Here is a 1,153,433-nt window from a genome sequence, read left to right on the forward strand (position 1 = left end):
TAGAAAAGGGCACATTACAGGTTTTTCCTGTTGACCAGTCAGCCTCTCAGTAATGACTGAGATTCCTGGGTCTTCAAAGTGGTGTGACTCATTGGATCTTTCAGTCCTTCTGGTGGGAACCATCCGGATGCCAGCCTCAGTCATGGGAATTATCCATGTGGCTTTCTGAGATATGGGAAGACATTTTGAGCTTGGCAACTTCTAGGAGATGGCAGGAATCCACTAGAATAATGGTATTTTTCCTTCTGAAAAGAATGGGGCTTTTGAAAATCATTGGCCTCTGAGCTAAACTTCTTTAGACCATGGGAAAGGGCATTTCCCTTTATAAACACAGACCACGAGTCCTCCCTTTTACTGAGAACTTCCCATGTGCTGCTCACTTACCACACACTTGCCATGAATTTTCTCACTTAATCCTCCCAACCTGCCTGGGAAACTAGTGTCATTATCTAGATGAGCAGATGGGAAAACTGAGGCCTTGAGAAATGAAGTGGTCAAACCAGTGATGTGTTGGTAAACTGGCACATGAAATAAGACAACCTGAAGAGCAGTGTATGAGAATTTTCTTGGTGTACTACTTCCTTCCTGGCTGGTCTGGGGGTACCAAGAGCTCACCACTGGCTCACAAAATTCACACATATTTAACCATTTGCACTCTCAGGCTGAGAGTCAGCTCTAGGATGACCCTCACTAGGATATGAAGGCACTTCTGAGTGATCACTGGTCCACACCTATTTCCTTTTATGTAAAAGTTAAGTTCAGTGAGGGCAAAGTCAGTATTTAGAGCAGTTCTCTGCTGGTGAGGGCTTAGATTCGTCATTTCATATAACAAATGCATATTCTGCTCACCTGAGAACCAAGGCCAATAGGATTTTATTTCCTAAGAAAGGATTTTGTGTAATGGAAGAGTGATGAATTCCCCTGCCTCATGGACAGCATCCCACAGCCAGGTGTAAAGATGAAGATATCTGCCAAGTACAGGAGCAGAGCATACCCCTAAGAAGACCTTTGTCCTCACATGTGCCTATTCCACCTACCAACCTACTCTTTTCTGCCCCACCCTCTTAGTGTCTCTAGATGATCACGAGTTTCTCAAGAGGATTCAAAATCAACCCTCTGGGCCCCAGTTCAGCACGTTGCACAAACTGCAGGCTCACAAAACAAAGTTCATACATTCATCAAAGGCCCCTGAAAGTACATATACTCATTTCAACAAACACATTTCCAATTTTGACAGGACCCCAGATGGTCTAACTTTTCCAGCTAAAAAGTACCATACACAGAAAAATATTGTAATTAGAGGCAGATCAAAGCCTGTGATGACAATCCTGGCCATAAGAGAGTTTGGGTAGAGGTGATTTTTACCAGTGTCTCCAATTTCCTTACCCAGACTGGCGTTGGAGCCCAGATATTCTTTCCTGAGAATTACCTCAGTCATTGTCAGTCCTCAGATTAGAACTCAAAAAACTCTACATGAAGAATACAAATAACCCAATCAACAAATGGGCTAAGGATATGAACAGACACTTCACAGAAGAAGATCTACAAGCAATCAACAAACATACGAAAAAATGTTCAACATCTTTAGTAATAAGAGAAATGCAAATCAAAACTACCCTAAGATTCCATCTCACCCCAATTAGAATGGCGATTATCAAGAATACAAGCAACAACAGGTGTTGGAGAGGATGTGGGGAGGAAGGTACACTCATACATTGCTGGTGGGACTGCAAATTAGTGCAGTCACTCTGAAAAGCAGTGTGGAGACTCCTTAGAAAACTTGGAATGGAAACACCATTTGACCCAGCTATCCCACTCCTTGGCCTATACCCAAAGGACTTAAAATCAGCATATTACAGAGATACAGCCACATCAATGTTCATAGCTGCTCAATTCATCATAGCCAGATTGTGGAACCAACCCAGATGCCCCTCAATTGATGAATGGATAAAGAAACTGTGGTATATATATACCATGGAATATTACTCAGCCATAAAGGACAATAAAATTATGGCATTTGCAGGCAAATAGATGCAGTTGGAGAAAATCATGCTACGTGAGATAAGCCAATCTCAAAAAAGCAAAGGACGAATGATCTCACTGATAAGCGGATGATGACACATATAGGGGCATGGGAAGGGGGCAAGAATGGAGGAAGGAGGGACTCTAATAGAGGGATAAGAGGGGTGGGAGGGGTGGAGGGGAGAAAAAAAATAACAGAATGAATCAAAAACTATTACCCTAGATAAATGTATGATTACACAAATGGTATGCCTCTACTTCAAGTACAAACAGAGAAACAAGATGTATCCCATTTGTTTACAATAAAAATGAATTAAAAAAAAAAGAAAAAGTAAAAATTAAAAAAAAAAATTAAAAACCAAAGTATCTCTCATTGCAAGAGAAGGAAGTGATTCTGGGACTTGGAGGAAGGCTGGTACAATAAGGACAGAAAAGTTGGGAGAAGAGCAGATCCTGTGCCATCACTAGCTCTTATGAGCTTGCTATAGAGGGGAGACTGCTGTGCACTGTAAGAGCCTGCACTGTTTGTTGTCTGTAGAGCTCATGCGGGAGCTGTGCTGATGTTCAGAAGAGAGCCTGGGCAAAGGCCTGGGTGGATGGAAACACAGTGCCCCATATTGACTCAAGCCTTAGTGTGCCTATTTCTACAGCAGAGCCCTGGTGGTTGGATATTGGGGGCCAATCTATTTCACATCTTGTCTACAGAGAGATCACATTCCTTCTCTTATTCAATTGACACTGCTGAGCCCACTGTGTTCTGGTGACAGTATCCACAGTAGAGTCCAAGGGTGCAGAGCTGAGCTTACAGAAACCAAAGGCTATGATTTGGGAAAACCAATGAAGCCCACACACCACGTGGACTCTACTGTCAGGTAAGAGTGACAGTACTTCCAAATGGAACCTGGCCATAGCTCCAGTCATGCTAACTGCCCCAGCCCCCCAGCCTTTCACTTGCCCATAATTTAGCAGACAGAAATGTGAGAAAGAAGGTATTACAAGTGTCCATGTTGAGTCTTCCAGGAATTTAGCAAATAGAATCAAGCAAGAGGTGTGGCTGACCCTTCCTCAGGAAAGAGCCAGGCTGGATGGAGAGACATGCCAAATCACACAGGAAGGGAAGCACAGCTGGGATTGAGTCATTTGACATGAGCAGGACCCTCTATCAAGGCCTGCTTCTGTCAGGGAAGCCACCAGGGTGCATGGGATGCCAAGTAGGTGTTTGCTTCTGGAAGCTTCTAGTTCTTTCTGGAGGTTCCCATGATGTTCTGTCTAAGCTCTTGTTCTGTCTAAGCTCAAGAGCATTTGGATCTCAAAGAGAAAGAGATCACCAGTCTCTTATATTCAGTCTATTTTATTCCCTCCCCTTTTAACTCAAAAGTCCAACTTCAGTGAGGAACATGTCAGCAGCTCTTCCCACCAGTCCAGATCCCCCGTAATAACATTAATGAAAAAGCTGCCAGCTGCTGAAAGACTTATCATGACTAAAAATAAAGCATAACTCTCTGCTCCCTGACACAGATTTCCAGTCCTGAAGCTGCTGCATGTCAGACCAGTGCTGTGTCTGTCCCCTCCTGCTTCCATGACTGTGTTCCTAATGTGCGCTCCGGGCAAGTAACTGTCCTGTTATTGGAGGAGCGGCTATTCTGGTGCTAATGCTGATATCTAGTGTTCTGGGAGGAACCGTTTAGTTGCTTCCCTGCAGGGTCTCCCTTCACCTGCTGTTCTATTTTCCAGTCCACTTACAGCCTATTGCACTGACAGACACATCAGCACGTTCCGCTGCAACCAGGCACGTCGGCAATCCAGGAGGTGGGCTCCCAGAGGTCCCCGGCATGGTGCATTAGGCAGTGGGCCAGCAGGTTCCCATCCGAGAAAGTTCCATCTCATTAGTTTCTCCCCATACAGCAAAATGCATGGTCATCTAGGTTACAGCAATCAGGGCAGAATTGCTTGCAGTTGCGATGGGAGATGCACTAGATTTCCAAGACTTTAGACAAAACTGTTCTGTGACCTGTGGCATTTTAAAGTAGTGCTATCTCAGGGACAGCACGTGGGCTTATCTGGCTCGGAGGCTTTGGTTCTCCCTCCTTTGTTTTAACGGGAAGCTGAGAAATGCTTCCAGGTGTCAGCCTTAGATCACCAACAGTCTCAAAGAAGCTCTTCTCTTGGCTTAACAGCAAAACATAACACACTCCGGGAATAAGCAGAAAATGTATTTTGCTCTGCTAAGAATCCTAGTAGGGACTTTAAAAGTCAAATAGGATTTGAGAACCGAGAAATCTTTTTATCTGTAAAGTTAACAAACAGGGCCTGAGACTAAGATGTTGAAATGCCCATAGTGTCCTGGCACATGTGGTTGGGAAGAGATAAATTTCTTCACCAGGTTACTATTGATTCTACATTCATTCAATTTTCAGTGGATCACTCATTTTCTTAATTGGAAGAAAGCTAAGGAGCCAAGTGGGTAGATGACAGTCAGGCTTCACGTTCATGAACCCAGTAATTGATTTCTGTGAATGCCTGGGTTGAGCTCCACACATAGACAACCTGTTAAATGTCAGTCACTAGCTAGGTCTGAGATTGGTCCTTGAAACCTTCTTGCTTAAGGGTGGATGGGGTCAAGAGTAGTCAGTCATTCAAACACGTCATTTCAGTAAAGCGAGAAAGATGATGGGGACATACACAGAGGGCTCTCTCAGCCCTAATTCTGGCCTGGGGTAGGGGACAGCCTGCTGGGTGAAGTGAGCCTTTATCCACCAATGTTCCTGGCTATGGGTTGGTAAGGTCATTCTCTGGAGGACTATACCTCTCCTACTGGTAGCAGAGCACATACCACAAGCTTAGCCCAGCACACTGGAGCTGGGCACCAAGGCCTCTGGAACAGAACTTCAAGTAACTTTGAGATTTCCTGGTACTGGAAAGCAAAGTTCTGGGGGCAGGAATTGCAGGAAGGGATGATAACTATTAAAAGACATGGAAAGTCAATAGTTGGGATAAGACACCAACTGTGTTCCAATGAGCCCATCTTCTTCCCAGTTAGAACTTCCAACCCTGAGGGTACAAGTAAACATTTTAAACCTCAAGGGCTCCACACAACATGCTAGAAAGCCTCTCTCTGAGCTTTTGTAAATTATGCAGGGCCTCAGTAGGGCCTGGTGTCTGACTGCATGGTAGGGTCTGAGCACCTGGATGCCAAGGATGCACTTCCTCACCTGCCTCAGGATCAAGTTCTGGAAGAATCACTCCTGGGGTGAATCTCATCCAGGGAGGCCCTAAGGGAAGGGCTTGATCTTACCTCACTTGTTACACATGGCCGAAAAGGACATCTCAATGGTCAGAGCACAGCCACAAATCCTGGAGGCCTGTGTTTTGTGTGTCCCTTTTCCCCAGTCTCCGAATGCAGCTGACCACTGAGTATGCTCCATTCTTCCTCTTGGACTACTTCTGGTAGTAGTCACACGTCTGCCAGTTTGCTCTATCCCAGAGAGCAGGCTAAGTTTGGTTCAGGTTTTACTCCTCTGTTTAGCAGGCCATGTGCTTCAAGGACAGCTGGCCTCATCCACCAGCACTTGCCTGCTAACCATGACCAGCACTTGCCTGCTAACCATGACCATCCAGGTAACCAGGCCTAAGCTCTTTGGTAAATAGCATCCTCTGGCTGTGGGGATTGGTTCAGGAGGGACCACTAAGACTCAAGGACATATTTTCCAGGGCACTTGAAAGAGAGCAATGTCTTTGCTCTTAAGTAAGCAATGGGTTTATCCATCATGTTACATATGGCAGGATTTTTTACAGATTGAATAATAATCCTTCATATGTATATTCCACATGTTCTTTATCCACATCATTCAGACACTTAGGCTGTTTCCACATCTTGGCTATCATTAATAATGCTGCTAGGAACAGGGGATGCAGATATCTCTTTGAGATCCTGATTTCATTTCTTTTTGGTAAATTCTTAAAAGTGGGATTACTGGATACTGTGGCTGTTCTGTCCTAAGTGAACAAGCCAGGCACACAAGGACTAAAACTACATGATTCCACTTGCACAAGGCCTCAAAATCACAGAAGCAGAGAGCAGAATGGTGGTCACCAGGGACTGGAAAGGGGAGGGAACTTACTCATTTGATCAGTAAAGTTTCTGTTATACATGATGAATAAATTGTAGAGATCTGCTATGCCACATAGTGTCCCTAGTTACCACTATGGTACTGCTCACTTAAAAAACTAAGAGAGTAGAGCACATGTTAACTGTTTTTACTATAAGAACAAACCAGAAAAAGAGAGAAAGAAAACTAAGGGACGAGGGGACAAAGGGGCATGAGAAACTTTCCGAGGTGACAGATCTGTTTATTGTATACATTATGGTGATTGTTTCACAGGTGTATGAATATGTCCAAACTCATCAAATTGTATTCAGAAAGTAAGCACCATTTTTGGTTTGTTTGTTTTATGTATATCCTGAAAAGAAAACAGCCACAGGAATAGATGCTCATTCTCCTAGGGGAACATCATGAAATATACTGAGACCAGAAAGTGCCCAGCTGCTCCCAGGAGAAGGGAGGCAGAGCCAAGGGCACCACAGAGGGTGGGGCGAAGCCAGAGCTAAACCAGTTACAGGTTCCTGGGGCAGGCCAACAGCGCCCAGACCCTGAGGTTGTTTCAACTGATTTCATGGGCATTTTGTTTGCTGCCCACCAAGTATTCTAAGGAATCTCACCCCCCAGATCCCAACCTACACCAAGCCTGCTGGAGCTTCATTAAAGGTGGCTCCATGGAGACAACCTACCTGCCCCACAGGACCTGTGAAGCCTCCACACCAGCCCAAGGGAGGGGCGGAAACATCCCTGCCCTTCAACTCCCATTCCACCATCCTCTCGCCCGCCCACCCCGTGGAAGTGTAGGCTGGCCTGTCCTTCTGAACTCTCCACAAACTGTCCCCTGCTCTCTAGCATCACTTGCCTTCATCCTTCCTCCAGGGTCTCCCCACCCTTAAAGGCTGGGGATGACCCAACTTGCAGGTTCATCCACTGCTCCTCCTGGAATCCCATCCTTGCTCAGCACTTGCAGGCAAACCAACCATCACTGCCTCCTCTGGCCTGAGGGTGGTGCCTGTTCAAGGGACTTCAGTGCTCAGTCCAGGAACGCTGCCCCACTTACCCACACTGGGACGGGTTGGTCACTCTACCTCCAGAATCCTTATTACAAGGTAGGCTCAAACGCCACTTTGTCCTTGTAAGCTGAGACAATGGCAGACCTAACGTTCGAAATCATATCTTTCTGATGCCCAGCCCCCTACCTTTGCACTTTTAATATACTTACTTTTTTTTTTTTTTTTAACTATCCCATGCAGCTTCCTAATAACTGCCTGACCAAGCCCTCTGAGTAATAAGAATGAAAGGAGAGAAATACAGTTGGGTCACCATGTTGGCAGGTTCCACAGCACAGATTCCACATCAGCAGATTCAAACCACCTAGGGCAAAAACATTTGGGAAAAAAATTGGATCTGTTGTGAACATGAACAGACTTTATTTTGCTTCTCTTTAGTCCCTAAACTATTTACATTGTATTTGGTATTGCGAGTAAACTGTTTTGGTTTTTTTTGTTGTTTTTTTTGGTGCTAGGGCATTGAACCCAGGAGCGCTCAATCACTGAGCCACATCCCCAACCCTTTTTATATTTTATTTAGAGACAGGGTCTCACTAAGTTGCTTAGAGCCTTGCTAAATTGCTGAGGCTGGCTTTGAAATCATGATCCTCCTGCTTCAGTCTCTTAAACCACTGGGATTATAGGTGTGTACCACTGAGCCCAGCAGTACTGTAAGTAATCTAGATATGATGTATTGAAGATACACAGGAGAATGTGCATAGATTATATGCAAATGCTACACCATGTTATAGAGGAGACTGAAGCTTCTGGAGCTATATGTATGGGGGTGGTTCTGGCATTGAGGGATGATTCTATTTAGAAAGCCTTATATATTGGAAGGTATTCAAAACTCCCTATGGTAGACTTTGTGTTGTTCAAAATGTAGGTATGATTTTAACCATCTTGTTGAACTTATCCTTTTTCTGTTGTACTAAGGAAAAAAATTCTACACTTTGAAACTAACAAGAGGACAGTGTGGATGCTTTTCCAACTTATTGCTGTGGATTGAGCACAGTGTTCTGTCCCATAGTTCTAATACCCCCTCAAAGCAGAATGTTCACATCATTTGAGTAAATGTCCTTTAACCCACCCCAAAACGTGTGCTAATGTGAGTGACCCATGTGTGAGACACAGGTCTATTAAAAAATGCCAGTTATGAGCCAAGAAAATAGAATAACATAAATCATATATTTCTTTACACAGAAGTTGTCTGTTAAATTTTAATATCAACCACACAATCAGCCCTCCTTCCTTCTCCCATGTTGCTGTGAGGAGACTATTCCTGCCTCCCAGCACAGCTCCCTACCCTGGTAGGGGTTGGAGATTTGTTCTCCCTTTCCCAAAAGCTATATAAATATAGTAGAAGGTAGTCAATGGTGATTGATTAATTTCAGTAACATAAATAATGGTTGTAATTGCAACTGAAGGAGGAATGTTTTCCACTTTGATTAATCTGACCCTCTGGGCCACCAATAACAGGGAGGTACATTAGAATGTGAATTAGGAAATAAATGCAGAGACACAATGTGCCAGGTGTCCAGCTCTGTCTGGTCTTCCCTAGTGGTGTCCTCTGCTCTCCTGACATTGTCTTTTGCAGTATAACCTGAAGCATGCCTCTGTCAGGCAGGAAACATCACTTTGTTTTCAAAATCTGCTTCTCTCTTGGAGCTATTACCACTAGAGAAACATCCTGGCTGGTACTTGGAACATTGCCCTGGGCAATTTAGAAGCGAGGTGTAGCCATCAGTGGTTCAGTGAGTTGGCTAAGAGGTTGGATCATTATCCCCATTTTACATATTACCAGGCAGAGACATTGAGGGTTTAGTGAGGTCCTTAACCAGCTAGCAGGCTAGAGGCAATAACAGAGATACATGTGTTCCTCCAAATCCAACACTGCTGCTGCTTCTCTCACATGGACTACTGAGAGCACTCCAGGGCAGCCTCCCCTGCTGATTTGCTCTGTTCTTTCTCCTTCCTCTTATCCTGGGGTTCCCTGGTCCCTCACTATTGCTCTCTCCCTAGTCCCACCTATCAGACCAGGGCTTATGAAGAAAGCCACTGCTGCTTCTGATCAGTCATTGGCTCTCATTTAGGTTCCAAGTTTGTTTTATGTTATAGCTGCAGGTCTTACAGTCTGGTGGCACAGTCCTGGGGATGGAGCCAGGAGGCAAACCCTTCTGACTGCTGGTGTTCCTCCTTGGAAACACAGTCACTCTGTCCCTGTTCCTTGCAAAGCCTGGGCCAAAGTACACAGTTGCAATGGAGAGGGGAAACAGGCAAAATGTGTCCTCAGGGACCTGCTGCCCAGGTGCTTTCCCACCAGCTCTCTGCATTCCCTCAGAAAACCTGGTCTCAGAGCTTTGTTTCACCGGAAACTCATAGTATACTTAGCTTTCCCATCCGAGACTTTTGCTAAAGGAATATCTCTCAATTAGAATGTTCTTGACATCAGCTGGAACAGTCAGGCACGGTGGCCCACACTTATAATTCTAGCGACTTGGGAGGCTGAGGCAGGATGATAGCGAGTTCAAAGTCAGCCTCAGCAATAGTAAGATACTAAGCAACTCAGTGAGATCCTGTCTCCAAATAAAATACAAAAAATATGGCTGGGGATGTGACTCAGTGACTAAGTGTCCCTGAGTCTAATTCCTGGTACCAAAAAAAAAAAAAAAAAAAAAAAAAAGAAAGAAAATGGAAGAACAGACAGACTGCTTGGGGGTGATAAACAGGCAGGACCAAAGGGCCATCAGCCCTAAGGAACGTTGCAGGAGCCTCCAGTTTTCCAGTCTGACTCTGATCCTAGAAATGTTTTCCCAGAGCCTCAAAACACTCTGGAAACACGTTAGTGTGCTTTTCACGACCAAGATAGCTGACAAGAACAACTTAGAGGAGGAAAAGTTTATTTTGGCTCACTGTTTAAGAGGTGTAGTCCATAGTTAGCTGACTCCATTGTTCTGGGCTCAAGGTGGGGCAGAATATCGTGGCAGAAGGGAGATGTCATAACATGACTTCATTCATGGTGACCAGGAAGCAGAGAGAGGAAGAGGCTGCAGGAAATAGGAACCATCACAGGGCACACCCCCAGGGACCCACCTCCTCCAGCCACATCCCACCTGCCTGCAGTTACCTCCCAGTTTGTCCATTTGAAGTAGGATGGGCTGATTAGATTACAGCTCTCCAAACCCAATCATTCACCTCTGAACACCTCTTAACAGGAGATATTGGGGGGATACCTTCTGTTCAAATCAAAGTGGGGTAAATGAACCATCAAAATGAGGTGTTCAGTCTTTGTCTTTCTTTTTCAGGGAACGCTTGCCTAAAAGTCTTTACTTGAGTTCTGGGTGAGGTGCAAAATATGCAGCTTCTTCATCTGCATCCAGAACTTGGAACCTCTGGGTCCATTTTTAGAAGACTATAGAAACCACTTGATAGAAGGAAGGATCTTACTCTCACACGATTTTCTTTACATCCATCTAGTAGTACTATTTAGTGGTGCAGTATCAATAGCTAAGCATGCTAATGTTTTATGATTGAAATGGCATTAAAAATTTCCTTTTGATCATTTGCTCAAAATTTAGCACCTTATATACTGTGGCACTAACCATCCCCCACCCAGTGCATATCCTCACTTGATTCCAGGGGGACTGAGGTTCTTTCTAGAACCAGCCACAGTTATCCTGGGTGTTGCAAACAAGCCAGGCCTTGGAAAAGGCTTTAACGGTGATGCTGGGGCTCTGCAAAGACTCTGTCAGAATCATTTCTATCTTCCTGTGATGGAGATAAGACTTTCATACCATCTGTGCTCTGAGCTTTAGAGCCTACATTGAAACCATTTTTGTTTGTTTTTTTAAAACAATAAATCCTGACAATCCCTCTTATGTACGAGTCTATCTTCTTTTTTTCTTGGACTGCTATTGCGGGTCCCTCTACATCCCTGCTTGCTCCTTTTCTCTTTGTTTTTCACTCTTTATTTCTCCCTCCTATTGTCATTTTCTTCTCTTTTAACTGATCCTAATATAGATATGAAATTCCTTTAAACTTTGTTTTATTTCATATGCTTTTCTTCAGTTACAAAAGATGAATGAGTGTTTTTGTTCCTGAATCTCAAAAAAACAAACAAAAAAAACAATAAACAACCCCAACAACCCAACATTTGAGTTAGAGACATCAGTTACGTTGCTCATCATCTGTGCCCCTGGATGGAGCTTCCCACAAGGAGCCGGTAGCTTTCTAAAATCAGGTTCTCGGCATATATAGGAACATTTTATTGATTGCATCAAAAATAGGAGGGAGAGGCTTCAGATTTTCTCAGACAATATTATCTGCAAAAGGCACAGTTTTGGTGATGTAACAAGAGAAAGGCAAGCATTTGTGAGAGGTTTGCACACTGATGCTTAAAAACCTTTAGGAGTTCAGAGTACTTCTTCAAGGAGTTGGTACAGGATTGAGCAGTCTACTTTCCAGGCCTGCGTCACTGGAAAATGCCTATTTGTTAATTGCTTTTCCTCTCAACCAGGTTCCAGCTGGCACTTTGAATTCCTTTCATGACTCCTACAGGCAAAACTAGATAAAAATTACTCACTACACCACCTATACACATACTTATATTCTGTAAACGTTTTTAAAAACTAAACGAGACACAGTGTACTGTACCTTCATGTCCAAGTGGTATCTTGACCAACCCAGGTCCTTCTCACCATTTTTTACTTCTGCTCTGATGTGGGAGGGTACAAGGTCAACAATTGTTATGACATCTCCTTTGGAGAATGAAGGATTTTTTTAGTATCCTCAAAAGAAGGTAATTAGCATGGAAAAGTTATCAACACCTGAAGTTACATTCAGAGATTTGTATCCAGTATTTGTACTGGTAAAAAAAAACTTTAAGCAAAATATGATTATTCAAATTTGTTAAATATGACATAGAAAACAAATGGAGTCTTTTCAAGTACAAAAACAAAAAGATCACTAATTGGGTAAATTTTTATCTTTTAAAAAGAGGCAGAATTTTAAGTATGTCGGAATGCATAATTCATCTTAAATTTAAAAAGATTTCCTTCCAGAACTGACAATCATTGACTTGCCTTGTCCTGTGGGCAGAATGACTGTGGCCAATGACCAATGATGGGAGTGTCATTCTAGCAGTTAGCCCCATTTCCCCTGTTAGAACAATGCAGAGAAAGTGCTAGTTGGCTTTCTGCTGCATGGGCCGAATTCCTGCCAACCAGGGGAACATGTCTACAGCATTGACAGCTACTTTTTTTTTTCTGTTATTATCCAACCAACAAAAGACAATTTTTCAAGATCACACTTATCTATGCTTCAGATTTTATGTGTTAAATTGCAGTAATTCCTTAGCAGAGTAAAAAATATTCACTGCTGAAAAATAGCATTTTTTTCCTTTCTAGGCAATCGCTAAACTTTAAATAGCCATTGATGAATAGCCTCCTTCCCCACTCTCCTGTCAAATTAAAAAAAAAGTACAACAACTTCAACGAACAGGAAATATGACATCATACACTGCATTTAATGTCAAGCCAAAACAATCTCGAGGTTGTATATTTCATTCTGCTCAGGGTTAAGGAATTTACCTTAGCAAATAGAAATATCATCAATAAACACAACATTTTCTCTCTCCTTTCCAATAATCTAACATCTGGGGGAAGGGATTTTTTTTTCTACCAAAGTTATGGTATATTAAAAAGATAAAATGAGAGAATTTTTAAAAGGGAAAGCATTCCAGTGAAGTGACACTCAATTCTTCACAGCACAGTATTGCTTTGGGATAATCTAGAAACACAAGATTCCCCTCCCCACTTCCTGTCCTGAGGTTGCTACAATCAGGAATCCTAAACAATCCACATTTTTTACAGGAGTTGACAACTTTCCTAACTTCCAGAATTCCCTGTTGCAATCAGGTACAACCTTTCCTACCTGAAAAATAGTTTTCAGAACAAGTTTCCATTTGTCTGAGCAAGGGATTCCAATCTAAGGATTTGATCGAAGAATTCCATGTTTGCTACATGGTGATTGAAATGTTTTTCAACATGAACAACATGGTTAGCATCACTCAGAGAAGTGAACTGAGAACAGAAGTCATTCCTTGTTGGCAGATAATCCACTATGGGACCATGACTCTGGTCATAACAAGAAAACAAGGAAGCAGGTCACTGTGCTTAGGAGGAGAGCTCATTTGTAGTGATTGAGATTTAGGAGGAGCAGGACACTTCTTGATCATCTGGAAAATGTTTTCACTCAGTTCTTTGGGAGTATCTTCCAGATCAAAGTCTACCAAATGCTAATGTGCATAAAATCACCCAGGGATCTTGTTAAAATGCAGACTCTAATTCCCTAAGTCTGGGCTGGGCTTGATCACTTGCAGACTTCTGGGTGACAGTGATGCTACTTGTTCTTAGGTGCTACCCAAGGTGTGCTCCACAATCATGGGCACCCAGTTGCTGGTTAGAATGAAAATGAGCAAACCCCACCCAAATCTAGCCAATCAGAATCTCCAGGTGTGGGGCCCAGCAAGTTGTGTCCCCAGAAGCATCTTTCTCATCTACTAGCTTGATGAGCATACAGAATCTTCAGGATCCACCCCAGATATTCTGAACCTGAATCTGCATTTTCACAAGATCCTCAGATGATTGGTCTGCATTAAATTCTGAGAAGTACTGCTGTAGAAGACTGTTCCAGAAGAGTGATGATAACTTTGTGCATTTAAGGGATAGGTGGCATACCTGAGGGGCTTCTGCCTGCATCTGGACTGCTTAGAAGCACCCACCACCATCAGGTAAAGTTGACTTTCAGAGGACCATCTGCTGGGCCACAAACTCCACCCACCATAGCCTTCATCAGTATTCAGCTGGCACTGTGGCACAGGCTTGTAATCCCAGCAGCTCCAGAGGCTGAGAGGAGGATCATGAGTTCAAAGCCAACCTCAGCAAAAGCGAGGTGCTAAGCAACTCAGTGAGACCCTTTCTCTAAATACAATACAAAATAGGGCTGGGGATGTGGCTCAGTGGTCGAGTGCCCTTGAGTTCAATGCCCAGTATGCCTCCCCACCACCACAAAAAAAAAAAAAAAAAAAAAAAAGTCAGCATTCAACTCAGCTCATCAGCCAGTGGGCCTTTTGCTCTAACATTTTCTCCTTTTTATTTGATTAGAAGAGCAATATACATTTTAGAAGAAATTAAGTTGTAAAGGAGAAAAAAACAGTTCCCCCATAATTCTACCTCTAAGAGAGAGCCACTATTTATATTTTGGTATAGTTTATTCTAGTCTTTTCTTCTATGTATTGTTAGAATTACATTTTTTCCCCATTTAATCTTGTTTTAGGATTTAAAAACACTTCATAAACATAATTTTAATTCCTTAAATAGTAGATATTGATAAACATTTTTTGTACTAATGTCAGACATTTGGGTCATTTAAATTTTTCTTTCTATACATGCGAGGCAGGTCTTTATATTCATTTTTTATTTCCTTTGGATAGACTCCTACAAGTATAATTACAGTAATTACTGGGCTAAATGATTTTAATATTTTTAAGGCTTTGTTATCTATTGCCAAATTGCTTTTCAAAAAGTTTTAAATAGTGGGAACTTTCACTTATATATCAAGTCCCCCTGGCCCTCACTAGCTTTGAGAACTACTGTTTTCAGAGTATTTGCTAATGTGATGAAAAATGGTATGTTGTGTTTTTGCTTTCATTGCTTTAGATGTACATCTGCTCATTTGTGAAGCCAATCACAGTAGGAATGAAACTTGGGAGAACCACATGTTCCAAAGCAACTCGACTTTTTTCCCATGCCTGCTCCTGACAATCTCCCTCTGCCTCTGTGCATCCAGTGGCCATTGTCCAGCAAGTTGCCTCAACCCTCCAGAGCATGCCCTTGGACAGTCTAAGCTGACCCCAGACCAGCACTCTCCTGAACCAGGCCCACATCTAGATCTGACCCCAGGTCAAAGACAACGAATTCCCCAGCCCAACTCACTGCTCACTGCAGCTCAACTCTTACCTTTAGTGTCAGAAGGACTTCTAATAATCCCATAAATTGTGTGCATGCGTGTACCAGTGTGTACTAGATGTCTTTCTTTCTGGTGCAGCCTCCTAACAAGGTGAGCAAACCTCGGTGAGGGGAAAGGGCTTGATGTCATCTCCCCTTACCTGTTGGTTAGGTGTCCTCATACAGCACTCACCTGCACAACTCGACAAGCATTCCCAAGGAGCAGGTTCTCTCTGTTGGTTCTTCATGACACCTCTCACTGAGTTTGAGAGAGGGAAGAATTTCCTTATCTCTCCCCTGATGCCAGTAACGTTTCTCTATAGGAATCCTTTCCTCCAATCTTTACATTTCAATGGCTTCTACCCTGGCAGTGGGCATTGAGCTAAGAACTGCACAACATAAGATTTTCTCCCAATTTCTATTGAAATAAGGTTAGTCTGATGGAAACTCACTTTCTGTTACACAAGACTATTATCTAGTTGCTTGATAAATTATTCTAAAACTGTATTTTTAGATTTTCTGGTTGACCTTGTCTCTAAATGTCGAAGTCTCTTGCTCCCTCTGACTCTTGCTTGTGGCCTCAGAGCTGGCTCCAGTCCTCCTCTCTTAGCCAATAAGCAGCTATCACAAGATGACTGTACAGGTCTCTGCTTTGAGCCTGAGGAGAACAAGGAGCATGGCATAGGGAAGCTGGCTTAGGAAGATGAACACCTGAGGAAGAGAGTCTACTTGTCTCAGAGTAACAACTGGAAAGATGGAGAAGTCACGGGTCATCCCATCTAAATAAGTCATCTAGGAGAGGAACTCAATAGCAGAGCTTCTTCCTAGTGTGAAATAAGCAGAAATGACAGCCAGTGTTGCAAGTCCTGCTATTCTTGTACCTCAATCTGCAAGGCATGCTTCTGAGAGAACCAGGATCTAATGGTGGTGAGGTCTATTTGACTGCCACTTTACCAGAAGTAGTATCCTTTCAGCAGCAACCTCGTTAGTCTTCGGTTTTCTGTATACATGCCCAGGGAATGTCTCAGTTCCTTTTCTGTTGCCATAGCAACACACCCAAAGACAGGTGATTTATAAAATAGAAGTTTATTTGGCTAGTGGTTCTAAGGCTGGGAAGTCCAAGAGCTTGGTATTGGCATTATAACTTGGCAGTGGACGTCACATGGTGAAACAGAGTAAGCATGCTAGCTTAGGTCTCTTCTTCTTCTTATGAAGCCACTAATGCCATCACCAGGGTCCTGCTCTCATGACTTAATCTAATCTGAATTGACTTGCAATGGCTTCACCTCCATTTACCATTAGCATATAAAGTTTAGGATAAAGTTTCAATATGAATGTAAGAGGATAGATTCAAACCATAACAGGGTTGAGCTTCTGAACTTTTATGAAGGATACAGGGAGGCAAAACTTTCTGGGGGCAGAAGAGCACTTGATTTCCTTGATCTAGTTGAGTGTGCTTTGTTCCAGATTTGTCCCCAAAAGGATATCAGACTTCTGTGTTTATGTTCATAGCAGAAGGATATGAGGAAAAATATCTCTCCACAAACTTCTTAAACAGCAAACATAAACAGTTCACTTTAGCAGCCAAGGACATGAAAGACAAATAAGTCCAAATAAGAGGTTCAGAACCATCCAACTCATTCATAGAATCTAAAAATAGAACAAGACAAAAAAAAACTCTTTTAAAAAAATTATTTGTAGATGGACGTAATACCTTTATTTTATTTATTTATATGGTGCTGAGGGGCTGGGGATATGGCTCAGTTGGTAGAGTGCTTGCCTTGCATGCACAAGGCCCTGGGTTCAATTCCCAGCACCACAAAAAAAAAAAAAATAGTGTTTGCATTATATGGTGCTGAGGATCAAACCCAGTGCCTCACGCATCCAAAGCAAGCACTCTACTACTGAGCTACAACCCCAGTCCCCAAAGAAACCCTTAATGGAAAGCAGGTTGGGTAACTGGGCAGATGGTTTTGGTCACTCATGCAAATTTCTTTCTTCACAGAAAGTAACTTTTCATCAAATAAAAAAGATTGGAATGAACTAATAAAAGTGAACTTTGAGTCCTCTTAATGGCTGAGTAAGTTGGTTTTTTGTCATTATGATCAAAATACCCAACAAGAACAACTTAGAGGAAGAGTTTATTTGGGCTCACAGTTTCAGAGGTTCCATCCATGGTGGATATGATGGAGGAGAGCTGGGGACAGAGAGAAAGACAGAAGGGGTCACAGGCTAAATGAATCCTTCCAGGGCACACCCCCAGTGTCCTACCTCTTCCAGCCTTGTGCTACCTACCTACAGTTACCACCCAGTCCATTTGAATTAGGGAGGACTGATTGGGTTACAGCTCTTACAATCCAATCATTTTATCTCTGATCATTTCTGCATGAACACAGGAGTTTTTTGGTGGGCACCTCATATCAAAACCATCTCATTTCTCCCCAGCCCCCAAAATGCATTTAACTTATCTCCAAGAGTTCCATGGTCTTAATAGTTCCAGCATTGCCCAAAAGTACAAGTCCAAATTCTCCTCTGAGACATAAGGCAAACTTTGGGTTGTAAGTTCCTGTAAAGACCAAGATCAAAAGAAATAATATCCAATATACAGTGGCACTGAGTAAACATTCCCATTCCAAAAGGGAGGAATAGGGGCATAGAAAGAGGAGTTGGGACCAAAACAAGACCAATACCCAGTAAGACAAACAGGTTCCTTAACTCCAAGTATAGCATCTGGGACCCATGGCGGTGTGATGTTCTTTCCAAAGAGCTTGGGTAGTTTTGTCCCTTTGACCACTTCAGTTGAGGACACATGATCTTTCTTTAGCCTGGCTATCTCTGTAGTCAGCAGCTATTCTTGGCAGATAGTCCATGTCATTAGTATCTCTTGATTCCTGAGGCTTCCATTCCAGCTTTGGTTTCATTTCCCCAGCTTCACATATTGCCCTCTTGAGGGATAGTCCTCAGGGATTCTTACCCTGCTGCACTTCGTTTGGCCTCCCAGGACTGCCTTTGAAATCATGACCCCTTAACTTTAGCATCTTGCATTCCTGAAGAACCAGCACCATGTGGATTATGCCAGGCCCGCTGCCAGTTTGTGCAGTAGCTGGGTCTACTGGAATCACAGCTGCAATGGCCTCTGAGTGCATGGTTGGCAGAGAATGGTGAAATAAGTTCTTACACATACACCCACCCCCCAACACCGTACAAGCACAACGTTCCCAGGACCTCTTCTCAAATAAATTTCCCCTTCTATACTCTGGAGCCTGCAATAGGTGTGGTCTCTCAAATTCCTGAGATGCCCTCAAGTCATCTTTCCTATTGTCTCTGTTCAAGTATTTAGTATCTATTTAGTAGCTATAATCGTCTAACAATTTTACTTTGATCACAGTTTTACATGCACATTATCGACCAACCTGAAAGTTTTAAAATTCTTTAACTCTGCTTTCTGCTCCTGACTCTCACAAGGCAACTGGCTAAAAGACAATAATATTCATATCACCTCCTTAATGCTATGCTATCTTGAAAGTTCCTCCTCCAGATTAATTAGTCCATCACTTTTAAATTTAGACACAGAGTCTCAGGACATAAGTAAAATGTAGATAACTTTTTTGCCAGAATGTAACATGAATGATTTCTAGTCCAGTTCCCAACAGAACACTCATTCCCTTCTAGAACCTCTTGAACACAGTCTTTGCATTCTTATCAATATTCTGTTCTTCTGAGCTTCCATCAGAATTGCCCATTAAACACTATTTACAAAATTTCAAGACTCCTGTGTCTCCAAACTTCTAAATTCCTCTGGAAAGCCAGCTCCCAAAGCTTCTGAACCATCTGGTCAGATTATTCATAACAATGATCTACTCTTGGTACCAATTTCTGTGTTAGTCAGTTTTTCATCACTGTAACCAAGTATGTAACAAGAACAACTTAGAGGAGGAAAAGTTCATTTTGGGATCATAGTTTTAGAGATTCAGTCCATGGTTGGCTTGGTGGGGGAGTGCTGCTCACTTCATTGTGACAAGGAAGCAAAGAGAGAGAAAAATAAAGGGGCCACAATAAAAATAAACCCTCCCAGGGCATGCCCCCTGTGACCTACTTCCTTCAGCCATGCACCACCTGCATACAGTTACCACCCAGTCTATTCAAACAAGGGTGGACTGACTATGTTACAGCTCTCACAATCTAATCGTTTACCTCTGATCATTCTTGCATGAACACAGAAGCTCTGGGTGTACACCTCATATCCAAACCGTAACATTGGCCAAAACGTACCTGGACAGGATTTTTGTAGGTGTGGATTTCCTGCAGAAACCATCATTCAGTGTAAAGAAAACAATATTCTGAGAAATAATTATTTATTACAAAAGGAGTTTCCTTATACTTATGGTGGTTTTTAATCCAATTTTTCATCACAGTTCAGAGAAGGTTGTCCTATTTTTGTGTCACATATTGTCAGGTTCATGCTTGAATGTTGTAATTATTTGTAAACAGTGACACTCAGTATAACACAGAATTGTTTTAGAATACAGTAATACAAACAGAGGTAAAAGATTTGTAGATTATCAAGTCATTGAAGCCACCATCTTTGAAGAGTGTTCTGCATACAGGAGTTTTATGGCCTTTTATGAAAAGCAGAGTCCTAGCTGGGACATCAAACTGACTACAGTCCCATCCATTGAGGGCGAGTCCAAATTCACCCATGACAGGATGAGTACAGAGAACTCTGACTAGGGATAACCATGGTGAACAGTGTATAGAGAAAGGAAAGCAGGAGAAAACCCTAGCAGTGCATGTTGCCATCTTTCATGATGGCAGCAACCCTAAGTTCACCCATAACAACTGGCTTCCTCCTGATTAAAAAGACCAAAAGTTCAGCCCAACTTTTTATGTGACTAGTGGACAAATTTCACCTGTGCAATAGAGAAATACCAATTGCCGAAAGAACAAAGGAACTTGGTGACAAGACATCCAGAGGCAATTTCTCATGTCAGATGTGATGTGCATTTGCATTCAGGCCAAATTTCATTCCAAGGCCCAGAGGCTTTACACATATAGACTGGATTATTCAAACACCTGAGGAAAGTCTGAAGACTCCAGTCACTCTCACAGTCTCTCTGGAACCTTGGAATAGGAAAAGTGTTGTTTTTTTTTTTGGTCCCTAAGCCAGCATCATCCCAGAGAGGGGATTGCTGTTTATGATTTTGTTTTTTTTAAACCCCATTTTGTGTACTCTAGTTTTTTGTTCTCACAGAAACCATGGTAACCTAACATCATGGCCATTTCCTATTCGTTTTCCCTATGCTACTTTGCTCAGCGAAGGCAGAAAATGCCTACGTGTGCACTTTTGCACTGCAAATGACTGAAGTTCTGGTCAAGGAGATGACGGGGAAGTCCCTGATGGGAAAGTTGGTGTTCTACTAGAAGGGCCGCTTCTTCTTCCCACCTGTATGTGCCTGGGGTGCAGTGGTCACCCGTGAACATGAGGCAACACTCATGAGGACAAAAAGAAACCCAAGATTGCAGGCAAGAGACAGAAAGAGCCCCAGGTCCCCATGACACCTTTGGGCAGTGGAGCCCACCCCAAAGTTTCATTTCCAATCTTCTTTTTATGATAAAAATAAGTTCCTCTTTAGCTGTTTATTTGGATTTGTTTTTGTCTAAGCATACCCTGTTTAATTCTATTATTGTTGTTCTTAATGTATGGTCTTCACTTTATACATGCATATGTGTTTCCCTGCACATAATAGTATGTAGAGAGAGAAATAAAGTCAATAATTTTGGTTATGTTGGAGGTACAGGGGTAATGTGGAAGGAGAAAAGAAAATGAAAAAAAAATAGTTAAAAGTAAAATTTAATAAAAGTCTTTGAAAGAATGTAACTGTAGCCAGTCATGGTGGCTAATGCCTATAGTTCCAGCTATTTGGGAAGCTAACTCAGGAGGATTGCAAGTTCAAGGCCAGACTGAGCAATTTAATGAGAACCTACATCCAAGTAAAAAAATTAATAAAAAAGGAAGGGCTCGGACTGGGGATATAGCTCAGTTGGTAAAGAGCTTGCCCAAGGAAGGGCTGGGGGTAAAAAAATAAAAATGAAAAGAATTTTAAAAGGTCATAAATCATATCTATATTTTTATACACACATATGTATGTATGTATATATTTGTATTTCATTGTTAACACTATATAATGACAAACATTTGAAGATAATTTTCAACCGAAAAGTTTTGATACTTGTAAAAATGAAAATCTCTGAAGCTCTTGATAAGTGTTGATGTATGTATGTTGGTAAAGGTACATGTGTCTATATGTGTGTGTGTTATACAGTTGGCCCTCTGACCTATGGGTTTTGATTCTGTGGATTCAACCAACTATAGATCAAAAATATTTGGAAAAAAAATGTATCTGTAGTGAACATCTATATACTTCTTTCTTGTCATTATTCCTAAATGGTACAGTATGGCATCTATTTAAATAGCACTTACACTGTGTTAGGTACTGTAAGTAGTCTAGAGATGATGCAAAGTATACAAAAGGATGTGTGTAGGTTATATGCAAATACTCTGCCATTTTATACATGACTTGGGCATCCACAGATTTTGGTATTGGAGGTGTATCCAAGAACCAATTCCCTGTGACTACTGAGGAAACAGCTCTGTGTGTGTGTGTGTGTGTGTGTGTGTGTGTGTGTGTGTGTGTTAAATGTAAATATGGTAGGATCCCATCTATTTTTATGTCTTTACACAGGAAAAGCATTCTGATTGGATGGATGGGCACTAAAATGATAACAGCATTTATCATTTAGTCTTGGTTATGGTATTATGAGTCATTTTCTATCATAGTTTAATATTTACTTAAATATCCTAGTTTTTCTACATTGGCTTGATTTACCTATATAACATAAGAAAGTTAGGGAGGAAAAAAGCAAAGCTGTCCTCAAGGAGAAAGCCTGACACTCTGGGAGGAACAGAGTACCATAGCTCAGTGCAGAATTCAGTTAGAGGAAAGGGGGTCTGGTGGAAAGCTGCCTGCGCTGGAGACATGATCTCTGATTAGCAGAAAGGGTTTGTGCCAAGACCCCAGCTCTTCAGTGCCTGCCTATCAGGGATGATGATGGGATTAATCAGATTTCAAAATTGCCTGGTAAAACTCTATTAGTTCCTCAGAGACATATGGGATGTAAATTTAAGGTGTTATTGTATTATTATGGTTTTGCCATCTTGGTTGGGGCTGCAAAATCAAGACTATCAAATATTACAGGTCTTACATTCTATTTTTACCAAGTACTGGTGAATAAATTTAAGTGGGAGAGACTGAATTGTAACATGACCTCTTTCCTACCAATTGTAACAAAAATTCAGTTCTATATTCTGAGAATTGTGTATCTTTTTCCAAGGGGAAAAATGACTTAGAAATTTAGATTCATGTATAAGGGCTTTTGCAAAGAATGTAAAAATAGCCTCTTTACAGAGCTGATCCCTCCTTGCTAAATTTTATTGAGTGAAATTTAATGGCAACTAGTTTTAGCTGAAGTAGATTTTTTTTTTTCCCTGTCACTTTCCGTTGGGTCTAAGTACATATCTATCTTTTTCTCATCTATTTCAAAACATGATTTTAAAATATTGAAGTAATATCACTTTCCCTTTAAAGATGCTTGTTTCAAGTGAGAACTTAAGGTGTTTTTTTTCCCCCAGTATTTAATCTGTAATTTTGCAGGTTACTCTCATTTGCAGATTTTAGAAAGTGCCTTTTATTCTTCTCGAAGTGTTAAAGCAATTTAGATTAATGGGCTTCGGACTCTTTGATACCCGATTTAAGGCATTTTGAAATCTGGAGAAGACTATACCCTTTCATATGTGATAAGTAAAAATCTTGGCAGATGAAAGCCTATTTTTTTCTTTTTGTTTTTGCACAAAAGAATCTTCAGAGCCACAGAAAAACTGCAGAGGAGAGAGAAAAGAGCTTCCATATTGCAGATTTCCTTTTCTCCCTCTCCTGGCAAGCCTACCCTTCACAGTTTCTTGGAGGAAATGGGAGAAGAGACCAAGAAGCCCCCTCCACACAGAGGACAAGGGAGGCCTAGACTGCCCCTCACGGCGATCTATGCCCACTAAAGGTTAACACTGGGTTCCCCAAATGACATGTTTACAGAGCCTCATATTCCATCTTCCACTTCACCCACCCATCAGTTCAGGTAGACTCTATAAGGACTAATGTTCTCTAACAAGGACCATGATCCAGGTGCCTCTCTGGGGGAGGTCACATGCCCCATGCAGAGGTAGACACACAACCATTAGTTGCCAGTCCTTTCTTTTTGATTATAGACTGAGAATTCACTAGTGACCCCTGCCCTAGAAGGGGAGTTAAGGGAGATCTCCTGAGAATAAAACTATAGTTTAATCTTGTGTGTGTGCGTGTGTGTGTGTGTGCGCGCGCATGCCTGCACATGTGTATGTGCTCATTTGGGTCCATTTATAGGTACAAAGGATGGTTATTAGGGATGAGAAGAAAAAAATGGCAAAGAAGTAACACAGCGTTCCTCTGCACTTGATCAGTTTCAACTTTTTTCTTTTCCTTGAGTCGAATGCCAGGATGTGGGTGAATTACAATTTGAGTCCTAATAAGGGATAAAAGATACAATTGAAAACTAATAACCCACAAAGTAAAAGATTAAAATTAACCAAGATAATCACTAGAACAAAATTTTAAACTTTCCTAAGAGCCAAAAGAAAATTAAAAACTAAAAGAGTAAAGAAAACATGCAGAAAAAAAAAAAATCAGTATCAATATAACGTGGTAATTCTGACAAAATAATATGACACAGTTGATACTAAATTTCTGGTTTCTAGAATTGTGAGATAATGAGTTCCTGTTGTTTTAATTACTCACCTTGTGGTACTCTGTCAGAGGAGCCCTAGGAAGCTAATAAGATAATTAATAATCAACAAATCAATATCTATTTTAAGAGTAACAAAATAGACAAATCACTAACTAACCTAGAAAGGGAAAAAGAGAGAGGCAGAGAAAGCACAAAGAAATGGCAAAGGGGAAATAACCTAACACAGAAGAAACTAAAATACCATGGAATTCCGGGCTTCTCTGTGAATATATTTGAAAAGTTAGTTGAATGGATAATTTTCTAAAGAAATACAATTTACCACAATTGATACTATTAGAAAATACAGAAACAGATTGATTTCTGTAGCAGAAAGAGAGAAAGTTGTCCAGGAACTGCTGCACAAAAATTAAATAAATAGATAAGCAACCAGAAAAAAAAAAAAAGAAGAAAAGAAAAGAAAAAGTGCCAGATGTGGTGGCACATTCCTGTAATCCCAGTAATTTGGGTGGCTGAGGCAGGAGGACCACAGTTCAGAGTCAGCCTCAGCAATAGCGAGGCAGTAAACAACTCAATGAGACCCTGTCTCTAAATAAAATACAAAATTGGGCTGGGGATGTGACTCAGTGGTTGAGTGTCCCTGAGTTACCTGTCCCTCCACCCCCTCCAAAAAAAAGAAAAGACAAGAAAAGGAAAAGAATCAGACACATATGATTTCACAGGGCAATTCTGCCAATCTTCAAAGGCTGGATATCCCCAAATTTTCTTAAATTGTCCTAGAGCAATAAAAAATGACAACATCCTAATTCACTTTATGAAACAAGTATAACATTGAATCTAAATCTGACTTTAAGCATTCAAAATGATAAAATAAAAGACATCTTTTAAAATATTGATGCAAATTTTCTAGGCAAACTACCATTCCAAATCATGTACCACATTAAAATAAGGGAAATCAAATGAGGTTTATTTCAGGAATGCAAGTTTGATTCAATATTAGAAAATTCATTAATGGAATATACATGTTAATAAATTTAAGGAGAAAACCTATATAACAATTATATAGATGCTGAAACTCAGTATCTATTCCTGATTTAAAAAACACACACCAAATTGTGTCCTTGATCCTGAAGTTAGTATCTTACATAATGGAAAACTCTAGAGAAATTTCCACCAACAGCAAGAACATTGCAAGGAAGCTCACTATATATACTACTCTTCAGCACTGAAGTGGACCTATTAGCCCATAATATTACACGAGGGAAATAAATTAAAAGCAGATGAATTGAAAAAGAAGTAAAGTTATCTCTATTTTCAGATGATATAATGAAATTCCTCAAAAACCTTAGAGAATCAATAATAACAATAATTCAAATGATCAACAAAAGTTCCATAAAGTAGTAGGATATAAAACTAACATACAGAGGTAAACAGTCTTTATTAACTATTTAGAAGGAATAATGGCAGAGAAGACCCTATTTGCAACAAAACAAAGATAAAATACCTCAAAATAAACATAAGAAGAAAATCTAAAAACTCTTGAAAGGTACAGACTTGAGAGGGAGAGAGAGAGAGATTGAGAGTAAAGTGACAGGAAAATGTAGTAAAATGTTAACTTTGGGGGAATCTAGATTCAGAGTTGTATTTGTCCGTTTTCCATTATGGTAACAAATGCCTGAGATAAACAAATTTAAAAATAGGAAAGGTTTATTTTGGCTGAGTATGGAGGGTTTCAGTCCATGGTTAGTGGGCCCCACTGCTTTTGGGCCTATGGTGAGGCAGCACATCATACATAGTGGGAGCATGTAGCAGAGGGGAGGATGGTGGACGAGCTGCCTAAGGGCACTGCCACTAGGGCTGATGCCCCTGAGACCTTGTGGTGGACTAATACCTTGAACAGTGACTCCTGTCTTCTGTGAGGACAAGGGACCCTCACCCCCAGTTAGCCCTTGCCAGGTAAGGTCAACCTCATTCGAAAGATGCACCTCATGATTCCCATCTCTGGTTATCCAACCCACAACAAATGTAGGTTCTGCTCTGATGAGCTTTTTCAGGTAGAGTTAAATGACTCATCAGTTGACTTGAAAATAGGAAGGTTTTCCTGGATTTTCCACATGGGCCCAATCTGATTACTTGGGTCCTTAAAAGCAGAGTGATTTCTCTGGTTGGAGTCAGAGAGGGTAGAGGAAGAGACAAGGCTGAGGACTGAGGATCAGAAAGGTTCACAGCTTTTGATTTGCAGTTGTTGGCTTTGAAGGAGATAGGGAGTCAGGCAATGCAAGTGACCTCCAGACTCTAAGAATCATCCATTCCTGGCCAAGAGCCAGGGAGAAACAGTCCTACTACCACAGCACCAAACTTGTTAACAGTTCAAACCATCCTGGAAACCATTTCTTCCTTAGAGCCTCCCAGGTAGGGTGGAGGCTTTACTGACTCCTTGGCTTTGGCCTTGTGAGACCCTAAGCTAGGAACCAGCTGAGCCACAGTGTAACTGAGCTTTGCAACCACAGGACCTGTAAATGAAAAATGGGGGTTGTTTGAAGTTACTAAGTTTGTGGTAATTTATTATATCAGCAATAGGGGAGAGAGAGAGATAGAGAGAGAGATAGAGAGAGAGAGAGAGAGAGAGAGAGAGAGAGAGAGAGAGAGAGAGAGAGGGAAAAGAGAGAGAGAACACGATGTGCTAGCATAGGACCCAGCTAGCAATCCTGTTGCTCTTCCCTCATATCTAGCAATCCTGTTGCTCTTCTGTCATATCTGAAGAGTAGTCAGAATAGTGTTTGACTGGGGTCGAGTGCTCAGTAGACGTTAACTATTAACATGGTTATGACAGTGAAAACACAGGGACCCCTGTGCCCCACGTGAGATCTCATAGCTGCCACCTTTCAGTCTGTAGATTCACACCCACCTTATCAGCTCTTCCTACCAAGGCTATGAATTCAACAATACTTTTCCAGTTGGTCAGAAACATGTTCTGAGTGTCCCTGTGCACACGGCCTGGATGGCAGATGTGCAGAGGAGCAGGGGAGGCACCCTAGGGAGTGGGGCTATCCAAACCCGAGGCTGTTCTAAGTCTCTGGGACTCATCCGTTATAAAGGGGTGACTTTTAAATTTTTAAAATAATATCTTAATTTTTATGTATTTTTAAGCTGGGTTAGGGTAACATATTCTCTAGAGCATGGGGGAGGTACATACATTTTATGATTGTCCAGAGGTCAGAGGTTAACCTCTGTCAAGGACATTGTTAAGGGTCTCTTCAGCTGCTCTGAGCGACACCAGGCCCCTACCTGGTGTGAACTCTGCAGAATTGGAGGTGAGTTCACTCACAGGCTGTCAGATTCTCAGGCCTCAGTTTGATCACCTATTAAATAGGAAGAGGAGTGAAATGAAAAGGTTGACTTTTTCACCTTTAAATATTGGCGATTTCTGTGTTTGGCCGAAGTGTCAGATCCCGTCCTCTATGTCTTAATTGGTTACCAGGTCTGTTTCTAGTGTGACCTCAGGGTAAGTTCTGCCCTCAACCTCTTGCCCTTGTACCCATTAATAAAATCTTTCCGTGTTCCTTCTTTGTGAGCAAATAGGTAAATATCTTTTAGGCCTAGGGTAGAACGTTGATCCCAAACCCAAAGGGCTGATGGTGGATTTCTGAGGTCTCCTCCAGCTCTCAGACTTATGATTTTTTCATTTTGACTTCGAGCAGCCAACTGCTGATGCCAAAATGTGTTTCAGAAAGATTGAGGACTCTTGACAGGTTTAATGCTTAGTTTAATCTCTAAACTAACCATATAAAGCCCATTCATGTGTTTTCAATATGTCCAGTTTTCTAATTGAAATATAAAAAAATGCATGTCATATATGGGTGATGTGGTCACTAGATACGATGCTTTTTGGGCAGTTGGCATGCAGGCATCAGTTCTTGATTGCTCTAAAGTGTCACCGTCACACCAGTCTGGTAAGCCCAGCACCCAGGCAGGGTTACTTTCAAGCCAGTTCAGCTGACAGCTAACTTTAGAAGGCCAGGATCAAAGGGTTCTTAGCCTCAGAACAAAGGGCTCCCATAAAAAATGGGTATCACTCCGAGTGATTTGAAAATTTAACATAAAGACTTATTAACTACTGTAGGGAACTGACATAATGAGCAACCAGCTAGTAAGAAGTAAAGGGAACCCTGAGAACTCAGGAATCATAGACAGGAAGCAGCCACCACCTAAGAGCTGAAGTAGAACAACCAAGGGAGTGACTGGTCACTACTCAGGGGTAAGATCTGGCCCTCCCTGGAGAGGGCAGGTGGTGACTCACAGGTGGACAGAGAAAGGAGCTTGTGCTGCCCCAGTAGAACCTGGTGGACGTCTGCCCTCTGAGTATGGGAAAGTCATCCACAAGAGGAGATGGATCTTAGAACTTGCTGCACAGCTGCCCTCCAGCATACTGGTGGGAACTACTCTGTTGGCCACTGGACATGGAAAGATGACAAGCTATGGAGCCTCAGGAGACATCCAGCCCAGCAAGAGAAAGTCCCTTCCTTATGCAGTGACCCTCCAGTGTCCTTGCCTGGCGAGGAGTAACATTGTTCCAGTTGGCAAAGGAAGAATTTACAGGGCCCAGCTTCATTTTTTCAGAGCAGGTAGAGAAATGTGTTTGGAACTGAGAGGAAATAGACCACTATCCAGCATAACTAAATTACTAGCATTCCCTTGAGTCAAGAAAAATCAGGTTATGAGACAGGCAGAAGCACATTTCTTTTCTCTTTCTCCAGAACCAACACAAAAAGAGGAGGTCAAGACCCGTAATGGGATCAAGGCTGCCATGGTAGGACCACCCTGCCCAAGAACCCCATAACTCAGGGAATTTATTTACTAGGCTCTTACTGTGAATGGCACTTGATGTACAAATTGGTAGTCCTAATTTGGAGAGGTAAATTACATATTTCTGATCATTGTTCCTAAGACAGGGTAGAGTTACTGGAAAGACAATAGACCTGTGTTTAACAATTTCAGCTCATAGTTATGATGACACAGGGGTAGCCTCAGCCACCTGTCATTTGCAACCTAAAGCATTCTAACTGATCCAGGAAGAAAAACACTTAATAAGGACTTAACACATGGTAGTTGCTGTTGTCAACTCTAGTGTTTAAATATATAATGGAATTGAGTGTAGATCTCCCTCTTTCCCTCTCTCTTGGACTAAACTCCTAACTTTTCTGGCACAACATGTCAGGTACTCAAAGAGAACTGTTCTATAGCCACACATGTTGCCCTGTGCCCTGTTCTAGGATTTTGCCAATGAATTGTCACCACGTAGACAGTAGTCTCCACTGTACCAACCAAAGCATTTGACATTTCCGTATCTGGGGTAAGTAACTCAAGGCAAATCCTGTTAATAATATAAAAAATTTGAATCCAAACAACATCTCTTCCTTTTTTCCTCAATTAAGTTTCAGTATCAGGAAGTTAGCTGCTCTCCCTAGAGCTAAAAATACCAGGTTCCTTGCAGACTCCAAACTGGCCACCAAGCTTCCCTGCTGTGTGCACAGAAGCCTGGGCCTTATGTTCTGCATGGAGAAGATGTCAAGCCACATCAATCTTCCTGGCAATGTGTGGACTCCAGAAAGCAGAGCCTCAGAACCTGCTTCCTGATCCTTCCTTGCCTGATATCCACTCAGTTCTGTGTGTGGGAAGGAGAGAGTAGCCCTGGGCTTCCTCTTTACACTCCACTGGCTGCCCAGCACACTCTGCCGGGATGTTGAGGCAAGCTGCCGACCACAAAGCACGAGAAAGATGCAGCCACGTGCCTGGTCCATGACACATGGCTGTGTCCTTCAGAGCTCAGGGCTTGCACTCCCAGTGGAAGCCATCTCCTCAGGCCTGGCCCTGCCATTTGGGGGTGATTTGAGGGTGGCCTCCACTTGTCACCAACTTGCCTGTTTTGATGGACTGATTATAGCAGCACACTCTGCATGAACCCAGTTGTCACACTGTCACTGGTGTGATTTGAAATTTGGTTCCTTATGAGAGAGGAGCAAGTTGGAGCAGGTGGGGGTGCGGCTGGCAGAGCAGGAGCCAATTACAAAGGACAACAGGTTGCCAATATAAATTCTTCCGTCAAGAAACAGAAACCTGGCTGACATTATCGTTGTACCCAGGGCTCTGCTACGATCCGCAGCTTCCTCGTGGTTAATGGTGTCTTAGCCCACTGATACCACATCATACGTCTCATCAATTCGGGGGGTGGGGCGAGCAGCTCCTGCACAGAATGTCAGACCAATTTGTAAATATGGAATGATGGATTTTGTCAGTAAATTTATGTCAGAACGAGCAATAACATTTCCCACACAAATTAATGTATCTTAGCAGATGTTTGACTTTTGACTATCCTGTTGGAATATGTATTACCTGATAATGTATAGGCACTAAAAGCATTTTTAAATTTTCTGCTCATTAAATCTCAATCAAGTAAACATCCTAAATGAAAGAGGCATGGAAATCCTGTTTCCCTATCCTTCAAGGAGTAGCAGTTTATGATGGTATAAAATAAATTAGCTGCTAATACAATTCTTAAAAAAACAAACAAAAAACAGTAACGAAGCAAAAAGTCTGTGTCCCCAGGGAAGGATTGCTGAAGTGGGCCGGGCTCGGGGAGGCAGCCTGGCCCCGGCTAAGTGACCTTACCAGTTACTTCATCCCTCGCTCCGCTTCCTTCTTGGAATAAAGATGTTGGTCATCTTTTCACAGGACTGTGGGGAGAATTCAGTGCATCAATATGTTAAAGTGCCTTTGGAGGCATGCCTGGCATTTTGGATTTGCTTGTATTATTTATTCTCAATGACACAAAAGAAAGAAAGAAGCAGGGAAAGACTTTTTCAGGTGCAGGCTTGGTGTCAAGAACAACAGCAATCCCTGTTTCCAGGCTTCTCTGCCCTCATGTGACGCTTGGGAAAGCAGAGCCTCAGTTTCCCCATGTGCAGGTGTAGATTAGCTTCTTCATCTCTGTGCAGTCGAGCCTGGTCCCTCGTACAGGTTCCCTCAAGTGCCAAGGACCTTCATGCCCTGTCTCTGGAGCCTCTGTGGGAGCTCCTGGGCAGGACAGAAAATGCAGACCAGGGTCTGGAGTGCGGGGCTTCTGGATGTGACCGCCCCTCCTCAGCCGCAGGCCACGATGTGCTCACTTCTTATCCTTCCTATCTCAGCCCCTCTGTTGGGTCATCTTGTGGGTTATCCTACTCTTTATTCTTTGACTCCTAATCTCCTCTTGTTGCGTTAACTTATCTAGCACATTAAAGATACTTTTCTCTCCTTGTTGTCATTTCTGACACTTACTTCTGCTCTTTGATTGCTTTCCTCTCACTTATTTTGTCTGTTCTGATTATCAAGCTCATGTTACTTTTTGATGGGTTGTGTGTACAGGTCTGGCATCTGGCTTTTGTTTCGTGATAGAAGGAGGGATGAGAATGGAGCGTAGATTGTCAGGGTGCTATGGTTCAAATGTGACTTGAGTCTGTCACCCAGAGGTTTGTGTGCTGGAAGTTGAGTCCCCATTGTGGCTGGGTTGAGGAGGGGCCTAGGGCTGGGGTTGTGGCTCAGTGGTAGCGTTTGCCTAGCAAGGGTGAGGCCCTGGGATTGATCCTCAGCACCACATAAAAATGAAATAAAGGTATGTGTCCACCCACAACTAAAATATTAAAACAACAAAAAGGAGGCAGGGCCTAGTGAAAGGTAATTAGGTCATTGGAGTCTTCAATCTTTTAAAGGATTAATGTAGTTCTTGTGGGGCCCCATTTAGTTCCTGCAAGGTTGAGTTGTTTTAAAAAGAGCTCCCAGTTAGTTCCTCCAACAGTTCTTTTGAAGAGAGCAAACCTGGCTGGTGAGTCCCTTTTGTCCCCTGTCTCTCCACGTGATCTCTTCTCCTTGTGCCTTCTACCATGGAGTCCTCTCCAGGGGCCAAATAGGAGGAACTGCCCAATCTTGGACTGTCAGCCTCCCAAACTGTAAGTTAAATAAACCTCTTTTCTTTATATAATATGCAGACACAGGTATTTTGATATTGCAACAAAAATGGACTAAAACACAGTAGGAAGGGGCCTCAGGGTCTTCATTCAGCTGCATGGGAAGCCAGACGCCATGTGGCTGATCCATAGTCTCCGACTTGGTCCCTGCTGACCCGATAGGACAATCTGGTCTGATCTTCCTTTCTAGCCTATTGTGTAATAAACTGGGTTGGAGCAGAGAGATAGGCTGAGAGGCTCTTTCAGGCTAACCTTCACATGTCTAGCATGTGCCAGGTACTGTGTAGAGTTCCTGTGTGAAGAAAGTCTTCAACCCCACAATCCTGTCCAACATAACAATAACTATCACTAACACTTTTTAAGTGAGTGCTTACTATGTGCTATCTTGGATTCTTTACCTGTACTATCAAATCCTCAAAACCATGTTACGTTGATTCTATTGTTATCCTCACTTTATAGATAAGGAAACCAAGACCCAGAAAGCCTAGGTAAAGTATCAAGATTTCATAGACAGCCAGTGAGGACAGAGTCCAGACTCAGGCAGTTCAGGCAACACAGTTTACTCTTAGCCCCAGAATTAAGTGGTATGACTATTTCTTGGTTCAGTATGTTAGGAAACTGAAGTTCCGAGAGAATACTAGACTCAAGAGAGAGCTAAAGGGAACATCCTGTGTACACCTGGAGTTCCCTATATGTCAGTCTGCTTCCAAGTTTCTCTTTTTTATAAGGACACCAGTGATACTGGATTAAAGCCCACACTAACTTTTACCTTGGAGAGGCTGTATTTCCAATTAAGGCTATAATCTTTGGTACTAGGAGGAGATTCTGAAGACAGGATACCTTGATTCTAACTGTGGAGAATTTCCTGGTTACCTCTATTGATTGGAGTAAGCTGCTAGAAGTTGTTCTGAAGAGAAAACAGCTGTTGGCTGCTTTCATTGACAGATGTGGGAACCCATCTTAACCAGGGAACACTCAGTAGCAAGATGCATCCATCTAACAGATATTGAGCCATTTATGTGCCCTTTCTACAAGGGCAAAGGATATAATGGCAAACAAGGTGGATGCAGTTCCTTCCCTCACAGTGTGATTTAATAAACAGGTGCACGCACACACAGTACAAGAAACACAAAAAGTTAGTCATGTCAAGCATGATGAAGAAAAAAGAATTGTCCACTCGCCAGAACTTGAAAATAGATGAACGGTTGAATTAAACTCTGTGAGAATGCCTCATTAAAAAAAAAAAAAAAAAAAAATTATTTCAATTCATTGTACACAAATGGGGTACAACTGTTGTTTCTCTGGTTGTACATGGAGTCGCACCATTTGTGTGATCATACATGTACATAGGGCAAAGATGTCTGTATCATTCTGCTATTTTTCCTTCCCCCTACCTCTCCCCACCCCTCTTTTTCCTCTATACAATCCATCCTTCCTCCATTCTTGGAGAATGCCTCATTTTGTTGACTTCAGTACCAAAAATAATGCTTGTCTTAAAGTTTAATGTTTGGTAACAAATTCTGCTAGAGAAACATCTTGTTTTCACATGTAGGGAAGGTCTGTATGTTTGGATCTGTTCATACTTGAAAAATTTGTATCATTAAAAAAAAGTCTGTTTCTAAAGAAAAAACATGGGGCTAATCTACAAAAATGTGATACAAAACAGTTCAAAATTGCTTTCTACAGTTTCATTAGAAATTAAGATGACTAAGCATTATTTTAAGTCTAAATGGTCATTAACACCAGGAACAACAGCTCCTTTTACAAATAAATGAAATGTGTTTTTGGTGGGTGAAGCTATAAAGTATGAAAATTGTGTTTAAGAAAAATATGCTTTGACTTAAAGTAGAATCGTTATTAAAAACATGAAGGGAACAATAATAACTGGAGGAATATAAGAAGGTTGTAGAAAGTTTGTGAAAGATAAGTACTTTTAAAGGAATTTTGTCAAGTTGGTTACAAATAGAAAGGAATTTGTTTATTTATTTAATCAAACTTAGGGTCTTATACATGCTAGGCAAGTACTCTGCCACTGATCTAAACCCCAAACCCCATGTTCTTATTTTGATCAAGAATTTTGAACCCTTATTTCTGACAAGTTTTCTAAAATCAAATTCTAAACTTGGAATGGAACCACCATTTGACCCAGTTATCCCACTTCTTGGTATATACCCAAAGGACTTAAAATCAGCATACTGGAGTGACACAGCCACATCAATGTTTATAGCAACTTAATTCACAGTAGCTAAGTTATGGAACTAACCTAGGTGCCCTTCCACAAATGAATGGATAAAGAAAATGTGGCACATATATACAGTAGAATACTACTCAGCCATAAAGAATAATGGAATTATGGCATTTGTCTGTAAATGGATGGAGCTGGAGACTGTCATGCTATGTGAAATGAGCCAATACCCCAAAACCAAAAGCTGAATGTTCTCTTTGTTATGTGGATGCTGACTCACAATGGGCAAGAGGGTTGGAAGAGGGAGAAGGGGAGGTTTACCAGATTGGACAGGGTGGAGTTAGGGGAAGGGAGGAGGTTGGGAATGGGAAAGACAGTGAACTTACCTATGTTCATATATGAATACAGGACTAGTGTAACTCCACATCATGTAGAACCCCACAAATGGGAAATTATACTCCATGTATATATGATATGTCAAAATACATTCTACTGTCATGTATAACTAAAAGGAGCAAATACAAATATTAAAAAAAGAATAAAGATAATAATAAAATAAATAAAAAAATTTTAAAAATTGTAAGTTTTTTTGGCCTTGAACTATACTTTGGGACATTCCAGAAGAGTCCCTAGAGCATCTTAAGGAGAGATATTAAGTGAAGCCTACTTGAAATGTTAAATTGTATGGGAAGCATTGTCAAATAAGTGATGCTGGATCTTCATTGTGTTTCTATGGATGTAAAAATGGATCCAAAATTGTGAAAAATTCATAGATGTCTAATAGTCCTGGGATAATGGCTTTGGTTATACTTCTAGTTACTGTTTCAGTGTTGTGTGGTAAGGAAATGACCAAGTTTCCTTGTCAACTGCATCTTTACTGTAATGAAATCTTAACAAATCTTTAGTCATGACTATTCAGATCTTGTCATTTTCACAGATGGTTAATTGTTTCCTCTGGTCTGAAGTGTCAGTCTTAGAGGAGACTCCTGGGAAGTACAGGTTTTTGATAACTTTGAGATCACATCATTGGACTCCAGTGGAGTTCAGTCTAATGGAATCCACATCATCTAGAACTCTAATGGAGAGACTGATCACAAGATTGCCAATCCACCACCACTAGACAGAAGAGGAAGTGGTTGAATCCACTGGAAATGCTCTGGGATAGCCAATGCCAAGATTGTTCGGATGTGTGATTTGAATAAACTCTTTAAGTTTGATTCAAACTAAATTGCATATGGTGGCCTGTTTAATGGACAGAACTATACACCTGAGTTGGAGAAACAAAACTGGTATTAAAAAGGAGGTAAATTCAGTGTTCAGTGTGGAGTTATAGAGGGCTTGGAAAGCTGCCTGATCTTTCCTGAATCTTTAAAGCGCCCGTTACCAAGTTCTGATTCTTTGTGTGTTTTTGTGAGACATAATATTAGTACATAGTTATGAGAACAATATGATAATTCAACACATACAACATGTAATGATCAAATCAAGGTAATAAGTCTTTCTATCTTGAACAATAATCCCTTCTATGTGTTGGGAACTTTCATACTCTTTTCTAGTTATGCTGAAGTATATCATTGTGATAGAAAATAGCTACTAGATGATACCACAGAAAACCAGAATGAATTATTTCCATTTTGGTGTTCTTTATCTCCTTTATCTAACTTTTTCTCTTCTCCTTTATCTAACTTTTTCTCTTCTCCTCCCCCTGCCCTTCCTAGTCTCTAGTGACCACGATTTTGTTAATCTATGAGGCTGACATTTTAGTTTCTACAAATGTATGAGAATATGCATTTGTCTTTTGGCTTATGGCTTATTTCACTTAATGTAATGTTTCTTTACTTCCATCCATGTAGCTTCAAATGACAGGATTTCATCCTTTTTATGGTTGAATAATATTCCATTGTATGTGTGTGGGTGAGTATAGATCAGATTTTCTTGTCCATTAAACTACTGATGGACTCCTAAGCTATTAATCTATTCATGGATAACTTGCTAGTGTGACTAGTGCAGCAGTAAAAATGGGAGTAGATATCTCTTGGATATAAATTCTTTTGGATATACACCCAGTAAAGGGATTTGCTGTATCATATGGTAGCTCTATTTCTCTTAAAGGAATCTCCATACTATTTTCCATAGTGGCTGCACTGCACTAATTTACATTTCCACTGATAGAGTTCAGAGTTCCACTTTCTCCACATCCTCCTCAGCATTTATTTTGTCTTGTTTCTTTTTCTTTTTCTTTTTCTTTTTCTTTTTGGGGGGTGGTGGTTACCAGGGATTGAACTTGGGGCACTTGACCACTGAGTCACATCCCCAGTCCTATTTTGTATTTTATTTAGAGACAGGGTCTCACTGAGTTGCTTAGTGCTTCTCTAAGTGATTGAGGCTGGCTTTGAACTCACCATCCTCCTGTCTCAGCCTCCTGAGTTGCTGGGATTACAGGCATGTGCCACTGTGCCTGGGTTGTCTTGTTTCTTAATAGCCATTCTAACTGGGGTGAGATGATATCTCCTGGTTTTGATTTTCATTTCTCTGATTAGTGACATTCAGCATTTTTTCATACACTTGTTGGTCATTTGTACATCCAAGAAATATTCATTCAGATTCTTAACTCATTTTAATTGGATAATTTTGAGTTGCTTATATATTTTGGTAAATCTCTTGTTGGCTAATTCATTTGCAATTATTTTCCTTTCATTTTGTAGGTTGTTTGTATATTTCCTTTGCTGTAAAGAGATCTTTTTGTTTGCTATAATTTACTTTTTCTCTCTCTACTTTTGTTGCCTATGTTTTTGGAGTCCTATCAAAAGATTATTTACCTACACTATACTTATGTCTTGAACTATTTATTTATTTATTTATTTTTAATGCAACTTCACAATTCCAGAGTTCTTACATTTAGGACTTTGATCCATCTTTGATGTGTGTGTGTGTGTGTGTGTGTGTGTGTGTGGTGAGAGGATGTGGCTCTAGTTTCATTCTTTTGCATGTCCAGAGTTGCAGCATACACTGTTTGTTGAAGGGACTGTCCTTTTTCCAATATATGTTCTTGGTGCCTTTGTCAAATCAGTTGACTGTAGGTATTAAGATTTATTTCTCAGTTCTTTGTTCTGTTCCATTGATCTGTTTTTATGCCAGTGCCAAGCTGTTCTGGTTACTATAATTTTAGTACATTTAGGTCAGGTATTGTGATACTTACAGCTTTGCGGTTTGGTTTTTTGTTTTCCTTTTCTCACTCCCACACCTCAGGATTGCTTTGGTTATTCTAGGGCTTCTGTGGTTCTACATGAATTATAGGATTGTCTTTCCTATTTCTGTGAAGAATGTCTGATATGTTGATGGGGATGACATTGAATCTATAGTGCAGTCATCTTAATATTAATCCAATCCATGAACATAGGCTATCTTTCCTTCTTCTGCGTGTCCTCTATAATTTCTGTACCCTGTAACTTATCATAGGGTAGACAAAAGAATACAAATCAGGAAAAATATTGGTGTGGTGACTGTTTAGAGAGTAACTGCTCTTTAATTCCACCCAACTGCAGTAAAGCGTCAGGGCCTCACACTTTGGGTCCATACACCTGTGCAGACTGTAAGGTAAAACTGACTGGGGAAAAGCTTCCCTGGAAGCAGAGGACATATTAAGATGGGGACAGCTTTGTCCAAGATGTCAGAACAAAACTTTGAGCAGGAAAATGCAACTCTTAACCCTCTTAATTTTTCCTTGTGCTCATCTTTTGCACTTGACAGGATTAGTGTAGACACTTGTTCTCACTGCTGGTTTCATTAATCTTGTTTTGGATGAATAGGAAGGAATCTGAAGATGCTAATAATTTTGTTGAGTATGGGTTGTTATGGTTGGGATGTGAAGTGCCCCCAAAGCTCATGTGTGAGATAGTGCAAGAAGGTTCAGAGGAGAAATAATTGGGTTGTAAGAGTTTTAACCCAATCAGTGATTGATCCTCTAATAGGGATTAACTGAGTGTTAACTGAAGTGGTAGGGTATGACTGGAGGAGGTGGGAATTAGGGTGTGGCTTTAGGGTATATATTTGTATCTGGCAAGTGGAGACCTCTCTCTCTGCTTCCTGATCAATATGTGAGCCACTTCCCTCTGCCACACTCTTTCACCATGATGTCCTGCCTCATCTCAAACTCCAAGGAATGGAACTGGCCTTCTATAGACTAAGACCTCTGAAACCATGAGCCCTTAAAAAAACCCTTTCCTCCTCTACAGTTGTGCTGGTTGGGTAATTTAGTCACAGCAGCAAGAAAGCTGACTAAAACATGGGTCAAAATATTTGTTATTTAGAGACTCAGTTCCAAGGAAAATAGCAGGTTATTTGGTTAGACTGGGTGGACTCCTCACCTAGCTTCTTTACTGATCTGACTTTTAGTTGGTTTGGTATGAGGCTAAGGAACACATTCCCAATTCTTGGTATTATCTTACTGATAAATATAAGTCTCCCCAGTGAACTTAATTCTTGAGTTCTTAAGTGTTTATGTTGTTTATGTGCAATTATCTGATGAATGTTACATGATCTCTCTTTGGCTGGAATGGTAAGAACTCAAAGAAATGCATGATCATGAGAAGAGCATATCCTATCAGTGATAGAGCAGGACTAGAAACTCAGGATGATTTATAACTAAGAGTGTCACTGAGGCCCTAAGTGTTGACCAAATTCTTACTCAGAGAAGAGTGACCAAAAGCAGTGACAGGGGGAATTGTTAAAAGTTGTGGAAGGCCATGGGTTTGGACTGGACACACTTCATTGAGCCCAACAGACCTAAAGGACCTAACTGAATGAAATCTGACCACAGTTGAGTTTTGACTGGTCCTATAAGACCCGATAGCCTGTTCACTGATTAAGCTGTGAAAAACTACCTAGTTGGGCTGTAACTGATTGGTTGATCACTGAGCCGTGGCCAATTAAGTGTTCTAAGCCTCACTTTTGTTTTCCTGTACATGCTGTTTGATCACATTCTCTCGAGTTCTTAGGACCTGCTCTGGTTCTGGGAGTTGCCCAGTTTGTGGATCATTTTCATTTTGCTTTGCTAAAATAAACCTTACTAAACTTAATTGGTCTAAGGAATTTTCCTCCTAACAAGTATATCCAGGATTTGGTGATTTCTTGGACTTTGGTTTGCCTTTCTAGGCATGGGATGGGCAGTTCTTATTATTGCTTTGTGGTGTCTTCTTTTGAGTCCTATATAGCACTTGGCTGTTGCTTTGCAAAAAATAAAATAAAACAAAAAACACATGCTAACATCAAACGTACACCCCACTGCTGTGTCCATGCTCATTACATACACACTTTTTTTCATTTCAAGGCTGAATCGTAGTGTAACACTTTTAAGGATATTTAAAAGCAGCAATTAAACTCATTGTGTATGGTACCAGTAGTGCCCATTAAAGTGACAGCCATATAAAGTATTTTGTTCAAGTAAGCACATGCATAGTGAACATCTATGGCAGGTTGTTATACCTGTCACCTGCCTGTCAATGATTGTAAGAAACATCCCTATCAGAATCCTAAAATGTTCATCTTAGAGTTGGCTCAGTATGGCAGTTACCTGCCTGACATATAAGCTTGTATTAACAAAAAATGGGAGAGGAGCCACACAGGGGAACAGGAGGAGGAGGTTGGTGGGTCTAGTCTGCCCTTTAGAATCAGCTGGAGACTTTAAAAAAAGCCAATGCCCAGGACACATTCCTATAGATTATTATAATAGGTCTGGAATGAGCTCACTGCATCATATTTTACTATTTTAAATACTCCTCAACTGATTTGTAGAATGTCTCCAGGGTCTGGGGCAGTTGACTTTGAGTTTCTTAGAAGAAGAGTGCCTGCTACCAGGGCTTCCCTGCAGCAGAACCACCAAGGAATCCTCACAGCTCTAGCCTCTCTGGATTTCCTGACCAAGGGAGAGAGGAGACTCTCCCTATTCCCCACTGTGTGGGGGACCAAGGGAGAGTGTCACAGGTGTCTCTGTGTTGTAGAGTTTCCAGGAAAAGAGGGTCTTATTCTGGAACCCCAACCTCCAAAAGGACTATTCTTCAGATGCTGTGCATTTCTTGTCTATTCTCCTCTCCCTGCGTGGCTATGTTTGCACCCAACCATTGGTACCCACCTGCACATGTGCTTCTCCCTGGAAAATATCCCCCAGATAAAAATGCCTGGATATGAGATCCAGATTGAGCACACTGCTACACACTCATGGGCAGCTCAGCTGAGGTTCAGCACCAGCTTGAGGTTATATCCAGTCTGACCTAGATTTCCTGCTAAAATAAATTTGTAGCAACACTTCTCATCTTCAGTGGACAACATTGGTTGATCCTGGCACTCTGTGGCAGATCCTGGCACTCTGTGGCAGATCCTGGCTGATAACAGCTGCCACTGCAACTGGAATTGCCCTGAGGATGAGGTCTGCACCCACTGTGCCCAGAAGTCCATCCTGCCTCATTGAAATACAGGCAAGTTCAACTGGAAATAAGGATCTGCTGGTTCCCTGAGTCCCCCTTCTGGGAAAGTTGGAGAGGGTTTTTGCTGAAGCGTGTCTGGCTGGGGCTTGTGGTTAAAGCTGACAGGGATCAGATGCAAGAAGCAAGCACTGGGGAGAGTCTCTCCAGTGGAAGGAAGATTTTCTGCTTCTTGTCTGGTCATGTTTTCCTCTGCATGTCAGCTGTCCCTAATCCACTCTGTGTCCAAAAGGAGCACCATCGTGCTCCAACTTCCCAAATCCCTTGGAGATACTGTGGGAACACATAGAATTATCTTCCTGCTGTCATGCTCTGTTTTAGGAAAGTTTCCAAACCAGACATATAGTTTTATGGCATTGTCGCATCAGAAGAATCACGTACACATATGTTTCAACCATTCTCTGATGTGGAAAGTTTTGATTTTCAACTTTTGGGGAAGAAATGAATGATCTGGAACTGATGAATATATGGTCTAAGGATGAGCTTCAGGGGTTTCCATAGAAATGATAAATATCATGTTTGTGAGTGCATGTACATGTTTTTAAATGGAAAAACTGGATTCTCAAATGGGTTGGTGGCCCCTCCTCCAAAAGGTCCAGCACTCTTCTGTATGTAGGAAACTTTGTTTGATCTTGGAATTTTGTCTTTCACATTGACTTTAGATTTGTCTTGCTTAGGTAGTGTCACAGAATTTATTCAGGGGTCACAGTGGAATCTAATGTCAGTCACTGAGGAGCATAAATTAGATATAGATGAGAATGAAAAATAAAAATGTAAGGATTACAATATAAAAACAAATTCTTGAGGCCAATAGCAGCATTATTTACAATAACTAAAAGGTGGGAACAACATAAGTGTTCAGGGGTGGATGAATGGATAAAGAAAATGTCATGTGTTCATATGATGGAAAATTATTCAGCCTTAAAAGGGGAGGAAATTCTGACACATGCTACAATATGGATGAAACTTGAGGACATCATGCTAAGTGAAGTTAGCCACAAAAGGACAAATATTTCACCTATGTGAGGGACCTAGAGTAGTCAAATTCATAGAGACAGAGTGAAAGGCTGGTTATCAGGGCCTGGGAGTGGGGGATGGGGCCTCAGTGTTCAATGGGTGCACAGTTTCAGTTGGGGAAGATGATAATTTCTGGAGATGAATGGATGTGACAGTTCTGCAACAATGCGAAGATACCCAATGCCACTGAATTATACACTTACAAATGTTAAAATGGAAAATTTTATCTTATGTATATCTTACCCTAATATAAAAAGATGCCATGAGGCCAATGTCAAAATACCAGAGTCTTATGTGTAATTAATGAATTATAAACTTGTCTATAAGTTTTATAGCAGCCAAGTCTGAAGGCTCTTTCCTTCAAGAGTGAGGGACTTACTTGACTTTTGAAGTGAAACACATTCTTATAATGGCCACTTAAGTACCGACAATTAAAACCAATACCTATTACACGGTCATTTAGATGTGTGACAATTTTCTAATGCTTTTATCAGCTAATAAGATCAGAAAGAGAGGTGAATTATGTTTAACTGACATACGTACTTTAAAAGGAGGGTAATAACCGATAAATTGGTGTTTTATGAAATAAAGACATTGAGTTAGCATGCAGAAGGGGAGGAGATGGGCAGATGGATATGGACCCCTCATTAAGTCATCAGATGAGCAGAAAGTCAAACCTCTTGACTCAGGTTCATCATGCATAACAAAAACCCAATAGTTTTCCAGCATCAAGAGAATTTCTTTGGCCTGGGGAAGGCTTTACTAACTAGCCAGGAGCCTTTAGGTCTGATACATACCCTGGAAGGGTGCAGCCACCCACATGTGTTCCCCTGAATGGCACATTCTCTTGCCAGGCAGATTAGAGAAGCTCCACAGGAAAGCCACAGGCTGCAATTCCAGAGTTGCTTGACTCCACCATGAAGTACGTGGAGGGTGCCAATTTTCCCATGCCTGAGTGATTATTTCTCTAGTCCTGGAACCTGCTGGGGTTGGGTTGATGAGGGGAGCTCTGGGCTGATTTCTAATGTTACCAACTCATCCTTCCTGTGGATGGCAGGTAGGCCTAGTGTCCTCCTGGAGCATCAGACATCTGCTCTCCCAAGGAGGTCCCACTGTGGTTTGGACATAGTTTGAGTATGTCCTCCAGAGTTTCGTGTGCTGGAAGCTTGGTCCCAGTGTGGCAGTGTTGAGGTGGTAGAGTCTTCAAGACGCAGGCTACTGGGAGATAATTAGGTCATTGGGTTACTACCCTTGGAAGGGATCAATGCTGGTCTCTTGGAATGAGTTAGTTCTCAAGAGACAGAGCTATTCTACAGTGAGATCACCCCATGTTGATCTCTTCTGCATTTTCTGGCTTCCTTTCCATTTCCCTGCCCCGTTGTGATGCAGCCAGGGGCTCCTCACCAGGATGCTGACGCCATGCTGTTTGGAGCCTCCAACCACTAGAATTGTGAGCCAGCTTCAGGTATTTTGCTCTACCCACACTACATGAACTAATATGGGCTCTAATCAGCATGTCTGAAGGCCAGGGTGTTCTCTCATGCCAGCTGCACTCTGGAATGGGCCTCTTGGATCTCCACCTAGAAGATGGTTCCCTATGCCCATCTCCAGGCTGAGCCTCTGGTTCTGACTCAGAGGGTGCCTGGGGTCAGCAATGTCATACAACTTATCCCCAGAGGCTATGGCCATGGCCAGGGCAGGATTTCCCCCACCTCAAAGAAGCTGCCTTCTGCTAACCTATGGGTAGTAGGGTCAACCCGTCATTTCTAGGGCGCATGAGCCTGAGCTCGGCGGCTGATGGAGGCAGGCTGCCATCAGTCTTTCCCAGCACTCCTGGCAGGACTACTACTTGTCTCTCAGTCCCCAAGTTCAGGGAGGAGCTAGGGCAAGGTGGCCTTTCAAGTCCAAGGAGGCCTCTGCACTGATGCAGCGTGCTCCGAAGCAAAGCTGAGTGGCTGAGTAAAGCATCACCACTTCAATGCCTCTTCAGGTGTGGGGAGACAGGAACATGTGGGGCAACTCTTACACCCGGTCAGGAGTATCACCGACGGGCTCTGAGTCTTTGAATGATAACAGGCACCAGTATTCCAGACAAGGAATGCCTTTCATGCAGTTTTTAGGCTGGTCTGATTTCAAGGCCACTCTCTGAGGCTACAGCGCTGGGTGCCTGTGGTAGTCAAGGTAACTCCTTCCTGACCAGGGCGTCCATCACTCCTTCCCAGTCTCACTGATCTGCGCTTCATTTTCCCTCATCCTATGATTGAGCTGCAAATTTGCTCTTGTCCATTTTGGAAAGGAGGCTACTTTGTGGACGAGCCCTGGGGTAAGACTGCCAAGGCCAGACTAGTCCCAAGACAGTGCTTCATTCTCAGTAAGGGAGAGAATGAAAGGGAAGAACGGAACGTGTATATGCCTTTGAAACATCATTCTCCCAGGAAGCACCTGACAGAGTTGATCAGATACAGAAATTAAAACAGAGATGAGATAAACTGTCCAAGATCAAACAGCTAAATAGCCAAGTGGCAGCTGCTGGGACCTGGAAAGTTGACCCTGGAGACTGAACCCATCATCAGGAGCACAAGAGTTCAAGTCTTAAGTTCAAGTCCTGCTATGGTCCCTGGCAGGGGTGTGGCCTTTGGAAGCCCCTCACTCACCAGAAGGTCTGGTTCTTCCCTGTATGATGGAGCAGAGAAAAATCAGCCTTCTGGATTTGCCTGGTGGAAGCAAAAGGTCCAGTCTACCACTGACTGGACTGGCGAAACAAGGGGCTCCGATTCCAGTCTTTTCTACAGTAGGAACAAGGGCAGCTTTTAGAAATGTTCTTAATTGAGGCAGCTGTGGTAATTACACTTTCCCTCTATTACTTATATTAACATAGAGAGATAAAGGGCATCTTAATGTTGCTTTAATGAACCAAGAGGAAACCTCCGTGGATTGCCAAGCACAGCGCTGGAGCCCTGGTTGTGGCTTTATCTCTGTTTACAGGGCCCAGCTGACTATTCTTGGCATCTGAGGGTCTGGGGCCTTCTCCACAAATAGCTGGAGGGGCCAGGAGTTTGTGCTGGCCTCTCTGCCCAGACGCAGCAACCAAGAGCAAGCAGTTGCTTCTGATGCCTCTCCGTCATACGTAGTTACATTAACATTTCCTGTATTGCAGTTTGTACTTTATCCACGTGGGAATCTTCGGGGAGTAGAATTTCTTACCTCTGATATCCTTAGCTGCTGTATTTGGCATTCAGGTTGCTCTTAACTTTCACCATTCATTTTTATCTTATTTTTTCCCGTGTCATATCCTTGTGGGAGAAATAAAGAGCTATCCCCTCAGACAGGTGAGGAAACTGAGGCACGGAAAGGGTTTAGTTTCATTTCTGTTTGACCAGAGGCATCAGGGGACTGTGGAATACCGTTCCTTCTCTCTTCCAGAAAGAGACAGACAGTGGCATGCGTCACTGTCTTGTTCTTTTTCGTCACACTTGAGAAATGCCCAATGCAATTGAGTTCCCGAGGAATACTCCATGATGTAAATGGTGTGTTTATTGCCATACAACTGGAGAGGGCCAAAGGGCTTGCACCATTTCACCATTTCTTTCTTCCTTCCTTTCTTTCTTTCTTTTTTTTTTTTTTTTTTTCTGTATTAGGAATAGAACCCAGGTATGCTTAACCAGGGAGCTACCTCCTTATCCCTTTTTATATTTTATTTGAGACAGGGTCTTGCTAAGTTGCTTAAGGCCTTGCTAAATTGCTGAGGCTGACTTTGAACTAGCAATCCTCCTGCCTCAGACTCCCAAGCCCCTGGGATTACAGGCATGTGCCATTGAGCCCAGCTGGCACCATTTCCCTTGTAGGAAAAGTTGAGGTTCAGTGGTTGTCCCCCACCCTTCCACTAGCACGTGGGACAATCAGATTAAAATGTCTCACTCAAGCCAGATCTTCTGTTTAGTGGGTTCCAGCTCAGCACTAGAACAGTAAAAATGAGCTGCAAGTTCAAGACAGAATCAGAGACAGGGACCTAGTGCCAGCCCAAGTGCCTTTTCCTTACAGCAGTCTCCCCAGCCCTTCCTAACAAGAGGGGGAGTGGAAGCTTTGGTCCCCTGACTGGGAAGGATTTGTCATAAGAGCAGTTATCCAGGTTATTTGAGGCTGAGGTTCACCTACACTGCTGACCCAGATGTTTTCTGAAGGATGAGACCCTGCTGGGAGACAGCAGGGGCCCTGGGGCACTGGGGGCTGAAGTGAACTGGAAGGATCCAGAACTGGTCAGAAGGAAATGCAGAGGAGCATTTGCCTGTGTAAACCTTTGTCCTATGACTCATCTGCCTTTCTCTTCATGCTGCTAAGAAAAAGATTAACCCTCTGATTCCCACTGCAAAAACTGTGCAGGCAGGGCTGAAACTCCAAGGCCAGGGGTTTCCACACCTATTCCCAGGGCTGAGGGCCCCTGCAAAGGCAAAGGCTGAGCCCAACAGGAGCGGGGTCAGGAGGAGCGCCATGCTGTGAGTCACCAACCCGCTGTGGCAGGGAGAGCCCTCCTCACTCTGAGGCGTTTACTTCACCAGAAACAGAGAAGACAGTGTTTTGTCTTATTGTGGCAAAATATACATGACATGAAATTTACTGTTGTGATCATTTTTAGGTGTACAGTTCGGTGGCATTAAGTACGTTCATATTTTTATGCTACCATCACCACTACCCAGTCCCAGAACATTTTCCTCACCCCAAACTGAAACTCTGACCTTAAACACTAACCACCTAATCCCACCTGTCCCCAGCCCGGCAACCACTATTCTATTTACAACCTTTCTTCTTGAATTGGATCACTCCAAGAACCTCAGTGAAGGGGAAGCACAGTATTTGTCCCTCTGCAACTGACCCATTTGGTAAAATATTAAGATTCGTCCCGGTTGTGTGGCATGGGTCAGAATTTCCTTCCTTTATAAGGATGAATAAAATTCCATTCTATGGATACACAGCATTCTGTTTGTCCATTTATCTGATGAAGGTCATTTGGATTGTTTCCACTTCTGAGCTATTGTGAATAACACTGCAACGAAGGCAGGTATATAAGCACACACATCCCTATTTTCAGTGTCTCAAGGTGTACAGTGATGAGCCACGCAATATTGTTTTTCAGTGTGCAATGCACTGTGTATGCAGTGATGGTGTCACATGATCTGTCACATGACATTATAGCTATCTTAGTTTGAGTAAGTACATTCTGTGACTTTTGCACAACAAAAATCACATAATGATGCATGTGTTATTAAGGAACACATGACTGCTGTATAGAGAAATATATAAACATCATATATTAACATACATTAATTGTCCATATTCATGAGCTTCCATGTGATATTTTCATACATGCTTAGAGCCTGCAAGGATCAAATCCAACCTCTTTTTTTCTCCCCTCTCCCCACACACCCTTCCCAGTCTCTAATAATCACTTATACTTTCAGGTTGACATTTTTTAGCTTCCACATGTGAGAAAGGACATGTGCTCTACTTGTCTTTCAATATCTGGCTTATTTCACTTAACATAATGTCCTGAAGTTCCATCTATCTCTCTGCAAATGACAGGATTTCATTCTCCGTGGCTGAACAACACTGCATCGTGTGTGTGCACCACGTTTTCTTCACCCCTGTGTTGATGTGCTTAGACTATTCTGTGTCTTTGCTGCTGTGAACAGTGCTGTAACCAACAGGAGAGTGAGGCATCTCTTTGGTATGCTGGTTTCATTTCCACTGGATATATATGCCCAGAAGGGGGACTGCTGGATCATATGGTAGACCTATTTTTAGTTTCTCGAGGAATCTCCAAAATGTTCTCCATCATGCTGAGCTAATCTACATTCCCACCAACTGCGTGGAGGCGTTTCTTTTTCTCCATGTTAGTTGGGACTAGCATTTGTTTTTTGTTTTTGCTTCTATCGTTCTAAATGGGGTGTGTTGGGATTTCTTTACAGTTTTGATTCACATTTGCCTAATGGCTGACGATATTGAATATTTTTTTCATGTGTTTTTGGCCGTTTGTATTTCTTCTCTTGAAAAGTGTCTGTTCAGATCATTTCTGCATTTTGTACTGGATTTCTTGTGTCTTTGAAAGATTTTTGAGTGCCTCACATATTCTGGAACCCTCTGTCAGATTAATATTTGGCAGGCGTTTTCACCCATTTTTTAGGTTGTCTTTTGCTTTATTGATTGTTTCCTTTGCTATGCAAAAACTTTTTAGTTTGATGTAATCCCATTTGTCAAATTTTGCTTTTGTTTCCTGTGCTTTTGGGGTCCTATCCAGAAAAATAATTGCCAATGCCAATTTCTTTGTTTCCACTATGTTTTCTTCTACTAGTTTCAGAGTTTCAGGTCTTGCGTTTAGATCTTTGATCCATCTTCAGTTGATATTTGTGCACAGCAAGAGATAGAGATCAAGTTTCAGTTTTCTGCATGTGTATATCCAATTTTCCCAGCACCTTTTATTGAAGAGGCTGTCCTTCTCCAGTGCATTTTATTGGCACCTTTGTCAGAAATCACTAGATGGCGGGTTTATATCTGGCATGTCTACTCTATTCCGCTGGTCTTTGTGTCTGTTTTCATGCCAATACCATGCTGTCCTGTTTACTATGTCTCTGCAGAATGACTTAAAGTCAGGTATTGTAATGCCTCTAGCTTTGTTCTTTTTGACCAAGATTGCTTTTCCATTTGGTGTTATGGTTTAGATTTGAAATGTCCCCCCATTGACAATCTACTAAAAGCTTAGTTGCAAGCCTGTGGTGATACTGGAGGTGGTGCAACCTTTAGCAGATGGGCCCTGGTGGGCAGAAGTGAGGTCACCGGAGGCATATCTTTGAAGGGGATAGTGGGATCCTGGCTGCTTGCTTTCTTTTTACTTCCCAGCGACCATGAAGGGAACAGTCTTCCTCAACCAGGTGCTCCCAACATGATGTACTGTGTCACAAACCCCAAGGAATGGAACAAAGAGCCCATAGATTGAAACCTCTGAAACCAGGAGCCAAAATAAACCTTTCCTCCTTTTAAGTTGTTTATCTCAGGTATTTTATCACAGAAATGGGAAACTGGCTAACACCTGGGTTTTCTTCTGCTTTCATATGAATTTCAGAAATTTTTTCCCTAGTTCTGCAAAGAATATCATTGGTATTTTAATAGGAGAGTATTCAATTTGTAGATAGCTTTGGATAACATGAACATGTTAACAATAGTCTTTCAAACCATGAACATGGGTTTCTTTGCATCTCCATTCTTCTTTCTTTGCATCATCTTTCTATCTGTGCATCTTAAATTTCTTTTATCAGAATTTTGTAATTTTCCATTGTACAGGTAACTTACTTGGTTAATTTTATTCCTAGATATTTCATTTATTAATTTTTTGTAGCTATTGTGAATGGTATTGTTTTCATAATTCCTTTCTCAGAAAATTGGTTATTGGTGTATGGAAAGGCTACTAATTTTTGTATGTTGACTTTATATCCTTTTACTTTACTGAATTTGTTATCAGTTCTAGAGTTCTTTTGATATAGTCTTTAGGTTTTTGTATGTATTGAATCATATCATCTGACTTTCTCCTTTCCCATGTGTGTTCCTTTTATTTCTTTCTCTTGTCTAATTACTCTGGATAAAACATCCAATATTATATCAAACAAGAGCAGCGAGAATGAACAACTTTGTCTTGGTCCCGATCTCAGAGAAAATGACTTCAGATTTTCCCCATCCAAGATGGTGTTGATTGTGGGTTTCTCATACATAGCTTTTATTATATTGAGATGCCATCTGTCTGTGAGTAATTTGTTCAGGGTTTTTCTTAAGAAGAAATATTGACTTTTACTAAATGCTTTTTCTGCATCAATTGAGATGATCATATCATTTTTATCCCTTCATTATGTTGGTATATTATGTATTACATTTATTGATTTGCATATGTTGAACAATCCATGTGTCCCTGGATGAAATCAACTTGTTCATGGTATATGATCTTTTGGATGAGCTGTTGAATTTAATTTGTCACTATTTCAAAGAGAATTTTTCATTTATGTTCATCAGGGATATTTGTCTGTAGTTTTCTTTTTGTTGTTGTATTCTTGACTGGTTTTAGAAAAGGTATGCTACACTCATAGAATGATTTTGGAAGAATTATTTCCCTTTCAGTTCTTTGGAATAGTTTGAGGTGAATTAGCATTAGTTCTTTAATAGTTGGGTAAAATTTAGTGGTGAAGCCATGTAGTCCTGGGCTTTTCTTTGTTGTGAGACGTACAAATTTAAGCTCATTGCTAGTTATTGGTCACATAAGCTTTTTTATGACCTCATTTTTCAATTTTTGAAGATAATATGTGTCCAGAAATTTGTCCAAATCTTCTAGGTTTTTGTAATTTGTGTAGCATTTAGTTTTTCATAGTTCTAGTGATCCTTTGTATTTCTGTAGTACTGCCTCCTTTTTAAATATATTTTTATATTACTTATTTGGGCCTTCTATCTCTTTTTCTTGATTAGTTTAGCTGTAGATTTTTTTGTTGTTGTTGTTGTTTTAAAATAACCATATGATTCATTGATCTTTTGTATTTTAAAAAATCTCTTATTTATTTCTGCTCTGTCCTTTGTAATACCTTTCCTTCTACTAATTTTCAGATTGGTTTGTTCTTGTTTTTCTTTGTCTTTGAGATGCATTGTTGGGTTGTTTCTTCGAACTATTTATATTTTTATGTAGACACTCATTGCTACAATCTTGACTTTTAGTACTGCTCTGCTACATTCTACAGACTTCGGTATTGTATTGATCAGCTTTGTGTCACTGTGACCAAAATACTGCACAAGAACAACTTCAAAGGAGGGAAAGTGTATTGGCCCATGGTGGGCTGACTCTATTGCTCTGGGTGGGCCTGAGGTGAGTCAGAACATCATAGCAGAAGGGCTCGGCAGAGAGAAGTTGCTCAGGACATGACCACTGGCAAGCAGAGAGAGGGATGGGGGAAGAGGTCACAGGGAAGATGAACCCTTCCGGGGCATGCCCTCAGTGACCCACCTCCCCGAGTCACAGCCTATCTGTCTGCCGTTACCACCCAAGTCCATTCAAAGGAGGATGGACTGATTAGGTTACAGCTCTCATGATCCAATCATCCTTCCTATGACTATCCGTGCATTAACACAGTGGGCACACTCCATATTGAAACCATAACAGGCAAGTTGTGTTTCCATTTCATTTGTTTTGAAAAATTTTGAAACATCTTGCTCTTTCTCAATGACACACAGTTGGCTCAAAATTGTGTCCTTCTGTCTCCATGCATTTGTATATTTTCTAAACTTTTCTTCTGTAGTTGCCTTCTAGTTTTATTCCATTGTGATTGAAAAAATATGGGATATGATTTCAATTTGTTAAGATTTGCTTTATGGCCTAATATATGTTCTATTCTAAAGAAAACTGTACACTGATGAAAAGAATGTGCATTGGATGGAGTGATCTGTAAATGTCTCTACGTCCATTTGATCTATAGTGTAGTTTAACTCTGTCTCCTTGCTTTATTGTTTTGTTTTGTTTTTGTTTTTGTTTTTGGTAGGCAATCTGCCCATTTATGAAAGTGGGGTGTTGAAAACCCCACCATTACTGTATTTAAGCCTATTACTCCCTATAAGTCTAATAGTGTGCGTTCAATAAAATTGGTTGCTCTGACATTGGGTTTATGTATATTTACTATAATTCTTTTTGACTTGATCCCTTGACCTTATTTATCTTTTATTACAGTTTTTATCCTAAAATCTCTTTTGTGACATGTAAGTATAGACACGCCTGTTTGCTTTAGGTTTCCATTTTTTTGAAATATTTTCCTTTCTTGTTGGGAAATTTTTTTTTAATCCATTAAGCCAGCCATATATTTTAATTGCAGAGTTTATTCTGAATACATTCAAGGTACAATTGATAGGTTAAAACTTATTCCTGTCATTTTTATTTTCTTCTAGTTGTTTTGAATATTCTTAGTTCTTTTCTTCCTATCTTGTTCATCTTTGTGGTTTGATGGTTTACTGCTTGATAATGTTTGATTCTTCCTTAGTTACTCTTGTAATGGAATGTTATGCATTCACAGGCTTTCATGAGGGTAGTTATCAATCTTTCACTTGTGGGTGTAAGATTTCCTTAAGCATCTTTTGTAAGGTTCTGGAGTTCATGTATTCCTCCAGTTTTTGCTTGTTTTGGAAGGATGTTATTCCTCCATTTCTGAAGGATAGCCTTGCTGAATATAACATTATTTGTTGGCAGTTATTTTGTTTTAGGACTTGCAATATATCATTCCATTCCCTCCTGACCTGTAGGTATTTTTCTAAGATATCTGACGGTCAAATGGGGATGTCCTTAAATGTGACTTGGCACTTTTCTCCTGCAGATTTATGAAATTTTTCTTTGTCTTAAACTTTTGACTATTATGTGTCATGGTAAAGATTTTCTTTGGTTATGTGTAGTTGGGTTCCTATAAATCTCCTATACATAGATGTCCATAACTTTCCCAGAAGTAGGAAGTTTTCTGATATTATTCCTTGAAATAGACTTTCTATGTCCTTAATTTATTCTACTTGCCTTTAGATATTCTTAAAATATGAATTTTTTAAAAAAATGGTGCCTGTTTGGTTTTTAATGCTCTCTTCATTCTTACCTACTTTTCATTTCTCTTTTGTCTGACTGGGCTATTTCCAAGTACCTGTGTTCAGGTTCAGATATTCTTTTTCTTCGCTTCATCTAGTCTGTTGTTAAAGCTATCAACTATATTTTTTTATTTGACTTATTGAGCTCTCTCTTCATTTCCAAGGTTTTTGCTTGTTTTTTCTTCAAAATCTGTCTGCATGCTGAATTTCTCATTCATAATCTGCACTGTCTTCTGAATTTCATTTAACTGTTTATCTGTATTCTCTTGGTTCTCACTGAGTGTTTTACTAATTATTCTTTTAATTCTTCCTTTTTTGTTTTTGGTGGTACTAGAGATTGAACCCATGGGCACTCTACCACTGAGTTACAGTTCCATTTACTTATTTATTCATTCATTTATTTGTTTGTTTGTTTATCTTTTTTGGAAACAGGGTCTCACTAAGTTTCTGAGGCTTTTCTCAAACTTGCCATCCTCCTGCCTCAGCTTCCTAAATTGCTAGGATTAGGGGCATGTACCATCATGCCTCTCATTATTTAAAATTCTTTATCAGGCATTTCGTCCATTTCAATTTCTTGGGGATCCGTTTCTTGAGAATTATTATGTTTTCTTGGGTTTGTCATATTACCTTTTCTCTATATGTTTTCCATATATCTCCTATATTGACATCTGATGGATTAGTTACCTCACAATACTTTTATGAGGTGACCTTCTTCAGAAGCAGCTTTTTCCTGAAGGCGTGCCTTGGGGTGATGTTCTGTTTTTCAGTGTTTGGCTTCGTTTATATTGGGGTTCCATAGTGTTGTCCCCTTTAGTTTATTTGGCTGTGATTACCATGGAGAACTCAAACCCAGTATTTCTGTGGACTTCGCAAGGGTGGGGAGACTTTAGGCAGGTGTGGTGCAGACAGAAGTGGCTATGAAGGGCTAACTTTATGGATACTTTTACAGTGGGAGTGTTGGCCACCATCAGGCAATGGGGGTGTCCTCTGGACAGATGATGCTAATTTTGTTCCTAACAAGGGAACTTTGGAAGCCCCCACAGTGGTGAGGGTCCTGATCTCACATTTTTAAAAGGCTTGTTCTCTGATCAGTCAGTGGTATAGGCCAGATGATTCACCAGGAGAGTCAACTGTGGGAAATGCAGTGCCCCCTCTTGGGTTTACACCCAGGTGTGATGGAACAGGGTTAAGGACATGAAGAATAAGCTATTTGGCAGCCATAGATGACCTTGGTGCATCTTCTGTGAGAAGGACAGGAAAAGTGAGCCACTGGGCAATGTTATATAATAGTTAGGGCTTTGTCTCACATTCCTGGCATGGAACTTCTAAAACGGTTAGAATTTCCAGATAGAAGCATCTTTATTATTCATGAGCCTTATGGATCACTCCTGAGTTTATGCTAATGAGGTAACTCCTGGGGGGCCCTTAGATAGCTTTAGGATGGGGGCTGGATATCAGAAAGATGAGTCACATACAGAGAAGGCTGGGACTTTGTATCAACCTGACCTCCTGACCTCTGGCGAAGGGCAGGAACTGTGTATAAGAGTTCACTCCTGAGGCCAACAGTCTAGTCAGTCATGCCCACATCATGTAACCCCAATAAAAACTCTGGACACTAAAGCTCAATGAGGCCTCCTTTTTTAGTTCATTTTCTAAATTTTTATTTTATTTTATTTTAAATATGTTCTTATTTTTAATTGTCATAGTTATTGTACATGGTTGGTAATACAGTGTGACATATCAATATACTTATACCATATACAGTGCATAAGGATCCAATCAGGGTAGTTGGTATCTATCACCTCAGACATTTATTATTTCTTTGTTGGGAACAAAATCCTCTCTACTAGCAATCTTGAAAAATCTTGATTTATTATTATTGATCATAGTTACCCACCATGCAATAGAACATTAGCAGTTTTCCTATTCAACGATACCACAGTACCTGTTGGCCATCCTCCCGCCATCTTTTCCTTCCCTACATCCTCCTCAGCTCTGGTAACTACTCTTCTATTCTTTATCTTTTGAGATCAACTTGTTAGCTTCTATATATAAATGAGAACATGTGGCATTAGTCTTTCAGTGCCTGACTTATTTCACTTAACAAAACTCCCTCCAGTTCCACCCATGTTGCTGCAAATGATAGAATTTCATTCTTTTTTATGACTGATTAGTATTCTACTGGGTATATGTAGTATGTTTTATTTATCCATCCATGTATTGATGGGCACCTTGGTTGGTTCCATATCTTGGCTATTGTGAATGGTGCTACAACAACCTTGTTAGTGCAGATGTATCCTCAACATGCTGATTTAAATTCCTTTGGATATACACCCAGTATTGGGACTGAAGGATCATATGGTAGTTCTATTTCTAGTTTTTGAGGAAACTCTGTACTGCTTTGCATAATAACTATACTGATTTACATTCCCACCAACAGTGTATGTGATTTCCCTTTTCTCTGAATCCTTGTCAACATTTGCTATTTTCTTCTTTTAGATCACAGCCATTCTAACTGGGGTGAGGTGATATCACATTGTGGTTTAGATTTGATGATTAATGATAAGCATATTTTCCTACTTATTGGTCATTCACTTATTCTGAGAAATGTCTGTTAAGGTTATTCACCCAATTTTTACTCACATTCCTTTCTTCTTTTTTTCACTTTTTTCTTTTGTTATCATTTCATTTATGTCCTTTGGCTGTTGATTCCCTTGTCTGCTCTGGAAATTAATTCCTTGTCAAATGAATAGTTTACAAGTCCTTTCTCAATTCTATGGGCCTTTTCACTCTCTTGTTTCTTTTGCTGCTTTTAGCTTGATGTAATCACATTTGTCAATTTTTGCTTTTGTTACCTATGGTTTTGGGATCATATCCAAAAAATCTTGGCTTAGACTAGTGTCCTAATGTGTTCCCCTTATGTTTTCTACTGAGAGTTTCACAGTGTTGTAGCTTACATTTAAATCTTTGATCTGCTTGAGTTGATTTTTGTTATGTTGAAATTGGGGTTTTCTTGGTTTCTTCATATGGATATCCAGTTTTCCCAGTAACATTCATTGAGGAGAATTTCCTTTCTCTGATGTACTTCTTTATGCCTATGCTGAAAATCATTTGGTTGTCAATCTGTGGATTTATTTCAGGGCTCACTACACTGTTCCAATGGTCTCTATGTGTCTGATTTTATGCCAGTTCCATGCCTGTTTGGATATGGTAGCTTTGTGGTATGTTTTGAAGTCAGGTACTGTAATGCCTCCCACTTTGTTCATTTTGCTCAGAACTCTTTTGGGTATTCAGGGTCTGTTGTGCTTCCATACAGATTTTAGGAGGGTTTTTTTTTTTTTAATCTGTTTCTGTGAAGAACGTCATTGATATTTTTATGGGAATTATATTTAATCTGTAGAAAGCTTCAGGTAGTATGGACATTTTCACAATATTCTTCCAATCCATGAACATGGTTGTGTTAGCCAACTTTCTATAACTATGACAAAAGACCTGAGGAGAAAGGAAGAAAGGCTTATTTTGGCTTATGGTGTTAAAGGTTTGTTTTGGTTATCTTCTTTCTAGTTTGTGTATCTTCTATAACTATTGATGTTGGTACATTCGTGTGTTTTTATAATGACTGTTAGTTATCTTTCTTTTACTATGGTAAACACTTAAGATAATTAACTTGTAAAGTGAAATGGTTTATTTTGGCTCACAGTTCTGGAGGTTCAAATCTGTGATTGGTTGGTCCTGTTGCTTTTAGGCGAATGCAAGCAAGCACATCATGTTGTGATAGAGCAAAACCAATCATCTCGTGGTCAGGAAGTGGAAGGGAAAGGGACAGGAGTCCCACAAGGGCATGCCCCAAATGACCTAGAGACCTTCTTCTAGGTCCCACCCCCTAAAGGCTCCACCAGAGCCCAATAGTGCCACATGGGGCAGGGAGAGGGGGTGAGCCTTTAACACACAGGCTGCCAGGAAACACTTATCCAAAACAAAAATAGTACCAATCATCCTTCACTTCTAGTGTAATACTCTCTTAAGCATTTCTTGTAGGGCTGATCTTGTGCTGATGAATTCCCTCAGTTTTTGCTTATCTTGGAAAGACTTTATTGTTCTTCATTCAGGATTCATTTGCTGGATACAGTTTTTTGATTGGCAATTTTTTCTTTTAGAACTTTGAATATATCATCCCGTTCTTTCCAAGTCTATATGACTTTTGTGAGAAGTCTTGTTGTTAGCTTAATGGGCATTTCTTTATGAATGACTTAACACTTTTACCACTTTTGGAATTCTTTCATTGTCTTGTATTTTTGACAGCATATCTATAATGTGCCTCGGAGAGGATCTGTTTGGCGGAATCTATTAGGGGTCCTTTGAGCTTCTTGGACTTAGATATCTTTATTTTCCCAAGATTTGGAAAGTTTTTGGCAATTATTTATTTGAAGAAGTTTTCTGTGCCTTTTCTCTTCTCTTCTCCTTTTATAAGAATCACGATCTGAAAGATTTCTTGTTTAATTGTGTCCCTTAAGGCTTTCTTTTTTCTTTATTCTTTCCTCATCTTGTCACTCTTAACTGAATGGGTTGTTTCAAACTCAGAAATCCTTTCTTCTGCTGATTTATTCACCAGTAATACTCTTAACTATATTTTTTACTTTATTTATTGAGTTCTTTATCTCCAAGACTGATTTGCTTCTTTTCAGTGAACTTTAATCTTTGCTGAATTCCTCATTTGTGTCATGGTTTTCCCAAGTTTATTAAATTATTTGTTTGTATTCTCTTATATATCATCAAGTTTCCTTAAAATGATTATTTTGAACTTTTTTCAAATAATTTATTGACTTTTTTTCATTTGTGTTCTGTTACTACAGAGGCATTACATTCCTTTGGAAGTGTTATGTTATCTTGGTTTTTATTTTTTTTCATGTTTGTGTCCCTACATTGGTATTTGTATATCTGATACATCATTTACCTCTACCAATTTTTAGGGTGACTTTGATTGCAAAAGATTTTATCTTGATGATGAATCTTGGGAAGTTTGTTGGCTGGGTCACATTGGCTCTGGTTCTAGGTGGGCGACTGGTGTGGTTCCACGTAGCTTTTTCAGGTGTGATCCATGTGCTGACATCTGCAGGTATCTCAGTGTCCTAGGCTACAAGGCTTGTGGCATTTACCACCACTGTGGTGCAGCTGTCTTAGGTGGGGCAGGTTCACTGGCAGTTCTGGGTGTGTGCACACCTGGTTGTGGGTATTGCTTGTAAGTTTTCTCAGGTTATGTGGGAGTCAGGACACCTGTACAGATCCCAGTAGGTGTGGTCAGCGTTCCTGGTAGTAAGGCAGGATGCCTCTCAATGTCCGAGGGCTGTACCAGCAGGCCCATATGAGGCACCTGGCAGTGACAAAGTTACTGCACAGGTCACTTTGCAGGACCTCCAGGGGCCACCCTGCTCAACACAGGTCGCTTCCTGGGACTATGTTGGGGGTAGAGAGTCACATGTCTGCTTCTCAGGGCCTCAGCTGGCCAAGCATCTATGAACAGGCTGATCAACTGCTTGCTGGGGCTGTAGGAGGATGGGCAGAGCTGTCTGCTTCCAGGGGACCTTGGAAGACTGAGTCACCCAGGGAAGGCTGCTGTGCTGCTTTTTGGGATTGTAGGTGGGGGCTGGGGGGCAGGGCTGTCCATCTACTTCCCAGGGTTTCTGTGGCCAGAACTGCTCAGGGCTGCCTAGCTGCTTCCCAAGGCCAAGGTGGGTGGGTGGGATTGCCAAGCTGTTTCCTGAGCCACTCAGGGTGAGCTTGCCAGGAACTTCTTGGGAGTATAGAAGGGTGGGTTGAGCCATATGACTGGTTCACAGGGCTGGGAAAGCTGTACTCTTGGGGCCGCTGCCTGGTTGATTCATCAACCCCAGTGGGGGAGGGGGGTCTCAGGATGGTGCTGGGTTCAGAAGCTTGGGTGGGGATAGGGGCAGTGTGGGCAATGCAGCTCTCCAAGCGGCTCAGGTCCTATGAGGGCCACAGACCTCTCCAGCAGCAAATGCCTCAGGTGTTTAACATGAGCGTGGAGCTGCTGAGGACATTTTACTTATCTTTTTTCCCCACCAAATGAAGTCCCTTTGATTCAGAGTTGATCGCAAGAGGCATGATGGTAAATGCTGTGTGCTTGGCCCCTTGATTGTAAGACCATCATGTGTTGTTAGGGTTTAGATCCCCAGAAGACAATGCAACAAAGTTTAGAGGTGGATCCACTGGGTTATGAGTGACTTAACCTAATCAGTGAATGACTCCCCTGGAGGGGATTAACCTGGTGGTAACTGGAGGCTGGTAAGGTGTGGCTGCAGGAAGTGGGTCACTGGGGGCCTGCCTTTGGGGTACAGATTTCATATCTGGCGAGTGGAGTCTCTTTCTCTGCTTCTTGGTGGCCAGGTCCCCAGCTGCTTTCCTTTCCACAGGTCTTTCACTGTGAAGGGAAGCATGCTAACCACCTTTCGTCAGCCATCTTGATGTTATCGGGGTGAAGGTGTCAAGTGCCATATTCCAGGAGGGTGCTGCTGTGTGTCTGAGACGCTACCAGACCCTGCCCTATATGCATCCTGCAAAATAAAACTGATATTATAAGTGTAGAGCTTTCCTGAGTTCCCTTAGTTGTTCTAGTGAATTAGAGAAACTGAGAGGGGGTTGTGGGGACTCCTGTGTTTGTAGCCAGTTGTTCAGAAGTGTGGGTTGCCTGGAAACCCCTGAACTGCCTCTTGGTGTCTAAGGCAAGGGTGGTCTTGTGAAGTACTGAGCCCTTAACTATGCTACCTCTGGGCAGGAAATACCAGATTTGGTTTGCAAGGCACCAGTTAGTGTTAGAGCTGCTGGTGGTGAAAGAGAATAGATGGTTACACTGACCCTTGATGGGAAAAGCTCCCTACGTCTCCCAGCACTGCTGCTTAGGTGAAATGGGCAAGTCCAGTTCCCAGCAAGGGGCCACAGTCACAGGTCAAGTGATAGGTGGGGTGGCTGGTTCTCCCAAAGTTGTTATGCACCCATTATTCTGTTTATTTTAAATCTTCTCGCTTTCTGAGACAGGGTCAGCATGGGGGAGTTTTCTAAACATTAACAGAAGCAGGGGCTGGGGTTGTGCAGTGGTAGAGCCCTTGCCTGGGATGTGTGACGCACTGGGTTCGAGTCTCAGCACCACATAAAAATTAATAAATAATAAATAAAATAAAGGTATTGTGTCCATCTACAACTAAACATATTTTAAAAAGCACCATTGGAATGGGGTAAGAACAGGTTAAATTGACATTTCCAAGAACCAGGTACTTCCAATTCCCTTTCAAATTCTGGAGAACCACAGTTTGCAAACCCATAAAGGAATTTGATCTTAAAATGATCAAAATGATCATTAAAATGATCTTAAAATGATCAAAGCATTATTCAAAATGCTTAGGGGGGTACAGTTGTGGCTCAGTGGTGAAGCGCTTGCCTGGCATGTGTGGGGCCCTGGGTTGGATCCTCAACACCACATAAAAAAAATTACATAAAGGTATTGTGTCCTTCTACAACTAAAAAAAATTTTTTAAAAATTTTAAAAAATGCTTAACTCTTGATCATTGTTCTGAGGAAAAGTCTCCCAAAATGTGACCATTTCTACAAGGTTCTGCATGACCTACTACTGCCTACCCCACCAGTGCAGCCAGGCATGCATGCCCATTTCTGAGCTTGGCTCAGTGCACCAGTCTTTTGGCCTTTGTGTGCCGTATCCTCCCAGTGGGTCTTTGTGCACGTGACCTGGATTGCTACTCCCCTGACAACTGTAAAGAGGACTAAATGAATTTGATTAATGATCTCCTATATGCCCCTGTATTTAACATTCTCCATGACTTGTAATTTATTCATTCTGAGATTTTAAAATTTCTCCCTAGGAACTGAGATAATTTTGCTCATTCCTGTCCCCCCAGAGTGTACACAGAGCCAAGCTTCAGTGTATATTGGTCAAAACACACACACACACACACACACACACACACACACACACATACACACAGAACACTCAGAAACATTCACTGATGATTAAATGAATCTGTTAGGTGACTTTCAAGGGACCTCAACAAAATTATTCTATCTGGGTCTGAAAAATGGGGAGAATATAAACCTTTGGGCTTATAAAGATCAGTGCTAACAAATATGCACAAAGAAGCCAACATTGATTTTTTTCATACAGAGAAGACGGCTTCACAAGTGGGAAAAGATGGAAAAGCAGAGCTCTTGTGGTTCCTACTCTTCCCATGTGTGAGTGAAGTTGGAAAACCTCAGAATTAGCCCATTGCCCTTATTTTATAGTTGAGGAAACTCTAAGTTAGAAGTAGATGATTCTTTCTCCTTCCAAACTAACTCTCTACTCTCAATTTTAATGCTGACCACCTTGGAACCCTTCTGGTGAAGAGTCTGCCTAGAAGACCAAAAGGAGAAAGCCATACTTCCTATGGCTGAGCCCAGTGAAAACAGGTTTCAGGACTATTGGATGAACCTGTGATCTACATGGAGACAAATTCCTTCCCTTAACTTTCTGTTGCTATAACAAATACCTTCAAAAAAACAACTTATAAGGAGGAAAGGTTTATTTTGGCTCATGGTTTCAAAGCTTTCAATCTGTGGTGCTTTGTTAAGGCAGCTACAGGAACCAAATCTCCCTGTGTTTGCATGGAACAGCCTCTCGAGTGATAACAAGCATGTTCAGGGCTTGCTCTGGAGTTGATTCACAGTTCATGGTCAAGGTGTTTGTCATATTCCAGTGCTACCTATGTTTCACAGTTTTTTTTTTTAATTGTCTCACCTTTTAATGTTTCTTGATATTTTAAAAGGGAGCTGTATATTCCTACAATATATCAATCCCAGGGAGAATATCGTGGTGGTTGATGAAGTCATATGTTATTAGAGAGATTGGGTATCATGGTAATATACACAATTTGAGAAGTCAGTGTTCAGACATGATCTTAGAAGGTCATTGACATCTCTGTTTAAAAAATTACCCAACAGCAACAACATAAACAATTGCTCAATATTGAAGCTCATGCACAATGCTAGAGGCCCAGATTTTGGTGTCTAATACCACCCTCCAATGAAAAGAAGGAAAGACTTTGCTGGGGGTTGACGCATTATTTGGGACAAGAAGAAAATAGTCAGAATAGGTAATAATAATGACGAAAATATCTAATCAGAGAGAGTGAATTTAATAGAATGTGCCTCATCTTGTCATTTTTAATAATGGGAAAGTATTGCTATATGTCATTTCATTGGTCTATAAATATGTGTCTATTTTATCAGGTATAGATCTGAACTCTTAGTGTAAGCAGAAAGGAGTGACTTGGGATGTCAGCTTAAAGAAAATCTGTGTAAAAAGAGACCATGAACAAGAAAGCAAGGGTGACGAGTGGAAAGTACCGTGGCCACGAGTGAGGCTGGCTGACTTCACGGAGTACCAGTTACGCCAGCTTCACATGTTCTTCGGTAGCAAATTAGACAAATGTCCACAGAAGAAGAAGGAGCTAACCTTCAACTGACTTCTTTTCTCAAAAAATGAAACCTCTGATACCTCCCTTACTCACAAGAGCATACTAATAAACCCATGAGCTTCCAATTGTAGATCAGAATAACAAATCATCATTTGTGGACAGTAAAGAGAGGCCACACACAAAATTTCAAGAATATGAAATTCATGGGAAAGACACCAAGTCTCAAAGGTGAGCATCATTAATGAAGATAAGAACATAAAATTCCTAGTGGGTAACAAGGGCAGTTTCTTTGTAATAAATAGACTCACCCTCAGGACCAGTGGTTCTGATTTGAATCAACTTGGTCTGTACAACTGTGTTTCCACGAAAAATCAATAGATTACCAACCTAAGATCTGCCATCTCCCAGTGAGGTCAAGATGATATTCTTTTACTTTGTGTTCTGGTAAAATTTCTAAGATTTCAGAAAGGTGTGAAACTCCAGCTGTGGAAGTCAGTTTTGAAATCCTAGGACAATATAAAGAATGTAACATTCCAAATGTGTAAGAATAAGAGCAAAGATCAAAAAAAGAAAAAAATTAAAATCATGGTATCAGTATCATTGTAACCTCTTTTCATTTAAGGACAATTTTATAATTTTTTTCTTTAACTCATTTGCATTTGAAGGATCTTGGAACACTGAAGGAAATTAATGTTAGAATTGAGGTTTTAATTAAATGTCCGAAAGTGCTGGGTTAAGTTTGTAATTGAAGTTTATACTGATTGGAAAGTTTATTATGTTAAATCTGTAAATTTTTATTTACTACTTGTAAGTAATTATAAATATTTAGGACAACATTGATTATTTAATATCTAGAAGAATGCTAATTATCTAATAAATTCTTAAGATTAATAATTAGGATATTTCCTAAATTACAGTTAGTGGGGCATTTTCTGTATTCACGAATTCCCCCTCAGGCACTAAGAAATCCATCAGCACTGAAAATGAAAGAGACAGTACTTTTTAATATATAGTGAAATAAATTTAGAGATGTTATAAAAATAAATGATTTTCTTTGTCCCAGTTACAATCCCCATTTGCAACACACCTTGGGAATGTCCCCTTCTAGGCAGAAGTTTCCAGAACCTAGAATGTAAGGCACTTTGACCTATATTTCTAAATCTCTAGGCTGGAAGTAGCTCTCTCTGGAAGCTTATAATGAATATCAGAATTAGAGCCTAAGTCAGGGGTACAGAATTATTCCATCAAGCCTAGTCAGTTAAACTGACAAGCATGTATTATTGCAGAGTTTTCTGAGGGATGGGAATCTGGGAGTGGTTCAGGTGGGTGACTGGTTCAGCATCTGCCATGACATCCTAGTCAAGGTGTGGGCTGGGGCTGTGGCCATTTAAGTTTGCCTGGAGATGGAACCTGTGCTTCTCAGTCTGAGTAGTACGTGTTGACACAGAGCCCTTGTGTGTTGGTCAACCTTGTGTTACTGTAACAAGTACCCTAGGTAATCAATTGCTGTTTTTGGATCTGGAAAGTTTCCCAAAGGCCCAGGTATTGAAAGGCTTTGTCTCCAGACTGACCTTATTGGGGGATGGTGGAACCTTAGTAGGTGGGAGGAACCTAGTGGGAGCAGGTTAGGTCATTGGGGGTGTGCCCTTGAAGGGGATATTGGGATTCCAGCCCCTTCCTGTCTCTCTCTCTCTGCTTTGTGGCCTCCATCTGGCCCTGCTCTGAAACAATGCCCTTGCTACATGCCTGAAGGCAGTATGAGACCAGGTGACCATGGCCTGAAGCCTTGAGCCAAAATAAACCTTTCCTCTTTTTAAGTTGATTATCTCAGGTATTTTGGTCATAGAGACAGAAAGCTGATGATCATCAACTTAAAAAGGGGAAAAGTTTGCTTTAGCTCACAGTTTTGGAGCTTTCAGTCCATGGTCAGTTGACTTGGTTGCTTTGAGGCCTGTAGCAAGGCAGCAAGCACATCATGGTGGAGCCAAGTCACTTACCCCATGGCAGGAAAGAAAGAGGGGAAGGGGAAGGAGTTGGGGTCCCAATATCCCCTCTAAGGACACATTCCCAGTGATTTCCCTCTAGGTCCCACATCCTAAAGTTGTACCATGTTCCAATAGTACTGTAATTTAGAGATCAACCCCTAAGTCAAGGGCCTTTGGGGGACCCTTATGCAAATGATAGCACCTCAGTTCCACACCAGCTGAGGTTACAGGCCTTGCTTCCTCATCACTTGGGCTTCTCCGAGGGGTGCTCATCAGGCTGCTGGCTTTTCCAGAGTGAGTGGTTCATGAAAGCATAGGGTAGGCAGGCTGCCGTCAGGCCTTTCCACAGCCTTGTCTTGAGGTGGGCACCCTCATGCCTCACCATTCTCCTTGTTGGGAGAATTTCTCAGTCCTGCCCAACCTGGAGAAGAGGGTAATTAGGCTCCACCTCTTGCAGGCAGGCATCTCAGAGGATTTGTGGACCTATGTTACAAGCACCACGGCTCCCTGGCACGCCTGCTGGCGACGAGGCCAGGGTTGTCCCGAAGGTGGAAGACAATCAGCTGTGCGGCTGTCGCTCCCTCCGGTTAAGTTTCTTTTTAAAGTGCGTGTCACCCCGGGCTGAGACGCTACATCACCACAGCCACTCAAGCACCATTAGCTGGCATGAAAGCAGACTGAAAACGACACTTGGTTAATTGCCTGCATTTTAACTTCTCCTTTCAAACAGGTATACTTCTTTTTTTTTTCTATCTGTCAGGACTAAAACCAATATCTGATTCTATCCCCCCGCCCTCCCCCGCTAGCCTGAGCTTTATAGCAGTTCCTCAAGTAAGAGCAAACTTTTGTTTTTCTGGATGTTTCAGAGTTTGGCAACACCCGGAACAGATTCTCCATGTGTACATGACTTGTCCACATGCACAAAAGAGCCTGGCCACTGGGTTGGTAACTCCTGCCCTGATTCCCTTGTTCTATCAGTGCTAAGCATGATGTGGTGGCCACTGTGGCAGGTGCCTGGCCCCCTGGGCCCTCCTGTCTGGTGGTGACACAGACATAGCACATGGAGATATAGGGGCGCTCAGTGTTAGAGGGCGGGGTTCGAAGACAGGTCAATGTAGTCTAGGGAAGGCATTATGGGATGAGGAGGATATACTCTTTTGAGTTGGGGTTTCCTGAGCCTCCGGGATCTTTGTTGGTTGAGGAGTCAGAAGTTCCCTGTGAGATTCTCCCATTGAGGTGGCTGTTAAAGGTGCCCTTAAGGGGAGGAGGGAGAGATTGGGAGAAGCAGCCCAAGAGAAGCAATGTCTTGGGGTTTAGGGGAGAGAGGGAACTGTGGATCCTGGGAACAACTGGGGGACCTATGCACAAATTTGTGGTTGCAACCCTAGGAGACGGACAAGGTCCAAGCCCGTCTGCTGTGGGGCCTGTCCAGAGCACAGGGACCCACTCTCCTGGGTGCCTTCCAGTTCAGTCTAGTTTCTGCTGCTGTAACTGAATACCACAGACTGGGTAATTTATAGAGTTTATTTAGCTCATGATTCTAAGAAAGTCCAAGAGCATGGTGCTGGCATGTGGTGAGGGCCTCCTGCTGTGCTATTACCTGGCAGAGGATGTCATGTGTCCAAGCAGAGCAAGCATGGTGCCTTCCTCTTCCTGTAAAGACACTAAAGCCCGCATGGGTCCCCACCTGCATGACCTTGGCTAGTCCTAATTACCTACCCAAAACCCCACCTCCAAGTATATTAATATTTGTATTTGGGGATTAAGTTTCCAACATATGAGTTTTGAGGGGACACTTTCAAATGATAGCACTTCCCAAGTGTCTGTGGTCCAGGCAGCTCATAAAAGCAGTGGAGTCTACAGGTCTGAGGACCACGAACACAGGGCAGGGGTTCCTGGCTGTCACGCACAGAAGTGCATGATAAATAGTGATTGGACTGTGGTGACTCCTAAGTACAAGACACACGGATTCTGTGCAATTTGCAGGTTAGGGAAGTGTAAAAAAGTCTAAGGAAAGATGGAGATCTGGTTTCTATCCGTGCTGTCACCAGAGGGGCTGGCGTCTGACCTAAGTTGAAAACAGTTTAATGAAGCTTCTTGCATCACCTGAGTTCGTACTAGGAGCCATCCTACTGCATGAGAGGGAGAGGTCAAAGGTTGAGAGCTGAAGGGTGGGCATCGGGAGGAAGGGGACAGGTGGCATTGCTCTTAAGATGAGGGAGGAGCGTGTGTGGGTGTATGAGGAAGAGGGAGACAGGGAGGGCACCAAGGAGCCCTGGAGGCTGGAGGATTTGAGAGGTAACCGGGTCACAGAAGGGCTTTGTCGAAATGGCGGTGGTAAGGCAGGGAGGGTGGAGCAGGGGTAGGAGGGACCGTGTCACATTCGGCTTTTTGCAGAGTCACTGTGGGATGATGAGAAGGTGTGTTGGGAGGGGCATCAGCCAAGGCTGGCGAGGACACTTTCACGCCACCTATAATAGAGAAATGGCTCTCGGCAGGATGTCTCCATGGAAATACAGAAACGAGGGTGGAGCTGAGAGATCGGCAGCAAGGGTCTATAGATGCCCAGGTTTCCCAATTGAACAACTGGGAACGCAGGGTGTCCAAAGCCGAGGTAATGAGAAGGCGCTCACGGGGGAGAGAGGGAAAGCAAACCCACCCTCCATTCCCAACAGGGGCCTGAGCACTGGGCTTTTGGAGGTAGTCCCTGTCTTTAGGACCTGTGTCATAAAGGGGGAAAGCCATTACTGTTTCTCTGAGTGTGGTAAAAAGGGGCGAGGATTGGCATAGAGACAGGTACAGTCACAGGTAGGAGTGTGGACCACTGATCTTCCTGGGAAACAGGAGACAGCCATTGTTGTGGTGTAAGTAGCCTGAGTGTAAAGAAGTCTTAGGTTATTTGCCATGGAGAGAAGCAATGGAAAAATGATGCCATGAATTTATAGCAGCAATAATATGCCCGTTTGTGCAATTTTCCCCCAGTAGCTCTTAACAGCTTGGGTGTATTAAAGAAAGCAGATGGGTGAGGTATTTTATTTGTCTCTTTATGTTTAGAGTGGGTTTCTTGTAGGCAGCATATAGTTGGGTTTTGCTTTTATTCCCTCCAATCTGACAATCTTTGACTGTTAATTGGGGTGTTTTGGCCGTTTACAGCTTAATGGGATTACTGATATAGTTGAGTTTAAATCTACCAGCTTGCTCTTTGTTTGCTATTGTCCCATCTGTTCTTTGTTCCTTTTCCCCCTCCTTTTTGATTTTGTATCTCTTTTATGATTCCATTTTATCTCCTTTGTGGGCTTAGTAACCATAATTCCTGTTGTGTTGTTTCAGTGATTGCTCTGAGGTTTATGTTGTAGCCTTTGAATTATCACTGTCCCCTTAGAGTGATATTTTTACCACTTCATGCGTAGAAGAATCTTATGGCAGAATACTTCCATTTCTTTCCTCTCTGGTATTTTCATACTTTTCCCTGCATACACTATAAACCACACATGTAATTAATTTTTATTTTGATAGTGAATTATCTTGTGAAGGTATTTAAGAGCAAAGTTCTTTATTTGTATTCATGCAATAACTCTTTCCGGTGCCTTTCATTCTTTCATGTATATGTGGATTTCCATCTGAGATCATCTTGTTCATTCTTTCAATTTCTGTGTGTTGGAAAATATCTTTATTTTTACCATTGTTTTAGAAAAAAGCATTTTTGCAGGGTATAGAATTCCGGGTTGATAGTTCTCATTTCATTCAGTACTTTAAGTTATTGTTCTATCTTCTGGCTTACAATATGTCCCAAAAGAAGTTCACTGTAATGCTGATCTTTCTCTGAACACCATGTGGCTTTTCTCTGGGGGTTTCTACAATTTTTTCTTTGCCATTTGTTATAAGCCGTTTGATTATGATGTACCTTGCGTGTCTTGTGTTTGAGGTTTACTGAGTTGCTTGGCTTGGTTTATAACTTCCATCCAGTTTGGAAGATTTTAGCTACTGTTTCTTCATGTGGGTTTTTGTCTCCTTTGTTCCCCACTTCACAGTGATTCCAATGGTTTACTCATACTCTTCATTTTCCCTATTCTTCTATTTTATTTTGAATAGTTTCTAGTGATGCCTTTAAGTTCACCAATTTTTTCTTCCATGAAGTTTAATCTCAGGTTAGCCCCTTGTAGTATATTTTGTTATCTCATGCTCTGCAGTTTTCATCTCTTCAAGTGTTTTGGGGTCCTTATTGTATCTTTCCTCTAACTTTTTCTTCATCTATAATACAGTTATAACAAAGCTCCTTTAGTGTGTTGTCTACTAATTCTATTATGTGTGTTATTTCTCATTTAATTGATTTTTTCCCCTCCTCATTATGTCATAATTTCCTGCTTCTATATGTGCTTGGTAATTTTGGGTTGGGTGCTAGATGTTGTGAATTTTACTTTCTTGGGTAATGGGTATTTTTTATTTATATAAATATTCTCAAATTTTGTTCTACAAATATTCTCAAGTTTTGTTCTGTGATGAAGTTACTTGGAAACGGTTTGATCCCGAGTTATGGCTGTTAGGCAGGACCACAGCTGAGCTCAGCCTAGGGATAATTTTCCTCACTCATGGAGACAAAAACCTCCCTGAGTTATCTAATCAATGGAAACAAATTTTTCTGGCTTGTGTACATTCTATCGTTCCCTCTGATTTATTGGGGTGGTTCTTTCTTTGGTCTAAAGTAATATTAGATGCTTATCTTAATTAGTACCTAGCGGAAGTGTTGAGGGAGACCCTCTCAAGATCTTTGGAACAACTATATGCAGCTTTCTCATCTTTGATTCTCTGTCCTGCAAACATTAGCCATGTTGGCCCTTTTGGACTTTAAATCTCATTTCCTCAAATAAGGGAAACCTCTGACCACCTGGATTCCTCCTCCCTGAATTCATGTCTGGAAATTCTCTCCAAGTTTTTTGCTGAGGGCAATTCAAAGCATCACCTAATTTGTTTCCTATTGTCTTAGATATCAATGTCCTCCTTTGCCTGATGTCTAATATTTTGAAAACCATTTTTTTAAAAAAACATTTTAGCTGTATATGGACACAATATCTTTATTTATTTATTTTTATGTGGTGCTGAGGATCTAACCTAGCACCTCACATGTGTGAAGCAAGCGCTCTACCACTGAGCTACAGTCCCAGCCCCTGCAAACCATTTAAAAAATGTTTTTCCTCAGTTTTTCATTTGCTTCATTTAGTAAAGTAAATCTGGTCTTTGTTATCTTTGGGAAGTTCCAGATGAATCTCTCTAGAACTGACCATTTGTGTGGTGGATATGAGGAACTATAATATGTCAAGGGCGTTGAAGGTGTTGGCAAAAGTGTGGTTCAAGTGACACATCGTGGGCCTTGGGTAGTTCTGGGAAAAAGGTAAGGAGGCCAGTGTTCAGAGAATATACTGGAGGTTTTCATATGTTCAGAGAACAAGGAGACAGGAATAAAGCAAGAGGAAGCTAGCAATGGAAGGAAATGGGTCAGAATTTGGTGTGTTAAAGGATACAGAAGTGAAGTGGCTCAAAGTGACAAGCTATGGGATGTGGGCATCAGTTAGCTTAAGTATAGTAGGAAGAGAAGTGAAGTTTCTGAGATGTGAAAGAATGAGTTACCCCTGCTTAAGAGTTTTGGAGAAGGCCATTTCTTTAGGGATAAGGACAAGAGGGCCTCATGTTAAGTGAAGCTTTGAGGTAGTGTATAACTGGAAAAAGTTTCCTTGGGTCATATTAAAAATGGGAGTATTGTCAGAAATCAAAGATGGTAGAACAAAAATGCATAGCAGTATGGAGAGGGCACCACAGGAGGAAGCCTTACAGGCCAGGCCCTCCAGGGATAGGATTTTCTCAGCCCCTGCTAGTGAGTCTGCAAAGGTTGCGGTGCCAGCTGATGTTGGAGGTCTGAGGCTGCCAATGGGGAGTAGCCAACCTGCTAGATGTCTCCAATCCTACTTCCATCTTGGCATTTGTACCTTTGTGTAGTACCTTCCCACACTGAATAGGGCTGATTTTTGTAGCTATTGGGATAATGTGGCAGTGGCGAAATATAATTTCAATACTAGGACATAAAAGAAAAGGTGGCTTCTGGTTGCTCTTTTGTGGATCACTGGAAGAGGACATTCGAGCAGCTTATGGAAAGGCCCACATGGAGAGAAACTAGGACCTCCTGCCAACGGCAAGTGCCAGCTTGCCAGATGTGTGAATGGGCTACCATAGAAATGTATCTCTCAGCCCCAGTCAGGCTCTCAGATGATTGCGTCCCTCTTGCCTTGTGATGCCTGCACCATGCATTTTCAAGGAAGCTCTCACCAGAGGAGGCCTCTTGCCCTTGGACCTCCCACCTCCTGAACCAGGAGCTGAATAAACTTTGTTCCATCTTCTGGCTTAGAGTATGTCCCAAAAGAAGTCTTCCGTAATTCTGATATTTCTCTGCAAACAATGTGTCTTCTCTTCCAGGTCATACATTTTCCTCTGTGTCATGGTTTTAAGCAATCTGATTCTGATATATCTTGGGGCCTTTATGTTTCTTGTTCTCTTTTTCTCTTCTTATTGGTGCAGGGAATTGAACTCAGGGCTTCATGCATGCCAGGCAAGTGCTCTACACCTGGTCTATCCCCCCAACCCAATCTCCATTCTTCATGCATCCTCAGTTTGTAGCATTCAGCTTAGCAACAGAAATTAGCCTGAGACAGAAAATTTAATACCCTGACCTGGCGTTTTGATGACCACCTGAGGGTAACCTTTGTGCCAGAATCAATCAGCTAAAGCCAGTCATAAGTTTTAGACCTGTAGAAACTACATGAGATAACAGTTTATTGTTTTAAGCATCTAAATTTTGGGGTGATTTGTTATTTAGTAATAGATAACTAGCACACATTTTGAGACCTAGAATTGGGATACCTTAACAAAACCTGGGATGGATCTAGTGAGAAGACACTGGAAGGCCTCTGAGGAGGTTGCTGATAGGACCTAAAGCACATTGGTCCTGACTCACTGGCTCACCTTGGGGTGCGGGTCAATAGCTACACCACCTTCTGCATAGAAAAACAGCACAACTGCTGCTTCACTTCCGTCCTCCATATCTTGCAAATGATTCCTGGGGCTAACCCTAACTGGAAATGTATGCACCATGGGATTCTGGGAAATAGAGTTCAGCCTAGTCATGCTGCCATTCAAAGACACTATGGAATAATGCTGTTACCAAGTTGCTCCTGAGGAGGATTATGTCAGAGTCAGGGCAGGGTTATTTGGCTTCCACAGTAGCAATAGGTACTGAAGTGTCTAGGAGGGTCAGGATGCCACACAGATGGGAACCCAGAGGATTGAGAGGCAGAGAAGGACAAACAGGCAAGAGGTTGGCTTCCATTGTTTGCAAGGGGCAAAGACTGTGTACTATAAATAACAGAACTCAACCATACTGCAAGGCCTTATGGGAAATCAGACAAAGCCACAGAATGTCCCTTCCCTTCTATTTCTGCTAAAATATGAAACAAGTGAAAGGAGAATAATAATTGAGAGATTTAAACAGCGAGGAAATTATTGTCTTTAATGTGAGACTAGTGTTTGCTAATGCAGGGATTGTGTCTTTAGACTCGTAAATATCAGGTCACTTTAACAAAAGCTACAAAGATTTTTTTTTTCCTTTTCTTCCAGGCCTATCTCTCACACAGGTGCGATTATTCATATGTATTCAACCCTGTTCCTGGATTCTGGAGAAATCATTTTGAAAAGGTACAGGAAAATAACTCCAGTATTTTTTAAGGAGCATATCAAAGAATAGGGTGGGATCATGAGAGGCCATTCCCTGGGAGAGGTCTGTGTGTGAGGCACTGAATCCAGACATGAAGCTCAGCTGCTTGCTGTCAGTGCTTTCTGAGGGTAGATAGAGTCCTGACCCTTTTAGGGGGGTCTGGGTAAATTATCATCAATCGGGACACATGGATTTCTCAAAGTCTAGCAAAGTAGAGAAAGCCTAAGAAGCAGATGTCACTCCTCTGGGTGAAGACCTTCCATTCTACCATCCATGGTCACTGTTAAGGTCTGGATGTGCTTATGTGTGAGACAAAGCAATAATGTTCAGAGGTGAAATGATTGAAGTGTGAGAGTGGTAACTTAATCAGTGTATTACTTGAATGTTATGGATTAAATGGGTGGTTAACTATCGGAAGGTGGGGTATGGCTGGAGGAGGTGGGTCACTGGGTGGTATGACTTTAGGGCTTATATTTTGTCCCTGGGATCCAAACTGTTTCTCTCTCTATGCTCCTATTGCCATGTCCTAAACTAATTTTCTCTGCCATGTCCTTCTCCCATGATGTGCTGCTTCATCTTGGGCCCAGAGTTATGGAGTCAGCCTACTATGGACTGAACCTCTGAAACTTTGAGCTAAAATAAACTTTTTTTCTTTTTTTGGTCACAGTGACAAAAAGCTGACTAAAACATTCATAAAGCTTCCAGAAGAGGGGGGAATAATGCCTTCATGTCTCTGCATTTGCTCATGGAGATGTCTTCAATCTCTTTAAGACACATGGACTTTGGATATCAGAGATGATGCCACGGCTGTTACTGTACCTCCTTTGGGCTCTGAAGACATTTGGTGCCTACTAGTTGTTGTGACTTTGGACAAATTACTTCATCTTTTCTAATCTGAGTTTCTTCATCTGTTGGATGAGATTCACAGTTATACCTGAACTACATTATGGAAAGGACCTGCTACCACAGGGGAAAGTGCCTGGCATGAAATTGGTGTTCAATAAATAGCTGATTGGTTTCCATCAGCTAGCTATTGGAAATCATTGAACAGCCTGAAACTCAGTTTAAATTTAAATCTTCTCCTCACAGCATACTTGCCTTCTGCTTCAGGGTCAAAGCCCTCAGGAAGCATTGAGTAGGTTCCCTGGCCATGATGCTTCCTTCTGAAACATGTGATCCTATAACCCTTTAAAAATTGTTCTGCACATTTTAGGTTTGAATGAGGTGTGAAAAGGATATATCATCCTCTATTGAGTGAAGTGAAACAAAAAGGAAGAGTTTGCCCTGGCCAGAAGGTCCCTGCCCTGACACTTTGTTCAGCCTGCCCAGCCAGATCAGAATTCGTGTCCCATAGTGAACTCCACGGCATGTTTCCGAAGCACTGGGTAGGCTACCATGATGGCTCTAGATCTTTTATTGACAAAAGTTCCCTCTCTAAAACCCCAGTCCTACCTACACTAGTCAAAGAGGACTGCTATGATTTGGATGTCCCCTCAAAAAATTCGTATTGACAGTTACCATCACACTATGATGGTGTCAGGACCTTTAAGAAATACCTCTATTGGACTAAGGCCATCATTGAGGGAGTAAATGAGTTATTGTATGGCCTTGTATGAAAGTATCCTCAGCTTTCTCTTGCTCCTGCCCTGCCTCTCATACACTTACCTGCTCTTCTGCCATTTTATAATACAGCATGATAAACCTCATCAGATACTGCCCCTCAGTCTTGGACCTCCCAGCCTCCATTAGTTTGAGAAATAAGTTTCTTTATAAATCACTCAGTCAGTGGTATTCTGTTAGAGAAGCACAAAGTAGACTAAGAGAAGGTCCCAGGTGCAATTACACCCCCAGTGGTCTGGTGTGACGGGTATGGCTTCCACACCCGTGCACTGGGACACCAGGAATACACCACGCCTGGTCATGGGTCATCATTTATTAAGTCGAGAATTCACATCATACATCATACAGTAAGTCACTTCCAGGGCTTAATAAAATGATTGTCACCCACTGTGCTTCACAAAAATTTCTTTTAATGAATAAATAATTTGATGAAATCAAAAATATTTACAATATAAACAAATGGAAAAGCTTTGGATTTGTGAATCTGATCATGTTGCATTTTTGAACTGGGTCCTCCCAAGCTTTTCCCTTGGAAACGATACAAATTTGATAGAAACAACAACTCATAGAACATCTCTTTGTTCATTACACATTGATCTGTTAGTCCTGGAAAGCTACAGAAGCTTGTATTATGTGACATGTTAAAATACAAATATTAACTAAAATAATATATTATCATAATGCCAGGGAGCATTCTCCACAGAACAAAAACATACACTCAGCTGTAACAATGACAGAGGATCACGGGCCACAAAAAATATACCCCAAAGGTACAAATTCCTTCATAAGAATATAATTGTGCTCTTCAATTGACTGGATGTCTACGCCGCTCTAACAAGTCGGTGACGAGGTGTACAGTATCTGGCGACTGTATGCTGTGTTTCTGTCAGGCAGCAGCATGACTGGGAATTGGGCAGTGCAAGCAGTTTCATAAACACTTTCTTGGGCTCTTAAAAAGAGCCAATTATGCAAAGCAAAATAAGCATATTGAGAAGTCTTCATCTCATCTACACAAACACCATGGAACTTCTTGGCTTTGTGGTAGGAAAGGGTTTGCCGGCAGAGCTGTTTACGCTGTCAGCCAGAATTCAAGTATTCCAGGGCCACCTCATAGCAGAACTTGTACTGATCCTAGAAAACAGAAGGGAACAATGTTAGCTCTGTGATGCCTAAGCATTGCTTCCATGAGGGAGATTGGAAGGAATCAAACTGACAAGGATTTGAATCAGAATCAGAAGGTCATGGTTCTAAACCGCAAATCTATTAACTGTTTGGAGCTGCTGTCCTGCAAAGCCTGATTAGCAATACTCTGATATCTACCTCATTAGAATTCCTGGAAAGTCCAGGACAACTGAAAGATGCATACAGTCAGCTCTTCCTGTCCATGGGTTCCATGTGCTTAGATTCTACCAACCTCAGATCAAAAATATTTGAAAAAGAATTGTATCCTGAGCATGTAAGCTTTTTTCTTGTCATTTTTCCCCTAAATAATACAGTAGAACAACTAGCATTTACAGAGTATGGGGCAGTAAAATGAATCTGGAGATGGTTCAAAGTGTATGGGAGGATGTACCTTGTCAGATGCAGATGCTATGGGATTCTATATGTGACTTAGCATCTGCGTGTTTTGGTATCCAGAGGAAGTTTTGGAACCAATGACATCTGAATATAAAGGGGTGATCGCATGTTTGTCCTCACATGTCGACCTTCATATCAAAACCCTGAGCTTTGTAAAGGAAAATCAAGAGATAGAAGGAGAGATCATGAGGGCTTGAAGGAAGGCCTCAACTACTGGCTCTTTTTAAAAATTTTATTTTATTGGTTGTTTTTAGTTATACATGACAGTTGAATCCATTTTGATATAACTATACAAGTGTGGAATATGTCTTATTCTATTTTAGGAATATATCCTATTCTAATTAGGACTCTCGTGCCTCTCCTTCCCCTTCCCTTTCCCCACACCTTATTCCCTTCTTTCTATTGATCTTTCTTCAATTTACCCATAGTTATTTTTATTTATTTTTTAAAAAATTAATTTTAATGGAAGTACATAAATGCATACAACACAGTGAATCTCACCACTGTGCACAACCACTGACTCTTACAGACCTCAAAGATGAAGCTTCTCTCATGGTCCAGTGTAGAGATCAGCCAGCAGGATTTCCTCAATTTCATGAGAACTATCTGCCTCTTCAATACCATGCCCCTTGACCTGGCCCCTGATCTGGGGAAGCCCACAATGCAGTAAGCATGAGGCAGGTGACCCAGGGACCACATGTGTGCTGAGAAGACAGTGGAGGCAAGGGTGGAGGTGGGCAGCGTATTCCCTGGAGAAGGAGGGAATGCCTTGGGTTGCTCCAAATAGTCCTGTTGTCTCCCTCTTGTCCTGGTGTGATTATTATTAGCCTCTTCTTTCAGTCTCAAGTGTCCCAGTTTGGATAATAAAGTATATGCCATTCTAATTGGAATACCGCAGGAAACCCAGGCATAGGAAAGAGGAGGAATTTATATATACAGGGGGAATGTTTGAAATTCTCTGCCAAGCACAGACCAGTTCTTAATCAGTGAGATCATTTTTATTTTAAAAATTAACACATATTGAAATTTAACCTCTATCTCTCATCCTACACAAAACTCAACTCAAAGTGAATCAAGGGCCTAAGCATTAGACCAGAGGCCCTGTGACTACTGGAAGAAAAAGTAGGTCCAACTCTCCCATCATGCTGGCTTAGGAACCAACTTCCTCAGCAAGACTCCTAAAGCACAAGAAGATTATGAATCAATAAATGGGATGGTATCTAACTAAAAAGCTTTTTCAAAGCAAAGAAAACAATAATGTGAAGAGAGAGCCTACAGAGTGGGAGAAAATCTCTACCTCTTGCACCTCACATAGAGCATTAATCTCCAGGATATATAAAGAACTCAAAAAATGTAACACCCAAAAAACAAATATACCAATCAATAAATGGGCAAAGGAACTAAACAGGCATTTCACAGAAGAAGAAATATATGAAAAAATGTTCAACATCTCTAGCAATTAGAGAAATGCAAATTAAAACTACACTGATATTTGATCTCACTCTAGTGAGAATGGCAATTATCAAGAATACAAGTAACAACACATGTTGGCAAGGATGTGGGGGAAAAGGTATACTCATACATCGCTGGTGGGGATGCAAATTGGTGCAACCACTCTGGAAGGTAGTGTGGAGATGCACAGAATACTTGGAATGGAATCAGTATTTGAACCAGTTATCCCATTCCTTAGTATATACCCAAAAGACTTAAAATCAGCATACTGATGCAATGCAGCCAGAATAATGTTTAAAGCAGCTCAATTCACAATAGCTGAACTATGGAACCAACCTAGGTGCCCTTCAACAGGTGAATGGATAAAGAAAATAAGGTATATATACACCATGGAATACTATTCAGCCATAAAGAAGAATGAAATTATGGCATTTGTAGGTAAATGGATGAAACTGAAGACTATCACGCTAAGTGAAATAAGCCAATCCCCCAAAAATCAAAGGCTGAATGTTCTCTCTTATCCACAGATGCTAACACACAATAAGGGGTGGGGGAGGGAAGAATAGAAGTTCATAGGATTAGACAAAAGGGAATGAAGGGAAGGGAGGGAGGACAGGAGTAGGAAAGAGAGTAGAGTATAGCAGACATAACTTTCATATGTTCATATATGAATACATGACCAATGTAACTCCATGTCATGTATAACCACAAGAAAGGGATCCTAATTAGAATAAGTCATACTCCATGTATATATAATATGTAAAGTACACTCTACTGTCATGTCATGTGTATCTAAAAAGAACAAATAAAAAAATTAACAGATGTTGTACATATTAATGGGGTTCAGTATGCTATTTCCATTACCAGTGTCTAGTGTTCTGTGGACAAATCCAATCTCAATTTTTGCTACCCTTCTCCCACCCTTCCCAATCTCTAGTAATCACTAGCCTACTTTCATGTTGATATTTTTTAGTCCAATATATGAAAACAGGTGGTACACGTTTGTCAGTGTCTGGCTTGGTACTTAAGACAATGTCCTATAGTTCATCCAGTATCCAGTAGATGGTTGGTTTATTGTTTTATCTAATGACAGGACTTCATTCTTTATGCTTAATAGTATGCTAATGTTCACATACCACCTTTCCTTTGTCCATTCATCTGTTGATGAGGACCTAGGCTAAATCCATATCATGGCTGTTGTGGTGAGTACCACGATAAACAGGAGTGCATGTATATCTTTCATATGCCAATTTAATTTCCTTTGGATATACATTTAGAAGTGGGATAGCTGGATCATATGGCAGATTTTCTTTTAGTTTTCTGAGGAATGCCCATATTATTCTCCATAATGGCTATACTAATTTATATTTCCATCAATAGTGTACGAGAGTTCTTTTTCTTTACAGTCTTTTTATTTTATTTTATTATTTTTGATAATGGTCATTCTAACTTGGGTGAGACGGCCTCTCACTGTAGTTTTGATTTGCATTTCCCTGATGGCTAATGATACATATTTTAATAATATGCTTATTGATCATTTGTGTTTATCCTTTAGAGAGGTATCTCTTGAGATCTTCTGTTCATTTTAATTGGGTAACTTTTTTTTGGTTGTTTTTCCTCAATATTGTAGGTATTAGCTCTGTTTTAGTCAGCTTTTTTTTGCTGATGTTACCAAAAGACTGACAAAAACAATTAGCAAAAGAAAATTTTACTCGGGGCTCATGATTTCAGAGATCTCACTCCATAGAGAGCTGAATTCATTGCTCTGAGCCCAAGGCAAGGCAGAACATCATGGTGGAAGGGTGTGGTGGAGGGAATGAGCTCAGGACGTGGCCAACAGGAAGCAGAGAATGAGAGCTCTGCTCAACAAGGACAAAATTCCTACGTCTTTGGGATATGCATGTCCTCCTCCAGCCCACAGCAGATTAATGCACTTATTAGGTTAAGGCTCTTGTAACCCAATCACTTCACTTCTAAAGCCTCTTTCATTGTCTCACACATGAGATATTGGGTGACAGCTTGCATTTAAACCATAACAAGTCCTCTGGTTGTGCACGATGTAGAGTCACACCATTCGTGTAATCATACATGTACACAGAGTAATGATGTCTGTCTCATTCCACCATCTTTCCTCCCCCTGCCCTCTCCCCACTCTACACCATCCAAAGTTCCTCTTCCCCCGCACCCCCGTTATGTATCATCATCCACTTATCGGAGAAAACATTCAAACATTCAGCCTTTGTTTATTTGGGGATTGGCTTATTGCACTTAGCATGATATTCTCCAACTCCATCTATCTAACATTGTGCATAACCATAGAAATGAAAAGTTGTTCCCCATTTGTGTACAATGAATCAAAAAAAATAAGAAAAAGGCAAAAAAAAAAAAAAGACAAGTCCTCTGTCAGATCAACAGTCAGCAAATATTATTTCTCATTCTGTAAGTTGTTTCTTTTGCTGTGCTTTTTAGTTTGATGAGATCACATTTGTCAGTCTTTGCTTTTTTCCCTGTGCTTTGGAGGTCCTATCCAAAATCATGGCCAGTTCCCACATTTTGAAGGTCTCTCCTATGCTGTCTCCTAGTAGTTGCAGAGTCCCAGGCCTTACACTGAGGTCTTTAATCCATCTTGAGCTGCTTTTTGTTCAGGGTGAGAGATAGGCGTCAAGTTTGTTTTCTGCACTTTGATATTATTTTCTCAACATCATTTATTAAAGAGGCTGTCCTTTCTCCAATGTATGCTATTGGTGCCTTTGTTGAGAATCAGCTGGCTGGAGATAGTAGGCTTATTTCTGGTATATTTATTCTGTTCCACTGGTCTCTCTTTCTCTTTTTATGCCAATACCATACTGTTTTATTTACTGTAGCTCTGTACTATGTCTTGAAATCAGGTGTTTTGATGTTGCTCATCTTATTCTCTTTGCTCAAAACTGCTGTGGGTATTCAGGGTCTTTTGTGCTTCCATATGAATTTTACAATTGCTTTGTTTGGTTCTATAAACAATGTAAAGGATATTTTGAGGGAATTGCACTGAATCTGTAGATTGCTTTGTAGAGCATGGGCATCTTAATAATATTAATTCTTTTATCCATTAACATGGGCAATCTTTCTACCCATTTCATGTCTTTAACTTATTTCATTAGTGTATTATAATTTTCATTGTAGAAGTCTTTTACTTCCTCGGTTATGTTTATTCATAGATACTTTGTTTTGGTTTTTTTTTTTTTTTGGTAGCTGTTTTGAATGGGATTATTGCCATGATTCCATTCTCAGCAAATTGGTTATTCGTGAGTAGAAAAGCTACTGCTTTATGTTGATTTCGTATTCTGCTTCTTCACAAACTTTTAAAAAATCACTTTAACAGTCTTTTGGTGGAGGTTTTGTTCTTTCTGTATAGAGAATCTTATCTGTAAACATCCATTTGCATGCCTTTCATTAATTCCTCTTGCCTAATTTTTTGGACACAACTTCTAATACTTTATTAAATAAATGCAGTGAAAGTTGACAGCCTAGTCTTGTTCCGACCTTAGAGGAAATGTTTTCAGCTTTTCCCCTTCCAATATGATGTTGGGTATGGGTTTGCCATATAAAGCCTTCATTATTGAGGTACATTCCTTCTATACCTAATTTGTTCAAGTTTTTCTTATCATGATGGTATGCTGAATTTTATCAAAAGCTTTTTCTGCTTCTTTTGAGATAATTACACATTTTTAATCCTTCCTTCTCTTGGTGGGATATATTACATTTATTGATTTGCATGCATTGAACCATCCTGTATTTCTAGGATGAAACCAACTTGATCATGGTGAATGATCTTTCTATGTGCTATTGAATTTGATTTGCTAGTATTTTGTTGAGAATGTTTACATCTAATATGGGATGCTGATCTATAGTTTTCTTGTTGTGTCCTTATCTGTTATTGGTAACAGGAAGGTGGTGGCCTCATAAAGTGAGTTAGGAAGGGTTTCTTCTTTCAGTACTTTGGAATAATTCTTCAAAAGTGGTATTATTGGCAGTAGTTTTTCAAAAGTGGTAAAATTTAAAAGTGAAGTGATCTGGTCCTGGGTTTTTGATGTTGGTAATTTCAATCTTACTAATCATTATTTGTCTATTCAGGTTTTTCTTCATATCCTCATGGTTCAGTTTTTGAAGATAATCTGTGTTTAGAAATCTGTCCATTTTCATCATAATTCCTAATGATCCTTTTTATTTTTGTAGTTTCAGTTGAAATGCCTCCCTTTTCATTTCTTATTTTATTTGGTTCTGCTCATTTTTCTCACTGAGTCTAGGTTTGTCAATTTCATCTTCTCAAAGAACCAACTCTGACCTTTTGTATTATTTCTTCAGTCTTTTTGTTTATTTATGCTTTCATCTTTGTTATTTATTTCCTTCTACTGAATTTTTGGATTGGTTGATTCTTTTCTAAATTCTTGAAATTCATTATTATGTTTTTTTATTTGAAACTTTTTCTTTTTTTGGATGGGTAGGCACTTAATGTTATAAATTTCCTTCTTAGTACTACTTTGACTGTAGCCCCTACCTTGGCATTTTATGTTTCCATTTTCATTTGTTTTTGAGATATTTTTAAATTTCCCATTGAATTTCTTCAGTGACCCATTTAAAAATGTGTTGTCAGTATCAATTCATTTGAATAATTTATAAAATTTCTTATGTTGTTTATTTCTAGGATTATTCCATTGTTGTCAAAAAAGATATGATTTCTAAATTTTTGAATTCATTAAGACTTGTTCTGTAGGTTAACATATAGTCTATTCTAGAGAAAATTTCAGGCACTGGTGAAAAGAATATGTATTTTGGCCAGGTGAGGTGGCACATGCCTATAATTTTAGCAGGGGAGGTTGAGATAGCAGGATGACAAGTTCAAGGCCAGACTCAGCAATTCAGTCAAGGCCTTCAGCAACTTGATGAGAACATGTCTCAAAATAAATAAATAAATAAATAAATGAATAAATATATAGGGCTGGGAATGTAGCTCAGTGGCAAATTGCCCCTGGGAAAAGAAAAAATGATGTGTATTTTGTAACTGTTGGATGCGATGTCCTGTAAACATCTATTAAGTCCATTTGATCTGTAAGTACAGTTTAACTCTGATGATCCTTTATTGTCCCTCCCAACTATGTGTCTATCGGTATGAGTGTAGTTGAAGTCCCCCACTATTATTGTACTAGAGACTATATCTCCCTTTAAGTCTAATAGCATTTGTTTTATAAAACTGATTGCTCTGGCCTTAGGTTTACGTAAATTTATGATAATTCTTCTTGAATTGATCCCTTGACCATTTATACAGTGACCTTCTTTGTCTCTTCTAACAGTTTTTGTCCTATGGTTTATTTTGTGAGCTATAAGAATAGGCACTCCTGTTTGCTTTAGGTTTCCATTTGTTTAAAATATCACCCTCCTTTTAATTTCAGTCTATGTGTGTCTTTATTGGTGAAGTGAATTTCTAGAAGGAAGTCTGTTTTTTTAATACATTCAGCCAATCTGTCCTTTAATTGGAGAGCTTATTCTGATTATATTCAAGGTTATAATTGATAGGTAAGAACTTATTCCTGTCATTTTTATTTTATTTTTATTTTATTCTATTGTTTTGAAAATCTTTCTTCTTCTCTTTTTCATCTTTATTGTTTGCTGGCGTGCTGTATCAGTAATTTTTTTTTTTTCTTTTCTAGAGCTCTCTTGGGTGCTACTCTTGTAACTAATGTAAGCTTTCACCTGCTTTCAAGATAGTACAGACCTGTCTTTCACTTTGGGGTGTAGCATTCTCTTAAGCATCTTTGGTAAGGCTGTTCTGGTGGTTATGAATTTCTCAGTTTTGCTTCTCTTGGAAAGCCTAATTTCTTCTTCATTTCTGAACCATAGCCTTGCTGTTCTGGTATTCTTGGTTAGCAGCTTTGCTTCAGGACTTGGAATACATCATTTTATTTCCTACTAGCCTGTAGCATTGCTGAGAAATGTGTTAGTCTCTGGGGATACCTTTAAACGTGACTTGTAATTTTCTCTTGCAGGGTTTTAGAATTTTTTCTTTGCTTTGTACTTTTGACAGTTTGACTATTACATGCTCTGGTGAAGATCTTTTTGAATCATTTCTCTTTGGGGGTTTTGTAGGGTTTCTGTGCATAGATGTCTGGATTTTTGCCACGATTAAGGAAGTTTTCTACTAGTATTTCTTTGAATAGTTTTTCTGTGCCATTAACTTCATTCTCCTTGCCTTTAGGTATTCTGAGACTGTGGCTGTTTGTTTAATGGTGTCCTATTGGTCTTAAAAACTCTCTTTACTCTTCCACTTGGTCTAGTACATTGTTGAGACTTTCAACTGCTTTTTGAGTTATTGAGCTTTTCATTTGCAAGATTCATTTGACTGTTTTTGAAAATCTCTCACTGAATTTCTCATTCATGTTCTCCATTGTTTTCCTAATTTCATTTGACTATTTATGTGTATTCTCTTGGATCTTACTCAGGTTTTTGTAATCATTCTTTTAAATTCTTTATCAGGTACTTTATCCATTTTGATTTCTTTGGGATCTTCTGCTAGAAAGTTATTATGTTCTATTAGAAACAGCAGTACCATCCCCACCCCACATTTCTAATGCTGCTACACTGAGATTTGCCAGTGGATCAGCATCTTTATGAGATGGCCTTCTTAATAAGTGTTTTTAAAGATGGATTTTCATTTGTTATGCAATGTTGGCCTTATTTCCTGTTGGCTATGATTAATGACTTTGGGCATAGTACATACTGTGGTAGAGTCAGAGGAATTCACTGTCTCTGCAGGCCACACAAAAGTAGGGACTGATAATTCAGATGTGGTGCAAACAGCAATGGGTGGGGGGTGCTCACTGTGTGGCTATTCCTTCAATAGCAAGGTGGTACCTAAAAAGCCATGGGGATTTCCACAGGCACTGTGAGTATCATTTCTGCTATTAGCAAGGGCCTCTGGCACTGGCAGTACCCATAGTGATGAGGGGCCTGCAGTACTTGTCCTCCAACCAGTCAGTAGTGAGGGTTCGGAGACTGCACAGGGAGAGGCAATAGTGAGACTGTAGCACCCCTGTGGTGCTCACACCCAGGCCTCACAGGAGTATGTGGTCTGTGGGTTGGTGGGAACACTGGAAAAGTATGCCCGGAGCAAGATGTGGCAGCAGGCAAGTTCTCCTTAGCCCTCTCTGGTCTTATACATGCAGATATGTAAAGATGGCTGTGGCTAAGGCTTTTCTTCCATCCAGCCCCTCCAGCTATAGTGAATGTCCTGGGACAGAGCAACAGCTGGAGCCACAGAGTTACTCGACACCCCTCAGCATGCCTGAGCGGAGAGCACAGCAGAATCTCTGTGTTCCCTCCCTGCCTGTGAGTGATGGGGGTCTGAGTGCAGCACAGGAGAGGGGGTGGTGGGAACCACACCGGCACCTGCTTTCAGGATGGGCACTGGTGGGAGTCCACATGCGACTGGTCTTAGAGGGCAGCACCCTGGTCTCCTGGTTCTTCAGGGCTCTGTGTTGTAACCTCTGTGTTGTAACCCTGTCCCTTACAGAGTAGGACACCCAGATGTCTTAGGTCATGTCACTCTGCTTTGCAAGGCAGTTCCCCTCTAAGCCAATATGGCATAACTTCTGTGGAATCCTAGAGATGGAAATATGAAGGGGTTTCCGACCCCCACAGTGGCCCAAACTCAGATAATAGCTCAGTTCTCATGATGTCTTCCAGCAACAGCACATGGGTGTTTACTGGGAGATGATGTGAAATCCCTTGCAGGAGCAGGGCTACTGTGAGTTTTAGGTTACTTAATAGCCTGTAAGAACTGTGAATTTTTCCAGTAGTTAGGATTTCCAGCATTCATGCTAATAGTTTCCTGGGATCCTTTCTCTCTGTCACCCTTACCATCACAAAGGGGCAGCCCCCACACCAGGTATTGAGATGGGCTGGGAGATGCTGGGGATACATTTTCTCTTTCAATGCTATTGTCCCAGGTCTTTGAATCTTCCATGGTTCTACTCTCTGTCTTGCTCTTTTCTGGACTTCTTCCATAGTCCCTGAACACAATTTGCAGCTATGTACTTATTGCTTTGGTTCTTCTCAGAGGAGGTGGAAGTGAGTGCTGACCATCTCTAGTCTGCCATCTTGGATTGCTGAATTCATTTTTCATGAGCACAGCTTTCTGGGATTACCCAGCTTGGCCTGAGCAAGCCCTATGAGAGGTCCTGACCTAGGTGTGGTCAATGTGGCAGAGGAGGGCCTTCTGCACTGTGTGTGTGCACTACACTGAGGGAATCAAGCCTGGGTGTGGCTTGTGAACCAAGGGAAGGGACATGAGGCTTACAGATGCCTCTATCTGCCAGTCCTGGGACAAGTTCTTAGCAACTGCAAGGTTCTTTTCTTGCTTCTGTAAGGGACAAACTTTTACAACTTGTGAGATTCAGCACTATTCTTTCTTACCCATCATAATGGGCAAAACCAAGAAAATATACCTTTTATTTTGGGTTCTACCTAATTAACTAAAATTTTTACAATTTACATGCCTCTTAAATTTGTCACTAGAAGTTCTTTTTCTTCACCTATATTTTGTTCTCTATTTATTTCAAGACAAGGGCCACAGCTTATCCCTCTCTGTGTATTATACCAGCCTCTGGCATAGAACTTGACACATAATTGAGAACGAAATTCTGGCTGCATATAGACATGATAGCAAACCACGGATGTAGCAACAATGAGTTCAACTCAAACATTCAAGGGTTGACAGTGGGGATTCTAAGATACCATCTCAGTTTTCCAGGAGCTTACAAACTAGAGGTGAAGATAAAGCAGATCATTTCAATATACCCAACGTGTCACAACATCAAAAGTCATTAATAGTAAAACCACCAGAAAGGTTAAAATAAAACAACAGTGACACAAGCGTTAGCGAGGATGTGTAGAAATTAGAACCCACATATGCTGCTGGTGGGAAAGTGAAATAATGCAGCTACCTTAGAAAACAGGCTGGCAGTTCCTGGAAGGTTTAACAGAGTTACCATTTGACCTAGGAATTCCACTACAAAGAACACACCAAGAGAACTGAAGGCATATGTGTGCACAGAAACTTGAAAACAAATAATAGTACATTACTCATAATAACCCAAAGGGTAGACAACACAAGTGTCCATCAACAGACAATAGATAAAGATAGTTTAGCCACACCATGGAAGTTTATTTGGAATACTAATACCTGCTCCAACATGGATGAATTTGAAATCATGGTGAGTGAAAAAAATCAGACACAAAGGATGATGTATGATTCCATTTATGTGAAATGTCTAAAATAGGAAATTTTATAAGGATTGAAAGTAGATTGATGGTTGCCAGGGACTGGAAGTGGGGGGATGGGGAGTGACTGCTAACATGTGGGGTTTCTTTTGGCGGTGATGAAAATGTTATAAATTTAGACTGTACATAGTTCTGTGAATATACTGAAAACCACTGAACTGTATGCTTTAAAAGTGCAAATTTTATGGTATCTCAATAAAGCTGTTATATAAGGAAATCACCAGCAGAACAAAACTGTTTGTTCCATGCTGTGAATCCTACCTCTTCTGTCAATCAAGGATCCAGTGGTTCTTGACTGCATTTGCTTTTTGAGGAGTCAGGGGTCTGAGTGCTCCACACTGACTGGGATTTGAGGGTCCTGTTGACTAGCAATCTAAGGTCACCTTCTAGCTCTGTCAATCTAGAATTCTATGAATTTAGAACTTGATTTGCCTTTAGAGCAAGTCTGATGACATGAGATAGATCAAAGTACTTTCTCTAACCTTGTAAATAACAAGTATCTAACAACTATCCTATCATCTCTCTCTTTCCGGGGGTGGGTACCAGGAATCGAACTCAGGGGCATTCGACCATTGAACCACATCCCCAGTCCTATTTTGCATTTTACTTAGAAACAGGGTGTCACTGAGTTGCTTAGCACCTTACTGTTGTTGAGACTGATTTTGAACTCATGATCCTCCTGCCTCAGCCTCCTGAGCCTCTGGGATTATAGGCGTATGTCAATGTGCCCAGCCTGTCATCTCTTTTAACCAGTCCTCTCTTTATATATAAAAGGGCAGGTATGCAGATACAGAAATTTTCTTTGGAAAAACCTCAAACTGGGCTGGGGATATAGTTCAGTTGGTAGAGTGCTTGCCTTGCACAAGGCCCTGGGTTCAATCCCCAGCACCGCAAAAAAAAAAAAAAAAAAAAAAAAAATTCAAACTGGAAAACCTATTACTTGTCCTAGGTGAAGTGATATTTTTGATTCACATTCCAGTATTTATTATTTCAGGACTGGATACTTTAATTTTCAGAGTATTTAAAAGAAATACTTTGAATTTCAAAATACTAAAAGGCATGTTTTCAGGTAATCAGCCTGAAAAACTGGCCACAAATTGGTTCAATCATTTCTCCTGTTTTTGTGACTTACAAGGACAATTTATTTTTCATGGAAATCTAAGAAATTCCATCCCTCACTGTATAAAAGTGACTTAGCTCATCCAATTAATTGAACCATCTTTTTAGCATAGTCAAATGCAGTTCAGGGGCACTGGGTGCTGTTCTCAGGCAGCACAAGGTAGAAGCTCAGAAGGGATTTTCAGCTTCACTGCTGCCTGGAAGTCTCGGAAGTTGCCCTGTCTTAGTCTTGACTGTAATTTTCAAAATGAATTCCTGCTCTCCCATTCTATCCCTCCTAAGCAAGCTGCCCATCCCTGTAGATTTTGTGATGACTGGTTTCTGAATCAGAAAAATAAGGGGAAGTAGAAGAAAGACCATAAATTGCTATGTCCCCTCCTCCAAGCACCTGGGTAAATGCCTGAAATCTTCCTACATCGGAAACTGATTACACTTGATCACCAGGTACAGGCTTGTCTTCTACAGTTTCCTCTGTCAGCTCGCTTGCTTTTGAATGGTATAATTAAGCCACATGAGCTATCCCTGTGCTTCAGGGAAAAAAGAACATTTCTGCCTTGGTCCCGAGTTCTCCTAATTTGGGCGATGTTAGTTGGCTACAGGCACAGAGAAGCGCTCAGCCCAGTTTTCCTCAGGGTGCTGTACAGGACTGTCACCAGGGTGCCTCACTACTGGGCTCCATAACCTCTGACAATGACCTTGCTCTGGACCCTGCTTCTGGTCCCTGTGAAGAGGGAGAATGTGAAATCTGAAATGGAGCCACAAGCTGAGGTTGTTCTTTAGAAGTCCCAGCTGGCCCAGTGGGGAGTCCCGAGGCCAAAGCTCCAGCAGGCAGCTCTGGGGCCTCCCGCCAAGGGCTGGAGTTCTGCCTTTGTCAGCGCACGCTGTGTCTGGGGAGCTCTGGAGCAGCAGTCAGTCTGGGCACTTCAAACACCCCACATCTGCCTAAGAAGATTCAAAGAGAATAGCCCACGCAGCTCACCTGGGGGCAAAGCTTTCCTTCCCAATGTATCTACTTTTTGAAACTAAGACAAGTTTCACAGTGTCTGCAGGATCATGTACCCACAGATCCTTGAGGATCTTCCTGACTGATGCCCTGTCAGAAACGTGAAGCAGGCACCAATATGCTAATAACCGTGGGTGGGATCATTGGGTTCAATGTTCCCAGCAGGTCACATAGGTGACCAGCCACTCAGTGCCTGGGAGGACAGTAAATTCTCTGCCCCTCAACAGATGGCTGCACAATTGTGACAACAATGATGAAACAGGTCCTGACTTTCATATGCATCTTTTTATTTAATTTTAATTTTATTTTATTTGAACTCAGGGGCACTCAACCACTGAGCCACATCCCCAGCCCTATTTTGTATTTTATTCAGAGGCAGGGTTGCTTTTGATGAGGTTGGCTTTCAACTTTCGATCTTCCTGCCTCAGCCTCCCGAGCTGCTGGGATTACAGTGTGTGTCGTGGTTCCTGGCTCATCTGCATCTTTTAAAAAATTTCTTTGACAAAGCCTCAATTGAAATCTATGCCCCAGTTCCCTGTTCAGCTCAATTACAGCCCCAGCAGAGGCGAGGCAGCTCAGGCCAGACTGGGATCTGGCTGCAGAGAAGGACCAACCAGGCATTCAGTAAATACTTACTAGACATCTCCTGGGAGTCAGGTGCTCTGTTGGTATTGAGGGTGGGATGCAGGCTGAGTCCCTCAGCTCCTCCCCACAGGACTTTCACCTCGATTGGTCTAGGACATGGCCTAAGCAGTGGTTTTGAAAGCTCCCTTAGAGGGTCCTCCATGTACAACCTAGGCTGAGGCAGTTCTAGATTACTAAATTCCTAACCTAGGCTGCCCATTAGAATGCAATTACTCTGATCATTCTACAATGTACACATGTATTAAAATATCACTGCTAATCTCATGAGTGTGTACATTAATCGTCAATTAAAAACAAAGCTAAAAAACCAAAATGAAACAAATGTTCCACTGCTGAAGTCAGGCCCCAGAATTTTTTTACAGCTCCCAGATCACATCAATAAGTAGCCAGGTTTGAGACAGACACTGTTCTCTTCATCTTACAAAGGACATGGGGTAGCACAGGGCTTTCTCAGTAGACCTTGTCTGATACACATCTTCTACACATCTGGATTGGGTTCTTCTCTGTTCCTTGGTCCTGTACCTTAATCTGCTCCCTCCTTTCTTGGCATGAGAGGAAATGCTGGTTTATGACCTGTTATGGTTTAGATGTGGTGTCCCCAGAAGTTCACATGTGAGACAATGCAAGGTTTGGAGGAGAAATAATTGATTTACAGTCTTAATCTAATCAGTGAATTAATCACTGATGGGATTAACTGAGAGGTAACTGGAGGCAGGGAGGATGTGGTTGGAGGAAGTGACTCACTGGGGGCATGGCAGTGGGGTAAATATTTGTATCTGGCAAGCAGAATATCTCTCTCTCTTTCTCTGCTTTCTGATCATGATGTCAGCTGCTTCCCTCTGCCACACTCTCCCACCATGATGTTCTGCCTCACCTCGAACCCCAAGGAATGGAGCCAGCCTTCTATGGACTAAAACCTCTGAAACCATGAGCCCTCTAAGTTTTTCTCCTTTTTAAAAGTTGTTCTGGGTCAGATCTTTTAGTCACAGCAGTGAAAAAGCTGACTAAAACATGACCTTTACTGATTTCTCCTGGCAACTTGGTGCTCTTGCCAGGCAACCAGCAATAAACCAACCTACCAAGGATTTATGACCATTGATTTCAGTTGGGTCCCTTTCCTTTAAGATCCCCATACATTTTGTGATTTTGGCTACAGTCTACTTGGGATTTTCATCTAATGGTCTTGTATAAGTTACCGATATTTTCTACTCTTCTTTTCTACCCATGATGAATACTATGAGCCATGTCCAAGTTTACCTTCTAAGCAGAAAGACAGTTCTATGAGGATAATCCTTGTGGAAGAGTCAAAGTCAGTGGGCCTGGAGCTGGGAACCAGGGTTCAGATCTGAATTTGACTTGCATTAGTTGTAGAATTCTGTACCAGTTTACTTATGGGTAGAGGGTGAGGGCTCAAGAGCAAGTACTTCCCTGTTCCCTCTGTGAAGATGACTGAGGACAAGAAGAGAACAAAGGACCATGTTTTGTAAGCAGAAAGCCTTGTAAATATCTAGAATCAGTGTTGTTTTCTAAGTGTTGCTTTTTAAAAACCCAGCTTTATTGAGATGTAATTCACACAGCTTAAGATGACCCTTTAAAAGGCTACTTATTATAAATCAAATTCAGGGAGGCCATTGTTTTGGACTATGTTCCTGCACCAGATCCAGCAGACCAGACCAAACCAGAATGGAGTCACTCGTGTTAAGTACCATATAATTAAACTGAACTTTGAAATGGTTCAGTTTAAAAATACAGGAACAAAATGTAAACATCCAGAAGATTCACAGCAACCAATCAGACAGGATCTCATTTACTAGCACTGACATTTAAGGAAGTTTCTTTGGCTTTAGCCATGTAAGGAAAGTAACTTTGAACTGATATATTATCAGATTCCAGGATCAATAGAAGTGCCAATTAGATCTATAAATTAATCGTATTTTGACACAATTCAATTGTTTTCAGTATACTTATTGAGATGTAATGCTCTAAACAATCTAAGTTTAGGGCATTTTCAGAACCCCAAAAGAAACACCATGGCTATTAGCAATCACTTCATTCCTCTCTCCTCCAGGTCCTGGTCAGTAGTACTCTACTTGGTCTCTATGGATTTTCCTATTCTGAATGTTTAATATCCAAGGAATCACACAGTGCTATTATCCCTATTTTACAGATGAGAAAAACTGAGGTTCAAGAGGTCTTGTGTTTTTGTATCCCCACTGAGATAGAAGCTCCATGAGGGACAGACCAGGTCTTCTACTTCTTTTGCATCCACTCAGCAAAATACTGAGCACAGAATAGAAGCTGAGAAACACATGTGGAATGGAATGGAGCTGAGATAAGACACTGGCTGATTATGCCTGTGACAGCAGGTATGATTCTACTATGTTAGCAGAGAGACGAGAGTTGTCTTTAATGGGAAATGGTCTTTGTTGAGAAAACAATGCAATAAGTGGGCTTTGAGTGAAGCAAAGATGCCCAAGTGCATGTTTGCTCAGCAGAAATGTGGTTTGCTCTGGAGAAGGAAGACTGGGGAAGACAAGGAGTAGGAGTGGTAATGGGGGATGTTGGAACCAGAAATGGAGGAGCAAAAGGGAGCAACATGGAAAAGGCAGAGGGAAGGTGTGGTTGAAGGCTGAAAGAATCACTCTGCAAGAGGGCAGCAGATGTTAGGGATGATGATGATGATGATGATGACCTATTTCAAGTGTGCCCTCGTTTTAGGCTGTACCCTACATTAACAAGTGTTCTGAGCCAGTGGCGGCCATGTTATCTGGTGGATGCAGAGGAAGGCAAGACTCTCAGGTGTGGGTTTCCACACAATAGTCTCAGGAGTCAATGATGACCACGAGACTGAGTCCCTAGGCCACTAGTGAAAACACGAAAGAGGATCCTAGACTTCTATCCTGGGGGTTTGGTCCAACCTTATGTGGATTTTAAGAATCAGGAGGCCCCAGCTGATACGTAGCTCAAAATCAGGTGAATATATACGCTGTGTATTTGATGAGGCAGCTTTGCTGAATCTGCAAAGGGCATCTGGGAGAACAATGAAGCCACTTGTTCACTTCTGGCTCAGGCACTAAGGTAGCAGAAGGGAGACTTCCAAAGTCCCCCACCTACCCTAGGGGACACTATTCTTCTTTAGGCAAGATTTTTTCCCCAGATGCTGTGTGTCTCTTGAGAAAGAGCCCTGGGAACCACAAAAGTCAAGTGAGGATGACAAAGTGAGAAGGGAACTGTTAGAGGCAAGCAGCCATTTTCCTGCAGCTGTGAGAGCCTCAAAGCAGCGCAGGCAGGGGACACCATCTAAACTGAACTAGGCCATGCTGTCCTTGCCTACCCTCTAGGGACTCGGGACTTTGATGGGGACTCAAGGCTGGTTGAAGAGATGGATAAGTTAGAAGCTGGGTTGAAAAGGGGTCAGAAACAAATGCAGCTGCCCTGGCTGAATAAAAAAAAAAAAAAAAAAAAATAGTAGAGTTCAAAATTATTTTGCCTCCTGGAAATCTACTGGATTTTCTCTAGAGCTCCCCAAAACTAAAAATTAAAAGAAATCAACCTTTAGGGCCTTCTGGATCTCCCTCAGGAGTGCCAGGCCTCAAAACTAATGAATGAATTTTCAAAGTCAAGAGCAATTTAGAAAATTCAGAGCTGCAAAGGGTGGTAGAGAGACCTGCAGATCTCTCGCCCTTCCTCCCAACCAGCAGGAAGGCTGCAGTCCCGCATGGCCATGTTTTGAATGGAAAGGGCCCTGGTGGGGCTCAGCCTCTGAATGAGGAGGCCCAGCAGGGCACAGGCCAGGTTCCCCACTCCACCCTGCCCTGCCTCCCTGGTTAGACACTTCAGAAGTGTGCCCAGGCCTGTCTGGAACACACCAGGCATTCTCCAAAGATGCTGCTCACAAGATTCAGTGCTCTGCTCTTTCCAGTTTTTCCAACAGTTGGCACTCAAGTCTCAGATGGCCTCTTATACCCAGTGAAATCATACCTGATTTTATCACCCTGACCTAAATTAGTTAATTCCTTCAGTCAACATACTCATGTATGAATATCAAGCTAAACAGAAATTGTACTCTGAGATAGACACAAGCAAACAAATGACAAGGGCTCCTACTCAATTCTGGAAGCTTCAAACACACTAAAAAGAGCACTGTGACATTTTCCTCTGATTACCAGATATTATCTGTTACCCTGCTAACAATCACTGTGACAGGTTTAGCAGACAGTTTTCTCAGGAAATTGTACAACGCTCCTACATTTCTCAGTCATTGACATTGTCCTAAAACTGGTACTGACCCTGGAAGGTCTGTGATTCCAGGGATCCCATTTTCTCCATTAAAAATACCCATAACTGTACAGGGTGTCGTTGGATAGGAGGATGAACATTCTAGTGTTCTACAGCTCAGTTAGGGTAATTATTGTTGACAGAGATTAATTGTATATTTCAAAATAGCCAGTAGAGAGAATATAGAGCATCCCCAATACAAGGAAATGATGCACATCTGAGGTGACAGATAAGCCAATTACCCTGATCTGATTATTGTACCTTTTATACATGTATTAAAATGTCACATCCTATCCCATGTACATACAATTACTATGTGTCAAAGAAAAATAAAAACACAGTGTTCAAAAAAGAAATTACTCTTTTATCTTGAAAAAAAAAAAAAAAAAGAAATCACCCATACTATAGAAACTCCCAAGTTATAGAATAATGGCCTGTGACCACAAGCTCCCTTCTGGTTCAATCACATGTGTTTCCATTCATTCCATGAAGAATTGCCCCAGTCCTACAGTCTGTGCCACTGGTTTGGAAAAAGCCCAATCATTTCTGACCATAAAAATTCCTGAGTGATGAAAGCTGCAGTCAGAGCTATTAGAGGAAAGGTCTAGAGGGGTCTACTTCTAACCATCTGCTTAATTGAGGTTGCAGTGAGACACACATTTTTTTAATCAAGGACAGTTTGCCCAAGCACCAACCAAAGTCTGGAAGCTGCACATCTGTCCTTGAGACGGTGAGGTTAAGGATAAGGTGAGGTCACTTAGAGCATTTTAATCCTACTTTCTGCTAGTCTTCTTATTTGCTCTAAACTTAGGTCACCACTGACCACAGGGCTCTCTTCTCTCAACTGCCATCAGTCCAGAAGATTGGGAAATTCATGGTGGTAGACATCTACACCATCTATGTGAAGTGCCAGGGAGGAAGGTAGTTATTGGCGGGTTCTAGTAAAGTCTACTCATAGAATGCAACAGTTGGCCTTTCGGCCACCCACACAAAATCTGTTCCTATGTGAAGGGTGCTGAGATCTATGCCCAGCATATATGAAGCATCAGGAAAATGCTCACAGCAGGCATCCTCATCTTCCTCCACTTATGTATAACTGGCTTCCACAGGCTGATAAGGTATCATACCCAGTAGACACAAACAGTATCAATAACCACCTCTGTCCTCTTTGCAATTTCTGCAACACTTTTACATATATCTTCAAATTGGATCACCTTAATATGCTACTACTATCCCTAGTTTAAAATTTTAAATCCAAGGAAGTTAAGTGAATTGTTCAAGGACAACTAAACTTGTAAAGAAAATATATCTAAGGTCACTGAACTTGAATCTGAGTTTCCACAGGTTTCCAATAGGGCAGAGAAGAGTGGGCAGCAGTTTTGAGAACAATTCTTTTTGCCACAGAACCTTCATTTGGTTACTGCTGATGGTTTTGAGAGCATGCAAATGGTCAAATACATTCTGCTGAATTCCCCAGTCAGCACTATGCTTCTTGGAAATGGAATAACTTACCAAGCACAAGGCACATATCTGGGGACAGCAGATGCCCCTAGAGAGTGTCTTTATCTGAGTAGGAACCTCGAGAAAACTTATGTTCTAGGAGTTGTTTTGGTCACTATCAGAACGTATGCTGGGCACAGTGACTTTTCAAGTTGCAGATTGGGACCTTGGCTACTTAATCATCTTCAGCTTGAAGCTCAACTTTCTCTTTAGTCCTTTTATTTGTTCATTTATTTATTTGTTCATTTATATTTTGGTAGCAGGGATTGAATCCAGTATTGCTTAGCCACTGAACCACATCCCCAGTCATTTTTATTTTTTAATTTTGAGAAGGTCTTACTAAGTTGTATAGGGTCTCACTAAATGACTGAGGCTGGCTTTGAATCTGTGGTCCTCCTGCCTCAGGCTTCCAAGCCACTGGGATTATGGGTATGCACCACTGTTTCTGGGGTCCTTTTTATTTATTTTTTTAACCTCGAGCCTACCATGACAATGTTGTGGACAATGTGGAACCTGGAACACAGGCCTTCTGAACTTGTCAGCATCGACCAACTCTTCTTCCCCCTGCCCTGCCCCAGGCCATTCTCCCAACCCTGATTCATCCATGAGGTCCTTTCTCTACTCACAGAAAAGCACAAAAACCTAATGGAAAAGCTTCCTCTTTTAAGCTGTTCTCTTATTCTTGACTCACCGTGGTTGGCATTTCAACAGCTCCATATAAAAAGAGATTTCATGAAATACTCTAAGAAAATAATTGCACCTCATCCTTTGTTTCTCAACTCCTTTAATCCTTTTCTCAGACATGGCCACCATAATTAAATGCAATATTCTGGATGTCAAACTAAAATTCACAGCTTTGATAAATATTAGGTGATTAAGCTATTTATAAAATATATAATTTGAAAATCTGGCATTTCATGTGCTATGATTATTTCTTCTCCATGAAGATTAAGTGCTTAGCCACGTGGAAGGCATTGCCAGGAAGGGAAATTAATAAGGATGTTCACTTGTGAGCTTCAACTATTTCCACATTTCAAATGAGTTGAGACAGTTTATTGGAAAAAAAAAAAAAAAAAAAGAGGAGGAAAGGGAGAAAAACAGAAAAGTCCTACAAGTAAAGTGATATGTTATGCTTTTGAAAATGAGTCTTTTCCTCTCTGAATCAGTAACACTGCAAATTTGGGCACTGGGGTAGAGTCCTATTCTCAGGCAGGGATGCCCCACTGGGCAGGGCAGAGGGCATGTCCTACCAGAAGGTCCACCATGTTGGGCTTGTTGTTCCTCAGCGTCTTGACAGCATGGAAGACATCCACAGTCCTCTGGTGCCGGAGCATCTCACAGACAATGCTGATGGCACAGAATGTGCCACTGCGGCCTCCCCCATTCCTGACATAGAAGAAATGAGATGGTTGGACATTTACCTATACATGGCATCTCACACACAATCTGTGGGGATGTGTTTTCTACGTCCCACTGAGCCAGTCATGATGAAGGTTCCAGAGGTCACCAAGTACTCTACCTTAGCCAAGACAATTTCTCCATCTTAGGTCAAACAAAGGGGACAAGCTAGCCAAGTGTTTGACCCATAGCTCAATTATAAGCTCGACCTCCATTATGTTACCTGATATGGCACCTTATTGATTTTTATAGAAAGGGCCCATGTGGACAATTTTTCAATGAACAGACATCTCATCTGACATCTGCCAAGAAAATTGATAATAACTGTGGATGAGGTTCAGGGAAATATGTGGTCTTTAAAAATACCCATCATTTATCTCTAAAACATGAAGACTCTTTTTAAATAAAACTTTTTATTTTGAACTAATTTTAGATGTGCAGAAACACTGCAAAAATAGCATAGAGAATTCCCTTGTATATCCAACTTCCCTGGTGTGAACATCTTATATAACCACAGTATGTCACCAAAACCAGGACAGTAACACTGCTACAATACTACTCTTCTTTTCTGCTACAATACTATTAAAAGTATGGGCCTAAAATTTCACTGGTTTCTCCATTTATGTCCTTTTTCTAGTCCAGGATCCCATCTTGCATTTAGTTGCCATGTCCCCTTAGACTCCTCCATTGTGTTCCTGTCTTTCCCTGCATTTCTTGATCCTGACTTTTGAAGAGTCCTGATCAGTTATTTTGCTGAACATAATATGTGAAATGTAGATGTAGATGAGAAGGTACTCATGGGCCTCAGCCACACTTTGAGAAGTCATTACAAAGTACAAACATAGACTGTGATTAGAAATAAGGCCATGCATTTTGAAAAAGAAAACTGCAGAAGGGGTTACATTCTTGAAAGGGTCATAAATTGAGGAATAAGGAATAATATCATGTCAATCTATCTTATTCCTGGTGATGGTGACCTTGCTCATGAGTTAAGATAGTGTCTACCAGGTTTTTCACCATCAAAATTATTATCTTTCTGTTTTTAGTTAAGACATATCTTGGGGGGCATACTATGCAAATGCCCTGTTTCTCTGCAAAGGTTTGCCCACTGATTTTTGCATCCATTGGTGGTTCATGTCTACACTAATTAACTATGATTGTGGTAGTTGCCCAATGTAGATTTTGTATTTTTTCCTTTCTTCAATTCTAACATAGAAAAGAGGTTTCCCTTCTCTCGCATTTAAAAATGTATTTGCTTATTTTTATTTTGTTATATATATCCGTGGGGGCATAGACTGAATACCAATTTTATTCCATGAGCTAAAATCTAGTTACATCACTATTTATCTTGTTGCTCAAATTGTTCCAGTTGTGGCCATTAGGAGTTCCACCTGGTTCTTGTGACAAATCCTATACATTTTGAAGATTTCCTTATCTTCTAGAACCAAAGATGTTCCAACTCATCCTGTATTTCCTCTGTACCAGCTCTGGAACAAACGTCTTTCCACAGAGCTAAGGTACCTGCGTGTTTTAAACTCAATACTGCTAGCATACCTACAATAAACAAACATTACTGTTGATGTTTTACAGTGCTGCAGAGTGAACCCTGGGCTTGTGTGTGCTAGGCAAATGTTCTACCCCTGAATCACACCCCACCCCCAGGCCCTCTATTTTAATATAATCAAAATTTTAGTAAGTGTTTGGATTTCCCAGATGGTTTCTTATAAGAAAGAGTTGCTTTAAAAAAATGCACATCTAAGAAAAGGCCACTCATTGCATTTGGTTGGTATGCTTTGCAAATCTATTTTAATCTCTTTGCTCTATCTTATACCTATAATAAAATTTGCAAATAGTAAATAGATATGTTGATTTTTACTAATGCATACATTATGTAACCACCATCAGATCTACACATAGACCAATGATCAGCTCCCAGGGGCCTCCCTCAAACTGCCTCCTCCTCAATACCCATAGGACCACCAAAAACAATCTGTTCTCACTTCTAGTGTTATACATTTTTTGTCCTAAAGGGCATAAATGGAATCATACAGTATATACTCCTTTGAGTCTATCTTATTTCACTAAATTTATCAGCAACTTTCCCTGTTGTTGTCTGTCAGGAGTTTCTTCTTTCATATTGACAAGAAGAATTCCACTGAGTATTTACCTGTCCCATAGCTGTTTTCAGCTTTTAGCTATTATGAGTCTACCTGCTATAAACATGTCCTGTGTTGTATGACTTATTTCTGTGGTCATGTATCTAGGAATGGAAGGGCTTAGAGTATATGAGTGTCTAACTTTGGTAGATGCTGCCAAACAGTTCCCAAATGGTTATATGACTGTTACTTCCTAGCAGCAGTGCCTAAGGGTTCCAGTGACTCAACAGCTTCACCAACACTTGGGATCATAATTTGTCTACCTTTAAAATTTTAATCATTCAGGTGGACATACAGTGGCATCTGATCCTGGTTTTAATGTGTATTTTCCTAAAAGCTAATGATGTTCCAACTTCTCTATGCTCACTGGCTGTTTGAATAGCTTAATTTTTTTTTTCAAATAAAGTGCTTGTCAATTTTTTTCCCATTTAAAGAATTGGGGTCATCTGTCTTGTTCTAATGACTTGCAGTAGTTCTTAGACCTTCTGGTGCTGAGTCATTGGAGATATATATATATATATATATATATATATATATATATATATACATATATACATATATATATATATATATGTGTGTGTGTGTGTGTGTGTGTGTATATATAGGTTCATATATATATGTATGTTATATATGTATATATAAGAAACAAAATTCTCCTCCTACTGCTTTTCTGCTCTCTTTTTTTTTTTTTTTTGGTACTGGAGATTGAACCCATGGCCTTATGCTTGCGAGGCAAGCACTCTACCAACTGAGCTATCTCCCCAGCCCTCTGCTCTCTTATTGATATCTTTTGATGAACAGAAGGGCTTCATTTTAATGGGACCCGATATATCTCTGTTTTGCTTTATGGCTAGTGTTCTGTGTCCTTTCTTGACCAGTCTATGATTACCCTGTGATCATGAGGAGTTTCTGCCATGTTTTCCTCTAGAAGCTTTGTCGTTTTACTTTGACATTTTGATGTTCAATCCTACTGGACAGGACTCCTGGCTACAGTGTGAGTCTTCCCTGCTGGCCTACAAGTGTGTGCTGTAGGGGATCTTGCTGTGAGTCAGGTGACACAGATGTGCAGCACTGCTCCTGGACCTCCTCTCCTGCCATTAGTCTGTCTGCACTAATATTACATTGCTTTCCTCACTGGCTTTTCCCCTAATGCTGTTGACAGTTGTTGATGACCACTGTCTATATCCAGAATTTCTAAATGTAATACCTTAATTCTTCTTTTCTGATTTCAGTAGCTAGAAGACACATATCAAGTAAAAAATTCCCTAATTAAGTACTTCCTGTCCATGGCCCAAGGAACCATTTCATTCACAGCGCCTGGAGAGCTGTCTCATGCAGGGGCTCTCTGCTCACAGCCAATAGGTGGTGCTACAATATGCTGAAGATGGTGTCCTTATTACAGGGAGGAAGTGTGGTGCTTCCAAAGCCTTCTTTCCTGGTCAATATTAGAAGATGCCAATTTAAACTAACTTTGTTTCTTGTATAGTTTAAAAAAAAAATCTTAGATTTATAAATCTTAAAAAAAATAAATCTTCTCTCCAGACTGGAGTGTCATGCCCATTCTGATGCCAAGAGATCAAGAGGCAGCCCTGTGGTAACCTCGGGGCTTTGGAGTGGGTATGGTGGGGAGAGGGGGAGAAGGGTGGTTCTCAATGAAAAATTAAGGTGCCCTCACCAGAAGCGGAAGGGATGTCAGGCAGGTAGGGGGACAGAAACAACATGGCATGGTGATATAATTATTTAGTCTAGAGGGCCAAGGCTATCTCTTGGAAGAGCTTGTCTGTGAGGCACAATAATTTAAGGGGTCTTTATATTTTCCCCTTCATACCTTTCCTGTGGGATGAGGCATTAGCATGTTTTTGTTTGGTGAGAATCAGGGAAGAGTTCAGAGCTCCCAGAAGGCCCTTGGGGGTGGCACAGTATGACACTTGGCACTGAGTGTTCAGAAATCTGTGCCCGTAGCCAAGTCTGCCACTTTAATTCAGGTTGGTCTGCACTGAGTAAAACCTGAGTTTGCTTTCAATTTGGGAGAGATTGCATTGTGCTTCTAATGACATTCCCCTGAAAAGCAACACACGCTTATACTTTGAATTTCCACAAATTTCTCTAAACATCTTCCCTAACTGCCATGACTTTTTAATTGCCTGTTCCATTAAGCCAATTCCAGCTGCATGATTAGCCACCTATCATTGTCAATGAGAAAATGCAGGTAAAAGTACTTTGAAAAGCATGGCATTCTCTATTCACAGTTCTCAACCTTGGCTGCACATGGAAATCACTAGGAGTTTTTTAAAAAACACTGATCCAAACTATAGCAGGCTGTAACCAAATTCTAATATACATAATCTCTGGCAAAAATCTCTCCTAAAAACCAGGAAGAGAAAGACTTCCTTTGAAATCTCTGACATGATTTTCAATAGGATTATCAAGAACTGTAATATGATGGTAAACTGATTTTGGCTGGGTGGGTTCTGCTTTATAGTATTTGCCAATTTTGTGGTGTAAATACTTCCAATGTGGATGATTTCAAGTTACCAGCATTTTAACAACCAGCTCATAAAATTTCTAAACAATGGGCTCTCAAGAGATAGGAGCTCACTAACTCCATCCACATGGTTGGCTGTTTGGATGATTGGGACAGCCCCAATCATAGGATCAATGCTTATTTTTATAATAGTGACACACTATCTGTATATCTGTATAGTTCCCCAAGGTTCTTGTATTGGAAACTTAATTCCCAAAGACATATATTAATGATAGTTGGAGATGAGGGTCTTTGGAGGGTGAATTAGGATTAGATGAGTCATAAGAGTAGGACCCTGCATGGTAGCATTAGTGGTTTTATAAGAAGAGAGGCCCAAGCTAGCACACTTGCTCTGTCTTGCCATGTGATGTCCTTGGTCAGGTTATGACATAGTGAGGAAGCCCTCACCAGATGCCAGTATCTTCCCAGTTTCCAAAACAGTGAGCTAAATAAATCTGTTATTTATAAATTACCTGGTAATTAGTTAATGTAACAGAAAACAGACTAAGACCTTATCCAAAATTCTTGTTTCCTGACAAGCCAGTTGAGCATTCAGTGAGTATACTGATCATCCCCTTTTACCCAGAGCTTCTTATTTCTTTTCCATTTAGAATGCAACAAAAGACAAAAAGTAGGAGGAGATAGCTGAGTGGGGGCCCTGGACGCTGAGATGAAGAGCTCTGTCTGGCACTTACAAGCAGTGCACAACTGTGCGACCTTCCCCACCGTTGTACTCCTCCTGCCACTTGTCCACCTGGCGGATGAGCTTCAAGAAGGAGCGCTTGGACACCGGTGTGTCCCTGTACATTGGCCAGCCCAGGAACTGGAATTGCTGTACCATCCGATATCCATCTTGGGGCTATAGAGCATCAGGCAACAATCAGGGAGTTGAAAGAGAACAGGCATTATTTACTTCCTTAGATACCAGTGGCTGATTCCACCTACTTGATCTTCACATCAAAGAAGAGCATTATGAAATGAGAGTCCAGCCAACAAATAACAAAGGCAGCTTCTATAGGCCTGAAGAGTTATGATTTTTAATCTCGAGCAGTTATTAAAAAAAAAAAAAACAGGTGTTTTTTATGACAGGTCACACACAAATAAGAGTAAAGCAGAATACTTAACCATTTTGCCAAAGCCAAGTGAAAAATAACAGTATGAGGACTGAGGGCATTGTGCATTATATGGGAAAATGGCTTTGCTTTGATTACAGCAGAATTCAAGGTGAATAGCAAATTATAACCTGGAGATGTTTGTGAGCACAATATGATGTATATTACACCATGTTTCCCATGACTATGATAGAGTTTTGCTTATTGGTATGAATCTTTAGTTTAATTAATCTTTAGTCTTAATTAAATGGAATTATAGGGTTCACAAAAGTGTTGGAGTTTATGTTAGAAAAGTGACAACAGCTTTAATCTGCTATGGCTAAATCACTTCGACTGGACCCTCCATAGCCTTCTGAGTACTCACTTCTCAGTATGTTTTCTTCCCTGGCCTTTCCCACTCCTGAGCCCTCTCTTCTCCTCTGCTTCCCTGCCTCAGCCTTCCTTTCTCCTAGACTTCTTGCTGATGGAAGGTTCCAGGCTTGGTCCTGGGGTCTCTCTCTTCTCTCTCACTTCTGAATTCCAACTCCGTTATTCTAATTCCCAGGACAAAAATATTGAAAGTTGCCCTGGAGTAACTGGAATCCTACTGGTCTACCTTCAGAATATATTTAAGTCTCTCTACTGCTCCAACTGCTACCACTCTTGTCTTACCACTGTCATTGGCACCTGGATACTTCTCATAGCCTCCTGTGTGTCTCTTAACACACAAAGTCAGAGTGCTCCTCTAAAAATGCAAATTATGCTATGAAGTTCTTCTACTGAAAACCCTCTACTGGCTCCTTATTTTCTTCCAAGCAAAAGTTCAAAGCTAGTAAAGACCTGTGAGGCCCTGAAGGACACCTTTCCCCCATCTCTGCCAGTCTCCTTCCTGGTATGACACCACCAGGTCTTCTTCTCTTTGTGAGTGCCACGGCCACACCAGCCTCCCACCGTAACTGAGGTTCACCGAGAAGTCCTTTCTCAGGTCCTCTGCACTCACTGTCACTTTTGCCTAAAATAATTGTGTCACCAGGGAGCCCCATGGCTACTCCTCAGGGCTTTGCTCACATGGCACAGTAATTTAAAACAGAGACTTGCTCTTCACATGGGTGTGGCCCTAGCATTTTCTAAATAGTCTTCCTTCTCCAAAGGGTCACTGAATAACTTTTTCTTTTTAACATTGTTCCGGGTAGAATATAAGCTCCATAAGGTCAGGGCTTTCGAACACACTACAAACTCCTAGAACAGTGACTGATGTAGAGTAGGTGTGTTAGAAATCAGTGAATGAGAACATGATGGACCACAGTACAAAGCAATACTGGCCCTGGCTCTTACTCTGGCTGCGTTATAAATACGGAATATCCTGCTGATGATGTCTTCTTCTAGGTCAGCAGACACAAATTCCACCTGGATGGGGCCATGCCTGTGTACTCCATTTTCTGGCCAGTACTGAGGACATAACTGAATTTAAAACACAGAAACATAAGGTTAATTATAAGAACACATTTACTCCTAACAGTTTAGATAAAGTCAGTATCAGACATTCAGTAATTCTCAAGACTTCCTTGATTCTCTTTCTTTTCTTTTCTTTCTATCTTTTCCTTCCAGCAAGTTGACTTGAGAACTTCCTTGTTTGCTGATTCCTCAACTCCACCTGTCCTTCTCCTGTGACACTTTTCTTCATTTTCTCAGGAAGCACCTGGGAACCAAGACCAGTTTTGCTTTCCAGGGCAGGCATAAAGATCTCTTCCACATATCCCTTCCTAGGGTCTCTCTTGATGCTGAAAAGTACCCTTAAGCCCTAGGGGAGATGCCACTAGTTGCCATTGTGAAACTGAAGGTATTTAAACTGGCACATGTACCTGTTGACATCTAGGTTTTCATCCTCCCCTGCTGGGCTTTTGGAAATCAGGCTATTTTGTGACAAAAAGCAAGGGTTGGGGTGCATTTTCGTATCTGGTCCAAGTTCTCCGAACACAAGAGCTAGGAAATCTGGTGTTGTGAGAGTAACTACTTTGCTATTTTACCTGGAGGCCACTTTGATTAAAAACACGGTTTCCAAGAATCTCAAACTTCAGGTATTGATGCTACAAGGTAATGAGAATGTTTGCACAAAGGGAATCACGACTTAGTGGGCAGGAGTGTTTGGGGCACAGGGGTTAGGAAAGGGGTCCTTACATTTGCCACTACCCCTCCATTTTCCTAAACTTGAGGATGGTCACATTTCTTTAATCCATGAAGCCTTAATAGGTATTCAAACTTCAAAATCAAACTTCCTTCAGGACTTGGTATTCCAGTGACTTTTTGTAGAACTGTGTTTAACTTTTATCTTTCTGATTTACCTGAAGGACAGAAGGCTCATGGTGAAACAAGAGGGGAACTACTTCATTATTTTTAAACCCATTGCTATGGGACCAAGAACAGATGAAAATCCTATTACCTCATTTTAAGCAAAATGATGTACCACAAAAGGAGAATCCACTGGTTGAATTTCCTTTTTATTCTTTTGATAACTTTTATCTTCCAAAGTATCTAAATCTCACTATCAAATGTTACAAAGGTTGATTTATATCCAAGGTTTTAAGACAAGTTCTCAGTTAACAATGGGTCAAGAGAAACAGCATCTGTCTCCATTAGAAAGAAGTTCAAGGTTGGACCTTTTAATTTGATTAAAAATGAAAGTAGAATAACTAAGCACAGTTTTATGGTAGCTAAGTCTATTATATTTTAGAAATCGCATTTATTTTTAAACAATGCTTCTATGAAAATTTTCCTTCCTCACTCACCAGCACTTCCTGCTGACAAATTATTAAACCGCCTTGTCAAACAATAGCATGCTAATGTTTATTTTCTTTTTAGTACCCAAGGGTACCCACTGTTAAATTTAAGCATGATGATGGGAAGCCAAGATGGCAATAAAAGCCATAACATACACATTAAACTGATGTACCCATTTTTTACTGATGGAGTTAGCTTTACTTTCTGTTTGTCCTCTCTGTTCAAGCATCTGATCAAAAGCTCCTCACTTACAATGAAGAAATATGAATGGCCTGGGCTGCACTGGGCTCTTGGCACACTGCATCCTACACTCTGCCCAAGGAATCCATGTAGAAAATGGCTTAAATGGTGCATAACACGTCTATGAACTGGACCTATAAATACTTAAAATAGTTGAGTGCTAGTCTTGTATGGTTGCAAAGGCTTTGAGTTCAATGCTCAGTTTAGTGTTCACTAAAAGACCAAATCCCGGGAGCCTCTTTTCTCTCACTCTGAAAATCAGCTCTGTCTGCTGAATAGAATTGGAGTCTTTTTGTTTCTCCTACCACCAGTCAGTCAAGGCTTGGTTGGAGTCCAGACATTTTGGTTTCAGAATGCAGCTTTAGAATTCAAATGCTGTTGTTCATTAAGAACATGCTAGACTCACTGATGTCTTGTTCAGAAATAGGAACAAAAACAGTATATACTGCCACTTTTCAGGATTCTCATTAGCAGCATGATTCTGAACAGGAAATAAGTCCTTTATCTTGTGACTGTGACTAAAGGTTCTTGAGTTAGTGGAATTGAACTTGTGGCTCTGTAAGTTGGAAAGGCAGGATCTGTGTTTCTGTTTTGAACTGTGTGTATCTTTATAAATGGCTGCAGTCTGCCCCTCTGAGAGCATCTACAGGGAAGAGATCTAAAATATTTAAGCTTCTTAAGCCAAAAGAACTAGATGAGAACAAGGATTATCATTATTATTTCATTAACTAGCTTTCAGGCAAGGGCCTTAACAATATAATGTAGTGCTTCCAACATAATTAAAAATCTTATAGAATAAATGTCCCTGCCAGATATAGCAGATTGATGGCAACAAAACAGATTTTAGGAAGGAGACATCTTATCCAGGTTGGAAACTGAAATACTTCAAACCTTTTCTTTAAAAAAAAAAAAAAAAAAAAGGAAAAAAAATTCTTTGTTAGGTACGAAATTAATTCATTTCCAGAACAAGTTTATTCTTAAAACATGGTAAGTTCAAACTTCCCATAATGACCTCTGTCATGGTGGTGAAGTCTGTGATTGGAATAAATTCAGCTTAGACTGTTAGGGCCTTGGCACTAACAGTCTACTGACAGCTCCCTCTAAGGAAATGCATCAGCCTATGTTACTAATCTTGAGTCATCCCTGTCCAATTCTTTTTTTTTTTTTCCTGTTTAAGAGGAGCTACGCAAAAGGTTCATTTATCATTTGGAGCTTCTCTTATCTCCATGTCCCAGTATTATTTCTTTTTAATGTCTTTATCAAAGAGTTGACAAAACTAATTGCCATCCCTTAAACTCACTTGCTTCTTCCCACTGTCCCCACACCATGACGATCTCTACCTGCAGGCTCAAGGTGAGCTGTGCCAGGGAGCATGGGTGCCCCAGAGATGGAAGCAAGGGCTGGTGTCCCTTCTCCACCATCCTCTGGTTTGCTTGCTCCATTTTCAGGTCTGTGATGCTTGAGTTCCTGTTTAGCTTTGACTCTATGATCTTGTATCTCTCTAGTGGGTATTTCTATCCTTTGGGGCAGCTCAATTTTTGACCCTGTCTTGCTATGTCACTTCTACTGTCTATGACTTTGGCATATTTTTTGGTTTCTACCAACCTTCTGCTCTAGTATCAGCATCCCTAGTTCTCAATCATGAACTGGCATTTGAGCCCTGGCCCAGGGACGTGTGATGTGCAAACAAAGGACACACAGACTTGACCCAGGGGCATGAGCTCTGCCTGCAAGAATCCCGAGTCTCACCTGGGCAGGATCCACATCATTTAGCATAACCACTGATGTGCAGTGATAATCCAGGACCAGTCTCCAAAAGTCTTTGACTGTGTTTGGCAAAGGATGCTGGGTGACTATAAAAGCTGAAGGCTGTTTATAGCTCTGCAAACACAAACAAGAAAATACCCAGGAAAATGTGAAAGAAGAATCTATTTAGTGTACATGGAAATGTGTGGCACAAAACACTGAGTGTATTTAGTGGCTGTTAAATCCTATCACTGTTGTCAACACCAAAATAAAATAAATATAAATTTATCTGTGGAATGACTATAATAAAATAGTCTCACATTGATATAAAGAAAACTTAAGTATCTCTTACCAGTTTTTCTATATTTCTGACAGGCAACATTGACTCCATATGTTAATTATTTTAATGGAGAAAATTTAGTTTAAAATTATACATAATTAAAATCATCCTGTTTTTCTTAAAGCTTGCTTGCTTGTCACTTATAAGTTGTTGGTGTTACTTATTGCTGCCATAAAGGACACACATACTTTTTTTCAGCTCTGGAGAGCTTTGAATAAGTGTAAGCGCCCTTTTACAACATCACACCAATACAATTAAAATTTCCACATTAGCACTGAAAATATCCACTTACTCTTCCCATCAGTTGAACTGCGAGAAGTAAATAGACCAACAGCAAGTAATGAATTGTGTTTTCTTCCCATGTTAATTACTGCCTATAGTAGGAGGACAGGGAACTGAAATAATGCTGTGGCCACATCATCCCATTTCCCTGCCAGGGGGACTCAACAGCTGTCTCTTGCTCTCTGGCCAGCAGGTTAAAAACCTGAGTGCTCAGAGCAACATGCTTCATTTATCAGTACTTCTGGACCAGTGGCCACTGTGAGAGCAAGAACATTCAGCTGCACAAAAACACATGGAATCTGAAATCTGTTTTGTTGAAAAGAGTTTGCATCTTGAAAACTGATGCAGTGCTCACTCCAACCTTCCCAGCGGCTCTGCCTGTTGGGAACACTTCCTGTGTCCTTCCCAGGAAGGGAAGTGCTTACATCCATCAGGGCAGCATTGATGTAGTTGCTGCTCTCCCCATCGATGGTGATAAGGAAGGGCAGGCAGCGGTCTGGGGGCAGGATGTCCATACACCGGTTCTTCTCATGGTTCCGAGGTAAGAGTGCGATGCTGCAATCTTCCACACGCAGTGTTGGTGTCACCATATTTAGGGTCTGTGGGATGAAAGAAGGTGTATGACCTCCAGGTTCAGCCATGTTGCCACCAGTGGCAGGATTTATGCATTTTTATGGCTTGACGGTATGAATGCATGTATAGAAAACACACTGTTCCCACAAATATGTATGATTAGCACTGTGTCAAAAATATAAAAAAACTTAACCAACTTATGAATTGTATTTTTATAATTTCCTATTTAATATTTTCAGAATATAATTGAAACCACAGAAAGCAAAACCTCAGATAAGGGGGACTACTGGAATAGGTTAAATAAAATACATTAATTTTTTTAAAGGGGCGCACGAGGAAGAGAACAGTTCCACAGTACATGTGTCTCATATTAAGTTTCCTTAGGCTGACTGCAAGATGACTCCTTCAACTCCCCTAAAAGTCCCATTAAATTTTGTTCTTTTCTGTGCTTTGATTTTGTCCTCAGATTGCCTATCAGACATAGAGGCCAGAGGCAGAGGCATAAGGGCCACTGTTGATCCCTGGGATTAAGTGCCTTAGAGTCTAACTAGAGCTGTCCATCTGGAGATCTGGGCCTAGAGTTAGGTATACTTAGATAAAACATGCATGTTGGGAGCTCAAGTGAAAAGTAAGGCCCAGAAAGAATTCTTAACAAGCATTTCTATATTTTGCATTCATTCATGGTTGGTTATACTATGAACAGGGGCCTAGGTGCTGGGAACTGCTTGGTGTCTACTTGGAAAGGTAATGATACCTCTGTTAATTTTGTCTCCCTCCACTGGGAACATCTGGTGATGCCTGCACATGTTTGGCATGGTGCTCATATCATAGACATCTAGAGGGTAGACCTTGGAGGGTGGCAGGGCACTGCTAAACACCCTACAGGACAATACTGCAACAAAAAATTGCCCAGTCCCAAATGTCAATAATTCCAAGGCTGAGGAAGACTGGGTTGGTTCAAGGGATCAGGAGCTGACTTTGAGATGCCTCTGAAAAAACAACATCAGAATCAATCACCTCTTCTTCTAGCACAACTTACCCGAAATTCCTCTTTAATTTGACTTGAATTTGTCTGTGGGTCCAGTTTGTTCATGTCATAATATAGAGACCTAACTTGGGAAGCAGGGACAGAGGTGTCTCCACAAAGACAGGCTTCGAGGATGGCATCATGAATAAATACGTACTGCTCCTGGAGAAACAGATGAAAATAGTTAGCAATGGAGAAATCAAGGTAGCCCTGAGAGCTACAGGAGGGAAGACACTATCAGTTTTAGCTCCACATCATCAAGATAATGGGTACAACATATTCTTAACAGAAGCGAACTCTAAGGCTTTATTTGACAGGACACTGGGTTTCCTGAACATTATGTGTGACAGAGGAGTTCTATGTCATTGACCATGGGTAGGAAGACAAATTGGGGCTTCATGCAGAATAAACCAATTAGACACTGATGCAAACTAGAGTAGGCATAATGCTATATTGATGGTGGCTAAAATACCTCTGTAATTCTGATTTCCTGGATTTGGAATAAGCAGAATTTTATATCTGTGTTGAAAAGAGAACTTGCTAACCAAATAAATGGAGAAAGGTCCAGGGAAAATTGACACTGCTCTGAAGACAGTTCTGAACACTGGAAACTACTTCTTTCAAAACATTAAATAATGTGATAATTATGAAAGCTCTTAAAAGTTCAGAGTACAGCTTTTGATATGGGTACAATAAGCCTACAGTTTAAAAATGAGTCCTCTAGAGTGTAGCTCAGTGCTTGTGTAGCAAGTGTGAGGCCCTATGGCCTGCAAAACAAAAAAAAAAATCAAAAACAAAAAACTGCAAAAAACTAGCATTAAAATGGGTCCCCTAATTTTGACAGGGCATTGACTTTCTCTATAATTAACCAGTGCATCTTTACCATATTTATTGTTGATCTTTAATTATATGAAATGTTAAAGTCTATCATTACCATTAATTTCTATAAATAGGATTTGTATTCTCAAAATTAGCTTACTCCTATTAATTCAAAAAGGAATTAAGAGTGAGGACATGGGCATGGCAACATTTGATAGACTGTAAAGAACATTAAAAATATTTCTAAATCATTATTATCTTTAAAACAAAGTATCCATACTCTAAAGAAAAGAGACCAGATTGCAGCAGAGATTGATTCCATCACTTATGTTAAATAAAAAAAATGGGATTAGGTTTCCCAGTAGTTATTGTAAACTGCAATGTACTATCTAAACAAAGGGATTCTTACTTATTCTTCATTCTGCTCCATAAATCACTATCTAGGTGATGGGTTGTTATGCCTACTTACAATGATCAAATATTAATAAAAATAGGAATGTCCTAGGAATAGGTTGTAAACCTTCTCAAAAAATTAAATTCCCTATATACTTTGAATTTCAATTTAGAGAGTTCCTAGTTGGTATAGAGTACTTCTATAAAATAGGCAACTTCCCATGTTGCCATGCTACTGGAAAGAATTTTCAGGGACAAGAGGCTACTCTTCTTCCTAGTATCCCTGGAGAAGAATAAAATGTACAGAGATTACCCTAAAGCCACTTGGTAGATACCTAGTTATTCTCAAGAGTGGTCTTGCTCTGGTTCACAGCTAGTTTAAAAGATAGAATAAAAAGAAATGGTATTGGAACCTTGAGTGCTTGATGTAGAAACTCTACTGGGTCCCTTGACACAGAAAAATGTGCAAATTTAGGCTCATGGCTATAGATTCTGCTACCAGGAGTGACTTGAAAGCTCCTTTTTTGTTTGTTTAAAAAAGAAACAACAAAACAGAGAGGAAGGAAGGAAGGGAGAGGTATGGGGAGTGGGGGAAGGAGGAAACAGGGATTTCCCTAGATTATCCCTAGGGCATTCTGAAGAAAGAGTTGGCAGGCTTTCTTTGGCCCTTGGCTGTGGAGGTGGGGATGCAAGGGCGACACCCAGGACCAGACCACAGGAAGGAGGGCAGGTTGCAGTACCTCTGTTTGCACCATGTTCACCCTCCGCGACCGCAGTTCCCTGACGCAGTTATAGATGTCTACCACCCCTTCCCTTTCAGCCATGTCCAACATTATGTCTATGACGATGAAGCAGCCAGTCCTTCCTGCACCAGCACTGCATGAAAAAAAGGGGTCCATCAATGGAGGTAAAAGGACCATTAAGCTGCTACTACTTAAAAAAAAATTTATTAAGGTGTAATTCACATAAAAAAAAACCCCACTAAAAAACATACAATTCAGGCATTTAGCACACTCACAATGTTGTCCAAGTGTCACCTCTATCTAGCTTCAAAATACACTCCCCATCTCCCACCCATAACCCATGGTATACTTCTTTAAGAAGCGCTGGGAGCTCTGCTTACCTGCAATGCACCACCAATGGGCCTGCATTGGGTGGGCTCTTGGATTTGACCTGTCTGACAAATCCCAGCAGGCCGGTGGCATGGTAGGGAACCCCATGGTCCGGCCAGCCAGTGAAGTGAAACTGTCTGATCTCTCGGATTTCATGAACGCCTCTCTGCATTTCCCGGTCAGCCACAACACAGAAGAGAACAAAGGAAAATAAAAGATAAACTCCAAGAGCAACCAGGGGAGCACAAACCACCCCTAGGTAGCAAGCCTAGGGGCAGATAACAATGAGTTGCTGGGGAAGAAGGTCATTCATAGATTTAACACAAATTAATCACACTTAGAAAGAGTTTGTGGGTGGAAAAAGGAGGTTGTGCTTGGAGGATGCTAATTTAAATGTGCAATTCCAGTAAATGCATGGATCTCTGGTTCTTTAAAATTCCTTACTAAAAAGTAGGCTATGTTAAAAGCTGCTTAATACTAGCTACTGAAATGCAAGACCTTTGTTCTGAATCTTCTGTATCCTGGTACCTCTTTGTACCAGGTGCTCAAGCAGGGCACATACACTGTGCATGCTCAGAAAATGTTTGCTGGCACAATGCATGTACCTACTTTCCAACCAGACAGGCTGGGGAACTCATTTTCATTTGCAACTCTATTTTTCTCTTTAATTTGGGTCAACATTTAACCCAGACCTCAAATCACTGACAATTTTGTGACTATAGTGCTCCAAGTATTATTGAAGGTGTTAGGCTGCAGAGATATAAAAACACTGTCTCCTGTCTTCCAGTGATGGTCCCAGTCTACAGGAAACAGCCATGTAAACAAATGTATCCCATGGGAATAAAGAGGTGCTTTTGCAACTGGAAATTGGAGGAGGCGTTGCCTGTCACTGACCTAAAGGGACCTGAAGGAAAAATATTTTACTCTTGTTTTGTTTTTTAATTTGCTTGAGAGTAATTAAGCTGATCATCAGTTTTGTTTTCTAACTATGAGTCCACATTTTAAGACTATGATTTATGGCAAAAGTGTATTTTGAAAATATAAATTACTCCACACACCAAAGCTGCATATAAATCTGGGATCAAGTTTAACTTTTTTCTGTCTTCTCACTGGATAGCCATTGACTAAGTACCATCTCTGCATTTTGGTTTGATTACATCTTAAAGGTAAACATGTGCTGACCTTATCAAATTCTCCATTGAGCACTTTTTAGTGAACAAAGAATAAGTTCAAAATTTTATATGCTTGGGAAAATGTGGAGAGGCAAACAAATATGAATTTTGAGATAAGACTTGTTTACTACCAATGCGTTAATATGTCTAACAATTCACAGATCCTGAAGCTTTATTTCTGTGAAGATATTCTTAAAAAAATATTTTTAAGACATTGATAGAGTTTTATTTTATTCATTTATTTATATGTGGTGCTGAGAATCAAACTGAGTGCCTCACACATGTTAGGTAAGTGCTCTACCACTGAGCCACAACCCCAGCCCAAGATATTCTTTCACAGAGTTTAAGCAATAAGGAGTTAAACAGTCAGGGATTCACAATGCAAATCAACATTGTCATCTACCTAATAAGTGCAGTAACCCCAGAGTAATGTTACTAGGTGGTTAGGAGCCCAAATTTCTTATCCCTGAAAAAGTGATAACATTTAACCAGCACCAAAGTCTCCATCAAAAGACATGCAGTTGAGCCTCTGTCACCTTCCAAAGCCCTAGAGAACTTCACTGGCTTTATGAATCATGACTTGGGCCGAGGTGCTCCTAAATGTGGAGTGAGCATCCCATAACCTGGGAAAGCTTACCAGCAACAAATACACATTCATTCCAAAGGGGGAAAGGGGGCGTTTCTAGATTTCAGCCTAGGCATCACCAAACTCTGAGCCCCATCCATCATGAGAAGGGCTCCCAACTGATCTAAGACTCATTCTCTGAACAAGGTAAATGTCAGTTTCTAGACCGCAGAAAAACTGTTCCCAGAATAAATCTCCACCCTCTAATATGTTTATTATTGCCAAGATTAGCAAAGGAAATTTCTTCTGATCCAACTTTCATTCTTGTTCATGGACACAAGTTTCTCCTTTTGCTATTTTGTAACACAATTAAGGAAGAAAATCATAGATGCAACTAGTGATCACAGCCTAAATACTTCCCAGCTGGATGCTAATTACATTTTCCCTTTAGTTTTCATTATAAAAGCATTAATGCTATATAAAAAGTCATTTAATTTTTTCCATGTAATATAATGGGAAGGGAGAACCCCTGTCATAAAATAGTGCCTACACAAAGTGGGTGCTTAATAAACATTTGAAGAATGACTCAATCACTAAGTGCATGTTCTCTCTTTGAGATGGGGGATCATATTTCCACTGCCTTTTGATCCCCCTTATATGAGAAAGAAAAAGCAGTCATCAGATGCAAAACAGGAATTCTTCCGTTTGAAATTGCAACTATCTGCTTGTTTTTCAGAGTGTAGTCTAAATCCATTTTTCACCTTTAGGTCCTTTGCAACACACTCTCAAAATAGAATCAGAATTGCAGGAAGCTCAAAGTATATCCCTAACCATTTGTTTTCTTTCCCTTTTAATGACAAAGTTTCAAACCTACAAGAAATATTCTACAAGAAATGTTCTACAGAAGTCCAACGATTTGTTTTCCTCAAAGATTCCAATTGCCCAGTTAGAAACATGTCATTTTGATTTCCCCCAATGCATTCACAAGCTCTTCCTTGCACCACCTCTTCTCTAGCTATCTGATGAATAAAATAACTGGGTGTTTCGGAAACATTTCTATGCAGCTGGGAATGCAGCAGAGTACAATAAGAGGTTAAAAAAAAAAAAGAGCAAAGAAACAAACAAACCCTTCCTTTAGCAACAGAGATGCATTTTTAGCTTATTAGAGGGCTGTCTATTGTTCAAAGAATTCCATGTTTAAGCAATGGCTTAAGAAAAAAATATTGAGGGTCTTTTATCGCTGTTTTAATGCAGTTATTCATGAGTGCTCTTGCCAAGAGCCATACAAAAATCCTCCACTTTTTTTTTTCCAATCCTGCCTAAGAAGGAAAAATTCGACATCAAAGTGTGAGGTTCAGAACTTGAAGAATTGAGTCAACCAGAACCTCACATTCTTTGAAGTCTCCAAGCTCCTGCCTGCTTATTAAAAAAGACAGGCTAAGAAAAAAAATGCTAAATAGTAAAAGAAACAGATTAAAATAAACTAGTCTTCTCAGCCTTGTGACTGTCTGACAAATTTGGATTTGCAAACCAGGAATGATAGTTCAAATTATCAGTGTAAATTAGCCAATAAGCAGGTGCTGCTATTTCCCTGAATTTTCTAAACCTGGTCTTGTTAATCCAAAAAAGTGCATTTAGATGCAATGAAAATACTGAGTAGAAAGGAAGGCCAAGAGTGAATTGCCCAGCAGTCTGCTTATAACCCAGTCCTCCAAGGGGACCTGCTACCATTAAATGAGAGTAAGCAGAACAAATTCATGACAAAATTGCTGCATCCAGTGCAGCTGTGCATGGCTCAGTGATGGAGAACAAGCTCTTGATCGAAGTCTGTGGGCCTCTGGAAGGCAGAGTGCTTCTCAGCCACGACACCTCCACCTTCCCCACAGCCTACCTGTGACACTTCTCTGGATGGACTGCAGTTTGCTTCACCTCCGGCCCCTCCCTATGTCAGCAAAAAGAGGGGAATAAGGAAATTCCCTGTTATGCCCTACAGTGCTTCCCAGAGAAGAAGCCCCATCCATGCACATGGGATGAGGCAGGGCAGAACCAAAGCACAGCATTCACCAACACCAGCAACTACGAAAGGCTAAACTCAGTATGACAGTGAATATGAATGAATGCGCTGGTTCATGCAAGAGTGTCCTGGGTCTAATGGACACTGGTCACTTAGTTTTCCAGGTAGGTTGATTCTGCCTGGAAAATCCATCATTCCATGTGGAACCACAGGCCTGAAAGAGCCCTATGGAATTCCGAGGGATTCCAGGAGGAGTTAGGACCCGTGTCTTACCACTGATACCAGCTCACTACTGGAAACCCTAGTGGACACTCAACGTGGATGAAATTTATCAAACCTGAAGGACATTTATCAAAATTTCACAAACTGTTCTGTTAACAAAGAGAGATGGGCAGAATAATATCAACCGGGTTAAAAAAGAAAATAGACAAATAGATGTTATCTTTTGGTTTAGTTGCAAAACATAGATTATTATGAAATGGGAATGATTTAATTTAAAGATGGAAGTGAGTATTATAAAATCAGAGGGCAAGATGCAACCTTGAAAAAAAAAACCAGACAGAGCCTACCTGCATTTAGGTATGAACTCATATAACTGATGCTAGATAAGTTAATGAGGCTAGTATAGCACCACCAGAGCTTTTAAACTTACCTTTTCAACTGCAAATGTTCTGATCACATATTCTGCCAGTAGTTCTGTTTCTATTAGTGTAACTTTAATGTCTTTATATATCTCTGTGTCATCTGGCCAGTATTTGCAGCATTTGACCTTCAGAAAACACAAAGGAAACTATGAGTTTATTTATTTATTTAATTATTTTTAGTTCCTCCAATGATGGGTCATGCTATGATTTATACAATCAAATTTGCACAGAAAATTAAAAAAAAAAAACCATATACTCAAGAGCAAGGTCTATTTTTTTCTTTTTTTCTCTTTCCAGAAAAAAAATTTGAATCATAGGAGGAGTAAGGTTTGGGAAAATGATCTAAATTTAACAAACTGTATATATACTACAAATATCCCTGGTTATAGAAACCATTCCTTTTCCATGTGTCTCTGGAACTCAGGGGATAGCTGGGCTTGGAAAAAATAAACCATGATGGGAGTTGGCAATATTTTAGCTCCTCCGAATTTTAAACTTCTTTAGGTTTCAGAAAGTGATTAACATTTTTTGAGGAAGAGTGAGGAGAAAATCAGAACTTAACATTCAAGATCAGTTTTCTTTTTCTGAAGAAGAAAGCAGCACTGTGGTTTTCCCTAGTTAGAACTACAGATTGATTTTAATATGAGCAAATATACAAACACAGTCTTTTCATGTTATCTGAAACCTCTAACCAGAGGATTTTTCAGATGTAAGAAATTTGTTAGACTTGGCCTCCTAAAATTTGTTGTTGTTTTTCATCAGCAAAAGCTTAGGATGAGGCTGAGCAGGGACCAGTCACCTCTGATAAGCTCTGTCCTTGACCTCTTTAGCCTCTCTGAATTCCTGGCAGTTCCATCTACTTCCATCCATGGATGAATTTTTATTCTGTAACTCCAGCTCTATTCCTCCAAGTGCTCAGTTTGGTTTTTCACTTACTTTATGGGCCTCTTCCCTTGGAGGTCCCGCCAGCACCTCAAAGGCAAGATGTCTAAAACAGCATTCTTTGCCCCACATCCATGGCTCTCTTGCTGACTTCTACGTTAATGCCATTACAATTTCTTCCATTACCCAGACACAAAACTTGGCCAATTCCTTCTCTAAAACCCAAGTCTAGGTGAGTTGCCAAGTCTAGGAGTATCTTTGAAATACCTCCCAGAAATGGTTTTCAACTTTTTAATTCCCTCTGCCACATTGTGGAGTCTTCTTGCATGGATGTGCTATACAAACTAGCACCAGAAAACCCTTGGCAAGAAGAATCCACTAGCTTAACTTGGGCTGCTCAAGTATCACCTATTTCCAACCACTGTCTGTGAAATTAAATAGAAATTCTTCAGTCTGGGATATATGGACCTTTTAGAGTTTGGCCACAACTTGTATTCTCAGCCTTATTTTCTATTTATGTTTTATGTTCAAGGATAAGTGGCTTACCCTAAATTCCAAATATGCCCCATGATCCACACTCTGCTCAAGCCCATTCCTTCCTTTTAAAATGTCCTCCTCCCACCCAGTTCTTCCCAGTTGAAGTTTTTTTTTTTTCATTCTTGAAAGTAATCTCAAATGCCATGCTCCTCAAAAAATCTTTTCTCCATAGATGTGGACTCATGAAATGAGCTTGTTTTGAGTTAGGATAACACCGTCTCATAGGATTTTACACTTATTACCAGTCAGTAGGCAAAAAGTGTTTAGTTTTTTTCTGCAAACCCTGTAACACCTGGTCATTGTGCCCTGTATGCACTAAATAAGCAGTGGACACACAGAGTTGAATTTCTTGGAGAAAGAGAATCACTGTGGGAAGAGGATTTCTAGACTGGGAAAGTTTACACAAAGGACTATGGGCTGAGAAGAGCCTTCCCAGAAATCCAGACACCTGTGGTGCCAGTCATTGTTCCAGCTGCTTCCTTATGAGCCATTTTGGCAGTTGTAGGTTAGCCTTATTACCTCTGTTGGCAAGGTACAAATCAGATATGCTAGGAACTGGAGAAAAGTAGAGCACAAGCCAAAGATGGGAGTTTCCAGTCTTCTTTGGCAGTTTTTTCCCCCTTCTTGTTACTGGGAACATTTTCTATGACATTATAAATGAATTATCTATAGTCTCTCATAAATTTAGCTATTGTACAATATCTAAAATATTCCAGAGTAAGAGGGACCCATAATTTCTTTTCCTATAAAGAAGATACCAGCAGGTTGTATATGTGTGGAGATGTCTAACTTGACAGGAGTCATAATTTCATTTATAGAATGTCTGGCATTAAAGCTTTACAATGAGAATGAACAAATATGGTTATATGGCACACAATGTATTCTCTGCTGTGTTGGAATTGCTTTTACACTTTTGTGACTTCAATTATGCAAGTGGAAGGTAGTGGACAGAACTACAAATACAGTTCACGTGTTCGTTTTTTTAAAATGAAATAGCTCAATGGCACACACATACAACTACAAAATTCACACCCACACCTGCCACCTACGATTATACTGGGGCTATCTTATCTAATAAAAAATATCTCATCTAGGTGTATCTCTTTTTTTTTTTTTTTTTTCTGAGGTGCTGGGGAACCCAGGGCCTTGTGCTTGCAAGGCAAGCACTTTACCGACTGAGCTATCTCCCCAGCCCTAGGTGTATCTTCTCATAAGTGAATTTACTAACAATAGGATCAACAGATATATGGCATTTTGTGTGATTATCTATTTTTCTACATTAGACTCTATCCTTCCTGATCTCAGATTTTCAATAAATATGAGCGTGTAGAGAGAGGGTGGCTTCATTGAGGTCCTCACCATTAGGGAAACTTAAAGCGACCTGCAAGAACTGAGGGTCAGAGTTTCTCTTTGGGATGTTCTTCCCCAGCGATGAGCTCATAATTCCCTTGGGCAAATTAGGGATCCATCTGAAATCTGACCCTGCCCGCCTGCACTCGCATTCCAGGAGCCCCGGCTCTGGCAGGATGTAGCCCCGCGCCCCACCACCTCGCTCGTAGGCAAGGAATATTGAACTGCAAGTTGCTGCGGATAACAGGGTTTCCCACTGGAGCGGCGCTGGGATGGGCAGGTGCAGCCTCCAAAGCGAAGCGGCAGAACCATGAACACGTGCTCTGCCCTGAACCGCTTGGCACCACCTGGATGCCTTGTTTGAGGAGGTAATTAGGAAAACGGAAGCGTGGGGGGACTTCCTTACAGAACAAGTACAGGGCGGGCTCCTCCCGCGCAGAGGCACCTGGTGGGGCGGGCCCAGAAGAGGCGGAGGAGCCATTTCGGATCTGGTCCTCCCCATCTCATCTCCCAGAATATCCTGAAATGGTTTGCCACATCTGTTTTCAGCCTACTAAAAACCCTTCTAAATTGGGTTCCTTTTAGTATCTTTTTAACTGCTTGGACTTGTGTCAAGTTATTATTCCGCAAAAAAAGGAAAAACAATAAAAAGGAAGAGAAAATATGCTTCTTTCTTTCAGGGTGAGGACTTTCCATGTCTGGAGCATCTAGGGCTTGCAGTTGCCGCCCCTCCTGTCCTGAGTCTGCATACAGAGACCCTGAAACCACTGCTTTCCAGGGCTAACTGGATCCCAGGAACCACAGAACCTGATGCTCTTCTGTCTGATCCTGTGCCAGGCCTGACTGCCTCCTACAGACTGTCTCTACCTGCACAGCTTCTAAGCAGAGGCTCTGACTCCCACGCATCCTAATCATGTAAGGCAACAGCCTCCAGCCCGGAAAACGAGGCCCTGATCAGGATCCTCTAATTACCTTGGTGCCCTAGTGCTGGTTCCATCAGGCCATCAATCAAGCAAACAGTACTGAGGCCTGCTGCCTGCTCATTACCACGCTGAGGGCTGCAGGAGATGATGTGGTCCCTGCTCCAGTGGGGCGATTGTTTTGGCTTTAAAATCCAAAAACATGAAACAGTACAGAAAGCAGTGTAACCCCAGGATTTCAAACTTACATAAAAAACAACAATGACAACAACAACAAAAAAACTTCCTGGAAAGTAATTTTTAACCAGCAACCCAAAGATAATCCCCTTGTATATTAAAATGACAGCATTGCTAGGGGCCAGACCTGAGGCTCCCCAGGCTGGCAGCTCTTCCTCTTGACCTTCACCACATTTGACATCACTACAGCATTGGTTCTAAACTTCAGCAGGCATCAGAATCTCTTGTTGAGAATCAAATTCTCAACAAATGCAGTAGGTCTGAATTTGTGGGGCCTAAGAATTTACATTTTGAATAAGCTTCCAAACTATGCTCTGTCTGTGGCCCACACTGAACATCAGGGATTTAGACAGCATGACTGAACTGCAGAGTCTGACTGGGCCTTGAATGTAATAATGATGGAGCCTGGGGAAGTCTGCTCAATCTCAGGTGCTCCATCTAGCAGGCGGGCAAGATTATAGTTCCTATTCCAGAGTGGCCTGCAAAATTAGTCAGCAATTCACTAATTTGCCTATACATTAGAATAATTTGGGGAGGGGCGTATGGGAGTGTCTAAAATTCCAAAGCCCAGGCCATATACCAGGCCAATTAAATCTCAATATCTGGAGTGGGACAGAGGCATCTTCAGATCCTAAAGCCCCCCAGATGAGTTTGGGAACTACCAGATTAAGTGATCCAGTGTAATGAAAATATCTGACCAAATGCCTGGTTCACCATAAGTACTCAGAAAATATTAATTCTAAAATGATAGTTTAAGATGATCTAGACCCTAGCCCAGTACAGGGGTTCAGGGAGCAGAGTCCACTGAGGGCCTGGATATGTGACGAGAAGGAGGGAGGAGCTGAGCATTGGCAATTGTGCAAGGTTTATAAGGACGGGAGCAAAGGAAAACCCCATACTGCTGTTATTCTTCTTTTATGCAAACTGCAAACCTTACTCCACAGGAATCAGACTCAGGAGAGACGCTGGCATGTGTATTCTCCCATTAGTATGGTTTGATGAATTCCCAACAGAAATTAGGAAATAGCGTCTGTGTTTGAGGAGTGGAGTTTCAAACCAAACAGCTGGAATCATAGAGACAGTTTCCAGACCCTCATTTTCAAGGTCATTGCAACTCCCATGCACAGAGCTTCTCTTGCTTTGAGTTTGATGCACTGGATGGCTGCATTCTCACAGCTGTGGCCTTACTCTGGAAGGCAAGTGATTTGCTCGCTCAAGGTAATAAACTGTATGGTGGCTGAGGAGAGGTGGAAGCCAGGTCTGACCCCAGCTGAAGGGCTGTGTGGGAGGCTGGAACTCAAGACCCCAAATGCTCTCTTTGGTCTTGCTAGGAGGTTTTGGCTTCAGGAACAGACACTAAATAAAAAGGGTGGAATGGCTTTAAGCTTTTGAGAGAAGAAGATATGTGGGTGGAGGTGGAGGTAGGTGAGAGAGGAACAGGGTACATACTTTGAAATCATCATTAACTTTTGTCCTTGATTGCAAGCTGCTAATTTCTGGTGATGGTCCTAAGGTGCCTGGGGCAGAACTGAAGGTCTGTTCATATGTGCTGTGCATGGGCATAAGAACTTATTTTGCTAAGAAACCCATGATTAAAAAGGCTTAAAATGGTTAGCTCTTAAGCTGGGGGCACCACAGTGTGATCTGATTAAACACAACTTTAAAGGCGTGGAAGGGGGAGAAAAGAAAGGCAGTTATAAGTTTTGATTTGTCAAGAGTTTTCAACAGACTTTTTTTTGAAAGAGACATCCAATAAGAGAGAGAGACTGCACTTCTATTAATAGTGTGTTCGGCCCACAGAGTGTAGCTTTGAAAGAGATATTGGATGGAGCAAAATCACTGCTATGAAGCACATTACTACTCAGCCCCAGCCAAGAGCAACTGCCAGCTTTGTTTCCAAAGAACAGATTCATTGTATCTCCCCAAAATCTTTTTTTTAAATAGAGGTCTTACAGGAATAAAATAATTTGATCATTTAAATATCCCCAAAATACAGATTGCTTTAGTCTTGTATGATGGAAGTAAGATGGACAGTGGATTTGCTTTTGTTTGTGTCATTTGCTATTTTAGTCAGATTTCTGTCACTGTAATAATAAACTTATAAAGAGGAAAGGTTTATTATTTCAGTTCAGTTTCAGTCCATGGTTGTTTGGCTCTGTGGAGGCACAGTATATCATGGCAGGAGTGCATGCATGGCTGAAGACGGGTCCTGAGGTCAGGAAGCAAAGTGGGAGGAAGAGGTTGGGGTCCTGATATCTCCTTCCAGGGCATACCTGCACTAACCCAACTTCCTTCCACTGGGCCCTCCCTCCTACAGGTTCTAACACCTCCCCAAAGCACCATGTATTGGTAAACACGCCTTTAACACTGGGACTTTGGAAGACATTTAATATCCAAACAATAGCACTTATGATGTTATAGCGAGTGACATACACCAAGAGCCACAATTTACTCAAGTATCATGTGGGATAAGATCATTACTTTTCTAGGGAAGGGGTGATGATTAAATGAGACTATGTCAACATAAAGTTGATATGTAAGGACCTGGATTATTATAGTGTTCCTAGTTTCTTCCTTCCAGACCTGCTTCATTTGACTGAGCAAGGGGGTCCTTTGGGCACTTTGAAGACTTTCACAACTAGTACTAGACCCAGTGCTTCTAGAGGCTTGAAATTAGGGGAAAGTCTTCATAGTGTAAGTAAATTCTTTCAGGTTCCTGGCTAAAGCCCGCCCCCTCAAAACACTCAAGATTTTTAACAGGTTTTCCAACTGTACCTAATAATTAATATTATTATTTAATGGACATACAATACTTTTCATGAACACGAGGTCACATCCATAACACTTATTTTCACCATCTGTAAAGAAACACACAGTCTGGCACCTCTTGTGGAATTTTGAGCATGATTTTACAGACCACATGAGAATTCTGTCTTGTTCCTTTTCTCTTGTAACTCATATGGATATAAACTTAACCAGAAAGAGCACAATGCAATGACAGCTAGACTTTTAGAGACATGCTCATTCAGACTGTTTGTTCCCCACCTTATTCAAGAGATTTGGTTTTGGCATTTATCCATTCCCCCAATTTAAGACCTCCTGGCAAAAGAAGGAGATTTGCAATCATTGGGTACAAAAAAGAATGTCATGTACTCTAAAGATAATTCTTGAAATAAGGGTTTTAGAAATCTTTTGAGCAATAACATCATTATTAGAATTCAAACGTGTTCCAAGACACATCTGAAAGGACACTTGTTAGAGTGTATGTGATATATCTTTTGAGGAAAAAAAAATGCCTCCTTTCTCTCATTGTCAGTCTTCACATGTCTCAGGGCACAGTTTAGACCTATGACCTTGTGCAAGTCTCAGGACCATTCTGGACCTATTTCCTTACATGCCAAAGAGGATAGTGGATCATATGGTGGGTGAAATGATTCTGACTCCTAAAATTACTGAATTCCATGCCCTCTCACACAAACTCTGTGTGGCACGTGTTATCTTCCTTATTTCACAAACATCTAACTCAAAACTGGGAGAGAATGAAGAGAGAAGGTGAACATTTCAACACTGTGGCTGAAGTTTGGTAAAGTTTGGGTCTGAGCTTGGGGCTGAGGTCTCGATATTATCCTGCCAGGCATTTAGATAGCCCAAAAGCCCTTGACAAGCAGAACCCCGCCTAGGGATGCTGGGGAGGTGGAGAAATGAGATACAGTTCTCATACTCATGAAGAGAGATGTGTAAACAGAAAACCTAATTCAAGTCAGACTAAGAGGAAGAGGAAAAAAGGATCCAGAATTCAACAAGGACATTTACTGCTAAGAATAGGCTATACCCTGCAGTGTGCAAAGGGTGAGGGAAGGGGGAGACTGACTTTCATGTGCTCATGTGAGCAGAACAGAGAAGGGCTATTGCAGCTCTGAGACCATTCCATATTGTGACCAATGGTGGTGCCAAGAAACTACAGCTGTGCACCGCCTGAGCAGGTAGGAGTGTGGCTGGAGTTGTGCTATAAACACTCTCAGGCTGCGATGCATTTATCCCAGGTGATGTGTCCATCTGCCACACACACAGTCCCCCCTCCTTAGGTGCTTTACAGACAGATAGGCAGGTGCCTGCCTACATGCATTCCCAAAACTATGGCAGACAAAAGTTAAGCTCAGGCTGGTCAAACTGCAAATAGACAAGAAATCAGACCCAGCTGGAAATCAGGATTTTTCCAGGATTGGTCAGCTGTGGCAGCACAGTGAGACAATCTGCAGAAGACAGGTGACAGGGCTTGACAATGGTGACCCTGAGGCAGATGCCAGACATAGGTGTCTCCAAGGGCTCAGGGAAAGAATATTAAAGAGCTGATCTGCACACAGCTCACAGTTACCTGGGGAGCCCACAGAGTGTGTTCTGAGAAACACTTGTTATTCCGACCTGCAAATTTGCTTTGATCCTGTAATATCCCATCACTGTGGCAATATGAGAGATGGCTGACATGAACGTGTCACATGAATTATAGCACATCAAGAATCATCTCCAAAGTCTGACTTGGAATTCGTCGATATTTGAAAAATATGAATTTTGCTTTTCTTTTAAAAGGGACGTAATGGATTAGGCTGAATTACCAATAACATAATACAACAGGGTAGGCTAAATGTAGGTATATTTCTATCATGTCAAATAGAACTGCAGTGACTTTCGTTCACATTATAATGAATCTACTATATGTACAGTTATATACATTAGATTAAAGTCAGTTTATCCCACAAAGAAACCAAGGGAAAGGGAGTAGCAAACGGAAATTTCCCTTCAATGAAATAAGTTGTGTTAAGCTAGTTTATAAGTTCCCTTATAATTATTTTTCCACTCCTCTCCAAATATTCACTGAGAGTTTTTAATGTGCCTTTTGGGATTCATGGAGAAAATCACCTGGCCCCTGCTCACAGAAGTCTATGGTCTGGCAGGGGGGCCAAAGGTGTCTTGCTCCTGCTCAGATTAAACTGGTCTATAATCAGATTGTAAGTGTTCTGAAAGTTCCTCTCTTCTGTTTTCTGACCTAAAGCAGTTGAGAGGTCATGTAATAAGAGTCGTATGTTGCTTAACAATGGGGATACATTCTAAGAAATGCATTAGATGATTTGATCATTGTGTGAACATTCTGGAATGTTTCAGCACACACCAGGATGGTAGAGGCTGCTGCACGCCTAGGCTCTATCATGGAGCCTGTTGCTCCTAGGCTACAAGCCTGTGACTACTTTAGACAATTGTATCAAAATGGTAAGTACTTGTGTCTTTAAACACATCTGAATATAGAAAAGGAACAGTCAAACACTAAGTGATAGGAATTTCCCAGATCCATTATAATCTTATGGGACAAATGTGGTTTGGGAAGTCTGTTGTTGTTGAGATATACAACTGCACCTGCATGTTAACTAGCTCCATGCATGCCAGGGAGAAGACCCAGCAGGAGAGATGAACAAAGACCCCCATGGGGTTCAGGTTTCTGACACTGACAACAGCAGCGACATGGGAGGTGTGAGAAAAAGATATGAGACCGATCCTGTCTCCCCACTGGAAATTTAATTCACTGTGACAACTCATACAGAATTCAGAAAAAGACAGAAGTTTGCACTTGGAGCGGATAGCAGTTTACTGTTCCCAATAAGGTAAAGAGCATTTCTGAAGCTAAGGTAAGGTTGTGTGAGGACAGGAGTGTGTGTGTGTGTGTGTGTGTGTGTGTGTATGTGCGTGTACAAGTATCATATGCACACGTTTGGAAAGAATCTTTTATTGGGAATGCAAAAGCTGCAAAAGAGATCTGTTGTGTTTTCCCCATTAGCAAATATGAGGGAGGGGAAGAGCTAGCTTCAAACAAAAATGTATATATGTAACTATATTTACATATACATTTATTTTTAAGAATACCATCAGAGAAAAGTTGACAGAAATTGGCATAAACATTATGTGAAGTTTTATATAGGAACCTCATTACTTTAGGTTGTAAGATGTAGTACTTAATTTTAAAATACTTAATAAATTTTCAATAACATTGAAGAAAAAAGCCATGTGGTTTCCTTTAGTCTCACCTTTTTCAAAATCACCACTCTGTTTAGTAGTCAAAGAAGAATCTCCCGGTTAGACAATTTGTTTTGCAATTGTATCTGTTTCTGCATTTCCTTTATAAAATGGTTTGCTTATCAAAAGTAAGCAGATCTGGGCTGGTGCTATATCTCTGTGGCAGAACACTTGTCTAGCACATGTGAGGCTCTGGGTTTGATCCTCAGCACTACATTAAAAAAAATAAAATAAAGCCATGCTGTCCATCTACAACTAAAAAAAAGTAATCAGATCTGATATCCAAATTGGATCAATGAACACGAAGTGACCATTCTCTAAGGATCAAACCTTTTAAGAAAAGTAACTATTTTTGTGAAGTAAATATTTTTGCATCTTCTCCTAGATGCAAAGCTCTCACTTGCAGGTCTAAAGAACACAACTGAATGTAAGTAGACATCTTTATTAAATGATTGCCAGAATTCACCAAAGGAGCCACTTCTCTCCCAGGACTCCTTTCACCCACATGGAACTGCTGATTCTTGAGTAAAGGAAAATAGAAATGTGCGTGGGGGATAAGGTTCATCAACTATGTCAGTTGATAAATTAGTGGCTTGATATGAGCAAATTGGAGAACTTCTGAAAAGAATGTTTTCTCTCAAAATCAGAGTTTACTTCTGTCAGATTAGATTGTTTTCAAAGAAGGTCTATAAATTCTTAAAGAAGGATAGTACATCTTTTATGGTCTGCATAAATTAAAATGTAGATCAATCAGTGACAGAACTTGTCTCAATGGTAGCTAATCTTGCTGCAACATTCTGTTCTAGGATTTCTACAAAATTCACTTTTAGCAGAAACAGAAATGGATGGCCCTGTCCTGAGGTAGTGGCATTCCTACATCTTTGTACTGAATCATTCCCTTTTACAAATCCAGATTCCCTATTTGTCTTCTACTGCTGGTGCTCACAGTGGGTGTGGTGAGGGTCTGGAAACGATGTGGATTAATGCACATATATCTGGAGGCAGATGTATCTGTTATTCAAAAGGATCTCTTACCCAGAATGTAAACAAAATATACCTCATATAAACGTGAAACTTTAGTAGAGTTCCTTTTTACCTTCAGGGATGTGAAACTAAGCTCAGAGGTAAGAACTGGTTGGTTCATATTCCCCTGGAAACTCTCACAACACCTGATTCAAAGAGTCACAGCCTCTCCCTCTCCAGTTCCATAAGGCTGTCACCTGTCACAGGATTCCAGTCCACTCAGATCCTACTGTCAGCAACTTCAGTCTTGTTTAGATCTTTCCCTTCTTCATCTTCTCCCCAAGAGAAGAAAAGGCTAGCTCCTACTCCAGGCTAGCCCCTTGCCCTAAGTCTCTCACCCTTCCTAAAACAGGTCTTTCCCTGGTTCCTCCAGGGTCTCAGTCATAGCCTTGCTCCTTTTGTCACCTGGAAAACTGATGTTCTCAGGAGTGTGTGCCATCCCACGTTTGTTGTTTATGTTTTCATTCCATTTACAGAAGTGCATCCACACCTGCCTCTCTCTGTGCACTCAGAGGAGGAGATGCCATCCTGTGGGGCTGAACTGATCTGTGCTCTGGCACTCTCCCTCCTGCCTCCTTGCAGACATAGTCATGCACTACCCAAGATTTCCAGTCTCTCCCTCTCTCCTAATTCTTCCCCTTAACATACATTTTTCAGAGATCTTCCACTTCATGAATATCCTGATATTTGGCTACCTGCTCTCCCCACTAATCCCAGGCACTACTTGTGCTGGGAGCATTAACTAATAAACCCTTCCAGCCTCAACTCCAACACCTCTTTTATGAACTGCCATAGCACTCAGTGAAACCTTTATCATAGCATTTAATCACTTTGACTCCCCATTCCTGTGCCCTGGCACATGCTTCATTCTTACTTGCAGCCACAGCCTTTATTGACTATTCACATTGACTGGGGAATATATGAGCTTGTTCACCAAAGGAATCTCCTCCTATCTTGTCTGTGGTTTTCTTAGGTCACTTTTCCCCTTTCTTTTTTATTCCTTTAATTTCTGATTCCAGTTAAAAAGTCTTTTCAGACCCCCAGTTATGTTTATATCTATCTGCTATGGAAGGAATATGGTTCATATGGATAAACTTCCCACTGAAATGACACAAGTATTCAATCTCCAATGCTTTATGTTAATTGTATTAAGAAGTGGAAAGCTAATCCTACTATGGAGTTTAATGTTTGGAAAGTGTTTAGAGTAGATTAGATTGTTAGGATAGCACCCCCAAGATTGAATCCAAGTGGCTTTATAAGGAGAGGGAGAAAGGGGGGACACAGAGATACTCAGGTGCTCCCATCAGGTGATGCAGCCAATAGGAACCCTTATAAAGCCTGCATTATGCTGTTGAACTTCCAGCTCCAAAACTGTGAGCTGAATGAACTCATTTTCTTTGCAAAGTAGTGTTTCTTGGATATTTCCTTATAAGTAATGAAAAATGACCAACATATTACCCTATCACTAAACACACACCTGCACACACACACACTGAGCACTGTAATCAGTATTTTGACCCAGTTTCCCTTTCTGGGTGTTGCTCTTTCCTCTTTGATTTACTTCTCTGGCCAGGAACTACAGTTGTGTCTTTACTACATATTTAGCCACTATTACACTGCCACTGGGTTCATATTCTATCACACAACACAAACCCAGTAAGTGCCAGAAATCTTAACAGAGAGGCACTGTGGACTTGTGAAGAAAGTCTGAACTCTGAAGTCGGACAAGAGCTAAGTTCTGGCTCCGTGCCCTTGGTCAAATGACTTAAGCCCTGGTCTATTTTGTGAACAGGAATCTTTAGGGTACTTCGGGTAGCTGAACTAAGAGAAATGAAGCTTGTGAAAGTATTTAGTGGAAGGCCTTCATGAACATTTCTTATCATGTACCTTCTTCTCCCTCCCTGGTATGCCTGGTATCTGTAACCCACTCACTCCTCTGCTTAGAATTCTACCCCATTTCTCCTGCTTTTGTTTTTGAGACCCATTCTTCGCTTCTGCCCTGACTGCCCCCCGGTGACGTTCTTACTGCTCTCTTTGTCTTAAGTGTCTCCCAAGAATGCTGTGCTTCTGTCACGGTGGCTCTGGCTCTCACTGTGTTCTATAATCTTTCTTGGTCTGTTTCTTAGAGCATGCCTGAGTTTTGTCAACTTGATACCCAGCCCCATCTCATGCAAAGCCTACCACAGAGTAGAAACTTGAAAATAAAATGGGACTCTCAAGGACTGGGGTTGTGGCTCAGTAACAGTGCCTGCCTAGCACATGTGAGGCACTGGGTTTGATCCTCAGTACCACATAAAAATAAATAAATAAAGGTCTAAAATAAAGTCTATAAAAGAAAAGGGAATCTCCAGGTTCACAGTTCCTTTCTATGTCTTCAGCTCACATCTCTCTTCTGAGCTTTCTGGAAAGCACCACATGTGTTCTTCCCTCAGCACATGGCCAAAATGAATCATGATGCCTTTTCCTTAAACCAGCAGTTATTTTCTGGGGGATGGGAAAAAGAAAGAAAGGTTTCTTCCTTAGGAAGAACAGTATTTAAAGATAATATTATAAGAAGGGTTACATTTAAATCCACAGAGAAAAGAAGGCCAGGTCTCTGCATAGACTAAGACAAAAGCCACTAGTCACACATGGCTATGGAAATGTAAATTAATGCACACTAAATGAATCTAAGAATTCAACTTCTCAGTCACAGCCACATTTCAAGTGCTCACTAGCCCCCTATGGCTGGGGGCTTTAGACAGGACAGTGCCAACCCAGAGGATTCTCATTATTGTGGTAGGTTCTCTTGGTCAGCTCTGTTGTACAAAAGCAGACTGCACCAAAGGCAGGAGAAACATTGTGTGGGGCACGTTTTTTAGCAAATGGTAAATACTTGGTATGTCAGTTAGTTTTAGGTTTCTGTAACAAAATACTCAACATAATCATCTTAAAAGATACATATTTTATTCTGGCTCATATTTTTGGAGGTTTCAGTCCATCATCAGTTGGCCCTGTTGCTTTGGGGCCCATGATGAGGTAACACATCATGGTGGGAATGTGTGACAGAGGAAGCCCATTCACTTCATGTTAGGGAAGCAAAAGAGAGGATGCAGCTGGGGTCCAGCTTGTCCCCTGAAAGGGCACACCCCCAATGGCTGGAAGACCACACAGTAGGCCCCACCTCTTAATGTTTCCATTACCTCCCAACAGTGCCACTCTGGGGTTAAGCCTTTAACACATGGGCCTTTGGTGGACATTCTAAATCTAAAGAACTGCACTTGGTTTGCATGACATTTTTAATATTTGTAAGAGATTGGTAGGAAATAAGCTTTGGGTGAGTAACACTGGTGTCATATTGAGAAGGGCATAGACTGACTGGATAGAGACTTGGACTGTATTCTGAATTGAATAAGAATAAATGAAGGATTCTGAGCAGATGTATGGCAGGTCAATAGCCAATTCTTATGAAAAGTAACACAGTAATGATGTGTAGAACAGATAGTAAATAGTATTAGGCTTGGATAACCAATAAGTATATTGCTGCTGATGTAAAAGGCTGGAGAGGTCATGAAAGCAGGAGGTAGGTACACATTCAGATGGTATTTATAAGGCTTGGCAGCGTATTATGATGAGTACAAACAAATTCATTTTCAATCAGATGATAATGAGAGGCAGTGGGGAAGCAGGAGTCTGGAAAGGAATGACAAGTTTGATTTCTGAGGCGTTTTCTTTATACCAGTCATGAAACACATAGGCAGGGATGGCCACTGAGCAGTGAAAAAATTAAAGTATAAAGCACAGGAAGGAGGAAAGGTTGGATCCAGCTTCATTCTTATGATAGTTGAAATGGGTATAGTAGACAGACATGAAGAAGAGTATTTGCTGAATGAATCAAAGTCTTACTATAATTACTAAAGTTACAAAGTATCAATCATAAATATCCAGCTCATTTAAAAATATCTATGAAACAAACTAGTGAGAGTTCAAGAAATGAAAATTTCAGCAATGTCTACAAAAACAATTAGACTCTTCCCTTTTGTAGATAAGTTTGATGTCCTGGAATAAGTTGATACATTTTGTAGTAAAAGAAGTATTAATATTTTTTTGTACTGGTAGACATTACCTAAGTGATTATCACTGTTAAGTAATAGTTCCACATTTTATAAGAGGGCAACCTTCCTCTCTCTTGCATCTTCCATTGATTCTGGATTTGGAGGCTACTGCAGAAAAGCAGATGTTCTTTGTTGTATATAATAGGGGCACTTGGAATCTTAGTACACCTTCCTTGTATGTGAATTACAAAGATGACTTTCATGTCCAGTGTTTATCTTAAGGTTTTTTCTTTTGCTATATCTTTTAGTGAAATGTTAAAGCAATTTTAAGTTAGCTTCTTTGGGTAAGGAGTATTTTTTAAAGCATCCATGTAGTGATTCACTCCCTCCTCAATTGTGACAGAGGTAAACATTTCTGGTTCCTAACTCTCTTGGCTATAAAACATTTGATCATCTTTTATCAGAACTATTCATGGTGACTCAACAATAATTTTCCTAAATGACTGTGAGACCTCATTTGGATTTTTAATAAACAGTCACATTCTAATGAGGTCTTCATAAAACTGACTAAATATGTTTAGAAATCATTAGCTTAAATTACCGGTACAAAAATCTCCTTTGGGAGTCCTGCAGATTTGGTTATGAGACATCTGGCAGATGGATTAGTTCAACACGATGGCAGAGTTTTTGAATCTCCACACAAACAGTGTAAATGGGAATACCTGGGAAACGGGCTACTGGATAAAAAGCTAAATGCCCCTTAGGTGGGTTCATTAACGAGGGAAAACAATCACAACACATTCCAGTGCCATTTACATGCCAGGTGTGCAGCTGTTGGCAGGTGCCAGGAAAACTGACAAGGGTCCTTTCCCAGAACACACAGGCTGAAAGGGGATGCACAGTAGTGACAAGGAAGTCTTAGATAATGACAGGTCCTGGCAGATGTACTGGGGACCCCGCTGAAGAGGAGTGTAGCATCTTTGTCTCTTGCACCAGGTGCTGTGACAGGGAAGGCCTCCCAGTGGCTCCAACACCAGCAATTAAAGCCACCTAATGCAGAGTGCTTCAGGGCAAGAATGGGGGGAAGCAGGTCCCCAGCTCTGACTTAATGAATCGGCAGCAAGTCTGTGTAAACAAACACACATCTGCCTGGCTCATGCTTAATTCATAAAGGACGCACCACGTGTGGTACACATGTTAAGTAGGTAGTGGTTGCCCTTAAAAACCATGTCATTTTGATTTCTTGGATGGTTTGTTGTTGTTTTTATGCATGGAAAATGGGACATTGTTCCAAAGCAAACATGAAGGATTAACAATGGGGAACAGCAATGGAATAAGGTGAGTGTCTTTTCCTGAAGGGAGTATGACCTCTTGTCAAAACCCCCAAATCATGCCAGACATTTCAAGGACAGACACCATTAAGTCATTACTAATTGAAGACAAACCAATTCAAGGAGCTGAAGGCAATGAGGTGAGGGTGAGACCTCTTCAGAGCTTATCTACATCCTCACCAACCTAGTAAGGATCTGGAAGATTTTTTTTTCTTTCTTCATAAGCTTACCGGAGTTAAAATTATTGAGTTGTTTAAGGATATGGACATAGATTCATAAGTAAACAAGAAATCTACTTACCACCTGCCTTCTTTCAGCTATACCCTGTTGGCTAGAGTTTCCATGGTGATTTGCCAGAAGGAGTAACTACCACCATAAAAATCAACAGAGACCACCCTAGATGGGACAGGTCCATATACCTGACTGAAGGAATGGTGCCACCTTTGCATGGCCTTTTTAGTTTTGATTTTTCCAAAGTCAGTTTACTTGAAATGAAACCTGACTGCTTGCAAAATGTGTCCTGTCCAAATACAGTGTGCTTTAGTATTGTTATTATTACATTTTACTGTAGTACTTTTATAGCACAATCTTCTTTTGACTGTTCAACCAAACACTATACTGCCTGTCTTTTCCTAAAATAAGATGATTTATTCTATGCCAATAACTTAAACTCTTAAGCTACTGAGTCTGGATATATCATACTTGGGAATTTCAATTAAGCAAAAATAAACATTTGCCTTTATTTTTAAAAATTCAGTAGCAGTTGTAATTTTAATCATTATCTAATTTTCAAAATAATTTACAATTCTCTTGAAAGTGAGCTCTGATGCAAATATTTAGAATTTGATGTGGTAAATTACTTTTGGGGAATTCAGTTACTGTGAAGTCTAAGAAACACTGGGAGAGTCATTTCCAGCTACCTCCGTCTCCACATCAGATGTAGGCAGTCAACAAATATTTATGAAATGAATGAAGGATTCAGAATTGAGTGCACATTTTGGCAGAAGGAACATAAGTATGTAAAGATAGAGAAGATATTTTGCTTGGTTAGGTTAACCTAACCAATGTGGTAATTGCTCTGTGACACTATGTAGAAAGTATTCTCATGGATTCACTTTGTGGACATTTGCTGAGTGCCATGATCACTCTGGGAAGGAGAGGTCTCTGAGTAAGGCTGTCTCTTTCCTCCAAGGAGCTTACATTTTGGTGGCATTGACATGTTTTGCCTCCAGTAGTCATTTGTTGTTGTCATAGCAAAATAAGTTAGATTTTATGTTGGGGTGAGGGGTAATAATATACATCATTGCAGGTCTTAGGTTTGTTGGCAGAAATGTAAAGGTTAAGCTAAGGCCTACATTTACTAAGTCCTGATAATGTGCAGGAACTTCAACTTCTTCACATGTAGAAGCTCATTAATCTTTATAAGAACTTCATGAAGCAGGTTGTTATCGACTGAAGATTTGTGTACTCCCCAAATTCAAATGTTGAAGCCTTAACCCCCAATGGGGCTGAATCTGGAGATGGGGCCTATGTGGAAGTAATTCAAATTAAATGAAGTCATAAAGGTGGTACTCTGATCCAATAGGACTAGTGTCATTTTAAGAAAAGACCCCAGAGAACCTCGCTCTCCCTCAGGCCACATGTGAAGTCACAAAGAAAAGGCAGCTACATAACAGTCAGGAAAGGAGCCCTCCCAGACACCTACTCCTGCCAGACCTTATCTGGACTTCCAGCCTCTAGAACTGCAAGAAAATAAATGCCTGTGGTTTATGCCTTCCAGCCTGTGGTACTTAGTTATGGCAACCTGAGCTGGCAGATGCTCAGGTCCCATCACACCCCCACTTCCTAGAAGTGGTAGGTCACACAGTGAGCACCTGCTGCACCAGGCTGTGAGCCAGCTCACCTGCACTCCCAACCAGGCTCCCAGCAGAGACAAAATTGAAAGAAAAGAAACAGTTTTACAGTTTTGGTACTTTAAAAATATTGCTTTGGTATTTTTATGGTTTATATAATGTATCTCTCCTCTTGTCTCTTTACTTACCATAGCCTTTATTATATAGAAAATATTATTTGTTAATAGAGTCAGATTTTCAGTTCTTTTCTTAATGTTTTAGTTTTTATGAAAAACTAAAAAAAAGGCTTTTAGTTTTTATGAAATGTTTGTGGAAAAAAAGAGAAAAAATCCAAAAACCTTAAACAATTTCTTCTGAAATTTTCCCTACAAGTTTTAAAGCTTTATTTATAATATTTTGGTCTTCCTTTACTATTCATTTGGGGGCATTTTTTGAAGGAGAGACTTATTTTTGGTCCACATGGGTAACCAAATGTCTCAGCTCATTTGATTGAAAAGCTTAGCTTTCCCTACTAATTATGTATCTTTCTACTTAGGCCTGCAGTTGACATCTAGGCTCTCTGTTTTGACGTATTGGTCCATTTAGCTCTTCCTACCAAATTGTGACACCTATAATTTTCCCTTATCCTATAGTCCTTGTCTTATATTGATTTCAAGGTTGTCCTAGCCTCATGAAATAAAGCAGAGGAGCAATCTTTCTTCTTTTATTTCCTTTGAATAATTTTTATAACATTTATAAAATGTATTTATATTTTATATTTTTATAAAATTTATGAAATTTCATATATTTATAACATTTATAAAATTTGAATGATCTATTTCTTGAATATTTACAGCCTATAAATATATCTGGGTTTGATGTATTTCTCTGGGTTCGTTTTAAATTGTACTTCAGTTTTTAAATAATTATTGTTTAGTCACAACTTGGAAAATCATATTTTTCTAGAAAAGTACTTAACTTATTAAATTTGTTATTCATATTGTTCTATTATGATAAGAAGCACTAGCCTACTTCTAGTATTGGTTATATATGGGTTTCTTCCTTTTATTTCTGCTCTATTACCAGAGGCTTGTCTAGTTCATTAGCTTTTTCACAAAACCAGGTTTGTATTTTGTTGATCTTTATTATTGCTTCTTTCCTTTTTATTTCATACGTTTATGCTTTTACGTTTATTATCTTCTTTCTTCTCTTTTTTGTTTTACTCTGTTCTTCTATTTTCTTGAATTAAATGTTTGATATTTCTTCTTTTCTAATGACAACATTTAAGGACTTTTAGGTACTGTTTAAATTGCATCCCTACAGATTTAATACAGTCCTCTTTCAGTATCTTTGGGATATTTTTCCAAGACTCTTCTGTGGATATGAGAATCCATAGATGGTCAAGTCCCTTATATAAAATGCCACAGTATTTGCACATAACTTAGGCCCATCCTCCCTCCCATATACTTCATCTCTAGATAACTTTTAGTAACTTATATAATGTAAATGTTGTATGAATAGCAGTTATACTATATATTTCAGGAATAAAGACAATAAAAAATTTTTTACATGTTCAGTATAGGTGCATTTGTTTTCAAATATTTTCAATCCACACTGGATTGAATCCATGGGTTTAGAACTGTACAAGAGGACTGACTGTACATGATACTTTATGATCTGCAACTCTAAGTATTTTCTGATTTATATTAGTTGTTTTACTTTGACCCAAGAGTTAGAGGAAGCACATTTTTAAAATCAGGATCCTAAATGAAAATTCAGGATTCAATTCCTTATAATTTCCTGAGATGGCTGGTGTTCTCTTCCCTCCCCATCCTACTTTCCCCTTCCAATAGTCTGTTCTTTATCTAATTGTCTATCTTTTGTGGGTTTTAGTTTTATGTTAGCATCACACAGGTCCAAGATGCTATTTCTTATCCTTGGTGGAATTTAAAATTCAAGATCCAAGATCAGGTACACTGTTGCTACCATCTCTCACCAGGATAGACAGAGGGATTCCCTGCCTGCCTCCCAAGCTGCAATGTCCATTCTCTCTCTGATCACTAGTTCTCACTGTACTCCTGGTGTCTGGTAGTTTTCTTTAATCTCTTGATGTTAAGTCACACCTTTTCAGTATATCTACTTATATATACATAAGATTAGACAAATGTTTGAAAATACATTTTTATATTTATATCTAGAATTTCTAGATGTTTCTAGTAGAGTTCAGGCTATTTAGTCTGCCATCTTTGCTAGAATTTTAAGTATTTCCCACTTACTGATTATCTTGTTATAAGAGAATTGCAATGCCTCTCTTCTTCTCGGTTTGTACCTCCTAAACCTTCTGAGAATCTTAAAAGACAGCCCCTCTCTGGTTTCGGCACCAATATTTCAACTCTAGGGTTGGGTATGTAGCTTAGTGGTAGAGTGCTTTGCTTAGTATGTGAGAGGCCTTGGGTTCAATCCCTAGCAATGAAAAAAAAAAATTCTACTCTAGGCTAACTTCTTGGCTGCAATTGTAAAGGGTAAATCTTGCTATACTACCCTCAAGTGCCTGGTTTTCTCTTGAGCATAACCATGGGATTATATCTACTATAAAGAAGGCAATTGCATCCTACGTATTTTCTTATTTTAAAATTTCACTTTGCAAATAATCCTGTAGCATACCACTGCTGAGATTACAGCCACTTAAGAGTTTCCTGGCTAAACCAAAATAGCACTCAGAAAGAGTTTCTACAGAAAAACTAACATAAGACCTTTGGGGTAGATTACAATTCCCATTTTACAAGTTAGGAAACTGAGGCACAGGAAAATCAAATCTGTGCAAGAGAAGATGCTGGAGTTCTAATCTATAGAGCAAATCTGGAATGTACACGGTTTTTAGAGATGATTTTCCTGAGTTAGGGAATGCAGTCATGTCTAATGCAATACTCATGGAGTTTTGACACCCAACAACCAGCATTAATGCTTAGAGGTATTTTTGTGTGCTCAATATAGCCAGATAACAACGGCTTTTAAATCTTGAGTACTTTTCCTGTCTGTTGCTATCGCAACAAATGAAAGCAATTCGGGCTATGTTTACTGAGAATTTATAAGCAAGTGCAGCAAGCAATAGGAGGAGGTGAGGCAGTTAATGTTTTTTGGAGTATACATAATACTTCAGGAGCTTGGCTCATGTCTTACTTTCTATTAACCAAGCAAGGAACAAAAGGGCCATGTGCAGTGGACACCAGCTTACCCTTCCCACTTCAACAAGGTTGGTCACCATGATTATGCTTGCTGTGTTTTCATGCCACACCATCCTCCAGAAGTCATAGATGGTCTCCTGCATTGGCCCTGAAGCAAAATGGAAGAGAGATTTTTTTTTGTTAGAATTTGCAGAATTTCTGTATTTGCAAATAAATATATCAATATCCACATAGAGATCACTCATTTTTATAGATAGACACAGCTCTCTAGTGTTGTTGCAAAAGGGTACTCTTTCTCAACATGCACTTATAGAAATATCAAGTCCTTCCTTCATGGTTGAAGTTTTTCATATCATCAAATGTTATCTGCATTTGAGTTCTTTTTAACCCTCTTAAACTAGTACCATGAAAGTAAGTTATTTCTCCATCATTTAGCTATTTATCTCCATAACACTCAAGAGTGAAATTTTAAAAAATGGATAACATTACTCTTTCTGCTAACAATTGGCAGATATCCCAGGGAAGTGGTATGGAGAAAGAAATGAGCCTCTATAGGAAAAATGGTCTTTTCTTGTTTCTAATATTTTTCTTATTCAGTATCATCTGTCAAATTAATCCATTGTTTTCTGCCTGACTTTCTAAAGTCAAAGAGAAGTTAAGAGTTTTAAGCAGTTGTACTTTTCACTGAACACAAAGATTCCTAGCAGAACATGGTCAGGCTTCAAATTCCTTAGCTCTTGGTGGAGCATTTGAAAACTGTTCCCTATGGCTTGAGGGAAAAAAAGAGGTTTTATTGAGGGGGGAGTTTATGTATTACAAAATTCCTGTACTACTGATACCATCTGGTGCAGAAAGTTGGAGTTTAAAATTTCTTTTAATCCATATTTTTAAAAAATGCCCAAATTCTATTTTATGCCCTTGGATACCTGAGGGTATAAATATAACAGTATAAATCTTGAGATGACAAGCAGAAATGTGAGGAAATGCAACTTCAAAGGCTTGGAGAGTCACGTGATGTATGGAGAATTTTACAAATGATCAGGCACATTCACAGTCAGCACCCCCTTGTACTGTAGGATCTTGACATTGCAGATTACTGGATCTGGAGCTCAAATATTTGATTTGAGATTTGCTTCTGCCTTTGACCTGGCTATGTGACTTGGGGCAAGTTACTGAGACTCTGTGAGCTTCAGGGTCTTCTTCTGTGTATGTATGTATATATATATATATATATATATATATATATATACTGATTACAATGCTACATCTCAAGGCTATATGAAGTAATTGTAGAATTAATACACATGGGGCATTTTATGAATGGCAAAGCAACAGAAGGAAAACAAGGTGCATTTAAGACATTTATTAAAGGGCATCCCTGTGCTAAGGTCTGGACACTGAGCAATAATGGCACACCCCAAGGCCCCTTCAATCACCCTTGAATTCCTCTGGAGCAATTAGCAATTGGTTCTTGTGCAATTCATCTTCCCCTTCCCTCCTGTCCAGGCCTCCTTCCCCATCCTCCAGAACATGCACTCTATTCCTTGCTGCTGCTTCTGAGTACACACCTATCCTCCTGAAATGGCTTGCTCAGTTTTCTGATGTCTCTGTATCTAATCCCGTTGGGGATGGGACCATGCATGCCACCTCCTGTGAAGTCACATCATCCATCTCAGCCCATTCCCTTGGTATGTGCGTGCCTTTCTCCTGATGTCTAGGCTGAAGATTTCAGTGACTTTAATCTAAGGTTACAGAGGGGACAAGTAAACATCGGATTCCATCAATCACCACATTTTCAGCTTGCACAGAGCTACGTTCACTGTATACTTAATACCTTGTTACTTATTCAGGAGGGATTCACTGAGTCCATCTTTGTGCAGACACAGTCTTCCCAATGTGACCCCTGAAACAAAGGGGTGGCCTTCACTAGGTACACAGCCTGTGCCACCTACCTCAGAAATAGCTCTGATGGCAGTGGTTACAGTGGATGAGTCAGAAGGTCTTGTATCATTGACAGCATATACCTGAAGGAAAAAAAAGCCACCTCTCTTCTGTTTTCTCAACAGGAAACATCCTTTTGTACCAGAGATATTCTATACTAGGGGCCCTGTTGTGTGCTTCCAAAGTGTTCCTTACTTATCCTTTCTTGGTAGGCAACACACTGAGATTTCTGAGTTCAAGTTCCCCTTGGAAGGAAACAGGGCTCTCTTGGCTTCCTGCTACTTCCTTGGTACCCTTCTGAAACACCTGGCATAAAGCAGAAGCTCCATGAATAGATGAATGACTTAATGAGTTTGTATGCATGTGTACAAATCATCTTTATTAAAATGTTATACTGAGCATAAGCTAAGCATTGAATAATATTAATGCATAGTTAATATAATTTCCTTTCTTTTAAGACTATCTGCATGTATTTGAAAATGTAGTCCCTTTATTCCTTTTCAATTCATGGAAAGGAGGGCATCTTTTGCAAGGGTTTTTTCAGAATGAGTGTCACTATCACCATCTCCTCAGAGCATTTCTGGGGGGCACTGACCTTGAACAACTGCTGCCAACCACTAAGCAGATCACTCTTCTAAGTCTCCCTGCCCAGGGCTTTGCTTGGAAACTTAGCTCAGTTGATTACTTGGGTAGCCAGGGTTCAATCCTACCTGCTCAGTCACTATTCTCTATTGGAAGCAGTGGTTCTTTTACCCCTGACTACAGATAAAAGTTAGTGGAGCTTTAAAATGACACTGCTGTTCTATGACACTCTGATTTAATTGTCATGGGTATGTTTTCAAATCTCTCCTGATCTACAGCATCAAGGGCATCTGCTTTACCTTCCAACCACACTGTCACCTGGTCTGCTAGGGAGTTGTCACTGTGAAACACCAAGGATTTGTTTGTTTTGAATCTATTGACTAGTCCAAACCTGTCTACCTACTCTGTGAATCAAAAGAAATTCCATTTCTCTCTGATGTAAAAGTAACTCTACTCATAAAATGTCATCCAGGACATGGCTGGATCACCTCACCATTGGGGCTGAGTATCAGCTGAGGCTGTGTGGGGTTTATGTGAGTAACTTTGCATTATCTTTGGAATAAAGGATACTTATAAGCATTAATGGTACAGTTGGTTGATAACATGTACTTTAGTCTTCATGATTTTCCTACCCATTGACCTGGACTAGAAAAGAAGTTTAGTATAGAAAAATCAATTAGGTCAGATTTTTCTCCAAGGCTAAATTTAGGTTTAGGTATCCAGAAGAACTAAAAGAATTTGGTGTGAAATTTCAAAACAAAACTGAACACGGAGACTATTCTAAGTTGATCCCAGAAAGAAAGAAAGAAAAAAAGTATAAGTTGAGGCAACCACCTCTCCTCATGGTTCAGTTCTGCCTTCCTCTTCTTTGTCTCTGCCCTTCTTTACTTCTGTGACACCAGATCTGTCAGCATTTAATGTGTGACCTCTCTTGTCACATGGCAGTTCAACAATAAAATTGCTCAGAGGTGGGCATTAGAGAGTCTTGCCTGATGATTCAAGATATTTTCTTGAATTTTCATTCAAATCTTATTTGTTTTTAAAAATTTTGAGGAGGTATGGAAGAAGGAAGGCACCCAAATTTAAGGTTTGTAATGCAAAATTCACCAATCCCATTTTTTTTTCTTTTTGGCATATTTAAAATGATTTCCTGAGATCTGAATAAATCATTGCTCAGAGATACATGTCTCTTGAAAAAATCAAAAAGTATACTGGAGGCCAGGGAGAGGCAGAACCTCCAAAGCTCTTTCATGTGACTTTAGCAGCTCCTGGTGGCATCTGAGGGATGGCAAACATCCTGAGCCAACATTCAGAGCCTATGCTATGTACTGGGTACCCATGTGCCTGGGCCCTTATGTGACTGAAATCAGGGAGGTACACCAGTGGAGGGCATCATTCCTCTGCCTGTAACCTCCGCCTCTCAAGGTCACTGGGGCTTGCCCCCAGTGTAAACAAACAAGTAGATTCCCTAGACAAGGAATCCAAAGCAGCATGTGAATAACTTTGAAAACTTTTCTCTCTCAAGGTGAAAATGTGCAAGTGAAATCCTTACATTTGATTTCCATGGTTTGTGGCTGGGTGGGAACTGCTCTAACTGCTGTGGAGGTACATGTGCAGATGTTTGCACAATAGGCAAGGAGGTTATTCTCGGCAGTTGTCCCCCCATGGGACTTGAGCATTTGAAAGGTCAGGTCTAGGAATTTTAACAATACTAGGCAATAATACATTTCATTTCCTCCATAGTATTGGCACAATCAGTCCTCTGCTGAGGAGGAAATGTGTAGAAGGGACATTTACTTCCATCAAGCCCCAGAAGAACAAAAGAAAAGGGCAGAAAGAACTAGAATATAAGAACAAAGATGAAACATAATAAAAGCAGAAGTGAAAAACATTCAAGGATGGGCTTCATTGTGCAAGAGGAGTTCTCTAGTTCATGGGAAGAGAGAGAGATTAGAAATTAGAATTTCAAACCTTGGTAGATGACTTGTATCCCTTCTTTTCATATTCGAATTTGTATACAGTATTTTTTTTTGTGTTAATGAAAGCTGCAGAGAAGTCAAGGTCCTTTAAAAGCTCTCAGTGACTTATTAAAAGAAAACCACATTTTTTAAAAGCAAAGCACAAATACCAATTGCTTTTCAATCATAAACACAGTAAAATCTAACATCTTTTGTGTTAAGTTCTACTTCCCAGGTCCTGTTTGAAGTACTAAGTATTATCTCATTAGCTTTAAAAATCACCATCCTATGTAATGGGTCCATTTGTTCTCCCTTTTACTGAAAGGAGCTAAGGCAGAAAAGTCAAGTAAGTTGCCCAAGGTCATACAGTTAGTGAGTTGTGAGGCAGTTTTAATACAGTGGTCTGTCTCCATTTTATCCCAGGGCCTCCTTCTGAATGTCAAAAACAATTTAGAAGGGCTCGACAAGACAGGAGTGTACCCTGCAGTCGCCACAATCCCCACAAGAGTAAGACAGAAGATAAACCATGTCAACCACACAGAAACAACCTCTTTAAAAGTGGTTTTACATCAGGTCACTTCCCTCCTTTAACATCCCCAATGGCCTCCTGCTGCTACAGAATAAAATCCAACTTCATGAGCACAGCAGCTCCCAAGCTTCTAGGCCTGCCCCAACCTCTCTGCTGAGGCAGGGGAAGTATTTCCAGAACATGGCCCTTCTGGCCTTACTCCTCTTCAATCCTGCCCCTCACTCTAGCTCCAGTGGCCTTCACAGCCCACCTGAAATACCAAAGTAGCTACACACTCCTGGAATCCACACCTCCCTCCCATCCATCCCTGCCCCTCCGTCACAGCTTGTCTCTGAAAAATGCAACCCTGACATGTCACTTTCCTGCTTAATACATTCCAAGAGGGATAGCATACAACCTGAATTCTTTAATTTGGAAACCCGAGAGGGGCGACTTTTCTAAGACCCCCGAGTTAAGGCTCCTTGTGTCTTCATGACATTGAATATCATTTATAGAGCTAGTGGATTTTACTGCATGTTTCCTCAGTGTTCTGGGGCCTCGGCCTCCTTTGCTTGCCTCACTTATACTGCCTTCCTGGCCCAGATGGAGTGAATGGCAACCTCTACATGTGCCACTAGCTCACACTCGGTCTGGTGTTAGATGCTAAGTGTCCCATGCCAGGGATACAGAAAAGTAGGTAAGGGATGCAAAGGTGAGTAGGATAAATACAGTTTCCACTTTTTCCAGAAGCTTGTCATTTTCTTTTTTTCTGGTATCAGGAATTGAACCTAGGGGTGCTTAACCACTGAGCCACATCCCTAGTCCTTTTTTATTTTGAGGTAGGGTCTCACGAAGTTCCTTAGGTAGTGCTAAGGTACTGAGGCTGGCCTTGAACTTGTGATCCTCCTGCATCAGTCTTCCAAGTCACTGGGATTACAGGTGTGTACCGTGGCACCCACCTAAGTTTGTCACTTTCTAAACTAGAGCTAAGGTTACCTTCTCATATCAGGAATTGTAAGGCTAATATCCAAGGACACTGGAACTACCGACCTAGATATGCATAGCCCTGAAAAGGTATATGACTAGTTTCAAAGTATTAATTCCCAGTGCTTAATATCTATGTGGATTCTGCCAAAACTCATCTTCCAAAGTGGGAACCTGCACACACAACTCTCTCTTGCATTTGACAAAATCTTTGCTCATCTCAAATGTGACTGCCCACTGCTCAGGTATAAAAATCTTTAGATTATAAAACAAGGGGAAGGGCTAGAATATATATGCACATTTTTTGGTAACAGAGATTGAATCCAGGGGTGCTTTATCCACTGAGCCACATTCCCAGCCCTTTTTTATATTTTATTTAGAGACAGGGTCTCACTGAGTTGCTCAGTGCCTTGCTAAGTTGCTAAGGCTGGCTTTGAATTTGTGATCCTCCAGCCTCAGCCTCCTGAGTTGCTGGGATTACAAGCATGTGCCACTACATGCTAGAATACTGACCCCAGGAAAACTTGGTATTTTGGCTCAAGTTGGGATGCATCAATAATGAACAAGAAAAGTGAAAAGCAAAGAACAGTAAACAAAGAGATTTTGCTTGATATTGATTACAGAGGGAAACTTTAAAAACATTTAATGATATATTAAGTCAAGGATGACTGTCCATGCATGTAAAGGCTGATGGAAAAGACCAGAAGTCCAGGCAGGGATAAGTTTGTATTCAAAGACAGCAGCAGTGTGGCTCAAGTTGCTGTTTCAAAATGAACAGCACATGAGCCCAGGGACAGGAAGGTCAGCATAGGACAGGAAGAAATAGTCCTGAGGTTCAGTGAGGCACCAAGCTGGCCTCGCTCAGTTGGCATGGTCAGGGTGGGATCTAATCTCCTTACAGCAGAAACAGAGTTCACATGGGCTGATTTTAGGCCCAGGCCATGCTGGCCTGGAAACTAGCAGGGCTTCCATCTGAATCTGAGTGGGGAAAATTGGAGCTGCTCTTGGGGGACAGTTCTGAAAATCCAGGAGGACTCCTGTTGTCCCTAGTCCTTTGTATGCAAATAAATAAGCAAATAGTCTTAGGACAGAATGAGGAGGACTCAGGACCAGGATGGTGAAGGAGCTGAACAACCCCAGAACAGGGGGTGCCCTTTGTGCATGTCAGTCCTGAAATGCTCTGATTGGACTATTGATGGACAGGTTGAGAGCTGAGGGAGGGAGGGAGTGGCGGGGGCACAGTGAGTGGCAGAAGGACAAAGGGAAGGAGAGTGGTGACAGGATAGCCAGCTGCAGAAAAGCTAGGTACTGGGCTATACTGTCATGTTGTTCAGTCTGCAGTTCACTCCACGAGAACTGGACACACTGGAGGTGGAAAGTGAATGTGGAAAAAGACAAGCCTGAGATTTATGCATTATTTTAAAGCTCTTGCTACATACATAAAAGTGGCCCTAAATTTTTGATCCATTATTGCTACTGTTGCTGCTGGCGATAATCTATAATAAGCATTATAAAGTCAGTTATTCAACAGTCAGAGAATTGGACATCCCTTCAGTGGTTACTGAGTAAGTTTTATTACAAAACTTTATGTGATTTTTCAATGTGATACTGCCATAACACTTACGTCCATAATTTCACATTTAGTATCTTTTCATTTTTGCAGAAGTGAAATGTAAAAGGTAAGATCTGCCACTGCGTTTCACGGACTGAAGCTATAATGGTGACACTGAAAACAGTGGCTTCTGCATTAATAATCCTTAACATCACTTATTTGATAGATGCATTTGCTCTCCCCTGAGGCTACTTATGTTAGAATTGTAGAATTTTTATGAATAATTTTTGGTTTCTGCTGCAGAGAAAGAAAAACGAAATTGAGATGGCCAGGTACTTGGGATGTGATCTACTCATTTTTCTCAAGTGGTAAGAATATTCCAAGAAAATTACCATTTTAAAGAACAATTAAAATCAACTAATGAATGAGAAGTAAACACACTAAGAATTGTTCCATAATGGTGAAAACTTGGGAATATTTTATTTAGCCTAAACTCAAAAATAGAACTGGCAGTCTGTTAAAAGAGTATTTTCTAAGGATAGCTCTCAGGAAAAGCACTATGGCAGAATTACAGGGTTAGGAAAGTTCCCCAGTCCACTGGAATTTTAATTGGTGACAGTAAAGGAAGAGAAAACTGGCATTTGGCTACAATGAAAGACATCTTTTTAGAAGGAGTGTCAAAAGTGATGACTTAAATGATGTCATTAAGTAGTGTTTTCTGTTAAAAAATTTCAGTGATTCCCATATGAGGACAAATCCCTTCTTAGGCTGGCGTAGGTTTTCCTGCTGCACAAATCAGTGTCCTTTACCTGGCTCACTCTGGTTGGCAGGTACTTGCCATTTGCTGTATATCTTCTAGATTGATTTCATTCCTTCATAGTTTTTATACCTCTTTTTATACTAAAATTAGGCATAGGTTTCCTGCTGTCCCTATGAGCCCGCTTTCCTCTAGACCACATGGTTGTGTTCACATTTCATTTACACTCTTCCACAAAATCCTCCTTTCAGACTGAAAGTTTGCCAACATTTACTGTGCAAATGTTCCTGGTTTTCTCTACATAATTAGTTTTGTAGATTGTTTGTTTCTAGATGTATCACTAAAACATATGAAACCCTTTTGGACACCAAAAGGAGAAAATTGGTATAAAACAAACATTAGTGGATAAGCTGCATGTAAACAACTAGTCTGGGAAATCCCTGTCTGTAATTTCAGTTATAATCCTTCAACCATTCTCTCTTTTGTGGTTAATGATCTGACTTTCACTTTATTTACTTATTCAACTAAAAATAATTATGTTTAAAAATAATAAAGGATAAGCAATTACATGGTATATATTATTTTGTCTTAAAGATAAATTTAATCAATAGCCTTTCTTTTAATTCTAATCTTTAACTTCCCAATTTTCAAATTATTATTGTCTAGTATCTTAGTTCCAATATTGGCTTAATCCACCTGGATTCATCAACACTTTTTTTCTTTATACTTTAAAAATAAACCTTCATAGTTTTTATTTTGGTTTTCCTGAATGTGTGTTTACTACAATAAAGTTCATGCATTTCCACATTATCATTAATATGTCTCAAGTTGCAGGCAAAAGCAGATAAAGAACATTTTAAGAAAGTAAACTGAAAACAAAATGACTCAAGCATTCTGAGTTCTTTGATCCTTTCCTCTACCAAGAACTCCAAGATCTTTAAACAAGAAAATAAATGAAAATAAAAATTTACAAGGTCACCCTTAAAGCCCGAAAAGAAATTATTTCTGGTACATATACATTTATACTTCTAATCATTTGGACAGGTACATGTGCTAATAAAGTCCCAGATAAAGATTTTTTAAAAATAAAAGTCATATGAAAAAACAACTTTGATTGCTCTCATATACACACATGACACATGATTTAACTCACAATCATGGTCTTATTAAAAAAATCTTTATCTATAAAAATGATAGAGTGCAAACTCACAAGATTTCTTTAAAGTGATACAAGTACCAAGGAAACTTAGAGAAAACATTTTCTATTTGTAAAATAGAAGCAGAATATGAGTAGTCTGATTGTGTTGCTAGGACACTTGCTTTGGAAACTTATTAATGAAGATTGCTGAAAAATTTTAATGTTCATTTTGTTTTTTCCTGTGTAAGTAGGGAGATACTCAGTATAGGTCAGGGTGGGGAGGCACCTGCAAGTACTCGATTACTGCAAGTAATCACTGGGGTATATCAACATTTCACTCCTGCACGAATCAACCAATCAACCTATATATGAATGTTTTTAAGAATACAACCATGATATCATTTTATCACTTTAGAAAAAGAATTATAATTCCTTAGAAATCATCAAATATCAATTACTACTGATAGTGCAGCCCTTCCATAAACTGCAGATGCATCTCCCATAGAAGAGGACCTCAGAAGTGGCTTGGAAGGACACCTGCAGCTCAAACCCCCATCCATCTCCTGCCACCTTGGCACAAATCAAGACTGGCCACTTCCAGACATATGGTCAACTTCTAATCAAGCAGAAGATGGTGCCTGGTTAGTTACCCACTCAACACACACACGCTGCAGAAGCAGGCCCAGGGGACACATCTTTCCCTCTGCTCCTCTTCCATTGTTTTATTCTCTTTCCTAGAAAACCACACCTCAGCCTTATGGTGTCCTCCAGTGCTTTCTCAGCCTCCTCAATAAAACAATATTGTGCACTACCCCCACCTCTTTTATTCTTTCCTGCATGCACGTTTGTCACTGGAGGCCTAATCTTTACCCCCATCTCTCACATCTGATTTGTGAACCTTCACAATCTACTTTCTATGTCAAGAATAATAGAAACCTTTGCATTGCCATAAATTGCTTTCAATAAAGCCTAGATAAAACAAGAATAAACTGTGCTGGTGTTTGAAAGTATGCTCTCTTCACTTACATGTAGTTCACCTAGCCTGTAGGATACCCAAGCATGGAGCCCATGTCCTTTGCTGCTATTAGAACTGGTCAATTTCTGCCAGACTTCAGAAACAGGAAAATGTGCTTCTCCCTGCTTATGATAGAGCTTATTGTCTTTCCAACCCATATGTACCTTTTGTTTAGAAGTTTACAATGATGATAATCTGTACTTTGAAGGGGAATATAGGATGCTAGTAAAAAGCAAAGTTTTCCCTTTGATACATTAGCAGGCACAGGATGTATTGGCTTTTATGAAACCATGAGTATATGCTATATTTGGGTTTAAAGTCTGAATTCTCTCTCTGCTACCAAGTGCTGTGTCTTTTGGAATTTTTAGGATTGTAGGGTGAACAATAAGAATTATAGGTAATATTGATTGATAAGCTGCTTGCAGAGTTGGCTTCTAGTCTGGGCAGCCCAAATCTAGAGATGATGCCCTAAATAATCATTCTTCTCTATTATCCCTTGGGGCAGTCTTGGCCCAGTTATTGATATAGTACATGTTTGCAGCTAGAAGGAATTTAAGGTCAAAATTCAAAAATCTGACTGTGACCATGCTACATAAGTAGTGAATATATGTGAGTAAAACCAATAATGGGGTAACTCCTAATATGAGTTGCATTGAAATTGAAATATTCCAAAGCATTTCTGCAAACTCCACCTACCTCAATGAATCACTGTGTAGATCTTTTCTTTTTAGACTACATTCAGCCCTATTCTAGAACCTCTGCCTCCAACATTACACAAATATTTTCAGCTTGCACTAGTACCACTGTGACTGGCAATGCAAAGGTTTCTATTATTCTTGACATAGAAAGCAGGTTGTGAAGGTTCACAAATCAGATGTGAGCCATGGGGGTAAAGATTAGGCCTCCAGTGACAAACATGCATACAGGAAAGAATAAAAGAGGTGGGGGTAGTGCATGTTGACAGTCCTTTTTACAATGCAGAGTCACCACATCTGCAGTGACCTTTGGTCCCTGATCCTTGGGACAGGCTTTATGGCAATGTGCAGGGTGGTGGGACAGGAACCTAGGACGGGAGAAACGTGACAGATGTCCACAGCACATGAACCTCCTGCTGGCTGAGGCACAGAACATTCATCAATGTTGGTCTCCAAAGAGAACTCTCAGAAGTGGGTACTTGTGCATGTTGTAAAGAGGGGAACAGAGAGAAGGCAATCGAGTATTAAAAAAAAAAAAAAAAAAAAAAAAGGAATGGAAGTTCTTAAAATGGAGGGGTTTGGTGAAGCAAAGGACCTGGCTGTCTTCTGTCAAGGAGAAATAAAGCGGAGGGGAAAAACCTATATTCATATGCTTTCAGGGGGCTATTTCAGGGGCCAGAGAAATAAAGGCTTTCATTAGTCTCTATCTTCTTTAATTAAGCACCTTTTCAGCATACAAGTAGTATCCTCTTTTATTTAAGGAAAGGAAGAATAAATCTAATAAATGAAAAAAATAGGAATAAATTGGCTCCCTAGACATAGATCAGTGCAGGCAATCTCAAATGTTCAATGGTAGTGCAGGGCAGAGCATCAGGAAACTTTAGCAGCAAACTTCGGAGGGAGAAGGGAGAAAACATAAGTATTCATGCAAGAGCCAGAAACTTCCTAAACTCTTTCCTGCCTTGACAAGCTAGTACAAAACTGTGTCCATGGTAAGAAGGAAATAGAGTCAGAAAAAGTGGCTCAAAGTCTGCATTGGGACTCACTTTTTATTTGCTAAATGGGGAAGAAAACAGTCTAAAGAAGTCTCTGAATCTGCTGCTACAACAAAATCACAGACTAGTGATGGTGTGCTGTCAGTTTAGATATCTCCACACTGTATAATTCTAAAGTCCCCGGTGCATACCTGACCTTGTGCTAAGCCTGCATGTGGTAGGAGCACAGAAATGGTTGTTCAGTTTTGGATGAAAGAGGGTATAATGGAATGGATTTACTTTGTAAGGGTACAACGCACCAGAGGCTAGGGGAAGTTGGCACTGTGAATACTCCATAATTTTGAAGGGCTGAACTTAGATAATAGATGTGAAAGAAAAAAAATATATACATATATTTTGAAGGACACTTAAATCAATTTCTGCTTTCAGTTCCAACTATTTCAATTACAAAACAAGGAAGTTGGACTTTGATATTGTTAACGTTTCTACCAGTTCTAAAAGAGTCTATAATTTTCTACTTCAAATGAAGCACTCCCCTAGATTTCTCTTAAAGATTTCAAAAGCACTTGTTTCACTTTTTTAGTATATAACATCCTCTAAGTTCATCCATGTTGTTGCAAATGACAAGATTTCCTGTTAATTTTTTTTAAGGGTGAATAGTTTTCATTGGGTATATATGCCACATTTTAAATATCCTCTCATCCATGAATGGACATTTGGCTATTGTGATTCATGCTGTAATGTGCCTGTATTGTATATTCAAAGTAACTAAAAGATAGAATTTTAAATGTTCTCACCACAAAGGCTTGATAAGCATCTGAGGTGACAGATATGCTAATTACCCTGATGTAATCATTTCACAATGAATACATACATTGAAACACTGTACCCCATAAACATACCAAAATAAAGCGAAATTTAATAAAATAAAAAAAAGTTTAAAAAAATTGTTTTGAGACAACCTAGAACTGGGCATCTTCTTAACAATAAGGCATCATTTGTCTCCAAATTACTCTTTATCAATTTAGGTTTTGTTATTCAAAGGATCCAGTTCTGCTCATAGCATCCATAACAAGCTAGGTGGGTGTGATTTAATGATGTCGATTTTTGGCTTCATATTTTCATTTGCAACCTGTCTTTAAATGTTCTCATTGCCAAAGAGCATAGGGCTCAGACATCTATGAAACTGATCATTTGGTTAATTATCCAGTATCTTTGGAAATTAATCTGATGAAGACAAACTGAAGAAGTTTCTAGATAAGTTGTTGATTTCAACTGTTCATCTGTCTCAAAAAACCACAGATGGGTGTAAGATGCAGGCAGAGTCTATACAAATGTGTTCCTGAGTGACTGGAATCCTTACCCTCATGGCGGGTGGGGGTGTGTATGTGCGTGTGTCACAGTTTGCCTGTGTATAAATTACACTTATATAAATCTTCCCTATTTAATAGAAACTAGAAACTAGAAACATTTCACTAGGCACTACTTTTAAATCAGTCTCCAAAAGGACATAATAAGTGAATCTAAAAAATAATCTATAACCCACTGACAATCAGCTCTCATAGAATTTGTGCTTCAAGTACAAACAACCATGGTACTTGAAAGAATAAAAACAAAAGTTGTTTACTGAAGACTAAGTTCTTGATTTTAAAAAAATGTTCTTTTGATTGTACTTAGAAATAATTTCAAGTGTTCATCTCCATCTAGAGGCCAGATCATCATAGACAAAAGTTTCTTTACAGAGCCTGTAGAAGTTGCATGAAAGCCCTGAGAACATTCTATTTCAAGAATGGCTTGCCCAGCAAAGCAATACGAATGGCTCCAAAGGTCTGGAGGGGGATTTTGAGTTGGGAAAATATGAACCATATTTGTGTTTCTGAAAAACCTTATTAAAATTACACCTCATGGAAGAAACACAAGAAATAGATTAACAGTTAGCAGAAGGAAGCACTAGAGCAGCTTCCACTGTCGTGCAGGGGTTGAAGATCTGTGAATATGTGTACTGTAAACTTTTCCTCTGCATTTTTATTATTTTCATAGTAAAGCCTGATTCCAGCCCCAAGAGTCTGGAGGAAACTTTTTTAGTTTCTTTTTTTCAAATTATGGACAAAGTAGAATCATGGAGAAAACTGACTCTTCAAGGTGTATTGGGGGGGGGGTGTACAAACAAGGTTAGTGCAAAGCTAAGCAAAGTTAGTTTAACAAGATGGACTATCTCCAAAGAAAGTGCCTGGATTTACTCGCACATCTAAAGAAAAAGTATTTCTAAAAACAGAAGGTGAACAGTTCTTAACTGAAGAAACAAAGAGACAAGGATGTCAGAGATAATGACACCAAGGTCTTAGGGTTAGCATATGCTCAGTCAGACCAACATGAGATATCCTTCCCACCTGGCTGGAACATTCCACTGTCTGAGTGGTGTCGGCTAACTCATTTATGCACTCACTCAGTCTCATGTTCTCACTGAGTATCTGTGTCATGCTGGCTATCTACCACGTGGTTGGTACCACCCAATGAATAAAAAAAACCCTATCTTCTGATGTCCTGGTTCTCAAGCACCCTTGCCTTCTTCCTCTCTAGCTGCAGACAAAGAATGCCCTCACCAGGTTGTGCACAGTTCTGTCTGATGGACGGTTACATTTTCTCACTGTAAATGATACCGGGTGTCTGGTTTCTCTATCCATTCCATGCCAGTGTGACTTGGCATCCTGAAATATGACACCGGGCATCAGAGTCTCTGAGCATAAAAGGCAGGTGGTGAGAAGGAAATGACACATGACCCAGGGACTGTCTGGATGGTCAATTCTTCACAGGCCACAGTCTCTAGAAACTATTGTAAGTCTTCTAAAAATGTACAGCCCAGGGTTATTTGCTTGGGAGAAATCATTATTATGTCACTAGATATTTAGGGATTTTACACAAGACTACTTACACTTTGAAATGTGAACATACATAATTAGTAAGACCTACTCTTTGTGGTTTTAGAACATTTTTAAGGTCAGTGAAGGAGAATGTTATTTTATCAATATTTATATAGCACTTAGGTATTCAACACTGCTTTCTAAGTGCTTTAAAAATATTAACCCACTTTATCTGTATGACAACCCAGAAAGATCAACTATTATCATCTTCATTTATGATGAGCACACTAATTGTCCAAGGTCATACAGGTTATAAAGGAGGAGTCAGGGTCTGAACCTGAGCACCACGGTTCCAGAGGGCTTGTTCCTAATCATGAAGTTAAACTGTCTCCCAGTAACAAGAGCTTATATCTTCATGGCATTTATTTCAAGTCAGGCACCTCTATCTATTTATATATGTGAATACATTTAACCCCCACAGTGGCCTCCAGGAGGCAGTATAGTGAGGTGGAGATGAACTTTGATGCTGAAGTTCAATAGCCTGCATATGAATATGGTTCTTCTCCTTTCTAGGTCTGTGACTGAGCAAATTCAAATCTCTTTGCTTTAGTTTGCTTTTCTATTAGTTGGGAACAACAATATTTCCTATCCTGAATATTCATGATCAAGATGAAATGAGTTACTTTATATATAAAAGTGTAGAACATTGTCTGGTACACAGGAAGCACTATCCTGGTTATTGTTAGTTTACCGAACACTAGAACTCTACATTAAATAAATTTAGGAGGTTCAGTAACTTCTCTGTAGCAGCACAAGAATTTGGACCCAGGCCTTCTGACTGCGGTACTTCTAGTACATCTTACTTTTAAGAAATAAAAGTCAGCCATGGGACCTGTCAGTTTCCTGTTACTGAGAAGAGAGCATTTTCTAACACAAATGCTAAAATTACATTTTTAATATAAATGCTAACATTTTTGGGGAACAAATGTAAAAGAATAACATATAAGCAAAAATCCCTAGCCTGAGACAAATATGTACACACAGGCCTTGACTGACCATGATTGAAAATACTAACGATTAGAACTATATTCCATGGGCTTTCAACAAGAAATTAGGTTGTTAAAATTTCAGTAACAACTTCTTAAATTTAGTAAAAAGTTTGAAGCTCTTAGAAATGTAAGATTTGTAAGAAATCTATGATTCCTGAGAAGTATGCTTTTATTTTTTTTAAGTTAAATTAAAATTTAAGTTTGAGCTTCCTGTCCTACTCCAAATGACTTTAAGCTTTTGATTGAAGTGAAATTCTTAACCCAAATTCCATGGAACCTGAGATAATTCATGAATAGGACTGTGGGATGATGTCCATGAACCATATCAAATTAAAGTGTTGTGAACATGTGTATGCATGAAATTTTCTTTCTGAGGAGAGGATCTTAGATCATACCAGCTACTGAAAGAAGTCTGTGTCTCCTAAAGGTGAGAATTTGGGCTAGAATGTTCAAGGCTGGCCAGTCCTATAGAAGGTATGAGGCTTGGGCATAGGGATTTCCTGTTCTCACATGGGCATCTGAGCACCTGTTTCCAGGGCTGCCTATGGTTACTACTGCACAGAGCAAATCTCTGATGGAGACAAGAGACTCCACATAGCAAGAGCCAGGCTAAGATCAGAATCCCAGCTGACTGACTAATCCTGTCAAATTAGCACAATGCAGAAAAAAAAAGAAACGATGAAGTGCACATCAGGTACCTGTACTCAGGAAGAGTCAAAGGCGGGGATATTAACAGTCTGTAGTTTCAGTTAGGACTTCTAAGACAATTTTAATTAAAAGAGGTATTTTATACCAGGCATGGGGGTGCACACCTGTAATCCCAGCTCAAAAGGTTGAGGAAAGAGGATCGCAAGTTCAATGCCAGCCTCAGCAAATTAGCAAGGTCCTAAGCAAATTAGCAAGACCCTGTCTCAATATGAAAAAATTAAAAAAGGGTTGGGCCCACAAACTTAAAATTGTCTGATATTTGATAGGGGTGCTAAAATATATCTCAGAGAAAAGATAACATCTTAAACAAATGGTGCTAGGAAACTGTAGAGCTATGTGTAGAAAAGTGAAATTAGACCTCTATCTTTCACCATGAAGAAAATTTAAATTAATATGAATCAAAGACTTAGGTATTAGAACAGAAATCTTACACCTACTAGCAGAAAACACAGGGCCAGTACTCTATCACATAGGTGCTGGCATAGATTTCCTTAAGAAGACCCCCAAAGCACAAGAAATAAAACCAACAATCAATAAGTGGAATGCACAGCTAAGGAAATGATTAAGAGAGTCAAGAGAGAGCCTACAGAATGGGAGAAAATCTTGGCCAGCTCCTCCTCTAATAAGGGACTAATATCCAGAATGAACAAAGAACTCAAAAACTTAACACTAAAAAACCAAATAACCCAATCAATAAATGGGCAAAAGAACTAAACAGAAACTTCTCAATAGAAGAAACACAAAAGGCCAACAGATATAAGAAAAAAACTGTTCAACAACTCTAGCAATCAGGGAAATGCAAATGAAAACTACACTAAGATTTCATCTCACTACATTCAGAATGGTAATGATCAGGAATACAAACAACAATAAATGCTGGTGAGATTGTGGGGAGAAAGAAACACCTGTACATTGTTAGTGGGACTACAGACTAGTACAACCACTCCGGAAAGCAGTTTGGAGATTCCTCAAAAAACTAGGGAGGGAACCAGCATATGACCCAGCTACCCATTCCTGAGTATTTCCCCAAAAAGATCTAAAATTGGCATACTACAGCAACACAGCCACATCAATATTTATAGCAGTATAATTCATTATCCAAATTATGGAATCAATCTAGGTATCTGTCAACAGATGAAAGGATTAAGAAATTGTGATATATACATACACGTGTGTGTGTTACATACATACAGTGGAGTTTTACTCAGTCATTAAAAATAATGAAATTATGGCATTTGCCAGTAAACAGACGGAAACAGAGAATATCTGGCTAAGTGAAATTAGCCAAGTTCAGAAACTTAAAGATCGAATGTTTTCTCTCATCTGTAGAAGCTAGAGCAAAATAAAGGAAAGGGGTAGGGAAGGATAAAATTACATAAGGATTCAATCAAATAAAATTAATAGATGAGTGAAAAGAAGTCTAGAAGAATAGAAGAAGAAGAAGGGGGAGGGTAGAGACAGGAGGGCAAAGGGGGAATCAAGACTTGAAATTGATTTCTATGCCTGTGTGAGTTTGTTGGGAAATTACAAAGCTCTAAAAGGTGGGGGTGGGGCCCAGCTAGGGAGGTGGCTTAGTGGCTAAGAGACATGTTATGATAGGACTATATCAAAGAAAAATTTCTATTTTAATGTTGTAGTGAGAAGTGTTATAATTTAGAAGGAAGGGGATGATCCTAGATCCATTTTATTAGAAACTAACCATGTGGTTTTGAAGGGTGAGCTTGTAGTAGACAGGACTGAGAGTATTAGACTTGAGTTTTATAAGGGGATTTTTAGTGCATAGGAGACTCTTGCTGACAAGTAAGAGGTATGGGGTTGGATTAGAGGAATAATTTGTTTGTTTTCTGTTTTTTTTTTTTTTTTTTTTTTTAGGTGGTGGTGCTGGGTGGAACCCAGGATCTTGTGCATGCTAAAAAGCACTCTAATACTGAGCTGCAACCCCCTAGCCCAAGAGGAAAAACTTCGAATGTTCCATATCACAGTGGGATAACTATGATTGACAACCATTGAATATTTCAAAATAGCTAGTGGAAAAGATTTTAAATGTTCCTAATCCAAAGAAATGATACATGTCTGAGGTGACACATGGGTCATTTACCCTGAACTGATCATTACACACTGTACATATGTTAAAGTATCATACTGTACCTCCCACAAATGTTTACAGTTATTTTGTGTCAATTAAAAATGATAATATTTAAAAATTAAGTAGTAAAATAAATTAAAAAATAGTGATGCCAGGGGGAGAAAAAATGTAATTAGAAGTGAAGAAGGGGGCTGGGGAGATAGCTCAGCTGGTAGAGTGCTTGCCTCACAAGCACAAGGCCCTGAGTTCGATCCCCAGTACCGCAAAAAAAAAAAAAAAAAAAAAAAAAAGAAGTGAAGAAGGACTCCATACTCGCAACCTATACAGTCACATGTGCCACAGACCTGCAACATCTTCTTTGACAACTGCCTTTTCTAAGTTATCTAAAGCAAGACTCTATTGAAGTTAGTTTTTAAAATGGAATGAAACACTAAAAAGAACACTTCTCCAGGCCCAGTTGGCTGCCCACCATGAGGCCAGCAGGTGCTCTCTCCAATCAGTGTGAAGAAGTGGTTCTTAATGTTCTTCATCCAGCTCGCATCCCACACTGTCTCTGTGGGCTATATTTTGATTGTTAACTATGATCTGTTCTGGGTTAGCATACCCACCTGCATGCTCTTCTGGCCCTTGCTGTGAGCCCTGCTTTTGAAATTCCAGTTCTGCCCTGGCTCTAAGCATATGGTAATGGATGCCACTTCCTCTCCTTTGATAACTTGTTTTGCTAATCCTAAATGTTGAGGGTTACAATTGCATTAATGTCCAGTCGATCATACATGATGAAGCTAATATTGGACCATCAATATATTAGCTGCCAGACAGAAAATAATTAAATAGAAAAGAGATAGGTAGAACATACTGAAAAACCAACATATCTGGCTTGAATAGGGTTCCTTTAATTTGCAGAAATATTACCATTATCATCAAAGGTCCAAATCAGGTACTGGTAGAAAAGTCAATAAATTGAGGGAGTTAGGGGAATAAAATTCAATACAAAATTTATAATATGGCCTCTGTATTAAAGGAAAATCTGTGCATTACTATCTTTTGGGAATAAAACCGGTTGTTACTAAATTGAACCATTCATATAGTTTTATAGGTTCTGGCTGTGAATAGATTTTAAAGAATCATCTAAGAACAAAACAGAGAGGGAAAAAAAGAAAGGAGAGAGTTAAAAATGTCATCGTCCTTATGTGGATGCTAATACACAAGGGTGGGGGGGAGAATAGTTCAGTAGATTAGACAAAGAGGAAGGGAAGGGAAGGGAAGGGGGACAGGTATGTGGAATGATTCTAACATAACTTTCCTATGTACATACATGAATATACCACAGCAAAACTCAACATCATGTACAACCACTAGATTGCGACCCTAATTAGAATAAGATGTATTCCATGTATGTATAATGTCAAAATACACTCTACTATCAAGCATACTAAAAAAAAAACCACATAAAATAAAATTGCATTTCCTATTAATCCTTATCATCTATTTTGTTGACTTCTTAGAATGAGATGTTTGCAGTTTTTTAAAGTGAAGGTGATCCATGAACAAATTTTACCTGTCCAGACTAATGAATGTACGTTATCAGTTATCCTCTCGCCATCTGAGGCCATTAGTTGCATTACGCTTGTGGCACATATTAGAAAAGTCTAGCTTTCCAATCAAAACATGGTGGTCTGAATGTACGCATACAGTCTTGACTGAATATTAGAATAAAAATATTCATTTTTCACCTTCCTCTACACCAACATTGATGTTTGAGAAGTCTGATCTGTAGCCCAGCCTGCACTGGAGAGAGGCCACCAAGTCTGGTAAACAGGGCATTAGGCATGCCCTTCTCCATTAATGGCAGATAAGTAGCCCTACAAATGGATTGCATTTTCTGTTCCATAGTTGCCTAAAATATATTTGCTCATTAATACCTGACAGGTTGATTGCTACTGAAGAGGGCTACTGAGCAATTAAGTATCATTCTAACTAATTCTGCAGAAAGTGACTTCTCTAATGGTACTTTTCTTCAAAGAATAATCTCCCTTAGGGAGAGACTCAACTAAGGGAAGCCAAGTGAGGGGCCACATATAGATTTGGGGTTTTCAATCTGTAGCTGACCGTTTAGTCACATAAATCTACAAATCCTTGGTCTTGAAAATTGAAATGAGGTATCATTTTTATTTTCATACTATCTATGAAAGCATTAATTGCTAACTAAGATATGAAGCTCAGGAGTCTTTTGTGTATTTTACAATTGAATCTTAATATGTATTTATAAAAACACTAATTCCAAATTACCATCAAATTTATTAAGTCAAATGTTATTATGATGCCTACTTTAGAACACTCTGAAACCCATGAGAATGAATTTCAAAGAACTAACAATGGGTTCCTCTAAAGGCACTGATGAATTTAGTCCAGGTCCAGAAAGTGCCTAGGATTGAACTCAGAGGTCCTTGTTTAGTCCCAGATGTGAGATCACTTTCTAAAGATCCTGGCAATTCCTCCATGGGGCCTGCCATGTGCTGGGCACACCAGGCACCCTACAGGAGATTTGCACCTGGCCAGCAAAGCACTTTTGGCAGGAGCCCTTACTGAGTGAATGGCATAGAGGAAGAAAGACATTTGAAGGCTAAGCAGGTCATCTCGAGCAGGGTGCACAGTCCCCAGTGATGATATGAACCTGTGGACCTTCTGGTTCCACCCAGTTATTCCATGCAGCTATGGGCATTAGGCAGGACAAAGGTCCACAATGGTTTCATTTCTGTCACACCTCAAGCTTTTCTACCCTCAAAGATTTGTGGCCCAACACTACCAGGGGAAAATAAAAATGCAGCTATTCATATGGATAGTGAAACTTAAAATTTAGTTCCTCATTCACAGTAGCTTCTTTTAGAATATAGTTATTCCCTCATTATCCCTGGGGTACTGGTGCTGGGGACCCTCCGTGGAAACCAAAGTCTTAGGAAGCTCATTTCTTTTATATAAAATGATGTACTACTTGCATATAGCCTACACACATCCTCCTGTATACTCTATATCACCTCTAGATTACTCACAGTATCCAATACAATGTAAATGCTATGTAAATAGTTGTGGTTCATGTGGTTTAGGGAATAATAAGAAAAAAAGTATGTACAGTACAGACAACATTTTTTTCCTGTATATTTCTGATCCACTTTGATTGGTTCTATGCACACAGAACCCACAGGTATAGAGGGCTGACTGTGCTTGGTAGCCACATGTGACTAGTAGTTGCCATACTGGACAGTGCATCTATAAAATGTTCCCACTGCTGCAGAAAATCATAAGCTCTACATTGCTACCCTCAGTGTTGAAATTCTGCTCTTTGATTCTACTCTTACTCTGGGATTCATCTACCGAACTTGGCCTCCATCCATTAGCCTTTTCCCTCCTTAGGAGGAAGAAGGTTCCTTCTAACCTCTCTGCCTCCATGCCTTGACTATCCAACCAGGATTTTTTTCACATCCTTGATTCCTTTTACTCCTGGCTTTATGTGCATACCAACCCCTGCCAATTCCTAACCTTTGGCAGGTCACATCCTTTTGCTTTCCCTGCTCCAGTTTCTGAGATCTATTACTGGGAACAAGGAAGAAATAATAAAATGGAGTGACCACATGCTCTTCTCTGCTTCTCAGAACTTCTTTAGTTCATTGTAACTCAGTAACTCATCCCATATGATGCTTCCTTCCCTAAACCGCAACTCTCTCAGGACCCGACTCTTCACATATGACCTGCCCCACAGTCAGTAGAGAAGATAATACAAAATTCTGTTGCTATGAGCTTCTTTGACCTTTCCTCTAACTTTATTTTGGTTTCCTTTAGCCAAAGGGACCCACCAATTGCTTTCCACCTGGGAATACTAATTGGTTGCTTCCAGATCTTTGCACATGATATCTCCTCATTTGGAAGTCTTTCCCCTCCCAATTGTACCTCTGCTGCTTTCGGATCATCTCTCCTGAAAGCAATTCTTTCTGCTCCAAATTTCCCTGGCATCTTACCGTGCCTCTCACAGATGTTACCTGGAATTGCACATACTCCAGTACACACAGGGCACTCACATCTTTCCCCACAAACACTTTGAGAAGAAGGGGATGCTAGGCAGCTTGGTCTTGGCTCTCCAGCAGCAATGAATACAGAGAGAGTCAGTGCATATTTGTTAAATGGATATCTATATATCTATTTTTGTAATAAATGTCACACTAATTCTTAAGGTAGACAGATTAAATTTAATAATGAACGAATTCATGAACACATTTCTTTTAATGATCTCAACATGAAGTTCCAACTAAATGGTTACATTGCCAGAACTTCTGATAAGAAAATAAGAGTGTACCAAAGAGTGTACCTGTCAATGTCTAGAACTTTAATAAACTGCATGTGCCATATCTTCTTGAGAGAGGGTGGGGTAGGCAATGAGATGATAGAAAAATGGTAAGTGAGCAATCAAAGAAAGATGCCACACTGAAAAAAACTTACCTTGGGTAGCAATATAATGATTGGGTCGATGATAGCCCTAAAAATAAATGAGAAAGAATATTTGATAAACTTAAAATCAATAAGTAGCACAGAAGTCACAAGCTAAATCTGCAGAAATGATTTGTGCATACCAACACCAATAGCTGCTTCCTTGAAAGTTAAATTGGCCAGGTCCACTGAGTTTCTCTTAATAAGTGAAGCTGCATCAAATATAACTGTTCTGATGCTTGCACAGGAGGTATGAGTAACTTAATTATACACTGGCTATGAGAAGATGGATGAGCAATAAACACTAACAACTTATGGATCCCCTGAAAAAAATGACCACCACTCTTATTAAGATGCAAACAGGCTGGGAGTGTGGAATAGAATTTCATTTGTGTTTGGCATGTTATTGGCAATGTGCCAAGGGCTTAACACATATTCTGTTATGATGGGATGGACAGTTCCATCAATAGTAATACTTAAACACTGTTAATACCATGGCATGATGCCATACCAAGGGCTAGGAATTTCAAGAAACAAATTCTGCAAGACCTCTTACTTTTATCAGGACCACATAAGAAGTAAGTAAGGTGAAAATTGGGACCAAAGAAAGCAGGCAGCAAACAAACTGTAGGATAACTACATGGGAAAGACAAAGTCAAGCCAGAGAACATTATACCCAGTACCATAGTATATCATCATTGACCTAATGCTTTCTATTTTAGTCCCCTGAGATAACCCAAAATACTATGCTCAAAGTTAGCTGGAACACAGAAAAAATAAACTTAGAGAGAATATACAGATTTCTCAGACAACTTAAAGGTGTATCTGTAAAATCTGTTTTGTTCTTAAAAACAAGTAAATAACAATGAAAAACAAAAGAAAACATCTTTTATACATCTGACTGGCTGTAAATTTCAAATTATAGAATCTTGACCTATATAAGGTAGACAATCAATCATTTCCCAGTAGCTGACAAAGTCTCACAAGGCAAGTACTCTGACTTATTCACTCTCTATGTTCAATTCCTAACAAGGTGTCTAGCAGATAGGAAAGACACATCTAATAAACTGAGGTCATCCACAGTCCAGGAATGCATTATGTTGCTAAACATCATGGTCATTTCTCAGTCCACATCTACTTGACCCATCAGTTTTATGAATACTAAGGATCTCCTTAAAATACTTCCTTCAGTTGCTTCCAGGACAGGACTCTGCTGGTTTTCCTCCTATCTACCTCCCTGGTCACTTGTCTTCTGTTTTTCCGGCAGGTTCTTCCCTTTCCCCTTAATGTTACAATGCCTAGTTCTTGGGTTTTTCCTTTGTTTACTCTCACTCTCCTGGCCATCTGATTCAGTTCCATGGCTTTGATACCATCTGCATCCTTATGAATTCTATATTATTATTTCTAACCCAGACCTTTTCCTTGAAATCTGGATGTGGGTCAATTTCCTGAATAACACTGCACTTGGATGTGTAATATATAATACATCTTAACATGTATAAAAGTGAACTCATTTTTTCCCTAAGCCCCACCCAAACCTGCTCCACCCTCAGACTTCTTCTGAGAAAACAGCAATTCCATCTCTTACAGGCATTCCTGACCCCTTTCTTCCTCCCATATCCATGACCAATCTGCCAGCAAATCCCATGGGTTTAGCCCTCAATGTACATCCAGGATCCCATTTCTCCTCATCTACTCCCTTTGGATTACTTCCAGTCATCTATCAGGTCTCCTTGCTTCAGTTCCTACCCATCTACAGTTTATTCTCCTCTCTACAGTCAGACCTCTGCTTAGATCTATCAAGTAACTCCTATCTTGCTCACTGAAAGTCAAAGGTCTTGCCATCATTTCTACAACTTGGCCCATTGCCTCTCAGCCCACCACCTCCTTGTTCCCCAGTCCCTCCACAACACTCCATCAACACTTGCTGCTCATTTTTCTTCAATTTTGTTAGGTAAGCTCTATAACAAGTCCTTTGCTCAGGCTGATTTTCCTAGATATCTACATGACTCCATCCCTTATCTTCTTTGCTCCAATGTCACCTTCAAACTGACTGCAGTCACTCTATTAAAAACTGCAGTTCGCCTCCAAACCTGGCACTCTTATGTCTCTTAATGGCTTTAGTTTTCCCCACAGTACATGCTAACTTCTAATATACCACACAGAATTCACTCATTTCACATACTGTCCTTTCTTCCAATTAGAACTTCAGCCTCATTAAATTATTATTATTATTATTTTTATTTTGGTACAAGAGATTGAACCTGGGGTACTTTACCACTAAGCCATATTCCCAGTTCTTTTTCTTTTTCTTTTTTTAATTTAGTGATAGGGTCTCACTAAGTTGCTTAGGTTTTCGCTAAATTGCTGAGGCTGGCTTTGAACATGTGATCAGCCTCCTGAGCCACAGGGATTACATGTGTGCATCACCATGTCCAGTTGGTTATTTTTATTGTTGTTGTTCTTGTTTTTGCTTTTTGGGTACTGGGGATTGAACCTGGGCGCACTCTACACTGAGCTACATACTCAGTCCTTTTTATTTTTATTTTGAAACAGGATCTGGCTAAGTTGATAAGGCTAGTCTCGAACTTGTGATCCTCCAGACTCAACCTCCTCAATAGCTGGGATTATAAACACGTACCACCTCATTCAGCTGGTTTTTTTTTTAAATTTGAATTGTTCACAGCTATAACTCCAGTGCCCCATTCAGTAACTGAGTGCAACATAGGTGCTCAATAAGATCTTCCCAATCAAGTGAATAAAGGGATCCTTGAGTAATTACTCTCCTCTCTGTCAAAATAAGATCAACACTCCTTCATCAGGTACTTTAAATATTTTATAGTCTGGCTCATATTATTTTCCTGAGCTAGAAGATCTGCTCTCTATCTACCTGCTGTTTAAAGCTCAGTTCTGGTGACCTCTTGTAGATGCCTACTCTGATCCTATAGACTTCTTTGGTCAGTGATTCATCAAACACTTAAGTGCTCACTATATTTCAGGCATATTCCAGATGATTAGGACACTGTGCTCTATGCTCAAGGACCCAGCAGGGATCACAGGAGCTGGGACTAGAAGGTGAATAGTTTTCACTGGAACCTCCCAGGTGAAGGTGTGCTATAGTTGACCTGGTGGTAAAGGGAATTGGAAAAGACATTTCATATTTCAGTTTCTACACTATGATGCTGTGGGAAGAAGATTGACAGGTTTTGGACATCTCTCTTTACTCCCATGAATAGAGGAATAAATGCAATGTACCTTATGAAGAAATCCTGATTAAAAAAAGAAATCAAGCAGACCCGGTGGAATATGCCTGTAATCCCAGTGTCTTGGGAGGCTGAGGTAGGATGATCCTGAGTTCAAAGCCAGCCTCAGCAACAGCGAGGTGCTAAGCAACTCAGTGAGATTCTGTCTCTAAATAAAATACAAAATAGAACTGAGGATGTGGCTCAGTGGTCAAGTGTCCCTGAGTTCAATCCCTGATACTTAAAAAAAAAAAAAAAATCAGACCTGGAGTGGGTGTTATTATGGTCACTACCAAAATGGTGCAAGGTTGTTTGATGAATGAGATATGAATTATCCTTTTAATAATGACCCTCAAACTCCACCCACAAATCTATAAATAAAAACGTCAAGCTATAACTCAAATGGTAAGGTTTTCCAATTAGCCCTAAAACTAACATTCATGTATTATTTTTAGATAACTATTAGAGATTATGATGCTAGTTACTTTTAGTAGCACCCAAGTCATATTCAACCCCAGAAAATAAAAGAATCCATATAATGGTTAAGCAACCCTTACTTGGAATTTTGGAACCTGAAGTGTTTCAGACTTCAGATTTTGGCATATTTGCATATACATAATGAGATATCTGGGGAGAGGATCCAAGTCTAAACATGAAATTCATTTGTTTCCTGTATACATTATACATATAGCCTGAAGGTATTTTACTCATTATTTTACACAGGTTTTTTTTTTTTTTTTTTTCATGAAGCATAGTTTGTGTGTCAAATTGAAAGGGCCCTTGGGGATACTGAACAAACTGTGCTTTTTGTGCCTGAGTTTTGGCTATTACCTGCTACATGAGGTCAGATGTGGAATTTTCCACTTGAGGAGTTGTATCAGTGCTCAAAAGATAGCAAATTTTGGAGAGTTTTGGATTTGGGGATTAGGGATGCTCAGTCTGCATATGGTGGGTAAAACCTGCCCCTGGAAATATTGATGGATTAAAAAATAGGATGATGGCCATGCACAGAGTATATCTTGGGAACCATAAAGAGGCTGAAATCTGTTTAATGTAGACTTGAGTCTTGGAGGGAATCCCAACCTTCCCTTGATTTTTCAGGCTACTTTTGATTTCACTCTTTTCAACTGAAAACAGGCTGTCTCCTAAAGAATTTATCCTAATGTAAAACATTAAGTTAACACGATGCAGAATGAACAAAGAAGCCATCTTCAATAATTAAACAGCCTACATATTTAATGACACGTCTTGCTTGCGTTGGAAGTCCTGGCGAACAGCTGCAGACTACTTTGAAGGCAACTTAAAAGTGTAGTAATGACAAGAGATTGCAAATCACTGCATTAGGAATTAGAGAGATTTGTTCCATTAATATGCAAACAGATTTTTTAAAAAAGTGTTGAATAATTACAAGTTGTTGTCAAAAAATAAAAATAAAAGGAAAAAAGTATTCTTAGTCCACATAAGCATGGGACAGCAAAGAAATACAGAATGTCAGAGAAATTCACTAACAGACTGACTTGAGAAAAGGAGTGACTGTATAACCACTGTGAACTTCTATGGGGTATGGGGCAATATTAATACATATGTTTTTAGTTTGAGCCAGATGTGTGTCTACCAATCCCACAGCAGACACGATGTGGTATGTATTAGGATGACTGAGTTCACTGAGAGTTTCAAAATACATACATCGATATAATTTCCATTGATATAGTCTGAGTTGGTGTCTCCCTCTATTGTCTGTAGCCTCACCCGGGAATGATCATCTGCAAAGGAAAAAGAAAAGAAAACAATCATTAACCAAAGCAAATGTTTAGGCTGCTCCAAGACTCGGAATATACTCCTGTGACATAGAGATCATCCATGTGTACGCTGCCTTAAGGACTGCCATAGTTTGTGTTTGATTTCTTCTTTGCAGTACTGGGGATCAAAAGCAGTGCCTCATATACATAAAGTAAGTGCTCTACCACTAAGCCACTTTCTGGTCACCACAAATTGGGCAATTTGCTCTACTGCATACCTTCCTCCATTACATGCTCAATTATGGACTAAAACCTCTTAAACTGGGCCAGTATAAACCTTTCCTCTTTTTAAGTAGATTTATTTCATGCATTTTGTTACAGGCATGAAAAACTGACTAACAGAAAGATAAAGAAATACCACACATCTTCTAAATTTCCTACTTTGCTATTGGCTACCTTAGTTAGAGAAAGGGATAGCAGAATCTGCCTGAAATTGAACTGTTTCAAGTATTAAATGAAAACATAAATTGCCAACCATGATATCCGACACACAGAAAGTACTGTGTAAGTGCTGTAATTGTAGTACTAATGGCTACATTTAAATTATATCCTGAATGAAAAATGTTCTCTACAAATTCTGTCCAGGTCAGTTATTTTACTGAAAATATTTTTAAAAGGAAAGCATTAAAAGGCATGTGTTTTCCTTTTTTGATCACTAGATTAGGGCCTGGAACATAGTAGGTTCCCCCTTAAATATTTTTTGAATAAGTAGTGAACTTTTCATTTTTGAAAAAAAAAATTCTTTTAAAATGTCTTTTCCTGACTGCCCTGTGGATCTGCTGCCCTGTGCTCCCCATCTACCAGTGCCTAGCAGCCTCCATCTTGGGTCACTGCAGCCACCTCCATACCCCCCTCCACATGGTAGCCTCCACCGTGGGACACTCGACAGAGCCTAGAGACAGCCACCTACTGCAGCACTGTCCACAACAGTGCTATATTCCTGCAGAGAACTAATAAATGAATTTAGCAAAGTAGCAGGATATAAAATCAACACTTATAAATCTAATGCAGTTCTAGTCATAAGTGATGAATCCTCTGAAAGAGAAATTAGGGAAACTACCCCATTCACAATGGCCTCGGGAAAAAAAACAAAACAAAAAAACTTGGGAATCAATCTAACAAAAGAGGTGAAAGACCTGTATAATGAAAACTACAGAACACTAAAGAAAGAAATTAAAGAAAACCTTAGAAGATGGAAAGATCTCCCATGTTCTTGGATAGGCACAATTAATATTGTCAAAATGGCCACACTACTAAAGGTGCTATACAGATTTCATGCAATTCTTATTAAAATCCAAATGACATTCTTCATAGAACTAGAAAAAACAATTATGAAATTCATTTGGAAAAATATGAGACCCAGAATAGTCAAAGCAATCCTTAGCAAGAAGAGTGAAGGAGGAGGCATCATAATACCAGACCTTAAACTATACTACAGAGCTATAGTAACAAAAATGTCATGGTATTGGCACCAAAATAGACAGGTAGACCAATGGTACAGAATAGAGGAAACAGACAAACCCACATAAATACAGTTATCTCCTACTAGACAAGGTACCAAAGAAATACAATGGAGAAAAGATAGTCTCTTCAACAAACTGTGCTGGGAAAACTGGAAATCCATATGCAGCAAAATGAAATTAAACCCCCATCTCTCACCCTGCACAAAACTCAACTCAAAATAGATCAAGGACCTAGGAATTAGACCATAGACCCTGAACCAAACAGAAGAAAAAGTAGGCTTAAATCTTAATCATGTTGGTATAGGACCAGACTTCCTTAAAAACTCTCCCAAAACACAAGAAATAAAAGCAGGAATCAATAAATGGGATGGATTCAAACTAAAAAATCTTTTTTCAGCAAAGGAAACAATCAACAATGTGAAGAGAGCCTACAGAGTGGGAGATAATCTTTGCCACATGTACTTCAGATAAAGCACTCATCTCCAGAGTTTATAAAGAACTCAAAAAACTTTACACCAAGAATACAAAGAACCCAATCAATAAATGGGCTAAGGAACTGAGCAGACACTTCACAGAAAATATATATATATAATAGATCAACAAATATATGAAAAAATGTTCAATATCTCTAGGGATTAGAGAAATGCAAATCAAAACTACTGTAAGATTTCATCTCACTCCAATTAGAATGACAATTATCAAGAATACAAGCAACAATAATTGTTGCCAAGGATGCAGAGGAAAATATACTCTCATACTTTGCTGGTGGGATTGCAAATTGGTGCAACCATTCTAGAAAACAGTATGGAGATTCCTTAGAAACCTTGGAATGGAACACTATTTGACCCAGCTATCCCACTCCTTGGTTTATACTCAAAGGACTTAAAATGAGCATACTACAGTGACTCAGCCAAATCAATGTTTATAGCAGCTCAATTCACAATAGCTAAATTGTGGAACCAGCCTAGATGCCCTTCAATAGATGAATGGATAAAGAAACTGTGGTATATAAACACAATGGAATATTACTCAGCCTTAAAGAAGAATAAAATTGTGGCATTTACAGGCAAATGGATGGATTAGGAGAATATCATACTAAGTGAAATAAGCCAATCCCCCAAAACCAAAGGCTAAACAATTTCTGTAATAAGTGGATACTGATACATAATGAGGGAGGGGGGATAAGGAAAGAATGGAGGAACTTTAGATTGGGCAGAGGGTAATGAGTGGAGGGGAGCGGGCAGAAGAGTGGGAAAGATGGTGGAATGAGATGGTCATCATTACCCTATGTATATGTATCATTGCATGAATGGTGTGACTCGACATCATATATAACCAGAGAAATGAAAAGTTGTACTCCATTTGTGTCTAATGAATTGAATTGTATTCTGCTGTCATGTATAACTAAACAGAAAAACAAAAAAAGTATTTTCCTGGGAACCTGGCATATGCAGGCCCTGGGTGCAATCCCCAGCACTGAAAAACAAACAAACAAACTCAAAAAACAAAAAAACAAGCACAACAAATAAAATTCTTCTTGTTAAATTAATGTTCCTTTAAGTAGAGAAATCCTTCCTTGTATTCAAGTGTACACAAAATACCAGTATTTAGAATAGATCAGAGCCAGTTCCCTTAAAAGGGAAATGTTTATGGTTTCTGAGAAGAGAGGTGGTCTGATAAGGGCATTTCCAGTGCTGTTAGAGCAGTGAGGGGTCCGGCTACTAAACTGATTCAGCTTTCTTCTGATGCTATGTTAACCCAACACTTCATTTGAGTTAACGGGTGAGAAGGGAAGTCCAGGGTCTGAGGCAAGAGCTAAGAGAGCTGCAGATGCTGGACCATTTTGCCCCCATCCCTGGGCCAGGGGCTGACCTGGATCTATTCTTGGCATAAAACGCTAAGGGAACAAAGTTGCAATTTCTTGTTGGTTTCTTAAGTTTGATTTTGTGTAGGATATTTTGTTTGTTGTTAACAATGTAGGAAGAAGGAAATCTGTTGATTTTCTAACTTTCCTTCCTTGGTTGGGCTTTTCATTTCATGTCACAACAAAGCCTCACATTGAGTTGGGTTTTATCAATTTGTCTGGAGTATGGTTATAAACTGGGCCAGACAATCTATAGGAAGGACCTAGAGAAGTCTTTCTATTCTTTTTAAAGGAGAATGTATGATGGTGTTTTTACATGTGAGTTCTGAGATCAGGTGGGTGGGTTGGAATCCCTGCTGGTGGGTGAGAATCCCCCACATGTGATTGAGAGAAAGTTACTTCATCTCTATGTGTTTCAGCTTCCATTTCCGAAAGTGGGGATGTGTACTTTCTACTTCGTGGGATTGTTGTTAAAAATATATGCATGAAGAGATTAGAAAAAAAAGCAAGTGATGGATAAATGTCAGTTGTTATTATTGTGTGCTATGCAATAGACTCCCACACCTTCCTTCTCACTGTGCTGACAGCTGATATCCAAAGATTACACACAGCCCCAGGAATGGACCTTGCAGTTGGCATGTTTCCTCATGGCAACCTACTTTAGAAACTAGTTTCCTAGGACACACTTCACTTAAAACCTGTGGGTCCCTTTAACTTTTTGGCCATGTCAGTGGTGGGGGAGTTGTGGATTATTTTGGCTTTTGTACATGTTAGGAGAGCTATACCTACAACTATTTTAGAGTGGAGCTGTAAGCAATCCAATTGATGAAGCCACTGGAGTTTTCTGAATGAAAGATGCTCCAACAGAACTGAATCATGGCTATTTCACACACATTGGGCAATTAGTCAGCTCCTTCAGATTTGGTTTACCTTCCTGCACACTTGGACTTTCCCCACACAGCTTTTTTTTTTTTTTTTTAAAGGCAGGTAACATATTAGACCCTTCCTATCTTTAGAAGGCCTGTGTTAAGGATATAATGCATTCTCCCATCAGAATTCCTCCTCTGACATGCTGCCCATTCTCTGTGATGTACCTTTGGGCTTCTCAAGTTGTTCTAGAACCTTCTATTTAGAAACTTCAGACTTTGAAAAGATTGAATTCTCATCTTGTATACAGGAAGCCTTTGAAAGGAGTTCTCCTATTGTCTCCTACTATTCAATTTACCTCTCCGTCCCAGGTTTTACATGGCTGCCAGTTCTCCAAATTAGAATGCTCTTAATGCCTCTCATGATGGAGAGACCCAAATTACAGACGTACAGCATATTAGTTTTAATACTGAATTGTATTATGTTGTTAGAGCAGTGAACGATCTGACCTCTTACCTGCCCTTTCCTGCCCATCTCTAACTGCAAGTTTTACCCAGTTTTCAACTCAGATGATCTCTCTTCAGTGAGGCCTTCTCATTTATCCAGAATATTTGGGAGTATCTACTGTATGTTAAACACTGTGCTAAGTTTGGAAATGTAGTGATAAACAAATCAGATACAAGGTCCTTGAGGCTGAATGGAAAATACATTAAACAGTAATTTTGTAAATAATGATTTAAATATAATTTTGGTACATGCTGTTAGAAAGGACAGAGAGCCACAGATGTGCATGGCATGACACATACTCCAATCTGAGAAGCCAGCAAGCATTCCCTAATAAATGGACTCAGGCTGAGACTATGAAGGTTGGAAGTGAAGAGACAGAGTCCCTAAATTCCAAGTCCAGGAAATAGCATAGGTCAGGTCCAAAGGAACAAAGGGAAATTAAAAGAAGGCTGGTGTAGGGATGAGGAGGAATGGTGAGAAGTGAGAACAAATGGGAAAGAAGGGCCAGGTGGGAAATAAGGTGTAGGACCTTCATCCTGAGTCCAGTGGGAAATGAAGAAAGTAACTCAACAAAGTGGGGGACAGACTTCATCTTATCAGGTGTCTCCAGCTATTGTTGAGGATGGGCTGGAAGGGATCCTGAGTGGGTGTGGGGAGTCAGCTATAGCCCTCCTGGAGAAAGCTGATAATAGCTTTGGGTAGAAGGTTCTAGTGAACTGGAAGAGGGCAGACCTGAGGGACATTTAGGTGGTAAGAGTGATCACAATAATCAGTCATTCAATGTGGATGAGAAGGAGGTGTCATGAATGACTTTGGAGATGCTGGCATGAGAAACAGGGAGGAAGATGGTGCATCCACTGAGGTGTGAACCATGGAGAAGAGACATCAGAGTGGAAGGCACATAAGAAGCACAGTGCTGGTCATGGTTAGCTTAAGTTGTTCTCATACCAAGTTTTCCTTCCTCAAACTTCAGTAGTTCTTTGACTTACCTCTAGCTGCCCTTACATATAGTTACCTATCTACATGTTTTATTTTCCCTATGAAGCAAAACTACTTAAGGATAGGAGCCATATCTTACATATCTCCACCCCCATGTACATACCCCTCTTCAGGATAACCAATACACATTTTTATGTCTATGAATTACCAAAAGAAAGCCTACCTTACAATGAGATAGCACCATATACCCACAAGAAAGTCTGACAATACCAAGTGAGGATCTGGAGTAACATGAACCTACAGATGCTGATGGTGAAACTGAAAAGACCTAAACCACTTTGAAAAACCATTTGCTATTAAATAGTGATGTTGAAGATACCCACACTCTATGACCCAGAGGTGGAAAAACAGATGGGTACAACTTGATAGATATGTAAGAATGTGCATGGGAATACTGTTTACAACTGACTAGAATGTAAACAATTCAATAAAGTGGAATGCTATGTGCTAATGTGAAGTAACAAGCTATAGTTACATATAACAACTGGGGTGACATAAAGTTTAACCCCCAAAAAATGCCATACACCGAAGAGTATGTGCCAGTGCCCTCTGGTAGAACTTCCTGTGTTGATGGAAATGTTCTATGGGCTCTCTAGGTCAATAGTCAATAGCCACATGCAGCTACTGAGTACATGAAATGCGAAATGATGAAGGAACTGAATTTTAAATTTCATTTTAACGAATTTAAGTTTAACTAACTACATGTAGCTAGTGGCTACTATATTGGAGACAAACAGAACATAAAATATCTCCTTTTTTACATTGATTATAATTGTAAAAATGTTAATATTTAGGATATACTGGGGTAAATATGTTATTTAAATTAAATTATTTACATTAATTTCACTTTTTAATTTTTTTTTAGTATGGCTATTAGAAATTTTAAAATCATATATGTGGCTTGCATTAGTGGTACACATTCTATTTCTCTTGGACCATGCTGCTAGAGCATACGAGAAACAGGAAAGATAAGAGTGAAAATTGTGAGCATGTCTGGTTTTTTTTTTTTTTGGTTCCAAGGATTGAACCCAGGGGCACTTTAACCACTGAGCCACATTCGCAGCCCTTTTTATTTTTTATGTTGAGATGGTCTTGCTAACTTGCCTAAGGCCTTACTAAGTTGCTGAGGCTGGCTGTGAATTTATGATCCTCCTGCCTCAGCCTCCCAAACTGCTGGGATTACACGTGAGTGCCACCTATTATGCATCTTGATAGTCACTATTTCAATGGAGGAGGGACAAAATACAATGGGGCTTTCTGGGGTGCTGACAGTGGTCTAGTTGTGGACTTGGAATCTGTTAAAGAGTCCACCCTGAAGACATGCTACATCAAAAGGATAAATACTACAGAGATCATCTTGTGTGGTCCCTAGACTGGTGAGATTCATCAAGGTAGAAACAGAATGGTAGTTTCTAGGGACTGGGTTGGGGGAGGAATAGGGAGTTGTTTAATGGGTACAGTTTCAGTTTTGCAAGATGAAAAGAATTCTGGAGATGGATGGTAATAATGGCTACTCAAAGATTTGAATATTTAATGCCACTAAACTGTACACTTAAAAAAGTAGTTAAAACAATACATTTTATGTTATGTTTACCAGGAATGAAGGAAAATAAGAGAGTACATTTTCCCTCCCTCTCTTGTATACTAGCTCCCCATGTTCCCCTCCAGTCCCAGACACCCTAGAAGTAGCAATTTACAGGATGGGAAGGGCATTCATGGACTTGGGGTCTTGGAGACCTTGGCATTCCTTGCCAGGCAGATCCTTGAGATGGCTCATTCCCTTTCCCTGATGAAGGAAGGGCAGTGGTGACAGTGACTCTATGGCTTTCACTGAAGGACAGCAGTCTACTTTATTAATGTGAACTCAGTATAGATATGTTTAAGAATCAGGAAATTGAAGTTTATAAAGTATTCTTTTTTTTAGTGGTAAGATAAGTGAATATACTGAGAAGTGAATCTATTTTAGCCAAGACAGGTGGCCTTGGTATCTGAGAGAGAGTGGTTCCAGGATCCCGTGTGGAAATGAAAATCCATCAATGCTCCAACATAAAGTTGTCTAGTATTTGCATAGAATCTATGCACATCCCCCCTATACTTTAAAATCATCCCCAGATTACTTATAATACCTAGTGCAATGTAAATTCTGTGTAAATAGTTGTTACACCGTGTTGTTTAGGAATAATGACAAGGAAAAATGCAATGGAGATGCAATGTTTTTTCAAATATTTTCAACCTGGGGCTCTTTGAATCCATGGATGTGGAAGCTACGGCTATGTAGGGCTAACTGTGTATGCTAGTGGTGAGAGTGCACTAACATCTAGGAGGTGTCCATCTGCAGAGGAGAACACTGGACATGTATTTTACACATGGAGAACAGATTGGTCACTACATATTATACTTCTTGGCTATCACATGTCAGCACCTATTAAATTAATCCATCTGCCTTCCTGTAGGCTTCTTAAATAGGAATACAATGGGAAGGTATCACCATCAACCTAATGAGTCCATGAAAGAAGTAAAAAGTAACAGAAGTCAAAGGACTGGCCCTTCCTAGCCACAGAGCCTAGGCTAAACTGCCACTTGGACAACTAAAAATGACACAGAGATGCTGGATTCTCAGGTGTCCTCTTTGAAGTCAACTGCTAAGCTGGCTATGAAAACAATAGATACAGGGATTGGGGGTGTGGCTCCGTGGTAGAGCACTTGCCTAGCGTTTCTGCCCCAGCACTGGAAAACTAAACAACACAATACAACACAACAACAGAAGCCAGACATGGTGGCACACACCTGTAATCTTAGCTACTCAGCAGGCTAAGGAGAATCACAAGTTTGAGGCCAGCCTCAGCAACTTGGTGAGACTTTGTTTCAAAATGAAATTTTAAAAAGGTTTAGGGATATGGCTCAGTGGTTAAATATTTGCTTAGCATGTGCAAGGTCCTGGGTTCAAATCCCAGTATCACAGAACAAAACATAACAAAACAAAACAACACAACAAAAACAATAGATATAGATTGGTGGGGTCCAATAAATTGGTGTGTGGATCCTCATCACCATATTTTCTTGGAATCTTATTAACCTTAAATTAGATGCTAATTAAGAAGATAAATATATTTCAATCAATCTTTTAGGAAAACTCAATTATTCTTGTGGAGCATGCTTGAGGCTAAGTCATATCAAATTTCTATGAGGAAATGCTGAAGGGACATTTCCAGCACATGGCAAATATGAGAGTTACTCAGGCAAAGGGCCCAAAGAAATGCCCAGTGACCACTGACAGTGTCCCTGCTCTGTGGTCTGCTGTGGAGGTCACCAGATGGGAGGACCTCTCTCAGGATCAGTGATTAGAGATTCAGGTTGAAAGAGGGAAGCAGTTTGGAGAACTAAACAACTCAGGCACAAAATTTGGGACTCCAATGGCATTGTGGTGGACAACAGGCCAAATATGAACCATGAAAACAATGGGATCAAAACTCTGAGGATGTGGTATTTCTGGAGGACACAGCCCAGGAAGTTTGAGAAGATCTGAGCTTTAGTGTTATTAGCTCCCATCTGAGTTTCTTTCTCAGAATGTTTTCCCTGGTTATTCCAAAGCTATTTCACACTCATATTTGGTAATAAGTGATAGTAACAGGGGTTTAGGAGTCTAGAGACCCTGAAGCAGGCTCTACAATTCCCACAATTGGTGAATCTATACAACTTTGAAGCTTGTTGAGCTTCTTTTGTAAAAAGAGGGGTAAGGGTAGACTACTTTCATAGGACTCTTGGCAAGATCAGGAGAGATCACACCTATCAAGTGTATAGAACATAGTTTACCCTCTTATATGAGCAAAAGCAACAACAAGTACAAGTTTCACTACATGATCATCAGAGTCAAATAGTCAAGATCTTGCTTGGGAACAGCAGAGAAGAACAGAACTGAAAATTCCAAGCAGCCACTTAAAAAAATGCGAGTTGCTTTTACAGGGAGACAGGAAAAAGGCTAAATTCTGTTTAACAACTCTTACATTTCAATTCCCTGGCATCCATGCAATAATTTTCCTTTTTGATCCCTATTTTGGTGCAATGTAGTATAGAGCTTACAATCACTGGTCTGGAGCCAGAATTCCTGTTTGGATCACAGTCCTGTCACTTTCTGGTTGTGTGATCTTGAACATGTTACTTAATTAGCACCTCAGTTTTCTCCACTGTAAATGGGAATAATACTAGAGCCAATATTTTATTGTTTGTGCGTAATGCATTAGTAAGGGTCTGGTATATGATAAGAAGTAAATAAAAATGTCAGCAACCACTTGTCTCATTACTGCCAATGACTTAATTCAAGACATGACAAAGTCACCTGGACTATTTCATTTATGTGTCTAGACTCTTCCCTTCCTTGTGATCTATGCTGAGAGATGCTTTTCTAAAATACATTGTTTTTCTTTTAGCATCTTTTTTAAACTTTTCAATGATATCAACTGGGAACTGATCCATGGTGGTCATATAAACCAAAGATCGTAATACAATGATTAAAAGGGATTACTATGACTTTAGTTTAATAATGGGGAAAGGTCATGGTGACATATTATAGAGTAAAGAAGAGCAGGCCACAAAGCAGCATAAGAGTATAGTTACATGAAATAATCAGATGCATGAGTATATAGTTGGCCCTCCTAGTCTGTGGGTTCCACATCTGCAGAACCAAGCAACTGTGAATTGAAAATGTCTGAAACATAATGTATTGAACATGTACAGAGTTTTTCCAGTCATTATTCCCTAAAGAATACAGTATGACAACTATTTATATAGCATTTACATTGTATTAGGTGTTATAAGTATACAGAGGGATATGTATAGTTTAATATGCCAACACTATACCATGTTATATAAGGGTTTTGAGCATCTGTGGATTTTGGTACCTGGGAAGTCCTAGCACTAGTACCCCAGATACTAAAGGATGACTGTATATGCATAACTGCACATAGTGGAGTAACTGGAAGGATGGGGTTTCTGCTAGGGGTAAAATTTGGAGTGGTTTCTATTTTCACCTTTATGATTTTATGTACTACTTCAACTGTCTATGTGGTTTAGTCTGTCTTTATAATCATAAATAAACCAAATGTATTTTCATTAAACAACAAAGTCAACCAAAACTGAAAAAAACAAAACAAAACATAAATCCAGTAACTTCATGGCATAGGGGAAAAAATCAAGTTGAACCAGAAAGACATGTTATCAGGATTTAAAATTAGATGTGGTGAGGTTCTGGGTAATTTCCCCCCAACTTGTTTTTACTATATAAGTTTTCTTTAATGTGTATGAACTGCTTTTATAATTGGAGAAAAAGAAGCCTATTTGCCACGCATGATTAGGGTATGATAAAAATCCAAGTAATGTTTTTAACATAATCACAACTCAATGTTACCCCATCATGAAATGTAACAAACTCTGCCTCTTTGAGAAACTCAATCTGCATGAAGGACTGCTTGCCCTTCCTCTCATATCTCTTAAAAAGACTTTACTGGATGAAAAAGGGGGGGAACCTATTATTCTGGGTAGGAAACTGGCACATAAAAAATGATCATAACAAACTATCACTTATTGTTGAAAAATTCTCATGTTCTGAGGTTTTTGCACACATAGCCATGCATGTAAGTATGAATGCATGCATATAGGCATGCATGCATTGGCAGGTCATGGGGGAGTAAAGCAGGTGTCTAGGAGCTCAGAAGGAGACACGGGGGACAGAAGGAAGACGCATGACAGGTACCAGTCAGGAGGAATAAGTTTTAACATTCTATAGCAAAGAAGGGTGACTATACTTCACAACAATTTATTACAACTTGTACAAAGAACTGGGAGAGAGGAGCGTGAAGTCTTCCAACACAAAGAAATGATAAATGTTTAAGGAGAAGGAAATGCTAATTTCCCTGATCTGATCATTACACATTATATGTAAATATTCAATTATCACACTGTACCCCACGAATATATGTAATTATTATGTATCAATGACGAAGAAAAATACTTCAGAAAACTGTTGGACAATTAGGAAAAAAAATTCTCTGTCCTAAGTCTCTAAACTATGGTACTTACATACTTTTTATCAAGTAACATTATATTTAAAATACCCCTAAGAAGCTTCATATAGTATCATACTTCCATATTAAACATAATGATATTGGTAATGGTCTTGCAATTTTAACTTGCGTGTAATTAGATATACCCATAGGGGCAGAAATGAACCATGTCACTGATAATCTTTCACCTCCAGCTAATTTTCTCTCTCTGCTAAATATTGATGACATACTTAAGGTAAACTGAAATCACAATGATCTAAGTAACATTTGGCCTCTGAGAGAAGACTAAAATTAATTTAATTACCACTGATTCTGCCAAGAATGACTCTGCTCCTTCTGTAGTTACATAATGCCAAGGATGCTGCTGCACCTGTTTCAAGGTACAAGAGACAGAAGAGCCAAGTGACCATAACCAGTAGGAAGTGCTTGGCACCCTACCCCTTGGTGTTGAACCCTGCTGGTTTCCCCGTGGGGCCTCAAGTCCAGTCACACAGGCTCGGAGCAAGGAGCAAAGATGGGAACCCTGCATTTAATGGTAGGTGGTGCTGTAGAAGAATCATTTTCTGTTGATTTTCTGTGTGACTTGATTGTTTCTGGCTCCTTGTTTACCTAGTCCTCCGTTAAAAGACTTGTATTCTTCACTCTTCAGAATCCTGCAGGGATCCCTGACTCTTATTTTTCCTGATTTTTCCAGATTTTACTCTATGCATTCCTGAATCAATTGTGTCGATCTGTTTCTCCCTTGCTCTTGACTACCCGAATTTAATGCCAAAGTTCTCCCTGCCAATTCAGTCTCGTCTACTAAATTATTGTTCCCTCCCTTCCCACTACTGTGGCTTTTATAGCTAAGCCAGATCATGACAATTGTAGATTCCAGAGGAGGGAGAAGAGAAGAGGGAGGGGAAGGAGGGGGAGGAAAAGGGAAAGGAGTCACTGTTGAAGTTAATTAGCAGGGAGAACTTTGCTACAAAACAAAATCCAGTACAAATAAGTGAAATCCTGAACACAATCAACAGGATTGGGCTACTGATTAAAAGAAGCTGGAGAGGCAGATTAGGTCGAAAGTTTTCAGTGCCTCTTAGTTTTCTCATTATTAGAAACCTGAATGGGAATGGCTGGAGTGCCCCAGCGAAGATGAAATCCAAACTCAGAAGGGCCCCTCTCTCCCCCTTTGTGCTGTCTGTACTTGGTGCTATCCTTGCTACTACCTCAGTCTCTACTAAGTCTAGCAACAGGGCACCATTAACACCTCTATTTCTGCACAACACTATGTTCTTTTGTACAGATTGAGTAGTTTCATCTCCATATTGTCTATTATCACAGCCCCTCTGGATTGGTCCTGGGCTCTCCATGTCTTCTATACTTCTTAATAGACAATCTCATCATGCCAAAGGCTTCACCTGCCACCTATCTGCCCCATGATTCACTATCATATCCAGGACAATATCCCTCTCTTATAAGTCCCAAAGCAATTTATATAACCATCACTTGGCAGGTATTCAAATGTTTCAAAATGTTCACAACTTAAACCCTTAAGTTTTCTACACTACTGCTAACTGAAAGCTCACCCCTGAGCTCCTATTCAAGTCTGGTTCTTTCAAGGGTTGCCCATCCCTCCATCCACTATCTGTCCAAATGTCCATCCATCATCTTTCTGAAAACTGGAAATCTGGGTCATCTCTGCCTCCTCTGTCTTACTCCATATCCTATCCATCTTTCACTTTGGTCAATTACTTCTCTTGAATCCATAACACAACTTTTCTCTAGCTCATAGCACTACTGTTTCTCACCTGGGCTACTGAGAATCTCCTAATCAGTGTCATTTTCTGAACCATTTTCTATTCCTCAGACCCCAAATTTTCAATGCAAATTTAATTAACAACCCACTCCCCACTCCAAAAAAAAAAGTCCTTTAATGATGTCTCCTTGTTATTATAATAAAGACTAAAATCCTAAAAGGCTCTGTGGTCTGGATTCTCCTTTTGTCCTTTCTTCCCTTGCCTAATTTCCACTTTCCATCCCTCCCAGCTCTAGCCACCCTGGTCTCTGTCCAGTTCCTCAGATTTAAGGGGTTTCATCACGTCACAGTTTCTTATCCTTGTTTTTGTATCAGGGATTGAACCCTGAGGTGCTCAACCACTGAGCCACATCCCCAGCCCTTCTTATTTTTTATTTTGAGATAGGGTCTGGCAAAATGGCTTAGGGCTTCAATAAGTTGTTGAGGCTGGCTCTGAACTCACAATCCTCCTGCCTCAGCTTCCCAAACTGCTGGGATTACAAGCATATACCACCACTCCCAGCTTATTTATCCTCTTGATTCAGTTGTCTTCCATGTCACATGGTCAGGGTCACTTACCCTTAGGTCCAGAATAAATCAACCCCCCACATTTTGAGTTCTCATGATACTATCTGCCTCTTTTTGTGCCCTTAACTTCAATTTGATTTATTTGTGCAATCACATGGGATCACTAATTCATCCTACTCATTCTCCTAACCCCAGGGCAGGGCCTCCATCAGCCGTTGTTAGTGTGGTCACCCCAGTGTCCCCACACCCTACAACTTTCCTGTTCATTCCCTCTGCTTTGCTAACACTGGCCTACTTGCCATCCTGACCACACTCCACTGCCTCAAAGCCTGTGTCTGGAACGGCCACTTGCTCCCCTGCTTCTTCTAGTCCTGGCTGGCTTTGTATCCCCTCCCTCAGGAAGGTCCTCCTGGAGAGCTGCAGCTCATACCCCAGACCATTTCCCTTTGCTTTATTTTCGCAGTTTCATGCGTCACTTTGCCATATACAGTCTATCATGCACTTAGTGATTACTTTTCTGTCCCTTCTGCAAGAATGTAAGCACTATACCCACCGAATATTCTATTTTGTTCCCTGCTCTGTCTCTGACACCTAGGATTGTGTCTGGTATGAAACAGGCACTCAGTGAATATTAGTGGAAAGAATGACTTCATTTTGGCACAGTGCCTGACACATGGCAGATCAATATGTATCTGTTGAATGAATGACAGAAGAGACTGAAATCTGCCTGGGAAGCTCCTGCAGATTCTGGCTCATTCTCCTCAGCAGTCAGCACCCCCCAGAACACAGAGTCAGCTGCAAGGCGGCTGCCTTGTTAGCTGGAGATTTGGTGTGCGCCTTCAACTTGGAGTTAATTATAGCTGGGAACTATTGAGAGTACTAGGGGCTCTGTCTGTGTTTGTGGTGGTAACGGTAGACAGGGTGTTAGTTTCTATTGGGAAGGGCTAGCTCAGCAAATTTACAGTGTAAATAAGGAAAAAGTTTAACTTAGGAGTAAAAGCCAATAAACAGATTTTAAGCACCATTAACGCCATTTTATATGCGAACACTGCTGGAATACAACAAATGAGATCATTACAAGCACTTTTTAATGTTCTTTGAAAAGCACTAACAAGCATCTCGCAGATAGGTTGATGGAATCCCCAATTCCTCAGCTGAGGTAGTGATCTGTCCTCAGGATCTTGACTCTGTGAGGCAGACTTCCCAGTAAGTGACACTGACCTTTCTGCAATTACATACTTATTTAGGGATAGGGAGATGGTAATACTAATCTCTCTCTAAGCCTATAAAGAAATAGCCATTATGCATGTATGTGCATATACATAAGCATGGTTAGGGAAGTACCCTTGTTCTCCTTCATTCCTTAAATCCTTGCACAAATTTAACAATAGCTAAGATTTATTGTCACTACTGTAAAGACAGACAGCCTAAGTGAAGCAGTTGCCAAATGATGATGATAAAAGACCAGCACAAAGCACTGCAGGAAATGCTGGCTGGCTGGGTGTCCTCCCCAATGACACACCCACAGACCACAGGATCTGACGCAGAGGGAGGGCAGGGGTTGGTGCCCGAGCAGTTGTGCTACTGAAGCCTAAGGTAGTGATTTTCCTTCATCCCATACATGGTATCCAATTCACCCTGATTTGCTAGAGTGAATTAACAGTTCTGTCTGGGATTTGGATCCTCTATTTCAGAAGCATTAATAACTTCAGCAGGTGGTTCAAGTGACTGGTATCTTAGGATATGTCGGAATGGAGCCTTACAGAGAATGATATAAATAACCAGTACACATATGTACATATACATATATATGTATATCTATATACATATACATATGCACACATAATACATATTCACAAAAAGCATATATTTATGTAAATAACCAATTGTCAATACCATATAGTTCTAGAGGGATTTTAGAAAATGATAGCAAATTAGATGAAAATAGAACACAGGTGCACAGGAAAAGGCTTCGAGGTACTGCAGAAGGGGAGAAGGAAGAGGACTGAACAGAAAGGTTGGAGCAGAGGAGTCTCTTCATGTCATTCTTCTAGACAGGTACAAAAACGATGCAACCCAGTATAGAAACACTAAGAGACGTGGGGGTAGTGTAGGGTGGGTTGTGGCAGGGGGAAGCTAGAAAATGCAGGCCCAGAAATCAAAGTGAAAGGCCACATTCAGTGAAAAACACTCAGAAAACAGAAGCCAGAGTCATGCCTGGGAAGAGCTGAGATACCATCCAAAGTGGGGCTAACAACTACAGAGCAAGATGGCACTGATAATCATGTACTAACTCCTCATTTGGAACCTGAGTCTTCAAAATGCTGATTTTCATTTCATTTTATTTTATTTTGGGGGGTACTGAGGATTGAACTCAGGAGCACTCAACCACTGAGCCACATCCTAGCCCTATTTTGCATTTATTATTATTATTATTGTATACAAATGGGATACATGTTGTTTCTCTATTTGTACATAGAGTCCAGGCATACCATTTGTGTAATCATACGTTTACATAGGGCAATGATGTTTGATTCATTATTTTTTTCCCTTCCCCCAACCCCTCCCACCCCACTATTCCCTCTATACAGTCCTTCTTTCCTTCATTCTTACCACACTCCTTATCCCTAACCCTAAACCTAACCCTAAACCTAATGCTAACCCCTCTCACCCCCCATTATATGTCCTCATCCACTTATCAGCGAGATCATTCGTCCTTTAGTTTTTTGAGATTGGCTTATCTCACTTAGCATGATATTCTCCAATTTCATCCATTTGCCTGCAAATGCCATAATTTTATCATTCTTCATTGCGGAGTAATATTCCATTGTATATATATGCCACAGTTTCTTTATCCATTCATCAACTGAAGGGCATCTAGGTTGGTTCCACACTCTGGCTATGGTGAATTGAGCAGCAGTGAACATTGATGTGACTGTATCTCTGTAGTATGCTGATTTTAAGTCCTTTGGGTATAGGCCAAGGAGTGGGATAGCTGGGTCAAATGGTGTTTCCATTCCAAGCTTTCTGAGGAATCTCCATACTGCATTCCAGAGTGGCTGCACTAATTTGCAACCCCACCAGCAATGTATGAGTGTTCCTTTTTCACCACATCCTCGCCAACACCTATTGTTGCTTGTGTTCTTGATAATCGCCATTCTAATTGGGATGAGATGAAATCTTAGGGTAGTTTTGATTTGCATTTCCCTTATTACTAGGGATGTTGAACATTTTTTCATATATCTGTTGATTACTTGTACATCTTCTTCTGTGAAGTGTCTGTTCATTTCCTTAGCCCATTTGTTGATTGGATTATTTGTATTCTTCGTGTAGAGTTTTTTGAGTTCTTTATAGATTCTGGAAATTAGTGCTCTATCTGAAGTATGGTTGGCAAAGATATTCTCCCACTCTGTAGGCTCTCTCTTCACATTACTGATAGTTTCCTTTGCTGAGAGAAAGCTTTTTAGTTTGAATCTATCCCAGTTGTTGATTCTTGCTTTTATTTCTTGTGCTATGGGAGTCCTGTTAAGGAAGTCTGATCCTAAGCCAACAAGTTGAAGATTTAGACCTACTTTTTCTTCTATAAGATGCAGGGTCTCTGGTCTGATTCCGAGGTCCTTGATCCATTTTGAATTGAGTTTTGTGTAGGTGAGAGATAGGGGTTTAATTTCATTCTGTTGCATATGGTTTTCCAGTTTTCCCAGCATCATTTGTTGAAGAGGCTATCTTTTCTCCATTGCATATTTTTGGCACCTTTGTCTAGTATGAGAAAATTGTATTTATTTGGGTTTGTGTCCATGTCCTCTATTCTGTACCATTGATCTACCTGTCTATTTTGGTACCAATACCATGCTGTTTTTGTTACTATTGCTTTGTAGTAGAGTTGAAGATCTGGTATTGCAATACCCCCTGCTTCGTTCTTGCTACTGAGGATTGCTTTAGCTATTCTAGGTTTTTTATTCTTCCAGATGAATTTCATAATTGCTTGCTCTATTTCTGCAAGGTACATCATTGGGATTTTAATTGGAATTGCATTGAATCTGTATAGCACTTTAGGTAGTATGGCCATTTTGACAATATTAATTCTGCCTATCCAGGAACATGGGAGATCTTTCCATCTTCTAAGGTTTTCTTTAATTTCTTTCTTTAGTGTTCTGTAGTTCTCATTGTAGAGGTCTTTCACCTCTTTTGTTAGATTGATTCCCAAGTATTTTATTTTTTTCAATGCTATTATGAATGGGGTAGTTTTCCTAATTTCTCTTTCTGAAGATTCATCACTTATGTATAAAAATGCATTGGATTTATGAGCATTGATCTTGTAACCTGCTACTTTACTGAATTCACTTATGAGTTCTAAAAGTTTTCTGGTGGAATTTCCAGGTTCCTCTAAATATATAATCATGTCATCAGTGAACAGGGATAGTTTGAGTTCTTCTTTTCCAATTCATATCCCTTTAATTTCTTTGGTCTGTCTAATTGCTCTGGCTAGAGTCTCAAGGATGATGTTGAATAGAAGTGGTGAAAGAGGGCATCCCTGCCTTGTTCCAGTTTTTAGGGGGAATGCTTTCAGTTTTTCACCAATTAGAATGATATTGGCCATGGGCTTAGCGTAGATGGCCTTTATAATGTTAAGGAATGTTCCCACTACCCCAATTTTTTCTAGTGTTTTGAGCATGAAGGGATGCTGTATTTTATCGAATGCTTTTTCTGCATCTATTGAAATAATCATGTGGTTCTTAACTTTAAGTCTATTGATATGGTGAATTACATTTATTGATTTCCGAATGTTGAACCAACCTTGCATCCCTGGGATAAAACCCACTTGATCGTGGTGCACTATCTTTTTAATATATATTTGTATGCGATTTGCTAAAATTTTGTTGAGAATTTTTGCGTCGATGTTCATTAAGGATATTGGTCTGAAATTTTCTTTCCTCGATGTGTCTCTGTCTGGTTTAGGTATCAGGGTGATATTGGCTTCATAGAATGAGTTTGGGAGGGTTCCCTCATCTTCTACTTCATGGAATAGTTTGAGGAGTATTGGAATGAGCTCTTCTTTAAAGGTTTTGTAGAACTCGGCTGAGAACCCATCTGGTCCCGGACTTTTCTTTGTTGGTAGGCTTTTGATGACCTCTTCTATTTCATTGCTTAAAATTGGTTTATTTAAGTTGTATATGTCCTCCTCGTTCAGTTTAGGTAATTAATGTCTCTAGAAATTTGTTGATGTCTTCGAGGTTTTCTGTTTTGTTGGAGTATAGATTTTCAAAATAGCTTCTAATTATGTTTTGTATTTCACTTGTGTCTGTTGTGATGTTTCCTTGTTCATTCCGAATTTTAGTAATTTGAGTTTTCTCCCTCTTTCTCTTTGTTAGTGTGGCTAAGGGTTTATCAATTTTGTTTATTTTTTCAAAGAACCAACTGTTTATTTTGTTAATTTTTCCAATTGTTTCTTTTGTTTCAATTTTGTTGATTTCGGCTCTGATTTTAACTATTTCCTGTCTTCTACTACTTTTGGTATTGGTCTGCTCTTCTTTTTCTAGAGCTTTGAGCTGTAGTGTTAAGTCGTTTATTTGTTGATTTCTACTTCTTTTTTAATGCGCCCCATGAAATAAATCTTCCTCTAAGTACTGCTTTCATAGTGACCCAGAGATTTTGATATGATGTGTCTTTGTTCTCGTTTACTTCTAAGAATTTTTTTATTTCCTTCCTGATGTCTTTCTTCTGTTATCCATTCATCATATAATAGTGTATTATTTAATCTCAGGTATTGGAGAAATTTCTGTTTTTTACTCTGTCATTTATTTCTAATTTCAATCCATTATGATCTGATAGAGTACAAGGTAGTATCTCTATCTTCTTGTATTTGCTAACAGTAGCTTTGTGGCATAAAATTTGGTCTAATTTAGAGAAGGATCCATGTGCTGCTGAGAAGAAAGTGTATTCATTCTTTGTTGGATGGTATATTCTATATGTGTTGGTTAAGTCTAAATTGTTGATTGTGTTATTGAGATCTATGGTTTCTTTATTTAATTTTTGTTTGGAGGATCTATCCAGTGGTGAGAGAGGTGTGTTAAAATAGCTTAGTATTATTGTGTTGTGGTCTATTTGATTTCTGGAATTGAGAAGGATTTGTTTGACGTACGTGGATGAGCCAATGTTCGGGGCATAGATATTTATGATTATTATGTCTTGCTGATTTATGCTTCCCTTAAGCAGCATGTAATGTCCTTCTTTATCCCTTCTGGCTAGTTTTGGCTTGAAGTCCACATTATCTGAAATGAGGATGGATACTCCAGCTTTTTTGCTGTGTCCGTGTGCATGGTATATTTTTCCCCATCCTTTCACCTTTAGTCTATGGGTATCTCTTTCTATGAGATGAGTCTCTTGCAGGCAGCATATTGTTGGATTTCTCTTTTTAATCCAATCTGCCAGTCTATGTCTTTTGATTGATGAGTTCAGGCCATTAACATTCAGGGTTATTATTGTGATTCGATTTGTATTCCCAGTCATTTGACTCATATTTGTTTTTTGACATGATTTGGTTTCTCCTTTATTTGGCTATTCCTTTAAGCTAGCGCCTCCTGTTGCTGATTTGCATCGTTGTTTTTCATCTCTTCCTCATGGAATATTTTGCTGAGAATGTTCTGTAATGCTGGCTTTCTTTTTGTAAATTCCTTTAGCTTTTGTTTATCATGGAAGGATCTTATTTCGTTGTCAAATTTGAAGGTAAGTTTTGCTGGGTATAAGATTCTTGGTTGGCATCCGTTTTCTTTCAGGGCTTGGTATATGTTGTTCCAGGCCCTTCTATCTTTTAGGGTCTGGATTGAAAAATCTGCTGATATTCTTATTGGTTTCCCTCTGAATGTAATTTGATTAGTTTCTCTCGTGGCCTTTAAAATTCTGTCTTTGTTTTGTACGTTAGGTATTTTCATAATAATGTGCCTTGGTGTGGGTCTGTTGTAATTTTGTATATTTGGAGTTCTATAAGCCTCTTGTACTTGGTTTTCCATTTCATTCTTCAGATTTGGGAAATTTTCTGATATTATTTCATTGAATAGATTGTTCATTCCTTTGGTTTGTTTCTCTAAGCCTTCCTCAATCCCAATAATTCTTAAATTTGGCCTTTTCATGATATCCCATAATTCTTGTAGATTCTGTTCATGATTTCTTACCATCTTCTCTGTTTGTTCAACTTTGTTTTCAAGATTAAATAATTTGTCTTCAATGTCTGAGGTTCTGTCTTCCAGGTGTCCTATCCTATTGGTTATGCTTTCTATGGAGTTTTTAACTTGGTTTATTGTTTCCTTCATTTCAAGCATTTCAGTTTGTTTTTTTTTTTTTCAGTATCTCTAACTCTTTATTGAAATGATCTCTTGCTTCCCGTATTTGGTCTTTTAACTGTTGATTGGTGCAATCATTTAATGCCTGCATTTGCTCTTTCATCTCCTCCTTCAATGCCTGCATTTGCTCTTTCATCTTCTCATTTGCTTCCCTGATTGTTTTAATTATGTACATTCTGAACTCCCTTTCTGACATCTCTTCTGCTGTGCTGTCATTGGGTTTTATTGATGTAGTATCTAGGTTTGTTTGGGACATTTTCTTCCCTTGTTTTCTCATATTGGTCCGATGTCAGTGGGAATCTGAGATATTGCAGATTTCCTCTATTGGCTTATAGTGTCCCAGTAGATTTCCAGTGTATCACCTCCCAGCCTTCAGTAGCCTGAAGTCTTGGAGGAACTTGATAATGCAGTGCTTCCGAAGAAAGCTGCCCCTAGCCCCCTACTGGTTCCAGGGCTTGGAGCTGGCTCTGTGCGGAAAGGCTCTCACTTGGGGCCTGCACCGTGCAGCTGGTCGTGTGGGGGGAGCCCACCGCCAGAGTGTGGAAGGCTACTTGGGGAAGACTCTAGCTGCCCTGCCCTGCTCTGATAAGCCACCCCTATCTGTGCCTGCCGCCCAGGCCAAGTATCGCCCAGTGGGGGAGACTCACCCCGTGACTCTATTTTTGTCCAAGTCTCTCAATGCCTCCCCTTCTTGAGTCCTGGGTTCTGGAGCGACTGGAGATGCAGTCACCCTCTAGGCCGCCATCTTGGATTGCCCCGTGGAAAGAGCCTGCAGCCGGAGTGGGCAGAGCCACCTGGAGAAGTCTCTCGCTGCCCTGCCCTGATCCCAGAGGCTGCTTGCAGATCGAAGCTCTCCGTTGGCTGGGGGACTTGTGGCTGGCTCTATGGAGAAAGGCTCTCACTGGGCGGTCTGTTCCGAGAAGCTAGCCTTGAAAGGCGCCTCCCACCGCAGGGGGCCGGGCTGCTTGGGTAAATCTCTGGCTGCCCTGTCCTGGTCCCTGAAGCCGCTTGCAGGCCGGAGTATGCCGTGCTGGCTCCGGGACTTGGAGCTTGTTCTGATCAGAAAGGCTCTCAGTAGGGGGCCTGCTCCAAGAACCTGGAGAAGCTGGCTGTGTGGGAGGGGCCCAGCGCTGGAGTGCGCAGGGCTGCCTGTGGAAGACTCTAGCTGCCCTGCCCGGCTCCAATAAGCCACCTCTATCCGGGCCTGCCACCCGGGCTGAACTTTACCCAGTGGGCAGACTCACCCGTGGCTCTGTTTTGGTCCGAGTCTCTCAATGCCTCCCCTTCTTAACTCCTGGGTTCTGGAGCGACTGGGGATGCAGTCCCCCTCTAGTCCGCCATCTTGGATCCCCTATTTTGCATTTTATCTAGAGACAGGATTTCACTGAGTTGCTTAGTGCTTCACTTTTGCTGAGGCTGGCTTTGAACTCACTACTCTCCTGTCTCAGCCTCCAGAGAAACTGGGATTACAGGTGTGCACCACTGCACCTGGCTGATTTTCATTTTAAATGACCAGTTATTGAATCTGCTTAGCAGAAGAAATAGTGAAGAAAATGTGGTTTTTCTTTCAGGTGACAACAATCATTGTTGTTTTTATGTGACATTTCAGTTCATTTCTATAATGGGTGATAATTCTCAGGAAATTATGATACTGATAAGGCTAATGACTTACCCAAAGCCACAAGCTAGCAGGCGGTGGAACAAGGACTCCAAACTGTACTTTTTAACTCCACAAACTATGCTCTTTTCTTTTGCCCAATAGAAAAAAATTCGCCCTTGTCCTACCAGTCCCCAACAGTGCTTACACAACACAGCTCCAGTTATTTGGGGACCTCAGATCAGATGCATGTCTTGGTCTGGCTTAGGCCATAGACTATAAAGTCATAGGGGTAGCAGGTAGTTTAAAATATGTTCTTCCTATGCCTATGTTGGCCTGTGGGTCAAAGCCCAATGCCTGGCTTGGCAATGAAGGTTTATTGGAACACAGGTCCACTGGGTTCTGTCCTGTCTGGCTCCTTTTGCACCAGCTGAGAATCTGCACTGAGACTAGCTGCTCTGTTGCTATGGTCCAAAATTCATGTTGAAACTTAATCCCCAACAAAACAGTATTAGTGGGTGGGACCTTCAGGAAATGATTAGGCCATGAAGGTTCTACCCTTATGGCTAGGGTTAGTGTCTTATACAAGGGCCGGAGGAAGTAGTTCAGCCCTTCTATGCTTCTACCCTTCCATCATGGGCTGACACAGGGTTTGCCCCCTCTGCTGGAGGACACAGCAACAAAGTGACAACTATGAAGCAGAACATAGCCCTTATCTGATACCTATCCCGTCAGCCCCTTGATCTAGAGCTTGGAATTTCCAGCCTTTAAAACCATGAGAAGTAAATTTCTAATATTTACAATTACCCAGTTTGTGGTATTTTGTTACAGAAGAGGAATGGACTAAGTTACCTGTAAAGGCTAAAATATTCACTATTAGACCATTTATAAGAAACATTTGCCAAACCCTGCACTAGATAATAATTGCTTGAAGAGCAGTACCCATTTATTTTTAATCATCTTTTTATAGCAGTGTCTAGCAAATAATAATGATCAATAAGCGCTTGTTGAAAGAAGGAATGAATTCACACACTCTTTGTCCATTGTAAGGAGATTATCCCAAATATCATATCATATGATATTTCTGTGACAAAAACTGCAAATCAGATATACAGATATACAGGGTCAAATCAAGAGAAGGTAGGCAGAAACTCCAGGAAGCAGGGAGAGATGATGCTGAATAAGAACTTTAGAGGAGAAATGTACTTGGAATGCAGTGGGAAGCTTGAAAACTTTTTACAGAAGGAGAGAGATACAGGGCCATCACCATGCTGGCCTGGAAGGGTTATGCCTCCTCCCAAGTCTACAAAAACAAACTTTTCTAATAAATTTAACTAGAGCTTCATTGTTTCATATCACAAAAGAACAACTACCTACATACTAGATCACAAACAAGTGACTTCATTTCTCCATATTGTCACTTGAAAATAAGCACTTCACTAAGTCCTATGAAACTATTTTACATTTGTGCAGCATTTGTGGTTTTTACATATCTCCATGAAAAAGTCAGTATACATTTGGGTCATAATACATTTGGGTTATAAGAGGCTGAACCATGTGTATCTTTTCTTTTGCTTTCCTGACACTCCGTGTTCAGGGGTGCTGCCCAGTGCTATCCAGCCGGGCATCCTGCTTTCTCAGACAGGACAGCCCTGCTGGCTACTGTTATTCTTTACATCATTCCTAAAAAGTCCTCTGACAGCCTGTTCTCACTGTGCCCATTCTGAGCTAGGTCGCAATGAATGAAAATAGATTAACAATTAATATCTGTCCCCACTGTCCTCCTTAGATAATAGACATGAAGCCATTATACAGAACTTCTGCAGAAGGCAGAGGCGGCTCCAGTTTCTTGACAGAGGGCCTCAGGCATCAACCTTAGGGACAGAGGTCTTAACTTGAAGGTACTTTTAAGTGTAGTTTTTACTTACTTTGTATATTTATTAGGATTGGAGTGGCCTAGAGAATTCAGGGATGGGGAAGGAGGGGCCAAAGTCTCCTTTAGCTGCTTTGCCACTGAGGCTGACCTGTGAAGTGTGTAATGCTAAGGGTCAAACTAGGCCAGTGGGACCAACACCCAAAACACACATCAGACAGTGGAGACAGAAGTGGCTCCCCGGTTGGAGTCCTGCCTCCACATCTTATTAACTGCATAGTCCTTTTATCCTCCTTAACCCTCAATTTTCTCACCTATAAAATAGAATAATATTACCTATTTCATAGTGCTGCATCTGGGAGTAAACGAGGTAATGCATGCATAGAGCTGTGTCTAGCAGAAGTAAATGCTCAGTAAATACTAAATTTTCATAGTTGAAAATTCCTTATCTGAAATGCATGGGACCAGAATTTTCAGATTTTTCAAACTTTAGAATATTTGCATATATATGAAATGAGATATCTCGAGGATGGGACCCATGTCTAAACATGAAATGTTTTCATTTCATACACACCTTATATGTCTAGACATCCTTCTCAGAATTACTATAGCACTGTATACACAGCTGTCACCGCAGGACTGCAGCCTCGGAATCTGTCCTCTGCCTGGTCTTTTCTGTCCCAGGGGCAGGGATAACATCTCATCTTGATGACCTTTATATCCCCAATCTCTGACAAAATGTCCTACAGGTGCCAAATGAATTCCCTGAGGGGCAATCAAACCCCGGACCTTGGGGTAGCATCTTCCATCTACAAGGACCTTAACAAGGTCTCTGAAGCACCAAATAAATAGGGCATGCTTTAATAAAACCCACGAAACACATGAAGCTAGCATTTGTACTCTGCAAAGTTGGTGGTTCGGCTCTATTTATGGCCAAAGGAAAAACAAAAAATGCTTGCTTGGGACGTTTCATATTCTATGTGAGCCCCAACCCTGTGGATCTGCACTGACCAAGAGTCTTGTGTACCATTTAAATTCAAATAATAAAAACAAAATAAAAAGGTAAAAGTCAGTTTCTCAGTCATCCCAGTCACATTTCAAGTGCTTAGCAACTTCCTGTGGCTTGAATAGAAATTTCTTTGGGGCAGCATTGCCATAGATGCTGTGGTGTCAACCTAAGAAATGTTAATTCAGGCAAACAGAATTCAAATGCATTTTCTCAATCAAGTTTGTTCTTTTATACATGGTAAGGCAGGGTGAGTTACATGTTCTCTCAGCCTTGTTGTTTAGTTTATGTGTCTTTATAAACAGTGCTAATTCTGTTAGGTTACTATGGTGGGCCTGTCACTACCGTCATGCAGTTATGTGTGACTCAGAGCAGTCTAATGCAGGGGATGGATAGCTTGAGCCTGGGGAGAAGGAGGCTCATCAATCTACCACGTGTCTCAGTGTTGTTACGGAACATTAATGAGGTTGGGCGCAATTTAAACCCCGTCTGAGGCATTATGGATTGGTAACGTTCAGTTTCACCAGCACAGGGAATTTCTGAGATATAATCCTAGATCTTTTGCTAATGAGTATTGTGATATGGGGACTATCATTTAACTTCTATATTTCACTTTCCTGCCGTTAGAATGGAGCTATTACTGACCTTACCTAACTCAGAGTCCAGAGGATTAATGAGTTAATGTTCACAGGGAACTACAAGCTCCTTGCATGAAGGCAGGCTGTGCATCATGATTTCTATTTGTTCTATGAAGCAGCCGGGAAACATTAGGACTGGGGTGCTTACTCCTTCTAAAATGCATTTTCCTTTTCCACATTTTAACATTACCTCTATTCCTGGAAACTTAAATCGAAAAGTAAAACTGGGCCCATGGAGAGAGCTCCCTGATGTAGTGGCAACACTCAGATAATTTTTCTTTCCCTTAGTAGGAGCATAACACTAGCCCACTGCAGCAGGATGAAAGCAGCAACTGCACTGTAAATTCTCACTGCATGAGCCTGGTGGTCAGTCTTATTAGATGCAGAAAGAAAGTTCTACAACAGCACAATTACGCTGTCAGCACTCACATGCAATGATATTCCCATATCTGTTCTTCATTCTGTTCTCATCTTTCTTAGCGGAATCCCATGGTGCAGACTGTCCTTCAAAGAAACTCTGGAAGAAAGAGAAAGTGACACTAAGCATTACAATTTGGTGCAATAAACAGAGGGCTCTTAACCAGGGAGGGGTTCTTAGAAATGTGGATCAAGGGTCAAGCAGGAAAGAAAGTCCATAGGAATGAGGTAAGGGATTATTACACTGTAATATATTTGAAACGTTTCATTTGGCTTTTCCTAAACTTTTTTTTCCCCTACAGTTAATATCTTACAAACACAGGGATAAAAATTGAAGAGTGAACCCACAATTTATTTGTACAAGCCAGTAAAAATGGTCACATGGGGGCTGGGGAGATAGCTCAGCTGGTAGAGTGCTTGCCTTGCAATCACAAGGCCCTGAGTTCGATCCCCAGTACCGCAAAAAAAAAAAAAAAAAGTCACATGGTCATACCCATCCTACCTGAATAATACAGAAAACATTAATTTTTCTCAATTTATTAATCATATTACCACTTTTCAATAGTCTTGTAGGAGACAGGAAAACATCTTTTTTTTTTTCCATCAAAAATTGCTAACTGAAAGGTTTTTTTTTGGTTAAAATGGTGAAAGTAGGTAAGCTAAGACTTTATGACTTTAAGGCTAAAATCTGGTAATATACTCTGCTGGAGTTTTCTCTTCATTTTTAATGGAGCTCAGATGTCCATTTATTTAAGGATTTGGCATTATTATGCCCTGGGTCTTTAATCTTCATGTTATTAGATTTTCTTTCAGTTCTAGTTATAATGAAAATGTCTTCTGCCATCAGTGGACAAAGGAAAAAAAAATGGGACTTTTATTTCCACTTTAGTCCATGTGACATCTTCTTTCTGTGAAATCAGTTATTCAGGAGGTTATGGGAAGAATGTAGCAAAAAAGATTTAGTAGAACTGATTTCCTGTCTTTGCCACAGCTACCCTTAGACTTCTTGGTCCCATCTGGGAAACTAGAAAATTGGGGAAGGAAGGAAAAATAAAGGTAGAGTAGGTACACTATTCTGAAATATTTGAAGGCCATAGAGCACGGCACCAGGATCGTGTGCCTTCAAGCATGCCCCAAGATGGCTTTCAACAAGTTCTTCAAAATAGAAACTCTTCCTTACTCCCTAATCTCCATCCCACCATTGTGGCCAAGCACTTCCATCCCTTGCCAATAGTTAAGTCTGTGGTTCAAGTGAACATGACTTATTCCTTTTTCTGGGTTCTGTTCTCTTACTAGATAATTTGCTCTCCACAATAGGACACGGCTGCCACAATAGGACACAACTACTCACAGACTCCAGGAATTCTCTGCTCCTGCCACCTGCATATCACATGGCATCCTGACCATGTATATAGCAGACAGTGCTTGGCATGTTCTGCAGTTTCTATGTCTATTTCTGCCACCAAGGTGTGAACTCCCTGAGAGCAGGGACTACATGCTTATCATTTTTTATTTGCCGAGAGCCCCTGCCTCATAGTAGGAATTCAATAATTAGTATGGAATGAATGAACAACTACATTATTTGGTTACAGTATGTCTTGGCTTTAATTTTAAAGCTTTTTTCTATAGCTCGAATGTGTGAGGGGGTTCTAAGACTTGGAAAACTTGTCTGTCTTGGCCCACTCTTCATTATTATAATAAAATACCTGAGGCAGGCTACTTATGAAGAAAAGAGGTTTATTTAGCTCACAGTTTCAGAGGCTGAAAGTCCAAGATCAGGTGGCCCCACATGTTGGTTTCTAATGAGGCTCTAATGGTGGATGCTATCACGGCAGGTACATGTGTGAGGGGGAGTGATCACATCTCCAGATAGGAAGTCAGAGAGGCTCGGGTCCCACAGTCCTTCCTGGGGGCATACTCTAGTTGACCTAGGACCTCTCACCAGGCCCAACACATGAACCCTGGGGGAAAAACCACATTCAACCCACAGCACTGCCTGTGTTTGTTCCACGGTTTGTAGATTCTTTTGGCCACAGAGGGTAAAATTCATGCTTTTTTTGACTTGCTCAATCTTGATGATGCTCTTATCGCATAACTCAGATCTCCTAAAAGACTGGCTGGGGAGCCTAATCCCAGGTGTGTCCCTCTCAGGCTTCAAGATCTGGTCACTGGTACATCTATGCCATGGAACAGCAGGAGCAGACACCAACTTATAACATGCAAGAGCAAAAAGACAATAAGGGTCGAATTTTAAATGCATGGTCTTATAGTCCCTCAACTGTGAACATAATTGATAAATAATTAACACAACAGTTTTTACATTAATGTAGTATATGCCAATAGCTCTATTAATAGAGCCACATCATAAATTACTAGTTGCAGGATAAAATTCTGGAGAATGTAGGAGGAATACACATAAAAACATTTTGGGGTTACTAATAAACTAAACCAATAAAAATACTAGCATTAAAAAAAAATCACTAGTTTATCCCATCTAGAACAAGACCATGATACAATCAGAACATAAACATGTAACATGTAGCAAGACACAAAACTTTAACTTCTATTTTGTTCTATTATATGTATTTAAAAATAGCTCAAGGGATTTTGAAGTCAGATACTCTGGCTTTGAATAGCGTCTTTGTTACTCTATGAATGACAATTATTTTTATAGTTGAATAATGACTATTATTTGACTTGCAACAATGTAATTTTACTTTGAGTTTGTCATGATTTAATTACATTTTACTTCCCGTGCCTTTTCTCCCCATCTTAAAAATTCTCCATTTTTTTTCTTTGTAGGAAGACAGAAGAAGATAACTGACTTTGAGGGAGACTCTGAAGTTTCCCAATAAATCCACAGCTTCAACCCAAGGGGAAATGTTCCCAGGTCCCCAAGGCATGGCCCACACCTGTGCCCCAAGAGTCCCCTCCTGATCCTAACAGAGGTTTTCCTGAGGGGTGTGGCATCCACGTTGCACCTGTGCTATTTAGCATTTGTGGTAATCACAGGATTATCAAAAATCCTTATATTTAAAAACAATTCTTGTAATTTCATTGTTTTCATTTAACTGATAACCAGGAAATGGACACAAATCAACAAATGGAAAAATACCCAGTCTCATTCCAATTGAGCACTACAGTTTTCAGAAGGATGGGGTCCAAGTAGTGTCTACATCTAAGCATTAATGCATCCAGGCTCAGGGGGATGACTTCCCAGCTCTCCAGCTGAGGGACGTGAGATGAACAGACCTCAGTGTGTTCTCCCTCTTAATCCACCACTCCTGTCCTGACAATGACATTGAAGGGGAAAAGAGTACTAAGTCTACTTATATACATGCAGCCAACAATTGCTTTCCACACCAAGATCATACCTCTTTGTCTCTAAATGAAGATTTACAACAAGAGAATATAAAAGACACCAAGTAAACTTTGTCTAAATGTTGATTATTTTTTCTAAAATAGCAATTTTTTTCTTAAATGATTTGTGTTCATTGCAGGGAAGCAATAGCAAGAGAAGCTGGGAGTCCTTGCTGTGACCCTCCCAATTTTCCATCTAGATATTCTGTGAATCAATTGAATGGCAAAAAAAAAAAAAAAAAGAAATTTAACAAAACAAACAAAAACAAGAAGTGCTTTGAGAAAAAGACTAGATGACTATTGCTTCCATAGAAGAAAGCCACTGCCTACTGGCTTCCTGTGGACATGGTGACTGTGGTTTGCATTTTCTGCAATAGTTCTGCTTCCAATTACATTAGCATCATTTGCCCAGGTGTTCTTACCCTTGGCCTGGAAAAGTAGTAATATACCTAGGGGACCCCAAAGAGAAGAAACCAGGGGCTTTCTAGATTGACTTCTCTTGCTTCTGCTTCCTTGTTCTATGTGGATTTAAAGTTTTCCTTAGACTCAGTTTTAAATGTTGCAGCTTTTCATTAGTATATACTTTCAAAATATCAGAGGAAAAAATTTACCTTTAGACACCCTCTTATGCCTAAATAAGGATAAAAGTCAACAGTTTAAATTTCTAGTTAGAAAATAAAACTTTATCTATAACAGGGTATTCAGAGAAGCCATGATATGCTGCAGGGATCTTTCACATGCTAAGTCCCTCACTGCCTTTCTGGTTTAGAAATTCTCAGAGCAAAAATAGTCATTGGGGCAAGAACACTGGTCATCGGCACTGTGGAGTACACAACTAATCCACAACCAGGCCTGACACAGATGTGAGGGCCTTAATGTAGTATGTATACTTCATTCTTTCACTTTTACTTCCCCTGAAAGACTGAGATTTCTATGAAGCCCCTGGCAATTCACCTCTTTTTTTGTGTGTGTTTGTTTTTTACTTTATTTTTTCAGACCATGAGATGGACAGAGTCACTAATAAATCCATCAGCAAAATATATCTATGGATCATGTCCCTGGGGCCATCTGCAATTCTGCTGTTCAATAATTCCGTTATGTTCTTTTCCACATAGTTCTTGTTTTTGTAACTATCTTTTAATGAATTAAGCAAAATCAAAATACAAGTTTTTTTTCCTGTGCATTTTTCTGTGTTCTAAAGAAAAAAAGCTTCTTTAGCTATCTTTTTAAGAGGTCAAAAGTCATACAAGTTCCTTAAAATTACATAAATTGAATGACTAAATTCTTTGATTAGTATTCTATTTTGAACCAATATTCTCAGGAAAAAAGTAATCAACACATAATCTATGTCGTATCTAGAGAAGAATGGCTTCTATCAATTTGTTGAAAGTACAGCACACCAGATTTTGAATCCTCCTGGTGCTGAGATTGAAAAAAACATTGTTTCTTGAAGGAGTCAGAGTTTTCCAAACATAAGCTAAGGGCTCATGGGAAATTTTGCTTATCTGCTCCTTAAATTTCTCTATTATGTTCCACTTGAAGTACAGTCTCCAATTCCTCCTCTTTCTTTCATCTCATGGTTTTTGCTTGACAAAATTATGAGCAGGTTCATAAAATCAAATATGAGCAAAGCACAGATGATTTGGGGAAGAGGCCCAATAAGAGAGAACAGAAGCAATGGATGGGGAACTAAACCGAAAATCATCATTTGGGGACAAGGACTTGCTATCTTAGGAGCAGCAACTTAAGGACAAGCCTGGGAGACAGATGATGATGGCCCATGTTCCCAATGCTCTTTTTATAGGAGGAATTTTGAATATGATGTGCACATTTAGGCAATATTTAGTGTTTAGGGCAGATTTTTTAATATGCAGGTACAATTTAATGCACCAACTATGAATTTTTTTATTATGCAAAAAAAAACACTTTATATATTTTGGGGATTTAAGTTAATGGTCTCACTGCACCTTCTGTTAGAATTTTCATAAATATAGTTATGCTTTTATTCTACTTAAAATGTAATTAAAGTGTTTCCTCTGACTACCTTAGCTCATATATACTGAGAAAAGGCAGCAAACCTGGGAACCACTCTAAAAGAGTAATAAGTCTCTGAAACAATAAAAATGAAACCAGGCAAGCTCCAGTGAATACCAATGACTCTCTGCTTTAAGATGCAGCACTCTCCATGGGCACAGTGCAGAAGGAAATTGAACATCCTGCACACTGTCATTTTTTTCTGAATAAGAAACATGTTTTTGTGATTCAATAACCTCCTCCCCCACCCCTCAAACCACCATCATTTTCCACAGGATATAATTCTATATCTCAGTTGCCCACCTCTGGAGAATGTTACTCCAAAATGATTCAGTCTGTTAAATATGCCACAGTTCCCAGATATTAAAAGAGAGCGAGGGGGCGGGGGAGGGAGGAAGAGAGAAAGGGAGGGAGAGGGGGAGGTGGGGAGAGGGGGGAGGGAGAGAGAGGGAGAGAGAGGGAGGGGGAGAGAGAGAGAGAGAGAGAGAGAGGAGAGAGAGAGAGAGAGAGAGAGAGAGAGAGAGGGAATATTCTGTTCACCAGAAAAGCTTCCAGAAAGGGATGCAGGTCAAGGCTGGACATAATGTACAGTACGTTTTCAGACAGCATAGGGTCAAGTGTTTCAGAAGCTTCTGAAATCGAAATTTTCCTCCCTTCCTCTTATGAATAAAATTGAGCACGTAAAATGACTAAAGTCATCACCCTGAAAGAAGGGAGATGAACTCACTGGAGCATGCCGAGTCTCCGAACTTTCTTTGTTTTCTGCCCATACTTCTCTTCTCATTCTTCCAAGCATTCATTTTAAGAGGTCCATATAAACTATTTATTGCTACAGCAGTAAAGCAACTGAAGAGTCCTCACTTTGCCTGATGGACCACAAAGTGCTAATGCTGATGGGAAGAGGTCTCCTGATGTTCAGGCCCAGTGGTTGCAGTGATCACTGGTCACTGTCATTCTCTGATGTCCAAGACAAAGGCATTCAAAGGGAACAAGTGATGCTTCAAGGCAAAGAATGTGGGGATTGGGTGGAAACTAGTATCTAGACTGTTATTTCTAAGCATCTAACTGAAATCTAAATGTGAATGTACACTGATTCTTTTTCTTTTCTTTCTTTTTTTTTTTTTAGTTGTAGATGGACACAATACCTTTATTTTATTTATTTTCTTTTTAGTGGTGCTGAGGATCAAACCCAGTGCTTCACACATGCTAGGCAAGTGTTCTACCACTAAACCACAACGTCAGACCTCATTGATTATTTTAAAGAAGTTGATAGTTTCTCAGCATTTCAAGTGGCCAATGTTGCAACTTAATCCAATTTAAAATTTTGCAGAATTTTTTTTTAATTTTATTTTGCTAGATTCAAGAGGGTAGAGATCTCAGCAACACTTGCCCTGTGACTACTTTCCTTTACCTAATGTTTCTCTTCTAACAATGGAGTACGGGGTTGCAGTTTTAAAAGTCTGTGGTGTTTTAGTGCCCAGAACATCCTCTTGATGTTTAGCTGAGTTTTAGAACTTGATTCTTATTCTTTGGAATATTATACCAAATGAAAGGTTTTATAAATGAATTTTCACATCAAAATCATATACTTCCTGTTGATTAATATATGCTTATATGGTTTTTGAAACTATTCAATGAGCACTGTTTTTTCCAGTACTGGGGATGGAACCCAGGGCCTTGTGCATGCTGGACAAGTGCTCTACCATTTAAAGTACACCCCAGTCTCAGATAAGCATTTTTAATTCTGTTGCATAAATAAGGAAATTGAGGCTCCTCTGGAATAGAGAGCTAATAAGTAGAAGAGCTGGGGCCCAGAGCCTGATCTCCCCACTTGAACTCAGTGTTACTGCCATTTGGCCACACAGTTGGCTGAGAGCTTGGGGCTTAGTGTGTGCTGCATTGTAATGTACATGTAGCATTCTGAAGTCACCCTGGTCACAGTTCACACACTACCCAGCATGTCCGGTTTCCACTTTTTATGGAATAAGTTCAGTGACACACAGCCCTGCCACCATCTGCATAGTGATTCTTCTGGGGGAACAGGAAAATGTGTACCCTGGAGGAACCCTCAATCTACTTACTTTTCTTTCTCTTTACATTTGCCCAATTTCAGGAGCACCCCTTTTTCCTACATTCAGAATCCTTGAAGTAGTCAATTTCTAGCAATAATGTGGCATTATCCTTCAAGGGTACTGAAGTAGAAAAAATTTTGAGAATCACTAATAAAATACTGAGAGAGAGAGAGAGAGAGAGAGAGAGTGAGAGAGAGAGAGAGAGAGAGAGAGAGAGAGAGAGAGAGATAACACGTGTGCATCAGCCCTTCAGTTGAGTGTTGGAGGAAAAAGTGGTGAAAATGGTAATTGTGAAGCAATCCTGGCTGCAGAACATTCTATGGACAAGGCCAATGTTCAGTGGAATTACAGAGATTGATGCACACATGGTAGAGAATCTTTAAAAAGGGATGCTTTCTATATAATTGGGGTGAGGGTGAATGTCAATGCAGCATTAATTTTAAGAAGCAGAGAATGACTGGTAGGGACTTCTTAACCCTTTCCTGACCTGCATTTCTCTTCCCTTTGCATGCCCAAAGACAGATCAATAAAAGAGATGCACATCCTCAGCAGTGCCCCGGGCTCCCTGTTGATTGGGATGCCTTCTTAGGGCTGGAGGCCTCTGGCTTCCTGTACATGTGATGATGTTCTCAGATTAGAGTTTTGGGAAGTCCTTGGTTTCCTAGCATTTGACCCAGAAGGGGGCTTTCAAGTACTCATTTTGAACAGACTTTTCATCAAATTGAAATTCAAATTTGCAGACATATTCTTCCCTCAAAGGGTCTTTGCTGCTTATTATTGAATGAGAACAGGTAGTGAGGGTTGGACAGCAAGGGCTTTATAGCAGTATTTACATTTTTCAGTTAAAATTTAGTCAAAGTTTACTTTTTTGATTTCTGTTTGAGTTGGGTCTTACCTATCTCTTGGTTATCCTGTTTATCAATGAGATCAATCAATCATTGAAAGATTCCAGAACATGGATCTGTCCCTGTTCTCACTGCATTATCTTGGAAATCCCAAGGTCAAAGTAATCACATGGGGTGCCAAATCAGTAATATTAATGAGTGACCTAAACAAGTACTTAAAAAAAAAAGACTACACTGTTTAAACTACTTGAAAGTATCTGATTCAATTGCTTTATAATTTCCACAAGTCATGCTGGGTTGAGGCCCTCCCTCAGGGAAAGCCACCCACATTTCAGAGATAGCAATTTTCATCTACCCTCTGATGCAGATACCGTGAGAGTTTGGGATGCTAGCGCTGCTGGAGAACTGTAATTTCCTCCACCTCTGCATCTGACTTGAAACTGGTTTGTCACTTAGCCGGTTTTACAGGCACCCAGGTCTTCAGAGACAAGGAAGAGCACCTCCCTGGGGAAAATTAACCTGAAAACACCTAGAGGTAAATGGAGGTTTCTGCAAAAAATTCAGCATCTCCTTTCCTCCTGAGAGCTGCCAGAAAAGTTGAGTTCTTACTTACCTCTTGCCTGCGCCATTGCAGTGGCTTTCTAACTGTTCCCTCTACCACTCTCCAGTTATATGCTTGTCTCAGAGTGAGCTCCTTAATGCATGCCAGGTCCCGTCACTTTCCTACTTGAAAACCTAGCAAGTCTCCCTACAGATCACATAGCCATTGGAAGGACTATGAGACTCAACCTGTGCAATGCAGTTAGCATGCAGTGAGTGATTAATAAAGGCTGCTACTGATGGCTCTGGTTCTAATGCTAAAGCCTGAGGCTATGATGACAAGACACATTTGCTTACTGTGTTCTTTCAGTACCGGGGGTAGCTGTTCTTTTCGTGCAGATGTTAAACCCAAACCCTCGCACATGCTCAGCATGCACTCTACCACTGAGCTAAATCCACCTCCACCATTGGGGTATGTTTTATTCTTGCCCCTCTGCGGAAAAAAAAAAAAAGCAAATATCTTCCTTTTGGTGGTGTTCCTTGGAGAGCTGTGGATTTTTAAAGTCCTCACCTCAGAAATCAGCACATAAGCTCTATCAAATGTGATTGAAAGGCTAAGGATACTTATTTAGAGATGACAGTCTTGGATATGAATAGTGTAGCAGAAAAAGGAATTTTAATGTGTGATTTGTGACTCTATTTTTGACATGTATTAATTTGTAAAATCTCTCAGTACAATTCCCAGAATCTCCCTGCAATACCCAAGTGGTGATGATTAAAGGTTAATTTTACAATAGAGAATTATTTTAAAATCTAGAAAACAAGATTAGAAATACCTTTTCAAACAGTTTAGTGAAAAATAATTACATCTCAATTTACTGTCAGAAAGCCCAATGTCTCCTCTTATTTTCATTTTCATTTCATATTTTTTTTGTGGGTGCTGGAGATCAAAATGAGGGCTTCACAGGTGTGCTAGACAATTGTTCTACCGCTGAGCTAAACCCCAGCCCAAAGTGTACTCATAAAAGCAAATAGTTTTATTTAAAAATTATAACTAAATGGTATTTGGGGGGGTCACAGAGGCTCTTCTTTCTTGACTGATTTTTATCCAAATGTCCTTTCATATTAAGGATTGTGGCTTCCACCACTTCGGAGTTACTCAGACTGCTTGTAAATATATATATGTGTGTATGTATACATATATATATAAATCAGAAGATTCATACATCATAAATACATTTAAATTTAATATTTTTGAATCTGATTCTGAAGAAAATGTTTTAACAATTATATACTCATATCTAATACAAAATAAATTACTATCATGTTTGAGAATAATCTGAAAAGGCACTTTTTACAGGGGTGGTATTGTACTCATAATTTTAAAAAATTCCTCCAGTGTTCCACAGTACAGTTTTTACTTTCCCCTTCATAATCACAATTTGCTGAAAGGATAACAATTAGTTTAAGTGAACCAAGGTCAGATGCTAAAAGGAAGTAGCCAAAGTTGTATTTAGAATCTGCTGATGTTTTTTAAAAAATGAAAAGCTGGCCCTAATTCAAGTTTCTAGACATTAGATTAATATTGGGAGCATAGGGTTCAATTTTTTATTTAGAACTACAAGTTTTGGGATTAAACTAAAAGTAAGATGCTTCATGCTATTAAAAGTACCATCATAGAACATTTTAGAGAAGGCAACAGAGTCAAAAGTAAAAGAAGGTAAGTTCAAGGGTCAATTCTGAAATGCAAACAACAAAGATCTAATGCCCTTGGAGGACCTCTATTACTAGCTCCATCCTAAAACAGAATGAATTTTCACATGATATCTAAATCTTTGTTTCAGCAAATAAAATTCCTGAAAGGGAATTTGGAATTTTACCAAGAAGGGTAATAAGGAAAATAATCTTGGGCTCAAAAGATTTTGATTACTTAAGAATAGTTTCACTGCAATCGTAATAAGCTATTAATTCAGTGGTGTTAAAAAAACAACAGGTAATAATAATACCACATGTACAGCCAACTTGCTGTGTTCCAAGTACAGTGATAAGTTCTTTACCTAAAATTTCTCAGAGGTTAGCTTCGCTGACATGAATCCTTCACTCTCTCATTATAGCTGTAAATTATGCTCATGAAAAGAGACCTCAGCATATTTTAAAATTAATTTTAATGAATAACTATTACTACCAGTGAGTTAAGACATCACATTGGTAACTAACAACTTTAAAAAAATTAAAATTACAACAAACAATAACTTTTAATTTTTAAGTACATACAGATTGCTGGGAAGTTGCAAAGACAATATGGAGAGGTCTCATGTACTCCTCACCAAAGTACAATATCAAAACCAGGAAATTGAAACTGGCACAGCTTCTGTGTATAACTCTATGCTGTTTTATGTCACCTGTAAATTTGTGTAACTGCCACCCCAAGAAAATACAAAATTAGTCCATTATCACAATGAAATCTGTTCATAGTAACCTAACCTCTCTTAATTCTCAACATCCACAAGTCTACTCTTCAACTTTATAATTTCTATAACATTTCTAGAATTTCTCTAAATGGAATCATGAAGTATGTGCCCCTTTTCCCACAGCACAGTGACCTTTAGATCTACCAAAGTTACTGCATGTATCAATAGTTCATTCCTTTTCATGGCTGAGTTATGGTATGGATATACCAGTTTGTTTATTCATTCCCACAGTAAAGAAAAATTGTACTGTTTCCAGGTTTGGCTATTATGAATAAAGTTGTTATGGATATTAACTTACAAGGCTTTGTGGAGATGTAAGTTTTCATTTCTCTGGGATAAATGCCCAGGGGTGCTCCTGCAGGGTTACAACGTAGATTTGTGTTTGATTTTTAAGACCTGCCAAACTGTTTTCCAGACTGATTACCATTTTACATTTTCACCATCAGTTTATGACAGAAGCAATTTCTCCACATCCTCATCAACATTTGGTATTGACCCTATTTTTTATTTTAGCTGTTCTGATATGTGTACGATTATACTTCATTAATTTGTGTTTTCACAATGGTGTATCATGTTGATGATCTTCTCATGTGTTTATTTATTTTCCACCAACACAGTCTCTTTGGTGAAGCATCTTTCATGTCTTTGCCTATTTCTAATTGGATTGGTATTTTTCATAAAGTTTTATGAGTTCTTTTTATTTCCAGGATACAAGTCCTTTGTCAGACATGTGGGTTACCATTTCTTCCCCAACATGCAGCTTGTGTTTGCACCTTTTTAATGATATATTTCACAGAGCAAAAGTTTTAAATTTTGATAAAGTCCAATTTCTTGATTTTCTTCTTTTATGGTGTACTTTGGTGTGATGTCTAAGATCCCCCAAGTCTTAGATTCCAAAAGAATAATTTTTGATTAAAAACACTAAAAAATTTGTAATGTCTGATAATTAGATTACTAAATTTAATAGTAATGAACATTGAACACTCAACATTGAACCAGTAATGGCAGTGTCTGTATCAATATTTAGTATGTTAGGTGACTTCCTTAAACACATCTGTGAACATCACTCAGACTCTCCTAGATGACCCTTATGTGCCTTTCTTTCCCTATTCCTCCTCTAACTGAATGATTGCGAATGACCCATTACCCAGGTTTCTGAATGCTTCCTGCATCTCTTGAGAAAGGATGGAACTGCTGAAAAGGCTGAGGCCAAAGTCGTCACTGGCTCTCAAATTTATCACTCAGTCAAGTTCCCTAGACAGCCCAAATGAGTGTCAGCCTTGCTGCTCAGCTCCTCCCTCATCACAGACACTTAGTGCTTAAGAGCCACTGGCTGGTGCTGCCAGCAAGGTAATCCCTACAACAAGCCTCCTACGGTAGGTGGAGGAGAAGAGAGCAGGAAATAAATAGTTCCAGAGGAAGACTGGAGAGTGAAGGAAAGCTGTGCATCTTCCAAGATCTGCCAGGGTCCAAGGCTGTACTGACAAATGAAAAAGAAAAGCTGCAAAAGAGCAAGAGAAGCTGAGAAGAAGAGAGAAGGAAAGCACTGGTGTTATTCTATGTCTAAGTAAAGGGTAGGAAAATGACTGCCTTCTCTGCTGCTGGTGTCCCAACTTCAGTGGGATACACCATTGCTCCAGCAGGGGACCCCTTCCTTCATTTTCCCTGCCTGCCTCTTGCATGCATTTTCTTCTCTGGTTTGCACTGAGCTTTCTTTTTTCTCCTCCCAAATTCTGTGGTAGCCATTAGCATGTGCCCCTTGAGTTTCTCAATATATCTGACAAGCAGGATTTTTATTTTAATCACCATAGATTATGTGATGCCTGACAAGAAGACCCATGTCCTCACTTTAAAATTCCATGGCACAGAGCTGGGCACAAAGCAGGTAGCTGCAGGATATTTGCTGCAGAGTGACTTTCATACCTCACAAAGTCAATGGATATGGCCCCTCCAGAATGTGAGAGATAAAGGTGTTTTTACTCTGATAGAAATGTCCCACTTCTGCACTCTCCAATATGATGGCCACTAGACCACTTGTGGCTATTGAACACTTGCAATGAGGCTAGGGTAACTGAGGAAAGTAATTTTGAATATAATTTATTAGAATCAATTGTATTTAAATAGCCACGTGCTAGTAGCTACCATTTTAGACAGTTCAAGTTATGATTTATAGGGTACTCTACAGTGGGGCTGCTGGTGTGTCTAACCTAAACTTCTCATAGAAGATACCTTGGTTGGATTGCAAACTGCAAGATATCCCAGTCTTTCTGAATGAGAAATATGATTTTCTTAGTGTTAGTGAAATGTGTCTCCCCAAAATTCATATGTTGAGGTACTAATCCACAGATACTTCAGAATGATACTAGGGCTATGCAAGTCAAGGTGGCAAGGGAGGAAACCGATCCTGCCACACCTTGATCTGGGACTTCCAGGCTCCAAATGGTAAGAAGTTTCTGTTGTTTAAAATACCCAGGGGCTGCTACTTTGTTTTGGCAGCCCAAGCAAATGAAAACAATGAACTTTCTTACAGATAACTCTTTCCTAATGATGAATCCACATATATTAAAATTGAGGTGACTCTGATGTGAAACCTGGAATGCCAATGGACTAATTTAAAAGGGGGAACTGTCCACTGTGGCCTAGGAAACGACACTACCTAGCAAGTCAGATTTCTTTCTTTCTTTTTTTTTTAAGCTGAGGTTGTTTAGTGAACACTTACCTAGAGTAAGTGAAGCAGAACACTTTTAGGGGATGTCAGCAAAGTGCAGAAAATAGAACCTGGCTGGGGTAGGCATGGTCCTCCCTTTGCAGGTTAGTCAGTGTGGGATACACAGGATTCTCAGAACATTCTTTCCACAGTGGACATTCCTATCCTTTATTTTTCAGGATGTGTCATTATTACTGATTTCTTAGTGAAGCCCTGGTTCATGCAGACAGGGAGACGCTGTGTTTCATACTACAATCCTATGACATGTTGATTAAAACAGACACTCCCAGAGGCAGGCTCAGCCCTCCTCCATGGCCTTGGATGTACAGGATCCAGTGAAAAGGAGGGTGGTGCATGGGACAGCAAGGCTACTTCCCACTCCTCCGGCAAGGCTTCTCGGGGGTACTAGAATTGATTAAAAAAAAAAAAACCACATAAGAGCCAGCAGCAATCTGCAGGGTCCTGGCAGTTAAGGGTCAGAAAAGTGTACTTCCTTCTCCAGCCCTGCCTGCTACGGCAGGCCTTGGAGCTGTGAAGTCTTGCACAGATGCTGACTTCCCTTTCCGTTTGCCATTCCCAGCAGTGGAAGAGGACCCTAAGAGAGGTCATGGCTGCATCCCATCCTTTCCCAGTGTTCTCACAATCAGATGTGACAGATGAGAACATTTTCCAGGATATATGATCTTGGAAAAGGGGGAATTTGCAACCTTGCTAAAGAGTTTGTCAAGTCAAACACTTTCAAAGAGGTAGTTAAAAAACCACTTCGAAAAAAAAAGTAAACACCATGAGCTATGTCCACGGATACATCTCTGGGTGGAAAAGCAGGTCAAGAAGAAAAATAAATATTTCAACAGGAGAGTTTGGGGATGATGGGATTATGCAGATTAACACATTGGCACCAGTGGTGAGCCCCTTTTAGGTCCTGCACCTGCACATGCAAGGGTTAGATTCCGAATTCACAAGGATGCTGTGTGTCATGGCCGTTTCTTATTTTCAGCAGCTGCATGCCATTTTGCACGTCCCCAAGAACTTCAAACGAACTGCTAAGCAATTACATTTCAACCAAAATGTATAATGCAATCAGGTCTTTCATTTATTTATTTTTTCATTTTGCCTCCGCTCTCACTGACGACAGCAGCAATCCCTCAATCAGAAGTGAAGGGTGAGCTTTAATGACTTTATGTATAATTTAGTTTTCTGCAATATGCCTTTTCACTTCCTGTTTTGCATGAGCTTAGGAAAGTATGGCAGTTTACCAGGTCTACAAGGACACCAAAGAGTTACACCCATTTCAGCTCTCCCTTTTTACCCTACAACTTCTTTCATTAGAACTGTGCTCTCAAGTTAAATTAGCTGTTGTAAAATATTATAGAAGTTCATCCTGGGAGACAGCAGAGGTTACTGTAGTTTGCACTGCTCCCCAAATAAAAACGTTTAGGAAACGTAGGTTGTTGTACACATGTTATCTTTATAAAGAAGCCAGGCAGCTCTTTTTTCATTAGATACACTTGAGATTCATTTAGGCAGCTTCTTAGATTAGTGGGGTGTGTACTAAGAAACAGCTTTTGGGGTTGGCCAAAACAGAGCTAAAGAAACTGTGTGCCACCCATTCAGAATGCTGAAATGAAACAAAATTATATACCAAACAACCAAAATTCTATTTTGTAGATGTGCTTATACCCATACCCATTTCCACATCCATACCCCTTCATCCTACTTCTCCCTCAACTCTCCTGGATTTATAAGCATGACAATGTATTGGCTTTTCCATTAAATCACTTGTTATTGAAGTCTTTCAAAGTACCTAACTGTGCTAGAAACTAGTTTGCTGCCCAAGTGAGCACCAAAAAATGTTTTTTAAAGGGTGGCTCTTTTAGTAGTATGCCTATGACAATTAATGGAATACTTTCACTTTGCCAAAAGGAGTCTAAACACACACAAAAAGTACACATGCACAGCAAATAACAAGCTTTAAAAATCTTGACCACTTTAAACTTTGCTTTTACCCCTAGAAGATTCTAATTTGATTCTTTAAGTTTGGGAGATTGACTTTTTGACTTTATGAAATATCTTCATTTCTACATATTAACCACTGGCAAGAAATTGCAGCATCTCATCTCCGCTGTTCCTTAACCTGAGCACATGTGCGCTGCTTAATGTAAACAAAGTACTACAATGGTTTAAGTGCAATATGGCTTTGCTTTGATTCACAATGCCAAAAGAAAAATGTGCATTGATCTTCTGTGACCTCCCTCCACATTGCCTCTTCAGTGCCAAATGGAGCAAATTTATGCTGAAGTCTGACATTCAATGCTTTCAAATAAAGTGAAAGTCATACAAACAAAACAAAATCAACTAGGTCACTGAATATGATAAAAGTTCTTATATTAACATTCTACAGTCAATCTTCTTAATTCCCAACATTTTTACAATTTCTTTATATTGGGGTAAAAGTAAGAATAAAAAGAATTATATCTTGACAAATCTTCTAACATTGTTTCCTATTTCTGTTACTTGCAATTAGGAGAAAAATGTCATGCTTCCTCCTGATATTTGACATACACAGAATTCTGGCTTCTACCATTTTCCCATTTCCTCCATCCCTACAGGTTTTATAAGCTCAAAGCACAAGAGAGATGGGGAGGAAGATTCTACTTCCAGGCTATACCCAAAGTATGGCATTAGCCTTGGATATAGCTATTCTGAGTTTGAGTCTCAGCATCCCTCACAGGTTAGAGACATGGAAACCAAACTCTCTAAGCCTCAGTTTCCTCAGGTACATAGTGCGGAGGGCTGTAGTGAGTCTTGGAAGAGAAAATACATGGATCAGCTTAGCCCAGTGCCTGGACTATGCCTGATGCTCAACAATGCTAGTTGCTATGATGATAAAAATGTTGGTTACTGTCACTACCACAATGAAAAAAATCTACTATATTGTATTAAAAATTTTCAAAATCAAGGGATTATAACTGGTTGTTAAACTTCTGCATCACTGGTTTATATTAGCATATCACAAGAAGGTTCTACCAGGAGCTCCCCATCCCAAATGGTCAATTCCCAATGCCTACTGATAAGCACAGGGATAGACACTGTGGATTCCACATCAAAGAATCAGAGGTTTTCTACTTGGAGAAGATGCTGACCATACATAATACGCAAGAGACAGATGGCAAATGTTACAGAGAAGTACATAAATAGAGGCTAGATTCCACTACAGGCACTCTGATTTGCTTCAAAGGTTTGGAGAAAGAAGACATCATGGAGGGCCTGAAGGGTTGGGTGGACAAGGCTTTAAGGAGTAGAAAGGTCTTGAGCTGGTCTTGGTAGAATTGAGGAGAAGAACTAGGAAAGATAAAAGGGAAAATAAATGGGCTCCATGCAGAGGTAGGTGACTTCAGCAACAAAGACAGGGGCATGGAATTGAGGGAAAGTAAGGAGATGTCTGACCTGAGTGTGAGAGCATTAATCACAGAACATGGGCATTCAAGGAGAAGTGGGACAGACTTCATTGATCAGGGGTCATAAACACCGAGTTCTGTAGGCATTATGGGCTCCTAAGTACAGGGGAGTGAATAATATTTCAATGAGACTCGAAAATGATGGTGGTATAATAATGGAATCAGATATTGGTGCAATTGCTCTGGAGGTGATTCTAGAATGAAGGGACCAGTTCTGGACCACAATGAAAAGATCTATGTTTATCTTTATGCATACACACAGATGTACACTCATAACTGTTATTCTCACAATGGCCCCATGAAGTGCACATGAATCCCCTTTTGTAAACAAGGAATTAAAGGTTTGGAGATGTATAACAGAAGGGGAAGGGAAACCAAAGACAATCAACAGAAGGAGCTCTCCTGGAAATGCCTTGAGACATTCAGACTTTCTGATCTCATTCATGCTTCACTTGCACAACAGAACAACTCCTTTACTTATCTGCCAAGCTCTGCACACAGGAGAGGCTCATGGATTTACATTTCCATTATTAGCCTCCTCATAAATCAAGCAGACATAACTGAAAGAGGGATGATTTGGTTTTTATTATCTATTTAATCAACATTTTAAAATCTAGTACTAATTTTTTGTGCACTTTATTATTGCACCTCCCCTTCACCAAATGTAGAAGAAACACATTTTGTACCATGACTGTGGGATGAAGGAGAATGACATATGTCCCATAAATTAAGTGGCACCCCACCCCGTGATCCTGCATCCTGTGATGCTGGAATGGCATCTGATGTCAATCAAAATCCCATTGAGTTCCTCCTTGATTAATTATGTATGCAAGTTCTTGACAGTGACATTGGAGGAACATTCCCCGAGGACAGAAAACTCTGACTCTCATCCACCCTCATTCAAAGTTCTTGAGCTTTGTTTAACAGGGTTCTGGTACTTATAGTAGTGCCTGGGCTATGTCTCTAAAGCTCTGAATATCTGACAGTACTTTTGAGAGTCCTTGTGGGAAAAGAGTTTAGAGGTCTAATTATTTAACAAATGCTTAGGGGGCTGTCAGACTGAAAAATGGTCTTCCAAGAGCAATGCCAGCACAGCTCAGGCACTGATTAAATCGTTCTGACATAATTGCCAATTCACAAGAATCATGACAGCTACTACTCAAACAATTTGGGAGGGAAAACTATTGGAAAGAGTCACATGGGAAAAGCATTGGAAAAGCAATTGTGAAGAATCATTTATTTATTTTATGGGAACACTGATGTCAAATATTGGCATTTTTTAAAAAAAAGCATTAAAGTTATCAGACCAATGCAGTAGTCATAGCTAGAACTCAAACACATAAATATAAAAAAAATTATTTAGTGCAAAATAGATCTAATTCCATGTTCAGCAGCTTACCCAGAACCTTTAAAAATGGTTAGGAGGTCAATAATATTAAAGAGATCTGTGCCAACCTATAAACAAGAAACCCACCATGGAAATTGAACATCAAGATGCTAAACAAAGCAAAAACCACTGAAAACTCCATGAAATATTTACTTTCCACCAATAAAGCATGGAACAGCATGGGAAGGAATAATTCCAGTCAGTTCTATCTACAGGCATAAGCACCAAACCCACTCATTGCTCCTGAGCACAGTGACAATGGTTTTGAGCATATGGGGAGCAGGTCAGCTGGCATCCTCTGCAGAAGAGCTGCAGGATGGACATGAAAACATTATAAGCCTGCCTCTGCCAGCCAGCACTGCCATTCACAGGAAAAATGAGCACATGCCAGGTACTTTTTGGCAAACGACTGTTCCATTAGCTTCAGATTATCTGTCCAACTTCATTGTCTCTTCCTTTCTGTTCATCAGACTTACCAGGCAATTTGTATTGCTACTAAATACTGGCTATCTGGAATTGCAAATGTAACTCTTAAAAGATACATATATACCAAGGATTCCTACTATACCTGATGAATTCCCCCAACCTCTGATGACTAGGAGGATGTTTCCACAGGGAAGATCTTGTTTATAAGTTAGAGGTTTGAGACAAAGTTCTGAAGGTTCAAAGGTTCTGTAGTGGAAGGAGGAGAAGGAAGAGTAGCTGCAGAAGAAGATGCACAGGCCTGGCTGAAGTCCAGGCTGTAGGGCAGTGGCCAAAAGAGAGAGGAAAAAAGGAGGCAACTAGGTGGAGGGAGTGGAATACAGAACGCTGTCTTTCAGAACCACTCTAATTCATAGAGGACAACCTAGCTGGAGAGAGGCTCACCAAAATGGTCAAATTCTAGAGAGATTCATGTAATACAGGGAAATCAAACAGATGTCCACTCCATTTTATATGTACATCAGCCAGGCAGCCAAACTGGAAGACAAACACAGATGAAGGGGTCTGCCATCAGATGAGGGAAATACAACCACCACTACTGCTAGAAAGCATCTCTGATAATGGGAGCAACAGGTGACAGTGCCTGCGTGTGACTACGGTTATTAGTAACCAACAGCACAAGGCAGAAAGGACCATGTTTGAGAGAAACAAGGCCACCAATGGTATTGGCCTGCACTCTTTGAGCTGTGTGGCAACCAGGAAGAAGAAAGGTTTTAGGATGTAAGAGAGACACACAACTTCTGATGGGTTCCTAATTCCTCCTGTGAGAGAGAATGAGAGGGGTGGTCTGGAGATAGAGACCAAGATTTTTTGATCTTTCAAAATCTAGTATTAAATTGAATTAATTCTACAGTTTTAAACTTAATGATGTGTGTTAACATTTCTATAGTGACTAGTAAAAGAAAAGAGTACATAATCTCCAAATCAGTAGAGTGAAAAACAGAATGAGAAAAACAAAACTCACCAGTAACTAGGCTAGGTGGAGGAAGAAGTAATAAAAAATGAAGCAAAAACAACATATAATAGGGTGATGGAAATGCATTTAAATATGTCAAGAATCACCACAAGCTGAAGTGTGAGACTCCACTGAAATACCAGTCCAGCTACAGTAGCCCTCACCTCTTTACTGTGGTTTTCCTTTCTGCAGTTTCAGCTACCACAGTCATCTATAGTCTGGAAACATTAAATGGAAAATTCCAGAAAGAGATCACACTCACCTAAATTTTGTGAAAGGAAATTGTTACAATTGTTTTACTTTATTATGTTATTGTTATTAATCCTTTACTATATCTAATTTATAAAATAAATTCTATACTAAGTTTTTATAGAAAAAGCAGGTATGTGTAGGGTTAGGTACTCTGTGGTTTCAGGCATCCCCTGGGGTTCTTGAAATAGCTACATATATGAGGAGGGACTACTCTATATGCTATTTTTTAGAGAAACAAGTTATACTTAGGTTGAAAATACAATATAGGGAAATAATAATTACAAGGAAACTGGAAAAGCTGTATTGAAAGTAGACAAATTATAAAAGAAAACATTACTAAAGACAGTGATATCACTATTCAATGACAAAATGTTCAATTCATTCAGAAGAGATAATAATTCTAAACTTGTATTTAGATAATAAGTTAGATTCAAAGTATATAACTTCTTTAATACAGCTCTTTCAATAACTGATAGATTAAACAGAAAAAAGTGAGTTAAGTACAAAAAAAATTTACATAAAATCTTTAAGAAAACTGACCACGCCGATGGCTCCAAAGAGTGTCCACATATTTCAATGAATTTTATATGATTATAATTCAATCTAGTTGGAAATGACAGACAAAAACAAAAATATTTCCCATATTTCTAAATCATCCACAAATCAAAGAAGGGATCACAATAAGGAGAGAGAAAGCTCAAATTATTAAAATTTATGATTTATTTCCTTTTCAGAAATATCACAACAGACATTATTGAAATGCAAAATATAATTAGAAGCTATTTTAAAAATCTATACTCCAACAAAACAGAAAATCTCAAAGGCATTAACAAATTTCTAGAGACATATTGTCTATCCAAACTGAATCAAGAAGACATACATAATTTAAACAGATCAAATTCAAGCAATGAAATAGGAGACACTATCAAAAGCCTACCAACCCAGAAAAGCCCAGATAGATTCTCAACCAAGTTCTACAAGATCTTCAAAGAAGAACTAATGCCAATAATCCTCAAAGTATTCCATGAAATAGAAAAGGAGGGAACCTTTCCAAACTCATTCTATGAAGCTAGTATCACCCTGATACCAAACCAGACAAAGATACATCGAGGAAAGAAAACTTCAGACCAATATCCCTGATGAATAGACATACAAAAATTCTTGACCAAATCCTGGTAAACTGCATACAAAAACATATTAAAAAGCTAGTGCAGCACGATCAAGTAGGGTTCATTCCAGGGATGCAAGGTTGGTTCAACATCCAGAAATCAATAAATGCAATTCATCATATGAATAGACTTAAGCTAAGAATCATATGATAACTTCAATAAATGCAGAAAAAGCATTTGATAAAATACGGCACCTCTTCATGTTCAAAACATTAGAAAAAATAGGGATAGTAGGAACATACCTCAACATTGTAAAGACTACCTATGCAAAGCCCAAGGCCAATATCACTCTAAATGAAGAAAAACTGAAAGCATTCTCTAAAAATCTGGAACAAGGCAGGGATGCCCTCTTTCACCACTTCTTTTCAACATCATCCTTGAAACTAGCCAGAGCAATTAGACAGACAAAAGAAATGAAAGGGATACAAATAGGAAAGAAGAACTCAAACTATCACTATTTGTTAAGGACATGATTCTATATTTAGAGGATCCAAAATTTCCACCAGAAAATTTCTAGAACTAATAAATGAATTCAGCAAAGTAGCAGGATATAAAATCAACACTCATAAATCTAATGCAGTTCTGTTCACAAGTGATGAATCCTCTGAAAAAGAAATTAGAGAAACTACCCCATTCACAATGGCCTCAAAAAAAAACAAAAAAACAAAAAAAACAAAAAACTTGGGAATCAATCTAACAAAAGAGGTGAAAGACCTGTACAATGAAAACTACAGAACACTAAAGAAAGAAATTAAAGAAAACCTTAGAAGATGGAAAGATCTCCCATGTTCTTGGACAGGCACAATTAATATTGTCAAAATGGTCATACTACCAAAGGCACTATACATATTTGATGCAGTTCCCATTAAAATTCCAATGACATTCTTCATAGAACTAGAAAAAGCAATCATGAAATTCATTTGGAAAAATAAGAGACCCAGAATAGCTAAAGCAATCCTTAGCAAGAAGAGTGAAAGAGGAGGCATCATAATACCAGACCTTAAATGATACAACAGAGCAATAATAACAAAAATATCATGGTATTGGCATGAAAATAGACAGTTAGACCAATGGTGCAGAATAGAGGACACAGAGACAAACCCACATAAATACAGTTATCTCATGCTAGACAAAGATACCAAAGAAATACAATGGAGAAAAGATAGCCTCTTCAACAAATGGTGCTGGGAAAACTGGAAATCCACATGCAGTAAAATGAAATTAACCCCTATCTCTCAGCCTATACAAAACTCAACTCACAATGGATCAAGGACCTAGGAATTAGACCAGAGACCCTGCACCAAACAGAAGACAAGGTAGGCCCAAATCTTAATCATGTCAGCTTATGACCAGACTTCCTTAACAAGACTCCCAAAACACAAGAAATAAAAGTAGGAATCAATAAATGGGATGGATTCAAACTAAAAAGCCTTTTCTTAGCAAAGTAAACAATCAACAATGTGAAAAGAGCCTACAGAATTGGAGAAAAATCTTTACCATATGTACTTGAGATATAGCACTAATCTCCAGGATTTATACAGAACTCAAAACACTTAACACCAAAAATAAAAAGAGCCCAATCAATAAATGGGCTATGGAACTGAGTAGACACTTCAAAGAAGTTGTACAAGTGGTCAGAGAAATGAAAAAATGTTCAACATCTCTAGTGAAATGCAAATCAAAACTACCCTGATTGGATCTCACCCCAATTAAAAAGGTTATATCAAGAAAACAAGCAACAATAGGTGTTAGCAAGGATGTAGGAAAAAAGGCACACTTATACATTGCTGGTGGGATTGCAAAATTGGTGCAGCCACTCTGGAAAGCAGTATGGCGATTCCTTAGAAAACTTGGAATGGAACCACCATTTGACCCAGCTATCCCACTCCATGGTTTATACCCAAAGGACTTAAAATCAGCATACTACAGTGACTGCCACATGAATGTTTATAGCAGCTCAACTCACAGTAGCTGAATTGTGGAACCAACCTAGATGCCCTTTAATAGATGAATGGATAAAGAAACTGTGGTATATATACACAATGGAATATTACTCAGCCATAAAGAAGAATAAAATTATGGCATTTGTAGGTAAATTTGTAGGATGGAATGGGAGAATATCATGCTAAGTAAAATAAGCCAATCCCCAAAAACCAAAGGATGAAAGTTTTCTCTGATAAGTTGATGCTGATACATAACAGGGGTGAGAGGGGGTAAGGGAAGAATGAAGGAACATTGGATTGTGTAGAAGAAAATGAGGGGTGGGGAGAGGGTGGAGGTAAGGAAAGATAACAGAATGAGACAAACACCATTGCCCTATGTACATGTATGATTATACAAATGGTGTGACTCTACTCCATGTACAACCAGAGAAATGAAAGTTGTACCCCATTTGTGTACAATTAATTGAAAAAATTAAAGAATTAGTGTTTAGCAATACATTTAAACATAGGAAAAGAACAAACTCAAAGTAAAAGAAAATTGATAAACTACAGAAATAAAAAAAATTTAAGAAATATAATATTAAAGTCCAAAGAAGGCGATGACTAATAAAATGGACAAACTGCTAACAGGAACATTCAAGGAAAAAGAAGACACAAATATATAGTATTAATGATAAAAAAAGGGGAAATGGAACACAAGCACAGGCAAGTTAAGAATACCAGAAGACTATTGATAAACCCATGTTTTTAAATAAAAAAGAAAAAATATATAGATGCCTATGAAAATATTAACTATAAATACTAACATTCAAGGAAAACTAGAAATCAAGAATAGGTCTATACTCAACCACCAAAAACAAATAACCCAGTCAATAAATGGACAAATGAACTAAACAGACCCTTCTCAAAATACAAATGGTCAATGAACATGAACAAAATGTTCAGTATTTTTAGTAATCACAGAAACACAAATAAAAACTACACTGAGATTTCATCTCACTCCAGTTAGAATGGCGGTCATCAAGAATAGAAATAAATTCTGGTGAGGATGTGAGGGTAAAGGAACTCCTATACACTGTTGGATTGTAAAGTAGTACCACTACAATAGGAATCAGTATGAAGGTTCCTCAAAAAACTAGAATTGACCATGACCCAGTTATTCCATTCCTTGATATTTAACAAAAAGAATTAAAGTCAGTATACTATAGGGATAGCCAAATTATGGAACCAGCCTAGGTGTCTGTCAACAGATGAATGGATAAAGATAATGTGGTATATATACAAAATGGAGTTTTACTCAACCATAAAGAAGAATGGAATTATGTCATTTGCATATGAATGGATCATGAGAGCATTATGTTTAGTGAAATAAGCCAGGTTCAGAGTCAAGGGTCACATATTTTCTCTTTCATATGTGGGAGCTAGAGAGAAAAAAAGAACAAAAGGGAGGGAGTTAGGGAAAATGGAAGGGAGACCACTAGAGTAGAGGAAGTGGACCAGGAAAAGGGAGAGGGAAGGTACTAGGGAAATAAATTGATAAAGTTATGTAATTTGCAAGTACAAATATGTAACAATGAAACCCACTATTATGCACAGTTATAATGTACCAAATAAAAAATCTTAAAAAAATTAAAATTTAAAATTAAAAAGAATAGTTCTACAAGTATTAAAAAAATTAGTAATTAAATATTTTAGCAAGAGGAAAATGCCACATGTAGGGAGTTTTATAAGTGACTTCTAAATATTTAAAAGATAATTTGACTCTTGAATAAATATTTTAGTAGAAAAATATAGAATGCTATTCCATTCATCTTAAGAAGGAAATATTTTTATTCTAAAACCAGAAGATGAACGTATAATAATAATTGTTATGGTTTAGATATTCAGTGTCCCCCAAAAGCTCATGTGTGAGACAATGCAAGAAAATTTAGAGGTAAAATGATTGGCTTATGCAAGTCTTAACTCAACCAGAGAATTAGTTCCCTAAAGGGGATTAACTGGGTGGTGATTGTAGGCAGGTGGGGTGTGACTGGTGGAGGGGCATCATTAGGGGCCCATTTTTGGGGGAATATATTTGTTGAGCTGAGCTTAGTTTCTCTGTGCTTCTGATCATCATGTGAGCTACTTCTCTTAACTACACTCTTCCACTATGATGTTCTGCTTCATCTCAAGCCCCAAGGAATGGATCTGGCTGTATATGGACTGAGTCCTCTGAAACTGAGTCCCCAAATAAGCTTTTCCTCCTTTAAAATTTTCCTTGTCAGGTCTTTTAGTTGCAGCAGTGAAAAAGTTGGAACCAGTTAGATGTATCCTGGGAAGGAAGGGTTGGTTTTGGTGATATCTATCTATCTATCTACCTATCTATCTATCTATCTATCTATCTATCTATCTATCATCTATCTATCTATCTAATTAACTCACCATGCTAATGTATTAAAGAAGAAAAATCAAATAAAACTTTTGTATCACAATAAATGCTGAAAAGAATTCTGTGAAACACAATATCCATCCATGTCAAAAATATGAATAAATCAGGAATGGAAGGGAATTCCCTTACCCTAATCATAACTGATAGTTAATCAATCAGACTTTCCTTCCTTAAAATCAGGACCTAGACAAGGGTGCTTGTCAACTTCAGTATTTGGGGAGGGGTTTGGTGCCAGGGATGTAACCCAAGGTCTCACATATGCTAAGTATGCATTCTACCAGAGACATAAACCATCAGTATTTTATTTCACATATATGCGTGAAATCAACACCACAGTCAAGTTGGTTAACACATATGTCACAGAAGTTATCATTTTGGGAGGTAGGTAATTTAAGATCTACTCATGTCTTAGCAAATTTCAAGAATAAAATACAATATTATTAACTACAGTCATCATGCTGAACTATGCTGTACTGTAGGTCCCCAGAACATATTCATCTTTTAACTGTAAGTTTATAGTCTTCAGCCAACAACTCCTCATTTCCACTTACATGCAGTCCTGGGCAATGGCCATTCTACTTTTTGTTTCAATAAGCAGGACTTTTATTAGATTCTATGTATAAATGAGATCATACAGTATTTGTTTTTCTTTGCAGGAAGTACTTCACTTAAATTATGCTCTCAAGGTTTATCCATGTTGTTTCAAATGACAGGATAACCTTTTCATGGTTGAATATTATTCTGTTGTATATATAAATCACAAATCTTTTAGCCTTTCATCTGTTGACGGACAGGTTGTTCCGTCAACCTGTTATCTTGGCTAGGAATAATGCTTCTGAACAATGCTGCAATGAACATGGGAGGGTCCGTATCTCTTCAAGCTACTGATCTCATTTCCTTTAGATAAATATTCAGAAGTGGGATTACTAGATCATATCATAGTTACAATTTTGTTGTTTTGAGGACCCTCGTACAGTTTTTATAGTGGCTGTACCAATTTATATTATCATCAACAGTACACAAGAATTCCTTTTTCTCCACTTTCTTTCCAACACTTGTTATCTTTCGTCTTTTTTATAATGGCCATCAAAAAGGAGTGAGGCTAAAAAAAATCCAAAACAGGTGTGAGGAGATAGTTCATTATGGTTTAGATTAACATTTTCTGGGTGATTAGTGATCTTGAGCACCTTTTCATTTACTTGTTGGCCAATTGTATGACTTCTTTAAAAAAAATTTCTATTCAGATCCCTTGCTCATTTTCAATTGAATTATTATTATTATTATTATTATTATTTGTGATTGAATTGTAGAAATTCCTTCGATATTTTGGATATTAACCCGCTTTAATATAGAGCTTGCAAATATTTTCTAAATCCATAGTTACCTTTTTAAAATATTTTTATTTTTTTAAGTTGTTGATGGACCTTTATTTCATTTATTTATTTATAGGCGGTGCTGAGAATCAAACCCAGTGCCTCACACATGCTAGGCAAGTGCTCTACCACTGAGCCACAACCCCAGCCCAGCCTTTTCTTTTTGATGGCTTTTTCTTTTATTGTACAGAAACCTTATAGTTTTTCTTTATGTTTTCTTCTAGGAGTTTTACCATTTGGGGTCTTATATTTAAACCAATTCAAGTTAATTTTTGTGTGTGGTATAAAACAGAGGCCCAATTTCATTTCTTTACATATGAATATCCAGTTTTCCCAAAAGGTCATTAAAATTTTGATAGGGATTACACAAAATCTATGGACATTTTAACAATATTAAATCTTCTATCCATGAACATGGGATATCTTTCTATAGATATCTGAGCTTACAATGGTGCTCCTGAACTTACAATGGTGTTCATGACCTAATGAAATCATTACAAGTTGAAAATATCTAAACCCAAAATGCAGTTAATATACCTTCTCTTCCAAACATTTTAATAACATAGTATACTGCACAGTTTTGTTTGTTTCCCCTTGTGATCACTTGGCTGAGTAGGGGCTACTGTTTGCAGTCAATACCCAGCATCAAAGAAAGACTACAGAAAGACTGTAGAAAGACAATAAAAGACTGTTATATCTCATATTGCTAGCCAAGGAAATACCCAAATTAAAATTCAAACTATAGCTTCTATAGTTTCTTCAAATATATATTTGTTGTGCACTAATATAGTAAAAACAAACAGATAAAAAAGGAAAAACAACCAAGCAAAAGTCAGGTTATTTCAAATTGGGGACCATATGTATTTATTTTCATCTTCTTCAATTTATTTTCTTAATGTCTTCTAGTTTATAATGTATTCCACCTCCTTGGTTAAATTTATTTCTAGCATTATATTCTTTTTGATGCTATTAGAAACGGGACCTTTCATTATTTTTTCAGATAGTTTAGTGTTAGTACACAGAAACACAACTGACTTTTATATATTGATTTTGCACCCTGCAACTGTACTGAATCCTGTATTAGTTTTGACAGTATTGAGGTAGAAGTCTTTAGGGTCTGCTACATATAAGGTCATGCCACCTGCAAACATGAGACAGTTTTACTTCTTTTAAATTTCAAATGTTTTTTATTGCCTAATTGCTCTGACTGCAACTTCTAGTACTATGGTATATAGAAGTGGTGAATGGGCACCTTTGTCTTGTTACTAATTTTAGAAGAGAAGCATTTAGTTTTTCCCTGAGTATGGTGTTAGCTGTGAGCTTTTCACATATGGTCTTCACTGTGTTAAGTAACCCAATTTGTTGAGAATTTTTACAACAAAAGCAGGTTGGACTTTGTTAAATGTTTTTATTTTCTGCATCTATTGAGATATACATGATTTTTATTTTTCATTCTGTTAATGTGGTATATCACATGTATTGATTCACAATGTTGAAAAACTGTTGTAATCTAGAGTAAATCCTACTTGATTCTTTAAATATGCTATTGAACTTGGTTAGGCAGTAATCTGGTTAAGAATTTTTGTATTATTTTTATCAGGGATATTGGTCTGCAAATTTGTTTTCTTATATCCTTATCTCACTCTGGATCAGGGTAAAGATGGTCTTTTTCTTTTTTCTTGGTTTTTAAAAATTTTTTAGCTGTTTTATTTATTTATTTATTTATTTTTACACACTGCATTTTGATTCATCGTTCACAAATCAGGTACAATTTTCATTTCTATGGTTGTACACAATGTACAATTTGTGTAATCATATATGTACATAGGGTAATGATGTCTGTCTCAGTCCACTATCGTTCCTTCTCCCACACCTCCTTCCCCATTTCCCTCTACACAATCCAAAGTTCCTCCATTCTTCCCTTAAACCGCACTCCCCATTATGTATCAGCATCCACTTATTAGAGAAAACATTTGGCCTTTGGTTTTTTGGGATTGGCTTCTCTCACTTAGCATGGTATTCTCCAACTCCATCCACTTACCTGCAAATGCCATAATTTTATTCTTTATGGCTGAGTAATATTTCATAGTGTATATATACCACCATTTCTTTTTTTTTTCTTTTTATTTTTTTTTCTTTATTTTATTTATTTATATGTGGTGCTGAGGTTTGAACCCAGGGTCTCACATATGCCAGGCAATTGCTCTACCACTGAGCCACAACCCCAGTCCACCACCACCATTTCTTTATCTATTCATCTATTGAAAGGCATCTAAGTTGGTTCCACAATCTAGCTATGGTGAATTGAGCTGCCATAAACATCAATGTAGCTGCATTACTGTATGGTGTATGCTGATTTAAGTCATTTGGGTATAAACCAAGGAGTGGGATAACTGGGTGAAATGGTGGTTCCATTCCAAGTTTTCTGAGGAATCTCCATACTGCCATTCAGAGTGGAATGCTGGTCTTATAAAATGAGTTTGTAAGCTTTCTACCTCTTCATTATTTTGGAAGAATTTAAGAATGCTTGCAATTAAGTCTTCTAAATTTTGGGTAGATGGGATGGGAATGTGGCTCAGGGGTAGAGCACTTGCCTGGCATGCATGATGCCCTGAGTTAAATCCACAGTGCCACTAAAATAGAAAACAACAACAACCACAAGAAAAAGGGAGACTTCAGTGAAGCCCTCTGCCATCTCTCCTTGGTTTTATTTGGAATTGTGTTTGTGTGTATGTGTGTGTGTGCATGTGCACCTGTGTGTATATGTGAGAGAAAGAGGGAGAGAGAAGACACTAGGGACTAAACCCAGGGATGATCTACACTGAGCTATATCCCTAGATCTTTTCATTATTTCAAAATTTTGAGCTAAGGTCTCACTAAATTGCTGAGGCTGGCACTGAACTTGGGATTCTCATGCTTCAGCATCCCCAGTAGCTGGGATTACAGGTGTGCACCACCACCTCAGGCTGGGAAGTATTTTGATCAGTGTTTAAACATTCTTACTTATTATTCATTTGTTCATATTTTCTGCTTATTCTTATTCAGTCTAGGTAGGTTATGTTTCCAGGAATTTACTTATTTTCTCTAGGTTATCCGGTATGTTGGCATACAAAGACTAAGCATTGCTAACACATTTGTAAAGAAGAGCACAGTAGGCTCACAGAGATCACTAAGAGACAACTAACACCCAGGAGAAAAAGAGGTAAAGGATAAACAAAACAAAACAAAACTTCACAGAAGAAAAATTTTCATATAGCCAAAAAATATATATATGAAGATGTGTTGTTTCAAATGGAACACTAAGGATATATATCTAAATCTCTCTCTCTCTCTCTCTCTCTCTCTATATATATATATATATATATATATTTATATATATAAATATATAAATATATATATATTTCCCATCAAACTGGAAAAGATTAAAGAAAAAAGATTAGAGCTTATTTTAGTGATAATGAATTGAGGTAAGCATTCTTACAGAGTGCTAATGGAAATATGAATTACTTTCATGAAAGGAAGTTGTCAATATATGTAAAAAACCTAAAGCATTTTATAAACTTTGAACCAGTGATTCCCTCTCTTGAATATACCTTTGGAAATAATGGTGGTAAATCCAAAGAATTATTTATAGTAGAGTTCATGGTAAAGATAGAGGAAACAGTTGGGTGGGATGACACATGCCCGTAATTCTAGAGACTCAGGAGTCTGAGGAAGGAGGCTATCAAATTTGGGGTCAGCATCAGCAATTTAGCAAGACTCTCAGCAACATAATAAGACCCTGTCTCAAAATAAAAAAAATAAAAATTGCAGGGCATACAACTTAGTGGTAGAGCATTCCTGGGTTCAATCCCCACTACAAAAAAAAAAAAAAAAAGATACAGCAAACATTTAAGATATAATATTAAGTGGGAAAATGTTTATATTAAGATTCTAATGCATTACATATTAGACAGAGACTTACTGAAAATTGATAGTGAGTTTATGGGTGATTTGCACTGTCCCTTTTTTGTCTATATACGTTCCTTAAAATTTCCAATTATCTTTCAAAAATTATGTTTTGCTTGTAAAGGAGAATAACAATAAAATTGAGCTCAGAAAGCTTTAAAAACAAATTAAGTTACTATGTATCCTTACAACTGTTTTTCATCATTAAAACAGAGGAAAAAAATAAAAGCAAGCATTCTCTTTAGGCAGATAAATCATGTTAATTGGATTTATAGTATATTCTCTTCATGTTTCAAGAAGTATGCTTAAAATACACTTAGTAATCAGCCAAGTAAAATATTTTGGCCATAAAATTGGCAAGGAACTCAAATGCATAATTACCTAAAACACATAAATACAATACATATAAAAACATATGCTGTACATTTATAATTAACACCGAATACATTATAATTATTCAGTATCTTGTATAATTGCCCTGCAGCAAACAGATAAAAGGTTTTCCATGTCTCCCTACAGGGCAATGGTAGATGGTAAGGGGAGTGAAGAAGTCTTTAAAATCTATAGGATAATAAAGAAGATGGTGAATCCTAAACTTTATTGCATTTCAAGCACTTTATTTCAGAACATGCAGTAAAAGAAACTGGACAAGTCAGCATGTTCCCCTTCCTTTTCTGTGAAATGACAGGTTAAAAATAGTACAGATTCTGGGGCTGGGGCTGGGGTTGTGACTCAGTGGTAGAGTGCTTGCCAAGCATGTGTCAGGCACTGGGTTCCATCCTCAGTGCTGCATATAAATAATAAAGTTCATTGTCAACCAAAAAAAATTCTTTAAAATTACAGATTCTAATTCAGTATTATTTTGGTCTGAATAACAAGTGGTGATAATATGGATTTACACAATATAATGTGTGAAACAAATTAAGTAATTTGAAACATTTAAATCTGCTTTCTTCATTTCCTTAGCATTCACCATGATCCTTAAAAACGTGGACAATAGGGATTAGAGAAATAACAGAACTATGATCATAACAAGTTAGATATCATAAGGGCTTAACCCCCAAATGTCGTAACACCATTACCATTTTATCTTAAGTTAGAGTTCACAGTTTTTTGGGGTAGGGATTAGAAGTGAAAGTGGGAAGAGTTTGAAATGGAGGGAAGAAAGAGGAGGAAAAGACAGGAAGGGCACATCAAGATAGGAACCATTCCTTTAACTATGAAAAAAAAAAATGACCCTCAACAACCAAAAAAGCAACCATGGATCCCAAGAGATGTTGGTACACGTAGCATTGACATCCCAACCAGGTCCTCACACAGGTCTCCAGAAACCAGTCAGTGTTGCCTAATGCAAAACCTTCCATTCATGAGGACATGTCAACCACCATGCAAGGCTGACATCACCAAGGCGACAGTACTACTGAGAATATCCCAGATGTTCAGTGAGCACTTGGTCTTCACTGATGGAAGCTCCTTCATGGAAGCTGAATGATATTCTCAAAGCTCTAGAGTTGTAGAGAGTTAGCAGTGAGGACCTGGAATCCACACCTTTTGATTCCTGATCCACTGTTCTTTCTATTATACAGCATTGTTTTTTGAAAAAGAGAACTGACTTTTGAACTGGTTATTTTCTGTATCATTTTATCAAAGCTTAAGGGTTATCTTGGTTGTGCTCTGGGGTCAGAGATCCACTCAACAGGATTGTCACTGTTACATTAATCCACTGAAAAAGGCTCAACAATGTTCAGAGAGGGTCTTTTAGATAACATTGTACTTTTACACACAACTCAAGTTTACAAGTTTATCTTCTCCTTTCCTTCTCCTTTGTGACCTTTACAGAGTTGGTTGGCAGTAATGCAATAATCCATGGAGGCAGTACATAGAATATGGTTCTCTAGAGTTGTAGCTTGATTTTAGCTCAAAACTAGTGATTTTAGATGAGCCAGAGTGGTTAATATCATCAGGATGATTTTCCTGCATTACTTGGACAATGAAAAACTAGAATGGGGAGGAGCAATGCTGGAGTGACCTTGCATCACAGAGCTGAGACACTGAGAGAGATTAATGGGTGGCATCTGCTGCCATTGAGATGTTGAAATGCACCAGGCCTGGCACTGTCAGTGAAGCCCCTGAGCTGGATGGGTCCTCTGCCAAAGGACAGATTGCTGGTCAAAGCAAACAAAACATCAGAGAAAAAAAAAAATAACACTCCTGCCATGAAGCCACAAGTCAAATCACTAAAACACAAGGTTAATTTCCGTGGGTCTGTATCTCCATGGTACTATATGAGGAAGTTGTTGTGGTGTGGATATGAGATGTCCCCCCAAAGCTCTTGTGTTAATGCAGGAAGTAAATGATCACATTATGACAGCTGCAATTTAATCGGTTCATCCTAGTCCGACTGAATTGATTGGGTGGTAACTGTAAGTAGGTGGGGTGTGGTTGGAGGAGGTAGGTCACTGGGGATGTAACCTGAAAGGGTTCAGCTTCCTCTGACCCCTTCCCTTTCTCTCTCTGCTTCCTGGTCACCAGGAATGCAACAGTGCTCCTCCACCACACCCTCTTTCCATGACGTGGTGCTTCAGTTGTAGGCCCAGAGCAATGGAATCATCAGACCATGAACTAAATCTCTGAAACAGTGAGCCAAAGCAAACTTTTGCTTGTCTAAGTTGTTTTCCTGTCAGTTATTCCAGTCCTGGGGATGAAAAGCTGACAGAGAAGTAATGTGGTGTAGTGGAAAGAACAGGGGCCTTAGAGCTGCAGATGATGGGATGACTCTGACAACTCCACAGATGGATGGCCTGGGGCAAATTAGTGAAATTCTGAGTCATTTCCTCACCTGGAAAATGGGCATGATAACAATGTACTAGCATTGTGGATAGATATATTCATCTCTGTGGCTGTCTTTTTACAATACTGACACAGAGGTGTTGTGCAAAGGCAGATCCCATCAACATCTTCATTATGGTGAGAAGAGTCAAGCAAAGCCCATGAAAGGTTCACTCTCAAAACCTCACACAGCCCTGCACTAATTCTATGGTAACACAAACTGCATTTATAAATTATAAACTAGGTATGATGATAGGTTGCCTCTTGGAATAATAAGATAATGAAATGCACTGAACTTGCACATAAAAATTCTACATTGTTTCTACTGGGGGTTTGAAAGAGATAGGCAAATCAAGCCTTGTTTTTCCTCCCTCTCCCATACTCAAAGTAGCACTGAATACTTCCACGTGTGACCAGGTTTAGGTAGGATAGAAGAACTAAAGATAGGTAGAAAGGAGGCAAAAGGGCAGGATAACAAGACTGTAATCTAAAACTAACTGTAAATCTAAAATCCCCATGATCACATTTACTCCCCAGACCTGTATCTCTTCCAGGGCTGTCACTCCCAAATTCCTGAGAAATCTACAAATCTTAGAGATACTGTGAATTCATTTATCTCTGAAAATTGTCATATTTTGATTAAAGCCTAAGTGTACTGCTATCCTATACAATGTATTCTCAGATTAGATAAAATGGAGATATATTTTAAGAAAACTGTAATAGGGATACGTTTCAAACATTATCCATTAGAGCAGATAACGACATCCTGAAGATCCTGGAGAAGACCGGATCACCATAAATGTCTTGTGATCCTGATCAAAAACCAGTTCATCAGGCTGAGGTCGTTTCCACATACTGTCCCATGTGCACCCCTCACCAAGTTTCCTTCAAAAGAAGAGTCTGAAAGCCCCAAAGCATGTCTCACTCTCAAAGGACTACACTATTTCCTGAGAGTGTACATACTGCTCTATTGCTTTTTTACTGAATAAATCTCTGCTGGTACTTTATGCTGTTATGCGTTCTGAAATTCTTTTCTGGAATGAACATCAAGAGCATGCCCAGGTTGAGTTGAGGTCCCCTTTGTTCCTTTGGAGGGACCCCTCAGACCCTATCTGGTGACAAGATGTATGGGATTTTTTAAAGAACAAGCAATTCTCTACAGGATACCAACTAAGTGTCCTATAATTCAGTTCAAGTCTTCCACTACCTATCTGAAGGCAAGGGTCAGATCCCACAGGTTGAGTCATTCCCATAAGACTGCCTCCACCTTCTGGCACCAATTGCAAATAGCAGGTTGTTATCTATACTTTGAACTGGCTACCAAGCAGGGTTCTCATGACTCCCTCTTTACATTTGATCAATTTGCTAGGGTGGCTCAAAAAGGATATTACAAAGAATAAATGTATGGGGAGATGCACAGGGCAAAGCAGGGAGCGGGTGAGGGATTCAGAGGCATCTCTAGGCTCACCAACCCTGAAGCACCTTCAGGTATTCAATAACCCAGCAGGTTATCAAATCTTATTGCTCAAGAATTTTTATACAGCTTAATCTGCACATGTCTCCCATTCCCCTTTCCTGGAGGTTAGTGGGTAAGGGGGAAAGTCCCAATCAGTGCTTCATTTTTCTGCAGACTGGCCTTACCCTGAGGCTAAGGACTCAACCCTAAATCACCTCTTTAACATAAATTTAGGTTTTATGGAAAAAGGCTCATTATAAATAACAGACACCATGTCACTCAGGAAATCACTGGTTTCTGGAGCTCTACCACAGGAACCACAGACAAAGACCAAATCAAATATATTTCATATTACATACTATAAAGGTAAGTAAGAAATTTAAAGCACATGTGGATTAAAATTATTTATCCTAATATTTTAAAACATATGGCTGGCATCAATAAGCAGAATGATCAGACTCAAATAATCCTGTTAATACTTAACTTTTAAAAATGATATTGGTTAGGTTTCAAGTTGGTCAGCACAGTTTTAAAGTTTTTCTGACTGGATGCTCCTAACTCCCTCCATCCTATGTATAATCTGTATAATCTAGAGCTTGTTTAAACCTTTTTTAAAAAACTTTTTTTGGCTCTGAAGATCAAGCTCAGGGATATGTGCATGCTAGGCACACATTCTACCACTGAGCTACACCACCAGCCTCTGATATTTAAAAAAATTTTTTGGTACCAGGGATTGAATCCAGGGGTGCTCAACCACTGAATCACATCCCTAGCCCTCCTGCCTCCCATTCCTTTTGACACAGGGTCTCGCTAAGTTGCTTAGGGCCTCACTAAGTTGCTGAGACTGGCTTTGAATTTGCAATTATCCTGCCTCAGCCTCCTGAGTTGCTGGGAACAGAGGTGTACACCATCACACCAGTCTGTATTTTTTTAATAGTTGCCAAAATAAAAGGAAAATTGTGTGTGGCCGAAGCAACACTGAAGGAGCTTTTCAATTGGAGTTGGGAGGCCATGAAGCCAGAAGGATGTCTGTAGGACTCTAGCTGCTGCCTGTGATGGGAACTCAGGTCACCTCCATCCTTTGACTGAAGGCATCTGGAACAACCAGAACAAGACTATTATTCTGCTCCCAGAGGTTCAAGATATATATCAAGAGATTATGAGACTCTTGTTTTATTGACATTTCCATTCTGTTTATATTTCCTTTTCTTTGTCTTATCTTGGTATATAGCCCCTACCCCTTTCTCAACATTCAATAACCCATAGAAGCTCCCATACTCCCTGCCTTGGTTGGATCACTGACTCAGAGCTATCTGAACCTGTGTCTCTTGAAATGCAGTTCCTAAGAGCTCCAAAATGTCCCTTTTACATGTGAATTGAGTTTGGATTGATCAGCAACTCTATCCATCTAGAGGTGTTTGATCAGCAAATACAAAATTACCTTATATTTAGCAGTGTTTGTCACATATCTACCAAATAAATTTCTTTACGTGTTACCTGCTGTATTACCATACTGTCTACTAAAGGAGGGAATAGTTGTTTCTGACTGGGACAGCTTTGGGGGAAGGTCATACCTGGGTTGGGTCTGAAGGGATCTGGCAAGTGAAAAAGGAGGTGGAAGTGACTCTATGGAGAGGCCACCCCTCTAGGCAGTACAGCCTTGAGTCAGGAGGTGCTTGGAGTATGGGAGATGGTGAATCTCTGAGAACAACTTGAGCCCAGGGTACATAATGGAAAGTAGTTTCCTTTAAAAGAAAGCCTGAAATACAAGCTGAAGTTGTTATCATGAAAAGCCAAGTACACTGTGCAGAGTTTCTCATTTTGGGAAAGGTCTTACAAAGAAAACTGGTTGTAAGATGGAGGACAGGTCTGAGAGGGAGGAATAAGTGGAGGGACTCCTATAATAGTGCAGGTAAGTGATAAGGGCCAAGCAGTGGCATAGGAGATGAAGGGAAGGGACTGAAACATGGTGGGAAAGGAAGTAGTTAATACTTGTGACCTACTGGTATGAAGGTGAGGAAGAGGGAGAGACAATTGACAACTGTGAAAAACCTAACTCGACCTTGTTCATGGGTGGCAACATCACTAAATTAATCAAAGGCATGATAGGTGCCAGAGATACATAAGGTCCTCAAATGCTGGGACACAGGCAGTCCCTTCAGGGCCAGGATTTCTGCAAAAACCACTGTGGCTAATGGTATCTGACATTAAAAGCATGTTAACAAGTGGGAGAATTGCTTCACTTCTCTCAGGTTAGAAAAGAAAATTCTAATAACCAGTTTCAAAACAGAAACCAGACAGTTGCCTACAAGTGTTTCAAACAAATCGAAAGAAGTCAACTGCCATGGACTGTCATCAGAGGGAGGACAGAGAGCTGCAGGAAATATCAATCTGTAACCTAATTCTCTGAAGTCTGAGCTTGTACATGATGTCATCGGATGCAAGGGCAAAAGGAGACGGGATGAAAAATCAGGGAGTGTGGAAGGAGCCCCGAAAGGCAGCAAGACAAAGTGGAGCAGGTGACTAAAACAGACACTTTTAGATTGGTTCTTTAAAAAAAATAAACCAAGAATTCATGGTCAAACCATTCTCTCCATTGCATTATTTAAAAACATGCAGTAATGGCTGTCTATTAAGAAGGTATACATAAGCACATACACCTGACTTGCCCAACGAGCCTGAAGCAATCTCAAAATTTCAGAGAGAAGGTTTTATCATTTTCTCATGGACCTGGCTCACCATCACCATAATAATTACAGGAAAAAAGATGTGAAAACATCACTTGGCTGCTGTAGCCATCGGAGGAGCAGCTGCTGTGATTCTTAATGCATTTCCAGTGCCTGCCAAAGCCTCCCCTTGCCCCTCACTCCCATCCTTAGCTTTCAATGGTTTTGTTTTGTGTGTTTTGTATCCTATGGGATAGAAAATAACCTGCATTGATGGTGGCAATTGATGGACTCAGCTGGTGCCTCAGAATATGAAATGGGAACTGAAAGACACATCTGAGAAAAGTGTGGGCTGGAGGTGAGGGGCCCCCTGGGTGCCTCCCACTGGTGATGATGTGCAGAACCACCTGGTGGTGAGCCATGTGGGCCGTGATTCTAGCTGAGTCTCACCAAGTGCTTTTTTATTCCACCTGCCCTTGTATCTGTTTTTAAAAACCCAAAAAAGAGTCTGCAATGCACTCATCCTAACTTATCTAGAAGTATGGGCAACTCTCTTTCTCTACTGGTCAATCCTTTGCCAGAATAAGACAGGCTATTGGTACTGGCTATCCAAGGATCTGCAGCCTGTCTTCCCTTGCTAAGGGCCTTTCCCATCCAAGGGTATCTGAAAGTAAGAGCCAGAACTCTGCAGAGAGCAGACCAGTGGGTTTATTTGTTTATTTATTTTTTGGTAGGATATGCTGTCTTTTCTTGATGTAGGAGGCAAACAAATAAAAACAGTGAGATGTTGGATGGCAGGTGTGACATTTTAATGATAAACCTTTCTGGGGTTGCCAGAACGTTGTCCAATGTAGACAAAGGCATCACATAAAACAGTGTGCTTGCATTTAACAAATTCAGTTGTTTTACTTAGAAAATGGCAAAGTCTAGGGTGGGGGAGAAATATATAACCCTCACATTTATAAAAGACCTGTAAAGACCTATAAGGAGATAACATGTTTAAAGAGAATTCAGGTTCCTCAGAAAAATTCATATTCTGTGCTGGAGCCTGAAGATTCTGACATAATGTCTTCAATACCCCATTTGAAACTGAGTGAAAAAAAACAGAGTTCAATTATAAAATTAATTACTAGTGTCTGTGCCCTGGAGAGACACAAAAGAAAAGTAGGAGGACTATGAATACTGCTATTATGAACACATTTAGATAGATGGATACAAACATATGTTTTGGAAGAGCTAGACATAGAGTTACTTTGGTTTCCAATAAGTTTTAACTCTAATAATTGGCAAATAAGTTTTCATGCTCCATAAGGATATTGATTATTAGCTAATGAAATAGACATGCCTGTGTCTTTTCAGGAAGTTCTGTCTTAAAGGAGTTTACAGTTGCTATCTTGCTTTATCTTAATTTGACAGAGTAGCTCAAGTTCTTTGTGAACAGCAAGGCTGTTTGCCTAATTAAAATTGATGTCTTTCTGCTTTGATCCCCAAAAGAATTTAGGATCAGTTAAAAGATGGAGGAGTAAACAAGGCCCTCTGGGGACCACAGAGGGGGAGCAATTCACTCACCAACCACACAGCCACCACTGTCTTGTCCCTGACTCAGTATGGAACAACTTGTAGCTCTAATGCTTCTAAGGTAAGAAGGACAGAAAGGGGCCTAGTACCCACATGTCCAGCACAGGGACTATAGGTTCAGGGCAGAGCTACAGGGTTGTGACAAATCTCCCTTTTCAACTCCAGGCCATAACAGGCCAAGAAGTCTGGAGGGCAGGTTGGCTGAGATCTGCACTGTCCCCCTGGAGTGCAGCTATGTCCTTTCTTCATTACTGGAGACTTGCCCACAGGGGGTTAGCGCGGACTGCCCTTTGCTTGTCAGGAGAAAGAACTGGCTTCTCTCTTGCAACAACATAAACAAACCTGCCCTTTCCACTGGGTCTTTCTCCTGAGATTCCTGAACCTCTCTCTGCTGACAACATGCCATTTTCTGTTCAATTCAGCATGTTTACTTCTTTATTGTGATTCATGTCTGAGTTTCTTTTGAATCAAATTATTGTGTCTCCCTGGTGAGATGTGCCATATGACTATCTTGTTAGAATAAAATCAAATAAAAAATTTGCACTGAGGGCAGCTCCATCTCATCCCCACCACATGTTTCCCTCTTGTTTGGATAAACTTCTGTAGGCTACTTGATCAGTAATGAAGCTTTCCAGTGTTTAGGCCAATTTTCAGACACTGCTGTCATGGAAAAGATAAAGAAGAATTGGTTGGAATAGGGTCAACAGAGAGAAAGTCACTATTTCAAAAGTATTGCTCCAAATGGATGGCTGGTTTTCCCAATATACATGGATTGAAGAAATGTGGAAAAACCAAATGGGTGATTACACTAGTCACAACAGGGACTCAAGCCATTCTTTATCTTTTATCCCCAGAGACACTTCAGTGCTAAAGTTAATCACTGCTTCAAGTCTGGAGGCCAAGCAATCCAGAACATTTTCGAACAGAGACAAAGCAATGTAATTCCCATTATTCCTTTTCAATACATATATTTTCCTTCTCTCTTTTACCTTTTTGAAATATTGGTTATGACCTTTCAAGCAATTCCTGTGTGCCCTGTATAAATATTTGTGAATTAAGCTGTTCATACTAAAAGATCTCCATTTATGTGCACAAGTTAGATTCATGCTGAGTCTTTCTTTTCCTCTCATTGCTTCCAGCATGACTTCAAACTTTATGTGTGTGATGCATATGACCTTCAGGATAGAAGCCCAGACTTTCCAGGTCTCTCACCTCTTTCTGTGACTCAGGTGTAGAGAACTGCTGTCTTTCCCCCAGGGCACCCCATTTTCCTATTTTTCATCTATGTGGAAGGCTGCCCCTCTTACACTTTCTCAAGGCCAACTTTCACTTATCCCTCAAAGAAAAGTCCTCTTTGCTCTATGTTGGCAGAGGTATCACCCACTGGCCTTTAAGGTCCCCCTGAACATGTGTGTATGTGGGGGTGGATTTTGACCAGATGCACTATAGTCGATACCTTGCTGCTTCCCTTGCACTGTGAGCTCTCTGAGGACAGAGAGGTACAGCTCTACAGCTCTCCCCTATATCTCTGGCACTGAGTGCAGTGCACAATTTATTACATTAAATCCCACTTTGCCAAAGACATCAATGCAATCATTTTTTAAAGGAGATTCTGCTGTCTATAGTTACACTATTTCTTAGCACTTCTCTAACTTAGAAAACACTATTGTAGCAATAAAAGGGAAAGTGTTTATTTTTAAAATACTTCTTTTCTCAAGTTTTAAATTCTTAACCCACAGAATCAAACCTACTTATTTATTTTCAAGTTACTTCTTAATGGGAACTTTTGGTGATATATGATACACGGTAAGCAAATGAATCCTACAGATAGAGCAAATGAGAGTGAACAGCTCAAGTTATCAGGCTGTTATATGCAAGAGGTGACAGAAATGGACTGAAACTTAATAAAATACAATTTCCCCATGAAGAACAGGCTGCGAACTTCCTCTCTTAGATCTCATTGTAAGTTTAGCATTTTTTTTGCACTAGGTAAAATTTCAAATGAATGCTTACTATATGCTGGGTACAGTTCTAGCACTTTTGACATATTATATGATTTAATCCTCATAGCCAACTTATGAGGTTGATGCTGTAATTATTCTATTTTACAGACTGAAGAAACTGAGGCCTACAGAGGTTGGATAACTTGACCAAGGTCACACAGCTAATGAGAGTTAAGTTTGAACACATTACTCTGGCACCCAACCTTGTGTCCTGAGCTCTTCATGTGTGATCTTTGAGATGACCCACTGAGTGGCAGAGTCTCACTCTGCCAGGTTGGCACCCACTGATCCTGACTCTGGGCTGCATTCATGGAAAGAATGCATACTTTACAGCATGACTGAAAGAGGCCTGTTTTGTTAGAGGTTTAAAATCTAACTGAACTTAAAAATAACAACAGCAACAACAACAACAACAACAAACCAAAAACCAACTGTTGGAAGATTTTCCAGATTCATACTAGTATAAAAAGTACCTGGGGGTAGAGAAAATACAGTAAGAGTAATTACAGAATGGGATCTTTTATGCACTGTCAATTCCCTGAAGCTTAGCTTTGCCTTCATAAAGATCTGGGCACAAATCTTATGTAATTCAATAACACACGCAGACAAAGGTAGTGAGAGCTAGGATTCCAGGTTTGGTTGTGACAGATACTACTTAAGAGTTTTCTGCTTCTTCCTCTGGCCACTGCCCAGGTTTCCTTACCTACCATCTTAGTTCCTTGGTCCTGTATATTCTGCCCTACCACAGTCCTCCCACCAAGAACATCCCATAGGAGGGCAGTTTTGGGGGCAAGGGACAGAACTATACAATTATTCCTAACACAGTTTTCCATTTCGTATTCTCCCCAAAGCACCTTCTCATTTGTTCCTGCTTCCTTCTCTAGTGTATGTTAATTCTTTCCCTTCCCTTTTCTTTCCTTCTTTTTATTTTTAAGCTGATAATGCATTTGGAGTTAAGACTAATTACCATTAACTGTCCTCTCTGGTCACTGAATTGGGAGGATGAGAAAATTTTTTTTAAAAAATGCAATTACTAATATGACACTTAATTGGGGGGTATAACATCTTTTAATGTATTTACAGTCATAATATCCTTATGAGTGTATGATACTTCTGTTTGCACCTATAAACCAAATGTCTTCAGGGGATCTGAATGGGAAATAATTTTTTTGCATACACTGAAATATGCATTGTCTGAAGTTTGTTATAGAAGCTGCAAGATAGCTATTTTTAAATAGTCCATGCAAAATTGGACTCAGGCTCTTTTATGAATGTTATTTGATTCTGTAACTAATCCCTTTCACATTAACATCTTTAATAAACATTTGAGCAACATCTGCATTCAGAATATTGGATAGAACTAAGACATCATCTCTATTCATTAGGCTTATATTTTCTCAATAACCTAATTTTGTCTTTCATAAGATATTAATGCTTTGGAAGTCTTACTCTTAATCCTATTAATTCCTAAGCTAGCCTTTGAAAGTGTATGAGGCGATATGCAAAAAGCAGTCAATTTCACTGAATTATACATTGAACTGCTAAAGGTAAATCTAAGAAGTCAGGATTGCTAAAATGCAGAACTTTATCTGAAAATACATTCTGGACTGAAACCAAATCCTGGAGCATGATTTGGTTTGGGTGTTTTAGGCTTTTTGGTCTACTGGACTGAGGTCACTGGCAACTTACCAGGATGCACACAGTAGTCGGGGAAAATGTGTCTATTTGTCTGCTTTGGATCACAGACCTACTCTTAGAAGAGTGGCAGTGGCTCACCAGCACCAGGGCCATGTGCAATGGATCTTTGATAAGCAAACTTGGAAAGAGTTCAATCCAAGGCAAGGCAGGATCTGGGGCATGCCATGAGGAATCATGAGTGTGCCCACAAGAGGAGACGGAGAAGTTTGAAACTTACAGGCTCTAAAGGTAGCAGGAGCTGATTTAAAAATAAACACAGGTAAGCTGTTTCCTAAATATGAGCTAGTTAGTGCGACTGGGGAGCAGAAACACATTCTAAGATATAAAAATGCACAAATTTATATAATTGTATCTTAAGTAAGAATCAATGACTATAAATGAATTTAAATATAAACAAATAAACCAACTTTCCTGTCCTACTTTCACCACACCCACACATACACACCCACTCAATCTATAGCATACTTGATTCAGAATTGAAGTTTAGTAATTCTCCTCAGTTCTTGAATGTCTTTCCAAAAGAATTCACAAATGGTAGAGGCTATGAAAGGTGTGAGCCCTACATTTTATATACAGTAGAAGAATATCACTGTTCCCAGAAATGCCCTGACAGCTGTCCACACCAGAGCTCTGGACAATAGCATGTTCTTTGGGCTAGCAGGACAATAGCAATTGTCATGGCACGACAATAGCCAGGTCCGTTACTACAGGCTGATCTCCACAACTGACATCATTGGTTGGTTGATAATTGCTTTAAGTGCACAGTTTCTTCCTGAGATAACTTCTACAGAATTAGGATTTAACATCATTCTTAATTATAGGAAAAGCCAAGGAAGGTGATCAAGAAAAGGGAGGGGAAGAGAGCCTGGTAGACCTGTTTTCATTTCATGTTTATGAGGAAGAAGGTAAAGGGTGAAGTGTTTTTCCTTTTCTATTGAATGCTTGCAAACTTGTTAACCAGTCTCATACTCAGCTGGAAAAGGATCCCTAGATAAACTACCTGCTCCCTCTGTGGATTGCTGGAGGCTCTGTAAGCACAGTACCTAGCTCATGCTCACCTCGTATTCCTCCTTGAAGCCATAGCCCTCAGCACACTTCATCTGGGTGATGTGTTGAAGAAGGTCTGCCACCCGGATGGCAGGGTGAAGCTGCCCCGTCTGGTAGGGCACATCAGCCGCTTCTCGCTTCTTGTAAGTGTGTGACTGCACCAGGCTGCTGGTATCGCTGGCCATCGTGTGGGTCTCATCTAGGAAAAGCAGGTCAGGGAGAAATGAGGGCAAACCAGCAGGTTAAGTCAGGGTCACTGAGAATGCTACAAAGCTGGCTGCTGACATCCCCTGAACCTATGGCTGCAGTAATCCCTAGGATGGCTCAGCCATAAAAGAAAAGTTAAATGTTTAGAAATTTAAATGGAGTTGGCAATACTAATAGGAATGAGGCAGAAATCTTTGCTTTTACAAAGCAGTCCAAACGATATATTGCATTTACACAGTTCATTAGTAAGAGTCTTTTTGACCTTTTGGTGCTAAGGTGTGTAGAAGTTTCAATCTGAAACTTTAGCAAGACCTGGTGCAAAACCAGTCTTGTAGTTTTTCAAACATTAGTCACCTAGTTTGTATGATGAAATAAATAAACTCTGTACAAATGTTCTGTGAGCAAAATAAAAGTGCACAAAATGGTGTGGCTTAGAAAGCTAGCAATGGGAATGGGGAAATGCATAAAATCAAAGAATTGTGGAAAAAAGAAAAAGGGAACCTGATTTGGGGACATTTAGATGAGTCTCTTTGCATGCTCCAGTATCAGAAAGCTTGACAAAATACTGTGGTCCAACACATCACACATGGAATGTTCTACAATAGCACACATGCAGGCCAGCGCAGGGCAGCACAGCTGGCTTGGTCAGATCTACAGTAAGACACACACTCCCACTCCCTCCGCAACTTTTCCATGGGGCGAATGGGGGAACTTACCATTGATTGGCACTTTTAAGAAGATACATATCAGGAGAAAAAAAGGAGGAGAAAAAGGAAACAGGGCATAAGCGATAGTACTATGTGAATAATTACAGGTAGTTTTTATTTTGTGCTTTAATTTTCCAGTTAGGTTTTCTATTTAGAGGTGGTCAGAGGGCAAAGCCTCAATTTTCCCACCATGTTAGGATGGAGGTGTTTAATTTAAGCACTCAATAACAAAAAGGAGGTTAAAATTAGTATCATAATTGCTTTTTATCCCCCATGAACCAAGTAAAGACTAAATAAGGCTTATTTGTATTCAACACATTTTCTCACTTAAATTTCTTGAGCAAGTCAACCAAATTGTACTACAGAATTAATGTCAAAATTTGGTCCAATAAGCCTAAAGAGGCTCTGTTTTAATGGACAACTACTAGTAAATTAGATTAATGAACTGCAGAAATAGTAGCTATTAAAAAATGTCTGAGGCAGGAAAGTGCTCCTCGATTAAAAATTTCATATTCCACAGGTTAACTCATTATGATGCTGAATCCCTTTAGCTGTTATGTGATTGAAGATGGTTTTTCTCAAAGTATATTGCTATGGTCATATACAAGAATAATAGTACACCAAAACTGATTTCAGGTATAAAGCAATAAAACATGAGAGGAGTTATGTTCAATGTTTGAAAATTACCAGATTATTTATCAATAGGGAATTCAGCTAAGTCATTTTTCATTTATTTTCATTTTTTGAACTGAGGTTGGGCTCCAATGGAAATGTAGCCCTCGGGCACTTGGGGAGCTGGTCCTGTGCTGAAACCTCACTTCTCTCTGCATTGCAAAGCACCTGGGGATGCATGGCATGGAAGTGGCACACAAGAGTGTAGCTATGTTGCTGTTGCTGAAATGGCACCTGGATCACTACAAGGTGGCTAAAGACACAAAGACAAAATAAAAAAAGGGTGGTAAGTTGATTTCATGATTTTTTTTTTTTGTCATTTGGATTTGCTTTGAAATTTAGCAATGCATGTTCCCACTTTAACAGTCACAAATACACCTTGAAATTTCCACATGGGATTTGCTTGTTGGCAACTGCCATGCTGTATCAATTGGGATACAGCATCCCTGCTGAAGTACTGAATTCATTGGGCTTTTAGTTCCTCCAGCAGGAAGTTCTGTATGTTATACTAAAATAAATGAAGCATTAATTAGTTTCCCCTCTGTGCTGCTCTTGTTCTCTTAGGTTTGTACCTTGTGGGATGGACATAATTAATTTGCCCTTCACTGTGGGTTAAACTTCTAAACTTCATCTACATGACTTAGGCCTTTCAAGTGGATGTACCAGCAACCTAGCAATGCTCTGACCCCAGGTAATCTTGAAGTTCTGAATTCAGAGAGTTACAAGCACTGTCACTGTTGTATATAATCATCCTGTGCTAGATGATGACACCTTGGTCTCATTACTAGTGTGGAACAAGTTTTAAAGTATTTAAACACTACCCCAACCTCTTCTTGGAAAAGACTGCTATTACGGTGTATGCATAGGTTGAAGTGGGAAGAGAAGTTTTCCTGTGATGAATCTGATGGGAAACCAGGTCATCTCTCCCATTGGAAATTCTTGATTCCACCACAATGAATGACTAGTCAGTTTCCTCTGACTTAAACAATCTATTATTACTGATAAAAGATATCAATTGTCATTAATTTTCTTTATTGTTAAAAAATTGCCACAATAATATTTTAAATTAAAAATAATGCCTTACAGGGGGAAACTGAAATAAAGCTTCTTATTAACAGTTCCAAAGGCTAAGAACTGAAAATTAATTCTACCTGTATTCTCTAATAAATTATTTTGAAGATTTAGTAAATCAGTAGAAAAATATTGATCTGAAATGAATACTATATTTTTGAGATGGGGAAGGTTCTATCTATCATCCATTACTCTATTTACATTTATAAACAAATGAGGTACAGACATAATTAAACTCTATATTAGAGTTTTAAGTGATAACCTCACCAATTCTTATCAAGCAATATAGAGATTCACAACTGCATCAGATACACAGGGTAAGGAACATGGTTCCCAAAACCATCATTTATGACTCTGGCACCTTCATGAGCTGTACTTGTGGACATTTATCTGTTGATAATAACTGACTTATTTTTCACGGTGTGCATCTTTTTGTGTGACCTGAATTGTCTGTTAACGTGATTTTTGGGATAGAAGCCTAACCAACTTTAAAAGATGTCATTAGTGTTCATAATAATAGTGACTTTAGAAAAATGATATTTGTTTAATAAGCTTATCTTAATCCTGCTGTGAAATCTGAACACTTTCATCCTTCTGACAATACATGTGTCAGCCCTCCCTACTCAAAGATCCCCCAGGGTCAGAACATCTACTGGAGGAACCCGGGAATGAATGCCACTGCACACAAAGAAATCGCAAATCTTCGCCTATCCAATGATTTTGCAAATGTCATTTGCATGTAGATTACATTGTTCTGGGTGCCAAAGATTAGTCAGTGCCCCTCACTTGTGAAAAGAATAAAAATGAAGCCTTTCCCCCTTTATACTTGGAATTAAAATGTATATGTGAGGGAGGAGGGAGTTGGGAGCATTATTAGCTCTTGAATGATACAAAACTATAAAATTCGGTTTTATTCTTAAGTATGCCTCAGTTCAGTTTTTTCCCCCAGGCAACAAACTTTCTTAAGCCCAGAGAACAATAAGGAAAATAAAATTACCCTCTATCTAGAAATCATAAAACTTAGAGGAAAGAGAAGCACAGGGGGGAAAATTATGTTGCAGAGATATAAAGAACATTAGGAAGAGGAAGTTGGACAACTGAGGATGGAAGTCTTGCTACAGTGAATTGTTATATACCTGGAAGCCGTTTTTGTTGTGCTCCTTTCCGGTAAGGTTAGTAGTAGAAAGAGAACACAGCCGGGACACACTTGGGTTATTTATGCGTCTCAAAGGCAACAGCAGCCCATGCGTGTTGGGTTATCACAGTCAGGGAATGCCATTTCTCCTCACCCTTCTTACATTGCACAAATGGGACTTTTTTCCTGTAACCCCCTGCTGAGAATATTTCATACTTTAAATGCATTCTGCCCTACTGGGCTAACATTTGAGTTCATTTCTAGTGACATCTGACACATAATAAACCACTTGATTACAAAGTGCCATCCTGTCATTTTCAAGTTCAAAACATTAGCTCCTTTGAAATTCCACTGTGTGACAGACACTTTGGGATACTGGGGGTGCCCTGGGCGAATAGGTAGGGGGCCCAGACTCAACTGTGATCATTGTTCTGCATACCACTGGGCATAATTAGAAAAATGCTATTTTTTGCAATTGACATATTTAGTGCTGAGTGATAACTGAAAATAACGAGGAGCTATTTTCACTTTTATGATGACTATCACATTGGACAAGATTCAGCTCTTGGAAGTAAACAGCTGAGTGATGACACATTGTTTTTTTCCCCTGGGATAAGAACTAAAGTTAAATTCTGAACACAGAAAGGGAGGATATTGGAGCTGGGAGTGTTCATTTAAACCTTTTCATATCATCCCCAACATACATGCAGCAAACCCTTCTTGACAATGCAGACGGATTAGACAAAATCTTTATCATTTACCCCCACCCCCACCCCATCCTGTGTCCTGCTTCTAATCACTGCACCAAAAAGAGTTAAAACTTCAATCTGCTCCAGAGTGGCCACTGACTTTCTCAATTACTCCTGCAATGTACTGTGGTAAAGGGAAATATTCTCACCTAAAATTGCAGTTGGCACAAATGGGTCTGTCATACATCGTAAGCAGGTCAATGCAGAGAAAGTAAAAAGAGAAAGAACAGTAAATGATTGATGAAAGGTCCCCCCAAATTCCCCCATGAAAGCCACAGAAAGCCTTGGGTTACAACACATCCAACAGAGTGAGCTCTAAAGCACCGCATGGCACCATGGGAGGCTAACGGATTCTGGTTGCCAAGGGGCCATGAAGAGATGAGAGGATGAAAGGATCTGTTACCTGGGTAATAGGAAGTAGGCACCGATGTGCTCAGTGTGTTTGTTTTCATTGTAAAGGATGATGGTGATGACACAGCTGTCAATAAAGGAAAAAAAAATGAAAGGCTGGTCAGAGGCTGCAGAATCGTGAGACTTCAGACACCATGCTCCCAGATTCACTCAGGTCCACATGGCAAATGCCATCATCCCCAGGTGTCTTTGAGTAGTTATTTGTCCTCTCAGAGAACAAACAGGGTTTCATTACATAAAGACTTTTCTTACCCCACAGCCCAATAGATAAATACAACAGACTTCAATTTAAATTCCAGCTTTTCTTCTAAGTCTGCCATTGTATGATGTATACATTCATAACTAAAAGCATGGAAATGAGTCTACGCATGGTTTCTGGGAATGCCAGTATTTTTGCAGTTCGCTATTTCCTGTTCTTCCTTACATTTTAGAAATGGGGTGAACTTTCCATATTGCCATGATTTGATTTATGAAAGATAAAGCTGATGTGCGCCATATTTAAGGTGAAAGATGTGTGCCTCCATATTGTTTTTTTAAATCCTTATAAAAATACTTGTATTCCTTTAAACTATTCTTTTAAAACATTCAATCCTATCACACCTTCTCCTCTCTAGTATTAAATGAGAAAGTCAATCCAATCCAATTTATCCAATTACAGTAAAAATGGCCAGTTCCTAATTTTAAGATAGGATGTCAACTCTCTTCAATATCTTCCCTGATTCATGATAATAAAACATAAATTTCATAAACATATAACAATTAGTATGATTAAGTTGGTTAAGCATAACTACCATGTACATACTCCTCTGATGTACTTACTTACATGATTTATTTGGTGCCAAGTGCTGAACCAGGACACTAATACCCAATTACATCATTATATTTATGAGAAGTGCTACAAATTCCTGTGGACACTGTGTGTTATAATTATTCTGATGACATATTAACATATTTCAGCTCTCAGGGCAGTTTCAATATGACAGTGCCTTTACCTGTGTTTATATTTTAAAGGGCTGAATTAGTAAGTGATGGAACAAAGAACAGAACTCAGGCTGCCTGTCATTTATATGGTATTTCTCTAAAGTAGAGAAGGATAACATATGTAAATTATGTTTGTGGTAAACATTCTTTACCTAGAAAAGAGAACAATTGATGAAAACAAGAACCAAAATAACTGTGTACTTACAAACTATACCAGGGTTAGTGAGAGTAATATCTCTTTAATACCAGCAGACAGTTTTACATGGTTGGCAAAAATGTGCAAAACAGATATGAAATAATGTTTATTTTTGTCTTCTTAAAACAAGGGAATATAAAATACGTTTGTCTTTTAATATACAAGTTAAACCATTCCCAAGTATGTTCTCCTTTTGTAGCATATGATATGCTATATATAAGCACAACTCATACTTGCTTTGGGGGACAGATTATTCCACGCGTTTTATAAATGTGTTCATGGTTACTTTTAAATTCTCCAATCACATTTTTCTCATTGTCTGATTTCTAAAAGCAACTCACCTTAGCTTCTAGGCTTTCTCCCAGCCTTAAAAGATCTTGTACTTCTCAGATTTGTAACAGGAATGAGGCTGGCAGCCTGTGGTCTAATGAATGGCCCTTCCTGAAAGTTTCTGCCCTGGTACCTTAGCTCTTATTTTTAGGGCATTAATAGCATATTACTAAAAATTTACCATCAGGGATGGGACCTACTGACTGCTAAAAGAGTGAGAGGAAAACAGGAAGTCTCCTGGAGCATTTCTGTGGCTGCCTTTATTAAGGGGAGGCATCAAACAATGCCAAATGGATCAGCAGAGGCAGAGGAATGCTGGCTTCTAGCAGCCGCCTTTCCCTGGGCATTTTTGGATTTCCACAGACCCACTACCTTTTTAAAAGGGAACTTTCAAATTATACTTCCTGTTCATAGGTAATATCTCTGTGGTTTCAACCTCAAATGCCTTGAAGCTACTAACATAGGTTCCTACTCTTGGGCCAGGTCATTTCAGGCCAATTTATTTGTGTGAAATCTCACTATTAAATTAAGTTTGGAAACAATTGGTAGAAAGTAAGACCATATATCACATCTGCATGGTCCCTTTCTCTCTTCCCCCTCATTAGTGTGTGTGTGTGTGTGTGTGTGTGTGTGTGTGTGGTGCTGGACTTGGAACCCTGGGTATCACATGTGCTATGCAAGTGTTCTACCACTGACACTCCTAGCTCCTGCGTTCCTTACCTCCTCCTGATGCTCAAGAAATAGCTGCTGCTACGAAAATACCAACCTTGTATGCAGCTCAAAGATCTTCTCCAACCCCAGCTCCCAACAAATGCAATTTATATACATAAGTATATATTTGGCCATTAAATGCATATATACTTTTAGAAGAAAAATGTAACATCTACTACAACAAAGCAGAGAGAATCCAATGACAAAATGGGATACAGTTTGTGGTATACAGAAAGACCACAGCTTCTATATCTAACAGTAAAATGGCATTGAAGGGCAAAGGCCACCAAAGATGAAAATTGAGCAGTGCCTGCTCCACGTAAGGCCAGGTGTGTGTGGAGAGCACATAAATGGGGGAGGAGAAAGTGCAATGACTACAGTCACTGTAAACAGAAAAAGTAAGAAACCGAGCTCTGCGAAGCCTCTCAGTGTGGGAGGAATGTGAGGCTGGGAGCAGGCACGGGCGTTGACCACGCTGTGACTGACAGGAGTGGATGGAGAGCTGCAGTCTCTGAACAGGCCGCGGTGTGTGCTCAGGACACCAGCTCGCACTGTCCAAACTCCCCCAGACCCTCTGCTCCTCCAGGACAGGAGGCCGGTCAGCCTGTACTGCATTCCTCTGGTAATAGCAATGCTGCCCTCTCCATCTACATGCTGATAAATGACCTGGTTATGCAGCCGGGGTCACTGGCAGTCTGCATGGATGGATTTCACAAAAAAGCATAAAGAAACCCCTGGCTTTTGAACTTAATGAACTTGTGCTGGGGACAACAAAACTAGTCCTCTGGTCTCTGAGATCTCAAGGGACAAAACAACTGTTCCTTTTTTTACATCATATGATCATCTAATTGTTAGTTTCCTGAAATAATACCTTGTACCTTGATCACAGGTGGAAGCAAGGGAGGGATTAGCCAAGCTCAGTTTACCCACCTGGTGTGAGGTTTAAGACTTGTGAAGTGGAAATATGGTTTAATTTATTAATTACCACTTGTAGCCCTATAATGAAGGCAGAACCTGTCAGCTAAACAAATAAACAATTAACTTGTTACTGCCACTTAGTGAACTGTTTTACAACAGACTCCTCTTATGCAATTCCACACCTGGCTTGCTTACAAATGGTAGCTGAACAAAGAAGAGGATGAAGAGAAACAGGTGCCTCCTCCTCAACCAGAGGAAGCCTTCCTGTCACTGCTCTGGAAGAACGTACAAAGACTGTGGTTTCCTGTGTCTCTGACCTGGTCCTATCACCTTTAGAACATCTTGGCTAAGAAAACCATGAGATGAAGTATTTCCAGACCATGGAAAGTGAGTGTAGAAAGATATGGCATAACATTCTCTGGGGAAAAAAAGTCTTTTTTTTTTTTTTTTTTTTTTGGTTTTTTGGTTTTTTAATCCCGCAGTACTACCTGGAATCCTGGAAAGCCAGAGAGTGCACTTACATCTTCCGTTCAGATTGTGTGTGTCCATGAAGGAGAAGGCCTCATCGCAGCTTGTGCCTTGCTCTGCATAGCTCTTGTCCATGGAGTTCACCATCACGGTCATCTCCTGTCGGGTGCTGCTCATTGTCTCCTTCCGTTTCTTGGCTAGTTTCCTTAAGGACAAAAAATTCAATTATGTAGACATGCATGTGAATGGAAGCTGGAGATCTTGTAGGCATACTGAACAATGTTCAGGAATAACCTCTACTGAAACAATTTTATGCATTCATGATTCATTGATTTATGTGTCTTCAGTGTGTCAGGTACTCAGCCAGGCTGCACACAGAGAGGTGAAAAATATCCACTGCCTGTCCTCAAAACAACAAACAAACAAACAAACAAACAAACAAAAACTCAGCCTAAAACATTGTTGTTCATACTATAAATTAAAATGACCAATGATCTTGTACAATATGATCATCATCTGTTTACTGATAATCTCTTAGAGATATTAACTTATTACTGAATTATTGTCTTACATTGCCATATTAGTTTTGAAGAGAAGATTCCTTTTTTAAAATTTTTTTTGGTGGTTGTAGACGTAAAACATGCCTATATGTTTATTTTTATGCAGTGCTAAGGATTGAACCCAGCGCCTCACACAAGCTGAGCAAGTGCTCTGCCACTGAGCTACAGCCTCAGCTCCCAAAAAGAAGATTCTAATAAATATTTTCCAGAAAAAAATGAAATACAAGTGCTCCTTGGCTTAGGATGGGGTTACATCCCAGTAAACGGAAAAGGTTGTCTGTTGATAATGCACTAAATACACTCAACTAATGAACATCACAGCAGGAATGTTTAGCGTGATAAGTCCTGTTGCTCCCTCTGTCAGTGGAAGAGCATGCAAATGCCTAGGACAGTAATCCCTGCAGCCTGCCCACTGACCACCTGAAACTCATTATCTAAAATTGCAGCTACCTATACAAAAGCTATGAAAAACTAAGGGACACTAACAAATAAACAGATAAAGCTATTTTTTACAGGTCTTACCACCACTGAAGGTTGTTTTATGTACCAAAGACAGAAAAGAATAGAATTTGAGATGCTTAAGAAGGAGGGATAAAGTGAGAATGTTTAAGAAGAAAGAATGTAGCATTGCCATATGAAAATCCTTATGTCTAAAAACATTCTGAAAATGCTGCCCAAGCACCTAGCAGCATTTGTTTACAAATAAAAAAATGGAAGCTTCATCTTGACACTGACTGACCTAGGACATAGCAGAATGGGCCATGTAGTTAAAATTGTACCCATATTAGGTGATTATGATTGGAATGGAAGGAATCATATCAGACCATATGGATAATCTTCATTATCATTTCCAAATGATACATAATCCGCATGCTTTCTTGCCTGTAGTTATAATCATCTTTTAATTTCATACTTTGAAGGCAAAAGGCTTTCATTGATGAGTTGCCCTTTTAATTGCTAAGAGATGATGGGAGAGGAGATATAGTTTTAAACAAATGGAAATCACCTATACTGTATCTGACAGTAAGTTGAAACATCATGTGTTCAAGGGTGAAGTTATAAAGATTTAGAAGGTCAGGGAGGGTGACCCTCTAGGCATTGGTATCCTTCTCTTGACACCTGCAGATCACCTTCCTCATAGAAGGTCATCTCTTCCAGCCATGGAGCAGAATCCACGCCTGCATATTCTCATCAGGTGTTCTGGGCAGCACACTCCCTCTCCACAGCTGTGCTCACAATGCATTTCCCCTCCACTTCTGAATCTGCTAGCTTTTGGAAAAACATTCTATGCCAGGTCTCCCCAGGAATGCTGAAGGGGAGAACTGAGATAATTGCGCTATGATTCAGGCAAAAGGCTCACTTTTTGCATAAATGTCTTTGATTTGCTTTGGACTGATTTATGCAGATAATTGCTTCAATATGTTTTGTTGCTGTTGTTCTTCTGCCTAGAAAAAGAGGGCACAGTCAACTTGACCAGACACCCCCTGCCTTTTCTTGCTTGAATTCCTTTAATTCTAAAGGTGAAGAAATGACAATGAATGTGCTTCTTGTATTGTTTTTGGTGGTGTTGGGGGGTCGGGAGATGGGGGTGGCATATATGCCCTGATAAAAGCCAGGCTTTTAATGGAGAAGTTCTTTCTCCTTTCTAATCTTCTGTGTGTGTGAACTAATTTCAGTGATGTCACAGGACATACTTCATTACTGATCTTCTTTGAGTGCATAAGAATCCCATTAAAGATTCGTAGGTAATACTCAATTTGGAGGTCAAGTCAGAGACCTGGACATTTAAGTTCATATCCATTCAACACATACTTTCTACCTATAAACCTTCAATCTCCAACTTGTTCTCTGCAGGCTCCCTGCATTCACTGTCCTTTAACCACAATTTTACTCCCTTTAGATGTCCCAAATACAAATGCTTCACAAGGTCAACAGATGGTAAGTGAGGGAAGCCAGTGTAAGGCAATAAAGAATGGTGGAGACTGAAGAAATGGAAAGGAAGCAGTGTCTCAACTCTTCTGGAGAAACTAGAAATCCAGATCTTATGCCAACCCAATTTCTAAGTGTTGTTAAATAAACCAATTTTCAAAATAAAACATAGTAGCTGGATCTTCTGCTCTCCATGAGTAATAGCACTGAGCAGCTTAATTGTGTTGAAATGGAAAGGAGTAGAAAGTAACATAGCATATAACTACCGAATGTCTGTACTCTGCATGCAGTACCTTGTTTATCTCTCATGTGCACGCACAAGCTATTCTTACTTACTATTTACCTTCTTACTCCCTATTTTAAAGACAAGGCAGTTGAGTTTCAGAGACATTAAATAATTTTTCCAAATGGAGCTGATATTGGACCCATGAACTCCAACCCCCAAATCTCTAATTTAGAAACAATATGATTTATCCTGTAAAGTATTTCATTAACTTACACTTCTTAGTGATACTGTAAATAAATTAATTTCAAGAGTGAACTCTCCATCACCCCACACTAATATGATTTGAAAAAGATGCAGTATTATTAGCACCTAGTCAATGCTTTACATACACAAGTTGGTGGCATCCAAAATGCTTGTGAACTGAATTAGTTATAATACCAAATTATTAGTAAAGTGAGTTCACTGATAACCGATACATTAAAAGTAGCTTGTTTAGTCATGGAGCTTTTAAGTCATTGTTTGGGAATTTTATTTGTTTCTCATATGCAGCTCAAAGTTCTCATCCATAATTACAGATAGTTAAGGAAGGTTAGATTTAGCATGGAGGCTCAGTTATGACTGTGGATAAACTGGAGATTCTGCCCACTCTTCACTCCTCATTGAACCTTGTATTATTATTTTTTTTTAATGCTGAAAACCATTAGAAAAATTTGGAGGACTTAATGAAATAAAATCTTTTCTGGAGGGAAACTCCAAAAGTTGAAGTGATTTTCTTTGTAATCATATCTAAACACTCAGTAAATTTATTATCAAAAACTGGTTTATCTGAAATATTTTAATCTGCAATCTCCAAACTTGTACTGCATGAATCAGAAAGGCCATTAGTAATTAAAAAGAGAAAAAGAAAACAACAACAACAAAAAAGAAAAGGCTCATATTACATCTATAAATAGATCATAAAACCACTTGAGAAAGGACTTGCAGTTTCCAGTCCTACACAAAGTGAGCTTGGAAGTCATCCCCTGTCCTAAGAAGTAAAAACCGGACAAATTAAAAATCAACAACTTTTCTTACATCTGTCAGAGAATTGAGGTCACGCAGCAAACGACTGCCCCCCAAACTGGAAAGACTCAAAGCAAATACAATGACAACTTATGGGAGTACAAGTCCATAAACAAAACAAAAAACACTACAGGGTCATCATAACCTAAACCATAATTGACAAAGTGCTGGAGGTGCTCTGTGGCCAAGGTTTCGTTAGAGTGAGTAACGCTGGGGATCTAAGGGGAGGGTAGGGGAAGGAAGACTAAATTTAAGGTGTCTCCACACTTTTGTGAGTTATACCTTCACAAGCTTTTACCATGTTTTCAGGGTGATGATCAGAGGTAAATCCCCTCATGCTTTCAGCAGGAGGAAGTGGAAAGTGGCTATTTTGAAATATGCTATTTTGAATATTCTGTTCTTAACAAGGTGCCAAATAGTTTGGATTTGAGCTCTTCCCTCAAAGATCCTATTAATTCAAAAAATGAAATGATTTAGATTATGAGAGCTGTAACCTAATCAGTCCATCCCAGTTTGAAAAGACTACTTGGGTAGTGACTATAGGCAGGTGGGGTATGGTTGGAGGAGGTGAGTTATTGGGTGTGGGCCCTTACCCCCCGACTCTGCTTCCAGGCCACCATGAGGAGAGTATTGTTCCTCCACCACACCCTTCTAACATGATGTCCTGCCTCACCTTGAGTCCAAAGCAATGGAGTTGGCTGACCATTGACTAAATCTCTGAAATCATGAGCCCAAAATAAAGTTTTGCTCCATTAAGTTGTTCATGTCTATTTTGGTCACAGTGACAAAAAGCTAACTAACACACAAGGCTTTCTCTCAAGAGAAACTATTTTACCAGAGCTAACCTGCTGGAATTTTATTAGTACCTAATATGGGGGAAGGGCAATACCAAACTCCACCTCATGTTAGTCATCATGTCCCAACTAAGAGTGAAGGTGAGGAGACCTGAGAAACATTTGTGAGTTCATAGTCCAATGGTGTGCTCACAAAGTTTGAGGGAAAAAAATCACAGCATTCAGAATACCTCCCCTGTCTCATTACCACATTTAAAGGTCTATTTATTGAGGTCCTTTTTATCCAATATATCATGTTTAGTTATCAAGGAAGAACCATGAGGTATACTAAAAGACAAAAACAGAGTTTGAAGACTCAGCAAACATCAGAACCAGACCATAATACAGCAGACATTTTGAGAATTCAAAACAATGATGATTAATATGTTAAGGGCTCTAATAGGTTAAGTAGACAGCACGCAAGAACAAATAGGCAATGTAAAAAAAGAGATGGAAGTTTTAAGAAAGAACGGAAAAGAAATGTTAGCAATAAAAAACACTGTAATGGAAATGAAAAATGCCTTTGATATGCTTATTAGTTGATTTGGTACTGCTGGGAATGAATTTCTGAGCCTGAGGATATGGCAACAAGAACTTCCAATACTGAAAAGCAAAGGGAAAATGACTGAAAAAAACCAACAAACCAACAAAACCAACCAACAACAACAACAAAAAAAAAAAAACAAGAAAAAAAATTATAAAACTGTAGGACAACTACAAAGGTATAACATATATGTATACTGGAATGCCAGAAGGAGAAGAGAAAAAGGAACAGAAAAACATCTGAAGCAATAATGACTATTTCATAAAATTCATGTCAGATGCTCAGAGAACATCAAATAAGATAAAAGCCAAAAAAATCTACAACTAGGCATATATCACATTCAAATTGCAGAAAGTCAAAGATGGAAAAAAAAAAAATCCTGACAGAAGCCAGACAGACAAAACACCTTACTTATGAAGAACAAAGTTAAGTAAGAGTTACATTTAACTTTTCAGAAACTACACAAGCAAGAAGAGAGTGAGTGAAATATTCAGTGTTGAAGGAAAAAAAAGCCACCAATCCGGAATGTTGTATACTTTTCTTTCTTCCTTTGGACCAGGGATTGAAGCCAAGGGTACTTAACCACTGAGAAACATTACCAGCCCTTTTTATTTTGATTTTGATACAGGCCTCACTAGATTGCTCACTGCCTTGCTAAGTTGCTGAGGCTGCCCTTGAACCTGCTATTCTCCTGCCTCAGTTCCCGAGCTTCTGGAATTACAGGTATGTGCCACCACACTTGGTTAGAATGTTGTATTCTAATGAAACTATCCTTCAAAAGTGAATAAGAAATAAAGACTCTTTCAGACATACAAAAATTGAGGGAATTTGTTGGCAGTAGACAGTTAATCACTTATCATGCCTGGAATAGGAGAAATCATCACAAAATGTACACCTATGAGAAAAATGAGAGCCAGTGGGTGAAAGTTTATGAACTCAAGGACCACAATGGACACATTGTGGTACTGACTGAGCTCATAAGTGCAACTGCATGGTCACTTACAGTGCAGTGCATCAGAATGACATTGTCTGGAAGCCAGCTGTGATGATCCTGAAGCGTAACTACAGAGACACTTTTGTGAAGTGGTCCTCCCTAGAGAACATATTTGCTAGGGCTAGTGAAGCATGCCTCTTGTTTGTTACTTTGATTCTGAAAATGTCTAGTGGGTAAACAGCACATTTGAAAGTAGATATGCTTCATGGTCCTCAGCTGGGATTGGCATTCCACTAAGATTTGTCTGGCAGCAGGATTGTGCAACTTCAAATGCAGCGCTTTATGCTTACATTAAAGAAGTGAATGAAAGTGACCTTTTGGTCAGCTGATGTCAGAGTTTAGTGGCAGAGGCACCAGTAACTGGGCCCACCAGGCCATCTGCTCTGCCATTAAGAGTTACCTGGTCTGGGTCAGTCATGAAAGAATTGCTAATACCTCAAAAAGTACAGATCACAGTTCTGAAAATTGAGTTCAGCCACTCCCGAGTGCATTATTTGTTTTGGACAATAGTGTTGTAGTTGTTGGTCATGACAGATGCCAATCACTCTTTAACTACAATTGACTGTGGCTGCTTGACCTTTGTCTCCAAGATAGACATCCCAAAACAGTGCATCCAGCACAACATGTCTGCCACTGAACACTTCTGCAATATAGATAAAGGAACTCAATACAGCCTTGGAGATGCTGCCCTAGAATAACATCACTTAAGTGTCTATTTCTAAGTGAACAAACAAGACTATTGAAAATTTGCATTATTGGCATCAATGCAGCCATCACTACTTGGAATTTGATAGTCTTCTATTCAGGACATTCAGATAAGGTGAAGCTGAGTGAGCCTCTACATCCAACATGACAAACCGGCATCTCTGCCATTTAGAGCTCCGACATTTCACGATGTTGAGGTCAGTCCCAAAGAAACACTGTAAACTACATCAGGAAAATATTGTGTTTTGTTTTAATACAACTTGTGACAGTGTTGGCTTTATAATAACATTTCTTTTTTCAATTTCACTCTATTCTTCACCAAAGAATCTCTTTGAATAGTTTATTACAGAAAATTGCCACACAAAACTAGAGGAAATGGTAAGGGATGTACTGTTCACAGTAAAATTAAATACAAATCTAAATATGAAAAAAGAAGTTCTTTAGAAAGAAGGAAAATGATATAGATCAGAAACCTGGATGTACATAAAGAAAGGAAGAGTTTTAGAAAAGGAATGTGAAGATATACATATTTGTTCTTAATTATTCTAGAAGTTAAAAGTTTACTCAAAATAATAACAGCAACAAATTATTTGATATCTACAGATTATTAATAAGTAAAATAAATGCAGCAATGATACAAGGGCAGAAGGGAGGAAAAAAGAACACTTTATTATTATAAGAACATGTACCACCTGTGAAGTAGTATACTGTTATTTTGTTAGGTTTGCATTAATTACAAATGACAACTGCAAAGTCTAGGACAACCACTGAAAAGTAACAAAGAAAAGAAGCTAAGAATGTAGAGAAAATAGAATAGTATTCAATGTTCAATTAAACTATGTAAGACAGAAAAAGAGTGGGAGACTAAAACACGAACAAAGAACAGGCAAACAAACAGAAAATGGTAAAAAAAAACAACACTCTCCCCAAAGAAAATTATAGGTTATTAATACATCAATAATCACCTTAAATATCAACAGTCTACACATATCAAGTAGAGGACAGAGATTGTCAGGGTAGATTAGAAAACAAAACATAACTTTATATTATCTATAAAAAACTTACCATAAACATAAGGACACACATAGAATTTAAAACAAAGGGACAGAGAAAATATTATTGTGTGAATAGTAATCAAGAAAAATGTAATAAGCTATATTAAAATTAGCAGAAAACTTCAGAGCAAGAAAAAAATATGAGGAATAAAAAAAGGCATTTCATGTGATGAAAGGGTCAACTCTTCAAGAATACTTAAAAATCCTTACTGTGTATGAATCTGTAACATAGCACCAGTATATGGAAGGAGAAAGTGATAGAAGTGCAAGCAGATATAGATGAATCCACTATTATAGTTGGAAACTTCAACATCCCTCTGTCAGTAAAGGACGAATTCCGCAGGCAGAAAATCAGTAAGGACACAGTTGAACTCAACAACACCATCAATCAATTGGTTATAACTGACACCTTTAGACCATTTCATTCAACAACAGCAGAACACATGGAATTCTCAAGCTCACCGGGAACATTCAGAAGAATAGAACCCATTTTGTGCCATAAAACACACCTTAGAAATTTTCAGAGTAGAAATCATGTAATGTATGTTCTCAGATGAAAATGGAATTAAACTAAAATTCAATAAAACAAAGATAGCTGAAAATTCCAAAATATCTGAAGAAAAACAACATAGGTCAAAGAACAAATCTCATGAGACATTTATTTTTTTTTCAATTAAATGGAAATGAAAATACGACATCAAATTTTGTGGGATGCATCAAAAGTAGTGCTTAGAGTGAAATTTATAACATTGAATACATATACTAATAAAGAAAATATAAATTCAATAGTGGAAGCTTCAAGCTAAGGAAAGTAGAAAAAGAAAATTAACTCTGAAGGAAGCAGAAGAAAAGAAAAAGTAAAAATTAGTGTAAAAAATCAATGAAATGGAAAAGAGAAAATCAATAGAAAAAGCAATACCAAAATGTGGCTCTTTGAAAAGATAAATAAAATCAATAAGCTTCTAGATAGGCTAAGTGAAAAAGAGGGATGATACAAATTGCTAATATTGGAAAATAAAGAGGGTCATCATTACAGCTAACACAGACATTAAAAGAATAGTAAGAAATATTATGAAAACTTCTGTGCCTACAAACTTGATAACTTAGATGAAATGGGCTAATAACTTGAAAAGTCTAATCTGCAAAAACTCAAACAAAAAGAAACCTACAATCTTGACTAGGTCTATGTCTACTAAAGACACTGGATCAATAATATTCTTCCACTATGCATGTGGGGGTGGTGGGGTTCATGCCTGCAATCCTGGCAGCTTGGGCGACTGAGACAGTAGCATTGCAAGTTCAAGGCCAGTCTCAGCAACTTAAGGAGGACTTACCTAAGCAAATTAATGAATTCCTTTCTTAAAATAAAAAATTAAAAGGGCTGGGGTATAGTTCAGTGGTAAATTATCCCTGGATTAAATTCCTAGTGCCCTCCACCATTAATAATCTTCCAAATCAGAAAGCACTAGGTTTAGATGGGGTCACAGATGAAGTCTATGAAAATGAAAAAAAATTTTTTTTTGTTTAGTTGTAGGTGCACACAATACCTTTATTTTATTTTTATGTGGTGCTGAGGATCAAACCCAGGGCACTCTACCACCAAGCCACCACATCAGTCCATCTATGAAATATTTAAGAAAGAAATTTTTCTAGTTCTCCACAGTCTCTCCTAGAAAATGAAGCAGAAGGTATACTTCTAATTCATTCTGTGAAGCCAGCATTATCCTAATACCAAAATCAGGCATTATAAGAAAGTAAAATTATAACCAACATCTGTCATAGACATACAAGCAAAAATCTTCAATCAAATATTAGCATACTGAATCTAAGGTTTTTTTTAAAAAAATTCTACATTATTACCAGTGGGATTTATTGCAGTTATTCAAGTTTGGTTCAACATTTGAAATTCAATGAATGTAATTCATCCCATCAAATAGCTACAAAGGAAAAACTACACAATCATATTAACAAAGAAAAAGCATTTGACAAAATCCAATATCCACTTATTATTAAAACTTTCGGAAAACCTATATTAGAGGGGAATTTCTTCAACTTGATAAAGAATATCTACTAAAATCCTACAGTTAACACACTTAATGTTGAGAAACTAAAAGCTTTCTCAAGAGGTCAGTAACAAGCAAGGACATCCCCTCTCTTTAACTCTTTTCAAATTTAAAAGTTTCTCTAAAACTTTTATTGGAAGTTTTAGCTGATGCAATAAGACAAGAAAAGGAAACAAAGCAATAGAAGGGAAGAAGTAAAATTGTTTTTATTTACTAATAACACATTTGTTTATATAGAAAATCTAAGTCAACCAAAAAACTCCTAAAACTAATAAGCAAGGTCATGGGATACTAGATTAGTAGATAAGAATCAACCTATTTCCTGTATCCCAATAATGAACAATTGGAATTTAAATATAACATGAAGAACTATTTACATTAGCACCTACAAAAGTGAAATATATAAATCTAACAAGTACATATAATATTTAGAAGAAAACTACAAAACTCCGATGAAAGAAATCAAAGAACTAAATAAATGGAAGACTCAGTGTTGTTAAGGTTTTAGTTCTTCCCAAATTCTTCTATGGATTCAATGGAATCTCAATCAAAATCTTAGCAATTCATTTTATTGATATCGACAAATGGATTATAAAGTACATATAGAGAGGCCCAGAAGGTAACACAATATTGAAGGAGGACAAAGTCAGAGGATTAACAAACACTATTCAACATCCCAACTTAATATAAAGCTATGGTAATAAAGACCCTATGATATGGGCAAAATAATACATAAATCTCTGGGAAGAACAGAAAGCTCAGACAAGTGAGAGAGAGAGACCTACATAAATATAGCCAAATGAGCTTTGAGAAAGGAACAAAAGTAATATAATAAAGCAAAAATTATTTTTTCAACAAATGGTGGTGGAACCACCAGACACCTACATGCAAAAATACATATTTGGACAAAGACCTTATACCCTTTACAAAAATCATCTCAAAATGAATCACAGATCAAAAGGTGAAATATAAAACTACAAAATTCATAGATGGGAACATAGGAGAAAATTCAGATGACCTTCATGGCAATGACTTTTTAGATAAAACATCAAAGACATGATCCATGAAAGAGAGAACTGATAAGATGGACTTCATTAAAATTAAAAACTTATGTTCCATGAAAGATACTATCAAGATAAGCTAACCTACAAACTGGGAGAAATTTTTTGCAAAAGACATATCTGATAAATAATGGTATTTATAATATACAAAGAATTCTTATAGCTTAATAATAAGAACACAAAAAACAGGATTTAAAAATGTGGTCAAAATATCTTAACAGATACAGCACCAAAGAAGGTATACAGATGGCAAATAAGCTTTAAAAGGAAGTTCCACATCATGTGCCACCAGGGCTATGCACATTAAAACAATGAGATACCACTACACATCTTTCAGAATGGCCTAAAGTCTGAACATTGACAACATCAAATCCTGGTGAGGATGTGAAGCACCTGGAACCCTCACTGCTGGCAGAAATGCAAGATGACAGTCCCTTTGGAAGTCAGTTTGGCAGCTTCTTAGAAAACCAACATATTCATACCATAAGATCTAGCAACCTTCTAGTAAATACCAATCTTTCTGGTATTTACTTAAATAAACTGAAAATTTGAATCCACTCAAAAATCTGCACACAGATGTTTATGGTAACTTCATTTATATTTGCTAAAATCTAAATGCAACCAAGATATCCTTCAGTAGGAGAATGGATAAACAAATTGTGATCATTCAAACAATGGGATGTTACTCAACATTAAAAATAAATGAATTAAAGTTGGGTGTAGTAGCACATGCCTCTAATCCCAGCAACTGAGGAGGTTGAGGCAGGAGGATTCCAGGTTCAAGGTGAGTCCCAGAAACTTAGTGAGGTCCTAAGCAACTTATTAAGGCCATGTCTCAAAAATTAAACAAAATGAGCTGGGAATGTAGCTCAGTGTTAAGGTACCCCTGGGTTCAAACTCCAGTAACAAAAATTAAAAAAAAAAAAAAACAAAGAAAAGAAAAAAAGAAATTAATTATAATGCCATTACTTGACATGGAAGAAACTTAAGTGCAAATTATTAAGTGAAAGAAGTCAATTTGAAAAGCCTATTCACACTGTATGACATTCTGGAAAAGGTAATACTATGAAGACAATATAAAGATCAGTGGTGGTCAGGGGTCGGATAGGGGAGGAATGAACAGGTAGAACACAGAGAATTTTTAGGGCAGGGAAACTACTCTATATGATACTATAATGGATGGTAGATGTCATTATGGAATTGTCAAAATAGAATGTGCAACAATAAGACTGAAGCTTAGTGTGAACTATGAACTTTAGGTAATAATGATATATCAATATAGGTTCACAAATTATAATAAACATACTGCTCTGTTGCAGAATATAGATAGTGAAGAAGGCTGTGTGTATGATTAGGTAGTATGTTGGAACTCTGCTCTGTTCTGTTTGCTATAATTTGGACCTTGAGTGTCCCCTAAAGGCCCATGTGTTAAAAGTCTCCAGTTTGGTACTATTGGGATGTGGTGCAACTTTTAAGATATAGGTTCTAGTAGGACTCAGTTCTTTCTTTCTTCCCTTCTTCACTGCCATAAGGTAAATAGATTCCTTTTGCTATACGCTCCCAACCATGATGTGCTGCCTCACCACAGGCCCAAGTGCAATTAGTCTACTCAAGCATGTACTGAAATCTCTAAATTATAAGCCAAAATAAAACTTTCTTCTTTTAAAGTTGATTATCTCAAGTACTTTGTTACACTAACAAAAAGCTCTGTGACACAATGTTTAAATAAAGTCAATGAAAAACACTGTAATACTATAAGGGAAAAAAATTAGAGGGAAGAAAAAAGTCATAGCCCATAAAATTGGAAATCAGGATAAATGGGAGAGAAGAGGGAAATGTGCAATGAATTCAAATTAAAGGAATGGTTATTATAATTCATGCTTACTATACTCTGATCTTTCTGTTGTGTTTCTTTTGTGAGGCAAAACAAAAAAAAAATAGAATAAGGGTAAGGGAAATGAGAAAAATGTCTTGGATTATTATTATCTACATGACAGGTATGAATCACAACTTATGAAGAAAACCCACTGAAGGATGAACTTGTCAGCAATGTGTCTCATGGCAGAGCCAGAGGACAAATGGCTGCCAATTAGGAGAACAAAGTACAGCTTGGAGAAAGGAAACAACTCCTCCTCTTGTTTTCCTCTCTGCAGCAGAAGTGGGTGGCCATTGTAGGAGGAGCAGGGTGAAAAGGCACATCTGCCACCAGTACCAGTGGATTCCAAGAGAAAGATCTCAAGAATCATTCTCAGTATGGATGCTGCTCACACACCTGGTTTACTGTCACTCAGAGTTCATCCCAGAGCATGACTACCTCTATCCCTGTAGGCTTTACTACAAGGTGCTATGCCTGAGCAATGACTTCGTAAAGTCTACAGAAATTTAAAAACAACCCTTCACTTAAATATTATAAAGATGGCGAAACTTACAGATTTAGAAATTACATATGGACAAAAGAATAAAAGACAAATTACTTTTTGGTCATGTCTTTTGTAACTAAGTGTGTTCTTAGACTTAATTAAGCTATAGGGTAGGAGTTGGAACCAAAAAGTATGTAATTTCTCTCACAGTAGGAATGAAATAGCTACTGGTTGAGTCAAACAATGTGTACATTATACCCAGTTACCAAGATTCAGCTGAATAAACCTAAATGAGTAAGGGGCTGTCACCTTAAAGATAGATCTGTGTGAATTACCAGATAATTTAAAAAAATTTGTATGTGTGTGTGTGGTGCTGGGGATTGAAGCCAGGGCCTTGTGCTTGTGAAGAAAACACTCTACCAACTGAGCTATATCCCCAGCCCCAGATAATGTTTTTAAAAGTTAAAATTTAAAGGAAAAAACACAGCAGTTGGACATCTAATTATTTCAGCTTGAATATGTAGGACTACAATAGGTGATAGAAACACAATATGAAAATAACTGGCAGAAATTCACAGGATTTCAGATAAGTCAGGCATTTTAAGTTCATTAACTCTTTTAATTCTTAGTAATATCCCAGTGAGGAAATTACTATTGTTATCTTTCTCTTAGACAGAAGGAAACTAGTGCAGTAACATTAAATTGTCCTTGGCCCTATGGCCTAAAAACTGTAGACATCTGGCACTGACTTCCAATATGCAGATAAAATCATCTTTATGAAACCATCACTGGCATCACTAGCTGAACCTCACTAGTTGCTCACGTCTGCACACTGTAAATAAAGCCTGGTTTACTTTGCTGGCTGGGAGTGCATAGTTGTTGGCCAAGGCAGAGTGTTCTTCTGCCACTGCTGTTTTATGTTGGGTGACCCAGAGGTAAAGAAGCCATGGAATGCCTCCTTGGTTGGCAGGGTATCTGTAAAGGAACATGGAGGCATCGAAGCAAGGAAACATGTGGATCCCTTTGTCCAGTGGCAGACAGTATCTCTCTTGGGGCATTCACATGTATATGACTATGTGTATTCCATGCTGGAAAAATTTAAAATAAAGTTATATTGCATGAACGCAATAAAAATTCATCTTTCATACACTTACAATTTGAAAATTAAATCTTTGGAAAAGCCTGAAGTTCTTTTAAAACAAGTTGAAATTATTTGTGTTGCAACCTATGATCACTCCCAAGTCATAGCAAAAATATATGATTCTGAAATGGTCACCATTATCATAGTTTAATAAAAACAGGACCAATATTGTTATTTATTACAATAAAATTCATGGAATCTGAATTAAATTGACATGTGAGAATAAAATACATCTAATAACCTTAAGATATTAAACAACTTACTTTTGGAACTAAAAAAATTAAGAAAGACATATTCTGGATAGAACAGGACTCCCTCAAATTTTCTAATAGCAGTAGACTTTTTGATCAATCAAAAAGAAAATTTTCTCACCCTTAAATTTCAAAGGGATCTCTAATTACTAAGCATTCCTCTTCTTGGGTTGGGAGACACTGTTTTGTTCTTAGTCAACAGGTACCTTCCTAAGCTTGTGGGTGCACATTAAATGATACTGGCATGAGATAGAGTTTTTGCTTCTTTTGCTTAGTATTCATCCCCTGTCCTGGAATGGTATCTGGCACCTGGTTGGTACTCACCAAATATTTGTTCTTATTATTTTGATTGCATGATTGAAGAATATGTGATGCACATCATTGTGTGTGAGGTGGAGACACAGTAGCAGTCAGATGGAGAGACAATGACTGATGCACAGCTGATGCCTCTGAGGGCTCCTGGCTTAGGACTTGGTGATGAGCACACCTGGCCTAGGCCCATGGTCTACTATTTTTCAAGTTGTTGAATGAATGAAACCTTGGCAGTTGAAACCACAGACTCATTTCACAGGCATGGACATTTGACCTTTTCTAAGTGATTGTTATGGTTTAAAAGTGTTTTCCAAAAGTTCATGTGCTGGAAACTGAGTCCCTGAGTTCCTGTTAATGGTACGTGGAGTGGGCCCTTGGGAGGTAACAGGAATAGATAAGGCCATGAAAGTGGGATCCCTATAATGTCATTAGAGGTTTTATTAGAAAACACAGAGATCTAAGTTAGCCAGCTTGCTCTGCCTTCCAATGTGATACCTTTAGAATGTTATGATATAGCTAGAAGGTCCTTGCCACATGCTATCACCTTCATAGAAATCAATGTATTATCTTTATAAATTGTGAGAAATAAATGTTTTATCTTTATAAATTGCCTGGTTTATTACAGTATTTTGTTATAGCAGCAGAAAATGAACCAGGAAAATGATGAAGAGGAATTAAACACACATATACGCACACCTTTTGTAACTCAAATTTAACATTATTTTTATAAAAGCCTTGAAGAAAACATTTTGGGTCAATCCCAAAATACATTTCATTATCATTATCACCCCCATCGCCATTCTGGGCATCTTTCCTGTTTCAGCTATCTTTCATAACCAGGAAAAAATTCCTCGATGCCCTATGTCACCTCATCTCTACCTTAGTTTATATCTGGCCTTATACCAGGAAGCTGAACTCCCATTCTATAACAGTTTGGGTTTGAATCTGGGCTCTTCTGAACACATGCTGCAGTGGGACCTGTAAACACACACACAGTCTGCCCGCCCAGATCCACCTGCACATAGATCCCCCCTGACAAAAACATCTTCCATCTGGGAGTCACTCACGGCTCGTGTGAGCACCAAAATGTAATTTCCCAAACCAGTTGAAGATTTGTAAACACTAAAAATATTCAGCCATAGAAATAATAGATGCAGTATCTGTCATCCTTAGTAATATTTTGTTTAGTTTTATTTCTCACATCAGGGCAATATGAATCCAGAGGGACTGGAATCAGTGATGGCACAAGAAATATAAAGTTGGTATAACCCACAGTAGAGCAGAAATGAGAATAAAGTGACATTAGTGATAGTAGGTCCCCACTCACAGTCAGCTTATGTTGCTAAATTCCATGTGTGCACATTATCTTGAAGTTTAATGGTTTCAAAATGTCACTCTGTAGCAAGACTAAATTGGTATACTGTTGATCCTTTATCAGTCTATAAATACAAGTGAGAAAATGAGGGATTTTTAATGTATGTCACATTGGAATCATGCTCCTATTTCCCTCTTGATGATGTTTGTTAAGCTTACTAGAAAACCTAGGAATGCCCCTGCCTCATAAAAATGGGGCAAGCCACTGGTGTCAGTAGGCAAACAGGGACTCACTAAAACTGCATATTCTGGATCCTAATTGAAGCACTGACATTATAAAATCCAGGTAAACCCTTGGCTGTACAGGGTTAAGTATACAAAAATCTCACAAACATAAAGGTTGAAGTTGTTTTACAGACTATTTTCCAAATTAAAAACACAACTCCTGGTTAATTTATGTAGGAGCAAATACAATCTGCTTCTTAGGGGGCCCCATTAACTGGCAGATACACAAACTTTAACCCTTTAGGAAAGGATGTCTTTTTGTGTTGGAGTCAGATCTCATCTGAAGGGTAGCATGGCTCCTTGAAAACATCCACCTCCTAATCTTGGAACCTGTGACTGCATGCTATGTTACATGGCAACACAGAATTAAGGGGTGCAGTTGGAATGAAGTTCGTAATGAGTTAAGCTTGAGATAGGGAGTCCATCCTAAAAATATCTGGCTGATACCACAGCATGACATTTTAAGAGGAATAATAGCAGTAGGTCAGAACAATGGGGTGTGAAGCTCTCAACTCACCCTTTCTTGTTCTGATGTGGGGGAGGGGAGGCTCATGCTAAGGAATGGGTGGTTTCTAGAAGTAGGAAAAGTTAAGGAAAATGATTCTCTTTTGCAGCTTCCAAAAACGAATAGAGCCCTGCTGACATCTTGACAGTGAGACCTGTGTCAGGATTCTGACCTCCAGAACTATAATTGTGTTATTTTAAGTCATTATGCTGTGGTAACTTGTTAAAGTAGCAATGGCATAACAACAATATTCAGAATTTAATTTTTTTTTTATTGTAAACAAATGGGATACATGTTGTTTCTCTGTCTGTACATGGCGTAAAGGCATACCATTTGTGTAATCATAAATTTACATAGGGTAATGTTGTTTGATTCATTCTGCCATTTTTTCCCTTCCCCCCTCCCCTCCCACCCCTCCCTTCCATCTATACAGTCCTTCCTTCCTCCATTACTGCCCCTCTCCCAAAACCCAACTCCAACCCCAACACTAACCCTTCCCACCGCCCATTATGTGTCATCATCCACTTATTAGCAATATCATTCTTCCTTTGGTTTTTTGAGATTGGCTTATCTCACTTAGCATGATATTCTCCAGTTTCATCCATTTGCCTGCAAATGCCATAATTTTATCGTTCTTTATGGCTGAGTAATATTCCATTGTATATATATATATATACCACAGTTTCTTTATCCATTCATCAATTGAAGGACATCTAGGTTGGTTCCACAATCTGGCTATTGTGAATTGAGCAGCTATGAACATTGATGTGGCTGTATCTCTGTAATATGCTGATTTTAAGTCCTTTGGGTATAGGCCAAGGAGTGGGGATAGCTGGGTCAAATGGTGGTTCCATTCCAAGTTTTCTAAGGAATCTCCACACTGCTTTCCAGAGTGGCTGCACTAATTTGCAGCCCCACCAGCAATGTAAGAGTGTACCTTTCTCTCCACATCCTCGCCAACACCTCTTGTTGCTTGTATTCTTGATAATCGCCATTCTAATTGGGGTGAGATGGAATCTTAGGGTGGTTTTGATTTGCATTTCTCTTATTACTAGAGATGTTGAACATTTTTCCATATGTTTGTTGATTGCTTGTATATCTTCTTCTGTGAAGTGTCTATTCATTTCTTTAGCCCATTTGTCGATTGGATTATTTACATTCTTGGTGTAGAGTTTTTTGAGTTCTTTATAGATTCTGGAGATTAGAACTCTATCTGCAGTATGATTGGCAAAGATTTTCTCCCACTCTGTAGGCTCGCTCTTCGCATTGCTGATAGTTTCCTTTGCTGAGAGAAAGCTTTTTAGTTTGAATCTATCCCAGTTATTAATTCTTGCTTTTATTTCTTGTGCTATGGGAGTCCTGTTGAGGAAGTCTGGTCCTAAGCCGACATGTTGAAGCTCTGGACCTACTTTTTCTTCTATAAGATGCAAGGTCTCTGGTCTGATTCCGAGATCTTTAACCATTTTGAGTTTAGTTTCGTGCATGGTGAGAGATATGGGTTTAGTTTCATTCTGTTGCATATGGATTTCCAATTCTCCCAGCACCATTTGTTGAAGAGGCTATCTTTTCTCCATTGCATATTGTTGGAACCTTTGTCTAGTATGAGAAAATTGTATTTATTTGGGTTTGTGTCCGTGTCCTCTATTCTGTACCATTGATCCACCTTTCTATTTTGGTACCAATACCATGCCATTTTTGTTACTATTGCTTTGTAGTAGAGTTGAAGATCTGGTATTGCGATACCCCCTGCTTCACTCATTCTGCCAAGGATTGGTTTAGCTATTCTGGGTTTTTTATTCTTCCAGATGAATTTCATAATTGCTTGCTCTATTTCTGTAAGGTACATCATTGGGATTTTAATTGGAATTGCACTGAATCTGTATAGCACTTTTGGTAGTATGGCCATTTTGACAAGATTAATTCTTCCTATCCAAGAACATGGGTGATCTTTCCATCTTCTAAGGTTTTCTTGAATTTCTTTCTTTAGTGTTCTGTAGTTCTCATTGTAGAGGTCTTTCACCTCTTTTGTGAGATTGATTCCCAAATACTTTATTTTTTTCGAAGCTATTGTGAATGGGGTAGTTTTCCTAATTTCTCTTCCTGAAGATTCATCGCTTATGTATAAAAATGCCTTAGATTTATGTGCATTGATCTTATATCCCGCTACTTTACTGAATTCACTTATGAGATCTAAAAGTTTTCTGGTGGAATTTCCTGGTTCCTCTAAGTATACCATCATATCATCAGCAAATAGGGATAGTTTGAGTTCTTCTTTTCCTATTCGTATCCCTTTAATTTCTTTGGTCTGTCTAATTGCTCTGGCTAGAGTTTCAAGGACGATCTTGAATAGAAGTGGTGAAAGAGGGCATCCCTGCCTTGTTCCAGTTTTTAGAGGGAATGCTTTCAGTTTTTCACCATTTATAATGATATTAGCCATGGGTTTAGCGTAGATGGCCTTTACAATGTTAAGGAATGTTCCCACTATTCCTATTTTTTCTAGTGTTTTGAGCATGAAGGGGTGCTGTATTTTATCAAATGCTTTTTCTGCATCTATCAAAATAATCATGTGATTCTTGACTTTAAGTCTATTGATATGGTGAATGACATTTATTGATTTCCTGATGTTGAACCAACCTTGCATCCCTGGAATGAAACCCACTTGATCACGGTGCACTATCTTTTTAATATGTTTTTGTATGCGATTTGCTAAAATTTTGTTGAGAATTTTTGCGTCGATGTTCATTAAGGATATTGGTCTGAAATTTTCTTTCCTTGATGTGTCTCTGTCTGGTTTAGGAATCAGGGTAATATTGGCTTCATAGAATGAGTTTGGGAGAGTTCCCTCCTCTTCTATTTTCTGGAATACTTTGAGAAGTATTGGAATGAGCTCTTCTTTAAAAGTTTTGTAGAACTCGGCTGAGAACCCATCTGGTCCTGGACTTTTCTTTGTTGGAAGGCTTTTGATGACTTCTTCTATTTCATTACTTGAAATTGGTCTATTTAAATTGTGTATGTCCTCCTTGTTCAGTTTAGGCAATTCATATGTCTCTAGAAACCTGTTGATGTCTTCGAAATTTTCTATTTTGTTGGAGTATAGATTTTCAAAATAGCTTCTAATTATGTTTTGTATTTCAGTCGTGTCTGTTGTGATATTTCCTTGTTCATTCCGAATTTTAGTGATTTGGGTTTTCTCTCGTCTTCTCTTTGTTAGTGTGGCTAAAGGTTTATCAATTTTGTTTATTTTTTCGAAGAAACAACTATTTATTTTGTCAATTTTTTGTATTGTTTCTTTGTTTCCATTTCATTGATTTCAGCTCTCAGTTTAACTATTTCCTGTCTTCTACTACTTTTGGTGTTGGTCTGTTCTTCTTTTTCTAGGGCTTTGAGCTGTAGTGTTAGGTCATTTATTTTTTGAGTTTTACTTCTTTTATTAAATGCGCTCCATGAAATAAATCTTCCTCTAAGTACCGCTTTCATAGTGTCCCAGAGATTTTGATATGATATTTCTTTGTTCTCGTTTACATCTAAGAATTTTTTAATTTCCTTCCTAATATCTTCTGTTATCCATTCATCATATAGTAGCATATTGTTTAATCTCCAGGTGTTGGAGTAGTTTCTGTTTTTTTCTCTTTCATTAATTTGTAACTTCAATCCATTATGATCTGATAGAATACAAGATAGTGTCTCTATCTTCTTGTATTTGCTGACATTAGCTTTGTGGCATAATATATGGTCTATTTTAGAGAAGGATCCATGTGCTGCTGAGAAGAAAGTGTATTTGCTCTTGGTTGGATGGTATATTCTATAAATGTCTGTTAAGTCTAAATTATTGATTGTGTTATTGAGATCTATGGTTTCTTTGTTCAATTTTTGTTTGGAAGATCTGTCCAGTGGTGAAAGAGGCGTGTTAAAATCACCTAGTATTATTGTGTTATGGTCTATTTGGTTTCTAAAATTGAGAAGGATTTGTTTAACATACATGGATGAACCACTGTTTGGGGCATAGATGTTTATGATTGTTATATCTTGCTGATTTATGCTTCCCTTAAGTAGTATGAAATGTCCTTCTTTATCCCTTCTGACTAACATTGGCTTGAAGTCCACATTATCTGAAATGAGGATGGATGCTCCAGCTTTTTTGCTGAGTCCATGTGCATGGTATGTTTTTCCCCATCCTTTCACCTTTAGTCTATGGGTATCTCTTTCTATGAGGTGAGTCTCTTGCAGGCAACATATTGTTGGATCTTTCTTTTTAATCCAATCTGCCATTCTATGTCTTTTGATTGATGAATTCAGGCCATTAACATTCAGGGTTATTATTGAGATATGATTTGTATTCCCGTTCATTTGGTTCATATTTAAAATTTTTGACACATCTTGGTTCCTCCTTTATTTGACAGTTCCTTTAGGATAATTCCTCCCTTTGCTGATTTGCTTCTTTGTTTTTTATCTCTTCCTCGTGAAATATTTTGCTGAGAATGTTCTGTAATGCTGGCTTTCTTTTTGTAAATTCTTTTAGCTTTTGTTTATCATGGAATGATCTTATTTCATCGTCAAATTTGAAGGTAAGTTTTGCTGGGTATAAGATTCTTGGTTGGCATCCATTTTCTTTCAGAGCTTGAAAAATGTTGTTCCAGGCCCTTCTAGCTCTTAGGGTCTGGATTGAAAAATCTGCTGATATCCGTATTGGCTTCCCCCTGAATGTAATTTGGTTCTTTTCTCTCACAGCCTTTAAAATTCTGTCTTTATTTTGTGTGTTAGGTATTTTCATTATAACGTGCCTTGGTGTGGTTCTGTTGTAATTTTGTGTATTTGGAGTCCTATAAGCCTCTTGGACTTGATTTTCCATTTCATTCTTCAGATTTGGGAAATTTTCTGATATTATTTCTTCAAATAGATTGTTCATTCCTTTGGTTTGTTTCTCTAAGCCTTCCTCAATCCCAATAATTCTCAAATTTGGCCTTTTATGATATCCCATAGTTCTTGGAGATTCTGTTCATGATTTCTCACCATCTTCTCTGTTTGTTCAACTTTGTTTTCGAGGTTAAATATTTTGTCTTCAATATGTGAAGTTCTGTCTTCCAGCTGTTCTATTATGCTTTCTATGGAGTTCTTAATTTGGTTTATTATTTCCTTCATTTCAAGGATTTGTTTTTTTTTTCAATATCTCTAACTCTTTATTGAAATGATCTTTTTCTTCCTGTATTTGCTCTGTTAACTGTCGATTGGTGTGATCGTTCAATGCCTGCATTTGCTCTTTCATCTCATCGTTTGCTTCCCTAATCATTTTAATTATGTACATTCTGAACTCCCTTTCTGTCATTTCTTCTGCCATGCTGTCGTTGGATTTTATTGATGTAACATCTAGATTTGTTTGGGGCATTTTCTTCCCTTGTTTTCTCATATTGTTCGGGAATCAGTGGGTCATTAAGATATTGCAGATTTCCTCTATCAACTTATAATGTCCCTGAAGATTGCTAGTATATCCCCTCTTATCCTTCAGTACTCTGAAGTCTTGGAGGAGGTTGATAATGCAGAGCTCCACGAAGAAGCTGCCTCTCTAGGGGTGGTGACCCTCAGGTGGCGTATATTCCCTGCTAGTGGGCAGAGGTGCCTCCACTTGTTGACCAATGGTCATCCAATGGGGAACTAGACTGCGGGCTGAGGCAAGGCCTGTTTGTGCCTGTGTCTCTGGTTTTACCGTCCCTGTGGGAAAACCTCCCCCGGCCGGGAAGAGTCACTCGGTGGGGACGTCTCGCTGGTCAGTTGCCCTCCTAGAGGTTCCCCTCAATCTACAACTACCACCTGGGCTGGGCTGTCTTCCTCTGCAACGATCCCAGGGGCCCGGACCTACGTCCTGGGCCTGGGAGCCTCACCCTTCGCAGGCGAGTCTCCTTAGGCTGCCTCTCCCAGAGAATCTGCCCACAGCCCTGGAAACTTCGCTCGGTCCCTAGGCGTGTCTCTGTGGGGCTCTTCCAGCAAGAAGCCACCTAGCTCCTGGGACCCTGCTCTGCACCAATCGCCTGGCTATGCAGCCCCTCCTCTGAGCCACCACCTGGAGCCCCGTACAATAGCTCCAAGACCCAGAGACCCGCCACACACCTCCTCCTCCGGACAGTCGCCCGGTTTCCGACGCAGTCACTAGGAGTCCAAACAACTCACTTCGGGTCTCCTCCTCCCGCCAACCACCCGTAGCCCTAGGCAGTCACTCCAAGTCCAAGTGACCCGCCCTGTTCCTCCTCCTCCTCCTTGGGGTAGCCCCCGGGGTGTTCAGGAGCGGTGGCTCCAAGACCAAGTGGCTCACCACGCTCCTCCTCCAGGCAGGCCACCGGTGTTCAGGAGCGGTCGCTTTTAGTCCAATCAACTCACCACTCACCTCCTCCTCTGGCAACCACCTGTGGCTCTGATGCAGTCACTCCTAGACCAAGCGTCCCACCGCTCTCCTCCTCCAGGCAGGCCACCAGTGTTCTGGAGCAGTTGTTCTGGTTCAAACAGCTCACCACGCAGCTCCTCCTCTGGCAACTGCCTGTGGCTCTGATGCAGTCACTCCTAGGTCAAGCAACCCGCCACGCTCCTCCTCTTCCTCTGGGCAACCTCCCGGTGTTCAGGAGTGCTCGCTCTGAGTTCAAACAGTTCACCATGCAGCTCCTCCTCTGGTAACCGCCTGTGGCTCTGATGCAGTCACTCCTAGACCAAGCCACCCGCCGGGCTTCTCCTCTTCCTCCGGGCAACCCCCCAGTGTTCAGAAGCGGTCGTTGTGTCTAAACAGCTTGCCACGCAGCTCCTCCTCAGGCAGCCGCCCGGAGCCCCAGTGGTTGCTCGAGTCCAAGCGCTGTGCTGAGCCGCCTCCTCTATGATGATCCCAGTTGTCCGTGTTTACCGCTCCAGAGGGGGGAGGGGCGTCTCGCCGAGCAACTCCACTTCACAAATTCCCTGCGTTCCGGGGCTACCGCCCCATCCGGGACGCCTCCCCGACAGGAGAGACTCACCCGGTGGCTTTGAGTTGGTCCCAAGTCTCTCACTATCTCCTCTTTTGAATCTTGCGTCCTGGAACAACGTGAAATGCAGCCGCCCTCTAGTCCGCCATCTTGGCCCGCCTCCAGAATTTAATATTTTATCACTTATGGGCATTTCTATGGTCAACTGGCATTTATAAAATGCATATTTATTTATCAACAGCTCTTCTCAACACAAACATTTTCTTGCTAACTTATCCTAAAGAACTGCTAGTTGATTATCAAAAATCCATTTTCCCCAGGAAAAAAATAAAACCACACTTTAAAAATCTTTACTTCTATGATTCTGAAATTGTAATTTCATCTTTATAACAGAGTCTTAAAGCACATTAAACTTACTTTAATACTTCAGTACACTCATAGTGAAAGGTTCCTACTTATTAATACAAATGTGGAAGAACATAATTTGGCCTTCATATGGGATTCACTAATTGCAAAATTATGTGTGTATGTGGGGGGTTGGGATTGGATAAGAATGATGAAGAAAATTGCTTTTTCCAAAATTAAAACGAAGTTTCAAAACTATCACCAAAGTTGTTGTAAGTTAGCAGAATTGATGAGCTTGTGTTTTCCTACATATTCGCTAACACTTGCTATCACTCAAAAAAACTTGACAATATGATGGTGAAAAAATGGTATCCTATAATTTGTTTATTTGCATATACCTGATTATGTGGGAGGCTGAACAAGTTTCCAAATGTTACTTATGGAATATATGTATATTATAAAAGAATATAATGATATTCTATAGTTTCCTATTTATATTTTATGTTCATTTTCTAATTAGATTGTGTTTGTCTTATTGCTATCAACATATTCTTGATATTTAGGCCATTAGTACTCTGAAATAGAATATTAGAAATATTTCCTGCTAATATTTATTTGTTTCAAACCTTGTTGATAGAGTCTTCATATGCAAAAGTTTTTGATTTTGAAGTATTCAAATTTATCAATTATGTCTGTTTTAGGGCTTCCCATTCCCAGAGGGCATGAAGATACTTTCTTAGGTATCACTATATACAATAGCCTTTTTCTTCCTAGTGAACAGACAAAGGGGACAAGTTAGAAGTTGGCATGTCATACACAACAGATGCTTAAGCAGACACCAGGGTTAAAGATGGTGAAAGTGGTTGATGTAGGTCTAAAACAAATGGCCATCTGGGCTCCATGACCACCCCTTATGGTCCGAGTGTGGTTTCTAAACATCAATTACCCCTTTAAGAAACCAGGGTTTCTTGGAGAAATGGCCAATTTCAGCTAAGGGCAGATAATGCACAAGATGAATTAAGAGCATTCTATAGTCTCAAGAGTCTCTCAAAAATTCAGTTATTCGAAACACAGATGACAGTTTGAAGGGGCTCCTATTGGCTGAACAACAATAACCTAAACATCCAAACAACAGATAATATAATTTAAATATTAAAATATACAATATTTAATATGTTAAATGTTAAAACATATCATATACATTAGAATCTTTGAGTTCATAATGACAGTACTGGAAATCTTATAAAGTCCTATGGCACTGATCCATTATGAAACTGGTAAATGTGGGGAAAGAATTCCAAACATTTATTCTATACGAACTGCATTTGAGGGTGACCAAACAGTTGAGTAGAGAATAGTACTTAATAAATGCATAATGGATGATAGAAATAAGATGTCACCAGTTTGAAACCCCTAATAAAATAATGGATTTCGGTAATCATCATCAGTAGCTTAAAAACCTATTAAGTGAAATGTTGATGTGGAACTTCGTAATAGTGGACGAGTTTGGCAAAACCACAATCCACTAATCGATTTCAGCATTATGTGCTTCCTGATGCAAGGTAATAGAAAGTTCCAAAAACCACCAAAACAAAACAACAACAACAACAACAAAAAACAACTGGAATCTGTTTAAGCATCTAATTCTAACACCAGTTCACTGGAAATACAGATAACACAAGAACATGTTAAATGATACTGTGAGAATATATCAGCCAAGATCAGAATGTGCAATTCTACAGTCTAAATGGTTTCTTCAACAAACAGGCCAAGGATGGGCCATACTATTCCACATTACAAACATGAAATCATACATGAGAGCTTAGATGACTTGCCCTGAGTCACAACACAACAGGCATGAATCCAAAGACAAATTCAGGTCTCCATTATTTTCATTAATTTTTTCTAGCACCCCACTCTTGAAACACTCATAGTCAGAAACAACTTTTAAGTGGGCAATCTGAATTTTCGGAGTTTCAGTGAAAATTAATAGAGAAATGAATTAAGATTGATGTCACATGAAGCCACTGGCAAGATGTTTGAAATGCATAGCTCAAAGGGCAGCTATAAGACTGATTTTCAAATATATTAATATAAATTTAATTGTTTCATCCTGAATGAGGGTTCTTCCTTTTCTCATTGATTATCTTTCCCCTTTTCTTGTGATCACATGATCTAAAAAAAGAGAGAAATGGAGCTCACCCAGGTGGTAGTTACATGATTCTTAGGAACCAATGATACAGACACAAAAAACATTTCCTGCAATATATAGCAGACTTTCAAATTATCTTTCTCTAACTCATTAGCATTTTAGAAAAATTAGGTTTCATCATTAAAAAGCCATCTGCTTATCTGGGAGCTGTCTGGAAAACAGGGCTGGAAACTTTCAGGGAATGTATGAACCCAGCAGGTACTGTACTTTCTTTTGATTTCTGATGAAAAGACAAAGCCACCCTGTCCCCCACCCAAGGAATTCAAATATAATGACCTGTTCAGCATCTTGTGATGGCGCTCTTCACTCACATCAAATTTAAGAGAGAACAAATGCTATGTAGAAGAAATCTGAAAGCTCTCCTTGCATATACTATATACACCAAGAAGAGATTTATGGCTTTGCTAAAATGCCTGCCCTCCCCATGGTTTAATGGCATGACAGGAGACATATAGTGGGATTCAATATAAATCATAATACCTGGATTGAGTAAAATGTTGTTTTAGCAGTTTGAACAGGTAAGACTCCTGTGGGGACAGTACAGCAAAAATGAGCCTGAGCCCAAGTCATCTTCAGTCAGATGCAAATTTTTTTTTTCTATCATGGAACTTTGGAATGGCTGGTTGCTGGCAAAGGGATGTTGTGACATGGAAGGGTGTGTCTGCCTATCATGACAAGGAGAATGCTAGCAGCATTTAGCCAACTACTTTTTTGGAAAAACAAATATGCCGTGAGCTGCCTACAGTGAAACTCTGGGGTCATTCTGCAGCAGGCCTTGGCAGTGAAGCTGAGGTGTTTGTATATTATTCTTGAACAAGAAAATTCAAACTGAGCAGGAGAATAATATCCCTAATATTTCTTTCTCCCCTATATCCTCTGACCTCTCTTAGCACCTCCTTGTCTCCTCTCAAAGGAAAACTTATTTCACTGAGCAAACAGCAGAACCATAGGAGACCCTATCCCATACTTGGCTACTTCTGGCTTTCTGTATACAACATACAGACACAGACATATGGTTTCCTCACATGAACAATGTGGAGAACATATAATCTACTTTGTGATTATGAGGATTAATAGAATACAGGCAAAGCACAGACATTTGATAGGGGCTCAATAGGAAGAAAGATGTGAAGGAAGCCTTCTCTAACAGCTTAATGTCATTTGAAACAACCCTGTTTTTGTTTCTTAGGTATCTGGATATCCAGAAAACATGTCCTTTACTCTTTTCCAGTATTTGTTCATTCAGATATTGTCATTTTTTCCAAAAGCATCTCCCATGAACCCAGCATTGAACCAAGTGCTTGGCATACAGGGTGCCAGCCCTCACCCCTGAGAAGCTCACAACCCTAGGACAGAGATGCCTAGGGTTGAAAAAGACCACAACAACAACCACAGCAACAAGGAAGCATGCTATGCCACAGGATGTGTAAAGTATCAGGGAACAGACAAAATGAGAGAAGAAACCCTGGTCTACAGTTAAGATAAACTTGTCTTCATGTCCATTCCTAGCCTACTCTTCCATGGCAAACTCCTCCAATTGTAGTTTGCAAAATAAACACCTGGTAATATCTGCAATTAGCTCAGTGGAAGAAAAGCAGAGCAGTATTTCAAGTTCAAGGTATGCTGAAAGCCTTGTTTTGAAAGGGCAATCGCTGGACTCATTTCACCGCTTATTCTCACTTCGCTCACTGGGATCTTACCTCCTGAGGACTTCTTCAGGTGTGTTGATGAAGGAATGAACTGCCCTCACTCTGATGGTTCTCACTGATGATTATAAAAGAGCTATAGTGCTTAATAACATCTATCAGCACAGAAATGCTTACATTTAGTCCATAGAAACATTAGACATGGAACAAATTAATGATCTTGGGATAGGTAATTCAAGGGATGATCAAAGGAAACACCCTAATTGAAAAGTGAACCAGCAATTATAGGCACAGATGTCAAAATAGACATCTAATAGTTAGATCAAGATTTGGTTCAGGAGTAACTATAGCTTTTCGAACTAAAAAGATCATAAAGCACATTTAGGGGACCCATCTACTACATCTACATATGTTATTTTTCCTTCTTTTCTCTCTTGACAACTGGTTCTGAAAGGACAGGTCACATGGGGAACGTTCCAAACTGCCAAAGGGAGGATCAAGTCTGAATTTCTTTGTCTTTTCAAAATAGCAAACGATAAATGATTCCTTTTGTGAGCTGTGTGCGTATGTGTGTTGGAAAGCAGGAATATCATAACTGTTCTGAGATATATAAAAGAATTCTGATGAATGGCTGGCATCACATCATGTCTGCACGTTTGTGTACAATTTAAGGACATTAAATTCAGAACTAGTAAAGACACTACTGTTTCTGAAATCATCATTCAGTTTCTGCATTTTCCTGCACTATTTTTCATTCCCTCTCTAATCTTTTATGTTCTTCTACCCGCTTAATTCTCACTATGTTTCTTTAATGATTTCATACTGAATGTTGGTCTTCTTCCTGGAAAAAATCAACTGGTCATACTGTGTCACACTTCCCCGTGCTTCACAAGGTGAGCATTAGCAGATTAGAATTTGTGTAACTACCGAGAATAAGGACAATCTTCCATGGAAGCAAGAGTGACTCCTACTTGCTTTGAGGCTCTGTGACATGCCATGTGCAGCAAGAACTCCATCAGGGCCCTTCCATGTCATCAGTGCTCATAGGAAGGAAACCCTGGCTATGATCATTTAGGAAGAATTTTTAATCTTGAGTCTTAAGAACCAAAAATCACTACTTTTTCCAAGTCCGGGTTCTGAAAAAGTCTCAGCAACTGAAAATGGACTTAATGTTTGCATAGCGGCAGGCACTGTGCCACGCAAGAACCACTAGGAACAATCCCCGGCATGTGCTACTTCTCATTCTTTTCCTTTAAACCTGATCAGGCTCCTCAACCATCACCAAAGCTTCACACACAGAACCATCAATGTGGAAGACAGAGAAAAATGAGAACCAGAGCATTTTTCATTCCACTGAGCACCATGCTCCCCCTTCACAAGGCTCCCCATTTCCCCCACAAAAGTGCATGAGTTAATCTGCTGCTTACTCAAAACCACCTACAGACATTAATAGACAGTTACAAACTAATTGAGCAAGTCTGCGGCCTTGTCTCCTCATCCATCTTGCTTATTCAATTTAACTCTCTTAGTCTTCCATAAGGCACAGGGTCCCTGCTGCTCCAAACAGTCGCTTGCTGCAAGAAAGGCCCTGGAACAACAGGAAGCTAATAGTTTAACCGTTCCTCTAAATTTGTTTGACAAAACTGACATTTAGAGCATTATGTCACGTTGTCAGTAATCTGCAATTTACCCCTGGGCTTGCAGTGGATGCTCATTTTATTTACCTCTCATAGTTAAAAGCGTAATTAATATTCCGCTCTGTAACAAAGATTAGAGATTTGACAAACATTGTAATTTAAATTCTCCATTATAGCAAACATTAAAATCAAACATCTTCCACATGCCCCATTGCATAAAGGACACGTGTAGCTGTAATTTAACTTTTAGTTTTTAATACCACAAACTAATTTCTGCTGTCAGTTTAATGAGGTGGAAAACACAAATCTTGCTGCTCTCTGTGTGGGCACAGGCTGAGAGCATCGAACCAAAGACAGAGGAAGAACACACCAATTTCTTTCAAAACATTTCTAGATGCAGCAAAAACCCATGCAAGCATAATCCATTAAGTGCAATGTGATACTACAGATCCCTGAAACCTTTATAGAGGTGAAAAAAATAGGTACAAAAATAAAACATATCAAGAGAGAAACAAAGACATTACTCTGATGAAAAGTTTAGACATATAAGTGATACATGGAAAAATATGCATACTGACTACAAACAAATTGAAGCCAAACCAATGCCAATTGAGACTCAGTGAAGAGCAAGGCTAGTTAGTGTCAGGGAGTCCTTCCCAGGGACAGGAGGGACAAGGTGGTCAGCTTGCAGAAGGAATTATCAAAGAAATATTGCCATGATTCTAATTCATGTTAATTTTCTCACAGCTTCATAAATTTTACGTGACTGATTTAAATTATTTTTATGTAGAATACCTTTAGGCAACTAACATGGCCCATTAAACAAGGAAGCTGGCTGGGAATTATCAGTAATGTAACAAATTTGTATACTATGAATTTGATGCTTTTGGAAAGAATGTAGGTGGAATATTTGTGTTTAAATTCCCTTCCCCCAGTGGGGAAGAAGAAATGCCTGGATCTGGTTCCTCCTCTTTCTCCTCATATGGAAAACCCCACTGACTTTCGGACTTCTGCCCAAGACTTCATTAGTCACTGCCAACTTCAATCTGCTTCAGTTATTTTGCATTCAGATCCCAGGAGGAAGTGTACTCTGCAGCAATTTCAGCTAAATCAAATATAAACTGTATCACTTTAGAAAACAACAAGCTGGCATGTCCCAACTTATATTAACATCTCACAACATCAAAGAGAGTATGTGTAAATATTATTAACCTTGCCATGGTATTAAATGAAAGAGATATGTATTTTTAAGGAAGAAAGTTTAAACATGGACAAAGAGTCAAAGCAACACAGTTTTGGGGGGAAATACATCTGTTTCCTTCCATCCTGACAGATTCTCCAGAGGGGACAATCTTGTATTCCCCAAGCATCCCATCTCTGCTCCACTGGAGGAGTCACTGGATCACTCATTAAGAGTATATTGGTTAATAGCATTTACTATGAAAATCTTTGCCGAAACCCATCCATTTCTATGAAACGCATTTATAAGCATCTTCATGAAATTTTGGGAATGAAAGATTTTGAAAAGTTTCTACCAAGCAAAAGATGGTAAATGACAAATATAACATATTGTTTGTTACTACAATTTAAGATGTTTAAAAATATATTTTAAATACTATAAAATAGACAGGTAGACCAATGGTACAGGATAGAAGACACGGAGATATACCCACATAAGTACAGTAACCTCATACTAGACAAAGGTGCCAAAAATATACAATGGAGAAAAGATAGCCTCTTCAACAAATGATGCTGGCAAAACTGGAACTTCATATGCACTAAAATGAAATTAAACCCCTATCTCTCACCCTGTACAAAACTCAACTCAAAATGGATCAAGGATCTAGAAATTAGGCCCAAGACCCTTCACCAAATAGAAGAAAAAGTAGGCCTGGATCTTCATCACGTTGGTTTAGGACCAGACTTCCTTAATAAGACCCCCACAGCACAAGAAATAAATGCAAAAATCAATAAATGGGATAGATTCAAACTTAAAAGCTTTTTGTCAGCACAGGAAACAATCAATAATGTGAAAAGAGAGCCTACAGAGTGGGAGAAAATCTTTTCCACACACACTTCAGACAGAGCACTAATCTCCAAAGTTTATAAAGAACTTAAAAAACTTTACACCCAAAATACAAAGAACCCAATCAATAAATGGACTAAGGAACTGGGCAGACACTTCACAGAAGAAGATATACAGGTGATCAACAAATATATGAAAAAGTGCTCATTGTCCCTAGTAATTAGAGAAATACAAATTAAAACCACCCTAAGATTTCATCTAACTCCAATTAGAATGGCTATTATCAAGAACACAAGCAATAATAAGTGTTGGCGTGGATGTAGGGAAAAAGGCATAGTTATACATTGCTGGTGGGATTGCAAATTGGTGCAGCCACTCTGGAAAGCAATACAGAGAAAACTTGGAATGAACCCACCATTTGACCCAGCTATCCCACTCCTCAGTTTATACCCAAAGGATTTAAAATCAGCATACTACAGTGATGCAACCATTTCAATGTTTATAGCAGCTCAATTCACAATAGCTAGATTGTGGAACCAACCTAGATGCCCTTCAACTGATGAATGGATAAAGAAACTGTGGTATATATACACAATGGAATATTATTTTGCCATAAAGAAGAATAAAATTATGGCATTTGCTGGTAACTGGATGAAGCTGGAAAAGATCATGCTAAGTGAAATAGGCCAAGCCCAAAAAACCAAAGGTCGAATGTTTTCTCTGATAAGTGCATGACGATATATAACAAGGTGGGGTGGTGGGGGGAAAGAGAAGAATGAAGGAACTTTGAATGGTGTAGAGGAAAATGGGGTGGGAGGGGGTGGGAGATGGAAAGAAAGTAGAATGAAACAATATTACCCTATGTATATTTATGATCACATGAATGGTGTGAATCTACATTGTGTACAATCATAAAAATGAAAAGTTGTATCCCATTTGCGTACAATGAATCAAAATGCAGTTTGTAAAAATAAAAAAGATTTTAGTAAAAAATAATTAAAAAAATACTTTTAAGAATGCAATTGTTGGGTTGTTTATAAGGAGTTTCATCCTTATGTTATGGAATGGAGATATAACTACTTTATGGTAAAGAATGCAAGGGGAACATGGATCTGACTGTCCTCAAATTTCACATTGACTGTGACCCCATAACATGAATAAGGTGTCTTTTAAGGGCACATTGGGGGCATCAACCCTCAGAAGAGGATGCTTTCTTGATTTGGGAATACTGGGATGTTACCTAAAGCTATTGTCTACTTCAACAGTGTTGGTTTTGTTTTTGCTTATTTTTTTTTTCCTTCTGCAAAACCAGGTATAATGGCAGTGATTGTTAACTCAAGGTGTAATAAATACCTTTGGGGCATTCATATTCTTAAAGGGAAATATAATTTCTATCAGGTTCCAAAGTGATTTTGATACCTCACCCCAGGTGGTGACACTACCAGGGTTAACACCTGGAGTTACATAGGTACAGTTTTCTGCATTGCTTGATGTGGGAGGACGCACCTGGTTACAGTTCTCTTTCTTTTGCCACGTGTTACTCTGAAGTCAGTACTAAGGTTTTGATCTATTACTCCAAATGACCCTGAATCCCCTACTCTGTTCCATCTTCGCCACCACCAGCATAGCCCAAGCCCTTGCTGCCCCTTCAACATGGTTTAATCAATTGTAACAGTCTTACCACTAGAAGCTACCTTCCTCTTCTGGAAATAGAATATTAAGATCAGAGCAATTTGGTCAAGAAAGCCCAACTTCTCTGTAAGTTTCATAAGTTACATTTGACAGGCTGCAGTTTACCTCAAGGACATCATTCCTCAGTCTTTACTTTTCAGATAAAGGATGGGTGTTCAGGAAGAATGCACTTAGAAGACACCATTATGACCATTTCCAACACTGGAACTTCTATGGACTTCCTTATTGCTTCAAGAGACTTACTGCTTCCTAGTAACTTCCTTGGAAGAGCCCCCAGTAACCAATCATGTACAGTTACCGTATAAACACGCCTCAATCTAAAATTGTTCAAAACAACTTGTGTAACGAAAAGGGCCAATCAAAAATTCAAGTTACTTCATCTCACTCCACACGCCTGCTTTTCCCCTATAAACTCCAGTTCTCCTTCATTCTTGACTGGACACTTGTTCAGTTTCTAACTGAACCTGACTCTCAATATGCAAATCCATCCTATCCCCAAATGAGAATTGTCTTTATATATATTTTAACCTAATTCATGATTTTTTGGGTTATACTTGCCACTTACCCTCTCCATGAAAGTCAACAGACTCTTTGAGGAATGTAAACAATTTGGGTTGCTCTCTTGCTGGAAGAACTTTAGTAGTTCTATACTACCTAGAATGAAGCACGAATTCTCTACTTACAAAGCCCCATGATCTAATCCTTTCAGACCTATCCCTACTGCTTCTCTGCTCACCTCTGGTGCTCAAGATACACTAGTTTTTGATTTTTTCTTAATCACAACAAGTTTATTCCCTTCTTTGTATCTCTCTACTATTCTCCACAGCTTCATGAGGTAGTTCTTCTTCATCGCTCAGATCTTGTTTAAACCCCAGTGTCTCCATGAAGCCTCCTTGGTTACTTGGCTGTAAGCAACCAGCAATCAACCCTGTTTAATTTTCTGCATTTTTTAAAGTTGATTGCCTTACTAGGATGGAAGTCTACCCATCTTGTTCACTTACCGTAGTAGCCCTAGCCCCTACAACAGGTAGGCATCAATCGAATAAATCAGGAGCTAGATGTTACACTGAAAACCTTATTTCTCACTGTGATTTCTTTAATCTTTTCATCATATCCTTTACCACTATAACAGATTATTTTAAATAACTGTTGCAAACATGCCACTGTTGGAGAAGGTGTCCTAAGAAAGCACCAGTTCTCTTTGTTGTTCCTAAATAAGCTTCTGCCCTAGGGAAGTATGTTCAGCCCCCTTTTCCAATAAAATCTTCTCTGGTTCATAGGGTTTTCAATCAGTGGGATTTCTTTAGGGTCATAATTAGTTGGCATGGTATTGATTGTGTCCGGTCTCCCTTACTGTCTCAGTTGTAGGCTTTCACAGTGCTGTATTAAGGATGCTACAAGTCCAGACCACTTGCTCATGTATTGATAAGATTTTCTGAATCCTATTGAGCTGCATGACTCTGAGGTCTTATCATATTAAGTTATGACACTGCTGCTTAAGCACTTAAGAAAAATCTGTGCATAAGAATTATCCTCGCAGAATACATTCAACATAGGTAACCTCCCATCTTTGTGTTACAACATCCATAACTTTGTGTTACAACATCCATAACAAAAACTCTAAACCCCATGTTGAAATGTTTATGATCCACAGCCAAGAGGACAGGATGCCAAGTCATATTAAACTCATCGTAGCATTCTTCGTACTGGTGTGTATTTGCCACAAACCCAAATTAAATGTGCTAGAACATGATTTTCATATTTTCAAGTTGGCCTGCTGAAATACTTGTGGACAAAATAGCATGAAGGTCAAAAGATGAGGAATTGACCTAAAAGTGACCAAGGAGATGTTCAGTCAGAAGAAAGACGTTGGAATGGAGACAGGCAGAGAGGGAAGAGAAACAAATGGACTTTGTTTCCTATATTTTAAAATGTACACCTCAATTTAAAAAATTCAATATATATTTTTAAAGATTTTTACATATATAAACATATAATATGTTATATAATTTATGTGTGCATAACTATACACATGTACTGAGGAGTGACAAAGAAGTATTAAATGTGTAATTAAAAATGCTAAGTACTATGAATAATCCTAGATGGTGAAGAGAGTGCTGGTGCTCACAAGGGCACCAACAGCTGACCACACCTTCACTGTCATCCTCAGGTTTGCTTTCACGTGTGATGTTCTCTCCTCCTCTCTGCCCTTCCTTCAGCTGCTCATCTTCCCAATTTCCATTCATTTTTTAAGACTTTCTCTCTGGAACTGTTCTGAATCCTCCCCCCAGGGATTGGTGCTGCTCTTTTTTTGCAGGTCTGACTGCTTCTTTCAGATGCCTCTTTTCCCCACTACCTATATATTGCTTGGGATGACGGTTTCTTTCCCTTTTTAGACTTTGTCCATTCATTCAGAAAAAGGTCTTTATATTTCCCTGGTCTTCACCTTTCTTCTTGCCAGCTCACATCCCAGGGCCAGTCATGACAAACACTGCCATAGAACCCTTTTTCCCTCAGTTCCTCCACCATACCATGTCTCAGCCTCTGGCTCTGGTTCCTGCTGGTGAGCTTGGCTAGGGAGCTGCACACAGCCATGATGATGACTGCATGGTTTCTAACTGCTGAAAGTCCTGAGAAGTTCCACAGTCTCTCCCTGGATGATTCGTTCTGCATCTTCTGCTACAGTGCAATTTCATGCCTCTTCTTCCCTCCTCACATCTTCCATTTCACCTCTCATTCTCTATTGTTGAACTTCTTATTTCACTGAGGAAACTGAGGCAATCAGAAGAGATCTACAGAAGCTTACCCCATGTCCTCCACCTTCCACTCTGTTTCAATGCATGAGATGGAGACCCTGAGAAGACTGTCCCTTATGCACCACATCCTGCCCCTTCCTACTACTCCAGGGGACTGCCCTACCACTTCTCCTTTCTGATCCCAGATCTCAATTTTCCTTTGTTCTTCACCCTCTCTGTACTCCATGTGCCCCTCAGACTGTATTCCATTGCCCTGTCTTTTTAGTAGCAAAACTCAACGAATTGCATGTACTCACTGACTCTAATTCCTCTCCAATTTTCTCTTGAACCATTCCAGTCAGAATTTGATTCTATGAGAAACCATGAATTTGGATTTCTTATGACCCCCATATTGCCAAATCCAATGGCCATTTTTCAGTCCTCATCTTACAGAACCTATCAGCAGCTTTAAGTTAAGATATAAATACTTTCTCCTAAGAGACTTTGTTTACCTGGGAACTGTCCTTCCTTATTTTTCTTCTACACCACAAGCAAGCCTTCAGTTTTCTTTGCTTTGTTTTCTAAATCTTTTAAAATTATGATTCCTCCAGGGATCAATTAATTTACATTTCTTTTGTAATATCATTTGCTAGCATTATTTTTAAAGTCATCTATTAAAAACTCCAAACTTTGTTTCTCTAGTCCAGATCTGAATTCCACAGTTTCACATCCAACTATCAACTCACTGTCTTCACTTGCCTATTGTATTGGTTTCCTATGGTTGCCGTAATAAAGAACCACAAATTGGGGGGCTGGGGATATGGCTCAGTTCGTAGAGTGCTTGCCTCACAAGCACGAGGCCCTGGGTTCAATCCCCAGTACCGCAAAAAAAAAAAAAAAAAAAAAAAAAAAAAAAAGAACTACCACAAATTGGGTGGCTTAGGACAGCAGAAATATATCATTTCTCAGATCTGGAGACTTGAAGTCCAAAATTCTGATATTAACAGGGCCATATTCCCTCTGAAACCTGTAGATGAAAGATCTTTCCTTGTCTCTTCCAGCTGTTGGTGTCCCAGATGTTCCTTGGCTTGTTGTAGCATCACTCCAATCTGTCTCCACCTCACACTGCTTCTCCGCTGTACGTCTTCACATTCTCTTCCCTGTGTGTCTGAGCCCAAACTTTCTCTTCGTATCGGTTATCAGTCATATTGGATTAGACCTACCCCAATGACCTCTTTTAACTTGATTTCTTCCATAAAGAACCTATTTTTGAATAAGGTCACATTCTAAGGTAGTTGGGGTTAGGACTTTAACATCATTTTTAAAGAACACAATTATATCCATGACAGATGCAAAGCAGAGATTTCAAATTTATGATCCTGAAATTCTTAGTTCTTAATTTCTCCTTTCTCCTTTCCAGATCATGTTTTTCTCTAGTCTTCTCAGAAAATTGCCAATCTGTTCTTGTAGTTATTAAGGCTGAAAAGCTTGGTATCTTTGATTCTTCACTTTCTCTCACATTCCAATCTATGAGCAAATCTTGCTGGTTCCAGCCTTCAACATATAGCTGACACCTGACCATGTGTCACTCATGCTACCACTCTGGACCAATTGTCATTATCACCTCTTGCCTGTATTGTTGCAATTATCTCCTTATTAGTCATCTTATAATCTGCTCTTAACACAACTGCCATGATTAGTCTTTGAAAAGGAATTTGAGGCAAGTATAGGAAATCCTGCTCCAAAACAGAAATCAGAAGATGTCACTGTTTCTCAGAATCTTCCAATGGGTGTCCACTTCACTCAGGAGAAAAGCTGAAGTCTTTATAGTAGCTGCTTTGCCCTATCTGATATTACCAGCTTTCCTAATAGCTCCCATGCACCTCCCAGCACTCTGTCCCTTGCTCATTCTGCTCAGTCACAGTGGCTCTTTGCTATTCGCTCTGTAGGCTCTCTGCTTGATGCTCCCTTTGTGTGCAATCTCTTTTCCCTTATCTTCAAGGCTTAATTCTTTTTCATATTTTTAAATTATTTGTTCTTTGTAGATACACATGACAAGTAGAGTACATTTTGATATATGATACATACATGGAGCATAACTTATTCTAATTAGAATCTCCATTCTTGTGGTTATACATGATATGGTTTTTCATTGGTGGTGTATTCATAAATGAACATAGAAAGCTATGTCTGATTTATTCCACTGTCTTTCCTATTGCTTTCCACCCTACCCTTCATTCCCCCTTGTCTAATCCACTGAACTTATATTCTCCACACCCTCCCTTGTTGTATGTTAGCATTCAAGTATGTATCAGAGAGATTATTTGACCTTTGGATTTTTGGGATTGGCTTATTCCACTTAGTATGATAGTCTCCAGATCCTTCCATTTACTGGTAAATGTCATAAAGTAATTCTTTTAATGGCTGAGTGATATTCCATTATGTATATATATCACATTTTCTTTATCCATTCATCTGTTGAAGGGTACCTAGGTTTGTTCCATAGCTTAGCTATTATGACTTGAGCTGATATAAACATTTATATGGTTGCATCATTGTAGTATGCTGATTTTAATTCCTTTGAATTGGTATAACTGGGTCAAATGGTGGTTCCATTCCTAGTTTTTTGAGGAATCCCCATACTGCTTTCCAGAGTGGTTGCACCAATTTATAGTCCTACCAGCAATGTATGAGTGTACCTTTTCCCCAACATTCTTGCTAAAATTTATCATTGGCTCTATTCTTGATTGTTGCCATCCTAATGGGAGTGAGGTGAAATCTCAGTGCAGTTTCAATTTGCATTTCTCTAATTGCTAGAGATGTTGAACATTTTTTCATATATTTCTAACTATTCATATTTCTTCTTCTGTTAACTGCCTGTTTAGTTCCTTTGTCCATTTATTGATCAGTTTATTTATTTACTTATTTTTTGCTGTTAAGTTTTCTGAGTTATTTACATATCCTGGAGATTAATGCTCTATCTGAGGTGCAGCTGGAAAAGATTTTCTCCCATTCTGTAGGCTCTCTCTTCACACTCCCCCTTAAATCATGTCCTCAACAATAAGGCCTTCTCTGACCACTCTACCTACAAGCCCAATTTCTTCCCCCACGCTTTATCTACCTTCCCAGCTTATTTTCTTTTATAGTAATTGCTTTCTTTTTTTTTTTTTTTGTTAAAAGAAATTTTAATGAATGAATGTACGAATTTAAAAGGAAATTTTAATGTCAGGGTGAATGCCATTTCATCAGTTTGGAAGTTTAATTTAGTAATTGCTTTCTTTATGACCTATTTCCTCCCATTAGAAAACAAGCTGCACAAGAGAAGAAAATTTTAGAATTTTGTTCTCCAGAAGTACATGATGTGGCTTATAAGAGGTGTTCATTTGGTACTAAAGGAATGGAGAAGTATATATTTGGATTTACATATGTATTATTCAAAGTGAGGATGTTCATTGTAGGATTTAAACAACTCATCTGCACTGAAATGCATTGTATGCTGGATGAAGTGTCTTCACCAGTACACACCCTGGGTCTAGGCCAACTGAGGTATGAACAGAACACAGCTTAGCATTACAACTGTTCCTATCATTTGTTGGTCTCCTAGGTTCTAAGTTCTGCTCATTTTCTTGAACCTGGTAGATCCTATTTCTTTTACTGAAGACAATTAGAGAATGGTTCTTAAAAAAACATAATAATGAACTTCTGAAAATTTGTTGACAAAGTATATTATTCTAAACAGCCAAATAATTTTCATAGCTTTATGACATACAAATATGTGTATGTGTGCATGCATGCAGACACACACACACACATGACCTTTTGATTCAGCAACTTAATGTGATTAGCCAGTTCAGGGATAACATTCACATTTATTGATTTATAAAAATCCTCTCTTTGAGACTTAATCATACTTATTTGTCCTGTTTCAATGAATTGTTGGAATAAAAAAAATTTAATATAACTTTTCTAATAACAACACAATTTCTTTATATAAAAATGTACTGAAATTAGAGAAAATCAAAGAAAATAAGGCCACCCATGATTTTACCCCTCAGAATAATACTTGCTAACATTTCAGAATACTTTAAGTCAGTCTTTTTTTATACATATTTATTTTAAACAAAATTTGGACTTCAGTTTACCAATTATTTCATGTTTTTTCCATGTCACTAAGATTTGTTTAAGCTGGGTGTGGTGGTGCACACCTATAATCCCAGCAGCTTGGGAGGCTGAGGAAGGAGCATCTCAAGTTCAAAGCCGGCCTCAGCAAAAGCAAGGTGCTAAGCAACTTACTGAGACCCCTATCTCTAAATAAAATACAAAATAGGGCTTAAGATGTGCTCAGTGGTCAAGTGTCCCTGAGTTCAATCCCCAGTACCAAAAAAAAGAAAGAAAACAAAAACAAAAAAACAGAATGTCTGAAAACTTAGGTTTTAATTACTAATACTTAATCAAATGACTAAATAAACTCAAGGTACCATCATTTATTCATGGCACACTTTTAGTAATTATTTAGCACCTAAATTTTTCACTGTCATACAATTCTATGGCAATCATGCTTACCTATAAATCTTATTGCATCTAAAAATAAACTTAGAAAAATTCTAAGTGGTATTGATAAATTGCTATGCATATTTTAAAAATTAATGATGTGTACTATAAACTGTTTCCCTCCAACTTCTACTCTCACCAGAAAATATATGAAGATGCCCTTTTCACTGTAACCCGAATGGCTTTTAAAAGTACTTGTCAATGTAGTATGAAAAATAAATAGTATTTTACTTTTAAAATTCATCTGTTGCTTATTAATGAAATTGAAAAGCTTTAAACCCATATGTAGATCACTTGCACTTCCTATTCTATAAACTGATTGTCATGTCCTTTGCCCATTTTTGTATTAAAATCTTTGTGCACCATTCATGGATTTGAATGGATGACATTAAGAAGGTCATTAAAATGATCAGCCTGGATTTGCTGTTTTGTGCCCCTGCCCACTTTCTCCATTCACTCCAGTCTGCATTTGTTTTCTGCTTCCACTACAACAACTTAGTCTTGCTCATCCTTCAAGTCTCAGTTACCTCAGTCATCCTCTCTTTTGATCCATCATAACCTCACTTTTCTCTAAACTCCATAGCAATTAACATTACTGTCTTTTAATGAGTTACATTTCAACATATATGAGACCCATGAACTAAGAAACTATTTCTGATATTCATAAGCCTAGCACAAAGCCCCCATACAATCACTGGGCACTCCAAATACACCATAGTGCCAGAAAATTAGCATTGACTTTAAAAACGTTTGCAGTGTTTCCTTCACTGAAATACATTTTCTCTAAGAATGAAAATGCTAATAAATAGAAATAACTGTTAGATAATAGCAATTCATTATGCATCTAGATGAGATTATTTCATATTATAGAGTATACGCTGACATTACTACCTGAGATGAACAAGTAAGTAATTATGTATGAAAGCTAGAAATGTGTAAATGGAAATATTTTTGGCAGACATGATATGCACTGAACATGTGTTATTGGTAGTGGATGTGTCAAATTATTTTTCTAACTCAAGCATAACATATCATTCCAAATTTAACTATATATGGATCACAGCAATTCAGCATATTGCTGTGCTCTAACATGCCAAAATATTGAAAGTTACAAATTGCATGATCAATTAAACATACAATGAAGAAAGCAAAAGCAAAAAAGGAAAACCAAAGAACTTAGGGTAGTGTATTGATAGTAAGAGAAATGAGATGCCTGTTTGATACACATTTAAAAAATGAAATAATATAAACATAACCTCAGGTCATACACACATATGGAGAATATAGGGATGTTTGCTTGGAGAACCCACAAGGTAGCCTAATGGATTTTCTGGGGTGGAGTATCATATGGTTAAATTTGCTGTATGTTCCATCTATAGTCAGATACAGAATTCACAGCAGTGAGAAATGACTATTTCTTTGCATATTAAGTGGAATATTTCTTAAACCATCCTACCGACTAAATGGTTTAATATTTCAGTTTTAAACTTTAGGTCACATTCTTAATTTTTTATGATGATTATATTTTATTCTTAAGGCTAGAATGGCTAGTTGTGGAGCCAAATACAGAAACTAAAATCATTTACTCACACAATATTTTTGTTAAAGTGTAAGAGAGACTCTACAAAGAAAACCTAGGTATACAGTAGCAACTTAAACATTGAAATGTCATTTTATGTGTGCAAATGTACATGAAAAAAATAGAACATGGCACATGCTGATAACTCAAACTCTTTCCACACTCTGACCAGAAGAATCACAAATTCCGATATACCACAGTAAAAACACATATGTAAATCCTCCAAAATATTTCATTTTATGCTGGGATGTATTAGTATTTTTTTGTTACCTTATAAGGATTACTTATGAAGAGGAGCTCTCAGTGCAGTCATTTTTTGTATCTAGTCTAAATGCAGTACTGACAACTCTTAAGTGAAGCAAAACACAGGAAAAATGGCCCTGCCAGCGCACAACCTCTGTTCTTACAGCTAATGGTGCCTCTGGTGGAGGCAGCTGCCACGCTGTGGGCCATTTCCCTTCATTTTCAAATCAGTGTTCTTCCTCAAATCTGACTGACATCAGGGTAGAGTCCTCATTTTTTTTCCCCTTTCATTTTTTGCATTTTCTAAGACAGTAATGTGCTATCAAGATTAATCCTCCCTCTATTTTTATTTCGATTAAAAAAATAACTAACCAAAACATTTAACTAAATGACTAGAGATTTCAAAAGAAATCAGGGCCCGTTTTACTTCAAGATGTCAAGACTCAATTCACCTCCCATACAATTCAACACACATCTAAAGAAGAGGATGAAATTTATCCAGAAATATGGTAAGTGGTGATAAAAAAAAAAATGTGTCACATCAGGGAGGTAGGAAGGCTGGGCTGCTATTTATGAAACTGCAAGAAATAAGAGATGCATGAAAATAGTTGCAATTTGCCCCTCCCCCATCTCATTCCACTTGCTGCCAAAGCAGGCAATCCTTTTTAGATGCTTCAACATCAAGTGATTTACAGTTCTTGGGTTTATTTTTCTAAGAAATAGCAGAGAAAACCCTCTTGTTGGCATGAGGTTTGGTTTATTTCAGCACATGTGGAACAAGTGCCCGTGGAGGATGCTGGGGAACAATGTTGGAGTGGATTTTGCAGACCACGCCTTGATAGGGAAGGACTTAAGGGATTTGGCTTCCACTCCCCTTTAGTTTTCCTGATGGAGTATAACAAAAACTTTTCTGTAGGAAAGGAAGGTACAGGAAACTGTCGCACAGGAAAACTAATTTAGAAACCTGTCTTTTACTCACTTAGGAGAAATAAAGAATGACAAGAATGAATATCTCTCCCCATATATGCATATACCGATATGAAATAATGACAGGGACGCATTCTGAGAAATGCAATGTATGGCAATTCTATTTGTATGAACACCGTAGTGTATACTTAGTCACACCTACCCGATGTTGGTCAATCACTCCATGTTGCCTCTCCATGCAATCAAGACAGGCAGTAAAGAAAAAATGTATGAGACTGCTACCAGCATAACAAGGCACAGTTTTATAGTCAACTTTTTGTTTTTTAGTTTTGCAGTAGTAGGGATTAAACCCAGGGGTGCATTATCACTGAGTTACATCTGTAGCCCTTCTTATTTTTTTATTCTGAGACAGGATCTCACTAAGTTGCCCAGGCTGGCCTGGAACTTGTGATTTTCCTTTCTCAGCTCCTGAACAGCTAGGATTATAGGTGTATGCCATTGTACTTGGTTACAGTCAGGTTTTACAAAAATAAACAAACTGGTAAAACATGGTAAATGTATAACCTAGTGACACAGTCTTGTATCATCATCTTCAAGTATTACGTACTATATCTAACTGAATATGCTATACTTTTATCAGTCTGGTGGCATAGTAATTTTATTTATAGCAGCATTACCACGAACACAAGTAACACTTTGTACTATGACATCATGATGGCTACAATGTCACTATGCAATAGGAGTTTTTCAGTTCTATTAAATCTTATGGAATTACTGTCATATATGTAGTCCACTGTTGATCTAAACCTGTTTATGTGGTATATGACAAACACACAAAAATAAACTGACTTTACCAAGTCATTTCAGAGGCAAAAATATGATAATTTTCTCCTAATACTTTAGGATATATTATTGAAGAATAAGGAATTCTCTATTTAATTATGGTATTATTACTCAAGTAATAGAATACAATACAAAAATATCATCCAATATATAGTCATATAAAAAATCTTCCCATATGATCTAATATTGGTGATTATATATATTCTCTATATATATAATCATATATAATATACATACACACTCTAATATATATACACACAAACAATTTCTTTACTTTTTTTTTCTTTTTGTTATTGCTCAAGAATCAATAAAGGGTCATGCATTTAGTTGCTCCATTCTTTTAATCTCCATAATCTGGAAATGAAGTTCCTTCATTTCTTCTTTTCATGGAATTGACTTTTTTTTTTTTTTTTTTTTTTGGTACTGGGAATTTAAATCAGTGGCACTTGACCACAGAGCCACATTCCCAGTCCTATTTTGTATTTTATTTAGATACAGGGTCTCACTGAGTTGCTTAGCGCCTCTCTTTTGCTGAGGCTGGCTTTGAACTCTCAATGCCCCTGCCTCAGCTTCTTGAGTCACTGAGTGGCACTGACTTTTTTGAAGAAGCCAGTTATTATTTGTGACGTATACCCAGAATTCACTCCATAGTAGTTATACCGTGCTCTTCTGACTTCCAGTTGTTTTAAAGAGCAGAGGTCTGGCAATGTTACTGTACAACAGCAGTCACATCCCATTGCTGTCCAAGTCTAAGAATGGTGCTCTCCTAGGAGCTATACCACAAAACTGAACCAGATGGGACCCCCTCCTGCATTTCCCAAGGATTATCTGCACCAGCAGCAACTAAACAAATACACATTCAGCTTCATTCACTGTAAACTAGCAAATATACTCTATTCTTGTAAACTAAAGTGCAAATTCATTGTTAGGGGTGATGAATGGGTATGTAACCACAGTCGTGAGTTATCTGAGCTGAGGTTCACTGGTGCTTCCCTTCCCAAGAAAGAGGAATCCTGTGGGCACCTGGCACTGCAGGAGACCAACCAACCTGGGAGGCTGGAGGATTCCAGGTGAGAAGGAAGGTCTGCTGGACTGTGTGAGTTCTACGTGTATTCTGTGAAGATAAGGCAATGGATTGGGAGGAGGGGAGACCAGAGCAACTGAGGCAGAGCTAAGAAGAAAAACACTAAAGAGGATGACGGTCTTGACTGTGAAGAAATAAAAAACTGTTAAGAGACAAGGAAGCTGGGTAGTTGCTCAGTGGTAGAGCCCTTGCCTCACAAGTATGAGACACTGGGTCCAATCCTTAGCACCACATTAAAATAAGTAAATAAAATAAGGATATTGTGTCCATCTACAACTAAAATATATAAAAAAAAAACAGACAAGGAAATAAGATGTAAGATAACATTCATGAAATAGCAGCATGCTAGGTAATTTTCAGTGAGTACCTTGCCAGTTTCTTCTCATTTTCAAAACTTACTTACTATAAAACAGGTTTGCATCATATTTTAACATGTGAGCATGAGGCACTGATACAGAAGAGTTGAAAAACTTGGATCTGACTTCTGGCTTGTCTATGTGTTCCACTCTATGCCTTCAAAATAATAGTGGCATGATATCATCTTCTAATAATAATCTAGTGTGATGGACTCAAAGCTCTACAAGTCTGAAGATCTCAACAGCAGGCCCATCATGTTCCCTGCCCTAAAACTTAATTATCTGATTTAATATTCAGAGTACTTTTCCAAAGTATTGTTGGTTTAGGTGTGTTGGGAGGAGGGATATCTAAAAAGCAATATGGAATAAAACATGTAAAGGAGAAGAAATCAATTTACAGTTACCCCCTTTCAATAGCAAAACACGTTGAAAGAGATACCATTTGTTTGAGGGTAACCATATAAAAAATAAAAAAATATGTGGGTGCAGTAGACTGAATAATGTCCCTCTCAACTCACATGTTGAAATTTCATACCATATGTGGCTGTATTTTGAGATGGGGACTCTAGGAGACAAAAGTAAGGTTCAATGATATCAATAGGGTAGGTCTTAATCCAAGAGGACTGATGTCCTTAAAAGAAGAGGGAGAGATCTCTCTCTTTATGATGAGATGACACAGCAAGACAGTGGACATCTGCAACCAGAAAGAAGGCTCTCACAGGAAGTGACCAGCTAGTGCCTGAATATTACACTTTCACCCTCAGAACTGTGAAGAATTCATGTCTGCCGTTTAAGGCTCCCAAACTGTGGTACTTTGTTGTGGCAGTTTCAGCAGGCTAATCAAGGGGGAAGTAAAGTAAAAGCAGTAAAAACTTATTTTGGTGTGATAGTCATACATGATTTTTAAAAGGACAAGCAATGACAGGGGCCATTCACAGATTTTAAGAAATGTTCACCTTAAAAAAGCATAAGTCATCAGTATCGTAAATAAAATAAATAATAATTTTCTTTCTTTATTTTTTTTTATTTATTTTTTTACGTTTACATAGGGTAATGATGTTTCTTTTTTTTCCCTTCCTCCCCACCCCTCCCACCCTTTTCCCTTTATACAGTCCTTCTTTCCTTCATTCTTACCGCTCTCCTTAGCCTAACTCTAAGCCTAACCCTAAACCTAATGCTAACCCCTCCCACCCCCATTATATGTCCTCATCCGCTTATCAGCGAGATCATTCGTCCTTTAGTTTTTTGAGATTGGCTTATCTCACTTAGCATGATATTCTCCAATTTCGACCATTTGCCTACAAATGCCATAATTTTATCATTCTTCATTGCGGAGTAATATTCCATTGTATAAATATGCCACAGTTTCTTTATCCATTCATCAACTGAAGGGCATCTAAGTTGGTTCCACAATCTGGCTATGGTGAATTGAGCAGCAATGAACAATGATGTGGCTGTATCTCTGTAGTATGCTGATTTTAAGTCCTTTGGGTATAGGCCAAGGAGTGGGATAGCTGGGTCAAATGGTGTTTCCATAATAATTTTCTTTAAATCTGGATTTTTCTGATCTCCATGCCATAGTATTATTAGTGAAATAAATTAACAGAAGAAAAAATCTTATTTTACCTCTTAAATAGAATAACATATCTTATTGAATTATTTAAAATGATAATTTATGTGTTATGGTTATGTAAATGAATGTGTTTTACCTTTAAGGAATTATTCTCTGAAGTACTCAGGAGTAAACAGGCATTGTGTTTGTTGTTTTCTCACAAATACACACAAACAAATGTTACGTTTTATTACTTGAAGAATTTGGGTAAAATATGCATGGGTTTTTTGTACTATTTTTGTAATCTTTTGTGAGTTTGGAATTACTCGAAAATAAAAAAGTTAAAGTAAAAAATAGAAGATTACAATTTATAGGTTGCACACACTAATGTTTTTGAACACCTGAAGTAGTTCAGAAAGCTACTTTAAGCTCAATGATCTTCATTCAGGGCGTGGGCTGCCCTGAAGTCTAAGGTACACTAAGCTCCCAGCACAGGGGCTTCAACTTCCTCCCAATCAAGAAAAGTTTCCTGAATATGCCTACAGACCAGTAACTCATTGAATAGAGGCACAGCTGTCAAATCTATCTTGAGGTATCTGCAGCAATATTTATCACATGGGACAAAATAATACACATAGATTATTCAACACATAGTAGGATTTTTGGCTTGTTTGGAATCAGGTTTTTGACTCAGGCAACTAGAACATAGTGCACTTCTCCTTTTAATATTATTCAATGATGCAGTGGCAAGAGTCTGAATGAATCCCAGGTAAGAGAACCATAGGTCAGAGAGGAAACAAAATGCAGTCTTTGATTATCTCTGCATTTGGCAAAAGCCTAAATGAATCCATCAATCACTACTCCCTCAGCAGGGGCAATGTGTAGGATTTATTTGGGCTCATTGTTTCTCTGTAGGACAGTTGGAAATGAAATACTTTCGCTTCAATGAATCTTGTCCCTGTGATGTATTACTTATGTAAATAATAAATGAATCTTCCTAAGCAACTAAGCTGTAGGGGAAAACAGAAACCCATGCTGTGTATTTTTCTGGAGGAAATCTAGAACATGACCTATCTTTTGTTACAGAACCACAGTGATCTTGCTTAGGAGTCTCCTACTCATATCATCAGAGTAGTGCCAGCAGATGCACACAGAATACTGCCTTTTGCATTTTTCTTCAGGTAAGCCTACCTCTTCTTCTTCACAGATGCCTGAGACACCTCAAGAATGACATAAGTTATCAGGACAGGCCCTGGTGTCAAACTGTCTGGTTGTAAGTTTTGGAAACTCTGATCCCTACTTCTGTGACCTTAGGCAAACTACTTAAACTCTCTCCACCAGGGTTTCTTATGCTGAAACATAAGGATGACACAGGTTCTGTATCCCTTGGCATCAGAAGTGGTATGGATTTTGGATTTTGAGATATTTGCATATGCATAAAGAAATACCTTGGGGGACAGGACTCAAATCTAAATGAAATCCATTTATGTTTTATGTACATCATATACAGAGAGCTGGAAGGTAATTTTAATATAATGTTTAAACAATTTGAGCACGACCTAAAGTTTCATACTGCAGAATTTTTCACTTGTGGTGTCAGGATGGCAAACAAAATGTTTTGATTTTGGAGCATTTCAGATTCTGGATATTTGGATATGAAATACTTAACCTGTAGAAGGGTCTCTCTTATTCTGTTGTGGTGAGGATCAAATAAATTGACACATACTGGCAAAAGTAGTCCACCCTGAGAACCATGTCAGCACTCTAGGGATTTTAGTGTTATTATTATTATTATTAAAAAAAAAAAGAGAGGAGTAAGTAGATGGGGGAGGGAGAAGATGAGCTCTCTACAGCTGGACAAGGTGGGATCAGACCTCTCCTCATCTGAAGGAGTTGGGGGACTGTCTCCTATCCCTCTAATCACCTTGGGGGAGAATGTGCCCGAGATCCTCCTTTGCCACCATCACTACACAAATCTGGATATCTAATAATTGGCAACATGGACCAGCAAGCCCAGCCAGCCCAGTTAAATGTAGTAACTTTGTGTTTTATTTACTTCCTTCTGGCACCTGGCATTTTGAGGGGCTGATTTTAGCTTCTCACAGAGCAATGTTGTGTTCTGTATATCTAGATGCACACACCTATAAGGACACCAGCAATCTAACTGGTTGTAGCCATAGGACAAGAGGCAAAATGCTCCACTCACCACTTGGAGTGACAAACACAACCCTCTGCTTTACTCTCTGTGTAGCAGGCCTTCCTCCTCAGAATAGGCACTGAGCAGAGAACCAAGCACAAGTAAGTGTTCAGTCAATACCTGTTGTAGTGATTAACGCGATCGAGTTTTTTTTTTTTTTTTTTTTTTATAAACAAGAAGTCATGGCAAAATTGTAGTATAGTGAAATGAAGACACAGATCTTTCTAGTTCACAATCTAACTCAGGTAATTATCTTCCAGCAAATATCCAGTTACTAAAAATTCCAGAAGCAGAGTGCACACTTAGGAAAATATGGGTAAAGAGCAGGGATGACAGTTTCTATCCATCAGACTCTGAATGTTTTTCATTCCAGGGTCCTCGGTGGTCTCATGGAGGTTGGAATTCTTGGAATGAATTTCCTCTGGTTGGTGAAGTCCCACATGGAGTTCTAATGAGCATGTGTTTGGCAGCCAAATGCTTCAGCTCTATTTTCCTAGCATACAGTTAGAGGACATTACCTTGTTCACCAACCAGAACAGAAAAGCTAAACTTCATCTTTCACTGCGTCTGAACATTTGCCTGTTCGGATTGCTTACACACCACTCTGTAAGGCTTTTTGTGCGTGGCCTGAGAAAGAAAACGCTGATGTTACTGAGAACTATATTAGTGAAGCCACAGGACGGCATGTGGCCTGATTAATCTTATGAACTCAGCATTAACATATTGCTGGAACATAATGCAGATTATAAATTTATGAATGTACAGTACTGAATCCCAATAAACAGAAAAGCTTTCTCCTAAGCAACTTCTTACTTCTATTTTTCCTAACTTTGTTCTGTGAACAGAAACTCAAGTTCCAAAGCAGTGACTCATAAAATGCCACAGTATAATAGAATCACATTTCTTCTTAGCTTTTTGATCTTTTCATTTTAAATAGGTCCTTCCAACAATTTAAGTGTTGAGGAACATATTAAAATTTACATATAAAATAAATTTATAGCTGCTATAAATGGCTAACAGTGGCTAACTGATTAGCCATTGTTTCATAGATGTTTAGTTTATTGACATAGCATCTGTATAATATACTATTTTCCTCAAAATATATATTAAGTATGGTTTATTACCTAAAACAAAACGCTATTATAATGTTAATTTACCTTATTACATACAACATTGGCCTATAGGTCATAAAGGAGACTATGACCACAAGCTGTTTAATGCTTTGCTGTTCAAATAGTCAACAAATATTCCTGAACACTTAGTATGCACACAAACTATTCTACTTTCTCAAAACAAACCAGAATCAAATACTATTCTTACCTCAAAGTACTTGGCATTTATTTGGCTTTCTACATAATATGCTCCCAGTTGACTACTTAGAGGCAATCAAAACTGAGTTAGTAATGACTCTCTGGGGTGCCTGTTCCTATAACCCTATAACCCAGGTATTTGCCCTAAGCATGATAACAACTTTCTGGGACTACTTTCATCCCACCATATACTTCTTGGAAGTTTGAGTTTCTGGGTGCCCTAGACTGCCCTGGAGTGACATGATGATTCAGAATAGCAGCTTCTAACCCAAGCTCATAACAAGGGAGGTGAGAAACATTTCCTGGCAGTATGAGAACATGTCAACGTCACATATGACTTAGGAACATAGGTGCTGTGGTCCCTCCAAGTGGTAAACCGGTCTCCAAATTACTTTTTGATATCATCTAGTAGTCTTAAACACAGTTGCTATCCAGTGTGAAAAGTAATTTGAAAGTGAACCAAAGTGAGACTTTTCCTGACAAACCCTCTACTGGACACTAATCCTTAAAAGAGCTGAACATCCTAGGCAAATGCTTCATGAAAACAGCACAGTTTCTGAGTTTGGCAGAACCAGTGTATGGGTGCATCATCTACCTGTACCTCATTTCCTTGTACTGACAGAGCACTTTCCTTCATGGAAGCAAAGCATTGCTCATTTCGCTCCTTATTATGTCTATTTCTCTACAGCAGTAAGGAACAGGGGCATAAAATTTCATAGGACAAAGACAGAAGGCACCTGACAGCTTTGGTTAAAACTGCATAAAAACCTTTTATTGTCTGAAGGTATCCCAAGGCAGGCTTACAATCACACTGTAGGTTGGATTAATATTACAGGGTCTAATCCCAGAGTTAAGATATGCTGACAATCAAAGAATCCCATACACTCCAAGACTTCTGTCTATATCCAACCCGAAGTACAGTTCACACTCTGATGGATGGCTAATTTGACAGAGCAGGTGCTCAACAATGTTAGTTCTTGAAGACCTTTCTAAAAGATTACCATCTGTTGGTCCCAGCTGATGGTGAACACTAAGCAAATACAGTTTAAACATACTGAATCTGAAAATCCCAAATCCAAAATGCTCTCCAAAACCCCAAAATTTTTGAGTGCTGATAATGCTACAAGTATGGAAAATTCCACACCTGGCCTCATGTGACAGGATGCAGTCAATATACAGGTGTGAAAAAACATTGTATAAAATTGTCTTTGGGCTATGTGTGTAAGGTGTATATGAAACAAGTGGATTTCATGTTTACACTTTGGCCCCATCCCCAAGACATCTCATTTTGTATATGCAAATAGTCCAAAGTCTGAAAAAAATCTGAAATCTGAAACAGTTCTGGTTCCATGCATTTTGAATGGGGGATGCTCACCCTACATATGCAAGAATGTTGCCCACACTTTGGTGAGGATTCAGCTGTGTCCTTTTCAGTTTTTTCCCTCACATGATGTCAGGATTGATTTTATATTTCTTTTTCACTATCCTTTTGCCCATTCCAAATAGATGACCACTGCATGCTGACTGAGTCTGTCCACAGCTGCTAAGTTTTTAAAAAAGGCAGCCATCACTGTAATAACCTGATACCAATTTCATGTGATGGAACCACAAAGCAAATATATATTTGAGCCAGAGGTCAAACTGGCTCATGGAACCCATGTGAAAAACCTCTGAAATTGGCTCTCCCAGAACACAAAGAGGAATGAAATTCTACAAGTTGAGATTTTTGACTCAGTTCTACCCTGGCTACTTCCCAGCACCCTTGGCCAAAGTGTAGATAACAATACTGCAGCTTGAGAGGTTTTTGTGCAGAAATGTCCTCGCCAAGAGGCAATCTGCTCAAATATGGAGTTCTGCCCTTGGTGCGGTGGAACTCTCACGTGTGCTGAGAGGCATTTTCTCAAGAGATTCTTCTTTGACTTCTGAGATGGAAGATTTGTATGCTCAATCCTTACACTAATAAAATGGGCTCTTGCAGCTCAGATCTGACAAAACAGAAAAAAAAACAGCTCCAGCCTCTGGCTGATGAACACTCTATCACCCTAAGTGTATGGAATTCCCAAATAGGAGTGCACCAAAAAAATGCAGTATTTCAAAAGCAAGAAAAATAAAAAAGCAGCACAAAAATGTCATTGAGAAGTAGATTTCCACATTTCCTTTGAACAGATAGGATGTGTTGGATAAATATAGCTGTTGCTGTGTTGTTTCCTGTTAATGTAACTTCCAGACTGCCTACGCCATAAATCACTTTGGCCCTGCAATCACAACAAATAAATAAGGCCTTATGAATGAATATCCACAGCTATCAACATTGGTGCAGGAAGCTCCTATTTTTAAAGGAGTCAATCTGTTTCCAGGCTGGAGTCCAGCATGTTCCTTGAGTTTCTCATATGAGGCCCTAGAGCAGCATCACTCGGTGGAAAACTTTCCATATGCAGAACTTTCTAGAGACAGACATAATAATGCTATTTTAAGATTTTTCTGTTCCACATATTTCCTGTAATTGCTCTGCTAGTCTCAAAACTTTGCTAGGCTAAAACAAGTGGCATGCTCAGCAGAGATTATCACGTTTACTATGCTACCATCAAGCATACAGCTAGATTTGTTTTTGTGGTATTGGGGACTGAACCCTGGGCCTTGCATATGCCAGGCAAATATTCAATCACTGAGCTCCATCCCCAGAGCTTTTAAAATTTTCTTTTGAGATAGGGTCTTGATAAGTTGCCCAGGATGGTCTTGAATTTGTGTTCCCCCTGTCTCAGCCTTTTGAGCAGCTGGGGTTATGGAAGTGTGCCACCCTACCAGCTTTACAAGTAGGTTTTGAAACTTGCAGAGGAGATGATGGGATGAGGATAGAAGCACTAGAAAGAGAACACGGCCCAGAGGTTTTAGTACCAAATCAAAGATCCCAAATAAAATTTAAACCATGGTGTTCAGACACATACTCTAAGGGGCAAAAGATGGAGAGATGGATGCCTGGAAATAAAAGTTGGTTTCAAATGGGCTTTCAAGGCCACCCTCGTAAGGGGGAGAATTTAATGGGAGTGTGACTAAACAGAGCACCACTAAGAGAACATATTCAATCTCGACAAAACATATCACATCAGATTAACATGACCTGGTGCTTCTCTTAATAGGGTATCCTTGAGAACTTGAAATTTTAAAAACAGTGTCTGAGGCTAGAAGATCACCTTTGAGCCTAGCCTTGGCAACTTAGTGAGACTCTCCAAAAACAAAACAAAACAAAACAAAACAGAACAAGAAATGGTTGGGATGGAACTCAATAGTTAAGTACCCTGGGGTTCAATCCCCAATACCAAAACCAAAGCAAAACAGGGACAACAAAATTGTGTGTGTCTGAAAAATTTTAAAAAAACACACTGCATTTTAGTAAGACAGGCCTAGGAACACTGTCATGTAGCAGAGTATGCTGTAGGCCTAGGATGTCCCTCTTAGAGCCACCAGGCTTGTAATGGAGATAGGCAACTCCCTGCCTCTATACCTTGTGGCTAGCTGGTGGTATCTACCCCAGAAAGTTCTGGGTTTCTCAACACTTTTCTACATCTGAATCAAAGCAGGAGGTTGCCAGCTGCTCACTGGCTGCTGTATCCTACATGTTAGCCTCCAACAGTGAGAGCACCCTGAGTCTGCAATAGCTGACCTCTTAGGGAAAGCATCTGGCCAGGGGTTGCAGGAAGGCATTTTGTTCATTCCAGCTGACCACAACTCCCTGGAGAGAAGAAAATCCTTAGCTGCAATTTAATAATTTTTTAAGGGCCTTTGTGGGGGGTAGACATCTTGTTGACTTGACTGTTATCTTTGGAAGTATACAACGGGAAAGAAGAAAGTAACACAAATGAAACTTAAAAGCAGCTGAAGAAGATGCAGCTGTGCCACTGTATTCCTTGATGGCTTTCTTCCCTACCACTTTTCATCTTAAAGATTCTCAGCTCCATGGTAAAGGCAAAGACACATTCATCCTTCACCTAGAATCAGCCATTGTTTAATGTCTGCTTTCTCTGACTCTTCTTCAATATCTATGAAACTATCTTTTACACAGTTTAGTTAGTGTTTTAGATATTGTTTCTATCTCTAAATCCTACTTCAACATGCAACTTCTAAATGATCAAAATACAGGGTGAGCAGCCCCAAACAAATACCTCACATCTGATATGCTCCAAAATCTGAAACTTTCTGACAGCTAACACGATACTCAACAAATTTTAGATTTTTGGAGCATTCATGACTTTGGATTTGGGGATTAGAAATATTCAAATAGTAAAGTCTATGGAAACATCCCTCCACTCCCAACAAAATCCCCTTCTTGTCCCAAGGGTTTTGAACAAAGATGTTCAACCTGTGATGTTATCACAAATAAGAAAAAATAATGATTCTATAATATCATTAATATAAAGTCTATATTTAATATAACTGATTCCCTAAATCTTTTTTTAATTTGCTTTTTATTTTCTGTATCCAAGTTCAAACACTCAATTTGATTATTTTTCCAGTGGTTTTGGGTTATGAACCTAGGCACTCTCTACCATTGAGCTATATCTCCAATTCTTTTTATTTTTTATTTTGAGACAAGGTCCCACTAAGGTCCTAGGCTGGACTTAAACTTTAGTTACTCCTGCCTCAGCCTTCCACTCTGCTAGGATTATAGTCATGGGTCACCAAATCCAGATGTAAGCCTCCTTTAATCTAGAAGAGTGCACTTCCTTTATATTTCTTTAATGACAATTTTTTAAAGTGTCCAGGCCAGCTATACTGTAAAATATTTTATATTCCAGAAGTTTCTGCTTGTTTCCAGATTAAACATTTAGGTCTCAAGTACCACTTACATGATTCCATACCCTTCCAATTGCAACACATTAGGAGGGATAAGATGCTTGGCTGTACCCTACTGACTTTGCCCAATTTGATAAGTTACTGACTACCAGATCTTTTCAGTGCAAAGGCTCAGTCTTCCTTAATAAGAAGATAATTAAGTAATCTGCAGGTGACACATTAAGGTCAGACTCACCCAACTGTTTTGACAAATAGTAATGATTCTTCTCATTAACTCTTATTTGTGAAATGTTTTTCTAATCCTATCATTTCTACATTTATTTCCTGGTATTATTCTGTAAAGAAAAACATTAATTTGCCCTCTCTATATTTTTTAATATTTTAGATTTTTAAAAATTGACTTATCCCACATATCCCACCAAGAAAAGATTGTGAATATATTGTGAATATATTCTGAATTATGTTTAGAAGCTAGTTCAAATTACTTTTTCATTTGGGTGATACTTCTAAATGCATTTTTTATTTTTAATTGACACAAAATAATTTTACATATATATGAGGTAGAGTGAATGAATTTTTAAAAATTCAGTATGTTATAATCAATTACTGTCATTATACTTTGGATGATCAAATTATCCCAAATTTGACCTGTGTGGGAGCCCTTTTCAGCTGGCTCTTCTATCCTTTCACCTTAGTCTTAAAATACTGGTATATAATGCTACAGGTTCATGTGGTTTTTCTCTGCTCTAGTTCTGGAATTAGTCATTTCTCCAAGAAGGCCTGATTTCTGATATTAAGAATTGGTATTTAGAGAGTTTGATGCATGTGTAATGTATGCTTCATATAACTGAAGTCTTGTGATTTCCCACTCATTTCAATGAATTGACCTGAGGGAATTTTACACATATATATACTTAAACCTTGACTTTATACTAATATGACTTTGTATTGCTATTTCCAAATGAAATTTAAAATTACATTTTCCTTAGCATATTTATATCTCTGTGCCTATAGTGAAAATTTTGATTCCTAATTGCATTCATAATTGGCTTGTTTTACTATACTATGTGTAAAATAATTTTAGAAAAAGAATACCAACTCAAATAGTAAATCTACTGAAGTTTAAGATTTCACTATAATTATTTTGTTCTCAGAATATATCCCATTCAGAGAGCTTTAAAAGTAACTGAGGTCTCTTTTTAAAAATTTTGAATTGACATGTAACTGAATGTATATTACAGGATAGAGTGTGACATTTCAGTATATGTAAACAGTGTGTCACCATCAGATCAGGGTAACCAGAACATCCATCACCTCAAACATTTTCTGGGTGGTAACATTATCAATTTGTTACATAGTTCTCCTGTTTCCATCTACATCCAATCTTGGGGTTAGGTTGTTATTATTATTTATTATTATATATTGTTATTATGTTGTATATTATTAATGTAATTAGGAATCAATTCATATTTTAAATTTATTTTTTGTTATGTAAAACATTTACATAGTTCAAAAGTCAACATTACTCTAAATTAAACAGTAGGGTCAGAGAAGTTTATTGTTCTTGTTTCTTCTACTGCATTCCCTTCCATCATCCGTGCCCATAAGTACATAAGTGCCCATTTTCAGGTGTTTGGGATTCATTTTTCTTGGGCTCTCTTTGTAAAAGTAATTTGGGTATGTGTGTATGTGTGTGTGTGTGTGTGTGTGTGTGTGTGTGTACATATACTTACTTATCTTCTCTTTCTTACACAATAGGCCTTACATCATATATAGTCATTTCTACCTTATATTTCAAAGGCCTTTTTCAAAATGGTGGTTTTAAGTCCCATTGTCCCATTCACATTCTTCTGTATAAGAGAGGTATTCTTCTGTATAAGAGAGGTGTTCTTCTGCCTATTCCCCTCTCTAGAAATCATCCCACTTCTACTCAGAGAAGTCTGTTTCCTCCTCTTTTGAAGCTGTGCTTCATCTACAGTGAGTTCCACAGTTCTGAAGGATTTCCAGTAGAGCGAGATTTGATGTGTCTCGCCTATGTTGACAGCAACCTAACACAGGCAAGGATGCAGGTGAACTCAGGGTGGATATCCAGGAACAGCCAGGCAAATATGCATAACAGGCTCCTTGCGAATGTGGCCTCTTACCAGTCCCGCTAACATTCCATTGCCCTCTCCTACTTTTCCCTTCTCCCAAACCCACTCTCCTCACCCCTCCTTCCAAGTAAATCATTCTTGGGCAAACAGGGAAATTACCAGAGACACACCCAATTTCCTAGCAGACTTCCAGGTAATAAAATACTAATTAATCCTGTCTATGTGTGCCTATAATTGTGAAGGCACCGTCTATCCAATGAGACACTTCCTGCTCAATATTTTTTAAGAGAAAAACTAAGTCAGTTTTATTTTTCAAATGTGCCATAACAAATTAGTTTTTTTATATTTTCCCACATCATACGTTTTGTAAATTACCACTAGTTTTGCTCAATAAAGTGATCATCTTGTGTATTACTTTTAACATCTATGTATTTGAAATCTAATTTATCTATTAAATTAATCATTTCATATGAAAATCCTATAGATAAGCAGGACAGCATGGGTTTATTATTTCCAAACAGGGTGGAACAAAACATAATACATTCAAATAAAATCTACTTAGTTACTCTCAAACACATTGTATTAAATCTGTCTTTCTGAAAGGCAAAGAAGACTAAAACACCCACTAGAAAAATCATGTTGGCAGCTGTAACAGCTATTCATTGAGAAAAAATGGAATATAGTGAAGGAAATACTGTCATTTGCAATAACATGGATGAATCTGGAGGACATTAAGTGAAATATGCTAGACTCAGAAAGACAAATATCAAATGATCTCGCTTATATGCAGAATCTAAAAAAGTCCAACTCAAAGAAGCAGAAAGTATCAAGACTGCTGGGGCTGGGTGGGGAGAAGTGTGGTGAGGTGTTGGTCAAAAAGTACAAATTTTCAGTTAGGATGAAGAAATTCAAGAGATCTTTTGTATAGTATGGTGACTGAAGCTAACAATGTATTGTACACCTGAAATTTACGGAGAGTAGATGTTAAGTGTTCTGACCACAAATAAAATACAGATGTGAGGCAATGGATATGTGAATTAGCTTGACTTAGCCATTCCACAATGTGTGTATATTTCAGAAAATCATATTGTATACCATAAATATTTTGTCATTTAAAAAAATTAAAAGTACTTTCTCTACAAATAAAATCATATTGTATACCATAAATATTTTGTCATTTAAAAAAATTAAAAGTACTTTCTCTACAAATAAAAGCAAATGCAATCTCAGTTTTTTAAAGAGCTGGTATTGAATGTGTATCTGACTTTTACACTTTTAACTTAATTTTCCTTCTATTTTGACCAAAGAAAGCAAATTTTAATTTGAACTTATAAAAGCACAGATACAAATTTTGTTCAAGGACAGAAATGGTTCTTGCCAGGCTAGGAGTAGGAAATGTTCATATGACTGGGGTCATATGATTAACTCAGTTGAAAGTACCCTTAAATTTACAGTTCAAAAGATAAGCAGAAAATAAAAAAAACGAACTTTAAATAATGGTATTTTCTTGGGTGAAAAATGTATCAGAAACAAAACTGAAAGGAACATAAGAGATCATCTGGAATATTCTTTTTAATGATATGTGAAGAAATTGAGATAGGTTATGTGACAGAACCTGGACCAGAACCTAAGGGTTTGACTCTTAGTGTGATCTTATGGCCTCTTGGATCACATTTGTTTGCCCATATCTTGCAAGGCAAATATGGTGACTGTGTGACAGTACAAGTTTGTTGTTCTTCCCCTAAGTATTCTTCTTTACTTATTTTATTCTTATTTTGTGGTTTTGGGGATGGAACCCAGGGTCTCACACATGCTAGGTGTCTTAGTCAGCTTTTCTGATGTTGTGACTAAATGACCCAACAAACATAATTGTAGAGGAGGAAGAGTTTATTTGAGGGCTCACAGTTTCAGAGGTCCCAATCCATAGATAGCCAGTTCCATTCCTCAGGGCTCTAGGTGAAACAGGAACAACATGGCAGAAGAGTGTGGTAGAGGGAAATGGCTTTCTGGGTGATCAGGAAGCAGAGAGAGAGAGACTCCAGGCTCCAGATACAAAATATATACCCCATAGCCACTCCCCAGTGAACCACTTCCTCTAGCCACACCCCACCTGTCTTCAGTTACCACTCAGTTATTTCCATCAGGAATTAGTTCACCTTAGGGTAAAGCTATAACCCAATCATTTTTCCTCTAAACCTTGCATTGTCTTATACATGAGCTTTTGGGGTACACCACAACTGAATCATAACACTAGGCATAATTTTATTTTTAAGTAAATAATTAAAAGTAAAAAAGTACAAAGGAAAATTAACAATCTCCTAAGAATTTACGAGAATAAATGTACATGCCAAAAAAACAAACTTACTAAAGATCTTCTGGCAACTTACAGGATGATATGTTAAAGTCTGGTTGACAAGTGAGTAACCTGATGGTCCCTCAGGTTAGGCATCCTTGGTGCTAACCTTCCCTGTATGCACCAGGCCTGCTGAGGGAGACCTGCAGGCAGCAGCAACCCCCAAACTCCTCATGCAGGTTACTACCTTCTCATCCATCCCACTCCAGGGAACAAATAACATCAAAGGCATGGATAAAACATTCTTGAAAACTTCCATGTCATTATATCACTTTGAGTCAAGGAAAAAAATGAAACTAGGTTTAATTAGCAGCAGGAACATTTCTGCTTCTTCAAGGAGCAATGGGTGATGTAGTTCATGTCCACAGACAAGCACAGTGAACAGAGGAGGCGGCTCAGCAGGTCCCTCCCTTGACCACTCAGAAATTATGGTAACCACCTTTGCTGAGTTCTCCAGTAAGGGAATGTTTTCTACATTTGCCTTTCAATTTTGAGATCTTTGAATGAGTAACACGCACAAATAATTTATACTAGGCAAGCTTCAGAAAGGCATTTTCTGAAAAAGTGGTTGAATGTGACCACTGTTTCCTTATTAACTCAGTTGCTTTTTGGTGTAACTTTTAGTTTGTTATAAGTTTACAGAATATTCATGCTTGTATATCATCCCTGGAGATTCTGAGTAGGGCTGGGGTGAAATTTGAATCTACGTTAAAACCAAAACCAAAACCAAAATGGCATTCTGGGAGCTTCTGTTGCAAACCTCCTCATTTTAAGAAAATTATATTTCATCCATTAAACTCATTATAGTGAAAATTAGAGAATTTCACAACAACGACCATCAACTTACTGGTATTTACTGTGAAATCATCTGCTGCTTACCAAATTTAAACAAAGAGAGCATCGTGCAATTATTGTCTTGCCATGGTTGAACATAAACAGTGCATGGAACCCATTGTGGTGTTAGGCTAGTATTTAAGATGGACATCTTTAATATCATGGTAATGTGCTGCTTGTTTTATACAGGAAGCCTGTGGCACCTGCTTCATTATAGAACAGCATTATTCATTTAAATCTTTCCTACAGAGTTGGCTTCAAAATTATGGGTTCGTTCAGTGTTATAGAATGCAAAAGAATGCAGACTGCTGCTACAATAAAGCAAGAACAATTCCAGCTGTGCACATCTTTTGTATAAAGTGTGGGAGGACCCTTCCCTCTGACTACATGGCATTCACATTTTATGCAGAACCACAGCTAACCTTATGCTGAATTACATACCTCTAGATTTTGTTTAAATTTTGTTTTACCTTTTCAAATGAGGCACTCCACTAAATGTTTCCTTTCTGCCTCTTCCTAAATATCTGTGAAATAATTAATGTAAGCAAGTTTAATTTATTTTTCAGATTTAGGAACATAACATTTCTGACACAGTTTCTTCTGTTTATGAAATGAAATACATTTTTAGCTCAGGAAGGGAAAAGGTTGTGTGCTTTTATGAACGGTTGAAAAGAAAGGGGGAAAATACAAGACTTTAAAAACAAGCATTTAAAATTGCTATCTACAAACACATCTCCAAAAGATAAATGCAATAAATCATGATGTATTATCTGATGTACCCAGTAGGACTGTTCTTCTAGGGTAAGACAACTCAAAGAAGGCGCACACCATGGCAGAAGACCTGAAGTCTACAAACTATGCAGGTGGGCAAATATTCCACTCTGGGTACTGGAGGAACTTTCTCAGTGCTGTGTGTATAGACCCTGTCACCATCAATTCTCTTGCACAGCTGCCTTGCTTCTACTCTCTAGTATCCAAGTCCTGTCAATTTCACCTCTTAATTATGTACACTTTTCTCCATCTCCATTTGCTGCCTCTGGGATCCCCACTTCCTTTTCATTTGTCTCCCCATAGGTCACACTGTCCTCACTCCAATCTGCCCTCTACAGTGTCATTGGAGAACACTCTAAGGACCCAAACCTGACTTTTTCATGCCCTTACTTAAAACGAATACAGTTGTTCCCCCTTATTCACAGTGCATACATTCTAAGATTCCCAGAGGATGCCCCAAATCATGAATACTACAGAACTCCATAAATATTATTTTTCCTATAACATGTACCTATGCACCTATGATAAAATTTAATTTATAAATTAGCACACTAAGAGAATAACAACTACCAGGAAATAGAACAATTATAACATTATAATAAATGTTAGGTGAATGGGGTGTCTCTTGAAATATCTCATTGAACTATGTACTCAAGGTTCTTCTTATGATGATGTGAGATAACACAATGGCAGTGTGATGAGATGCAGTGAGGTGAATGAGAAGGCATTGTGACCTAATATTAGGCTTCTATGCAATGGCTACTTGAACACAAGTATTAGAACACTGTGATAGTTGATCTGATAATCAAGACAGCTGTTGAGTGATTTAGAGATGAGTAGAATATACAGTGTGGATACATTGTGGAATGAGGAAGATGGTAGAGAGAAATTATAGCTCAAAGCTTTGTTATTCTTGATCTTGGGAGGAAGAAGACAGAGATCGAGGGCAGAGGTTTGACTTATCCTTCAGAGACATGCAGAAACCAAAATAACACAGAATACGCTCCTGCTCATGGAGTTCAATGGCTTCTGGCACTTGGTTCTCCCCATTAGATCTGAACTGGGGGACAGTTTGGAGTCCACATGTTGAGATGGTCCCACCTGAACCTGGGACAAATCACCTTTGAGGATGAGCATATAAGCAAGACACCATATACTTTGTCTACTTGCTTGTTCTCAGTCTTCCCAAACTGAGAGCTCCATGAGGAAGGTAGCCTTGTCCTTTATTCTTCCCATTGTTGAGCACAGTGCCTGGCCTATGGCAGACAGCCAATATACACATTCCTACCAAATGGCTAAATAAGAGGTTCTGCAGAGGTGCTGCAGGATGAACGAAGGCAACAGGGGCAAACAAAGAAGGAAAAAGCAAAATTTTAAAAGAAGATATTTTAGGACAAATAACACTAGATGCTTAGCTACTCTTCCTTTACACCATCATAACTGGGCAATTTTCCTTCCCTTTTTTACCTCTCATGATCGACTATGAGTAACAAAGATTCCGATAAGAAAAGAAAATCATAATGCCACATCCTTTAGAAATAATATTAAAAATTCACATTCAAGCCATATCAGAATTTAGCCATATTTAAACGATTTGCTGAATTTTAAAGATTTTTATCAAGAAGCTGCTCATTTCAGATCACTCTCAATGTGGAAAACAATTTAGAACCTATAGTTTGAAATCTGAAAAAAATTAGCTTTTTGAAAAAAGTGCAAACATTTCATCTAGGGACTGTGTGATAACAAAGTTTAACTTCCTGATAAAGCTGATAAATAATTAGAAATTTCCTGATAAACAGTTAGAGATCATTTATTAATATACACTGGAAATACGAACTGTGGGTGTGGCAAGATGTTCATGACACACTATAGGACAGCACATGGAGTATCAATTGAGAAAGAATTGTCCTTTACAAAGGACATGTGGGCAGGCAGACACATGAGTGCATCCACGTGCCTTAAATGATGGTCATCAGAATAGGCACAGAACTATGGGGTGGGGGATGACATTAGGCTGTTTTACTTTTTCATCTTTCTGCTATGATTGAAGATGTTGTAATACACATGTATTAGCTTTCCAAAGACAAGAAAGCTATCAAAGCTATCATTTAATCAAAGTGACTTCACAGCTATTGCACATACTTTTGAGTATAACAGTTCTCAAATAAGAATTGTGCTGCTTTATAAATACAGAAGTGTAGCTTCATGGTAGAATGCATACATAGCAGGTACAAGGCCCTGGAGTTGAGCCCTGGGGCAGGGGTGGAATTCTTTATTTGGGTCAATTTAGAGTGAGGGACATCTGTAAATCTTGACTTGAAAATAAGTTTGGCAACAAGGAAATTCAAGAGAAAAGGTTCTATAACTGTTAAAATATCCCAAATAGTCTACTTTGTGTTGTAGTTGGATGAATGTCTCCCTGACCCCCAGTCCAAGGTGCTATTGGCAGGTGATGAAATCCTCAAGAGGTGGGGCCTTGAGGAAGAGAGTTAGGTCATTGGGGGCATGTCCCTGAAGAGGATATTGAGTCCCCAGTCTCCAACTCTGACTTTGCATCCTGGCCTCCATGAGATGAGCAGCTTGCTGTACCAGGTACTCTCACCACTATGCACCATTTTCCCACAGGCCCAAATGTACACAGCCAACCAACCATGGACTGAAACCTTTAAAGCTGTGAGCAAAAAATTAAAAAAAAAAAAGTTAAAAATCCCCTGCCCTGCTTAAAAGTTGATTGTCACAGGTATTCTGACACATTGATAGGGAAGAAGTAACACACCTGAATTTAAACGTATTTTAAATGCACTAAAGTTTAGCTAAGGAATGTCTTGACTACTTTAAAAAAAACAAGATGCATAATATTCCTTAATATATTCAACAACTGTAAGTATTTTCACATCCCTGTTCAATTCCACTCCACAGTGAACAATGTGATGGGGTTTTGAGGGGGCTTCCTTTCATAACACAATCAAGGCACAGGAAAAAAAAAGTTAAATTAGAATAAGAACTGAAAATATCAAAGGCAGCTACAGAGGTGAGCCAGAGACTTAGCGAAATTAAAATCCCCAAATACTTCTCACCCTCATTTGAAAATTGTACCAAGACATTTAAAGAGCAGGCTCCCTCTGAGTTCCACCTTTTCCTTTTTAAGGAGTATTAAAAGCTGAATATTTTTAAAATGCCTGAGCATAAAACTATCTTCACACTGCTGTGAATGCTCATATACAAAGTGGATTCTGAACTAGTAACCCAGCAAATACCAGGTGCAGGAACATCCTTCCTCAAGACACGTTTAATGTGTCTGATCCAGGACTGTCATGAGATATTGTGAGTGGAGATATTTTACGGCACAATTTTCCTAAGAAGCAGAGAATACCACTGATACAGAGGCACAGCTGTCCGAGGCATGCACCTTTTGGGCCCTCTGTCATTGGTCTTCTCCATGGTTTCCAGTTCAGTCTCATTTCCTCTTATCCCCACAGTCTTGGGGTGGTCAGATGCTGTACTTTTCAAGGCCCACACATCTTCCAGTGAGGCTCAGTGCTGCTCCTGTACCCCCTGTTCACACTGCCTTCTGTAGTTTGGAAAGGAGCCTGTTGCACTTTTTAGGAGTATATTTAACAAATAGCTAAGTCTCACTCAATCACAGGAGCTGAGCTTCAGTCAATCATGGGCAACCAATGGATTAAACTGAGTTCAAATGATGCAAGTTGAACTGAAACCAATCAAGTTGCTTCTCTACCTCATTTTTATATTCCATCTGTAAATGCTGTCTGTCCACACACTGGGGAAGAGCTTTCTGAATCTCTGCTGGTTCTGAGGGTTGTCTCATTCACAAATTGTAAACCTTTGCTCGGTGAAACTCTGCTAAGAAATTGAATAAATGAATAAACAAAAAGGTACAGAAAACTCTATGAAGAACTGCTGAAGAAACTCCTTATTCTATTGGTTGGATGACGGGCTGAGAAAGTATACAATTGTATACTCCATGAGAATGTTATAGGCCAGACTATAAGGGAAATGACTAAACAGACTCTGTTTTGCTCTGAGACTTCATGTTAGGTAGGAAATAAGCTTCTCCCATGGGAACACCCCACCTCTGTACCCATCAACAATTACTTAGTGTGACATGTTTAACAGTACAGAATAATTCCTATGTAAAGAAAAATTGCTCTCTTTTGATTCCTATTGCTCCTAAACAATGTACCATGTGAACAGTAATTGTGTGGATGTTAGTAACCATTCTTTAGTTTGTACCTAGGTAAGGGTCAATTTTGACCCACTTCCCTCTCTGTCAATGATCTCATGATGTTAATGTGTAATTTTGAATCATAGCAACAGACACTTATGATTAATGTAATTTTTGGTATAAGAACCCCTACAACCCTGTGGCTGGGGCTGTTCTCCCAATAGCCATTTTTTGGGGCATTGTGTGAGACAGTCATCCAGCCGGCTTAATAAAGACTCTCAAATTTGAACTTCTCAGTGGTGATTGGTCTGTTCTTAAGTTGTGCCCCATAACACAATGAGAGTGTAAGAAATGCTTCTTGAAGCTTGATCTAGAGGATGTTACTTGAATGAATAATAATGAAATCCATCCCTTCAGAAAGGCAGAAGAAAATAGGGTTGATAGAGAAAAGTATAAAAATAACTAAAGAATAATTATGAAATCAGTGCAGGGCAGGGAAAAAAGAAAGGGTTGTATAGTTTGGATCTTCAATGTTCCCCAAAGGCCCATATGTTAAAGGTTTGGTCCCCAGTTTGTTGCTATTGGTAGGAGGTAGCACCTTTAAGATGTGGACCTCATCAAAGAAAATTAGGTCATTTGAGGTGTAAGCTTGTAGGGGATATTGGGACCTTGACAATTTATATCCCTGTCTTTGCTTTCTGGTTGCCATGAGGTGACTGGAATTTTTCTGGCATATGCTCAAGTCATGAGGCCAAGCAGTCATATAGCTTCTCTGAAGCTATAAGTCAAAAAACCTTTTCTCTTTCTAAGTCCATTTTCTTAGGTATTTTTGTCACAGTGAAAAAAAGCTGACCAATACAAACAATATAATGTAAAGATAAAAAAAAGCAGGTGAATTTGTTAATCTTATTCATAAATAATTATGACTAAAACTGTCCACAAGGCTTTCAAGTCACAGTGAAGGATATTATTAGTTAAGTCTACATGGATTTAGAGGACTGATAGAGATTTGCAGTCTACTACAGTAATTGTTCAATACCAAGGCTGACTTCCCTTTCAGAAGGTGACTGACCTTGATCTTTTTTCCCTCTCTGGCTGCTGGTGCTTTGCTAATCAGAGCAAAATCCTTCATGTAACCACTGGGTATGCTGTAGCAAATGTTCACATGACCTTTCTTTCATCAGTCATTTGGACATTCAAAATAAGTCACAAATTATCCTGTTGGTTCCCTTTATTAACAGAGAGCTCTTTGGAGTAAAGCTAATGATCAATAGTAATGTTCTACATAATGGTAGTACTGAATCCTAGACAAATATATATTTTTTTCAAACAGTGAACTCCTGAATAAAGAAAAATCACATAGTCTGTGTTTACTGCATGAATAATTATGGGAATTAAAGAAGTGGAAAGAACTTCAGAAGTACCAGATTCAACTCCCTGCCTCCAGGCACATCACTGAAATCACTGAGGATAGATGCTTATTCGACCTATTTTTAGAGAATGCAACAGACACAGAATACACAAGCTCCCTTGTTAGTTTGTTTCCAAAAAGAACTTCAAGATTATGTCTAGATTATGTCTTTCTTTCTCTCTTCATTATACTTCCATATAATAAGCAATTATTAGTTGCTCAAAATACTGAATGGACTTCCCCTCAGGAAACTCTTAACAATATAAGCTCATAAATTTTTAAATTTCCCAATTTGACCCTGGAAGGACTAAATCTTTAATTTTTAATACTATGTGAATATTGCTTCTCTTAATTAACATGCAGAGTCCTTAATGTTTAAAATGCTGCCTCTCCCCTTTTATAGTCATAGGAATGCTTGCTTGTCCTCTAGTCTTCAGCATCTAAGGAATGAGAAACAAGCAAGAAAACAGAGGAGAAAGGCATGGACCACTCACAAATAAATCTGTTTTCCATCTTCAGTAAGAAAACCCAGTTCTCTGCCTGAGAGACAATCTCCCTGCTAAAACCTATACTGTTTCAAAGTAGAAATTCTTGCAGTTCTAATTCTGCACTATGTGCAACCAACAAAACTACCTTTGAGATCCTCACTTGACTCAGGGTACAAAGTTAGGCCACCTTCCTGAAGGCGCTTTCCTTCACAGGAGCTGAATATTAACAGTTGGAGTTCATGGTACTAAAACTTGACCTAAGACATTCATAGGTTAAAAACTTAAAATGTGGAAATTATATACTGTCTATTTAAATTCCTGGTTGTAAATGCTGGAAGCTGGGACGTGGTTATTTATAGATTGCCAGTGTGATTATACTATAGCAATGGTGTATTAAACATCTGCACCTTCTGGAAACAAAACAAAAATAAAAAGTTATTACACCCTGAAGTTTCTATAGGAATGTGATAGTCCCCTCACCACTTTTTCTCTAAAGCTTCCAATATACAGCTTTTATCTTGAATTCCTTCCAGTTATAGAAGAATATTGATTAACTCCATAGTAGGAGTCTTTTAAAGCACACACATCACTTCTTTAGATTTCTGCAGGTCAGTGAAAAGTCGAATAATAATATTACAAATTAATTTTTCTTGACTATGGTATAACAACCATAATTAGCAGCAAATCCTTTTGCTCTATTTGCATGCGCTGAATTTTCCTTAATTACTCTGCAGTCTAATTACGGAGCTCAATCTAGAGAACTCACAAAAGGCAGTGAGGCAGAAAGCAGAAGACAGCGCCTTCCACTGCTTGGATTTACTGCTCTGGAGTCCTATAGCAAACCAGTTGGAACAGAGTCTATTTGTGAGGGCATTAGCATGTAAACAGTGTCAGAGAGAAGACACATGGAGCCAACTGGCCATGCTAATGGAAAGTGATATTGAGTTTACTAATTCAGATAAGGGTGCACAGATTGCCTTTTCTACAAAGCACAGGGACTGTCAGAGAAACAAATGCGTGGCCCATGTTGCAATTAATTTGATTCTTGTTCTTTTAAGGCTGTACTTGTAGATTTAATTAAAGCTTTCACACACTGAGCGCATTCAGGAAGGATGCGATTTTAATGGTTTCTTTTGAATGAAAGCAGCAGTAGAAGGTATGATTCAAACAGTATCAGGCAATCATAAGACAGAGGTATTTTTAATAAGAAAGTGTGTTCATTCTTGCTACTCAGGTAGCAAGTCATTTTTTATTTTAATAAGAGACAGTAAATTGTACTTTCTCTGGAGGTATTTCTTTTCTGCTTATTGCATTATGATTTCTGAGCCAAATACTCCTCTACACTCAGTTAAATTGTACTTGTACTACTTAGTTTATAGTTTCTTTCATCAAATTAATATCAGCCCAATTTTTTGTGGGGTGGCACTGGGGTTTATACCCAGAGATGCTCTATCACTGAATCTGTCCCCAGCTCTTTATATTATTTGAGACAGGGTGTCATTAAATTGCTGGGGGTGACCTCAAACTTGTAATCCTCCTGCCTCTTTCCTGAATTCCTGGAATTACAGATGTGTGCCACCATGCCCAGAACCTCTCTATTCTTAGGTGGTAAAATCCCAAATCTGTCTGTCTTTGCTTTCATCTTTAGGTTTACTTCCAAAATAATACATACATATTTTTATTCGCTTTATAAATGAACTAATATCCTTTGTTGGAAAACAGTACTTTCCTGACCTGGCCTGTTTGAGTCACTCAGACACTAATAGGAAATGAACAAAGCTTGGGCTCTGTTTATTTCAATTGTAATGAAATATTATCTATTAATAATGATATTTACTTGATCAGCACATATTATCATCCATTTTGCCTTTTTCATAGCTGAGAATTTCAGCACACTTTCTCCTTGCAGTTTTCCTGATTCTTTCAGATAAAAGCAAGTTTTCCTTCTGAGTTGGCAGAGCCTTTACATGTACATCCTTCAGTGTTTTATCATTTTCACTCTCAAATTGTCTTAATGGATGTGTTTGTGTCCTACTACACTATAATACTTTTGAGATTCGGTCTACTATTTGTCATCCCTGCAGCACAAAGCCCAGTGCCTTGAAGAATTAATTATCTCAAATGTTCATTGAATGAATCAATGTTTTTCTCTACCACTCCTAATTCCTGACCTGAACAAAGTCCTTTATTGAAAAGGATGAAAACTTAAATACATCACAAATGAAAAAAAAGGGTATGTGTGTGAATGCATAAATAAGTGCACACACATGCATGCCAAGCTTGCTTTTATGCATCATCACAGTCTGGTACAAGTAATAACAGTGCTGGATTAATTAGTTCATCTACCATCCATTTAAGACTACACCAAAAGGTGTTTGCTATGGGATGGTCTTGGAACACCAATGGAAATGAATCAGCACCACAGAATTAGGTTCCCTCGAAATCTTTCTTCTGCTTCAGATGCGCTCCGCTGAGATGAGGTAGAAATATTTTTGTTCTTGTGTTTAAGCCAACAACCTATGGTTTAGAAGCTTCCTGAAATACATGGGAATGTCTATGGCTGGCCCAATACGCTATGAAGAACACACTGCTATATTTTGGAAGAGCTCTGTCCTGCACAAAGCTGTGCGCTGAGTACACAGCTGTTAATGGGCTATGCATAGCAGCAAGACCACAAAACAAATCTGGGAGGACCACACCTCCAATGTGTTGCAGGGAGTGGGTCAGTCTATAGGGCAAATAGGGCAAAACTTGAAATGTTACACAGGAAAAGTCAGGTTAACTTATACTTCTTGTCATCTTTAATCCACCAAATAAATCTTACTGATAAGAGAGCACAGGTCTGAAAATATATTGATAAATCCTTCATTTATTAATTCATGCTTTTCCTTTAAGGTGATGAAATGATGGGCATTATCTAGGGGCAACATTAAGCCCTTATTACTGTAAGGGGAGTAGCTGAGGGCCAGGTCGGATGCCTTGGAGAATACAATGAATAAATTTCAAACTGTCTTTGCAGCCATCATATACAATATAATGTAAGAAAAAAATGTTTTATTAATTTAAGGCTACCCATCTGACAGACTGGAGTGCATGTCATAGAAATAAACAAATCAAATAATTGAACAAGAATTTTCACAGAAGGAATCCATGCATCAATTTATCTAACTTACTCATTTGTTATAAAGATCAGAGCTGGTAATGATGGAATCGTAAGTTAGCAGTGCTACAGTACTTAGAGTGGTCTTTGAATCGATCAATCATGAGTGTCCAGGGACTTGCCAAAGAACTTAGTGGCCCTACAGCAGTAAACCCCAGGTACCTGGACACAGCCCAAGGCCTGTTTTCCCAAACTAGGTTAAGCTTAATATTTCATTCAGAAGCATCTTAACATTCTTCTTCCACCAGTTCTCTTGCAGATAACTACTGTCCTATAAAATGGGTACAAATAAAAATGCACAGAGCAGTCACCACGGTTTTCACTAGGAGTTTGACAAGAGGATGTATCTCCTTTGGTTTGGTTTTCAACCCCTTTCTTTTCTATGATGAGCTGTGAAGGATTGGCCCAGGACCAGATGTGGGTATATAAGCAAGGTTTTCAACTGCTGTTATTAAATAAAAGGTTGTCCACTTCTATCAAAAAGTACTTTGGGAAAACTGACAACATTCAGTTTCACATAGTTAAGAGCTGATCCAGGGGACACTGGAGATTCAGTTATTTAGACAGAATCTTCTCATGGACATGAATTTTATACACTGAAATTTATACTCACAAGTTTTACTTTATGTGCAAAAATAAGGTACACAAAGCAAAGAACCATGCCACATCCTTCTCGTAGCTTTTGGCATGTGACCCTCTGCTGAGTGCTCTTGGGTACTGGTATTAACTGTCAGAAACAATGCTTTTTAAAAAAAGACAACCAGAGGTATATTTAAAAAGTCAACATTTAAAAATTTTAAGCTAAACAAACAGGATGATACTTAAAAGAAAGTATTTGAAACTTGGGATAACTACTTACAAAGAAGAGGAGGGTAGCTCTCTAAAAGTCTCTTCCCTAATAGAAAAAAAATTAAATTCGAACTCCTAAGTTAATTTTTTGAGAGCTACCCTTATATATTAGGGAAATAGACTTATTATCAGGGCTCACAAAAGGACTGTAAGAATTTCACTCCAAAAAGAATTTTAAAATCTTGTTGATCAATCCTGATGCCATTTCTTCTGGTGATATTGTTGGACGGGGAATACAGCAAAAGCAAATCTAGTGGAATTAGTGATATTCAGAGGATTAACACTGGACTCAAAGAAACCTCAGCCTCACTTACCTACCTCCAGATTCAGACAATTTTTCTAGGTAATCAAAAGTGCTGCAGGTTAAACCTAGCCTCCCATTTCAACTGAGCATGGGACTTAGGAGCAAACACATTTACAGCAAACCTGCCATGTTTTCTCTGAGCTCTGATTCTCTTTCACTAAGGCCCCAGTTTTCCCCCACTCATAGAGGTCTGACCTGTTTACAAAGCAACGTTTCCTCATTTCTCACAGTCCCACATCCATGGCAGACCAGTGGCATCTGGTTCAATATTTCATTAAATCCTCCTGAAAACTAACAGTTCAATCTATTAGAAAACTACAGTCCCTGAGCAACATAAATTACCTACCTGGCTATGATTGTAGCATGCTGCACAGCATATTTGCTGTGGAGACATTTATAGCTGTACAGTTTCTGCACATTCTGAATGCAAGAAGTGTAATCTTTATAAGCCTCTTTCAGACAGTAAACATTGAAAAAAATTTTTTAGAGTTCCTTAGCAAGAAAAGGTTATTTAGGTCTAGAATGAATGACTCCTGTGTTTTACTTCAATTATCCATGAATTGAATCTAGAATCTTTTGGGGGGAGTATTTTGATCCTTTTGCCTGAGGATCTTCCACTCTGCTCTTGGCCCTCAGCAAATGATGGAAGAGCATACATTAGACAGCCCCATTGAAGACCGTGCTCAACAGAAAAAATTTAGAGCAAATTCATTTTTGCTGCAGGGCACCTGTGAGTTATATAGTAGCGTAAGTATGGATTAACAGTTTCATTTTGGACCAGTTTTGTCCATAGGTGTTCAGTAATCCCACAATCAAATACAGTTCTCAAAGTCAGACACCTTTGATGGCAATCAGGAGGGGAGGGAAGGGTAAGGTTCCATGGCCTACTCAGTTACAATAATGCTACCAGACACAATTAAAGCACCTGGATAGCTCAGAGACTGAATCTTTAAGAATTTCCATATGATTTGTTCCTTTAATGAGTAATTTTCTCTTCCTCCAATATATCAATCTAAACTTATATTTGTAATTATAAGCAGAAATACAGGCAAATATTTGTAAACTATTTATAAGGGCCCCAAAGATTATAAGACTGCCTATAAGTAACTTGAAGGCCGCTTTTTTTTTCTTGAGTGAGTACAATGTTAAATGTTCGTTGCACAGGAAATAGTAAAATGAAGCTTTAATAACAAAAGATGCTCAGTTCATTTACAATTCACTGCTTGGTAGTTTGAGGGAGCAGACTGTAACTGACTGTAATTGTGCCACTGGCCTGGCAATCCATCACACAGGCTCTTTCTGGGCCTAGCACTTTCCTCAGGCCTCTGGGGCCTGTCATTCCTGAAGACTTTTTGCTTAGAGGAACTCACCTAGGTGCACTACAAAAATACAACCCTATCGAATTAATTTTATGTCCTATGAATTGCTACTGACATGGCATGAAATTAGCAGAGCTGACATCACTCAGTTAAGCAGCCATCAGAAAAGTCACATGAAAGCAATCTATGCAAAAACTGTAAATTAGGATTCACAGCTGTGGGGCCCCCTCCCTGGAGGAAGCATTTTAACTTATCTACGATTTTTTTTTAATCTTTAAATGAGAGGTTAAGAAGAGATGAACTCTAAGATTCTTCCCAGCTCTTGAAATTCTGTGCACTATTTAGTTTGAACAATCTTGTGCATCAAATCCATTCAAAGAGATAGGAACAGAAAGTGAATACTTGCATACGAAATCATGTTTCCAAATCACTCACACTTTTGTTTCAGGAATAAGTGCTTAGAAGAAAAAAAAAAAAAAAAAAAAAAAAAAGAACTGAACCTAACATAAAAAAAAACCAAACAAACTAAAATCACGTGTTAGGGAACTAGTATGCACTCAGCCTTTATGAATATATATGTACTTGGCAGTGGGAAAACAGTCACATTAGAATTAATCCATGTGATTCCTGAACACTAATCAAAGTACACACATATACCATGCTAAGCTCCTGCCTTGGGTGACATTCTTTCCAATTCTAGGAATTACCTGGAATTTCATGATAGCTGTAAATACAGAATTTAGTTTTTTTTCTTCCTTGCTGTTCTAAATCACTGTTATTGAAAAAGTTGCATGAAGGTCTGCTTCAGGAAGTGTTCAGAGAAGGCACTTAGCAATGGAGAAGTAGTTGAAATTAGTCCTATTACTTTTACTTCCCCTTCACACCCCCAAAGAAAGAAAATATGTTTGTCGTATTAATTTTCTACATTTTTTTTTCTGATTTAATATGTTCTTGGACATGCGACATTTTGGGCAGGCTTTGCTAACATGTGTCTATAGTAACTGCAATAAAACTTCCTAAATTCACTTTTTTGGGGGATGGGAAAGAAAATGAATATAAAATGGCAGGAGAAAATAGGCCTTCTGTCTCTTCCTGCTAGTTGGAGTATTTCTCACTGTGATATGTGGATGACATTTACACTTTTCCGTCTTCATTTTCCTTCCATATACTCACAATATTTCTTTATCTAAGGAAACTATCTCTTAGAGGTTTGATAGGATATTTATAGAGAAATTTAATTCTAATGTCAAACAGGAAGGCAATATATTTTATTTAACTTCTTCTACTGAGTCTGGGCAGAACTTCCTTGCATGATATTATAGTGAATCTGGATTATGGGTGAGCTAATGTTCCTCTTTATAAATTATCTGCCATGGTGGTCAATCTGTATTCTAAGTGAGGGCTTGGACACAAAATGGTAAGGTTCAATGAGGAGAACTTGGTTGCAGGGATATTCATCACTGTTAAATCCTGCCCCAAAAAAATTTAGTAAGAGAGGGTGAAATGGCCCACAAATGAGCTTTGTTCTACAAAATTAAACACTCTTCCACCATATAAATAATTTGTGATTATCTATTGTTTTATCTGGCTCTTTCTCTCTTCCAGTAGCACAAATAATTAAGTATTGATTCTACTTATAACAGGACTTTAGAAAATAGTTATTGTAAGAAAAATTAATATGAAATAGAATTTTTTTTCACTAATGAAGATGAAACCATATGAAAATGACCAAATTTAGTAAATTTGTTAGTGGAAGAGGGAAAAAATTAAAATTAAAGAGCACTATAGGCACTGAATGTAATCTATGCATTTATTTTTGCTAGTTTAACTTTATATATTTATGATGATACTTCAAAATATATTTTGTTGAAAATATAAAAGATGTCATAAAAACCTTACCATAGTTTTCCTATTACTCAGTTTTCTTACAAAGGGGATGGGGGTTGCAAAGTTTAATTTGAAAACCAAACAGTTACCATAAAAGTGTGATTAGCTGTGATCGAACATTAAAATGTCCTTGTCAAAGTTATTTGTAAAATATTTAATAATTCTCAGGATACACCTGTCCAACTAATACTACTAATGTAATATACTGTTGAAATACATGGCAAAAACTATTAATGCCAGTAAGTGTTTTAAACTGAGTGCTAGAAATATATTCTGTGTTTTCCAGACTTGAGAAGCAAAGAACATTTTCTGCTTGGCAGAGGATAATACTAATGGAAAATACTTGTAACTGGTAATAAGCAAGCAAGAGCAGGAACCTGGCATGGAAATCAGTGCAGAGACCTAGCAGCAACCAAAATGGAGAGGTGTAACTCACTGCAAAGGTTTATAACATGCCATGTTCCATACATCACTGGAAGATAACAGTATCACTGTTATCAGACAGCATACTATATCATCAGGGGCAAAAACCTAAGAGTTGCTGTACCACTTTCAGCTCACCCAGTTTTTCACATAACACAGCCACGTACTAACCCTCTGTGCCTCTCAAGGAAGGGCTTCCGAACCCACTTTAGGAACTTGCATCTGGTTTTCTGAAGTTTAGCCCTCACCCTGCATGGCAACTTCTCACTAAAGACAGGAGACTTCTTGCCTCTGGACCACAGATACACGTGGGCAACTCCTCCTCATTAGTCTGTGGAGGAGCAGAGATGATGGAAGCAGTGCTGGAGCCAACTCCACACTGAGACTGGCAGCCTTCCCCTTTTCCTCTAAGAAGCCATCAAGTGAGCATGTAGGGAATAAGAGAACACAGCAGGAGCTTCCAGTCCAAGTCTGTTCTAAGTCACCAATGTGAGTCTGGCTGGTAAGGGCAATCCTGGGAAGCATCCACCAGGTCAGCCTGGACAATGCAGTGAACAAACAGCAAGAATAGGTTTTGTCTGAGGAGTCTCTGACCTAATCCCATATAGTGCTAGAAAGCAGGAGGAGGGATGCTGTCATGATTTCCAGGTACCCAGGAGTTGTTACATTGGCTAAGAGAGGTTTCTGGACCAATTTGGAATTTATGGTGTGAACATCATGGAACTTGAAAACTATGAGTTTAAAAAATAAAAGTCAAGGACTGCAACTCCAATTGTGTCCTTCCTTCCACTAATTTGTAGCATGTTTCAAGCCTACTTATATGCCCTGATGGGTCCTATGCTTTTAAAGGAGCTGGAGGTACCCCAGTATCCTCTCTGTGTTCTGATCTTAAGTGAGAAGGGCCCTTGAACTGGGTCATCATCAAACTGTGCACCAGGATCTGGGGTATGATTTTATTTTTTCTCTAAATGCCTGAGGTAAGAAACATGGAATACTGGTCAAGGTGCAGGTCATGGGCTTTCCTGGTGGTTGATTTCTAGTTCACTAGTCAGATACTGCATCTACCTTTTTCTATGGTTATTCCACTTCAACCAAAGGACCATAATGGGTCAGAATGGAGGCTCTTGGTTCTGTCACTTACTGACCATGTGACTTTAAAATATTCCCTTCTCTTCCTTGGCTTCCTTGGAGTAAAAATAGAGTAACTAGACATATGTCACAGAGTTGTTACAAGGCCTGAGTTTGAAAATACTCATTAAAAAATTTTAACAGTTCTGCCCTGTATGAGGCAGATACTTAACACTTAATACACATTGGCTGCTTCCACTGTTGTCATCACCATCATAATCACCATTAAGCAAATAATAAATAATATAAATGAGAAGACTATTTAAAAGAGTCTGTGTTCATTCACAGGTGAGTTATTAGTAACTAGAATTATCTAAGGTAAATCTTGCTTTAATCCTTTTGGTGATCATTTGGTTAATAAACTTGTTTGGAAAATGGATGGGCTCTGTAAAAAGATTTGTTCTGGAGTCATACATAACATATACAATCACATAGTGCCCCACAATAGAGGAGAGAGAAGAAATCTTATCACAAGGCTCTGTCTTCTTCACAGAGCACTTAAGTCCAGGGAAGAGAGATTTCATGAAGTAGACAGGGGAAGCAAGATTTGGAGTTGAGGGCTAAGCATATAATCAGTAATGGAGGACCGGCCTAACATACACAGCATGCGCAAGGCCCTGGGGTCAGTCCCCAGCAATACACACACACATATACACACACACAAATAGGTTTAATGACTTGCCTCAGTAATGAGATGAAGCAAATAGGTTAGAGTCAGTCAAACCTCATTGTGGAGCTGGGGTGAGGGACCTCTCGATGGGCAGGACAACATGAGCACCTGCTGGTTCACTTTTTTTTTTGATTCATTGTACACAAATGGGGTGCAACTTTTCATTTCTCTGGTTATACACGAAGTAGAGTCATGCCATTTGTGTAATCATACATGTACATAGGGTAATGATGTTTGTCTCATTTCATTATCTTTCCTTCTTGCCGCCCCCCACCCCACCCCTCAATTCCCTTTACACAATCCATCCTTCCTCCATTCTTCCCTTACCCCTCCCCCTCATTATGTATCATCATCCACTTATCAGAGAAAACATTTGGCCTTTGGTTTTTTGGGATTGGCTTATCTCATTTAGCATGATATTCTCCAACTCCATCCATTTACCTGCAAATGTCATAATTTTATTCTTCTTTAAGGCTGAATAGTATTCCACAATTTCTTTATCTATCTATCTATTGAAGGACATCTAGGTTGGTTCCACAATATAGCTATTGTGAACTGAACTGCTCAAACGTTTATCAAGTGCCCAGTGTGGGTTAGCAATGGAAGAACCAAAGATGATTAAGCCATAGGTCCTGTCCTCAGAGAGTTACTAGTCAACTGAGAGCCACAAAGTCTACTTTGCAGAAAAATATCACCAAAAACAGGGCAATTGGAGAATAATTTGAGATCCATAACAAGTGCCTCCTTCAACTGAGAGGAACAAAAGTCCTAAGTTTTAGGCAGCATGTACTAAATTTTCTTTCTTTTACTCAGACCCATAAAAGTGAAACTGTACAATGATGGAGCCTGCATGCAGGAACTCTGGGGATTTGACTTGAGGCACTGTGAACCTTTAGAATGCTGGACACATTGGTATTCAGTTTGTGGATTACCTGTGCCACTGTCACTGTTACTAATAAAGAAAATAAAAAATTGATAGCTGTAGAAGCCATCAGCTTAAAACTACCTGTATTTCACTCTCTAGGGTTGAAAAATAACACAGCAGAACATACTGTTTTCTTCACTTGAGATTGCAATAATCAGGCATCATCACCATGATCTGAGCACATGTTCTGGCTGGTTTTAGGTTGATGGCCATCTTGCCTACCTCTGGGGTAAGATGCTAACAATGCAGGAGGTGCTTTTCCAAGGCAGTTTTGTTTTCTTGCTGTCACCACTGTCGGCAGCAACGTATACACACACACACACACACACACACACACACACACAATGTAAAATTTACTATATCAACCATTTTAATAAAAAAATTCAGTGGCACTAAGTATATTCAAATACTTGTAGAACCATTACCACTTTCTACTTCCAGAAATTTTCATCAATCTAAACTTCACCCACTCTAATTCTGTACCCATTAAACACTAACTCCTCATTTCCTCCAGCCCATGTCTCACAAACACATTTCTACTTTCTGTCTATGAATCTGAACACTCCAGGTGCCTTATATAAGCTGAATCACACAGTATTTAACTTTTTGTGACTGGTTTATTTCACTTATCATAATGTTCTCAAGGTTCGTCTATGCCGTAGCAAGTGTCAGAATATCCATCCTTTAAAGGCTGGAAGTTATCCCATTGGGTGCACACCATGTTTTGTTTATCCGTTCATCTGTCAAAGGACACATGGGTCGCTTCTATCGTTTGGCTGCTGTGATTAATGAGTCTATGAATGCAGGTGTACAAATAGACCCTTTTTTTTCAGTTCTTTTGGACATATACCTAGAAAGACATTTCTGTAATTAAAAACAGTAGGACTGAATTGGTAGGCCTTAGTGTAGTATCACTTTCATCATGTGCACACCTAAAAATGGGATTTCATGCTGCCAGGGAAATAAGTTCAACAGACTATGTTTGCCAAATCACAAAATTAACTAAGTAAGAGACTTCTTGGCTAATGTCCTCATCCAGTGGAGTCCTCAAGTCATGATAGAAAACAACATTTTAGAATCCAAAAATCTATTTTAATTTGTTTTTCTATATTCTGCTTAGTTTCTCTGAATTTATGGATCTTTCATTAGGGCTAATTCATTTACCTTAGCCTAACTTGATTTGTTATTTATTCAGAGTTCCAGCTAAATTGTTCTAAGTTCTTCATCTATTATCTCCAAAATTAGCAGTGCAACATCTGAAAGAGAAATGATTGCTGTGTGCCCTCAATTAAACTAAAAAATGCCAAAGCCAATCCAGTGGTCAGTAATTAAAGATGTTTTTGATAATTTACAATTTTATAACTCATAGAACACATGGCATTTAAAAAATCCTGAGCAATGTCTTTTATGTCCTGTGTTAGGAAAAGGACCTAAAAATCAATGAAGAGTGTTACACTGTACATAATCAGATCTATAATTTTGACCTTTGAAACTGTGAACTTGTTAATGGTGCTCATTAATCAACCACACTTTTCCCAGAGTGAGTTTCTTCCTCCACCTAATATATTATACTTTTACTTAGGTAGGTTTAACTTCATTTAAATTTGGGTGCTGCTATTGTTCTTCATGTCAACTGTCAACTATAAAAACGTTCACAGGATGAGTACCATTTATTATGTTGCATTCCTTTGGTAAAATACGTCTGCACTTGGCAGAATTTCCTTGAGGTTACAGTACCATGGCTGTGGAGGGCTGAGGACACTTCAAACTGATTACAGGGTTTCAGGACCTGAGCCTCACCACTGGCAAGCTCAGGTCTGGTGAGTGTCCTTCCTCAGGGGGACATCAACAAATTAACTTAATGTAGTCCAGGCCTTAATCCAGGCCTGTATCCTGAAGAAAAAAAGTAACAATTTTGAGTTTTAGGGAGAAGTTGTGGGAGAGTTAGATGTTGTTTAGAAATTCAAATAAATAAGGTCACTGAAGTCTAAGCACCTGCAAGCGAATAGGACATACAGAAGCTAAGCCTGTCCCCTCAGGCTCCCGAGTAGGTGTGTGTTGGCCTGGCCTCAGGAGTGGGCTGGGGCAGCACTAGGCAGCTGGAAGGTGCTGCAGCTCTCTGAGGGAGGGTGGCAGGTCTGTGCTACTACATGTGTTAGATGTACTGTGATGGCCCCTGGTGTGCTTCAGCCAAAAGCAGCAAAGGATTAGTAGGATCACAAGGCTGTGAATGGGACAGACACTGGACAACTCAGAAATTTCACAGCCCTGGAAATTGTTTAAATTATCTTCTTTAAAGACAGGTCATAAAGATAGCGTTGGGAACAGTTTTCCCTTGGTATTTATGGGGGTTGGTTCCAGGAGTGTCTGTGGATATTCAAGTCCTTGTGTAAAATGGCATAGTACTTGCATATAATATACATCTTCCTGTGTATTTTAAATCAGCTCAGATGACTTAGAACACCTAATATAATGCAAAGGCTGTGTTACTAGTTGTTACTAGTTTGTTTAGGAAATAATGATAAGAAAAATGTCTGTACATATTGAGGACAGATGCAATCTTTTTCCTAATGTTTTTGGTCTTTGGTTGGTTGAATTCATAGATTGGGAACCTGTGGAAGTGGAGTGGTGACTACGTAGAGAAACAGACTATTGCCTTACTCTCAGGTGATAGCAACATGATAAATCTTACTCCTTTGCAAAGGCAGCATAAAAGAGTATGTGAAGAAATTCATATCCAGGTGTTAGCAACAGTCCTGCTATTGCATGAGTCCCAGGTTTCCTGCCTTCTCACAAGGGCTGGATGAGGCAGCAGGTGGCCCTGGGCACTTGGGTCTCTGAATAATCACTCAGGAAGGAGAGTCTGTATGAGTGGCTTCCCTCCTGGAACCATCCACAGAAACCAGCTCCATGAGGGGCAGCCCACCACTCTATCCTTCACTAGGGGGTTACTTTCAAAGACCAGAAAGATGATTAAGGATTTAAGAAATTTAACCTTCTGAGAGAAAGTAGCCTCATAGGACTATCTGAGGCTCAAGAGTCCAAAGGATTCCAGGTTGGATTAGAGAGAGATTCAGGAGTCAATAGCAATTTGAAGTGCAGAATGCGGGAATTGAGCTCTGATGGTAAATGGGAGGTATGTTCATTCATGACCACCTGGCCACATCAACTTCAAGATAACTGAAGTTTATATCTCCCTGTGATTCCAAGTAAGAACCACTCATTCACAAAGTAGGTTGTAGGCCAGCTGAGGTTCCTCAGGGCATTACAGAGTACTACTAGCAAGGGTGTGATGAGGAGGAAATGTGGATGAGGAAAGGGCCAACCACTGTCTAGTTTAAGATACCACCTATGACCAGAAACATAGGTAAAAAGAAATTTTAAAATGTGGTTACTTATATGTCTTGGCTCAGCTTATCTTAAAACAGAATTAGAATCACAAACTGGTGACTGAATACCTATTTGGTCAACACAGTATTAAAAATTGATTAATTTCTAACAAATAAATTAGGAGATTTAATCAAAGAAATCAAGATTTCTTCCCTCTTCCTAGTGGGGACAGGAAGATAAGTGGCATTGCTGTATGTGACTGAGGTTGGAATGGGAATGCCTTCTTGACAATGCTCTGTGCCAGGACCTCACCTGTTCTCACCTGGGTCATCCTTAGGGGTCCCATGTGGGCAGTGATAACAATAACAATAATGGTGACGCTTAACTGTACCTCCTGAGATGTTTAGAACCAGAACTCTTCAGTCAACCATCACTTAACAAATCATAAAAGAAATCTCTTGACAGTTGTGACTATAATACTATGCAACAAACAGATGCCATAGCGATGAAATAATTTTTGGTGAGGACACTGTCAGGCATTTCTAAGCTTCCTCTAAGGAGCAATACCACCCCAGGGTAAGGGCTACCAAGTTAGGATTTTCAGTGAATGCTATGTTACCACTTCATTTTGGGGATCTTAATGTATCTCTGAGACTTTCCTCCCTTTCTTTTCAGTAAAGGTTAAATCCATACCTAGGAATGAGGCATTGAGAACTGACCAATTCTTTTTAAGGAGCAACCAATTTCCTCAACTACTGACCATGCTGACTTCAAACCCACAACTCAGGCTTTTAAGACAAATCAAGTAAAAGGATAAAGGACATTTTTGATAGCTCCCAATAACTCTGCACTTACAAGAACCATTTTCACAAATGGCTTTCCCCTGAATGTGTTCCTATTGTTTTCTTTCTGACACAGGGACAATGAACCAATGTACATCATCATATAATTCTTATGAAACATGCCAGAAAGAACGATGCCATGTAATGACACAGCGGGAGAGCTATTAGCAGCAGAGAGTCTGTCCTGGAAATGAGAAGGCTTCAATGGACGAGAGACCTCAGACATAGCTACTGAAGACTGAGGTCTAGAGACTTCTACTGTAAACACACTAAATGAAAGACCTGAAAAACTGGATGTTTTAACTGATTAGGACTGTGCCCATAGTAAAAAGAAAATTCACCTCAAGCCTGTTTATTCACTTTTAAAAATTTTAGAAAATTTTTTTAGTTGTAGATGTACATAATACCTTTATTTATTATGTGGTGCTGAGGCTCGAACCCAGAGCCTCATACACACAAAGCAAGCGCTCTACCACTGAGTTATAACTTCAGTCCCCATATATTGTTGAATATGACTTTTCAACCTAAATTCATGTTGCTTGTGAAAAATGCAATGGAGTATACTCTTTATAGTTTCAGAAATAGTATGTTATTTATCATAAAAAGTTTCAAAGTAGCAACTTTGGATTGCTATACCTGGGGGAGGTTGAAAGGGAGATAGGATGATTAATGGGTATGGGGGTGCGATTAAATAGGAAGGATAACTTCTAATATTCCACTGAAAGCTATGATTGACAGTGATTAATTGAATGTAAAGAAGATTTAAATGTTTCCAACAAAAAGAAATCATAGTATATCTGAGGTGACACAGGACAGTTACCATGATCTGATCCCTACATATTGTATACATGTGTTGAAATGACACCATCCCATAAATATGTGTAATCACTGTTGATTCAAAATAGAAAAATAAAAAATTAATAAATAAAATAAATGGTAGTTTAAATAAATTAGAGTACAGGTCCTTTTTTCTTTTAATTAAACTGTATCAGAATTTATATACCTAATTTTTCAGCTATTTTAAAATATTTTAAAAAATTAAAATTTCAAAGAATTACTATTCACATTTTCAAAATATTATACATTCCAAGTAGAGAATGTTTGTTCATCATAATATTTGTATTATAGAAATATAAAATATATCATAAAACTTTTTTACCAGATTTTTTGTAAAGTCGAAGCAATTCAAAGTCTAGTGTTCCATTAAAGGCATTATTTATTTATCTAGCAGTGCTGGGAAATCAAATCCAGGGCCTCCTGCTTGTTAGGCAAGCACTCTACCACTGAGGTACATTCCCCTTTAGCTTGTGTAAACAAGTGTATTTTCTTGTTAATGATGAGGTATGCTGCATGTCTAGTATGGGAGAAGAATGGGGTGTTGAAGATGACTAAAAAGGATCATCCCGTATGTCATGCTATAATCGAATAGGAAAGAGATGGCACTTAAATTACCCAGAGTGTGAATGCCAGGAGGCTAGACTATTGCCACTGAAATGAAAGGAGCACCGGAATCCAGGTGTCCAAACTGGAACTGGGGCACTCAGGCAAGATTCTGCATCCATCATCACAGGAACCCAATTAATGGAAATTTGTGTCCATGCTGGTGAGTACTTAGAAGAGATAAAATGGACCATTCTTATATGGATAACCTCAACTACATTTTTGCCAATTTTATTCCTTGTTTTATTTTTACAAAGAAGTAGAAGTATGTTAGAACTCAATAAATGAGTTGTTTTTTACTTGTTGAAATAAACCCCATAAAATAGCTTTGTTTTATTTCTACGTGGCAGTGCCAATAAGGAAAACAGGATATATGAAAATAACAAAGTCAAAAACTTCTTTAAATGGATCTAGTGAAGCATCATTCACTTCAAAAAGCATCCTCTGTGAAGACACTGGGCAAAAACATGCCTGTCTTATTTAAGTAAATATGTTATTTAACAAAGTTTTACAACTTTCAACTCTAACATCGTCCAAAAAACCCTATATCAGGAAAACATTCCCCTTTTAACACAATAGCTCTTCTTTATTCTTTATAAAATTTACTTTAATTCTATTTTCTATAAATGAGTCTAACTGAATGATCCCATTTATAACTCCTTAAAAGAAATTTAGATTTATCCTAGAAGAGGGATCATGTGTTTTGCCCAAAGAACTCAGATTAGAAACCTATTTTTTTCTTAAGGTATATAGATTTTTTTCTTTTTAATGTATGTATTTTCATGGCTGTTTTCATTATTAATACAAAACAAAATTGGAAAAATATTGAAGAAGTGATATTATGAAGTTTGAATTCTTGGGTTTACCAAAATACTTATTTTAACAATCATTCCAAACAGGATACACTCTGTTTCCATGCTCATGATGTTTCCCACTCTACAACCTTTAGAGTAAATTCCTGTCATATACCCTCTCTAGAGAATGCAAGGTCATGGGTTGGGATGGGTTGGGCATGTTGATACCATCTGGCAACAGCCACATGATGAATGGTCAGTTTTAGTAGTGAACATACAACCTAGATGAGCTCTAGGGTTAGAGCTTCAGAGGTAAGAACTACTAAAAAAGAACCAGTTTTCACAGTTTTCAAAAGCTATCCTAAGGGGAAAGGGTCAAAATAAGCTGTGCTGGGAAGTAACCAAGCATTAAAATTAAAAATCATTTGGACAACTTTGCCCTGGGATGGTTCTGAGGATTTGCCCTGATGAGTGTGGTACAAGCTCAGGGATGGTGCCTGGCCACAAGGCTGCATAAGAGCCCACAACCTAGGTGTTTCGGGAGCCTGCACTGACTTTCTAGAACAGTGGCAGCTGCAGGAGCAGGAATGAAGACAGGCGCAGGGTCCATGCAGGTGCATGGAGAAGTTTTTAGTATCCCAAGAAAAGCAAAAGTTGTCCTCATGTCCTTACCCCTCGTGGCAGATCACTGGGTGCTTTACTAGGTCTGGTTTAGCAGGTTTGGAACCTCCAAGTATTTGTGGTTAATGCCAAGGCCATGGTCACTCAAGAAGCTTTTGGGACTCTGAGGGTTTTCCCATCATCTCTGGTTTACTTCTCGACAGAGAATATTGCTCTTTTCCCCATAATCTAACACTTTCCTTGACTTAGCAAGGGTCTCTACATAAAGAACCCTACTGAGTGAGCATGATTGAAGAAGGGTTTTGCTTGATGCTTTCAGCCACAGGACCTTTACCAAGGCCTGGTCTTTGGAAAAGAGGCCAGTAAGCAGTTTCATTACAGTCAGTTGTGTCACTAGCTAGCTTCATAATTAAAGATCCATCATGTGTATGTCTTTGGATGCAAAGGAGTGCTGCTCCCCCACAGGAAAAGGAGGGGAGGCTGCCCTCTAAAGCACAGATAGCCCCTGTCCTCGCTCTTCTCCTATGTCTGAAAAGAAAGACTTGGAGGCATGCACATTACGGGCGTTGACACTAGGGAGGCAGTGACAGCTCCTTTACTAGAGGATTATATTCATTATTAATATAGTTAATATTTATGGGGGCCAGCACTTTGCAAGGATTAACTTAATTTCTTCTCCTAACACTTTCTGAGATAGGTTATATTATTATACCCAGGTATAGCTTGGGGAGGTTGAGGGCCACAAAGCTAGGTGCTTCACCCAGCTCGGGAGCCTCTGAAGCAACACTTGAGCTCAGGCAGCTGTCTCCTGGCTCTCACCTCCACAGCTCCCAGACTTCCTGAGCCTCTGAGGAGGAAGGGTTGTAGCTAACACGCCTTTGCCTCAGGACTTCCTATAAAACTTAACAAATTTCTCTCATTCCCTGAGCCTCAGAAAAGCATCTTCACTATTGTGCTATCAGAAGAAACTAATGAATTGACAAAAGTTACACTTATTCAAAAGGATTTCAAAAACATCTCTGTAAAAGAGGAAGTGGAAAAAGGAATTTATTTAGATATTCTCCATTGATGTTTCTAAAAGACTTTGGCATGCTGGCAGCATTTCAAAAATCTATAGTAACAGTAAAATGTGACAAGCTGATGATGGTACTGTGCTTTCAGTCAACAGACACAGAAATTTTACAGAGCCAGAGGCACCTGTGAGTTTTACTCCCAGGCGTCACTGCAGCAGGGTGGTTAAGGACTTAGACACATTTGTATTTAACCCAGCTTCAGTCACTTACTACATATGTGTCCTGGGACCAGTTCGGTGAACTTCTGAACCCTTAAGCTATGATATATCAAGCGCCAACTATGTACATATATCAATTACTTTAATTCTCACTGCTTCCCCATGAAATACACTTCATCCACATCATCCCATTTCAGAGATACAAATTAGTGCCTAGACATAAAAACCTCATTTAAATTTATATTTTTTTGAAGTAGAAAGCTGGAAGGTGAGATTCTAAAGGCATGCCCCTTAGCATTCTTTCACAGCTTCCTCCATCAGATGGAAGTTTGGTACTTACATTCCTTTTATCCCTTTTAAAATAAAATCATTTTTATAAAGATTTCCAAAAAGATCCCCCAATAAAGCATAATTAAATAAACCATTAGGCTGAGTTCAGAAATGGGGGCTAATGTAAGAGCTAGAATAATCACAAAGAGTCCAAGTTAGAAAAGGCCTTTATACAGATCTATTTGTTCATCTTACCCTTAACTACCAGCCTATTTCATTTTCATATAGAAACCTGAAGGACAGAAGTTAAGTGACAGGTGGAAACAACACTTCCATTATACACCTGTGTGCACATAGGTCCCATTCCAAGCATGCCAGAGCATGTGCCAGGGTAGAAAGGTGTCAGGATCTGGTTCTTAGATATGACTCCATGTTAAATTCACATACTTAAAATAATATTCAGGAAGAAATGTCTGCATGACTTCCTCCTTGTAGTTTCAAGAACTGTGATTTTGAAACCAGACTTTGAATTAAGCATTCAGAACTTAAGATGTTTTCTGCAAACACGTCATACTAGCCATAGTGGAGGCAATCCTGTCTCCTTTGTAAACAGGCAAAGGAGGGGAACTAGAGTTAATGTCAACTTGCCTCCAGCCACACACCTCAGGCATCTCTTTGAAAATAAGGCTTTCATCAAAATTTCCCTCTTATCTTTCTTGTTTCATAACTTCAGAAATATTTCCCATTTTTATTACAAAGTCCTTCTTGGTAATTGTTTCTATTACATTGTTTCAATATAATAGAAGGGGTAATAAATAATTTCATAATTTATGCTTCACTTGTAAACTGTATGTTGGTAAAAATGAGTTATGGAAAGGAGACAGGGACACAGTGTTTCAGGATTAAAACAGTTATATTTACCTGTAACCAGTGTTTATGTAATAGAACAGCTACCATTTGCTAGTTTGCTCAATAAATTCATCTCTTTAATTATTTCCCAATAATAAAAACTTTTGCAATTTGAAAGTATCACAATGGCTGAGACAGGAATATTATTGTAATTAATACAAATGTTCTCAAACTTATGAAAGATCTACAGAAATTTTAGAAACAATAGTAAATATAATTAATCATGGTAAAATTGACGGTGCTTATATACTAAATTCTGTCTAACGTGTAATTGAGATAAATTATTCCTTTGAAAAATGTTGAAAATGCAGGTATTTTCATTTATATAAATATATTTAATTATCCATGGGTGAAATATGGTGAGAAATATCTACTATTCCATTTAATATACAATAATTTTGAGAGTATATTGCCACATGGCTCTGTATGAAACTTTAATTTTATAGATCTTTATCTCCCATCCTTCCTTAACAGTTGCTGCATCAAAATGTTGCACCCACAATGGACACATAATTTTAGGACAGGGAAAATAAAAAGAAACTGCCTTGCCTATAGAATAAAATAAAATAAATGTACAGGCCTTATAAAACTTTTTTTTAAAAAAAGAGGTTTTCATATTATATTAGACCAGACAAGGACCAAATGACTTAATACTAAGAAACAAAAAACTATTAGGCATTGATTTGTGAAAGGTTTATAGGACATTAAATTGAAGGTCATGTCAGATTTTAGTCATTATTGTCTATATGCAAAGGAATTCCAGGAATTAGTATCAGTTGAACATATTTAACTTTTCAACCTTCTCCAGCTATTTTTGAAGAAGGCCACTCTCTGACTTGGGCCTTGATGGTCTTTATGACCAATGCACATAATTGAGTTGGCTGACTCAGAATGCTATGGGTAGAGGAAAAGCAGGCTAACGAGCCCACATAGGAATGAGCTCAAAGTTTGGTAGAATTAAGTTCTACCAGCAAAAATGACTAATTATGTCTAGAAATCCACACCTGAGGCTGTGCTTGCCTTTCCCTCTCTCATTCCCTTTTTTCACTTCCCCACTGCTTCTCCTTTTTAATTGAGGGCCTCCTGTGGGACAGGGGGAAATACAGCTGAAAGATCAACTACTCACAAACGAACATTTCTGGACATGAATTGACTGAACAAAGAGCATTTGGCAGACCTACTGGGTAGGCTTAAATAATGAAACATGCTTGCTACCCATCAGTAACACTCCAGCACCTTATCTATGATTAATACCATGTTTTAACTATTCTGTTTAAAAGCACTACTTTTAACATTTAGACTTGAATTTGGGTGAGAAGCCCTGAATTATTACAAGTTTTAAGAATTTCTGTTAAATATGACAATTTGTACCACATGATTGTTCAGGCCTAAATTTTATATTATATATTCCAAGAATGAGATATTAGCTAATTGGCCTTATGGAAAACATAATCTATATTTCAAAAGAAGCAAAGACAGAAGTGGTACATGCTGTGAAGACAGCCTTTTAAAGAACATTGTTTAGTAAATAATCATGTAAAATCTGACAGGATTTATGGGTATTTAGCCTAAACTTGTATCAAGGCCATATGTTTCTGCAGGCAATCTCTTCAAATGCATAATTTATAACATAACCTCTGTGACTACCTGAGAGACCTAGGTAAAAAGATGAATTAATCCATCAGAAATAGACCCTTAGAGGATTAGATAACATTTAGCTAAAGTCACAAGGGCAACTGGATTACTAGCTTCAAGCAATTCCTCTCAGAGAGCTTGCTACATGACACAAAGATTCAATACATTCCCAGAATTTACAATAATTGCTCTACAATCTTTAGTTTGAATATCCAGGCATATGAGACCTTATTGTTGCTTAGGTTTAGGTTTTAGTTGAGTCATATTACTACTACCAAAAGAAAAGAAGGATCATTGATATCAAAAATCAGGTATTTACATAAACATCAAGATGAAGAACATCTAGGGAAAAAATGAGAGGTGAGAGATAAGGAAGAGGAGAGAAAAAAATTATAAGAAATATGGAGGAAGAAAAAGGAAAAAAGGAACTTACGAAAAGTACAGAGAGGTACAGAGAACTAGAATGAAAAGGGAAAAAAGTATTCAAAGTGATGAGAGCAATTAAATAAAGGGTGAAAAAAGAGAAAAAAGGATAAAGAACATGAAATGATGAGGACCCCAAACCAGTGGTGTATACAGCTATCAAAGGGACACACTTCATTCTGGAGCTGAACTGGAAGAAAATACACATGGAAGAAGAAGAAAACCAGCACATTTGCACATATCTGGAAGTCAATTCACCCCTTCTATATTGCTATCACCCCAGGTTTTATTTTCACATTTTTTTTTAAATTTTGGTACTGGGGATTGAACTCAGGGGCAGTGGACCACTGAGCTGTCACATCCCCAGCCCTATTTTGTATTTTATTCAGATACAGGGTTTCACTGAATTGCTTTTGCCGAGGCTTGAATTCCAGGTCCTCCTCCTCAGACTCCCGAGCACCTGGGATTATAGGCATGTGCCACCATGCCTGGTTTATCTTCATCCTTTTTTTTTGTTTTTCACTTTTTTTTAAAAAAATTAATTCACTGTACACAAATGGGGTACAGCTATTGTTTCTCTGGGATGATACTTCTTCTCACTCTACAATAACTTCTAATGGCCTCATTTGAACCCACAGTTTCAGCTCCAGAAATGTTGAAGGTGTGTGGACTATGGAATTAAGATTCCTCCACGGAGAATGCCCACCTACCAGGGCACACATCCCTTAATGGAACCCTGAACTTGGCATGTGCACAGCTGAACTCCTTACTCCTTACTCCTCACATGGGCTTCAGTTCCTCCTCCACTCCACATTTTGGTGAAAGGTGCGGTCTCCACTAACTTGCCCACCCCAGGAGACAGGCTCTCTCTGTATTGTTTGTTCTCCCTCCAAATGGCTAATAAAATTTACCTCTCAACTCTTTCTCAGGTTGCCTCCTCTCTTTACTCAACTGGTCTTCCTGGTTAGAGGACTTCCCCTCCTCACTCAGTTCAACTTCCTACCATAAAATCTGATCATGTTCCTAACTGCTTAAAGGTTACCAGCAGATTTCAGGACCCAGTACAGCCTCCCCTCAAGACCTTCCTGGGCAACCTCTCCTCCTTCACTGCCTACCATCCATGACCTCATTCTCACTCCATGACAGGAATTGTTTTTAAACCACAGAGAAAAGTAATAAGACCCATGTATTTCCTCTGTTTTGAAGATTATCCTATTATTTTTGTACCATCTATATTTTTAAGTTGGTCATTTTTATGTAGACTGAAGATTTCGTTTCTAAGTATGGTTTTATTTGTCTTCACAGAGCAAAATGTTTCAATATGGAAGGTAAGAATTGCTTATTGTAGCCAGATCTATTTATCTCTTCTGCCAGATGACTCCTTGGCTAGACAGAGCCATATTATGACATTTAACTTCACTCTCACTTATCCTTATATGTGTTGATGTTCTGCTATTTTTCTCAGGGACTGTTCTTTGGGATTCTCTTTCTTAAGGGTTACTGTTCTGATTAAGTAAACACCCTGGCATGGGGCCTGCACATAACATGGGCTCATCTTCCTTATAAAATAATGAGGAAAAGCGCTTTCTCATATCCTTGAGCACTCCAAATATATCAGTAAGTTAGTAATAATTACTATGAATTCCCTTGCACAGAACTAGCTTTTAAGATTTTCAGAGCTTTATGCATTATAAAGAATATAATTTTTATACTATTTTGGCATGATGTTTTGTATATTCATACAAAACACAGCCATTTACTCTAAATTTCTGGCCCATAACCTTGAATGCTACATGATGAAATATGTTAGTAATCACAGAGTCACAGATGTGTCTTGGTCATCAATGCCAACTCAGTAACCGAATATTTTCGAACACGAAGCAACCTGGCAAACAATAGGAGATAACTACATTTTTGGCAACAGCTGGGGACTCACCTTTTCTTCATTACCAACACAACTCCAAGAAATATAATAACGAACAGCAAGATGCCGGCAATAACTCCAGCAATTTTAACCGTGTGATCTGTTTGTTTCTCAGGTTCTGGGACTGGTTTTGGAGTGGCAGCTCCTGAAGATGAAAGGAAATGAAACAAGAGAGAGAGTAAGAGAATAGAGATGTTACATTTTAATTTTTTTTTCTGCATTTAACAGAGTAATGAGACTTATCAGAGCCAGCAGACAGACGAGCTTTGATTTTTTTTAAACAGCTTTCACATGCACTGAAAGGACTGTAATTGTTCGCGTTGTTCTTCAATATTTTACTAAACCACAGTACACCCACATCTGACCCTTTTATAAGAGACTCTTCTCAAATACAGTTTTAAAATATTTTTATTATCTCTCTTGGCTCCTGCTCTTTCTACCATTTAAAAACTTGCTACCAACACAATAGCTATCCCTAAGCCTTTATCCAAATTTGATTTGCTGGAACATTTTCCTCAATTATTTTTCATAAATGAAGCAATAATTCCATAACATATTAGCCCAAACACCTGGAAAAGTAAGATAAGCTCATTTACCATGCATTTTACCAGCAATTGTTTTTTAACATAATAGAGTTTTTTCCCCCCTTGCCTTTGGAAATCAAAATCTAGGTCACATCTGGTAGGCAAAAGACTCCTTCTAAGCAATTTATTCACAAAGTGGGAAGCAGCTGGTGATCACACCACTGGCACCCACATTTAATATCTGTTTAAATGAGATAACCAGGGACTTAGAGTGGCGGCCACATCTCAGCTCTCCTGGCTTCCCATTTCCAACACGCCGTTTGTCCTGTTTACAGTATAATGTGATGGAATGTCAAATCCATGTTTGATGAAACATCCATTTCCTCTGCTAAATGAGTTCATGATGAAAACTATCGGGAATGCAATGTTCAATTCACTAAACAGAAATCAGTTTTTTAGGGCTTCTCCTTGTCGGACCAGGATGGGACAGTGTTTGGTGTCTGAGCTACCATGCCAACCCATACTAGATAGAGAAAAGTATTTCATGTCCAAACTTCTCACCTTAGACTTTTCTAAGTGTTTTTCTTGGTAAAAACATAACTAAGAGTGAATCAGTTTTTCCCCCTCTTCTGTTGGGGTTTCCACTAAGGAATCCTTGATTCCTGACAACTGAACTCTCACCACATCTATGCCTTTGTGCACAGCAAACTGGACAAATTCTCATGTTGAGTCATGGCTGAGAAATAGGGGGTGTCTAGCTACAAACTGTCCATTTGGGCCTTCATTCCTTTGGGAACATGCAGATCATACTTCTTCCTGAACAACTCATATTAAGATTTTTTGGAAGAAACCTTGCATCCTGAACATGGCTGTGCCCTGACCTGACAAAGCTGGTCAAAGTTGGTCAAAGGTGAGAGACCTGCCAAGTGAAAGATTCAAGGTCATGTCTGAGATTCTACCACAGAGACACACTTAAAGAAGGGATAGTCATAATGACAGCACACCTTAAGTAAAAACCCTTCTGGATAAAGTTTTACAGGTCATTTTTATTTCTGATGAGGTTAAGAGGTATCCTGCTATTTTGTTTGAATGAATATCCCTTACACTAGTTATCTAGCTAGATGTTGAAAGTATTCATGTCAATTATTTTTATGAGCATTGTACACCTGAAATATTCAACAAATCATTGGAATATACAGCCAGATGGTCATCTTGGAAGAAAATGTTGTGTTAAATAAAAGTGAAATAAAAAGGAATGATGCAAAAAGAAATAATACTTCAAATTCAGAAACTGAAAAATTCCAATGGCTTTCAAATTTGATTTTGTGTTCAATTTAAAAATAAATATTTTATAAAAATAATGTGGGTTTTATTCTTTCAAATGTTCACATACTGGAAGCCATTCCATTTATTACACTAAGTTAGCATTTACCAGTTCTTCAAACATATTTTCTAAATACATAAATGATTTAAGATTTTTTTCTTTCCTTTTCTTTCTTTTTTGGTAACTAAATTATCTTAGTAAATGCAACAGTTGGAAAAGAAAATGTTTAGAAAAACTTTACTTAAAAAAATTTAAACATAAAAAATAGTAAGATACAACCTGTACATTGTAAACACTCAGTGACAGATTATCGTGTTCCATTAATAGTCACATTTGCTTCTGTTGAGTGAGTGAATAACTGGTTATCTTTATTCAGCATTGTACCTAAGCTCATGACTCTTCTGCTTTGGGGCAGAGAGGTGGTTACCCTCAGCTTTTTGTCCCCTGTTGGGACAGAGCCATGCATATTGTTATGCAGCCACTGTAAGCTCCATATTATCATTCTTTAAGACTCACTTTTAACTCATTCTCTTTGCAGGTCAAGAAAATAAAATGTTCTGTCTCTGTGTGACACAATTGCAAGGTGATTATAGCAATCATTTGCAAAATGGCACAAAGACTCAAACAATGGGGAAGCTGGCCCACGACCCACCTTCTGGTGAGTTTGGTTGTTTTGATTTAGGGTTTCTCTCGAAAATCATCGACATAACCACGAAGTGGAGATGAAATAAGATTCAAGCCTCAGACAATCTAGTAAGTGTGTCCTTGGCTCTGGACTCCCTCTGGGTACAGACAGTATCTGATTTTCTCATGTGTGTGCCATACTTCTTGCCCTTCCTAAAACAGGCATGTCTTGAAGAGTATCTCTTAGGATGCTCTTCTTCCTGCTTTCATTTGTTTGGAAATATGCTTGTGGTTAGGAGCTGTCAATCAGCTTTGAACAATCTGTGACAGATTACAGTTGCAACAGATAGTTGCTTTATTTGTTTCTTTCCTTACCTGCACCTATGAATTTAACAGCATGATTTACAAAATGTTTGGCAAAACAGTTGTTTCTGTAACATTTTCCCCTCTGCCTTGTTATTTTCTTGCCAGTTTTCTAATGGTGTAAACTTTTATACTTTTACTTTTATAAATTCTAATTTTTTGTGGAAAGGCAATTTTTCTCTAGTGTGTGTTTTGTTTAGACAATACTGCATACTTTGTTTTATTTACAGTAAATAAACTTCAAAGTGTGCATTTAAGAATGGGCATTGGCTAATAAGCTTGACGATACTAACGAAGATGATGAATTTGTTAAAATATTTCAGAGACTGGAGATGAGGCTATTGAAATATGGCACACACTCCTTGCAGATACCCAATCTTGACTCATAGTGCCAGCTCATGGTACTTTGTTTTAATGATGAAGCAAATAAAAAAGGGTGATATTCCAGCCCAACTCCATTATTTAAAGTTTGTTATGACATCTAGTATGTATTTAAAAAGTTCAGAAGAAAGGGAATGATTATCCAGTGTGGTATTTGGTTGGTTTTCAACTTGGCTGGAAACTGTCAGTTTTGGCCCAGTGCTCAATGTTAAATTAAATAACAGCAGCAAGCTGGGCCTAGAACAAGATGTACTCAGCCACTGGCTTGAAGTGTAGACTTGATGTTGACTACTGAACTGGCTGCACAAATTCTCCCAGAAGTCTGAAAGGGACAAGCCCAGAAGGCCATGAAGGCCATGACAGATGCCTGGAACTGCTGATCATGTGGCCCATATCACTCTGAGTGGCCTTACATGGAGAGAGCAGACACATTCTCAGAGGCCAGGTCAGAAAGGGTCAAGGGGAAAGCTAAGCATCAGGGTACCAATGGGAACCCCTGCATAACACTGATTAATGCCAGGCCAACCCTGAATGTGGAACATAACATCAAAAATGATGTTCATTTATCCAACAAGTGTTTCCTGAGGACCTAATAATGTGTCATGCACTATTCTGGGAACATGGCAATGAGCAAATGGACAAAACAAAGCCCTCTATCCTCCTGGAACTTACGTTCTTATGGAGAAAGATAGACGCGAATGTAAACAAATAGTGTAGACAGTATGTGAACTGTTGCTCTGTACTTTCCTTGACTACAGAGAGGCACTAGGCAGACTGGGATGAGGTGGTTGGTAAGATGAGTATCAGAGAAGGAATCACTAAGAAAATAGCACTGGGCTGAGACCTGATAAAGGAAAATGGTGACTCAGAGTGAAGCCTCAGAGGCAATGGTAAGAAATAGTTCTGAGGTGCAAGATGAGGCTGAAACAATGAGAGGAGTAGAGGAAGAAGGTGAATCTGACTTATATTTCAGAGGTTCACTCTGGCACCAGGTGGCACAGCAGACTGTAGGGGGTCCATGGTGATAACATGGACATTAATTTTAAGGTTATCATAGTAACTCAAGCACAAACTTAGGAAATGGTGTATGAAGCCATGAGCCTGCATGAGGACACTTAGGAAGTGAATACAGAAAGAGAGGGTGAGTCATGAGCAGGGGCCAGCCAGCTGGGAAGGAGGGAAATTGGCCAGAAGGAGAAGGTAAACATAGACAAAGAAGGACCTTTCTGCAGAGCAGTCAGAAGGTATGCAGGGATGCATAATTTTTTTTTTTTTTAATTAAGATGGGAGATGTGCTCGCTTCGGCAGCACATATACTAAAATTGGAATGATACAGAGAAGATTAGCATGGCCCCTGAGCAAGGATGATATGCAAATTCATGAAGTGTTCCATATTTTTAATAACCCAATTGACAAATGGGCTAAGGAAATGAACAGACACTTCACAGAAGAAGACCCTACAAACAATCAACAAACATATGGAAAGATGTTCAACATCTCTAGTAATAAGAGAAATGCAAATCAAAACCACCCTAAGATTCCATCTCACCCCAATTAGAATGGCAATTATCAAGAATACAAGCAGCAACAGGTGTTGGCGAGGATGTGGGGAGAAAGGTACACTCATACATTGCTGGTAGGGCTGCGAATTAGTGCAGCCACTCTGGAAAGCAGTGTGGAGATTCCTCAGAAAACTTGGAATGGAACCACCATTTGACCCAGCTATCCCACTCCTTGGCCTATACCCAAAGGACTTAAAATCAGCATACTACAGAGATACAGCCACATCAATGTTCATAGCTGCTCAATTCACAATAGCCAGACTGTGGAACCAACCTAGATGCCCTTCAGTTGATGAATGGATAAAGAAACTGTGGTGTATATATATATATATATATATATATATATATATATATATATATATACAATGGAATATTACTCAGCCATAAAGAATGATAAAATTATGGCATTTGCAGGCAAATGGATGAAACTGGAGAATATCATGCTAAGTGAGATAAGCCAATCTCAAAAAACCAAAGGACGAATGATCTTGCTGATAAGTGGATGATGACACATAATGGGGGGTGAGAGGGGTTAGTGTTAGGGTTAGTGTTAGGGTTAGAGTTAGGGTTAGGGAGGGGGGCAAGAATGGAGGAAGAACTGTATAGAGGGAAAAGAGGGGTGGGAGGGGTGGGGAGAGGGGAAGGGATAGCAGAGTGAGTCAGGCAGCATTGCCCTGTGTAGATTTATGGTTGCACGGGTGGTACGCCTTTGCTCCATGTACAGACAGAGAAGCAACATATATCCCATTTGTTTACAATGGGGAAGAAAAAAAAAGATTTTAATCAATTGAAAAATAAATAAATAAATAACTCCCCAAAAAAAAAAGAAAAGATGGGAGACATCAGAGCATCTTTGAATGCAAATGCTAATGATCCATCAGAGAGGGATTTGTTGACAGGAGGAAAAAGGAGATGCCTATAGGAGAAAGGTCCTAGAAGGGGCAGGAAGGTGGGCCCTAGCATGCAGGCAGGTAAAGAAAATGGTCTGGGCCAGGGGCAGATACTTCATGCAGATGAACAGCAGAGAGAACAGCTCACATATACAAAGGCTTACAGGCAAGTTTGACACAGTTGTCTGGGAACAGAACATTCCATTGGTCCCTTGTTTTGGTTTCATTATTCTAGTGGAAAAAGCAGCAAGATTAAAGGAGATGGGAGGTGAAAAGGTGGAGGAAATTCAAAGGGGAGGAGAAGTGATGGAAGAGTGGTTTGAACAGACAGGAGTGAATGTGCAAGGCTGGAGGCTGGGAGCTGTGGAATTGCAGGTGGCTGAACTTGATATGAGGGATTCGTGAGAAGGACAGAGAAAGGAGTAGGGGTTTACAGGTGATAAGGGAACAGACAGATGGGGGAAAATGAGAGGTGGGCTACTGGCTCTTGAGAAAAGGGCACAGTGAGGTCTGTCTTGATGTCCTCAAAGTGAACAGTGACAGGGAGATATGAAGGTTGGGGACAGGGGCTGTGGCTTTTCCAGAAGTTCTTTGACCTGTATTCATGCCTCATAACCAGGGTAAAGGGGAGGATGAGGAGGGGAAAAAGGCAGAGTGTGAGACCTACTTGGAGTTGCATTCCAGTGGTGGGAGGGATTTGACTAGTGGCCATTTCAGTAGCAGAGACATATCCTAGAACGTCCAGATGTTACCCATTACAACCTACATACAATGGTCAAAGCACTGGGTTTACACAGAGAAATCCTGTTCATATGACACAGCTTTCAAAGGAACACCCCGAGTAAGTTCTTGCATGCTCCATGTATCATAAGTATGTTCTGTGGGACAATTAGGGAGAAGAAGACTGTGCCTTCATCCTGCAGGGAGCTGGCCACCAAACCCAATACAAGAAGCCATGCAAGTGCCAGAGGTGAGATACAGAACCAGACTGAGGAGCATGAGAGAGAATTTGGAAAGGCTTCTTGTCAGAGGTTGGAATAATAAGTGGGCTTGAGGATTTCTACAGAATGGTGGAAATGATGCCCCATAAGATCAGACAGAGAAGTCTTTTTAGTCACATACTAGTTTTGCTTTCTGAAGCCTGGGTACAGGTCTGGGAGTAGTGGAGGAGCAGACTTGGAACTTGGGCTTCATGGTGTGATGGCTGGGCCCACTAGATAGAACAGTCTGTATTAAATTTAATAAATGAGGAACTGCAAAGAATAATGGGGTTATGCCTTAAGGAGAATAACTGGGCAGGAATCCACAGGCTCACTGAGGAAGGTTAAGAAAGGAATTCAGGAAGTAGTAGAAAGTGAACTGCCCTGTCAGGCCAGGAGCCTCCAACTTCTAAGGTGAGAGGGTGCCTGGGACTAAAAGGACAAAAGGGACTCCCTGTACACATAACCAGCTACACATAGGTAGTGACACCCACAGATGGTACCTGGGTCTCACAGTGTCAGGTTCTGGGGGAAAGGTAGAGCTCTTTGTGGGACCATGTGCCTGGTCTCTTCCTGGAAACAAGTGTGTTTTGGGTTCAGTGTTTGAATTGAACCCAAGCAACAAAATTATGTGGTTCTCACTATATGCCCAAGGCCTGGCAATCCAGGGGTCACAATACCACTCCTGGTACAAAGGAACAAAGAGAACTACTGAAAAAAAACAAAAAACAAAAAACAAAAAAACTGAGATTGAGAAATCTGATGAGAGGATGGAAGAAAAGAAAGCAGAGAATAAAACAGAAGTCATGGACACATGGAAGAATACAGCTTCTCCAAGTGTGTTTCAAATAACACTGGCCCCTACAGATACTCTAAAATTTCAACTGAGCTAGACCTCAACCACTTTGTAGCAGCATTTTTATGAATTTATGGGGTTGGTAATATATTTTAATTGATTTTCCTAATTTTTTTTACCCTTTTACCTTTGCAGATGTCTTTCTGTTATTTATCATAAAAATAGCAGCCTTCTGATTTTAGAGATTATGATGAGACAGTTCATTCATCTCTTATTACTCAAAGAGATGAAATTCCTTATAGTCTTACTTAGCTTTTTTCAGCTGCACATTAACATTACACATAATCATAAACCATCTCCAAGATTTTTCATTTAAATTACACATCACTGTTTTTCTTTCTGAAAATGTAAAATCAATCACTACTCCTGAAATAATCTACATTCACACTTTACGTATTATTTGTAACCTGATTATATTTTTGAATTGATAACTCTTCCTTTGTCCCTCATTTCCACCTTAGGGCATACAGAGACATGTATGGCTTATAAGTAATTATCAGAAGTATAGCTTCTCATATAACACTTAAAGACTGAATTGTTCAAGATGGAGCTATAAGGATAGATATATGTATTATAATATGTGTATATATATATATATATATATATCCTCTTTAAAAATCAATCTACTTTTTGTTTTTGTTCTAATTTCAGTCATTGTTCTCATTTATCAATGTGGCTGACACGCTGTGAATAAGATAATCTATCAAAGGTTTATCACTTGCTCTCTGGACATTAAAAGTTCCAAGAGAATTATTAGTACTATTACTATTCTGATGAAATACTTTCTTTTCCATTCGAATTTCTCAAATCATGGTCAAGCAATAAAATGAGGAAACAACTTGTCAATACTATGTTATTAACTGTGTGCACCTTTCCTATGAAGTGAATAATCAGTAAAGGGGATCGAGCAGCTGCTTCTGAAAGTGATGGTTTTTGAGAATAACTTAGTTAAGAGTGGACATTTCCAACAATTTGTCTGAAACAAAGCTTTGAAGCATTAAAATTACTATCTACTGTCCTTTGAATTATCTTCCAGACTTTGTGCTTTAGGTCACAGTCTAGCTCATGCTTAGTTTCTAAAAACTAATTGAGTGGGAGAAAGGATATGACAACTTCCTAAAGAAAGTACTAACTGGTTGAAAACCTCCTTAAAGCCTTATCTATGCCCAAAATTTGCCATTCACTCTCTTATCCAAAAGTAAGAATACATAGTAAATTCCACAAGCTTGCTTTAAGGGTCAATATTTCTAAGGTTCCAACAATGTGCAAGGAGTCCAGTAAACTGCATGTGGATATGGGAGACAATGTTTACATGGCCTAAGAGCTACATACACTTTGAAGTGTAATAAGGACTGGGTGGGGTGGGGACTTAAGAGACAGTCAGGATCCTGACATCCTCTGGTTCTCACTTAGTAAAGATAATTTTTCTCAATGAAGTGCTTTAATAAATAAAGTTTATATTAATTGTGGCATTCTGTTTAATCTCTTCTGGTATATAGAGCCCCTGATTACAGAGAGTGTAAGAATCATTTGGGGGAGGTTTTGAACATGCACATGGCTAGGTTCCCTACCTATTCCAGATCAAATATCTGGGTTAGAACTGAGGAATTCATATCAAATAACTTAGGTGATTCCCTACACAAAATGAAAAGAAAACAAAACATAGAGGCATTGCTCCTAAATATCTGTGATAAAGTTTTTCAATCTATGGCAGAAAGGGGAAAAATTTACTCAGCTATTATTTTTAAAAATATTTTTAAGATTTTTTTATTAAATTTTTTCATACACGTACATAGGGTAATGAAGTCCATCTCCTTCTACCATCCTTCCCATCCCTAACACCCCACCCCTCCCGTCAGTTATTATTTTTAAAAGACATCTTGATATAATAACATCTTGCTTTGTCAATTAGGTAATTTCTACCATTGTGCTATTTGAAAAGACCCTCTTTCACAGTTAAGAGGCAAACCTGGTAGCATCAAAGCCTAACTTATGATGAGACTCAGTGTGCAGTGATTAGATGATACTCTCAATTATAAAGGCATTTAAAGTATGCTGATCAATTTTCCAACTGCTTACTTAGGAAGAAAGAAGTCTGGGTTTTTGAATGACCTATTATGTGCTAGGAATCTTATGGAACTTTCATTTACTATACCATGCAGTGGGTTAATACTGCTTTACAAATGAGGAAACTGAAATCAGATACTGTCGTGGTCAACAGCTTATCCTAAATTGCTGGGAAGAAAAGCCATGGGGCTACATTTGCCATCCCACTAGTCTGACTATGAAACCAATGTTTACTCTAGTTTCAATATACCACAGTGTTCCCCAATATACAATGGAAGACTTGGGTTATGATTGATAACACTGTAAGACAAGATTCAGATTTAAATTTTTCTTGATCAGTTGTAAAGAGGACAGCCTCACACAAGAATGAAAAATAAAAATAGGATGAATATCTGAGAACTTTCCTGACAAAAGGACAGAAAAGAAAGATCTGGTAATCGCATCAGCTTGATTTGATTCCAGTGTGTACGTGAGGAATAGAAGGATGGAATCCTTCCAGAGTGCAATGTGCTGGCCAGAGTAGAGAACCTGAAAAGGAATCAAAGAAAAGAAATAGGAGTTATTGTCAGGGTAGAACGGAAGGACTGTGAGTAAGGAGAAAGGAATTGAGATCATTTCTCCACCCAAGGAGAGGATGAACAGGTGTCCTGACACTGTCTCCCATGGGAGCTTTCCAAGAGTAAGGAAATTTCTTATCATCTTTGACTCCTAGAGATCCACATCATGTCTTTAATGTACTGGTCACTTAACAAGTCCTTGATGAACAAATGTCATAGAAGGCATTTATAAAGTGAACAACAGTCCCCATGTGGTCTCTGTATGGTTATAGAAAAATATTTTTTTCATTTTTTTCTGGTGCTGGGGATGGAAACCAGAGTCTTATGTATTCTTGGAAAGTACTCTACCACTGAGTTACACCCCTATTCCAGAAAAATATTTTTGAACACAAAGGCATAAAAGTGGGAGTTCCAGTTCTTACAGAGAAAGGCTGAGGAAGGTTTCTTCCTCTCTGTGCATAGAATTTAGTAGGTACTCAATAAAAGTCAAAGAAAGTGAATGAATTTTGGTTATACATAAATGATATTTTGACCCTTAGCATATAAGACTGAAACAAATTGTAAAGGTGGTATATTCTAATCTTGGGTTGAAGAACAGTCATGTGGCATTAGGTCATTTTCCAATATCATGCCCAATCTCTAACAAGCCTAAGAATGCTGTATTTTTCTTTCTTCACTGATTTCCCTTTTCTACTCCCTAACCCTGGGTTTATCTCTTTTCCAGACTTTTGCTCTTGACTCCCAATCAGATATCTTTTCTAGTCTCTTTTATAGATTGTAGTCCTATTGGGTTTCCTAAATAACAGCTCTATTCAGTTGCTCTTTCATTTAAAAATGAAAACCAAAACCCAAAATGAGAGTAATGCTTACTTCAAAAGGCAATCAAGGCCTACCCTGAGCTGGCTCCAATCACTTTTCCTAACGTTATGCCTCTCCTTTTTCTTTGTTCTTTCATCCACCTATGTACCAATGAAAAGAAATAATTCCCTATATGCCTGACATCTCCTCTTCTTGGAGTCTTTATTCCTGTTATTCCTTCTTTAGGAAATTCCCCCTACTCATTTTCTCTTGGTTCAAATCCTATTCATCCTTCAAAGGCCACTTGGCCCAGTGGCTGTGTAGGAAGCAGCCATCCTCCTGTGGAACTTCTGTTGCACATTGCTCTACCTCTCTTGCACAGAATTCCCTATTTTTAAGCTTCAATTAAGTTATTTTGGTAAATTCATTATATCATATATGAAACCATAAAATTCTCAGGACAAAACTGGTGACACTCACCTTTGTGCCCCTCCTATGACCTAGTCTCTTATCTTAGGTTCGAGGATATGTTTGCTAAATCAAAACTTTTTCAGAGTAAACCTCACTTAATCTTTCTGTCTTCCTCATTTGCACTCTTTTCATAACCTACCTATTCTCTTTTTCCACTTTCCACATGAGAGTCCTCAGATATTGGGCAATGGGCATGAAAGAAAACCGGAAGGAAGAAAATATAGAAGTGGAAAGTAAAGGCAATAACAAGTCCTATTTCCTTGTCATCCTCCACAGATTCCCCAGTAGTGGTCAAGAAGAGAGGCATGTGCAGGTAGCTTGGGATTACATTCCATAGGCATCAAGACAACATGCTGAGAGAGAAGGACAATTTCAACCAAGGGCTCCACTGAGGATGCTAGGGGTGGCCAGAGAAGGAGGTGTCTTCTCAGTAGTACACTGATGATAGACGAAAGTCCTTACCAGGAAATTTACTGACCAAACTTCCATCAATGATAAAATGAGAGTAACAGAAAGAAAAAGCATGGAAATAAATACCAATGGCAAAATACCAGCCCCCAAGTAGTGAAATATACATCCAACAATGAGGAGAAAGCTGGGTACACATCACAGAAATAAGAAGTGAGTAGCTGTCAAGAATAAAGTACTATGAGCTCAATACTCTTAATGATTAAGTGGATACAGACCATTTTTCATGCTCATATATGGAATTTGTTTTTGAGGTCTTTAGCCAAAATTTCTGCTGAAGAGTAATTACAATGGGGTGGGGTAATGTGGGAAGAAAAAAAAAAGCCCACAAATGTCTAATAAAATAATGCTAGTAAGATTCACACTAGTAAGAATAGTTTTATTTCATTAAGTGGTTATCTCATTTCTATAATCCTGCCAAGGGAGTATTTTCCAACTCCTTTATTATTCATGGAAGAAGTAAGGCAGAAATATGAATATTCCCTTTACTAGGCCCCTATGATGGCTAATGAATCACTCGATGAGGTTTTTTTCCTCTGTGCATGTGTTACATTTGTACCTGGACATACACCAATAGCTAAAGAAATTATTCAGACACTTAAGGACAATCCACCATATTGATAATTCAACAAGATAACTTCATTTTTTTATCATGCTTACTGTGAAGCTATGTATATATAGTCAAGCAAAATAAGAGACATTATCATAACTTTATGAAGGCATAAGGACAACACCCACACCAAATCACAGACAAAAGTTGGTGTGCCAATGTGTTTTGACCAAGAGCTCCAACTTGAATACACTATAATTAATAAGAAACCATAATTAATAATTGCATCATTAGTAATACAAGAAGGAAATTACACACAGTGAATATCAATTACACTGTTTGAGTGATGTGTTGCTTGGATATTTACTAGACTCAATAGGAAAGATCATCAGAGATACTAATAGATGTGCCGAGCAGATGTCATTTATTAACTCCAAGGCAGGTGCCAGACTAACTTTCAAATACTGTTTCTCAGAGATAGTTATTTACTGTTCTAAAAATCAAAACAACATATTAAAGAAAAGGGATGTCAGTGCCCTACTTCTAAGTAACACTTCCCATTCCCTCACGAATGGCTTTATATTTTTCCAACTTCATATTTGGTGACTGAAAAGTTACTAAATGAGATCACCTATAATTCATCTTAATGGTGTTTTATGAAAGTGCACTCTCTCATGTTCTCTTGAGAACTGATCCTACCGAAGGACAAATGCAAAGAAAAGTATCTACCTTTAAACCCAGGACACATCAGGGGACAATGGAACCCAATGGCCAGGAAAGCAAAGGTGAGCCTAAGGCTTTCTTCAGTATGTTGGCTGCAGGGAAGCACAGAATGGGTTATACACTGCCCTGGCCCATTACTGCTTCAAATAAAGTAGTTGTATTTGAAAATGCAGTACCTTTTCTCATCATGATCATCATCACCATCATTGCCAGCAGAAAAATAATAACTTGGGTCATGCTGATGCTGTTTATAACCCAAAGATTGGCAAATGGAAAATATCATCCGTGGGGGACTCATTACAGGTCTTGACATATGATAGAATAATAATGTTCCTCTCATGCTTGATGCTCCTGGAAACCACAGCATCCACAAGGTGTTCAGGTAAGTAACACCCTATATACAACTAAGAAATCCATTCATTTCCCTGGAAGTTCAATTTTGAACTTCTGTGACAGGATGCAGTGTCAAATCTGGGACTGGCAATGATCTAGATTAATTACCTAATTCTCTTAAAAGCCGCAAAGGTCATACAGCAATCCTATATTAGAATAACAACAAAGCCACAATAGCAACAGCTACAATTTCCTATGCCTTTACTCTGAGCCAGCTGTGTGATCAACTTTATGCCCATTATGGTGTTCATTATCCTATAGTCCAGGTTAAGAAATAATGAGGTTAAGAAATAGCATTCTCCCTGTATCACAGATATGGAAAATGAGGTTTCAAGAGAGCAAGAGATTTACTCAGAAGCCTGGACCTGAATGCACTACTTTCTGTATAATGCACAAACTTTGTAAATTATGTGCACTGGGATCTAGATTGCCCAAGTGAACCACCCAATTAAAATCAGGAACAGAACAGTTAGGTTCAGATGCCTATCTGATGTTCTTGAAACCTGCCAGAGGACATGTGTAATGTGGGATTAAAATGATCTGGATTCTTCCACCAAGGACCTTCATTGTTACTTATTGATCTGGCTGAAGGGAGGAGAGGGCTTTCCACTTTAACCTTTCCGTATATCAAGAACAGGAGGGAAAAGAACAAATGCCTGTGGGAAGCTTGACTGTATACCAAGTGGCCCAACCCAAGTTGGAAATTTCTTTGAAATCTGTTGTTTGAACTTTTTAAATAAAGTATGTCAAAGTTACATTTACTCAATTTTTAATAAAAATAATGTTTTATATTATTTATCATTACAGAAAGCAATGATCCCAGAAACTGCACCATGCTTGGTCCTGCAGTGCCATGCAGTCCTGGCTTTCCAGCTAACAGAGAATTTGAGATGGACCAGGGATGGACAAATGATAGAGTTCAACAATGGAGACCTCTCTCTTCTTCCCTTTCCTTTAGGACAGCCTTGCAGATAATGAAAGGTGATTTGATGAAGAATATATGATGACTATGCTAGAAAAGTCACAGTTTCCACTAAAAAAAAAAAACCTTGAAAATTATAAAAGAAAAGAAGTAGAGTGTGTGTTGCAGACTGAGCGGGGAGATTTTTTTCACACAATGGAATGGTAGAAGTCAAATCTTAAAGCCTTTAAGTGGATCTTTAAGCCCACTGGAGATACCCATGAAGACATTTTCACACTAATAGGGTTGAAAGGGCAAATGAAGTCCTGTAAAAAAGGACTAAACTTATCCCCCTTTTATTTATCAGGTTTGGCTTCTCCCTTGATTCTTTACAAGGTTGATAAGATATTGAAAATAAGAATTTGTTCTTCAATAATAAGTATTATTGTGGGCTGGGGATATAGCTCAGTTGGTAGAGTGCTTGCCTTGCAAGCACAAGATCCTGGGTTCTAATCCCCAGCACCACAAAAGAAAAAAAAAATAATAATAAGTATTATTTATTCTAGATCCATCCTTGATATTTGCTTGAATTGTTGCTTCCTCTACATCTTATTGTCTGAAGATGATGAAGGAAATTCTGATTGACTTTCTATTTGGAATAAATTTATTGGATTATGCTCCCCCAAATATTTCCAAAAAACTCTCACAAATACTAGGCATTTTACAGTGATTTAAAGATATTTATTTACAAGAGACACTAGTCTGAAGTCAACCAAAAAGTTAAATCATACAACAGGACAATATGACCCTTTGCCTATAAATTCTGAGTGAAATTCACTGGGATTCTTAGGCATAAAAACATCATAATTCATGCTTAAGTCTTATATTTTAAATTATAGTAAATGTTTTTATAAGGTATCTATAAAAGGGATGAAAATCAAAGTTAAGACAACTGATAACTATTGATAGAAGTTGATGACCAGCAGATGTGATAGCCATTGAAGGAAAGAGACAGAACAAGAAAAGCTAATATTGCCACTCAGTGTTTTTTTTCTTTTTGGTTCTGGGAATTGAAATTTGAACTCATGGTTTCAGGCACATGAGGCAAGCACTTTACCACTGAGCAGCATCCCCAGCCCATCACTCAGCTTTGATCAATATTTTAAAAATATTCAGGCCTTTCCCATTTTGTACTAATATCAAGGACACATTCATTTAATTTTACTGTGTTGGAAATAATGGAAGTAATATATTTCTTTTTAGAGAAGGCAACAAATAATTTAACTATCAATAAGAAATCTTGCATGGAAAAACTTCAACTATCTTTTAAGCTACAGACATTTTCTTTTTTACATAATTTTTCATCTTTTACAAAACTTGGCTTACACTGAGCTCAAAAATTTCCTTTCAGTATCTTTTGGATGTGTGTAACACACCAGATTAATATCAAAATGAAAAGGTAGGTTTCCCAAAATACAGATTTCAATTTATGCTTTTCAGGCCAGAAAACTGCATGCATTAAGCAAATAAATGTTAAATGTATTGTTTACTTTTCTTTATCACACTGCTGGTAGAAAGGAAAAACACAAAATGATACTGAAAAATTGAATTGTCTGTCTTTATTGAAACTCTTTTACATAGAAATTCTTAAGTTTATGTAATAAAAATGGAAAACAATATTCTTTCAGTGTAATTTACAGCTTTTTAAAATATATTATCTCTAAAATCAAATACTTGACATTTGACTCAGTATTTCATTCCCAAAAATGACAAGAAAAAAGGAACAGAGTCTCCCATGGCATTGCTGGATCCTCTCACCATTTTCTTGTAACTATACTGTTTTATAGATGAAACTGTCATAGCAAAATGACAAATATAACACATAAAAGAACAAAAAAGGGCAATAAATCAAAAGTCGACACTACAGCCCATTAAAATGCAGTCAGCTGGTATTGCAGAAAGAATAAAATTTCCCCCTTACTTTACATTCTTTGTAGCTGGAAAGAAAATTTCAGACTCCTCAAGCAAACCTTGGAAGAGCTGCTAAATTGCCAACCAAATTCTCCTCCTACTTTTTCCTGCCCTGGTTCTCATGGCCAAAATACACAGCACAAATATCCCTTGCACCATTTAATCCAAAATGCCAGGAGGCATTTGGATTATTAATCATCCATATTTATACGACACTGCATTGAACAAAAACAAGATACCTTGTTAGTAGGAAGAAGGTAGTTTGAATTCAGTCACTATTTCCAATCTGTTGATTATCAATGTAATGAACAGTTTGATCATTTTTATTTATAAAGGAAACCTAAAGGAGGCATTTTCTTCCCTCAGATTTCACCCAAAGCTTCTTTGAAGTGTCTGGTGTGAAAAATTACTTCAGTATTGTATAGATATTATTATGGTTTAGAGTACAACTGGATATATGTTAGCTTATTTTTACCCACTAATTGTTATCATAAGATATTAGTGAATTTGGTAGGTTACTTTATTGAATTATTTATGTTGGTCTTAACAATTGCCACAAATATAAGTTCTCTGAGAGCAAGGAGCACATGTTACAGTTCTCTGTAGAGCTAGTTATAATGAAAGTTCTCCATGGGGATGAGAAGCTCATCAATGTAAAGGATGAAGGAATGAATAAAATTCCCTAATAGTGCAGAGAACAGCACTCAGAGTACAGTTAAATACAGTTAAATATTTTAGGGTCTGAAAGGTTCAACTTTGGCTCTGTCAGAACTGAATGGCATACACTTCATAAATCTGTCTGAAGGAAGCTGGGCAGAGGTAATCTATTTACACTGCACTTTCTGAAACACCACACATTTTAACTACAATCACCGTTGAAAGCTCTTCTGTGGCAGGGATATTATTTAAAAAAAAAAAGTAGCTTGGAAATGAGTTCATGCCTTCAAGGAAATCTTATCATTTACGAATGACTTCATTCCATCAGAAAATAATAGTGAGTCTCTAAGTGTCTTTCAGGTGCTAAACACTGAGTGACAGTAGAATATGGCCCCTGTTAAAGCAGATTAAAATGTTTCTCTATATTTGTATAAATATTAATGTAAACGCAATCAACAATCTCCTGAGACACAACTCCTCATGGGTCTACTGGTCAAACTCTTGAGAGGTCAGAACATAACTGTGTGCAGCTAAAGAAGGTGCAATATTATTTCATCACCAATATATTTAAATATACAACTGAGTTTTATTATCCTTAATCAGTTTTGATTCACAAAGGAATGAATCTCAATTGAAGGGATCATCTCAGGCAGAGGTGCTAAAGAAAGCATTCCCTGTAGAAGGGACTCAAAGTTCTATTGATATACCTGATCCTATTCCTTAACTTTATTTCCCTATCATGTGCTCTTCCAGGCTCAATGCACAAGACCACTCATTCATGGCCAGCATTCACTGTATTAATTTCTTGGCATTTAGCTCTTGTAGTCAAATAATCACTCTGTTCTTCTATTTTAGGTTGTTGGATGGTATTGCATTTCTTAGAGTGTCACTTTCCATCTTTTGGCCTTGTTCATCTCTCCTTGATTGTTTCTAGCGTAAATGGGGTGTATGGGTAAAATGATCCTGTCTGTGCCTCATGAAAATACTTTAACTGCTCGCTACTGTCCCTGAACTCCAGACCAAAGTCCTTAATGTAACACAGCCTTGCTGCTCAACCCACACATCCTTGCTTCCTGCTTTCCACCCACAATGTGCTTTTGCAATTCTTCATATTTGGCCATACTTCTCATCACAGGCCCTTTGCATCTGCTCTTCCTGTCACTGACTGAGCTTAAGTTTAGGGAACAATCCCCGCATCTTTAAGCTACACCCCATCTGCCAGTTACTCAATATGGCTAAGATTGGATTTCAGTTATACCTTCATCTTACAAATACAGAATCTTGGGTCCACAGAAGGCAAAATATCATCTGTCTGTATCAGAGCTCTGTCATATTTACTCCTTATAATTAGTACCAAGGATCCTTGACTGGCCTGAGAGGTGAAAGTGGAAAATTATACAGAATTTGGGGAGTGGCAGTAAAATAGACAATTTTGGTGCAAATGAGTTGGTTATTCTTTTAAAAATAACTTAAAATTAAACCTTTTTATAACTCTTGTCAAAAGAAATGGCTGATTAAAAACTGTGCTTTCATAAGTGAATTGAAAAACCATTAGTTTATGTTATTTGTAATAGAAAGGTCTACTGAATTAGAGAATATATATAATATAAAGAAGGAATGTTTTAGATTTGAGTAACATAAAATTGGTCCAAAGTAGGAAAAATAAAACAATCTAAAAATATTTCTGACCATAATGAAATGTACTCATAATAGTGATGAATGGTCTAAACAAACCTAGGAATGCATTTAATAAGAAAGGTCACCAGTTGTCCAGCAAATCATTTGGAATACCCATTGGGTGTCTGCAAGCTACACTGTGAACAAGACTGATGAATTCTGGTAACTGGAGACACACCCTTAGCAGGAGACACAGGCATCAAGACAGCATGTGACAGTAACTAAGGCCCAGCAAGGCACTCCACTTTTGTACAGTAGAGTAGAAAGTCTTCTTTAAGGTAATAACATGGCACTGGCTCTTAGATGTTGAGGGGAAGATACAGGTTGATCATCCCCAATTCCAAATGCTCTAGAACTGGAAACTCTTTGAATACCATGATGTCCCAAGTGGAAAATTCCACACCATGAAATTTTGTTTTATGCACAAAATTATTAAAATGTTATATAAAATTACCTTGAAGATATGTGTATAAGGTATGTATATAACATAAATGAATGTTGTGTTTAGACTTGGGTCCCACACCATGAAATCTCATGATATATATACAGATACTCTAAAATCTGAAAAACAAACCCTGAAACCTAAAATATGAATATCTCAATTATTTCTGATAAGGGATACTCAACCCTACAAGATGAGGTCGAGGGGAAAATCAAGGGCACACAAAGCACATAATATTGATTGTTGTCCTAGAGAAACAGAAAGAATATTAGCACTGAGTGGGAAAGAGAGGCAGAGATGGGGGTTTGTGGGGACCATAGCCAAGCCATGAGACCTTTTATGCTATGAAATCTGGAAAGTGTTCTAAGCAGAGGAGGAGGCTATTTGAGGGAACCAGACTTCCCTTAGAAACAGTCCACCTGCTATGTAGCACGTGAACTGAAGATGGTTAAAGTGCTTGGGCAGCATTCTGGGTAGGTGGGGTGGCTGGGAGATGGTGAAAGATCTTGAATCTGTAATATAATTTGGAAGGAAACCTGGAAAAACTGGGTCTACAGAACACTCCAAATTTACACGAAGAGTCTTACAATGAGATGTGATTGAATGGAGAAAAATTCCACAGTAAGAATCCAAGGGAATTTCAGTAGCATGATTTTTTCTTGACTGCCTGTACCAGGCCACCTTCTGAGATCAGAACACAGTAAACAAACAAACAAAAAATCCCACCCTCAGGGAGCTCACATTCTAATAGGGGTGGGGGAGATGGTATCAAATAGGACCAGCAAGTATAAAAGGCACTATGAAAAAGGAGAAAGCAACAGAGAGAAATGCAGAAGAGTGGGGAAGCAGTTCTGTGGCAAGGAATAGCATTAAGAAGGATCAGCAGCAATCAGGTAGGCTTCTGTGGAATTGTTATGTCCCTTTGTTGAGAAGGTAAGGAGGGAGTTAGCAAAGGGATTATCTGAAGGATTATCAAGGACGATTCCCAAGTAAGGGAAAAGCAAAGCTCAAAGATGAAAGTGTGGCTGATATTGTTTTTTTTTTTTTTCTTTTAAAAAGTGTCCCCTAAAAGCCCATGTGTTAAAGGCTTGGTCACCAGCGTCAGGTACTACTAGGAGGTGGTGGAAACTTTAGGAGGTGGGGCCTAGCAGAAGATAGGTCAATGGGGGAATGCTCTTGAAGGGGATATTATGACCCTGATCCCTTCTTTTCACTCTGTTTCCCCACTACCAAGAGGTGAACATGTCTCCTCTGCCATTCAATATTTTACATGATGTATTGTGTTGCCAAGGTCCACAGGAACAGGGCCAAGTGCCCATGGACTAAGCCATCATCAGGAACCATAAGCCAAAATAAACCTTACCTCTTTATAAGTGGGTTATCTCAGGTATTTTGTTATGATAGCTGAAGATCTGACTAACAACTGATATGTTCAAGTAACCATGAGAGGAGAACATGACTGGTGTGAAATGAAGTAGAGGAAGAGGAAGACAAAAGTGTTTAAAAAATAATAATAGGGGTCAGTTTAGGTAAGACCTTGTAGATCATTGTAAGAACCAGTATATAGATATTGGAAAGTAAGTGATATAACTTTTGACAAAGAATAAGGAGAGAAATGTCATTGAGAAGCCTCTGTACTCAAAGATGATGTTAAAAGTATAGGAAAAGATGAAGAAGACCATAACAGAATCTAATCTGGGAATTCCAGATATATATGAAAAATTCATATATGACAATGAGGCATATTGATTCTATGAGAGAATAACATTATTTAATAAAGAGTGCTGGTCTACCTGGATATTTGTCTGGAGAAAAGTTAGATCTGTTTCCCAGCAATATGTCACATTGTATCAATAGTAATTTCTAGATGAATTCAAGAGCTAAATATAGAGAATACTATGAAAATGTTATAAGGAAATTCACAGTGGCAAATAACCTAAGACATGGGAGGATCTAAAGCAAAAGATAAGCCTTGGAAAAATATTGAAAAATGAAAAACTTTTGATTATCTAAAACTGGAATCTTCTTTATGCTAAAAGACACAATGAACAAAATCAAAGGAATTGCAACCTACAAGAAAGAAGATAGATGAACAGATATGAAGAAATGTAAATGGTCAATGGTTATTTATTCTAGCTTTTGTTGTTGTTATTTAACAGAAAGAAAAAAAAATCTGATTGTCCATTAGCCATAGAGTGGGTGAATAGACCATAATATATCCTGACAGAAGAATTATATCAAATATTAGAGTGTCTTGGATTGGTATGTGGTAACTTGGTGACTTGAAAGGTGAATGTGTGACATGGTAAGTGCAAAATCCAAGCGACAGTATCCTGTTTGTAAATGGCAGTAAAAAAAAAAAAAAATGGTGTGTGTTTGTACATTCTCACACATAGAAAGGTGTGGAAGTTTCTAAAGTTACTAATTAATGCAGGGACTGGGAGTTTATTGTAGATAGAAAGTAAGTTTTCAGTATACCTGAGTTTTAGATCCTTTGTTCACTGACATTTTCCAAGAGGCTCACATAGTATGTAGTATGCACTAGGCACTCAGGATATAGGTGCTCAGTGAAGGAATGGAAAGAGTCTGCATTCTTCCCATAATTAAAAGAGAATACAGTGTTAAGGTAGAAAGACACCTGACAACAACTTTATGAGTGGAAACGACTGTAATTCCCACTTCACAGGTGAGCCCAAGTTTAGTCTGCTGGTGGCAGAGCTGTGATTTGAACTCAGGTAGCTTAGTTCCAGAGCCCCTGCTCTGACCACCTCAGAACCTAGGGAAGTCACTGCTCCAATCAGAGACCTGTTGCAAGGCAATTCCTGAGGTATGTCCATGGAACTCCACAGAACACAGTTTGACCAGACACTTTATAAAGTGGCCAGCTCTGAGGGGCTTTCATCTGGCAACTGATCAAGGCATTTGTGGAATGAAGGATTTAAATTCTTGCTTTCCCCAACATACCAGCTCCCCTCCCTCCACATACCAAATTTAAAGTCATCACCAAATTTAAAGGTCCTACTTGAGCCTCTCGGCCTAGTTTTAGTTCTTGCCTAGGGCTGTAATACATGAATTTGGTGACATACCAGACCTAGTACTCTGCTTCAATCTTTGCAAACACAGTAGGACAAACTTAGTGTAGTGTGTATAGGCTTCAGGACACTGAAAATTTTATATTGATAAGGACATGTGCATTGGTGAGAGGCCCAGAAATTTCTTTAGGCTATTGTTGTTGGACTTTAACCATGATTTTTGTTCCTTAGGAGAAGTTTTCCTTCTCTATGACCCAAAGGCTTCCACCTCAAGGGGCATTAGAAAGGCCACTGTGCCAAGTCTAACCCAGGACACCAGAAAGAGGGTGCCATTAAAAAAAGAAGGGAAATCCTGACCAAGTCACCTTGGGGCACTGGCACATATGTCTGAGTGGGGAGTCTGGGTGGGGTGGAGGGCAGCAGGGTACTCTTACAGAGGAAAGGAAATTTGGGGATTAGAAGGAAAAACTCATGGTAGAGGATCCACAGTACACATCTGTTATTTCTCCAGCCACATCTGGAAGGATAGAAAAGGGGTAGAGAAAGCAGGTAAAGGGATTTCCTCAGGGTTGGGGATAAACAAAGGCATTGCAGAAGGCAAGGTGGCCAGGAGCCCAGGAGAATGGGGTATTGGTGGAAACCCAAGTGAGGACTGGAGGGTCCAGGAGAAGCTGAGAGTGCCGAGGTACACATCAAAATACCCTATTATGGGATCCAAGTAGGGCTCCAATCAGAAAGCCTGGGATCCAACTAATTCCCCAGTCTTAACCAAACATGGGACTTCTGGGGCCCATACTGGTGAATGCCATGACATTGAGCTTCCTTTTCCCAATGGTAAGATGTAAGGATATTTCTCCCTCATGGGGCTGTAGAGAGGCTTTGGAGAATAATGTATGTGGAAGGCTCCAGCATGGGCCCAAAATGTAGAACGTTCTCTATACTGTTCCTTTCCTTTCTCCCAGTTAAGGGGTTGTCCTGTCATGAACTCTCTCTCTCTCTCTCTCTCTCTCTCTCTCTCTCTCTATATATATATATATATATATATATATATATATATATATGTATATATATATGTGTGTGTGTGTGTGTGTGTATGTATGTATATATATATATGTATGTATATATGAACACATATATATTTATATATATATTTTAAGGAATCAGCAATCTTTTTAAAAAGTCACAATAGGGATACAATTAAATCTCTTAGGATTTATTTCACAATGTATTTGCCCCTATCCTGACAAAGTTCTCTTCATATTGGTCTCTCTTCTCTACAAGGCCTCAGCTATGGCCTCTGAAGAGATGAACAAGCACTAACAGGGTTTCCAACTGCTCTAGCCCTACCCCTAGAATGACCGTAGTCTGCCTTAAAATGACTGAGAAATCTCAAAGTTGCCCAAAATATTCAGTGTGGTCCTGCCAGCACCTCAGGATGAGGCCTCCATTTCCAGCCTCTGGAGTGAGTGCAGCAGCCTGACTTCCGTAAGCACCAGTCCACAAACCCAGATGGGTTTCTCTTGGACCAACCTTCTGGCTTTTTGTAATGTTTCACTTCCTTACTGGGCCCCACTCATCCCTTTCCCTACTCCCTCATTGTCTCTTGAAAAGGCCCAGTTACCTCCTTACAAATCAAAATGGAACTCAGCTCCTTCACCTACTGTCAGCAGAATAAAATCTACTTTCAGTTCTCTAATGTCTGTCTGTATTTAATCTTTGACAATACAAATAATATGCTGTGTGTATATTTTTCAAAACTTGAAACTTTATGTGTGAATAATAGCTGGGTAGTTGTCTCTTTTTATCTCTTTCTTTAAGGTACTACTTGTTTATATCTAGCAAGCAACTCTACATGTTCTGATAAATCATGCTTATATCTGAACCCCAAAATCACTTCATAAATATTTTTGTAAATATTCTAGGCTACAGATCTTACTATATTGTACATGAGTTAAACAAATGGTCCATAAAATATTATTTAAGGAAATCACTCTCAGAATTGGCTGAGTTATTAAACAGAATTGTCTTAATACAAATGGCCTAAACACATTTATAACATTAAATGATTATTAAAGAAAATTTTCTAATCTGTTCAACTTTCCATTTTATTCTCAAGGTAGTTCTAGATTATGCAACAGTGAATCACAACAAAAAGGGAACAAAGTAGAGACTAGATGCATTTCCTGCTTCTAGAACACACTGTTCACTTTCTAGAGTAGGTCTGAGTTTGCGTGCGTGCACACACACACAGGCCCCACATTGAGAGTTAGAGAATGTCACTCCAATTGGACATTCTGTTCCTTTTCACAATCTCCTAAGTCTATTGCTTTGGCAACATATATTTTTTAAAACTGTGGGTTACAACCCATTATTGGGAAACACAATAAATTTAGTAGGTAGCAACAGAATTTGCTCATAAAATGAAATAGTATGATAGAACAGAAGAGAAAACACCAGAGGGCATCTCAGGCAGTGGGTAGTGCTGGCAGAAGGATCTGTAAAGCTTTTGTTTCAGTTAAACCTGTGTCTATGTGTTTGCATTACGTTATGATGCATTTCTCACTTTTGACCAAGGACAACAGTTTAAGAACAATCCCCAGTTCAACATCAGGACCTCCTATGAAACATGCTTGCATTCTATACCTGGCATTCCTTTGGAGCCCTCCTGGCATCGGGGCCATTTGCTCAAAAAATTCAATCACATAGTGCTTTTATTGTGGTGGGCAAGCAAGGGATGTGCCAAGCACAGCAAGGCAAGCCTAGGCAGCATGCAGTGCCAGCTAGTACAAGAGGAACAGTAATGTCAAGGACTCACAATCCCATAGAAGCTACTGAGTGGAAGGGCAGTGCTGAACAGGATTCAAGGGGCAAGATGTCAGTCGTCACAGTTAAAATGAACAACAAAAAAGCTAAAGTCTCTTCGGAATGCATCCCTTCCATATCACCTCCTGACTTCCGGAAAGGGAAGGGTTGATCTAGTAAACAAAACTACAACTCTTCAAGGTGTCACTGATGTGAAACTTCAGAGCTGACTTACTGGCCATTTCCTAAGCTGTTCAACGTGAGGGTAAAGGTTTTGAAACATGCATTGAGTTTTCCCCCAACAGTTCTAAAACTGCTGTCTCTTCTTAGCTTTGCTAAATGACAAGTAGGATATGATTTTTTTTCATTCATGACAGTATGTGTGTACAGAAGTTTACTGATGCTAAGAAACCCAATACCAAGATGTCTGGGCAACCATATGAAGTAAGACTTTGTAAGAACTGTTGATCCATACCTTGACACAGAAGTTGCTGAATAACTGTCAAAAATGATTGAATGAATTGAGTCTCAGGCTTGCATTCTAGACTAGGGAATAAATCTATTTAAAAAAGACAGTGTTACTGCTATCAAAGTTGATGGCTGGTTCAGATGGAAAATGCAAAAGAGATATTGCATTTCTTCTGGTAAGATGAACCATCATGAAAACCAGCAGCACAAATAGAAGCAAGAACAGGAGTCATTTTTTCACTGGTTTTTGAATGATGCAGACCACATGCAGCCCTTAGAGAGATGGCAGCTATACACTGTGTTGACAATGTGTGCCCTTCACAGACTACTTCCAAATAACAACCTGTGCTGGGTCTCAAAGTCTTAGAGTGTGTCTGTTTTCTGAGCTATCTCCATCATACAATATTCAAAGCTTCACTTGCTTCACACCTAGTAAACACCATGCTTCATTTTATGACAGGATTATAGGAAAAGACTGAAAAGGGATTTATTTAACTATGTTTCTCCTACATACTCCTTTTATGGTGTGGGGCCAACCATTTTAACGATGTTCTGACAAGACTGGTGCCAGCTCAGATAAAATGGGAGAGAAGGGGTCAGACTTACTAAAGGATCTCAAATAACCCTCAAGGTGGACACCAAAGCCTACACACAGTGTCATGAGCCAATCTTTAAATATCAGGGTTATAGGGAGAAGGATTTTCATTAAAGATAGAAACCAAACCTCAGGTACTATTCCAGTTGGGAAGAACACATCAGAAGTTCAGGATGAGGAAGAGTATGTAACAAGGAGAACTTTATTCATTACAAGAAATATGCTTAACAGAAACTGGAGAGCAGGGGAAACACATGTAAGAAAACTTAGAGCTTTTAGGTCATGACATAGAGAACTAAAAATAGGTACAGAAATGTAGTGGAGAAGGAAATAGAATTATTTTACATTTCTTTACCTCATCAGATCAGTCTATACTTTTCCTCAGTCTCAGTTGCTTTATTTTACAAACTAATAAGCTCACAGAATGATCTAAACATTTTTGATTTCTTACCCTAAGCTAAGTTTTATCATTTCCTTAAATGTTAGGGGATTTTGCCTAGTTTCTTATACAAAAAACAATTGCTGGAGGGGAAATTATGTGTAAGGCTGTTATGTGTTTCCTACTTGGCTTTAATCATGCCTACTTATATGCAATAGTCTACACTATCACAGTTCCTTCTGAGATCAGAATTTTGAGTCCTGCCCATGTGATTAAATTAGCAATCTTGGTGATGACTTGCTTTGATTGTCAGACAAAAGTTTTCTGGAGTTCACTCCCTACTCACCTGGTGTTTGGAGTATTTTACTAGACTCCTCTCCTACATGAATTTATAGAGATGTCCATGAATCTTCAGAGGAATTAAGAGTGACAAGCTAATTTCTGGGAATACAGAAGCACCCAATTAAGCTCCATGACCATAAGCCATTCAACTAGACTAAAGTTCACTAAATTAATCAGTGCATTTGATGTGCATACTGCTCTATATAAGTTCTTTATTTTGAAACAAGGATCTATAAGCTCTGCAACAATTGTGCATATATAAAAAGCGGTTTGGACAGTATTGCTCTAAAATGTTTTGGGGTGGCTTTGTTTAATAATATGGGCAGACAGCATTGTGCATTGAAAAGAAAAGTGGAAGCTAGACACTACCTGAAAAATAAACCTCTCTCACTCTCAGGGTTCGATGCCTTTTTAGAATAATTTGGAAAACTGGAAATACATCTTTATGAACTTTGAAATCCTGTGAATTGATGTCATTGCTATTGCAAGTCCAACAAATTTCATTTCTATATCACATTAGGCTAGAAAGGAACATACCAACAGACCAAACACACAATGAAAACATGCAGTGGAGTTGTATTTAATGCATGGATATAAATGTGCACACGGAAGAGGCCAAGCATATCACTTAATTTAATACAAGCACAGGTCTGTACCAAAGGTCTGAAACATTGTAAACAGGCCTTAAGCAAAGGAGGAAATGTAAAGGGGAAACAAAGCTGAGAAAAATGAGCAGGAAATGGGCAAGATGACTCATCTATACTTGAACATCTGACCTGTTAGTTGGCCGTCGCCTGCAGCAGGGGCGATGCGAATGTAAGGTGTTGTAAGCTGAGTCACGATTATCGCAGCTAAGGCAAAGGAGGATTTCCAGGTCAGCATGCATGAGGGAAAAAAAAGCCAGACTGAAGCTAGGCTAGCAAGAAGAATCCCCATCAGTATATCAAATCGTCTCAACTTTGTTCCAACAACAGTAAAAAGGAAAAAAAAAAAAAAAGCAAGGAAAAACAATAGCAAGGTGTTGAATTTTCTGTATTAATTTTCTCTTAATAAGAGCTAGTTAGTTGGATTTCTAACTCTGAAACAATTACAAGTTTTGGCTGAGATCTTAGATAGATCAACTGAAGAAAAAATAAAGTAAAATGAAAAATGTTAGTCCTATATTAAGCTGAAGACTAAACTGTTCCAATTGCAATCCAGTGTGATGTGGAGATTTGTTGCTAATTCTGATGATTCAAACGTTAGGGTTCTAATTTATAAGGTTATTTAAAATGTGTTGCTTAAGTCACAATATTTTCTCTTCTTGCTAAAATCACCTTTGTGAAGAATATTATCCTCTTTCACTAAAAACGTTTTTATGCACAGCAATTTCTCTTGTAACTACATTGCATGCAGATTTCCATTTAGGAATCTTTGTTTTTTCACATTAAGAGAATAAGAAAATGTGTCTCAAAGTATTAGTTAAAAACAGAACAGAAACTACTAATTGCCTTTCCTATAACCTTGTAACATGTTACTGAAGACATGATTAAGATTCTCCAAGTGGACTGGGCTGGCTTCTTGGTTTGTCTGCACACCTCTACAGTTGTGTGTAAGTGGTTAACATTTATGACAAACAGATATTGAAAAAAAGGAAATTAAAACATCAGTTCTAACATGATACAGCTGGAAAATGATGCAAAGAAAAAATATTGGGAAATTAAGGACAGGCTTACATGAAAGATTACTAATTTACATGGAACAGCCTGGGCACTATTAGAAATGTGGCAGCGAGTAAGGAAAATAGATCATCTACCATCTGCAGACAATTAAACCCCAAACTGCTGCTGCATAATATTTGAAATATCCCTCTGCATCATTCAGTGTTGCTTCTTATAACTACACAATTGCAGCAACTGAGTTTAAAAATGGTGAGACAGTCTTTTACACATTATTAATGAATTCATTCTAGTTTTGCTAAGTGAGATGAACAAATTGTTTGGTCAGAGAATAGAGTTCCCAATGCATTACACCAAGACAATTTTCTAGAGATGACATATTCTGCAATTTTGTATATGGATATACTTTGCACATGAAAAAATGTTTTTTCTAAGACTTGTTATGAGATTGGGAGCAATTCCAAGGTCTATATACATAATATATTTGCTTGGTCATAGATTATAGTTGTTTAACTCATATTCCTATGTTGTTATGTATTACTTACAGGAAGATCTGACCTGCTCTACTTTTGAGAAAAATGATGTTTTATTGAAAAACAGACTCTTTCCTAACATCCAAAAAGGTAAATGATCTGAACAAAATGTTATTTGAAAATCACTATGGTGGTCAGTCAGGCATCCACAAATCCAAGGCTAAAAGCATGTGTGTCAGTAAGGATATTTATGTAATCTCTGTGTTCCTCTTTGTAAACTGTTTATTTGTGAATACTGTTTTTAGTTCAACCAAAATGCTTGATTGTGTTACAAATTATTTTAAAATGAGTCATTAGTCATACCTCTTCCCTTTACAAATAAAGTTTTATTGGGCCAGGTGCAGTGATAAATGCCTCTAAATCCCAGTAACTTGGAAGGCTGAGGCCATAGGATCTAAAGTTCGAGACCAGATAGCAATACTCTGTGTCAAAATAAAAATAAAAAGGGCTGGGGATGTAGTTTTATAGTAGAGTGCCCGTGGGCTTGTTCACCAGTCTGGAGGAAAAAAAAATTATTGAAACATGTCCAGGGTCAATTACTTAGGTGTTACCTATGACTGTTTTGTCTAGCAAGGCAGAGCTCAACTGTTGTGACATACAGCCCACAAAGCCTAAAATAAATAAATAAATAAATAAATAAATACAAATTTATTATTATTGTCATTATTTTTTTGCTGTACTGGTTATTAAACCCAAGGCTTCATAACATCCCTAGTCCGAAATATTTATTATCTGGTCTTTGTCATAAAAGATTGCTAATTTCTGCTTTGAAATATCAATAAGAATGTATTATAAAAGAGAGTAGCACTAAATTTGGCAAAATAAAGTTACAAATTTCAATCCTACGCTTTGAAGACAACATCTGATGATAATAAAATTAGGGTCTCCTTAGGTATGGAGCTGTGTGTGGAAAAGTAAATAATGCATTGAACAGGTCACATATCTAAAGTGCCATTTCAGTTGCATGTAGGGGGATCTTTTGGAATTCAGTGATTTGGCATTTGCCAAACTGTTTTGCATGATCCTGGTAATCTTTGAAAAATAATTCGGGTCAAATACATGTGGGCAGAAGAACTTTATAGGTTTCTTCTTTTCAGGAACCTCTCAGGGGGTCTTAATATACTCTTCATGTACATTATGCAGACTATTTTAAGAAAATAAAAACTTTTCTCTATGAAATTCTGAATGCTGTATGTACATGTTCTTATTTCTAAATTTACAGCCTAAATAATAGCAGATTACCATACATGAGTGTCCTTACTATATAATTTGTTTTCTTGGGTACTGAATATGAATAATTAAAAGAAATCGTAATTAGCTTTACATCTCGACATTCTTTCAGCCTTTTATCAGTACAATTTCATTCATTCTGTAGCAACATGGCCTAGAAATGATGTTCTTGGAACAAAAGCGTGAAAAGGAACACAGTCTGGAGAAACTTCTCCAAGAGACTAGTGATTAAAAAAAGAAATATTCACATTTCTGAACATGTGTAGAAATTTTATGAGAACAATAGAAATCCTTCAAAGTTTCCTCAAGGTCTTCCAGTAAAGCATATTCCCATTCGGTACAAATTTGAGTTAAATAAAATACTAAACTTACAATAAAGCATTTTTTTCACACAAAAAAAATTTACCTTAAGGTGAATACTACATGGAAAGAGTAGTTTGTTTTTGTGGAAAGGTTTGTAATCTGACATCTCTAGTATTTTTTAAAAGAATTTAGCATATGTTTGCATGTAGATGTTTTTCTGACTTCTAGGTACACAGCTATTAGCCAAATCATAACAAGAAAAGAACAAACTAAAGATAGAACCTCCTGTCCCCCACATATCAAAAATCACAAATAAATAAACAAAAACCCCGAAACTTTATGAACTCAAAATCTTCAAAAGTTGGTATATTTACGTATCTGTACTTGGGATTCTTATAGATTAGTCTATGCCTAACAAATAGTAGTCATTCAAATAATTTAAAAAGTACACACGGATAAGAGGAAAGCATCAATGGTTACACTGTCAAGGAGAGAGATAGGTAGCATCATATAATGGATAAATTATCTTACAGAAGATTAATGTAATGTAAATAGTTTAAATTGTCATTACAATTAGAATGAATATACCACACAATACGAAAGATTTAATTTACTAATAAGATGCACTTTGATTTTAAGCATACCCTGTCAGTTCAGTGTTGATCATCCATAAAAAACCTTCCAAAATTCAAATAAAAAGTTTCCACCTGACCAGTACTATAAGGTAGCCATAATGTATATAAAAGTCAAAGAAAATACATACACTAACTACTAAGAAAGAGTTGGAACAAATGGTCATTAAAAGAATCCAGCTATAAAAAATTCGAGTTTAATTTTAAAAAATTTTGGAGAATCTAAGAATAGCTTTTGCATTCACTCCATGGTACAGATTAAATTGGGAATGTCACATCCAAACATCACTCATACCCTACTGTATAATGCCTTCATCTTTTAACTCAAAAGGGAATGTTCTGGGATGAATTTGTCTTTAATCAAAAAACTGAGGTTAGATGTATCTATGGGCATCTCATTTAGACATACAAATTAAAGGAGAATATATAAAAATAAAGGCAATCCTCCAAACATGAAGAAATGTAATAACATATCTTAGGTTTTCCATGAGACCATACTTGAGATGATGAGTGTCAAAATATATCTTTGGAATATGATTAAAATAATCACAACTTTAAATTTATAAATGGTATGAGATATATTTTTGACAGACCCTTACTTGAAATTATAAACTATTTCTTTGTGAAAACAAATCCACCTCCATACTTTCTCTATAAAGATACACTGAAATCTGTGCACTTAAGATGCTGCTTAGGAAAGGAGTTCAATATCTGAAAACTCAATTAAGCCACCATGCTGTCAGCAGTATGTGGCAAAACACACAGGATGTGTGAACTCTTAAATTTCAAAATTTTTTTATTGCACAGTACTGATACAGTACCTATTACTGATAATGTACCTATTTCAATGTTTAGACTAAAGAGTCAAGATAGAATGGCCTCCCGTGCTGCAAAAACAATTTTTAGTATAAAGAAGGGGAAATTTTCTAATTATAAAGGTGGTGGAACATTATGCTGTGTTGCAAAGGGGGAACTGCTGGATCTGTCCATGTAGAACTTCACTAAATAGCATACAATGGTGTTGTTTGACCTGGAGGGAGATTATGTCCCAAGGTTTCCTACTGTACTATGATTTTATGAAACACAAATGACAATGTTAAGCAGTGAATATTAAAATCTGTTTCCCTATTTCCCCCAAAGAGGTTATTTGGATAGAATCTGTTGCTGTGTAAAAGTTTGCAAATGATTCAGAAAATATGAGTGGGGAATATTTAGTCAATCAGGTCATCTGTCTGCCTAATCATCCTTTGGTGAATTGAAAAACAAATTACAATATTGATGAAATCTAGCTGATGGAAGAAAATGATCCAAATCACCATCTAATTCAATCTATTGTGGAAACGGCAAACTTGTCAGGTTTCCATACTTACTCGTGTGTTATTTATATAATTATTTAACTATGTGAATCAGCATGATGAGAAATACTTCATTGTTGTCACAGCAGATTGGGCAGTAACTCAATTCTAATAAAGTGGAGGTCAGAAGTTTAAACTACACAATAGCATAACTGGCCAGACTTTCTGCTGGGTGAAAAACCATGAGACACAGTGAAAGAAACCTGGGGTAGGAGTCGAAATGCTTGGGATCAAGCTGGGACCCCAGTAAGTCCACTCATCTCTGAATACATTTTCTTCTTCTTAAAAATAAGAGAAGTGCCTGTCTCCTTTTTTATACTAGTGGTGAAGAAGTAAATAAGAACACATGTATGAAAGTGATTTAAAAAATGTCCACTCTAATGTTAACACAGGGCATTATAAATTAGGCACTTTGGGACTAGATTTACCTTTTCAGACCATAAGGGTAAGTGGTGTGTAATAATAATGCAATATTTCAAAAGTCCTGTTCTCAAACACAGGCCATGAGCTGTAGATCTAAGATCCTGAACAGATACCTGGTTAAAGGGCTTTGTAATACTGTGATAACAGAAAGTAGCTGATGAAGCATATTAACTATAGTTTCATTTATTACTAACTTACTCCTATAAATAAAGGTATTCATCAGGTACAATATGATATACGGAATTGAAGGTTTTAAAAGCCGCAAAAATAGGTTCTTAAAAATAGATCAATAAGCCCATGAGGACAAATTACTAATGAGGTGAGTAGCTTCCACAATGACTGCACATAACTTGCCAACAATAAACATTTGTTAACACTAAATGCAAAAGTCATGTATCTTCATGAAGCAAGAATGCAATGAAGATTTTGATATACATGAATATTCATGGCATATCCAACTTTTCCTGACAGTTAAACAACAACAAAAGGATAATTTTATCCAACAGCGCTTATCCAGCAAGAGTTGATGTGATCTTGTGCCACAGACACAGTGATGCCTTCTTCTCATTATTTCTAAGTTAAATCATACAGGACCTCATGGTTACCCCTATGGTCTGAAAGAGCATATTTAACTTCAAGGGTTAATTTCTAATGCCTCACTTTAATAAGACACTTTATATTTCTCAAAGCATTTTCTCATGCACTTCCAAGTGTAATGTTTATCACCTTAAGATTGATGAGAGATTACTGCTCATGTCCAAGTACATGCATCTGCACCTTCTTCTTTAGGAGGTGTTGTATGAGCAGCACATGGTGACTCCCCCTATCTATAGCTCATCGTTGATCACATTTCTCAGAAGTTTAACCAGGTCTGGGAAACAGAAGTTCTAGGATAATATCACCTGGCTATTGGGACTCAAGCATCATTAGGGAAAAGAAAAGCCCAAGCAGACTTGACTTTATAGTGCTATTATAATCAGATCACTGCTGAAAAATAGCAGGTGTGCCCTGATGGCATGCACCTGTCATCCCAGCTATTTTGGAGGTGAGGAATGAATATCACTAGGGTTCAGGAGTTTTGGGCCAGGTTGGGCAACAATGCAAGACCTCATCTCATTAAAGAAGGGGGAAGCATAAATATTTTACTCCCTTGCACATTAAGACTCTCTAAATGTAGTATTTATAGGTATGGTGCACTATTACCTAAATAGGTATAATGTGTATAGTCATCATATAAAATTAATATTTTAGAACAGTTTTTAAAAAGATGAACATTGAAAACTGCTTGGAACACAGCAATGTGGACTGTAATTATAAAAAGTATCTACATGAAATAGTCAGTGTTAACTGCCATAAGTCCTAAAACATCTACATGTATATACATGCATGCATATAGATATGATACATAAACACAGAAACATGCACATGTTTATTTTAATGAACTTATATTGCAAAAGGGTTTGAAACATAGTCTGAAGTAAATATTAAGAGACGTAAGTCAGAAGATATTCCCACAATTTCAACCTACCTTTTGTGGCCACTCGGACACAGTCGATTTTAGTTTCCTGTATTAAATAAAGAGGGGGGAAATTGTTATTCATGTTTTATTTAAAACAATAGAATTATCTGTAGTTTGAGTTGAATGACACCAATAAGGAAAGACTTCACTGTTTCAGGGATGGCTTTTATCACACTTACTCAGTGAACCATCTCATATACATTTTCTGGTTCCAGTACAGATGGTGTTGGGGAACACTGCACCCGATGAGGATGTGGAGTTAAAGAAAAATGATCTCCACCTGGTGGAAGCTGAAAGCTTCCCCAGACCCATCCTTGTGCCCTGTTCAAACAGCACTGGTGGGGGTGGGGGATTCTACATTCCAGATTTTTCCTTTCACTGGCAAAAGTTAAGTGGCCATTGATACTTAGACCTGTGCCAAGAGGGAGGGAATCAATGGAAGAATCTAGAAAATGTTCCCTTCTGGCTAATGAGATGTAAAATTTTATCCGAGCTCTAGTTGGTATGAACAGGAAAGGTGACAAATTTCAGATGTGGGTCTCAATGATAGTTTTTACTTTGTTTCACCTCATCTTCCTTAAGCTGTTTTCTCTTAGAGAAAAAAAAAGACATCTAATTTAGTCAGAGCTATAGGAAGCATAGTCTTGTGGAATTAAAGAAATGGGACAGAATATGCTGAAAAGACAGATGTTGTGGAGCTCACAAAACTTTAAATGAGCTGAATGTATGTGTTGTAGCTACAACGTTTTCCTGTAAAAGAGTAACCTAAGCAGAATGTCTAGCCAACTTTTGGTAATAAAAATTCTGAAAATAAAAACTATCATTGTGATGATACACTTTCTAAACCCCCCAAAAAGAGGAATATAAGAATATATTCATTTCTTGCCATAAATTTCTCTAGATGAAAATAATTTTAAAGGAGAAAAAATTGTTTACAAGTAAAAGCACACAAACACATGACTTCCTTTGTTGACTACTATCTTACTTAAACTATGTTCACATTAATAACCCAAAATAGCACTGGTAAACAGTCATCTATAAAACTTACCCCATTGGCTCTACTAGCAGCTTGGAAATAAATTCTGTAGCTTTTATGGGGGAGGAGGGGAGTGTTCCAGTATCCATTGTATGTCTTGTTGTCACCAATAGTAAAAGGCTGAGCTGCTTGGAGGCTGTCTGCTGGAAATTCTGCAGCAAAATAGTACTGTGAGTTCAGGATGGAAGCATTCTGGAAATGAATGGGCACTGGGTAGCACTTCAAGACCTCTGTTGTCTTTTTAGTTCTTCGAGGACGTTCTTCCTCAACAACTATTTGATAGACACTAGAAAACAAAAGGGGGAGAATCGTAAGTGATGTCTTTTAACTGATCTGATCCCATCTGCCTTCAAATGCAGGAACCACATGGCACATCTAAAATAAGGAACACACTGAACACAGTCAATAATCCTGGTCCATAAGGGCCACTCACTTGATGCTTGCTCATCGAAAGAGAATGCTTAAGCTCTCCCTCAGAATTCTTTCACCCAAAATACTTTACTGAGAGGAACAAAACTCACCATAATTTAAAACATTTAGAAATTGCTGTTGTAACCAGGACCCTAACATAATCCTTTTTCACAAAGACCTCATGATGATTTCTAAGCTTATTGATGATGAAATTATATTAACAGTAGGTTTGTAAGAAAGGCAATGCATTCTTCTCTTCAGTGGCATCTGCATGACCACAGGTGAAGTTTTAACAAGTCACAAAAGAAACACAGAGCGATTCCTCTTAACTAAGGTTTATGGCTCCCATCTTTTCTTACATTCCTTTGTCCTTGACCATATTCGGTCAGTGGAAAGAGATGACATGAGAAAAATGGAGATGAGGGACTGGAATTTCAAAAGCCAAGCTTTGAAGTTTCATGTGACTTGGAATAGGAAACCATGATCAGGCCACTTGAATCACATATAAAGAAGGGATGCGACAGAACACTTCAGCAATATCTGCAGGGATGAGGTGCTCCCTGAAAAACAGAACCCATGTGCCTTTATCTTACAGTACAGAAAAGCACCCCGGCTCCCTACAAAAATGATGTGATTCAAGAGTTGCTGAGTACAGCTGACCATTAATGCCAAGAGGAAAGATTAGGAGTGGGAGCTCATCCTCACTTCCCTGGGGAATGCCTTTTTATGGCTCTTCTTGTTGTGAACTCTGAGTCTGCATTCAGGCAAATATTTACTCTGTGAATACAGCCACTTGATGCAAAATGAGTCACACAGTGAGTGTTGCCATTCAATTTATAATTCTGTGTAACTACAATTCAACATCACAGTGATTTCTCAGTAAATCAGGTAGTCTAACAGGTTTATGGTGTGACAATAAAGTGAATCTTGACATTTCCACCAGTGAAGGAAAGAAGGAAGGAAGAAAGGAAGAAAGAAAAGTAGGGACTTGTTACTGGGTGTAGTCATGTAAGAGGTTATACCATAACTGGTAGATTTCTCCCTGCATAATAGATATGATACATGAAAGAAAAGTATTTAGGGAGCTTCTTCCCAGATTGAGGACACAGGATGCATAAAGAGGTAAAGCAGACTTTGATTTCTCTCATCCTTCTCCTTGACTTCGTACATCTACAAATACTTGGATATGGTGATTTAACGATTTGCAAAGACCTTGGCATTTCTCAGCCAAGAGGAGGGCTTGGCTATATTTAATGACTTACGTGCAACTAACACAATGTGGTAGAAAAGTCACTATACATGTATCTTCAGCCTGGTTTCCTTGGGAAGCCTTCTTTTGGAGAAGACAACCAAGTAAATGGTCCCCAGTGTGAACCTGCCATGCAGGAGGGGGCATGTATAGGCACGCTGCTTGGCAGTCCTAAGGGCTCCCAGCCCATAGGCAGTATTGTTGATAGCCATGTGTGTGAATGGCCTCAGAAGGTCACCAGCCAAGCCAGCGGATGACTGAAGTACTGAGAGACACTAAATAGAAGCTGTCCAGCCAACCCTCTGCTGGCCAACACTGTCATGTCAAAATAAAGGTTTGTTTTAAGCTGCTACACTTCAGAGTAGTTTGATACAGCAGCAAATACAGTAAGTAATTCCCCCTTATCTCTGTTTTGTTTTCTGTGGTTTCACTCAACCACTATCCAAAAATATTAATATTTGTCTTGATTCTTTCAAGGGAGACAGATCACATTCACATGACTACTATGGTTTACTGTTATAATTGTTCTATATTCTTACTGTTGTTCTTAATCTCTTGGTGTGCCCAATTTACAAATTTATCTTTATATAAATGTGTGTATGAAATAACACAGTACATATAGGGTTTGATACCCACTGTGTCTGCAGGCATCCATATGGGGTCTTGGATTGTATCTGCTGCAGATAGGAAGGTCTATAGTACTAATTTGCATATTAGGTAATACAATAGTAAGAGTAAGGGTCAAGGTCAAAGTAAAAGACAAAAGGCCACCTGCTCAGTAGTACAACCACAGATGGCAGTTATGGAAGGAATTTATTCAAAATGTCATTAAAAACAGCACTGAGAAAGCATGAACATTTTCTTGAAATTGCTTTTGTAGGGATGAGTCAGTGCATGGTTCCAGGCATTAACTCTAATTCTGCAAACAACTCGGGGTTTTAATTGATTGAGGGGTCTTATTTTTTCCTACGAAATGAGAATATTAGTTGGATCTCTTATGCAAATTTAAAAAAAAATTCTTTTAGATGTCAATGCCCCTTTATTTTATTCACTTACTTATATGCAGTGCTGAGAATTGAACCCAGTGCCGCACATATGCTAGGCAAGTGCTCTACCACTAAGCCACAACCCCAGCCCTCTAAGGTGGATTTTATAAATCCAGAATTTTTATTCACCATATAAGAACTGTTCTCACAAAATGAACAACCCATAAGGATAATTATTTGTTTTGTAAAGAATTTCCTAATTTGATAAAATAATTTTTAACAATGGTTTCCTTCCAAGAGTCAGCTTTTCCGGTTCATTTGCTATATAACATGATTTTCAAAATTTCCATATAAAAACAACTTTTCAGAAACTCCTGTATAAGACAAAGCAGAAAAACAAAGATAATGTGAAGACAAAAAATTTACAGAAATTATCCTATCCTCTATCGGGTCATGTATATGTAAGTTTTATTTTTTCCAATTTACTGAGGTGAAGACCAAGGCCCTGAGGTGAAGTGCTATTCTACTGAAGTGGCAGGGGAGCCCATCTCATATCACGTTCTTAATCACTGGGTCAGGTGATGCATTTCTTCTTCACAAGTATTATTTTAAGGCATTGATATGAATCGTCTGCCCTGAATGGAATACCCTGCAGATGCAACCAATATAACAAGCCAATCTTTACTTTCCATGATCACTTTATTTTGAGCATTGTGTAAAGTTTTTTTTTTTTCATTTCATCATTTCAAGGAAGCTATAGATGGTAATGTTACCTTTGACCTCATTCCCTTCTGCCATCTGTGTCTGTGATATGAATCACTTCCAGAGAAGGATCTACTCCTAGAGTCACAGTGACTTACACACCTGCTGGAATCTCTTCACCTTTCTCACCATGCAAGGGCTCCCTCTGATTCTAAATCTACTCTGTAAAAACAAAACAAAACAAAACAAAACACACACACACACACACACACACACAGCCTCTTCTGGACTTTTCAAGTCCCTGAATTTAAATACAAACCCGAGTCTCTATTCTCCTCCCTTGGTCTGGGCTCAAGTGTGCTATTTAAATGCTGATCTTCCCAATAGGATGGGCACTTGGACAATCTCAGCAGGGAACCTCTTATAAACTGCAGAGACCCTCCTTGACCCCTCTTCCAGGGGCTTCCAATCATTCCCTCTGTTTGAGATGTTCTTACTCTGCTCCAAACTCACAAAAATATGTTTTTTTGGTGAAGACTGATAGCCATTGGTATCATTTTATTATTATTTTCAAAAATCTTGTAAGCTTCTAGAGGAAGAGGGCTACATTTTATTCATTTTTGTTTCTCATGATCTTGGAATGAAGTGGGCTATGAAGTTGGTATTTTTGAAATCATAATATAATCAAAAGGCATTTCTATTTTGTTCTGGAGGTACATTACACATAATATGTAATTATATGTGTAAGGGGGGAGCAAACTGCTTTTTACAAGGGTGTTTTGGATAACTTAAATTTAACATTAAATTTATTTGTGAGTCACTTCCTGAATACAAGAGCAAAAAGAAGAGGAAATTATCAAGAAAAAAGTTTTGTGATAAGAGTGTGCTGGTCAGTATGTAAGTTTGTCCTGGGGGCTGGGGAGATAGCTCAGTTGGTAGAGTGCTTGCCTTGCAAGCACAAGGCCCTGGGTTCGATCCCCAGCACCCCCAAAACAAAACAAAAACAAAAACAAAAAAGTTTGTCCTGGATAACCCACAACAAATAATGAACCCGGCGGGGAATCAAAGGCTGCATCTCTCTCTCCTCTACCTGCTCTCTCAACTCCATCTCTCAATTCTCATTCCTCTTTTCTCAACCTTGTTACTATGTTTGATATGTGTTCACATACTTACTAATTTAATAATTATTTTTGAGTGCCTACTCTGTGCCAGGCAATCCCTTACTGTAACTCAAACTATACAATCTATTGTTTCCTAGTAAGACATTTCTTCATAAACAAAATTTTCTTCGGTAATTTACATACCATCTAAGAGAATATGGACTAAAAAGTTATTTTTTCTCTAGGCAGCAATTTAATGAGGATTAGGTGAAAATCAGAGAATGAAATGATCATTTAATGGGCCTCCCTTTTGCCAGCTGGTATTAGTTTTATTATATACTCTACTCCAGACATATTACTTTTTAAATGGCTACCATCTACTCATCTCCAGATATATTAAAGAAAGAACTAAGTTGACTGGAGCAATTTCAAACCCCGAATGTCTTTTCATCCTTGCTCCACAAGACAAATTAGATTTGCAAGCATCCAGACCTCAAATCTATTTGCTCTTTAATAATTTAAGCACTGAAAGGTCAAGCAGCTCTTTTCTATTCCCCTTTATCAAAGTCCAAGTGCTAATGAAAAATAGCTAAATCCTCTCTGCTGCCCAACTGCCACACATTGCTGTCTCCCTGATGGAAATTAACATGTTATTAGCACCCAGGTCAATGGTACCTTGACTGAACTGTATGACTGGTGTGTTTTTCATCTGTACAAATAACATCATTTCACTAATCAATTTTGTAAAATCTTCCCATAACAATCATAATCTCAAAACTAGCTTTGAAAATCTTACTGTCTGGTTTTTCCAAAAGATTAAAAAATTAAAAAAGCAAAAACCCCAAGCATAGAAAGCCAACCAGAAGTTTCTAGCTTAGTGAGCTGAATTAAAATTCTATTATCCTTTTAATGTATTACTAAGGCTCCTTTTGTTTATTAAGGTTGCACCATTCCTAATGCTGGTCTACTACTACTCTGGAATTTAAAGTAACATAAAATCTTTCCACTGCTTTTGTAATATTAAAGTACAACCCATAGTAAAGATGAATCTGCCAAAAATGTAACATCACTTCTATCAGAACTTGCCGATGGAATGAAATTTAATTTAAAGTTTAATTTATGCTAGGCTTTGCTACAACAAAACTCTAAGGCCCTTACAAGGAGAATGAGAAATCTGCATTTATATAGAATAGTACATGAAGTATAACCTAGAAAAGAACATCTGAACATCTTTCATGTACTTTTTTAAACTTGAAAGTTCAAATGTGATATAATGTTTTTCGTTTTTTCCCGACTTTGAGGTCTTTGAGAGGAAGTTTGAAGTAGATCTGAAATTGACTTAATTTTTTTGTCCTAATTCATTGCAAGATTAAAACCTTAGTTGTTAAGTCCATTTTTCTTACCCATTTTTTCTGTTTCTTATTAGCAGAATTATTAGAGGGCTACCCAACTGGTTAACAGAAGGAGGGACAAGGAGAAGAGGAGAGGAGAAATGCAATGATTCTTCCTTTGCTGCTTTTGCTATTCCTTTAAAAGAGTCACTTCTGAATCATTTCTGGGACTTTGAATATTGCTCATTTCATGGGACCTAAGGTGACTTTTACCTTGTTTTGCAATTTTTGATACAAGCCATATATCCTATACTGTATTAAAAAGAAGAGAAGTGAGTATTGATCATCTTTCTGAAGACTAATTTGAAGGAGATGTGAGAATAAAGAAATGTTAATTACATGCAAAATAAACATATAACTAAAGTGGTATGTAACCATACAGAATGGTCACCATGTAACCATACAGAATTTCTGCTTGCCCTGTTTTTTGTTCAGATGTAGCTCTTTCCTAAAGTTGTCAACACTTACTGAAATGATACTCCAAAACATCAAACAACCTGGTAATATCTAACTAAGTTTTAAGAAGCACATCACCAGTTTAAAATCAAGTGAGAATTCAACATACTGTCATAGTGGCTAAGATCCCTTAGAGTTCTGTGTGAAGCACTGGTGCTGAGAACAGTTAACCTAACATTGCCCTGGTCATTATAAATTATGAATGAAAACTGGTAACTAGCATTACACAGACATTGGTAACACACTGCCAGCATGAACAGACCTGTGGGGTTGAAGAGTCTGTGTTAGCAACTTTAATTTCTCTTTGTCCTGCTGTGACCAAAAGGCTGGCCATAAATTGCTGTGGATGAGTTGCAGGCCACCACAAGCATATTTATGTTCTCCCAGCTATAACTCATAACAAAAAGCTTTCCTGGCATCAGTAAGTTACTATTGCTCTGGATGTGTGTGTGTGTGTGTGTGTGTGTGTATGTGTGTGTGCATGTATGTACATGCAAGCATGCAGTTTAATACCCTGCTGCTCTGCTAGTTAGTGATAAAATCTGCTATAATAAAATATTAATTATAGCTGAAAGGTTGGGTGAGAAATATTAACTCAATTACAGCCCCATATTGTGAACAAAGGGCAGGGTGAAAAAAATCCTTTAGTTATGGGGGTTTGAAATTAAAAGAAAAAAAACCCCAGCACATTAGACTCAGGCCGAGAAGCTCTGCAAAAGGCCACCTGTCATCAATCTTCACAACAGGCACCACATTTTGAGTAAATTAGTCCTAGATAGAACATCTTTAAGAGGGATTTCTCCTGCTTTGAACAATGAAGACATTTTGCTTTGTACTTCCTATTTCGCCTGTTTATCATAATTTAACCATATAATTTCATAACATATTTCTGAAAATTACAGTTCAAGGTTAGTTACTAATATGAAAGTATGTTCCCTTTAATGCCCTAGTGATTGAAATAAAAATAGAAATAGAATATAATCAAAGCCACACCAAATTAAGAGCATCCTTCATTCAAGAATCCTTTCAGAAAGTTCTAGATTGTGGAATATTTTGGATTTTTGGATTGGGGATGCTCAACTGGCAAAGTCTATACAAATATCCCCAAATGTAACAAAATCCAAAATCTGGAATGTTTTGGGTGCTAAGTGTTTTGGCTATCGGATATTCAACTTGTATCTTTCTTTTTGGTTCTTTTTAATTATACGCCATTTGATATAATTGTACAAGCATGGAATGTATGTTAGTCTAGTTAGGATTCCATTCTTACAGATGTACAATGACGGTAAGATTCACTATGGTGTATTTATATATGTACATAGGAAAATTATTTCAGATTCATTCCACTGTCTTTCCTTTTCCTATCCCCTCTCCCCTCCATTTCCCCTTGTCTGATTACACATCATTCTAGTCAGAATGGCAATGATCAAGAATACAAGTCATAATAAATGTTAGCAAGGATATGGGGAATAGGGTATACTCATACATGGCTAGTGGGACTACAAATTGGTGCACTCACTCTGGAAAGCATTATGGAAATTCCTCATTAAACTAGAAATGGAACCACCATTCCATTTGACCCAGTTATCCCACTCCTTGCTAATGTATCAACTTGTATCTGTTCCTGTATGCTTGCTTTCTATTCATTAAATAACAGCTTTACTGCTGCAGGTCAGGTGAACTAGAAAACAGATGTGACCATCAAAGGAACAGGTGCAATAGGAATGTTCCTCCTGAGGGAACACTGAAGTGGGAGACACCATCCACAGGTACCAGGTGCCAGAGGTGCCAATAAATCATCAACTGCCATGGAGAGTCTTTCAAGCTCTTATACTGTATCACTCCCAGTACAAGATGGGGCTAATTGTGACATCGATGAATGAGAATAGAATGATTTTCTTCTTGTTTTCTCCATCTTGTCTTTTCAAGGTATCCATCACATATCAGGTCTTGTGTCAGGCACAGGGGAAGAATCAGGTGCAGCCTGCCTCTGTCCTTGAGGAGTCCTTTGGAAGGGTGTTAGAAATAGCTCAGACCAATGAAGAACAATTGTGACAAGGAGCTGGGAAAAGTGTGTAGAAAGTACCAAGTAACAGGACCCACAGGGAGTGACATTCTACATCAAAATCTCCTCAGCATCTACTACACTGAGGTCATCTGGCTGGGACCTAGTGCCCAATCGCTGTCGCATGCTGATGACACCTGGAGGCTGATTCTGTACTGCATACATCACTAGTGTTCCATTCAAATTGAAAACAAAACACAATACAGGAGGGCACCATGAAGCATAGGTACATTCCCAGCAACTCAGGAGGCAGAGCAGGAGGACTGCTTGAGCCCAGGAGTTCAAGACCAGTTTGGGCAACCACAGCAAGACACTTATCTCAAAAAACAGAAAACTCAAATGCCATAGCAACAAACAAAAAAGCTAGTGCCTTCAAGCCAGGTGCAGTGGCACATGCCTATAATCCCAGCAGCTCAGGAGGTTGAGACAGGAGGATCATAAGTTCAAAGGCAGCCTCAGTAAAAGTGAGGCACTGAGCAACTCAGTGAGACCCTGTCTCTAAATAAAATACAAAATATGGCTGGGGATGTGGCTCAGTGGTCAAGTGGCCCCGAGGTCAACTCCAGATACCCCCTGCTCTCCCCACCCAAAAGCTAGTGCCTGCAGATTCAGATTCCCAACACATGTCCTTTTCGCTCCAATTACTTGCAAAAGCCCTTTGTCAGCAGCACAGCAGATGGAAGGTAATGGCTGAGCCCTACTGGAGACATTCCCAAGAGTCACCCACCCTGACTTACCCTGAGTAACCCTAAGAGTTTAAGCATTTTCCTCCCTCAATTTCCATACTGTCCAGCTCCCTTAAAAAAGTCCTGCCTCCCAAAGCCACCCAAGGGCCTGAGGTGAAATACAGGCATGGAGGTATTTGGGGTAGGTAGGGAAATAAACTTGATGGTCTTGGATGGTCTTGGTGTCTGTTCCCTTCTCTAAATGATTGTAGGACAATTTGTAACTACTCTTTCTACCTCGATAATCACTCCTCAGGTTATGAAATCTATAATTTTTAAATTTTGGTACTTTATTGCATAACCATTAGAAGGACATAACATTAAGGACAACTCAAAATATTATATTAGTGTTTCACTGATTTGTGGCTTGGGGTTTGCAGGGGGTGGTACTTGGCTCCAAGGTCAATATGGGCTTGCAGGCAGCCTCCATCCCACTTCCCCCATAGGAGGACTGGGCTGCTGACTTCAGTATGGGGCCAGTGCACCTGGCCATGAGGCCCTGGTAAGAAGACTGTAGCTCTGATATAAGGCACAAAACCCTTCAGAGGAGACTGTGGAAAAAAAAAAAAAAAAAAGAAAAAAGAAAAAAGAAAATTTGAGAAATAGGGGAAGGAAAGTTATACAGCATATTTTCATGCACAAAAGTAAGTTTAAAATGGAGTTTGAGGGAAGTTAAATTAAGTTTCCTTGTATAAATGCTCTAAAACCTCTACTCTATTATTATTATCTTTCCCCTGCCATTTTACTGCTTCTTTCTAAGGGTGCTTGAGGAACAAACTTCGTTTCCAAAATGAATTTTCAAAGAGATGACTGACACTGTCATCCAAGAAGCAACATTAATAAAAATGATCTTTGTTTCCTGGCAGTGAAATAATTCAGAGTCTTACTTTTTTAATACAATAAAACTTACCTAAAAGCAGGTGGGGGAAGATGAGGGGGTTGGGGGATTTGGCACTTTCTGTTAACACATACTGGGGCAACTCGGACATAGTAAAAACAAAACAAGGTAATGCCAGATAGAAAAACCAAAGTTTTACCATTGAATGGCATTTCAATCTTTGTGACTACGTATACCCCAATGCAAAAAGAAAATTATTAGGTTGGAAGTTAGAGTCCCTTTCCTGAAACAATTTCAGCAAGGGGTTAGAACCTTTCTGCAAGGATTCAGAAGTGAGACAGAAGAGCATTTAGGCCAAATGGCTTACGATGCTCCTATGGGGCACATTTTTTCAATAACTAAAAAGCACTAGCTAAAAATCTACTTAAAAGTATCTCAGAAGGACTGGTACTTTCTTTCTTGATCCTCTGAAGAAAATTACAAATGGCCAAAGGAAAAAGATTGATGCCCACAATGAAGGATTGATTAAAATAAATAAAGTTTGATTAAAATAATCCAATTCTCTAAAACAATTTTGCCTAAGCTTAGTTGTCAAAATTAGTACCTAAACACTTAGGAGGTTATGATGACACTTAGCTTAAAAATAACAAAGAAGAAATCAGTGCTCCTAAGAATTAACCCCAAGGATAAATCCCAAGGATTCCAATGATCATAATCTAGAAGCAAAGGTCTAATGTGTTTTCTAAATATTAGAAAAAAATAGTAAGGAAAAGATATTAACTCACAGAAGAGTTCTTTGCAAAGGAGGGTGTGACCACATTGCTTTCAAAGAGTCAGTAGGGAAGAGGTCTCCTGATCAAGGGGAGTGGAGACAACAGAGAACCAAAGAAGAGAAGGATCCAGTTTGGAGGAGGAGGCAGGGGCCCGGGAGTCATGAGGCTTGTGGATCTGAGCACAGGACTTAGCATTACTCAGAAAGCTAATGGTTTTGGGGTGAGAGTGGACCAGTCTCTTAACCTCCCCCAAACTCAGTTCCTTCAACTGCCTAAGTCCTTCTGCTGGCATGTAATGAGGAAGGCTACTCTGGATGACTAAAAATCACTGAATAAAGGATCAAACCAGAGGTCTGGCATGCCCGAGCTCCTCATCCCAAGTAACAATTAGGATTCATTTTTTATTATCATTACCTATCACAAGCTGCTCAGAAGAACATAACTGAGATTCAGGAATATACTAAGACCCAAAAGGTGTTCCAAGACATGGGAAAGATAATCTGCACATTATATCTATCATTACTAGCCAAGATAACATTCACACCAAGGAAAGACTAAACAGACACCAGCTATGTTAGAAGCTGTCCTGGCTGTGCACATGTCAACCATTCTCCTGCTGCCCTTTCCTATAGATATTATTATTCCTTGCCTCTAATTTATAAGGAGAATGAATCTCAAAAAGCTGCACAAACGGCCTCAAGGTCACAGGCAAATAAGAGACAAGATTTGAACCCAAAATTGCCCAACTTCATTCTATGGTTGCATTTTTTTTTTTAATGGTTCTTAACAACTTTGCACCTTCCTTTGCTGAAAAGAGCTAAAGTTTGTAACTTCTCCAACCAATAATGCTCCTCTCATGGCCATGGTATTTGGATGGAACAGGTCTCCTACAACTCTGATGATTTCACAGAATGAATGAGCAACATTAATGGCAACAGGCAAAGTTTAGAAATTCTAAGCATTTTAATAAAAGGAAGGAATAGAGACTGATCAGCAATCTAGTCAACATGTTTTAAAGGCAAATCATGATTAATATAGTTTCACTCTCTTACAACCTCAGCTTGCAAAGAATTTCCACCTATATTAATCCTCCTGACCATGCTGTGATAGGAAAAGGATACATATTTGATGCAAAATTTTACAAATAAAGAATCAGACCCAGGGCTGGAGTTGTGGCTCAGTGGTAGAGCACTTGCGTGGCATGTCCAAGGCCCTGGGTTTGATCCTCAGCACCACATATAAATAAATACATAAAATAAAAGATGCATTGACAACTAAAAATTAAAAAAAAAAAAAAGAATCAGACTCAGAGATTTTTCATGGTGACGGAGGGTCACACATTTAGTCAAAGACATGGGGAAGACACAAGCCCAAAGTATTCTTTGAAGGTGTGATGCCACATTTCTAAGACATTAAGTTGTATGAATTGCTTCATCTGAAAGGCTGGACTTCACCTACTGTAAATGAAACTGGGGTCATTTGGAGAGAACTCAAGAGACAACACTCTTGAGCACAGTCAGCTGCCTCCTAACCACAAGTTCCTGGCTTAGAAGAAGATGGGGAGTACCCACTTGAAAACCATCCACTTTCCATCTGGAAGCCACAGGGGCCCATTTACTGAGTCTCTGCCTCAGTGATCTACCCCATATGCAAATCAAGTCCTATTTTCTCCCCTTAAATAACCTTCTAGAGTTTTATTGTCTTTATGAAAAATAAAACAAACAAAAAGTACTTATTGGGGTCTTGGCAGAGAACCACGATTGGAAATACAGAAGTAAAATTACAGTCCTTGTCCTGAAGGGGCTGATGACTCAGCAGGGACAACATCACCCAGCAGTGTGTTAAGTCTAGGGTGAGCTGGGCTGGGAGAGAGGCAGGGCATAGACAGGCTGCCAGCCCAGGGAAGGCCTAAGGAAGCAGTCATCTGGGCCAGAAGATAGGGTGTGGTGGAAGTGAACGAGTGAGAGACAGACAGAAGGAGCAAGAGTATAGGTATGCATGTGTTAGGGGCAGGAGGCAGGAGAGAAGAGGAGAGAGAAAGGGGAGATTCCACTAGGGAACACAAAATACAAAATAAACAAAATGACTTGGAGGAACCCAGTTCACTTTTGTTGTTGTTGTTGTTTTTATTTATTTATTTATTTATTTATTTATTTATTTATGGTACAAGGATTGATCCCAAGGTTGCTCTACCACTGAGCTACATCAGCTCCTTTTAGTTTTTCATTTTGAGACAAGGTCTCACTAAGTTTGCAAGGCTGACCTCAAACTTGGGATCCTGCTGCCTCATTTTTCCAATATGATGGAATTTCAGGCATGTGTCACAACAACTGGTTCCAGCATATTCTCAGCACTAAATGTACACAGTAGTCCCACTTCATTTGTAGTTTCACTTTCTGCAATATCATTTACCAGCAGTATGAAAATATTAAATGGAAAATTCCAGAAATAAGCAATTTGTAATTATAAATTACATGTTGTTCTGAGTAGTATGATGAAATATTGCACCATCTTACCCAGGATGTGAACCTCCTTTGTCCAGTGTGTCCATACTGTATATGCGACCTAACCATTAGTCACTTAGAAACTGTCTTAGCTGATGAACTACTGCAGTATCTCAGAGCCTGTGATCAAGAAAACCTTATTTTACCTAATAATGGCTCCCATGTACAATGGTAATAATACTGTCAATTTTATTAAGGTATATTGTTATGATTGGTCTAGTTTATTGTTATTGTTATAAATCTCTTACTGCACTTCATTTATGAATTAAATTTTACCATAGGTATGTATATATAGGGAAAAACAATTACACAGAGAGAGTTCAATGTTATACGTGGTTTCAGGTGTCCACAGTGGCTTGGAACATAGACCTATAGGCCAAGGTAAGACAAAGCTATTTATATAGTTTCAAGATGGAGGATGGCTTGTGGGGGGCTGCCCCCCAATGTACCTAGATGTTGGAGGCCTTGCATGTTAAAGGAAGTTTGGATTTATGTTAAGGGCAATGAGGCTGGGATGGATTGTGAAGCAGGAAATAAAAGCTCCTTCAGCCAGTGTGGGGCATGGCTTGGAGATCTGAGAAAGACAAAAGTGTGGACCAATGCAATGACTGATGCTGGAAATGGATGAAAAGGATAAAGGGCATGTGGGGAGCTGTTCTTACTGACCGTAAGAGATGAGAAGCTAGAGAAGTGTTCCAAGGAGACACCACAGTGACCTTCCTGATGGAGTCTGAACTGTGGCCATGTCTTATTTGAAGTAATCTTTCTGAATTTCTCTTCTCATTAAAATAAATAAATAACAGTTTGATTGTAGGGTAATGCCAGGGTATTCTTTTATGCTTCTGCACTCTATGGAAAGATCATGGTATTTAACTTTTATTTAGGCATAAGAATATAAGTTCAAAATTCTGTTCCTGACATGTGTGACTAGTTAACACAGGTCATGGGTCTGTAGCTTCTTGTCTTAAGTCTTTTCAGGTAATAATTATTTCTGCCTGCAAGAAATGGATGAGGTTCAATTCAATAAACATTCATTGCACACTTAATTAGGTTGGAGGTACTAAATGATACTTGGAAACAAAATTATGAAACTCATTGTGTGATCTTTCTGCATTTCCTATTACATTTATATACATTTTCCATACTGCTTGGCCTACGAAAATAGTCACCCTCAACATTAAGTCTATAAATCTAATTAATGCTCCTGAGTGCTGGCCAAACCTCCTGTGTCAGTGTTCGATTTTATTAACTAGAATGACTACTACTTATATTTCTTTACTTTTCTGTAAGTGAACCTATGGCACCTTTGAACCTAATGAACCTATGGCACCTTTCAGTTCACTGATGAACTTGATGGGCACCCTGACTGGTCACTTCTTACTTCCCCTTCAGGTCTCAGCTGCTATAACACATTCTCAGGAAGACATTCCTGGCTCCCTTGCAGAGAGTCCCTCCTCCTAGCACAGGTTTGTGGAGTACCCTGGACATTTCTAGACAACATTTATCACAGTACTAGCACAATGATTTGAACATAATTGGTGATCTACAGACACCAGACACTGGTGAATGAATGATAAATGAATGAGTGAATAATAGTCAATAATAGCCAACCCTAACATTTCCTGTAACACTTTCCAATGTTGTTAAGGTCAAGGATATTAACTAGACACTGGTAACTGGAAAGAGCTCTTACCATATCTTACTGAGCAGAAAATTTGTTAATACTGGACAAGGAAACACTTAATAGGTAAAAACAGATAACTGTATGAACTGGACATGTAGCTGAGGACAATACAAAAGGGCCATGAAGATATGGGGGAAAAACTAACACCTCTTTCTAGTCTCTGTACTATCTAACATGTGGAAGAACTGAATATTAATTTGATTAAGTAGATGAAAACCCAAAGCAGGTAAGCATTACAAGGATAAGATAATAACATAGTTTCAGATGAAACTGAAGATATATTTTAGTATACTTTAGTGTTCTCATAATAAATAATTACATCATACATATTTGTAAAACCTGGTTGAGGAAAAGATTTGCTAATGATAAAAAGCAGAGTTTATTACATAGCTAAGCCCCCTCCCCTAAAATGAAAACAGGATCCAGAAACACCATGACAAGTGGAAAGCAGGGTGTACCTATAGATTGCTCCAGCTCTGCAAGTCTAGGATGTCACACTAGCTGTCACTATCTGTCCCCTATGATTTTATCAGCCTCTACAAACTCACATACATGTGAGTGAAGATTTTAACACTTCAAAAAATCAAAGTGAAGCATATATAGTCAAGTCATTTAGTCTTTGTCAAAATTTCCAAGATAATCTCTCCCAAAGGCTCTCAGTCTTATTGGAACACTCCTAGAAATGCCTCCCTTCAACATCTTGAAAACAACAGTTGTAAGACTCAGCAGTTCCCAAGAGCAAAGAGTGTAAGCAATTCTAATATTCATAATTAAAATGATAAACTGTCCCAGTACTCTGGGTTTGTAATTGCAGCTACTTCTAATTTCTTCCATTGTTAACATTTAAAGAAGGTTCAGATACATGGAGGATGAACCAGTCTGTAACCTCCTGGACTGCCAATGGAAAATGTGACCAGCTTTTATGTTTTTTCCCTCCACCCTGAGGAATGGCTTCTGGGTAGTTGGGTCAGTGTGAGAGGAATGCAGGACCTGACCCCACCTTCACTTTGGGGAGGCAGTCATGGGTAATTTATATAGATTCCACTATAAACGACACTCAGGGCCTTTCATGTAATCTGTAGCTCCAATCTCAGACACTCATCTTTTCAGAGACAAACATGAGTTCCACTAGGGATAGTAAGAACTTTAAGCAGAATGATTTAAAACTTGGGTCTTCTCTGGCTCCAGGCAAGAATTAGGCATAGTCACCCACTAAGCAGACTTCTGACCTTCCTTTCCAAGTTTCCTTTCCAGAGAAGCATTTCATACTCAGTAAACAAAGACATTATCTGCATCCATTCAGCAGGCACCACAGATACCCCCAAACATATAACAATCTCACAGCACAGGCTCTGGGTGAAGGGGTGAGAGCGACATAGTGCAGGGAAGGCAAAGAGAGGAAAAGAGAAAGATCCAGATTTTCTTCTGAAGAAGAGGGATTAATAAAGTCACACATTTGCATGGCTTATGAAAACAGATTTAAAATCATATAATTAGATATTTCTGATTATTATTATCAGAGACCCTACTAAGCTCATTTTAAAATTTCTAGTGTTCTGGTATTTCTTTTAATGAGACTTTATACAGTGTTATTGTTATTAATTGCTTTGTTTGATTAGTCTTCTTCTAAAAAGGACTGTTTTTGATTTCTCTAAATCTTATTCAAATGAAAATCGATACATGTCATGTACAAGATCCCTTCCCTTCATGCCCTGAAGGTTATCCATAGCTTAACTAAGCCCAAGGAAGAGAACCTTTTCCTCAATCCTGTCCTCCTGCCACTCTTCCACAATGGCTTTCTCAGTGAGCCAGACCCTCTCAGGCTCCTCTATGTGACTGCAGTTCTTCTTACCAAATCCCTCCTAAGGTCACTCCTCAGTATGGAGTGCAAGGCCATTCGGACTAGCTAAATCTTCCTTTCCTCTTCTTCCATTCTCTCCTCTCTGATTATACAACATTTCTCATTCCCAAGTCAGGCTCACCTGCTCAATCCTCTTGGAACATCTGTCTCTCTCCTTGTAATTCCCTATCACATAATTGACCTCCCTGACAACAAATCACAAACATCCCACATCACATGCATTCCCTGAACAATATCTATCTGTCAAGATTCAGTTTTTTGGCTACCTCCTCTCCAAAGCCTAAGCTGACCCTCCTCTGTATTGGTCACCCCTGTTCTGGGCAGTGGTCCCAGCCCTTATCCCTACTAGAGGAGACCACATCACATCTTGGTATGTCTCCCATCTAAACTGCTAGCCCCTGGAGAAGAGAGCCAACAATTGCTGCCTGTGGATCCCCAGTGAGTAAAAAATATATGTGACACTGACACAACTTTAAGAGATGAAGTAAACCATTATCCTGGGTTTGGAAAGAGGAGAAAGTCAAAGCTCAGAGATATTAAATTTGTAATGGTCACATAACTACTTACAGAGAGAGCTTGAATTTAAAACTAAATATCATGGAGTTTATTTGAAAAGTTGGGTTCACAATTTATGTAATATATACAGCTGAGTAATTATTTGAATATTAGAAATTTCCTCCCTAGAATATGCTGAAGGAAGAGAGTGATTCTGCCTGTTGGCAAGGTTATGGGTGACACCTGACATGATCATGTGTTTTAGAACTATGAAGATATCGATTATGATTGATAGATTCAGTAGCTTCTCATTAATTTAGAAAAAAAATATTACTTAGACCTAGGAATCATATGACAATTCATAGTAGGTTGATTGAAAGTGAAGCTACTTTCAAATCTGTATCACAGAATCTTTATTTCTTAATTAGAGCTTTATAGTTATACATGGCAGTTGGGTTGAGTTTTTAGATATTAAGGTAAACTTGGTATTTTGAGGTCTGACTAAAGATTTCCCTTCTTTAAAACAATACTGTCATTATAGAAGGAAAATATTATGAAGGTACAAACTTCAATGTGAGAAAATAACAAAATTATATTTTCAAATCACTATTTAATTGGTTAAGTTAAGCCAGGTCAAACTCTTGAACAGAACCATTTTGATGAGAAGAGACAAAATCTAGAATTTCAGGAATAAATTCTAACAGTCATAGAGATTGAATGGTCATAAAAATGTCACTTGAGTCACAAATATTTTTCTCTTAAGAAAGTATAGGAGGAATCAGATTCCCCCTCCCAATATTTTTAATTGGTACATTAGAGTTGTACATAATGGAGGATTTGTTGTTACATATTCTTACATGCAAAGACTATCACAGTACAAATTGGCAATACCATCCCCATTATATTTCCTTTCCCTTCCCTCCTGGTTCCTTTTCCTCTACTCTACTATCTCCCTTTAATTTTCATGAGACATGCCATTCTTTCTTTTCCTTCGCCCTCTCTACTTTCCACATATGAGAGAAAACACTTGATCTTTAACCTGAGTTTGCCACATTTTGCTTAACATAATGTTCTTAAGTTCCATCCAACTTTCTGCAAATGACATAATTTCATTTTTCTTTATGGATGAATAAAACTCCATTGTGTATGTATACCATATTTTCTTCATCCATTCATATGTTGATGGACATTTAGGCTGAGGAACCAGGTTCATGAAAGTGAGTAGAGCACTAGACTTCCTTGAGTCAGTCAAATGACATGTGCCACTGGCTCTTTGTAGTCATGTCACACTGCGGATTTTACTGTGCTGCCAAGTGGTCTTTTAGAGGGGCTATAAACAGAAGATCAGTTTCCTTTGTTTTATGGCTAAGTTTATTTCAGCTGAGCTGATAATAACAGTAATTAGGGGAGGTTGGGCTTTATCTCTGGGGTAAAGTGACCACTCAGCATGCATGAGGCCCTGGGCTCCATCCCCAGCACTACCAAATGAATGAATGAATGAATGAATGAGTCAATCAATCAATCAATAATTGGTATATAGATAACCATATCTACGGAATGATTCAGGGATCAACAGGGGGTACCTAACCTTTATTACAAAGTTGTTATATAGAGCTGGGAAAAGTTCCCTCCCTGCTTGTAAGATCAATTTCTGGAAAAAAATCACAAACGCACAAATAAATAGGTAGCCACATGTAACTGAATTTTAGAATGCATAAAGAAATCAGAATTTGAAGGAATTCTACTTATTGTTTTGCTCTTAGAAGCAACTATCAAATCCGTAATTTCATTTTCATGTAAAATCAGATTTTTCATGATCTCAGATCTGAATAAAATGAGACAAACACAAGAAAAGCTAAAGAACCTGGGCTGCTCTTATGAACAGAAACATTACAGATAACAGTGATATCATGTAAGGAGGGTCACAGCACAAGGCAACACTTACATAATATGTATGTATGTATTTATTTATTTATTTAAAATATCTTTTTAGTTGTAGGTGGACACCTTTATTTTTATGTGGTGCTGAAGATCGAACACAGTGCTCCACATGCACCAGGCGAGCACTCTACCACTGAACCATAAGCCAGTCCCATGTGGTATTTATTATATAAAGTGTGAAGTGTTTTAAAATATATTGGTTCATTTAATCAAAAGAGCCCTGTATTTTTGTTATGCTCAATGGCTCCTTGCATGAAGAAGAGAACAGACTGTTCAGGAAGATGATTTTAATGAAATAAAAGTTTCTTTTTTTGGATAAGCTAATAGGCTGCAAGTGCTTTGATATTTTTTGGGGGGTGGGGTACCAGGGATTGAACTCAGGGGTATTTGGCCACTGAGTCACATCCCCAGCCCTATTTTGTATTTTATTTAGAAACAGGTTCTCATTGAGTTGCATAGTGCCTCACTTTTGCTGAGGCTGTCTTCGAACTTGCCATCCTCCTGCCTCAGCCTCGCAAGCCACTGGGATTACAGGTTTAAAATATTTTTATTTAAATATCTAGTTTATACCTCATGAACTCTAAGTATAAGTCATAATCAATTGTATGCCAACAACTATGATTTCTAATATATGAAGCTTTTAAAACACAATGCATAATTATCTCCTGTCTTTCACTAATAATGAAATGGCACTCCTGTTTTTCTCTACTATATGAGGTGACTCAAGTTTCACAGACACTTTTGTGCTGCGTCCCCTTAACAGAAATGGTCATTGATAACCAGTTGGGAATATGCAGAAGGCTGATGGCCCACAAGAGAAACAATCTCATTTCCTAGGTAGCCCCAGGATCAAATCAAAAGCTTCTAGAAAGTATAACACATTTTCTGAAAATAAATACAATTGCTTTACTGCCTACTGTTCCTCAGTGGAATGAAAACCTGTTCTTCATATTGTTCTAAGAAACTGGCATGGTTTTTTCAAAAAACAACAAGCTGGTAAAAAAGAAAAAAAAAAAGAAAAAAAAATATATATATATCATGCTTAATCTACTTTAAATTTTTGTCAAAATGGTTATAAAAGAATATTTGATGAGTAGTTGGAGTAAATGAGGAAATATTAAAGTTAACAATGAAGTTTTAATATCTGCACGTTTTCATAGAGCAGCATGAGAAAAAAATCTGATAGAAGAGTAAATGAAAACAGTATGCACTTTTAAAGCCAACTATGATAATGCAGTCAAAGCAAATCAAATTTAATGAAAACCTGGACATAAAATATAAAATAAATTTCTGATTTCTATATGGAACTAATGTCATTTTGTGTTACCAATTTTTAATTAGATGGGTTTTGGATAGACACAACATTTATGTTTTCCCCAAAGAAATATCTACTATCTCAACTGTAATCTTACTTACCTAGAACATATCCTTTATAAAAGAAAGCCAAAATATTTCTCTCATTCCTTATATCTTCATCTTGTCCCCATTCGTAATACGATGAAGTTCTTATTAGCTTTCATAATCATTTCTTAGCAACAGAAATGATTCACAAATTGCTCTTTGAATATACTGAGGAAGCATTCAATTATAAGGAGAACCATACTATGAGAAGTTACCAGTGACAATAAAAGCACATTATTAAAATAGCTGAAGTTGTTTTCTGAAAGACAAAGTGGTCATATCTACTAAAATAACACCCACATATTGCAAATCAGTTCTAAAGTTGTGGCTGTTGGTGTGGTTCCTGCTCACCTCCCCATCCCCAAGGACAGATCACTGTAAGAGACATTTTTCCCACTCAGTAGTTTCTCCTGAAAGGAATGAACCAGAGAATGAATACATACTTAAAATGATAATCTTTCAAAATTTCACTGAAATGAATGCCAGAATATTTAATTAGCATATTCAAGTACAGAATTTCAACTAAGAAGACATGTAGCTCCAAAACATTTATGAACATATTAAAGCAACAATGCCTAAAGAATGAAGGCACAAGTCGTTTGAAAACTCTATCACATAATGCACAAAAACATGATTGAGACTCAGGTTGTAGAAGATCACAAGGTAGAAAACATTAATGGACACTACTCATGGTGGATTATGTATTGTGCATATGTTTTCACTAGAGCAAAATAGCAGATTTTTGTTGTGGCAATAAAGCACAACAATTTGTATAAAATGTAGCCTTTATTTAGAATTACTCTCTTATTGCCAAATTATAAGGGTTTTCTCTGTTGGATTGTGTCTACACATAATGAATAGTAGAGTGGAGAAAAGAGAAATAAGGTGATTCTAAACGAGTAAAAGAAAATTAAGCTTTTCCCTGTCTTATTAAAGAAAAAAAATTGAATCCACAAACAGATTTAAAATTCTCTCCGCAGTGCTAGTTTACTGGCTGGAATGATACAATTTGTGTTCTTCCTGGCCATTCCAGGATTTAAATAATTTTATGTGACAGAGGTGATATGTTGATCAATAAAAAGACAACAATCATTTACACTGAGGTGAGTGCAATTTCAAGAATCTGCCATAACCAGGCTAAGCTTTTGCAGTGGGATCGATACACAACCACCTTACTTAGTGAAGTGCGTAAATGAAGTAAGACTGAATTTTCAACACCAATGAATATGGATCAAAGAAAACTCAAATCAATTCAAAGAATGGGTTTTGGAAATCACACAATGACGGTATTCTTGAACACATGCAGAATCCAGGAAAGCAAACAGATGTTTGCTTCCATTTTCCCTCTTTCCTCTAGTATTTATCTTATCATTGGGAAAAAATTTCTTGTATTTTAGTTTGATTATATGTGTATTTTGCAGATTTCCAGATGTGTTTGAATGTTTTCATCTACAGTATAGCTTTATATTTTAGGTCCATATGATTCCCTAATCAAAGTTCTTATTTCTCTAAACATTAAATGAAATTGAGCATTTTAATATACCCCATTCAAGTTGAGGGGACTGTGGACAGTTTTTTCCCAAACTAGTCTTTCTAGATATACTGGTCTGCCATCTTTTCAATAGATAATCAGTTCCATTATGTTACACTATATAATGAATCCTTTGAAGAGAATACTAACTTATATGTAAACAAATCAAACAAACAAACAAAAAGCCTTGACAGGTGAGGCTAAGGTAATTTCATCTCTCAAATTTGTGCCAAGTTAGTTTACCCATTGAAGAGAGGCATTCTTTCAGTAAAGGTGATACCTATAGTGGGTTTTTCTGTAAAGTTTACTAAATAGTGTCCCACAAGAACTTATCTTCATCCAAGCATTATGAATCTAGATGATGAAGACAGATAACATGTTTATTAATCTCAAGACACTATAAAAGAAGGTAATATGAATGCAGAAAGCAAAGTGACCCTGGCAAATTCAAGAAGTACAGTCAATTAGAAGATAATGTTTAATTGAAGCATAGCACTGATGAACTTGGAAACAAGGTGTTATGATAACTGTGGCAGACAATGTGACACTATAAACCCAAATGGTGGCTGAATTTAGAGAACTGGGTCTGGTGAAATGATCTGGCATCTTCAGTGAAAGTCATGTAGTCTGATCTTGAATCTTTTTTTTTCTTTAATAGGCATAAAAATAGAAAGCCTGAGGACATCTAAAACTAACCATTAAGATCACAATGTCTCCAAAAGCAATTAGAAATGTATAAAAGTAAACAAAATAATGTCTTAGCAATGTGTATGAGAGAAAAATTGAATAGCAGTTTGGAAAGCACCTGATGCTTTCAAAAGAAAGCGGAGGGGTGGGAAGAGGGTAACACAGATTGCCCGAAGAGAAATTACTTCAAAACATAGACTTAGAAAGATCTATGCAAAGATGTGGATGGAAATCTGAGTGAAGGGTTTGAAGGTAAAAATACAGCAAGAATAGAAAATGTTTAAGAGGAGTTTGTGTGAGAATAAAATAGAGCAGGGAATAAAGTGCCTGTTATTGAGAGATGGTTAGGATTTCTGCTTTCTTCAGTTCGGAGGTGTTGAATGAATGACCTCTAACCTTTCATTTGCTTGTGATTCCGATTCTTGTACTAATGATTTATTATTGATGATTCTGGGCAACCATTAGGTTGGTCTGGGGAAAAAGTGAAGTTCCCAAGGCTATGGTAAGAATATAAATGTTCATTTAATGAAAATTTAGCTGGATAAGTGAAAAAAGTATAAATATTTTTTCAAATAAAAAATAGTCCTAACTGTACATCACTATCAACTAATATTACTCTGTTTTTACTTTTTAAAAAAATATTTTTAGGTGTTGATAGACCTTTATTTTATTCACTTTTTTATATGTGGTGCTGAGAATCGAACCTAGTACCTACGACTACACCAGCACTGAGGCAAATACTCTACCACTAAGCCACAGCCACAGTCCCTGTTTTTACTTTTAATTTTATGTTTCAAAACTTGTAAATGCTTTATCAAGTAGAAAGATGTCCAACTGTTTGTGCTACATCACTGAAGTGAACATATGATCTAATACAGCCAGGTTTTAAATAGCTCATGAGATAAAAGTCTACAAAAGGAACCCAGACAGAAACCATACACAGCCTGACTCATGAATGTAAAAGTTTCCTTGGAGTATGCTACTGAGAATAACAGATTACTTTTAAGGGAGTCTATTCTGATAAGACAACTGAAGCAAGTAGAAATTTCATTTATATAGATTAATGAGCTTATGACAGGTACACACTTGAGAGTTACTGTAGCATTTCTTTGCTCCTTCCTAGGAAGAATAAATTTATTTCATTTATTCACCATAAAAGTTACACTTTGTAATTTCTTGGCTATATAAATCATAAAGCAGTGAAAAACTGGGCTTAGATGTTGGTAATAAACTTAGATCTGTTCAAACAAGGACTTTACAATATTCTCTCCAATCATCTGTTTCTTTAAAAATAAACAATTACACATTAAATATTCAATTAAGAAAGTAGCCAATTTACTAAAACTTAAATGATGTAAGACTCAAGTGAAAAAATAAACATTTTATTGAAGAATAGAGATCTGGAAAAAAGATGTCACCTGCCCTTGGGTAAATAAATTTCAGTAAGCAATTACCTTTTAGAAGTAAAGCCACCTCCAAAAAAGACTGGGGCTTTGCTCCTTATCTTCTAAAGAACAACATACTTGTTTCAGAATAAATCCCCTCAAACAATACTTGATCACCTTACCCAGAAGCCCTTTCATTTTCCTCACTCATTTGTTTTAAACAGAGTTAATAAAAATACAGGTTTACATGCTAACTGAGGGTTGCAGCTAATCCCTACAAAACACATTGGAGAAATGAATCAACTGGATTTTAGTTTTCTTCTCTCTAGAAGCAGCCTACCCCTCCTTCTGCTCCGTACCTGACAGGTGCACCTCTGCTCTGTGCAGGTTTCAGCATGACTGTCACTGTATTGTCAGTTTGGTTCAAAGGTGTCTCAAGTTCATAGGCTGGCATAGAAGGTGCTGGGGAAAAGGGCATAAGAGGGAAGACTCATTATTTCTGGTTGATTTTCTTAGTGTACTTTCTACTTTCTTTTACAAAAACAACAACAGCAACAAAACATTAAAAAGCACAGAGCACTTAATTTAAATTACAGCTATCAACTGACCAGTGGCAAGCTTTATGTATATTCCCTACATAGAACAACAGGGAGGACTGTGAAAACCAGCTCATATTGACTGATCCCTCTGATCCTGAATAGAAGCTGGGAGAGGGTATAGGGGGGTGTGAGTGCTGGTGACTTCTGCTTCTTCATTTAGATTCTGGTGAAATTTGTGTAGTATGCTTTCAAAAATTCATCAAGATGTATACTTAGAATATGTGTGCTGTTTTGTAAAAATGCTATCTTCCATAAAACATATACTTAAAAGGCACAGTTCAGTTTTGAAATAATAACTGGGGTCATAAAACTGAACTTTGCAGTTCTTTCATTTAAGTAAAAGTTTCTCATGTATCAAAGATCCATGAGGAGGGGCATTAATCCATTATGTCCCATGGTCTTATATATAAGACAGGTATAAAAACTCGAATCAAGCAAGGTGTCCTACAATAATGGGTGTCTTATATATAGGAAGACGGGACCATAATGGAAACTGAAGAAAGAAAGGCTTGGGTTTAACTTTTGTTATGTTTTATTTTAACTAGGGTAAAAGCTTATGCTTAAGCTTATGCTTAATCATCTCTGGAGCTTCAGTTTATGTATCTTTCAAAGTAAAGGAAACGACACTGTAATTCAAAGAGACAACAAGAGAGAACACTAGGCAAATATAATTCTATGAACATTAGCTGTCTTCCCAATGTGAATCCTATTTCCAAGGTCTTTTTCTGGCATTCTTTCTTTTCTACGTTGCTAAGTCTCAGTACAATAAGATAACAACAACACTTTTTGGTAATTATGCCCCCATTCTAGGTAAGACAAAACACTGCATACAGATGTGATGTGGGGGGGACACAGCTTTCTACCACCCACAGGTAGATGTGTCTGATAAGGTAGTGGGAGATTATTTCTTGCAAATGTAGTTTTAAAAATCATCTTAAATATAAAAAAGCTTTTACATAACAGACATGAGTTATTTCTCAGCTCCATCTATCACATTTTCTTAACATTCAAAATTGACACCAATTCCATTAAAAATTAACTCTAACCCACACTACAGAATTTTTTATATAAGCATAGTTCCCTTTTTCAGGTCACAAAAATAGAAAATAGGGCCCATAAATTAACATTTTAATTTAATAAAAAACAAACAGTATTCTTGATGAGCCCACATGTCAAGGGTTTTTTTTTGTTTTGTTTTGTTTTGTTTTTGCTCTTTGGACTTAGAACTTTTGAAGTTGGTATACCAACAGTGATCAGACTTACACTGGTTGCAATTTTTGGTTAATAAATATGGGGAAAGTGGATTTTATTCTAAAAGAATATCCTCCTTAAGATAATAATATTTGAAAAATGGTTTATAGTAAAGAAAATATTTAAAATTACTTGGAGGTATTCATATTGGCATGTAATGTCTCATTAAGTCCCCATGATAAATTGATGCACTAGATAATATCATTTAAATTCTTATGTAGAGGTAAATTCACTTGATAAAGATCAGAAAAGAAGTCTGCAAAAATCATAAATTAAAACCCAAATTTCCTGACTCCAAGTTTAGTGGTCTATTTGTTCATTTGTACAAACTGTGCCATTTTTTAACCTTCCAAGGATGATCTCTTTTCCATCACTTTATTGTTCCTATAACCTAATGCCTTATATTGATCTAATGTGCATTAAATTTCAAGTCAAGTTTGCTTGTATAATAAAAAAGTTTCCCTTAAGTTATAATTTCTTCAAAACAAAATTCAAAACATTGGTCTCAAAACCTATCACAACATTCTATAAAAGTCTAATTGTGGTATTTGCTTCCTTCTATTCCAAGCAAAAACTTGTGCTGAGTTAGGAATAAATATAGAAATCAGGCTAACACCCTGGCTGATATAAAGTCACTTCCCTCCCCAACCTCTATCTCATCTACCCCCTCAAACAGTCAAAGCCAAGACTCAAATACTTCCCCACACATACCCAAAGGAGTTAACAAAATGAAAGAAAAAGAAAATATCCATGGAATTTTGTTTATTGTGGTTACATATCCCATACCAGATGGCAACTTCATTTCCTCTAGTCTAAAGTAAAAAAGACATTTTCTGCACAATTGAAAATGCCCAGAAATATTTCTCAAATTATGTCTTTGGTTGCATGAAGTAAATGAGTCTCAAAAAAACCTGGAGGCCCTAAGAGCCTCAAGTCATCTTGGTTGTTACCTCTGTCTTTAGGATGGAAACCCACTAAAAGTGAAGGCCAGGGAGGGTGATCCCTCTGGAAGCAGACTCCATATGATGTTACGTTCCCACTCAACTCTTAAGACAGAGATTTCTCTGGCAAGGCTTCTCTGGTTGGTGACTTGGTATGGCCAAGGGGATAGATGAGAGAGTGCCTTAATAGAACCTTGTGCCTCACATTCAAGTCCTCCTAGGCACACTGCTAAATCAGCAGCCACTTCTTAACGTATGAGGACTTTAAGCTCCATAATGATAAATATTGAGAGCATTTCATTTAATTCCATGTGTTTGGGTTTCATATGAATAAAATATATTAGGCTGTGTGAGCTTTGCATAACTTGACAATGAGAATGGAGAAGTACAATAATGCTACTTCTGACAAAAGGCATAACTCATGAATGCATAATACCTGATATTTTGGTGGTGAACTGGTTTGTTGCTGGAGGCCCAAAACCCTTAGCTGTGCTTGCTCGGATGGTGAAGGAGTACGTGGTTCCCGGGTATAATCCAAAAAACAGAAAATGGGTTTCATTTCCCAGTTTTGAAACTCTTCCACTCTGGTTGGATAAATCTATTTCTGGGTCAAAGGAACTGACTGCTTTGTAAGTGATCTGCAAAAGAAGAAGAATGTGATAAAATATCTGGAGCAGATGGACCCAGATTGAGACTTTATCCAATAAGCCCTTCTGATGTATGCACTGTCAGATCCTTTATGATAAGCTCTCCTCTTCACTAGACTCTTCAAATCCTGAATCCAGTGAAGGGATGCAGGAACTCAGTCAAAACTGATAGGAGTTATTACCTTTATAGACAGAGGAACTTAGAGTCAGTAGATTAGAACGTAAAGGATGGATTCACATTTAAGCTGATACCTTGAAGTTGTTTGCTTTCAAAATGTCATTTTTGTAGAACTACATAACAGCTGGTTTAGAACCAAATAACAAAAGAGACAACTAGCTCAAACAGACAAGGCTCTGACAAGCATAAGGCCTCATCTCTAATCTAGTGGCCATGATTTGATTTAGTACTGAATAGGATTATTGTCTATTGGGAACAAGGACATTTTAAGTGTTTTCATCAATGTAGGCACAGAGATCTGCTCCAAAAATAAATCCAAGATATATGCCAGGAGTTGCTGATGCTGCAAAAGGAGTGCTCATTATGGGTCATACTCATTAATTTACTAATTTTTTCAGAGAAATATTGTCCAACAGAACTTTCTACCACAATAGAAACGCTCTATTCTGTACTATTTGATACGGTGGCCATGCCACATGTGGCTATTGAGCCCTTGAAATGTGGCTATAGAGACTGAGAAACTGAAAAATCCATTTAATTTAATTTAATTAACTCAAATTTCAGTTTAAATTGCCACAAGTGACTGCTAGCTGCTATATTAGGGAGTGCAACCCTATATATTTTCATATTTGCTACATAACAGATACCTCATGCTGGATGAGTCTGGAATGTTTGAAAATAAATATAACATAGATGCCTTTAAATTTTGCCCCTTCAAGTGATTTTTTTAAAAAGATTTCAGCATGAGTAGTTCATCAACTATTCAAGAACAAGTACTTTAGTGGTGATTACTAACTTCTACTGGTTGTAATGACATAATTTTGAAATGTGGCATATTCAAGTTTTAAATTGCAAAACTGAGCACTTTTCTTATGTGCTTAGGTAAACTTACTTATAATTTATGTGCATGAACACTAACACTGTTATTATACGAAGTGATAATTGACATTCTTTCTTCTTATATTTATACCATGTCATTATAATTAAGAAGACCTCTCAGAAAGAATATTTAGATTGAATCAACTGAGCTTTGGCAAGGAAATGTTTGCTCTATGTATTAATCACTGAAAAACATAACACACTCAGAGTCAGGCTAAAGGTATGTTGTTAACCCTCTAACAAATATCCCTGAGGAGGTTAAGAAAGTCAGGAAGAAACAAGACCCTATCTACCACCTAGCTGTTAAGGGAGGAACCTCTCAGCACAATACCCTCTGTGTGTGTGTGCTTGTTTGAGTGGTCTTCATTCTGGAACCCCCAAAGAAAGGTGCAACTCAAAGAAGGCAGAACTGAACTATGATGGTATAATGCTCCCTGAAGTCAATTATGCATTCAATCGCACATTCAGAATGTGTTTGTGGTGTGGCCTACAGGCCAAGCACTGTGTTCTGAATCATGGTGACATGCACAGTGACTCATATACTGTACCTGCCCTGAAGTGGGTAAAGATCTGGTGAAGTGAAGAGTTAGGATGCAGGAAAAGCGAAATAAAGACTAGCACTGCCCTTCAGGGCTATGTGGGTCTTCTTCATTTTATTGACTTGATTAGAAACTTTAATAGGACACAAATGCACACAGAACAAAATCCAAATTCCTTTGCTTGGTTTTTCAGACTTGCTTTCATGTGCTTCTACAGACTCATTTCTGAATACATGACACTGCCACATTATGTTACCCTCTGACTTTTAAGGGGATGAGTCCCACAAACACTTATGGGGTTTTTCTAATACTGCTCTTGTTCATAAGACTTTCACCTGCCTGAGAGGATAGAGTCACCTCTGTGAGGTTTACCTATTCAGATTTGCTGATTCTATTCATGCACTGACTGAATACAGGGATGCTGCAAGCATGGCTATCTTCAGGAAGCTAAGTATCTGGAGAATTCGTCGGGGAACTGGGGAGACCTGCAATAAGTAAGTTAATAATTCTACAACATGAAGAATAGAAGAAACAAACAAGGGTGGTAAGATAAAAGGTTTTGTTGGGAGAGAAGTGTCCATACACAGTCATTCAGAGTGATCGGTGAAGGAAATGCCAATGACATTGAGGAGATCTGAACTTTACGGAGGATCAGTCAGATCGTGAACTTGGGGAAGAACAGCATGAACCAAGTCCATGAAGCAGGATTGTGCTGGCCCCAGGTAATGAGCAGACAGAAAGTCTGTGTTGTCTCTGGGCGCTAAAGGAGTACACAGGGGCTATCCCATGCCTAATTCTGTACCCCAAGATTAAAAGCTCACATACATAAAATGGGGATACTTTAAAAAAATATATACATATTTTTTGCAACAGGGATTGAATCCAGGGGTGCTTAGCTACTGAGCCATATCCCTAGACTTCTTAAATTTTGAGACAGGGTCTCACTAAGTTGCTTAGGGTCTCACTAAGTTGCTGAGGATGGTCTCAAACTTGTAATCCTCCTGCCTCAGCCTCCTGAGTTGTTAGGATTCCAAGCCTGTGCCAATGTACCTAGCTGCCTTTGAATACTTACGAATGTGAAAATAAAATAATCTGATTTATCTTATATCACCTTGGATATATATCACACACACACACACACACACACACACACACGTTAGATCACCTTGGATGGAAGATTTATTTGATTGGAGGGGACAATAAAAATAGCAGGGAGACCACTAGGAACTATGGCAGATCAGATGGGTAGAATTAAAGTACAGGTGAGAGAATATTGTGGCTTCTACTAAGGTGAGGTAGAGACAGCAAGAAATTAGTAGTGTTGGCATATTTCAGAGATAAAATAGACAGAATTCACTGAAGGATTGGAAATGCAAAGAAGATGGAAGAATCAAGAGTAGGTACTATGTTTCAGGGTGAGCAACCCATTGAATGGGTGGGAACCCATTGAAATGAAATGGAATAAATGAGAAGGAATTTACAGATGGATGTGGATATGTCAAGTTTGAAATGCTTTTGACAGACAAGTGGACATATGTGCATGACATGAAGATACAATGTGAGATAGGGCTAGGATGGAAATGGAGACCTAGGGGTGATCAGCATTGGAATGATGTTGGGATGGTTTAGAAATGGGTGGGGTCACAGGGAAAGAAGCTTAGAGAAGAAAGAAGTGGCCCAGAAGCAGGTCCAAGAAGGATAGAGAAAGAGAAGCCAGCAAAGGAACAGAGAAGCCAGAAGAAAGTGAAATGACAGAGGAGAGGAGACAGGAAGGGAAAGAGAAAAGAGGTGGGTGAACAGTGCAAGCATGCATGTACTCTTGTCACAAAAACCATCAGCAAAAAGAGAAAGTGTTCCAAGAAGGAAAGGCTTTTAAAGAGAATCACGCAAGACTGAGACAACAAAGTGCTCATCCATGCCTCTTGCCAGAGTTCCAGTGTTCCTTATTTGCAAAGCCGTCCTAAGTGTGGTCTACCAATCACCCATCAGGCACACACCTACTGCTGAGGCTGTGTACCTAAGCTTCATTTGGTGATGAGTCAGGGGGTGCTATAAAAATCTCATTCAGTCTTAAATCAGGATCTAAATGTTGAAGGATCAGAACATTTCATGTAACTTTATCTCCTTTCTAAGGAGTGAATGATGTTTTATCCTTGTTTCTGATTCTACTGTTTAGTAAATCTTAGGCACTCAGTATATATTTACCTAAAAAGACTCCTGGGGTATGCAAGTGTGTGCATGTGCCCCTGTAAACATACTATTGTAAGTGGGATCTTCCCTCCACCAGCACAGACTACAAAGCAAATGGTTTACTAAGGGGCTCTCTGCTGCTTGGGGTTAGGGTGGGTTTGTACTAGCCCATGGCCACATAGTAGCAGGATGTGCTACACTGGGGGATCTTTTTTTAAAATTATTTTTATATATTTTTAGTTGTTTATGGACCTTTATTTTATTCATTTACTTATATGAACTCTTAGTCATGGCCTTTACCTATAGATCCTCTTCCCCTGTCCCTGTAATATGCACATAAAGGATAGTTCATGCCTCCTGAAATTATGAATGATCTTCCTCACGCCTAACAACAAGTATGTTGTACATATCTGCACACATAAAATTTCAGAAAGCCCATGGCTCCCCGTCTCCCAAACCCCTTCACAGAACCTATGAGTCTGAATTCTAAGAATGAAAAAAAGCTCTTTAGGAACAAGGACTACCCATTCTATTGCCTGCCACAGAGATAAGTCAGTGAATAGCTACAGGACTGGGCAGCAATTCTCAAAGCACCAAGATATACCTCCACTCTCAAACCTGCATGCATCACATCCTGCTGGAAATTGTTTCTTTGCTTGTTCATTCAATAACTGTTTATTAAGTGCCTATTAAGTACCAGGCACCTGGAACAGCAGCAGGAGTCTCCCAGAAGGAAGCTGTGGGAAAGTTTTTACACCTGCACCAAGATGCTGGCTGAGGATGGAGAAAATTTTAATGAAGCCTCTTTAAGGAATCCTGCCTCATGTTGCATCCAATGTTATGGAATGTCCCAAGATGAAAGTCCTGATACATAAACAACATGGTGAGGGAGGAGGGATAAAATTTAGGTGAGGTGGAATGAACTGTTGTTTATTTTTGGATGATTTCTGATTATGTGCCTGGTATCTTCCCAAATTCTTTTTTCCTTCTCTCCTTAAAGTCTCAGATTCTAAATTGAGAGCTTCAGAGAGAACCAAATGTAATAATGTTTTAGGGAATTAAAATCTTCCAGAGAGCATGAGTTGATAGTAATTGCTGCCAGTATAAAATACAGACTTTTCATCAAGGCCTGAGCAATTTACCCTGTGAACACAAAGGAATGAATAATTAAATCTGATTTCAGCGGAAGAAAGTACCTATGACACTTCAAAGGAAAGTACAGTGTTTGAATGCCATACTGAAAAATCAGCAGATGTACCATTGGAGGAGAGTGGAGAGATAACATAGGAGAACAGAGTATACCAAAAGTAGGGTGATGTGAGAATTTAGAAGGTTCTAGGAGAAAACTAAATTTCATACACACGACTCATTAAATTTCAGGGAAAATGCAACTAAAGATGAAGCAATAAATATAAAGTGGAATCAGATGATGAGAGGCATTGAATATATTGAAAGAAAAATTTTTGACATGGCCCCTAAAGTCTTATTACTTCTACATTACTAACTATTCCAGTTGATGGTGATTAAATGAGTCCCTCCCTTCCAGGATCTTGAGATGTCACACTCCAATCAGTCCAAATCATCTAACAAGTCCAGACGTGTCCATACTTCTTTACCAAGTGCCTGAGCAAAAGTGCACTTTAGATTCTATTCACATATTAAAAAGAGCACCTGACTTTAATTCTTTCTATAGTAAGTTGCTGATAGGACAGTTACTTCTAGTAGAGAAAGGAGAGCATCTTTTCTATTTTTATCTCTTCCACTATCTTACACACATGAAATATTAAAAAAAACACACCCACAACCTGTTAACCAGAAGTCCAGAATTTACTCACTAGACAATTGAGAGATATACATAATAAGGTTATGAGGCATAATGCAAATATCTGGACACATATCCTTGTGCATTTGGGAATATTAGTGATTTATAAACTTCTAGAAATAGGTGTGATAAACAATGTTTAAATTTTGATTTGTATTCTCAAATTGCCTACAAAAAGAGGTTGCAAAAATACATGCATGTATACATTTCTCCATGTCACTAAGAAATGATATTATACAAAGTTAAATTTTCTGTACACTTGTTTTACTTCACTGTTTAATCATTAGTAAGGTTGGGTAGGCATATTTCCATATACATGCATGCCTGTTAGAGTTGTGCTCTCTTATTCTTTGTTATTTTCTAATTTTTTTCCTTTTAGTAATAAATCTGCATTGAGTTTCTATATTTTACAACCACTAGCCTGTTGACTGGCATAAGTATTAAAGATAATTTCTCCAAATTTTCTGTTTGTATTTAGACTTTCTTCCTTACATCATTCATCATTCAGTAGTTTAAATTCTTATATAACCAATCAGTTGATTTTTAAAATGACTTCCAGGGCTCTATGTTAAGCTTTGAAACAGACATTACAAAAGTGTCCTCCATATTTTTCTTACAGGGTTTTTAAAAGTTTAACTTTTGTGTTTAGTTCATGAATCCATGTAGTATTTATCTTTGTATAATGTTCATATATGGCATCTTATTTTTGTAATTAAATGCTAGGTTTTCTAACATTTAATAATTTACATTCACCTACATTCATAAATAAACTTGCATTATAGTTTCTTCTTATAAAATTTTGGGAAGACTTGTATCTAGCTGTTGTTACTTTTAAAAATTAAAACAGAAGCAAGGATATTTTGTTTTGGATACTTCTGTACTTAAAATATTCTTTCAGAGAACAGTATTTCATTTATAACTTGTCAAAATGGGAGATTTTGATTCTATTGGGGAAGGATGTAATTACTAGATAACTGATAAAACTCAATGACTGAAGTGAGAAATCAGGTATGAGAAGGGCTAGAGCCAGAACAATGACCAGGACAGAAAGGCAAGGCTAGTGTGGGGAAGAAGAAAGATGAAAGTTAAAATATAAAAGAGAGGTCAAAGACTAAAACTAAAAATACTGTACATTTCCGTAACTTCTGGAGCAAACAATGCTGTCAGCATTTTTCAATCATCAATGCTTTGGTATGTTCTTCACAAGATGCAAAAAGAAAACTCAGGTATAATGTAAATCTAATATATTCATTTACATCTATAACATCCAATGTGCTTTCACTTCTCTCTTTAAACCATCCAAGTTCATCGCCTGCTCTAAAGAGATACTTGTGTCAATTATTACTAAGTTTTTTCCAATCATAATAATTTAGTTTGCCTTTTCTCTTTTTACCTATATTCGAATGATAGAATCCACTGTTCCTATAGTCCCTGCTTCTTTTAAGGCAGCTGTTTGGATTTCTTGGCCTGATGTCTGTCCCAGAGAAGACTATGGTTCTCCAGAGACAGGACCCAGTCTGGTTCCACACCAATCTCCAGCTCCAGCAGGATGCTATGTATTTTGCAGCCTCTAGCACACATAGGCTGAGGGAATCACAGCCCACAGGTGCCTCTCTGCTACTGAAGGAGCCTACCTAAGGCCCATGACAAAGAGCCTGGGAGCATCCTTCCTCCCTACTTGTAGAAATCAGGGGAGAAAGACAGAAGAAGAGTTGGTGTCCAGAAAACATATTTAATCTCTTAAGCCCAATTCACACATTTGACATTTCCCCCTTGGTTCCACTGAAAAATGAGCCAACCCACTCTACTTACAAATATCTGATTTTTAAAAACTTGATTTATGACACATTCATGCATCTCCATTGTACCAGCATTTAGATCAGTGTTCAACTGGGAGATCCTGGCTGCTGAGTCAGAGAGATTAATGGTCTTCCTTTGAATTATTATTATTCTTGCTGTTTTCATGGTACAGTTACTTATCACACAAAGATATATGTCCAGTGGGATTTGAAAAAAGAATCTTGCTAGTATTTTCTGACTGTCTAGAAAGCAACATGTGGCTTTTAGGACAGGTGAACTTAACTGCTTGGATCTTAAAATGCATTTCAAAGACTATGCCTTTGCCAGTTTAAAAAAAAAACAAAAACAAAAAAAAACAAAATCCTGTTATTCTTAGGTGAGAATCCCTAAAACTGAGGTATAACAATGGTCATAGGGTCACAGATATGAACTAGAGGAGTCATTTCACTGAGAAAAAGTAAATCCAAACTTGTTTGATGTGATTATAAAACTTAGCTCCATAAAAGCTGAGCCATGAATTTTTCATAACACTCAATTCTTTTAAAATAAAGCAGCCGATGAACATGAACAGTAACAGCATAAAATCAACTTCTTTTATCTTTCTTCATTTTGCTTTCACTTAATTTTTTTTTGCATTTCAATACCAATTTTCAAAAGGTATAAGGAAACATAAATGTGAGGCTAGTAGGGTCAGAGAAGGGGTTTACTGGTGAAGACTGTCTGACAGCTCATCTGCACAGGCTTTTGTCAGAAGTTCTGAAAGGTATTCAGGCAAAGGTTCCATATGAGAATCTGCCATGATTTTTAGAAACCTTACAACATATAATTTTGTTGAATTTGCATTCAAATAAATGCTAGCTTAAAAAAAATACACCTGCTTGTTTCTATGACAATAGGCACAGTGAAATGATGCTCACACAGATGTGATGATGAATGTCACCCCATTATTGCCAAGAGTTTTTTCCTTGAACAATTCATCAAATTCTTCCCTGCTATCTATCACTCAACCATTTGATATGCCTCAGTAGACAAAACTGTGTCAATGAAGTCTAATGAATGTTTTTACTAATATTAAGAAACCAAATGGCATTATTCTATGGTTACTCCTAATATAATTTTTTATTGACCTTGCTAATTAGACAATCAATGTTCTTCTATAATTCAGTAGAAAAATATTTCATGGCTTAGGATTTAGTGTTTGCCTCGTAATTGATGTATGTTTCAAAATACTTTGGTTTACAATACAGATGACTTTCTAAAATGTTATGTTGTGTTAATACATAGTATAATCCAAAAAATATCCAACTCATTTCAATATGCATTTTTAAACTGCCATAATTAAAAAACTCATTTTAAATATTTGGCTTCTGTATAATAACCATAATAACTATAGAAAGCATTAAACTTCTCAAAAGTTTATATATATGTATATATATGTTATATATATGTATATAATATATATGTATATATATTATATATGTTATATATATATTATATATGTTATATATATGTATGTATATATATATATGTTATATATGTATATATAATACATATATTTAAAATATATGTATTAAAATACATATATTTTAAATAGTAGGTTATAAGAAATTATACTGAAAAATTACATTACCAACAAATATATATATACTACCTCATATAAAGTGATGACACCATAGGTTTGAGTTGGTTCTCTCCATTGAAGAAATATCTTCTCTTCAAAGGTACTTCCTTGAATGGATTCAGTAGGAACAGCACCAGGAACTAAAGGAGGATGGGGAGAGATTAACTTGTGGCAATAAACTAGCCCCTACCATTACTCCACGTAGCCGTTTAACCCTTTATTGAGACATAAACTTTTAATGATCTATATATACATTCAGATTTCTACTCAAAGTCTGAAATCTAAAGCCATTTTAGCTACACTGCCTTTACAGAAAATGTAATCATTTTTTCTTTAAAGTTTATATCACTTAGACAAAGCTCAGTATCTTTTAAATAAACTTTTTTCATTCTTCAAATAGAAATGAAAGATATGGAGCAATGAGAGTCAGTATATACTGCTCATGGGAGTGTAAGTTGGTACAGTCAGTTGGAAAATAAATAATATTTAGTAAAGTTAGAGATGCATCACAGACCATAGTGACCCAAAAATCATACCTCTGGATACAGTCCCTAAAAAAATTCTTGTACATATGTACCAGGAGACGTTTGCAAGACTTTAACACAGCAGTGCCTTTTAAAAACAATAATAATGAATATAAACTGAAAACAAACTAAGTGATTTAATAAACTACATTATAGTCATGATAAAAGACTAAGAAAAGTGAAGCAAATGACAGTTATCTATGTCATCACAGATATCTCTTAATATTGAGTGACAAAAGCCATGTTAAAAAAGATATATATGAACTACTGTAATATTAAAAATACACACAAAATGGAAGCTGATGTAGATTAAATAACAACATAGGTTTTATAAAAATTATTTGGTTTATATTGTGTGAGAAAGTTTGATGCTATTTTTTCAAAACCTAAAATATGAAACACCTTCTTATAAGTTTGCAAGGAAATCTAATTGACATAAGGGAAGACGGAAATTTTCTTGGCAATTTTCTATAAGATAAAATTTAATACTATTATTTTAACATCATTGTCCTTTTACATTCTGTCTCTGAGTATGTTTTCTATCATACACAATTAGTGCACTGATATGTCAATCCTACTAACAGGATGTCTATACTATTTATAAATAAACACATATTTGGGGGTACATGATCAGATTGCTGGAAGATTGAGTAAGTTACCCAAAAGTGGCTGGAGGGAAGTCAAAGGTCCTGATTTCAAAGTTTACAACAAAGCTACAATAATCAAGACAGTGTGGTTTTGGAATAAGGACAGACATATGAATTAATGGAATACAAATGAGAATTTCAGAAGCAAGTCATTATGTTTACAGTCAAGTGACTTTTAATGAGAGTACTAGAAAATTCAATGAGAAAAAGATCTTTTTCACAAATGTGCTGACACAAGTGGGTCTCTGTATTCAAAAGAATCAGGTGGGATTCTCTCTCATGCCATTCATAAAAAATACATAAAAATTGATTAACAACCTAAATATAGGAACTAAAACAAAACAAAACTCTTGGAAAAAACCATTGGTGTAAATCTGAATCTGCATGCCTTTTATTAGGCAAGGATTAGATATGATACCCAGAGAAGAAACAATGACAGAAAATATCAACAAAATGTACATTATTAAAATGGAAAATTTTCATGCTTCAAAGTGCAATACTCAAGTGAAAAGACAATACACGGGTGGGAGTTTTTGAAAATTATACATCTGATAACAGACTTATATCTAGAGTATATAAAGACCATTAAAACCTAACAATAAGAAAATAACCTAATTAGAAATAGAACTGTCCATTTCTCAATAAAAAGTTCTCCAAAGGTATACAGATAGCCGATAATCATGTGAAAAGATATGTAACAACTTTAGCCAGCAGGACACTAAATATCAAAACCAAAATGAAACATCATCTCACACCTACTAGGATTGCTGTAATCACAAGACAGATAATAACAAGTGTTGGTAAGATTGCAGAGAAGCTACAAACCTAATACACTGTTGGAGGGAATATAAAATCAAATAGCTACTTTGAAAACAGTCTAGAAGTTCCTCAAATGGTTCAATATACAGACTTACAATATGACCCAGCAAGTCCACTCTTAGCCATATATACCCTAGGGAACTAAAAATCTGTCAACTTAAAACCTTGAACATAACTATTCGCAGCAGTATTATTCTTAATAATAAAAAAGTAGAAACAAACCAAATTTTCATTAATTGATGAATGAATAAACATATCTTAATAATTTTTAAAAAGGGGGGGGCTGGAGAAATATTTTAGATCATGTGATGATATGAAGAGTCTTCTAACGGTTGACAAGATTCTCATAGGCTGAAAGACTGCCTGCGATTTCAAAAGGAAGTAAGAATTTAAAAACTAAAGTCAAAAAATAAAAAAAAAATAAAAAAAATAAAAACTAAAGTCACTTTTTAGATGAGGAGATACTTAGAGATGTTATTTAGAGCCTTTGCAATTATTCAAAATGGAGCTAAATACTATTTAACAGAAAAAAATGCTGCTTCAGATGGCAGGCCTGGGTGCTGATTTAAGACTCTCCAATAATCAAAAATTGGAGTTCAGGGGGGCGGGCCAAGATGGCGGCCTAGAGGGCGGCTGCATTTCACGCTGCTCCAGGACGCAAGATTCAAAAGAGGAGATAGTGAGAGACTTGGGACCAACTCAAAGCTGCCGGGTGAGTCTCTCCTGTTGGGGAGGCGTCCCGGATGGGGCGGTAGCCCCGGAACGCAGGGAATTTGTGAAGTGGAGTTGCTCGGCGAGACGCCCCTCCCCCCACTGGAGCGGTAAACACGGACAACTGGGATCATCGTAGAGGAGGCGGCTCAGCATAGCGCTTGGACTCGAGCAGCCGCTGGGGCTCCGGGCGGCTGCCTGGGGAGGAGCTGCGTAGTGAGCTGTTTGGACCCAGAGTGATCGCTTCCGAACACCGGGGGGTTGCCCGGAGGAGGAGGAGAGGCCCGGCGGGTCGCTTGGGTCTAGGAGTGACTGCATCAGAGCCACGGGCGGTTGCCAGAGGAGGAGCTGCGTGGTGAGCTGTTTGAACTCAGAGTGGGCGCTCCTGAGCGCCGGGGGACTGCCCGGAGGGAGAGGAGAAGCGCGGCGGGACGCTTGATCTGGGAATGACTGCATCAGAACCACAGGCGGTTGCCAGAGGAGGAGTTGTGTGGTGAACTGTTTGAACTCAGAGCTAGCGCTCCTGAGTGCCGGGAGGTTGCCCGGAGGAGGAGGAGGAGCGCGGCGTGTTGTTTGACCTGGGAGTGACTGCATCAGAGCTGCGGGCGGTTGCTGAAGGAGGAGCTGCGTGACGAGCTGTTTGAACTCGGAGCAGCTGCTCCAGAACACTGGTGGCCTGCCTGGAGGAGGAGAGCGGTGGGACGCTTAGTCTGTGAGTGACTGCATCAGAACCACAGGCGGTTGCCAGAGGAGGAGGCGAGTGGTGAGTTGATTGGACTAAAAGCAACCGCTCCGGAACACCGGTGGCCTGCCTGGAGAAGGAGCGTGGTGAGTCACCTGGTCTCGGAGCCACCGCTCCTGAACACCCGGGCGGCTACCCCAAGGAGGAGGAGGAGGAACAGGGCGGGTCACTTGGACTTGGAGTGACTGCCTAGGGCTACGGGTGGTTGGTGGGAGGAGGAGACCCAAAGTGAGTTGTTTGGATTCCTAGTGACTGCGTCGGAAACCGGGCGACTGTCCGGAGGAGGAGGTGTGTGGCGGGTCTCTGGGTCTCCGAGCTATTGTACGGGGCTCCAGGTGGTGGCTCAGGGGAGGGGCTGCATAGCCAGGCGATTGGTGCAGAGCAGGGTCCCAGGAGCTAGGTGGCTTCTTGCTGGAAGAGCCGCACAGAGACACGCCTAGGGGCGGAACGAAGTTTCCAGGGCGGCGGGCAGACTCTCTGGGAGAGGCAGCCTAAGGAGACTCGCCTGCGAAGGGTGAGGCTCCCAGGCCCAGGACGTAGGTCCGGGCCCCTGGGATCGTTGCAGAAGAAGACAGCCCAGCCCAGGTGGTAGTTGTAGATTGAGGGGAACCTCTAGGAGGGCAACTGACTAGCAAAACGTCCCCACCGAGTGACTCTTCCCGGCCAGGGGAGGTTTTCCCACAGGGACAGTAAAGTCAGAGACATAGGCACAAACAGGCCTTGCCTCAGCCCGCAGCCTACTTCCCCGTTGGATGACCATTGGTCAACAAGTGGAGACACCTCTGCCCACTAGCAGGGAATATACGCCACCTGAGGGTCACCACCCTAGAGAGGCAGCTTCTTCGTGGAGCTCTGCATTATCAACCTCCTCCAAGACTTCAAGCTACTGAAGGATAAGAGGGGATATACTAACAATCTTCAGGGACATTATAAGTTGATAGAGGAAATCTGAAATATCTTAATGACCCACTGATTCCTGAACAATATGAGAAAACAAGGGAAGAAAATGCCCCAAACAAATCTAGATGTTACATCAATAAAATCCAACGACAGCATGGCAGAAGAAATGACAGAAAGGGAGTTCAGAATGTACATAATTAAAATGATCAGGGAAGCAACGATGAGATGAAAGAGCAAATGCAGGCATTGAACGATCGCACCAATCGACAGTTAACAGAGCAAATTCAGGAAGCAAAAGATCATTTCAATAAAGAGTTAGAGATATTGAAAAAAAACCAAACAGAAATCCTTGAAATGAAGGAAACAATAAACCAAATTAAGAACTCCATAGAAAGCACAACCAATAGGATAGAACAGCTGGAAGACAGAACTTCAGATATTGAAGACAAAATGTTTAACCTCGAAAACAAAGTTGAACAAACAGAGAAGATGGTGAGAAATCATGAACAGAATCTCCAAGAACTATGGGATATCATGAAAAGGCCAAATTTGAGAATTATTGGGATTGAGGAAGGCTTAGAGAAACAAACCAAAGGAATGAACAATCTATTTGAAGAAATAATATCAGAAAATTTCCCAAATCTGAAGAATGAAATGGAAAATCAAGTCCAAGAGGCTTATAGGACTCCAAATACACAAAATTACAACAGACCCACACCAAGGCACATTATAATGAAAATACCTAACATACAAAATAAAGACAGAATTTTAAAGGCTGTGAGAGAAAAGAACCAAATTACATTCAGGGGGAAGCCAATACGGATATCAGCAGATTTTTCAATCCAGACCCTAAAAGCTAGAAGGGCCTGGAACAACATTTTTCAAGCTCTGAAAGAAAATGGATGCCAACCAAGAATCTTATACCCAGCAAAACTTACCTTCAAATTTGACGATGAAATAAGATCATTCCATGATAAACAAAAGCTAAAAGAATTTACAAAAAGAAAGCCAGCATTACAGAACATTCTCAGCAAAATATTCCATGAGGAAGAGATAAAAAACAAAGAAGCAAATCAGCAAAGGGAGGAATTATCCTAAAGGAACTGTCAAATAAAGGAGGAACCAAGATGTGTCAAAAATCTTAAATATGAACCAAATGACTGGGAATACAAATCATATCTCAATAATAACCCTGAATGTTAATGGCCTCAATTCATCAATCAAAAGACATAGACTGGCAGATTGGATTAAAAAGAAAGATCCAACAATATGTTGCCTGCAAGAGACTCACCTCATAGAAAGAGATACCCATAGACTAAAGGTGAAAGGATGGGGAAAAACATACCATGCACATGGGCTCAGCAAAAAAGCTGGAGTATCCATCCTCATTTCAGATAAAGTGGACTTCAAGCCAATGTTAGTTAGAAGGGATAAAGAAGGACATTTCATACTGCTTAAGGGAAGCATAAATCAGCAAGATATAACAATCATAAACGTCTATGCCCCAAACAGTGGCTCATCCATATATGTTAAACAAATCCTTCTCAATTTTAGAAACCAAATAGACCATAACACAATAATACTAGGTGATTTTAACACGCCTCTTTCACCACTGGACAGATCTTCCAAACAAAAATTGAACAAAGAAACCATAGATCTCAATAACACAATCAATAATTTAGACTTAACAGACATTTATAGAATATACCATCCAACCAAGAGCGAATACACTTTCTTCTCAGCAGCACATGGATCCTTCTCTAAAATACACCATATATTATGCCACAAAGCTAATGTCAACAAATACAAGAAGATAGAGACACTACCTTGTATTCTATCAGATCATAATGGATTGAAGTTACAGATTAATGAAAGAGTAAAAAACAGAAACTACTCCAACACCTGGAGATTAAACAATATGCTACTATATGATGAATGGATAACAGAAGATATTAGGAAGGAAATTAAAAAATTCTTAGAGGTAAACGAGAACAAAGAAACAACATATCAAAATCTCTGGGACACTATGAAAGCGGTACTTAGAGGAAGATTTATTTCATGGAGCGCATTTAATAAAAGAAGTAAAACTCAAAAAATAAATGACCTAACACTACAGCTCAAAGCCCTAGAAAAAGAAGAACAGACCAACACCAAAAGTAGTAGAAGACAGGAAATAGTTAAACTGAGAGCTGAAATCAACGAAATTGAAATGAAAGAAACAATACAAAAAATTGACAAAATAAATAGTTGGTTCTTCGAAAAAATAAACAAAATTGATAAACCTTTAGCCACACTAACAAAGAGAAGACGAGAGAAAACCCAAATCACTAAAATTCGGAATGAACAAGGAAATATCACAACAGACACGACCGAAATACAAAACATAATTAGAAACTATTTTGAAAATCTATACTCCAACAAAAGAGAAAATTTCGAAGACATCAACAGGTTTCTAGAGACATATGAATTGCCTAAACTGAACGAGGAGGACATACACAATTTAAATAGACCAATTTCAAGTAATGAAATAGAAGAAGTCATCAAAAGCCTTCCAACAAAGAAAAGTCCAGGACCAGATGGGTTCTCAGCCGAGTTCTACAAAACTTTTAAAGAAGAACTCATTCCAATACTTCTCAAAGTATTCCAGAAAATAGAAGAGGAGGGAACTCTCCCAAACTCATTCTATGAAGCCAATATTACCCTGATTCCTAAACCAGACAGAGACACATCGAGGAAAGAAAATTTCAGACCAATATCCTTAATGAACATCGACGCAAAAATTCTCAACAAAATTTTAGCAAATCGCATACAAAAACATATTAAAAAGATAGTGCACCATGATCAAGTGGGTTTCATCCCAGGGATGCAAGGTTGGTTCAACATCAGGAAATCAATAAATGTCATTCACCATATCAATAGACTTAAAGTCAAGAATCACATGATTATTTCGATAGATGCAGAAAAAGCATTTGATAAAATACAGCACCCCTTCATGCTCAAAACACTAGAAAAATAGGGATAGTGGGAACATTCCTTAACATTGTAAAGGCCATCTATGCTAAACCCATGGCTAATATCATTCTTAATGGTGAAAAACTGAAAGCATTCCCTCTAAAAACTGGAACAAGGCAGGGATGCCCTCTTTCACCACTTCTATTCAATATCGTCCTTGAAACTCTAGCCAGAGCAATTAGACAGACCAAAGAAATTAAAGGGATACGAATAGGAAAAGAAGAACTCAAACTATCCCTATTTGCTGATGATGTAATTGTATACTTAGAGGAACCAGGAAATTCCACCAGAAAACTTTTAGATCTCATAAGTGAATTCAGTAAAGTAGCGGGATATAAGATCAATGCACATAAATCGAAGGCATTTTTATATATAAGCGATGAATCTTCAGAAAGAGAAATTAGGAAAACTACCCCATTCACAATAGCTTCGAAAAAAATAAAGTATTTGGGAGTCAATCTCACAAAAGAGGTGAAAGACCTCTACAATGAGAACTACAGAACACTAAAGAAAGAAATTCAAGAAAACCTTAGAAGATGGAAAGATCTCTCATGTTCTTGGATAGGAAGAATTAATATTGTCAAAATGGCCATACTACCAAAAGTGCTATACAGATTCAATGCAATTCCAATGAAAATCCCAATGATGTACCTTACAGAAATAGAGCAAGCAATTATGAAATTCATCTGGAAGAATAAAAAACCCAGAATAGCTAAAGCAATCCTTGGCAGAAAGAGTGAAGCAGGGGGTATCGCAATACCAGATCTTCAACTCTACTACAAAGCAATAGTAACAAAAACGGCATGGTATTGGTACCAAAATAGAAAGGTGGATCAATGGTACAGAATAGAGGACACGGACACAAACCCAAATAAATACAATTTTCTCATACTAGACAAAGGGGCCAAAAATATGCAATGGAGAAAAGATAGCCTCTTCAACAAATGGTGCTGGGAGAATTGGAAATCCATATGCAACAGAATGAAACTAAACCCATATCTCTCACCATGCACAAAACTAAACTCAAAATGGATTAAGGATCTCGGAATCAGACCAGAGACCTTGCATCTTATAGAAGAAAAAGTAGGTCCAGAGCTTCAACATGTCGGCTTAGGACCAGACTTCCTCAACAGGACTCCCATAGCACAAGAAATAAAAGCAAGAATTAATAACTGGGATAGATTCAAACTAAAAGCTTTCTCTCAGCAAAGGAAACTATCAGCAATGCAAAGAAAGAGCCTACAGAGTGGGAGAAAATCTTTGCCAATCATACTTCAGATAGAGCGCTAATCTCCAGAATCTATAAAGAACTCAAAAAACTCTACACCAAGAATGTAAATAATCCAATTGACAAATGGGCTAAGGAAATGAATAGACACTTCACAGAAGAAGATGTACAAGCAATCAACAAACATATGGAAAAATGTTCAACATCTCTGGTAATAAGAGAAATGCAAATCAAAACCACCCTAAGATTCCATCTCACCCCAATTAGAATGGCAATTATCAAGAATACAACCAACAACAGGTGTTGGCGAGGATGTGGGGAGAAAGGTACACTCTTACATTGCTGGTGGGGCTGCAAATTAGTGCAGCCACTCTGGAAAGCAGTGTGGAGATTCCTTAGAAAACTTGGAATGGAAACACCATTTGACCCAGCTATCCCACTCCTTGGCCTATACCCAAAGGTCTTAAAATCAGCATATTACAGAGATACAGCCACATCAATGTTCATAGCTGCTCAGTTCACAATAGCCAGATTGTGGAACCAACCTAGATGTCCTTCAATTGATGAATGGATAAAGAAAATGTGGTATATATATACAATGGAATATTACTCAGCCATAAAGAATGATAAAATTATGGCATTTGCAGGCAAATGGATGAAACTGGAGAATATCATGCTAAGTGAGATAAGCCAATCTCAAAAAACCAAAGGAAGAATGATATCGCTAATAAGTGGATGATGACACATAATGGGGGTGGGAGGGGTTAGTGTTGGGGTTGGAGTTGGGTTTGGGGAGGGGGGCGGCAATGGAGGAAGGAAGGACTGTATAGATGGAGGGGAAGGGTGGGGGGGGAGGGGGGGAAGGGAAAAAAATGGCAGAATGAATCAAACAACATTACCCTATGTAAATTTATGATTACACAAATGGTATGCCTTTATGCCATGTACAAATAGAGAAACAACATGTATCCCATTTGTTTACAATAAAAAGAAAAAAAAAAAAAAGAAAGCACAAAAAAAAAAAAAAAAATTGGAGTTCAGAAAAATCCTTAAAAATCCTTGGATTTATTAGCAGTCTCATTTCAAAATGAAGTTTATGTTGATTTCCAGTGTACAAACTCTAACTAGTATAATAAATATGAAAATAATGATCAGTCCTCAGTTGAAGAAATCTATGGGAAACTACACTGAAGCAAAGAAAAATAGCTGCTTAAGTTATGACACAGGCAAGTTGTTAGAAAATTTAAATCCCAGGCTGAGACCAGAATGTTTATCATAATCAGAAGTTAAACCCAAACAGGTCATGCCTAGAAAATTCTACAAGCCTCTTTCTCTTTGCACGGACAGTGATATCATATCATCTTATGATATCATCTTCAGTTTTCTCATAGTATCAAGAATAAGCTGTGAGTGGTTCTGTTACCTTGTGATATTTATTATTCAAAATACTCATTAATCCAGTTACAGATAAGGACAGTTTTAGAAAAAAAAAATAAAGCTTTTGTTTCACTCATTTAGTATATAAGAATGGAAAATAGTAAAATCAAGTAGGAGGTATTCATATTACATTGTTCAAAGGACAACTTAAAAGGATAAACTTATTAAAATGTACTGTAGGAGAACTCTGAAACTGAAGGCATTTTGAAAAATGTGGACCAGAAAACTTTAAGTGGCCTCATGTAAGTTTTTTAAGGTCAAGAACAGATAAAATTAATTTAAAAGAACACCAGAAGCTTAACTTAATAAGAAAAGATTGTACCTTTCAGGAACTTAAATTTAATATCTGGTTTTAGAAGTTCTAGAAATTCAGGATTTGGGATATAATACAGCCATGATATCTAAATTTGTGTAATTTAGCCCTATGCTGTCTAGTGATATACTTTAAAGTAATAAAAAAAATTTTCTTCCACATACTTTTAAAAAATATGTTCAATGTTCAATGAATTGGAGCTTTTATTAATGATAAATGAAGTAACACTGCTTTCTACTTTTTTCAAACTCAGTATTGTTTGATAATTATTCGATTTCCTTTTTGTCTTTTTAGAAATCTCTATTTTCTGGGGTTGGGGGTGTTAGAAAATGTAATTTGCAATAGCAGACTGGATGCTCCTGTGCTACAATAACAATTATTTGGAAATACTACACGGCTCAACTGCTGGGACTAGCCAGATGGCTTTAACAAACAAAATAAGTGATTCTGATCTTTTGACAGAAACTCAAAGAATACCTAGCTCTTGTCAGTACTCAATTTGAAACTTGATAGGCTTGACTAGGTTCATGCTGCCACAAACCTTATCTGTGTATCTATAAATGACTGTATTTGACTACTTGCATAGATTTTAACATTAATGTTGATTAAAACATGAATTAAATCTTTATTAATAGTACTTTATTATTTCATGTGAATTAATTTTGTATTATTGAATGTTTATTACCTTTGCAATATCATGCATATTGTAAAAGAAGAAAAACAGATGCTTTTTTCTTATAAGTATGTTTACAGTTTTTTAAAAAAGTTATATATAATGAGGGAACAAGGAGGACTCACAGAGTTGCTATGAATTATCAAGATAACAATGAGAGTCTTCTATTAAGATCCTTCTCTGGCAGCTACAATTAGCCGTGTATGTAAATTTCTTCTAATCCTAATATGACTGAGAACTGTTATTATTCTCATTTCCTAGTTGATGAAATTGAGACTTGATGATTTGAGAATCTTATCAAGGGCAAATTAGGTCAGAAATATGAGAGTAATATGGGGAGAAGAGCTAGAGACAGCTTCAAGCAGGACTTGAAATGTGAGAACTTTGGAGGGTGGAAAAGAGACAGACTTGAGAAATATCCAGGTGGAAAAGGCCAAGAAGAGCTGGGGAGGGCAGAAGCCCAGGAAGTGAGAAGCATGACAGACAGGACCCCCTCTGAGGTGACACCTTTGTAGAATGAGCTACAGTGGAGGAAAGTTATTGTCTTGGGAAGATGTGCCAAGAATACAGAGGAGCTCAGGACTTAAGGTTTTGGAATGAAAGATAAAGAACCACAGAAGGCTCTTGTAAAGAGAATATGATGAAACTTTATTTTAAAGATTAGTGAGTGATACCTTCTGCTTCACTAATCTGCTAAGGATTGCTTTGGCTATTCTGGGCCTCTTATTTTTCCAAATGAATTTCATAATTGCCTTTTCTTATTCTATGAAGAATGTCATTGGGATTTTAATAGGAATTGCATTAAATCTGTGTAATGCTTTTGGTGGTACAGTCATTTTGACAATATTAATTCTGCTTATCCAATAGCATGGGAGGTTTTCCATCTTCTAATGTCCTCAGTTACCTTCTTTAGTGTCCTATAGTTTTCATTGCAGAGATCTTTCAGTTCTTTTGTTAGGTTGATTCCCAAGGTTTTTTTTTTTTTTTTTTTTTTTTGAGGCAATTGTGAATGAGGTAGTTTTCCTAATTTCTCTTTCAGAGGATTCATCACTGATGTATAGAAATGCATTAGCTTTATGGGTATTGATTTTATATCCTGCTACTTTACTGAATTCATTTATTACATCTAATTTTTTTTGTGTGGAGTTTTTTTGGATCTTCTAAATATGGAATCATGTCACTGGCAAATAGTGATAGTTTAAGTTCCTCTTTTCCTATTCATAACCCTTGAATTTCTTTTTCCTGTCTGATTGCTCTGGCTAGAGTTTCAAGGACTATGTTGCGATGTAGTGAAAGAGAGCATCTCTGTCTGTTCCAGATTTTAGGGGGAATGCTTTCAGTTTTTCTCCATTTAGAATGATGTTGACCTTGGGCTTAGCACAGATAGCTTTCACAATGTTGAGGTATGTTCCTATTATTCCTACTTTTTCCAGTGTTTTGAACATGAAGAGGGGCTGTATTCTATCAAATGCTTTTCTGTGTCAATTGAAATGATCATATGATTATTTTCTTTATGTCTATTTATGTGCTTGAATTATGTTTGTTGATTTCTGTATGTTGAACCAAACTTGCATCCCAGGGATGAACCCCACTTGATCGTGTTGCACAATCATTTTAATATGTATTGTATGCGATTTACAGAGCAGTAGTACCAAAAACAGCATGGTATTGGCACCAAAATAGACATGTAGACTATAAATAGAAGACACATACTAGACCAAGGTCTCAAAAATATATTGGAGAAAAGACACATACTAGACCAAGGTGTCAAAAAACATACATTGGAGAAAAGATAACCTCTTCAACAAATGTTGTTGGGAAATCCATATGCAGAAGAGTGAAATTAAACTTCTATTTCTCACCCTGCACAAAACTCAACTTAAAGCGGATCAAAGACTTAGGCACTAGAACAGAGACCCCATGCCTAACAGAAGAAAAAGTAGGCCCAAATACTTATCGTGTCAGCGTAGAACCCGACTTCCTTAACCAGACTCCTAAAGGACCAGAAGTAAAATCAAGAATCAATAAATGGGATGGATTCAAATTGAAAAGGTTCTTCTTAGCAAAGGAAACAATCAATAACATGAAAGACAGACTACAGAATGGTAAATCTTTACCACTTACACCTTAGATAGATAGAGCACTAATCTCCAGGATATATAAAAAGAACTCAGAAAACTGAACACACACAAAAAAACCCCAAATAACCCAATCAATAAATGGGCTAAGAAACTAAACAGACACTTCACAGAAGAAGAAATATAATCAATCAACAAATATATGAAAAAATGTTCATCACCTCTAGCAAATACAGAAATGCAAATTAAAAAAAAACTAAGATTTTATCTCATTACAGTCAGAATGGCAATTATCAAGAATACAAGCAGCAACAAGTGTTGATGAGGATGTGGAGGAAAAGGTAGACTCATACATTGCTGGTGGGACTGAAAATTGGTGCAACCACTATGAAAAGCAGTATGGAGATTGCTCAGAAAACTTGAAATGGAACCACAGTTTGACTCAGCTATCCCACTCCTTGGTTTATACCCAAAGGACTTAAAATCATCATACTACAGAGATGCAGCCATGTCAATAAACATTAATAAATAATCAGCTCAATTCAACCAACCTAGAGGCCCTTCAACAGATGAATAGATAAAGAAAATGTGGTACATATATAAAATGGAATATTAGCCTCAAAGAAGAATGAAATTATGGCTTTTGCAGGTAAATGGAGCTGGGGAATATGCTAAGTGAAATAAGCCAAACCCAAAAAACCAAAGGCCAAATGTTTTCTCTGATAAGCAGATTTTAGTCCATAATGTTGGTGGGGGTGGAATGAAAGGACTTTGGATTGTGCAAATGGGAGTGAGGGGAGGGGTGAGATTGGGGGGATGGGAAGGATGGTGAAATGAGTTGGACACTATTATCCTATATACATGTATGAATACACTACTGATATAACTCTGCACCATGATCAGCCAGAGGAATGAGAACTTGTGCTCCATTTGTGTACAATCTGTCTAAATGCATTCTACATTCATGCATAACTAATTAGAACAAATTTTTTAAAAAACTGAAAAAAAACACAAACAAAAACAGCAAAAAACTAGTAACAATTTATTTCATCTTTGAAATATTTTTTTTATTTTCCTAAGAAGCATGACTTTTATCTTCCACATCTACCATTATTCTAAATTTAAATAAATTTGCAACTGCTTGGAAAAATAAAAGATTAGTGAGTGAGTAGCAGGGCATTAGGATGGGAGGAGACTGAAACCACTATAAGGGTGAGAATGACAATGGCGATTTTAACTTAAGATTTTGAGGGTCTGAGTATAGGTGGTGGAAGCTGAGAGGAGAGAACAGCAGGACAATGTGTAAGCAGAGACAAAAGTTAGAACCATAGCAAACCTAGAAATTCAGGGAAGAAAGGCCAGTGATAGCTGCTGACAATGTGGATGTTGCCACCTTCCTTTCTTCCTTCCTGGGAAACAAAGGTGAGCAAGGAAAAACAGAAAAACGGCCTCTTATCTCAGCCTCAACAGAGCAACCTGATCAAGCCAAGATCCCAAATAACCAGTAAAACTACTCTGAGAGTAACCAACTCAAGTAGGACATGAGCGGCAACAAAGGAGAAAGAGAAGGATGTGAAATGAGCATCTCATTTGTGCTAGCTGTATTTGTATATTTCTGAGGTGGGGAAGTAAAAAACACACAAAAGTACTTTGCTAGTTGTTCAAAGAAAACAATATGGTATTACTATGAACAATTTATTCATTACTTAATGATCAAAAATACACAATTGCTTGCCCGAAGAAACACAAATTAAACATCTATTTTTTTCTCCCAGAATAAGTTAAGTCATTTAATGACCTTCCCAAGTTTGTGGCCACTTATTTTGATGCCTGACAAATGAATATCAGGTCAAATAAATGATATGCTATTTTTATATTTTATGTACTGTATGATCATGTTATTGTACACCAACATTCCCTATACAATAAATGTAAAATCACATTTATATTATGCTATGGGGTTCAAAGCATAATTTTGCTATTTTAAAATAGTTCAAAGGTTTATTACCATTGTGCATTGGCTTTGGTTTTGCATATGGCTTACTTGCTAAGTACTGTAATATTCAATTATAACACTGTTCCTATGGGAAAAAATGACCAATTTCACAAACATCAACTTGATACACTTTCTCAGCACTGTGTTTAAAAGCTAGGGAAGCCTCTATTTTGTGCTAGGTTTTTACTGGAACTATGAAAAATGTTTCAGAAGGTCATTTGCATATATTTAAAATAAGCACTTCATGTAACAATTCTAATACCTGAAACAATTTTTTGGTCCAATATGATAATAGAACTTGAATACAGAACTAATTAGAACAATTCAGAATTACCATATAGAGAATAGTACTATATGAATAGTAAAGAATTAAGGTAAATGGCTATTTTTATTCCCTCTCTCTTACTCAGTGCGTAAGCACAGATACCTATTTGTATAATTCAAGAAAGTTCTTTTTCTGTTTCACTAATAAAATTCTCAACCATAAAGGAGTAAAAGTTGTTTTTGAAATAACGTATTTCATACAAACATCTTTTAAAAATACTCACGGTCTTCATCTGTTTGTACTATTAGTTCTTGACTCTCCTTTCTCCCCTCAGGGTTCATGAGGATGAGCTTCACACTCACGTTGGTGTATGGTGACAGGTTAGTGATTGTATGCTGGGGGTGTGAATTATCTGTATCCCAGCTTACTTCTTCTCGTACTTGCTCCTGTCCTCCCACTTGGTAACAGTAGTGGACTGTGAGATTGTAACTATGGCAACGAGTTACATTATACCCAAATGGCTCCCATCGGATGGTGATTTGCCGAGATTTGACCTCTACTACTTCCAGTTTTCTTGGGCCACGCATGGGATCTATTTTTAAAAGAAAGGAAAAAAGGAGAACATAAGGGAAAAGTATTATAAAATATCTAGTGGATCCCACATACACCAGATAAATGTATTTATCCATAATGTCTGGTCTCCTCCTCTTCCTGTATATTAAAATCCCTAAATTTTACCTGGGGATAAGGCCACTCAAAATAAAGACTACAATTTCCATTCTCCTCTGCAGTGGAATGTGGCCATGTGCCTAATTTCTTATGAATAGCATGCAAAATAAAATGTGAACAACAATTTCTGGGAGGTGTTCTTAAAAGGAAGGGCTCGAGCTGGGTGTGGTGGCACACCCCTATAATCCCAGCAGCTTGGGAGGCTGAGGCAGAAGAATAGCAAGTTCAAAGCCAGCCTTAGCCAAAGCAAGGTGCTAAGCAACTCAGTGACACCTTGTCTCTAAATGAAATACAAAAAAAGGGCTGGGATGTGGCTCAGTGGTCAAGTGCCCCTGAGTTCAATCCCCAGTACCTCCTCCTCCAATAAAAGGAAGGGGCTCACCATTTTTGTTCCATTTCCTTCCTGAAAGGTAGATTAAGAATATGATGTTTGGATCTCATGCAGCCATCATGGACCATAGAGTACTTTAACATAAAGAATCTAAGCAATGATAAAGGAGGAGTCAGGGACCTGTAATTACTGAGCTATTGTACCAGCCCTGAACTAACCAAATTTTTCATTAGGAAAAATTAGATGTTATCTTACTTAAGTCTCTTTTCCTCTGTGTTTCTGACAGAAAAGAAAAAAAAACAATACTAACTGATAAACACAAGGTATCTTTAAAAGTTAACTTGTGTAAAAGTTTTAGAATTCAGCATGAAATAAAATAATGACAAGAGACCATGGATTTCAGGGATTTCTGTTTCATTTGCATAGAAGTCCATAAAATCAAGCTAAGGTAGTTCCAGTCTACTCATGAAAATGTCTTGGTATTCTTCCTTAGACAAAGATCCAAGACAGTTTCAACCTTAGAAATCTAAATGACAGGCAAGGAATATGCAGATTTTGAATAGTTCAAATTATAATATACAGAGAGAAATCTTAAGCATGTTCATGAAATGATGATAAAATGTGATAATACTAAATACAGGACATTTATTTAGTATTCTGTACAATGCACTGCTCCAGAAAGTTCACCATTCAGGGATTTGGGGAAAGTCTAATCTAGAATCTTCTGCTTTGGCATTATACATTTGATAATTTTAATTTTTGTTTTTCTGAAGTATGGTCACTATTTATGAATGTAAAGAGATTAATAATTGGTAAGGGAACTAACTACACATGGACATTTGAGAAATCATAGTTACATTTCCTATGAACCTACTGTGAGTGAGTTGCTTTACATATACATATTTGCATTCCCTCAAAACAATCCAGTAGGTTAAATACTTTTATGCCCAATATGCTGATGTAAAAATAATTGCCAAGGTAAGCTCAATAATTTGACCAGGATCAAGGAAACATGGTACTCAGATATTTTAAATTTATTTATTTTTTGGTACTCAGATTTAAATATGAAATTGAAACATAGTGTTGCTTCCTCTCTAGCATGAATCTCTACTAAAGAAAATCACACACACATATACACACACACAAGCAATTAGGATATCAAAGATACCTAATATAACCAAAGAATGTAAAATGTGATAAAGATTCAATGCATTTAATTTTGAATCAAAAGTGCTCAGAAGAATTCTCCCTTCTCATTTCACAGAAGAGGAGGTCCTGGCCATAGTCCCTGGCTCAGCTATATCAGGCAACTCTGCTTGTACTGCAGGGCACTGGAAATGTGCCTGGAATATTACTGAAGTTCACTTCTTATCTCTATTTGTCCCTAAATCCTTTGGGTGTCTGTTCTGTTTATGATCTAGAGAGAACCAGAACCACCCCTTTACCTGTGACCTCCAATCCTTGAAAATGTTGAAAGTAAAATAATATTCTGATTTAATATATGCAAGTAGGGATTTATCTGCCAGATATCTGCTCAAAACCAGAAATGAGGTTAATACCAATCATTCATGCTGCTCTACCCTAGTAACTCCAGGGACCAAGGACAAGAGAGATGAAAACCGCTCCAAGAAATCTTCAGTGACATTCTCATGGAATGTTCAATATTACCAAATTAATTTTTTATATTTAAATTACCAGTGTTAAGAAAAAATTCATAAATAAGTTATTTAGAAATAACACTGAAGATTTTTCCAGATTAGTGACTTCTTACAGTTTAAAGGAAATGTCTAATTTTATTTAATGCTTCATTAGCTGAATGTTTGCAAAAACTTTTAATAAGCTCCAGATCCCTTATATACAAACAGATTAACATATGTCTCTTCACCCTTTCCCTTATTAATCACTGGTCTCCACAAGGACTGTTCTAAAGCATTTTCCTAAGATTTTCATCAATTTTACTTACTTAATAAAATGACTAAAAGCCTCAGATATTAGCTTAAACAAGCAGTGCAGTTCTAACTTAATTTCAGTGGAAAACTACTTCCCACTTCATAAATTAGTCTGCATCATTTCAGTATTCCTTGGCCCAGAAAATACACACTTAAATTAAACCCCTAGATTAAAAAGAAACGGTTCTGTCTATTGGTCAAGTTTCCTTGAAATGCATGTTCCTTCCTTGTTCTTAGTATCCTTTTGGGTTTGTTTTTTTGTTTGGGTACTGGGGTTTGAACCCAGGACGCTTTAACACTGAGCTACATCCCTAGGCCCTTTTAAATATTTTATTTAGAGATAGGGTCTTGCTGAGTTGTTTGGGACCTTGCTAAATTGCTGAGACTAGCTTTGCACTCTCAATCCTCCTGCCTCAGCCTCCCAAACACCTGGGATTATAGGCGTGCACCACCACACCCAGCTTTTCTTAGTATCTTTTAGAATTTCACCATAGTAAAAATGAATCTGGAGCTTTCCATACACTTGTCTAATGACACGGGCTAGTATGACCAAGTCTCCCACGTCACCATTGTCATGAGTGGTAATTAATACACCAGGGACAGTGGCTGTATGAGGTCTAAGCTCTGGCTGGAGAGTTTGCACTCACAGGCATGTGTAAGTTCCAGGTTAACCCAAATAAAACAATACTGTAGAAGCATTTGCAGAGTACAGACAGTTCCCAACCTAAGACAGCTTGACTTAATGATTTTTCAACTTTACAACAGTAAGAAACAGAAACTGTACTTCCAATTTTGAATTGCTATCTTTCCCCAGGCTCTGAACATATAGTGTCATTTTCTCCTACGATGGAGGACAGCAGCAACAGCAGCAAGTCACAACTCCCCACTGGCCCCAGGATCAAGTGAGGAAAGAAACTGGCACTCTGTGGTGCTCTATTTGGCTTAACTTCAATGCTTGACAGGTTAAAGTGATTAATATAGTTCTGATTTAGATATTTTCAATTTACGATGGGTTTCTGAGGATATAACTCGATCATAAGTAAAGAAGCATCTGTGTTTCCATTTTTACCCTCAGTGGACTTTCGTCTCGGCACATGGTTCTGATGTGCCTACTCATGTGTTGATATCAACAGGACAGAGTCAGCATCAACAGGAGCAGGGATGAATCACATCAGCAGACTGTAGAGGCGAGGACCACTTTGTTCCTGAAACACTTACCCCAATTGTCAAAAGTTTGACAGAATACAGACCAACACATGACACATATATCGTGTCCACCTTGGGTGTCATTTTCTCTTGCCAGGACCCAAAGGCAAAATCAAGTGAGTGGGGAAAACAGCTAATAGAAAAGTGATAACACAGTTTGGAGGTATATAGCTCTGTGGTAAAATGCATGCATGAGAACTGGAGTTCAATCCCCAGTACACATATAAATCAATAAACCAGATACATCTAAGAACACAAATGGAACCCTATGTGCTATCATGTACCTGTGCAGCATTCTCCTTTAAGGACAGGGTTGACAGGCTAAGACAAGTGACAGTCCTATCAACTCGCCATTATTTTTCTTTGCCTCTACTATTCAGGAAAATTTAGTTCCACACAGAAATAGATTTATAACAATTGCATGTGAAGTTAGCATTTTACACAACCTTTATTTTCAATGTTTCTGTGGAACCATTTCTATTAGAGTGCTTCTCACTGTGAATGAGTCATTCCATGGGGACATTTTCAATAGTGAGCTATACTGATGATCACTGAATTCTTTGAAGGGCATCACTGCAGAAATATTTTGCATGATAAGAAATATATGGCATTTTCATAACCAGAAATGTGTAATTTTGGTAGGTTAATTGCAACTGAAATATTGACAAAAACAAAACAATGTTTGGCATTCCATCACTGCCATTCTATATGCACAATATAACTCTCTTATAGCCAGATAACAGGGCAATAAATTATATTCATAGGTCCACTGATTTTAGGATATTTTCTCCTTTTTCGACATAAACCTAAAGATGCTACTGAAACTGAATTAATTCCAAAGCCATTTCTATTCACCCTTACATCCTTGAGCCACACTGACATATTCCCTTTCCCTGAACTCGGTATGATGACAGGACCTCTTGGCATGAATCATGGGACCAACTAGTCCAATCTGGGCCCTCTGACTCATGATAAGAGACTATGGCCTCCCTAAGGAGCAGGATAGCTGTCCTGCCGGAAGCTTATTCAGGGAGTACTTCCCCATTCCCTCGCTAGCGCCTGCAGCATTTCTCATTTTGTTCTCTTTCTGCCAGTTTGAGCTAGGTTTCAAGCAGAGAAGTCTGACAGTTGCAGTCCTGACCCCAGGGACAGCAAGCCCGGTTCTAGCCTCCAGCACTTTAGTATCCTATTTAATCAGTGATCCTGGCTCCTTCTACACTCAGTCCCGTTTTTTTTTTTTCTCTGAATCAGGGCAGAAAGGGACTGATAGGATCAATTTCCATTGCAGGTTCAATTCACAGCTCATTTCTCTGGAACTCTGCACTTTACCTTCTATTACTCCTACAGAGCTTTTTCAGAAACTCAATTTCAGAACCTATGAGAGATATTTGGGTGTAATTTTAGGATCCTGTCATTGATAATCAAAAACATAGATTATAACCAATGCTCCCGCTAACAGGTTTCTCTTTTCTACCTCTTCATGAACCATACAGAAGTCTATTACAATAAGAACTATAACACCTGAACAGCATGGTGGCCCCTTCAGCACCTCCAGCTCTTGTATTTCTGCCTCACCAGTCTAACAAAAGAGAGAGTCAAAATAATAAGGCAACTGCTTCATTTACTTTACTGTTCACTTATATCAGAGTGAAGACATGATTAATATTATATTGGCCTAAACAATAATTCAGTTTCCTAAGCAGTAATAATTCCAGGTACATGGCATTGTTTGCAAGTGGCATGGCTATAGTTTTTGAATTACTCTTTGCTTTCCAAGGATTAAAGGGCATCTTTGTCAGTCAAGTGGAAATTTCTGAAATATGTTACCTTTAATTTACACTACCCTAAGGCATCTCTGTGCTTGTGACATGACTGAATTAAAACCTGTCATAAGCATTATATAATTTGAAAACTCTTAAATCAGAATATTTTTCACATATATTAATATTTTCAGTTTGCCATCAGCAGAATAAAATAGCCCTCAAAAATTATCTGTTTTTCTTAAATACATGAGAAAATCCTATGCTAAGTAAGAATAAATTCATTTTCTAAAAAAAAAAAAAGTTGAATTAAAAAACAATAGTAACATAAAAGGTTCAAAAACAGTCTTCCAAAATGAATGAATCAAGGTGTGGCAATGTCAAACCCACATTCTAACCTATCTCTTGGCTCAGAGTAGATATATTCACACAATGCCTTTCATGTTTTCCAAGGGCTGTTTTGAATTTACTCTATTTTGTAAAGGTAGGTAAACTACTAAACCATATTGCTGGGAAATGGACTATCTATATATCGATATTATTGATCATTTAAATTTTAATCACATTAAAAAACTGAAATTTCATGAAAATCATGCAGGATTATCTTACCTAAAAACATGACTAGATCATACACTTAGGGTAGGAACACAAGTCCTCTCAAGCAACAGGCTGAACATTGGTCCCCTGTGGACACCAAGGAGAAGACTTATGTAGCTTCTCCAGAGGTATTAATAGCAGTGTAGACAAAAGGTTTTTTTAGTTCTTGGCTTGGTTTGAACATTTATAAAATAAAGTAAAAGAATACACCTTAGGTCCTAAGTTAGTTGCTCAATGTGCCTAATTTCAGGAAAACTTCAAAATCTTTCAGGGTACATTTTTAAGAGATTCCTTACAGTTTACCTATTTAAGTGAAAATTCTGATAGATCGAGACTGAATATGGGGTTAAAATGTACTATTGATGCCTTCAAAAAACAGAAAAATGAATCTCTATGAGGTCCTTGATGACAATGACATTTGTCACATTTTATTCTTCCTTCATTGATTAATGGTAGAAAATATAACTAGAAGTTACGCAAGGATTGAAAGATATTTTCCTTTTAAACATAAAGTATTCTTTTCTGAGTGGGATTTAAGGTTTTTGAAATTTTAAACTGTACCCTTAAAACATATTGGAAAGTTCAAACAAAAACAATCACTCATAACAAATGTTAACATTTCTGTTTTGCATTAAATCATTCCATTAAAGAAAACACTGCCAATAGAAATTCATTCCACCTTCCTGCTTTCTGTCCTAAGGTTATTGTTATGTATTATTACCAGACATATTTTTGTAATATTACTATATACATATATATCACACACATATATGTATGTATATGTATATATAAATATTTACACAAATGCTACTATTCTTTGCATCTTGAGGCTTCATTCAACAAAGACAAGTTAAAGCATATAGGTTTAATTATCATTTGAAAGAGTGTATAGAATTCCATTAAATTAAGAAAGCACAATTTATTTATCCATTTCCCTGTTGAGGAACAGGTGGCTGAGTCTATTCTTTCACTAGTACAATTGATGTAATAGGTATCCTTGTAGGTGTGTTCTCTTGGCCACAGTCTCCCCTTGGGTCAACATAACAAGTGGGACTACTGGCTTGTTGACTTGGAAAATCCTTAGATGCACTTAAATGAAACAAGTTGCTCAACTGCACTCCAAAAGAGAGAGGTAGAGAGAGAGAGAGAGAGAGAGAGAGAGAAAACAAAACAAACAAACCAAACAAATAACTCCCGCCACACCAGAAAACCACCAATGTTCAAATGTCCCTTTTTCTCCAAGGACACTGTATTTCAAGAGTATGAGCTAATACGAGTTCCTGACAGCTCTTGGCTAATCAGTACTGGTTTCAGTTAAATGTAAATAAACAAAGTTTAATATGAGATCTTTTTATGAATTGCTACCTTTCTTTGAAATAATCCTTGAAACAGAAATTTAAAGTTCATAGATTTCTTTCTTTGGTAATAGCCTTTCCTGTTTAAAAGGAGTTCAAAAATCTCCACCACAAGCCATTTATCATATGATATCATTATGTTGTATCTGTATGAAAGGAAAATAAAATATTCAAACTCAACAGAGAACAAGTTTAATAAATTGATGGGTCCCTAACATTATTGGGATTTCTAATTAAAAGGAAATACAATATCATTTACTCTAAAGAACTCTTCCATCTGTAAAACAATTTTCCCTTATGATTTTTTTCCAGGGGGTTGTACAGGGGATTGAAGTCAGGGGTGATTTACCACTGAGATATATCCCCAGTCTTTTTTTTATTTTGATACAGGGTCTCACTAAGTTCCTGAGGGTTTCACTAAATTGCTGAGGCTGACTTTGAACTTGCAATCCTTCTGCCTCAGCTTCCAGACTCACTGGGATAACATATGGGAGCTAATGCCATCATAATTCCATTAATGCATAGGCTGTAGTGTGCTTCCAGTGATACCTTAAACTGTGCCCCTTATACAGAGAAGTGAAAACTGAAACTGCAGTTGCATCAGCTCTGCATCTCAAAAATTGAACCCTGGGCCAGGGGCAGCAAAAGAGAAAGTAAACATGATGGTCCTAATTTCATATAATTATTAGTGGCTAATGCCTCCACAGTTAGTATTGTCTGCTGCAACCCAGCTGACACAAACACCAATCTTTTACAAACAAAACAATCTTAAAAGAGGCTCCACGCTTTCAAAGATTAAAGTCCAAATAAATTTAAGCTCCCTAGTAAAGATCATCTAAAATACTCAAAGACAAAAATGACATGAGTGAGAACAGAAATACAAAAAGAACAGATGTATGACACCTAAATTATCAGATCCATAATATAAAATTTGAGTAACATTTTCAAATTTAAAAATGTAATCACAAAAAGGAACATGCAATAGGTCATTATGAAAGTGACTAGAAAATTCTAAAACATAACTAATAAAACTTTAGGAAATACATAAACTGTTGAAACAAAATGAAAACTCAATGGATTCTATCAATTCTGCAGACTGAGGCAGGAGGATCATAAGTCTGAGGTCAGCCTCAGCAAGTCAGCGAGACCTTCAAGAACTTAGTGAGACCCCATTTCAAAATACAAAATAAAAGGACTGGGGATGGATTCAACAGCAAGATTAAAAGTATTAATGAACTAGAAGATAAAGCATTGAAAATACACAGAATGTAGAATGGAGTATTAGAAATACAAATACAATAATAATAGGAAAGAAAGATGAAGACAGGATTAGAGGCTATGTCTAACTAGCCATCTATAAGTAGAACTCAGAGAAACAGACAGGAGTCACACAGTGTCCAAAGTTGATCTCAATCAAAATATACAAAAAGTATAAAATTAATAAAAGAAAAAAATGAAATTAAGTCCACATTTAGATATACTACAGTCAAACTATAGTTATCAAAATCAATGAAGATCTTAGAGATATCTAGAATTTTAGAACAGGCACATCTTTTACAAAATTTACCTGTTTAGACAGAGGAAGAGTTCTCAGCAGCCACAGGGGAAGGTTGACCACAAGGGGACAATTTATTCGAAGTGTTGAGAGAAACATACCAATTCAGAATTATGTTTCTATCAAAACTGTCTTTCAAGGATCATGATGAAATAAAGATGACTTGAAAGACTCCTCATAACTTGGGAGATCCAAGATGGTGGATGAGAGGGAGGCTACATTACTTGTTGCTCCATGACTTGGGATTCAAGTGGAGGAAATACTGTTTCTCTACAAGGCAGTCATTGCTGCCCACTGATCTCCACTGTTCAACCCTCTTTCACCATTTACCAGCCGATCACCCACTGTTTGCCTGCAGATTGCCCTCTGTTAGTCTGCTTTTTGCCTGCTCATCAGCTACCTTTCTCCTGCTTACTGCCCACCACACATCACCAGCCGATCATCCAACATTTTCCAGCAGACCGCCACTGTTCACCCACAGATAGCCTCTGCCCCCTGCTTCCTGGAAGTTCACTGTCAGGGTGTTTGCAGGTTTGGTTAATGTGGCTGCCACCATCTTGGGACACCAGCCAGGGCCTGGGTGTTCAGGGCCAAGAGGCCTGCAAGTTTGCTGCCACCAACGGTGCCACCTTGGGGTGGATCTGCCTCAGTCTGGGGACACTGACACTATTGTCAGAGTACCTGCAGGTCTGATTGCACCTGCTGGGTGTGCTAGTGGGTGACATCTGGCTGCCTCATTGCAGGTTCACTCCTTTGTGTGAGCTCATGCCTGGTGGTCTCTCTGCAAGTTGGAATGGCATTGAGATCTTGGGACTGCACTAAGACAGAGCCTGGGGAATCTGAAGCCCAGATACATCAGATTGTAGCTAGGTCTGTGTGGGTAAATCTGGGACTGGCAAGTCTGACCAGCCGGATTGGAGCTACCATCAAACTTCAGAATAACCCCACCTATCCATGAAGAAGGGAAGCTGAGAAAATTTTTGAAAAACAATGGAAACAATTGTTCAATTTTTGATTGGGACTTTCCTGTTTGTTTTTTTCCCTCTCTCTAACATCTCTACCATCTTTGAAACCAAATTTTTTCATGCATTAATTCATTCATTGTGGAATGAGATGTGTGAATAGTATATTAAAGTTTTGTTGTGTATTCTTATATTTTTTTTTTACTTTTTATTCTTTCTTTTTAAAATCTGTATATATTTATTCTCTTACTTATCTGTCTCGCTGGATTATCTTTCTCACTTCTATCATGCTAACAGACAAACTATTAATTCCTCTTTGGCTCTAACTATTAATTTTTACCTCTATGTTCTCTCCTTCTCCCTCAGAAACATCATATCCTACACTACTTCTGTTCCCTCTTTGTCCATCATTTGAAACACTAAACTCTTTTAGCAAACTTACTGTTTACAGTAGACAATAATTGAACATGTCATTTCTGTTTATTGTGACAAAACTGTAGATGCCTTAATAGGAGCTATTTGGCTGTATATTGTTTAAGGCTGTATATTGTTTGCAATGAGTGTTGTTAATATTGGTCTCCCCCTTAAAGGTGAGGAACTGGAAGCCTTTAGGGACACTATAATACTACAGCATAGAAACTGTACTGCCACAGATCCATACCGCTAGGTGAGAAGACACACAAACAGCATCAAAAAAACAAGGGAAAAAAAGCACCTCAAACTAAAATGTTGTATCAACAGAATCCATAGACAACACAGTAGAAGAAGTGTCAGAGAAGGAGTTTAGAAAATACATAGTTAGAATGATCTTCAAAATAAAAGATCGTATCAGAGAGAAAATACAGGAAATGAAAGATCACTTCAATAAAGAGGTAGATATTATAAAAAGGAAACAAGCAGAAATCCTCGAAAACAAGGAAATCCTTAAAATTCAGTGGGAAGTAGCACCAACAGACTAGACCACCTGGAAGACAGAACCTCAGCAATGAAGACAAAATACACACTCTTGGAAATAAAATTGACCATACAGAGAAGGTGGTAAGAAACCATGACCACAACTTCAAAAAATTACAGTAACAGGAAAAGACCAAATTTAAGATTTGTCAGAATAGATGAAGGTATGGAGATAAAAACCAAAGGAATGTACAATCTTTTGAATGACAAAATAATCAGAAAATTTCCCAAACCTAAAGAATGAAATGGAAAATCAACTACAAGAGGCTTACAGGACCCCATATGTACAAGATTATAATGAGAAAGACTAACATATAGAATAAGGATAGAATTTTAAAGGCTCTGAAAGAAAAATATCAAATTATGTATTGGTGAAAACTAATTCAGATTTCAGCTGATTTCTCAACCTAGACCCTCAAGTCTGGGAGGTCCTGGAATAATATATATCCAGCTCTGAAAGAAAATAGATGCCAACCAAGAATTTTATATCCGCCAAAACTAAGCTTCAGATTTGAAGATAAAATAAAAACCTTCCATGATAAACAAAAGTTAAAAGACTTCACAACTAGAAAGCCTACAGCTACAGAACATTCTCAGCAAAATATTCCATGAGGAGAAAATGAAAACCAGCAAGGGGAGGAACTACACTAAAGGAAAAGTCAATCAAAGAAGAAACTAAGTCAATATAAAAACCAAAAATAACTAATTAGAACAAATTAAAAAATGAAAAAAAGAAAAAAGAAATAAACCAAAATGACCAGGAATACAAATCATATATCAATAAGAACCCTGAATCTTAATAGCCTAAACTCATCAATCAAAAGACATAGACTGACAGATTGGATTTAGAAAATTCCCAACAATAAGCTGTCTTCAAGAGACTCACCTCCTAGGAAAAGACATCCATAGACTGAAGGTAATGGTTGGAAAAAAACATGTCAACTCACATGGACTGTGTAAACAAGCAGGGGTTTCAATCTTCATAGCAGATAAAGTGAACTTCAAGCCAAAGTTAGTCAGAAGGGATAAAGAAGGACATTTCACACTGCATAAGGTAATTATATAACAAGAAGAAATAACAACTGTAAATATTTATGCCCCAAACAATTGAGCATCTCTGTACATCAAAAAAACCCTTCTCAATTTCAAGAATCAAAGAGACCACACACACACCTTTTATACGCCTCTATCACTAGTGAATAGATTGTGCAAACAAAAAATAGACAAACAAGTTACAGATCTAAATAAAACAATCAATAATTTAGATTTAACAGACATATACATAGTATTTCATTGATCAAGAGCAAATATACTTTCTTCTCAGCAGCACACAGATCCTTCTCTAAAACAGACTGTATGTTTTGCCACAAAGCAACTCACAGCAAATTAAAAAAAAAAAAATACTAGTGTGCAACTCTATCAGGTCATAATAGAATAAACTAGAAATCAATGATAAAATAAAAAATACAACATGTAGAGAGTAGATAACATACTACTGAATGAAGAGTGGATAGCAGAAGAAACCAGGGAGGAAATAAAAAAAATACTTAGAGGCAAATGAGGATACCAATACAACACATCAAAATCTCTGAACCATTATAAACGCAGTGCTTAAGTTCACTGCATTGAACTCACTCATTAAAAGAATAAAAAGTCAACAAATAAATGACGTAACATTACATCTCAAAGCCCTAGAAAAAGAAGAACAAATCAACACCAAAAGCAGTTGAAGACAGGAAATAACTCAAATCAGAGCTGAAATCAATGAAATTGAAACAAAAGAAATAACTGAAGAAAATGACAAAACAAAATGTTGGTTCTTTGTAAAAACAAGTGAAATTGATAAACCCTTAGCTATACCAACAAAAACAGAGAGAAATTCCAAATTACTAAAATTTGTGATGAAAAAGGTAATATCACAATGGACACTACTTAAATACAGATGACAATTAGAAAGTAGTTTGAAGATTTATACTCCATAAAATAGAAAATCTTGAAGACATTCATAAATTCCTAGAGACATATGATCTACGCAAACTGAAGCAGGAGGACATACACAATTTCAAGTAATGAAAGAGAAGACACCATCGAAAGCCCACCAACCAAGAAAAGCCCAGGACCAGACAGATTCTCAGCTGAGTTCTACAAGACCTTCAAAGAAGAACTAGTATTACTACTCCTCAAAGTATTCCATGAAATAGAAAAGTATGAACCCTTCCAAACTCATTCTATGATCCTAGAATCACCCTAATTCTAAAATCAGACAGACACATCAAGGAAAGAAACTTCAGACCAATATCTCTGCTGAACATAGATGCAAAAACTCTCAATAAAATTCTGGCAAATTGCATACAAAAACATATTAAAAGGTTAGTGCAGCATGATCAAGTGGGGTTCATCCCAGGGATGCAGAAATCAATAAATGTTATTCATCACATCAATAGGCTGAAAGTTAAGAATCATATGATTATCTCAATAGAAAAAAGTATTTGACAAAGTACAGCACCTTTTCAAGTTCAAAACACCAGAAAAACTAAGGATAGCAGGAAAATAACTTAACATTGTAAAGTCATCTATGCTAAGCCAAAGGCCAACATCATTCTAAATGGAAAAAAATGGAAAGTATTCCCTCTAAAAACTGGAATAAGACAGGGATGCCCTTTTTCACCACTTCTATTCAACACTGTCTTGAAACTCTAGCCAGAGCAATGACACAGACAAAAGAAATTAAAGGGATATGAATAGTGTTGAGAGTGGTGACAGAGAATAGGAGAGCAGTTACTGAGATCAGGGGTCTCGGATGCCCTCATGGCTGTGGCATGTCCAGTTCCTGGGAATGTTTCTGTGCAAGGGCACAGGATGCCTAGCTACTGTAGCAATGCCCTGGATGAAGAGACTCTTGCAAGAGCTCTATCAGTTCTAACCTTGATCTCAGGCACACAGCTCCCGGGAAGAAAATCATTCTTATACTAGACAACCAGAGTGTTTCACCAGCACCACTTCTCTTGTTCCTGTCTGCCTTATAGCAACTTTTAACAATGGACTTTCTTGAGAGCTACACAAAGCTCCTAACATTGCACTTTGCAACTATGGATTTCTACTGCAGAAAAGCTACATAGATGTCCTAGTTTCTGTAATGTTCCTGAATACAAAGAATAATGTTTGCATAGTCTTTAACCTGATAATGAGACATATATAAATAAAGATTGCTAGCATAATTCTTTAGCCCTGCATCTCTATCAGAGAGCAGGCTTTACCTGATCCCAGCTTAATCTTCAAGATCTGTGTCTGTGAATCTTTATTTTCTAATCCCCCTTCACCCCTCACCAGAGCCCAGAGATTGCCCATTGGTCACAATAGAATAGGAAAATAAGAACTCAAATTATCCATATTTGCCAATGACCTGATTCTATATTTTGAAGATCCAAAAAATTCCACCAGAAAAATTCTACAACTCATAAATGAATTCAGCAAAGTAACTGTATATAAAATCAATACCCATAAATCAAATGCATTTCTGTATCAGTGATGAATCCATTGAAAGAGAAATTAGAAAAACTACCCCATTCACAATAGCCTCAAAAAGAAATTTGAGAAAAACAAATCTAACAAAACAGCTGAAAGATCTCTACAATGAAAACTTAGAACACTAAAGAAGAAAATTGAGAAAGACATTAGAAGATGGAAAGACCTCCCATGCTGTTGGATAGGCAGAAATAACATTGTCAAAATGGCTGTACTACCAAAAGCATTATACAGATTTAATGCAATTAGTATTAAAATCCCAATGACAGTCTTAATACAACTAGAAAAAGCAATCATGAAATTCATTTGGAAAAATAAGACACCCAGAATAGCAAAGCAATCCTTCGCAAGAAGAGTGAAGCAGGAGGCATCACAATACCAGACCATAAACTATACTACAGAGCAATAGGAACAAAAACAGCATGTATTTCCATCAAAATAGACATGTAGACATGTAGCCCAATGGTACAGAATAGAAGACAAATCCACATAAATACAGTTATCTCATACTAGACAAAGGCACCATAAACATACATGGGAGAAAAGATAACCTTTTCAACAATGGTGCTGGCAAAACTGGAAATCCATATGTAGTGAGTGAAATTAAACCTCTATCTCTCACCCTGCACAAAACTCAACTTAAAGTGAATCAAAGACTTAGGCACTAGAACAGAGACCCTATGCCTAACAGAAGAAAAAGTAGGCCCAAATCCTCATCATTTTGGTGTATTTAACTCCTAAATGGACTCCTAAAGGACAAGAAGTAAAATCAAGACTCAATAAATGGGATGGATTCAAACTAAAAAGATTCTTCTCAGCAGAGGAAACAATCAACAACATGAAAGAGAGATTACAGAATGGAGAAAATCTTTACCACATGCACCTTAGATAGAATACTGATCTCCAGGATATAAAGAACTCAGAAAATAACACTTAAAAAAAATAATCCAATCAATAAATGGGCTAAGAAACTGAACAGACCCTTCACAGAAGAAGAAATATAATCAATCAACAAATATATGAAAAAATGTTCATCACCTCTAGCAAATACAGAAATGCAAATTAAAAAAAAAACAGATTTCATCTCAATTCCAGTCAGAATGGCAATTATCAAGAATACAAGCAGCAACAAGTGTTGGCGAGAATGTGGGGGAAAAGGTACACTCATACATTGCTGGTGGGACTGCAAATTGGGGCAACCACTACGAAAAGCAGTATGGAGATTGTTCAGAAAACTTGAAATGGAACCACCCTTTGACCCTGCTATCCCACTCCTTGGTTTAAACCCAAATGACTTAAAATTATCATACTACAGAGATGCAGCCACATCAATAAACATTAATAAATAACTAGCTCAATTCAACCTACCTAGGTGCCCTTCAACAGATGAATGAATAAAGAAAATGTGGTACATATATAAAATGGAATATTACTCAGCCTCAAAGAAGAATGAAATTATGGCATTTGCAAGTAAATGGATGGAACAAGAGAATATCATGCTAAGTGAAATAAGCCAAACCCAGAAAACCAAAGGCTGAATGTTTTCTCTGATAAGTGGATGCTGACCCATATGGGGGTGGGGCACAGAATGAAGGTACTTTTGATTGTGCAGAGGGAATTGAGGGGACGAGGTGTGAGGGTGGGAAGGATGGTGGAATGAGACAGCCATTATTCCCTATGTGTAGGGTAATAATACATGATTGCAAGACCAGTGTGACTCTGCACCATGAACAGTCAGAAGAATGTGAAGTTGTGCTCCATTTTGTACAATGTGTCAAAATGCATTCTACTGTAATGTACAACTAATTAGAATAAATTTTAAAATAAGACATAATTTTGCAGGCTTACTACCAAGTACAAGAAATAGAAAAGTGATATTGAAGGAAGGTCTGAGATTCTAGGAGAAATGGTAAGCAAAGAAACATTTAACATACATATGTATGATAATGTCTAATTTGAAAGTTTTTGAACAATGCAGAATTAAACTACTGATAACAAGAGCAGGTAAGCACATGGAGCAGCACTCAGTTCCAAAGTAATAAGACCCTTATATAAATGAGGAGGGAGGTTTACTATATCAGGCACAGAGTAAGGATACACAGCAAACTTTCTAGAAAACCACAGTAAGAATAGAAGTAGAGTGACACTTTATTAATTGTAAAAGCAAAACAAAACAAACTAACAAAAATTTAAAAAGTATAAATACAGTGGATTAGACAAAGGGGAATAAAGGAAAAAGTGGGGACAGGAATAAGAAAGACAGTAGAATGACTTTGACATAACTTTCCTACCTACATATATGGATAAACCACAATGAATCGTCACAGCATGTATGACCACAAAACTGAGATCGTTGTTAGAATAAGATATACCCTGTGTTTGCTTAAATATGTCAGAACATACTCTACTGTCATGCATAACTATAAAAACAAATAAAATGATCATAAAAAAGTAATCCATTTAAGCAAAAAGTACTTTAGTCAATTGTGTGGAGGGGGACAAAAAAGGTAAGAAAGGAGAGGGACACAAAATACATGGGAAAACTAGGGAAAAAACTGAAAAGTGATAAAAATAAATCCAAATGCATTAGTAAAGAATATTCATATAAATAAAATCTTTCTAATTAAAAGGTAGAGATGTAAAATTCATGCAAAATCATTATTCTACTGTATTTGGTATTCTATTTAAATCTAAGTCACATGTACACAGAAAGTTGAAAGTAAACAAATATAAAAAAGATGACTGGCAAATATTAGCCAAAAGAAACACTCAGTACTTGCATTAAGGGACACAGAAAATCACTTACATAATGATAAAAGCATCAATTCATCAACAAGATATAACAACCATAGATTTTTATGCACTCTAATATGGCCTTACAATATATAAAGCAACTGGTAACCTTAGAGCAGAAACAAGGGTGTGTGGGCAATGCATTTCATTTGTGAGGATGGACATGAAAGTCTAAAACAATATTCAAATTCAGCCTCATGCATGTGAAACACTGCATGACCAAATTAGATAAATTATAATTATTTAGTATTTTAAAAAATCTATTAATGTAATTTATCACATTACCCAATGAAAGAAGAAAAATATTGGAACATTTCAACTGATTCAGAAAGACCACTTGTTAAATATCCACTCATAATATAAAAATTTTAGCAGAAATTTCACAACTCTAATTAGCGAACATCATTCTTAAGTAATTAAGGTACGACACAAGATGCCTGTTTATAAGCAACATTTTCATGGAGGTTCTATTCAGGAAGAAGAGAAAAGGGAAGAAACAAAACTTGACTTATAGACAATGTGATTGGGTGTGTGTGCATACACACACACACACACACATCTACTAACACATGGGATTTATAAATTATACAAAGTAACAAATTTTAGTAAGGTGGCTAAATATGAGATTAATATTGAAATCCTCTATTTCTATACATTAACCACCAAAAGAAGCACTGATTTATTTTTTTTTATTTACCACAGGACCAAAATATATAAAGTACTCAGCTATAAATCTTACAAGAACCACTAGAAGATAAAGTCTGAAACTTTACTGAAAAGTATTAATGAATTTCAAAATAATTAAAGAGCAATGATTCCTGAATGGGAAGAATCAATATTGTAAAGCTATTGTTTTTTTCCATGCTAATCTAGGAATCAACACAATTTCTATACGAATCTAGAGATCTGGGGAACTTGAAAATTTATTAAAATGTAAGTAGGATTGGGGATATGGTACAGTGATTAAGCACATGTCTAATGTGTACAAGACCCTGAGTTCCATCCTCAGCACCAAAAAAAGAGAGGAAGGAAGGAAAGGAAGAAAAGGGAGAAAGAAAAGGAAAGGTTCCCTGCAAGTCCTGAAAGAATGAGGTAGGAAAATTTGTTCTATGAGACAGCAAGTTGCTAAAAATTATGGTAACTAAACAGGAAGACACGGCTAAAAGAAGAGACACAGAGTACACCAGAAACCTTATATGATAAAAGTGGCATTCTGATTCCAGGGGAAAAGACAAATGGTGCTAATACAGGAAGAAAATGAAACTAGATTCCTATTCTAGACTATACACAAAAATCGATTCCTATTGAATGAAGTCTAAATGTGAAAATTCAACTTAATTTTTTATTTTACAAAAAATGGGGTATTATTTATCTGATTGTAGGATAAGAAAATATTTCTTATATGAGAAAAAAAAGCCAGGCACAGTGGCACATGCCTGTAATCCCAGCAACTCTGGAGGCTGAGGCAGGAGAATCACAAGTTTGAGGCCAGTGTCAGCAACTCAGCAAGGCTCTAAGTAACATTATCTCAAAATGAAAAATTAAAATAGTTGTGGATGTAGCTCAGTGGTAAAGCATTGCTCAGTTCCATTCCAATAGCAAAAATGATTTTGGGTGGGGGGATAGGTCTAATCCAACTATTAATGAAAAGTTCAATTATATACATAATTATATATATAATTAAAATCAAGAATTTATAGTTTTCAAAATGTACTGTGAAGAAAGTGAAAAATCTAAGTCAAACCTTACTCATCTAAGGAAAATAAAACAACTAAACAGAATAAGGGCAAAAGACATGAATAGGCATCTAATAAAAATAAGCCACAGGGAAGATGGAAGCAACAATTTAACAAGGAAAAGATATGAAGATTATATACAGAGTGTCTACCAATCACAAGAAAAAGATGACAACTACACAGAAAAATTGACAACATGGTCTGTGGGTAGGATGAAGACCCAGCAAATGTTGGACACACAGCTCATAGAACCTGCCAAACTATGGGGAGCAATGTGGTGTCATCGTGGCAGGTAAACAACAGAACTCCATAGAACCAGCAGCTATATTCTTCTATGTCCCAGAAAAGTACTTTTAAACTTCTCTGATGAAAACAACAACTTGCATACTTTTTAAATATAAAGTTTTCTGGGCCTCATCCCCAGAGATTCAGTTTCATTGCAGCTATAATGAAGCCTCAGAATTTGAATCTCAAAGAAGCAGCCCAGGCTATTCCTGTTATGGAAGAAGTTGAAAAAACAGTCTAGATCGTACTACTCAAAGTAAGGTTCTCCACTAAAGAAAGTAATTGAAGAAAACCTTAGAAATCAGAAAGATCTCCCATGCACTTGGATAGGCAGAATTAACATTGTCAAAATAGGCACACTATCAAAAGCGCTATACAGATTTAATGCAATTCCTATTAAAATTCCAATGATATTCTTCATAGAAATAGGAAAAGTAGTCATGAAATTCATTTGGAAAAATAAGAGGCCCCAAATAGCTAAAGCAATTCTTAGTGATAAAAGTGAAGCAGGAGGCATCACAATACCAGATATTAAATTATACTACAGGGCTCTAATAACAAAATTGGCATGGTATTGGCACAAAAATAGGCACAAAGATCAATGACACTGAATATAAAGAACTCAAAAGCTTAACACCAAAAAAACAAATAGCCCAATCAATAAGTGGGCAAAGAAACTGAACAAGCACTTCACTGAAGAAGAAATATGATTGGTCAACAAATACATGAAACATTGTTCAACATCACTAGGAACTGCAGAAATGCACATTAAAACTACAGAATTTCATCTCACTCTAGTCAGAATGGCAATTATCAAGAATACAAGTAACAATCAATGTTGGTGAGGATGTGGGGAAAAACGTTTACTCATACATTGCTGGTAGGAATGCAAAGCGTTCAGTTCCAGATTCCTTGGAAAATCTGGAGTGGAACCACCATTTGACCTGAGTTATCCCATTCCTCCGTATATACCCAAAGGACTTAAAATCAGCATACTATAGTGACGTGCCCACATCAATGTTTATAGCAGCTCAATTCGTAATAGCTAAGCTATGAATCCAACCAAGGAGCCCTTCAACAGATGAATGGATAAAGAAAATGTGGTATATATACATGGGGAATATTACTCAGCCCTAAAGAAGAATGAAATTATGGCATATGTGGGTTAATGGATGGAACAGGAGACTATTATGCTAAATGAAATAAACCAATTCCAAAAAAACAAAGATCAAATGTTCTCTGTGATATGTGGATGCTGACATACAATGGGTTGGGGGAGAATAGAAGTTTATTAGATTAGACACAAGGGAATGAAGGGAAGGGAGGGATGATGGGAATAGGAAAGAAAATAGAATGAATTGGACATAACTTTGCTATGTTCATATATGAATACATGACCAGTAAAACTCCACATCATGTACAACCGCAAGAATGGGATCCTAATTATATTAAGTTAAACTCTGTGTAGTTATAATATGTAAAATTACACTCTACTGTCATGTGTATCTAAAAAGAACAAATTAAAGAAAAAAGTAGGGTTCTTACACCAGCACCAGCAGGAGTACCGTGAAGTGTGTCATAAATGCAGAAACTCAAGTCCCTCCCAACTGCTCAAAGCTGAACTTTCCTTTACACAGCAACACTGAGAAGCTCTGGCTTAAAGAAATATTTCCATAGTGCAGATGGGGTCTGTAAGTCATGTACTGACAGTACCAACTTGTTTTAAAGAAAGAATGGAAAAAGAAACATTAGAATATATTTTAGGTCAAAAGGTGAGAAGTATACTATATAATAACTGTGTAACAATGCAAAATATATTTCATGCTGCATTGAAAGCATTTGAAATTCCAGATAAATTCATACTAATGGGCACCAGGAGATAAGCACTGAAATATTTTCAGCAGTATTGTTGCCAAAAGCACAAGAAAGTAAAGCATGAAAATAACCCAAATATCTGCTGAGCAGAGAACAAACACCTATGCAGTGGAAAATTATAATACAGGGAAGATGAATGAACCACAGTTAAAGCAATAAAGGATCTAAAAAACACACAGTATTGAGTAGAAAATGTAAATCACAGAAGACTACTAACAGGCAATTTTACAAGACCAAACAACATGCAAAAGGGAATTATTTGATACATATGTGATAAAACTATTTGAATAACAAAGTAAGAAGGGAAAAGGAAAATATAAATAAGAACTCAGGATATTGGTTACCTCTGCAGTTCCATGCAAAGGATCTAGGGATATCCTATTTTTAAGCTAGGGAGTTGATTACTGATATGCTGCATAATTTATCTTGGTTACATGCATTCTTTTGTTTAATGTCAATTATTACATAATAACTTCAAAAGAATATTATTGCAGGGAAGGCAGGACTATTCCAGAAACATGTGGGCTCTAGGACAAATTTCCATGTTTGGTTCATATGGGAGAGGGATGCTGGCATCTACCAGGCCAACTTTAGGAAGCAAGATCATATGTCACTGAAGATATGCTGTTCTGGGAAGCACCGTGGGATGGGGTCCTCTGACTTGAAAACCACTCAAAGAGCCTCCTCATCAGGCACTACAGGCTTCAAAGCAGTAACACTCTGACCCCATAACATTCTCATCCCTAGTCCCCAGGCCTAGGTTTAGTCTGCACCTGCATCTAATGCTTAAGGGGACATCGAAGGACCACCTCATGCTTTCATTCTAGAATACTTATGACTGAATTCAACAGGGAACTCAGGACTTCACATCAGGAGGAAGAGAACACCAGACAAGTACTCGTTCAAGTTCATAGCTGCCCTACATGGTAATTTTGTGCCAATTTGAAGAAGAGTTCAACCCTGTTCAAAAATTTAAAAAGAAAAAAGAAAAAGGAAGAAAGAGAACCTGTTCTTCTGGTTCTGTTGGGAGTCATCTGTGGGAAAATTTCCACAAAAATAATACAAATCTACAAGTATTATGAATAGGGTATTATGAATAGAGTTTATTATGTTATGGCATATACAATGTACACAATTGTACCCAGGGGCCCTGTTTGAATCAATGTGTAACTTGTATGTTTGGGTACTATCAAAAATGTGCAAATTACCTAATCAAAAAATACACATTTTGACAAATATACTAAGGACTTGTAGTGTATGCAATACAGACTCATATATATTGTATATATTTTTTGTATATGCAACTAAATGACATATACCATATAACATGTATAGTAATGAATACATGTTATTTAGTATATGTTGCATATACTAAAAGCCCCCAGACAGCACATTTGTAAATAGCAATTTCAAAGTTTATGACAAATCAGGCCTGCAGAAGTATGTTATGAAGTATGCATGTTGACAAACATAGGTATTATTTTTCCCATGAAATTAATATCATTTACTTATTTACCAGAATTCATTCCTCACATATGCCATAAAGTTCTTAAGATACATTTCCAAAGGATCTAATTCTAACTATTTCTCCTTAATCTTATCTATTCTTCATGCTACCACCAGAATGCCTTCCTGATGTGACAGTTCATCTGTATTAGTTGAAGGACATCTAATTGACTCTCTCTTATCATTTAAATCAATTAAAGAACTTTTCCATTAGCAAGTCACAACTATCTTACTGATCACATAACCTTCTCACTTTCCACACTGGTCAAGCAAATCTATCTGTTGCACTTCAAATGCAGTTCTCCCTGGAAAATGCATTTCTCTGCTTGGATGGATACATATATATGGAGTGAGAGTCACCTTCTCATCTGCCAACAAGTAGCCTTCAATTCTTTTCCATCTTGGTTCAAAATAAACTTCTGTTTCTTCTTAATTGCAATAATCAGGTATCTGCAGACCCAGGATGATCAAAATCCTCAAGTACATTGGTTGACCATGTCTTTATCATATTCTGTAGCAATCGAGTTACATCCTGCATCTAACATGAATCTTTATCCTAGAAAATGTCTACAACTGTCAATAAACCTATTTGTTAAAAGAGCATTAACACAGAATAATAATAAGCATCTTGCTCAATACTTTGGTTCTCATAAGTTAATTCAGGAAACATTTCCTTTTTCTAAAACTTATCTGTTTTGTTTACTTTACAATTTTTATTTGATGTATAATAAATTCAGCATATTTATGGGGTACAGTGTGATAATTCCATACATGGATACAATGTTTAATGATTAAACCTGAGTAATTTCTATCTCCTTAAACATTTATCATTTCTTGGGTTAGAAGTCTTTGAACTTCCCTTTTCTAGTTCTTTATAAAATATATAATAAATTATAGTTTTCCTATTTTGATAAAGAACACTAGAAGTTACTCCTTTTAACGGCCTTTTCCTACTCACTAGCCAACCTCCCCTTCCCCCTTTTCCTCCACCCTTCCCAACCTCTTGTGACCACTGTTCTACTCTAACACTTTTAGCTTCCACATAAGGAAAAGCAGTATTTGTCTTTCTGTGACTACTTAGTTCATTTAACATAATGTCCTCAATAGCTATTATGGGGGGAACGGTATGAGGTTTCTCAAAAAACTGAAAACAGAATTACCACCTGATCCAGCAAACAAACGACTGGAAACATATGCAAAGGAAGTGAAATCAGTATCTCAAACATGAATCATCAGTTCCATGTTCACTGCAACACGATTCACAATAGCCAAGATGTGGAACTGCCTGAGATATCCATTACAGATGAGTGGACAAAGAAATGTTGCATATATACATAGTGGAATAGTATTCAGTCATAAGAAAGAATAAAATCCTGTCATTTGGCAGTAAATGAATGAAGTGGCATATGCACCTGTTTTCTGTGAGCAGCCTTTTCCAGTTTCTGTGTTGTGACTCTCATCTCTATTTCCCTTTACTGCTTTAAAGAAGTTACCCAGGCACTATACACATGGTTTCCACTAACCACCAGAAGAGTTCTGACTTTGCCCAGACTTCTTGGTGACATTTCTAAAGTGTAAAGTTCATTACTACAGAATGAACACTGCTGCTTTACTCAAAATTAGAATCTTCAATTGTTTCAATGCACTGGAAGGAACAAACTGCAATTCATCCTATAGATGAACTTTACAAGGAGACTGTTGTAGGAAATAAAAATGAGTCTGCAGTAAAAGACTTCCTTGGTATTTATTTCAGACTATATAAAACAGGAGGAGGCAAAACGATTTTCACAGAGTTTTTCAAAACTGTCAAAAATTGGTTTGGAATGGATTTTGACCTTTTCTAACCCTCATAAAGCTATGATACCCACAAAAAGCTTTAGAAGTTTGGAACTGATATTTTACCCAAGGCAAAAGAGGACACAAACCATTCACTCTTTTTTTCTTATAGAAGTAATGGGATTAGGGATAGAAAAAAGCCAATCAAAGACAATTTTAGTTATACCCACAGGTAACTAACTATTCTTTAGCTAATACTAAGCAGATAAATATTATTTAAAATACTTTTGCATATTAAGAGCTTCCTATGTTGCTATTTACAACCTTTTTATGATCATACAATTTCCTGTTTGAAGTTATTTACAGGTCTGGGCAAATGGTTTCACAAAAGGCCACACTCAACTCTGCTGAATTGATGGTTATGTTGTAGTTACTCTTCTCTGTTTCATCAACAAAGGAAATTCTTATTTAAAACTAGGTTTGGGGGCTGGTTTGTAAGCTCAGTGGTAAACTGTGCATTTAGCATGTTCATTTGAGGTCCAGGGTTCAATTTCCAGGATCAAAACAAACAAGAATCCTAAATCCTAGGTTTTCCATCTTATTCCTCTCTGGGGAAGCTCGGAGGAGAAGGTGGAGGAAAGAGTAGAAAGGCAGTTCTAACAGGGGAGAATATACCCAGTGCCCCACTCAGGACTGCCCCCAGGAGGGCGGGAAGAGGTATGGCCAGGGGAGAAATGAATCGGGTTCCTGGATCTGAAAAGATGAAAAGGAAATGAAGGTTTTAACTTGAAATTATTTCTTTGCACAGAACAGTACACCTCTACGCTAAATGGTCTCCATTGTTTACTACCACATTAGTGCTATTTTAGTGTCAGTTTTTCCTTATAAGCAGTTTTTGATTAGGATCAACTCCATTTTCCCACCAAAGTCAGGAGTTTACAATGTTACTTTTCTAACTCTTTCAAATATTTAGCCTAAGGTGATACAAGAAATTTCAATTTTCTGATTTAAAAAATGGAAAGGCAATGTGGTTTTATTTTGTTGTTGTTTTCTTGGAAGTCAGGAAATCAATCCATTATTTACTGAAGATACACTGACTTGCAGTCATTTATTCCAGCACTTGGAGTCCTGTCCCTTCAAGAGTAGTCTATTACATTTATTTATGAATGGTTACCCAACTTTTCTTCAAATGAACTTTTATCTTCTGGTTTTATAGCACAATGGGAAAAAGTTCCAGCTGTTCTCTATCTCCATAGTCCACAAAAATGAGGGAATACCTTATCATGTCACCCACACACTCAACTTTATCCCACACTCCCTAGATTCTGACATTCAACTCTTCTGGAAAGAGGATGGGGGGACTGCTAGGGTTCAGGGTAACATGTCATTCTGTGAAGCTCCCCTGGTGATTCAGAGATCACCTGGCAAGGAGTCAATCCCTCAACAGCAAACATAAATACACACAAAATACTCATTTAATACCCATAGAAGCCATGCTGTGTGACTGATTCAGTACAGCACACTTTGGTTCATAGGTTGTTTGGTGCTATCCTTTTTCTTTTAAAATATTTCTTATGTTTTCCAGGTATGACTTTTTTTGAGTAAAATAATGATGAAGCTATCACAAAACAGAGATTATTATACCTCTGATTGCTCACTGAACTTTTGAAAGTAAATTCCAGCTTACCAATGTTTCATTTTTTCATTTGCCAGAGAAACTTCTTTTTATTATTGATAAGTATGTTTCCTTGCATATTGCTTAGAAGTGGCTTAAGACTCGGCAATGTATTGAGTCAACTTAATATAGTGGAGAATTCACTTGCCATCTAGTGTTCAGTTTCAAAAATAATAGCCATAATTCATGGCATGGTGAAAGTTAACTAAATTTTTAGTGAGAATCCACAGATAATAATTCTAAGGAACCAATGATATATTAAACAGATAAAAAAAAAACTTCTTTAGCATTTTTGAAGTCTAATTCTTAGTTAATAGTCCTCCAAAACTGAGGATAATCTCTCTCTGGGTTAGTACTCATTTGAGTTTCCAGACCCTTCTTCCCTGTTAATACTTGTGACAAGAACACATAGCAGGTTGGATATAGTAGGAAGCAAACGTAAGCAGGCATGAAAAGGTGGTGGTGTATATGCAGCAAAATGAAACTAAACCCCTATCTCTCACCCTGCATAAAACTCAACTCAAAATGGATCAAGGACCTCGGAATCAGACCAGAGACCCTACACCTTATAGAAGAAAAAGTAGGTTCAAATCTTCATCATGTTGGCTTAGGACCAGACTTCCTTAACACGACTCCCAAAGCACAAGGAATAAATACAGGAATCAATAACTGGGATAGATTCAAACCAAAAAGTTTTTTCTCAGCAAAGGAAACTATCAGCAATGTGAAGAGAGAGCCTACAGAGTGGGAGAAAATCTTTGCCACACATACTTCGGATAGAGCACTAATCTACAGAATCTATAAAGAACTCAAAAACTTTACAACAAGAATACAAATAACCCAATCAATAAATGAGTTAAGGAAATGAGCAGACACTTCACAGAAGAAGATCTACAACCAATCAACAGATATATGAAAAAATGTTTAACATCTGTAGTAATAAGAGAAATACAAATCAAAACTACCCTAAGACTCCATCTCACCCCAATTAGAATAGTGATAGCTAGATTGTGGAGCCAACCTAGATGCCCTTCAACAGATGAATGGATAAAGAAACTCTGGGATATATACACAATGGAATACTATTCAGCCATAAAGAAGAATAATATTATGGCATTTGCAAATAAATGGATGGAATTGGAGAATATCCTGCTAAGTGAAATAAGCCAAGCCCAAAAAACCAAAGACAGAATGTTTTCCCTGATAAGTGGAGGATATACAATGGGGTGGGGGTGGGGAATGAGAGAATAATGGGGGAACTTTAGAATATGTAGAAGAAAATGAGAGGGGGGGTATGAAAAATGGTGGAATGAGACAGACATCATTGCCCTATATACATGTATGATTACATGAATGGTATGAATCTGCATTGTGTACAACCATAGAAATGAAATTATGTACCCCATTTGTGTACAATGAACCAAAATGCAGTCTGTAAAAAATTAAAAGCTAAATAAAAAATAATAAAAAAAAGAAATTTCTCCCAAAAAAAAAAAAAAAAAAAAAAAGAATACAAGCAACAATAGGTGTTAGTGAGGATGTGGGGTAAAAGGTACACTTATACATTGCTGGTGAAATGCAAATTAGTGCAGCTACTCTGGAAAGCTGTGTGGAGATTCCTTTGAAAATTTACAATGGAACCACCATTTGACCCAGCTATCCCACTCCCTGGCCTATACCCAAAGGACTTAAAATTAGCACACTACTGTGATGTAGTCACATCAGTGTTCACAGCTGCTCAATTCACAATAGCTAGATTGTGGAACCAACCTAGATGCCCCTCAATTGATGAATGGATAAAGAAAATGTGGTATATATACACAATGGAATATTACTCAGTCATAAAGAAGAATAAAATCATGGTATTTGTAGGTAAATGGATGCAGTTGGAGAATATCATGCTAAGTGAAATAACCAATCCCAAAAAACCAAAAGCTGAATGATCTCTCTAATAAGCGGAAAATGATACATAATGAGGGGTGGGAGGGAGGCAAGAATGGAGGAAGGATGAATTGTATGGAGAAAAAAGAGAGGTGGGAGGAGTGGGGGAAGGAAAAATAACAATGAGAGAAACACCATTACCCTATGTACATGTATGATTACACAAATGGTGGGACTCTACATCATGTACAACCAGAGAAACAACAGTTGTACCCCATTTGTGTACAATGAATCAAAATAAGTAATTTTTTTTTTAAAGGTGGTGGTGTGACCTTTGACTTGGATGTGCAGGAATATGAATTCTGTAGAGTCATTTAATGTGATTAGATGTCTGCTATTAATGCCTGTGACTGGGCAAAGTCGATCTGATTACACTGTGAACACTGGGAAACACCAGATCCAGAAACAAGACTTCCAATGGTGAGGGAGAAGCAGAAAGAATAAGACAGAAACTAAATTTACCTGGCACTTGTCATTTGCCACCGACACTCACCCGCCCTTGGCAACAGTTCCATTGTCTATATTTTTTGCATATTTTAGTTATTTCATAAAACTGGAATCACACAACATGTGGTCTGTTGAACTGGCTTCTTTTTCCTTGGCTTGCACTATTCCCAAAGTTCATATACCATGTAGGCAGTATCAGACTTTGATCCCTTTTATTGTCAGATAACATGCCATTGGATAAATATGTCACATGACTTTAATAATACATTAATACATTAATACATCTTAATACATTAATCAGTGGATGGGAACTGTGTTATCACCTTTTGGATGTATGAATAGTGATGCTGTGAACATTCATGTACAAGTTTTGTGTGGCCATGTGTTTTTCACATGTAATAGGCATGTATTAGTGGAATTTCTGGATCATGTGATAATTCTACGTTTAACTATTTGAAGAAGTGTGCAATTGCTTTCCATGCACTTGCTGGACATTTGTAATAGCTTCTATAGAAAAATCCTTTGTTCATTTTTCATCTGGATTATGTTTTCATTATTGAGTTGTAAAGATGTTCTTTATGTATTGTACATACCTGTCCTTTTCAGAGATATATTTTACAAAGTGGTGACACTTGAACCACCAACATTTTAAATTATGTTGAATTTATTTTTACTTTTGTCACTTGTGTTTTGATGTCCTATCTAGAAACCATTACCCAACCCATGCTCACAAAGATTTATCCCTATCTTTTCTTCTATGAGTTTTATAATTTTAGTTCCTACATTTGGTCTCTGATCCATTCTTAGTTAATTTTGTATATGGTGGATGTCAGGGCTCAAATTCATTGATTAGCATGTGCATATCCAGTTGTCTAAACAGTGTTCATTTGAAAAGAATATTCTTCACTTACTGGCCTGAATATAATATTGGTGTATTTCTAACCTTTCAGTTCTATGTTATAACAACAAAAAAATTTTAAAAATTTAGCTAAATAACATAATAACTAAAATAAAAATTAATATCCATAAGACTTATTTCTAATGTCAACTCATTATGACATATGTCATATTGACATATGTCAAATAGCAAACATATGTTATAAGATATTTCCATGCAACCAAATATTAGACAGAGGGAGGTATGTGGCAATGAAGAGACATGGTGCTAGAACATGTCTGTTCAGGGGACAAGCTCATGTAACAGCAACATGAGGTTGTCATCAGGAAAGTCTACCAGAAATTATCAAGTATTGGCATGGAATGGAATCTAGGGAAGATCTTAGGCATACTATTAAGAAGAGGGTCAGGTACTACAATAGATGAGCACATGGTTGCTTGGTACAACTTTAAGTTGGGACTGGCCCTCTTCATTATTACTGGGATAAAACAGGTTAAAAGAATTCCAGAAGCCAGGTAACCAAGTATTGGGCCACAGGTCTTCTTCAAATCTCTCCTGAGTGAGGTCAGTACAGGTCTCGAAGACAGTACATGTTTAAGTTTACGCATGGGAGCAAGTGGTTATAGCCACGAGAGTTCTGATGAGCCTGGGATGCAGACATGGTAAACAGTTCTGAGGCAGCTGAGGTGGACTAGACAGAGAAAGCCTGCAGGAAATAGGGAAAGCTGGAGGCTTTCAAGGAAACACTGTATTACCAATGGGTAAACAGAACCTGGACCGGAAAAAGGGCATTTGAGAAACATCTTGGGAACAAACCATAGGATGTGGTTAATTAGTTGGGCAAGGGTAAGGGTGGAGGGTGGGTCAAGGCACAGAAGTAAGACCAATAGAAAACCAACTCACACTGGACTCATGCCTGTAATCCCAGCAGCTCAGGAGGCTGAGGGAGGAGTCCAAAGCCAGCCTCAGCAAAAATGAGGTGCTAAGCAACTCAGTGAAACCCTGTCTCTAAATAAAATACAAAGTAGGGCTGGGGATGAGGTTCAGTGGTCAAGTGCCCCTGAGTTTCATCATAGGTACTGAAACCAAAACAAACAAACAAACAAAACCCCAACTCACATTGAAAGCAATGTTGCCAACACAGAGAACAAGGCTGCGGGGTGGGGCTTAGCTGAGATGGCTCTGAGTGGTGCTCAGTCAGATATCCTTGTCAGGACATCAACATGTCACTCAGAATAGATCTGCGCTCAGCTGGGTTGGAGGATTACAAGGTTATATGATTATTCAAGTCACTCGTAGGAAGAATGATTCCCAGGAAAAACAGAAAGGAGAAGGGAGTAATGTAAAAAAAAAACTACCATAGCTCTACTTCATTTATTTTTATTTTGTTTTTTTCTTTTAAGATTCATCAAGGCATCTGTCCTGCCATATGAAACTGACAGTAAAAAGATATTAAGAGTTATAATTTTTAAACCATTCATTCTGATACATGCCACTTTCAATATATTATTTTACAATAGGTATTGCTTGAATTTTTATAAGAAGATTGATAAGTTTTTAGTCAAGTGCAGGATTTTCAACTCTGAACTCAAAAGCCAAGTGGTATTCAGATTTTTATATTTGGTACATACTTAATAGTTACACACTTTAAAGAATGCCTCATTTAATTCTAATGTATTTTAATAAGGAATGAAAGAAAATATCACCCAGTATTTTTTTCTTAAATTACCCTAGTGCTTGATTACTCCTCCACAATCAAAATCATGTCTTAAATATGAATGATACAAAACAAGACTACAGACTGAATGTATAACAGAGAGATTTTAGCTGCTTGTTTAAAATGACATACCTAGCTATTCAGTAATCACTTTATAATAACCCCTTTCATTTCCAAATCTACTTAGCCATCAGGCAGCAGTGAGGAAAAGCTGGCAGCAGTTTTTACAACTGCACATTAGTTTTACATTTCATGACAAGCTAATTCTAGAGAGTTCTAAAGAGAGACAAGCACGGGTCCTTGTGATTTTCTTTCCTTTGCATGAAGAAAACATGTGTCTAGTTGATAAATGAAAGATAAAAGAATACAGACATATACTTTTCACTTCATCCTATGTCAGTGACAGTTTGCCCCAACTGCACTCCAGGTGACATGGTACATATTGAAGTTAATAAAAAGTAACTAGGTTAGACAATTCCTCCTCAGTTCAAGACACAGAGATCTACTCAGGGCCCTGGAATCTCAACCACATGTGAAGATGGTCCTGGAACAATGGCCACATTTCCATCAGAACTCCTGGACTAAACGCAGGCTGAACACAATGCTGAACACTGCACCCACATTTCATAAGGCAGACAATATAACCACACTATACAAGAAATGACAAATATGCTTGGCCTTTTTTTTTTTTCCTTCTGTCCCACAAAGTGCATTTCAGTGCAGACTAACTCAAGGTCATGCCTTTAATGATGCATCTAATTAAATTCAAAACCCCACTAAGCGTCAAGTGTGTGTCCATTTAGCACTGAAGAGCTGAAAGAGCAAAATGGCTTTCAAGGCATTATTGAATCCAATCCATGATTCACACCTGACCAATGCTTTATGCTCTTGAATTAAGCTTTTAAGATTGCCATGAAAATCACCTGGTAAAATGATAAACCATAGCATAAATCTTTGCAGATTTTAGCAGTTACATCCTTGCCAGAAAAACAGAGGCACAGATGTTGTTTATAATGTATAAAAATAAATGGTATATGCCTTTTGATACATCAGTTTGAAGGAGATGGAGCAGGACTTTCTTGCTATCATTGCTGTCTATCGCTGCTGACAAACAGCATTAATTCATAATCATTATCACCATCAAACTTAGCTAAATCATGAGACAAGACTTTACTAGACCAAAATGACAGTACTACATAGTCATATCAACGTATGATAGCAGAATTAATTCTATTCTAAATGATTAGATTCTGATATGTATAATCAGTTTGAACGAAAAGAATGTTCAATAAAATCATTTTTGGCAAGTTAACTCTGAAATGCAAGAACTGATAAGTGAATAATATTCTCCAGTTCAACTGGTCATATAAATTTTGAACTGCTCAGTGCATTCAAGTCTAGAATGAACAGAAATAGCTGTTTCACCAGCTATTTGTTTTAAATGTTTTAAACATCTGGCAATCAGACAGAAAAGAACACAGATGTAAAAACTGAAAAAACCTGAGATTAAAAGGTAACAAGTGGAAATTCACATTTGGATTCAGATGGGATCATCTTGTTCTAGTTCCCCACATGAGAATATGTATCACTGTTCTCAAAGAAATCTGATTCCGTTCTTTAAACCCTACCACTACCAATGAATTGAACTATATCTTTAACTGTATCTCTTCAACTTCAAGTGAGCTTTTGTTGGTCTTGCTACATAATTTAACTAATAGACATATTACTAGTTCAATGAAATCTTATATTTCATTGTACCTGACCATTAGACAGGATGTATAGCTGGCACTGAATCCTGGGTAATCATTCATGTATGAAAATAATTCTGAATGGGAGGATCACTTGGGTCAAAGGACAGTAAGGTTCATGCTTGCCTGCTACATATCAAAACATGCAGAACAGGATTGGGGATGGGGCTTAGTGGTAGAGTCCTTGAGTAGAATGTGTGAGATCCTGGGTTCCAGGTTCCATTCCCAGCATTGCAAAAATAAACTAACAAATAAATAAATAAATACAGCAAAACATGTTGTGCCTATTGGCATCAGATCTGCCATTTTGCTGCCAACATTATTCTGCGCCCCCCCCCCCCAACAACACACACCATATTACAACCCAGATTGTCAGTCTGCGAACATCCCAGAGAGCCATTGGTCTGCTCCTCACCCTGTGAAGATTCTCGGCAGTCATTGGTCCAGATTGTTAGCCCCATAAACTTTCTAGTCAGTCACTGGTCTGGACTGTTATTAACCCGCAAAATTCTACTACTTAAGAATAACTCCCCCGCCATTTCTTTCTTTCTCTCTTTCTCTCTTCCTCTCTTTCCCTCTCCCCCTCCCTCTCCCTCTCACTTCTGGGTGCTTTCCCTGCCAATCAGAGAAAGCATAACAGCTGGCATCCCCTCAACTTCCACATGCTGAGACACATCCCACACAGAGCTCCCAGAGCCACAGTCGAAATGTGGAAGCTTGGGGTGGTTCACCAAAAAGACTGAAAGAACTGATAGAAGTTCATAGCAAAGACACCACACCACTGATTAGAGCTCTCATAGCAAAAAAGAAGGTCAACTGAGTGGAGAGGTGTGCCAGAGGCCAGAGCCCCAGCAGACTGCATACAAGATAGGAGAGGACCCCACACTGTATGTATCCTATCCTCTACTTATGGGGAAATAATCCAATGCTTTCATTTCTTCCACTCATAAAAAAATGATTATTACATTGGTAAAGCCAAGAATGGAAACCATTTATAAAGACTGACCCTAATATGTTCTATCAGTTTGCATAATGTCCAGTTTTCAATATATCTAAAAGATCTTCAGTGTGTGTGTGTGTGTGTGTGTGTGTGTGTGTTTGTAGATCCTCACACATGCTAGGTATGCTTTCTACCACTGAACCATGACCCCAGCTCAAATTTTGTTTTGAGACAAAACAAACATTACGTTGCTCAGGCTGGTCTCGAGCTCATGGGCTGATTCTGCTGCCTCAGTCTCCAGAGTAGCTGTGACTACAGGCCCATGCCCCCACTCCTGGCTCCAGATGTTTATTTTAAATAAAATGGAGTATTTGATTATTATTTTTGACCAGGAACTAGTGATCCACACTATGGGGAGGTCTTTTTAGTAATCGCAAAGATTCAAGATCTTCAGTGGTCTCATCTAAATCATCTGTCCTCTAAAAATCTTCTTGGGACATAATAAATGCGGATCTAAAATTTAATGAGACTTGAGGAATAGGCTTGAGAAATCTCTTATACAACATGGTGATTATAGATAACAGTCATGGACTGTATACTTGAAAATCACATGAGAGAAGATTCTAAATGTTCTCACTAAAACACAAAAAGTATGTGAAGTAAAGTACTGTTATTATGCTTGATTAGCCATCCTACAGTGTGTACACATTTCCAGACATCATGTTGTAGACCACAAATACATACAATTTTGTTAGTTTAAAAAATATGAGGTGTGATGGTGACCCCCTGTAATCCCAGTTACTTGGGAAGTTGAGACAGGAGGATTTCAAGACAGGCCAGTTCACAACTAAGTGAGACTGTGTCTCAAGATAAATTAAAGAAAGAAGGTCAGGGGATGTAATTCAGTGGGTGAAGTATCATAGTTTCAATCCCCAGTACCAAAATTAAATTAAATTATAAATAAAACTACAAAAATATAGCTCTAACCATGTATCAAATACTCATTTAAAATAATATTAAACATAATAGTAACCATTTTTTAATATGTACCAAAGTATATATGTGTGTGTGTGTTTTCTGAAGGAAAACTATTTACTAAATAAAAGGAATGATTCCAAAATTATATTAAAAACTTTGTGGAAGCATAAGATTAAGATGTAACTCCTTTAATTAATTTATTCATTCATTCATTAACTAATTTCATATTTGTTGTGCTCAGGATTAAACCTGGACCTCAGCATGCTCCATCACTCTACCAGTGAGCCATACCTCAAGCCCAAATAAGAAAACAGAACTGAACAAGTACCACATTATTAAGGAGAGAAACACAATAATTTGTAAAAGTTCCCAGAACTTCTTATGAGGCTTCATTTCCTCATGCATGGTTTATATGCATACAAAATAGTATACAAGATTTAACTGGCATTTCCAACACTGGCAACTGCATTTTATTAACTTCAAAGGCTGTTTTCTAGACAATAAATCTAGTGGATTCTAATAATGTTGGAGCTAAAACTCTGCGACTCACAGAATTATGAATTCGGTAATCACTTTTGAGTTGCACAAAATCATAAAGTGTATCAGGTTTTCTCTAATACAATTCTGGCAAAAATAAGCTTAAAAGTAATTCCCGTTATTTACTAATATGAAAACCTGTTCAATATGTCACAAATACATGTTCTTCCATGGATATCTTCTTAGAACTAACTCTACCATATATCCTAATTCCTCTTAATGTGCACAACTTCAATCATTTTGCAGTTTCCCTGAATTTAGTGGCAGGGGTGGTGAGAGAGAAAAAAAAGGCAGGACCTCACATAATAAAAACCAAAAAAACTGACCAAAAGGCTACTGGAAATACTATTAACACTGTCTATAATATAAATCAAAGTATAACTGCCTTCTAAAACCTCAGAAAGCTAACTGAAAAAAAAAAAAGCTAGAAAGCTAGTGTCTATTTTTAAAACCTGGGTATCTCTTTCCTCCTTTTATCCTTTCAGCTGTTTGCCTCATGCTGAAACAAACAATCAAAAGGGATTCATGTGACCATGAATTTCATTCTAAAATTCCAGAAATGCAATCCATTTGAGGGGTGCACCTAAAGATTTAAGGGGGTATAGCGCAGCCAACACAATATCGATTTCAGTAGAAGACAGAGGTAGTCATGTTTGTCTTTCTATCCTAAGAAATTCACAAGCAGAATCTGGGAAGAAACTTGAAGCACTCAATGAACAATAACAGCATATGTCATGAACTAAGAGTGAACATCAATATAAAAAGGACAAGGAACTCAGAGTCTATCACATCAGTCCCACATAAATAATTCTAATACATTATAGTTATCAAAAGCAGAAGCCAAGCATAGTGGCACACAACCAGTAAACCCAGCTCCTCTGAGGGCAGAGGCAGAAGGATCCCAAGTTTGAGGCCAGCCTTGGCAACTTAGTGAGAAATGCCTCAAAATAAAAAGTGAAAAAGGGCATATAAGCATAGGCAATGATTTCCTCAACTGATCCCTAAAACTCATAAAATAATACCAAGAATTAATAAATGGGATGGCATCAGATTAAAAAAGCTTCTGCTCAGTAAAGGAAAAAAGAATGTGAAGAGGGAGCCTACAGGATAGTAGAAATCTTTGTCAGCTATTCTTACAATAGAGGATTAATATCCAGAATATCTTTTAGAAACCAAAAATCTTGCCACCAAAAAATAAATAACTCAAGTGAGATAAGTGAGATAAGTACTTTTATCAAAAGTGAGATAAGCCAATCTTAAAAAACCAAAGGATGAATGATCTCGCTGATAAGCGGATGATTACATATAATGGGGGGTGGGAGTGGTTAGTGTTAGGGTTAGGTTTAGGGTTAGGGTTAGGGAGGGGGGCAAGAATGGAGGAAGGAAGGACTGTATAGAGGGAAAAGAGGGGTGGGTGGGGTGGGGGGGGCAAGGGGGAAAAATGGCAGAATGAATCAAACAACATTGCCCTGTGTAAATTTATGATTACATGAATGGTATGCCTTTATTCCATGTACAGAGATTCAAAATGTATCCCATTTGTTTACAATAAAAAAGAAATAAATAAATAAATAAATAACTCAAGCAATAAACAGATACTTCTCAAAAGAAGTACAGCCAACAAATAAATATATTAAAAAGTCCAATCTCTTTAGAAATAAGGGAAATACAAATCAAAACCACACTGAGATTTCATCTTACTTCAGTTAGAATGGCAGCCATCAAGAATGCAAATAAGGGCTGGAGAGATAGCTCAGTTGATAGAGTGCTTGCCTTGTGGGCCCTGGGCTCAATCCCCAGCATCGCAAAAAAAAAAAAAAAAAAAAAAAAAAAAAAAAGAATGCAAATAATAAGGGCTGTGGTTGTGGCTCAGTGGTAGAGTGCTTGCCTAGCATGTGTGAGGCACTGAGTTTGATCTTCAGCATCACATATAAATAAATAAAGGTCCATCAACAACTAAAAAAAAATAAAAAATAATGCAAATAATAATATATGCTTAATAATATATGCTGACAAGGATGTGTGGGGGCGGAAACATGTATACACTGTTGGTAGGATGTTAATCAGTACCACCACTATGGAAATCAGGTTGGAGCTTTCACAAAGAACCAGAAATGGAACTACCATATGACCCAACTATACCAGGCCTCAAATATTTATCTTAAAGAATTAAAGTCATCATACCATAGCAATACATGCATACTCATGTTTATAGCAGCACAATTCACAATAGACATATTATGGAACCAGCCTAGGTGTCCATAAACAGGTGACTGGATAAAGAAAATGTGGTATATATACACAGTGGAGTTTTATTGAGCCACAAGAATGAAATTATGCTATTTGTAGGAAAATGGATGGAACTTTAAAAGTATTGGAACTTGTTAAGCAAATTAAGTCAAACTCAGAAAGTCAAGGGTTCCATGTTTTCTCTCATATGTGAAAGTTAGAAAGAAAAGGTGTGGGATGGGGTCAGAGTATCATAAAAAAGAGAAGGGGGCAGAGTAGAGGAAGGGGACCAAGGATGAGGGGAGGGAAAGGGGAGGTATTAGGGAATGAAACTGATAAAATTTTGTTGTGTGCATTGTGTGAGTACATGAATATGCAACAACAAATTCTACTATTATGTATAATTGTGACATGAAAATTAAAAAGAATTTCACCCAAAAATGTAAAAAAAAATTTCAAAAGTAGAACCATGTTCAAGGTCCAGTGAAGACATATAAAGAGGAGGAAAGTACAAGTATTAACAGGTCGATGCCAGCACACGGAGCTCCAGTCATTTGCTGGTGTGCAGGTTTCTCCACTGCTCCATCATGATGGCAGACCTCCTCATCCTCAGACTAGAAGAGCACTGCCTCCACACTCAGTCTTTAAAGATAGCCCAGAATTAACTTGAGAAAGCCAACTGCTATAGTTTGAATTTGAAATGTCTCCCAAAGGCTCATCTATTAAATACTTGGTTGCCAGTCTGGGGCACTACTGAGAGGTGGCAGCACCTTTAGAATGTGGGTCTAAAGGAAGTAGTTAGGCTATTGGGGACATGGTCTTGAAGGGGACCTAGGGACTCTTGTCCCTTCTTGTCTCTTTGTTTCCAGGTTGCCATGAGGTGAGCAGCTTTGCTCTCATCCACTCCTTCCATGATGTTCTACTTTGCTGTAGGCGCAAAGGAACAGGATCAAATGACCACAGATTAAAATTTGTGAAACTGTGGGCCAAAATGAACCCTTCTTCCTTTTAAGTTGATTGTCTAAGGTGTTTGTCCTAGCATCAGAAAGATAACACACATCAACTCTAAATGTTTTACAAATTTCAATTGGACTGAGTTAAAAAAAATAGGATAATCAGAGAATTAGAACTTTAAAGATTTGTGAAACTATGGCAACAGGTAGAGAATAAAGACCATTTATTCACATATACATTTAACTCATTTCTCAAAATGGAAACTTAGTACCTCAAAGGAAATGGGTATTTTTCAATAATTGCAGTTAACTAAATATAGGCTTCTTCTCACACTGAAGATGTTGAATCAGCAATAGAAAAATGACAGTTTGCTGCCTCAGAAATTAAAGAGTAAAATCGTGTCTAAAAAGCAAAGAGGAACTTTTCAAACATCTAAAGAAGCCATTATCTGAGGCATGAAATATTTTTCCTGATAAGTACATTTCTAAGAACCTGAGAAATTAGTGAAGATGTAAAAAATTAACTTCCTCTTAAGTAGATGAGATAGGGATATGATAATTCCCACTAATGAAGGTATTAAGTGTGAGAGGGGTACAAAGCTACTACAAGAAAGAACCCACAAACTTTGAAAAACCCTTTAACTATTCTGAGAAGATAGGCCCCCAAATGAGACTGCCTCCTTAACCTAGATGTTTTATTCAACTTCATATATTACTTATATGCAATTTTCATATTTTGTCCAAATCATTCATTTCTGGCTGAAAGATTCATTCTCTTTAAGGTGCAATGTCTTTCATAAAACAAGGAATCCAAAAACCTGGTTTATAAACAGAAAATTGCTCAAGCACAAACCCTAGGATTGATAAGCATCCAATAAAGGCAACTTCTCTGTGTTCTAAAGTTAAATCACTACAGACATGAATATGATAATATTTACATTATCAGTTGTACAGGTGGCCATCTTTGAATCAGCAGAGCACATATCCAGTTTAGATATACTCATATGAAATGTGCACTTAAGTAAGGCAGCTATATATTCTCTAATATTACTCAAGCTCAGGTAAAAGTGGAAGAAAGGAGAAATCGGACGGTGCCTAAAATATTCAGTGTGAACTGGTCTCAACTGGTGTTTAATGGTCTTTTTATAATACTTTGGTTTTATATTCAGATATTATATAAATGATTATGGTGAACATATGGTACAAATCAATATACCATTTAATATATATGCACATAATATGTTTATATTGGATGATAAGGACTAAATATACAATTCACATTTTATGCTGATCATACAAGAAAGTTGCATTCTCCAGTCCCTAGCTACTATGTCAGGGTTATGTGACTGGGTTTTTATTTTTTAAATTTGTTATTTTAGATATACATGACAGTACAGTATATTCTGACACATTACACTTTACATGGGATATAACTTATTCTAAATAGGATCCTATTCTTGTGTCTTAATGTTCTTAAACTGGGCTTAAATAGCACTCAAAATAATCAAGTTTTCTTTGGAATGTTTTCCATGTACCATTTTTTGTACCTTGGTCAATCCTTGAAGAACTTGTTAATATAGTAAGAAACTAAATACAAAAGGAAGTCTTCAACTTGCAGCCTGCATACACTGTTTAGTGTTTTGAGAGGAATTGAGGACAATTCAGTACAACTTCCTACCCAATGCATAAAATATCTCTAGCAGGTTACTTTGCCTTCCTTCTCAGTCTGCACTGCCTTGGGGCAGCCAGTTTGTTTGGGGGAAAATCTAAGGATAGAACATTCTTTCTATTGTGTCAGAAAAGCCTCATTGAATAAACCCACTTTTCCTTTGAACACAAACTAAATAATGCAAATCCTACCTTCCAGGGGCATTTCCACATATGTTAAGAGGTACCCTTATTCCCTCAACTCTCCCTTCCTCACAGCTAAACCCCACTAGTCAATTCAAACTTCAGCATGATATGGCTAGTCAACCTGAAACTATTCTTTTTTTTCTATTCTATTTCAATAATAATTGGACTATTTATTCCATTTGACACCTCATTCCTTCTGAGTTCCTGAAGTTTTCTCAAAGATACCAAACAAGGAATACTGAGGTATAATGGATATATCATCAAGGTTCTAAAATCCTTTCAAGTAGATTATTCATTTCATTTATCTTAAACCTTGATTTCTTTCTTTTGTTAACAGGTCAGATGAAGAATATAACCAGGATACAAAAATGCACATATTTACTGAATACCATCTGATGAGTTCAGACATATGCATACACCCTTGCAGTACCATCAAGGTAATAAACACATTCTTCACCATCAAAAGCTTCCTTGGGTCCCTTTGTTTTTTATTTCTTGGTTTATGTGTGGCAAGGACACTTAACATAAGCACAGCACTCAGTACATACAAAGCTATAATTATTTCTAGATACCTATACCTGTATTTCTCCATAACTTTTTTTTTTCAGTTTTAATGGACACATAATTGTACTGTATGAGAATTCAACCTATTTATACATGGGATGATCACCAGGGTAATTAGCATTTCCATTTCCTTAATTGTTATCACTTCTTCATATCAGGAGATTTGGAACTTCTACCTTCAAGTTCTTTATAAAATATTTAACAAATTATTGTAAACTATATTCATCCTACTGGGCTGTAGAACATTAGAACCAATTCCTTCTATTTGACTGCATTTTGGTACACATTACCCCAAATACTTCTAATCCCCTCCCTGCTGCCTTTCCCAGCCTCTAGTGACCATTTTTCTACTCTCTGCTTCTATGAGATCAACTTTCTTAGCTTCCACATATGAGAGAGAACATGCACTATGTATATTTTTGTGCCTGACTTACTTCATACATAATGTCTCCAGTTCCATAAATGTTGCCACAAATGACAGGATTTCACTCTTTCTTGGTTCTGGATAATGTTCCAATGAGTATGTATAAGACATTTTCTTTATTCATTCACTCATTGATGAAAGCTTCAGTTAATGCTGTATCTTGGCTATTGTGAATGGGCATGCAGGTGTCCGTGATATACTCATTTCATTTCTTTTGAATATATATCCAGTAGTGGACAGCTAGATTGTATAGTACTTCTATTTCTAGTTTTTAAAGGAACTTCCAGATTTTTATCCATAATATTATTACAAAAATGTTATGTCATTATTTAAATTTTTGAAATGGAAAAATATAAACAAAGAAGACAGATGTCTAAACCACCTAAATTCTTACTCCTTCCAGATAACTGAGCTTAATGTTTTGGAGTACAGGATTTATTCTTATTCTGTGTGGGTATGTGTATATAATTATACAAAATTGGAATCATTCAAAGTCACCTATTATGGCTACTTATTGTATTTATAACTGAAAATCTTCTGTCACCAATAATTTTTAAAATGTTCTTTTAAAAAGAACACACAATGTTCTACTAATTATACATTCCAAAATCTATTTAATCAATTCCCTTTTGGTAGTTTCTGAGGGTATTTACAAATTTTAATATATAATTCATTATAACAAATATTCTGGGCTGGGATTGTGGCTCAGTGGTAGAGTGCTTGCCTAGCATGTGTGAGGCACTGGGTTCAATACTCAGCACCATGTAAAAATCAATTAAAAAATAGTTAAAAAAAATTCTTACAACTCTCCTTTTTCCAGCAAGTATTATTCTTTCCTTCCCATCTTTTCATTATCAGTTCCAGGAAAAGAAATGCTGGCTCAAAAGACAGTATATATGTCTTAAAATTTCACTAGAATTACCAAACTGCCTTCTAGAAAACTGGTCCATTTTATATAATTTATAAAATTTATACAATGTATGACAACATATTTTCTCTAATATTAGATGCAGTACTGGATTGAATAGTCCCCCCCACCACCACATACATACACAAAGACAGGTCCATGTCCTAGAACCTGGGAATATGACTTAATTTGGAGAAAGGATCTTTGTAGAGGTAATTCTTCAAATGAAGAAAGCATGCTGGATCACGTTGGTGCGTCATAAATCCAGTGATAAGGGTTCTTATAGGGGAGATTTGCCAGATAGAAGAGGAGAGGACCATGGGAGGATCCCACAAAAACTGGAATAATGGAGTCATCATAAGCCAAGCAATGCCTAGATGCACCAGAAGCAAATGGAATCTCCCCTAGAGTCTGCAGGGAGCATGGCCCTGGTGACATCTTGACTTTGAACCACTGGCCTTCATAACTGCCATTTTAAGCCTGTGAGTTTGGGATAATTTATTATAACACCTATGGGAAAGCATGATACTATGACAGATACATAAAAATGCAACCTAGCTTTGGTATTGGGTAGTGGATACAGGCTGAATAATGTTGGAGGCACATAGTACTAAAAAAAAAAAAAAAAACCCTAGCTTGCTTTGAATAGACTGTTGGTAGAAATGAGGATATTAAAGGTGTTACTGATGAGGCCATAGAAGTAAATAAGGAAGATATTACAAACTGCAGGAAAGACAATATATTATATAATGGTAGAAAACACAGTGGTTCTACAGTTAGATGCAAAGCAGAATTTTTAAGTGATAAGAATGGAAATTTACCTGAGATTTCCAAGACAAATGTTGAAGATGAAGCCTGCTTTCCCCTTCCTGCTTATAATGAAATGCAAGAAGAAATGAGACAAATTGAGGGGGCGGGGGAATCCTGTTTAGTAAAAGTAACTGGTGCTTATTATTTGGAAAGTTCTCAGTCTATCCAGGTTACAAAGGATGCTAAAATTGGTCTATTCACTGTTTTCACAGTTTGGAAAGGTGATCTGGAGAGAGGGTCCAGGAATGGATGCCCAAACCTTTTGCTGATGAGATGTGTAACTCATGGGTGCAATCAACCACCTCAGCAGAAGCAAGGAACAGAGACAGGTTATCAACAAAAATTTCAAGGAGGACTCTTTTGTCTAATGACCTGGATCCTGTGGCATACACAAGAGAGCTAGAAGTTTTTTGAAAATGTTGCATCAACAGAAACACTGCCAGCTTGGACAGAATGGGGACAGATACAAGATGAGTTGAAGGAAGGTTGTCAGACTTCTGGAATTTTACAGATGGAAAACAGGCTGACAGAGCAACTCAGCTGAGAACCTGTGCTACCCTTCAAAGAAAAGGAAAACAATCTCTCTGGCAATGTTGTGGGCCCTGAGGCAGAGGTGGGCAGAACTGTGGGCCCATGTGTGGCCCATTGTTCTCAGGTCTTGAAAGCTATTGGAATTTGCCCTACTGGATTTCAAACTTGCCTGGGACTTGTGGCTCCTTTAGTCCTCTTTGACACGAGAATGACTATCCTATGCCTGTCTCTTGACTGTATTCTGGAAAGAGATAACATTTTTTTAGTTTCATAGGTTTACAGATGGAGAGGGATTTTGCCGCAGTGCACAACATCCCCGAATCTCAGTAACACTTAATTAAGATGATTAAAATAATGAAACTTTGGACTTTTGAGTTTATAACATTTAGTTGAGATTTTGAACTTCTATTTAATCCTGTCATGGGTTGAGGCTTTGGGGATGTTGGAATAGGGTGAATGTGTTTTGTGTGTAGGATGGGAGTAAATGTTTGGGTGGACTGTGTGGGTTGAGAGGTAGCCGCTTATAAATGTAATCTAATTTGGAAAAGAAAAGTTTACAAATGTAATACATGTAAAGACCTAGAGATGGAAAGATCATCTTAAATGACATGGGTAGGCCCTAAAATCAAAATCTGTGTCTGCAAAGGATTCACACATGGGAGTCTTAAACAGAAGAGAAAGCCCTACAAAGATGGAAGCAGAGATTCAAGTTATGTGGCCACAAGCCAAGGAAGGCAGACACCTACTATAACGTCTAGTGGAAGGTGCAAGGAGCAGAATCTCCCCTGAAGCCTCCAAAGTTTGCCATCTTGCTTTCAGATTTTTGGTCTTCAGATTGTGAAAGAATACATGTCTATTGTTTTAAAATTAGTCTGTGCTAATTTGTTATGATAACTACTACTGGGTTACCATCCCCCAATATAGGTAATATCACATTTTTTTAAAACTTGCCAATTTCATTTGCTAAAAAAAATATATATAATTTGAATCTACTTTTTTCTATTTAGAACAATTATTGACTTTTAAAATGCTTAATATTTTGAATGCTATGTTAACATACATTGTTTTCATAAATTCCCACTTGCAATTCTTTGTTTTAATATTATAATATTTATTTATTTCTTACTGATTTTTAAGAGTGCATAATAATATATTCATTTTTTTATTTACTGCAGGGCTGAGAAAGGAACACAGGGCCTTGTCCATGGTAGGCAAGAACTCTACCACTGAGTTATACCCCAGCCCCTATTCTTCTTTTTTTCTTCATTACTTCCAGTTTTAAATATTTTAACCAGGCTCTAATTTGTCTTTCATTTTCATGATTTTTGCATTTACAGAAATAAAAATAGTCAAATTTAACAATCTTTTATTTAATGGTTTGGAGTCCTAAGATCACACTGAGAAAAAGTTCATGTTGCTCAATGTCCAGGACTACAAATGTATTTGTCTATCTTATTTTTTTCATTCTTCCCAGTCTTTATCTTTCGTAGTTATACCTTGGCCCATCTTAAATTTCTCATCATAAGGAATTAAAGATGTAACAGTATTTTTTCCAAATATAATTCTACTGTCTCCAAAACATTTATTAAATGACTCGTCTTTATTCACCTATATTTGAAATGGTGGTTTTATAAATCTCATATGCTTGTATTTTCTTATAATTACTATAAGATGTTTAAATACCTGGTAGGGTAAGTCACTCTCTTCCAAATGCTTCTATTTCAATTTTTTGTTAGTTTTTCTATCTTGTAATCCTCTAAATAAACTTTAAAAATATTTAGTTCTATTGAGAATTTAATTGAAATTATTTTACATTCATATATTACTGACATTTTTGAAACATGAAGATTTCCATGAATTGTAATAGTCATGTTAGGTTTTATCTGAGCACTGTATAGAGTTATTACTATTGTAAATGGAATCTTCTTGAACTACAGTTTATATAAATATTCTAGAAATGCAAGGCATAGCAATGGAAACAGCTAAGACCAAATACCTACACTGTACTAACCATGTGGTGGAACCTGTTGGAAAGCTTTACAGATAAAATTTATCTTATTCTCAGAAAAATCCCCATTAATACCAAAGAGGAAACTGAGGCATGAATGACAAGGAAGTTGCCCAAGTTCACAAAACTGACAGGTGGTAGAGCGATAATCAGAATCCAAGCAGGATGCCTACAGAGTGGTTGATATTTATACATCTAACTCAATAGTTAAATATTTCCCTGGACACTCATAATAACTTTAATCGTTTTCTAGTAGATTCTTTCACATTTTCCAGGAAGAGAATACACGAACAAGAATGACTGATGATTTTGTCTACCATTCCCCTGTACTTCATGTTTCTCCTAATTTATTGGGTTGGTAAATGGTTTCCTAATACTGAATAAAGTCAAATCTACACTTTGGGACTTTGCTGATTATTGTATCTGGTTAAGTGTTTTGCATGCCTGTCATTATTCATCTTTCCCAAGTTTCTTTCATCTTCTTGGCTAACTCAGGCCTTGATCATGCCCTTTCATCTCCTGAATAAAGCCATGCTTGAGACTGGCCTAGGAAAGACTGCAGATTTGCTTGGGCTCAGGAATTTCCAAGTTCAGCCACAGCATTAGGATACCTCTCTCTACATCCCCACACAGTGACCACACACTTGAAGGAGTCCTTTTGAGCAAGGGGACAAGGCTACCCTTCATCCTCTGCCTATATTTTCTCCTCCTATCAGATGGAAAGTGCCTTAACTCCACTACATGGTCTTTCTGGAAGACCTTTACTTAAGATGCAAGTGGAATTTTTGCCCTGAGTTTTTGCTGAACTAGTTTGCTGTCCAGACAGCTTTGTTTCTGGCATTTTCATTAATTCTGTGCATATTGCATCTGACAGAATTACTGCTATTTGTTGACAGGACCCTCTGGCCTCCAAACATCAAATGCATGATGTCCCTATCTAACTTGACACCTGTTTTTCATTCCCAGGCATTGATTTTTCCACCCACTAGCCAACATATTTCATAGAAAAACCTGTTAGCACTATCTGCAAAGTATTGATTGCAAGAACACTGAAATCCCTATCTGAAAATTTACAGCCTTAATTTCCAGTAGGTTACATCAGTTATCTTCAAGTGGGCAAAGATTTGAGTAGGTGATCAGCATGTGCTAACTACAATGTTTGCCACTGAGCAGCCTACCTGACCTACAACTTACAACAAAATTAAAAATACTGAAATAAACATTAGGTAATTGCTCAAGTTTCTCAACACTCAGGTAAATGAACAGTTCTGTAGTGAGTCCAAGTTCATTCAAAGCATATACTCTTTCAAAAAAAGAAAAGGGATCCAAAATAGAAAGAAGATGTAAGCTTTCAATATTGCAATTTAGAAAGAAAAAGATGAGGTAGTACAGAGGTAATTTATTCTACCATTAAGAGTAAAAAGTATTAAGCCAGTAACGAAAAAGATCTTGTCTTCAAAATAGAAAAAGAGGAGAGAGTAGAATGTGTCTTATTTTTTGTCTTTTGCAAAATGTTGAGAAACAGAAATTATCATTTTTTATGTAAAACATAGAGGATCTCACCAAGTTTTCATTATCTCATTCATCTATCAGCAATTATATATTGACAGCCTACTAATGTGCTACTCACTATATTAAGAATTTCATTTGAATCATCTCATGTTGTCCTCATATTTGTAAGTATTTTCCATACCTTTTGAGAGAGAACACCTTAGGTACCCCATCTATGTTCTACACAGAGAAGACAGATAATGTTTTCAATAATGGAACTGAAAAGGGTTAATATTTCAAACATTATTACATTGAAATAAACAAATTTTAAAATAATCCCAGGGTCAACCTGCTATCCTGTTACTACAGGAATATGCACCAGAGAAATACTACTCATACAGGCATTTGTGCCTAATTCTTTCTGTGGTTTTTGAATAAAATTCTCACTCTATAGGAACATGGCAAGGGAACAGCTACTAGATGCTTACTTGAAGTTACCTCTGAGATATCAGAATGTCAAGGTCTAGGTCCCAAATCACCTTCCACTCAAACCTACCTACAGCACTTGTTAAATAAACAGAAGGCCTAGACTGTGTTCAGTACTGCTGGAAATACAAAAGAACTATAAGGTGTAAGTTTTAAGGTATAAGGTATAAGTTTTATGCTCAAAACCTGTCTTCTTTTGAATGGATAAAAGCCTACTATACAGGCAATATGTAAGTGAAGTGAGATAAAATGTCCATACTGCACTGTGCAAAGCACACAGTATCTCTTCTTGGACAGTTTTAAGAGAGGAAATGCAGCACAGGCTGGAATGGGCCTGCAGAGTTTATGAATACAGTGGCATCTGGGCTCTTATGTGATGGAAGGCACTGGTCTGTTCTAGTCTGCATTAAAATTGCTGTTACCAAAATACACAGCAAGAACAACTTAGATTACAAAAAAATTTATTTGGGGGTTCATGGTTTCAGAGACCTTAGTCCATGGATGGTTGATTCCATTTCTCTGATCCATTTCACATGTGTGAAGGGCCCAACAGAGGAAAGCTGCTCAGTTCATGGTGGGGTCAGGAAGTAAAGACAAAGAGTTCAGAAAGAGCTAGAGAGAGGATGTATCCTTCCAGGTTATACCCCTAGTGACTCACATCCTCTAGTCATGTCCCATCTGCCTACAGTTACCACCTAGTCTATTCAAACTAGGAACATTCTGCATTGCTCATTAGACAGAGAGAATGGAGGAGGACTTTCAAGCAAGAATGACATCACCCAAAAAAACTAATGCAATTAATTAAATTAAATTAATTAATTAAAAATGAAATTACTGCCTATGAGTCAGAATGCTGAGATCATATAGACAAGCCAGCTCTGCAATACATGAGTTTGACAGGGTGACAGGAAAGTTTCCATGGTAGGAAAATGTGGGAGGGAAACATCCCATTCAACAAATATTTACTGAGGCTTCATTGTGTATCAGGTATTATACTGAGGCTGGAGATACAAAAATTGATAAGTAAATAAAACATACTTCCTCCTTTGCAAGGAGCTCATATATATCTGGGGAAGACTGCCAAATACAGTAGACCTCCCTCATCTGTGCGAACTATATCATTTGATAGTATGGAACACTATATACACTATGTTTTTTCCTAAATGACCTGCAGCATTGCCAAATACTGAGTTAATCTGTCCTTACATATTTTATGTCCTGGTTCCTCCTTTGCATCACTGTTCTTGTTCTTTAGGGGTCATCATTAAGTAAAAGAAGGGTTAAACAAACAGAAGCACTGTGATACTACAATCTGATAACCAAGGCAGTTACCAAATATGCAAGCAGCATATACAGTTTGAATATGCTGGACAAAAAGATGATTCATGTCCTGGGCTGGCTGGAACTATAAAACAAGAGATTTCTTCACATTTTTCAGAACTGTCCACAATTAAAATTCATGAATTTGTTGTTTCTTGAATTTTCCACATAGTATTTTGAGACTGAGGTTGACTTAGTAAAAAAAGTATGGGCAGTGAAACCATAGATAAAAGGAGACACTATAAACTACTAAGATAAAAGAGAATTACATAAAGGTCCAAAAGAGCACAATTAAAATAATAAATTCTTTGTAGGGTGTAGGGGAAGAGTGGTAGGGGACCTAGTGCCAGTAGGCTTCCCAAGGAGGTGCCTAGTTAGCTAGGACTGAAAGGGCAGGTAAAGGCAGGCAAGGGTAGTGGGCAGGTATGCCAGGGAAGGCCAGCTGGAAGTGAGATGAGGGAGACTGTCAGAATGAAGCCAGATAGGAAGTTATTATAGACACCATTTAGGAAATATATGTAAACCTCTATTTCTCAAGGAAGTCTCAGCCCAGTGTGTCAAGGAAAAGGAGAATAAAGGGACCGATCCTTTTATTTCTTGGGGGATTTACCTTGATGGTAATGCTCTACACTTAAACATCAAAGAAAGTGAATTAAAATTTATTGACTTTGCCAGCATTTGGTATGTTACTGACAAATTACTAAAATGCACATTGGTGAAGGGGACACTTCAGAGACTTAATTCATGATCTTTGCATACTTTGTTGTCCATATCACATCTTCTTAAGTAAATGCCAATGCTGTTCAACCAGTTGATTTGCTAGAAATGTAGATGTCATCTCTTATACTTGACTCATAATCCTCTCTCCTTCCCACACATGCAATTCCTTCTCACGTTCTATGTAATTTATTTCATAATTGTCCCTTATATTAATTAAATTTTCACCATATCCCATTCCACCACTGCAGTCCAAGCTACCATCTTTTATAGAGATTACTGCAATGGTCCCCTGATATTATAGGGCCTTAATAAACATTATCTTAATTAATGAGCAGCTCATTGATTAAAGGAACCACTACAAAGGGCTCTAGGAGGCAGTATAGAGGGTATGACACATTTGCTTTTAAGGGGCCAGTTGGGACAATAGTTCATATTGATCATGCCCATGAATTTAAAACATGCTGAACATACTTCATCTAAATATAAAAATATACATATGTATCTATTATTGAATAGATTTTACTAGAGTAATACTAAGGACCAAGCACTGTGCTAGAATCCATTCTCTCCAAGAGAACGGATTTTTCTCTCCAAGTAGAAAAATCAGGTTATCAGATTTGAAAGAATCATCAGGTTGGATAATCAGCCTACAAGGTGTTTAGAAAGAGTGGTCATGTGCGAGAATATACCCTACGAGGGGGCAGTGGTAGGAGAAAACTGAGATGGAATGAAGGATGGATGGGGAAGAGTAGGAGGAAAAGGTCAGGACCAGAGAGAGGAAGTTATGGAGAGATAGAAAAGGAACCAAAAATACATTCTATTTTTCTAAAATTTAAAAAATACATAAGGCTCATTTAAATGCTTGGATCTAAATGATGTAAACAATCATTTTTCTAGAGCTGTAGTAACCCAACTGTGTCTTACATGGTTATACTTTGTCTTCTCTTCCTTACGAATTCAGAAATTGTTCTCCTTTTAAAATCAAATTTCCATAGGTTAAGTTCCTTCTGGTTTTATGTTGTCTTGCTTTTTTTTTTTTTTTTAACTTTTGCTATGTGGTAAATCTCATTTAATGTGTGATGGATAAACAGGTAGTTTTATATACAGGTATAGATTTGGCAATGAATTATGTTTGCAGAAATGGGCAGAATCTGATTAAATAGAAATTTTAACATGACTTATGAAGGTTATTATCTCACCAGTGTACATATTTCCATACAAAACAGATTCCAAGGAAAAGTAAAATCCCACTATCTTCACATGACAAAGCTCTAAATATTTCCCCTTACTTAATGGAAAAAATTCTCATCCTAGAATAAGAAAGAATTAATTATCAGGGTATGTCTCTCAATCAAAACTGAACACAATGAGGAACACAAATAATTGTTCATGTAACTTATTTATATTAAGATGATAAAAAGATTGAATTACCTATCAATCAAATTCAGGAAAACTAATCCTTAAATGGATATATCAAGACAATTTACCTAAACATGATTTTATATGTTTTTTTAAAAGCAAATTTATATTGAATAAATGAGTATTACCAAATTCAGGCAAATGTTCTTTATTTCATATATATAATACATAAGGGAATAAGCTGGTACCAATAAATATTTACTTGTGCACTATTAAATATCAATAATTTGGGAATCTGGTATCTGTATACCACCAGTCCCAGAAATTAGTGCACTGTACTATAAGATAGTGAATATCATGAGTCAAACGTAAAATTGGCATAGTTTGATCTATTTTAAGCATATTTGAAATATAATAACTGAAGTACTGTGAAGCAATAGATTACATATTAGGAAAACAGCATTAAGTTAAAACATAACTGCTATTACTGTTCACTACCCATCCCTTCAGCCTCCTAATACTGTGTGGATTTTGGATCCCATTCTTTTGTACTTCACACACAGTCAGCCCTTCTTATCTAAGGATTTTGCATCCTCAGACTCAACCAACCTCAGACTGAAGATACCTGTGCTGCGTTAAACATGTACAGAACTCTTGTTGTCATTATTTCCGTAAAATACTGTATAACAACTATTTGCAGAGCATTTACATTAAATTGAGAATTATAAGTAATCTAGACATTATTTAATATGTATAGTTTTTGTAAGGCTCTTGAGCATCCCTAGATTTGGGTATCTGTAAGGGCACATGGAACTAATCCTCCTTGGTTACCAAGGGAAAACTGTATTGCTATTTTGCTATATTATACTATACTATATTATACTCAAAAGTATCATTTTGATTCCTCTATACCATCCATACTTAGAATTTCTAGTCCACATCAAAGGAACCATGACTTTGTGAAGAAGATGTAAAAGGGTTAGGCAGCCAGGGCAAGATGGTCAGTGAGGAGGTCGGGGGCAAGGCCAAGGAGAGGGTCTTCTAATGAGGTAACTTCCTGGTTGATGAACGTGCTCATGGACACAAGCAGGGGACCCAATCAGACAGATACTTCCATACTCATGCTCCTAAGCAAGGAATCCAATAAAAAAACTAAAACAGAAACGTGGACAGAGGGGGCACTAATCTATAATAGTGAGGAGCGCATGGACAGGGGAGGAGATGAGGAAAGGAGGAAATTCCAGACACCATAAAAAGAACAAGCCAAAACTCCCCCACTGGATTTCCAGTTCTGGAGCCCGTTCTCTTCAGAGACGTCCACCTCTGTTGCCTTTGCAATAAACTTGTGCTTGCTTGCTATCTCTGTATCCTATTCTTCAACTCTTTACTGAAAAGAGACAATGAACCCTGCACCCCTAGATGGTAACACTTGGATATATCTAAACACATGGAATAAGAGGTTGGTCTTTGCTATCATCTGTGCCCCTCTTCTCTAAGTTTCTTCTGTGTGGCCAGGGCATTCTCAGACATCCAAGGAGACAAAACATTCTCATAAACTTGGAACTCGGAGGTGAGCTGAGATATCTTGCATCAGCAATACCAAAGAAACTATCTTCAAGTCTGCAGTGGAATCCAACACTCTCTGGTCTCTGTGCCCAGCAATTTTTCTAAGCATTTTTAAATATGTGGGAATGTATTTTCTCTTTCTTTTGGCTGTGAGCACTTGATCAATTATTTGTGTTGATAAATTGTGTTGATGCTCAAGTGCACTGGGGCATCACAGACATTACTGAAAAAGTACCTCTCTCTTTTTGCTCTGCCTTGAAACCCTCCTATACAGTCATTTACAAATGCGGCAGACCTTAAGGAAGTTCTCAGGGAGTGGATTGGAAGGACTTCTGAACAGATCCATGTTGCCCATACCTAAATATTGAAAAGAAATTCCTTGATCATCCTTCATCCTCAAGCTCTGCCTTGCTTCCTTACTCCTCCCACCTTCAAATACTTGTTCTCATCTGGAATGGAGCTCTTTGTTCCTTGTCACCTGTCAACCTGTGGTCTTGGATTCTTTTCCATACCAAGCATTTTACCAAGGGACTTCCCCAAATGTAGAGCTCCTTTCCTAATCTGATGCCAACTATTGAAGTAATTAATTTCTTACATGTTTGCTATTATAACATGTTGTATTGTATGAAATACAGAGCAAACACATCAAAAATATTTGTTAAATTAATCTATGACTACTTTCCTTGAGTGTATTTCCCTCTTTCAAGAAGTCTTACAAACAAGACAGTGATAAACACGAAGAAGAAACCACTGGAGGCACCAGGTCAGACAGATTTTCAAGAGTAATGTGAGGAGAGGAGGTTTATCCTGTCCCTCCAGTCATGACCTTTATGTCTCTATGAGATGCAGGAAGAGCAATAGCAGGGTTCCAATGTTTTTAGAATGGAGCTAATCAGCTTTGCTTATCTTCAAATTTTAGGTCACTTAAGTCAGTTCTTTTAAAACATTTAGACAAAAGCACCACCAGCAATTGATAGAGAAAACCAAGGCCTAAGATGCTATATTAAGCAACTTGCTGCAAACATGTGGTTTCTCTGAAGATCCCTAATTTTATCTTAAAAATATGCAGATTTTGGGTCATGTTCCATGAGAAAAGTCTGTCTAGTATTTATCACTGATTAAAATTGCTATGTTAGGAAGGTGCCACTTCTCTGTAGTTTTGCATATGAAGTAAGATCCAGATTTGCTTGTTTCAAAAGTGTAGTCTTATATAAGAGTGATTTGGTAAAACATGGGCAATTTAAGATTTGGAACTGCAAAGTGTTACCTATAAAAGGAGTGCCTATATGTCCTGGTTTGTAAAAAGTTCAAGTGTAATATCTTAGAGTCACTGTTAATAGCCCTAAGTACACTGGTTTGGATGGCAAATTACATTGCCACATGCCACATAACTGCTAAGACATTCTCAAATCACAGTCCTCATTGCCAGAAATGTCCACAGCCATGGGGCATACCAATAGCCCAAACTGTGAACAACTCACCAGACCACAGGAGAAACTAATACATGAAGATCAACAAGATGATAAAGGTTGTTGGAAATTTGACATCTAAATTACCAGTTACCTGAAATAAATGGAAAAGTCATCCAACAGCGCTCAAATCAACAAGTAAGTTTACTAGTACTAAAAAGAGGCATAAATTAAAAACAAAGTAAAACAAACCCATGGAACTCATCTCATACCAGATAAGAAAAATTGCTATCCCCATAATACACAAGCCAATGAGAGGTTTCCAAGGGCAAGCACAGATCATGGTTTGCTCCCTTAGGAGCCCCTAGGGCTAAGATAAAGTCATGCATCCAGCCTGTGATCAATAAGGACACCATGAGTCATTTTGGTACTCCCATTGAAAGCAGCATAGATTAGAAAAAATTCTCTCATTAAAGATGGAAAAACCCAAAGCCAGAAAATGGTTCACTGGAGGGGATATGTGTGTATGTATCTATGCATTCTGATAATTTTCCTTATTAATTATGCATATTGTACATTATTTGTAGCCATCTTTAAAATGTTCAATTCCAGTTGTCTTCTATAATTGAAACTATTTTCCATCTAATTAAAAATAATGAAATTTTCAAAAATTGCCAACCACTGAACTTTTTAATTTAACTTTTTAAGGTTCCCCTCATATTACCTAGTTCAATTTTAAAGAAAAACACCAAAACTACTTATCTGAATATCAACTGACAGCAATTAACTTTTAAAAGCAAGCTTAGTAAGTTCTTGAGATAAAATCCTTTATGCCAAGTTAGGTACACAAAATTACATATGCCAGTTATTCTTGAAAACTATTCCTATTAAAAGTCTAAGTTAAATACAAATTATAAGTACAGTCCATTTCAAAGCCAGTCAGATGACACAATAGGCATTAGACTTTAGTACATGATTGTAGCAACTCAGGCTCCTTAGAACATAGATGCATTTTATTGCTACCTGGAATTAATGTCTCCTCCAAGTTTGGCTGACAGTCTTTGATCTCTTCCATGTATACATTTCTACTAGGCCTCAGCCTCTTTTCTTCCTTTGTTTTCTTTCTCTGCTGTGCTGTGCTCAGTCGTTCTCATTGTCCCTTCTCACACCTTGACTCTTGCCCTTCTCTTACCTCCACACTGTAGATCCACATTCCTTATTACTGGGCTGCTCCTGTATTCTGACCTCTTACTTATACATCAAGGACTTTGTAAACTTTTGCTGGACCATTCTGAATAAGAGAATGAAGGAGGTGGCACATTTAAGAAGTGGGGGCCTAGCAGAAGGAGTCTGAGTCATGACAGCCCTCCAGGAGAATTAATGCTCATCTCTCAGAGTGGATTTGTTTCCAGGAGAGAAATTACTATAGAGTGCAAGGCTAGATCCTCCCTCATTTTCTTGCTGGCATACATGTCCCTTCTGCACATGATCAGACCCTTTTCCCTTCTCTACCATGATGTGATATATCCAGATGGTGGCACCATACTGGTTGACTTCTCCAGCCACCAAAATGATGATCTAAGCAAACCTCTTTTCTTTATATATTACCTAAGGCAAGGTATTTTGACTCAGCAACACGAAATAGACCAAGAAAATTAATCTTGTGAACTGGTCCTCTCAACCATAGAAATAGGTAATTTAATTTATTATGTCCCTGTTCCTGGAGGCCCAACTTCAGAGTCATAGACATCCTCCATTAAGAACCATGGAATAGGAGATGACAGCCCTGAAAGAAACAGACAGTGACAGACAGAAAGAGTAAAGAGGAAGCAGAGATGCAAGACAGAGAAGACTGGATTAAGTTCCAGACAGAACTCCATGTGAAATGAGAATTATACCTGGAGTGTTAGGGGGAAACATTAAGAGAAACAGAAAAAAAAAATGACTTAAAAGTGCTTCCTAAAATTCTCTGCTTTCTCTGCACAGAATGCCCTAAATGCTCATTACTTAGCAACTACCTGTGTCAGTCGTGACTATGAGGTGGACCTCTATTTTACTTTCTACCTGTCTGTTATGCTTAAGTTCTTATCACTGGTCTGTTTCTTGGAACCAAAAATCTTTTACTAATGTAATGACAGCTCTGGTAGGACTGCTTGAAGCAGTCACTTCAGATCAACACAGGCTTGTGTCAGAAATGCTTAAATGTCACTACACAAAGTAATTTCCAATACAACTTTCCAAAATAGCATGTGTCATGACAGTCCCTAGATGGTGCTGCTCTGAAGACTCCTAGACTCTGAGGACTTTTCTCCAAGCTTTCCTGACAGGTGTTTCCAGATAGGATACCAGTGTCTTTCATCAGTTTTTCTCATTATAACAAAGTCCCATTACTGCAGTGGAAACAAAAGGCTCTGAAAATGCTACTGGACCTGTGTTTGGGAAGTTCTGCAAGTCACAAGTACCAAAACTTTAAAAATCATAGTCATTCTTCAACTATACCTCAAAGCAATAGTAACAAAAATGGCATGGTATTGGTACCAAAACAGACAGGTAAATCAATGGTACAGAATAGAGGACATGGACACAAACCCAAATAAATACAATTTTCTCATACTAGACAAAGGGGCCAAAAATATGCAATGGAGAAAAGATAGCCTCTTCAACAAATTCTGTTGGGAAAACTGGAAATCCATATGCAACAGAATGAAATTAAACCCCTATCTCTCACCCTGCACAAAACTCAACTCAAAATGGATCAAGGACCTCGGAATCAGACCAGAGACCCTGCAGATTATAGAAGAAAAAGTAGGTCCAAATCTTCAACTTGTTGGCTTAGGATCAGAGTTCCTTAAAAGGACTCCCAAGCACAAGAAATAAAAGCAAGAATCAACAACTGGGATAGATTCAAACTAAAAAGCTTGCTCTCAGCAAAGGAAACTATCAGCAATGTGAAGAGAGAGCCTACAGAGTGGGAGAGAATCTTTGCCACTCATACTTCAGATAGAGCACTAATTTCCAGAATATATAAAGAACTCAAAAACACTACACTAAGAATACAAATAATCCAATCAACAAATGGGCTAAGGAAATGAACAGACACTTCACAGAAGATCTATAAGCAATCAACAGATATATGAAAAAATGTTCAACATCTCTAGTAATAAGAGAAATGCAAATCAAAACCACCCTAAGATTCCATCTCACCCCAATTAGAATGGTGCTTATCAAGAACACAAGCAACAATAGGTGTTGGCGAGGATGTGGTGAAAAAGGTACACTCATGCATTGCTGGTGGGGCTGCAAATTAGTGCAGCCACTCTGGAAAGCAGTGTGGAGATTCTTCAGAAAGCTTGGAATAGAACCACCATTTGATCCAGCTATCCCAATCCTTGGCCTATACCCAAAGGACTTAAAATCAGCATGCTACAGAGATACAGCCACATCAATGTTCATAGCTGCTCAGTTCACAATAGCCAGATTGTGGAACCAACCTAGATGTCCTTCAATTGATGAATGAATAAAGAAACTGTGGTATATATATACAATGGAATATTACTCAGCCATAAAGAATGATAAAATGATGGCATTTGCAGGCAAATGGATGAAATTGGAGAATATCATGCTAAGTGAGATAAGCCAATCTTAAAAACCAAAGGACGAATGATCTCACTGATAAGTGGATGATGACACACAATGAGGGGTGAGAGGGGGGCAAGAATGGAGGAAGGAAGGACTGTATAGAGGGAAAAGAGGGGTGGGAGGGGTGGGGGGAAGGGAAAAAATAACAGAATGAATCAAACAACATTACCCTATGTCAATTTATGATTATACAAAAGGTATGCCTTTACTCCATGTACAAACAGAGAAACAACATGCATCCCATTTGTTTACAATAAAAAAAGGGGGAAAGAAAAAAAATCATAGTCCTGCACTGAAATATCCCAAATGGTGCTTTACAGAACATATTAAATTTCTACATTACTCTCTGCCACACAGAAACAATATGTACTGCCCGTGTTGACTGTGTTGGGTGATTGCCCCCTCCACCATCACCCATGAACAAAATAATCAAACATAAGTGGAAGAAAATGCCTGAAATAAGGTGTGCAGGCCAATATAAATATATCATAATTGGGCTGTAAATGTACCAAATAAGTACTGATAGAGCAAGAAGTGATTCTGCTGATGAAGCAAAGATACCCAAACCCTGCAGAAACACAGATAATGGGCCAAGTTCAAAAACATTTTTAAAATTCCCATGAGTGCACAAATGTCTTGAAAATTGTTTTCATCTTGCTTAAAACCTCATGAAGAGAAACAACAACAAAACATGGTGTACTGCTGAAGTCTTAGATCCACCTCCCCACATAATTTTTGAATATTCAGGGGTCCAGGAAAACTCTTATAAATCATATGCATTACACCTCAGACACATGCTTTACAAAATAGCTGAAAAGACTCTGCCCTGAATCTCCTTTGTGCCATAAACATGTGTAAACCCATAAACACTGAGAATTCTACCAATGTGAGTCAAATGAAATGAATGGTTATTTGGACCAAGGAATGGGGATGACTTTTAACCTCAGTCATATGCATTAAAAAAACAAAAAGCATAGATAGAGATTCATAAGCATAGAGACTTCAGATATTTTTTTATCACAGTTACTTTAATAAGAATAGCTAATGAAGAATAGTGCCAACAGTTAATTATAAATGATTCATATATGTTAAAATTTGTCCTCAAAGTGTCAATTCTTGTTACCCTGGTTAACTGGAAAAAAGTAACACTGTCCATCCAACCCCTTTTTAAGTAATAATCAAGTTTATCAGCAGGATGTTTTCCTCAGTTGCTTTAAGTTGGCAGGAATTTAGCTCAAGGGAACCATGGAGACATGGCAACATTTATACATATAATGAACTTCAAGTCTTTGCTACAGAAGTAAAGCATGACCTCTAATCATCCTTCTTTAATTCTGTGAGAGTCAGCAAAGGAGAAATAGGAAGGAGAATAAAAGATGTTTTCTTTTCTACCATTGCAGAGTTCAAAAATACTGCTCCTGGAATAGAGAGATGGTTGAACTATTGGAAATAATGACCAAATGAGAAATATGACCATCTACTCCTACTCCTAAGTTCTTCAACACCATTCCATTAGTTCTTTATACATTTTTATGTATATCTTAGATATTTTAATGTATATTTTACATATTTTATGTATATTAGTGTTTTTTATGTAGTTTTATTAGTTCTTTTTATCATATTTTTTGCCATGGGTCAAAACGAAAAGAGAAACAGGTAGAATTTTCCTAAATGTGAATAAATTTACAAACCTTCACTTAATTCCTACAAGTCTGAGTTATATCTCTTACCTGTATTTATAACAATAAAGAACCAGACTTAGTCAAATTGAGTACTTGTCCAGAGTCACTTAAATAATAGTGCCAGTCACTCCCAAGGTAATGCACCTTGCTGTCCCCTCTCTCCTTTGCTGACCTATCTTTAAGGAGACATATACAAGATTACAGTTTCAATGGGGTCCTTTCATGAAGCATAAAGAAAATTGATGATATATTCTCTAGAAGCCTTTTCTCTTATTTATTTTATTCAGTACTTTTCTAAGAAGTCCAAAGACTGTCATATATTACCTTATTAATCTTTACCACTTATCTGTGTACACCAGTTTGGAATGTTATTACCACTGTTAATATGGATAGAAAAATTAACATGAGTATTGGTGAACACAATGTCAGCCAGTGAGTGGCAGCAGGGGCTAGAAGTCTTGCCAACTAATACATAATCCAGAGTCCCAGTCACTAATCTTGCTTTTTGTGATTTGGTAAAGCACATAAGGCCATGCTGCTATTAATCTTTAATGAAACCAAATGTCAGCTATATTATTCTGAATCATCACTCAGATCCTAGGATAATATTCAGTATATATTCAATCTTAAGACCACACATTCATATGTAAAGGTTGAAACAAAATCCAATTTCCTTCCTATAATTACATAAATTATTTTTAACATGTCACAACAATTTTACATGAGAAAGGAAAATTGATTTCCCCATCATTTAGGCTAGCATACTTTCCCTGTCTTTAAGAAGCTGATCCTATGTTACTGTGGATTGATTATTTTTCCTTTCCTTAAAGAATTCTGAAAAATAATGATGTCATTCTGATAAATGTTCCATTTCCTATACATCAGTAGCAGATGCCTCCTTCTGTGAGAGGAGGAATCTAATGCTCTGTGATGAGGGATTGTAACAAACAATGGTAATACAACTTGACTCTGTTCAAACTGGGTTCTCCAGGCTGTTTCTTCCTTTTATGACACATAGCAAACATAAAAGCTGCCATTTAAAAAGGTTCCTACAGGTTTTCCCCAAACCCATAATATATCATTAATAATCAGGCTAATAGCTGAGCCCAGTGGTACACACCTGTAATCCCAGTGACTCTGAAGGCAGGAAGATCACATGTTCAAGACCAGCCTGATCTGTTCAAGATCAGCCTCACATGATCAATCAATCCATCAATCAATCAATCAATAAAGGGGCTCGGGATGTAGTTCAGATTAAATCTCTGGATTTAATCCACAGAATTGACAAAATAAACAAAAAAATTGTTTTCTTATTTTACTGAAATTGCATGCAAAAAGTTATGTGTTATGTAGTCCTGTGGCAAAAATTAAAATACAGCAAGAAAAACAACACACTATCAAGGTCAAGCTACAACCCCTAAATATATGATGCATTCATTTACCTGGATGGTTTAACATTTTTCTTTCTTAAAAGATAATAATTTAAAAACCCACTGCTTTCACACCGCTGTGTCTCCATGAACAACATTCCTTCAGCCTAAAATATTCTCCTACTTTTCTTCTTTCTCAAAGGCCCAATCCAGTTACCTTTCAAGGCCTAGCAGAAATTGTGTCTTCAGTTCGGTTTTTGCTGACATTGGATGGGCCTCTGCCCTAGTTCCCATTGGGTCAGACAATATTGTCCTTAAAATTAAGCAAGCACTTTCTGTTTGCTACCTAATCTCATCTATTCCCATTCTTTCAAAGGCTCTGATCTCCTTCATAGGTGGGTCCAAGATTGCTTAATTTCTGTACTTTCCTAGTACATTTTCCTACTTATGTCTCAGATAGGTTTGCCATTAATGTTGGGTAAAAGTAGTGCAGAGACCCCTTGAATTATAAAGTTCTTGAGTTCAGGACTCAATGCACTTGAGTCAAGGCACCAATGCCTTGTATAGGGAATGCCTCATGTGTAAAATGGACTCACAGTATCTTCTCCTGGGAACCTAGAAAGCCCAAAGCGTTTCTTAAAAATATTTTTTGCTATACAAGTATAAGGTACTACTATGGTTTTTGGACAAATGCCCATTTGTGAAAGGCTTGGTCTCCAGCTCATATCACAATCAGGAAGTGGTGGAACCTTTAAGGGGTATGACCTAGTGGGTAGTCTTAGGTTATTGGATGTGGGCCCTCAAAAGGACTTATGGGATGCCTGTCACACCCTCTCTCTGCTGCCCTGTCAGCATGAGATGAGCAACTTTGCTCTACCACATGATCCCTGCCATGATGCATGGACTCACCACAGGCCCAAGCAATGGGACCATTTGATCACTGACCAAACCTTCTGAAACCATGAGCCAAAACAAAAACTTTTTCTCTCTGTAAATTGATTATCTCAGGTACTTAGTTAGAGTATGTCAAAGTTGGCCAATAAAGGTATCATACTTATATGTATGTATATTTTTTAAAGGTAAAATGTAATATACTTAAAATAACAAGTGTGTGGTATATATATAATAACATTTTGATACACTTCAATTAAAAAAAAAAAAAAAACATGCTTAAAGGAATATTCTCAGAAACCTGTAAGAAAAAGAGCTAGTACTGCTTATTTCATTTAGAAAGAAACATGGAGAAAATCTGTACTATTAAGTTATATAGTTAACATTTAAACACTTTACCATAACTAGCATGGTACCACATAAATATGGGGAACAGAGAGGAAATCCGAATGCATCAGTGTATGAACACGGGCCAGCAACAACAGAGAAAGAAAATGAAGAGAGAATTGTTACCCAGAGCCCTCAATTATGATTTTTGTTTAAAACAGGGGATCATCTTTGGATTTTTCATATGGACGGAGATGTTCTATTAAAAATGAGAGCTGCATTTCTAGTGATTGAAAGACATTCAGTGCTACATACATTATATTCTGCTTGTTCTAAGTAGCCCTGTGAGCAGCTCTCCCCTTGTCCTCTAGCTTCCCTGTTCTCATGGTTAGTTTCTGTTTGTTCCTGTATATACCTAAATGCAGATATCAGTTCCTTTGGGATGTACCAGAAAGAATGGATCTATAGATATTTTTACTATGCAAATATTTTTACTATGATTCCTACAGGTTAAGGAAATTAGGATGTTCCATCAAATGCTCTCTCTATATATATGAATGAAACACCATCTGGTTTTTTTTCCATCAGCCAACAAGGATTCTAGTTCACTGTTCTTTCTTGGTCTATACAGTCACCTCTTCCAACAATTGTATCTTTTTCTGGTAACAGAGTATCTTAGGACCGTCTCAGATATACTCCAAAACATCATTCCAGTACTTACACAAAACAAAGGATCCTAGTTAAATGTCAGAAAACATTTTAGGTACTATCTGTTATAAATAGATTATAACTCAAGATTGCACAGGTCTCAGAACCTTTTCCAACTCACTTTAGTATTCACTCCAAGATCAATTCTGGTAAATTAATTTATTTTTTTGCTTACCACATGACACCTAGAAAGTTTTGATTTTATTTATTTCTTTGTGGGGGATGGCATTCTGAATTATAATTCCAATTTTAAAGGCTATAAACATAATAAACGCTCACTTCTACACTTACCTTGAAAATAATTAGTAATAATCCTCTTTCAAAGCTTAGGAGCATCTATATAAAAATTTTCATTCTTGTTACAGATCCCTTGGAAAAGTTTTCCTCTAAATTAATTTCAAAATTATCATACTAAGTCAAGTAAACTCTAAGTCATTGTTAAGAGTAGCCAGACTGCCAGAAATTCCAGGCCCGGGTTGTTATTCAAAGACTCAGGGACATTTCCCTTTGCTGGGCTTGAAGCCATGCTCCATAGTTTGAATGAAGTATAAATAGTTTCAATGTGTGAGACTTTGGGTTTGACCCCCATCACTGCAATAAGATAAAATAAACATCTTTAAATGAGAAAATGACTTCTTTTAATATGAAAATGCCAGTATTGGAGAAGCATATTTAGTCTTTGTCCTCTTCAAAATAAGGTGAAAGAGAAAACAACTCCAGAATGACCATGAGCTGTGATTTTTTTCACTTTATCCTCTAGCTGTTTGCTGGAGAGGACCTTTGTGGTTGGTCACAGGTTAGGTTCGGTGTAGGGCATTCAGCTTCATGACCCTGTAGAAGTGTGATGTCCTGCTGTTCTGGCTGAATCTGGCTGACTCACTAAGACAGGAGCACAGTGTGCATGCATTGAAAGGAGGTAATTTCAGAAATGCAGTGAGCTTATCAGAATAAGTTCTGCTGATGTGCACAGACAACACACCCAGACATGAAAAGTGAGGGGTAGAGATCAGTAAAGCCCTTTTCTCCAAGGCTCCAAGTAAGCACTGGAGCATGGAAAAAGGTTCTCTAACTGACAACCTCCCCTGGATGCAGAGTGATGCATTATCCGATTGCAACTTGACAAATGAGCTGTTATGAAGGATGAATCCCATTTGTTTTTCAATATTTAATGTTTAGTATAGACTTGTTTCAGTGTACATGGTATGTATGTGTTTGTGTGTGATGGATATGTGTGTATAAATATATGTTCTTTAGACTTTTGGACAGTACAACTTCAGACAGTACACAGTTTCTCATGTGTCTATTAAATCTGTTTTATACCTCATTCCTTAGTCTAATATGCATGTTTGTATTTCATTTAGCAATAAACAACTGAAGGATAATGTGTCCATAAAAGACAATTATTCTAAGAGTTCTAATTATCTTGTAACACTTTACATTTCTCCTTCAGTGTGTGGGTATAGAAATATTTGCCTTCTTCAAAAGAGAAAAAAAAATGTTGACAGAAAAGTTTTTTTTTTTTTTAACCAATTCACTAAGCCAGGAAAATGTCATTTCCTCAAACAAAAAAAAAGAAAAAAGAAAAAATCTGATAAATAAATTTTCCAAAAAAATTACTGGCTTAAAAGTATTTTCTAGCTTCTCTCTCACACACACAAACAAACACACACACTTCACTGTCAACTTTTACATTTTTTTTTTGTTGTTGTTTCATTGCTTAAATCTTTGCTGTTAGGCAATATTTTCTTCTAAATAATGGCCTAATATTAATTTCTTGTACACTAAAAGTCAGGGAAAATGTTATCTAATTTCCTCCTAATCTAATTACATCGGGCTGGGGTGTAGCTCAGTGGGAGAGTGCTTGCCTGGCATCTGGCAAGACCCTGGGTTCAATCACTAGCACTGAAAAAGAGGAAAAAAAAAACCCATTAAGTAATCTAAATCAAAATAAGATCTTATTTTTTTCAGTCCCAATTTTAAAGACAAGGGAAAACTGGAACTCATACTAAAAACCTGTTTTTTTTTTTTTTTATTTAAACTTGCATTTGTGGTTTATGACAAAATCTTGAACTTCAGGATGATATGTTTAAGATATAATTTTGACTAATGGAAGGTAAAAAGAAATCCGTTCCTAAAACATACATTCATACATGTCTCTTGAAAGGTCTAAATTTTAAATGCTAAAAAACTTAAATCTGTGTAAGTAGAGTGATACAACTCTGATGTTTGGGTATTTTTGAATCTACAGAGAAACTTTACATAGATTTTTCTTCCCAAAATGAAGAGTGACCGTTTCAACCAGTTCCTCTTATTCTTGAACTAATGGCATCCATCCTTTACAAAGTGGCCCAAAGCAGGGTTGGTGGAGCCAGTATTTTCTGAACTAAAAGAGACTGAAATCTAGGATTTGGGTTGCTACAAACTGTAATTTTCTGTTATTTAATCCTACTTTAATAATGCCTTTAAATGATTTTTGTGCTTTTAAAAATGGAACTAATCCTTACACACATGAATATACTGAGAATATAATTTACAACAAGATAAGGCATTTTCCAACTGAAGCCCTCGACTAGGTTCCTCCAGGGAAAGGCCATGGCTGGTGATAGCCTCTGGCGACTACTTTTCCACCTCTACACTCCCCATCCCAGGAGCAGCTGGAGGCATCTATCACCTGCCCCTGAATATTCCAGCTCTTTCTGTTTCCCACTAGTCTATACTCTGGGCAAAACAAAAAACACACTTCATTTGAGAGATGTAACATCCAATGAATCATTATTCCCTTGGTTAAGAGAGAACATTTCAAAATGATAGTGGTGCTCATGCAAAAATCAAAAATGACACAATTAGAAGGCTGTGGAATGCCAGCAGGCAGTCCTAGGAGAAGCAAAGTTACCATTGTAGACAAAATCTCCACAGCTCCTCCATCTATCAAAGACTTTAGAGTCTCCAAAAACAAAAAAAAAAAAAAAAAAACCAAAAGGCATTTCTAAAATAACTCAAAGCAGATGAACTCTTTCCCAGAGTTGCATGAAATCAATAGAGGAAACTATGTGTCTAAAAACACAAACTACCAGAGGCCTAAACTACTATTTCAAAAGATGTAAGAATTCATTGCAGTGCTCAGGAAGCACAAAGTAATGCCATTACAGGGAGGGGTATGCCACACAGAGGGGACCCACAGGAGAGGAGCAAGAAATGCAGAAAAGGCAGGCATAGCAACATCTTCTCTAAGAGACAGAAGGATGTTCTAAGAGAAAAGTACACAGCAACATTTCACCTTATACCTACATAACTTGGTTATAAATACTGATAAATGCCTACTTCCAAACAGCTACCATCATATGGTTGTGAGCTGTGTTTCAAACATGCCACTTTAAACTTTGTCCTTTGTATTGCATTTGAGTTAATTAGCCACCACAAATCCAGCATTTCATCTGAGATCACTTTCTTGAGCAATTACTTACAAATAGCTATACTGGGTGTAATTCTAAAGCTTGCCTTTTCATTGGAAAATTAATATGGAAAGACAGAGCAGGGAATCATGAAAACAAGTTTCTTATTTGTGCAAAAGCCTTTTCCAGGTTACAATAGTTTACTTTGGGTAAACAATGTCTCAGAGAAAGCATTGGTATCAGAGCCCCATAGAAACAATCACAATTCAGCTGTGGTTTTCCACTGCCAACACGAATCTTCAATCTGCCCTCTAACCCTGAGCCACATAAGATCTACACTTTTCTAATTTTTCTTTTTTAGCAATTTCAACCCAAATCAAATCCTTCCCCATTCTGGTCCAAACATACATTCCCTGTTGCTTTCTAGAAAGCCTCTTGTGTTGGAAGCAGAAGATCCTTTAATTTCAGTTGGATTTTCCTAGACCAAAATACCTTCCTCCTTGGAAATATCCTGAGCTACAGAAAAGGATCTTGGATTGGGCTCTTCAAGGCCTCTTCCAGACTTTTTTGGCTTTTTTTTTTTTTTTTACCACTTTCCTTACATTCAAGATGCTGTCTGCCAGGCTATATGTGACATTCAAAAATCTTCCCAATGCTTCTCACCCCTCATTCATATCTTTCATCTACACTCTACAGATTTTTGTCTCTCCAGGAGCCACATTAATCATGAATCCTACTTCAAAGAATCCCAAGTCCTTTGCTTTTAAAGATGCCTTCAACCTCAAAGTTTGCTGCTTCCAGCATCTTAAGTATACATCTGACTTGCCTAATCTCCACCTCCTGTATTCAACATTCTTTCCTGTTCCCTCCATCTTCATGGAGTTTAAACCCTTTGACCCTCTTCATCTACCTGCTGTGTTAGTTCATGGTCACCCAGCCTAGCCAGAATCACAATGTCAACATTTTTGTATATATTTCTCAACTGCTCTTTTCAACATGCTGATTACTCTTTCTTGTGCTGCATCTTTCATGATGGAAAGGGTTTGGCTAAGCTGTGAAACAAATGACAAAAAAACAAACAAACAAACAAAACAAAACAAAACAAAACAAAAAACCGGAATATGGGGAAAAATAGGTCTGTGAGTCACCCTGGTTAGCAGAGATGAAAAAAAAAAATTCATAAAGGAAGATAGTAAAGGGTGACGCTAAAAAGGAGGAGAACCCACACAAACATGATGAATATTTTTATATTTGTTCAAAAGTAAGGCACTGAAAGTTTTGGAGCACGGAAATAACTTGATCAAAGAGGTTTTAAGAAAATTAACTTGGTAATGTTATCAAGAAAAAGAGAGATAATAGGAGTCATCTAAATCATGAATGACCCTAAAAAGTCATTTAGTCTAGAACATTTTCTGCATAACACACCATTACAGGCACCACATCTACTATAGAACACTTTCAAAAATAGATATTCTGTGACTTCCTACCCTCTGGATTTCAGGATGGAAGTTTCTTATATAAAACAAAATGCTCATTCAACTCTTATCTACCTGTTCTTGAAATTTAAGTCCCAAATAATTAGTGTTTTACTATTAGTTGGAACGTGAAGTGAGTTTACATCCAAGTAGGAATTCTAACTTCAATGAAAAAATATAACTTAGGGAAAATATTGGCATAATAATTTAATACTACTGTCTCCAGTCCTAGTTTCCTTCACCATTATAGGAAAGTAAATTGACTATATTTCAAAATGGAAAGTATCTTTTAGTCCAACTGAAGAAAAATGAGGTATAAAGCAAAAGTTGATTTTTAGCTTCTGAGCTACTTGATGAAGAAATCAAGACTCTAACCTAAGTAAGCAATTGACTTCTTCAGGCTAGTAAGATTTTGAAAAAAATTAAAAAGTTACAGAAGCCAGGGAAACCAAATAGGTTCATTCATTGTCTCACGAGGCCTCATCTCTCAACCACATGCTCCAGAGTGACAGTTGATATGTACTGAACACTTTATGTGCCAGATATTATGCTCTATGATATACATATTTCATCACCAATTCTCACTCAGTACACAAGACCAATTTACACATGAAGAAGGCTACATAGACACACCTTGATTTAAAATGTTTTTGCTGTTTCCTCTCCATTTATCTAAGCATTGCTTGCCCTTCAAAGTTCAGATTAAGTTTACAACTTTTTGAAAAGTCTTTTCTGGTCGCCACTGATAACCAAAGCATCCCCACCAAGTAACTTGAGCATAATCTGCCTGCTGGACCTAACCATCCAGCTACTAGACTTCAAGTCTTGTTCTATTTTTCACTTAGCATTTCATATTTACTCTAAGTTTCTCCTTCCAGACTCTAAACTCTGAGTAGGCAGGATATTGCTCCTGTATCTTTTCATATCTCCAGTGCCTCCTGAGCAATATCTGCACCAAAATGATTGCTGCTGAAGGGCATGAGGTCAATGAGGCTCTCTAGGCACAGGAGTACTGCCATGAAATCAAGCACTAAGGAGACATGGCTTCCAGCAGTAATGCTCTCTTCCAGAGAGCTTGCAAAACTTTGGAGTAAAGGAAAAACAACGTTCCCTGCCAAAGCTACAGGAAGTCAAAGAGAACAATTCATTATGTTTTCTCTGTCAACCAACCACATTATTAAGCTCTAAAATACAAAGAAATAGTATTGTTAGTTATTTAAAGTTGGAACCAATATATTCGAGCACTACAATGGGAACACATTTTTCTCTTATTCTTCATTATCTATTTCCAAAAACAATAAGTAAATAAATTTTATTTTAGAATATAAAACAAAAAAAGTATTTTTCTTTTAAAATGTTTAAGCCAGAAGATCAAAACTTTCACCAGCCTTCTTCATCAGCCTTTAATTTTCCCCTAGTTAGTCCTGTCAGTTGCTGGCTGTTGATTTCTGGGGTTTATTCTGTATTGTGCTGAACTGCTGGTCTCCTACCCTAGGAATTGCATCTTCTGCATTATAGGGAAAAGGGGAGGAAGAGGACTTCACATGGGCTGACAGCAGGACAGTGATGTTTGCCTGGGAGTAGGTGGGCTTTGTGTCTATATCAGGCCACGTTAGTTAATTGTTCTCCAAGCAAGAGCCAGAGAATAAACACTTCAAACCTATTTTAAAAACAGTTCCCACAGAAATCTTCTCAGGTCTTAAATGGATCCTAATGGAGAGGCAAAGATGTGCTGTTCCCTTAAAAATGGAAGATGGTAACACAAGCAGAAGTCACCTCATAGCCCAGATACGACAAGGCAGTTACCAAGGGGAACTCAAATGAGTAAAAAGGATCAATTCCTCTCCTAACATCTTAGACCATGAGACAGGACTCCACCAACAGAAACAATCACAATGTATACAATAAGTTAAAGTACAGTTCTCACTCATGTTATAATTTCAGTTTTTAGAATTAGACCCTCACTAGTTAGTGGAAGATTTAGTATTGAATCTTGAACAGTGGGACTCGCAACTCTGCGACATTTGGTTTGTCATCTTTTTTTTTTTTTTTTTTTTGCGGTGCTGGGGATCAAACCCAGGGCCCTGTGCTTGCAAAGCAAGCACTCTACCGACTGAGCTATCTCCCCAGCTGGTTTATCCTTTAAAACAATGGATCTCACCCATGGTCTCTCAAACATTTGATCAATTTCAGTTTATTATTTTGTTTTGGTGCTGGCAATTAAACCCAAGGCCTCATCACTTTAACACTGAGCTATATTCATAGCCCCAATTCCCACTGCTGGCTTGCTGGGCACTTTTAGGAAAGTCACTTAATATTGCTGTGTTTTAATTTTGCTTGAAAAAGGGATCAACTCACAAAATAAATGACAATACTTGGTAAATTGCAAATGGCTTTAGCAAATAAGAGAAGAACAATGGAAAGTAAACTCTTAAACATTGTGAGAATATCCAAATCATTATCTGTTATCTAACTAAATTAAATTTCCTAACGCAAGATTTCAAAGAGTCTCAAATAGATGATTTCTCATATAATATCCACATTAAAATTCACACTAAGGTGCAAGTACTTAACAAAGGCACTTTTGCCTGTCTGTCCTTTGAGGAGCTGCAGGAATGCTCTGGATGACATGAGGGAAGATCAAGCAACACAAGAAACACAATACCCTTTGGTGTGACCCAGGAGGCCTGCTCCTTCAGTGGCAGGGACCTTACACAACACAGCAGCTCTAAAATCTCCAGTCTGAGTGGGGTTGCCATAGTTTTAGCAATAGAAGAACCTCTGAGTTCTAGCACTGATCCAACAGAAACAGGGCCAGGAACACGCCAGCTCCCAGAACTGGGAAAAGCCAAGAACAGAGAGAGGCAAGCTGAAGGGGTACCTGCTTCCACTAGGAGCTCTTTTGCTCTGTTTTTAATGCACACACTTTCTAACAAACTTAGTGAGGCCAAGAAGGAAACCTCATGATATAATATGCAAATACTTTCTGTTAAATATTCATTGTGCCAACAGGAACATGGTAAGGTGCACCCCTTAGAATAGTGACCATGGTCATGACTTTTTCCTGCACAATGTGCTTGCTTGTTGTTCTTAAAGTGAAGTCTTATAAAGAAATTTAAATGTCATTGAAGAAGTATTTATAAATGTTTCCAAGTACTTAGATATATTTATTTGGGACAAAGGACATGAGCTAGTCATTCCCAGCACAGGAGCTAGTGGTCATACAGAAAGAGATTTTCCCTAATTAGAAATCAAAACACAGCAGCTTGTGCTGGTAGGCAGCAGGACTAACAGGAGCTGGCTTGGAAGAGCCCACGTTCATCTGTTCCAACAAACCCTCCTGGGAGCTCCAGTAGCCACAGGCAGCCATTGGAAGAGAAAGAGATCAAGAATCCTTCTTTTACCTCACATTCCTTTAAGTCGCCCTAAAACCAAGTAAATTAGGTTCTCGGAAATCACAGAGCCAGAGTGATCCAGGGGATTTTGTGAAGGATGTCCCCCATCTCCCATAGGGCTACTGAAATTACCTTTAATAAGGAAGAAAGTCCACTTCTTCCATCATTAGAAATTAAAAGCCTTAAAATACAAAAGACAGATTGAGTAATGCTTGAGTATAAATGAGTTTCAGCTGTATAATAACAAAAGCACAACTAGGAGAACTATAATCAGAGGAGAGGAAGAAAGTGAGTAGTGAGTAGCTCTGGAGAGCACTGGGCTCCTGATGGGGAAGAGGTCACCTCAGGGGTGACAAAAAGCACTGTTACACAATAAAAGATACTGCTGGGGGACATGATATGGTCTGAAGAAGTGTCCCCCAAATAGCCACATGTGAGGTTTTTTCCTCAGCCCACGGTGCTATGGGGACATGGTAGGACCTTTAAGAAGTGGGTCTAGATGAGTGTCTTCAGATCATATGGGGGTGTGCCTTTGAAGAGAATACCAAGATCCATACCCCTCTTCTTTCTCTCCAGGCTTCCCATTCTCTGTGAGGTGAGCAGTTTATCAACAACCATGAACTGACACAACCTGAACTGTGAACCAAAATTAAACCTTTTAGATTTAAGTTGATTACGTCAGGCATTTTTTTTTTTTCTTACAGTAATGGCAAATGGACTAGTCCAGGACTGGAGTCTTGGGTCTGAATCTGTGTCCTGCTATTTGCTTCAAGAAGAGTATTCACTGAGCTGAACCACAACTTAACTTACCATCTGTAAAATGGGTATTATATAAAACTCAACCATTGCTCTGAGAATTAGATGGGACTATTTACGTAAACACATTTTGAAAAGGAAAAGGCCATGTATCCAAAAACAGCAATATTTCTGCATCAGAAGGGTAGGGCCAGAAAATAAAAACTTCCCAGAGACATGGCTTTGTTGGAAATGGACCTGCTTGTTTTTAATGGAAAAAAGATGTGAAGACATTTTGGTTCTGAAGGTATAAAGTCAGGTGGTTCTACTTGAGAGGGCTGATGAATGATTCTGTCTGTTTGTAACAGATGACTTGATTACTAAAGGGCACCTGTTAGCTAAGACTAATCTGCAGTTTTGCTGTCCCACCTTTCAATGTATTTCCATGCAACCACTCTCCAACCAGGACATGGTCAAAGGCCATTCTTTAAACTAGCTCTGAAATCAATTTAACCCTTAGCCATTCAAGCTTCAAACATGCTTCTGGAAAACACAATATAGTGTATGCTCATCATTACATAACCAGACAGCTGGAAATGCAAATTCTGTCACTGTTCTGCAAGAGTAGGGTGTTTGTGTGGGTGGTGAATTTTCTTTACATCGCTCCATGTTGTTTTTGACTTTTGGTCTGAGCCATGTGGCTCTCTGGGACTCTCCTGGGATTCCCTCCAGCTTTGTACAATCTACAGCAACATGCCGTGGAAGCCTCTCTCCTTCTAAATTAATGAGTTTTCAGCATTCAGTCTTTCTTCCCTGTGCCAGGAGCCAGTCATCTCATGAACTGGGGGCTGCAAGGAACACTAACTCAGGCCCACCCTATCCTTGCAATCTCAGTTCCAAGTTGATTAGAATATTTGCCTGCCCTCCCTCCCTCCCTCCTTTCCTTCCTTCCTTTCTCTCTCTTTCCTTCCTTCCTTCCTTCCTTCCTTCCTTCCTTCCTTCCTTCCTTCCTTCCTTCCTTCCTTCCCTCCCTCCCTCCCTCCTTCCCTCCCTCCTTCAATCTTTCCTCCTTTCTTTCCCTCTCCCTCCACCCCTGTCCCAGTAGATAGGCAGGCAGGCAAACAGAAAATCAATATATGCTATCCTGTGCCAATAATGATCAATATGAATTTCCTGAGCAATTTTCCTACCCAATTTCCTGTAAGACAGATATACATGGCATGCATGCATGCACACATATACACATATACACTACTGACATAAAAGTGTAAACAAAATCCATGAACTGCAAAATGACAGTGATTTTATGAACTTCTCTCATTATTTTCAAATAATGCTAAATCCAACATGCAACCTCTTGACCCTGACTCTAAATAAGTGGCTGCTTTCAATTTCAAACCCAAATCACTGTTAGCCCTGAAAACAATCCTCAATTCACTCTCATATCACAGAAAGTGATTTGGATTCTGAAAACTTCAGTGCACAGCTGAGATTCCCCCTCTGTCATATTACTCAGACTACATCAGGCTCAGGAAGGTTAATAGGTCAGTCCACAAAGAAAGGATTTCTATTTCTTCTGAGAGGCATGTGCTCTCTGCACAGTCAACACTTAGCCATCAGAAGAGTGAATGTAAGTGTCCTCCAAGGCTGGAGGAATGCACTCAGCTTCCATTTTCCAGAACCATTATTGTATTCTCAGAGCATCTGGCAGGAAATGAATGACTGAACTTGGTGCTCCTATTTGAAGAAAAGGAAACCGAATATTTTTCTTCTTTCTTCCCTAAGTTTCTTTAAATAGAAAGGACAAAGGCAAAAGGCCAAGAAGTAGCACAAGGAGAGCATCCTTGTTTGCAGTAGGCTCTCAAACATGTATTGAACAAAGCTGTTGAACTAACAGCTACAATTATACAGATGTAAAGAAATATACAATCTCTTAAAAACTTTAATGAACATACATAACAGACTTAACTCTAAGACTTAGTTCAGGAATTTGAGCCATCATTATGACTTTTTTGCATAAGTTAAATTCTTGCTTTGCCTAGTAGTTCAGACGGCATGTGGGAAGGGGGCTGCCCTATAATTCTTTCAATGTATGTGAGAGGGCCTGAGACCAACTTCTCCAAGTATAGAAACTAGATGATCTGCCCCAGCAGCCTCTCTTTCTCTCTAACCTGAAGAACAACTATACTGCAAACTCTCTCTTTTGTGGTGAGGTAAGCAACACTCTGGGTGATACCGTACAAAAGGAAATGCCAGACTGCATTTCATTTTCATCTTTGTCCTCTAGAGGGTCCTTTGACACTTCAGATTTAAATAAAAAATTTTGGAATTATAAAATAACTACTCCCAAAACCTGTTAATCCCTTAAGTTGGCTTTCAAATTGGGTAAAATACATGGTCATCTCTTATCTATATCTTAGTCTGAGGATTGTGATCATGGAAAAATGTTCCATGAAATTACTATAACCTCACTTTTGTTGGGGTATGACACTGGTACTTAAACTTTAGAACACATACAAAGAACCTGAAGGCTTGTTAAAACAAGATTGCCCAGAGTTTCTGATGCAACACATTTGAACTGGGGTCTGGGACTTTGTATTTCTAGGAAGATCTCAGAGAATGCTGATGATGGCTTGTTCGGGGAGCACCCTTAGAGAATCAGGGACAAAGAACATGCAGAGCTGGTCCCCAGAAGGACTGAGAAACAAAGACACTGAGCTTCTCCCAGGCTCACTGATCTCTCTTACCAGCATTTTTCACCTATGCTCTAGGCATCTAATGACTAGTTACTTGTCTTTGCAGTCACTGGTTCTGCCTTTTATCTTGTCCTGGGTCTTATTCAATTTGATGCTATTCTATAGTGGTACTGGCTGGGTACTAATGAATGAACATATGTTCAGGGTTGATCATACCTTTAAAGAATTACTTAACTGCATCGCCCTCATAGCAGGACAATCAATTCTCATTGAATGCTTGCTCTTCAGTGTTGTAAAGGTATTAACAAACCAAACTCAAATAGGAAAAGAGGACAGAAACTACACAAGTATACAATGAACTCAGCATTCAGACACCTAAATAACCCTTTCTAGGAGCATGTTTCTTATGCTTTGAGCAGGGCTTTATAAATCTAAATCCAGTGTGAACATAAGTGGATGGATTACCTGAAAGTTTCCTATGATCTCATCTCACGTGGTCCTTTAATGGCCAAAATAATCAGAAGCAATTTTCAACATTCAACAGTAACTCTTTTTAAATTCTAAAACTTAATGACATTAACTGAGGCATAACTGTTTAAAAACACCAAAGGAAAACATCAATTATAACACACAGCAGGGATGGATGCTGAAGTCTGTGCTAGAAGCCATAAATCTATGTCTTAACATTAGTAGAGTATTATTTGTTCAGTAAGGTCAGTCTGTGAGCCTTCTGCATGGAAGTTATGCAAATGCTTGCCGATGATAACTGAAGTTAATCACTGCTGTTGGGAAGCAACAAAGAAAGGTGATCAATGGGGATGCTAGCTGGTTTTGCACTGAGAATATTAGTGCAGAACAGGGGCACTGGGTTTTTGAGCCATACACACTTGATTATGGGTTCTTAAAATCATTTTATGATTTTTCCTAAATCTGGAGTATATATATATACTACAGATAGCCTTAGAAGTCACAAAAGGCAGTGTGTATGTGTGGGCTGGTGGAAGGGCAAATCAAAAATCATACCTTTCATTTAGTCTTCCATAACCAGAAAAACTTTAGTCTGAGCAGTAGTAGGTCCAACTTTCAGGGAAGCTTTTGGGTCAGGTACACATACATTTTCCCAATGCATGTCAAATTTCACTTCTCAGAATAAATCATACTTGGCTTGTTTCGTGCATTATCATACTGAACAGGTAGCAGTCACTTTCCTGTAGTTTTTGCAGCAAAGCTCTGCACCTACAGGCACAAACCTGGCTCAACCCTGCTGTGCTCCAGAGGTCCACAACTATCTCCCCTACCAGAGCAAACTGGAATGAAAAGGACCAGCCTACTCTGCAGAGACTTGGGCTCTGCTTGTTAGGCTCCCTTGCCAACTAGGCCACAGTCACAGGTAGAGAGAAACTTGCAGCCTTAGGTTCATTATTTCAGGCCAAAACTGGATGAGCTCCTTTCTATGTTCTCTTCTGAAGCTTCATCAGTTGCTCCTCTTCTGCCTCCTATCAGTCAAGTTCAGTTTCCTTGAAAATGCCACTTTTCACGCCCATTTTGGAATGGTGTCTCTTTCTTAAATGCTCATGTGCTTCACCAATTTAAGACCCTCCACCCCACCTTGATGCTCCCTGAAGTGATTTGCTATACTCCAAATTGAGCAGTTCATTCAAGTGCCTGCCACCATTGCAGAAGCAGGTCAATAAGTCTTTGGAGAAACACAAATGTTAGCACCTGTGAAAGCCAACTACTTTGGTGACCTCTAGTACAAGAGCACAGAGCCAACACTGCCATCCCAAACTGACTTTTCCCCTCCTCTACTTGTGGCTTCATGGCATATGGTATGCAAAGTGGAGCAGAACACTGGGAGCCACACCTCTTTCTATCAAGCCTGATCTACAAAGGTAGGTCTCAAGGTCACACTTTAGACCATGCCCATGAATATGAATATTTATTCCTAAGAGTCCTATTTCCAGTTTATTATAGAGGATGGTTATTTCTTTGCTTAACTAAGGCTTCAGACCACATCAACAATGATCTTTGCATAGAAATATGAATTGAGGTGGGGTTCTCAAAGGAAATTAGAATTCTGATTGAAAGATATTTGAAATTCAAACATTATTTCTTATTAACATATAGTAAGATCATAATAAATCAGTTTCATGAACAAATTGATTTAATAACATCCCTGTCACTTTAACAAATGTATTTCTAATAATTTGCTTCACTGTAGTCTTTTGTCTAAATACAGCACAATTCTCAGCTATAAAATAATTTCTGGCATTTATGATTGGAATGATAAAATTTATGGGTCATTCTGACTGGGCCACAGGGTGCCAAGACATTTAGTCTAACAATACTCTGGGATAATCTGATGAGATTAACGTATGACCTAGAAAGCAGACTTGGATTGTCCTCCCCTAGGTGGGTGAGCCTCACCCAACTCGAAGAAGTAGGCCTGAATAAATGAAGAAGTTGACTCTCCCATGCCTTTGAGCTGGAATGTTATTTTCCCTGGCATCTGGATTTGAACTGAAACACTGTCTCTTCCTGGGTCTTGACCCTGTGGGCCTAAGAACTAGCACCACACTGTTGGCTCTCCAGTTCGTCTTTCTGATCTTGGGACCTCTCAGTCTCTGTACTGTGTGACCCAATTTCTTAAAATAAGTCTCTTTATACAAACATATTCACATCTTATTGGTTATTTTCCCCCAGGAAACTCTCACTAATATACTAATAACACAAGAGATCAAACTTGACTCTTTCTATAGGTTCTAGGACAGTTCACTTGCTATATGCCATTACTGTCTCCTAAACTATCTGAAGTCCCTCCTGCCTCTTTGCCCAGAACCCTATCCATTCCCCATTTGATCATGTTTTGCTTTCTGGGAAGCCCAGTTCAAGGTTAGCTTTCTCCAGTGAGCCATCACAACCTGTCCATCCAGTATAGACACAATTGTCTATACCTCGGATTTGAGATGTATCATAGGTACCTGTAATACTATGCTAGCAATATGATTTTCATGTACATGCTCTGTTTTTCAACTGAAGTGCAAATTTACATGGGACTTTATACTCCCCATGCCTGTGGGACCTAGTGCCCATCTGTTACAGTTTGGATCTGAAATATCCTCCAATGGTCCTCGTGTTGAAGGCTTGGTCCCCAAATGCTGGTGCTCTTGGAAGGAATCTTTAGGAGATAAGGACTAGTCAGAAGAAGTAAGTCATGGGTGAGTGCCTTTGAAGGGTTTATTTTATCCCTGATCCCTTCTTCTTTTTCTATCTCCACTTTCAGGCAGCCAGGAGATGAGCAGCTCTGTGCCACCACACTGTCTCTGCTAGGATGCTCTGCCTTCATCTTAGACCCAGAAACAATGCAGCCAGGAGACAATGGACCAAAACCTTTGAAATCATGAGCCAAAATAAATCTTTCCACCATTAAGTTGTTTTTATCAGGTACTTTGTCACAATAATGAAAAGCTAATACACCACTCTATCAGTATTTACCAAAAGTAAATAAAAGGCAGGTGGTGTTTAGAGATACCTGTTAAATTGAAGTTGTACTTATGCAATTTAACCACAGAAGGGAGATACTCTGCACTATAAAGAAGCACTGGGTGAAACAATATTGCTTTGGCACATCATCTTGTCAACACCTGTTGATAAATCTTCTCTAGTAAAGCAACTATTTGCTTGCTATAAGAAATTTTCCCTCCATGCTTGATTAACTGAACAATTTAGAGTAGTGGTTCAAGAAAAAAATTATACTTTTGTAGTCAAAATATTTTGTTGGAATGGGGAGATAGCTCAGTTGGTAGAGTGCTTGCCTTGTAAGCACAAGGCCCTGGGTTCAATCCCCAGCACTGCAAAAAAAAAAAAAATTTTGTTAAGCAACATCATAATTAGTGCAGCCACCCTGGGGTAGCAGGAACAGGGTCACACGAACTCCCGCTCTTCCCTGTGGGACTATGGAAAATGCATATCAGATTTAAGCAAAAGATCTCACTACTATTGAAGGAGTTAAAGATCTTTCCTCCTTTTGCCTGATCTTTTCTTTACATCTCCCTTTTTCTGAAGGGCAACCAAAAAAAAAAAAAAAAAAAAAAAAAAGAACTTTTCCCCTCCACAACATCTCAATAGAAAAATACTTTACAAGGGCTTGTTACTTGCTAATCCATAAATCTGAGGCATCACCCATATATCTCACAGAGGGTCCTTCCCTACATAGTTCCAGGAAGTTATGGACTTCTAATGCACATCTCCTAAGTTATGAGCCTTTAAAATATTCACTGCTCATCTTTTTCTGGGAATCAGAAACCACATGAACTATCAAAAAAACCCTTCATGTCACACAGTTACCAGTGGGAATGAGCTCTGCCAGACCAGTGGTCTAACATTTTATTGGTTTTAAATTAAACTGAAGCAAAAATGTTCAAATAAATTGATACATTAGGTTGCTACTAAAAAATATAAACCTGGTTGGTGCAGTTTGTTCTTCATAGAAAAAGGTTTTGCTGAAAGGATGCTAATGAAATTAGACGTTGGGATTCTGTTGAGCAGTACTGTGCCTTGCAAACAAATATGTCTGTTTTACTTTAATAACTGCTTCTGAAGATTGCCAAAAATTTGCCTCTATTCCTTTCCACCTTCTCTTTCTCTCTCCCTTCCTTGTTTGAGCCACTTTGCAGTCACAAAAGAATAGTAATTCTGTTTCACATTACTGTGAAAGCCATCACAATTCTCAAGTAGTTAAAAGCACTGTGTCCTGGAAATAAAACAATCTCTACAGACATGGTGTTTAACAGGGAGTAGGTAACACGGATTTCCAAAATGGATTTTTTTCTTTTTAATTTCTGCAATGCTTTTTAAAAAAATTCTCCCTAAGGTCAGGGGATAAGCAGAAAAAAAAAAAAAGGAAACTCATTCATGGTTTCTTCATTCTCCAGAACATACTGATATTAACTGTAAGGACATAAATTCACTGATTCCACTGAATTACACTCAATTATACTGGGTCAGTAAGCTTTGAGCAAACCAGAGCTTTAATCTGAATCGTTTTCACAAGGTCTCCATTAGCTACAACAATCATTCATGTAAGAAACCATTAAGACTCGCAGTCGCCTGCAAAGCCTGGCACACTGAGAGGCATTTTCTGTAGCCTACCCATCCCCAACTCCCAAGGCCCCCACAATCATTTATACACAGGAAATGAGGGTGACACAAACACAGAGTATATTCTATGGAGAAAAAATAATTTGTAAAAAGGCAGGGTGGAGGAAGAAGGGCCTCCTGTGTCTAGGTATACGTGCGTGTGAGCTCCCTGGGTTTCTCTCTCAAGGACAGAAGACTAAATGCTTCATCTTCATGAATCAGTACCAACCAGGACTGCCAGCCTTCTGGAAAAAAAAACCTTGACTTCTAAAAATAACCCAGTTGAAGTATTTAAACCTAAAATATTTTGGCTATGTATCATGAAATTTTTATTTCATATTTTTGCTGTTTATCCATGAGTTCTACATTTGTGGATCCAATCAACCTGGATAGAAAATATTTTTTAAGAGCTGCACATCTACTAAATGTGTACAGGCTTTTTCTGGTTGCTATTTCCTGAACAATTCTGTGTAACAATTATTTCCATAGCATTTATATTGCACAGGGGCATTAGAATTTAGAGATGATTTAAAGTATTTTGGAGCATCATGATGTGAGTGAGGTGCTACCATCCTTGACACAGATTATTTGGAGTTGGAAAAAAAGGAACTGAATATGTGGAGTGTAGATATGTTGAGGTCGTTCAAAGACTAAAATTATTAGTGTTTTATAATTAAAATGAAAAGTCTGTTGAAATATTGTTCAAATTTTAATTTGTAATCAAAATCCACTAAAGTAAAAGCTTGTGGGGTCCTTTTTCATTCTTATCCTGAAAGTGAAAAATGTCCCAGAGGCCCCAACGGAACTGCTGGGGGTTATGTCCAGGCATGACTGTGCTCTTTCTTGCTCTAACCTCAAAAAGAGCCAGTATGAGGGAATTTCAAATACTGGGTATATAAGAGGGTGGCTGGGGCTGGGTTTTTGTCAATATGTACAGGAAGCTCTTGGTGGTGACCTGTCGAACTCCCAGAGAGTTAGCTTGTTTGGTGGTTGGCGGTTGGTGGTTGGTCGTTGTGGTCTTTGGATATGAGTTCTTTGATTTAGTTTTTTTGTTTTGTTTTTTGATTTTGGTTTGTTGTTTTGGTTATTTATTTATTTATTTATTTATTAGCTAGCATCCTTAGTTGGGGCTCCTGCTTAGGATGTGTAGCAAGAGTAGTCAGACTAGTGTGGTGTTGCAGGGGCCCAGCTCCTGTGATGAGACAGCCTTCATGGACCGTTATGAGGTTCTGAGGGCCATTGGGTGTGGTGGGTCTTCCCAGGTAAAACTAGCCCGCCATCTCCTCACTGGGGTGGAGGTGGCAGTGAAAGTCCTGTCAAAGAAAAAACAGGACTTATCGAGATATTCTGAGGTGAATGTCATGATGGGCCTGGAACATCCCAATGTGATCCAGCTATTTCAGGTTATTGAAACTGGTCAACATATCTACATTGTGATGGAGCATGTAGGTGGTGGACAGTTACTTGACCACATCCAGTCTGGTGGCATGCGGGAAGAAGAGGCCCGGAGACTATTTAGGCAGATCGTGTATGCAGTGGGTCACTGCCACAAGAAGGACATCGCACACCGAGACCTGAAGGTTGAGAACATCATGGTGGATGCCAGAGGCAACATCAAACTCCTTGACTTTGGCATAAGTGTGAAGTTCAGACCTGGACAGAAACTGAGGGGGTTCCAGGGCACTCTCCCTTACCTTGCCCCTGAAATTATCCAGCGGGAAGAATATGAAGCCCCACTGGTAGATGTCTGGAGTCTAGGTGTCATTCTGTATTATATGTTGTCAGGGACACACCCATTTAGGAAGATCTTCCCTTGGGACCTGGCAACACAGATTGTGGAGGCAAGGTACCACATTCCTGATCACATTCCCGCCCAAGCAAGAAGACTCATCCGTAAAATGCTGACCAAAAACCCCGTGCAGCGGCCCACAGTAGAGGAGATCCTTCAACACCCATGGCTGAGGGAGGGTGAGGAGCATTCAGTCCATCAATTTAGTGAGCCGCTCCCCAAACGCCCAGACCCCACATTAATGACAATCCTGTTTGACATGGGTTATAACCCATACAAGATCTGGGTGTCCTTAGCCAACAGAAAGTTTGATGATGCCATGGCCACATACCTGATTCTCCAGCACCAGATGAGCCAGCGGCAAGGCTGCAAGATCCAGGTGAAGCCTGGGCATCAGAGGGTTTGGCCCACGGATCATTCCAATATCCCTGACCTTCCCAAAAAGTGTGCTAGTGAGCCTGTGCTCTACACCTTCCCCTTGTCCTGTGAGCATCAGCTGCCTGAGGAAGTCAAGCAGCCAGACCACAAGGGCATTAGAAGGTTCAGCCTGACTCTCACTGATCTCCGCTCCCTGCATACAAGGACCCCTGCTCCCTGGATTGCCTCCCACCAAGACCCTGGGTCTCACATGCCCAACTCCAGAATCCTCATCTGGGGTGTCACAGCAGCAGATGACAGCAATTTCTCCCAAGATACCTCCAGAGGGCAGCCCCAGGACAACAGCAAAGCCTGCAAGAGGGTGACCAGGAGGATCGCTGCCTGCTTTCAACAACTGTGTTGCTGCATGCCCTGTGCCAGCAGTACAGTGGCTCCCATCCAAGGAGGGCCAAACTGTGGGAGACTGAAAAACAGGGTGGTGCCAATGTAAATGCAGAGCTGGCAAAGACAAAATGAATAGACAGCCAGCCAGAGGAGCCTACACTCTGTGGATTCTGACATCATGGGGTGGGCATCAGTCATAAGGACTCTAAACAGATGCATGAGCCAGGCGGGCTCAGGTTCTTTGCACCAGTTCCAGCCAGGAGCACCTCTGGATCCACCTGGACATCGGGAGTCTCCTCTGCCCCCACCTGCGAGAGACATCAGAGACAGTTTTTCCTGGGACACTTCCCCCTGCCCTACTCTTCTCCATCCTTTCTCCCATGCTTCTGGGATGGCAGAGATGTTCCTTTAAAAATTAGTTTCTGGCTTTTGCATAATAAAATTGATGTTAAAAGATTCTAAAAAGTTGATTATCTCAGGAATTTTGTTATAGTAACACACAGCTGACTTACATACTAGGTGTACAACATCTGGCAGTTTAATTTCTATGTGTTTCACTTTCATCACTTGTAATTGGGGATACATACGTCACTGGGTATTGTGAAGAGAAATGAGTTTATACACATGAAATGCTTAAACAGCACTAATCATAACCCATGTCAAGTGCCATGTAAGTATTTACTGCCTGTTTTATTATTACTCTAAATAATCCAGCAAGCAGTCTGGGAGGACTAGAAAATCAGTTTATTTCTATGCTCAGCCACTAACTAACTTTGAGTGCTAGTTTTGACATCTCTAGGTTTCTGTCTTTGCATCTGTAAAATGAGTGTGTAGGCCACATGGAAGAGCTTCAAGATTTCAAATTAACAATTTACCTGACCCTCCAATTCTTCCCTTTCAAAATGAAAATGTACAGGATTGTTGCAATGAACAACTTACACAATGAATTTGTAAGTACCATAAATGCAAAACAAGTGTAATGTTGGTTTTGGCATCATTGCAGGGTGTATTCAGTACTATATTCATGATGGAAGCATTTTAATATTAATTTGAAAATATGAAAAGTTCCAACTGCATTGCAAGTATAAAATTAAGTGGGCATCAAAGAAAATAAGACAACTACAAAATGTTTTAATAAGATGTTTAGCTGGTGACCACGGTTTCTTCTTTTGCCTCTCTTCTCACTACTCACCTTTGTTTCCTCTCATACTTTTCTTCCTGTATTCCTTCAAGGAATCATGTATTTCCAGAGCTAGGAACATCTTTCTAATTCTTGATGTCCTTAAAACTGAATACACTCTCACCTTTTCTGAAAATTAAATTTTTCATTTGTTTCCTTTTGTTATCATTATATTATTGACTTACTGATAACAGTAGGTTTAGCTGCGTCATGGGAATATTTAATGGACTGGCATAACAATCTCTAAGTGCTGGAGCTCTGTGACGAATATATGACTTGTGGAGAACATGAGGTTAATCTGAGGCAGTTGATGTACGGATTGTGTGGGTTTTTCCTGCTTATTATTTGAGTATAATAGGTCAAAAATCTCAAAATACTGGAATATTTACATAAAAAATTACAGTGGCCCTATAAAATCTATAATCATGGCATTTTAGAAGTCAAAAGGACCTTAAAGCTAGTCTAGGCAAAATTTGATGATTTAAACAATAATTAGATTATGTGACAAAAATTTGCTTTGCCTCTGTGCTATTCTCTCCTAAATTCCATAACTCCAATCTAATCCTGAGAAGAACATCAGACAAGGCCATATGGGGGCAAAATTCTTGCAGGATGCCTACTTGGTTTTCCTTGGGACAGCTAAAGGCATGAAAAACAAATAAGACTGAGAAGCTTAGAACAAAGGCAACTGGGGAGATAAGATAAAGAAATGCAGTGTAGTTCCCTGGATTGAATCCTGAAGAGGAAAGAGGACATTAATGAAAATCTTGTAAAATCCAAAGAAGGGTAGATCCAAGCACTCCCTAGAGGCTCTTAGTCCCCCTGGAACACTCTGGACCCAGGACTGTGGGTCCTCCTGCCTGGAGGGGAGCAGGTTGCCTTCCTTCCCATTCCAAACTTTCCCACCTCCCTTCTCTCCCAAAGCACCAAGTGATGACTCTCAGATGAGCTGACCACGCAGTCTGCCAACCCTTCCCCACCATTACCACTCCCCTCATATCCTTGAGCTGTCTCTTTTTGTTGTTGCTGTTTTTTACTGGTCAAAGAATTTTTATTTGCAAAGTAAACAGTGTTAACAAACAATAAAATAAATCTGTTACTGTGTCCAGTATGATAAATGAGAGAATGAACAATTCCAACAAAAGCTTTGCAACAATCTTCTCTATGAGCCTGACAGCAGGACTATTCAATCTGTTTTCCAGAGATGTTCCATCATCAAACCTATCATTTCCTGAATTTTCAACTGACCTTCAGGTCAGGTATAGTTTTTTTAACAACAATATCAATAATTAATTTAAATATATATGAAGTAGATATTGTAATTAAAAAGCATAAATGTTCAACATGTGTAAAAAGTAAGCAATAACTATATGCTCTCTATATATGCCACACTTTAAATATCAATATACCAATAGGTTAAAAGCAAAAGATGGAGAAAGAAAGCATGAGAAATTTGAAGTAGAGCAAACTGCAACTTTGCAAAAACATTTAGATGTATATTCTACTCCCCATTCTCACCATAAATCAGACTAAAGGTTGCAAATAGTACAAATGATGGGGGAAGGAATGCTATGCTGTCTTGAAATTTCTTCCACAACATTAATTAATCCATCACTTTTAAATTCAGCCTCACAAAGAATTGTGGGATGTGTGTAAAACATCATCAAGTCCTCAGAACCAAATCTCTTTCAGTTAGCTCCCCCCCCCCCACTATAACCAAGACTTATTCTGACCTACAAGAGGAGCTCAGAGAATGAAATTTGTCCAGGGCTCATGGTTTCAGTGGTCTCAGTCCACAGATGGACAAATCCATTCCTCTGGGCTCCAAGTGAGGCAACTCATCATGTGGCAAGAGCTCAGCCAAGGAAAGCTGCTTTGACTCGGGGCAGGAAGAAAGCAGAGAGGGGAAGGGACTGCAGGGAAGAAGCACGTTCCAGCCATGAACCCAGTGACCCAACTCCTCTCACACTCTACCTGCCTACAGTTCCCACCCTGTCAGTGTATTGAAATTAGGAAGGTCAGCTTAGGTTATGGCTTCACAATCCAAACATTTTCCTTTGAATATTGCTTGAGGGTAGGGAGCTAGCCTGAGCACATTAGCAAGAACTTGTCTCAAAATACAAAGGCTGGGATGTACCTCTGTGGTGGAGGATTTGTCTAATATTTATTTGCAAGGCCCTGGGTTCAGTCACTAGAACTTCCAAGTAAAACAAATGGTGCTTGAGGAGATTAGTTTCAACTCTCTGCCCCTTCCATCAGGTGAGGATACACCAAGCAGGTGCTTTGACCTTGAACTTGCCAGTCAACAGAACTGTGAGAAATTCATTTCTGTTAATACATTACCCAGTTTAAAGTACTTTGTCACAGCAGCATGAGAACATCTTCATTTCTTGTTCCCAAGCAAAGGACACTTTTGCTGGTTCTAGCATTCTTGGATTACATGTTTTGTCCTTTGTCATTTTCAATGTGTTTTGCATTTCAGGGTTCCTAACGAGAAATCTGATGAGGACCTTATAGGGATTTAGGATGGGACATTCCTCCCTCTCAACCTCACAGGTGTGAATACCATGCTCTACAATGCCTTAAGGAATAGAGCGATTTTGTGCATATGTGCATCACTTTATGGAAGGGACAAGACCATCAGAGAATTTTGAAATCCAAGGGGATGTCCTCATAACAACCCCTGAGGATACTGAAGAATGACTCTAAGTAGTTATTCTCAAAAATACCATCATTAAAACCATTTACTACATGGCTACAACACTGGTTTTGGGAAATCAATGTGGTCCGTTCATACTAGGAGAATATAATCTAAGATACACTACCTGCAATACACAATAAAACACGGAGATAATCAACAGAACATACTTGGTTGTGTGCGCGCGCGTGCGTGCGTGCACACACATCCCTAATTCTTCACACTGAAAAACTAAAAAGGTCTTGGTACACTTTCAATGATGGTTAGTGTTAGAACAGGCACAGAAGATACATATTCAGAAGATGGGAGATGAGGAAAAAACACCAACCTGAGAATTAGGGAAAGATTTAATATCTTCAGGAAGAAAGAGCGAAGCCCAGGGGACGAAATGTAGGAAATGTAAGACCGTGAATAATGTAGGCAGGCAGTTTTCATGGGCAAAAGCTATAACCTTATAAAAGTTTGCAGAAATGAATGTATTCAAAAGTAAAAAAAAATGTTGAACAAGAAGAATGAAGTGGCTATGATAGAAAAACTTAAGTAAACAAAAGAAAAAGAGGTTATCCAGCTGGGTGCAGTGTAGACATGCTGTATGCATGGTGGGTGGATAGGAAAACTGCAACCTCTTGCTCAGAAGTAAGGAGACACACAGGTGCCACTCACTGTGCCTGGAAGTCCCACATGTGGAGTCATAGATAAGTTTTAATAACCACGACTACTGAAGATTGATATGTACTAAAACATCTGTACTATGTTAAGATGAATTGAGGAGAAAGGGAGGCTTAGGGATAATAAGAGCAAAATGTACTAAGCAAGATGAGTACAGATTTTGACTGAACCTACTAGCACCTGGCAAACTGCCTATGGTTTGGTACAACAATGCCAGTTACTAGAGGGCATTTCTTTTTTTTCCTGTTAATTTTGCTTATAATTAGTATAAGTTAGCCACACCCATAAACATGGCTTTCTTGGATTTATATTAATGGTAATTATAATATAAACCACAAAACCAAAATAAAAAGAGGGAACTTTCAACTTAATTAAATCAAATACATATTAACTGAATATATACTAATATAATGGGCAAAATATAAACACCTAAATAAAGGTGATATATTCTCTAATTTACCAATAATAACTCTCTAGATGAGTTTCCCATGCTTATATTGAACTTGATCTCCAATGTGAAATTTAGTAGGAGTTGAATCCAACTTGGATCAAAAGGCTTTAAAACTTGGATACTTCTGCATCAATGTTCATAGTGAATTCTTTACAAAAGAAGAAATGTGGAAATAACCCAAATTCCCATCAACAGATTAATTGATAAAATGTGGTTTATACACATAATGGAAATGACTCAGCCACAAAAAGGGATAGATTTTGATATGTGCTGCAATATGAATGGATCTTGAAAATACCATGCTTAGTGAAATACACCAGAAGTGAAATACACAGAAGGACAAATGCTGCATGATTCTATTTGCAGGTTGCAGTTTTCCTGTCCACCCACCATGCATACAGCAAGTCTACACTGCACCCAGCTGGATTTAGATGTGAGAGCAAATTCATAGAAAATAAAGGTTGCCAGTATCTTGGGGGGGGTGGGGTGGCGCAGAGAGAAGTGAGGGTTTTGTTTAAAAGGTACAGAGGTTAATTGGAGAATGATGAAAATATTTTGGGTATAGATGGTTACAGGGCACTGTGAATGTATTTAATGTCCCTGAATTACTTAGAAATGGCCAAAATGATAAATATCATAATGTATATTTTACCACAATAAAAATTTTAAAAGCCCTTTTATTTTTTTTTAATCAAAACCGGAAAGGATCCATTCATTCTCTTCAAATCATAAACTAATGAAAGAACTGTGTTTACAAAAAATTTTGGATCACTGCAAGTGTGTCTAAATTATTTTTCTTTTCAAATACATACTTGTTTTTAAAGACACTGATGATAAATGAATCGTTTTTGCATACTTAAAATTCACTAAGGATAGTGAACAAAAATGATTCATAATGTTGACTCTGGGAAATATTGTATTTAATCTTCGATGATCTGTTTTGAAAATTAGATAATGTGGGTTTTTTCAAGATGGCGGACTAGAAGGTGGCTGCATTTCACGTTGCTCCAGGACACAAGATTCAAAAAAGGAGATAGTGAGAGACTTGGGACCAACTCAAAGCCACCGGGTGAGTCTCTCCTATTGGGGAGGCGTCCCGAATGGGGCGGTGGCCCCGGAATGCAGGGAACTTTGTGAAGTAGAGTTGCTCGGCGAGACGCCCCTTCCCCCGCTGGAGCAGTAAACACGGACAACTGGGATCATCGTAGAGGAGGCGGCTCAGCACAGCACTTGGACTCGGAGCAACCACTGGGGCTCCGGGCGGCTGCCTGAGGAGGAGCTGTGTGGCGAGCTGTTTGAACTCAGAGCGAGCGCTCCTGAACACCGGGGGTTGCCCGGAGGAAGAGGAGGAGCGTGGTGGGTCCCTTGGTCTAGGAGTGACTGCATCACAGCCACAGGTGGTTGCCAGAGGAGGAGGCGAGTGGTGAGTTGATTGGACTAAAAACGACCGCTCCTGAACACCGGTGGCCTGCCTGGAGGACGAGTGCGGTGGGTCACTTGGTCTCGGAGCCACCGCTCCTGAACACCCGGGGGGCTACCCCGAGGAGGAGGAGGAATAGGGCGGGTCACTTGGACTCAGAGTGACTGCCTAGGGCTACAGGCAGTTGGCGGGAGGAGGAGACGCGAAGTGAGTTGCTTGGACTCCTAGTGACTGCGTCGGAAACCAGGCGGCTATCCGGAGGAGGAGGTGTGTGGCGGGTCTCTGGGTATGGGAGCTATTGTACGGGGCTCCAGGTGGCGGCTCAGAGGAGGGGCCACATAGCCAGGTGATTAGGTGCAGAGCAGGGTCCCAGGAGCTAGGTGGCTTCTGGCTGGAAGAGCCGCACAGAGACACGCCTAGGGGTGGAGCGAAGTTTCCGGCACCCAGGCCCAGGAGGTAGGTCCAGGCGCCTGGGAACGTTGCAGAGGAAGACAGACCAGCCCAGGCGGTAGTTGTAGATTGAGGGGAACCTCTAGGAGGGGAACTGACCAGCGAGACTTCCCCACCGGGTGAGTCTTCCCTGCCGGGTGAGGTTTTCCCACAGGGATGGTAAAACCAGAGACACAGGCACAAACAGGCCTTGCCTCAGCCCGCAGCCTACTTCCCCGTTGGATGACCATTGGTCAACAAGTGGAGGCACCTCTGCCCACTAGCAGGGAATATACCCCACCTGAGGGTCACCACCCCTAGAGAGGCAGCTTCCTTGTGGAGCTCCAATTATCAACTTCCTCCAAGACTTCAGGCTACTGAAGGATAAGACGGGATATACTAGCAATCTTCAGGGACATTATGAGTCCACAGAGGAAATCTGCAATACCTTAATGACCCACTGATTTCTGAACAATATGAGAAAACAAGGGAAGAAAATGCCCCAAACAAATCTAGATGTTACATCAATAAAATCCAATGACAGCATGGCAGAAGAAATGACAGAAAGGGAGTTCAAAATGTACATAATTAAAATGATTAGGGAAGCAAACGATGAGATGAAAGAGCAAATGCAGGCATTGAATGATCGCACCAATTCAGGAAGCAAAAGATCATTTCAATAAAGAGTTAGAGATATTGAAAAAAAAACAAATAGAAATCCTTGAAATGAAGGAAACAATAAACCAAATTAAGAACTCCATAGAAAGCATAACCAATAGGACAGAACACCTGGAAGACAGAACTTCAGATATTGAAGACAAAATATTTAACCTCGAAAACAAAGTTGAACAAACAGAGAAGATGGTAAGAAATCATGAACAGAATCTGCAAGAACTATGGGATATCATGAAAAGGCCAAATTTGAGAATTACTGGGATTGAGGAAGGCTTAGAGAAACAAACCAAAGGAATGAAAAATCTATTCAATGAAATAATATCAGAAAATTTCCCAAATCTGAAGAATGAAATGGAAAATCAAGTCCAAGAGGCTTATAGGACTCCAAATACACAAAATTACAACAGACTCACACCAACGCACATTATAATGAAAATACCTAACATACAAAATAAAGACAGAATTTTAAAGGCTGTGAGAGAAAAGAACCAAATAAGATTCAGGGGGAAACCAATACGGATATCAGCAGATTTTTCAATCCAGACCCTAAAAGCTAGAAGGGCCTGGAACAACATTTTTCAAGTTCTGAAAGAAAATGGATGCCAACCAAGAATCTTATACCCAGCAAAACTTACCTTCAAATTTGACGATAAATAAAATCATTCCATGATAAACAAAATCTAAAAGAATTTACAAAAAGAAAGCCAGCATTACAGAACATTCTCAGCAAAATATTTCATGAGGAAGAGATAAAGAACAAAGAAGCAAATCAGCAAAGGGAGGAATTACCCTAAAGGAAATGTCAAATAAAGGAGGAACCAAGATGTGTCAAAAAATAAATAAATAAATAAATAAAATTTTAAATATGAACCAAATGACCAGGAATACAAATCATATCTTAATAATAACCCTGAATGTTAATGGCCTGAATTCATCAATCAAAAGACATAGACTGGCAGATTGGATTAAAAAGAAAGATCCAACAATATGTTGCCTGCAAGAGACTCACCTCATAGAAAGAGATACCCATAGACTAAAGGTGAAAGGATGGGGAAAAACATACCATGCACATGGACTCAGCAACAAAGCTGGAGTATCCATCCTCATTTCAGATAATGTGAACTTCAAGCCAATGTTAGTCAGAAGGGATAAAGAAGGACATTTCATACTGCTTAACGGAATCATAAATCAGCAAGATATAACAATCATAAACATCTATGCCCCAAACAGTGGCTCATCCATGTATGTTAAACAAATCCTTCTCAATTTTAGAAGCCAAATAGACCATAACACAATAATACTAGGTGATTTTAACACGCCTCTCTCACCACTGGACCGATCTTCCAAACAAAAATTGAACAAAGAAACAATAGATCTCAATAACACAATCAATAATTTAGACTTAACAGACATTTATAGAATATACCATCCAACCAAGAGCGAATACACTTTCTTCTCAGCAGCACATGGATCCTTCTCTAAAATAGACCATATATTATGCCACAAAGCTAATGTCAGAAAATACAAGAAGATAGAGACACTACCTTGTATTCTATCAGATCATAAGGAATTGAAGTTAGAAATAAATGAAAGAGTAAAAAACAGAAACTACTCCAATACCTGGAGATTAAACAATATGCTATTATATGATGAATGGATAACAGAAGATATTAGGAAGGAAATTAAAAAATTCTTAGAGGTCAATGAGAACAAAGAAACATCATATCAAAATCTCTGGGACACTATGAAAACAGTACTTAGAGGAAAATTTATTTCATGGAGCGCATTTAATAAAAGAAGTAAAACTCAACAAATAAACGACCTAACACTACAGCTTAAAGCCCTAGAAAAAGAAGAACAGACCAACACCAAAAGTAGTAGAAGACAGGAAATAGTTAAACTCAGAGCTGAAATCAACGAAATTGAAACAAAAGAAACAATACAAAAAATTGACAAAATAAATAGTTGGTTCTTCGAAAAAATAAACAAAATTGATAAACCTTTAGCCACACTAACAAAGAGAAGACGAGAGAAAACCCAAATCACTAAAATTCGGAATGAACAAGGAAATATCACAACAGACACGACTGAAATACAAAACATAATTAGAAGCTATTTTGAAAATCTATACTCCAACAAAATAGAAAATTTTGAAGACATCAACAGGTTTCTAGAGACATATGAATTGCCTAAACTGAACAAGGAGGACATACACAATTTAAATAGACCAATTTCAAGTAATGAAATAGAAAAAGTCATCAAAAGCCTACCAACAAAGAAAAGTCCAGGACCAGATGGGTTCTCAGCCGAGTTCTACAAAACTTTTAAAGAAGAACTCATTCCAATACTTCTCAAAGTATTCCATAAAATAGAAGAGGAGGGAACCCTCCCAAACTCATTCTATGAAGCCAATATTACCCTGATACCTAAACGAGACAGAGATACATCGCGGAAAGAAAATTTCAGACCAATATCCTTATTGAACATCGACACAAAAATTCTCAACAAAATTTTAGCAAATCGCATACAAAAACATATTAAAAAGATAGTGCACCATGATCAAGTGGGTTTCATCCCAGGGATGCAAGGTTGGTTCAACATCAGGAAATCAATAAATGTCATTCACCATATCAATAGACTTAAAGTCAAGAATCACATGATTATTTCAATGGATGCAGAAAAAGCATTTGATAAAATACAGCACCCCTTCATGCTCAAAACACTAGAAAAAATAGGGATAGTGGGAACATTCCTTAACATTGTAAAGGCCATCTATGCTAAGCCCATGGCTAATATCATGCTAAATGGTGAAAAACTGAAAGCATTCCCCCTTAAAACAGGAACAAGGCAGGGATGCCCTCTTTCACCACTTTTTTTCAATATCGTCCTTGAAACTCTACCCAGAGTAATTAGACAGACCAAAGAAATTAAAGGGATACGAATAGGAAAGAAGAACTCAAACTATCCCTATTTTCTGATGATATGATTGTATACTTAGAGGAACCAGGAAATTCCACCGGAAAACTTTTAGATCTCATTAGTGAATGCAATAAAGTAGCAGGATATAAGATCAATGCACATAAATCTAAGGCATTTTTATACATAAGTGATGAATCTTCAGAAAGAGAAATTAGGAAAACTACCCCATTCACAATAGCTTCGAAAAAAATAAAATACTTGGGAATCAATCTCACAAAAGAGGTGAAAGACCTCTACAATGAGAACTACAGAACACTAAAGAAAGAAATTAAAGAAAACTTTAGAAGATGGAAAGATCTCTCATGTTCTTGGATAGGAAGAATTAATATTGTCAAAATGGCCATACTACCAAAAGTTCTATACAGATTCAATGCAATTCAAATTAAAATCTCAATGATGTACCTTACAGAAATAGAGCAAGAAATTATGAAATTCATATGGAAGAATAAAAAACCCAGAATAGCTAAAGCAATCCTTGGCAGAAAGAGTGAAGCAGGGGTATCGCAATACCAGATCTTCAACTCTACTACAAAGCAATAGTAACAAAAACGGCATGGTATTGGTACCAAAATAGAAAGGTGGATCAATGGTACAGAATAGAGGACACGGATACAAACCCAAATAAATACAATTTTCTCATACTAGACAAAGGGGCCAAAAATATGCAATGGAGAAAATGGAGAAAAATGGAGAAAAGCACCATTCAACAAATGGTGCTGGGAGAACTGGAAATCCATATGCAACAGAATGAAACTAAATCCATATCTCTCACCATGCACGAAACTAAACTCAAAATAGATTAAGGACCTCGGAATCAGACCAGAGACCTTGCATCTTATAGAAGAAAAAGTAGGTCCAGAGCTTCAACATGTCGGCTTAGGACCAGACTTCCTCAACAGGACTCCCATAGCACAAGAAATAAAAGCAAGAATTAATAACTGGGACAGATTCAAACTAAAAAGCTTTCTCTCAGCAAAGGAAACTATCAGCAATGTGAAGAAAGAGCCTACAGAGTGGGAGAAAATCTTTGCCAATCATACTTCAGATAGAGCACTAATCTCCAGAATCTATAAAGAACTCAAAAAACTCTACTCCAAGAATGCAAATAATCCAATTGACAAATGGGCTAAGGAAATGAATAGACACTTCACAGAAGAAGATCTACAAGAAATCAACAAACATATGGAAAAATGTTCAACATCTCTAGTAATAAGAGAAATGCAAATCAAAACCACCCTAAGATTCCATCTCACCCCAATTAGAATGGCAATTATCAAGAATACAAGCAACAACAGGTGTTGGCGAGGATGTGGGGAGAAAGGTACACTCATACATTGCTGGTAGGGCTGCAAATTAGTGCACCACTCTGGAAAGCAGTGTGGAGACTCCTTAGAAAACTTGAAATGGAACCATCATTTGACCCAGCTATCCCACTCCTTGGCCTTAGGACTTAAAATCAGCATGCTACAGAGATACAGCCACATCAATGTTCATAGCTGCTCAGTTCACAATAGCCAGATTGTGGAACCAACCTAGATGTCCTTCAATTGATGAATGAATAAAGAAACTGTGGTATATATATACAATGGAATATTACTCAGCCATAAAGAATGATAAAATGATGGCATTTGCAGGCAAATGGATGAAACTGGAGAATATCATGCTAAGTGAGATAAGCCAATCTCAAAAAACCAAAGGACAAATGATATCGCTAATAAGTGGATGATGACACATAATGGGGGGTGGGAGGGGTTAGTGTTAGGGTTAGAGTTAGGGTTAGGGAGGGGGGCAAGAATGGAGGAAGGAAGGACTGTATAGAGGGAAAAGAGGGGTGGGAGGGGTGGGGGGGAAAGGAAAAAATAACAGAATGAATCAAACAACATTACCCTATGTATATTTATACACAAATGGTATGCCTTTACGCCATGTACAAACAGAGAAACAACATGTATCTCATTTGTTTACAATAATGAAAAAAAAAAGAAAATTAGATAATGTGGTATTCATGTAAGTGTTAAATCAACTCTGTTTTCATAAGTTTTCTGAAACTGAAATCAAATCAAATCAAAATATTGTCCAGATCAAGTTCCACATCTACTCAGCTTTGCCCTGGGAGTCCTGTGATCCCCATTTTCCTTCCTCTGTTCCCTGGAAAATCATGGGCATAGACATCTGCTCTTGGTCTACCTCTACCCACAACTAACCACCAGTTACCTAGCAGAGTGACAAGGGGTCTGCCATGAGACACTCATGACCAATCTTTCCCAATCACTGACTCTCACATCTATAACATATCATTTTAAAGTGAGAGCTTATATCATTAATAATTTCTAAATTAAAGAGAGGAACATTTATCCAGTTGGCTTAGACAACTTCCACTGACTCAATCACAACCCAACCAAATTCCCTCTGATAAGAATAATCCTTTAAAATCCATATGTCAAAAACAAATGAAGAATGTTGACCTAAACTTTTTTACATATAGAAGCATTTGGATTTGAATAAGATTTTTTTAAAATTTTATAATGATATAAGAACATAGTGTGTAACTGCTGTTTTTCTCTTTTGGTATGGTATTCAATAAGTTGCATGAGCTATACTCAACACTGCATTACAAATTAGGATTTGTATTAGATGATTTTGATGAACTGTAGGCTAACTGTAGTGTTCTTAGCACCTCTGAGGTAAGTAAGGTAGACTAAGTCCTGTTAATATGTAGGACAGGTATATTAAGTGCCTTTTGACTTAAGGTATTTTCAACCTACGATGGATTTATTGGGAAATAACCTCATCAGAAATGGAGAAGGACACTGTGGGGAGCAAGAAAATAAAGGTAAATTTTAGAACCTAGTTAGAGCTTGAAGAGCTGTGCTGAACTGACGGTGTCTGAGCGGGGGTTACCAATGACATTATCTGGCCAGGTCTCCCATAAACAAAGCACCATGGACTCAGGGCTTCAATGATAGACCTATTTTCTCACAGTTCTGCAGGCAATCAAAGTATCTGTGATCAAAGTGTCAGCTGAACTGATTTCTTCTGAGGCCTCTCTCCATGGCTTCCTGTATCCTCACATGGTTTTCCCTCCGTACAGTATCCTCATCTCCTCTCCTTAAAAGGATGCCAGTTACTCTTGATTAGGATACTTTAGCTTAATTACCCATTTAAAGACTCTCTTTTAAACATAGCCCCAATCTTAGGTACCAGGGCTTAGGACTTCAATGTGTAATTTTGGGGGAATACAACTCAACCTACAATAACAACTGAATACAACGACAAATTACTGTGTCTACAGACATGTGCCAAGTTTTAAAATGTTTGGTACATTTGGATCATCTCTGTTTGCAATCTCACCCCACAGCTGCTTCCTGATACTGAATAACTGCAGGCCTAGCCCCCGCTGCTGATCTCTAATAAGCCCTGACACCTTCATTCACTGGCCTTGGCGGGGAACTGCACCCACTGTTCCAGATATCAGGCATGAGCTTCCAATCCCCGCCACAACAATGCTGGCTCTTTCTGGCACAGCGTGGCAGGCAATAGGAAGTACTGTCCAGGCAACAGCTGGCAATTACAAATTTGAATAATTTCCATTGTGCTGTTCCATGAGTGGACCAGAATTACAGAATAGAAAATATTCCTAGGTGACCAGGTACATAAAAGTAAGGAATCTGCTTTTCTCTTTCCTGAGAAAATGAAACACATTTTCAAAACTCTACAAAAGGCTTTGATTCCTGTGTGTGTTCTGCTGAGCTAAGCTGCTTTAAACCCTGTTTCACAGTACTGAGGACTTGGAACTATGGGGGATCTGTTGTTCACATTCATTTTGAATTCTGATAAGCTCGCCAGAATTTTTTAAAAAATGTTTTTAGTCCATCTATTTGAGCACTGGGCCATAGACAACCCTCCTTTTATCTTCAAACTTCAAAGTGTAATTTTGAAATAAAGGTTTACTTTCCTGTGGAATTCTGAAAGTTTGATACTGTCAGTGACAATGGGTTGAAGTTTCTAGAAATATATCTCAGACTCTGAAAGAACTTTCATTTACATTGCACATTCTCCCCCAAAGCGGGTGGCTCAGAATATTAAAAGGAGAGAGAGAGAGAGATTGCATATACTCAACTGTACAAAAATCCTAGAGTCCTCCTATCCCTGGGACACTACATGAGGTTTACTCTTTGAATAGTAATCATGATGATAAATTTTCTAAATATTTTATTCATTTGTGTCAATTTGAAATGTTCATTTCTCTAGCAATGAATTAGCTATGCGCTAATAGGAGGATCTTGATTTGGAGTTAGACACATTTAGAAATGTATCTGAGTTTTAGGTGACCTCTGAATGTCACTTAACCTCTTTGATCTTATCCTGATTTGGACAGTTAGGATACTTGCTATCTTCCTTGCAATCGTTACTGAGACTAAGTAAGAAAATGGTTGGGAGTATCTTATAAACAACAGTGCTCTAAAGAAAGAAAATATGGGTGATGGCACTTCTTTTATTCATCAATGCTATGTTGCTGGTAAGTAGTCAGTGCTGTCCTTGCTTTATTTAAAAGCACCAGAGTGGATCATAGCATGAGGCTGCTTCATATCCTGATTTTATTTGGAGATTATTACATAAAGAATATCAAAATACAATGCTGTCTGGTGTGGTGGTACATGCCTGTAATCCCAGGGGCTCAGGAGGCTGAGGCAGGAGGATGGCAAGTTCCTAGCCAACCTCGGCAAAATCAAGGTGCTAAGCAAATAAGATGAGATCCTGTGTCTAAATGAAATACAAAATAGGGCTGGGGATATGACTCAGTGGTCAAGTGCCCCTGAGTTCAATCCCCAGTACCAAAATAAATAAATAAATAAATAAAATATTCTAACAATTTACATTTTTAGTCATCAAGTCAACAATATTTCAAGGCAAACTGATCATCTACCAACTTTGATAATGTCAATTTACTATTATGTTGAAAATCTCAAATGTCTCTTGCTCTTTAGCATTAAATATTGAGTGGAAGTAGAGTTTTTATTGGCAGCTTTATTACTTTATTTTACTACCAAACGTTTTTATGTGACAGTAAAACAGCTAAACACACATTAAATAAGTGCTGAGATAACTTGATAATGACCTTTCACAGATTATTTTCTCAAGGAAGGTTAGTGGCAAGGAAGATGGGCAAATATATTGCAAGTAGAAAGTAGCTTCACCTAGACAGAGGACGGAAAGGCATTTCTGAGACAGGAACAGTATGTGAAAAAGCATAGAAATATGAAAGAGAATATCAGGATGATGTGCTAGGACAGATTCCCAGCAGATTCTACTCAACTGAAATAGAAGCTATGGGGAGGCCCTGGTCAGTGGGGCTGAGTCATTGAAATGCTGACTTCACAGGCCTTAAAGAAGCCTCCTGACTTCTAACAACCCTCAAATAACTATATACACTTAAAACTCATATGCTCTAAGTCCTGTCATGTGACAACTACTCCTTTAGAGCAGTATGAGGCCAAGAACTCCCAGCCAGCAATCACCATCTAAAATCAGTAGGCTATGTATAGGAAGATTGGTGGTTGGTTTTTTGTTTGTTTGTTTGTTTTTTCCTGTTTTTGTACTGGGTATTGAACCCAAGGTCACTTAACCACTGAGCCATATTCCCAGCCCCCTTTTGGATTTCATTTAGGGACAGGTCTCCCTGAGTTGCTTAGGGCCTAAGTTGCTGAGTCTGGCTTTCAACTTGCATTCCTCCTGCCTCAGCCTCCCATGCCACTGGGATTACAGGCATGTGAAACTGCACCAGGTTCAGCAAGATTGTTTGAGTCAGTTTTATTGCTGCTATGACCAAAAGACCTGACAAAAACAATTTTAAAAGAGAAAAAATTTATTTGGGGCTCGTAGTTTCAGAGGTCTCAGTCCATAGATGGCCAAGGCCTTTGCTTGGCCTCAGGTGAAGCAGAACATCATGGCAAAAAGGTGTGAAAGAGAAAAGCAGTTCGACATGGCAACCAGGAAGCAGAGAGGGTTCTGCTCACCAGGAACAAAACAAATCTCAAAGGCATGTCCCCAGCAACCTACCTCTTCCAGCCACATCATACCTGCCTAGAGTCATCACCTACTTAACCCACTCAAGTGGATTAATGCTCTGATTAGGTTGAGGCTTTCATAACTCACCTCTACACTTTCCTGCATTGTCTAACACATGAGCTTTTGGGGGACTCCTTATATCTAAACAGTAACAATGGTGCTTCCTCTGGTTCCACCCAGGAGATAAATGACCCTTCACTCCCCTTGTTAGCTAATGCAGCTTCTGAACAACAATTATTCATCCTCTAAAACATTTGTTGTGAGTTCACACTGAGTTAATTACTGTGTTTACATCAGTGAATAAGACAGATGTGGTTCATGAAGACTTGAGATTTTCAGAACAGTTGAGAGATCAGACAATTAAAAAAATAACTATAAGATGTAGGCCTTGGATGTAACACAGTGGTAAAGCATTTGTCCAATGTGCAAGGACCTGGGTTTGATCTCTGACATCACCAAAATAATCATAATTTTATAATAAGAAGAACTACAAGAGAATACATGGGTTCCTTGTTAAAAGATTGTTTAGGGAAAAGTACCCTGAGCAAGAGGTATTTAAGCAGAGTGAAGTAAGGTACAGAGAGCAGTGGTGGGACAGCACTTAATGATGGGCCAAGGGGTGACACCTTCATCTTCTAAAACAAGAAAGAGCAATTCGATTTCAAGGATAGGAATGAAATGCAATAAAGTGAAAGCTGAGAGACCTCAGGAGAAAAAGAGAGGAATTTCTGGGGAGAGGACCAGAAGCCAATCATTCAGCTATTCCTTAAAGATCTTTTATGGCCTGGGTGCTACAATCTAGATAGAAGTCCTGTGCACCCAGAGCTTATGCTTAGTGGAGGGAGACTGGCATACAAATTCAGCATCTAGATGTCCAACTGGAGGAGAGTTATGGATAAAATGGAAGTTGTGAGAGTGTTTGGGGAGTGGGGACATTTGCACAAGAAGGAGTTGGTAAGTCACTGGCTATCTACTTTTGCTCAGGAATACAGTGGCTGAATTTGCATTATAAAACAATCTGTGACTATCAAGTAGGGAAACTCTGGATGGTGAGCTGCAAGAGTGTCACAGAGAGGCAAGGTTGAGGCTGAGGCTGAGGCTGGGGCTGAGGCTGGGCCAGTGGCACTACAGAATCTCCCTAAACCCAGAGACATTCAGGAAAGAGAATGGATAAGACTTAGTGATCAATTCAGTGTAGAAGGTGAAGTGGTAAAGAGTCAAGGGTGAGTAGGTTTCTGGCAAACCAAATGGATAGTTTACAGAATTATTTATGGAGCTACGGGATACAGGCAGGAAAAAATAAATATATATATTTTTTCTTTTTTTTTTTTTTAATGGCGTAGGGTGTTCCTGGGGAAGAACAGAATGCTACAGGAAAGAGGAAGATGTTTAGTTACATCTCAGGGATGGAGAGTTAGAGATGCCCAGGATATCCATGTGGAGGAAGTGACTAATAGGACACCTGGAGGCAAGAGGCACAGCCAGGTCCAGCTCAGAACCAGTGAGAGGTAGGCACCCCTGGGAGGGATCAAATGCAATGACTGGTTAGATGGACCCCTTGTCTCACAGTCCTTCTTAGTGGGGAAAAGAAAGTAAGTCGAAAGAGCTGCCAGGGAAAGTCCTTCCTTGTGTCCTATCTGCACTTCTAGTGCAGCAGGTAACAAGGAAATGCTTATCACAACACCATGATGTGGGAGCCTGTGATTTGCAATTCTCATTTTCAACTTTGTGTTTCATTTCTGGCATTACTTATTCAAAATGATGTCATTTTCTGAGAAAAAATTGCTGGAAAAAGATTAGTAATGCAAACACATCTGATGGAATTCTACACTATCTATGGAAAAAGAAGATTTCACTTAAGTATTTTTCATTTGGACTAATATGTCACATTAACCATTCTTTTCAAAGGAAATCCCTGAATGTGCCTAAAAGAGTAGTTTAGATCTAACTTTAATCCATTATTAAAATGTTTCCAAAGGTGTCTCACTCATGAACTTATTAGAAGGAACTAGAGTTGCCAACTATTGAATTTCTGCATCAAAAATGCCGATTAATTTTATGTATGCAGTAACTTATATTACTGATCTCTTTAAGAGTCACTCTTAGAAACAACAGGATTCTCTCCTGGAATGGAACTTTTGTGTGTTGTAGTCACTCCCAGAGGGTCAGACTGAGGTAGACAGAGCACAGGAAATCAAAATGGTGGGTCAGTGATTTCCTCTGTGCGGCAGATCCAATTCATCTGCAGAAATCAACTCAGTAATCACTTTTGCTTTCAGACACATTGGCAACTGCTACAGTTTCAGTATGGCAGCAATGAAATCAAAGACCCAGTTTATTGATAAGGTCAGTTGGGCAACATTTAATTTTCTTTGCCACAGGCCTGTGGCTCAGTTGAAACACAGCTGGAGGGCCTACAGTCGTGTTCTGTCAGCCTCCAGGTGAAGTACTATTTTTTTAAAGTCTCTTTAGATAATTCTAAGGGTGGAAAGATGTTTCTGTGTTTTCAAAAAAAAAAATCATGAGACTGTATTGGAATCTATATGAAAGGATACTCTGCCACATGCTCAGAGAACTTACATAATGTTTAATATCCTCAATCTATTTATGATGATATGAACTTTAATTATTAAGGTGTGATTTAACAGTGATGGACTACAGAATAAGAGTCATGATTTCACAGTCAAACAACAACAAAAAATTCTTTTTAAAGAGAAAAAACCAGATGCCAACATGTTGGCACAGAAAGAAGTATTACCATGGCTCACCTCATAAGTTAGCAGGACAGTCCCAGTAATGTAATAGGCTAACTGCGGATAATATATTTAATGTGATCACCTTACTAAATCTATATATTCTTTCACCCAGGAGGCATATTTAAAACCTGGTGGTCAAATAGAATCCCAGTTTATAATTTAAATTGTTATCAACCCTCAGTGAATTTCAGTAACAAGCAAGCATATCGAAAAGTAAAGGAGGAGGTCAACTGATCTTACATTCTAGTTCTCAGAAAAGTTAGCTAAATGACCCTGGCAGACAAATATCTTTTAGTGTTGAGTATCCCTGTCTGGCTATATCTGTATGTTATTATACAACTAACCACCCCATTTAGTTTTTGTCAATTTTATTTGGTTCTGGCTTGAAATGAGAGATGCTTCTGATCTGATCAGATCCTTGAATCAACTCTAAGCCAGGGTTGTAGGCTTTCCTTGTTGGTGAGACAAGAAGCAATGCGCAGTTACAGTACTGGCTCTGAGAAGTCCTCAGGGGAAACAGACTCACTGCTCTCTTGGGCACACAGAATAACTGTGCACTTGAGTAAATCACTACAGTCATCCACGCCCCAACTTCCCAGTCAACAAAACATAAGGGTCATATGAAGTTATAGAGAAGTTCATTTTTTTTTCTTTCAAGTATATAGTCAGTAACTGTGAAGAGTCTGAGATTTTAACCAACTTCCAAGCTAATAAGGAAACCTGGCACAGTTTCATGGGTGCTGGCAGATGTGAAACTCCTGGGTCAGAGACAGAGGTTTACTCACTGACAAAGAAGCAAGTAGCATAAGTTTCATGTTGTCCTTATAAGTGACCTGCTCCTAAAAGAACATGGGGGATAGATAGAGAAGACAGATAGAGAAGTCCAATTAAGCAATACATACAAAGTCAGTTTGTATCACTGCTGAAGAACCTTGAGTTTAGAAAATCCAGATCATTTGTTTTAGGTAGACAGTAAACCTATCTACGCTTTACTCCAGAGAAAGACATTATCTTTCTTATCATGGACAGCAAAAAAGGTTGTCCTCTCCTCCAGGGAGACACTATCTCTATTTCCCAAGATGGTTCTTCATACAAATATCCTTGAAGAGTTAATCTAGAACAAAGGTTTGCAAGATGCACATAGGCAGGAGACCCAAGCAGCAAACTGCATCCCAACATCCTCTCAATGATTTAGATATTAGAAATTCCTCTCATTTTAACTACACTCAATGATAGAGCCATAGTGAGTAAAAAGAATGGGTTTCTAACCAATACTCAAAGACAAATAATCTAGTATCTCTGCTAAAATCAAGTTTTATTTAACAAAAAGCAAAATTCTTTGCAGATCCCAATTCTGATTCAATGACAGTATTTAATAAACTCAAACACTTAGTCAAGATCAGATATAGGCATTTGACTACAAATACTGCATTTAATTCACATCACCTCATATACTGAACCATGTCAGTTGCTTTCTCAATATTCATTTACCTTTCTCCTCCCAACAGCTCCCCAAACACCTGATTTTGCTCCTTTTTTATTTTTTGCTGGGGATTTTTTTTCAGGGCCTTGTGCCTGCTAGGCAAGTATCCTATCATTGAGCCACATTTCTAGCCCCCAAGTACCCAATTATTTAGTCTTCCACATCTTTGGCTCAGATATGATACCAAGCCAAGACCCAAGGGGAATCTTGTTTTTCTTTTTTAATACCTTTATTTTTAGAGCAGTTTTAGTCTATAGCAAAACTGAGCAGAAGGCATAGTTCCCATATTTTCTGGGGTCACATATGTAGAGCCTCCTCCATTATCATCGTCCTACAACACAGCAGTACATTTTTTACAGACAATAAATCTACATTTATTTATCAGTATAACCCAAAGTTCACAGTTTAGGGTTCGCTCTTCGTGGTGTACTTTTATGACTTGTGATAAATGTATAATGACATGTAGCCCCCATTATAGTAACCTCCAAAATGTTTTACTGCTCTAAAATTCCTCTGTGTCTCCCTATTCATCTCTCCCAGATGCCTAGTACCTGATAATCACTGAAATTTTGACTCTTTTCCTTTTCCAGAATGTCATATGTATGGAATCACATAATATAAAGCGCTTTCAGGTTGGTATCTTCCCCTTAGTAATGTACATTTAAGTTTCCTACATGTCTTTTCATGACTTGCTCACACATTTCTTTTCAGTGCTGAATAATGCTGTACCATCTGAATACACCATTTACCCCATTCACCTACTGAAGGCCAAATAGTCTGCTTCCAAGTGTTGGCAATTATAAGCAAGGCTATGAAGAACCACTATGTGGACATAAGTTTTCAAATACTTAGGGTAAATTCCAAGAAGCATGACTGCCAAGTTACATGGTAAGAATCAAATTACCCTCCAAAGTGGTTATCCCAACATCCTCATCAGCACTTGGTGTCAGTGTTCTGGGTTTTACACCTTATTCTAATAATTGTGGTATATTTTCATTACTCCAAATCAGTAGTTCTCAACCAGCATCATCATCATTACTTATAAATTTCTTAGAAATATAAATTTCTGAGTCTGTCTCTAAGCCCAATGAATCACAAAGTCTGGGACAACATCCTTCAATCTATATTTTAATGTGATCTTGATGTACATTAACATTACTAAAATATATTAACATTTGATAATGTTTATGAAATTTTCTTATTATTGTTCTTTCATTGGCTCAAAATTCTGAAAAGGGAAGTTATATTCCACATTGGGGGAAACATTCCTATCTCCCTTCTGTTGAATGTGGCCACATCGTCACCATGAAGACATGACTAGAAGAGGACCAGCCCTGTGTGGAAACCAGTTGGGCACAGATCTTGAGAGAATCTATGTCCCTGCTCGTACTCCTGAACCACTAAATGAACAAGTGAGACATGGACTAAAGTGGACTTCCTGTCAATACAAGTTAATACATTTCCTTAGTGGTTAGTCTCTTTGAGCTGAGTACACATTACTTGAAACCCAAACATACTGATTAAAATAAATTATTTGTAAAGTTCCAGTCTGCCCAAATGTGTTTTAGACCCTGCTCCCCACAACTCATCTGGGAATCCTCATGAGCTTTGCTTCATGTAAATTTGTGCACACACTGCAAACCAATGGAGAACTGGATGAAATCAAAAGCTGTGTTCACGAGGGTGCAACACACATGTGTTTTATCCACCACTGCATTCTCAAAGCCTAGGAAACTACCTATCAAATAAGATTCTCAACAAATATTTGTTGACTAGAGTAACAAGTAAATGAAGCAAACCAAAATGAGGCACAGAGGGCAAGTGCACTCAGACATGTCTCTCTGCTTCCACAGGGGTCATCATTTCAGTTGGTTACCTAGTGCATTCCTATGTACCACATCACAAAATATCCAAAGGTGAGAAAGGGACCATTGTCCTTGAACATCATTTAGAAAATATGGAACCTTTCCCAGAAAACCCCAAACCTCATAGCCATCCTTTGAATTTGTTTGACCGAAATTTCATTCATTTAATATCCAAGTATAAAATGAACGTCAAAAAAGGTCCCATTAAAATTAGGAAAACATCTTCTAAAATAAGGCTAAGAAGTAAAAAGACATTGGAAAAAAAAATGGTTTAGTTAACAAACATATTTGAAATTTATCTAGAAGAAATTAATGTTTAGATGGTTTTAAATTTCCATGATACTTTATCACATATTAATATATATTACTATTAAATTATAAGATTGACAGATTTAAGTACATAAAGTACTAAGATCACTCTGGAATGACAAATCAAACCATAAATAGAATACAAAGCAAATAGTAGAATAAGGAAAATATTTAGAAAACATGACTGATGAATTGTTCATAACCTTCCTATATAAATCACCCCACCAAGTGAAAACAAAGGAAAAAATTAGAGGACCACTACCAGTATAGAAATAGAGGACTTGAGGAAAAAGAAATATAATCAATACATGCATGAAAATAGTAAAGAGCAAATTAAAACAGTGACATACCATTTTAATTCCAATAATCTGATTAAAAGTATTTTAAAAGATTGAGAGTCAATGGCCAAAAAACATGCTTGAAAACTAAAACACTTGTACCATGCTGGCCGAGTAAAACCTGATAGAACTTTCTCGAATTTAATCTGACAGTATCTACTAAACTCTAATATGCATGAATTCTTGATCAGGTAATTCTATCTTAAAACTGTAATCTACCAAAATAAAAATATTTGAAAATAAAAAGCTATATTTATAGGTATTTATTGAAATATTCCTTTTAATAATTAACAACAACCATCTGACTATCCATCAAGAAAAGACTGAGTACATGAAGGTATTCACAGTTCATGAACTTTCAATAAAACTGAGCTAAACCTACCTATATTGCACTAGACTCTTGCAATCAGAGACAAGTTCAGAGACTACAGACAGATACGAGAGCAAGATGCAAATGACTTATGTAGTATGACCCCTCTTGTTAGAATCAGTCAGGAAAGGACCAGAGAGAGACACTGATATTTTTATGTCTAAATGGCATTGGGAGAGCTGTGGGAGGACAAATGTATAAGTACTGTCATAGTTTCTGGAATGTCCCCAAAAGGCCTGTGTGTTAAAGGTTTGGTCCCCAGCTTGGCACTATTGGGAGGTAGTAGAAACTTTAAGAGGTGGGGCGTGGTAGAAGGTCTTCTAGTCATTGGGAATGTGCCTTCATAGGGAATAGTGGTGTCCTAGGCCCTTTTCGTCTGTTTTTTGTTTGTTTCTTTTTTACCCTGGATGTGAGGTGAATGGTTCTGCTCTACCATGTACCATTCCATGATGAGCTACCTTATCACAGGCCAAAGTCATGGGGTCACTTGATCATGGGCTAAAACCTCCAAAACTGTGAGTCAAAGTAAACTTTTTCTTCTAATAAGTTGCTTATCCTGGGGATTTGTTTCAGTGATGAAAAGCTGACAACACAAGTACTGATAATGATTACCTATGACAAGGGGCCAAAAGGATAATAAGGAACTTGAATAGTTTCTTCATCCTACATTTCTTTGTTTTTTTGCATTTTTATATGAATCTATGACTTCAACAATTAAAGTAGACTATTAACAAGAAAGAAACATTAACAAATAAAATATCATTTATGATGAATTCAAGATCTAAAATAGGAGAATACAGTCTAGCTGAATAGTGACTAGAAATACAAAATACATAACAAATATATTTTGTTGCTTACATCTGTTCTAATAGTAATTTATGCTAGAAGTGGTTTTCAATGCCTACTATAACTATGTGTTTACAGCTACTGGTCTAGATCTGTAAGAAAGAAATATTGCTATTTGGTCAATAGAAGTATATCACTTGAATAGTTATATTACTAGTATTACTCATTTTACAATGGTAATAACATGGATGGAAGATCAGCAATTCTGATATCAAAGAGCTCTATTATCTTTCCTGTTTTAATAACAGGTATAACTATACTTTCTAATAAAATTTCTTGTATTTGTAGCTTTAATTTCATTTATATGCATTATTCATTTTTAAAGCTTTCTCTTCACTTCCAATTTATTCCACTAGGTAACATAATTACCAGTTCTTTATATTCTTAAAATTAATTTATAAAAAATGTTACACAAACAAAGGAACATGGTTAACCCTCATAAACTACAGACATGTCATCAAGCTTTTATAATCTGTTGTTACTACGCAGATTTTAGCTCTCATTTATTTTTCTTCTTATTAATTTAGTTTTTAAAAACTCAAGCAGCATTGTCCTTACAGATGAAGCAGGTGAGTTCTAATGGAAGGTCAAATGCCACAGAAAAAGGTTCAAGTAAGTTTTTCACTCACATCAAGGGAGACAGACATGCTGAGAAGAGAGTGAATCTCGGTGTGCTACAGGGAGAATGAACAGAAGCATGTGACATTTGAGGTCACAGGCAAAACTCATTTCCCCATGCATAACACTCATTTTGGTTGTGGTCCAAGCACAGCACATAGCATGTCTGGGAAAGGAAGAATGAGGGAACAGAAGATTACAGTGTTCAGAAGACTTAGACATTCTGAGAGGAGCTCTTTCTGCTCTTGGGTCAGGGGCACAAGATGCCTATTGGCATGGCTCAGAATCAGCCCTCATCCTAAGGTTTTATTATGTGCTTCAATTTCTTAGATCTGTGGCATCAGGACTGAGTCTTTATCCTCACTTAGCAAGGGTTCTCTATCTTCTGAGACCTGCATATAAGTGACCAAAAGGGAAACAGACTCCCAGGACTCCTCAGCCACACAGTCCTTACCCAGGTTTGTGTGTTCTATGTGAACTTAGAAGTATTTAAGATTGGGTCAGTGCTCTTCAAAGGGTTAAAAGTGCCCCAAACATTCATGGTGTCACTAATAACTGCAGTATGTCCATTACCATGACAATGACTCACCTATGAATAAAGCCTTCACAGTTTTTTGTCTGCCACCCTGCAAAGTAACACTGGGTCACTAGGCCCAACTGATTGACAACACTGGAAAGAATAAAAACAAAAAGTTCTCTCAGGATCCAGTAAATATGTGATCATTTTATGGCTAACTTGAGGACATATAGGTTTGTTTGTTTTATTTTATTTCTCTTCAAGTGAACTACAACTTGAAGTGGGTATGTCAAATGAAATCAACCATTTGTTTTAAAAAAAAAGTCCTAATAGAAGATTTTATCAGAGTAGTATATATCCTCAACTCTAAGAAAAATTAATTTTATAAACTGATTGGAGTTTGACAGCAAGTTTTCATGGGACCAGAGGGTACCTGGTGATCAAGGCACTCTGTCAACAAGTTTTCACACATTAGCAGATTTAATTTTACAGTATTGCTAGGAGAGAAGATGCTGATATTGGCAGGAAGCTGACTAGAAGTATTGGGACACATAGGTTCAGGAAGGTTCAGTGCTATGTTGAGAATTTTTAGCTGTCAGTGTCAGAAGCAGTACTCGCCCAAATCATTTAGACTGTAAAGAGAAAGAAGTTCTCTAAGGGAACACTCACTCTTCCCCAATGCTCACAAAAGCAGTGAGAAAAGTATGAGCCTTGGTGATAAGTTAAAATGCTGACAACATAAGCATGCAGAACATATTGATTACGTGTGGGACCCTAGTGTATTACAAATGCTAACACAGAGACTGTAAAATACAACCCCACTCTATCATAAATGGGATAAAGAACTAAGGCATTCTAATTAAAAAGAAAAAATCAGTCATTTAACTATCAATGCTTTTTTTCCCTACTAAATCCAGAAGAGAGTTTTGGAAAGATTTAGATGGTCCAGGGTCTCTAAGGGAGATTAAAGTAAGTGTCTTCCTTTGTCTAAAAGATACTGCTATAAGAAGTAGAGGCATCCTGGAATACTCCAGAGACCTTAGGGCCACATGCTGTAGCTGGTGCTCAGTCAGGGTCCAATACTAGTAACAATGGTGATTTCTCACAGGCTGATGGAATCAGAACACTAAAATAAGGCATCTGGTCAAGCCCCTGACAGATGCATAAAATGTGGCTTAGAAGGATTTTATGAGTTTTCTCTATCTCCGATGACCAGTCAGAAAGAGAGATAGAGTTGGAATTGGCCCCAGGTGGCCAAACCTGGCAATCCCCAACTCTGGCTCTTAGTTTTCTCTACCTCTTCAGTTTATTCAAAGCTACACAGGAAACTCTCTACAAAGAGTTCAAACACAAGCTTAGAGGAAGCTAAGAGGAACTGTGTGTATGCTCATTCTGCACAGCCAAGGGGCCTGCTTGATGCCTTCCAGAGAACTATTATAGCACTTTAAGAATCACTGCACCATAACTCCAAGAACAACCAATTCCATCTGTCTACATTTTTTCAAGAGCTTCCAAACCTCTCCTACACAACTGCTCAAGTAGTTCCATTTTATTCCTGCACTACCATTGCCCTGGGGTTCAGATGCAGGAAAGTGCTAAATCAATGTTAAAAAGCAGCAGAATTTAAGATCTAGGAATCAGTTATAATACCTTTGAGGTAAGAAGACCTCACTTCCCATATGAGATTTCATTCAGATATATTTGAAATGAGTCACTACAGTGTCACAGTTAGGCAAACACCATGAATTAATATTTCAAAACTAAGGAAAGGATGAGATGTATTTTTAACCAAAAAAAAAAAAAGGCACTTCATGGTTAATACATTCCTGTCCTATCCACTGTGTGATGCAAACCAAAGTAAAGTGTTTACAACGGTAGTCTGGTAGGGAAGATACTTTTAATGCCCTTTTAATGTTGATAATTTTAAAAGGTTCCTAATGGTTTAATGTGTTAGAAATGCATTAAAAACATGCTGCCCTTTGGCAGAACTGTTTTAGAAGTAGAATACTTTTAATTTTTCCTCTGGTAAATAAACTTAAATTAAAAATAAATTATGTCTATTCAATTAGGTTGTTGGCCTTTGTTCATTCAGAATAACAGTCATTATTAGATCAGCTTCCACCTGCCCCTGAATTCCCAGGGATCATAAATGTAGGTTCAAATTCATAATGTTGGTAACAATTTGGTACAGAAAAAACAAATCTGGTTATCCTTGATTTAGGAGAAATAAACCTGGTTTTGGCAAGGCTTAAATGAAGATCAGTCTCATTCCAACCAGAATATTTATTTTTCTCCCACAAGAAGAAACTAAGAATAATAAAAAAACAGAAGCAGACACCAGCCTTTAGTTGAATTCCAGCATCATGCAGGTAGGGCTTCAAGCAACATTCCCTTGCGGTGAAACCCATTACTACTCACTTCCCATATGAGAATTTCATTCAGATATATTTAAAATGAGTCTCTCCAGCGTCACAGTTAGGCAAACACAGTGAATTAATATTTCAAAACCAATATTAACCCAAAATCTCATAACATTTAGACTGGTCCTGGTATGATAAGAGTGTGCCATCACATAAAGCACACTGAGATGATATCAGAGTAGATAATAAAAGAAACCACAGGACTTTGAATTTGTAGGTAGTAAAAACTTTCCAGAGTCAGAATGCTGGGTCCTACCCTGATGGTCCTCTGATCCCTTGCTCATGTATGTTTATTGATCAAAGAACATGTCAAGGACACAAGACAGGCATACAAGTACATGTGTTCCAAGTGCAATAGGATAGTTGTCTTTACAAAGAGCAGGAGATAAATGAAAATGTACACTGTGGGTTATGCAGCCTTCCACAGAACAAAGAACACTGAAGAAATTACCAGAAATAGTGAAAAGCAGGTCTAATATTTTGTGTCACTGACAACACTGCAGACGAGATAGCTATCATTGCATGTAAAGAAGGAGATGAATTTAAAAGTAATACATATTCGAAGTTTTCATGGAAATTATATAGAAGGCTGTAACTAGGCATGTTAGGTATAAAATATAGGTATGTATGGATATAAAAATGTACCCACCCTTATTAGTGTACTAGACTCACAGGTTTTAACAATATTCTTGCTTCTTCCACATGACCCTTCTTGACACACAGAAGGCTAGATTCAGATGCCATGGCTGCATATGCACTTTGACACAACACTTCTGGGTTACTTGTCAGTGCTTTGACTCTTTACAAGCACCATGGTACAAAATTACTAGTCGAAATTTTCCCAAGTCATAAAGACCCATCTTTTAACTTGAAGAATAATTAATTTAAAGTCAAAGGCAGTGCTTAAAAATCCCAAAAGAACTCCCAGAGAATTATGTGAAATGGGTACATATAGTACCATGATCACATGAACCAAAATGTGAAGTCATTCATGTCGTGTGGTAGTGAACCTGGAGGACCTCACACTCTGATCTCACTTGCATGAGGTATCTAGAGGAGTCAAATTCAGAGGGACAAGACAGGTGGTGGCTGGCAGGGACTGTGGGTTGGGAGGAGAGGGGTCACTTTGATGGGTATAGAGTTTCAGTTTGGGAAGGTGAAAAAGTTCTGGAAAAAGTTTGGTTCAATGTATTTAACACAACTGAACTCCACACTTAGAGCTGGACAAGACAGTAAGTTCATGTTATATACATTTTACCACAAGAGAAAAATACTCTATTCCTTCATTTTTCTTCATTACATTTATCACTACCTTACACTTAACCTTATTTATGCATGTGTGCATATGTACGTGTATGTTTATAGGTACGTATCTATTTATATATTGCCTATAACCTTCCTCCTTCTAATACCTCCAAATATATAAGTTCTGAAAGGCAGAAATTTCTTATTTCCTCCTGATACTGGGAATCAAACCCAGGGCCTTGTGCATGCTACACAAGTGCTTTACCACTGAGCAACATCCTGAATCCCGGAGGCAGGAATCTTGTCCTGTCACTCTACCCTGAGGGCTTGGAACTGTGCCCAGAACTCGAATAAATATCTTATGATATTTTTTCTAGAAAAAGGTATAATCATTCTTCCTGCAGAGATTTTTAGTTATATTAATTCTAAGTAACACTTTTGAGTTCAGTTTTTTCCACTCTTACCAATGCTAACTCTTTTGTCATTAGTTTATCATCAACTTTCTGTAACTTCTGGGACCAATTATTAGCAGGTCACTTAACCACATTTAACCAATCACTAGGATTCATAAAAAGTAATATCCCCAAATAAAACACATAAAAAATCCACTGTGAAAATGAACCTAACCATATCATCCATTTCTCTATTTTAAGCAGTAACTATTTAATGGCTTAGGATATACAGGCTGCATATAATTACAAGAATGTAAGATATAATAGAAATCACAAACTTAAATTGCATTTTGTTTAACTAGATGCTGAACTCTCTGAAGTCACCCAACCTGGCTGAGCTGCACAGCTGGGAAATAACTGGATGTGTATATAAATCATGAAGTTAGCTCTGACTATAATTATTTTTTTAAATAACCCACATAAAAGCAAATTTATTATTTTTAAAATACCTTTGCAGTTAAGATCTAACCTGATCTTCAAAAACACTTCTGATACAGTCAGGCAAGATACTGATACCCCTATTTAGAGATGCAGATGTGGAATCAGAGAAGCTAAATGATGGGATCAAGCTCTGGCATGAAGAGGCTGTGTGTGTATTTGGAAATAATTTTCAGAAGCATAAACAGCAAGCATTCTGGAAGTGTGCCACAATACAATTCTTGCAGAAAGCTGACCAGGTAATGAGATTTCATCTATAAGCCACACAGGAAAATCAATTCCAGTGACCCAGGGCAGGCAATAAATGGCGATCTTGCCATTTTTCATATAAGAAGCTAAACATGGTTTCACGGGTGTCACAAAGACATGATAATATAGGTCTTGTTGATGCAGCACAGAAATGAAAGCAAAGAGCTTGGTTAAAACAGGTTTAAGAGATGAGAGAATTATGTCTATCAAGAACCTAATGCTACATTATTCTATGAGCTCATAATACAGAGATAATGGTTCTCAAATTTGTACACTGACAAGATAAGTAATATTTCTAGAAGACTAGGGGTAATGAAATTAGATTATCAATGTCAAATTCCCTGGAATGAAAATGTTAAAAGTCAAATAAACTTTTAATTGGAAGTTCATGTTACTTGACCACTAGATGTATGTAAGGTTATTCTAGGTTCCTGATATGCCCTGGCTAGTTAAGGCTTCATAGTCAAACTAAGGAATACATGACATGCTCTAGCCCCCACCAAAGCTGTTTCATCAATGAAGTGGTATTCCAGCATGAAAACCAGGCAGCAAATCTGAGTGCCAGTCAGACCTACAAATGTAATCTATGCAGTCATAAAAATAATTAACTATTTCTCCTCCTCTGCTCAGATTTCTGGAAAGATCATCAGAGACCTCCACAGCCTACAAAGAAGTGCTTGGTAAGCATGATTAGGGTATATTTGGGTAAGGAGAAAATAAAAGGGAAACTGAAAGATTTGAGAGTGGAAATACGCAATGGATCATTTCATGAGAAAGAGGACAATGAATCACATTCTAAAGATATCATCAAGGTTATCCATCTCAATCCTCTGTTGAGTGTAGATATCACCTTCTACAGCGTCAGCTTCTGACTAAACAAATCAGCTCACAGAAACTCACTATTCATGATTCAGCCCTGTCCCCATCTCCTACATCCCTTTTCTTAGTTCTTTCCACCATCCCTCATTGGTTAAATTATATTTCACAACATTTTTCTGATTCCAGTTGTTTTCCCCTATGTGCAAGTTCTTTTGTTCTGTGTCTACAAGTGCAGGGACCAGAAATAAATGAAATAATTATGAGGAGCCTACCCAGCACAGTCACCTCCTTCACAATGGGCATTTTGCAACCTAATGCAAACTAAGATTACAGTGTTTTCTTTTTATTGCGGGGAGAGGAAATAGCATTGTGGGGTGATTAATTTAATATGGATTATATTAAAGATTCATATGCATTTAAGCCAAATATTCAATGTCTTCTTCAGATATGCTGCTGCTAAATTATATTACTCTGATTCAGCACTAATTCAGCTGTTTAAACCATGCAGGATGAATCTGCACTTTCACTTGCTTTTCTCTTGATTAGATTCATCCACTGCTCAAGCCTGGTCAACAGTGTTTCTATCTACTGCTAATGAAAGGTTCGTGGTCTCTTCCAGGGTTATGAGATCCCTGATTTGCTTCATATAAACCCTATAAATGCTCACAAACCATCTGAGCAACAGTTTGGGACCAATATCAAATTTTTCAGTTTATAGCATCTGTCTTGTTTCCTCTTCATCGTGCTTTCTACAATCCAAAAGGATCATCAATAGCAACCACCAATCTGCAAATTTTTTCAAAAGTTGAGATCAAGAAAGAGTGAACTGTAATTCCACTGGCAATAAGAAGTTTCATTTGACTTCACTTTCTGCACCACCTAGCTTGCCTCCCCCTCTTATTTCTGTGACACTATGACCTAGCATACTTTCCTCTATTTTCTAAGGTTCACTTGCTCAATTGCAGCTTTTTCAAAAATATTCTATGCCAGTGCTTGACATACAGGGATGTGCAACATGAATAGTGTCAAGTGTAGGTTGTAAACAGTAGAAGGACAGGAGTACTTGGGTGAGGTTCAATCCTTTAAGGCACAATGTTGATGCACAGATACCAATTCAAAATTGGCTTCCATTTCTTCAAAGGCAAACTGCCAATCTATTACAAAAGGAACTCTTTCTCTTTGAGAGTTATACACTTGCACATCACGCAACTGCATCAAAGGGCTTCCTGAAAATACATTATAATCAGGGGAAATATATATGGCAATGTGCCTGCAGCTAAATGATCACAATCAAGAGAAAAGACAAAACCATAGAAGAAAGGCCAGGACTAGAAGCATTAAGTAATAGAACTGCCAGTAACTAGGAGATAAAGCATTCTCTTTCCAATCTAGACAATGAAATTATAACTTATTTTAGAGAGAGAGAGGGAAAGCATACACTGCCATGCCCCAAACAGGAAGGTATTTCTCCTGGAGCATGCTGAGGTGGACAGGAGTCTAGGGGCCTCAATTTCTCCAGTTATGACAGGGGTGGGGCTCACATTATCTGCCCAGGAGATCTCATGAGGCAAATGTCAAATAAATAACAGATTTGAAAGTGATTTCTATAGTGTAAAATCATAAGACAATGTTATATAAGACTATTGTTTGTATTGTAACAGATGATAACACAAGAAAATATTTCACAAAATGGAAGAAATTTCCTCAACTAAGTGAGAGAGAAATGAGATGACAAGGTTGAGCAGGGGAGAAAGGTCAGGAAAGGATTAGAAAACTCCTTTTCCTTTGGAACCACTAAACAGGGCTGTGGAAAGCAACAATCCAGAAGAGTAGCTATTTTGTGTGTATGTGCTACCCTTTTTTTTTTTAAATTGGTTCTTTTTAGTTATACATAACAGCAGAATTCATTTTGATATAATTATATAAGCATGGAATATATCTTATTCTAGTTAGTATCTCATTCCTGTGGATGTACATGATGGTGGGATTCACTGTGTTGTTTTCATATACACATGGGAAAATTATGTCAGGTTCATTCCACTGTCTTTCCTTGTCCTATCCCCGCTCCTTTCCCTCCATTCCCCATTGTCTAATCCACTGAACTTCTATTCTTCCCCTTATCCCCTCCTTATTATGGGTAAGCTTCCAACTATCAGAGAAAACATTTGACCTTTGGCTTTTTGGAACTGGCTTATTTCACATGGCATAACTGTCTCTAGATACATCCATTTGCTAGCAAATGTCACAGTCATTCTTCTTTATGGCTGAGTAAAATTCCTTTGTGTATATATACAACATTTTCTTTATCCATTCATCTGTTGATGGGCACATAGTTTGGTTCCATAGCTTAGCTATTGTGAAGTGAACTGCTATAAACACTGATGTGTCTGTGTCACCACAGTATGCTGATTCTAAATCCTTTGGATATGTATTGAGGAGTAGAATAACTAGGTCAAATGGTGGTTCCATTCCTAGTTTTTTGAGCAATCTCCATAATGCTTTCCATAGTGGTTGCACCAATTTGCAGTCCCACCAGCAACATTTATTGTTGCTTACATTCTTTATAATTGCCATTCTCACTGGTGTGAGGTGGAATCTCAGAGCAGTTCTTATGCCACTGTGGAGGGTGCTATGATGACACGGAGGTGGAGAAATAGAGGCAAGTGTTACAAACAGTCCAATGCAGAGGCTACTACAAAAGGCTATCAGCATACTTAATGGTATGACTCCCTGGAAGGAAAAAGTACCTGTTCCCTCCTCTAAAAGAAAGCTTCCTCCAAAAAAGAATTTCCCTCATGAATATTAAATTTACAGAAATATCATAAGTCAATTACTCAGAAAATAATGAAACAGCTAGGACTATTAAAGATTCCAAGATCCCCAAATATAATAAAATCCTCCAATGCCATTATTGTTTATATAAAATGTATTTTCTGCATATAACCTACTCCCATATCCTTTATATCATCTCTAAATTACTTAGATAATATAATATTCTATGAAATAATAATTTAGGCTATATTATTTAGGGAATAATGCTAAGAAAAAGGTCTACAAATGTTCAGTATAGACAATTTATTTTTCTGAACCCTTTTTAAATTTTTTTTTTATTTTTACAGATTGCATTTTGATTCATTGTACACAAATGGGGTACATCTTTTCATTTCTGTGGTTGTGCATGATGTAGATTCATACCACTTGTGTAATCATACATGTACATAGAGTAATGATATCTGTCTCATTCTACCATTTTTCATACCCCACCTCCCTCTCATTTCACTCTATGTAATCTGAACACTTTTGATGGTAGTTCAATTCATGGATGCAGAACCTATGGATATAGAGGTCTAACTATACTTTTAAACTTAGAAACAAAACATACTTTTTTTTAAATTAATGCTATGTGAAGAATTATCTAACTCCATAAAACTTCATGGAATTTCCTCCTCTTGGACACAATTCAATACAAGGACTCTTGGTGTCCAACATACAAGAGCACTATAGGATTCCAACATGTTATTTCTCTTTCTACCAGAGAGTCACCATACAGAAAGAGCCCTGTAATCTCTAACAGGAGTATCCTTCAGGTTCTGATTTTTATAACACATTACATTTCACTCTCCCTCAATTCTACTTTTATTTAAGTTGCAGAAGAGATTTATACAATTAGGAATCTGCATTCAAAGAACCCAAAGATTGTATGAAGCCCACAAATCATTCCTGCTCATGTTACATATGGGCTCCCAATCACTGGCCAGCAGCCCTCTATCAGATATCCATCAGTAAAACAAGGTTTCTAGATCTAAGACTATTATTCCAAAGACCTCACAGGTTACAAGCACATTAATCATGAACATTAAACACAGGAACTATAAGGATAGGGTCTGACCCAGTAGTAGACATCACTGAAGTAGACAGTTTCCAAGATCCTTAGGGACTACTCTAGTATGAATTGTGTGGTACTCAGAGCAAGATGTATACTGAAAATAGGAAGAAGTGATGGAAGAAAGTTGAAAGATACCAAGCCTCGAGGTCACTGGTTCCAAAGTTCACAAGATGTTAATCTACTGTTGTCCTGGCTGAAGGAACATTTTATTCACATACAGGTTGCTATTAGAGCTGGAAAGCAGAGAAGTCATCTAATGAACCCTAACATTAGCAGACAGAAAGACCAAGATGACTAGTTGCTGCTTTCCTTAATACTCACCAGCACATTTTGTTCTTGTTCGGAGAGCTGGCCCAGGAGATCCAGTGCCGCCCTCCCCAGGCCTGGTGAGGAGCACACTAATCTCATATTCTGTATCTGGGTCAAGGTGCCCAATTTTATAACTTGTGGAATCCACTGGCTGCCGATCATTCCAGCTCCCACTGGCTGTGCAATACTCCACCTCGCGGGCCACAATGGGCCCATCTCCGTTGATAGAGTTGGCATTGAGTTGTATCCACAAGTAGGTTGCTCCCACAGAGGCCAGCTGTGGTGGGGCAATAGGAACAGGGGGTTCTGGAAGGCAAACCAGAGAGCCACCTTTCAGATGCTTCTATCTTTTGTATTAAAAGACTTAAACATGCATCAATAATTAAAATGCATAAGACATTAAAATTTTAGGAATGAATTGATGAGAAGAGTTAATAATGAAAAGCACATTAAACAAATGTTTTCACAAGGCTCAGAGTGGCAAAACAAACCATCTTTTTTAAAAATCTAACTTGAAATGGGTGTGGTGGTTCACACTTGTTCCAGTTACTTGGTAGGCTGAGATGGGAGAATCACTTGAAGGAGTTCAAGACCAGTCTGGGCAACATAGGGAAAAACTATCTAAAAATGAAACAAAATAAACCTAACTAGTTCAAGTAGATATGCCCCTAACAGTTCTAAAGATACAACTCATTTTGCTCAAACACATACATCAAAGTGACTGGTAAAAACTCTCTCAACTTACTTATTGAAAATCTTTTTAAAACTATCAAAATACTAGAGTTCTCTACATCATTAAATTGAGTTTTCTTATATTAATAGTCCCAAGATAGCATCATTTTAAAAACAAAATGAAAGTATAGTTTATCTCATCATACACATATCTCTAGGATGACTCATTTCCCAAAAAAACTATCACAGTGGACTCATTTAGCTAGCAGAGAATGGAGAATTCTGGATAATAATGTCTACTGCTGCTACTATCAGGGAAGTTCCAGTAATGAGTCTTATTACAGCAGTGAATACAAAGGAAAGCTCTGAATTAAGGAACAAGCTTAATACCTGGCTTGATAAAAATTTAAGAATCAATAGCAGATGGTCTTTACAGCCTGAGAACGTCTCTTTCATTGTTTATAACCAGAGACTGCCATATGTGCCTACAACATCATCTGAAAAGAAAAACAAGCAATCTTACAATAAATAGTTTTCCTAGTTTATTAGGTAGATGCTAGGTGAATGGCCCTTCCAGACTCAGATGAAGATATTCTACAAGCCAATGTCACTGTGCATGGTAACACATGTGATAAACAGGATCTTACACAAAATAATACATTTTCACTTCAATGAGTTGTCATTTCAGAAAAATATGAGATCTAGTGATTGTTCTCAAGAGTGTTTTGTTTCCACAGGTGCTTTGTGTCTTTTTGGTGTGTGTTTGTTCTTAACTCCTCATTTTGCTAATATAATACATGTGAAATAAAACTTGTTCCAAGCTTTTACTGGCACATGCTGTTATTTGCTGCGATTTCTCCTTCCCTCTCACATAGCCAACATCACTAATCAATCACAGTCTTATTTCCTGCTGAACAAGACCTCAGGGCAACAAGTACCATCTGAGGCCTGCACCTGAGATATAGTAGGTGGATTCCTAGACTCAACAAGAAGTTAGCAACATCAGTTCCCTTTGTTGGATTGGGGAATCCTTGTTCTTTTGTATATTCAAGGTGTGAAGAGTCATATGAATATAAAATGGCTCATTAGAATGAGTAAAAAAAAATGAAAAAAAAGAGATATACCAAATTTCGAATGAATTTTATTTACAATTGTGATGTAAGTGTACTAAAACATTGTTCCTAAAGCTTATACACTGTAAGTTTGTGCTTCAAACAGTTCTGACTTAACTCAAAATAATCTAACATCAATTTATGGCCCTATAATATACATTCTAAAGCATTCGCATAGCTAAACAGAAAGAGCCAATTATATTCAAAGATTGTTGAACTGCCAGTCAAAATGCAACTCAGGGATAAGGTCACAAAGAGATGTCGGCAGCCCCACTCATTTAAAATATTGTTACTAGTATCCTAAAATTGACATGGTTTTAATGTATTTTTGTCCAGAGAATATTTTCTATATTAATTCCTCATTAAGAAAAGTAACTCATATGCTAAATCCAATGAAAGATTCTACTAGAACCTGGAAACAACTAGGACAGACATTCAAAAGGACTTTTGGTTTCTGAAGAATCAACATAAGAATAAATCAACATACACTTAAATTATGAACGAAGTTTCATGGACAAGGAAAGAAGGAAGAAAGGGAATGAGAGAGGAAGGATAGGTCTCAGTCTGTACATAGTAATAAGAAGCAATTTAAAATATTTATTTATTTCTTTTGTCCCCACTCCCATAAGTTGCCCAGATTGGGATCAAACTCGTGGTCTTACAGCTTTGCCCTCCCAATTACCAAAGATTGCAGGCATGCACCAACTGCCCCTGACTAAAATATTTAATTCAAGAGAAAGAACACCAAACAATTAATTCTAAATCAAACCATTAATGAGTAAATTCATGCACATAAGTACACACATACATACACCTAATAGATACAAATGAATGTCTGATGCATATATGTCAATACCATATTTAATTACCTGAAATGTATAACTCATATATAAATATACAAATCATATAATTAAACTTTAAATTGATATGGGCATATATGCATGCATTATGGAGATTATATGAAATATTTTTATGTCTTTAATTACTAAAAGCAGTAGTAGACATGAATAAATACTAGAGTAATAATAAAAGAGTTTGTGCTTTATTTCGGGAGCTGTCACCAAATCAGAGTGTGGTCTTAAGAAAACGATAAACTCTATGGACTTTACTTCTTCCTATGTGTAAAATGTTAGCATTCCAAATATTATATAGCATACAAAAAGTATTAGGTTGCAAATAAGTAGCCTAACAATGCTATTGTGTATTTTAAAGTAACTGTCTCAAGGAAAACAACTTCATGTAAACTAGTAGAAAATGACATATTATCTCATTTTTTAATATGAAGTATATATAAAATTTGGCAATAAAATTATAAATGGAGGAAAAGACAAATTCATATTTGAGTTCCACATGCATGCCATCTAATCATCACTGGTCTTGGCAGCATACAGAGATGAAAGATAGAATCCACATATTTTTATCAGTGAGCTAGGATACTATCACATGGGAAAGCATGGAGCATAAGTGTGTACATTCTTTGTGTCCAGGTTTGTTCTGAAGTCTAGAAATATCTGATTTATTTGTAGCTCCCAATAAATTAACTTTTCCACAAGCAATTTTTAAAGAGGCTACCATATCTGCCATTGGTGCATCAACCACACAGTACAGGTCACAGTGAAATGTGATAGCAACTATTAGTTACAAAGGGAAACTGATAACAAAGAACTGAACCAAAATCAAAGTTAGATAACAACAGTGATGATGGGAAGACTGAGGACATTTTATAGCATTTGTCAGTAAACTTTACCCACTTTCTACACTGTGACCCCTCACAAGAGAACTTCAACAAGTTAGGGTGTGGACAGCAATGATGACTTTTAGTGTTTTTATAAACATTAAAACTAAATTCAAAATTTTTCCCACGAAGGTTAGTTCAAGTTTCACTACAAATCAAAACAATTAAGAATCCTATGTGGCAACATATGTGATTCAGGTAGACATTTTGACATGTGCTTTCTCATGCTGAATATCCTTCATTGTTGGTAATTCTCAAGGGAGAGAAGCTGATAAGCCCAGCGCTGTATGCTAAGCCACGCGTGGTGACTATGTATAACACTGATCTCCCAACAGAAGCACATATACAAACCACCTACAGGCTTTATACTAGAAACTTACCCCAGAGATTCTGTTTCTGCATGTGGTAGGAGAGGGGAGAAGACAGTAGGTAGGCAGGCATTTATACTTTTTAGAATGTGGAAAGAGAGTTCTGATATGCATTCCCAGATGACAACAGATCTACTGGCTCAGACAGTAAGAACATCCTGATTTCCTTCTTCTTATCACAATCCTATATGTGCTAGCTGTATTCACTGTTCTAAGTGCTGCAATACACTTTAAGCAGTTCAACTTCCTATCCTGTAAGATAGGTGACATTATAATAGTGTAATGGTTAATTTGAATTGTTGAACTGATTGGATTAAAAGATGCAGATCATTAAGAGGCTTCTGGGTGTTTCAGTGAGTGCATGTCTAGGAATGACTGGAATGTGGGATAGTGAACTGAAGTGTAGACCCTCCCTAAGCATGGGTAGCACCGCCCAACAGGATGGAATAAACATTGGAAGAACAAGGCAGCAGATGCAGATGCAAACTCCACTCTTCTTGAACAGGTTCTTGATTGATGCTTTGATCTTCAGAGAATATCAGATTCTAGCTTCTTCACTCTTCCAAAGCGAACTCTGCCAGTGATTCTTCACGTAGTTTCCAAAAGCTTGTTCTTGGACTAGGCAGCTACTGGTTTTTCCAGCTCTCTAGTCTGCAGACATATCTATTTCATAGCCATTGTGGTCTATCCAGCTTCTGGTTGTGTAAGCCAATCTAAAAAATTCCCTTTTTATAATCATACTTCCTGTTGATTTTGTACTCTAGAGAGGCTGACTAATGCAAATAGCTATCTTATATACAAGGAAACAGATGCCCAAAGAGGGCAAGCCCTTGGCCTGCACAAACATAGCTACTTCTGCCTGAAAAGGGAAATAGACTCTCCTAAGAAGATTTTACATTTCATATTTAAGAAATGAAAAGGAAAAGTTTAAAATAAAGGCCTGAGGCTCTACCTTGGTGGTAGAGCATATGCTTAGTATGCATGAAGCCCTAGGTTACATCCCCAGCACCAAAAAATAAAATTAAATAAGGCATCATCTTGTTCTCCTAGAAAAACCAGGAGCGGCCTGGCACAGTTGCCTAAAAATACCTCATGGTACTTCTACAAGTCCAATTATTGTCTAGGGCCAAAAATTGCCTTTATAGCTTAATACTATAATCTCCTCAGTCCACAAAAAAAGCATTCAATAAGCTGAAGGAAACTTATTTCCCCTCTCTTTTTTTCTCTCATTCCCCACCCCCTTGAATATAATGACTTAATTTTCATGGCACACAAAATACAGTAACAGAATCTAAGTGGAACATTATGAATGTTAACACAGCATTATCAATATGGCCTGTGTGATATGGCAGGGCATTTTTATACTGACACTGTTTCATTTTATTAACCACCCTTCTATCATAAACACCCTACACCCTGGCTGGTGAATATTTGCATTTTAAGTGATTTTATATCAGTAAAAAATTTTCAGTCCTTAAAAAAAATTATAGGTTGTAATCTCTATATATAGAGCTGGCAGAAGACCTCGCCAAAAGCACATTCATTGCTTTGTATGCAATGAAATGAACATAAACAACATGCATTTTTCAAAAATATTGCTCACATGCGAAGTTTGTACTTAAAATGCAATCCATCAATATAACCTGTTACCAAACAACTGTTCAGTAACAGACAAGTTTGAGTTTAAGCAAATAATGAAAAAATAACCATCTAACATATCTATTTTCATAGACTATTACAGCATATAAAAACATATTAAATACCTTTAACTACCAATTCTGCATAGTTTGATATCCCAACACCTCCTTCAGTGCGAATCATACAGCGGTACTTCCCAGCATCTCGTTTGGTGGTATTCACAACATTAAATGAAGCTATGAATCTTCTGGAACTAGTCACCTTTATTTCCTTCAGAGGAGCATCTCGTACATCAATGCCCTATAACAGCAGAGGTTGGGAGGGGACAAAAAGAAGCAATATCAGCTGTCATATCAAAACAGTAAGACCCTGATGGAACATGATCAATATCATTTTCACATGAATCTTACTTCAGTCGTTTATTGTCCATGGACAGTTTTCCAAGGGAACAGCTGACCAGAAAACTGCAATTCTGGATTTATCAAAACTTTGAACACCGAGGGTACAAAATAAAGTGTGTGGAAATGTTTTGATTTTACCCCTGCATACTATAAATTATGTTAAGGTAGCTCAACAGGGGAAGGAGAAAAGTACATAGGAAAATTCTTAACTTTGTTCCTTAGCAACATTTGGACATTTTACAACATTTTACCTGTTATATTTAGGCTTGGTTAGGAAACAAAATTAACTTGCACACTACCATATTACTGATCTCATTTTATGTATGAACCCAGACAATGTTTCAAGAATGACATTAAGGTGTACATTAGGTATATTCTCAATGAATAGGCCTAGAGGACTAATCTAAACTTTATGATGTTCTTCTTAGATATGCAAAAACCAAACAGAAGTAGATGCCTAAAACCTATTACTTAACACTTAAATGTAACAAGATCCTATATCCCAGGGACAAATAAAGCAGGTTCCACTGCTGGTGTACTTTTGTCTTTTATTATCCCTGAACACTTAACCTTTCAGTTAGGCACACCTGGAAATTCACTCTATGCTTCCAAGAGTTTAAAGTTCCAAAAGGAGGCAAGAGATTTCCATTCTATAATGTTTATTTTTTGTAATCATTGGGGGAAAAGGCTATCTTTTGCATGTTACTTGAAAGTATTAGTAGAAAATGATAGTCAAAGATGTCAAGACTAATGTACGATGTCAAGCACTATGTCCATTTTTCACCCAGCAAGCATTCTTGGTGTGCCAAACTGTGCATTCATCATGTCAAAATACTAGGCCCAGAATGGTAAACAAAAGAAAAGTGGTTGCTATGATTATGGGGCTTCAGTTTATTGGGGAGTGTAAGTTTGAAATGAATACATGAATACTAATGATGGCTAGGGTGAAGGGAAAGACTAGATGGCTGCCGAAATCACAATGTGGACCAGCTATCATAGACATGGGAGACCAGTATGAGGAAATGACATATGAACTAAGATTTGAAGGGTAAGCAGAAGTTGAACAGGCAAAGGAAGAGAATGGAAAGAAAGAGTATTCTACACATAATAAATAGCATAGAAAGCCCAAGATGGTTAGAAAATGCTGCATAAAATTAAGGAAGCAAGAGGAACCTGGGGAGATGAACAAGGCCCTATTCATTCAGGGACTTGCAGACTGTGTTAAAATGTTTTTTATTTATAGCCATAAAAATGCAAGTCTACAAAAGAATCCAGCTCATCTGTATTATTCAGTGATTCATATTATGTAAAGTCTTTTAAAAGCTTTTATCTTTAGTATTTTCATTGGCAATATGTCTTAAAGGACATGAGTTTGTGAGTTAGCCTGACCAGGGTGCCAAATCAAACTTGATCACTCAAAGTGATTTACCTTCACAGGACCCCACCTTCCTTATCTGAAAGCAACTAATTTTAAGGGTTGTTGTGGGAAATAAAGCCTATATGCAAGGACAGTGGCACGATGGCGGATTCCCACACATCCCCATCTGAGCTTTGGAACATATGAGGAGTGAATTTGAGGAGAAAGGAAGATAGGCTATTAAAATCCCACCTTTCTTACTGATAAAAACTGAAACTGACATCTGGCTTAGGTCTGCAAGAATAATGGGCTTGCTAATACTGAAGGACAGAATTAAACAGACTCACCCACCCAGTCACAGGGGCACTAGAAAACCATAAGGCCTTCCATATGTTGTAAAACTCACAGGATGGAGGAGTGGGGTTCCCACAGGCAGTTAGCTCCCCAAAGAAGCGTCTGAGCTAGGCATACCCTGTGCTTCTTCTCAGGCAGCTCCTGCTTGGGTAGTGAGAAGGCAGTCAGGAGTGCTGCACTAATAGAGATATACTGCACAGGCAAGTAAACATCAGGAGTGGGGAAAAAGGGTTCCATCAACATTATCTTTAGTACCAGCCATAAAACAGCCTTGTTTGTGGATTAAAATGTCATAAATTAAAATATAAAATTGGATATATATCTTCTATATGTGTATAATGTACTAAAATGCCCTAAATTTGATCTGAAAAACACTAAGATGTTAAAAACAATTAATATTATTATTAATACAGATAAAGTGTTCCTCTCTGCACTCCATACATTCTGTCTCTGACACCCAACCCCAAAATCAATAATCAAATCTATCACTAGGAGTAAACCAAGACTGACTACTCTACAAAATTAAGTTTATCTTTTTTTCAGTCAGAATAAAATATTTACCTCTGGTTTTTAGGGAAAATAAATAAGCCCTAAAGACAGGCAGATCTCATATCAGTAAGTATTTTGTTTAAGTATTTTTGTGAAGCAAATACTTACTGATAAGTAAAAAGGACAGGACTACCTGATTTACTTGCTTACCTGTGGCATGAATCTATTGGGTTATACTTTTACAGTAATCCTACATATTTTTCCCTAAAAGAAACACATCTCAAAAGGATGTTTATTCAAAAGAAATTTTTTCTTTTTGGCAATGCTGGAGATTGATCCCAGGGCCTATCCATGCTAGGCAAATGCTCTGTTACTGAGTGACACCCTATTCAAAGAATTTTAATGTATGTACTTATTGATCTCAGGACAACTTCAGGCAGTATTGAGGGCACACAGGGTAAGAAAAACTCACTTTTGAATTTGTACATATGTTGGAGGAGCATCACTCAGAGTTATCATGTCTTCATGCCACAAACCTACCCTGTAAAATAAACAGCCTCAGACTAGCAACTCTACCCAACTCTTAACACATGGCATGGTCTCTCATGAGGAGCCTTTTAAAAACAAACCACACAGATAATTAGGTTCAGCTTCTACAGGAAAAATAATAAATAGGGAGGGAACCCATTTACTAACTAGCATCATTTTAGATTGTTATCCACACAGGAATATCAAATAACATGTCTTTCTCAAATCTTCAGGTCATTTTCTATTACATAAATCATGCATACATGGATCCAAGCATTCATTCAACCAAAACTCAGTGAACATCTTTTATAAGGCACGCGCTCTGTCTTCTAAGGGAGCAGAGAGTCAATGGAATAATCCTTTGCCTAAATAAATTTATAGTCTTGTTAGTGAAATGAACTTGTGAGGCAATATTCATGATGCAGAACAAAGAACTCCTCCCATAGCACACATGGGGCCTAACTGGGCAATGTTTGAGTGCAGTTCAGGCTTCCAAGAACTAGAGCCAGACCCCAGCCTTGAGGATGCAAAGCAGTGTCCTAGGCAGGGAAGGAGAAGAAATGGAGGCCAGCTCAGAGAGGGGCTCTGGAACTGGAGGAGCCTAGGGAGCACAAGGAACTGGAACAGAAACTTAACTTACTCCCTATTGTTAAGACAGAAGCACTTCCAGGGGGCAGGCTGGTGGGGCAAAATGCTGCAAAGAGAAGCAAAATAGAGACTACACCCTGGAGTTATGACAGGATGATGACTGATTGCCATTCATATGGATGGAGTAACAGAGGCTTTTAGGCAAAGGGGAACATAAACATATCTGTGGGTAAGAAAAGAATATGGGAGTTGATATCAAAGGAAACTGGCTATTATTCTTTTCTAGAAATGATTTTTTTGTTTTGTTGTTTTGTTTTGGTACTAAGGATTGAACCAAGGAACACTCTACCACTGAGCTATATCCCCAGTCCTTTTATATTTTGAAACAGTGTCTTGCTAAGGTGCTTAGAGCCTCATGAAGTTGCTGAGGCTGGTTTCAAACCTGAGATCCTCCTGCCTCAGCCTCCCTAATCAGTGGGATTACAGACATGTGCCACTGGACCCAACACTTTTCCAGAAATTGGGTAATGAATGATAAAAGAGAGAAGACAGGAAGAATTCCAAACATATTTAGGAAGCAAAGTAAACAAAAAGGAGGAGTATACTATAGTAATCTCTGTCTCCTCCAGTAGGCCACAAGGTCCTCAAGGTCAAAGGTCATATCTTATGAATTTCATGTACCCAGGTACTCAATACTTGAAGCTCAAAAGATTTGCTGACTCTGAGAATAATATCCTCAGTGTAAAAAACTTTTTCTTAGGTAGAGGAGAAAATTTAGATTAACAGATTAAAATCCCAAGCCTAAACTACAATGGAGATGAATAAGGAAAATAAAATGTTTAATTTTATTTTTCTCATACGAAACTTTTTTACAACTCCACTTTAACATTGATTTATAAATGACAGATAAAAATATAAAAAATACATATTAATGAGGTACCATATAACACTATATGGTACACTGTAACATATGTATGTTCTGTATAATGGTTAAATAATATTAAACACCCAGCTCCTCATTTATCATTTCTTTATAATGAAAACATTCAAAATCCCTTCTTCTAGCTTTTTTTTTCTGATGTGTTGCACATAACTAGGTAAGTGCTATACCACTGAGTTATGTGCCCAGTCCTCTTTCAAGCTAATGCACTATTCTAAAAAAACAGTACATTATAGTTAACAATAGTCCTTATGCCTACAGGGTATTTTAAAGGCATTTTGTGTCTCTCAGTTGGCACCTTTGCCCAAACTCATCCTGTGATAGGCAAAAAAAAAAAAAAGCTGTCTAAATTCTAGCCCCCAGAACTGTAAATATGTTACCTTAAAAGCAAGACAAAGTTTGATATGATTAAAATAAGGACATAGAGGTAGGAAGACTAGACTGGATTATCTTTGTGGGCCTAATGTCCTCACAAGAATTTCAGAAAAGGAAAGCAGGAGAGTCAAATACAAATGAAAGAGGTGTGATAACAAAGCAGAGGCAGGGGGCATTTACTCTGAAGACAGAGTAAGGGATAAGAAGCCAACAAATGAAGGATATGAGCAGACAGAAAACGCATGGACATATTTTCCCTTAGAAGTTCCAGAAGGAACCAACCCTGGTCACTTTATCTTAGGTCATCTGACTCCCAGAAGAAGGAAGACTCTAAGTTTGTAGCAGTTAGTTACAGCAATAATAAGACATTAATTCAATGACCATCAGGATTATAACAAGGCTTGTGGCTTTTTAAAGATGTATAGTAGTGCCCATCCTAATTTATGAGAGCTGCATGGCTAATCTCCAAGGTTGTGCTGAGTCTTATGCACTGGTAAGACCCTATTCAAAAGCTATCTTTGTAGCCAAAACAAAAAAAATGAAGTTGGAGGACTCACACTTTTCAACTTTAAAATTTACTAGAAAGCAAACAGTAATCAAAGGGACAGTGAGTGGAGTGCTAGCATAAAAGCTGACATTGACAAACGCAACAGATGCCCAGAAGTAAAACTTCACATAAAGTTCCAGTGATCTTTTCCCCAAGATTGTAAATCCATTTGGTTGGGAATTTCTAGTTTGTTAGTTAGTTTGTTTTTTTTCCCAACAAATGGTACTAGAAGAACTGGATACATATATGCAAAAGAAAGATGTGGGACTCCTATCACATAAAAATTAACTAAAAATAATTCAAATCCATAAACTCAAGTGGTAACACTAAAAATCTCATAAAAGAAAGCATAGGGATAGAACCTTTACAATCTGAAATTTGGAATTGGTTTTTGGGAGGCTGAGACAGGAGAATTGCAAATTTGAGATCAGCCTCACAACTTAGCTAGGCTCTAAGCAACTTAGTAAGATCCTGTCTCAAAATAGAAAGTAAAGGTTGGGCATGTGGTTCACTGATTAAGAGGCCCTAGGTTCAATCCCTGGTATAACAAAACAAAACAAAACAAAAAATGAAACTGGCCAAAGAATTTAAAGATGTTTCTCTAAGGAAGATACTCACAACATCATTAGTCACTAAGCATTAGGGAAATGTAAATCAATACCAAAATGAGATACTACTTCACATCCAGAAAGATAACTATTATCAAGAGGTGGTAGTGGGGGACAAGTATTAGTGAAGACATAAAGAAACTGAAGCTCTTGCTGGTGGGAATGATGTAATCAATATGAGAAACATTTTGACAATTTCTCAAAAAGTTAAAAATAGAATTATCATATTATACCCAGCAATTCTTCTCCTGGATATGATTCCAAAGAACTGAAAAGGGGATCAAACAGATATATGGTAATGATCAGATACATGCTAATGTTCATACCAGGATTATTCACAGTAGTAAAAAAATGAAGCAATCTAATTTTCCATTAGCAGAAGAATGGATAAGTGTAATGTGATATATACATACAATGGAATATTACTGAGTTTTTAAAAAGAAATCCTGACACATGATAAAACATGGATGAACCTCAGAGATATCATAGTGAAATAAGCTAATCATAAAGGCAAATATACCATAATTCCACTTCCATGAGGTAACTAGAATTGGCAAATTCATACAAAAGGAGAATGGAATAGTGGCTACAAGGGGTCTTTACCCCTTAAAATAGGATTTAATTCTTAGTGGTTTTTGTTTTGGTGACAGAAAAGTTTTGAACATAAAAAGTGGAGATGGGCATATAGCATTGGCAATGTACTCGATGCCACTGAATTGTACACATAAAAGTGGTCAAATGGTAAGATTCATAGTGGGGTGGGTGTATTTTCTCAGAATTAAAAAAATGCCATCATTTTCTACCGCTCAATAGCATAACTCGTTCTCACACCTACATCTGAAGACTTCACTAAAACAAGTTGGAGTATAGGTGAAAAGTGTTTGCAACCCACATGAATACAGTTTTCTCATACTAGATAAAGGTGTCATGGACATACACTGGAGAAAAGATAGCCTCTTCAACAAATGGTACTGGGAAAACTGGAAATCCATACATAACAAAATGAAATTAGACCCCTATCTCACCCTGTGCAAAACTCAACTCAAAATAGATCAAGGAGCTAGGCAGTAGACTAGTGAGTGATCCTGCATCTACTAGAAGAAAAAGTAAGCTCAACTCTCCATCATGTCAGCTTAGGGAACCAACTTCTTCAGGAAGTCTCCTAAAGTGCAAGAAGTAAAATCAACAATCAATAAATGAAATGGTATCAAACTAAAAAGCTTCTTGTCAGCAAAGGAAACAAGAATGTGAAGAAAAAAATCTTTGTCACCCTCAGGTAGAGCATTAATCTACAGGATATATGAAATACTCAAAAACACCTGTCAATAAATGGGCAAAGGAACCTAACAGGCACTTCACAGAATAAAAAATATGATCAGTTAACAAGTGTATGAAAAAATGTTCAACATCACTAACAATTAGAAAAATGCATATTAAAACAATATTAAGATTTCATCTCACTCCAGTCAAAAATGGCAACTATCAAGAACATGAGTAAAAAAAAAAAATGTTGGCGAGGTTATGGGGGAAAAGGTAAACTCATACATTGCTGGTAGGACTGCAAATCAGTGCAACCACTCTGGAAAGCAGTATGGAGATTCCTCAGAAAACCTGGAATGGAACCAACTTCTGACCCAGTTCTGCCACTCTTTGGTATATATCCAAAGGACTTAAAATCAGCAAACTATAGTGACGCAGTCACATCAATGTTTATAGCAGCTCAATTCACAAGCTATGGAACCAACCTAGGTACCCTTCAATAGATGAATGGATAAAGAGAATGTGGTATATACACAATGGAATATTACTCAGTTCTAAAGAGGAATTAAACTATGGCATTCACCAGTAAATGGATGGAACTGGAAACTATCATGGTAAGTGCATAAGCCAGTTCCCCAAACAAAGTCGTCTCTGATATGTGGATGCAGACTTACAATATGCGGGGGTTAGGGGCAGGGGTGGGTGTTCACCTGATTGGACAGGGTGGAGTGGCAGGAAGTGAGGGGGGATGAAAATAGGAAAGTCAGTAGAATGAATCAAACATAACTTTCCTATGTATCTATGATATCTGTAGAATTTTTATTATATTAGATCCCTGACAAGTAAAAATTGTATACATATATGAAACTTGTCTTTGAATGAGATAAAAAATATTTAGATGAATATTTCTATTGATTTTTGTGATATCACAGTGCTTTCCCAGAACAAAATAATTTCTTACTAGAAAGCATATTAAAATTAAAATAAATGTCATATTTATTATTCTCAAAAATGAAGAATCCCCTATCACATTCTAAAATGCAGACTAAGCTGAACTCTTTCTGCATGACAAGGATATTCCTCAAAATACACATAATCAATAGCCATAAGAGGATATTTCTCAAAATAGAATATACAAACAAACTAAATAAGATTAAGTGTGCTCAAGATAATTTAAGAGAAGAGCTTATAGAATGACTAAAATGTATACTTAAAATTAGGAATGCATGGCAATATTTGAATATCTAGAATATTCATCATTCAGAATGAGGCATACCATTGAGATGTGTGGTATAACTTCCGCACAAACAGAAACCCCATTTTGGAAACATGAGCTAGAATACCTGAGGATGGACAAGCATGGAGGTGCCACGTAAGATGAATGAAATGAGCAGAGAATGAAAGAGCAAGAATGGAAAGGACAGGAGAGTAAAGGTAGAAAGGATGAACCAAGAAGAAAATTGACACATGCATAGAAAGAAAGAGGAGGGAAATAACCAGCTGATAGGAAAGGAGAAGAGTTCGGCAAACCAATAGGAAGGGAACAGTGGAAAGGAAGGGCAGGATCAAGGGCAGGATAGAGGGGCAGAGACAGGAGAGCAAACACCCAAACCCCAAATCTGGAAGAGGCAATTCACATGGGAAAATGAACTGCTCCTTGGATGACATCATTTCTTCTTTTCCTCTGAAATCTTGACAAGTATACATAAATAAAATTTCATGCTGAAAAGTTGGCCCGGTCCAGCATTACCTGTAGATTATTAGCTCCCTATGGGATGCCATGCTTCAGGAACCATCCACACCTGGGTTAAAGGAGGAAAATGAGGGACTGTCCTAAAGTTCAGGAGAGGGTGGGGAAGGAAGAGAAGACACCCTGTCTATCACTTTGTTAGTGCTGATGTAATGCAGAAAATACTCCCCAATAGCACGTCCCCTTAGCATGCTAAGTATTTTAAGCTTAAGTAGCTGAGAAAAGTAGAAAGCAGGGAAGTCTTTCTGACCTCCTCCTACTGAAATTTCCCCAGTCCATCCCCACCCCACACCAAACAGGGCACAACACCTAGGAATTTCTGGTCATTCTCTGACCTCCCTCCCTCCTCCTCTGACAGGTGTCCTGCCCCATACCAGAGAGAAGGAATGGCCACAAAGAGAGGTCAAGAAGAATCTGAAAAACAGGCATGGCTAGGTTTCCCAGTTTGTAACTATTAGACCACACCCTTTGTCCTCCAATTAAATTTCTGTAGGACTGTTCATAAAACCACAATTTTCACTGGATCTTTGAGTACTGCTTTTCTGAAGGCATCTGTATCACAAACAAATACATACTTTTTAATTGTTTTAGTCTCACTGATCTGTATATGGTTATAGGAGGCTCTGCCCCAAACCTTATGATAGATAAGGAAAAGATTGTACTTTTTCCTCTATAGTGCCAAACCCTATTTCTTGGGCCATTAGTAAATAAGGAAGACACAGGGTTTAAAGTCACTGGTAAAACATCAGGCAGAATCACCTAGCCTAGCTCCCAGGACACTGTGAGTGCAATATGAGATAAAGGCCATTAATGTTAAGGTGAACCCAAAACCTGTGAATGACCAGAGCCATGGCTACCATGAATTAATGCTGAAGTCAGCACCAAGGCTATTTCCCATCTCTGATATTCCCCAACATCATTCACTCTGATAAAGCTGTGCTCCTCAAGTATACAGATGACACTGAAGCACATGTATAAAAAAGAAGAAAAAAAAAGGATAGAGAAAGATATCTGTGAAGTCAGTGAATTTAAACTAACAAGATAAACATCAGCCAAAACAAATGTGGACCTCATACTTCCTTGAAAACAGAGACTTAATAAGTAGCTACCTAGAGACCTGACTTAGGAGCTCCTGTATCATTAAAATGTAGGTAAAGATTGTGGAGTGGATATTTTTAAAAATCTAATTCAATTTCTAGTTGTAGTGCTAGAAATTAAGGGTCTGGGGTGGTAGTCCCTCTTCTCCTACTCTGGGAAGAAGTTCAGCAGAGAACATTCCATCCCAGGCATCCTGCTTTCTGCAGAGCAGGTAAAAAGTGAATTCCTTCAGAGAAATGTGAGCAGGCACAGAAGAATTCATCTGGTCCATAGCTAGGGGACAGAAAAGGAGACAAGGTCTGAAAACTTAATTCTTAAGAGGAAGATGGCAGCTCCCCACCTCCCCAGTGCTGAACAATCAGGTATGTAAAATTGGGTACTAGACTCAAATGTCATGGCCATAGGACAGGGCACACCCATTTATCTGAAATCCTTGGGGCAGAATGGGGTTCACAATAAGAGTTTTAAAAATTTTAGATAGATGAATATACTACTTATTAAGTGACACTCCCAGGACAGTCTGGGAGAGCACACCAACACCAAGCAGGTTGATATTTCTGTGTCAAAACTTAAGAATACTGATTCTAAGGAGAAAGAGAATACAGACCCTATTAAATAGCTTCTTCACTTCTATTCAGGTCAAGTTTTATCACTGAACGAATTTTTAAAATGAGCAGGCTTTGGTACTAAGTTAGATATGGACAATGTTCATTTTGTCAACTTTCAGAATGAAGGCTAAGGTACACAGAAAGACCTCCAAGAATGCAGAGTCCCCAAAACCACTGCTGGCCCTCACCACTGCAGTGTCAGCTGACAGCTCAGCCACACTGGGCTACTCACTGTCCTTCTCACCCAGGTAGGCTCCACCCTTGAGGTCACACCTCCTTCTTTCTCCAATGTTCCCCCATACACAGCCCCACCGCTAACCTGTGCTTTTCCAGCCAGTCACTGCTCAACCTGATTCTAGACTGAAAACTGAAACATGCTTCTGCATGGCACAGCCCACCTTTTCCTTTCAAAACAGTAGTGACTACTCTGACGTGTTGCCTAAATGACTTACTATTGTTATCCTCTCCCTCTCCTTTTAGGATATAAGTTTCGCAAAGTCAGGGGGTTTTACCGGGATTTTATTGTTTTTTTATTTTATTTTATCTCTAGCACAGAGATCATATGGGACATATTTTGTGAGTTAGCTTTTAATTACTATGATCAAACAACCCAACAAGAACAACTTAGAGGAAGAAAAGCTTATTCTGGTGCACAGCTAAAGAACTTATAGTTCACAGTTGGCCAACTTCATAGCTCTGGGTTGGAAGTGAGGCAGAGCATCATGGTGGAAGGACATGGTGGAGGACTGCTGCTCAAAACATGGTAGCCCGGAAACAGAAGGAAAACAGAAGGAGCCACAGGAAAATTGCAACCTTTTAGGGCATGCCCCCAGTGACTCACCTCCTCCAGTCATGCCTCATCTGACTACAGTTACCATCCAGTTAGTCCCTTCAAACTAGGATGGGATGATTAGATTATAGCTCTCACAATCCAATCATTTCTACTTTGAAGATTCATCTATTAACACAGGAGCTTTAGGTCAATACATCCTGAACCTCAAGAACTACTGTGCAAGTAGGAGCCTTTGGGGCATCTTTTTGTTATTCTAGCAGAACAAAACAATAGAACCGTACACTGTGTAGAGATGGCAAGATTGTCAGATTTCTTCCAACTTTTCCAAGGTTAGGAAGAGGCAGCCCTACAAAGCATTGGCTCTCCATCTTCTTAATAGTGTGATAGGAAAATGAGCAGCAACCAAGAGTGGTCATCCAGATTGTTCTTCACAATATAAAGAATTCACGATGGGAGACAGCCTATGATACAATTAATGGGAACAAATACCTTAGATTTCATATGAAGCATGGCAACTGCATGACCAGGGTTGTTAATGAAATTGCTGCCCCATCTTTTCTGAACTTAGTGAAAGAACCATAATGATGATGCCTGAGAGGAAATGATCTTACTGGTTGTTAAAATAGCTCTTTATGAAGGCAAGAGTATCTTTAAAAGTGCATGTATTTCAATGTGAGCAAGCTGGAAAAAAGTACTGATAGTTATTTAAATTAGACTTACAACCTTCTTTATGCAATGGACTAACTTGAGGACTTCTAAATGAGCAGTAATTTACCAGCAAAAAAAGATACATATTAAGTCTTTCAGGAATAGTTTTGCAATAATCAGAGCAATGATTGAAAGAAATTGAGTTCTGGGAAGTTAGCAGCACTTGCAGCAAATTAATCAATCTCGGGCTTTTTGGAGTTGCACAAGCTCAAAGCAAAGGAGCCAGGCCTCTTCCTCAGTCACACAGGTGGGGATTGAACTGCACTTGCCCTTCTTCAATAGTAAAAATAGTCTGTACTAACCCATTTTCAGATATGCCCATTTGTAACACCCTGATTGAAATTCTTACTACTGAGATCACTAATAACATCAGCAGAGCCTGGAGTAATTTGTTTGGAATTTTTCATGTAATTTAAATTCAATATTGCTTGAGTATCTCCACAATTTTCTATGGTCCACAATTTTATTTTAATAATTAAGGGATTAATTACAACATTGACCTTTGATTTCTAGACCATAGTTAAGATAACCCAAGTATTTATCAAGGTGAGATACAAGAATTTGAAGTTCTTTTTCCTATCATCATATACCATTGATTTCTATGGAAAGTATACTTCAATTGGTCAATATTTATACAGATACCAACATAATACACGGATACCTACAATATTACTACAATAAGGCAACATTGTAAGAACATATTTTTTGTGGCAATTTAGAACCTTACTGTTAGACACAGTTCATTTTATCATATACTAGAGATGTCTAAATGATATTATTTAATAAACATATTCAAATCTTATTTAGAAGGTCATCCAAGGAATAAAGGATATACATAATAAATGCAATAATATGTAACAGACGGAAAACATAAATAAACCCTCTAACTTCTTTAGTTGACTGAAAATAACCAATTCTGGAAGACACCCGGCTGAGAAACCTGTTAGTCTCCCACTAGCTTTGCTGTAGATGACACCTCTGATTGAACTGCCCAGTGTTCTCCAGCAAAAGGTGCTTTTTGGTCCTGTCACCTGTTCTGTATCTAAAACTATAGCTAGATATTCCTTAAAAAAGGAAAAAAAAAAAAAAAAAAACCTCTGTAATCAGTAACTTTTCTTCAGAGTTACAGAACCCAGAAAATTTGGTAACTTTCAGATAATAGTAGCAGAAAAGCCCAAAATTTATGACCACTGCAGAATGCTGACCACTTACCCTGGGAGTAAAAATGCATCTCTCAAATCCCTATATAATGGCTGGGGTTGTGGCTCAGCAGAAGAGGGCTTGCCTAGCATGTGTAAGGCACTGGGTTTGATCCTCAGTACCACATATAAATAAATTAAGATCCATCGACAACTAAAAAAAAGCAAAATTTGAAAAAAAAAATCCCCCATATAAGCTTTGTACCTGTGATCCCTAAGCAAAGTGGCTTTTTTTTTTTAAAGGATAAGAGTCCCTATCTCCCAACTTGTTGGCTTGATGCCAATAGAGCTTGCTCCTCCCCTATCACTGCATCTTGAGTTACTGGTTTCACTAAGCAGCTACAGAACCAGACCTTTCCTGGTTTCAAAAATACAGTGACATTAGTTCCTCAGTTTTAAGATTAAATTTTGAATTGTTAAGTAGATTAACTTCCCAAATCAAATTATGGAGCTCAACACTAATGTTTCTGTTAGGTTAATGGTTTAGTTTGCAAGCGAGGATTCAAGTCCATTTCTTCACAACTGTACTTAACAGTCTCTAATATGGGGAGGATGGCAGTGCCTGTGCTGTCCATCATACATGAACTAAAGGTCTAGGCTAGTCATTAACATGGCAGCTAAGAGCACTGCATTTCCCCAATCCATCAATATTTCTTAAAACATAAAACTCTGAAAACACAGATGAGAGAAAATTATAATATAAAGAAGATTAAAATCCCTGTAGTTCTGAATTTGAATTCACCTGAATTCAGGACATATATATTTAAATGTGTTCATTCATATATAACTGTTCTGTCCTATGGGAAAATCCCAGAACAACCAACAGAAGTAATGAATACTCTGTGCTCACACCGTAATTTTAATTGCCATTTCCCACTGAAAAAGAACCAGGATTCCTTGAGGTAGTGTCCATTTCTGGGTTTGAGGTGGACAACATTTGAAAATGCATGCCTAGAGCCTGTCACATCAGCAAAGAAGCCAGTAGAGATAGCACTGGATAGGAGTCACAAGCACTGAGTAAGCCCCATTGTTACAGGGGTGGGGAGGATTTGAATAGCAAAAAGGTAGTAAGTGCAAAGAGCTGAAACACATAAGATGTGTTTAAATCTCCAAGCTGATGAAGACAATGATAATAGTAATAAAATAGAAACAATCAACCTGGTCACTTTTTGAGCTAATACCAGTTAAACCACTTCATTATCTTGAAAACCTGTTTTTAAAAAGTCAAAAGCAAGCATTGATATCAACTTCTCATCATTATTACCTGAAGGTCAGGGTAACAAAATAGTTGATACAGAGGAACTGCTTTTTAGAAGTACTCCAGCTAGTACACACAGGACCAATAGAACTGGACCATTCTGCAAACTCTAATGAAAGTAGGCAGTGATCATCAAAGCCTGATAACATCAAAAAAGAGAAAGAAATTCCTAGAAAACAGAAAAATTTACTATATGACATAACTGGAAGGCAACAAGCAAAACTCAAAACATGAGAATCTAGAGTACAGTTTCAACAACAATAACAATTACCATGAAATGGGGCAGGATGGATGGAGAAATCTAAAGATGAAATGGACTTAAGACCTCGTGATCACATTGCAAAGTGCTAACTTACTGCAAACACAATTCAAACAAACTAACAGAAGAAATTAAGTTATAAGGCAGGCAAGAAAACCTGAACACTAATTGATTTTCTAGGGCTTACAGAGTGATTGGTTTAATTTTTGAGCGCTCTTATTTTCTTTTTAAACAGCTTTAGTGAGGTATAATTGACATACAAAAAGGTTCACATATTTCATATGCACAATTTTATGAGTTTGGGCATACGCAAATACCCATGAAATCATCATCACTATTAATTCTTTTTTTCAATTCATAGACTATTAATTCATATTTATGAGATAGAGTACAAATATTTGATACATGTCGACAATGTATGATGACCAAATCAAGGCAATGAGCATTTTTGTCTTTTCAAATATTTATCATTTCTATGTGTTAGAAGTCTTTGGAAAATGAGGTTGGTTAATGGGGACCAAAATTCCATGGGAAAGGAGGAATTAGTTCTAGTGTTCTATAGCACAGTAGTATAAAGAGTCCACAACAAGCTATTATATATTTTAAAATAACTCAAGGGAATCACTGTTTTAGGGTTGATGCTAAATTCTGCCAACTGCCTGTTTTGCACAGCTCAAAAGCTAAGAATGGTGTTGACATTTTTAAATAATCAAAAAAAAAATCACAAGAACATTATTTCATGACAATGAAAATTCTATGAAATTCAAATTTCAGTGTCCATAAGGAAAGCCGCACTGAACACAGCCATGCTCATTCACTTATATTCCACTGTCTGGTGCTACAAGGGCAGGGCTAGGTAATAGGGAAAGTGTGACCTGAAAAATTTACTACCTGACACTTCACAGAAAAAATTTCTAAGCTTTGTTTCAGAGAAGCACTTACAGGCAGTGATATGATGACTGAGACTGCTTCAAAAATCATCAGATTTAGAACAGGTAAAACATGACGTGTGGGGTATCTGGCCAAGTATTATTAGCCACTGAAGCTGGAGGTTTAGTTTAATGAGTTCATCATTCTATAATTAAATTGCTAATTTCTTCGAAAAATTATTATCTGATTAACTATGATTCTTTTCCAAGGACAACAGCTTAGGTGCTGACTTATCCACAGCTCATAACTATATAAATGAAAGAGTCATTTTATCTAGGTACTACTCAACTTCCTGGTTCTTTTTCAGCACAAGAAAAGAGAAAATTAAGTTTGGCAAAGGGAAAACATACACAAGTGGTAGCAGCCCTATCCTGCAGCTACATTTACTTAACTAGTTAATCATTTACCTAGTCGCAGGAAGTGTGTAACAGAGCTGGTGATGTAGCTCAGTGATAGAGTGCTTGCCTAGTACGCATGAGTCCCTTAGTTCAATACCTAGCACTGTAAAATCAACCAAACAAAGTGTGTAACACAAATTTCTTAAATAAAAGTAATAACTTTAAACAAAGCATAGCAATGTAAAAATATGAGAGATTCAAAAAAGAATAATGATTTGATCTATGATTTCAAAGCTTATCCTCTGTTAGAATTGCCTGGCTGCTACCATGTGCCAGATAAAATGTCCACAGCCTTATCCTAAACTGTGTCTCCTAGCAGGACAACCAGCAGCATGGTCTGTCCCCATCCCTGGTCCTAAAGACAGTTTAAATTAGAACTCATCAAGAGTTGTCAATTTTCTTTCCAGTGAATAAAAAACCTAACTAAGCAAATTTTCCTCTATCTTGTCAAGCTACATAACACTCTGCTCTTTGTATCAAGTTCTGCATCTGTGGATTCAACCGACCATGCATCAAAAATACTTGAAAAGAAATTTTGCCTGTACTGAACATAAACAGTCCGTTTGTTCCTGTCATTATTTCCTAAATAAAATAGTATAGAAAATATTTACATAGGATTTACATTGTATTAAGTATTATAAGTAATCTAGAGCTGATTTAAGTATACAGCAACATGTGCACAGGTTATATGCAACTACTATATCGTTTAAAAAATGGAACATGAACATCCATGGGTTTGCTTATCTGTGTGGGTGACATATGGATGTGTATGACTGAATAAGTGAACTAACTGGAAAAAAAAAAGGGTAACACTTTGTGACATTTAGGGATAACTGTAATTCCAGACTGAATTCCAGACTCTTGTAGGACTTTTAGTGCCATCTAGAACATATATAACTTCTAGTTAAATCTCTTTCCATTTTTTTCCTTCAATTCCAAAATGAAAAAAGAGAGAGGGAAAAAACCCGAGATTTTAATAAGTATCCAAATGCCCTAACATCCTCAGTATAGGCCCATATTATTTAAAGGAGATAAGTGACCACAAGTCAGTATCTACAACTCTCCCCATTAAGAATTCAGAGGACCATCTCTGTCTTCCATCTTCATATTAGAGCCTCAGATACTTGAAGTGACATAAATAAGTGAGCCTTCTGATGAATATAAGAAAAGAAACATAATAAAGGCTTTTAGTCCATGGGTTCCAAAGAAATGCTCTTAAGATCAGTGGCTGTTGACTTTTTCTTCTGCCCTCGAAATGGAACCATCCCCCGCTGTGGTCCAAATTCAAATCCTGGCCAGGAGACCTAGAGGTTGCTGAGGGCAAGAAAGTTCTCCACCCACCAGTGCCCTAATTTTTCTTCCTGGATCCCACATGCTCCTTGCCTCTTTTTTTTTTTTTTTTTTACTGAGTTAGTTAATATTTCAAAGTAAACATCACATTTTTCCAGAATCTTCCTAGACTTGACATACCATTTCACCAACATAAAATAAATATTTACCTCTAATTTGAAGTAATCCAAAATCATACTAAGTTAAAAATCACGATATAAACTTGAAGCCTTTCAGTGTTCCCAGTCCGAATGTTTGAGGTTATATTATATAGATAGAGCTACAGATAGATAACTGACTAAAACAATAATGGATGTGATTCAGATAGTAAATGGTTTCTATAGCAACTGAAGAAAGGTCTCTTTGTGTATTCCTTGTATTTTCTGATGGTAAAGTGATGTTAAATTTCTGCTTTAATGTATATGGTATAAAATACACAAGTTAAGTTTGCCAAGGGAGTCATAATTTTACTTCTTTAATAGATCATTTTGTGGCTTTTATAACTAACAACAAAACTGTTCTGATAGATAGTTGTGATTTTTTTCCCCCATATAATCTATAAATGAAGCTAAAAGTCACCAGGATAGGTCAATCATATGGATGCGTTCCTTAACATAGAAGTCAAGGCACACACACAAATACAATTTTTGTTTTATATTATGATATAAGTGATCATTTAAACTACTATGTGATGTTTATGAATCCATGAAAACGATCTAGGTTTTCCTCTGCACTACACAGGAGGCATCATGGTTTAGGACATATATTCTAGATACAGATGGCCTCCAATTCAAATCCCAACTCTTACAAGCAATGGTCATTAGAAAAAAATCTCTGAAACTTACTGAGCCTCTTCTGAGTTTCTTCTTTTAGAGATGGGCATATAATAAGGTTCTTGTCGAGAACAATAAAAGAAGTATCTAAATGTCCTTTAGCACAGAGCAGTGCTCAGTAATGTCACTATAATTATTTTATTTCAAGCACATCTGTTAAAAATCAATAATTCAAATACCATTTATACAGTTTATAGTTTGTTCATACATAAGTCAAATTTTATGGTCCATCAAAAAAGGTTGTTCTTATGAGAATCATTTTAGATCACAAAAATCTCAAAATTTTCCTTTTTCTCTCAATTAAATAGTCTAAAATTATCTGAGCCTAGAAAAGGAACATGAGAAATTATTATCATGAAATCATTATTCTGGAATATTATTTCTGATAACCATTAAGTTCTGTTTCAAAAAAAGAAAACTATCAATTACATTTTTTATGATGGATTCTAAAGTTCTGAAATTAAAACAGATATTTTTACAATAAATCTGAGAATATCTGGTTTAAAGGTTAATACTGTTTGAAACACAAGTTTGAAACACATTTGGAAGAACAATGTCCAAATAACAAAATTAATTTGCAAAAAAATATTTATACACAAGTATAAATAGGTATATACATAAATGTATCATGCACATATCACTAACTTTCAGGAAGAAGATGGAGTTACCTATAATAAATATAGACACTGGATTATGCCTGTGTTAGTTTCCTAATTTTTGTGGGATCTCACTTTTGTATTAATAAAATTGGATATTAAATGTTAAGATCATGACAGCCGGGTGTAGTGGCACATGCCTGTAGTCTCATTGACTCAGGAGGCTGAGGCAAGAGGATCCTAAGTTCAAAGTTAGTCTAAGCAACTTAGCAAGACTCTGTTTAAAAAAAAAAAAATGGCTGGTGATGTGCTATAGTGATAAAGTGCCCCTAGATTAAAACCCTAGTATCCTCTCTTCCCAAAATTAAAGGTTGTTCCAAATTCAGAAGTTATATGATTATATAATATTAAAAATGTAAGCCATTTAAAACTCAGTAGGGACCTCTAAGATATGTCAAGAGAAAATGGTTCTCCTCCAGCTCTCCTCTGCCAATTGCTGTTTGCTTAACATGCACACATCAAAGTTCCCACTCATCCACTATCCTGAAGGCATCTTTACTGCATCTGAGTCTTCTGCCATGTGTCCACGAGTATGAACCATTTCATATTCTACCCACTCTAAGTGCCATGTGGTAGCTAAGAAATATAGGTAAAGAATGGAGGAGACGCCATAATAATCAGAAATGAATCAAAGACCAGAAGTTACAAAAATACCTAAATGGGGCAGTAGGTGAGGAGGAGGGCAGGGTGGCCCACCAACGATGTCACCTGGAACTGAATGAGCCCAAGTCATCAGCAGTGTATGAATGTCAACAGTAGATAGATTTGCTTATCTTCTTCAGTTACTAAGAAGCTAAAATAGATGTTAATGAATTTAGAAAAGTAAAATTTGAAATACTGAAAAATAATAATTTTAACACAACCATACATGATTTAAAAGGTCAATAACTGCATAAAATACAAGCAACTCGAAACAAAGCTATTTTTTAAAATAGAAAAGCATAAGAAAATTATAGAAAGAAGAAAATCTAAAATTCCATTTTTTCTCTGTGTATGTGAAAATACACATACATATTGTAAGAATATGGCTCAAGTGAGAAATGTAGACTCAAGTGATCATAAGGTTAATAACAATAAGAAATGTGGCCACATTTGGAGAAGTTAAATGAGTTTAAAACATACATTTAATTTTGGTATATTACATGGTGAGAGTCCATGTTTAAATGTATAGATTACCATATCTGATAACATACAGCTGGGATCTATAGGAACTTCATCACCTATCAGTTTTATACCATATAAAAACAGTCCTACAAATGTTGTCTTCCCACCATAAATTATCTGCAAGGTATTTTAAATACTTTGCAGGTATAATGATAGATTTTATTGCATTGATTTTATTTTCTTCTTCTGCATTCTAGACAAACCCATCCCACACTGACAATAGCCTGTGTGGCCCAAAGATGAGATGGAGAAAATATAAGCAGATGGGATACATCTGTAAGCCATAAACATTTCTCCATTAGTGCCATCACCAAATTTATGAGTCTTATAATTTTGTGAAGACTATGGGTATTATATTTCAAATAATCAAAGCCTTGACCATTTTTCATAAGTGTGGTTTTAGTTATTTTTTGTGCTGCTGTGATCAAAACACCTGACAAGAACAACATAGAGGAGAAAGAGTTTATCTTGGCTCATAGAACTAGTCTCAGTCAAGGATCTATGGACTCCATTGCTTTGGCCCAAGATGAGATGGTACATCATGGGATAAGGGTGCAGCACAGGTAAGTTGCTTTCCTCCTGGAAGCAAGGAAGTGGGGTTGGAGGGCACAGGGAAAATGCATCCTTCCAGGGCATGCTCTCACTGACCTACCTCCTTTAGCCACACTCCACCTGCCTACAGTTACAACCCAGTCAGTCCATTCAAACTAGGATGGATGGATTACATTATAACTCTCAGAAATTTAACTCCTTCATCTCTGAATATTCTTACAGTAACAGGAGTTTGGTGGGGACAACTAATATCAAAACCATAACAGGTGTGAATCAATTGGTACATGTAATACATATGGATGTTTCTTTCTAAGATCTGGCTCCTTTAGGTCATCATGTAAGTTGGTTATAGCTAAATTCTTCTAACAAAGTGTCAAATGCACATTGCCCATTCACACACCTTCCAGACAGGGAAAGACAGTTAGATATAGTGGAATTAATCAGAGGGGAGCAAAAATAGAGACAAGGGGATTTACTGTATCATTTACCTATGTGACCCTAGACAATCCTGAATCTCTAAAACCTATAAAATGCGATGGGGAGCATCCATGATACTCAATGCAAAATGCCTACACTGGGACTTAAAGGATGCATACACTGGTGTATGTAATGAAAGTTATTGCAAAAGACTAAACTCAAAAACGCTGATGCCCCCAAATAAAGGAAGTATTATGAATTTCTAAATCTTTCCTTATTCTTAAGGAGACTCAAATATCACACACACACACACACACACACACACATACACACACAAATATTTCTTTCTCAGTTTTCTCCCTGGGTCTCACAATTATTTTATGAACCCAAGTGAGCCTACATGCAGAAAAGCATTTTTGAAGCTGTTACAGCATACGAATATTACAGGCCGAGTATCCCTCATCAGAAATGCTTTTGAAAAGAAGTGTCTCAAATTTCACATTAGTTTGGATTTTGAAATATTTGTGTATAAATAATAAGCTACTGAGAATGGAACCTAAGTCTAAAAATGAAATTCATTTATATTTCACACACAACTCATACATACATTATTCTAAAGGTAATTTAATATAATATTTTCAGTGATTTTTTTTTTTTTTGTATAGCACAATGGTAGAGCATTTGCCTACCCTGTGTGAGCTCCTGGGTTCAATCCCCAGTGCCACACAAAACACACAAACACACACACAGATTGAGTTGAAGTGTGGCTCAGTGTAGAGTCCATGGCTAACGCACTCAATGCCCTGGGTCTGAGCCCCAGCACCACTAACTACATAAATAAATACTAGGTGCATCAAACTCAGTTTTATCATACAGAACTTTCCACTCCTGGTATAAGGTCAGCACTCAAAAAGTTTGAGATTTGGGAGTATTTTGGATGTTAGATTACCTTAGATCTGTAACTCTAGATAAGAGACACCTGAACCATGATTATAGGATTTTTCTTTCCACCACCCCTAGGGAATGGCCTGAGTCAAAGAGCTAAAAGAAGCAGGCCAGAGGGCAAGAATGGCTCTGGGAAATTTTCCTCTGCTTATAATCTTCATCCCTACCAGAAATCACTTGGTACAAATACAGATTAAAAGAAATCATTGTTGTAAGTGAAGGACACTGGTCTTCTTTCACAAGCTATTAATAAAGTAAACGTCTCCCCACAGAATGCCTGCTGAACCAGGGGACATAAATGATTTAACAGTAAAATTATTCTAACATCACAAAGATTCACAAACCAAATAGCACCCTAAATCCAGGACAAACTAAGTTTCATTCAAAAATCCAAAGTTGTATAAATTCTATTCTATCATCCCCCTCCTGATCCAGTCATGTGGAAAGCTACAGGGACCTACACAGTCACTGATGACAAGAAGGACAAGACTTGGCAGTAGAAAAGGAAAGATGTTAACAGATCAAGTTCGAAATAATTCATCGCACCAACAGTACCAATTCACAGAACAAAGACTTCGTACTTAGGAAACTCAACATAAAAGTATCAGTGAGGCTCCGAAATAAAGGCAGCCCTCTATATCTGCTGGTTGTCTATCCAAGAATGCAACCAATCATGGATCGAAACTATTTGGGAAACAAAAATGCCCATTCTGAACATATACAGTTTTCTCTCATCATTATTGTCAAAGCAATACAATGTAACAACTATTTAAAATGTGATATATTTACATTGTATTAGGTAATATATGTCATCAAGAGATGGATGTGTGTAGTTATATGCAAACACTACATATGAACACCTGAGGGTTGTGCCAACCACAGGGGTCCTGGAACCAGTCTCCACAGATACTAAGGAACAATTGTAAAGGCACCAGTAGTACATCTTTTTCTTTCCAATTTGAAATATGTGTGACATTTTCCTTCCAACAACTGAATTTTCGATCTTGGGTTCACATTGGAATCAGCTGGGCTGGGGCTTTAACTGAATGCTGAGCATCAACCCAGACAAACTAAGTTAGAATCTAAAAATGAAGAAACACTGTCACTGTAACAGTAAACAATTAAAGACTACCAGCCACAAATAAATGCTCACAAATAAATGCATAAACAGGAGTATCCCAAGTTCAGGATATTTATAAAAACAAAAACAAAAAGAGCAAGTTGTGTCTCTCAACATGCCAGTAAAATCTTGGTGAAAGCTAAGATGACTCCATGAAGACCAAGAAATTACACTTATGCTGTGATCTCTCAAAAAACATTAGCATAAATATCTAAAAAAAAAAACCACGTTTTTCAAGAAACATTGAGTTCTAAGAGATAAATCAGAGATTAAAAAAAGAGCTTCACTTTTCAAAGGTGGTTAAGGCTTTGTGTAAAACATCAATAAACATAGTCTATCTCATCACTGGTCACCACAGATTGTCAATCTGGATAGCATTTAGTACAAAACAGCACTAACAGAGAAAATAACTCTAAATCCCAACATCAAGAATTTAAAATAACAGAAGTGGGATAAAAAGAAAAGCTGAAGCACACACTGCAGAAAGCTTTTAAAGCAGTGATTACAAAACTTTTAGAAAGAAAGAAAAGCTAAAGAAGAATTTGAAACATACAATTTCAGCCTTCTGCACACAGTTCTCCTTCCTGGCTAAGCAAGTCCCTAAAAGAGACAGGATGTGAAAAAAACAGTGACATTAGGGAGAAGGGCAAGGTGTTCTTGGCAAGAGGCCCTCTCCCCAAAATGTATTCCCTCCTGGCAACCCACCATGGGCTAATCTTGGGAGGGTACATTCTCCCAAATCCTCAAAGAAATGAGAAACAAAAATGACCATTTATTTAAATTGCAATGATTAAAATGGACAAGGCATTTTAAAATAATAGTGTCACACAAATGTTATTACATCACAATCATTATGTCACATCAGAAGGAAGAAGTAGGATAGGAGGTAAAGAGGTAATGAATACAGAAAAAAATCAGCACAAGAACTGGAAGCCGACATGGCAAGAAATAGATGTAGAGAGAAGTGTTGAAACATGAAGCTTAGTTCATCCTAGTAGCCAACTCATTTAAAAATAAATAAATAAATAAATGGACTGGGAGAGTGGTTCAGTGTTAGGAATTGTGCTTATCATGATCAAGGCTCCAGCACCACAAAAACAGACAAATGAAAATAAAAACTCCATACAAAACAAACCAAGGAAAGAAAAGAAAAAAAAAAAAAAAAAAAACTCCAGTCAAGATGAGAAATGCTCACCCTGCAGATTAATGCTTGAAAGGAAAAAAAAATATTTTAAAAAATCATGCAATTGGAAGGCACTAGGTAGGGGAAACCCCTCACAAAAGCTAGAACTTAAAGACTTAAAGAAGGGGGTGGCATTCTGGTTGAAGGGGACTGGTTATTTAAATCTACTCATTCTGCCAGAATTCCTGAGATCAGGCATGGATACATGAAACTACTTGGCATGGAAAATATATAGGGTGGAATTTTGAGAAACTGTAAACTAAGTCACACAAATATGATTATATACATGTGTATATATATATATATGTGTGTGTACGTATATATATATATATATATATATATACACATATAAAATGTTTGAAAGCAAAATAGGTGTCATTAATTTCTATATTTAGGGGAATTGCTAGAAAATTCAAATTACAAAGAGGCCCATAAACTGTGTTTGTGGTGCACATGCTTGTGAGTGTGGGTGCTTGTGTATGCACATGCATGTGTGTGTGGGTGTGTGTGTGTGTGTGAGAGAGAGAGAGAGAGAGAGAGAGAGAAAGAGAGAGAGAGAGAGAGAGAGAGAGAGAGAGAGAGAGAGAGAGAGAGAGAGAGAGAGAGAGAGAGAGAGAGAGAGAGAGAGAGATTCTCTGGATTTTTCTCAGAAGGATGAGTCAGAAAAAGGTGATAAATTTTGTACTTCATTACACTGCTCTAAAAGTAATTTGACAACATGATCTTCCAAATGAGACAACTAAGCAAAAGCAAAGGGGGAATAGAAATTCATAAAGGATCTGTAAAGAATAATACCTAGCTTATGTAGAACACCTAGACACCTGCCCACATATGGATAAAGAAGTAAAGTTCTCAACAGTGACCAGACATGAACTCTGCTTCCTCAATTCCTCCCTCCAGGAGCAATGCTTTCTCCCTGATGGAACTTCACTGGACAGCTGGAAGTACAGTTACTATACCTGTAACCAGAGCTTGTCACCAGACACAGTCCTGCCGATGGCGCTGCACTGGAAGGTGGCAAACTGGCCAGCGTTCACTTCCACATTCTGAATCCGCAGAAAGTGGGGAGTTCTGGCTACATGAAAAGAAAGAAGTAGAGATATTAAAAGTGAAGATCTGTACCTACTATGGGTCTTTTTCAATCTATCTGTAATTTGGGGCCTTTCCATTTTCTTTAACATGGGAAAAAATAATGCTGTTGCTTATAAAAGCTTTAAAGATTTCACTGTAACTGCAAGATAACATGGAAGGCTCTGGGTGTATGCTTTGTAAAAGACTAAAAAAGCCAAGCAATCTAGGATAGAACCAAAAAAAAAAAAAAAAAAAAGAAGATATTTTATTATTCCTGTGGTGCGAATTATCATAGCTCAGTAGTCATCTTGTAAAAACAGATCTGTATTAATAAAGATTATACTGAAGCCTAATTGATGTTTTGAACAAAAACATATTAGATATTTATACTAGCAACATGAAAAGAACAGTAAGAAGTAAAATGATGTTGTCAAGGAAACTTCTAAACTCAAATACAGAGCTGTGTATAATATATATTTTAATACAACTAATTGGAATGCAACACTACTCATGTAATATTTTCTAGCTACCACAAATACTATTCCCACAGACAAATTCTGTGAATGATTCTGTGACTTCCATAGCACGACAATTTCTGCTGATTCTTATTTCTAATTCAAGAAATAAGAGCAATTTCAAATGCTAAACAGCATTGTTTTGTAATGTACATTGTGCATGTGGGATAGCTGTTAAATACAGGGCAATTTTATTTGATCTGAGAAGCATGGGTCAATTTCTGCATCACACTGAAAACAAGTGTTCAGGAGCTAGGCTCATAAACATTATGCAGTTTCTTATAGGAAATCATTATCACAACAATTAATTGAGTAAAAGTAACAAGTGGGGTAGATGGCAAGAAAAGGAAGAGGACAAGATGACATTATTTTCTGGGGGGAGGGTGGAACACAACTCAATAAAAACTAGTATAAGGGCAACCCTCATTGGGTTCCCTCTGACCCTGAAGGAGCTCTGTACATTTTCTTCTCACTTGAATAAATGCTACTCTTTTATGCTCAAAAGTACAGCAAAACAAAACAAAACAAAACAAAAAAACCTAGTATAAATTCCTTAATCCTTGTAGCTTTCTCCCATTGCTAATGGTCTTTAGGCTGTGTCCTAATATTTTCAAGGAACTGTGCCCTATTATTGGTATCCAGTGATTATAAACTAGAACCCATGTGAGCCTGAGCAGAATATAATGAGAAATGGAAGTGGGTTACAACCAAAGAACAAGTAAAAATTCATTTTAATATCAATAACACACCAGAAAATAATTTGGAGGTCACTAATAATTTAATGTATTCATGATGTTTAGCATGCAAAATGTTCTAAATGGTTTTTAACAAAACTATGGACTCTTTCTAAAATATTAATTTTAATGCAAAACTCTATAAACTCTACTTCACTGATTCAATTCTCTTTGTTTCTAAGAAACTAGAGAAGTCATTGATTTTAGAAAATTGGAGGAAATACCATTTATTGAGTACATATGTGTCTTTCCACTGAATACTCACAAATGTTCAGTGGGGTGTTCTTTCCATTTCATGGATGAGGGAACTTGTGGGAACCTGGCTAGAGAGTGTTAGAAGGAGAATGCTAACTCAGGTTGGCCAGTTCAAAGCCCAGGCACAGGCCACTAAGCCACAAGGCCTCTCCAGGTTTTCTCAGAACCTCTGAGGTCCCTATTGGTCTTCTGCTCCCTTGGGATGTCTCCTCTGCTGTAATTTTAGCTTTTTCCAAGACCCTTCTTCAATGCTATTCCTACTATAAAGCTTCTGGGAATTCTCTCATCATGATGTTCAACATTCTCCTATTACAACAGCAAGGGCAATCTGTAACAGCACCTGATATTAAGGCCTCACACAGAACAGACAGTTCTTTGCATCATTAAATTTAATCTATTTTAAATTAATTTAAAATTAATAAAAACAAGCACATACATCCTTCAAAACTATCCACTTCAGATTTCAACTTCTGTAGTGGAATAGAACTCTTTTACCTTCTTATCTAACCTCTGACAAAAACTTTTACTGTATAAAAATTTTTACTGGAAAAAAGAACAATTATTTTAAACAATCCCAAAGTTCATAAAGATTTGGAAGAATTTTGCAACTTGACTACATTAAATGACTACATTGGAAGTCAAAAGAATGTTTTTGTATCAAGAAAATTTAAGCATAAGTGAATATTGCTCTTCTTCTAGTCAAACACATATAGATTAAGCACCCTAATTTGAAAATCTTAAAATTTCTGAGAGTGTGCATGACACCACAGGTAGAAAATTCTACACCTAATGTGACAGATCATATTTTACAACATGCATGCTAAAAAATATATTGTAGAAAATTACTTTCAGGCTTTGTGTATAAGAGATATACAAGACCTAAATGAATCCCAGGTTCACGCTTGCATCTGGTCCCCAAGAGATCTCATTATGAATATGAAAATTTTCCAAAATCTGAAAAAATCCAAAATTCAAGCATTTTGGATAAGGGATATTCAACCAATACAATTATTCCAGTGCACAGGTCATTGATTGGAAATTTGCTCAAATTTTCATTTTCTCCATAAAGTAACTCTAAGCACATCATCCCAGTCACATTATCAACCCACATGATGATCTATGGAAAAAAGGAAAATGATGGTAGTGAAACTCCTCTATTAGTGTATTTGTACAGAGCCAGATTTTTAGTGCTTTTATGTAAATTCTATGCCTGATAACACGTGCCCTGCAATCCTTTGGAATACACACACACACACACACACACACACACACACACACACACAAACACATTGTAGTGCATACACCTGAGGGAGACAGTTAGATCCACTTCCTGTCAATGAAGGGACTGCTAGATCCACTTCCTGAGAATGGTTAAATGGCACTTCCTGTCTGCTAAGGGACTGCTAAGTCCACTTCCTGTTAACTGAGGAAATGCTAGATTCATTTCTAGAGGAAGGGTTAGATGCACTTCCTGTCTGCTAAGGAACTCCTAGGTCCACTTCCTGTTGACTGAGGGAATGCCAGATTCACTTCCAGAGGAATGGTTAGATGCACTTCCTGTCCGCAAAGGAACTGCTAAGTCAACTTCAAGTACAATTCAAAGCATCCAAAGTCCTCACAACATGGTATCCCCCCAAATTACTCATCTTCTTAGTCAGAACTATTCAGCCCCCAAACTGCTAAGAAAATGGTTCTCCTGCAGGGCTGGTGGTGCACGCTGTAATCCTAGCCACTCGAGAGGCTGAGGCAGGAGGATCACGAGTTCAAAGCCAGTCTCAACAAAAGCAAGGTGCTAAGCAACTCAGTGAGACCCTGTCTCTAAATAAATACAAAATAGGACTGGGGATGTGGCTTGGAGGTCCAGTGCTCCTGAGTTCAATCCCCAGTTACCCCTCCCCACACCCCCAGCAAAAAAAAAATGGCTCTCCTCAGATGATCAAAAAATCCCTAAACTGGCCTCATATGCTTTCTATCCTTTCTCTTCCAGGCTCACCTCCCAACAAGAATAGATGCTCTTAGTCATACAGATCATTTTCAAAAACTTCCAAAAACACTTTGAACATTCTCCTTTCAAAGTCATTTTTCTGTGGTCTTTTCCCTTTTCATCCTTCTTCCTGGATCTCACCTAATGTTGAGGACGTTAAATTTGAACTTGACCATTTCACTTTTCAGAGCACAAGGACCTTCTGGTAGCTGTCTGATGCCACCATAACGTCAACAACCCAGAATATGGTAACTCCCCAAATGATATCCAAAACTTTCTTCCTAAAAACAAACAAAAAAATCACATTTCTGAAGTACTTGGACACAGGGATTCTGTAAAATCCTACACTGGACTACCTTCCAGCCAGCCATGAGGGGAGGACCCTTGACCAGAAAGAGATGCTTTCATCAATAATCTACCTCCAGACAGGGTCCTGCAGCCCCTTCAAAGTCAATCTTGACTTCCTGCCTCACTGCCAGAAGGGAGGCATACACATCTAAGGAAGCAGTAGCCACTGTCCTTCTCATCAGGCAGCTTTCATCTGGATTCCAAGTTCCATACTATAGTGATATCAAGATGAAAGCTGACAAGCTCATTGTAACAGAGAATGATAAATACAATGGAGAACTGTTGCCACATGAATTTGTTTCAGTTTTTGTTTGTGTTTTAAAGAAGAACTTCCAGTGTCATGAAGGGCAAATGGGCACAGGTGAAGAATATGAAATGTGGAGAATGATGACTGGCTTTGTGAGAAGGACCAACATGAAGAAACATGCAGGTGTATGGTGAGGACAGGTTTTATGACACTTACAGTGACAGACTATCATATGAACTGGCCAGTAACGTAGCCATTGACTGGAACTTTAGAATTTCGATGTCACCTTCCAGATAACTCAAACCTCCCAAGCTGAATCCCCTAGTCCTCTCTCTTCTCAACCAGCCTTTCAACATCCTACTGGTCATCACTGTCTCCTCTTGTTCCACTTCAGGGGAATGCAGATCCCCACTTTGTTGGAACTCAGAGCCCCAAAGAGCAATCATCTGAAGCTGGAAAAATATCTAATGAAAAATCAAATTTATTCCACAGCCTACATGAAATTATATGTCAGGATAAGAGAAAATCAAAAAAGTACCCTCCTAAAAATTGGTAAAAGCTGTAGCCCTCATATTGAGCAAGTAACAATTTATTTCATGTGCTACAAGCACACCTTAGATAAAAATATAAGTGAAGCAAAGGCAAGAAGCAACTGTGTTAATGCCTGACTTATGGCTATAATTTTAGAATAAAAGCTACAGAAGTCTTATTTGCATCTGTCTGCATGTTTAGGCACATAAGCACCTCTGAATATTATGTGTATGTGATATTACCAAATTATTAAAAGAGCTCTATTCTTATACACCTATAGAAAAAAAAAGTGCTTGTGTAAATTAAATATTCCTCAAACTTTCAGAAATAAAAGAACTAACTCAACTATTTGAGTGCACTTGACTTAGGTAAATCTTTAGTAAATAAAATGCCTTTTTAAGTTTTTGTGCAGTACTGAGGATCAAACCCAGGTGTCTAACATGCTAGGCAAGGGTTCTACCACTGAGTCACACCACCAGTCCTAAATCTTTGGTAAATAAGACTAGTTTAACACTGTTGTTTTAGTTAAAAGAAACCTGTTTTCTAAGTTACCAACATTGAGTATGATAAAAGCATACATTTGTATTCTACTTGGGTTTACTAGTTAAATATAAACTAAAGCTATATTTACAAGGCTTTAAGTTTTTTAAAACAAATGGACTGATTTTAATTAATCAAAATAAGTCATTCTTCTGACAATCTTTATTTCAACAATCATTATGTTTTATAATAAATTTGCCTAAAAATAGTTTTCAAAATTATTTTGATAACTTGAAACTTGAAACTTATAAGTTAAGCCAAAGATAACCATTAAATATCTTGATCATTTCTAAGTAAAATACTGAAGACTTTACAATTTTGTTTATATATTTTTGGTTTCTTATCCTTACAAAGAGACTAAAGATACATGGCCTTATTAATAGGCATGCTTTTCAGCCACATTAAACTTTCTTTTTAAATAAAAACCCTGAACAAGCATGTATCTCCAGAGGAGGTAAAGAAAGTATATTCATAAAATTTCCTCATCTGTTACAGAATGCTGGAATATGAAAATGGTTCACAGTAGTCTCCTTTCTTATTGACTCTGTAAAATAAAGGCTTCTAATGGGTTGTTTGTTGTGGTGTTTTGACAGGCTGGCCTGGAAACTTCAATTCTCCTGCCTCAGCCTTACGAGAAGCTTGGATTACGGGTACTGTGGACACGCCAGTGTCTAGGTGACGATTACTAATGATAAATTATAATCAATATATGTAAGTAAAAGTACTAGAAAAATAAAGAGCAAAGGGAAACAGTTTCGAGTGAAAATACACACAAAATGAAGGACATATTTTGTTAAAGGAAAAACTGAATAATTTTGTAAGAAAATAGAATTTGATTTTTTTTTAAGGTTAGGTGAGAGGAGACAGGGAATAGGAAAGAACCCAAATGGACACAGATGTTTACAAGAGTTTTAGGGAAAAGCAATTGTATATTGTTGTATATGGTCCTGCTGGCTAAATTCTCAATGGACTTATTTATAAAATTCTTTTAAAATAAGCTCTAATCTTGCCAATACATGGATGCAAATTGAATGTGATTTCATATTTTCTATTAAAATAAAAAAGTTTCTTCGATTATTAGTCTGTTGTCAAGAAGAAATTGAAAAAGGTTTCCATTACCTTTTTAGAGATAACCAAGAAAACAGAATCTTTGTCTTAGTCAAATTAACCTCTTGTGTTGTCTTTCCTGGAACATTTAAGAGAACTGAATTTTCTCAATATTACAAGGGCTAAGGGCTTTTGATTCTCTCTCAATCCAGTGGCCTTTCACATTTACTTTTCAAGTCTTGTATTGCCACATAGGTCAAATATATAACAACTATGCACTGTTTCCTAGTGACCTAGGATCCTATTTCACCAACAATTCAAATTTTTTGACATTTTTGACAACTTCTGATATTTCAAGATCCCAAAATCAAATATGAAATAAAATACTGATCTTAAACTCATTTAGAGATTTCTCAGAGGGTCCCTGAGAAAGGTTTGTTGTTTAACCTTACAAAAAGAGAAGATTAAAATAATAATAATAATTAGTTATATTTAATATGTTGACTTGCATGAGAGGCATTATCAAATAAGAGTTTAACCTCCCCTGTGATATATTTTCATGCGTTAACGTTGTTAATGTAAATATTTCAGGAATTATATAAATGCCCAGAAATATCTCAATGTTCTTGCTGTACACATTTTCATTCTTCCCTGGCAGAAGCAGACATCAATGGTATAAGGTCATTAGTCATAATTCCAGTTATTATATAAAAGGTAATAAGTCAATGAATCTTGTTTATAATACTACTATTTTTATAATACTACTAATAATGCATTATTTGTATAATACTCTCATTAGATCTTTAACTATGTCCCTTTAAGTTTCTTATCATTCATAGATACTAATTGTCTTACAAATGATATGATCTTGTTTTAGCAAATACATCCAAGACACCAAGTCAGAGAACTTCATCTTTAAAAAAAAAAAAAAAATTGCCTTTTTTCTGAGATCCATGAAGAGGACTTTGCCAGGTGCTCTGGGGTACAGGCTTTGTTGACACTGATGATGTTACAAGACAGTCATTGAACTGAGCTGACAATCTGGTGTGTTCATGCAACTGTTTACCCAAAATCAAACAAAACCAGAATTAACAGCATGGAACTGAATGAAGTAATGAACAATGATGACAATTTTCATGACCTTTTTGTTTAAAACCTTTCTGGTTCATTAATGTTCCATTTCTGGAAGTCAAAGAACACTTTTCTCTTTTATCTTAAGCAAATTATAACTCCTAGTTGGTAAAATTATTCATGAAGCTGAAAGGAAACATCTTTTCTCCCTGCCTAAAAGCTTCAAAATTTCAGAAATTAATTTTGAGTATTCTAGATTTTTGGCCATATAATTATTTATCTAGGTTCATTGAGAATCAGTCCTCTTTATAGTAAGACATATTGAAAACATTGCTTACATAATCAGGACTTTGGAATGTTTTATCTAAAAAAAATAACATGCATAGAATCAGATGTGATGAGTTTTAGAAAACTAAGGTAGACTTTATTTGACCAGTGTTTACAAAGCCCTCTTGGGAAAACGTACCTCATACCTGCATTATAGATGAGTAAGGAAGGTCACTTTCTGGAAAGTCCAGGAAACAGGATACAGGCATTTCAAGAGAAGTTTGGTGATAAGTCTTTCCTGTGGATGCCTAGATTAGGGCAGCTTTCAAACATCCAGTCTGATCCAAACAACTTAAGTCAGCATATTATAGTGACACATGCATACACCCATGTTTATAGTACCATAGTTCCCTATAGCCAAGTTGTACAAAAGGCCTAGGTGTCAGTGAACATATGAACAGATAAAGAAATATATACATATGGGATGAAGTTTTATTCAGGCATAAAGAATGAAATTATGTCATCTGCAGGAAAATGGATGGAACTTGAATACATTATGTTAAGTGAAATAAAAAGACTCAGAAAATCAAGAGTTGTATGTTTCTCTCATATAAAGAAGGTAGAGAGAAAAAAGGAAGAGTGGGGGAGGGGAATCTCATGAAAATTGGAAGGAAGATCAGTAGAAGAGAGGAAGGGACCAAGGGGAGGGAGGAATGAAGGGAAAAGAGAGGTACTATGGAATGAAATTGACGAAATGATGTGTATGTACAAATATATAACAGTGAATCCCACAATTACAAGAAATTATAATGTACCAATTAAAAAAAAAACCTAAAAAGCACTCAATCTCAGATTGCTTGTAAAAAGTTCCAACAAACTTTCAAATTTCAAAAAGTCCATGTGGTGAATTATCTTACTGCATTTATGTAATTTATTCAGTCAAACTTAATGGGTCTCAACTTATTTTGTATAATCAGAAATGAAGCAACTGGTAAGAAATTTCAATGGAAAACAATATAGCTCACCTGTGTGGGTTCTTAGATTCTAGTACTATTCATTGTCTTTGAGCTATTTTGCCACCTCTTTTTAATCTGTTTTCTGCTATTTTGTGCATCTTGTCAGCAATTAGCATTTCCAATTTTCCTCACACCTTCCTGATTTGGGATCACTGACAACTAAAACTTTGATTTTCCAAAGCCCTGTGAGCTGAAACTGGATTAACTCAACACAACCTCAAAGGATCCATCACCAGAACAGAATGTACCACTAGAAAGTTCACTGGAATACTTGTTTCCTCCATGCTCTGCTCCAGGAGAGAACAATGACTGTGACACTACACTTAAAACCATCGCCAAAGATGCTTCAAATCCAACAACTGGGAGTTTTCTCAACTAGCTGCCCTCTTCACTCAGGAACTGTCCAGTCTGCTCCATCCATTAACCTTTACTTTTTTTTCCTTCTTCTAATATAAATTCTTCTCTTCTTTTTATAGATCTATTTCCTTGCTATTTTTAATTCTAACGGTTAGCAATAAACCTAGCTGCTGCTGCTTCTTTTTATTTTGGTGAAACTTCCAGAAAAATTTCACAGAAAGAAAATGTAGGAACCACTCAGACCCCCAGAGTTGGTATAAAGGTTATTTTCAAGTGAAAACATTTGAGCTAAAGAAGATAAAGAAATCTGATCTTGATGTCCCTTGTTTAATTAAAGCAAAGCTACCCCAAAACTACAGTGGCCATTAACCCCCTTGTAAGGCATTTCCTGCTAATTAAGATGCCATGGAGACAGAATGCCCATTCCCATTACTATGGAATAATTCAACAGAGCCTTCTACCCTTTCCCAGTATGTAGAGGGTTCTGTTGCATTATTTGATTACCACTCCTTTTTTTGTTAAATTTAGTATATAAATATTTACCTCTGGTTATTCAGCAAGTTTGCCATTACTAGGAGCTACCTGCCCACAACTGTGGAAACCAACTTTGCTTTTTTTGCATTAACATATCTCTTGTCAGTTGGTTTGCAGGTCCACAAGCACAGAGGAAAAGTTTTCCTTATCATAGTATCTAAAAAGATGGTTTAAGCCTCATTCCACATGAGGATTATATGTGGAATCTAATCTCTCCTTCTGTTTCCCTATGGATTGTTAAAGGCTTAGCTAATCCTTCACACTCAGAATCGTACATTGCCTCACTAAAGTTGCCCTCACCTAACTTTGTCCAAGACCCCGAATTCTGCTCTCCTCTCATAGCAGGTCACTATATTAAGTTGGGTCTCTAAGATCAGGTGTTTCAGTGTGTACCCATCTTTCATGATAACCTATGGTCTGAGCATATGTTAGAAGCTTGATCTCCAGGGGGAAGTGTTGGGGGATGGTGTAGAACAATTTAAAGGTGGGGCCTAAGGGTAGATCATTGGGGGAGTTGCCCTTTGCAGGGATTAAGGTAGCTCTTAGGGGACCCTGAATTCTCAAAAAGGTGAATTGACAAGAGATCAAGCTTAATCCCTGAATTACTCTCTGGTTTCCCATTGTGTAATGCTTTGTCCTAATCTTACATGTACATCTAAACTGTAACATTCCTTCTCTATCTCATCTCTCTACCTCCCCACTCCAGGTTGCCAAGAATATCAAATCCCTCTTGTTCTTCATATGCAAGACAACCAAGATCTTTTCACTTTTCTCAACGAGAAAGGCCCAGGGTACTGATGGCAAGGAAGGAGTTCTGCATGCCTGTCTCCTTCTCAACAATGCAGAAATGCAGTGAAGGTTTTCTTGCCTTTAGAAACCTTTCCTTCTCTACTACAATCATCAGAATGAGATCTGCAGCCCTTCAAAGATTTCTAAGCTATCAGAGTGACACATAAGAAAAAGTAAAATTGATTTAGTCTGGAGCACCATGAACAAGCTTACCAAAATTGATCAAAATAATTTTTCAAATGAATTTCCTCTCAGGAATTTTAAGTTCATACTGCATTAAGCATTTGAGGATTGATTTTACAAGAGTAAGGGTGGACTAAAAATATTGTTTTTCTTTTTAAAATATTATAATGTCCTTCTAAACTGTTTGAAAATCATTTGTTTTCCCCCAAATACGAAATAGCTTCCTATACAAATCATGGACACTGCATTCTTTTTTTCATATGAACAATATATTAAAAGGTATTCAAGATATTTGAAATCATTTTGATTTTTTTTTCTCTAAGATTTGTGATTTTTTAAAAAATGTTTTTCACATTTAGGATTTTATTAAGAAGCCTTAAAAATGGGGAAATAATTTTTAGTCATATGTTCATTTATTTCTAAGATGTAACTTCTAAAATATGTATGCATTACTGCACTCAATTTTGTTTTTTTCTTAAACCAAAAACATCCTTTAAACTGTGGCAGACACACCTTGCACTGTGACCTAAAGCTTGGCTGGGAAGTGAAACTTTGATTCATACTGGGAGGGGATTCATGGAGGTGAGGAGGCAGATAGGAGGCCAAATCCTGAGAACACCAGAAATTAGGGAGGGAATTGGAGGTAGATGGTGTGGATAAAGGTCAAAGAAACCCCCAATGAGCCCAAACAGAAAACTGGCAGACACCTGGTAGCTACTGCCCTACTACTGCCTTGGTATAGGTAGTTATGCTATCCATGGCTGCTTTGGGAAACATGGACACTAAGAATTTCTGGCTTTGTATAGGTAGCACTCCCAGAAAAACCCTTTGGCCATTATAGAAACTGTATATCTTCTAACTCCTTAACTATAATTATCCTTCTGCCTTTTTCAGAAAAAAACATGTACTTTTTTTTTAATTTCACAAAATACAATCAAAATTTTTTCTTACCAAATGTTCGCTTTAAACTATCTGAAAATCTCCTTACCATACATGTATCACTGGTTCTCAACAGTTCCATGGGGGATATTTTGTTTTTCTATTTTTATACAGGGCTCGTGATCTAACCCAGGGCCTCATGCATGCTAAGCAAGTGCTCTAGTACTAAACCAACCCCACTCCCACAATTACCAACGGACATGTGACAATGTCTGGAGACATTTCTGGCTTGTCGCAGCTGGTGTGGTGGGTGGTGCTACTGGTATCTAGTTGATAGAGGTTGGGGATGCTCAACTTCCTAAAACGTGCAAAATAGCACCTGTAAGAAAGAATTACCCAGACCAAATGTCAACAGCAGTCACAGTTGAGGAACTACGACATACATCATGTGAATGCACAGTTTGGACCCAATCCACTATTCTAAACATGTGGCTTTCTTCTACTATATCTAATGCCAAAGCAAAAGTGCTCATAATTAAATACTTATGTAGAGTTTTTATTATTCCTTTTGTTAAATTTTTAGAAATTGAATTACTGAGACAAAAATTATTACATTTTAAAAAGACTTCTGACACAATAGTCAAATGGTCATGTGCACCAACAGGGCATGAGAGTATTCTTTGAAGCACACTTTCAAAACTACTATTAACTTCTATAATCTTTGAGAAACTGATAAAATGCATATACCCTATCAGCTAACTTAGTGATAGTAATAAAATATTTGAGCATCAGGTTCTCATTGGTTCTGCTAAGGATCTGTTCATCCATAGTTAAATCTGGCATTGAAAGAGGATTGCTTCCTTACAGGCCATGATTTCAGCAATCACTCCCTGAACCACAGAGATATGATGAAGCTCATTCATCACGACACTCTACTAATAGTGTTGCCAGAGGGTTGTCTCTTAGAAAACACCTTACATTTCGAATTTGGGGACCAAAGATAAGGTTTTTAATATTCAGGTCTTCTTTGGTTACCCCCATACTTAGTAAAGACATGATGCAGGGGAGGAAAGCCACCACTTGTCATTAGAATTATTGTGGCCTACTCAAAGACTGTGAGGGCACATGCTTTCACAGTAGGGTTAAGGATTTAAAGCATTTATGCCTCCATTCAAACTGACTGTATTGTGTGAGGGAACCTCCCCTAGCATCTACTGACTGGCTTTAGCTTGGGAAATACTGCTGTGGGGTTAAGAAGCAGATTGCCAGAAAAAACAATACTCTGGCTAAGATAATAAAGCCATGCCTCTAATGGACACCAGATGAAGACATACAAACCTGTTAACATCTTTATAAGCAAATTATCCATTTCAAATGAAAGATAATTGACTTAAATGGAAGGCAGTGACTCACCCACCAGGGTGAATAAGACAAAGACACTGTGGAATTCTATTCTATAGAAAAACATGATCAAATTTTTTGCTAATGATGTGTATAAGTTTCTTTCAGTAAACATCAAGGTTTATAAAATTTTCCAAAGTTTTAAGATGCCTGGATTCTCTCTAACACTATAAATCCTGGAACCATTTTCAGTTGGCAAGCAGTTTAGGCAGTTTAATCACAGTATTTTATGATTTGGATTTCAGCACATCTGTGTTCAAACATCACAACTTCAGCCGTTTGCTACATGTTGAATACATGCAAATGTTCCTAAATGTAAGCATCAGTGGATTTTTAAAAATTTATAACATAGGGAAATTTTTAAAGGACTTGTTTCATAGGGTTGGGATAAAGATAAAATTGGATCATGTGGGAAAGGCATTCTATTTGTCTAGTATTTAGCACTCAAAACTGTTCTTTACTGTTTATTTTTTTTTAACTGACCTATCACTGGAAACTGGAAAAAAGTCCAAAAAAAAGAGTTCTACAGCCAGATAAGTTCAGATTCTATGTTGTGCTATGCAGTTCAAACCATGCCACACTAATTTAATTGTAACACCAGGTATAGAACGTTTAGAACGGGAAATTCAATCTATTTCATACTCAAAATGAGACATTCTCATTCATTCTTTCCCTCCCCCCCCCACCCCGCTCCAAATTTATAGACCCATTCATCTCCTGGATACCCTTTCAAAATGCTATGCCAGCTTTCTTCTAAGATCTGCAGGATTTCTACAGACTAAATATCTTCCATGAATAACAAGCAGGTTTTGGTATAACTCCCCTTTCTTATCCCTGCCATAATCTGTTGCCTTTCACAAAGAAAGGAAGTTTTTAGGTACCAATTGATCACAAATCAGCCTCTGATTCCCCAGGGCACGGATTATCATTGACCAAGATGCAAATATGTTTGTAGATGCTTCGTTATTATTGATTCTTCAAAGCCTACATCGAAATACTAGCACCAAAATTAAAGAAGAGTAATTTGCAAGATCAAAGTACAAACTGAAAGGGGACAAAAGAAGAATATGTCTTAACCTCCATTTATTTTAATTTACATTTTAATGTATGGCATAGTTGAAATGAACTAGAAGTACACCCAACTGTCAGAAGAAACAGTGCTTCTCTTTAATTGTGTAATATGTTTATGTATATGTGTGTGTACATGTGTGTGTGTGTGTGTTTATCATTATCACAAGCAAGGAAAGCAATTGCTTCCAAGAAGAACACGAGAGTACCCACTACAACACTGAGAAACAACATACTTTGAAACAATATATTCTTCAGTTTTCAAATGGATGCAACTGAAATTCTCCATCTAAGAAATAAATCAATACAGCTATTTAGGTTTACTATTTACAACTAATGGATTCTAGTGGGTCTATCAACATATAGCACCTAAATATAAAAACAATAAAGTTTGGGCAAAGAGATAGAAAATATGTTAAGAAAAAACGTGCATTACACTCTGGGTCAATCCCAAGCACTTCCCCCACAAAATAATAATAATAATAAAGACTGAGTATCCCTTATCCAAAATACAAAGAAACAGAAGTATTTTGAAATTCAATTTTTTTCAGACTTTGGAATATTTGCAGATGCATAATGGGATATCCTAGAGAAGGGACCCAAGTCCAAACATTAAATTCATGTTTCACATATACCTTATAAACACAGCGTGAAAGTGATTTTATACAATACTTTTGGTGAACTTGCCTTTTGTCACTTGAGATCAGGTGTGCAATTTTCCATTTGTGGCATCAGGTTGGCACTAAAAACTTGTTTTGACTTTTGAGGATTTTGGATATCAACTGGGGATGGTCAATACATATTAATCATAGTAAATAAAATAATAGCTAACACTTATTAAGTTCTTAGAATGTGCTAAGCATAGTTCTAAATATTTTATGTACCTTAACCAACTGAGTCCTTGATTGGTCTTAACATGTTTCAAATAATAAATTTTTTCTTTTTTCTTTTTCTTAAAAATTAAGAATATATCTTTTTTTTTTTATTGTAAACAAATGGGATACATGTTGTTTCTCTGTTTGTACATGGCTTAAAGGCATACCATTTGTGTAATCATAAATTTACATAGGGTAATGTTGTTTGATTCATTCTGCCATTTTTTCCCTTCCCCCCCATCCCTCCCACCCCTCCCCTCCCTCTATAGAGTACTTCCTTCCTCCATTCCTGCCCCCCTCCCTAAACCCAACTCCAACCCCAACACTAACCCCTCCCACGCCCCATTATGTGTCATCATCCACTTATTAGCGATATCATTCTTCCATTGGTTTTATGAGATTGGCTTATCTCACTTAGCATGATATTCTTCAGTTTCATCCATTTGCCTGCAAATGCCATAATTTTATCATTATTTATGGCTGAGTAATATTCCATTATATATATATATACCACATTTTCTTTTTTTTTAATTTTTTTTTTACGTTTACATAGGGTAATGATGTTTATTTTATTTTTCCCCTTGCCCCCACCCCTCCCACCCCTCTTTTCCCTCTACACAGTCCTTCTTTCCTTCATTCTTACCGCTCTCCTTAGCCTAACTCTAAACCTAACCCTAAACCTAATGCTAGCCCCTCTCACCCCCCATTATATGTCCTCTTCCGCTTATCAGCGAGATCATTCGTCCTTTAGTTTTTTGAGATTGGCTTATCTCACTTAGCATGATATTCTCCAATTTCGACCATTTGCCTACAAATGCCATAATTTTATCATTCTTCATTGCGGAGTAATATTCCATTGTATAAATATGCCACAGTTTCTTTATCCATTCATCAACTGAAGGGCATCTAGGTTGGTTCCACAATCTGGCTATGGTGAATTGAGCAGCAATGAACATTGATGTGGCTGTATCTCTGTAGTACGCTGATTTTAAGAAAACTGGAAAACCATATGCAATAGAATGAAATTAAACCCCTATCTCTCACCCTACACAAAACTCAACTCAAAATGGATCAAGGACCTCGGAATCAGACCAGAGACCCTGCATCTTATAGAAGAAAAAGTAGGTCCAAATCTTCAACTTGTTGGCTTAGGATCAGACTTCCTTAACAGGACTCCCATAGCACAAGAAATAAAAGCAAAAATCAACAACTGGGATAGATTCAAACTAAAAAGCTTTCTCTCAGCAAAGGAAACGATCAGAAATGTGAAGAGAGAGCCTACAGAGTGGGAGAATACTTTGCCAACCATACCTCAGATAGAGCGCTAATTTCCAGAATCTATAAAGAACTCAAAAAACTCTACACGAAGAATACAAATAATCCAATCAACAAATGGGCTAAGGAAATAAACAGACACTTCACAGAAGAAGATGTACAAGTAATCAACAGATATATGAAAAAATGTTCAACATCCCTAGTAATAAGGGAAATGCAAATCAAAACTACCCTAAGATTTCATCTCACCCCAATTAGAATGGCGATTATCAAGAATACAAGCAACAATAGGTGTTGAGGATGTGGTGAAAAAGGAACACTCATACATTGCTGGTGGGGTTGCAAATTAGTGCAGCCACTCTGGAAAGCAGTGTGGAGATTCCTCAGAAAGCTTGGAATGGAAACACCATTTGACCCAGCTATCCCACTCCTTGGCCTATACCCAAAGGACTTAAAAAAAGAATATATTTTAATGAAATAATTGTTCAAGTAAAAAATGAACTCACATGTTCTTATCTGACAAAAATGTTAGCCACAAAATATAAATAACTTTAAGAAATCAATTGTGTCTTGAAGAAGAATGATTTTCTTTTGGAAAAAAAAAGGTAATTTTCTCCATCTTCAAAATGAAATGTCACAGAGCATAGTGGCACATTCCTACAATCCCATCTACTTGGAAGGCTGAGGAAGGAGGATCAAAAGCATGAGGGCAGCCGAGCATGAAGGGGCATGCCTGTAATCCCAGAGGCTTAGGAGGCCAAGGCAGGAGGTTCATGAGTTCAAAGACAGCCTCAGCAAAAGCAAAGCACTAAGTAACTTAGGGAGTTGGTGTCTCTAAATAAAACACAAAAAAAAACCAAAATAGGACTGGGGATGTAGCTCAGTGGTAGAGTGCCCCTGAGTTCAATCCCTGGTACACCACTTCCCCCAGAAAATGCTTGAGGCCAGCTTGGGTGACTTATCTTATCAAGACCCTGTTTCAAAATTTAAAAATTGCTGTGGTATATTCATATATGTATCTAGGAAAGTTAGGTACTTTTGTAATTTTATCAAAGTGAATCCTAATGTTAGGTATAACTAAAAAGAATTCATTAAAAAATAAAAAAAATTAAAACTTAATACAAGTGTAAGGATAAAAATTTTAAAACTGATTAAGTATGCATCTGGCATGTATGAGACCTGGGTTCAATCCCCAGTACACACAACTCACAAAAATAAAAATAAAATGAAATGTCAATTTTGAGTCCTAGGCCCTTCTCAACTAAAGCAAAGGGATCTGTCTTTATTCAACAGAATATAATTCTGAAAACAATTCTAGTTCTTTGTCAGTGTCAATCTTATTTTATTTTCACTGCTTCATCAGTCTTTTTTTTAAATCTAAATTTGGAAATGGGCAAGCAGTGTATGGATACACAAATAAATTGGGTACAAATTAATTTAAAAAAATAATTTTGAACCTATAACACTATATGTTGAACTTAACATTTCTTAGATGTTTAAAGAACCTGATAATTTAATGTTCTCAAAATAGTAATACAGAAAAATATTTGTACTTGATTTATCCAATATACAGCAGCATGAGTTTATATGGATTTGTACCTTTATGATTATATTATTACTTTTCAAATTGACAATAAAATAATGGATCATAAGCTGAAAAAATTTTTAAAGAATTCAAGCCATCATATATGCAAGTAACTTTGTATTTAATGTGCGTGCAATAGAATAATAAATACAAATATTTTGCACCATGACCAAGAAGAATAATTCATTTCATAATAGCTGGGTTAGTTTAACATCCAGAAAAATGGAATCACTATAACACAGAACACCAAATAGAATAAAAGACAAGCCACATGATAATTTGACAGACAAAGAAGGCATTTGCTGAAACCAAAATAACATTTCATGATCAAAGCAATTAACAAACTAGTGATAGTAGGGAATTTTCTTCCTAAAAATAAGCAGCTCCAAAAATTCTACAGCTGGGATCATACTGAGAGACTGCAAGATTGCCTTCTAAAATCAGATACACAATGAATTTGTTTTCTCCACTGTACTAGAAGTTCTAGCCAGGTATTCAAGCAAGAAAGAGAATAAGAGGCATCTATATTGGGAAAATAGAATCTATATACTCTACTTGATGAATTTGTTTATGAAAAATTCCTGAGAATCGCTAAAATTATAAATGAAATGGAAGCATTACAACGGGTAACTATAGAAATTCAAAGGATCACTATGGCTTATTTGGAAAAACTATTTGCTAATGATTTAGACACTCAAGAAGGAATGACCAAATTTCTGGACACATATAGCATACAAAATTTAATCAAGAGGATATAAGAAACCTGACCAGACCAATATCGAGTTATAAGATTGAATCAGTAGTATCTCCGATGATCATAGATGCAAAAATCCTCAACAAAATATTAGCAAATCAAACTCAATAGCACACTGAAAAGATCATATACCATGACTGAGTGGTTTTCATTTCAGGTATGCAAGGACGGCTCACTATACAAAAATCAATAAATATAATACATCACATAAATATAATGAAGGAAAAAATCATATGGTCATCTCAATAAATGCAGAAAAATACACTTATTAAAATCCAATGATTCATGCCAAAAGTCCTAAGCAAATTAGGTATAAAAGGATGGTACTACAACATAATAAAGGCTACATATTACAAATCTACAGTCAATATCATACTGAATGGAAAGAAGCCCAGTATTTTCCCTAAGAAAATACTCTTATTCAATATAGTACTAGAAATTTTAGAGTAATCAGGCAAAATGAAGAAACAAAAGACATGCAAATAGGAAAGAAGGAGTCAAATCATTCCTGTTTTAGATGATCTGGTTCTATACATACAAAAACAGAAAGACTCCACCAAAAAACTATTAGGACCCTTACAATGAAAATTGTAGAACACTAAAAAATTAATTCAAAGAAGACACTGAAAGGTAAAAATACTTCCCATGTTCATGAATTGGAAGAGTTACTATTATCAAAATGATTCTTCAGAGAACAAGATAAAACAATCCAAAAATTCACATGGAAGCACAAAAGGCACCACATATCCAAAGCAATCTTGAGGAAGATGGAAAAAAAAAAAAAGCAAAGTTAGAGGCAATATGATACCTAATTTTGAGAGTCAAGGATAAAAAACAGCATGGTATTGGTATAAAAATAAATACATAGGCCAATGGAAAAGAATAAAAGACCAGGAATAAACCTACACAATTAAGGATAAGATTCTAGACAAAGGTGCCAAAAGCATACATTGGAGAAAAGACAGTTTTTTAAACACATGGTGTTGGGAAAACTGGATATCCACATGCAGAAAATTAAAACTTGGCCTCTATTTCTCACCCTGTATAACAATCAAAATGCATCAAAGATCTTAATGTTAAGATCCAAAATGCTAAAACTATTAGAGGAAAACATACAGGAAAAACTTCAAGACAATGGAATAGGCAGTAAATTTCTGAACAGGACTCCAAAGTAAAAGAAACGAAAGCAAAACCTGACAAATGGGATTATATGTAATTAAAATATTTCTGCACAGCAAAGGAAACAGCAGAGTGAAGATACAACCTACAGAATGGGAGAAAATATTTGCCAGTTATTCATCTGACAGAGTGTTATATCAAGAACATAAAGAAATAAAAAATTTTAAAAACAACAACAAAGAGTCTAATTTTTAAATAAGCAAATTATCTGAATACAACAACATGCTTTTGAGAAGAAGAAATAAAAATGGCCAATAAATATATGAAGGAATACTCAATATCATTAGCCATCAGAAAATGTAAGTCAAGTTACAATGAGATGCCGTCTCACCTCAATTAGAATGGCTATTATCAAAATGATGAAAAATAACAAATATTGGTGAAGATATGGAGAAAATGGAACCCTTATATACAGATGGTAGGAATGTAAATTAGTACAGCTACTATGGAAAAATGCATGGAGATCCCTCAAAAAACTAAAAATAGTACTACCATATGGTCAAGCTGTCCCAACCTGCCCCATTTCTGGGAATATATCTGAATAAAATGAAATGAGCATACAAAAACAATAATGCATGTCTATGTTTATTGAGGCATTATTTAAAATAACTAAGATATGGAATCAGCTTAGGTGCCTGTCAACAGATAAATGGATAAAGAAAATATGGTTTATTTATACACAACGGAGAAATGTTCATCCATAAAAAATGAAAATCTGTTCTTTTCAGCAAAATGGATAGAATTAGAGAACATCATCATGTTAAAGGAAATAAGCTAGATATAGAAAAAGTACTCTCTCACAATTGTGAAAATTTGGGAACAATAATAACAACCAAAACTGACCTGAAAGTTGAAGGCATTACTAGGAACTAGAAAGTGTGTGGTGGGGAGGGGTATGGAGGATAGATGATGGGTTGGATGGACATGACCAATGCACAGTTTATAAATGTTCAGAAATATCACAGTAAAACCTATTAATTTGTGAAATTAACATATGTTTAAAAAATTCAATAATAAAAAAGAAAATGCTGAAGAATCCACATAAAAATTTTAGAATAAGCAAGTTCAACAGATCTCAGGGTATGAGATAATATAACAAAAAATTAATTTCTATAAACTAGCAATGAACAATTCAAAAATAAAATAAAGAAAGTAATTCCATTTACAATAGAGTCGGAATAAAATACTCAGGAATAAGTTTTATAGAAGAATTATAATAGTTGTATACTCTCTGAAAACTACACATTTGAAATTATAAGATGTCAATGAAAGGTAAATCATCCTATGTTCCTGGATCACAAAACCTAATACTGTTAAAATGGTGATTTTTTCTCACCTAAAGCAATCTACACATTCAACAAAACTCCTATAAACAATTCAGTTGATTTGGGGAGGACTAAACTGACAAGCTGATTCTCAAGCTCATTCAAAAACATAAGGGACTCAGAAAAGTCAAGACAATATTAGAAAAAAAAGAAGAATGTTGAAAGATTCACAGATTCTTACAAAGTTACAGTAATCAAAACCGTGTGGTACCAGCAGGATAGAGGGTCCAGAATGAAACCTTTCTATTTATGGTAAACTGATTTTCAACAAGGGTACCAAGGCAATTCAATTGGGGGGGGGGGGAGAACAAATAGTTATCAAATAACTGGATATTCATGGACAATAAGAATGAAGTTGTACAACTACCTTATACTACACCCAAATTAATTCAAAACAGCTCCTAGACCTACATCTAAGAATGGAAACTATAAAACTCTTAGGAGAAAACATAGGATAAACCTTTGAGATCTTGGATTAGGCAAAGCCTTCTTAGACACAGCATCAAATGATTATGAGTAACAAAAGAAATAATAGAAAAAAAGAAAGAAAGAAGAAGAATGGAGAAAGGATCTGTATAAAAATTTCTCCCTAAAAGAAATAAAAGTAGCCAAAAACTGTATGGAAAAATGTTCAACATCATCATTAGTCATTATATAATCCAAACCACAAACAGATACAACTTCAAAACCCTAAGATGATCATGATAAAAAAAGGACATAAGTGTTATTAAGAATATGCAGAAATTGGACCCTTTATATTCTGCTCTTTGGAATGGTGCAGTCAATTTGAAAAACAATTTCGCCATTCTTCGAAATGCTAAACAGTGTTACCACATGACCCAGCAATTCTACACATTTTTCACAATTGCCAAAAGATGGAAACAACTTCAATGCTCCTCAGCTTATGAATGATTCGATAAAATGTGTTATATCCATATAATTAATGGCTTTAAAAAGGCATTAAAGTACCAGTCACAGTGGCGCACACCTTTAATCCCAGTGGCTTAGGGGACTGAGGCAGGAGGATCTCAAGTTCAAAGCCAGCCTCAACAATTTAGCAAGGCCCAAAGAACAGTTGAGACCCTGTCTCTAAATAAAATACAAAAATAAAAGAGATGAAGATGTGGTTCAATGGTTAGGGCACCTGGGTTCATTCCCCAGTAAAAAAAAAAAAGGCTTAAAGTATTGATATATGCAGAAATGTGAATGATCCTTGAAACATTATCCTAAGCGAAAGAAGCTGAAAAGGAGCATATGTTATGTGATTTAATTTGAATGCAATATAAGTACACAGGATACAGATTAAGGATTGCTGAGGGTTAGAGGCAGGAGAATAGAGATTGACTAATTTAGGGAGAGGCGGTGGAAATTTTTTAAATTGATTATGGTAATGGTTATACAACTCCATGAATATACAAACACCACCACTTAATTGTTTACTTTAAATGGCTACATTGGATGATATGCCAATTGTCTCACTAAAATTCTAATGGTTTGTAAGACATACATATATATGTGTGCACATATATACATATACATATGGGTGTATATATACATATGTGTATATATACACATACATGTATGTATTTTGTATAATATATATATGTATGTATGTATATATATATAAACCACAAGATAATAATAGAAATGCCCATAGATTAAGAGCTCATAAATATCTTTAAAAAATGATGAAACAGATAAAATACTTCTTCAGTTTTTCCTACTAGAATTACTGAATCAAACCAAAATATATTTTTAGTGCTCATACCAAATTCAAGAATTATCTCTGTTTATTAGAAGTGGTTTTAAGCCAGAGAGCTGCTGATTCTGCACAGCCATCTCCACATTTCAAGCTGATCCTGCATCTTATTGTGACTACGTTAAAATTGACTTTATGACCAACTACATACTTGTATGAGAACAGCTACTATTAAAAAAATGTTGTAATGCCTACTCATAAACCTATATGAGTCCAAACAGGAGGCTTTACAGTGAAATAAATAAGATTCAGCAATTCTGCATCCATTTGGAAAGCATAGTTTGAGATATGAACTACTTAAGCTCCATTGGAATTTGAATATAATGAGCACCAAAATTTCAAAATAATTGATTATTTAGAAATCTTTATAGAAAATCTCATAAAATATTACCTGTAAAGCTTTCCATTTTAAGATCAAACTAATGATTTAATCCTTAAATTCTTTATCTGCATGTTTTCCCCATAAACTTGGAGATACAAGGAAAAATAACTACCAAAGGACTATCATCAAAACCATTTAAAGCTTACAGTTCAAAATGCTGTTGTAGCACATACTACTTCGGTACAGAAACTGTTTTTCAATTCTGTGTCTCCTAACAACAGTTCACAAAGCCAATTAAGTATTAGCACAGGGATTCTCCAAAGGAGGGACCATAAACACCTTTTCTACAGCCATGGGAGGCTGGCTTCTAAGGAATGTATAAAACAGCAACAAACAGTATGTTTCAGGAAAGTACTGATAGAAGGATAAGCATTTAGTCTTTCCGTCTTTGCTGAACAGAATGACTGCAATCCAGTGGATGGATGAAAGGGGCTACACTTCCGGAGCTCTGACATTAGCCAGCGGTCAGATAATACAAGATGGAATTTAGGTTATAAACTTGGAAGCCCTAGGCAAACTTAGCCACAGCCTTTGCACCTACACCCAGTGCAGCAACAAACATCTGCTTTGTTGACAGATTCACTCTTAAGAAACAGGTGAAGGTGTATGTCATCTGTGCACTTAGCACTTAGTAGGGGCACAGTTTTACTGGCTCTTATTTTTCTAACTCCTTGTAAGCAGTAAATCAGAGGCCATGAACATTTGTTAGTATCAGAAGATCTCAGGGTACTTTTCCAAGCCTGAGGCTATTACTCTGAGGATTTGGCTGAGTTCCAACTTAGGTAATTATATTCTGCTTCTAAATTTGCCCTGCTGTTTCAATTAGGTACAGCCTTGTTCGTTTTCCTGCCTTTTCAGGGAAAATAAAAAGGGGGGAAGAAATTTTTCTCAAACCTCCCAGTCTTGCTGACACAGACAAAAAGGCAAATGTGACACACTACAAAAGTAATGGCTGTGTTAGCAATGAACAGGGGGACTGCTATATGTTAACTTGTATGCTGTGGCAAGCTTCAGAACCCCAAATAAAGATATCAAAGACAGCAAACACCTTTGGATGAAATTAGACAAATGCATCATGATACCCTCATCAGATAACAGCCATGCAGACCTTATAACTACAGTAGAGAATGATCTAATGATCTAATGACCTATTCAAGTCTGTGCACTTAAAAAAAAAAAAAAGCTGAGACATTCTTACAAGCATGTATATTTCTAATATTGTAGATATAACCATTCTCTGATGATCTGGATAGAAGCCATCAGCAGAAAGCCATAAAATGGATGAACTAGCTAGCTTCTCTTAATGCCAGGGAGTCTAAAAATAAAGCAGGCGGTCATCACTCAGATGGCCAAAAATTTAAAGTCTGACAATATGAATTTTGGGCAAGAATATAGGTGAAATAAAACTTCCATGCACTGATGGTGGGGATATAAACTGATCTAGACACTTTTCATAGCAATTTGGCAGCATCTAATAAAACTAAAAATGTGTCTCGCCTATATTCCAGAGACTGGGCTTCTAATAATATATCTATCACACTGAGGTTCTCAAAGTTGCATCAGGACACCCAACCACAGATGTTCCCTGCAACAATGTGTTTAACAGAGAAAAACAGGGGTCAGGGGAGACGCTGAATGTTCAAAAAAGAACAAAATATAGTATATTTCTGTGAAGGAGTACCATGAATTGATCTAAAAAAGAATGTAATACTAAATAGAAGGGGAAAAAAACAGAGTGTACAGTCAGCCCTCCATATCTGCAGGTTCTACATCTGTGGATTCAACCAACTATGCATAGAAAATACTATAAAAAAATAATTGTATCTGTACCAAACACATACAAATGTCTTATTCTAGTCATCATCCCCTAAACTATACAACTATCTACAAAGTATTTATATTATACTAGGAATTACAAGTAATCTAAGGAAGATTTAAAGCATATGGGAAGATGAATATAGGTTATACTCAAACACTATACCATTTCTTTAGAGCATCAACAGATCTTCGTATCTGCAGGGGGAGCCTGAAACTAATGCCCAGTGGATATCAAGGGATAAGAGTACAGAAAAATTTGTAAAGTTGACTATCATTCATTAGATGCACAGAAGACAAGGCTGACAAGTTTGCTGTGTATAAATACTTAGTGATTATGGGAACTACATCACACACACACACACACAGTGTTTGACTGCCCAGCAGGATATGTTTCTTAGTAAAAGTCAAAGTCTGGCTCCTATGAGAAAGTAGAAAAGCCACAGTCTGTTTTCCTGATCATGCTATTTGCGAGAACAACCTGACAATCACATTCTGGGCCTTGCACTTAAGGCCAAGGATGCCAAGGTCCAGAGCAATGGAGGACTTCCAGTTATTGGAAGCAATGGTCGCCTTCCAAGGATAAAAGACAGAAGTGGCAGAAGTTCCTCTGCCACTGCAGTGTCTGTGGTCTTCCTAAAGAGTCTCAAGTTTGGGGCCTGCTGACTATGTTAGCCAGCGACAGTATGGGATTCTATTTGCCACCCAATTCCCATTTGAGTAAAAGTTTTGTTTGTTTGTTTGGTTTTTTTGCTTAAGGAAAGCAAGAAACTATATAGATAGAATGAAGCAGTGACCAGTTCATCACCATAGCGGCTCTGAGGAGGTAGGAGAAGTGAGGCTGGCAATCTGCACTATCCTATATGAAGAAATAGTTGTTCATATCAGGATTTTTAAAAAGTGTGTGTGTGTGTGTGTATCACCCATTATACTTTATTATTATTCTTTTTCTTTTGAGGAACTAGGGATTAAACTCAGGAGCGCTCTACCACGAAGCTACATCAACTGCCTTTTTTTTTTCAGACAGGAGCTGAAGGCTCAGGCCACCTCAAACTCACAATCCTCCTACAGACTCCTGGGTTGCTGGGATTATAGGCATGGACTACTACTCAGCAATGAAAATGAACTGGCTAGGTCTCACTCGTTATACTTTTTTAAATCACAAATTTGAAAATGATGAGAAACAAGCCACTTTTGGGGTCCCCAGGTGACTTAGGCAGGTTTCTTATACAGTTAAGTTGAGGGCTGTATTTTTTGAAATCATATGACAAAAATAAGAAAAAGTGGCTGAAACATACTTGACTTAGAAATTAAATGCACCAATTCTTACCACTTAATCCTGTGCCAATACTGAAAAGGGAAATCCAAGGATCATGGCAACAAATAAGCAGATCTTCTACCAGGATGTTCAAGCATGTGAAAGCATTCCTTTATACCCCAACTCTGATTTTCATTTTAAAAGATATGTAGAGACATACAAGCCATGACATTTATTCATGAAATACATGTTTTTGGACTTTTGGACTGACAAAATCTGGAGACATGTCAATGAACTCTCTTAGCAGGACACCGTCTCCCTAGGTTTTAGCTCCTTCTCTAAAACCATAACACAAACATGCCCCTGTGATGTACTCCAACATTTAATAGTAGAGGCAACTTACTACATGGATGTCCTAACACCTTCACTTCATCAATAGCAAGGTAGCCTTGATGTCCAGAGGTTATCACTTCAAAAACCACCTGTAAATTAAGAAAGATCTAAGTTATTCACTTATTTTGTCATAGTTTTTACAAGACATCTTCTATAGATAAGATACATTGTTTAAGTCTTTTATTCATTTGTGTTGCCAGTAGATACAATGGAATGAGTACCTAACATCTATCAGTTGATGTGTCAGGTTTGAGACTACAAAGATAAATACAACCTCAACCCCATCTTCAGGAAGGCTAAAGAGTAATAGGTGGGACAGACAGCAACCTGTAGCAAGGACTCACCTGGTTTGGGGAGGGATACCTTGATTTAGAAAAGGTATTTGGGAAAGGGAAACAGTCATTTTCAAAGGGCTAGACATACAGTGGGGAATAAAACATCAAAGTATTTGAGAACTTAAATTCTAGATAATAAATTAAATTCTTAAATTCTAGAGAAGCAAATGATCAAATAAAAATAATACTAGCTAGGCAAGGTCACACAAACCCATAATCCCAGAAATATGGGAAGTGGAAGCAGGAGGATTGCATGTTTGAGAATAGCCTGGGCAATTTAGCAAAATCCTGTCTCAAGAAAAAGAAAAAAACCAACAAAAATATATGTATGCACTGTTAATGTAGCTAAATTGTAAGATGGCCTGGATTCAATCCCTTGTTCCAAAATATAAATAAATATATACTGTATTTTAGCTGGGCATTGTGGAATATGACTATAATCCCAACAGTGAGGAAGGCTGAAGCAGGAGAATCATTAAGTTCAAGGCCAGCCTGGGTAACTCAGTAAGACTGTCTCAGAACAAAAAATAAAAAGAACTGGGGCTGTATATCAGTGGGAGGGCAAAGCAGGAATCAATTTCCAGCATTGTACACACACACACACACACACACACACACAATACTTCAAAGCATAAACACATTCAGATTGTTTTCTAAAGGCAAGGTAGAGGCAAGGTTAAAATTTAGATTGTTTTAGGTAGTATTTTTGGAGAAGAATGTCTGACCAAACTGAACCATGTGGGGTCCCAGTTTTTATACAACTGAGGAAAATAAGGTAAAAAGTACAATAGGTGTTATAAAAGAAAAAGACTGGGCATACTAAAGGGCTTCCTATGAGACAGTGGCATTTACAATGATAGCCTGAGGATGAGAATGAAATAGAGTGTACAGCAGATCATACCCATTCCAGGACCTAGCATGGCCATAGCCATGAGGAGAATAACTGGATGTATACCTACAGAGAGGTCAACTGTGGCCAGGATGCAGAAGGTAGATTTTGCTTGTGGGGCAGAGACACCAGGAAGATATGCAATTAACAATACAGAGACGAGGCCATGGTACTCAAAATTCAGAGGGCAAAGGCAAGAATTAAGAGAAATATGATACAAAATTGCCACCGTAGTGAAATCAAGAAGGCTTCAACAACTAACTCTCTGATCATGGGAGAAGACAGATAAGAAGAAAAGCACCATGTGCCCTGAGGTTCTAAGAATGAATGACTTCTGAGATAATGAAGCCACTTCAGGGAAATTGAGGCTAAAGGAGAAGGAAGAAACAATAAAAGGGCTATTAATTTTCTAAAGCTGATTGTCTATAGGTGTAAGTTATCAGTCCGTTGTTTAAAAGATCCACTTGAATATTAATTTAAAAGTCACTCACATAGAAGGAAACTGTAACACCAGGAGAACCATGATTTATGACTCATAAAGACCATAAGTCTTAAAGCACAACCCAACAGCTTCACTCTTAAGAGATTTATCCTAGAGAATCAAAACTTTCATTCATATAAAAACTTGCATGCAAATGTCTGTAAGAGTTTTATTCTTAACATGCAAACACTGAAAACAGTCCACATGTCCTTCAACTGATGAATGATTAAACAGACTTGTGGTACAGCCATACCATAGACTACTACTCAGCAATGAAAAGGAACTGGCTATTGATATATCCAACGACTTGGATGTATCTCAAGAGAATTATGCTGAGTGAAAAAAAGAGGTACTCCCAACAGACGGCATACTACGAAATTTTATCTACTGAACATTTTCTATAATCAATAATTTAGGAATAAAGGACAGAAAAATGACTGCCAAGAGCTAGGGATGGAGAGAAAAGGGGCAGGAGGAAGATAGCTGTACTTACAAAAAAGACAACCTGAATGATCCATGTTATGTTAAAATTGTTGAGTTTTGCCAGGCACGATGGTGCATGCCTATAGTCACAGCAACTTGGGAGGCTGAGGCAGAAGAATTGCAAGTTCAAAGCCAGTCTCAGTAACTTAGCAAGACCCTGACTCAAATTTGAAAAATAAAAAGGGCTAGGGATGTGGAGATGTGGCTCAGTGGTAAAGTGTCCCTGGGTTCAATCCCTAGTATCAAAAAAAAAAAAAAATCTTGAGTTTCTTTGCTGTGGTGGTGGATACACAAACCTACAAGAATTATAAAATTGTACAGGACTAAATACATACATACACATACACACACACACACACACACACACACACACACACACACACCTGTACAAGTACTTCTGCAGAAACTGAATTATACCATTGCCAGTATCTTGGTTGTGATATTATACCATAATTTAGCAAAATGTTACCTTTTAGAGACCAGGCAACATGATACAGGAACATCTCTATTATTTTTCACTACTGGATATAGCTCCACTCTTATGTTTGCTTTCATTTAAAAATTCAGTTTTACTAAGCACATGTGTTAAATGCCCAGTACAAATATCACTTTATTTATTAGTTTAGGAAAAAAATTCATCAAGGATTTCATATTCCAAAACATTAGAGCTTTAGATACAATGTTATTGTCCAAAAAGTGCAATGAGTCTATTGTAGATAATAATTTTAAAACGTAATCCATGTGATTCCAAATGTCATGTTTGCACATACATATTGCCTGAACAAAAGCTCTGACCCTAGGACACTTTATGTTATACAGAACTGGAGGAAGCAATTGTCAGAGCAGCCCCAAATGAAAATACTCAGGGAGAGTGGGGCTTCTAAGAACACAAGAACAGGAAGTCATCTCAGATGCTCCTGCTAGGCTAGACAATACTGTGTGCTATGATGCTACCACAATAAAATACAAAACATGAAGGGGAGAAAAGAGGCACCACAGAAGAACAGATGTGAAGTTAAATTTTGTCCTGTTTATAAGTTTAATACATATTTCACTGATAATAAAAGAGATAGGAAGACGTGTATGGACATCATCACAATGGGATCATGCTGATTTATTTCTCCTACAGTGTATTCAAGGACAATTGAAGGGGAAAAAAAAAAGATGAGAGCAGGGATAGGAGGAAGCATTCTAGTGGCTCTCAGAGCGGAATAGCAAGAGTAGGCTCTGCAGGGTCCAGCAACCTGCTCTAGTATAATGGCAGCCACAGGGACAGCCAGTGGGTGGCTGCTGATGCCACTGGCAGCAGCTATCCAAGAGCACTGTCACTTTGGTCATAAAAATGTATTCTGAAAGTCAAACTCAGAAATGATCAATAGACCTGATGTTGTCATTCCATCCATCCTCCCCTTTTCCCCTCCCTGCCACTGGCTCATTCATTCATTCATCCATCCATCCATTCATTCATTCATTCACTAACTCGACCACTCAACTCAATGCTCTCCTGAGCATCCTCTCACTTCCAGGAACTGTGATAAGCACGTGGAATATATCAGGAACAGAACAGATAAAGGACCATTTTCTCATTAAAGTGGTCCTTCTTCTTAAAGTACTTTATTGTACTTTATCATCTACATGGGTTAAAGTTTCTAGAGAAAGCAAAATTATCCTTATTCTTCAAAGGGATGCATTAACTTTAGACTCTAGTGTACATACAAAACATGTTCATGTGAATTCATTTTGTAACCTGATCTGTGTGTATGAATTTATTCATAATATTTTGTTTAAACCAACTCAAAACCATGGTCCTACCAAAGAATGAACAGGAAGGAAGCAAAGACATTAGAGACTTAGAAAAGTCCCCCTAATGTCTGTGAATCTGTTTTTTTCATCCATCTTATAAAAGAACGATGGCCCTCAGACATTTTATGCTAAAAAAATAGTGAGTCATTTAGTTTAAATATATATACAACATTTTTTACATACTCTGTAGGATCCAAAATATTAGACACTTTCATAAAATGTGAGCTTGAATTGGAGAAAATAAGGAAGCCAATGAAAGAATGGAATAAGATAATAATGACCAAATGACAGATTCAAACCAGGAGGTACATAGCAGTACCCCACCTCCACACTCCTTCTCACCAAACACTCCAGAAAGCTTGTGACACAGCCAGCACTACCTTCAGTACCACCCTCAATCTGCCAGTGTGAACCCACAGATGTCCCAGCAGCTGTTTCTCTTCAGCCCTACTACACAAGGAGCACAGGAGTACTCAACAACAAAACAATGGACTCCAAATTCCCACCACAAATGTCATGAGGTCACAATGAAACAATGAAGCATCCAGATATTTCTGCAACTTCACTTGCTCCAGTGACTTTTCCAACTACAACACCAAGACACAAAGAAAGATAGCATCAGACTATAAACAGGCCCACCCCTTTCCAGTTCACTGGAAACTTCTGAAAGTAAACATTCAATGCTGATTTATCTAAAGCTAACTGCAGAGATAATAAGGGTTGATTTTATGTGTATATATCTACACACACACAGAGTTTATACATAATATATACAGAATTCCTTAAGACAGTGACTAAATTACAAGCATAAAGCAATAAATTCAATGTTTCTTAAAATAACTAAAGCATGTTTTTAAAAAGAGCATTTTCCAGCTCTTAGTAAGGGATTTATGTTAAGGAATTTATTAGTACAAATTTTGTTAGTCACTTCATCAAAGTTATAATACACTATATAACTGTTTCAATACATACCACAATTATAAAGTAAGTTTGATTTGTACTGAAAAAAATTGTTATTTTAAAATACATATGATTAAATAAAGATCCTACACAGCAGTCTTAGAGGTTGCACAGCAGTCTTATATTGACTAACTCATAAAACGTCTGATTCGAGAGAGTAGCTTTGTGCTTGTAACAGTGAAGGGGGTCAAAATATGCAGCTCAAAAGATGAGTCCGATCTAAAAGAGGTTTCTTAGAAACAGATTTGGGAATCCCATAAAAGGTGGGATTGTCATGAACTCTAGATATCTGACTAGTTTTTACATTCTGTACTCCTCTCTAGCCAGTGCCCTCACCAGGAAAGCTTCAAAAGACAAGGAGTATTTTTGTCTCTTTCTGTCAAATAATGGACTGCCCCACTGAAAGTGTAAGTACTGCTCTACTGAGGTCAAATAAGTGTATGCAGAGCCCGGGGGGAGACACAGGAGTGTCTGAAAGCACAAGCAACCAGGTCCAAAAAAGATTGAGGTCAGAAAAAACAATAACATGAGGAGGCCAATAGTACCACTGCACAAGGAAATCAGAAGGGTGCAAGAAATTGATCTGGGAATGTTCTGTGTTTGTGTTTATCAAGCACAACAGAATATTTTAAAATCTTCCTTAGAAGTAACCCTTGAATTTCTTCAGGGAGTCACATCAAGTCTTTAAAACAGAAAAAAGTGATTGGGTCATTCAAAATACTTTGATTTTCTTGTGTATATACTTCTGGACCCCAGGTATCATTTGTATATTTTATCTAGTTTTCCCCAGTGAACCAATATGAGGTGGGGATAAGAATCCCTTTCAGGAATGAGAAGGCTGACTCAGAAAGGTTAAATAATTTTTCTGAGGTCACACAAGTAGTTACAGAGTTGGAATATAATCCTGGATCTATTTTATCTCCATCTCTGGACTCTTTTTTATGTTACTGAACTGCCTTAGGTAGCAAGAATGAGACTATAATAGAAAACATATCCCACATTCCCAGACATGCATAAAAACATGCATACTCACACACACACACATACATAAAATATACAACCACTTAAACATCCAAGGCTATATGTATGTGCGTGAAAAAAAAAATATATATATATAAACATATATATAAAATACAGACACTTGTAAAACAAACAATTGTGTATACCTACATGTATGTTCTTTAATGCATGGATACATATGCTCTAAAAGTTTTACTTTCAGATTTAAGTAAAGGATATAGTAGTCATCTCTTTCACCTGGAGACGTATATTGGAAGAAAAAGTTGTAGACAAAGGTTTAACCACATAAATTTTAGAATAAGGGCTGTCAAACTACTGCCCATGGGCCAAATCTGTCCTACCACCTGTTTTCTATTGCTCCCAAGCTAAGGATAGTCTGTGTAGTTTTTCAATGGTAGGAAAAAATAAAAAGAATAATATTTCACGATACATGAACAATATGAAATTCAAATCTCCATGTCCATGAATAAACTTTTGTTGGAAGATGGCCATGCTCGTTCATTTAGACTTTGGCTCCGGCTGTTTTCAAACAAGAGCAGAGCTGACTAGTTGCCACAGAGACCGTCTGGCCCGTAAAGCCTGAAATATTTACTATGTACCCTCCTGTTTGTGAAGACACTTTCCTGCTTGGCTCTCTAACACACTGTCATTACTCTGGTTTACAAGGAAGCACATGTCCAAAGCAATACTTTGTCACAGCCAAATACAATATGGCTGGCACTCCATGTGGATGCCTTCTACTCCAATAATGACAGGAAGAACACTTGTCCCTGGTTTTACTGGCTTTCAGTTCTGTGATCTGTATGGTATTTTAAATGCCCAATTAGTCTTGTAATATCATTACCAATTTTTTAAAATAATAGATAATTACCACATACCAAAACAAAACCACAGAGTAATTGCTTTAGACACCAAAATACTATAAAAATAAAACAAAATAAAACCCAACTCATTTAGAAGTAAAATCTATCCAAAGGGGGAAAAAAAAAAATTAAGCACTGAGAATTTGAAACAGTTTAATATTAAAACCTAATCATCAGATCTCATTTTATACTATATTCACTAGAATTAGCTAGATTTGGACTGAATGTTTTGCTTGTTTGATTTGAATAAAATAAGCACTTTTTAAAAAAAAAAATTATTTTAGGAAAAACACCTTTGTCCTCTAGCCCAACCAAGATAGCTGACAATTTGAACTGCTATGAATAACAGAATCACAGAGCCATGCTGATCTGGAATAATTTTGTCACAATACAGTATTTAATTTTACATTACTCCTTTTAAAAAATTGCTTAAAATATAGTCAATCCTCATTATTCATGTATTCCATATTTGTGATTTGCCTAAAATGTATTTGTAACCCCCAATTCAATATTTGCAAAACCTTCATTATCATTTACAGACACACACAGAGCAGCAAAAAAATCTGAGTTGCTCAGCACATATGCTCCTGGCTGAGGCCAAGCAAGGCAATGCTCCATCTCCTTGTTTTAGATTCATATTGTAAAAAGGCATTTGTATTATGGTGTACCTAGCTCTGTTTTTCATATTTTTGTTCTTTTTTTTTTTTGGTGATTTTGCATTTTAAAGTGATGTTCAGCATTCTTAAGGGCAAGAGGCTGTGATTTGCTTTATAGAGACAATGTACCTGTCATTCAAGTATGAGTTATAGTGCTGTTGCCCATGGGTTCGATGTTAATGAATTAATAACATGAATTAGAAAAGACTTCTTTACAAAGAAATACACATAAACAGGCTATGTATTGATCATCTGACAAAAACTTTGTGCCCAAAGCCTCACAGGAACCTAACTCATATTTTCTATAGAAGGAATAGTTCAGTACAGTTAGCCTTCCATATTCCTGGGTTCTGAATCCACAGAATCAACCAGCAATGGACCAAACATATTTGGGGGGAAAAAAAAACTGTGTCTATGCCACAGGTATAGACTTTTTTCCTTGTCATTGTTCTCTAAACAATACTATATACTTCCCTAAACAATGCCATCTAATTATTTATATGGTACTGATATTATATTAGGGGTTATAAATAATCTAGTGCTAATCTGAATTGTAGAACAGGACACACATAGGTTACATGCAAATACTATGCCTTTTGACATAAGGGACTTGAGCATCCACATATTTCATATGCAGAGGAATTCTACAACCAATCCCGAGGGACAACTCTATGCACTAACTTTAGGCAGTGTTTTTTGACTGTTGTACATAACTACCGCAAATACTGAGAATCGATTTTATTAGCGTGGTTTGGTTCACTTCAAGTCTCCATTTCTATCAAAATACTCTTTCTTTCTTTTTTCCTGATGGCTCTCTGATACTATTTGCAGTCCTGGGATATAAGGAAATGGGGAATAGACAATCAACATTCATTCAATCCTTTAATTAATAATGTCTCAGGAGATGAGATGCTGCATCCTATAGCCTTTAGAGACTTTGGGGAAAGTCATTTGCTGTCAGATAGGAAACAACTGGTTAAACCACTGACTAGTGCTCTCATTTGCTCATGAAATGTTGGCCTGAGAGAGGGCAAACATCATCCATCCCTCAGATGCCTGCCAAAGGTGAAGGGGGAAGCAGTGTAACACTGCAGCATCCCCGATCCTCCCTGCTTCAGTGAAGAGCAAAATTAGCTTTCCATGCTGCACTTTTCCTTGTATGTGTGAGCAAAGAAAAGGGATTTGCTTACCAATAGCAATGCTCACCAAGGAAAATGTGCAAGTGGAAGTCATTTGTCAATTCCCTAGAACACAGGGATTAAGGGGTCTGTGTATACCCTCACACAGATTACCTGCTAGATCCTTTCCAGTTTTGATTTAAGTAAAAAGCAAATGTGGGGCCTACCCATTTTCAAAATGTTATGTTGTTTGTGTCAAACTAATTAAATGAAAAATAGAAATATAGACAATAAAACTTTTTGTAATATTAAAGAGCCAAAGCAAAAACCACAAGGTTCCTCACATTAAGAAATCAGAGGCAAAACACTCAAGCATCTGTTTATATTGATGTATTAGCAAAAAATAAAATCAAACCCAGTTTTGAAAAGGTAAAGGCCCTCAAAAGACAACAAGATTTGCAATGGAGCTAATAACCAGTGTTTTATCATGCTTATTTTTCACATTAATTTTTTTCCTTTGGGTGTGTGTGTGTGCACCCATGATGGATATAGAATCCACCGCTTCACACAAGCTAGGGAAGAGCACTACCACTGAGCCTCTCCTCCAGCCTCCATGCCTTCTCTTAAATGACTTTATCTGGGTTTTCTACCAATAATCATGACGTTCTTCCCTTTTCTTTTTTTTTTCTCTTTCCCTTTAGAAAGGGATATTATCATAGCTCATCTACTCATTTTATAAAACAGAATGCAGGAGAAAATTAAAGTAGAGGAAAAGGCATAGGAAGTTGTAAGGGACAGTTCTGATAAGCAAGGAGCAGCAGTTCAAATAGGTATGAGACTAAACAGAAGGCATACTCATCCTTGATCATCAAATAGTAAGTACAAGTTGAAAATGAAATTTAGAGATGTGGGAAGTTTTTAAAAATGAGTAAACAAAACATGGTCTTTGAGGATGAAAAGACTCTCACTCAAATTACTCGCCTTCTTAGGTGTAGCTCTGAGTCAATAATAAAATGACAACTTCCTGTGTCCCCACTAGTTTCTAAAAACATATTGCTCATCTTTTCTAATCACAAAATGCAAAGTACAGGTGCAATTGCTTAGAATTGCTTTCTCACTTGAGAGAGAGTTACATATTAAATCCCCCTCTTTGTCTTGGAGGCAGGAAGCAATGCAATTGTCCTGCAATTAGAATAAAGGCCCTAGCAAGGGAATTTATGGAGCAAGCCATGTGTTATTTTTCAACTGGGGCATATCAGTATTTCCCAAGTGCACATTAGGGGACACTAGCCTCTGCAAAAGCCCAAATCACTAACCAGACTCCAGCTGGGCACCTGCACCCATCATATGTCCCTCCTGGATATTCAGACACACACCTAGGCTCTGAAACTACACAAGACAACTCTGTTCAGCTTTGTCTAAATTGGTGTTTCTTTCCATTTAGCCAATGAATGACTCCTAATTCCTTGGATTTGAAGAACACAATTGGAAAACATTCACCTCTTCAGCTCTAAAAGACTGTTTCTAAGTAGCAAATTGATACAGGCCTGCTGCCACTTGCTGTGGCCTTACCCTGGTTCCTAGTGAAATAAGGAGCTAAAGACAAATACAGTCAAGAAACCAGGCAGCTGTGTGGGGAATAAAAGCTGGAGCTAAATGTGAAGGCATGGGTAAGATCCCATCATTCCTATTCCCTCAACTCCTCATTTACCAGCAAAACTGTCAGCCTGGTAAAGGGTAAATCTTGGTTTAGCCTCCCTGCAACATGCAGACTCCTTTGTGTCCTGGCTGCACAAAGAATTTAGATCAGGGCCCAGCTGGAACCCATGCCAAATCTTCTCCCAGGACCCTTCAGTAAATCGAAGGAGTTTGTTTTAACAAGGAGGCTCTAGTGAACCAAGACTCACCCATTTGATGACTTTATTCTCACATTCCTCATTGCCAGCTCTCTACCTTTATTGAGAGGCCTAGGAAAGGGGTTTACAGGAACCAAGTGTGCATTTTTCTTTTTACAAAGCCCACTATTTATATTAAAGACTCCTGCCTTCTGGTCCTCTAACTAAGCTGGGAATCACTGTCTTTTCAGTAGCAGAGACTGCACAGGTGAGATTCAGGAAGCTTCTGTGGGTGTGTGATTAGAAAGAACCCAGAGCAATCGATGGGTGACTCTTTTGCTTCAGGGGCATCTGAAACATATGAATGCAAGAGAGAGGAGAAAGCAAAGCAGAATCAAAGCCAGAACTATTCTTTTTTATCAGTACAATAAAACAAGAGGGTAAATGTGAAAGGAAAATATTCTTTAAATGACAGGAAATCAATGTGGATATCCAAGGATGTGGGTGCCTGGAGGCAGGTAGGCACTTCCCCAATGCCACTAAACCCCAGAAGTGCTGATCTAAGGAGTAGCTATTAGGACAAGCATTAATTAAGGAATTAAATATGTGTTAATCATCACATACTTGATAATTTATGTTTCAAGGAATAGTAATTAGCTGTGTTCCATGCAGGTTGCCACTGTGATCTGTACCTGCAGAATACTATTTTACCAGAAATAGTTAAGAGTTACATAAAATGACAATAGTGCACGAAGGCTTTGGTCACAGTCAAGAAATGTTTCAAAACTCTGTACGTTTTTAACTAGACTATGAAAACAAGAAATTCCCATGAAGACCTGCAGTCTTTAACAAAAGCACTTGGGGCAGCTGTGTCTGATTTGATTGAAAACTTCCCCCAACCCAACAACTGTAATGCTCAGATTCTGACCAAAATGAAAAAGGACTCCATATTTCATGGTCAATTCTTGTGTGAGAAATGGGTATTCCTGACAGAAGTCCAAGAGGTAGATGGAAATGAAGAACATAGCTGTCTGTAGATGTGCCCCTAGAGCACTAGCTCTTCAGGATATAGTCCAACAGATCCAAGAAAGGCAAATTCCATGGACCCTCATGAAACCTCACTTTGCATTTTTGTAGGACAAGAGTTAATGGATTTTCTTGGGGGGCGGGGTACTGGGGATTGAACCCAGGGGTGTTTAACCACTACGACACATCCCTGGCCCTTTTTAATATTTTATTTAGAGAGAGGGTCTCACTGAGTTGCTAAGTGACTTGCCAAGTTGCTGAGGCTGGCTTTGATCCTCCTGCCTCAGCCTCTAGAGTCACTGGGATTATAGGCATGCACCACCCCTGCTCTGGAACATTCTTATGGAAACAAACTTGGATTACTTTGATTCAGCCTGTGTTTCACAAAACAATTTGCTGTGTCCCTTTTTCACTTAACACCTTTTGACAATCCACAAAACACATTTAGGAGGTGCCTGAGAAAGCACTCAGCTATTAACTACTTCCCTTTTTATTGTCTCCCACAAATCTTGACTGTGGCTCAACAAACTGCCACCATTTATTGAGAGGCCAGCATATCACAAAACATTTTTCCTTTCATTTTCACATTCTGCATGGTCATTATACTTAATCCATAATTAGGAAATGGAGGCTCATAAAGTTTAAATCAGTTGCCCAGGCTTGTATGTCAGCAAGACTCATCCAAATCCGATTCCATCCAACCAAAGTGTATGTTCTTTTACTATACTGTAATGCTTTCCATTACAATATTGTAGTGTGAAATGCCTTTAAAACAGTTTGGTTACCATTTTAACTCATAACAAAACTATTTACTATGGGTTGTGAATGTAGCTGGTATATAGTGGTAAAGCACATATTTAGCGTGTATCAGCTAGGTTCAAACTCCAGTCACACAGAAAAACAGATAATGACAATAACAAACAAACTCGCACTACTAACTAGTGTGAAAACTACCCTGTAGAAACAAGTGCTACATGAATATATTTTAATATGCTAACATTTAAGTATATATAAACCTTATATTAAATTTTTGCACTCTTCTTAATGGATACTGATACCTATGTAATAATGCAGTGGTTGTCAAAGGGGAGCTGACTCTCTGTGCCCAGAAAGTGTTGCTCAAGAGGCCTATCTTTAGATACCTCAGTCCTATTATCTTTTCTTTAGCTTTCAGGACCAGAAAAGCCAATGGGTACCCTAAGAATGACTTATTGGGATGCTGGATTTTATGCCCCCCAAAAAGCGTTATGTACATGCATGCACACATGCACAATACCCAAAATTATTTTTTATATTTTGAAATTAGAAATATAATAGTCTCAAACCAAAGTCACATCTTCGAGCCAGTACAAAAACTCCTTATAGAGAAATCTATATGGAAAATTATATCATAAGCACATGGGTTCTTATATGATTCACATTTTTAAAAGCATCAGGTGACAACAATTATCTCTTTTGTAAGGATGTGCTGGCCCCCAGCTGAGGACTGAGTCTACTGCCCATGAAAGTCCTTCACCCCCCACACCCCTGACAGCTCATTGTTCTAACTTTTCATCAAAGCCTCTCTACTTGGGTTGACACCTCTGGCTAGGGTTGGATATATGTTTTAGAAGGTGGTTTCCTTTAACTTCATCTCTTTTAATACAGCATGTCCATCTCATCCCAACTGGAAAACTTCACTCAAGTCTTATACGTTAGTTTGAAGATCTACATCTCAATGTTAAGTGTCCTGCTCACACCTCTCTTCTATCACCTACAATGTGCCATTTGCCTAATAGGTGATATTGTTACTAGGGTAATGGCTTGGATTCACTAGTCCCCAGCAGATAAAGAAAAATATGTAGGAAGTATTGCCCTCACCATGCCTTTAAAACTTCAAAGGTGGGCACATGATAGAACACTCCATATTAACAAGGGGCTTTTCAGAAGATCCTCATCCTTTATCAACACTGGCTCAGCAAATGCTTAAAAACTTATCAACAGTATATTAGAGAATCTCCACAAATCCAACGGTAAACTCAAAGAATGAAGTGATTCCAAATGAATCAGTCAGTGCTATAAACTAAATGTTCATATCATCCCCAAACTCATATGGAAACCCTAATCCCATATGGGTTGGTATCAGGAGGTGGGGCCTTTAGCAGACAATTAAGACATGAGGATGGATTCCTGTGGGTGGAATCAGTGTCTTTAAGAAAAGAGGAATGAAGAAGCTTGCCCACGAAAGGACATAGTAAAAAGACAGCCACCTGTAAACCAGGAAGAGAGCCCTCACCAGGACCTGACCATCCCGCACCCTGACCTTGGACTTCTCATACTCCAGAAGTATGGAAAACAAAATGTCTGCTGTTTAAGCTATTCAATTTATGGTATTGTGCTACTACAGCCCAGTAAGTGAAAACACCAAGGATGTAATAAACTTATAAGTGAACCACAAAACTATAAGAATAAAGTTCTAAATGAACCTGATTATCCCAGTAATGTGAGAGATCAGTGGGAAATGAGAGGAATTAGGAGTTAGGGTCAGTTTCACCACCTGGAAGGTGATATATTTTATCCAAATCTGCTCAACAAAGTAAGAATTCATCAAAAATGACAACAGCCTGATACACAGGACCATCCTACTTTCAATGTAGTTCAGCAATTCATTCCTTAAACCTGGTCTCCTCAGTCTGTTTATAAATCAAACCATTCCTTGTACTGTTTGAGCTAATTGTGCAAAAAGGGGGAACAAATGATAGCTCTCAATTGCAGTCAATGTCCAGTGTATTGACAGATTTCTAGAGAACTCACTCAAAAGGTTTGAAGTTGAGAATTGCTCAGGCCAGAGAGAAGAAACTGAAGCACAGATGGGTAGCAATGTGTCCCATTGGTTTCAATTCAGCAGCTGTCGGAGTTGAGGAAGAGCCTGGAGCCTGTTCCAGAAGGCAGAGAGAACATCCCAGAGCAGTATGAGAAGTCTCCTCCAGATGATCAACTCATCCAACAGGGAGAAACCTGCTGAAGACTCATGTGGCCAACCCCACTTGCCCCTGCTTGCTTTTTAACCCTATGAAGGAAGAAGCTTTGTCCCAGAGACCATCTCTGTTTATTGTATTACCAACTGGTTACTGGTACATTTCTTATCAGATGAAGGTACTCATTAAATAGAATATTTTCATTCTTGTGAAAAAAAATTATTTTTCTCTTTTCTGCTGCATAAATAAAAACAGTACATGCACACTGGGAGAAATTTATATGATACATGACCCAAAGGAAAAGAGCCAAATCATCGTTATTCCTGTAGTTAGGGAGATATCATGTTTGTAGGTACTGATTTCAGAATATATTTTGATGTTTATCACATATTTTTTAAATTTTAAGAGTGGCATTTAATATGCTGCTTTATACCTGTTTTATCCAATTAAAAATAGGCTTAGATACAACACTAAATGCTTTTCCCTAACATCATTCTTAGTGGTTACAAAAAGTATTTTTATATTGAGAGAGCATAAATTAATAAATCCTTTATTGTTGAAAATAATACTGTTTCTGTTTTTCATTATTATAAATAAGCTGCTATGAATATCCTTGGAGTTAATTATTTACAATCACTCTTCATTATTTTTTCAAGATACATTCCTAAAGTAGATTGCTAAATTTAGATGTATCTAATATTTTAGCACTCTAAAACTTATTGCCAAAATAAACTTTAAAAAGATTTTAACAATTTGCTTGTGTATTAATAGAGCTTTCACTATCTCTTCACTTCTACTAAAGAAACATGTACTTGCAATTTATTAAATACCAGAAATTGCTATAGGTACAGGGAAACAAAGATAAACTAAGCAAGAAATTTACAGCCCATTTATTCCCGTATCAATCCCCAGGTAAGGAGCTGGGGGATCTTTACTGATCAACATCAAATATGCAGGATATATTACTGGTTCATGCCCATTCTGAAGACAAGGAGCCCTTGAGAGATCTAGTTCTCCTGTCCCTGAATCTAGCCGAGCACCTTAACTGAATATGAGAAATGATCTGAGACATGTGTTCCAGCTGATTCCTGAGTGAGCCAAAGGTTTAAGAAAGAAAGCAGCAAATACCACAATCTTCTTCTGGCTGCCTCTTAGCTGGAAATCAATTGTGTATTCTTGATACAAAGCTATTTGTAAAAGATGCTGTAGATAAGAGGAAAAAGCACCCCAAATGTCCACCGTCACTCATTTTTTTCCTTCAGTTATACACGGCAGGATGCTCTTGTGTGGCACCATCCCTGACAGAGGGATGGGACCTTAGATTACCATTCTTAACTGCCCTAGACTTCCTGCCTGCATTACTTTAAAGGGGAATTCACTCAAAGTGGGCAATATGGGTCTCAAAAGAGTTTCCACAATAATAGAATTTGGCAGCAGTCCCTCTGTGACAATGGTCTCTATAATGGCATTTTGTTCCCACTGATTCCATGGGTTGAAGCAGAGACCCACACCTCACAGGCTGACCCCAACAAGTGCTCATTTCTTCATGACTCATCCACGCCTGAGACCCAAGATAGAAAGTAAACTATCCCTGCACATAGTACTACTGGTCCTACTGAGGGATATCGCTTTGTTCATGCATAAACAAATTTGAATATTTTTTAAAAATTTATTTCACAAAGTCATAAGACATTTGTAATCAAAAAGCATGGGTAATTACAGTGGTATTTTAAAAGAAACTCACCATTTCTTATACATTCTGATTATACTAATATAAAAACAATTTATATTCTTAGAAATTAGAGGATGCTTCAAAACATGAAATGGAAAGAAAACACATACCTGATAAAAGTTAGGCCAGAATGTACTAATGGCCAGTTCTGCCCGGTTCCATGTACGTGTTGGGTCTCCAGATATATTCCAGATGGGATTCCCCAAAGGTCCGTTATTGACCTTCACATAGACATTGAGTAACCCAGGAGCAGAATTACTCTTGCTGGATACAAAATAGTGAAAATCAATGCAGTGGGTGTCATTTTCCTTAAGCTGAGGTAACAGCAGGTGAGCTCTCTGCCCCTCAGGTCTCCCAGATGCATTCACCAGCATGAAAGAGCCTGCAGAAACAAAATCAAGGGAGACTTACAATCTGAAACACTACTTTATGGTCACCTTTGACAAGCTGTCACCATTTACGTGAGTGGATACTGCAATTCCACCTATCACACCAAATCTTAAAACCCCAGTTTCTTTCACACCTGTTTTATACACTACCTGCTCCCCCCTACCAGCCCCAAGGTCAGTGAATGGAAAATACCCAAGATGTTACTGCAGTTAGTCTCCTAAATAACAGATATGAATGGAACATAATGTTGGTAGACCTGCTTTGATCAACCTGGTAGTCACTGGCCACATGGGATTATCCCAACTAAAATTAAATTCCATACTACTAAAATTTAGGGCCTCAGTCACCCCAACCATTTTATATGCTCTATTGCCACCTGTTTTATTTTATAGAATGCATTTTATGTGTTCTATGGCCACCACTGAATACTTCCTACCCTGTTGGGCAGCACAGACATGAAAAGTTCTAATCTTTTCAGAATGTTCTATGAGACAGCACTATCCTATAATTGTACCACCACTTAGTAAGCACAACCACTTTAACATCCTGATATGACCTAAAAAGAGACAACAGGTCAGTTGTAGGGGCACACACTTGTAATTGCAACTACTCAGGAGGCTGAGGCAGGAGGATCACAAGTTAGACACCCTATCTCACAATTAAAAGAGTTGGGGATGTAGTTCAGTGGTAAAGTACCCCTGAGTTCAATCCCAGTAACACTAAAAAGAAAAAAAATAGTGTAATCTGTGGATCCTACTTTACTGGCCCTATCATGCTCCTTGGGATCCATGTGATATAACCCTCCTGCAGTTCAATACCACCACCCCTCTGGTACTGCTGTAACAGGTGATTTATTGACAGTGGGGGCATTTGCCAAGCAAGGTGTAGAACTGACTACACTGATGCACCACGGCCACCCTGGAAGAGGACCACTCTCAGAAGTCTCCATAAGTATCTTGATGCTCACAGCACTAACCTGCCCATGAGTTCTCAACTGTTTCCAGATGGATCTATGCTTTCCACATACCCTTGCACTTGACAGCTCCATGTATCTTGCATCAACAGAGCCACTTTTAAAAAATGAGTTTTATATACCATATAAAATATATAAAAGCAAAGTATTCTTAGAAAAAGGGAAAATAGGTTATCATAAGTCCTATTTCCTCTTATCGGTAAATAAAACTAACAACAGTCTTAGGAGAAGCTCTATATTTGGAGTATAAAAATGAAAGAAAAAGCAAACAAAAAACCCACATGAGGCTGGACTCCCAATATCTACTGGACAAGCAGGCTATTCATCCCAGCTGAATATCCTTTATAAAACTACCTCATTGTGAGTCATAGTGGTCAAGGTGTTGTGTGTAAGTATGTTTGTGTATGTATTTTCCTTTATAAAACTTATTGTGAGTCATAATGTGTCGGGGTTTCGGAGACCCCCAGCCTTAGGCATGGTCAAGATGGCGCCTGACGCTGAGCCAAAAGCGGCCAGCTATACAGTAAACAACCAGCGAATTCCAATGATTGGCTAGTTAACGATGTGACTAGAGCATGCCCCCCTCGTGTACCCATCCTGTGCTTGCAGCTGTCCGCGTTTATCTCGTGTACTCTCCCCTGATTGGTTGAAGTGTATATAAGCTTGGTGGGTGGGAGAGTAAGGGGTCTGAAGCGGCGGAAGCGGCAGAAGCAGCAGGGGCTGAAGAAGAGGAAGAAGCGGAAGAAGCGACGAAGGCGGAGGTTGAAGCCAAGCTGGAAGCTGGGAGAAGGGAAGCTGGGAGTGCGCAGAAGCTAGGAGTAAGAGAAGCGTAGGAGAGGGACTGTGCACAATAAACTTCCAAAGCTTCAGACATTTGTTGTGTCTCTCTCTGCGGCCAGAGGGAACGCGATAATAATGGTCAAGGTGTTATGCATGTTTGTGTGTATATTGGTTTCACACAGCTATACACAATACAACATATACCACACTAGAAAAAGTGTGTCGAAATTTTAGCTTGTTCACATGCAGTTATTTCCCAAATAGCAACACAAGATTACCTTTCCCAGAAAAAATATTATAAGGAGAAAATTTTTAAAAAATATGAATAGGCTTTAAACAAACATACTATAATGCCACTGTTAAGGCATTGGCATTATATTATGCTTGTTTATGGTTGTTATCATTGCAGTGCCCCTGAATGGGGTGAGTTAGTTGTAATGTCATTTAAATACGTAGGTGTGGGGTCACAGAGATATTAGGAAGCAGCTTTCCAGGTGGTTTTAAGATGAGTTCCTGGCAAAACCATGACTTTGAGTCTCTGAGCTTCTAGCTCAATCCTCACCCTACCACACTTCAATAACCTCACATGCCATTTAAACATACATTTTTAAAAAAGAACCTCTTCACAACAGTGAAGGATAATTATAGTATCTTTTTTAAAATGGGGCAATGATTCAAAATGAACGTCAGGCACATGGAAAGGTAGAATACAACTCATAGGGGAAGGGTTATCTATGGAATGTGTATTTCAGTAATAAAGTAGAATCTTCAAGAGAGATTAAGAAAGGACTAATAGCCTCTAGTCTTTGCTACACAGGAGGCTGATGCAGGAGGATTACTTAAGTCTAGGTGTTCAAGGCCAGCCTAAGCAACACAGTGACATCAGTTTAAAGGGGGGAGAAATGACAGATAGACAAATGGAAGAAAAGAGAAAGAAAATCACTGAAATGGTTTGGTTGCTACAATTTACAAAGTTTTTATAAAAAAGAAAAGAAGAAGAAGAAAATTTTTAAAAATGCAGTGTTGGACACCACCATCACAAATCTGAAGCAGGTCTTTGGTGTTTAACATGAGTTAAAGATTATATTTTACTTCTCCAGGTAAAATGTGAGCTGATTTATTGCATAATCTGTCATGTGGGGCTCTGTGATTTGTGAAGTAGTTACCATGTACATTCCCACTGGTGGGGCTGTGGCACAACAGGACCTTGATGCCACCTCTGAATTATCAAAACTTATTGTACTGCTACTCCATCAAGAGCATGCTTCCATCAATTAAACTTGGGCAACCCTGGGAGACCATAATGGCAAGATGCACAGGATGGCAAAAATATGCTTTGCCCATATCCAGGGAAAGACTTGGATAAAGTTCAGGATAAAGAAACTCTGTTTTCATGCTGCCATAAGCTGGGGAACTTTCTATAATTGTTCCTCATGAAATTACCTGGGTTTCCAAAAGTACTGATTTCCTAGCTTCACAACCTGTTTTAACAATGCTTAAGTCCCTGTGTTCCATTCTAGCACAATTGCCCTTCTAGTCAGCTATTGGAGTTGTCCAAAGTACACAGGAAATTTTGTTTGAAGTCAAAGTGAAATTCAGGTAAAATCCAAGTTACAATTATAGCAGTCATTTCTCATCAGTTGTTTTTGCTCACCATGGTTTCAGTTACCAATGGTCAACTATGATCCATAAAATTTAATGAAAATTTTTAAAAATATAAACAATTCAAAAGTTTTAAACTGTGTACCATTCCAAGTAGCATGGTGTAATTCCATGCTGTCTGGCTCCTTTCCACTGAGGACATGCAGCATCCCCTTGTACAGTATATGCACACTATACACACTACTTGCACATTAGTTACTTGGAGCCAAATAGGCTAACAAAGGAACTGTTGAGCTATCAAAGTGCTTCTAGGACTTGGTGCTATCCAAGATGTCAGGTATCCACTGTGGGTCTTAGAACATGCACCTGATTTAAGAGGGTATCTACTGTAATCAAGTGACCTTTATTTGCATAGAACTTTCTTCTTTTTGTCATTGTTTGACTCAGAATACAATCTGTTTTGCAACAAGGTAGCTTCTTTAATGCAGATTAGCAAACAGGAGTGGCATCCCTATAACACACAAGTCCCTGGAGTTCATGTGCAATTTTTTTGAAAAAGTGAAGTGACTAGGGCATATTTTGTCTCCATTAAAGGGAAAGTTTTATCAATCCATGATGGCATTTAAACACTGCTAACATATCCTGAATATGTGCCTTCCCTTCCCTTAGACCAAAAGTAGCAAGAAATATTCCCCCGTGCAGCTCCCCAGGAAACACGAAGAACAGATGAGGAAACCGAAGCCCCAACTCCATTCCTCAGTTTAAAAAACAGAGAAAGAGAATAATAGTTCAGGATGAAGACAAACTTTGGATCATATCTTTAAGTCTGGCAGAATGTGGTCTCCATTAGAAGGGAAAGAATTCAAGAACCTCAACAGGGAAGGAAGGAACTGCAGTCTATGGTTTACAGCTAAGGACAAGGTCCCTGGAATTCTGCTCCAGATGGGCCAGTACTTTATTAGAGACATTCCTCTTTTTATTTTTATTTCTCTGGCTACAAAGTTGCTTAGGTTTTGAATGATCAACCCCAACTCAGATTTCTTCCTGTTTTGTCAAGTGTGATTCTGTGAAATTAGTGTGAGGTTTTTCAAGAACACGTGTGTGGCACTGGTAGAAACACATATTCTCTGTGCACTGTTCCTCTTCCACTTGTTCTGACCCTCAGGATGCTATGATCCTAGCAAAGCTATTCTTCCAAAGAGTCTGTAAACTAGTCAGTACTGTAATCTCAACACACATAAATTTTTAGGGGAAGTCTCCTTACTGAGCACCTTTCTCTGGGGTCTGCTCCCTGAACGATCCTGGTTTTGCTTTGCAGCCCCCACAATTAATGATGACTGTAGATACAGCCCTAAGTACAGGTGGAAGTTCAACAAATGCTGATGATCATCATTATGTTGACTTTGGTTCCCCAAACCTCCTAAACACAGCATTTCTCTCCATCATCTGCAATTCTTTGTCATCTGTTTCTCTTGTTTCTCCCTGTCCACCTCCCAATCCGCCTGTTCCTATCCTAGTTCACAGAAGTGGTAGTTTTAAAATTTCCTTTCTTTATGACAGGAATACTAGCATTGCAATATTACAAAACATTCAGTTCCATCTTGCCCTTGAATTTGGGGGAAAGGATAGTTTCATTGTAGTTTGTGGCTATCAGGACTAAATTCATAGCTTTAAAATACAGAAAGTGACATTTCCACACCCACTAGTGTATCCTGATAGTGCTTGCTGCTGTCATCCAGTGAGTTTACAGAAGCAAGTGTGAACATTTATGTTTAGCAAAGTCTAGCAGCTCAGACCCACAGGAAAGTCACAGTTGTGTAGAAAGGAATTGCAGGAAGGAGAGAAAGGTGCTGTTTAATTGTTAGAATTTATTATAGATTTGCTATGAAAGTAAAGTCAACTCGCCAACCAATGTTTAAAGAACTAAAGAATTCAAAATACTGATATTCAATTTTAGAACATTAAGTGTGGTTTTTAAAAAATATCCCTATATGGCTGAATGTTTAATTTTCATCTTCTACTTCAATGTTTTGACTGCAAGGAGATGCATTTTCAAAGAGTAATTGGGTCTCCCTCTGTAGTTATTTCCTTACCTCAATTTTCTCTCCCTACCAAAAGCACTCCAACCAGGCAAAGAAGTAAAAGCAATCATAATTCAAATTAGCATAGAAATTCTGTTTGTGTTCAGATAACAAAACACCCTTAAGTCACTAGTACATAAGTAGAGGATATAACATTGCAGGCAAATGAAATGAACTGCACTTGATGAAGCCAGCTTCAAAGGGGGCAGTCTTTAGATACAGACTTCGAAGGTTTTAAGAATAATTATTTTGGTTTCCCCGAAGAGGAAAACTCTCTTCTGAGAACATGCAATGCTCACATTCTCCAATCTTTGAGTGAATTAAATTTAGCTTAATCATATCCATTGGCAAATGCTTTTGATTAGACTATCTTCCATCATTGTTTGTGACAGCAGTAATAACTACATACGATTAGTTATTCCTTTCTACCCCATCATTAAAATTTGCATTGGTGTGGTGGGAGCTCTAGATTTGGAAGCTGTGGAAACTGCATGCTTTCTCAGTCTATGTTTGAGAACTATGCAAACAAAAGAGGAAGCATTTTCTTATTCAACACTTGAGCTGATGGAGAAGCAGTGTGCTATGAACTTTAAAGTCATTACAAAATCTAATTTTTAAAGCTTCTTAGTTCTAACAAAAGCACACACATCATTGGTCTTTCCTTCCCTTTGGCCATTTTGCCTTCATTTTTTTCCTCTATGATCATGCCTTTGAATATGTGTATTTAGGATCCAAAACCTCCATAAAATATTTACAAGTTCCATCACTGCTAATGTATATACCCTGACTCTAGTAGATGGGGCCATCTATGCTTCTTCTGAACTATTCAGAAACCAGTTATAACAATTTAGTTCACTAGAGATGCGCTTCTCAAACCATTTATGATTGGGCAGTTTTTTAGACAAATATCCATTGCATCTCAGAGCAGATTTAAGTAAAATTCCACAAACATCAATTACTTTAAAAAAAGAAATAAAAACACATAAAACACAAGCTCCAAATTTATTCTGATTCAGTGAAATGAACAGAAAATACTCTCAAATTCCTATGAACATTTCTAAGGATTTGCTGTCCATTTCAGTACTGATAACAGACCAGGAACAAATAACCATGGGTTAGTTCTGACCTGCACACAACAGCACAGCACTAGCTTACATTAGAGAAAAACAATAGAGCCATAGAGCACCCTGGTACCTACATAAAATGAACCTCTTAGCTCCCTGGAATTGACTCCAGGCTGCCCTGCAGATACCAAAATTCTGGACGCTCAAATCCCTTATACTGAATAGCATAGTATTCGCACATAACCTAGGCCCAAACTCCTCTATACTTTATATCATGTGTAGATAACCTGAAATGCCTAATGCAATGCAAATGTGAATAGCTGTTATCTTGTAGGGTTCAGGCATAGTGACAAGAAAAAATGTCTGTACATGCTCAGTAGAAGTGCAATGTTTCAAATATTTTCAAATACCTTGATTCTGTGGATATGGAACGGTCTACAGAGGGCCACTTGTATACATTTTTCTTCAACAGTAGATGAGTCAAATTGAAAGCAAAAATTGGGGGGGGTCTGTAGTTTCTTAACACAAAGGTAATTCAAAGACAGACCCTTTGAAGATGAAAGAAAGTTATACAAGAAAAGGAGAAAGATGCAAGGAAATCGAGTGGACAAAGACAAGACAGAAATGGTCATGGTGACTAGAAAGGTCTCATGAGATTCTGTGTACAGAAAAGAACTGGCTTCAAGGCCAGGAGGAGATGCAGGATGTGCAGAAGGCCAGAGTACGAAAAACTTCTACATATGTCAGCAGAGTTGGAAGCTGTGCACAGTGGAGGGCACCTGTAGTCCCAGCTACTTGGGAGGCTGAGGCAGGAAGATGACCGGAGTCTAGGAGTTCTAGGCTAGCCCGGACACATAGTGAGACCACATTAAAAAAAAAAATATCTTAAGAAAGAGGAGAAAAGGCAGAGAGGTAAATGGTGCTACCCAGTGCCTGGGCCAGGTGCCCTATATATTTGGCCTCAATAAATCTTTAACACAATTGAAGACCAAAAGGTAAAGAAAACAGAGTGAACTTACCAAAGGAACCCAGGGAAGTGTCTAGTACAGCCAGGGGAATTCAAAACTTTTCCCTTCAAACTCCAAAGGCAATGCTTTAAACCCAATATTTTTTCAAATATTTTAACTATAACTCAGAGTAGAAAATGTATTGTACATAGTGATCCAGTATGATCCAGTATGAAGTGGAATGTCATGTATGTATATATATTTATGCATGACACACACACACATACACACACGCAAACACAAAACTTTCAGCAAAATATGTCGCTGTTTTCTGATCATGTGTGTCTGTCACCAGACTCACATTTTCTATTCGCCTCCATTTATTTTGCAAGATAAATAAATAAAGCAATGCTGGCTATAACCCATAATTGACTTCACACCCCATGAATGTTTTACAACCAACAGCAATTCCTCCTCAACAACCAAACCAAAGAGAACTACACTGTGCTCTGTTTCCTCAGAAAGAAAGCTTATTATTATTATTTGTCTTTTTAAATTTGATACCATCCCCCACAAGTCAAAATACTAGGTTGTATTCCTCCTCCCACTCTGTCTGCCAGAGCTGACAAGGCTCCAAAGAACACATCTCCTCTGATAAGAGACTTTGTGAAACTGGGAAACTAACTCGGGGAATAAAGCTCAAAGGGAGCAAAGCCTCCTTGAGGAGTGCCATCATCGCTTTAAAAACACTTATTAGCACTCATGCCAGCAGCTGAAGCAGTCTCCACAGCCACAGTGATGTCCTGCAGACCAGATGTCATGCATCCTTCTTAAGCTACTGCCGCCTCTGTGCCCTTTTCAAAAATCCACCCTCCTGCAAACATGAAATACTTATTTCACAGCCACTATGAGATAAAATGTGAAGAAAAACAATTCTTTCTTCTCCCAAATGGTAAGTCTCCTTTTCAACTTGCCCTCTCTTCTTGCCTTCCTTGTGGGCTGTCAACAGTTACTGAATGTGATCATTTGTTAAATGTACTAATTTTTGCCACATTCCTGATATGCTAATGAAAATATAGTAAGATGGCAAACAGAAGTCCAGGGAAAGCTCTCGAGCCCGCTGCACGACCTTCTTGCACCTAGAGTCCAGTTGGTGTATCACTGGGAAAGGATTTGACAGGCACATCCTGGCAGGGAAATTCTTGTAAGTTATGATAGTTAGTACACAGTATTCTGCTCTCCTTGAGGGAATCCACAACAATCTATATGCTTAGTATGTTTGGATCTGGAATGACCCCAAAAGGCCCATGAGTCAATGGCTTAGTCCCCACCTTGGGTATATATTTGGAGAGTGTGAAAACTAGGAGGAGGAACTTAGGTCTTTGGGGCATACTCATAAAGGAGATGTGAGAATGCATCTCTTTCTGTCTTTCTCTTTGGGTCACGAAGCCAGAAATTCTGCCTGGTCACATGGTCCCCACCATGATGCACTGCCTCACTCAAGGCAATAGGGCCGACCAATTATGGACAGAAACTTCCAAAATTGTAAGCCAGCCGAACATGGTGGCACACCCCTGTAATCCTAGCAACTCAGGAGACTGAGGTAGAAGAATTGCAAAATTAAGGCCAGCCTGAGCAACTTAGCAAGATCCTGTCTCAAAATAAAAAGGACTGGGGAATCTAGTTCAGTGGTAAAGAGCCCCTGGATTCAATTCCCAGTATACCCCACCCCCCCCAAAAAAAATGAGCCAAAATAAATCTTTCATCTTTATAAGTTGACTGTCTCCAGTATTCATAAAATAGAAAGCTGACTAGCACAGTGCTCATGGCTCATACACCTCAATGTGTATGCAATACTTGCTAAAAGACATTTATATTAAACGCCCAAAACATATTTAATTGTCAGATTATTCACAGCACCACTGAACACCTATTTTTTTATTATTATTCATAAAAGTACTGAGTTGACAGAAATATTTTTCCCCTTTCCTAGTCAATTTTAGCTATGTCAGGATTCATCTGAGCACCCAGTCTGTATTAGGCATTTTGAGAAATGTAAACAAAAGTTGAACTCATTTTTCCAGTACGGACTTCATAGTTTAGTTATAAACCATAATTTACATGTTTTGTATTCAACATTGAAAGAATTTTTTAAAACTCAGAACTAACGAATCACATCCACTGAGTTTGCTGACATTTACATACAAACATGACAAAGTCGCTGTAAAATTTGTAAATTCAGGGCTGTCAATTGATCTTTGAAACAAGTTTTGAAACAGTTATCTGAAAAGACAAAGAAGCATTTGAGGTGGCTCAAGGGAAAGGGAAGAACCTCTAAGAATTTTGTTTAGAGAAGTAATTGTGCTCTCCTTCTATAAGAGAAGCAAAGCTTAAATGAGAACTAAATTGTATTACAGTGTGTCATTTAGACAAAAGGCTTCAGTGACTTAGCTGGAAAATACTAGGTGTGTGCTTTATAATTTATAAGTAAAAAAACAAACACAGAGTAAAAAAAACACAACCTCTTAACTATCTGATGATGCTAATGACTATATCCTTGGAAATGAGCCACAAGTACAACAATCCAAGAGTGACAGGTAGGCTATTTTAAATGTTCTTAAGAGACTGCTTAATTTCCCATACTTCAAGCTTTTTACTGATTGACATCTTTACAAATGAGTTCATTTTTGTTCTAAATCTCAGAATGACACAAGCCATCACAATATAAGCTTCCGCTTATTTCTTCCCCAAATTACTGTTGAGATCATTTTTTTCCCCACATGTATATCTGTTGATAGTCTACCAGCTAAACTATGACTTGCTTTAAGAAGAAATTATGCAGAGAGATTTTATAGAAAATACAGACCAAACTTAAATATTTAAAAAGTACATCATCTTTGACATTTGCAGCTTAATAAATGCCTAGTAGTGGTACTAAAATGGAGATAGCTAAATCCTCCTTTGTCACATAAAACAGCTTTCCAAAGAATTCCAAGGGTTCTCTATCAACATCTCTGGTTGAAAGCTCCCCATATTCCTGAACAGGAAACCAAAGGACTTTTCATTAGCTCAGCTGGGGTCTGAATGCAGGGCCATGCAGGGACTTCAACTTCTTGATCAGATGACAGAAAAAGAAGTTGTCTAGGTTAGTCAACAGAGGAAATCTGATGTTCACATGAAACTGAAGGTACAAAAGCAAATGGTTGTTACCAAACTGTCTCAAGGGGGTGGGGTTGGGCTTAGTGGTAGAGCACTTGCCTAGCATGTGTGAGGTACAGGTTTCGAATAAAATAAAGGTCTGTCAACATCTGAAAAAATATGTTTTAAAAAATGTCTGGAATTTAAGGAATCTGTTTAATTAATTGGAAGGTATATGTATGAAAATTTCTCAATAAAACCCATTATTTTGCATAACTAACTTGTGCTAATAATTATAATAAAAAGATACCAATAAATAATTAGCAAATGATACGAAAGAGCAAACTGCATTAGCAGAAATACAATTAGTGCTGAGAACCTGGTAAAATATTTCTTTTCACCATTAAACCAAGATATTTAAATTAAAGCAAATGCCTAATATAATTTTCATATGAATACATTTTTAAACATGTAAAATTTCAATACCAATGCTTGTGAAGTTCTGGTATAGTTCCTTCACGGGTTCAGCATTCTAAAAGTAGAGTCCATGAAGCAAATCTCACCTACCAAACTTAGCAGTTCTGTGACTTTATGAAAATTACTCGCAATCTGAAATCAATCCATCTATAAAATCAGAAAGGAGCAGTGCATACTTGGAATGACACGGACTAAGGCAAGCAAAGTAGGGCAAAAGACTGGGGGAAGGTCCTGAGTTTGGTGATAAAAACTGAACTCTGCAGCTAGATCATCTGGTATTTGGATCTTGACTTAGCTCTTCACTGTGTTCCCTAGAAGTTAGCAAGCTTCTGTGACTCCTTTTCCTATACATGACATGGAGAAACGATTACACCATTTCAACGAGGGTGTTCAGTAAGTCGAATGAGATAATTCATGTAAAATATTTCTTAAAATAGTGCTTGGAACAAAGCAGAGGTATACCAAATTTTGGCCTTGGTCCTGGATTTTATTCAAATGTATTTGAATTTCACCTAGGAAGATGGAATAGCTAAATGTCTGTTAGGTATAAAGCCACCTTTTTCTCTCCCGCTACAGGCATCACCTGTCAATCTGTGTTAAGCCCGCCTCTCCCGTTACAGGAATTTCCGGCTTATGTCGCTGTAACCTTCCTGCCCCCTCCCCTACATTACGTTCCAATATGTCATTGGTCCATCAGTCAGTCTGTAATAATTCTCCTCCGTGATTGGTTCCTCCCAGCCCGTGAAATTCCAATACAAAGAACCGCGCGCCATCTTCTGCTCCCCTTTTTTCCCTTTCCCCTTTCCCCGAGCGGACACGTTTTGTCCGCTTGAATAAAAGTTCCTCGTGTGAGACCTGTATCTGCTGAGCGTCTTTTCTGGGAGTTATCGACGAACCCAAACTGCCCCCTTTACATCTAACTAACAATGTCTACTTAAGGGTAATAGCTGGCACCCGTGAAACTACAAAGATATGTGATTATATTAGTTACTGTCATCCATCTTTATGTCTAGCAAAGTCAGTAATACAAACCAGGTATGGTACTTGGACTTACCTTCAATAGCTAAATACTAATCGGAGTGAAAAAAAATCTCTTAATGTGATTTAAATGGTGAAATGTTACCAATTCTGTTGGATTTTAAATGTATTTTTTATTTCAAGAGTCAAATGTTATAACAATTAATGGTGATGGTAACAGTTGTTAATTTTATTTACAAAACAAATTATTAATAACTTTCTTATAGTGAAATAGGTACATACATAAACTATTAATAAGAGGAACAATAATAGCTAACCACTTACATGATTTTTAATACCTGCCAAGCATTCTTCTAAGTATTTTATGTATATGAGCTTACAGACAAGAATTCTTGAGGGATGGAGAGTTGTCACTTGATCAAGATCATGTATATAATAAGTGGAACAGATGGAATATGAACCTCAGGAGATTGTCAATTGGAGTATATTCTCTGAAGCACAATACTATGGTGTTCTCAGATTAAGATTAAAAGGCAATAGATAACTTAGACAACTTTGGGAAGAACACAAGATTCTCTTGAGTAAATTCATAAACAAAGCCTAATTCTGATAAATGAACCTAACACTTCAGAGAGGAGAAGAGGTAATCATGCTCACTACCATGGGAACTAGTTCACACTTGAAAGATGGGAAACCTTCTGGAGTGGAGACCATCCTCCCCAGTCAGGACTCTACTGACCTGACAGGTAGCTGCAGGTACATGAGTGAGTCAGTCAAGTTTGGCCATGTGCACAATACCAGACCTTAAACTATACTACAGAGCAATAGGAACAAAAATGGCATGGTATTGCCACCAAAATAAACATGTACGTCAATGGTACAGAATAGAAGACAGAGACAAACCCACACAAATAGGGTTATCTCATACTAGACCAAGGCTCCAAAAACATACATTGGAGAAAAGATAACCTCTTCAATAAATGGTGCTGAGAAAACTAGAAATCCATATGTAGCAAAATGAAATTAAACCTCTATCTTTCACTCTGTACAAAACTCAACTTAAAATGGACCAAAGATTTAGGCACTAGAACAAAGACCCTACACCTGATAGAAGAAAAGTAGTCCCAAATATTCATCATGTCAGCTTAGGACCTGACTTCTTTAACAAGACTCCTAAAGCACAAGAAGTAAAATCAAGAATCAATAAATGGGATGGATTCAAACTAAAAAAGCTCCTTCTCAGCAAAGGAAACAATCAATAACATGAAAGAGAGATTACAGAATGGAGAAAATCTTTACCACATGCACCTTAGATAGAGCACTAATCTCCAGGATATAAAAAGAACTCAAAAAACTTAATGCCAAAAAAACCCCACCAAATAACCTAATTAATAAATGGGTTAAGGAACTGAACAGACACTTCACAAAGAAGAAAAATAATTGATCAACAAATATATGAAAACATGTTCATCATCTCTAGCAATTAGTGAAATGCAAATCAAAAAACTAAGATTTCATCTCACTTTAGTCAGAATGGCAATTATCAAGAATATAAGCAAAAAAAATGTTGGCGAGGATGTGAGGAAAAAGGAACACTCATACATTGTTGGTGGGAATGCAAAATGGTGCAACCATCATGAAAAGCAGTATGGAGATTCCTCAGAAAACTTGGAATGGAACCACCAGTTGACCCAGTTATCCCACTCCTCAGTTTATATCCAAAGGACTTAAAATCAGCATACTACAGTGACATAGCCAAATCAATGTTTATAGTAGCTCAATTCACAAGAGCTAAACTATATAACCAAACTCTAGGTACCCTTCAACAGATGAAAGGATAAATAAAATGTGAAATAATTATATATATGTATGTGTGTGTGTGTGTGTGTGTGTGTGTGTGTGTACATACACATGATGGAATGCTACTCAGTTTTAAAGAAGAATGAATTACAGCATTTGCTAGTAGATGAATGGAGCTGGAGAATATCATGCTAAGTAAAATAAGCCAAACTCAGAAACACAAAGGACGAATTTTTTCTCTGATATGTAGATGCTAATTCACAAAATTCACAATAAGTGGGGCTAGGGAAGAATAGAGTTACTTTATATTGGGTAGAAGGGAGTAAAGGGAGGGGAGGGAGTACAGGGGTAGAAAGGATAGTAGAATGAAACAGACATTATTACCTCACGTACATATATGACTGCATGACCAATGTGATCCTACAATATGTACAATCAGAAAACTGAGAAATTACACTCCATTCATGTATGATTTATCAAAATGTATAAACTCATTGCTCTGTTATTTACAACTAATTAGAATAAATTTTAAAAATTAGAAGAAAAAAATTTTTAAAATAGGCTATTAAATACCTGAACAACAACAAAAAATAATACAAGCAATACTACATGGTGGCAAGGATGTGGGAAAAAGGTATACTCATATGCTGCTGGTGGGACTGCAAATTGGTGCAACCACTCTGGAAAGCAGTATGGAGATTCCTCAAAAAAGTTGGAATGGAACAACCATTTGACCCAGCTATCCCACTCCTCAGTTTATACCCAAATGTTTTCTCTGATAAGAAGATGCTGATCCATAATGGGGTGGGGGAGTAGGGAAGAATGGATTGGCCAGAGGGGAGTGAGGGGAGTGAGGGAAGGGAAGGGGGTGTAGGGGTAGGAAAAACAGTGGAACGAATCAGATATTATTACCCTATATACATGTAAGATTACAAGACTGTTGTGACTGCACCATGTACAGTCAAAGGAATAAGAAGTTGAGCTCCATTTGTGTACAATGTGTCAAAAAGCATTCTACTATCATGTATAACTAATTAGAACAAATTTTTTAAAATCAAAATAATTTAAAAAGAGATTAGCCATGTGGCGCCCAGCCCCAATGGCTAACTGTTAGAATTGTCAGATATAGGTGTTGTTATAAAACACCAAGTGGAGATGAACCTAGATTTTGAGTATATGAGGTTCACAGAACTACATGCTCTACCCATGTGTATTTTGAACATTTTCTCAATTAAAGTTTTAAATGGTGATAATGTTTTTTTAAAAGCTAATACTATCTGAATTTTGGATCACATGATATCACTAAAAGTGCATTACAGAAAATACTGTCTGTACAACATTCAATTGGATGTATAATTCAAAAAGGATCAACTATTTGGGAATTTCATTTGATATAAGCTGATGTTTTTAAAGTCACCTCATAGTGAGTTTCTATATATACATACTATATGAATTACACACAGATACACACACATACTATATATATATATGTGTGTGTTTGTGTGTGTATTTGCATATATGTATATAAATATATATTTGCAAAAAATCACAAGAGAAATAAAAAAAGGAAGAGGAAGGGAGAAAGAGTAGATTTTGCATACAAAATTACTGAAAAAAGAGTAAAGGTGGTAAACCTTGCAGTATTTTTGGCAAGAATGGTGCACATTCTTTTATCATTAGTATCTAAAGGATTCTAGGATATACCATTACATGTGTGACCATTTATATATATATTTTTTTGATGGTACCACGGATTAAATCTAGGTACAATTAACCACTGAGTCACATCCCCACTCCTTTTTTTACTTTTAATTTTGAGATAGGGTCTCCTAAATTGTTTAGAGACTCACTAAATTGCTGAGGATGGCTTTGACCTGTGATTTACCTGCCTCAACCTCCTGAGCCACTGGAATTATAGGAGTGCTTCATTGTGCCCAGTATATGTAATCTTCATTTTGTGGTGTTTTGATTCAATTGTTTATTATTTGACAAATAATTGCTTCAAACATAAAAATAGTAACTTCTTGCTTATTAATGACAGAGGCAGTGGTTTATTAAAGAGTTGCCCAATACTTCAAAGAACACAAGACTGGTTCATGGGGCAGGGCCTGAGTTCAGAAGCAGCAATCTGCTGACTTTCTCTTTTCTGAACAAGCATCACAACTCTCATTGTCATTATAGTTGATGCTGTTGTTGGGGAACACTGATTGAGGCCTCACTATGAGTCATTCACTCTACTAAGAACTTTACATCCATTTTTTCATTTAGTCCTTTCAATAACCCATTGAGAGGAGCATTATTATCATTTTACATTCAAAAGGATTGGAAAAAAAACTTCCCCAAGGTCAAACAGAAAGCCAGGATTTCAATGTACTTGGTGTGCTTCCAGGACTGATGTTTTAACTCAACATACATAATCAAAATTTCATAGTGCATCTCAGAGTCAGGTAACAAATACTTGTGGCATATGTTTCTAGAGAAAATTTAAAATGGAAAAACAAAACAATGCACTAGAAGCTATTAGGGTCATCTTCAGTTTTGAATTAGAACACTTAAAGAAGTAAAACTAGTCAATTCTCAGGTTACACAGGCTATTCTTTTATTTAAAAAACAAAATTAAAGCCTACTATGCTTACAATGACTGTAAAGCCAAATAGTTCGACTATATTCTCTCAAGTAAACAAAAGGACTGATGACAGAAAGAAAAATGAAAAGATGAGAATAAAATATATTTCTTTAAAAACTACCACGGTTTACAAAAAACATGAATTTAAAACAAGGCATTTAATATAGAATAAACAATTAAATTGTCCCTGAGTCTCTTCAGAAGCCCAGAGGATACTGTTTATTCTTCTTGTTTCCTAAAGCAAGAAAATACCATAACACTCATATGGCTTTACTTAAAAATGTACATAAGGTCAAATTATTCAAAACAGATGTCCAATTCCCTTCGCTTACACAACCCTGGTGAAGACAAACATTACTGAGTGCTAAAAGAGTGTGAGGATCAGAAACTATTTGTGATGAATCACAGAAGCACTAGATGCTAAGCACACTCCACCTTCTACTTCACAAGAGTCCTCCATGCCCAGGTGTGTCAAGAGATAGCAGGAGGCTGGGCTTGGTGGCACACACATATCATCCCAGAGACTTGGGAGGTTGATGCAGGAAGATTGCAAGTTCAAAGCCAGCCTCGGCAACTCAGTGAGACCCTAAACATCTTAGCCAGACCCTGTCTCAAAATAAATAAAAAGAGCTGAGGATGTGGCTCAATGGTTAAGAGTCCCTGGGTTCAATCCCTGCTACCAAAGAGAGAGAGAGAAAGAGGAACAGATAGACAGATACAGACAGGAAGAGAACCATCCCCAACATTAATCATTATACAAACTACACTCTCCTTGTCACTGATAATGAACGGGAGGAAACGTACATGAATTAAAAATATTGATGATCTTGGATACTTAGCCTAATTTCTCTTTCATTTAACCAATACGTTTGTGAATAATTCGTACAAGGAATTGTTCTTAATCCATGTGAAGAATCAGACCATGTACACATAAACTGCAAAGCAATATGAATAAACATGCACAATAGGATCATGTTTTCCTGTCAATGTGCAGGGGAATGGAAACCAATAGAAACTTAAAGCAATGACACTGGTGAGGTGGGGAAGGAGAAAGGGGATATTCCTGAGTTATAATCAAAGGATTTTATATTTGAGGATGGAGAGCTAATGGAATCCAAAATGATTCTTAGCCCAAATGATACAGAAGAACAGGGATTTCATACTATGCCAACACATAAATTTATCTGACAAAAAGTAAGCTAATAAATTTATACTTTTCTGTCCCCAGGCTTCCATGTTATCTGGGATACAGCATGCACTCAATTAGTTGTTGAATTAACTTCCATAATTCATTATGAACAAGAAATGGCAATTGATGGGTTTTAAAATTGCTTTATGTATCTTACTAGTAGAAACTCTAATTTTCTTTCTTTGTCATTTCTTTAATTACACTAGAAAGAAAGAATAAACTTTAGATGCTTCACAAGTACCTCTACAATACATTACAAATTTCTGAGCAAGGCTTTCAAGGTCTTACCAGCTGGCAACTAAAACCTCATCTTCAGTCATTCCTTAAATATACACCCAAGTCTTTCATAATCTCTATGTGACAGGCACTGTGGAATGCATCCTGCTTTCAAAGCTGAGGAAGCCTCGAACCCTATTCTTAAGCCAAGAGGAGCAGGAAGATGATGATAGGCAATGGATGATGCCATTCCCACACTCATGGAGTGCCCACAGAAAAGGGGGCACCAAAGAGAGTCCAGGAGGTGGGGTGCCATGATGGATACTAAGGGGAAGACATCCCTGGGCAAAGGCTCTCATGTATCACCAGAGGCAGGAGAAGAATGGACTAGGGACTCAGCCTTTGCTCTTTCTACAAACATTTGTGAGTCCCCTACAGGTAACAGACACTGATGGTGGCATAAGGAAGAAATATCCATGGCCCTTCAGAAGCTTCCAGTATAACAGAGTAAGCAATCACATAATCCAATAATTACCACACAAAGTTTTAACTGTTCTGGTATAGACAGATGCAGAGCCCTAGGTTGAGAGAGAAAAGGATGGCTAATGCAATTTTAGGATTATTTTCAGGGTAAATTAAAAACTAATCTGGACCATAGTGAAAAGGTTTAGAGTACATGCAAATACAAATAATGATCATCATTATCTGGAAGCCTGGAAGGATGCCTGTGATTCATTTTATTCACTGTGCAAACTACAGGAGGGTTGACCCAGCCCTCAAGAGCTGAAATCAAGATGTGAGTGAGCCACAGGTGGGTAGCATTGCCACAGTTGTTTCAGGAATTGCGGTATGGTTTTCCAGGAAAGCAACTAGGCGCTTTCAAAAGAAATAGTGGTTCACACGAAAATGCTTTGTTCTTTATAGCTTGCTGTTGTGGTTTTAAAAAAACTTTCAAGAGCATCATTGCTGCTTTAAGTGATATTTCAGGGAGCTGAACTCCTGCCTTCACACAAACAGGTCAAATACTTAAAGCTCCCCATTACTCTGAGGGGCTTGAAAGCTACTTTACTCCTGTGGAAGTTGCACTGCCAGAGACCAGGTGTTTGGGAGAGCATTTTAGAAAGCATCTTTAGACCTTTTCATTAGGCAGAATTGCTTCCGCAGAATTTCTATACAAGGCCCAGGGGACAAAAGTGAACCAAAGGCCAGGAATACATACAAATTGCTCAGAAAATATAAAATCTGAAATGGTTTTATAATATTTCAAATAAAAAAGCATTGTCAGTTTCATATTTAAAATGGTCTATCAGATGTTACAATGATTGGCAAACAATGAAGAGAGGGAAGGATGGGGTATTACTTACCAAAGTCCTGGAGAATAAGCCTCAGACAAAACAGATGTCAAATCCAAGCATTATTCAGGGGACTCTGGGCCTGAACTCAACCACAGGCACAAAAATGATGTTGTCTGCCTTTGTACCTTCAAATATTCACAAGAAAGGAAGAAACTGCTAAAGCAATGAGAAAACTGAGTTGCAAAAGGGAAGACACTAGGAAACACGCCTGACAGCCACAGGTAGTCCACACAGAGGAGCCCCATGGAAGCCATGAGCATGAGCAAGTGCAAGTCTGTGGCAGGTCTACAGAGCTTTCGTGATCTCAGTTAAACCTTTATCATAATGCAGACAGCTTAATTTATGCTCAGTAAGGCAGGGAGGTACCTGATAGGGTTTGGAATACCTATTACCTAAAGGCAGGAAAATAAGTCCTGGTGCCAAAGAGTGACCAACTGTTAGCCACTTTGAAAATTCAGCTCCCTAATAATACTTCATCTTCCCAGAACTAAGACAGTCATGTGATACTGCAACTTCAGCTTCAGTTTCATTTCCTGATAGAGTCCTAAAGATTAACTTGCACAAGGTCCAATCTGTAGCCTACAAAAAGGCACTAGGGCCCTTAGCCTTTAGACGTTCCTGTCTTTATCAAGACACACCTCTATATCAAAAAAATCTTTATCCTGCTATCTCCCCTATGAAAGAACAGTGTGCAAGATTAGAAAAGATAGACAGCTTTACCGTATAGATTCTCTGTAGGATTCTCTGTAGGATAAGTAGATTCTCAGAAGGAGAATCAACTTAAATGTCAACATCTGAATGAGCTTATCTGAAGCCTTCAAAGTCTGACAGTTTTCAGACTTGTTTTGGGTACATTTTGTAGAGTTTTTAGGCTCATTTCAATTTCCACAAAACAAGCTGTACAAATACTGATTAGGTGCAAGTATAAATATTTAAAAATATTATGCTGTCACTTGCAAAGCCCTGCTGCAATAAGCCAGATTGCATTCAAATATTAAAGACATGAAAATCCACAGTGAGTAATTGTTGGCCTCACTTAGTTTTCATATTACTATAAATAGTGGGTATGTTTCATTTTAATCATTATTCTGTTTACTTTATAAGCAGAAACTTAAAAGCACAAAGTGTAATTTTTGGAGGATTTAGAGTACTACAAAGCTCTAGTTTAAGAATAAAGAAAACAAACTTGCAGGGCAGACAAGAAACACTGAGAAATCATACATTCAATCATGCAGAACGCATTTATTAATGGTCTAGACACTGAGCTAAGAGCCCAGAGGCTGGAATTCAGAGAAGAAGAGGACATGGATGAGGGCTTCAGGGAGCTCACAGGCTCATCTGACAGGGGAATGCAGCCATGTTTAACATACAACTAAGAATACAGCCTGATAGTAGGATGCATAGTTGAAATACAAAAGGGGCCAATGAAAGAAAGATCAAGGAGGGAGGTCACAGCAGAAATGGTTCCTTTCTTAGAGGGAGAATATTTAAAAGATACACTTGCCACTCATGCCACAGAATATCTGGGATAAGGGTCCAAATAGGAAGTCACTAAAACAACTGGCTAGCATAATTCCTTTGAAACAGTAGGGGCAGAAAACAGAAGGCAGGAGACGGCCTGGAAAAGGAAGACTGGAAGTTGAGGCAGCATTGAATGGGCCTTCACCAAGCTCTGGAACTTCACAATCCCTGGGTAAATTTGCTGTGAACCACACATCCTGTGTGCTCATAACATTATTTGTCTGCTAAATATATCTAAGATAATTTCCTTGCATATTGTATAAGTCTTGTTTATAGTGTTTAAATACAAATACTTCTGATGGACAAGATGTACATGATGAAATGGTGAGGAAAGGCTGAAAAGATGACTCCTCAGTCTGGAAAAGCTAATAAGTCAGCTCTAGGACTTCAGCAGTTGGGTTTCCCAAGTATCACACGCCAGCAGGGAATTTTCTTGGGATATGAGCCTGAATAAGACAGGTCCCTACTCTCCCTCACTGAGAACATAAATCTCTCTGTTTATATGAGTCAATTTTTTCTTCCCCTATCTAAAATATGAAAAACAAAGAAATTTTATAGGAACACAATTCAATAAGGATCAGAAAATTCTCCATGAATTCACTCAAATGGGAATCCCAAAACTACTAACCCTCTGAAACCCGAATTAAGGACAGGTAGTTAGTGTAGAAACAGGGGATAGGGTCAAATCAAGGAAATGAAGCCATGAAGTCATCTGCCTCTGGAAGTTGGAGACTGCCCCTGGGAGAATGGAATATCAAGGATCTCCGGAGCTCATTGATTACCAAATGTACCTGCCTTTATCAAGGACTGCAAGCATGGAGCTGCTAATTAATGCCCCCTGGGCCCTTGCCTGCCTGAATCACCTTGGCCCTTCCCCTGCCCATGGATTCTCACTTTATGCAAAACCAGGCGTAGTCAGGTAGGCAGGAAGGAGAGATAAGGGGGAGAAAACTGGAGAACAAAAGAGACTTTAATCAATAAAAGATGTAGGGTGCGCTCACTTCTTGGGACTTTAGAACATCAGCCATGGCCCCCTTCTTCCTGCCGGGAGAAATCTGTATTATTACTTTTAAATAAAACCTGCTTAATATGCTTGCCTTGGCATGCTTCTCTAGTGTTCAAACTTCAACATTAGAAGGAGCAGAACTACTCACCGTTAAAATGGTGGTATCACCTCCAGCTACACTTTTTCCAGAGTTCCATGGAAAAGGAGGCCACAGAAAGACTGCCTTGCTTACATGTAAATGAAAATTAGGAGGCAGGAGGGAGGATGGGAGGGTAAATAGAAGCAGATTGGTTACTGACCTGGCCATGGTTTCTTAAGAGTAGCAGAGAGAATAAATAAAACTGCTCACATTTCATTTATATACTTTGGATTTCACATTTCCTACACTTTGGGGCAAGACTTCAAACTTAACTACCTGCCTCATGGGCCCTATTCTGCAAATGAAGGAAGCAAAACTTTTTAAACAGGCATATGATTGGAGTTAAAAATAAACTAAACCATTAGTTGTTCTCTAGAGAAGACTGGTTGCACAATGGTCCACTGGAATGTCAGTCCCAGGAGGATGTGTTAGAGATATCTTCAACATTATATGGTATGTGGCAGTTAGTAAGTGCTCAGTAAATAATGTCCCTCTTTTTTGGGGGGGTCTTATATTTAGAAAGCACAGAGCTAGTTTGTGGGACCATGAGAGTCCCATCATAATAGCTCTAATTTTTACTTTTTTTTTTTTTCATGCCCAGGAATTGAACTCAAGGTGCTTAACCACTGAGTCACATCCCCAGCTCTTTTTATTTTTTTTATTTTGAGACAGGGACTTACTAGGTTGTTTACAGCCTTACTAAGTTGCTGAGGCTAGTTTCGAACTACCCTCTTCCTGCCTCAGCCTCCCAAGTTGCTGGAATTTCAGAGGTGAGCCACCATATCCAACTTACCTCTTATCTTATTTCAAGATTTCCTTCCAAATATTATTAGGTACTGTATTTGATAAATATTAAGATTTTCATTAAAATTATATGAGTTAAATAATACTGATAACTCCATCCCAATAGTAAAAATGGAGTTTGCTCCCAAACTCGTTTTAATAGACGAAAGCCTAACTTTGCAATTTCTCAGAGCCACATTTCAAATCAGCTCTGGTAAAGTAATCCTGTCCTCTCCCAAATATGCCTTCACCTTGTAAATCGCCTTTATTTACCCTATCTGATAAGAAAAATAGAGTCTGCACAAGATTTAAATCCTTAGGTAAGCTCTGAGATGCACCCAAGCATACTAGGCTTTGATTTAATTGCTGGATTTTATACATAGGGCCAACCCAAAGGAGACTTAGAATTCAAAAATTTGGAAAGATTCAAAGAAGATTTGTCCCCTCTAACTCTTTGACTGACAATTAAAAAGGGGTGGGGGGAAACAATGAAAATATATGAGCCCTTCCTTCTATTTGGTCTACACTTGGAAAGGTCCCACCATCTGCTTCTTTACCTTCATCAGCAGTTCTAAGGAACTACTATGGTTTGGGTAAGTGTCGCCCAAAGAACCATGTTTTGAAGAGTTAGTTTCCAACTGGTAGTGCTATTATTGGGAGGTGGTAGAACCTTTAAGAGGGACACCTAAGGGGGTAGGAATGATAGTAGAGAGGTAGATCTCATGTACATACATGACTGCATGACTGATGTGATCCTACAATATGTATAATCAGAAAAATGAGAAATTATACTCCATTTATATATGATCTATCAAAATGTATAAATGCATTCTACTGTCATGTACAACAAATTAGAACAAATACAAAATTAATTTAAAAATTATAACATGTTAAAAAAAAAAGGATGAAACCTTAAAAAAAAAAGACATGGGGCCTAGTAGGAGGAATTTGGTCACTGGGGTCATGTCCTTGAAGGGGATGTTGGGATCCCAGCCCCTTCCTTTCTCTATCTTGCACTTTCTAGTCACCACAGGGTGAGCAGCTACCTCCACTTTGAGCTTCTGCCTTGACACACTGCTGCCATAGGCCCAATACAAAGGGAGAATCATGAATGGACTAAAACCTCTGAAACCACGAGTCAATTTATAAACCTCTCTTTTTAAGTTGATTATTTCTGGCAGTTTGTTATATTAATATGAAACTGACAAACACAGGATGAACATTATTATGTAATCCTAGCTTGATTCCAGCCCACACCTCTAATTTCTGTGTTCAAGAGCCTTCTTTTCTAGTGCTGAACTGATGCACAAAAAATGATTGCACAAACATACAAATCAGTCACACATGGGTCTATTATGGGAAAAATAATGGCTATAAGAATCTGTGACTGAGTCCCAGAGATGCAGGAAGAATGAAATGCCCTAAGGCTGTGACCCTCCAATCTCCCTTCAGTGCCTGAAGGAAGAACAAATGGGGAGGAAGACTGAACTGTCCTGCCAAAGGTCCATTTTTCCAGTCATAGAAACCCCAAACTAAAATGACAGTAATGCTGTCATTACTTTTTTAACAAATTCATCATGTATTTGTTGTAATTTTTTTTTCCTGTAATTTTCAGGCTTTGCATCAAGATTTCTTTCATGCAGAATCCTTGAAGTTAGCATGGCATCCCAGTTGTACAGTAACACTACCTGTTATTCTAGGATTAGGTCACTGTTAGTCAGAGTCTAGGCTGTTTATTCTATAATTATTTTAAAATTTTTAATCTGGTTACTGCATTTCATAGTTTAAAAATCTACTTTCCTAGTTGCTTATGAGATACAGCCCAACACCTTCAGTGTGACGCACAGGACTCTTCAAATCTAGCTTAGCCCACCCATTCAGTGTGACCATCTATCAACCTGCCAGTCTTGTGCCCATCTCAAACTCCCCAGGCACAGACACTGTCCACGATTAATTCTGCAGGAGTCAGGAAGAACTTCCCAGAAGAGATAGCATCTGAACTGCAAAGATGATAGAAAAATTACAAGAAGAAGGAGTGGGAAGGTTATTGCAAATCCATAGGTTTTCTGAAAACTAGTTCAAGGAACATTGACAAGAGAAGTCTGCCAGGAGATAATGCTCCTATCTGTGAATTATTTGTAAGTCAGAAGTTTCTGAGATGAGGATTGCCTCTGCAAAAAACAGAGAATACAGATATCACTGCTTGTCCCCTGAACAAGCACCAACTACCTTAAAGACTATAGTAACATTCAAAACAGGCACACACTAAGGACCTTTCCAGTCTTATGGCCATGGTACAAAATATTTTTAAATTCCCTTTTAGAAGTAATTGCAATGCATGTCTATAAGTATATATATCTAAAACATGACTGTCTTCTTTTTAAATCCCTGCTATCTAGTTAACTCATTTTCACAAACAGCATGATATCAACATGTATAGTTAAGAGCAGGGCAGGTATCAGAAAACTTCTATTCCTGTGGAAAGTAGACAGGGATCCAGAATACTGGAATATTAACTTCACTAATTACATGTCAGCCATGGCTTAATACTCCAAAGCACAGTGAGGAAACTTTGCACATTTAAGGCCTTTTCACATTGAGCAATTTCATAATCACATCAAGTCAACAAGCAATATTAAATGCTTGTTGCAAAAATGAAAACAAAGTAACTTCTACCCTAGCTCACCAAGGCTGGCAGTATCCAAATCCAGGGACATGTAATTCCCAAGTCTGCTTTTTCCACTGTGGCCCACTCACTACAGGGGTACTACTTTCCCTCACATTGTTGGTAACGTTATGCATCTGAATCATGTCATTAATTCTCCTTATTGTCTTCACTAAGATATGCAGGGAGTCCTAGGTACTTCAGGCACTTCAGGTACTAGCCAGACAAAGTAACGTCCTCTCTGAGTGATGGCTACATTTTTCCACTGCAAAAGAAACTGGAATTTAGCTTCCTATAAGTCTTTTGGGAACTCAGTGAGCAAGAAGCTGATCCATTCTCCTTGTGCTGACAAAAACCTCACTTAGTTCTAACAAACTACAAGGTAAATTCAGTCCTACTGTTTCTATTTACAAATGAAAAAAAATCATATTTTAGAGAGAGGGAAGTAAATCCCAAAGATCATTCAATTACAAGGGATAGAGATGGGATGCAAAGGCAGGTTAGTTTCTGACTTAGTGAGTAGGACTGTCCCAAGGTTTTCTTGCTTTCCAGGCAGGTTCCATTTGGAAGTCACAAAATAAAAGGAGTCCAGGGAAGCTTCTTGGAAGTGGAACTCCCATTCCCCAAAAATAGAGTGTGAATGAGGCAGCATTTCCAAAGCCACAGGCATTCTAAGCTGCATGCCCCTGCTGGCATCTCTCCATGAGACCATGCCTTGTTAATCACAGACATTGTGTCAGGGACACTGCTCAATTACAAATGAATTTAAGCGAAGACCCTAATGCACAGAAGGCTATACACACCAAGGGCTAGAAATCAGCTCTTCTTCTCCACTCAAGAGAGAAGAAAATGCTTATATTGTACCATGAGTCATTCAAAATGCATATACAGTTGGCCCTCCATATCTATGAGTTCTATATCAGGGGATTGAACTAATCGTGGACCAAAAAATTCAGGAAAAAAAAAATGCATGTGTACTGACATTTTCTCATCATTATTCTATAAATAATATAGCACACCAACTATTTACATAACATTCATATCGTATTAGGTATTATAAATTATCTAAAGGTGCTTTAAAGTATATAGGAAGATGTGTATAGGTCACATGCCAATTCTACATCCTTTAACTTGAGGGGCCTGAGCATCCACAGATGTTGGTACTCACATGCGAGGGGTTAGGAAATCACCAGCCGACAACCAGGAACGATAGTACTCAAGAATACCCTTGTAGTAAATAAAGCTGCAAACTCCCTTGGAAACTTTTAAATATAAAGTGCTCATTTGCCTAGGGCAGTTGGTTGGCATGCTCATGCCTAAAGGTAGGAGATAATGTCACCTAACCACCAAGGAGAGAGAAAGACATACAATGGTTGCTTCCTTGAAATTATTTCCTTGGAAACAAATCTATCAAGGATCAAAAGTCAGATATGCTAGATGAAGCAGTAAGAAATGAAATTTTGATTATATTATAACCTGTTTACACAGAAAACTTCCATGCCATTAAAAAAAAATCCCTCCTTAAAAATGACAAGTCACAGTAAAAAATTGTAACACTTCAGAAGTTTAGAAAGTAAAGATTGAAAGTCTCCCACTCTCTCAACCTTTAATTTCATGCCTCAGAGATGACCAACTGCTAACAATCTGGTGTGTGCACTTCCAGATATTAGATTCATCTTTAAATAGTATTTTAAGGTTACGGAGCAAGTCAAAGAATATTTCTGTTCTGGTACCCGCATTTTCAAGGAGTTGCCATATCTTATACTACAAACTGTCATTCCAATTTGGAGTTTCAAGTAAAACGTAATTAGGCTTTATTACATTTTTTGTGCTAAATTTTACAAGACCTGTCAAGATTTTACATAGGAAATTCATTTGATTCTTACAAAAGTTAAGAACCTTTGCCAAAATGTAAAGGGGTAGCACACTAGATTCTCATTATATCTACTCTAGCCAAGAGATGTAAAAAGAAGCATGAGAGCAAAATTGGAATTTCATAGAATTCTCTTCCTAATATGGTCTTATTTTTCCCATACCTCAGCAATAAAAATCAGCAGTCACACAGTAAAATAAGAATGACAATTACTAGAAACTCGTACAGGACTATTTCTCTAAAAGCAACTACATCTATCATTTCCTTTAGCTAAAGGAATTATTTTCTTTCATCCTCTTATGGTACATAAAAACTAATATTGCTGTTCAAATTTTCTGTTTTTGTGGAACTTCGGGGGGAAATCCTGAAATGCATCCTGACGAATGGCCAATTCAGCAACTCTCAATTCAGCAGTCTAGGTCCAACAGATAGGGAAAGATAATTTTATGGCTCATTTTCTCTCCAACACCTGCTCATTAGCTAGGCTTCTTTGAATGAAAAGACAACCAGACTGAAAATGTAATTCCACTGACTAACAATTTACAAAATCAGTTTTCATTGAAGTTCAAAGCTATAAACCTGATTAGAAAAAAGCTGCTCCCTGATTGAAGCTGTTTGTCTTGGTGGACAACAGTAGGTCCAAGGAGAATCAGCACACTGTAGGGTATTATTTTAAGCTCTTCCAAGGCTATGTTTTTTCCAAGTTCTATTTCTCCCTCCAAAGGCACATGATTGTCTCCATCAGTTTTAACAAATGAATGTGCCCTTATTAGTCAAAGAAGAACTGGTATATAGGAAACAAAAAGAAGAGAAGACTCAGAAAACCACTGGAACTTTCCTGCCACTCACATTTGGTGGGGGTGGCAGTGTGCACTGGGGACAGAAGTCAGTCTCTTGGGCAAGTGAGGCAAGGGCTCTACCACAGAGCTCCATCCCCAACTCAATGCCCACAGTGTTTTAAGTATTTGGTGAAATTCCCAAACATGAAGGCAGGCAGCATTCTTACTTCCTTGGCAAGCTTGCTTTTCCAGGCTACCTATGAAGCTAATGGATTCAAGCAAGGTATGCACTTAGGGCAAAAAAGCAAATGGTCTTATTCCCAACACTTGCCCTTACCCAAAGCTCCCACCTGGATGATAAAACCTTCCACCTGCAAAAGATAGACCAAGTCTCTTCTCCCTATAGTTCCATTTCCTCAACTATACAACTGACATATCAAAATACATCAATCTCCCTTGAAAGGGACTATGGGGATGGAGGGGAAGAAGGAACAGAGGGAAGGAAGGGGGAAGGGTGGGATGGATTATGGAAACAGTAATGGCATGGTCTGAATTTGAAAGCTGCACAGAGGAGGAATCAGTATCAGTACTTTTCCAATGTCCTGAAGATTATCTGTTCTGCCCCCAGCAAAATCTGTTCTTTACAATCAAGTTGATAGAATATTAGGTAACATTCTGTCATTCACATATTTTGAGGTTATGCTATTAGTTAAGATTTATAAGGATCATAGTTTCCTGTTATGCTGAATTTCTCAGCATTATAAAGTTGCATATTCTTCAGTAATCTGCAGATATGAGCCCACAGACTTGCAGCTTCCATTATTGCTCCTGTCAAGGTGGGATGATGAACTGGACCTGGCAGCATCTCCATGGCACTTGGCCTGAAGGATATGTCCCTAGACTAAGACGTTTTTCTTCCTCTGGTTTCTTTTTAGACTTTCTCTTGTCTTTTATTTCTAGCAGTTAGATAAAGTTCAGCTAAATTTCTTTGCAATTATCATGCTTGGGTTCATAACCTTGCTATTTTTAACTGAATAGCACTATAAATAAAAATTACAGAGAAAATGTGAGGCTCAAGTTAATATTACTTTCCTCCAGAGAGAATTTATTTTGCTTCTAGTAGAGGGATAAATGAGGAACAGATTCTTTTATTCCATGTCTTGAGGAAACAGAAGCAGGGTATTACTCACTGTGGGAACTGGAGGCTTTCAGGTCCATTCACTTCTACAGTGTAATCTTTTGGGGTCCCAGGACATGGTTCCTCCTTTTTGGCATAATATACCATAATGTTCTGCCTCACCTAGAGCTCTGAGGAATAGGTCAACCTCCTATGGGCTGAGACCTCAAATTCTGAGCCCCAAATTAAACTTTTCCTCCTCTATACTGTTCTTGACAGGTCTTTGGGTCACAAGGTGAAAAAACTGACTAAAACACTACCTATGTTCTAGGTAATCATAAAGAAATAAATAAAACTCATGAATGTACTTAGGAAATCACAAACTACTATATGTAGCAAAAACTACATTAGCACATTAGTGTTAGCAAATTATGACTACTCTTATTAAAATAAATATTAGCTGGGTGCAGTGTTGCAGCCCAGTTGCTCGGGAGGCTGAGGCAGGAGGATCACAAGCTCAAGGCCAGTCTAGGCAATTTAGGACACCCTGTCTTAAAATAAAAAGGGCTGGGATATAGCACAGTGGTAGAACACTTGCCCAGCAGGTGTAAGACCCTGAAGCTCAATCCCCAGTACCATGAAAAATAAGTAAATAAAACACATCATGGCAAAAACAGCATCCACCATTTCTACCAGACATTTCAAGATTGTCAGTTTGGGCAGCTTTGCCTCCTGCCACCATATTTTGTTTTCAACCTTCATGGAGTAACCACATCTCATCACTAATTTCCACATCATGACTGACTACTCTTTGAAATTACTTCCTCACATTTCTAACACCTCATTATTTTAAGACATTTCCAAAAAGTCTATATATCATTGCCACAAAGCAACATATTAACACACAACCTAATTCACTCATTTCATATAAACTAAAAGACTGATTGGAAGCCCCAAGACACCTATCGTTCATGCCCCACATACCCAAAAGGATGCATCAATACGTATTCCACTTTCTACTCAAGAACTAGAGCTAGAGTTGCATATATTTCCTAGAGATCTGCCTGAACTTGAACATTTCAATTCTACTTCTCTATGTCTAACACTGATCAAAGAGACCAATCCAGGCTTCATTCTCTGGTTGCCAGGGCAAGGAGTGAGCATGGGGTGAAGGAGGGAGGCCTGGGGAGAATGTCATTAAAGCACACACCAGTTGTCTCCAGGAGAAGAGTACTTTCTTGACGACCTGGAATGTTCTGACTCCCTGCTGGAATCCATGAGGCCTTCTCCCTGCCATCATTGACATATGGATTTAAACCAAAGTGAAATGAGCAAATTGTAGCTGGCCACTGGAGGAAAATCTGTTTTGCAGGTGAGAAGGAAAGTCAGAATCATTCCAGGTGCATACATTCTACCAAAAACATATAAGTGAAGAAGATGCTGTCCTAGATCAAGTCCAATCAGTCACATGCTTCCCTGTGGCAGGGGAGAAGAAAAGAATGCAGAGTTCTCAAATCCCTGAACTATAATTAAGGCTGAAACATACTTGATAGTTTATTTATAAGGAAATTTACACATTCTCAGTGAAAGTCATTTAACTTCCCAAAGTTAATGTAGTACTTTATACAATAAATTACCAAGGTTTTAAAAGAAAAAGAAAATATTTCATTTTCAAAACAGTGGGCTAAGTAGGAACATATTCCAAAGCAAATTTTACATTTAAGCAATTACTTGTAACTCAGAATTTAATGTAGGCATTACATGACAGTAAGTCACATTTTTTTGTTCAGGTGGAATATGGAAGGATGCCTATATGTGCATGAGAAGGTTTGTTAGCAGAAGGATGGTTAAACCAAGTCAAACATTTTTCATGTTGTTTCATCTGACCACAGGAAAGTGAAATCTCTTGAAGCTGTCTGAACAATCTCAACTTGAGTACATTCTAGTGACTTGATTAAGGATGCAAATAAATACTCTGACCTTCTGGTTCTCATTTACTCTAGTACACCATTTGTAATGCCTCTGATAAGCTGAGCCTGGTACCCAGGAATAGCGACGCACAGTCTGGTTAGGAAGGCAGTGAAGGGGAAGACTAACCCAGGAAAAGGAAGTAAATACAAGGTGACAGGAAGCAACCCTATGTCAAAGTATTTTTAAAAATAATGTGTGTGGGTGCAAATTCTGATTCATCAAGTTGATGGAACTATGATATGAAGCTTTCATCTGTCTCTGCTTTGTCCATTTTTCCACTGAAATAGCTAGCTATGCATAAGTGCTCACTCTCCTTCTTCCATGACAGAGGATACTTGCTGTTTACCTAGTGTCCACTCCTCTGAGGGGATTCTCCAATTGTACAGACATTGGTCCAGCCAGTCAATCGTGGTGAGCAGATGCTTTAAGCTGGCAAATGAGAATTTTCCATGCTCTAGAAACAGTGAGAAATATTTGAGTTTGGGTATGTGACCTTCTCCACAAGATGTGTAATATGGATGCTGAGAGGAAGAATGATGTTCCCTCCTCCTTTCAATCTTTAGTTATAAGGAGATAAACCTGAAGATATCATTAGTTAGCGCTCAAGCCACAGGGAGAAATTCTGCCTGAGAATGAAGCCATAGCATCTAAAGCAAAGTAAGCTGACCTCTGGAATGAGATACAAAAACTGGTTTATCATCGCCCACCGCCCGCGGAGGCAATGATCACACGTACACCGTTCTTGGTCACAGGAACAAAAGACCCTTTATTGAGGAAGTGTCTAGATTATATAGAGAACATAAGCCTATCAGAGAGCTGTCTACCAAAAATGTCAGCCTACCAAGGAACAGTCTCCGGGCAGTTACAAGAATCGCCTCATATACAGCAGCCAATCAGAGTTATTTCCTGAAACTTGTTTATGAGTTCGCTTATTCTGGCAAGCTGCCAGGCGCCATCTTAGAGATCAGGCCAGGGTGCGGCTCCGGGGCCCTCAGAGCCCACCCCTGACACTGGTTAGCACTGTTTGAGCCTCTGGATCCAGGTGCACCTGAAGCCAAACTATCCCTTCATTCCCAAGAAGTCCTAAAGATAAGGATAGAATATAATACAAATAAGAAGAAAAGCAAGCACATGTAAGAGGAAACAGAATCAGCAAGATTCAGAAACCTGGATATTAGATACAACATTTAGCAGGCAGCACTTACTCATATTACCTGAATTGAATTCTAAAGACAAGAAGAAAGACAAAACAACAACTTAAGAAGGGAAAGGCAGGCAGGAGTCAGGTCACCAGGCATTTAGTGAGAGTTTTCCAGTGCTGGGCACTTTTCCAGGCAAATAAGACAAGATGAACAAGACATGGCCCCAGCCTGCAGTTCACTGTGGGACACAGCAATATGAGAATAACAGTATTATAAGGACAATTAATTATGCACACACAGGTTCCTGCTGCAGAAGTATGGACAGGGCCTCCCATGCACAGGCTAAAGAATGAGGATACATCATGAGAACACACAGGAATTCAGCTATTGCTATGATACCCTGACATCCCAAAGAAAAACAGGGTTTACCAGTGGTTGGAATTGTAGGAAAACAATCAAAAGTGTTTAAAATTATCAGTGGAAAGGAAGTCATTGTTTCAGACATCACTCACTGTCCAAAATTTTAAGATTTTCCTGAACTTAGAAATAAAAAGAAACAAATCAGCCACAAAGACCATGTGCTGCTTCTAATGACAGGTATAGATACCACATGTGACTAACATATCCTTCCTGGCCCCACTATTATTGCAGGTGTGTGTTGTGGGCCCTGGGAGGTGCTGCAGTGAATACTGCAGGTCATCAGCTGAACAGAATTGCCATCTTGCCCAAGGTAATCCACTTCCCACGAGTGGTCCATGCTGGGTATAAAGACAGGTACCTCACTGTGACTGAGAGCAACTCTGAAGGGACATTAAAGCTTGAGGTGTTTCAAACAGGGGCCCCAAGGCCTGGGCTGAGACTTTAGGATTAAACAGTGGGAGAAGAGGGCTGCTTTTCTTCCCTTTCCTGGACATGGATCCCAAGAGTAATCTCCAGAGACATTCTATACCTAATCTGTACCTCAGAGGTAGTTTTCTGGGGAATCTGTGTATGTAGAAGAAAGAACCACAACAGGGATTCTAGAAAGGAAAAAAAGGACCACTTGCTTCTAAATTTCCTCTTTCGAAAAACAAAGGGAAAAAACAAAAAGGCACTGCAAACTTGGAATAAAAGTTAATTTTATCTATAACAATATAAAGAAGAAGTCAATAGCATGGAAAATCACTGCTAGTCTGATTGCCTCATTCACCATATACAAGATCTCTAGACTCTTGTGTATTGAAAAAGTTTCCTGAAAATAAAAGCTCTGACCCTAAGAAAATCATTATAGGATCCATGTGATCACACGAAGGTGAGAATCCTTTCACATGAGTGAGGCTGGTGACATCACCTCATGAAAAAGTGAGTACATAACCTAATGTAGGCATACATGCAGGTCTGGACATTTTCCAAGTTTTCATGAGGTTTTGGAAGGTGTCATGTATTAAACAGGGACTTACCAAATACAAAATCATGAGGTAAAATTTTGAACTCACTGGCCGTATTCTAATTGTTGTCTCAGAAAAAGGCAATTTCAGGACCACAAACTCTTCTAATTTCATACTCCTATAATAGAAAATCATGAATTCAATCCAGAAGGGGCTGGAGATGCAGGTCAGTGATAGAGTGTTTGCCTAGTATGTACAAGATTCTGGGTTTAGAATCTCGCACCACTGGAAATAATAAATAAGCTCAATTCCACCCACAAAACAACTCTCACTGATGAAGCTGAGGGTACACCATAAAATTCTTTCATAAAATCTGAGAAACATGTTAAGTCAGTGCCTCAGGGAACAGTTCAGTCAGACAGAAGCTAAGGGCCTAAAAAGCATGCCTCACGGAGCCTGTCTATTAAGCAGTAATGACTCTAAAATCTTAAGGGGTCACTCCTCAGAAAAATCGCCTGTGCTTACATTAAAGAGATTGATGGGTGTGGCTTTCATCTAATAAAGTGAATCTCAATAACAGGAGACCTGCGACATTTTTAAGAGGATTATTCTGACAAGACACCATGATGCTTCAGACTAAGATGAATAGACACAGTTCTAATGCAAAGAGGCTGTTAGATGATCAGAGCCCTACTGGCAGAAATCAGGCTGAGCAGGCCACTCAACAGCAGTGGCTGTTTCTTCCAGAAGAGGAAGAATGGCTCAGACAGAACCAAGAGTAAATGGAGAATCCTTCCTAGGCAAGCACTGTCCTACCAAGGAACTATACACACATGCTAGGGGCTGTTCCAGAATTCCTAGGAACCAGTGAGTCCTACTGCTTCTGCCCTTTCTGGATGGGAACCCTACCTGGCAGTTCTCTGCTGCCAGTCCTACGGCTATATGTCAGTGGGTAGTAGGGCACGAGCACTTCTCCAGCCTACAGGTTTTCAGACTAAGGAGGGCTATTATTTGAGAAGGCGTATAAAACCACACAAAGACATCTGTATTAGTCAGATTTTCATCTCTGTGACAAATACCTGACAAGAACAACTTAGAGGAAGAAAGATTTATTCTGGTTCATTTCAGAGGTTTCAGTCCATGGTCAACTGGCCGCATTGCTTTGGGCCTGAGGTGAGGCAGAACATCATGATGGTAGATGTGGGGAAGAAAGCTATCAGTTCATAGCAGCCAGGAAGTGAGGTAGAGTGGTAGTGTTGGGACAGCATAGAGTCCCCAAGGGTGCAACCCCAGTGACCTAGATCCTCTAACCCTTCCCTACCTGTCTACAATTTCTACCTCCTCCCAGCAGTCCACCCATTTATCAATCAATTAACCCATTGATGAGCTCAGACTCTCATGATCCAATCAATTCCCAAAAGTCCCATTTCTGGACATTGCTGTACTGGGGAACAAGACTTCAACACATGAGCTTTTGGGAAATATTCTAGATCTAAACCATAATAGCATCTCTTCTGCATGTGAACCTGACTTTAAGCTAAGATCCTGGACTTGTACCTGAGGTCCTCATAAGACTTACAGGTCTTCGAACTGGGGGATGAGTGTATTTTACATGCAGGAGGAATAGGATATTAATCCTTGTGATTAGAAGACACTGGGAAGATTAAATTTTCCAGGACTAGCCACACCAATGCATATCCTGTGCCACAAGTAGTTCCTAAAAGGTGACATTAACACCTCTGTCCTGGGTCTATATTCCCACCATTGATGTGGGGGACAGGGGTTGCAACTATTAGTGATGCTTTTTCATTTTGTTTTTCAGAGGCAATACAACTTACTAGTAAAGAGCATGAGCCCTAGAGTCTAAAAATCCAGGTTTAAATCTCATGTTAGTTGAAACTGGATGACTTCAACTGAGTTAATTAACCTCTCTGTACCTTCATTTAATCTGTAAAATAGGGACTATTTGAGTTAGGGGCACATGTGGGCATGTGTACACACTGTGCACAATGTGTGAGAGACTAACTAACTGATTGACGGATTGATTGACAATCAGATTGAGCTCTTAAGGCATTGTCTCATGCAACCCCAGATGGCAAGTTCAAATTCTTCAGGACAGCAGACTGGAATCTGAGGCAGGGTTTCCATATGAAGTTTAGAGAATTTCTTCTTTAGGAAACCTCAGTCTCTTCTTTTAAGGCCTTCAGTTGCTTGGATGAGACTCACCCACATTGTGGTAGATAATTTGCTTTGCCTAAAATCTACTTACCCAAATGTTAATCTTTAGTCAGAGTCCACTGATTTAAATATTAATCCCATCTAAAAATACCTTGAAAGCAACATCTAGACTGGCTTTGACCAAGTAACTCAGAACCACTGCTACCCAACTGTACTCACAACATTAACCATCACAAGGATAAAAAATAGTACCCATAACTCATTGGGAGGTGTGTGGATTAAGTGAGATAATGCTCAGAGGGGCTTAGAAAAATGCCAGGCAAGGAGGAAATGCTCAAAGCATATTCATTACTCTCAGCAGGCCATCATTTTGCCCTGGGTACTACTTATTGACTTCTACCTACTGTTCTTGCATAGTAATTCACGGTACCTTCACCTCATTTAGGTACTATGTACAAATTAATCTTGCAAATCAAAAGGATCATTCAGCCTCATGTTTTTTCCCATCTTTAGGTGAAAGTGGTTTATAAGAAAAAAGGAAGCAGGTAGGTGGGATGTTCCTGAGGAAGTTGTTCTTGAGCCCACTTCCTCTCTAGCTCTGGGCAGCCTCACTGCTCAGGGAACTAGACCTGTAGTCATATACCATAACAGCAACAGAGTCCCTGAGCTATGAATCGAAACAAGCCAAATGATCACCATATTTTTTTTCTTGAGCATCAGGAATGTGTCATTCATTTTAGAAACAAAACTGCCCTAAAAACAAAGCTAAATTCAAAATGTTATCACCGCTGGTGTTGTGGTGCACCCTTGTCCCAGATAATTAGGGAGGCTGAGGCAGAAGGATCCCAAATTCAAGGTCAGAAAACAGAGCAGGACCCTATCTCCTCCAAACCCAAGGAAAAATTGGCACTTAGTGTGTTTTTGTTTTGTTTTGTTTTGTTTGTGCGGTACTAGGGATCAAACTCAGGGCCTTGTGCTTGCAAGACAAGTACTCTACCAGTTGAGCTATCTCCCCAGCCCAGCACTTAGTATTTTTAAATGCTTAGTGTAGTGACTCCTTTTCTCAGGATAGAAAGTTTATTATATATATACTCTGGGGATTTCAGAAACAGCTTAACATTTCAAAGTATAAATTGAAGAGATTTTGTTAATTTTCTACTCTTTTTGCAGGCCCCATACCAAGCAAAGGGGTTCACCTTATAAACTTTCTCAACACATGACTCAATTTGGCCTCATACAGAATGCTCAATTTAGCAAGGGCCACTTCAACAGCACGTGCCATTTTGTTTTTAGCTGTCTGGCTGTTTTCATGATTATGTTCATGTCAGGAGATTTTAAGTAACTATGGTGAGACGTGCAAATACTCTAAACAATCAAGTGCTAACCATCCTTACACTAAGCAATGAATTGAATCTAAAATGCTCAAATCTGTCTCACCTGAAGTTAGAAACATCACTATTCTTGTAAAAATGCACATGTCTGAGAGGAATTCCAGAATGGTCCTTTCTGAATTACACAATTTTGAATTACCTGATGTTCCCTCATCATTCACCATGAGCTCAGTGTTGCTACCAAGTCCTTCTGTAAGATCTGCTTTTCAGTTGGAAGAACTTATAACAATATCACGGAACTATAAAATAATGAGCGTGATTTTGCACACTGCTTCTCCAATGACTTTCATTGTGGTACTTCATAAATTACATCTTGTCCTTTAATTTCATATCAATTAATAAACACATATATGTAGAAGTGAACCTGTCTTGCTACTAAAGTCCCACAAAAATTTACATTAGTAAAAACAACAAACACTTTGACCAAAGAATCTTGGATTTTCAAGGGCATGTCAAAGCCAAATAGCAGCAGCTTCTGGAATTACAACAAAACAAACAAACTCTGCAGCCAACTGTTGTACCATATGTTTCTAATGGATTTTATTCTACATAAAGCAAATTCATCATCTAAACAAAACACATCATCACAGAGCCTAGTGACTGAAGGCACATTTCTGATCATTTGTCAATTTATTGCAAGAGCAAGCTCTGAAGTCTAAACAGAAAGTGGAATCTTGCCTGAAAATGACAGACCCATTGCCAATGGCTTTTCTGGCAAGGACAGTAAAAAATCTGGATAATGTATATTGTGAGATTTTGGAGGTAGACCTGTGGAGTGATTCTCATAATACCCAGGTATCTTCTCCAACTGCACCAAGATATGATACCCTCCGAGTAAGAATCTGCTCAATCACTGCATGCTTGTGTCCTCTAATAAGTAATTTATTTACATTATATACATATATGTGTGTGTGCATATATATGTGTGTGTGTGTGCGCACGCGTAAGAACAGTTAAATATATATGTGTGTGTATATATAAATATGTGTGTATATTTAGATGTACTTTTTGTGGTGCTCAGGATTGAACTCAGGGTATTGGACATGCTAGGCAAGCACTCTATCACTGAGCTTACATCCCTAGCCCTGTGTGTGTATTTTTTCCTTGTAAATTATATAGAACAAAATTTAAAACTCAGGAAGTCTTCCTCTGCCAGTCAGTGATCCTTCCTGGAATGCTAATTGGGATAGTCTGAAAATAAATATATTCCTGCCTTGGTATAGACTGACATGATGAGCAAGTTTGAGTTGCTCCTCAAGGGTTGTATTTCAAAGTAAAATATAAATAACCTTTGGCAATATTTAAGACCATTGCTCCACTTCTCAGTACAGATAATCAATAGTTGCCAACTGTGATCTAGCCCTTGTTGAAAATAAAAAGGAGCGTGTATTTTCCTTAAAAAATCAACACAGTAAGATTATGATTGCCCAGAACTTTGAAGAAACTTAAATTCTGCCCACCTGATACCAAAACTGTGCCTATACACTTTTCTAGAACATTAAAGAACACATTCAATCTAATCAATCTCTCACAAATCTCATCAGGCACCCAAAATTTTAAGCAGTGAAATAAGGGATTCAGGAAAAACTCCATACCCTACCTCTTAACAAACAAAAGGCATTTTCTATTATGTTCAGTGGTGACAAATTTTATATCAAATCAGGTCAATCCAGAAGGGAACCATATATATAGGCTCATGTAACTAAAAGCTATAAAAATGCTTCCAAAAGAAAGGTGAAGGAAGGACTTAAATGTGCCTGACTCAAATCTCTATCCCTCAGCTCTGCCCTCCACTGGCTGCCTTCTGTTTAGACAGGATGATTGACAGCTGCAATTCACCTATATCCTACCACTTCAAGGCCCTTGAAAAATACTCCAGTATTTCCTAGTAACTATGACCTAAGGCTCATGATTCACTCTTATTGAATAAATGCAATCTCTAAATAAGTAATTGAGATCATCGGAAATGGATTCTATGAACTTGCAACATCTAAGTCAGATTCCCACCTCTGAACCAAGCGTTATGACTGGGGGAGACTGAGGCTCTGAATGACCAGAACTGAATGACACTAAGCCACTCCTACACCTAGGGGTGGGACTCCACCTGAAGCATATGGTTTGCAGAGCAACCAAAGGAAGTGGGGGTTTGTGTGCTAAAAGGAGAAAAGAATGTGGGGAAGCAATACACAATATTTACTACATTGTTATATCAAATTTAACAAAACAATACATTGCACTGAACTATGTTAATATGATTTTTCTTTTCCTTTTCTTTTCTTTCTTCTTATTTTTAAGTGCTGGGGATTGAACCCAGGGCATGGTAGGCATCTGCTCTACCACTGAGCTACATCCCTGGCCCAGTGAGATTTTAACTCACAAGAGTTAAAAGAAAGGAGGAATCCTACTTAGCTCCAAGTTAAGCAGAACATACAGTCCCCCATAAAGTACAAGACAGTATTGGTCAAGTGATTTAATTACCATGAGAATATAAAAAATGAGAAAATGGCTGGCAAAAGTATATCAAGGAGGAAGGAAGTAGGTGAGGAAGAGAAGAAGGAAAGGAGGGATGGAAGAAGGAAGAAGGGAGGGAAGGGAGGAAGTTCCCAAGGGAAGAGGATCCTAATTAGGAAATTCTTTTCCAAAATATCTATCATTCTGCTACAAACAGAAATGTTTTAGAAGTCATCACATGAAAGTCTTTGATATAACCAAATGAAAAAATTTCATTTCCCGATTCACAATTCTTGCAGTAAAGGGTCTTGGAAATGATCTTGCAGATCCTTTAGCATTCTCTAAGATTTACATGTAGGTCATGTAGACTACAATATCTTTAAGATTCTTCTCAGTCGTGATTTTACAATTTCAATAATATAACACAAACCTGTGTTTTATTTACTTCTACATATTTCAATTCTTACACTATATATCTATATGTGCAGAAATTTTTAAAAAGATCACTTTAAAATTAGCAATCAAGTTTCAGTAACCCATCTCTGAAGCACAAATACCTTGATTAGCTGGGATAGACTCTATCGGTATTTTCCTGGATATAAAATGTGTCTCTGTTGTTATCCTGAATGTGAAGACAGTGTCATCTTGAATTCTAAGGCATCAAATATGTAATTATTGTGTATACAGATACAGGTTTCCTGAAAATACTATGCACAAAAATTCTCTAACATTTATGCACATTATTTTGCTTGTTCCTCTCAATACAGAAGTGCTTTGAACCATATAAATGCTGACACAAAGATATCACTATTATCATCATTTAGATTCAGGTTTCCATTATTTAAAATAAAAATGGCACAGATAATCCAAAAATCATTTCATTTTTATTTCAAAATACAATTTGGGATTTACAGTAAATGAACATCTTTGATGTTATAAGAACCAACAGCATTGAATATAAAATAATGGAACTCACTAGAGGCCAGACCAAAAAAAATAGAGAATAAAAGTGGTTCTTTATTACTTACATAATGCCATCATTTACTTTTATAACCAATTTTACTTTTAAAAATATCCTTCATACTTACTCCCTCATGTAGCTTTTCAAGAATACTAAATGCAAGCAGCACGGGTATTCTGTCAACTGTAGTACCAGCAGGTATGGTTCTCCGATCCAATTTTCCTGTATATCTCCCAATACATTGTTCCTCCTGGAGCCTGGAATAATCCCTTTCACAGTAGTTCTCTCCTACTTGTACAGATTCAGCCTGAAGAGACTGCAGCCACCCAAAGTCCTAACTGCCATGTTGCCCTAAGTAACCTGGTAGGTTTTCCCATTTCCCAGCAGGCTACAAATACAACCACTGGAGAGGTGGTGGCAGGGGTGGGGACCTTTATGAGAGGACCTGGTGCTATTAGTATCAGGAATGTATCTGAAGTCTTCAATATCAACCTGAGATGAACCAGGTATATTCTCACTTGGGTGGAGTTGTTTGTCTAAATTGTTATCTACAACTCTACTTGTGACCAAATTGTAGGGCTCCACCTGGTCTTGCTGCTACCCAGAACCTACCTTCTGTCAGTAAGTCAAAAAATTGCACTCTGTGTAATCCTGGATCTGTCATTTTCTTAGGTCTCACAGCACCTTGGGACTTGTTCTCATACACTAGAAAATCCTGTGTTGTTACAGAACACTACTATTTATTCCAGACTATAAAAATAGAGCAGCCTTCCAAACAGATGTAAGCACAGTGCATTTCTATCACTCTCTTCCAGGTTCAACATCATCCATGAAGGAAGACCCTCCCGAGTATTGGAGTGCCTTGGAGGTAGGAACTCGGTCAGACACCATACCTGCAAGGAGGCATCAGACCCAGCCCTGCTGAAAGGGCCTTCCAGTTTCGCCATGTCCAGGTTTCACTTTCCCCTCTGACAGACTTGTGAGTTCCTAAGCCTGGTTACTCATCAGAACCACATGGGAAGCTTTCAAATTCCAGATCCCTGTACTATTTAATTTTAGTAAATATGAGGTGAGACCAAATGAAAACATCAGACATGTATGCACATATTTATGTATGCAAACATAATTTTTTAAAATTCCCCAAATGATTTTGATGATCAGCCATTGTCACACTGATCTGATTATAAACTGCTTGTGACTCTGATTCAACCATCTCCTCTCTAAAACCCCTAAATATCTGATAAAAAGTTCTGTGCATACAAATAGAGTAACTCCTTACTTTTTCATAGGTAAGTGATAATAACAACTAAAGGAAACCATGCTTTCTGGCCACTAATTGTGAGACAGGTGTCCACTACAGACATGTAAGCACAGATGTAGACACACGTGCTTATGTGTGAATGAGATCTACACCAGTGGGACTGTGCCAACTTGCCTTGGCAACAAGGCAGACAGAGTACCCCATTGTTCAGTGTACGTTTGGACTCCTTCATTGCTTTTGTTGCACAGGCTTAGTAGATTCACTGCGCTCAGTAATCATTCTCAATCAAGAGCACTGTATTACCATGAGGATTCACCCAGAGAGATAAAAAACACTTATTGAACACTCACCATTTTTTCAAAGAACAGATAAGCCATGGTCCCTAACCTCAAACAATTTCCTCTCAAGAGAAAGGAAAGAGGTTTGTAAAGCAGAGTACAGCGTGGGAAGCACTAGGACAGAGGGGTGGAGATGCTGCTCATTTTCTGTGGCCTTTAGTGGCCACAGTTATCCTCAGTGAAACCAATTCTACAGCTTTGAAAGAAAAAGGAGTGGATAGTAGACTAGAGAAACAACAGGCTGTTGAAGGTAATTGTTGGGTTTGTTTGTTTAAGATATTAGAAGGTAATCATTTAGGGGATGGAGATGTAGCTCAGGAGTAGTGCTTGCCTAGCATATGGGAGTCCCTGGGTTCAAGTCCCAACAATGCAAAATAACAAAAACCAGATAATCATTTGCTTTTTGTCATACCCAAATTAATGGGGCACATATGTCTACTCTATTTTGCTCCAGTGTGCAACATTAGAGTCCTCAATGTATGTATTTGACACATAGTAAGTTTTCATTAAAGAAATTAAAGCATATCTATCTATGTAAAGACAAAAAGTAAATAAGAAAATATGACAAAAGGAATTATTTTCTATGTATGCTATGATTAAGGTTTCTTTAATTGTATGTTACAATGTTCTTTATTTTCCAGGATGAATAAGCATTGCTTGAATTGTTACCAAAGATAAAAAAAAACAGGAACTTTTCTGTGAAAATTTCATTTCACATAACCATCCAATAGCCAACATCATTACTTTCTTACTTTTTTTCACGGAAATAACCAAGCCATGCAACAAATGGAAAGAAACCATTTTACTATGTCCAATTCATATTTTCAAAGCAATAACACCTGGCATCACTGAATGGCACAACTGACAAGTAAGCCACCCTTTTACTATGATCAGAAGTATATGTGCATGTTATTACCCCTACCTAGGTATTCAGATGAGCAAGCCCTAGGAAGGTACATCAGTGTGAAACAATCCAAAGAAAGACTTAATATTTTACTACTGTGGATTCCATTAAATATACATTCTTCATAAAATCTATATTTTATGAAATATAAATCTCACACATGGAGATGAAGATGTGGTAGGCCAAGACATTTCTCCAACCTTGTGAAGTGTGTAGTTTAGTGAGATCAGGTGGGGCAGGCTCACACCACTAACAGAGCTTCACACAGGGATCCATTACAAGCTGTGAATGCTGCTGTTGTACAGAGCTCTCTGGCAATGCCAGTTTGATGAGGATGCGATCAAATGAGGAAGAACAGTAGGTGGTCTGCAAGTCACCACTACACCACACACATGTAGAATGGTAATAATAGCTAGGCATGGTGGTGCATGCCTATAATCCCAGTGACTTGGAGGACCAAGTTTGAAGCCAGCCTCAGTAACTTGGCAATACCCTGCCTTGAAATAAAATATAAAAGGGCTGGGCATGTAGCTCAGTGGCAAAGTGCCCTTGGGTTAAATGGCCAGCATGGATAAATAAATGCATTAATTAATTAATTTATTTATTAAAACAAAGTGGCAATAATTATCCTAATAGAATAAGTGTTATACACTTATAAATGAGACAATATATGCAATGATTTGAGAACAATGCCTGGCACTTACTACTAACAATGCACTCTCAGTATCATTCCAGAAATAATGTAAGTTTCAAAGGATTTCTATGTGTCCTGCTTACTGTTATTTCCTAGCTCCTAGGAGACATCCAGTAAATCTATAGTGATGAATAAGTACTGGCATCAGCACAGAGAGGCCAATGCCAGGTCTGAGGGTTTGGGGTAATATTACTGGTTGGGATGAGGAACCTCAGGGTCACTGCTAGTTCATAGCACTGTAGAGACCAGTGGTCACCTGCCAACCTCTACACAGTATATATTAGAGTCATTTTGGCCCAATTATTCAAATTCCAAATCTGTGTTTTCTTTCCTCTCTCATACACTTTTGTACCTATCTTCTATCATTCACAAACACCTGGCTGTACCCTCAGCTTTTAAAGAACCTGTATGATTCTCTTGGAGCAGAAGTTTCCCAATGCTCTCCTTCATGGTGATTTTTTACAAGGTGCCCCTTGGTCAAATTAAATACGTAGCCACTCTATTAAACAGCTAAGTCTGAATAATGAAACAGCTGCCCTTTGCATGGTGCCCACCTGATGGTGCTGTGTTTCTCTCAAAAATGTTAGCCTCCCACAGCAACTCTGGAATTTGTTCCAGGTCTCCAGGGAACCTTGGCACACAGCTGGGGAACCAGGGTCTTGGCAATTCCCTCTCTTCTCTTCAGGACAACTGCCACTAAATTTGGAATGCTCTTTAGTCCAGCATCCTGGCTCCCCACCACTCCTTCCTAGCCAACTTCCTCCCTTAACAGCTGAACAGAATCTCAGGTCCCAATAGTACTGACAGCCACTTCACATGATATGCGCCATGCCTCACACCAACCAGAGCAAGAGAAGATCCAAATCTTCAAATCCTAAAAACAAGCAGACAGATACTTTTAAGTGTTTAAAGGTCCATGGAGACAAAGGAGAGTCCAGAAACATTCAACAGTGACTCCATTCATCCCAGAGCTCCAGGCAGCAGCCTGAGAAGAGCCTCCCCAGAGAGTTTCCCTTAGCAGGAGTTATCCATCTGACAGCCGTGACGGCAGTCACAAGTCTGCTTAGGCCAAGCACACTGGGACAGTGCACACTTTCTCCTCACCACAACCCAGAAGAGAAAACCACAAGCACAGTTTAGATGGTGTTTTGTTTTACTAAAAATACAAGGCAAAAGCTTTTAACCTTAATAATCAGGCAGGAAAACAGAAAATACAACTGTATTAAAAATGTACCTTGCCAATAGAATAGTCTGCTAGTTACTATAAGAGAAAGTAAATTTCAAAGAGAGAAAAAGGAGAAAATTGTAAGTCATAGAGACAAAATGAGCAATAAAGGAGAGATATTTTTTAAATACTGAAGGACTTCCTCTCACAAAGAAAGAGAATGCTATTGAGAAAAAGTCAATACAAAGCCAGTACCAACCACACAAATACAGCCACCTCCAACTGCTCTTGGGCTGACTGGGGACACTGGCTAAGACACCACAGTGAGACATCACAGACTTTCACATGCCACCACCCGCTGTGACTGGAGAGCAACTGCTCAGACTGATGTTACCCTGAGGAACATGGGCAAACCCTACTTCTTCCTAAAGCTTTTCTTAAAAATTATGTCACATACAGGTGCTGCATAGAACAGCAGGGTCTGGGTAATGCTCAGAGCAAGACAATGATGCCCTTAAGATAGGGATTTAGGATAAAGAGAGAGACATACTGAGTCTTAAAGGAGGCACCTATGGGCCAGTGAGATGCAGAAAGCACAACTTTGATTAACATGCTCTTGTAAAACCAGGGAAATGCCCAAGCAAGGGAAAAACTGGCACAAAATTTTGTAGCTCTACCCTGCCTCCGACTCTCGTTCAGCCCTAGCAAGGGCCATTTCTAAATAGTAACACGCCACAGCAATGGGTTACTATCCCTCGCTCTGGAGATCGCCCACATTCTCCCTTGAATGTGTTTTCCTGGTTGAGGATGTAGCTCAGTTGGTAGAGTGCTTGCCTTGCAAGCAGAAAGCCCTGGGTTCAATCCCCAGCACTGGGGGTGGGGGGGCAATGTGTATTCCTGGTTCTACTCTGAAGGCAGCTCTCTCTTGAGATGGCCCCTATTCTCCCTTAAATGTGTACCTACTTTCCTAAATAAACCTCTGTCTATGCTTTCAACTATCATGTGTTGAAATTTCTTTTCCATCACATATGCCAAGAAATCCATTGGTCATGAGTAGGATTCCCCCTTCTCTCTGGGAACTGCTCTAAACTTTCTTTAGTGATCTCTCTTCTCCCATGACACCCAAATGCTGGTGGAAGCAAAACGGCAACCACCATGAGGCCCAGCTGGAGATGGGATTTATCTGAGGTGACAATGGATGTCATGCTGGAGTGGGGATGAGAGCCACACATTGGCCAGTGGGGGTGGACAAGGGGACATTTGATGCTGGACTCCGTTGCACAGGATGTCAGGCCTGTCTAGGAAGCCTGGCCCACAGTACAGAGTGGCTGCAGGAAAGAAAGCGTGTGAGGCTTTGCGAAAACAGGAGAGCTGGCCAGAACATGTTCGTCAGTGTGTGACATCAGGGCAGTCCAAGAGGCTCATAATTTCTACAGGCAGAGGCTAAAAACTAAGGGAAGACTGAATTGAATTTGGCCATTAATTTATTTATCTCCTTCTTGAATCCAACGGGAATCTGTCGAAATTGGATTTAGGTTCAAGGTTCAAGGCAACCATGAAAATCTTCAATGTAAGTGCAGCAACAAAAGCAAGAACAGCCCATGAAGACTTTGTTCATTTAAAAGAATGACAATAAAAAACATGTGGAGTTACTGCTTCTGCCCCCACCCCACTGCCACTGCCACATCAAACAAACAGCTTGAGCTACTTAAGTAACACCTGGAAATACTCTGGGCCTGTCTTTGTTTTATATGCAACAAAATGTGGCTAATCTTAACATGGGCAAAATTATAAACATCATCTTATAAGGATCTTGTACATAAAGTACCAAATACAAGAGAAACTATAAAATCAAACACAAGTTAACAAATTCTATCTCTAATGTTGCCTAGTGTGCTATCAGTAAGTGCAAAAGAAACAAATGAAGGAGGAAAATAACTGTTTTGTTGTTGTTTATTTGTTTTTGTTTTTGCATTTCACTGAGACACTTTTCTAAATTCTAGACGGAGACAGACTAAAAAGCAACTGTCCCTACTTGGCACTGCCCACCTTGTACTAGAACATTCATTTAAATGGCACCTACTAGTTCAACTCAAGGAAATCAGACTGTGGGAAGTGCATCAATGCTGGGCTGTTATGGAACTGCCAGTATCCTGGGGTGGCAGGGAGTCCCCCTCTATGGGTTTTCTGTTGATTGCTGATATGAGCAGAGAAAGAAGAAGAGAGATTTGGACTGGGGCTGCAGAACAATTCCTTTTCCATCTAGAGTCATAGTTTCCTTGTTCTAGGGTGTCAGGAGAGATGTGGTGCCAGCACAGGCCCCATGAGTAGGACTTGACCTCAGCATTACTTCCACACTGCTGGTCCCTCTGCTGTCTCTGAACCTCTGGCAAAGTCATGTTGTAAACACAGCCTGTTCTCTGTGCTGCAGAGTCAAGGGGAAGGGCCCAGCTGGCACAAGAGACAAGGCAGCCCAAAACACAGTACTTATCCTCTGCTGTAGGCACCAGTGCTCCTGGCTGCAGAAGTCACTGGACAGGGAGGAGGTGCCCAGAGAAGAGCAGTCAGGCTACATAAGAAGCCAGGAGTTCTGTGAAGGAGCCAAAGGCAAGGCTCCCCAGGAGCAGATGCTCAGGCCTGGGAGTCTGCAGTCTTCAACACTCGGAGGGGCCAGTTCCAGTCAGGAAATGTATTGCAGCTCAGTCAGTACAATTCCCTCCAACAAGATAAGTGCTGGATGTCCACAGATTCTAAGTCTTTTTTCCTTGTGAATTTCTCTCACATACACACACATACACACACACATGCACACACACACACACACGCACACACACACATACATAAACATACACACACACACACACACACACACACACACACACACACAGGCAAAAGCAAGTTGGTGTGGAGTGGATAGACTGAGAGTGGGCAGTATCCTCTGAAGTGAAGAGGCTGCACTGATTTGTTTGGAGACCCCTACTGACTGGAATATACCAGGGTGGCTTGAACCCCATTATTTAACTTGCCCTCCACACAGAGCAAGGACAGAGCAGCTAGCTCCCCAGCAGTTCAGCAGGCAGGTGGACAGAAGACTGCTAGAGAATTACTTCTGCCATAGTGGCTCCAAGGAAAGCCTTAACAGAGGGGAAAGCTTCTTATTGCTTACTGCCCAGCACAGAGTCTGGATAAATGTGGGCAAATCACATAGGGGACCTGGGAGAGCAGGCAGGCACACCAAGGAAACCTTAAGCCACCTCACCCATGTCTGCTCCTGGAAGAGCCTGCATGGTCTCACCTAGTTCGGGTAAAGCAGCAGATATAAATTAGTAATGGAGTTTGTAAAGAAGGGTTGGTGCCATCTGAAGCCCTGTAAACTTATTGCCTCTACTTCACCCTACTGGCCACCTGCAGAACTCCGATATTCTTTCCTCAAATCACTTCTCAGCCCTGATCTCTTCCAGGAAGTTTCTCCAAGCCTAACTTTCAAATTAGACTTCTCTACCCTGAGTCTTCTTGGGTTCCTTATGTAATCTACTCCCATCATGCACTTCTCTGCATCTTCACTTACTGGAATGTGAATCCCCAGCAGGCAGGAGCTGAGCTCACTCACTACCTTCATCGTCCCCTACATAGAATCATAAATATGCACCCATTCTTTCCTCAGTAATGATAACAATTGATAACAATGGTGCTTCACAAGCAGTAAGCATTTCATAGGCACTAGTTCAGAACAAGTGCTTTATACACATTACACTTTGACCACAACTCTGATGTTATCATTATTTCCACTTTGGAAATGCAAGAAGTAAAAATTAAGAGGTAGGTAGCTGCCCCAGGATATCACACCTACAAAGTTCAGATCCAATCCTGTTCAAGTGCCTAAGATTGCAATCCACTGTGTACCAGTTCAGGGGTCCACTAAAAGACAAATGTGACCTCGAGTCCAATAGGAGGACATGAGACATGTGAGGAAGCGATTAGCTGATCTAGGTGCTAGGGGTTGGTTTGTACAAGAAAGGAGGAGGCACAAAGAAGGAAGAGGTTAGTCTTACCTTGGAGGGAACCTTTCAAATGGTTCTTGAAAGACTGATCAAAGAGAAGGAAGTGAATGTAGCTAGATACAATTTGCACCTCTCATGGAGAAGCAATAGTACTCAGATCAAGCCAAACAAAGTATTAATAGTTTCTTTCATTATTAAACTACTTTTCACTTTAAATCCTTTGTGTGTGGGGGGGGGGACTCAAAATGAATTTAAATGACACAGCGCTTCTATATAGAATCATATTCCCTAGAAATTAAGTGAAATTCTTCCCCTAACAACTTCAGTTAAAGGTTTTCTGCAAAGATGTTATTAGCCAAGATAAAAGGAAACTAATTTCACTCTGAGGCAGGGAGATGACTGACCTGGAAAATCCCTAGGCAGATCTGACTCAAGAGCGTGAGGTTACAGGCAATACCATGGTCCAGGTGCACCTGGCAGAGGCTTTCCTTTCTGGCATAAAACATTTCATCCTGGGGCTCAGCTAGAGAGGTCGGCTGCCTCAGTCCCTAGTGGTTTCCAGACACCTTACTCAGAAAGCAGACCAGCAGTGAGACCGATGCTATGCACAGGAGTATGGCAGGCTGCTCTGTATCCACACCAATTCCAAGACTTCTGAGAATAACATGGTGCAAACACAAGTCCAGTTTTGCAACTTGACCCAATTATCCTTCCAGAGATAGTTCTATCCATCATGCTGTTTTAGAAAAAACAGAACAGCCCAAGTGCAGGAACCCATTATTTCATGGGGCTGATATGAGAAAGACATTATTTCATAAATTGAATCATTTAAAATCCTGCACAAAGCTGGGGATCCCTTTATAATAATCAAAACCATAGTTTCATGTAAGTGTATAATAGTCAAAAATTACTAGAAAAGGGGCTGGGGGCATAGCTCAGAGGTACAATACAGGCTTAACAAATACAAGGCGCCTGCTTCCATCTCCAGCACCAAAAAAAATCAAGGTTGGGGATGTGTGTGTGAGCAGGCATGCACGCACACACGCACACACACACACACACACACACACACACACACACACAGAGCAATGACAAAAAGAGCAGGAATAACACAAAAATACCCTCAAATGGTATCTAATATTTTATGATATTTCGTAAAATGTATTTCACAATACGTAAATATTTTAGGAGTTACTGCTGTGTGTTTCCTTAAAGTCAAGTTTACTCTGAATTGCCAACATGATCTACTGGACCTGGTCTTATTCTAGCAATAAGCAAATAAGATAAGCAAATAAGATAACATGGAGGAAAAAAGACTCTCTCTTCTCAAAGAGATGCATTGCAAATAAAAATTCAGTCATTATACTTCATTATTATTTGTTAATCTGTCATATATTTATGTTGTTTGGTGCAGGTAGGGATTATGGGAAAAAAGAAACCATTATACACTATTGGTGGGGATGTAAATTAGTACAATATGTTGATTTCTAAAAAAAACTAAAAACATAACAATCAACCATGTGATGATACAGTTGTCCCACTCCTGGGTATATACCCAAAATAATCAAAGTCAGTTAAAAGGAGACACCTGCATACCCATGTTAATCATGGCCCAAGTCACAATAGCAAAATTATGGATTTTGCCCATCAATGCCCATCAATGGATGAATGGATTAAAAAATGTGGTACACAATACAGTATTATTCAGTTATAAAGAAAAATGAAATAATCTTTTTTTCAGGAAAATGGAAAGAACTGGAGATCACCATGTTTAGAGAATTAAGTCAGTCTCAGAAAGACAAGCATCACATTTCTCCTGTGAGATCTAGCAAAACCATTTTTTTTAATTAAAAAAAGAGATGGCACAAAAGTAGAAGGGGGCCTATTAAGGAAGTAAAACAGACCAAAGGGGAGGGGAGAGGGAGTAAGTGAAGGGAATAGAGAGGGTAGATATGATCAAAGCACATTACATGTATATATGGCAATGTCTCAATGAAACCCATTAACTTGAACAATATGTGCTACCAATTAAACATGTACTTAAAAATATGTGTGTGTGTGTGTGTGTGTGTGTGTGTATATATATATATATGTTGTTGGGTGAAATTGTTTGCTAACAATAATTGCAATGACAACTCAATCCAGAAGTTTATTTAAAAAACAGAACTTCATGGTCATGAGGAATTTTAAAAGTATTATTTTAATGTGCTTACTTTAAATGTAGATAAGAATGTAGAATGATCCACAGAACTGTTACAAAAGCAAACATATGACAATAGCTCTAAATCCAACGGGGAATCAGAAAAATAACATGACTGAAAGAAGAAAAAAGAATGATGCAAAATTTCTCAATGCAAAAGTACTTGTTCATGAGTTAAATGAAACTAATGGTCTTCAAACTGCTATGGTATTTGCATTCTAGATGATATATGTAAATGTATTTTATTTAAAATGTCAATATTTATAATTTACTGGAAGTGACATTCTTTACTCACATTGCAACTTACAATTTTTAAAATATTGCAGGTCAATTTATAAGTCAGTTTTTTCTAACGGGTTGGGTATAGCTCAGTGGTAGAGTGCTTACCTAGCTGGCAACAGGCCCTGGGTTCAATCCTCAGCACAACAAATAAATAAATAAAATAGAATAAATTTTTCTGGGCTATACACAAGGAAAAAATTTGAAAACTAGTTAGGAGATCTCTATGCCAACTGTCTCTCCGTGCCAACATTGAGGCTCTAGTTTCTAAGGACTGCTACATCAGAGAAATATTCCTTAACTAACAGAACACAACTTTCCAATTGTTTCCAAGGGCAACACTAGTCCAGCTGGATACTCTGGTTAAAAACCTCTATCTTCAAAACCTGAAAAATACTACAAAGGTTAACTCTACATGCAACAGTGGCCAGACGAAATAAATAAAACACAGACTAAATATGCAAGACTACAGTTTATGAGATACTGTATTTCAAGCAATGAAGGACAATAATCCTTGAAAAATGAGAAATCAATGTGATGAACCCTATAATTACCCCAGGTTAATCCCTTGGGAGAGTCTCCAGGCTGTATCCCCAGGCAGGGACATTCAGGAAGAGTCTAGGAGATTCCCTGCATTGAATACTGAATTCAGAGTGTGGAGAAGACACAGGGGCTGGAATTCACCAGACAGAGTACCAGAGAAGACAGCTGGATACATGTACTTTTAGACACCTGCAGTGTATCCCCTAGAACATTCAGTGGAATGCTAATAACTGCCAGTACAAAAGGAAACTACCAAAGACTACAGAAAGGCTCACCCATGATAACTAGAGTCCACATTGGGCCAGGAACAATGTACGTTTCCACTAGCCAGAATGAAGAACCACAGAGTAGACCGAGCATGAGGACTTACAAGGTCTCACCTTAACAGTTGTTAATAACTAATTCTAAGGTACAAACTACTCCAGTTGTGAGTGCTACCTAATAAACCTTAAAAGTAAGATGAAAATGGATTCCAAATAAGGTAGTTCCAAATAAGATACCAGAAAAATGTTCAGGAATGTTTATAAAAAAAGAAATACATCTGGTCCTCAATAGTAAAAATTCCCAATGTCTGGCGTTCAACAGAAAGTTACCAAAGATTTTAGTCAGTTTTTTCACTGCTGTGACTAAAAGAACTGACAAGAACAATTTAAGGAGGAAAAGTTTATTTGGGAGTTCATGATTTCTCAGTCCACAGACACCGCTCCATTTCTTTGTGTGTGTGTGTGTGTGTGTGTGTGTGTGTGTGTGTGTGGAGGTAACTAGGTATTGAACTCAAGGGCACTGGACCACTGAGCCACATCCCCAGACCTATTTTGTATTTTATTTAGAGACAGGGTCTCACTGAGTTGCTTAGCGCCCCTCTAAGTTGCTAAGGCTGGTTTTGAACTCAGAATTCTCCTGTCTACTATTTAACATAAAATAGTACTAACAAAAGTAATAATGTATTGCTGCAGATTTACAAATGACAGAAAAGTAAACCGTGTAATGATGGTGGTATAAAGACTAGCGAAACAGATATTCACTATTAAAGGTTCTTATACTACACTTAAGGTGTTTTAATTTCACTTCAGGAGCCTGTGCTAAGTATGTGTACCATAGAAATACCATTAGAGTTAAGACAACAAGCAGATAAAAGAATCATAAATAGTAATCTAAAAGAAGATGTTAAAAGAGGGAAAAGGCAACAACAAACAGATGTGACAAATAGAAAAAAAATTGCAAAGTATTGAATTTAAACCTAACTGTATCAGTAATTGCAGCTAATGCAAATGGTCTATAAACCAATTAAAAGAGAAAAAGTACCAGATTAGATACAGAAACAAGTCCCAGCTATGTGCTTCATATAAGAAATGCACTTCAAATATAAAGATACCAGTAGGTTAAAAGCAAAAGAGAAAATAGATCTGATGCTGACCAAAAGAAAGTTGAAGCAGTTATAAGACAAAGATTTCAAAAAATAAAATATTACCAGGATACAGGAAGTCATTTCATAATGATCGACTCAGCAAGTGAATACAGTGCTCCTTAAAGTTTATGCACCTGATAATTGAATTTCAAACTGTATGAAGCAAAAACAGATAGAACTACAAGGAGAAATAAATCCAAAATTATAGTCAAGAATTTCAGCACTCCTTGCTCAGTAATTGATAGAACAAGCAGACAGAAAAGCTGTAGTGATGAGCAAAATTTGGAAAACATTCTTAACCAACTGGACCTAAGTGACATGGACACTACACCCAATTACCATAGAATTCACATTCTTTTCAAGCACACACAAGACATTTGCCAAGACGGAACAAACACATTTGAGACCACAAATTAATCTGAATAAATTCAAAACAAATCTGATCACATCAAATTATGTTTTCTAACTACCACAGAGGCTCAATTAGAAATCAGTAACAAAGATATATGGGAAAATCTCCAAATATTGAGAAACTAGCACACTTCAAAGTAACCCGGGGGACAAAGAAGAAATTATAAAATATTTTAACTGAATGAAAATCAAAACATATATATCAAAATTTGTGGGTCACTACTAAGGCAGTCCTCAGGAACCAAGAGGACACTACATAGAAGTAGGTATGTAAACTTTGGCAAGTCCCAGAGAAAAGGAACCGTCAAACTTATTTTTGATCCTTTGGTTTTGAGAATGCTATTAAATCTTGCAGAACATAACTTGTGACCCAAAACCACTTATCACTCACTTGGCATTCAGTGATATACTCATCAGTATTGCTGAAATTTTCATCTAGACAAGATTGATTTCGCCTCTTAAATTGGAATCTCTTCAAAAGGAGGGGACATCACATGCATTAGTATCCTTCAAACAGTGTAGCATTCTGCATACCACACAGAACAGGGGTAGCTGTTGTCTTACATTCAGAAGTTTGTTAATCTCTTTTTGCCTTCTGACTCATTTTGCCTGTTTTGACTTCCCTGCAGATATTAAATCCATTTCCATATTTTAAACTATACAGACAGTCCCTGACCTTTGGCAGTTTTAGATTTCTGAACTTTATATTGGTGTGAAAATGATATTCATCCTGCAGAAATCCTGCTTGGAGTTGTGATCTTTTCCCAGGCCAGTGATATTCAGTACTATCCTCTCTTGCAATGGGCAGCAGCAGCAAGTCACAGCTCCCAGTCAGCTGCTCAGTTCCAGGGGAAACCCCTGACACCCTAATGCTATGCTCTGAGCTAGGATACTAGGCAGGTTAGATGTATTATATGCATTTTCAACTTGACAAAACTTTTATCTTGCAAAGGATTTATCAGGATGGAGTCCCAACATAAGAAGTACCTGTAATTTCTTCCAAATCTTCTACTCTTACCCTGACCTTTTCCTTTAAATATGAGGCCTGTATTTTTAACTGTATACTAGTCATCACTCTGAGGAAGACTATAAGATAGAAACATGCCCCAAAATAATGTATCATTTTCCTCCACAATCAATTTTTCTGCATTCACAGAGCAAAAGTGTAAATTAGTACATATTTTGCTAAGGACTGAGAGAAACAAGGTAAACAAGACATTAGAGGAAAATAGATTTGAGGGACATATAGGAAGAAGAAAATATATCACTGCTAACTGGTAGAATGAGGGGAAGGCAGAAGAAGCTGCTGTTACTCCTCAATTGCTGGCTTAAGCTGATGGATGGATGGATGATGGATGGATGAATAGGTGGATTGATGGATGGATGGGTGGGTAGGTAGATGGATGGGTGGATGGGTGGAAGGATGGACGGAGGTGCCCAATACATGCCCAACTGATTTTGTTTTCTATTTAGCATTATTATTGTGCCTCTTCAGTGAACTAGACAATGCAGGATTCCCAGATACTGTTTTCCATCCCACTCATCCTTTTCTCCACTCATCTGTCAGCAATTAAGTTGCTCCTGCTATCCTGTGGAAATATCATCCATGCTTCCAAGCCCTTCTCAGAATCCTATTTTACTCTATTTCAAGTAATCATTGCTTTTTTGAGCTTCCATGAAACCATAATTTCAACATGGCACTTATTTATTGTCTTTAAGTTCAATGAGGTAAACCTGCCTGGCACAGTAAGTGCACACAGCAGACCTGAGCAGGTTTGCTATAGGAGGTCCCTGAGCTCTTGGAAAAATAGGAATTCCCAGAGAAGCCACTGACACCTCATTCATCACCCAAATTTCTTGAGATATCTTGAGAAAGTAGCTAAAAACAAATATAGTCTCATGAATTGGGTAATAAACCTCAACTATAGAGATGTGCACACGACCCACAAATTCCTAAACACTGGAAGAAAATAAACATAAAAAGAGGAAGCAAATACAAAAAAATGGTGTAAATAACACTTTAGCAAATAGGTATAATAGGTATTAGAGCAAATAGGATATTTAAAATTGGGTCTGAATAGAAAAAGTCTAACATATTAATCTTTTTATTTATTTATTTATTTTACCAAAAAAGTTGATTCTAATTCTTTTAAAAGATTTTTTTAAAATGAGAAACTATGCTTGGTCTATACAGGGAAAAGGGGAAAGCCAAAGAAGAAATTACTAATTTGGAAGACAGAGCCAAGGATTATCCTGTAAGTCAAGTTCCTCCCATAAAGAGAGGAATTTAAAAATCTGAAAGAAAAGTTAAAAAAAGAACCCATGAGTTTTAACATATCTAATATTTAAAAAAAAGAAGAAAATAACAGAGGAAACCAAATAAATAACAAGATAAATGTACAGAGCTGAAAGCACATGTCCTCAGTCCAGAGGACCCAGAAAGTTCCAAGGCTGACCAAGGCAAGATGGCCCACACATGATAAAATGCCCCTGGAGACTCAGAAGACCCTGGAGTCTTCTCTCTTAAAACACCTGAGTACTTCTCACATGGTCCCACAGGTACTACATTTCAAAGGTATTCAATCCCTAAGCTGTGGCATGGAAGGAGAGCTCTGAAATGAATGACAGGCTCTCACTTTAAGAAACAGTCTTCCTGGCTACTGAATGCAAGCTTTTGATCTTTGCCAATCCCAGCAGAGTTAGCTTCTGTTGCAAAATTCTTAGACTTCACACTAAAGTGCATCTACTGTTTTTTGTTTTGTTTGTTTTGTTTTGTTTTTTAGTTGTAGATAACAGCATGTCTTTCTTTTTTTTTTTGTTTATTTTATGGGTGCTGAGGATTGAACCCAGTGCCTCACACATACTAGGCAAGTGCTCTGCCATGGAGCTAAAGCCCCAGTCCATCTACTGTATCTTAATGTTCTTATTCATTCCCTTTCTCTGCCCCTCCTCCCACTTGTTACTGCCTCCAGCTTTCGTTTCTATTTTTGAAAAAACTGGGAAGCTGACCTTACTCTCTTTAGGAAAGAGTAAAGGGAACTGTCACCTATGTGGTCATGACGTGCAGTCATTCATCAACCATTATGCTGGAGTGCCCTGCCAGCATGTCTCACAGAGAAAGGTGGCTGAGATACTGTTAGCTGCTTTCTACATGAACAGCACATGTAAACAATGCCAGTTTTTAGAAATACCCTTCCCTCTGTTTCAGTTCAACCTTGGACTGATAAGTTCTACCACAAGGCTCTAAGCTCCTGCTGTTCGGGCCTATCTTTTCACACCCATTCGCACATGGTATAGTGGTACTTACACTCTTTAAAGAGCTTGACTACATAGACCCAATTTCTTCTTCATGAGCAAATGCACTTGCAACAAATATTGCTGTTAAAAAAATAAATAAATAACATTGTCTCGGTTTTCAACATTCAGTAGTAAATTTGGCAACTAGATATTTTAAATTCCAGACTGATTACATAGCTCTCCCAGGCTGCTTTGTGGGATTTTATTTTCATACCGTGCTGTGACAATCAGTCATACTTTGTACCCTAAGGGGAAAGAAAGAGGCCAACTTTTTATAAATAGCTGCAGGAGATGCCTGGGGAGGATCATGCCCCTTCTGGGCTAAATCCAGGAAGCTTAGATCTAAGAGGCTCACTTCTCACTGCAAAATATCATTCACCTTGGGTCCCACGAATGTTCATGGAGCTACCTCTAGTTACCTCAACTAGAAAGAGAAAAGAAGCTTACAGGACATGCCCCTGCTTAAGGAAGGGGAGAGATAAAAGGAAAAGAAGAAGCCACACACAAAGGATTTAACAAAGGAAACTGTAGCCTCATTAAAACAAATTTTAAATGTCAAGTGCAACTTGAAAAGCTGAAATTAGGGGCAGAGGGTAGCAAGACTTAAAGAAAGAGAATGATGACCAAGAAGAGTTAAGGGTTGGAGGAGTACCAGTCTCTTACAATGTTCATTCACGCAATACAGTTACCAGAGAGATACATTAAAATATATTAATCGAAAATGAATTAAATTCATTTTTCTTGATTAAGAACCAGTGGGCAAGAGCATTGATGGACATAACTATCATATGAAAGTTTCCAGAATCAGGGTTTGAACTCCCTCCAATGAAATATACTACGGCTTAATTTTTCAAAACATAATCCAAGATTTGAATCTAACTAGATTCTCCCATGAACAAAGGGTGCTATATATGTGCAAATATTACCCCTAAACCCTGGTATATGAACTCTTTTCAAGTGTTCAGAATACAGATTATAATCGTACTTTTGACATGAAGTTTTTAGATACTGCGTGCCTCATATAACAGTGCCATGGAGACCCCAGCCTATTGTCCCTCATAGCAACACCAAAGAGCAGACCAAGGATCACCCCTCCCTTGGCTCTCAGTTTATAAACTGCAGCTTGGGCCTGGTTATAGCCACAGTGCAGTCGTCATGACTTCAAGCCTTCCAAGCATCCTGCCAAAGCCAGTACAGATGCTCACTGGGTATCTGCAACCAGTAGCTGGGAAATTTCTACACTGGATAGGAGGGTGGTTTGGATGAAAACCAGCTCTGAGTCACACTTTTGCCTTTCTTCTGCTCTGAAACCTTGAAACCTTGGTCAATTTTTGCATATTATATTTCCTGCAGGGCTGCTTCACAAGGCACACTGGTTGTACATACTGTAATATGACTTCTGGCAATCGACAAGATAATAGCTGGGGCGGGGGGGGGGAATCACCACACAAAAAGTAGAACAAGTATGGAATTATTCAGGGGAAAAAAAGTAAACTACAGATGAGTTGATTTTATTAATTTAAAATAAAGCTAAATTAATAGCTTCATTTAAAATATACACCTTTGGTCTAGCACAACATATTAGAGATTGAATATGGAGTTTGGGTTAAGATCTATATATTTCAACAAGGGGGGGAGTAGGCACTAAGGAAAATAACCACCTAGTTAAGGCCTATTTCACACAAAACAGGCTCGACTAATAGGATATGTTTTATAAAGATGCATACTTGAAACATTTTGCTTCAATTGGCCCCTAGGTTAAATGTTCCCCATCAGATTCCTAGGTACCTTCCAAATTTCTTGTTAAATCTTTGTCCTTCCCTCCCTCACTTTCTCTCTCTGCCTCTCTCTGTCTCTCACACCTGCATATTAGCTACTACGTAGGTGTCTCCTCCAGAGACTAAGGCATGTGGCTCATGTTATTTTCCTTGCAATCCTAACACTTTATGAATCAATGCAAATGCATACAATCCACAGTTTACAACAGGCTTTGCTCAAGAAATTCATTTGTAAGCACACTATCTAGAAATCATAATAAATGTTCTTATGGAAACTATGTACTTCAAGTAATTTGCATCCCAGGCTATTCATAATGAATCAACATAACACACTGTATCTCGCACAGTTAGCACAGTAACAAGCGTGCTTCAGAACCTAACTACCAGATTACAGCACTACTAGGGGAAAATGCAGTTTTATCTTGCATCCTAAAGACCACTCTCCATTAGTACTTCAACCCTGACTGCCAAAGGGCAGTTCTTAAGGCTCAGAGGAACAGGGGATGGAGCCAAGAACAGGTGGAAGGGGATAAGAAAGGGGATGGATATGAGTTAGTACAGAAAGACTGATTTCAAAAGTAATCAAGCACACAGGAAACCCTCAGCAAGTTCATTATCACATATCCCCTTCCTCTTTCCTTCCTGCTGCCCCTTCCATGAACATTCGCTGGGATCTGCTCTTCTCCCCACTGCCACCCCTCCCGGTCTGGTTTTCCTGGGTTGGTGCACCACAGCAGGGTGCAGGACACAGGCTAATGGGACCGTGCAGCTCCTCTAACCTCCTTGCAGCCACTAACTCCTCCCTGGACCTCTCCTTCTCTACTCAGCTCCCACACAGGCCCTAGCGCTTTCCTTCCCAGCATTCCCTGTGGCACTGCCCACCACCAACCCATCCCTATTGTGATTAAACGCTTTATGAAACCTGAACCTTGTTCAGTGTGCAGTGAAGATTAGTTTCACTAGAGTCCTAGGCACTATTATTAACAGATAGGAAATGGGGCACAGAGAAGCAGAGAAACTTGCTAAAGCCCTGAAATGGAACTTGAACCCAAATCACTGAGAATTCATGCTCTTACCTACCTCCTAATACAAACACTTGGTGATTCAAGAAGGCTGAAGCCAGAAAGAACAAGATAGAAGTTTTGGTGGAAGATATACCAGATCCATAGCCTGAGATTAGTTCCATTACCTCTTTAAAGTCTCAGAAGCTTTAACTGTCAAATATGGATAATCAATGCTATTCAAGTTTGGATGTTAAATTTCTCCCTAAGGCCCATGTGTTAAATGCTTAGTCCCCAGGGTGGTGTAGTTGGGAGGCAGTAGAATCCCTAAGAGGTGGGGCCTAGTGGAACATCTTTAGGTCACTGGGAGTGTGCCCTCCAAGGGGACAGTGGAAACCCAGCCCCTTCTTCTTTCCTCTTCCACTTCCTGGCCATAAGTGAGAACTTTTACTCCACCATCCACCACAATGTTCTGCCTTACCATAAGACCAAAAGCAATGGGGCCCATTGGTCTTGAAACTGAAACCTCCAAAACTGTGAATCAAAATAAACCTTTTCTCTTTATAAGTTGATTATTTCAGGTATTTTGTCATAGTGGCAGAAAGCTAGTACAATTGCTTAGGTTAAATATACAGGAATATTTTTCAAAGTCTAACAGAGCAAATACTCCATAATCACCACGCTATTATGGTCATTATTATTACTATGAAGATCAAGGAGTCTTTGTACGACTAATTTTTTTCCAATATGGAATCTACTATAAATCAGAAGTGAATATCTTTACACTCACTGTATATTAACTTTCAATATTAGAAAACAGTAAGAGATTTACATTTTGAAGAAAACTTAGGAGTTATAAGACTGAAAAAATGCTAAAATGTTCCCTATTCAGGGAAATTCCTAATTTCTCATATTAGAGCTTAACTTCTTATCAAACTCATCAAAAACTTCTAAGATTAGCTGAAATCTTATAGTACTGCATATGTAATTTCAACAATTCAACCTCATTCCTTTGTCAAATAGTAAAATTAAGCATGATGAGAAAAGTCTAAAATATGCCACCAAAATCAGGACAATTTTCTATTTATTGAATCTAATGAAAAATTAAAAATTAGGACAACTCTTCACTTTACTTCTTATTAAAGCAGAATTTATTCAAGAGAGGAAGGATATGCCTTCCATATGTGGTTAGCTTCATCCATTTAAATGAAGTATGCACAGGGTCTATTTCGGGAATCACTGCCCAGAATTTCACAGTGAAGATGATCTCTTTTTCCCACTATTACTATGCAATCCAAATTACCTCTTCTTGGTAGGAATGGGGGCGTCCTGGGCTGGCAGGCTCGCCCTTGACTTCTCCCTTGCCTTCAGCCACCTACTTCTGAGCCACTTCACCCATCTCTGATTATCCAAGGGAGCGTGAGAAGACATGAAAAGAGTAAATTAAATATCACTCCGTCAATTTGTTTCTAATTCACAGATTTGAGAAAACAAAAAAATATTGGCAGATATGACATTTGGGGACTGCCTTTAATACATTCATTCAAGCTTCATCTACTGCTTATAACCAATAGAGTTCAGTATTCTATCAACATGCATGAGTTTCTGGGACACAGGATCATGCATCTTCCCTGGTATAGCAGGAAAAATTTACTACATTATCCTTAACGTTAGGAAAGAATATTAAGAATCTAAGAAGAAAACATTGAAGTTATTAAAAAAAATTAAAGTCTATACCTCCAGACTTATTATGAGGCAAAACCTATACCCATTTAGCAAATGGTAAAAGTGTATGGACTATCAAATATTAAAACAATAAAGTCAAAATTTACATACATTCAAATACTATTTATATCTATTTCCTTAAAAACACATAAAATCTGACACAGTTTATTAACAGAATCTTAGATTGACACTAGGTTTATCCTTCATTTCTCAAGGTAATAGGACAGCGGTTTATTTACTTGGGGGTTTCTTGGGTGTTCAACCCATTAAAAAAAAAAAAACTTAGATTACAAAAAAATCATTTTACAGGCATGAATGCCTTCCTCCATCACCTTTTTAATATTTAAATAACTTTAATCAGACATCCACAAATCCTTGATGCTTGGAGCATAGATAAAATAGGGGAGGATTAGATAAATAGATGGGTTTGTAGATGAATAGCAAATAATAAGCTTTATAAAAACCTAAAAGGGATAAGTTGTCATTGTTTTAATTTAAGGCAACTAATGTGTCAAATAAATGTTTAATATTCCTACAAGTTGAGTATTGAGTGTCTCTTATTCAAAATGCCAAGGAACAAAAATGTGTTTTTTTTAATTTGGAATATTTGCAAATACATAATGAGATATCTTAGGGAAGGGACCCAAGTCTAAACATGAAATTCATTTGTGTTTCATATACGTTAGCAGAGGCTAACGGAAATTTTATAAAATATTCTCAGTGCATCTGCATTGGAACTGTGATCCATGACATAAAGATAGGAGTAGAATTTTCCACTTGTGGTATCATGTCCATGCTCAGAAAGTTTTGAATTGGGGAGCATCTGGGATTTCAGATTTTTGGATTAGGAATGCTCAACCTGTATTTTAATAAACTTTAGTCATATTAATATACAAAAAAAATCACTTTTTTTGCCAGGCGTGTTGGCATACACCTATAATCCCAGCAACTCAGGAGGCTAAGGAAGAAGGATCCCAAGTTCAAGGTCAGGCTCAGCAACTTAAGGAGATCCTCTCTCAAAAAACAAAAAGTGCTGAGGGTGTGGTTCAGTGGTTAAGCCCCCCTGCCCCAGGCTCAAACCCTAGTACCAAAAAAATTTACTTTTTCTGTTTTCTATATTTGTTGCCAATGTCCCATCGGTGGTATAAAAGAAAATAATCTTTAGTAAAGGAAATATTTCACTATATTTATCTTTAAAAATAAAAAAAAAGTCCACACTGCAAGAAAAATAAGGCATCACCAACAATTTTAGCGTTAAGCACAGGAAGGAATCTATGCAGAAACAGGAACACTGTGAACCAGACCCAGTAATAACAAAGAAGAAAAATCTGGGAACTAGAAAATTGCTTCTCTCATGGTGGACATAACTGTCTAAGGCAAGACTCTCAAAGGAGCACTGCCTAGGTGCCTCAGAAGAATTAGATCCACCTGTAGCTACATTAAAGGGAGAGAGGAAGGAAGTTGGAGGACAACAAACACCTGTCAGAGAACACCTTGATGCCAGGGGAAAAAAAAAAAAAAAGAAAACAAAATTTTACCTCTAGAAGACAACCTTGTTTTGCAAACAGGTTCCCTCCCTTCCATCACTGGGACAATCTTAGGGTCTGTAGCATTTTACCTACATGGTTCACAACCTCCCTCCCTAGGAACAAGGATTCTCACTTCATCTCCATGTGCAAAGGAAACAAAAATAAGATCACTGCCTACATTTAAAGGAAAAGGGGGCAGAAAGCAACCAATCATGTAGCTCTGAACCTGTGCCTATAAAAAGCCCCCTTGCCCTTGTAAAGTGGCAGGCATTGAAGAATGCATGTCCACCCACAGGCTTCTATCTGTGGAGCAGCCAGTCTCCAGCAACAGCCCAGCTATGCAGAAATCAGCTCTGAACATGGCTTCATCTCCAGCTGCCAGCACACCAGTTCTCCCTTTGCTGTGTTTGGCTCACTCTTAAAACTATCTATTGAATATATTTAAAAATTTTAATTACTACATTTTTTATTACTAGATCCTCCTTTCCTTGAATTAGCCTGTCAATTCCTGTTAATGCCCTGATTGTTCCCCTTGCAGCTTCTATTCCTTTAGTTTCTCTGATGTGTAATTGATGAGTTTCATGCTGTGCTGTATCTGTTGACCACATCTCATGCCACTGCACTTTCTAACGTGCTTGTAATATTTGTCTACGAGCCCATACTGATTCAGAATCTTTTATCTCCCTGGAATTCCCAATGACTGCTGTGGATTATGGCGATGTCCCTGATGAGGTCCTATGGGGTTCACATTTGCAGAGCAACTTTTGCACTTGTTTCTGAGATTGAAGATTCACACAATGAAAAATGTGGCTCATCAAAGATGAGGACTCCAATTTCCAATGTGGGTTGAGTTATAGGTTTTTCCAGTGGGACTGCCATGCCCAAGCCTCAGTTCATTTCTAAGTGTGTACCAGGGCCTGGGGCTTGCAGCCTCAGCTCAGAGTTCTAGACCCTACCAACCAAGCTTCTCAAGTGATTTCTCTGGCAGTTCAAGGTTGTGATCTCCTTTGTTTCTAACTCCCAAATATTTCCCTTTCTTAAAAGTGAGCTTGAATGGACATTTGTAAAATATTTTAATATTAAAAGTTTGATCTATTTCTCTAGCCTTTCCTTAATTGATGTGTGGAGGGCAGTTGCCCATTTGAACTGGTTCTCCCGTCCTGAACAAAAGACAACCTTCGAACCTAACCTGAACTCTTCTTTCATCTTCATACCAAATGTCCTAAGCATCTTTCACGATGATTAGTATTCAATTCTGCGAACACTTTATACAGGAGAAAGTAAAACAACATGCCTCCAGCCCTCCAAGAACCTAGCACAGTCCAAACGAAAGACACAACAGTTGAACTTGGAAGAATTAAGTATCAGGTAAAGAATGCAATCAACAAAGGTTATGAAGTTCAGAAAAGAAAAAAAAAAAGTTTCTCAACCTGCTGTCAAAAGGAGTGGGATATAAATTTCAATTCTCAAAACTCTCTGGGCTTTCTCAATTATACCAAGATCGAAGTGAAAGAGTTCATACACAGAAGCATAGCAGGTTATTGAAGAGGTTCAGAAATCTTACAAGGCACTGAATGGGTGGTAGCAATCATCCTGGAAAGAAATGGTAGGAACCGGGGGGAAGAAATGATGAGCTGTAATGGTGATATGAACACAAGTGAGTACAGCAGAGAAGCCAAAAACAGTAAGGTTGGTTTGTAGACAGTTTGCAAAACTGTGTAAGCAGCAGATCAACATAAAAAAAAAAAAAAAGCTAGAAACATGGAAATAGAGAAGAGTGTCGGATCTGGAGCTGAGCCTCTCCAAATCATCTACAGAGAAATGTTGGTGAAGGTTGAAAAGGGACAGGCAGCACTGCAGAGCAGAAGAGGAGAATCATGACACTGAGTGATTTCAAGAGTTTGTATCACTTTTAACACATATAAAGTCAATCAGAAAACCACACTGGAACACATTTTCCATTTTCTCAGCCTGAAATTGTGCTCTTAAAAAAAGAAAAGATGCTCCATTGACAAATGTTAAGGCACAAATGACAGAAATGCTATAAGCAGAATGTCATTACACACTCAATATATAAAGAACAGAAAGATCCTCACAAACATCTGTATTTAAATGAAGATAATATGACTGAAAAGGATTTTATGGTAGTGAGATTAAATCTGCTGACAGAGACTGAAAGAGACAGTTGCTCAAGGGAAGAAAGTGATCTAAAAGGCAGGCATGATTTTGTTTCATTACTCTATGAAGTTTAATTAAATATTTCCATTTTCAAAGTCACGCAAATGATATCCATTACCAAAAGTCTTTGTACTGATTCTAAATGAAAAATTAAGAGAATATAGACATTTACATCTTTAAGATTTCAAACCCAGACCCATATGTACAGAACAATTGAAGAACAGCAATAATATGATAAATTTCAGATCATATCTTTTCATACTAGCGATAACATATGACAAAGAGATTTAGACAATGCCTCCATTTGAATGGTTTTAATTGAAATTTGGTAACAAAGCACACAGTCCAACTCTCAAAGCATACTGTCACTTTCAGAATCAAGTTTCAGAATTGCTTAACTAGTACAGGAGTCAAGTATTCCACTGAGATGCCCAACTCATAGATCACATCTCCCCAGACACACTGATTAGTTCAGTACTGAACATAGGAATGTGGAAGGTCCCCAGAGGTTTGATCCTAGAGCTTGTACTTCTGCTACTGCCCCTGGCACCGGGGTGGCAGATACAGTGAGATTACAGCAGGAGCTCCTATTGGACATCCCATTTCTGTAAGGAGAAGAGTAACAATGATGATGTCAACACATAGATCAGTAACGGCTTATTTGACCCTCTGGGTTCAGCTATACCCAGACATTTCCCTTACATAAACCAATTTCATTTTCATAAACCAATGATTGGGTTTACATGTTGGTCTGGCCACCTGAAACAGGTATTCATCAGATGAAAGAGTCCTAATCCCAAATGTTGATCAATAGTTTAACAGCCTGTCATAATCAAAATGCTTCTCAGAATTACATTTTTGGTGTTCTGTCTACATATAGGTATATTCATTTTTTTCTTACTATCTCTTATTTCAGATTAAGCTCTGATAATTCTCAGTTAATTAGCTTCAATTTATAGTCAGTGAAGTAGGCAGGCATTATCATTTAAGAGCCTCCAAGTGCAGGTAGAGGAAGTTTTCAATAACTGAAATCTAATTATTTCACTCCTTAATGGTTCCTCATTTTCTTTAGAATAAAATTCAATCACATTTTCATGGATTCTTTCCTCAGCCAGTTTTCCTGTCATTTGCTTCCTGTGGGCTAAACTTTAGTCATATTGAATTTCTTTTCAGTCCCTCACATATGCCATGTTCTTTTCTTTCCTGGGGAATATGGAATAATGCTGCCCTCTGTTCCCAAAAGATGATTCCATGACTTCATTTCTAGACTCATGAGTACATTTGAATTACATGGAAAAGGCGAATTATGGTTGCACACAGGAATAACGTAGCTAATCAGCTGACCTGGAAATGGACAGATGACCCAGGAACCCAATGACATCACAAAGAGTCCGTGCAAGTAGAAGAGGAATGGCAGAAGTCAGAAAGAGATCTGAAGATGGAAGAAGGACCAGAAAGTCAAGAAAAGCAGGCAGCTTCTAGAAGTTTGGAAAAAGCAAGAAACCATTCGTCTCAAGAGCACCAGAAAGAACACATTCTTTCTGACATCTTAGTCTCAGCCTAGTGAAAATCAACTTAGGGTCTTCTGACCTCTAGAACTGTAATAGAAGAATTTTTTTTTTCTACTTTAAAGGTCATGAAGTGTGGTAATTTGGTTATAGCAGCAATAAGAAATAATATATTTGTCCACAACATTCTCCTTTTCTCATTCTCCACCATAAATCCTCACATCTCTGAGATCTCAGATGAGAACAGCAGCTCCCTCTCAGCTTACATGACTACGTCAGTGGCAGACCTCCCTTCTGTGCTCAGCACTGGTTTCCAATATCTATAATTGTCATTATAAATGATCAGAGTACTCGATACAGAGAAGGTAACTTCCTTAAGGTTTGTTTACTGTTCAATATGTACTAACCCAGCAGAATGCCTAATCCACAAGAGAAGTCAATAATTATTTGTTGAGTAAAGAATTGATAACCAATGAATAATCATGAATCACAAAGGAAAGGTCACTTTCTGTAGAAATTCAAGTAGACTACAAGGTTGGTTTCAAAAAGTGGCATCAATGATGTAAGTCTTTTCAAATTGAAATATAGACTTAATACTGTATACTTATAGTAATAAGAATGGACTATTATATAGATGTGTTAGAAAATAAAGCAAATATAACAAACTACATTTCCCTTAAATGCTGATGCTGAAGAATATACAGTGCCCTTTGTCACCAGGGCTCCCCTTTTTCCTTACTGTTTCAGTGACAATCTTCAATGACCAATATCACTTCCAAACATCTATATTTAAAATAACATCACCTAAAAGATATGACATTGTCTTCATCTGTCCCTATAACCTTAATGTTGAAAGTTCTGAAATTCTTCCTGGATTAAATCAGACAATCAACTCACCCAGAAGCCTCTTGGAAAGAGATGGCACACTTAGTCCTGTCCAAAGAAATATCAATATTAAGCAGCAGGATACAAAGCAAGCAAGATTGGAAATGGGTGGCCAGATGGACTGTCCAAAGTGAAGATCCTCAGGAAATAGAGGATAGCAAAGGAAACCTAACAGCTGCCTCAAAGTAGAAAAAGAAAAGAAAGCCTTAAAGAAAAATGTGGGGGAGAAAGAAAAACCTTCCCTTTAAATGCTGCCAGACCAAGGAGAAGGAAGAAAATAGGATATTTCTAAATGTGGTTTTTCTACTGTACTCTCCAAAATATATATGGCATCCATATAAACACACCCACCATCACAGAAATTTCCAGTGGGCAGCACTGTAATAGATCTGGTATATGCTTTTGCGCTCCTCTGACTATTGAATGTAACTGCTAGACCCATGTATATAAAATACTCATAAATAAATATCCCACAGTACTCAACAGAGTAAGAGTAGGGTAGCTTCAGTTCAGTCATAGTTGTAGCATGGCATGCATCTCAAAGATGAAGACATGAGGGAGTCTCAGTAAATAAATAGTACTGACTTAGTGAATGATCAATGATGTTTCATTCATCTTTCCTTTTAATAATACATATAAGACAAGGCTACTGTATACATAGAAAATCCAAAAGAACCTACAGAAAAACTTTTAAGAGTTCATAAGTGAACTTAACAATGTAGAATAGAGAATATATTTTTATGTACCAGCAACAGTTAGAAGTGAAATTTTTTTTATTTTCTTTTATTTTTTTATTTTTTTTATTATTATTGTATACAAATGGGATACATGTTGTTCTCTACTTGTACATGGAGTCAAGGCATACCATTTGTGTAATCATACGTTTACATAGGGCAATGATGTTTGATTCATTATTTTTTTCCCTTCCCCCCCACCCCTCCCACCCCTCTTTTCCCTCTATACAGTCCTTCTTTCCTTCATTCTTACCACACTCCTTATCCCTAACCCTAAACCTAATGCTAACCCTTCCCACCCCCCAATATATGTCCTCATCCGCTTATCAGCGAGATCATTCGTCCTTTAGTTTTTTGAGATTGGCTTATCTCGCTTAGCATGATATTCTCCAATTTCATCCATTTGCCTGCAAACGCCATAATTTTATCATTCTTCATTGTGGAGTAATATTCCATTGTATATATATGCCACAGTTTCTTTATCCATTCATCAACTGATGGGCATCTAGGTTGGTTCCACAATCTGGCTATGGTGAATTGAGCAGCAATGAACATTGATGTGTAAAGAATTAGTACAGCCATGAGAAAAGGGTTTCACCAAAGAGGAACCCCTAGTGATCATAAGTGTTAAACTGTGTTCCACTTAATTGTTTATAAGAAAAACATAATTTTTAACCATACTGAGATTCTACTGCATATCTATCAATTTGTAATTTAAGTTGTAATGATAACCAGCGTTAGAAAGATATGGGACAAGAGTAACTCACACACATTGTCACTGGGAACATAAATTAGTGCAATTGTCATAGAAAAAGTTGTTATAACAAAAATAAAGCAGAAGTTACACATCCTCTATACTCAATTACAATTATGTTCATTAGGATGCATATACAATAATATTCATAGCAGTATTGTTCCACAGCAGCCTAAAAACCCAAATGTCCAGCAAGAGTAGAATGAATTAACGAGAAGTGTGAGTGTGTGTGGACACATACACACAGGATGCATATACACACATATATACACATACATAAGTAATATGAATAAGCAATGTCAAGGAACTAATTACAGTTATATGCAATATTCTAAAATCCTAAACAATACTGAGAAAAATTACTAAGATACAAGCTATTATATGTATTTCAAAAGGAGGTGCCAACCTGAAATTAAGATAGAGAAAGAGAAAGGAATCTCTAAGCAAAGGATTTACTAGAAATATTATGAATTGCAATTCAGAACACACCAGATTAGCCTCTGGGTATCTGGAGAACAAAGGAAAAGGTCAGGGTTTTGTTGGGAAAAGAGAAGGTTTAACAAGTTGTTTTGAAAGAAAGCTGATTAGCACAGACAGTGGATGGCAAGAACTGGGAAGTTCTGATTGGTGAGTGTCAGCAGTTGCAGGTAAGATTCATAATCTTGGCCTCATGGTTAAGTTCTTGCAGTTCTGGATTGGGTTTGAGAGACAGTTTTGGAATAAGCATGTTTCCTACAGCCTCCTGACTCCAGCTGAGCATGACATAAACAATCCCATTTGGTATAATCAACTTAAAACAGAATGACTGTCTATATAGGTATTAAAACTATTCTTAGAAAAGCAATAAAGTTATTAATATAAAATTAAAGATATGGTTACCTCTGAGGAGAGAAAGTCATAATTGCAATTGAGGGAGTGGGGTGTATCTTAGATATGAGCTGTGTTCTGTTTCTTGACCCGGGTGGACAGTTAAGCAGATATCTACCTCACAACTATTCAACCATACATTGGTTTTATTCACTTTGTGTAAGTATGCTATATTTCACAATCTAAAATATGCTTTGCAAGAGCCATAAATAACTTCAATGAACCATATAAATATGGAAGATTCTCCACCAAGTTACCTTGAACATTGCCAAAATTTCTTTGTATTTTCCTAGAAATTTTAAATCATTAAAATATACATAAAATAACAAGAGTGACTATCATGTATGATTCATGGGTAGCACCTGGTCAAAAAGTGACTTAAGTACTAAAAAGGCAAACCAGAGGAATAGAATGTAATGCCATAGATATCAGGACATATGTCTGAACTTATCATTATCCCCAAATATTATATCGTGAAAATGATTCACATTTGAATTCAGTACATTATCAACTTAAATTAGCCTAAGACAGGTAAGGCCAATATTTGTTTTATATGAAGATTTGTCACAGGATCTGAGATCAACTCTAAGCATAAAGACAAACAATATATATAGGAAGTTCTATAGTGAAAGAGATGTCTTCATTTAAAAACAAATCTCTAAAGAGATGCTATGTTCTCCATCATGACAAAAAAAATGACCATTTAATAGGTTCATATGATAATGTTTCTTTTAAATTCAATCATTAATACAGATTTATGACTATGGTTTAACTCACTTATTTAGATGCTCATTTTTTACAGTAAAAACAAATAAACAGAGAACAAAAGCACTGAAATCACTCTGCCCCATAATTGCAGAATTAAAGTGCTTTACAAAATCCAGTCTCAACTATTTTTCTGGTTGGTTGAGCTGTCTGCCCTTTTCAGGGAATTGTATTAGTTGAGCTAATCCATACATCTATTTTAAAAACATTTTTAAAAATTCAAGTAGTAATTTTGCCACAGCTGCATTCTATGAGGATAAACCTTAGGTGGTTCAGCACTAACACACTTACAATATTTTTATTTTCAAGGTTGTTTGGGCAATGAATTTTTGCCTAAGATAATTAAAAGAATATTAATATACATTACTTGGATTCTCAAAATCATTAAGTCTTACACTAATTATTTTAGTGCTAATTAAGGCAACAAATAACTCTTATTTCTTATTTAAGCAAATTTCTCACAGTTTCCAAAGTAGGGACTGTTAGAAAAATCATAGTTGAAAAGATGATAAAGAAAACTTAAATTATTCACCTTCAACTGTCATTGAAAATACATTGGTTATGTGAATGTTTGCTTTTTTTAATAGAACTATACACAATTTTTCCTAGTTTTAAATTTTATTTATTTATTTATTTATTTATTTACTTTTGGTGGTGGTTTTGTTTTCTTGTGGTCTTGGAATCAAACCCAGAATCTCACATGCTAGGTGAGATTCGATCACTAAGCTCCAAATTTAGTACTACGAACTGTTCTAAATATTATCTCTCCTTCAAAGACTAGAGTATTCTAACATAGAAACATGTCAGACAAGCTTTAAGCTTCCCCAGATTGCTAAAAGTTTATTATGTTTATATATTACCTGTTTGCCAGGGGGTAAGTAAGGGAGGAAACTACAAAGTAACTGCTTATGGGGTCTGAGGTTTCCCTTTGGGGTGGTGAAAATGTTCTGGAACTAAATAAATGGTGTTGAGGGTTGCACAGCATTGTGAATCTATGACCACAATTTAAAAAAAATAATACTAGAATTTAAGCACAAGAAAAAAGAAAATTCAAAACAAAATTTGAAAAAACATTACTGAAAGAAAATATTGCCAATGTTCTTTAGTTCACTTGCTTTCCTTTAATTTTATAAATCAAAACCAAAAATGAATACTTGAGATAATCAATATTTTATCCTATTGTTGTCTTGATGTTTTAGAGGTGCTTTCAATTAATTTATCAAAGACTGGCAATTGTAAGACAAACACAAATCCAGTATGCAATATCTTGAGATTGAAGTACATGTCTAGTAGGCTTCTAAAAATACAAGTGTCATTTCAAAAAGAAACACAGACTAAATATAGCTGTAAATATTTAATCATATTTAATAAATATTTTTTGTAATTATTATAACTTGTAGTTTAAAGAAGTCAGATGCATTACTTAAACAAAAGGACAATGAAGATTATTTATAAAACATTACCTTATTCAATAAATCCCTAATATAAAACATTAAGAATATTATATGCAAATGGTAGAAATATAATTATTATTATTATTTTGGGGTGTTTTATTTTGCAGTACTAGGGATTAAACACTTGTCTTCACACATGCTAGACAAACGCTCTGCCCAAGTGCCACTGAGCTATATCCCCAGTCTTTTTTTCTTTTTCTTTTTCTTTTTTTTTTTTTTTTTTTGACTCTTACTAAAGGCTCTTGGTTGGTCTCAAACTTGGGATCCTCCTGCCTCAGTCTCCTGAAAAGCTGGGGTTACAAGAGTGTGCCACTACACCTAGCAAAGGTGAACTTTTTAAATGTGTATTGATTTAATTTGAAGAAACATCTTTTATCATACTGAAATGATTGATAAATATGTTTTTGTATTCTAATTCATTAACTATAAGAAGCCTGGGAGAAATCTGAGGTGATTTTACATTTTTTAAAAAAAGTTGTAGTTGTTATAAAACACAAATACAAAATATACCACCTTAACCATTTTCAATGGTACAGGTCAGTAGCATCAAGTGTATTCTCGCTGTTGGGCTATCAATCTCTGTGATTTTTTTTTTAACTACAACCTTCATTGGTCTTGTTTTCCCCTTTTATGCTGAGAGAGCACATCACAAACTCAATCATCTCTCTGTCTTTCTCGGGCAGGGGACATCTAACCATAGGATAACTGTAATCAGCAGACAACAGGACTGCCATTCATGAATCTATGTTGCATGGGAGAATGCCCCCCTGCTTCAATGAAAGTAGTGCAGGGACATCATAAATCAAAGCAAGGTTAAAATTGAACCCCCATGGCAAAGTGGGGATTGCTTGGGTGAAGGAACTTGCCATTATGGTAGCAGAAGCAGTAGGTACATCTGTAGAACCTAAATTTGAGGTTAGCTGCTCCCAAGACAGTGGTCAAAGATATCACTGCCCATAATATTGAAGTAGCTATCTGTTATGGTTTGGATGTGAGGTGTCCCCCAAAAGCTCACATGTGAGACAATGCAGGAAGGTTCAGAGGAGAAATAATTGGGTTTTAAGAGTCTTAATCCCCAATGGGATTAACTGAAGTAGTAGGGTGTGGCTGAAAGAGGTAGGAATTGGGGCTTATCTATGGGGTATATATTTTGTATCTGGAGAGTGGGGTCTCTCTGCTTCCTGATGATGCGAGTTGCTTTCCTCTGCCACACTCTTCCATCATGATGTTCTGCCTCACCTTGAGCTCTAAGGAATGGAGCTGACCTTCTATAGACTAAGACCTCAGAAACCATGGCCCTCAAATAAATCTTTCTTCCTCTATAATCGTGCTGGTCAGATCATTTAGTCACAGCAGTGAAAAAGCTGACTAAAACACTGTCCTAGCCTTTGTCAGAGAAAGACAGGCTTCTCTGGGCTCAGTGTCCCAGGGAATCTACTGCTTCTGACATCAGGAGACATTTTCTTTGGTGGTGCTCTCCCAGATATGAAGGTCAGAGGAAGTAAGGATTATGCTTTGATTAAGTACCTTCAGAGGCACTAGACAACAGCCTAAAAACTCACATGCACGCATATTAGCTGGTAAGCACAGTGGGCAATCTGCATAACTAACTCTTTTCAATGTTATCCTCTTCAATTACAGAAGACCAAAAAATGAGAAACTGCAGGGCCAGAGACCAGGCTACTCTGAATGGAAGAGAACCCTGGGTCTTAGGGAGAGATGGGCTTGGATGTGGGAATATTAAGTAATAGGAATAAAGGAGTCCCAGAGAAATCTCCAGAGAAGGCAGTGGGGGCAAAGAGAACAAAGAGCCATCATGTGGTGGGTCCAGGAGAGGAGGAGGCAGTATCACAGGTGAGTGTATCTTGGGCAGTAAAAGCACTAGAAGCAGGTAAAGTCAGGCAGCTGCAAGTATATCAGTTCAGGAGAGAGGGGTTAGAGAGGGACAAGGCCACACACATTTCTTAATGCTCAGCTCCAACACCTGACTCAAGCATAGAGTGCTCCAACAACATTTCGGGGATACTCGAAACCTACTAACTCAGTGCAATTCCCAGTGGGCGGTCCACAAAGGTGATACGACAATAGCAGAAGAAAGGGGGTTGGCTGCAGTTGTTGCATTTCATATACACTTCACAGATTTGAATTAAAGGAATAATTATGACACCCACAGTCATCTGTTAGGAGGCTAATAGCTTTGGGCCTCTAGAAGTTATACATGTGCTGTACATATGAACCCTTACTCCTGGAGCCAGCACTCTCAGCTCAGTGCATCATGTGACAAGCATCCCTTGAGATGGTCACCAGATGACTGATTAAATTAGGCTATAATTGTATGGATCTGAATTGAATTTTTTGATTTGACTGGAAGTTAATGACAGCATCCAGAACTGCTGGATTTTACAAAAATCAAAGTAACTACCCATTTAGCCTTGGAAGAGGCAGTGGCCTTTGGTCCACTCCCCTCCTCCTGGGAATGGTCCTGGTTATCCAGACACTCTACTATCTAGGTGACATTACTGTCTCCACTGGGATCAGCTGGAGGACTGAAGAGAGCCCTGACTATCCTTGTCCTGAATTAGTCCACTCAAGAAAAGGTAGGATAAGAGGTATATCCACGTACCCTGTCTGCCCCTACTGAACCACACAGTCTGAGTTCACACAGTAATGCAAGCTTTTGGGGTTTTTTGTTTTGTATTTTTTGTTTTTGCTTAATTTTAAAGGTTATACATGTGTATGTGTATTCTCAAAACTCAAAATTAAGGATGAAAAATCTGATGTGCAGCCTCACCTGTGACTTAAGTGAGGACAGGGCTACCCAGAATGCACAAGAACTAACCCCGCTTATTCCTCCAAGTTCAGCCAGGTCACCAAGTCACAAGTTCACACTCTTTAATGTGCACTTACATCATCTGTCTATTGCTAATTATACCTGTTAACTCTATCATGTTTGTTACTGCAGTGTGGCATTTTGACTCAAATTCACAAAAATGGAATCCATGTTTCCAGAGTGGTTTTTTTAAATAAAATGTAATGACAAAAGTAGTAACAACTACAGAATTCTAAGCAGTAAGTTGAACACATAAATAACAGAACAAAATATACAATGCAAATATTCAATGTAAGTTAGCATGTGCTGGTACAAGAGTTATCACAAAGAGTGATAACTTCATAAATTTTTCGCGAAAAGAGAAAATGCAAGTAGGAAAACAGATGAATACCTGAAGGTCAAATGTGACTTGGCCCACAATGAATTTGCCTCAACTCCTTAGTAAGCTATCATCAAACTTTTATAAATGATGGCATTTAACAAGTTTACAAATGTTTCAAAGTAGCATCTCAGTAATCCAATGGGCACTGTCCACAACAAGCCATGGTAATTTCGTCAATATACCTAATGAATGTTGTCAGGAAAGAACTAAAAGAACTCTAAATTAGAGACACCATTCAAAATTGTTATCCTCAAAGGGGAGAAAAAAGTAAAAATCACACTTTGAGAAGCTCTTAAACCAGCTGCAAAGTTGATGAACTACACTGTGCTCAGAGGGAAAGCAGAAAAGTCTACTGGCAGAATTTTCACATCAAATGGCACTGCTGACTACCTATCTAACACCAAAATACAATAGCAATAAAAAGACAAAGGCACGGATGGAGAACAATTACTATCCACAATCCGTACCAGTAGGTAACCCACTGTGTGCAGTCAGGGAATCTACTCTTAGTACATCTGCAGGTCACGAAAGAGAACTGCTATACAACATAGGTATTTTGACAGAGCAGCATTTTAAAAACGTGTTTGAGGCTCACTTTGTAAGCCAGGATATAGACTGGTAAAAGTCCTCTGAGGTCAGTCCTACTAGAGCCTTGACCAGAATTCCACCACAGGAGATCAGAGCTGCACCTGGCTGCCACTCCACACCGTGATTTCTTCCCAGGGAACAGTTGGCATGGGGTAACATAAGGTCAGAGAGTCCTTTGCCAATGCTATTTTGAGGTCTCTCATGACAAGATATGACAAGATATGATTTTAAATTGTGTTATTTTAAATGTTTAACATATTAACACTTTAAGTAGTAAAAACTGATAATGGAATATATTTACATTATTCACAAGTTAATAAAATACATTAAAATATTAATTCATGGTGCACTATAAACAGTCATGATCCAGCAGTGAGACACAGATTTGGTCATATGAGAAGCACACTTTACTGTCAATCTTGTTCAAATGTCTCTGTGTTCTGAAGTTTGTCCTTTCTTGAAAACAATGTTGAAAGCTAAATGTGAGAATCAGGCCCTATGGTCTACCCTCACTCGATATGTTAATCAGCTTTGTGTCACTGTTCAAAAAACCTGAACGACTTCTACAAGAACAACTAAAGGGTGGAAAAGTTATTTTAGCTCACAGTTTCAGAGGTTCAGTTAATTGTGGGCCAACCCCACTGCTCTGGGCCCAAGGTAAAGCACAGCATAATGGCAGAAGGGCATAATGGAAGAGCATGGCTCCATTCATGACAGCTAGAGGGGAAAGGGGCCACAGAACAGATAAACCCATACAGTGTACACCCTCGGTGACCTACTTTCTCCAGCCACGCTCCATCTGCCTACAGTTACTACCCAGTCTGTCCATTCAAAGTAAGCTGGACTAATTAAATTATGGCTCTAATAGTCCAATCATTTCACCGCTGAACATTCCTGTGTTAACACAGGACTTTTGAGGGATACCTCATCCCCAAATCATAACACACCACAACACTCCCCAGATAGAATTTAACATCATAAGCTTCAGAGTGATTCAATGGTGATACAACCAACTTTTGGCCAAGTCTTCATATGACCACAATTCTAGTGGAAAAAATGTAAGAAGAAAAGGAGACTCTCTGTGACTTCAAGCAACCAAGTAGCATATTTCAGCAATACACTCTCTTATTGTGGATGGCTTGCCACTCCATAACAGATAAAAATAAATTCACACAGATGCCAAGACAATTCAATGGGGGAAAGAAGGTGTATTGTCTGTTATATGGTGGTTAAAAAAAATACCACGAAGACTAGCTCAGTGATAGAGCACTTGCTCAGCATGTGGGAAGCCCTGGGTTCCATCTCTAGTACCACACACACACACACACACACACACACACACACAAATCAATCAATAAAATAAACACCCACAGACTTAACAGAAATTTATTTTCTCAGGGTTCCAAATACTGGAGGTCCAAGATCAAGGTGTCCTCATAAGGCCTCTCCTCTGTGTGCATTCATCCCTACTGTCTCTTCCTCTTCTTATAAGGACACTGCCTCTATTGAATAGGGCCTACCCTAAAGGGTTCATTTTAATTTAATAATATCTTTCAAGAAAGATCCTACATCCAAATACAGAGGTTGGCACTTTAGCATATGAATTCTGCATGTGTGGGAAATATAGTTCCTTCCACAATGCATGGTCTTTTTAACAAATGAGTTTGTTACTACTGTTATCCACTTGAAAAACAAATAAATAAATGAACTTGGGCCCCTACCTCACACCATATGTAATAATTAACTCAATCTGTGTTCTGGACCTAAGTCATTTAAAAGGAAAGCAAATATAAAACTTTTGGGAGAAAATGTTCCTGATCATGACTTACAACATTCAAAACATGATCTGTAAAAGAAGAAAAAGATTAACTGGATTCCACATGAGACATTGTTCTCAGCTCTGTATCATTTTTCTTAATATTTATAACAATGTTATGACATGAGTCATGTTTGCTCCATTTTACTGATGAAGAAATTGAGGCTCATAGAAGTTAAGTAACTTGAATAAGGTTTTAATTTGAAGGTGCTAAAATCAGGGAGCTCTTAACAATATACTGCAGAACCTAATTAGAAATCATATCCCAATACTTCAATAGAAGCTAAAAAACTTATATTCTAAAGCTGAATGCAACCAAATTGTGGTCTGAGAATCTATTAATTTTCTGCAAGTTGAAACAGTCAAATTTTCAATTGTGGGGCATGTCTTGATCGGGTCCTTATTATAATCTGTAGAAAGAAATATCAAGTTTCCTATGCAGATAATTTGATAATAAACATTTTTAATTCTCTCATTGGTAGGAAAACATTTTAGTTTTGCCAATTTAAAAAACAACTTTTCAAAAATTATATAAAATCTTGATTGACTGAAAAAACGTTCCATTCATATAAACTGGATACAAATACTTTGAGAAATACATGCAAATATAAAGGAAGGTCTGAGTCATGGGAAGTTAAGCACATATATTTTCAGAGGGATGGCAGAGAGCAGAGCAGCAGGACTGCCCAGTACTGAATAGAGAAAAACAGAAGGAAAGAAGGCAAAAAAGTCACAGGCTCTAAGTCTCTGGTGGTTTCCTTTCTGGAAAGAGAAGCCAAAGTATTCTTTATATACTCTCACAACAAATCACTTCTCCAAGTACAAGGTTAAAACTGTATTAGATGTAGAACACAAGACCACTATGAAGAATGATCTACAAAAATTATGATATCACCTATAAATATCTATTGATATCAATTGCTTTAAATTATGGTTTGGTGTTTTGGTTTATTAGGAAGATCCTTCAGATGTATTAAAAATCTGTTTACTTTCAGTATTGATTTTTTTATAAATATATTATCCAGAGAGGTTAGATACAATGATTTCTCTGGAAAAGCTGACATTTATTCAATGATGTTTGCTTTACTGAATTAAGTAGCAATATATGCTCATATATCTTCGCTGTACCTGAGAAATTATCTTATCAGAGTTAAGAGAATACCTATTTTATAGAAATATTAGAATCTGGTTTAAAAATACAAAGCTCAGGAAAGGATCTAGTTGTCTAAGATCCAGTAGTTACAGTGAAAAGCGTTCTTTGACTTTTAAATCAAAACATCATTAAGTTAATTCTCAAAACATTTTTTAGTCACTTTGGATTTTTTAAAAAATGATGCTAATTTTAAAAAGGTAATCGTCATCATATCTAATTTTAAAGAATTTTCTCCTGTACTAATTTATTAGGACCATGACGAGGCTCTAGGGCCAAAGGTGACAGAATCCTTCAGTTGGTCATTAAATGTTCCTTTCTTCCTCCTCCTGGACACATGTACAGAATTATACTTCTTAAATTATGTCCTTCTATGCCCAGACCAAGGAGCCCATAGAAACCTCCCACATGATCATCTGCAGATTCTTTCCTATGCCACATAGATGGCCTCTTCAGAGCAATCTTGGAGAATATGTTGAAGATGGCAGAGTGAGTTCAACCTGGCTGACTCCCAAACCAGACACCTCCCATCTGGAGCCACTCTGGATGTCTATATAAATGGAAAATAAATGCCCACAATGTTAAGGCACTGACAATTTAACAGTAATTTATCTCAGCATGTAGCATTACTCTGACACAAACATTATTGTATTCTATAAATTCTTACAATAAACAGTTTTGTTTTCTTTGGAAAGTCTTTTCATCTTAAAATAAGGATCTAGACCACAGGACCTACTGAATTCAGATGTGTTCTATTCTCAGAACTCATTCAATAACTTGAGAGATATTCATGGAATAATCATTTCATCTGTTCTTAGGAAAACTTATGAGGGAAATGAAAATATAATTCATGACTTGGTTTAGAACATGACACATCTGTAAATTGAGTCTTCAAATTACAGAGAAAGTCTTATAGCAACCAAAAATAAAATAAAAATGACAAACTACAAGCTCCCTTGAAGAGCAATGATTTTGGTCACAATTCATTTTTTACTTCTTTATTTCATTAGTGAGTTGTCAATGTGTAGGTGAGTGTGCATGTCTACTTACTTATTTTGTGTGGCCAACCTTCATGTCTGATTCTTAAGAGTTTGCAGCTATTCCATAAATTAACGCAGGATATTACTCTTAGTTTCTTTTTAACTTACTGGAGGAAAGTTGATTACAGCAGAAAGCACTGGGTTTAAGAATCTGAAAAAAACCAATGATTTTTCCCAAGTGATGGGTATAAATAACAATAAATGGCAATAAATGCAATAAAGGACATGTCTCTAAGGGGCCTTATAACAATTATGATCTTTTAAAGGTTTTACTAGGTTTGTCAAAGAGGAAGACTTAAAGATTCCTTTAATGCACCTGAACTAAATATAAGGGAGGAAAGAAAAAAAAAAAAATTCACCTGAATCAGAAGACTCCTTGAAACTAAAGCTGTTTTACAATTCCTTCCTCTTTCTATCAGTGGGTATGCAAAGAGGCGAATGAGGATAATCTCTCTCTACCCTTATGCTAAGCTTAGAAATCTGTGATCAAAGTTTACTCTGCTGAATGAAAAAAGATCTGACCTCTGGGATTTACTCTGACCCAAAACATGGGCAGGATGTGAATGGCTCACATGGGAATTCAATCTATTTCTCTGGAGCTCAGAGAATTCTCTGCTCTGTGCATTGCTGTGAATATGTTGTTAAAGAAAATATTGTCTTATCTACTGGGGGAGGGCACTAATGATGAAGATCCCATGCAATGCAAAAATAAACACTCTTAAATGGCCAAAGTATGGGAGGGAAAGAAGTGCACAAGGACATATTCATTAGCTCATTAGCAACACCTGACTCTGCAGTTTTACTGGAAGTCAAGCAAGATGTGGAACAGGGAACAGTGGCCCCAGTAAAAAAGCAAAGAATTGTAGGTCTCCATCTGCTGGGGGACTTAAGGAATTACCCAAATCAGAAGGTATGACTTGGGATGAGGCTTACCAAAAATAATATTAAAGAGAAATTAAATAAGAAAATACTACCTCATTTCAGGGATAAGAAAATGTGACTGCTCATACCGGTCACAATCCTGACTTTTAGTACTTAAAGACTGAAATAAAACAACATGTTATTTCTCTTTTCAGTGTCAGGACCAACATTTGAATCAAATAAAGGCATTTCATGAAGATACTGTCTGTAAAGGCAATCCCTCAATTATAACTGAGAAAGGAGAATGATGTACCCTCAGAGTCATGGTGACCTCTGCAGATGCCAGCTCCAGCAATGGGCAGATGGTGACTTTTGGCTCTCTTAATTATATCCCTCAAATCTTCTTAGGCAAACCCTAGTTAAAGTGTTCTCAGTCTGCTGGGGACTCCAGATAACATGTCCTTTCTGAAGTGAGTTCCAGGCTTCAAAAGTCACCATAGTGAGTAGCTAAGTAGCAGATGAAATTAATACTTAGTGAGTCTATGCCACTCCATGAATTTAAATTTCTTTTCTTCCAGTTAGTGCATTATTTCATTTTAATACTTGATCCTTCTGCTGAGTAAAGTCCTGGCCTTCTATGCTGACCTTGGGAACACTGTATGTAAGTCCTCAAAGTTCTAGTCTTGTAGGATACAGATAGCAGTGCTTGTCCATGAGAGATACTTCATTCAGTGTGTATTTTTAAAAGGAGAATCAAAAACCTAGAAAGATCATCTGCTTCTTTCTTCTTCCTAAAGCTTAAATATTAACTATCTACAATTGCTGAACAAATTTGTAAAGATCACCAGATTCCCCTGGAAACCTTACCATAGCTATATTAACGAAAAGTTCAGACAATGTTTATCTATCATGCCTTTTAAATATTAGCAAATCCTGTTAGAACTCATATCATCATCTTCATAAATAAATGTGTAACCTGATATAATCTGCCTATTGATGGGAGACACGTGACTTGTAAAAATCTCACCTATGGGATTTGTTATCAATTCATAAGCAATTTCCATCAGGCATGATTTCTAAGTCTCTCTGAAATGTGTTTAGTCATCTTTATATCATTTTGCCACTATATACTTCCCCATAAAAGGAGCTGAAATGATTATATCATGACAATATATATGACAGTTCCACAGTTAAGAATCTCAGGAGCACCACTGAATGAATTTAGATAGTTTCATTCATATATAAATTTAAATGATTCACTTTATCCAACTCTCTACTGCTCAGAAATACTATACTCAATTCGAGTGTATGAATACTAATCCTAGTTTCAATTTTTTCTAGAGCAAGAGATCTCAGAAACTCAGTTTTCATAGAATTAAGAATATTCATATATAGTTATGTGGTTTTATACAACATAATTTTACATGTATATTTCATTTGATTACTCCAGTGAAATGGGCATTTGTTAGTATGAAGGACTACCTCTCAATAACAGGAATTAAGTATTTATGTTGTCTTTAATTAAAAAGGAAAAGTGAATTATAATACCCAGGAATATCCTTTTTGCAATATTTCCAAAATCTTTTTCCTTCTTTCTTTTCTCTCCTGATTCCTCTGAGCCTTTAACTGTAAATTATCAAAGTAGGCACCTCACTTTAGGTGGCACCTGTCGGTGGTTCTCCAATTGTCAGAGACCAGGGATCCCTGAAATCCATGAGGGCCTTTTAGGGAGGCCATAAAAATCAAAACTATTTTCATGATAAGACATTATCTGATTTTATTATTCCCATTTCATTCTCCACTGCTCACAGGTATACAGCACTGTTCTAATGCCCAATGGAATGGGTGCTTATGTATTCTTGTATCTTCAACATTTCAGTTGTAATTTCTAATCCAGAAGATACCAATAGATAAGATCCAGGTGAACAAAGTTTCATTTGGATATTTTAAGACATTTTAATGGCACAAAAGAGGTCCTAAGGCCAAAGAGTTTAAGAACCATCCCACAAACAACCCCAAATTCTCAGTGGTATAACACAACAAAGTTTATTTCTCACCCACCTGCTGCAGTCTGTTTAGTGTGTGTGAGTGTGGAGGGCAGAGGAAAATAATTTCCACATCTTCCTCACTTGAGTACTATCTTAGCCTATTGCTATCACAGAATACCACAGACTGGGTAACTTATAAAGAAGTTCAGTTCCTACAGTGCTAGAAGCTGGGAAGTTCAAAGACATGGCTCCTGCATCTGGGAGGTCTTCCAGCTGCTTCATAACACAGCAGAGGGCATCACATGAAGAGACCAAGGAGCATGGCAGTTTGAGTCTCTCTTCTTTCTCTTATAAAATCACTAATCCCATGTTGAGGTCCCATCCTCATAGCCTCATCAAACCCTGATTTCCTCCCAAAGGCCCAACCTCCAAATTGCATCTGCATATGAATCTGGGGATTAAATATGAACAAGAGTTTTAGAGGGGACATTCTAATGAGAGCAGGTACCCAGGCTAAAAGCTTCTCAGTGCTTCCACAATTGTCAATGCAGGACAAAAGCAGAGAGAACACTGTGAATCCAGCCTGGTTCTAGAAGCTTCTGCCTGAAAGTAACACATGTCACTTCCACTCACATTTCACCAGCCAGAGCAGGTGCTTCCATGTATAAATCAAAGACAACACAGATGCACAATCTTCCCATATCTAGAAAGTGAAGGTTGAAAGCAGTTACCCAACACCACTATTTCCCATGAGGGCTACATCTTGAGGTTACTAACCTCTCTCCAGCCTTTACCAGAAGTTACTCACCCACAAGACTCTTGACAAGCTTCACAGCACACATTTCAGGAAACATGTAGAGTGTTAGTATTTAATTATAGCACACACAAATTGCATGTATCATAAATTTTTAAAATATTTAATTTATTTAAATATTGCCCACTTAGCTACTGAGAAGTACCCATGGCAAACAAAATATATTATAGTGCATGCTTGCCAAAACTAGTATAATAATGTTGGGTAAAATGGGCACTCTAAGCCTTTGTTTGACCAGTGCAAAAAACCAATTATTTATAATAATTTGTGCCATGAACAAGTGCCCCACACCTTTTGCTAAGAGCAAGACCTCAATCAATTCAAGTAAATTAACATTCCTGTCTGAACAGACTCATCCAATTCAAGTAACAAATTCATATGTCAATGGTGGAAAGGCCCAATGACCTACCCACTGAAAAATACAAATGGTATCATTTTGTTTTCCAAATAACAAGCATTGATTGCAGTGCTAGAAAGGTCACTTGTCATCAGTTCAGTCGCTGACCTACTGGCAAATTGCGGCCTGTCACTCCACAGCAAGCCAGGCCCATCATAGGGATGTTTGGTTTATAGAAGACAATTAGGGAGGCAACACCATTTTCATAAGGTGTGCATTCAACAAGATGAGTGTGATCGTGAAATGACTATATGAGGATTTCATAATTTCCCACGATGACCACTGGAAGTCCCATTTCAAAATATTTATTTTAAAAAGTGGTGGATTGAACCCCACCTATGTCTTTCAAGTCTTATAGGATTTCAATATTTTATACATTTTCTATAAATAACAAAATAAATGGGAAAAAAAACACTTTCAAGTTTCCTAGAATAAATAAGAAGAGATGTAATTAAGAAACAATCCTATATTAGACAATTTAAAACATACAATAAGGACCAATCATTTGAAAAAGAAATTTCCAGTTATATTCTCTCTAAAAGTGCCACTGTATTAATATGCTACCCCAGCTCAGACACTTAAAACTGCATAATCAGTTGTTTCAATTTGTCCGCCCACCAGATAGAGGCATTATGATTGTCCAGCAGACAATTAATTAAATAGCGATATTTATTTCTCTTTCAACCACTTAAGCTTTGAAATATCGTGTTAAGATATAATTTGTCACAGCTTCTAGAATAAAGTATTGGTTAACTAGGCATTAAAGTCCACTTATTTAAGATAATGATCTGTACAGTCATTTACTATAGTTTGCCAAGAAATTTCATATGAATTTTTCTGTGTTCAGTACCATATTATGAACAGGATACAAATGCATGTAGGAATGTATTTAAAAACAAAATTTAATAATTCTTTATGCACCTTCTTACAAAGTTTTAGCCAACCACCAAAATATCTACCAACAGGATAAAGATCTTTATACTTCAGACATCCACTGAGGCATAAAACCACAGCATGAAGTATTTGTCCTATTTTAGAAAGTCCTAAAATTATATTCCTGGATTTAGTCACTTCAAATCGGTATTATGTAAGTCTGCTCCACCAACTCTCTCCAGTAATGACAAAAATCATCAGGATATACTCAGAAAGGAGAGTCATGATGCAACCTGGGTTTTAGAAATATAAATATTTTCAGTGAGAGTTTACAGGAATAGCATTTGACTAAAATGCATTACTGGATAAAAATCACACTGGCATGGCCCAAAGTTGGTATACCTCAATAGTTTGTCTGTTCTCCACATTCTACTGCAAGCTTTCTTTGGCTGCAAAAGTACAAAAAAGATTAGAAAGTATAATAATTACATATCTATTCCTCACCTAGACTTAACAGTTAACATCTTGTCTTCTTTCTCTCTAGATACCCAAACACAATTGTTTCTACACAGTTATCCAAACACATTCCTTCATACTTTGGCATGAAATCTTCTAAAGATAAGGGTATACACCAACATATTCATATACTTTTATGGTACACATTTTCTAATCAAATTCCTTACTACATCTTTTTCTGATATAATCTTTATTGGAAATTCTCAATTTTCCTGTTCACCATTGAATATATTCTTTTCTCCTCCAGAAATCAATGGTAACCCCGTCTCCTTGCTTCATATCCGGCATGGGCTCAGCACAGTCTTTAAGTCCATCGTCTGGCCCCTCTTCCCTTCTCTTCCCATTCTATGTAACTGGTAGCTCCCTGAATCACCTGCAGCTTCCTGAACAGTTCAGTGCATGTCTGTGCCCTCTCCCCACCCATCCTGGTCTTTAGACAGGAGGTTCCTATGTTCAGCATTCTAACCTGCTCCAACCTCACTCCTCATGTTCTTGTGTCCTTTTCTGGAGCTGCCTCCTCCTGGAAACTCTCTCCGCTTGCCCACTGGCCTCTGTCTGGGTAGCAGCCTGGTCAGGCTCAGAATGGCTAGATGCAGCTGCCACCAGAGTACTTCCTTACCACACCACTTCTCCAAGACATGGAAAACAGGGTACTGGTTTATCATTAAATACACGTGCCTAGAATTATGCCTTGTACATGACAGGTGCTCAGGAAGAAAATTCATTTTGTCCTGGTTTTAAGGTAAACATTACAATCTAAGCCTAACAGTTCTTATTTTAACATATTCAGCTATTCAATTTTTGGACCGCAGAAAGTCCTGAAGGTACTTCAGGGAAATCTTTCAATGACTTGGTCTGACCCAGAACAAGAATGAGATGAACCTGAGCCCTCAGGCCACCCAGAATTTCCCAGGCTTTCCCCATCTTGGACATCTGTGTGAGGGCTGCCGGAATGCCACCATTACCTGCCACCATTACCACCATTTGCCAGCTGCACAATGGTCCATCCCAAACCCATCTTTCCCCAAAGATGCCACCTCCCCATAAAGAGAGCTGCTATGGACTGCTCTGAACCCAGATAGCAAGTGTTCCACAGTCCCTGGGTTTTCTGGTCTTTAAACAAATTATTTTCCAATTAGCCCCAACCCCACTCCATGCCAACCTCCACAGTCCACTTCAGTCCTATTATGAATCTGTGCTCAAAAGACTGAGGGACTGTCCTCATAACCCACTGTCCCTTTTCTTGACTTACTGCCAAAGGGGGCTCTTCCATTCCAGTAACCAAGTCCAACATCAGAACCTACACCATGAAGCCCAGCATGTGGGACACACAGGACCTGAACTCCAATCACATCCTTAGTATGCTGGTTTTTGGGCCACATATAATAACTGTCCCACTGCTGATCACTGTGGTCCCCACCTCTCCCACCCCTCCTCTACTCAGATGCTAACTATAAGACTCACAAAATCAGTCATGAATGGCTCATCTGTTTATTCTAATACTTGGCCTCATATAACTCTTATGATATCATCTCATACAATTTTACAAAAAATTAAGCAAGAAATGAAACTATTAAAAAAGATATTTATATACACAGGCTAATCTGTACACATTCTAGCAAATATTTAATATACAGATCACCACTATTCTTACTTTTTGTGAGTTTCCAATCTGCCACCACAAGTATTTTAAATAAATTTAAAGGAAAACATTTGTTGAACACTAAACTACCAAAATAAGTGATCATATAAAATGCAAAGGATTACATTGGCTCCCATGAACAGTTAAATATTAAAAATCTGAACACCCAGGTATGGTGTTGCATGACTATAATCCCAGCAGCTCTGGAGGCTGAAGCAAGTAAGGATCATGAGTTCAAAGTCAGCCTCAGCAACTTAGTAAGGTCCTGAAGAACTTAGTGAGACTCTGTTTCTAAATAAATTATAAAAAGGGATAGGGATGTGGCTCAGTGATTAAGTGCCCCTAGATTCAATTCCCAGTACAAAAAAAAAAAAATCCAAACATTTTATAGACTATAATAGTCTCTATCTCTCAAAGTTATGGCATATAAAAAATAGAATCACTGAAAACATTATGTTTAGTGAAATAAGCCAAACTCAAAAGGACACCTTTATGATTCTACTTATATGAATTCATAGTGACAGAAAGTAGAACAGTGGTTTGCATGGGGCAAGGGTAGAGGGAAGAGGAGCTATTGTTTAATGGGTCCAGATTTTCAGTGTGCAACGATGTACAAGTTTTGGAGATGCATGGTGGTACTGGTCATACAACAATGTGAATATACTTGATGCCAGTGAACTACACACCTAAAAAATAATTAAAATGGTAAAATATGTGCTTTGTATATTTTACTACAACTTTTTTTAATGAGGTAATGTGAAATGTGATCCATCACCTCAGGCCCCATCCCTGAGACCTGGCCCAGCAGGAGCCCTTACACACCCCACACGTTACACAACAGCAAGACCACTGACAGAACACACTTGTTTACACCCTTGACAAAATGAGGCCACAGTGTGCCTGGTGGTACTAAACTAAGAGCTCCCCAGAGGAGACTGAACTGAATTTTTTTTTTTCTTTCTCATCATCTAAAGTTATTCTTCTAAATTCTGTAACTTAGAAACTGCTGACAGAATACAGCTCCAGTCCAATTTCTTCCACTGTGTCTCATCAGTCACCATTTAAAAGATAACTGAAAATTCACTCGAAGGCTCACCAAGATGATCTGAGTAAGATCTGGGAGGAAGAGTGTTCATTAGTGACTAGATTATACATGGATGTTAGATATGGGCTAGGTACACAACCCTTGAATGAGGAGTTCAAGACAAACAAACAGTTCTTATATCCCAGGTTCATTGACTGGAAGCATATACAGTCAACTAAAATAATGCCAGATCCAATGCTCCCCACTTTAAGAGTTAATTTTTATTATAAAGATAGACTGGGTCATAAAAGGAAATGATGGAGCAATTATCTTGAATCCACCATCTTGATAAAAATCAATAAATATTTTAAGAGAATTCTTCCAACTTTTTTAACCTATTCAAAAGTTTTATGAAGACCTATAAATTCTGTTTCTTATTTGCTGTCTTTAGAAAATAAAAATAATCATTTGGCATGAAGTTCCCACTTCATAGAAAGTCAAAATTAAACAAAGAAATGAATTCACACAAAATTTTCTTCTGAAAATGACTTAAAAAGAAGAAAAGGAACACATTTCTTTTTTATTATCATTTTTTGGTTGTAGATAGACACAATACCTTTATTTTATTTATTTATTTTTATGTGGTGCTGAGGACTGAACCCAGTGCCCCACACATGCTAGGCGAGTGCTCCACCACTGAGCAACAACCCCAGCCCACTGGGTCAGGGACAAGGCTGAGCTTCTGATTTGGATAATATGGTCTCACCTAGTCAACAGTCCTGAGGTAGGTTCTGAACATCTTCCCAAGGTTTTTGGGGTCCTGCATGATTTGACCCCCACCACCATCATCAAAGCTTACCCTCTGTTCCTGCCCTTCCCTCGCCTGCATCACTCAACCTCCAAAACCACCTGGACCTGAACTGATACAGGTCTCTGTTCACAAACTGCCTCCTCAGGAAAGTTGAGTCCATCTACTGGTCCCATCACTCCCTAAGCTCTGATCCAGATATAGTCTCCAGATATAGCCTTCTAGCACTGCTCACTCTTACTATACATTCTCTCTGCTTGTTGGTCCACTGCCTTCCTCCTTCCTGGGAAAGATAGGTGAGGAGACACAGACTCATCTGTTGTAGCCTCAGCACCTACAGCCCACAGTCATCATTCCATAAACATATACAATTTCCCGCGCTATCTGTGGGATCCATGACACCAGAATTCATGGATGCTCAAGTCCTTTACATAAAATATAGTGTTTGCTATATACATTGTCTCATATACTTTAAATAATCTCTAGACGACTTATAATAACTAATGCAATATGAATGCTATGTAAAGAGTTGTTGTGTTGTATTGTTTAGGAATCATGATGAGAAAAAATAGTCTGTACGAGTTCAGTAAAGATTTTGTTTTAAATAATGTCACGCTGTAGTAGGTTGAATCCATGGATATTGAGCCCAGAAATGGAGGGAAGATTGTATTACTAATATTTTACACATGAGGATTGCTAAAGTTGAAAACTTTAAGCAGTTTCCCAAGGTCTATTGCTACGAAGAGGGATAGCCAGCAGCTGGCCCAGGTGGGCACACAAGCAGCCCCCACAATGGACAGTCTTCAGGCTCTTTTTGAGATGATCCAAGCAGACACCACCTGGGATGAAAGACTATGCCCTTCACTAGATGTATGTGCTTACATGGGAAGGTCACACAAGGACACTCAGAAGAGCAAAATTGGAGGCTATTTTTCTCACCAATAAGCCTGGGACAAATTTTATTTCTTTGAACTTCAGTCTCCTATGGTATAAAATGAGGATAATGCCATCCAATTTCTCAAGACCATCATGAGGATCAAATGATATAAAGCAAAGAAGCCAAATTTGTCAACTGCTAAGTGTCATCTGTGTGTACAAGATTGCCTTGTTTCCTAAGACAGATTGATCTGAAAGTCCTGTGCTGTCACATGCTGTGACTTCAGACTTTGTCTTTGCTCTTGTTCTTATTGTTTTAAGGGACAAAGCATATAGGAAAGCTAAATTTGATGCTTTTGTGTGCTACATCTGATGAACTGAATTTTTTATTAGCTTTTAAATATTCACTGCCTCGTTAATAAATGAAGATAAACATGGTTTACAGCATATGATCTTGTTTGCCCATCCAAGAACACACTAATCAGACTGAGAATGTCACGTGCTCTGGGAAAAGCATCTTTATTTGCTTCACTCAGTTAGGAATACCAACATTCTATAACAATGCCAAGCATCTATAACAATGCCTAGCACATAGCAGGTGTTTAATAAATATTTGTAGAGTGTTGACTGATGGAAGAACGAATGAGATAATTAAGACAACTGTCTGAATATTCAGTGCCAAAAAAATATTTATCACTGGGTAGGCAGTGAAATTTAAGGGGAAAAAATATTTTCAAGCTCATAGCCGTCTTCTCTTCATTACTCACTAAACCCTCTATAAGCTCTGAAGCATGAATATACAGGGAAGCCCTTCCTAGCATGAGGGAAAAAAATGTGCCTGGTAAACGCACCCAAAGAGAAAACTTCAATTGCTTTGAATGTCAATCTATTTTTCCCCCCAAATGTGAAGCTGATGCTAAACAAATATATGTGGTCATTTTTCCTATTTTCTGGGTCATCACACTAAAAGTACCTATCCCAGCCCTTCTGTCTGCCTTTTATACGGGCACCCACAGACACAATTTGATCTTTAGTCACAGCATTCCCATGAAAACAAGCAATCTCATCATGTCCAACATGTAAAGATAAGTCTTGGAAAACAAAATGAGCTACCTATAATTTCATGCCATAGCCCTTGGAAGAGTATTAGGATCCAAATTCACTTTTTAATGGTATGATATCTTAAGGGGGCAATGTGGGGCATAAATACATAGCAATTCTATAAAATATCAAATAGTTATGGCTATGAGCCACCTTTACATTAACACTATTGGTAAGTTTATTGTTTAATTTTTTCTGTTTTTATAAGAGGTCATATTTTCTATATAGGAGATACAGAACTTTCAAAATATCAGTCTTATAGAACTTGACTAGTAAGGTACAAATATTACATGGTAATAATATAAAGACATCAATAACTGTCAAATCAAGTACATGATTTTACATCATAAAATAATTCTTAGTCAAGTTAAATTAATCTATAACAAATTAATCTATGAAATAATTATATAATGTGATAGAATTCAACAGTACTAACAAAATGTATCAGGATATTATTTGGATTCTTAATCAAGGTTCACATGCTCACAGTAGTAATCAGATAAAGTTTAAAAATTTTTCACCATTACTAATGGAGTAGATCAACTGATATGAAATTAACTTAACACTTACCAATAAAACAGAAACTAGGTTTGTCATAGTTTGCCCTTTTCCAGCACTAGTTGCAAAAGTATAATCTATCATTACATAAATTTTTACCTTTAATACAAAAATTTAAGTGAAATTTGATATTTATTTCTCATAAATATGTATTGCCAGAGCTAATATTACTGCCTCAGAATAGTTATTAAGTCAGTTTGTACAAAGCCATGGACTGTATTTAAATTGTTTAAAGTGTGATTAATAAAACTTCACACAGGAAGATACAGAAAAACAAATCCTGTAACACTTGACTTAAAACACTAGAGCCCTGATGTCAAAAAGGACACAGAAAAGGTGAAAAGCTAAAATTTAAGAATAAAACTTTTAGTCTACATCACTTTTAAACTTATCCTGATGGATTAACTGTATCAGAATCACAGCAGTGCAACAAAAATTTTGATATTACACAATAAAGAATATGTAACAATTTTTCTATAGTTGAACTTTCAAGAGAAAATCCTTAATCTTGTTTATTTTCTTTGATTTTAACAGCCCAATGTCTTAAAAACATACAATCTGAATATGAAAGAAAATGTGACATGTTGTATATGAACAATTATGACAATAATTACAATATGAATACAGAAAATAATGACAATACACACCAAGAATCTTAAAAAAAAAATTGTAGGTTAAAGCTAAACTAACTGACTTAAGAGAGTGGTTGCAAAATTTCTCCAAAGGGTCCAAAATATAATAGGTTTTGTGGACCAGTCTCTGTCTTAATCAATCATCTTTGCTCTTAGAGCTTGAAATCAGTCACAGATGTATTTAAACAAATGAGCAAGGTCAAAACTTTGTTCAAGAATACTGAAATTTGAATTTCATGTGTCATAAAATATTCCTAGTCTTCTTTTTTCAACCATTTAAAAACATAAGCACCTTTCTCAGCTTGTAAGTCATACAAAAAAATGGCAACAGGCTGGACCTGGATAGCAGGTCACAGGTTGCCAACTCTTGGTCTAATGCATTACAGAACCAACCCACACATGGGAGACCAAATACACACATGCACACATGCAAGAACAAGTACAACAGAACTTTAACTGAAGGTTTAAACAAAAATTTCAAAAAGGCTATGGTTGTATCCAATTTTGAAACAACTTTACTCTGAGAATTTTTTTTTTAAAGGAGCTTCTGGTTTTGAATGAAAGAACTAGCTTTGGAATTTTTTGAAAAGAAGTCGCATTGCACACATTAATGACAAAAGAAGAGGAAGAGAAGGTGAAAAAAGGAACAAGAGAAAACAAATAGTAGTTAAAAATTATGGCTATATATACATGGTGGAAACTCAGTATTAAACTCATACTTTAGGACAGGGTAAGATGAATATTCCTTTATACAAAATGTTTTGGACCAAAAGTGTTTTGGGTTTTGGATATTCTTAGTTTTTGGAATATTTGTAGATACACAATGGAGTATCTTGGGATGGGACCCAAGTCTAAACATGGAATTCATTTATGTTTCCTGTATACCTCATACAAATAACCCAAATGTAACTTTATACAATATTCTTAGTGTACCTGTCCTTTGACTACAACTCATCACATGAAGTCAAGTGGGGTATTTTTCAACTTGTGGAGTCATGTGGGCACTCAAAAAGTTTCAGATTTTAGATTGTTTCAGATTTCAAGTTTTCAGATAGGAAAGTTCAACCTGTGAGTGTAAATTCATAAGATCATAACTTCTTTTTTATTTAAGATTTTTATTTGTTCTAATTAGTTATATATGACAGTAGAATACATTTATGTGCTTTCATAAATCATACATAAATGCAGTACAATTTCTCATTTTTCTGATTATACATATTGTAAGATCACATCAGTCATGTAGTCATATATGGACATGAGGTAATAAGGTCTGTTTCACTCTACTATCCTTCCTACCTCCATACCCCTTTCATTCCATTCCCTTCACTCCCGTCTACCTAATCTATAAAGTACTCTATTCTTCCCTAGTGCCACCCACCCCTATTGTGAATTACCTTCTGCATATCAGAGAAAACATTCAGCCTTTGGTTTTTGGGGATTGACTTATTTTGCTTAGCATGATATTCTCCAACACTATCCATCTACCAGTAAATGCCATAATAACCCAATCAATAAATAGGCTACGGAACTGAACAGACACTTCACAGAAGGGGACCTACACTCAGAAGACTTCCAGCTTGTCCCACAACTGATCAACAAATATATGAAAAACTATTCATCATATATAGCAATTAGAGAAATGCAAATAAAAACTAAGATTTCATCTCACTCCAGTCGAATGGCAATTATTAAGAATATAAGCAAGGATGTGGGGGGAAAAGTACATTCATACATTGCTGGTGGGAATGCAAATTGGTGTAACCATTTTGGAAAGTCATGTGGTGATTCCTCAGTCATGTGGAAACACCATTTGACCCAGCTATTCCACTCCTCAGTTTATACTCAAAGAACTTAAAATCAGCATACTATAGTGACTCAGTCACATCAATGTTTATAGCAGCTCAAGTCACAAGAGTTAAACTATAGGACCAACCTACATGTCCTTAAACAGATGAATAAATAAAATGTGGTGGGTGGGTGTGTGCGCGCGCGCGCGCGCGCGCGTGTGTGTGTGTGTGTGTGTGTGTGTGTGTGAAAGAGAGAGAGAGAGAGATAGAATATTACTCAGTTTTAAAGAAGAATGAAATTATGGCATCTGCTGATAAATGGATGGAGCTGGAGATCATACCTTCTTATTTCCAACAATATTGCTTGGAGAATTTAACTTCTTCCATATCCTGTTATTATACCCTGGGCTTACACTAAGAAAACTGCTCTCAGAACACTTCCAGCCTGTCCCACAGCTAGTTATATATAGTCTTAGTTGTTTGGTTTGTATTTTTCTAACTTTTTTCCCAAGTAGGTAAAAGTTCTCTGAGAGTAAGTATTTTTCTTATAATCCTTCATCTCCAATAGTAATTATCATCATATTTAGCATATGTTAGAGATCAAAAAAATTACAGTGACTAAAGTTTATTTAATGAATAGTAGAAACAGGAATACCAGTATTTGCAAGTCTGTACTATGGCAAAAATTTAATCTGAGAGAACCTCTATTGATTATCAAAAATTTCCTTGCACCCACGCAAGCATAGCAGAGAGGTAGAGACAGTGCTAGTTTCCCTTCCTCTTTCACACTTTGACATTCAAACATCCACACACCTACACAATAAGCTGCACCTGAGGGGCTGGGGGAGATTAGGGTCTGGGACAAACTTTTTTAACCGCCAGTAATCAGACAACTTGATGAAAGTGTTAGAGATATAACACTCAAAGACCTCATGCTGCAAATGCCCAATTTAACCATAAATTATTCTACTACTCAACAGAAATAAAACAGAGCATTTAAAGGACCTCACTTCATTGTTCCAAAGCACAAAACCAATTGGAAATCAAATATCTATAAAGTTACTTGTCCTTTGTTTCTTCAACTCCCTCCCTGATTGTTCTAGGACATACTTGGCCTTTGGTCTTTATTACCACTTGATATGGCCACTGCTGAACTCATCTTTTTTAAATTTAGAGTGGACTAGTTAGCATGAGATGGTAGTATGGGACATCAGAAAGAAGAAAAAGGGAGCCAAGAAAAGATGCCTCTAGGTGTTTTTATCAATGGAGGTCTGTTATCTTGTGACAAAAATAGAATCAGCAGGAGCTACAAAAGTTTCTGCAATGTTTGAGCTTCTTTTTAAAGTCAAGTTTTCCAAATAGGACTTCAATCTAAAGAGGCACAATAATAAAATCAACTACCTATGATGAAAAATTACAGATCTGGGGACTAGAAGGGTAGCTCTGTGGTAGAGCCCTTGCCTAGCCTGGATGGGGTGTTGGGTTCCAACCTCAGTACCACAAAGGAAAAAAAAATTACAAATTTTGACCAAGTGAGAAGATAACAAAGCAACTATGAGTATGTTTTGTGGAGAATATACCAGTACTAAATCTGTCATCCTTCTACCTCCCTAACCCTCAGCTGCCCCAGCTTGTCTGAACACAGGCTGGACACTCACAAGAGGGAAAGTCAACACCAAAAGGACTACAGGGCACAAAACCTGTCCTGGAAAGCTCAGTGCCATAGGAGAAGCACAGTTGCAAACCCTTCTAACATCTGACTAGAATGGAAGCAGGAACCAAGAAAGCCAACATAAGTGTATCACAGATGCCACTGCAGTCATATCCAAAAGTACACACACATACAAGGAAACAGAAGACAGAAGGGAAGAATGTGACCTGTAGACAATTAGCTAAGAGTTGGAGAGGTTCTGGAGTCTATCAAAGGCACAATGCTAAAAAGAACTTAGGGCTCCTGTCTTCGAAATTATAAAGAGTAAAAGGAAAGGCAGGCAGAAATGTAGTGGACACATAATTACTAAACCTTAGTAAGAATACCATTAGACTCTACCTCATGTTTCAAATCTACCTTTACAAGATTAACTTACTAAATGTAATTTTGCTGCATGTAGGTGCATTAATGAAAAGCTGAAATTCATTAAAAGTTACACAAATTGTGTTGTATCTGAAATCCAAATCAGAATAACATGTTTTCCTAATTTGAATCCTGAATGTGATATGCTCTTCATTCTATTTGAAGAATAAATCTGCAAATTTGAACTTTTAAAGGGATGTTCAAGGTCACAGTCTGAAAAGGTGATCCAGTAAAATGGTCAGGTGCAATAAGACCAGAGATCATCAGTCACCATCTTCCTACTCTTCTTTTCCAAAACCAAGTCAAATTCTTGCTGGTGTTCAGTGAAATAAATGTTTTTCCCTCAGCAGAAAATTCACTATATACTTCCACGCTAGGAAAATTATGCACATCTATGCATTGCCATTATATTTTCTGAATACTTTCAAGACCACGCAGCAACCTCAGAGATTCCCCAGGTACAAAGTGAGCCACTGAGGCTAAGAAATGTTAAGTCACCTCCAAGGTCTCCTATCTGTGACAGAGACTTTGTTATTTGGATTCTCTAAGTAAAGTTCCATCCACGAGTCACATTTTCCAGAAAAGACACACATGTCCCATATCTGCTGCATGGGAAATGATCAACTGAATGAGGCCCATTAATCTAGCTAAGGTGTACCCAAAGATAAAGGAAATAACTCATAACTAGGCCATAAGGAGGGAGCTATAAAGTTAAAACTCTTATAATCACTCCTTTTAATTATACCACCCTAACTACCTAATTGGCCATTAGCTGCCACACGCAAAGAAAACAGCCTCCATCATTCAACAATGTCCAGTGAATGTTGACTATGATCAATACTCTTGAGCTCCTTTTATTTTAAAAAGGAAACTTAACACCAAAAGCAAACCTGATGGCATCCATGGATCAGAAGTTGGTTTAGTCAAGGTGTTCACTTGCTCCCAATTGAAATCATCATCTTCAGCTTGACTATACCCACACGTGCTGTATGGTTCATCAAAGAGGCAACCACCTAAAATGTGAAAGAATGAAAGGTAACATAAGTGACAACCAAACCTCTGAAATAAGATTTGATGATTATACCTCCTTGATGCCAAAATGGATCTGATTTAGCCTTTATTGCTCAGGATCAGTAGATTTCACCATAATTGTACACTTGCTAAGTATTACTGAGTATTAACCATTCCTTGCCCATACTACATTTTGTTGGTCTCTAAAAGGAATCAACATCCATAGAAAACAACTAAAAGAAATTTTAAATTCACATTTTCCATATGTATAGGAGTTTATAAAATTCATTGTGCATTTAAAACTTTAAGAAAACTGCCCTGGGCATTCATGTTTTCAATTAAAAAATTATCATTTGTCAAAAAAAATAGAGAAATGTTTTCACAACACTGACACAATGGTAGAACACAAGAAACCCTACAAACTGTGGACAAAAAACAAAATATTTTTCTGAGGATTAATCTAAAATCTAACAGAGAAACAGTTTTCACTTTAATACTCAGAGATTTTAGGGGGTTCTCAAAATTAAAAGAGATTATAAATTTATTTTATAGTCCATATAAGTTTTAAAGGCAAAAATAATTTCAAGACTAAACATGTGGTAAACATCTGTTTAATTTTGCTACTAGGAATGAAGCTATTTAAATAAGGAAACAAAAAATAATAGAAAATGCAGTGTATGCATAGCAGTTCATCTGTATCAGCATCAACAAAATTCAGCACATTGATGATGTTAGATTTTACCCCACATCCTCTTAAATGTCTGTTACTTTGAATTATTATAGCATCAGATCTTTTTCCAAATGTTTCACATGGGGAACATGAGTAATTATATCAATCATATTAATGACTATGAACATTCTACTCTACATTATATAATGGATAATCAATATTATTATGTAACCCATTGCTTAATAATAATTAATATGTGAATTCAAAAATATTAATTATAAGTGCTTGCCAATGAGATTTAAGATCTGGATCAAGAAAACATGAATTTAAGAATATTATTACACTATGTTTGTAATATGTCCCTGGTGGCAAGTATAAATAAAATAGAAAACAGATGTTGGTTAGGAATCACCTGATCTAATTTCCCAGCAAATGCTCAAGTCAATTCTATATTCTCCTGGACATGCTGACAGTCTCTGATGAGGTGAAACACTCAGAATTTTGTAACATATACTTATCACACAGAAAATTCCCCTTAAAAAGGTCCCAATTCACTTCCTGAGATGAAAACCCATTTATCTTAGGTCTACCCATGAAGAAATGGTAAAAATCTCAGTTCTTGCACAGGAAATGTGATCATTTATAAAGAGTTTTCATATTCTAGGTCTTTATTTCTCCAAGCAAGACATGCTTTGCTCCCCTTATATTCCTCCTTCTAGAAGGGTTTTGGACTCATCAGTAGTATGGCAGCTGCTCTGAACTCTGATCCAAAAGACCAAAATTCAACTGGCTCCTTCCCTTGACCTCTGTTCCTTTCAACAGCCTGAACCAGGTGCTGGTCCTTTCTGATCTGCTGGGAGCCTTCAAACTCATCTGTTCTTTCCACACCACTGCCATCAAGTTGTTTCTCCTCTTCTATATTGAGGTGATTTTTCTGAATTCAAACACAGAACTAAACCCCACCTCATTTTCAGTGCATCACCATGGCCTGTGGAGAGCTTTCAGAATACTGATCCTGTGGCTCAGGTAATAATCATCCTACTAAATTTACATTACAGGTTGAGCATCCCCAACCAGAAAATCCAGTCTGCCAAACTCTGAAAATTTTTGAGTATCAATATGATACCACAAGTGGAAAATTTCACACCTGACTTCATGTAATGGGCCACATTCAAAATGGAGGTGCACTAAAAATACTGCATAAAATGACCTTTAGGCTATGTATATAAGGTGTATGTGAAACATAAGTGAAATTTGTGTTCAGACTTGGGTCCCATCCCCATAGCATCTCACTCTGTATGTGTGAATACTTCACAGTTTTAAAAAATACAAAATTTAAAACATTTCTGGTCCCAAGCACTTCTGAAAAGGGATACTCAGTCTGTATCTGATAAGCATGCTCTTAATATCTGCCTCCGATGTGCTGTTAAACATTACACGGTGTAGAGTCCAGGAACTTTGAGCTGTTTTAAATGCTCTCCCAGCATTCTAGCCTTTTCTTAGTCATTATTTCCAGGCATAAGGGTGAAATTGATGCACTGACTTCAGTAACATTTCTAACACTTCTAGTCTCAACTAAACCTTCTTCTGAAAACAGAAAACTCATTGTAAAAGGTAGAGCATTAAACTCAAAAGTTTTACCTTGACAAACATCAGTCATCTGTATTTCCCACTTACTGGGTTTTAATAAGTTCAGTTGTAAAGTGGATTCATTGAGTGCCTAAGGCTAACAACGTTCCAATTTGGGGTAAGAAATGTTAAAAGATCACACAAATATTTACGGTAATTCCCCCACCTTAGTTGCAAACCCTAATATTGATGTAGAAAAGAGCTTCAGTTCTGAAGGGATAACCACAACAGCACTGGCATGAATAATCGCCCAAAAGAATGAAATAATCATAAATTTTGACATAAAAGGGGCCTCTGTGGAAACAGCACTCCTATGGAAGTCCTGTTGTGCAATCTTAAACAGAGAGAAATAATGATAAGCAAAGGCTGGTTAAAGGTTTGTTTTACAAGACAGCTGTTGCCACTGAAGATGGACCCAGATTCCAAGGCAATAGCATGTGTGGTTGAGAGCAAATGCGGAAGACCAATACAATGCCTGGGAAGGGATATAATTTTACCATTGCACAAAGTTGTTTTTATCACTGTAAAGGAAATATAAAAGTATGATATGGTTCTTTCTGAACCCATGTCTAATTACTGAGCCCCTTGAAATAGAATCAATCACAGAATTTCCAATGGCCCTAGGATACACTCCCTGCACAACAACCTTTTATTGGTGGGACCATGAAGATAGCAAAGGAGATTTTTAAGCTAAATAAAGGAAATGACAATAGAATTGAAACAATGAATAAAAGAGTAATTAAGTCTTTGTTTTTCAGGGCAACTGATGTAGCAGCAAAGTACATATTTTCTGGAGTCAAATCCCCAGACAACTTTTCATGAACTGGAGGCCTTAAGAATAGGTATCTGAAAGGTTATGGACAGGGTAGGAATTCTGCTCAAAAGCAATACTGATTCTAACCATATCTTCCTTAGAGTGGTATTCCCTAGAGCTGTTACCTGCTAAGTACTAGTGGAAAAAAAAAGAAGAGGCAATGAATCCCCCCAAATTCTATATAGGATCTGGCAGTAATCGTTTTTGCCTGAAAAATTTTTAAAGGATGCATAATATAACATTCACCCAAATAATGAAAATAATCTTTACACAGCCCCACAAAATACCTTGCCTGATTCTTCTGGGGCATCCCAAGATAAAACAGCTGCAAAAGGTGACTAAATCACTGATCATGTTCACTTTTTATTATGGTTGAAACTATAAGTCAGTTAAATGTTAATGAAGTCTCCACAAATTATGGCTTTCAAACTTTCTTTAATCCTGGCAATAATTATATAGCAAGGCTAGTTGTCTATAAAGGTCACCCCTAATTTATGAAAATAAAATATTGTCATTTGCATACTGAAGGGAATTTACCTTTCTTCTTTCTTTGGAATAGCAGAAATGTCAACAACAATTGCATGAAATCTTTAAGGTATAAGGTGTGAATAACTGGCCTGCTTTTACCCTAAAGGGAACTCTATAAGATCTTTCATGTCCTCATTCTATGTCTTACTGAAACTCCAGATGGGGAGAAAAGATAAACTGACAAGTATTAGGGCCCCCCTGAAAGATGTTTTAACAATTTGTTTTTAATTGTGAGCCAGTCATGCCATCTTGACCCAGTCTTCTTGCATACACTCTTCTCTAACCAAATGTGTCACTACACAGATGCATAGAGAGTTTTTAACTGTGTTCCACTGGACTTGCAAAAGGTAGCTCTAGATTCACTACATTGATTTCAGGGCTCCTTCAAAAGTGGCTACTTGTAGCCTCTAAGATTTGGGGGTGAGGGCCACTACTTAAGACTGTTTATTTAGCTCGAAGTTATTAATCAACACTCACTATGTGAGCACATTACTAAGATACTCAGAGAAAAAACACTGATCTACAAAGTTCTGTGGTACTGATAGCTACTGTTGCCTCAATGTGGACCTGGTATCATGAACATGCTATCTAAGGGACAATAGTTATTATTTATTCTTAACAATCAGTGGAACACTCTTGTCTCAAGATGTCTGATTCAAAGAACTCACTGCATAACAAAAGTCATGCAAAAATTTATATGTATCATCTCATTTAATTTTCTTAAAGACCTATCTATGTACCAGTTATCAGCATTATTAAACCTCTCAGGTCTATATACACTTTTCATCACTTGCTCTGTAAAAATGTGTCCATCTAAATCACCTGTCCCAATGGGCAAGAAGCTAAGATTCTCAGAGAGGGAAGGAGAGACCCTGCATGAAGGAGGGGTGGCCTCACTCAACTCCCTGGCACGATCCTCAGCACACCATGCAGGGGCCTTCTCAGGACCTGACTCCTCCAGCAATAGCAACCTCCCCTGCACCTCCTGGGGTTTGCAGCAGGGGGCTCCAGTGGAACACCTCCCATTCACAGCTCTCTCTTTCCCCTGCTTCCCCTCCAGAAGGCACATTCCCTCCAAGCTCTGCCAAGTACAGCCTTATAGTGACCACACTACCATCCACTGGGCTACAACCTGTCCTGGGTTTCCTGTTTGACTCTAGGTTTGCCAAGCTGTCTGGACAGAGGCTGTTCCATATATCTACTATTTCTTTATTCTTTAGAGCATTCATTTGTCTGTACTACCCAATCTCTCCTATTCCAAATCCCCATTAAAGTTCATAATTATTTATTTATCTATCTATCCATCTATCTATTTATTTTTGTTGTGGTGGTGGTGGTACTAGGGATTGAACTCAAGGGCACTTTACATACCCAGTCCTTTTTATTTTTTGAGACAGAGTCTCAAAAAGCTGATGTGGATTGTAGAACTAGCAATCCTCCTGCCTCAGTCTCCCACCTTGCTGGGATTACAGGTATACACCAACAGGTCCAACAAGTTCATTATTCTTCATATTAAATTTTCCCTATTCAAGTTACTGTACTGTTTTTGTCTCCTGCCTTGATCCTGACCGACAATTCCTATTTTTACAAATGGCACTTTTAGGTGGTTAAATATCCAAAAATATTCCCCGAGTTTCAGTTCAGGGCTAGTAGGTTCAACCAAGGTCTGCATCTAAAGTCCATGTTCTTTCCAGTCTATATATTTTCACCTGTATCTATAAAGTAAGTAAACAATGAATTGCATTGTAAATAAGCTCCTGAAAGTGCTGTTTCTAAGAAGCAGTGGAGGACAGTCAAATGTTAATTTCATAAACTTGTAAGATAAACACACATTTTGAACTGTTCTGCCTTTTACAGATTAAACTGACTTATACACATTAGGCAATCATTCCTATTGTTGTAATTATAGTCCACTTAAAGTTACTTTGTAAAAAGACTATAAGACTCCTTGAGGAGTTTTCTGGAATATTTTCTCATTTGTTCTAAATACAGAGTGACCCCATTTAAGGCAGCTTTTATCAAATGCACAAAGTATTAAATGGTTCTCTCCATAGAGAATGCAGATCAAAAAATAGTACTAAAGTACCCGCCTCCCAGAAGAATTAATGTTCTATGTTCTATTTTCCTAAAATACATTCAATCTCTGGTGGTCCTATCCACTTATTTCAGATTTAAAAACTATGTTAGATAAGTGGCTACACAATTCAAAGGATAAACAGAAAATGAGCTATAATAGACATAATTGTTTTAAGAGTTAAAAACCTATACCAACATGCCAGAGCCCCTGCTTTCTTTTTGTAAATCACAGTGACATCCACATTTAATTGCCTGCCAAACAATAAAAGTATATAATGCCTCTTAAACTTTGAGTGTGCTGGTGATGTTCAGTGAATCAGACACTAAGCATTATAGAAATGCTCTCCTACATAATTTAATCTAGCAAGCAGCTTTTACACATTGCACAGGCATTTAAATGGCTAATGCTGTGCTCTATTGTAAAAAGCTTCATGGATATATCTTACATAATGCAAAGGAAGTGAGTTGTCTTGTTCTTAAAGTATCTATGGCTTATTACACCTACCACATACTTCATTTTATAGCAATCTACAGATTCCTAATTTTTAAAAAGGCTGGATTGCAACAAATAGCCATGTATTTTTTGTACCAATCATAAAATCTGGTTAATCTAAATGGGTAATGGTGTTATTTTTATTCTTAAACATTGTACAGATAGAGCCAAATTATTAGAAACTTCAGTTTCTGGTTTTCCATATGCAAATAAATACTGCATAAAACTGCTGTTGGATTAAATTAAAACACTTGCATAAATTCGCTGTACCTGAGTGTACTTAGGTGTTCTTATCCTTTGCATAGCAATACAGAAAACTATAGTGTAAGTTGTCTACCTTCCATCCTAGAAATCAGACCTGGAAAGGAAAACAAAATGATGGAGGATCTGTCAGAACGATCTCCTGGAGAAGACCTAGATCAGTATTTATCATCTGCTCTCGGCAGTGGTTTGTGTCCTGAGCCCCACACTGCAGCAGTGATTCTCACAGTAGGTTCTAGGCCAGCTGCAGCCCTGGACCACATCAGAAATGCACATTCTCAGGCCCCTTCCCAAAATTCCTGAATCAGAAATACTGGGTTTGGGGCAGCACCCTCTGTTTTAGCATGCCTCCAGGGGATTCTAAAGGCACCCTAATACCTGGTAGTCAAAGTTCTATCCTGACCTATTTAACCAGAATCTTCTGGTAGCAGCCACAGGAATCTATGGTTTTAAAAAAATCCCAGAATAATCTAATAGTTGACCTAGTTTAGAAAGAGTGCTCTAGACCAAAAATGTGAAATAAAACATATTATTTGTTTTTTAAAAGCCATGACCATTCTATATTTATAAATTATTTACATGTAGTACTCTGCATATGCTGATTTTAAGTGTGCATGTAATTGACTTTTTAAAGAATTACTAGAAAACATACATATAAGTTGAGATTCAAATATTTTCTTCCATTCATCAATGGATTATACTGTATTCCTCAAAAGGGGCATGAAGAAGGCTGGGGATATAGACCAGTTGGTAGAGTGCTTGCCTAGCATGCACAAGGCCCTGGGTTCAATCCCCAGCACCACAAAAAAAAAAAAAAAAAAAAAAAAAAAAAAGGGAGGGGGATAAAGAAAAGACTTTTGGAGGTTGGTCCTTGAAATAACTTAATAATTTAGTCATAAATATCTCTCAGGTAAATAAGGAAAAGAAAATAGCACAGTTGGATCAAAGTGTTGCTCTAATTTTCTGCTAAGAAAGCCCTGATCTGTCATTTTTCTAAGTAGAACTACTCAATAAGAAGAGATGTCCTACATGGAAAATGATCCCAGCTACTGGTCAGAAGTATCCAGGAAATTAATTAAAAGCAGAATTTCATTTAATGCACTCCTGCCACTTTAATAAGATTTACAAATCCACTTCTTGATGGTTTTATTAGCATAAAATCATTATTTGGAGCAGCTGATTAAAATAAAGTCCTCAATTCACCAATGGGAAGTGTATCTAAGCCATATTCCTCAGTATGAAACAGCCAGCCAATTGTGTATGTTCCCTGGGCACTGATTAACCTAAACTCAACTTAATGAACAGCCTCAGTGAACATTTCTTTTCACTCATTTATAGTCACTGAGTAGAACTGATGTATAAGGAAAAAGTAAATATAAATTCATATATCCTCTTGGTAACATTCATTACAATTTGCTATCTTAGGAGAACTGCTCACCTAACATCAGCTAACTTGAACAGCTGACCTGTACTGAAGAGGATCAGGGACTGGAGGTACATTAAGTCCTGGATCTGCTAGTTACATGTGTCTTGCTCCCTGAACAAGAAGGAGATGAGCAGTCCTCACAGTAAAGTGCACTTAACCTAGCTGATTTCAGTGAGGACAAGGGAGGAGTGTGAAGTAGAGAAAAGTCAATGCACTTAGTCCAGGAATCTAATAATCATATGTCCCAGAAGAACTGGAACTGCAAAATGAGAAAGAGGAACAGGTGCCACCTCCATTTCACCCATTTGGACTCTGTTCCTTCATACAATAGCCCTTGGGGTTATTGTAATTCTCATGCCTAAAGATCTGAATGTTTTACTAAAACATAATTAGATGATCTAAATCACCTAATTTTGTGCTCAAACAAGAAAACAGATATTCCAATGCCAAGGGGACCCTGGAGTAGCTCTGTTGAAATTACTGAGAAACAGTATGCTAATCTTCAATGCCAAATTTCCCTAAAGGGTTTTCGGGGTTAATTTTGACCATGGACAAATCTGAGGATTTATGCTCTACAGAATATATGATTCATTCATAACATCTATCACCTATTGCCTGTGAAATAGTGAAGGTTGAACTTTGTGGTGCCTGCAAAAGTGTGGTCATTGATACAAGATGATGAGCACCAAAAAAATCACAGCTATGTTTGGTTCATATCATATGAAACTGGAAGAAAAAGTAATAGACCTTCCTTTATCCACAAAGTATTGGTTGGGTCACCTAACTCTCTGCCCAACATCTTATGCCCTTTAGATGTTACTCCAATTAGTTTCCCACCCTTCCTCCACCAAACATTGAGTTTTAGCTCAGGTCCCCACTTGATTTGAACCATTCCCTCATGTCTGCCCCCTCCGGCAATTCCACACATTCCTTGCAAGCTGAATTTTATAAATACATAGCTTTAAATAGTCTCCACCTACTTAAATCTATTCATCAGCTCTTCACTGCCCATGGGATAACACTCAAATTTTATCATGTGACATATGTTGTTTTTCTGATTTGACCCCATCTACCTTTTTATCTTCTTTTTTTATTATTGTTTCCCTTTAATTTTACACTCTAGTAATTGCTGGCTATCCATACATTCACCTCCAATGACTGTGCTGCCTGCCATATGCCACCATCTGCTCACGTACATACTCCCACACCTACTCAGGGTTCTCCCCACCCTGAGCTGAGAGTTCAGCTTGAAAACTCTTATGCACTAATCAAATCGCAGCTCAGAGGCTATCTCACATAGGAACCTGATATCTTTAAAAATTTTTTTTTTAGTTATCAATGGACCTTTTTATTTGTTTATATGTGGTGCTAAGAATTAAACCCAGTGCCTCACATATGCTAGGCAAGCACTCTACCACTGAGCTACAACCCCAGTCCTCAGAAAACTGATATCTTTTTTACAGATAAAATCAATCACTCCTTCCTCTGGACCACCACTGCAAAATACATAGGTCTTTTTGATGTTCTTAAAGTACTACTGTGGGGCCACATAACTGGAATGTTCGTCTTCTCTACTGCACTGTAAGCTCCATAGACCAGCACAAGATTCTCTGTTCATCTCCATATCCCTATTCCCAATCCTAGAAAAATACTTGCAAATCATTAAATACCTACTGGACTTAATATAATTGTATGAAGATTTTTGTAATACAGGTAAGAACAAAAAACTGCTTACTGGTCTCTTTGTTAGAAAGGAACACTAAAGAAAAGCATCTAATTTAACAAATTAGAACACTGAAGAAAAGCATCTAATTTAACAAATTATTCTGTTTAACAAATACTCAGGATGCACCAATGGAAGAAGAAATCTTGACTCTAGAGTTCAGGCTCTTCTTTGATCTGACCATGGCATCCCCCTCCCTCTCTCAGACCTAGGGCTCCTAAGGATTTGGTGCCAGGCATTAGGTCAGGCACTGGGGAGAAAAGAGGAGGGGACTAGAGGGAAGACACAAAGGATGAAAAAGAAGTCCTTGTCCTCAAGATAACTCAGGGAACACAGGGAGTTAAAAGGTGGGGGCAGTTAAAACTACTATAAGAGCCAAGAGAAAGAACAAAAACTCATACTGAAGGTCTCCTTTTCCTAAATAGTCCATATAAAAAGAAAACCAGAGAGTCAGCAACTAGATGTTAAGAATCTACTAGATACCCATGGCCTGCTATTCTAAGAATCTGCATAATGAGGCTGCTATTTGGCAGACCTCAGCATAAGTCAACAAAAAGCACAGAGATTTTGTGTGTATCATACTGGAGCTCTGGTTTAATGCCTCAGTCAGTTGTGTTTGGTTTTAGGTTTTAAACATAAAAAGAATGTTAATGATTACATATTATGCATCTTTCAAGTTTATGACACATAAAAGTAGTTAATGCTTACTCAATATCAAATGTCGACACTCACCATAAAGAAAGGACGCTTTGAATAAAAGTAATTTGTTACATAATTTTTAAAATTAGAAAGCTGGATTCCATGCAAAATTCTCCAAGCCTAGAGCAATACTCACAAGGCACAAAAATTGTCATGAGTCAGCTTTCCTAGCAGTCTTTTCACAAGACCAATTAGTTGCTAAAATATAGGGAACTAAGGACATTAACCCTTCTCAAGGTCAACATGACTAGAGTGTATTTCTTATTCTAATTGAGTGTTTATTCCATATTCAGTTTACTTTAGCAGGTATTTTACCACTGACTAAAGACAGCAAGCCATCTGAGAAAATGGCCCTGAACCAGGAAGGAGGAATCTGGGTCCCAGGCCTGCCCCTACCTGCATGTGGCTTTGGGCAAGGCAACCAGGCACCAGAGAGGAAATGTGACGGAAAGAATGCAACTTTGCCACCAAAAAGGATCAAGGTGAGTTCCAACCCTGTTGAATTAAAAGCTTTCTTCATCTTTTTATCTATATAGCTCAGTTGGTAGAGTGTTTGTCTCGCATGCACAAGGCCCTGGGTTTGATCCCCAGCACCAAAAAAAAAAAAAAAAAAAAAAAAAAGAATAAGGATTAGACAATTTGCATATATGCATGTGTTTATGTATACATATATTTTATACTGTGTCTATCTACCTACTTACCAATCAACTTACCTACCTAGTTAGTGAACTGGCTAATGTTGGTTTTCTTTCCTTTTCAGTCCACAGTGTCCTATCTATGAAATAGCAAAGATGTATTATATCATTGTTTTTCCAGACTGTGATCATCAGAACTCTCTGATCCCCTTCAGATTATCTGTCCACTGAAAGCCCTTCTAAAACCCTACTTCCAAATATACATTCAACTTTCATTTACTTTTTTTCTTCTTTTTAAAAATATTTTTTAGGTGTTAATAGACCTTTATTTCATTAATTTATTTATATGTGGTGCTAAGAATCAAACCCAGTGCCTTACACATGCTAGGTAAGCACTCTTACCATTGAGCCACAACCCCCGTCCATACTATTTTTTCTTTAGGACAGAGTCTCGCTATGCTGCCCAGGCTGGCCTCAACTCCTGGGCTTAAGCAATCCTTCTGTCTCAGATTCCTGAGTAACTGGGACTATCACATCCATCAATGAGCCTGGCACATTTACTTTACATGTTTGAAGATTCCATTGGCAACAAAATAACTGGGCTACAAAAAAGTTAGTATTTGACAATATTTGAAAACTTCCTGTCTAGATTATCTCAAAATTCTATCCTAAGATCACACACTTATCTCTGTCTCTCTTATAGATAATGATTCTTTATCAGTAACATAATGGAGGCTAAAATGTATTGTTGTGTATCAGGTATACTTCTCGGGTGATGATTATGATATAAAAACAAAGTGAATAAAATTAAATAATACAAACAAAAAAGATGGCTGAGGCCCAGTCGGGATGATTGTTCCAATCTCAGTGTCTAAAATGATTAAATCACATATGCTGAAAGGATCATCTATTACAGGTGGGTGTGGTGGTGCATGTGTATGATCCCTCAGGAATCTGAGGCAGGAAGATCACAGCTTTGAGGCCAGCCTCAGTAACTTAGTGAGACCCTGAGTAACTTATTGAGATCCTTTCTTAAAATAAAAAATAAAAAAGGTCTGGGATGCAGCTTAGTAGTAGAGCACCTCTGGGTTCAATTCCCAGTACAACAACAACAACAACAACAACAACAACAAAAACCCACCTAATATGCTTTCATTTGGATTCTTCCTAGCCTACTACTAACATCTAAAGTTATTCGAGGGGGTTGAGAGCATGATTCAGCAATACAGCACTTGACTAGCCAAAAAAAAAAAGAGAAAAAAAAAAACAATTCAGTGTACAGCATAGAGCCTACATACCTAAAACTCAAACAATGCATATAAATGGATTCATACTATCAGTCCTCTAGCCACACCCACTCCAAAAAGTTACAGTTTACAGGTCCACACAAACGACTCAAAAGTATAAATAAATAGAAATCAGGTATTTTGTATTTCGACAAAAATTACTTAAAGATATTTGCCACAAGAAAGATGGGTGGGGAATAGGTTCAAAAAAAAGAGGGAGGAGTAGGGAGGGGATGAGGGAAGAGAAGGAGGAGGAAGAAAAAAAAATCAAATTCAGTGACTTCATAACAAGTTTGTTGGAACAGGTCACTTGGGATGAGTCCTATCTGCTTCCAGAAACTATTGATTGAGATACGGTTAACATACAGCCTGGCATGTGGGGAGTTATGATTCTCATGAAAATTCCTTATTTTTTCATATGGATAACCTTAAGAAGCTGTAGTTGCTGGGAAAAGTGACTCCCAGGGACACCATACCATTGGTTTTAACAATCTGAGTATAGCTTTGGTTACTGCTGCTGCACAGCTAGGGAGGGAACCCAGAGCCTCCTGCATGCTCGATAAGCACTCTACCATTGAGCTACATCCTCATCCAGGCTGATTGTAATTTTATAGTTGATTACACAGGGCCACATATGTCTATCTTTGTTATGGAATGCTCTTATATGCCTGTGTTTGGCCTTGGATTCTCATCTTTTAACAGTATCTAACCTAGTGCAGGTACCCTGTATATAGAGAACAAAACTTTGTACATCAACATAATATTGATCAGTCTTGAAGAATAGTAACCTTTTATGGACCCATAAATTTGTCTACAAGAAGCTCCACAGACCAGCTCAATTTCTGAAATGTTCGAACCAGTAATGAAGTGTGGTACCATGGAAGTCACAATCCCCAGCTGATATAACCAGCAGAAGGCTCCTCTACAGCCAAGGCTGGGAAACATATCTCCCACCAGAGTCCCTCTGCCAGAAGTGCTGCATCCCCTTTGTAGGACTGAATCTCCCACTATCAAGAGTACACTCATACTGTACCCTGGGTTTAGGGGAAATGAGGGAGCATGTACCACTTTTCAACAGTACCCTGAACTGATGTAAACATTCATGGGTTAGGAGTAAAAACCAAGTTGCATCTATCGCAGCCTCTTCCCACATGCTCTATAAATTTTAGAGATGTTTATCACAGACTTGCAGAGATGACTTTAACCACAGGAGAGCAAAATGTGGCTCCATTACTAATAATTCTCAATAAGACCTTCATTCAACTTCACTTCTAGATATTGCTAACTTTAGAATTAAAAAATAAAATCCAAAGGAAACTCAGAAGTTTTAATTAGGTCCAAAAAAAAAAAAATGTGGACTTGAGTTATTTCTTGCTGGGGGTGGGGGGGGACCTATTATAGATAAACTGTTAAACCACTAAATTCACTGAACAGTATAAACTCCAATCAATGAAATATTAACCCAAACGTAATCCTGACTTACAAATTGGGTGGTAAGCCCTTGCTTCCCTCATGTGTCTATAGGAGAGTCCCTGAAAAATACCTTTTCCTATTCTCACCAAATATTTCCTCAAAGATTACTGACCTCCAATAGTCCTGCCATGGTCTTGTTCTCATTCTGTGTTGCATGCTTTTCGCTGAGCTCAGTGATTCTGAAACTTTGGGGAGCTGATGGACCTCATTAGAAATTGAAAAGAGCTGGCCATGATCTATCTCCCCAGGACAAATGTGTATCTGTGCAAACCTTACAATTCCTTGGGTTACAATGTTCTCAGGGACAATGTGGCATTACTCAAAGGGAAGTTCACTGGTCACCTGCATTGCTGGGACCATTTATTACTACACAGCTACTGAGCCCCCATCTAGATTTATGGAACCAAAATTACTGGGAGTGGGGCTGAGGTATTGAATTTTAGAATACTTCCCAGTGATCCTGCAGCCAGCTGAAGGGAGGATGTTCCTCTACTATGGCTGTTTTCATATACTCTCAAGCCACCATCTGGTTTCCAGATCAGTGCCCCAGAACTCTCTTCACTCTCTGAGGAGCCCAGATCTGCCATCTCCACGTGACTGGTGGGCATCTCCAGTGGTATACAGTACAGACCACCCACTCTCCACATTCCCACACCCTTCACACACAGCCCTGCTCTGTGCACATCAGGATCTTGGACTCTCCTGTGCATTGACCTGGAGGCACTTCCCAGAAAACTGAGACCACTGCCATAAAAGATACTAGCCCCCTTGCTATTTCCAGATCATTAGCTCTTCACTGAATCCCCATAATTCTCATATAAAGGAGACTGTCCCTCTCAACATTCTGTACAGTGTTTGTCCTCCCAACAAGGCTCACAACAGAAGTAGCACCTGCTACTAAGTGCACAGGACAGTATCTGTCTGTACTGAGGCTGAAGAATATCCCACTTATACATCTACATAGGAACGCACTCATGTCATCCTGAATGTCAAAGCTAAAAGGGACCTTAGATAGAACACAAAGTCTTATGCAAATATGGAAAATGAGGCCTGACATTTACCTGACTTATCAAAGCAAGGGACTCAACATTCAGCTCTCCTGAAGCATACCAGTGCATTGTTAGTGTGGGAAGAGACACCGAAGCACAGGATCCTAACCTTCGACTTTAGTTAGGAATACAGGACACATCCCAACCAAATACAGTTCCACACTGTGATAACAATATGCTGAGGCTATTTCAAATGAGTAGAGACTAGGGAGAATGCACAGGGGAGAAGGCATGTAAGGTGTGCCTAGGGAAATGGGTCAACTTTTGAGGCACAGATAAAAAAATTCCAGAAAGAACAGAGTGTTGTGAGGAGGCCACTATGTATGTGTGAAATAAAAGTTTATCTCAGCACAAATAATATCAAAGAATGGCTGTAGCTGAAGCTACCGGTAGCTAGGAGTGCCTTGCTCCAGGCAAGGGTCCACTCTGGCAGGAATGGGATTTTCACACTGCTACATTCATGATTCAACATGGCCATCACAATAGCCTGGTGACAAAGGAGGGCAGAAATATTATTCTTTCTTACAGACAAGAGCAGGACTTGGAATGAAGTGACTGGTCTGTAGTCCCAGAGATAGACAAGGCAGAAGCGGAACAATGGCCCTTGGTATACTAATCCCCAAAGAGGCAGGTTTTCCTCTTGGTATAATTTGTATAAAACCTCACCAGGATGACTATTCCACAAATACTCCTTGTGTATCTACTATATATATATAAGACAAGTGCAATTTTATTAAAATTGACACATTAAGCGTTATCTTTGAATTTTACAGCCAAACAGCACTGACATCTCAACACCACTGAAGATCCTTTATAAACTTATTAAGTGAAGATTAGATAAGAGAAAGGAGATAATGAAAGAGAGGCATGGAGAAGTGAGATTAATTTCCTCAAATAGATGCCAGAGAAAACTCTTAGGATCAAGTATCAATAATCCCGCTGAACAAATCAATCCTAGACAAACTGAGCATGCTAAGCAAGAGCACTTGGAGAGGCCATGAATTACACTAGGCAAGTTTACAGACACCTTGAACTGACTACTTATTTGCTTTTTCAATTCGAATCAGAAGCATAACTAGAGAAACCTAACTTAACACTGAAAGCAATCACCATGAACCACCAAGGAAGCTCACAGGAGGCTGGGTAGCAATTCTGGGTAGAGTGCTTGCCTAGCATGAGCAAGGCCCAAGGTTTCACCTCAAGCAGCACCAAAAAAAAAAAAAAAGTAAAGAAGAAAAGCACAGACACATGGCAAGGGTGTTCAGAGATCAAAATCTCTCTTCAAAATTGAAAAGAAATGCTAATGTACCCCCGCTCAGAACTGCAGTGCTAGAAAGGAAATTAATATCAAAGTTGAAACAGCAGCTTCTGTCCCACACAGTACAATGGAGACAATAGTGTTTGGCCCAACAGTAAATGGAAATACAGGAATCTGATAGAACAGAGGAAATGAAGACAAATCTTACAAAGAGTTCAAAGTGGAACAAAGTTGTGCAAATATCCCTGGGCAAGGGAAAGACTAGAGGGAGAGCAAGTCTTGTATTGAAAAGGGAATGGCCACAGGAGCTCCTCATCTTACAATCCATATTCTTCGAACCCCTTCCCTGGCCTGGGCAGCAAGGAAACTGTGCAAATTGAGGAACCTGCACAAATCAAAAGTCTGAAGGAGAGCACAAATATGACTCATTGGAACCTACCACTCTGTGAAGACAAAGACTTGGTCATACTTCAGGTCAATGACATTTATGAAATGCTACATGGAGATGAGGTAAATTGTGTTTCCTATTAGTTTAAAAGTCAAATAACACAGATAGCAAAATTTAAATTCTTGTACTGGTCCTCAAATCCTGCTTTTATTTTGAACCCACATTCAATGAGCTACGCAGACTGTACCTATTCCCGATATGGGCCATGCATGTCCTTGTCCTCTGCTGGACCAGGAAGGTCTTCCCTGTCCACATCCCAAGAGACTGGGCCACCATTTCCTTATTCCTCTTCTTTTATATCTAAAGCCAGGCTGACCCAACGAATCAAAATATCCAGCTCTTCAAAGGGCCTTCAAAATGAGAAGCCTCAAACATTTATCACTTCATTATGGCAAAAACATTCAAAGTTCTTTCTTCTACTTTTTTGAGATACAGAGTACACACCTGCTATTGACAGTCACACTGTTGTGTAATAGCACACCAGAACTTTTTGGTTCTATTTAACTATAACCTGTACCCCTCCCATCTGCCTTCTCCAACCTCTGCTAAGGATGCTTTCAACTTCTATGAGATCAACTCACAGATTCTGCATATGACAGACCTCCAGTGATGGTGGTATTTATCCATGACTGGCTTATTTCACTTCACATAATCATCTTTAGTTCCGTCCATGTTGCTGCAAATGACAGAACTTCACTCATTCTCGTGACTGCAGAGTATTCAATGGTATATATGTGCCACATCTTCTGTATCTATTTATGAGTTCATGGACATATGTTGCTTCCATTTCTTGGTTGTTGTGAACAGTGCTGAAATGAACATGGGACTCCAGGTGTCTCTTTTACATACTGATTCCATTTCCACTGGATATATACCTACTGGTGGGACTGCTGGATCATAGGGTAGTTCTATTTTTAATTTTTAAAGAACCTTTATACTATTTTCCATATGGCTATACTAATTTACAGTCCCACCAAGAGTGCACAAGGGTTCCCTTTTCTCTACCTCCTGCCAGCACCACTTGTTACCTTCTGTCTTTTGGATAATGGTCATTCTTACTAGAGCCAGATGCTATCTCAATATGGATTTGATTTGCATTTCCCTGATGATCAATAATGAACATTTTTTATCATTTACCTGTTAGCCATTTCTAAGTTTCTTTTGAGAAATGACTATTTAGATTTACAACTTAATTTTTATTGCTCTGTGTGTGTGTGTGTGTGTGTGTGTGTACTCACATGTACATGCTGGGAAGCAAACCCAGGGTGTTCAGCATAAAAGGTTAGCATTCTGCCACTGAGCCACATTCCCAGCTATATCCCATTTCCCATTTTTGAATTGGGCTATTAAGGAATTTTCTCACCATTGAGTTTTTGAAGTTCCTAACCACTGAACTACAATCCCCAGCCTTTTAATTTTTTTTTTTTTTTATTTTGAGACAGGATCTCACTAAGTAAATGAAGAAGCTTTGAACTTGTAATCCTCCTGCCTCAGCCTCCCTAGTCACTGGGATTACAGGTGTGCGCCACCACACCTGGCTATATTCTGGATATATTTTCTCTCATTCTGTAGGTTCTCTCTCTCTCTCTCTCTCTTTCTCTCTCTGTTTTTTGTTTGTTTGTTTGTTTGTTTGTTTGTTTTGTTTGGTTTTGCTGTGCAGAAGCTTTTTAGTTTTAGGTAATCCTAAGAAAGGATTCTAAATGTTTTCACTATAAAGAAATACTAAATGTTACAGAATGTAGATAAGTTTAACCTGATTACACAATCTATACGTGTATCAAAATATCACAGGGTACCACATTTACATGTACAATTTTTGTGTTTTATTTACCCATCAAAATAAATTTAATGTAACTTCTTCATTCAAAAATGAAAAGCCACATTTATTTTCTTATTAAGTCCTCTGATTTTCAACCCTAATCTCTCATACTTCCCCCTACATTGGATCTTTCTAGCTAGTCTTTTTGTATGGAAATTTCTGCTTTGTCTCTGTGTTCACTAACAATTCTACCTCTTCCTGTAGGGCTGTGTCTACCCACAACTACTAGTTATTTGACTTACCTGGTTTTCGCTCCCCTCCCCACCCCAACCTCTGGTTCTGGGGATTGAACCTAGGGCCTCATGCATGCTAGACAAGTGCTCTACCACTGAGCTACATCCCCAGACTTTTCTGATTATTATTTTCACACTGTTGGTTTCTAATATCACAAAATATGCCCTGGTAAATTTAAACAGAAGAGCACTTCATCAGACAGGAAATTAGTAAGTGGCAGCCTGCAGAAGCATGCTCTAGCAGAGATTCAAAAAAAGGAACACAGACAGGACTAGGTCACAGGAACAGTCTCTCCAGAATCACTGAACTCTCTTGATTACTTATGCAGCCTGAGTCCTCCACTGATCACCCCATATTACCTGCATTAAGCTTATCACTGGCTGCAACAAGTCACAGTTCTACATCCAGCTGCCAAGAACCAGCTTTGTCTCCCTTTGGCTTCCACAAAGGGAAGTGCATTCTGCCCCTGCATGTCCTGGGATCCCCAAAACCAATCCTGTCCATATTTTTTGTTTATTGTTGGAGAGAACAGACTGGAAAAACAAAGCTACAAATCGAAGAGGCCATCACAGATAGTGCGACTGCCAACTGAATCAAAGGACTCTACATACTTTGTAAGTGGCACAATCACCTGGCAATTATTCTAGGCAACATGGAAAGAAAGATTGACATCCCCATCTTCAGAGACAATGCAGACAGTATGGAAGGTCACATCTTGGGAACCAGAAGGCTGGTCTGTGTCCACATTTGTTTTACATTCAAGTACCTAGAAAAAGAAAACTTATATTCTATGAAATATACTGTAATATGAACTCATCCTGTGGATTTAAACCTTGTGTATGTTATGGAAAGAGAATAAGAAATGTTGGGTACTGCACATTTTAAACTATGTGGTACAAGATCCAGCACAGAGATATGTAGATTAAGATTCTTAATAATCATTCATTGAGGACAAAAAACTATGAGGTATATGAAGAAAAGGGTAAATAAGAAATAGAAAAACAAACAGAACTGTACAAGAGAGGCTAAGACTTAAAATATCAACTAATCTATATTTTATCAGAAGTTCTAAAGCACTTTCACATACCAAAAATATAAGCTTGCCATTGTGGAAAACAAAAAGAGTAAAGGAATGGTGCATTAGGAAAGATGCACAAGGGCAGACCTACAGCGTACAGGTCAGTGGTGCCAAAATGAAATAGGAGAAGATGGGCTTAAAGAGGAGGGGGGAAAGGTAAGTAAAGCCAAAAATTCAGCAGTGCAATGGGTTCCAAAATGAAATAATATATTTGCAGCCAAGAAGAAAATAGAATTATAAATGAAGCCAACAGAGAATGGTAATTATTCCACCACAAACTTTAGCTACTACAGCCAAAGCAAAATGATATGTACTGACATTTTAAAAGGGGGTGGGGTATTTTAAAGAGAAGCAAATTTAACCATTTAAAACTTGTTGAGGGAAGTATTGCAGGAAGTCCGAAGATACATATGGACTCATCCTATGGATTTAAACCTTGTGTATGTTATGGATAGAGAATAAGAACAGATTTTTAAACTTACTGACCACTTCCTATTTAGCAGGTACCAAACCTGCTCAGCAACCCTTTCATATGGGAAGTACTGCACTCATTTAATTGACAAGCACACTAAAACTTGGAAAAGTAACAAAAGTTTCTCAGGATTACATAAATTAATAACAGAAACTAGTAATCAAATCAGGATGTGTCTGTTTTCAAAGCTTATGGTACTTCTTCAAAATGTATAAAAGAAAACCATATAAAGGAAAAATGTCTACTTCTACACCTTCAAAAGAATATAGACACATGTAAAAGAGAACTCTTATCCACCTCAACGTTTTTTATCACAAGTATCAGATCACTGGCTATCACTCAATGGGTACTTTACAAAATTACTAAATTTTTCCAAACATTTTCAATTATATGTATATGGCTAAACAAACATAAATATTCCCTTCCAAACTAGCTCTGGAATTCTACTAAGCCAAAGACCTATGAGACTGCTCCACAATATCTTATTCATCACCATATTTCTGGAATTTGCCCCTCCCAACAAAACACTGAACTCCTACATTACTTTTTCCTTCAAAGAGGAGTTATAAAATTAAGAATTAACCAAAAAAATAGATTTTAAACTGAGAGTACCCATCAAAGTTATTGATAAGCGTGGAAAACATATTCTTTACCAAGTGATTATAACTAAGAAGCCAAAGGACATCTAAGCTGAGTAGGTAGTCCCCTGAGTATTATTTCCATGATGCACAAGTTCATATCAAACATTCATAAAACCTGAATCCAGGCACAACTGTGTTTCCTACTTGTAGAAATCACAGAAATTTTCTTCTTGCAAAAATAAAAAGAATACACTCAAGACCTATCGTAGGTATGTTTCTAGAATGTCAGAAGGGACAAATAAAAGAGATGTTTGGAAACAAAAAATTTATAAGATCCTCAAATTAAAAAAACAAATTCGTAAAACAATTTGTTTTATTGAGTGAGACAGGACAACTGGGTAATCTTTTTGAAGTTTTCAATAAGAGTTGAAACCAAAAAATATTAAATTGATTATACATGTGTGTGAAAATTGGAGGGGGAACAGGAAGGAGAAGAAAAAATTCTATGTGCTACTCAATTTGGAAAATACCAAACAGAAAAGTCATTTAGTCAACAAATACAATAAATAACATATGCGTGCCAGGCTATGTGCTGACCACAGGACACATCTACTCCCAAGGAGGTCAAGGATTAACTGCAAGAATCTATCACCTGGTGAACAAGACTGGTCTACGCTCGAAGGGTCAGAAAACTAATAAGCACACACATGGCTCTGTGTTTGAGAGGTTTACAATCTCTGGGCGGGGGGGTGGGGAGGGAGTAAATACAGCTGAGAGATTGTGCTCTGGCCGAAGGATAATGCAAGATACTAAATTCAAGAAGGGAAAGAACACTGTTACCTTCTCTGAGGGAGCCATATTGGCCCTTTTCTTCCTTAATCTATGTCATAGTTGTTACTCTGGAGCATCACACTTCCCTCTCTAAACATCCATTGTCCTGGAATAACCTTGAAACCTCTTACTGCAGAGCAAGCTCCTGTGACCCTTACGTCTCAGCTCATGCATCACTTCCTAAGCAAAGGCTTCCCAAAGCATCCCAACCCACCCAACCAAATAAGGTCTCCACCATTCCCACAGCAGTTGCACCACAATGGCAGTACATTTGTTATTATTTATTCTGTGTAAAAGATATACCAAAAATCAAGAAAGAGGAAGCTGTCAGGAAGTTGTTCACAGAGGAAGAACCAAGCTCTAAAATGCAAAGCATGGAGGTTTTCCTCCATGGTTTGCGTACACCAGATGTCTCCTAGGTGTCTGGCACTTTGTCGGTCATACTACGAAGATGAATCTCACTTAATCCACTGAAACCTCAGCGTAATTCTATAGGAACAAACTGTATTCACTTCCCAAATGAAGAAACTGGGTTTTAGAGGAAATACACTTTCTCCCTAAAGTCACATGACTTGTATATGAAATAACTGGCTTTCCAGATACACTTTCAATTCCAAAATTATGTGTAAATAAATGTGATTCCCAATTCCTTTCATTTTCAGATGAAGGAATCAAGAACCCAGGATATGAAATTACTTTCCTGGAGTAGCATGGTCAATAAAGGCAGACTGTGGCAGTGACAACATATTGAGAAATCGGAAGTAAAGATTCAATGGAATGAAAACCCAACCAGAAAAGCCCAATGATATGCTAACAATTTAGGCAACTGACAATAATAAGAGGCATCAGGAGAGGACACAGGTGAAAATGATAGGAGACACATACAGCAGATGATTAGAAATGTCAGATTTATCTTGAAGGTGCAGAAGGAAAAGTATTAGGCAAGTTGTACAAGCCCACATTTGTGGAATCACTCGATAATGTTGGAAAGGTAAGCTGGGAACAAAGTGATAGAGGCCTTGGGTGTTCATTAATCAAAGATTTCTTAGTCCTCTAAGCCAAGGCTCCCCGACCTTCCTCACACCATAGCACTGCACAGAGAACACAAATATGCACATCTCCCTAGGGTCGGCGGGTATGAAGTCCAGTGTCTGTCCTTCTGGAGAGACAGTTTCATGGTACCCATTTGGGGCATAAGAGCCAGCAAGGGCTCTGTCATAGCACTAAGAAAACGAAAAAAAAAAAAAAAAAAAAAAAATACCAGCTAGAAGGGCCTGGAACAATATATTTCAAACTCTGAAAGAACATGGTTGCCAACCATGAATCTTATACTGAGCAAAACTAATAATGAAATAAAATCTTTCCACGATAAACAAAAGTTAAAAGAATTTATAAACAGAAAGCCTGCACTACAGAACATTCTCAGCAAGATATTTCATGAGGAAGAAGTGAAAAACAACAATGGAAGTCAGCAAAGGGAGGAACTACCCTAAAGGAAAAGTCAATCAAAGGAGAAACCAAGTCAAGTTAAAACCAAAAATAAGCCAAAATGACCAGGAATACAAATCATATCTCAATAATAACCTGAATGTTAATGGCCTAAACTCACTAATCAAAAGACATAGACTGGCAGATTGGATTAAAAAGAAAGACACAACAATGTCTGCCTTCAAGAGATTCATCTCATAGAAAAAGACATTAACAGGTTAAATGTGAAAAGATGAGGGAAAACATACCATGCACATGAACTCAGAAAAAAAGCAGGGGTATCCATCCTCATATCAGATAAAGTGGATGTCAAACCTAAGTTAGTCATAAGGGATAAAAAAGGACATTTCATACTACTTCAGGGAACTATAAACCAGCAAGTCATAACAATTTTAAATATTTAAGCCCCAAACAATGGAACATCTATGTATATTAATTTCAAGAATCAAACAGACCACAACACAATAATACTGGGTGATTTTAACAAACAGCTCTCACCACTGGATAGATCCTCCAAACAAAAACTGAACAATGAAATAATAAAATTAAACAATACAATAAATGATATAGACTTAACAGACATATATAGAGTATTTCATCCATCAGTGAGTGAATATGCTTTCTTCTCAGCAGCTCATGGATCCTTCTCCAAAATAGATCATATGTTATGCCACAAAGCAGCCATTAGCAAATACAAAAAAAAAGACATACTACCTTGTATGCTATTAGATCATAATGGAATGCAATTAAAAATCAATGATAAAATAAAAAACAAAAACTCCTCCAACACCTGGAAACTAAATAATATGTTACTGAATGATGCAATGATAACAGAAGACATCAGGGAAGAAATAAAAAAAAATTCTTAGAGGTACACAAAAACAATGATACAACATATCAAAAAATCTGGGACACTATGAAAGCAGTACTAAGAGGAAAGTTCACTGCACTGAGATCATACATCAAAAGAATAAAAAGTCAACAACTAAATGACATTTACATTGCATCTCAAAGTCCTAAACGAAGAAGAAAAGATCAAACCAAAAGTAGCAGAAGACAGGAAGTAATTAAAATCATAGCTGAAATCAATGAAATTGAAACAAAAGAAACAATTCAAAAAATTAACAAAACAAAAAGTTGGTTCGTTGAAAAAGTAAACAAAATTGATTAAACCCTTAGCCATGCTAATGAAGAGAGAGAAAACTCAAATTACTAGAATTTGTGATGAAAAAGGAAAGATCATAACAGACACCGTTGAAATACATAACATAATTAGAAGTTACTTGAAAATACATACTCCAACAAAATAGAAAATATTGAAGACATTGACAAATTTTTAGACACATATGATCCTCCCAAACTGAACCAGGAAGACATACACAATTTAAACAGATCAATTTCGAGCACCAAAATAGAAGTCATCAAAAGACTACCAACCAAGCAAAGCCCAGGACCAGATGGATTCTTAGTCAAATTCTACAAGACCTTTAAATAAGAACTAATATCAATACTCTTCAAAATAGTCCAGGAAATAGAAAAAGAGAGAACCCTTCCAAATTCATTCTATGAAGCTAGTATCATTCTGATACCAAATCAGACAAAGACTTATCAAGGAAAGAAAACTTTAGACCAATATCCCTCATGAATATAGATGCAAAAATCCTTAACAAAATTCTGGCAAATTGCAAACATATTTAAAAGATAGGGCACCATGATTAAGTGAGGTTTATCCAAGGGATGCAAGGTTGGTTCAACATCCAGAAATCAATAAACATAACTCATCACATCAATAGACTTAAAGTTAAGAATCCTATGATTATTTCAATAGATGTTGAGAAAGCATTCAATAAATTTACAGCACCCCTTCATGCTCAAAACACTAGAAAAAATAGGAATAGTAGGGACAAACCTCAATATTGTAGAGGCTAACTATGCTAAACCCAAGGCCGACATCATTCTAAATGGAGCAAAACTGAAAGAATTCCCTCTAAAAACTGGAACAAGGCAGGGATGCCCTCTTTCACCTCTTCTATTCAACATCATCCTTGAAACACTAGCCAGAGCAATCAGACAGACCAAAAAAATTAAAGGGATATGAATAGGAAAAGAAGAACTCAGGCTATCACTATTTGCTGACAACATGATTCTGTATTTAGAGGATTCAGAAAACTTCTAAAACTAATAAATGAATTCAACAAAGTAGCAGGATACAAAATTAATACACATAAATCTAATGCATTTCTATTTATAAGTACGAATCCTCCAAAAGAAAAATTAGGAAAACCACTCCATTCACAATAGCCTCCAAAAAATAAAATAAAATACTTGGGAACTGACTAACAAAAAAGGTGAAAGACCTCTACAATGAAAACTACAGAACACTAAAGAAACCTTAGAAGATGGAAGGAGCTCCCATATTCTTCAATAGGCAGAACTGATATTGTCAAAATGGTCATACTACCAAAGGCGCTAAACAAATTTAATGCAATTTCAATTAAAATTCCAATGATGAAGAATATTCTTCTCCCTCATAGAAACAGAGAAAATAATCATGAAATTCATCTGGAAGAATAAGAGACCTCAAATAACCAAGCAATCTTGAGCAGGAAGAGTGAAGCAGAAGGTACCACAATACCAAACCTTATGCTCACAAAAACAGCATGGTGTTAGCACCAAAAAAAACAGGTAGACCAATGGTACAAAATAGAAGACACAGAGACAAATCCAAATAAATATAGTTACCTCATACTAAATAAAGGTGTCAAAAACATACAATGGACAAAAGACAGCCTGTTCAACAAATGGTTCTGGGAAAACTGGAAATCCATATGCAGTAAGAGGAAATTAAACCTCTCTCTCTCACTTTGCACAAAACTCAACATAAAATGGATCAAGGACCTACGATTAGACCAGAGACTCTGTACCAAATAAAAGAAAAAGTAGGCCCAAATTTTCATCATGTTGACTTAGGACCAGACTTCCTTAACAAGACTCCTAAAGCACAAGAATGGCAGCAAGGATCAATAAATGGGATGGATTCAAACTACAAAGCTTTTTTTCAACAAAGGATACAATTAATAATGTGAAATGAGAGCCTACAAAGTGGGAGAAAATCTTTTCCACAACACTTCAGGTAGAGCACTGATCTCCAAAATTTATAAAGAATTTACAAAGCATTACACCAAAAATACAAAGAACAAAATCAATAAATAGGCTCAAGAACTGGACACTTTAGAGAAGAAGATATACAGGCGACTAACAACTATATGAAAAAGTGTTCAACATTTCTAGTAATTAGAGATGCAAATTAAAACCACCCTATGATTTCATCTTACCCCAATTAGAATGGCTATTATCAAGAACACAAGCAATAATAGATGTTCTGGATATGGGGAAAAAAGCATACTTGTACATTGCTAGTGGAGTTGTAAACTGGTGCACCCACTCTGGAAAGCAGTATGGAGATTCTTCAGAAAACTTGGAATGGACCCACCTTTTGACCCAGTTATCCCACTCCTTGGTTTACACCCAAAGGACTTAAAATCAGCATTCTACACTAACACAGCCACATCAATATTTACAGCAGCTCAATTCACAAAAACTAGATTGTGGAACCAACCTAGCCCTTCAATAGATGAAAGGATAATGAAACTGTGGTATATATACACAATAGAATATTATTCAGTCATAAAAAAAAATAAAATTATGGCATTTGCAGGTAAATGGATGGAATTGGAGAATATTATGCTAAATGAAGTAAGTCAATACCAAAAAACAAAAGGTCAAATGTTTTCTCTGATATGTGGATGATGATACATAATGGGGGTAGGGGAATGGGGGCTAAGAGAAGAATGGAGGAACTCTGGATTATGTAGAGGGAAATGAGAGGGGGAGGAGGAAGGGTTATGAAAGATGGTAGAATGACATGGACATCATTACCCTATGTACATGTATGATTACACTAATAATGTGACTCTACATCATGTACAACCATAAAAAAAAAAGTTGTACCCCATTTTTGTGCAATCAATCAAAATGCAGTCTGTACAAATAAAAAAAAATAGCTTGTTTTACTAAAAGGCTTAGAAATTATTTGAATTTTCTCTAAGAAAACAAAAAACACTTAAATGTGAACAAAAAATTTGTATTTAACTTTAGCTTATCAGAATTAAACTTATCCCCACAGTATTTCCTTCTACTGTTATTAGAGTAATAACAAAGAAAAGTATACTTTAGTCATAAAATTATCCTGTAATTCCAATTTTCCAAGCAAAACCTAGAAAAACATTATGTACTGGGGGATTTATACAGAAATCCTTATCAAGTAAGATACCAGGTCTTAAGGACTAAAGTGAAAAAGGACTCTGAAAGAGAAGCAAAAAGCAACAGTTACCAATATTAACTGACATTATAGTGGCAGACACAGATTTCTTAAGCCATCTGCAAACATAGGCTTTTATGACTCGTTGTAAATGAATTTTTTAAATGCTTGACAAAGCAGAGACAGGACTGGCCTTGAGAGTCAAACAATTTCACTTAAAAGCAGAATTGTTTACCTGTAGGAATTTCAGCAAAGGTTGTTTTGTTTTTTAATATCCCTACCATGGGGATTGAGAATGCGTGTCTATGCTTTATAAGCCACAAAGTACTAGATTCGGGTAAATCATTGTTAAAGTGAGCAAGTCTACCAGCAAGCCCCATCTTTCTGCACAGACCCCTGTGAGCAAAACCAGTCCACCACCTTGTCACAAGGGCTCAGACTCCTAGGAGCAAATAGGGTCAGCCAATAATTATACCTAAATAGGCCTCCAAGTCCTCCTACAGTCAAGATATGCACTTCCTTCATGGGCCCAAGAAATTAAAACACACACACACACACACACACACACACACCCATAATCTCACTTGAAATAAAAATATTTACTGGCTCATATCTTTTGATATTCCAAAGTATACAGGGATACCAAGAAGGTTTTGGATTGTAGGAAGAAAGGCAATTAATGAGCTATTACTATTTAAAGACCAAACCCCTGTCAAAACAGCTTGACAAAAAAATGGTGGTTTTTAACACACACAGCTTGCAGCCGTGCTGCCAACAAAAACAGTGGGTGATAATTCTGCCAGCTAAAATGTTGTAATGGGGGTAACGGCAGGAACGACTGTCCCTCCCCAACTCCCTCTCTAGCAGCTATGGCTAGGTGACATCCCATCCTGTGGCTGCAGAGTCCACCAGTTCTTCATAAGGCCATTTGTGGGGGAAGCAGGAGTGCTTTTCTAGCAAGGAACCTCAAAGGCCACTGTCAAAGCAGCTAGAAGACCTAAAACCATGTCACTTGTAACTGAAAATTCTTCTCAAATATGATTGTCTCATCCTAAGCAAATTTAAACCTTTTAAGTGGTAATCAAGAAAGATCAACAGATGAACTCTAAAATTATCCTAGAGTTAAAGACCAGCAAATTGGTCTTGACTTTTTCCAGGAGAGCAGCTGGTGGCTAGCCCTCTCCAGGAGGTGAGTCAAGGGCCCTTCTCCAGTGAGGGCAATGGGAGGGTGAGGGTTCCCACGTCAATGACTCTACCTCCTGTTTTTCAAGTTGTTCATTTAAAGGGTGGCAATGAGGATTTTGGGTGCTCTCAAATATTAATCAAACACCGTCACTAATCAGGCTGGGATTTACACCTGGCTTTTGTCTCCTGAATTACTTCAGATTAGATTAGCCAAAGAGAGCAGAGAACTCAAATGTACCTGGGTCAAACAAGATACTGTATCAGAATATTCTTCTCACAGCTATAGTATGTGAGCAGAGGTGGCCTGGGAATGATATGGCAGCTCTACTTTACAACGTCCCCAGAGAGCCCAAAACCACCCAGTCCATCACTGCACAGCCCTCATTCTCACAGTCAGGCTGGGGCTCCGATCAGAACACTCCCATTCCATGCAGAAGGATGGAGGCAGAGGCAGGAGAAGGGTGCATTCTGTCCTCGACAGGCCCATGGTAGGTGTTCTGCACAGCACATCCACACGTACCCCAGTTATAGATATGCTGTTCAATACAGGTTACTAACTACATTCAATATTTACATATAAACTGAAACTAATTAAATTTACCTAAAATTAGACACTTACTGCTTAGATACTAGCCACATTCCAAGTGCTCAGTAACCTCACATGTTGATTTGTTACTGTACTAGTCAATTCCATCTCCACAGGAGCTCAACTGGATAGCTCTGATCTGGAGCCTAAGTACCACACTGCCAAACCCACTGCAAGAGGGTTTCAAAAATGCAGACTTGATGGTGGGGGAACAAATGACATCAGATAATTCCATCCTATAGAAGAATTGAAGGAAACAGTGAGACCTGCAGTCTCTCCTGGAAGCTTCAAAGTGTTACATACAAAGAGACCATCTTCAGATAGACTTTTAAACTTTGAAGTTATCCTTATATAAAAATAGCACACATGGAAATACCAATTGTTATGGGTCAAATTGTGTCCACACAAAATCCATGTGTCCTATTTAAAAGAAAGGGGGTCATTGCAGATGTAATTACTTAAGAGGAAGTTACACTGGAGTTGGGTGAACCCTTAATCCAATGTGGCTTATATTCTCATACATAGGGGAAACTGACACAGAGGCCCCACACAAGAATGTCACATGAACATGAAGGCAGAGAACAGTGATGCACTTATAAGCCAAGGGGCGGCAAAGATGACCAGGAAACCAACAGAAGCCAGGACAGAGGATCCTCCCTCACCGTCTTCAGAGGTAATGAAACCTGTCAACACCTTGATCTTGGATTGCTAGTCTCCAAAACAGGCAATCAATTTCTGTTTTGTAAGTCATCCAGTCTGTGGCATTTTGTCACGGTAGGCCTAACACACCCAGAAGCCACACAAAACAGCTGGCATGTAGAATCCATTTCTCTCTAAAAGAACTCATAGCTCCCTCCCCTCTTCCTCTCTGGGGGCTCAGAGGCACCATACCTGCTCCAGTGCCAACATGTTTAGGAGGAGTGTTCTGACCCCTTACATGCTTCCTATTGTTCCAGTAGAATAATTAATTGATAGATTTAAAGAACAAAAGAAAAAGTTTCAAAGGATTCCGAGTTAGTTCTAGGATCAAACAATGTCTGAGAAAAGCTTCCAGCCTGGGATTCTAGAGGAAGACAAAGTATCATGGCAACAAACAAGAAGAGTTAACTGTTCTCAGCAACACGGTTGACCTAAAATAACTTAGTCTTATTGTCACTGACTGATAGACTGATCAATTTTATTTCAATTAATTTATGGAATCCTTACAACCCAAAGAATTTCTACTCATTATTGAAAAAATTTATAGCACATAAGAACATTTAGAGAATTTGGCAAACTTACCCAAGTTTCTCAGTATCAGAAAATGAATATGTGAGCCCAGTTCAACAAAACTGCAGTACTTAATTTCTTTTAACCCCTAGAGATTAAATGTTCTCTGATTTGATCCTCTGTATAATCTAAGGAAGAAAGAAAATGGCATGCTGGGATTCAGTGCTATTCTGACTTCAAAAATCCCTTTACCCTGATAGTCTTTCAACTAGAATTTGGGATCTAAATACATTTAGCTTTTGTTTTATTCCCTAGGAAAAAAAAAAAAAAAACATACATTTGAACTTCAAACAAATGAAGTTTGAAAGTACACCCAGGCTCAGCTGAAAATGGACTAATAGAGACAGAGGTGTAGCTCAGAGATAGAGCACGAGCTTAGCATGTGCAAGGACCCAGGTTCAATCCCCAGCTATGAAATGGGGCAGGAATGGGTGAGGATGGAAAGAAGATAATGTCTTTGAACAAAATTATCTTCATACTAGCTCTAGTTAGTCAATTCACAGTCGCTGGGGGGAGGAACATCCAATACAGTTCTCATTTTAGAGAAATAAACATAGGGCTACAAAGACAAAAAACCTACTTTTTGATTCATTTGTTCATTCAATGAACATTTATTTATTATCTACCATGTGCCAAGCACTGTTTGTTCTGGGCACTTAGAATGTACTTTAACAGGAGAGACAAAATAAATTATAAATATAACAAATAAGTCAATTATATGGTTTTTAAATTCTGCTAGGGGCTGGGGGATGACAGACCCCTATAATATGTATTTAGAGTGTAGGGCAGTTGCACTATTTTATTTTTACATAAGATTTTCTAAAATATGGTAGAAAATTACTCCAACTCACACCCACTCTGTTCTTCTTAAAGACATGCTTCTCTACAGTAAAAATGAAAAGTTTTTGTTTTTTTTTTTTACCTGCAAATTCAGTTTCCTAAATTTTATCACCTTTTAATGCCCTAGGACAAAAACTTCAGCACTCAATATTCATTCTGAGTAACCATTTTGCCTTTAAGACTTACAGGCAAACAATTACACTAATTCCTTTATAACAGAATCCAGTATTTTCCAACAGATTTGGGGCTTTTTGATCTTGAAATCTGCAGGCATGTATGATCTGATTTTTTTTTTCCAAACTTGATTTTATTTATTTTTCATTAGACCCTTTTAAGAATCTCTACTAATTCTTGAAAATGTATAGTCTCCTTTAGGTTTGAAAAAGGATTTCCCCCAGTCTAAATAACATAAATCCAAGTGTGATGCTTTCCCACTAATTGCAGAAAAATCTAAGTCAGAAGCCTGATTTCATAGTAGTCATTCCCATTTGTTTGATGAATTTTGCAGTTATTTCAGAATACTCATGAAGCCTCTGAGATAAGAACACACTAAGCCCAGAATAAGCGCTGCTAAATAATGCATTCCTATTTTATGTAAATAAAAGTATTAGTAATTTTGATAGTTTGTATGGATGCTCTTAGTCTGCAGTTCAAAAGAGGAACATAGGTTTATCAATAAACCAGTCCATATACCAAGACAGACAAGAAATAATTACACTATATATACATTTCTCCTTTTGGGTTTTATGTCCACAATTTTCAAGGGATAATTCACTGACATTAAGTCAACTACATACTAATTTTACAATTAATTTATTAAATAAAGCAAGATTCCCATTTGTCTAATTTGTTAAAATACCAGGTTTTAGCCAGATTCCCTTTTTATTTTAAGAATGCAATATTATTCAAATTTCATTATGTAACTGTCTCTATTTCCACTATTTTGGTATTTCACAATAATCATGTGGTAAATAGACAACTCATCAACATTAGCTAGGATAGAAGATGTTTTTTAGACTTGTGAAAGATTGCAATGAAAAATGCAGCGGAGTGTATGAACTTTCATTTATATAACATGATAAAGTGCACCAAATATTTTCACACAGATTATCCCATTACATTCTCACAGCAGTGTATTAAATTTGGTAGGACAAGCACTGCAATTGTTGTAGCTGGGAAAGATTAGGCAAAGAAAAGTTTAATGACAATTGGTGACCACACAGGTAGCAAGTGGCATAGGTAGCAACGGGATGCTTGGATCCTTTTCCTTTCTGTTCAGAACAGCCTAAAGCTCAATTAAGCACTGGACTCTACTCAATTCAGACCAACGTTTCAATCTTTAATGGTTAGGTGACAAATGTACATCTTTGGCCTAACATCTTTGGCCTTCTCTTTTTCTCATCCATCAGGCCCAACTGGTCTTGAACTCCAAAGCTATGTGATCCTCCTGCCTGAGCCTCCCAAGCCATTGAGACACAAGTGTGCTCCTGGCTCTTTGAATGGAATCAGATAAAGCATATATAGTGCCCAAGGGCAAATATCTTCTAGGTAAATCAATCCAATTTAATTTCCAACTTTAAATGCACATGTTTACATTTGGTACATCATTAACAATTTTTTTTTAAATTTACACTTTCCACAATCTATCTATGACAATTTCTCGTACTTCCAGCTGGTTAAGACTCAAATATACTTCAATGTCTTTGGTCAGAGCCAGAACCCTGATCTACTACAGAGAATCATAGAGTCTTCTTCACACCAAAGGAGTTCTTTCAAAAGACAGACCTGTATTTCTCAAATATACATCTTACTATCCATGTAATTCCCTGATATTATACCTTAATTATAAAAAATGACTAGATAGCTGGGTGAGTGTCTGCAGGGGTGAGTGCACAGATAGAAAAAATCTAGTGCCTCAATCATTTTGCACAAGAGGCCTATGCACTGTATAAGAAAATGAAATGAGAACACATTATTTGTATCCATTTATCCAAAGTTCTGCATGGGATTACTTTTTAAAGTTATTAGAATCATCAACAATTTTTCACTCACTGTAACTTAAAAATCATCCTGCTTTAAATGTATAAAATGACTTGAAAATGGGAAGAAGAAAATTATATATAGAATTCCATTACACTCTGTTGTCTAATATCACCTTTTCCTGGGTATATTCAAATACCATAGAAGATAATTCATGTATTGCTTCCCACATGCCCACATCCTGTCTTCCCTCAAACTCTAGGAAATTTCAGTAGGGAGCAATATGCTAATGACTTAAGCAATTAGATTCTACAAGATATCACTTTTAAAAAAAAATAGAACTTGGAGGAATAGAAAATGACATGTTCAAATAACAATAGCTCTTGACAAATGGGTGCACAGTCATTCCCATAAACAGGAACTTCCCTGCAGGAAAATTTCCTCCCCTGGGATCTATAATTTGGCAGTTGTCTTCCTGAACTGATGAAAGCAATTATAGGACACACAAGCTGACTTTCCAAGGCATCTGTTAAGGAGAAGCCAGGGGGAGGTTTCATCTATACCAAAAGGAATTTGTGTTGTCCTTCACAATAGAACCCTAAAAGAGATAGCTCCCCTCATCAGAGGCACAGACACCTACTGAGATGAAAAGTCCTCAAGATTCTATGTCCCAGCTTTGAAGGTTAGCAACTTATTAACAGCTATAAAGATTCTGTCAAAAATGACCACCATAGAAAAACAAGGTAAAATTCCTGTGTTTTCATTAATGGAAAATATTAGTGCCCAACAAACACAAAGTTTTATTAAACATCAAAAAAGAGCAAGATCAGGGCTGGCTGGGGATATAGCTCAGTTGGTAGAGTGCTTGCCAAGCACAAGGCTCTGGGTTCAATTCCCAGCACCGCCAAAAAAAAAAAAAAAAAAAAAAAAAAAATCCAAGAGCAAAAAAGAGCAAGATCTTGTCTCAAAATAAAAGTTTAAAAAGGCCTGGAATGTAGCTCTTGGGTAGACTGCTTGCCTAGCATATGCAAGGCTCTGGGTTCTGCCCCCAGTACTAACTGGAAAAAAGCAATCAGAAAGGAAGTTGAGGTTGGAAAAATAAATTCCTTGTTGCCAATGTTTTAAATGATCCTGTCACAGTTCAAATGTAGGCACCGCAGGAAGGCACGCATTCTTAGTTGTGATGCCCACCTGGTGCCCAACACATGCCCTACTACATGCCCACTATTACACTAAGGTTCTTTCAGAAATTATCTCATTTTTAACAGATGAACAAGTTAGACAGAACATGACTATTCCATTTATTGATTTAAAAAAAAAACCAAAAACTGAGCATAAGAGAGGTTCATAATTTGCTCTAATCACAAAGCCAGACCATTAAACTCCCAAGAGTCTACACATACAATCACCATTGCACACAGCTTCCTCTGCCATGAAGCCCACTGAAAATGAGGGTGGTCACAAACAAGATGCTTCCAGCTTAGGGCTGAGGGGTAGGTGGCAAGGTAGGAAGGACCATCAAAGCCCTCAAGAGCTGACAGCAGTCAGCCCGACAGAACCTTCTCTAATGACAGCAGTATTGATTGCTAACAGGGTACTCACTAGCCATGAGTAGCTAATACAACCGAGGGAATCAAACTTTATTTTTTATTAAACAAAAAACTATGGCTAATGCAAGCTATATGGAATAGAGTAGCCTTAGAGATGAAATAGAAATTAAGACATACAGGGCAGGAAATGCAGTGGTAAATACTCTAAGATATACAAATTAAGCCTCTTTCTTTAAAAATTAAAGATTTCAGACATGGTAGAACAAGCCTGTAATCCCAGGGACTCAGGAGACTGAGGTAAGAGGACCATAAATTTGAGGCCAGCCTTAGAAAATTAGTGAAGCCCTAAGCAACTTACCAAGACCAAGACTCAGAATAAAAAATAAAAAGGACTGAGGGTGTGTCTCAGTGGTTAAGTGCCCCTGGGCCCTGGGTTCAATCCCTGGTTCCAAAAAAAAAAAAAAAATCAAAGAAAAAAAGTACCTACAGTTGTAGAAAATGAAAGTTGATTTAACCACCACCCACATAAGGGAGGGAACAAGAATAACTCTCTAATCTGAGGGAGTAGTGCAGTGGAAGTAAAGGCAAGAGATCTCTAAGTATGGAGTGGAGTAGCAAGTCCATAAGACAGCAAATGGGAAGGCAGAACCCTAAGAGACATATAAGTAAAGTTATGGTGTTTAACGGTATTTACTGACTCCATCCCCACCAAATTCCATGGTTTAAGAGTGAAAAAGCAAAAGAAAAATAGGCTGTAATCAAAATAAAGTGCTCATCAATAATGAGGAATAAATGACAGAACTACATGTCCATGGAAAAAGACCTTTGTAAGTTAAGGGCAAAATAGACTGGTGAAGCACCTAGGAGAAGCATGCACGGAAGATGGCAGAGTGAAACCCAAAATATCTAATAAGTGTTGCATTTGCCAATCAAAGAAAATCTATAGCATCCTGAACTGGCCACACACGGGCAACATAGCAGATACCAAAGGGCAGTCAACAGGCAGAACCTGGGGACAAGGGAGAAGTAGCCTACTGAACATGGTGTGTTTGTGTGTTTTCATGTCCATGTCCTGGGAATACCATGTGCCCATCAAGGCCTGGCCTGTAACGGTGCAAAGAGAACAGAGTTCTAGACTGGTACAGAGAAACTGCCATGGATGGGCTGGCCCGAGCCTGGTCCTTGGTCCCACAAAGCTCCCAGCAAGTCACAAGCACCAGGGAGTGTGGCTCTTAAAAAACAGCCTGTTTTCACACTTTATAACCTGACAGAAACTCGTGAGTTGAGTATGAGCCTGGAGTCCTACCTAATCGGCAGGGTAGAACCACACCTCAAAATATCCAATGATTCTTATATTATTTGAATCAGCTGGCAACATTTCAATATCAGAACATTTTAGTTTAAAAAATTCCTAACATAGGACTTCTATCAAAATGCAAAAGATCTGGCAAAATAGGACTCCTATGCCCACCAAGAGATGAGCAGCAGTAGCTCCTCTTGTACCAAGTCACTCAGTAGCTAATGTCACTGTTCCTTGCCCCTGAGGTTACCTGGATTTGTTACTTTAGATATCTGTGCTATAAAATGGCACTGCAGCTGAGCCAGGAGCTTAAACTGAAGCAAAAATAAATACCCACAGGAAAACAGGAAATTTTTGTCCTAATGAATTTGAAAGAATCACTCTTCAGAGAATTCACTTTTCCTCCAATATGTCAATGAGACTACCAAAGACTATTTTAACTGAACTTAGCAATGTCACAATGTCCCCTGGAACATTAATACAGCAGAACTTTTTCAAAATGTAGTAAAATTCCATACAATTTTCTCCCCTTTTCTAATTAGCACATACAATAGATCTGTAGTCTATTTCACCTCTTAGGAAATCGTAACAGTGATAAATTTTAAGTGTCACTTCTACTAGAATCCAGATTTGCCTGCTCTCTCCCCAAATGTTTCCCTATTCCCAGAATTACATGATAATCTTGATTTGGTACTCAAGACACTAGTAGGGACTTATTTAAGATTAAACTCTTAAGTACACATGAAATCACAATTTTATAAGCAGATCTCTAATTTATTGGATATACCAAAATCAAATTAAAGCAGAAATATTACAGAGCACAGGTGAATGCACTGTACCCTCATTGTCTCTGGACAGAAATAATAACCAATTTCTTTTTTCTTCTCCTCTAGACCCTTTTCCCAATTCTACTGCCTCTGGCACACATGATTTGGGATGCCCAGTCTGTGTTCTATTTTATGGAACTTGATATGAATTACCTACATTTGTCCTTTGAGCCCAGTGTCACAGGGTCTCAGAAAGGGCTTAGTTTAATGAGAAACTAGACTACAGCATATTTAGCCTTGGATATAGGTACAGAACATACTGAGAATTTTAAGCTCTTCATAGGGGAGATATGCTTAGTTTAAAGAGCTTTCTTTTTTTTCTTTTGAGGGGTGTGTGTCATGTCTAACAGCTAATATTGCAGTATAGTGGTTCCTACATAGCATGCAGCAAGCTGCTGAGGGAGCCCTAGAAAAGCTTGCTGGAAATAAGGGGCCTAGTAAAACCCAGAGATTCTGATTGGACAGTTCAACTAAGGGGTCCAAAAACCCAGACTGTGAACATGTTCCCTGGAGTTTCTGAAGACTGAGAGGATTCAAAAAAGCAATGCTCCCTATTGGTTTGAGCCACACTGAACCTCCTCTATCAGGAATGTGACCAGGTTAAAGGTCACCACAGAAGACAGAGGAGCACTCAGAATGCGGCATGTGGCTCCACAGACAAGAGGTCTACTCTTTGCCTTCAGGAACCAAGGATCTGGTTGGGGAAAAGGAAGTCTGAAGATACACACAGCATAACTCACCAAAGCATTCAAGAGACCCTCTTCTTTCTATTTATAGCCCTATGTCTTGTATGCAGAGGTCTATTTAGAGATAGGCTGTGAACAGTGGGGTAGCATGACTGCAGAAATCCTTCAGTCTTGACACTTGACTTTTCACTGAACTGTGCCATTCACTTCAAGTAATGGACATCAAAGGCAACAGAGAAATAAATATAGGTACTAAAAGGAAATGCCATGATAGAAGGTTCTAGGGCATTTACAAAGCACTTTCAGTCTTTTGGCGCATGACAGGAAAAAGAACTGGTAAAGAGAATTTATTGATGATAAAAATGGATTTTTCAGAGAGAAGGTGAGGTGAAGACTGGTCAGCCATCAAGTCTTTAATGGACTATATACAACACAAATCACAAAGAATCATGGGACACTATAATACATGCCAAGAAAAAAATGCAAACAAAATCTTTAAGTTCAAATATTATGATTTATTAAAATCAAATATAATGATATTCTCTCAATTTTAGCTAGACTCCTGACTGCACAGAATATAGACTGAATTTTTTCAGTCTTCCTTGAAGCAAAAAGTGTTCCACAATTAAGTTCTGGCCAATGAAAATCAAGTATTATATGACTGTGTCCAGACACCATCTCACATGCCACTTCATACTGCCCCATTCTCTTCTCCCTATTTCTGTCCTTCATCACATACTTCTCCAGGCCAGATAAAATAAAGACAAGATAGCAGGGACTTGAGCAGGCATCTTGGGTTCTGAGCTGCCACACTGGGATATAATAGGGTTTGGATCTTAAAAGACTGTGGTACTACTGAGAGGTGGTATAATATATAGAAGATGGGGCCTAATGGGAGGAAGTTATGTCACTGAGGTTGTGCCCTTGGAGGGTATAGTGCGTCCTCCTTTCCTCTTTCTTGTTTTCCAAGCCACCAAGAAATGAACAGGACACCTTCACATGAAATGACAGGACACCTTCCCGCCATGACATACTGTGCCACCACAGGTCCAAAGCAATAGGACCAAGAAACTGTTCTGAAACTGTAAGCCAAACTGAATCTTTCCTCCTTAAAAGTCATTTGTCTCAGGTATTCTGTCACAGTGACAGAAAGTTGACTAACATAGGAGAGTAGAGAAAACAAGGTAGAAGGAACATTCAGACTACTTACTTCTGCACTCTCTTTACTTGAATGGAAAACACATTCTACTTGCCCACACCTCTCTCATTTTATATTCTCCATCATCTTGGGTGGCATCTAATCCTGATTAATACATAAAGTTTTGTTTTGTTTTTTAATATTTTTTTTTGGTTGTAGGAGGACATAGGATCTTTAATTTATATTTAGGTGGTACTGAGGATCAAACCCAGGGCCTCATGCTTGCCAGGTGAGTGCTCTACCACTGAGCCACAACCCCAGCCCGATACACAAAGTTTTATACCAACAACTTTCATTCAGACATTAATGTATATCTTCTTATTAGATTTTTCTAGTTCTCAAAACAAAAGAAAAAAATCCATAAGTATGTGGTTTTTGCCTCTGCAGATGTATAAGTTAACCAGGATGGCAAAACACAGCAACTCTGTCAGTATAGTTCATGAATCAATTTTTCGGCAGCTATCTGACATTACATGAGCTGGAGAGAAGCAAGAAGGATACTGTGGTCTCTTTTCCTTTGATTTCTTCACATAGGTATTCTCATCACTCAAAATTGATGGATCAACTTTTAAGGCCAATTAAACTCCTCATAACTTATTCCTTCTCTTTTCCTTTAAATCCCCAAAGATACTGGAGGTTCACAGACTCCAGGCAGAATCTGTATGTGACAATAAATACTGAGATCAAATAAATGCTATTCTTGAATTAGGAAACATGCATTTTTTATTCTTGTTTTCCTGCAGATCATTTAGATGGCCTTGTTGTGACATTCACACACCCGTCTTAGAGCCCAGTTTTCTTGGTTGTGAATGAACAGCACTGAATGAGATCTTTAGGTATTCATCTAACTCAAGGATTCTATGATCCTACACTAACACCTCTTAAAAGTATACAAAGGGCTCTAGATCAATACTTGCGATAACAATCAAGCTTGTTTCAATTCAGAACATCCAAAAGGACTAAATTGCTATTTTTATACCATGGTATCCTCACAATATATTTCCATTGCTCTACTACTAAATTTGAAATTTGTTTTTATCATTAAGAAAAAACATGGAGGGAGCTGAATCAAGGGCCATGAAGACTTTAAAAATAATTTCTTAGACACTGAATGTTGTAGAACAAGTGTCAAAATCTTTAAGCCCATAAACAAAACAATAGCTTGATGGAGAAGTGCTAGTCCCTTTTAGAGTGTGCAAATCTTTCAAGATAAAAGTTGTTAAATACAATTTAATTCACTCTGGAGTACAGTTAAATAGATATGATGGATGGCAAGTTGTCTTGATCTTTTCCACTGGAAAAATTATGATTGATGAGTGATGCTCACTGTTGAACCTCCAGGCAGAGCCTGTGTTTGAACTCCTTGTCTGTATCAAGAGCTTCCAATCAACAATTGTTCTATATCCATCTCCATCAGACCAAACTGACACTCTGCAATTATGATGAAAGAGAAGGCCAGAAACCTTACAAAATAAGTCCCTTGGTACTTGGTGTGATGTGAAGTGCAATCAACATGTCAGGGAGGCGAGACTGTCTCAACAAATTTGCAGTGTTTTGGACACTAAAGGAAGCTTTCTATGTGACCCTCTTTCCAGCAAAGAAAAAATGTTTCTGCCTCCATAATTACTTGCCTTTAGAGTAGGGATTTACTATGAGGCACTGGTACAGAAATTTCATACTTCAGGTTCCACATTTCCTAAGTAATACAATAGCCACAGATAAATGACTTTTAATTAGTCATTCCAAACTGAGTGAAGAGTGATACAGACCAGCTGAACTGTGCATAATCCAGGAGAAAAACTATAGCCTTTAGGTAAAAATTCAGTTTGTTTGTTGAGTTCTACCTGCACGGAGCACATTCAGGTTTCTGATATTTTGAGTTTACAATAATATAGACACTTCTCTGCTGCCTCATTATAAAGTTGCTTTATAACTTGGGGGGAAGGGGAGGGAAGACAGGAAGCCTAAAAGCACAGAAAGATATCCTTAGAACAAAGAAATGACAGGCTATTAAATACCGAACAACAATTTATGTACCAAATTTATAAACACGATCTTTTAGTTATCAACAAAGAAACAATGAAAGTGACACCTCATATTCAGAATTACACATCTTCTGGTGACATCTTTTCAAAAAAACAAAGGAATGTAGTCTTTAAAGTTACCACGTGTTTTAGCATAATGGTGAGAGTCCACTTTCATTTCCTAGAGTCCACTCTGGCCTTTACAAACTTTTATTACTTGAGCACTAAATATTTGTAATAATTGGACCTTCCACATATACACAACCCAAGAATGATGATATATATATGCTCCAGACATAACAAAGACTTATGGTCAAAGCAGAATTTTTTCTATAATATTTGAGACTTGCAAGGAATTTCATGTAAGCATTGAAATAAAGGTAGAATAAATTTTCCATTCATGGAATACACTTGAGACAACTTCAACAATACAGAAATGTTCAAAGATTGATCTTAATTCATCATTTTGTCACTAAAATAAAAATGAGACTAAGACTTAAATTTAGATTACCTTCAGATGGTTCTATATGATTTTTTTAATTCTGCAAGTTAGAGGCATTTTAAGAATCAAAGTAGTTAATGAGGATAATAACTGAAGTAATAAACTCAAATATGTGCTATAGAATGATTTTTAAAAAAACACCTGTAGTGCCTCTAGAACTGGTAATATGGTAAGTAAAACTAAGAGTCCCAAGACTATTTTTAATGGTCCTACTTAAATGGATATTAAAATTTCCTTCTGACATGAAGTCTACCTTGTCTATATTAAGTGTTTTGTACTGTTTGTCTTTCTTTCAGCCTTACTACAAAATAAATGTGATGTTTAAGTACAACAGTTCTGACTATGGCAGAAAATTAAAAGAACAGGGAAAGAGATAATATGCAACTCAAAGACTAGCCTGGAGCATGACTATATAATCTCTCCTGAGACCATCATCTACTTCCCAACCAAAGGGGGATCTGTATGTGCTGTGTCAGGGGCACAAAATCATCTGTGCAAAGTTCTCAGCTAAAAAAAAAAAAAGCAGCTGTAGCTGTTAAGTGAGGAACATTTCTTTTTCTGTTACTCTAATATATAAGAAAGACAAAGGTATTTCATTTAGGAACATCTCATATGGAAATTTGGGGAGAAAATAACCGTCATAAAGATTAATAGGGGGGCTGGGGAGAGAGCTCAGTCAGTAGAGTGCTTGCCTTATAAGCACAAGGCCCTGGGTTCGATCCCCAGCACCCAAGGAAAAAAAAAAAAAAAAAAAAAGATTAATAGGTAGGCTTGGGAATGCAGCTCAGTTATAGAGCATTTGCCTAGCATGTGTGAGGCTCTGGGTTTGATCCCCAGCACTGTCAAAAAGAAAAAAAACAAGTAAGATTAACAGCCAGATTCTTGACAATACTTCAGTTCTTCATTTATGTAAATATATTAACATTGAGGTAGGTTTCACAAATAACCTAAGACATAAATCAACTAATCCTGTTGCTACCAATTAAAATGAAAAATCCATGTTTAGCATGTAACAGGGTATGGGTTCAGTCTCTGTTCACAAAAATATCAGAATTGAACACACTGAAAATATGAATCAAAAGACATAGTCTTAAATATCAAAATATCTGAATGTTATTTAACATCTTCTATTATGGTACAAAATAAAACTGGTAGAACTTAGGGAAACTTTCAAAGAACTAGCTTGAGACTGAAGACAAGGAGATTTGGGTTCTAATCCCAAATTTGTTATTCACACTTACTGATTCTGTGACCTTGAGCAAATTTCCTTAAACTGTGATACCCTCAATTTTAGTGCCTCTAACAGAGAAATTATGTTAACACTACAATTTTATTTGGGGGATTACATGAGATAACATTAGTAAAATACCTGTCCTCATGCCTGGCATACAGTAGATGATCCCAAGTAATAGATGTTTTTCAAACACTTAACATAATTCTTTGGGTTAAATTTCTCCCTTTTAGACTTGCTGCAAAATTACAAACATTTAACATAGCACAGAGGAAAACCTATTTATGCATCTTCAACTCATTCTAGAAATAAAAGTCAAGCACATCCTCACTTTCCCATATCCAATTTGGAGAGAAATTATAATTTGGCTGTTTATTTGGCCTTGTGTGATAGCAAAACAGGTTTCCAACATAAATTCAAATTTGACATGCCATTGGTTTGCCACACACACAAAAAAAAAATCAGTTACTTGGCTGCCTCTTTAAAATTTTTTCTAAATAGACATGTGAAACTTAACAACAACAACAAAAAGAAAGAATATATAACTACATGAAAATTTATCCAAGTATACATTTAAAATCATTAACAAGGGCTGGATATGTAGCTCAGTGGTAGAGCGCTTGTTTAGCATGCCTGACACCCTGGGTTCAATCTGCAGCATTGCAAAAGAAAGAAAAAATCATAAATGATTAATACCAAAGATGGGATATTTTCCTTACAAGCGAAAATAATTTAGTGAAGAATAAAAGCAATCTTTCAAGGTCACAAGTATTTACTTGATTAAAAAATAAATTGAAAATATAATCTCAATGCACATATTCAGAAAACACTGGCCTTTTTTCTGAAGTGTCATAGGATTAAAGGTTAAAAAGAAAACACAACTATTCTTAAGTTACTAGGTTATGGTCTCTTGCAATCACCAAGTCCTTCCACCATATCCCTGATGGTTCTCCAGCCTCTATTTATATCCTGTCAATGACAGAAAAGTCACTACTCTTCAAATTACACATTCCATTTTTTTATAGCTCTGTGAGTGTTACTAGCATCCTAGGTCAGAGGCCTGACTGCAGGTTGGAGAAAGAGTCCCAGCTAACCAGGTCCCAGCCATTCACCCCAAACAGAAGAGGTAATAGTAAAATCAGGAAAATAACTTTAATCATAATCACATTGGGAAGGCAAGTTGAGATCCAGTGCCTCAGCCCTCTCGTCCAGGTATTGAAAGGAGCCTTAAGTATAAACAGAGGAAGACTCAGGGCAAGGGCAAGATGTCTGTTTAATTAAGCAGTTTTGGTCAGAATATGGTCTGGCTGACTGATATTTCAATTCTGACTCTCTAAGGAGTTTCCTCCTTACAAAGAATTCCTTATCCCTTGAAGGGGCAATTTCCACTTGCTGCTTAGGATGTTCGTCTACCACACCTGTGATCCTGGAAGAGGTAATGATGGGAGACATCGAGGCAACACTCCAGGGATCTGGAACAAGATGCTGCAAATCTTGCCTCAGTCTTGAAGGGGGAAGAGATAGGTTAGCTAACTTTAGGGCTAGTAAACCTTGCATTACTAGTTTTTAGATGAACACTCCTTACATGATTAGCATGCCTATGTGCAGAGTTGGGCAGGTACCTGATCCCACATTTAAGTTAATACAGGGAAAAATTTAAAAATGAAGGCAAAAAATGCCAAGCTTTATTCAGCATGTACACATTTGCAGGCCTAAGAGTCACTGTTTTTAGCAAAGGCAGCCTAAGACCCTGTTATAAGAGGAAGCTGTTCCCTAAATATAAAACCACCAAGAAACTCCAAACATCAATTAAAAAAAAAAAAATTTGTTCTACCATTGAATTATGTATGAGCAATTGACTAAAAAGTGCAGGTCTTTTTATATGAAGTACTGTCAAAGCCAATATCCTCTACTCTTCACTTACATACTTCTTATTCTTAAACTAAATGCACAGCTTTGTGTGACTTTGACCTATTATTCCAACATAGAACATAATAACTCTTTTATTTGCAATAAACAAATAATATAAATTGTTTCAAAATTCATGAAAACTGAGGCTGAATGAATAAAAAAATAGTGTTGAGTTCAAAGGAGATGATAGCCCCAGTGTACCCACAATAGGATGCCACATAAGAATTCAATTTGGAGCACCACTCTTCAAAAAAATAAATGCAGGAGCAAATAAGCTGACTTCCAAAAAAATGGTCATTCCCTCAAGAGATGACGTCTGGGGTAGCAGTGCACACCTAAAAAATCCCAGTGACTTGAGAGAATGAAGCAGGAGGCTCAAAAGTTCAAAGCCAACCTCAGCAACTTAGGCAGACCCTGTCTCAAAATAAAAAATAAAATAAAAAGGGCTGGGGATGTGGCTCAGTAGAGCACCTCTGGGTTCAATTCCTGGTACCAAAAAAAAAAATTATGGCAAAACATGAGATTCAACCAGGGCCTAAGTATATTCAGTTTGTTTAGTAGGTTGATCAGTGAAATAAAGATACATAATTCCTTTACTCATAAACCTCTACTAAAGATCTTGTAGGTTCCAGCACTCTGCAGGTCACAGATTAATAATCTTTGTATTTAAAGTACTGTAAAAGCTGAAGAAAGAAAAATTAAATAATACCATCACCAATCTGCAGAATGAGAGTAAATATTTGTAAATCATATCTGATAACTCCTAAAACTCGAGATGAACAAAACAAAGGACTTGAAAAGACATTTCTCAAAGGAAGATAAACAAAGACAAACAAGCACATGAAAAGATGCTCATACTTGGCAGCATCAGTCAAGAGGGAAATTTAACTCAAATCTACAAATACCACTTCACACCTAAGAGGATGGCTAAAATCAAAATGATAGATGATGACAAGCATTGGCAGGCACGTGGAGACAGTGGAACCCTCAAACACCATTGCCTTCTTTGGAAGAGTCTAGCATTTCTTCAGAAAAATAAACAGATTTACCAAGTAGCTCAGGAATTCTGCTCCTATGAACATAATCAAAAGAAATTAAAACATAGATCCACACAAAATCATGCACACAAGTGTTTGTAGCAGCATTATTCATAAAAAAACTGAAAAGGACCACAGTATAGATGTCCATCAACTGATAAATGGATAAATGTGGTATAATCACGTAATGGAATATTATTATGCCATACTAAGGAATGCAGTACACACTGATACCTACTAAGACATGGACAAACTTAAAAACATGATGTTAACTGTAAGAAGCCAATCAGAAAAGACCACGTGTTCTATGATTCCAGAATAAGCAAATTTGCAAAATAAGCAAATCTACAGAGAAGGAGCAAATTAGTACTTGCCCAGGGTTTAGGTTAGGAAGTAGAATGGTCAGCATGACAGTCCATCATTCTGATGTGTCCAATAAGGAAAATGAGCCACCTTACTACAGAAGATCTGGATCACTATGAGTCCAGGCAGAAGCTGAATAAACTTCTGAATTAGCTGCCAGAAATGGAATGCCACCGTTGAGATCAATCATTTCAGTCTGTTGAGTTCTAGAAATAAATACAACCCTAAAATACTATACATTTGGGTTGGGGATATAGGTGAGTGGCAGAATGTTTGCCTAGCATGCACAAGGCCCTAGTTTCCATCTCCAGCACCACAAAAATACATACATACTAATAAATGTATGCAGAAAAAGAAGGTGAACATTTCAGTCCAACACTTAGTTTTCATTATAGAGAATAGCAATATTTGTTTAAAATTTAAAGAAGAAACAGAGTCCTGTTGCTCTTTAAAGCTTACTTTGAATATATGTATACACCAGGAACGCCCAACCAATCTTTAATACTGCTTCCTTAATCTTTGCCAATCTCACTGACTTGTACGGAATGATAAGCTGTCTTTACCCTCCCTGCTAAATTTATTCAAGCGTACATCCTCTCACCATTGGGAATTGCATTTGATCCTTGTGGAAAACAAACACTGTAGGATGAGCCAGAGCACCAGCATGCCACAGGTATGCTCAGGGTATGGGTGAGGTGACTCCTGTTTATGCTCATCACTTCTTGTCAAAAGCTGGGTGCCCTGTAGATATGGTCTACTTGATTTAAATATCAGGTATCACTGGGTCCATGTTGCTGCAAAGTTTTTAATTTTAAAATTAGAAGTGGGATAAAACAGTTAAGGCCACATTTTTCATCAAGAGAACATCATGATTGCCCTTCTATCAGCAGTTCCTAATATGATAATTGACTTACACAGAAAAAAAAATTCATATGAAGAAAGCTTTATAAATATCACATTAGGGGTTGGGGTTGTGGCTCAGTTGGTAGAAGCACTTGCCTAATATGTGTGAGGCACTAGGTTCGCTCCTCAGCACCATATGAAAAAAAAAAGTCATTAAAAATCACATTAGTGTATTTAAAAAATTTAGGATGAAAATTGGAAAGCATTATTTCCATGTGTCAGGTAAGTACTGGGTGAAAGGTATATGCAAGACACACACCTGATCGTGGAGGCTCAGGCTTTGTCTTCCAGTTTATAACACACATTAAAGGGAAAATGAAAAAAGAAAAGAATTTCCTAGAATACACAGAAGAGACATTTAAGGAGGTTTCATGACATGGTAAATTCTTAGGAATTCAGAAGCAGGGTCACTTTTGGAGGGTGTTGGGAGCAGGGTCTTGAGGCACAATTTCAAACACCAAAAGATATCTGTAAGGAAACTACTAAAGCAGAAATTATAACAGAGCAAGGAGTGCAGGTTGTTCATTTGGCAAGTGCAGGGAGCACCAGGAGGTGAGAAAGCAAGAGAGGTTTTAAAAGGCAGTCAAGAAAGGTGCTCCATGGAGCCTTCCCTCTAATGGACAGGGGCAAGTGTTCCTGAAGGCCAACTCTGGTTATGGTGCCAAAGACCAGCTCAAGATCACCTGAGGAATGGCAGCAGCGCCCAAGAGTCACTAGTTGAGGACTGCTAATTCTCAGACATTTCTCTCCTGCTGTGAGGGTGGGCGAGCAAACTTTCAAGGTTTAGGGAAAATACTAGACACACAGAAAGACCTGGAGCACCATGAATGATGAGAGGGCAAAGACTAAGCACTGAAGAGTCCGTGAAGGCAATTGTTCCATGCTGCCAAAACTCTCTCCACAGTAATCTGCTCAAACTGCACTACTTTTTTTTTATTTCCTACAGTAATAAAAAAAAAAAAAAGAAAGAAAAAACCCCAATGCATTTGGAATTTCTGATGGTGTACGGTGTGAATCCTATTTTATATTTACCATGATTATGCAGTTGTCCCAACAAACTTATTCAAAGTCCATCTTTTCTAATAAAATAAAATGCTCTATCAAGTCACTAAAGGACATGGAAGAATCTTAAATGTATTTCACTAAGTGAAGCGAGCCAATCTGAACAGGCCATGTGTTATCTCATTCCAACAATATGATATGCAGGAAAAGCCAAGAACAGAGGTTTCCAGGTGCTAAAGGAAAGGAAGGATGAAAGAGCAGAACCCAGGGGATTTTTATAATAGTGAACTATAAAAATATTGCAATGATGGACAGGTGCCATTATGCACTTTTCAAAACCTACCGAATATGCAAATATCAAGAGTGAGTCCTAATGTGAACTATGAATTTTAGTTGGTTAAGAACCCCTGGGTTCAATCCTTGGTACAAAAATAATAATAATCATCATCATCTTAGCAATATCAGCTCATCAAGTGTAACAAATATAACACAAGTGCAAGGAATTTAAAAATAGGGGAAACTAATGGGGAGGAGTATATGAGAACTCACTGCACTTTTCACTGTTTCTTCTAGAAACTTTAATGCAAAAAAATGAAATAAAACCAAAACAGAGCAACAGTTGCCTAAACACAATGTGTAGAACAACAGAATAGAGAGCCCAGAAACAAACTGACAAATATGATTAAATGATTTCTGAAAGGGTGCCAAGTGCATTGAATGGCAAAAGGACACTCTTTCAACAAACAGAGCTAGATAAATTGAATATTCGCATGCAAAAGAATGCAGCTGGACCCTCACCTTATAATATATATAAAATTAACTCAAAATGGATCAAAGACCTAAGGGAAAGAGCTAACATTATAACACTCTTAAAAGAAAAAAATCTTAAAGGAAAACTTAATGACATTGGATACGGTAATGACGACCTGAATCATTGTGGAAAAAATGGAACTCTAATTCCCCAAAGTACAGGCAACCAAAAAAAATTTAAATAAATTGAATTATACCAAAATTTTAAATTTCTGTACATCAAAGGCCATAATCAACAATGAGAGGGCAACCCACAGAATGATAGAAAATATTTGACAACTATCTACCTGATAAAGTGTTAACACAGAAAATATCAAAGTAACTCCTAAAATTCAACAAAAAAATCCCAAATTATGAAATGGTCAAAAGACTTGAATACACATTCCTCCAAAGATACATTAATGGCCAATAAGAACATGAAAAGATGTTCAGCATGACTAAGCACTGGGGAAACACACATCAAAACCAAAGTAAGATACTACTTCATACAATTTAGGATAGCTAATATAAAAAAAATGGAAAACAAATATTGATGATGATATGGAAAAGTTGAAACTCTTGTTCTATTCTTTTTTTTTTTTTTTTTGGTACCAGGCATTGAACCCAGGGTCACTCTACCACTGAGCCACATTTCAAGCCCTTTCATTTATTTTGAGACATGATCTTGCTAAGTTGCTTAGGGCCTCACTAAGTTGCCTAGGCTGGCCTTGAACTTGGGATCCTCATGCCTCAGCACCCTGAGTCACTGGGATTATAAGCATGTGCCACCACACCTGGCTCTTGTTCTAAATTTTATTGGTGGGAATGCAAAATGGAACAAGCTTTGTGGTAAGTGGTATAGGTAGTTCTTCAAAGAAAAAAAAATCAAAAGTGAACTGACACATGATAGAACAACTCCACTACTTATATCTAAAAGAGTAAAAAGTGGGGTCTTAATCAAATATTTATGTATCCACATTGGTTGCAGCATTATTTATAATAGCCAAAACAGTATAACAACTCAGTAAATGAATGGGCAAACAAAACATGGTACTCACTTTCAATGAAATATCATTCAGCCTTAAAAAGGAAATTCTGACATATGCAAGATATCAGGCTAAGTGAAATAAGCCAGTCACAAAAAGACAAAAATTGTATGGTTCCACTTATGTTGGGGTATTCAGAGCAGTCAAATACATAGGGACAAAATTTAGACAGTGGCAACCAGTGGCTGGGAATGGAGGGGAGTTGGGAGTTATTGCTTAATGGGTACAGAGTTTAGCATGGTGAAAATAATTCTGCAAATGGTTGCATAATGATGGGACACTTAACACTACTGAAATGTTTACCTAAAAAATAGTTAAAATGGTAAATTTCACATTATGTGTATTTTACCTCCATGAAACATAAAGACTATTAACTTTCAGCCTCTATCTTTTCCCATTGATTTTAGCAGCAACTTTCATTACACTGAATTTCCTGTGTTATTGGGTCTATTTCTGGATTTTTCCCTAGTGGTCACTGGTGTTCTCACACCTTACTACTTCACAATTTCAGAAACTCAAGAGTATGGATACTGGAAAACACAAATTCTCCATTACTCTCCTCTCTTCAGGTTTTCCTAGATATTTTGCATGTTTATTTTTATATGAATATTAGAATAGTCATACTCAAATAGTTGTCATTTATATTGGTACTATATTAATTTGTGGAGAAGTGACATCTTTATGATGACAAATCATTCTATCCAAGAACCAATTATGACTACCTATTTGTTCGTCTACTTTGAGGACCTCTAGGAGAGGTCTAGAATTTTCCTTATTTAAATTTTGCAAATCTATTTGTTTAATTTTATTTGTAAATATTTTATTTTGTTGTTACTGTTGCTGCTGTAAATAAGATTTTTCCATTCTATCATCTGATCAGGTAATATTTACATATATGAATCCTTTGAGTTTTATACGTTAACTTTACTCTTGTGTTACCGAATTCTTTTATTATTCATGTTAGTTTTGTCATTGATTCTTTGGATTTTTCAGACATTGGCTGTGTAGAGATAGTTTTACATCCTTATGAGTAATTATTAAGCCTCTAATTATTTTTCCTTGTTTAATTCACAGGCTACTATCTCCAACATAAGGTTAAACAGCAATGAAATCAGTGTGATCCTTGCCTTATTTGGGGGCTTAGTGGAAATGTTTCTCATTCTCAGTTCACATCAGGATGATGACATGATTTCTGCAATCTAAATATTATATCTAATGTTAAAGTACTGTTCACCAATTACTATTCTAATGAGGGTACTGTTTTCTGCTTTAAACTCAAGAATGGGTGCTGAACTTTGTCAAAGGCCTTTTCACCAGCTAAAATAGAACTAGAATAATCATTAATCCAAAATCGCCATGAAGGCAGCTATCTCGGTGGCCTTTTTCAATACTTTTTTCTACAGAATGCTAACATAAAGTTTAATATTAGTATTAATAGATGGTTAAATGAGTAATGTTAAGCTCCAAATACTTCAGTACAATATGTAGATATTATATATGATATAATGTTTATAATATACATGTGGCACAAGACAATTGTAAAGTATTCACAATTGTTCGTCTGATGGGTAGACTCAAGAAATACAGAAAGAAAGAAAAAAAAAAACTAGTTGTGGAGACTACAGACTCCACCTGTACAATTTAAGCTAAAGCACTTGATAAAAATTCCATCTCTGTACTATGAAGCTTGTTTCTTTCTCTTCCTGGAGGTCAAGAGCAGCAACTGAGAGCTAATCTAAGCCTATTTTAAATAATCTACACCAGTTTCAACATTCATTATGCTCTCATTGTAAAAGATGGTCAGGTGAAAAGCGCAGGGCATGGAACATTAGGGTGAAGGCTTTAATTCAGTGGGAGGAAGGGACACCGTAAGTCAATAACATAAAAGCCTTTTTAACAAAGGATGTTATTCTCCTAAAGTACTAATCTATGGCAAATTACACAGAAAGAGTGTGATTATAGTTTTCAGTGGTTTAGAAAAGGATAATTTAATACGAAGTTAAAAGCTGATTCATTTTTGCAATGGGTTTACTAGCTGTCAATTATACTCTTTATGAATCATCCACTGAGTTGATGTATAGTTAAACACAGACTAGAAAACATTATTGGGTTACAATTAAGGCTCTCACTATGTATTGTAAAAGCTGGATATACTACCAAAATACATATTCTCCAACCTGTTTAGTTTATATTTCCATAAGTCAAGACACTCACTTTGTTTAAAATCTTAGTGCATGCTTTCTAAAAGCCAATTTAAGAGCTGAATGATGCAGCTGGTTATAAATAATCAAGAACACTGCAATATTCTGCAATATTCTCATGCTAAAGCAATTCTTGTATGCTATAAAGAGACTATTAAGGGTACCATCTTTTGAGACCATTGTGTTTGAACACAGAAATCAAATATTGAGGTAGCAAGGATTCTGAAGATCACCTGATAAATTCAACCCTCTTACATAATAGAGAAAAAAAATGAACCCCAAAAGCCTCACAGTTACTGGTAGAGCTAGAACTAGTTTGGGGTTTCTCAACCAAGTATTAATGCCATGTCACCTGTTCCCCTCCCTAAACCAGTGAACATAGTGTACATGGGACACATCTTCTAAACAATTACAGTGTATTTTAGGTAGCTGGCACTGTAGGTTAATTTACCTGAGATAAAGTCCCCTTAAGAGACCGTGGGTGAGGAATAAAGCACTTTTCTCTCCATGGTATAATATGAAGTGACAATGGTAGAGCTTCAAGTAATTAACAATGCTTTAAATTTTTCTATAAAGAGATTCCTAAAAGTTTTCTCATTTTAAGATAGGTTTTTAAAACTGATTCCACAAGTATATCCGTAAGGAAGGCTGGCATCAAGAGTCACTAAAGTCACCACTTAAAAGTCACTTTCTACATTTCACTTCCACGCCCCACCCTCAGCCCCCAATCTTGAAACACTTTGAAACGCTGGCCTCAGGAAAAGAAAAGGCAGGCTAACACTTCCTGTCAGACATATATTTTTTTTCTGTTGTAAAGCGTAACTCGTTTCTAATTCCCTCAAAAATCTAAATACGGCAGTGTCTTGGTCAGCTTTTTCTCCGCTGTGACTGAAAGACCCACCAGAACAGCTGTAGAGGAGGAAGCGTTTATTTCGGGGCTCCGGGTTTCGGAGGTCTCAGTCCACTCCTCTGGGCTCCAGCCGAGGCGAACACCACCGGGAGAGAGCGGAGGAGGGACGCGGCTCCCGAGAGATGCGGAATCAGGGAGAGAGGCGCCTCCCGCCGGCTACAAATAGGTGCCACAAGGCCACGCCCCCAAGGCCCACCTCCTCCAGCCACGCCCCACCTGCCTCCAGTTATCACCCAGTCAATCCCGCACCGCATTGACGTCCTGATGGGTTGAGAGGCTCTCACAACCCAACCATTTCCCCGCTGAGCCTCTGGCATTGCCTCACACAGGAGCTTTTGGGGGACACCTCACATCAGAACCATAACGGGTAGTATCTCTCTTTGGGCGTTATATAGGTAGAAAAAAAAACCTCCTTAAAAAACAAAACAAAAAAAACAAAAAAAAAAAAACCTCAGCAAGAAAAGAGAGGAAGGGAGAGGCAAAAGAGAAAGGGGAGGGTTGGGAAGGAGAAAGGAAAGGGGAGGAGGGGGAAAATTAGCCACCACACACAGAGTCCCCAAATAACTATGACTCTCTTTCTTGACATCTCTACCACCCTGGTGCCTCTAACAGATGATCCCTAAAAGTCATTCCCATATGATCCAGACCCCCAAAAGTGTTTCTTGGTTGTGCAAAGAAAACAAGAAAAAGGCTTACAGAAGTAGAGTATTGAAGAGGAAATATAATTAAATAAGATTCATTACACATTCTTCTATCTATGATTGTTTAAAGACACTTTGAGAAAAAGTGAAAATTATTTAGTGGAATTGAAAATAGAAAAACAAATCCATCGTAATCCTTAAAATATTTTTTAAAAATTTAAAACCCTCTGAACCAGACACAGTTGATTGGATTCTTCCACTCTAATACTAGGAAGCCACTGCATATTAAGCACTACACTGAAACACTTATACAATGGTTTCTTTGTGTTTCCTCAACATGAGGTTTCTGTCCTTTGTTTCCATATTTTATTAGTACATTAGAATTGTACGTAATGGTGAGATTTGTTATTACATATTCATATCTGCACACAATATGGATACCCAGTTTTTCCCTTTCCTCTCTCCTTCTCCCTCTCCTGGTCCCTTTCCTCTATTCTACTGACATCCTTCAATTTTCATGAGATCCCCCTGACATAACTTTTCTTTTTCCTCTCTAGTTTCCACATATGAGAAAAAACATACAACCCTTGACTGAGTTCAGCTTTTTTGTTTTAACAGAATATTCTCAAGTTTCATCCATTTTCCTACAAAAGACATAATTTCATTCTTCTTTGCAGCTGAATAAAAATGCATAGTGTATACACACCACACTTTCTTTATTCATTCATTTGTTAATAGATACCTAGGCTAGTTCCATGGTTTGGCTATTATGAATTCTGCTGCTATAAACATGGGTATGCATGTATCACTGTAGTATGATGACTTTAATACTTTGGGATAAATATTGAGGAACGGAATAGCCAGGGCATGGTGGTCCCCTGTCCAGTCTTTTGAGGAACCCCCTTATTGATTTCCATAGTGTCTGTGCTAATTTACAACCTACCAACAGTGGAAAAGTGTTCCTTTTTCTCCACATCCAACATTTATTATTGTTTGCATTTTTGATGACTGCCATTCTAAGGAGCATGGGTTGAAATCTTAAGTGTAGTTTTGATTTATATTTCCCTAACTGCTAAGGATGTTTAATATTTTTCATATATTTGTTGGTCCTTTGTATTTCTTCTTTTTAGTTCATTTGCCCATTTATTAATTGGGTTATTTGTAGGTTTTGGTTTTTTGGTTCAGTGTTAAGTTTTTTGAGCTTTTCATAGATTCTGAATAGGATATTAACCCTCTATCAGAAGAAGAGCTAGCAAAAATTTTCTCCCATCTGGTAGGTTATCTCTTCAGTCTTTAATTTTTTCCTTTGCAGTGCAGCTTTATGATTTGAGGCAATCCCATTTTTTAACGCTTGGCATTATTTCCTGAGTTTATAAAAGTCATTGCCTGTGTCTATATGCTGGAATGTTAACCCTATGATTCTTGGGAGGATTTTTTGTACTGGGGATTAAACTCAGGGCCACTTAAACACTGAGCCACACCCCCATCCCTCAGTCCTTTTTAAATATTTTATTTAGAGACAGAGTATCATTAAGTTACTTAGGGCCTCATTGAGGCTGACTTTGAACTTGCCATCCTCCTGCCTCAGCCTCCCAAGCTGCTGGGAATACAGGAGTGCACTACCACACCCAGACAACCCTATGTTTTTGTCTTCTTTTGTATACTCTCTTTTATGTGCACAACTAAGAAACATTTTCAGGGTCTGGATCATGTGACAATGACATATAAGGGGATATCCATTATAGGCCCAAGGATGCTAGAGATGTTAAGAAAGAGTGTAATAATTAGTTTTTTGTCTGAGGAGGGTGCTAGTTTTTTTTTTTTTTCTCCCATCCCTTCCCTTAGGATGATTAGTAATATGAGCCAAGTTTTTTCTTTGAAAAGCTATTACAGGTTAGGGGGAAAAAAAAAAGGAAATTTTACCTCTAGGACCATTTAAGAGTAAGAGTGAACTCATACTATAGTCAGAAGCAGCAGGAAAGGTAGAACATGACAATATTTTCCATCTCAAGCCTGCAGTTCACTTTAAACATCCACAAAGGAGGGCATTCAAAACAGAGATTTACTCTCAATCTTCCCAGTCATGATCTTGTCCCAGCCACCATATACAACAAACTACTTGTGGTGACTACAAATACACCCAATAGTTCTTTTGTGAAGCATCCCAATGCTCTTGCTAACTGTTACTAAAGGGAGTCAAACAGAAGAATAGGCAAAAGATATTAAGCAGAAGTAATTCAAACGAAAACATACTTATGTGTTGTTCAAGTTCATCAAAGAAATGCAAATAAAAACCTAGTACCCACCCTTTCCCCCAAAAAAAGAAATGCAAATAAACACCCTTCTACCAACCTATACCAAGAACCAAAAGTCAGTGGTAGAGGCAGTCAGATTCAGTGCTTGGTTTCTCTGGACTTTTTATACTCTCCAAAACTATTCATTTTATATGGACATGAAGATTCCAGAAGTGAGACTCCTCCAGCTCTTCTGCATGGATTGTGTGATAACGCTGCTTGTCTTATGTTAATGCATAGGTAGGGCTTTTGAAATATCAAGTAACCAGGAAGAAATCAACAACATACAGGGGGACCACTCTCAGGAAAGAGCAAAGGAGAGTGAGGGGTGGAGAGATATGGTATAGCAGGAAGCAAGAAAGGAAAGCAGAAAATACGCCCACTGTCAAGTAAGGCAAAATGCCCACAGTCACTTCAGATGCCCCATATTCCCACACACAATGGGTCCTAAACTTGGTGACTCTAACTGTGCAGTCACTAAAGTTATCCTGTTTTCAGGATGAATACCTGGGACGAGGTGACCTTAGCAACCTTCTCTTTCTACAGAGTTACATATAAATCAGAAACAAGAAAATGCATACAGATGTTTGACTAGAAATATTTCTTTCTATGTGTGTGTGTGTGTGTGTGTTTAATAGAATGCACAGGAACCTAAGGCTTTAATGACTGGTGCATTTGAAACATGCAAGGGTGGGCTGGGGAGATAGCTCAGTTGGTAGAGTGCTTGCCTTGCAAACACAAGGCCCTGGGTTCAATCCCAAGCACCACAAAAAAAAAAAAAAGAAAAAGAAAAACATGCAATGGCAATTCAGAAATTCAGAAATCAAAATGTCTGGAGATCAAATAAGTCAACTAGTCAAGAAATGGTTACAAAGCTCTCAAGCAATATTAGTGTAACTGATTTTTAAAACAACATGTGTTTATAGGCCAAGTCTTGTAACACAGCAGTCTCTCTCCCTGGAGGGTTCATTCCATCCTGCTTTTCAATCTACTTGCAGAAGTCTATTCTGCTAAAACACATTTTTAAAAGTGAGGGACCTGTTTAAGTTTGCCTTCCAGCAAATGCATATTAATCAGTGTTCATCCCTGACAAACCTTACTCCTCCTTCAGGGGCAAGTTCAATTACCGCCTCAATTACGCATTTACTTCACAAACATTGCTTGTACACCTCCAGTGCTGGAGGCCCTGGGAACACAGAAGTAAGTCAAATGCCTACCTTAGTGAGCTCTAAGAATACCATGAGAGAGGGAATGTTGGAGTGTTAAGGGATATCTGTGTCACTGGGGTATAGAAGAGGGACCAAGTTGGAGGAAGGAAGATTCATCACTTAGAAGCTCAAGTTGGAAGCCTTGGCCTCCACTTTGAAGGATAAGAAATGTACTCTATAAAAGAAAAAGAATTGTCCAAGTGGAAGGAAAGTCAAGGGAAAATCTTAGAGGGATGCACACAATGCCTGTCATGGATGTGTAGGAGGAATGACAGAAGGTTGCTGGGCTCTTCCCAAGAAGCTTGGCTTTTACACAAAGGTGATGTGTGTATGGCATGAATGGCAGCAATATGGCAACAAGTTTGGAGTTAAAGGAGTTTAAAAGCAAAAGACCTACTTTTTCTATTTTTTTTTCCTATACTTTTGCAGTCTTATCCCAAAAGTGCCTTGCCCAGTCAAATGTCATTAAAAAATTTCTCCTGTTTTCTTCTAGTAGTTTCATAGTTTTGGGTTTTATATTTAAGTTTTTAATCCATTTAGAGTGGACTGTTGAGAGACAGGGGTCCAGCTTCATTTTTCTGCATGTGGATATCCAATTTTCCCAGTACCATTTAATGAAGGGGCTCTCTTTTCCCCAAAGTGTGTTCTTGATATCTGGTCAAACATGAGTTGGCTGTGAATGCATGGACTTATTTCTGGGTTGTCTATTCTGTTCCCTCAGCCCATATGTCTGTTTTTGTGCTAGTACCACACCTGCAGCATACTCACAATAGCCAAGACATAAAATCAACCTATGTGTCTACTAACAGATGAATACATAAAGAAAATGTGGAATGTACACATAATGGAATACTACTGAGGAAGTCCTCTTATTTGGAGCAACAAAAAATACAACTGGACGCATTAAGTGAAGTAAACCAACCTCAGAAACACGAAATATTGCATGATTTCACTCATATGCAGAATTCTTTAAAAACTGCTATCACAGAAGTAGTGAACAGAACAATGGGTACCATAGAATGGGGAGATTAGGGCAATCAGGGTGATAAGGAGAGATTATTAAATGGGCACAGAGTTACAGTTAGAAAAAAGATATTTTCCTCCCCAGTGGTTCTGGTGATCAAACCCAGGGCCTCACACATGCTAAGCACACACTACATCCACAGTCCAAGAATCAGTTCTGATGTCCTATTACACAATAGAGTGACCAAAGTTAGCAATAATGTAATGTATATTTCAAAGCAGCTATAGAAAAGGGGATTTTGAAAGATCTAACCAGAAAAGAATCATGAATATTTAAGCTGATATGTCAATTATCATGACTGACCACTGCATAATATGTATATATCAAAATAGCACATGGTGTAACCACAAATATGTACAATTATTACATTAATTATTAAAAATTCAGTAAATAATACAAAGGACCAGTTAGAGCTGAATTCAAAGACCTAGGTAGGAAGGAAGATTTCTTTATGTTATGTTGGAGGTGCTGGAGCAAGAGTCAAGGAAGGGGAGGGTATCAGGGTTTACCCAGGAAAAGGAGTCTGTGGAGTGGCTATCCAGGGGCAGCATTTAAACATGGAGTTATCAGTGTACAGTTAGGGAACATGAGAAAGGCTTGATGGAAGTGTGTTGCTAATGTTGCAGGGGAGGTGATGATACACTGTTGTAGACAACTCGTTTGTCCAACAAGAACATTGCAGAACCCAACTCTTCCAGTGTCCCCTCTATCCTGGTACATACCTCTACCATGCAACATGTGAACTATTTGTGGAGCTTTGAGGTCACCCTGACTTCAACAGAACTAAATGATGGCAACGTTCTTATTCACCTTTCAATTTTCAGCACATGACAGTGATTGACATAAAGGAGTAAATCTGGGAATTTTCTGAGGACCATTTTTTTCTCTATTTTATCAAAAATTCTCTTAGTACAATTTTTAAAGAACTACATATCCTGCCTCCATTCCTGTGTAGATAGGCATGGCAACCTCTGTTCACACCTAGTGAGGAAGACCTTCACCATGCCAGGTTGGGGTGGCCTCTTTAGCTTACTATGTGAATAAACTGAAGCGAGAACCACACTATTCAAAAGAGTTGAAAAGTACCACTCCTATGGACTTAAAACTATCTATTCAACTACTGAACTTTCTTCTACAGAAAAAAGAGTGAACAGCAATTCAATACTACTCCAAGAATTTGGCAAATCACACCACAATGCCCTCTTACTGTCCTACTGGACAAGATTCCTATTAAACTCAAGTAATTTTCAACATGATTTACTAGAGTAGGCCCTCAGTATCTGCTAATCATGTTTGTTTGTTAAGGATAGCCTTTACTTCTTTTTAGGAGTCACAGAACATTAAGTTATTTTTTTAAAAAAAGGAATTCAGCCTTTTATGAGAAATACATTTTAATTCTGGTAAGACCAAGTAATACAGGTACCTTGGGAAACTCCCCAGATGGCTGATGGGTATGATTTTTTTAAATCTCTAGCAAACTGCTACATCTAGCTAAACTAAACTAAAACAGCTCTGAGCTGATAATATGTGAGTGGTGATCCTGTGCTGCATTGTATTCATTCCCCTCATACTAACACACCCCGACGTTCAGTGGTGATAAAACAGCACATATGGATAATGCTGTTTGGTATATGCTAACAATCTTGGCAGGTTTCCCTTTAATAAAACACTCCAGATGTTAGTCTCAGTAATTATGCCTGACATCATTCAGCTTTAGGAATGAAATACAGCTGCCACAATTACTTGTTTGTGTTTCTATGCATCATCTGCAAACACACAGCCTACACAGTGACGGCAGCTCTGCACAAAAACATGCATAAAGAAATACGAGCAACAGGATGATCGACATGAATGGAAAACTACCGAAACACACTATGCAGTTAGAAGTTTTCAAACCATTCTGATAAGGTGCATTTGCTCCTTTATAACTAGTGAAACATTCCCATATATGACAATTTCAAAAAATGCGAGAAAAGTGACAAAATCTGAATCAAACAGCCTCTAATACAGATACCATACAGCTGGGTATCATACAGGAAAACACACATACTATAGTGTTTAATTCCTAGTTCTAGGAAATTAAAATTTAGATGTCATGTGCCAAACTTTCAAATGTGTTGTTAGAATCACAACACGGTTTTCATTTTCCAAAGGTGTAATTAGAAAAGAAAGTTTCTTTATTATTTCTATTTAAAAATAAAATAAGTCATAATAGATCTATTACTTTGCATTAAGACAAGAAGTTATAATGATGTGATTTTTTTTTTTCTTTTTTTTTTTTTATTATAAAATTGTAAACAAATGGGATACATGTTGTTTCTCTGTCTGTACATGGCATAAAGGCATACCATTTGTGTAATCATAAATCTACATAGGGTAATGTTGTTTGATTCATTCTGCCATTTTTTCCCTTCCCCCCCTCCCCTCCCACCCTTCCCCTCCATCTATACAGTCCTTCCTTCCTCCATTCCTGCCCCCCTCCCTAAACCCAACTCCAACCCCAACACTAACCCTTCCCACCCCCCATTATGTGTCATCATCCACTTATTAGCGATATCATTCTTCCTTTGGTTTTTTGAGATTGGCTTATCTCACTTAGCATGATATTCTCCAGTTTCATCCATTTGCCTGCAAATGCCATAATTTTATCGTTCTTTATGGCTGAGTAATATTCCATTGTATATATATACCACATTTTCTTTATCCATTCATCAATTGAAGGACATCTAGGTTGGTTCCACAATCTGGCTATTGTGAACTGAGCAGCTATGAACATTGATGTGGCTGTATCTCTGTAATATGCTGATTTTAAGTCCTTTGGGTATAGGCCAAGGAGTGGGATAGCTGGGTCAAATGGTAGGTCCATTCCAAGTTTTCTAAGGAATCTCCACACTGCTTTCCAGAGTGGCTGCACTAATTTGCAGCCCCACCAGCAATGTAAGAGTGTACCTTTCTCCCCACATCCTCGCCAACACCTGTTGTTGGTTGTATTCTTGATAATTGCCATTCTAAGTGGGGTGAGATGGAATCTTAGGGTGGTTTTGATTTGCATTTCTCTTATTACTAGAGATGTTGAACATTTTTCCATATGTTTGTTGATTGCTTGTATATCTTCTTCTGTGAAGTGTCTATTCATTTCGTTAGCCCATTTGTCGATTGGATTATTTACATTCTTGGTGTAGAGTTTTTTGAGTTCTTTATAGATTCTGGAGATTAGCGCTCTATCTGAAGTATGATTGGCAAAGATTTTCTCCCACTCTGTAGGCTCTTTCTTTGCATTGCTGATAGTTTCCTTTGCTGAGAGAAAGCTTTTTAGTTTGAATCTATCCCAGTTATTAATTCTTGCTTTTATTTCTTGTGCTATGGGAGTCCTGTTGAGGAAGTCTGGTCCTAAGCCAACATGTTGAAGCTCTGGACCTACTTTTTCTTCTATAAGATGCAAGGTCTCTGGTCTGATTCCGAGATCCTTAATCCATTTTGAGTTTAGTTTCGTGCATGGTGAGAGATATGGGTTTAGTTTCATTCTGTTGCATATGGATTTCCAATTCTCCCAGCACCATTTGTTGAAGAGGCTATCTTTTCTCCATTGCATATTGTTGGAACCTTTGTCTAGTATGAGAAAATTGTATTTATTTGGGTTTGTGTCCGTGTCCTCTATTCTGTACCATTGATCCACCTTTCTATTTTGGTACCAATACCATGCCGTTTTTGTTACTATTGCTTTGTAGTAGAGTTGAAGATCTGGTATTGCGATACCCCCTGCTTCACTCTTTCTACTGAGGATTGCTTTAGCTATTCTGGGTTTTTTATTCTTCCAGATGAATTTCATAATTGCTTGCTCTATTTCTGTAAGGTACATCATTGGAGGACATACACAATTTAAATAGACCAATTTCAAGTAATGAAATAGAAGAAGTCATCAAAAGCCTACCAACAAAGAAAAGTCCAGGACCAGATGGGTTCTCAGCCGAGTTCTACAAAACTTTTAAAGAAGAACTCATTCCAATACTTCTCAAAGTATTCCAGAAAATAGAAGAGGAGGGAACTCTCCCAAACTCATTCTATGAAGCCAATATTACCCTGATTCCTAAACCAGACAGAGACACATCGAGGAAAGAAAATTTCAGACCAATATCCTTAATGAACATCGACGCAAAAATTCTAAACAAAATTTTAGCAAATCGCATACAAAAACATATTAAAAAGATAGTGCACCATGATCAAGTGGGTTTCATCCCAGGGATGCAAGGTTGGTTCAACATCAGAAAATCAATAAATGTCATTCACCATATCAATAGACTTAAAGTCAAGAATCACATGATTATTTCGATAGATGCAGAAAAAGCATTTGATAAAATACAGCACCCCTTCATGCTCAAAACACTAGAAAAAATAGGGATAGTGGGAACATTCCTTAACATTGTAAAGGCCATCTACGCTAAACCCATTGCTAATATCATTCTAAATGGTGAAAAACTGAAAGCATTCCCTCTAAAAACTGGAACAAGGCAGGGATGCCCTCTTTCACCACTTCTATTCAATATCGTCCTTGAAACTCTAGCCAGAGCAATTAGACAGACCAAAGAAATTAAAGGGATACGAATAGGAAAAGAAGAACTCAAACTATCCCTATTTGCTGATGATATGATGGTATACTTAGAGGAACCAGGAAATTCCACCAGAAAACTTTTAGATCTCATAAGTGATTTCAGTAAAGTAGCGGGATATAAGATCAATGCACATAAATCGAAGGCATTTTTATATATAAGCGATGAATCTTCAGAAAGAGAAATTAGGAAAACTACCCCATTCACAATAGCTTCGAAAAAAATAAAGTATTTGGGAATCAATCTCACAAAAGAGGTGAAAGACCTCTACAATGAGAACTACAGAACACTAAAGAAAGAAATTCAAGAAAACCTTAGAAGATGGAAAGATCTCCCATGTTCTTGGATAGGAAGAATTAATATTGTCAAAATGGCCATACTACCAAAAGTGCTATACAGATTCAATGCAATTCCAATTAAAATGATGTGATTTAAAGAACAGAACACTTAAAAGGCAGAGCCGGTAGCACAAGTCGGTCCTGTTCTTCACTTTCAAATGAATATACATGGTGGGGAATCATCACTCCAGTCCCTTGTACTATTTCAATGATCAGGACAAAATGCAAACATCAACAATTATAAGGATTACCCTGATATCATGTAGTAGCTGACAAAAGAACACTGAAAATATAAACAATGCTGTTAGCGTCGCACACAACACTGAGAAAGGAATTTTGTAAGATCTAATTTTAAATTTAAAAAAATTAAGCAACTTTTTTTTAACCTGTGTGTCTCTACATGAGGGCCACGTCAACATTCCTGTCCAGACCCGTTTGCTTCATATTAGATACAAAGTGAAGACAACACTTGGACAGGAGGCAGTCATACATCATGAGCCATGGCACTTGAAACACCTTAATAAGCAGCATGGCACTGAACGCCACTCTTCCTATTGACTTGGCAGAAGTCAAAGCTAATTCAATATATATATATATTTTTATATATTCTGAGGTAGATTAAATGTAAACAAGAAATACAAGTAAAGAGAACACAGCAACTATATGTCAAAGGCAGACATGGGCATTTTTTAAGCTCTATAATTACAGAATGATACATAAAGAGATCAAGCGAATTGCTGAAAACTCACTAAACAGCATCTGTTGCCAAATGCACTTAAAACTTTTAAGAAATATCTGTGAGAGAGGACACCCTGACGCCCTGCTACATCCCATCCAAGCACTAAGTGCTCTGCCGATTGGCACAGGTTGCAGTAGCAACATGATTTTGTGGCTGTTCATCTCTATTGACTCAATGGAACTCAAACCATAGGCTTCACTGTGTTCCTGTGAACAGTCGGTAACCAAAAGGAGCAGAGTATTAATAAAACAGATCTGACACATAAAATTTACTCTTTTAATATCAAGAAAAGTGCAAAGGACCTACAGTTCCTTTTTTGGTTTGTATGTGTCTTTGAGAAGTGATTTTACTGACATGAGGAGCTGACTTTCTATTTATAGGAGATTTTAGAGAATAGCAGGTTGGGGAGTAAGGCCCACTAGGATCAAACCCAACTCTGTGGCTCCTTAGCACATCAACCAAGTCATTCACATTCACCAGGCCTCTCTTTCCTCATCCACAAAATGGGGATATGAACAACCCCTCCCTCTCAGGGGTACGGTCAGGATTAAACACAATATGCCTGGAGAAAACTTAGTACAAGAGCAGGTTTCAGTAAGTCTCTCACAAACATTTGTTTCTGCTTACTTTTTTTTTTATGGTGATTCCATTTTTTTAACCTTAGGTTTGTAAATACTATTTTAAACACTTATTCTAAACTTTATAATAAACTTCTCATACTGTCCGAAAGAGCTGAAAACACTGCATGAGTACATTCACCCATTCTTGTGTCTTTACCCTTCCCTATACATTTAAAACTGTGGAAAGGCATTTCCTGTGCTTGCACCTGTTAACTGTCCTCACCTGATCAAATTCAAAGGCAGCACATTCACTAATATTCCTCTTTCTGAGCAGGAATCATCATTACACACCATCAGTAATTTCTCACAACGTTTCACCGTGGAAAATGGCTGTAGAAACATGAGACAAGTGGCATTTATTAAGATTGTAAAACACACTCCCTCTTCTGGGGTTTGTGTGTCAAAGGGACAGCACAAGGGAAAAGCAACAGGAATAAAGGTGTTATTACAAGACTGAGGAAGGCAACACCCCCCAGAATGCAAATTCCCACCCACTGTGACTGCTGGAGCCTCACTGGATCACTTCATTGGCAGAGTAGAGCGCTACTCCACCCCACTGCCTGTGACCATCCCCACTGCCTACAGAGGAGCAACCAGGCACCATCAGATCTCTCTCTACACTCTGTCACGTGCTGCTTCTCATTTTGTCAAATACCGGTCCCATCTCTTCCTTTCCCTAAGCCTATTCATAGTTGTCTTAATCTTTACTGCAGTGCCCCAACATTTACCCCATGTCTGAGAGCCACCTGGTCTTCCAGTGCTTGATGCAAAAGCCACTGCATCCACAATGCACTCCTACATTTTCCTTAGGTATAATTACTCTTTTCTTCTAACAGCCTTTAAAAAGCATCTGTATTCCACTTTGTACGAGAGTTCTTTAATGATAATACAGATTGTTTATACTATCCCCTGCTCAATCCTGAACAGGCAATGTGGTACTTACTCATTTTATATATGCAGTTATTTTACATGGTAGACAGTGATGACTTCTTTTTAGTAGAAGGCATGAATTACCATAAGTATGTTCAATTCCTAGGCACATGTTACTGGTTACCATTATACCATGTGTTTATTTCTGTTCAAGGGCCTTTCCATAATTTTGGAACAGTGGGACATTTTACAAAATACTAAGAAGGTTGGTCTTTGGGATTCAACTGCCTGGTTTCTGATCCTGTTCAGTCACATATTAACCATGAGAATGTGGCCAAGTTACAACAAATGAGGCATATGCAAACTGAGAAGTAACAGTTCTAACTTCCATAAGGTTGGCAAGAAGTAGAATAAGATCATGCATGCAGAGTGCTGAGCAAGTAGTACATGTCCAATGATAGCTGTTAAACTTTTCATAAAAACACATTTGTGTTTCCTTCCCATAAGAATAAAATGAGCAATGTCAAGGCAAGCTCGTCTTCAATGCATCTGATTTCCAGAGAGTGAGCATTCATGGTGTTTACACTAGTTCTAGGTGAGATGTATTTGAGATGTTGGTGCAAACTCGGCCTTCCCCACCCCATACTAATTAATCCCAGGAAATCTTATTTTTTCAGATTCCTTTGAAATTTTCAAGATTTTCTTCTCTGATTCTCACTCTCTCATTGGAAAATATTTAAACCTTTATACTATATAATAGCATCACTTTTGGAGACTCGCCATATTTCTCTCCTGTCATCAGATACTCTGCGGTGGACACAAGGTACTGCACATCTGTAATATCATTAGAAAAACAAAGATAAGCCAGGTATAGTGGCACAGGCCTGTGATTCCAGGTACTCAAGAGGCTGAGGCAGGAGGATCACAAGCTCAAGGCCAGTCTGGGCAACTTAGCATGACCTTGCCTCAAAAGGGGAGGTGAGGCTGGGAGGGCAGAGGCTCAGTGGTAGAGATGCCACTGGATTCAGTCCCCAGTAGTACCACAAAAAAAGAAAAAGAAAAAGAAAAGAAAAGAAAGGAAAAACAAAAGTAATTTGATTAATCCAATAAAAATGGAGGAAGACAGAACTTTAAGACTCATCCAAGAAACTCGAAAATAAATACAGTTGGCCTCATGAACCACTTAAAAGTTTATAATTCTTCAACTGTTTCACATAAACAGTGAAAATGAAAATGTTGGTAGGACTTTAATAATGCCACCATAGCAAAACATTTTATGCTCCCACTAAAATGTTCTGTTATCTACACTCCAAAGTTTTAAAGCTATTTAGTATCTTTAGGTTTGATCAAAAAGACCATCATGGATTTTAACATTTAATTAGGACCACTTGAGATTGAGAGTCCCAGAAAAATAAGGCACAAAAATATTTAACATGTTCTTTAACATGCCTGAGTCAATTTTTAAAAATTCATTTATTTCACAAATATCTGTAGTTCCTATTCTATGCCAGGCTATGTAACAATAACTCTGGATTAAAAGAAAATTAAGACACAAGGCCCACAAGAGCATTGTAGTCAGAAAGGAGATCAGCCTAACAGATTTAAATCTCAAAATATAAACATAACATATCAAGCTTTTATTTAAAGCACTGCTCACAAATTCCCAAGCTGGCCCCATATGTTCAACACAAACAGTTTAGAACTTTGCTTCCAATATTTCCAAACATGAAAGTACTCTGATTCTCATAGTTTGCCCTATAACAAAGTTGGCTACAGTAATCTGAGGTTTTAAACAATAAAAAATGAAGTCAAAATATTTGCTGAACAATTCTCTTTTAAAAATTACTTTTCCATGTGTGGTGGCATGTGGCCCTCTGGTTCCAGTAACTCGGGAAGCTGAGGCAGGAAGATGGCTTGAGCTCAGGAGTTTGAGACCAGCCTATACCACATAAGGAGACCCTGTCTCAAAATTATAAACTATTATTTAATCAAGATATAAGAAATAATTGCCCTCAGAGTATAAAAAAAAAAAAAAAAAGTAAATATTTTCCTGGGTCAGAGGACTAAGCTATTGAGATCTATTGTAATGGCATTGTTCACATTCCAGCAACATTCCAGAAAACAAAGAACTCAACATATAAAGCATAACTTTGTTTCTCTTTGAATCAGAAAAGAATTATAGACTTGCAAAAGGCCTGTCCCAAAGCCCAGTTTTGATTCTTTAATTCTGATCACTTTGTAACTGAAGAAATGTTGGACTTTTCCTGAAGCATTTTATCAAGGTACTAAGAATTAAGGAAATTTAGGTAACAGTCCATTCCAAAAATACTGAGCTCTGTTCTTCAGCTTGCACAAGCCAGAAGTATTCCCTGACTTTCAGAACTGAAATTCTGAACAGATTTCACTCTTGAAAACATGTATTACATATATTGCTTTCTAAAACCTATTAAATATTATACTTTTATTCACTTAAAAATACTTAATAAGCCATATGTGCCAAGAACAGAACAAAACACTTTCTAGGACACACCAACCAGTCCAATAAGCAATATCAACAAATAAAAGAAATATGATATAATAAGATAGTTGGATAGACAGAGATATAAAGAAGAAGTATAAATAGCAAATAGCATACAAGGCAGAACAAGGTAAGAATATAAGGCTTAAATATATGCTTTAGGAGTCAAACATGGAACCAAACTACAGTTTAAACATGATTTTTTTTTTTTTTAAACAAATGCCATTCCAAACAATGAACTAACAAATTACCCTCTAGAAATGCAGTTTCTGCCCATGCTGGGAACTGTCTGGGACAGGAAGGCCTTTGTGACTTGGTGTCTATTTACAGGTGCTCTTCCAGACAGGAAGTAACAGATGTCTGGTCTCCTGTGGTTTATGATAACAGAGTTCATCTACCTCAATTCAGGGGTTGCTGCTGAATGAGATTAATTTCTACCACTATTAATGAAAGGTCTGGGGCTGGGGATGTAGCTCAGTGGGAGAGCGCCGCTTAACACGCTTAACACACAGGAGGCCTTGGATTCTATTCTAGCACAACAAAAAATAAATAATATAAAATGTTTTGATTGTGCCTAATTTGGCAAATGGCTCCCTCCCTTTGATTTCTGATAATACCTGATCAGAAACCAAGTGTCCATACAACACTTTTCATACAGTACATATAATTGAGGAACCTAAATATGAAAGATGATGCAAATAGAGCTATTAGATAATTATTCATTTGCTCTCTTGCAATGCAATGAATGATAAAGGATAAGGATTCATTACCTTCAGGGAAAATCCTTCTTAGGAAGGCACAATATTCAGTAAAAACACAAGAGTATAAAGCACTCTTGTGAACAAAAAACATTATTTTCTAAAGATTAAGAGTACTTAGTAGTAATTGCAACTTTAATGAATGTAAAGCCAGTGATGTCCACTAGCAAGGAAAACCAACCAATGCAGCAAATGACACTTGTTTATTTTTGTGACACTGGTTTGTAAAATTTTAGATGATCATAAATCTCAAGTTCACATTTGTACTGCTGACTTGATTCCCTCATGGAAAGACAGTTCACATTGGAGTGCTAGTTCCTTTCAAAGCTCAGATCAAGTCAGTGAAAAACAAGTAGAGGCCACAGGCTGTGAGTGTACCCCTAGCACAGATGGGGTTCTGATGCTAAAACCATTTGTGGGGTATTCCCTGTGTGTGAGGAGGCCAGCATCCTTCCTGCATGGGGAGAAAACCCAAAAGCTGCCTTAAAGGCAGAGATGACTGGGTGGGCACAGGAGGGACAGTGGCCCAAGGGTCCCATGCACCTGATGTCGGCACTTGCACGCAATGCAGCAGCCAGGAGATCTATTTCCAGCCCCCAACTACAATGTCCCCTGATCTGAAGTCACTCTGCCCAGAACTTAGGTACTTCTACAGCTGCCATATAGCTCCTTCTTGCTTAAATTCCTTCTCTGAGTCAATAAACTTTTTCAAGAGATACAAACTTTTTCAGCTCACCTTGGCCAGGACATAACTCTTTCTTCAATGACTTCTACTTATTTTATGTTCCATTTATTTGGCATTTATGCTGGAGTTACCTAAATTTCTCTTTTTTCCTCCTTATTATAATAATGAAGAAAACATAATCATAATCCACGTGGATTTGTTTTTGCACTACAGGTACAAAACAAATATTTAATGAATAACTCCCCAAATCACTGTAAGGTAGAGTCCAGGACAGAGCAGTGTGCCCATTTGCATTTAGTCTCTGAAACCTCCCTCAGAGTCATCCAGCTAAAGGTTTATTCCTGCACTGAAGAGGCAAGAAGTCCTATGGGTCACTAGGAGCACTGTCCACCTCTGAGGAACGTCCTGCTCAGCAACTCTATCTGCATAAATCTGCCCAGGTCTATAAAGTCAAATTCCAAAAGTATTTTTTAAACATATCCTCACCCACTTTCCCATAACCAACTGGGCTGGGTATTCTGACAAGGAAGTCAACAGCACAAGCACCAGAGGGAACTCCAGCGTCACTACAGCAAATGTCCTGGACCAGAAGGTATCTGGGCTCCTCTCTCCCTGAATTCCCAGACATGAGGTCTTCTCCATCTTCTTCTACAACACCTTTCTTTATCACACACTGACCATGGATGACTCCTGAATGCCATCGCCTGAGAGTGAGTTTTCCCATACCCTATCCTCAACCTTGGCAGAAACAAGGTATAGCTGGACTTCCACATTCACAGGTCCAATCAACAATAGATTGAAAATATTTTTTTTAAAAACTCCATTTGTTTTCAACATATTAACACTTTTTTCCTGTTCCTTATTCCCTAAACAAAACAGTGTGACAAATATTTGTGTAGCATTTACATGAGGTGTTATAAGCAATCTAGAGATGAATGAAAGTGTACTGGAGGATGTGCAAAGGTTATGTGCACCACTTCCTGTAAGGAACTTGGGTACCTGTGGGTTTCGGTATCCAAGGGGGATCCCTCTGGATACAAGGGATGAGAGTGGAAGCCTCCATCCTCCCACTATTGGCAGAAAATACTCAGATAAAGCAGCCTCGTGAACTTGGACTTTCTTTCTAGAAAGACTACTTACTACCACTCTGTTCCACTACAGAACATCTCTCTCTCTCTCTCTCTCCTTTCTTCTAGAAACAATCCCTAGAGGATTCCTCTAGGTGGAATGCAGCTCCTGCAGGAGCCAATACCTTGGCAGGAGAAAGGTGGGTCTCTGGCATCAAAGCAAGAACCGGTCCTGCCCCACATCTGCCCAGGGCAAAGTCAGACTTGGGTCCTCAAGAGTGTCTCTGAGCTAGGAAGTAGCTCAGACCACTGTGTGTGTAAAAATTGACAAAATGTAACATCATAAGCCAGTTTGACTCCAGGAAGACACTTCTGGGGAATGTTTTTAAATTCTTCAAATTCTTAGAACTCCTTCTTCATGCTACACACAAACATTATTAAGGACACACACAGTAAAAAGTAATTTTATCCATCTCCATTACCATAAAATATGAAGCCTAGCATTGCTGTCCATTAAGGAAATCATCATTCTCCATGAACATAAACATCTTCTGTTGCCAACGCGTACTTTATAGTGTTGAGATGTGCAGTTTAAGTGGAAAGTTAAATTATTCCAGGGAATAAAATTATCATTAGGAAGGTTTCCTAAAGCAATTACAGTAGCAGCAGATTTTTAAATTATCATCTAACAGGCTGCTGATATCAGATAAATTAGAGTAAATCAAAATAAGATTAAATGTGTAAATAATGTATTGCTTCAATACCACTATAGGTATAAGTCATTACCTGGAAGGATTTTTATTTAAAATGGGGAACATTCACCAAAATTGTCATTTTTGTAGTTTCCCTAGTGGCTTAATGCAATTTTATTTCCTTGCAAAAGCATAATTAAATCTTAGATTTTACCTCACTCACCAACAAAAACCCTTTTCCCTATTTATCCATTTATCATTTGTACACTTTAAGTGTAAAAATTCTGTGCTAATGATTTGCTCTTGTCAGAATTACATTATAAATATTTTAAACATTTCTTGAAATCTAATAGTAAAAACTGGTCAGTGTAGATCCCAAGGCACACATTAAACTTTTACTTTAAAACATTTATTACAAGATTAGTTGGGGTTATAAACTAGAAAAAAAATCACTTTGAATAAATCAGAAGCAATAACCTTATTTTATTCCAATTCTTCCTACAACAGCTTATATTCATTTTATAAAACAGTCAAAATCTTTTTGAAACTATTACTTCCTTCAGGAGCTTTCTCTTTGATGTCATTAACTTTGGCCTCTTTTTTTATCTTCAATCTTAAATTAATTCCCTAGGAGGCTTGTAGCAGGTTGGTTGGTTGGAGGGATTAAATATAAGGATTTATAAAGAAAAGCAGCTTTTGATACAATGCTATTACAACATGATCACTTACCCATAAACTGTCAGATACAGAGGGTTTTTTATGTTAGACACAAATGTTGCTCATTTTAAAAGCTATTATCATTCAATAAATAGAATGGGGATTATTTTTATAGTTTGTACTCACTTTACAAATAAATAATCAGTCAGCATGACTCCAGGACCATAAACAATGCTTTTTTTGGTCCTGTGTTTTTGCTTGCTTTGGGGCAGGGGATAATATCAGTTTTCACTATTGAATGCTAAATGGAACCTCTTTATATACCTGGTCAGAGGATTTCATTGACATTTTGCAAATAAGAATATATATTGAATGTTTTAATTTACCTAAGTTTTTCGGGGGGCAGGTGGGGGTGGCGGTGCAGACTTCTAGGTTTCTCTGATTTGAGACAAGTGGAAAACAATAAAAGACTACTCTTTCGTTTAAGGAAGAAGTATGTTCTTTTAATTACCATTCAATAAACATTTTTACTTGATACAGAATTTAAGGGAAAAAAGAATTCTAGATTAAATATCAATTTTTTGTTCTAGGGTTTTACCCCCCAGCATCTATTCCCAACTTGTTTGATAATGGCATCCCAAGTCCCTTTAAGGGATTTACCCTCCATCAGGGTGGGTACTTGGGGTCCCTGCCCTGTGGACTTTTTTCCAGATAGGTTTTGGGTCTTGATTAGTGTGACTCACTGACAGAGAAAATGGTCCCATCCTATTCCATCCCTGCAGCATGCCCTAAATGACAGGGCAGTAGTTAGGTAGCAGATCTAGTGCTTCTAGTGCTCCGAAATGACCCTGGATCTCTCTTGATCTTCATTCTGTACCTACTTTTCTGGCCTGTCACTGCATTCTGCAAGCTTCCTGATGTCCTTACAATAAATTCCTTTTCTGCTTTAACTGAACTGCAGTCCAATTTCATTGCTTGCAACCAAAGAACCCTAACTGATTCAGGTGCCCTTTTGCAAGATTATCTCTATGAGAAAGTAATGAACACTGACTCCATTCTAACCATCAGGTGCTCTTTCTAGAGATGAATTATTGCCTGACCTTGCCTACTAGCTCTGAGCATTCCTTAGGAGGCAAACTCAAAAAAAAAAAAAAAAAAAAAAAAATCAATAGCTTTCAAAACTATTTCTAATGGTTTTGTTGTTGCTATGGAGCCCCAGGACCTGGTAACTGATCAACATGGTAATGCTACATTTGTCCACTTATATAAGGGAACTTCTAACTCATGACCTATAATCTCAATTATATTTGTAGAAAATCCAAGTAACCCAATTTCACAAACTCATTCCCACAATAAGGGGCAGTGAACTGACCCACAGTGTGTCATTGTCTCACCTGCAAGAGACATTAAGAGTCTGTGTATAAACAGGTCTACAAACCATGAGCAATACTTGCTCCTTTTCTAATATGTTTATTCTCACTCTCAGGAATCTCATGCCCTGTGGGACACCAAGATACAATGGTCATATATAAGCTGAAATTTGCCCATAAATTCCTTAAAATCAAATGCAATTATTGGTCCAGCAAATAACAATGACGGCTTGGGCTTGTTCCAGTAGAGTTCAGACAGAGACAGAGGCACCTGGAGGCATCCCTGGATGTCCCTGGTAGTGGATGAAATTCTAAAAATGTCCCCACTTACCCCAGGCTCTGTACCCTAGAGGAATTGTGAATGTCATGGTATACCTCTTGGTGAATAGATAATGATCCTGCCGATCATCATAAGCACAATTATGATTATGGAGACATGACTCTGCCATGTCAGATGCACAGTTGATGGTACAGTTGACCTTCAAAGTGGGACTATCTAACTGAAACCCTTGTACACAGCTGGTGGGACTATAAATTGGTACAGTCTTTATTGGAAACAGTAGGTATATTCCTCAAAAAATTAAAAAACCACCATATGATCCAGCATTTCTGAACAAAAAGGATATTTTTTAAAGGAATGCAACACTGTTTTGATTCCAACACACAGGAAGTGAGAAAGTACTGAGCAGAGATAGGCATCATCAAACCAACACTAAAAAAAAAAATTAAAAGAAGAGAACTTTATGGCATTTGCAGAAGCCTAGGTATTAATCAGACTCTACTTGCCCATAAACCAACACTTACGAATTTGCTCATTCAGAAAACTACTTTAGGCAAAGTCCCCTCAGTGTGGGCCATGCAGGCAGCCAGGCACTCTGCTCTCTAGCAGTACTTACCCTTAGCACATGATTTTAAACTTCATAGAATTCCTTCAACGAAAAAAAGGATAATATGTGTGAGTTCTCACAGGCGTCAGAGGATTAAATGAGACATAACAGTGGATAAGAAGAGCTAATTAAATCTATTTTAATATTATTAAGGCATTTCCAGGATCCATATTTTTAAAATATACTATGTCAAAGTTGGGGACACCTTCAAGACAAATCACTGTACTTGTTTCTATAGACATCCAACTTAATGAAACTCAAAGTTTCTAGAGCACAGGGTCAAACCCTTCCTCTGACCTCTGTGCTCTGTCTGCCCACAGGTCCCCTTGACACTACCCAGCATTCCACTCTTTATTCCAAGACCCACACAGGTCTGCAGCTGAGAGAGAAGGTGGGACATGTGATTGCACAGAGTCACACGCTGAGCCAGCAGCCCAGGAAGGGTGGGGGAAAGAAAGAGTGGCAGCACATTTAGAGGAGGTCCTGGCGAGGGCAGGGTTTGACGACCAAAGAATGATCTGTGTCATTATTTTCAGAGTACTGACACATAAAGCTAAAAAACAATGAATATCTGTGCCACATCCTTCTTCTCCCCCGTGCTCCTTCTCTAAGCAAAATGATCCGTTTCCCAGGTGAAGCAGTAAAGGAGTGTTCTCCATACACATCAGTCCCTGGTCCAGGCATAGTTGCACAGCGCAAGTATGCGACAGTTCTAGATCACGGGAACACAGTTGCTAGAAATGTCATCCCTCACAGACATGAGGCCCAGTGACACGTTTCCCTTCACTACTACTCAACAACTATATATTTTTATTTTGTGTTGCAATGTTTCCAGCATCGATCAATGAAGCTTTCACAACACACTAAGGGCCCTGGAGACAGAAACCTGACACCACGAATATGGCACTCTGCTGTAAGCAAATTGCTGCTCACTGGGTTGCCTTTGGTGTAAGGGACAGAGACACCATTATCACACTGCACAGAATCATGCTGGAGTCATCCATCCATCGCATAATCAGTCCCTCCTTCACATTTCACTCCTTGGAATCAAAATACTTAGCGCTTATTGCTTCTTTTAATTACACTTCAGCAAGTGACTACGTAAAGCCTATTTTCAAAGTTCAAAATTGCACACATTAATGAATCACCATCTTCTGAACTGTTTCAGACACACATAATCTCCCAGAGCAGATTATTAGCACCCATAAAAGTTTGAGTGCAAAAATCTTAAAATCTGACCTCTGAGAAAGTGAAATTATTCCCAATTATGAACACTGATCTGAAAGTTCCTTATTAACCATACTTAAAAATGAAACCCGGAAATGGGTGAAATACCTTATATGTGAAGTAAGTGATAAAACATGGCATAGGAAGAAAAGTTTGACTTCTTAAAAATTTAAGCAGTATATCTTCCTAGTAGTCAAAACTTTATTTAGTGACTGCCAGCAAAAATAACTGCTACAGATCTTGTAGGTGCAGAATGTAAAAAAATATTAAAATATATAAATACTCAAAAAAGTGAAAGATAATTTCATTTTTTACCTGATAGATTGGGAAAAAATAAAGATTTGCACATCCACTACCAGTTAAGATATTAGGATTAGTAGGCCTGAAGGTTTTATAGGGAGAATAAATGGTCCCATTGAGAAAGCATTCTGGAGAAACTATTAAAATTATAAATGCACATGCCCTTTGACTCAGAGATCCTATTCCTGGCCTCGGCATTTAAGGATAGAGGTCTACATCTATCCTTTTGTACATCTATCCTTTGGACAAAATATGAATGCTTTTTAAAAAAAAAAAACGTATTTATTATAGTGAAAACTGGAAAGAGCTTGAAAATCCATCAACAGGTGTATGGATGGATATGTCAGATAAATGCATCTATAAAATATCACGCTCCAATTAGAAAGAATGAAGGAGAAAAGTATTTATTGATTGGCAAAGATATGGAATCCAAAGTTTAAAAGGCTTTGGTAAGTACTGGGTATGACCTAATACCATTTCTGTTAACAGTAAAACAGAGGGGTGTACTTTATAAGCACATCCATATTTATATTTATATTTAATTACCTTTGTTTGTAGAGAAATAGGGAGAAAGACACAAAGTGCTAAGTAAAGAATCCTAAAAAGAGGTTGTCTTAAAAGAGGTGGAAAATACTTAAATCTTTTGCCAGGTGCAGTGGTGCACACCTATTATCCCAGTGACTTGGGAAGCTGAGGCAGGAGAATTGCAAGGCTGAGGTCAGCCTCAGCAACTAAGCAAGGCTCTAAGCAACTTAGTGAGACCCTATCTCAAAATGAAATATAAAACAGGCTGGGTTCATTCTCCAGTACCAAAATAAATACTTAAATCTTTTAACAGCCAGTTCCAATTAGTTTTGTAATAAAAATAAGGAGGAGCGTTGAAAAGTTACAGGAAAAAGTTGAGTGTGGCGTAATAAACTTACTACCTGACAGCATATAGAGACACAATTTGTAAACTATTACCATCAACTGCTAGCTGTAAAAACAGCACAGGAGATACTCTTAAAGATCTGAGTGATGTCACCTCTCACCAGACTCAGGATATACTCCCAGGATATACTAGTTTCACTAAACGGCACAAGTACCCTAATTTAAGCAGGTCTACCACCCCAGCCAAGAGCAGACGAAGCCTGGGGGGGACATGTGGGGGGGTGAAGTACATGACTGAAATGGGGAACAGGCTTGCACAGGGTGGGCAGACACACCAGAGTTTCCTAACCTCACTCCTGCTCTCCAGCCACTGTTGAATTCAGCTTCTCCAGGGTCTAACAACCTGGTCTAATGCTACAGTAGCACCTGCTGGTCCAGAACTGCACATGCGCAGGGCCTCCCTAAAGGAAGGCGTCTCACTCCTTCCCCTGTCGAGTCAAGGATGTGGACAGCTTGAGCTCTCCAAGTTGGTCCCTCAGTGCCCCATGCTTGCAGATCTCCATCTCTAGATGCAATCAGATCCCTTAAACAGGTGACCCTGCATTTTATCATTCAAACTGGTGAACTGCTAAAGATCAGGCTGGGGAAACAGGTATGTAGGCTTATTCCAAGGGAAAGGAGACATCTAGCCACCCTCCCATGAACACAAAGCCATGACCAGATAACAACTGCCTTCTTCCTAAAAGAGATCCCTTGTGAGGAGTGACTTCCTTTATCCAGGAGAATCACCAACCACTTTCTAAAGCACAGTGTCTCAAGTCCTTTCAAACACAGTTACCCTACATGAAAATCCTTCCTCCCTCATTCCATGAATGCACACTAAGCACCTCCTCCTCCCTCCACTGGCTTTCACCAAATAACTAGCTGCCTGCCATACACTCGGCCCCCAAGAGCCTGTTCCTGTGGATCCAACACTGTGCTTGGAGCAGGCAGAGGATAAAGTCACACACACAAGTATCCAACAGGTTGCTCTGACATCAAGATGTGAGGAGAGGAGCAGTGTTTCAGGCAGGAGAAATGAATGGCAGGAACTGGCTCCAGGGAAGGCAGGATCGTCAAGCAGTGACCCTCTGAGGAAGGCTTTGGGTTACTCAGAGCCAAAAGCCAAGTCATGCATACATGAACTCAGGCACAGGGTGAGCAGAAACAGCAACTGCAGCCTTCATGGAAATGGAGGAAGGGGGAATGGGAAGATATTGACCAACAGGAGAAACTCATCAACTCCCTCAGGACTGTGGCCCTCCTGCTTCTCCTGCTCAAGAGGAAAGCATAAATAAACATCAGCTCTGGTGGCCTGCCACCACTCAGGGGTGATATGGAAACTTACTGTTTTTCTGTATCTGCTGAAACATAGACTATTCAACTAGCAATCACTCGTCTATTTTGACTGCGAACACTAATATCACTGCTGAAAAAGTAGCCACCCCTTACATGATGTATTTATTAATTGCCAGACAATTCCAAAATCTCATATTCCAAAAGGATCTGGTAGGGTTTTATAAACTGTAAGAAATATATATCTCATAGGCTGCCCCAGAGCGATTCTAGAAATGACATGCAGGTTTCCCATGTTATCAGTTTGAAACAAAGATTTTTTTTTTTAAGATGAAGAGAAGTGAAGGGAATTGGAATGAATAGGATATTAAATTCAAACTGTGTAGAAACTAAGAGAAAATGCCATTCTTTAAATCATGAACTAAATTCCCAAATAATTTCTTCAGCTGGCTTGAGACATGGCTTATCAGTAACTTCACTGGCAAAACTATGCAAAGTGAGGGAAATTAATGTTAGTTTAGAGACTGCTAAGTACTTCTGAATGTACTAAAAATGTGCTTCCTTTAAAAAATATTTTCATATGCTCAGGACTTAAAGTCATCTTTTATGTTCTAATTTTTAAATGATCTGGCACATTTGAATCTGCAAAACAACTTGTCAGTAAGATTTATGCAGTTATGTCCTTACAGATTTGGGTATACAAACTCAACAATGTCACTCACACACACACACACACACACACACACACACACACACAAACATGATGAAAAATTGCCCGTATGAACAGGTACAACCATCCATCCTTGAAGGGGTAGCTCAAACATGAAATTTTGGTGAGGGTTGGGGTTGGGGGTATGGAGGAAATGGCAGTTTGGTCATAAAACTCAGTACCATTGATTTCAGTTTCCTGTTACCCCTTCAAGGCTGTTCTCTGCAAGCTAGCTACAGTATATGCCAGGCCAAAGGATGAGGGTAAGAGAGAAAGTTACAGCTCATTGAAACACTGGAAAAGGAAACTGTTCTACCCCACAGCTGAATGGCTCACCAGCCACCAAACACTTCCTTCCTTATGCCAGGGCTCCAAGGTGATCAGGACATCATTCCCTTTGTAAGGCATTAAGAAAGAGGAAAATTCATCCGACTATGGTATTTGGAAGTGGAACTTTTAGGAATAATTAAGATTAAATGAGGCCATGATGGTGGGACCCTAATGCAAACAGACCATGGCTTTATGATAACAAGACAGACCTGAGGTAGGATGCTCAGCCCCACCATGTTATGTACTGTGCTGCCCCAGGACACTACAGAAAATCTCTACCAGCAACAGGATGTCACCAGTGGTCGCCCTGTCTTGGACTTCCACAACCATGAGCTGAATCAACCTTATTTCTTGATAAATTATCCAGTCTGTGATATTCAGTTATAGGAACAAAAAATGAACTGAGACAAGGTGAATGACTTTTTCCAACAACTGTAACAAATTTCTATTTCTAATAGCTAAGAATACTGTGGAAATACTGAAAAAGTAAGCCAAGAAAATGTCTTTGCTTCCCTGGGCTTCTAAACAACTTAGAATACACATGTTGAAAACAAGAGCCAACCTGAATTATGCCTTCATCCCTTGGAGCTTAGTACAGTACCACCCATATAGCAATTTCACAATTAAAAATACTTGAAAGAATAAAGCAAAAATTTGCCCACTAAATGCAAAGTTTACTACAATAAGGAATAGCTACAAAGCTTCATGTGTGGGAAAGGATAGGATGAAGGGTAAACAGTCAGTGGATGACAAAGTGCAAAGAGACATAGGACACTGTTCTGAAAACATGTCTAGAACAGTCTTCTGTCCTCACCACAGCAACGAAAAGAGATTGGTGACAGGAACAAACTTCCTGAAACATTTCAGGCTGTCCACTTTGGATCTGATTTTTATGCATATTTTGTTTTCATCAAAATGCATGAGCTCTCAACGGGCTCTTCATGAATTCCAGCCCTGTGCTCTCTTCCAGTACACTCAGAGATGAGGGCTCTCACACACCCAATGCCACTCAGTTTTCCCTTAAAATGTCACAATGTCCTCAGCACCAATTTCAGGTTCCAGCAAGTTATATGAGATGATTTAAAATGCAAACCACCTGCAAATGAAAATGGTGTGTCAAAGACACCAAAAGAACAAAGGCCCTAACAAACACACAAATCTCTGATTCAAGGACCCTGCCAACAACATCCAAAAGAAGAATTACATTGTCATTGCAATATTTACAAAGAGGGATTATTTTATTTAAACTGATTTAGTTTATGTTTTCCTCTATGTTGATCAAATTGTATTTCAACATCCAGCCTGGGTTAGCATGTTGTGTGAACACTTAATTACTACCACGTCTTCACACCACACTCTTAAATCACACCCTAGTCCAGAAGGCAAGAAGCACTTCAGGGAGACAGTCAGGCCTGCTTTACTTTCTATGGGTGTTTGGAGCCAATAAGACTAAAACATTTCTTTGCCATTTAACTGAGCAAAACAATTGTGTTTGCCTTTGTGGCTGTGGATCTAAAGAGCCTACCAAGTAGGGCTTGACAGAATTTAATATAATCCATTTTTTAACTTATTTATTTTATTTCCACCAGTATCTGATTGTCTGCGTTGTGTACAAAATAAATAAAACAGATGAGTAACTAACTTCTCTACTCTGTTAGAAAACACACTACTTACTCCATCTCTATTCTGCTTTACTTATAGAAAAGCAAAGCCCCCCAAAACTTAAAACTCCAGGACTCTCAACTCTGCCGTGCACACTCTTGTTTAACCATTCCTTAGTTTTCTTCCTCATTCTTCATAGACTGCCCTGAACATGTTCCTCTGCTCCAGGTGCCTCTCCTGCTTCCTCCCAATGCGCTTCCCCAGGTCTGGCCCTTCCAGAGAAAACAAGCAGTGAGTCTTTCAGCCCATGGCTAAAAAACTGTATTTCTACTTAAAAGTGCTTTCACCTCTACCTCTAGCTACAATGAAGGAGAAAGACCTACTCTTATTTTGGAATGGTTCCTGCTGAAAATCAGGATATGGTTTGTTTCACAAAAGTTCTTGTGCTGGATACTTGATCCCCAATATAGTGGTACTGAAAGGTGCTGGGAACTTCAATGGGAGGTGATTAGGTGAGACCCATATGTTTGAAAGGGGTTATCATCCATCTTGCTTGACAACTGGATTGGTTACTGTGGGAACTGAGAGTAATAGATCAATCAGATCAGCCTCCTCTGTCTGGTCTCTCTTATACTTATGCCTCCTCTTAAACACCCTTGCTTTCACTCCCACTTCTCTGCCATTTTGAGAAGACAAAGGTCCTCACCAGAAACTACGAAGATTCTGGCATCATGCTCTTAAGACAAAAACACTGCCAACACTGTGAACCAAAGCAAACCTCTCTTCTCTATAAAGTTCCCAGCCTCAGGCATTTTGTTGTAGCAGCACAAAATGAATTAAGACAGTCCCTCCACCAATGCTGAGAATCAAATTTCCTTTCATCTTCCTGGGGCATCATTTCATCTTTTATGAAAATTGTTTTAAATTCAGTTCTCTTTTAGAATCACCTTGGTAGCCTTAAAAATCTCAACACCACCAAGTCCAACACCAATCAGATGGGAATCTCTGTGGGTGGGTCTCACCATCAGTTTTGTTTTGTTTTATTCATACTGGGATTGAACCCAGAGGTCTTAACCCACTGAGCAACATCCCAGTCCTTTTTAATTTTTATTCTGAGACAAGGTCTTGCTAAGTTTGTTTAGGGCCTCACTAAGTTTTGCTAAGGTTGGCCTCAATCTTGCAATCCTCCTGCCTCTATCTCCCAAGTCACTGGAGTTACAGTTGAACACTACCATGCTTGCCAGCAGGATTGTTTTTAAAATTCCAAATGGCTCCAATTTACAGTCAAGGTTGAGAATCATTTCTCTCTATCTTCACCTCTCCAAAGATATTTAAAATTTTGCAGGTTTCTCCCATCTTAAGAAACATTGCCTCCCTATTATCAAAAAGACCAAAAAAAAAAAAAAAAAAAATCTAACAAGGATGTGGAAAAAGGTAAACTCTCATACACTGTTGGTGGGAATGTTCCCATTACAGGAAACAGTATGGAGATTCCTCAAAAAAACTAAAAACAGATCTACCTTGTAATCCAGCTGTCCCACTTCCAGGAATAAATACAAAGGAAGAGAAATCAGTATGCTGAAGAAACAACAACTGCTCACCCATGTTTACTTAAGCACCATTCACAATAGCCAAGATATGGAAACAACTGAAGTGCCCTCAATGGCTGCGTGGACAAAGAACATGTGATATGGGTGTATGATGAAACAGTATTCAGCTGTAAAAAAAAAAATGAAATGCTGTTGTTTGTGACAACATGGGTGATCCTAGAGGACATTATGGTAAGTGAAATAAGCTGAACACAGAATGACAAATATCACATCTTCTCACTCACGTAGACACTAAAAACGTTGATCGGATGCAAGTAGAGAGGAGAAGGAAAACAGAAGATGGATAATGAGTGCTGAAACGCAGCTGGATGGGAGGAAAGCCCATAGTGCTCTATGGCACAGGAGGGTTAATACAGGTCACAATAATTTACTATATATCAAAACAGCTAGAAGCAAGGAGATTTTGAAAGCTGTCAAGGCACATGTAGTCACAAAAAACAAACGTTTGAGGTGATGGATGTGATAATTACCCTGATTTGATCACTGCACTTAGCAAACATGTATCGAAATATCACATTCTGAGAAATGTGTAAAATTATTATGTGTCAATTAAAACACACACACACACACACACACACACACACACACAGCCTCCCTCAATTCCATGTCCTCCTCTGAATACATTCATCTCTCTCTCACTTCTCAGATGAAACTTCTCAAAAGACCTGTCTAGAGGCAGAGAACAAGAGGGTGGGGGGGAAGGGAAAAAAAATAATGAATCAAACAACATTGCCCTATGTAAATTTATGATTACATAAATGGTATGCCTTGACTCCATGTACAAATACAGAAACAACATGTATCCCATTTGTATACAATAATAAAAAAAAAAAAACTAAAAAAAAAAAAAAAGAGGACTGCACCTTAGCAAGGCCCTAAGCCACTTAGCAAGAACCTGTCTCAGAATAAATAAAAAGGGCTTGGGATTCAGCTCATTGGTAAAAAGCCTCTGGGCTCAATCCTCATTCCAATGCAAAACAAAACCTGAAGTCCCGCCTCTCCTCTTCCCCCCCCTGCACCTCTCTCCCCACCAGCTAAAACTAAGCTGTTCTGCAGGAAGTGCTTTCAGCAGGCTCTGATGGTCCTCTGTTCACCCAGCACAGGCCCTGGTCCTGTTGTTCCTCATGCCCTTGACTTCTCAGCAGCACATTCCTTTCCATTCATTGTGTCCAAGTAGGTTTTTTCCTCCTGGACAGTGTGGCTTTTTGACTGCACATATGCATGCCTTTTATCAGGAAGGTTTGCTTCTGTTCTCTCTTTGAAGGATTTTGGTTCCCATTCTTCATTCTCTTCCTTTAGAAAAACAAGTCAAGATGTGATGATAACTCTTTGTTTTTCCTACATATCAACTTCAGAGAAATCCTTCTTCTCACATTTTCACATTGTTTTGTGGAACTTTCTCAAATCTGACTGTTTATTCCTGCATTTGCATTTGTATTTATTAAATTTGGGGGCTTCTAATGTGATTTCATCTTTTCTCGGTTTTGTTTTTTCTTTCTTCATGGGGATGAATCAGCTCCCTTGCCATCACCTTTATTTTCTCTTTTCTTCCATCATATGTGCCTTTTCTTGAAACCCTCTTTTTACAAAGTCCAGTTATCATTATTCTGTAAAGGCCTTGAAGAACTAGGAGTCTGAATTTTTCTTGTGGCTTTGGATCTGTGTTCTTCATTTTCCTCTCTGTTCCTTCCTTCCTTGAATTCGTGCTCCCTGTGCCCAGGTCTGGCACAGGCAGACCTTCACACTGCAACAGGACACCGCTGGCCCCTGCCCATGATCAGCACAGGAAGAGGAAGGAGCAGCACTGGCCCATCACTATCTGCACCTCTGTCAAGCCCTGTACCCTGGGAGGATTTCACACTCAGGTCTTTGGGGCGAACCCCCTCCAACCTAAGCAGCCCCTTATGTCACCACTCTGTGGTGATGTTCCGGCCACCACCTACCTGATCTTCCCACTGTACTCTGCCCACATTTAGGAGCCTGTACTAGACATGCAGGTGGTGCATGGCCACCATGGTGGTGAGGGGGGCACACAGGCACTGAGGTGCTGACTCCAGGGATCTTGGTTCTCTCAGACCCTGATGGGCTCAGGCTCCCTGGTTGTTTAGTTCACAGCCTGCCCTCCTGTGCATGGTGGCTCTTCTCTTCCGTCTGCTCCCTGTCTGCCAGCTTTCTGCAGTACGTGGCCAAGCTGCACAGCAAGTCCTGGCTGTGCCTTTTTATTATCTTAGAGAAGCCATTTAATTTCTAGAGGCCTAACTACTTGAGAAAACTACATCCTGCCAGAATTTGAGGTCTGTGTAAGTTCACAGCATCCTCTCTCATTTGGTCCACATCTCACTGTATTTGTAAGATATTCTTTATAACTTGTGGTCTGAGGTTGTGGCTATTTAATGGAAGACGGCAATTTCTTCTTTGTTTTTTTACTATTTTTCTTCCTTTTGTGGGCTTTCAGGAAGAACAGTGGAATAAAAAAAAATCTGGTCTTACACTACCCTCTTTAACTAGGTCTTTGTTTAATTTTTAAATAGTTTGAAGCAAAGCCAAAGCATTTTTTCTTTTAGAAAAGCCACCAAATACAAATGATTCAAAAAATCTTATTAAGTTAATGAAAACATGGAAAAATGCTTAATGGGAAATTTACTACTCTAAATTTTCTAAAGACAGATATCACTTCTAAAAGACAAATTTATTATTTTTGCAAAATTTCATTGTTAGCTGCAAATCATAAATAGTTACCTTGCTTTTTACTGATTAATAACGTTTTAAAAACCAAAGGATGAATGATATCACTAATAATGGATGATGACACATAATGGGGGTGGGAGGGGTAGTGTAGGGTTAGAGTTAGGGTTAGGGAGGGGGGCAAGAATGGAGGAAGGAAGGACTGTATAGAGGGAAAAGAGGGTGGGAGGGTGGGGGGGAAGGGAAAAATAACAGAATGAATCAAACAACATTACCATATGTAAACTTATGATTACACAATGTATGCCTTTACGCCATGTACAAACAGAGAAACAACATGTATCCCATTGTTTACAATAAAAAAAAACATATTGCAAATCAAGGAATAATTAACAAATAGAATGAAGAATGCTGCAGATTTATATTTTGTCTTTTAGTAACTTTGAACTAGCTAGGCACACATAAAACACATAAATACTAATTAGTCCTGAAAAATACTACTATAACAAGAAAATTTTTAGCATTTTACCATTCATAACTGTTCAACAATTTTTCCAGTTTTTGCAAAATCTATGTTGCTTCATATAGGTGCTACATATTTTGAAAACAAAATAAACTCAGAAAATCTGTGGAATAGTAGGAAGATATCAGATTTTCTTTAAATATTCAATCATTTAATGAACAGAAACTAGGTGCTAGAGGCTAAAGGTAGAGTATATCATCCAAGATATTTAAATGATTTCTGAACTTAAAAATGCTTTGAAAATTTTCAATACTTTTATACTCACAATTGGTCAAACTATTATTCTATTTACCTCAGGATAAATTTACTGATGTCTCCCAGCAGATTTTTTTATTTTTTTAGATTTTTAAAATACTTAGCTTGCTAAACACTAAATAAACTTTATTTAAAAATAAAAAAATAAATAACTGTTTTAATCAGCTATTTTGCTGCTGTGACAAAATGATCTGATCAGCACAATTATATAGGAGGAAAGGTTTATTTGAGAGCTCACAGTTTCAGAAGTCTTAGTCCATAGAAGGCCGGCTCCAGTCCTCAGGGATTGAGGTAAGGCAAAACGTCATGGCAGAAGAGTGTGGCAGAGGGAAGCAGCTCACATCATCATGAAGCAGAGAGAGTGTCTTGCTCTCTAGTTACAAAATATATACCCCAAAGCCTTGTCCCAATTCCAATCTCCTCCGGCCACACTGTACCACATCATTTACTACTCACTTAATCCCTAACAGAGAATTAAATCACTGATTGGGTTAAGACTCTCACAACCTCAATCATTTCTCCTCTGAACCTTCTTGCATTGTCTGGCACATGAACTCTCATATCCAAACTATAACAATAACCATGAGGAAGTGTCCCACCCATTTCAGAGGCTATGGACTCCAACATTTGTTGAACTTGTGAATTTCATTTTTTAAAAAAGGAATTCCTGAAAGATATGCTTGGAAAATTATGACTCTTTACCAATGCCAGGGATTCTCATTTAATTTAATCCAGAATAAAATCAGGCTGACTACTTCGTGGAGGGAGGGTCTTTCCCAAGAAATTACACTTAAAATTTAACACTAGGGCCAGGTATGGTACCATACACTTGGAATCCCAGTTCCTGGGGAGGCTAAAGCAGACGGATCCCAAGTTCAAGGCCAGCTCTGGGCAACTTAACATGACCCTGTCTCAAAATAAAAAATAAAAAGACTGGGGAGGTAACTCAGTGGTAAATACCCCTAAGGCTCAATTCCCAGTACCAAAGAAAAAACTAACACTATGGCCAGGGGTATAGCTCAGGGGTAGAGCACTGCCGACATGTGTGAGGCCTGTTTCATCCCTAGCGCCACAAATGAAAAGGTTAACACTACTTATTGTAGATGACCACCTTCTTCACTCAACCTTGCCAAGAAGGAACTAGACTTTTATAAACCCTTCCACTTATTCACTTTAGACATTCGTACCCTAGCCAAAAAAAGAGAGATTGCCATATAAAATTCAAGTCCTGTCTCCATTTATTATTAATGTGCTTCATTTTAAATTAATGAACAAATTAAAACTAATCATTATGGGCTTTAAAATGTCTGTTTCTCTCTTCTCTGGGGGCACCCTCTCCCCACAGAATTATCATAACCTCAGATGTAAAACCACAATCAACTGCAATGGCTATTATATATTTAATTTACTTACAAATAAATGACTAATTTCCTCTAAATATAATTACTTTCTTTGGGGAAAATAATTTATAAATAATCATGGTTACATATTCCACATTATTATATATTTCATTTATACAACTCATGAAACATTCCCCTAATGTAAACATTTTCATCAGAAAAAGACACTTGCCTTGGTATAAAACAAGTCAAATTTTCAGTTAAGCTATTATTTTTTTTTTTCTAGTTGAGAGGGGGAAAAATGAGTAGCTGCTAAATTGTGATCCTCGAGAAGCTGAGTTATACAGTCAGGAAGAAGAAGAAGAAAGGGGAGAGGCAGGGACTGTGTCTCTGAGGACCATAGAGCGCTCTGGTTAAAGAGGCACCTGCGATAAATGCAACCTGACAAGTATCCAGAGACCGGAGCGATATTCTATCAAGTATTTTTAAATTCAGTTCCACACAAGTCAACTCAGTTTTGCCTGGAGATCCTCCCAGACATTTAGCTGGTGTGTATATAATTACTTGTCTCTCGGAATTGGGAGTGGGAAACAGCAAAAGGAACAGTGCGTAGTGTTTTAGGATGGCAATAAACTAGAAGGCTGGATGTTCAAGGGAGCTGAAACTCAGGCTTCCTTCCCATGCCCAATTTTTTAAGTTTTATTTTGATTGACATAGTTAAGGAACAATATTTTTTAATTTTGAAGGTTGTCACCATTGTTTTGTGCAGATGTTTAAAAACAAAAATACAATGTTATTTACTCTTCAAGAACTACCTCCTTCATTTTATTTGTCATATCAAAGATCAATGGAGGATTGTGAGCACGCACTGCAACCTCCATCTTTCACAGTGATTCAAGTTAGCTTCAGAATTCATTTAGGGTATATAGTAGTTAAAACTCCTTAGAAGTTCAAGATAGAACTACTTTTTATATTTTAGGACTCCCTGCCCATTTTGGTTTTTGGTGGTACTGCAGATAGAACCCATAGGTACTCCACCACTGAGCTATAATGCCCAGTCCTCTTTATTTTTTATTTTGATACAGGGTCTCACTATGTTGCCCAGGTTAGTCTCAAATTAGCCATCCTCCTGCCTCACCCTCCCAACTTTCTGGAATTGCAGGCATGCACCTCCATACCCATTTTGAAATGAGAAACTGCTGCAATATATGGAAGAGAAAGAGTATGTGAATTCTTAAGCCAGACCTTTATAAAGTCACATGAAGCCAGGAATAGTGACCCAAATCTATAATCTCAGCAACTTGGGAGGCTGAGGTAAGAGGACTCCAAATTCAAGGTCATGCATATCAAGTTAGCAAGACCCTCTCCCAAAAGAAAAAACAATAAAAAAGTGGGGATACAGCACAGTAATAGTGTTCCCTGGATTCAATCACTAGCACCATCAAAAAAAAGTCCTACATAGCAAAATAAAAAGATGTGCCAGACAACTAACATATGTTTATGTAGATCTTGGTTCCCAACTTCTCGGCTTCTACTGGAAGTATCTTTACTACTTGATTCATGAGTTATTAAGAGGGAAACAGAAAAACTCAACTCATCATCTTGTTCATGATTATCTATAGAGTACTACACATTTTCTGTGTTCCACAGACTGTCTTCCTAACACCAGACATGCTACAATACAATGTGGAGACTGAAAATAACTTTGAATCTAAGCAAATTTTTCAATAAGGACAGAGAAAAAGAGAGAATCTATATGTAGTGGACTTTTTATCTTATCATGAAACTACTTACAACTGTCTTGTCCAATGCATTATTACCAGCCTCAGATAAGCTATTAAGTGCTTAGAAAAATGGCCAGTACAAAATGAGTTATAAGTACAAACTGTACCCCAAATTTTGAAAGCTTTGTTAAAGAAAGTAAAATATCTCATTAATAAATTTTATCCTGCTAGTAGGCTAAAATAATATCTTGGATGAATTAGGTGAGAAAAATATGTTATTAAAATATATTAAAATTTTTAAAGTGCAGTGACTAGAAAAAGTTAACTTGAAACCGTGGCTCACCACATTGTCTTTCTATTGGGCAGAATGGGTTTTTTCTTTGTTTTTTTGTGGTGCTGAGGATTGAACCCAGGGTCTCACACATGCAATCTGTCACTGAGCTACCCTGCTACTCCAGGACAGTGTGGTTTTACAGACTAATGTTGAAATAATCTATGATACAGTTCAATTATACATTAGATTAAAAATTAAGGTAAAATACAGCTGGGCGACCTGGTGCACACATGTAATCACAGCAACTCAGGAGGCTGAGGCAGGAGGATTGCAAATTCAAAGGTAGCCTTGGCAACTTAGCAAGGCCCTAAGCAACTTAGTGAGACCCTGTCTCAAAATTAAAAATAAAAAGGGCTGGGGATGTAGCTCAGTGGTTAAGTGCCTCTGGGTTCAATCCCCAGTATCAAAAAAATAAAATAATACAGTTAAAAAACAGCACACATTCATTCTCTCCCTAACTCTCCCAAATGTGCCTTGTAAGGGGAGGGGGATAGCAAAACTGCCCATCAAGAAGGTTACTGAAAAAAAAGAGTTAACTTATTGCCTTCAGCCTTATCTCCGACATTTAACTCTTTCAAAAATCTACTCTGCTCCACTGCTTCCTGCTGTGAAAAGTTTCCAAGCAAACTGTGACCCTAGTCTTCCAGGAGGTAAGTACATGCTTTATAAATTAGCTGCTGCTACGGCAGTCACCACAGCTCCAAAAAAGGTGGGTACCCAAACAGGTATGCAAGTGACCAGATACATGTAGGAGGTCATGAAACCCTCTCAGGTGAACCATGAGAAGGACACCAACACAAAAATCTGGCCACTTAACACCAAAAGGGTTCTCCCTATATATATCACTACCACCAAGCAGACATATCTTCTACTGGAAGGCTAAACCACAAAGGGGTGCAGGAATGGAGTGTGTGCTGGGAAAGGCAGGATCCCCTGCTGGATTCTAGCCCTAAGCCTGGGAAAGTTCTCTGCGGCTGCCACTTCCTGCCCTTCCTCCCCAGGTTTCAGAGATACCTGGAAACCCATGTTGGGGACTGAGAGTTTGCAACAAGTAACTTGGTTGACCCAGGCATCAGCAGAGTTAGCATTCTCAGGGAACAGTTGCAGGATAAGTATCCACTGAATCTTTCAACAAATAAAATCCTTACTATGTGCCAGGAATTGTTCCAAGGCTACATCATTGAACAAAAGTAAGGTGCCCTGTTTCAGCAAAATCACACAACAACAACAACAACAAAAAAAAAAAAGAAGAAGAAGAAAGAAAGAAAGGAAAATTATAAACCACTTCTAGAAGGTAGTAAGTGGTAAGTGAAGATAAAAGTAGATCAGGTAAGGAAGTTTCTGGGCTCTCACTGCAGGAGCAGCAGTTCGCTGGAGGGACCAGGGTAAGCATCAGTGAGAAGGTGAGACCTCCCAAGAGACCTAGGACGGGGAGGAAGTGAGCCCAGCCTGACTCAAGGGGAAGCAGCAGAAGGCAGCAGAGGTCATAGCTGGCATAGTCCCCACACAGGACAGAAGCCTATGCAGCAGGAGGCAGCTGGGTAAGGAGCAGAGTGACAGGCGGTCACAGAGGTCACACAGTCAGAACTTGTAAGACTCAGAGGCCATGATGAGGACTGCAGTTTTTACTCTGAGAACCCTCTAGAAGCTTTTGAGCAGAAGAATACTTTGTTCTGCCTTTTGAAAGAACTTCCCTGTGAATTGTTCTGTGGAAAGACTCTAGGGTCAAGGATAGAATCAGGGACTATTCAACCAAAATGTGTTAAATACTGTTGCAACTGAAAGCTAAATAATAACAATGGAGACAAAGAATGATAAGAGTAATGGTTTCTGATCAGAAGGAAGAGAAGAAAGGCTGGAGATGATAAAGTGGAGGAATGGGAAAATCCCACAATTTTCAGGACCTGAAATGGTGTCATTGTGACTTACTCAGCAAGAGCAGGTGTGGAAGACAGCAGCAGTATCCACTGACAGGATCATGGTGCAATTCCAAGTTGCACCTGTCTTTTGAAAGGGAACTGCATTAACAAGTATTTGATTTTCCCTGTTTCAAGAAGGAAACTATTTCTCTAAAAGAAAACACATTATAGCTACAGCAACAAAAAGAAAAAAAATAGTGAACACAATTAACCTGGCACTTTCAAGCCATTTCACATTTAGTTAGGAAACATAGCAGGTATGTGCATTTCCTTTAGAATACTAGCAGGGAAATGTGAGTATGTAAGGAAAAATATAATCAGTATAAATAAACATTAATATAGAACTAATTTTCTTAGTTCTCATTTCACTGAATAATTATACCTTTGGGCTAACATGAATAATTTATTAAGTAGCATTCAGTTTATATGCAGCCTTGCAACTTTCTGCCCTCATTATGCAATCATTTGAAATCATTTCCAGGGTACACTAAGGCTGGAAAGTGACTTCCATGCAAATGTCCTTTTCCTATGAGCCTATGGATAGTTTACTGAGTGTGTCTTTAGGTTAATAAGAGTTGTTCAAAATGCTACTTAAAAATCTTCTCTCTGAAATATGCTCAATAATTTATTAAAGTCCTAAAATGCCAAACTTCCCTTTTTTCTTGGCTTATTACGCAGGCTGGTTCTTAACTCAATTAAGTTTTTAAGGAATGTAAAACCAGGAAATTTGTTTCCTGGTTTCTTCACAGTTATTAAAAGTTGCCTGCCCTTCAATAAGAACCATTGTTAGAAAATAATCCTCATTTAAAAATTGAGTTTGGGCACTCTGGGATCTAATGGCCCTATGAGAGATCAACTTCCCATTAAAATTGCCTCCATTTTTAGCTGTTATAAGAAGAAGCCAATGTGTAATGAAGCATCAATACATTAATCCCAAAAACGAACCTGTTTTGCTAAGTCTCTTGGAGCACAGAACACTGATTTTATAGATCTGAATGTTCCTCCTCATCTTTCTTGCTTCTTCACGTTCTCTGCTACACTGTAGATCATCATAAAATGGTAATCTAATTACTACAACTATTAATTATACTCATGATTAATTTGAAATACATGACACAAAATGTAAACGGGTTCAGTAAAAGACAACACACAGTCTTAATGAAATTCTAACACCTGAAAATGTTTGGCATCATTATCAGTCAAGTAACTGCACTTAATTTCCTCTCAGTTGGGCATATTAATAGAGCTGGTTCCTAGTGTTATTTACTAAAACTGTGTTTCAACACAAAACAACAAATGTGCACCTTAACTATGGCCTCGAACTGCAGAATTGTGTCCAGCATTGACCTTCTAGGCAGGCAGACACTAAATAAAATCATCAGTCCTTGCTATTGACTTCCTCTTAGCACCTTCCATCTGCTGGTCAAATGCCCAGTTCCCTCAAGAAGTCAGTTTGTGTTCTTGGAACCTATGAACACTATGTGGTTTATGGTTATGTTGGAAATAATGGGGGAAATGCTGACTGAAGAGATTAGAAACAAGAATACTTTGCCAAATGGGGCTTTCATGGGAAGACTGTATTCCTGACATGGGATGAAGAAGTGGGAATACCAGAGAATGAACTGTGAGGCTTCCAGAAGACAGTCTAGAATGACTAGGAGGTCAACTGCATCCATAAGATAGCCCTGAGTTTGGTGCCCAGTTTTGTGAGGACCATTCAGGTATTTGAGTCTTTCCCTTAACTAAATTAAAAACAGGACTTTTAACCCAGGCATGACGTCACTCCAGCGTTCATCTAACCAAAGCTCCTGGAACCTCTGCCCACTTCAGGTTCAGTCACAGTGGCAAGTGGGAGTAACAGAAATGAGTGCTGTCGTTTCCAGGATTTCTGTTTTCCTTCCTTTGCTCTTCAATCTCCCACTTGCGAATTCAGGTCTTTGTTCTGGGAAGAGAAGGCAAGGTAAGAAAAATGAAAAGAGGAAGGGAGAGAGGAAGGAAAGAAGGAAGGGAAAGTGGGAGGGGAAGGAAAGGAAGGAGGCAGGCAATATGTAGGCGATTAAAAGGGAAGATTTTTTAGCAGGGCATGGTCCTGCTCACCTGTAATCGCCACAGCTGGGGAGGCTGAGGCGGGAGGATTTCAAGTTCAAAACAAAACCAGCCCCAGCAAGTTAGCAAGGCCCTAAGTAACTTAGCAAGATTCTGTCTCAAAATGAAAATTTAAAAAAGGCTGGGGATGTGGCTCTGTGGTTAAGCACCCCTGTGTTTAATCCCCAGTACCAAAGGCGGGTGGAAGGAGGAGAGAACCCCAAGTAAAATTTCCAAAGTAAAAGGGAATGTTGAATTCAGAAATAAAAAGCCTCTTAATCCAAATTTTCAATAAGTTTGCCTCATAACAAGCTTTTTAAAAATGAAAACATCCTTTATTAAATGAAATGTATGTTAATGATATATCTTTAAAATATTTTATAATGGCATGGCTTTCCCCTAAAATCAAACACATTCTGTCATTTTTCCATCAATCAATTTATTTCACTGTTTGAGCCTGATGGAATATTTGTCACTTGTGATTCAAAGAATATTAACAAAAGCTAAAGAAACCTATTCTGTAAACCCCTGATTCCAGTATAGGTAGGGTTTGCATACTGATTCAAAGAATAACTCTGAACACACTAATTTTAAATGTTTTTTTTTAATTTGTGATTAATTTATAATTTTAATTTTAATTCAAAACAGAATCAGGTCACTGGAAGATAGAGGGAGGAACAATTTGGATCTCCCAATCTCTGAAGTACTAGTTAAGGGGAAAACTGAGTTCACAAGTTTAACAATTTATATGTCAATAAAGAAAATGTACATAAAATATCTATAGAAAGACAAATTTGAATATCCTAAAAATCCAGACTATCTAAACAAAACTATGAACTATACATATCACAAAGGAAATATCATGGCTGAGATATTTGGAATACAATATATAAACATACATGCACAGGACAACACACACACACGTACACACACACCTTAAAGGAAAAAGTCCTTGGCTAATAATTTCTATTCAAATATGCCAGTTGAGGAAACATGATAACAGTATCTACTTAATCACCAGTCTAAATGTAAAGGGACTATCTCACCTTCAACACAAATTCATTCCACAGCCAGTGGGGACTCACCCCTCCTGAGAATACATTCATTTTCTTATTGATCTCGTAGTGAGTACTCCCAAAGTTTTGTCTCTGCCTCAGGCCTCTTCCATGAGCACCAGCCTATAGGTGCAACTGTATAGTCAACATCTCCACTAAGGGATCTTTGTGACAACTCAACTTAAAGACTCCAAATCACTCTGATTTTCCCCATCACATCTCTCATAGATGTCCACATCTCAATAAAGGACAATGCCACCAATCAAAAAACACTGTAGTCACCCCTGACCTGTCCTCTTAATATTCAAATCCAATCTGTCACCAAATCTTACTGGTTCCACCTTTAATACAGCCAGAGACTAAATCACTCCTCATCACCTCCATTGTTACTACTTGGTCCAAACAACTAGGGGCCCCTGCCACTGACTATTCATAGTATCCTAAATGGGTCACCCTGCTTCCAATTTGTCCCTGTAGAGTCTGTATCTATTAAAGAGCAGGCAGAATGATCTTTCCATAAAGTGGGTCAGCCCAGGTGACAACATGACTCAAAAACCTTCAATGGCTTCTCTGAGGTAAAAGCCTCAGAGTCTTTCCACATACGAGGTGATTGGTCCCCAGTCCATTTCCAAACCTCTCTCCTATTTTCTTCTTTGATTCTGCCTGTCTGTTCTTATAATCCACTCCACATAGACACTCCCCTCTGCCTGCAACTTTCTTTCCTCAGATATCTAACAGCTCTATCTCTAATGTTCTTCGAATGTTAAGGAGGCATTACCTGACCCAACTATTCAATGTTGCAAGCCAGCCCACCCACAACGCTCTTTTCTGCCTCTTTCTACTTTACTCTTTTCTGTAGCACTTATCTCCATCTCACCTACTATCTACTATCTTACAGCGGCAGATTGTATTTTCTAAAAATCTTGGCTGCAACAACACATCTAGACATCTATATCTTCCCCTCTTGAACCTGGGTGGGCCTTGCGATTGTCTTAACAAACACAGTACTTGGGAAGTGACTGTGATTTCTGTAGCTAGACCATAAATACAATGCAGCTTCTCCTGGCTCTCCTGGGATGTTCTGCAAGGAATGCTACAAGGAAGGCATGAAGAGCCCATATGGAAAAGAAACCAATCTCCAGCACAGGGCATGGATGAAGCACCAGCAGTTCCCAGGGCCCTCTGCTCACAGGGCTTGTGCCTGAAGTCATGTTCTTGAAATTCTTAACATTATCTCTGAATCTGTGTTCAGTACATAGAGCCCAATGGGACCATGAATCGTGAGCTGACAACTTGGAACCGCTACTCCTGCAAGATCCTGCTTCCCTGGCACAGGTTTTCAGCAGTCCATTTTCCAGCTCCCTGGCCTTCCCTGTCCCTGCCCCTTGACAGTGACTGCTGCCTCCTCTGCCCTTGGCAGGGGCATAGAAACACAGGAAGAAGAGGCTAGGCACCTGTGCAGTGGTGGTTCTGGATATACCATGGTGGAGACCACCCCACCCCGGGCTAATGGTACCCCAGCACTTGTGAAACCCCAATTCAAGTACAGAGCAGATCCTGCACAAAGGCTGCAATCCCTCAAGGGTCACCCATCCACTGTGCACTGGGATGATGGGCCCCAAGGAAGGAGAGGAATCCAGTTTTATTTGTCCAACCCTAGGAAATGTGTCCTCTGTCCTGGGACTGGTGGGAGGGAGAGCTCTCAGTTGGTAGGCTGAGGGCGTTAAGAAAGGGGGTGCAGATGTCTGGGAGAGTACATACTGCCCACCAAGTATCCCCATGCCCAAAGGGGTACTTACAGAGCAAATAAGGAACCACAGAAGGAAGGAAAAATGTTTTACATTATAGTAGCTTTTAATATCACTTTTCCCCTGCTTTTTTGACCTTGGGGCCTCTCCTTTCCATTGTACGTGGGACTTGCTCCAACAGGGAAAGCCAAGATAAGCCTTCCCCATGAACCCCACCCAAACTACAAATTTATAAGCCAAAAGTCACTATTATATTAATTCACTAAGTCTTGGAATGGCTTATTGTACAATGAAAGATAACCAGAACACTTATATTTGTTGATTTTCTGATTCCTCCAACACGTACATGCACACATGGTCAGGTTTTCCTGGAAGCCTTAGGATGTCAATGATTTTGAAGGTGTCTCCATATTCCTCATATCTAGAACACTGGCTTACCCCAACAGTCATCCAGTAAGAGTTCAATGAACTGATGTCCAATTTTGATGAAACTTGATTATAAATAAATTGGTCACCAGTATGGGAAAACTTTACAGTTTAAAATGAGTAAATATTGATGTTCCTCAACTTCTCTTGTTGTTCTTACCTGATAAAGTCATCATTAACTTGAAAATATCATAAGTGGAAACTGCACTGACTTTATCGTAACCTGGTGAACAGCACAGGTTAGCAGCATAGCGCACTGTAGTGCGTCGGTTATTTCCATCATGATGGCAGTGCTGCCTGGAACTGCAGCTCACTGCTGCTGCCCAGCATCAGAAGAGGATTAGTCTGCATATCACCAGCCCAGGGAAAGATCCAAATTCAAAATTCAAAGTCAGTTTCTATTGAACTGCTTATCATTTTCACATTTTCATAACATAGTGTATCTGTGACCATCTGTAGTTGGAAAGTGGACACCAAGAGGACACCAAGATAGGAGGGTGCACACAGGACCTCCCTCCCTTTCAAGAGCAGTCCCTCACCCCATGAGTGCAATGTTCTTGCCCATGATCATTATGGATGAGACCCTTATCAGATACAAAGAAGTATGCTGGATAATTTAAGAAAAACTGAACATAAGCAAGACATAGTCCTTAGCATTAATATCTTTGATTAAGTTTATGTATGTGAACACACTCAACAAGATGCATCTCCATTCAAAACTGAAATCACTAATGCTAATAGCAAATCATTATTTCAGTTTATTCCATGTTCATTTTGTAATATACCATGCTGTTCCTCACTGTTACTCAGTACTTACCCAACCAGCACAAAGAAGGTATACACCAGGAGTCTATTAGGAGTAGCATATGTTGGCAATATCATGGTTTTCCATGTACCGGAGCTGTATGTTTGCAGTGGAACATGCCCACTGCTGAGCAGGATTACTGGGTCTTCCCATGCCACCCAGGTTGCTCTTCTCCATGACCTCATTTTTATGAATGGGTGGGTGGAAGATATTCTTCCAACCTCACGGGGATTGTATTTCCACTAACCAGCTTGAAAGTTAGCAAGAACTTTCAAGACAGACTATCTTCTGTCTCTTCCTGGTACATTCATTGTTATTTCCTTCTCTTCCCAACATTACCTACTAAGAACTCAGAGAGAAGCAAGATCTTGAGAACAGCAAATTCTCTGGCAATGATCCCACAGGTGCCATTTAAATGGTCCACAGATGCAGCTGATGCAAGAACAACTGCAGCTTTTGGGTATTTTTGGTGGGATTCAGAAATTTAACTACATTTGTAAAGAGAGTTTAAACAGCCACATCGATGACACGGGAGCTTAATATTCCAAATGTTGGAACACTACTAAGGATGGGAAATGTTTTAACTTCTGTTATAAATGAATTGATGGTTTCTTGAACAGATCTTTTGCCTCGTTTCTTCATTCCTTTGCCCTCTGCTAGAGAGTTCAGTTCTTCAAAACAGTGTTTCTCCTGTTGTCTTAAGTGATTCATCCTGCTGTTAAGATAATTGTGGCAGGTTAGAAGATATGTATATGGTGGACCCCTGAAAGTCAGGGGGTTCCATGTTAGGGGACAACAGAGTGGCAGGCTCTCCTTGAGTATCTGTATCTGGGGAGGTTACATCCTCACTCAGTGTTTGCTGAAGGATTCTGCCTGTCACTGACACCAGGAAGAAGAGTCCTCTCTCTTCCCAGCTCTTACCCCCTTTCACAAATCTTAGGCCAATCCAGATATGTGGGAAGCAGAGGTAACTCCATTTTCCCCTGAAATTCCCTTTGGAGTCCTTCTTCATGTGAGATAAGCAGCGCATTCTCAAGTCCTTGGCTGCTGACTAAGTCAACCAAATGTTAACCTGAGGACTGAGCATGAGGAAGACACCATATGTCACACTCTCTCTCCGTCATGTCAGGCTTCATGTTCAACCTCCCATCCTAGCAACAAAAAGTCTTCACAAGCAGGAGGAGGCAAGTAGTCAAAATGGAACACCCAGCTTCAGTCATGCAATCTCTAATATAAGTGGTGCCTGGACAGGGTGGAAATGAGGAGGTAGAGAGACCAGTTACTGCAACCCAAGTCCAAAGCTGAAATTGTTAACAATTGTAGCAATCACTGAACATTCTGCTACCTCCTGCACCAAACTTGTTTCTCTTTTTTAAAGAATAGCTTTAAGTTTTAAACAGATTCTCCGGCTTCCTAGGGATCATGTTTACAAAAAATAAAAAGGCAAATTCTATTTAGCTACTCATTTGAGTCACTCTGGAACCCAGAAGAACACTTAAGAATAAAAAATAAAAGAAATTAAAATAAAAAATCAGGAGATATTGTAAAAAGGAACAAAGTTCCAGTTACATGGAATTTTTTAAAAACCTGGTGACATAATCAGCATGGTGGCCACAATCAATAATACTGTGTTGCTTACTTGCAATTTGCTTAGAGACTAGATCTTAAATGTCCTTACCACACACACACACACCAAAAGGTAACCAAGTGAGGTGATGAGTGATCATTTCAAATATGCATCAAAGCATGTTGTATACCTTAAGTAAATAGCATTTTTATTTATCAATTATATTTATTAAAGTTAGGAGAGGAGAGAATGAACAGGTGATAACACAGCATCCTTCCCAGAGGAACTATGTTTAAAAATCCTCATTTTCCCTGAGGAAAAGGTTTCCTGATAAACAAGGTGAGCCTAGGCTGTCATGAGCAGATCACAAATGAAACACCTTTTTCATTTCACCGCCACTTTTTTGAGTGACAATGCTTCATGAAATTTTCAGTCCATTCGAATGAGGCCCTGCACAAGGCCAGTGCACAATTAAAATCTCATGCCCCTTTCATGGCTCAGCTCGTGTAAAACCCACTGTGTAATTTGACTAGAAGATAGCATATGAAATGAGTAATGGAGCTTGTGTGTGTGTTCTGTCATTCTGCATTACTGCTGTGTACAGAAAATAAGATGCAAACAGTTCATGATGAGCGAGGTGAAGGAGGGAAATGAAAATGTCAACTGCAGGAGGAAACTGTTAAATGGCACCAACTGCCTGGGTGAGGTGTTTGTCTACCCATGTGCTGCTTGTCTCCCTCAATCTATCATCAGAAAGGACAAGCCACCTCAGGAGGAATGAATGTCCTAAGCCAAGAGGATGGAGAGGCCCTGGCTCAGACTGCCCACGGCAACAGCATGCTTGCCCTGAACTGTCAGTTTACGGGCTTCACTATAATCTGGCTGCTGTCACTGGCAGATCCAGAAATAGGCACACGCAGGACCTCCTGGCCTTCAAACCCAGCTGACAATTTGGCCAACACTAAAGTCAGAGGGAAGTATGGTAATGTGAAGCATATTTTAAAAGAATGGTCACTGGATAGGGATACAAGTATCTGCTCTCAATTTTTTGCATAATGAAGAACCCAGATTTTAGCAAAAAGGCTCACCACATATGGGAAAATACAGAGCAAAGAACCAACAAGAAGGTTGTAAAGGAAAACGAAGGGAGAATGGAGTTACTTCTGCCTATTACACCTCCACGTTTGTCTTCCAGTAGAGAAAAGGGGGGATAAAGGGGGGAAACAATAAAAACAAGAGAACAACTCTGTGAGGGAAAGTGGCTGCTGGCCATAAACTGGCCACAGACTGGCCAGAACCCTCAGGGGACGAGAAGTTTTGTGGTTTGGGAGAAGAGAGAATGGTTTGCACAAATGAATCCCTTCCATTAATAAGGGAACTAATGAAACACTTTTCCTAGTCCTCTCAGGGAAAAGGGAATACCAAAGCACAGTCTATTTTCCCTTAAAAGAAAGCTGCAGGAACCAAACGGGCCTCTGGAATGAAGGTGCCCACCCGCAAAGAGGTTCCTCCCCTATGTTCATCACTTTGCACTTGGGTTAAGCCTCGTTCTCTGTGCACTGTTGCACGGAATTATTTAACATGTACATTTCATGCTGATGGAGATGGAGACAGGTGGTTAAGATGAAGAGAGAATGCTGAAAAACTATTCTCGTACTAATGTTTTTGTTAACCTCAAATATGTGATTTTTATACAGACTATTCCTAGGATATCAATTAATTCAACTCCGCCAATTGTGCTAACTTTATTCAGTTCTTCAGCTGCATGTGAGTCTCCCTCTCTTCTTCTCTTTACTTAATAGATTTAGTTTTCCATAGCAGATTTAGGTTTACAGAAAAACCGCACAAAAACATACAGAAAGTTCCATGCATGCTTATCCTTTCTCCCATCCTCACTTTATTATTATTATTATTAATATCTTGCATTGGTGTAGTACATTTGCTACAATTGATAAATACTGATAAACTAAGCTGGCATTTTATTTTGATACATTAGAAAAATAATCTGAACTTCCCCTTTAAGATTCACTTTTTCAGTGGAATTCTTATACCTATAGGTGGCTAACACATTCCATGAGTGGTTTGATTGGTGGCTTCATGGATTGCTATGGTTTAGACATAACATGTCCCACAAAAGCTCAGGTGTGAGACAATGTAGGAAGGTTTAGAGGTAAAATGATTGGGTTATGAGAGCCTTAACCCAATCAGTGATGAATCCCCTGACAGGCATTAACTAAGTGGTAACTGAACGCAGGTAGGGTGTGGCTGGAGGAGGTGGGTCATAGGGGCCATGTCTTTGCCCCTGTGTCTTTTGCCCCTGGCAAGTGGAGTCTCTCTCTCTCTCTCTCTCTCTCTCTCTCTCTCTCTCTCTCTCCTTCTCGGTGGCCATGTCCTGACTTGCTTCCTTCCACCACATTCATCTGCCATTATTTTCTGTCTTACTGTGAGTCCCAAGGAATGGAGTCAATTGTCTATGGGCTGAGACCTCTGAAACCATGAGTCCCAAAGCAAACTTTTACTCCTAAAATTGTACTTCTTAGGTCTGTAGGTCACAGCAGCAAAAATGCTGATTAAAACATGGATAAATCCACTATGATCCCCAAAGACGAATGGCAGCCACATCCATCAAAGCCCAGGAGGACACCCTGTCCATGGGCTGGACTGGCCAGCTAGGAACAAAGGTGTGTGCTACTCTGGAAATAGCTGCTCAAGGCTGCCATAACAAGGACCCCAAGTGCCATCTAAGCCATGCTACCTGTCACCAAGAACAAGATCTGAACATGTATTGTCAGGGTAGCTCATGAGAAATTTATCTGCATAAAAAGAGAGGATCTTCTGAGGAGCCTGAACAAAGCAGAAGTGGCTACCTCCCTTGTCAAGATGCAGAGACAATCCCACAGTGGAGCCACTTAAATGAACCTCCTGGTGCAATCTCCCCCTAACTTATTAAGGAGTTCTACACAGAGAAGCTTCTAAAGAGAAAATCAGGACTTTGGCCACCAACATTGCTGACATGGATCCTCTCTGATAAACTGTGACACCAGGAAGAGGAAGGTGGCCTTCCCTTGCAGGGTGTCCTACAAGTAGGAAGGCCAGGAACAGGGACACCTGGGGCTGGGCTTTGGGCACTAGCCCACCCACCTGCCTCCAGCTTCCTCACATCCCTGGAGTAACTGACTCCTCCTCCTTCCTTAAAAAGAGACTGCTCATTGTGGGGCCTGTACACACTGGTTTCCCTTCCTTCCAAGTCGCTTACTTCCTTTCTCCTGAGTAACTACCTGTCCCCATCTGGTCTCAAATGTGTGATGGGTCCCCATCCTAGACTACATGCTTCACAGAGCCTAGAAGAAGAACTAAAGACATCTACAGTCTAGAATGAGAGCTCTGTGGATACAGCAATAGTACTGCTCTGCTCAATGGTATAGGTAGGACACAGGCAGGGAACAAGAACGCATTAATGTTCACGTTAACATGGCCACTTTAAGCCCTGGGCATATAGTTACAAAAGAAACTTCACTTCTTCCAGTACATTCTATTCCCTACTTCCAGGCTCACCAAAAATAGCTCAATTATAACGGTTGCCCCACAGTTTGCCAGAAAGACTGTCCTGGTTAAAGATGTGGGTGGCCCGTTCCTTTAGGTCTGTCCTATTTTCTTATTATAAATTAATAAAGCCAGGAATGGAGGCACAAGTCTATGATCCTGAGGCAGGAGAATTTCTTAAGCAACAAGATGGAGACCAGCCTGGGCTCAGTGAAACCTTGTCTCAAAAAAATAAGTAAAATAAAAATAAATTCATAAAATGTCAATATTTCTGCTTTAGGAGCAGTCCAGTCTTAGTGGGCTGACAAACCTAGATATTGCCTCTTCCAAAGACCAACAAACAGACTTTGGATCTTAAGACTCAGGCAAATTCATAGGGAAAGCTGCTCTCTGTGGATGCTCTGAGGATCTGGGCAGTAAAATGGTCTATTCCTCCACGCTGCCACTCACTAGATGGGCTATTTCTTTTCATTTCTGCAGGTATTAAAAATTCAGAAGAGAACAGCATCCTGAGCTGGTCTTTATCTGCGTTGTATATTGAATTATTATTGTCCTGACAGGCAAAATGAGCAGCATTCCACAGCGGCAGAGGAGATTGCTTGCACGTTCACTGCCTTCAAGACTGCTGAGTTTATTTAGTATTTGTGCCTTGGATGCTTTGCAAGACCCATGCTGCATTTCCTCATCCTGCCACTAAAATGGCCTTAAATGTTTCATTTCTACACGCCTTCTCATATTATTTTTATATTGTTGTTTTAAGTATTAGAAGTGTTAACAAGGAAACTTCCTTAAGTCAATTAAATTCAGTAGAGATTGTTTGGCCAAAGTAAACAAAACAAAAAGAATTCACAAATCATTTAGCTCCCAGAACTAGAACAGGTTTTGAGAATTTCGACCAACAAAGTGATCAGACAGCATTTACAGAAACAGAGGTGAGGCACAGAAAACAACTTGACTACAGATCAGTTCACCATCTTGTTAACTGGTTACAGCTGAACTGACTAGTGGTTCACAGTCTAATCTGTTAATTAACTGAATACAGTGCCTTCTGTGATCAGCCAAAGCTCAGATGGGAATTAAACTCTATGGTGGTTTGAACACAAGGCAGATGCTCAGTTCAAATCCATAGCTTCTTACAGAATCTTACTTAACAGAAGTGATCCAAACAAAAGAAAACCAGAACTCACCATTCTGATAAAGCTGTTGGGTAAAGAATCAATTCCATTTCTAACCACTAAGGATTATCCTGCAATTGTTGAAATGGTTACATGATTAAATCAAAGGCATGAAAATGTGCCTAATACTGAACTATAAATAATAAATAATGTCAAACAAGGTTAGTCATTTAAAATTAGTTTTAGATAATTACATTAAGAACTCACTTTTATTTTTAATTAATTATTTAATGTTTGAATACTTCCTGGATCACACTTAGAAACATTCGTGCAAAACTACTCCACGAAAAGTTTTTGTAAATTTTTTGAGAAAATTTTTTTCTATTTAACTGCTTTAATATCACAAAAGATAACATAACAGTCTGATACAGCTGACAAAAGTTTTATACAGACATATTAAATAAAAACTATAATGCTCACAAATATTATTCAATAATAATCATTATAGTAAAAGATATCCTGTTCAACCTTAAGGAAAGAATAGTGGTTTAGTAAGTGGGACAGAGGTTTCAAAATAAGAATGGAAAAATAATAAAACAATTTAATTTTAACTTAAATGAGAGACATGCATATCATTCTCTAATCTTGCAATATATGGCCAGGGCCTTTCTCCAGGTGTAATGAGAGTGGCCTCTCATAGGTCATGCACAGTCCTCACCCACTGCTTTCTCGGAGTTTCAAATTAGGTTTCCTCTAATTCTTTTCTAATTTTTTCTCAGTTGGCTTGCTTACACGAGTGCAATAGCATTTTTCCTTTAAGCAACATGCCTTTATGCTCTTTTTACTTCCTGGATGTGATGAGTGAGCAGCTTTGCTCCACCAGAAACTCCCTGCCATGACTTTCTGCCTTGCCACAGACCCAAAACAAATAAAGCCAAGTGATCATGGGCTGAAACCTCTGAAAATATGAGTCAAAATAATTTTTTTCTTCTTTTAAGTTGATTATCTAAGGCATTTTGTCACAGTCGTGCAAAGCTAACACAATTTTTTAAATACATCACAGTGTGTGAGCAAAGCAAGCAGGGAGACAGGCTGGGATCTCAATATCCCCTTCAAGGGCACACCCCCAATGACCTCACTTCCTTCCACTGGCCCCACCCACCAAAGGTTCTACCACCTCCCAATAGTGCCACAGGCCAAGTTGTTGGCATATGGGCCTTTAAGAGGGGACATTTAATTTCCAAACTATAACAAATGCAAATGTCCTTCACTTAAAATAAAGTAATAACATATATAAAACAACCCAAATTTGTAAACCAAAGAACAGTGTGTTTATTTAGAAAATTCCCTCCTCATTTTGCAAAAGAATTAATCTCAGAGGACCTTACCAAGTAGAAACCCTCAAAATATTATAAAAACATTCCATTCATGACATTTCAATTCATATGCAACTTCTAAGAGAAAAGTATTATAAGTAGTACTAATATACAAAGAAATTTATTTGAAATCAGAAAACATTCCTGTGGGACTTAGGTTTAAATATGTCCTGCCTGATTATTAAAAGTTCTTTTCTCTCTTAGCCCTTAGTTTCATTACATTTAGATTATTTTGATAACAGAATGTTTTGAAATTAATACAGATCACTCATGAATTATACTAATAGGTATGAAAGTATGGACAAAAGAAAAAGAATTATATGAATAAAAACTAACAACTTAACTTTGAACTGTTTTTATAACAACAACAAAAAAACAAAGTTTAGCCAGATGCGGTGGTACATGGCTGTTTTCCCAGCTATTGTGGAGACTCTGGCAGGAAGACCAGAAGTTCTAGGCCGGCCTCAGGACTTTGCAAGACCCTGTCTCAAAATAAAAAATAAAAAGGGCTGGGGATGCAGCTCAGTAGCAAAGCTCCCCTGAATTCAATTCCTTTTACCAAAAAAAAAAAAAAAAAAAAAAAAAAAAAAAGAAAGAAAGAAAAGAAATTGCAAATTATTTTAAATTACTTATTTGCTTTACTATTTAAAGAAACAGTCATTTTGGATTTCAAAGTCCATTGAAATAACCAGAAAAACATGGTTCCACACTAAAAATAAAGAAACGTACCAGTTTACGCCTTATTAAGAAACAGAGGTTTCCAAGGATAGTTTTTTTTAATGTCATGACAGCATCTAAAGTTTTATTTTGTAAACTAGTGTTTTCAGGAAAAACAAAGCAAAAGTCATTCAAAAGGAGTAGTCCATCAGTTCCCATGAAGAGACATGTTTGCAGTTATGAACTCCTCATCTCGTGGTTTTGTCAAGAAATCTTACGTCTTTGCTCTTTTCACAGAGCATAACTATCTATTTTAAGAGAATAGGATGATATGGAAAATGTATAAACATTCCAATTTAAAAGATAAATGTTTCAAAGCCACAAGTTTAAAAGGGAAAAAAAAGAAACAAAATAAGGAATGAGAGGACTCCACTAATTAAACCAGAGAGTAAAAACCACTCACAATATTCATGATGAACATTCATACAAGCATAGCGAATGGCCACATGAACACTATACAGTTTTCCAGCAATACAGTCAGCACATGATGATTGCTCTGAAAAAGGAAGTACAAACTGGAAAAAGGGGGAAAAAAAAAAAAAAAAAAAAAAAACCAGACTGCAGGCAGTGTTGTATTTTCCACATTGTGGAATAATTCTTTCCATTCCCAGGATGATTTAAGTTGACAAATTGGTTCCTCTGGTTGCTTAGCTTCCTGACCTTGAAAAGTCCATTTTCTAACTTCTGTCTTATCCAGTTGTTGACAGGCTAATGCCACCAACCAATGTAATAAAACCTCCATGGGGTTTAGGATTAGGATAGGAAATGGTAACGACAGCAGAAGAATTAGAAGTGAAGTCTGCCCAACTTTTAAGAGCAAATCTTGTCTCCAAAAGAGAACAAACAGTTCTCTGGAAGGAGGTTAATGTATATTCCAGCCCTCCCAGGGCACAGTGGAACACTTCCTGGGAAAAACTGGGAACTCATCTTACCTAAAAACCCTTCTCCAAAGGATACAATTTAAGGGCCTGCTCTACTTTGGAACAATATTTCTCAGAAACAGATACTCAATTTTCTTCACAGAACCATGACTCAATAACCTAGTATAACCACTTGCTTTTCCATACTGAAATAGTTGAGGTAATATCTGCCATGGATGCAGGCAGCACACAGGGTGGTTCAAAGCTCAGATGTCTTTATACCCTATGTGGACACTGTTCCTCAATCTCACAGTACCCAGGAACATGAAGTCACACCCAGAACTGCCTTAGACCGTTTACTTGACCTCCCCAAGCGTCCGTTTCCTCATCTGTACAGTGGGCTGGTATTTACAATAGCACACATCTCATGTCACAGATTAAAGGGAAAATAAGAACATATGTAAAGCTCACTGCTGGACCAAGAGTAAGAATTCAATTCATTTTTCACCTGTTCTTTACTGCCCATTTTCTGATCATAATAAATTAATGCCAATAAATAAAAGCCTTCCATGTTTTAAAAGTTCCTTTAATTAATCACTATTTTCTCAGTATCTTATCAAATTCTACAAGAAAGACTGTGATTATAGTAATCCTTCAGGGACAGAAGTAAAACTTCAGGTAAATTGCCCATTTCTTAGAATCCATGCCATTGCTCTGGTTCTGGGGGATGCAATTAAAGTACACACATTTGTGTTTCTTATGGGGTGAGAGAACTTAAATATCCTAATATTATGTGACAGCAATCATATCTTCATGTATTATATAGTTTTGGATTTACTATATCTTTTCCTGTCTCTCTCTTCCATTCTTTCTTGATACTAGGGGTATTTTTGATCACATTTAAGATAACTTAGCAAGAATAGTTAGAAAAAAACTGAACACAAAATTAAATACACATACATACTGAGTGAACATATTTAATATTAAAAGACATATCTAGTAGCTGAAATGAAACATCTATAAATTATACTTTGGGCTTCAAAATTCACACATGTATGTTAGAAAGTATCCCAAGAAAAAGGGGAACTATACCTTTTTATTAAGTTTACTTATACTAGTTTCAATTGGGGATTCTGTTGCATACAACTGAAAGCATTCTAATACACAATGGCCTGTGAAAACTGAAAGGTTCCTTCACCTCAGTTTCCTCAATACCAAGAAACTGTCTCACAAGAAGATGGGCTCCACAGCTCCCTCTGGGTAATAATTCATTTCAAACTGTATAACTGTCAGATCATTTGAAATGGCATAGATATCTGTAATTGAATAATTCCTTCAGTTTGTAGACATTTCTTTCTGCAATGAGTGCTTGTTTTCAAACTATCAGTCTGTACTGGTATAGGAAAAGAAACCTAAATAATAACCATCAACATAATAAAGTATAGTATTTGTATTAACCTTCTAAGAAAGAGGAAACCTATTCTAAGTATTATTTCCCCCCCTCTTTTGTCAATATCTGTCACTGCCAATCATTTTTCCATTCTACCATTTTTCTTTAATTACTGAACCTCTCTACCTCCTCTACTCCTACCAAATAAATTTCCTGTGAAAGACTCCTTATGCACTTCCTTTAAATGACACAGGAATCAATTAGCTGTAATAAAATAAAGCCTGATGGCAAGGCCATCTCTTACCTACTAATCTACTTGTTAAGACGTGGCAGCATTCTTTAGGTCAATTTTCAGACACAGATACATTCTAACTAGAAATGAAAACTAAGGTAAAAACACTTATTTGCTCACTGGAAATGAGCCAATGGAAACAGCAAGAAATTACATTAGTTACAATATGAAGATAGTATCTGCTTGTTCAACACATAGGTAGTAAAAACATGTAGAACTACAGAAGTCAGTTACATCAGAGAAAATGCTTGAGAAATGGAAATGAGATACCTCGTTTAAATTCATCACCCAGAAATGAAAAAAACTTACAAGGTAAAACACTACAGTTTTAGGGCAACAAATATGGTTAAGTTTATTTAAGATGATCAAGTTTTCCATCATGAAGAAAAGAGTTTATGTTTATTATTTACTGTCCAATTTAATATTCCATTACTTTTAAGAGTGTTAAAATATGTCTTGCTCCAAGTGATTAAATCAGAAGAAAATCATTCTCTAAAGACCCATAAGAATAGCACCTGCATTTTCAACTACAGCACGTTGCTGGTGAATCAAGCAAAAATTAATAATTGGAAGACTTGAGTGTATCTGTTAATAAATCTAAAATTAACATAAGAATCAACTTAATAATACTCAATTAAAAATGCATTCAAATTATAATCCTAATTTAAATGAGTTAATACTGTAATGTAGTGCTTCATGAGTTTGCCTCAGAACTTGCTCTACGTAATATTCTTATCTAAAAAATGAACTTAAAATCATGGCAGGACTAGAGTAGACACAAAATGTGTTGTTTTCAAGCATATGCCATTATGTCAATATATTTAGAAAATTCCAAGATAGGTTTATACAATACAAGGTACAACATGGGTAGGCAGAAACATAGATAGTTACTATCAAATGCTATTGACTTTTTCTGTTTGAAACCTTCATCTTGTTCATACACTGTCTTTCACCAAAGCTTCAGCCCCTGGCCAAAATATTATGCAGCATAAATTTTAAAATGAAATAAACTAGATTTATCACATAAAGTCAACATTATGAATCTACAACTTCTATCTTCCAAAAGATAACACATTTCACTCTGGACCTTTTTTGACAAATTCACTTTACTGGGTCTCCCAGAAGTGTGAGTAACTAACTACATGCTTGGGGATTTTATCTTCTGTGAGGCATAAACTATCCCATATTCAGTTCTTCTCTTTGGTTAATTACATGGGTTTTCACTTACCCTCAAATCATATAAGAGCTAAAATGGTCTACAGAAATTTTAGCATTGATAAAAGCATAAATAACTTTAAATATCTGTTTTCCTGGCAAAAGCTAAGAATAGTCCTTCATGCTTAAATTTATATCAAAACCCCAGTAGATGGTAAGGTTAGTCCCAACACAAAGGTGGGTTCTTGAATGCTGACCTGACTACTCTGTGGAATTATCTGTTAAATGAATATAAAGCACCACAAAAAATCCAAATGTAGTAAACATGTTCTGTGCTAATGAAGCCCTATGAAACACAGTACTTAATATTTGCACTCAAGTCCAAAACTAATGAGATTTCAATAAGTCATCTTGTTCATCAGTGCCTCAATTCCTGTCTGAGATTTTTCAATATGCATACACTTGATGACTACTAAGAACCTACTATGTCCTCCAAAAAATGTTAACAGAATAGGAGAAAGGAAAAAATGTAAAATATACCACAAAGACTGCAAGCACAATTTAAAGACAGTAAGTAGATAGTGCTTGGCACATAGTAGCTGTATAGTAAAAATCTATTGAACAAACAAATATATAATGTGGCTCCAATGCTAGTAGGTAACAGGCAGGCCTGCACACATTACTACATAAACTTGCACTTTCTACATGGACACTGTGCACATGACTTCAAAGTAAATCACATCATGCAAGTATGATTTCCTTTTTTATCTTGGTTATGAAGAATTTCAATACAAAGAAATAAAATAGTTCAAGGACAAAAACCTAAACAAAACAAAATTTTGTGCTAAATTATGTTCTGTACCAAAAGATACCTAACTACATAATTTTTACTTAGACAAATACACACGGGCAAAAGAATTAAACCTTTACTGAACATAAATTCTCTTATATAATTTATATGACCATACAGTTACCAATTCCTGTGCCTGCTGCTTGCTTTCTTTACTTTTCCTTCTTTCTTTTTTTTCTTTTTTTTTCTTTTGAACCTAGGGCCTTATTCACGTCAGGGCAAATTCTCTACCATTCAACTACATCCCCAGACTCTGTTGCTTTCTTTTTCTCTAATTTCCTTGCTCTAACCAAGGACTAACCCAGTTAGTCCTCCCCCATCCCACCCAGTGCTGGGATCAAACCAAGGGCCTCAAGGATGCAAGCAAGCACTCTACCTCTGAGCTATATCTACAGTCCCTAACCCATTTCTTTAAATCCATTATCTCTTTTAAGGTCTTGTTCAAAATGCAACTTATATTCTCTGAAGCCTTCTGTATTTCAATATTTCAAACTGTACAGAATATTTCCTTTCTCTTAAGTCCCTTGGTGTGTGTAACACCCCTTCTATCCCATACAGAATTGTAAACAGGTCTCATCTCCCCACTATACCCCAAGCATCTGCAGGAGGGCACCGTGTTTATATTTTAACTCCACTTATAGCCCAGAGGAGGGCCTTGCAACTCTGACACAGTATTTTTGAATCATTGTGGGAATGAATAAAATTAGTATGATCATAACAAGAAAGACTGGTTTACTTAGAAGTCAATAGTACAATACTGATGTAATGATCAATTCCATTCATCAATCTGAAAATGACTTAAACTTCAGGCAAAACACTGAACCTTGGGAGAGCCACAGGAGCTTGGAACTGAGCCATCTGTGCAAAGCAAGCTTCTCTCCTCTACCTGGAACAGTCCTTCTCCCTGGTTCTCATCCATTCATCCACAAATTCACTGAATGCCCAGTAGATTCCAAGCATTGCAGTGGGTTCCGGGTAAACAAAAATGAACACATAACAAGCCAGTTGCTGGCTCTCAGAGATTAACAGCTTTCATGTTCACTGCAGCACCCAAGCAAATAAAAGATTTCAGAAAGGCCACCTTTCTCTCCTGGTTCTACACAGTAAGGAAACAGAAGCAGTTATCTGCCTAGCATAGTGTCTCACATTCTTTCCATCACTCTGCCTACCTTTCTCGAACAAATAGAAGCCAAATGAGTCATGAACCATAAATAAACTGAGTAACTAATCTTAACCAAATGGGGAACTCTATCAAATTTAGTAGAAGCAGGGCATTCTATGGGTTTTACGGGGCCTTAGAGGTCTTTGAACACTAATATATCCCCTGTTAATTTAGTAAAACTGCCTCAGCCAAGGAAGCCGTAGACAGGCAAATGCGACTTCTGGCTGGTCCCCAGGGACTCCTCCTGTCTCCAGTGGCTTTTCTGGGATTACTTCAGGCATTCACTTGGCTACACTCAGAAGTTCCCGCCATGTTTGGACTCAGTATTATGGAACTTCAGATAATCAAAGCTCCTTAAATTTTAAAAGAATGTTCACAAGTTCATTATTTATTCAGTGGATAAATAATTTATTAATCCCTCACAATGTACAAAATTCTCTACAGTCTTAAAGTATACTTAGCTAGAAAAGACATGTAAAAATGAGTATAATACAAGGCAAGAAGTGACTCTGAAAAGAGGACACTTCTTCCTGAATAATAAAAGCTACTATTTATTGAATGCTCACTATCTATTAAGCATAGAGTACTGTGCTAAGCACTTTATACAAAATATCAGCACAATAGATCATGAAGTACTATTCATCTGGTAAGAGAAAAGACAGGAAGGAAATGGGACTGGGCCTGCATTAAAAAACTACCTTAGCCATTATAAGCAGAAGTATTTTAAATATGGGAATAAAATAAATGTTGATGTAAAAATAAAAAGTCTGTTTTTATTCTGTATTTCCTATAATGTTACAAAAACAGTTCAGAATACACCTTCCAAATTTATGGCATAAGTTTTGAGGGCACAACAGAAATTACTTTTTTCCTTGTAACTAGTGATTTCTTTTTAAGTAAATGTAGTCACCTGGGGGCTGAGGGTGTGGTCCAGTGGGAGAGTACCTGCCTAGCATGCTCACAGCCCTGGATTTGATCCCTGGCACTGAAAGAATAATAATGATAATCATCACCATTTTTCCTGAAAACACCCACCCTGTGAGCTTTCAGTAGGACTATAGTTTAGTTTTTCCCTTTAAAAGAAGCAAAAAAGGAAATAAAATATGTGCCTGACTGATACATTAATAATTCATTGTTTATTATCTTAGGGACATTTAATATGAAAATAACACATCCTAATTTGTTATCATATGCATGTTCTTTCTTGTTCATGTAAATAATTTATAGAAGAGAAAATAATAAAATCTTTCCACACTAATTGAGATCGTTTGAAATATGAACTTAGAGTTGTTTCTATCAGTAAATAAGTTGGGTAAACACAGTGTACATGGAGAAAACTAAGGATAGATCAAACTGAAATGAAATTCATCCTCAAGGATTTTAGAGGGATAACACAGGAGAAAGATGCTCACAAATAATAAGGCCAAATGTGACAAATGCTATATAAGTGATAGTATATATTAGGGATACACTTTTGGGGGGAGGCATCTAAGATACTTTTCTGTGGGTAACAATTCAGTTGGGCATTATATGTAAGGTACAGACAGACCCTCATCAAATACAGATGAGGTCAGAACTTCACAGTCATGGAAAGATGAGGCCAAAGTCCACCTAGGGTGAGATACACAGTCAGGTGTGACTAGAATTCTGTGAGTGTACAAACTGTTAAGATTGAAAGAAGGAACAGGACATTATGAAGAAGACCAGATGTCATGACAGGAAGTTTAAACTTTTTAAGTTTGCATTTCTCAAACTGAAAGGGGAGAAGGAAGAGGGAAGGGAGAAAGGAGCAGATATGGCACTGAACACAATGGAAAACAAATCCCTTGCTCTTTATGAAACATTCTCATGGAGCACATAGCCAAAAACAAAAACAAATAAACAAAAAAACCACCACCATGGTATCTTGACACAAGGTAGGTATTCCATAAAGGGTGACATCTGACCTGAAGGAACTGAGAGAAGTCATGGGGCAAAACGAGGAATTAAGGGAAGAGCTGCAGGAGGTGAGCTCAGAGGATTGTCTGGTAAATCTTGACAAGGATTCTGTTGTTTTGCTAGTGAGATGGGGGTTCTGTGAGCTGATTCATATTCTAAAAGTATCGCAGTAGACCATCATGGGCCACTGTTGAAAGGAGGAAAGACAGCTAGTAACACAATAATCCTAGAGGAGAATCATGCCAATGAAGACCCGAATGAGAACAGGAAAGTGCTTGGAAATATCCTGAAGGTGGAATCAACAGGGTTTGCAAACAGGTTGAACAGGTCTGAGGAAAATGGAGGAAGCAAGGATGACTCTAAGTCTTTCAGTCTGCGAACAAGACAAAAGCACTGTCATTTCCTGGGATGGAGAGGATGCAGAGGAGCATGGGTAGAGGGAGAGTCAAGGATTCCAAATGAGAGGCGCCTGCCAGGGTGATACATGGGACAGGCCAGATTCAAATCTAGATCTGTCAAACTCCATCACCCACACAGGTTCCAAACAGGTGACAATATGGATTTTAAGAGGAATGAAGGGAAGGTGGGAGAGTTGATGTGACAGCTAAAAATACTGAAGTCAAACAGGAGGGGCTCTCTGCCAGGAACCAGGGGGAGGAGAAGCATCTGGAGGGACACCAGGAAAACAGAAAAAAAAACGTGGAATATTTGCTGAGTGATTCTGATACAGAATCAGACAGATGAATTTGAGAAAGAGCAAGAAAATGGATCCTGCTGCTAAGATTAGGTAACATGACCAAGGAATGGACAAAGGGGAGCCAATTTTATCAAGCAATGGGTGCACAGTCTGAGCCCCTCTGAATTTAGCAGCAATATGTTTCCTTCCAGGACACTTGGAATACGTTAGATTTGCAAAATCATCTCAGAAATAAAACTAAAAAGCCCACTGATGCACCTCCAAAGAGTGGAAGAGCTCATGATCAAAGTAGTTGCCAGTGATGTACCCACATGTTGTGGCAATTAGAACTGAACGAAGAAAAGAAACACTGCTGCTTATAGAGAATTAATCGCCGTGCCGTATTTCTGTTTCAGCTGCTGTCTCAACACCACTGCTGTAATGACATACTGTACCGTGATGCCTCAGTGGCTAATCCCGAAGATTCTCTATTATCTCCTGTGTTAGATGTGCAGCATCGGAAATCTGATGGATTAATGAAAGACTGTTACTGCTAATTGCTGACATAAGATTATTTAGGGCACTGAGGCAATTGCTGATTTTTTTTTTAGATGTTTTCACAGCTTCTCAGAGCAGTGCACTAATCAGTCATGCTAATTCCTACAGTAAACAGCAGCTTTGGTGAGCGACCATTAGAACCCTCCATCATTTCATCTCTGCAACTCCTTCCTAAAACCAACCCTAAATCCGGATCATTTGCTTAGATCATTTACTGGCTACAGCATCCTGCAGTCTATCCAGACTCCAGACAGAGCTGATGACTGGAATTCAACACTTCCCTAATGAGAACAGATGTGGCCAGCCCAGGAAACCCTTCTCAGGCTCCTCAACTCGGACAGTGTCTCAGCAAAGTGAACCAGAAGCTCTGCTCACCGAAATGACACCAGGTGGGGGGCACAGAGGTTTCTCAAAGTTGCTTATGTCACAGAACACCTATGGACACCAAAATCCTAACAGTAAAGTGACATGAGCAGAAGCACATTCTGTGGTATGAAGCACAAGCTCCAGTTCCAGTTGACCCTTGTCATCTACGTAACCTGGAGGCCAGTTACACAATGTCTCTGAGCTTCATGTTCCCCATCCATAAAACAAGCAAATCGTGTCATTTCTTTGCACATAGAATGTCCGGTAGGGCACTACTGGGAACAGAGCACAGCTGCTGACTCAGAAAACACCATGGTCTGGCTCGTGTCACAGATGTGTCACTGCAGTGCACACTCAGCAACAGCCTGATGGCAAATGGTCACTGACCTCACCCAACCAACCCCCTGTACTGATCCCACACTCAACACACCCTCAAACTTCACGTCCCCTTAGATTGTTCAGATCTGAGTACCACCTGCCCAGCACAGAACACTGTAACATAGTTCTGTGTGTACGCTGATAAACTAGCATTTGGCTTTTTTTCATCTGCACCTTGAGGTTTTGTTAAACTTGAGTGTGTCAATCAGCACAGGATATACTGTCAAGAAAATATCATAATATAAATAGTTAGCATTACTGTATTGCCCTGATGGGTCTGTAGTGCTAAAATAACTAAGAAATATCCCAGATTCAGGAGAAGATGGGTACCACCCATCTATCTAGAAAATCCCTCTTTATCTCTAAACCATTATCCAGCCCGGGGAACCAGACCTATAATCCTCAGGAGCATCTCCCAATTAATCCCCTGGTATATTGTGAAATTAAAAACCCAGTCTTATATTGTTTACTATCTGTCATTCTGCATACAAATGTATCATCTTTTCACAGTTACTAACATAGAAAACCAAGCCTGTTGAGTCTTTAAGAAAGGAAGGGTAAAAACGAAGAAAGAAATTAACACAGGTTTTGAGAAGATGGATAATATTCTCTCAGTGAGATTCAGTTTCCATTTAAAGCTGAAAGGACACTTTGAGCTTAAAGATATTGGGTGATTTGGTTGAAATTCCAGAGGATTGGATTGAAGATTACTTTGTAATCTCATGACTTTAAAACCTTCCTAATTAAGGACTTACATGTGTTTTAAATAAAACAGGACATAGATTTGTAGAACAGAAAAGCAAATCAGCATGAGGGAAAATGTTTCTGGACCGTGGTCCCCCAGGCACCTGAATTTAATGTGATACTCAATTAAAAAGGAAAATCAGATGGTGGGCACAGGCGGTTGTACTCTCATGACAACCTAAGTGTCAACCTAAGTGTCCCCCAAGTATCAAACCACTGCTTGATCTTAGATGCTGCAACATACTTCTGGAGCCTTCCCCGTTCTTGGGCAAAAAGGCAAAATGTGATGTTAATGGTATGTGTGTTTATCTTATCTCAAGGAGAGAAAAACAAAGCTTTCATTTGGAAAAAGCTACTTCATGAGGGTTCCTATGTATGAGACTGGTGATGTAAATCCATCATCCACTCAAAGATTTCTTCAGAGTCCATCACAGAAAACAATTTAGAATACAAAAGATGAAACTTTAAAAGCACTACTACAATTTTTTTTTTAGTTCCCTCTCAAAATTCTCAAATAAGTCAGAAAATAGACCAAATGTCTATTCCATCTTTAGAAAGTATTCTAAGGGCTGGAAGTGCATCTCAGTAGAATGCTTGCTCAACAGGCACAGGCCCCTGGGTTCCATCCTCAGCACCACAATAATTAATAAAAATTCTAAAAATGTATTTTACAAGTATTTTAGAAACTTCCATGCTCCCTTTAAGTCTCTGTCCTCTTTTCCTGTCCCCTTCATAACTAGATTCTGAGGGGAAATCTCTGTGGTCACTCGCCCTGGTCCTCGCCCCCTAACACACCAGACCTCCACCACTACACCTCAACAGCTCTCAGAGAAGCCACAGTGACCTACAGGCTGATGGGTGGAGGGCCATTCCTCTCAGGTCCCAGCTTTCTTCCTCTCTGGGCCCACACACCATCTGGAAACCACCCTCTTCCCTGGATTTCTCAGATACCTGTTTGCCTCCTCCCTCACCAGGCATTCAACGTCAAGCACGCTTGTGCCCAGCTCTGGATCCTCTTCAACGCTTTTCTTGCTCTTTGGACAATTTCATCCACCCGTTGGCCTCAACTCTGACTGCATCTCCTGATCTCTGGTTCTACATCTCTACCTATTCAACATCCCCATTCAGCATCCCAGGGTGGCTGAGTAGTGTGACAGGCACCTCCAGGCCACACACCCAGAACATTCCCACAAACCTGCTCTGCCTCCACTGTCCTCTCAGTGAGGAAATGTGTTCACCTCCACGCTCCCCTTCCCCTTGCCCATTTACCCACTCCATCAAGTCCAGCCAAGATTAGCACCCACGGGTGCTCACCTGGCATGCTTCAACCATCTACTGACATCAATTCCTGCCTCTCCACACACATTTTTAAATATGTTCTTTTCATTTGCTAGTGACTTTTTAAGCATGAAAAGAACTTTAATCAATGTAGAGTAGGAAGACCAGAGGACCTTAGCCCTATCTTCCAGGGACTGACCATGACTTTGAGGCTTTATAGAAAGGGGAATGAGGGAAAGGATTAGGAGGTTTGCACAGCTGGAGGCTTTCCACAGATGCCAAAGCAGGTGATCTTGATCAGGTGTGGTCTATCCATCATCTCAGGATTGGTCAGAAAGGCCTCATTCCAGATAAGAAAGTTGCTGTTGCCTGAAGGGTAGCTTTGACTCATCATATGATGCTTATTGGATCAGATCTGTTCCTAGAGTCCTAGGTGAGCAAGGAAGATTGATGCAAAATGGAGGGAGAGATGTTAAGTCTCTGATCCTAATTTTTAGCCGTATATGGGAAATTCGCAGGAAAAAGTGAATTTCCCCCGTCTTTGGCCCACTCTTCAATCTTGAGGGAACCAGTTTTACAGAATTCTTGGCCCAGTGGTAAACTAGTCTTTAAACAATAGCTAAAGCAGCCTGAGTGATCTTTAAGAGCATCATGTGTGTTTCTCTGTGTGTGTATGTGTATACACATTTACACACATACAAGCTTGTCACCCTCGCAACTCTAGGTTAAAAGGTTTCCAATCAAGCATAAGGCCCCAGGTTCAATCCCCAGCACCAAAAAAAAAAAAAAAAAAAAAGGTTTCCAATCGACTTAAGATCTTTAACATGATGATACAGCAGAATCTCTTATTTCTGCTCCACTCTGGTATCTCCATTTTTTTTTTCTTAATACAACTCTCTCTTCACTAAGAACAGTCACAAAGCGATCTGTTAGTTTCTAAAACATTCCACACCCTCTCACCAAAATATGTTTTTTGCAATTGTGACCTCTGCTTCCTGAGCCCCCAACTCCCCAGACAAACGAGTCCTCTACTGAGGTGATTAAAATTTCAAATGTTCACACTCCACCCTAAACTTAATGAATCACAGCATCTCAGGGCAACCAGAATCTAACCTACAAGAAGTGTCAGGATCATTCTGGTGAAAGGTCAGGGAACCTGATATAACCAATCATCCATCTAACACTTGAATTCTCTCCACCATATCCACAAGCCCAAGACCCCCAGTCACAGCGCAGCATTCAATGAGGCAATCCATCCCTCTCCTGAACAGGTTAGACAGCTCTTCCTTATATTGACCTGAAACCTCTCTCCCAGACCTTCTGCCCATTGATTTCAGTTCAATAATTCCTTACAACAGCCCTCATTGGATGTGACTGGTAACCCCACCATTCTGATGGCTTTCCTCAGAGGCTGCTTTCAGGCATCTACCACAACTTTTAAGCATAGTTTCTAATGCCAAAATTGAGGAGCTCCAAAAAAATGCACATTGAAGGTACCTCAATGATTTGAAAGGACTCCAAAAAGACCATATGCACTGTGATCACGAAACCACCATCAGGGCAGATGCAGATGGGATAAAATCCTAGTCAGTCACTTCTGAGGCTTGAGACTGCAAACCTCACCAAGCCTCAGCTTCCTCATTTGGTAAAGTGGGACAGTAATGGTGCTCTCCTCCTCCTCTTTGGGAAGATGTAAGGATTTAAATAGCTCTTGTTTGAGAAGCCTAGTGCCTGTCTCACAGAAGCACTTTTAAAAACAATGTGAGCTCCCTGAAGATGGGGCTTCTTGTCTATTTTGTTTCATGTCGGAACATCACCTGACACAGTGGGTGCTCAATCATCTTTAAATGATTGAATTATTAAGTGTCACAGACAAAACCAGCATTTAAGAAATTTTAAAATTTTGAATGCAGTTTTTTAAAAAAGACAGATGGGAAGAAACTTGAGTTTGGTTTTCCTTTTATTTCAAATTAAAGCATATTCCCTAAGTGACTCTTAAAATGCCAACTAATGGTTTTGACAGATTACACAGTGATTTAAACATCTCATTCTTTTAAATAAAATAGCATGAGACATGTATGATTTAGAGACAAGTTTTTGTACCATAACTGCAATTTTCAGAAAGTTATATTATCTTTCTAAGCTCTCATTTCAAAGACAATAACTGCTGTGCCACAATAGTACACTGGGGAATAATAGAAATACATTAAATTAGTTGCATTAATTTTAAGTAGAATCATTAAACTACTTACCATTTTTTGTTTCTGAATTATGTTAATGCTTAGATATTAAAGTGAAAAAAAAATATTGAATGCCTCAGACACCTCTAAAAATCCAGTCTGGTACACAGAAATTAGTGGCTCATATAATATGAATTCTGACATGTATATTTTATATTCCTAATTGAACTAGTATATTTGTTATGTGGCCATCTGAAAATCCTTCCTGTTATTTTAGAAAAAGCATGGTGGCTGTTGTGTTTTCACAAAGAGGTGCAAGTAGAAATGCCTCCACCAGGATTTCCAAGTAAACAGGGCTCGTTTGCATGTGTGTATGTGGTGCTGGGGATGGATCCCAGAGCCCCATGCAAGCTTCTGAGCTAAACCAGACCCTCAAGAAGGGAACTATAACCCTGAAAGGGAATAAGCCCGCATCTGAGGCCCAGAAGAATTATACTGTTTGATGGCCAAAAACTGAACAGGGAAAATGTCCTGCCCAGAGGTGTGAGAGTGGTGGTCGTGCAAGGCAGCAGGGTCAGGAGGCTAACAGCAATAGCCACTTCTAGAAGGAATCCTAATCCCACCTGTTTTAGTCAGTTTTTTTCACTGCTGTGACTTAAAGAACAATTGTAGAGGAGCAAAAAAAAAAAAGTTTTTTTTATGGTTTCGGAGGTTTTGGTCCCACAAGGTTGGCTCCATTACTCGGGGCTCAAGGTGAGGTAGAATATCATGGTGGAGTGTGTGGCAGAGGGAAGCAGCTCACCAGGTGATCATAAAGCAGAGAAAGAGAGGTGTCCACTTGCCAGATACAAATATATACCCCAAAGCCACACCCCCAATTCCTACCTCCTTCAGCCACACCCTATCACTTCAGTTACCACTCAGTTAATCCCCATTGAGGATTAATTCACTGATTGAATTAAGAATCTCCCAATCCAATCATTGCTCCTCTGAACCTTCTTGCATTGTCTTACAAGTGAGCTTTTGGGGGACACCTCACATCCAAACCACAACACCACCCATATTTGGTGTGAGTCATCCCAGAACCTTGAGAAGGGAAAGAAGCCAGGACCAGGAAGTCCCTCTGCATGGAGGGAGCACACTAGGCCACTTGTACAGAGTAACAGGGTGTGAAGTCTGATGTCCAGTGAGGAGCAGCTGAGTACACTGAACTCCCCATTGAGAGGACACAACTGAATACAACACAAAAGCATGTCAGAAGCCCCACAGCTAGAATGCAATCCCAGTGTGGAACCTGGAGTGACACAGGCCTGGCCTGGCTACTGAGCATGCAGCACTGGAGCCACATGCATGACAGCCTCCCTGCTAGCCTGGCTCCTGTTACCAACACCACTGGTCATATTCCAGAGAGAGGAGAGGGAGCCATGGTAGCAGAATTCATCTTCATGCCTCCTTCCATTCTCCATGTACGTTCTTCCCATCATCCAGCACCAGGATGACATTAAGTAAGTCACTAAGAGCATTTCCCAAGTCCCTATGTCCCAAACTGTGAAACAGAAACTTCCCCCTGCCAAATTCTGTATATAAGGCCTATACTCTATGGAGTTAGCTAAAGTCCAAAGATCGTTGAGTCCTTTTAAATGAAAGTGGGAACAACATTCTTGGCCAAAAACAAGTATATGTCTCACGAAGGGTATGCCATTTCCTAAATCATATTACCTGAATGGACAGTGTAGTAACCTCAAAACAAAGCCAGAATAAAGTCTTGCTCTGGAGCATTAAGTTCTGAGCACTGGTGGATGCAGCCTTTTCCCAGTAAACATCAGAGCAAAAGATGCTAAAATTATAAAAGCCCTGGAGATTTTCACAGATGTTAACTCATTCAACCCTCACAGTAGGAAGTATTCTCTCTATTTTACAGAAAAATCAAGCTAGCAGGTGTGAGTGATCTGTTTCAGTTGCATGCTGAGGACTGGGGTTTCAAACCCGGGCTCCTGTCCTTGACTGTCACTCACTGACCACAATCAGTGGACTCTGTAACCTTTCTGTTGCCTGATAGACATGGAGAAGAGCATCTTGATTCCCAAACCACTGCTACTTCCCAACCCCTTCCTTCAAGAAGCCCTGGAGGGATTATAATTAAAGGCTTTATTTTCAATTCTTCTACTTTGCAATATAATTTCAACATAGGGCAAGGATTAGGTCATATTCCTCCTTCATTCTTAGGCCAAAAATAGCAAAATGAATGGAATAGTGTGGGAAACTCCATTTATAAATATCTATTTGTATTCAATATGATAACAATTGGGAAATTATGAATAAGTGAAAATCAGGAAATCTGGAAACCTCTGACTTATTGATAAGCTATTAGGCCATTTTGTTTAATCGCTTCATATCAGGAAACAAAGGAAACATATTCAAGATGACGTTTCAGTGCCTACTTAAAAACATCTTTGAACTTGGGAGTTTTCTTATACTTCTAAAAGCTTTTTTTTTCACAAAAGCTTTTATCTTATTACTCTCCCTAAATATATACTCTCAAATGACAGCTATAGGTGCATTTCAAGCTCTTGTAGAGTTCCGGTACATTTTGTTAGAGGTAAAAATGATTCCTCCAAGGTCTTTGAAAATTGTTGCTAATGGAGGGCGCTGGCAAAGGAATCGTACGTGGTTCTTTAAACAGCAGCAGCTGAGGGTACACAGTACTGGGACAGGCCCTACACTACTCCCCAGCTCTGCAGGAACTTGCTCCCAGGGTTCTAACAACAACTCTATGTGGTAGACACTACTGTTGTCTCCTTCTACAGAAGAGAAAACTGAGGTACAGAGTAACTCACCCAGGCTAAATACACAGGAAAAGGAGCTCTAGGAGTAAAATCCAGCAAGTGCACAGTACTGCTGCACTTATACTTCAGTAGATATCAAATGGTTTCAAAATAGATCACTGGGGAGAAGTCCTTTCAAAGGTATAATCAGACCTCCTTGTGGATAGAAAGTAAGGAGTCTTCATCATTTAGGAAGCTAAAAGTATAGTGGAAAGAACACAGAAGACCAATTGCTGGGGTTAAGGTTCCACTCTCAGGTATGAATAATCAGTTGTGTGGCCTTGGGCAAATCATTTTGCAGCTGGAGGTTTTATTTTTTAAAAATCTAAAATGCCAGAAGCTGGGAAAAGAGAATCTGTAGGATGATTTCCATTCTTACCTGGTTTCACATCCACCAGGATTGGCAGGTTCTTAATCATAATAGCTTTTCCCACAAGATTTGCAACAGCCCTTCTCTGACCATGTGGTTTCCACATGTACTGGAGCCAGGGAGAGGCGGATGAAGAGCTGGGGTGCAGTCTACAGGTCCTATGTTCACATGCCACCTCCATGGCCCCCCAGAGGCAGGTACCTGCTTGGTTTGATGGACTTGCTGTAAAGGGTCATGCCTATCTCACCTGGCTACTCTGGGTCTAGGTTGAAGTTTCTCCGAAATGTCACATTGAAGGGGCTCATGAATAGGAGTTATTTTTACTACTCTAGTACTATGGTTTGAATGTGTCCTCCAAAGTTCATGTATTGGAAACTTAATTTCAAATGTAACAGTGTGACCTTTAAAATGTTAGGTCATGAGGGTTGTGCCCTTGCTAGGGTAGAATCATTATCAAGAGAAGATTTGTAATAAAAGTGAGTTTGGTCCACTCTTGCTCTTCTTAACATTTGATGTCCTCTGTCATGTTTTAACACAGCAAGATGGGCCTAACCAAATGTAGACCCTTGATCTCGGCCTTGGCAGCCTCCAAAACCATGAACCAAATAAACTTCAAACATTTATAAATTATGGAGTATATGGTATTCTCTTACAGCAGCACAAACTAAGATACTAAATCTTAATCATATCTCACCTAAACTCTTAAACCTCATGAACACTTGGCAGTAGAGATGCTCAATGTAACGTTTATTAATAGTGAAAGACAGCTAGCAACCTAAATGCCCCCAAATGCAAAAAGTCAGAATGTATAAATTATGGAATAGAATGAAAGTCATATGCAGCTTTAAAAAAAAATCACATTTTCCAAGATTATTTCCCAGTCTGGAAAAATAAGGATGACTTAAACAGTGAAAAAAATAGGCTGTAAAAAGTACATACACATCCTATGTACTATTATACCCCAATGTAAGACTCACATAATATATATACGCATGCATGGAAATCTGTAAAAACACAACAAATTGTTAATAATCTTTGAGTAATTGGATTATGTTCTATTTTCCCTTTGATACTATTTTGTATTTTCACCTTTTTCCTATAATAACAACATGGGACACACACACATACCAAAAAAAAAAAAAAATGGGACACAGACTAAGGGTCAAAAACAAAGTGATTTGACAAAGAACAAATACACATTTTTCAAGTAAAAGTAGGATTTACACTAAAAGCAAAATCATTTTAATGAATTAAATTGTAAAATATCACCCCAACAATAGAGTATCTTACACCAAGAAGAAAAACAGAAATATGAGAATTTCTAAAAATTCAAATGGCATTAAAATATGTGAGTTTAACAGACTGAGGATTTATAAATTTAAAAAAAAGTATCATAAAAATTTTACACAAGTTTGACTGCCCAGAATCACAGAAAAAATCAGAAATGGAAAGTTTTAGAAAATGATTTTTCCTCTTAGGCCTGGAGAGGAAAAAAATCCTGGAGGGATCCTGGGTTTAGATGAGAACTGGACTAGACCTTGCTTGCTTCAACAACCTGGTTTTTTTGTTCTGTCTCCTCAACACAGACATAGACACATACCACCAGACCTAAGGAAGACTTCACCCTTGACTCTCAGATTTTAAAAGTAAGAAAAAAGCAGTCTATCTTCCCCCAAGGCCTCAAGTTTCTGCCTCCTAATGCTATAAGGACATGGCAGTGAGGCAGCTTCTCTTGCATGCCCTTCACTGACTGCCCCTGCTCCCATTCTACCAGGAGGCCACCAGCCTGTCTTGGGACTTGCCTCTTCCTAACACCCTACGCCCCTGGGGTCAAGTCACAGCACCACCCTCAGCCAAAGTGGCATTGAAGCCTGCCGTAGCTTCCTGTGTGCCCATCAGGTTCCAGATGATAGCACCTCTCAGTGACTGGCAAATCTCAGATAGTTTATTAGTGTGTCTGCCCTCTGTTTTCTTCCTACAAAAAATAACCCCGACTGATGGTCGTTTTAAAGGTCAGAAGAGATCAACTAGGGAGCAAGGCACAAAGGATAGGGAACTTAGTATAGACCACTGGCAGCCCAGGACAGACCCGTGGGAGACCAGTATCAATTCCTCCCGGAGTAGCATACGAGAAGCCCAATGCCTATCATGAGCCACAAGCCACAATGGTAAGGGAGGTGAGGGAGGAGGAAGGCGGGGACAGAAGCTTGAAACATAAAGCAATAATACACATATACAACATATATTTTAGAATTCTTAAACAAACAAAAATGACCATGTTACAGAAAATGCAGGCTACGTATTGTTCATAAAAATTCAATTCAGAATAGTCTTCTCATGTATCTATTAGAAAGACTAAAATCCATATATGGACAACAGCAAATGCTGGTGAGCATGGGGAACATTGGGAACTCTCACTTACTACTGGTGGGAATGCAAAAATTGCACAATCACTTTGGAAGTTTCTTATAAACCTAGACTTCCTGTTAGCAGATGACCCAGCAATCACAGTCCTTGGTGTTTTATCTAAAGGAGCTGAAAACATTTGTGTGCACAAAAACCTGCACACAGATACTTGTAGCAACTTTATTCACAGCCAACGTGTCCTTTGGCAAGAGACCAGATCAAAAAACCATGGTACACCCAGGCAATGGAATATCACTCAAGGCTAAAAAGAAACAAGCTGTCAAGTCATGAGAAGGCACACAGGAAATTTAAATGTATATCAAAGAAGCCCATCTGAAAAGGACAACAACTATCTGATATCCTGGAAAAGGCAAACCTGTGGAGAAAGATGAGTAATTCCCAAGGGCTGGGGGGAGGAAGTTTGGATGGCAAAGGTCAGAGGATTTTCAGGGTCATGAAGTTGTTCTGCATGACACTGTAATGGTGGATCCATGTCACTGGACATTTGTTCAAAACTACAGAACACACACCACTGAATGAGAACCCTAATGTGAACTGTGGACTCTGACAGATGATAATGCAACAAGGTAGGGTCGTTTCTTGTACACTGAGGCAGATGCTGATGAGGGAGGCTGAGCTTGTGAGGGAGCAAAGGGCATGTGAGAAATCTCTGCACCTTCCTCTCACTTTTGTTGTGAACCTGAAATTGCTCTTAAAAAACAATTGTTACCAAAAAAACAAACAAAAAAAGCAATAATCATCTTGCCTTTATCTAAGAGTTTCGAACAATGGTTTTTTTAAAGCTTGGATTCTCTAGGACCTTGGTTCAAATCCTAGCTCACTGATTAGCTGTGTCACCTTGGGAAAATTTCTTTACTTCTTTGTGTCTCTACTACTTCATCCTACAAGATACCTATTTGCAGTGTTATGAAGATAAACTGCATTAATAAACTTACAAGCTCTAAGAACAGTACAGCCAGCATACAGTAAGCACAATGTCTTGTTTTAGCTGCTAGTATTACTTATTATTATTGTCTTATTAGTGTCATTATCCATTTGAACCTGCCTCTTATCGTTTCAAAGATTTCTGCCTTTTTTCAACAAAGTCTATTTAATGAAACTCAAAATTTACATGATAAATACAATACAAAGATGTCCTCTGTGAAAGAAGAGGAACTCTGGGCTAGGCAAGCCTTATGATGGCCATGTGGATAATCTGAACACATTACCTAACCCCTCTAAGCCTCAAGTCCCCATCCACAAGACACTTGTTTGGCTACCAACCTCCTAGAGTCCCGCAGGGTGTGAAGAACATGTGTGAGGGCTGGGGATGTAGCTCAGTTGGTAAAGTGCTTGCCTCGCACGCACAAGACTTGGAAAGCTCAGAGATGTATCAAACAGAAACAGGCCCAGCAGTAACCCACCCGCACTCTGGCTCTGTGAATGTCTATGAGTCTCCCTTGCTTGGCAGACAGGGACCAAGCAGGCCCTGGGACACAGAGTTTTCCTTCTCCGTGGCAGGGAAAGGGGACGGAGGGTACAGTCACTCAGGGTCATGTATCTGGAGGAGATAAGCGGCTTTCCACTTTGGGTTAATGTGAAATTGAGAATTTCTACGAAGAATCATCCAAAGGATCAAAACAGACTTCACTGGTAGAAGGAAGAAAGTAAAAAATGTTGGAGTGACCTATGAGTGAAAGAGAAAGAAACTAAAGAGAAAAGCCAATGCCCCAGTCTACTGTTCTTATTCAGCAGCCTACAGTGTGTCTTCCTCACACTGCCACAGGAATTCCTCCACCCAGCCCAAGGTGAGGAGATGCCAGTGGGCCTCCTGAGCACATTTTTTCTCCCCAAAAGTAATCTAGCACCTTGCAGATTATATCAATCAGGGTAGACTGAGATGTGCTATAGTAACAAGCACCAAACATCAAGAAACAAACCAGTTCTTGCTCATGCCTCATGCCCATTGTCTCTGTTAGCTAGGGCTCTTCTCCAAAACATCTCAAGATGTGATAAAGCAAACACTGGCTCCTAATGCTCTTTCCAAGTGGGACATTTAATTGACCAAAGCAAGTCACACAGCTACACACCTATATTCAGATGAACAGGGAAGTACAATCTTCCTCTCGCCCAGAGGATAGTCAGAATATTTGTGAACATCCATGCATCTAACAGGTAGGTCTCCAAGACCTGATTTCCTATTTGCTTCTTAGAGAAAGCTTTCAGGAAACATCTTTACTAAATAAACTCAGAAACAGATGACAAGAGAGGGTGACAGAGGGTTTCAGAAGTTTCTAATTGCCATTAGAAAATTGTGGCTGCACAAATGGTATGAATCTACATCATGTACAACCATAGAAATGAAATGATGTACCCCATTTGTGTACAATGAATCAAAATGCAGTCTGTAAAAAATTAAAAGATTAAAAAAAAATTAAAAAATAGAGTACAGGGCTTAAATGGTTACCTAAGACCCTAAGTAATTATCACCATCCTGTATTGTAAACACACACACACACACACACACACACACACACACATACCTACACAAGCGGCAATTGCCAACTGTTTGTATTGAGAGTAAAATACTCTTTGTTTTATGAATCACCCTTTTGCAGGACTGGAGTCCTGGGAGGAACATGTCTTTACAGCCAGTCCCAAGTGCAGGTTCTTTCTCTCTTGGAAAATGTTGTCCTCTGTAAATGTTCCCCAGGGCCAACCTCATGGAGGCTTCCAGAGCTCCTCCCAGAACGAAGCCCTCTGTGAAGCAAGCTTTTAGATACTCTCAATACTCCTGGCATCCAGACGTTCGTACAACCCTGAATTATTTATTCACCAATCCTTTCACGACTTCCCTAACGCCGATGGAGGCCGGGATGGTTGCAGCGATTTGATGTTACATCTTCTCAAGTGGCTAAAGAGGCTATAAAGCACCCCATTGCTTAAGCCTGCCATCTCGGTTCCATTAGCAGTAAAGACCTCTCTATTCAAACTGCTAAGTAAATCCTCCGAGAGCCCAGGGACTGTTTCATGCTTGAAAGCAACTGTTAAGAATTTGACAACAACCAAACTGTTCCTATTTAATCCTTCTCCCAAGGTAAAAAGAATTATAGGTAAACATATGCCTTCATTATTTGCTTTGCTGCATTTCAATACCCAATCCCACACAAAATTGCCAGCCGAGGATTTATGCAATCACTTCTGTATTTCAGAGCTGCTGCCTTTACAGAATGGAAATAGCTTAACAAGGGTGACGGAGATGGTTAGCCAGGGACCATGTCTTGTGCAGTGTACATCTCAAATGTCACCAGGGTGAAGGGTGAAGGAAAAACCATCCCAAATCAAAGGTTGCAGCAAACCATAAAAAGAAGAAGAAGGGAAGGTATTGCAGAACAGAAATTCTTCTTACTTGGTTTTGAAAGACAGCAGCTGTGAGGCATAGGGCTTGGGCACTTATTTGGGGCTTTATAACTTTTGAGTTTTTGTATTGTTTTGACTTATATACCTGTCACATCCCCAATTTACAACTCCCACTGAAGGTAATTTTATTAATACATTAAACAGACATTCTAAAATTGGTAAATCCAAGTTAAGGTGAGGAAAATAAATCCTTTTTTAAAGATGTATTATTTAAGAAGAATAAATCATCAGTACAGAATAAGAGAAGCAGAAGTAACGAGAAGAGGGAAGGGGAAGACAGACCTGATTACCTATTGAACTACATGTGGCGTCTTTGTATGTGTAAGTAGGTTAACCAGTATCATTTCCCCTGGGGAAGGGGAGATGACATTTTCGTTATTACAGTGTTTTATTCAATTGTCCACGAAATGTGGACTATTAAGGGATCACTCAGAGGAGTTTCTTTGTTTGTTTGTTTGTTTGTTTTTCCCTCAAGGAAGGGAGGGTTTTGTTTTATTTCAGAAATGAGGGCTACATATCTAAGAGGCTGCATGTGAAAGCAAAACATCCTTCCCAACAGTGGAAGACTATTTCCACACCCGCTGTCAGCATCGGCTCAGACTCAAGGCAACATCTCAGAGAACGGATTCCAGCGCACGCACTTCTCACAGCCCAGGCTCTGAAGCTGCTAACTCCAAGAGCCACTTGGAGCATTCCTCCTCCTCCTCCTCAAAGCCAATTCACACAGAACTGAGAGTCCAGGGCAGCCTTCCAGATCTCCCAGACCAAGGGAAGGTACACCAGAAACCAGAAACGCTCACAGCTTATTCAACGACTAGGCATTTGATGCCTCCCACTTCCCAGACGCTCTGCCACACTCTGGTGGCTAATGACTCCTCAATTTCTTAAGAAAGGCTGATACTGGGTGTGGGGAAGCAGATTCAGACACACAGATGTATCTCATACCCTTGGTGTTCCAGATGGGTGCAGACCCTCTGTAAAATTAAGCTCTGAGGGCTTGAGGTGTGGCTTAGTGGTGGCAAAGCCCTGGGTTCAATTCCCAGCACCGCAAAAAAACAAAAGTAAATAAAGTCTATAATTAAAATTAAGCTTTTTGATTATGACTTTTTTTTCAGTTAGGCAAAGAACTTATAAATTTACTTAGGAAAATGACATTTCTTTCAAAAACAGAGATAAAAGAGATACTGTCTGATATATTTTGATTCAATTCAATTAATCTCTACTGAGTATTCAATATTTGCTCCAGGAAAATAAAATGGGAAAAGAGAGTTTATGCCTTCAAACAGCTTACAGATTAATAGAGGAAAAAGTCGTTTAAACAAATATGTTCTGCAACATATACTGGTCATATATTCTGGGCACCTCAAAATCTTCAAGCAGAGCAATATTAGCTCCACTTGGAATTAAGCAGGGATGCTTAAGAGAAGAGGGGACATTTAAACCCCTGTAACTTTCAGGTCAAGGAGGATTTTGATCATTAAAATAGAAATATCTGCCTGATCACTTCTTGCTTCCCAAGTTTCTTTTTCCAAACCCAATCCCCTTGGGAAAAGATCCTGCATTCTGAATAGTGAAGTTGGTACTTCCAAGAACACCGAGTTTGGATACGTTCCAACATGCAACCCCACAATGCAGGACAACCCTAAATGTTTTGTACTGAAGGCGGTCATTAAGTTATGGATTCTATTTCTAAGGTATTTACTCAACTATATTAATTTTTTTAAAATTTTTTTTAGTTGTAGACGAACACAATACCTTTATTTATTTTTATGTGGTACTGAGGCTCAAACCCAGTGTTTCACGTGTGCTAGGCAAGCACCACTCTACAACTGAGCCACAATCACAGCCCCTCAACTATATTATTTTTAATACCCTTCTGTTTTTTTCTGAATACAAACCTCCCTCTCTGACCTTGTTTTGATCAAAGAGGTGCTGACGGTGAGAACAATGTCAAACAGCCCAGCCACTCACATGTGGAAACACTAAGGAGCTCTGTCTTGGGCATGGGCCAGGAAAGTAGGCCAGACAAATCAAAGACACCAGGATCAACTTGGCCTTGTGAGTGAGAACAGGCGGATCTCTTCAGGCCTCCCACCAGTAAAGACTCCCCTAGAAGCCAGTACCAGCTCAGCTCTTGTGGGAGGGCACGCAAGAATTCCAGGCACAGAGGAAACACCCTGAGGGACATGCTTCCCTCACAAGCACGAATCAGCTGCTGCCTCTCTTGAGGCATTCCTCCAGGAATCCAGCCTTGGAGAAAACACAAAGAGGAACAGGGCCCATGGAACAAGGGATGGCCAAGGTGGCACCCAGTGGAGGGACTCAGCCTCTGCAGAATTTTGAAAAGGTTTTCCGAGAACCAGAGCCAAAGGCAGCTGTATTGGTCTGTTTTCTGATGCTCTAACAAAGCATCTAGGCTGGATATTTTATAAAGTAAAGATGTTTCTTGGGCTTACATTTTGGTGGCTTGAGACTCCAAAGAGTATTATGCTAACATTTTGGCCAGGGCCCTCTGGTTGCATCACAACATGACAAAAAGGGAAGCAGAAGGGGCCCAGTGGATGGGGTGGCTTCACTTTATGACAATCCCTTACATGAGACCAGCATTAATCTGTTCCAAGGACAGCAGCCCTGAGACCCACTCACCTTGCACTGGGCCCCACCACCTAAAGGTTCTACCAGGCCACCACCATCAAACGGGATATCACACTTTCAGTATGTGCACCCCTGGGGGTCACAGTCAAACCACATCCAAACCATAGCAGTGGCTAAACTCGGCTAGAGAGTGACAACCAAAAAGAAATGAGTAAGTCACCCCAAGGCCCTTGGCTGTGACTCTGGGTCAGCTCTGTCTGGGAGATCTGTGCTAGAGCATTTCTGCACATGTGTGAACATGGTGGTGTTTCCTGGCATCCCTTACATGAGGGGAGGGAAGCGTTCTTCAAGAGCACCCCCATAAAGGCAGACATGGCCCCATTCCCTCCTGTTGTTTCCATGCCACAGATGACAGTAAATGCCTCCTGTAGAGATAGATAGATAGATGGCTCCTAGGGCCAAAAGAGGCGCCTCCATCTCTCCCAAGGTCAGGGTCACTGAGGAGGTAAGATGCAACGACTAACATGACTTTAGGCCCTGGTCCAAAAGTTTGCCACTTTTGATTACACGCAACATTTCTTCATTAGTTTCCAGATTGTACTCAAACAGAAGTCAGATTTTGGAAGGAGCCCTAGGGCTACAACCTTCCCACATCCCAAACCACCATACCTGCTAGCCTCCCCAGCAGACTCCACCAAGCCAGAGGCAAACCTTGCTACTCTGTCATTGCAGTACACTCTTGAGTCTATTCCCAAGGGCACCAGCCACTGGTACCTTAAAACTGGGTGCCAGGATGAATTCAGAGGATGTTCCACAACCACAGAAATCTTCCAGGCTTGGATGCACATTCAGCACCCAGAAGGCCTCCAATAAAGAAGCCTGCAAGGGCCTCCATCTACACTCACATTACAAAAACATCTTCAACAACAACAATCAAACTTTTCCTCATGCAAAACCTACCATGGCAAGTCACACAACATACCAGGAAAAATGAGTCCATTCTGCCAGTGGGCTGACTGTGCTGCGTCAAAATGTCTTGATAGACAAAGCACAAACCACCCCTTCCCTGCTTCCCATCTGAAGCCAACTGTTCCTATAAAAGCCACACCAAACATGGGGACGTCCCCTCTAGAATGGCTGCCTTTAACACTCTGGGGAACCATCATGTTCCTCTTAGTTGTTTTTTTATTTTAATATTTTTTGGGGTTGTCAATGGACCTTTATTTATTTACTTATGTGTAGTGCTGAGGATCAAACCCAGTGCCTTACACATGCTAGGCAAGTGCTCTACCACTGAGCCCAGCCCCTCTCTTAGTTTTAATGGTGGTGGTGGTGGCTTTTAATTTCTAGTATGCTATACATAACTTAACTCTTCCTGACAGAGACTTTGCCAGTCTATGTCTTTTTTTAATAAACTGCATTTTTATTAGGCTACTGAAATAAAGGATGAAGTTTTGTGAATAAAGATCAACTCTAGGAAGATCAAGTCATCTTGAAGTGCAGGAATCCCCCCTTTACCCATAGGGGAGACATTCTAAGACCCCAGTGGATGTCTGAAACATCAGATAGTACAGAGTCCTGTATATACTAAGTTCTTCCTAAACATACACACCTATGATAAAGTTTACTTTATAAATTAGGCACAGTAAGAAAATTAGCAATAATAATGATGATGATGAAACTATCATAATAATGTAATAAAATTTACTTGAATATGACTATCTATAGCTTGCATTCAGCCTTCCCGCCACCCGCTCACACCTTCTCTCACTGTCTCCCCCACACACACCCCACACAGCCCCCATCTATCCAGAGCATCAAGATACTGTCAGTCCCCGTCAATTTCTACCCCGTGCAAAAACCTGGAAGTGCATCATCCCTTCTGCAGGACCTTTGGCAGAGTGCAAAGGAAAGAGAACTTGTGAGATACCAGGAAAGGGGCAGAAAACTCCTAACCAGCCCGCACCTCATTTTCTTCTTCAGAATTCAAATGGCAGACGTGAGAGTGCCACAAGAGGGACACTCAGTTACATGCATCTTAGGTTTGCAAAAGGAAGGCCAACCTCGGCTGAAAGAGACTAAGGCTGGTGTGGCTACATGGTTGGACGATGAGGACTACCTTTGCCAAGTAGGTCCTGCAGCTACAAGGTGAAGAAAGAAAATTCATTTAAAACAATTATCAGTGGACACACAGCAATTAGACACACAGTGAAAATTTTTATAAGATTATTTTATGAGAGCAGAAATTACTGAAAATCATTGCCCCAGGATATACAATATTCCACTACACAGAATGACGATCTCCACCTGGACCAGCCCCTGGTCCTGACCACCAAGCCAGCCCCCCTGCACCACCTGCAAAGGGTAATCACAGATAATCCACAGGGGCAGGGATCCACCCCTCTACTCCACATTCTGCTGCTGAATATCTGATCACTACACTAAGAACAAAACCGAGGGGGAGAGGGCAAGCAAAGACATGCTGCTTAAAAAGAAAAGAAATCAGATTAGAAATATACAAATGATGACAATGCTCTCATCAGTAATAAGATCATGGGGACTGTTTTCACTCCTGGATTCTGCCTTGTGTTACATTAAAAGTATAATTTAAAACAATTATATTTAAATGATTAAGTTTTTATTATTTTAGCAAGATCAAGCCAGTTCCCCATATTGAAATTTTACCAGGGTTAAATAACAAAGTATTTTGAAGATAACCTTTCTGAAAATTCTCAATTTTAACTTCTTGGAACATGGACTTAAAAATTTAAACCAGAGAAAGAAGAAACTTGTTTGGTCTTATTATAATATTGTGGGTGTGAAAGAGGATGGACAGCATGGGAGGGGTAGTAAATCCTCAACTCCAGTCTCACCAGGAAGATGGAAAGGTTTACACACTGATCACTCTTCTTTAAAACTGGATGAAACCTATAAAAATAATTGTTTGAATGAAGCTTGTTTATGGGTTCCCTGGAGGGGGGCCTCTCTACACTAAACCCCTGCTTTAAGAAACCATGTTACAGGTAAATGTAACGGCTGTGCAGACGCTGGTAGCACATTGATCCCACGTCAGACTCATTACCTGTTTCTCCACAGCAGCTGACAATGTCCTAATGAAAAATGAGAGGCACAGTGAACTAGTGTTTCACATTAGGCAGGAGAAGGCAAGAAAATTCATCCAGATGATCTCGCTGGCGCAATAACACTCAGATTATTAACTGGATCAGTTGCATAAAAGTGATCCAATTTTCTCTAAAGAAAAAGACATCTCTTCAGTAACAACAAGCCATTTTGTTCTTTTTATGATCATTTATCATTCACTCCCTACTTCTAAGCTTACAGGAAACTCTAATCACCTTAAACACAAACATTCCTGGGTTCATTAATATTCCTTCAATTCCTGAACTTCTAAATGATTTTTGATGACACAGAATCAAACCCCCAGCATCTTTTGCTCTGAGCTGGTATTTCAGAAGTCCCCTAACTACTGCTTCCCATGGACCACAAGCACTTCGCCCTCTGTGCCCTTTATTCCTATGGCAACACAAGTTTGGCCTGTGTTTGTGCTGTTTTATGCTGAGCTGGTGGTTTACATAAATTTCCACAATATCCCTTAAATCATTTGTACAACTAGTAGGCTTGATTTGGATTCTATTTAACACATGTTTTCTGGTTCTGCTTCCTACCCTCAACTATTCAAAAGAGGGGGTAGAGAAAAAAGTATTTTCCTATCTGCAATGTATTCACCATCTGCAGACCCCACTGCCTAAATGAGCCAAATCAGCAATCACCCACTGAATCATGAACATCTTCTCCAATAACTATCTTGCAGCCCAAATAAAAAGCAATAAATGTTACCAGGGGAAATACAAATTTCCATTCAACCAGGTCTTTTCCATCTAAGCAACATTACAATTTATCTACCTGTTCAAATTTTTTAAAATTATGAGTTAGACCTATTGGAGCTGACAACAGGAGATTAATCCAACAGGGTCACTTCTTCATGGCCCTGGAATCAACCAAGCATTTATTTACTGATCATTAGCTATATGGACAACATGGTCCCAGCTTTTAGAGTGTTTTCAATTTCTTTAAAGAAACAAGGGAGATAGGTCTGCAGCAGTGTTAGCATTATTTATCAATTGTCAACTGTAGGAAAAGTGACTAAGACAAAATTGAATCAGGGCTTAAATTGTGTACAGGAGTTCAGACCTGGCTAGACTTCAAGATTTCACTCTAGTTTCTCCCCTATTCACTGAGGAGCTATGACCTGGTCCAAACAGTAAGCTGGGATTTAGATAAATGGAGATATTTGAAATATGGGGTTCATTGTGAAACAAGCAGTGAATTTGAGGAACAGTTGAGAAAGGCCTGACCAAGGTAGTTAAAAAAGACTGCGAAAACACTGGAAAGTGCAAGGAATGCCTAAGAAGAAATCGGGTCTAAGGAAATCCTAGGACCGAGACACAAATTATCTGATGCTGTTCAAAGACAGTCAGTGAAGAGTTTCCAAGCACAGGAAGGATCATTTGTCCATAAAAATCCACCTGAAGATGCATCCAGTACCTGAGCAACAGGGTGCATATACATTGTGGACTTTTACTCAGAACAGAGAGCAAAAGTCAAGAGAAGTATGAAAATATGTAACCTAGGCACAGGCATGTGCACACAGAGTGCACATTAGTTCACACTTGACTTTCTTCTCTTCTTGAAAAATGAGAATAAAGTAAAGAAACATTCCAAACACATGAGATAAATTCATATAACCTAAGATCTTATTTAACTCTAACTATATTTCTCAAACTTGAATGAAGTTCGGAAATCTTGTGAAGAAAAATAATTGTCAAAGATCCAAAGAAGCCACGTATGGTGGTATACAGCTCTAAATCCCAGCAGCTCAGGAGGCTGAGGCAGGAGGATCATGAGTTCAAGGCCAGCCTCAGCAACTTAGCAAGACCCAAGCAACTTACCAAGACCATGTCTCAAAATAAAAAATAAAAAAGGGATGTGGCTCAGGAACTGAGCACCCCTGGGTTCAATCCCTGGTACCAAAACAAACAAACCAAAAAAATCCGAAGAAAGTTTGGATTCCTGGGGACCCTGGTTTGAGAAACATTGACTAAAATAAAAATGTAAAGAAAACAATAAATAAAAAGATCGTATGACTAATTTAAACACACACACACACACACACACACACACACACACACATACATGCACACACAAATAAAACTTTAAGAATCCAAATGGAAAACATTTAAAAATAATGTTGATTAAGAATAATCATAGGAACCCACATTTAAGAACCTCATCTAGAACTACTATGCAAAATCCAGCAATTTCTATCAAACAAAATGCTATTATCTGTTTGCCCCAATTCCAAGGTCAGTGTAAGAAATTGTTTAGTGCAAAGAGTTTTTATGAGACCTTTTCTAAAATAATCATTTGCCCTATAGGGTTTTCAAAGTACGCAATAGAATGTCTTCTATTTTTCCTATTATATCTAGTGAGTCTCCCTGTTTTTTGTGTGTGTGTCTTCCATTTTTTTAAAATGTTTTAAATGTATTAACTGACACATAAAAATTGTACATATTAATGGGGTACCATGTTGTGTTTTGATGCATATATACACTGCATAATATTTAAATCAAGTTAAGCCCTGTTGGTGTCTGTAATATAATTACCAGTTTCATAAAAATGCCTCCAATCCTGAGCACTAACAAGTATAAGTCATTTGCTTACAACTTCCCCAAGAAAACAAAACTGCCATGACTCTTACCACCATCAATGTGGGAAGTCAACCATCCACCAGCAATAGTCTCTAATAAAATTCTCACCACTTGGCGAGATCCTAAAATATTTACTGTTTCGCTTCTGTGGAAATGTTCTCCCTAACTCAAGTCTGATAACCACACCTTAGCAGTAATTAGAAATCCAAGAGCTGCCAGGGTGCCGTGGATCCACTGATTCGAGTTCATCACAAATATTTTTCCCTCAACTGAAGATGATTCCCGGGTTGTGGGGCACAACAGGAGGCTAGGGGACATTATGTGGAATGGCTGGCAGTGGCATGTGTGCACTTTTTCTACACTGAAGCTCCATATAAAATTGGTTGTGATAGGTGTCTCTATTAAAAAAAAAAAATTGAGAAGGGGCAGTTTTGGAAAGTACTGCTAGTCCATGATTCGGTTCTACCTAAGAGAATTCAGATTCTCTGAAAGGGGAAGTGACAATCCAAGGCACCAGGCAGCCAGTGGCAGCAACTGGAACAGAACACCTAGGGCTGATCCCCAGGCCAGCACATCCAAGGAGTTACAAAAGTGACCATCACCACACTGGTGGCAGCTGTTGAGTGCACTGAGAACTCCAGGACAGTATCAAGAACCTCTCATCATGTACAGCAATGCAAAGAAAGAAACTGAGAGCAAATTCACTGCGATGCCAGGACACCAAAACCTCAGAAGAAGAGGGCTGGGCAGAAAAATCTCAGAATCGTTAATTAAGAACAAGAGAACTATTTTTAGCTTTAAATGACATTAGCTGGAAAGTGTACACTAGGAAGGAATGAACAAGTATGTGTAATCATTTAATAATAGCATGAGCATACCCTGGGGAAGTAAACAGGAATCATGAGGGGATCCCAGATTCTAGCCATGACATCTGCTTCCACCGCCTCTCATCAGCTGACCTCAGGACACACAGGGACTAGTCTGCACTTGAAGAATTTTCCAGATGTGTCTGAGGTTTCTCTCTTCCTTCTTACATCTGTTCTAACTGGGAGAAACTGTTCTTTCATCAGAGCTTCTGCATGTCCTACCCCTGCTTCCCAGAGTTCTTTTAAAGTTCTTCAAGTGGTTTCAGAACAAACAGCACTATTCCAGTTCTTCACCTCTCCCAGGGCACCTGCAGGCAGCTGCATGTGGGTGGACCAGTCCCTCCTCAATAAGCAGGTCCCAATATGGGACCTAAGAACAGGAAGAGCCACTACATGGGAAAAAATGAGCACCTCTATCCTAAGGTTCTAGCTAAATGATACCCATGCACCAACATCACTCAACTTCTCAGGGTTCAGATAGAACCAGGTCCTGACCCAGTCACATTTCAGAGACCTCAAAAGCTCACTAACACTAATTCCAGAGATCAATGGAGAGCTCCAAGACAGTTTAAATCAGGTGACCTATAATGTAATCTCACAGAGAAACAAGACTGTCCTTTCCTTGGAACTCTGGAGAATGTTTCATAACAATGCAATGTTAAAACAGCAGTAGAGACCTTCTTGTCCTGGATAAGCTAGGTTTCGAATGGTGTGAAGTCAGGAGTGTGCAGAAGCATGTCTGCCTGGCACAAAACTTGAATCAGGAAAAATTGTTCTTTGTGTCTCCAGATTATCCATGCCTCCCCTACCCAAGCTGCCTCCATCTTCTCATGGTATTTCTAGCCTGCTGTTTCTAAAACAGTGTGACTACTAGTCAATGTGATGCCTCTCCCAGGAGCCCTTGCCTGTCCAATGTCTTTTCCAACCGGGAGTGGAAGTCATCAAGGTTTCACTCATTACTGCAACAGGTGTCCAGCAGAAGGGTTCCATGCCCCTAACAGGCCATCCCCTGGGCAGCTGTGAGACGAGAACTGTAATCAGTAGCTTACTGAGCACCCTCAACCTCCACTCCCTCACCACTGAGCTTTAAATAGCAGATGGCACGGCAGAAAGGAAATCAAGTCCAGTGCTGGAGGCTGTGGTAGAAGTTGAGGATGGTCAGATGGCTCTGAGGAAGGCAGAGTAAGGCATGAGCAGCTTACCTACGGCATCCAGGATTCTTATTTTAGGAAACTAACATCTTAGCACTCAGCAGGCTGCTGTAATTTGAAACTGAATAGCCCCGAGCTATCAAAGGAAGGGTTGGGACAGCAGCGGAAAAGATCAGGCTGGCACAGGCAGGAGAAAAGACTTTATTCCTTTGGTAGTAAGACACGATTAGAACTGTGCTCAATGCTTAATTTATTTAATAAATATCATAAACAGTGAGGCACAGACAGGTTAAGTAATTTCACTGGGGTGACACAAGAAGGGGTATAGTCAAGATTGGAACCCAGATCCAGGCACAGTGGTACCTGTCTACAATCCCAGGTACTTGGGAGGCTGAGGCAAGAGCATTGCCTGAGGCCAGGAGTTGAGAACAGTCTGGGTATCATAACAAGGCCCAGTCTGGAAAAAAAAAAAAAAAAAGACTGGGACCCAGGGGCTGGGGTTGTGGCTCACTGGTAGAGCACTTGCCTAGCAAGTGTGAGGCACTGGGTTTGATCCTCAGCACCACATAATAAATGAATAAAATAAAGACTGGGATCCAGAAATCTGGCTCCCAAGTGTAAGTTCTGATCTGAACCTAGACTAGGCTCCCTCCTCAAGAAATGGGCAGAAGACAGTTCAGCACACCTGAGCAGACAATAGCTTTTTACACCAAGTATAAAACTCTTTTCCACATGCAATGAGTGAAGGAAGTAAATAACAGTCTGCAGTGAGAATTTCTATAGTAAAGATGCTTACAATATTTCCATTTCTTAGAGCGCGACGTCTCAATTTCTGCACCGTCAAAACACTGCTAACACCAGCATCTCTCTTTAAGAGCTGGTGTGAACGTTTAATGAAGTAACACTGGCAGCAATGTGCCCACAACCTGGCACAAACTGAGTACTGAATAAATGTCAGTTCCTCCTCCCCAGGGCACTAGCCCCCAGAAGCAACCACAGCCTCTTCCTTCCAGACCCCTAAGGCCACCATAACTTACCAGTGTCTAGGAAACAAATGGTGGTGAATGCCTGATTCTCCAGCTTGAAACAATTAGCCAGAGGAGTCTTGCCCAAAACTGGCCACTGGATCCCCAGGACTTCTGGTTTTTTTTTTTTTTTTGGTTTTTGTTTTGGTTTAGTTTCGTTTTTAAGGAGGTGGGAATGAACCCAGGGATTCAAGTATATGAAGCACACTGCACACTCAGCCCTGATACGCTGTTGTTTTAAAGATGGTCTCAGTCATCAGTCCATAAAGTGCAGGGGGGAAAGAGCAGAGAAGCCAACCCCTACTCAGGGAAGGGGCTCAGGACCACTCCCCCTCCCTACCCTGTGGGTCAGGAGAACAGATAAAGGGAATGGTTTCTTGAGGGGGGCTCCAGAACCTCCTGCCTCCCCTTTCCCAGACCTAGCCCACAGCCAGAAATGCTTCTCAGGTTCCAAACCACAGACTCTACCTGTCTGATCTGCTCTGCAAAGGCTCTCCCAGGGTAAGAACCACACTCATATCATATCACAGTCTGTGCCCATGCAGGGTAGGAAGATTTACCTTGGAGACCAGATAGCAACATAGAAGACCCCTCCCCAAATCAGTACCATGGCCTCAGTTCTGTATTCAGAGGGCCCTGGACAGAACTGAAGCTGTCTTGAATGCATAACATCACACAAAAAGTGTGTATGGTTCATGCCAACTCTCCATTCAAATGAAACTGCAGTGTAACCAAGAAACTAATTCTTAAAATAACCGAGGAGATTCAGCTTGATCCACTACCACGGCTGGAAAAGACCCACTAATTTTCACCTGGCCTCCCTTATGTGTCTACTGGAAAAAAGAATGAATGTCGGTGCATTATGAATATCTTTTTTCTTTCTGAAAACTTTTTGCTAGAAAGCATGCTATCAAAGAGGAGGGGAGGGGTATGACATCGTTGCTGATTTCTACAATAAAAAATTACAGGGTGATAAATACAGTTAATTTCTAAGACTTTATCATCAAAATTTCACAGAAGTATAGCTTTCTATTACACAATGTGTATTAAAATTCTAGTGAGTAAAACTGACTTAGCTGATACATTAAAAATTTATCAGTTCCACTGGAATTTTTCCTCAACATTCTGAAGGGCCACCACCAAAAAAAGAAAAAGCCCAAATTCTATTCTGGAAGACTATGACACTTTAATGTGATGTAAATTGAAAATCACTTGTTCTACAAGTGAAAAACGTGGGATTCAGAACTGCTGTACCATGCCACCCAAAATAGAGAGAAGAAACCGTCTGGCCCCACCAGCTGAAGTTCCTGTTTGCTTCCTGCCACACCCTCTAAATTTCCATGGAAGGGAGGGTGGTACCAGGTGAACAGGGCACTTCTGTCTGTTCTTCAGGAACCAAATCCTCTATGGTCTCTGTGTACAGTTTCTGCCACTTGTGCATCTCAGAGGATGGTAATGTCGAAATAAAAGGTGAAATTTGCCTGTTTCCTCCTCCTGAGTGTACACATTCCTCCCATGCTCATAGCCTTGGCATCACCATCGACACTTCACATTCCCCAAAACAAGTGCCACTTGCAAATTCCCCCACGCAGCACCTACAAGGCCCCCCTTCAGATTCACTGGAATCGAAATAAGTATTACAAATGCTGAGATTCCCCAGATTTTCCACACCAGGGAATCTTTTTTTTTTAATATATACATCTGAGCACCTATTCCACACAAATCAAGTTTTCATTGCTGTTGTTTTTTTTAACCGAACAGTAGTCATGTCTGAACCCCATCAGGAACCTCCAGGTCTTACCTCCTGCACCTGGCAAGTGGCCAAGCAGCTGTGTGTCTCACTCTTAACCCTCTGGACCCTAAATCTGTCTCCTGAGGTCCCAAATTTAGCCTGAAGCTTTGCTTTGACATGAAAAGAATTAGAACTACTCACTCACAACCTGGATCATTTTTCTGTCTCCAAAAAGAGGGGCGATTTTAGTAAATCTCAAATAAAAGAATGAATGGATCAGGCATAATTCCTGGTAATTAGACTGATCAATACATCAACTGAAAATCATTCCTTGTAAGAGGGATGATAATTATGTTGGTATCAAAAGTCTATAAGGTGGTTGAACACCCCTTCGCGTGAAGAATGAGGTCAGGAGGACGAAAACTCCCAAAGCTACAAACTAAAGCCAGAGGGTCACATCCAAAAGCGCACTGAAAATACATTCTGGCTGGAGCACGTGCTTGCGGCAGAAGCTGGGGTGCCACATGGCAGCAGGGATCAATGCTCCATTGTGAATCCTGCGCTAAGCAGACTCCGCGAGCCACTGTGTATGCCACAGCACGAGCCCTGAAAGGATAAAAACCATTAATTCTGAGGCGGAAAGCAGGTTTGCCCATTTGAAAGCTGAAGCTACCAACTGGCAGTTATAGAAATGAAGTTGGAGGAACAGAGATTATCAGTGGACCTCAGAAAAAAAAAAAAAAAAAAAAAAAAAAAAAAACAGATACTCCTAACAGCAAAGCAGAAAGGAAAGGAAAAAATGGCAGGCCCTGCTATGGGAGCAACTGGTCTCACCCAGATTCTGCAGGCTCCAGTCCAGGTCAGGGAAGAGCAAGAAGTCAGACAGGCAAAGGCCTGGCAGAGGTTAAGGCACTGGAGCCCTAAGCAAAAGTGCACTTAACACCCACATCAAACACACTTCAGAAAGACAAATAAAATGAATCTCCTAAGATGGAATTGCAAGTAGGCAGTCTCAGGATTTTGCCATGAACCTCAACTAAACAAATTCTACAATTAGGGGAAACTCCAATTGTTCCTTTACCCCAAAGTTAAATGACAGCATGAAGGAAGATTGCAAAAATGATTCCAAAGAAGCAGTTCTTAGATATTTCACAATACCTTCTCTTTTTCTCACAACACTTTTAAGGCTAAGTATTGAAATATAAACTCAGTGAAACACTAGCAAGCCTTTTTTTTTTTTTTTGACAAGTTTATTTTTAAAGTTCCATGGTCACATTAGTGGTATAGTTAACACTTGTATACCATATTATGTGTATTTTGGTGTTTATAAAGGCACTGCCACACAGGGCATGGTGGCACACACCTGTAATCCCAGCAGCTTGGGAGTCTGAGGCAGGAGGATAGCGAGTTCAAAGCCAGCCTCAGCAAAAGCAAGGTACTAAGCAACTCAGTGAGACCCTATCTCTAAATAAAATACAAACTAGGGTTGGGGATGTGGCTCAGTGGTCCAGTGTCCCTGAGTTCAATCCCCGGTACACAAAAAAATAAAAAAAATAACAAATAAAGGCATTGCCACAATTGAATTTCCCAGATAACCCAAACATCAATGTTAAATTCAAGCAAACCAGCCAAATCTTTGTTCAAAGTTTCTCACTGGCCTTTTGATTTTTCCCTATTAATTCCCTCTCTGCAATCCTTTCAATGTGCTAGACTGAGTCAAATTCATAGAAGTGGACTAACTCTGCATGGTCTTCCATCAATCTGGTGGTAGAAATTAGGTCGCCAAAGTCCCCTGCCCAGCCCTGACTTAAGGCTACCACTCTGCATTCTTATCATCTTGAAGAGTATAGGCAACCGGGAGTTCACTTCTGTTTCCAACTAGATAAGCAGACCTTCCCAGCTGACTATAGAGCTCCAAGCCTCAGTCACCTCATCAGTAAAATTGGACAATGGTGGCACCTTTCTCATGAGCCAAGGTAAGCTGTCAAATGTCAACAGAACTTAGCATAACAAAGGCTCAAAAATTGTTTCTTCAGTCATTATTCTCTCTAAATTCTGGCAGCAGTCAGATTCCCAAAGATGACCCATATAAGTTTAGCTATGAAATTGGTCTGATGAAACTGACAGACCATCAAGGATTGTTCCCCACGTGGAGCAGACGGAATAACAGTCACCCAAAAATATCAAGTCCTCATCAGTGGAACATGTTAGCTTGTTTGGGAAAAGGATCTGTTCACATATAATTAATGATCATGAGTTGAGGATGTAATTCTGGCTTACCCAGGGAGGCCCTAAATCTAAAGATGGGATCCTTAAGAGACACACAGAACAGAAGAACACAGAGGAGAAGCAATGTGAAGGTGGAGCAGACTCTGGAATAATGCGCAGACATGAGTCAAGGAACACCGAGGCATTCCTGTAGCCCCATGAAAGCGGGAGAGGCATGGATCAGTCCATGCCAAGCCCTCAGGAGGAAGCCTGGCCCCGCCTTAAATCACAGACTTCTGGTCTCTAGAACTGTGAGAGAATAAACGTGTTATTTTAAACCAGCAAGTTTGTGATCCTTTGTTACAGCAACCCCAGGAAACTAATACACCAGGGAAGACTAGTGGTTTGTGGAGCAAAAAATAAAAGGGGGATGAGACATTTCCACAGCTAGGACTTGTACTTCTTGCAGAAACACCTACAGGGGAGGAAAACCTGACTTGAACTTGGACTTAAGATCCATGAAATTGTTTATAAACTGTGCAGTCTGGGAAAATGGTCATTTGGACATTACAACTAGTTTTCTGTCTCGTAAAAATTGGGCATTTGCTCCCCTTCAGGATGTGTTCCATTTGTTTTGGAAAAGCCATGCACACCACAGGGCCAGCAGCTTACACAACCCTAATACCAAGTCTCTAACCAATAGAGATCATGTGGAGGTGGCCTTTTAAGATTGCTGTCTTTGGAGGACCCTTGTCTTCTCCAAATACAGATAGGGTTCTGTGCTTCAGGAGGTGAGCTGGGTCTGAATGTAGCAGTGCTCCCTGCAGGGAGATGACAATGGAATCAGGAAATAGATTTACAAGTAAAATCAGTTCCCAGTATGTTCAGTTGAACAATTGTGGGATGATCTGCAGAGCGAATGAGTGGTGTATTTGGCCCTGGAGATGGAAGAGGAGGCAGGATTGCCACTCTCCAGCAGATCCGAGGGCAGTGCTGCAGGATGATGATGAAGATGAAGGCACCAGAAGCAGAGATCCTGGTGTTACCAATGCTGTCTGTGACAATGCCAATCTTTGTTGCACACCACTGCCCAGCAGTCACCATTGGGAGCCCTGTATGTTGATCATCTCTTTTGCACAGCCTGTGACATAGTCACTGCTCTCCCCACTTGACACAGGAGGCATCTGAGGCCCAGACGAATTAAGAAACTTGTCCTTAGTCAAATAGCTAGCACAGGAGGTAGGTTTCAAAGTCAGGTGGGTGGGCTCCAGAGTCCTGCTCTTAGTCACTGGGATAGTGTGAAAGGAGTAAGAGGTCTGGGTAGAGCAGCATGTAAACAAACTGTATGACAAAATAAGACGGATTGGAGAACAGCACAGTACAAGGGCAGTAGACACTGAAAGACAAGAAGATTCGAGAAGGCAGGTAGGCAACTTAGCAAGACCCTGTCTCAAAATAAAAAAATAGAGTTTGGAATGAAGTTCAGTGGTAAAACACTCCTGGAGTTAATTCCCAATACCCTAAAAAGAAAAAAGGGAAAAAAAGGTTTGATAATTGCTCTGTAACTATTTTAACTATATATTAAAACACCAACTGCAATGGATACATCATTATTCTAATCAAGACATCGGAGTTCTTTTTTTTTTTTTTTTTTTTTAATAAACAACTCTTAACAATACTTATAACAGCTAGAATTATCTCTTCTCAGAAAGCACTGGGTTAAACTCTTCTGATCTGGCTGACTCCAAGAAACTCTAAATACTTGATTAAATTGCTCATGTCCCAGAAGGCCACAGTGAGTTTGGAAATGGCAAAAATTATGAGATTGGAATCTTTATTTAGTCTAAAACTTTATATTAGTGCTATAACATTTGTGGCGTTCTAACAATTCAAGGGTATCCTTTAGAAATGACACTATTCTCTCTCTCTCTCTCTCTCTGTCTCTCTCTCTCTCTCTCTGTATAAACTAAATTCTCAGGCCAAAGAGAACAGTCCAAAAAAAATAGAAAAATGAACAGTAATGTTTAACAGAAAAAAAATACAACATGAGTTAAAAGTTGAATAAGCACAAAACACTTCTCCCAAGAAAACTGCTGACATTAACAATACTATTAATACAACAAAGCTCCATGCTGGTTGGAAACCCTATTACAAAAGGATATCAGATTAGCACTATTTTAAAGATAATGTTACTTACTTCTAAAAAATTCTCTCGGAGTACCTATCTGCTGCCCCCTCCCCCATCCCAAGAACTGAGCACTAAATTGATCATATATGGTAGATGATCAATAAACACCTGTAGACATGAGCAGTAGGGAGAATTTAATGAATTCCAAACATGTTTCTCTTAACCTCAGAATCATGCTTTGTATTCATCCCTACAAAAGCAGGTATAACTTCAAATACAACCATAAGCACCTTTAATTCAGATTTCAGTTATATAAACACAGGATCATAATTTAGAGCCATACTGCTTACTAAAAGATATTTGGCTGTTGCCAATAAACAGTGTAAGTCTGGGGAAACCAAAGATTTCCTTGGTAATTCTCAGCTCTGAAAGAAGAAATACCAAGCAACACATATTTGGATTAAGATAAAAAGAATTTCCTTTTGTTGTAGTAAGAAAACTATAGGTCTTTGTTTTATTCGAGTATCTGATCTAAAAGTATATCTAAAAATATAATTTAAAAGTTCTGTATCTAAACCTTTCATGAAAATGCAAAATATCCCATTTTTAGAGATGTAATGCATTTTTAAAATGCACTGTTTCAGGTCTGGAACATTCCACTTTACAAATGTTCTGGCACATTATCTTAAACTGTCCCTACCTCATCAGTGTTAAGGAAGCATCTTTTTACCTATCAGTTACATTTCTATTCTCTTAACAAATTTCCCATTCTCTTTTTGAAGGAGTGAAGAGGTGTACCGGGGATTGAACCCGGGGAGTTTAACCTCTGAGTCACATCCCCAGGCACCCCACCTCCTATTTTTTTTAATTTTGAGAGAGGATCTTACTAAGTTGTTTAGGACCTCAATAAGTTACTAAGGCTGGCCTTGAATTTGTGATCCTCCTTGCTTCAGCCTCCCAAGTAACTGGAATTATAGGGGTAAACCTCTGTGCCAGCCCATTCTCTTTTAAATAGTGTGGTTTCTCAAATCTTTGCAGAAACCTTAATGCTTACAAACATCTGAACTAGGACTTTACATAAAAACTGGAATACACGTGTTACGGTTTGGGTGTGAAGTGTCCCCCAAAAGCACATGTGAGACAATGCAAGAAGGTTCAGAGGAGAAATTATTGGGTTTTGAGAGTTTTAACCCAATTAGTGCATTAATCCCCTGATAGGGATTAACAGAGTGGTACTGAAGTGGTAGGGTGTGTGTTTTAGTCAGCTTTCTCGCCACTGTGACTAAAAGACCCAACAGAACGATTGTAGAGAAGGAAAGTTTATTTGAGGGTTCACAGTTTCAGAGGTCTTAGTCCCCAGAAGGCCGGTTCAATCCCTCAGGGCTTCAGGTGAGGCTGAACATCATGGAGAAAGAGTGTGGCAGAGGAAGGCTGCTCACATGATGATCAGAAAGCAGAGAGAGAGAGACACCACTCTCCAAAAACAAAATATATACCCCATAGCCATGCCCCCAATGAACCATTTCCTCCATCCATGCCCCACCCACCTCCACTTAACACCGAGTTAATCCTATCAGGGATTAATTCAATGATCCGGTTAAGATTATGACCCAATCACCTCTCCTCTGAACCTTTTTACATTGTCTCACATGTGAGCTTTTGGGGGACACCACATCTAAACCATCACAGTGTGGCTGGAGGAGGTGGGCATTGGGGTGTGGCTTTGAAGTATATATTTATATCTCGTCAGTGGTCTCCCCCCCACCCTCTCTGCTTCCTGATCATCATGTGAGCCTCGTCCCCTCACCAGACCTCTGAAACCGTAAGCCTCCAAATAAACTTTTCCTCCTCTACAATTGTTCTAGTCAGATCTTTGAGTCACAGTGGTGAAAAAGTTGACTAAAACAGGCCATAGTGGGTACTTGAAGTCAGTGTTCGCCCTCTGGAGGTTCCATACCCCACACTGTGGTTCTCCTCCCTTCCTGTCTAACCAGCTCAGTGCAGCTGAGTGGACAGATTTGAGAAGGGGACAGACTTTAGTATAAAAAGATGACTTAAAAAAAAAAATTATTGACTCAGGTTGCCACAGTGGCTAAGTTACCTATGTTTAATTACATCCCATCTATATTTTCCCTATAAAAGTGGGAAGAATGTCTTCTACTTAAAACATTAATAGGACGGATAAACAAATGATGAGCACCCAGGTCTGAGACAGGGCAAATGGATAGGAGAGAAGTGCACAGCATGCTTCCAGCCCACTCTGGACCTCTCCATCAGATCCCCTGCTGCTGATCACAGAAGCAGTTCCTCCCTCTCCTTTCACCCCCACCACACACACACACACACACACACACACACACACACACACAGAGAGAGTGAAGCTTCTCTCTCTGTCATGAAAATGCCATGAGTTAAGAGATAAATGTTTCCAACAAAGTAAGGAGAAATGCTTTGAAAAGAAGGAAAGGAATTACTAACATTATTACAGTTTTAACAAAACCATAAATTGGATGATAACTCCAGTAGGAAAAAAAAAAATGTGAACGTCAGGTCAATAAACACAAATGGCCAAAAACCTTACCAAGACTTTTTTCATTGTGTTTCTAAAGAAAAGCTTTTTATATGGACACACTGGGCACAAAATGGTTCATCTTGAGATCTGAATATAAATGAATACAACTTTTCTAGAGGGCAGCTTGTGGAAAAATACACTGCAGATTGATAGTCCTTATCCAAAATGCTTAGGACCACAGGTGTTTCAGATTTTTGAATTTTTTGGATTCTGGAATCTTTTTGTAGACCTTACAAGTCAAGTGTCCCTAATCTAAACATCTAAAACTTTCTGAGCACCAGCATAACCCTCAGAGTTTTGAGTTCTGGAGAATTTGGGTTTTGGATTTCAATTAGTGATGTTCAACTGTTAAAATATGATGATTTCTCCTATGTAAATTATCAGGAACATGCAGGAAGTTAATGTGTGGGTAAAGTCATTAATCACAGCACAATGGAGCATTTAGCATAATAGCCATAGCTTGGAAACAACATTCAGTCTAAGAGAAAGTGGCATAAAAGAAACATGCACTTCTATGCAAAGAGTATTTCTGTAGCCACAGAAATCAGGTTATCCAATGGCTTCCTACATTTTAAGGACATACAAAAGTATAATTTAGGATTATTTAAGGTTAAGATCATAATTTAAGGTTAAAAAAAGAAACATTGATAACGGTATGATTCTTGTGTTTTGTGTGGGCACTGGAGATCAAACCCAGGTCCCTGAGCATGCTAGGTAAGAGCTCTGCCTCTGAGTTACCACCATGGCCCTCTTATTTTTTAAACACATAAATTAAAAACAAACTGGAGGGAAATATATTGAACTACTAGTAAGAGTATTAGATGGCAAGGTTATAAACTTTTTTCTCCTTTATATTTTTACCTTTTCCCAATTTACCAAAAAATAAACATTTTTATCAAAAGAGAGCTAAAGGGAAAATTGTATAATGTAAAAAAGTAAAAAAAATGAACTATAAAGCAATGTTTCTACTAAAACACTTCCAGAAGATGTAAATTAAAAATATATGCACAAAATCCTTTTAAAATAGTTATGCACATAATAAAATTTTTGCTACTGATTTTTCAGGATAAAAGCAAGCTACTTCAATGCTCTAATGTAGGAAGCTCATTTCCTTACTGAAGAAATGAGTATCTGGTATGTACACACACTATTCTCAAAAAGTTAGGCGCAAAGTGATCAGGTTTAATTTTTTTTTTAATTAATTATAAGCTAGATACCTGTATGGTGTGAAATCTCCACTGGGTTGGTTGAAAAGCACCTATTTGCAGAGGACATACAATGTTGTAGAAAGAGAGAAAGAGTCTATGGATGGAAAAAGAGAACACAACAAACTAGTGTCTACCCCAAAATAAGAGAGAAATTAAGTTGCCTTCTAAAAATGGCAAATATGTTTTACTGAGCAAACTTTTTAAAGTCATCTTTTCTTTTTTTTTTTTACAAGCATACCCACCTAGTATATAGAATTTATATTTATTTTTACTTCCAGCTCAGCTACATATTTAGTGGGAAAGTTTTCAACAACCAGAAATGTAAAAAGGAAATATAATTAGGAAGAAAAGTGACTCAAAAATAATCTATTACATTTCGATATGCTTGAATCATTTTTTTGAACCTCCAATATCTTTAATTCTTTTTTTAATAATTTATTTATTTTGATTCATCGTAAACAAATGGGGTAAAACGTATTTCTTTGGTTGTACATGAAGTAGAGTCATATTCTTTTTTTTTTTTTTTTTTTTTTTGTAGTGCTGGAGATTGAACCCAGGACTTTGTACTTGTAAGGCAAGCACTCTTCCAACCGAGTTATATGCCCAGCCCTGAGTCATAGTCTTTAATTATTTAAAAAAATAAAAGTCATATTTGACATTCAACACTTGAATATTTATTCTATTCTTTATCAAACAGACATATGAGGGAGCTTTTCCTGTGAGATTTTCTTTGACACATTCTGCTGTGGCACCAAGAAATACTAGCCTAAAAGTCACTACCTCTGGGAAGCCTTCCATGATTAGCTCAAGTCCTCCAATTGTACATGTTGTCAGGGCATGATGTCACTCTCTTAGTGGCATCCCTCTGGGTGTGTCATTACATATATATTTGTGTGTGTCTTCCACTGAAAAGCAAACCCTTGAGGACAGGGACCTGACCTGTTTGGCTCACTCCTCTATCCCCAATGGGTAGTACTCATGAACTAAAAATATCAGGTAAGTAAAAGCCATGATGTTCTCAGAGTGAGAAGACCCAGATACAGCTTATTAAAGCCTAAGGTCCCAAATTCCCTCATGAGTTAGATTAGCTGCATTCAAAGAAACACACCGCTCTTATTGCTCCAGCCCCGCTGGGCAAAGGACATTCAAAAGTGCAAATACTGTTCCAGATGGGGAGGAACTCAGTGCCATGGGAAGAATACTGGGCCTGGTCCCTGAAGGCTGGTCAGTGTCCACATCCCAGGTTCTGCTATTGACCAGCCACTCCAGACCCCAGTGCATGTCTCTGTCTATAAAATATGCAAGCCATTACCAACTTTACGGGATTATTTTCTGAAGACAAAATGTTTTGAGACAAGACAGGTTAAAAAAACACACAAAGCCACCTACATGTTAAGTTTTATTATTATCTTGATAAAGTGAAGCCCCAACTGGCTTCAGCATAGGAAGCATAAACAAATTCAGATATTTACAGAACAGGACAAAGACCCCAAAAATGAGACCCCAAATATCCATCATATAATCAATATGAAGATCTCATCTATTCCTGACAGTAAACATATTAAAATGCAGACAGAGTAATAACGTTACTATGGAAGTCTCCCGCCACCACTGAGAGAGACTTCACCGCAGGATGGCATGCACTTCACATGCAGAGTCTCTCTTGCAATGCTAAGCCTCCTAGGACAGCATGATCACAAGATGTTTCCAAACAACTATCCTCTTAGTTATTGCCCCCTCCCAAAATAGCTGAACATTATGCCAGAACAAAATCACTGTCTGAAAGACATTCCCCTACACTTAAATAGCCAACAACAACAAAAAATTCCACCCCCCGGGTCAACCTGTTTCATTACTTAGAGGTGCATTTTGCTACCAATTCCTCCTCAGAGGCACATAAGGAAGGTGGCTCAGATTTTGGGCCTTCCCGAGATTTTCCTATAAGCATGGTAGCTCCCTGGGTAATACCTGCTCTGAAACACTCCAGGCAAAAACCATGCCTGTCATCATCAACAGCGGGAGCTCTGGGATCAAAACCAAGCCCTGTCTGAGCCTCGAAGAGTAGTCTGGCTTCTGCCTACATCCAGCCCGGCAGATGCCACTCAATGAGCCATTAGAGAAAGAATTGAGCATCATGGTGGTTCTAAGTCACCCTTAGCTGCAAAGACCCTAGGATTCCACACTGTACAAGTACTTACCACTGCTGGCCCAACTGTCAAGATTCCGTGCAGAGAAATGGACTTGGAGGATGATCATGTAAGAAAGAGGCTATTTTTTACCCTACTGGGTATGCCCATTTGTCCCTAAATCAAATCAGGTATAAATCATCTCTGCCTCCCACAGAATTGCTTTGACAGAACTGTTGCAAGTTATTCCTTCAATATGAAGGACAGTTTAAAAATTAGAAAAAAAAAAACTGCACACATTTGCTACCACAAAACTGTTAACCAGAAGAACATCATTCATTCCATAAAGCATTGGGTGGAAACCTCAGAGCAGCAACCAGAAAAACCTTTCTCATGCAAAGTTTCCTGCACATCCCTCATCACAGGATTGCCAGGAAGATAAAAACCAACATCTATTGATATATATGCCTTTCTTTTTCACATGATTTTAGTAACGTTCTTATCATCTCATCACCCACTTCAAATAAGCTAAATGGAACTGACATCACTATTTTCTGTATAAATTTGATTTTTTTTTCCTTTGGTCAACTGATTGTATCTATGGCTTCCCTAATATTTGTAGGAACTAGACTGGGGAAGAAGACGGGGAGAGTAGAGAGAAACAATCACTTAAGTCTATCCTCAGAGAACTCTAATCCACTTAGGAATGTTTCTGGATTCAAATCTCTAAGAAATTCTGAGTTCAAATCCCAGCTCTAACACTTACTCCCTGCAAAGCCACATAGGTTTTCTGCATCTAAGTCTCCACCGTGGTAAACTGTGAGTGTGTGGCCTTCCCCACCAAGCTGTTGAGACTCACCATAGGCAGGGTAGAGAGAGGCGAGTTAAAAATCTGTAAAGCATTATATCTGAATAAGCTCTTTATGTCATTAATCCAGAGGTTCAAGGTTAAAGGCTTGCAAAGTAAAATTTCTGCAATGCCGTTTTCTCAAGCAGGGAACCAGCGGGTAGAAAGTGGACGTAAGTAACTGCTAATGCATTAATGACTGACATGTGGCAGCCACCATGAGACACACAGATGCAATGTGACATTAATGGAGAGATTTGCCCGTGGTCATGTACATGGGGAGGGGGACACTCCACCGCCTCTTGCCTTTAACGTGGGTTTGAAATCAAACGTCAGCCAAGATTAATTAGAAGCCTGGAGTTTCATTCTACTGTGTTGATAGGAAAAGTACATTTCCATAATGTGAGGAAGCATTTATGTGGGCCGCAAATCTAACTGACACGGAGGGAAGGGCTGCTGGATTGTGAACGCTGCCTGTGTGGCGCTTGTCAGGGCAATTACTTTCTGCTCAACTGGCTTGCTTTTTAACATTTTACTATCTTAACAACAAAAACCCTGCAAGCAATAATGATTTATTATGTTAATTCTTTAGCTTTCTTCCTGAAATTTCTGTAAGACCATTAAAAACTAGCTGTGCCCTTGAAACAAACCATGAGTTTATTAATACTCAACCAATTAAGGGGGAAAAAGCAAAGTCAGAGGGTGCTCCACACCAGCAATTACTAACTAAGCTGCAGCCTGCACACTTTCCTTGCCATTTTATTTGAGGAAGCATCCTGTACACTGGCTGACTGGGAAACAATGTGAAATGTGTTTACGGCATTACAAGAACCCCGAAAAGCTCAAAGGAATAGGAGGAAACTGCTGTTCAGGTCCAGACGATTCTCAAATCCAGGTTATGGTGGAAGCCAGAGCAACACCTTTCTCACCGCTCATAAACCTGGAAAAGGCCGTCAGAGGCTTTCTCCCCCATTATAGAAGACCCCCAAGAAAAGGACCCTCCGTCTTCTCCCAATGCTATGGTCTGGATACATGGTCCCCAGAGGCCCACGGGTTGAAGACCTGGTCCCCAGCCCGTGACTGACAGGGAGGAGGGAGAACTTTCAGAGTAAGAGCCCAGCAGGAGGCCTTAGGTCACTAGGGGTGTACCCTTGAAGGGGACTGTGGGAATCCAGGCCCTTCCCAGCTCTCTTTTACATTCAGGCCATTAGGTGAAGATTTTTTGTCATGCATTCCACCATGACATGCTGCTGCTCCTCGGGACCAATCAACCATGGACAGAAACCTTTGAAACTGTGAGCCCAAACAAACTTTTCCTCATCTCAAGTATTCTGTTATGGTAACAGAAAGCTGACTAATACACACACTTTGCCATTTTCATATTTATCAATTAAACCTTAGCAATGTTGCTCTTTCTTGAACATTTTATCAACATCAACCCATTTTTTTATAATACATATTCTAGTCTTCAACTCCCCAATTCTAGGACTCTGTGGATTGTTAAAGTCACATCAGTCTAGTAATAATGCAAAACAAAAGGAACAGTGACCTACAGAGTCACTCCCTCCACTATCTCTGAGGCAACTTCAAGTAGCTCTGCACCCATGGACCTGCAAGCAGGCAACACTTTGACAGCTCAAGATCTGGAAAAGTCCAGAGAAGAGTGGCACACAGTTTCTGGGCCAACATTTGTGGCAATAATGGGCAGATGCTTTTTGAGAAGAAACATCTGGTAGAACAGAGGAACACATTTGGAAACACCCTTAGCTGTGAGGACATCCCTATCCAACTGCTGACCCTGTTGGTAGATATATGATGAGCTGGAGCTCCCAGGGAACTGAGAAGGCAATGTCATCTACTCCTTTCTTTCCATTTTGTTCCATTTTCCCTGTTTTCACCCTCTGTATTAGTCCATTTTGCATAGCTATAACAAAATACCTGGATACTTTATAAACAAAAGGGGCTTATTTAGCTCACAGTTTGGAAGGGTAAAAGTCCAAAATCAGGGGGCCCTGGCTGCCTCACAACATGGCAGAGAAGTTGGACAGGAAACAGCAGTAAGCAGAATGGTCATATGGAGAGACAGGATGCCAAAAAGACTCCAAAGCCAGGCTTGCCTTTTTGTAACCCACCCTCACAGGAACAAAAAGTTCATTGAGAACTACATTAACCCCTTCCAAGGGAGTTGCTTCCAATGGCATGAACACCTTTTATTAGGCCCCACCTCTCAATATGGCCACACTGGGGACCAAGCTTCCAGGACATGAACCTTTAGGGGACACACAAACCATAGCCAAAGCCCATGTCACCTGTAGCAACATGGATTATGAAAACCTTCAAAAATTACAGTCTTTATTTTTCTATTTTCCAGGTGACTGAAAACCTTTGGGATCATCCAATTTAAAACAACAATGATAAGGAAAACACTCTAAGTGAGGTACTGTGGGATCTCCTGAGAAGGTAAAAAGTCTGACTCCTTCTAGGTACAAATAGGTTTTCATTCTTAACAGTACTTCCATGTTTCTCACTTCAAGAACATGCACATACATAATACAATGAATAATTACATCAAGAAACAGGGTGCTAAGCATTCAGCTTGGGGTTCCACTGCTGTTGTGATAATGCTAAGGAATAAAGTTTAAGAATCGGGGTGGGTAGGTAGGAGGTGGAGGGATGTACACATGATCACTGGGACACGGGGGCACAGCACCCAGAGGGTGGTGTTAATGTCTCATCCCCTGTTCTCCCTGCCTCCTCTTCTCAAAGGCACAGTGAAGATTCTCAGATGCTGCATTCATTTCATTTCCCTTACTTGCAAAAGAAAGCAGCTGTCAGCCACAATTTTTAAAAATCAGTATATTTTGGGTTATTATCTGTAGTTTTCAAAATAGACATGGTCCAATTAAATTTTCTGAAATTATTTCTCTCTTTTTCTTTATGCACAGAATACCTCCAGCCTGGTGCCTAAATATAATCACAAGCAGCCAGACTTTTTTTAAAAAAAGAAGGAAAAAACACGAGCACTCATGCGATTTTGTTAATTCTTGCGTATTTCTTTTCCCCCAAATAAAAGTAAATCCTAACAGATCTAAATAAAAGGATAGGCTGGCGCATGTTCTCAAACAGCACTTAGACATACAGCGAGGAGGCTGTTAGAATACTTCTGAGCCTCTGGTCTTGGGGTTTTCGATCCGTGCTATCTAATTTTGGGGGTCAGGGAACAGGGGTCTTAATTAGTGCCCAGGCTCACTTGCCAGCCTTGAGATCCTCCCTGTCTGTCCCCTGGCATGCCACTTCCTGGAGCTCTCGGATCTAATTCTGCACCAACGCTTAATAAGGTTGTAGAGATTTAATACAATTAGGAGTGTTGCTCGCAAATTAACCAATCCATTAACACTCCAGCAAATAAATAATTCCAGAGGAAAAGGCAGCCACATGAGGATGAGAAGACAACCAGCAAAGGGAACAATCTGTTTAAAGAACACACGCCGGCGCGCACTTTCACGCCACCTTTGTATGTTTTATATCTTTCAGAGCAAAGAAAAACGGAGGTAAATTCTGACATCAGGAAATCTCCCTCTGCTACTGTTCAGCTTCAAAAAGTGGGAACTCAGTGTCACTCTGCCAGTTCATTTTGCAAAATTGTCACAGCTCTTTGAGTTTAAAAACTCACAGATTCAACCCTTATTAAACAATACAGAAAAGTCAAAAGAAAGCAAAACACCAACAAATCCACTCCCTAGAAATAAGTACTGTTAATATTTTGGTTTGTTTTCTAGGCATTGCCACAGATATGTCAATAAACATTTTAGATAATTCAATAAGACTGGCACCGCCCTGTGCCCAGGGCTTCCATCACGAGTTCTACCCCACGTCACTGTACTGTGATCGCCTCACATCCTCACACGTTGGCTCTGTCACTATTCTCAGTGGCCATGTGGCAGTCTTAAATGAACATGACATGTTTTTGTTCCTTCCTATTGTTGGGAATTTAGGTTGCTTACAATTCTTTTACTTCTCCAAATAATGCCTTAATGAAGATGCCTCCAGGATATTCTTCATACAATGTCCACTCTTATTTCCTCGGGATAAATTTATCATACTTGGATAAAATTACACTGTGTTCTTTATCTTTTTTTTTTTTTTCTTTTTAATTTAGAGACAAGGTCTCACTAAGCTGCTGCTTAGGGCCTTGCTATGTTGAGTCACTGGGACTACAGGTGTGTGCCACCACACCTGGCTCCACTATGTTATTTAGGCATCCTAATGGAGCATCTTTCCACTCTCCAGGTGTGTGTGTAATCTCAGGACCTCTGTTTCACATGACCCATCACCCTGGAAACAGTCACTGATCACTGGATTGCCCTCAGTGACCCACCAGTTTATCATCTTCAGTCCACTCAAAACACATCAAAATATCCTTATATACAAAAAATTACTAAAATACTTACTACATGCTAACTTTACATTTCCTGAAAAAACTGAACTTGACTACCGGAACTGGACACCAGCAGGAAGGGTCAGCACCCTTCCCAGTGCTTCCTAATCCCCCTCAGCAGTGCCACACAGAAGCTCTGCCTCTGCTCTTCAGAGCTCAGCAACCTGAGCTCTGGCTTTCTGGAGGCTGCACAAACCACTTAACCAGTGCTCAAGGTCCAGGAAATGAGACAACACCACTTCCCAGAGAGAAACAGCAGAAAGACAGCACAAAACAGAGACGAATCCCAAATAACAAGTGGCAAAAGGATGTGCCGGACATTGTAAGTATCTCTACAGCTCTATGTGTGTTATTCTCTCAGAATGTTGCTTCCTGGAACAAGATGAGAATTCAGCTTGAAACTGTCAACTGTCCAGAAGATTTAGTTACCTAATGAGAAACTCGATGTGTTGCAGAATTCTTTCCTGTCCAATGAAGAGTTATTGAGAGAGTTCATCTAATTGCAGTCAGCATTCAGTATACTTGGTTTCTGCATTCATGGATACAATCAACCTGAGGTCAAAAATATTCAAGAAAGAAAATATGCACATTCTTTTTTTCCTGTTATTATTCCCTTATAAATGCCACATTTATACCATATACATTGTATTAGGTATTATAAGACAGCTAGATATGATTTAAAACATATGGGAGGATGTACACAGGGTTACATGCAAATATTAGGCTCTTCCACATAAGATACTTGAGCACATGCCAATTTTGGTTATCCTCAGGTATCCTGGAACTAATCTCCACAGATACCAATAATTGACTGTGCTAATTTATAAGCAAAGTCTGACATCTAAATTATTTTTAAGTTGTAATTACCTATCTTGACTTCAGAAGGGGTAGTTAAGGCAGAGAGGCATAAAATATTTGCCAAAGTCATAGATCTAGACCAGAACTGAGTTACTGTAAAGCAGAGTTCACCTTGACTTCTGTCTCTTGGAGGTCACACCTTCCAACACTAAGGTCTCCATCTAGAATGATCCAGGCTACAGCTCCCACAGTCACAGGGCCTGCTCCGTCATGTTCAGTGCAAGGGTAAAAGTCCCCATGGGGCCATACTGTGTGGGTGCAGGAAAATTCAGGAGCACACAGCAATGATGGGTCAAGAAGGGACACCAGTGTTTCTTCATTCCCATGTGCCCTTTCTCAAAAGCTCTCACCTCTTTCATGTTTCCATCCAAGAAGCAAAGTGAGCCATTGCCCTCAAGGAAGCCTTCTTTATCCACCAACCCACCACCAGACACTCTCTCAGTCATGTCCTGAAGGGTCATTTCACTGAAGGGTACTAGAGATAAAGTATTTTAGCCCTCACTGGATGTCCTAAAATTAGATACAATCTTATAAAATGTAACAACCACGCATCTTCCTCACATGACCATGGTCAAAGATTCATGGCAGAAAAACTGTGACATTAATGTGAAGATGACTGGTAAATATTAAACACAAAAAATTAAGCCTATCTAAATGTCATGATCTTTTGGGTAAGCATATGTACTCATACTTGAACAAGACATAGGCTGGAAAGAAAGGAACCTTCTACCTATGAGTGTGCAGATTCCTGATGGTGATTCTTTTAACCATAATGCTTTCTACATTTTTCAAATTATACCAAAAACTCACAAGTAAAAATACAGGAAATTTAGTGTACACTCAGTGTGCATTATACAATAAGAAAGCTCAAGTCTATTTGACCAAATATTCACTCATGTAGTAATTTTTCCGATTATTTTCAGTAAGTACTCAAAACTATTTATTATTTTCTACCTGATAACAAAATATGCTAGCTGCTTTGACAATTTGCTTTTTACAGCATATACCTACCTCTCTTTGATTAAATACACAGGAATTACACATAAAGTTGGATCATAATCCCAGCAGCTCCTGTAATCCCAGCAGTTTGGCAGGCTGAGGCAGGAGGATCTCAAGTTCAAAGCCAGCCTCAGCTATTTAGTGAGGCCCTAGCTAACTTGGTGAGACCCTGTTTCAAAATTAAAAATAAAATAAAAAAGAAGGGTTGTGGATGTGGCTTAGTGGTTAAGTATGCCTGGGTTCAATCTCTGGTAACAGAAAGAAAAAAAAAAAAAAGTTGGATCTTGAAGTCTTTGGAAATTAATGTATTATTTAATTACTCCCAGAAGTCAGACACCAGGGATCACTATCACATTCACACATATTTAACAGAAAAACTATGTTTTCTGTGTGGGGGGGGTTGTTATAGGAGATTAAACCTAGGGGCCCTTAATCAAATCTACAGTCCTTTTATTTATTTATATATATATATAAATTTATATATATACATATATAAATTTATATATATATATATATAAATTTATATATATATATAAAATATACATATGTTTGTTGTTGTTGTTTATATACGCATATATTTTATTTAGAGATTGGGTCTCACTGAGTTGCTCAGGCCTTTGCTGAATTGCTGAAGTTAGCTTTGAACTTGTGATCCTCCTGCCTCGGCCTCCCAAGCCACTAGTATTACAGGTGTGTACCACCATGCCCAGCTAGTATGCTTTTTAATTTTAATTCTCACTTTATAGTAACTCATAAGTTTAGGTGTTCATTTTATTGTATTCAGATAAATTAATGAGAAGCAGAATAGATTTTTCATGGTTTTATAACTTATTACAAATATAATTCTTATAAATTTACATCATTTTTAAATTGGTTCAACTGCTTTAAGTAATCTGTCATTTCTTTTTAGCATTTTGAAATTTTTTTCCTCAAAATGCAAATTTAAACTTATTTGAAATTTAAAACAACTTTTTTCTGAAAGTAAGGCTGATTTGACTGACAGTTTTGATGAAGACTGCTTTGCTAATCAGATCATATGAAAGATATTTCTCACTCACTGATTAGCCTAAATTCTTCTTTACATATATGATATATATATTTTTTACTATTTTTTCTTGTTGTCGATGGACCTTTAATTTATTTGTATGAGGTGCTGAGACTCAAACTCAGTGCCTCACACATGCTAGGCAAGTGTTCTACCACTGAACCACAACCCCAGCCCACATGTATGATATATTATAACAATACAAACAATAGCATTATGAATATACATATTTTATATGTATACTTAAAGTAGACATTGACTAATATACAAAGAAATTGGCATTATTTTTGTTTTCAGAGCCATTTCTAGACATTCCTGTGTTAAACAAGGTGCCTTTAAGTTAAAAAAATAACAGGTGCAATTAACAGTAATTGATGGATCTTGGCAAAGCTCTTGGATAGCTTCCCAGCAAATGAGAAGAAGGTGTATGACTGGACAAGGAATCCTTTGGAGACAAAGTTAGTTTCCAACTTTTTGTTTTCAGTAATTTTGAGAATAAACCTAATCAAATGTCAATTTATAAATCATTAAAAATAATTTTTGATGCCAAATAAGTATGAATGTTGACATGCAACACGAAAAGTACCCTAAGAAGTAACATTGCCATAGCAAAGATCCTTATAATTCCATCTATTTATATAAACAAAGTTGCTCAGCATATATTTATAAAAATGAACAATGGCAACAGAATTGGCACTTCATTTAGTTTAATTCTAGCAGTAAATAACCAATTCACAGACACATGAACTAACTTCTTCAAAGCCAGATTGATTTCTGAAGTACTTCTCCAATACACTGTAACAATGATTCAACTGTACACTAGTAATTGGATAAAATTTAGCACTTAAAGTTTCGTGCACCAATGAAATTAAAATTTCCATTATATATATATATATATTTGCTGCAGAGAAGTTTGGTAAATAATAAGTAGAAGATTTCAAGCTTAAACATATTATAATGATACAATTCTATGGAGAAATAAAGGGAAAATACCAGTTCAAGGAGAAAAATTAAGGAAATAAAATTAAAATAAAAGCTTGTTCATATATTTTTAAATGGACAATGGGATGGTATCAAGTCCTAGGGTTCCCAGCTTTTGTGTTCGATAGATATTTTAAAAGATCTTTGTAAAAGTTTTATGTTAAGATGCAATATTTACCATAGGGCTTATATTCTCTCCTTCTGAACTATATAAACAGGATAAAAATTTCAGATGTGAACTTATCAAAGTGCAAGGAAATGCCTAGGTTGAAAAAATTCTTTTACAGAATACAGAAGCATGAAAGTTAGAAGCCTACCCAATGCCACTGCCCAAAGACCTCAGATCTTCCCAATGGCCATCAGTTGCCTGCAAGATCCCACATGGCAAGGTTAGCTATAAATTGCTCCTGACAAACACAGTTATTTCTGCTGATGTTGTTAGGTTGCACTACAGTCTCCAGAATGAGCAAGCCTACCCATTGACTCTAAAAGTCATCCTCAAATTAAGGAGACCAACTTTATAAGTATCCTGAGAGCTGGTGTCCCCAGTCCTTACTCCTGCTATTTGGGTGACAATACTCCTTGCAGCTAAGCCATCCATCCACCCTTTCTGGACTCTGGCCTAACCAGTCAAAAGGGAAGCATGCAAAAAGGTCTAGGATCTCAAAACAGGAGCAGGTTAAGCTCACCACACATCATAATGCTAACTGCCTGATACAAGCAAAGTAATACTTTCAGGGTGAGTATCCTGTACCCAAAATCTTTGAAACCTGAAATGCATTAATTTTAAAATTTTTTAGATTTTGGAATATCTGCATATATGTAGTGAGATATCATGGGGATACAAATGAAGTATAAACACAAAATTCACTTCTGCTTCATGTGGATATTAAACACGCTGCCTGAAGGTAGTTTTATACACTATTTTCCACAAGACTGCATCCTGATTGCAACCTGCCACATGAGATCAGGTGCAAAATCTTGCACTTGTGGCATGACGTCAGTGCTCAATAAGTTTTGGATTTTGGAGCATTTCTAATTTCAGATTTCAGGTTTTGGCATTTGGGATGCTCAATGTGCTAAATAATTTAGTGGCTTCAGAATCATATTAGTGAAGTTCAAAACTCAGCCGTGTCTCCTACCACATACCTGATGTTGGTCATTCTGAATAGCCTATGAGCTTATTTCCAGGCCTGTAAAACGGGGATAACTTACAATGTCATGAGTACTAAGTACTAAGGCAATACATATTTGAAAGGCACTCAGACAGTGCCTGAATATGTTGAACTGTGCAGAACAGCAGTTGCTCTCCTGTTATGTTGCACTGCTATGTTTAAGGACTGCTGTGCTGACTAACAACAAAGCAGAGCCTGAGCAGGTCTCTCATTACCATCTCCCTCCACCTGGACCAGCACTTGCTGTGCCGTCCACATGCCACAGAGGAGAGGGTGAGGACAAGTGGCCTGTCCTCTGATAATTCCACCATTAGACAGCGGCAATGGTATAGTGGGATGTGTGTACCTGTTGGGTTCATCACTTTCTTTTAAAGTTCAACCATTATAGGACACAGGGAAGGAGGAAGGAAAAGAAAGGAGAAAAAGAAAGCCCAGGACCTTGATCTCAGGCACAGGAATAAAAGTGCAGTCAATATTTTAACTCAGGAACCCTTCACAAGACCATGCACAGTTTTCCAACTTCTCCCAAATTCCAATTCTGTGCATAGACATCTTTTAATACAGCAGAAAATACGTCTGCCTGGGGACAGAAGGAAAAGGAGCCAAGTCACCAACAATGCCATCTTCTAGTTTAAAAACTAATTGAAAACTATTTAAAATTCTCTCCTCCCTCCAGTTTCCTAGGCCCTCCTATTCTACATCTATCTAAGTAAATGATTGCTACCCTCAAAAACTCACCCACTTCAAAAGAATCTCATTTTAAGAACAAAACATTCAAGAAGAATCTCTAACAATTTGGTCAGTTTCTTCTCTCTGAATAGTACCCAAACAACATCTGCATGCCTCATGGGCAGTTCCTAGTGTCCAGGCAAATGTTGCAAATCTCTGGGCTCTGTAGCTGATCCCAGAGGGCCTTCCCTCCAGTTTTCTAGAGGCTTCTTTCCAGACTGAACTTCAAGCTCCCTTGACAAGCCAGCCCTGGAAAGGGAGTTGCCAACCGCCTCCCTCTTTAATTTCCATACGATTTTTATTTAAAAATAGAAGGATCAGCTGATCTGGGTTTTTTTGTTAATGTGATTAGGCATTATTTTCCTTTGAATATTTTTAGTTGTAGATGGGCACAATACTTTTATTTTATTTATTTATTTTTATATAGTGCTGAGAATCAAACCCAGTACATCACACATGCTAGGCAAGTGCTCTTCCACTGAGCTACAACCCCACCCCTGACCTGTGTTTTTCTGTGCGCTCTTTCCAGACTCATCTCAGGACACTCTTACATCCTCAATACCTAGCAAAGGCCAAGAATATGCACCTCAACGAAGGATTCATAAACCAGTCTTTGCCTGCAAAAGACACAGGCACCTCTCAGGGCAGGAGGATGTGGTCCTATCTCATTTCACTCTTAGCCTTAGGTAAGTATTATATTTGGAAGAGAATAAACCTTTGCAAACAAAGCTTGAATATTCTTCCCATCATTGAGGATTTCATACCACTGTGTTCAGTTTGGGACTGTTAAACTGAGGTACGGAAGAACAATCGCAAGGTAAGAGGCTTGGCCCAGGATAGAACCAATGAAAGAAAAAAAAAAAGTCAACTTAATAGCAATTTCCCATGTATAAAGAAATGGAGAACAAGCACCTGGTGGCTACTGATTATTAACCTAAACTAATGCAGGCTTAGGAAGAGAGTGGGAAGGGCAGAATGAGGGGCGCATGTGCTGGCTCAAAGCTGAAAGCCTGAACAGCAAGGCCCAATGGTCTTGGTAGGTCACGTCTGGTCAGTGCTTGAGAGTTGAGAAAGTAACTTTTCAAATTATTTCACATGATCTGCATTAACTTTTCAGGTACTTAAAATTATAATATCCATCCACTTTGCTCTTCTAAGACAAGTATCACAATTAAGAAACTTGGGGCTGGGGTGTAGCTCAGTAGGAAAGCACTTGCCTAGCATGTGTGAGGCCCTGGATTCCATCCCTAGCACTGCAGACAAAGAAAAGAGAAGGAAAAAAAAGAACACAATTATGAGTCTTGACACAAATCTAAGTACTTACATATACATTTGCATTTGTTGAACATGATCAAACAATTTTAGTTGAGTCTAAATCCATGATTTTTAAAAACTCACTCTGAAAAAAAATGCCAGTATTATCTTACTAATCACTTATTCTATTATTTTTGCTTTTTGTAATGCTGAGAGTCAAACCCAGGCCTCGTGAATGGCAGGCAAGCACTGTACAACTGAGTCACAGGCTCAGCCCTGCACTTCTGTTAATGCCACAGTTTATTTTGATATAATTCTCAGCAATGATGCTGCAAAAAAAAAAAAAAGAAAGAAAGAAAAAAGAAAAGAAAAAGAAAAAAGAAATAAAGTGACCTAAACAGGTAAAGTAAATAATTTTTGTGGACTATTATATATACCTAATAGTTCTTTCCCCTGGTGAATTCAGCTAGATACTAGATAATGGATTATTTTAAATCCTTCAAATATGGATCTACATGCTTCTTTACTTTTGTCAAACCTCAAAACACGATGCATTTTGTCCTAAAGAAGGTGATGTTAACTTCAGTCTCCTAGGGCCTGCTAACCTCCACTTGAAAGGTCTTAAAATAAATTATCACTGACCTTAGAAGCATTATGCCCCCATAACCACTAATGCAAGATTTTACACCTTTCACCTTCATCGGATATTCAGATGCAAAACACAAGAAATCGTAAAAATCCAATTTTATCTAGAGGATTCAAAACCACAGAGAAGATAACATTCTGCCCTCCTCTGCTCATGAAAAACATGAATAAATCTCAATTCAATTAATTTTATTCAAGTTCCTAAGAAGCTAAGTACTCTTCCTCTAATTTACTATTTCAGAGGGCTGTAAAATAGCAGTAAGTACACTGCATTACTGGGCTAAGACAATTTTACAATTGTTTTTAACATCAACATGAGAAATTGTACTAAATATAAAGCCATGGTTGAAAATTATAATGTGTGCTTTTGGGTTCAACAGGTGGGGACAAGAACACAGCCAGAAAAAAAAGCACGCTTTGGGATCCAAAGATAGCTGTGCCCACTGTCTGAAAAACATCCTGAAATGTGTTGGAGCTTCAGTTCCACAAACCTTACAATGCGAATAAAACCCTGCAGTGCCATTGTCCCCTTATAGGGGAGTGTGTAAATGACATATAAAGAACTGAGCACTTAGGTAGCATGCAACTGTCATATTTTCATTTCCCTTGCTCCAGAGAGATGAGAAAAAATAGCAGCAAGTTTATGAATCAGAATTACAAATAGAAGAAATATTGTGACTGGGGAAAACTATACCCTCTGGGGCTTGCAGACAGACAGGGAAAGCACAAGGCAACGGTTCAAGGTTATTCTGTGGTCACAGGGCTCTGGTAGTGGTAACAGCGGCTATGCTACAGCAGGCACTGTGTTTTGCACAGGATGGCCAGGAAGGCATCACTCCCCTTTCACAGATGAACAAATGTGCCTAGAGCATAGAGGGGTCATGTGGCTCACAGCTGGAAACTGGCACATCCAAGATGAGAACAAGGTTGAATCAGGCTCTTTTCACACCTTCACCAAGTCCCAGAGGTACATGTTTATAAAAGTCCCTGAAGCAAACCCATGAATCACATGCACTGGATGACCCTATTTGCAGATAACCTAATTCACACGGGGTCAACAACTTCCACCTTCAGATGACAATAAGTGGCAGGGTTGACCCCTCAATGCAAGTCTCTGAACCCCAGATTCCTGTTTTTCATGCTGCCAGCAATTTCCCAACTGTATTCTATAAGACAGAAGCATCTCAGATCATGTGCAGTAGGTCCAGCAGATCCTCGAGTAGGGCCCAAGTCTCCACCTCTCCTTGCACCTACACCCTTTACCATGTGGCTCTGCAAACCCATACACCAAGGAGTGAGTGAGATCCGTCTTCACCCTTGATTCTAGGCTCGCCTTGGGACTGGCTTTGGCCAGAATGAGGTGTAGACACAAGGTACCCTTCCCAAACATGAGCCAGAAGGCGCTGGGGCACTTCTACTCTTCCCTTTGGAAATTCTGCCAGGAGGCAAATCATAAAGCACATGGAGGGGAGCCCAGGTGGTCCAGCCAGGGCCATCCTAGCCAATCAACACCAAAACTTCATGACAATCCAGCCAAGATCAGCTGAGTGGATGCTACACAAAGTACACCAAGCCACCATGGAACATGAGAAGCAGTAAACTGCTTTAAGTCTATGGATTTGGGGATGGTCTGTTACATATAAATAGCTAATATAACTTGTTTATAGTTATATTGGTTATAAAGTTATAAAGTTACCAAGACTTGGAGAGTCTTCTATTTTTTCAATCTGTTCACATAAAATGCTGCTTAACCAAATGATCTTTATGTTTTTTTTAACCTATGTAAAAATTTGTATAACCCAAAGATTTTGGTAGTTTAAACAATAAATTGGGGAACTACTCAAGTAGGCTATAAGAATCTCTGTACCCACTCCAGTGTTCTAACTTTTAGCAAGTGATGTTAAGAAGTAAAAGAGGGCTGGGGCTGGGGCTCAGTGGTAGAGCGCCTGCCTTGCACATATGTGAGGCAGTGGGTTTGATCCTCAGCACCGCATAAAAATAAATAAGTAATTAAAATAAAGATATTGTGTCCATCTACAACTAAAATATATTTTTTAAAAAAAGAAGTAGAAGAAACACACATACAAAAGTCCTAACTGGAAAACTGACTCAAATGGCAAGATTTGGAACTCATTTATTTTCTTCTACCGCTGCCCAGTTCCAAAAAGATTTTATAATCATTTATAATGATGCATAAAATACAGCAGATATACTAGAAAGAAGTGAGAGAAGTAAAGAGGAGGCTAAGAATCAGGCAGGGAAAAGGACCCAGACACCTGGATCTATAGCAAGACCGCTGCCTAGAATGATTTTTTGCCCTTTTGCCTATATTCACCCTCTTGCAGGGGTAGCACCCTATTTTTCTTGGAACTCATTCATAGGAGTAATGTGTTCCACTAGGGAATGGAATCTCTCTTCCTACTGGGTTTGGACTTGGATGAGTTAGCCTGGAACTCCTCAGAAACATAACAGAGACAGGAAAGATGCTTAGAGAAGGAGACTTAGAATCTAATGATGCAATCTGATGACAGTGTTAAACCCTTGGGACCAGCCCTGCTAGCCCATGACCTTCTCTCTTATAACAGTCAACAAACTCCCTGTCTGATGTAGGCCTGCTTTGGCCTAGTCTGCTGCTCAACTTCAAAGTTCTAGTTATGACAACATACATTTTCAAACTGTCTTTCTACAAGCCCACAGAAAGGAGAAGAATTGGTGGGTTGTATCATTCACTGTGTTCCTGAGAAGAAACTGTCCAAGAGAATGACATCTTTTTCTGGAACTAAGACACAGAAAGAAACCTTCCCAGAAGGTCATCATTCAGATTTTAAATTATGCAACACAACATCACCCCAAAAGCATGCTAACAACACTACATTTTTAGTGCTTTTCCTTAAAGCACACTTAATATAAGTAGGTAGTATCACAGAAAAGCATAAGTTGGGCAAAGGCAAGTCTATGTATGTATGGGATGAGAGAAATGGCAAGAGTATATGTAACCTCTGCTCAGGTGGCCTGGATTGGTCAGGAGTGCAGACAACCTGACCTCCCAAAACCTTTATAGATACTCTACCAAGTTTTTATTAACTACAGAGCAACAATAAATTTGAGAATATCATATCCTTACAGCATGGGCCCTAGCACATAATTAGTGTTCAATATTTGATAAACATGATTACTGTCAATTATAAGTCCCTGAAATATGGCTAACTTATATTGTCAAAATTTACAAGAAAACCACAGAGCTACTACTGTAAAACCTTTGGTGGCTCTGTGACTGGCAATTACATTGTCAAGCACAGGCAGAGTAAGTTTCTCTTGCAAGCATCTTTGCAGAACCAACCTGTGGTAAAGATGCCGACCATCGAAAGTCCTACAAATTGCCTTTCAAGCATCCACTTCCTCTTGGCAAGCCACCTTGTGCTCTGTCAGATACACTCTCAGATGGGTCCCCATGTTCTAGACAGTTCTCCCATCTTCACCCAGCTAAAGTGATCATGGATCCAGGTACCATTCTCTTGAACTATGATTTCTAACAAAGTAATCTGAACTAAGACATAAGTACCTCACAATCCTCATGCTCTTTAAGTGTCCAGAGACACACTTATGGATCCTTGAATCAAATGTCAAATTTTACAAGTGAAAAATCTGAATCCAAAGATGTCAACGTATTAAAGTGACAGCCTGTTAGAGATGTCATATGAAAGATAAATTAATGAGTCACCTCTCCCAGAGACTACATTTTGACAAGCACCATTCTTCCTTGACCAAAATGATAAGGAAGTGGAATTTTCAAGTGCTTACAGACTGGTACATTCATTTTGAGGTCTATGAAGTTTCTAGGTACTCAAAACATCTATGCTTCCAGGGCCCCTAAGGCAAAGGATTCCACAGTGTCCATATGTTTCACTGAACATGAAATAAAGGAATAAGTGCTAGAAAATAATCTTCCCCAAAATACTTTGCAGATTATCTTGTCTCATGATCTTCCTTGAATGAGTCATCTCAAAATGCAGCTCGGATCTGTAAATTTAGAGATCTAAAATCATCAGTATTCTGATTACCCTAAACTGTCCTTATTCTTTCATTATATCCCCCCAAATTCCAGACTGATATCACATTTACTAAAGGTCACCGAGTTGGAAGATAAAACATAAAATGCTTTATTTCATACTTAATTTTTGCTTTCTGACACCAGAAAGCCTCTGCTTCAAACTCTCAGGTCAATCGAACAATATAAAAAAATTCATGAGTGACCCTCACAAGCTTTCTTAACTCCAGTCACAGAAGACTAGTTAGTTAATCCTGCACAAGGGCAGGGTCCCTGTGAGTCACTGCTATTCTCCAACCTTCAATTTGAATTGTAACTCTTCAATTTGAATGAGCAGCAAAATCACCTGAAATGCTTCTCTAGCAGTTTCTGTGGTCACTCCAGAGTTCCCCACTCTGTAGGTCTGTGGGGGCCAGGACTCTGCATTCTTAACAAATGTTTCAGGTGGACCCAATGCCAGTGTCCCAACACTGCCTTCCACAGCACTGAGCAGTGCTGGCTTTCCATGGTACAAATTCAGAGGTGATTATTTTGATTTGGGGAGTTATTTACAAGTATTTTTTGTAAAACATAATACCAGCCACATGCTTATAACATATACGTATGTAACTACACATTCATGCACACATGTCACTTACACCCCAATCATCAAAGTCTTGGACCTAGAGAAAGGGGTCCAGGAGTTTGAACCACATGAAATATTGCCAACATTAACCCTTTTTGATTTATAGAAAATGAGTTCATGCAGTTAAACCTACAACCTGCGTGGAATGGCTGTTACATACACACAGTCACCTCAAGAAGCCCCTGGTGTCAGCACTGGTTCCCTCCTTCTGTATTTACATTGTACCTGCAAGGTGTTTTTCCAGAAAAGACGACTGAAGCTCAGAAAAATAAAATAACACGCCAAGGCCACACAGTTACTCAGAGGTGGAAAAATTCTAAACCAAGAAGTGATCAGATGAGGAGATTCTGCCTTTTCTCTGAGCCCCAGGGTCCCCATGGCTGACCTTACCACCTGGACCCCCACAGCTTCTTGTCTCTCTCTACCTAAGGAGGCCACTCCCACAACCTACCAAGGGTCAATAACAAAGGATCCCCAGCAGTCAGCTTCTCAGGGCTCCCTGCCCCTTGAGCATTGCTTGTAAGAAAGGGAGAGGCTCTTTAAAAACCCACAAAGATGTAAATGGCAACTGACAGTGAGGCAGGGGGAAAACTCCCATAACATGTTATCTGTGTTCAGAACAGGATACCCTCAAAATCTGGCGCTTTGGTCTGCTGAGTTCTTTAAAGACACTGAAGGCCTAGACTTCAGAAGTGGAAGTGGGTCTCTCTGACCTTCTCCTGCCTCCTGCCTTTCTCCCTCAAAGTGAGTCAGAGAAACTGGAATTTCTCTTTGTTAATGTGGGCCACAGAAACTGGAACCTCTCTCCCCAAATCTAGAAAGGTCACTCTCTCCCTTCTCCACCATCATTCTGAGGGGTCTTGCCACCCACCTGCAGGAAGGAATGTCACACAGGCCAAGAAGAATCTGAACAGACAGGCCCTGCTGCATGTCCCCTCAACACCCATTACCATTAGATCAGACCTTCCATCCAGATGCATTTCTACAGTTGTCCACTCCTCAGAAAAACAGGCAGTTTTCCCTGGGTCTTCATTGCCAAAAGCTCTCTTGTCCCCTCAAACTTTAAGAGAATAAATGTGTGAGGCTCTTCTCCTATTAACACATCTTTTGCTATGGAAGTATCTTCCATGGCCCCAGTGGTGAGCACAGAAATGTGTCACACCTTTCCACCCCTGAAGTATACACACGACATAATGCCAACGGATGCCCAGGTCCTGACTCACTGTGGAAATTTCATACCATACTCAGCGGTCAAGCTTCGAAAGTCAAGGAAGTAGAAAACACAGTTTATGAGATTGTTGTCAGAGTCGCCTCTTTTATTAAGTTTTATCACCTGGGAGGTACCCACTGAATGAAAAGCAAGGAGAGCATGCCTGCTACAATAAAGATGAGCCCGATGTTATCAGGCTGCCATCTGAGCTGTGTAGGTGTAATTAATTTCATTCTATATCTGAAATAAAAGGCAGCAGACAGTATATATTATTCTCTGCGATGGAACCCTCTTATGGTGATATCACAGTTCCTTTAATATCCTGATGACTAAATCAAATCCTTCTAGAGTAGAATCTTGATAAATCTACTGCACACTGAAAATTCACTTTTTAGTGACCAATATTATATCAAAATTCTACTTTATAGCAATAACTAACTGACATAATTTTCTTATATGAGATAGAATTACAGGCTTACATATTTAATTCACATTTTTCCCTTTAAATTCAGCGACTGAATCTCTATACACCCATATACTGCAAATTGCACTGGACACTAAGCCCACATCTGGTTCTATTGTTAAGGTTATTGAAAATGCTTTTACAAAGTCACAATGAATAGAAAGGAGAAAACAAAACAACAACAAAAAAAAAACGGCTGTAAGCTCAAGTAATTTATATTTTTTTTCTCCATGGGAACTTCATTCAATCATACTTATTCATTCAACAAATATTTACTGAGTACTACATGCTAAACACTGTTCAGTAATATGACTTTGTACATCATCAGTACTTATTTTTAAAGCAATAATTTAAGTCTCTATAATCGTATATCTAGGCAGAATGTGAGGTTTCAATTTAAAGTATGTGATTATTACATGAGGTAAATTTCCTCAAGTTATTCAAAACCAAGAAGAAAGCTCAAATATCAATAAAACTGATTTTCCAGAAGGTGTGGTCTAATTCCTTTTCCCCCCTGTCCTGGGTCCACATGTGAATACACTGTGATCCCATAGCAAGAAGCAGGGGAGATGCAGGAGGCCTTCGACTTCCATAGGAACCCAGACTAAAACATATTCTTTTCACTGTATGCAATAAATCTGCTTTCTGCATATTGAATAGGAGCAAAAGATTAAAATGAATATTCACTCATCTGAAAACAAACTGATGCTCTATAAGCTTTTATGCTTTGCGGTCCATAAAAAGTAAATGCTTTGCTTCAGCTTAGGCTATTGCATGTTGAAATAAATCATTGTTAAACAGTGGTCTGTTCCTCCCGGGAAAATTCTAAAACCTTAGCAGTTGTGACAAGTCTCTGAGTTCTCCACTCTCTTCAACTGCTCCTATGTGTCCTCAATCTTCAGTCTTTCAGCTGTGAGGCCGTTTCCCTACCCAAGGCCCAGCCCTGGTAAGCCACTGCCTGCTTCCATGGGGTTCTCCACCTTGCCTTGTTTCCAAACCAGGGCCCAATATTTATGCTCCATATAAAAGTTTAATGCCTCATTAGTCTTCTGAGCTTAAAGCAGGGAAAAAAAATGACTGAATCAGATTTCCATGCAAATTCTAATGATTTCTTGAATTATATACTTAAATCCTCAGTGCCATAGAAGTAATCTCTTACAGATGTCAGTGCAGTATATATAAGCCATTTCCTAAAGATACTCCACACCTATACAGAGTCATTCACTCCACTGCTTTTACTGGTCTGCCACAAGACGAACCTCTGGGTGAACAAGAACTCTTACTTGGTCAGCAAATAAATACTATCTATTCCAATCTACCTCTGTCTTATAGACTAGCAGCAACATATTATACAGCCAAAAATGAAAAGAAAAAATGAGTATGATTATTGCAGAGGAGTCTAAAGTTGTATTTGGGTGAGTGCTGAATTACAACAAACTATACCATAGTTAGGACTAACAGAACTACAGCTTTCACTAAAGAATTTAATTTTACAATAAGGAGTTAGAGATCCACATACAAACAGTTGAGGGCCACTGGCATCCCCTTCTTTAGCTGTAAATGAATCAAGTTCAGGATGCCTTCCATGGAAAAGGCCAGGCCTTTCCTGGCTCAGGCAGGTGGGTTTAGAGATGCAGCTACACCTAGTGATCAGCTTTGGATGACAGCAGAAGGAACAGACAGCAGACGGCTAGCTGGCATGTGATAAGCATTCTGAAACTATTTCTTTCTCAAAGTCTCAGTCTCACTGAATGTGTTTCAGGTAAACCCATTAAGTGAACAACACAATCACTTTTATTTACCCAGAGTGTTAAGTGACATAGATGCACTAACTGTCCTTTTGTGGCTAGCAGAAAAACTGGCTCTAATTCAGGTTGCACATTGTTAGTACTCAAGACATAAAGTGAAAATCTTTTATTATTTTTTTTTTAATCTGGAAGTTGAGAGTGTATTTCCAAAGGCAAAGTTTCACATCTCCATGTTAAAACTCCAACTCTTACATAAATTAAGTTTTGCATTCTTTCCTAAGAAAGTCCCTATTTCTTTACATTTGAGTAGATCTTGAAATTCTTAATAGACAGACAACTTTAAAAGGGTGTTAACTACGTTTTCCTTATCTTTGCCTATTTCCACACCATTAAGGGGACTTTTAAACAGTAAGTGAGAAGTAAATATTAACTTGAATTAAAGGTATTATTTTAATAAGCACATTGGGTTATACCATTATTATAAAAAGCCAAAAAATATCTTCTAGCTGGGTAAAGCAGCATACACCTGGAATTCCAAGAGGCTCTGGAGGCTGAGGCAGGAAGATCACAAGTTCAAAGCCAGCCTCAGCAACTTAGCAAGACTCTGTCTCAAAATAAAAATAGAAGGACTGGGGATGTGGCTCAGTGATTGAGCACCCCTGGATTCAATCCCTGGTGTCAAAAGGGAAAAAAAAAAAAAAAAAAGGTCTATCATCCTGGAGAAATTCCCAATAAACATTTCATCAAATTTTAATTACAATTTTACACTCACTACAGGAAACTTTTTGTATTGTAAGTTTCACAAAGATTGGATCAATATCTTCCTCAGGGAAGACTACTGTTCCAGGTATCACACTAGTGGTCTCACTAACAGTCACAGCACAATCACATGGCCAAGTCCAGGATTTTGGCAGTGCTCACTCAACAAAAGGGCAATAAGTGAATGAATGCACATTCTCTTTTACCATAGGGAGTCTGATAATTAAGGGGTTCCTTTACAACAGTGCCTCTCACATTTACAGGCCCATCAGAATCCCGTGGAGGGCTTTTTTTTACAGATTGCTAGGACCTGAACCTACAGTTTGACTCAAGACCAGAGAGTCCGCAGGTTTCACAGCCTCCTGAGTGATGCTGCTGTTGCTGACCCAAGCAACCCACTTTATGAATTGCACTTTTAGAACAACAGCTCTTCAAAGCACGGACACACACCAAGGGGATGCTATTGGACCATACTCTAAGGTGACAGGACATCAGAATCACCATGCCTGGCCCTGGGCAACAACATCTGGAAGGTGATCCTGTGCACACTGTTTTGAGATGCACAGGTGCAAACCCAGTTCCCCATCAACGCTAGCAGAGTTCCCCAGGCCTTCCTTAGAGCCACCAAAAGCTGCTAAGGTATAGGACCTACCTACATAATTGTCACCAAAGAGGGCTTAAGAGCAGAGTCCCTCGCCTGCTACTATCTGCAAAGCTTTTCCCAATGAAATATACAATTCTTTTCTCGTCACTCTGTTTTTCTTCTTTTCTTCTCACCCACACCCATCCCCTTAATTATGCCCTGGCCTTGCCAGCTGCCCCCTCTCACCCCCTCCAACTGGGGGAGGGATGAATTATGGACTAGGAAGCTGGTGACTAAATCTTTCCTCTTCCCCACCCAACACAGCCCTGTTTATTTTTCTCTGCTGGGTTTTTTGTAGCTACAGCATAAACTAAGGCTTTTTGATGACTAAACTACAAACTACTGCAATATTTTAGGAACTGAGAAGCTACATCCTCTTCTAATGGAAGGTTTGTAGTATCGGAAGATTTATAGTATTTTGTATCTTTTAAAAATATTTCATTAGTAAGTTAGACATTCATAATTAAACTATCCCTGACTTATAAAATAAGCCTGTGGACATGTTCTATGTTATATTCATTGAAGTATAAGCACACTGAGATGTGAAACTGTAAGAAAGTTTGTAGGAAAATTGGTTTTCAAAGACAGCAATCTTAGAATTAAAGTAAAATGCATGATAGACACCACTCCTCCCCATAAAACTACGTTTAGAGAAATGTTGGAAACATTAAAATGTCATTAAAATGTTTGACCTCCTAACTGGAAACTATATTCCAGAATATTAAGACAATCCATGTTCATTCTAGGAAACTTTATGAAATCTCCTACAAAAACTGAAAGGAAACCATACTTACTCCAAAACATAGTTCCTCCATCAAAACAGATACTTACAGCCTAACAGTTCCAAGAATGCATTATGTTCTATGAAAAATTTAAAGTCACTGACATAGAACTGTCCCAGAAATGCTTAAATTCCAAAACCAACTTTTTCCAGATACATGCTTCATTTGTACAAGGTTTAAATAATCTGAGGACATGATTCAAAGTACTTGTTTTTTGAGGAAAGTTCATTCAGAATTATTCAAGTTATATACACACTTATCTATATATCATTACATGCAGGAACTTCCTATGTGAAAACCTGTAAAATAATCCCATACTAAAACCTATAATTTTCCAGATCAGAACAATTTATTGTGCTCAAGCAATTCTTCTTTAAAAACACATAGCACTAAGCATGTCATAGTAATTTCCTGGCATATTTTCTTTCAGGCTCGCTGATTTAAACTTGAAGTATTTTCTTCCTATCAATTATCTAGTGAACGCACCACAAAAACGTAAAATGTCATGACTGTAGTTATCTGAAAAATAAAAATTAAATCAGAATGCTAAACAAATCTATCTCCACTCTTTTAATGGACTCTTTACAAAGTCTGTGTTTTGAAATAATTTTAGGCTTATAAAAGAGTTGCAAAAACAGTACAAAGAGTTCAAATACACCATTTGCACAGCTTCCCCAGTGTTAACATCTTACATAAGCAGAGCAGAGTTACCAGAATTAAGACATCAACACTGGTACAAAGCTACTAACTGAGCTCCAGACTTTACTCAGGGTCTGGGGAGGTAGCTCAGAGGTAGAGCACTTGCCTAGCATCTAAGAGGCCCTGGGTTCCATCCCCAGCACTGAAGAAGAAAAAAAAAAAAAAAGGTTAAGTGGACTTTATTCAAATTTCGGCAGTTTCCCACAAACATCCTTGAAAGATTACTTTGAAAAATAAATTTTTCCGATAAATCCAAAATTCAGTAGTCCCAAGTTCACATGGTTATGCTAAGGTTTAAGGTTTAATGTATTCCAAATACAGTAGCTAAAACAAAGGGCTAAGTATGGATTTCTTATTTTTTTTTTAACATTTCACTTTTTTTTTTAAATATATACCTTTATTTTATTTACTTTTATTTGGTGCTATGGATCTACCCCAGTGCCTCATATGTGTGAGGCAAGCATTCCACTCCTGAGCCACAACCCCAGCCCTCAAAGTCTGTATTTCTATTTCTGCAAACTAAAGCTTAACAGAACTTAATACATCACCCCCATTACACGTAGAACTAAACACTTCATCATATAACACATTACAACTTGACTTTTAAGAAATGGGTCAAAATGGAATAACTGGCCAACTCTCTGGATTCTTACCATGGAAAAAGGAAGTTCAAGCAAAACTAAAATGACTTAACTTTCTCCCTCAGGTCTTATGTGCTTTGTACATAATTAATTAATATTCAAAGCCTTGGAGAAAAAGTGAACTTGGGCTAGTCTACCTACAAGTTAGATATAAACACTTTTTTGTGTGTGTGGTGCTGGGGACTGAACCCAAGGCCTTGTACATGTGAGGCAAGCACTCTCCCAGTTTAGCTCTATCTCCAGTTCCATCATAAACATTTTAAAGTATAAGGTTTACAGTTGATAAAGTCCTCCTGGGTCAAAATCTTAATTCTTTTCTCTTCCAATGAGTTTAGCCCTCTGTTTCCGATGTCTGGTATTCAAAAGATGTGTGTCTACCTCTTGAAATAATTCACTAGCAATCTTAATTTCAAACTCATTCCAAAGGAGGCCAGTTCAACACTACTGTAGGGCACAGCAAGGTGTCTTATGTATAAATCTCAGTTATTACATAAAAAATTCCCTGAGTACATAAACTCCATGGTTTGGTCTATTAGGTGATCTCAAGAGAAGCCCCACAGGGAAAATGTAGGCCAAATCTAACTTTTAACAATCACTCCTCTCCTTCCTTTTATGCCAGTCAATTCACACAAATCCTGAAAGTTTGCAAATGATCCAGATTCACATTAATAATGTATTAAACAGTGAGTGCCTGTGAGAGCTAGGGCCCTGTGTTAAGTGTTATATGGGGAACCAATAAAGAAAAAAATTTTATTTTGCCCCCAAGGAGCTTATAATCTGGCTCCTTTGTTTGTAAAATCTATTCCTACATCAGATGAAAAACAGCCAAGTATTGCCCTTCCCAGAAGAACCCTAAAAAGAAATGTGTCAATGTCACTCACAGCATCAGAATTAACTTTCTCAAACATACAAAATAATAAAACTCCACTTTTGCAAAGCATGAAGTGCCCTGAACCTGTATGAACTAAAATGCAAAGTGAAGGGGAAAAAGTGTAATGAACTGCAATATCACTGATCCTTGCACACATGAAATCTGCCAAATTCAAATTTTTTAAATGTCAACATTGCTAAGCAATCACTTGGATATACCCCTTCATTTCCCTTTTATGCACTAACATACCAGGATAACTCTGATTTTCCAAATAAAAAAAGAAGAAACACTTCAGTTAATGATATAATTTGAATAAATAAAAATATGCATTTCCTCCGAAAGAAAAACCAGGCTAAATTTTATTAAAAGCCTATTTGGGTTTGATTGATCGTTTAAATTAATCTTAACAAGGAAATAGATCAGTACAAAGAAGTCTGAAATCCTTTATAATGATAAGGTGCCCATGGTTTAAATAAACCTCATAAAAATTCGTTTCCACCTCCTAGGATACAATTTAAAAATTCACCCCAATGATATATGACATGGCTTAAGTTTAAACAAATCCAGGCAGAGTTACAGATCTTAATGCAGAGGAAACATCACCAAAGCCCTCAAGCTTGGGTTCTAATGCTAATAAGTTACCAGTCACTCAAACTGGCAAGTGCTATCCTTTATTCACTAGTAAAAATGCAGTCCAAAATCTGCATCCAATCAGACACCTGTGCATCATTATATCAAAATCTCTGCAGCACGTGCAATTATCTGCTAAGGAAAAATTAAACTTGAGGAAGGGTATTTCTCTTCAAGTTAATTGTTTTGGGTTTCTTTCAGAGCTCAGGGCAATCAGCTATCTACAAGCTCCCCTCTGTCCCCTAGTAAGGGGTCCAGCAGCTCAGCAACATGTAAGACACAACCTTCTGTGCTTGTGTATCCAGAGGACCAACAGCCAATGGTCCTGGACTCCAAGAAAGTAAAAATCGATATTTCCACGCGCCAGAGTGCCAAATGTCTTTAATGTTTAAAATGTGCCTTTTGCTTTTAATGAAAGTCTCCGTCAAAAAAAAAGTGTCCAACTTACTCATTCCTCCCGAATAAATAGAAACCTATTCTGCAAACCAAGTTTCAGCCTAAACAGCTTAAAAGAAAAGAAAAAAGTCCACAGCTACCACTGTGCATGGATTTTAATGACGCTCATTTAATAAGCACGGGCAAAGTAACGATGTTGCCGGCGTTTGCCTATACACTGGTGTCCTCCAGGTACAAAAAGGGGATCCTGGGTAAACCCTGGAGCAACGTGCTTGTTCTGACCTCGCCCCGACCCCGATCTCGGGGTCCTGTCTCCACGAGAGACTACTCTGGGCTCCTAACGCCCCAGTGCGCCCTCAAGCACACGCTTGCTCGCGTGCACGCTGCCAGTCGCCTCCTTCCACCTGGGACACCAGACGCTGCCCAGCTGGGTTTAACAAGTTGCCACTAAACGCGAGGCTCCGCCAGGGGGCCGAAGATGGGGAGGAGGTGTCCGGTGCGGCGCAGGACCTCAGAGGCCCGGGTATGCGGGGGCGGTCACTTCCTCTACTGTAGCGCAGACCTCTCTGGAATCGACAAGGAACGCTCGTCTGGGCTCCCCCAAGGCGCCGCGCAGCTGCGGGGATCTACTGAGGTCGCTGGCCGCTCCGGGTAGGAGTCGGCAGGGACCCGGGAAATCGCCCCGGGAGCTGCGGTTAGATGAGGGTGATCAACGCGGGCGCAGATGGACACTGGTGGCCCCGGCCTGCTGCTGCTCCGGGTCGGAGGGTACGGTGCAGCGCCTACGCCCCGTGGCGGCTGCTGAGAACTTCAGGCAAAGTTTTCTGTTGTTCCTTTAGGAGCTGGCCAGGGACTTGAAGTGGCGGGCATCCAAACCGAAGCACTAGCCCAGGCCGCGGAGAGAGAAGGGCCAAGCGCGAGTCGGTCCTAGCGGCGGGCCAGCTCCACCGGCCCGGGTACTGGGCGCCAGCCCTCTCTTCAGGCCCCTGGCCCTGCGCCCTGCTGACCCGCAGACGCGGAGCCTGACCCACCGCGCCCCCTGGCCGGCCCCGACGCCCTCCTCGAGCTCTCCTACTGGGGAAGTTTGGTGTCCCAGACACCTCGCTCTGACCCCTCCGCCCCAGGAATGGCTGCGCTTACCTGAAAACGTCTCCCCTGTAGCAGTTAGCAAAAGTCCGGCCAAAGTCGCCAGGCAAGTCCCAAGTCTGCTCATGGTGCTGAGTGCGCGCCCGGCCGCTCCCCGGCGGCGGCGGCGGCTGCCGAGGGTGGGCGCGCGAAGGCGGAGGGGGTACCGGAGCTAGGGTTTCCACACAGAGAGGAGAGACGCAAAGCTTTGATTCAAACCCCCAAAGTGCCAATAGTTGCAGAAGTCCGAACTCCAGCGGCTCCCGGGACGCGGGGACGGTGTCCTGGGTCCTCTTGCCCTGCTCCTGGCCCCGCTCCGCGTCTGGCACTGCTGCGAGAGGGAGCGGAGGGCGCGTCCGCGAAGCCAAAATCCTCCCTGGGTTCCGGCAGCTGCGCCCGCCGCCGCTCGCCTTCCGCTGCTCGGGACCCGAGCCGCCGGCGCCGGCCTTGGCCGTGGCGGTGGCCGTGGCCGCGCGCGTCCTGCCCGTCGCCTCTCTGCTGGCAGCCCCAAGCCAGCCCCAAGCGGCGGCGCGCCGATGGCCGAGAGCCCGCGCAGGCTGCGCGCGGGGCTCTTGCTCCCCGACTGACTGGCGATGCCCCGCAGGCCGGCTGAAGGGAGCGCCCACGTCACGGCCGCCCGGCGCCGCCGCGGCCCGCTAGAGGGCGTGAGCGCCCGCGCCCCACCGGCCGGTGCCCAGGCACTGGGCGGCCGCGTTGCCTCCGGGAGCTCCACCGGGGGTGGCCTCTCGGCCACCGCCGCAAGTGCGGGCGTCACCCGCGCGGGGAGGAGCGGCCGCAGGGTTGCCACCCTCTGCCCCTCCTTGCCCTGACCGCGTCTTCTATTTTGGTGGCTGGCTTCGGGAGCGTGGCTGTGGAAGGGGTTGCGCCTCGCCAGAAGTTTGTCCCGGGTCACGAGCCGCGAGTAGTTTGAGAGCCGCGAGGCGGGACCAGCGGCCTGCAGCCCTGCGGGCGCGGCCACGGCGACTCGGTCTCTGGCGCCGGACGGCAGTGTCACCGAACAGGGCGAGCTGCAAGCGGAGTCGCAGGGCCGGCGCTCCCCGGCGGCTGCTGGAAAGGCGAGCGAGATGATCGTGGAGGTTACGGAGGGCTGCGGGCTTCTCCGTGCCGCCGACGGAAAGAAGTTGGCGGATGCCTGCGCCCGGGTAGCCTCGCGGGGCACACGCGCCGCTGCCCCGAACCCCCGCACCCGGGAAGCAGGGCGCGCTTCTACGCTGCATGGTGTCTAGGCGTCCGGTGTGCGAGCCGCGGTCTGTCATGGAAGGCGGCGGTCACACCGAAACCAGGGTTTGAACATAAACCGTGATTTCTGTATCTGGTGCAAAGTGCTGGGGAAAGGGGGAGAAAGAAAGATGGGAGTGAATCAAGAAATGTCTCGAAATATTTTAATTTGCCATTTTGTGTCTCAGATGACTTATTGAGAATTTTAAAATTTTTCCACTGCTTCAGTTAAAGTGTGAATTTTAAACATTTTATTTATTTTTTAAGGATCCATCTCCCTCAGAAAAAGCACATTGAACCAGCTCAAGACAGCTATAGGCGCCTGGTCTACCCACTGCAAGGCAAAGAGATCTTGGGAAGAGATTAACTTAGAAATCATAGTAACAGTTTGAATATCAGAATGTTCTAACTTGGCATGGAGTCAAGTCCCTCTGGACTCCAAGGTGCCAGGAGCTCTCCAGGACTACTTCCTTTAAGAGGCATCCTCTACTCAGCCTGCTTTATGGTACTTTGAGGCTCTAATAAATACATTGACCCATGTTCATGCTGACCAGGTCTACTGAGAGCCCCAGAACCAGCAGACAAGGATACCTTACAGGTATCATCCTCCCAGGGGGAATTTGGAGATCCCAGGACTTTTTCCTTTGATATGGCCACCAGTACTTTCTTCCTGAATTCCACTTACTAGGTCCTTGTCAGACCTGCTGTTTAAAATAAGTCTCCATATTAATAATGGTTATCTTAATATGACCTCACATTGCCATGTTATTTTATCCAAATATGTACCTGTTGAACCTTATATTTAATTGCAAAATGAAATTTTGAAGTCCGACAAGAAGGGGAGTCTCTTATTTCCAAAAAGGATCAACAAGCCAGGGTGATCCTGTCAGCAACCTGGGATTGTGCCTATACCAGAACACAAATTTGCTTTTTTTAAATGGCAGTGGGTTTTCCAATAGAGTTTTACACAAGCAAGGATCCAGATAAGAAGTAAAAATCAGTCTAGTCACGTTGCTTCTGAGTAACTTCTTTAAACTGGGCGAAGAGGTTAATGTTAGGATAGGATTTCATTGGCAAAGTATATTAATTCTTTCAGTAAATATCTATTAAGGCAGGCCCTGTGCTAAGTGTTTGCCAGACCCTGTGCTAAGTGTCAGAGATTGTCTTAGCCTGGGCTCCCTCAGAAGCCCACCTTAAGGTTAGAATTTAAGTACGAGTGGTTTTTTTGATTGTGGGAGTGCTTTTTTTTTTTTTTTTTTTAACTAGGAAATAAAAGAAATCAATATAGGGTGTGTTAATGAGCGGGTTACTGTGAAGGCAACTGACCTTGATCCCCTGGGAATCTTCAGGGTTTGGAAATTCCATTGCTGCTACCACAGGACTTCCCTAGTAACCCGTGGAAAATTCTGTCCCTTCCTACTGTTTCTTAAAGTTCAGGGGAGGGTCTGAATGTCAATTGTCCTTGTTCTCTGCTCTTCATGACAATGGTAGACTGCCTTAAGAGCCTGCCTTCACATTTCAAAGGGTAATGGGGTTTACCCAGCAGCAACTTCCCTTACAATTCAGAACTACTACTATTTTTTTTTTTCACTCCATCTTAAAGATAAGTGGTCAAAGCAGCCTTTGAGCCCAAAGGGAAGGCCTCTATTGAAAACGGATGCACCCTGAGGAAGGGCCCACCTAAGGGTGCTCCCAGTGGGGCGTTTGCTTTGGCTTGTATTTTCAGCAGTGGAGATTTCTCATTTTGGTCTAAGTACACATCACTCCAGGGTATCTGGGGACAATAATGACATTTACACTGTGGTTGGTCAGAGTTAGAAATGCTGTCAAGCAAGCCCCTAATGTAGACCTACTTACCATATGTCTACATTTTATCAAGCTAGCAGACTACTATATATCTTATTATATCTTGATAAGAATCAAAAGTTTTTAAAAACATAGTTTTGGGGATTTGTTTTTGTTTTTGAGGGGAGAGAGTTGCTAGGAATTGAACCCAGGACCTTGAGCATGCATAGTACTGACTAGCATGAAGGGCACCCCCAGCCCTTACTATAGTGTTTATGTAACAAAAAGTCAACCAAACATCAAAGTTGACAAAATACATTATTTTCCATATCTAGATTTTCTGTTAAGAATCTGTCTGGCTATATGGATAAGTAACCCATACATAATTCATATATTTTGGCATATATATTTCAGAAAATGGGTGTATTCCTTTATTTTAGTAATATCACCAATTAGGTTATAATCAAGATTTTCCCATAATGTGTGTTCTATTAACAGCAAGGATCTAAAGCTATGCATTTCTACATGGTAGCACCTAGTCACTTTCAGCTTTGTCACCTTGTGGTACCAGCTGCATTTCCAGTGCTCAGGAAGAACATATGACCAATGGCTATTGTACTGGAAAGCCCAGATAGAGAACATTTTCATCACCACAACCGTGATCTAAAAGTTTAGTGTATTCAAATTACACAAAATCTGAGCATATATTTTCATCAAAAATGTCAATTTTTTAAATCCAGAAAATTAAAATTACTTTGTACAGCTGAAATTTATCTTCTTTCAGATGATTCGAAGTGATCTATTAGAATTCACATTCAAAATACAAATTATAACTGAATTTCAACATTTAAATATATATATTTTTCTTACTGAGATTGAACCCAGGATCACTTAACCACTTAGCTACATCTGCCACCTTTTTAAAATTTTTTTTTTTTTTTTTTTTTTTTTTTTCAGGCAGGTTCTTGCTAAGTTACTTAAGGCCTTGCTAAGTGACTGACGCTGGTCTTGAATTTGCCGCCCTCCTGCCTAGGCCTCCAGAGTTGCTAGGTTTATAGGCATGTGCCACCATGCCAAGTTTAAATAAATATTTTTAAACCTTAAACTGTTTCATGTTTGAAATTTTAATTATAACTTATTAATGTTTAAATAAAACGTAAGCCTATCAGCAATTCTAGCACTGAGTCCACCCAATATAAAAACTGCCAATATAAAGAACTAGTATCAAGTTTCCTGTGTTAGTCACATAGCTACCATTTTAACAGTGGTGCTCATTATTTAACTTTATAAAATACTCCTCAATGACCATCTTCAACTACACACAAATATATACTAATGTGTGAATTCCTTTGGAACCGTAGATTAGATCATAAATGAAACAAGGAAATGGGTGTTGGTATTACTTGGGAAACAACACCCATTATCTATGACTGTAAGATCTGCTTGCTATCCAAAAGGAAGGATTTGACAGTTTCATTATTTTCACTTCAAATCAGTGTCCTCCACCATAACATCCTACATGCACCGAGGAGTGACCATCTTCCCTGTCATCAGCATCACATCCTGCAAGCCTTTGGGGTGCTGGGTACAGCTACCTTTTGTTTCAAGGACATGGGGCATAGTTGGGGTGAAGTGTTTTCTGGGGCCTGCATAGAGCCAATATTTGAGTCATGTTTTATGCTCTGTCAGCCTAAAGCGCCAGACCCCTAGTGACTGAGGTGACCATGTGTTCCTAAATAAATATTTTTACAGGTTCGTGATACTTGGGTTCTCTAAGGTCCAGGCCAGGGAGAACTTTAGCCTAGTTTGTGTGGAGAACTGCTGGCTGTACCTATGTAGTGATAAAGCCTTTGGCAACAGTAACTATTTCTGATTTTCATCCCAAACCCATTAAAGTAAGTAAATTAAAAAATGAAAACTGATCTGACCAAAACCCATCCCTCTTATCCTAAATGTTACGTTGAATTTGGAGGTTAACCATGTGTAGGAAGTTCCTTAAGCCATAGAAAGTATCACTTCACCTGCCAGAGAGCATAGAGGGAAAGGATTATTTAAATATCCCCAAGACAACATAATAGGGACTGTGGTGTTCTCTTGCTGAGATGACAACTTCCCATTCTTAGATATATGTTGGGATCATGAAAATGTACTCTGAGATAATAAATGGAAAGTGGAAATAAGCACCCCTGTATAAGATTCCACAATGAGACGTTCTTTTCTATTGATTAAAAAAGTATGTTTGGGGGAGGGAGGAAGGGGAGAAGGATGGACTTGAATTGGAAGTATGAATCCCAACTGTGTGGGTAAAATTAGTTCCTTTCCACTTTCTGGCTTGTAGAAATGGTATTAGATGTGAAAGCTCTGTGTAAACTCTGAGGCACTGAGCAAACGTGATTATTTATCATGTTGATCTCTGATTAAGCAAAGCTTTAAGTGAGCAGTGCCCCTCACTCCGGCCTGGCCTGCTTCCCTGTTTCTTTATTTTAGAGACCTGTGTGAGCTGTGGGGCAGCAGAGGGATACCTGCCTGGGAGACATGCATATCCCTGGACTCAAACACACACCTTACTCATTGGGGGTATTTATATATTTTTGTGGTGCTGGGTGAACCCAGGTTCCCACGAATGCTCAGCTTTACCACTGAGCTCCACGCTTCTGGAGTACAAGATCGCTGGGCTGCCTCAGGTGATGGTCTTGCTGGCAGAGCCCTGAGGTAGCACAGGGCCTCATATGGTAGAGACAAATTATATGGGTACATATGTGTGTCTCTTCTGGTGTCCCCTTGTAAACCACCACCCTCATGACCCTACCTAAACCCAATCCCTTTCCAAAGACCCCACCTATAAGCACAATGTCCAATTTTCTCCCCTCTTAATATCTCACAATGGGGATTAACCTCAACTGAATGTCAGAGACAAATCATATTCAAACCATAGCAAATGTATGCGAACATAGAACCAGGGAGAGTGGAATGAAGACGAAAAGCACATGACTGGTTTGTCACAGGAGCAAGAAGAAAGCAGGCCACCTAACCTTCCACCAGCCAGTTTTTACCTGAACAGAAAAAAGAATGGGGCAGGTGCCCTTTTTTGTGACTGTTCTTATCCTGCCTAAGGTCAGAACCTGTCACTGACAAAAGGCAAAGCTCATCCAAGCACGGTTCAAAGGCACGGTTGCATAAAGGCTTAAATCACCAGGTTGAAGTCTTAGATGTTGCAGGAATTCCTGCTCATGACCTGATTAACAGGGGAGAGGTAACAAATTTTAGCTAGTTTTTTGCCTTGCCTACATTACGCTCAGAATATAAATTAATTTCCTACAAAACTGGTACTAGGGTAACACAGCATTTGTATAGTTTTTTCTTCTTCTTTTTGCAATAGTAGGGATTGGACTCAGGACTTCACACTCAAGAACTCTATCACTGACCTACATCCCCAGTCCTATTTTTATTTTGAGACAGGGTCTTACCCAGACTAACCTCAAACTTAATGATGCTCCTCCCTCAGCCTCCCAAGTAACTGGGATCACAGGCGTGCACCACTGCACCTGTTAACCCCATTCTCTTTTGAAGTGTTAACCCCATGTTAGACTGTGTGACCTTGGGCAATTCACTTAACCTCTCTGTGTTTCAGTTTCCTTATTTATCAAATGAAGATAATAATTGTACCCATTTCACAGAGTAGTGAGAATTGAACGAGATAATAATGTAAAGTGCTTAGAACAGTTCCTTGCACATCATTAGTGATTTATATGTTGTTGATCATAGATCATCCTATGACAAAATTTATGATGTACCTCAGCTATGGTTTGGTGCATGTGCTGCAAGCTTGGTTCCCAACTTAATGGTATGGAAAGGTAGTAGCACCTTTAAGAGGTGGGGCTAGTGGGAGGTATTTGAATTATGTCTACTCACATGAAAGGATTCATGCTGGTCTGGCAGGAGTAGATTAGTTTCTGCCAGAGAGTCAGTAGCAGGAGGATCCTACAGGGCAGTTTCCATATACCAGAAAATGTGATTGTTGCAGCTCTCTCCAAACCTGTGTTCCTAGGAACAGTATGTTACAGAAGAGACTGCTGGAGAGTTGCTGGCCCCATCTCACTCCCTCTGAGGCTGTTCTGTATGCTTTTGAGAGAATGACTCTGATCTCCCAGTGACTTCCTGCTCTGTGTATAGGCCAAACTTTAGGCTGCCCTAAGCCCAGGGGCCTTATGTGAAAACAGGTCACACTGTACCCTTTCCTTCCTTTTGCTCCTGCATGCTGGACTAGGGAAACAACTGCCTGCACCAAAGCACCTTTCTGACCAGAATAGCCTGACTGCCCTGTCCTTATGGAGCTGGAGAGGCCAGGCCAGGCTGTTCCTATCTAGAAACAGGTCCCCATCGGCATGACTAACCAAAAGCAGCAGCAGCAACGACATGAACACTGTAACCACCTGCACACAGTCATATCAACAGTAGTTTTTAGGCTAGTGAATCATATATGGAAAAAGAAAATGAAAAATCTGGAAAAAAGAAAATCTGGTTTATGAAGATTTGATCAGAGCCCTCAGGCAATCACTGTACGATCACTACTTCTTTTGTTAAAACCACCAAGAAGTCCTAGAAGAAAACGATTTCTGCAAACTTTTTGGAGCTGGGAAGTTTTTCGAGAGCTGCTGGTGCACTCCAAGAGTGAGAAATGACACTTCGCTGTTTGAATCACAGGAAGTTCAAAGGCACAGGCATCAGCTCACCATGCAGCAGCTACTTTCCACGTGGGGGTTCATTAAAGGAGAGAGTGTTTGTCTTTGTGTCCCTCGTTTTGCCCAGAGGCTTTGAACTAATGTTTTATATCAGTTCTTGTGCTTTTGCATGAGACAACTGTTTTTCTCAGAACACAGTTTGGAGGTTAGTCAGATTTTCCAGAATTCAGGGTGGAAATTGTGGTTCTCTATCACACTCCCATGGATTCGTATTTCCTTTTTATTTCACTTTCTTTAAAACAAATCCTTTGAAGTCGATAGGTATGTTCCTTAAAGCTCAGCTTGACTAATACTATTAAGAAACGTTATGCTAACAATGTCATTCTTATTTCAGATTAAATTATTGCAACAATGTATCCTAAGTCCTGTGATCTGTAATAAGGCTGGATTTCCAGTAGAATATGAAAATAAAAGTTTCAATGCTAACATCAAAGACAAGATCATCTTCACTTTCTCTTCATCTTTGAAATTTTAAAGTTTCCCAATGCTGCAATTTGAACTGACCATTTCTAGACAGGCATTATTTTCAATATGAGACAGACATGGAGGAAAACATTCAGACTTATCCCAGTATGTTTTTAAGCTATCATTTACTGAATTCTTGCTATGAACCGAACATTTTTCTAGGGCATTAAAACTCTGAAGGAAGAGCTGGGGGCATTCAGAGATGAGAAAACGTGAAGGGTGACATAGCGAAAGCAATGTAATTAGACCATACTCACTAATATGTACAGCTGTGATTTGTAGGCAAATATTCTTTTTCATGAGCTCTTTGCTGTACTTTCCATCTTCACCTTGGTTCCTTTTCCTATCATAAATTATTCCTCAAATGGTTGCCTAAATTGCAATCCTCTGGCCACACAATACACTGATCTTGTTTATGTAATGATCCCAAAGCTCCCTAATTTCTTTTAGGCAAAGTGACTATGGCCTGATACCTCTGACACTATAAGCCAAAATAAACCTTCCCTCCTTGAAACTGACTTCTCTTAGGTGTTGTGTCACAGCAACTGAAAGCTGACTAAACACAGCAAGGGACAAGATTACTTCTTGAGGACTTTGGCTTTTATTTTGGAAGTGAAGTCTTCCTAAATGATTTCTTCTACAGAGCATCTGTCAAAATGATGCCATATGACCAGGCCTCACTTCAGCGGAGGCTGGGAATTTCAGTTCTTCATTTTCCAGGCTCTTCAGTGGAGGACAGCAGGGGAGAATATGGCTATAACTGGGTGTTGAGTGAACTGAACTCTAGTCCTGCCCAATGTACTCAAATCCCACCTGTGTTTCCTCTAATGAAAAACATCACCTATGCTATTTTTGGCACTCATATGTAGTTCTATCTGCCTGGAAACCTCATCATTTTACATGGTTGACATGCTAGCTTTTTGTTGCTGTAACCAAAATATTCAACAAGGACAACTTAGAGGAGGGAAAGTTTATTTTGACTCATAGTTTCAGAGATTCAGTCCATGGTTGGCCAACTCCATTGGTCTGGACCTGAGGTAAGGTAGAACATCATGGCAGAGAAAAACTTCTCAGCTCATGGCAGCTGTGAAGGAGAGAGAGAGAGAGAGAACATGCCCACAAGGGGCCAGGGTCAAGTTTTAATCCCCAAGGGCATGGCCTCACTGACCTACTTCCTCCAACACCTTACCTGCCCTACACTTGTCACCCAGCATAGTAGTCTTAGATCTAGTCGATCCATCAAATATATCAATCCACTGATTAGGTTATATCTCATAATCTAATCATGTCACCTCTAGCTATTTTTGCATAGTCTCTCACATGAGAATTTGAGGGACATCTCATATCTAAACCATAAAAGTTGGTCTCTTCTCATCCTTCAGGATCCAGTATATATTTTCTCAGAAAGGAATTCTGTAACCACTCCCCTTGAATGCATGTCCTTACTCATTCTCTCCTTAGCACCCTGTGGTTTCCTTCATAATATTTAGTTCAATTTGCAAGGTTAGAGGGATAACACTTTCTGAATTTCCAAGAAACAGGATTTTCTCCCTGCCTGTGGCATACCAGTCTGGGCCCTTGGTAAGAGAGCAAGATGCCCTTCTTTCACCAAAGGAATCTGAAATTCTGTGGAAGTTCATGTCAAAGAGAATAAGAAGTAGAAGATCATCTTCTTCCTGCTGCAATGGAACATTGGAAGCAAAAAGGAAATGTAAGTAGAAAGAAGGGGTCATATGGCTTCCTCCAGCCACACCCTACCTGCCTACAGTTACTACCCAGTTAATCCATAGCAGTGAATTAATCCACAAATCAGGTTAAAATTCTCATAATCTGATCATTTTACTTCTGAATATTCTCACATTCTCACATTTGCTTTTTGGGACACCTCACATCTAAATCATAATACAATTTGTATTTCTTATTTTGTGTAGTTTCTGTTTGGTTCATTTGCCCATTTATTGTTTGAGCGAATTACTTTTTGACGTTAAGTTTTTTGAGTTCTTTATATATTGTGGATATTAATCCCCTGTTGAAAGAGGTAACTGACATAGATTTTCTCCCATTGTGTAAGCCCTTCTTCATGCTCTTAATTGTTTCCTTTGCTGTGTGGAAACTTTTTAATTCAATGCGAGCCCACATATTGATTGTTATTATTTCCTGAGCCTTAGTAATCCTATTAAGGAAGTCATTGCTTGCACCTATATTTTGGAGCATTGATATGTTTTTGTCTGAGAGTTGCATAGTTTCTGGTCTAAGTCCTGGTCCTTTGATTCTTTTCTTTTTTGGTACTAGGGATTGAACCCTGTGCACCCTACCACTAATCTGCATCTGCAGAACTTTGTTTTTTGGTTTTTTTTTTTTTGAGACAGGATGTCAGGGTCTCACTAAGTTGCCTAGACTGGCCTCAACTTGTGATCCTCCCACCTCAGCCTCCCAAGTTGCTAGGATTACAGGCATGCGCCACCATGCCCAGCTTTTGATCTATTTTGAGTTGACTTTTGTGCAGCATTAGAGATAGGGATCTAGTTTCATTCTACATATGGATATCCAGTTTCCAGCACTATGAGCAGCAAAAGTTTGAAAGAGAAAAAGCTGGGGAAAGAAGCATGGCAAATTGCTCAGCAGAACAAGGGGGAATGAATTCTTAACTGATATTTGAGAGACTTAGAGGCACCCAGATCTGCACCATGAAAATCCCTGAGGCCTCAGGAATTGGGGGTCAAAGTGGACTGCAGACAGGAGGATTGGTTAAGAGTTTATTTAAAATGCAGTGAACTGGCCAGGCACAGTGGCACTTGCCTTGTAATTCCAATGGCTCTGGAGGCTGAGGTATGAGGATCAAATTCAAAGCCAGCCTCAGCAACGTAGTGTGAACCTAAGCAACTTAGACCTAGTCTCAAAATAAAAATGAAAAGGTCTGGGGATATATGCCCTTGGGTTCAATCCCCAGTACCGAGGGGGAAAAATGCAGTGAACTGACCCCTCCCCAAACCATCTTCTCTCTACTTTGCTAAGGTGAGCCGAGGCCTCTCACCTATTCTGATTGGACATTAGCAGTTAATGCCTGGCAAAGTTATAAAAGATAGTGTCTCCACTCTTGGGGACACAGACACCACTGAGGGTGGGCATATCTTCTTGATAATGAAATGACTGTGTAAATAATGTGTAAACAGTGAGTGTTCAATTACCTCTTTTCCTCCTCAGCTTCCAGTATGCTGGCAACCAGGTTTTTTACTCTCCTGAAAGGAAATGGTAAGATTCTTCTCAGAGGACTCTCTCCAGTCCAAGAGAAAAGGCTTCAATTCTGATGTTGCCCCCGCCCCTATAAAACCATCCAGTAGCTGACTACAGTTGACAAGTCTCACCAACAGCCTCAAAACTTCCCATCCATTTCATAATGCCCCACTTTCCCTCTTTTATTTGTTTAGAATTCTATTGAGGACTAATTTAAAACTACAGATTAATGCCCTCTGTTTAATAGGAATGGAAAACCAGCAACCATTAAAAACTGAGGAAAATCTCTAATAGGAAGCAAATAGTAAACAGAAAACAATAGCTTCAGCTATGGAACGGAGACATTATACTTCAAAAAAATCCACCAGTAATATCCTCTGAGCAATGAGATTGAGCATCTTTAAATAAGAACAGGATGCTCTAGAAAAGGAACAGTCTGAGAAAAAAAAAAGTGAGTTCTTAGAAGTTAAAAATACAGCAGTAGAAATTAATGATTCAATAGAAATGATGGAAAATAAAACTGATACATTTTCCTCAGGAGAATAAAGAGATAAAAATAAAAATGAAAAGACAAGAAATTTAGAAAATTAGGTTGGGATTATTTATCAGCCAGAAAATGTCATTCCAACAGAAAAGAAAAGAAAAAATAGTGGGGAAGAAATAGTCAAGAACATAAACCAAGAAAACATCCCTGAAATGAAAGACAGGGGTCTCCAGACTGAAAGGCTCCTTTCAGTGCCCCACAGAACACGTGCGAATAGCCCCAGATCATAGCTCATTATGGTGACATTTCAGAACAGTGAGACAAAGAGAAGATACTGCAGACTTTTGGAGAGGGAAAAAAAAATTGTTCCATATAATGGATCATGAAGCACAATGATTTCAAACTTCTGAATAGCATAACGAGTCTGGAAAACAATAAAGCCTTCAAAATTCTGAAAGAAAATGCTTTTCTATCTGGAATTGTATTCTCAGCCATGTTACAGTAAAGTATAAGGATAACATAAAAACCTGTTCCAATATGCACAATTTTAGAAAAATTACTAACCCCTTCTAAAAGGAATCTGCTGATAGACATTCTCCATCCAAATGGGGAAGTAAACCAAAAATTAAAAAGGCAGAGACTTTGGAATGAAAAGGATTCAACACATTAGAGACAAAGAGAAATATTAGAATTGTAGTAGAGATTCCAGGATGCCAGGTGAACAAAAGACTGGGAGAAAGTAGAATCCATGAGAGATGTCTCCAAGAAGATTAAGTGGATAGAATACTTAACATGTTCAAACATACAAAAGGGAAGTTAGATATTTGTAGATAGAATTTGGAATAAATTGATAAAGAACTTAAATGATTAGAAAATTAATCTGACAAAACACAAGTCCATTATTAACTCCAAAACTATGTGAAGGAAAGGAATTATGATCATAGTGTACATCATGTCTCAGCTGTGAACAACATTTGATTGTCCTAATAATATCCACAGTAGTTATCTGCCCCAAAGTGTGATAGAACTATATTAAGAGGCCAGGAAGACAGAAGTGTGGGGTCTGTGCTATATGGGGTGGGAAGCAGGTGCTAGAGGGTGGTGGGAAAAAGAAGTGAGTCCTGGTCTTCCAAAGTGGAAGTCAATGGCAAAGTCTTAGACTACTAGTATAAACATGATAGGAAGCAAAGGTCTATATCAAAAGAAATGGTCTATATCAAAAGAGTTGAAATTAGGAATGGGAAATTGTGTGTATGTGCATGCGTGTGTGTGTGTGTGTGTGTGTGTGTGTGTGTGTGTGTGTTTTCAGGTTGTGGATGATGCATTCACTACGAGAGAGTTTGTACATATGTAACTTGAATACAACTACAAACTAAGTTTCTTAAAAGGTCCACTAAATTGACAAACTATATTTTTGGCACAAACTACATTATAGTTTCTCACCTCTAATTTTTTCCTCCTTGATGAGGTTATACAACTTTCACCATTTCTAAGTACTCGAGATACTAAATAAACAAAAAAGAACACATATAAAAAGAGATGTATGATCCACGATCTGCAGCAACCATCCAAGGTAGTCAAACCACCATTAAATAGTAACCAGCCCAGAAAGCCAGACTGCTCTAAGTCAAGCTTGTTGGAAAAGACACAACTGTTTCCAGCACCCATCCAGAAAATCAAACAATAACCCCTGCAACATTTGGCCCCCAAAAGCCAGAACTTGAATAATAAATGATAGCCTTCCTAATTTTTGTCAGGGCTTTCAACTTAGGATCAATCAGAGAAAGCCAGATATACCCCTTCACCAATCACATAGAATACCCTGCTTCTAGTTAGCATTCCTACAGCTTTTCCATGGCAACAGCCACCAATCAGAACAGACATGAGCCCCCTGTTTTCCATTACAAAGTGCTGCCACTCCCCGGCCTGCCTTTGATTCTCTGCCAGACACTAGTGATGGTAGGTGACCTCCTTGCTAAAACAAGCTCTGAATAAGTGTTCTTTACTTGTTCTCCTTTGGTTGATCTTCATTTATTTCCACACACTATTTGGAGGCACAATAAATTTTCAGATTGAAGGTCACTTTATTTGTTAAAAAGTAATGCCTGCTAAACCAATAATCCAAGTTCAAGAAGACTTAATAATTTCTTAAGGACTGGGGATGTAGCTCTGTGGTAGAGTGCTTGTCTAGCATGCACTAAGCCCTGGGTTCCATTTCCACCACTGGGGAAAAAATCCTTTTATTTGCTCACATATTGTACTCTATTTTGATGTGCAAAGTGCTGCATTGAGTGTTATAGAAGACACAAACATAAATGAGATAATTTGATTTAATAATTTTTGAGTTTTTAAAATTCAGAAAATCAAGATTTTCCAAGCTTTGATGACTTGAAGCTGTGTTCATAATTTTATGAAAATGAACATAAATTTAAAAAGCAAGCTGCCATAAAGTGAGAGCAAGTTATTCTTTTATGTTTTTATTTGACATTGTCTCTCAAATTGCCCAATTTAAATTTTCTTATTTAGCTATCATGGTATCTGCCTAAATTATGCTCCCATTCCATGAAATCTTCTCTTATGTTTACCTCCACAAATATAAATGTTAAAAGTATTTCATTTTTGCACATTCTCCTTTTTGTGCTTTAGAACTGAATTGCAAATGTCCTAAGAAGGGGCACATATATGAGATTGGAAATTATTCTGTTGAAAATAGCAGTTTTTATAATGATGTAAATCTGAGAAAGCAAAAGAAATTGCAGTTGGAAAAACAGATGTATTCAATAAAAAGCTACTGTGTGCATGTAGTGAACTAGTCGTTAGCAAGATTCAAATAATGCAATCAGTAGGAATTTGAGTGGTCTGTGGAGTTGTCAAAGGCATGTGGGATGTTTGAATAATAGCTGGAAATTTGTTGTGGACACGAGGCTATTAAGTCTGTCTCCTGCTGCATTCAATATGGTCATAAAAACTATTATTAAATAACTGATTTTATAGCAACTGTTAAAATTATTTGGCCAAAGTATAAATTAAAGTTTATGATGGATGCAAATGTATGCCTTAAAATGTATAATACTAATTTAGGTTCCTTTCCCATTTTAAAATAACTACTCAGACAAAAGGACAGTGATTACTAAAATAAGAGCAAATTAATAAGGCTGCCAGGATGCCTTCCCAAAAGTGTGGAACATTAAATGTGACTTCACTTTGTAAACACAGAACCCCACAATTACTGGGGTTCTCATCCCCAGCCGACCGCACATAACTCCCATTAGCACTGATGGAAATGGCACATGTGAAGTTCAAGAACTGATAAAGGGGCATAAATAATGGGCCAGAGTCTCTGGAGTCACACGCAGATGTGTGGAGGGTCAGCTGACACCCTCCACACCTGGAGAGGGAGACTTGTATCTGATTAACCCATTAACATTGATTCACCTTTCCTGCTTTTGTTTCCACCTGCATCTTTCCTTCCCTGCAGTTTAGCCTGTCAATTCATAAATGCAGTTATCTCAAACTTAGTGATGAGAGAAGCTTTTCTTGGTGGCAGAATAGGACTGATTCCCTTTTATCTCCCTAGACTGTTCCTTATATCAGAGTGGTTGTCAAACTAGGGAAGTGTTTTATCATGGAAGCTTTTTAGAAATGTCAAATTCCCAGGCCCCGCCCTGAGCCTCTGAGGCTGAGAGAAGCAGCCTGTGTTCCCTAAAGTTCCTTGCATGCTTGGTGGCTGGGGTTGTGCTGTGCTTGGGAAGCAGTATCAGTCTCTGAACTATCTAACTCAGATTTGACTATATATTTGAAGATGGATTAATTGAAGTATTTTTAAAAAGTGAGTGTGTGCATAAATAGAAATCATTCGTCATTTAAAGACAGACCATAATCTAAGACAAGCATCCTTAGCAATTTTGTTGCAGTGGACATTGTAATGTATTTGTGCAAACTAAGATGTCTATGATGTCACTAGGTGATACAATCTGATGGGACCACTGTCATATATGTGACCCATTGGTGAGCAAAAGGTCTTTAGGCAGAGCATGTCTGTAGACACACACACACACACACACACACACACACACACACACTTACACACTTTGAAAAGTGAAATATTTTAAGAGTATAAAATGAGTTGAAAGCTACTCTGGAAGTCATATAATCTAGGATTTTAAGAAATAATCTGTCTGATCATCAAAATCCCTTGGGGGTAGGAACTGAAAAGGGGTAGATTACTAAATTATTTTCCTTAATTACAGAGTATAAACTTCCGAGATGAGGCCCAGGACTCAGCATGGTTTAAAAATTTGAAAACACATCCTCGGTCTCATGTGGGAATTCTCATTTTTCATCCTAAATCAATCTGTTCTTCTGGGACTTCCTCAGATGACATGGTTTCCAGCCACTCATCACCTGGCCCTTGTCCTCTGAACAGACGGTTTTCCTGGTTCTTGATGAAACCACAAAGGTACTTCTGGAGCTGTGGGGCCTCCTCTCCCTCTGGTTCTGGCTTCTGCTGGTCAGTCAGAGAACCAAGATCCAGGTAACTCTTGGCAGCTCTTTTTCACATTTTTGCTCATATTGATCAATATCCCCCCCTCCCACCAACACACACATAAAGCACTAATAAGTCCTAGTTTTCCCATCTTGTGTTTGTGAAATTGAATGTTAACCTAGCACAGAAGCTATTTAAGGTTGGTCTTGTTAGATTTAGTTCAAGATCCAAGTTGTCAGGTTCATTTTGGATTTTATCAATCTGTATATTAATCTCTATATTACTCTCTGTCTCCCCCAACTCATGTCATACTTGCCTTTGATAAACAAGCTACTTCTGGCCTTATTGAAGTCATTAATAAGCATATTACATGAAAGAGAGTCATGGGCAGATCTCAACCTCCCTCTGGATATACATTGGTTATCACCCCTTTCAATCTAGTTTTTCTCTGGTCACACGTGTGTCCAACTGTTCAATTCAGGTCTGTCCAACTCATTAATGGAAACCCCAGAAGAAATACTTTAAAAGCTGATTTCTTAAAATTAAGTCTCAAAGCCTACATTGCTTCACATCTCTGTAACCACAACATGTATTTTACATGCTCAAAATACTTTATATCAAAACTTTAGTCGTAAATAGATGGATTCCCCATTTTAGAATTTTTTTCAAGTTTTCTCAAGAAACATCTTTACCAATGTGAAATTTCTTATGATTCTTTTGTCAAAACTTACACTGACATATGCCATCTCCTTTCGTGACAAGATTTTTACTGGTCCGGAGGCCACAGGGTCTGACAGTCATTCACTGAGGTACCACATTTCAATTGCTTTGACACTTTTCAATTAGGAAACCTTTGAGGTGAGAAAGAAAAAGAAATAGAATGGGAGTCAGGTGATGCTGAAAGAAAAAAAACAACAGGAAAGGCCATCTCTGGACAATGGATAAAGGAAACAATCAGAACAATAATTCTCAGGAACAACTTGACTTTACCTTCCACTCAAAATAAATGATGGTAAAATGCACACGCTGAGTATTCCAGAGCATTGGATTTAAGTAAAAAGTTTCCAGAGTCCCTAACATGTGTGGACCCAGTATGAGAGGCTTTTTCAGAAGTTCTTTTCTAATGATGGAAATGTAATTTATACTAGTGTTCCTGTTGAAAAACAGAAGTAAAAATCTAGCTTAAGGAAAAAGGGAATTTATTAACACATAATTTATAGACCAGAGGGTGGCCTAAGTTTGGTCTGGCTGTATCCTAAAATGATGTCATTGGAACCCTGTCTCTGTCATTCTGAACCACTTTCTCCTTCTGGGGTCCCTTTCTCAGCCAGGTATTCTATTCTTGGCAAGATGTCTACAGACATTCAGAGTTCAAGTCCATAAATGAAACAAGATTTCCTTTTATTAATTCTGACCCAGTGTGGAAAATTGAAAAATGGTCACCACAAGATATCGTCCTAATCTCTGGAACCGGCAAATGCTACTTTCTAAGAAAAAGGTCTTTGCAGATGTAATTAAAAATCTCAGTGTGGGAGATTAGCCTGGATATTGCAGTTGCCCTAAGTACAATCACAAGTGTCCTTATAAAAGAGAGGCACAGAAAGATTTCACACAAAGGAGGCAATGTGGCCACTGAGGCAGAGGTAACAGTGATGCAGCCACAAGACAAGGAAAGCTAGGAGCCCCCAGAATCTGGAAGAGGACAGGATTGCATTCTCCCCTAGAGCCTCTGGAGGGAGCATGGCCCTGTTGACACCTTGATTTTGGCTGAGATAGCATTCAGACTTCTGGCCTCCAGAACTGTAAGAGAATACTTTTCAGTTGTTTTATGCCATCAGGTTTGTGGTAATTTGTTACAATAGTCACAGGAAATGAATACAGCAGGTAATGTGGGTCACTGATTTAACAAAACCTGAGTCACATGTTTAATTCTAAACAAATCTCTGCACACTGACGAGCTGGGCTTGAGTTATAGTAGGACGAGGAAGGTGCCCCCAAAAGGGAAGCTTAACTGTAAATAGTAACTGGTGGGATGAAGGGGCAAAATACCTGCAGACATTCATTTTCTATTTGAAAGAAAAAAGAAGAGAAGTGTAAAGTTAAAGTTTTATGTAAGTGTATTATAATATTAGTGTACCTGAGCTTTTTGTGTAGCTGTAATGGTGTTGTTAAGAAGCATCTTATCAGCATACACTGGGATAAACAGAGACCATTTAGTAAAAGCAGATTTGTTTTTAACACAGAGAATTGTATACAGTGGTGCCCCCGCCCCACAATTTATCAGAGGTTTCATTTTCTGAGATTTCAGTTACCCACAGGCAACCATGGTCCAAAAATATTAAATATATGGATCCAGAAATAAACAAGTCATAGGTTTTAAAATGCATGCCATTCTGCATACTATGAGAAATTGTGCAACCTGGTTCTAACCTGCCTGGGATGTGAATCATCTCTTTGTCCAGGGTATCCACACTGTATATGCTACCCACCCACTAGTCACCTAGTAGCCATCGTGGTTATCAGATACACTGTTATAGTATTGAAGTACTTGAGTTCAAGGAACCATTATTTACTTAAAAATGCACCCAATGTGCAAGAGTTGTGATGCTAGCAATTCGGGTAGAGATAAGAGATAGAGAGAAGCTATAAAGTTATAGAGTGCAGGCTTAAGTTAAAAGTTTTTCTACTTAATAATAAAAGACTCAGTGACTTAGTGGTAGAGTGCTTGCCTAGTATGTGTGAGGCACTAGGTTCCATCCTCATAAAAAATAAATAAATAAAATAAAGGTATTATGTCCATCTACAACTAAAAATATTTTTAAAAACAATAATTAAAAAATCATATGCTGAGATTGCTAAGATGTTTGGTAAAAATCCATATTCTACCCTTGAAATTGTGAAGAGGAAAAAGAAATTTGTGCTAGTTTTGCTGTCACAAATGCAACCCTCACAGACGCGGGTGCGGGAGGGGGTACGGGGGGAACAGCAATGTATTACAATCACACATATTAACCCAAATATTAATGTATGATGGTCTTAGGAGAGGATAATAGTTGGTATATACTTCCTAATATTTCTAATTATGTCTAAAAACGTGGTATTAACAATGTTTGTTGCAGTAAGAACCAGGCCATAGTGGATTTTGTAGTATTTTTGACACTTGCTGTTGGATTATAACTGGGTAAGCCTATGAAGACTCTTCAAGGATGCTTCTGCCTTTTATGGACTCTTTGACCTTGAGTAAGTTACTTCCCCATTCCCAATGTCAGTTTCTTCATATGTAAAATGAGGACAAATAATTTCACACCATTTGAGGATTATCTAAAAAAAGGTGTGAAAGCATGTATCAGGAATGCAAGCACAAAGATGTTGATAATGTTCCATTATGAACCCATAATCCAATAGGCACAGTTTACCTCATTATTCCCTCATTTGGATTCTTTTCCACATGACGCTCTTCCAATGATGTGTTTCTACTTCAAAAGATCTGCATACAGTTTCCAATTGGCTCAGCATGTTGGTTTGCAGAAGAGTCTGATGACAAGTGCACATGGGATGTTTGAGCATAGTCCTCCCGCTTCTTAAATTTTTGTATGATTTAAAATAAGATTGGTATAGGTAATGCAGGGTTAGGCCTGCTTGTTTATTCCAAAACTGGTTTTGATGCTAATAATTTCTTTTATGGGACCAAATAGTGCAGTCCACCTCCCCAACCTGAGATGTTGAAAAACTGTCAGATTTTATTTTAAAGACTTGAATCAATTGGATTTATTAGTTTTCCTTTAGTATTTTCATTATTTACTCTTAAAACCCTAATAGATAACTCAATCATAATTTTCCTTTATGGACATTTTGCTGAAGGGAGGAAGGAAGCAAGCATTGTTTTTTTCTATAATAGGGAAGAACAGTCCCTGGAGATGAGCAGAGCCTGGAGTTCCCGTGAGCCAGTCTCTGTCACTGAGTGATCCTTGGACCTCTTGGGAAAGCCACAGCAACTCTGGGTTCCCCAGAGATATTTGAGAAATCCATGACCAGGTTAGACAGGTTTTTGGAATTTATATTGCTCCATCTTTGCCCAGAAAATTCTAGAACTCAGTTGCAAGGTCTTCAGGAACATTTGATTCTCAACCTTTGTTATTTAAGGAATATCTTGTTCTATTCAGGGCAGTCATCATTCTAAACATTATAAACTCCATCTAAAATAAATTTTAACTAGGCTTCAGGGACTTGGGGAGATGAAATACAGAGAGATGACTTTTATAGATGTAATTTACATGTTTGCTAAAATTTAAATAAAGGAAGTTTATTATTTAATGAAGAATTTTATCCATCTTGTATCTATAATTTATACCATATTGAATATCACAAGTTCTCACCCATTCTACATGAACACTCTGTGTGCCAAAACCTCAAATTTCAAAAATGACAGGATTATGAACAATCTTTCATTTCTTCTTTATTCTCAGGCAAATCTCCTAAAAAACTCAATGGTTAACAAATATATATAATATGAAATAACTGGATTAATATTTTAAAAAGAAATAACTTTTAAGAAGCAATAATTGTGAATATGTATCATAGTGTTGTTTTTAATAAGTTACACCTAGAAATATGTCTAATAACAGAAAAATTGTTTAATTAAAGTTTCAGATCTATATAGTATAGCGCAACTTCCCCTTATTTAATGGGCATTTGCATTTGATGGGGGAGTTGCACAAACAACACTTTAAAAATTTACATCAATTTTCCCAATTACCTAATTTTTTTCATTATTTGGACAATAATTTATTATTTGAACTCAATTCCCAGTCTTCACCAAAAATTGTTGTATTCTAGTGCTGAGACAGGAGGGATGTAATGAGAAAAAACAATGATATTCATTAAAAGAACACCCATGTTCATTCACTTGGCTCTTCTGAGAGTCTGACATTGCTAATGAGCACCTTGAGACCTAGACATAATGGTCCTTTAAATGGAATGGAATTCTATTGTGCAGGTCAAAATGTTCAAAATACAGCTGGAAGTGTTTGGAATTCACAACCTCATGTGAATATGAGAGGGTAGAATATTCAGAAGTATTTTATCTCTGAGTTTGGATAATAAAATTATGGTTCTAATATATTTTTTAAATAGGCAAAACTTCTGTAGGGTAGAAAACTATTGTGTAAAGTGTTGCAAATGCTTGCAAAATATGAGACCTCAGGATTTAGCACAGCACTTTCCATGGTCAAGTCCAAATATCCTGAATGGAAGATGCACTTGTGTCACTGATCCATGGAGGGGATTCCTTGGGTTGTTGTCCTCTTAGTGGGTAGAGGAAGGTCAGAATCTTGGAAACATATCTGTGCCCTGGGAATCCAGGATTGTGACTGGAGGGACTGGATCTGACAATTGCAGGGCCAATCCATAGTAATTAAAGCTAGAAGAATAGACCCAAGTGACAAACATTTATACCCTATTTCCTGAAGTCTTCAAACACTATGCATTCTGAATCAACACAACCAAAAAATTACCAACCATAATGGGGATTCATACTTAGCAGAATGTTTATTTCCTACTTCACCCTGATGTAAAATTAAAATTATATTGTGTGTGGACAGAAGTCACAGTTTAGTGATTATAAATTTTACTTTGCTTTAGCAATAAGTATTTTTAAAATGTTTCCCATATTTTACCCTATTTTATACCAGGACATTCAAGATAGGCATAAATATTTATGCCATTATTTTCATAGTATAATATGCATAAAGAAAGATCAAAATCAGATACATCACATAGTGTATTCTTGTCTTTCTCTAGTTGTCCCCACCTGAAAAATCTAATCAGTGATCTGTGTCACCAAAGCCAGACCTCATCATTCACCCAGAGTGAGTCAGGGCCACATATCAGAAACCGAGTGTAGTTAATCTTTCTTGTTTTATCAGCACAGTCTCTAAGCCAGCAAGCCCCTTAGGAAGGGATCTAAGTATTTCATTCTCTGTGATCTTTTTAATCAAAACTAAAAGGCCTGGGCTTGAAGAGAATGGCACAGGAATTTTAACCCACTCCAGCTGTTCTTTACATTGTTCTTGCAGCCTTTACGCCCTAACTCAGAATCTATTCCTTACTACTCCATCAGAGCTACAAACCGGAGACCTCATATGTGACACAAATTCATTGCAATATGAAGAAAAATCCCCAAGTGTGACCATGGTTCCAAAAGAAGCTTCTATTCAGTTTAAATATTAAAAGATTAAACTGAGTTTCTGCAGCTAACATATTTATAAAAGATACACTTCTGTGCTAAGTTATCTTTTGTGGTTTTAAGTCATTTTTTGTTACTGAAATAGGCTCAGGATTATAGGATTGGCCCTTCAGAGGGTCTTTTTCTCTTACTGTAAGCAGACTTGAGAACTCTTGCAGGTATGTACAACTACAGGCTGATGTCTCCTTAAGGACAGGGACATATATCTTCAAGGCCTGTTTCAGGTGTGGTTAACGGGAAAATCTGCCACTTCATATACTGGCTTCTCCATACTTGTAGTTTTTCTTGAGTTCAATATTCACAGTTCTTTACTTTTTTCTCTTTTTTCCTTTCTTTCATTTGACTCTGATAAGCTTTTACATGGTAAGCATAACTAGATTTAGACCTCATTTCTAGGAGTGTTTCTAACTGTCTCCAACTAAGTGATTACTTTTCTTTTTTTGATCATATGATTGCTTATGATGTACAGACTTTATTTTTAATAAAACTTCAAAACCCTCAGACAAACCAAAAGACAAAATCAGAAGGGTTTCCTCTTATCATATTATGGAATGTTTTTACTTTTTGGAGATGATAACATCCATTTGATCATTTCTTTTTTTTTTTTTTTTTTCCGATTTTTTAGTGTACCTTCATCTTACTTGTTTATTTTCCGTGGTACATGAGGACTGAACCCAATACCTCACACATGCCAGGCGTGTGTCACTGAGCTTCAACCCCAACCCCGACCCTTTTTTTTTATTTAGTTCTTGCTCTCAGTGCAAATAACTGAGTTTTCAAATATAGAAAAATATGCTAGCACAAGACACAAGAATAATACTTTTACAAATAACAGTAATTCAAGAATGAAAAGTGATATGAAGGAAGCATGATAAACATAATTGAACAAAAATAAGAAGAAATTGAAATTAGTGGAGGTAGAGCAGAATTCATAAGAAAATTAAAGCTTAGCAATTGAGGTAGGTCTTAAAATGGATAGTGATATTTAAATTACTGCATATCTTTATGTCAATCTAATGTTAACATTAAACACATATCCAGTGTATGTGTATATATGTAACAGGATACAAATGGTAAGATTTTAAATATAAAAGTTGAACTGTTCTGTTTCTTTCTTCCTTTTTTCCTGCACTACACAAGTGAAATGGAAAATTTCCCCCTCATCTCATGGCAGATTAAATCCCTGCCTCTTGAGGAAAGGGTAACTGGTTTCAGGGACTGCAATGATTCATGCTCTGGATATAATGAGCCACAGAATATGCTGTAGAATCTGACCAGGGAGGGCTGGGGAAAGCCTGTGTTCTGGGGAAGAGGCTGAGCATCCTCTAACTAGGAGAGGACACAAGCCCAAGGGTCCCAGGGCAAAGAGGACCCACTTCCGATATCCTGGGAACTCCATGGGGAGGAAATAGCAACCCAGAGAAGCCATGTGATACATCTAGGGAGGGATGATTTCTATTTTTTAGTAGTGACATGGAAATTGCAGAAAGTATATGAACTGTGTCTTTTTTTATTCTACATTGTCGATATTTTGATACTTTTCTGATTCCCAGGACTAGCCAATACCTGGAGATAGTGAACAACTCACCTGTCATATATATGCAAACCAACCAATACAGAGTTCATAAATAAGCTGAATGCAAAAGAATAAAAATCCAGGCAACAGGAATGAATGATTGGCAAAGTGTCTGTCTATACCAATAGCACACAAAATTACTTTCGGATAAAAACTATTTGAGTGAAAACAGTTTGTTTCATAATGATAAGAGGATCAGTATAGCAGGAAGATAAGGAAGAATAACAATTATAAATATATATGTACCTAAAACAGAGACCCAAAATACCTTATGCAAAACTGGCGTAATTGGACTGGGAATATAGCTCAATTCTTAGTGCTTGCCTGTCAAGCACAAGGCCTTGGGTTCAATCCCCAGCATCACAAAAACAAACAAACATACAAAAAACACTGGCATAATTGAAGAGGGAAGCAGATGATGCAATAATGATTGGAAACATCAATATTCCACCTATAATACTAGATAGAACTTTTAAACTAAAGAATAGCAAGGAAATACAAGACTTGGGTAATATTATAAATCAACTAGTCTTGAAAGACATTGATAGGACATTCCACTTAACCATAGTGGAGTATACATTTTTCTTAAGTATACACAGAACTTTCTCCAGGATAGATATGTTAGGCCATAAAACAAGTGTCAACACATTTAAAAGGATTGACATCATACATAATATGTTCATCAATTATAATGAAATTATAACTAAAATAAATAGTAGAAGGAAATCTGGGAAATTCATAAATATGTGAAAATTAAAGAATATGTTCCTAAATAATCAATGTGTCAAGCAAGAAATCACATACAATATTAGAAAATATTTTTAGTTGAAGGAAAATTAAATCACAACATCCAAAACTTGTGATAAGCAGCTAACATAGTGCTTAAAGGGAAAAGTATTCTATAAACAAGTAAATTTTAAGTAAAAGAAAGATCTCAAATCAATAACCTAAGTGTCTGCCCCAAGAAACTAGAAAAAGAAAAAAGAAACCTAAAGCAATTTGAGGAAGAAAATAACAAATATTAGAGTAGAAATGAATGAAAGAGAGAATTGAAAAAAATAGAGAAAACAAAATGGGAAATTGGTTTTTTGAAAAGTTTAACTCAATTGGCAAAATTTTATCTAAAGAGAAAGAGAAGGTTCAAATCACCAAAATTAGGAATAAAAGAGGGTTTATCCCTACTGTATTTGCAGAAATAAAAAAGATTATAAGGGACTAATATGAAGCATTATATATGCCAAAGGGACCATGGAGTGAGTAACAATGGATGGGAACCAATGTGGACTGACAATTACTGATAACAGTAGCTATCCTCTTAACTGTCCCCTGCATACACACACACACACACACACACACACACACACACACACCTTAATGCAGTGACTAAGGAAGAATGACCTGCTGGACAGGGCAGATGCTTAGAGTCTCTGTTAAGGTAAGTAGCAGAAAATAGAGATTTATATTTCACCCACATCGGACACTTACTCCTACTTCATTATTTTAACAAATGGGGACTATAAGAAATCTCAGAGAATAAAGTTATGATCATTTGTATTGGTAACATCTAGAGAGATAGTCACTATTATCCATGTCTCTTTCTATTCACATTATATGTAGAAATCTCAAATATGCAAGAAATGTACTTTGTTTTCCATCATTCAATTTAATTTTTATTTCTCTTGATAGTAAAACCAAACCTGTTGATGCATGAGTTTCTCCTCCTCTGGTCTGGCATCTAAAATTCCAGGGAGCTTAGGTGGAATTTTCCTCCTATCTGCCAGGTTATCAGTTTCTGAATCTTGCAAGAATGCTGACCACACAGTCTCTGTAGATCTAGCTTGCTCTGTCTCAGGAGCCTTGGACAGGTTACCTGAGTTGCTCTGAAGCTGTGGGAACTTCTTACCACACTGCTATTCTCAGGAACAGGGAAAACCTTGCTCCCCATGGCTGCTGGGTCACTGATATTGTGGCTGCATTTTCCATGCAGATGTTTTGTTGTTGTTTCCTGCTCCTGCATGGAGACAATCTGAGACCTTTCCAGTTCCTCCAGGCTTGGTCCTGTCTTGGGGCCAGGGTTCCCCTGTAAGGTCAAACCTCACAAAACTCTATTTTGTTGGCTGAAAAAAACATAATTTATTTAACTATTTTTTATATTTAAATGGCATTAATCTTTTACTATTGTATGTTATACTATCTTGAATAAATTTGTAACGAAAACTTTTTACTGATCTAAATTTCTTTAAGAGAAATTCATAGGCAATTTATGTGTCCAACAATATGCATATTTTAAGGCTTTTCTATATGTTGGTAAATCATAATGTAACAATTTACCTGTCACCAGAAGTGCATTAGAATTCTCATTTCCTTGTTCCTCAAAGATTTAGTTAGTTAAGAGGGGATATTCTTGCTGTATATTTGCATACAATTCCTATATACTACTGATAATTCCATAATAAAAATATGCTTAGATCATTTTTAAATAACTGATGGAGAACCAATAATATGGTTGAGGGTTGGAAAGATTTTTTTAAAGTTTAAAAATGAGATTATTCATGAAAAATATGACTAAGTTCACCTCTTGTCAGATCTTTGACAAGGTTAATGATCAGCATTTTTTCATACTATGCATTGAGTACAGACTTTTTTAAAAAGAAGTTCTGTAACAACAATAACTATTACTAACTGGTAGGCAGAAGGGCTCCCCAATGAAATCCACGCACTGGTAACTGGATTCTGTGAATATGTTACATCAAATGGCAAAAGAGACTTTATAGATATAATTAAGTTTAGGGACCTTAATTATAGGTTAGGTTAAGAAATTATCTACCCTAAGAATTATCTGGGTAGCAGGAAGTCAGAGAGAGTCCTAGTGAGAAGAGGTTTAATGCTCTTTTTTTGGCCCTCTATGTAAAAACCCACATGCAAAGACTGGCACCTAGGAACTCAGGGCAGGCCCCAGATGGCAGCCAGAAAGGAAATGAGGACCTCAGTCATATTCTACCAACAGCTTGAATGGACTTTCAAGTGGATTCTTTCCAGGGCTTCCAGATAAGAGCCCAGGCAGCTGACATCTTGATGTCCACCTGTTGCTAGAACATAAGGGAGACAATGCATTTGTATTGTTTAAACTGCCGAATTTGTGGTTCAGTTACTGTAGTGGTAGGAAACTAATTCATTTGCTGAATAAATAAATAAATAAATAAGCCCTCAAATTTAAGTAAACTAACAAATAAATATATAAATAAAATATGGTTTCATAGCAGAAAGTGTTATACACTTTTCCAAAAAGAGACTTGGAACTATAAATCCATTTTATCCCAAAGTTCCTTTGAATACTTTGTTTTGCTTTGTTTCAGTTTTGTCCCATCAGTGACTTCTAAGATGAGACAATTACATGATGTAACCATCCTCTGTGCCCTATCATGATAATATTTATTATCAGTTTTAGTGGGCAGTAACTGTTTTATGCTTATGCATATCACTTGAAGAATGTATTTCCTACCTAGCACACAAACTATTACTGTTCTTACCCAGCAAATTCAGAAATAAACACCTGCATGCTTTCATTTTTTTTCTTCCATCACTTATTTATTAAACTCCTGCTCTGAGTATAATTTTCTGCTAGGCTCTGAAGCTATTACAAAAGAAATACAAATAGTTCCTGAATTAAAAGCTGATGTACGTTCTAGAAGTTTACTTCCAAGTTAGGGTTTGTTACTCAGCATATTTCCACATCGAAACAATATTAAAAGATTTGACTCTGTACCTAATCCGGCCCATACCTCAAAATTTACTTGAACTAATCCTAAAAGAATTTAACTATATTTAAATGTTATTTATCTCTGTAAATACAGACTCAGTTTTCCAATTTGTAAGGTTAGAAACTCAATATTGTATGAAGAATCAGTAATATTAAGAATGTCACTTAATTGAATAATTGTATTTAAAGTATCTTAGGGTTACCAGATGCAGTGGTACATGCCTGTAATCCCAGTGACTTGGGAGACTGAGGCAGGAAGATTGCAAGCTCAAAGCTGGCCTCAGCAACTTAGGCCCTAAGCAATTCAGTGAGACCCTGATTCTAAATAAAATATATTTTTTAAAAGGGTTGGGCATGTTGCTCAGTGGTTAAGTACCTCTGGTTCAATCCCCAGTATCAAAAAACAAAAAACAAAAAACAAAACTTAGGGCTGGGGGGATAGCTCAGTGGTAGAGTACTTGCCTAGCATGTGTGAGGCCTGTGTTCAACAGTGTATAGTTGAACCATCTTTTGGTTTTGTTTTAGTTCTCTATAGCAGGTATACCAGTTGTCTCCATGTTAGATCATCTTGTTCTCTCTTCCATGTTAATTACCTTCTCTCTTGTTGCTTTTATTATATCCTGATTCTGTAATTGGTTTTGATGACTCTTGACATCTATACATCTGTTACTTTATATATTTAATTTCTTAGCAACTCTAATTGAGAAATAAATGGCAGCTTCACAGAGAAGTTAGTGCCCATCTCCAGAATCCAACTTTGTACATATTATCATTAATAAAAGGTGTTACTGCTACGTCTGGAGTTGTCTGTGATCTTTAAGATGTGCCATGCTCACTCAAGTCAGATTTTTCTTTATGGACAATTAAGTTGTATATGCGAACCATTTCAACAGGTAGGCTGATAGATAACTTAGGTAAAGTGGTATATACAGAGAGATAATATGGTATAGATATAGGTGCCAATCACATAGAAAAGTTAGAAGTACAGACAATAAAAATTTTAAATATTTGACTTAAGAAAATAGGGACTTAGCTTGTGACTTCTCCAACCATTCAGCAATCCCAAACATGTGGATGATTTCTTTGCTCATAATTTTATCTCTTTCTTGTGCACTCCTCTCCTTCCTTCTCCATCTCTGTATGCCTAAATCTTGTCCACCCAGCAACATGTGCATACTTTTCAGGAAATTCCCTTGGAATCCCATCTTTTTGGGGTAAGGAGGTAGTGATACTGGGAATTAAACCCAGGGGCACTATACAATTAAGCCATATCCCCAGACTTTTAAATTCTTTACTGTGAGACAGGGCCTCACAAAGTTGCTGAGGCTGGCCTTGAATTTGTGATCCTCAGCCTTCTGAATCTCTGGGATTATAGGTGTGTGCCTCTGGCCGTTCAGACAATTCTATCTTGAGATAATCTGCCTTTCCGTTCATTTCTCTTCACAATTAATTGCTACTTGTACTATGATACAGAAGCAGGGAAATGGAGAGGTGTGTCTAGAAAACAGCAAGGATGGACTTAAAACACAGCTGTTGAATGACAGGTGGGTTAAGATTTATATAAAAGAAAGAAGCAGAAGAACATTTTAGATACAGTGAAGATGATTAGAGAAGATGAACAAAGGCATACAGACTGGAAGTCAGAGGGCTGGCTTTCTGGAAATGGATGACTCATATTGAAGATGGCAAAAGGTAAAATGTTCAAAACTAGTTGGGGAGCAGATGGTGCAGGACCTTTCACAATGCCTCAGGATGAGAAGTTTGGACTTCATTCTGAGAGCAACAGGGAGCCATCGAATGCATTGTTAAAGTAGGCATTTAGCAAGATTAATTTGGCAGCAATATGTAAGATGGACACAGGGAGCTTATTAAAAAGATATTTTGGTCAGATGAGGGCAGCAGGTACAAATTTTAAAGGCCCTACTCAAGTAGACAACAACAACATAAACAGAACCAATACGTGTCCTAGGATTGATTTAAATTTCTGGTGCTAAGTCTCCATTCTGTTTCCTGCAGAAAATGTACTCTAGTCACTTCTAGGTAAAATAAGTCCAAATCTATGTTTTCTCTGAGTCTTGACTTCAATCAGTTCAGGTGGGATGGAGGAGGAAGAAGGTAGAGGTGGGCTACATTGGGCTTTAACTTTCTCTGCACTTGGTGGAGATTGTTCCCAAGATTACTCGTCACATTTGTCATTTATGTATGTGTGGGATAGTGGTCACCAGGAGCCACGACTGTTCATGTGAAAACCTCATATGAGAAGTTCCTTCGTGCTGACTGTCCTGGCAGGCCCTAATTTAGGCAAACTGGTCCCCAAATGGAGGATCATGGAAGCCTTCAGATACTCCCAACACCTCTCCAGCCCACAGGACACTAGGTGAATTGTTTCTACCTGTCACTTGAATGTGAGCTACACCATCAGTTCTATCCGCAGCTTCTTCTGAATGATGGCAGTTGGTGTGTGTATGTGTGTGTGTGTGTGTGTGTGTGAGAATGTGTATGTGAATGTGTGTGTGTCTCCAGGTTTTGCTGTCAGATGTCTTCCAGCCTCACCCATCAGAAGACCTTTCTTTTCATGAGTCCCTAAATTTTAATGTAGGAATCTATTATGTCTTCCCACTGGGCTTATCCTGAGGGGGCAGAAGGCAGGGCACGAGATCCTCACACTCATATTTAAACATATTTCTTTTTCTCTGACAATCACTCTCTTCATTTCCCTTATTTCCAGTTTGGAGATGATTTTATTCTAGTCTAACTGGGGAGTCATGCTCATAGATCTGAATCTTTCAGTATAATCCCAAGATCAGGGGAATTCTAAATTAAGAATTAATTTCTTGTTTTGTAGGGTTTTGTTGTTTTCTGGTTCTACAAAGTTCCCCTGTGAGTGTCTCTTGTCATTTTCTCTAGAAATAAGGAGACTTAGGAAATCATTTAAGTGAGCATAGGACATGAGTAATCATGTAAATTAGTACCTTGAAATACTTTATCACCACATAATTGTGGTGTCTTCAGGGCATAGGCTCAGGTAGAAGAGAGATAAGAAGGAAACATCTGTTGGACTTGACTAGAGTTATGTCTTGGTCCATTTTGTGTTACTATAACAGAAAATCTGAGATTGGACGACTTATAATGAAAATAAATTTATTTCTCACAGTTCTGGAGGCTGAGAAGTCCCAGTTGGAGGGACCAACATCTGGTGAGGGCTTCTTGATGCGCATCCCATGGCATAGGTGGAGGGGTAAGAGAGAACACTTGCATGAGAGAGGGGAGGATGAACTCACCCCTTTTATAACTGAACACACCCACAACAATGGCAGTAATCCACTGGTGAAGGCAGAGCCCTCATGACCTAATTACCTCTTGAAAAGCCCACCGCTCAACATTGTTGCATTGGGATTAAGTTTCCAACACATGAACGTTAAGTTTCCAAACCACAGCAGAGGATTAGTACATGATGTAGATAAAGCATTCAAAGAATGTTTTGTAAGATTTTGAGCCTGAGTAATGCGAAATGAACGGCATTGAGGGGATTTAAAAGAGAAAGAATGAGAAAGAGAGACAAACTAGTTGCATATGTTCCATGGCTTAGAGTACCTGAACCTGGATGAGAGCAACACATCAAATACATGACAAGTCGTAGAATGTGCATCACTTTACTAGTGACATACGAGCAGGTTCTAGAGACTCAATCACTTGACCCAACTCACTAATGATGGTGTAGAAATGAATACACCCATTCATTAATTTATCCTGGGGATTTTTACCCAACAGGTTGACTCTAGTGGTCATTGTGCATGCCTACTGGGTCATTCAGATAAGGGCTGATGCTTCGACAGCAGTTAGATCAGAAGATTGATAAGGGGACATAGAATAAGAACAGATAGATTCATTTGCAATTATGGCCTGTCCAACTATGCAATAGGATAATTCGTTCTTGGTCCTGGGACTACTTCTAAGTTATCCTGTGTCAGTCTTTAGAATCAGAGTGTCTCTTTACCTAGAGGAGTGAGGACACACTGACAAATTCTCTACTATTCATTTTCTATATTCTTTATGTGTCATCTAACACCTCTGTCATTTCCTCATGACAGTTTGCAATTTCTTAAATTACTGCTAATCTTCCACTAGTTACATTTCAAATTGATGACTTCCCTTTTAAAGAAGCATACTAGACCCCTTAGTGAGACTTAGAAATCACCCTCAAATTGCTAGCAATATGCTAGTGAATCATCTCTTGTGTGGCTTATTTCCCAGGATGATTTCTGCAGATGGCTAATCTCCCTCATTTTATGTTGATTTCTGTTAGCTCTAACCTCTAAGCATGGTGTATCCGACTGTCCTAATTTTAGGTTATACTTTTTTGTTATTGTTATTCTTTAACCTTCCTTTCTAAATTTCCATATTTCTGGCATTTTCCAGAATTTAGAAGGGAGATGATGGGGTAGTACTTGCTTCAGTTTGGGATATAGTGAGAATCTGATATCGACTCCATATTGAGCTAATTAGAATAAAAATTATTTATTGCAGGGGTTTAGGAAGTCAATATATAATACCTTTTTCTTTTTTCCTTCCCCAATGAAGAATTAAGACCCAAAAACTGGTCAGATTGAGATAAAAGAATAGTTATATTACTCTGTCCCAAGAAAACTGTACCCAGAACATAACAGGTACTTCATAAATATTTGTTGGATGAATGAATAAAATTAGATGGAAGAACACAACTTAATGCAAAATCAAACTGATTTCCCAATGCTTCATTCTTGAATTAATCTAACCCACTCCCTCCTGGGAAGATCCTGACAACCCAAATCCTCTTCCATGGAGGGCGAAAGTCTTTCTCCATGGCTGCCTCCTCAAGGCAGCTGATGTGCAGAGAGTCAGCAAGTTTGCCTCCAGGGCAGTTCACCTTTCCCTTCCAGGGAAGGAGCAAGAAAGTAGAGAGAGATATGGAACTTTTTTCTGAGGGGAAGTCCCCTCAGGGAACCAAAGACCAGGTCAGAAGTCTCCTTTATAATGTTCCCAGCTTTGGCTTTTTGAAGTCATTGAAACTAATAGTTAATCTTACGATCAAACAGAAGCTGCCCAACCCTGGGGAACATGGGTTTGGGAATCGTTTTCTGCATTTAGAAAACCTTATGGTCAAACACACAAATTTTCCATCTGAGCCATTTTTTAACTGTAGGCTCAGCATTAAGTGTATTTATTTTGTTGTGCAACTATCATGGCCATGTATTTCCAGAGCTCTTTTTATAGTGCAAATCTGAAACTCTATACCCATTAAACAGTAAATCCCATTGTTCCTTCCCCATAACCTTTGTCAGCTGCTATTCTTTCTGTCTCTGTTAATTTAACTATGACAAAAGGAAATATTCTTAAAATCAGCATTGTTACACACAAAAAAATGTTGGATGGAAGGTCAAATCTTAGACGTATGCCCACATAAGCTTCTTAACCTGAATAATACTTCAGAATTAAAATCACCCCAGGACTTGCCAACCATAAATTCTTCCCATCCACTCTGCCTTTCCTATGGAGGCAGATTGTCCAGGAAACCTGGGAAAAGTAGGACCATCTCTGGACCAGCAGACCCCAAGGTAATGCCCAGAAGGGTCTGACTGGAGTAGGCTCAACCTTCTCTCAAACTCTCCAGGAAAATGGGAAAATGCTCCCCATTGGAATGATGGAATGGCATGGCGGTAGGAGAGGCCAGGACTTCTAGTGGAGATTCCTTGGAGGAGACACAATGTCAATGATCAGGATGGGTAGAAAGAAGGCCTAGAAAGTTCTTCTCACCTTCACACGAATCACTATCTAACCCAAAAACAGAGAAGCCAGAGTGTGACAAGCTGGGAAGATAATGGCAGTTAGTTGGAAGTCATGTCACAGTCTCATCAAGTCGTGTTTATCTATCTCAGATTATGAAGAAAAGAAACTGACTGCCTTGGAAGCTTATTACTGACAACTTGCAAATACATATTTGTTTCTAAGTTGGTTCTTTTTTTATCAGAGAAAGAGTGAGTAACAATTCTACTACCACAGACTAAAGAGATTATTATCCTCAAGAGATCACTTTGTCAACCCAAAGTGAATCATTGGGCTGTGTCAGCTGCTGTCTAGATAAGCTATGTTAAAACACTTCCAGAAATCTGAGACAGAGCTGGGAGGGAGAGGGAGCAAGCCAAGGAGCTTTCTCTTTTGCTATTAGAATTCATAGGCATTTCTTTTCTCGCAAGACTGGTTCCTGTCTAGTCTTAGAGTAATGGATACCTGAAATGTTTCCTGGCCCTTCTTTACTCTCAAAGTTGTTTGACATTTTGGGTGAAGCCGAAAGCAACAAAAGACTAGTAAACGGTACTTTGTATGGGATCTATGAAGCAGACCCCCATGAGAAGGTATTTGCACTCCAAGAAGCATTGTCTGTTCTAGAAAAAAAAATCTCTGCTCCATTACCAACACACTAAGAGTGGCAGACAACCTGGGTCTTGGTGTTTTGGTAAACTTTAACTGACTGAATTTTTTTTCAGATTCTTAAAGGTTGTTTTTCTTCAAGATTTGCATAAGTTGAAATTCATGGATTGTCTAAGGTTAGAAATCTGACAAAACAGCAGTTGGAGGACTGGCTTTCCTGAGAAAATGCCAAGTGACCCTCGTCTTCCCTGATAATACTCTTCCCAGGTTTTCCTCTTTTCTCCCAGATCATCCTTACAAGAATCTTAAAAAGAATAGGTATGTTGCTGAAGCAATGATGTAAGAAAATATTTTTGCATACAAGGAAAAACTGCTCCCATGAAATCCACTCTTGTAGGTTACCCATGGTTTCACAAAAGATTTTTTTCTGACAGGTAGTCATTAAAGATAAAAATACATAATGACATTTTGTTCTTACACAGAAATATGTGCTCTGTACCTTGAACACTAGCCTAGGAATTAGGAGTTCTCACACAGGACTAACTTTGGGAAGAACCAAGGAGAATTTGTGGCTTCTCTGCTCTCAGATTCAGGTTCTGTTATCCTCCTTCCTGAGGATACTCTGTAGGACTGGGGAGGGAGGAGAGAGCAGGCTTAGAGGAAATTGTTCCCTCTGAGTATTGTTCCTCTACTCAGGAAAAAGAGTGTCCTACTTCCTAACTCCTTCATTTTTCTCCTACCCACAGGGCTAGTTTACTGCCCTTTGAATTTTTCTTAAGAAAATTCCAGAAAGCTTCCACGGAGTGAACTGAGGGATCCTGCTGGCAGATGTGTTCTGCCTCCATAGACCTGAATTTCAGAAGTCTCCAAAGGCAAATCTTCTTGTTAAGCATTTTATTCTCTGTAAATGTACTGACACAATTTATACAATTGCCCTTCTGAAAGAGGTTATTTCACCATGAATGGATTTTTTAAGCTGATATGCAGTTCATCTAAATAAATAAGTGGTGAAGAAATGCCAGCTCAAAATGCATTACTCTTGACAGGAATCAAATTAGTGCTTCAAAAATTTCTGCTTTTAGGAAAGTAGTCTTAGCATTTGCGTGGTCTACTAAGCTGAGACCAAGAATCATTAAAAAATGAAGTAGCCGGATGTGGCGTCACATACCTATAATCCCAGAGGCTCGGGAGGCTGAGGCAGGAGAATGGCAAGTTCAAAGCCAATTTCAGCAATTTAACAAGGCCCTAAGCAACTTAGCAAAACCCTCTCTCAAAACAAAACATAAAATGGGCTGGGGATGTGGCTCAGTGATTCAGTGCCCCTGGTTTCAATCCCTGGGACAAAAAAAAAAAAAAAGAAAAAGAAAGAAAGAAATACATGGAGAAGGTGTTCAGTTACATATACTTTTTTGTCCAAGCTTGAAGGCATTCCTTCTTTAGTGTACAGCTAAGTTTCCATTTAATGTGAGTATTGTATACTAAGTGTCTGTGTGCTTGGGTCTCAGCTACATTCTGCTAAACTTTGTGCAATAGGTGACCTTTAATTTGAGTTGAAGTGAATAAATGCAGGACTTTCAGTGAACAGAATCATTTGCTATTTTGCCAATTTATATAGTTTCTGTGAATATCAGTTTCCTTATTTCTAAAGGGGAGAAAGTAATATTTATATCACAGCCAGTAAGTAATTTAAGAAGTAAATGGCATAATATATGGAAAAGTCATCAGCTCAATACAAAATAGAATATAACAAATATAAATTGCTGCTAAGGTGGGAATTTGTTTTCCTACTCTAGAGCCAGTTCTGCCATGTCCTCACAGTGTGATCTTGGCATAGTTACTTAAACATTGTAAACCACAGTTTCCTCATTTGCAAAAGGGGGATATGAAAATCAGGTACTGTTGTGTGAAGTGCTCAGGGCTGTGTTAAGCTCAAGGTACATTTTTTAAAAAAATATATAGATTTGTTGATATGTAATTCACATTCTATATAACTCATTCATTCAGAATATACAATTCAGTGGCTTTTGGAATATTCATGTTGATGTGTATAACCATAAACCTGGTCAATTTTAGAATATTATGACCACCTCAGAATGACAATCTCTATTCTTCAGCTATCTGCCCTCTATTCCCCTATACCAGCTCCCAGTCCTAGGCAACCCTGATCTACTTCTCTATCTATGTAGATTTCCATGTCTGAACATTTCATGTGAATGGAATCATATAACACGTGGTCTTTTGTGTCTGTGTGTCCTTTCCTTTAGTATAATGCCACAGCACGACAGTATGTCGGTTGATTCTTTGACCAATAATATCCCAGTGTGTGTGGATTTGCCACACTGCGTGTATTCACTCTAGGCTTTTGTCCAAATGTTGATGGATACTGGGTTGTTTCCACTTTAGAATTATGATAAATAATGATGATATAGACATTTGTATAAAAGTTTGTATTTTGACACTTTTCTTGGTATGCACCTAGGAATGAAATTTCTAGGTTGTATAGAGTAACGTTTAACAGTTTAAAAAACTTCTGAACTGCTTTCAAAGTGGCTGTGCCATTTTACACTCTCACCAGCAGTGCACTAGCGTTTCACTTTCTCCACACCCTTGTCACCATTAGTTTTCTGACATTTTGTTTCTTGTCATCCTAGAGGGTATGAAGTAGGTATCTCATAATCTTGATTTGCCTTTTCCTGATGAACAGTGATGTTGAACATCTTTCTATGTGCTTTTTGGCCATAATTTTTTCCTTGAGGAAATGTCTATTCAGATTCTTTGTCCATTTAAAAATTTTTTTTATTATTGAATTGTCAAAGCTCTTTATATATTCTGCATGCAGAAATATACTTTGCAAATGTTTGACTCCATTTGTTGGTTGTCATTTCACTTTCTTGATAATGTCCTTTGAAGCACAAATGTCTTATTTTTGGTGACATCCAATTGATCTGTTTTTTTCTTTGTTGCTCATGCTTTTGGTGTCATATCTGAGAATACTTTGCCAAATCCAAAGTCATAAAGATTTGTTCCTACTTTTTTCCCAAGAGATTTACCATCTTTACTCTTACCTTAGAGTATTGATCCATTTTGAATTAATTTTTGTACATGGTATAAAGTGAGGGTCCAATTCATTCTTTTCCATGTGAATATTCAGTTTTCCCAGCACTGTTTGTTGAAAGGACTATTCTTTCTTCATTGGATGGTCTTGTCACCCTTGTATAAAATCAGTTCATAACAGATGTGTGTGTTTATTTCTAGGTTCTTATATCTATTTCAATGATCTACGTGTTTATCTTTGTATCAGGACACACTCGTTTGATTAATGTTGCTTTCTAGTAAGATTTGGAATCAGGAAGAGTGAGTTCTCCTACTTTGTTCTTCTTTTTCAAGATTGTTTTTGCTATTTTGAGTCCTTTGCAGTTCTATGTGAATTTTAGAATCAGCTTGTCAATTTCTATGAAGATGTCAGTCAGAATTCTAATTGGGGTTATATTGAATCTCTATGTCAGTTTGGGGAGTATCACCATCTCAAAAATTTTAAGCCTTCTGATCTCAAAACAAGAATTTTAAAAATTATTTCAATTATTGTTAATTTCTTTAAACAAGTTTTATAGTTTTTGTAGTATAAATTTTGCATGTCTTTAAAAAACTTATTTATAAATATTTTATTCTTTATAATGCTATAGTAAGTGGAATTGTTTTCTTAATTTCATTTACATACTATTCATATCTAATGTATAGAAATACCACAGACGTTTGTACAAAAATTGATATTATATCCAACAACCATGAAAAACTCATGTGTGGTTTGTAATAGTTTGTTGTAGTGGATTATTTAGGATTTTCTATATACAAGATGATGTCATCTGTTAGTAAAGGTGGTTTAATATCTGTCTTTCTAATATGGATGCCTTTTATGCTTTTTCTTGCCTAGTTGCCCTGGCTAGAACCTCAAGTACAATGTTGAATAGAAGTTGTGAGAACAGATAACCTGGGCTTGTTCCTGATTTTAGGTAAAACATTCAGTCTTTCAACATTAAGTATGATGTTCACAGTGGTAATTTTATGTTTGATCTTTATAATGCTGAGAATGTTTCCTTTCTTTCCAGTTGAGTATTTTTATCATGAAAGAATATTGGATTTTGTCAGATGCTTTTTCTGTACCTAATGAAATGATCACAATTTTTGTTTTTAATTTCATTGATATGATAAATTGTATTGACTGATTTTTCAAATATTGAACCAATCTTGCACCCTTGGGATAAATCCCACTTGGTCATGGTGTATAATTATTTTTGTGCTCTGTATTCAATTTACCATTTTTTTTTGAGGATATTTGTGTCCATATTCATAAGAAAATTAGTATGTAGTGTCTTTTCTCATGATGTCTTTGCTGGGTTTTGTGACACTGGTCTTATAAAATGAGTTTAGAAGTATACCCTCTTTTTATATTTTTTGGAAGGGTTTGTGAAGTTACTATAAATTATATGTTTAGAATTCAGCAGAGAGGCTATCTCAGCCTGAGCATTTTTTAGTGAATAGATTTTGATTACTAATTAGATCCCTTCACTTGTTATAGTTTTATTCAGAGTGTCTATTTCTTCTTGTGTCAATTCGAGTATTGAATAGTGTGTCTTTCTAGAAATATGTCCATTTCATCTAGTTTATCCATTTGTTTGTAGTACGACTTTATGATCCTTTCTGTTTCTGTAAGGTCTGTAGTAATGTCTTCTCTTTTATTTCTAATTCTAATAATTTGAATGCTATTCCTTTTTTTCTTGGTTCATCTACCTAAAGGTATGTCAGTTTTGTCAAAGAACCCTTTGATTTTCTCTATTTTTATATTCCATAGTTCACTAATTTCTGACCTAATCTTTATTATCTCTTTCCTCCTGCTTGCTTTAGGTTTCAGTTTCAAATCTTTTTCCAGTGTCATGAAGTGGGAAGGTTAGGCTTTTGATTTGACTTATTTTTTCTTTCTTAATCTACATTGATGTTTAGTCAGCTATTTCACTGCTGTGACTAAAAGTATCTGACCAGCACAATTATAGAGGAGGAAGAGTTTATTTGAGGGCTTACGGTTTCAGAGGTCTTAGTCCATAGAAGGCCAGCTCCTTTTCTTGGGGCTCAAGGTAAGGCAGAACATCATGGCAGAAGAGTGTAGTAGAGGGAAGCAGCTTGCATCATCAGGAAGCAGAGAGAGAATCTCCACTCTCCAGATACAAAATAGATATCCCAAAGCCATGCCTCAATTCCAATCTCCTCCGGCCACACTCTACCACTTCATTTACCACTCAGTTAAACCCTAATAGGGGATTAAATCACTGATTGGGTTAAAAGTTTTACAACCAAATCATTTCTCCTCTGAACCTTTTTGCATTATCTTGCATGAGATTTTGGGGGACACCTCATATCCAAACTATAACAATCAATAAAGGTATAGTTGTAGTTGCATCTACAACTATAAATTTCCTGTTAAACTAAACTTTAGCTTCATCACATTAAAAGTGCTCATATGTTGTGTGTTTGTTTTATTAATCTCAAAGTGTTTTCTTATTACCCTTGTGATTTTTTTCTTTGACTCATTAATTATTTAGGAATGTATTGTTTAATTTCCATGTTTGTGAATTTCTCATTTTTCCTGCTATTAATTTCTAATTTCATTCCATTGTGATTAGAGAACACAATTTCTATTTTATTTTATTTTTATAAACTTCTAAGTTACTGAGTGTTATTTCATAAACTAGCATGCACTAGTTCACCCTGGGGCAATGTCCAATTGGCACTTGGGGAAAAATGTATATTCTATTACTAGTAGGTTAAGTGTTCCATATATGTCTGTTAAGTCTAGATAGGTATACCACTGTTCAAGTCTTCTATTTCCTTGTTGGTATCCTGCCCAATTGTTCTACCCATTATTGAAAGTGGGATACTAAAGTCTCCAACTACTATTGTTGATTTGTCAGTTCCTTTCAACAATTATGACAATTTTGCTTCATGTATTTTGAGTCTCTGTTTTGAATATATATGTATATAATTATTACTTCTTCTGATATATACGTACACGTAAAAAATAAAATGTCCTTTTTATCTCTAGCAACATTTTTTAGAGTTGATTTTAACTAATATTCATAGAGCTACTCCAGTTTTCTTGTGATTGCTGTTTGCATGATACATCTTTTTAATAATTTATTTCAATCTATTTGCTCCTTTGATTCTAAGAATTCCCCCTATAAACAGTGTAGTTTGATCTTACCTTTTTTTTGAATCTGACAATCTCTTCTTTTTGATTAGACTGTTTAATCTCTTTTCAATTGATGTTATTATTGATATAGTTGGATTTGTATTTGCCATTTTTCTTTGTTTTCTACATGTCTCATACCTTTTTTGCTCTGTATGTTAGTATGCTTCCTGTTATTATAATGAAATACTAGAGGCTAGGTACTTTATAAAAAAAGAGGATTTTAAAGCTCAAACTTCTAGAAGCTCAAGGGCTGGGTGCCAACATCTATTTGGCTCTGGTAAAGCCTCATGGCTGATGGCATTACAATAGTGCATATGCAAGTGAGAGGGGAAGAGATCACATGGTAAGACAGAAAGCCCCAGTGTGAATGAGATTCCATGAGTCCCTCCATCAATCCCTTCCAAAAGCATGCTCCCAATGACCCAATTACTTTGCACTAGGTTCCATCTCTTTTTAAAAAATATTTTTTAAGTTGTTGATGGATCTTTATTTTGTATTTATTTATTTACATGCAGTGCTGAGACTCAAACCCAGTGCCTCACACATGCTAGGCAAATATTCTACCACTGAGCCACAACTCAGACCTAGGCCCCATCTCTTAAAGTTCCCATCCCTCTTTTTTTCTTGATATTAGGTATCGAACTCAGGGAAACTTGACCACTGAGCCACATCCCCAGTCCTATTTTGTATTTTATTTAGAGATAGGGTCTCACTGAGTTGCTTAGCATCTCTCCATTGCTGAGGCTGGCTTTGAACTCGTGATCCTCCTGTCTCAGCCTCCCGAGCCACTGGGATTATAGGCATACGCCACCATGTCTGACTTCATCCCTCTTAACATTGTCACAAATTTCCAACATATGAATCCTTGAGCTACAGACCACATCCAAACAAATGGGCTCCTTTATCCCTCCATTGCCCTTTCTTTCTGTAATAAGTATTTCTGACTGTAGTACTTTACTTTCTTAAATAATAATAACTTTGTCACTCTGGTTTTGGACCTTTTTAAAAAGTTGATTGTTCTAAGGTTAAACATATGCATCTCAACTTATAAAATAACACTGAGATGACAGTGGTGAGGGCTCTACTTTTTTCTTTTCTTTCCCTTTCGTTTTCAACAATGCCTCAGGGCATAGTGATTTAGCCTCCATCTTGAATCTCCACTCAAGGGCATCACCACAATCTCTACTGCTCTTGAGCAGGCCCTCAGGCATAACATCTCCATGGTCAGCTGCAAATAAGTCAGTTCCTTTAGGAGACTGAGAGCTATCTGTTTTATTGCATGCTTCTTCTTCTAGGAAAAATCTAAACCAGTGTTTAGATTTTAGATTTCTGGAGCTGAGAGTGGTGATAATGGCAGCCTCTGAAAACTCTGCTCTAAGAGCTCACTGCTTGGTAGACTGGGGGGTGAGGGTAAAGCAGCCTGAGGTCCTCTCAGCCTCTTCCTTCTAGCTTGAAACCACTGCCAGATGAAGTAGGGCAAGTTGTATCAGGACCTCAGTGTTCTAGCATACCGTCTGAGGCAGAGCCTTGTCCCAGGAGTCAGGGATGGGCAGATAGCCTCAGCCACAGGTGACTGGGGGCAGGATGAGAAATGCTGAGGTCCTTCTCCTCCAAGAAATAAAAACCTCCAGTTGGGAGCTGGAAGGAGAATGGGAGAATGAGAGAGAGAGAGAGAGAGAGAGAGAGAGAGAGAGAGAGAGAGAGAGAGAGAGATTGAGAATTGTTCTTGGGTGCAGTCGGGTGGAGGAAAGGGAACAGTTTCAACTCAAATACCTCTTGTGTTTCTTACTGCATTTTCATAGATTTCTCTTGACTAGATATTTCTGTATTGCTCTTCATCCCTAGACCCATTTCCAGAGGCCTTTTAAATGGTTATCTTTTAGTAGTAAGTATTTAATAAATATTATTAACCTTCCCTGTATTTCTGTTCCCTCACAAAAGGCTGATAGGATCTCTAGTCTCTTGTAGCCCAATCTTTTTACTTGAGAATTTCATAATCATTCATTGCCCTAGAAAAAAATCTTTGATCACACCTTATTTTCTTCTGATAAACTCAGGTGTTGGCTTTTTTCTGTATAGTAGGTAGAGTCACAGAACACTTTAGGAGACAGCAAGGAAGAATAATTTAGCAACATCTCTTTCCCACAGTCTTCTACATCTTTATATTTGACCCAGCTCCTCAGGATATTTCTAAATAAATAATTTTTCAGCACCGCTCCTGGGTCCTCTTGAGAGCAATGCTGGTCATTTATTTATTCATAGCAGCCAATTCTCAAGAATCATGGTGCACCATGATGAATTTTCAGAAGCACCTTTTGCCTACTCTACTACTGTTGGATCTGTGTACAATAGTTCAGTTAGCAAACCTCCTTCCCACCACTCAGGGTTCTGCTGACCTCACACCAACACTGCAAAGTTACACTCGGGTGTATTGAAACTGCAGATACAAGTCTCCCACACTGTGGCTGCGTAATTTTAATACCTGGTCACACCAATTTGCTCTCCACATAACTCAGGAACTTCTCATTTTGTGTGTGGTTATAGCTCTGAATGACAGTATGACACATGTAAAATTACTCAGTGTCACTACGTGTTGAGGCACTTTTTTGACTTCTTACCATACACTTTATCTTCAAGAACCTAAACTGGGCTATGTGAGTTTTACCTTCCTCAATTTCAGTTCTGGCAATGCACCAGATTTTTTTTTTTAACTTCAATATAGTGAAAAGATTACCTCAGTCTATGAACTGGTGAATTTTGTTCCCCAAAGGTTTACAATTCAAGGATCCATTATGACCAGAAATAGGGAAAAGCATAGAAGATAGGAGATTTAGATACACCTGATAGAGATACAGTCCTGCAAAACAAAAATGAGTCAGAGAAGAAAAAAGGAGGAAGAAGAAAAGTTATAAAAGAATAGAGAGACAATGCTACATCAGCTGAAGAGATCAAATTAAAAACAAAAACCTCCAAAATTTTAAATAATTTTAAAAATATTGCAGAGCAATACCTCCTGCCAGGTCAAAATGAAATTCCTTCTAATATAGATTGCATGATTGCTGATCTCTGTTTATGACATTTATCTTTATGAATTCATTGAGTTCATAAGGGAGAAAGGCTAAAATAGTATTGGCATTATCTTGCTTCTTTTATGAAGAGAAATGTCAATGTCATAATAAAAATGAGGTGTCTTTTACAGATAGACATTCCTTTTTATATTATATTGTGAAATTGTAAATTAAAAAAAAAATCAACCTAGTTTTTAAAATGTCCTGATTAATAAAAGGGCAAGAAAGAATATCATCATTTCTATTGAAAGATAAAAGAGTTATGAATATTCTAGATTATTCCTATTTGGCTTTGGAAAATAAAATTTGGACTGTAATATGCATTTGGGTATATTTGTTTTTCATATTGCATGAAATACTGAGCTCCTGTAGTGAAGATATACTCAGGAAACATTAAAGTCTCCCTGTTTTACCTCTGGTTTTCTGATCAGCTGTAGTCTGCAATTCATTTCAGATCTGCAAAAGTTTCCATCACCTTTCAGTCCTAAGCAAAGCACATTTGCCTTTCTAAACTTGCTTGTCTGTCAAGCTCTCAGCTTCCCTGGGGTTAGAAAAGATAAATAAGTGTGTGTGTGTGTGTGTGTGTGTGTGTGTGTGTGTGTGTTTTAAAAAGACTTCTGGTAGTTGGGAGTAAGAACTCAGACTATCTTTCCTTCCAGATTCTGCAGGCTGCATATGTAATCAGGGGAGGTGACAAGTTGATAAGAGTTCAGAGAATGGAAGACCACTGGGAAAGAGCTTCAAGCTTATTTTAGGGATGCATGGTGGGTCACTGTTCCCCGAATTGGTTTGTAAGATTTGTTAAACTGTTTTTATATACCCTGAAATCCATATTTTCAGTTATGTGTCCATTTCTGCATATTATCTAGTTTATGCCTTATACGGTAACAGACACCCCTCATGACAAAGAAAGAAACAGATGGATCGAGACACAAGTGACCTGCATAGAATGGCAGCCTCCTTCACCACAGGGGCCAAGTTTCTAGAGGCAATCTTGCTGAAGAACAGCCCTGACTGCAGTTAGCTGAATCTCTCACTGCTTGTTAATGACTGGAATCAAAGATATTTCTCATTTGTTTGAGACACACTAGAAATTAATAGATAAATCCAAAGTCATTCTTTCAAGGATACATCCCTCCACTCTATGAAAAGCTAAGCATTGTTATAATGATCAAAGTACTAATACCATTCTTAGGTTTGATTTTCCTACCCACGGGTATCTCCCCATATTTTTCCAGGCTATTTCTCCGAAGCATATGCTTTTCATTTGCATCAGAAGTTCTCTCATTAAGATGACCGTGTCCAGCATTCACTCCAGCTGGTATTGTACCCACTGGCTGACTGCATGAGTAAGGTTTCACTCAGGCGGAAAGATGATTTCCTTTTTTTCCCTCTGCTTTTGTGACTTAAGGAGGGAAACAATGATATACAGCTTATGTTCCCAGTGGTTCAAAATTGAAGCACATAACGCAGACAGAAGCTGTAGATGAGAACAGAGACAAAGGATCTATAAAGCAGCAAAGGATCAAAAGAAAATGTTAATGGGAAATAGATGGAGAAGAAAGAAGAAAGGGGAGAAGTGGGCAAAGGAAGAGGCTGGAAGGGAGAGAGGAACAACCTGCCTACAGCAGAGGGTGGTGCAGCAGTAGACTAAGAGGGTGGTAGGGGCAGGAGGAATGCTGGGGACACAGAGCAATCCAGCAAGGCCCAGGGAAACAGGCTGCTATTTTATTTTAATAGTCCATTAAGCAAACAGTTCATTGAATTAGACTTGCAAAATGAACACCATAGATCATATTGTAATAAGGAAGAAAACGAATGTATTAAACTTAAGATTGCATCTATGAGACAAATGAGGGAATACTTAAGATTGTAGAGGGTAAGATTGCTCAGAGAGATGGCATGTGGAGCTGTCTCCTGACGTGGTCACTTTCAGGACATGTCCACTTGAAATCAAGATGGTGAACATTTTATCTCATAGCCAGTGTGGGCCATCTTCAGTTATGGAGAACTTATGGCATGTATCATCCACAGCAGGCATTGTGAGGACATGAAGGAGGAGGTACCTGCTGCATAGTAAGTCTGAGGATCAGGAGGGACACTCTATTTCAAATGCTAACTGCTATGGTTTGAATAAGTGTCTCAAGTCTTATATGTTGAAGGCTTGGTCCCCGCTCATGGCACTACTGGGAGATGGTAGACTCTTTAAGAGATTGAGCCTGGTTTGAAATCTTCCATTCGAGTAGGGTAAGCCTTGAAAGGGATATTTGAACTGTAGTCCCTCTTTTCTTTCTCTTCCTTACTGTCATAAGGTAAGTAGATTGGTTCCATCACGTACACCCTGTCTTGCTCCAGGCCCCAAAGCAACAGGGTCAATTAACCATGGACTGAAATCTGAAATGTGAGACAAAATAAATCTTTCCTCTTTTTAAACTGATAATCTCAGGTACGTTGCTACAGTAACACAAAGCTATCTAATGCACCAACTTACCTGAAGCTTACTTGAAGTCATTCCATTCTTAAGGCTTTATGATTCTCATGGTTGACATGTTTTCCTTTGCCATTATTGAGAACTGATCCACAGACCAGAATAAAGTAATCCAAAGCAGGGAAGAGGAAAAAAGAGGGCAAATGGGGGGAATCCACTTAGAAAAATGTCAGGAGTTGTCTTAGCTTTTAAGTAGGGTTCCAAGTGTTAACCTTTTTCTTCTTTCCTTAACCTGAATACATCTTCATCACTATCCCTCTCTTAGTGAATGTTTTATAGGACAATTTGGGAAGATATTGTTCAGATTCCTCAAACAAGCCTATTTTGTCACTTCCCCTCCTCCCTTACAAGACACACCCACAGGTGATATTTGATGATGCTTGGATCAGTTTTGGTTATTGTATGGAGTAGGGGTGCTCCTGGAACCTAGTGTGTAGAACCCAGGGAGGCAACTAAACATTCAGCAATGCATGAGACAATCCTCTACAAGAAAGAAATGTTCAGTCTTAAATGTCAAAAGTGCCAAAGTTGAGAAACCCTGGTATACCTCACAGTCATATAAATGACAGACAAATGATTCCAGGAAAATTTACTTTTTCATCCACTCATTTGTCAGCAAACATTGTGAGTACCTCTTAAGTTCCAAGTTCTAGGTACTGAGATGCAAAGATGAGATCCACACAATTTTTTTTTTTATGGTCCTAGGGATTGAACCTAGGGGAGCTTTGCCACTGTGCTACATCTACAACACTTTTTAAAATTTTGAGACAGGGTCTCACAAAGTTGCTGAGAAAGTCCTCAAACTTAAAATCCTTCTACCTCAGACTTCTGAGTTTCTGGGATTACAGGCATGCACCACCACACCTGGCGAGACACACAATAATCTTTGCCTTTAAGAATTTGCCACTGCCCACAAGAACACCATATATGATTAAAAAAAAAATCAGAGCAAAGCAAGATTATCCTCAGGGGTGCAATCAGAGAGTGCTTCAAGAAATGGTGATGTTGAAATGGACTGGTGTTAACTGGGCCAAGGAGGAGGTTGAGGTCAGGCACAGGAAGGAGGAGGAACAGGAGGAGCCATTTGTACAGAACAAGAGGTCACTCCCACCACCATCTCAGGAGGGGATCAGAGAAAACTGCAGTGGGAATAGCAAAAGACAAAATGAAAAGGGCATGACGTGTGGCCAAGATTGGAGGATGTCAGGAAAGCTGGCTAAGGAGGTTGCTTTGTTGCCGCTTGTCTATTAGTTTTTACTACATTTAACAGAAAAGGGAATCTCTTCGAGGTTTTGGGGGTGGGAAGTGCTGTGGTCAGAGGTGTGCAGGTGAATCACTTCCCTGAGAGGTGTGTGCGGCGGTGACTGACTGTGCTCCTAGTGTTCCTTGCACGGGCCTCCTGGTGCAAGGAAGAAGCGCATGCTGCCCACAGCCTTGGTTCTCACGGTTCCCAGCTGTTCATAGCTGCACCTGCCTGTCCCAGATGCTGATCTTGCTGCTAATCTCCCACTTCCTTCTTTTCCTCATAGTTAGGATTTCATCTTTATTACTATTTTTTGAGCTATGACTCTGGGTCCTCCTAATGACAGTTAATTCTGGTTTTCACACATTAGCATCAGAATTACATGGGGATGGTGGGTGGGGGAGACAGGAGGGAGGGATGACTAAGGGGTGATGGATGTGTTCATTATTTTGACTGTGGTGATGGTTTTATGGTGTGTGCAAATGTCAAAAACTACAGATTGCATATTTTATTGTTTTCTGGTTTTGGTGCTGCGGTTTGAATCCGGGGGTTTGCATGTATGCTGAGCACATGCTCTACCACTGAGCTGCATCCCCAGCCCCACGTATTGTATATTTGAGACAGGTACTTTTTACAGTATGTCACTTAAACTTCAACAAAACTATCGAAAAATGCCCACCCAGAGGGTTTGTTGTAACACAGAGTTTCTGATGGCACAGATAGGAGTGAGGCCACAGAAACTGCCTTTCTAACTCATTTCAAGTAATGCTGCTCTGTGCCACCCTTGGATAAACCAGTTCCCTTCCCCTTCTGCATGGTTTCCAGATTTTCCTATCAAGGTCCCTCTTGAAGGGATATTCAGCAAACACTCATTTTTCTTCATCAGTTGCTATTTATCTTTGGTCAGTGCAATTTGACCTTTCTCTTCTACCATTGGCACAAAATTTCTCCTTCAATAATCATAGATAATGATAACTAGCATTTAGATAGTAGGTGTCAGCTTTAGGTTAGATAGTAGGTGTCGGTTTCTGTTAAACTATTTAGTCCATATTTATGGACCCAAGGATGCTTTTGTACTTTGAGTTCCTACATGAGGAAATACTACCTAATGTGGTACATAAACTACCTGAAAGTCTAATTTAGGAGAAGATTTTTGTAATAAGAGCCAATCAAAAGAGCTGAACTGTAGTAGTCAATCACAGGCAAACACAGAGCTGTAGTCAATCAAACTTTATGTATCTTACTTCCGTTTTCCATGCATCAATGCTTCCTGCCCATTTTGCAGAGCAGAGTTCTCTGAATCTCTTGGTTTTGAGTGTAGCAGAGCTTCTGTGAAGTGAAGAGCCCTAAATTGTTTTCTCTCCCAACTGCCTGGTTGTTATTTTCTCCATCTCAGTGGAAGTTGAGAAATTGCTCCCAAAGCCCAGGCAGGGCCAGCAAAGGGTAGAAAAACAGGAATTGTGACATATTTTCTGGCTGGCAGAGATATGTCTATTTCTTGCCTTTTGCCCCACTGTATCCCCCTCCTCTTCTAAAAGTTATTAACACCCCTGAGCCCCCACCAGTAGATGCAGATTTGAGGCAGAAAAAGTCTCCTCTATCTTCTTCAAGGCCAGCTTTGAATAAACCTGTTTTCTCCTACCAACCTGTCTCCCAAGCTTCCCTTCTTGGTAACTTGAGAACTACCTGATTTGTGAATAATTCTTTGATCAACTCAATTCTTTTAAATTTTAATTTATCTAATTTTTAGGAGTCCTAAATACTTTGCATGTATATTAATAATATAATATTTGTATATTAACTCCTGACTCCTGGAACAAGTTAATGAACTCAATGCTATTACAATTCATACTTGAATACAGGAAAATTCATGTACAAAGAGGATAAGCAATAGGTGAAGTCAGAATTTGAATCCAGGCTGTTTGTCTCCAGCGTTTATTCTTAACTACTGTTTGTCTTTCTTGCAGTATCAATGGTCTCTTTTTTACTTGACCACAGAAAAAGGTAAAAAAGAGCCACTGCTGACGTTCAGAATCTGGCCTGCCACTCACTGATAGGATGCATTATTTTCCTATTAGACATAAATAATCTCACAAGACACCAATCTCTGACAGGGCTACCTACCCTGAGACTATGATAAAGTGAGTCAAAGCAAGGCCACTTCATCTTTTTGACTAAGAACAGACAAAAACAAGGTTACTGTGCCTCCCACACAACACCAAACACCTCCTTTCCCAGCCCAAATGAGTGACTGCTCCTTTATCAATTGCAATTTTATCTATTCTCTTAGTCCTCTCCCTGTATAAGATTTATCGAGATACTCAAATTAGAATTGTCCCAGTCTGACAACACCTAATTCAGAATAAGCCCCTGCTTCCTCAGACACTCCACCAAAGCCCAGATCCTATAAAGGTTCTAATACCATCTTACTGAAATACCCCACAATTCCTCATGGTGCATACCTTCCCTCTCTGAAAAGTAGTAAACCCAATTTGCTCAACCACAAGAGTGTTCCTGGTAGGCTCTGGCTGGAGGGCATCGACACCTCGATGTCACACTTCCCATTTCTTGGAAGTCGTCTTTTCTTGGTTCCTAGACAGCTTTCTCTCCTGATTATCCTCCTATCATTCCAATGATTTCTTCAAGTCTTTGTGTAATTCCATCTCTACCCTAACCCCCACTGCCCCGGAGTGTGGGCTGGACTTACAGACTTGCTTCTAATGAACAGAATCCACCAAAAACAATAGGATGTCCTTTCTGGGAGAAGGTTACAAAAAGACTCTAATCTTCTTTGCTTGCCCTTTCTTGATCTCTCATTTGTGCACTCTGATGGAGTTGGTAGACATATTGCCAACTGCTCTGGGTCCAGTTTTCGATAACAGAGGTAGGTCTCCACACAGCAGCCAGTGAGGAAAGGAGGCTTTTCAAGAAAAGAATCCTGCTAACAACCATTGGAGTTATATTGAAATTGGAGCTTCTCCCTGCTGTCCTGGGTAACACCTGGCAGCCTTGGGAGAGACTTTGAAAAGAGATAGCTAAGCCGAGCTGGATTTCTAACCTACAGAAACTGTAAGATAATACATTTTTGTTATTTCCAGTTTCTAGATCTTGGGATCATTTGTTATGCAGCCATAGATAACTGTTAAGGGCTTCCATAATAGAAAGATCAATTATTCTATAGCATAGACCCAGCTGTGTCGCTAGCATAGAATCTTTTTGTGGCTGACCACTGTCCTGAGGATAAAGGTTCACAGTCTGACTCAAGCTTTGATATATTCTTTGTTTTAACCACAATGAACTGCTCACTAGTCCCAGAACATACCAAGTCCATTGGTGTCTCTGCGATTTTGATGACACAATTCCTTTTTCCTATATGAGAGGTTTCCTAAGAGCTCCATGTGGGAATTAATAGTTTTTCCTTGGGGTTCCAAAGCCCAAAGAAATGAGAAGAAATGGATGGAAGCAGGCAAGGTAGAGAAAGCATGTAGACATGAGGAAGTAAATATGATAACATAGAAGAAGAGGGTATTTAGCTAGAAGAGATAGAAGACCAAAGAGATGAAGAATGATTACAGAATTCTTTGGCTTCAAAGAGGATGGACTATGGACTGCAGCAAAATTTGGACTTGCCCACAAGAGAGATGGAAGATATCCTTTGTAAAAGAATCAGTCTGATACTTAGTTTGGGAGTTACATTTGTAGCTGGGGGGAATGATGGTAGAGCCTTAGGTGGAAGAATGATGTTGCTATTTTTGGCCAGTCAACATAAGCAGCCTGAGGCATAGGCAGAAGCCTAGGGCCCTGCTCCCTTGGGCGCCCATCATGCAATAGCCTCTGGGTACATTTACAAATATTATTTTTAGATGTCATTTTTGGCTCTCAGAACTTTTGGCTATCAGTGTTACTTCACTCTCCCCCTTTAAATTAGGCTTCCTCCCTGTGGAATGTCAGGGATGCTATGATGAAACCAGATCCACTCTGTTCCACATTGCTATTAAATCTTCTTTTCAGAGTGTTGTTTTTATTTTTCCTGTGAGGGATGACCATTTGGTCTAAGAGAGTTTATAAAGGAAAAAGCCTTTGCTAAAGGCAACTGGGCTGAGGAATATTTAACAGTATGCAAATTCAGCAGGCAGCTCCCAGACGAAAAGAAAAGGGAGGGGGCTGTTCTGCTCTTTAAAAAAGGAAATGTATTAAAATGCAGTCATTAACTGGTGAAGTGTTCCAGAATTGGCGGTTACCTACTGGGGATTTGGGTTAAGTTTCTCTGGGGGTATAACAGAATTGAACATTCTCTTGGGACACAAGACAAGAGGAAGACGTGGAGCAGTGGAGCTTAGATCCTCTGTGCAGAGCACAAAGACAGGAAGAGGAAAGCCTTCCCTGCCTGATTGTAAAGGAAGGTGGGGACAGTTGCCTGGGCAGGAGACAGGTAGAGGTTGTTAACAGCAGAGAGAGCAGTTCCAGCAGGGAGCCTGCAGCCAAGTGTTACTCACTTACCCTCCAAGCTAGTGCAATTTAAAGGCCCTCTTGGATCAGTGTTTAGGAATGCGGGTAGTTGAATAGAATGACACATCCAGAGAGAATAAGATACCTGTATCTCTTGCCATCCCTGAACCACAGATATTTTAGGACCCCAAAGAGGCTTCAGCAGTAATCACAGGATTTCTTTCTTTGTCTAAAGTCATAAAGAGGTTTCTTAATATGAAAAGCATGTTAGTATTTTATTTGGTTTATGAAGTTCTAGAACTAATATATGCAAACAGAGTTGTCATTATATATATAATATATATATAATATATATATATATATATCATTCATTTGCTGCCTTTCTCTCTCCCTCTTCTTCTCTCTTCCCTCCCTTTAGAGACTCACCAAGAACTAGGCAGTGCCCGTGCTCAGGAAACTGCTGCCTGACCCCATGCTGACAGGATCAGCCCCAGAACTGTTCATGGCTGCATGTTCCTGGCCACCAACCTGGGGTAAATTGCCCTCCTCCTGGTCTCCACTTGCAGGCACCTGAAGCTGCCTCAACACCTCTGCCCACGTGGAGCTCTTCCACCTGGAGTGTCCTGGGGTCCAGCACATCAAGCTTCCCACCTCCCAGTGCTATGGTTTGTACGTGAGGCATTTTCATTATAATATGCCTTGGTGTGGATCTGTTGTAATTTTGTGCATTTGGTGTTCTTGTAGTTGATTTTCCATTTCATTCTTCAGGTTTGGGAAAGTTTCTGATATTATTTATTGAATAGGTTGTTCATTCCTTTGGTTTGTATCTCTGTGCCTTCCTCAATCCCGATAATTATTAAATTTGGTCTTTTCGTGATGTCCCATAGTTCTTGGAGGTTCTGTTCATGATTTCTTACCATCTTCTCTGTTTGGTCAACTTTATTTTCAAGATTAAATATTTCGTCTCATTGTCTGAAGTTCTACCTTCCAAGTGATCTAGTCTGTTGGTGATGCTTTCCATTGAGTTTTTATTTGGTTTATTGTTTCCTTCATTTCAAGGATTTCTGTTTGCTTTTTTTCAGAATCTCTCTTTGTTGAAATGATCTTTTGCTTCCTACAGTTGTTCTTTCAACTACTTATTGGAGGGATCATTCATTGCCTGCATTTGCTCTCTTATCTCATCCTTTGTTTGATGAATCATTTTAATTATATATATTCTGAACTCCTTTTCTGACATTTCTTCTACCAGGCTGTCACTGGATTCTATTAATATGAATCTATATTTGAATATTTGGAACATTTTCTTCCCTTGCTTGGAACATTTTCTTCCCTTGTTTTTTCATGTTGTTCACATATCTTCCCCTCTAGTAGTACAGATCTGGGGTATTGAAGTTTCCCCGCTAAAGGCTTATAGTGACCCTATAGGTTTCCAAAACCTCTTCTTTAAGGGGGAGATCAATATTAGCAGTGTCCAGTGCAGACAATATGCAGCCCTAAACCAAATGGCCCCTATGAAGATGTTAACAATATTGTCATAATAAACAGAGAGGATGAGTTTGATTATTATCTGCAGTATAACAAATAGATTTGCAATAAGGTCTGCAGTTTCTAATGGAGGACAAAGAGGATGGGGACAGGTGTAGGATGTAACTGTTAATGGGATAATAAAAGAGTATATAGAAGTTCTAGATCATAGAAAGAGTGAAAATGTAATCAAAATAAGTTGGTTGTTAGCATGAGAAAAGGGAGAAAGAGACTCTGAAGAAATAGGTAAACAAAAGGAAAATAGAGAGAGCAAGAAAAGTAAAGAAATAAAAACTTAATTTTCCCCACATCCATAGGTGTTGGCGAGGATGTGGGGAAAAAGGTACACTCTTATGTTGCTGGTGGGGTTGCAAATTAGTGCAGCCCTCTGGAAAGCAGTGTGGAGTTTCCTTAGAAAACTTGGAATGGAACCACCATTTGACCCAGTTATCCCACTCCTTGGCCTATACCCAAAGGACTTAAAATCAGCATACTACAGTGATGCAGCCACATCAATGTTCATAGCTGCTTAATTCACAATAGCCAGATTGTGGAACCAACCTAGATGCCCCTCAATTGGATGAATGAATAAAGAAACTGGTATATACAAATGCAATGGAATATTACTCAACCATAAAGAATAATAAAATTATGGCATTTGCAGGCAAATGGATGAAATTGGAGTACATCATGCTAAGTGAGATAAGCCAATCTCAAAAAACCAAAGGATGAATGATCTCACTGATAAGTGGATGATGACACATAATGGGGGGTGGGAGCAAGGCAAGAATTGAGGAAGGAGGGACTGTATAGAGGGAAAAGAGGGGGTGGGAGGGTTGGGGGGAAGGAAAAAATAACAGAATGAATCAACACCATTACCCTATGTAAATGTATGATTACACAAATGATATACCTCTACTTCATGTACAACCAGAGAAACAAGTTGTACCCCATTTGTTTACAATTAAAAAAAAGAAAAAAACAAAAACAAAAACAAAAAACTTAATTTTCAAAAAGGAGAAAAAAAAAAAGAAAAAAAAACGGCACTATAATAGTCATATAGTATTCAAACCTCCCTGTCAGAGGTACCTGACAATGAGCTTCCAGTCTCCAGCAGGCATCTCAGGATGGGATTTGCCCCACCTAAAGATGGGAGCTCCCACTACCAGAATAATCCAAGATGACCACACTGGCTTCCACATGGGGAGCTGCAGCTCAGGGCATGGGCGTGGTGGGCCAAGGGTCCTGGAGGCAGGGTGCGGTTGGTCAGGCTGATGGGTCCTGGAAATGGGGCTTGGTCAGTCTAGCCTGGTGTCCTGCAGGTCCTGGCTGTTGTCTCAAAATGGTAGCAACCACATGTAACCAAACCTGCAGGTACTGTGACAGTGGACTTCTAGGCCACAGCAGGCAGCTGGTGATCTGCTGGTGGTCTGTGGTCAGGCTGCAGGCTACTGGTGGATGATCAGCAGGTGGATCTCCGGCGATGGGTGATGAGTAGGTGAAAAGCAGGCGATGGGCCAGCAAGAGGCAGGCAGACGGGCAAATGGCAGATGATGGATGCCAGTCAGTGAGCAATCTGCACTCAAAAAGTAGTTGATATGTTGGCAGACTGTAGTTCATTGCAATGGACAAATGGGGTAAACAGCAGGGGATCGATAAGCAGCAAAGACTGCCTCACAGATAAACAGATATCCTCTGCTTGAAACCCGAGCTCTGGAGCGACAAGGAATGCAGCCTCCCTCTAGTCCACCATCTTGGATCTCCCCCCAGTGCTATGGTTTGAATGTGGCCCCTCCTAAATTCAGGGGTTTTCAATGAGACAGTACTGAAGAGGTAGGGCCCTGAAGAGGTGATTAGGCCTTGAGGGCTGCTCCACATGGCCTTTATGAAAGAGACCACAATAGCGCTAGGCTGGCTTAGCCTTTTGATCTTCTGCCATGTGAGGACACAGCAAGAAGACCCTCATCAGAGGTCAACACCTCAATCCTGGGCTTCCCAGTCTCCAGAACCATGAGAAATAAATTTCTGTTCTTTAAAAATTACCCACTCTTGGGTATTTTGTTACAGCAGTGTAAACTAAGATACCTGACCTGCCTATCTTACCCTTATAAATCCAAGACTCAATTTCATCATCTCTATATTTAATCTAATGTCATTCTCCCACTTTCTCCATCCTCCCAAATCATTCCTCAATGTCTCTTTGAAAGTCATAGTCCATCAACAAAATCTCTGTGTATCTTCAACTTCATTCTGAACATTCTGTTCTTCTCCTTACTGTCTCTCAGGGGTTGTTGTCAAATATTTTCTGTAAAGGGCCAGATCATAAATCCTTTAGGTTTTGTTTTGTGGGGAATCTAGTCTCAGTGGCAACTATATAACGTTGTCATTCTAGTTCAAAAGCAGTCATAGAAAATATGTAAACAGACGAATGTGGCTGTTCTCCAATAAAACCTTATTCACAAAATCTGGGGATAGGCCAGACTTGGCTCAGGGGTGGTAATTTACTGATCCTTGCTCTAACAGAAACCTGGCTACCCCCTTGAGGATTCTGCTTCCTGTGGTGTTCAGGTGAAGATTGTTTTTCCCTCTTAGGACTTACCTAGATCAAAGCTGTCAATTACCAATCTATTATCGTTCCTTATTCTTTGATAAACTCTTTCACTCTTACCCTGGCTTTCATTCTTATAGACTTCAGACTCTGATAAATGCTCCATCCAACAACCTGATCCCTCAGTTCCTTGATCTTTTAGAACTAGTAATCTCATTCCTCACCTGTGTCATGCACTCACAAAGACATACCCTAGACATGACATCACCAGTCATATGCCCAACACCATGAGAGTTCAACTATCACCTTCGGTTCTCCAGCACACCTAGTCAGCCCACCCCATGAGTTCCCTGAATTTAATGAGACTTCCAATCCAATGACCAGACTTTTCTTCCATGCACAAGTTCCTTCATGCTCTCATTTCCCTCCTGGACTTGACAGTTGGAATTGGGACTATTCCCCAGAAAGTATGCAAAGTCCTCTTGTCCCTTTAATTCCTCATTTTATTTTAACCCTGGTTAAGCCCAAGTATCTTCTATATCTCTACCTAAGGCACAGCAATTCAGTGCTCAGAAGAGAATCACAGGGCTACATTGATTGGACTCACTATGTACAAAGTACATCTGCTTTGGTTGGAACGTGTCCCCCCAAAGCATGTGTTGGAAACTTTATCCCCAATGAATTAGTGTTGGGAGGTAGGGCCTAATGAGAGCTGTGTAGATCTTGGGGATTCCACCCTCGGGAATTGACTAATGCTCATTATAAAAGAACTTGAAGCTGTGAATTACATTTCTTGCTCTCCCTCTCATCCTCTCGTTCTTTCAACTTCTGCCATGGGATAAAAGTCCTAACAAGATTCCAGGCCCTCAGTTGTGGACTTCCCCAACCTCCAGAAGTATGAGAAATAAATTCCTGTTCATTTCAAATTAGTCAGTGTGTGGCATTCTGTTACAGCAGCACAAAATGAACTAAGACAATAGCAGTGAATAAAACTGATAAAAATTCCCATTCCCCATTGAGCAATAATTGGAATGTATAATCAATTAAATATAAAATCTTATATGTAATAAATTAAAGGATGAAAATAAAATGAAACAGGGAAGGAAGTAATGTAGTAAGAGAGGGACATGAAATTTTAGATACTGTGGTTAGGAAGATAGGTTTTGAGTGAAAATAAGAAATTAGCGAGGGCAAAAATCATGTAGACACCTGGGGGAAGAGCATCCAAAGCTAGGGGAACACAGCTATGCAAAGACCTTTCATGGGCACATGCCTGGCTTCTCTGAAACACAGCAGGGACTTGCGGGGCTCAAGCAGAGTGGATGAAGGGGAGAGTAGGAGGTGAGGTGATCATAGAGGCAACAGGACTGTAGAAATTATCCATTGCTGCGTACATTACCATAAACAGGAAGGTTCAAAACAATGCTGCTAAGGTTTGGACATGTGTCCCCCATATGCCCATGTGTTAAAAGCCTGGTTACCAGCCTGTGGTGCTATTAGAGAATGGTGGAATCATTAATAGGTGGAACCTAGTAGAAGGAAGTTGGCCATTGGAGGTTTGCCCTCCAAGGGGGTATTGGGCCTCCAATCCCTTCCTTCCTCTCTTTGGCTTCCCACCCCCATGAGGTGAGTAGTTTCCTCCATCATATGCTCCCACCATGATGTACAGTGTGGCCACAGGCCCAAAAGCAATGGGGCCAAGCAACCATGGACCAAAATCTCTGAACTGTGAGCCCAAATAAACCTTGTTGGAACTGCCACCTGTTCCAGATGTGAGTTTACATTCCACAGCTGCAACATATCCACAGGCATTACTGAACATTGTGCTTTGTTTATAGGCAAAGAATCATGAATAACAAATATCATATGATATTGAAGAACCCAGTTTTTGGTAAAGAAAATATGACAATGAGCACATGACCATGGACACAGTGTGTCCTACTTGTCTTACTTCCTGGAAGCAGAAGGAATGCTACAATGACCCATTGAAGGTTCCAAAAAGGCATGAGTGCATTTCTGCAGGATGGGGATCTAAGTATTGAACTACTGATGCAGAGTGCTGTGTCCCCAGAGGCTAGATGTCATGACTTCAAGAATAAGGTAGTCAAAATAAGACTGACCCTCTTACCATTGCTCCAAGTGACTCATTCATTCTACAGCTCTAAGCTCCAAGGAATTGAAAGTTTCAGATCCCATAGATGATTTCTTTGACTCGGGTACTCTAAGACTTCTATGGAAACTAACAAAAGTCGGTAATTTGGTCTTTTCAAGATGGGAGGCTTGCAAGCAAGAAGTCTCTATATTGTCAAAGGAAATCAATTCTGATTATCATGAAGAGCTATAGTGTAACAGGGAGAATGTGTCTGAAACTGCAGGAGACTGACCAGCACCTGTCACGCACTCCACCACTACCTCTGATTTCCACTGCAGGGCAGTGGACAGTTCCTGTGTGTGCTGTAGTCTGGCCTCAAGTGCCTTCGGCACCTCTGTTTCCCTTCCTTAGAACTTTCCCTGAATTTGCTGTAGCTCACTTAGTTGAGGACATGTAGTTGTAAGTTTATAAGATTTAATGCCTTGAGGAGCAACCCTGCAGCAATAGGTGATGGGACCTGGTAGAGAATGCCCAGGCTCTCATCTTTTGGTGGGATCATATTGAGTCACTTCCACCATGGATCCTCAGAGGGTTTCCAATGCAAACTAAGTCACAGGTGCCTAGAGCAGCAACCAATTCAGTAACAAACACTAGATTGGCTTTTACTCCTTCCTCCCTCACACTTTCCCATCCTGACCTCTGCTTCTGGGGTCACCTCTCCAATAAACTACTGCACCCAAATCCAGCTTAAGATACTAGTCCCCCTCCCCTGTCCCCAGGCCAGCAGTGTGTGACAGTACTCACTGGGCTGCCCAGCTGAGTGAAGCAGCCTGGGAAGGAGCCTGGGTTATGTGAGTCTGCACTCAAGGAGCGGGGCTTGTGACCTGGTACAGCAAAGCACGTCAGGGGAGTCCTCAGGGGCAAGCTGAGGTTTCCATTGATAACAGAGTACAGGGCTCCCACCCTCAGTAAGTTCCAGTCACCTCATTTCTAGACTCCCTTTTCATGAACAGTCATTTCTTATTACAGCTTCTTGTTTTGGGTGTGCAGTTCTGTAAAAATCTATATTGATTACAAAGAGTTTAAGACTTCTTCCTGACTAGAATTAAAAGGGTACCCCCAACTTTCTTGCCCTAACCCAGATAGGCTTTTTTTTCATAATCCCTATCTTTAAATCATTTTGGACTTGAATTTGATGTAAATAAGGCTCTGCATATTCATGCTTTGGTTTACTGCTTTTAGGCTGAAGCTACTGTTTCATTTACATGATTTCCACTCAGAATGGGCATCTCCTAAGACAGGGAATGAGTTTGTGTCAGTCTTTTTGACATGCAGTTAGGTGCTTACTCTCTATAGTTTTTATGCCAGTGGTGAAATTGTTTCTTTACTTGAGGGTAAGGGCTCATCTTTCTGTTCATTCAGGTAGGACTATGAATAAATATATCACATGGAAAAGACCTTTTTCCCCCAAATTGCTTACATCCTTTCTTATCTAAATCAATTCAGATCTATCATTTTGACAAATATCCTAAAGTATTAACAGATCTAATTTTCCAGAGGTCAGAATGTGGCAGAAAGAGGAAAGAGAAGGAAGGCATTCAGTTCATGAACTCCAGGTTTGAGTGGGACTATTGAGGATGTCATATACACTGATGACATACAGGTGCCCATCTTGACATGCTTCATCTCAGCTCAGATGTCACAGAAGATGCCAACTCTTGTTAGCTCTCTAATGTGTTACTCACAGTTCAAGGAAGGCACAATCCTTTCTCATGATCCTCCTTTCAAAGAGGACATTTCTTTCTAACGAATTGTGTTCCACAGTAAGAATGAAGCTATGGTTTATAAAGCAGTATGTCTCCTGATCAAAACAAAATCAATAAAGAATCAGAAGCTCTTCCTCGGGGCATTCCAATCACCTCTCCAATTGAAAGAATTCCTGATAACAGGCAATCGCGCGATTTTATGACCAGGGCCCTCCATTCATGCTCAGCTCTTCACCTCCTATCTTTGAGATGTTGCAGGATTGTTGAATGGGAGCGGTAACTCCAGAATCAGGTTTCACATTCAAATGGTCCTTATGTCCCCTTAAGAGTACAGATTTATGGAGGTGATACCGCTTTTCCCCCCCCTATATTGTGCCATACCCTGATTGGGGTAATTGTAAGATGACTATTGAAAGTACTGGTTCAGACGGGCACGGTGGTGCACACCTATAATCCCAGCAGCTTGGGAGGCTGAGGCCGAAGGATCATGAGTTCAAAACCAGCCTCAGCAAAAGAGAGTTGCTAAGCAACTCAGTGAGACCCAATCTCTAAATAAAATACAATATGGGCTGGGGATGTGACTCAGTGGTCAAGTGCCCCTGAGTTCAATTCCTGTAGCCAAAAAAAAAAGGAATATACTGGTTCAAATTCTGCTTTTCCCCCCCAATGTAATGACACAGATACAGATATATCTATCTATCTAGCTTGACATATATTTATAAAATCTCTTTTGGGCTGGGGATCTAGCTCAGTTGGCACAGTGCTTGCCTTGCATGTCCAAGGCCCTAGGTTCAATCTCCAGCACCACACACACAAAAAACAAAAAAAACAAAAAAAAAACAACTGTGTCTATCTACAACTGGTGTGTGTGTGTGTGTGTGTGTGTGTGTGTGTGTATGTGTGTGAAATGTTAGGTTCATTTATTAATTAATAAAGAATGTGCCATTGGTTGCTGTTTACATTTAAAACCACTAAGGTCAAGGCAATGAAAAAGGTACAGTATTTCATTAGTGCCCATGTCAGAGAAAACTGATGCACTGGATTTCTCAGACTGCACAAGTGGGAGAAACGTCCCTGGCAATGAGGGACTCTCTTCCCTTGTTGAGACTGGCTCCTGTCTGCACTGGATGGAAGCTCTCACACAGAGAAGGCCAAGAGAAAGGAGGGCTCAAGAATTGCTGCACTCCTCTTCCCAGCAGGTAAGGCCCTCCCCTCTCCCTCGTGGAAATCAAGTCACAGAACTTGCCTTTGTTCTTGTTCATCCTTCAGAGCCTGATGCAAGTTTCATCATCCTTTGAAACCACATCCAGTTACCTTCATTCATCATTCTTCCCTTCTTCGAACATTTAAACAATTGCTGTCCCTGGCATCCATAATGGCACTTAATCATTTGCTATTTTGTATTGTTATTTAACAGTTCATGCATTTATGTCTCATTTCCTTGTTTAAACTCATAAGCTCTTAAGAAATCATTTCTACTGAGCCCAGGGCTGGGAAATAACAGAAACTTAATAGTAGATGCTTGAAGGGGTAGAGGAATAAGGAAGGAAGGATGCAAGACTCTGGGAAATGGGGTGGGACAGCTGTTGGGTGATTTGTCCCATTCAGGAACATTTCTCCTCAGTTGAGGTTCCCTGAGAATGACTCGGAGGACTTTGTACTTTGAGGCCATTGGCAATGAAGGAGATATTACCCAGCAGATTACTTATTGTCTTGTAATGGTATTAAATGAACCTGTATTCAGTATGTTCTAGATATAAAATCTCAAAAATCATTAAAAGAAACAGACTGATAACAATTATTTTCCAGTTTGGAAAATGCAGATAATGGGCATAATAAGTTTCCCTATCTTTCTTACCTTTACAAAGGATGAGGTAAAATTCAAAAGAGCAGTTTTCTCCCCATGCCATCTTAACTCCCTTGAAGATGCTCCACATCACCATCCTGCATTTCGTTACCAACACTTTTACTAAGATTGATGTGTGGATCAAAGTCTCTATTGTTGGGGGCCACTTTGTTCTCAAGGTTAAATCTTAACCTCAAATTTCTGTGACTTTCCTTGTTTTGCCTTAAACTGTATCCATCTTCTAATTATATGTCAGATTATTTGTGATTGTTTTATCAAATTAGTATAATCAAATGAAACATTTGCATAACATTTGTTTTAAAAAACCCTCCAGATTTTTGATTTAAAAAGATGATATGAGGGAAGGTACTAGGGAATGAGATTGATTAAATTGTTATGTGTATATACAACTATGGCATAACAAATCCTGCTATTATGAATAATTATAATGCACCAATAAAAAAGATGACACGAGTTTTTGATTAAACCCTGGTCCCTTCTGTCTCGGGTCTGGTTCCATTTCTTTTGGCACTTCTAATTAAAACTTTAGGAGTTTAAAGTGTCTTAGAAACATTTTTAGGAGATCTTACATATTTTGAAGTTTGCTTACTTGATGAGGAATATGACACATTGATCATATTATTATGATTGAAACTTAAATTGAAAAACAGCACTGTGCTCTATCACCTCTCTTTCAATTAGATCTTAGCCTTGACCATCCTCATTCATTCTGTCCCAGGAAGCCACAGACTGGCCCAGGGGCCAAATCTGGCCGGTCTATTTTTGCATGGCACATAAAGAAAGAACAATTTTTACATCTTTGAATTTTTTAAAAACTCAACAAGCACTATTTTGTGGTACATGAAAAACTGTGTAAAATTCAAATTTCCATGTTCTTAAATAGAGCTTTATTGGAACATAGCCACATTCATCTGTTTACACATCGTCTATGACTGCTTTCACACTGCTGTCACAGAGTTGAGTCATTGTGACAAAGACCATATGGCCTGAAAAGCCTGAAATATTTACTGTCTGGCCCCTCCCAGAAGTTTGACAACTCCTGCTCTATTTTGCTAATTTTCCCCTCCCGTAGATAACCCTGTTTACCAGCCCCTAGCATTTAGTTACCTTTAAGCCTGAGCTCAGCTCCTAACATGCTGTGAAGGTACTGTTTATAGTATGAGACCACATGGAGTTTTCCTTTCCTTAAAGCCAATAAAGTGACCTCAAACAGATGGGCAGCAATGTGGGACCTGTGGCAGTCAACCCTTAAGCTGGCCCCAGAGATCGTGGTGTTCACACCTTGTCTGGTGCCTCTCACCTTGTCCTAGGGTTGGTGTCTGTGACCAGAAGAATTGGTGAAAGGGATTGTACAACAATTCTGAGAGGTGTTGTCAAAGACACTGTTGCTATCTATGATTTTGGTCTCTTTTTGCAGTCTCGTGTTCAGATTGCTTGACTTGAGGAAGCTATGTTTTAAGCAATCCTGTGGAGAAGTCCGTGTGCAGAGGAAGACTCCTGTCCACACCATGTGAGTGAACTTGGAAGAGGAGCCTTAACTCTAGTCAATAATCCAGCTGACAGCTTGACTATACTTCAGGAGAAACCTGGGGTTGCACCATTCTGCTATGATACTCCCAGATTCCTTGCATTGTTTTAAGTAGCTGATTTTGTAGTAATTTGTTGTGAACCAATAGACACATGATATACAACTCAAAAAGTCCTGAATTGTCCACCATTAGTCTCCCCTTATCTCTGGGGATACATTTCAAGACCCTCAGTGGTAGTACTGAACCCTGTGTGTACTATTTTTCTTATACATGTAACCTATGATAAAACCACAGTGAGAGATTAACAATAACTAATAATAAAATGGAACAACTATAACAATATATTGTAATAAAAATTATTTGAGACTTATAAATTGTTTATTTCTAGAATTTACCATTTAATATCTTCAGGCTGAGGTTGACCCAGGGCAACTGAAACCATGGGTATGTTGGATGGTACTACCATTCCAATTTCCGCTTTGCTTCTGGTGTTCTATTGAAGTGTGGTTTTCCTTCCCCATAAGGCTCTTGCCTGACCTGTAGATGCTGATGTTTGAGAAATTTTCCTCATCTTTGAATTTTTCCTTGTCTCCTTAACTAGAATCCAGGCTCTCCTCTTGGTCCTTACCTTTCCTAACTGGGACTTAACAGTTTAATGCAGATTCCTTGGTGCTCTCTGGCCCCAGAATAGGAACCAATTTTAGGTTGCTCCTTTTAAGTGTCAAATTGCCATTGACATCAAGATCTCTCAATTAATTAATATTCTAAATAGGAAAATGAGGCACAAAATTCCCCAGAGGAAAAACTTCTGTTTTTTGAATATTCTCTCTAATATCATTGTCTTATTTTTAGCCTCAAACTTGAGGAAGATAAAGAATATAAACAAATTTAGAAACAGGGAAAAAATTTAGAAAAGGCCTAATCGGAGTGCCTGATTTATGCATGATGAAAATGAGGTCCCTGAGGTTACGTGATGTTCCCAAGGTCACGCAGTCAGTTAGTGGGTCCCTTAATGTCATGAAAGATCATTTAAATGGAGCAAGGGTACACAGGGCAATTGAAGCTAAATCAGGCTTTGTGGGGGAAGGGTGGCGTTTGGCTGAGGATGCCATCAAGCTTTTCTGTGTGAGTGAGTCCTGGTTCCATTACAGAGGTTGGACTCTGAATACAATGGATCAGTAATATGACTCACCTGTTGTTTTGCATGCTTTATGTAACTTTTAAGGAGGAGACAAAGCCTGGATCAAATAGCAGCTATTAGGTCAGAGTATTCAACCTTCATTGGAAGATGCAAGAATTGTTTTCGGCTGAGGATCCGCTGTATGTTTGATTCTATGGACCTACACTTCTTCAGGTACTACACAAACAGGAAATAAGCCCTAATCAACTCTTGGGGAAAATTTTTTCAAAACAGGCTAACTGAACGATGAGCTAAGACTGAAAGTGTAGATAGTAACAGGGTTGGGTGTGAAATAGGGAGAGGCATGAGAGGATACTTCCTATTTTATTTCTATGCGTGTCTCCATTTTTAAAATCTTTTATCATAAGAATGCATTGTGCATATTTTTTGTGTGTGATTTTTTTACAAGGTTTTACAGTCTTCTTCTCCCTCTCTTCTTCCTCCTCCTCCTTCTTTTCTTCTTTCTATTTTTTGCGGTGCTGGGATTGATCTTATGTATGTTCAGTAAGCGCTCTACTGCTGTTACACCCTAGCCCTGATTTCACAAGTTTTTGTTTTTTTTTTTTTTTTTTGCCAGAAAGTAGTTCAAGTGGTCATAATCATTATAGAAATCGAGTCTGCAAGTGGAATTTATGAAGGCGTGTGGTAGGTATGTAACTCAAGTAATCGTCCCTCCTGAACAAACAAGGACAAGGGATTTTTGTTATCAGACAGGGAAAAGTCAAAACTGCCCAAACTCAAGGCATATGCCTTGATGAAAGTCAAAGTCAAAGGCAATAGATTCACACACAACCAGTCCCATGAGAAGACCTGGGGTTAAGTTATGGCTTCAGAGATTTGAATTAACTGTAATGAAGAGCTTCTTTATGGAAGAGCTATTAAGAGCAGGAAGGAAATTTAGTAACAGATTATTCAGGCAAACTGGGACTCTTCTCCCTTGGATATTTTACAAATGGAATTAAAAAGCACTTGTTTCTGACTAATTAGTTATAGTTCACCTTGGGAGTTGAATTAGTCAACATCCTCTCTATGGTTTTAGAGAAGAAAGTGATAGCAACTCTGATAGTCACAGTCAACCCACAACCATTTTAAAATACAATAAATTTGGAGTACTAAATCTGTGTGTTCTGGCTACCCACATCCTGAAAGTGAATGCAAATTTAGTTTCCTTTCAAATGTTTCTATTTATTACTCACTTATGGTTCAAGTTCAGAGTGCCACATCTTTTTTAAAGGTTTTAAAACTTAACTCTGTTTTCCAATTTTTCTATAATGGACACATTTTTTTTGAGATTAAAAAATAAAGATGTAACAGCTACAAAGAAAAAAGGCAAATATCCTGGAAAGCTTAGTATAGTAAAATCTGACTATTTTGGACTCGTACAGAAAACAGATTCTTATTTTAAATGATTTTAAAATCTTGAGGTAAACATTATGCATAATGCAAGTTAGAATTAAAAATGATTGTTTTAAATGAATAAATAAGGGTTACCTGACTCCAAAAATATGTAAGGAAAACTTGTTATTATAAATATTTCAAGCATTTTATTTTGCATAAACTGTTTGTACTAGCAGGGAAAGAAGACTGATTCGTTTAAGTCAGCCCCTATCTATACTTAAATCATACTTTTCCAGTAGTGGAATCTGTACTGCTGGGGTTTTACTTACTGTCTTATTTGTCCCTGTGAAGTGACAATCTTAGTTTCTGATTGCCATATTAAAAAGAAGTGAAGACAAAGAAAGAATGAGAGCTAACCCTGTGCACAATTTGCGCAAAGAGAGCAGTAGCCCAAGATGCCAGCAATTACATATTGAGACTAGTGTTCACACATGATGAATTATTTGGCATAGGTGATGTGCTTTAAAATTCATCCCTCAAGGAGTATATTTATCACTCCCAAATGCTTATATCCTAGTCAAGGGGGGAAAAAAAGAGCAAGGTAAAGGAAATGTAAGCTAATAGGAATATATTGAAATCCTGCTTCATAAGAAATGTTAGGAATGATTTAAAATAATGCTGTATTCATTTGAGACACTTTTCAATCTCTTCCTTTTTTTATTATAATTTTTAGGTGTGGTATTAACTTCCCTGCTTAATTTGCTTTAGTTTAAATTATTAGCTCAGTAGCCATATTGGTATTTAAGGATTAAACAATTATGTAAATGGTAGGATTATAATTATTTAAAAATTCCTTTTATCTTTTATACTTTCATATATTTTCTGATTTTTTAAAAATAGTAGCCAGTATTTATTACTTTTATAAGAAGAAAGTAAGTCTGTGTTAAGGGCTAAAATGAATGACTAATTCAGAACCTTCATCATCTTTTTAGGATAGGAAAATTCATGAGAAGAGATTTGGAGAAGAATTCTGTCCAGTCATCATCCTTAAGTCACAGGGTAACCATACAGGCTTGGAAGGCTTTAGATTAGAAAGTGCCCCCACCCTTTTTAGGGTCTACTTTGGAAGCCAAAGATCAGTCCCCCCATTTCTCAGATTCCATGAGCCAATAAAAGGAAAGAGCTAGTCAGGTGTTATTGCCACCTACACTGCCTCCTCTTTCCTCCTTTCCAACCTCTTTCTTTTCTTGTTCTTTTTTCATAAGGAAAAGAGTAAAAATCTTTAATAATTCCATTAAGATATTTTAAACAAAACATTGTGAGTATCCTTCTGTGCTCTTAGCTTTCTGTTATTATAACAAAATACTTGAGATTTTGACCCACGTACACGGTTGCTTGGTCTCCATTGCTTTTTGGCCTGTGATGAGGAAGAAGATCATGGTGGGAGCACATGGTGAAGGAAATTGCTAATCTCATGATGAATGGGAAGCAAAAGAGAGAGGAAGGAAGGAACTGGGGACCCAATGACCCCCTCAAGGGCACACCTCCAATGGCCAAACTTTCTTCTATTAGGATCCACCTCCTAAAGATTTCATCACCTCCCACTAGCACCATAGGCTGGTGACCAAGCCCTTTACACATGGGGTTTGGGGGACACTTAACTGAACCAGAGCATTCTACTCCAGGACCCCAAAGTTTCATGTCTATCTCATAATGCAAAGTACAGCTGGTCCTTCCCCAAGAATTCCTGAGGTCTTACATTGCTCAAAATTCCAGAGTTTTCTCTGAGATGCAAGGAAAACCTCTGTAAAATAAAAATTAAAAAAAAAAATCAAGTTATGTACTTCCAAGACACAATGGCACAGGGTGAATATTCCCATCCAAGAGGGAGGAACAGGAAAATAGTAAAGAATAACTTTCCCAAAGCAAGATTAAAATCCTCCAGGGAAAACACTAAATCTTAGAGCTCCATTTTCAGTATCCAAGGCATATGGTGGTGTGGTGTGAACTCCAAATGGCATGGCCTTTCTGTTGGATTAACTTTGCATGCTGTCTGCAGCTTCATTTGTTTGATGTTCCATGTTCCCGTCTATCTCTAGCTTTCTGGGGTCTTCACTGTAACTTTGGCTTCATAATCACAGCTCCACACATTGCCCTGTCAGAAATTTCTCTTGGGGAATCTGATCCTGACACATTCTGCCTGGTCTACCAGGTTTTGAAATCTCCATGGAAGCCTCCATGACCCCATTATTCTTGCATTCTGAATGACTGCAAAGTGTTCTGTGGACTATGCCAAAGTCTGCTGTTGGCATGACCTGAACTGGGGCTTGCTTGAACCAGAGTTTGTAGCAGTCTTTGAAAGCCTTGATGACTGAACACAGAGAAATGAATTCAGAGAAAATAATTCCCTATTTGATTCTGTGTGTGCAGGTTACTTTAAAACTCTCTTCTGAAAGGAAAATCTTTGGAAGGAATTTATACTTTTATACCTTTGAGTTTGCAATGGATGGGGTCATGCAGATTCCTAAGATAGCCTCGAGGCAACTTTCCTATTTTCCTGGTGGAAACTTCTTGGCTTCTCTTTAATGACCCTAATATTCTTAGACTCTCTCCCACCTTCCTTGGTAGCACATTTAAACACTCTCCTTTTTTGGACAAACTTCAAGTTTTTCAAATCTTTCCACTCTGCTTTTTGTCCCCGATTCTTGCTATAAATCTGGCTAAAAGTCACCACTAATACCCAGGCCACTGCCTGAATGCTGTGTGGCCTTGAAATTTAGTCTGCCAGATAACTAGTCCCTTTCCTTTAAACTTGGCCTCACACAGTCTCAGGTATTAGACAAAATGCATTGGAATTATTTGCCAAGATGTGATAAAGATGACTTCTAGTCCAATTCACATTAGATTCTTCATTATCATCCGACACCTCACGAACATAACATTTATTGTCTGCATTTTCATACACATTCTGGTCTTCTGACTCCTCACCAGAGCCATCTATTCAACTCTATTGATAGCATTCTAGGTTTTCTCTAGCTCACTTCTCCAAACTTCCTCCTATAAACCAACTCCAAAGCCTTCCTCACATTGTCAGGTATAGTCACAACAATGACCCCATATCCAGTACCAGTTCTCTGTCAGCTTTCCATTTCTGAGACAAAATACTTGAGATAATAAATTTAAAAGGAGGAAAGGCTTATTTTGGCTCATAGTTTTGGAGATTTCAGGCCATGATCCATTGACTCCTTTACTTTTGGCCCTGTCATGAAGCAGTACATCATGGCGGGAACATGTGGAGGAAACTACTCAATTCATGGCAACCAGGAAGCAAAGAGAAGAGGAGAAAGTTGGGATCCCAATATCCCCTTCAATGGCATGCCCCAGTGACCTAACTTCCTCTGCTAGGCCCCAAATCTTAAAGGTTCTATGCCCTCCCAAAAGCACCATACGGTAGTGAACAAGCCTTCAATACATGGGCCTTTGAAGGACACTTTTACAAACCATTCATTCATCTATTTATATTGCTTGCTTCCAGGAAGAAGGGAGAATTTCCATTGTATAACGTTTTGTCTTTTCTACCATAGCCATTTAATACCTATTCAAATAAGTAATTATCTAAATAAAATTATAATGTGGGAGAAAAAATTTTTTAGAACAATAATATAAAAACCAGCTGAGATAAAGGTACAAGTAAATAATAAGGACACTACACCAAGATGTAATTATCTCTAGGTAAAGAGATTGAAATGATTTTTCTTTTTTTTTTTCCTTTTTGCTTAGTTGTTATTTATAATGTTTTTCAAAAATGAACCTATTTTGCCAGTATTATTAAAATTAAAAAAAAAAAAAAACTGGAAGATAGCATTACAGTAGTAAACACAGAGTATGGCTGTGAGCCTTCCCTCATATAAGTGGACCTGGGTAGTCCTGTGAGGGAACTTGTGTGAGGAGCATCCCCACTTTACAAACAGGGAATGAGAAAGCTAAGTATCTGCCTGAGGTCACAGAGTGGGTGGGGGGACTCAGGTAGTTAGGCCTGAAGCCTGTGCTCTTACCAATGTGCTATCCTGCCTCTCAGCACTGGACCTTAGCAATTGATGTTTTAAAGATACATAAGAAGAAAAAGCTGGAGGCAGCAGCACACCCCTATAACCCCAGCTACTTGGGAAGCCGAGGCAGGAGGATATCAAGTTCAAGGTCAGACTGGGCAACTGACCAAGATTCTGTCTCAAAATAAAATAAAAAGGGTGGGGATGTAACTCAGTGGTAGAGCGCATGCCTAGCAAGTGTGAGGTCCTGGATTCAATCCCCAGTAGTAACAAAAAAGAAGAAAAAAAGGAAGGCAGGAAGGAAGGAAGGAAGGAAGGAAGGAAGGAAGGAAGGAAGGAAGGAAGGGAGAGAAAATGGAAAGACCATAGACTACTTAAGTGATTGTAGGTTGTTTATAAAGTGAGACAGACAAGTCTTTTTGAAATAGGAGGAAGAGCTTTGCATGTCTATACCTGTCTTTTCCAGGGTATTCCAAAACCAATTTCTTCAAGTTGCTCAAAAAACTTGTTGTCATTTCTGACCCGTCTCTTCTCTTATTATGGTTTGGATACGAGGCGTCCCTCAAAATCTCATGGGAGAGACAATGTATGGATTTTCAGAGGCGAAATGACTAGATCATGAGAGTGATTAATGCACTGATGTGGATTATTTGGTGGTAATGTCAGTCAGTCAGGGTGTGGCTGGAGGAAGTAGGTCAGTGCAGGTGTGCCTTTGTGTTTATATTTTGTTCCCAGTGAGTGGCATTCTCTCCGCTTCCTGGCTATCATGTCCTGAGCTGCTTTCCTTCAACCCTGATTTTCTGCCTCACCTTGGGCCCAGAGTTATGGAGTCAGCCAGACTGAACCTCTGAAAACATGCACCAAAATAAACTTTTCCTCGTCCATGTTGTTCTTGTCATGTCTTTCAGTTATGGTGACGAAAAAGCTAACTAAAACACATCCCAAATAAAATCCATTGATACATCTCGACAGCTTGTCTTCAAAGCATAGCCCTGAGAGGACTACTCTCACTACCTCCTCTAGTATCATCCTAGCTGGAACTCTGTCATTTCTTTGTCTCCTCAAACAAATTTCTCTGCTTTCCAAGCTGCCATCATTCCCCCGCTACTGTCTATGCCTCACATAAGAGCTAGAACGACTGTTTTAAAATAGCAGTTAGAGCACAAAACTTCTACTCTGAGAAAACTCCCACTGACTCCTCATCTCCCCCAAATTTAAGTCTGTGAAGTACAAACCCTTTTCCTGATTTCCAGTGGATTTCGAATCGTGGCTTTAAATATTTTCATTCTGATAAGTATGATTTGACCCCTTTCTACCTCTCTCCATTGCAGCCCCTGTAAGCTCACCCTTGCTCATTCTTCTCCAGTGACAGTGGTTTCCTTGCTGGGAGAGGATGTTTCACACATCCTACTCCCTGTGTTTGTAGTTTCCATGCTCCTTTCTCAGTGCTCTTCTCCAGAAGTTCGCATGGTGTCGTCCTCATTTGCTCTACCGTAGTCTTCTCAGTGTGGCCTTGTGTCCGCTCTAAGACAGCAATGCCCATCCCCCCAACCCTCTCTCCCCTGATCCAGTTCTCTTTTCTTCACCTGATGTAACCTATTGTATCTAATTTGCTTATAATCTGTCTCATCATATTGGTATTTTTTAATTAAATTTTTAAAAATTTTTACAGACTGCATTTTGATTCATTATACACAAATGGAGTACAACTTTTCATTTCTATGGTTGTACACAATGTAGATTCACACCATTCATGTAATCATACATATGAATAGGGTAATAATGTCTGTTTCATTCTACTGTCTTTTCTTCCTCCACCCCCTCCTGCCCCATTTTCCTCTACACCATCCAAAGTTCCTCCATTCCTGCCTCATTATGTATCATCATCCACTTATCTTGTTATCAGAGAAAACATTAGGCCTTTGGTTTTTTGGGACTGACCTACTTCACTTAGCATGATATTTTCCAACTTCATCCATTTACCAGCAAATGCCATAATTTTATTCTTCTTTATGACTGAGTAATATTTCATTGTGTATATATACCACAGTTTCTTTATCCATTCATTAATTGAAGGACATCTTGGTTGGTTCCACAATCTAGCTATTGTGATTGAACTGCTATGAACATTGATGTGGCTGCATCACTGTATTATGCTGATTTTAAGTCCTTTGGGTATAAACCAAAGAGTGGGCTAGCTGGGTCAAATGGTGGTTCCATTCTAAGTTTTCTGAGGAACCTCCATACTACTTTCCAGAGTGGCTGCACCGATTTGCAACTCCACCAGCAATGTAGAAGTGTGCCTTTTTCCCTCACATCCACGCCAACACTTATTACTGCTTGTGTTCTTGATAATAGCCATTCTAATTGGAGTTAGATGAAATCTTAAGTTCCGTGAGAGTCGGGACTCCCAGAGAGCATTCCAGGAGCCAAGAACAGTGTCTGCTATGTTGCCAGTACATAACATGTATTTGCTGAATGCATGAATAAATGCAGGAATGAATGAGTCACCCTTCTCTGCATCTACTCACTACATGTTGGGCATCCCTTATTCGAAATGCTTGGGACCAGAAATGTTTCAGATTTCAGACTTTTTCAGATTTTGAAATATTTGCATATACATAATTGGTCAGGGCTGAAGTCTAGACACCAACTTTATTTATGTTTCTCATATACACAGCCTGAAGACCATTTTGTGCATATTTTTTAGTGTACCTGCATTTTGACTGACCTGTTGCATGAGGTTAGGTGTTGAATTTTCCACTTGCGGCATCATGTGGGAGTTTGGGAGGTTTTGGAGTTTGGATTTTTAAAGTAGAGATGTACACCTGAAGTATCTGTATGTAGTGTGTCCTTCCGAGTGCTTCCCATGCCCATGTTCTTTCCTTGCGTTCTCATGACCATGACCCCAATGAACCTTCCACCTGCAGACACGTCACTAACCTCTCATTTCTACTCAGTCCACCTCTCAAATCCACCCTGAACACTGATGTCAGTTAGTATTCTGAAAGTCATTTTCACCTACAACTGAAATAGGAAAATGTTCAGGATCATTCTGTACAGGATCACTCTGAAAAGCCCAAGTTATTCCCAATTGCCTTTAATATAAGTACAAACTCCTTCACTTGATTTCAGTGGATCTCCCATCAAGTATTAAAATATTTTCAAATTTTATTTTCCTTTTTTAAAGAATTTGTTTATTTCTATTCATTGTACACAAATAGGGTACAACTGTTGTTTCTCTGGTTGTACACGAAGTAGAGTTGCACCATTTGTGTAATCATACATGTACATAGGGCAAAGATGTCTGTCTCATTCTGTTATTTTTCCTTCCCCCACCCCTCCCACCCCTCTTTTTCCTCTATACAATCCATCCTTCCTCCATTCTTGCCTCCCTCCCACCCCCCATTATGTGTCATCATCCACTTATCAAAGAGATCATTCGGCCTTTGGTTTTGGGGGATTGGTTTATCTCACTTAGCATGATATTCTCCAACTTCCAATTATTTTCCTAAATGAAGGTTTCTTTCCTCTGTCTCTAGACTATTTGAGGCCCATTTTAAAGTACAGTCTTACATTCTTGCACCAGTCTCTCCAAATTTGGCTTGTTATAAGCCTTAGCCCAGCTCAGAGATAACCCCTTGAACTTGAACCCCTTCCTCTCTGTATGATTTGCTTTTCACCTAATCACATGACACGGGCTCAAGAAATTTTTCTACTGTGTTTAAAAAATTCTGGCTTCATTTTTATGATTCCAGTTATCTTTTAATTTGTTTTAGTTTTGCTCCTCCTAGGATATAATAAATTGAGTTATTGGTAATTAAGTCATTTAATATGACTATTAATCAGGATAGACTAGGTTATGCACAGTAGTCAAGTAACCCCCAGATCTCAGTGGCTTAATAGAGCAGAGATTACTTTCTCTGTGACTACTTATCTAATGCAGACGGGGGTAGTTTGCTCTTTCATAGTTCCTCAGAGATTCAGGCCAACATGTACTGCAGCATCTAGCTTAGGAGATTCATGGTCACGGTAGTGGTGGGGGGGGCAGGGTGTTAAGAGGGTGAAGAATTAATTCAGGTCTTAAACACTTTAGATCGAATGTGACACTTGTCACCCACACCTTTAGCCTTTTGACCTGAGAAACAATGGTTCCACCTAACTGTAAAGGGGCTATGAAGTGGGAGAGCACATAGTTAACAGCAAAATATTTATAACATGAATAATGCAACAGGTATTTTCACAAATTGGTCCACATGACTTAGGATGGACTGGGAAGCAGATCAACTTTAGGGTAGCAGCTGACTGTTATATGTAGCTGAGAGGCACTGTGTAATATATTTGCATATTGGGAATAAGCATCTCCCTCCTGTGATTTAATTTAAGGTGAAAGCTCAATTCAATGGCCAAACTCTAACAAGTTTATTTTTATGTCTTGGAGTGAAGAATCAACTAGTGTTGGTTCTTGTGTACACAAAGTCACTATTTTAAAAACTTCTTTGCAAAAATCTTAAAAGATTTTCATATATCCCCAAATGACTATGGATATCATCTCCTTATTTAATGTATGACTGATGCCTGGTTAGAAAAAAATGTCACTTTCTTAGCCTCTCTTGTTGGCAATTTAATGGGAAATTGTAACACTTGGTATGTCACTCAATCTCTGCAGAAGGATTTTTAGGTCAGAAGTGCACTCCTCAGTCCCCCTGCTGAAGCGACAAGATCTATAATCAGTTAATGAAATGTTTTCATGAATCATGACTAGGGTATTTCTCTCAAATGTAACTGAAATAGTGCAGCCTATTCTGGCTCGAAAAGATAAAGCTGTGTGCAAACTTATTATGCAGCAAAGAATAGCTTCCTGTTCATTACGTTCCAACCACACTTGGTAGGCTTGCATTGGGAGAAGTCAAACTTGGAGTAATGGGTGGGTTCCTTTTTGAGATGTAGATTTCTGGGTCATAAGGCAGGCTTTTAGCAGGCACTGCTGAAGTCCTGTAGCTATTCTTTACTATGTGCCAAACAATATTCCTATTGCCTTTTAGAGTTGGGATTTTCTAATTGCAACTTTTGAAATACTTTCTTCCATCCTATGAAGTAAGATTTAAAAAGAATCTTTATAATTTTCATGTAGAGACCTGTATAATTCCTTTCTCCCCCAACCCTTTCCTCCCCTCTTCTTCTTTCATCCATTTATTTTTCACCTTTCAGATTGAGTACAGAGGGTTGGCTTAAGTACTGATAGCATGGAGATTATTACCATTGGCTAATATAAAGTTTGCCTCTTGTTTGTTAGTTCAATAGTTTGTTTTTACTTTTTCAAATTAAATTTAAATTTTTTGGTACCGAGGATCAAACCCTGCGGTGCTGAATGACTGAGTCACATCCTCAGTCCTTTTTATGTTTTATTTTGAGACAGAGTCTGTCCAAGTAGCTTAGGGCCCTGCTAGAGGATAGCCTTGAAATTGTGACTCTCCTGCCTCACCTCCTGCATTGCTGGGATTGCATGTGTCACTGTACCCAGTTTGAGTTTGTTTTTTAAATTAGTCATTTTTATTAGTATATTCACAGTCTTTCTTCACCACTACAGGAAAACATTTAAAACTTTTAAATTTGATATGCATCTTTGTAATGCATCTTTGTATTTGCATGCCTTCTTGTGAAATGCATGTTGTTTTTTGTAGACAGTTTTAGTTTTTGTAAATAGCATTTTGGTTCTCATTCTATTTCCTATCATGTTTCTGAGGTCCATATAGGTATTTTTTTTTTTTTTTTTAATTTATTTATTTTTTTTACGTTTACATAGGGTAATGATGTTTATTATATTTTTCCCCTCCCCCCACCCCTCCCACCCCTCCCACCCCTCCCACCCCTCTTTTCCCTCTACACAGTCCTTCTTTCCTTCATTCTTACTGCTCTCCTTAGCCTAACTCTAAACCTAACCCTAAACCTAATGCTAGCCCCTCCCACCCCCATTATATGTCCTCATCCGCTTATCAGCGAGATCATTTGTCCTTTAGTTTTTTGAAATTGGCTTATCTCACTTAGCATGATATTCTCCAATTTCGACCATTTGCCTACAAATGCCATAATTTTATCATTCTTCATTGCGGAGTAATATTCCATTGTATAAATATGCCACAGTTTCTTTATCCATTCATCAACTGAAGGGCATCTAGGTTGGTTCCACAATCTGGCTATGGTGAATTGAGCAGCAATGAACATTGATGTGGCTGTATCTCTGTAGTATGCTGATTTTAAGTCCTTTGGGTATAGGCCAAGGAGTGGGATAGCTGGGTCAAATGGTGTTTCCATTCCAAGCTTTCTGAGGAATCTCCACACTGCTTTCCAGAGTGGTTGCACTAATTTGCAACCCACCAGCAATGTATGAGTGTTCCTTTTTCACCACATCCTCGCCAACACCTATTGTTGCTTGTATTCTTGATAATCGCCATTCTAATTGGGGTGAGATGAAATCTTAGGGTGGTTTTGATTTGCATTTCCCTTATTACTAGGGATGTTGAACATTTTTTCATATATCTGGTGATTACTTGTACATCTTCTTCTGTGAAGTGTCTGTTCATTTCCTTAGCCCATTTGTTGATTGGATTATTTGTATTCTTCGTGTAGAGTTTTTTGAGTTCTTTATAGATTCTGGAAATTAGCGCTCTATCTGAGGTATGGTTGGCAAAGATATTCTCCCACTCTGTAGGCTCTCTCTTCACATTTCTGATAGTTTCCTTTGCTGAGAGAAAGCTTTTTAGTTTGAATCTATCCCAGTTGTTTATTCTTGCTTTATTTCTTGTGCTATGGGAGTCCTGTTAAGGAAATCTGATCCTGAGCCAACAAGTTGAAGATTTGACCTACTTTTTCTTCTATAAGATGCAGGGTCTCTGGTCTGATTCCGAGGTCCTTGATCCATTTTGAGTTGAGTTTTGTGTAGGGTGAGAGATAGGGGTTTAGTTTCATTCTATTGCATATAGTTTTTCCAGTTTTCCCCAGCACCATTGTTGAAGAGGCTATCTTTTCCTCCATTGCATATTGTTGGAACCTTTGTCTAGTATGAGAAAATTGTATTTATTTGGGTTTGTGTCCATGTCCTCTATTCTGTACCATTGATCTACCTGTCTATTTTGGTACCAATACCATGCCGTTTTTGTTACTATTGCTTTGTAGTAGAGTTGAAGATCTGGTATTGCAATACCCCCTGCTTCGCTCTTGCTACTGAGGATTGCTTTAGCTATTCTAGGTTTTTTATTCTTCCAGATGAATTTCATAATTGCTTGCTCTATTTCTGCAAGGTACATCATTGGGATTTTAATTGGAATTGCATTGAATCTGTATAGAACTTTAGGTAGTATAGCCATTTTGACGATATTAATTCTGCCTATCCAGGAACATGGGAGATCTTTCCATCTTCTAAGGTTTTCTTGAATTTCTTTCTTTAGTGTTCTGTAGTTCTCATTGTAGAGGTCTTTCACCTCTTTTGTGAGATTGATTCCCAAGTATTTTATTTTTTTCGATGCTATTGTGAATGGAGTAGTTTTCCTAATTTCTCTTTCTGAAGATTCATCACTTATGTATAAAAATGCATTGGATTTATGAGCATTGATCTTGTAACCTGCTACTTTACTGAATTCACTTATGAGTTCTAAAAGTTTTCTGGTGGAATTTCCAGGTTCCTCTAAATATATAATCATGTCATCAGCGAACAGGGATAGTTTGAGTTCTTCTTTTCCTATTCGTATCCCTTTAATTTCTTTGGTTTGTCTGATTGCTCTGGCTAGAGTCTCAAGGACGATGTTGAATAGAAGCGGTGAAAGAGGGCATCCCTGCCTTGTTCCAGTTTTTAGGGGGAACGCTTTCAGTTTTCACCATTTAGAATGATATTAGCCATGGGCTTAGCGTAGATGGCCTTTATAATGTTTAGGAATGTTCCCATTACCCCAATTTTTTCTAGTGTTTTGAGCATGAAGGGATGCTGTATTTTATCAAATGCTTTTTCTGCATCTATTGAAATAATCATATGATTCTTAACTTTAAGTCTGTTGATATGGTGAATGACATTTATTGATTTCCGAATGTTGAACCAACCTTGCATCCCTGGGATAAAACCCACTTGATCGTGGTGCACTATCTTTTTAATATATATTTGTATGCGATTTGCTAAAATTTTGTTGAGAATTTTTGCATCGATGTTCATTAAGGATATTGGTCTGAAATTTTCCTTCCTCGATGTGTCTCTGTCTGGTTTAGGTATCAGGGTGATATTGGCTTCATAGAACGAGTTTGGTAGGGTTCCCTCCTCTTCTATTTCATGGAATAGTTTGAGGAGTATTGGAATGAGCTCTTCTTTAAAGGTTTTATAGAACTCGGCTGAGAACCCATCTGGTCCTGGACTTTTCTTTGTTGGTAGGCTTTTGATGACCTCTTCTATTTCATTGCTTGAAATTGGTTTATTTAAGTTGTGTATGTCCTCCTCGTTCAGTTTAGGTAGTTCATATGTCTCTAGAAATTTGTTGATGTCTTCAAGGTTTTCTGTTTTGTTGGAGTATAGATTTTCAAAATAGCTTCTAATTATGTTTGTATTTCACTCGTGTCTGTTGTGATGTTTCCTTGTTCATTCCGAATTTTAGTAATTTGAGTTTTCTCCCTCTTTCTCTTTGTTAGTGTGGCTAAGGGTTTATCAATTTTATTTATTTTTTCAAAGAACCAACTATTTATTTTATTAATTTTTCCGATTGTTTCTTTTGTTTCGATTTCGTTGATTTCGGCTCTGATTTTAACTATTTCCTGTCTTCTACTACTTTTGGTATTGGTCTGCTCTTCTTTTTCTAGTGCTTTGAGCTGTAGTGTTAAGTCGTTTATTTGTTGATTTCTACTTCTTTTTTGAATGCACCCCATGAAATAAATCTTCCTCTAAGTACTGCTTTCATAGTGTCCCAGAGATTTTGATATGATGTGTCTTTGTTCTCGTTTACTTCTAAGAATTTTTTTATTTCCCTCCTGATGTCTTCTGTTATCCATTCATCATATAATAGTGTATTATTTAGTCTCCAGGTATTGGAGAAGTTTCTGTTTTTTATTCTGTCATTTATTTCTAATTTCAATCCATTATGATCTGATAGAGTACAAGGTAGTATCTCTATCTTCTTGTATTTACTAACAGTAGCTTTGTGGCATAAAATATGGTCTATTTTAGAGAAGGATCCATGTGCTGCTGAGAAGAAAGTGTATTCATTCTTTGTTGGATGGTATATTCTATATATGTCCGTTAAGTCTAAATTGCTGATTGTGTTGTTGAGATCTATAGTTTCTTTATTCAATTTTTGTTTGGACGATCTATCCAGTGGTGAGAGAGGTGTGTTAAAATCGCCTAGTATGATTGTGTTGTGGTCTATTTGATTTCTGGAATTGAGAAGGATTTGTTTGACGTACGTGGATGAGCCAATGTTCGGGGCATAGATATTTATGATTGTTATGTCTTGCTGATTTATGCTTCCCTTAAGCAGCATGTAATGTCCTTCTTTATCCCTTCTGACTAGTTTTGGTTTGAAGTCCACATTATCTGAGATGAGGATGGATACTCCAGCTTTTTTGCTGTGTCCGTGTGCATGGTATGTTTTTCCCCATCCTTTCACCTTTAGTCTATGGGTGTCTCTTTCTATGAGATGAGTTTCTTGCAGGCAGCATATTGTTGGATTTTTCTTTTAATCCAATCTGCCAGTCTGTGTCTTTTGATTGATGAATTCAGGCCATTAACATTCAGGGTTATTATTGTGATATGATTTGTATTCCCAGTCAATTGACTCATATTTGTTTTTGACATGATTTGGTTTCTCCTTTATTTGGCTATTCCTTTAGGCTAGCGCCTCCTGTTGCTGATTTGCATCGTTGTTTTTCATCTCTTCCTCATGGAATATTTTGCTGAGAATGTTCTGTAATGCTGGCTTTCTTTTTGTAAATTCCTTTAGCTTTTGTTTATCATGGAAGGATCTTATTTCATCGTCAAATTTGAAGGTAAGTTTTGCTGGGTATAAGATTCTTGGTTGGCATCCATTTTCTTTCAGGGCTTGGTATATGTTGTTCCAGGCCCTTCTAGCTTTTAGGGTCTGGATTGAAAAATCTGCTGATATTCTTATTGGTTTCCCTCTGAATGTAATTTGATTCTTTTCTCTCGCGGCCTTTAAAATTCTGTCTTTATTTTGTATGTTAGGTATTTTCATAATAATGTGCCTTGGTGTGGGTCTGTTGTAATTTTGTATGTTTGGAGTTCTATAAGCCTCTTGTACTTGGTTTTCCATTTCGTTCTTCAGATTTGGGAAATTTTCTGTTATTATTTCATTGAATAGATTGTTCATTCCTTTGGTTTGTTTCTCTAAGCCTTCCTCAATCCCAATAATTCTCAAATTTGGCCTTTTCATGATATCCCATAGTTCTTGGAGATTCTGTTCATGATTTCTTACCATCTTCTCTGTTTGTTCCACTTTGTTTTCAAGGTTAATATTTTGTCTTCAATGTCTGAGGTTCTGTCTTCCAGGTGTTCTATCCTATTGGTTATGCTTTCTATGGAGTTTTTAACTTGGTTTATTGTTTCCTTCATTTCAAGGATTTCAGTTTGGTTTTTTTTCAGTATCTCTAACTCTTTATTGAAATGATCTCTTGCTTCCCGTATTTGGTCTTTTAACTGTTGATTGGTGCGATCATTTAATGCCTGCATTTGCTCTTTCATCTCCTCCTTCAATGCCTGCATTTGCTCTTTCATCTCCTCATTAGCTTCCCTGATCGTTTTAATTACGTACATTCTGAACTCCCTTTCTGACATTTCTTCTGCTCTGCTGTCATTGGGTTTTATTGATGTAGTATCTAGGTTTGTTTGGGACATTTTCTTCCCTTGTTTTCTCATAATGGTCAGTTGTCAGTGGGACCCTGAGATATTGCAGTTTTCCACTATTGGCTTATAGTGTCCCAGTAGATTTCCAGTGTATCACCTCCCAGCCTTCAGTAGCCTGATGTCTTGGAGGAATCTGATAAAGCAGCTCATTCGAAGAATACTGCCCCTAGCCCCCTACTGGTTCCACGTTTTGGAACTGGCTCTGTGCGGAAATGCTCTCACTGTGGGCCTGCACCGTGCAGCTGGCCGTGTGGGAAGAGCCCACTGCCGGAGTGTGGAAGACTACCTTGGGAAGACTCAAGCTGCCCTGCCCGGCTCTGCTAAGCCACCTCTATCTGGGCCTGCCACCCGGGCTGAGCTTTACCCAGTGGGCAGACTCACCCGTGGCTCCACTTCAGTCCGAGTCTCTCAATGCCTCCCCTTCTTAACTCCTGGGTTCTGGAGCGACCGGGGGTGCAGTCTCCCTCTAGGCCGCCATCTTGGATCGCCCCGTGAAGAGAGCCCGCAGCCGGAGTGGGCAGAGCCGCCTGAAGAGGTCTCCGGCTGCCCTGTCCTTATCCCTGAGGCTGACTGCAGATCGAGCCTCTCCGCTGGTTCTTTGCAGGAGTACACTGCACTGCAGCAGCTCCGGGACTCGGAGCGTGCTCTGTTCAGACAGGCTCTCACTAGCGGGCCAGTTCCGTTCCGAGAACCTGGAGAAGCTGGCTGTGTGGGCGGGGCCCACCGCCGGAGTGCGCAGGACTGCCTGTGGATGACTCTAGCTGCCCTGCCCGGCTCCGATAAGCCACCTCTATCTGGGCCTGCCACCTGGGCCGAGCTTTACCCAGTGGGCAGACTCACCCGTGGCTCCACTTCAGTCCGAGTCTCTCAATGCCTCCCCTTCTTAACTCCTGGGTTCTGGAGCGACCGGGGGTGCAGTCTCCCTCTAGGCCGCCATCTTGGATCGCCCCGTGAAGAGAGCCCGCAGCCGGAGTGGGCAGTGCCGCCTGAAGAGGTCTCCCATATAGGTATTGAAGTATGAACTTCCATTGGTTCTAATTGTGGCATGAAGTCCTTTCCTAGTGATGGAAACCAGGGTGCTGCCTGCCACCACAAACAATGCTTCCAAGAACGTACTCACCTGTCTCCTTCTGTGAATGCCTAGGAATTTCCATGACATTAGTACCATAGTATTATGGCTAAGCCATGTCCTATTACTCTCTGTCCAGAATCACTGTACCCTCCCCAACCCCATGTTAACTGTGGAAGAAGCACCTGAGCAAGATTTGATCTTCTGGGTTGGGGATATAGCTCAGTGGTATGGTGCTTGCCTAGCCTGCTTTGGACCCCAAGGTCAAAAAAAAAGAAAAGAAAAGAAGAAAAACAGATTTGATTTTCCTTCCTGGCCCCAGTTGATTTGACCAAGGGTCAGCATCAGCTTCATGCTGGACTAGTGACTTCATTCCCAGAGTGCTGAGGATCAGTTTAGGAGGGGTTGACACAGAAGATAGAATTTTGGTGCAAGTGAGAGCAATGAGCTAAAAGCCTAAATATCTAGAGAGAAGACTCGGAAAATGAAGGGGAAGCCAAAGCGTGATAGATGGGAGGGTGCCCAGGGCTCAGTGGATTCCTAGCTTAGGGGGTGCAGACAAGCCGGCCCCCTCTTAGAAACCCCCTGTGCCTTAGCAGTTGGTGCCAGAGCCATGTGGTGAGCAATGATCCAATTTCAGCAAAACATCATCATTTCTCACATTAAATTAATGATGTTAATTTGAATGTTATTGCTTTTGTAGTTCTGCTTGTAATTAATTTGTAAATTTGTTTTGGTTTTATAACTGTAAATGAGCCACGATCATAAGGAGTTTATACCTAATTTTATGTTTATATTTGAGTAGCAATGTGATAGAAAATATTTAAAATCAACCCTGGGGGGTCCCTTTGTTTCTTAAAAGTCTGTGTATTTTCCAACTGAGGTTGGAGATAATATTCATCAAATCTGACCTCACGGAGTTAACTTTTGAGGCCAACTTTGAGTACATACATTTATCTCTATTTGTATCTTTCCTTTCTAGCCCTTGACAATCTTTTCTATCTTGACTCTGCCTTCCAGTAGATTGCTTCCCTCTCAGCTTCATGCCCTCAGCAGATTTGAAAAGCATGCCACTACTCAATGTTCTTAGTAGCAAGTAACAAAAGTAATTCTGGCTGACATAAGCAGAGAAGTAAGGTGGTGAAGATTTTGGGTGGCTCAGTAGTTCACTGGAAAGGTCACAGAACCTTGTCTGGGGCAGGAAAAGGTGTTATGAGCAGCAGGGAAGATGAACCACCAACCATTCTAGAGAATCCAACTGTGTAGGATGCCACTGCTCCTGGATGGCACTGCCTGCCCAGTATCTGGCCCTGGACCATGGACACAGACCCTCTAGTGGTGTTCTGTGAAACCCAGAGCTGCTGCCTCTGCCTATTTCTGCCACCAGAATGGATCTGCCTCAGACACTTCTGTAAATTCTCATTTTCTAGTTCAGCGTATGTATGGGGGTGATGGTGCATGAATCTGAGTGACTGCCTCCAGGTCACGTACCCACACTCTAGCTGCAAGGAAGGCTGGGAATGTAAGTATCTGGTGCTTTTTGAAATCAGTTCTGCTTTGCATCAGAGTCTATTATGTAACCACTTCTCCAAACACACGAATGAGATTTAGACTCCAGGCAGGGCAGGGAGAGGAGAAATTTATACTCTATACTTTTATGTCTTTATCCAAGTCATTGTTTAAAATATAGACTGGGGCTGGGGATATAGCTCAGTTGGTAGAGTGCCTGCCTTGCAAGCATAGGACCCTGGGTTCAAACCCCAGCACTGCAAAAATAAATAAATAAATAAAATAAAATATAGACTAGGACCAGTATGGGGATGGCTAGAGTTGGTAGAGAGCTTCCTCCTGCCACTCTGTCCATGTGGATGACTAGCAGGACAATTCCATAGGGTAGGAACAAGCAGCACCCCATAACTGTCCCTGCTGTCTGCCTTCTCCACAAATCCTATTTCCTCCCAATACCCACATTCATGAGGGGAGGAGGAGGGAAGAGATAGGAGGAGAATCATGTTAATTCTTGTTTCGTTTGTGTTCTTTCATCTGGCTGGATGCATTTCCAGAACTGTGTAAATCAATGGATTTTTTTTTATTACTGCAATAAAATTTGCCTTTGTACCTGACTCCCCAAGGAGTTGGTACATAAACAGAGCTTCCACAATTCACACTTCACCACATTCGGGTGCAGTCTTTGTTAAGACTCTGTTTGATCGTTTTGCTTTTGATCTGCTTATTTGCTTAGAAAGAGCCATCCCAGTCAGCTGAGGGCCCTTCTACCACAAACCCTCTTAGGAGGCCCTCTCAGGCCTCACACCAGTTGTGATGTTAATTTTATATGTCAACTTGACTGGGCTAAGGGAGGCCCAGATAGCTGGTAAAATGTTATTTCTGGGTGTGTCTCTGAGGCTGTTTCCAGAAGAGATTAGCATTTGAATCAGTCGGCTGAATAATAAAGACTGCCCTCACCAATGTGGGAGGGCACCATCTAATCCACCCAGGGCCCAAACAGAATGAAAAAGCAGAGGAAATGCAAATTCATTCTCTGTGTGAGCTGGAGTATCCATCTTCTACCGCCCTTGGACAAAAGATGGGTTCTTACATTCCTCCCCGCAATTCTCAGATCTTTGGACTTGGATGAGGGCAAAGGTGAGAGGTGGGAGCCTGGTGGGGCGATGGGAAATTCTATCAGTAATCCCGGGTGGCCAGTAGCTGATCAAATAGAGTCAAATTATTTTCCCCTTGGACCAGAGCAAGGGAAAGTGTGAGATAGGAAGGAATACAATTTTCCTTCAGCTTCAAGAGGGAATTAGAGTGACAAATGTAAAGGGAGTTCAACAAATATTAATCAGGCAAATGTATCTAAATAAGCTATTTTTTAAACAAACAATGCTAAATCAATGAAATTTACAGACAACAACTGCCATCTTAGACCCAAATTCAGGCAGTCCCTTACTTTCATATGGAATGAATCATAAATGCTAAAGTCTCAATACTGTGGGGAAGTATCCTAAGAGAACTAAAAAATACCATAAAAATGCTTGATAGCTCCTTTGGGGTTATTCATCCAGCAGTCCTGCAAGGCTGGCAAGAAGTTTCCTATTTTAGGAATGAATAAAGGAATAATAAAGCTGCTAATACCCAGGGACTGGAAAAGCCCCAAGGGGCTTCCCCTTCTCAAGGAGTTGGCCCAATTTTTAGCTATGCTCCCAGGACTGAAGTACAGGCTGAGAAGCCCCCACAGTCACCAAACTCCAGGTTGAAATGTACTCATTCCCAAGCATTGAAGTGGTTGGTTCCACCCCAACCACGTCTCAATCTGAAAAGGAACATGTGGTCAACACATGTACATCCTACGCTGAGACAGGAGGATTGAAAGTTCAAGGTCAGCCCAGGCAACTTAGTGAGACCCTATCTCAAAAAACCAAACCAAAACAAAAAGGTATGGGGATGTAGCTCAGTGGTAGAATGTCCCTGGGTTCAATCCCCAGTACAGGGTGTGGGGGAGAGGAAAGTTTTATTTTGGTTCATAGCTTTGGGGGTTTCAGTCCCTGGCCAATTGGCACCTTTGCTTTGGGCTTATGATGGAACATCATGGTTGGAACACACTAGGGAGGAAGCTTCAAGCCCATTCTCCTCCTGGCTGGGTGGGGAATAGAGAAAAAGGAAGGTATGGGGGTCCTAATATCCACTTCAGAGGCACATCCCCAATAACTGGAAGATCTCTCACTTGGCCTCAACTTTTGAAAGTTCCACCATCTCTCAGTAACAGGATGGTCTAGGGACCACATGGATCTTTGGGGGACATTTATCAAAAACAACTGGCCAAGCACCAGTTTAGCAGATGCTCAGCCTGTTGTTAGTACTTATTTTTTGAATGTTAAAATGTTGGCCCCAATATGATTTCCTAATTATTTTATAAGGAAACTCTATTTGGATTAGGATTTTAAAAGTGGAAAGAGGCTTCACTGGAAAATACCCGGCCTTTCAAGTCACACTCAAAGGCAGTTCAGTATTTGTTTGTTGCACTCATCGAATACTAAGGTACTTTGATAAGAAAGCCTTTTATCTACTCTTGTTTAATAGGATTTGAAGTAGAAAGATAGGCAAGCCGAGGGTCACCTATCTGGTGTCACAGAACACTAGGATAATTAGAATGATTGTTATTAAATATGCTATAGGCAAATTAATCATGTATAAGTGAAAAGGCATTCATTCTCTCTTCAGGGAGAAGCAAAGGGAGGAAGTTTGATATTAGTTAACAAGAAGCCAAGACAGAATTCTTTTTCCCACTTATTTAGGTAGCCATCTACCTAAATCTGTGTGTGCACCTATTTGTTCTAATGACATAGTTACTCCCATTTTTCTGAGGCAGTGGTGAAAGAAGAGCTCTTCCAGGGTAGGGTTGGTGATATCCAGGCTTATCTATTCGGGTATTTTTCTTAATTCCATGACTAACTTGTGGTCAGGACATTTATCTTCTTCAGAGGATTTAAGAGTAACATTAAGCACTCTGTCTTGGACTAAAGTTCCAACTATCACTGAGTGACTGCAGACCGTTCTATTATTATTAGTCTGTTTTTCTCACTGTAACAAAATACCAAAGGCAGAATAATTTTAAAAGAAAAGAGGTTTATTTAGTTCATAGCTTTGGAGGTTCAAGGGCATAGCAGTGGCATTGACTCAGCTCTGGTGAGGACCCTCTTGGCTGTTACACATCATGGTTGACAGTAATGGTGGGAATGCAGGTAGAAGAAAGGAGCATACCTTGAAACAGGAAACAAGAAAGAGCGTGGGTGGGAAATTTTCACAAAAATCCTCTACCAAAAACTAACTTGGGTTCCACAAGAAATACTTTATACCCTTTTGAGGGTGTGCCCCAAACTAACCTGTGAACCTCCCACAAGATACAACCTCTTAAAGATTTCACACCATCTCCTAAATAGCACCACTTTGGGGTCAAACTTACAATACATAAACCTTTGGAGGGAGGGAAAAATATCCAAACCATAGCGACCCTGGAAATTTAGCCCGCAAGTTTCCTCTTTAGTATAATGAAAATAGAAAAAGTATCCACCCCATATGTTGTTAAATTATTAAGAGAACTCATTTAGAACATTGGCCAGAGCTAGTACATACTAAGTTCTCAATATGTGTCACTTGCTATTAAATAATCCTCCCTATTGCACCCTTCACTTGGCAGAATGAATGAGACTGTATAGATATGTGAATGATCATGTCTTTGTGTTAAAAATATAAATGAAGAGTCTCAGATATTTAATAAAAAGAGCGCTCAGTGTGCTGTCTTACAAGCTTCAGTGCAGGTATGACTAGTGTATTCTTCATGAATTCAGTGTGAGCCAGATAACTACTAGAGCATGTGTTTGTGACAGATCTCCATGGTTACTTCTGTGTAGGAGACCCCTATTGGGTTCTGTTACTTCAACTAGGCATAAATCTAGTACTTTTCAGGTAGATTTTATGTGTAGTCTCTAGTCTACAGCTTCAAATTTAGATTCCAAACTCTTTTTCTTTCTTTATTCAGTCTGATCCCCTGGCAATATAATTCTGAGTGGAAAGTTGCCTTATCTGTCATATCTAGGAAATTTTTTAAATTTCCTAAAAAATACACTTTAACAAAGCAAACTTTTTTTTTTTAACATTTAACAATGCTAAAAGAAATTTTTAAAAGGATGGAAGTGTTTTGAGGGGCAAGATGGTTTTACTTTTACTATCCATCCTGTGGATTGGTATAAAGATCATGCTTACTGTGGAAATGCTGAGAACTCAATGGTGAGAACTTGTTTTCCTTTTGTAGTCCTGGGGATCGAACCCAGGGGAGCTCTACATCTGAGCTACACTCCCAGTCCTTTTATTCTTTTTATTTTTATTTATTCATTTATTTTGCAGTGCTGAGGATTAGAACCCAGAGCTTTGTGCTTGTGAGGCAAGCACTCTACCAATGAGCTATATCCCCGCCCCAATTCTTTTTATTTTTGAGACAGGATTTTGCTAAATTGCCTAGGCTGGACTTGAATTTGGGATCCTCTTGCCTCTGTCTTTCAAGGTACTGGGGTTACAACCATGTGCCACTGTGCCCAGCTAAAATTTTCTATTTCTTGTACACCGAGAACAACTAAAACCGTGTACCTAAAAATGAAGTGATAGTTTCATTTTCTCATCTTTTGAACATTTATGTAGATAACTTCAGGTATATTAATTTTTTTAGTCTTTTATGATGCTCCAGAATATGTGGATACCAACTTCCAAGTCTAGGGTCAAATCTTGAAAACACACCTTTGTAAGAGTATCCTCCCAACAGATGGTTGTCCTTAGTGTGGATTTCAGATTGTGAATTTTCATGATACGTTTGAAGGTTTGGGGGGTTTTGCAAATATATTTTCTTCAATTAATAAAATACTTGATTTGAATTCTAATTTATGCCCAGAAATATTTTGGTGGCTTCCACAAAGCTTTTATTAGAGATACAATAAAGAAAGAGAAATGAATACCATAAGATTCAGTCTGTTTCTAATGTTTGTTCTCTGAGCTTCCTCACAGGGAAAACAGGAAAATGAGATCAGTTGTAGTGTTCATATTGTTTTAAAACCAAACTACCCATTAGTTGCTTATAGAATCACATTTTGTCCTGGTCCCAAGTTTTGAGAGAAATTTCTCTTACTGGGTCTCATTAAGAGAAAGTGATGTGATATAATTTTAGATCCCTAAAGTGAATGCAATACTGAATTTTACATGATTATCTTCATACAGAGAGAAGAAATGATACAAAGTCATACTTCAATTAAAGCAAATCTCCAAAAGGCCAAAGTAAAGACAATGTAGAACCAATGGGTCATGGTAGTCCTGCCTTCCTTCCATTGTGGGTCAAAGTTTAATTCCAGGAAGACCTCGCAGGTAAGAAGCGAGGCCCTGTGGAGGAGACATGACTGACCCTGGTCTATAGTAGGTGAATGACAAAGCCAGAACAAGTCAGGACTTCCTTCCATTCACAGAGACCTAGTGGAACTCCTGGCCCAATAGTATCAGGAGCAAGAGGCATGGTTTCTTCTAGGACTGCGCTATCCACAGGAACATTCTTCAGTGATAGAGATCTATACTCTGTGCTACCCCAAATGGTATCCACTAGCTATATGTGACTGTTGGGCATGTAAAATTATGAAACAAAGGAACCAAAGTTTGAATTTTATTTACATTTAATGAGCTTGAATTTGAAAGATCACCTGTGGTTGGTAGCTGCTTTATCAGATGATGCAGCTTGGGAGCACCATGAAGTGGGATACAAGATTCAACATATCCTGCTCTGATTCTGGGTTCTGTGTGTTGCTGGAATGCTTCTACTAACCAGATTGAGCAGAGAGAGAAAGATCTGATTGCATTCATCTGAAGTGTGATTCTGAGTGTGAATTGGTGATGGCCTCTGCTTCTGTCAACCTTTTCACTACTGTGACTAAAAGTCCTGACAATTTTAGAGAAGGAAAAGTTTATTTGAGGGTTCACAGTTTCAGAGGTCTCAGTCCATTGACAGCTGGCTCCATTTCTTGGGGCTCGAGGTGAGGCAGAATATCATGGAGGAAGAGTGTGGTGGAGGGAAACAGCTCACATGGTGATCAGAAAAGACACAGACTCCACTCACCAGATACAAAATATATACCTCAAAGCTAAGCTCCCAATGATCCACCTCCCTGCCTTCAGTTACCACTCAGTTAATCCCCATCAGGGGATAAATTCACTGATTGGGTTAAGGATTTCACAACCCAATCATTTCTTCTCTGCTTTCTTGCATTGACTCACATGTGAGTTTTTGGGGGACACCTCACATCTAAATCATAACAGCCTCAGTCAGGGATGACTGGGTATGGGTGAAATGCCCTACTTGAGGGTCACTGAGAGTAGTCAGAGGCCTCTGAAGTTGCCACACTGACTGGGGTTTACATTGGTGGCTATGGTGACAATTTCAGGCTCAGTAATATATCTGTGTCCTTTCTCAGGCATAGGTATTGAGGGCCCCCAGCTGAAGAACCACAGTGTTTCTGTGTGATAATGTCAGGAGCTCATTTTATTATACTGATATAACATAATTCATGAATTTATAATCAGAAAAAAGTTTTAAAAAATAATATAATAGTAAGAGGCAATAAAAAGCAAACCTAATTTCACTATTCAGGTCCAGTTAAGGAAAGTAAATATAAGCCAAATTACATAGTGTCTTTCTTAAGACAAAATGTATTTAAAAGGTAATATTGAGACAAGTTGTTCCACTCTGTTCTAGTGATTTCTGAAATTTTAATCCCCAAAGGAATTTTATTTTGTGATATAGAAATAAGAGAATGTTTTGAAATAGTAATAGAAATTGCACTCATTATCTGAAAATATATAATCTTAAAATGAAGAGGAATGATACTTATAACATTTTATTATTTTTTCAAAAGTAGTTTTCTCATTCAGAAAGGAATTACTTGCTCAGAAATAGGCCAGTGTAGTGTAGCTCAAGTAAAAGATTCTCATACATTGGCTTACACTAGGGTTTCCCTAAATGTGATTTTTCATAATGATCATAAATACTAGGGTAAATGAAAAGCCATTATTCTCTTTTTTACACTAATATAGTGCTTTAGATATACAAAGTGATGTCAGATTCAAGTCTAATTACTTTTATTTCATTTATGCTATTTTTCTACTTGTTTTATTGTCTGAGCTTCCAAGCTATTTCTTAAAAAATGCAATATTTCTTTATTAAGTAGCAACAGAAGCAATGTAAATAAATAATGCCTTATAAATTAAATGAAGCCAGTCATAAGAATAGTTTAGAAGGAAACAGGAAAGTACCTAGAAAGAGTAGTTTCCTCCAGAAGCCTCTGCTTGGGGCTGGAGTAGACTTGGAAGCCTTGTTCACACTTACAAGGCTGTCGTCAGGCATTGCAGGACTCTGCCCTTCTTTGGGCAGAGTCACCATGAATGGACTGCCCCAGGCTTTGATGTCATACCTGTGGCCACAAATGTGGCCATCAAGCTGTGTCATATCTGGAGCCCACGGTCTGCGGAAAACAGCATAACACCGGGGAAGGACAAGGGTCCACATCTCTATGGGCTACCTGTTCTCCAGGGGGACTCATGGCTCAAGACCACTGTGACCAACTGCAGATGATGCTGGCTGGAGTCTTGTAGACTGGAGCCGTTCCAGAGGCTCTGTCCATAGACAGGCTAGGAATAAGGACCATTAGGATCTTCCCAGTGTTAGGTTTCACCAGCCCAGCACCAAGTCCCAGGGGTGAAGTCTTGTGCTTACTACTCTGTCCTACCCCCAGTGATTGGGCTTGTGAACCATGATATGCTGCCCAAGGTTGGATAGTGATGTCCCTTGGTCAACCAGGTTTATGCTAAGCTGGGTTGTACCTGAGTCTCACAGTCACAAGGTTCTACATAGTCTCAGGAGGAAGGGTATGTTTTAGGCCCACTCTCAGGCTGCTGCTGCTGATGCCAAAACTCGAGTCTGTCCCATTGGGGTTCAGGTCTCCACCTGATGCTGGGGTCAGTCCAGAGGCTCTGACTCTGAACTCTGGGCTGTGCACAGGGCTATCAGTTCCTAAGGGTCTCACTGTGGCAGGCCTGACCGTGGGCTCTGAAACAAGGCCCTATACTAGCTTTTGTGTTCTGATCCTCTACTCTGCTAACCGAGTTTGGAGTAGGGGGTGGTTGCAGACAACCTCCTGGCCTAAGGCAGTTCTAGCAGCTCAGATGGTAGGTTTTGGTCTGGGAGTGGTCATGGGGCTTTGGTTAACCTTGGGTCTTGCCATGGCAGGTTGGTACTGGAGTTCAAGTGTGAGACCTGGACTGAATTCTCCTCCCCCAAGTGGGAGATGTCTCTTAACACACCGGGCTGCTTGGAGTGGATGAGGAATGACAAGGACAACTCTTTCTTTCCGGTCTTCTTCAATGTGTCTTTTTGTTTTGTTATACTAAAAGTTGGTACTAGGGTCTCTTACCTGATTTCCCTAGCTCTGTGAATGTCCTCTGGTGTGAGAATAGTCATTCAACCTGGTGTGTCTATGGGGAGATGATTGCCAGAGGATCTTAGATGCCATCTTAAGAATAGAGGGGAAAATTATTCAATAAATGACAACCTGCGATCCTGGGCTGAAATTATGTTAGGATTGCTCTGGGAAACAGATACACCACACAGAAAGCAATATGGTCTCTTCTTACTCCATGCAATTCTCAACAGGCTAGTTCAGAATCTAATAGATAGGCCTAGTTTTCTTAAGTTCTTGCATGGTTGAGAATGCCTGTTTTCTTCCTACATGAAGGATGATTTGGTTTCTTGTATAATGCTTTGCCATGTTTTCTCTCCTTTAGGATGCCACTCGGTTGACCCCACCATATTCTGGTACTGCTAGTCCCATTTCTCTCTTTTCCTCTGTATCCCTCTTTCTATAGGTTATTTTCCTCTGTCTGGATTCTTTCTTTGAAAGTGAGGTTCTGTAAATTTACCAAAAGATGTCTTGGTGTTGACCCTTCTGTATCATTTTTCCCCTGGACATGGATGTATTGAACTAAATCATTCACCAAATATATATTAAAAACCTACCTGTATCCTGGGTCTAATGTCACTGAACAAAAGTGACAAAACTTTTTACTTTATGGAGATTACAATAGCCCCCTCAATAACCAAAGAGTATTGGTTTCAGGATCCTTAAAGGATACCAAAATCTGTGATGTTCAAGTTCCTTATACAAAATGGCATAGTATTTCATATAATTCATACACATAGTTTATAATTTATGTACATATACACATAAAATCAACTCTAAAGTATAATGCCTAATACAATGTAAATAACTTTTTATTATATTGTTCAGTGAATAATGACAAGAAAAAAGTCTGTCATGTTCCATATACATGCAATTTTTTTTTTCTTTTTGGTAGTAGGGATTGAGCCCATGGATGCTTAACTACTGAGCAACATTCCCAACCTTTTTTTTTTTTTTTTTTTTTTGAGACAGGTCTCACCAAGTTGCTTAGGGCCTTGCTAAATGCCAAGGCTGACTTTGAACTTGCCATCCTTCTGCCTCAGCCTCCCTAGCTCCTGGGATAACAGACGTGTGCTACCGTGCCTGGCCATGTACATGCAATTTTTAAAAAAAGTATTTCCAATTCAAAGTGGGTTGAATCACCACAGACATAGAACCTGTGAAATTGGAGTGCCAATGGTATGTTCTCATGGAAGGAAATAAGAAAACATAATATGAAGAGTAAATTACATAATGCTTTGGAAAAGTGTAGAAGCTTTCAGGATATAGGTGGGTTACGATTTTCAGTAGGGTGTTTTGGGTGGGACTCACTCAGAAGGTGATGTTTGAGGCCGATAAAGGTGAAGTCATGTGGACATCCTGGAGGATGGAGTTCCAAGCTGAGGAGCAGTCAGAGCTGAGGAAAAGTGGAGAGGAAAGGTGTCAGTGTGGCAAAGGGAGAAGGAGTGAGAGGAAGAGGTGAAGTCACAGTCAGAGTTAGATCAGCAGGACCCTGAAACCATCGTGGGGACTCTGGCTTTCTCTCCAAGTGACTGGGACCACTGCAAGATTGTGAGTGTAGGAAGGTTCCAATCTGATTTGTGCTGTAGAAGGAACATTCTGAACAGTTTATTAAGAATAAACTGGAGTGAGTGACTTGGGAGGCTGAGAAAGAAGGATCACAAGTTTAAGCCAGCCTCAGTAACTTTGCAAGACTTTCAGCAAACTAGATAGTTATTGCTTAGGAATGCAATTTTGATTGCTTTTGTTCAGTTTATACAGATATCTTCTTTAGCAACAGGAATGAGCCATGCTTTGGGTCTCCTGGTTAGTACCTCACCTCAGTCACCTTCCCTCATCTTGTAGGCTGCTGTTTTCCCATCGATTTGATTGGTAAGATTTCCCACAATGTGTTCTCTATTTATTCCTTCAACAGATAGTGATTCAGTGTTTTTTGTGAGTTCATTGCTGCCCCACAGTTGAAGAAGGAGCAGGAAGGTGAGGGTCCCTGCTTCGTAGACATCACACTTAGTGGAGACACAGAGTACAAGAAACAGACAAATAAATACCATGATGACTTCGTATAGCAACAGTGCTGTGGAGAATATAAAATGGGGGTAATGTTCTAGAAACTGATGGGGGAGGTGCTTCAGATGCTTGGGTCAATGAAGTCTGTCTGAAGTGATCTCTGAGCTGAGACCACCAGCCATGTGCCTAATCAAGCAGAGATCAATCAAGACAGCAGGAGCATCCAGTCTGTGAAAGATGGGAATGAGCTCAGTGTGTTGGAGGAACGAAGAGAAGGTGGGCGTCAGGTGAGCAAGGCAAGAAAGGAAAGGAATTTAATTTTATTTTTAGGACAAAGGTCATTGGAGAATTTTGAGAAGGACCTGGATGTTGTCTGATTTATGTTGCTGAAAGGCCAGAGTAGGGCAGGATTTCTTAAATAAGACATAAAAAGCAAAGCACAAGGGAGATTTATAAATCTCACCACATGAAAATAAAAATTCTACTCCTCAAAACCAAAATTTAAAGAGTGAAAGGATAAACCACCATAAAACCAAGCAATGATTAGTATTCAGAATATATAAATTTTCCCCCTAAAAATCAATAGAAAAGAAAAATGTAATAGGAAAATGGGTTAAAGAAATAATAGTAAAACAAGAAGTCAATAAGCATGAAAAATATGCTCAGCATGCTTGGTGTTCAGGAAATGAAGATTTTAAAAGATGTAAGATTATTTTATACCTATCTAACTGGTAACCTTAACAGACTTAAAATATAAAGTATTGGAAAGAACATGGAGGGGTAGGGGCTTCACATTACTAACAGATGATAGATTGATAAACAATATTTTGGAAAATGGTTTGCCAATATCAGGAAAATTGGAAGATGCCATTCTGTTCAACACAGATAACATAATAAATAATTTTATATAAATTCTTCCACATGCATGCAAAGAAATACCTCAAATATGTTCATAGTAGGTAGCATTGTTTGGGACAACAAAAAAGAAACAAATTAAATATTAATATAAAATGGATAAATTTTTTAGTGTTCCTGAAATACTGCATATCAGTTAAAATGAAAGGTATCACATAGATTAATTGCACAAACATGCTGTGGAATGAAATAAAGGTATAGAAAACTATATTTAATATGATACCCATAAATAAAGCTTAAAACATACAAAAATTATACAGCATTTAGGAAATGAAGCTCAAAGATAAAAATATATAGAAATATCTGGAAATGACAAACAGAATTCTGACAAATGCTTATCTTTGATGGAGAAGAAAGGAGACATAATTAGGACTATTCAGGGATTACACTAATATTTATAATATTCTATTTCTTAAGCTGAGCTGTGGATATTTAGGTATAGATTTTGGGGTTTTAGCTGTCCTTTTTTTTTACATTACAAAATATTATAAAATATTTAAGATCTAGATACAAGTATAAAGCATAAAAGATCCCTTAAGCTGCTTGTGGCAAATGGTAAGGAGAAGTGAAAGCAGAGAGACCCAGTGGAAGGTTGACTACAGTTTCAAACCAGGCAAGAAATGGGAAGACAGGGAAATGTTCAGGCTGTGCCAACAGGACTTGGTGATAAATTAGAGGTGGAGTGAGTTGAAGAGAGGAATCAAGCATGACTCCTAGACTATGCTCTTGAAAAATGGAATGGATCTAGGACCCTTACACGATGAAGACTAAATGTTTAGGGGTGGAAGAGATCATGAAGTTCAGTTCACAGCACTCCACATTTGAGATGCTTAGTAGACATTCAAGTCAACATGTCCTACTGAAGTCAAGTTCAGTGTGTCAGAGAAGAGTCATAATGGAAGTTGGATAGTGTTATGGTTTAGATATGGGGTGTCCCCAAAAAGTTCATGTATGAAACATTGCAAGAATGTTCAAAGGTGAAATGATTAGATTATGAGATCTTTAACCTAATTAGTGGGTTAATCCACTGATATGGATTAACTGGGTGGTCACTGGAGGTGTATCTTTGGGGTTTATATTTCATTCCTGGTGCACAGTGGAGTGTTCTCTGCTTCCTGTTTGCCGTGTCCTGAGCTGCTCTCCTGCACCATGCCTGTCTGCCATGATGTTCTGCCTCACCTTGGGCCCAGAGTTAGGGAGTTAGCTGACCATAGACTGAACCTCTGAAACTATCAGTCAAAATAAGCTTTTCTGTCTATGTTGTCTTTTGGTCACAGCAACAAAAAAGTTGACTAAAACAGATAGTTTGGTAAGGTACTTTTCAGTGTTGTGACTGAATCAAAACACAGATGGATTGAGCTCGGGAATAAATAGGAGGGTAAGACGGTGATGGATTACATACCTATAAAAATAAATCAAATATAAATACAATTGAGGTCCTTTTAAGAATACTACCTCCCTTCTCTTTTCTCTTTCATCAAGAGTAAATCATTATTTTGAAGCTGGTGAAACTTTTTTTCTACCACATTTTTATACTTTCACTACATATACATATTTACAGAATTAAAGTGCTTTCTCTTTTAAAGATTTTACAGACACTATCATCTTCGACACATCAATGAGCACTGTGACTTTTTCAACCCATGTTAAAATTTTAGCAACCGTAGATCAGTAGATTAGTCATTTATTTTTAACTTCTTGATAGTATTCCATTGTGTCAACATAAGTAAATGTATTTCTTTATGCCCCTATTCATGAGTAATTAGATGGGTTTCAAGTTTTGTTATACTTGACTCTTGGTTTTGTTAAAACTTTCCCTTGTCTAAAAGTTGAATTTCTGAATTTTTAGATTATAGGTGTCTTGATCTGCTTAGAATTTTGTTAAAAAGTACCATAGACAGATTAGTTTAGACAACTGAAATTTATTTTCTCACAGTTCTAGAGACTGGAAGTCAGAAATCAGGGTGCTAGCAAGGTTGGATTCTGTTGAGGATTCTAATTCTGGCATACAGGCTGCAGCCTGTCCTCACACAGTTGAGAGAGAAAGTTATCTCTTTTTTTCCCTCTTCAAATAAAGCTACAGTCCTATACAAGTAGTCCCACCATATGACTTCATTTAATTTTACTTACCTCCTAAGGATCCTCTCTCCAAGTGTAGTCAGATTGGAGGTTAAGGTTTCAATAAATGAGTGTGTGTGTGTGTGTGTGTGTGTGTGTGTGTGTGTGACATAATTCAGTACCTAAAAGTAGGTTATGGGAATATTCAGCTTCACTAGATGCTACTGAATTCCTCTCTAGAGCGGTTGTGCCAATAGATAACTCTTGCAAACGTGTTATTTATCATGTAAAATAGGAAATCAAACAAAGTAACAAAATCTTTTGTGTTTTACAACTTTTTAAAGTACAAATTAATACATGACATTGGAAAACTCCTAGGACATGAATGGAAATCCAATTACAGATTTCTAGAAACAATTTAATCATAGATTCCAAGGAACCTCATCCTTGACAGGCACCTTAGGTGACACCTTTTCTAACCACCAGATAATAACAGAATCCGGCAGGAGTCCTCTCAAATGCTGAGCATTGTTGAACATGAATGTTTTGGACTCCCATGTCATCTTAGAAAGGTTCTGCTCATGAATTTAGAGTTCTGCATTAGCAGAAGCAAGCACGATAGTTCAGATGGCCATTTTCTAAGTTCTTTGGACAAATACCACCTTAAAATTCGTGAGGGTCAGAGTTAATTTAGTTGAGGCATTGCTTCTTTTGTGGCCTGGTATCTTGGTTTCTGTGTCTGATTTCTTCCTAAGATTCTGAATAAACAGTGTTTTGTATCTTCTTTCTTGTCTTGGAGCCCTTGGTTTTATATATGTTACGTCAGTCCTCTACTTGAGGTTCTGGGGTGTTCTAGGTCCACTTTCTCTGCCCATCTACCTACATAGATCTTCTATCAGCTACCCCAGATAGCACTTATGCAACTGCCTCAACCTCCTTCTTTGGTCTTCAATATATCCTGGCTACCCTTTGCCTGGTACTGAAGGTTTATCTACTCAACAAATGTTTGTTGAGATCCTGTTGAAAGTTGTGAAGATGAAAATCAGCAAGAAATACTCCCAGAAGTGATGAATTTTAAGCTGGAGACTTGAAGGATGGAAGATTATAGGAGGCATGAGAGGACATTCCAGATGAAAGAAATACCGTTAGCAATACAATCACACCTCTGGAATGCACAATGCATGGTAAGTTATTGAAAGCCAAATGAGAAGGCCAAAGGCAGGTACTGGAGGGATAGACCTAGTTTTAGGTGCTACCAAAAACAAAAACAAAAAGAGAAAAATAAAACAAACAAAAAACCCGATAGGCAGGCTAGTGTGCATCCAAAGAGTAGTGGCAACATTGGTGGAAATCAAAACAGCTCCAGTTGAGGGGAGTGTGGATTTAGGATGACATGGATGATGTGGCAAGCGACCTCAGGAAGCAGGAGAAGAACAGCAACAGTGGGATACAGGATGAGTGATGCTCAGGAAGACCTGGCAGGAAAGTCAGTGCCATGAGACAGATCTGTGGTGAGGGTGTAGCTCCAGCCATCAATCTCGGGCTCAGGAAAGAGATCCAGACCCTGGAAATGTAGGGGAGAGCAAAACAAAGCTCCAGAAACTGGAGGTGTTGAGACAACTTGGCAGGATTAGGATATCCAAGTGTAAGAGTGGGTGGCACAAAGAGCCCTGGGGCCTGAGAAAGGTGAACCTCAGTCTTAGAACCGCAGTGTCCTGGCAGAAGCATAATCAAGGCATAGCTCCAAAGATGGATTTATATATCTCTTTTGGGGTTTGATCTTTTCCTGGAAGATGAGGATGGCAGCAGGTTGGAATCAGCAGGTCGCATCTGGGGCTGGGGAAGGGATGCCATGGCAGAAGTGAGCCCAGTGGAACAATAGCGATTAGCTTTGCCCCGGGGTCCCACAGAACTGTGACCAAACCCTCCATCCTGCCCATGAAAGAAGGTAGGTATTTTGGGAGTTGGGATAAACAGTTAAAGGAGATGGATGTAAGAATAGTACGACAGTAGTGCCTCCGTACCCACCAGAGGATAAATTCTGATAGACCTCCCCCAGTGGATGCCTGAAACTACCAGTAGTATCAAACCTAAATCTACTATGTTTTTTCTTATCCATACATATTTATGACAAAGTTTATAAATTAGATATAGCAAGAGATTAACAACTACTCACAAAACAGAATAATTATAACAAAATAGTTGTTGTAAAAGTTATGTCATTGTGGTCTTTCTCTTTCTCAAAATATCTTATTGTATTTTCATCTTTTCACTTGAAAGGAAGCACTTTATGGTTTTGCTTTAGTAAATTCGAATTGCCAGCATCATTATTCCTGTGCGTTGGGGCCTTTGTGTAACTTAAGGATGAACATAAGCTCTGTGACACCAGGACAGTGGATCTGTTAACAGAGACAGCTACTGTAGGCAGGTAGCCTATACAGTGTGGATACAGGGACAGAGGGATGATGACTCATGTCCTGGGAAGGACAGAACTGGGCAGCACAAGAGTTTGCTAAACTACTTTGAACGATGCAGTTTAAAACTTACAAAACATTTAATTCTGAAAATTTAATTTAATATTTTTGGATTGCAGTTGATTGCAGGAAACTGAAACTATGGAAAGCAAAACCGCAGGTAAAGGGGGGCTATGTATATTGCTAAATGTGACTAAAGGTGACTGAGTAGAAAATTTTGGAAGTCAAATTATTTTTAGAACAGTGTGCAAAATTTTATATATGCTACCATGATCTTTGGTTGTTTTTAAAATATTGTCTTTGATCAATGTGAGTCTAAGTATAAATCATAAGTTGTGCTTTTTTAAATATAAAAAAAGGAAATTCTGTAGGTTTTGTTGACAATTGCAGAAATGTAGTGAAATACTGATAACTTCTGTGGATTGGAGGTTGTGCAGACATGCATAGACAACTTAGCATTTTAATTGACCTTAGGTAAGCTAAATTGAGAGCTTACTAAAAAAAAGTTTACTAGAGAAATAATGTCTAAAGAAACACCAGTGACAGGCTTCTTAGGTTTCTGACAGCTTCTTTTACCAGCACCTCCACAAAGGCGAGAAGAGATATCATGCAACAGCCTCTGTATGCAGAAAGTCTATGAGATAATAGGCTTTCTGCATACACAAGTCCATTTGCTTCTTTCTAAAATTTGAGCATTTCATTGCCTTTAAATAATAATAATAATTTAAAAAAATTTTTTCTAGCTGTCAATGGACCTTTATTTAATTATTATTTATATGCAGTGCTGAGAATCGAACCCAGTGTCTCACACATGCCAGGCAAGTGCCCTACCACTGAGCGACAACCCCAGTACAATAATAATATTTTTAATCCAAAGTAATTGTAATTGTAATTGTAATCTAGACATCAATGTCTCCCTTTGTGTGATGAAGAGTATGGAGACTTTGACTCATATGTTCCCTTGGCAATAGAGGAAACTTGGGGTACAGTTCCCAGGGGCTCATGTCCCCAGTGGGCGGGGCAGGCAGCACAGTCTCTCAGTGTGGCAGGTGCGCTGGAGTCTGGATGTTGTATGTGGTGATGGGGGTGGAGGGCTGCTTTCAGCCCAGGCACTTCTCTGCATCTACAAAATTGCTCTATTTTATTAAATCTAAGATGTCACTGATTATAGAAGTGCCATTATTTCATGTATCACTTATTTTTTAAAGATGTTGCCATATCCAATTATAAAACATCATCCATACTGAGACACACCCTGATTTCACAGAAGCTAAAATGTGGAAATAGAAAGAGATGGAAATAAATGTATCTTCGAATAGATAGAAAATAGTACTTATGTTATTCTGTGTAGCCTCCTGGGAGAAAATGGACTGGAACCTTAGCTAAGCCTTGAACTTTTAAAGAGAAAGATAAAAATTGCAGGAAAAGCCACATTTGCATGAAAGCTCGGAGGAGCTTGGAGAAAGAGCTCAAAGAGGCATGTGAGAGTCTAGGGATGCACACTAAGGAGGCCCGAGGTCCCAAGCAGCACTTAGTGCTGCCCAGAGCCCTGGCACACGTTGGGTGAGTGGAGGTATGTGGAAAGACCCAAGGGGCTAAGGAACCAGTAGGAGAGTGCCATGGTCTCTCTCCACCACATGCAAGGGACAGTGGGGCTATAGTTTGCCACACACCTGGACTGGCGAGCAGTTTGTACACACTGCTCCCAGTTCCACAGTTGACAGATGGCAGCAAGTGCATCAGGGAGCCTGGGGCTGGGAATAGGAAGGGAAGGGTTGCCATCTTCATGTTGGACATAGAGGTGTTGCTTCCTGGGTAGGGGGCTAGTTTGCATGTTTGAGAACCTCAGAAGTGTGTAGAGTGATTCCCTACCCCAGGATAAACTGGGATTCTGACTAGAAGACAGGTGCAGACTTTGTAATTTGAACCTGAGCACCAGTACAACTTGTGTTCATGTGGGCGGTAAACGACAACAATCTAGTCCCATTCTGATTCAAGAAAGAGACATAGAGATAAACTTTATGGTTTTTGAAGAAACCCCATGCATAGACAACGGTGGTAACAACAGTTAGGTCAAGAGCAGTGAACAACCTAGCATTTAGGATAGCTCAGGGGGAACAATGGAAAAACTCCCTTATGTTTCTGCCCCTCCCCCTTCTCTTTAGGTAAGGCAGAGTTTGCACACGCAGCACACAGTGGAAGTATCATTAAGCTCAGAGGTGGTCTATCTTCCCTGAGTGGCTTGCCACAGCTCAAGAATTACGATTACCTCCATTCCATCAAATTAAATCCATCTGCACTTGTGCTTTTGTGGGGAAAGCAGAAATTTAAAGACCAGAGAGGAAGCTTATTTGCCAGGGGCAGCACCGACTAGTGGTTAGTATGGCGACTGGGAGGTGGGGGACAGGTGTGGGGGTGTTAGGGAGGGAGGCTATGAAAAGACCCAAAGTCATGGGTAAGAAGTGGAGTTTCTGAAGGAGACGGGGAAAGCAATCTGAAAATACAGTGGCTGAGACTTTCAAAACTGATAAAACTGAGCAAAAATTAGGATTCGTAATTACCAAACTAATCAAAAGGAAAAAATAAAATGAAGGGGAGGAAGATTACTCTCAAACAATACAAAAGAAGGTGGCGGCAGGGGGGATGGGACAACAATTTAGAAACTTGAGACAAACAGAGTGTATGAAATAAAATGGTAGCAAGGCATCCAAATATGTAAGTATCACAACCAACATGAATGTGCTGAATGTTTTCTAGACTGAAAAAAACAGGCCCAGTTCTGTGTTGTTCATAAGTACAGATCAAGACAAGATTCCAAAAGAGGAAAGGCACCAGAAGGCCAGAGCTTTCCCTAGTGTGCCAGTTAGTATTGAGTGGACCTGGTTATGCTGGAACTATATTTCCTGGAAGGCTCCTTTTATCCTAGACATGGCTTTTAATTTTTAGATACCCTATTTTTTTCTGTAGACCTACTCTAATTTTAGTCTTTTTAAAATTTTTATTTTTTTTAAATTTTTTACAGATTGCATTTTATTAATCAAATTAGCTGTGGAGCAGGATGAGAGCTTAGTTTCCTAATTTCTAGGTAGCACTGCAGGCTGCCTGGGGTTTCTGCTACTTACCAAGGACCTGGGCAAGCGAGCATTCTGCTGCTACGGGGAGACAGGGATGGTCATGTGGAGTTAAAGGACAATGGATAAAATACACACTTCCTTTGAACCTTCTGTCCAGGAGGGTGAAGCTCCATGTTCAAGTGTTCTTTATCCCACTTATATGGTGCACAATCTTCTGCCTGTCTGTCTACCTGTCTCTGATCCCACATGCTCTCTTCCTGCTGGAGCTCAGGCTGCTATAAATCTATCTTTCCTTCCAAATTTATTTACCCCTATTCCTCTTCCTCAAGGGGCAAGACATGAACTGGCAAAGATGATAAACTCCCTAAAATTAGAGTAATAAACACACCCTAATTTTCTTAAGGAGATAATATTTCTCCAACTCTGAAATAATAACCCAAGACATTTTGTTTGAGAATCTGCTTTATGCAATACCCCATACTAGATGCCAATGATTCAAAAATAAATCAGACCTATTTATAATCTAGTCTCTGCTGTTGAGGTCCTGCAGCAAATATGTGATTTCAAGAGTATCTGCTTATAGTAAGAGTAGAGCCACAGGCATTACTGATGGAGGGGTTTGGTCAAAGAAAATATATGGAAGAAATAATGCCTGAGCAGGGTTCTGAAGGATGAGTAGGAGTTAGGCCAAGCTAAAGGACATTTCACAGACATTAGCATGGATAAAACACTGAGGAGTGAAACATTCTGAGTACTTTGGGAAACTGCATGCAGGTTGGTATTACTCCATCCTGAAGTGCAAAGAGTTGGCCAAAAACTGTTTTTTCAGTCCTTGAAGCTTACCCTCTTGAGGATGTGAAATATTGGGATTAGAAAAAGTTCAACTCCAGCCAGGTTCAGTGGCTCACGGCTGTAATCCCAGAGGTTTGGGAGGCTGAGGCAGGAGGATCTCAAGTTGAAGGCCAGCCTCAGCAACTTAGCTAGACCCTAAGCAGCTAAGAGATCCCTATCTCAAAATAAAAATTAAAAAGGGTGGGGATGAGGCTCAGTGGTTAAGTGCCCCTGGTTTCAATTCCTGGTACCAAAATCCCCAAAACAAAAAACAACCCCCAAAAGAACTCCAAACCAACACTCCCTCTTACCCCTTATAAAAAACAAACAAACAAACAAAAAAACCCAGATTCTAACTCCGTGAATTTCCACTAAGTTCTTTCTATGGAGGTCAGCAGTTTGAGAATGCCCAAGGAGAGAAGGGGACATGGCCCTTGGAATCAGGCATTCTGCCACCTATGCTGAGTAGTTCTTGGTGAGTTACTTAATCATTTCTGAGCATGTTTCCTCTCTGTGGTGATAATAGACAAATTTCTGAGAGCAATGTGGATATAAGTATTATCACCCCCATTTCACAGATGAGAAACTGAGGCACAGAGAGGGTAAATTACAGCCTGAGTCACGCTGCCTAAAGCACAGTCATTTGGCTTCAAAACTGGACTTTCAAAGATTCCCATAGGGCTCTGGTGAGATAGAGCTAAAGTATGTGGCACCCAGTAGGCCCTCAGTGTATGGTGTGTATGACCCACTACCCAACGCTGTCCTCACCCTTGTTGGTGGCCATTTCCTTCTTTTGACAGTAGCAGCATTTGCTGTGAATCTGGTAGCAATGATAATCAGAAGAGGTTCCTCTTGATCATCTATAATGAGCTACAGGTGGCACTGATTTATTGCAGGCAGTTTAGATTCCATTTAAACTGCACAAAATTAAGCATTGTGAAGCTGTTCACAATCACATTCTCTCTTGTATGGATAAAAAGTTATTAATTTCCTAATCCTCTCAGGCCCTTCAAGCAATGGATGCAACTACTTTTCCCATAGAGAAAGCAACTTTGAGAGACAAGCATTTCTTTCTCCTGATAGAAGATGATGCTCTATTTTGTCTTTAAAAATGATTGTCCTGATAAGTTGCTCTTGAGAGCACGTTGTGAAATGAAGCCAGGTAGCAAGTCAGACAGGCAGCCCAAATAACGGGGGGAATTAATTTGTCAAAACACAATCCAATTCTTAGACATATTCCCTTTCTTTCTCTCTTTTGTCTACACTATTCCAAATTTAGACTAAATCAGGAAACATGAAAGGGAGATGAGAGGTGATACGAAAAAGTCCATAAACGAAATCAGCTGTCCTAGCCAGTACTGGAAGTTTTGAAACCTCATAAGTAATGCTTGCTGTCAACTGTACATCAATCACATACTCGCCCTCTGCTGCATGATGGACTCTCAGTGCTCAGCCAAGCAAAGACCACAGTGAGTGGTTATTTCCAAGTTCTGAATGTGAGCCCAAGCCGCTATCTGGGCACACTAACATGTCCTGGCCAGAGACAGAACTGTGCTAAGGGTATTAGCACAGAGTAGAAATGAGTGTCATCCCCAAATTAGCAATGATGCATTTCACTAAATTGCCTAGAGAAATTTAGTGAAACTAGATTTACTTAGCCATACAACTTTCATCTGAGAAAATATGTATTGCCAATTTATCTAATTATATTTTGACCATTTGTTGAATTTGAAAAATTTAAAGCAAGTCCTAAAAAAAAAAAAAAAAACTACCACTATCCAACACATTTATTGTTAATATCACATATAGGAAAAGAGAAAAATTTGGAATGTGTTAGTATATCATCAAAACTGCATAGTGGTGCTTGCTTCGGCAGCACATATACTAAAATTGGAACAATACAGAGAAGATTAGCATGGCCCCTGAGCAAGGATGACACGCAAATTCGTGAAGCGTTCCATATTTTTAATATTACTCCGCAATGAAGAATGATAAAATTATGGCACTTGCAGGCAAATGGATGAAATTGGAGAATATTATGCTAAGTGAGATAAGCCAATCTCAAAAAACTAAAGGACGAATGATCTCGTTGATAAGCGGATGAGGACATATAATGGGGGGTGGGAGGGGTTAGCGTTAGGGTTAGGGTTAGGTCTAGGGTTAGGGATAAGGAGGGTGGTAAGAATGGAGGAAAGAAGGACTGTATAGAGGGAAAAGAGGGGTGGGAGGGGTGGGGGTGAAGGGAAAAAATAATGAATCAAACATCATTGCCCTATGTAAATTTATGATTACACGAATGGTATGCCTTGACTCCATGTACAAACAGAGAAACAACATGTATCCCATTTGTATACAATAAAAAAAAAAACTGCATAGTGTGTTTTGTTTTATATACAAAGCCTTTATCCACAAAGCAAGTCTTTGCTCTGCTTCCTGGTTATATAGACACAAACTTCCTCAGCAGTGGAATACAAAACCAGAGTTCCAACAATACATCAAATAATAATAATTCCAGATCACAAGGGATTTATGGACCAGCCTGGCTAGGTGGTAAAGATGATAATGCCCTATATAAATCTTAAGAGGCTGAAGATGCTAACAGAAACTGAAAGGTATCCCCCTTCCTTGAAAGTCACCTACAAATGCCACTGTTCAGTCTTTGTTTCCCTTTTCTGTAAGGTTGACAAGCAAGTCAGCTTCAGAAAAAGAAGGCTTCCTCCTGCAAACTACTTTCCAACTTTTCTTTCTCCAAATAGGGCAGCTAACAAAATATTACAGGGAAACCCTTTTCTTTCAAAGAGCTTTCAAGCCCCTTCCTGTTCCCACACAGTCCCCCAAGAATCATTTAACGTCTTCACAACATGTTTGGATGCAATGAGTTCTCTTTCAGTGAGAGTTCTCTGTGCATATAGATTCTTTCCCAGGGGACAAAGTTTTGTGAAGATTTGGAAGAGCAGCCATTACAACCATGAGAGTGATTGATGACCTGTGTGCCACCTGGTCCCTGTGGAAGCATTTTTCACTGTGGAACAAGCAGCTGACATCTGTTGATGTTTGCAGAGTCAATATCTGAACATAAAGAAGGAACTGTCACATGAGACAGGAGATGGGATCTTGCTCTCACGTTTTTTTCCTCTTGGCATCAATATATTCATCTCATAAGTAGGGGGGTGCCACTATCTGGGGGACGGGCGAGGCTTGTGCTCTTGTTACCTGTCCTCGGAAGGGCAGGTTTTGGAACTCATCAACTCTGAGTAGACTAATGAGGGGCCACCCTCCTTGGAGTCATGGTCTGATGTGTCTCTTGGTCTTGGAAGTGAAGTGGGGTGGGTGGATCCTGCTAAAAGTCCTCTCCTCTCTGTTTCAGAAACTGAATAATGGAATGACTGAGACTTTTGTAACATTCATGTGGCAGAGTGCTGTTTGCATTATCTTTATACCTCTTCTAAAAACAAGTGCAAACTGACTCGGTAAAGATCTAACTTGTTCTCCTGCAAACTGTTCTAAAACTTTTTATTTATGGCTTTCATTTCTGAAACAGTCTGAATGTCTTTTGTAGGTGCTTTAGTATTTTGGGTCTGGGCTAAAGCAAAATAAAACGGCCTCATGCTGGCCAAAGTTCAGCATTTAACATTTTAGAGAAGTCCTTAGAGACAGCACAGCTGAAATAGACAGGAATCTACATTCAGGTGGCCATCAAAGGCACAGAGAGTCGCCTGGGGTGGCTGCAGCAGGACTTAAAAGAGGCACCTCCCAATCCAAGGGAATATTGGCAGGGCAGGGAGAAAGAAGAGCTTTCTGGGGCTACTGTTGCAGAATTTGTTACTAGTGTACAAAGGGACAAGAAAAGCTGATCTCTGACAAGGACATTGCTACATCAAACTTAGCTTCAAGAGTCTGCTTAAAGTGGGTCTGTGCTTCTCCTTAAATGCCCTGGTTTATATGCAGTGGGTAGGAAGGGAGCCATGGAGATGGCTTCTGCCCAGCTCTGGCCTGAGAGGCTGGAACAGAACAAACAATAGATTTCTAGGGCCTTGGAAAGGAAAACTATGCCTAAGTGGTGTATGTCAATGAGACTTCAGAATGATTGGACACACAGTGAGACAATAGTGACCTAGACAAAGAGCTCTATCAAGGTGCCACTATCTGGAGGGACGGGCGAGGCTTGTTCTCTTGTTACCTGTCCATGGAAGAGCAGGTTTTGGAACTCATCAACTCTGAGTAGACTAATGAGGGGCCACCCTCCTTGGAGTCATGGTCTGATGTGTCTCTTGGCCTTGGGCAGTCACACTTAGGAAGGGCACAGGCTTTGCTCCCGTGCACGGGCTCAGGTCCTGGGGAGTCAGATGATGTCCATGAATGGATGGATAAAACCCGGGGCTGCCAATGAGGGGGACAGGGTCTCCATCTCCACAGTGGGACAGAGAAGGCCATTTTTAGTGATGTTCAGTAGTAAAAATTTGGCAAGGTTTGAGAAGTAACTAAACATTAAAGAAATAGTGGATTTAAATATCAACAATTTAAAAAGGTAAAGTTAGCTGACCTTTTAGAAAAGAATTGAGATGAGAAGATGCTTACCTATTTAGAGAATTTGCTCAAGCTCATTTCAAAGGGTTTTTGTAGTGTTTTTGTTTCCTATAATGACAGTTCTAGCAGAAGGGATGTAAACTATGAATAGAAATAATAATATTTAGTAATCCAATCACAAGGAGAACTGTCAAAAGCTCATAGTTCTATTTATTTTGGGTCCAATTTTAGATTTTTCCTACAAAAGAGAAGTAACAAGGATTGTGGTAAAAACTCTTTTCCCCCTCTTCTTTTTCAAAACATGTATACCACAATTAGAAGTAATTTTTGATTCCATGCTAATGAAGTGATATGGATGCAGGGATCCTTGAAATCTACATCTAATTCATAAATATTTTCTCACCGAGAATGTCAGCCTCTTCCCCAGCAGAACACTCCACACAGAACACTGCACAGAAGCAAACCTGAATTGCTTCAGAATGTTTTTGCTTTTTTGTGCCGAACATTGGGTTTACTGAAATAGGCAAATCCAGCAATCTTAACTATTCCAGTTTGAGCAGGAGGCTATCTCACTTAGGGACTTATTTGGGGTGTCAGGACACATGAGTGGGGTATTACTGGAACCTGAATCCAGTGCCAGATGCAAGGAATTCTGGGAGTAAGGAGCTGTGCGGAGAAGTTGGCAAATTTTGAATTCAATTCTAGTAAATAGCTATTTCCAAAGGAGGTTGTAATCCAAAGGGGGAAATGGCACACTGGCATTAAGAATTCCGAGCAGAGATTCAGTGTGCATACGTGAATAAACTGTTTTCTTATTTTCTGTATTCTTGATATGCTGGCATTTGGAGTTTTGACTGCTCCTCCCAGGATTTGCAAGTTCCTATAGGTAGCAGTCAACTGCTACCCTTCTGAACTCCCCCTGGATATACACCAACCAATCCAGAGCCCACACCCCCAACCAGCTCCTTTATCAGTCTCACCCATTAAACCAATATTCCCTTTGACCCTAAATCACCCCAAGTCAAGGTACTGGAAAACTAGGGACCTTCCTGATAGCTTTGAGTACCCCAGAATTATTTAATCCATCAAATCCTAAGCCTATTCAATATTCTTACCCTGGTTTTCCCATTCCTTGCTTTGCAAATCCCAATACAGGGCTGGATCATATTCTCCTTTGTCTTCTTCCTCTTGACCCAGTCCTTCCCCATCTGGCTCTGCATGACATGGAATGCCTTGTGCTTTTGGGGATCTGTGTGAACTTCTTCTTTCATGACTACTATTTCTGTATCTGGGCTCTTAGCACACTGATTTTAAAATAACCCTCCCCCATAACCCAGTAAGACAGCAGTGTTATTGGTCATGGGAAGCTGGGTGTTGGTTCATGAACTTTCTGTTCTTGAGCAATGCCTATGGACAGGGTCAGATGTGAGATCTTTGAGCTACAGCTGCAGAAATGGGGACAAGAGCACCAGGAATCTACATTGCTTAAGTCACCTCCATGGAATTCTGCTCAAGGTGGTCAGTATATCAGAAACAACATATGTGAAGGCATTTTTCTAAAGAATTAAAGTCATCACACTACAGTGATGCACACATACCCATGTTTACAGCAGCAAACTCACAATAGCCAAACTGTGGAACCAGACTAGGTGTCTGTCAACAGATGAATGGATAAAGAAAATGTAGTATATATGCGCAATAGAGTTTCATTCAGCCATAAATAAAAATGAAATGTCATTTGCAGGAAAGTGGATGGAACGAGACACCATTATTTAAAGTGAAATAAGCCAAACTCACAGGTCAAGAGTTGTATGTTTCTTTCATATGAGAGGAAAAAGGAAAAGAAAGATGTGGGGGGAGGGATCTCATGAAAATCAAAAGGCAATCAGTAGAGGAAAGGGACCAGAAGAGGGGAGGGAGGGGAGAAGCATTAGGGAGTGATATTGACCAAATAATATTTTGTGCATGTATGAATATGTAATAACAAATTCCATCATTTTGACAACTATAGCATTATAGTTGTCAATAAAAATGTGGAAAGAGAGGGAAAAAAAGAATTGACACACATGGAAGTAGGAAAATCTAGACAAGTGCTATGGTTTGAATGTTCCCACCAAAACTCATTTTGAAGTCTGATCCCCATTGTGAGGTCTGAAGAGGTGGGGCTATAATAGGAGTTAGGCTATAACAGACTCTTAGGCCTGCAGATGCCCAATAGTAACTAAAAGAAAGGTAGAACTTAGCTCCTCTGCCTTCATTTTGAATCTGTCTCTTATTATCTTAAACTTTGGGTAGGTCCCTGCTCAGCTCTGCAGGTAGGCATGTTAATCATTTAAGGAGTGGCTCATCTAAAAACTGGTAATACAAAGTTTAACATATCTTGTCCCCCTTTAAGGCTGAGACAAGATTTGTAGGGACATTCAACGGTCAGCTTTTACAGCATCAGACCCCCTGAGTGATGCCTAGAAGTCTCCAGTTATTGCCCCCTTTCAGGATAAACATCAGATAAACATCCTGAGCAACAAGTATTAATTGCCCCACTCAAGCAATAAGGACTTCTCTGGAACTATCTTCCAGTCACCTCCATGGAATTCTGCTCAAGGTGGTCAGTATATCAGAAACAACATATGTGAAGGTATTTTTCTAAAGAATTAAAGTCATCACACTACAGTGATGCACACTACAGTGATGTAGTAAGAAATGATGATCAACCAGAGCGTAGTTTGACCAAGACTCTTAATTATGCATGCCACTTGCTTCCACCCCAGTTCTTCCTCTATTTAAACCTAAGTCTCCCATCAGCACCCTGAAGATAAGGCTGAGGAACTGAATCTCACTTTGCCTTCCCAATACAGCCATATTGATTAGTTTTCTTTCCTGCTTTTCACCATGACCTTTTCTGCTTGATTTATGGAGCCAGTGGCTGGACCTATTTAGTTGGGAACCTGGAGTCAGGCCTCTGGCCTAGGATTCCAGAAACAGGACCAGGTAAGACCTTTAAGAGAGGATTAGGTCATGAAGGCTCTGTCCTTAAAAATGAATTAACCCATTATTGGGTAAATGGATTAACAGGTTAATGGGCTAATGAGTTATCTTAAAAGTGTGATGAGAGAAAAATGGAGGAACTTTAGATTACATAGAGGGAAATGAGAGGGAGGCAGGTATGAAAAATGGTGGAACAAGATAGACATCATTACCCTATGTACATGTATGATTACACGAATGGTACATTTGTGTACAACGAATCAAAATGCAGTCTGTAAAATCTCTTAACTTGCATCAAGGTACTAAAGAAGTCTAATTTTTATAACTCAAAAAAAATGCAGTCTGTAAAAATAAAAAAAAAAGTGGATCTGTTATCAGAGCTAGTTTTGTTTTGTCTATTGTACATACCTGTCTCCCACTTGATGCCCTGCACTGCCTTGGGACTCTGCAGAGTCCTCACCAGCAAGAAGGCCCTCACTAGATAGGCCCCTTCACCTTGAGCCTTCCAGCCTTCTGAACTGTGAACTTCACAAACCTTTATTCTTTATAAATTACTCAGTCTGTCATATGTAATTATAGCAACAGAAAGTAGACCTTGGGAAGTAGAACCTAGGACCAGGTCAAGAAGAGAGATCTCACTTTAGGATGCACTTTTTGATGTTTACTTTCAATTCTAGAAATTTATTTTCAAGAAATAACTAGACATACACAAATATTCTTGGAAATATTTTTATGTTGTTCATAATTTGTCATTAAAAAATCTTCCTAAAAGTCAGTAGTAGATTTGCTAATTACTTCATGATAGAGTCATATGCTGTACTACTTAGCAGTTATCTGGCATAATGTTTTTTGCCATAAGAAATTAATATATAGTTCATTGAAAGTTAATGATTATGAAATTATGATGTAATCCTTTTTCATCAAGTATACATAGATTAAAACCTGGGGTTATCTCAGGATCATGCTATTATAATAATTTTGTGTGTTTATTTTTCTGCATTTTCCAAATTCAGTACAGTGAATGTGTATGATAAGTTAATTTCATTATTCTCCAGCATACAGCATATGGAAGGCAGGGAAACCCTGAGTACCCAAAAGACTGCCATAGAAGGAATATAGACAATTAGGTACCCCTCCCCTAGACCAGAGAAGCTCTACATGGAAGGCTTATAAACAGTGAGAACTCAATAACCCCCAGGCATTTTGATCTTGGGACAAAGCGTGATAGAAGTTGCTGTCCAGGTCCCACTTGGTAAGAGTACCTAATACCCAGGGAAGCTGGGCCCACCTGCTCTAAGGTGGAGCCTGGAGGCTCCAGGTGAGCAGAAGCTCACTCAGCAACAGGTGTTTTCTGAGACCTGTGTGGGGATGATGCTATCATTATTGTCCAGTTTCTGTAGAGAATTCATAATTAGCAACAGCGGTATTACAAAGCAAGGAGCCATAAAGAGAAATAAAGGAAGAGAAATAACCTACCAGGAAAGGGCAAGAACAATCCACTCAGATCAATACAGTCATCAATCCCCTAGTAACCAAGCATGATAGAATTTACATTAAACATACTTTAAAAAGATTCAGTGCAAAAGCTAGGATTAGAATAAAATAAATTTTGAAAAGGAAAAATATAACAATATACGGTAGTTAAAACAGCTGTAAGGAAAGGAAATTAGTATTGATCAATTCAGTTCAAGATCTCTACTTTTATTAGGAAAGTATTATATCTTTCACAAATTTAAGGATGAGGATAATGGTGACTTTCACTTTTCAATTTCTCAAGGGTGCTCAAATGAACAACAACAAAAAAGTCTAGGAAAAGTAGGTACATTTAAAATGAATGCTCTGAAAATACTTGTTGCATGTAATTGAAGTCATGTAGTATTTTTCTAATTATAAAAAATTATTAAAATGCAGGTACCCCCAGTTTTAAGTCAGATGTAGTCACGAGGCAGCTAGCTGCTTTCTGACAAATAACCTGTGACAATTTCATAATATAAGGTTCAGAAACCTCATTAGGCTGCACGCCTGGTGCCGCTGAAGCACTGAAGGGTTTCTCAGGGTTTGTGAAAATGTAATTAGGCAAACCACAGGCATCTGCAAATGTGGTGGTTTTGCTCCAGATGGGTGGAATCTCAGGGTACCCCAGAGCTTTCACAGGCATGGTTTCTCTCAGTGTCAGCGACTCCCATGCACACCTAAGATGGTCTTTTTGCTCTTGCAGGAGAAAATGTTGCCAAATGGATAGATTAAACCAAGAATGGTTGCTAAATTTGGTTTTATCTCTCTGTCGGTTACCAGTTGCTTGTGAGGACATTTTGGGGGCTACAAAATGGCCCAGGCCACTGACCACTACATGACCCTGGATTTGGATGTGTGGGTCTTGCAAGATATGTCTATTGAACTGGCTATAGACACTAGGCACACAAGGTTGTCTGAACCCTCTGGAGCTGGTTCCCACTGCTCCACCCCTTGTGGCACAAGCTCCTGCACGGATGTTGTGTATTTGCCTTTCAGATGGTGTCATTGGCGAGGTTGTCCTTGGATATCAGATCTACAAGCTGGTGACTCCAATGGTAATGGGAAGAGGCAGAGGACACACTAATACATTGGATGGTATTTCTAGAAGGAAATTTCATGGAAGGAAGGCCAAAATCTAGTGAACCGCTGGAATGTGCTATGGTGGAAAATAACACAGCCTCTGGACTCCCAACAGGTTAGAGCATGGCCCCCTGATACACATCTAGTACCTTTGTGATCTTTGGCAGGCATTTTGCATCTCTGAACCTCAGTGTTCACGTCTTTAAAATTAGGGTAATGTTATTTTCCTAATGGGATTTTGGTGAGGATTACATGATATATACAAAATTGTTTTGAGAAGTATTAGTTGAGGTGTGTCCCCAAATTTAACCCCATCCCCCACACTTTTAGCTCGTTAATGCTTTATATGATTTGCTGCTATTGAGACCTCTTAACTCCCCACGAAAGTTGAACCAGAGAAAAACAATACATTAAATTCTTGGCCTTCAGTGAAAAAACAAAAAACAATGCTGGTCAAGAGAGTGATACGGGGAAAACTCAGATTTTCTCAGGGAAACTTGAGAAGCATACCTTCTCAAGTTCTGGGAGAACCGAGTCACCCTCACACCGCCCTTCCAGATGGTCTGGAGATCTCCTGGCTTGGAGAGGGGAGGAGGAGCAGGCTGGGGGGAAACAGGAAGGTTAGACGAGGTGGGGAGGTGGGGGCTTTCTGAAGGAGAGCTTGCCATGAATGATCATGGCACTCCATTGCCCTTGACTGCAAATAACCAATGCTAGGTCTCGGTAACTTTAAGAGAAAATAAATATGTTGGAAGGATGTCAGAAAGACTGCAAATACAATCTTGGCAAATGGAGCGCAGGTGACAGAAGCTGGGTAGTGAGAGTCTCAGCCAAGGCCCTATTACAGGAGTTACCTGGTCAGGATATTACTGCCAAGGGCAGGATACCTGACCCCTGGCATCACCTCTGTGGGTACCAGATGGTGAATGTTGCCAGACAATGCTGCGGGAGAAAATGACTTGTGACACTGGTGTCACAGAGAAAGTCCTGAGGGTAGTAAACACTGGCAGCTGACCTCCAGGCATCAGCATGAGGAAGCTGAATCTGGCCTGTTGGGCCTCTGAGCCTGACTGCAGGCTTGTATTCCACCCGCTCTCCAGTGACCAGTGTTATCACAGAGGAAGGAAGCTCAGCCTCTGAGGAAGATCCAGACCAAACAAACCCTGACCAGGCTCCACGACAGGCCCTGGGGATCTTGCCCTCCCTCCTGGATTAGTGCCCTAGGATGTTTTGAAGAAGAGACAGAGCAGGACCAAGATGAGAGGGCAGAGGGACTGTGCACTTGCTTCTAGAAAGGCAACCAGGCCCCAGACATGTTTGGCTGTGCCAGTGGCCTGGGAACATTAATATTGTGCAGATGGCCTCAGGGAGGGCCTGGGTCAGAAAGGTTACCATCGGTCTTCCATGTCCACAGACAACAATGATAGCTGGAAGTTTCTGGGCTCTGTTGGGACACAAAAGGTCAACAGAGGACCTAGGGGCCAGGGCACCCCATGGCCACGAGGAGGAGGCACTGTAGAGCCCATGGCAGGTGGCATGCTGCTCAGGGTTCACCATCATGGCGGGAAGAACATGCCCAGCCTCCGCTCTCTCCAAGGCCAGTGCTGCTTAAGAAACTCCTCAGACCAAACAGGAGGAGGGAGACAGATCTTTCTCACTTTCACCTGACAGGACTGAAAAGTTTTAAAAATGACTGTTTTTCTGCTATTAAGTAGAATGGGGACTTGAAATGAAGGTTAAGTTACAGAGAAGAGTACAATATTTTTCCCAAAACTTGAAACTATGTCTTGAGATTTTGTTTCTGCTACATTAGTGGTCCTCAGTCAGGGAGATTTTGCCCCAGGAGACATTCCACAATGTCTGGAGACATTTTTGGTTTGTAAAACCTGCAGTGGGAAATGCCCCTGGCTTCTCTTGGCCTGGGATATTGATAAACATCTGGCACTCACAGGACAAACTCCATAACAAAGAACTAGCTGGTCCCACAAGTTAGTAGAGCTAAGATTGAGAGACTCATGATGCATGTCAGAGCTCCACTGGAATTTTAAAGAAATCACCCTGCAGCACAGATATATTAAAAGTCAATCTGGAATTAGAACCTGATGACCTAGAGGCCAGGTCTGGACCCTCTGAGAGAAGCAATGTATACAGAGGTGACATGGATTTTCCTAGAAGTCAAGGTTGATTTCAGAGCTAGGCATGATTTGTGCAAAGGCTGCTTGGAAGGAGGAGGACAAACTCCATTCAGAGCTAGAATAAAGGACAACTCCCAGCCCTGACCCTGAACCTGCCCTGGACACTCTGCTGCAGATGAGGGGTAGTATTAGAGCATGTGGGAACCAAAGAGAATTCATTGATCCACTAGGAACTCTTGCTCAGGTGGGGGGCAAATATTTCCCCTTTTGAAATCCAAAGACCAGGTAACAACTGTGAGAATATCACTTGCTCCTTTAGTCAATATCAGATTTTCACTTTCTAAACTGGGGGATTCCTCAAAGGGGCATTTGACAATATCTGGAGACATTTTTGATTGTCATTTCTGGGAAGATGTTGTGGCATCAGGGTGGGGAAAGCCAGAGATGCTACTCAACATCTTCCTATATACAGGACAGCCTTCCTGGCCTCCAACAAAGAATGATTGGACCCAGAAATTTAATAGTGCCAAGGTGAGAGGCCCAGCTTCAGATCGGTAACTTGCTAGTTTGGTCATCTGTTAGAATTGAGTGGAGGATGTTTTTCAGAATGAATTGGCCTGAAATTCTGATGAATTGTTCAAAGGTGGGACCCATAAGTATTTTAAACTCTCTAGTTGATTCTCTTATAGTAGTAGATTTTCCCATATAGTAGAGGCCGAGAACCTCCAGTCTTGGCTTTGTCAGGCCCATCTTAGAGTAAGCTGAGTGGAGACCCTGCTCTTGAGGATAAATTACCTGGTATGGAGAAGGGAGACTCAAGTCAACCCAGGATCCACTGCTGTGAAGGGAGGTGAAATCTGACCACACATGGAGATCACCTGCAAGACTCGGGCAGAGGAGAGAGAGAAACAGGGTGGTTCATTTCTCTGTAGGGTGACAAAGATTCCCTAGAAAGGACATTTGTGATGATTGCTTGGCAGTATTCATGGATGTGTTTGCACAAGCACACACTCCTTATGAAACAATGGTCTTGTCTTGGTCTGGATTCTGTTGCTGATTGCACAACACCACTGACTGGATAAGTTGTAAAGAAAAAAAAGTTTACTTTGGCTCATGGTTCTGGTCCAGGGTTAAGGGGCTACATCTGGTGATAACCTTCTTGCTGGCAGAGTCCCTAAGTGCCACAGGGCGTCACATGGTAAGAGAGAGTGAACACATGAGAGAGACCAAGTCAAACTGGCTTTTATAGCAGACCCATTCTCAAGACAACCTATTAACCCATTAATAGCATGAATGGATTAACCCATTCACGAGGGCAGAGCCCTAATCTCCTCTTAAAGGTCACACCTAGCCCAACATGAGTTTTCTGAAGGGACAAACCATATTCAAATGGTAGCAGATCCTCACCCATTTCATTTAGGCCCCGGGACAGGAGGCCTCGAGTGTCCCAGGAGGAGTTGAAACTGGAGAACAGTAAAGTCCAATTCTTGACTTTTAACTAAAAACAGATAAATGTTGTAGGGTAAATACAGAGTTTCTAGAAGAATGCTGTTGTACCACCAGATAAAGCTTCTCTGAGTAGTGTTGGGAAGGGAACCAGGGAATTGTTGGCCAAGCATCAGTGGACTGCTGAGCTCAGTGCGTGGTGGTGGCAGTGATAGAACCTAGTGAGAGATCCTGGGAAGAAGGTCCTTGGGCTGCCCACGTGGACAGGTCTGGAGCAGCAGCCAAGGTCTTAGGACCCTCTGCACCTCCTGAGTGGGTGTGGGGGAGCTGTAGAGTTCAAATTGTGGCAGCTCAAGTCTTATGCTGAGGACTCGGAACATCGCCCTGCATCTTCTGTGCCCTAACAAAGGTGGATTTAAAGGTTTGTCCTGTCCCAGAGGCTGAGCCAAGAGAAAACAGTGGACCTGCAGAAATGCTGTGCTGCTGGGCCAAGGGAGTGAGCCCAGTGGGACTTTCCAAAGGGGGTTCCCGAATGGAGGATGCCTGTGGACATATGCCTAAGGGAAAGGCAGGCCAGGAGGAAATTTTAGACACAAAATTATAGTGAAAAACTGCAGTTGTCTACCTTGACATTTTCTGCCTTTGGTCACAATGGATCTTGACATGGGGGTTGAGTTCTAGGAAAATGAAATATGCTATAATGTCTTGTTTTAGTTGGATTTTTTACTGCTGTGACCAAATGACCCGACAAGCTCAATTAGAGGAGAAAAGGTTTATTTGGGGTCCACAGTTTCATAGGTCTGAGTTCATAGACAGCCAGTTCCATTCCTCAGGGTCCAACATGAGGCAGAACATCATGGCAGGAGAATATGGTAAGGAAAGTGGCTCAGGGTATGATGATTAAGAAGCAGAGAGAAAGAGCTCTTCTCACCAGGACAAAATACAAAGCCCAAAGTCATGCCCACAGGGACCTACCTCCTCCGGTCACACCCTACCTGCCTACAGTTACCACCAAGTTCATCTTCTCAGGGGACAAATGCACTAATTAATAGTTGTAATAGCTAAGGTTCTTACAACCCAATCCTTTTACCTCTAAACCTTCTTGCATTGTCTCACATATAAGCTTTTGGGGGACATTAAGTAATATCTGAAACAGCATGTCTTATAATTATGAGTAAATGGCATGAAAATGTAAACAATTTAAAATTTCAAGTACACTTTGGGGTAAATGGTTCCAGATGTTTACCTTCAATAAATTATAACTTTCATTAGTATTAAATCAAGTTACTATGGATCCAGCCCTGTCACTTTGATGATCAGAAATTGACCTCTCAAAGTGCTCTGGAGGGATGTGAAGATCCCTGGGATCATGGCACAGGTGCTGCCATTGCATGTCACCTCATGCCCACCCTGTATTCTGGGCAGGTGGGTGTACCATCTCCCATAGGAGCCCTGCTTCAACCTAGCACTATCCTAATGGGAGAAAGGGAGGAGGGAAGGATGGCTTTGATTCACGTTCTTTCTATTAAAGGACCAGGCCACCCTTTTTCATTCCCCACAGCACCTATGAGAGGCTATGAATTTCATAACCACAAAGTCAAGTATGTGAATATGAAACTTCATAACTGCAATTAGTTCTTGAGTTCCCATCTCTGGCCAGAGCAGAAAACTTGTCATTGCCAATAGAACATAAACTATGTTACTAAGTATTTCTCCTTGCACTTGGGAGTAAATGGTTCCAGATGTTTTCCTTTCCCTTCTCATGACCTCTCCTCATGACTAATCTAAGGATCAACTAGGCATTAGTGGAAAGAGTAGCTATTTCTTCATCATCTGGCTCAGTTCAATATTGCATCCTTTGCCAACCCAACATCTAGTTGTACCTTCTTTTTCATGTCATGCTAGTGTGCTTCATCTACTGGTAAAAGTTCCTTGGTCTTACTGTACTTTGGTCTCCAGGTCTACCAAGGTCACTCTGTGTCTTCTTTGAACTGTCCAGAACCACAGTGCCTCTTAAAGGCCCCTGCCCATCAGCCTCTCACTGTCCTTTTGAGGGACTTGGAAAGCTTTTGGATGGACATCCCATATTAGCTTTTTCTAGGTAATTCTAAGACAACATGCTCCCCCTCCCAGATTTAAATAGCTTAAGATAATTAAGGTTTATAAAGGATCCCTCTTATCAGCAGGGGATAGGTTCCAGGACCACCTGTGAATACCTGAGACCAAGGATAGTATTGAAAACTATGTGCATTATGTTTTTTCCTATATACACATACCTACATTAAAATTTAATTTATAATTTAGGTTTAATAAAAGGTTAGCAATAATAATAATAACAGAACAATTATAACAATATTCTGTAACTAAAGTTATATGAATGTGGTTTATTTCAAAATATTTTATTTTAGATTTAGCAACTTCAGCATGTGAATTTTTTCTTTCCTTATTAAATGAAGAATGTTCATCTTTTCACTTAAATGAAGCACATTATGGCTTGTCTTTGGCATATACAAACTACCAGCATTGCTACCCTTGTACTTTGGGACAAAAACGGTACAATATCATGACAATTGTTCTGATACCCTTGACGGTCACTACGTGTCTGATGGATGGGTAGCACATACAGTACGAATTATGCCGGACAAAGGAGTGTGTCATGTCTGGGGCAGGACAGACCAGGATGGTGTGAGTTCATTATATTACTCAGAGAGTTGCATACTGTAAAACTTAGAAATTGTTTATTTCTGGAATTTTCCATTTAATATTTTCAGATGGCAGTTGACTGTGGCTAACTGAAACTGTGGATAATCAAAAGCAAAACCTTGGATAAGAGGAACTACTGTTTTTCTCACTCACTCATGGAGTATGACTTTGTTTCATGTCCTCACTGGGATCCAGACAGAAGTAGCAGCTCCTATGGGAGGAAATATTTAGAGCAAGTTATATACTCTGCCTACCCTATTACCTTAGAGTTGAGATAGACTCAAAGTTGAAAGGAGATAGATGCTCAGCTCCTGTCTGTTGAAAATACCACACTGGCACATCTACCTTCTGCACACTGTGAGCTGGCTGGCTAGGTGGGTGGCTTTTGGATTTGGAATGAGCTGCCTTCTTGTACATTGCCTCTGTGACCTCCTAACTGTGGGCATCATCTACCCCATCTTCCCTTGGAGCTTATCCCATGGGTGTCAGAGAAGAGGGTCCCTCCTTGGACACTCAGTGATACTTGTTGCCCAGAGCTTTTCCTGCCACCTGCTGTGCGATCTTTTCTTCTTCTGGGTAGATACACTGTGGAGATGTCATCAAGCATCCTTAAAATCTCATGGTTAATGATCTCATTATGCCATGAGTTGTCCCAGTCTTTGGAGGTCATAAATTCTTTCTCACCTCAAAAAACTCAGTTCTTGTAAATAGATATCTTTCAGCATCTCAGTCATCAGTTTTAAAAATGCTATTCATAAATAACATTCAGTGGATGTTCTTGTTCTTGTGCATCTGTCTTTCCTCAAAGCAGTGGGCATCAGTGATTTAATGGATGGAGGATAAATATGACAAAAGATTATGTGGGAGAAAAGCAGTTCTTATTTTCTCAGAATGTTTAATCCTTCCACCTTTGGGTTAGACTTTACAGAAGTTTCAAAAATAGCAAAAGAGAATTACAACAGAGAGAATAACTTCACCCAACCACAACATATCCCCGACCATCAACCTTACTATCCCAGATTGGTCCTCTCCATGCAGAGTGTACCAAACATCCACACAAGTCATTCTAAAATCAAATGCACTCCTGGATCTGGAGAGATGAGAATTTCCCTGCTTTGGGATCAACATTGCCTTCCCCAATCCTCGCTTTCTGCCCCCTCAGGCCTCTTTTCTAGATGAACAATGGTGAATAGCTATAAGTTCCTTTCAATGGAAACCTTTCACCCTCCCAGGTCACTGTCACTCCCCTGGCATTTGTTCTGACTCTAGGGTTCTGACAATATATTCACACCAATCCAACAGAGGGGCAGGTGTCAGATTCTGGGTCAAGTCTTAAAGAACAAAATATAAGACATTTGCAGCCCTGTCTCCTTAGGCTGCAAGGTCCAGGCTGGTTCCATTTTAGTCTTTCTCCATCATCATTTCAATAAACCTCCGGATCTAGTCAAATCTAAGGTCATTTTGTTGTTAATTTCTGTAAGTTTCATGGCCATCTCTAGGCCAAGTCCAGCTACTCTCTCTCCAATTATTTATCACCCCTTGTCTGCTGTACTTCCTCCACACCCGAAAGTTCTCATCTTTTTCAAAATTACATTCTCGGTGTGGTGCTGCGTGAGTGATTTCAGTATAATGTGTGCGCTGACCTCGCAAGTGCCTTAGTCCCATTAACCCTGCATGTCTGTAAAACCCCTGGAACATTCTTCATAAAACCCTTGAAAAGAACGTTTTCTTTTCACTGTCTTAAAACAGTGCAACTAAGACATAATTAGTGAAAAATTAGCTAAGCAGGTGACCTTTGGGGCTGAACATAATTTTTATGTCCTCATGGGCTGCAAACAGCAGTTGAATAAGAATGATACCAATTATCATTCTGAAGAGGCCACAGCCTTAGGATGAGAAACCAAAAGATGACATCTGATGCCCCGTGTCCTTCTTCACCCCCTGCCATGCTAACAATAGATGTGACTGCATCCAGTTCCCACCCAAGGGTTCTGTGAGGAATAACCAATCACCCTTATAATGGAGTGACTGTCATCGGCATGCTCAGTAACCAACGGTGATGTGAAACAAGCCAACACCTACTCTTATCAGTTCACCTTATTTTACACCCATTCTACAGAGTCAGTGGGCTTTTTGTTTTTAAGCACAAGGAAGATATAATGCATCTATAATTGTTTTCAGATTCATGTCAGTATTTTTATATTCTTAAATAGCATCACTGTTGTACAGAAAATTCAAAGAAGGTTTTGGAAGGGACAAGAAAACAATAGTCAGCTATTGTTAGCTGCTGCTAACCTGATTTATTTCTTTTTAGAGTGACTTCTTTTTGGAACACAGACTGGTTTTTAAGGGACCTACTCTATTGGATTGCACAGAGGAAATGAAGGTCAAGTGTGATAGCCAATCCCTGAGCCACTTTGGTTTTTAATATTCTACAAGTGTACTCATTTCTCAAGACTGTATTCATAAAGAAGGTTTTGATGTCCATGTAATATTATAGACTGGTGGATACTTTTCAATTTAATAACATCTTACATTTGAACTGGCTTTGGTAGTCTTTAGAGTGCTATCACTCAGCAGTGTCTCACCTGTTCTTATAACATTCCTGTGAAAAAGGCAGAGGTGTCCTTCACATAGCTGAGTGACATGAACATCAGCCATAGATAAATTCAAGTGCTTATGTAGTGGGTAAAGGGCCAAAGTCCCAACTAGAGTTCAGGTCTTCAAATGATAGTCCAATCACCTTGCCATTCTGGAAAGCACGTTGGGTTTGCAGTCAGGAAACATGACTTTAAATCAGGATTTGCTATTATTACATTTGTGGCCACTTCCTTCACTGGAATCCTATAAAGCTACAGTGGGAACATGAATGTCAAGATGCCATATACACATGGTCTCCTGCTCTGCTTGTAGACCTAGATGGTCTGGTCATGAGAGGGCATGAGAGGCATCCCTCCTACTTGAGAGATGATTTCATGCAATTCCATTGAGAGTGCCTAGCTCAGTGGTTCTTAGTCGTGGAGGGGCAATGGCTCACTGTCTGGAGACAAATCTTGTTCTCACGAATTGGGGGGCAGCAGTTGTTACTGATTTATTGTCTCATTCAGTGGTGCTGCTGAATGTCCTACAACATACAACCCAGCACCACAACCAAGAATCTTCCAGTTCCCAATGTCAGTTGTGCCAAATTGGAGCTTAACCTGAGGTCCATGGATTCATCAATGAACTGTGAGGATCTGGAAATTCACCCTAAACATTAGATGGCCTACTTGGGCAAGTATGCATTTTTCTGTAGCAAGTGTTCATGAACACTATTAGATACTGTGCCTGTGATCCTTGCTCTAGCCATATCTTAATGCCCAGTGAGGTTACTGCTTACACAAAGTTGTACATCTTATTCTTTGGTGGAGCAGGAATGATGTATCATAATATATAATGTCAAAGTGTATTGACCTCAACTAAGTAATGTGTGTGACAAAGAAAAATATGCAGGAAGAACCTAGCATATAGTGAACCAATATGGTGGGGACCAGGAAGAATGCGGGTGGTTCTGGGAAAAAAAAATTACTCCCATTCTTAACTCCTATGTACTTTATCCAAGAAAAGTCAGAAGGAGAATGGACTTTCAGTCTCCCAAACTGTGAACAAAATAAACCTTTTTTCTTTGTAAGTATCCAGCCTCAGTTATGTCCTTAAGATAACAGATTAATACAACTGCTCACCAAGTGAGGGAAATAAGCTATTTTAGGGCAATAGCAGGCTGCTATAAAACGTTTTTCTTCTGTGTGCTTGACAATACCCTGAGAAGTTTACTTATATTGTCTCATTTGAGATGATGTTACTCCTATGGGATAGCTTATTTACCTCAGATCTAAGTTTAACTCGTTCCACAGAAGTTGGAAGTCCTGCTGGAATCTAAACAAAATATTCATGACTAATAGGCAGATGTTGTCATGGTGAAGAATTCAATCTTGTGTGAGGGTAATGATTTACATGCAATCTTTTGAATGATGACTGTCTATGAAATGTGCATAAGTTGTGAAGTCTGTTCTCGATAAACTGCCTCTGTGCCCCCGAACACATCTGAGATCTTTTCAAGCAGCACAGGTTCATATTCTCTGTGATACCCAAACAATTACATCTTGATCAGAGTGTCAAGTGTTTCTTTGTTCCTCTATTCTGTAAATTTTATTTCATAGGATCTCAACTATAGCTCTTTTCTAGCTTAACTTTCTAAATTACCCTCCTAGATTTTTTGGCAGTTAGAGGAAAAAAGATAGAAAAGAATAGTTCAGGCCAACTTTCAGACAGAATATTTTATTTTAATGGCCATGGACTGTAAATTGTAATACATTTTTCTTCTCTAATCTCTATGCATTGAACATGTCTAAAATATAAATAGTTATTGCTGGTGTTATTGCCCAATTCACATAGTTTCCAGTGGCGCATGAATTCTGTGGGTGAAAATAATCCGTCCCTCTCTGTCTGAATCTGACCATTACTCAAAAAAGTCCTGGAGGCAGATTATAATCCTCCCCTTCAATGTTGTTCTGGATTATTTTGCTCCAAGTCCATTTGCAGCACATAAAAGAAGTTTACTGCAAATGAGATAGTTATAAAACCTTAAAGAAGACAATTTTACTGTGAAGGTAATCCTTTAAAAAAATAAGAAAGTTAGCCAAACCCTCATATGGAAAATGGATAAAAGAGAGAGGCACTAATGGGTTATAGGCTTTATCACCTGGGGCTCACATGGTCCAATCCCATCATAACTGAAAGTAATCACATTGTTTTATGATTACTCTGCTGCCCATATGGTCTCAGACCAGCTCCTAATTCAAGTGTCCATTGGTACAAAAGCTGTTGTCTGCCATCATTGGCTCAGGAGGGAGCAGTCATAGGAGCTGAGCCATTCTCCTTTCTCAGAGTAAGTACTTCAGGGTCTGGATTTGACTCATTAGTTGTAGCAAAGTATTGCCGGTAAACCATGGGGGCCCAGCCACACAGACGGCTTGGAAGCACAAACTGAAGAAATTTGTTTCTCCAGAGGTTTCAATACAACATCTATCTTTAAAGCCAGACTCATTCAAAGAGCAACACATCCCCCATTAGGGCACCTTGGTAATTCAGGTGAAAGTAAGGGCTCCCCACAGCTAGAGAAATATGGCCAAAGCATGAAGTCTATCACTGGTTGGGTCTTACAGGCTAACTTCTACAGATTGAGCAACTCAAACTTGGCTGGCAGACTCCATGGCAGACAGCTAAAAGGAACAGAGATGGTTGCAAGTCTTAAATGTAATGTTTTCAGAGTGTCAGAACATTACAGTAAATATTCTAGAAGCAGGGAAATCAGTCTGGCTGTGAACTATTTGGAACAGAATAAGGTTGGTTATGTTTTAGTGTGCAAGAGGTGTAAAGTGTTGACTCCCTAGGATAATGAGAGTCAGTCCACATTTGATGCAGAATCCAGATGACTGGCATTTGAATTTGGAGTCTTTCATCTCTGGATGTGTGTAACTTCTCTGTGACTGGTTTCCTCATCTGTAAACTGGAATCTGTATAGGATTTGTAAAATTTGAGTTGCTGAGATTAATTTTATGTGAAGTTGATAATCTATGACAGTGTTTGAAACAAACAAATATTTGTTGAGTCCCACCTATGGGGCAGGTGCTGTTCTTGGAATGTGGGGTTCAGCAATGGACCAAAGAGACAAAAATCATTCACACACACACATACCCACACATGTGCACACACACATGCACAAATTGCAAAAACTCACAGGGTTCACTATTTGGGGCCCACAGTTTATAGTAAGCACTCAGTAAGTCTGACCAATTATTATTAGTACTATGAAAAATCGTATTGGTTTTGTTCATCATGAAGAGAGCAGGCATTCTGGGAAGCCAAAATTCTGTTTACCCAGGCATGTTGCTCAGAGAATGTGACCAGGAGAATTCTCCCGATGTTCTAATGAATCCTTTCTCTTATTCTTTGATATTTTTAATGTTTCTTAAAATACGGCATCACTAGTGGCTAAGGAACTGGAGAACTAGTGGGCAGAGGTTGGCAATAGAATGGAATAGCCCATGAGGGCCCTTGCAGAGACTCTTCTCAGCATGGTGGTCATCTCTGTAGGTGATGGATGCCCAGCCAGCAAAGGTGATCCACCCCGATTCTATAGCTGTACCAGTTACAAGTTTTTGGTTTCAATGTGACACTTGAGTCCATCTGTCTTTGATAACTACCATACCTCTTGATCTTTCGTGTACTTTGCCCCACTTGGTGTTTGGAAGCCAGCATTGCTGGTGCTTGGGCTTGTCTGACCCTGGCAGGTCCTGACTGACAATGGCTTACCCGGTATCTGTCTCCAACAATTCACAGAGGGAAGAGGTATTAGTTAGAGGGACCTGACACCTGAGATTCTGTCCTCCCTTCTCCTGCAGGTAATGGGCCTACCCACATGGCTGACCCCTCTTCCACTATACTGCTGCTAATCTTTTTCACATTTAAGATTGCATGCACAGCTATGCTAATTAGCAGAGACTTATCAGCTCAGGATTTGAAAGAAATTGAACTAAAATGACAAAATGAATGAAAGGACAAAAAAGAGCGTGACTAAAAAGGTAGAATACACCCACAGACCTAGAGGACTAGTTCTGCCTACCTCTGGGGAATTGAATGTTTAAAACAAATGTGTATAGTTAAAATGTTGTTTGGAAGGTAGTTTTAAAGCTACCTGCAAGGTATAGCAACTTTGCATGATTATAAAATACAATAATTCATATATCATATATATATAAGATCTAATAGGCATACACATACATGTAAGAGTTACTGAAATGACATTCAGCTTTTTGCATGAGCACAATCTATGTACTACACAGACCTCTTAAGGATGATGGATCTGTGATAACTTTTAAAGGAGATAATGAGAACTAGGTTCAGTGGCTCATGCCTGTAATCTCAGCTACTCTGGAAGCTGAGGTAGGAGGATCATGAGCTTTGAGATCACGACTTGGTGAGACTCTGTTTCAAAATTAAAAAAAAAATCAAACAAATGAGATAATGAATAAATAAAACTTATAGATTTATAAAACTGAAATATTTGGAAATCAAATAATTACCAGTGTGGTTCAGGTTCATAAATTATATTCAAGTTCCAAATTTCCAAATTGTTATGTTAAAAAATATTCAGATTTGTTTACAGTTTTAGCTCGGGTTCATTGAATGAATTAAATTTTAAAGCTTACATTATTTGGTTTCGTTTAGACTGGGGCTCTGAAAAACCTGTGACTTCTTTGGATTCCATTAAATTTCCGTCCACACATTTTATTCTTATGAACAGGTTTAAGGTTTTTCCCCTTGGCTATTTTACCAGGCTAATAATAAGTCATCAAATGGACTCATTTGAGTTTTTCTTGAGGTATCAGAAGGTAATTAATCATAAAAAGGAAAAAAAGTGATAAAATTCCCAGATTGGGTCAGAAACCCCCAAATAGCTGAGAGTTGAATGTTTGTAAGAATCATGTTTCCAAAGTCAGAAACTGTGTAAAATTAGAAGAAAATGTAAAATTATCTGTGCGAAAGAAAAAAAGTGCTTTTGAGGTTTCATGTCCCCTTCCACTGCATATTGTTTCTTATTGAAAAAGATAGATGCTATCTACAATCTCAGTTCTAACCTTAGTTGTAAACCACTTTGAGACAGTATGACTATTGCCAATTGATAATCTGTTGGAAATAGGGTACTGAAGGGCTCAAATTCTTCTGTTTTAATTCTAGTTGCTAATATAAGTTTGAGGAAAATTAAAATACTTGCATTCATCAGTTTTTTAAAAAAATCCTCTTCAAATAAAAGTGACCAGCAACTGAGTTAAAATATTATAGTTTTTAAAATGTAAACATAATTCTCCCCTAGGAAAGCAGTATTTTTCAGCAAGAAATAGACATTAATGTTGCTTACTTTTAATGCATTTGCCTCTTAATTCTCAAAGTAAGATCTCAGTGACAGAATCATTAAATGAAAGGTTATAAAGAGCCAGGAAAGACAATCAAACTATTGCCTGTGCCAGACAGACCAGGTTAACAGATCATTTCTGCAAGAATCTTTACCAGTCATGAAGTATTTCTTTTACAAAAATTTCTAGTTTTCTGTTTGCATTTCAGTTGTTTAACTGGACTTGTAACAATGACATAGACTGGAAAGTCTTGTCTTTGAACATGATGCTGGAAGTTCTTTATGCCCTTGAGGCCATCCTTTCTCTTCACCAGAAGTGGAAACAAAAAGGTTTTTGGCCTACAACAAACTGGGAAATAGGCAAATGGTGACCTGTGGTGGCAGGTGGAGGGAGGGATGGGCCTCCAGAGGGGTGATGGGAACGGTATTTTTACTGTGGGTGATTACTCAGGTGTGTATCTGTGTCAGAACTCATGCGTTCTTTAAAAGGGTTCTGCTTTTGTACATAAATATTTTTTAGTATAGATAAATTGTGTGTGTGTGTGTGTTTTTAAAACATGTTGGCAAGTTCAGGATGTAGCTCAGTGGTAGAGCATGCACTTGGCACAGGTGAGGCCCTGGGTTCCACCACTAGGCCACACACACACCAATGAAAACGGAAAACCGTGGCAGGAATATGATATGGTGGGAATCCAAGGACAAAAGTTTCTAAATCATTATTTCTTTTGTCTCATGAATAACAGTTAGTCTCTCTTATTGTTTTAGGCAATTTTAAGAAAATTGTTATAAGGTGATTTTTAAAAGGCAACACCACCAACCTATAGGAGGAGAAATGAAAGATTTCTGAAGAGCATACATCTAAAAATGTAAGACTGTAAGGAAGGTGAATTGAACTCTAGACTCTTCCCTTTCCTACCCAGGTTAGGAGTGGAAACTGATCTTCCCGAAGTGAGAAGGAAGAAGCCCTATCTTTTTACCTCCTTGCTGACTGAAGTGTCTATCCCAGTCCACAGGCAAAAAAAGAAATACCGTTTCAGAGCTTACTACTTTCCTTATTTTCCATTTGACCTGATTATCTAAAACATACAGTTATGTGATCATGTCCCTTTCTCCCTCACAGCTGAGAATTAATCTGCAGCACTGGTCAGCTATCTTCCGCCCACCAATTAACTTCTACCATTAAGCATGCCATTGCAAATTGCCTCTCCTGGAGTCTCTCGGGAGGATGTCTCAGTGCCGTGCCCTATTTTCATGTAACCCAAGGCTGGTAAACCTGATACTGGCTCTTGGACCTTGGGTGAGGTTGGATGTGGAAGGCACAGAGTCAGAGAAGCTGAGAGGCCTAAATACCATTCATGAGATGCCACAGAGAACCCCCTCTTAGTGGACAGCATTTCTCTGCTCCTGTGAGTCCACATGAAAGAATTGCAGGTGCAATATATTAAATACATTAAAGAGCAAATAGTAACACCTATGAGACCCTTGCCAATACTGTAGGGTCTTTAAATGACAGAGCAGAATGCCCTCTGGGGAGCAGACCCTCGATGGCCAGGGAGTGCATCTTGCTCGAGTGGTCCCCATACCCTGGTTCCCTCAGCTCTCCATAGCCTCCTTTCCTTCTATCCTTGCTCTCTCCTTTTCTTCTCCTTTAGAATTTCTTTTGTTTATAAGTGTGGCCCAGGAGAATCCAAGATGCTAAGTAATTTAATGACCAGAAATTAGGAAAAGACTCTAGATTTTCTCTCTCTGAAGTCCTCCCCCTAGGGTTATCATTGATTCTTTGTGTAATTTTTCCCTGTTTGATCTGGTATATTTCCATAAAAATAAGGCAATGTTTTATGCAGTTTTTTTCCTCTCCAGATACATATTTCATCTATGTGCATAAAGAACGGAAATAAGCAGAGATGTGCCTGAGGGTAGAATGGGAACCAGAAAGTGGGCAAACATACAAACCATGGCAGATGTCATACCCCCACGTTCTTTTTTGATTTAAGAGAGTCAGAATGATATTAGGAAAGCACGTGGATTCTGATGTCAGTCTGTGTGGCAGTGAATCCAACACCACTACCTACCTGCTGGATGACTCTGGCACACATGTTTAACATGGCTAAGATTGTTTGCACATTCACAGGGGAAAATGGTACCCACCTTGCAAAGTTGTTAAAGCAATATACTCCATATAAAGCTCGTAAGTGATAAATAATGAAGCAAAACTATCCCCAACAGGACAATCAGTGGGTTGATCTTTCCAGAATATGATTCTTTTTGTTTTCCTAGTATTGTGCATCAAACTCAGGGCCATGTGCATGCTAGGGAAGTGCTACCACTTCCACTACCACTGAGCCACACCACCAGCCCTCAGAACATGAATTCTGGATGCACTTTTTACTATTAAATTCTGTGACTCTGCCAGTTGGAATAAAAATTTATTCTTTTATTATGGGAATCAGTATATCTCACTGTATACATGAGCAAATGCCCCCTGTGGGACTTGCTAAGTATTGTTCCAGGGAAGCAATAAAGCCTGGAGGAACAGCAAAGATTTGGGGTCAAAAAATGTGGTTATGGCAAAAATTACCACCATATTGGCAGTATGACCCTGGAAAAGAAATTTTTATTTTATTTTGTTTTTAATAACAAACTTTTGTGTTCCTAATCCTCTAACAAACCAGAATTTTGATCTTAAGAAACTACCAGTGTTGAACTATACCAGAACAGCTGTTTACAATTCAGTGATATCGTAGTTGACAACACATTAGAATCAGAAACTAACATTCAAAAGTGTAAATGGTTGTCGTGAAGTTGTAATGAGGGGACATCAGAGATTTAAACTGGGGGAGAAGGAAAGAGGTGGGAGATGTTTATCCTTGAAAAAGGAAAGTGTGTGTGAGGCATTGGTAATAAAAGGTTAGGATAAGCAGATTGAGGGAAGAGAAGGAGTGGTTGACCCAGGACTAGGGTGACACCTCGGGAGCTGGGCTCAATGACACAACTGTAAAACCAACTAATGGGAGTTTTGTTGTTGTTATAATTATTCAATAGAAAAAAATTAGCAATTGGCTGAAAGTTTGGAATTTAAATTTTTTTGCCTTACAATTGAACAATCAAACCCAACAATACTTGGTGATTGCAAATAGGTCCCAATGGACACAGAATGAATGAATGAGGGGGAGATATGGTAGAAAGACTCAGAAAACAGCCACCCAGGTTAAGGGGTATGGTTTTCTTCAGTGAGTTACTGGAGCTCAGGGTCATAGTTTTGTATTAACTACATCTGACATAGTCATGTTTTCTGCTAAGAGGCCAACTCTGCAGTAGTTAACATTTATTGAGTGGTTACTATACACTCTACACTGGGCCAGTTGCTTTCTATTTAAAAGCTCATTTGATCCTCGTGATAACTCAAAGGTACAGGTTCAAATTTCATTCCCAGTTTAGAAAGGAATCTGCTGAGTGACAGAATTGCCAAATAAAGGACCCAAAGTCACCTGACTAGAAGTATTCTGAGATCTGAGCTCATTGCCAAACGATAGAAGATCTTGGCAGTCTAGACTCGAACTCTGGGATTTTGGGGGAAATCATATTAAAGGAGATAAGTAAAAATGCACAATAAAACAGACTATGTGTCACCAGCTGACTAAGTGCTCATTGGTGTATGCTAACTGGAAACAACATAAGACCTCTTGGAGACTGGAAGGAATTATTATTTTAAAATGTTAATGAAAACATTGTCATACATTTTTTATGAATCTCAGGTAGCTTATTTAAATCAAATAAATAATTAACACTGTTAAAATGTGAACACCTACCAATGTGGATAGACCTCAAAAACATAAAGCTGAGCAAAGAGGAAAGCAAGCTGTGGAATGTCGTGTACCATTTTTACCATGTGTTCACGCCAGCAAAATGCAAAGTGGTATCACATATTACATATGGAGAAATACACATTTAGTAAACTTGTGAAGTCGTGGTTCATATTGAAATTCATATAACGCTAATCTGTTTTAACAGATAAGCCCTGGAATCTTTAATAGATTTCAGGCAATAAGTGCTTATTTGTTCTCCTTTCCATCATAGTTGAATGTGAATGTGTCTGGTTCTGTGTGGTTATGGCTGGCTGCTTCTGTCTGCGGTCCTTGGTTCCGCTCTCTCTTCAGGTTGCAGTCAGGGAGAAGAACCAAGGAAATCCCTCTTAATGTTGTCACTACTGGGGCACAGATGTGCCATCATCACAACCACCCAGGGTCCCGTGGCCAGAAAGCAGTTGTGGCCACATTGGACATGGCTCCCAGAGGAGGAAGTCACAAATGCTGGAAGTAGCTGCCTGAGAAGAAGACCCAGAACTGCTGAACAGGTTCCATGTGCTGATGCAAATATGCAAACTGTAACACTTCTTACAACTGGGTGATGGGTGCCTGGGTGTTAGGTCATTCTGTATTTTTCTTTGTGTTTAGATGTTTTACTAACCTGTTTGTAATCTTTAGATAAAACTGGACTGGCTAACTATGTTTTTTTTTTTAAAATAATAATAAAAAGGAAAAGGAGAACAATTTGACTGATACATCATATTGCCCTCAAAGCCTAAAATATGTACCATCTGGTCCTCTGTAGAACGTTTATCAACCACTATGCTAGAACAAAAGAAAATATGATTTACTGTATTAAAAAGCACAAATTTCATGTTGCTATATGTCAGATATTATACTTATATACTTACATATGGATTTTTTAAAAAAATTAATACTTAGTGCTATCTTATAAGTAAGTAGAATAGGAAATTGAGACACAGAGAGGTTAAGTAACCTTTACAAGTTCATGCAGCTACTCAAACTCTAGCAGTCTGATTCTAGACCTCAAGTTCTTCACTATTATGCTATTGCTATTCTTTTTTTCTCGTTTACTGGTTTTTAAATTTATTTTTGTATCAGGGATTTAATCCAGGAGTACTTTACCACTGAGCCACACCCTCAGACCTTTTTATTTTTTATTTTTTGAGACAGGGAATCACTAAATTGCTTAGGGCCTCACTAAGGCGCTGATACTGACCTTGAACTTGTGATCCTCTTGCCTTAGCCTCCCAAGCCACTGGAGTTACAGGTGTGTCACCACTGCAGGTCTATTTCTCAAATACTTTTTGGTATCTCAAATGTATTTTCTGAAGAAGAAAGTGTTTTCTGAATCATAATAATGAACTGGTAAAATCACAGTTTACATTCATTATTTACATCTACATAAATACATGTAGGCATACATGTACATATAGTTAGAACTTTCAGTCGGATTTGTAGAGAGCAGTCATACACTCTAGAAATCTCATTCCAGGATAGGAGAGGGAACACTATGAGATATTGCCTATTAAGAAGACGTGCTGCTATGAAAGACAAGGAAAAACTGAGGACGTGGGTAGGCTGACGGAGACTAGGAGAAATAGCATCCAAAGGCAAGGGCAAGGTCTCACACCAGAGAAAGGACATTGGTAGAAAAGTTGGCTAAAAAAAATCTGTGCCAAGGAGTGGGATAGCTGGGTCAAATGGTGGTTCCATTCCAAATTTTCTAAGGAATCTCCATACTGCTTTCCAGAGTGGCTGCACCAATTTTCTACCCCACCAGCAATGTATGAATGATAAGTGGATGATGATATGTAATGGGGTGTGGAAGAGAGGCAAGAATGGAGGAAGGATGGAATGTAGAGAGGAAAAGGAGGGGTAGGGAAGGGGTTGGGGAAAGGAAAAATAATAGAATGACACAAACATCATTACCCTATGTACACGTATGATTATGCAAATGGTGTGACTATACTTTGTGTACAACCACAGAAACAACAGTTGTACTGCATTTGTGTACAATGAATCATAATAAAGTAAATAAATTAATAAAATAGAACACATTTCTAAACCAACAACAACAACAACAACAACAGAAATCTGTGCCATGCATGGTAGCGTATGCCTGTAATCCCAGTGGCTCTGGAAGCTGAGGCAGGAGGATTTCGAGTTCAAAGCTAGCCTCAGCAACTTAAAGAGGTCCTAAGCAACTTAGCACGACTCTGTCTCAAAATAAAAAATACATATAAAAAAGGGACAAAATAAATCTGCATAAGATCTTTCGTTTATAATATTATACCAGTGTTAATTTTCTAATCTTGATGACTACATCCAGGCTATGAAAACGCTAACATAAGGGGATCTTGAAGGGGACCCTTTGCACTATTTCTGTAACTTTTAACCTCAAAATTATCCAAAATAAAGGATTTTTAAAAAGGGAATACAATTGCTTCTGAAAGACTACCAATGAATATGATGGAGTGGATATTTGTTGAACACACACACAGAGTAAGGTGCAATCTGTGGACCAGGCATTGCTGCAGCCCAGGTGTGGAGAACCTCCTTTAATGTCCTGCTGGAAGTACTCCTGTCAGCAGAGGCAATTCCTGGAGAAGGATCCTTCGAGAAGCTTCTAAAGGATGGGATACAGCCTGATGAAGAGGACCATGGGGCATCACAGTGTTACAGTGATATCCGTGTAGCTCTAAGATTACTAAAATAGAGACCAGGAAGTGTTCACTGGATTAATCCAGTCCAAGGGCAGGGCAGGAATGCACCGCAAGGGCAGCCCCAGCAGAGGTGAGGGATGAAGTCTGATGGACTTAGGTTGAAGGAAACAAGTGGGGCAGCAAGTTGAGACACTCTTCAGTAAGCTGCAACCTAACTAAAAAGAGAAACTGAAAGATAGGATATTCACTGGAGGGACATGTGAAGACAAATCCCTTCCATCTGAAGACATCAGAGGCTCTTCTGGGAGGTTTTTTGCCTACAGGTTACCATATTCTGTCCCAGCTCTGGCCATAGCTGATTGGATCAGAATGACTTGAGTGTCATCTGTCAGTGCCTGGCATGAGTCCTGTGTTGGCACAGGTGATGACTGACCAGGCCAAGCTGATCCATCCTTTCCGGCAGCATGAATGTGAAGCTGACTTTATGGTAGGACGGATGGGGCTGCTGGCACTGAACTGACACCAGAGGTATCCTCAGGCCATCCAGGCTATGTGGGCCCTCAAGAGCCCCTATTGCTCACCAGTGCTGCAAACCTGCAATTCTACCCAGGCCTAGGAGCTGCCAGGACCATTTCCTCCCTCTGTGAAAACTTGTATTAAATCCTCATCAGTGATGTAACCAGAGAGTATCCTTGTTCTCTGACAATTTCAAAGTGCACAATTCAAGGTAGGTGATGGTGTTGCTGGGTGCAAAGAAGGAGTTTGCATTGTGTTGTGTCAAATCTAAAATGTCATCAGGTATAAGGCATTACTTGGTTTTATGTACCAAGAAAAGAAAAACTAAAAAACACTTGCAGTTGATTGGTAAAGGGCCTTTGTTCTAAGAAACATCCTGATTTCCTTGTGAGAAACATGTTAAATGTGAAAAATGTATATCTTAGGATTGGTGAAGTAAAGTTTGTTCTTAGGATCTTCAGGGTTCATATCTGCTATTCAACCAGCTGTGGATTGAAAATGCTTTAAGAAATTGCATCTGTCCTGAATCTATCTTTTCTCTCTTGTCATTATTTCCTAAATAGTACAGCAGACCACCTGTTTATACACCACATGCATTATATTAGGCATTATAGGTCATTTAGTGATGATTTAAAGTGTAGGGGAGGATGTGCGTAGGTTGTAGGAAAATATGAGACCATTTTAAATAAGGAACTGGAGAGTTCACAGATTTTTGGTGTCTGTGGGGAGTCCTACAACCAACCCTGTGCAAATATCAAGGTACAAGTATTCAATACATTCAGAAAGTGAGAGGTGAGGATGTTTATAGATGAAGTGGAAGAAACTGTTGAGCAGACAGGAGAAGGTTCCTCTGGGAGGGAGAGTTGGGTAAATAATGGGACAAGGACCAGGAGAAGCAGGAACTCAAGGTCACAGAGGAGAGGCTCCCTCACATAGAGAAATGCAAGGATCTGGGTAGAAGTGGTTGGAAATAAATGTACAGGCCAGAGGAAAGATGTTTAGAAAGTCTAGGCCTTGGGCCTTGCTTTTCTCAGTCATTAGGAAGCAATTTTACATTTCATTTCAAAATTATTTCAGGACCTTTTTAAAAATGAGTTCTTTCATCAGCTCAGACTTGTGTTTCTCAGCTAACTGCAGCTTACCAATGACTCTAAGAGATGGCTGAGAGCATAAGGATGTAGAATTTAGTGTTTAATAAGGGATAAACAAGCTCCAACACAGAGTGCTGCTTCTATGATCTTGCTGTACTTCAGCAGAATTGCAAACAATAAATTTCAGATGGCATTACCAAATGATGTGATCTCAGATTATGAGGTTTAATGAAAGTATTGCAAACTTGAAGCACAAGGCTAAGATAGCTGAGTCCATGTGGGGTGTTTATTATACTTGAAAGTTCAGGTGAATCTATGACTCAATTTGCAGATGAGAAAATGAAGCAGCAAGCCATAGAACTTGCCCAAGGTCACACAGAATCTATGCAGAGAGGACTTCAGACTTCCTGTCCTGAGAAAGGGTATTTTTTCTATGAGTCCTGCCACTTGTTTGGAAGATCTTCTTAATTCTTTCCAGTTAAAAGTCTTACTTCATTTTTTGAATAAAGTTTCCAAAGTATTTCCGCTCAGAGAAGCTAGGTTACCCTATGTACATGTATGATTACATGAATGGTATGAATCTACATCGTGTACAACCATAGAAACGAAATGTTGTACCCCATTTGTGTACAATGAGTCAAAATGCAGTCTGTAAAAAATAAAAAAATAAGTGCACAATAAATATTAATTATTATTCCATTAAAAAAAGAAGCTAGGGACCAACAAAATATACTTGAAGTGGATTGTTTGCTTTCCACAAGGATAGGCATTTCACTAATGTCCAGTGCAGGTTGGGATATTGGAGATTTGACCTTCTGTGCTTTGGGGCTGTGTTGGTGCCATGTTCATGTATTAGTTTGTTTTTTTTTTTTTTTTAGTGATCACGAGCTTGTCAAGGGCAGTGGTTGCAGGGTGCTCAGGGATATACCTTTCTCCAGTGTTGTTTTGCAAATGGCTGAGCATACATATGTCCCATCATCTCAGGGAACACGAGCTTCCCCAACTGAGTGCATGGAAACCTTCCAATCAGATGGTGATGGATCTACCACCCAAGTCCCCCGCCAGCCATACTAATGCTTAAATCACTCTCTTTATGCATTATTTCCCTCAAACTCCCATCCCAGGGACTACTGTCTCTTTGTTCATGATGACCCCACAGCCTGAAAGCATTTCTATCTGTCAATCTCTCCAAATGCCTTTCCAGCCATGAGACAGCTCAGTCCTTAGCAAAGACTTGCTGTTGGCAGGTGCCCAGGAGAGATTCCCATGGTGCATGAAAAAGACCTGGTCTCTGCCATGCCAGTTTTTATAGTCCTGTCGAAGGGAAATGCACCAAACACACCAACACAGAAATACACACACCATCACAGAGACTACTGACTACTAAGAAGCCAGATTCCAGAAGTCTATATGAGATTGAAAAAGAGAAGCTCATTTAGGTTGCTTGGTGATATGCAAAGGCTCCTTGGAGGAAGTGACATTGGGGATGAAAACTAAAAATTCTGCAACAGCATGCTTATCACTCCTGGCAATAGCACATAGTTGCCTGCCTGGAGCCTTTTGTCACCTCATTTTCTTGATCTATAACCTCCCCAACTCACCACACTACCCCCTTCCAGGGTACCCTGCATTATCTAACCTATTCCTATGTATCCTCTGACAGTCAGCTTGGCTGTCACCTCAAGAGAAAGCCTTCAGGGAGCCTTTCCTGCCTGTCAGTTGGGTTCGCCCCTCCTTTATGGGCCCAGAGTACCTTTTGCAAACTCTTATCATAGCACCTGATATGACATTCTACTAGTGATTGGCTCCAGGGTAGATGACATTGAGGATAGTCCCTTCTTTGTCTTAAAGACCTCACAGTTCATCTGATCAACTAATGACATTGCTTGGCCTGTTCAGTCCCATCTCCCCAACCACATTGTTTAAGGACAGGGAGTAACTCTTCCTTACAAACCCAGACTTTACAACAGCATGGGGTACATAGTAGGCACTTCGTAAGTGTTCTTGAAAACCTATAATTCATTTATTCAAATGGACTGAAACATAATGGAAAGTTATGATTCTAATTTGTTGAAAAGTGAATCTATAGGAGAAATTCAGGAGCATACAGAACCTCTTGGTTTTATTGCTTCCAACATGCATAAAATGAAACACATTTGGTTTTTATCTTCAAACTTAAATTTTGTTAAACATTACGCAAATAACCAAGTCATTCAGGCCCAGATTTCATGTTTTAAGGGAAGATAGAGGTGGAAAGGGCCACGCCATTCATTTATATGTTGCTTCCTTTTAATAATGTTGCTTCTTCATAAAGATGTTGCTTCATGTTTAGGGTATCAAGGATTTCCGTGTCACTGTTCTGGTAGCATTGAACTTCCATCCTTCTCCGGGTCCCCCAATCACCTTAGGCCCCATATCGGTCATATCAGAAGTTATCCCTTCTTGTCTTAAAGCTCTCATGATTCACCTAAGCTCATGCATTTCCTGGACATTCCAATTAATTTATCCAAGGACAGACTCTGTGACCACGTACTATAAAATGTTGCTTGCTTTCTTTCCTTGTTCCTCTCCTAGGTGTCCTTTATACTCTGCCTGTCCCTCTCCAGGAGGGACTTACTGTGTCCTCATTTTATGCAGAGTGGTATTTGCCAGAGCAACACTGGAGATTTGGAGGACCTTTGGCAACCATTGTGTGAAAGATCCATGCCTGAACTATGGTGTAAGCTGAAATGGTCAAGGCATGGGGCCAGCATGTCCCCAACTGAGAAGACTCAGGGTCGAGGTGGCCCTGTTAAACCACATCCTGCCATGTGACCTGAAGGCCACAGACACATAACTATTAATTCATTAAGTGGGATTTAGCTACATTTATTTTTCTTAAATTAAATGCAGGTAGCTTGAGAGTTTTGGTAAATGTTAAGTATGTGTAATTAATGGCAAATATTTTGCTTAGGGGCTCTCGACAGATCATTCATGATTAATCAGTTGATCCTGAAGGTTAATCAAGTAAAAAAAATTAGACTAGACCCTCAAAATCCACTTATATATAGACAGTACTCATTCGCACACACACACACACACACGCACACACACACGTGTCCTAACCTCCACACACTCATGCACACACTGACATGTTATATATTAGGCCCTAGAGAGGATAATTTCCTCCCAAATTTGCCCCTTCAAACATTTTCTGAAATCATAGTTCATTTCCACTTCCTCTATTTCCCATTACTAAATCCCCCATCTCTCCTCTTATCAGGCATCAAATATAAATAAATATGGGAATAGCATTTTATGTCAGAAGTAGCTTATTACTCACCACTTGCATGTTGCCATCTGTATGTGTCAGATCCTAACATACAATATCTCCAGGCAAGGCACAGAGCGTTCTTGTCCAGGCTGAAAGCAGGCTGTGTGGCGATAGAGAGAATCAAATGTGCCAATTAGACTCCAGTTTGGAGGACTAGAATAACAGATCCATTCTGACCTACCTGTGTTTTGCTATCCCATGGGCATACATGACCAGAAACTTACAACGCTGAGATTATTTTACTAATGCATTATATTCAGAAAGAAACATGACTGAAATGCTTTTAAACTTTCCATGCTGACAAAAGTTCCATCTTCTCTGGATGAAAGGTCTCTTTAAAAAGTAAAGAAGTAACCTCATAGCAAAAAGCAAAACAAAACCCAACAACTTTAATCCATCAGATTCCATCCCTACCTGCTCTCCTACCTTATGGGTTTATGATGAGGATCTGGTAAGTTAATGGATAGACAATTGCGTGCTTACCGTGAAATTATGTACAAAGATGAGGGACGGTTTCCATTCTTAGAGCTATTATTGTCATATTTATTATATTTGTGGCTAGCAGTTTGTTGTGAGCTTATTATCAGCCAGAGAATCTTCTGGAGGATTCTATTTAGGACGGAATATGAAAAACATCAATATTTTTCTTACCAACATTCTTAGCTTTTCAAAGAGGCAAGTGTCAGGCAACACCATACTCCTATGAGTTCCAGTTGATGATTACAGAACTTTCCTTAAATCATATCAGACAGGAAGGCTTATAGCAAATATTGCTCAGCAATTTGTTCAAGAGACATCGCTGGGTAGCTGCCTAAGTGCTAGGCCCAGAGGTGCGTGAATATAACAGACAGAAATGTCTGCCATCATACTTGCATCTAGCGAGGGCAGACTATAACCAACTAATAAATCTAAGTTGAGCAGTCTGTTATAAAATGATAAGTACAAAAAAAGAAGAGGTTGAGAAGGACTGGGAGTGAGGGGATGACTTTCAGTTTTAAATGGTTGACCAGGGTAGGCCTGATTGAGTTGGTGGCACTGGAGAAAAGACGAGGAGAGGAAGGGAGTCATTTAAATTCCAGACAGAAGCACAGCCAGTACAAAGGGCTCGGGAGAGCAACTGCAGAGCCTGCTCAAGGAGCAGCCATAAGACCAATCCGACTGTAGCAAAATGAACGAGCTAGAGAGACAAGGAACATTGTCAGAGAGGCTGAGTCGGACCAGGTGGGGTGTGTGACCAGATGATGAGGGCTAAATAGCTCCTTGTGAGGACTTGACATTTTCTCCTAGTAAGTGGGTAGACTTGAGATTAAGGAGAGAAGAAGGGGTGTGTCTGATTTGTCCTTTAAAAGGACCCTCCTGGTTGTGTGCTAAAAATAAATATGGCAGTGTGTATGATATTTTGGAAAGAGCAACTAGTTAGAAGGGCATTGCAGTAATCCAGGTGAGAAGCAATGGCATGTTGACTTCTTGTGCTAGAACAGGAGGTGGATAGAAGTGGTAAAATCTGGATGTCGGTTAGAATTAATGTGCTTCCTATTGGGTTGGACGTCATGGGTGGGACAGAAAGGGGTTGGGATCTACTGCAGTCCAGAGCGGCAGTGCAGTTTTCTTAGTTTTTAACCTGTTGGAGGCATGGTCCAGTTATTGAAACCTTCAGGTTATTGTGTTAAATTGACCTTTAGGCAATTGTATAAATGTACACTCCCACTGTTTTTATTCATATTTCCTTAATTAGTACTGAGTTTGAACTTTCTTCATGTATTTATGGAATAATTGTTGTTCTTTATCATATAATTAGATTCTCTCCCACTGATACAAATGTCAACAAGATACTATATTAAATTCCCATGCATCCTGGTGTACATTTAAGCATCTTATTCTGTTTATTCTTGATCCATGACTATATTGTTTTACTTATTACAGTACATTGTAATAGCAGGTAGAATATGCCTAATTGTTGCCTCTTACTTTTAGATACATTATTTTCACATTTATATTTTCAGATAATATATGGAACTCCATTAGGAATTAGACAGGAATGATATGATATTTAGATTAATTTAGGGAGAATTGATGGCTTAGCTTCTGATACCTTCTTTTTTTTTTTTTTTTTTTTTTTTTTTTTTTTTTTTTTGCAGTGCTGGGGATCAAACCCAGGGCCTTGTGCTTGCAAGGCCTGCTCAAGGAGCAGCCTTAAGACAGCCCCTGATACCTTCTTTTTAATATTTATTTCATAAGCAGCCACCTTATCAACTTTCTTTTTAAATTTTTTTTTAAACTAACACATAGAAACATAAACATTTGGGCTACGGTTGTGGCTCAGTGGTAGAGTGCTTGCCTAGCATGGGTGAGGCACTGCGTTCGATTCTCAGCATCACATATAAATAAATAAATAAATAAATAAATAAATAAATAAAATAAAATAGATGTCCATTGACAACTAAAACAAAATTTAAAAACCATGAAGACTTGTATTTATGGGTTACATAATATATATTGTCTAATATTTAAATTAAGTTACCCACAACTGTTTCCCCAAACACTTATGATTTCTTTGTGGTGAAAATTCCCAAACTCCTTTCTTCTAGATTTTTGGAATTTACAGTACCTTATTGTTAGCCATAGTCACCCTGCTGAGCTTGCATCAGAGCTTCTTACTGCTGTCTAACTGGAACTTAGTACACATTGATCAGCCTCCACCCACCCCTCCCTTTCTCCCCAGTCTCTGGGAACCACCATTCCATTCTCAGCTTCTATCAGAACAGCGTTTTCAGGTAATGTGAGTGAGATCATGTGGTACTTGTCTTTCTGTGTCTGGCTTTTTTTCACTTATTATAATGATATCCAGTTTTATCAAAGCTGTCAAGAACTACAGGATTTTGTTCTGTGGTGGATGAATAATATTCCATGGTGTATGAGTAGCCCTGGTTCATTGGTTAGTGGACACATAGATTGATTTCACTTCTTGACTATTCTGAATAGAGCTGCAATGAACATGTAAGTGCAGATGTCTCTTCCACATGCTGATTTCATTTCCTTGGGATATATACCGAGTAATGAGATTGCTGGCTCATATGGTAGTTCTACTTTTGATTTTTTGATGGTGTTCCATAATGGCAGTACTAATTGATATTCCCACCAACAGTGTGTAAGTGTGACCTTTTCTCCACCTTTTCACCAGTACTGGTTATCCTTTGTCTTTTTGATAATAGTCATTCTTTCTGGAGTGAGATTTTTATTTGCATTTCCTGATGATTAGTGATGCTGAGCATTTCACATGCCTGTTGGTCATTTGTATGTCTTGTTTTAAGAAATGTCCTTTTAGACTTAGAGATCTGATTTCATTATTCTGCATGTGGATACCAATTTCCCAGCAACACTTACTGAAAAGAATGTCTTTTTTCAATGTGTGTTCTTAGCACCTGTTTTGAAAATTGGTTGGCCATAAATATGCAGGTCTACATCCAGGCTCTCTTCTGTTGGCCTGTTTCTGTTCTTATTCCAGTACCATGCTGTTTGGGTTACTACAGCTTTGTGGTATATTTTGAAGTCAGATACTGTAATACCTCCCACTTTGTTCTTTTTGCACTAGATGGTTTTGGCTCTTCAGGGTGGTTTCTGTTTTTGTTTTTTTTGCAGATCCATTTAAATTTTAAGGTTTTTTCTAGTTCTGTGAAGAATGTAATTTCTTATTGTTCCTAATTATTTTTCACTTGTTGATTCTGAGTTTTAATATGCAAAATTGCATTATCAGAAAATGACAATGACTACTTCCTTCTTCCCATTATTGACACCACTTACATCGTTCTTTTGTCAAACTGCATTCTTCAGATGTCCATATTAATGTTAAAAGAAGTTTGTGCTAAGTGAAACCCAATGGATTCTAACTTTAATTCAAAGACTTGTGCCTTTTTTTTTTTTTTACCATTATGCTTGCTGTTTCTAAACTATATCCTTGTATGTATAACAAGCATGTTCCAACAAAGATAAATAATTCAGAAGATGGCTTTTGACATCTATGAAGTGATAACTTTTCTCTTTTGACTCAGTACCATGGTAAATTGCATTAACTGTGTTTGTATTCTGAGACTTTAGGAATGAATCCTATTTGGTTAGTTAGGAGTCTTAAAAAAATTAATATTTTTAATTTAATGCTATAAATAATAGACGCTTACCAAATTGGAACAACAATTGGTACATTTTAGTCTTATTCCAGTGGCTCCTATTTATTAAATTAATATTTTAATGAACTAACCTGAGACAAAAATGTCATGTAAAAAGATTCATAATATCATGTAAAATTTGCATTTCAGATAATTCTGACATTATAAGACACAGCCCCAAAGTCTGAATATTTCAGGTTTACAACATGAACTAAGAAACCAGTTATTCACTTTGGGATTTAGATATAATAGAAAATAATTGTAGAATTCCAGCTACAACCATGAGAACAAAGGTATGCTCCATCATAAATGAATATTGGAAAGAGATGGTAACCAGGAGCCACTTGATGTGACCTCCTTTCTCAACTGTCTATGTTTAATTGGCTGATTCAGGTAGCAAGATAGTGAGTTCTTTGACATTATATTGCTTTGATCTTCCAACCTCAAAAAATAAAGGAAAAAAAAACCCAAACGTTTTAGCAACATGTTTCTGTAAAGGGAAAAACCAAATTAAATTTACTTTCTCTCATTGTGTGATGAATTGCATTTACTTTGAGGCTCCAGGTTTGATTATAAAATAATAGTAATATTTTAAAAAAGAAAAAAAAACCCTCATTCATATGTGGAAGTCAAATAAATTGATCTCATAGAAGTAGAGAGTAGAACAGAGGCCAGCAGGGGTGGGAAGGGCAGGGCAAAGGGAACAGAGAAGGGCTGGTGAGCAGACACAAAAGGACAGTTAGACAGGGGCAAGTTCTGATGTTCACAGCACAGTAGGACAAGGACAGCTAGCAATAGCCGATTGCACGTTTCAAAACACCTGGAAGAGAGTATTTTGAATGTTCCCAACATAAAGAAACGATAAATGTTTGAGGTGATAGATATGTTAATTACCCTGATTTGATTATTACACATTGTTTGCATGTATTAAAATATCACATTGTACCCCATAAGTGCATACTATTATTACACATTAATTTAAAAAACAAACTCCACAAAACCCAAGCAAGACTGACAAAGAGTCCACCTGTACCTATGCATCCCATGCCTGTCTTGTCCCAGCTTGGTTGTACCCATTGACCCAGTTCTATTCGTCTCACTTGCAACTTCTTTTGCCCCTGATGTTTCCTTGAGTGTCTCAAAGCTGCACACGGAGGTTTCCATTCTGCTTTCCTAAGACAATCTAACCTTTAAGCCTATCTCCCTTTCCCTAGAAGCCCTGATTCTGTGAACTTTGTATCCCGTTGTGGACTTTCCTTTGAGTACCAAACCAGAAGAGGGACCCAGGGACAATAACTTAACGTAGAAACACACAGACCTAGTGGGGAGGGACAAGGACAAAGGAGGTTTCAGATGCTGCTTTTAAAACTACATTTCAATATTTATAAGCTAGAAAATGCATTCAATTTTTCAACCCAGAATCCTAAAAACTGATCAAGACAAAGAGGAAAGGCTGCACTCAGGCCCTGAAGGTCCCCTGGCCTCATGCATATATGCAGGTTTGTGGCCAAGAGCAAATCTTCCTAGGAAGTGGGTTACCTACCATATTATCAAAGTGCACCAGCAGACTTTGCTTACCCGATACAGTAAAATTATCCCACCCAAAATGCATTTTCTATCTTCCATTTCTAAATAATCACTATGAATTCCCTTGTCTGAGGATTTCTTCAGCATTTTTTTTTTTTTTTTTTTTTTTTGTACACTGAATCATTCCATCTCTGCTGCCTGACATTTTCTAATAAGAACTTCCCTTAGGCTTCAAGATGCCTCTCATGGTGAGAAGCCACAGCATGTCTATTCATCTTTTGTCTTTACAGAGTCTCAGGGACACCAGATTTTCCATAAAGGAGTGTGTGTCTTACGCTTTCTGTCTCAACCAGAAGTGACACTCTGAAAAGACTAGGAAATGCCATGAGCACAATTCTTGCATTGGATCTCTGAGGCCTCCACATGATGAAAGGGACAAATCTCTCTGGGCCTCAGGCCTCAGATGGGGCATGCTTTCACAGTGGGCCTGTGGATATGTGAGACTCTAATACAAAGAAGGCCCTTTCTGTGGCATCTGGGGGATGCTGGGAGTCCCTGACAGCAGCAATGGCTGCTTCTTTATTTTGCCCCATTCTCTCCTTCTTACTTCCCTCCCTCACTTCCTTTACCCCACCCCAGTCCTGCTCTCTTTTCTTCTTTTATCTTCCTCTTCTCTTCACCAGATATTCACAGGGAGCCTGCATGTGCCAGGTACTGTGCTAGGTTTCTTGGATGTAATAAGTAAAGTGACTACTTCTCTACCCTCACGGAGCTTCCAGTCTAGAGAAGGGCTGGAGATTAACCAGATGATTACACGAAGAAGAAATCTAATTACAAACACGGCTGCTGCTGATAAAAGAGACCCAAACTGGGGAAGTTGGGGGAGTTTTACTGCAATGGTGCTATTAGAACAAAGTCCCTTAGAGCAAGGAGAAATTAAGTAGGCAAAGAAGGAACTGGGAAAGAACATCCTAGAGAGAGGGCCTAGCACAGGTGATTGCCTCTCGGAGGGAAGAGGAGACAAGAGCAATAGCAGCTGAGAAGAGCCTGGAAAGGTTGGCAGGGACTGGGTAGCGTAAGCTCAGAGGCCATATTAAGAATCTTGTTTCAATGCTAAGAACAATGGGAATCCCCTGAAGGGTGTTAGTTGGTGTGAATTGATAAGATCAAGATTGAATTTTTTTTTAAAAAAAGGAAAAACTCTTACTACAGTATGGGGAATAGGTTAGGGGGAGGAAGCATGGAGACAAAAGATTAGTTTGGGGTCCATTGTAGTGTTCTAGAGTGGTTCAGCTGAAATGGAAACAGAGGTAAAGATAGATTTGAGTGATACTTAGAACATAAAGTTAATACTATGCTGATAAGGGGGAACAAAAGAAAAGGAGATATTAAAGATGAATCCTATGTTTCTGATCTGCAAAAATGGATGGATGGGTAAGGGAAGGAAAGATGGCAGATTAGAGCAACTTTCTAGTTGCTCCATGTTTTAGTCAGCTGTTTTCACAGCTGTGACTTAAAGACCTGGCCAGGACAACTGAAGAAGAGGAAAAGTTTTTTTGTGGGTTCATAGTTTCAGAGGTCTTAATCCGTGGACAGGAGGTTCTGTTCCTCAGGGCTCAAGGTGAGGCTGAACATCAGGGCAGAAGAGCATGGCAGAGGGAAGTGGCTCACATGATGATCAGGAAGCAGAGAGAGACTCCACTCTCCAGATACAAATACGTACCCCAAAGCCTGCCCCCAATGCCCCACCTCCTCCAGCCACACCCCACCTGCTTTCAGTTACCACTCAATTAATCCCATCAGGTGATTAATTCACTGATTGGGTCAAGACTCTCATAACCTCATCTCTCCTCTGAACCTTCTTGTATTGTCTCACATGTGAGATTCTGGGGGACATCTCACATCCAAACCATAACACTCCATGACTTAGGATTCAGGTAGCAGAAATACTGCTTCTCAGTGAGGTGAATGGCAGAGTGAATTCACTGAAATTCAATATTAGACAGTAAGAGAATAACTGAGACACAGAAATTCAGAGGTGGGCTTGGTAATCCCAGCTGCTGGGGAGGCTAAAACGGAAGGATCACAAGTTTTAGATTTGAGACCACCTTTAGCAACTTAGCAAGACCTTGTCTCAAATTAAAAAGTAAAAAGGGATGGGGGTATTACTCAATGGTAAAGTAACCCTGGATTCAATTCTCAGGAAGAAGGAGGAGGAGGAGGAAAGGGGAGAGAAAGAGAGAGAGAGAGAGAGAGAGAGAGAGAGAGAGAGAGAGAGAGAGAGAGATTGTGAGAGAAGTGAAGGGAAGTGAAGGGAAGGGAAGGGAAGGGAAGGGAAGGGAAGGGAAGGGAAGGGAAGGGAAGGGAAGGGAAGGGAAGGGAAGGGAAGGGAAGGGAAGGGAAGGGAAGGGAAGGGAAAGGGAAGGGAAGGGAAAGGGAAGGGAAGGGAAATTTGGTGCTTTCAATTGAGGTCAAGTGGGAGCCAGCCTGGTGGTACCAGTGGTGTCAGTTCATCATGGAGTGGAGGGGTGGCAAAGACTGAAGAAAATGAAACACAGAGCACAAATTCAGCGTGGGAGAACCTGTAAAACAGAAAAACACTTTGCACTTAGCCGAACCAGAGGCTGTGCAGTGAGCTGGTGTTTGGGAAGTGCTCCATGTGGCTCAGCTGGCAAGCAGAGTCATCTTGAAGAGGCTGCACTGGTTCACTGCTGCAAGAGACAGGAAGATCAGAGCAAGCATTGTCATACTGTCTCAGCAGGTGCCTGTGGCCTAGAATGCGCCTGGTGGTGTATAATTGAAATAGGCAGAAAGGCTTATGCCCAGGGAGATTCAGGATGGGGATGGGGAGGCGAGTGTAGCTTTGCCTTCCCTTTGGGTCTGGCAGCTCCTGGAATCAGTCAGGGAGAGTCTAGAAGCTGGACAGGCAGACACAATTACACTTGGGGCTGGATGGGGACGTGGGGGCACATTCATGGACAGTGGAGTGTTTGAGACCTGTGCAGGGTGGATTACTCTGCCCTAGGAATGGAGTGTTCCAGAAGCCCTTGAATTTCAGATGCCCAGCAGAGATCAGCATTTGCCCAGCCCTAGAGTGTGCTGGTCTAATCTCCCTGAAGAAGATGCCACCCAACAAAGTTCCAAAAGTCCCATCAGAGTGATGCCCCAGCAAGGAACTTCCTGTGTTGAACACTATGTCAGCCCTACCTGGGTTTCTAGTCCAGACAGTTGGCAGCTAGGTGACCAACACAAAAAGGACAGGTTTAATGAACCCTAGAACTTGCTCTCTCTAGGGGGCACATAGCCCAAGAAGAAATGGAAACAAGGACAGGCTGGCATAGGCAGTGAATATTCATCCTTGTCAAAAGTTTGATTACTTAAGCAGAGGCAATTCCTTCAGCAAGAATCCCCTCACCTGATGTGTGTGTGTGTGTGAGTGTGTGTGTGTCACGCAAGCACGCGTGAGCACACACTTGCTGTGCTGATTGGTTCCTGGCCATATTTTCCCCCCTTCATTATTATCATTTTTCACATGCTTTGTTATTCTGTTTTGTTTTTCCTTTGGAGGCTTAGGGTTTCTTGTTTGTTTGGGTTGCTTGCTGTATTTGCTGTTGTATCTCTGGTCGCTCTTTTTCTCCTTTATTCTCCCTCTAATAGCCAAATTCTCTTTTTCTCTCTCTCTTTACTTAGTTTGTTTCTTTTAGTTAATTTTTACTCCTCTTTCTTTATAGTTGCCATTTAGTATTTCTCTTCTGCTTTTCCTCTTTTCACTTTTTGAATATATTAAACTTTCTTTTGCTTTCCTACCTCATTTTCTTTTCTCTTAATGAATTATAATGTTACCATCTTTTAGAGCTATTTAGTCACAAAATTCCTGTCCCCTCTCTTCATATTGTGGTTATTAGTATTGTGGGTGGTGTAGTTGGCACTTTCTGTTTATTTCAGTGCCAGGTCTAGTTCATCTCTGTTTATTGTTGTTACTATTAATTGCTGATCCCACCATTCCTCTTTATATGGTGGTTAGTGTTGTAGATGTCATAGTAGGCACTGTGTATTTTAATGCTATATATTGTTTGCTGCTGTCGTTTCCACTTTCTTCCGGATAACTGTGTGATGTGAACGGGACATGGTGAGTTCACAGGATAGAGGCTCTTCTGCTGAGTCGCGCACCCACAATGCAGCCAATAGATAGCACACCTTGCTCCACACACAAACTAACTCCACTCAAGCTTCAGTGTATTTTAATACATAGAATAGTGGAGAGAAAAACCACAAACTGACAACCAGGCCTCAAGTAGGAACAGTGGGGGGTTATGGAAGGCTTTACATCCCACTCATGGTCATACAATTCTACAACAAAAGCAGAGAAAGGATACAAGACAATGGCTCAGAGGAATTCATAGGGTTGCAGTAGCTTTCAAGACTAAAGTAAATCAGCAGTTCTGCAGCAGGAAACTGAGAGACATTGGTGATTGAAATAAACAGTTGTATTATGCTAAGTTTGTGTTAAAGCTAACACACACGAACAGTCCAAGACTTATAAAAGAGGTAACTACTCACCAAAGGACCTCCTTAAAGGAGGAATCCACCTCAACAGATACATAAGTCTGAGACCTCCAAAAACTTGAGGAAAGAGGCAAAGAAATTTCCCTCCAAATTTTATAATCCTTCAACAAAGGAACCCAAAAATATTGAAGGTGATAAAATTCCAGAGAAAGTTAACAAAAATTAATTGTTAATATAATTAATGAGTTCAAAGAAGATTTAAGGAATTAATTAAAAGAGCAGATTCAGGAAGTGAAAGACCATGTCAATAAAGAGATAGCTATTCTGTAAAGGAACCCATCAGAACTTCTGGAAGACAAAGACAAAATAAATTTTAAAAATTCAGTTGAAAGTATCACTGACAGATTAGATTACATAGAAAACAGAACTTTAGTCATTGAAGACAAGGTATGTGAAATTGAACACTCAGGAAATAGTAAGTTAAAAAAAAATCAGTGATCAGCATATACAAGAACTCTGGAACATTAAGCAACAAAAGAATCATTGGGATTGAAGATGGCATGGAGATAAAAGCTAAAGGCATTAAGTGCATTTTCAGTGAAAGTGAAGTTTCCAACTTTAAGAATGAGATGGTCATTTACATATAGGAAGCATATAAAACCTGAAATAGACAATACAAAAAAAATAACTTCTCAAGACGCCTCATCAAAATGCCTAATGTAAAGAAAAAGGATAGGATATTAAAAGCCACAAGAGAAAAACATCAAGTTACATTTTGAGGTAAACCAATAAGACTTACTTCTTCTTTTTTTTTTGCAGTCCTGGGGATTGAACCCAGGGCCTTGTGCATGCAAGGCAAGCTCTCTACCAACTGAGCTATATCCCCAGCCCAATAAGACTTATTTCTGATGTCCCAAGTCAGAATTGAAAATCCAGGAAGGCTTGGAATGAGATAATCCAAGTTCTGAAAGTAAATAATTGCCAACTAAGATTGCTATATCTGGCAAAGTTATCATTCAGAAATGAAGAATAAAAACTTTCCTAGATAAGGATAAACTGAAAGAATTTATGATCACTAAACCAGCTCTGCATAAAATAATTAAAGAAATAACTACACACAGAAGAATGCAAAAACAAACCTAGAACTCCCAAATGAATGAAACTTACTAGAAAAGCAATTAAGCAATGGAATTATGACTGAATTAAATATACAAAAGAAATAAAAATGGCAGGAAATAATAAAATTTTCTCCATATTAACATGAATGTAAATGGTCTCACCTATCCAATTAAAAGACATAGACTGGAAGAATGGATTTTAAAATCTAACTATATGTTGTTTTCAAGCAACTCATCTTATAGGCAAAGACATTCATAGTCTGAAAATAAAGGAAATGTATCCTATGTAAACAGAGACTGAAAACAAGCAGAAATGGCTGTTCTCATATTCTATCCAACAAAGCAGATTTCAAGCAAAAATTAATCAGAAGAGGCACAGAAGCTTATTGTATACTGGTAAAAAGACTAGTATAATAGTATAATATTATTATATATATATAATAATAAATATTGATTCCCCAAATGTTGGTGCACCATATATGTGGAAAAAAACCCCACTTCTTGACATTAAGTCCTGGGTAGACCCCAGCATGCTTACCAATAGACTGACTATCCAGACACAAAATTTAAAAAAGACACTTCTGAACAAAATAACACTATAAATCAAATGGATCTAACAGACACCTATAGAGTATTTCATTCAAAAACACCTAAATTTACTTTCTTCCCAGCAGGTCATAGGATTTTTTCCAAAATAGATCACATTTTAGGTCACAAAACAAACACAAGCATACTTTCTAGAACAAACAATGGATCATAAAAGAAATGAGAGGAGAAATGCAAAAACTCCCAGAATCAACATAACATGCCAAAATCTCAGGAACATTATAAAGGTGGGTCTAAGAGAAAAGTTTATAGCACCGAGTGCCTACTTTAAAAGAAGATCACAAATAAACAACCTACTACTAAATCTCAAGGTCCTAGAAAAGAAAGAAGCAAACAAATTTCAAAACCATTGTAACACAGGAAATAATTAAGATCAGCGTTGAAAAATTTATGAAATAGAGAATAAAAAATACAAAGGATTAATAAAGTAAAAAAGTTGAGTTTTTTCTTCAAAAAGATAAACAATACTGATACATCTTTAGCCAAGTTAAGTAAAAGAAAGAGAAGATCTAAATCAACAAAATTAGAGATAAAAAGGGAGATATCAGTGCACACTTTTGTGAAATCCAGAGAATCATTAAGGAGTATTTTGAAAACCTACAACTCCCCAAATTGAAAAATCTAGAAGACACAGACAATTCTATACACCTATGACCTACCCCATCCCAGTAAGAGGACATAGATATCATAAACAGACCAATGTCAATGGGATTGAAGAGGAATAAAAAACTTTCTGCCAAAGAAATGCCCAGGACCTCATGGATTCTTTTTTTTTTTTTTTCCTCATGGATTCTTAACTGAGTTCTACCTGATCTTTAAAGAAGAGCAAATGCTAATCCTCCTCAAATTATTCCATGAAATAAAAAGGGAAGGACTACTCCAAAATTCATTGTATGAAACCAATATTACCCTGATACCAAAACAGATAAAGATGCATCAAGGACACAAAACTACAGGCCAATATCCCTGATGAAAATAGATGCTAGAACCATTAATAAAATATTAGCAATCTACATTTAAAAACACATTATGAAGATTGTATACCATGATTAATTTGAATTTATCATAGGTGTGCAAGATTGTATTTAAGACAGGTAACTCAATCAATATAATTCATTTCATAAATACATTTAAGTATGAAAATCAAATGATAATCTCAATAGATGCAGGAAAAGGCTTTGACAATACCCAGTAGCTGATCATGATAAAGAGTGCTGATGAAACTAAGGATAGAAGGAGCTTACCTCACCATCATGAAGGCTATATACAATAATGCCACAGCAAACATCATACTGATTGGGGGAAAACTGAAAACTTTTCCTCTAAAATCATGAGTAACAAAAGGATGTTCACTCTCATCACTACTAGCCAAAGCAATCAAGCATGAGAAGGAAATAAAGGGATATGAAAAGGAAAAGAAGAAGTCAAACTATCTCATTTTGCTGATGATATGATCCTACACTCCCAAGAATCAAAAACTTCTACCAGAAGACTTCTGGAACTGGTAAATTCCACAGAGTGTCAGGATACAAGATTAACATAGAAAAATGTATAGCTTTCCTATAGTCCAATAATGAATTTTCCAAGAAAGAAATCAAGAAAGCAATTCTATTCACAACAGGCTCAAAAAAGGAAGGTCTCATGGAAATAGAAGGGAGACCCAATAAAGTAGAGGAAGGCGAGAGAGGGAAAGGAAGGAGGGCAGGGCATGGAGAAGTACTGGGGAATGAAATCTACCAGATCATGCTATGTCCTTGTACAAATATGTACAAATATGCCACAATGAATCATATCTTTATATATATGTCCATGTACAAATATGTACAAATATGCCACAATGAATCATATCTTTATATATATGTCCATGTACAAATATGTACAAATATGCCACAATGAATCATATCTTTATATATATATGCATGTGTGTATCATATGTGTAGGTTATATATGATAATAATATACTAGTTAAGCTAATAATAATAATAGAATGGAGATAAGTAGGGCATAAGGATTGGAGGAGGCAGGAGAGGAGGGATATGGGAAGTAGTGGGGAATGAAATGGATCATATTTTGTTATGTACCTGCAGGAATATGGCAAAAATGAATCCCACTATTATGTATAATTTTAATGCACCAATAAAACAAAAAAATTGAAAAGAAAAATAAGTGGATGGGGGTTCATTTTATTTTCTGGGATGAGTGACTAAAAAAAATATGTATTTATATATTTACATTATCAGGATTGAACCCAGGGTGTTCTCCCACAGAGTTATATTCTCAGCCCTTTTTTATTTTTTATTTTGAGCAGGTCTCACCAAGTTTCCCAGGGTGACCATGAACTTGTGATCCTTGTGTCCAAGCCTCCTGAGTAGCTAGGATTATAGGCCACTGGGCCTAGCTCAGGCAGTTTTTGACACAATGATTTTCAGGTGCTCTTCTGACATCTAAAGAGAGACTTACAAAAGAAAATCAGATATCTAGATCTGGGGCAAAGAGAAAAGTTCTGGTTGGGGATCCATAATTTTGGCTACCAAAGCCAAATACATGGGAGACTGTCTAGGAGGAGAGAACAAGATACAAGAAGGAGGACCTCAGCCTGGTGGAACTCCCATATTAACATTTGGGTGAGTGATAGAAGACTGAGAAAAGGAGATGAAGAGGAAAGTGGCATCATAAGAGTGAAAGTATGGAGAGAATGACCACAGGTCCTGTTGAGAATTATCACAGAATAAATTGAGCAGTGACTGCAAATCAAGAAACAAGGACTATCTTCACGTTCACTGATTATTTTCTCTGTCTTCTCCATTCTACTATTGAGCTCACCCAGTGAGTTTCATTTTAGCCATGATTTCAGAGCTCTGAGACAATTTTGCACTCTGCTTTCCTTAGCAAAGCATTCATTGCCATCTTGGAGCTGTGACTGAAAGTAGAGTTACTCAGTGTCCACAGAGGGGATGTAAAGAAACCTTAAGGCACTCTACTGCTTCCTAAATCTGATTAGGACCAAGAACTAATGGTTTTCTGTTCAGAAGCTTCTGTTGAAGCCAAAGATAACCTTCTTTATGAAAACAACAGCTCAGAAACCTGCCAGCCAGGTTGTGGAGTGGGGAGGGGACTTGATAAGGTATTATAAGATTCAAGTTCAAGTTCAGTTCTCACACAATGGATGAACCTGTGTAAGTTGCTTAACTTTGTTGAGTCTCCATCTTCCTATCTTAAAATGGAAATAATAATATCTATTTACAGAGTTATCATGAGTATAATCTGGTCAACATTTCTGTGCCCCAAATTCTTTCTCTCTAAAATGGAGTTGATAATGCCTACCTTCCTGACTCAAAGTCTTATTGTGAGGGGGAGACACATCAGACTGCAGAACTCTTACCGAAACGGAAATGGAGTCATGGTCCTCACTTTCTGTGCCAACTCCTTATGAGTCAAGGGGACTCAGAGTCCTAAAATGGTCATTGCCCGGGGTAGGCTTGGCACTTTTCTTGTGTGGAGCTTTGACATTAGATGGACTCTCACAACAACTCAGCAATTGCACTGCAACATGAGAGCAGCCTTAGAGGCTACATAAAATATGTAGCATTGTTGATGCCCAGTGATCTTTGAACTTCCTGCAATTTTCATGTCACAAAATGGGGAGGGGGTATATTGAAAGTTTCAATAAAGTATTGGTAATTTTTGAGCCATACAAAGAATCAAATTGACCATCCTCTAGCTGTATTAACAAAGAAAAACGGGTGGTAATAAAAACCAAAATAGGCAAAGAGATTTCATTAAACTAAAATCTCCTACATAGCAAAGGAAACAACAGGCAGAGTAAAGAGACAACCTACAGAATAGGAGAAATATTTACAGACCATAAACTTGATCAGGGGTTAATTTCCAAAACATATAAGGAACTTGATACTTAATAACAAGAAAAACAACTAAATTTTTTACATGTGCCGAAAACCTGAATAGATATTTAAGAAAACAAAACAAAACAAAAACAACAAACTCAGACATACAAATGACCAAAAAATATGTATGAAAAAAATGCTCAACATTACTAATCAGGGAAATGCAAATTAAAACCCTGATGAGAGATTACCTCACACCTATTAGAATGGTTATTATAAAAAAAAAAGAAAGATAGCAAGTATTGATCAGGATGTGGTAAAAAGAGAACCTGAAAGTCAAGGTAAAAGTAGGAGTTGGGTATCCTTAGGACTCAAAGGGTTTGGGTTGCAGTCAGGCATAGGTTCAAGAGATGTGTGACTGGTTAACAACAACCTTTTCTTGAACATCACAAAGAGGGAATTCAAGGTGTTGTCACAGTAAAAACGATAGATGCACGAAATAATGCATATATTTGTTTGTTTGATTTAGCTATTTCACAATGTGTGTTGATGTGTATATATGTGGTATATATATATATATATATATATATATATTTAAACATCATATTGTACAGAAGAATTATATACAATTTTTTGTTTGTGAATTTAAAAAATACAAAGAAACAAAATACTAATAATATCACAAATAGGGACTATTATTATAGACTCTACAGACACTAAGGAAACAATAAAGAAAAACCATAAACACTGTACAATTTTAGTAACTGAGATAAAACAGATCAGTTCATTTCAAAGCATACTCCACAAATAGATTATTTGAAATAGATTATTTGAATACTCTTGTAACTATTATGTAAGTTCAATTTTTAGTTGCAAAACTCTCAAAAAAAAAACTTTACTAAAAAAAAAGTTTCCCTAACAGTTAAAGAATTACCAACAATTCTTTACAACCTGTTTCAAAAAATAGAAGAGATCAATTTTCAACCTCATCTTCTGAGGCCAGGGTGACTCTGATACCAAAGCCTGACAAAATAGTATAAAAAAAAGAAACCAGTGATCAATACCTTACGTGAACATTGATTTTTAAAAATCCCTATCAATGTCAGCCAGTGAAATTAAATAATATGTATAAATAATTTTATACCATGACTTAGTGGGATTTATTTCAGGGATCTAAATCTATTTCGAAAATCAGCCTGTGTGATCTAACATGTTAACAAGAATCATATGATCTTATCAATTGAGAGTAAAAAGAAAAAATTTGACAAAGTTCAACTCCTTCTTGTGATAAAAACTCTCAGTAAATTAAGATTAGATGAGAAATTCAGCTTGATAAAAGTCATTAATGAAAGCCCTCCGGTTAGCTTGGCACTTAATAAAGACAGACTGGATTCTCTCTCCCTAAAATCGGGGGAAAGTAAGAATGTCTGCTCTCACCACTCTCCTTCTATGTAATACTGGAAGCTCTGGGTAGTATAATTTGGCAAGAAGAGGAACAAAAGACGTACAGATTGAAACAGAAGGAATAAAACGCACCCTATTTGCAGATGACGGTATAATCTACATAAAAATCCCCAAGAATCTATAAACACAAAACAAAGCAAAAATCTAGAACTAATACATGAATTTAGCCAAGTCATAGGAGACAGAATAAGGTCAAAGATTAATACTCTTACTATATATGAACAAATGAACATGTGGCAACAAATAAAAAACAATCCCATTTAAAGTAGTGAAAGAAAGAAGGAAATATAATGTGTTGTGAACTATTTTCCATATTTTTAACATCCTTTAATGTCTTATTGGTATTAAATAGATGAAAATAACCTATTGTTTTCAAACTACTTTTAATAGCCAAACATTTCTTTCTTAAGCCCTGACACGCAGCCCTGCTCCTTTTAGACTTGTTTTAGTCCAATGATGATCTGTGTGTTCCCATGAGTTCCCTATGATGGTCCCTGTCACATCTCTAGTATAACTTCAAACTCAGGGAATGCAGGTTGAAAATTGTGTCCATTCAGAAACCAATGACAAAAATGTGACATTCAATACTAATTTTTAAATTGTACTTAATTCTGTCACTACTCTTTACCAGATGTGGAGATTACCTTGACTTTGTCAACTTCATCAGGAAATGCCAAACATAAATGAGATGCAGTCACTGTAGTGATAAGCAGAGTTCAGGAAATGGACTAGCTGACCTTTATTTGGTTTCTTCCAGAATTTTTCATTTAAAATTCTTACTTTCTTAAGCTGTGTCATTATAGACCCTAAACTTCCATCCTGAGAGTTGAATCTTACATAGCAATATGTTTTCATCTGTAGAAACTGGTTACTTAGCATAACACTCTTAGTGATGCTAAGACTTCTTGCTTTCTTTTTCTTTTCATTTTTAAAAATGTTTTTAATCAAAATCGAAAATATGTCAAGAACTCCAAAATCTTTTTGGCATTCGTTAAGCATGTCCTATATGGTTTTTATTAGATAATTTGGCACAATTTCTTTAAAACCTAAAGCAAGTAATGAAATAGTCAACTATGATGTATTGACTCAGCTACATATAATGCCTCTTACAAGTGCACGTACTAAAAATTATATTTAGATTTCAGTTTCCTAAGAAAACAATTAATGCACCATATCGAGTAACACATATTTTCCGCTAAAACTGAACGAAAAGGCAATGTTCTCTCAGTGAGACACGCCTTTGGCAATTCATTCCATTTGCAGAAGTCTCAGGTGCCAAATTTGCTGCTAATCAGGTTTTCTATCTCAGCTGACAGTCCTGGTGGAGTGCCATGATTTTATTTTCTTGTCCTATTTAATGTCACGATTGAGAACTTTAGAGAAAGTGGGAGCATTGCTACATACTGCACAATGTAAAATAACAACCAGGTTTCAATGTCCCATGTTTTTGGAGAAAACAATTATTAATAAAAGCTTGAAAATCACTTCCAGAGATTCTAACAATTCAGGCAGATTTTTAGGGTATAATTATTCCAAGGATCATCCTTCCTGCAGAGTCTCTTATCAGAGCCTTCTGGCACCCATCTCAAAACTCAGTTACTTTACCCCTGGACTGAAATGCAATTCCTAGGCTTGAGCATCCGGAGATAGATGCAAAGGCAGCTCGACCTCATTAATGTTTCTTGTGAATTTCTATTACTTGTGTTCAGTTTCAAGGACGATCACAAATACTTTCTGAAAAGCAGCCCAATTAAGTGATTAACAAAACTGAAGCCTGAACTCAACATATTCCTTTGAGATCTTGATTGCTGAAAGCAAGTGAACTAAGGAGACAGTGAAGAGAATAATGTTCGTATGGTTGGGCTTTGCAGAACTTCCTGTTAGTCAGTCTCATTACTCCTCCTATGCAAACAATCCTCTCTTTCCTTCCTTCTTTCTTTCTTTCTTTCTTTCTTTCTTTCTTTCTTTCTTTCTTTCTTTCTTTCTTTCTTTCTTTCTTCCTTCCTTCCTTCCTTCCTTCCTTCCTTCCTTCCTTCCTTCCTTCCTTCCTTGGTAGTTGGGATTGAACCCAGGGGCACTTAACCACTGAGTCACATCTGCAGCCCTTTTTTATTTCTAATTTTGAGAAAATTTGCTTAGGGCCTTGCTAAATTGCTGAGACTGGCCTTGATCTTGGGATCCTCCTGCCTTGGCCTCCAGTCGCTGGGATTACAGGCATAATGAAAACAATCCTGTTTTTTTTTTTTGCATGGGCACAAAGTTTACTCATATTGTGTTTGAAGTTTACTTCTTAGGGCCTTGGAGCCTTCATTTTCTCACAAGGCAGGCAGATGGTGGAGCTATTTTTCATTTGTGAGGTTAGTATTCGCTATAACTTGACTCTTAAGAGGCCCCCAAAGACCATGTCTTTAAGGTGTGGTCCCCAGCAGGGTGCCATGGGTTGGTGGTGAAGGTGGGGCTTAGTGGAGTTCTTCAGGTCCCTGGGGGCATGCCCTTGAAGGGGGTTTTATGATTCCAGCCCTTTTTCTTCTTCTCTCTCACTTCCTGGTCCATGAGGTCAGTGGGTTTGTTCTGCGTTTCCACCATGATGTGCTGCTTCATCAATGGGGTCAATTGGTCATGAATTGGAACATTCAACACTGTGAACCAAAATAAACCTTTTCTTTTTCTAAACTGAGTTTCCTAGATATTTGTAATAGTTACAAGCTTAATAGTATAGAGTTTGATTCATTAGCAAGTCTCATGCCAAAGATTAAAGAGGGTCCCCATGTTCTTGGTGAAAATCAAGAAATGAATGGAGATAGTGTGCTGGGTAATTTGGATTGTGCTAAAATGCCCTGACCATTTGGGCTGGGATGTGCATAGTGGGGCCAGGCCACATAATATGAATTTGATCCACAGGGTTGTATCTTTCTTCTGAGCTCCCCGGGATCTACAATATATGGTTATCAATTTACAGCCAGCACATCATGTATTCTGAGCAGTTCACACTGGCTGCAACACAAAGCACATACTTATTAGTGACATAAATCAAGAGTTTCTGCACCTGAATAAGGATGAATCTATAACCCACACCCAGGACAAGGAGAATTGGGAAGCAGCCTGGCTATACCTCTCCCAAAACACTGGCCATACAGTGTGCATTCTGTTTCCATGAGAAGAAAGAGCAAACAGTAAAGTCTACCTGTGGTGAAATCAGTTAGGACCTCAGAGGACCTGAAGGACCTGACACGTGGGAGCTGGCTTTTTCTTAACTATGATACATTTTCATGATGGAGAAAGAAGGCTGGGAAAGGAATTGTGACTAGCATAAAAGATAACACAGGGGGCCTTGAGTCCAAATAAAAAGCTTCTGTCTGCAGGATCTTTTCTGGTGAGAGGGTAAACTGTGATTTGCCTTTGTGAGAGGCAGGCATGACCCAGGTGAGAAACTTTGGTTTGAAAATGCTTACCTCCTGGGCAATAGATGGGTTAATTAAAGGTAATGATTTCTAAGGCCCAGAGTGAGTCACCTGGAATCTGGACACAAATGTTCACCCAGTGGAAGTGAATAAACACTGGTATGTGATAAGCATGTAGGTTCTTGCAAGTGGTTAGTAGAATTCATGAAATGAGAAAGGAGAACCATTGCTCATGGTGTGACCTGTAGACTCTCAGAGGGGTGAGTTATGGCACTGTGCTGGTGAGACCCACCCCAAGCAGATAGCTGGGGTCTTCAGCTGACAGTTCTGTACAGGATGCCCAGGACAAGCTGTCAGGCACACCTACAGGGGCACTACCCACAGAGGACAAGTCCATTGTAGCACTGGACAGTCAGCTCAGGTTGGCTGGACTTAATGTCACAAATGATCTTTACTGTGGGAACTCATTGTGGTTTCTCTTCAGGCTCAGAACCCCATCTTCCCCAGGAAGGCTACCCCATCTACCTAGAAGATTAAGTTGCAAACAATGAAAAAAAAAAAAATAGGTGCCTTTAGGGCACTGTTTGACAGCTGATGAGTAAATTGCCTTTATTTATAAAAGGAGAGCAAAGGACATGTCATTGTGACTGGCACATAACAATTGCAAGGTCAAAAGAATAACCTGCCTGAATAAAGGAGTCCCAGTCCCAGGAACATAACTCCCAAGACTGTGATCTGTCAGCGATTTTAGAGGTAAAGAGCATTAAGTATAGAGGTGTGTGTGTGTGGGCATGTGTCTTCCTCCTAAACCACTCTCCTAGGAACTCCCTTGGAGGCCATTAAACTCCTCCTGATGTAGTCAAATGCTGAACCCACAGTTTGTGTATGTGAGTTTTTCCCTCTTCTTTTACCTTTAGGGTACTCTGGGAAGTAACTATCCTTCTGCTTGTTGGAAGAAACATTAAAATGTTTACCATCATCCCCTTCAGTACTTTCTCTTCCCATGTACGTTTGTTCCCAAGATGGTATAAGCAGTTTAAGCAGGATCCTCTGGTTTATGTGGCTGCATTTAGAGATGAACCTTTTTCTTTAAATTTCCTACTTTTCCAGTGCCATGACAAGATAAAACACAGAGGTGGAAGAGTCTCTTTCACTTTGCACCACAGATGGAATCATTGCCTCTGACCCAGTCAATTGCACTAAAACCTGCCTCAACAAAGTCACAGGCATCCAGCTAAATACCTTGGCTCTGAGAAACAGGAGGCAGGGGCAGCACATCCACCTGCCCCCACCGCCACTCCAGCATGGGGACCAGTGTCTGCACTCCTTCCCTCCTGTTCCCTACATGACAATGTCTTAGGCTATTGACGTGGCTATATAATAAAATATCTGACACTGGATGATTTACAAGTAACAAAAACTTATTTCTTAATAGTTTTAGAGGCTAGCAAGTCCAAGATCACAGTGCCAGAAGATTCCATGTCTGGGGAGGGCCGAGCTTCTCATTCAAAGATGGTACCTTCTTACTGAGTCCTCACCTGGTGGAAGGGACTAGCTTGCTTTTTCATCAGGGCACTAGCCCCATTCAAGAGTGCAGATACTCATGACCTAATCACTTCCCCAAAGACTTCAGAGGGGATTAGGTTTCAACCTGTGAAATCTGCAGTGACATAAACATACTCACCACAGGACGATGGTCAAACTGTCCATGCACCTATCTAAGACTGGATCCTCTTCTGGGATCACTATTGTCTGCTCGTGGGTGCTTCTCCAGGTTTTTCAGGTTCTTTTTTCTCTCCCTCCTTTGCTCATGCAAAGTTTTCTTCTCAACTTAACAAAAAAGAGTCGCTGTTGATATCCCTCATATCTGCTTCACTTCTGTGCATACTTTGCAGCAAAAGGTCTCCAAAGAGTGGCCGATGCCCCCTGTCTCAAACTTTCCCTCCCATCCTCTCTCAAATCAGATCAATTTGAGCTTTTGTTCCCATCCTGCACTTCACCAGAACTGCTCTTGCAGATGTCACCAGTGGCCCTGTCTTGTTTACTTGACCTGTCAGGAGCACGTGGCACAATTTCCTCACTCCCTCCTCCTAGAAAATTTATTTAATTTCTGTGATACCACATTCCCCTGGTTTCCCTTCAGACTCTGTGCTGTTTTGTTTGTTTGTTTGTTCTACTTTTTAAAATCACTTGTATTTGCTGGATGCTTCTCAACTTGCTGACTTCTTGCTGGAGTGCCCAGGACACAAACCCATGATGATTTCATCCAGGATCCTGATTTTAAATATGTTTGGAATAACCATGGTGTTCCTCCTAAGGGTTAGTCAATTCCTAGAATAGTAAACAATTCTGCCTCTGGTCTACCTTTGACATGCACACCAACCATCCCAAAGCCCACATCCCCATGGCCTCCTTTCTTTACTCTCTACCCCTTAATCACCCTGGGACCAGACACCTGCCATCTGGGGACATCCCCTACATTCAGAGCCTGCTGCAAGTACTCTGACTAGGCAATCCTGAACCCATCCGCCCCACCTCACAGGTTCTTTCTTGGGGAAAACCACAACGAAGATTCTTGCCCACCATTTCCCCTTTGGGACTTCCCATTGCATCCTGTTACTTCCTGTGTGGCAGACCATGCCCTCCTATTTCTAGGAAACTCTGAGTATGATGAACTTCTACACACACACACACACACACACACACACACACACACACTCCACACACACTTATTTTTCTATCGTAGATTTCTATCTCCTGACATCTATGATCTATCTTCTGAATATCTCCGCTAGATGTCCAAATAATATCTCCAACTTAACATATCTAAGTCCCTGTTCTTCTACCGCTTCCCCCAAACCTGCTCCACCCATTTCTCCCTTATCTATCAATGATAACTCCATCCTTCCTGTTAATCATACCCAAAACCACGATGTCACCATTTACTCTTCCCTTTCTCTTGTATCTCATCCCAATTCAGCAGCAAATTTTGTTGACTCTTCTTCCAAGTGATGCCTAGAACTTGTCCTTTTAAAACACCATGACAAAATAAAAACCTCTGTTATTTTACATCAGTCTTTAGCTGGAACACTGTACATACAACACAGTATGTACCTGGAACATAGTATATACTTAATAAATATTTATTGGCTGACTTTTGCAATACATGTCCCCCTATTTTATGATCTGATTAATTAAGTGAAAAATTAATGTATGTTCCACTTTGTTACAAATAGGATAATATTATACTTTATTTCAATCTTATTAGGTTTGGAGAAAGGTTAAAATTTATTGTTTCAAATGTCAGCTGAGTCCTTAAGATAAAGAAAGATTGTTTCAAGTTCAATTGTATATTCTCTGTAGAAGTTCAAATGATTTCCAGAGGTATACAGGAATTTCCAGAAGTTTAACTCTCATGTTCACCTTAGACTCTGGTTTTGGTGGAAACAGTGAAGTCAATGAATTGTCTGCCATCCTATAGCCTGTGACTTGTTCTATGATATGGCAGTTGACACCTGATTCATTTTATACTCTCCCACATTATTTTGAGTCTAGAACAATTTACTAAATAATTGTGTTTGACAGAAAAGGAATTTACATTTCAGAAACACAAATGACTTTAAAGTGAACCCTGTAAGTTATTGTTCTTCAGTTACTTAACCCTGGGGGTTTTGAATGGCCACTTGACTCCATGAAGTTCTCAATGTTGCACACTTATTTTTTTCTTCCTGCTGGTCTCCACCATCTCATTCTTCCTGGCTTGTCATCCTCACCTTCTTTAAAATTCTTCTCACTCTTTTCAGAAACAGAATAATTGGGCCTTCCATGTGACAGTGGCTTCCTCTGAAGATAGTAGTTGTGGGTTTATTTTTACTACAAATTACTTTTTATTCTGAAAAATTTCAAAAAAATATAAAGAATGGGACAATGAACACCCACGTACCACCCCCTCCAGACGTAATAATTGCTAATATTTTGTCATAGTTGTTTCATCTCAATGTTTTGCTTGGACCATTTTAAAGTAATTTGCATATGTTACGACACTTTGTCCTGTTAGCATCATCCTCAAAAAAACGAGGACATTCTTTTATATAACCATAGTACAATCTCCACATCTAACATATTAATGATATTTCTTAATATCATCAAATGCCCATTCATTTTCAAATGTGTCCATTTGTCCCCACACAGTTGTGGTTTGAGATAGCACTCCGCCCCCTCAGCTAAACCTGTGTTTAAAGCAATCTTCAATTGTACAAAACATCTTAATATGATTGGTGCTTTCCTTAATGCTTCTCTTTGTACAAAGTGGGGACAAACACCAGTGGCCAAAAGCTCTTTATTAAATTACCTGTTGGAGTAAACCAATACCATTAAAGTGGGGTCTCTATTTTTTGCAGCTGTTTAATGGCATGAGATGCATGAACTCATTTGTTAAATTGGGATCTGTAAACAAAAACAAATGGGAAGAAAAGCTACAGAGACAATGAGTAATGGAAACACAGCTTGCAGGCTGCACAAGCCCTGGCTTTAGTAGGAAATACATGCAGACCCAAGGAAAGGCTTTCTGGGGTCCCTGTGGCTGTTACCTAGCAACAAGCCCATTACACAGGGGCACGCTGGAGTCCAGTTTAACAGAACCCAGGAAGAGCATGTGGGTAACGGGACCACATTTCTTCTTTTATACTATGTTAATAACCTGGGTCTCCAACAGTCATACAGGAACAAGTGTTTGAAGAAATCATCCTTGTATAATGCTTTCCCAGTGTTAAGTCCCCAAAGGAAAAAAATGGCTGAAGCTTAATTTACTGTGCACATGTCATTACTAATTTGTCTGTATATCCATCTGATAAGAGTTAAATATACCATATGAAAAAGCAAATCATCCAAATTCCAGTTAACTTTGATTCATGGTGTAAGACTAAACCCCATCCAACCACATTCTTTCCTAATAGCAAATGAAGTCTGGGTCACAGATTTGCATTTATTATTTTTTCCTTTTTGCTTTAAAAATTGCTTTTAAATAAATTATTGCATTTGGGGGATTTTGTTTGTTTGTTTTTGTTTACATTTGCCCTCTTTCTTCTATTAGAGTGTTAATAGGAGTTGACTGAATATCTCCTGTTATCTGGTTTTGTCCAAAATTTGTGCAGGAGGAAGGTTTGATTCCCTAGTGTAGTATTTTAATAACGTGATTTTTGCCAATGTTCTTTACTAGCAATATTACCCTTTTTCATGCTCAAAGCATTTTTATAATTTTTCTTCTCATTATCTTTTAACTAAGTTGAGCTAGGATATGTGTTTGTCTGTGTTAGGACAGGAATCTAAATTTCCTAATCCCAGGTCTAGTTTTCATTGATCCAATTGTGCTTTTGAAATTTATTGTGGTTGTAGAAATGCATTTGCCTGGTATTATGTCCTGAACTCCCAATGTTCTTCAGACAATAAAAGTGGACTTAAAATTTACTTGAAAGGCAATTTTTGCCCCACAAGGCTATATATTTTGGGTGTGTGTGTGAAGATAATTCCTCTCGATATTGAAAAGACTCAGAAATTCCATAAGAATAGCAAACTTTTATGTAAGCCTTGTCATTTGCTAGGAACTATATTCTAAGGGCTTTAAATACATTTAATTTACTAGTTCCTCTTAATGGATCTAGTAGAGGAGAGAGGTGGGATCTGAACCTAAGCTACATAGATCCTAAACTCATGTGTGCTCTTAACAACCAGCTGGTCCTATGCCTGTACATCAGTTGTTTGTTTATTTCATTCATCCAACATATCTTTGTTGTAGGGCCCAGGGAATTCAATGGTGAGCAAGGCAGACATGGTCCCTGCCTTCATAGGCTTATCTTTAAATCTGATGGATATAAAGGTCAAGTGCTGCAAGGATTGCTGTAGTCCTTTATCACCTTGGTTATTCTAAATTACTATAAACCTCCAGGGAAGAGACTACCAAAAAAGACCAACTTTTTTGCTGGAGATTTGACTCATCATTTATATATTGATTTACTTTTCCAAGAGTGCCAAAGGTTGGGTCCAGGTATATTCAGATATAGGGATGTGCAAGAGTGTCAATCGGCATCATATGGATCACTTCTATAAAAGGATGCTCAGAAGGGCTGGGAATATAGCTCAGGGATAGAGCACTTGCATAGCACGTGTGAGGCCCTGGCTACAGTCTTCAGCACTGCAACATATAGATTAAAAAATACATTCTACTGTTGTGCTTGTGTGGAGTTATGCAGATCATGTATTCATATATAAACATTGGAATGTTATGTCCAATTCATTCTATTTGAGCAGGATTTTTGATTTTTTTTTGTCTGACATGAGGATCCAAAATGGCAGACTTAGGAATGGAAGTGCTTTGATTCTATTATAACCTGCCATACAATTTTCTGTTAGGACATCTTTTTGAATATCTACTCTGTATATTCTGCCCATTTATTAAAGTCTTAGTAAAAAGCTTTAGAGATAATAAATAAATAAATAAATAAACAAAAGGATGCTCAGGGATCTTGAGTGTGGAGAGTGGTGACAAAGGATGGGATAGTAGTGACTGAGATTAGGGGTCTCTGATGGCCTCATGGCTGTGGCAGATCTGGTCCTGGGAATGTTTCTGTGCAAGGGCACAGGATACTTAGCTGCTGTGGCAATGCCCTGCAAGAGGAGGCTCTGTGCAAGAGTCCTATCAGCTCTGATCTTGGTCTCACTCACTGCTCTCCCATCCTCTGTCACTGCTCTCCACAGAAGAGAATAGAGAATACTGTACCTGGTAGGGTGAGGAGAGTTGCTATCAGGAAAGTTCTTATTGTCTCATGTATTCCATGTAGAAATATATATAAGCAAATGATATATGAACTTTTGCTTTTCTTTTGCTATAGGACTCATTAAAATTTTGCATAAAAATACTTTTTCTCAAAACTCTCCTCAGGAAAGTCTCTCTTACCACCTTGGACACTCTTATACTAATTTATTTAAATCATTTCCCTCCTTCAACATATCTCATGGCTGCCCTTGCAACCATTACTAACAAAAGTGACTCTATGGTTCATCTAATATGTTCTTGTAGTATAGAAAAAGAGATCACGAAAGGCCATAGGAGCCTGGGGCAGGGATGTAGCACTCCCCCATCATATCTCCTTGTCCTCACTTTGGAGGCCCAGATTTCCAGCCACCAATACTTACATTTCTTTTCCTAAAAGCATTCTCTGGTCTCTAGAATGAACTTTGTCTACCCATGATAAAAGCTAAATGGCCAAGGAAATCAAGTCTCCAGGGATTCCTTGGTCAATAACAGATGGTGGGATCCTCAGAAATCCATCTTCTATGCTGACTCCTGGATTTCCACAGCAGAATCAAGGCACCTACAGTGGTAACAAGGAACCCTGCCTTGGCTACCTTTCCTTTTAAGTCTTGCTCACGGTCCCACAGCTGCTCCCTGGATCTCATCCCAAGTAAACTAATTATATGTCAGTCCTTGCCTGGGGATTGTTTCTGGTATGCACAAACAAGGAAGGTGACAGCTTGAGGACTCTAATTCTAGTGGCTGGACAGGGTCACTGTGCTCTATTTAGTCACACAGGCATCTCAGGTTTATTGGGCATCGCAGGCTTATCTGTTCCATGGAAGATCTTCATGCACAAAGCACCAAGTCTTACTTCAAATAAAGACAGACTCTTAAGCAGATGTACACTTACTTGCCTTTTAGGACTTTTTGTTCCCACCATGACTCAGTCTACTTGTTTGTTTATTAACTCAATTCATCCCCAACCTGTTGTTTTGAGAGTTCAGTGTGTGCTGGTGCTGTGGTTTGAAAGTGTCCTCCAGAGTTCAAGTGTTGGAAACTTAATTGTCTAAGCAAGAGTGTTGAGACATGGGACCTTCACGAGGCGAATAGTTCTTGAGGGCTTGGCGTTTATGAATAGATTAATGAGTTATTATTGCAGGAGTGGATTAGATACGGGAGACAGTTCCTGATAAAAGAACCAGTTCAGCCCCCGCCTTCTTCTTCCCTTCCCCTCCACTACTCTCCCTTCCTCTCCCCTCCTCCACCTCTATGGGATCCTTTGCTATTTATGATGCAACAGGAAGTCCTTTACTAGACACCACCATCTTCATAGTGGACTTCTCAGTCTCCAGATCAGTAAGAAATAAATCTCTGTCTTTTATGAGTCACCCAGTCTGTGGTATTATGTTACACCATCACAAAATGTGATGTGAAGATGCTCAGCAGGTTTGCGTTCAGAGTTCTTGGTTTTCAGATTAGAACAGCCGGGGAGACACGGATATTCATAGTGTCATTGTTTAGTGATTTTATCACAAATGAATCTGTCTTGAAGCTCCCTTCCCTGAGATGCCAATGACCTGGAGATGTATGTCCCCCTGTATATATACATATCTCCTCTGATGGGGACAATTCTACTGAGTGTAGAGAGTGACATTAAAACATTCCAGAACACCTTGATAAGGTTTAGGTGTTTTTGTTTGTTTGTTTTACCAAAATGGTGTCAGTCTAGAGAAGAACTGAGTTATATTGTATTAGTAAATCAAGGAAAATGACAGGTATCTGAAGATCTAATGACTGAAAGGTAGTGGTGAGAGGATAGGAAGAGAGTTGCAAAATGGGGGAAAGGAGAGAAAGTAGGAGAGGTGACAAACCCAAACCAATTTTTTAAAAGCACAACCAAGTACATTCTCTCTTTATAGTGCTGTTTGGGAACCAAAGTTGGACAAGGAAAGAGCATGGACAAACAAATGGTTCCTGTTATGGTTTGGATATGAAGTGTCCCCCAAAACTCAGGTGTGAGACAATGAAGGTTCAGAGGTAAAATGATTGGGTTATGAGAGCCTGGATCCCATCAGTGAATTAGTCCTTGACAGGGATTAATGAAGTGGGAACTGCAGGCACTGTAGGGTGTGGCTGAAGGAGGGGATCACTGAGGGACTGCCTTTGGGGTATATAGTTGTTGAACTGAGCTTAGTCTCTCTGCTTCCTGATCATCAAGTGAGCCGCTTCCCTCTGCCACACTCTTCCACCATGATATCCTGTTTCACCTTGAGTCTCAGGGAATAGAGCTGCAGTCTATGGACTGAGACCTCTGAAACTGTGAGGCCCCGAATAAATGTTTCCTCCTCTAAAATTGTTCTTGTCAGGTCTTTTAGGCACAGCAGGAAAAAAAAGAAAAGAAAAGAAAACCAAACCAAAACAAACAAAAGAAACCCCCAAACAACAACAACAACAACAAAAAACAACAGCACTGACTAAAACAGTCCCCATGCTGTGGTAGATGACAGTCCAAGACTCTTTCCAGAGCATTCTATTTCCTTCCCACGGCCCTTCACATGTTATAATAATCACTGCCCTAAAAGCTGCACTCCAATTTTTTGTTTCTCATCACTTTACACAAATTGATAGTGCAAACTTAGGGACTGTTTTAGACTCTGGGTTTCTTAAATGGCTGCTTGAAGCTTTCTTAGGAAAGAGTGGGTAGCCAGCACCAGCACTGGGTTCTATCTCACAAATGTGTTACTTTCCTTATTTTTCAACTACCTTTTTCTTTTTCCCATCAGGGCTGGAAAGTGACCAAATGAGTTTCATCCCCTACTGCTTTGAATACTCCTTAACAAAAACGTTTTCCTGTTTTCAAAGGTGCACACAGCTCACCCTCAAAGGAAGTCAATCTCATCCGGGAAAACACCATGTCCCTCTTCAATAAAATCATCCCCCCTGAGACCAGAGTTCCACAGAAGCAAATGAGCAACTGTGTTGGTGCTGGTCTGGGATTAAAGATGATGATTCTAACTCATGTCCATCACCCTTCATCATGTCTAAGCCATTGACATATAGAAACCACTTGATCTGCTGCTGATTCGACCCTCTTCAGGGTTGGGAGAGTGACAGCCAGGAATACAAATAACTCACAGCGCTCTGCACGTCTGTGAGAGAGGAAAACATCCAACCCGGAGCCTGGGATAAACTTTGCTCTTCTGAAATCGCCCTGAGATATTAAATGTCCACAAAGAGCAGATGGGAGCTCTGCTTCTCAGAGGTCTTATTCCAAAGGCCCCTCCAACTCCCAGGGGCCAGGGATTAGCCAGGTCTCTGTGCAGGGTAGGGAGGGGTCAGCTGATCTTGTTTCTGTTCCAGTTTTGGTTCTGCCTCTGACTCAGGCGGGAAGCAGGCTGGGCAGGGACAGGAATAATTCTATTCTGTGCTGGTGGGTTGCTCTTTTCATTCTCTGGATCTCTCTCTCCATCTGTGAAATGGAGCAAGCATGCTGACCTCAGATGAATGCTTGTGATTTCACGTTTGTGTGCTGGGCTTTCAGTGGAGAACAAAAGGTGTGACTTGAACTTGTAGGTGTGGTTATTACTTCTCCCCAATGGCTGCCAGGCACCCCATTGTTCCCCATGACAGACTTCTCCATGGTTTTTTGTTCTGAAACTTGTGGTTGTGAGGACAACCACACAGCCTCCACCTTCTAGTGTCCTTCTGAGGGTGGCTGCCCATCTTGCACAAGGTCATCCCAATTAGCAGCTCTGGTATTTTTGCTCATCGATTAAATGAAAACTTGAAAACACACACAAAAGAGAGTGATTTCCCATAAACCCTGGGGCATGTTTTGCTTTTGAATGAAGGCAAAAGACCTCTTGTACCTTACATCCCATTACACATGGGCATGCATGTGTCATTACACCTTTCTGTAAGGACCCACCAGCATGGAGGAGTGGAAGGCTGCTTGCTCTGAGCAGTTCAGAGTTTATGAGGTTGGAAGGCTGCTGGTTATGCAGGATCACAGAGCAGGGGCTGATGAGGGGAAGGGAGTTTTGTACATTTCTTTTTCTTTTTTTTTTTTTTTTTTTTTTTACTGTTATCTTGCATACATTGCCTCCATAAATATCTTTTTATTATTATTTCTGCTGTTTGTAGAGTTAGTTTATGGATGTAGCTAATGCTGCCTCTGAATGTTAAGGGGATTACTATCCTTGTTAAGATTCTGACCAATTGCGGAAGTTTTGCTTAAGCATTTTTTTTTTCCTGCTGTAAACACATCTGGTAGATGGCAAGGGGTTTATTTTTCCCCTGGACACCCTGGTGAGTGTTTGGTGGGAGTGAGTTTTAAGCACCATTCCCGCAACCATTTAGGGTGCTTTGATGTTGGCTGAGGGAGATAATCATCCCTGCCTGTGTTACAAAGGGAAAAAGCGGAGCCCCCCCCCCCCACCAACACAGCCTGGCTGTTCCTGTGTGTACCTCCCCTAAGAACCATGAAGGAGCAGGGCAAAGCTGAGATGGCTGCAAAGCATGCAGTATCTGCTGCTCCCACACCAACCTGCTGCCTGCTGGGCAATGGCCGTGGGCTTGCCCTTCCCAGGGAGGTCTCAGCTCAGACTGTGGCTGAGGCATGAGTGATTTACTGGGTTCTTGGTCAGAATGCTGTGGAGTGAGGTGTAGGGATCAAAGGATCAAAGATTGGGTTCCTGAGAGAGGTGGGTCAACTCTGGGGACATCTGTCACTTTGAAGAGGTGATTTGAAGAGGTACATGTACACATCCAGTAATTAACATCTCAGTCGCTGCTCCTAGCATCCTTAGTAACATTTCATAGAGTCTTGAGGACAGATCCAGGATCCAGGGTGTGTGTGTGTGTGTGTGTGTGTGTGTGTGTGTGTGTGAGAGAGAGAGAGAGAGAGAGAGAGAGATTTCTCAGCAAGAGCACTCTGCTGCATTTCAGAGGTGTACCCATAATGGCCTTTGCTCACCTCTGCTTGGATGTCTGCAGGCTCTGCTATGGTTGGGATATGGTTTCAGACACACACACACACTCATAGTTTCATGAGCTGGAGGCTTGGTTCCCAGTGTGGCAATGTTGAGATGGTAGAAACTTAAAGGGGGAGTGAACAATGGGATGTCCTTCAGTCCTTGTGGACTTGGCCTTGAAAGCGATTGGTGTAGTTTTTGTGGGGCCTCTGACCTCTCTAACAAGCAAGATGCTGTAAGAGCCAGTCAGAGTCTGAATTTCTCTCTGGGTTCCTGTTTCCAGATATGATTTCTTGATCCTGGAAGTGGTCCCAACATAATTCCATGAGGTCCTCACCAGAGTCAAGCAGATACAGGTGCCATGCCCTTGAATCTATGGAACTGTGAGCTACATAAACCTCTTTTATCTGTAAAGTTAGCCTGCATCAGGTATTTCACTGTAGTGATACAAAATGGACTAACATAGTACCTTCAGAACATCTTCAAAACTCACCCTATGTTGTTTCCCTCCAAATTCTGCTCTTCTTTCTTTCTCTTTAATCCAAAGCTGAAATATTGATGTTTGCTTTACTTCCTTCTTTGCCTTTTCCCCACAACCAATCAGATCACCAAGTCATTTTGATTCTGATTATAGACCTCCAAACAAATTCTTCTACTGTTCTATTTCGATTGCCATTTTCATTTGTGGTCTGCTTCCTCTCACTATTCCCTAGAAGCTCCAACGCTTCAACAATATTCAATCACTTGCCATTCTCAGACCTCCTTCTCTCTTGTTTAGACCTTTATTTAGGTTTCCTTTTCTATCCAGAACTATCTTCCCCTCTTTGGGACTAATTCTAACTTATTGTTTAGTTCTTGCCTTAGATGCTACTTCTTTTAGGAAGTTCTTTCTGCCTAAAGATTGGACAGGATGCCTCTGCAATGTATTCCCCTGGTGACTCACTCTTTATGCCATCTAGTAGCATCATCTTGTCGAGCTGTGCTGTGATTGTCCATTGAGTGTAGGTCTCGATCCAAGATGATGAGCTCCTTGAGGGAAACTGACACTGTAATTTGTTCATGGCTTTATTCCCAGTGTAGAGGACAGTTTCCAGAAGCTAGCTGGCATGGACACACTTGTTTTATGAAAATATGTATGGATTTTTTTTTTTCAGTACCAGTGATTGAACCCAGGGGGCACTTAACCCCTGAGCCATACTCCACCTCTTTTTGTTTATTTTTATTTTTTATTTTGAGACAGGGTCTTGCTAAGTTGCTGAAGCTGGCTTTGAACTTGCTATCCTCCTGGCTCAGCCTCCTGAGGTGCTGGGATACAGCGTGCACCACCACAGCCAGCACATGAGTCTTTTAAAATTCAGTTCAATGATTTTCCATGTATTAGGGATTCCTTTCTTCTATTTTTCCATTTAATCTTAAATTCTGTATTTTTCTATTCAGTTCAGTGCATCTGCATACACCCCCAGTTTTGTGTAGAGTGCACTTTACCCTACTAGAAAACAGTTGCTAATGCAGCTGGAGCAGTAGCAGTCATGGCAACAGTATAGCCATCACTCATTGAGCACTTGCTGTATGCTGTGTGCTATCCTGAGCTTATGTGTGTTAGTTCACTTAATTGTCACCTGAGAGGTAACCAAGGTACGGAGGAGTGAAGTCTATTCAATAATTAAAGAATGGTAGAGTAGAGATGTAAACCCAGGTTTACTGACTTTAAAGTTCAGCCTTTTAATCAAGCAGTTATATTTCTCAAATTGAAATTAGGCCAAAATATATTGCAAACATCTTCTCCTGGAATCAATTAGGAATCAATTAGTATTAGTAAAAATGCTCACCTAAGAGTGAATTTGAGGGATTCCTTCACCTGGGGGCAATTTTTCGCCTTCCTCTGAAGACTCTGGACCTAGAGAGTCGGGCTAACTCGTGAGTGAAGACTTCTGAGGTCCTTTGAGGGTGAGTGTCAGTGGCAGTGAGAAGGGCTTTAGGAAAAGTCCTCATCTGTAAGGGGCCCCACACTCTTTCCAGGCAAAACCCTTTCAGTGGGCTTTATTCTTGGTTGAGTGCCGTGTGGCTACTACAAGCACAGATTTTTTTTGTTTTTTGTTTTGTTTTGGCGGTGCTGGGGATCGAACCCAGGGCCTGTGCTTGCAAGGCAAACACTCTACCAACTGAGCTATATTCCCAGCCCCAAGCATAGATTATTGAGTGCAAAGATTAGAAGTGAGAACTTTATCTGTTTACTGCCAAACATGTTAGCAGAGAAAGTCATCAGTTCAACCTGTTAAGCAAATGTCAGGGCCTGAGGAAATGTCCCAAGAAAATCTGCCCAAAACACCCAAGGATCAGGAGTACCGAGAAGATAGGTGGGGTGACCCCATGGGAAGATGAGGGTGTAGCAGTGCATTCAGTCAACTGGCTGCCATGACCATATCACAGCTGCACTCCTAAGAGCACTGGCCACTGCAAGATGGCCATGCATGGGCTCCATGCATGGCTTCTACCTAGAGATCAACAGGGGCGTCCTGCTTCCTGTCCCTCTGCCCTTGAGCAGGAAGTCTTGCTCAGAGGTGCCCTGCCTCTTAGGGCAAACCCTCCCTTCCCCAATACAGAGCTCCCTAGAAGTAGACAAGCTAACCCCCACCTCCACCTCTTTAGCTGTCACAGACAAATGGGGAACTCGATGAGTCTCCTGAAGGAAGGTGCCATCCTCTGCCAGTGCTTAAGGTTCAGGCCTCTCTACACTTACGTGACAACTCTGAGTGCTTTGGAGGAAAGACGAAGTCTCCATCAGAGCTTCAAAATTTTCACCAGTGGGCAAGTCTTAAATAGAAGTGACTAAGCCGATTTCTGATGCTTTCAATGCCAAAGTGTTGGGCCAACATTTCTACCAGGGAAAGATGGCTTCCAGATGAGGCATCTGGCACGTAAGCTCACTTGAGCATATGTGTTTACCATGTCCACATAAGTCAACGGTTTTATTGAGTCCCCGCCCTGTGCCCAGAGCTGGACTGAATCAATTCTGAGTGCTTGGCAGCAGCAGTCCATGTGTTTGCCTTTTGCCTTGTGACAGCTGAACAACAGGGTGGAGGAGGTGGTTATGTTGAGAAGGTGGGGGGTCCTGAAGAGCCTTCCAGTGTGGAAAATTCTGCAGCTCATTTGTAAAGCTGCTTACTTCTGTGATTTTTATTTCTAGTCTGACTTGGGCCCCCTCCCTAGATCAGCCAGGGGAGGTTAAAAGGACTGTGCAAATGGGCAAAATGAAGACTGAGTGGGAGAAGCCACAAAGAGATGACCCTTGGTTGTGTGGCCTGCAGAAATCTGCTTAATTTTAAATCATTAACACACATTGTACTTATTATGTATCCAGTCCCTGTTCAAAATACACCCTCGTTTTAGTCCATCGCCACCCTATAAAGTACTATTGCTATTATCATCTCCATTTGATGGATGAGGGATTGGAGGCACAGAGAAGTTACATAAGCTGCCTGAGTTTGCACAGATGTGGATTTTATTTGACCTACAACATGGATTGAATTCATTTGCCAAAATTTACCAGTTGGGAGATTTTGCACAAAAATCAGATTTGTTAAAAAGGAAGACCAGAAGAGTAGAGGAAGGGGAGTGGGGAAGGGAGGCAGGGAGGAAAAGGGGATATACAGGGGAAGGAACTGGAATAGATTGTGTCACGTGCATCTATGTTACAATGAACCTCACCATTATGTTTCCTTTTAATGCCCTAATAAAAACACTTTTAAAAATCCAATTTGTAATATTTCCTTAAAAATTGGAAGGTCTGATAACACTGGCTCTATGGCAAGCAGAATTAAGCTGTAAAATGTAAACACTTATTAACAAGATGCATAAGAAGTCACACAACCTGTTTTGTGCCTTCTGTGAAGTCCCCACTCTTGTCTCCGCAGGCACTCTGAAAAACAATGTTTATGAAAGACCCCCCCTGAGATGAAGATGAGACCATGTTCTAAGAGAAGATTCAATTCCCTTCTGGTGGGATTAGGCAATATCATCATCCAATAAGTGACGAGACAAAAGACCAAACAAATCTCCAGATCAAAGGTGCTCCTCTCACAGTATCCAGCCGCTGGGCTTGCAAGATTCCCAAAGGTGGAGGTGCATGAATAAAATGTGCTCATTACACCAATAAGAAATTATTCCTTAAGAACCCTTATGATCCAGGTAACTAGATAATTTACTGTCAAAACTAGGACAGAGTTAAGTGTGAACACGGGGGGCTCCGTTTCTGTGTATTGCATTTCAGCTCCTCAACTACCCTTCATTGCCTGCTCTGCTATCATACAGATGGTTCCTATGGGTTTTTCCTTTGCCAGCTAGAATGTGGTGGTGCTTTGTCAGTAGAGAATGCTGGAGGGACATTGGAGGAGGGAGGGCTTCTCCTCTTGATTCTGCTTTGCTCCTCCTCAAGCTTTGGTAGCATGACTGACAATACCCAGCAACCAGAAACTTCCAACAGGACCCCTTGAGCAGCTTTGCAGTTGAGTGCCACCAGGGAAGCACCTCTTTGTGAATGGTCTCTCTGGAACTCCCTCCTGGTTTTGCCACTCCTCATGGACAACTTTCTCCCTGCCCTCCACTCCAGAGGTAGAGTTCTGTCAAGTTCCATCTGTACAACATCACAGCAATCAACTTCTCTGCCGTCCCAAGAACCATAGTCAAGTCCTCTCCAAGAAGTCCTGGAATTCAAACCTGGGGCAGGGGTGGTTGAGGCTTTGTCCTGGGTTCCCTACCTCAGACTTAGGGACAGGACTGCTCCTTACACCCTCAATTCTATATTTTTTAGAATTCTTTTTACCTCCTACTAACCAATTTCCTATTCTTCCAATCTCCGGTGACTAATTATTTATATTAAAAATTTCCCTGTCAGACTTATTGTGTGTTCTCTGTCCTGATTGGACCCTGTCTGGCATAGTCCCAGAAAGTAGATTTGCAAAACTGGGAACTGGGGGTGGGTTTGGTGGTGCCTTTTGGTTTGCCATGCCTTCAGTTGGATTTCAATGCTGAGCTCATTGACAATGGAAAATGGGATGCTGGTAAGCCATGCTTGAGGGGCTTCACAATCAGTCAAGTCGTGGCCCGTGGTGAACTGCCATGAACACAACAGAAACATGTACTTCGGTGGTGACAAGTGTCTCCTTTACTTCTCTCATGTGGTAATGACAATCACTATAAGAACGGTGGTACAGCATGGATTCTTTTGAGCATGCTTGGAATTGTATAGAAAGCCAATGGCAGGCCATTTAACTCTCAGTTCAAGTCATGGTCTGAGAACTGGAGTACTTCCATGAGAGCCTACCCTTAAAGAATCTCCTCTTTCTTGCAGTCACGGGGCTCATATTACTGAAAATTAAACAAAATATAACTGCACTGGTCTCTCAGTTACAACAGTTGGACTCAAAATCTTGACAAGCTACTCATGTGAAAGCTAGGACATTGACTGGCAGGGGAATAGGCTCCTGAAACAGAATGGGGAATAACTGGTTTGATGGATTATCAAGGGAAACTAATATCTGAGTCTCCCTTATCAGCGAGTGGCTTGCTCTCCAGTATCTCATTTTGTTTGCATGATTACCCTGGGGCAGATGCTTTAAAATGGGATGTCCATTCACTTCAAGACCCTCTCAAACCACCTCATGTTGTCACTAGATAAAAAATGAGGTTGAAATCTTCAGTGTGTGGTTATACATTATGGTCCAGGAAGAAATAAATTACATAACAAAAAGATTACAAGACTTTACTAGTATGTATCCACAGAAACCTAGTACTATGGTTTGGATATGGTTCAAGTGTGTCTCTTAAATATTCTGATGATGAGAGCTTGGTCCCCGTGTGGCAATGTCAAGAGACGGCTGAATCTTTAAGATGTGGGAGGTCATTAAGTCACTGGCAATATACCCTTGGAAGGGATTGATGTAGTTCTCGTGAGACACCAGTCTCTCATTGGCTTCCTGTCCTGACATGTGATTTCTCACACTTACATGTGCTCCTGACAGTCTGATACCATCTGCTGTGAGACCTTCACCAAAGTTGAGCCAATGCTTGTGTTATGTCCTTGAGCCTCTAGACCTGGAAGCTAAATAGACCTCTTTGAAAAAATAAAATAGCCAGCCTCAGGTATTTTGTTATAGCATTAGAAAATGAATAAATACACCTGGGGAACATTTGTGAGACTGAACTTTAAAGGTGCTAGACTAGGAAGAGAAGAATAGAACAATAGTGTGGGACAAATTCATTTACCAGAGATTCTGCATTTCATGTGACTGTTCATGTCACTGGAGGCGGCTCTAACAGTTTACTTGTTTGGATGACTAGATTGGGGACCCAACATTGGCCTACATTTAATGGAGTTGAGATGCCCAAGTTTCCCTGGCACAGTGTGGAGGAGGGAATACAGGACTTAGGGAGATCAGAACTTGGAACTGAATTCCCTGTGTGACCTACATGCTCCCCACTCCCACAACTACCACACAAAGGTCTTAATGATACTGCTTTTACTAAGGCATTGAGAAATACCTTACCTATAAGCAAAGAACAATTAAATTGAACATGAAGTGAACATGAAGTGTAATGGTCAGTAACAGGTCAGATATGACGGCAGGGGTTCTGACCATTCAAAGTCGCCCCACTCCTGATTTCTGTAGCACTGATGGAATTCTGGAGCTGCAGAGGCTGAGGGGTCGCACTGACCTGAAAGACAAGGTAGATCCATCTACCGTGCACAATTATCCCTGGACAGCAGGTATAAACTGGTGACACTAAGGGAATTGTCACCCCTCTTAGGATTATTAATAAACCATTTAGGGCAAATTCAGAGAGCAATATTTGAAGTGTTTATAAATGACTACTTCTGATTGGGGTCTTTCAAGTGCTAACTAACAATCCCTGGAGAATGGATTTCTAATTTGAAGAGTACTTCAAATGTTAACTGACTGTGTCTAGGGAGTAGATTAAAATTAAGTTATACACACATATGTAACACACTGAATTTGCTAAAATATATTCAATTTTAGGCATTATAATCAATGGCCTTTCTCTTGTGATAGTGATCAGTTACAGTGATTGACAGTTGCCTCTTTGGAGGGGACATGCATACCCCATTTCACCACAGTCCCCACCACTCCCTAAAGTCTTCCTGGGGTGATATCAGTTGTCATTTGTCATCATGTCTCTGTCATTTTTCTCACATATGTGGAAAGAGAAAAATGGAATATTTATTGTACTATATCTCTATCAAAAGAAAGAAAATGAACAAACTACCTGTGAAAGTTGTATATTAAGAAACAAGGAGATTATACTGATTCTTTGTAAGGGATACATTTTTGCAATTAATATGCAAAGCAAAGTGAACCCATTTGTTCTTCTAAAGATGGCTGTGACATTGTCTTCCATCCCACATGCTCTTCTGTAATGTGACTGGCCACCTCTGGAGAACAGGTAGACAGGTGAGGAAACAGGTGAGGTGTCATGCTCAGAGGCCATCAGCTCACCTGCTGCACAACCAGGTCCCAGACCCACTTTTTCTTCACTCCCAGATGTAGGCTACTCACTAGAAAGTAGACTGCGCAGTCAGGGGGCCTTGAACGCTGCCTCGTTCCTAGCATGGTGCCTGGTGGGCAAAGTCCAGCTTGTGGCAGAGGGGAAAGGTTGATTCTGTTCAAATTCAAAAGAGCAGATTGGAGATAAAAGTAAAGGTAAGAAAATCAGATGCAAGAATGCAGAGTGGAAAACAAGGATACTTGAAACTTGGCTGAGTTTAGTGACTGGCTTGTTGATAAAAGGTGGAAGTAACATTGGGTCTGGGTCCCATTTAAGTCCAGTCAACCCAGGGAAACACGAGCAATTGTGATAAGCTCTTGTTGTAAGCCTTTAAGTATAGGTGTGGTTTGTCATGCGCCAACTGATAATCAAAACAGAATCCAGTATGCAACAACTCTGAATTTTTTTTTTTTTTTTTACTCATTTCTTTTCTACCTATACCCTATAGGTTGTGAGCCTGAGTCTCCCACTTAGAGTGTTGTCATTGTTGGAGCCTGATGTCATGCATGTTTCTCATCTGGCCTTCATCCATCATGAATGTTCATGGTGCATAAACATGTATTCAGCTCATTTTGTGGATCAAACACATTTTTTCTTGGAGGAACAAAATCCATATCTGGCCTTTTTTCATCTTTCTGAACCTCAGAGATAAACCTATGTGATTGTTGCGCCCTCCAGGTGCACCTCACACCCAGAAAGGAGTACAATTTATGTTGAGGATTGATAGTTTTTTTTTTTTTTTTTTTTTTTTTTTCATGTTAACAACCAGAGTTGTTTCATTTTTATGAAGGACTTTTACAAGAAGTTAAATGATGCTGTTTTACTTTAGAATTTCTAAGGGGTATAAAGGCCTCACTGGGACTGCACCATGGTGGGGTAGGTCTTAGGTTTCTGTGACTGTCACCCAGAGATCTATGGTTAATACAGTGCTGGGACTCTCTGGGAAACTGAGGCAGCATGAAGGTCCCTCTTCAAACCATGATTCTTGCAACCAAGTCAAAAATTTCAGACATGTCGCTCAGAGTAACAGGCAATGAGCTTATTTGAAGGGATGGGAAAGGGGCAAGAAGGGAGAGAGTGGTCCTCTTGGAGAGAAGAGGGATGGCAAGCTTTTCCTGTCCTCCAGTTTTATTGGCAGTCGCAGGGAAATTTCCAGGGAGTCCCACCCAGGTTCACCTCTTGACTTTTGACTGACAGCAGGATGACATCAGACTCTCAAATCCCCAATGCCATGACAGTTCTAGGTCACTTGGCCCATGCTTACTTGTTCTAATTGGATTCACCATAAATTATTAGCCATAAATTCTTACAGAGTTTATGGTTAGAAGAAATTATCCTTATCTCCCTGAGTTCTGGGATCTGGTCTGTGAAAAGGGTCACAAAGTCTCCCCCTTCTGTTCAACTGAGGTTCCTCTTATTGACATTACTTCAGGCCTGCAATTCTCCTGCGGATAGCAGGTAGTGCTGAGGACGTGATATATCCTGTCCACTTATGCCAGGCAGGGTTGCAGGTAAAGTGTTTCTTAGAAAAGAAAGCCTGTCGGGGGTCAGCACAGTGGGCCCATTTTATAGAATCATTCCCTTAATCTTGTATCCCTACCACTGGCATCTCTCTGTCTCCTGAAACTACAAACCATCATGCTTCCAGCACCCATCCCCCGACTCAGCACCCATCCCCCAACTCAGCACCCACCTTCCAGCTCGGCACCCTTCCCCCAGCTCAGCACCCTTCCCCTGGCTCAGCGCCCTTCCTGCAGCTCAGCGCCCTTCCCGCAGCGAGGCACTTCTCTCACCTGGCCTGTCTTGGTTCCTTATATGCCCCACATTTGATCTTCTCATCTTCATCTCCAATCTGCTCTTTCATTATTATGTTTTATTTTTAAATCTGTTCTAGTTAGTCATACCTGACAGTCGAGTGCATTTTCATGCATTGTACACACATGGAGCACAACTTCTCCTTCCCCTGGCTGACCATGGTGCAGAGTCACATCGGCAGTGTAATCATACGTGTACGTAGGGTAATAATGCCCACTTCATTCCATCGTCCTTCCCAACCCCATGCCCCCTCCCCTCCCCTCACTCCCCTCTGCCCAATCCAAAGTCCCTCCATTCTCCCCTATCCCCCACCCCCTTATGGATCAGTATTGCTATTCAGAGAAAACATTTGGCCCTTGGTCCAATCTGCTCTTTTGAATTTAACCACTGACCTAAAGTTTGTCTTTCCCTCCCTAAGCTCCCTCATCTGCCAGGCTCCACTGGGGAATGGGGCCGGCCTCTGGGGTCTACTTTTCCGCTGTCCCTCTTTTTGGGAGTTGGAAGAATTGGGAGTGGGACCTGCTTATGTCACCTGCTTCCTAGAGTGATTTTTCATGGAGTTAAAGGGATGGGCTTCCACCAGGAATACATTTTATCTTTTTCTTCTCTATATTCCAATTTGTGCTTCTATCTTAACTGTTGCAGAAATCCCAGTGAATATCTACAAAGATTGAGCCCAAGCTTCTTGTAATTTCAGTATTTCAAAAAAGCAATTGCTTCATCCATCATTTAGCTCAGTTCTACCCTAATCAGATCAAGATCATATAACCTCTTTCATAACTGGACAAAACAGTTGAGTTCAAATAATGCCTTTACCAAGACCCTAATCTATTGTTTCAAACAATTAAATAGCACTCCTATCAGAAAAGGCCATCTTTTTCCTGCCAGGGCCAGTGGGCCTCATTTTGGGGGAGTAGCACACAGACAGGAAGCCACTCCTCTTCCTCTTCCTCCACCTGGCCTCCTTGCCAGGACTCACTCCGGAAAAGGTCCTGGTTGTCCCAGCTGCTCTCCCTCTGCTCAGCGAGACCTATGGGCAGTGCAGAGCAGCTGGTGTCACTTGAGGTCTGGCCTCTGCACAGAATCCGGTCACTGCAAGCCACCCTCCCCCTGGGGCGTTTATCTCATTCTTTTTCCTGAGACCCAGTCCAACCAACTCAGCTCACAAAAGCTATCAGAATTCTGCTTCTTCCCCTGCAGATATGCATGGGAACAACTTTGGAATATAAAGACTTTAAACAATGAACATTGTTTGACATAGAATTAGGGCTAAGTCCTGAGCAAACAGCTGGACGAAATACATCTTTATCTGCGACTGTCTCTAATTTAAACAAGGCATAAGATGTTTGTTCAAAACCCAGCCAGTATCTGGCTGTGCCTTTCATTATGAATTCCACCCCAATCCTTCTGTCCGCAGCTGGGAGACAATGACGTCTTTTCCTGAAAGTAGATGACTTTCTTCATCTCAGGTTGTGCTCCCACCAGGAGCAGCACCAACCAGTTGACTGAGGGCTGTTGTGGAGTTCTGCCCATGTTATCCATGCAGCAGTTCCCAGGTGCCCCCTGTGCTCAGGGTGGCACAGAGTGAGTGGGCATGCTGCTTTCCTGCAAGCAGGAGACGGTGCCGTTAGCTACCCGGCTTCCCAGGCCTTTCTGATCTCTGGCTCAGTTTTAATTGAATTCTTTGCAGAATATGCCAGGGAACAACTCACCCGGAGGAAGTCCTGAGTGTGATATTTACATGTTATTAACATGTAACTGAGGGATCCCATGAAAGCCCCGCAAGGGAAGCAGAGAGGAAGGTAGTTCTGCTTCCAGAGCAGTGATTGCCGGAGCAGCCCAGGGTAGGAGGGGACCTGGTCCTGGGGCTGTGTGTCCAGAGTGAGTTAGACCCTCACAGAGGAAAGGGTAATGGTCCGTTGATGGCATGAATTCATTTTGCCCCTGGGTTTTGTCTCACTCTACCCTCAGAACTCTTCTTTAATATTTCCTGGCCTCTTCCATATTAAAGGAGAAGATAACCTGACTTTTGTGTAAGCACGTGTTTGCAATTTGTCCATTTACACACCTAGATACCTGCTTCACTGAAGAGGCATTCTCAGTGGTCATTGTATGACTCTGGCCCCGAGGATGGCACATCCAATGACGCTCTGAAAACCCCCACGATAGGACAGAATGAGAAACAGTGCAGGATGAGTCTTGCAAACAAGGGACAATGACTGAGTGGCCTTCCTGATGTCTATTTTCACCTTGCTTGTAGTATTCTCATTTCTGAACCTTGTCATCTTCAGCCTTAGTATACGAAGAGTCCTGGCAAGCACACCACAGGGAACTCCTCACACTGGAATGCCAGAGGACCGAGTGTCCCTGGGTGCTGCACACATTTAGAGGCATTTCAAGGAAATGGAACATGTCTGGTGGCACAGAGCAACAAGGGCATGAATCATAAGGGACCTAAGACATGGGTGTTATGAATATGCCAAGCACCCTCCAGGCCTATTGGCATAAGGGTTTTTCTGCCTGCCTGTCTGTCATAGGGACTGGACTAAAATGAAGAGACAGGCTCTGTATGGGGCATTTATTTTATTTTCTTGATAAGGAATGGTGCTTGGTTCTATACAAATGGTCGTAATTATCAAGCGCCCTGATCACAAGTTAGTAGTTCAGCAAGAATATTCCTGTTCCATTCAGCAAGCACCCTGAAAACCAATACATTGCTAATTATAAATGTGGGCTGCCAAAAGCCCAGCTTCCTTCTATTCTTCTTACATCCTGCAGATGGCCAAACTTAGGAACTAGTCATCAGATTCCCCTGCAATGGCAGCTGGTGGCCTGATAAGTCAGGGCTTGGGGCTTGGGCTGGGGTAGAAGCTGTGAGACTGAGTCTCTAATCACAGTGTGGTTCTCTCTCTAAATGATGAGGGCAACATGGCATGTCCTCTGGTCTTGACCAAAAAGAAAAAAAGTGCATGTCTCTGTGCCTTGTCATGGAGCTTCACAGTAGAGCACTCCAGGCAAATAAAGTGGCCTTTAAGTTCCTTGGGGATCACTAGCTTTGCTATAGTTTTGTCCCCGAGGACCTTCCTTTCTTTAAGTGTGAGTTCCCAGAAATAGAGAGGGTTCCTTAGAAAGTGTGTGTTGATCATTTCATCAGCCTAGAGGCAAGATTGTATATAAGCATGTGGACTTGATCTAGAATAGTCTCTTTTAAAGAACCTGCACCTACTAGAAGAAAAAGTAGGCCCAACACTTCAACATATTGGCACAGGAACTGATTTCCCAAACAAGACTCCTAAAGCACAAGAAATAAAAATTCAAAAATCTATAAATGGATGGCATCAAACTACAAAGCTTCACAACAAAAGAAACAATCAAGAGTGTGAAGAGAGAACCTGTAGAATGAGAGGAAGTCTTCGCCACCTGAACCTCAGATAGGGCATTAATTTCCAGGATATACAAAGAACTCAAAAAGCTTAACACCAAAAAAAAAATAATCTGATCAATAAATGGGCAAAGGAACTTATCATCAAAATGATAAGACATATAATCCTTATGGTTCAGGTTTCTGAGAGAAGTTGAGGGACTAAAGATGTGGGGTCAAAAATGTGCATTGGTGCCCTTTTGCTTCCTGGGCTGTGTGACTTTGAGCAGGTTCCCTAATCACTGTGGCTTCTGACATGTTTTTTTTTTTTTTTTTCTTGCTGTAAAATGTGGCACATGTCAAGGACTTTCCACTCATTCTTATTAAATTAAAATATTGAGCATCTTCCACCTGTCCCTTCATGTCAGGCAGAGGTTAAGTTGTTAAATTCAAAAAAGCACGCCATCTCTGCCCTCAAGGAGCTTACACTGCAGAATGGGACACGGTCAAGTGCTTGAGCAGAGAGCCCTGTCTTACAACAAGGTAGACACAGAAGTGGGCTGCCCGGGTCCCCATCAGGAGAGAACCTGCTGAGAGCCACCTCAGCCAAGGTCTCCTATTCCTGGGCAGCTGACCCTTAATGACTCGGCCAGGCCATTGTTGGAGGCTTGAATTGTCTTTTGTCCTCTTCTGGGACCCTGCTCGGTCCTCCCCTTTTGACCACAGGTGCCCATCTGTTATCCACATCTAACCTTCCCAAGTCCATGTCAGCACCTACTTCCAGGGAACCTGACTGCCATACAGGTGGAAGGAGGCTTGCGGAGGGTTTCAAGGAGTTTGAGTGGACAGGATATCTAGGGCAAGGCCCATGCTGGCTATTTTTGCCACTGCTGTTAAACTGGCGAATGGCTGGACCCTGACTAACCCTGGTCTCAGTTTGGTCTCCCCACAGTAAGACGCAAGATGAGGATTGGAGCGCTTGAAGTTTATTCCTTGGGTGATGCCGGGAAACAAGAGTGAGATGTGGGAGAGTCAGGCAGGGAATGAGGAAAACCCCTTGGTTTATACAGATGAACCGCTTAGCCCTGTGGACAACTGGGACTCGGTCCCCCTGGGGATCAGCCAAGTGACATAAGTGTGTCTTATGGTTTTCCTTCTCCTTCCTTCTGTTCTCTGACAGATTCTAGTTGGGTAAGGGTTACCTCCCCTCCAACCACCACCAACCCCAAGCTGCCTTCTTGGTGGGCTGAGCAAGCTCTGGGAGCTTTGGGGTAAAGACCTGAGGCTAAAAAGAGTGCAAGATGCAGGGGACAGTTGAAGTGATAACCACTGTCCCTCACAGAAGCAACTAAAATGAGACGTCATAGCCTAAATGCCCCATGCTTGAGATCTGCCATTCCCTACTCAATGGCTACCCCAATCTTCCTGTGGGGACACAATCACAGAGTGGCTCAGCCGGGCTTTGGACAGGCTGTGGTAACTAGGCAGAGAGAGCAGCAGCCATGCCTTGCCCTGGTCTTAGCATTTGGGACAGCTCAGGCCCTTGCACGTGGTTCTAAGAAGGACAGTGCTGTGGCTCTGTGTTCAGGTGCAGGAGCCAATGACTTGGGTCCAAATCCTGCTCTTGCCACTCTTTTGTTAGAGACTTCCAGGTACTTATCCCGTCTCTCGCTGATCAGGTGGGGTATGACAAAGTGCTTCCCTAGAGGGTGGTTGTGAAACTCGTATGAAATCATGCTTGGGAACCACTTTGCCCAGGAGTTGAAGGGAGACCAAGGCCATACAGGGTAAATATCCCTTATCCAAAATGGGTGGAACCAGAAGTGTCCCACTGGAATATTATCATATACATAGTGAGATATTTTGGGGAAGGGAATAGGACTCAAAACTAAACACAAATTTCCTTTATGTTTCATATGAACCTTGTACTCAGAGCTAAAAGGTAATTTTATACAATATTTTCAGTGCACCTGTGTTTGGACTGTGACCCATCACATGAAGACCACGGTAGAAGTTTCCCCTTGTGGCGTCAGGTCAGTGCTCAACAAGTTTAGGATTTTGTCACATGTTGGATTCAGGTTGGGGGATTAGGGCAGCTCAACCTGTACTTGTCAACTATCAGTTATTAGATCTTTCAGTGAGCATCTTTCCTGCAGTGGAGGTCTGAACACGATGCTTCCTTCACCCACACTACAGCTGAGGAGTGTCACTCTATTGTCATTATAACTCCACAATTGCAAGCACAGAAACGTTGCTGCTTTTCCCTACAATTGTGAGAGGTAGCAGAAGTGTTTCCTTCTCCTCTAGTGTGTGCAAGAGGCAGTGTTGACATAAAGAACAGCTGGCACCCCATCCCCAGCTCAAGCCTCTCAGGCAAGGTCCCTTGCTAACTCAGACCCCTCTGAGGTCACTTACATCTCTAATTGCTTCAGGATAACTGTTATAATGCTTGCACTAAAATCACCCTTTATGCTCCATGAAACAAACTGCTTTAAAGTCATCTTTCAGCAGCTTTATTTGTGTTGACTAAATTACTTATTCTACAATAAACCTGATGAGAGGCATGCTTCATTATTCTTGAGTTCAACCCTAGCAGAAATATAATAATTATGGATTCGAGCACTTCTGGGTTGCTTGAATCCTTTCACTTCTTCCTTTCCTGTCAGTACATGGCTTTACCCTGGATGCAGGCACCCCTGGCCCATCCTGATGTGACGAGGGTCCATTTGTAGAAGGAGATAGCTCGCTTTAGTCCCATGTTTCACCAACCCTCTGAAGGGTATAAAACCAAAACAACAAAAAGCAAACAGCAATGCAAGTCAGTTAAAACCAAGGACTCTGAACTCATGTTCAAGAACTTACCAAGACGCTTGGGAAGGAATTGCACTGAGGTTAGCTATATCCATCCTGTTGTGTAAAGCATCTGGCACATAGTAAGCTAGAAGACAAGTTTCTTGTCAACTGGAATGGCGTCAGGCAACCAACAAAGGTTTCTAATTTAGATTCATGTGGTTGATGGAACACATCTGGCATGTCTAGGGTTTGAATTTCAAAATTCAACTTAAAAATTTCAAACTTCCCTCCAGAACAGGTATCTTCCCTAGCCCAAAGGAACTTAAGGATAAATCTAGAACAGGATCAAAGTCACAGTATTTTAAAATATTGTCAAATATTGATTGCTATTCTTGTTAATTAGTATGCCCAGGCACAACAAAGAAAACTGTATGTTGGATGGGGGCTGGGAGCAGCCACGAGGGAGGAGCCCAGAGCTCCTCTGCTGTCTTTGGCTCAGGGATGATGGTGGAAAGATCCTTCCCCAGGAGAAGGGACAGACTGGATAAAAAGAGGTCTGCTCAAAAACAAAGAAAAATGGGCAAACAAACAAAAAATGAGTTTGGAAGTAGGTTATGAGGATGCTCCACGTTAGAGTGGCTTGCTCCAAGCCTGCATCCACTCAGTTTAGTTTGGTTTTCATTAGTTAAGGAAAAGCCAGTAGCTTAGAATATAGGTTCTGGATGTTAGAACCACAGCCTACAATGGTGGGTATAGACTCCCCATTTACTCATGGAGCCTCCGGACCTCCCTTCTCCATGACCTGGGACCACTGCCTCCATGTGTTTCTTCCTTACTTAGGGTAGATGAGGTTATACTATGTGGGTTGGGTGATTTTCAAGGACAGCTGTTCCCTAAGTTTATCCTTAAATGATATTTCAGGGATTGGGTTTTATAATTGTACATTCCAACATCAGTCCTTTGTTTTTAACTTTGCAGATGAAAAAGAGGCGAAAGCAAGGAAGATCACTTATGAGATATGTTACGACTAGCCTGGAAGGGGAGGATATCATTTTCCCACGTCTGTTGGCCAGAATTTAGTCACAGTCCTAACCTGACTGCAAGGGAGGCTTGGAAAGGTAGTTTTCTTGAGTGCAGGAAAGGTTGGTCCTGCACTGGTGAGCATAGGCCAGTCTCTGACAGCCTTAGTATTAAGAAAAGCTGTTTTCCTTTGCTAATATTTAGCCAATGCTTTTCTCTGCAGTGATCTCAGGCAGCTTGCAAAGGTGAATTAATGTTCATAGGAGTAAAGAAAATGTTCAAGATCACAGAGTTAATTGAAAAGGTAGAACCATATCATTTTTCCAAGGCCCAGACTAGTACTCGTGGGTATAGGCTAGGTAATGCTACAGGAACAACCTCCAAATCTCAGTGGCTTAAGATGCAAGTGTTTATTTCTCATTCCAAATCCCACTATGATCTGGTCTCCTCTTTTCAGAGAACTTGACCTCCTGGCTCCAGCCTCTCACCATGAGAATCCATGATGGTGTCTACTGGGGAAGAAAGCAGAAGAAATCTGCACATGGATCCTTAAATGCTTCCTCCCTGAGGTGACCACATCACTCCTGCCCACACATCATTGCTCAAAGCAAGTCACTTGGGCACAGCTCAGTCAAGGGGCAGATAGTGTGATCTTCCTAGATGCCCATGAAGGGGAGGAGACAGTGGGGAATGTTTCCTACTTCTGAAGAGACTGAGACCCATGGACGCTGATCAGGCCAAATTACAGTTAGCTGCTCACCCTGCCCCTCTGGATTTTAAGATGCAGCAAGTATCAGTTTCTGTAGGATTATTATTTTTTTGTTGTTAGGATTAGGGATTAAACCCAGGAGTGCTTTACCACTGAGCTATGTCCCTGTCACTTTTTTATTTTTACTTTGAGACAGAGTCTTGCCAAGTTGCCGAAGGTCTCACTAAGTTGCTGAGGCGGGTTTTTTTGTTTTTGTTGTTGTTTGGTTTTGGGTTTTTTGTTTTGTTTTGTTGTACTGGGGAATGAACTCAGGGTCACTTACCCACTGAGCCACATCCCCAGCCCTTATATGTTTTTTATTTAGAGACAGGGTCTCACTGGGTTGCTTAAGGCCTTGCTAAGTTGCTGAGACTGGCTTTGAACTTGTGATCCTCCAACTGAGGCTGGTTTTGAACTTACAATCCTCCTGCCTTGGCTTCCTGAGTTGCCACAGGGCCTGGTAACAGTTTCTGTAGGATTATGAAGCGAAAGGAGAGTGGTTTGAGCTGATGAGGACCGCCTTCCCCATACTGTAGGAGTTAGCCTGTGTGTGGTGGGAAAGAATGAGGACAATGGGCACAGAGGGACAAAGCTAAGACAGACAGACACACAGAAACACACCTGAGAGAGGTTGTGATGTCAGGGCTGAGAGCTTAGATCCAATCACACCGGATCGAATTCACCCTGGACCATCAGAGTTGCAGGACCCAGTAAAAACCCAGCCCGTAGAGTTGGATCTTTGACCTGGTTGGGATTGAGTTTCCCTCGCTTATAGGTGAAAACATTCTGATGAATGGACTCATGATCTTTACAATTCTGGAGAAATGCCACTCTGGCACCTGGAGGAAGGAGCAAACAGGTGCACTGCTGTGAACAGGAGCAAGAATCTGGAGCTCCCACCTGGCCGTAAGCGAGAAAATGAAACGGGTTTGGATCTTTGGCTAAGAGCCAAGGTAGGATTAGGAGCTGGACGACTGGGCGTGTGGTTTTCTGTGGAGCCTGAAGACACTCGGGGAGTGGCAGCTGAAGGCGTGTACCCAGGCGTCTCCAGTCTGAACAGTCACAGATACGTGAGGACTTGCCATTGGGATGACCACTTTCTAGGTCGATTCTGACAGGAAGCATAATATAGGATATGCCTACCAGTGAAACAATCCCCATAGTGCATGGATCTTCACTTAGTTTTTATTCTGATTTTTATCGTTTATTCGAGAAAAATGAAACCTCGGAGGTCTTTTGTGAAGAGAGGTGTTAAGAAACTGTGCACTCCTTCTAGCTTCGAGATGCTCCGGTGGGCAGTAATCAGGCCTTGTCAGTATGTGCACAGGACTCCTGCAAAGATCTATCAGGGGAAGAAAAGAAGCAAAACTAACAAGTATTTAGTGTCAACCCTTCTCTAGGTGTCTGCTTTCTGCTATGTAATATTTTTAATCCTATAAGATCCTGAAAGGAAATTTATTTTCAAACAAAGGGATTTAGGCTGAAAGACGGTAGGTAACTGGCCACTGTTTTGAAGCTAGCATGAAGCCCGCTGGATGGGGCTGGATGGAAGTGCTATACCTGTGCACTCTTCATGTGACAGTGTGACCAAGCCAGAGATAGCCTCCTCTGAGCCCCATTCCCATTCGCAAGTGCCTGAAGTTCTAGAATAAAGACTGAAATACTAAAAACTTCTCTTTGTGTTTTTAAAAAATCCTTTTGATTTTGAATAAGAAAAAAAAAAAAAGTCTTCAAATCAGGAAAGCTTGTTTTCCGGGTAACAAATTTCATCATTTCATGTTGTGATTGGTGGCAGAAAGTCACAAGTTCAAGGAACCGGGCACCACTGTTGATGGAGTAGGAGTGAGAACCAGCCTAGACCTTGGCAGCCCTGCTGAGAGGCAAACACTGAACCTCACACAAAGGAAGGAGTCAGAGCTTCCAGACTGAGCAGTTTTCGTAATGTTTTTTCCTCTAAGTATAGAGGGATATAGAATGAGGAGGAGATAATAGCAAATTAACAAAAGTGGAACTATAATAAACATACAAGAAACATGAACGGAACAACGTTTTGCAAAGTTTACATTTAAGAAGGTATTTCCTCTCTAGAAAGACTCTATAATTATGAGAGTGGCAATTCACGGGAAAATGGAATACCTCCTGGCTTCACTCAGGAAAACAAATGTGAGAAATGCATTCCACTGAGGGAAAGCTGAGTGGGAAGTCATACAATGGAATACTATAAAGCACTGAAGAAATGAACTAGAACTACAAGTAGCCACATGCATAAATCTCAAAAACAGAATGTCAAGCAAAGGGTTAACATGGTATTCTACCATTTTCAGAAATTTTCTTAAACCTTGTAAATCAGTTAGTCCTAGTTACCAAAGGACCAAGGTAACCTTTGGATGGGGAGGGAACAGGGTATTTGGAATGGGTAGCAACATAGGGAATTTCCACTGCTTTTGTGATGTTTATTGGTTAAGCAGAGCAGAGCAAATTGATATTTGCTAAATAATCCTCCACATTTTTGGTGGTGGTAATATGTTTCCTAACAAATAATATAAGTAGACAGTAAAGATTAATTTAGCATACAGCCTGGCAAAGAAAGTAAAGGGAAGTCAGATCATGGAAGTGAGGAGAAGCCTAAGATTCCCGGAGAATGGTTTGTCCAAAATGTGGGGCCCTCAGTATTGCATATCGAGCTAATGGTAAAAGAGCTTAAATGTGACATTTAGAAATTGGTTTTGCTGATGCATCAAACCTTCATGTGTCTTGACCTCTCCCTTTGTGGAGATATAATGCTAGTCACACAGTAGAAGAATCTCTTGTGGGTGATTCATTATAGAAAAACAATATGTTTTCTAGTCCTTTTCAACATGGCCAAATTATACACTTCTTAAATGTCAAAAAAGAGAAAGAAAAATGTTGCATGTAGTCCTTTTGGGAAACATAGCTACTACAACAACAGAAGCCAGTTTCAGGGTGAACTGAGGTATTGCATTCATTTGCAGTTGATCCCCATCCTTACAAATCTATGAAATAAGAAACTTGTGTTATGAAATGTGAAAAACTCTTCTATTCATTTCCTTGGATTTTCTATTGATTAAAATATTATAACATCCTTTACTATACAAGAAGCTTTTATAAACCCAAAGGAAGGTGGAAACCCTGAAAGCAAAGTGGCCAATTTATAAAAAGAAATATAGATGACCAAAGATGTATTAAAATGCTCACTTTTACCAATGGTCAGAGATATGCGAGGTAAAGAGATCAAATACTCATCCCCATTTCCACCTGTTGAACTGCAAAAGATGAGACAGATTTCAAAGCATGTCTTATCATGGGTTTCAGTGCTTGCTATTATGGTGCTGGGGATTGAACCCAGGGCTTTGTGCTTAATAGGCAAGCACCTTACAAACTGAGCTATATTCCCAGTCCAAGATATGTTGTTTTCTTTAGGACAAGAACCAATTCTGTACAGAGAGGAAAACAGATCTGCCTTCTGAATTGTCTTTGCAGTATGACCTGCAGGTTGCCAGAGAAGCTATACAAAATATCTACAAATTAGCTTAATATAGGAAACTAAATTTCTTCCTTTGCTTAGTCTTTAGATAAAATGTTCAAATAATTTTATTAAGATCTGACCAGCATCTGAATGTGCAAGCTCTTCGCCATTATCAGCAATTATATCCATTGCTAGAAAATCAGTTTATCAGATTAGCGACTGACCACCACAGTTTCTCTCAGAATTCTTTCCTAGCTTTGAGTAGAAAATATGACTGTAATAGCAGAGACCCATAATACATATCCAACAACCTATGACAAATCTGTTTGTGTATTATAAACATGTAATGCAACTTGTAGGAAGTTATTAACTTTAGATCTCTCTCCATAATAAAAACTCCTTTATTTTCTTTGTAATGAAATGAAACTTGTAACAAAGTTAATTTGGCACAGTCAATGAGATATATGGATATTATTAGAGTATGTAGTCTTTAGGCATAAATGGGTGAGACACCCTAAATAAGACAAAATTTTTAACTTTCTCCTTTCAAATTTTGTTAGCTTCAAAGATCTATAATCAGCATTGAGCCAACACTTTCTTCTAAAGTAATTAATCATAAAATATGTGCTCTTCATATGCATAATATCACTCACTCTTGCTAAGAATAAAGGTTCTTGACCACACAGCTCCCCCAGTTCCCTGGCTTTTGACAAATGCCTGGAAGAGGCTACTGCACTTTGCAAGGGTCTTAGGGTGAAGCCCTCCACACCAAGGTGATCTTGGCTTATAGGATTATGGATTGTAGACCTAGGGATCCCAAGGAAAATGATTTCAATAAGGATTGGCTATTTGGAGGAAAAGAAAGAACAGAGGGAAAAGAGAGACGACCCTCCAAAATGATGAGCCAAGTTTGAAACCTGGGAAGGAATGGACAGAACAAGGGGAGACAGTAGCAGCCTCCTGCGGTTGTTGACTGCACTTGAAGGATCCTGGAAGCCTGCAGCAGTCTGCATGGGAGACTCGGCTTAGCTCTCACTTGATATCAGGACAAGTCAAAACCGGGACCTGCCAACAGCCACGCTTGCTCATCATCTGTTTATGGGCGGGACCTGCCTCAGTTTTAGGGAAAGTCTTCCTTCCACAAGTAAAGTGCAGAGGATTAAATATGAAAGACTACACTTCGTGAGGATGGCCCAGAGTTCAACTATAATTCATGCCTTATAATGTGTCTTTGTGCAGGAGAGGGAGAAGGGTATAGAGCAGAAGGGAAGGTGGTCAAAAGGCAGAGCAAACATCCACATTCCACTTTCAACACAAAGCTATCAGAAAATGTAATTAAGTTTTTAATTTTCAAATTACATTTTAACTTTTTAAAGAGTCATTAACAAACACTCAGTACTCAACAAACAACTTCCTCATTTATATGAACCACAAACAAAATGGGGACATAGGAGAGGAAGCAGGGGCCAAGTTTCAGTCTGATTAGAAATCGGGCTCATATAGGGGCAGGGATGGTCAGGAATGCTGCTGCTGAGAAGGGGATGGAAAGTTCCCCATGCACAACCAGGTGAGGACCCTCTGGGTCACCTGTTAGAGAACGGAGAGTGAAACAGTCACCTCCACTCCCTAGAGCTGCGGTGGAAAGTTAGCTTCTTGCTTGGGTGGAGAAAAGAACAGCAATAGCTCTTCAGAATGAAACAAGGCCTGTGTACTGGCAGTGGACCTAGGTGTGCACATAAGAATTTACACGGTCAGCGAAGAGCCTGATCAGGGACTGTGCGGTACTGGGAGGTGGGGACCTCAGAAGCGCCGACAGGAAAGTTTGGACATGGGGAAGGGGTTGAAGATATCAGGAGTTTACATTTGAAATCTCAAAACACAGGAGGAAAGCTGAAGTCATTATAGGTACCCCAGCCAGGTGTGGCAGTGCATGCCTATAATCCCAGGGGCTCCACAGGCTGAGGCAGGAGGATTGTAAGTTCAAAGCCAGTCTCAGCAACTTAGCAAGACTCTGTCTCAAAACAAAAAATTAAAAAGTAGGCTGGGGATTTAGCTCAGTGGTTGAGCACCGTGGGTTCAAAAATCTCAAAAAAAAAAAAAATGTTAGCCCCCCACTTAACAAATGGAGAATTTATTCCTAGGAAATGAATAATAATCTGAAAGGACTTCAAAGAAGTATGGTAATATCTTCAAAGGAAGAAAGAGAGGTAAAACATTATTTTAAAAAATGACAGAATTGGCACATGTTAATCACTAATAGGTAAATATGAAAAAGTACCTGTTAGGAGCCTGGAAACAGAAACTGGTTATTGGAACAAAAACATGTAACTCAACAGCCGTTGTCACATCTACATGACACTGTGCAAGAGAAGACTGTAGCAAAATGAATAAAGTACTGAGGAATCACCAGGGACTTAACACTCAGAGATTAAGATATGAAAGAAAAATGGAAAACATTAAAATATGTGCAAGAGCGTCTCCATCATGCATCTGCCAGGATTTTCCAAAGTAGAGAAAAAAGGAAATGGTAACATGACAATATTTAAAGAGATGATGGCTGAGAAATTGCAGAACAAAGAAATACTCAAGTCCTCAGACTGAAAAGACACACCAAATTCTGCACGAGGTCACAGATAATTCAAGTAGTAACTGCAGAACATCAAGAAAAAAAAGATACCGAGGTGGGAGAGGACCTTCCAGATTGCCCACCGAAGAATAACCATTTGATGAAGAGCATATGTCTCGTCACCAGAACAGGAGCAGAAGACAATGGTGCATCATCATCAATAGGGTGACGGAAAATACCATCAACCTAGAATTCCATATACAGCAAAACTGCCATTTGAGAGTAAGGGACAAACTAATCTCAGAACTAGAAAGGCAAAGGATGTACATCATCAGAATGACGAATTCAGAAGGAAGCAGCTCCATGCACTGAGCAATGGTCAAAATAATTAATGCAACAAAGGCCAGGCTCTAATACCAACGAGGCCAGGATTCTAGGAAAAAGCACCACGTGTGATGTGGCCCACTGGTTAAATTAGACGACAGAAGCATGGAAATTGAAGATAAATTTGACCTCCAATTAAGGAAACTTTATTACTCTGTAAGGAGTAAAAGTGGCCAGGAAGAGATGGAAGGAAGGAAAAAAGGGGCAGGGAGGGGGGAAAACAAAGAAGGGAGGAAGTTCTCCTGCTTGTCCCTTGATAATTCAGGAAGTAGAGAAGAGAGATGGCCTGGAACTGATATAATTGCATGTGGAAGGCAAAAGGAGTTGAGGCTCCCTGCGTTTGCCTGGGTGTGTGTAGGGAGGTCAGCAGACTGTGGAAAGTGGGACCAAAACCTTTCTGACCACATGGGTAGGTATGCATCCCTCTTGATGGGAACAGTACTAGGAGAGAACCATAGCATAGCCAAGCTCTGTGGGAAGGACCATGCTGAGGTTTCCACCTGGAGCGTCCCTCAAAGTCTCATGTGTTGAAGGCTTAGCCCCCGATGCAGTGCATGTATGTGCAGAGATGAGATTTTTGGAGGTGACTGGATCTTGAGGGCTCTGACCTCATCAGTGAATTAATCCACTGATAACTAGATGGACCACTGGGAAGGGGTAGAAGCTGTTGGAGGTTGGCCTCGTTGGAGGAAGTAGGTGCTTCGTGGCATGAGCTTGAGGACTATATCTTGTCATGAACCCCCTTACACTCCTGCTTTCTGCTTCCTGGCCACCATGACACAAAAGCTTTCTCTGCCACACACTTCTGCCATGATAGTCTGCCTCATCTCAGAAACTATGGAACCAGCCAACCATGGGTTGAAACTTCTGAAACCATGAGCCAAAGTAAATCTTCACTCCTCTAAATTGTTCTTGTCAGGGATTTTGGTCACAGTAATGAAAAGCTGACTAGAACATGCTGCCTGGAGCATGGGGCGGAGCCAGCACCTCCATGGGGTCCCAGAGCAGGAAGAAGGCAGAAGATAGAAGGTTCTTGTTCTGTGTCAGCTCATTAGAGAACGCCCCTCAGGCATAATGTCTTAATCTGTTTGTGCTGCTGTAATACAAAACTCAAGACTGGGTAATTTTTGAAGAACAGAAACTCCAGAGGGTAGGAAATTCAAGATCAATGCTGGTAAGCAGATTCAGAGTCTGGTGAAGTCTTAGAAGTCTGCTTCTAACATGGTGCCTTGTTGCTGTGTCCCCATGTGGTAGAAGGCCAAAAAAGGAACCAGTTAGCTCCCTGGAGCCCTTCAATAGGGAAGAGCCCTAGGGACCCAATCACCTCCTAAAGTCCCACCTCTTTGTACTATCACCTTGGGGTTCAAGTTTCAACTAAGGATTTTGGAGGGAAGTGCACATTCAAACCACAGCATGTGGTGAGAATTTCAAGGGTAGCTCTCTGCCCGCCCCATCTCTTTTAGAACCTGAGGAGCTACTGGGGCAGCCCTTCTGCTATAAAGAGTGGGACTTTGTGGAGACACATAGTAAAACGCAGCTTAACAACTTTGCTCAAAGTTTTGAATGAAATCCCTTTTTGGTCCTTTCTGAAATTGTATTAAGCTTATAAAATTGCTTTTAATTGCTTCTTTTGATATCTTAATGTGTTTCTTTTGAATGTGACACCATACTGAGGATTTGAAATACTCAATTTCTTTTGGATTACATATCATAAACTACTACTCTTTTCCCTCTGAAGGAGGAGAAATAAGTCAGACGTTTTTCCTGCTTCTCAGTTTGGTTTCCTATCCACAAAGACTGAAAGTTACCATCCCAGGAGCACTGGACTTGGAGAGCCAGGTGTGGGACAATGATGACCAGAGATCTTTCATTGTACCTCACAGTTTCATGTATTCTACATTTTCTCCTCAGGTTTCTCCCGAGCACAGGCATTTCCTTTGTGGGGTCCACCTTCCTCAGCTTTCTGGAGCTATGACAAAATGCTTGAGAAAAACAGCTTAAAGGAGAAAAGATTTATTTTGGTTCAACATTTCAAAGGTTTCAGTCTATTTTGCTTCCATCTCTGTGCTTAAAATGAGGCAGCACATCATGGTGAAGAGGGAATGGCAGAGTAAACTACTCACCTCATTGGTGACCAGAAAGCAGAGAGAGAAAGAGAGAGACACAAAGAAGGGACTGGGGTGCTATATTCCTTCCAAGGACCAATCTCCAGTGACCTCTTTCCTCTAAGTAGACCCAACCTCTTAAAGGTTTCACTGCCTCCCAATAGCACCACCAGCTGGGGACCAAACCTTCAACACATAAGCCTTTGGGGGACACTCTAGATCCAAACTATGACAGCAAGAGTACAGTATGCAGATGAAGGTCAGAGCCCTGGCCTTACAAGAGCCTGAACAGCCACCTTTCCAATGAGGCTGAAATTCAACCCCAGCCTAGGAAGAGCTTTTTCCGCTGTTACATTTCCAAGGCCTAGAATAGTGCCTAAACATCTGTTGAATAAAATCCTATGGATAAGGAGATATCCCTTGGCATGATCAGCTTTTCCATAAGCTCTTCTGTGTATACATTTTAAAATGTGCATTACTTTATAACAGAGACAAAAAAAACCAAAAAAAAAAAGAAAAGTTGCGGCTGACAAACTTGAACATTGCATAGGATACAGATGAGCCAGAAAGGAAAAGAAAAGAAAAGAAAAAAAAAGATTTAGAGACACAGACAGGTTCCTGAGTGCATTTTAAGTGGAGGAACAAAAGGAATCATCACAGTCTGCTGCCTGAGAGATTTAGACTAAGAAATATTGCTGAGCTATGAAATTAATTACTATCAGGAAAAAAAGCCTCCAGTGATTTAAAATTATACTGCCTATATCTATGTAGTATATTACAGTATATTAAGAAAGTTAAAGTAAATTAAAAGCCCTGAAACAATCCACATATTATTTCAAGGTCCTTGTGGCATATTAATTATGTCTTCTCTATTCATTTTTTCTTTTTGTAAATATAGGCAGTCTCAGAATTAAGCCCCTTGTCTAACGAGTGGCCTTTGTGTAGAAACAACCATTGACCATCTGTCCCTCTACCATGCCACAAGAGTGGCTCTCACCAAAGGTTCTGACTGCCTCTCACTCTGCCAGTGCCCCAGAGCTATTGCTTGCAAAGATCCCAATGCTAATTTCCAATTTCCACTGACCCTCTGTGCCCTAAGGCTTCTAGAAATTGGGTCTTTGGAAAAGTCTGAGTTGTACTCCAACTGTGTTATGATGAATTAGGCTTCTGAGGCTAGCCTGAGAACCTGACCACCACTGAGAATATTTGGATCAATCTGAGTCAATATGGCAGAATTATTAAGAATGAGAGTTTGGTATGTTCAGACCACTGACCATCAGAGTTCACATCCAGGCTCTGGTATTTTAAGAGTGTAACCTTGGGCACTTTGGTTGCTCTTTGCCTCAGGTTTCTCATCTGCAAAATGAAAAAAATAATTATAATCAGCTTTATAACTATAACCATAAACTGAATTATGCCCCACTCCCAAATTCATATGTTATAGTCTCAGTATCTCAATATGTGATTGTATTGGATAGAGCCTTTAAAGGTGTAATTAGGGTGGGCCCTCATTCAGTATGCCTGAGGGGTTATAACAAGAGAACTTTAGAACACAGACAAACACAGAAGGGGGATCCATAAACTAAGAGAAGAGACCTCAGAAACCAACGTACCAACGCCTTGATCTTGGATTTCTAGCCTTTAGAATTGTGAGAAAATACATTTCTGGTGTTTAAGGCACTCAGTACTGTGGTACTTTGTTACAGCACTGCCAACAAATAAATATGGGTACTCTAGAAAATTCCAGAGGATGCATGTCAAGTGCTTAAACTAGTGTCTGGAGTGGTAAACATACAATAAATGTTAGCTATCATTATTACATAGGAAAATGTATTGCTCATTTTAAATAACTTTTCTTAGAATTAAGTTTTAGTCCACAGTCAGTTCACAATCTATTTAGGTATCAGGACTACCTTAAACATATCTTTATGTTGTACATTCATTTGCTTATTCATTCATACAACAAACATGTATTCACTGCCAGTTTTGAGCCAGGAACTGTGTTTTGTGCTGGGAGTACAAGATGGAGAGCATACAAATCATAATGCTTCCTTGAGCTTAGTATCTGGACATGGTCCCATGTGGCACGTGGCATCAATGGAGCCACAGGGGGGTGGCTGGAGGCTTGGAGAGTTGAATACAGCAGTAAAGCACAGCGATTGAGCATCTGCAGGGCAGGCAGAAGAGGGACTGTCTGAACAAGCTGGAACCCAGTCCAGCTCTTGTGTGGATGTGGGGTTTCTAAGGAAGTTGCCTGGCAGCCTGCTGCTCATCTGAATGTCGCTCCAGAGAAAGATGGTCCCATCTGAGTAAAATGCCCATGCTGGGTGTCAGGTTCAGAGGTTGTGAACGAAGGCCATTTCTGCTGGTGAAACTGCAGTCAGGGCACAAGGACTGGCAGGTAGGTACTCTAAAGGGAAGAAGATACCCCTGCCATCCATCTACCTGGCCATCCATCCTGCTAGAGAGCAGAGGAGGACTGGAATCATCACAGGCTCCTGTGAGAGGGTACTTACATAGCTAGGTTAGATTTCTTCGAAATGACAATGTCAGTTATGAGTTTCACAATATCTCTATTTTTTAAAAATTTGTGTGGTGCCAGGGATCCAACTAAGTATATCTGTTTTAAGCGACTTACTCATGTATAATTGCCATAGAATGACTGTACATATTTCCATTATAAAATTTGATGTGTTGGCATATGTATACACTAGTTAAAACATGCACCACAATCAAGACCGCAAACACAGCCATCATCCTCTAACGTCACCTTGGTGCTTGGTGATCGTGTCTTCCTGCTCCCACCCATCCCTGAACACACAGGCAGCAACTGATGTGCTTTCTGTTACTGTAACTTAGTTGGCATTTCCCCTAATTTTATATAAATTGAATCATCTGGAATATACTCTTTTTGCCTGACTTTTTTCATTTAGTATAACTATTTTGAGATTTGCCCATGTTTTTGCATATATCAGTAAGCAGTTCCTTTCCTTTTATTGCTGAGCTGTATTTCATGGGATGAATATGTTGCAATTTGTTTATCTGATCACCTGCTCATGAACATGTGGGCTTTCTCCTGGTTTGGGTTTTTGCAAATTGATCTGTTATAAACATTTGCTTGCTGGTCTTTCCCTGGATAAGTTCTTTCTTTCTTTCCTTCTTTTTTTTTTTTTTTTCTTTCTGAGTAAATATCCGGGAGTGGAATGGTAGATTATATGCAGTTAAGAAACTGAAAACTGTTTTCTGAAGTGGTTGCTATCATTTGCATGCATACCAGCAGCAAATAAGGCTTCTCGTTCCTGTGCATCCTCATCAATATGATCCATTTTTTCTAATTTTAGTCATTTTAAGAAGTGCGTATTTGTATATCATTGTGGTTTTAGCTTGCATTTTTCTAATGACTAATTACAATATGTTTGTTAAGATCCTTTGCTGGTTTTTTATGGATTGTTGGTTTTCTTGTTATGTTTAGAGGAACCTGAAAACATTTTCTGGATATTAGTCCTTTATCAGACACTTGCTCTGCAAATATTTTCTATTTCTGTGGCTTCTTTTTATTCTCCACACTCTGTCATTTGAAGAGAAGACATTTTAATTTGAATGAAGTCTTATTGACCGAGTTGTTTTATGGCTCATGTCTTTAGTGTATCATATCTAGAAAATTTTTGCTTCCACCCAAGTTTGCAGGTTTTCTATTGTAGTTTAGAAGTTGGATAGCTTTAAGTTTTACATTTAGGCAAATTATCTATTTTGAATAAATATCAATTAGGTCAAGTTGGTTCATAGTTGTATTTAGGACTTCTATGTCCTCACAGATTTTCCAATTGTTCTATTATTGAGACAAGGGCTCCAAAATCTTGACTACAATTGTGGAATTGTTTATTTTCCCCTGCACTTCTGTTGATCATTGCTTCATGGCTTTTTGTTTGTTCATTTTGTTTTAAACAGTAATAGGGATTTAAATCAGGGGTGCTTTTGGTACTCTGTGGAGTAAATGCCAGAAGTAAGATGGGGATTTATATGGCCCTCAAGAAGGTGCAGAGCTATGTGGAGGTTGTCCTTTGCCATTGCTTTCTGGGTTCTCGATTCCTAGACTGGGTGAGAAGTGATGCTAACACCTGAAGGAGCCTCCCTGCCCCAATCAATCCAGTATTGTCCAAACTCCACCTATTACATGGTGTATGAGTTTGGTTTTTGTTGCTATAACAAAATAACTAATGCTGATACTTTATACTGAAAACAGTATTTTTATTTCATAGTTTTGTAGCTTCAAGGGCATGGTGCTGGCATCTGCTTGGTTCTGGGGAGGGCCTTCTGGTTGCATCACTACTTTCTCACTCGTGTTAAGGTAGGAACATGTGCAAGAGGGAAAGATCTTGTAGTGAGGCAGGAAGCAAAAGAGATTCAAGGACCAGGCCTGCTCTCTTTTTAACAACATGCTTGTATGGGAACCAACCAGGGTCCCATAAGAACTACATTAATCTCTTCTAAGGGCAGTTCTTTCAGTGACCTAATTATACCCACTAGGCCCCCACCTCTTAAAGGTTCTGCCACCTCTACCCTGCCACACGGAGGACCACGCTTCCAGCACATGAACCTTTAGGGCACACCCTCAAACCATATCCAAACCATAGCATTTAGCTTCCTCCTTGAAGTGCAGCAAAGCAGATTCTCTTAAGCTATCCCTGTTGACAGGTATCCATCCCACAAATCACCAGGTTCTAGATGGGGTTTATACTATTCATTAGTGGTCACCCTGCCCTCACAGAGCCTTCTAGCTTTCCTGAGAGACCTACATGCAGGCACTTAGAGATGGTTGTGTGAATGACAATGATCTTTCTGTCAATTCGCACAACTTATTCACATGTATTCATTTAGGATTACTTCTGAAAGGATCCTTAAACACAATCCCATACTGCTTCAGATACTATTGGCTTTTTGGAAGTCACAAAAACTCTTCGGAAAACTTTAAATAATTTATTTTACAAGGCCATTCCCTGTCCTGGGAGGTTTTCATGTTGAATTCTATTAACAGCTTTTGTCTTCTGTTATAATGCATATATTAACAATTAAAAGCCATTTAAAATAATTGATTCCATTCACTAAAGCCAACAAATTAATTAGCTGATGCATAATTAATCAGAGCAGCAAGGCATCCATTCTTCAGGGACCAGATAGGAGAGCTGTGATTTGTGCATTCATGAACAGAGTAGATAACAGGCTGTTGTGCTCTCTAACCAGATACCGACACCACTGGGGTCATAACTTAAGAGCTCAAGACTGTTCAGACCCCAGAAGGAGCTCTTGGCTTTCCTGCTGTTCTCTACACTATCAGCTGGTCGTTTGGGATGCCATAGCAACCATAATACCATAGGCTATGTGACTTGAATGACATACATCTATTTCTCACATTTCTGAAAGTCACATTATTGTACGAGGTGCCTGCAGATGTTGTTCCTATGAGTGTTCTCTTCCCAGAGAGCAGACTGACCTTGTCACCAGGTCCTCACAGGGTAGAGAGGATGGGAGCTCAGGTCTCTCTTCATCTATGGACACTAATCCCATCATAGAGGTCCCCTTTCATGCTCTCATGTAGTCCTAATTACCTCCCGAAGACCCCATCTCCAAATACCCTCACATTGGGGGTTAAGGCTTCAACATATGAATCTGGGCTGAGGGAGGGGATCAAACATTCAGTCCATAACAATTATGCTCAGCTCTGGGCTCAAGATGGACATAGAACTATTGGATGTCAGAGCTGGGGGGTACTAGGAGATCGTACTACTGGTTCAGTAGTATATACCAACATATTCAAATTGTGATCCAAGGGGAGTATCTGTCTATAATTTATTTCTGGCTCATGGGGAAATGAGTCCAGAAATTGATAGAAAGCATTTACAAATGGCAGCAAATTAACAGAGCAACTCTATGTCTGTTGGATCTAATACTTAAAAGTTGGGATTTAAGTTTTTATGTCCTTTTTCATTAAATGTTTCTCACAATTCATTTTATTGTGTTTAAAATAAATATCACTATGTAAAGGATTATAAATTATAAAATCAAAGCAAAACAAAACAAAACTGGTCTTTTACTGCAGATATTTCCAGAAGCACCACCTTGGGTCATTACAGAGATGTTTAAGCCCAAATATTACAAAAATGTTGTTTTGGTTTGAGCATGTTCTAGGGGAGATAACATGAGTTTTAACATCCCTTTGCGACTGAGTTAGAAGAGATTTGAGCTGCCTTGCATTTGTTTCTGAAGGTACAACTCTGCTCTGCAGAGTTCAATGCTATCTGGAGAATGAGATGAGCAAAGATATATCAAAGCCACGTAAGCTGTAAATAACATAGCTGCACTGATGCTCATTTTGAACACGTGCCTACTGAGAGGGTCATGAGTTAACTGTGAAAAGTCACATTATTGTACAATCGCCAGCCACAGCTGTGCATTAGAGTACATTAGAGTAGAGCACAGTGAATTAATGTCCTAGTTCAGATAACAAGTGGCAAGGACTGAGGACCTACATTTGGGGGCTTTTAGTGAGGAAACAACAGAAGAGAAACCTAAGAAACATTTTTGGGGAGAGTGAAATGTTCATGAAGAGGTAGTCTTGGTGCCATTTTCTGTTGCTAATAACAACCTGTAGAATAGGTGAGATGTAAAGAAAAGAGATGTATTTTGTTCATAGTTCTGGTCTCAGGTGAAAAGGATACTATGGTGATGACCTTCTTGCTGGCAGAGTCCTGAGATGGTGCGGAGAATTGCATGGTGAGAGACACGGAGCATGCAAGACATTTAGCCAAACTGACTTTTATAGCAGATCCGTTCTCAAGATGACACAGCAATGGATTAATGTGTGCATGAAGGTAGGGCTCTAGTCACCTCTTACAGGTCCCACCTCTTAATACCTTACATGGGGATTAAATTTCAGGGAGTTTTGGACGGGATAAACCATATCCATACCGTAGCAGGTAGTTAGCTATATTCAGTACTTTTCTAATAAAAGTGAGAAGAGGGCAGGAGGTGTAGCTCAGTGGTAGAGCATGTGCTTAGTATCCATGAGGCCCCAAGTTCAATCCCCAGCACCTCCCTACAAAAGTGAAGAGCTAAAAATAAAAAAATAAAAAAGTGAAGAGCCATTGTTCTGACTTGAAGTGTTCTCCAAGGCCAACTCTAATTTGTCCTTGGATTGTGGTAATGAGAACACCTTCCTGCAAGTTTGCCTAAAGCCTTATTTTGTGCTGTCATAGCTATAACAGATTCTGTGGTCCCTTGGATGGGATTCAAGGTGGGTCTGTCCTGGTGATTTATAGGATATCATATATGCACAATAGACCATATGGGATGACTCCCCACAAAGCCATACATCACCTCCCTTCCTTGAATTCCTGCTAAGTACAAGAGTTTTGACTTGGGAATGAAGAGGGCCTGTGGTTTGGCTTTTGTGCATGAGTGGTTTTGAAATATGGTCTGAAGATTTTAAAAAGTGAAACTGCTATTCTGAAAATAAAAGTTGCTTATTGCAAAACTGCTTCCATGTTTCCTTATGGTAGAAAAGAAAATGGAAGAAAGAGAAGAGAACATCAATCACTGGAGATTGTATGTGGGATGCATTTAGTCAAACGAATGGAGACAAATCTAATTTACTGAATTAGGAATATTAAAACAAAACCAAGTGGGTGGCTTGATTTAACCTATCTGACACTTTTTAAGTCACACTAATAACAATGGAAAATATCAGTAGTGGAAAAAAAATCAGATAGAACTGCATTCAAATCACCACTTTCTAGCTATATAACCTCAGACATTTATTTAAACTCTGAGTCTCAGTGTGCAAATGTGTAAAATGAAAGGTTAATGAGTGACTCACTGGGATAGTTTGAATCTTGACTGTCCTCCAACGGCCCATGTATGGAAGGATTTGTCCAGCTGGGAGGTGATGGAACTTTTTGGAAATGGAACCTAGTGGAAGGAAGTTAGGTCACTGGGAGTGCCCTTGAAAGGATATTTGGACCCCAGCCCCTTCCTATTTTTCTCTTTTGCTTCCTGTCCACCATCATACACTCCCATCATGATTCCAAACCTCATCATAGGGTCAAAAGCAATGAACCAAATGACCATAGACTGAAACCTCTGAAGCTCAGCCAAAACAAACCTTTCCTCTTTTTAAGTCAATTTCTCACAAGTATTTCTTACAGTGATGGAAAGCTGATTAACATACATTTACAGAACTCTTCTTATATACTAGTCTCTATGCTAACTAATACTTATGTATCTTTCCACTTGACCTTATAAAAAACCTTTAGAAAGTTATATACTGTGATGACCTGGTATCCAGATTCAAACATTTGACCATTATAGCTTTAGAGGGAAAAAAAAAAAAAAAAAAAAAAAATATATATATATATATATATATATATATATATTTTTTTTATGCCTGGCATATAGCTGATACTTAATAAATGTAGTCATTAAATCTATTTATTATTATACTATTGTGTAGAGAAACAAAACTAACATGGGAAGTGAAAATGCAAACATTTGGCCTTTGCCTTGTATTGTCCTTCTATTAGAAAGATCTGTGACTGCTTTGCCTTACGGATACATTAAAGAGGCCACAGTCTCTAGGCCCAGCCTCAACTGCAAGCATTCATCAGTAAGAAAAGTAGGTTTACCTTCAGGGCAAGCTTTAGGCAGAAACTAATTCTAGGGATAACCAGAAGGTTCCATGATGTCCCAAATATCACCTGAGGGTTGGGTGTTACCTAAAACTCATTTAGGGTAGCTAATGTTATCCATTCTACTGGGGCAGCAATGAAGTTTAAATATGCAAATATGCAGAAGAAGGGTATAAAATAAAGTGACCAAATGCCAGATAATAGAGCTGAATAGATATGACAAAAAGAGACTTTAAAACGTAGTAAAACAAAGGTTATCTTCTGGCATGGGTCAGAAGATGCTATTGAAAGAAAAAGGGGCTGAAAATAGTCGGGGCTACACATGGCCAGCACTGCTTATCCCCACCTGTGTGCAGACAGATCACCTTGTGAGCAAAAGGAAGAAACCTCTAGAAGGGTGCCATGCCTCAATGCACTTCCATGGGAACCATGCTTGCCACGCCACCCAACACACCCTCCTCTTGGGGCAGCACCTGGGTGTGTGTGTGATCACATAACTTCCCCTCCATATATCTCCTCCTCAACTCTTTTCTTTTTTTGGTACAGCCACATTTGTACTTTGAAAATATCCAAAGGAAATCAGACAGTTTTAAGCAGGTTTTAGAACGGTAATATTTTGGGGGGTGGTGTACCAGAAATTGAACTCAGGGTTGCTTAACCACTGAGCCACCTCCTCAGCCCTTTTTTATATTTTATTTAGAGACAGGGTCTCACTGAGTTGCTTAGGGTCTCACTAAGATGCTGAGGCTAGCTTTGAACTTATGATCCTCCTGCCTCACCCTCCTGAGCTGGTGGGATTACAGGCATGTGCCACTGTGCCTGGCCTCTTCAACTTTTATTGCATGTGTGTTAGTCAGCTTTTTGTTGTTATGACAAAGTACCTGATAAAATCAACTTAGAGGAGGAAAAATTTACTTTGGGTCCCAGTTTCACAGGTTGCAGTCCATGGTTGACTGGCTCCATTGTTTCGGGGTTCTGTCAGGAGGCAATATGTCATGGTGGAAAGACATAGCAGAGCAAAGCTGCCGACTTTACAGCAGCTAGGAAGGAAAGAGAGATAATAAAGAGAGAAGGGTCAGGACAAGACATAGTCCCCCTGGGTATCACCCAAGCACCTACTCCTTTCAACTAGGCCCCACCTCCTATGTTGCTACAACCTCCGGAGAGGAGTCAGCTATGACGCCTCAGTGGAGTAATCCACTGATGAGGCCAGAGCCCTCATGATCCAATCAGTTCCTCAAGCCCCACCTCTGGACACTGCTGCACTGGGAAGCAAGCCTTCAATGCAGGAGCCTGGGGGGCGATTCCAGATCCAAACCATAACACTGTGCTTAGGTAAAGTAGGCTGCTTGGGTTCAGATCCCCGCTCTGCACTTTCCAGCTGCCTGACTTTGGGAAAGTACTTAACCTCCATGAACAGGGAGCTCAGGAGGCAAGTGAGGATTGGATGGAACACATCTCATCCCCTGTCGGACTCTAAGCCTGGCAGGTAGGTGGTGTGCAATGCATTATTCCTCTTCCTTTGAAGCCCCTCCCAGCCTCCAGGCAAGTAGGCAAATCAAAAGAAAATTGTCTGAGATTTGACATGAGGAATAAGAAAAATAAGAACCGTAATCACTTTCCTTCATTTTCTCACTATCTCCCCTTTTGCTCCCCTGCCCAGGAGGAAGCATAACTCTGTTGTGGACGGAGGGACCCTATGAGGCTGAAAGAGACTCGGAGAATAGGCAGAGCCTTGTCCTCAGCCCTGGGAGTGCAGCACCCTGAAGTCTCTCAAACAGGCCATTCCTGCCCTTCCCTTTGCTTTCTCTTCAGTTGGTGTCCCTGATAATCCGCAGCCACAGGGGTGAGTGCAAGGGGCAGCCAGACCTGTGGCCAGCAGAGTGAGGCCAGTGTCATGAGCCCTGTCCACTGTCCACAGGGTCCTGGTCACCCGTCTGCTCTCCAAGTCTAGCTTTCTCATCCTTCCCACTCCAGGCTGTCCCTGACTTCTGAAGGTGTGGCAGACTCCGGAGCACATGATTTACCCATGTGACAAAGTTATTCGTATGTACAGAATATGGGGCTTCAAATTGTTTTCTTTCTGCTGAACTAGATTAAAATGGGTGATGCATTTCTTTTACATGAGGATGGGTCTTTTAAGATGCAATTCATCTAGGGCAGAAGGAAAAGGGTCCCACCTTTCCATATTGCCTATGACCCCTGTTGGAACACCTCACTTCACTACTGTCCCTTGGTTTCCTCTGAGGTCAATGAAGGGTGTGGATGGGACAACTTTTCAGAGCTCCTTCAGCCCTTATTCTCCCTGGGTGCTGGTGGGGACTGTAGTGAAATCGCACATCCTGCGCCTCACTTTGCCAATCTGCAAACTGAACCGTGGCTGTCTTACAACCAATTACTTAACATGAACAATAATTAGCTCAGCTTTCTCTTTTGAGGTCTCTCTAAGACATCTCCCACACTGTGATCCCCCCACGCACTCCAAGAAAAAGATAAATGAGAACTTTCATGAACGTCTGGGGCTCCCCACAGGATGCAATCATCTGATGGCAAAACCCATATAAGGTAACTCAGTAAATATACTTTTAAATGCAGTCAATAAAAAATATCTGAAAGACCCCCATGGAAGTATTGCATGGTCAACACCTGTCTGCTGAGCATTTACCATGTGCTAATTAATGTTCCCTGGAGGGATTGAGTTCATATTCTTGTTCTGGAGAAATTCACAGTATTTTATAAAGAGATAAATGTGTGAATCCAAATAACTCTAATTCAAGGATAAAGGGGTAAGTGCCACAAAAGAGATACAAATTAAGTGTTAAATAAATTTAAAGGAGACGAAGTTAACTGTAGTCTGTAAGTCAGGACATACTTGCATCTTAAATGCTTCTTGAAGGGATGGCTTTGTGGAGAGGGAGTGACTGGAGATGGGTTTTGATGGGAGATAGGATGGGAATCCATGAAGACAGTGTGGGGGCTAAAGAAGGGAGAGGGAGGGAACGTTCCAGAGGAGAGACATGGAGAGGCAATCCAGGCAGGGTCCCTAGGCAGAGGGTGGAGCTATTCGATGAGCTTGGTCCAGAGCAAGGAGGTCATAAATGTAGGATGGATTCTTAGAACTCTAGGATGCCTTGAACTCTAGGATGTGTATCTTACTCCTTAGAAAACATGGAAAGTGCAGCAGAGACTACTGTGCAGGAACTGAGCGGGAGGAGAAAGGTAGGAGGAGAATCTGGTACAAATTCACATTAGAGAGGATGGTGGCTAGAGTTGTGAAGGGGAGAGAAAAGGGTTAAAGGCAGAAGAACCCCCACCCCTCCTGTTTTCAGTGAATTGCCCCTACTTGTGCCTGTTGCTCTTGTGCAATGATCAATAAAGCTCTCTACTCTGTAAGTGTACCAGCGTGGATAACGAATTATAGCTGTCTCAGCCTCCTTGGAGGATTGGTTCCAGGACCCACTATGAATAACAAAATCCAGGATGCTCAAGTCCTTTATATAAAAAGGCAGAATATTTGCATATAACCTACACAATCTTCTCGTATACTTTAAATCATCTCTAGATTACTCATAATAACTAATTCAATGTAAATGCTATGTAAATTGTTGTACTGTATTGTTTAGGGAATAATGATGAGGGAAAAAAATGCCTGTGCGTGTTCAGTATAGACACAATTTTCCCCCCAAGTATTTTCTCTGCATGGTTGGTTGAATCTGCAGATGCGGAGCCCATAGATGAAAGAGGCTGGCATCATTGACACATGTGATCCTGAATTCACCAAGTGGAAGGGTGCGACAGAGAGAAAGAAACAGGCTTTGAGGGCCAAAAATGTCTGGTTTGGGATATATTAAATTTGAGGTAGTGTTTGGGTCTCAAAATGGAAAACAGAAAATAATAATAATAGTAGCTAATGGATTTTGAGTGCTTACTGTGGAACAACCAGAATACTCACTCATTTACTCTACACTATAACTTAATGAGGTAGGTTTTATTACTACTCTTATTCTACACATAGTAAAACTGGGCAGAGAGCATCAGGTGATCAGTAAACTGCTGGAAAGTCACACTTTGCTCTGGGGAGAGAATTCAAAACTGAGACAAAGGATCAGGTGACTTACCCTCCAAGTAATTCTAAGAGGTTAAGGTGTGCTGTCAAAATAGATAAGCAAACAATGAGAGTCAGGAACTAAAGTGGAAATAGCATGGGGAAGGGGCGGTCAGGGAGAGCCATTACAGTATTCACTAAGGGATGGGGACACCCGAGCCACAGCATCATGAGAACTGGGAAATAAAGAGTCAACGACTCTAATTAAACTCAGGCAGGAGCTGTTTGCTATGGTGTTCCGGGGGCGGCGGGGGGGTGGTGAGGATTGAAATCATAGTGTTTTTGTTATATTGGGTGCCTGGTAGTATTTTGAGCTCTTGCTTTGTGTACTATAGGAAAGTGGGATGCAATTAGCTGTGAGGTTCTTTTTTTTTTTTCATGTTAGATTGAATAAGTTGCCATATTGAGACTACTGGCACTTCCAAACACAGACTGGGCTGGAATTTATTCTTTCTTGGTTTATTTATATTCTTCACCATCATTCTGCCTGGGCAATTTGTTCTTTTTATGAGCAACCTGTTTTTGTTTTGCTTTGTTTCTTTAAATTATGCTGAAGAGAAATTGAAAGTTTCTCAACTTTGTCACCATTGAAATCTTAGGCTGGGTAATTCTGTGCTCCAGCGGCCCGTTCTCTGCTTGGTAAGGCATTCAGCAGTCTCTCTGGTGTGTATCCGGGTGCCAGTAGCATTCTCCTATCCCAGTTGTGACAATCAAAAATGGCTTCAGACTTTGTCTTATGCTCCCTGGAAGCAAAATATCCCCTCCTTGTGAGCCACTGTGCTAAGTTCATTCACACTAGGGTGTTAGTGACTTAGTATGCTAGTTCTTCCATAACTATTTTCTATTTTGCAAGTGGAACTAAGGAAGAAAATGTAGATGTGCAGAAATGCCAATTTCTCTATTTTTTTTGCAACTCAGTGCTTCTCTAATTTAAGTATCTAGATGACAGAAGTATAATCCATGTAATGGATCAGCTTGGTCATCTTCAGGATTGGATTGGAGCAATTCTCTGTGGGGTTTCTCCTTCAGTCCTGGGTTATTGCACAGCACTGTGGTGTCTCTTAGGCAGGAGCCTCAGTCTGGGTTTTTCTTTCTCTTAGACCCCCCCAGCCCGGCCCCCGTACAGCTAGATGGGAAGCAGCCAGTGACAATCTCTCTTGCTTTGTCTTCAGCCTCTTGTTTTGCCTCTTCCCAAGGTTGGAGGAAGGAGGGGGAAGAAAGAAGCTCTTGAGTTTAAAAGTCCAGAATTCACTGTCTTTGTTCTCTCATTCTACAATGGCAACTTCCTCCAAAGACGGTGATGAATCACTGCTGGCGGCCTGGGCGGGAGGAAGGCCCAGGGGCCCAGTGGAGACATTGACTGGAAAGAGAACACATGGCTTAATATCCTCCAGCCCTCCTCCCTTGGCGTTCCTCCCCCTCTACAGGTGCCATGGCTCCAGAGATGCATACAGAGCAGTATTTTCCATGCACATCCTCCAAAAACCACAGGACGCTGCACAAGGTGTCATTTGACTAATTCCAAGAGTCTCTTGAGTGGGTAACTAGGGACCCTATGTATGGAACTTCAAAATACCCACTTCTCATCATCACTTATCAAAAAGAACATCAGCACACACAGCATCACCTCCACATCTCTGTAGACCTGTGGACTGCAGTGGAAGTCTGGGAGGATGTCAATATGAAGAAGAATGTTAGGAAATGTGTGTGTTTGACCTACAGAGAATGATCATCTCTCAAAAGGGAAGGACATAATAAAACATAGTGAAAAATAGCCCAGCCTCTCCACAGCTATATTTAATAATAAACAGCATCAAGCATTCATCCAGGGCTGAGGAGGTTATCTCATGAGGTCTTATAATTACCAACACAATGACTATCTTTAAGCCTCTGTCACCTCTATCCTGTCCTTCCGCTAATGATGAACTCATTTCCGGTTTCACGAAGCAAATAACCACAGTGACAGCAGAACTTGCCCAAGCTCCACCTGCCTGCACCTCACGTCTTCTCTGTCTCTCTCTCTCCTTTACTCTGAAGGAACTTTCTAGGCTCGTAGCAAGTTCAACTTCTCCACCTTCTCCAGACCTCATCCTTTTCCTCCTTAACTCTCCCTTCAGGCAATTCATTCTCCTGGTTCTTTTCTGTCTTGTCAAAGACTGCCTTTTCACTTTTTTTTTTTTTCGTAAGAGTAAATATGATTTTTTTCTTTCATATCAAAGGAGAAAAATGAACACAAAACAAAAACCCTCTGTGGATTTTGCTTGCCCTCTGCTATCACCTGCTTTCTCTCTTTTCCTTACAGCAAAACTCCTATACAGGGTACTCCATCCTCCCCTCCTCAGATCGTCCCCTCTGTTATAAGTTGGCTCCACTCAGCTTCTTCCCTTCCCTCCTCAGAAACCGCTCCAGTTGGAGATACCAGCAACCTCCAGTTGCTAAGCCCAATTGTCAGTAGCCACTGATCAACATAGTGCACCAGCCTGTCCCTGACCCCCTTTGTCCACTTGGAATTGAAAACTCCACCACTCTGCTCTTCCTCCCGTTCCTTAACCTCCTTATTTACTTGGAGAGCTGAACCATTTGCAGGACAAAAACTGTGCCTATAAGCTGATGATGCCCCATATTGTAAGTCCAACCTGGATCGCTCCCCTGGGCTTCAGACTTATATATACAGCCACCTTCTTGAAATCTCCACCTGGATGCCTACAGACGTCTAGAACTTTTAAATGCCCGTGATGAGCTCCTGACCTTTCCCCACCCCTACACCACCCACCCTGCAGTTTCTCGCTGGATTGAATGTCAATTTTGTCCTTTGGTTGATCAGGCCAAAAATCAGTAGTAATTCTCAATTCTTCCTCTCATAATCTTCATCTGATCCATCAACGACTTCAGTCAGTTCACAGATTTGCCTGAAATCTGAGCATTTCTGACTTTCCCCACTGCCACAGCTCAGTGAGCCTGTGATCCTGTTATGGACATTGCTCCTTAGACTTGTCACAGCACACATGGTTTCAATCAAATCTTTGTTGGACCAGGGGTTCTCATGTGTTTGATTTCAGAATAATTTACTCCTGTAAAAGTGATTGAGGACCACCCCCCAAAGTCTTGTCCTTATAGGTTATATATTTTTTTATATTATTGCATTAAAAATTAAAACTGATGTTTAAAAGTAATTAATTCATTTTAAAATACTGAAATAAACTTATTGCATATTAATGTAAAAAATAATTTTATGAAAAATAACTTTTCCAAAAACTGCTGAAAAGTAGCAGTACACATTTTGACAAGCACATTTTATAAATCTCTTCAACATCTGACTTAATGAAAACGGATTCTCCTATATGCTTCTGCTGTCAATCATTTCTGGAAGCCATATAGCTTAAAGAAAACTCTACTACATAGTTGTGAGGGAATGAGAATGAAAAGGGCAAAGTGTGTCTTATTACTATGAAAATAGTTTTTGACCTCATGGAGAATGCTGTAAAGGTCTCAGGGCACCCCAAGAGCCCCCAGATTGTACTTTTAAAATGCTGGGTCCAGGCAAGGGATATGGATCAGTGATAGAGCATTTGCTTAGCGTGCACAAGGCCCTAAGTTCAATCCTCGACACAAAAAGAAAAAAATGAAAGTAAAATAAAGAAAATAAAATTAAAACAAAAAGAAAAATTCTGGATGCTTGGTAGACTTGTTATACCCCTGCTCAAAACCAGCAAAGGTTTCCAGACATAGGACAAATAAAAGTCAAAGTCCTGACACAGGTCTTTGAGGACCTGCACAATCTGTCCCATTCCCTGTCTGGTTTTAATCTCCCCGCCCCACCCACCGCCTTCTACACCGGTCTCCTTTTTGGTCCCCAAACATTCCTGCCTCAGAACTCTTGCACTTTCTATTTCCTGGAATGCTCTTCTCCTGATAGCTTCATGGCTCACTCCTTCGTCTCATTTGAGGACTTGACTTATATGACCCCTTTTCAGTGATGACTATCTGGTTGCATCTCTAAAATTGCAACACTGTCTCCTAAGTCTCCCATGGTTGCTGCGGTATTCTCTATTTCCCCCTCACACTTTATTTTTTCCTTAATATTTATCCCCATCTAACTTACAACTTATTTTACAATTTATTTTTGTTTACTTCTCTACCTCCAACCACATTCCCAATAAAATTCAGGCACCAGAAGGGTGAATAGTTTGCATTAGGCACTTGATAAAATTTGAAGTATGAATGGAAGAACAACCCTGTGATACAGGCCTCGGGTGAGGAAGCAGAAACTGAGTGAGGGTAAGAACGCTCCTGAGTCATGGAGCTAGTGAATAAGAAAGCTGAGTCTTGAAGGCAGGTCTGCTGATTGTAAACCCTGCACCCTTTCAACTACACAGCCCAACACTCATGCACATGATCACCATCAACTGTACCAGTAGGTTCAGGCTGATTTGGAGACCAGGGCACTTTAAGGTTCTGGTATGTACTACTCACCACAGTGATGGAATCCAACACCCTCATTCTACAAGTGAGGAGGACAGTGGCCCAGCAATGTGACCAGATGTACCTAGAGTAACGCATGAGACTCCCAGTTCAGTGCTCCATCAGGGACATGCAAGGACATTGGTCATGGCCAACACTCTGTAGTTAGCAATAATTTTGCTAGACGATCTGCCTTTGGATAGATTCATAGCTAATTTCCGCACATTTGTGTAGAATCACAATGTCACAACTCATATTGACTATCTGATGTGGTTTGGGTACAGAGAAATGCAATAGGGTGTTTATTTTCATGGCACGGGGACCATGTAGGATACACACTGAGCTGCTATAGTGAACTGAGCTGCTTTCCTTGGGGTCAGGCTTGAGCTGCTGGGTTCAGTTGTCCAGAGTTTCTGCTTGACCTGCTTTTGTAAGGGCAAGGAATTGACACTGACCACGGTGTGCCTCCTCTGTGCTGGATGCTTCATCCACAGGCAGAATTCCCGAACTTCTCAGGGCAGGTTTACCAGCTAGTTGTGATTATTCCAACTCTCAGGCTCAGAAAGATGAACTAACTGATAAAATTCAAAAAACTTGTAGGTGAGAAATCCCATATCTCTTCCTGGTTCCAAAGTGCATCCTACCCTCCACTTAGAAGGTAGGTTCATCAGGCCTACTGCTCCACGTTCATAGGAAAAAGACTTGGCTTCCCACTAATAGCAGCCCTCAGAGGGAGTGGGGGGGGGCGGGGTTTGCAAAGGACAGGAAGGAAGGAAGCCTTATCTGGTCCTTTTTTTTTTACACTTGTCTTCCTGCCTCTTACAGAGAAATTAGAAAGTGTCAAGTTTGTTGTAGAATACTTAAAAAAAAAAAAGGTGTGTTTGTGTGTTTTAGAGGAAAAACAATAGATGAAGCAAGATTGACAAGATGTGGATGATTTTGAAGCTAGGTAGTAGAGATGTAGGGATTCATTATATTATTCTCTTGATCTTATATGTTTCCATAATTTAAAAAAATTCAGCTAAAAGAATGCTCATTCAATGATTATGAGGACAAAATACAGGAAATATGTAAATATTAACAATAGAGATAAATTAAATAAAAGATATTGCAAATCTGTCTACAATGATGTAGATGTAATTTGCTGACATGAAAATAATATCCACACTTTGCTAACTACAAATAAGAAAAAATTTCTAGGGATTGGTGTATAGCTTAGTGGTAGAACATTCACCTGGCATTGCAGGGGCCTGGGTTCCAACCCCAGTACTGAGAAAAAAAATCAGTGAAAAATTTATAGAGGTTGAGTATCTCTTATCTTAAATGCTCAGGACTAGAAGTGCCTCAGATTTTGGATTTTGGAATATTTGCATATATATAGGATATCTTTTCAATGATGCAAGTCTAAACACAAAATCTCTTCATGTTCCATATATACCTTATACTCCTAGCCTGAAGGTAATTTTACATAATAGTCTTAATAATTTTGTTCATTTTACTGTGACCTGTCACACGAGGCCAGACATGTAATTTTCCACAATGTGGCATCATGTTGACATGCAAAATGTTTCAGTTTTGGGATTTTTGGATCAGGGATGCTTAACCAGTATTAACATTTCATTGTGATTTTGAGTGCATATTTCTCTTTTCATCCTTCTGTTTATATCTGCATTCAAAAAAATGTAGAAATACCAGCTCTTTCTCTGAAGATTTACTTTTGTATACTTAGGTACTATATGAAACTTCAAAATAAGGATGTAGCACTATTGCAATTAAAATGTATTACACTTTTGAAAAACAGGTAATAAAACAGCATGTATACTATCACGTTTTTGGTTTTGAACAAAGGAAAGCATCCGAGGCAGAGCCCAGTCACAGGATGTAGATACACAGAGCAGGTGCACTGTCCTTCCTTGGGATGGGAAGTGGTTTTCAGTGCCCAGCGTGGAGCTGGGCTCGGCTAATATGTACCTAAATAGAAAATGCTCCTTGCTACTCTGCTCTGGAAATGCACATTCCCTGAACAGAGGGGAGGACTGAGTTCATTATTTCCTAGATGGGGAAGTTCTGATGAAAGAAGATCTCCTTTGAAGAGGGAAAAGCAGCAATGAACAGAACAGCAGGGGGAAGCTGCTCCTGAGCATCGCCTGCATCTGTCTGGTTGACAGCTCCACCAGTAACGAGGTGCAGCACCGTCCAGGGAGTGGACGCTGCCCATTCACTTTTACTCCAAGGAGGGGCCAGAGTGTACAGTAAGCAGCTGCATTAGAATGCCAGGCGCACTCAACGGGGGAGTAATCGTAGGCATAATTGTAGCAGCAGATTCATGTTGTCCAGCTAAATGGAAAATCTGTAATTCAGACCATGAAGTAGGCAGCTGGGTTTGTTGCTTTAGATAACATAAATCTAAGGTCAGAAATCTTAGCCTGGATGTGCTACAGTGTGAGGCTCCCAAGCGTATCCTTTTGCCATCAAGTAGAAAGATAAGCTAATATGTCAACGCAATCCTAATGGGACTCTGCGGATCCTATTACTCAAGTGTCTCCAATCAATTAGGGGTTTTAACTTAGTCATACCAACATAAATATCCTTTAATACCAATTAAGGCCACTGTTCATCATTGTGATGGCTCTATAATGGTATGTGGGGGTTTTCGCTGCTGAAATTTAACAAGGAGAAAGACAAGGCATCCTGAACTGAGTAGACAATTTCTTGGCCCCTTGACCCACACAGGTGTCAGGGAATAAGGATCACTTGTAGGCTGTCGCTGTCCCATATTCAATTCCTCACTGAGCTTGGGGGAGAAGGAAGCACACCATAGGACAGGTATTTTTCAACAATGAATGAATATATAAATTGAAAGGCCATCATCTTCTGATAGGGTTTTCAAGGTTAAACAGCATTGGTGAATGACTGAATGCTAAAGAAATGCTGATCAGTGTTAAAAAATTACAACCTCTGATTGGGAATTGAATGGGATGGATGACAAGGAGAAAGCAAAATTCCAGAATCAGGTTCACTTGGCTCCTACTGTCACAACGGGTCCCTCCTTCCGCATCTAAAAATCTGCAGCAGGGACTTTGGAGTTCCAGTGGCCAACAACAGTATAATCCTGCTACATGAACATCCTCGTAAATGATTTGAAAATAAAATGCCTTTGAGCACCTTGAATTACAGTAGGTGAGAAAAACCTCCCTAAAGAATTTCCCCTGTGTCTCTCTAGCTGTGGTTCTTCACCTCCTCCAGGTATGCCGTATGCCATTTCAGGGCATTCCCAGAATTCCTGATGCTCCTGCAAGGACCCAAGGAAGTTAAAGTAAGAACTGTCCATCTGCCCACCCTGCCATCCACCCCCAACATTTGTTCATCTATGAAATTCATTTTTACTCATCTAATAAAGAGGAAACCACTCTGACAAATCACAACTGACATCGTACATGTATTTAATTATTTATTATTACCCATTCAGAAATTATGAACAATACAGATGCATATATAAAGATTCAGATCAACACTTTTCAAACATTTGTATTATATATTTCATCAATAATGAATTTTAAGCATCCTCTATCTATGTAAATATATTCTTCTTATTTATATGTACACATTTTTACATTCCAATATGGTGTGTATATCACTAATTATACTTGAAACAGACATTTTATTTTGTACCAGGGATTGATCCCAGGGGCACTTAACCACTGAGTCACATCCCAAGTCCATTTTATTTTTTATTTTGAGACAGGGTCTCATTAAGTAGCTTAGGTTGAAACATAAACTTCTAAAGGGTGACTTGAAATACAAAGTTCTAGCACTTTCTCCCTTCTTTGTAGCACTTACGTTATGTATACTGGGTGAACACAATGCACCTCGTAGACCCAGGTTTTGATGTTCCGCTTTGCCGTCAGGTTGAATAAGTGGCAAATCCCATATTTCACACTTGAGGAGTTAGAAGAAATGAGCTCTATTTTCTCAGAGACTTTTTGGGGAGCCGTGATATTCTTGCCCTTTCATCTGAGCAGAGTGTTTGATCTGGGTGATCAACCAGTTTGTCTTCCTGGAACAGGCACAGGAGACATTCCGTCAATGGGACGAGGTCCCAGCGCTTCTGAAATCAGATAATTGTCAGGGAGATAACACACAACAGGTAAGCATCGCCGTGGGCTGAGGGTCGCGCCTGCATGGGAGCGCAGGTGAAGGTGCTGTGGCCTTCCACCCCATCCTGCGCAGAGTGCTGACGAGACCCAGGCTGCAGCAGACAGGCAGACGGTACCTCTCGGGACTGCTATGTCCTCAAAAATCTCTGCAAAACCACAAAGTTTTACTCCAACACCAGAACTTCCATGGTGCATTCTTTGGCTGTCTTGAGAGCAAAACAAACATGCACACGCAGAATGAAACATCCATCGAGTTACATTCCTATGATTCTTCTATCCATTCACCTACTTTTTGCCATTTCCAAGGCTACAGTCAACAGTCCACCTCCTTCCCAGTGCACCGTGGCAGCTCCACACTATGGTATTGATTTTACAAAATGGCAGTGGAGAAGGAGGAGAAGCTTACCAGTGACTGTGTCAAAGCAAAGGAGAGCAGGAGAGCTCTGTTATCACCAAGAGATAAGAATAGTGCAGCTCCCCTGCACAACTCCTGGCACCTGGGAGGATTTCTAGGAATGTTGAATGTAGCTATGTAGACCCGAGGATGCAAAGGAGCTTTTAAGGCAGAAATTAAAAGGCAAAATTAACTTGGGATATAGAGATAGTTGGGGTACTAAATTGAAGTTAAGTAGAGATTGTACATTTTTGAAGCAAAGGTAGAAAATAATGAAAACTGCTTTTGAGAAAAAGAACAACGGTAATATCATTACCTACCTCTGAGGAATGTTCGCCATTCCCCAAGCCCCATGCTAATTGCTTCCTCTTAATTTCCTTGCCAGTCACCTTGTAATTGAACAGTTTCACTTTCATTGTCTTATGGATGGGGAAACCAAGGCACAAAGAAGATGAGTGTGTGTTCACTTAGTTTCCATTGCTGTAATAAAAATAGCTGAGGCCGTCAACTTAAAAAGAAGAAAGGTTTCTTCTCTCTCACAGTTTGGAGGATTCAGTCCATGGCTGGTTGGCTATGTTGCTTATCAGCCTCATGGTGGGGCACATGGCAGAGGAAGCAGTTCACCTCTTGGCAGCAGGGGTGCAAAGAGAAAAAGGAAAGGGCTGGAGTCATCATGTCCCCCTCAAGGGCACACCCCCAATGGCCTAAGTTCTTCCTGCTAAGTTTTACCTCTTACAGTCTCCACCACACCACAAGAGTGCCAGACACTAGGGACAAGGCCTTTAACACAAGGGCCTTTGGGGCACAATTAAGATCCAAACCACGCAATAGGGGTGTTGGGAAGAATAGAAGTTCATTGATTAGACAAAGGGGAATGAAGGGACGTGGGATGGGAACGGGAAGGCAGTAGAGTGAATCGGACATATCTTTAATATGTTCGTATATGAACATGTGACTAGTGGAAGTCCCTCACGTACAACCGCAAGCATGGGAGACCAATTAGAATAAGGTGTACTCCATGTATGCATAATGTGTCAAAATTCACTCTACAGTCATGTCTAGCCAAAAGAACAAATTTTAAAAAGCTAAAAGAAAGATCCAATCCACAGCAGTAACTTGGACACTCATAAAGGACAGATCACTCCTCCATTATATTAATCCTTGCATCTGGATGACATCAGGGAGCACCCATTGAGGAGACCCAAGAAAGGAGGTGAAGAAAGCATGACTCTTTGGTCACAATAATGACAGGAAAGAGAGAATACTGGAGTGGGGGAGAGAAACTACAGGAGAGACGATCTCCCTCTCTGCCTGACTGCTAAGCAGGCTTTGTCTGGGTTCTCCTGGATGCTCTGCACATCGCCAGCGAGTCAGGATGGCATCAATGCACAATAAATTCCCCTCTACTCAGTGTGCATGCAAAATAAACCTGCAAATCCCGGCCCATTGCATTTCTGGGAAAGCTGTAGCCCTAGGACAGCGAGCCTTTTTGCTCCTTAAAGACATTTTGAATAGAGAATGATCTGACTGTACCTAAATATGTTTTATCCCATTTGACCTTAGCAACCTTCAGTGGCAGAAACATTTGTGGATGTTAAATGACAGCAGTCTACTTAGAGAGCAAGAAAATCATTTCTTCTCTCCAGAGGTTTTATTCTCCTTCAGTTTTCCTGGAGTGGATCAACATGGATTTTTACAGCTGCCGATGGATTGATTTGGAACCACCTTTGCATGGCAGTTTAAATGTCAGTGGTGGCTTTTTCATGTTTTGAGAAAATGAAAACAACCTAAATCTTTTTTGCTTCCTTTTCATGGGCTCTTAGGTTGGAAACCCAGATACTTTTTGTTTTATTTCTTCACTTTGTGTTTTTAGGGTGTGATATAAAGACACACACACACACACACACACACACACACACACACCACACAACTGTTGAGGATTGCTGAGCCTATCTTAGGTCTCGGCAGCATAATGCTCAGCACCCTCCCTGTATTTGTCCATTTCTATAACAAAATACCTGACGCTGGGTACTTATAAAGAAAGGAGGTTTTTTGGCTCATAGTTTTGGATGCTCAAACAATCTGGTGCTGTTCTGGTAAGGGCCTTCTTGGTTGCATCACATCATGGCCAACGGCATCACTGAAGGAATGCACATGAAAGGAAATATCACATGCTGAGACAGAAAACTAGAAAGAAACTGGAGTCCCCTGAAAGCTATGTTAATCCCTCTGAGGGCAGCTTACCAGATGACCTAACAACATCCCATTGGGCCCAACTCATAAGATGCCATACTGGAGACTAAGCTTTTAACACATGAATCTTTGGGGAATACACTTAAACAGTATTCAGATGGTTGCATGCCTAGGCGACCAAGATGGGTCAGACTTTCTCAAGCCCCCATCTGCAAAACAAGGAAGCCCCAGCAGAAGACTAGCCAGGGGAAGGCTTTATGGGAACTTAGGAAGAATTGAGCTGGTCTAGCCACCTCTGGTAATCCATGCCACCCCAAATGCTGGCAGATGCTTCTTTCCACAATTGTCTGTCCCTTGGCTCTCTGTTCCTTTCATTCAGCACCACTATTTTGCAATGTTGTTTCACTTTTCTGCAGAGTAGATGTGATTCGATGAGACATAGGATGTCCTGGGCATTGTCCCACAGAAACAGACTGATCAGCGATTAGTGTGTTGGAAACAGGGGCTGTAGACAGAAACCGGTTCAAGTTCCTGTTCTGGCCTGTGTCAATGTAAGATCCTGCACAAGTCATAGCCTCTCTGAACCTCAGTCTCTTCATGTGTCAAAAGAGGAAAATAATATCTTTCTGTGTTAAACAGGCAGGCTTACGTTCTCCAGGGGCACACGGTCCCTGGTTGATCTATGTCCTTTCACATTGCCTCATTCTGTCCTACTGGGCCACATCCTAACAGCCATGGCTGGAAGGCCGAGCAATGTGAGGCAGAGGGAGGCTCTGATTGGGTTAGCTGGTGCCTCAAGCCCCTCCCTGGACCAAGCACTGACCCAACTCAACCAGGGAGGCCTTGGGAGAAAGAAAGTACTGAATTAACAGAGGACAGAGCTCCCATGAGAGCCCACCTGTTGCTGGGCAGGTGTGCAGAAAGTACCAGGCATGTTATCTGACACAGAGGAATCACTGAGGGTTGGTAAATGTCATTCAAGAGGCAAGTTCAGACCCAGGGGTGCTGCTGCTGGGCCAGCTGGTGGAGTGGTCAGACCCTGTTGCCTGGAATGGTCTTTAGTCTCAGGTTGCCAATGAAATTCTGTCTGAAACTTTGCAGGACTGAACTGCTGTGGGAGTGTGTGGACACATACACATACACACACTCTTGTACATGCATGTACAAGTACACACACACTCACACATGCACACACACTCATGTGCATGTCTTCACACATAGGTACCCACACCCTTACACACATTGTACAAACACACACTCCTGTGAACAGTCACACACTTGCAACATGCACACACCCTTACACATTCATGTACACAGTCCTGCTTGCTCACATGCTTGCCACACACACACACACACCCTCTCCTGGTTCAGGCTGCCCTGGAGTACAGGGGCAGGGAGGGCTAAGGGGAAGTGGCCAGACTCCTATGGGGAGTTTACAGGGGACCACAGGAGGCTCCCGCTGTCCCCAGGACTAGAGGGACATCTGAATGTTTCTGGAATCTAAATTCTTCGGTCTCTCTGAAGTGCAGCTAGCTCAGGAGACTGCCATCCCCCCTCACCAGGCAGCCCAGGGCACTGGGGGAGGGATCAAGGCTTAGAGTCTCGAAACCAGTTGCTCCCATCCTCCTCTGCTATGTGACTTTGGCCAGCCAACTAACTCTTAGGAACCTCCATTTTCTTCTCCATGAAATGGGGATAATCCTGTCTTGTAGGGTTAGTCTAAGGATTTAGAAAACATGCTTAAAGCTCTCAGGACAGCACTGGTGGATGCTCACCACACTGCCGCTGTTACCATCAGGCTAAAGGGAAGTCGCTTGGCTAGGAAGACCCTCTTGAACATTTTACAACGTGGAAGATACAAGGCGTAACACATGAGAGCTTCCCCTTTCACATCCTGACTCCAGTCCAGCGCTGTGCCTGAACCAACCCTCCAGCCCCATCCCCTCTGCTTCCCACCACAGGCCCGAAACTCCACCGTGCTTCTTTTGGTCTAACTGGTAGACTAGCATGAGTTTAGTAATATAAACATGGCTTCACATAATCACAGAATTTCCAGCTGGAGGGAATGCCGAAGCTCATTTTATCAGTCTCCCAGTTTGCCCGTGAGAAACGCACTGATGGGATTGCAAAGTGAGGACAGAGTCGGGGGCAGCACCCAGGTCTCTCCTGCCCTTCAGTCTTCCCTGGCACACAGGTTCTCTGCAAAGTCCCCTCGCTGTGCAGGAAGTCCCACCCCTGGCTGACCAGAGGTGACCCTCTCGAGGGTTCACGAGCACGCCTATGAGGATGTGGACCTCTGCACCTGGGGTCCAGCCCTGGAAGCTGGATTTTGGACAGTTGTTCCAGGGGTTTCTGATGCTCAACAGGTTTGTCACCCACATAATGATACACAGGTGGGACACTGAGGACTATGTGGACATGGGGTCGTGGAATGGCTATCTGTGTTCTCATTGGTTCCCAGTGGAGGGGCTGACTGGCATTTCAGATGGACTTTATGGGTCAACACCTTTCCCCTGCCCACCCCGAGGACTCGTTGATAGAAGCCCTTTCTACTCGTGCTTTGGGTCACATCCCAGCGTTCTTTGGTTTGACTGTCAGTCTTTTTTAAGAAGGATGTCAGGGCTAGTGGTCCACTAAGAATCACTGTGTCTTCCTGACTGTGGCCTTGAACTAGAGGTTGATTGACTGCATTATGGCCTAAGGCTATTGTCAGGGTTACCTAGTTTAGGAAATTGCGTTATGATCCTTTAACTCAGTAGTTCTACCCTCTTGGGAGAAGCTGGGAGGTTCTCTTCTATTCGAGCATGTGTTGACCCAACCTTTTCCATGCACCTAATAGGGGGAAATCACGTGGCCTCTGATCCTGGTTCCAGGTCAGAATAGGCTGCTCTTGTTCTGCCCCATTCCAGAGACAGTGTTGAGTATCCACATTTTTTAAAAGCCAATCAGATGATATCGGTCCCCTGCTGAGGCCCGGGGATGGCTTCCCTGTTCCTTACCAAGTCACACAGGTTGCTCTGTGATCTCCCTTCTAAATTCACCTGCCCTGACTTGCGCAGTGCTTGTTTTGTTCTGGCCAGAAGAACCTTTCTACTCCTTGAACTTGCCAAGCCTGCTCGCTCCTGGAGTAGCGGTCACGTGGATCCTCCAATATCCATTCCCCTAGTGATTGTACCTGCAGATTTACAGGAACGCCAACCCGCCCCAGGGCCGGTCACAGGCTCAGGATGGATACGCCTCAGCCGGGCTGGGCCAGTGAGCAGGGAGGGAATCCACAGGGGAGTAACTGAGAAGAGCTTGCTCACTTCCCAGAGAGGTGGAGCAGGTAGGGGGAGCTGGATGGAGCTTACCGGGTTTGAGTCTTGCGTAGAAATCAGGGCTGAAAACAACCAGGTAGAGAAAGAAAGAACCTCATCATATTGCTGAGCTACAGAGTCAACCACCCCTGACATTGCGCATGTCTCTGGACTTCTGATTACAGGAGCCAATAAATCTCCTTATTCTTTAGGGCATTTATGTGTGTGTGAGAGAGAGTAGGGATATTTGTCTATGATCGGAAGCATCCTGTGTTTAGTACGGGTTTCTTTTCCTTCCCACCACTCTCTTCCTATCATGATTCAGCCAGGCCGCCTCCATCTATCTTATTTAGCACAGTAGCCCTTGCCGGCATACCTTTTTCTCTGTGGCTTCTCTTTATGTTCTCCTTCACGCTTATCACCATTTTAAATGACATCCTTTATGGTTTACTCAGTGTTTTTCTTCCCTACTAAATATAAAATCTATAAGGAAAGATGTTCCCTCCTGCTCTTTAATAAATACCACCCACAAACACTGACTGACAGTTAATAGGTGCTCAATAAACATTCATTGAATCTTTTCCAAATAAACACTTACGTGAGAAGAGCGTTCTACCATGTGCTCCATGTATTTCTTTACTCTTCTGAAGGATTTTCAGAAAGCCAATGGGTTGTTTAATAAATATTTGTTGAAAAAAGAATCTTAAGCAGTGGGTTATAAAATGTTTCCAGTGTATGTATCTATCAAGTTCCTCAAACTTCACCCGCATACTTTCTTTAATGAGCACAGACATGCCCAGCACGTCTGGGCATGTGAAGACCCTGGGGTCGTCCCCTGGGAGTTTGGGCCCCTCCTAGGCCCCACTCTGTCTCCTCCCCAGGAGCCAAGAAGACTTAGTTAAGGTTTGCTTTGGTGGTTTATGTTACAAATAGAACAGAGGTCCCTTGTCTCTCTCCCTTCTTTGCTTTCAATCTGTTACTGGATTGAAAATCACTTTTTCAAGAAAGAAAAATTTTGGGTGCATGTTAGGAACCATGTCATTTAAAATTTTTTTAGAAATTTTTTCTAATGAGTTAGACATGACAGTACAATGCATTTTGACACATCATACATAAATGGAGTATAACTTCTCATTCTTCTGGTTGTACATGATGTAGAATCATACGGGTTGTGTAATCATATATGTAGATAGGGTAATAATGTCCAATTCATTCTTTCTCCTTCCTACCCCCACAGCCCCTCCCCTCCCTTCACTCCCCTCTACCTAATCTAAAGTAATTCTATTCTTCCCTAGTTTCCCCCACCTTTATTATGAATTAGCATCCACAAATCAGAGAAAACACTTGCCCTTTGGTTTTTGGGGATTGGCTTATTTCACTTAGCATGATATTCTCCAGCTCCATCCATTTACCTACAAATGCCATAATTTCATTCTTCTTTAAGGGTGAGTAATACATACCATATTTCCTTTATCCAGCCATTGGTTGAAGGGCACCTAGTTTGGTTGCATAACTTGGTCATTGTGAGTTGAACTGCTATAAACATTGATGTGTATGCGTCACTGTACTATCATGATTTTCAGTCTTTTGGGTATAAACAATGTCATTTTTCAGTTTGGTTCAAGATCAAGATTGTATTCGCCTCCCTGAGAACATTGTTATCAAGTGCTAGAATGACAGTGACCGTTGAGACTTAGCTTGTAACATACCAGGGCACTGGGGTTTACTCTTCAGTTGCTTGGTCCAATTTCATCCTTGCCCCATTGGGCTGCTATAGCAAAGTAGCAGAGACTGGCATGAAAGGTACAGAAATATATTCCTCATGGTTCTGGAGCCTGGGAAGTCCAGGATCAGGATGCCAGCCTGGTCAGGCTCTGGTGAGAGCGCTTTCCAAGCTGCAAACTGCCGACTTCTCATTGAACCCTGACACGATGGAAAGAGGGCAAGGGAGCTCCCTGAGGTCCCTTTCATAAGAGCACAAATCATACCATCGGGGCTCCGCCCTCATCACCTAGTTCCCCCTCAGAACCTCCACCTCTAATACCATCACTTTGGGGGTTGGTGTTCTAGCATATGAATTTGATATGGGGAGAGACACAGATGTTCAGGGCTGGGGCTATAGCTCAGTTGGTAGAGTGCTTGCCTCACATGCACAAGGCCCTGGGTTCAATCCCCAGCACCACATGCACAGAAAAAAGAATTGATATGCTTTAGACATGAGGTGACCCCTGAAGCTCATGTGTGAGGCAATGCTGGAATTTTGAGAGATAAAATGGTTAGATTATGAGAGGCTTAACCTAATCAGTGGATTGATCCATGACATCGAATAACTGGGCGGTAACTCTAGGCAGGTAGGGTGTGGCTAAAGGAAGTAGGTCACTGGGGCTGTGCCTTTGGGGTTTATATTTTGTTCCTGGTAAGAAGGACTCTCTGCTTCCTGGGTACAGGTCCTGAGTTGCTCTCCCCTGCCATGCCCTTCCACCATGATGTTCTGCCTCACCTTGGACCCAGAACGATGGAGTTGGCCATCTATGAACTGAACCTCTGACATCATGTGTCGAAATATTTCCTCCTCTGCATTGTTCTTGTCGGCTCTTTGGTCACAGTGACTGAAAAGTTGATTAAAATAATAATCAAACGAGGTAGGTAACAATATTCTAGATGGTTAACGTCAGGTTCAGACCCATGCTGACAAGCTTGGCCAAGGCCAGGCCTTTGCCAATCCTGAACACACTCTCTGAATCATTTCTCGACTATTCTGTGTTATATTGGAGCCTATGTGGACTCACATGTCCCCTGGGGACAGCAGAACTGGGGCAAGGGAGTCAGGGGGTCTCTGATCCCACACCTGGCTTAGCCCACGCGGCCTTGGTGGGAGCTCAGGAGCACTGCGGTGGGAGGTCCCTGGGGAGCCGTGCAGGAGACCTTCTTGGGGAGTGACAGCAGTGTAGTTGAGATAAGAAATAATGCCATTCTCCAGGCAGACTGCAGTCTCCCAGCCCATATAAATGATTCCTTTAGTCATTTTGCCAAGGATTATGTGTTACGTGTGCCTGGGGAACCAGCACAGCCTGAGACACCGTCGATATTTCTGGAGCGAGGGAGTGTAATCAGTCAGGCATCCAAAAGAGATGCAGTCGATGATTTTAACAGCAAGTGGTTTTGCCTATGAACAGATTCGACTGCAGTTGGGATTTTTTTCTTTCTTTCTTCCCCCGCCCCCCCCCAGAATCACCTTGAGCAATTTCTTAAAGAATTAAAAAGACATGTTTCTGGGGTGGGGGGAACAAATCACCCAGTCTTAGAGCTTGGAGCTTTATCATTCTACAGCTCATGGGTCTCTGCAAAGAGACTTCACAAGATTCTCGGGGCTGACATAGGGACCCTGAAGCCAGAAAGGAGCACGCGGAGCCACTGTGAGGAGCTAATTGTTCGGTTACAAGTTATCCTCTTCCTAATGCCCCAGAAACAACAGGAGAGGACTAACGGTGCAGAGGACTCGGAGGGAAGGGGAGACAGGGACCGGGAGCCCCTCAAGCAGCAGCATGCTGACCCGGGGCTGTGCGTGACCAGGTCCCAGCAAGGCACTCAATTCACACGATTAACTCGCATCTCCCTTGCCAAGATCTGCTTTAGCTTAAATAGTGGGCGTCTAGGTGTGGGGCCGTTCATCATCTTAGGAAGAGCCAAAGTGAACTTCTGCCCTGGAAGCGACATTTTCTTTGGACAAGAGGGTCTGTGATTTGTTACCAGGTGGCTGCATTTTGGATACTGGCTCAAACTCACTGTCCTTGGGGAAACATTACTGGTGTGTGGCGTCTTGCCGGTTCCTGTCTTGGCTGGGGGAATTCTCTTTGAGAGGGAGTGAAGGGTTGCCAAGGCTAAGGACAGAGCCAAATGATGCCCCCAGGGGCGAGGTGAACTTGTTACCAACCCATGCGTGTTGGAAGCAGATGACTTTGACCTTGACAGAGCTCCGTCAGGTGACCCTGAGAAAATAGCCTGCTTGGGCCCAGCCGGGAGTGGGTCTGGCTCTCATGGCTTCTCGGGGACCTACATCTGCACCCATCCTGGGTGTTATCACACCTGTGAGAGCACATGCCAGAAATCAGCACCCAGCTCCAAGCTCCTCCCCGTCTACAGCACTGAGGCCTTTATGCACTAAGCCCACGGACTCCTGTCTGCCACCTCCATGGACCCCATCTGCAGAGCCCCCTAGAGCAGCTTCCCCATCTGTATTCCCTAACGTGTCAGTGGGTTTGCACTTGACCATGTGTGATGGAAACCTGACATCGATGGCTTAATCGCCTGGTAGTTTTACTTCCCCACTTCCCCCTCCCATAAAAGAAGTCTTCAGGGCAGATAATATGTGCAGAATGTTCCCGATCTCTCCTTCTCTTCATCCAGTCCTTGTTAGCCTGTGCTTTTGCCCTCATACATGTTGCCTCATGCTCACAACAAGGCTGCTCCACCTCCAGCATTGCATCTGCACTCCAGGCAGGAAAAGGTGATAGATAAAAGGCAAAGGGCATGTGCTAGTGAGCCTGCCTGCGAACAAACAAATAATAATAATAATAATAATAATAATATAAACTTCCCTAGAAGGACCATGCAGGAACTTCTGCTTATACCTCATTGACTAGAACTCTGTCACAGGCCACCCTTGCATATGTGGGAGGCTGTTAAAGGCAGGTGTTCTTGCTGATCACACTGACTCTCCAAACAGAATGGGGTCTGCATTAGGAAGGAAAGAGGAAGAGTGGATCTGGGCTAGACATCGACTGTCTCTGTTCTCCCCCATCCCAGGCTGCTGCAGAGAGGCGCCACTGCAGAGGCAGCGTCTCCTGCGTGGCTACTCCTCCGCCACCCTCCAGCTGCTGCACACCTCGCTGCTGCCCTCAAACACCCTGCCCAATCCCCTCCTCACTATCCCTCATTTGACAACACGGTAGCCATCAGGCGTGGCCCCACAAGAGTGAGTGAACACACAGACACCTGCTTTTCTGAGGTCTCAGTGGACAAGTCCTCGCCACCCTTCCATCTTGCTTCCTTACCTGCTCCTGGAGGACTCTGCCCCTCTCATGGCCCACTGGCGCACAGACCTGCAAGTTCTTCCTCTCTACTGGCCTTTTCCCTGCTGCCTATCAGCGTGGTATAGATTCTCTGTCTTGTTGTGAAGATGTTGCGAGGATTGCCTGAATCAATAATTGCCAAGCTCTTAGAATGGCGACTGACCCACGGAAGCAGTTTGCTGAGGATTGGTGTTATGATGATGATCAGACTTTTAAAAAACGTAACCAAACAAAGCAAACATCCTTTTGACATTTTGTGTAAGTGTGTGGGGGACTGAGGATGGAACCCAGGGCCCTTGCACATACTAGGCAAGCACCGTATCACTGAGCTACACCTCTGACTTTTTATACCTCCATCAGCTTGTCATGTGACTATCCCCAAAGCACCCAGCTTTATCATGACCCAATCCTAGGTCCATTTCCTCCTCAGGTTTGCTCCTCACTGTCTTGATGAATAAGATCGACATCCAGTTACTCGAGCCAGAATCTAGAACCATCCTTTGTAATCCTTCACCAACTTGGTCCTGATCCAGAAGCCATGAAACCAGTCAGGGAAGCCTCCTAAGGGTTTTGGAGTGGCTCCTCCACGTCCACCCGTGAGCTCTTGGTGGAGGGGACCCGGGAGCAGCTCCCCCTCGCAACCCTCCTCTGCAGCCCTCCTGTGCCTGGGGCGGGACTCAGCCCCGCTCACGGCAGCAGCGCAGCAGGCCTGCGAGCTGGCGGTAGCAGGGCTAATGGGCATTTCTCCTAGGAAGCTTACTTTGATGGACGTTAGGTAAAGTTTAAAGATTTTTTAAATTGCACTTGTTTAAATAGAAAAAAAATAAATAAATAAAGTAGCACTTGCTTCTGCCACGTGGTTCTAAAGGCAGAATCTGGTTCCAGAAGGTGATATTCAATCTCCAGGCAGAAGTCCTTTCCTACCCCCTCAGCAGCTCCCTCCTCTGAAATGAACCCAGGATAATAAAAGCATGCCCTCCCCTCTGGGCAGAGCGACAGAGTTCAGAACAGGAACCCAGGATATCAGTGATCTTTGTTAAGCAAGAATCACCCTTGGAAGGATAAAGAGAAAGGCTTGTCTTCCAGCGGGAATATTTTGCTAAGGATCTTAAAGCTCTCTGATCCCAAATCACTTTCCTGATGTCTGTATTAGGTAAGCGAGAGGCCAGGGCTATCACTGCCATCTGACGGAGAGGCAGCGGACATCACGGACAGGATGGGGAGCAGCCCTCGACCATGGGGAGGATCAGAAGGCTGGAGGCCAGATGTGAAGGCGCACAGCGATGTCTGCACAGCCCACCTTCCTCAGATAAAATGCAGCTTGTCCTGAGTCTGCGAAGGCGGAGGGCGGGGTGGCTTCTAACAAGTTAAGAAGGTCTCCAGGGCTAGCAGGGAGAAAATCAAAGAAGAGACAAGGCTGTAATTTAGAAGACAGCTCCTTCCGGCTTTAAAAGCACTGCGTCCCTGTCTCTCTGTCGTCTTACCACTTCCATCAATTTACCTAAGAGAACATCTTTATGTTTGCCCCAAGAAAATGCTGTGCAGTGCTGGAGGCTTTCAGCAGAAGTGGTGCCCTAGGCGAGGTGGGATCCTGGTTCCTCCCGGCAGCAGGACACAGGGCCCCCCCCCCGGCCCCCCCCCCCCCCCCCCCCCCCCCCCCCCCCCCCCCCCCCCGGCTAGCTAGCTCTCCAGGCTGCTGCCTTGTTCCTGCAGAGGGGGAAGAGAAGAAGGTGGAGCTTGTGGAACCAGGCCAAGTGAGGCAACTGCAGGCACAGAGGCAGCAAGGGTACCATTACTGTGGAACCACAACTTTTCCCTGTTAGGACCTACAATCCTAAATTCTAAAAGTCAGAGGTAAATACTCCAGAGACAAGGACACATGTGGTTTGGTCACTGTCTGGATCTACATTCTCCCCGTCCACAAAGCTTTTACAAGGGACCCCGCTGCCTTCAACTCTGCTGAGCTGTCCTCCACGAACAGCAGTCTCTCATGCTCTGGCCGCTAGTGCCCATGCCTGGAACACCCTTCATTGCCATCTTTACACACAGGGCTTTAACTTGCATGGCAAGATTCAATTTTCCATAAGAGTGGCGAAGAGTGTTTTTAAGTCTGCTCCTCTGTAAAAGTGATAAGAGCACTAGAAATTATGGTCAAAATCAACTTTGTAAGAATTCTGGTCGTTAACCAAAGTTTGAGACAGACTGAGGAGGTCAACTCAAGGAAACAGCAGAATCTCAGTAAAAATAGATTTCTAGCATCCTTATATCTGCCTTATACTCATCCCCTACCAACTTTTAAAATCTGCAGTCTTACAACTAAGATGGCTACAATACCAGCAGGTTTGCAGCCACTGAAAAAGGCAGTGCCCAGCTGGGATCCCCTAGAGTCCCATTTCTATAGAAATGTCATATTTTTACTTGTCAAATTACTGAGATGCTCCATGTTCAGGATTTGTCTTTATGTCACCTGACTCAGAGCTCCATCTTTGTGAACAGTGCATCTCTCTATAATTTATTGACAACTATGATCAATTATTGTGTAATATTACAGTTTCCTTTAGCAATATTAGCATTTAGGGATACCAAGATGCTGATGAGGAGATTAAGAGAAGAATCTGGGGAATGATGAATCTATGGAGGACTTGGAAAAGTTCCAACCTATTCCTGGGAATCTCAATGTTAATATTTCTATGCAAAGTTGTATTCTTGCCCACAAAAGCTTCTAAATTATAACCTCTGGCTGACCTTGGGACTTTGCAGGAGCAGAAAGTGAAGGCTCATTTACAGCTGTAAATGCTGGATCATTGAAGGCACACCTCAACAGGCACAGAAGCCCAAGGAGAATGTGCCAGCTCAAGGAGTTTAAGGAAATTTCTGATTGCTAGCTAAACACTAAGGTCACCAGGCAGAGAGTTTAGTGGCCATATACACAACCAAGAATACAAACTTTGCAGAATTAATCAGGAAAGTCCCTAGGAAAACAAACAGCAATATTTGCAACAATAGAGAAAAACCCAAGGAGTGAAGAGATCTGATGTACAAAGTTGCCATGTCATGTCATTTTGTGTTCATTTTAAACAACAGCAAAAATTAAAGACCAATAGAGGAATGTACAAGTAAAAAAGTAGTCAATACAAACTTTCCTAGACAAAAGTTTTAAATCAGCTGTTATAAATATGTTCAAAACTCATAGAGGCTATTTTCAAAGAGTTAAAGGAGTGTATGAGAATGACATCTCACCAAATAGATAATATCAATAATAGAGGAGGACATTACTTTTTAAAAAGAACCAAATAGAAATTCTGGAGTTGAAAAGTAAAGTAACTGAAATGAAAAATTCATCATCACATTCAACAGCAGGTTTAAGTTGGCAAAAGGAGATTTACAGTCTGAGAATAAGGAGGAAAAAAGAATGGAGAAAAATTAACAGGGTCTTAGAGATTCATGGAACACCATCAAATTGACCAACACATGCATAATGAAAATCTCAAAAGGATAGGGAGACAAAAGGGGACAGAAAGAATATTTGAAGAAAAAGATTGAAAACTCCCCAAAGTTCATGAAAACTGTCATTCTATACATTCAAGAACTTCAATGAATTTCTAATAGAATAAACCCTAAAACATCTATATTTGGGTGCTATGGTCAAGCTGTACAAAGTCTAGACAGGACAGTAGTGTTCACATCAGCATTATTTACAGTAGCCAGAAGGAGGAATCAGCCCAAATGTTCAATGATGAACAAAATCTGGTACAACCATATGATAAAATATTTAGCTTTAAAAAAGAAGGAAAGTTTGACAAATGCTACACCATGAATGAATCCTAAAGATAGTATATTAAATGAAATATGCTAGTCACAAAAGGATAAATTTATAGTAATCACTTACCTGAAATACCTAGAATAGTCAAATTTATAAAGGCAGAAAGTAGGATGGTGGTTTCCAGGGCCTGGAGAGATGGAAAGATTGAGTTAGTGTTTAAGAGACTGTGAATTTCATTTTTGGACAGTGAAAAGATTTAGAGATGGGTGGTACTAATGGTTGCACAACACTGTGATATACTTAATGCCACAGAATAGTGCATTTAAAAATAATTAATGGGTTAATTTTGAATTATGTATATTTTACCACAAATCAAAAAAGAAATGAAGAATGAATCTTGAACAGCAAAAGAGAAGTGATTTGTCACATACTAAATGTCCTAAAAAATTTAATGGCTAACTTCTAATTGGAAACCATGGAAACCAAAAATCAAATGTGATGTATGAAGTACTGAAAGAAAAACTGTCATTCAATAATTCTGTTATCTGTCAGAACTATACTTTTAAAATAAATGAGAAATTAAAATATGACCAGAAAAACAAAACAGAAAATTTGTTCACTAGTAGATCTTTTCTACAAAAAATGCTAAAAGAAATTATTCAGGTTAAAATGAAACACCTCTAGAGATTAACTCAACTCTACTTAAAAAGTTAAAAGCATTGGTAAAGATAAAAACATAAGTAAATATAAAGATGGTATAAAAGTATTTTTGTTTGAAACGCTTCCTCCTGATTGAAAAGACAACTGCATAAGGCAATAATTATAAAACTATGTGAATGGACTTATCAAGTACAAAGATGTAATTTGTATGTTAATGACAATAAAAAGTAAAAGGGAAGGGAAAGGAGCTATGCTATTGGAACAAATTTTGGATGATATTAAAATTAAGTTGATACTTATATGAGCTATATGGCTTTAAATTATGATGTTAATTGAAATCCCAAGAACAACCAATAATGAAGTAATTCAAATAGGAACAGTAACAATGAGGGAATCAAAATGATATACTAGAAAATATGTACTTAAAAGAAGGCAGTAATGGAAGAACAAACAAAACAAAACACCAGAAAATATGACAAAAAAGTAGTAAAATAACAAGCATAAATTCTATCTTATAATAATTATATTATAGTGTAAATGGAACAAATATTCCAATCAAAAGGCAGAGATTAGCAGAATGGAAATAAAAACCTGATCCAATTACATACTGCCTATCAGAGATATAATTTAGATCAAAATCACAAATAGGTTAGAAGTGAAACACAGGAAAATAGACCACAAAAACAGTATCAAAAAAACCAATCTGTAATGGAGTTAATATCAAAGAAAACTGACTAGAAGAGAAAATGTTTTACTTGAGAAAATGGAAAATGTTTTAAAATTATAAGAGTCAATCCATTAGGATGATATAACATTTATAAATATACATGCATCTAATGAGAGTCCCCAAAATGCATGAGGTGAAACGGTACAATTAGAGAGAAGTTGATGTTTCAGGAATAATAGTTCAAGACTTAAATATCCTTTTCAATAATGGATAGAACAAAGGAGATTAACAAGGGAATAAGTCTTGAACAACAATATAAATTTGGTACACTAAGCTACATCTATAGAGTGCTCCACCCAATTATACCAAAATCCACATTCTTTAAAGTGCACTTGTAAAATTCCCTATGGCAGACCATATGGTAAAAACAAGTCTCAATAAACTTAGAAGTATTGAAATCATAATGTATATTCTTCAACTTTAATGAAATAAAATTAAAAGTAATTTAATATATGCAAACTTGGAAAAATTCATGAATATGTGAAAATTAAATAACAATCCTGATAATGATAGGTCAAACAGAAATAATAAGGGAAATCAGAATATACTTTGAGATGAATGAAAATGAAAAGAGAGCATAATGAGTAAAGTTTATGGAATGCAGTGAAAGTAAAGCTAAGAGAGAAAAATGTATAGGTGTCAACATTTAGATAGAGGGGATTTCTCAAATCATTAAACTATCCTTCCACCTAAAGAAACTGGAAAGAGCAAACTAAGCCCAAAGCAGCGGAAAGGAAGGAATGATAAAGATCAGAGTGCAGACAAATGAAACAGTGGATAGAAAGCCATAGAAGAGGTCAATGAAACCGAAAGTTTTTTCTTTGAAAATGACAACAACAATATTGACAACCTATTAACTAAACTAACAAAGAAATGAGAAAGAAGATTCAAATTACCAAAATTAGGAATTAAAGAAGGGACATCATTATTAACCTTAGAAAAATAAAAATGGTTATAAGGGAAAACATTCGGCTACAATATGTACAATCAGAAAAATGTGAAATTGCACTCTATTTATATATGATTTATCAAAATGTATAAATGCATTGTCAGGTACAGCTAATTAGAACAAATAAAAAATTAATTAAAAAAGAAAAAATGGTTATAAGGGAATACTCTAAGTTGATGTTATGTTAACAAGTTATATAACCTAGATAAGATGGGATGCAAACTGCTAAAACTGACTCCAGAGAAGACACCAAATAAATATACCTATAACGAATAAAAAGATTAAATTAGTTATCAAAAGTGAAGAAAATGCCAAATCAGATTTTTTTGCTATTGAATTCTACTAAACATTTAAAGAATGAAAACCAATCCTCTAAGAGTTTTTCTAAAAAATAGAAGAGTGACATTTATAATTGCTAATAGAAGGCAGGGTTACCCTAATACTCAAACCAGATTTAGACATTACAAGAAAGGAAGACTATAGATCAATATAATGAATGATTGATAGTTTGATACATGTATATAATGGGTAATGATCAAATCAGGATAATTGGTATAGTAATCACCTCAAACATCATTTTTTTTGTGATGGAATTTGAATATTACTCTCTATTAGCTCTTTGGAAATATATAATTAATTGTTGTCCACCCTTGTTACCCTACTGTGATATAGGACATTAGAAGTCTTTTCTCCCTTCCAACTGCATTCTTGTGCCCATTAACCATCCTCTCTTCAATCCCTCTTTTACCCCACACCTTTCCCAGCCTCTGATAACCACTATTCTACTTTCCATTTCTACCAGAACAAACTTTTTAGTTTCCATATTAAGTGAGAACATGTGGCCTTTACCTTTCTCTGCCTGGTTTATTTCACATAACATGTCCTCTAGTTCCACCATATTGCTGCAAATGACAAAATTTCATTCTTTTTATGACTGAATAGTATTTTGTGCTACAGATTGATATAGATGTATCTCACATTTTCTTACTGCTGCAATGAACATAGGGGTTTAGATATCTTTTTCACATACTTATTTCATTTCTTTCTGATTTATAACCAAAAGTAGTACTGCTGCTGGATCATGTGATAGCTCTATTAGTAGGTTTTTGAAGTACTTTTATACCATTTTCCATTTTCCATAATGGCTATACTAATTTATGCCCTCCAAAAATATAGGAGAATTTCCTTATCTCTGTAAACCTGCCAGAATTTATTTGTTTGTTTTTTTTTAATCTTTTGATGGCAGCCATTCTAACAACTAGAGATAACTTCTCACTATGGCTTTAATTAGTATTTCTGTGATGGTTACTGATAGTGAGCATATTTTTCATACACTTCTTGGCCATTTGCATACCTAGATCGTTTGTCAATTTAAAAAGTTGGATTTCTTTATTGACTTATATGACCTCTTAATATATACTTGATATTAATCTTTTTGGAATAAACTGTATTTTCTTCATTCTATCAGTTGTCTCTTAACTCTGTTGTTTGTTTCTTTTGCAGAAGCTTTTTAGATTGATGTAATTTCATTTGTTAACTTTTGCTTTTCTTTCCTATGCTTTTGGGATCATATCCCCAAATAATCTTTGCACAGACCAATGTTCTTAAGCATTTTCCATGTTTTCTACAAGTAGTTTCATGGTTTGGGGTTTTACATTTAAGTCTTTGATTCATTTTGAGTTGATTTTTGTATATGGTGAGAGACACAGGTCTAGTTCCATTCTTCTGCGTTTGGAAATCCAGTTTTCCAAGCACAATTTTTAGAAGAGACTTTGCTTTCTCCAGTGTATACTCTTGGTGCCCTTATTGAAAATCAGTTGACTGTAAATACGTGGATTTGTTTGTGGGTTCTCTGTTTTGTTCTATTGGTCTGTGTATCTGTTTTTATGCCCATATATGCTGTTTTGGAGTTTTTTTTTAATTGGGTATTGTGATGCCTCTAACTTTGTGTTTTCATTGTTAAAAAATCTAACACATTTTCATGGTTAAGTACATAAACCCAATTAGGAGTAGAAAGGAACTTCCTCAACCTGATAAAAAAAAATCTACAACTAACATCATAAAAAAGACTGCATTGTTCCCCATTCTAAGATTAGGAATAAGATATGATTGCATATTCTCACCCATTATATTCAATATTGTACTTTGGTTTCTAGCCAGTTGCAGTAGAGGAGAAAAAAATAAAAAGAATCAAGATTGGAAAGGAATGAAATCTAACTATATTCACTGGTGACATGGTCTTGTATATAGAAAACCCTAAATATTCCACAAAAATTTATTAAAACTAATGGAATGCATTTAGCAAAGTTTCAATATACAGGATCAATACACAAAATACAAGTATATTTCTATATACTAGCAATAAGCAATTAAAAACTGAAATTAAGCAAACAATTCCTTCTACCACAGCATCAAAAAATACATTTAACTAATGAAGTATAATATTTGCATACTGAAAACTCTAAGATAGCAAAAGAAATTTAAAAATGCCTAAATAAATAGAAAGGCATCCCATGTTCATGAACTGGAAGACAATCTTGATAAGATGGCAGTACTCTTCAAAATGATCTGCAGATCCAATGCAGTCCAAATCAAGCTCCAACTTCCCTTTTCCAAAAAATGACAAGCTGATCCTAAAATTCAAATGGAAATGCACAGAAGTCAAAATAGCCAAAAACAACCTTGAAAGAGAAAAACAGAATGAGAGTAATCACACTTCCCAATTTCAAGTTTACTATGAAGTTACAATAATCAAGATTCACAATATTGGCATAAGGATAGACATACATGATAATATATAGCAATAAATCAGCATATCCATGGTCAGTTGGTTTTCAGCAAGTTTCAAAAGAATGCAAAAGAATGAAGTAGTGCCATTATCTCATATCATAAAGAAAGCTTAACTCAAAATGTATAATAGACCTAAATGTAAGAACTAACACCATAGAATCCTTAGAAGGAAACATAAGCATAAATCTTTGTGAACTTAGATTAGGCAATGGTTTCTTAGTTTTGACACCAAATTCATAAGCCACAAAACAAAACACTTGTAAATTAGACATCATCAAAATTTAAAAATTCTGGGTCTGGGGTTGTGGCTCAGTGGTAGGGCACTTGCCTCACATGTATGAGGAACTGGGTTCGATCCTCAGCAACCACATATAAATTTTAAAAAATAAATAAATAAATAAATAAATAAATAAATAAGTATCCATTGACAACCAAAAAATATTTTTTAAAAAAATTAAAACTTCTGGCTTCAAGTGAAACCACCAAGAAAGTGAAAAGACAACCTACAGAATCTAAGGGACTTGTATATATACAAAAATTTTATAACTCAAACATAAAAAGACAAAAACCAAAATTTTCAGAATGGAGGCAAAGGATTCAAATAGAAATTTCTCCAAAGAAGATACAAAATGACCAAAAAACATGAAAAGATGCTCGACAAACTTAATCATTAAGAAAATGTGAATCCAACCACAATAAGTTACCATTTCACTCTATTAAGATGGCTAGAATTAAAAGGAGAATAAGTGTTGAGAAGGATATAGAAAAATTGAAACATTCACTCATTGCTGCTGGGAATGTAACATTGTGCAACCTCTATGGAAAAGAGTCTGGAAGTTCCTCAAATTTTTAAACATAAACTTGGTGTGGTGGCACATGCCTGAAATCCCAGCTGCCCTGAGGCTGAAACAGGAGGATCATTTGAGCCCAGGAGATGGAGACCAACCTGGGTAACATTATGAGAGCCTATCTCTAAAATAAAATAGGTGCCAAATGACTCAGAATTAAAAAATAAGTAAAAGAAATATCCAGAGAGCAACTGTGTTCAGAGTAGCTTTATTCATAATAGTCAAAAAGTGTGAACAATTCAAATGTTGATCAACTGAAAAATGGATAAATAAAAGGTGGTGTCTAGTTGATCCATAGAAAGGATACAGAAGGATGAAGTACTGATAGATACTACAATGTGGACAAATCGTGAAATCACCATTAAGTGAAAGAATCAGATGTAAAAGTGTATGTAGCTCTGTGATTCATTTATTGAAATATCCAGAATAGGCAGAGACACAGAGGCAGAAAGTAGAGTAATGGCGACGGATGGGTGTGGAGCATGCCTAATGGAGAGCCATAGCTAATGTGTGCACATTTTGTGGGGGAATGATGAAATTACAGAATAGATAGTACTGATGGTTATACAACATTGTGAATGTATTAAAAACACTGAGCTGTACCCTTAAATTACAGATTTTATGGGATCTGACATATTTCAATAAAGATGTTATATATTCTCTCTCTCTCTTTTTTCTTTAGAGGAAACTCAACGCATGCTTCATCTTCTTTTACTTTTCCCAGACTTACTTATAATCCCGTTCCCAGTCTCCTGCATCCTGTTCATCTCTTTCACATTGTTCCAAAGGATCGTAATTGCCAAGTTACTTCTCTGCCTTTATTTCTGAATTGCCAGCTTTTAGTACAGTGACTAGCAACATAACAAATAGCAGTCTTGGGAGATGTGCATGATCTTTACACTTCTTAATGCACAGATTGTTTTTAGAGTGAAATGATCAACTCGGCTATTATGTGTGAGAACATGGGAAGACCTCACAGGCCCTTTCTCTCAGCAGAGATGGTCTCAACTGGAAAATAAAATAAAATATTCTGCCCACTCTGATTGTCCAGCTCCTCTTCACTCTTGCCAAAGAAATAGGGTCCTGCAGCTGCGGGCTCCAGCTGGGACTTGGGGTGCGGACTGGCTGAGGGAGCAAGGGCAGGTGAGAGTTGGAATGCCCAGAGAGGCAACTGGGTAAAGGATGAGGATCTCAGAGGAGCAGAAGGTTGGAGTGGGGGCCAGGAAGCAGAGCTGGGCAGATTTTCTGAAGGCTGGATGCCATCTCAAGTAGCCTGACAATACCCATGGGGGTGGGGAAGAGACAGACTCGGGTTCCAAGCTGGCTGGATTGAAGGCTGTAAAAGTCAGACATAACACTCATGGGTGAAAAGGGTGGTGAAATGGTCTTCTACAAATGGCCCTCTGCCCTGTAGGAAATGTGGGCAGAGAGAGAAGGAATTGGGGTGACTGTGTGGCTGCTGGAGGCCAGGAGGAAACTGGGGTACAGAGCAATGTAGGCAAAAGGTGCAATTATAGGTAAGCATCCTTTCCCCTCCTGGGACAGGACTCCCCAGAGAGATGATGACAGACGATGTAAGAATATATCTGGTCTGAAGTTAGGCATGTATCAAGGGTGCTCCACTTAATTCCCACAATAACCCTATAAGACAGGTACAGTATATCACCATTTTAGGGATGATGAAATTGAAGCTGAAAGAGTAAGTTAGTAAGTTTAGTTCACTCAACTAGTGGGCGCAGAGCTGAGAGACACAGACCAAGTGCGACTCAGAGAGGGAAGAATCTATCAGGGCATTTGCAACCTGGGGGGTCTTGAGCTCTCTCCCCTGACTTGAGAGGGGTGGGCACAGATGAAGAACATGCTGAAACGTGACAGAGCCAGGGGTTCCTCTGGGTCCTCACTCATCAGTGAGTCTCAGTCTTGCACTGGCCAGATGCAAACTCTGAACTTAGTATGGGGCAGAGAGGAGACAGGCTGGAGAGAGAGTTGGCAGCAAGTCCATACCTTGTTTCTCAGTGATTAAGGACAGAAAAGAAAAGTCCATAAGAAGTTTGTTTTGACACAAAGTGCTTGCCCATCCTGAAAGATGGAGCTCTGAAATCCAAAACAGCAAGTTGGATTAAGTATATTTTAGAGCCAAAAAGGAGAAAACTAATTGGCTTATAATATATAGCAAAGTATCTATAATCTAAAGAGAAAGAAGGAAAAAAATCCAAGGATATAGTTGACCCTTCCATGATTCCACTAGGTGTACATTTTCTGCAAGGTATTCTTTGAGGGTCTGTTTTGCTAAAGAGAAAAAAATGAAGAGATATAGAGGCAGAAACAGAGAATGAGAGAGAGAGAGAGAGAGAGAGAGAGAGAGAGAGAGAGAGAGAGAGAGAGAGCGAGCGCACTAGAGAGTGGGAAAGAGATGGAGCTTGGCCATAAGTGTATTCAAAGCTGTTGGGAGTGGGGAATCAGGGGCCCCTTCTTCTCCCATCCCTGTGTACATCTCCTGAAAGTCCATGTGCACAATGGGGCAGGGGTTAGGGGAAATCAGTGGTGCTTAAGTGATTTATTTATAATCCTTCCAAAAGCACATATCAGTGTTCAAGATATCAAGTTAAAAGCATGTAATCCATTCAATATTAATATTTATATTAAAGGAGCCACAGTATGAGGATTCATGTGGATGGGATATGAAATGCAATGATTAAATGATACAGATTTCACAGTGGAGAATTTATTTTCAGATTCTAATTAGAACCAAAATGAGCCATGTGGATTCTTGTTAACTCACATGGATTATCTTGTACATTATAATATTAATAAACTTCTTTTTCTGTCTCATTTCCAAAAGACCCAGGGAACCAAAGTGGGCGATCACATGGAACAGCTTTCACCCAGAAGCTCTCGGCTCCCGGGTCCGAGGCCAGGCCCGTGACTGACGCAAACACAGCCCAGGAACCTCACGAAAGGTCACCGGAGATGCTCGCAGGATGCTGGGGATGGGACTCAGTCTTCAGAGAGAGTCTGGATGGATGACCTTAAGTTCCCTTAGTGCCCATGATCCCAGGACTATTGTTCTTGAAGAGGTCACTCTGTATCCCTCCTCCCAGGTCAACTCCCTAGGGGCTCCACAGGCAGGGGAAAAAGGCAGCACTTGCTGGTTATGTCCAAAATAAGGATCCTTTCTTGATGCTAAAAATGGGCAGTCATCCGAATTGCTGTTATCTTGTTGTCTTCGGCCTGGCTGCAGGGATTTTTGGTTTGCTCTTTGTACACTTTTATTCAAGCTCTTAGAATAAGTATCCTTGGGCCAAAAGAATACAGTGCCTCAGCTAATTGAGCATGTGGATTTCACCAACTTGCCCAAGTCTTTTGCACTAGCCAATTTCAGTTCTTCACAGGCTCCTGCCTGTAAGAGGGAGAAGCATGGTTGACCTCACCCGTAAATCAGAAACCAAGGTGCCATTCCCATCGCATTCGCCGTTAGACTTTGAGCAACACAAAGTGTACTTCAACTAGGCAAAGAAAAGAGAGGGAAATAGTACTTATTTTTGTTGACTTGGTAGTCCCTACCTGCCTGTTCATATGTCCTCTTGTCTAACTCTCTTGAATCCCCAGAGGGGAGCATTGCCCCCTGCACTTTAGAGATAAAGATACTGAACCCATAGAGGTTAAACAGGGGGCTGTGGTCACACGGAGAGCTGCATTGGAGAATGAGGCTTCGACTTCCATATGGGTCTTCTGAAGGGCCATATGGTTGTCTGTAGTCAAGGTCTTGCCCCCAGGAAGGTAGCACCCCAAGTTCCAAAGAGGGGGGCCTCTCTCATTCTACTGGAAAAAGATGCTCCATCCCAGAGCACTCACAGAAGGCCAGGAACTAGAAAACCGACAGCTCAGTGGGATCTGGCTTCCCCAGGCCTCCCCCACCCAACCCCAGGATATAAATAAATAATTGAGAAAACATTCTCTACCAAAGTTCGTTTAACTTCCTGTTTCTCCAGACTGGAAGAGCAAGTGCATTGTTCTCTGCTGAGACAGTTTTCATATAAATAAGGGATTCACTGTGACTCCTTTCACCGAAGTTAAAATCCCATTTAAAAATAAATTGACTTCCTGAAATATACGTATTGGCAGCAGTGGCTACCCAGAGCTGGCGTCGCATTTTACATTTAGCATGGTGGTGTTTGCCTTGACAGATTCCATACTTTTTCATACATAAATCAATAGAGGGATGTTTGAAGAACTCCAATCTGTCTTTCATATTCCCCCCACTCCAACCCTGCATTCTGAAACCCATAAAGAAGTAACTTTCCAGCAGGTGTCATTTACACCTGGGAGAGTGTTATTTACAGCATTTGACTGTAACATCGCCAGCTATAAATTCAAAAAGGAAATGCCAGGAGGGAGAGCCAGGAATGTACTTCGGAAAGGAAATATTCAAATGATTAAAGAAAGATATCACATGTGTGTATACGCTTGTGTATGCATATACGTGTATGGGCATGCATGTGGGGTGCACAAGTATGTGTGTGTGTGTGTGTGTGTGTGTGTGTGCATGCAGATGAGTATACTGGAGTGCGTGTGTATGTGTGTTGCAAGACCAGTTGCATAGAATTGTTTCATAACTCCTTAACTGACCATGATAGACTTATGGCAAGAAGCAGTCAGTTAAGCCCAGAGCTTTCAGGACCAGGTTGAAGGGGCTGGGAGAAGGCAGGGAATGCACAGTGGTTGGAATGGGGTGGGGAATTTTGATAGCAGGAGTTGTCATTGGTCATCTCCCCAACTTACTTTATAAGAGGATTTATTTTATTTTATTTTAATCTGAAACATTCTGATTGTTTACATTTCTAAAAATTCACAGAATACTTTGTCTCTGTGATAGTTCATTTGTATCTCAAATTGACTAGGTTAAAGCCAGAAGGCTGTTAAATCGTGATTTCTGGGTGTGCCTGTGAGGGTTTCTGAGAGAGATTAGCATTTGAATCTGCACCCTCACCATCATCAATCTATAGAAGGCCCCGGAAAGAAAGAAGATGAGGAAGGGCAATTTACTCTCCCTCTTCTTGAGCTTGAGACATAATCTGTCCTTGGGCATTGGGCTCCTGGTTGTCAGTCCTTCAGTCTCTGGGATCTTCACCAGCACCTACCCCACCTCCCACCCTTGGCCCAGCCCCTAGGCTCAAATCCTGTTCCCAGACTGAGCTGCCCGCTGGCTTCCCTGCTTCTCCTCACAGATGGCAGACTGGGCACTTCTCAGTTCCATCATCCCATGAGCCAATTCCCACAATAAATTTCATCTTGTATTCCTAGATCTCTTCTGTTGGTCTTGTTTCTTTGGAAAAACCCTGTCTAATACTTTTCCCCAGTGTTTATAGCATCTACATTTTCCCATAATTTATTCTTTGCAATAAATTATATGCTTTAGAAAGAGGATTCTCTTTCTAAATAGTGAGGGTTACTCATGTGACTCTCCAGGGGCAGGTAGTGGTCTCTGTTCCCTTGGCCCCTCTGCCATATTGGGTCAAAATCTTGACCAACAGAAAAGTCCACATTTTCAGGTGAGTGGAACTTGGAGATAGAAATCAGCTTTTACTAGAAAATGAGATTCCTCTGTTCCATTCCTGTGTGTCAGGAATGTATGCATTTGACCTTTCTTATGGAGCCGAATAATGTGAAATTTAATTAGGTGCAGAGGGATGATAGCAACTATTTAGATCTTAGACCTGGACAAATGAGTCTTTGCTAAATCCAGCTCAACTTATTGGAGTTCTGAATTAGGATTTAGGCTCAAAATAGGCAACTCCAACATTCTTCACCCTTCAATTAGAAACAAAATCATTGTTTCTCAGAGACCTAGGAGGGGCTATAAATCAGGGGCGTGGTCTTTAACAGTCTTTGCTCCTTGAGCAAATGCTCTCAGAATACCTTGCAATCTCACCATCTAACAAGTCTACCAATAAGTCCCCTGATGAAATTGATAACTGGTGCAAAACAGAGAATTCAATCAATTGGGATGCATGGCTATGAATTGAATTAGAGGAACACCACTTAGAATCACTGGATGAAGAAGAGTCACTTGGTAAAAGCAGAGGAAATTAACAAGTTTACTCACTGTCCCTTGAGCTACCAGTTGAATTCCCTAATGGAGCTGGGAGCTGGAAGCTGGGATAGAAGCAGTTAACACAGTGGTCACAGCCACTGTGCAAATCTTACTCATTCCTCAAGATCCTGTTCAAGTCAGAGTCCAGACTCTGGTGCCATAGAGATCTTTCCAGAACTATCTGGAACACAAGATACTGCTTGTTCTGTTCATTGTGTTTATTTTTGTTTGATAAGATTTTTCTTCTCAACTAAATAATAAACTTCTTAAGGTTGTTACCATCATTTATATTTCCCTGTACTTTCCACAGAGCCCAGCACAAAGCCTTGAATATAACATGTGCTCATACATTATTAGTGGATTTCTGAATGAAGAGTCTAAGAGGCCTGGGAATGGAAACTCCACTCAGATTTTTGATGAGAAAAAGAAAACTAACTCTTCAAATTTTCATTTGTGGGCTGGGGTCATGGTTCAGTGGTAGAGCACTTGCTTAGCATGTGTGAGACTGTCCATCTTCAGCAGCACATAAAAAATAAATAAATAAAAATTAAGTTACTTAAAATTTTTCATTTACAAGATTACCCCTGAATTGCAATGAGAGTTTCCTTTGACATCTTCTTGGAACACTGTCACTCCTATTTATCGCACACTGCAGTTAAATTAGAAAATAATCTAATTTTGGACAGAAGGTCCATCAATCCTAAAATATACATTTTTTTCTAACACTAAAATCAGGATGTTATTTGTAATTGATAGCTCTTATAAATGGTAGCATTTTTCCCTTTCTTAGTTATGTAAAATAATGGTGTATCTTATAGTCAAAGGTGATTTAAAGCTGGAAATAGTGTGTTTATAGCTCTCATTTATCATGTTTATCTAGTAATTCATCTATAACTTCATGTGGTGGGCTTTACTTGATGAATGAATGTGGAAGCAGTCCATAATTTACATCAAAACTTGACAGTCTTACCCCGTTCCCTCCCTTGCTGCCACTGATGTGCAAGTTCTCAGATGTTCCCTTAGGGTTCTCCAGTGTTGGTGGTCTCGGACGTGGGGAAAGAGGAAGCTGCTTAAATGGAAGGGATAGTAAGGAAAATATCCAGCAGAAGATACCCGGGCATATGTGGATCCAGCACATTTGTTGGTGTGTCCTCTCTGCCTCCATTTTACCCCTCTGTTGTTATTTCTTTCTTTGAAATTTCACCAACCTGTGATTGACTGAAAGGTGGGGATTGAAATATCTTCTGTTTTCAAACACAAATATGAGTCATTGACATATCAATCTTAGTGTGTCTTTCTCTTTTCTTGCTAGTCTAAAATCAGCAGTGCCAACAGGAGGGAGAGAGGAAGAAGGTATGGCTGGGGTGAAGTTCGCTGGGGAATTGGACTGGTTATGGGCACTGAGTTTTCAAGACACGGTGTTGGCTTTGGACTACTTTGGGCTCCATGAAAGCCCAAGTGTGCTAAGAAGAGGGAGGATGGGGGACAGCAGAGCTCTGCAAGCTGGACTTAAACAAAGTTAAGGAGAGAAAGCACTGGTTCCTCTTTGTTCTTCCTTCCTGCACAGGTGTGGTGACTGAACAGGCGAGTGCGACCTTTGGTCCAGTGTCCATGCACGTTCCCTTTTCTTCTGCATTCAAGTACTGACCTTCTGGCTCAGCTCCTGCTTCATGTCCAGGAGTTTTGGGAAAAACTTGTCCCTTCCCATCCCCTGATTGGTTTAAGTCACTGAGCACATCGCATCCCAGAGGAAGTGTTTTGAAATAGACCCCTGACCCAATTTGGGAGTTATGAGATGTGCATGTCTGAGAAAGAATCTTTCTGTTTCCCAGAAACCCAGTGTTTCCAAGAAACACTTTCACTTAATTTTGGTATAACAGCGTGGTATAACACTCGGGTATCCCATTCTCTCTTAAGGGGACATTGATTTTTGTAGACTGACCTGATAATCTAGTCAACATATCTCTTTTTTTTTATTTTTAGTGCATTATAGTTATACATAATAGTGGGATTTATTCTGACACCTTCATAAATGCATAAAACATAGTTTTCTCCATTTCAACCTGCAATATGGCCTCCTTCCCTCTCCTCCTCCCTGCCTCCAATCCCCTTCTTCAACTCTATTGGTCTTCCATCTATTTATTTCATTTTTAATTGATGGATTATAGTTATATATGAAATTGGAATGCATTATGGTATATTCATTCCTATATGCACCTAGTTTAATTTGGTTAAATTCATTTTTATAATATAAAATTAGCATCTTTGCAAAAACCAATTGACTTCCAACAAGCTTTTGGAAGCCATCCTATACATCAATTAGAGAGCGAAACTGGTCATTTTTGAGTCATAAGAGTCAGTGATATGTACCAAATAAGTGAAGAATCTTTTCTATCATATTTCAAAAATTTTAGAGTGACACTGTGTCCTGAAGTGATATATTAGAATTGAAGGGAATATGACATTCTGATATAAAAATGCAAGAAACTGAAGTAATTTATGAAGTGCTAGCAGCCAGCTTCATGTTAACACTCACTGTGTGGGCACTAAATTACTTTGGATGTTCTGGTGAGAAGCTTCAATACATTGTGTTATGAAAGTACCAGGTTCAAGGTCCAATGGTAGAAAGTGGCCTCTGGCTCAGCTCTAGGGAAAGGGCCCTGCCCATCCCTGTTCTGGCACACATGGAGAGTTGTTCTCTTTCACTTCAGTCAGGTCCCAGGATGGGGCCCCAGATATTTGAAGGTTGAGAGCCACTGGACCCAGGGTGACCCTGAAGGGCAGGAAGCTTTATCTGTGGATAATCTTCAAGGTCAAATAATGAAGAAATTAAAAATAATAATAGGCTGGGGAGATAGCTCAGTTGGTAGAGTGCTTGCCTTCAAGGCCCTGGGTTCAATCCCCAGTATTGCAAAAAAAAAAAAAAAAAAAAAAAAAAAAGTAATAATAATGACAACAAATGATTTTAGAGGACTTCACCATTTGCAAAATGCTTTTGCATACATATCTTGTTTATGCTCAGTATAAGCAGCATCCCTATTCTAGACAGCAGCAAATGGGTAAGGAGTATTTAGTTACAGCACTCAGGGTCCTGACTCAAACAGGCTCACTAATTCCCTAACACAAAACTTGATCTTATTAACTAACCCAGATGCTTCCACTATATCTTGCCATAAGTTTTACTCAGAAAATTGAGACCACCAAGTGTGAGTTCCCCTGTTTTCCATCTTCTACATGGTAATGTACTTTGCAATCATCTGTCTTCTCCATTTACTCTTGGGTAACGAACATATATCTGAAGGTCTATCATAGCTTTACCGGTGCCAACCTGTCCTCTCTTCTTCCCCAGTTCTTTCTTTCCCTGTCTCCTGCCTCCTTGCTGTTTCTCTACAGATATGTTGGACTTGGTCCTATGCAGAAAAACAAAGCTTTTATCTGCTGTCCCTAACCTTAACCCTTTTCTTCATTCCCTTTCTTCCCTTGCTTTTTAGAAAAAACAGTCTTTACATGCATCTTCATCAAGTGCCCTTCTTCCAATAGATTTATTTCTTCTTCTTGTGCCCAAGGAAACCAACTTAATTCAAGCCTTAAAAGCCCTTGTTACAGGATGAATTGTGTCCACCCAGAATTCATATGTTGCAGTCCTGTCTCAGTACATTAGACTGTATTTGGAGATATAGCCTTTGAAGAGGTATTTAAAGTGCTAGGAGGTCATATGGGTTGGCCCCAATGCAATACACCTGGTGTCATTTTAAGAAGGGATTGGGACACACACAGACGGAGGAACTTCTGAGGACACATGGGAAGAAAACTATCTGCAAGCCAAGAAGAGAGTCCTCAGAGGAAACCAAGCTGCCCACAGCTTGATCATGGACATCCAGCCTCCAAAAGAGAGATAATAGATTTCTGTTATTTAAGCTACCCCTTCTGTGGCACTTTGTTATGGCAGCGCTAGCAAACCAATACAACCCTCAGGCTCACTAGTCAGTTTCCATGTTGACAGTTTCTTCTCTTCCAATAACAGTGTCCTTCTGCATGGCTTAGGTTAAGAACAATGTCCCTAAATCACACTGACTATGACATTTGTCAAAAAATTCCAACAGCCCCTTCTTACCCGCATCATAAATTTGAGGAGCTTCCTCCTGACATTTAAGGCTTCCATAATTGTGTTACAGTTGCCCTTTCTAGCTTCATCTGCCTTAACTTTCTACCTGAACTTTCTGTCTCCTTTGTCTTCAACTGCACAGTTGAAAAGTGAAAAACATTTTCCTGTGCACATCCTGTCCCCTCCCTGCCACCCGCAGTATCTCCACTTATGGAATCCCCATCCACACTTCAAGGCTAAGGCCAAATGACACCCACAGAAAGTCTGACCTTAATTTTCTTTTCTTCCAAATTATAGAGAAAATAGTACTACTCTACTTCATGGGACATATAACCACCCCACCTCATTTTATACATTTTATATTTATCCTGGATATAACTTAACTCCCAATTAAATATTAATCAATCAGAGGATAAGTATCAATGTTTAATTTTTTAAAAATTCTTATACTTCTTGCCAGAATGTTTTACACATAGCAAGGGAGCAGTAATTATTAGTAAATTAAAGTATAAGTTAAAGTTACCTGTTTTTCCTTATTTCAAGTTATTAAACATAATATTTTTTTAGTGGAGGGTATAAAAATGTGGGATTCAGCTCAACCTTCTCCAGTGATCCTTCTTGAGTTTTGGGTAATCATTGTTCTGTTTATCTATCTCCAATGTCTTACCTATTGTTTTTTGTTTTTTATCTAGTTATAAAGAAAGTGTTGGTACAGAATCCTGCCCTGCTCCACTCACTTCTCACTTAATTACTTTTGTAATGTATTCATTCCATTATTTGGAGCAAGCAGTTCCCGGGTAACTTCCATGATTGAGTGTATTCATTTTATGAAGATTGGAAAAATGAATAAATAGCAAACCACTTTTATTATATGTGTTATTAAGGCAAACACACTATTACTTTATCACTTTCTATTCAGAGAGAATTTCCTTTTGTTTATTGTATTGTGGGATAATTCTGTTATTCCCTTCCCCCACTACTCTCCACAATAGCTATAGCCTTGGCATGACTTGCTGGCTAGACAAATATATCACTGCAATTGGAAAAATATCACAAGAGGGACAGGTCCAGGTTTGAAAATAGGGCAATTAGCTCTCAGCATGAGAAGGTGTGTCAGATGTTCCTGAATCCGAGTGACAGATAATGTTGGCTTAAACCAGGCACAGTACCAAGAGCTGACAGTGGCCATGGAGAATTTGTTCCTGCTGGTCTCTGCCAAAGAGGATCACTTCTGAACTGATTCCACTGCTCACCCCAGCAGAATTTGCAAGGAGGTAGTTGTATTGAAATGTGTGTTTTTGTATGTATGTTTATATGTGGATGGAAGAATTGTTCATTTCCTTTTGCTGTTTTCTGTATTATATAAGGAATTCTGCTGCACAAATAATACATCGACTTTTCAGAAAAGCCCTTATTGTAAAGATCTGATGTGAGTATCAAGAGCAACCCCTTTCCTTTGGGATAAAGATTCTGCCTGGAAAACCATGACATTAGCCCATTGTCCAATGTCATCTCAAAATAGGGAACATGTCACTATGTTGGGCAATGACAGACTCTGTCATGCACTCAAGAGGGAACAAGAGGCTCCCCGTCCTCTGGGGTTGCCACTGTTGACATGATCCTGGTGTAGCATCTCCCCATGCCAAGTAGATATGATCTGTTTGGATGCGATGGAAAGAGGAAGCCAACTTAATCACTGAGGTGCTCCAAGTTGAGCTGGAGTGGGGGCTAGAGAGAGAACATGATGTGCTTCACTGCACCCAGCCTCCCCCAGGGTCGTCTCTCCCACTGTCTTCCCAGTTATACAAGTGAACATATCCTCTTCTATGTATTTTTGTCTTACACTCTGGACACCAAAGTGGTAGTGGTGATAGGCTGTGGAAAGGGGTGAAACGGTCAATGAGTATTGGCCTCTTTGCTCTCCCTGTAAAGCACTGTGCTTAGATGTGCGAGGGAGGCTCGCAGGAAGTCATAAGGGTCACATAGTGTTCTGGTTCAGTCCCATGTGAGCTGGGTCACCAGGTAGAACAGCTACTGTGGCTGTGGATGGCTGTCCAGCACACAGTTTCTGTACCCCAAACTCTTTCAATCTAGCCAGGGAGATAAGAAGAACACTCAGAGTAACAGAGAACAATCTATGGCATCCCGATCATGTTAGTGCACCAACATTCACATTGTGTCCATTGGTGCTAATGGGCTGTGGAGAGAGGGAGACGAGTGGAGTTTGCAGAATTGTGAGGGTCCTGCGTCAAGGACTAGCTTGGAATGATGGCTTGGGTTCATGGCCCAGTGTTACCCCAACTCTTTCAATGACAGGGTAAATTTATTATTCTCTTCAGACTTTTAGAAAAGTTGGAAGTATTCGATTCCTGCTTTTCTAGGCTTTTCATTTTATCTTACTCTTTAATTATTACCAGGAGTGCAGGCAGAGTCTAGTCTGTACAAATTCTGGTCTTGGACCAGCAGGGCACCTAGGTCTCACCACCTTAGAGGAAAGTATGTCTCTTTGCAATGAGGTCAGATGGGCGACTGCTACCACTTTCTCAACCAGCCTCACAGTGCTCTGGGGACCAGTAAATAAAATAATCTATGTGATATCATTATAGAAAAGCAGATAGTGTCAAAGGAATAAAAACTCTTATCTATTAATGCATCTCATCCCCAACACCAAAATATGTCACCAAAATATAAGGACCCCAGTCTTGCAAATTTTTCCTACATGTTTCAATATGTCCCTTCCCAGAAACACCAGGACCAGATGGGCTTGGGGACTCCATTCAGACTGCTGTTCTTCCCAATGATGCTGATGGATGCTTTCACAAGTCCATCTTTACAGGGAAATAACTTATTAATTAAATCATGAATGTGACATAAAAATAAAGCATTTTTAACCTGCTGAAATTTATTAAATTGTATTATATTATAAACTCATAAGATAATGTATATTTAAAAAGGATTAAAATATTTTTTAAAAAGATAAAGAGAGGGAAAGAGTGAAGAGAAACAGAAAAAGTATGTTTGTAAGAAGTGCTCTGCCAAGTCTCAGAGTTAGAGACTTTTTTCCTGCACCATCAGGGGGTCCCTGGAAGGACAAAATTGATGGGGCCACCTCCACCCATCCCTCTGAGCTCTATCATCTTGAGAGAAATAGTGAGCAGCTTTGCAAGAGATGAGTCTTCATTCCATGGGCAAATACGAAATTTCACATTTCATAAAATGACTTGAGCCAGATTGACAACATGAATAGTGACTCTTAGTTAATGTTATCCATAAGGAAAGAAGAAGGACTTTCCTGGTTTCTGATTTGCATTGCCTGCCTTATATCATGTTAAAAAATAAAAGTAACCCTTTTCTTCTCACAGTTTCCTTAGTTATCCCTTATATATTAAGGTACTATGAAGATGCTTAAATTCCGGACCAGGACAAGAGGTTTCTGAATCTCTCAATATTTCTCCATCTCTAGGTTTGGTAATCAAAACATGTAGACTATATAATCTCTTGAGCTTCTTGAAATATCCCTAGCTAGTAAACATGGTGAAGTACGTCCAGCTCCATGGATAAAGTGACTTTTGATGGAATGTGCCTTCTTGTATGTGGGTTTCCCCCAGTATCTGTGGTAACTGGTTCCAAGATCCCCTGCAGATACCTAAACTGGATGCTCAACTCCCCTATGTAAAAAAGCTCAGTGTTTGAATATAACCTAAGCACACCTCTAGATGACTTATAATACCTAATGCAATGTAAAAGTCATGTAAATACTGTGATCCTGTATTGTTTAGGGGATAATCACAAGAAAAAAATGTCCATACATGTTCAGTACAGAAACAACTGTACATACATGTGTATGTACATACATAGCTTGGTGCATACATGAAATGCCATACTTGCCTGATGTATGTTGGAGAGACACCAAAGGTCTGTGAAGTGGCAGGAGGCTATAGCAGGGAGTGCCCACACGTCACTTCACTGACAGAGATTCAGTATGACAAGTTCAAGTATTGGTTCTGGGAACTTTCTGTAATTCTTTTTTTTCTGAATATTTTCAATCTGCACTTGGCTGAGTCTGTGGATATAGAACCTGCAGACATGGGGAGCTGACGGTACCGCCTCCCATGCCTCTGAATCAGTATGGGTTTGCACAGGAAAGCAAAACCATCCTAGGTAGACCACAGCAGGAAGTGATTGGACAGAGGGAATTAGAGGCTTGTAAGATCATTGGAAGCCTGAAAGAGTGAAAATCTAGAGGCTGCCAGAACGTTTGTATTTGCTGTTAGTTAAGGGCTGATGTTGCCAAGAGTCTGGAACCTACAGACAATTGTTACAGAGTTCATCGATCCTCTGCAGACCCAAGGAAAAGGAGGTGCCAAAAGTGAGGCTTCTAAACAACTCATGTCCTGCAAGAGCACAGAGGCTTCCAGAGGAACTATCAAAACAGCTCTGTGATCCCTTCCAAATGTCAAGGGAGGTCATCTCATTGATAGAAATTTAAATGCAGGCAGAACTCTCCCAGCAAGGGAGAAGAGGAAATACTGTCTTCATGTTTCTAGCATTTGAAACACAAGAAAAAAACAGGTGGAAATACATTGCCCACAGAAATCCTCAGACAACTCCAGCCTAAATATTTCTCGTTTGGTATTTTTGCTCATTGTCCCATGCATTGCCTAGATAAAAAGGCAACGGTCAAGCTGTCCTCCAAGTCATTTTTCATTCACTTCCATTTTCTCTCTTTCAGACCTAACCCCCCAATCCCTTCCACCTCTACTTTTCCTGAATTTCAACCAAAAAATTTTGTGTAAGTAAATACCCTAACAAAGAATGGGAATGCCAATATGTGTCAAGATTATTAGATCTGCCAACAGAGTTGTTACCATCATAATGAAAGTTATTAAGAATTGTTGTCCCCATGTCTAGTTTAAAAGTGTGTTCATTCAGTTCCACGTGTACATTTCCATTTGACAAAAGACCCACCATGACATTTTGACAAGCTCCTCCCACTCCCACACACGACTTGGATCTGATTGGGGTGCAAGGTAAAATCATGCTAAGAAAATATGAGGCTGTCATGGTGGAAGGCCGTGAGAAGCTAGGCTGAGGACTATGAATATATGAATCTTCTTGCAAAGGAAAGAAAATTAGTTGTGCCATCGTGCAACCTCTGAAATTTTATGTTACAATGGAGCAGTAAGAGGAAATGAGTCAACTGACTACTTTCTGCCTTCTAGGCTAGGAGCCACATGACGGAAGACCAGGAGTTTGGTCCCAATGGCTCTCTTTCATCCTGCCAGTGTCTGGGTTAAAGCCCAGGGGAGGGGAGCAGTTCTGAGTGAGCCAGTGACGCAGACGTTGTCTCTGGGCTCCAATCCCATTCTGCATTGTGTCCTGTGACGGGGAGATGGGGCCAGGCCACATCCCTGGGTGCCTCCACCTTTCCACTAGGTTGTGCCAGGAAGGCACCAGAGGGAGCCAGGGAGAAGGGACTTGATCTTCCTGCCCTCGCCCTGTTCCTGAGTGTATCCTGACAGCACTTCCTTATCTCAGCGGCAGCGATGCCTCTCCATAGCAGCAGCCAAATGCAGTTTTTCTGACACTCATAGAACCAACCTCATCACATCTACCCAGAGACCAGTGCCAGCCCCAGCCCCATGGGTGCCCTTAGGTTTTAGATCTCAGCCACAGGAGTGGCAGCAGCACCCTGCTGTGGCCATCTCCCAGGGACCTGCTGTTCTTTAACTTTTTAGTTCACTAGCTAATAAATTTATGCACAGTTTACAATTCTTTGTATTATATTAAATTCTCTTGAGAGATCAAGTGTGGTTTCTGTTTCTTGGCTGGACTCTGGCTGATACTGTGAATAAAATGGATTTTGGAGACTGTGGGAGACTTCTAGGTAAGTATTTACTGGATGAATAGTGAATGAATGAATGAATGAATGAATGAATGAATGAGCCAATGTTTCTGCTGCTGTTTGGCAGCTATTTATGTTCTTGTGTAGTCTGTAGAAGTGCACAGAGGTGCTGCTGTTGTGAGAAGTCATCCGTGTGCCCCAGGAATGCAGCCTTGTCATCCAGACATTCATCCAACTTTTTCAGGACAGACCCTTTGTGGGATGTCTCTTCCGAGTTCTGTTAGCCTACGAGGACAGAAGACACGGTCTCCATACCCCAGGGTAAATAGAGCCACCAGGAGGAACATCCAGCTCTGCAGGTGGATACAGCATCTCAATGTCTCTGCCAGACCTAGGCTTACAACTCCTAAACTCAGGCGCATCTCAAACCCCAGACCTGCTCCAGGAAACAAAGTAGTCAGGGGGAGAAGTCTGCTCACTATTACCCAATTGAAGTCACACAGTAGGAAGCAAATGAACCTGATTAAAGAAAATGGAGTACATTTCTGGCTTGGCAGGGAAAAAATATATAAATAAAATTTAAAACGCACATGAAATTTTCCCTCGTTATGCCTTTTACTTAGGAGCTGGAATTCTAAAACCAGAGCGCCACCTGCTGTGCACAGCGAGACCTGGACGTCCTGGAGACCAGAGTAGAAGCTCAAAGCAGGGAAGTTTTGGACAGAATGTTCTGTTCCTGGGATATGAAGGCACACAAGCCATTTAGTTGACCCGAGATATTTGTCCCTATCTAGAGAAGGTGACTCTCCCATACCTCTGGAGTAATTCTGAAAAAAATATGTTCCTGAGCATCCAGTTTGGAAAAGATCTGAAGTCTTCTGGCAAAACTTTTGGCAGTTGAATCCAAAACTGAACGGTTAATGTGTGGAAATAAGTAATTATGGCTGCAGATTAAATATAGCAAGAGCGTTCCAGAAACTCTTTCCATGGAATCATTGAACCACAGGAGCTTGAAGCTAGAAGAGGGTGTTGGAATATCTATGAGGAAGCTAGAGTGGGCCACATGGGTAGGTGGTGGCTGATGACTCATGGATGTCATTTTAGGGCACTGGGTGGATGGGCCCATGGAAGAGCTTCAGAACTATGGAGAGGAGGTGATGATGGTGATGTTGGTGATACATACCATTTGTCAGCAGCCCCCCTGAGGGGATGGGGGCACCTTCCCAATTGGTTTTCAAGACTCTCCAACAAGAGACAAAGCAGGGATTAAAATGCAAATAAAAAGGCAAGGAATGCAGAAAAGAGAACACTGACTCCTAGGGGTTACTCCAAAAAGCAAAGGATTTCTTATTAAATTTTCTCCTGAAACAAGTTTTGGAGCGGAGCAGGTACGTGAAGACTGTACCTGACATGGTAGACCTAGGGATGAGAACCCAGAAAGAAATTTAATGATGAGGATCAAGTCAAGGGGCTGAAGGAACCACAAAAGACTAAGTCAATACCATGGAGTGGGTTCCCCGAGGCTGAGCTCAGAGTGGTGTAGTGGGAAGCTCCTCCGCCCTCTAGCCCTGGAAAGTGCGAGGAGGGACACATAGTAGCTACTACCCTGCTTTACAAAGCCAACAAGCTATAGAATCTTCTGGGTGGTGTGATACTGTGGTCTCCCATGCAATAGGGCTTTTTTTCTGTTTTCCCTTTTCAATGTTTTGCTGCTTCTTATTTCGTAACTTTGTGGTGCTATGTGAATTATCTCCCGTCCTACCACCAATAAAATTCCCCATTATGGTCCACATGTATTCATGCCATCTCTCTCCATCTACCACAAAATTCATCTTGACTCTCTATTAACTGGCACACGAGCAGAATCAAGTGATATCCACAGCCAGACACCACAAGGTCCTAAGTGCTTCTAAATCAATGATTGGATTATGTCCAGTGAAATGTTAGTGTCAAGGATATTTCCCTGCATTTCAATTTCCTAAAATTGAACATCCACATTGCTAAATGTGACATTTGGTGACTCACTGTCATCCAGGGTCTCGGTTGACCCAAAATCCTCTTCCAAGTATTCTTACACATGGTTTGCAATAGAAGCAAATAAAGTCAAATTAGTTTCTCTGCTGCCATCACATTTCAGTTCAATGATAATTGAAGGCTTTCTGGGCAAGAGAAATGTACCTGAAGGTAAATCTCCAACATCATTAAAGAATATCAAAGTGTGACAGCGATAATAGCTACTTGGAGAGTCCACAGTGCCTCTGACTTTGTGCCCAGCATCAGCATCACAGGAAGAAAGAGGAAACAAAAAGAGGTTGTGCCTTCTCTGAATACCTTGTCAACAGTGGTCTCCTTCTCAAATAAAAAATTAATTATTTTAAAAATTAATATATTTTTACAAGTTGAAAGAAAAACTTGCCTCCTGTGTAACCCCTCCACCCCATACAGTCTTTACATTAGCCTGGATTTATTTTTCTCCATAGCAGTAAACTCCACTAGAAATAATGATGTTTATAAGGCAAAACAATGTAACGAACACCTACAAATATTCCGCTATGGTGAATTTATTTCCTTGTTGATTTTTAAGATCTGTGAGTGGAGAGACTTTGTCTCCTTCTCTTCTGAATCTTTAGCAATGAGAAGTATGAGATAAATGTTCAGTAATCATTTGTTGATCCAGGAGTGATGACTGAACACACGCATATCAATATGTATTTTGGCTTTTTTACACACTCGGTTACTTTCTCCATTTTAAGGAAACCCAGATGTTTCAGATTTATGCAAAATGTTATTGAAATTTAGAAGGTGCTTTAATTATTATGCATGATACATTTATAAAAATGAGACCTTTTGTAATCCATATAGATCTTCCTAATTCATTCATTTCCTACTAAATTATGTGTCTCACATTATTAAACACATCCCTTAGGCAACTATCTTTTACTTTCTAGTCATGGCAGCCTTTCACATTAAGATATATCAACTCCTGAAATCATTAATTTGAAACAGGTCAGTTCCTGAGCATTTCTGTTAAGTGATTATGTGGGACCAATTGTTGAGCGAGTACTGTGCCAGGTCAGTGCCAGCACCTTGCATATGTTTAATTTTAACTACATGAAAACTAAGAATAAATGTCCTCATTTTGCAATTTATTACTAAACTGATCTGAGGCTCAGACCAATTTAGTAATAACCTTAAGCTTAACATTGAATAAATGTTGCAAATGGGTCAAACTCTTCTAACTCCCAAATCCAGGCTTCGCCACAGCATACACGGGTACACATTTTATATGAGTGCATAATAAAGAGCATTATCTTTTCTCACATAAAAATAGAACACAAGGTTGTTTGCCATTAATTCCAGTTCACCAGTAAATATGACACTTTCTTCCACTGATTAGATATGTAAATGTTAACTTATGATTCAGGGAAGGGTCAAGTAGAGTGATAAAATTTTAGGGGTGCTGTGACAATCAAGGGTATAACAAGATCACAGGTGCCGACTTTGGGGTGCAATGGTTTCATGGGTACCATGAGATCAGGGGTGTCAATTTAGGATTAGCATGAGCTGATAATTGCTATGAACTCAGGGGTGCTGTGAGTTTAAAGATGCTGTGATTTCAGAGTTCTCAAAGCTCAGGGGTGCTATGAACAGAGGGGTGCCATGAACATAGGGGTGCCATGAGCTCCAGGTGCTATGAATCATGACAGGTCCACTCTGTGACTTTTATAAGCCCAAGCATTCCTGCATTTGGTGCTTCTGCCTCCATAAAAAATATTAAAAGTTGTATGGTCGTGTAGGTATAGGCTATAATGCAGGCTGGATTCTTTATTATATACTTGTTACTTTCATATTGATTTTTATTTCTGATCTTTTTTTAAAAAAAGTTATAAGTTAAATATTTTCATGGGCCCTTAAAACTCTTGTGGGTCCTGAGTGTTGCCCACTCTGCCTCACAGGCAAGCCAGCCCTGGCCAGGGGCTGGGCTATGTGTTGTACAGAAATGAGAGTTTTCTTCTTCCTGAAGTCCCATCATCTCAAAGTTATTCATCTTAATCAAGTATCTGTGAAAGTAAAGTGCCACTGGAAGAATTGTCTTGAGTTAGCACCTTCTATGCAATTTAAACTGACAAGCAATGACCCATGTCTATGTTCTCTGGTGAAGAAAGGAAATGCAGGGGACAGTGGCCCTGCTGGGGGAGGTTGCTGACCATCAAGCAGAGACCCATCCTCCTCTGACAGTCCTATCTAGGACTTGTCTTGGCAATATCCTGGGTTTTCTGTCTACACATCTGGCTCTGCCCCTCCTCTCCTCCTCCTACGGTTGTTCTACTGTAAGTTTTCTGTGCTTACAAAAGCACTTTGTGCCCTGATAGAAACCAACATGTCTTAGCACATTTCCTTTCAGTCTGTTTTCTGTATACATCTGTGTGCACACACATGTATTAAAATCAGAGTCATATTGTCTATGTAAAGTTCAACATATTTCCCCTCGTTCTTAATTTTTTTACTACTTTCAAAGGTTCTTTGCTGAGTGTGTTTTAAGTTTTTTGTTAATGCACTGGGTTTTGCCTATTTATGTGTTGCACAAAGATTTGGACATCATGTCCTGTTGTAAATCTCATGAGAGCTTACTTTTAAGCTGTAAATGTATTTCTTCATGCATTTTATCTAACGACAGGGTGAAACCACGATATGGTAGCCACCGTGTACTCCACACATGAGGGTATATTTAGCATTGTCTTAATTTAATATCTTCCACATCCCAGACTTTCTTAATAAAATTTGTGGTTTCAGACCAATCTTCTCATATTACCTTACCATTTTCTATCAAATATAATTCTATTTTAAATTTGAAATTGTCAGTATATTTTAGGCTAAATTTACAACAAACATACCTTAAGCTATATTTAATAGCTTTCATTGTTCACCATAATTTTGTTTTTTTGTTTTTGGTTTTTATTGCCAAATTTTAGTTTTATGTGTTTATAGGGCACAAAGTAGTGCTGTCTTTTAGTACAATGTAAACTGAATAAATAAATCTAATTTATATAGTAGTTACCTCAAATATGTAGTTATTTTGTGATCAGAATATTTAAAATTTATTCTCTCAGTGATATTTAAATGTACAATACTCAATCATTATAGTCACCCTGATGGGCAATTGATTTCAAATAAAAGAGAAAAAAATAGAACTCTTTTATCCTAAGAAAACAAATAATTCTATTGAGAGAGAAGCAAGGGACATGAATGGACATTTCTTAAAAGAAGACATAATGGGTAAAAAGGTATTAAAAATACTCCACATTGCTAATCATTAGGGAGATGCAAATTAAAACCACAGGAGACATCACCTCACACTTGTTAGAATGGCTGTGATCAAAAAGATAAAAGATAGCAAGTGTTGGTGAGGATGTAGACAGAAAGGAATCCTTGCACAGTGCTGGAGGGAATGTAAATCAGTACTATTGTGGAAAGCAGTGTGGAGGTTTCTCAAAAAAATAAGAATAAAAATAGAGCTACCATATGATCCAGTTACTCCATTTCTGGATATTTAACCAAAAGATTTGAATTCAGTTTGTCAGAGTGATATCTGTACTCCCATGTTGATTGCGGCCCTGTTCACAATAACCAAGTTATACAACCAACCTAAGTGTCCATCCAAGACAAATAAAGAAAATATGGTATATAAACACAATGGAATACTATGCAACAATCTGAGTGGAATTAGAGAACATTACGCTGAGATAAGCCAAATGGGTAAATACCTACCACATGTTTTCATTTATACGTGGGATCTAAAATCACTCACAGAAGTACAGATTAGAAAGGGGGTTAGCAGAGGCTGAGAGTAGGGGGGAATGGAATGATTCATAGTCAATGGGTACAAAGCCTCAGTAGAGATAGGACCATTAACCCTTCGATATCAAAATTATACATTCATTAATAGCAATCAATTTATTGGTTGGCTTGAGGATGTCTGAAACCATTTTTTACATCAATGCCT

General features: G+C 38.9%; 1 protein-coding gene and 2 non-coding genes across 11 annotated transcripts; 2 read left to right on the forward strand and 1 right to left on the reverse strand.

Annotated features, from left to right (window-relative positions):
• Positions 1 to 73,475: 73,475 nt before the first annotated feature.
• On the reverse strand, positions 73,476 to 892,693 carry Ptprm (protein tyrosine phosphatase receptor type M). Of its 9 annotated transcripts, XM_047526243.1 has the most exons (35): positions 892,136 to 892,693; positions 713,394 to 713,516; positions 616,218 to 616,489; positions 599,960 to 600,038; positions 573,472 to 573,587; positions 547,991 to 548,165; positions 542,353 to 542,646; positions 424,728 to 425,036; positions 409,130 to 409,239; positions 399,860 to 400,061; positions 396,992 to 397,094; positions 372,460 to 372,733; positions 371,421 to 371,457; positions 364,535 to 364,609; positions 336,974 to 337,106; positions 244,931 to 245,082; positions 241,266 to 241,340; positions 241,012 to 241,038; positions 237,245 to 237,256; positions 236,333 to 236,520; positions 191,632 to 191,719; positions 164,572 to 164,648; positions 159,656 to 159,692; positions 136,386 to 136,483; positions 114,950 to 115,066; positions 114,175 to 114,225; positions 110,558 to 110,712; positions 110,175 to 110,310; positions 108,235 to 108,384; positions 107,048 to 107,221; positions 106,004 to 106,135; positions 102,572 to 102,697; positions 100,841 to 101,004; positions 95,318 to 95,453; positions 73,476 to 74,308 (listed from the first exon to the last, which is right to left on the reverse strand). In XM_047526243.1, the coding sequence occupies exons 1-35, from the start codon at positions 892,206 to 892,208 to the stop codon at positions 74,255 to 74,257; spliced, it is 4,524 nt and encodes a 1,507-aa protein (XP_047382199.1). In that variant the 5' UTR covers positions 892,209 to 892,693; the 3' UTR covers positions 73,476 to 74,254. The 9 variants fall into 9 exon arrangements, with proteins under 9 accessions (XP_047382199.1, XP_047382205.1, XP_047382200.1 ...); XM_047526249.1 differs by lacking the exon at positions 364,535 to 364,609; XM_047526244.1 differs by lacking the exon at positions 237,245 to 237,256.
• Positions 341,470 to 341,576, forward strand: LOC124965877 (U6 spliceosomal RNA). Its single transcript, XR_007105262.1, has one exon. It is a non-coding gene; the product is annotated as a U6 spliceosomal RNA (small nuclear RNA).
• Positions 892,694 to 997,153: 104,460 nt separating the features above from the next.
• LOC124965875 (U6 spliceosomal RNA) lies at positions 997,154 to 997,260 on the forward strand. The gene has a single exon (XR_007105260.1). It is a non-coding gene; the product is annotated as a U6 spliceosomal RNA (small nuclear RNA).
• Positions 997,261 to 1,153,433: the final 156,173 nt, after the last annotated feature.

Source organism: Sciurus carolinensis, chromosome 15, assembly GCF_902686445.1.
Source record: "Sciurus carolinensis chromosome 15, mSciCar1.2, whole genome shotgun sequence".
NCBI classification, from domain to species: domain Eukaryota; kingdom Metazoa; phylum Chordata; class Mammalia; order Rodentia; family Sciuridae; genus Sciurus; species Sciurus carolinensis.

Coding starts and splice junctions, on each gene's coding strand:
- Ptprm (XM_047526243.1), bottom strand. CDS start 892,208: ATGAGCAGACTTGGGACTTGCCTGGCGACTTTGGCCGGACTTTTGCTA. Junction 600,039..616,217: donor TCTGGCCTAACTTTTATCAG/GTATGTGTTTTC, acceptor CTTAATTTACAG/GTGGTTTTTGAAGTGATAAC. Junction 106,136..107,047: donor TCAATGCTGCCCTGATGGAT/GTAAGCACTTCC, acceptor TTGTGTTTGCAG/AGCTATAAACAGCCTTCAGC.